Source organism: Accipiter gentilis, chromosome 24, assembly GCF_929443795.1.
Source record: "Accipiter gentilis chromosome 24, bAccGen1.1, whole genome shotgun sequence".
In the NCBI taxonomy this organism is placed as follows: domain Eukaryota; kingdom Metazoa; phylum Chordata; class Aves; order Accipitriformes; family Accipitridae; genus Astur; species Astur gentilis.
The window spans coordinates 8034475-9187907 of NC_064903.1; the positions used below are offsets into that span (position 1 = coordinate 8034475).

A 1153433-nucleotide genomic window follows, 5' to 3' on the forward strand; every position below is an offset into this window, starting at 1 on the left:
AAGCACTTACAGCCTCAGTGTGAAGCATGAGCCACCCAATCTGCTCTCTACCGTCTTAATTTTTGCTATCAATGCTTGCATTTCTTCTCTGAGAAGAAAACCAGTACGAAGCACCACCGCAGCAGAACTGAGCAAGCCCATTAAGAGATACTGCAAGGCCTCAGCTGTAGGGTACATCAACGCTGAGTTTTAGGTGCAAGGCAGGCCTTAGAGTTATCCCAAATCTTTCTGCAAATCTCTCTCCATAGTCTCAGACTGTCCCTGCATCGATCTGCCATTTCCTCACCCTGCTGTGACCTGGCCTAACCAAGCAGTTTCTGAGATTGACTTATTTACACCCAGCAGGTACATAAACGGTACAAAAACACATACACGCACAAAGCTGTGTAAACCACCAGGCAAATCCAGGCTGCTGCAGCTAGGGCAGGCGTGGGGTGCACACACCTTACCGAGCTGCTGTGATTCACACATTGCCACAGCCCGAGGCTGGTGGGACATGCGGCAGAGGGCAGAGCCGCCTTCCCGCCTGGATACGGGGTTTAAGGTTTTCTTAAAGGCACTAGGATGGGGCTGTTCCATAGCTGTACTTCTACAAAGGAACCAGAGCAATAATACCCGAGGTCCTCAGGTATAAACACCAAGATGATCTTTTATTGTCCAAAAGCTCCCTAGACTGCTCAGATGACCATCAATTGCATTGGCACCGGCAATAGCCTCGTGGCCTTGCTGAGAGGTTCCTATCTACAGAAACTATCTGTGGCTCCTGGATCACAGCAGCTAAAGTGGAAAAATCACAGGTTGTGTGCACAGCGCTATTCTGCTGGCAAGGTCTGAGCAGCACAGTAGGCCTGAGTATGCGCACAGGAACTAAAAAGTAGTTTAATATAAAAATAGAGCTTTAAGAATACCAAAACAACATGACAAGGCTCGTGGCTCTGAAATATCTAACACATTTAAGAACTGCATTTTTCAGGAAATATTTCAGTTAGAGAACTTCAGGAAAAACTATTTTTCAAAGCCTGAAATAATTCACATACATGCAGTAACAACACAGGAGAAAGGGGGGAAGATTTTCTAGTATGCACTTGTTTCCAAGATTGTTGTTCCAGTGTATTACAGTTCATTTTGCACATCACAATCCTCTCTTAGTAAAAGCACAGTTGCAGCAGCATATTTTCATCTTTACGCCAAGGATTCATACAAAATTATAATTCTCAAGTAAGTCTCAAGAGCTGAAGAGGGGATTCTGGAGTGTGACTGAACTGAGACTAATTCTGCATCTGCAGAACGCCACGTCCACACAGTATCACTAAAAAAAAAAAAAGATTTCAGTAGAAATTCTTCCATGTTGTATGTATTTCAGTCTGTTTATCATTTTTGGCCGACTTGGTATCTCAGATTACTTTAAAAAAATCCATTTGGATTTTCTTAGTATTTTTGAAGATACAATTTATACGCTCATCTCAGTTCTCTTGCCTTTCTGCAAGTGGTTTTATCTCAAAATGGCTATTCGGTATTGAAAAGCACCTAGAATAACGTAATTTCAAGTGCCAATAGCATAGTGTTTTCAGACTAGTTGCATCTCTCCTCTTCAGTATATGCTTGCTATTTGTATTGTTTATATCCATTCAGCAAATGAGATACAAGATTTATTCATTCCTGGCACTGATGTCTCAGTACTAAAACCATGCAATCCGCTGAGACGCTGGTACCTGTAAGTTCAGTGTGTCTTTCTTGCAAAGGTCCTTGAGAAAGGTACTGTGTATATCTGCAATGGACACCCTGATGTCAGTTTTCAAGCGCTGATTTCCTTGGCTCAAAATTTTCCCTTCGGAGGAGCTTTAATTCTCTCAGTTCTTGTGGCTGTAAACTCTGGTCCACACCAGGAGTCAGCTTGTAATTTAAAGGAGATTCAATATAACCGTTTCTGTAAAGACAGACCCGCTTGCAGAATTCAAAGGTGCTAAACATAACACCGAAGTATGGGACAATCTGGTAAAATAAAAAAAAAAAAAGCGCAACATAAGATAAAAAAGCAGTATTAGACTCAGTAGTAGCATTCTTAGCTTAGATGTTTTAAAAAATGAAACTTCTAGGACTTCAAATCTGATCTGATCTGCTAATAGACCTGTGCCCATTTATATAAAATCAGAGTCTCACCTCAAACTAGGCTAGCACCTGCTAAAAGTAGGAGTTTATTATTGCTTCAAAACTAATTACAACAATATTGTGAGGAACAAGGTCTGTGCTAGCCTATAGATTATCATAACTTGTCAAATACCTAAGCAAATCCTAAGCAACGTCAGCAAATCCCGGTACGAAATATGGGATTTATTCTAAACACAGCAGAGTGAGTGAACAATTTTCTTCTTTTGCCCCACGCAGAATCAGCAGCTCTGGTGCCACGTGGCTTTATACCGGCCAAGGTAGGGCCAGGCACAGGCAGGCCATCACAATGACGTTGTCACTCAATTACCACTCATTAGCTGACCTGTAGTACTCCATGTAGGTAATCCTCACCGCAGCACTATAAAATGTATTTATGTAAACTAAATTACCTTCTGTTTAAGCTACCAGGCTTTATGTCGTGCTTTCAACTCAGCAAGGGCTGTAGTAACCAATATGCATGCATTAAGTAGCTGTTCGAAAGTACTACTACTGACTTCTGGGGAAGTGGCTTTATACGCGCCCAGTTTTCTTTACAGCTCGGTACAACATGTCAAATTACTGGAGCTCAGCTGAGAAGTAGAACTTGTTTAGCTGTCGTAAGTGGATCCCTTGCAATCCCCCATCCATAGCCTACCTTGTGCATTAGCACCACTCCCTTCTCTAAAGACGTTCAAATGAACTTGAAAGTAGTGACATCTAGAAGCCAAGCTTACATTTGGGGAAACATGACCAAACCAAGTTCCAAAGCTGGTTTATAACCTGCCTGAAGTTATGCCTGTTCTGTCACAGACTCCGTCATCTATAAGCAGTTAATAAGCACAGAGGCGTGTTATAAGCTTTATAACCCCAACTGTCCAAAAGTGTGCCTTGATTACTTCAGGATAGTCTGTGATTAGGGTGAAAGCAAAACCTCACCTTGAGCAGACTGGGTGTGAGTCCACTCCAAAGGCCAAGCACGCCTTTGTTCTTCACAGTTTGCCGAAAACAGTCAGCCATGCCAGTAAAATGGACATCAACTGCTCCGTACTGGGGAAGCCAAGGACTCTGGGCCTGTTCAAGAGACACCCAGGGGGATTTAGAACAACCAAAGGAAAACTAAAGTAATTGAAGATCATTATTTTCTCCATTCTGGTACACAAGGAACGCTTAAGGCCAGGTTTCAACAGACCGATCTGGATTCTTCCATCAGCACAAAAGAATCAGCTATTTTGCCTTCAAATACAAACTAAAAAGGGAGGGAATTTACTCTCCGATAGGTACAAAAGAGAAAGAGAGCAGTAATTTCACACAGCACTTCCTTTTGTGCCACGTCGCTACTAGAAATAAATCCCACCCTTGTGAAGACAAACCATCTGAACTAGAGCCACGTAACGCATCAGCCCCATGTCTGCCAGCTGCTCCGGTCTGGGAGAGGGATTTCACATCACTGGCCGTGGAGCACCTACGAGAGGGAAGCTTGGGGCTGGCCCCGTCCTGTAATTCCGATCAAAGCAGAAGAACGTGCTGGCTTGACTCTGGCTGCTGAGGCTGGGTCCACAGCGCAATGAGAAGGGCGAAACGTGCTACGGGTTGAGTGGCAACAGCACAGCAGAAACAGAAGAACAGAGATTTCAGCCCAGGCTGTACAAGTCCACCCAGGGCTGTAGGGGAGCAGTTGGTGCCTGTGCTCCTGTATCTTTGCTACGTGGTCAGTTGATCCGGACTGGTTAAAGTCCAGCATCCTGCTGGACTGCAGCTACATTTCCAACTGCAGTATAGACAGCGTCCGTTCACATGGAAGAAGCGTAGTGTGTCATTTTTAACAGCAAAATCCTTCCTTCATTAATCTCCTACTGCGTTAGCACAGACAGGATAACCTGACCTTGAATAATCCCATCCTCATCCGTCTGTGCACATGCAGCCATGGGTTTATTTTGCATTGGCAAATCAGGGTTTCACTCAAACACATGGCAATGACACTTCTCTGTCAGGAGTGTGTGGGGACCCCAGGACACAGGCTGATGACGTGTGTGTGCAAGCTGATCACCTCAGGGCAGAAGTTTGATAAAAATGGGACTTGTACAGTTAACCGATTGGCGAATATGGATATCATTATCCCCTCATTGATCTGAAACACCATGTGGTGTAGCATTTTTTCTCTCCTTGGCCAGACTAACTTACAGCCTTTCAGAGCTGCTAAGCCTACGACAAGCCTCTCATAAATCAACAAGTGGTAACGACATTCTCTAGATGCCCCAGCTATAGCATTTCAAATACTTGGCAACTTAAGTGCTGGGAATGGAAACAGATCAAAACCCATGCTCCAGGTATATAAGAGAAGTTGCCAATCAAATAGTTTTAATGCTGTTGCATCCCCTTGCATTACCAGCAAGTCTACTGCTAAAATTTAGAGGCTAACAAAACCCTCCTAATCATCACACACACCAACTACATAGTCTTTATCTACAAGAAAATCTTGTATCATGATTTTTTTCCTCACTTTTGTGCATGGTTGAAATGCACATGAAATAATTCTGATGACAGGTAACAGGCAAAACCATAGTTTCCTTTTGACAGGGCTTTGGGAGGTGGTTTTGGGAAAGTAGCTGTCTGCACTGAGAAAGAAGGCAATAGGCTTCCAACCACATCCTGACTTGTCATCTTCTGGATCCCCTTTATCACGTCCTGGCTCTTTTACCCCAGACAAGAGTAGGGCTGAGGATTTAATCCATGGTCTTTTACACTTTAAGGAGAACAAAAGCATTTGCTTCCCTCTGAACTTTCTCAACAGTGTACCTGATTTGTAAGAGAGGGATCACATTTGTGGGGAAGAAAGTGTTTCAACTGTTCTAATTGCTTGTCCCCTTTGCATCTACATTGGCCTTGCTAACTTCATGGGGCTACAGCTGTTTCCGAAATTCCTAACTGTGGTGCAAGCTCCCCCAGCTTCCTGTTTTAGGACTCAGAGAGGCAGATGTTACGGGATTTAACTGCTGTGATTTTACAGCATTACCAGCCCTGCCCTTACAGGCAGTTCAGGTAACAGAGCTAGCCTGGTACACCAGGGACATGCACGTGTTCACTTATGCTCATTTGCTACAAGGAAGCTCAGCTCTGTTACTTGAGGGGTGTAAGGGTTTAAAAAAGCAGTAGCTAAGTCCAACAGTGAGAAAGAGAGAAATAACTTTTCAAGCCTTAATCCACAGTACTTGAGAAACTCCTGCACAAAGACTCTCATGACTGTGCTGTAGAGGATGCCGAATGCTGCAACTGAGACTTCACGGACCAGTTCCATGAAGAATGGTGATATTAGCACCAGGGATGCTTAGAAGAGCACTAAAATGATGTAAGTATCCTTCAAAATGCAGCAGCAATCACAGGAGAGCTGGATTCAAAACCTGTTCTACTTTCTGGACCGTCAGCCAGTTTCCACAAGCTTTTTTGGTAAATGAAGTTACAGGCAGCCAAGCAGTGTAGAGGGACAGGTTTCTAAAACATCCAGGAAAGCAGGAATGCTGTTAACATGTGATTCCCTTCCTTTCTAAGTCCCTTTGTGGTAGGCAGGGCATGACCTGCCAGAATTAACTGCATGAGTTTGACTTAATCCCCTTCGTTACTGTATACATTGCAAAGGCACTTATCAAAGGGTTTTGATTACAGTACTCCTGCCTACACCACCAAGACAGGCGACAAGCACGCTGCAGATTTCAGTAAGATTCTGCACGCAGTAAACACATCCAGAAGACAGCTGAAAAGGAACAGGTAAGTCAAACCCCCAGACTTCTAATTTGCCCGCAGACATTGACCTCTTAAGAGATTTACTGAAAGACTATTTATAGTAACATTCACCACGGTTACAGCCATTTTCAAGATTTCAGTCTGTGGGGTGAAGTATGCTTTGCCAGTCTTTCTGCTTTACAGGAGCAGCATGTTTCTAGGACCCTACACACAGTATTTAAGCAACAATTGTCCACAGAATCTCAGAATCACCTACTACAAAAGGAAAATTAAAACCTGTGTGTAGTTAAAACCAGTATTTTGGAACATAGCTAAGCAAAATAAAAATGTTTTAATAAAAGAAAAAAATTAGGAAGGCATTTCATTTGGCACTGCTTTTAATGAAAAAAACAGCTGTGGGTTTTGGGTGGTTCTGCATCGTCTAAGCATGTCTACAACACTGCAATTCTCACAACTGCCTTATGGCACCAGAGCCAGAAAATGGAAGTAATGAAACAGACCAAACTAGTTTCTCTACCTTTTTTGCAGAAACCTACTATGACATATAAATCAAACAGCTAATCTCATGCCAAAGAGATCAGGTTTATGACAGAGATGTTTCACACCATGCACCTCAAAGCAGCTTGAATTCCTTTCTTTTGACATCCTTTGACACTATGGGCTGCTGCATGGAAACCTGTTTGTTATGAACATTTTTAAAGACTTCCTCCCCCCCCCAGTTACGGCTGTCTCATACTGCAGAAGGCTGGAGATACAGTACAGCTCACTGTGCTGATAACAGAGTGCCAAGTTGTTAGTCATAGTAATAGCGGGGCTAAGTTGCTAATCTTTTTACCTCTGATGGACGATGGGTTCTCTAAATGATTAAAGCACATCAAATGCAGAATTGGCTCTATCTGCCCTCTCACAAACACCGTCTTTTAGTATCCAGAGGCCACCAAGTCTTGTAAATCACTGTGATACATCCCTAAAGTTAGCACTCTGTTCTATTTTGACAACCTAAACCCAAGAGAGAGAGATATGTATTAAAAAAAAACCCAAAACACAACTACCTGCACTCACATTTTTTTATAGAAACAAAATATTTAAATAAGGGTAAAGTGTCATGACAAAACTCAGGCCAATTGTTACCTCTTCAGACACCATCCCTCCCATTGCCTGCATCACAAGGTGACTTCCAGAACAACACAGTCCCATTTTGGGAATTAATCTCACAGACCCTTATAAAGATTAGCCCTTCAATGACCTCCCCCAGCCCCTCTCCTCCTCCTCTCTTAGGATCGAAGGATGGGTGTAGTTCACCGCAGTGGCAGTGGGAACCATGCCCATCACAAGATCAATGACTCGGACCTTTCCAAGGCTCCCAGTAGCCACACAGGGACCGAGCAGAGACCTCTTGGTGAGGAAATGGCAGACACCGTGGTTGGGCCACTGGAGCCCGAGCCCAGAGCTGTGCAGATAAAAAATTCCCTCTTGCGCTTTAGGTCATTTTGGTTTGCAACTACCTGAATTTACATGGATCAGAGGCTATTTAGAAATACTTTTCTCTCAATACATGTACTTTTTTATCCCCTTCGGTGTTCATAAAGTTTGTTGCTGCAAAGATTTGGTATTTATTTACTTTTTGAGCATGCAGTACTGTTGGCAGAGAGTATGAAAGACCAACTAACAGTGAATAGCTGCCATAGGTCGTATGCTATCCTGATGGTAGATACAGTAAAATTGCTTGTTATTTATATATTTTCAACTGATTCAGGTGTCCTACACTTCTGATCAATTAAAAAAAAAAAAAGTACATGAAGGCAGTTTACAACACAGCTCAAGAGTTCACACTCTTAATCTGGAAGCTAAAATAAGAAGTCTTTGCAGTCTGGGTTAATAAGGACACATGCAACGAGCAAGCGTAACTGTCATTCAAAGGAAAGTGAAGGACAAAGATTGCAGTTTTCATTCAAGCTGATGCCACTCCAGTCAACAGAAATGTCACTCAAATGAAGGCTGAATGCTTGAAAGAGTATTTCATTCCACTCAAATAAGAAAGAATTCAAATGTAAATGAGTATTAATATTGGGGGAAAAAAGCATGCATTCACTTGGGCTAACCAATCGTTTCACATGGAGGACAGCCTTACGTGGTAGCCACCTTTTCTGTGTCAGTGGTTTGGTAATGCTGACCTACCCCTGGCTACAGTCCACCAAAGGTATTCAGGCATGTCGGAAGGTAAACCATAACAAGCTATCAGGAGGCAATGGGTTCCAGAGCAGCACAGCAGAGCAGCTGACCTCCAGCTTTCTGCACTCTAGGAACATGTTGTCCTTTACTTTGTAACCTGAACTGGGGCCAAATCATCTCGCCTTTCTGAGATCAATGGCACCGAATGAGCAGAACAGTTTACTGCTTACTCCAAAGTTTGACTCTTAACTTTAAATACATTATCCCCAGGCCTGTTGTTCCCTGAGGCTTCACGGTTTGTTGCAGAATCCCTCCTGTGCTGCTGAACCTAAGCTTTTAACACCTGCCGTATGAAGAAATCTTTGATGTGGAATATAGAGGGTTTTTTCCTCAAGGCAGCGCAACCCCCTTGCATGGACACCTCTGGGTGGTTTCTGAATGCCTTGTGATGGTTCAGCTCAATCCTTACAAACGGGTGCACCATTTTCATGCACATTAACACTAGTTTATTTAATGGAGCAAACCCTTAGGCAGGCTAGCTTGGTCCCACGCTTTGCACAGTGACTAGCAATGCTAGTTCCAGCACCTCCTGCTGCCTGTGTAGGAACTGAGCAGAAAATTAACATTTTACAGGAGAAAATTAACATTTTACAGGACTGCGGCTTTACAGAGGAGATATTTTCATTGGCCGTATGTGGATGAGGTAAGGAATTACACCAAATCAAAATAAATCAGATGTAAAAGAATAGAGTGTCCACAAAGTTTTAGCTCCTGTTTATGGAGCATTTTGCATAATTAATCACCTCACATGTCACAGGCATATCCTTCTAAACACAGACAAATGGATACAAGGCTCTCCTGTATAACTGATGCAAAAGTACTCATGTTAGGGGTAACTGTGATAGCTGTCACTCTGGAGATATTCCTGTCTCCCTGCTGAAAATTATGGTTATAATAGTTGTGTGCACACAGCAGTGTACCCTAACCTGTCTCAGGCTGCATCAGCTGGGTGAGCTTACCAAGTTTAAAAAGGTGGGCTGAGTTAACCCATCTGATTTGCCCCAAAGCAGATTAAAGAGCTCTCGCTTATGAGCGAGATCCACACTGACCACAGAGCTGCTGAGGCTGTAAGACGCTGGTGGCCATGCTCAGCTGGCACTACCAAATCTAGGACTGGGAGCATCGAGGCCACTTCAGTGTCTGGGAAAATCATTCAGAGAGAATTGCTTTCTGCCCGCCCTCAGACATCCTGCATTTCGAATGGGTACAGTGTGTTTTCCTGCTTTTCTTCAGCAGACCGCTGTGCTGCAGTGCTAAGCTACTGCTGTAGTCCACCTCAGAACGAGTATGACATACTTATCACACCACAGCTCCTTGGACGAACAGGGTTAAAGACCACTAGACATAGCATGAGCTGTCACAAGGCAGACCTGACTGTTAGATCAGCCCAGTCCTGCTTCAGATTCTTGATTTACCATTTTTCCCTCTTAACCAGTTTTTCCACTGACACTGTTCCGTGTTTCAAACTTCACAAGCAGTCAGTCTTCATGATTCTCTCCTGTGGAAGTCTGGGGATCTAAGAGAAATGCTTCTGAGGTTTGTTCAGATGCACAAAAGCTGATCTAGGCTGTTACAGAAGGCAAAGCACATGTTAGACTCGGTAGCTTTTTTCAGGCATTTTCTCAAGCTTTTACTGAACCAAGTACTTCCCAAGGCCGTAGGGCACTATTCTGCAACAGCCTCAGAGAGAGTGGTATAAAATATCTTTATAGTAACATCAATGAAACAATAGAAAATGCTGGTAGCTCAAAGCATTTAGACATAGGGAAAAAGAGAAGGAAGGAAGGGATTTTACCAAAACCAGAATCTGACATCTATTACCTATTCGCTAATAATCAGAGGAGCCAGGCTGGTCCTAATTTCAAGTACCACCCAGGGCATGGGGTCCTGGCTGATGCTTGAACCCCAGCAGCAAAGAGAAGGGGAGCATGAGATCATAGGGAGAAGTAAGAAAAGTAAGAACTCACACTGCAGCCTCCCCCTCAGGTGAGATTTTTGGAGTTTCATCTGTATCTGTGCACTTGTTTTCACAACACTTGAAGGAAGTTAGTATCTCTGAAACCTCCACTCCTTTGTCGAGTTTAGTTGGACAGCAGGATCAAAAGTTATTTGGGGCAAGGACAGACAGCTAGCAACCATATATGCCTTACTTCCACAGGAAATCAGACTAAAGTAGTAATATTGCTCCTAATTTGCTTCCACACTATGGAATTTGCCACTCTGTTCACTCAGGTGGCTCCATCTGAAAATTTTCAAGGCTCAGGCTCCCATGCCGTTCACTATTAAAGGGTCTCCCCTGCACAAAGTCTCAGAGCACATATGCTTTTGAAATGTCGTGTGAACCACATGACCCAAAAAGGATTTCTTATTTTTAAACCAGGTCATGACTCCAATAACTTTCATATTCCCAGCTGACCAGAACACAGATCTCACAAACAGCAGGGACACCACAGCTTGAGAGCTTTCAGAGGCTGCCATGCCAGCACTAGTGACTATCTCCAATGACAGAGCACTCTCCGCAAGTTACTCATGTTTAAGCAATGCAGGAGCACTATCTCCTCATTTCAGCAGGGAGAAGGTGCTTTTCTAATGAACATTTATCATTTTCTTTTCCAAAGCTTTGTTTATAACCCAGCCACTGGGTTCTTGCTAGACTGACTTTTACGATGCAAGGAAAGTAGTTAGGGGACTAATTTTAAATAAATACTTAAATAACAGTATCACTTTTAAAGAGAAACTTCAGTTCCTCCTTTAACAGAGTTGAAATGCACCAACAGGGCACAAGATTGCACTTATCTTATACAGGCCACCTCACAAAGGGAATAACTGTTGAGTTTTCTCCAGGTTACTAAGAACTCATAGCATTCACATAATTTACCACAGATTTCACACTTGCAGAGCATCTTGTGTTCCAAAGAACCAAAAAAACCCCAACAAAGACCCCAAAATACATTGCAGATTTATAGGCAGCCAAGACCTAACCAATTCACTTTTGTCACTGAAGAGAGGCCACTTCTTGCGTGATGCACAGCAACAGTCTACACTAACCAAGAACAGTGAGCCTGTTTGTTTAAGGCAGTGAAGGGAATTCAAAGCCTGGATTTTAAAACAGAAAGACTGCTACTGAACAATGCTTTCCCTGGAGAGATGTCCTCATAACTTGAGGATGCTGTGCCGTCAACACCAAAAATGTGCTGAATCCTGCAGTATACTATCAAACATCAACCCTTACAAGGGTTTGATGGTAAAGCTATACCTGAGTAGCATTTACTGGCAAAGGAGTTTCAGACAAGTTTTAGTCACAGAAATTGAAACACATTATCCCATCAAAATATGGGGACAGGACTGAGCTTCTGCAAGCCGTACAAAATTTGTTCATGTAAGCAAGTGAGGACTAACTGTACAGTCGACAGAGTATCTGTGAAACTTTAGGGTCATCTTTGTGCATTCTGCCTAACAAAACTACCAAAGTCATGGGGCAATTTGGAATGAAGGCCGCCGAGTACCAGCCAGGAGTATCTGAGCCTACTTCAGAGGGTCATGTGCACAGAGGGAAGCGCCAAACTTGGGTATTAGGTTTGTGCTGACCATTTGCATGTTTGTAGATTTTCAGTTCCACACATAGCCTGGGATCGGTGTCATTCTAATAATAATCTTCTGTATGGCATATAACAGCTCTAAATTCATCTTCCCTTGCTGTAATGCCAGAGCTCAGTCCAATATGCACTCATGAAGGTCATCATAGGCAAAAAGATGATGTGGGGAAGTGGAAAAATATTACCAGTGCTTCCTTTAGACCCAGACTCATTCATAGGCAAGTATTTCCCTGCTTAAAGTTTAAAAAAAAAAAAAAAAAAAAAAAAAAAAAGTGTTCTTGTATGCAAGCCTACAAGGTAAAAGTGCCCTACTTGAATATTGCTTAGATACTGGATTTAACAAAGATCATGATATTGTGAGGTAAGGAAGGAAAGCCAAGAATAACAGTCAAAAGGATATAAAGATCAGTAAGTTTTTGTTCAGCATAAGAGTGAGTCAGGAAAGCACTTGATATAGAACATCCCTTTGAATAACCCTCTCCTTCACTAATCCCCTTCTACAGATGCACAACAAAAGCCATATTTCCATGCCAAAACATGCATACTGTACCTCTTCATTCTCTAACATGCCAATCAGGAGCAAAGTGAAAAAAGGAAGACAAAGGAATAAAATTAGGATAAGCAAAACATAGAGAACTCACATATTCAGTAAGACTCACTCATATTAATTAACATTTCTTTTAAGAAAAATGTTCAAGTATATTTAGCAACACAGCATCTTTGTATAAAAAAAAAAAGTAAACATGATAAAGGTAATCCTAATGGCAGAGGGGGAAGAAGCCATGGTTACAGAGCAAATCTGACATCATAAATCATCACCAAAACGCAGAGGAAGAATTGTTCACTGACAGTCAGCTCCTACTCCCACAGATGTCAGTGATAGAAGCTGCTGACATCAGAAGTGTAGGATTCAGATATATAACATGAGAAAGGATGAAAAAAAATTATTACAACTGAGATTAAAAATAATACCTTATCCTTCCTCCGGTAGCAGAATTTATTTTCTAGTCTACGCAAACAATTCAAGCATTGTCTAGGTGACCAGATGGATGGAGCTAACCCTTCCAAGACTGCCTAGCGTGTCAGGTGAAGATCTGAACTGGATGTTCTGGTCTCAGGCTTGTACTCTATCCCAGAATCAGAGAAGACAGACTTGTGTCCTAGTTTCTCAGGTTTTGAAGCTCCTGAGACTGCCTTACAACTCCCTGGTTCACCATCACCAACAGATTCACTGGAAAAGTCTTCTTTGGCAATATACTGTCTCCATCTGTCAGATCAGTGGGACAGAAGGGAAGGAAGAAGAATCCGATACCAACGTCCGTAACATGCTGGGTTCTTCTTCGTACATGAAACCAGTGTTCGTTGCTTGAAAACAAAGCCAGCATTTCCCTACGTGCACTGCAGAGCACCCACCCCAGGCCCAGGGGTAGCTGAAGGCTTTGTACACCCCTCCTTCTGTCAGTTAGAAAGGTGAATTACTGAATTGGAGGCTGATCGGAATATGATGTCCAAGAAAAACTGTGATCAGAAAGATCTGCTCCCTTGTTTCCTACAGAACACTGAAATGTCTTGAAGCTCTTTTTCCCCCTTCTTTATTCTCCCCCTTTCTAGGTCCCTTTCATGATACCTTTTCTGGTGCTGTCCTAGACCCTTCTCTCTTCTGACCACCACCCTGCAATCCGAACAGGCCAGCAAGTAAGCACAAAGCAAAGCTGATGCCTGCAAAGCTGGGCCATACCCTGGTGCTAACTGTGAAAAACAAACTTCTTGGATGAGCTTACATGAGTTCCAGTGGGCTCTTAGTATCAGCTTGGGTGTCATTTTCAACAGGTCTCTCTTCTGGACAGGCCTCTGTGACTTACGCAATTTCCAGTACCAAACAAATTACAGGCTTTCACACCTAGGCAGCTAGTTCTTCTGAAACACCCTTGCCTTCTCCCTTGCCTTCAGAATAAATCCCTGAACAGGAGGTGTTCCTCTAAGCTTGGAAAATCACTATTCAGTTGTTGCAATGCACCTATGAGGAAAAAAAAAGCTCTCTGTTGTTAAGCCTTTTTTCTGTCCAAAGTATTTTTAGCATATCCACTTCCTACATATTTAGGCAATAGATCCAGTTCACTTCTTATTTCTAGAAGTGCCAATCAGATGTTTTAGGCATCCCTTTGGTGAAAGAGTACAGCCTAGTGGCAGGAAAATGAAAGATGGGCCTGTTCCACTTCTTTACTTGCCTGTCAAGACAAAGCTTGACACAGAACTTAACATCACACCAGTTACAGCTGAAAGTTGCTTTTGAACTGATTACAAAACCTGAATGTTCAAGTAACTGATGTATTGACAGAAAATACTAAAAGGGAAACAGCACTGTAAATGTCTTTCTTTTCTTTATTCTTCAGGGCAACAGTATTGCTATGAGTCTAAGTATATAAAGAAAAACAGGACTTGTAAGGAGTAATTGCTTTTCTTAGACCCACTGATACAGCTGGAAAAAATGATCAAGTTTTCATACTCAGAATCTCTTTCTCACCTGAGACATTTGATGAGATACCTGATGAAAGGGCTCAGCTTAAAGCTTGACTTCTGGACACATCAGCTACATAAGCTGGTCTAATAAAAGACATTACTCCTCCTGCTGAGGTCCTCTGTTACAAGATGGAGAGAGGGCAATGAAGGCTTCTGTGCCACTGGATCTGAGCCCTGTCTGAAGAGGGAACCTAGGGAGCTGGAGAGGGGAATTCACAGTTTCACTGACCTTTTGCTAGCTTGTGACTTATCACCCAGGCTACCACTTGATGAGTGGGATGAGGACCTACATAATGCTGCCACACCAAATGATGGCTTTTTTTCTAAGATAACAAAAGCTTCCTATAAATCTGCAGTCCCATGAACTAAGCTGAAAGAACAAACTCATATGCCCCAGTCAGAGAGCCACCAGATGGTGACAGCTATTCACTGTCACTCTACTGATGAAGTTCTAACGAAAAGTCAACATCATCAAATGAATTATGTCATTGAGATGGAAGCTGTGGGCCAGTGGTTGTTTTGTGTTTGGGTTTTTTTTTTTAGATCATTATAACTCAACTTGCAGGAGAACGGATCAGCAAGACAATATAAAACGATATAGTAACTTGATATAGTAACTCATGTTGCTGATGCTCCAGGAAAGCAGCAGCACAAGCAACTGGGAAGTCACTTGTTAACCAGAGGAGTCAGAAATAAGAATGAGGATAGTTCTGACACTTCAGACTTAATACCTGCTGTGCAAGTTTCTTGTGGTTGCCATTATGTAGATCAGACATAAATGGCAGACACACAGGCTCTGAAAATTGACATGGATCTCATTCATCCTGCCTGCCACCGAGGGGGCTGAATGCCTGTATTTGCCTGAAGGTTTGCCAATTCTGAACTGTGAGAATTTGATGGAATTGCTATGAAAAAGAAAAGAAATAAAGCTAGAGACATAGACTCTGGAAGTATACATATAACCCATGATAGTACTCGAACCCACCTTAAGTGTAACAACACGCTTGTAATAATATTTTTCAGACTTAAAAAAACCCAACAAAACCCAAACCAAAACCAACCAACCCACCAACCCACCAAAAAACCCCAAACCCCAACCAACCTAAAACAAAGTCTCTATCCTACTGGTAAGAGAAATAAAGTGGCACTCATGATCATCTAGCTAGTCTTGTCCCAGGCTCCTGCAACAAGCACCTATAACAAAGTACTAATAACACGAGTGCTCTGTACCTGCATCTTCCTCTTGACAGTCTCAAAGGGGAAAGAAAGTGTCTGTGCCACACCAGCTGCTACACAGCCATTTATGAAGTTCTGAAGAGGAGTGAAATGAACTATGGGTTCTCGCCAGATTTTGTCCAGATTGATGTAAACAAAAAATGAGCCCGCAGAAAATGGGACAGCACCTAGAAAGCAAACCAGACAGGTTTATATCAACACACTGTACACTAAGAAAACAGAGCTGCTCATCACATAACCTAGAAAGATGGGATGAGACGCTGCCAATTTACACCTCACATTGCTCAAACCCAATCAATATTCTGAAGAATGTTACTTTTTAATCACTGGTTTACCACCAAACACCCATACTGTAGGATCTAGATGTGCCGACAGGAGCATATATTTACATATTAAAACGTGCATGTTGTCAGAATTATTAGCTGCTTTAGCCTCATGAGAGGTCAGCTCTTTCTCCAGGTTCTCTCTTTTGTGACAAGCTCTTTCTCCCATTCGGCCCAAGCCTAGCAGTTCTATGGGTAAACAGAGTTGCCTCTCCAGTCAAGCTGACAAGGGATACTTCTGTCCTCTTTTGCTTGTTTCATGCTTTCATCAATTTTATAGTGGGATTATACATTATTATGCCTTTTTTTTTATAATGTCATATTGTAAAAGAGTGGACTCAAAGTCCATTTTTAAAAGCTATGGAGAGTAAATAAATAATTAAAAAGTTATTTAATGTAAAGAGAGATTATCACTGATCTTCACTTTTCACATCAGTTATACGTTACTGCTCATACCGGTTTCACTGAACAGCTAGGTAGACACTCTCACACCTTGATAGGAATTAGGAACACTCTGTGTGTGTGCATATATATATGTATTTTTTTAAAAGAGTTAAATGGTGGAAATCTTGCATCCGAGCACAACTAGATCATCTATAAAAGAAGGAAAAGAGTATTTCGTTGAACACTTAACCATACATAAAATGCTACGCACTTGGTCATAATTTGAAGCAATAAAGCTGCAGCAGAGGTAGTCAGTATTGTCGTGCCTTGTAAATCTACATACCTTCTAAAGAAGAACATTACTATCTGCTTTTGGTATCAGGTGAACAAATGAATGCAGAACTACACAGTTGCAATAAACAATGTGCAATGAAGTGATTTTTCCCCATTATTATTTTACCTAATATAGCTGGTGAAACACCACGGTAGAGTGCAAGGAGTCCTTCTTGACGATAAATTTTGTAAAAAGCATGAAGAATTCCTTCGTAAGATGGTTCCAGACGGTTCTGCACAATGAGCCGTGTTTTAATTACATCAGTGGGGTAAGTCACGATGGTTGCAACCATGCCAGCCAGACTTCCTGCCATGATGGCTCTCCAGTGGGAGATATGACCCAACTCATCCGTGAAAAGTATAACAAGTCTAGAGTAAACACATAAAAGAGGTACTATTAATGACAGTGCAAACAAAACACATGAAAAATTAAGGCAGATTATTCTCAATGTAATTGTTCTTCTGCCCACAAGGCCCTTCAGCAGCAGGAGTTGAAAGTTTAACATGTATTTCATCCAAGACCTTACTATATATAACAACACGCAAGCATTAGAACCTCTGTGAAACAGAACATGCGAACAGACAAACATGAGCAGAGTCCAAAAAACATGCCTAAGAGCCCAAAGAGATTTTGGGTAAATCCATGCCGCACAGAAGTGCAGAAATGCAAAATTTATAGTTAACAATTAAGCCAGGGACTGGAAAAAAACACCTCTGCAAATGGAATTTGCTTTGATTTTAGTGTTACTGACCTAAAACACTTCCAGTACCTGAAAGGCCTTTTTTAGAGACAGCTTGCATAGCTCTACCTGCACTGCAGTTCTCAGCACCAACTAAGCTCACATAGCTTGAGTTGTGGTACCATGCTGGAGGTGCAGAGCACCAGTTCAACAATGAAAAAATTCTTTAAAGATACAGAGACTAATTGTTCAAAGTATTTACTTGTTTGCTTTGCAAGAGACTTTTAAAGTAATTTTTGACCATAGAATCCTCATTTATATTTCCATCTATAGGATGAAAATTACCATGACTTAAAACACATCTGCAAGAAATTCTCTGATCATCGGTCATCAGTTAGATACATTGGTTCAGCCCCCCAGAGTTATCATTTCAATTAGAAATAAATAGATAATGTCATCACAGGCCTTCCGAGAACAACTGAACCTTCCTCTGTTGCTTATGTTGGGACACAAAGGTCTGCAGGGATACTTGTCTAGAGGAGACTTCTGTCCAGGCACTATTATGCTCAGGAGGTTAAGTCTAAATTTGAAATTTTGAAATTGAAGCACAGAGTTTTAAAAGCTAACCTACAACTTGTGCATTTGTGATGCACAGAAGGACTTTTCTATGTACGCAGGGCACTCCTACATCAGAAAGAAGTGTCATGGAGGCAGCAAGAAGCAAGTAAAAAGACTTGAGAGGAGACTCTTAGCTCATGGTAAAGAAACTTATTATTCTACTTTGGAAGCATTAACTAAAGTGCCTAAACAGCAGATTTACATTTAAACTACACAGTGTTACCATGTCCAGAACAAAATAATTTGCAAAGATTTACAAGTCACTGCTTGCTCAGTTGATGTTTTTTCACATGAGCGTGCATTTTCTACCGCATGACAGATCCCTGCATCTACTTGTCTCGTGCCCTGGAGAGAGCCCAGAGCACAAAGACTAGCCAAGCAGAAGTGAAAGGATATATGTTTTTTTTTTCCCTGTGTGTCTTGTACAGTCCCTAAAGCAACACAGCCTGATTTTCCTGTCCGTGCACAGATGTGTGGGGAGGGTGGTGGGGTGTCTCTAGGCACTACCCAGATAACATTTAAAACTGCCACGGAAAGACAGAGTCTGTGCACAGTAACCGCAGAGGGAGTGCAGAGTCAGCTAAACCCCCCCTTCCCCAGCCGGCTCCCCCCGCACCGCCGCTCCTGGGGCTGCTGACTGTGCTCAGCCCAGGTCCTTCTGCAGCTGGCATTGCTATTTACTGCAGTTACCGTGTAACACTTCTCTTTTTGTGTTTCTTGCCTTTATATACACCATTCTCCCACTAGAAAAGACATTAAAAAGATCCCCAAATAAGGTATCAAGAAATATGTGTAGGCTGCTTTTATTTAATTTCCTGGTAGCCTACTTCCACTTGTAATTCAAAAGAACACGGTGTGCAAATTAGAGACAAACTACAGCCTTGCAAAAGGAAGGCACTCTTTCAAGCCGAATGAACAATTACTTTGCTCAAGAGCAACTGGTTTATACTGGTGCAACACACTGACTCTTCTGGGAACTTTACGTTTAAATCACTGTTTCTGCCTTCCCGCTGCCGTTACGCCTCCCCTTGTTTGACCACCGCAGAAGGACGCGACAAAGCTGCCCGGTTCCAGGGTCGCTCTCGTCTATCATTTCCTAAAAGACGCGGGCACAGCCGGGAGGATGACTCTTGCTCACCAGATGAGTGACAAACCCCAGCAGGCTGCGCAGCGTCAGCCTGGGCCAGGCCGGCAGCGGGCCGGATTGGCCAGCGTGGGCTGAGCCCATGCTTCTCCCCACTCGGCACGGCCCATGAACTGGGATAACCCATCACCCAGCTGGGCGGAAATGTCAAGTGCATACCATGCGCACAGCTGACCTTAATAAAAAAAAAAAAAAAAAAAAAAAAAAGAAACAGACCCAACCCTGGAAGTGGCAAAACATGCTGGTGCGTGCAAGCAGGCAGGCGCTCCTCTCCAAGGCTGGAAGATAGAAGCAGCAAAAGGGAATCCTAGGAAACAGCGCGGGCTGGCAGGGCTCAGGCAGCGCCGCTCCATGTTGATCCTGCTGCAGTCCTTCCAGTGTTTACCTTAATTTAATGTCTGCGTATCACCGAAAACAAGGTCTTAAACCAAATAATGTCACAGATCGGCTTCAAACCCGATCGAATTTGCATAACAGGGTGAAAGATTTGAATCATGGTTTTGCTGTTACTTTCTTTGCCACGGACGATATAAGTACTTGAGAGCGTATAAATGAATAAAATAAAGTGGCTGCAAAGAACAGATGCCGCAGTCGCATTTGCGGGCAGCGCTGTAACTTCCTTTCTAAAGGAATCCGGCGGAGCAGAAGCGATTTAACAGACTATCAGCCGAAGAACACCTCCGACTCTATAAGCGGGTTCTGGCTTGTCGCCTGGCACCGAGACTCGCTCCCTGCCGAATAAGCGAAATAAACGCAGCGACCAGCCAGGGTACGCGTCCTTGGGAAGAGGGGACGCGCAGCCGAGCCAGAGCCATCCCGGTGCCCCCGCGGACCAAGCACCTCCACTTCTCCTCCCCTCCTCTCCCGTACCAGGCTCGAAAGGCCGGAGGGAGAGCGGCACCCCCCCCCACCACCACCCCGCGGACCCCCGTCCCGTCCCGGGGCCCCGCTGGCTTACCGGCGGGAGGCGGCGAGCTGCAGGGCGCTGTAGGGGAAGAGCCGGAGGCAGGCGGTGAGGTTCCCCTTCCAGAGGGCCCGCAGCCCCTCGGCGCGGCACAGGCTCTGCCCGGCTCCTCGCAGCCCCCGCCGGCAGTGCCAGGTGCCCACCTGCGCCAGCACCGTCAGCAGCTCCAGCGGCGCCGTCAGGCTGAGGCTCAGCGCTCCCGCCAACCCGGCGCAGCCCAGTCGCTGCAGGGCGGTCACCCGGCCGTCCCGCCGCCAGGTGGCCATGGCTCGGCTCGCCTCGGCTCGGCTCGGCGGCACTGCGGCCGCCCGGCCCGGCCCGGCCCGGCCCGGCCCGGCTCGGCTGGCCCGCCGGAGGGCGCTGTGAGGCGGGTCCCCGCCCGGCCCGGCCCCGCTCCGTCTCCGGGCGGAAGGCGGAGAGGCCCCGCTGGGTCCCCCGGGGCGTTACGGGCCTCGGGTTGGTCGGCAGCCTCCCGGGATAGATCCGCTGGCACCGGTACCCGCCGGGACAGCGGGTCCCGGTCCTGCAGGGGGTCTGTGCGAAGGCGGACGGGGCGGCGGGGAACCCGCTGCTCCGGCTCGTACTCAAATTCACATAGCATTACATTATTTCCATTTATGTAACATTAAAAAAAAAAAAAAAAAAAAGCGCCCTCACAACAGCGACCTGGGTGCATTCAGGACGCTTCCCTTTAAAGTGAAATGTATTTCCACAGCCATCAAATGCATCTGTTGGTTACGGCTTACTTCTGCATTACTAGCCAAAAATACTGCTTCCTAACTAGTGAGTTCTGCTGCTGAGGCCCTGTGCGTTGATGCTGAAAGCGAGGAACTGAGTGAACATCATTAACAAGATTTACAAGGTCAATTAGTTCAGGCTTTGCTGATGTGCTACCAGAGAAAAAGGGGGAAAAAAGGCATGGGGAGGGGAAAGAAGTGGAAAGGAGATACAGGCAGTGACCAGGATCTATGGAGCTAGGAGGCAGCAGCTAGTAAGAAGGCAGTAGCAGTAGTTTGCTCCAAAACAGGATGTCTTCTCTGTTTCTTGTAATAAAAAAAACCCAAAACATAAACCCCCAGATTGAAACCTTAATTGGTCTACATTCAGTACCTTTTGACAGTGCATCCAACAAAACAGTGTAAGAAGATGCCCCTTAGCCCACCTTTGGCAAGGATGCTCTTCTGCTGATCCAATACAGTATTCTCAAATCAGTAAAAGAGCTAAAAGACATCTCTCTAGTTGTCCGTAACTCAACTATTTACGGTGCTGTATTTCCTTGGTGGGGAGAAAGTGTTTAATTGCTAGGGAGGGGGAAAAAAATCAACTGTTTAAAGGATGAATTTGAAACAACAACAAATGGGTATAAACTTGCTATACATTAATACTGCTTGGAAACAGAAGATTTCTAACCATGAAAGAGTGACATTTCTTCTAGGTGTTTGCCTCTCTTGCTTGTCTGTACAAGACAAACCTCAGCTCAAGATTCTTCCTGAGCACAGTTTTTTTCCATCCAGTCTTCCCGTACTCCATTACTCATTTTTGAACGAGTTTTTATGTCCTTGTTCTGGCTGATAAAATGAATCAGCAGATGACATCAGCCTTCCACAGCACAATCTAATCCTTGGAGAAGTTGGTGGTTGGTATGAGTTTGTCTGTTGTTATTTTTTCTCTTGTGTAAAGGGACCTGCCAAAATAAAACCAGTCATAAAAAAAAAAAAAAAGGATGTCACTAGCAGGATCTAAGATTACTAAAAATGAATACTTAAAATTGCACCTTCTCACCATTTCTGCCAGCCCAATCAAGTTTATATTGTTTATGTCCTACTTAGTTTCCTGTATCTCACAAGCTATCACTGCAAAAACAACAGAGCAAGTGAATCCTCTGAGGGAACTGATTTTCTTTTGTTTCTTTTCTTATTCATACAAAAATACATATTTATTACAGCTGGAGAGTGAATTTCATTGAACATAAATTTATGCAGGCAAGTCCTTTGTAAGAACTATTCTGAATACAATTTTTATTTCCTAGAAGATCGCTCTGTATTTCTTTATACTTTGTCTCGCATAGTTGTAGTTAATAAAGAACAACATACACTGTCCTTAAAGTAGGTACTAGTTGATTCTTTACTCATTCCTACATTGACATCATCCTGCATGACTATACACCTTCTAATCAATCACACCATCTTTGAAATTTGCCTCAGACACCCTTGCAGTGAAAACATCAAGTTCTGGATTGTGTTTGGTGGTTTGGTTTTGGTTTTTTTTTTTAACTCTGTAAATAGTTTGGTCACTATCAATGAGTTGCTTCAGGATAACACAGTTGTAGCTAACATCAGAATGAGGCACAACACTGAAATCTGTCACATACTGGTTTTATTAGTAAAGATGGTGTTGGATCTTGCTGTCATTTCCTAAGTTAAATTCCATCCTACTCTCACACTGTCTTCCTCAGGCACGTCAGGACCTAACAAGAATATGTTTAAAGTCTCACGGGAAACTTCTGAGATCAGGGAGGCAGAATGAACCAGACTGTCAAAGGACCCACTTTTCTGCCTGTGCCATCCCCACATACGAGTTAGAAAAGCTCTAAATTTAGCACTGCTCAGAGGTGTTCAGTTGCCACTGCTTTCCAGGACATTTGCTGGAGACTGCTAGAGTGCAACGTGCTCTGACTCCATTCCTTCATTGGTGGTGGGAGGAGAAGCCCCTCCAGCGAGCAGTTGGGTTGTCCGTATGACCGATAGTGAAAATTAGCAGATTTGCCTATGATAAACCTTGATGTCTGTGGCCGAGCCCAAAATAGAACCTCGCACTCCTACTCCTGTGACTTAATCACAAGCCTGCCTTTCTGTACTAAGAGCAATTCACAGTGCCAGCTGGCTTTGTAGGTTGTAAAGCAGACTTCAGAAAAAGGAAGCAACCAAGAAACTTCTTCAATCTCTGTCTGTAACAAAAAGCTCATGCTAGAAGTAATGCCACTGATGCACATTCTAAGCATAGCCATGAAATGTTATAAAACAGAACGGTCTTAAGGATTGTGTATCCTGCACTTTCTGTATAAACTCGTGTATTTCCTCTGGCTGGACATCTTATGTTCTGGAAAAAGAATTCTCCTTACAGTCAAAACTTATCTGTTGGGCTAAGAACTTTTTTCTTTCTCTCTTTTTTTTTTTTTTTTTTTTTTTTAAATAGCCTCTAAGCACAATCACCCACTTATATAGAAAGTATTTCTGAGGTAACCTTGTTGTAGATTAAACCCATCGTCATACAGGCTGATTAGAAAGTCCTGACAGGGAAGTTAAACATGTTAAAAAAAAAAAAGAAAACAAAATACCACCAGATACTTTTTCATATTACCTTAAAGAAATTTATGTGCAACAAGTTTTCTGTGGAGCCAGCCTGTGGATGGCAGTGTTCAACCCATCGTTTAGTTGTGTCTGGCTGGAAAGTGGTTGTGTAGGTGAGCTGCTTCTCACTCAGCAACTGATCACATCAGTATGTAGGGAAAGAATATTTCATCAGTCTGCAAATTAGTTTCATGAGTCAAACCTGCAATGACAGCCATCTGCAATAAGCAAGGTTGTATCGTTGTTATTTCTGAAACAAAACTATGCAAGTTTCCTACTGTCCCTTGGAAAAGGTCTCGGTGTTATTTCAAAATTAAATAGAAGACAGAGGTTTGATTTTTCCTATCGACTGTACAATCTAAAGGTAGGGAGATACATAGTCTTAATATGGAAAGTTATCTTAGCTTTTAAATTACTTGAGCAGTATCTAACATCCAGACATAATTCCTGGAATGACATTACTAAGCCACAAGCAGAACCATAGCCAAGAGTCTTACCTGCACGTACTTAAACGCGCTTTATGCCCAAAGCTTCTTCCAACCACGTTCCGCCCCAGCCTATTCCTGAAGCTCCCAGAGAAAGTTTGTCTACGTGCACTGGTTGCCTGACTTTAAATCAAACCCATTTGATGTTGCAATCTCTGCGTGAATGCTCCTGTGCATTAAAGTGGGTTTACTTCAAATCCACTTTAGCTAAATGAGAACCCGGAATAAACAAAAGAGCTGGCTCTACACAGTCCTTGGCACCAGTTTTGCCTAAAGTAATTTTCAGTGACATCACATGACTTGCACAAGCAAGGTTTCACCTTTCCTTGCTGTCCAGTTTTAAGAAGAAGGTTTTTGTAAGACTAGGGCAAATCCAGGGTCTGCACAATCTAAGTAGCTAACAGATGGAATAAAGCCTAGAAAACTGCAGGTTGCAGAGCAAATTGTAACTATTCTGCAAGAGGGAGATGTGGGATAATTATGCCACTCAAGATCTCTTTCTAATGTCTCAGAAATTATATCTTTTGCATAAAACAAGATAGCTAATACTGGCTCAAAATCATATCTGCAGAACAACTCCATATTTTCTTATTGCCTCTAGAAACATCAAATCCACTTCTGGAGCAAGGTGCTCAGTCTCCCATATTTTTTGTGGCAATAATTTCCATAGTTTTATTATTCGCTGTGTAAAAGTGAATCAGTTCCTTCATCCACCGTGTAAAAGTGAGTCATCCTTAGATCAGTTTTGGATGTGGCACTTTTAATTAATATGATATGGCACTTCTCAACACGAGAACATTGCCAGAGTGATTTCCTTAACATCGGTTTTCCCTGTCTCCTTTGCAAGAGGAAATACAACTTACTGTTCATTCACGGAGTAACTCACCATACTGCTACAGCGACATGCACAATCCTAATAGGCAGGATATTCCACAATTGCAAAAGACTACAGTCTGCAGCAGTTTGCTCCCTGAAATACATACGATAAAATAGACTGTATTTACATATTATTTGCTTAATTACAGATAAGAAACTGTTTGGGTTTTTTTCTGCAACCAGGAGGCACAGTATGAGGTTTTTATTTATTTGTGTCAGTTAGTACCTCTGGTAGCAGAGGTGCTAAGATGTGAGACAATGCTGGGTTGGAACACATTGTACTTAAAAAGGAAGACAGCATTCCTATGCCAGTCACAAACCCAAGAAAATTAAATGAAAAGCCTCAAAACCACTCCACTGGCAAGCAGAAAATGATAGATATTTGCAGCAGAGTTTAACAGAGCTCAATATAAAAAAAAAAATAAACTATTAATTTGTCACTTTATTATTACAGAATAATTGCCAATGAAATTAGAAAACGGAGATGTACTTTTTGTATAACTCCTCTCATAATAGGAAAACCAAAATATTAACAGCACTGTCTTCTAAATTAGTAGAACTTCTTATCTCCTATTTCTGTACCCCACCCTCAGATCTTAAAAGAAATAGCTTTCTATGGCCACATTACACTTTTTCATTACAAGTTGGAACATTGAAGTTTCTCAACTTACTGCATCTTTGGAAAAGCAGCAGGTACAGAGTAGATGAATACAATGACCCTGCAGCTGCAAACCAATCTCGAATTCCAGTTTGCCTGTTTGGGTTTGGAAAAACATACGTAGAAAGGAAAAAAATCACATAACTTAGAGACAGTGTCTTTGAAATTTAACCTTTTGTACCACCAAAACATCTCTAAGATAAAGAAAAATGCAAACAAATGTCAGAGTATAACAGACTCCTAGAAAACCTTCCTAATGCAAGGAGAACCAGCTGTGGAAAAGGCAACTTAGACCCCAAAAATGTTTGTAGGTAAATGTAGTATCTTTATCGTATCAACTTTTATAGCGAGAAAACACATACATGCTTTTTTGGCACACAAAGTTGTAACAGAAATACACTCCCACGCTAAATACGCCCGTAACAGTTGTTCTCAGGTTATAATTGCATAGATAGCAATCAGAGCATCTGAGAAAAGGAGTGCTTGGTACTCACCTCTGCCTGTGGGCCTAGCCTTGTCTTCGTCCTATTATCACCGACCACTGTAGTTACAACCGTACTACCTACCACAAGGGAAGAAATAAGGTGTCTAAGAAGGGGGACAAAGGATATAAAATGTCCCATGTTTTACAGCTGTGCTTCAAGATCTCAAGAGACAAAAAGCCACTGAAAGCTGAAGGAGTATTTGAGTGAGTGGCTGCCCTAAACGCAATTTCCTTGGGGACCCTGAAGAAAGAAGAGCCGAGTGCCGAGGCCTGGACGGCACCTTCAGGATCGTGCTGGCGAGGCGCTGACACCCTTGGGAGATGCTCTGCTGTGGGGAGCCGACTGCCGTACGGTACTAGGAGACACAGGCACCGCGCTTCCACTGGTTAAACACATACAAGCTAGTACTAGAAACAGGAAAAAGCTGATATTAATCTTTACGCAATACCACTCAGATGAAGCAGCGGTGGACGGGCTACCTTTGTTACAGGACAAAGAAAAAACACGGTGTTGCACCACACCCCTGTAACTAGGCCTTTGCACCGCCTAAGCGAGGCGACTGCCAAAAAGAGTCACTCCTTTTCTCTCTTTTTCACACATGCGATGACCGCCCGGCTCCAGGCAGGCACCACAGCCAGGGGCCTCCGCTGTGCCGGCCCTCAGGGGCGAAGGGCAGGGCGGGAAGCCGCGGCCAGGCCGGCCGCCGGCATCTCCTGGGGCTCGGCCCTGCCCCGCTTTGCGAGTCGTTCCTCAAAAACACGCGTGAAAATGCCCAAACGCCACACAGCCACGCCGCCCCGGGACGCCCTCCCCCCCGGGGTCTGGCCACCACAAAATGGCTCCCGCGGGCGCAGCGTCTCCCGCGTCTGGGGTCGAGGCGGGAAGGCAACCGGGCCAGGCCCGCCCCGGCCCGGCCCGCCACCAGCCCGGCTCCGGCAAGGCGGGAGGAGCGGGCGGTGGCGGGCCGCGCCCCAGAGGCGGGTCCCCGCCGCTGCCCAGCGTGCGCCGCGCTCCGCCCCGGGGTGGCGGCGGGAAGGGCGGCCGGCGGCTGCGGCGGCGGCCGGAGGGGTAAGGGGAGCCGGCCCGCCGCGGCCCTGTGGGAGTGGGGCGCTGCCGGCGGAGGGCGTCCGCCGCTGCGGGAGGCGCTGCCGGGGCGGGGCGGGCGGCTGGGCTCGGTGCCCCGCTCCTTCGGGGGAGGCAGCCGCGGCTGCCGGGCGCCCGGCTGGGGGCTCCGGCGCCGGAGAGCGGCCGCGGTGCGGCCCGTGTGGGGAAGGGGCCGCGGCCGGAGGGCCGCCGTTCCCCTCCGTGCCGGCCGGGCCTGGCCCCCGCCCGCCGGGCTCCTGGCGGGTGTCAGGCTCGGCTCGGGCGGCGGCGGCGACCGTGGCCCGGGCGGGCCGGCCCTCCCTTCCCCCCCCCGCCCCCACTCCGGCCGCCGGGGCCGCGGCGGGCTCGGCCGGAGGAGTGTCACCCCCTCGCCTCCCCCGCGGAGGCTGGGCCCGGTGGGTCTCCCGACTGCCGGCAGCCCGGAGCGGGACCCGGGGGTGGCAGGGGGTCGGCCGCCCCGCGGCCCCGCCGGGGCTGGCAGCCGGGCGTAGCGGCTGCCGGGGCAGGGGAACGGGTCGGGCCCTGCCGCCGGCTCCGGTTGCGATGAAACCGCCGGCCGGGCCCGGGCCGCGGGGCTCCTTTCGGCCGGCGGTGCGGTAACCCGACTTGCGGTGCCTGGGGGATCCCGCCGAGCGGGGGGACCGCGGCCTTTTCGGCAGCTGCATCCATGGAGATGGGGTTGGCTTGCGGTTTTCTTTATCCCCACCTCAAAACAGGCAGCACGAAGTAGTGACGCTAGGAGCGTTGGCTTCAAAACGCCCCTTTTGTTGCGATATTTGTGTGAGCAGCGGCACTTCTGGTCGTCCCTGCTTCTCACTTAATTTTGCGCAGAGCAAGCTGAATAAACGAGTCCCGTCTGTTGAAAATGCGTTTAAACCTCTTGTTTGAACCTCTTGTCCAGGTGACTCTTTCTGGTAAACGCTTTTCCCTGCGTGATAAACTCTTTCTGCGACTACCGATCAATACAAACGCTTGCCACGTTGCCATTTGCTCCTAGGTGCTCTTGCATACCCACCTCTGCGGAATTAAGATATTTCCTCTGCCTCGAGCTCTCCTTCGGCTCTGCTGGCGGGACTGCTCGGGGGCTGCGCTGTGCACGAGGGCAGGGAAGCCAACTCTCTGAAAAGTAACCTGGCAAAAAATGATTTATTTTTTTTTTTCCCCTCTCCCCTCTAAGCTAGATCTCTTTCCTGACCCAGTTGACAATATGGTCTCAGAAACAGTTGTGATGGCCCAGGGCCTGGCATGAGTGACCAGCTGGGAAACTGGGGGTGGTAAGAGCTGTTTGAGCTAGCGGTACTGTGAGCAAATGTGATGGGCACCTTGGGATCAAATTATTCTCACTACCTGCATTTTGTTCATATAGACTAAATGGGTGGTTCAGGTTACAGATTGCCAGGCTGTTAATGTTTCCCTAAAGTCTACATTTGTTTTAAAGTATGAACTTGGGTGACATGTTTTAGGGTGTTCTAAGATAATTTAGTTGATGTAAAAAGGATCGTGCAGATACTCAGGAAAATAATTTCAGAGTTACTGATTTATCATTGTGGTTTCCTTTAAGGCTATGAAAGGGTTATTGTAGTACATTAGTAACAGCTTTGGTTTCCATTGCAGTGTCGTGGGGAGTATATTTAAGTGGTGATAGAAAGTAGGCTTAAGGAGTTAATTCACTGTGTACGGCACTGGCCAAATTAATACTGTGTGTGGGTTTGGGATTCATCTGTTTTACATAGGAGAGTGTTACAATATTGCAACAAAAATTACTCAGGGGCTGGAGAAAGTGCAGAGAGACTATGAGAGAGCTCTCAAAGAGCTCAAGCTATGTATTTTGTATAACAAAGATGACCAAGAGGTGTCTGGATTATAGCATGTAAGAGGGGGGAAAAAAGCAAAAAAAACCACAAAACCACACAGATGCTAAAAGGATGTGAATCTAGTAGAGGGAGGCTTACAAAAAAATCAATATGTGGAAGTGGCTTCCATTTCAAGTGGCGAATAAGTGAGGAATGGAACAAACTGCCTGTGGGAAGTGTCAGGCTTTCGTATTGTTGTGTTTTCAAACCAGAGCCACGTGCCTTCCTGGAAGAGATGCTTCAGCCAAGTATGGTTTGCACTGGCCAGAGTAAGTGGTCTAACAGCCTGTTGTGGTCCTGATCATCTTGAATCTGTTCTAAAATACTGTATTATTTTAGGCCCCTGAGACATAGGAAGTTGCTGGGTTTCACAGGAATTCCTCAGCAGAGCTGGGAATTGATCACAGATCTGTAGATTCCCAGGTCAGTATCTTGGTTCCTTTTTATACATTTAAGTAGCACCTTTTTTTTAATTTTGAGTATATCTCAAGATTATGAGAACATGTGATCACAGAATAAAGGCGTGCAGGTAGCAAAGGACAGTTCACAGCCTGCAGTTATTGTAGTAAACCCTAGTGCAAGGGCAAATGTGTTCCTGATGTTATAACCATGGCAGAGTGGCTAAAAGGAAATAATAATTTGGTAAGGGGGTCAAATGTCAGATTACTTGTTTTTTGTCAGTTGGAACAGTTAAAACCTAAAGTTAACAGCTTATTAATATGTCGGGGTTGATTCCAAAAGGCCATGCTGCTAAGCAGCAAGCCAGTGGATCAGCCGGTAAATAATTCTGTGCTTTGTACACAGTTACGTGATGAGAAATACATTTCTGAAGCTTGAAGAGCTCCTGGCTATGAAGAAGAGTGGAGAGGAGCAAGGATGGTGGTCTGCACTGGCAAACCACTAGAGCTTACTCAGGTCTATGGAGAGACTTTTGGGCTTACTTTTAGGTGATGTATTACAGTAATAGGAATAAGGTTGCAGCCATGATGGTGTAAGGATGTAAGTGAAGAAAGATTTGCAAGGGCAGGATATCAGTTGGTTTAATAGAAGATGTACTTGCAAAACACAACGAGCTTTTGGGTACACCAGCTCTTCTTCAGGCTTGACTTACCTGTCTCTACAGGTTTCAACACCAACGTCCTAGATGTTTGAAGCTGCTGCACCTCAAATCTTAGTGTGATGGAGAAAGTGTAGTTGATACTAACATTGTAGATAGCTTTAGGAAGCTCTTTATCTTAATGCATGGTGGGCAGAAAGGATTCTAGAGACTACTCACTTTTTCAATTTTGTAGTAAGTACTCAGGGTGTATCTGCTTTGCTTATATGAGATACTGAAGGTGTGTCTGATATGGCTGTATTCAGAGATTAATCCTGAGATATTCAGCCTTGCCTGACAAAGTTGTGGTTAATTCTGAGTGCATTTGGCAGCAGTTCCTTAACAGGAGCGATTCAGTGCTGCAGTCTGTGCTGTAGCTGCTGCTGCTTCCAAAGATTCCTGGTTATTTTTTTTTAATTACACTAGCTTTTCCTTCAGTACATAGATTTTGTTTTTTTCTTCATCATTCTGAATAAAGTATAGTCACCCTCTTTACCAGACAGCTTCTTGCACTGCACTTGTCTTTCCCTGTAGATTCCTATATTGAAGGCAAACAGGCATTTTTTCAAGTAATGACAGTATAGTTTTTAACTTGTGACAACCATCTTACAGACTTTTTTCATGTTGCATCAGTGGAAGCTTTTATGTGGCACTCCTGCAGTCCTCTGTGTATATGTATCTTTCCCCCCCACTTTGGTTTAGTCTGTATTTATGTAAAAGCAGTGGCTAAAAAGAAAGAAAAATATAGCATATGGACAGCATTAAAATATACTAACCTTTATTTGTTACTAACTGCTGAGATTTTGTGCAAGAAACTGGCACAGATGGTGGTTTGCCAACTTCTGCTCTTTTTCCCTGGAAGTTGGGCCTGAGAAGTCCTTGCTAACCACTGGAAGCCTCTCTGTAAGCTTTAAATGGCATTTTACTGTTTTGATTTCCTGAAAAATTGATGTGGGTAAGGTAAAAGTTGTAAATATTTTCAGTGTGGTTGGTTGGCACTGAAGTTGGGAGATGATCTCAGGAGCTGGCAAGATCCTTTGAAAGATACTTGGTTTCTTATTGTTAAGCATGAAGTAGCTGCCCTAATTTAGGTGGTTCTTGGCTAGTAAAGTGTAGGTACCCTTTCTCTTCTCTTATCTGTACCTTTTTGCTTAAGTATGTTGAGAGATGAATCCATTGAAGTGCTATGCTTAGTGTGGCATTATTAAAGAAAACTTGCAATCTGTAAGCTTAATTTCAGCAGCCTGATAGCTTATATCTGTAAGTACTTATTAGGGTGTACCCTGTTTTGATATTTTTTTCCCAGCAGGTAATTTCTAAACTGACCCTAAAATATACGTTTGTGCTGGAAATAACACTTCATATTACTTATTTTTTCAGTGTAGATAGACCTTGATGCAATTTGCTTGAGTGTTTTCTTTTAATGTGCTCATATCTGGGCATTTGAAGCTGATTAAATGCAGCACACATCAATATAATTAATCAGTTTTTAAGCAAGCAAGCATTTGATCCAAAAGACGTTGCTCTAAGAGTCAGCGAACTCTGGTTTTGGCAGAACTGCATGAATCCTGCAGTTAGGAATGCTCTGCTGAACATACTGAACTTTGAGTCCTCAGAAGAGCATGCCAGGAATGGGTTTGGCCAATGGTATGATGTCAGATTGTGAGCCCCTGATGTCAAAGCAGGAGGAGACATTTAGGAGTGGGGTGTTTGAGCTTGATTGACAACCCATTGTGAACTTGAGAAGAGATGTTCTAGTATGCTAGGGTAGGGAGAGACAGAGACGTTCTCACGAGTGTAGTAGTATTTGGTAGTTACCTGGGGTCTCATTTGCTCAGCAGGTTGTCTGTGTTTGTATAAATACACAGCAAACTGGACTGATTCTGCTTCTTCTGTGACAGGTGACTTTTGATACAACCAGACATTTTAGTGAAGGAGCTACAAGGAAGAGAAACCTGGAAAGACTAAAGCTGCAAGAACAGGAGCACATTCAAAAAAAGGGGGGGGGGGGGGGGGGGGCGGAAGAGAGGGGGTTGAAAGGTGAGAGTGTATTTTTAGAGAATGTCCCATTTTCTTGAGATTTGTTACACTACCTCATACCAAATAAAATCCAGAAAGAGTGGCTACTGTAAAAATCCAGGCTTTGAGGAAACAGGAGTCGGAGAACTTGAAGCCGTACTCTGTAGTTTTCAGTTTATGTGTAACTGTTAGAAAGAAAAGCACCGTGATAATTCTGTGTGTAAGGCATCAGATGGAGGAGTCTGGGTTATGAGAAAGGTTGGACTAAAGACATCCTGAGGTCCCTTTCAGACTGGACTATACTAGGATTCTGCAGGCCTGGAGTGAAATTGGAGAGCTGTTGCTCTCAAATTGCTCTGAAGCTCAATTGCTTAAGATTCTGCATGTGGGCTTTTTGTATTGCTCTGTGCTGCAACATCACAAATTAATGTCTTTATGCCCTGAAGTAAAATGAATATAATGTACATTTATAGGTGACTTCCAGTTGACTGGAAGGTCCAAAAACTAGAGATGAACACCTTTTCATCTTTCCCTCTACCCCTTTCTACGTGTCATTTTTTTCATTGTTATCTTTGCGGCAGCATTCTTACATTTTGTATATGAGTAATAGTAGTATAATGAAGTTTTAATTCTGTAGATCATATGTTTGGATAGCATCCTAAACTGTCACTAGTAATTAAGCATGTTACACACCTTCATATCTTAAAAAAACCCAACACTTAGAATGCAGAGCATAGCAACTCTAATGCTAGGTCTCTGAAAACGTTGCTATGCTTCCATTGCCAATACCTTCTTATTGAAAAAATTAAAAAAAAAAGTTTAAACACTTACTTGGTGAACACTTTGTTCCTTGAATTTTTTGGAGTTTTCTGTGATGTGTCATGTTGGTTGTTCAGTAGATCTGCTTTCTACAGGACAAGGTTTCCAAAAAGTGGTGACAGCTTGTGGTGGTTTAACCCCAGCTGGCAACTAAGCCCCCACACAGCCACTCGCTCACTCCCCTCCAGTGGGATGGGGGAGAGAATCGGAAGAGTAAAAGTGAGAAAACTCATGGGTTGAGGTAAAGACAATTTAACAGGTAACACAAAAGTCACACATGCAAGCAAAGCAAAGCAAACCAAGGAACTCATCCCCCACTTCCCATGGGCAGGCAGGTGTTCAGTGATCTCCAGGAAAGCCGGGCTCCATCACGCCTAACGGTGACTTGGGAAGACAAAACGCCATCACTCTGAATGTGTGTTTCCCCCCTGCCTTCTTCTTCCCCCAGCTTTCTATGCTGAGCATGACGTCCTGTGGTCTGGAATATCCCTTTGGTCAGTTGGGGTCAGCTGTCCCGGCTGTGTCCCCTCCCAACTCCTTGTGCCCCCCCCAGCTTCCTCATGGGTGGGGTGAGGAGCAGAAAGGGCCTTGGGTCTGTGTAAGCACTGCTCAGCAATAATGAAAACATCCCTGAATTAGTCCTGTAATATCTCTTAAATGGGACCCTCATACTAATCTGTAGGGGAGGTTTATTAATTTAAGAATTAGATCCAAATGATTAGTCTCTAGTTGTGTCCGTGGAGACAAATGACGATGTGACTCTGTTGTCTTGGCTGTGCTTATAAAGAAAACCCTAGAATATAAACCATTGGAAGAGACAAAGAACTTTCTAAATATGTGCATCAGTTGGATGCATGTCATCTATGTGCCATGTTTTTTCAAACATGTTATTCTAACAAACAAGATTCCTTGTTAGCCACACGTGGATTGTTGGTGACTGGTTGCTTATTATTAGGACTTCAAAGACTTGCATCCAATTCCCCAGGACTCGAAATGTAAAACGAGTGTCATCTAAATTGTCCCATATTGATAATTACCTAGAAAAAGACGTGGTGATGAAAAGAAGTTCAAGAGAGAAAAAAGAAAGCTAAGCTCGAGAGGAGAGAAGAGAGGCAGATAGATGGAGATGAGAAACATCCCCCAAAGCAGCAGAAGGTACCCGCTGAAGAACAGCAGTGGCCAGAGAATATGCCTGAATGGGAAGAAAGGAAATCCCTGCTAGCTCAGAGAAGAGTGGAGTCTGTCAGACTGCTTACAGTGCTGTTAAACCGTGTGAAAGTAAGACTATTTTAAAACATATTTTAAATTTTGAAGGACATTTATTAGAGCTTGAATAATTCGCTAGACCTTTGATGTCTTGATGCTAATTCAGAAGAATGCCCTGGGGACTGACCGAACGCTGAGAAGGCCTGAGGTCAAGACTTAGAGTCTTGTGACAGTCTGCTCTCAGTCTTGCCCTGAGAGCAAAGGTAGTGCATTTCCACCCAGAAACTTTGCCTTTGATGCTTGTTGGAGGCCTTCTCGTTACTGAATAAAAATAGGGCTGGGAGGGCTGTATCAGCTCTACTAGACTTGATCCAGCATTGCAAACAAGGAGTTTCGGGGCGGGGATGCAAATGATGCTATCTCTGCTTGTTTTGGTCTCATGTCTGCAAGTGAGAGAATTAAATTGGCACGGATTATGCCAGTTGCATTTCTAATAGCCTCTCTTTTGTGGCCGAGACTAAGCTATCAGTTTTATTCCAGTTTGATTCAGCTAATGTCTTGAGAAAGTCAGCAGATGAGTGATAAAATCTGAGTGTTTTCATACAGATTAATGTTTGGAGGTTTATTTTGGTGCTTTGGGCTAAAAAAAAAGAAAATTTTAAATAAAAACAGGGGTTTTCATTTCTCAGGGCTGCTAACATGTCTTTGTCTTCACTATTTGCTAAGCAAAAATTTGCTTGCAGCTTTTAACAGGTGTATGTTTTCCCCAATCCTTAATGCTAAAGATTTCTAAAGGACTATAATTTACTAAGAGTTGAAGTCAGAGGCTAGCCTTGCTATTCTGCATGACTTTTAGGGCCCCATAACATCTGACATTGACCGCCTTAAGTTATGAAGGTGATGTGTTAAATAAACTCCCATTTCCTGGGTTTTACCACTTGGAAAGCTTTAGATTGGTTGTATTTGGACCCATTTAAAACAATGTATAATAAAGCAATTTATTCCAAATAAAAAATGATCTGCAAAAGCGTAGTAATTTTACTGTTGCCTGCAACACTAGTTGTTGTTATGCTGTGATCAAACAAAGAATAAATATTTTCTTATGCAGTTGCAGTGAGATAGATGAATTGGTTGAAAGGACCACTTTCTTATTTAATTGAGAATGCAGCTTTTGGAGATGATGAAATATCTGTAGTTCTAACTGAGGAATAGTGAGATTGTACAATCGAGCTCTGAACTAAGCCAAACTTATCCCTCACCTATGTGATTCTTCTGACTGTGGGACTGTTTGCTTATGAGTTTGCAGTTAGCACTCGTTATAGCGCTCAATAAATGTACATAATCACTTTCCTGACTTTTTATTTGAAGGATTTTGTGCAGTTGGCAAGTCAAAAAGTGGATCCTTCATTGGTCGTAAGGAAGGACGATTCCTTTTCTGAAACAGCATTAAAAGGCATACATCAGGAACTGGTTAACTCCCATTATCATACGCACAAAGAGTTGAAACATAAGGAAGAATTTAAGTGCCCATTAACCCCAAAAGGTAGCAGCTTATGTAGCGAGGAAGGAGATGTGAGTAACTTCCATGCATCTACTTGTCATATAGTCAGGACGATTTTAAATGATCCCTGTACAGCCCCGAGTTCTGATGGATTGCCTGGCAGAGATGTGTACAACTCCTTTGGCTGTGGATCTTTACTGATTACAGTTACGCAAGACTGCAGGGTCATCGAATCTCTCGATGGAAGGGACTGCCCAACACTGAACGTAGTTCACACGCAGACAGTGTCTGATGAAGACAGTTGCAAAAAGCAAAAGGTTTATGAGACTGATGAATTCATCCATTATTTACTAAACTACTATCAGACACCAGGCTATGCGCGTGTTTGCTTAGAGCCAAAAACCACTGCAAACAAGTCCTGGTGGAAGAGAGTGGTGTCTGATGATAATAGTGGTTTTGACATAAGCTTGAGTAAGAAACATGGTCAGCACTTCAGGGATGTGAGTCCTGTACAAAACTTCAACAAGAGAATTTGTAGTAGTGATGATAATTATAGACTGGTGATCACTGTTGCGGAACTTGAATCAACAGACTCGGTGTTAGAAAACAAGGCCTATGGGGTTAGGCTTGCAAAAAAGTTGCAAGTGCAGAGGAATGACTCACACGCTGTTGATAACTTACCACGTGCTGGACTGAATCATTCTTTGGATTGCACTGCTGTTACTCATGATAAGGAATTCAAACAAGAAGATGGTAGCGATGAAGGTACTGTACCACACAAAACACATAGATCTGCTTGCAGATTAAAGGATTTGTTGGAAGAGATCAGTGATTCTGAGTACTTTAGAGAGTCATGTAGCAGCTCAGTGAAGAGAACAGAAAGAAGGTGTGAAGAAATTTACAGCAATTGTAATACAGGGTGCTTGCCTGCAAGAGCCGGGGAAAGAAAATTACTGGTTTACCTTAAAAATGTAACTCTGGAAGGTCAAGAGAAGGAAAGCAGCAAATGTAGCTTCTGTTCTGATTCTGTCCATGAGGGCTTGGCAAGGCAGTGTGAACATAAGCTTAAAAAGTCGTGCAAGAGGTCTAGTAGTAAATTAAGACATGGAGGACAGAAAGGTGAGAGACAATCCAGGGAAGAGGAGAGAAATGCTCGCAAAATGAAGAAAAAGCGAAAAAAGCTTTCTTCTAATCTTTTATCTGATGAATGTGGCTTTTCAGAGATGGACAATTGCACGCAGCTGGAGTCACTCAGAAAGATACAAAGAAAATGTAAGAAAATGTTCCACAAAAAAGTGAAATTCAAGACACTTCACACCACCATGACAGCACCAGATGTTACCCCTCGTGATGGCTCACCACTTCAGGAGACCCTCCAGAGGACAGGTGAGAGAGAGTGACACCAGAACTAAGGTGACTGAATTTGGCAGGTGAGGTTAGTTGCCACAGTTCTTACAATGATGAAGGGTAGAGTGTTTTTAAAGTAGTATAAACATGACATAAAAAAGAGTGCAACTTCTCTGCTGTTAAAAGTTTGTTCAGTTTAGCTCAGAAACACTATGCACAGCTGCAGGTGGAGAGTAGTATTTGTTAGTTAGCAGATAGGTGGTTATTCTGTTAGTAACATGCATGCTAACAACTGAACAGGCTTTAGACAAAATGTTAGGCAACTCAATATGTGGTACATCTGGGTGGGAAGTACTGTCTGAAGTTAGTGAATTTATATATATGTAGTAATCTGATCTCCATACAGGATTGCTATGTTTCTGGCTGTTGTTACTCAAAACCCTTTCACAATTTACTATGCTTCCAGTTCCTTGGTGGATACCTTACAGCTACCTCCCCATACCCTTTCTCTCCCTGCCTGCTGACAAACTAATTTCAACTTTTTAATGTCCTTATCTACAGGAGATGAGAGGAAATTAACGTTGAGAAGAGAGATGGATGCAGATGTCAGAGGATGCCCTCTGTTTCCTCTTGAGATAATTCAGACAAACCCCTGCTCAGATACTTTCTGTGGAGCAGAGCCCAGAAGAGGATGCTGAACAAGCTACTATATAATAGCTTTTAAGTTTTTATATAGAAGTGGGAGAAGAAAGCCCTTTGACCGTTAAAAGGTATACGAAATACTGGGGGATTTTTGCTTAGGTAATTCCTTCAGTTAGAATATCTAACTGGTGTAGTGAGCCACAAAACCAGAATCTGTGTTTGCCTTTTGGATAACAGAGGACCAAAACTTCCTCCAGGACCAGACAAACTTTCATGGACCGGTTGCTAAGGATTTGAAAAGGTACAGGTTGAGATCTTGCAGTGTTATACTCTGATTAAATGTAGGGAACTATGTAAATATCAAAGTTAAAATTTTTAGTATAACGAGTCATTGGAAAAAAACATAGTTATGGAAATCCTGGAGCAAGCCTATGAAGTGCCTCCTCAATCAGACTGTTAAAATGATGGGACTGGAAGGTGTGGGGGACATTTATACTCAATTGTGGGAAGTAATAGATTTCCAAATATGAAAAAAATCCCATCTTCTGTAAAACCCACACTGGAAAAGTGCTTGTTTTCTATTCACAATTCTAGAGGTGTTTCTGAAAACTTGCTGGTCTTTGGGAGAAAGGATTTCACTGAACTTGTGCTAGTAGTAGATGTAGTGCTTCCAGGAATCTGAATGATTGTCTAAGCAAAGCTCTGAATGTTAGGTAGTGAAAGGGCAATGCTTGTCAGCGTGCTGACAGTCCCCATATATATGCAGGTTGAAAATTTGTTCACAAGGTTTTGAAGGCACATGTAGCGAGATAACTATTTAGTATGAGTTTGCTTACAAATAATTTCCAGAGGAATTGTGAAATGTTGTCAGATTTGTGCTGCATGTAGGTAAAAATGTGGAAATGCAGTCTAGGAGCTTGAGTTATATCCATATTTATTCAGCTGGCTATATTTATAAGACAGCCGCAATTGCTTTTGGACAAAGTCCCTTAGCAAAATATAGAGGACCAGTCCTACTAAGTTCAATACACTGATTATTTCAGCTTTCTTTTTAGTATGCTTTATTTATTACATGTCAGTATACTAAGTTAATGTGATAATGTTGCCTTCATTACATAGAATCTTACCCATGTTTGTAACTTCTGCTCTAATAAATAGTAATAAAAAAAAAACCATTGTAATTGTTCATCATAGCTAGCTTTTCCTCCAATGTTCAATACTGGCGACTCCTACAGGCATCTAAGCCAGGTTTTGTCAGTCTTCTCTGTTCACATGTTCAGATGCTGAGTGCCTTTTCAGGGTCATGAATGACAAATGGTTGCTACTCAAAGTACTGTTAATCTATTACTTTTACCTAAAAAGATCTTATTTTCTTGACAGAAGTATTTTCTGACTATTTTGGAGAACATTTATGCCCCTCTTAAGTCTCCTTTTTAGTATTTTATACAGTTATAATGAAGATCAACTATTGTATTTGTTGACCATGTAAAATGTTTCAGTTGCACTGATGTGACATACCAAGGGTGTTTTTTCTCTATGCAATATTTGCGGATTAAAGATGACAAAACTTCCCCTTCTGTCAATCTATAGATGGTTCTGTGTCCATAAGTACCCATTTCCCATGAGACAGGCCTTTTGATTACAGGTGAGGAAGTATTTCTTTTTGTTAATCCGGGGGAGCAGGAACTAAAGATTTCCTTTGGTGTAAATTTCTAGTGTTTTATCAATATGTTGTCACAATACTCAATAACAAATAAATACACCAGTTCTGTATTTGCTCCTTGCGTTCACCTATATTGATTGAAACTGATAAAGCAAATCCTCTATCTCCAAGTCCTCATTCCGTGTAAAACATTGTTAGTAAATAAAATACATGTGCACTTTAAAATTTGAGACACCATTGTAATCTTCATACTGAAACAGAACTTTTGTGTTTCCTGTTTGTTTACTGGAGGCATTATTTAGAACCTGTTTTCAGATGTTTTAATATTAATGGCTTACTTTTTCTATCAACACACTTAATTTAAGCCCTATCCTTTCATAGGCTGGGCTGCTCAGTATAGTTTTATTTATTATCCTGAAGGCTGATCATTAAAGATACATAAACCAGTTTGCTTTAAAACTTTTAAAATACATAGCTTTGTAGATTAAATTTCAATAGGGGAATAAATGTCACATCTCAAGTGTGAAAGCTATGGAATGTTTAGACAATTAGAACATTTAAAAAGTGAAAAGATGCATTAAAAGCAGCATTTATAGAGTTCAGCAACGGAAATGTGTAACGTTGCTGGCATAACTTCACACCTTTCAGTTTGAGCCTGGCACGTGCTGTTGTACCCAGCTGGCGTTTCAAGAGGTTGTTTTATGGCAACACTCTTTACTCTGGCATGTATGAAGCAGGGCCCTGAGACTGCAGATCCTGCAATCAAATCTGACTTTCTGTACAGAACTAATGAAAATGCCTCCTAATAGAGCTAGTGAGAATGGAAGTTTTCTCAGGGGAGCTGTCTGAACTAAGCTGGAAATACATGGCCTGTTGGTTGTACCTCGTACTGAATGCTGAAATCAAAATCCTACAGGCTGTTTTTAAAGCAGAAATACACAATGCCAATTATTACATCAGTCCATCTGCTTGAAATACAAGAATACAGCAATTACGATATAAAGCCCTTTCTTCTTAATCCAGAGATTCCAGGCAATGCATAGGAACGCCTCACCTTTTGTAAAACCCCTTACATAACTTTCGACATAAGCATTCATTACTGAACGTTTTTTTGTTTAACTGAAACAGCATGAAGTAAGAGCTAATAAAGATATTAAGAACAGGTAGAGTCCAGATAAAAGAATATCTTAATTTTTCAAAGCAGTTGGCAGTATGCCAGAACTGGCTGGAAATGAGATACTATTCAATTGTTTTGATTTGTCCCAGAGCTTCTCAAGTATGCCTTCGTGACAGACAAACACAAGTAACGGGTGTTTGGACACTTCAGATGAGGTAGATTGCTGACAGTCTCTGCTCTTTGTTGGTCATCATGTCCTACTTGGTTAATGTACAGTCTGATAAGCTGCCTGGCACAGTTCTTCTTGCTTCATCGTTCCAGCCAGTCGCTGTTGAAGGAAGGGATCAAGTGGCAATGAACAGAGTAAAAAATAAGCTAAACCCCATCCATTTTCTCCAGCAGTTTAGAAGAAAATAAAATTTGTGCGTGCTGCTTCATGAAACCACTGCTTTTGTAACTCGCTTCTTCCCCTTTCACAATAAATTCTCTTTGCTTTCTCTGAAAAAGCAGTGGTCTTACCAAAGTGTAATACTTCCTTCCCAAGAGGCACGGATGCTTAATGTTAAGCTTTGTCTTGCATTACTGCCAGTTTTCTGTGTACTTTTTATTTATTATTATTGTTCTTTGTGATACATCATGTTGTAATGTACGGATTAATAATTAAAATAGTGTTCAGTTCCTCAGGATATGTTACGGACTCTTAAGAGTCAGATGGTTGGGTCCACTGAAGGGTAGGTTACAGCCTAGCCTAGTTCCACTACATGACAGCCTTCCAAAGCTTCAGCTTTTGCACAGTGTTAACAATTACTTGGACCGTTTTATGCCTAACTGTTTTTGCAACAGCAAAGCATACTATACAACATAAACGTGTTCTATATTTAATATTCTGTTAAAGTTACACTACAGAACTGCATTTACAGGCATTCACTCAGAACATGTTATACTCAATCTATGCACTGGATAACGTTCAGACATTGGAGAAAGATGATATAAAACCAGAAACTTTGGGGGATTAAGTATCACATTTAGTTGCAGTAAATAAAAACAAACACCACTATTATGCAAGAGTATTTTATTTTCTGCCTTAAACAAATAAAAGCACATTTCCAATTTGAGGTAAACGATTAGTAGTAGTTTGCAGAGTATAAATGTCTCTAAAAATAAAATAGCAACACAAAGGTCATGACAAGAATTACATTTGTCTCTAGACCTTCATTAGGTAGTTCATACAGTACCACTTTACGCAAGCTATCTGGCTCAAGCAACCACATGCTTCATTTGAAGGCCCGGTGTAACCAAAAGAAAATGCCATGACAGTGTTAGGACTGAGGGAAAGTCAGTCGTTCTCACCACAGATGGTCTCAGGCACTTTAACATGTTGTGTCAACTTGTTTATGAAAGCTGCTGTTGCACAATGCACTCTACTTCCAAACAATTTTGCCTAGTTTACACCTTCCCACTCAGGACTCAGTTCATCATTTTTGTCCTGTTGCCAAATGGAAACAACTCGTCTGGACAGCCGACAGCCAAACCAGAGAAACTAAATAGGGGGGGAACTATACCAGACAGGCACCCAAACTGAATCACTTGGACAAGAAACACATTTACGAGTGATCAGCAAATCATTAGTTATCTGCTTCGAATTTCTGAGAAGGTTTTGCAGCAGTATTTTGGATGATGGAGCACATTTACATTTGTCCTTGGTCAGATCCATTTACCCAGGCCCCTCTGGCAGGAGACTAGGTTACATAGTCAGAACAAACCTAGTAATTACAGAGAGATGTGAGCTAAGAGAGCAAATAAGTAAAAAGCAATTCAAAGGTCAGGTCCCCCAGGTATAGCATTGCTGGTTATGCATGAGATGATTGTGCCATTTCTTTTAATGGCAACGTTCCAAAGCAACAAAGGCCTCAATACAGAAATGGCTTACACCATGTTAGTTTATTTTGTACAGGGAACTTGTGTAAGTTACATTGACTGGTAACATTTGTCTGCTAGTTAAAGCTGCATGTACAAGAGCACTTGTTAATCATGCCATACTAGCAAGTCTTTTTTAGGCCTAGGAATCAATAGCAGCTGGTCGTCCCTGTTTAATATCATTTCACTGAAGTTCACAGAGGGAAAGTGAATGAATAGTAGTCCAGTCAAGTCACACTTCATGGTGTACCTGTTTTTTAGGAATGCCTAGTTACACTCAGTATCTAAACCTTTGTAATACTTCAGATGTGCTTTAAAAGTAAACAAAGAATATTAATCCATGCATAATTATGCATGACTGAATACATCAAGTATTCATCAGTCCTTATTAACTTCCTAAGTATCTAAAAGTGATTTAACCTCTCAAAAAGTCTTAACTTTTTTTTAAAGCAGTTAGTGTTTCATCTGTAAGTTGCTATGTAACTCCTTAAAAGCCAAATTATCTTACATAATATTGAATTACATTGCACCACAAATGAGTACGATGCTTCATGGACAAATTAAATATAGTCCCTTTTCTAAAAGAATTACAACCCAAGGCCCAGATCCTGCAGAAACTAACACAAAACAGGATTTAGTGGAATTTGTGTTGCATATGTGAAGTTAACTCTTGTGCTTGTGTCCACAGTGCTAGGTTGTTAATGAAAAACCGTGATTTCAACCTATTCTGCACTAAATGGTGATAGAAGAAAAACAGTAATAGTCCTTTATTGCCAAAATTGCAGTTTACTTTTGCACAGACATTTTTCGTGCATACTTCAGATTAAGCAGGTTTAAAGGAAGACAAATCTTAGACCTTTAGTAGTTTACCACTGAATTTGAAAAGGAAACCTTTGAAAAGAAACAATTCACTGTAACTCTGGACCCTTTGTAAGCATTGCTGCTGTTGCAACTTGTAAAACAGAAGTGGAATGTTACAAATGATCCTCTACGATTCAAAAATAGATTGGTCCTCACTGCACTCTCTAGTCTTTGTTTGCATCCTGGGCATCTTTTTCTTCTTCATCAGAGTATACAGTGGGTTCCTCCCCTTCTTTCAGCAGCTTACCAACATGGTGATATTTAACTGGTGAAAAAGAAAGAATCCAAGTCATAATTCTGCCCTGAAGATGTACCTTTTTTATCTCCTATGTCTGTTTCCTGAACTAACAAAATGCCTATATTAGAATGAAACAGCTCTCAGCGACTTGTTGCAAACACTGGGGGGAAGGTGAAAAGCCAAAATCAACTACCTGAACTACTATTAATGTTGTAGTAAGTGTAAGAAACATGCGAAGTGCATGTAACCTCCTATTGCCTAAGCCAAAAGGTGAATGAATGCAAAGACACATGTAAACTGAGGGACTCATCCAACAAAAGAAACAGAATCCTGGATTAGATTATTTCTCTTGCCAATGTCAAAGCTCGTTTTCAACCAATAGCATTGTTAGAATATTTACGTTGTATATTATACACGCACGCACATGCACACATTTGCACAATTTTCAAGGGTTTTTATTTTTTGTAATATATGTTGAAAATATCCAATAGGACAGAAGAAAGATCCTTTCTTCCAACGATAAAGACAGATCTGTTATCCGATTATGCGGCTAAGCCTCTGCCTTATTTTATATCTTTTTGAACATGTAAAAACACCAAGATCATATACATGTAAGAACTGAGAGCTATGCTATGTTGCCCATCTGTCAACTTCAACAAAGCAAAAGATGCCTCTGACTACAGGTATTTCGGACTACCGTTGTTGTTATAATTAAGAATTTAAAGCAACTAATTGCCAAATTTACTAGAAACATAGTAATAAAGAGAGTGCAGTTCACTGTCAGTCCTGATGCCCACCTCTTGAAAAGGTAGATTTAAACACTCGTTTAGGTCAGGTATTTAAGTAGCATAGCTCTGGTTTCTGCGACATACTTGTTAGCATCATAACACAGCCATTCAGTGTGGCATGATTAACAGTCTTAAGACAGGAAGAGCGCCAAAATAGTAGGGCCACATCAGGTCACAATCGAGATGTTCTAACGACATTATGTGGAGGAAAGCTCCATTCTAGCTAGTGATAGTAAATCTTTAATACCAAACACCAGACTTAAAACCAAAACCCATTTGATTTCCACTGTACAACTTTTTTGTATATGCAATTTCCATCATATATATACCTGCAAAATTCACCAAGGCAAACAACTGATACACGTAACTTTTTGTCTTAATGGAGCAGAAATAATCCCTTTGGTGTTCACTTGCCTAAAAGGCATCATGAGATATGGAGGAATTATTTTTCATCAACAAGATATACAACAGGAGAAAAAACCAAATCATACCAGTGGGCATGCCCTGGTACAAGGTCAATATAGGAATTTCCATAAAACTGTGGTTTGAAGTTCTCCTTTTTGAGCAGCAACTTGAGGCACACAACACAAAACAGTTGGAATTGCCTTTTTTAAACTTTTAATACTAAGCATAGAAAAACAAGGCAACTATGAAAATTACTTCCTTCTGTTAATTTTAGAACAAACATCTCAACTGTGCAAGTTGCCTTTTTTCTTCTGCCATTCTGGCCATCACTGGCACGGTAACGACCAGGCTGTTTCCAAGCACAGAGGTGGCATTTGCCCATTTCTGATCACCTTCTAGGGGAGAAAGTCAGCTGGGTACAGTTGTCCATGAATCTGATAAAGCCACCAGCAAGGCCATGCAGAGCAACTTATTTAGAGTTAAAAAAAGTTTTATCAAGAGCTCCAAGGGGAAAAGGCCTAGTTTAAACAGACTTCAAAACTCAAAAAACCCAAGAAGTAGTAATTCAAACGTAACTCTTGTTTCTGAGAAGCTGAACAGGACATAAGCTTAATTTTTCAGAGCATTAAAATCTTATCATCTCTACAGATAGGTTCTTAACTGTATCAAAAACATGCTCTTTATTTCCAATTCCTGTCAACTTTTTGGGTGGTCTTATAGATCTTATCCTATGCCAGAGTGCTTTCATCTCTCCTACTGTTCTCTAAGGAGCAGAGAGGGAGAACGCAGAAGGAAAACCTGACATTTCCCTTGATTCTTTTGAGTAACAGTAATTCTAGTAATACTTAGTAAACTGAGTATTAACTCAAAGTAAGTTTCCAGACTGATGCTTCCAGCTGGTAACAGCCTTTTAAGCATTGCTTCCCTTATTACGCACTAGTTAGCTACTTCTTTGTAAATAGGTTTAAAATTGCTTACAAGTGAATTGTGACTCCCAGTCCCTCAAGGCCTCTTGCTGTGTAGCGTTGAGATCAGAGAGGTCATCATAATCATCCCTCAGAGCCTCCTTATCCAGGCAGAAAGTGGCAAGACCTCGGGATGCATCTCTTCCAGCAAAAATCCCATACGGGCCATCTTCAAAATAAAAAACATAAGCAGCATTATTACAGAGGTAATGGATGCTGTATGACCTTCATGGATCAGAGTCCCCAGACTGAAACGGATCATGGTTCCTACCCCGACCTGTGAGTCAGAGGTGCCTCAAACTTCTGAAACATTTTTAAGTTTTATTCTTGGTAATAAAGGAAAACAGAGGAAGAGGACAAGAAACAAAACCATGGGAAGAGATACTGAGTTTGCTGAAACATCAGGACAATGAACGGTGCATGGAACATACGAACAGGGTAAGAATAAGCATACAAATTGGGAAAGCACATCCTTAGAAAGAGGAACAGAGGAAGCCTTTGTAATTTGCAAGTCTGAGGTGAAAGGGAATTTTTCTAAGAGATGCTCCTGACTTAAAGAGTGAAAGGATGACTTGACAGAAAATGTGGTGGAGATACTAGAAATTACCAACTTGGAAGAAATATCTGTTAAAACTTTGAAGATGCAAGATGAATTCAAATGATCAAAACACGCAACTCGCAGTAGATCAGAGATAATCTTATCAAGACAGACCCTTGCTAAACTTCATTAATGATTAACCTGCTTGCACGACAAGGCGAAAACGGAGACATCACAAGTTGCAACTAGACATTGAAAGTTCTTCTTAAAGGAGCTTAAAGAAGTTAGATGTGAACTCTGGTTACTGTAGAGAGCGTGCCATCTTCCACACCTCCCAGAGTGAGCTTTTTCCTAAATTCATCAGAAGAATCTTACCTTTCCGTTAAAATGAAAACCAAACTAGCCAGACACTGTTATGAACCATTCATCAATTACCAAATTGGATACAACAGGCAGCTTTTACTGTTGTCAAGGAAGGTAGTATCCAAAGCATGCTCCTTAAATCAAGTTGGTTTTAGTTTGCACGAATACAAATCTGCACACCTAACTCAGCTGTATGTATCATCTTGACTGCTCCAGAATGCAAAGGTACAGTCCAGCACCATTCCACGACAGTCTCCAGTCAGTGTTTGTACCAAAAGTAATAATCTCATCATGCTTCCAAAGACGTGGTGTCTCTTGCACTATTCTCCTTGTCTCTGAGTAGCACTGGCAGCTCACTACAGCAGCTACCAGCTGCCTGCACAACTCAAGAGTGGTTATGCCAGACAGATCCTGGTACAAATTAACAAGCCTCAGTGAGGCTGTTCAACAGGAGCGCCTCTGTTAAAAATAAAAACCCATGCCCTAGCGGAGGTGATTAAATTCTTACACCTGGGTGCACATACTCCCACCCACCTCATCACTAGCTGCTCTGTAAGTCTCTGCATAGCTTGTTCAATCTTTGCAAGTTTGAACTGCCTGCACTCCTGAGGCTTAATCTAAATGGTTAGGTATTCGGCATATATATTATGCAATAGATGGATGTCCACTAGAAGTTGGGAATGGAATGTAAACACTTCGCTTCTGCTGCCCGGCATCAGCCAAAGGCACCCGAGGCTGACGAAGCCGCCCAACCCAACAGCGGCACAACCCCTTACGGTGCGTGTAACCTGCGCTGGGAAAATAAAGGCAATAATAAACAACGTAGGCTGGCAAAACGGGAGTTTTTACAGCATCGAGGCCCGACACCGGAGCCCAGGCGACAGCAGTAATCCTGCCCTCCGCCTCACCCGGGGAGGCAGGTCTCTCCCAGCGCTGCCGGTTGTGCGATCTCGTCACAGGCCGAGCTGCGCGCACCCTTCCCAGCTCTAAAGCAACCCGAGTGCTTTCCAAATCTCCGGATCCTGAGCAGGGGCGAGAGGGCACGGGCAGCTTAGCCCAGCGTTTACCCCGCAGGCCAGGAGGCGGGTTAGGCATTAAGGCGGAGCACGCCGATCCCCGGGCCGCAGGGAACAAATTCCCCCGCCAGCACCGGCCCCCCGGCGGGGCCCAGCCGGGCCAAGCCGCCGAGCCCCCCCCCCCCCCCCGCCCCCCTCCTCCTCGCCGTGATCCCTCCGGCCAGCGGCCCCGGCCGGGTCCCGGGCACAAAGAGCCGGGGGTTCCCGGGCTGGGCCTGCGCCGCCGGCCCCCGCCCGGCCCGGCCCGGCCCGGCCCCTCACCGGGCCCGTAGAACTTCCTGGCGCGGCTCACGTCGAAGACTTTGCCGTTGATGGCCATGAGGATGCGGGGGTCGCGCACCCCGTCGTAGGGCCGCAGCTGCGCCAGCGTGAAGTCGCGGCGCTTCATCTTAGGCAGCGGCGGCGGGTCCGCCTCGCCCGCCGGCGCCGCGGGCCGCTCGCCCCGCAGGATCTGGTAGAGCAGGAAGAGGCAGAGGCCCAGCAGGCTCAGGTTGAGCGGGGAGCCCACGATCTCCAGCAGCAGGCCGCCCCCCTCGGCCGCCGCCGCCGCCTCCTCCTCGCCGGCCGCCGCCGCCGCCACCTCCTCGCGGGCCATCGGGCTCGGCTGCGCTCCGGCACGGCGGGCTCTGAGGCGCGATGCGGCGGGCGGGAGGAGCCGGCCCGCCTCAGGCAGCGCTGAGGGGGCGGGACGCGGCCGGCGGGCGGCCCCGGGCGTGTGGGGCCGGCGGCGGCGGCGGGAGGACGGGACCGAGGGCGGGAAGAAGCTGAGGCGCGGGCGCGGCTGCCGCCCTCAGTCTGAGGCGGGCTCGGCGCCGGCCGGCTGCTAACCCGCCGCCGACGGTAGGTGGTGGTGTGAGCCAGGCGATGGCGGCGGCCGCCCCGAGAGCCCGCGGCCCGGCCAGGAATGGCTGCGCGGGGGGCGCCGCCGGCCGCCGTTCCCCGCCGAGGCGGCAGCGGGTCTGGTCAGGTCGGCACCGCGGCACACGGTTTCACAGAAATGTTGGCAAAAATAACCTCGGCGTCGCGTTAGACCCGTGTCCCTGCCCGGCACCCGCTCCTCTGTGGCAGGGCGCATCTCCGCCTTCCTGACTGGGCAGTTTCTTCTCGCAGTGCTGGCTAGCGATCGTCCCAAGCTCACAGTGGGAGAAAAGGGAGGGAATTACCAGGCTTCTGGGTTTTTTCCCCTTCGGGTAATACCCCCCGGCCCCCCAAAACCCACAGAAGCGGCAACCACAAGGTACTATTAAGAAAAAGAGAAGTGTCCAGTCGTGGGCTTCTTTATTCAGCCGCCTTTTCAACGGAGATTTTGGTGAAGTAAAACATAAGATGAAGGAAGTACTAACTCGATGTACCTACTCGATGTGGTTGGTGTTCACATGGAGCGACTGGAGCCCTGAATACAGGTGAGTACTGCTGCTGTCATCTGCCCCTTAGTATCAGGTGTGAGAAAGCAGAAATGGTCTTTTGGGTCTCAGCAGTTGTCTCTGCAAACTGTGTCCTCACCATCCTTCAAAACCAATGCCCAGTCAGAATATCGTCGTTCCCTCTACACAAGTGAGTAATGGCACTCAGGGTGCACGTGGAGAAGAAATGCAGCGTACCGACCTTGATCCTGCATTGTAGCTTGGCAGGTGGTTTGTAGCCCTGCTTCAGCGGATGAAGGCCGCTTTGACTGAACCTACCATTGGGATGCTTAGTTAAATAAAATCGAAAGGTAGCTTGGCAGGTGGTTTGTAGCCCTGCTTCAGCGGATGAAGGCCGCTTTGACTGAACCTACCATTGGGATGCTTAGTTAAATAAAATCGAAAGCAGTGCATTTCATTTACTTTCTAATTCTCAGTGTTAGGAAAATGGTAACCCTGTGGGCCACCGGGGCTACCGATAGAGTTTTGCCTTTTGGGATACGCTCAAGACCTCTCAGTACTATGGTGTTTAAACGTTGCAAGGTAGGATGTTTGGTTCCACCTGCTGTCTGATTTGGGAAGCTCCTCGTTTTATTGATCAGCCCTTGGACCTTGATCTGTCCATTTACGTTATACACTGACGTTTGCTTCCACCGGCTGTGTAACTTGAAAAGCTCATTGTCTCACTGATCTGATGACTGAGATTTGTATTTGGAAGTCAGGTAGGTCTGCGTTTCGACCCTATTTAGGATACTAGATAAATCTCCAAAACTTTAGAATTATTCAAACTAGGAGCTGTATTACCTAGATGACAGTTAATTCTGCTCAGTGTAGACATGACACTATTACACTTCATTGTCTCGATATAACACGTTAGAGGAATAGATGTAGAAAAAACAGAAATTTGGAGGGAGATTTTAATTTTTTACAATACATTTTGTTCAAGAGAGAGGAAAAAACCCAGACTCCAAAACAACCCCAACCCTGAATTTGACCGTGAACCAGACACTGAAGGGAGGGAAAAAGAAGCTCTGTTTATGCCTAGTATCCTACAGAAACCATCCAAGAACAGTTCATTCTTAGATAAAGATGGGCCAGGAAACATTGCCAAGATTGATAGAATCTCAGGTTATCTGCCACACGAGCACTGGTACTGCAAGTTACCGTTGCCCAACTTCAAGCTCTTTTTTTTTTTTACCTTGCAGCGTATAAAAAAATACTCATATGCCTTAGAATGCATCTTACTTCAGAAAAAAATAAGAACAGATATTTAGAAACAAATAGGCATAAATAAAATTATGATACGAGTCAGAATTATCTAAATTCATGAACCCTTTGTTATACATTTCTCGCTAGCAAGCTTACTTGGCAATTCCTTTAAAGGGAACTGAGGTTCTAGTGAGAACAGAGTTGGCCCCAGCTCCAGTTAAAGACCACAGGCATTAGCTATGCTCCCACACAGGTTTTCCTCTCCATTCTAGAGACAACAACAGTTTCCTCCTTGAAACCATTCTGTTAAACAACACCTATGAGATGGCTTGATAAAGCAGTTCTAATGCTGTCTTCTTATTAATTAAAGCCTTGGAACTCGAATAACTTTCATATTCTTGCAAATCAGAGTAGTTCAAACAGTTTTAAAATACTCCTACTTTTTTTTTTTTTAATATATATCCCAGCATAAATCTGTTAGAGATGAAGAAAAAGTAGCTCTACTACACATCAGCATTCTTCTTACTGCTCAGTTTCCACTTTGGAACTTGTCTGGTAGATTTAATGAATATTTAATGCTTCTAAACAAAGTGTGTCTTGCCTAGGTTCCCCATGATATGCTTTACCTTGGCTGAGTACATGGAGACCATTGTTGCCAAGCTGGTTTTGGTCCTCACATTCTCTCATTGTTCCTTTGGAAACCCTCCGCAGGAATTATTTTCTCTGACTTACCTGATTGATTATTTTAATTCAAACTATGACTGTAAGAAACTTTTTGGAGGTTTGCAAAGATACTGATGCCTAATTTGCGTTACTTGTGAGCAGATTCCCAGAGCTGCTGGTCACCTGGAACTATTGCTGGCTTTCATTCAACCTGCAAGGACCCAGGGTTTCTGATAAACAGATGAGGTATCTTAGTCTTTATGTTTACTGAGAACTGGCGGCTAATAAAACCACTGGCAAGTTAGATCTGTACTGTCCAGCCTAAAGTCTGATTTGTAACTCCCACCTGAGAATTTGAGAGACTTCAGTAACGTACCATAGGATTGCATTACAAACAGCTTGTAACATCAAGTAGCAGCCATAGAGAGAAGTTTTTGCCTTGTGGTCCAATGGCCTCTTGGAATCTGTAGACCTCTCTAAGTAAAGAAACTAAAAAGCAAGATTAAATGTGCCTTGCAAGGACACAAGGAGTTCAGGCCTTTGAGAGAGAGGCAACATATTATATGAGACCATCCGATACCTTTACGTAGGCAAGCTCTATCGTGCCTGCTTGTTTCTCACAGCTGGTGTAATACAGCTATTACTTTTCCCTCTTTTTTTTTTTCTCCCCCCCCCCCCTCAACCCGCACCCCCAGTAACAATTTAACTTACTAACAAGGAAAAAGAAAGGAATGATGAGACGCTGTAATCTCACTGTTCTTTTACTGACTAGTCACTACCTATGCCAAGAAAACAGAACCCCTCCCTAAACTGCAGCAGTCCAGTAGGTCAAATGTACTATCCTAATGCTGGCAGCAGGCGTTATATTAAGCTGTTGTTAGAGTGGGTCTGTTCCAGGTGGAGAGCAGGTACCTGACCTAGGAATGCCCTGAATTACGTCTAGTCTTCAGATCAAAAGCACAGACCAACTTTCTGCTGCACTTCCTTTTTTTTTAGTTTTTGCTTCCATCTCCATCACATTTATGTTTATTTTTCAGTTGCATCTTCTGACTTTCTAGCTGTGCTCTTCATCCAGCTAAGTGCGAGAAGAACGAACTTTGCAATGTGAAGATGACACTATGCTGAAGGCTATCAAGATCCTGTCATTCCTGCAGATATATGTGTAAACATCTGCAGCATAAAACAGCTCCAGATGGGAATTTTTACCAAGTTTTAGAAAATATGTCAGAGAGGGGGGTTGGAAAGGCAGACTGCTGATGCTGGAGAATTGCTTTTCTCAGAAACATAGTGATGTGAGCTCGTGACTAAAATCTTCCCCCCACACACACCCCCCGCCTCATCTTCCCCCTTACTTGCTTGTCTTTTAGGCTGCCAGGACATTGGTTTTCAATTCAGTCATGCTGAACAGGACTGACAGTCACTGTGACAAGAAAACTTGCTTGGTCAGTACATACAGCAACTACACTAGGAAGTTTTGGAGATGTCTTGTCTCTTAACTGTAGATGAAAATCCATGTGTGAATTCTCAGTATGGGCTCCTTTTTTGAAAGGCAGCAGATGTCAAAAACAATCTGGACAAGCTGTAGATACTTCTGGAAGAGACAAGGAAAAAAGAAAACATAAGTCTGCCTGTGATTCTTGCAATGTAACACTCAGTATCGCTAGAAAGCACGCTGACTGACACTGAAAGAGTAAATAAAATCCCTGCCTTCTGACAATAGCTCCTTGGATTTGCTTACAGGTCTGATGAACCAGGAGGGTTTTATGTATCAAAAATAACTGGATGACATGAAGGAAATTTGGTGCATTCACAGATTGAATCAAATCAGTAGCGCTGTTAGAGGGAGTAGGAAATGTTATCTCTGCTCTGTTAGCGTCGCATAGGGAAAAGGTATTAATTGCATGTACATGTGTTCTTCACAAGGACCAATTTTTACTTACACTGGAGACATTCACTGTGCATTTTGGAATGCATGAGCCATCTTCACTCATGTCACTATATCCCTGAAGCAGGGCCTGTTATTTCTTTGCCGCTACGATGGAGTGCTAGTTCTGCTACAGAGCAGATCAGTCTGTTTAAACGTGAATTGACAACCAGCTTCAACGTTAATAGATTTAAAGGTTAGAAGAAGGGAGGTATCAATAAACTAGAATGGTAGAGTTTTCTAGGTGTAACCTTGCAACATTTTAGTTGCAGAAATGCAACAAGATAGGCAAGGATTCTCATCTCGGTTTGCGTTTATTTAGCTGAAGTCTGCTTCTGACGCCCTAGCTGATTACAAAGAGGGCTTTCACAGCCTTTCTTTGGTCTGCTTTAGTTAGGTCGTCAAATCCAAAGCAGCACAGACAAGACAGGGGGTGACGGAGTAAAAAGAAGAAAGCCGCAGTAGGCAGACAGGCATGTGGAAGGAGTATCACTTGCTTTTTTTCCCAAATCATCTAGGTGTCTAGTTAGACTAGATACACTTCCAGGTGCAAGCCAAATTTCTCTGTTCCACAAATGATTCCTTTTATCTTTGGCTTTCTGATTTTATTAAGCCATTGAAGATAGTTCAGTCGTGCTTGGTTTGACACAAAGTTAGAGTGCTAAATAGCGATCCAGTGGAATCCAGTTTTCAACACGTTAAGGAAGCAGCCTGACAGTTTCCCAGCCTGACGCGTTTCCAGCTGTTGTAGTTATGCGACGTCCTCGATGAGAAAATCCTTCAGAGCCTCAAAGCCATCCCACAGCCCAAGAGACGTTACGTGAATTACGTTTGCTGAGAAGATGCCCTGCACCGTGCCCCAAACCTTCTAGGCGATGCGCTGAACGCAGGCGTCTTAGGTCAAGCTTGATGTTTTCGCAAGCAGTTGTGTCTCGGGAGCGAGGCCGCAGAACCGCCCGCTACCTTCACGCCGTAGGCTTGCCTCACGCCGCTGAATTATTGTGGCTCTCCCAGGTCTGAGTCTGCCGGATTCCACGGACACCAAACCCGTGGGGAAGCCTCGGAGATAGCACAGCCTTCCCATCCCGCAAGGGCAAGAGAAAGAGCCGGAGCTCCTGCCGTATCCAACCCCTCCGTTTTCTTTAAACGCGGTGTTTTTCCCAGGCCAAGAGCAGCTTTCCGGCAGAGGCACTGCCGCCCGCTCCCACGGCCGGTCCCAGCGCGGCGGAGCCGAACTCGTTCCGGGAGGGGGACGGGGACTGACCCGGCTTCCCGTGGGGAAACCCGTTCCCGCCGCCGCTCCCCCGGGTGTCTCTGCTGCTCCGCTCGCTCCCACGAAGGGCCGTTCCCCCCCCCCCCCCTCCCGCCCCGGTGCGTGGGAGGTGGGGCCTGCTACCTGCTGCACGAGACCCGGTTCCCCGGGGCGCGCGCTGGGTGCCATTGGGCGGCGGCGGCGGGCGAGGGCGCGCGCGGCCGGGGCCGCCGCGGAGCGGGGGAGTTCGGGCGGCGGACGGTGAGTGGCGGCGGCGGCGGCGGCGGGGGACGGGGGAGGGAGGGCAGCGCAGGCGGTAACCGGGAGGAGGAGGGCACGGCCCCAGCCCGGGCAGTTCCCGTACCCGCTGTCCCGGTAGAGTCCTGCCCGCGGTTCTCGCCGTCCCGGCGTAGCGGGGCCGTGCCGGTGAGGGCTCCTCGGGTCGGGCTTTGCGCAGGCGAAGCCCCCTCTGCTTGGCGGTAACGGAGTAAGGCGAGCGGCGTGAGCTCGCCGCGATGCGCTCTTTGTTCGGACGCGTTATTCAGCGGCTGCTGGCTCACGTCTCCGCAGCCCTGTCTGTCGGGCTGGGTTGGCATCCTCAGCCGTAACCCACGGACGTGCAGTCTTTCAGGGTCGGATCTCTGCGTTTTGTGCCCTAACGCAGTTTTTTAACCTGTGCTGGTTAGCCGGAGTAGTCGCAGTTATTAACGAGAGCCGGACTTTATTTTGTCTCCTGCATCGCTAGTGGAACTGCTGGCTGTCTCCCGGGTGTGAAGCCCTAACGCTGGTGTTGGGGACCGAGAAGTGGTAGGGTCTTGTGGAGGGAGCAGATGGGAAGCATAACCTGTAGTAGAATGAAAAGACACCCACTGTGTCATTTCTTTCATGATTATTTTGCAGATACACGCCATAGTTTAAGATCTTACAAACAACCGTACGCAGGAGAAAAGCCTTGATCACATAGCGACTTTGATGAATTTCCTCTGATAACTATCCTTGGGCAAGTAGGAGTGGCTCGTGGAAGGGCAAGTGCTTTAGTCAAGGTAACAAGCTGCAGGCAGCGTATGAGCACAGAGTATCCAAGATCCCCAGCCAACCACCTCCGGTGTTTTCCATAGTCTAGTCCAACTGCTTTCTTGGAAATGTCATTTGAAAAGTCCCTTTCCCCTTCCAGCCATTGTGCTGTGTCCTTGCAGTACTTCCTACGGAGATCCCTCTGTGAGTGGACTCCTCTGCCTAGGCCCATGCAATCAGCAGAGCTTGTCTGATGCAGATTTGGGTGGGGTTTTATTAATTTCAGACCTGGTGTAGCAGACTGGGGAGTTGGAAGGAGGTAGCCTAGTGCACGTATTCTGAGCCGCTTGGGATTAGAGTCACTGTAGATCTTTGACACTTTGTGTTGTCCTTCTGATATTTGGTGGAAACTGAAGGAGGTTACAGGTAACTTGAAGTATACTGTTAGGAACCTTTACAACAGAAAGGCAAGTTTTGTGGCTTTATCTTTTATTAACAGCTTCATGAATATGAGTTTTCTATTTCTTTTTCTCTCACACAATATAGTAAATGATAATTAGGACTCCAGTACCTCTGCAGTTATGTTATGAGAAATGCAAATATATATTTGTCTTGCTGTTATAAAACAAATACAATATAAAATTAAACCAGTGGTTTCATGGTCATGGAATCACTTTTTGCACTGTTTGGTTGATCGGTTGTTGGTAGTTTGGACTTCTAGCTATATAATGTACAGACCAGTACATTGCTAGTGCTTCAGGCCAATTCCTGAAGAACATTGCAATTGAAAAGTGACATTGACCTAGTGAAATTGCTCATCTGTTTCTGACGAATGTCAGTAGATGACTTACCACAAGATCAACACAGTTACACTTCTCCAGACTGAGCTCCTACATAGTCATAAAAAAATGCAGCCCCATTGCACAGGTAGGGTGTGAGGTTTGCAAGGATTCCAGAACTATCCAGCCAACAGAGAATTTGGGTCTATATCTGCAAAATTCAAAGTTGCCTTGGTTCTTACTCACTATAGTATAAGAAAGTGCAAAGCACGTCTTACCCTGGACTTTATGACTGACTCAGGTTTCGTATATATATAAATTTATGCGATTATGTATGTATATAAATGCTTTTTCTACTATGCAAAACCACGTTACGTGGATGTTACATGAATCAAAAGTAAACTCCTCCAGTTTTTTAGATCATTGTGAGTTGGAGGACTTTTCCACTTAAGCTGTTCGCTTGTGTTTTCATCAAAGATTTGATGGAAGTTTTCTGGAAATGATATGTCACAGATTCCTGTGACCACAAAGATGGAAATATGCCCGGTGCAGATTTGATGACTCAAAACTCTTTCTCCTTTGGAACCCACAGCACAGGTTTTTGGCTGTATTCAGACATTTGAGAAGTAGATCCCCTTTTAGACTTCTTTTTTAGTCTTTCTGGGAGCCAGTAAGTGCAGACTTAAGCAGCAGAAGTTAAGTCTTACCACTTAAGAATTTTTACTGGCATTGGCTTCTGTTTCAAACTTAGTATTTGTCTCCACTTGAAATGTGTCTTAATTTACCAGTCAGAGAGTTTGCTGCAGACAAAGGCACAGCTATGTTTTCTTTTACTAGAAGATGTATGACAGTCAAAGAAGAAAAGAGAAATTGTACTTGGTCCAAAGAGCTGCTTAATACAGGTCTATTTATTTAAATTCTAAATAAATTTATTTAGAGATCAATGGTTACTTAGAATATTTCAGAAGAAAGCACTAGCTGCAAGTGCAAATACTAGGATCATGCCTAAGCGTTAAGAGAAGGGATAAGATGTTACTCAGTTTTGAACAGCTGTGAAAATGGGCACTCAGTGAACAATACTTGTGTACGTGGGAGAGAGTCTAATATGTTTGATACCAACAAACACATCTTTAACAGTTAACCAATTTAACTGCTTAATCTCTGCTAAAATCCACTACAACTTGGACCATAATGCTTACTGTATCTGATACTGTTGAAGTGTGTTAGAGGTTCATTCGTATTTATTTATATGAACACTCTCTCTCTCTAAATGAAAAGAAAGTACACATTGGTTTAGCAAACTGGGGACTTGATTTTTATCCCCCCCCCCCCGAGGATTTTCAGTAATCCTTATGTTTGTACTGTGGACGGTGTACGTGGTGTGGTTGCTCTGAGTATCTTTAGTTATGTAACATAAACATCAAGCTGTGCAGTAAGTCAAACAGGGGACAAAGCAGCGTGACTGTAGTCCCTGTTGTACATCAGACTGCAAGCCGAGGCTATGACAGGAAGAGTTGAATTCAGTGGAAAGACTGTCATTGATTTTAGTGAGCTCTGGATATGGCCCAAACTCAAGAATTGGTGGCTTGACTTTATTGGAATGCCACCAGCATCATGTTGAGTCATGCATACACAGATACATATACATCCTTTTAAAGTTTAAAATAGCTTTCAAAAGGAATGCCAATGCCACAAGCATAGATGCCGTTTGAATTTCATCAGTTTCTTCTAAATGAATTCAAACACATAGCATGAGATTTTGTTACTTGACATTGGTTTTAGTGCAAATGCAGTCCTGTCCCCTCATCATTCCCTCAGATGAGTTTCTATGCCAATTCTTATGTCTGTTTAAAGTCAATTTATTGTGTAGTTTAAGCATAAAGCTGAATAGATTTCTCTCCATCTGGAGAGGTTTATCTCCATATCTTTGGTTGACGGCTTATATGTGCAATGGAAGGAGTGCTACAGGTTAGAACTTGAAACCACCTCTTTGGCGAGCAGCAGACACTGAGATTTGCAGCTGATGTTATTAACAAGGATCGTTTTAACTACTATTCCTCCCTCACACTCCTGCTGACTATTGCAGTTCCCCCCATAAATCTCATGAGATCTCATCAGGTCATAGCTCGTACAGCCAAGCAATCATGCAAGTCTCTGAACATTCTTCTGATGAACCAAAACCAGACAAAACTGCCAAAATACATACTGGGACAGAAAGCTTGAAAGCAGAATCTTTAATGATTCAGAAACTGAAAATGAAGAGAGCACCAAATATTATTTCCAATATACCCACTTGTTTAAACCATCACAGTTTTGCTGACTCGGGAATGATGAATCTGGGGTGCTTCCCTACTCTAAGCTCTTAAAACTGTAAGAGGTAATGAGGATCTTATTTCACAGCTTCTTTTTGAATTGCTGCTTAAAAGCCTGTGGGGGAAAGTGGAGGTTAGTGCACATACTTATTTTGCTCACGACTTTGATGCCCTCTCTAGAGCTAACCTCAGCGTAATGGTATGTCAAGGAGTTATACAGTCTATCCTGCTTTCACTGCCATTCTTTGGCTTTTCATCTGCTGTTCCAGCCCTTTCTTCTTTCTGCTGAGCATGTATTTCTTCAATTTAAGTTATATTTACTAGTAAGAAGAGGCTGCCATCATTCATAGAAATCTGTTAAATATTATTGCTATAATTTTGCCAGAAAATGTTACAGTAGCTTGCAATCAAATGTGTCCTTTCCTTTCTCCCAGTTTACACTTTGTGAGACCATTTTTGTATTCCACTAGATTATATGGGAAGGATACCTGCCAGCACATAAGGGTTTAATGCTGCTGGTTTTGTTTTACCTTTTTTTTTTTTTTCTTTTCTTTTTTTTACTTCTTTTTTTTTTTTTTTTTCTCTTTGAAGATTTGTAGCTTAGAAGAGTTGGAGCTGCAGCCCTTACTATGCGATCTGGGGACATTTGTCTACCCTGGATCACAGTATCTGGTAAACCAGCATCTTTTCCCAGGCCTTTTTCTGACTTGCTACAGATGACTGCGGCCAGATAACAGGGGTCTAAGGCTTTTCCTCACAATGTCAGGCTAAATTTTATCCCTATGGTTCAAGAAACTATTCTTATATTCCTAAACACTGGTAATGACAGGAGGGGGGAGGTTTAGAGAAGATGCATTCTGTCATCCTGTTTTCTTTCAAAGCAGTGTCAGGATTTCTGAGTTCTCCTGAATTTACCCTCTGATTTTTTTATATGATACATTTCATTATCTTAGTAGGAGGAAGTGAAAGGGTGAGGGAAAGAGAGCAGGGGAGGTAGGCTTTGTGGTTTACTTGACATTTGAGAAATGGTCCAATAGTTTCTCTATAAATTTAAACTATAGGGCCATGCTATAATTACTTAGGAACATGCTACAAGCAGGGAGTGTGTGTGAATGGTGCTTGCTTGATTTTGTTGCTTTTTCAATCTATACGTTCAAGTCTGCCAGCAAATGATTTAACACCTCATAGGGAGCTTGTGGATTTATATAATTGACTCTTTAAATCTTAGTTTAAAAAAAGGGAGATGTCAACACAATGTTATAGAGAATAGGGTATAGAAAACCTCCTGTGCATTAGGAGAGTAAACTCAGCTGGAGATGCCATTTCAGAATTGCCTTGTGTACAATACTAATGAAAGTTCTTTCCAAAATCCTTCATTCTTTCTTTGCAGATATATTGAGAAAGACCTTATTTACAGATGCACAAACCTTTAAATTTTTAAAGATTTTGGTCTTTTGAAAGAGACGTAGCATGCAGGTATTCCACATCAGAAAAAAATTTCAAAACCGCAATGCATTTGTGTGCTCTTAAGAGTTCAAGAGCAATAGAATGAGCAGAAGAATGTTAGACTGTTTATACATGTTGTTAACTGCGAGTATGTACTTCTTTAAGTATTTATTTTTTTAACACTTATTTTGGTTTTTTTGGATCTATCTTTCGTGCATTATCACTTTGTTGCTACTGTGCTGACTGAAGAGTGGATTTAATAAGAGTTAACCTCCTGAAGCTGTGGGTTCTGCAATAATTAAAAATGATATCTTATTGTACAAGAAAATACATTAAAATGTTAAGGTTCTTACAATAAATCAGCTTAAAGTAAGAAATCTGAGTCAAGGAAAGACTATCGTTTATCTCAGAAGTTTTTGCTTTAGTTGATTTGTCAAGCTTCTAGGCTATGCAAAAGGTTTTATGTTATCTTTTAATGCTAAGCAGTGTAAAATCATGTTAAATAGAGGAAAGAGGGGAAAAAAGGAGCAAACCAGCCATTATTGTTGTGATGAGTCTGAAGAAACTATGGTATAAACGATACCACCACAACTTTTGTGGATTGGATTAGAGGAAAAAAAAGGAATACAAGCAATTTACATGCTCTGATTCTACATTCTTCTGCTCTACTGGCCCTCAAACTATGGCTATTGCCACTGCTCTTCATTCTGCAGTTACAAGAGGGATAAAAACAGGCACAGGGTATGACTTAGATTTTATTCTACTATACATTACGCAGCATCAGCACAATCATGTCCCCTCATTCCTCCAAAGGAAAAATATTTCAGATTTTGAACAGATTTTCATTTTGGTTGAAGGTGTGTGACATTTGTAGTGTCTATGGGACTCTTCAGAGATAAAGTATTTGCTGGTTTTGCAGCTGATTCTGATCAAAATAATAGCTTGATCATATCACCAGTATACCATTTTTACTGATGACCAGTGGTTATTCTGCAACATTCAATGGCATTTCCTTTGGATGTTTTTTACTAACATCCCATTATATTTAACAATTAGATGTGAATTCATGGTAAGAAAACTTTGCACAAACTAGGAAAAAAATTCAGAAGTCTTATTACCATTTAGTGTTTGGTTGCAGTTGCCTTCATGAAATACTAAATTTCATCCGCAGTGAGAAAATATTACAATATAGGTATTGTGTAATCAAGAAAGCAGGGCAAATCCATCTTGTAACTTAGCTCATCGACCTTTAGTTGCTTTTAAATACTACCTAGTCTTATACACATTGTGTGTAAATAGTCCTCAGTAGATGGAGGTCTTGCTTCGTATTTTCATGACCAAAGGGAGCTCTCTGAGTGGAGAATAAGCATAGCTAATCTTTAGTCTTCATACTAGCTTATCTCCAGGTAGTACACTGAGTCCCTTGAGGACTCAACTAGTACCGTGCCAGACAGTATCAGTTAGATTAGCCTCTATGTTATATCCAAAGGAGCTGTTTCATGAGAGGATCTGAGTTTGTGTTCTTGTGTGGGTGCTGATAAAACCTGTAGAGGAATAGGTGACTTTTCAGCTACATGGTGCATGGTGACAGCTGCTCCTCTTCCCGTTCGGACCTGCAGCGTCGGCTGGTATTTCACTGTATGGAAATTACCTAGATGGAAGGAACTGCTTACTAGCAAGGGTGCAGCACCTGAAGCCAATACCAGTGGATCTCAAGTATGTCGTGTTTAAAGGGTAGCAATAGGGGCCACAGTGGTGAGGTTGAGAGTGGCATTTGTCCTCGGAAAGCTGTAGGTATCCCCTAATCTCTGTGGTAAAGCAGAAAGATACTAAAGCAATGAACTTAAGTTTGTCATGACTCTTAACTATAGCTTTTTTTCAGATACCACTGATCCTTGGATGATACTCATCAGCTCAGTGCATTACTTCAGTGTATGCCTAGATCTGTGGTTGCACTGTTTGAAGTCAGAAGAACCAAGGAGACATCCAGTTTAAGCATGTGATTATGTGACTTAGTGACACAGAACTGTAGTTTATTCAACAGTTTTAGGTAAAATTCCTCTGCAATTAGCTTATTTCCTGCCTCTGGATATTTATTAGATATTTTCCCTTCCCATTATGATGGGAACAGCTCCAGCATATTTAAGAGGCAATTGGGAACACACTGGGATATTTAAAGATTCCCAGAACTTGAATCTGAGTAATGCGTTGGGCTGCTGTGTAAGGACTCTGCTGTGCTATGGGTCTGTTCTGGTGAAATTGGCTCAGTATGAGGTATTTTTTATTATGTGATGATTTTGAAACTCTGGACAGGCTGGGCCAAATCATGTAGTGCAGTCATTGATTTCTAATTTAACTCAGCATTTTGATGCCAGTGATCCTGTAAGAGTTCCCACGGCTAAAGGCTGGCTAGTGAACTTAAAGTTATCTTGGATATTTATAGGGTGCCTATTCTTGAAGGGTCTTTCTGGCTGTCCTTATTGAGCGAGGGAGGATGGGGAAAGACTCTAAAACACTGTTCCAGGGACCAGAAACTTTGGGTTCAGTTGCAGTTTATGGATTCTGGAATAGTCACTGAATTACTCTGCCTCAGTTCTCCCAGCTGTATCTGCAGTAAGGGGTAATATTATATCCTATGCAGAGAGACACAGGTCTGGTGCTTGTGATTAATCTTGCTTGTGATTAATCAAGTGGTGGGAGTAAATTTATTATTACTCAATACTTTCTACTTATTTTACAGTTTGTGGAATGAACCAGGTACTGTATTCATGCCTTTATACAGAGGAAAGCCAACAAAGAAAGTGCGATGTTACCATTGCCTACTAATTTGAGTTAAATGTCAAGAGTATGCAGTTTTGACTTTTATTTTTCTGTTCATTTCCCCTTGGAGCAGTAAAGCCTGCAGGCAGGACATTCTGGGACCTCACTGCCCTTCTCTGAAGGTTAATGGTCACTTTATCTTTAGCCTTGTGTTTGCAGGCACTGGAGTCAGACAGCCTTTTCCCCAGAGCTGCAATTCTGTGATTTCCCGTATTATTACTTCAGCCGACAGCCAGTGAGATGGTATCAGAGATGACCTTCGCTTTTGAATTTTTATTTCAGTCGCAGTTGAAATTCAGGATGTTGATGATTTTAGGAATATTATTCCAGATGTGTGAGTCCCTGGTTCTGCTCTTGCTTATACCTGTACAAACAAAGCAGGAGTAATTCTGTTGAAGAGGTGGACCTACATTAGTGCAAAACTAATATACATGGGAAGTCATTAAACTTGATTGCTATTCACAGCACAAGCATTAGTGGCAATGTCCTTCTGATCTGTCTCCAAGGGAGCTTGGCGAGAGTGTTGCAAGGACATTGACTGGATCTATCCCTAGAGGGGAATTTGGGAAGAATGGGGTGTAGAAAACTCAATTCATTATTCACATGTCTCAGGATATTTGTTTAGACTCAGTAACTGTTACCTCTGATGTTCGACATCTAGACTAGGCACTGGTCCATGTGCCTGTAGCTACATACTGTGTTCTCATATTTCTTTCCAGATGGTCTTGTATATTGGTGCCTGCCTGGACACCGAGAAGGAAAAGTTGTGTTGTTGGAACTTAATATTTTTTAACATGGTATTTTCTTAAGTCAGAATGTGTAGAAATAGAGCTCCTTTGTTCAGTTTCTGCACTACCCCCCCTTAGACAAAAGAACCACAGTTTCCCAGTATATAAAATATTGACCGTGCTAGTATTTTCAGAGGAAATACCAAGCTCTTCCACTGTATCAAAAATAATCTGCTTTTCATTCAGACTCATTAAAATCTTAGATTTTAGGTTTATGATCTTGGATGAAAAAAAGCAGATACATGAGAGGCAGCACATCCTGGCTATGTCGTCGTAAGTATACAGGGATGCTGTTACTTTCTTTATAAATAAATTACATATATATATGCGAATCAATCGTTGTAGATTTGTAAAATGTTGAACAAACACTTCTCTCTCTTTATCTGTAATATTTGCTTGGCAATTGATATTTTCTGACACTGAAGTCTGAGGTTACATCTGTGATCCTGTTGCAAATCTAGGGGAAATTACGTTCTGAATGACACATGGCCTGACCTTCATCTCCAGATAATCCAGGAAGAGTTCACATTTGACTGTGGGGACACAAAGGACAGATTTAGCATACCAATATCTTTTTGGCCGTATTTTAGAATTCAGTACTGCACTAGATACGCCACACCAAAGTTCATCTTCACTCCTTCCTCAGAGGTGAAGACAGTGTGTTTTGTGGTAAACTGCAAGAAACGATTCAGACTCAGAATTACCAAACATTGGAATCGAAGAGATTATATGTATTGCTGCTTGCTTTGAAATACACATTTTTTTGAAGTAGCTTGCAGGAAGTCCTTTTAACAGGGAATAACAACAACAACAAATCCCCCAAATCCCACACGTTGTACACAAAGTGTAAAAAAAGACATAATTAGAGCAACATACAGTAATTAGACTCCAGAGCAAGTATCATGGCAAATTCTTCAGGCTTTTATGCAAGAATAAAAAGCTGATATAGAGCATAGTTAGAGGCCCCTGACTACACTCTCTACTTTCAGTTTCAGAGATAGGCTTTGACCCTCATTTTCCTCCTAATATTAATCACAGATGGATGTATAAACTCTGCAAGGCAGAAATCCTCTTATCTCCACTTCTTTGTTTTCTGCAGAGTACTGTGTTTGATTCCAACCCTGTTTGTTTAAAGCTTTGATACTGCAGCTTTTAATAGCGATGCATGTTTAGTTGTTTCTTTAGTATTGAAGGGTTTTCACTGAAAATTTCCATGTCAGGCCCATTTGCCATCCTGGGAATCTCACTTGTAAGAAAGCTGAATGCATTTCTGCTTCAGGAAAGTGTTTCCCGAGAGTCACATTTATGTTAGCACACAGGTAAACAATCCACATGCCAAATGCAGAGAGAACTGTGGTATGGGAAGAGTGACTTGCAATGTTATGGTTAGATTTCTGTGCAGGGTTTATTCTAGGTTATAATGGAAGGAGTGCTTTACATGCAATTTAGCTGGAACGGCACCTTTTTATAAACACTTGGGCAAGATCAAGTGCAGCATAAAATCTAGTCTGAGAGTTCTCGATTAACCTAGGCTTCATTGCTCAATGTTAAAGACACGAGAACTGGAAACTAGACTTGGCTTCTGCTGCATTTGTCCCAAGTACCTCATTTGATGTCCAGACACTGACAGGGTTACTTTTCCAGAGTCAAACAAATGAATAGAAAATGTCAGTTTTTTGAGGGTATGCAGCCCTGCCCTAAAAAGAGGGGAGGGTCTGTGTACCTGGATAGCTTCAGCTGCATTATGGGATGCAGGAGGAGGGCACGTGGTGCTCAGGCTGACAGTAGCTGGGAAAGGTGGAAAGAGGCAAAATAACTGAAAAGTGCAAAATAACTGAAAAGTGCAAAATGTTGCTAGGGGTACAAATGCAACATGCATGTAAAAAATACACAGAATCTTCATTATATAAAATTCATGTGCATATAGATCAGTATTTGACAGCTCACCCCATCGTAATGGTGATAGGGGGAGCTGCAAACCTCCTTCAGTGAATTTTCACCTGGTAGACACTGTGTTTTTCGCAACAGCAAAACTTACTACAGGAATGCAGTCAAAATGTGACTTTAAGTGACTAGGAGAGAGGGAGGTAGATTGGATTATGGTAGAGGCTAAAGGCTAAGAATGAGAGACCAAAGTCTGCCTTGTTAACAAGGAGTCAGTTCAGAGACACCAAAAATACACAGGAAATCTGAAATGCTACCGTCTATTAGTTTGCTGTAGGATTTCTACTCCTGCCCATACATTTGTTTGGTGAAAAATTCACATGAAACTTTCATCCCCTTCTGAAAATAAAATAAATTAAAAAAAAGATAATAATCAAACATCCACATTTAAACACAGTTTGCGAATCATGGGATTTCCTAACTGTGTGACATCTGGTCCATTCCTGCTGCTTTGCACTGTGTATGTGTCCTGATTGCATGCAAACCAGCTTTGAATGGACATTTTGTGAAGTGTGAAGTGTTCGCTATCTGAGAGCCGGGGAGGCAAGGACATGGTTAGCCCTGAGAGATCTAGTTGCAAGAGGCTGCAAGAAAAGCAGTAGATCTGTCCGACACGAAACATATTTTGAATTGCTGGTTGTGTGTGTAGCTCCTGACACCTCTGCTGTCAGGCTGCTGGTGTGTACCCGTGTGTATGTGTAGGAAGTGACTGTGGAAACATGCCAGTGTTTTTTAGCTCTCTTTGAGTTTCCCCCATTGGATTACTAGTTGCTGTTGGTTACTTATGTTGAAGAGGCCTTTTTTTGCAATGACACAGGTGAAACAAGTAACTTGCTGATTTTAGGAGCTGTATTTTGGTGCAAGCATTTCTCAGTGATTGGGTTGCTGGGCCTTGCTCAGACTTGTCTCCCTGGTTCTCTTTGGAGAAAATAAGAAACTTATTGGGAAGTTTACTAGGCGCTGGGAGCTCTGGTGCTACCTCTTCATCGCTGCTGGTACCACTGCTGGAGGGCAACTTGCCACCTGGACTGCTTGTTCTGCCTGCAGACTCAGAAGATGAAGCAAGGCGGATTTGGATGTGCAGTGATCACAGGGGGTTGTGCAATGTTGGGCTGTTGAGGGAAAGCAGTGACAGTGAGTTTGAACAAGTCAATGGGAAAGGCCACCATTTTCAAATGAAAGTGAGCCTAGACTGGGCTATTTCAATCAAGCCAAGCCACGAACTTTAGAGGAAATCCAGATCTGATTTAACTTCCAGGTGTTTAAACTTGCTGTCTTCCCTATTTTTAAGGAACCATCTTTACTCTGCCAAAGTCTATATTCTGTGGTTATTTTGTGTTCATCTACTTTCCAAGCTGAAAACAGCTTTAATTAATTGACTGGCAGTTCGCTTTAGCACTTGACAGGTGAAGAGCTGATGTCAGCTCAGCAACTGTTTGGCTGTCAGACCTGGGTACAGTACATAACTGCTTACTTACACTGGTTTACCTGTGGATGTAGAGCCATGATGTTTATCAACATCTAAGATTTCAGATCTGTAAGCAAAAAGCTCAATGTGTGGCCATTTGGAACTGTGCTAGTGATAAAGAGGCAGAGCAGTGAATAATAAATGCTACTATGAAGTGGCTTCGAGACTGATATGAAGATAGAGAATCAAAAAGGATTAAATCCTGAGGTGGGGTAATTATTTTTAATGACTGTTTACTAGTTTGTGCTTCTTGGAAAGTAAGGGAGTTTCTAGATGGTGCAATGTGTGTTGCTAAACTGCCAGTTGCTGGGAACAGGACTATGTTTGACCTAAATGGAACCTAAGAGATGAAGATTTGCATGTTCAAGTAAGTAACTTCAAGACAAAAATACATGAAAGAAAAAAAAATAATGAAAGGAAACCTATTCTGAAGGCAAACCATCTGAGGAGGTTGGGAGACAGGAAATCTGCTTCATGTTAGCAAAAAATCTGATCTTTTGAAGCTTGTGGGCCGTATTCTATACCAGTTAGTGATGAAATTCTTCCAAAACCATCAGGATTACACCCTTCCACTGGCTGTAGGGATTGGGCTTTCCCACTGGAAGGCCATTTGATCTTTCTTGCTTTTAAATACAAATGTGAATTTCTCATGAGGTCTCCTTCGTTTCTTACTATAAATGTTTCTGTTGGCAGCATTTTCTGAACTAAATGCCGGGCAGATTTCAGATGCAATCCTAGCTCCACGGTTTTTGTATGTTAAGCCAGTCAGAAGGTTTCTCCAGTAATCTCCAGGAATTCCTTCTTAGTGGTTGTTACCCAATAACTAGAGCCTTGATTTTGACTTTTTTTTTTTTTTTTCCTGTGGGCTTTCTCTGGTCGGTGGAGACTAATGCTCTCTAGCTAGCCTTTTTCTGTTAGGATTAGAAGTTCAGCATGAAGTCATTGTGACAAGTGCAGTAATTCAGGACAACAGTGAAACTCATTTGGGTAAAACTTCAACTAGTGTTACTGTATTTTTGATTCTTTTTCTTTTCCCAAGGGACAGAAAGTGTATCTGCTTGAGGTCAGGTTTGATTTGCAGTTTTTCTGTGGATGGCATTGAAGTTGACTGCTTGTGGAGGCTTTTTCTTTGCTGCTAAGTGGAAAACTAGACTGCATATGATTTGGCTCCTGTTTGCGATGGCCCTTGCACTTGCTGTCATTTATTATTTGTGTCATGGCTTTGCTTTGTTAGGCGTCTTTATAGAAATAGAGAAATGGATTTGTCTGTTCATAGATTTCAAAGTTCTGCACTGTAATGAAACTGCTGTAGCTGAGTCAGTTATGGGACTCCTCACCAGAGGTGCATTTCTCAAACTTCATGTCTCTCTTATGGGAAAGGTGTTAAAAAAGTATTTCAGAATACTAGTATTCCAGAAGAACTGCTCCACCTTAAATCTGGTCTTGCTACTGAATGCCTTTAAGAGGAACTCATATAGAAATACTCATACAATACTCCCTCTTACTGGCCTGCCAGACCCAAGTATTCAAATATTATGTACAGCTGAGATATACAAATAAATGTAGTTTTCTTCTGATCTTTTGGGAATGAGTGTAAATCTTTCCTTTGCGATTATGAGAGTTATGAACTTACTATGTTTAATATGCATGCAATTTTTTTAATCAACAGCTGAGATTCTTACCAAGACATGCGACTCCAGGAACAGGCTAACGCTTTGTTACTGGCTGCTGATACTACCTAGTTTTGTGCAGGCAGCACAAGCAACGTCTTGCCTCACCTCTCTGCTTTTACCTCAAGAGAGGTCATTAGTAGCCATGATGCGGATTCATTTCCATATGAATTTAATGCAATGTAGTGTTAGAAATGTGTGCAGTTATGTTGTCCCCAGGGCTTGGGTCACCCCTGTGAATGAAGCTGCTTGAGGTTTATGTTCCCCAGCGTTAAAGCATAGACATTTTCTTCCTTCCACAGCCAGTGAGGGCCTCCTTAGTTGTGCTAGTGAGTAACAACTGTTAGTGTACTGTCAGAGGGCATCACCAGGCAGTATTTTTCTCATATGGGTGTGCTGGCTACTTTAAACTCCAGAGCTTTTTGCCTGACCTTGCAATATTGCGTGGATGTTTTTGTTTGTGGGTTTTTTTGTGTTTTTTTTTTGTTTTAATTTTTCCGTTAATGTGCAGAATAGCTTGTTAGAATAGATTGTGATTTACAGTGAGATGGGATAATGCCTGTTCTGGAAGGTCCCGTGCACCCCTTATGTGCTGGAGAATGACTGCAGTTTTTAGTGGTTATTTCAAAGATGTTGCAAGTATTTTCCTTAGCCTTTCTCTGTCTAAAAAATAACAATAACAATTAATCTCCTCAGGGCTTCTTCACATCCTAATTACAACCAAGCCTCTCATTAGTCCCACAGGGAGACAGAATCAAATGCCATATGGTATTTTACACTTAGGATGCTGTGCTTACCAAGCGCTGGAAGGAGACAGGAAAAGGGGGAGTTAACAATTCATAGCCATTTATGGAACAGGCACAGCCCTCCTTGGACCCAGTTCAGCAGAGTCGGAGGGCCTCAGATCAGGAACTTTATCTGGCTAGTAATTGCATCGGCATGCTGGCTTTCTTGTGTGCGTGTGTGGGCATTTGGTGAGCAGGATACGAAGCTGCAGAATCTTTGTGCTGGCATCCACACACAAGGATGAATTAAATGCACACACGCCTCCCGGGAAGGACCATGGCTGGATTCTACGGTTGCCTGAAAAGTAAAAAGTAAGTGCCATGCTGAGCCCTTCCCTCCACCTTTCCAAAGTGAGCTGAGTCTAGTGGATACTTTGAAATTCTGTCTTTGTTGTGTTTCAGCAGCAGCACTGAACAAAATGCTTATGCCTTGAGACTGAAGTACCATTCTGAGTACAAAAGTGCAAAAAATCAATCCTGTCTGAAATACCAAATCAGTGAAAATTGGTCATGTTTTTTTTTCTTTCAGAGGTATAAACATGAAATATTAAAAAAGGAATTAAGAACCTTCTCCTGTCTAATTATAGTAAAAGGAAAAATGTCCTCTTCCTTATCGATTAGCTATACTGTTTATATATTAACACATAAAAATGAGCAATAAAGAAATGCACATTGGCTTTTAAAAAACGTTCAGCTAGAAATCTGGCAGTAAATGCTCTTTGAGAACTTGATGTGCTCAGTTTTTGTATAAGCAACCTGAGGTTTGTTTCTGTAATTGCTCCCTGTTGAGAGTTTTGGTTGTATTTTAAAATAAATGTTTTTTATTGCTTCACTGACGTATTCTGTTGGAGCAGACTATAAAGGGAGAGTAGAATGGGACAATGCATGTTAATATTTGTGCTTTAAACCACCATGAAGATACATTCTGTTTTTCCTTTGACATTCTCCCTGCTAAGGAATGGAACAAAATTTTCTGCTGCAAAAACTGAGCAGTTTTTGATAATGTTTTGCATCAGCAGACTGTAGAGGGCTCTATTCTTGCATACAGTATGGAATTACAGAAAGTGAAAATGCACACTGAAAGGCAAGCAAAATTGTATCTTGAGGCTTAAGATGTGAATGCTGATAGGTAAATGTATGGGTAAATCCTGGTTAGCAGAGGGGAAAAAAAAAATAGTTCAAAAGTGAAGCTGACAATTCACTCTTTCTCCTTTTTCCTCTCCTAAAGTTTGTACCCTTCATACCAGCGGTTTGTCTCACATTAGTCTGGTGGTAATGTGCATTTTCAAAGGCACACAATTCCTGCTAGATTTCCCTTAGCATTTCCATCCCATATTGACTCTTTCCCTCCTTTGAAATTTGTAACAATGTCTATGAGAGGGAATTAATATTTAGAAAGTAAGTCTGCCTTAGATAAAGGGGGAGGATGCAATCAGAACTAGCAAAAGGCCTAAGAGTAAGTCCTGATGAAGGTAGAAAGATCGGCACTTGAATTGACCAAAAAAATCAGTTTACATTGTTTGGTTTATGCTAAATTGTTTTTCCCCAAAATCCTTCAGCATCTAGTGCAGTTAAAACAAACTTGGAAGTCTGAGAGGCTATAAAGGCTGGGCAGATGAAGCTTCTTCCATGTGGCCTACGATCTCTTCTTTCCTGGTGGATCTCCACCTGATTTATGAGGAACAGGGGTTTTTTTCTTCAACAAAATCTTCTTTCTTGTTACTCTTCAGTTAGGTTTCTACACTCGATATATATACAGATTATATTCCTCAACCTGTTATTTCAGCCCTGTGATGTGTTCCCAAGTGGATTAGTGCAACTATTAATACTTTGAAGTCTTTACAAATTTTATATGCTGCTTTGGCTGTGATTATTGGCAATTAAAATGAGTCTAAGACACCAATTGCAGTAACAATGATGTTTTTAGCCTGAGATTGGTTTTGGATGAAATTTGTTTGGAGTTTGACATGCAGTGTTTATCTTTCTGGACAAGTGGGTCATTGGAACGGCCTCCCCGAATCCTCATGTGGTCATTCGACTTGTAGGAGTTAGTTTGCTTTCTGAATGAAAGCTATTCTGGAATGAAATTACTTTTATGTTTTAAACAATTGGCTTGGGTTACCAGTAAGGATTTAGCCAAAGCATTAATAGAGCTCAGTGCAGGCCATAAAACCTGTCACTGACACTGGGAAAGGGGTCCATCCAGGGCTTTGAGCTGCTGGGTCCAGGTAAAGCACCTGGCCTGTTTTAAAAACTGCTTTGTGTAGTGGTCTTCTGTGCTGCTGCCACATTTACCTTCACTTCCCCACATTTTGCAAGGGGAAGCAAACACTCTGCCTTGGTACGCTGCAATAATGTATGGCTGAATCTGATCTTTGTGCAGGGAGTCCTGTCCCTGTGCTATGTTAATGTGCTTTTATGAGATATCACTTAAAAAAAAAGCCCAAAGCCTAATCCAGGTAATTCTTCATCACAGCCCCAATCTTGGCTGCTATTCCACAGTTGGAGATTGCTTTCATATTTCTCTTTAACCAGCATCTGCAACCTGAATAATCTTAAATTGTTCTTCCGGTAAGTTTATAGCTCTTCATCCTTGTTGCAAAGTTTTGTTGTGCTTGGTCCTAGCATGGTGTCAGAAAAAAATATTAGACCTGGACAGATAAGATGAAGTTTTCTAAGGCCTGTAGAGGAATCTTTTCATACATCTCTCAGTTTTTGGTACTAGCCAAATACATAGTTATGAGCTGAAAATGTGGTTGCTTGAATAGTAAGGTTCACTGATGGTCAATGCAAACTGCCAATTTCCAAAGACAAATATAGTGTGTTATAAGCTATATAAAATATTTGGCTGAAGGCTTTGCATGCCAGCTCAGAACTGGTTTCTGTAACAGACTATAAGGAAATGTATTTAACTGGTCTGTACTTAATGTGGTCACTCAGGATTTCATGGTGCCTTTCACAAGCAATTCCAGAATTATGGACATATTTCAGTTTGAATGCCTTCTGCTATGCCAAGCTCCGCACTTCCAGTGGGATATTGTGTTCTTTTCTTGTAGTCCGAAATTGTCCAAAAATGCTGATGTGCACTCTTATTCTGCAAAGAAGTTCAGCATTTGGGTAAAGCAAGTTGATCAAGGGATGTACGAGTATAATTTTCAATATATTTTTAGATTGTTTGAGATGAAAGTCATTGCAAATGTAAAATGATGTTATAACCATGAAATCGAGTAAAACGTGTTTTCTGGATTAAGGTGCTGCTGCTCTGTTGCTGTAGCTTGCGTTGTTGCCTGCTCAGATGAGTGTCAGGAAGAGATTTTGGTGCTTACTGGGATTATTGTAAAGATGGTATAGTGCTGTCCACCTGATGGATAACCAACTAAGATGAGATGTCTGTTCACTGCCTACCACACCTTTGCTGCAAGCCCTCTTGTTGGAGAGGCTCATAGGGGATAGTGGAAGGAGTGCCAGAAGTCCCTTTGTCCTTGGTGCGTACTACACTTTTTACAGCTTTTATATGTGTGAGGTCCTTAGAGCCTTTGGTTCCCCATCCACAGCAAGCAGCTGCTGGTTTAGCTTGGACACTAGCAAGTGAATTGGAAGTGGTTTAAAGCTCCAGCAACAGCTACTGAAGTAGCAATTTGGCACTGTTGGGAATGGGGCAGTTTAAAACTGTTGGCTCTTCTCTGTCATCAGCTCATTAGCCTCCTGTGGCCTCTCTCACTTTTTGGAGGCATATAATCGCCATGGGATTTAAGTAGCTGTGTTTACTGACTGTCCACAGTACATGATGCTTTGCTCTTTGGCGCAATTTTAGACATGGAGCATCTCTCCAGGACTCACAGGCTGTTTAAAGTGAGACACTGAGTTCCCTGGCCATCCGTGCCTGTGGCATCCCATAACATACCTGGACTCGGCTTGGCTCAGCCGCGGTCCGTAGGCTCAGTGGGGCTGGCAGCTGTCAGGAGGCTGTGCAGCTTTGGAGTCAGTGCGTGCTGCGTGGGAGCTGTGGCAGAGCTAGTGCCGTGGTCCCGTGGTGATCTGGGGGGTCTGTCTGTGTGGCTGATGAATCCTGTTGAGGTAAAATGCTTCCCATGAACACTTTGGTATCCTGAAATATGTTTGTTTACCTGTCTTTATTGTACACCACTTTCACACAATATTCCCCAACAAGGGCAAGAATCACTGATTAACAGTTTTTCAGTGTTTTTTTTGAGATGAAAACAGCTGAGGATGAAAGGTGGTTCCTGACCAGTGAAGCAAGTTCACCAGCGCAGAGGCAATCCCTGGATCAACACAGGGGTGACACCACCAGGTTTCAAGAAACAGCTTACGGAGGATGCAAGAGGCAAAGCATTGAACAGGAGAAGGGATGTGCTTTTGTGGAAAGTGGAGAGCTCTCCCAGCTGGGGCCAAGTCAGAGAGGGTGAGCTGAGGTGAAAGGACTCCCCAGGCATCGTGAGCGTCTCAGGGGAATCTTTCAATAAAAAACCTATGAGCATGTTCCTGTACGTGGCAATTATACAGAGTATTTGGACATTTGTGAGCATTTTGTCTTCAGCCCACAGGAATTATTCAGTGCTATGCCTGGTATTAAATGAGTGGAGGCTTAAGTCCTGTTTTCTTACTCAAGAATAGTAGAGAGGGTGAACAAAAGCAGTCAGGAGGTGGCAGAACCATGGTACTGCAGGCAGTTGAACGCAGCTAGTACAATGGTGCTGTATTATTGACAAAAAGATCAACTATTTCTCTTTGTTGATTCATTCCATTTGACTCATCTCTGTGCAGTAAGTTCAGTTCTGGCTTAATATACCAGTGAGTCACTCCACATCTCCCAGTCCTCCTCGTTCTGTTCGTGCTTCTCTCTGGATAGTGTTTGTTTTAGCAGCCACAGTGATGTGGTGTGTTTGCTGGCTGTAGGCAGAGGAATTCCAAGCAGGCATGCCCGTTTGCTTGGTTTCAGTAGAACAGCCCTTTCCCTATCACCAAGGTGCCGAGTGTTTGACAGATGCGCACCTCTAATGCTGCCCGTCCTACTTCTCTCACACTGGAGCAGAAGCTTCTTGGTTTGGGACAATCTGCTGAATATGATTCTCACTCTTCTGCACCATTTGGCTGTCAGTTTTTTTGTCTATGTTATTTTGCCAGACTGAGCCATGAAAACATCTTGTCATAATTTTGCCTTGTGTTCTCTTCTTACACAGAAACTTCTGCTGCTCGAAGTGTCTAGCTTTGTACCCTTACAGACAACTGGAGAGATTAATTTGTCATTTCCTCCTTGTACAGAGGTCTGGAAAGTTTAATAGCTGTGATGTGAAGGCGTAGAATTGGCTTTAGAAGCTGAAATCTGGCTATAGATATGTGGGACAGAAATGTAGTAGGTCCAAGCTGTACTTCCAGTAGGTAACCTACCTGAGCTGCTGTAGGGCACCTAGAGCTGGTTACCAGCCAAATGTGGGAAAATCTGAGATAAGTCTGTCTGTGGGAAACAGGAAAAAAACCCCAAGGTAATTCCAAGGTTGGAATTTTTTTTTTCTCCCCAAATATCTCCTAAGGGTTGCTGCTGTAAGAAAGCAGTTGAGCACAAGTTGCTCTACTCTGATGTGATCTAAGCTTACAGTTCTGCAGGTGCCAAGGTATTTTGTGGTCTATCATATCCTGTCACCATGCTGCAGCACATTGGTATCTTTGTGACTGTTAGAGAGGATTATAGCACTCTCAATCCCAGCAGGGTAACTTGGCTGTGCAGGCAAAGCCGCCTGATTTTGCTTTTTAACCATCTAGCCAGAGCTAAGGCGGCATTCCAGCTTCAAATTTTTGTGGTGGTTATTTCTTTTAGCCGCTGAGTTTCAAGGATCTGGTGCTAATTAGTGAACTAAATGTTTGACTTTTATTCATGATGAATTCATTTATGCTTATTCATTCTCAGAAATATGTAACTCTGCACTTTTGCCAGGGCTTGTAAGTATCACTCATCTACCAACACAGTTCTGATCCACACAGTAGTTTGGATGCAAATGGGATGTATTTGAATGCTCTAGCTCAGAATTATGTTGCGGACATCGTGTTAATCATCAGGCTATCTGTGTACATTGGAAAACACATATCTGACAGGTGAAAAGGAATTGTTTGCTGGTTCACTCTAGCAGTCAAACTGCTTTTCATCCTCTTAGTTTAGTGAAAAGAATGTTCCAGAAGTTGAAATTTCATTGCTTTCTTTAAAAAAATGCAAATTGTCTTACTGCTTCCTTTCTCGCTGCCTTGGCCTGTGAAGACCTTTCGGAATGTCTGTCCTCATCTGATTCCCTTCCGCCCCCGCCATTGCCTACTTGTCGGTACTCCATCTTACAGTCCTTGTTGTCTTTGTCTTTGGTGTCACCCTCCTGGATTTTTCTACTGTCATGTTCCCTCTCTGCTCCCTGATGCTACTGTACCGCCTTCTTCAAAACATAGTTGAATACAGGTTGATACTCCATTGGTGCAAACCAGCATTAGCTCAGATAATCTTATTTTAGATGATCCAGTTTTAGAGAGGTATTTGTGTCTGGAATCCCAGAGAAGTAGAATCCCTTTATAGTGGTTGCTCATACTAAAGAGAAAAGTCAGTAGATGTCCTTGGGACAGAAATGGCTCAGGGACTGCTTTAAGCACATGCATTGATCTCCCTTGGCTCTAACAGTTCTCCATGTATTTCAAGACCAAGTACACTTCAGAAGCTGCCTAACTTGAGGCTCCAGAGAGAGCAGCCAGGAGAGAAGAGCAGGACAGCAGGAGGTTTCCTTTAGAGCAAAAGAAGGGAGACCCTCAAGCTTCATACACAGCTCCAGAAGAGCTCCTTCTGCAAGTGTGGAAGCCGCCCCAGGCCTTCCTTGATTAGGAGCCAAAATGGGGTCTGAATTCCAGAAATACCCACAGGCAGCGCACACTCAGGGGGTTTAGCCAGCCAGCCACAGTATGTTTCAACATAGGAAGGAGCTGACCATGTTTTTATTTTTGTGTGTGTACAGGCAGTACATGTTGCCCCAACTAGGTTTTGGGACTTCACATGAAGAGAGATTTCCTGAGCTTCCTGCCAAAGGCAGCCTCCGAGACCACAAAGCCTGCATTTTATTTGCTCTCTTGTAGCCAAAAGATGGCTGACTTTTTTATGACAGTTTGATCTTCAGAGTGAAAATTTGTAACACAGTTCACCCTGGAAATTTCTGTTAGCCTCCCCTTTTTTTTCAGTGCACTTTGAATTCTTGGGCATTAAATATCTATATTATCTCCTTTTGGAAGAAATGTGTCCTGGGAAGTTTGATCTGTCTGAAGATTTTTTTATTTTATTTTTTTCTCATCCTTAAGCTGCTCTTTAACCAGCAAGTTGAGGGATAAGTGACTGTTTTGGAAAAACCTTAAAAAACCAGAAAGCTTTAGACATAGCCTAAAGTCCCATGTTTCAGTTCTGGCATTCAGTTCACTATTGTTTCAGCCTCATTTCCCCTGCAATATTCAGACAGCTTAATTTGGTAAAAATGTCTCGAGACTCTTTCTTTCAGGCCCAGGATGTAATGATTCTTCATGTTTTGTGAGAATAAGATCTTTGAAATCAGTGTGAACTCAGATACAGGGGCATGGCAGATATGCAGGCTACTCTTGCGAATTTTTATGGTTTTTGTTATCTATCTTTTGTGTAGTGGTAGCACATGATAGCAGTGTCAATTGGTATGATTCCAGCATGCTGGTCTCCCATAGCAGAGGTAGTGCTTAGCTCCTCCATGCAGCTCATTAAGCTTTCCAGGTATTCAGTGTGACCATCTCAATTCCACAGGTAAAGAAACTCAAGGCTGAGCAATAACTAACTTGGCTGCTGTCAGCAATCCAGTAATTTGCCCTGTTATCTAGTGATAGAGCCAGGAAAATCAGCCAATTCTCCCAACTCCCAGCCCAGTAGTCTCTGTCTGCTAGGATATGTTTAAAAGATGAGCTCTGTCTCAAAGATTTTACTGTCTAAACTAATAATTGTCACCTTCACAGTTTGCAGATATTGGCAATTTCCATGGAGTTTTCTGAGACACGCTGTTTTTCAAGCCCCTGTAGAGCATGTTGAAGCCAGCTGACAGTAAACTCCTTTCCTTAGCTACCTTTTTTATCCTTTGCTGATCCCTGCGAAGAAGCCTGTGGACTCCCAGGGCTCTGCACACCACAGGTCAGGTATCAGTCATCTCACTTTATGCTGGGAGGCCACAGGTGGAAGAAAATTAATTAGGACTTTGGAGAGGGGGTAAAAAGCACACACACAAGCTAGAAAACAGTGGCCAAATATTCCCACCACCAGGTCTGGGATGGAAGATTACGCATATTTGTTGAATTTGCCACATGGAGAGGCAGAGACAGTAAGCTTTACTTTTATTCCCATACTTGACTCTCTGACATCTTGACTCTGCTAGCATGAGGCATGTCTGCTGTTTAGTGATAGTGGCTTGACATTTCCTGTTGCTTTGCTCTTGAAACTGTTTCCAAAGGCAGTAATGCTTACTGGGTGTAGCTCCCTAACTGGCAAAGGCAGACTTTGGTTACATCCTTGTTGATGTTTAAAGGCATGTTCCCCCTCCTTCCCAACTGCTCCAAATGTATCCACATCAAGTAGATCTGAAAGTGTCTTCTACTGCTGCCAATGTACTAGCTCCTTAGTACGGTTGCTGGATGACTCTGCTGCTTCTTTTACTTCTTTTTAGGAAGAGTGGAAGAAGATCCTCATTCCAGCTGTTTCCTGAAATTTCCCCAGTGTGGTAGCGTGAAGAAAAAGAATTACTACATGGGAAATGCACTGACTTATTCCTATACTAATGCCAAATGGTGCAATTCAACTGGGTCATTTAATGTACATTCCTTTAAACTGGAGGCAGTCTGGGCCCAAAATATTGGCTGAGCTCTTGTGTGTGCTTAGATCATGACCGTATTAGTGCCAGTCTTGATTTGAGCAATGTTCTGTCACATTTACCCTGATTGGTGCAGACCAGAAAATGCACTGGAAAAACTGTGTGACAAATTATTATCAGGGAGAGGCTATTCAGAAGAGTTTTACTTATCCATCTGTTTGCCAAAAGCTATTTGCTCTGTTGTCTGAGCAGTGGAGATCCTCACACTGACAGCAACTACACAAGGTCATGGTAAAAAGCACTGCAGAGTAATTAGGTGTATGAGGGCAGCTTGAAGCGGCATGTCCAAAACAGGTTAATCTGTCTGGCATTGGTGCCGAGTGTTGCAAAGCTATGGTAGCTTGGACTTCAGTTTGGCCTCTCAAGCTGAGTATGAACTAACAGCTGGTCTGCTACTGGTACCTGCCTCAGGTTTAAGGTAACACAGGCCTGTGTATGTATGCTGCAGTCCTGTCCCCCCATGCAGGGAGACCATTCTGCAGTGATTTAGCAAATGGCATGACTGCTGAGATGGAGTGGGTCTGTGGAGACAGGGCAGCATGCAGGCGACAGAGGCATTTACTCTCAGTTCCTGGACTGGTAACAGAGTGCATTTCCACTGTTTTCTGTAGTAGCTTATGAATGTTTTTGTCTCATTTTGCCCTCCCCCCTTCTTATCCTTTTGGCTTCTCACACAATTACAGACTGAGCCTGTGTGACTGTATGAAAGGCATTTCCTCCTGTTACTTTTTTTTTTCAAGTCGGCTTCAGCCCACCAGCTGCTTTCCATTAGTGTTACACACACACTCACTAGGAGGGCAGCACATAATGCTTCAGGCACTGCTGAATAGCAGAAATCCTTCAGAAACGCTGTCAGACAGAGGCTTCTTCAAGCAGATTGTAGGTAAAAAGAGTTCAGCACATTGGGACCTGTCTTCTGGCAAGCCTTCTCGGAGAAGCCAAGGTGTGGGGACAGAGGGCGGTGAAGGGGGTGTTGTCTGAATGTGAAGTGTGAAAGCTGTGAATAGATCTCTTTACGTGAACAGTTGTTTGCTCTGGATATCTCGTCAAGGGTAGGAGCTGAATGATGTCTATTGCTATGGGGAATTATGACCCCTTACTTGATCCTGGGAGAGTATTTTATTGATATTAAATATTATCTACTTGCTTATCCAGCATTCCTGATGGCTACTATTGCTGTATTATTTGTGATCCTTGGAAAAGCACCTTAAACTTTCTTAAACTCTCCTTCCTTCCATGAAAATTACAAGAGCAATATTCATTAACTTGGTAAACTCCCCTCACTGTTATCAGTAGAGGCAGTAGCAAGAGTCCTAATGTAAACTGCTGTTTGTGCTATTCTCTTATGCCTGCCTAGAACAGTCACAGTCTGGCTAGGGACATACTAGCTAGGGGCTGGCAAAAAACCCCTGGGAATTTCACCCTAGAAATGCTGTGCCCTAGAAGAGTACAATGGGATCAGCTGTGCAAGGTCAGATCCCAATTCCTGCTGTCATGTTGGGTTGTACCCTATTTCAGCAAAGTTGTTTGTGGGATCCCACACTATTCAGCCTGTTCCCTGAACGTGGACCTTGAAGTGCAGTTCGCTCGGCTTGTTGCATGCAGAGCAAAGGGAGCTTTGTTTGTTGAGTTTCTGATATGCTCAAGGGATATGAAAATTGAATAAAAATCTTGCTGGCTCTGCTATTGCATTATGATTGACTCTGAAATCCTGTTCCATGGAGTTGCAGCGGGTAAACTTTACTTCACTTAACTGTTGTTGGACTAACGAGTTCATTGATGGTTAGCTTGTAGGGTTCCCAGAGAGGAAAGCAATCAACCCCATTCCATCAGAACAAAGTCCTCTAATGTGCTTTAATAAGACAGAGTAAAAATTTAACCTGTTGGTTCCCTTTTGCTGCAGAATATAATCTGAATACTAAACCGTCTTGCATTCTGTAGTTTTGTTTGAAACTCGGTGCTGAAGAGAAATAGAGGGGCTTTCTCTGAGGTCCTGCAGTAGCTTGAAGTGTGTTCTGGGGGGGAGGCTGGCTGCAGAGGGCATGCATTTCCCTATACTAATCTGTCTTTCTGTGCAAAGTGTGTGTCCTGAAATCTGGAGCATAAGCTTGATTTCAAATAATTTCTGTAGCATGAAGGAAATTGGTCTTTAAAAGCTCCAGGCAAAATTTCACCTCTTTCTCTTGGCTGCTTGCCATTGTCTGTCTTCTGTAGGCTATGAAGATGCTAACTGAATGCAGTGCCTCATATTCCTGAGTCTTTATTTCCTCAAGCATTTATTTGGTAGGAAAGAGGCTGTTCAGGGTTCAGCATCTCCTTTGATCTCTCTGTCATAAGGCCTTCCAGAATGCTTATACAGAAGCATGGGAGCGAAGCTGAAGAAACACTAAAGATGGGGCAGGACTTGCTTGCTGTGCAGTCTCCAAGTCTTCTGCTCCACTGGAGAGACAGCAAGGAGGCTGTGTCCCTTTTCTAAGGCTGAGCAGAAAGCGTTTCTGTTTGTCTTGGGCCTTTGTTAAATGCAGGAAACTTGAGTCCTGTACGATGTTAACTTCCCAGGAGTCCTTAAATACACAAACCAAGCAGTGAAAGGGCATTGTCTTTTATTCTTTTAGCATTCCGCCCCCCACCCCATGATACACATGTTCAGTAATGTCCTTAGCTGAGAAAAGGGAATGGATCCTGGGACTTTACTTCTTTTGCCCTCTCACTGCCCTCCCATAGAGCACTCCAAATATCTGTCCCGTTGCCCCAGTCTGTAAAAGGGAGACAAGGATATTTCTCCTGTTCCTGGAGATTTCTTTTTTGTTTTAAGACTCATTAGTTCCTTTAATGGGTTGAAGAGCTCCAAGTGGATGCAACACAGTAGGGTTATTAGTGGAAGTTTTGTATGGGATAGCAGGGAGCCTAGATCTAAACCATCAAACCAGGAGAGGGTAGTGATGATTTCTAACTAGGTCCCGTTGCCTGCTTTGAAAGTAAGACAAGCCCTGCAACTTTGTAGGAGTTTCATTGCTCTAAAATACACCCTGGCAATGCAAATCGGGTCTAGTAATGTCAGGTTAATTGTTGTGATTGCATCTGTATAGGAAGCTACTTCACAGTTTGCAAGTAATTCATTAATTCGTAGGTGTAATAATCCAGCCTATCACTCTGTGCGAGGAGAGGTGAACACCGTGTAGTCAATTCTTGTTGCTTTCAGTAAGCTTTCAGTCTTTTCCGTGGCCTTACACAGGAATTGCTGCAGTGGAGTTACTGGGCAGGGCCAGGCCTGGCTTTTAAGGTGTCTAGCAGAGACTCAGCATCTTGTCTGTACTGTACCTCTGCAGCAAGAGGCCTGTGCATATGCAGGGATTGCAAAAGCTGTTTGAGAAAGGATTAAGAACGTGAATAGAAAGTTGTAGACTGGCCAAATGTGCCCACTGTTCCACTTCTTGTGGGAAGCAAACAGTAGCTGGGACCTGACACTCTACTACCTTGGTCAGCAGCTATCAATCTGTCACTGCTCTGCCTTGACTGCTCCCCCCCTGAGGAGACAGTCTCCTTCATCCCTCTGAGAGCTCCTTCTCCCACCTGTCCTCTAGCATCTCCTAGCCTGAAGAGTATCAGAAATTCTGCTCTAAAGGGCCATTTATTTAACCTGATATGTTTATCACTAAAAGTCAATACGCACACAGTATTTGTTTAAAACTTTGTCTTTAATGGCGTAATGCTGTGGGAGATCTCGCAGGGTGCACATGGTTAGCATAGCTGATTGAACTGAACGTACATGGTATTGATACATCCTGACACCGTGTCTGTCAGCTGTCATTAAGGCCTGGAAGTGGTGAATGTCTGAAAGTTCGATCAGTTAATGCCTGTGCACTCACATGTATTTGTATTGATGGGGTTTTGTCCTCTTTTTCTCCATTACATTGATCCCCAGGCTAGGGTTTGTTGCTCAGAACATTTGCTAGCTGTTGTCTGTAAAGTACAACTCACTCCCACCAGAATTTGAAGTCTAAGTGTCCTCTAATTGCAAACTTTCCTTCAGGTATGTCATCAAGCTTTTAATGATGGAACTTACACCTTGCTTTAATTTTTTTTTTTTTTTTTTTTTTTTGTCATTTAAATACTTGCTAACTTAAAGCTTGGAAAAATCTGTGATGGTTTCCCTCGTGTCAAGTCACTGTTCAGTTCGCTGGAAAAAGGTGATGCCATGATGAGGTATACAAAGGCACCAGACCATTATGTCCTAAATGGGGCACATTTGCAAACAACTGATGCACCCTTGCAATTGACACTTGATCTTTGTATGCCCCAGAGAACTCAGCTATATAATCGAGTTAATGCTGGAGCTGATTTGGCTGTGAAGACACTGCCTCGGAGCTGAACTGCTTTGCAATTATAGTTCTACTTGTATAAAAGATATACCAACTGGAAATAAATGCTTGCAGTTATAATAAACACAACAGTCAAAATACCTTCAAAGGCTGGAAGGATTCTGAGTGAGCAGCTGAGATGATAGAGTAATGTAAATAAATGTAGAGCCAGTGAAAACAAAGCTGGATCTGAAAGCAGCATTTTCTCTTTGATTTTATTGAAGGTGGGTAAAGCAGAAGTTAGAGGTCTAAATGAGCCAAATGTCAGGCCCACTCACATTCTGTGAAAATAAGCTCAGATCTGGGGACTTGCCAGTTTGTCCTTGTAAATTCGTTGAGTACTTTCTTGATGTTTTATTTCAAATGCATTTCCCTTTCCCTCAAGAAAAATCTAATGTAATCAATATGCATAGTGTATAAACTTGAGGGGAAAAATTGGAACCGAATTTCTTTTTAATACAGAGAAAGAGTCTATGAGAAAGTCTGCTGATGACCACTTTAATCAAAATACGCAGGAAATCCAGGCATTTTCATGGATAGTTGATGAGACGTGGGAAAAAATGGAGAAGAGTTGAATGGTTATGATCATCCAAAAGGGAAAATCTTAAAAGTCTTATTTTTTGTTGCTTCTCAATATTGTCTAACAATTGTTTCAAAACATCCTCAGTGCATCTTATTTAGAAAAGGTATAATCAGTCCTGGTTGCTGCAATGACTTCTTCGTTGATTTTAGCAAGTTGAGATGAGATTTCTTGGAACTACAGTGTGTTAACGCACTCTTGTGTTCACTGCTCACAGATGATCTGTTATAAAACAGAAGAAAACTGCACTCTTATCTCCTCCATTTCTACCTGCAGTTCAGCAGCATGGCAGTTTGCACATCTGTGTTGCTAGTACAAGGAAAGCTTACTCTGCGGTCTCTTTTTTCACAGGAGCCCTGCCTCTTTTACCTCAATTGTCTGCTCCCCCCCTTTTTTTGTTTGACAGTCCCATCGCCTCTGCTTCTGGTTTTGTGCAACTTATCTTTTAAGGTTATCTGAGGAGGTGAGCTCACAGGAAAGTCCCAGTGCTTTTGGGCATGACAGGTTATAGAATCTGTGGGTGATACAGAAGAAATAGAATAGTTTACTGATTGGCCAAATTAGTATGGAACCATAATCTTGCTTGCTGTTGAGATACATAGTTTGGCAGCATTGTTATACCGCTATGAGGTAGAAAATTGCTAGATGAGGTCTATGCAGAAAAGGGAGCAGGTTTTGTTTCTGGGTATTTTCATTTGTTTGTAAAGATTTCTTATCTTTTAGTCCTGACACAGCATATTGGAACTGCTAACTGTGTAAATATATCACCTAGGTATCTTCCGTAACGAAGGACACTATTTATGAGCTGCCCTGCTAAACTGTCACATTTCCATTGTTGCTTGACATTTGTACTGTAAGTCTTGTGGTCTGCTGCTTAATTCCTTTGTCTCTGACAGACACCCATTTAGCAGTCTTGGAAAATACAAAGTGGAGCCAGTTAACATTGAATGATCTTAAAACTAGGCTGAACTTCTGTTTTCATCAGGGAGGAAGATGATGCCATCAGCTAATTTGGTTGATCAATAGCCCTGCTTGCGATAAGGTTTCAAAGCTTGTGGCTAAAAGCTGATTGCGCTGAGTCCAAAATAAATTTGATCTATTGGTTTCCACAAATGTAGCATAGCCCAGGATGATGCTTCAGTGCTGATGCTTAACTAATTTTAATAATGCTGACAGACTAGCCTGGTGCCTGCTGTGAGGATACTGTAATACATGAACCCTCGGCAGCAAAGCACTTACTTAAGATCTTTTTTACGATAGCATGGAGCTGTCACTCTAGCAAAGAGCAATCATAAAAGTTCATTATTCTGAGACTGGGAAGCATTACAGTCTTTGCTAAGCAAGTTTAATGACATCTTTCATTAATGCAAACTTTGACCCTGGTTTCCTAAAAAGAGAGAGGTACTGGCAAGAAATTACACTGGTTTGTTAAGTTTTGGCTGGAGAAATAAGTGTTACTGAAAAATGAGTAGAAGTTCTCTGGCTGAAGTGCAAAAAAGTGCGCAAGCCATGTTTGTGATAAGCATTTGGGTATGCAGTTTCAGAAAGGATCCAGCCATATTCTTTCTTCATGCTGGGTGGAACTGTATTCAGCTGGGAAGGTGGACTAAAATTTATCTAATGCTTTCATCTCTATTTCAGTGACTATATCATGGCTACGGGGCCAACAGAGGTCATACAGTCACCTGAAACAGGAGAGACAGTTGAAGAGTGCACAGGTAAGCAGTTGTTCCCCAAATGCATAGCTGATTTGAAAGTCAAGATTTATTTGCTTCAGGTCAAGGGGTCTGTAGTGATTTGTTTTGCAGTGTTGTTTTGTTTTTTGTAGTGTAAAAAAAATTCTGTGTGGCTTTGTCAGCTGGCAATTTTATGGGAAAGATCTTTTAATGTGCAGTACTGGAGGGTTGTAACCTGATGGAGGATATTCTTTTCCAATTCTGGCTTGGATTTTCAAAAACAGGACGTTAGAGCTTGAAGGGCTGATTGTTGTGCTTGCTTTGATGGATCCTACAGAGCCTGTTAGCCAGCCTCTGTCTGTGGGAGCCGTATCAGTACCCCCACTGCAGCCTCATTCTCTGCTTCTGGCCATAGGCAACCATTTGTTACTTATTCTTTAATCTGGTGGCATGGGCTGATGCAAACAGCCATGAGGGAATGAAATAATAGTCAAGAAAGGAAAATATCTTACTTATGCCAAAGAGTTGTCTTAATTAAAGGACATGCCCTTTGCCAGTGTTCAGACTATTCCTGAGGAGATAGGTGAATATGAAGAATAGTATTATGGCTGAGGCATTTCAGGAGAAGTGGCTGTCATATCGCTTCATTTTTTTTCTTTTCTTTGGCTTATGTCTCACAGTCATCTTAAAAGTTTGTGTTTCAAAGGTCATCTTGCTTTATCCTTTAGAAATACATTTGCCACCATCAGAATACTGGTAGAACAGAGAAGCAAATGAGAAAGTGACTCTTAGTTGAACTGTGCGTGGCAGATAGATAGGGGTGAAGAAAGTGTAATGATGGATGCTCAGCAGCAGCTGGTTTCTTAAATTTATAATCTAGTTTATCACATAGTCCAGTGCTATCCATGGCACACTGGTGAACTTGTGTGAAACCCATGCATGCAAATTTTGTATTCGGGTTCACTAGAAGGTTCAGAAAATGGATCAAATTCTGACCCAGGTGACAGGGAAGGCAGGAGGTGGCTTGCTGTCTTAAGTGTTGGCTCTAAAACTACCAGGAATATTTCTGTCTCTAACTGAACCAAAATTTTAAAAAGTTAAAGCCTGCTGTGTTATTGCTGAAGTATTCAAGAGACACTTGACTGGACCTGGTTAAAGCCATTTTAGGATGTTTTACTTCCCATGTAATGTAGGATTGTGTCACCTCTTCCTCCTCATAGCTTTAATTGGCTTGTGATGTAAAAGCTGTAGGTGGCTAAAATCCTCAACCTTCACAGTCTTGTCAATTAGATTAATTTCTTGGTGTTTAACTTATTGTCTGACTAGTTAGTAGAGGGCTTCCAGTGCATGCTCCTCTTCCTTGATGGCAGTAACCAGGTCACTGTCCAAAAACTGTCAGCACCCAATGTTAGTTAGCCTTACTGAATTCCATGATTTAATAGCCTTTCTGGCAATATCAGGTATTTTTTATGAAGAAACATGGTATTTTCAGAAACCTTCTCTGTGGGGTTTTTTGATCATGTGTTTTTATTGGTGAAATATCTAGTCCTTGGATTTGAGGAAAAAGTGGAAAATGTGTCCTGAACACACCTTAGGAAGTTAGAGAGCATAGAAGATCCCAAAATTAACTGTTAATTTAAATATGATAATTGAGCTCCCAAATCAGATGTTCCCTGTGCTTTTTACAGTCTCAATTTGGCACTGGAAAAAGCATCTTTTTCTCTTCTATCTTGTTGTCAGGACGAACCATGCAAAGAGCAGAAAGATGTGCATTAATTCTCTCTGTGCACAGGAGAAACAATGAAATAGGCAGTACACAAACAGTAAAAAATACAGAATAAACAAACTTTACAGAGAAAGCAAAATACTCCTGCTCCTTTTCTGTTATAGTGGGGTAAATCATAGTTAGCATAAGCAACTAATTTTTGGGAAGGCTTTTGCTTTTTAGGGCAGTAGCCTTTAAATTTAATCTTTTATTTTTAATACCATAAAATTGAAGATTGGTAACCATAAGAATTCAAAAATCATGAGTCATTATTCATCAGTGGGTGAAAGGGATATAGGCATAGCTGTCTGAGCTTGGATTTTCTCTCCTTGCTTTGACTGGATTTTTGTTATGCAATGAATTTTTTCCATTTTAAGTAATAAGATCCTCTTGTATATTATTAGTTCAAGTATCATAGAGCACTCTACCAATTTAGTGATATGTTGGGCTACTTCACAGTGCACTGAAATGTAGGCACCTTTAAATTAAATGTGTCGTCCTTTTAATGGTGAGCGAAACCAGCGCACAACTGTTCACAGCAGGAAACAAATATGAACACCGTCTTTCTGAACCGTGTCTTTTTTGCCAAATGCTCTCACACAGAGCAGTCCCAGTTTTCATCTGCATGCAGCTCTGAATGTCTAGTAGTGCTTTTATCTTTTTTTGCATAGTAGTATGGCAAATGCCCATCTTCTGGGACTGTAGGGATACTTAGTGTTTTCACATTCATTTGCAACAGCTGAAGACATGCAGCTGAGCAAAAAGCATGGCTGAAGAGGAATTATTGCTAGAGGGGGTGTATCCTGCACATCAGTAATAAATTAGAGGCTAGAGAATGCACTGAAGTAACTGATGTGTCTGCATCAGAGAACTCTGTTGCACAATGATACCCAAGTGTTGTCCTGTGCCAGCTGAGGTTTACTCATTGGCAGCGTTTGCAAATCTTTTCCATAGGCTCCATTCTAAAGTTAGCACCGCTTCTGATCTAAACAAGTATTTGGAGTAGTGCCTTGGCAATGTTATCCTTTGTGGTAGGACTTATGTCTGTTTCTCTTAAATGTCCTTAGGATCGCTTCTTTTTTTGTTGTTACTGTGTTGTGGTTTGGTTTTTTTTAAACATTCCCATGGTTCTCTGAAAATACCAGCATCTAATTAAGCTCATCAGTAATACTTGCACTAGAATCGAACTTGCATTCTGTCCATACCGCTGTCAGCTGACCAGCGTACATGACAATGTCCTTGTTCTTCATGTAGGCTGCCTTTAAGTTGCACAGAGCTCTCTGCATGTAGCAAAGTCTGCCACTTTGTTCTTTGAGTCATTGGACTGTGTTAGCAGACGTTGCTGAATTGATAATTTTGGGGCACTGCTTTCATGAAATTTTTTAATCTTTTGTTTTGCTCATCTAAAATAAACCAACTCAGCTTCGACAAGTTCCCTGTATCATACACGTTGTCTAATTGCTGATACGAATGGCAGTAATGGTTGGGAGGCATTTCTAAAGACTGTCTAAAGGACACAACACACTTGTTTTATTTGAGAGGCACTGTGCTCTTCTGGTTGCTCTGTGGCCTGTCTTCTCTTACCAGTTCTTGCTCTCAGCGCAGCATGAAACTCATTGAGCCCCATAAGAGTATTAACAAATCCAAAAGCCTTGGGGTCAGCTCTGTAGTCTGGGGCAGGCAATATAACCTGTATGTTTTCTGTGACTATCTCATTCACTTACTGCCTGATAAGCAGCAGTGGAAGATAAAACGGTCTCCCGCTGACAAACCCTCCCTGGGAGCACCACATCCCATTATTATTCAGATGAGTAGGACTTCATTGATAGTTTTGCTCTACATGGTTTGAAAGATAATTTGGTCTCAGTGACAGCCTAAGTCACTTGAAAAGCAATGTGCAGGTCTTCGGTGGCTGCGACTGCTCTGCAGAGAGGTAGCCATTTCATCAGTCCATGCCGGACAGTGTACCCGTGTCCTTGTATGTCCTGACACATGGTGCTGGCACTGGTCTTGAGAGCAGGGAGGAGACAGGGTGAGTAGATCTCAGTATCATTGTTTATTTCTCAAAGTGGCTACTGTCTGATGCAGCTGTGCGGGTGGCACAGTTTCAGCCCAGATAAGGCCCATTGGCAGAGATCCTTACACGTACAGGGCACACGTTGAGACAGAGCATCGCCGACTAAATCATTGCTGGGAGAAGACAATAATTGTGTTGAAATAATGCCTTGGTTATGAAAGAATCCTCCAGCTGTGGGCATTTATTATGCCAACTGCTGTAAAGTGTTAATTGAACAATGAATTTGGCTCAGATATACAGTGATGTTATTGCTCTGCATATGTATTTAAGTCAATCACAGGGGTCTTAGTACAATAATTTGGCCCAAACCACTCCAAACTGACCAATGTAAAGGTCAGTGACAAAATGCAGCACTTGTGTGCTGAAAGAAAATATAAATAAGAATGTTAAAGTATCTTAGGTTATTAAAAATGAAAGAAGTCAGTGATGTTTTGTATAGTTTATTTTGTTCTTTTTGTATTTCTTTTCATTTGGACAATGGAAAATCTGAAATCAGGTTAACAATTTTCTAATTGTGTTCTTAGGGCTGCTGTGTTTGGGGGTTTCATGAACTGCAGGGCAGCGTCTTAATTTAGGTTTGCTCCGTTGTCCTTGGAGGAGTTGTGATTTTATTTTGAGGCAGTGGTTTAATATGGAAACAGATATTTGGGGTTTAGAGTTTATAAATTCTTTTGCCAGTTTATAAATTCTTTTGCCAGTTTCAATCTTTTGCCAAATGTTGAATATCCTTCGGGTGTTCTCTTCTTACAGCACTGAGTAAAAAGAAAGCAGAACTAAACCGAGCTGAGTAAAGAACAATAAGAGTTAAAAACATTGACATAAATTTTTTTATTGAAAATATATCAAGTATGATTGGCATGATCACTATTCATTTGTAGGTAGATACATTCACTATATAAGGTGTATTTTTCATAAACTGGAACCTAAGTAGGCACCGCTATTGTCAGCTTAATGCCAGTGTTGCTTTATAAGCAGCAAATGTAAGAACTGCAGCTTCACCTTTCACTGGACTCCAGCACTGAATTATTTACGAAGGAGCCATCTAAAACTGAATGGGCTGCTCTACCTTCGAGGCTTCCTCCAGAATTTAAGAGATAACATTCTCCAAGCTAAGAAACACCTCCAACTTCCATAAATTTTCATTTTTCTCATGTTGCAGGAAAGAAAAAATCCAAATTTCAGACTTTCAAGAACTTCTTTGCGAAGAAGAAAAGGAAAGAGCCTCCACCTCCCAGGGGGGAGAGTAATTTAAAACCTAGCCAGTCCAGCAGCGATGTCAGCATCTCTGTGCTCGACACTACTGCACTTCATTCACCGAAGGAGGCTGGGTAAGCTGGCGGGGAAGGAAAATAAATAAATAAAAGCGGACCTCTCACAGCAGTAGGATGAAAGTGTGAGTTGGCCCCTTAGGAGCAACCTCTGTCCAAGTTTGTGCAAAACAAGCCCTAATACTGATGAAGGAATTCCAAGAATTTCCTCTTTCTTTGCTAGTGCTTCAAAAGCCAGCCTGGAGAGGAGGGGGAGAGCAGCCAGGGGCAGGGGTGATCCAACCTTTTAGTCTAAAACTGCAGATAGCCCAGATTGTTTTGATTGGTTTTAGTGCTTGCAATCTGTCCTGGAAGGTCTGACCAGCAGCAGCTTTACAAGAGGATGATGATTGAGTAGTGCTAGTACAGAGAATACGTGTGAAGTTGAGTTGCTGGTTTTTAGCATAAATGGTGCCCTCCATCATGGCTGGGGTAAAGGCAAAGAAGTATTTTTGGTGTGTTATCAGTATGAGATTGCTGCTTTAACTTCCTTACATAGTCATTTAGGTATAGATGACAACTGAAGGCCTCTAGTTTTGTGTCAGTTACCCATGAAGTGCTGTAAGTGAGGTTTGCAAGTTCTTCAGGTGTGTCCGGAGCAATTCTCAGATCCCTGAATGATGTTAGTTCAAAAACTTGTCCTTTTTGCAGTTAGTCTAATACAAGCTATTAGCTTGCACTGCTAACACTGCTTCACTGATAACCTTAGACCATCAAGCTACACACCACTTCCATTGCATGTCTCTGACTGAATCTGGGGTGGGACAACCCTCTGAACATGGTTGTGTCTCTTGCCAGGGGTGTCATGGACCAGTATCTGGCAACCTATAATTTGGCTGTTTTCTGACTCCCCACCCTCCTCATACTCCCCTGTTAGCTGCTCAGCCAGGCCTCTCTTTGGATTACCCTAGGCCTCAGGTTGTGGAACTGCAGACTAACAAAGTGTGACAAAACACCGGCCACATCCTACGGTTTGCTGTGTTTTGTTGGAGGGGACATTGGACGGGTGTGACACTGGCAGAAGGCACGAGTAGGTGACTAGAGCGCGACAAGCTGAAATCAGCACTGCTGCCAAATGCTTTGTATCATCAAATAAGGCATTAGATGGAGCTGGACACTACATTTCTTCTGGTGGAACAGCTTATAGATGTTACTTTCTCATGGGTGTTTGTTCCTTCTTGCCCCACCTTTCCCCACTCTTTCTGTTGTGTTTATGCAACTGCATCATGGAAATGATCTGTGAATGAAACAACAATCTCTTTTGTTTGTTTGTTAGCGTAACAGCAACAGAGTAAGTGACCACACAACCAGTCCCCTAGGGTAAGGGTAATTAGAGTGACTCAGATAACCCAGTCCAAAAAGCTTAGGAACAGCTGAGCTTACCCCATCAGCCCATAGGAGGGATCTGGCTTAAAATCAGCTGTCTGGTCCAGAGGCAATGTGGGTGCAAACTCTTTCTCTTGCCCTTAACCAAGTACTTTATGTGCAATTGCTGTTTACCTCAGCACTATCCTCCAGTGATTATGAACTGTTTTGCAAGATCAGAGATCAGGAAGTGAGTAAAACCCTTCTGTTTTTTCCCTTAGAGATAGGATTAGATGGACTATCCAAAAAAAATTAGAGGCTATGTTTGTGCTACTTGAAAACCCCATCATGTCCAGACCCTGCATAGCATAAGCATGCTTTGTAAGTGCCTAGAGAGACTGAACAACATAATCCTTTGGAAAACCTGATCCTGAAAGCCAGTGGGAGTAAAACTTGTGAAGGGTTTATAGCAGGACCCTGAGCTTTGTAATTTCTGGCATGCAGAATATCAAAACCAATCCTAGAACAATGCTGCTGTTTGTTTGTTCTTGAGGCAGAAGCACTGGTTTTCTTTTTTTCCTCCCCCCCCCTTTTTTTTAACCATGTAATATTTCTAAAATTTAACTTTTCTGAATACTAACCAGAGACCAAACCCCCAGATGTGCCAAATGCTTCCTGTAACAGCCAAGGGGATGTGCCCAGATGTCAATGTGCTGTAGGGAATCAATGAAATTGGGCATCTGTGAAGGGGAAGGGAGCATTATGTGCCGCTGCCTCTTTGTCTTCCGAGAGGTACGAGTTTTGAATGGAAATGGAAAAACCTTGACAGCAAAGTTAAAGCATGTGCCATGGACAACATCTTTTCTGTATTATCAGAAGGATAGAAGACCTTACAGAGAGGAAAATTGGGTCCCAAATAGTCTTCTTCCAGTTAAAAAGCTCTGAGCAGGAAAAACTGCTGGGGCAACATGTAAAATTGTCCTGGTCTTTGTAAGGAACACTCACTCCTTTGGCAGGCTGCAGTTGTTTTTGAGACAGTGGCTGCCTGAAGGAAGTGTGTCACCTTTCTTTCCTCTACCTCAAACACCAATAAAAGGAGTGGGGCTGCAACAATAAGTGGAAGATAGCGCAGGCCATGATGAGGTTAGGAGTGGCTTTATTGCTGGCTGTAGAGTCCCATCATTTCCTCAGTCATGGTGGCTCAAGTGTTGCTACACATGAATGAATTGAGCATCTGTCTAGGAAAATCAGCGTGGAGTTACGGTGGCTAAAACATCTGGGGGTTTAGCTAACAGTGCATCTTTAGCTTCAGTGCAAATATAAATACACTGCCTGGAATTACAAATGAATGTATATTTGCGCATAAGAGACTCATCTGTTCCAAAGCTGCAGTTAATTCTATATTTAATCCAATGCTCTTTTTTGTGACTGCAAATAGAAGAAAATACAGTAATTCTCTTGCAAACACATATGATACATATGCAGAGAAAGAAAGAAGCAGATCTTGTACTGGCAGTCTGAAGAACAAGGAAACCTCAGGTCTTAATGCTAAAGAATTCCAAGTAAAGGAAGTGAGGAAATCCCCAATTAAAAACGTTAATACATCCTAATGCACATGCATTCTTTGCAGTAAATAAAATATGCCAACTAGTAATGAATATACATTACAGTAAATAAAATTTGCATGACACTGTCTTTCTGAATGCATTAAAATTATGTCTTGCCCATATAGAGTGTCTTTCATGTTCAAAAGGATGCTAAAATCAAACACACAAAAAGATGGGATGTCTTCATTCGCTCTAATGATGAAATAAGTCACGGGCCTTATTTGTGTGGAGAACTGCTGTCCTATAAACTTAACACAGACATTAACTATTACATATAATGGGAGGAAGCATGCACTCTGACCTGTGCTGTGAGAGAAAGAGCTCAGATTGTCTTCAACACAAGATAAACATAGAGCAAAATTATTTTGCCCTACTGTGAGACTTGGCATAACTGTATACTGATTGACTACACCTCTGGGGCAACAGGAGGGTTAGTCAAGCCAACAAAGAAGATGTTGTCTCTGGAGATGTAGAGAAGGGAGATACAGCAGATTAAAAAAGAGTAATTTGTTTGGAGCTTTTTACATGATGTATTTACTTTATGAAAGTTCACAGTCCTTCAGGGCTTCTAAATAAAGAGAGAATTTGGGGTTAGGCAAATAGTGGACACCTTTTCTGTTTGATTCCCTTGCAGAAGAGTGTTAGGCTTACTGGATTTTCCTTGTCAGAGTCTGTTCCTAATCATCCCCTGTTACCCAGAGTCAAACTTGCAGAGGCAATGAGCATTGCCTGCACTGCAGCTGAACCAAGGAATCCTTGTAACTTGTGGGTTACAAGGCTGACAGCCAACAACATGAGTATTCTCTGTTGTTTCCCAGTTAAGTGCTAGAATGAAATCCTGGTGGAGGGTATCCTCGTGGTCTTTTTGACAAAGTAGTATACAGACAGTGCCTGCTTGTGGTGGTGGAACTTGGTGAATAAAAGGTTTGGAGCCTTCCTTGTTGTGCCACTCAAGTGCAAAATGTTCCCTGCACAACCTAATAGCCCAACCCCAATCAATTTCAGTTGATTACAACTCAGTTAACAGCTCTTGTGGGAACTCATCAGTGCTTCACTGGGCTGAACATCCAGTGAGCACAGAAGCAGGGCAGGAATATCTCATCTGGGTACTTTAACTTGGCTGTGGATGGGTATGTAACTGTGGCCATGGACACTTGTCTTGTCTACATTTTTTAATATGCTTGGGATCTGGCAATGTTCATGATACAGGTGAACAGAACTGTTTTTATTGCTGGACCTGAGAGGGTTTGAATCAACTTTGTTAATATAGTGGAATTACATTTTTTGCCTGCATTTGCAAGAAGGGGAAAAATAATCCACAGTCTTTGGGAGGTATGATACACACCAGGCTGCAAAGGTTGTATCCTGAATGTCTCGTGCTAGGCACATTCCCCACCAAAGGAGGGCAGGGGACTCCTGTCGCCCTCCTCGGCGCTGTAGATATCTCTCAGGGTGGCATGCATCCAATTAATCTCAGCATCTGACCTAATCGCCTTGGACTCCCTCTCTAGTCCACAGAGATTGGCCTGTGTGTTCAATGCAGATGCTGAGTACATCTGAAAAGAGACACCTGCATTTGATCAGCATCCTAAAAAGTGTTTCTTCCTTGCTTCCGAGTATAAAAGGAGATAGCAGTGACTACTTTAGACAGCTAACATGCAGAAATCTGAAGTTAAGTGAGATGCATCCGACCCTGGGCTCTTTATGATCCCTCTGCCTTGGTGAAGTAGTGCAGGGAAGTGTTGGAGGGCTGTACCCAGTGCACTGACGACTCTTCCTTCCTTCCCAGCCCCAAAGGAAGCATGGGAAACAAAGCCTTGTCCCATGACAGTGTCTTCATTTTTGAGTCTGCACCAGGAAGTGTGGCAGGTGACACGTTGTCTCAGGAAAACATACCTGGAAGAGTGAAAACTTTGCAGGTGAGAACATCTTCCCCTCATTCACAGTGCTGCTTTGTATTAGCTGTCTCCTAGGAAACTCTGTTGCTTGATTCCTCTGCTGTGTGCTTTAAGACTTTGTTGACTAAAGTGTCCAAAGCGAGATTTACTACTTTTGGATCTATTCTGCCTCTTGGAAGCTGCTCTTTTTATCTCTGAGCAGTTCTGGTGCTTTAAGCCTTGCCCAGGTCTCATAGTGTGTGAGTGACATGAATCCAGTTCATGGACTCTCGGAAACTTTCCTTAATGAGCATGTCCTCTTCCAATGGGATTTCCATTCTTTACTTCATAGCTACTACGTTTGGGTTAAGGCCATTTATTTATACTGTAGCACTTCCCTTACACTGTTATTCTTTATATATTATTTATATGTTATTCTTTCTGGAAATTCTGACTATGATGTTTTCACTGTACATGCTAGCACCAGCGGCTGTGTAAGTGTGTAGGATGATGGATATGTCAGGGCACTCTTAGTGACAGCTTTATTTATGTCATTATTCTACTGATCTCTGCCAGCAAAGGATACTGTATTCTGCTAGGTCATTTCCTTCTTCCAAGGCACATACTGAACCCTCCTTGACAGCTCCATTATCAACTGTTGGTTATATTAATTGCATTTAAATAACTGCCCAGCTCAGAGCACTGAGATAAAATTTTAAGGTTTTTCCAGAGACTGAAAACAAAGTGTTGATAAGGCAGCCAAAGGCCATTGAAATTCTTCCTCTGCTCAGTGTGAACTTTGTGTTGCAAAACACAATTGCATCACATTTTAAGTAATAGAAGATGCACAGAGGGACTTGTTCCTCAATAAGACTGCAAAATAGGCTAAGCTTCAATTCAGGGTATTTTTTGTATAATAATAGGAGTAGCAGGAGAGATCATGTTTATATATGACAGACCTTTGTTGGGGAAAAAAAGCTCTTTTCATGCTATCTCCAGTCCACTGTGGCCTTTCTTCATCCATCCATCATCATGCATGGTAACGTAATACTGCCAGTACTATTTTTGTAGCCGTAAAAGACAGCCTTTTTCTGTGAGCTTCACTCTTGTCAGACTAAAAGCCAAGCGCTAATAAAAGCTGTTATTTTCTTAGCAATGTAAATTAACTTCTACCAGTAGAAGACAGACTGTAAATTCAGAGTTTTCCCCACAACACTTTGCTGTCTGCATGTAATAAATTTAATAAATCAAAGATGGGAAGTTGTGAAAAGAGAGAAAAACAAAATTGACTTCCTGTATTTTCCTTCCCATGAAGTGCACAAGTATGTTGTATGTCTTGTTTTGCCCATATATTGCAATCTTTGTGCAGTTTGTCATCAGTCCTGCTTTTGCAGATTGTATTGGTGATACTTCTTGGATTGTTGTGGGTAAAAGGGCAAGAAAGCTGTTTGAACTGGGGGACTGGTGGATTAAGGGGTGACATTGTGCTACCCTGTGTGGCTGTTAGATCTGTAGGAATTACATTCCAAGTGAATCTTGCTGAATAAGAATGGCAGCTATTTAGATCTATTTTACAGAGATATAAATGAATGCATAGCTTGCAGAAGAGCACAGAATTAGGCCTAGAATTTCCCAATCTGGTTTAATAAGCAAAGAAACAGGAAAAAAACCAGGTCTGCATATTTTTCTTGGGAATATTCAGTTGAGACGTTTTTAGTTGAAGGACAGAGTTTCTGTTCAGGCTTGCTTCTATTCCAGCTTTGACATAGCCGACAGACTTAAGCCAAGAATTTTAGTAGTGGTGTTTCCTGAGATCTGAACTTTTTTAGTTTGAGGGAACATCTGGCTGCTTGTGAGGTTGCAGACTTTGTTTTATTTTTCTAGGGTCAGGGCCTGCCAGAGCATTCTTTTGTGCAATCTTGGAAAAGAATCACCATACTTCTTTACAAACAAAGTTGTTCCTGGCTGCCGTTATCGTTCCTGCTGTAGACAGGACCAGGATGTGATGCTGGGGAGAATTAACAAGCAATTCGTTAGGGGGGACCAGAAACTGAATTAAATTTTCTTTGTATAAAAAGTGGGACTCAGCTACTTGTGCGGCAGAGGGTGGTGACAAGCTCTCAATATTTGGAAGGGCTTTGTGAAGGAAAGCTGACCACATAGACCTGGGGTTGGGAACTGCTGACTGACAATACTTTGTATGACTCTTTGGGACATCTGGATACATGTAATTATATAAAGAATACTTAAATCTAGAATTTTTAAAGTTTTAAATTTAATCCTAAATTAAACTGCCTTAAGTTTCCTGGAATGGTGACATTTCTATCTGTGGTAACTTACTGAATAAAACTGATTTTGATTTTAATTTTGTACCAAAGCTAGTTCTAATGATGGGTCCTTGATGAATGTAACTAAATAAAATTTTATTAGTGGCTCTTTTCTGTAAATGGTCTGTTTCTTCAAGTATTTCTGTTAACTAAGAGATTCTGCATGCCTGTTGGGAGCAACTGGGCTAAAAGTGTCCAAAATGTCCCCTATAAATAATGCCATTGAAAGTGTCTATATTCTAAATTTCTTTTCGACCACAGCTTCACTTGCAGCAGAACATCAGACTTGGTTCGCCTCCTCTTGTTATAACTGGGAAGAAACTGGAAGATGCAGGTGCTGTTTCTGAAGATGACGGTTTACCTAGGAGCCCTCCTGAAATTTCAACCCTTCATGAAGTTCTGACAGATTCACCAAGCAAGGTATAATTGTTATGACACTTTAGTGACCACCTGTACAGAAAAAGTAAAATCTGCTTGGAGAAGGGGAAGACCTTTTTGCTTGCTTGTGGTAAAGTCTGATGGAACAGATCAGTCAGAACTAGAACAAATTACCTAGGTGGATCGTGGACTTGTAATTGTGAGGGGTGCCTAGGAAGTGGCCTTACAAATACCCCTTCTGAGTACAATTTTCTATGCTTTTATGTAGACCAGTGCTGGGGCAGTTGTGACCTATGTCATTAGGGAAAGAGGAGAGAAATTCAGTTGATATGGCAACTCTCAGTGCCTTTGGGCAAGGCCGTCTCTCCTGGCAGGTCCGTATGGCAGAAAACATAACAAGTCAATTATTCACGGGTGATTGTTGTGTTACTGTGACTGTTCCACTTCCAGTCTGAGAACAAGCTGAGGTACTCACACTGCACAAATGAACTTCCCATGTCTTCCAGCTTCAAAGAGCTGCAGAGATTGGCAGTTTCCTGCACCCGTGAAAGGGGAAGATGTTTTTGGGTGTGTTCAAGCCAGTGAGGAAAACAGAAATAATGGGGACTGCAAGAGAATCTGAAACAATTACTGGTTTTGGAATGAAATAGCTCAAAACCAGGGCAATATTAGTTAAATTGACAGGAAAGAGACAATCCTATGAGTCTGAGGAGAACAGGTCCTGATGGGACTTAGAGGGGGTTTGGGTTATCTTCTTTCTTAGGAATTGCCTTCTCACAACAGATGCATGATTTTGGACTTGAGTGAGCATGTGAGCATTTGTAAATTTGAAGATCTTAAAACAATAAACCAAAATAACTTTATAAAATGTATTTCCTCATGTGGTCAACCTTCATGGCATGTCTCCTAGCGCGATAAAGCTCCCCTACTTTATGTTTGATCCCCAGTGAACAAATGAAACCTACTCTGTGAGGCAGGGACATAGTGACCCTTCCTTTATCTTTCCTCTTGTGTTTTCTCATAATTAGCACTGGATATCCAGTCCCAGATAATTCAATGTGATACTTCCCTTGACTTACCCTTTTCCTTATTTTATCCCACAGTCTTCCAACCCTGTTCAGCGTCATAGCTCTTTGAGTTTAGGCGGGACAGACAGTGAAGATGAACAGGTAAATAGCTACTTTTCCTGCTAATAAAATTCCCTGAGACAGCATGTGTGGTGCCTGTATGGAGCCAGTACAATAATCTTTTTTTTTTTCTTTTAATCTATTCTGGATATCATGTATTCTAGCAAACAATTCATAAACAGTCCAGAGTGATGCAAATGATACTGAATATGTACCTCTCACAGAGTTTTGAATAAGAACCAAATAAAGAGAGGCGGAAATCTACTGGTAAGTGGTTTGTGTGAACAGCAGTCAGCTCTGTGACACACTCTGAATCTGTAAAGTTACACAACTGAAAATTGGACAAGGCAAAGCACTTCAATTCCAATTCCATGTCCCAGGGCCGCAATACCCAACAGCAGTAACAGCTTAATAAAACCTGGCTGTCAGCAGTGGCTTGTGAGCAATGCCCTGCATCTCTCTCATCATTGGAAATAATTGCAGGATCGGCCCTTTCTGATGCCAGGTATTCCGCAGGAAAAGGTCTGTGTTAATTTTCAGTTTTCTTTGGATGATAAGTGACCATCAGAAGCAGCAGGTTCTGCTGTCAGACCAACCCAGTCTCTTAGTTGACCAGCTTGGAAAAATTTATGGAGGTCATATTTTTAGAGAGGAGCCTAGGGGACCTTTACCTTGACTGACCCTGCTGCTTGAAGCTGAGTTGAGTTCCTGCCCATCTCACACTTTCGAGACAGGCCTGCAAGGATTGCTTATATTGCCTTTCTCCAGTGTTAATATAATGTCTGAAAGACCACTCAGACCACAGTTATGGCAATGGGGTCTTCAAATGCCAGTGACAGAGGCAGCCACCACTCCAACAGAACTGATTCAATTCATGGGATAGCCCTTGCAATTGTATAAGCAACGCAATCTGCCATTTAGCTAAGAAGAGGAATAGTTATGGGTCCAGAACAGCTACGGGCTATTTTGGCCCAACCTTTGCAGTCCTCCATGCAGAATCCATGTTTGAGAAGCTTACCAGAGAGAACACAATTTAAGCCTCTGTGAAACTGAGAATAGCCCACAAGTAAAGAGGAGTTAGCAGGGTTCTTAGAAGATTCCTTCCTGATGAAGAGGGCCGTAAGAAGCCAGAGCAGTATCTTGAGGGTCAAACAGTTAGTGCCAACACTACTGCTAAGGAAGCTTTTCCTTTCACTCTCTCTTGGGCCAGCCTTTGAGAAGGAAGAGAGCAATCTTTGGGCAAGACCAGCTAAACTTCCTTGTCTGCGGTTGAGATCAGACACTCTCCTGCTCAGTCATTTCTAGATCTTTTGCTTTGGGGACAGAAAGATAAAGCAGTGTCTCCCCCCTCGTAGCACACTACTAGTTACACAGCTTTAGAGGCCCAAGTGATCTAGGTAACTTGGATTGTCATTATTTTTAATAACTTCTTGTATATATTTTATCTTTACTTCAATGTACATTTTATTAACATATCTCCCATTTTATATTTGGACTAAACCGCTCCATTTTGTAAGCCTGCATACTCTTTTTTCCTTACAATGCAAAAAGCCCTTTTCCATGCAGTTCTGAGGTCTTTGAGCTCTTTCAGTCTTACAACCTCATCTCCTATGAGAAGGAAAGACAGGGAGAGGAGAAATTTTTTTCTCTCTTATTGCACAGAATTCCCCACTTAAAGGCTCTTCCTTTTTCTACCCGACTCACTGGGAATCTGGCTAGCTTCTCTATAGGACCATGTATGTTCCTTTACCCAAATATTTTTCTTAGTCAGCAGTTTGGCTTAGCAGAAATCTTGCCAGTATGTTTGCCTAAAATAAAAAACCTTTTCATAAATAATCATTTTTATCAGTAACTTTTGAAACTATTTATGTAATACCAGGATTTGAGCTAGCAGAACACAAGTTGTTAAACCGACTAACCTCATCCCAAAGATGAGGACAACTGTGAAAAGCACCAAGAAATCTACACCAACTATTCCATTTAGCAGTGTTGTGTATTTAGTAAAGGAAAAAGAGGATTTGAGCCTAAGCAATCTGAAGTTACACACAGTGTAGTGATTTACATTTTACTGTTGTATTGATCTTGCTGCAGATGATAGTTACTTCATTTCTTTGCCCTGTGCTGCTTCACTTGGATTTCCAAGAGCTTCATGCTGCTGTCACCTCTGTGTGAAATCCTGATGTGTCACCCATGTGACTTCTCAGTGCCCTCCACACTTATAAATACCCACTTTCTGACTAATCTAAAGCAAAATGTGAGGCTATCACTCAAAGCAAGCACCAAATGACTTCACAGACATTAACCCACATTACCCTGCCTTTGCCAGATAGGCTTTACGGAAATCTAACTTCCTTGTTGGCATCGTCAGCCCAGACTGATTAAAAAGCAAAACAGGGTCTCAGCTTGTGGGGCTGAGGACAGTGTTTTGGCACAAGTGCTTTTTAGGAAATGAGCCTCCTGTCTGCAGTGTCCTCCTTGTGCAGGCTTCTGCATCTGCCCAATAACCAACAAACACCAAATTTATCTTACACTTAAACACTGATGTGGAAATCTTGTGTCTGCTCCACTGTCTTTGAGAGAAGATACCAACTGTCAGTGCTCAAGAGAAAAAAAAATACCCTGAACCTTCAGTTGAGTAGAGAATTTGCCATTTATGTACAGCAGTAGCTCAGATACTAGCTTCAGGTGTTTTTATATTAAATAAGCACAACTGTAATTTTATAATTGAAAGGCAGAAGAACTTGTATGTAGAAATGAATAATAATGTTACTATTTTTGTAAGTTCTAGTGATCGTGACAGTTTTATCATTACTCTTGTAGAATTATAACAATAGTTAGCTTATTTACTAGATGTGTTCTTCCTTCTCTCTTTCACAATGTGTAAATGTTTCGTGAGAAGAGTCTGTATCTGTCATACCACATTCTGTTGTGGTTTATTTCAGATCTAGGAACTAAAAAAATTCAATGGAGAATAAGTAAATTAATTTTAGCTACCTTAAACACAAAGCAACGTACCTAGATAACTTTTGTAGATCAGATAGGAAGATGCTTTCATTATCTTTAAAATTTCATCGGCACCATTTTTTAATGCTGTATTATATTCTAAGCTTAAACAAAACTAAAATCTGAATGACATGCACAGTTAAATGGCTGTGTTTCACCTAGCTTTATGGCTGAAGCCAAAATAGCAGGTATGTTATACTGAATGAAGCTTGTTTGGCATGTCTGTGAAATTTTGAAAGTGTTCCAGAAAGTCTGGTCTATGTTTCAAAACAGTAACAAAACCAGTCAAACTGCATGTTTAGGGGTTTCTCTACAAACACTTATGTAAACCCTTTATTTTGATAGCATAATCTAAGGTTACTGCTGTTTAGTTCCCCAGAACAGCATTCCTGGGAGGGTGAGATCCACATCACTGTCTGAAAGATGGTTCTGTTGGAGGTTCTGGGTTCTGTTGGAGGGAAGCATTTGATTTTCCGGGGAGAGTGGATATTAAAAGAGCAAAGTGGCTATGGTAACTTTCTTAGAAATAGGGATCATGAGGAGCAAGCATCCATGCTACTTTTGTGGCTTTTTAATAACATATTCCTGCAATGTGTCACATTATTGGGATGAAAAGGCAGCTATAAAAACTGCACCAGTGTCTCCTGCTGGTGCATACATATATTGCAAATGGTTTTTCAGATAAGAACTGGGAAGAGGACAAGCTGAGGCTCTTATTGTGGGACAGGGAGAGACAGGTATTTCTCACTTTTGTGTAACATACAGCTGAACACACAGAACCGAGTAATCTCTACGCAGAGACGACATTAGACATGCGTTTTAAAGTGAGGATTTATGTCCAAACATACAGCCATTTCAGGCTTCCGAAATGGAATGAGCTAGCAAAGGAATTGTTTCAGAGATGTGGGGAAGCCAAGCAAAATGTATAGTGATGTGTTTTACAGATACCTTCTGGAGCTTCCTCCAGGCCCATCAGTCCTTCATCCTCTGCCACTCCGGGGGCCCCCGGCTCACGAGGCAGCAGCTTCCTTCCCGTTGACTTCACCATCCCTGCCAGTCCCCTTGGCTGCCTGGACACCTCAGCAGCCAGGCACAGGATTGCCATAAACCCCCGGAAACAAAAAGGCTTTACCAACAAGAATCAGCAAACACCCCAGGTGAGTGTTTTCTGGAAAAGAATCACCTCACAGAAGGGAATGGATATGAATTTTTATTTATTATTTTAAGGGTTTTTAAAATTTTTTTTTCTCTCTTATCCACACTCCTGTACTTTTTTTTTTTTTTTTTTGTTTTTGTTTTTGTTTTTTCCATTGGAAGAAGGGAAACCACCTATTTTCCACCAACCAACCAATCAAAAAAGACTTTGGAGACTTCAGTATCGTGGGAGCTGAAGACAAGTGCAACTTTGTTTTTTCATTATTTAGCCAAAGAAGTTGTGGGTTACACTTGGTTTGTAAAAACATTCCTGTTGTTTGAAAAGCTAGTTTTCAGTTTTAAAGAAGCCTAACTCTATTTCTACAAACAATTTCATATTAGGTTTAACTTAATTCTTTGTATGTCAGAGGAAAGACTGAAGGACTTTGGGAAGGCATGTGGCTTTGCGTGTGGGAAATTAGGATGAGATGCTTCTCATCCTGCCTTCTAGGAAACACATTGTGAAGCTGAAGTTCACCGGATAGAAAAGGTTGTTGAGCTGGAGTGTGGCAGAAATAAAGAGTAACACAGAATAAGTGTAATACAGAATGAGGTTTTCTTGGAAAATTGGGCCCTACAGCATCTTTGCTGGATATTCTTTGTGCTGCAGCTGGTACAACTACAGTGCTGAAGGAGAGAGGCTAATTGTGGAGTGTCAGTCAGCGATATCAGAATTGTTGATAATGTCTCTGGCTTGGTCTCTTCTATACCAAGCCATGTCTTAAAAACATACTTGTTCACTCAGAATATGTCAATCCCAGAATGTTTCAGGTTCAAGTGAGATCAATGGGCTGCCTTTGACATTTTAAAGATGAATGATTTCTAGGTTTTTAACTGGAATAGTACATTACCCACAGTGTTGGTAAATTACAGGATGAGGGTTTTGTGACTATGTTTTGAGTATTGATAAACATGTCTGTGTATAAAATACAATTTTTGTGCATTATTCTTTAATTAAAAGATCTTACTGCACCTCATTAGGTGGAACAGCTGGAAAATGAAACATGTCGTCCTGCAACTCCAGAAAAGAAGGGAAATTCAACAGAATTACTTGAGAGTGACCAGCATAAAACTGATTGGGAAGGTAATGAGGACTTATTTTTTGCTACTTTGGGTGCTTGAACTCTTCTACATAAGGCTGACAGGACCTATTTGAATTGTAAGTCCTTTCAGACTAGGCATCTTTTGGGTTTATATCATAAAACCAATCCTGGCTGCTAAAGTGTTATGATGGAAAAAGTCCTGTACTCCACTCAATACAGTGGTGCTGAAATGGTGAACTTTGAGGGCAGCATTAAAAAATACATGAGGTGAAAGTACCGTGTTCAGCAGTACCTGTGCTCCACAGTTGGCTAGTTCTCACTGACTGGGGATCCGAGTTGCTTGAAACTCCGAAAAACCTTAACCTCAGTGTTATATCTGCTATGTGTATAAGGTGACTTTAATTGGCTTGTGTTTACTAGGTATTCCTTTGCCACCTCCCCCCTTATCATTTGAATAATAGCTAATTGCCAGTGGTAACACAATTGTAATTGTATTAATTGTAATACCAAATGAAATTTCTCCAAAACAGCACTGAAGACTTTTCTCTTTAGCACGGCATTACAAATGCACTGGCTAATGGTAATGCTATAGTGTAGTGGGAATGTTGGCACTTTGTTGTCAGGGCAGACTCGGGACCTGATGCTGTCACACATCAGAGTTACTGTGTGTGCAGACACATCTAAGCTATCCAGATGTTCAGCAGCCCTGCTGGAGCTGCAGGAAGCAAAGCTACCTGATGCTGAGATGTTCTGCGTAAATACAGAAAATCCTCCAGATCATTCAGACATTCTAGGCATACACATGAAAAAATGTCTAGGGAAACCTGGCTAGTAGGGTTACATCTAGGCGCATGCACCGAAAAGAACAGCAACTGATTTGGTACACCTTAAGCAGAGAACAACTTTCAGTCATTCCTGGGATTAGATATGTTCAAACGAAAAACTTTATTAGTCTCCTCAGGTGGACAACTGATTTCTAAATACAATTTTGAGAGCTCTAGGCAATGGTGCCCAGACGTGGGGAACTCATGCTAAATGACTGCACTATCTGGAATGAATTACTGATACAGACGGTGCTTGAATTGTAACCCTTAAGCGCACACTCTTCTCCTCTGTTTAATATAGGATTATCAGCCCAGGTGGGATATTGTGCAAAGGAAGGCAGTTCTAAGGAGACGCCAGGTGTAAAAAGTCCCACTGATGCTGTCTGTGACTGTCGTGATTCCACACTTGTGGCAGAAGACTCTTGTGCTTTGCTGCAAGAGGATGCATGCCTTTCAGGCAGGGACCATCACGATAAAGCAGCTGCACCCCTTCTGAGACCTGAGCCTTCTCCAGTGAACCTGGAGGAACACCACAGTGCACAAGTGTCATGCTGTTCAGATGAATCTGCTGAGGCATTGAAATTACATCAACAAAATACCAATGCTGAAGTATCTGCACTTCCAAAATTGCAACAAATTGAAGGAGAAGCTGTTGTGTTTCCAGACATACTAGCAGCTGACTTGTTTAGCAACGGTGTGGAAACAGAGGGCATAAATATATTGGCAGATGTTGCACAAAGGTCCTCAGTAAATTCTGTGGACCCAAACATCAAGGACCAGGAAAAGGGGGATCCACTGTTTGCTGGCAAAGTAGAAGCCTGCTTGGTTACTACTGAGAATCTTTTCAACCACGCTGTCTCAGATACTGCACCAAGCACTTCACAGGTTGTGGTAGCTGATTCAGAGTCATCTTCTGACATCAAGACAGTGGCTGTTTTGAAGGCTGAAAACAGTTCAGTAACAAGAAATGACAAAGAAACTTGTGCAATAACAGAATTTCAGTCATCCAAAGGCAATGCAGAAAAAAAAATAGACACTGCTGCATTGGTCTTGGAAGCAGGTTGCATGCTACCTCCCAGTAAATTGGAAGTATGTCTTAAAGCAGAAACTCTTTCTGTTTCGAAGGGTAACCAACGCAGTCAACAGGCCAACACATCATACAATTCTGAAAGACTTTCCATTGGCTGTCTTGCCTCTTCAAGTTTGGCTGGCTTGAAGAGTAATATCTCTTCCGATGATGACAGTAAGGAGTACCAGATAAGCAGTACAGCTTCTCACAGAAAAACAGTGGAAGATGGCCAATCTTCAGATGTAAATGTAAAAAGTCCACTGAAGACTGCTTCTGCTAAACCAGTCAGATTTACCATTGCACCAGCATGGCAAAGATCTCTCTCAGGAGGTTCAAATTCAAAGGAAGATTCCTACACCAGAAGTTCTCCAACGTCCCCTATAAGACCAGAATTGTTTGAAGGAATGACAAAAGAACACACACATTTTGAGGCAGTCACCCAGGAATCAGCAAAAACCAACTCAGATAGATTTGATCGAGATTGTAGGGACAGTGATTTGCATTTGAATTCTTCTATGGAGTGGGCTGACCATGAAGCACAAAATGTTGAAAACCCGTTTGGGGTCAGACTAAGGAGAACATCTTCTTTACTAAAATACCAGAGTGAAAGCCGTGCTGAGTCTCCAAAGCTGATTCCCTCTGCTGTTCCCACTGCTTCTTCTTCTGCTTCAGTCAAGGAGGATCAGAAATCGGTGGGCACCGGGAAGCCACCTCCAGGCCTTCCTATCAGCACAAAATCATTTGTTAAAAAAACAGATCTCCTACAAGACAAAAATTCTCCCAAGACAAGACCAGAAGAAGTGGCCAAGAAGCAAAATGGTCATAAGCCTTCAGGTATTTATGCTGCATTTTTATCTAAACATTGTAGAAAACAGTGGTTGTGTAAGAACCTTGGCAGAGTGGCAAACAAAAGATAAAAATCCTCTTGACGAGGCTCGAATTCAGCCTTGAGTTCGTCAGCACCATAATTTAATTGGCTTGATGATTTGGCCAGTCAAGAGAATTCTTGGTTTATCTTAACGAGGGGTGTGTTCCAGCAAGAATAACAACAGAGTAATAGCTTAAGGGCCTCTGAAACTTTTCTGGTACAACCTACTTGTGCATATAGTTGGAATATTAACACGGCTTTTTAAAACTTGCTGCTGTTTTGTAGTTAATTTTCCAGATTGCAGCAGCTCAAACCTTAAATAGGAGTTGCATTAGGTGTGATTATTTTTTTCTACAATCACTTAATTTAAAATATTTAAAAAGTGAAAAGGCAGCCTGTATTTTACTGCCTACATGAAAAAATAATGGTTATCATGCTCATTTAATCTGCAACGTAAGGATGTTGTTTCAGAGGCAAAATCCGGTTCACAATGATCTCAGTGGGAGTTCTGCCATTGACTTAAACGGAAGCAGAGTCAGGTCAAAAACTCCAGAATAAATAGAAAAACAGTTACTGCCAAGGACAAAATCATCAGGGAAGGTAATTTTATCTCCCCAGTGTTCAAAGGGTATTACAGATGCTGAAGGATTTAAAACACAAAACACTAGCTTTAGGCTGACTTGACCTAAATCCCTTCTTTACTTCAAAAATGCTTCTTTTGTAGAAAAAGTCTCCTCTCTGCATTTGGAAACTGCTTCCTCTGAACCAGCTTGGGTCTCCATGGCAAAACTAAAACAAAAGGGTTTCCAGGACCACCCTCTTGCCAAAGAACATAAAGCTGAAGACAAAGCTTTGACCAAAGTGGATCAAGAGGAGGTAGAGTACCAAGTAACGTTCTATGGGTGTGAATCCTGCACCAGATTACATGGCTACCTTTGCAAACTGTTCAGTATCATCTTCTTGGGAGGCACGTTATGAGCACTACTCAAAGAGAGGTTTTCAGGACTAGCCTCTAAAACGTATTGAGACAGACAACTGGTACATGTGACCAAACACGTGTGACTATACTGTCACAGTCATTAGTTTTAGAGCTGGATCCTCCTATATGTCCCTTTTCACTACTCAAACCTGAACTTTTTCAGAGCTTGCCCATTGCCCAGAATGTATTTCTGTAGCCCAAGAGCTGCTCTGAGTTGCACTAGCTTCCTCACTGTTAGTGACCTACAGGCTGCATTCACTGTCCTGGTCTGGAGACTGCATACGGAACATTTGGCTTTTCCGCTGACTCTTGCACAAGTTTCTTGTGCAGCTTGGACAAGTTCTTCAATTCCCCATCCATAAGAGGGAGGGTAACTTGCCTGCATGTGAAGTAACCCTGTATTTGCAGCAGCTGTCTTCCTTCTTGCCTTCTCCCTTCCTCCCACAGGATGTCCCCAACCATCCTTGTCTGGCTTTTGCTGCATTTCCACAGTCAGGCTTAGAGGTGTTGCCAGGGTGAGCTTTATGTGTGCCAGTGGCTAGCAGGTTTCTTAGTTGCATTCTTTCCTTCTCTCCTCTCCTCGTTTTGTAGCAAGGGATCTATGCTAGTGAGAACATACTGAAGAAGAATATGCCTTCCAGCTTGAGCTCTCAGGACAAGAAAATGCAAATGAAGACCAGTGTGTCTGCTGCTGCAGGTATTCTCTTTCTTTACATCTTTACATGGTGGCTACAGTTTACACCAGTAAGTGGTATGGGTGGCAGGTAACGGGGAGAGACATCTACCTTTTTGATAAACAGCAGACTTTATGTAAGACCTGTTCAGACTATAGGTTGTGTATAAGTCATTGTATCACTCAGCAGAGAAAGCAAGTGAGGAACTTTTATCTCCACTGCCGGTTCATGGAATGGCATATAAACAGTATGGTGATTTATTGCTGGCAAAGGTCAGTACTAAAGAATAGCAGTTGAAGTTGGAGAGTGTCCAGAAGAGAGCAGCAAAAAAGGTCAGGTCTTCTAGATCTCCAGTCAGCCAGGAAATACTGATTGGAGTGGAGTTGTTTAGTCTAGAGAAGACAACTTAATTTGCTGCAGAGGACAAGACTAGTCTTTATGCCCTGTATAAGCCTAAAATGCATCAGGGGAGGTTTAGCTTAGACATTAGGAAATTCTAACAAAAAGAGTGGCGAAGTGCAGAATAGCATAGGTTGCTTACAGAGTGTGTGCAGCTTCCATTGCTGGATGTGTTTAATAGATAAACATGTATCAAGAATAATTTAGGTAGAGTCAGTTCCACCCTCAGGTGAACACAAAGGCTCGGTGGCCCCTCTCCTGCCCTGTTAGCTGTGATTCTCTCTGAGAAAGATGCAGGGGAAGAGTGTGACTCAGACATCGTGACTCACATACCTCTTCCAAGGCTACTGCTGGGCTGCAACTTATCCCTCCCTGCTTACTCAGTGTGGTGCCAAACCTCAGAGGCATGATCCAGCTAGATATAGATAAGCCAGTTCTTCAGCTGTAAAAGCATATTGTGCTAGCTGAAAGCTATTGATTTCAGATACTGCCTAAGAAGATAAGAAATGCCCCACCGTGTGAGAGCAGTGGCCTTTCCGTTCCAGGTTCCTGTTGCTGACACTGTCAGCAAGAGATGCTGTCTAGAGAGAGTGCATGCACCTGGCCACTTTCCCCTTATAATCCACCAGCATCTAGAATTGTTATATTAGAGATACTAGGGGATGTCTCTGTGCCTGCTCCCTGTAGTAGTTGTTTATAGAGCTGTTACCCATTTTTTAATCTATAGGTCCTACAAAATAAGCTTTCTCCTTTACTACAGGTAGCTGACCAGCTGAGGATGTGCACCAACACAGAGGGTCTGATGTCAGTTGCCAGCCTAACTGTGTGTGTGTGATTAAAATACAATAGTTTTTAAAAAGGATTCTGTTACAGGACAGCTTTGTCTTCTGGTTTTAGGTGCAAAATGAGAGATGAAATGTAAACAGGCCAAGATTTTTGCTTAGATTAGAAGGTCTTCCTTTGAAAGGTTGGCACAAACAGTCTGGATTTCTGTGTGTTGAATCATCTAAACCTTGGAAGCCCAGCAGCCTTCAGTCAAAATTCAGAACTCCATAAAGTACTCTGCTACTTGTTTACTAGAACTTACACCACTTGTGGTCTTTGCAGCAGAATTACAAATTTTTCTGCATCATGTCTTCCCAAGAATTAGCCTAGTTTCCTGGCATCCAATGACTGTTTCCCCCCTCCAGCAATAGCATTTATAGGCGTATTCTAGTCTCCCATTCCTTGAATATCACAAAGAGCTCTGACCAGTACTGATGTTTAAGGAAAACGCTACTCCTCTACTGCTCAGAAAACCATGCCCTATTGTTTAGGAAATGTTCAGCACTGTCAGCACATGAGTAGGAAATTGGGAATCCCAAATGTAAACTCTCCTCTGATTTGGTTCCCATTAGCACAGCCAGCAGTTTGTCTAGTTGAAGATGCTGGTCATGGAAAGGATGTAGATTTAATATCCAGAGGAGTTATTAATTTGGATCATGCTTTTTGGCTTATGTTAACTGTTAGCAGTTTTCTTCATGGATGGTTGAGGTTTTCTGTGCAATGCATACATCCTGCACACAACAGCAAGAGCCAGGATAGCTCAGTCAGCTAAGTTTGGAATAGAATTCCAAGAAATCAGATCCTTACTTTACTGTGTGTGACTGTTTTGTTACTGCTGCGTGGCAGCCCATGTCATAACAAAGGGAAGATTACTTAGCTTGCCTCTTCTCTCTCCCACTTCACCCTAAGCATGGTAAGGTTTGTCCCAAAGCCTATGTTCCCTCAAATAGGCATGAGCTGCTGGTTTTGGGTTTTGTTTTCCCTTGTGCTGTTGGGAGCATGCAAAGGGCTTGAGACCCACTTTTGCTTATTACAAAGAAGGAAGTCTCCTAAAATGTGGAAATTCATTTCCAAAATAAAAATTTCAGTAACACTTAAATGCATACGTCACCTTAGATACTTCTGAAAAATTTGCTGTATATGTAGAGCTGCAGCCTGTTTTTAATGGATGGTATACTTCCTCCAGTGTTCCTAATTATAGCTTGCCTCCTGTAAGAACTACCAATGAGCCAGGATTTGTAAAAGACCAGAGACCTCCTGAGTAGAGATAGGGAACTTCTTTGGCTTTGCTCAGGGGTATGACTGATGGAGCTGATGAACATTTTCCATTGATTTCAGTGCAAGCAAGCTCAAGCTTTTTGTATTTAACATTGCTCATGTCCCCATGTGGTCTCTGTTCTTGTGCTGGAGCACAGCAGCCTCATCATGCCTGCCACATGCCACGCACAGAGTAATCAAGTGTGAGAAAAAAATTGAATTTTCTCAGTGTGACTTACACACAGAAATGAGATACTGCCTGGGTTGAAATGGATGGAGAGAGCATGATGTTGAAAGACTTGTGAACCACGTCTTGAGAAATGAGAGAGCTGCCTCTGTTCAGAGCTGTATTCTGTGAAGCCCCATTCCAGGCTGTCTGTCTGAAGACATTAATCTTGAAAATTTTCAAACAAGATGGATGGAAGAGGCCTTTTCTAAATAGTAACTGAAAGCCATACAGAGATTGTTATCTGTATTCCTCCATCCTTTGTGAGGATGACAGGCTTGTGTCAGGCTTCATGGACAGGAACACTTAGCCCCCACCAGAATCCCACCTTCTTGGCTTACACGTCCAAGAACATAAAGCACTGGTTTAATCCCTACCTGGTATTTAGTAATATTGCTGAAGCAATATTTGTGCTGGCAGTGAAGACTGAAAAAAAATCTTTAATACTTCTCAGTGTTGAAAAACATATACCAGTTACTTTTAACCCCACAGCAAGCCTGGGGTGATCCTTGCCCTGCAGATATTTTGTTTCCATTTTCCTGCATACTCAGGAGTCTTATTCCTAGATTCTCTTGCACTCACAGAGCAGAATAAGCCTGTGGAACACCTTGCTGTGCACTGTCGTGGAAATTAAGAGTTTGAAAAGATTAAGAAATGAGTTAGCCAAGAATATGAATTATAAAACTACCTGGGGCTATAGTCTCCACACGCTTGAAGAATTTTGAATAACTTCTTCATTTATCAGGGCTTAGACACTTGCTGTTGGGACTGAGGAGAAGATTCTTTTACGGGCAGATTATTCACTGGCAGCTTAGTATCTATTTTTCCATTGCAACAGCTAGTCCTTGCCATTGTTGTAGCTGGACCAGATAGTGCTAGCGATACCCAGTTTAATAATTCCTCTGACTTATTTTTGAGTCATAAACATTCTGGGCTGTAGAACAATTGCTTTAGAGAGAAGGAAATATTGGCAGAAACTGAGGTTTTAACTCTCTAGCCTTCTGATGAGTGATGGATATCTTGTTGTTGGCAGGTAAAGTTGGACCTATTGCTCAGGAAGCATCTGTGATTCCTGCTGTTGAAAAGGAAGCAAGACACTCCTCTAATCTGCCAATGACACCATGCAGCTCTGCTGAACCACCGTGGCTATCCCTGGCCAAGAAGAAAGCCAAAGCATGGAGTGAAATGCCCCAGATTGTACAATAGCAAATGACATAAGCATCTTTCTTTGTATTGCCAATAGCTGCGTTAACTCCATTTAATCCCTTCTTTACTGTGACAATTTTTTTGAGAAATAAGAGCCTTAAAATTTCTGATCAGACTGTTGTATGTAAATACACAATGAAGAAATGCCATCATAGGCTTAATTTCAAGTATTAGGAAGCTGAGCATTTCCTACTACCAAATACTAGGAAAACTTGGTCAATTTGTTATATCCTTACACATCTGACAGTGATGTTCTAAGAAGACGTGCTTCAGCCTTTTGAAACATTTCCCTTGCAAAACATGTTTTTAAAGATTCCGTAGACCATACAGTATTTTGTGCAATGTGGCTTTGGCTAAGAAATTAATGTATGCTATAAAATAGATATAATACTGGGCACTGACACATCATGACTCATGGGCATTGATGTCATCACACTTCTTTGTCTAATGCTCTGGGTCGGGCAATCTGACTTTGCTTCTGATTGTTCATGGATCTGTTTTGTGATAGCTATAAGATCAAAACAGCATTGTGAGTTGGAGTAATTCTTGCTTTGGGGTGGTTTGAAGTCACAATGCTGTGGGTCTTGTGCTTTGCCCATTGATGCCCACTGGAATGGCCCAGGGCCACATACCTGTTCTCTCCCATGCACTGGAAAACCACCACACTCTAGCCTATACTCTGCTTTTGGCTACACCTTTGGAAATCTGGGATAATTTGGGCATTCTACCAAAACCAAAGTCCTTTAATTATGGCAAATAGTGATTTATTTTTTGTGAGATTCCTCAGCCAATTGTCTCTCTTAAAGAGCGTGTTGGGGACGGGAACTATTTGCTACCTAGAAGGTGGCATCTTGTTTTCAACAAATGCCACTCTACTCTCCATATTCATGTGGATGTGTATCTAGTCAGTTGTATTTAATATTAGTGATAAAAGGGGCATCTGCTTTCCTCCTTGCCTCATCAGTCTTTAGCCAGTAACTCAACATCAGTCTAAGAATGTGCAGCTGGAAAAGGATTATTCTCTCAGGACCTGGCCTTGCAGTCGCTTAAGTTGACAGAAGTTTTGCTATTGACTTTAAAGGAAGCAGACATTTGAAAAAGAAGCTTTGTAAAATTATGTTAGTGGCTTACGTGGCAGTGGCACTTACTGGTCCTTTTCAGTTTTTGCAGCATTGCACATTTATGTAGTTTTTGTTTACAGTCAGTGCAAAATTTGAAGGCTGACTTGGCTGATGGAGTTCAGTTCCCAGTTTTTAGCTGGGAAGTTGGTAGGTATTTTTAAGGAAAATTTTATCTATTGATAGGTTTAACTGCAAAACAAAAAATTTGGTTTCAGATCAGCTCAAGCAAGACTTTAATCTTCCAGTCTTGGCCTGAATTTTATATGTAGCTCTTGCAATTTGAAAGCAGTATTAATTAGGAGCTAGACTGTGATTTTTTTTTTCTATATAGGTGAAAACTTACTCACCCAAGTAGGCTCACTGAGGCTATAGATGCTGTTTATTTTGTACTAACACCAGACAGAGTAAGAGTTTCACATTGGCTTGGTAATCAATCCATGCTTATTTTACTGCTTGGTTTTCTCTATTTTAGGAAGCATATCTTCTCTTACAAAGAACTGAAACACTTGTATTTCTCTGAAACTTTTGAGCGTAATGTAAATGAACACACTCAGCTTTGATTCCTGAAGTTTTATACGGCTGCCATCCCATCACAAGCTTAATGACCCTGTGTAAAATATGTGCATTTCTATACTCAGCAAGCTCTCTTCTCTTTTTATTAGTGTGGATTGTGATACTTCACCCAAAGTACTGCAAATTATACTATAATCTCTCTTTCCCAGTGTTTGCTTTTGATCTTAATATTGTTTCTGTCTTTTATGTTTGGTATGTATATAAGTTTTTGTAATCCTTGTCTTGATGAAACCCCTTTTGTATTCCATTCCCGTATTTGGTTTACAATTAAATGCTGTTGCCAGTGACGATGATATAATTCCTGGGAAAAGGAGAGTGGTAGATGGCCTTCATTCATTAAGGAAAAATAAAAAGAGGTCTTTGGTCAATATAGACTCTATATGTGGATATACTGCATAGATCTTGTTTTGAGATGATTTTATGTGCCCTAGGACTGATCACCACAGCTGGTCAGACTAATGGACTTTTCTAAATCTAGCTATTTAAAAGTTGAAAACATCACCAGAGAGCTGATGGCTCTCCTTTTGTTCTGGAGTTATTGCTTCTTTCAGTACAGGGTTGGCTTGCAAGCTAGCACTTGTGGTCGCAGGAAGCCCTGTAAATACTCATTTGAAAGTGTTTTGGTATTGCTAGTCAGCTGCTGTAAGACATTTTGGGGTTGCTTTAAAAAAGAACGCGTGAGAATCATGTGATGTTACATTTGAAATTTACTTGCCTTCTGGATTTCTGAAATCAATGTTTTCAAGTTTCTCTCTGCAACCATGAGAAAAAAAGCATGTAGAGAAAAAATCAAAACTGAGCCTCATGTCATCACAAGACTTTAGAAGATGGAGTTTTAAGATAAACATTGAAATATCAGTGATGTATTGATGCATTTGTAGAAGCTGGTAGCTCTGTTAGCATGGCTTTGATTTCCTGTCGTTCTAGTGTAGCTTCTAGGTGTTCGATCAGTGCAAATAACTAATCTAATAAGCTCATTTTGGGTGATTATTTCTAGACATAGTCACTGGCTTTGAAAATAAGCTGTCTTGAAGTGCAGAGTTCATGGCAGAATGTCACTGTGAGGTTTTATGGCTCAGGATCTTTAGTGGAGGATGTACAAAGCTGTCCCTGAAATTCCCTGTGCACAACACGGTGAGTGGGGTTTCAGCTGGCCTTGGTGCTGCTGTGTGACAGCAGAGGGTGCTAGTGCCATCCCCCAGGAGCGCGGAAGGGTTCTCGGTGTTACAGAAAGCAGATTTCAGTATGCATTTATACGTGCGCTATTACAGCAAGGAGACCGGAGGCTTTCATTAATGCAGAGAATTACGCATTATTCCATTAATGCAGAGAGGTCTCTCTGAAAGAGAGGTCTGTTTCTATTTGCGATCTGATGGAGGTTTTGGAGCTATAATGTGTGGGGAAAAAAACTTTACCTTGTTGTTACAAGAAGCCCCTGAGAATTGGTGACGACGATGGGGAGAGGTGGATTACATGGTGAGTTCAGTCCTGCAGTGAGGCCATGCAGGAAGATACGTGAACGTGTCCCAGAAGATCATTGCAGTTTGGCATTTTAGTGCTGCTGGTTAGAACAGCAGCTGCCTGGCTGGAGGTTGATCTTCGTCCCAGCCAGGTGTAGAATCTGATGGTTTTACGGAGGAGGTTAGAGAGACAAACAGCAACTTGGCAAGCACCTAGCTGTAGATTATGGAGATTCCTTTTGCTGTGACAGTGAGCTGTAAAGACTTGGGCCAAAAGAGAATCTGTTATGTTATCATCCAGCTGGTAATTAAGTGGGTTTGTGGACAAGAGGGAATGAGTCAGTTTAAATGAGGGAAAAAGACTCAAAAATTTCCAAAGCTACACAATTCTGCTCTAGCACAACTCCGACAACACTTCTATTATGAGAATCTTGTATACACATCTCCTTAAAGATACCCAAAGAACAAATTCTAAAATTCAGATATAACTGAGGAACCAATACTCATTTCAATTACCATACTCAGAAGGAAAGTCTTAGAATAATGAGGAAAGACTAACCATATTGAAAACACTAAACACTAGCCCTTTTCATGTTAGAAAGTTTGGATAGAGAGGGGCCCCCTAACCAGGATTACATTATGTCTTTTTCAGTGCCGTAGTCTAAAATATTAAATGCAGTTTGTTTTGAAGTATTACAGGAGAAGTTCTCAGCTTAGAAAAGCTGTAATTCCTGAGTTTGTGCCACCTGCTCTGTTAAGTGCTTTTGAGATCAATACAGGAAAGATATTAGCCTGTGAAGACACTTTGTCCTTAGAGCTGCTACTGGAAGGTGATAGATCTGAAGGATACCGGTAATGAGAGATGTGATTAGCAGCCTAATAAATAAGGCAAACATATCGCTCTGTCTTTTCCTCTAGTGTGTGTTAGCCTACTTATGATTTTGTTAGAGATTTATCCTGGTTATAAGATTTGACAAAATTGTCTCATCAACCGTCACCAAAATGTTAGTAATAATGATGTGGAACGTCTCATATTTGGGGAATCTGAGCACCTGTTTAGGATTCTGATCTTGATTTCTTGCTTGCTGTAGTTGTTGCGTTCTGTGTCTTCTATGTTGTCAGGAAATATTGCACCCAAAGCATCAATATTTGTTACAGGCTATTGTTGTTATGGTCTGGGTTTGTTCTTGGTGCAGAGGTTGAGTGAAAACTCTGGTTTTCATTGAAAATGTTTTTTAATGTCTTTTATGGAAGTAGGCAGGTGAAATAAACTGTGAATTCTGAACTTGGAACACAAACCCATGCGTCTTCCCAGAACAAAAGGTTGCTCAGGTATTTCCAGCTGGATGGATGAAGGGGCATGGCTGGGTGAAGGTGAATGACTAGGGAAGAATGACAGTTCAAGCTGAGAAACAAAAAGCTTAGAGTGGGAAGCTACAATTCAGATTACTTTTCCATAGTGGGTTGTGTCTAAGCCCAAGCAAAGGTATTGGAAGGGGCCTTTAAGTAGTGAAGCTCTTCATGCGTCTCTTCTCTCTGCACATGGGGAAGCAGAACTTCATATGTTCTTGTAAATGAATGGAAATACATCAAAGATGCTCACTGCCATCCACAACTTTTTTTTTTTTCTTCTTTCATCCGATGCAGTCCGTACATTTCCCACTTTATGTGGTCCAGGAGAGGTAACGCTTTGTTACCTGACCTCATTCCTTATTCTGAACCACATTAAGCAGGTGAGTACCTTGATTGCACTGCAAATCAAAGCATGTTGTGACTTGCTGGTCAAATCCACAGCAGTGCAGCACTTTAAATGGAACTGCTGTATAATCTGTGTGTTAAAAATGCAGGTTCTCAGAAGTGAGCGAAGCCAAAGTTTAGCAGCTTCACCTGACTTGAGGGGCAGATTATTGACTGTGGAAAATGTGAGATGCTATTATTATTCTTATTGTGCTAGGAGAGATTTTAAAATAAGCTATTTCAACAGCTGTTTATTTTTTAGAGGCAGTTAAAAGAAGAAAGATCTAGAGGCAGATTATTTAAATAGGATTATTAACTGTCAATTCTTTGACTGATCTATAAACCAAGTTAGTCACTAAACAAGAATGAAAATGGCTGAGGTGTGGAGTATTTAATAGATATAATTTTGTATGATGTAGAAATGAAAAGGCAGCAAGAAGGGATTGATTGACATAAATAACCTAAATGGAAAAGGTTTTTTGGTACCTGAAACTCTTGTTCCAGCCTTTCTTCTATCTGCCTCAGAATAGTTCTGTTAAAAAAACCATAGCTTCTCTCTCTAAGCATTCTTACTTTTCATTTGTGGGTTCAAAACCCCTGGTTACTTAACCTGTTTTGTAGTCAGCCATATTTTACAGAAATCTGATGAAAAGCTGACAAATCCGAGATCACATATGTATCAATACTGGCAATGCTGCCTTGTTCAAAGTTCACCCTAGCCTACTTTGTTAAGCTAATACTTCATTACATTTTTTCCCATTATACTATTCTGGCTGCAAATTAGTTTTGATTCACAGGTATTTTTCCAACACAGAAGGGTGAGGTTGATTGCTTTAAAATTAGAAGCTTTCCGCATTGCTCAGGAATATGTTTCTGTGGCATTGAGGTAAGTTTTTCCAAGTTACACAATAAGTTCTTTGTAGCAACTGCAGCAATGTATGGGAAAGGGTCGAAGTCCTAGGGCTGTGTTGTGTTTCCATAGCGTTTAAATTACATGCAGCAGACTTCCCTAATGATGTCATCGGCACCGTTGAGAGCTAACAAAGCAGGAGAAGATGTTGCTGGCTGGCTCCTAGCGAGTGCGTTGTTCCTGCTGTGCTAAATACCTATGTCATTGGTGACGTGGGCAAATGGAGTAAAGTGACAGTCACTGAGAAGCAATGGAGGGGTGATGTGCCCCCCAAAGGTGCAGCATTTTACTAGTTGTGCGTGTGGGATGAAATAATTTCATTGGACTTTGTGAGCTATGGAAGTATGTTTTATTCATACAGGAGTAAATAAAAGTGACTTTTCTGACACAGCTAGATGTACAACTTGGGATATAACTACATTAAACTAGAGCTGTGTTTTAAAGACAGGAGGCGTTTACTCAGTTTGGATCCTGATTCATACATATTTCAAAGAGGAGGAATATATATCTGTTTTAGTAGAGTATTTCATTGGTAAAGGGAGTTTTACCCAAAGATGAGTGACCTGATCTGTACTTGTATGAAAGGAAATCAGAATAGAGCCTCATATTATGTTTTGGGGTTGGTTTTTTCCCCATTTTGACAGGACAATTTATTACATAGGCATTCTTAATGGTATGATCCCTTATAAAAATAACTGTCTCCTTACTTTACATTGTTTATAAAACAAGAACTTTGGCTGTGAGAAGTACTACATATTGTGGTAGAATAATAACTGCGAATACGTACATTGCATGTAAAATGCTAGAAGAATCAACATCACTTTTTACTTGCTATTTATTTAATAGTTTCAGAGCATGACTTGCTACTAAAGCCCAAATTCTGCAAAGCACTCTAGCATGGATCAGTATGGGCTGAGGCTTGTACTGACCATGTGTGGCCTGTTGAAAGGTAGACTACAGGTCTAGTCCTGTTGTTGACTGGCCACAGTGGAAATTGGATTTGGCCCCTTTTAAGAGATGTTTAAGCAAGATGGAACAAAATCTTTCAGAAAAATGTTATTTTTTTGGTAGTCAATCATGTCATGCAAATTCAAGCAATACAGCTTGGGGGTTAAAATGGCATGGGCTGTTGTGACAAAGTGTAACGTTGCAATCTGGAGTCCAACCACCCTTGGATGGGGGAAAAGTTGGGTGTTACCACTCACTCCTGGGAATCCAGGTCTGGTAACCAGGTTGGTATGGCTTTGGGGCTGTCATCAGCCTAACACCTCGAGGAGATGTGTTTGGCTTAGAGTCGCTGGGTGTGAAGGTCTTCACTTACTCCTGGGTAATGCACCCCCAGTTGGTGTTCCCTGAAGGATCTCATGGCATCAGTCCGAAGTTCCAAGCAAATGCATCTCCCCTAAAGCCAAGTTTGATAAGTCACTTCTGAGAGTCTTTGAAATCCAGACGAAGAGTAGCTGCTCAATGCAGCGTTCTGGCATCTGTGCCAACAGGCACCCTGCTCTACAGTACGTTTTGCTTTACTTTCAGACAGAAGCTCCCTACTGCAATACATCAAGAGAAATATTGGTGCAGCTTCAGTTTAGGGACTCTCGTGAGTGAGCTGCTGCCAGTCGTTGCCCAGATATGATCTCTGGTGTCTCTCATAGTATGTTTAATTAATTTAGTTCAGTGGGTTTCCTGCAGCACAGGTGGCCTTATGACTGCATGCCACTGATTTGGCCCAATAGTTTCAGTTCACATGTAGCGACAGTCTCATTTGCAACTTCACCAAAGTCACTGGAATTGACTGGAATTGGGTGGGTATGTAATTTGGTAATGCTGGTTTATATCTTGTTCCATCCTTTTTCTTATGGATTTCTCCTCTGAAGGCAGCGGCTCAAAAATGAGACGATAAGAGACGTACTGCCATGACTCATTCACTTTTAGAGGATGCCACTCCTTTAGAAAGACAGTTTGTATCCCTGGAAAGCTAGTGACATAGCAGGGGGAGCTGGGATGGAGCAGTGGGAAGCCTCGACTCCTCTGTGGAGACTTCAGGTAAGCCAGAACCTGTTCCCCCCCCTGCTTCACCTCCTCTGCCCTGGCCAGCAGTGCCGAAACCTGGCTTGGGTGCAGTGGGGTGAACCAGGGGGTTGGCACGTCCAGCCCCGCGCTGGGGCTGTGCTGTGCGTACCAGAGTCTGAGCCAGCCTTGAGCTCTGCTGCTGCGGGAGGGTGGCAGCGCCTGTGCCCGGCTGAGATCAGTGGCTTGGCTCCCTGCAGGCACGCTGCAGGCTGCTGCCGTCTCGCAGGCGCAGAGCCTTGACATTTATATACTCTCCCCTAGTGTTTCCCTGGCTGTGCTGATGTAGCCAAGGCCGTTGCATAATAACCTGGTCTTCAAAATGAATTTCTCATAGCTTTTACCATGGGAAAGAGGTTGAGCCAGCAATGCCGGTGGTGTCCAGAGTCAGAGTTGCTGGAACGTCTGGGGTTTTTTGCCTTGGACAGGCAGCTTGTCAGTCTTCTCACTGTGCTTGATAACGGGAATTTCGGAAGCGTGCGCGCACACTTTTGTGTTGACCGGGCAGATAAAGCCAACAATTTTCCAGACAGAACTGATAGTTTTGCTAGACTTTTGCATTTGTTTTTATTAACAGCATGGGTCTGTAACCACAGTATTGCAATCGAAGACTTTTTTCTTTCAGGGAGTGACTTAAACAACAACAGACTTTATGCAATTTTCCAAAGAGATGCGAAATAACAAGAAGGATTTCAGTGCTAAGTGGCGCTTTGGGCTTTCTTTCAGATCTTGGGAACAGCTCTGTCAGTCAGGAACAAATCTACTAAAGCCAGTGGAATTAGTTTGGTCTAAATAAGATTATAATTGGGCCTTTTTGTTTCTGCATTGCTCAAAAATAAATCTCAGTAAATAGCTTGGGGTCAAGTCTCCTCCTGGCTATGCCTGAACTGTGCTGAAGTTGGGGGAAATTGCCCCAAATTCACACTGTCTGATAGTCTACAGTGAAAAATGCTTGAATAAATATGTGTTTCCTAGGTAGCCCTTTCAGAACTTGACTTGTAATTGATAGCTGTTTCTTACTAAAAATAGTATTTTATTGGCTTCTTTGAGTTCCTCGATGTCACTGCAGACATTTCTTCCACTGAACTTTCACAAAGTGGGAGAATTCACAGGCGGACCATAGCTAACTTGGTTCACGTTCAAAGCTGTGGGGATGTGAGTTGGCACCAGACTGGGTGCCACCACGTGTCATCTGTTGTACAGTATTACTGGTGTAACGCAGTGCCTGTGGCGTAATGGCTTTTCGGTTAGAACCGACTGACGTCCGCCTGACTCTGAGAGAAGGCAGAGCAAACTTGCATCTCCCTGCAAAACACAGTGTAGGCATTTCCACAGTCATTCACAGAATGTTCTTAATTTATGTTTACATTGATGGTGGACCCAAGATAGAGAGCTACATTTTGAGCTAGACATAAAGTTGTCCGGAGTTCAGCAAGTATATGATTAAGGTTTTGGTTCTGTGTGTTGTGGAACTGTAATTCAGATGCGCTGCTCTGGTCCAGATTGGGATCTGAACGCTCTCAAAGCTTGGGGATATTTGGTGGATTTTTTTTGTTTTTAAACCCATGCCATTTTCTAGCTCTTATAAACCGTGTTCGTTTTGGACTCAGTCTGTTAATGTACAGCCTAATAGCAGAATAGCTGCTGCTATCAACATGTAATCATAAATATTTGTATTAATAGCCCAAGCCTGACATTCTGACTTTAATTAATCTGATTATGTTTAATAATAAATTGTAGTAACAATTTAGACGTATTTTTTAACTGGTGAAGCTGCCAATCTGTTTTGCAAAATGGCATTCAGTGGGCTAGGGATTTACCTTGCTTGAAGGCAATGTTAATCCCTGGCTAAAAAGATGACTATCTTTGTATTTCTGGGATCATCAAACTAATCTTTTTTATTTATTTTTTTTCGTAGTGCAGTGAAGTATACCATTATTGGTTTGGAAGAAATTGATTTATGGGAAATGATTCATCTACCACTTGAAAAATAGTTCTGAGGTAGGTCTTAATTCATTTTGGCTTTCTGAAGTCTTTGAATTGATCAGTTAACAACTATGCTTAAAGCACAAAAATTATAGCCAAACTGATGAACCTGTGACCATTTATTGTAGCAGAAGTAGTGAAGTGCCTGTGTGTCTAAAGCTGGCAGACTAATTTTGTCTAGCTAGGAAGGGCTGAAAATAGGAAGCTGGTTTCCATTCTGGTTTCCCTGAAGAGTGTGTGTGTTTTGGCTCCAAAGAAGACAAGGAGTAGACATTGAGCTTTTGTCTTGTTTTTAGGAGATGTCCCACTTTGCTCTTACCTGGTACCTTGTTAAACTTGCCCACGGATGTTTCCCGGGACATGAAAGGGATGTAAATTCGCCTCCTAGCACCGCCTTTCTGTAGAAGCTTGTCCAGCAGCTTTTCTGCTCTTGTGAGACAAGACTTTGTGAGACGTGCAGGTCCATGCAGGACTTTTGGATGTTTAACTTTGACCAATATGAAACGAAGGTTTCGCATTCACTGCCTTTGCTCAACCATCACTGATGCAACCTGCCTCCACAGAACAAGCCCGACGTAAACTTTTCTTAAAGGATTGAGGAAAAAAGTTGGTCTCTGGCAATGAAATGCTGATTTTATTTTAGGCATCTCAATGTATGAGTGGGGAAAGTAATCTGATTAGCACATTTGCTAGAGAAATGAACCAATGGGAAAGTGAAAATATTAATAAAAGACAGAGTTGATTTATACTCAAACTGGCCTTTAAATTTGCAGTATATGCTGTAAGGACATGCTTATATAACCTCTATTTCTATTCATAAAGGTTTATGTGGGTCTATATTGAATTATGCATTTAAAATTAATCCACTGAGGCAGCCCACTGAGATGCCACTTCTCATTTAGTAACTGCATTAAGGACTTTGTGCTTCATTTAGAAACTGTGAGAAGCTTGCTTTGTGCTGTGGAGAGGAACTGGCCTGCCAGATTCAGACGGGCTATTATAGGGGGTTTAAAACAACCATCTCTCTGTCTTTCTCTGAGTTACCAGTAAAACTCTATTCTTGACTCGTGTGACCCGACTCATGCAGCTTGGCTGAACCTGACAAACCCAACTGACTTGTGTCAGATTCTTAGAAGAGATTAATGAAGATTTTCTTCAGGGGTTGGGAACAGCTGATTCTGCCTTTGCAAGGCTGTGGGGACCCAGAATGAACAGACGCACACATTAGTTTTTTATACCAGCAGCTGTAATTCAAGTTTATTAAGTGCCTTGTTTGTGTAGTTTTCCGGTTCCTCAGGCATTGCAAGAGGGTCAAGAGCTCTTCTAGATGTTTACATGCATTTTGTTCTAAGAAATCTTAGGCTCTTATCTCTTCTTATCTGCATTCTCCAAATTGCAATTCTGCTTTTAAAATGGCTGCAAAATGGTATTGTGAGGCTCTGTGTCATGTCTGAATTAAACTTCTTTAGCTTAAAAATAAAAGCATACCAGTTCTGCATATTCACATTGTGATGTAAAATACAAATCGAGATATCTGCATGGCCTATCTCATTCATCATGAAAAATCACTTGTTTTGGGAATGACTGCCTTTATTGACTCTGGGCAAACCTGTTGTCTTCCTATTCTGCTTTTGGTTGTTATTGTTTTTATTATTAAGTTAGTGCTTTGTGGCCTTAGAATAAAAAAACCTACTAAAGGCGTAGCAAGCCTTTCAGTCTGTATTTCTCATTCTGTGAACTGTGGTCATACTGCCAAAGTATTCAAGTGTCTCCTGACTATTTAAGAAGTTAATTTTGTGAATGCTGAAACTGAAGAAGTTTGCTCTCATACAGAGTTGTGTACCTTCTCTTCCATATTTCACAATGCATCTGTCCCCCCATCCCTTGTGCCGTCCACTCCACGTTGCAGCTAGTCCAGAGGAACCGGGAAGTTCACCGCCTCGTGTGTGTGTGTGTGTGACCAGCCACCTGGTTCAAAACTTACCAGAGATGATGGACAGGCAGTAGCATATTGTGAGTGAAGCTTCCATAGAAAACCAGGCTAAAAGTATAAACAGTTGTAAGAAGAACATTCTCTCATTTTCCATTCTGTCTCCATTTACAGTCAGCAAACAGAACAACTTGTTCGGATGGTTTCTTTATTTTTGCGTGAGAGAATTAGTATGTGTGATTTACTAGAGGGAAGCTAAGTTGAAGAAAAGGATTTTTATGTAAGTACAGAAAGTGCTTAGTCCCCTGATCATTTTTATCTGCTAAGGGATTAAATTCCATGGTCTAGATTCAGCCGCTATAAAAATTTTGGCTCTTGCGTCTATGACTGTGCTGTATTAGATGAGAGTTTCACTGCTGCAGGGTGTCATGCAGCCAGTCCCAGAGAGGACTTTGACTATCAGGGTAGACACTTTAAATGAGATTCAGTAGGTAAGGTAAATAACATATATATGTGTGTGTGTATATATATATATATATATAAAAAATGACCTTATTTTAAAATAGTCTTGCCTTTACCAGATCTGTAACAAAATGAAGGTTGATATCCTCAAAGTTATTTAGGTGTCTCATTAATGCAATGGAGAACTGGATGTCTGAGTATTTGGGATCTGAATTTAAATTAGAAAACAATGAACAACTTGAGGAAAGTACTATCAGTGATTAAAATAGATCAGGAACATCTTTCTGTAAGTCTCACCATTTTAAGGACCCCTTATAGGTTTATTTGTGTTTAGATTAAGGGCAAATAAGAGCATAAAATTAAATGTTCATTTTAATATGTGAAAAGCAACTGGTTGCATAACTGTCGAGTTATGAAACCTATATTTTTGTCGTCTGCATCCTGAACATCTGTGGCCTATATTTAATTGCAGTTTTCATCTTCAATTTGAAGAAACAATGTTTACCCTGAAGACAAAAGTGATCTGTGTAGTGAAATCAGCTAAATAGCGTCGTCGATTCTCACTTGCTAACAGAAAAGGCATTTTTATACATGTTCTAACTTAGAAATTGTATTCATTTGATAGTTTAAGTATAGTTAAGAATACGCTGATGTTCTGAGCAATATGAAGAATGGAAGTATTAAGACATAGAGGGATTGTAACTCAAGAGGAACAGGTGCATAAGGATAGAAATGTGGGGCCATATTGCGGTATCAATTTTTAAGCAGAAATCCATACTGATTCCAGCAGGGAGTCATTCTGATGAAATATTGATGAAGTGATATGATATGATATGGCCCATGGGCAGGAAATAACGAAATGTGGAAAGTAAAGCAAGCCAGTACAAGTAGGGTAGAGACTATGAAATGCAGAACCAAAGGGAATGAGCAAACTCAGAAGTAATATTCCTGAAAAATCTGGAGAACAATGTAGAAAGAAGGTTATATGGAGAGTGGCAATGTGACAATCTCATCACCTTTCACACAGCAGTGCATATTGCCAGATAGCTCCAGCCCAGATTTGCAGCTGCAATCTGTATTTTGCAGTTGGTCCATATAATGGACCAGATGAGATTTTTGTTTCAGTCAACCTCCCTTTTTTGACTTGTAATTCAAATCCAAATGCTAATCTGCATTTGTGACTCAGAAATCTCTAAGTGGCATCCTTATCATAGAGGAAAAAGACAGAGCCTTCATGTAGAAATAGAAAGGTGAGGTTTGAAGGATATTCATTACAGTCTTAAAATGCTGGTAGTCAAAACCTTCTGAAATGTTTGCATTCAGTTTGCTTCCACTTCACTGTAGCTGTTAAATTTAAGGTCTCAATAGGTTGCTTAGCCCATGTCTGAGTTAGTTAGAAATCAAGATGTCTGCAAGTGTACACTGATGAAAACAAGGCAAGTTATGCAGTTTTATTTTTAGAACAAATTCTGTAATTTGAAGTGCATCTTAGACGGGATTCCCAGGTACAATTTTGATGAGATATCTCATGGTAAAACTACAGTTTGCTCCAAATACAATAAGATTTATTTCCACAGAGATAAGGAATTCTAAACCTCCATTTCTGCTTACACATCTTGCGAAATAGATAGGTGGTCTGTCTGTCTTTAGGATAGGCTGTTCAATAATGAAGGCTTGTTCATAGCCATGGTATTAAACTGACTCATCAACTAGGTATCCCAGTTAACTGAACTGAAGGTGGAAATATTTCCATCTACTATTAAAACATAGCTTCTACTAGTTTTCTGCCAGAGACATGCTAAGTATTTTATTTTGAGAGTTTTCTAACACATCACCATTCATTTCCCCACGTTGGATGGGTAGATTAAAAAGAACGCAAAGAAGGAACCCTCAAAAGATACGCCAATAATACATACATGTTTATGCAGCCAGTAGTTCCCTTATTTGATGAGAATGCTCTAAGAATTAAATTTCATAATTTTCTGAAATAACGAGGACATTTAAAGAGCATCTGTGGATTAGTCTGAGTAAGTTCGTTCTGTAAATTGCTTGAAAAGAAAACAGACTCTTCCTAGGTATTGCAACAAATTGTTCCCAGCACTTCAGCTTAATACACTAAATGAAAATTCAGAGGAAGCAACACAATATTGGATGAACCTGTTTCAGAACATTGGCTCAGGCCACAAAGCAAGTAATTAACAAGCTGAATGAAGCATTTAAGCCCACGCCTTATCATTTATGTAACTAACCTTTGAGTTTTGGATGCACTGGTATGCTGCAGTGAAGCCTACACAGTGTTTCTTTTATGTGTGTGTATTGAGCAAATGGGAAATGCATACCCTGCCATTTGTTTTTCACATTTTCAGCACTTATCAGAGTTCTCTGGCTGAGTGATCTTACATTGCAAAAATGTACGCCTCTTGGTCCTTTTTTTCTGTAGTGCAGTATAAATCTAGACAAGTCTCAGCCTTGTTATGAGTGTGTGGGGATGTATTCTACTTTTAAGGGTGCTTTTGAGCTTGCTTAAAGCATCATTAATAACACTAGAAAAGAATTAATTGAATGCCACTTTTCACCGAAGAAGTGAGCAACAAAAAGAGTGGCAGGAGATTCTGCAAACTCCTTGTTTATGGAGGCAGCCTTCACAAACAGCTTTGAAAACAAAACAGGAATGCTGTGAACTGGTGAGGTCTGAAAAGACGTAGTTTCCATCCTCGTAATATATCTGGTTTTCCCATCCTGAGAAATGTTGGGCATGTTAGGAATACTGAGACTGCTGGTGACAACGTTAGCTTCCTATAGAGCAACTGAGATTTAAGCGGAGTGCAACATCACCTCTGCACTCAGGGAATGAGTCATTTTGCTTATTAATTCTCTCACTTTCGTCTCTCCCTCCTGTTCTTTTCCCCATCACTTTATAACCAGACTTATTTGGAACTCTTGTAAGACAAACACAATTTCTCCTTGGCAAGAGGGAAATAAAATAGCATACTTAACATGGTTATATAACACACTGCTACGCATGCCTAAAATGAGGTCATTTTGATTAATATATTTATCTGGTGTGCAGCTGTAACAGGAGGTGTAATTGTGATTGAAAGAACATCATTGTATTTAGTCTTTTTGCGATAGTGTCTGGTTTTGTAACTAGTATCCCCAAACTTGATGGGAGTTATTTGTTAGTTAATGTCATAATTTGTGCCCTTGGGCTATGATCCTAGCCCTCTAAACCTTGGAAAGTCTTTATAGTGTTGAAACAAAACCTCCTTTCTCTCTTCTTTCCTCTGTCAGAAGTTAGGTAAGAATTCTGCAATAATTATATTTATTAGAAGTAATCCAGTAACATTTATGTAGAAGCAGGAAAGAGAACAAAGGCAAACTGTGGAATTCCTTGAAGTTGGAGGTGTTACTGGATGATGGAGAACGTAAGAAGACAAGAGATGAGCGAGAAAGCCAGTTACAGTGGGCCGGGAGAAAAAGCTGAGCAGCATGCTGCAAATGGCTCTAGTATCATCTATTGGAATGAGAGAACCGGTAGGATCTGCTTTTGGAATACAAGCAGATGTATTTTTCTTTTGGGATGTTGAACTGCCATTCTTCAAAGTTCTGACGCATCCGGTTCTATTTCGGTTTGATGACTCCTAACTAGACACGTTAGGCGGCTGCTGCTCAGAAGCCAGCATTTAAAAACACTGTGTTTTTCTGTTCTATTCTTTCTGGCAAAAAGCTCGTTATTCAAGTGCTTGCTCTAACCTTTAGTTACCCTGGTTGCATAACTGGAAAGCAGCATCCCACCATGCACTTCTGTGACCCAGTTGTGCCTTTCCAGTAGTGACTTTATGAGTTACGAAAGGTGTGTCTGCCAAATTGCTACAGAAACATTTACTCTACTGACCCTGATTTCCTAAATATTATATAGTCATCATTCACTAAGGAGTAAAAAACAAAGTAAAAGCATGTGAAAAAACTTAATTCCGCTATGTTGAAAATCCTTGTGTATGCTTTTTAGCCTCGATAGTGCTTGGGCTTCTCATTGATAAAAAATACTTGTAGCATCCACTTTTAAATCATTAATGCTTCAGTAATCTTTCAAAATGAATTTTAGATGGTACATTCAGTACTAATAGTCACAGTACAAATCATTGACTCATCCAAGGAAGAGCCTGAATAACAATTGCTTTGTTGAACTAACTTACAGTCTAAATTGTGATGTTCAGCATTCACGTTTTCTAGACTGTCTGCAGACTTGCTAAAATTCTTCCACATTATTGTGTCATCTATTACCATGTATTCTACTCATGATAAAACCTCCATGTGGATGAGATTGAATTTCTAATATGTCACATAGAGAAAACTATTACTAGCACCACTCTTACAAAATCTTTCTGGAGCTCACAGAAAACACAAAAAAGGCATGTGCTTGGTTTTCTCTTCCATCACATAATACAGCATAAGTCAGTTATATAAATAAAGTCACTTACATAAATAGCTTAATTCTCCTCTCATTTATGGCATTATAAATCAAGAGCAGATCTACTGAAACAAAAGATGTTACACTGGCATAAAACCCGTCTTGACAGCATGTGCAGGCTTTCATTATATAGATTCTTTCAGCCAGTATTTTTTCTGCTTTAACAACTTGAAAGCCATCCTATCATAAGATGTAAATTGTTCAGTATACGGCAGCTGAAGGCTAGTCTTCGTAGCAAATCTTGCTCTTTATGTCAATGCTCTGTTTTTCAGGTAGCCTCCGTATATTAATTTTTGGTATCAATATACGATTTATCTGGTTAGTTAAAAACGTAACATTTCTGGTAAAGAAGGCCTGATGACATTACTGTTTACTAGTAAGCACCACTTAATCTGTTCTTCCGTTGTGTAGTTTTTGGAGAACTTGGTATTAGTGACTGCTGATAAAAATCTGTTAGAAAATTAGAACTACATTCTAGCCCTGCAATAGCTTAGTAATGCCGTTTCTGTTCTTTCTTCATCTGCACATGTGGCCAAGAGGATGGTAGATCACATAACCTTACATTGTTACTTACTGATTGTGAGTAGTAGGGAGTAAAAACCAGCCAATCTATGACTGCTGCAGCAGAGGCTAAATCACCGTTCAATTAAGAAGTCAGCTACACCTGTTGAAGATAAACCTGTTGCAATACCTTTCAGTCAGTCATACAGAGAACCACAGCACGTGAAGAGATGTTCCAGGATTTTGTGGCACCTCATTCACCAAATAAAAAGCACGTTACAGCTGAATGGCAACTTTTTCAAAGCTGCGGCAGGTTAACAGCCAGGAGCTATCGTGTGACGTACCCTTCCCTTTACTTGGTATGGCCCACAGTCCTGATCCAAGTCCCAGTGAAGTCAGCGCAGGTTCCTGTGGCAGGGAACTATACTGGGAAGCAAAGGCTGACTGGAATAAGTAGCTTCTCTTGACCTGCTTTACATGATAGAAATCATTAGCAGTTTGGGATGATAATTTTAATATGAAGCATTATGTAAGTGTAGATGACTTTAGAATATTTCAAATATCATTTGAATAAATCTGTGTAGGTACAGTGTTATAAAATGAGAACACAGTGAGCAAGTAGTTGGGAAATAATTTGCTATCCTATATTTGGTTTAAATTTTCTCTGCTTTATACTGCATCTAAACACCACTTTTTTATAACCATTCTTAAAGCTTTCAAAACTAAAATCATGACTTTAAAGGAATAGTTTGAATCAACATGTTCCCTTCAGTTTTGACTATTTACTATTTCCTGATGGAAAAGCACTTAAACCAAAACACTTCCTTTACTCAAATGCAAATGTATTTTGTTACAGAAAACAGCAGTCTTCTTGACATAATTAGTTGTTGGCTTACCATATACAGTCGTAGCCTGTGCCCTGGATTCTAAAATAAATACAGGGCCTGAACAAGCTTACATAAGAGATCAGCAAGCCAATCTCTGATACCGGAGGTGGTTGGGACTTAGGCAGCAAGTCACAAGCATGCTACATCTTGCTTAAATGACAAGGCAAAAGGAGCAGCCCATACATATGTAACTTCAAAAAATTTTGGCAAGTCTTCCACATTTTTAGTAGAATAAGATATGGAGTCACTTCTCTCAATGTTAGGTTCATGAATAAAACTATTCTTTAGCTTTTTCTATAAAGATAAGGACTTTGAAAACCCTACAGAACTTCTTGTTAAGGGGTCTTCACTGAAAATAGTCCTTCATTGCCTCACAGATGCAGCTTAAATGCGGCTAGGATTCATTCTTGCCTGAGACTAAATGAAAAGGTATCCTGGGTGTAGTTTTAAATCACAGATAGCTGTAAAAAGCAAACAGTAATACAGGAGAGGTACCAGGGAAGTAGATGGTGGTGCTGTAAGCCAGGCCCTCTTCAGTTCCCATTATTCTTAGTTTACTACAGCAAAGAGGAAAAAACTACACTTCTTGTCTTTCACAAAAGTGATGAGGTTTGGACAACTTCATTTCTATGGTGTGGTTCTTTCATACCAACCAGTGTTATGTGACTGCAGGATCTAAGAGCTGTTGTTTTTTCCTTCATCTAAAACACCTAAAAAAAGCACCTCACGTGGAATATTTGTTCACCTTTGTAGTTCTTTTTTATGCAAGCCAAAGAGTAAAGAACACAAAAATTTTAATTAGCAAACAACTCTTCACACAGACTTTGTTGGTACAACATAGTTATAAGTACATCTACAAACACATACAGGTTCTTTGGACTATGATTTTTTAAAATATATTTTGTATGACAATGTGAACAAATCTGGAAAAAACAAATTACTTCAACCTTATGTAGAGGTAGCTGAACAGTACTCTGTTCAGTGATATGAGAGTATAACTTAAGTTTCATTTCAAGTTCATTACAGTGCACAAAAGGATGTTTTACAAACAAATGGAATATACAAGTCCACAAAACTTTTTATTTAAAATGGCTTGATAGATATATTTCTGGCACTCTTGTAACCACAGAGCTTGATGGAATTAAATTGGACAAGTGTATGGTGCCAAATTAAGACATCTTACATGGATAGTCTTTTGCTCCTCATTTTTGTACTTCTCCCGTTCCTCACCAGGGAATTATAGAAGCTATTACATTGTTTTTGCTACACTTCTGCTCTGTAAACCTTTGTTCTGCAGATTGAATGTAAAGATTTAAAGGTGCATATGTTTATATTTATAAAATATATGGCTATGACTCTATTAAAAAGCTCAAGAATGGCAATAACAGAATACAGGCACTTCTATGTGAGGGTTACTTTAGACCTTATGAAACTCCAACATTAGTAAGCACTTCACATGATACCTGGATGAGTAAGTCAATGTAATAGTTCAGTTTTTTATTATCCACCATTTTAATCCTAAGCAGATTAGTTTCTTGTACCCAGACAATATTTATTTAGCAAAGTGTTTCAAAATAGTGTCTTTGCTGAAACTACCATTTTTCTGTAGCTATAAGACTTTCAGTGATTTACTGGGCTTTGGAATAAGCCCCAGATCCTAAACTATGTGCTGTACCAGTTACAAGTTAGGTTATGAAGCTGACAAATTAAATAACTAAAGCAGGCAGTGAAAGCAGGGGTTGAGTTCATCTGATGGAGGACTCGGGGAAATGGGGAGCACTACCCTAAGTGCATATAGTTCCGTTGGGTTTTTATGCACAGAAAACCTGTGGTTAATTTACCCTTTTTTTAAAATAAGAGTTTGTGAACATGTTCTCCATTCCTAAACACTGCATTTAAATATAGCTCCTGTCTGTCATTAAACACCAGTAAAACTTCAGCACCATGTAGAAATCATTAAGAGGAAAACTTTGTTCTCGTTGTGAAATCAGCCATTGAAATAATCTCCCCAGGAAGTGGCGGATTCCCCAACATCAGACACTTTTAAGATTCAGCGGGACAGGGTGCTGGGCCATCTTGTCTAGACTGTGCTTTTGCCGAGAAAGGTTGGACCAGGTGATCCTTGAGGTTCCAACTTGGTATTCTATGATTCTATGAAAAGACCTTTATAAAATTAAGTTTTGTTTTAGATGCTCTTTCTCTAAGCACAGATTAAGCCAGACTTGCTACATCAAAATCCACATTATTATTATTTTTTTTTTTTTAGATTAACATAATCTTTGGATTAAGAAATCCATGGTTCAGGTGTTCTGTTAGTAAGTAGTCATACAGGACAGAAGGATAGGCCAAGCAATAGGTTGACCATTCAGTATGACAGCTGGTATCTCTTATTGCTACAAGGTAATGGAAGATAAGATATCAGCACTTAAAATTAAAAAAAAAAAAAAGAGAGAGAAACTTTTACAACAAACACCAAAGTGTCACGTAAGACTTGGCATGATAATGGCCTACTACACCATTTTATCATTTCATTATTAAAACTACTGAACTACTTTCCACAACTGTGTCCAAATTCATTGTCAGGTTTCATGATTTTTCCCCAATTAATCCAGTCCTGTCTCAGGTTTACTTTCAAACAAGTCATGCTAGCCAAAATAACAGCTATTTTCATGGAAATATATCCCTTTAAGTTATCGCTATACAAAGGAGCATATAAGACAAAGCAAAGTTATTTTGAGTGTCATAAGTCTGTCTATATATGGGAATGAAAAATGAATATTACTTCCTGCAGAAAACTTCTGACTGTACAAGGATTTGAAAAGGTGATACAGCCAGTCTTTGTTATTTAAACGTATTTTTTTTAAATACTTCATTTACAGCAAAGTGAAGAGATTTCAGATTAACAAACCCATATCTTAAAAATGCAAGTCATTTCTGGGAGATGTTTACATGATATTGCCCAGGAGACTGGCACTGACTCAGTTACAGTCTGATCTATAGTTTGATCTTGGTTCCCTCTCTGCCCCCGTTACAGAAGACTTGCCTTTTTTATTCCCCGCCCCCCCCCCCCCCTTTTTTTTAAAGGGCGACTGATCACTAGGGTCAATGAAAATTAACTTTTTTTAAGAACTAGCAAGAAGCCTATGCATTACTTATGCCCTTGCAACAAAAGATTAATCAATACTTCTTGGCCACACAGGAAATGGAAGTTCGAGTCATGATTTTTTAACAGATGAGCAAGACTGGTTATGGGACTGGGTTTGGTGTCTAGAAAAATGTGAGAGGCTTAAATAAAACACTTCCCCAATTAGTATTTTATCTGATCAATGCTGTTTCTATAATTAAAGTGAAGGTATTTTTAAATCTGTTCAGCTGTTTATTCATGCCTGTAATAAATGTTGCATTTACATCCTTCTACTAATTAATACAACTGAAAAAAATCAGCAATGCTGTGGCATAACTAGAAGATTTTTTTTGTTTTTAAACCTCATTACTGAAACTTTACCATCTCAACTCACTGAAGGCTAAGGCTACTCCTTGTCCAGCTTTTCCTGGACAGGTTTGTGTTCTCTAGAAAATCTGTTTCTCAATTTTTGGTTTTGGTTTTTTTTTTTTTCTTCTGATAGAATTTGCAGACTTTAGCCACTAATCTGGGATGTGTGGCCATCGAGCAGTCCCAGACAGAATGCTACTGTACATGTACAGATGAACTTTCTTGATGCATTCGATTTGTTGTGCATATGCAGATCAACTGTATGCATTACATGCAGTAGGTCCAGTGTTTCCAGGTTGCAACAAATACACTGGGCATTTATGATATAGGGCATGTACACAAGTTTCTGCTTAGGAAATTCTGGCAGCTTTACTCAAAGCTAATAGAAAAGACAGTATTCACTTTTAAAATCAAGGATTCTTTCCATGCCAATTTCTAAATCAACAAAAGAGGCAGAATATGAATATGTAGAAGACATAGCATGCAGGAAAAAAAGAATAGTGACATCAGTGAGAAAACAGTTTAAAATAGGTATTTAAAGTCCTTTTCTCACAAATAAGAGTAACAAAGTGACAACTTTTTTCTGTGGGAGCAATATGGGCCCCTTATGTTATGCAATAATACATAATGGTTTAAGGAAGAATTGCACTTAATGCAGCTTCACTTCTGAACAACTAGAGATCACTTCATTATTGACTTATGAAGACAAATGCCACAGCAGGTGTAAGCCACCATACACATTGTTATTGTTCAGAACATGTACGTACTTCTATACATTGTTTAGGGAGAAGCATGTAAAGTACCACCTATGGAAGAAGTGCAACAATCTAGCAGTATGGAAAGAAGTTGTAGCATTTCTAGAGTAGCTCAATGCAAACACAGGATACATATTTCATTTGCATCACAAGGTTGAAACATGTTTGTCTTCCATTCATTTCTTTGGTGCCCTTATAGAAAAGTTCTATAGAATTTAACAAGAGGGGGAATAAAGGTAGTTTTATGGAAACTTAAGATGAAAATTACTTTTAGTTAATAAATATTTCCGATGAGATGATGGTGGAAAAACACATGGAAAATTGACAATAAATTCTACTGCATTTTTTCATAAAGGCATGGAATGGCAAAGAGTGCTATCCTGGGTAAAAATAACAATGAAACTTGTAGCATTCTATAACATTCTCAATTCAATCTATTTTTTGCGACTGAAAAGGAAAACAGTAGCTTAGAATAAAGGCCCAGTTCTGCTCACATTAAAATCAGTGAAAGTTAAAGTCAGATGGAGGCAAGATCAGTCCCAGAAAGTGGTATATTGAAAGCAATAAAAGCAGCAAAACAAGTATACAAACTGTTGATTTAAAAAAAGTCAAAACAAAGATACTTCCTATTCTCATTTCTGCCCTATTTTTACCTGCTTTATAGCTAGAAGTAATCATGCTAAAATTCACTTGTTTTCCTTGGGAGTTAGCTATTATTAGCAACACTACCCAAGCTCTTAAGAGAAATGCCATGGCTGGGTAGAGATTTGAAGCTAACAGAAACCTGAAGATTGGGGTGAAATAAATAGCATTTATTACAACACGTTCCTTCTCATGTGACACAAACTGCCCTCTGAGTCCTGCAGTTCAAAATTACCCCCTCCCATACACACACTCCAAAGCCAAATCCCACCAAACAAAAGAAATAAAACTGATCTTAACAGCAACAAGAGTTGATGTAAAAAAAAAAAAAAATCTATGTAGTAACCTACAATGAAATGATACCAGTACTTCCAGTTTTCTTTAGGAAAAGCCACTTTTCATATATTGTGGCTCTTTCTTCGCAGTTGTTTGTAGCCATTCTCCATTCTTGCAAGAAAGAGTTCAGATATAAATTCAACTCCAAGTTATTCTCTGTTCTTTGAAAAATTAGGGGATAGATCCTTCTGTCACCACTATGGCCAATTCCCACTGACATCAACTGATCAATACTTGAATTTACCCAAGCACTTAAACACTCATGCTTAAGGTTAAGCATGGTTTTTTTGATATCAGGAACCTAGTTGCAAGCATAGGATCAAGCTCCAACAACTGTGCTTGAATTATCCAGACATAATCTGTGTATTCAAAGACTTCACGGCAGGCTGTTTCGGGGGGGTGGGGGGGGTGGGGGCGGGGGGGAAACATCCTTCTTAGGCTACAGTAGAACTGGGGATAAGTAGAAAAACATTCAAAGTATTTGAACACAAATATCTGAAAAATTATCAAAGCAGTTGCTTGTGCACTGCTAGAATCATCATTTTGCCCCCAGTCATAAATACAGGGTAAAAACGCTATAAATAAATAGAGCAGCTCACTTTCCTTTAGAGAATGAACACATAAATAATATACATTTTGAAACAAAAATCATAGTGCAAAAATAAATTATCAAACGGAAGTTGTGAACATTATTTTACACAATGCTATATAAAACCTGAACCATTTGGAATAAAAGACTTTGCAGTTCACTGAAATAATGCATTATTATTTCTGCTTCACATTAAACTGCACAGTTTATCCTTTATCCACTAAAAAAATAAAAATAAAATAAATTAAAAAACCCCCTTAAGCTTTTTGAAAGGTTTATGGCAAACAAGATCACTTTTTGTTCTATCACATTTGTTATTAATTTAGCAGTGCAGTAATTCAATAATCATCTCAAAGTTCCAGATGCAATATCCCTTGCTCTTTATAACTCAGTTTCTTTGAAATTCAGGCTTGAAACATCCTGACACTCAAATCTGTAAGACATTATTGCAGTTAGATGAAGTTACAAGAGGCAGTCTACAGTCAAATACTGTGGGAGACTTCACAGCTCTCCTTCTCACCATCACCGTGATCTTGTACGAGACATGAATGTAAGGACACGTCTGATGCCATTCAAGCGGTCTTTGAGGGATTTCATGGCAAGGAAAGGGAGCTGAGCTCTGTTCTCAAGTGGAAGGACAGCTAGAACCCACCAGCACCAGGCTGGCCCATTAGGGTTAGCCTACAGTAAGGGGAAAAAAATAGAGGTTAGGATACAGGTAGATGGTAAGGTCTTGTTTTTGAAGATTTAACTTTGAAAACATGGTATTTTGACAGCAATCTAGCAAGCAGGTCATTTCAATGCCAACCTAATGGCTTGTGATTACAGGCTGGCTTGAAATAAATTACAACCAAGTTGCACCTTTCCTAAAAATAGGATGTTGAAGGCAGAAACAAGATGCATCTTTCTATTTCTAGCAACAGTTTGTAAGTTGGACCTTCTAGTTTGTTTTTTTAAATGGATTTTGTTCCCATGTTATTATTGACCCAGTTCTTTGGGACTCCTGCCTCCCTTCTTCATACTTTAAGACACTAGTTCATATTTAGTTTCTGTTGTTATATTGTGTTATTTTAGGATCCCTACCATTTGCAGTCCTTGAACAAGAGTACCAGGTTTCCTCTTGTCTATTTGCTCAGTCATTTAATTGGGAAAGTAGAGTAGGCAAAAAGGTATTTAAGTCTCCTGGGATTAATAGTTGGTTAAGTAGTCTCAGGAAGTTACCAACATTAAATACAAGCTTTTTGTTCACAACTGTGCTACCACTGATATATGGCAAAATGACTTGGATACTTAGCTTATGCAGGATAAAATGCAGAGTATTCATATTTTCATCTTAAAACACAATGCCTCCCAGCTTATCAGATATCCCTGCTATTTCTGTCTCTAAAAGTTACATAAGCTGCTGATAATACATACCTGTGGGTCAGGATCCTTAGCTGGCATTGGACCAAAATGACTGAGAATTCGACTTTTGAGTGCTTGCTTGAGGGAGTTAAACCACATATATGCCTGATCATAGACAGAATCATGGAGAACAAGTAATGCAGCATACTCTTGTCCTTGCACCTGAAATGAGTAAAGAGAGGTGGAAGGTTACTGTTAGTTCAGTCTGCATGTTGGGGAAGGCACAACATTAATTTTGGGGATTTTCTGGGGTGGGTAGAGGAAAGAAAAAGAAAGAAAAGCATGACAAGAGATACCTGGGATAAATCCTGAAAGCTAGTTTGGTGTCCCCCATTCTGCTTCCTCCCACCCCATCTATCAAATCCTTCACTTTCTTACCAAAGACACCGGTTTGCAGAACAAGTACTTTCTGGTTTGCTATATAAAAACACCTTTACACAAACATACAACACAGAAAAGACTATGCAAAGCTGCTTTTTTTTTATTAACAGCTCCTCAGAGTAGACATTTTATCTTCTCATTATATACCAAAAGCTCATATATCACCCAGAATACTTTGACTGCCTAGATTATATATATATTTTTTTAATAAGAATTAATGTAAATAATTTTGAAGGTGTAGTGGACCCAATCCCGCTCCTTCTTACCCGAATGGGAGTATTCTAATTGGCTTCCATGCAAATGGAGGCAGGTTCCCTCCCACCCCCTTATAAACTGCAGTTACTCTGTTCAGAAGAGTGGCAAGATCTCATCCTGGATTCACTTAGGTTTGTCTTCTGCTAAAAACCTCTAGGAAAAAGCACTCTTCAGTATATGGGCAGTGTGTGTGCATGCTTGTGGTAACTATTATGTTTCCCATCTTTAACCATGAGTGGTTAGTAAATACCACAAATTTGTTTTACTAGAAACTGTTCTACAAAAAAAAGAACTCACTAAAAACGTATGTGCTTAGAATTTCACATGTAATACAGTTGAACTGAAATATTCCTAAATTTACCTTTTGATCCTCAATGTACTCGATATCCGCTGTATTATAGCCATCACGCTGGCTGTGCTGTATCACCTTAAATCTCCTCTTGCCAATGCTGTCTACAACAGAGCGACCATCAGCAAAGAATTCAACATTTCTTATCTCCAGAATGCAGCCATAATCTGCAAACCTATTGAAATCAGAACAAAAGCAAGTAAACAAGTCTTATTCTCTCCAACCTTAGTTTCACAGAACTGCCGTACAGCCAGTCCCTACCACAAAGGTATTTACCAGCGTCAGCTCATTTCTATTGTTCATAGTACTGACCTGCTGTAGTTCAAATTATTCCACAATTGTTTTCAAAACTATCAGGAAGATTCAGGCTGTCTAACCTGATTAACAGTAACTGCATGTTTTGGAATACAGGGAACATCTTATGAAATTGAAAATTCTACAGCTCAGAAGCACACTTCCCCCATAATCCTAATATGTTCAGTCAATTCGTACAGAAGAACAAGCGCATTTCAGAAAACTGTGGAAGGACTACAAAATGTATAAAGAAAAAGGTTTTCCCACAATTTCAGCAGATTTTACTTTGTAGGTGTGTATTTTGTGTACCTCATACTTTTTATGGCGTATACATATCCTGTAAGTATATGCCATAAAAAGAAGGGAGAAAAGCTAAATACAGAGACAGACATTAAGGTCAAATTACCCAAGACTGCCTGCAAATGGCTCAGTGTAAATGCTCAGCCAGTCTGTATGAAGGTCGTATTGTACCTCTGTGGCCGCCACTATATTCAGAACAGTGAGGATATAAATGTATCCCAATAGCTTAGCTATTCTTTTCATAATTTAAAAAACTAAACCCACCAACACACCTTACTGCCGTTTCAATTTGATTTCTTATGCCAAAGCATTCAACAGATTTCAAAACAGTAGAAAATACACTTCCTTTTCATGTATTACAAGAGGTCTGCAGCTCAATTTTGTATAATACACACTAGCTATGTGTATTTCAAGAAAAATGGGCAGTCATATTAGTCAGATTCTAAGTGCTCAGGAGAGAAATTTCGGTCTTCTCAATGTCTTTAACCAGCATAATTAGGAAGAAACTTTCTCTACTGGAAAACTATCACAGATATTACAGCCATGGACCTTTCTCCACCTCTCCAAAGAGACTTGCTCCAGACTAAGTGGGATACATCACATGGTCCAAGCATGCTGCTCACTCACCCCTTTACAGGGTCACTGATGCACATCCCAAATTGTTTGGTGCCAGTCTCCATGCACCTTCGAATCATCAGGCGATAACACGGCTCAAAAATGTGCAAAGGGCATGGGACTGTGGGATAAGCCATTGTGCAGACAAATATAGGAACATTCTTATTTAGGCTGTAAGAAAGAAAGAAAGGACAAATCAGATGTGACATTTTACCAAACTACTGACAAGGTGTAACATACATTTTATGCAATAACATATGCTTTAAAATTATAGTATCTTTAAATAGAGATTATAACATCTTTAGAATAAAATTCTTAATGGAGTAAGTAAAAACTAAAATTATTTTTCCCCTTAATTGACTAGATATTATGGAAAGTCATATACCACTTGCTAGCAGAAGAATTTTTAGTTATGCTTTCTGGTTTTGCTAGTGAGAGCATTAATGCATCTCTGTTACTGCTTTTATTTATTTTCCTTAATCCCATTTCTTCCCTACACAGTACATTCCAACCCCCAGCCTGTGAGACTACTTCCACCTTATTGTCTCACTCTGTGGCTTTCACAGAGGGCCACTGAAAGCAACCATATTGCTTTATACTTTGTTTATAAAGCAACCTTCTAGATTTCTTCTACTTGTGTTTATTGTTTAGCACAGTGTCCAGTTTTTATGCTAACTCAAAGCACAATTTCACCTAGACCCTGTTGTCTTTGAAATCACATGATACCAAGAAAGAAGCTCCTTTGTCAGCATCTTAGCTCGTTTTCCACAGCAGCAGGAGCCATTCACTAGCTAACAGCAGTAGTATTAAAGATTGGATTTTATATAAATGGATTACATACTTGGAAAGCTCTGCTATTTCCTCTTCATAAATCTTTCTTCTTTCAGTGAGTTCCTCTGGAAGATATCTAGCTATTAACTCCTCCATTAGTACTGTTTTACAGTATTTCCTCATAGCCAAGCACTGCAGTAAAAACACACGCAAGCAGTTATAGATAATGTCTAGCATTTCAAAGCGTATGGTGCCTATGCACCAGGTAGTCAACTGTTAGCTCCATTTTCTTATGTCTATAACAAATCAAAATGATCTTTTAAGCTTGCACTGCCACTGAGGAGTTGTTTAGTGAGCTGTTCTCTATGTTATGGGCATTGTCTTGGGAAATCTGGGAAGTAAAACCACCTACAGATTTTCTAAGTACAGGTCTGGCCCTAAGGTTTGAACAGGGGAGACTATCCATGCTTTGTAAGTCACAAGAGCATTTAAAAAGTCACATTCTTAAGATACGTAATATTTCTTTTGAGTTGGGAAATATCAAAGGTTTCTGAAGGTGCTACTTGATCCTATCCTGTGCCCTTGAATTCATGCTGAGAAAATCCGAGGATCATTACCTCTGAGAGCCCTTCCTTGCACAGGGGACATTTTGGGTTGTGATCCAGGCATCTCTCAAGACATTTGAGACAGAAGGTATGTCCACAAGGTGTAGTGACAGGTTCATAGAAGAGCCTGGATTAGAAAATCCAAAATCAAAAAGACAACATTGAGTACCAAAGTAAAAGAAAAAGCTGCTACCAAAAAAAAACCAGCTGTATTCATTCACTAATTTAACTACTGACTACTCCAGGGATAAAGTTGTTCCTTGCTTTTAATTTCTACAGCCAACTTTTGTATTTATTCAGCTTACAAACTTTCTTATTGCCACCTAACATGAAAGGCAGCCCATAAACTCTGACTTCAGTGAATGTGAGAGAGCGTATTGACATTAACTTCCAACAAGCCAGGATTTAATTTTCCTCTATGTAAGCAATAAATAGAAGCAGAATTTGGACCATCTGACTTTTTCTAATGAAATTGAGCAATACTTGCACAACTATTACTGTGGAAATCATGTGATTACTTGTATGTGTAGAGCTAAGCACAAAATTGCTATTTGCAGTAATAGCCCACATAAGTGATTGCAATAAACTATTATTGCCAATTCTAATGTGACTTGGAAAGCGGTTTGTTGGAATAGACAGTTTTTAACCTTGAAATGACTGCTTTTCTGGAAAATGAGTGACATTAGGTTCATGTTTCATCTAGAAAAAAATTTAAATATATGAGGCCAGGCCTTCAAAGTATCATGGTATCTAATATTTACCTATTTCAAGTACCTTTGTGACACTTATTTTCATGTAAGGATTTTTTACTTATTATGATTACATGATATTGCAAAGTGACGTTTCCTTGCCAATAAGTACCTTAAGGAGATGTAAATAATATGGATTTTTTTTTGTTTTGTTTTAATAGAAAACATTCAAGACTAGTAATTAAGTTGTTTGGCATAAGCTATATTTTACAACATAGTGTCTAAGCATTTTAAGGTCTCAAATATTAGTCTAGTTATAACTTAAATGAATTAGTAAGTTTACTTAAAAACGTCAAAGTTTATCAAAACAGTACACTAAGTTCTGTTATACATGTGGAAATTATAAATATGTAAACCCGTATTTATTAGCATCTTTAAACAAGATGAGTGTAAGAACATAACTGGCTCTTAACGAGATTGCCATAGCCAGTATATTACATGTAATTAGTTACTGTAAATATTGACATTTAAGCAAGGGAGCATATAAAGAAGTATCTAAAATACGACACCTATCTTATTGCAACGTGGCTGTATAATTGAAAACCCTTGTTAATTGTTTCATGAACAGAAACCTCACTGCACCAAGGCTACCTTATTGCTTTAAACTGTGTAAAATACCGAGTTCTACAATATGTTTCAGTAAGCATCGGTTTGCATATGTAATTATTTAATAGTGACTTACTTGACCTGAATTGTTAGCATAAAGACAAGAAATTCCTGTTGAAATGCGTGATTCTGCTCTAGCTCTCATGGAAGCCAGCAGCAGCTTTTTCCTAACGACTCTAAGGGGACCCGAACCAAGCCTCATGACTTGCAGAAAGAAACACTATACACCAAGATTTCTCATGACATCATTTTAAGCTATTGTAACAGCAAAAAACTAAATATTCACTCCTGCTGAGTAATGCTCCTTCATTTCTCACTAGTATGTTGCTTTAACTATTACTTTTTATTTGTGCTTGCTGTTGGAGTGAATGTAGATCAGTAACATTTTGGCCACTCCATCAAATAGGTTAATAACAGCTCCTGCAGTTAATTGTGAACAGGTCAGTAGGTTACCAGGTAATTAGTCCAAAGTATCTCAGGATCCAAATCCCTGAAATACTTCTGAAGAACACAGCAGGAAATAATTATAATCAATCTGCATTAATAGCGAGAAAAAGATCTTGTGACAGCTACACGCAAGGCCTGTATTTGTGATAGCAATTACAAGATCAGCATCACCATCCTCTGTACTGTAAGGGAATCGGCAATCCTTGAGCTAATTCCTTTACAAATGATTGTAGTCTGGCTGTTTCTGATTTTACAGAGAGGATGAGGAAGTATGGCTAATTAATTTTATTAAAAACCTCTGAAAAATGCTTTGTGGACACAATGATCATAAACATGCAGACTCATTAAAACCAGCTAAGACGAACTGTGTGGCCTTCTGTTAGAGGAAAGTTTTGCTCTTAGCAGTATCAAGTGTTTTGACAGCTGTATAAACTTTTGGAGCATGTTTCAGCTGTAAGCAGAGGAAGAGGGGCAGATCTGATTTATTCCAAGCAGAAGCGAATCAAACAACACAGCAGTTGTTCCCCCAAAGGTTTCAGTTTGTCTGAAATAAATTGAAGTCCCACCCCACGCATACAAAAACCAAAACAAAGCAAAGCCAGATTTCTCAAAAGCACAGGCCTTCAGAAATAAATCCACAAAGAGGCTATCTGCTATTTAAGAATTTAAAATATAGTGCAAAACTAACCCAAACATGCATTATTGATAAATCTGGGTAGTTAAAAAGACAAACCTAAGCAACACTCACTGCAGAGGTCAAGACCCCTGTGAAACACCTTCCCAATATTTCCTTCTAAGTCAGTAACAAAACCCCACATGTATATTTGCCAAAGTTAAAATGTTTTTTGCAAAACAAGTAGCAAAATAGATGTAGTTGACAACTCCTACTGGTTTTATCAAGTCATTGCTGTCCCCAAGAATAACTGTTGTTTAACTGGAAGAAGAGATCATCAAGCAAATGGAGTGACGGCCTTAGTAAACTAAGGAACACATCTCTTAAGCAATAGAGGAAAAACATGCTGTTTGTTTGCAAGAACCTCCTGTTGCAATAGCAGCAACACAGTATCTTACATGCAAACTTGGAATGTTCATTGGATGTGGTCTCTTTAGCTATTTTGTGCATTATGTATCATCGTACGTGGCTCTACAAATTCCAAAGGACAAACTAGGGTTTTGTGCACTATGTGTGTCACTGGGTGGGCGCGTGTAAGCGGTGAGAGGAAATCTTCAGACACCTTCACTAACACACTGAACCCTCACACGACCCTACCTGCCCTTTTGCAAACAATCACTAGCCTAGAGCAGGTCAAAGAGTTCCTATTCACCAGTAGCGTTCAGAAACAAAGGTCTAGAAATGAATCACTGGAGCAACAATTGTAATAAAAACTAATTTCAATTTGGAGGGAAAAGTAACTACCAAGTAAGCTAGAGAATCTCGAGGTCATAAAAGGGAAAGAGATACAGCTTGAAAGCTAAAGACATCTATGAAAAAACAATGGATACCTCATACACAGGGAGCAGTCCAGATCTGATGGATCCACGAATTCAAATGGAATATGTTGTCCAGTACTATTTCCCTTAGTATCAACTGTATCTATCAATAACAAAAAAAAATTAGTGTAATTGAACAGAACTAGGTAAACACAATGGTATTCCACGTATCTACAACCAGCATCCAATATTTAAATGTGTATTGTATATACTTGCAAGTTACTGAACCATTAAGCATCATTACAATAATTTCTATGCAAAGCATCAAATTCAGCCTTGGCACAAATCAGCATACCTCCCCTTAATTTTGGTGACATTATACCCACTTAGAGGGCTGAATTTAGCCCTGCATTAACAATTAATGTCAAAACATTTTTTTATTAGCATTGGAAGTCTAAAGTGAGACAAATTCTTCTGTCATACCATTGTAAATACATCCCACAGCATGAAAACAAGGTCAGATATCATGAACAAACAGAATTTGTGCTTTTAAACAAGCTTTTTTAAATTGATGCAGAAAGTGCTAAGACCATGCATGATATTGATGTTCCTTAAAAGATTCAGAGCCCTGCTGAGAAACAAGCACTTGACCCAACCTTCTTAGCCCCCTTTTTAGACTAATATAGTTTTTTGTTTGGGCTTTTTTTTTGTTTGTGGTTTTTTGGTTGTTGGGGTTTTTTTGTTTTGGTTTTTTTTTTGGTTTTTTTTTGGTTTTTTTTTTTTTAACAGACAAGAAAGATTCCACACCATGCCTTGATTAGGCTAAAGAGAAAATATAAAAGCCAAAGTGTAATTTGGACCCTCTTCCTCTGAGTTTTATAAAAGCAAAATTTCCATTGCTTTCATGCCATGGGACTTATCCTGTGTATAATTAAACATACCTTTCTTCATCAGTTTGCAGGTTACCTCAGCATTTCGCATCTCCTCTGAGCAGCACTTCCTTTTCAGGAGGCTGCACTTCTCAGAAATGAGAAAGGTAGACTCTGGTGTGGAGGTAAGTTTGTTCTCCTCCTCTGAGCAGTCCTTTTTGCTCTCTGTAATTTGTACAGATTTCCTCAAACTACCAGAAGTAGTTACATTTGGTTCCTCTTGAATGGGAAAACCCCTTTTCTGTTCCACATTTACCTGTGTGAAGAGAGGATTGACATTAGATCAATCTTCTAACAACGCGGTAAGGAGAAAAACCCCCAACCTGTCACAAGTCTTTAATATTATGGATCACCAGAAAGGACTTTGTAGGTCAAGAAGCAACAGTTTGAGAATTGCTGTGTCAGGGGCTGATTTTAATGAAGAAAAAAAAAAGCTAACTATTCCCCTCCCCAGCCCTACCATGGCACTGAATGTTTTCAGCCCTTATGTGTGGATTTATAGCTTGGTCATGAAACTTAATTGAGGCAGAAATGTGACTACATCTCAGGTTAAATATATTGTTATCACTTAACCTATGGAAAAATACATTTTGTTCATATCATAATGATGGTGTCAACCATCAAAACAACCAAAACAATGCAAGTTTATTTTAAGGAAGCAGCATAAACACACACAATTTCTAACAGAGAAGATGCACAGAGCTTCCTTTAGTGTGACAGATTTCTTTTGCAAAGGATAAAATGATCAGTCTTTATCCTGTTATGGCTACAGAACAACCTGTGTGCAGCCATTACACAGGACATCACCTATCAGCTTGTCACATCAACTTCCCAGATGAACCTGAAAGCAGATCCTGTGGATTGTGATCAGGAGCTGTGGTGATGTGTAACATGCAGAAAGATAAGTGAACTGTCCCTCAAATGACTTCAGGAAAGGGTCATACGAAAGGATTTATTGTCAGAATATCCTAATAGCCTTTCCAGAAGGCAATGTCACTGTTTGTTCTTATCAGTCTCAACAAGGCTGCTCAAAACCTACCATTTTTGTTTGTAAGGACTAGTGAAGTTTTCTCCTACATATACAGTCTGTGCAAAACCTATCCTCAAAGTTCAGGTTTCGGTGAAGCAAAAGTGGTCCTTACAAAGCCATGAATGTGAACCTCTAACAGCCATTTACAAAACTATGGCTGGGAAACCAAACTTACAGAGTAGCTAATGTATCTTATGTGGCTCTACAATAACCTCTACAGAGTGTACAGAATCTGAATGCAGGATGATTTTGTCACTGACATCATCAGTTACAGTTCAAGCTCAAACCCTAGATTTTGGCATTTCACAGCTTTTGAGGGTATCTCAATCCAACCTTCAGAGGCCCTTTCCCACTACCAGCTACTTGGAAGAGCTAAAGACAGTTACAGGAATAGAAGCCACTCAACTCTGGCATAAAATTTATCAGAACAACAACAGAGGACTTCTATTAAAGAAAAACAAGTCAGAGAAAGAGACTTCAGTACGTCAACATTGTTTTCTATCTTCTGCAACTCAGTAAAAATCTGAGAAAATTTATCCTCCTAACTCCCAGAGGTGAAAAGGAGAGAAGGCTTCCCAATGTGAACATAAAACACACAACAAATTAAGAACCACACATCAGACTTGATCTTTACCTTGAGCAACCTCTGTAGGTTATGGCTGGTGCCTCCAGATCCCACTGAATTTAGGAGATTCCCCTTTAATCTAGAGTGATGTGACAACAGCTGCAGGATATCGGGTAAGTGTTCCTGAGCATTTCCCGGGATGAGTGAAAACAAACTAAGTAGAAGCTGTGATATAAAACAGAACACTTCACTGCTTAGTTCCTTCCTTGCAACCTCTAAATGAAAAAGCAAGTAAGGGAATAGCTGAAAGAAGCATCCTTGATTTTGTTCAAACCATTTAAAGAGCCCTTTAGACTAGGGTAAGAACAAAAAGTGCAAGAGCTAATGCAATATAGGCCAAACAGACAGCAAGAGACATTTTCAGAGTTAAATAAGCCCATAAAGTTATTAACCATTCTCTGTGATGTGACACACACGTGCCTTTGTCCTCTTTGTCCTGCAGTTCAGAGCTCACCAGAAATTACTAACATCTTAAATACGGGGGTTTTTGCTGCACATCATCAGAAGCTTTCACTGGAGTTTACTAGTACAGAGAGCACTCATCTCACAGGCTTAATCCAAGTTCAGTTAAGTAAACGTCTCTGGTATTGTAAACTGTAGCTATCTTTTCAGTAATTCAGTTACTTGAGAATACAAAAAAATGTAGGCAGTAGAAAAATGCTATTTCTCCATTTGCTATCAGAACATAAATGAATCTGTTTCAAGTAGCAGCTTATAGCCACTTGTACGGCACAGCTTATCAGATGATCATTTAAGGAAAGAAGTAGAGCTGAACGGAAGACTCGCACTTCAAAAACTAATTTCAACATACTACTAAGGTGATCCTGCTGATCCCTGAGGAAGCCACATAACAGGTAAGATTTCTTTTTAAAGCCAGAAAGGATTCCACAGGATCACACTATGTCAAAACTAACATGGATAGACAGTTAATACAAGCAGAACATCACAGCTGCACCCAAAGAATTTGGTAAAATGTAGTATGTCATTGTTATGCAAACAGGCTTGGAAATGACCCAGTAGAATATTGCACCATGGATGAACTCTGTGTCTGATGAGTGCACGAGTAATTCTTTGAGTCATAAGAAGCCTAGTTTTTCTCAGAACCCCACTGCTCAGAAATTAGGTGTCTTGGATAAGGCTATTTGGAGTCAGAATTTAGAAACATACCCGTTTGTTCCTGCTCTTTTTGCTCTAGTGCACAGGAAGTCTCCCAGCATGACTATGAGAACAAATCGTGACACAGTGACAGTGAAAGACTGCATGGAGCCCGCTGGGGAAAAAACCCCAACCAAACAAAACCCCCAGATACCAGTGACACATAACTCACAGGAGATGAAAATCTCACGCACATACAAAATGAGATAAGAATTTGATTGCACTACAGCCATCCAGGTTACGCTCTCTCAGTTTCCTTCATGAACAGTGCTTTACTGTAAGAATTCTACTGTGCTTGTAGAAAGCCTTACGTATTTCAGCACACAGAAACCCCAAAGTTCCCATCCCACCAGTGATGGAGAAAAGCATGAATGCACTGCCATAAAAGAAAATGTAGTACAAGGAAAACAGAACTATTACTTTTTTATTGCCATAAGCTATCACTGCGACACTAAGCCTTTCAGCTACAACAACAAAGTGGCCAAATGTCAAAAAACGGATTCCCAGCAAATCAGAGATTTGAGGGGTACGCAAAACAGAGCAGTCTTCACAAAAGCTATTTAAGAACCCACACACCACATCTTAAGCAGCCATTGAAAAAAGCCTCACTGCAGGTCCCTTTTGTTGCTTATTTAGCATTGATTATTAGCAACCTTTCGAAACTATTTTAAAACAGCTCTTCTTTTGTTGACTGCTTCCTTTCACGCCTCCTTCACACACTGATACTCAGTGCAGCACGACTGGTGGTAGGAAGAGAGCTGCTGCTCCCAAGTGGAGTTTGACGGGTGGTGCGTGTTGCATTCTGGCAGTCAATGGCCTGATACAATATTCAATAGCAACTCCCCCTCTTCTGCACTCTGTCATTGGCAATACATTGCCAAGCTAGGAAACAGATCAGAAATTTGACTATAGAGAAACACAATAGTCTGTGGGTGGCAATTATTAACAATTCAGTTTTACTTCCAATTTGCTGATGCTAACGCCGTGAGTAACCATTTCCACATAGTGCCGCCTGAGTATGCCTTCTTGCTACCTCCCTACCTTCATGTAAGCTTCACTACACACAACTCAAATTTGAACAACAGTCTGGATATGTGTCTCCATCCAGCTCTTTGCAGTAATGAGAGAGATGGGGGGAAGAGAAAAATTCTTATCCTCCTTTATGAAAGGCCACTGAAAGCAATAATGCAGTTCCAGATGATTTAGGGAACTCACCTTCTGTGCCTCAGACTTGGCTGTCTTGTTCCCAGTATCTAGAGCAAGGCAGAATAGAAACTCTCTTAAAGCTTCTTCTGTTTTCCCCAGATTAGCTAGTGCTTGTCCTTTCCTTAGGTGACCCTGCAATGGAACACATCCATTGTTGCAGCTTTCATTCTTTTGTCATGAGAATATGCAATAAAACCAAGATGAAATGACAAAAGATCTTTCCAGAGAAGAAAAAGTTAGGCGGGGAGAATCATTATAACTATCTCGTACACCTAGACACCACCAGTGTCTGGGGTTTTAACCACAGTGGTCCTGAAAACTCTTACAGGCAGAACTGGGATGTCCTCTAACTCAAGTAAGTGTGATTCTCACAGCACCTGAGCCCAAGAGATCTTGGAAAAATCTGCTTCCCCTACATTCATCTCCTGAAACAGTCATTACATCCTTACAGAAAGATGTAAGCACAGCATTCAATTTTTAGAGAGAGTTCATGAACTTGAGATTCATCCAGGTCAAAGACAATAGCCTCAGCTCATCCTCCAGGATTATCACTCTCTTCCTTCACCCCGGGAAAGCTCAAGAATATCATGATTAAATGTCTGCGAGTCCAAGAAGTTACAGGACTTAAAGCCTCCCTCAGATTCAGCCGTCTGACCATTCTAACAGTTTTCTATATCAGGGTGGTATTGAGGTTTTAAAACAAAGTACAGCTGGAGTCAGAACTTACTTTCAGCCAGTACGGCTGGAGTCTGCATGCTGTTTCTGCATCATGCAACGCATCTTCGCAAGCTTTCAAAGTAGAGTTAATCTGGGACCGGTTGCTGTATAGTAAGTGGTCATTTGGAGCTGTAGGAAACAGAAAAATCGGTTGATCGAAGTAAGTAGAAAATTAGTTACATAAGCTTTATTCCTTATTTTTTAATTTTTTTTTTCCCAAAAAGCACATGTTGGCGCTTCCAAGTTGTACAAACCCACAAAACATCCAGTTTTTAACTAACTGTGCACTAAATGAAATCTGGAAACCTCTTTGGGCATCTTCAGACAAAATGTCAGCTACGTATTATATAACTGCAGGGAACATTGCATAAATAAATGCTGAGACGCTCACACAGTAAATTACCAGCTCTGACTGAGGATCGGACGGTCGATAAAAAAAACACACACGGGAGACATTTAAGGCGGCAAGAGGAACGCCGTCACGCTGCAGGGCGGAGTTTCGAGATTTTTAGCATCCAAGTTTTTTTTACATGATACATAAAGATCTTTTCGTGCCGTAGCTCACCGCAAGGAAAACGAGCGGCAGCTACAAGGCTCGGAAAACGCGACAGCAGCGCAGGTGAAGCGATCGCTCGCCCGACGGCCTGTGGTGGCCGTCAGGACATAGGACCGGGCTAAGGCAGCACGTTTTCGTTTCGTCTGGAAGAAACTCTCCCCCGTAGCACCTCGTCCTTTCGTTTCCACTTTCTGCGCGCAGAGCGAGTCGCTTCTCCTCAAACTCCCAGCACCGCGACCGGCACCCAAAGTTTTTTTTTTTCCCCCGGCCCGAAGGCGCTTGACCGCGGCGGGGTGAGGAGAGCCAGCCGCCGCCGAGGCAAGCCCGCCCCGGCCGCGCAACCCCCGGCCCCTCACCCCCACCGTTCCCGGCCGCTTTCCTTCGCCTTCCTCCCCCGGGGAGCGGCGGCGTGCCCCGGGGCGAGGCGACCGGCCGCCTCCCGGCTCCGCCGGTTACACAACGGCGGCGGCCGGGGCGGGGGATCATGGCGGGGGGGGGGGGGGGGGCGGGGGGGGAAGAGCCCGGCCCGGCCCGCGGGCTCCGGCTTACGCAACCGCTGCTCTCCTGACCCAGTTTCACCGCGGGCCGACGAGACCCCGGACCCTTCCCGGCGGCTCCCCCCACCCCCCCACACACCGCCGCCACCCGTTCCACCGGGACCCGGCCCGGGAGGCTGCCGCCCCCCACCCCCGGCAGCGCGGCCCCGGCTTTCCCCCGCCCCGGAGCGGCCGGCGGGACCGGAGCGGCCGGCGGGGAGCGGCGTCTCCCGGGGCCGGTCGGGGGCAGGGAGCCGTTACCTAGGCTGACCGCTTCGTTGTACTTCTGGAGGGCGGCTTGTAGCTTCTTCTCCTTGTACAAGAGGTTCCCTTCGTGCCTGAGCTGCGAAGCCTTCACTTGGCAGGGGAACCACTTGGCCAGCAGGTTGCTGAGGATGACATTGACCCGCAGGAGCTGCCCGGCCGCCGCGCCGCCCTCCTCCTTGCACAGGACGCAGCGGGACTCGGCCGCCCGGTCCCTCTCCAGGCACTTTTTGCAGAACGTGTGTCCGCAAGGCAAGGAAACGGGCTCGAAGAGGAAGCCCTGGCATTTGCGGCACCTGAAGACGTCCCACTCGCGGGGCTGCGGGGGGCCGCCGCCGGCGGAGGCGGGCAGCCCTTCTTTGATCCGGACGCTCTGCGCCAGGCACTCCACCAGCTTCTCCAGCTGCTCCGCCCGCAGCTGCTGGTGGCGGGACGCCAGCTGGTAGAGCGGCAGGGCTTCGTGCAGCCGCCCGCCGTAGGCGAGCGCGTCGGCCCGCCGGAGCAGCACCTGCCACTCGGGCCCCAGGCCGCCGCCCGACAGCTCCAAGTTCGGCGCCTGCAGAGCCCCCGCCGCCAGCTGCAGCACCAGCTGGGGCTCCGGCCGCTGCTGCGGCGGCAGGTGCGAGCCCATGGCGGCGGCGGCGGCGGCGGCCGGGCGGCGACTCTAGCGGGGCGGGCGCTGCGGGGCGCCGGGGAGCGGGGGCAGAGGGGGGGGGCGCGGGCGCGGCGCGGCTCCGCCGGCCCATGCTGCTGCTGCTGCCGCCCCGCGCCGGGAGCGCCCCGCGCCGCCGCCGCCGCTTATATAAAGGCGGGCACGTGACGGCGGGCGGCGGCGCTCATTGGGCAGCGCCCGCAGGTTGTTACAAAACCAGGCGGTTTTGTAACGAGCCGACAACGGCCCCCGGGCCCGCCGAGGGGGCCCCGTCAGCCGCCGCCCCGGGCCCGCCAGCTCGTCGTCCGTAGAACCGCAGCTGAGGTCCCGCAGGGGCGGGGCGGGGAGGGGGACGGGACGGGACGGGCCAGGACAGCCGGGGCTGTCCCCGCGGAGAGGGTGGGGGCTGTGGCGGGCCCGAGGAGAGGCGAGGGGACGGGGCGCCCTGTCAGCGGCGGGCGCCCTGTCAGCGGCGGGCGCCCTGTCAGCGGCGGGCGCCCTGTCAGCGGCGGGCGCCCTGTCAGCGGCGGGCGCCCTGTCAGCGGCGGGCAGGGCCGGGCCGGGCCGGTGCGAGTCCCGTCGGGACTCGACTCCCGAGTCCCGTCGGGAGCGGGAGCAGTTCCGCCTCGCTACCGCCCGCTGCTGCCGTCCGCTTCGATCGGTCTCAGGCAGAGCCGAAATGAGCCGGCGCTCGCTCGCTCGCTCGCTCGCTAGCCCGCCTGCCGCCCTGACAGCCCGGGCCGGGCTGTGTTTCTCCGCGGGGGGCTGTCGGGTTCGGCAGAGCTGTGCTCCCCGTGAAGGCACCCAGCTGGGAACTGTGCTCGAAAGTTACGTTTGACCCGCGGGTCTGCAGTGACACCGCGGTGAGAAACTGAATTCACCCCCGGATTTGGGGACCTACGGTAATACAAAAGGAAGAGCAGTCCAAAGCGATTTTGAGAAACGAGAATGCCGTTTCCTGCTGGAAATGGAATTTTAAAGGCTGTAGTTACACAGTCAATCGCTCTCCTTAAGCGAATCTACGTAGTAGCGAAGCTATTTTAATGTCAGGTAATCGTGCTTCTAGGACAAGTAAGCAGAACATCAGGAGGAAAATGTCGTGTTTGTTTGGTCACGCGGTGTGGCATATTGCGTAGATACACCCGTCCATGCTGGGTTCTAGGTAAAAAAGCACATGCCTTATGAGGTATGGGGGTTTTTTGATTTAAAACCAGCTGCGTTGACCACTTCAATCTGCATGTTCCCACCAATTTTCATTATATGAAAGGATTGCACTAGTTGTGTAACTGTGCTAAATGTAGCCTAGGGAGAAAACGACCCATGCTACCATAGCATAGGAGCAGTTGTTTTAAAAGAAGTGGTCTGATTTTTTTTGTTTGCAGTTTTAGGCAGATCTACAGCTACAGTTTCTAGAAATGTCCATGATATATATACATACATTTTCAAATACCCTAAAAATAGAGGGCACTTTTCACACTGTGTTAAAATCCACTGCAGAATTTGAAATTTCTGAGGATATCCTATTACTGATACTACTGGCCTCCTCACAAAGCTCAAGAGAGGGGATGAAGGAATTCATTTCCCATTTCTTACTTACAAAAGTGTCTGGACTCCCCAGCTTAGACTGTGTAAGCTAAGCAGGTATTAAGGGACAAGCCCTGCCTATGGGGTTTGAAGGGACAGGGCAAAAGACGGAAGAAAGGAGATGTAATGTGACTTTTGTAAGACCTTGGTCAGAGAGGATACTTGACAAACTTTAGATGAACTTAGATTTAAAGTGAAAAACTAATTTAAAGCCACTTAAATTCTGACCTTAACTCTTAATGATACACACTTTAATAATGAGGGCTAATTTTGTGATGTTTATGTGTCTATGTGTAGGCAATCCTTAGGCTTATACAGAAAGTCAGATATATACCTGGAAGCAGAAGCCAGCCATCAGACCCTTCAATTGTCTTTAATTCCTATGATGCTAAGACATTTGGCACCTTCCAAAAATTTGGCCTCTGTCTCAAGGGCTCTTGAATCTTTAGGGGGGAAAAAAAAAAGAAAGAAAGAAAGAAAGGAAGAAAAAGTTCAACATCTAACCGTTGTTCCCAGGCAAGTCCTTTAATTAGAAAAACAAAAAGGTTAATGGAATAACGGCTCATTTCAGTAATTCTTTCTGCCATCACTTTAGTCAGATGATAATCCAAAGTATAGCACAGCCTGCCATCAAATAAGTCAAAGAAAGGTAGGACAACTGAAGCACTTAAAATTTCAGTTAAGCAATGCTTCAGAACAGTTAGAAAGAATTAACATTTGTGCTCAGAAGTAATGGGGTTTTCCCACCAGACTCAATCTTGCTAACAGAGAATTCTGGTTTTCCAAACTTCCATGCAAGAAAAATTCATGCTACAGAAGAACAAAACCCTTAACAAAAAAAAAAAAAAAAAAAAAAAAGAAAAGAAAAAAGAAAAGAAAAATGCTTTCTTGTACCCTTGAAGTCGACAGTTGTCTCTATTGCAAAACTATAGTCTCGGCAACCCCTCAGTGTGTTATTTTATAACCATTGTCCTGAAAACCGCTATGAGTCAAAGCCTATTCAAGCGAGGGAAAGTGACATAACCACTGGTTACCAGTAGCAATGCAATGACAATCTCTCTATCAGGGATACGCCACCAGGATTTACATAGTTACATAGCAGACACTTAAAGAGATAAGTCATGGTATAAAGGGAGGGTTTCTAGCAGCACATGAATTCAAGACAGGGAATGGAAATAGATTATCATAGAAAATGTAGTCAGCGTTTGTGCTCTGAAAGGAACTTCCACGGTTTCTATTTACAATGTATGAAAGCATCTGCAGGGCTAGCTGACAGTCTGATCACTCGGGACTGAAATGAGTCTCAAAAAAGCACTGTGAAATGCACTTCTGGGAATTCTCTTACGCCAGCAGGGAGGTGGCTGAAACATTTCAAGAGAAAAGGGCAGCCGTGCTTATTAACTACTCCTGCGATAGAAGCTGTATGCTTAGGAGGGTTCAGAACACAGACCTTTATCCAAAGCCAGAAAACAGTTAAGACCTTATCGTGGATGGCCTATGGGCAACAACTCTGTGAATTCTTAGGGGAGAAATGAGCTGGCTCTGCCTCTGCTAGTTCCTGGTATGCGCGGTGTTTGGTAAATGTTAGTACTTTGTGGGGTGTGACAGGTACAGAGTGAGCTGTACAGTCACTAGCAGCAAAAATATTTTAAAGCCAACATGCTAATTTACTGTTCACTAGAAGTCAAACAACTACAAAATATTTGATTCTGACATCAGGCCTGGCTCTGCAAAGACTCTTTTAGCAAAAACAGCTGTGTAAATTGAATATACATACTCAATCTAGCTATGCTGGGGTGTTTTTATATAACATGTCCTGAAAGCATAGAGTTTTCATACATTCATACATATATTCATGGATTTGGAGCAGCAGTGGGTCATGAGGTATACTTGATTAGAAAGCAAAAAAAGAAGAAGCAAAAAGCAGCCCCCTACCTACCTGCATTGTTCATGAGATCAAGAGCGGATTTATCCTTCACTTAAACAGAAGAAGTTAAAGCTAGGAGGTGACTCACTCTGCAAAAGCACGTCTCCCTTGTATGATTTTTCTACAAAGGGAGGTTTAATTTCTTCCTTTTAATGACAATGAGCACAATACTGATCTTCTTCCAGCAGTTAATGGCTGGCATAACAGGCAGTATGAGAGCATGACTACATTCTTCAGCCTTCTTCTGGAGCTATAATCTGCACCACACTTTGAGACCACAAAAACAACCAACAAACCTATTTCTTTCCCCTCTCAAACACAACTAACCCAAGTGTGAAATTCCAACCTACTAGTCATGCTGACAAAGCTCCTTCTCTACTGGAAGCAGGGATGTGAAGTCACATCACAAATACAGCCACAGATGTCTTTTTACTTTCAAGTGCTCTGCACACACTGTAATAGTCCATAGGCAAGAAAAAATTTGGACTGATGGCCTGTGGAGTTGAGCCAATTGAAAAAAAAAAAAAAGAAAAAAAAAAAAGAGGGAGGTCTGACCATTACGTCAGGAAGCTGGACACTAACTTACAGTTAGAGAACAGGAAGTGAAGACGTGTGAGAAGTTCTGTGTTATTTTGCCACTGAATCTCTGAACGACTTCTGACAACTATCTTTGACTCTCCTTTTGCATTCTGCCTACTGTGACTACTCCTGCATGCACTGGGCATCTCTGCTATTACACACACATGATTTACACTGAAAAACCATCTAGTTCAAGTTCTATTTTAAATACATTTTGACACACTAATCTTGAAAGAAAAAGCATGATGTTCCATATACTATAAAGGAAATGAAAGAAAAGGTGTAATGGAGAAAATGGTTAGGAAATTGCTAGAATTAAGAGATTCACAAATACATTATCGAGTTTAAATAAATGCATGGCACCATCAAATAGAGAAACCAACTGGATCACTGAGGATTGTTTTTCAGGGAAAACTACCAATAGAACCTGTGAAAGGTCTTTGTTACCTATTGGTCCGTGAACATGTGTAATAAGAAAAAAACCCAGTGCCCTTCCCATGCAAACCTCCTGCCTTCCTAACTAATGACTGACTAGCAGTCAGCTTGACAAGACATCGGGACTGACAAAGCGAGCATCCCATTCAAGTTGTATCTTTCACCACATGATACAGAAAGGGGGATTCACAGTGTGTCCTTGAAGCGTAACCAAACCCAGAGTGAGTTGGGTAAAATAATTTCTGTTCAGACATACCCAGGTTCTTAGAAGGTTACTTTTGTTCTGTACTGGAATGAAAGGGCTACAGTCAGAAATTCAGTGGAATTCAAATCCCACAGTATTTTAATTGTGAAGTAAGACGATATTTCAGTGTTGAACAAATATTTAATGCATAATTCACCATGAAGTTCTGAGAAACTTAACAATCATTTGAAGGTTCATATTTTATCAAAACTGAGGCACTAGCCACTTCCACTAGCCATTTTGGTGACAACTGCTGTTTTACCGGAAAGCTAATCTGTTAGAAGGAAAGCCTAAATTAACCGTTAAGTACAGAGAAATGAAAATCCCAAGTGTTTGAGTACCCCTCAGTGTGCGTGGTAAACCTCCAGTTACAGCAAACTCTTGCTTAATGTGTGGCAAGACAAACTTGAGACTAAGAGGTCCATCACCCCTTGCAGAGAACATGAGGAAAACAGTCAGGAAGCCTTTCCATTTCTGGAGAACATGGGCAATTGCTGTTACAGGAGAACAACTGAATGAATATATGCTGTCTAGAAGGTAAAGGTATTTATGAATTCTACTCTGACCAGTAAAAAGTACTTTGCAAATGTCTTCAGCAATAGGTCAGTTCCATTTGTCTGAAAAGACTTCACTTACAGTCTCACTTGAGATACCCTTCCAGTTTGAAACCACATAAACCTAAATATTCAGAAGGGAAAGGTTATAACAAGGAACATAAGAACATAGGTTGTTTCACGGCTTGTGATAATTTAATTCCAGAAAGAAGATGAACAAGCTTCACAAAGTAAATACCAAAAAGAAAACATGACATTAATGCAATTTACTGTCCACTTGAAGTTACAGGAGCGAATTCCTCTTTATATGCTTTGGTGTGACCTGAACACAGTAGTTAAGATGCAGCATGGATCAAACCTGGAAGTTACTGATAAGTAGTCTACAAAGCAAATGGAACATGCAGCTTTTGAACAGTGTGAAATCATGGCCGATAGGTATATTTGAAACTACAGGACACATTCTTGCACAGGTTTTAAAAGCTTTCTGGACCACAACTATTTAGCTGTCTTTAGATTGGTATGGACTGCTGTCAAAGAAGTCTCCTCTTAAAAAGTATGACAATGAAATCTTTTTATGCCTGTTGTGATTCTTAAAATCCAAGAGCCAAGTCATCCTTTCCTACACAAACATCTGTGGGAGTGCAAAAGGCCTCCTGAATCCACAATTTTAATTTCAGTAGTTTTCTGCAGGGAGTGAGGAAGATGAAGGCAAGTTCTGCAATCACAAAAAATGAGAGAGAGAATTATGGGCAATACTACTGAGGTAGAAACCCTGAAAGCAGCTAGAATAAGACAACGCTTAACAATAGTAGTGGCATGTGGTTCCTAAACTGCCTTTGACAGCCAGATAAATCCTATAGTTCTAGGGTCCATGGCCTGTGCTCTTTGGGCTGTTGCTCACAGCCTCTGTATCTTTACTGCTGGGGGAAAACTCGTTCAGGCAGTGATTGATGAATGCATCCCTTCTTGCCAAAACTCTTAGGTACATACTTGTGGTTCCATGGTGTTTAAATGAGACTTAAAACACATGCTTCAAAGTTAACGGAGTTCTTCCAAGGTTTACTCATGGGGCAGAGGAGTAGAATAGAACAGAACAGTTGGAAGGGACCTACAATGATCACCTAGTCCAACTGCCTGTCCAATTCAGGGAACTTCAGCCCATGCTTAACTGTTTTCTTGACCCAGGGGCTTGGATATCCTCATACATGTGACTTTCATCCCAGAGGCTGTACGTAGCCTTTTCATCCTGGGGTCTGACTTGCTCAATTAATGAGTATATATAGCTGTAGTGGTCTACACGATTACTGCCTCCTGCTGTTCGCTGTCATCACCGTGCCAGAGGTTTCTGCCCAGTAGTAAGTCAGATGATTCTGTTCACATCAAACATACAGGAAATACATGAAATAAGAGGCAGGCATTTCCAGTTAGAAATCTGTGAGATTAGTGCTATTTAGCCCATTCTGAGCAACCAGATGCAATTCCATGGAATTAGTTCTGGAAGCTCAGTCGATACTCCTTTCTTGATCCACAGACTTCCAGTTTTCTTCAAAATGAGCCTTTAAATATCTGTAGCTGTAGCTCAAGTCACTTACTGAGAAGGCAGACAGCAATTTTACTTATGCAAAACTCAAGTTCACATTTGTCATACTAGAGCGCAGGAGTGGTTTTTTAATTTTATTTTTTATTGGAGATATTGCAGAGCTCTCTTATGATACACATTGACAGGGTTTCCGGTAGCAGGCTTTCAAAAATAATTAGAGTGATGAATCATAATCAGAAATAAATGACTCTTACATCTATTAAGACAGTTATTTAAAAAATGTTTTGATGAATCATGCAAAAATGCTCACAAACAGCATTATACTTTTTCATAGATTATTTTTTGGTTTTCCTAAGTCTTATGAAAAGAGCTTGTGCTTTTAACACTTGAATTGAAAAAATATTTACAGCAGACATCATAAATGCTACACTACAGTTCAGACAGGCAAAGTGGTGATGGTCCCCTGCTTTGCCATTTGCAAAACACACTGAGGGCTTCAGATCTGTTCTATAAACTCCCAATTTAAAAGTGTTCAGTCCTGGATCTTCAGTATGCTCCTTTTCTCCAAATCATTCATTTCCTTCAGTATAAGGGCAACATTGTATCTCAGTTCTTGAAACTTTGCAATTGGCACCTGAAACAGAATATTCAGGTTAGAAAACATGAAACATGTTAGGAACTTTAACTAGGGCATGCCTATGGATAGGGAACATTCCGCAGTGTCAGCCCAATCTCTCTTAAAATACTTTTTTTTTTTTTTTTTTAAACTTAAGACAAAGGATTTGAGGTTAATAAAAGTCAGTTAATTCAACTAAATCATCTGGGTGAAAAGGAAGAGGAGAATGGGGGAAAACTAGAAATAACAGCTATGTAGTACATTTTCTATACTGGCTGATGTGAGAAAGGAAGTAATCCAGAATGTAAACTGATGGCTGCTGTGGTGAAGTAAGAGAGTCATGGATTGGAAGGAAAGACAGAGACACCTGGAAGGTTGTGGAGCCTACACAATTCTCAAGCAACAAATTCCAGATATTCTGCTTGTCCAAACTTGCAGGAAAAAGGAATTGAGCCTCAAAGCAAAACACCAGGGAGCAACCTCAAGAGCAAAGAGGACATGACATTGCCTATACACGAAGGCAAAAGATTTTGATTAAATATACAAAATGTTTTCAACTGTGCAGGAGACTAATGGACTTTTCTTTACCATTTCAAGCCTGAGAAGCCAAATGGATGGAAATCTATTATCTGTTAAGACAGAGAACCACATCTGAGCACAGGCACAGACTGGGTGACACAGATTAACATCAGTGCAGTGCACAAATGCATGTGCTCACATGAGTACCAATAGCAGTCTAGCTAGTCCCAGGCTGCTCTGCAGAGCACTGCCTAATTTACTCTACTTCTCTGACTACACTGAAGACATGCAGTTCTTTTGACAGAGTCCCTTGTCATCCTTCTGCCTACTGTAGCAGAGATATCAATTATGTGAGAGGAATCCAACATCTGATTTGCATTTTCCATATGCATCAGAAATGCATAAAAAGGCATCGTGTCCTTTTCACTTTTGACATATATACAAGACTCGAAATGCTGCAATTCCCATTGCTCTTTAAAAAAATCTTCATTGTCAGAAGTCACACTGCGATTAAAAACCAAACCAAACCAAACCCAAGAGACCAAAGAGTGTAACTTCTCCCTGCAGCATACACATTTTAAAACTGTTCGTAATGGAATTATCTTCTGGACTTACCATCTTACATAAGCCCTGTTAGTTAGCAGGACATTCTGAATGTGTCCGAATGAAAGGAAACTGAAGAGCTGAGGACTGTATTTGCTTGCTGTCATGGTTTAACCCCAGCCAGCAACTAAGTACCATGCAGCTGCTCACTCACTCCCACCCAGTGGGATGGGGGAAGAGTCAGGAAAAAAAAAAGTAAAACTCGTGGGTTGAGATAAGAACAGTTTAATAGGACAGAAAGGAAGAAAATAATAATGATAATAGTAACAATAATAAAGTGACAACAACAACAACAACAATAATAATAAAAAAGAATTGGAATATACAAAACAAGTGATGCACAAAGCAATTGCTCACCACTTGCTGACCAATGCCCAGTTAGTTCCCAAGCAGCGATTCCCCCCCCCCCCCCCCCCCCGGCTCCCCCCAGTTTATATACTGGATATGGTGTCACATGGTATGGAATACCCCTTTGGCCAGTTTGGGTTAGCTGCCCTGGCTGTGTCCCCTCCCAACTTCTTGTGCCCCTCCAGCCTTCTTGCTGGCTGGGCATGAGAAGCTGAAAAATCCTTGACTTAGTCTAAACACTACTTAGCAACAACTGAAAACATCAGTGTGTTAACAACATTCTTCTCATACTGAACCCGAAACATAACACTATACCAGCTACTAGAAAGAAAACTAACTCTATCCCAGCTGAAACTAGGACACTTGCATATGGTACCTTAAACGAAAACATAGGTTTATCCCAAAGAGCTACTAACTGCTGGAAGACCACTCATCAGATACAGAAATCACGTTTACAGCCAGATCTTTGGCATTCAGATCTAAGCAGCAGCAGCAAAGAGCTGATTCTAAGAGAAGCACATTGTTTGCTATCTGGTATCGGCACTGCAGCGGATACTGGACAGGCACACTGACATATCTCCACTGCAGAATAGCAAAGGGTCTTCCACAGTCTTACAACAAAAAAACCCTGAAGCCAAACCAACCCAACCTGGAACAATGCCAGAAAGACCAAGACTTGACATTACATACCAGGAAATAAAGCCCCAAACCTAAGCAGTAAAGAATATATACTTGTTTTTATTCGTACAAGTGAAACTTACCCTGTTATCAAGGGCTAACCTGAAGTCCATGGCATCATTTAAGTTCCATGGAGGACCTCAAACAGAGTGTATCATATGCTCTGAGCTGAACTGTCCACAGAGGGGTGAATTTGATTTCCTGTGAAGTGACACCCTCAACACTTTGCAATGTAACACAGTTTGTGCCTTCCTCAACAGCTGCCTTCTTGTGAAGCATTGTAACAGCAAAATCAGTCCACCTCTTTCAACCCACAGTACTTTGGTGCTTCCTCCAGACTACTACTAATACAAGAACTGAAGCCAAAATCTTTACAGAGTTCAAATGTAACAATGCCTGCTGTGCACTGAATTCCTGCATGCACCACCAGGTTATTTATAGAACAAATAGCATTCCTTTTCAAAGGTTAAAAATATGGCCATCTTCTGGCAAGCCTTTATGTACAGTGTCATAAATACTGCCACTGACTAATTCTGAGGTAAGAAGCAAAGAGGTTTTTTTCACTTTCTTTCTAGCAGCAAGAACTGTACTGAAGAAAAAGAATAAAACTACCTCTGCCACAGAAGAGAACGTTACCATTCTCTACTAAATGTGGGAGGTTTAGAAGCGTATCGTACATTATATAAACTACCCCAGTAAATTTTCTGCCCTCAAGAGCCACCATCAGGTCTGAAGGTTACAGCTGATAACAAAACCATAATTTTTAATCAAACTAGATGTTATGCAACAGTGCTTTTCAGTAATTAGTATTCTTCTAACAAATGAAGTTTCAGCAAAATGTGTGTAGAACAAGGTACGAAATTATTTTGGTTGGCATTTCATTATATATATGTGGCTACACTGAACATGAAGGATTCCAAAGCAAACCAACCAATGATAATAGATTGTTTACAAAAGCTTTAATATTTTACATAGTAATTCAACTTTCTAAAAAGAACTTCAAGTGGTTTCTTTTTTTATTATGGCAATCAGACTTACTTCAAAGCGATGAGCTGTCCCATCTGAAAGCTTCATCATCATTAGAATGGATGGTTGAAGTGCACGGGCCAGTGAACTGAAATGATTTACATTATTAGTATTACAACAATAGACATCAGTAGTGTGACGAGTACAGCATTGTACATTAACAATTTAAGATGTTCATGAAGGCTTTACATAGAACACGAGTAATTTCAGTCACAGAGTTCTGTACCTGGCTGGCAACTCATGAACATAGGAGTCCTGTCCAATTTGAGAGTATTTGAGACTAATATTTGTGTATTGAGACCAATTTTTTTTATATAGTTTAGTAACTGCAAGTTAGGAGTATTTTCATTTTACATAATAATCAGTTTAGTGGAACTATGATAGGGATAAGAGCTGACCAAGTACTGCTAGTAATAATGCACAGTTTTCTTATGCAGTTTACCATGTTGCATTAACCCTTTCCATCCCTTCATACTTTCAACTGCCACTTCATTTGGGGAATCAAGCTCTTCCAGTCTTCATCCTAAATTTGTGGGTTGTTATTTTATTTGATGACCCAAAGAGGGGACACGAGTCATTCTTGTGCAGCTTCCATCAACTGATGTTGCCAAACCCTGTTCAGGTACTGACAGGCATTACAGCCAGAAGCCATATGTCTTTGCAGAGGCTGTTACTGGATGATAAACAAGAAATCCCGGGGAGGAGGTTGACTGGAAAGGAAAGTAAGAGGAAGGAAAATAGAAAAGGATAATGTGTTGCTCCTGTGTTATTTGGAAAACAAATCATAGGATTTGCCTGCAGCTTGCAAGCATTGTGCCTGAGGATGTTTATCTGTCCATTTTGCTCTCTTATAGGTACAGATTTTTTCTGCATAGTGATACCTGTGTGGTGCTTACAGCACTGCTCATCTCGGAGTCACCTGAACTAGTACCTTGTGGCTGTTACAGTTTTCACTTAGGAGCCTTTTTTCTTGATTTCAAGAAGACTATCCCTGATTACCCACCTGCCTCTCAACTATGGCAGCAAAGACACTGCACTCTCCCTCGGATGCAGGTATTCATGAATGCAATACAAAGTCACTCACACTAACAATTTACGCTACTGACAAATACTGGATCACCTTCCAATTTCTTTCACCCTGGTCTGTCTTGGTTAGAACTAGATAAAGACCAGGAACAGCACAGACAACAGGTTTCTGTTTCCTTCTGGCTGTAGCCAAAGATGCATCCCCCAGCTGCCTCTGCTGTGGCAGATGGCAAGAAGTTTTCACTGCAGGCAGGATGATCACAAAGGCCTTTACTCGTTTTGTGAAAGAAACTAGGAGGTAGATCAACAACCAGTTGCATAATTATGGCAGTGCTGTTCTGAAGTCTTTCTTTGTAGAATCTACAGCAGACTGTACAGGTGATGGAAAGTCATTTTATTTAACATGTGCAACATACAAATAATAGTCTACTTGAGAAGTTGAATAGATGATTTCCCTCCCTTGCTCCAGTGAAACTGAGAGCTTGGTTGGCTGCATGAAGCAAAATCCATCTAATTTATTCCATCATCTCCAAGGACCTGTGGAGTTTTATCAGCTCCATTAAGTTTTAAAATATTGAAAGAGAGACTCAAACTTTGAGTGAAATGTTTCTAGCTTTAGCGATCGAAACAAATGAGGAGCCTAAAAAGTATCATTAGTAGAATATGAAGGCAGCAGCCTGTTGGCAGGTCCATGTTAACAGCAGTAACCTGTACATAAACTGACTTCTACACTGTTCAGAACCCCCCACCTCTGTATCTTACCATTTAATGCTACATGCCAATTACCAACAGCAAGATACACTTTAACACTGTTAACATTTTTAAGCAGCACAAGAAGTCAGTTTAACCTTGGGCAAAATAATTTCTAGGGTCATGCAGGATTCTCTTTCATACCTTGTGGATATAGCTACGTCCACTCTCCACTTTATGTCCTGGACACTTGGCAGCCTACTTCTTTGCATCAGAGCTGTGCCTTCTGAAGCAGGACGCCTACAGAGTAAATCAGAAGTGGGAGACTGAAATGCAAATTCATGAAAGAAACAACAGTCAAAATAAGATTCAGCAGAACAAACCTGTCCGGAACTTGTTTCTCTCCTACATCTATCCTCATTTAGAGAGGTCTGAATGAGTGGAGGTTTTGTGTATTTAAGACAGCTGTGCTCACACTACCCACTTTTCCTATGCTCAACTATGGTCCATGCTAAAAAAAAAAACGAGACAAGTGACTCTGTGTAATTCCAGTAAACTGACGTCACTATAAAGTTTAGTAAATGTCATTATTGTGGCTGGTATATCTATTATTTCAATTATATGCAACTGTGAGGCATAGAAAGGGATCTGCAAAATAGATCTTTACCTTCATGCAGATCCAACAGGAACAAGCAACCAGGAACGAGACAGATGACTTGAGCAAAAAAGTTGGAATAAGGTCACTGTGCTCCTTCAGCAGAAAGCATCTAGTATTAGCGAGCAGCAATGTTTCAAAATAGAATAGTATCAGAGTGCACTTTGAAGCATACTTTAAAAAAAATATAAAAATCACACAGTGGTTCTTGCTAATTCAACATAATTTACAAACTCTAATTTCCTCACATAACGTTCACTGCCAACCCCAGCACAACCTTCAAGATGTTTTGTCTAGTCTAATGTGTAAGAAGCCAAGGACTTCATTTATTACTCATATTGCAGGAAGAATCAGGCTGATCAAGCCTTGATTTATTTCTGTGAGGAAATACAGTTGACAGCAATTAAACTTCAGATGGTTGACAATCTTTAAAATTTTAACAGCTTCTTAAGCTCTGGGTAAGTAAACAAGCCAAATCTGATACAAAGACATAACAACCACCCATTTTTATATATATATATGCAGAAATATCTTCAGAATGAGGTCACTCGGCTGGTCCATTTGGGAGATAGTCTGGACTTCTGTGTTACTTACCCTTTTGTTTTGCTAAGCATCCCATGTCTCTGGAAGTTATTTACAGTACATTTCAAAGCTACTCCAGTACTCCCGCTAAGGGCAGGATAAGAAACATTACATCCTTTATCCATGGTGCTAGACATAATCTAATTACAGACTTTATATCAGAAAGGAATCCTCTCTGAAAAAATCCAGGACTGTAGGAATGATAGTCTAACATCCCTACTCAGATTCTTGTGTACAAGTTAGCTGGTGCCTTTAGAAACTGCCCAGAAAGATTAATGATTTGATAAGGTACACAGGACCGACAGGCTGAGATCCTCCAATACTCTTGCAGTTACCCACGGCAGCATAAGAAAGAATTCATTCTTTCTGGGGGGTGGGGTGGTGGGTGCTGGATAGTGTCAGAAGTGACACGTATTCCTAATAGAACGGTAAAGAAATAAGCAGAAAAAAACAGATCAGCTGGTTCTTACTCACTGTCAACTACTGAATAGGAAGTAGGTCACCACAGCTGGGTGCAACCATGAGGAGCTGGAGTCTAGAATGGTCATTAGCAGGATTAAACAATAAGAACAGGCCTTTCCCTTAGTGGCAAGCTGCTGCCAGAGTATTGCTTAATTTAGGGGATGCCTTAAAATAGCCACACTGCTACTGCTTCCTTAAGACATGCTAACTCCCATCAATGGAAGATAATCCATTCAGTGCAGCACCAGCATTTTGGGGGAAGAAAGAGTAAACAGGAAGATGTTCTAGTTAGCAGTGGTGGGAAAGGTCAGCAATGCCCAAACAGAGGTGAAGCTTCTGAATATTGTTAAGCTATGGCATTTCTGTGGCCAAACCACAAAGCTTTGGTTCTGGTCTGGACTGTGCTTCAGTACCGTTCCCTCAGAAAGAGTTGTGGCTTTTATAGCTTAGTTTAAGCTTCTGTCAGCACCTTCCCAGCTTGGACGAGATCGCAGCTGGAACTGCAAGAATCCTGTAAGGATGACAGAATGTGCATAGTGGCCAACATACATACAGAAATTATACAGGCCATTAAATCAAGCCATTGATTTCTAAGAGGAACAGCAAAGTGGAGCAGAAAAGACTCAATGGATCTTATATCCAAAACCTATAGACTATAATCACATTTTGTAAACACTCTGTGCCAACAGCTGCAATATACTGTGAGCACATAGTGCAGAAGGCAGAAGTTAGAACAAGTAAAACACCACGGATCAGCTAGAAACCACCCAAATTATACGTGGAAAGGATGATACACCTGGTGACAAGAACATCAACTGCCAAAGGATGCAACACAAGAGCACTTGAAAATGTAAGATTAGAGAATTTGGACCAGCAGCTGACCTAACTATCAAAACTAAAGACAAATTCTGGATGGTTCCCTATGCGCATAACGAGACATGCCTAGCAGGCCACTGAACAGGGAGAATGAATAAATTAGCATGTATGACATGCTGAAAAATGGCACACAGAACGCACCCTCCTGGTAGGAACTAAAGCTACACTATTTAAAAAAAAAAAAAAAAAAAAAAAAAAAAGCGCAGCAGTACATTTATTACAAACATTCAAAGAGGGGGAAGTTAGGCTTATTCTTTCCCTTAAAAGAGAGGAGTTTTCATGCAGTTATTTGATGGTGTCAGTGTGGCAAGTTTTTGTTTCATTTCAGTCTACATAGCTTGATGGAACTGTGGGGACACAGAAATACAAATGTCAAATTTCCAGTATTTCGGAGCTGTTGTTTCGTGAACAAAATTGCAAAAATAGGATAAGATGCCAGGAAAAGTATTGAAAATGGATTTTTCTGAGTTATCTAGCTCATACTGAATTTTTGATCAGATGCTAATACTTCACTTACCATCACAATCATATATATTTACAACTCAATAAGCATATGTATGATTCAGTGTTACATTTAAGATTATAAAAGCAGATCTGTCTAGAAATCAAATCTGAGGTGTTCTTCTCTGGTCTCAAAACACAGAGCGAGATTACACTGGATAATCACAGCTTTCGAAATGAGAAAAAGCTAAATTTTCCAGCATCGTGATTTCACAGTAAAAAACAATCATGCATGCTTCAAATGACATCTAAATTTATCCTCTTTCTCCACTGCAAACAATATTTCCACTTTGCAACCATGAATTTTGCATTCTTAACACCTATAATTCAAACAGAAAAGCAAAGAAAAGATGAGAAGGCTGAATTTATTTTTACGCCAAGAACCTTTAGCTTTAAGCCAAGCTCTTAACCAAGGAAATGAAAAATATTTTTAACTTTGGTAGCAGCATTCAGACCCTTGTGAGGGTAACTGAAATACCACAACTATGATTATCAGGATTCCATGCAGAATATCTGGAGCAGCATTGGGTTAGTGATGCTATGTGCTGAGTGACCTCAAGTTTCAAGAAGGAAAGTTTTGCATATGCAGAAAGTCCAAGCAATTCTAAATGTAGAATAAGCTAAATATGGCTGAGGAGAGAACCATATAGAAAAAACTAATCCCTAGAATGGACAAAAGAGAGATGCGATTCAAAAAGTTCTTGATTTAATACTTTCTCTGGAGCTACTGACATATACTGCTTAGAAAATTAATTACAGCTAGCAGAGTAGTTGATATTGCATAGGTGTCATCAAGTCACCCAGTGTGAATTCCCAATTCAACTGTACATTAAGACTTGATTAAATGCTATCTGAGAAAGCTTCCACAAACCACAGCATGTAGAAGGCATATGTAGCTTGCCTCTTAACAAAGCAAGTCTTTCACTTTTGCTCTAACTTGTGATGATGATGATAAAAGTGCTTAGCTCTGCACCACATTTTTTATCTGTAGGTATTGATGCACCTTACAGAGTCTATAGAACATTATAAAAACTGATGGGTGATGATCACAGAAAAATTTAAAATTGGCATGAAAGCTACTTACTGCATATATAGCCATGCACGATGGACATCATGATATGCTGATTCAAAATAATGGGACAAATCTTGTTCTCATCAATTTAGAGAATTTTGCTGTTCCTTCAATAGGCCTGGGATTTTTTGTCAGCAGAGCTCTGTGCAACCCTGCTAGTTACACAATGCATGATACATGAAGACACTAACCTGTTACCAAAGACTATACTGCAAAAGTCCACAATGAAATCTTCTGGTATCCTTAAAGAGAAAATCATACAAAAGAGTTAAGTTTTTTTGTAACCACAAATATATGGCCTTAGCTTAAAAAAAAAAAAAAAAGAAGAAAAAAAAGACCCAACCTATTATAGAACACAAAAAATGTGTCAACTTTTTCCATCTTCAGTTGCTTAAAAACTGCCATCAGCTCTTACGTAAGCACTTCAGTCCTGTCCTACCTAGCATGGCAACAGTGAGTTTCAAAAGAACCCAGTATTTGCTTAACTTCTCTCAGTAAAGTTGAGAAAAGTTTTACTGATGGCTCTGACAAGTGCAGAAGGCAGGCCAGCAATGCATACTTTCAAAAATCCTAAACATACACATTTCATTTCACTGTCACCTGAAGCATCATGAAAAGAAGACAGAATGGATTGCTCCCTCAAAAGTAAAAACAGAGGCCCTTGTAGCTAAGATTACTTACAAAAGGAGCATATCTAACATGGGGAGGACAAGCATAAATTTGATGGGGACCGTGAGAACTCGTCAAATAGATTAACTCACACTACACCCACCCTATGCCTCTCCACTACTTTACCATTCCTCCGACACTGTTGCCTTACAAACAAGCTGCTCTTAATTTTCAGTTCAATATATCAGGCTGTGAATTGCAAAGTCTGCAGAGCAAACACTATCCATTCAGCTGCCTTTGTCACAGGGACAGTAACCTCCTACAGAGAGGCAGGTTAGACAAGTGGGAGAAATAACCATTTGTGCCGCCAGTTAAATCCAGCAGTCAACATGAATCAGTGCCCAGAGACATTACTCACCAGTGGCTAGAGATACACAGCGGTATATCAAAGAAAAATCAAAGCAAACAAGGAAGTTACCTGTCCTAAAGGGCTTACAGTGTCTAATGATGGGAGAAAAAACAACTCATCAACTCACACAGTGGGAAGATGAAACAGCAGTTATTAGAGCTTGAATTCTTAATGGAAGAAGTGGGGTTAAAACACATTTTTAAATGGTGCTTGAATAAAACTGAATTCATATTAGCAAGGTAGTTATCTGAGGCAAACTGGGAAGCAAGGAGGAGGAACTAGACAGTGCTTTTTTGTCTCCATGTGTCTTTCTTTCAGAAGAGACAAGACTATTTCTGCAAACATTACTTATACTTTCTGTGCAAGTGTATCACTCAACCCATCCTGATGATGACCAAATATCCTGTGTATGTAGTGGCATAGCTGGAGACAGTGGGTTGCAATATGATTATTATGATACCTATCACAATGCTTGCTCGACTGCAAGAGTGTTACTGAAACAGAAGCGTTAACGCTACCTTTAAGCTTGCATTATTTTTGCTGTGCAGTTAATGATTTTGCTGAAAATTCTGTTCCTGGCTCAAGCAGCTTACATGAGGCCTGTCACACGCTAAGCAGATCAGACACAGAACATGGCACAGCTCAGGCCTGAGCTACAGTTGGCAATCAGTTTTCAAAGGAACATTCTGCAGAAGGGACTCAAACGGCAAGGAAGAAGGTGTGAGGATGTCTCAATCCCACGTTATTGGCCTGAGACAAAGTTATTAAACAACCTGCAAGGAGAGGGAAAAAATAGCACCCACAATTTAGAGTGAATTTATTCTCACTGGCTCAGCCAGCCAGGCCAAAAAATAGGGGATATAGAATGGCAACCCTGTGATACCAACAATACTGGTCTAATTAATCAGAAGTGGGCATGTCTCCCAGCCTCTCTCTCCTCCAAAACTAGAAGCTGAGACCAGTGCATCACCAGGAAATTGAGCATTACAAGACAAGTATGGGTGGAATTAGTCCAATCTTCAGCTTCACTGAAGAAAACAAAATTAAATGCAGGAGAGGTGAAAAAAAGGTAACCTGGGTCAGAGCTCAAACTTTTAAAAGACACAACAAAAAAAGGGAAATAAGCCTTTTCTGCCTTAAAATGCAAAATACCTGCCCAAACACTGGGTGCCAATAATGCCAAGACACTGCTGTTCAACCAATTATGTGTTCTTCATGCACATGGTCACAGGATGACCTACAGGAGTCACTGCAGAAGGACAAGTGTCTGAATGTAATTAGTAGGTGCCTTAAAAACGAGCAGGTATTTCATCTCCAAACCAAAGTGCATGGGGAAACATAGGAAGTGACATTTTCCATAGGAATCAAAGATGCTAAAGGTGCTACCAAATTTACTAAGTATCATAGCTTGAGAGTAGAATAGGCTATTTAGTCTTCTAAAAGTTTAGCCACAAGGTGAAGAGAGCTACTCACAGGAAATAAGACTGTCAGAGATGGAAGTCAGGAAGAGTCCCAACAATGTGAGAATCATGGGAGCATAGCAGCAACTAGCAGCACATAAAACATACAAGTCTGCAAGCAACACAAATGCAGTTACCTGAACTGTTGCTGCTATATCAGTCATGTTAACCAGAACAAGATAAAAAAGATTTATGCAGATACAAAAGATATAAAAAAGATCACCCAGACTGAAAAGCATCTTCATAGTTCCATGCATAAACCATAAAGTGAGGGAAAAAACCCCAAAGCCAAATACAAAAGTGTAAGGCATTAAAGTGTGGTCAAATGACAAGCACAGGGGCCTGGGAGTCGGTATTTCCAGATACAGCCAGTGTACACAGCTGGCTCAACCAGTGACATCTGGCGCTCCTATATACCAGCTTTCTCCACGGCTCAACAGAGGAATATTCACCCATCCCCAGAGAACTTGGCATGGAGCTTTTAGTACTCTTCATTACTCCTTAATCACACTGAACACATTCTGTGTGCACCTCAAGGAACACCAACTCCCACTGGGTCAAAAGCAATTCATCGGTTTCTTACTGACCTACTTTAACCTGGGTGTAAACTCCATGACGTGGCAGAGGAAGCAGCTTGCATTTTAGCTCACAAGACAAAAGGGAGGCCGAACTCCAGCACTGAGCTGCAGACAAAATTGTATCAACTAGCAAGGCACCTTTCATCATGGCCCCAGTTACACCCTTCACTGATTACATCCCAATTACATCTCTAAATCTGCAGCTTTAATTTGCCTGAAGTTGCTCATAAAGTAAATTATGCTTATAAGTCTGCAGAACAGTCTGAGGAGAAAGCCAATGTGCAGGTTAATAGACAAATAAGGATGAAAAAAGACAGAATTAGAAACTTATCTATCTATTTCTCCTAGGCAGCAATCAGAATGCTAAGAATTATGGTAAATTAGCATTTTAAAATAATTGAGCCTTGGTGCAGAAGTTTCTCTATAGATGAAAACATCAACTGCTGTTATTCTCTCATTGCTACTGAGTATGGAAATAAGGGAAAACCTATAAAGATTATTAGCATCTGATGTCTAGCTTTTAGGATATGAACTTCTATTCAGAGATACTCTGAACAGTCTGATACAGAGTTTGACTAAGTCTGTAACAAACGTTATCTTGGATGACGGGCAGGCGAGATCATAGCTGAACAAGGTGGTAGGATTTCATGAGCGTTACATCATTGGCCTTTCAAAGAAGAAAAAAAGTAGGGCAGTTTCTTAGCTTCTGAGATGTTACCACTGTCTTACCAAACACGTTAAAAAATACTGCAGGGCAAGGTGGGGATGGCAGAGAGAAGGTCACTCACATTTGCATAACCTACATTACAACTAAATTAGACCAATCTCCCCAGCATGTGAAATTTACTGCTCATGCTCAGTGCTAAGTCAAGTCTTACACAACACCTGTTTTTTTCCTCTGGCTTCACATGACATTTGGGAACAGATGTATTATGTGTTATTTACTGGTAATTGTAATTTTTATACCAATTTTTGTTGTGTAGAAAAGTTGATTTGGGGAAGCAGTTACATAAAAGTTATGAAAAAACAAACAGATTAAAAAAAACAGGCATAAACAGCCATACCTGAGCTCCTTTAGGTCTTCCTTAAAAACCTAGAAAGACAAGGAAGGTGAAATTTTACAGGATATAGCCTTGAAAGATCGTTTCTTACCTAGTGAATTAATAGTGGTTACTTGTTTGATATCTCTTCCCAAAAGTTTTAGTCGCGAGTGCCAGTTGAAATTACGGGTTACATATCTAGAAGAAATTCCAGAAGCGTTCAATCAAGTTGTGAGAAACTGATCTTAAAGACCTAAATCTCTTGGAAGCCTTTATTTTTGAAAAAAACCCCATCTCTGCCATTTCTTTTATGTAGCTATCCATAACATATTGTTCTTTTAGTGTAATTTTGTGCCCTTGTTCTCAAATATGTTTTGCAGTAACTTGTTTAAACTATGACAACAGAAAGGAAGTGGCAAAAGATAAGCTTTGAATACTAAAAGCATACTTCCACTAAGTTTCCTGTAATATATGAGCTTTTCCAGTATGCCTGGGTAAATATGAAAACAGTATCTTAAACAAAAGAGAGGTGCTGGAAGCCCAGAAGTGGTTCACTCACATAAAAATAAAATGAAGAAAAGATGTAAGGTAAAGTAACATGAAAAGGAAAGAAAATAGCCATGAAAAAGGGATAGGGGTTGGGAACATGGCAGATGCATACATATTCATATAGAACATCCATAGCATAAGCAGAAATAGCATTTTCTCCCAATTTCCGCTACATTGTTCTGGCCATAAGACATTCCTTTCTCTATAGCAGAAGTATGAAGAAAGGCAGGCAAACAAATATGAGAAATTTTAAGTGTGGACAAAATGAGCAGTATGTGTGAATGCACAGTTAGGGTAAGAGAGAGTTCATGCCAATGAAATAACACTTTGCAATGGTTTCTTCTGGGGTTTTAATTTAAGAGTGAAAACAAACATGCACAGTAAACAAGATGCTGAAGCAGAAAAAGATACAGAAATCTCTTTCCCAAAGCTTAAGCACTCTTCTAAAGAGCTCGCTGTAAATCTAGGCAACAAGTAAAGTAAAATGGTCTAGGTTTTTATCGGTTTCTTCCAACCACTTTAACTTGGAGCAACATTTTTATGTGCAGCTCCCCACCCTGGCAAATAGGGTTTAGATGGTAACTCGCATCTGACACAGCTTTTAACTTATCAGGACTCCAAGTATTCCCAGAACTTACTTCTTGTTTGAAAGTTGACAAGGGGAGTCTCAAAGCTTCTCGGAGAAGGGTATACATGCCAGAAATGAGGAAAGCAAGTTGCTCTTCTGAGAGATTAGTGCTTTCTGCAATCAGCTTGACAGATTCCTTGCAGTCTTTTCCTTCCAATGCATTAACAGTGACTGTGAATAAGAAAGAAAAGCAAGATCGCTTTAAAAAGAGGAAGACCTGGAGACCTTGAACATTAACATAAACACGTCTACGATTTTACTTGATTCAACGTACTGATGTTTTTCCTGATGTGAAATTGTCACTTCAGGTCTCTCTAAATACATCTGATCATCCACCACCACAGGTCAGTCTCAAAACACTTTACCAAGAGAACTTCAATGGATTAAGCTTTTGCATTGTAAAATTGAAGCTGTTTTCCCTGTTGAAATTTGTTCCAGTGGGGTAATGCAAAAAAGGTAAAAAAATTCATCGCTCATGAGTACAAATCCAACTTGAGCTTCTATCAGCAAACTTGTTCACATCAGGAGTCTGCTTACAGCTTAATTACACTTCTGATACACAGGATAAGAGAGGATTGAGAGAGTAAACAATTCCACACTGTTCTCCAACTTTTTACATAATTAATTTATCTTGCAACGTCAGCAGAGACAGGATTAAATGAGCAAGGAGACAAAACTAAACCTTGAAGTCTTGTAGTTTGCACAACTGCTGATAATAAAAACGTTAAAGAAAATTACTGTTAACCCCTGTGGCAATATTACACACTAATAACTGGTCTGGGTTTATCTCAATTTTCATCATTCAGTTATTCTTCCTTTTTCCATATATGCACTGGCTTATATAAATTTCTGCTGTCATGTCAGCCTCTGTCCTGCACTCTGATCAGTCTGGATGGTCTGCTGGAGACACAGGAAGCCCCACTGTGGATAAAAAAAAGTTACTGACACAATCCCATTGCAGGATAGCATCATTAGATTAGTCATACTGAGCCACATTATGAGTGCTGTGAATAAAACAAGAAAAGTTAAGAATGTTCACCAAGTGTTACTGAAAGCCAACACTAAGAAATTAGCTTAATATCAATGTTTGGGGGGGGGCAGGAAGGGAAAGGAAAAGTTTTAATCATACTGCCAGCCTTCCTTTTGGTATTAGGTGAGTTCTACTGGCTACTATCTTCTAATTCTGGATAAATTCTCTTTGCTTTTCACATTTTTAAATGCACACCAAATTCAGCGGCAAATCTTGCATCATTCATGTGGCTGACTCAATTTGTCTGGTACTATCTGCATGGCAGATTTCGCACAGAGTAGCTAGGATATGCAAGGTGCTAGTACCAACCTGTCTGAAAAAGGCTCTGCTCTACAACAACAAAAGTGACTTTGAAAAGAGTCTACTGGAAAGGCCAAATACAGATCAGCACTGAGGGCTGTCTATTAGAGCATGCACAGAGCAGGAAACAGGTTGCTGTCTACTTACCTACTTAAATACAACTTTGATCTTTTTCTTCAAAGAACAACAGATTGCTTATAGTTTTTAACTAGACAGCTTTAATGACAGTATTGGTCTTTCTGTTGACGAACCCTAATAACTGCTTAAAAATCCATGTCTTCTTTTATAACCTACTTGCACTACCCTAGAATACAAGATTTTTTACTCAGTATAGCTCAGGGAACTCAGAAATATCAGCTGTGCCAACATTTCCAACAGTCAATCTGAGGGAGGAAAAAAAAAAAAAGGAATAACCCAAAAACTTCCCAAGAAAATCTCACTGCTGGGTCATTCGTGCCTAGTAGATGATGCCTGCGGTCTCAAACTTACACCTGCAGTTTAGCAGAGCCTGCAGTAACACTGGCTGGATAACCCTGTGCTAATGGTATATGCAGTTTTTACATTGTGAACTGAGCAGGCATATGAAGCAGTACCCGTTTTTTTATATTAGTTAGCAACAGAGTAACAGCAACAGCCTCAAAAAACCTAACTTGGTACAAGCGCCAGAGCAATTTAGATATACTCTGTTGAAATCCATCATGACTTCAGAGACTACTGAACCTTCAAAGGAAAAACCGCTGTCCTGCAAACTGTTAATCACAGGCCAGCAAGAGCAGAAGACGACGGGAGATTTCTGCCAGCTCTGCACCACCTGGACGCTGTCTCCATCCGCTGGGGGACGCGGGCACTTGGGTGAATCAGCGCGGCAGTCACCTCCCCTGGCTGCAGGGGCTTTCGAAGGGCTGTTTGCTCCCCCTACGGTAGGAAGCATTTATCGCACACTTAAACGCAGGCGGTAATTTACACCGGAATTAAACCCAGATGGGGTTTAGGAGACCGCCAGGCTTCCTGACGCTGATGTTAACTTTTCAGTCTCCGTTGTTCCTGCACTAGACAGCAAATATGGTTCAACATCTGTATCGACTTTTGTCCCAAATGCCTCTGCCTATACATAGCTTTATTACTTTCAATTATTATAAGGCAACCCTGGATACATCGCTCCATTTTTGACACTGTGCAGCAACACTTTTAAGGACAAACCAGCTACCAGATGCTTTGAGTCCTTACTGGCTCGAATCAAGAAAAAAGCCTGAAAGGAAGTTAGCCGAGAGAACGAGCATGTTAAGGACTGCAGCACTACGCCGTGCTGTGCGGCAGTCGGTCCCCTCTCAGCTAGCCACGAACAAGCCGTGCTTTCACCCCGCTAAACAACTTTTCTCTTTGATTACTCTGTGATTATTTTGCATACAATAATTTACTCAACCGAGTAACTCCGATTTTGGCGGTCAAAGGTGCCGTGAGAAGCCTCGCAAGCAAAAAATCAAATCAATCATTTTCAACCTTACAGCCCCGCCTTCAGTAAGACACCTGCACTTTGAGGCTCCTTTATTTTCTCCCGCACGTTATGGAAACACCCGTGGGGTCTCTGACTTTCACACGCCCTGACAGCGACTCGGCCGCTGGCTCCGGGATGAGGGAGGAATGACTTTCACAGCGCTCAGCGTCAGTCCGGGGCCCGTCCACAGCTGCAAAAGTCCGTACCCCATTCAGCGTTTTAGAATACAACCAAGGAAACCCGCCGTTGTATTTAACCCTCCGCTTAAGCTTCCCGACGGGAAGCGTCCCAGGAGAGCTGCGGCCCTGCCCACGCGCGGCAGAGCGGAGCAGGCCCCCTCCGGCTGCCCTTGCCTTCCTCGAGGAACGCGGCGCCCGCCCGTCGGGTCTGGCCGGGGAATCCCTCCCGTCCCTCCGCGGCGGGGCAGGGCGAGCCCCGGCGGCGTGCCGAGGACAGGCCACGCTCGGGCCCTACCTTTGAGGAGCCGCCGGAAGGTCTCCTGCCCCACGTCCTGCACGCCCCGGGCCATGGCCTCCACCTCGGCCGGCACCCGCGGCCCCAGGAAGCCGCCGCCGCGGCCCCCGCCGCTCTCGCCGTGCCCGTAGGCCGCCGCGGCCTTGCCCGCCGCCGCCGCCGCCGCCGCCGCCATAGCAGCGCGGCCCCGGCTGGCGCTGAGGCGCGGGGAGGCGGGCGGGGCGGCGTGGGCCGCCCTCCGTCCTCCGCCGCGGCAGGGGGCGCCGTGTCGTCTCGCCATAGAGGGCCGGCGCCGGAAGGAGCTCGCCGCGCCGGCCGCCAGCCTGAGGCGCGTCCCGGGACCGGCCGCTGATGGCGGCGCTGGCGGCTCGGCCGCTGCGTGCGTGAGGCGCTCGCCTCCTTCTCCCTCTTCCTTCTTCTTCTCCTCCCGCCGCCATGACCGAGGAGCCGTACGAGAAGTTCCTGGCCCCCGAGGAGCCGTGCCCGCTGCTCTCGCATCAGCACCCGCCGCGGGGCGGCAGCTTGAGCCTGAGCGAGGAGGGCTGCCTGGACGTCAGCGACTTCGGCTGCCAGCTCTCGTCCTGCCACCGCACCGACCCGCTGCACCGCTTCCACTCCAACAGGTCCGGCCGCGGCTCCGCGGGGCCCGGCGGACCGCGGGCGGCTGGGCCGCGGCGGCTCCGTGATGCCGGGGGTGACGGGGACCGGGCCGGGGCGGGGGCTGTGGCGGCCGGAGGCGCGACGGCGGCGGCGGCGGCGGCTGCCGCCCCTCGCCGGGGGCCCGTCGGGCTGCCCGTGAGGCAGCGGCGGGGTCGGGGCTGCCCGTGCTGCCTCTGCCCCCGCTCCCCTGCCCGCTGCCGGCCTGGGGGGGCGACCGCGCTCCGGCTGCGGCTGCTGCGGGCGGGCAGCCCGCCCGCCCGCCCGCCCCGGCTTGGGTTGCGCTTCGCTTTGGCAGGGCCGTGTATGAGCTCGGTCCGGCCTTGGCCGGTGAGGGTACGGTTGTTGGTGTGAGCTTGGTCGTATTTTAAGATGCGTTTATTCCTCTCCGGGTTTCTTCAGACGCAGCTTTGAGCGCCGTAGGATGGGCAGCTGGAGAGCGGTGCGTTTACAGTAATTAAAAAAAAGCAGGCCTTGCGTGGACGCCAAGCAAACCTGTAGGGGCTTGGAATGAGTCGGGCGGCTTGGTGACTGCAGCGATTCTTGCAGAAACATTTCCATCCCATGCTACTAATTAAGGGCAAATTGTTCTGTCTGTAATTGGTAGGAAAGGCCTATTCTGAAAATGCAAGTGCAGCTCTCCAAAGAAATTCCAGTTGTGCTCATAAAACTAAAGCCACAGTTCTGCTTACCTAAAAACCTACTCCTGCTGTTATTTATGCACAGCATTGAACTTGAATATAGCAATAGGTTTTTCTGAGAATGGTTTGCGAGATTTCAGTCTTGAATGTACGTGTGGGATAGTTTTAGTTCCTGTTCCAGAGCTGTGAGGTACTTTTGATGGTTAATAGTGTTTCTACTACACCGTAATGAAGAGTGAATAATAAGGTAATCTTTCAACTGAATTTGTATGAAATTATGGATATTACACTTTAAAAGTGTCATTCACAAGAGCAAGCCCTTACTTATAGGTTCCTAAATGATTCAGCATGAAGGGCCTCGATCAAATATGATACACTTCCATGATCTAGTTCTTATATCCTAAGACCCAATTGTGACATAAACAGTAAGATGTATTCGTAGCATATCTGTAATGTAAATGTGTGATATTCACCAAATCATACATTTCTCTTTGTATTGTCTTTCACTCCCGAGTGTGTTATCCAGGCTTGCTCATTTTATAAACCCAGGCTTCCTGAGTGGGTATTTCACTCCTTTGGGCAAGGACATGCCATGTCTTGTACTGATGAAGCCATTGCAGGTGCACAGCTCAATCTGTGGTGTTCACATAAAGCTTTCTGTTTTTTAAAGTTATGAGAAATTTTAATGTAGTTTCTACTTCTTGTTAATCCAGTTCACCCCAGCAAGTACAGCAGGGCCCCCTAGGTATGAGGAGGTGAGGGCTGACTGCCTATACCTGCGATGATACTGCATACCTGGAGCGTCTGTGCGTACTTGGCTGGTGGTAAAGCCCCTGTACCTCATCCTGTGTTTTGATAGGTTTGGAAACTTTTGTCTGCTCTACCTTTCCTTTCATTGATATTTCATGAATACTGAAGCTGCAGTTAATGTTCAAAGGCATGCTGTGTCACCACGTGTGTGTCACCATATTCTACTCTGTACCGAATGATTGCCCTGCCCGCAAAAGTCTGTGCCAGTAAAACATTGCATGTGTGTAAGGGATGCAGAAAGGGAGGGAGGGCAGGATCTCCTGAATCTGCTAAAGGAAAAGTTTTTGAAATGTATTTAACATTGGATTAATTCACTGCTGGCCAAATAAATGTGGGAGTGAGTCCATCACAAACATATTTAGCCAAGCTGGTGTGCAGCTTAAATAACGATGGTGAGGACCAGCCTTTCTGGGTGATGGCATTGCTCAGCTTTTGCAGTTGGGTAGAGAAATGTTTTTCTAATTTAGCCAGGCTGAAGTGGATAGGCTGGTGGAAAAGGAGTTGATCGTGTGGGTTTGTGTGGTGAATTTTAGAAGCCCTTTTCAAATTGTTTTGGCCATATTGCAGTGCTGTGCTGACTCATGGTTGTCTCGACCTACTTTTTACCAATATGTAAAATAAATCCAGATATGGAGACGTGTTTCATTTCATGAGCTTGTTAAATTCTGGCTTACTCTCATTAGATGAAAAAAACCTGTTCTGTGAAGTTTGAGTCCTCAATTGCTTTCCTTTAGCAGCAGCATTAACTAGCTTGTTAAATGAAATTCTGAGGGGAAAAGAGTGCTTAGTTCTGGCATGGTAGCATTTTCACACAGGTAATTTTACCATTTTGCACTGTCTTATTGCAACAGCATGTCCAATATTTTTGGCATTCAGAGTTGAAAATAGTGAATAGTGGAGCCTTGGTTATATACATAATGTCATACTAAGCTTTAGTTTTGTGTGGGATTATCAACCTTGAATTTATTTTTTACTCCTATTTGTCCGAAGTCCAATTGATTTACTTCTTAGTTTTGCTTATTTCAATTCACATGGAACTTTAAATATCCCAACATATGGGAAATTATATTTTTAGTTCAGTGTATTTAAAGCAAGCAACCAACGAGTCAAAAAAAGGCAGTATATACACTACAGGAATCATGGCTCTGAGTTGGAAACTGTTAATATACTAAAATAAAGGTGTAATTATATGAACTTTTTATGCATTTTTGCATTGCTGTTTTTAATGTTGAATTCCCTTTGGTGTTCTTTATGGACCTTTAAAAATATTTTAAAATAGAATACTTCAATTTACATAATTATAACTTAGTTCAATAAAATCGATGTGTAATGTTACTGACAGGCAAAGTGGAGATAGTTTTATGAGGCTTAAAAGAATTTTTCAGGACATGTGATGCCAATGTTTGCTGCTTTCTCTTTGTTTTGTCCTGTTTTGCAGGTGGAACTTGACGTCTTGTGGAACCAGCGTAGCCAGCTCAGAGTGCAGTGAGGAGCTGTTCTCATCGGTTTCAGTCGGTGATCAAGATGACTGTTACTCTCTATTGGATGACCAGGAGTTCACCTCTTTTGATTTGTTCCCCGAGGGTAGTGTCTGCAGTGATGTCTCCTCTTCTATCAGCACATACTGGGATTGGTCAGACAGCGAGTTTGAATGGCAGGTAAACTAGTTCCACTGTAAATGTAAAATTTTGTATAGACTATTAAGTGCTGGATTTAGCTTTAATTGAAAAGTCCTTGGCATTTGTTTTTTGGTAAGTACTGAATGTAAGAGCAGATATCTGAATGTTCAACGATAAAGAAAATGTTTTGTTCCATTTTATTCCAGCGTTCTTAATCTGGAGGAGACACTGAAGGTCAGCTCTTCAAAGAGACATGCTTATATATCATGGTAGTTTGGTTTTAGTGACCAGCATGTGTCTTGTAGCCATGAGCTTAGATCCTTTGTACTGAGGATCTGCCCTGGTAATGAAATCTGGTTATAGATGTCTGCTTCCAGCGATTTGGTTGTATTAAATCTTCCTTTGGAGTGGCGCTGGCACCTAGGTAAAGTGTAGAAGCTCTTGCCATGGCCTATTTCCATCTTTTTTTCTGGGCCAAGTAAGAGTACAGAGCTCACTTTGTCTCACCAGGAAAAGTGTGAAAGTGAATCACGTCCTCGTTTTTCTTAGTCTGTATTGGATGTAGTCCTGGTCAGGTATCTCTAGTTTGTGGTAGTCTTCTTTGTTCAGCAGTTTTTCAATTGTGATATGCAAATCTTTTTATATATATAGACTTAAACTAACTTTTTACATTATAGACTTAAATCAACTGTGAATGTATACATAACTTTGAAACAGGAAACATGGTGCTTCAGAATATACCAAGGAATACTTTTAAATTTTGTCATAAAGCTTAGTCAAAGCATGTACAGAGTCTTCTAAATGCAGAATTAGGACTGAAAACACTGATTTCAAGAAGGCGCACATCCTGTTCCAGAAGATGCAAATGAACTTCAGATAACATGGACTGAGATTAGCTCTGAATTTCTTACTGTTTTAGTCTAACAGCTAGTCGCTATGTATATCACATCACAGAAGTTACAGGTGCATTTGTATAACACAGCCTGTAGGAACAACTCGCATTGGATCCCAAAGATTCAGAGCTTCACTGAGTTGTGAAATTTTAATTGGCTGAATAACTCATTGATTGTTTTGAAAAGAAGCAATTTCCCATGTCTTAGTTAGCTGACAGCATGTTTGATTAGTAACTAGCTTTTTTAAATGATTCTTTGTTTTTTAAAACAAGCATTTCTTAAGAGACATACTTGATTGGACTTGGAGAATTTTGGAAAGACTTTTTTGTAGCTCTTTATGGTGTTATCTGGCAGAATCTAAGCATGAGTAATCCGACTGTCACACTTTAACTGGAAGTGCATTCAGAAATTACATGTCAGTTGTATAAATGAAGCTAGTTAAAGTTCTGCAGTTGCTTCTAGCAAAATGACAGTGATTTTAATTGAATTGTCTTGTGTAATTGTGGGGTGTGGTATGAATTGCAAACCTGCTTTGAAATTATCTTCTTTAAACTAGACTTATGCTTTAAAATGGGAGGTTTAGATTTAGGTTTGGATTGTAATGGACAATTTACACTGATGGAGAAAGGAAATAGTTGAAATGCCACATGATTCTGCTGTTTTCTTAAATGCAAATTTTTAAAAACAGGATTCATAAGTAGAGAATAGTGTGAATTGAGTTTGCTGTATTTACTGTTTGTTGGAACGTTCAAAGGGTTATGAGTAATTATTAAGAAGTTGTTAGAGTACATAGATAAGCAATGCTTTGCTAATTTGACAGTGTGTTTTGAATTGTTAATGGTGTTAGAATGATTTTAAATCTGCCTACTGTATTTTAAGGCTTTGTTCTTTCTCTTGCATATTACAAGTTGCCTGGCAGTGACATTACAAGTGGGAGTGATGTACTTTCTGATGTTATACCTAGCATTCCAAGCTCTCCTTGTCTGCTTCCAAAAAAGAAAAACAAGCACAGGAATCTCGATGAACTTCCATGGAGTGCAATGACAAATGATGAACAGGTGAAATTAACTTTTTTGCTATGTGAGAACTGTAATATACAGAAGAACTGTCAATTGGTGCAACATCTTAAAAGATATACAGATTGCTGTAGGTGTAAATGCAGACCTATGCAGTACTACTTGATTGTTGAAACTAAATCTTCTTGTCTTTTGCATCTGTAGTAGGCAGTTTAACGTGTACTCAAGCTTTCGCCCTGAGTTTTTAAAGATACACAATGAGGCTAGAATCATAGGAAATGTGATATTTGAGTATGTTTTATTCTGTTGGTCCGTCCTTTTTCCTTTAGAATCAATAATACTTTAAAATGACCTGCCTTTCTTCGGGTCCTAGGTTGAATATATTGAATATCTGAGTCGCAAAGTCAGTACAGAGATGGGCCTTCGAGAGCAACTTGATATTATTAAAATTATTGATCCTACTGCTCAGATCTCACCTACAGATAGTGAATTCATTATTGAATTGAACTGTCTCACAGATGAAAAACTGAAACAGGTGAGTTAAGGTTTGTTCATTTGACTTCAGGGTTTCAGCGTCTGATATGTCTTGCAAAGTCTCTTATGGAGTTGTGATCAATTTTTATACATAATCATTAGATATAGGGAGATAACACTAGAGCACAATATTGTCAATGAGGGAAAACAGTTCAAAAGCATGTTGTTGTATGTATTAAACCTTTATATGAAAGACTGGTTATATATTCTCAACGCACGTTAAGCCTAAGCTGGCGTGTGTGTAATGAGTTATACTGTGGGCCTGGTACTGCTTATGACAAAGTGTATTTCACTTCATGACCATCAGCTGGTTGAGCATCTTCATTTGTTCACTGTATATAAACTAGTATTTAAAACTCCTAAAGGACTGGAGTTCATTGGGGAAGACCATACATGTCACATAAAAAGGGATATAGAAAAAAGTTTTAAACGTAGTACAAAATACAGATTATAACAAAGAAGGGTACCTGATTGATACGGTAGATATATGCTACTGTTGTCTTAGTCTTTGTACTATTGTGGTGTGCTGTTGGGAAAAGATGCAGTATCCAAACTGAACTCCTCAGTGTTACTCTGTGTTTGTGATTATGATGAAGATAAAGATTGAAAACAGAAAACATTCACTGCTTTTATGGGCTTGGCCTATTTCATATTTCAAACATTTTATAAGTATCTTCTTAAAGTAGAAAAGTACTGCTTGCCTTACACCCAGTTTTGTTTGAATATATATGCAAAATAAAGGGTTTTGATACACGGGGTACACAGCTTAGTTCAGTTGAACTTGACTGATATATATATGTATGTATGTATGTTTGATGTTATTAGTGTAACTTATTGTTATGTAGTAGAAAACTTGGGGGGCAGGAGGGGGAAACCCCAAAACTTATTACTTAGTTTTCTTCCTTCCATAATGAAGTAAATATTAATTTAGTTCTTAGTTAAGTTTTCTTGATGACTGCCAGATGGCTTGGGAGTTAAGCAGCCACAGAAAAATGTTTTAAAAGACTAACTGAACTGATCCAATAACTTGATCATTATTAACAGGCAAATTGTGGTTTTTCCATGAAAAGGAGTATCTCAGTACAGTATTTATCAGGTTTTAGTCATTTTGCTGCCTCTGTTCTAAAGGTGAGAAACTATATCAAGGAACACGGACCTCGTCAACGGTCTGCAAGGGAAGGCTGGAAGAGGAGTAGCTACAGTTGTGCAAGTACCAGTGGTGTGAGTGGTGCCAGTGCCAGCAGCAGCAGTGCCAGCATGGTCAGCTCAGCAAGCAGCAGTGGTTCTAGTGTTGCGAACTCCGCTTCAAACTCAAGTGCCAACATGAGTCGAGCACACAGTGATAGTAATTTGTCCACAAGTGCTGCAGAAAGAATCCGGGATTCAAAAGTAAAGTTTCTCATTATGTACATGTGTATTAAGCTGTCTAACTTGTTAAGGTTGCTTATGTGATCTTAACTGGGATATCTGTACTGAAGGATCATGGTTAGTAACTGAGGATCTGCTGAAGTTATCTAGCTAAACCAATGCTGACTGTTTCCTCTGACATGACCATAAGGAATTTAACCTTGTGCTCTTCCCATCATTTCTAAGTGAAAGCCTGATGTTTGTATGTAGTAGATCTTCTCATTACTTTTGTTTAGAATACGGTGAGTGCGGGTTGAATAAGGCCTTATGCATCTAACTTAATTCTTTGAATGAACACACAGTTTTACCCCCCCCAAATTTAAGATTGATCAACCTAATCTAGGCATAATTTGTGGATGGTAAAGACTATCTTGGGTTTTGGTTTTTTTTTCCCAACCAGAAGTTGCATCAGGCTTTTTGAAGCTTCTTCCGTTTATTCTTTCAACATGTCTCATCAGATTACTTGGTGAGGAGTGACCTGTTGAAGTATGTTTCAATTAAAGTAGTACCGTGACACTTGTCCTGTCTCCATAATTTCAATTTCAGGTGTAGAGGAGAAGAGCAGTTCCTGCTCGCTCTTCAACATCTCAGGTTGTTATTGTAAGCCAGTAATATTTCCCCTGTAATAAAGATTCTTCCAATCAAAGACTCAGCTATGCAACATCACAGGGTGATGTTGTGCCTCGCAACTCAGATGTGGTAAATGGTCTTGATATTTTAATATTAGATACGATTTTGGATTAATGTTTGCACCACCTCTGAGAATTCGTTTTAGTTATTTTTCAGAGCAGACATTATTTTAGAGGTTAACTTATATTTGCCAGCTTTAAAGGTAGTTTCTAATCTACAGAACAAAATCTTTTTTTTTTTTTTGTGTGTGTGTGTCTTTTGTCTTTTGACAGAAACGTTCCAAGCAACGGAAACTACAGCAAAAGGCCTTACGCAAGAGACAGCTGAAAGAACAAAGACAAGCTCGTAAGGAAAGACTGAGTGGATTATTTCTTAATGAAGAAGTGCTATCTTTAAAAGTGACTGAGGAGGACCATGAAGGAGATGTGGATGTTTTGATGTGACAGGGGTGAATTTATCAGTGTTCTTTCTAAGCCTTAAATGTATTATCCTTATTGTTTACATATATTTCTTGACCAAAATTTGATTAGTGTTAACAATATAAACCAGATCTTTCCTCAAGTGTAATTTTGGTAAGAAGGTTTAAGTATTGAGTGACTTCAGCTTTTTGAGACTAATTTTGCAACAGACTTCAGAAACTTAAGTGTCTTCTGAAAAGCTGCTGAACAGATACAATTTTAAGGAAATTTGAACTTGTCTAACATGCTAACTTACTTGCAAAGCCTAAGTCTAGGGGTGTGTTTGGGTGACACTAAACATGCATTACTATGCTTCAGCTTTTTTGTTTTTTCCAACTTGTAGTATTACATTTAGCTTGTTCTGTCTTCCTTTCCCATTATTAGGAAGATTGTTTAGCATGAGGAAAAAAATCTTTAGTTCTATAGGGCTTTCTTTGTCTTGCTCTTGGATCATACAAAATCAAAGTACTTCGATAAATTGCAACTTCTAGAAAAGGACTTATCTCAAACTACATAGAAAACAAGAAACAGAACTTCTCATGCAGGGAATCTGTAACACAAATAACACCTAATAATGTTCTTTAGGAAGCAGAATTAAAAAAACAACAAAAAAACCAACAACAACTTGCAAGCTTAGTCTTCAGAAAGTTATATTGCTGCTCAATATCTTATAGTATGATTTTTACTAATGGTTGACCAGTACATCCCTAGTATTGCTATGAAAAGATTCAAATACAAACATCGTTTTGCATTGAAAGTACACTAATCTGCAATTAAGTTGTCTAGGACACTACAATAGTTAAAAATGCTACTGGAAACAGAAGCACAAACAAGTGGCACACAACTTTGGTGTTTTTTTTTCCCCAGAAGCATATCTAGATTCATGTTGGCAGGAGAACTTAATTAATGCAGCTGTGCTTTTTAATTGTATGTTTAGCTGAGGATGTGTCTCCTCTGTGGGTTGTTACACCATTACATGTTTCAGAATTCTGCTTTTGTTGTCTATCTGCTTTTGAAATTTCTCTTGCTAAGAAAATGAGGTAAAATTGTGGCTTTCATGTAGGAAGGTAAAAGTAGTTTTAACCTGTTTCCTAATTCTGACAATCTGTTAGGTGGCTTTTGTCTTTATCTTGGAACTACTTGTTACAGAACTCCTTCCCCACCACAGCTGAGATAAAAATCATACTTATAAATTTCAGTGTGAAACTTAAGGGAGTATAAAAGTATTTTCTAGTTCTGAGTTTAGGAAGTAATTTTTCATTATCTTGATCCTTCATTACTTTCATTTTGCTCCTGTGGATTAAGGAGTTTGGCAGTTCAGTGTGGGCCACAGGTGCCTGTAATTGCAGGATATAGCCCAATCCTGCAGAATCGCATGATCAGCTTTATATAAGACTCTCACATTCATTTTGCATGTCCTGCACAGACTTAGCCCTGACAGCTGAAATATTTTTCTTTCAGAAGTGGCATTCCTTGTAGCCTCAAACTAAACTGACCAGTAAAATATCTGAACAATGGCCTCTGAAAGGGTTTCAATAAGAAATAAATTAGGTCCATAGTCAAACTAGTATGTTTGAACTGAGTCACTCTTACTGCTGCTAGACAACAGGTACCCAGACTTGGCCATGGACTGATTAAAAACGATGTAATGTTGTTTTAAACTTGAGTGTTAGCTATCCCATATGGCCAGTTATTTGGCCACTAACCAGAAGGGAATGTTACCTGTCAGTATTTGGTTGTACTGCACGAGAGCTGGTTGATGGCTCTCTCCCTTCTAGAAGAAATACCAAAAACTTCTTAATAGTATACAAGTGACCGAGGATTTAGATTGACTTAAATCTGGAGCTTCTTTTAAATATCTTGGAAGAAAAAATTGAATTGGTGTCTGTTCAGCTAATGTCAGGGTGCAGCTGTTGAACTCTTGCAACTTACCATGGCTGTAATGGATGAATTCATCATAAAACATTTTGCTGTGTGTACAGTGTCACAGTTCAGTACAACCTTTATTTTCTGCAGTGACTTTGAAGTGTGATTTCTCTCCCCCCCCCGCCATGCAGCCACTCACTCACTTCCCCCCCCCACCCAGTGGGATGGGGGAGAGATTCGGGGAAAAAAATAGTAAAACTCGTGGGTTGAGATAAGAACAGTTTTACAGAACGGAAAGGAAGAAACTAATAATGATGATAATAAGAATAATAAAATGACAAAAATAATAAAAGGATTGGAATATACAAAACAAGTGATGCACAATGCAATTGCTCACCACTTGCTGACCAATGCCCAGTTAATTCCCAAGCAGTGATCCCCCAGTTTATATACTGGACATGACATCCCATGGTATGGAATACCCCTTTGGTCAGTTGGCGTCAAGCTGTCCTGGCTGTGTCCCCTGCCAACTTCTTGTGCCCCTCCAGCCTTCTTGCTGGCTGGGCATGAGAAGCTGAAAAATCCTTGACTTAAGTCTAAACACTACTTAGCAACAACTGAAAACATCAGTGTGTTATCAACATTCTTCTGGTACTGAACCCAAAACATGACAGTATACCAGCTGCTAGAAAGAAAATGAACTCTGTCCCAGTTGAAACCAGGACACTGATGAAAAATGCACACCTAATACTGTAGAGAACTGAGACACTGAAATGAATTGTAAGAAAGGTGTGATATCAGTGTGGTGGAGCATGAAAGCATGTCACTTTATTCTGTTTCAGCAGCTCTTCAGTGTTTAAAATCCTTCAGGCTTTGTTGAGAGAAGACCCCCTCATTTTGATGAGGTACAGTTCTTTTTGATCACCTGTCTACTAGCTTCCAGAAGTCATGAAATGAGGGAAGATAGTATTTCCATCTGATCTTAGCGTGAGCATGTAAGTATAAATTAATCTAAGTGGTTAGATGGGCTCATCTCTTACATTGGATGAAAAAGTCCTGGGTGCCACAGTAGCTGATTGTGGTATGTCATCTCCAGCTGGGTACTTCAGTCACTTGTGTGACAGTTAAAACGATAGAAGAGAGTGGATTTCCAGGGGTTCCGTGGTAATAATTTATAGTTTTGTAATCTTGTAGTCCCAGGATGCTTATAACCTAAGAAACTCTGAATGTTCTGATAAGACTGCAGAATAACATCTTGCTTACCTGAATGTTGTCTTTGTCAAGTACTCGGCATCTCAGAGGTTCAGGCCTGAAGTAGCTGTGGGATTCAAGAGTTCCCACATACTTCTACATGTTTGCATTTTTTCCCTGTTTCTCATCCTTCCAAGTTCTAGTGACACACTCATTTTGTGGAGGGGGCAGGTGTTTTTGTCAGATTCTTGTCTTTCCCTGCAATATGCTGTGTGCTTACTTAGGGAAGTGGTAGAGGCACCATCTCTGGAGGTATTTAAAAGAAGTGTAGATGCGGTGCTTAGGGACATGGTTTAGTGGTGGACTTGGCAGTGTTAGGTTAACGGTTGGACTTGATGATCTTAAAGGTATTTTCCAACCTAAATGATTCTATGATTCTATGAATTTATACTGGATATCCTTGTCATTAGTCAAACAGTTGGAATTTTAATTAAACCTGGTCTTGCTGATTCGAGTGTTGGCCGTTGTGGTTACCACTTTGTTTTACAGAAGTTATCTACAGATTATTGGGTTCAGATAGGTAAAGAAGAGTAGCAGACTGCTAAAATCATTCATTCTTATTAGTGCTTTTTCAAAAAAGAATCAAATCTCTGCTTTTTATTCATAGATAAAAAATGTCAAGATTAAAAGCAAAATAAGAGGCAAACAGGAAAAAGCTCATAGTTGTATGGCTCCATAGTACTGAAGCTATATGTCTAGGTGCTTTGTACCCACTGTAATATGAATGTAATCAATTTACACTCTGTAACTTTAATGGTTTGCTTCCATGGTAACTTTTTTGCTAAAAAGGCTTAGAAGGAGCACTGAAAGTCTGATCGCAAGAGGACTGTAAACAATAGAGAACATTCTTTTCTAATATGATTTTAAATATGAGGAAGAAAGCTAGCTTCCTGACAAACCTGTCTAATTTTTGTGTGTGTATCTAATGTCATCCTTTGTCTCTGTTAAGATAATATCTATTTTTCTTTATCTGGGAAACTGATTAAAAGATGGTTATAGTATGCTCAGTATGGTATGCTTACTAAGAAGAGCAAGAGAAGTCTTTGCACGACTTTCCTGGGCTTAACTTTCAGTTCTCGTTTTGTGGTCTGAAACCTGTGAAGATCATTCTCTGGGGAAAAAAACAAACCAACCAGCCTGCTTGAACTTATTCATACGTGTTTACATCAGAGTGCATATACAATATAGAAACATACAAAAATGGCAATATTTACTGTTCATCTACACTGAATGGCCTGAAGCCATTTCTTTTCTCCTAACAGTCTTTTCAGCTTTGAAATCAGTTGATGCATTGGTCTATAAATATTAATAAACCTGACTGTTTTGGGGGCTCTTGAAGTTCATTCTTATAAGCCAGATTTTCATGGAAAATGTTGTTAGATTTGTTGGCTTAATGGTCTGTAGCTTACTGATCTTGCAGTTCTTGGGCATAGAAAAGACAAGTCAACATGCGATTTTCCATTTAAGGTTTGCAAAGTTAGTTTATTAATCTATCAAGGGAAAATCATAGTAATATTCAAAGCTTGTCTGTTTTGACTGTTAACTCTGATTAATCATACTTGCATTCTCTCATCTGGCTAACTTTAAAACATTTCCAAATTACAAATAAATTCTTCAATTTAAAAAAAAAATTGTAATGTTGAAGCCTTGAATATAGTTCATAACCAAAGCAAGGGGAAAGTGGGTTTTGTGAAAATTTTTTTTCTTTTTTTCTTTTTTTTCTGTTTTGGGGAAGAGATGGGAGGGATAGATTAGAGCATATGGTACTGCTTAAATTGAGAGTGGTTTTTTTCCCAGGTTCTCTGCTAATTGTATTGCTAAAATGCACTTTTGTATAGAAAACTGTCCTCTGTACATTCTGTACCTACTTTACACAATGTTTATAGAGATTTTTCTGAAGTTGTGAAGGATTTACTGAAAGCTGCAATGCTGGTGACTGATGCTGTTGACTTAAGTTTTCATTGTACTGGAAAATAGTTATGTGCATATTGAAGTACAGGTTGAAATTAAAATTGATGACATAGCAAAGTTATTCTGATGAAACTATGTGGCATCTTCTTCAGAGCAGAGGCATTCATATATACGGCTTGCATACTCACTGTTCAGGTAGAAAGTACAAATAAAGTGGCACGTTAACTGTTCTTTGACAGAAAGCAAATCAGTCCCTCTTTAACTGGTGTGGTTTGTTATCCACAAAATCTGATCAGAATTGTTTCATAGGAAAAATGTACTGAAAGCCATCTGTCCTTAATTTTTATTTTTGTGCCAGGGGATTTTTTTTTATATATGCTATGTCGCTGTGGGCATAGGAAGTCTAATCACTTTTATTGCCAGCAATAACTCTGAATCTTCTTCTGCTGTCACCCTCAGTACCCATAGCCATCAAACCATGACCTATACTGTGATGTTTAAAAGCCCTAACAGGACTTAAAAGCTGACAGCCTACCATGCTTTTACAGTTCATCGTGCAGGCACCTGTGTGTCACTATTGTAAATCCAGATCTCATTTGCCACAGCAGAAGCAGGTATGCTTGGGGATACCAGAAGTTGCAGTAATGCACACCAAGACATGCAGCACCAGTGAGGACGCAGCAGTGGCCGTGGCTTTGCTATCACCGTTTTTTCAGTAAGCTCCAGTGAGGACAGTTGCCAGCCTGTATATTCTGTGTTGTTGCCTTCTGCAATACTGGAGTTTCAAGTGTAGTATTATGAAAATTCCTTTTTTTTTTTTCCCTTGGAATCCAGCACAAAAATCCTGAAAACCTGAGAAGAGAATAGCTGGCATAAGGATGTATTCCTCAGTGTTCAGACAGTCTCCTGCAGCACCTCAGGGATGTAAAATGCCTTGTTCATCCCAGCTAAGACTCATCAAATGCTTATGGAAGTTAAAATTGATGAAACGTTACCATCCCAGCCTGTTTTTATAGATACTGCAGCATGGAGAGGGACAGGTGAGGGCAGAAACACTGCATATCACCGCAAATCTTCTCAAACTGTCAGAGCCTTTAATTGTGGAGTCTGTGACTGGGAGGCTGCAGAATGTAACTGCAGAAGCTGTTGCTCTTGGGATGCTTTGCCTTTACTTCAGCAACCTGCTTGTGTTTTTTGTCTGTTTTCACCCAAAGGTGAGTGTCAGTGCAGTCTCTTGCAGCAAAACAGATTGAAATGTTGCCAAGATCCTCGATCTGTTGTGGTGGTTGCTTGTAGTAAGGACTTACTGCTCCCTGGATAGCACCTGAAAGGAGCGGGGAAGTTGATGCTTATGCTTTCTGAATCACAGGAGCTCAGTGAGGTGATCTGCCCTGCTTTGGACTTCTGAACTTTCCCAGTAAGTCCCACTGCAGCAGCTCATTACGGAGGTAACAGTTGCATGGATGAGTTGTTAAACCTTCTGGCAAGCAGCTGCCTATCTGTCAAGTGAGGTCATGTGGTCACAACTAAACACTGCTTGTTATGGATCTCTTACTAACCCTCCTTAAATGTTTCTTCATTTATCTCAAGTGTATCAAGTTTCACTGCAATGAGAAAGCCTTGTTTGGTGGCCAAACACTATTTGGGCACAGGCCAACCCAAAATTTCTACACTGGCAAAACAACTTGATAAACTTCCTTTACTAAATTGATAGGAAAGTATGGCATTGGCTATGACCATGCTGTCCTCAGCCCTCTTGTAACTACTGGCCTGAAGTGTACACTTGATCCAAACATTTCCCAGTACAGAAATATTTACAATTTGGTTTCCTGAGATGCCTTGTATGTGCTCCAAAGTATCCTGTGTTCTACTGGATAGAAAACATCTTTTTTTCACCTCCTTCTGGAACATTCATCCCTTGTAAATGGCTTCTCTGATGCTGAGATCGAATTTCAATTCAAATCCACGTTTCTGATCTGAGACTTCATTTCATGCTCTTTTGTGCATGCTACAGTGGCTTGTACTTGGCAGCATCATTAGTGTAAAAACTTGTTTCCCATAATGTAGACCACATTCCTGAGGCTGAAGCGCGGTAGTTCATATGGGCTGTACTCTGTCTAATGCTGCTTCAGTTGAAGTACCTGCTGTATTGCCACAAAGTTTGAAACTTAGTTTGACCACCGGTTTGCTGATTTTAACGGAAGGCAAGTCAGTCTCCCATGTATATTGCCACTAGAGGGAGCACTGTAGTCATCTTACTCGCCTTTGAGATTACAGCTGCCAACGTTGCTTTGCTACACTTTCCTTTATTCTGATATGTCCTATTAAAAAAATATTAGGGGGATTTGCTTCTCCTCTTATGCTGTTTTTGAAGGAGGAGTGTGTCTGTTAAGAGTTAGTTTTACAATAATAACATTTCCAGTGACTAAGGAAAATTGCTTTTTCTCTTCATGGTGATGGCTAATTCTTGCCTGGTACTACTTATTGCAATTGAAAGATGGAAGTATATTCCTGTTTAATGTTAACTTTTGTATGCATGCTGTATTGCTGCTTTAAATTTCCTGGTCTGTTTCAAATTCAGCCTTCCTCAATGTGGGCTGAGAATTTTGCAGTTGAAAATATTAGGTGATGATAGAAAACAAGCAGCCAGCTTTTAATGCGCTAAGTATCATGATGTAGACACCTGTCTGTCCCTTGGGATGCAGGGGAGAGAAGATGTAGCTTGACTACCTTTATTTTTTGAAATGATAACTTCTGAATAGGGCTTGGGGCTTCCTTTGGAGCAAAGGAAAATACTGCTTCAGTGAGAGCTGTTCTGTAGTTAAGACTTCCCCCCCCCCCCCCCCCCACTTGTCTGACAATTATTGCTAGCTTTAAAAAAAAAGCTTACTAACACATATTATAACCACAGAGAACATGTGAGGAGTTCTCCCTGGAATCTCAGGTTCATTCTTGGAAGTTAAGCTTTTAATGGTCCTGTGCAGAATTAGGAAGGCTTTGAGCACTCGTATGTGATTGTGCAGATACACTAGTGACTCATGCTCTTCTATCTCTGTGTCAGTGGCTGTCATAAAAACAAAACACGATGTACAAGTTCTAGTCATCAGGTGAAATACTTATTTAGACAAATCTTTGCTCAGTGTATGGCTTATAAGGTCTTTGGTTTAAAATTGTCGCATTACTATAGTAGAGAGATACTTTCTCATGTTTGGCTGGGAAACTGCTGTCGGCAGGCCTTGAGCACGCTGGCAGGTTGCAGGGTGATCTGAGGCGCTTGTTGGAAACAGTGTGTCTGGTCCTTGCATTAGCCACACTCCCCTTAGAAACAGCAATAGCTTCTAAGTTCTTTTCACAGAAGCATTGTCATGCAAATCCTGTGACCCAGCGATACTCACCTTTGCAGCATACTTGGCTTCTGTTTCTTCAGTGTTGGGAGAAATGATGTCATTGGCCTAGTACTTGTGAAATTCTGGACTTCATCAGCACGTGCGCTGTCTTCCTCCTGATTGCTACAGCATGGCCTTGCGAGAAGACAGCATGCTCCTAATCATAGCAGTTGGTTTAATATTGCCATCTGATTTTAATGAGCTGCATTATACCAGTATACCGTCGAAATGTAAGTTGCCTTATGTCTAGCAGCAGTATGCTGCTTTTGCTGTGGAAGAGTTGAGATGGCTCAGTGCTGAAATGCACTTTTCCTTTGAAAATGGGGAACTGATCTGAAGGGTTGTTAGTTCCACTGTGACCATGGTGTAAAGTTTCTTGTGAATGCTTTGCTTATCCCTCCTTATTGCTGGCTTGTAAGTGGGGAAAAATACAGAGCAAATGGTCTGAAAGCTGCAGTGCCAGGTTCAAAATAGCACTTTAACATCTGCATAGATGCCAGTCTGTAACGTGGTTCCTGTGAAGGTACGCTTCCTACTCCGGCTCTCAGTGGCAGATTCTTAAGTCATTAATTCTAGGATATCTCCCTGGGGAAAATGTGTGCCCAAATAATCTTGAAAGGAGGGAGTAAAGTTTTAAATTATGATTGCAGAGTAAAGAGCTTTAAAATGTGACATATAGCTTAATGTCTACATAGCTTTCTTGTTTTTCTTGTCACCTAGTTCCTGTCTATACTCCCTGAAAACAGTAAGTAGCAAGTACAACATGGCAGTTCATCATAGGAGTTGCTGAAAAGATATTTGTAAATCTTTGTAGACCCTCGTAGTTATTTAGGCAATTCTCATTTCTTGGTATTTGTTTCCATTCTTAGTTAAAAGGCAGTTGATTTAGTCCTTGCTTTCTTTGTTCAACGTAGAAATAAATAGGTTAGTCACAGGGTTTTGTTTCACCTTCCATTGTGCATAGTAGGAGCAAAGGAAGAGCTGAGACAAGTTCATTTTAATAGCTGGTCAATTTTCATGTATGGACAGCTTCTTTCGGACATAGTTTAGATCACTTTGTAGGTTTGATAACTCCTGCATTCAAGAGAACTCTAAAGGTGTAATGCATTAATTAGTATCCTGAGGAGCACTGGAAGGATAGAAGAACTGTTAATGACAGGGGTATTCTTTGAGCAATAAATGATCCGCATGCAGGACAGTTTTGTGCATGTCCAAAGATCTTGTAGTTGACCTTTTTCCTAAGCCAGAGCACAGTGGTGTGTTCCCTACCTGACTGGTACTTTCTGACAAGAGCAGTGTGAGCTGCTTAGCAGTTACCATAGATTATTTTTGCTTAGGACCTCACAACTCTTGGATGGTTCTACTTGGCAACTCCTCTCTGCTCTACTAGAATGTGGACCAGCTTGGGGACCTCGCCAACATATCCCTTCATTAACACTGCTACACTGTGGAGAATCTAACTGCAGTGTCAGTGTAAACCTTGTGTTTTCCAGATGGCTATGCGATTCCTAGTATTAGAAATACTGCTGAGCGGAGCATAAACATTGTGTGTGTTAGGAGGGTCTAAAAACTTGTGAATTATGCTGCTGACTATATGACTTTCACCATACAGTCACGAGTATATTTATTATATTTATTATATTCAACTGATGACTCCCTTCTGAAAGCATAATTGAAAGTTGATCAAATTGTCATGTATTTGTTTAATCTTCTTTAAATCGTGTTTGATATTCAGCCAGCTCTGCTCTGAAATAGTCCCTGTCTGGTAGTACAGGGATCCAGGGCCTATCATGTCTAGGATTGGTACAATCTTTTGCCATGTAAAATTACCCTTTGTGGGTTGGTTAGGTTGGAAATGATCACTCCAGAAACAATTTATATTGGCAGATTAGGTAGGCAGATAAAGATATGTGCATGAGTCTATGTGAGTATTTAATTTCATTGAATTAATGGTGAGAAAAAAAGCATTATGGTGCTAGCAAGCCTTTATGAAGTTTGAAAGAATATTTTTTTTCTGCTTAATATTTAAATAAGGTGAATTTATTTACTAAATAGAAAGTATTCACAGTGTGTGTACGACTTATAAACATGTCGCTCAACAAATCTGTGCACTTCCTCCTGAAACAATTTAGATCATAAAACTGTTTGTAGAAGTTACAAATGTTAGTCAACCGAAAATGAAGCAGTCTAAAATCTTCGTACAAACCCATTTGTGGACTGATAAACCCATTTGCAGACTGATAAAATGAGTGTAATTTATGGTCTAGATACCTTATTGGCATATGTATTAAAATTCTGGTATATGTCTATTTTTCTTAGTATTGCATTAGCTGTAATTTCTATGTAATGCTTCAATTCATTTATATATTTGCACAACAGACTATCAGATAAAAAAGTGCCAAAATGTGTATAAGGAGGTCATCACTTTAGCTTAATTGCGCACAAATTTCCTGCAGACTCTGAGGCTGAAGACCAATAACGAGACTGCTACAGCTAGAATAAACGCATTAGCCTATAAATTTAGAGCTTCTACCTGCTTTGCAAAGGGAGAATCATCTCTAAATGAGCCTAGTAACATTGATTTGTGATTAATCATTTTACTTAGTGACTCATCTGTGATCACAGTACAACAAAAATGTCATGTTTGCTTAGTGGCATTAACTCCATTTATCTTCACTGCATTCAGAGAATTGCCTTGTTGTCAATGCAGGACTGGGAATACAGCTGAACAGTACTGTTGTTAAAGGACTTATGATGTCAGTTTACCTAGAGCAGAGTACAGAAAAAAAAGAAAAAAAATATTTTTTTGGGGGGTAACCATTCCCTTCCTTGAAACTTAATTATTCTACTTGGTCAAGCCAAACCATTTGCAGTAATGATCTTGTGTCTGCAAACCACAACTAATTTAACCTTGAAAATCAGTATTATTCTAGTTGTTTCTGAATTTTTCTTTTGAAGGCTCTCTCTGCAATCTAACAAGTACTCTTAACTCTACTTTGAGACAATTTTGCTATACATTTTGCAGAGTAAACCCAACCCTCGCTCATTACTAGAAGGCTTGGCTTTGCCGTGTTAGCACTGTGTTTCTAGTTGGATGCCATCAGCATGGTTTTCTAAAAATGCACTGCTAAAGAGTGTTTATGGAAAGTGATAGCCATTGTCTAAGAAAACTTTTATTAATTGGTTTGTGTTAAGAAACAGTAAACCCTTGCAGCAACCCCTCCCCCAGGAGAAAAAAGTCTAAAAGGAGCTATACTGTTCTTTGCTAAGACTTGCATTGCTCAAGAACAGGAATCAACATGTTAGGTGTTTTTTTTTTTTTTTTTTGTTTGGGTTTTTTAGGTGGTTTTGTTGTTTTTTTTTGTTGTTTGGGTTTTGGGGTTTTTCTTCATAATGGCGAGGATCTGCCTCCTTGGTGCAGCAAAGAGAGCACTAGGTACGGAAAGGAGATGCATAACATCTCATGGCTCATGTCTTGTTCTTTGGCTCTATCCCTTGACAGTGTGCTTTGTTGCTATTCCTCTTTACTATTCAGCTGTTGTGTTGGAAGTGAATCTTCTTTCTTCAGACTTCTCTCTGCAGCACTACAATCTTAACCAGGGCCTTTGCTTGTTACCAAAAGTGACGACTGAAGGCGAAGGTGAGTTGTACTTGTACCATGCTTCACAATAATAGAAATGCCTGCTGTGAACGTGCCTGGAGAAGGATGGGGGTGTTAAGAATACAAAACGTTGTAAAGGTTCCCAGTGAAACAAAACTTAGACTTGGATGATTGCTGCTATAATAATTGGATATTGTGTTTTGTGACAGAAGCCCCAAAAGGCTTTTCTGGGGTAAATATGTCCTGACTAGGTAGCACTGATGATAATTCCAATATTGGGGAAATATCTATATAGTCTATAATTAAGCTATTTTTGTGCCACGTAGTAGAGCAGGCAGAAAGCACAGTATAATTCATGTTTTCTGACATGTAGGAAAGATCAAAATGAAATAACAGGCTGCATAATGTAGGGCAGTACTGAAAAGAAAAAAAAAGTAATTGCTTGTTAGACAAAGATTGTTGATTTTGTTTGGGACTCGAGAGACATACTTAGCAAAACAAAACCTGGCATATGCAGAGCAAGCCACCTCTGTAACTGAAGGTCGAAAAAGGTTAAGTTACAAACACTGATACAGCTAGACGCTATCTTATCCAAAATGATATTTTGCTGATCTGTGTATATTGCTAAGGTGATAAGAGGATTCATGTTGAGTATCAGATCTGAGAAAGAAGAAGAAGAAAAAAACCAGAACCACCACAAAACAAAAATGACCCTACAACTGCCAGAGGAAACTTTGGTTTAAAGAGCAATATGTACAACTAGAAGGTTTAGAGAGGCTGAAGAATTCACACCTGCCCTGTATTGCCTACTCAATGTCTAAAAAGTCTGAGTTAGATCTCTGCACCAGGAAATTACTTTAAAAAAATCATTAATACTTGCATGCATGCATAAATACAGCTGACCTCTGGTTATGGATTTAGAGGGTATGTGTTCAGGGTTTCTTGTGACTATGGAAGCTGAAAGTTATCTTTAAAGGAAGAGGCACAGTCCTGCAATTTCATAATGCATCAGTGAAGCTTTAATGAAAACACTACCTCCAGTGAATGCTTGCAACCTTGGATAATACATCTGGAGAAGGGCATATCAGTATGATAAAACTTGAATTGAAAAAAGAGCCAAGGACTCGTTGCTGCTTCTGTGGTAGTGCTTTTTTCCTTTGACTTTACAACTGAGACTGCCCGCCTCTGTGCAGTTTAGTGATGATCAATGTGAACATGCTGGAACTGTTTACATGAAGTAAGCTGAATCATTCAACCTAATATTCATTTGTTTGACTAAAGCCTCTTTAGAGCCACTTGTGATCTGAAGACTAATGTGGCACAAAGATGCTAATGCTCAGTGTATACATAAATCATTAACTACTTAATTTGGATTTGGAAACCTGAGGCAACAGAATGCTCCATGGAGAAGCAGCTATATTTATCTCTCTCCATCCTGAACCACCTGTCTCCAGAGACCTGGAATGCATTAGAAAAAATGAATGTAATGACTGAACTAAATCAAGGTCCTCTGTTCCAGGAGAAAACAACAGTTTTTACAAGCAGAAAAGCACAAAAATCTAGGATCTGTTCTGCTGTGACAAGAAAAATTAACTTAAGCAGGAAGATCGAGTAATCTAGACAGATTTTTTTTTTTCAGTGCTGCCAGGAAAATAAATAAAAATTAAGAAGAATCTGAGGCAAGCTATTTTTTTTTTTTTTTTTTTTTTTTAAGTATTTTTGGAGGTGGTCTAGGTAAGAGTGCTTGTGGAAGAAAAAAAAAAGCATTTTGGTCCCTGTTTAGTGCCATACAATAGGATCTGATCCTTTAAAGTCAGACCTGAAAGCCCCACTTCAGCAATATTTCAGCCCATTCCTGAAGGCATATTTAACTCCATTTCTTTAGTGAAGTGTATTGGCACTGATAAGGGAAATGTACCTTCCAAACTGATAAGCTCACCTAGCTAGATGCACATGATGTGAACAACTTCCTGCCATTCAGAGCCGACTTTTCTTGTCACTGTTACCTTGTTCCTTACCCATGGTTATTTATTAAAGAGCTGTGTCCCACTGACTAAAATACCATAAAGAATATTATTGATATTGGAGCCTAATGGAACATGTGCAAGGGATTCTGTCTTTGTGCTGGTGCAGGTCAATAAACTTTAAACTTCATGAAGGGAAGTTTTGAGACTAGTTAAATTTTTAGATATAAATTGGCAGTGAGAGAGATAAGCATTTCTTAATGACATCAGTGAAAGAACTCCATCCTCTGAAGCTGTTGTTTATCTGGTGTTACTTAAATAGGGTTAGGTGGGTGTATTTAAGTATGTTGCACACATAGAGCACCAAAGCTGCTTCTGTACCAAATCTGGTTGATCCTGTGTTTGTTCCTGCAAGTTTGAGAGGTGTTATTGCCCAGTTCATAGAGGGGAAAACTGAAGAAGATGCTGTGAGCTAGCCAGGATCCTGCCACTTGTTGATCAGAATGGGAAGCAGGACCCTCCAGTCTTCTTCCTGACTTAATTATTTATCTATTCCTTCTCTAATACTACAGTACTACCAGACTGGACCTTTTCTTCTTCATTTGGGTTGTTAATTTGATCCTCCTGTGTAAAGACAGACTATGGTAAATGAGAATCTACTGCTATGTTGCCAGTTTTTTATTTGAGCCATGTTGTCACTCTGTGTTGTTCCTGAAACAGTCACACTCACCATTAACAAGTATTTTGTCTGGTATTTCAGTAGTATGTTGTTTAACTGAATGAAAAGCTCTGTCCACCAAATCTGAACGTTAGACACATTTTCTAGTTAGTAAAGCAGACATTTTACAAATTTTGTTGTAAACATCAAGTGGACTCACTCCTTCTTAGAGAAGCATTACTTAAATATTTAACAATAGCATATCTTAAAGTGTTTGTTCTGTCCTAGATAAAATGTTTGCTTTATCTTTAAATATATAGCATCTAAACCCTACTCCTTTAGATCTTTATGGTAATACAAATTTGGAAGTGATATGCAAAAAACCCCACCAACCCAGAGTTGGAGGGCAAACAGGAATTATCGTCTGCTTCAGAGAAATCAAAATCATTTCAAAATAAGGATTTTAGCAATGTGCTTTTATTTAGCTTAAGAGCTGGAAAGTGAAGTTTAAGGGACAAGTCAATATTCTCACAAGGACTTGTTTTACTTCATGACATAAAACTTGGGGATTACTTGTCAGCTACATTAGTTTTTAAAGTCTGTTTTTACAGTGAATGAGATATATACTTTGGAAGAAATAGTTCTTTCTTAGGGATAGCATTTTAATTTTATTTCAAATATTGAGCAAAGAAAGCTCCAAAGAATTTAGTACAATAAACCATTGCTATGTTCAAGGCAGTAATATAAGGGTTTTTTTGTTTTTTTACAGTTGCTAATAGCAACTTATGTGGCGAACATAAGTACAGCAATTTAAAAGGACACTGTGGTAATGTGAATTTCTTCAAGTAGTTAAATACTAATGTCTTTCACCACAACATCAATGTCAGCTCTGCTTCCAGTTAAAAAGCAAAGGACAAATGAACTTACCATTTTTATTTGCTTTTTTTGAATGGAAGGGTTTTCAGAAAACTGACAGTAGGCAGTCTAGTCTGTAATTTTAATTTGATTTATTTGAATTAGTGAAATCTTCAGTAAATACATCTCAGTACACTTCTTAAATAATTCCACAGAGAGGTTAAACATCCATTTACTTTAACTCCACTAGTGCTCACAGACTTTTAATTGCAGTGTCTGACAAACTTCTCAGGAAACAAAAAGTGAAGAAAGAGGAAGAGAAGGTCACTCATGTAGAGAGCTGTTGCGCTGAGCGGGAGCACTGGCTAGCACACTTCAGTTGCTCATCTGAATGCCAGGCAAGTGTGTTCATACAGCAGGAAGCGTAGCTGAATCATTTACACTACAGATTTTTTGTGTGTGTGTTGATCAGGAGCATTTGTCTACTGCTAAAGAACTTGCCTTTTTGTGTGGTGTTCCCAGCTACTTGCTGCGTCTGTGCATGTAAGACTGGCTGCATTCATGTCATTCACCTTAATCTATGTTTGGGGTGACTGGTTAACAGGAAGAATATTTAAAGCAAAATGTTAGATAGGAGTCCCATGCGTAGTGTCAATGAAGCATGGACCTGTCAGAAGAGCCTGGCAATAAAATTGACTAATTGTCAATATACATCCTTGAGATGGAGTGCTACCCATGTTAAAATCGACACCAACAGTGTAGTTGATTTTAGCCTTGGGTTTATTTGCTCTTTGCTGCTGGTAACCATGGTATGGCATGCGTGTTCTTAAAGAAGAATAAGTGCTGTTGTCTTAGCTTGAGGCTTTATTGTAAAGGCTATGGAAGTTGTCAACAGGATTTTTCCTACCCACAGCAAGGGCTGGACTTGGCAATGTCAAAATGGAAATAAAAGGCCTGTGCTCTGTCCTCTTCCTTCACCTCTGCAGAATCCCCCACTAGTTCTCTTTAAGCCACCCTGGCTGAAATAGCAGAGACAAGTGCAAATAACCTCCCCTGCCCCTGGCATCTCTGCCCTCACAAAGATAATCCCACTGGGCAAATGTCTTGGATTGACTCAGAAGTATTTGCCAGAGTTCACCTTTAATTCTTCATTTTCTGCCATTGCTGCTTCTGTTGTCCCAGGAGTTCATCCTTTAAAGAAGTAGTATCCTGGCTTCCTGGGACTTGCTTGTTCCCTGGTAAACTGAGCAACACAAAGTAAGAAAGACACACTAAAGATCCCTTTTGAAACAAAAATGAGTTGCTTAAACAACTCTTCCAGACTGCAGGTTTCTCTATCAATGTCACATACTGTAGTGCCCTCCCTCTGACTTGATTTTGAGAGGCATGTTTACAGACTGGCTTCAAGGAGTGAGGAACTGGCCTTGCCAATTCAGTGTGCTAGTGTAATTGTCCTTGAGATGTTGCTTGGCTGCGATATGCTTGAAGTGTCTTCTCATGCCCGTTTAGTGTTTCTAAACAAATCCGGGCTTAACTGAGATCATCATTCTCTACCCTGGTAAAGTTCGGGAAACTTTACAAAGGGAAAGATATGGTCAGTATTTCCAGAGATGTATGTATTTTCTGCTATAATTAGGTAGAATATGGACATAGCATTATAGGTTCAATTAAAAGCATGTCAATAAAAGGTAGTTGTGTGGTATATAAAAGATTCTTTTGTTGAAAACTGGCCTGAGTTACGACTGTTTTATACACATTAATTTGCTTTGTACATACAGAATGGAGCTGATTGAACAGCATGATTGTCTGATGAGAGCTGAAAAGCAGCACTTGCTGTAGGTAATTTAAATTGAGCCCTATTATCATTTACGGATTTATTCTGCTTAGAATCAATAAGATGAAAAAGGGTCTGAAAGCTTTACGCTAATGCTAATCACTTCTGGGTCAGTAACTCCTTGTGTTTAAGTTATGTATTTCTCCCCTATATTCACAGAGCTACTTGGAAAGTGAAATATTTAAAGTAACTTCCACTGAAGAGAATCCTTCCACCACTTCTACTTCGTAGAGAATTCAACATTGATAAATATTTTGTTGTACTGAAAAAGTTCCCCGAGAGGGAAGCAGCACCAACCAAATGGGCAAAAGAGATGCTCTGGAAAGAAGCTTAGCACAGAGTGCCCTGAAAATTGTGTTATAAAGCAGCATTCTTAGTGGCTGGAGATTCAACTTGACCCTAGGATGCAGAGTGAAGCTGGGTTTGGGTAGCTGCAGTCATTTCACTTTGTACTATAGCAACAGTTTTGTTCCTGGATAATTTATCTTTCCAGGTTAGAGAGGTATCACTGGGCCCAGGACAGAAGAGAAAAGACAAAAGAAAGGCCAGAACCAAGATGATTTTGGTATAGTGATGCAATCAAGAGGGAATAAAATGAAAGGAAGCTATATGTTTCAAGCAGAAAAAAAGGTAAAATGACCCAAAAAAATCAGCTCAACAAATTCAGTTGTCCAGTAAGACCTTGGTTATTGTCTCTGAGGCTGCAGGCAAGGGGCAGAGGTGCACTATGCTGAAGGGCTGTGTTTGGCAAGCTGGAAGAGAGCTGACTTCTTATGAGGGAGAAACCTAAACACAACATTACTCTGAGCAAGGAGCCATGGTGAATTTCCCAGTCCTCCAGACTTGTTTTGTTCCTTTTAAAGTTCAGGAACTGGCGCTAAAAGTATGGCTTAAAGAGAAGGTAAGGAAAAAAAAAAAAAAGACCTCTGTTACAGTAAGGATACCTACTGCGTTAATGCCTTCTTGTGTCATTTATTGGCTATGCAGGAGTAGATGGACTGCATCCCCTGCAAAGAAGCCAGGAAGGGCAGTAAAAGAAGTGAGTTGAACTGGATCTCTTTAGGAATCAGATTTGCAATGCCATGATAGAGCTTACTGCTCTCTGAAATCTGTGACTTTTCACACAGAGCAGCAAAGAGATGATATATAAGTGACACTGCTGTAAGAAGGGTTCCTGGAGTCTTGGTTCTGCTGTTTCTGCTGACTCAGCCCCTCCCAGCTTTGCCAGGGAAGATCAGTCCTACAAGTTGAAAGGGGGCCCAGGCAATCACTGCTGAAATGACTGATTTTGGGGATTGTGCTACAGCAATGCTGAGGCTCAGGATCCTGGTGACACTGTAGAGCAGCAGGGTGAGCGATGCTGCTCTCCCTAAGGAGGTTGTGCTTTGCAGACATGGCAAAGTGAGGCAAAAGGATGAAATGTCTTGCCTAAGGTGTGTGGAGCTGTAGGGGTAGAGTCAGAAGTAGAATTAGTCTTTCAAGTCCCAGGTGAGTGTCCTGGCCTCCACACCCTGCTGCATCTCTGTTCAGATACAGGAAAGTTAGTTCTGGATGATTAAACCATCAGTGCTATTACGACTGTAGTCCATCGTGTACACCACTGTTGGAGCTGATTGCCAAATCTTTGTTATTTCATCAACAAAGTGGCTTTCCCTCCTCATACTCAGTTTCCCCAGACACCTGAGAGTAGTACTTCAGAGATTTAATTTAATTTTTTTTTAAAGTGTTTTAAAAAAATGTGTTAAACTTTTCTTGTATTAAAATGGGCTGGAGCAGCTAATACAGTCTCTTGCAGTAAATAGCTATAAAAACATCAAAGGTTTTGATAACTGTTAGCTGTATATTTTGTAATGCCTATTGTATTTCCATTTTGTTAGTTCTATTTAAAGAGCAGTATTATCATGCCCCATTTCCTGTTAGATAGTTCTATTTGTCTGCTCTACAGGAGGCAGGAGATTTTAGGTCCAAAAGAAATTATCTCTCAGTAAATTACTCCTAACTCCATTACGGAATACTAAGCACTCTCCCCTTACTGTGTGAGCAGCTTGAAGAGATAACATTGCAATTTATTTATTTGTTTTGTCCCATGTATGTAGGTGACACACGAACTCATCTGAGCAGAGACAGTGATAACTGACAGGTACATTAGATCAGTCACATATAGCAAAGTTTACTTTGATTATGTAGTAAGTGTCAAGATGTACAGTAGCTGATGTCAGTTTGATCTCTCATAGCATATAATGGCTTGTCTTTTTCATGGTTGAGTGGACACTAATTTTTGTCTAATAAGTAAGCTATCAGTTGAGTGTTTTAGAGAGTAGCCAGAGTTTTTTATCCTACTGAAAGGGAAACCATTCGTGAAATTATTTTAAAATTTGTTTGGATTGCTTGTTGTATTCATTTTTCTCCTTCTAAAGTCCCCTGTTTACTCAAAGGCACTAAAGGTACAATATTTTCTAAGGACCTGCTGTGAATCTATTGCATTGTGTATGAGACCTTTCCATATTGAAATAGTAGCAGAGAAGAGAATATTTTCTGTCTGTTTTGATGTATAGCCACCAAACTGCAAAGTCTGTATGTAACACCTTTTAAACTTTAATGGGAGAGAAGAAATGATGTTCTGTTATTACAACCCCCATCCTTCTCCCCTGTAGGTAATGTAGGAATTGCCTAAGACTGTAGATTTGCAGGTTTGTTTTATTATTAGTATGCAGCCATGATTTCATTTGAGTTGTGTTTATGAAAATAACTTACAAAAATACATTTTGCAAAGCATAGTGTAACTGATTAATAATGGACTTAAAAAACCCCAAACAACCAGAACCCCAAAATAATGCTGGCAAGCTCTGGAAGTGAAGGGTAATGTTCTGAGTTCTCCAGCATGGCTTAGTCTCCTGGTACAAGGTGCAGTTCCAGGGGAAACAGATACTTACAGTGAATAGTAGTTTCTAAATTTTGGGGAATATGTTAATTTAAAAAAACAAACTTTGTGGCTCCTACAAGTATGGTAGTAACTATTAACATCTCTGAACCCTGTACTGCTAACAGTGTACGTCAGTGGGACCAGAAAGACTCACTTCAGTATGGTTAGATCTTCTCTTGTGCTTCTCGCTGACAGATGGAGCTGGTTTAGCTCTAATTAAAGGGATCCATGGCTCTTATTCAGCAGGGGGCTGAGGCCTTTGATGCCTGGTATGCATGGAGCTAGGTGTTTTCTTGTTTGTTTGTTTTCCATTCTAGAAATACGTCTTCCTTTTAGATCATTATTAGTGTATAGGAACTTCCTATAAAAAGCACTATTTTACTGGGGATGCCAGAAGATTTAATAGTGAATGGAGACGACCTAGTCAAATGCAGGGTGTGAATAGCTTTTAAGTAGTAACAGTGGGTGTTTTGAGGGTGCTTTTAGATTTGCTACAATAATCAAGGCTTCCTTTCATTGTCAGGTATGTTATCCTTAGTCCTGTGAGACATGCATATCTGGGATTTGTACAGACATCTGAATGGCTGTCACTATTTTTTATTTCTCCGATCAAAGTATTCTTCCACAAGCAAAACTGCTGAACGCTTCAGTGTTGAGGCTGTGAATAATTTCATGTATTTGACTGCAGCATAGACAAGCATTTTTGTCTTAAACGTTTTCAAGAATAACTGTTCTTGAAATGGCACCTTCATAAGGTAAAGTTCTGTAAGAGTCATTAGTAATGGCCATGTTTGTGCCGGAAACAATAAATGAGGTTCTTTCCTGCCTTCTCTTGGACTTGGGATGAGAAATTGAGAGGCGGATTGAGTTCTTTTTAAAATTGAGAATTTTGTGCATGCTCTATTAGTGCCTGGAGCTGCTCTTTTATTGTCTTGAAAGCCATGTCTTGGCAGTCCTTAGCACTTGCCAACCACTCTGCTTGGGGAGGGTTATTTATTTTATGTCCAGCGCTGGACTCTGAGCAGTGCGCTCACCACAGTCCAAAAGCAGAAACCCTGCCGTGGAGCTGGGAACTGAGTATGAATGTCTTCTATCTGTTCCTCTGTCCTCCAAATGTAGCCCCCTCACTCCTTTGCTCTCTCTTTGCTTAGCTCCTTACAAAGGTGGTGAACGCTTACAGTACCGCTGCTTAAAACATCAACTGAAAACTTTATTGTTGCAGTCAGCAACTTCTCTACTAGTTCAGTTTGAGAGAGCACTAACAGAGGTAAGACTTAGATGTTCTGATAACTTACTGATGAGAGTGTCTCCAGGCTCTTCTCATACATTAACATTGCAGCCTGCTTCACTTCTTCCTATATTCACTTTGGGATATATAGAAAATAAGGCTATAATAATGCTGTCCTTTCTTGTCTTCTTTCAAAAACATTAATCCCATGATTTTTTATCAGTACAAAATAACCCTGGAGATAGGGCAGTCTGTGGATCAGCTTCTATGAAACTAGAAAACTGAAATTATTTTGTTTAATTGTGTGTGAAAGTCAACTTTTGTCAAAATCTCTAGCTGTGACTGGGTACTTACAAAATGCAATGTATTCTTTTCTTTAGCAGATCACCTAAATACATTTTACTAGCACCCACCCTTTTGAACCAGATGAAACTGTAATTCAAGCTGTCTTGTCTGCTTCTGCTTTAGTTCACAATAATGTCACTATGCTGCTCACACCAAAGACTTCAGTTTTTATCTGTAACAGCTACATCAGGTATTTTGTCCTAGTTTTTCTGCAGATCATTACTGATAAGGTAGGTTTTCTAAAATAAAAAAAAAACACCAACAAACAACAATCTCCCATTCAGTATATATTTTTAATGTAAAAGTTTTGTTACTCCATCGGTGTGACTCTGTGAGCTCATCCCAATCTTCCCACCAGCCACCGCCAAGCAATTCTCCAACTCGAATATTGGAAATGTTGCTGCAGCCAACAAATGAAGTTAATTGAGAATATTACGTTCCTTCCAGGAATTGTGCCTTGGCGTACTGCTTGGACTGAACATCTTCAATCCTTGAAGCTTAACCTCGCATTTTTTAGTAAACCGAGTACGTTAGGGGCTGGGGGACAGCACGGCCAAGGGCTGAAGAGAGGACAAGCAGCTGGGAGAGCTGGCTTCTCGCGGGCGCTCTGCCGCTGCTGTGAAGTAACGCGTTAGCTGCTTTGTGCTGTGCCTCCTTCGTCTGCAGCGGGGACGGCCCGGTCCTCAGGGCTGGACGGGGTGGGAGGGCTGTCCGGGATGGCGTCCAAACCTGGAGGTGGCGTACAGGCAGCGAGCGGGCAGGTTCTCTGTGGGCAGAAGGAACCGCCTCAGCTCAGGTCAGGTATTTCCGAAGCCATGGGGCAGTTCTAGGTGCAAGGATGAGCTTGTGAGACGTCCCTTCTTGTAAGTACTCATCACCGTGCACAGGCGCTGGCAGCGAGGCGGCGGGCTCCCCTCTGAGGAGAGCCGAGGGGCCGCCCTGTGCCGGACACGGCCGGTTCCAGCCGGTTCCGGCCGGTTCCCCCAGCGCAGGCACAGCTGAGCCCCTCGGCGAGGGGAAGGCGTGTTGAGGAAAGGGCAAGATGGGCGGCGAGGGGTGAGGGACAGAGTGTGAGGAACAGCCCCGCCGCACCGAGGGCCGGGCGGGGGGCGGGGGGGGCGCGCCAGGCCCCCACAGGGACAGCCCTGCGGCAGTGGAGGGACCCCGGGCCGGGGGCTGGTTTTCCTGAGGGGAACGGCAGCCATGGAGGGCCCACGCCGGGGCAGGGGATGGTTTTGTGTAGATCAATGCGGACTGTAAGCCAACCATGAGCTCAATTCCTTTCTAATCCATATGTAGAGCTGCTTGAATATAAGGTCTATAGAAATGCCCGGTTCCTAACTGCCTTTTATGCAATTTGGGTGGTTGTATAGCTCAAGTGAGTGACGTACAGGTGGCATGCATATCGTCACATGCTTCTTCCCATGTGTATTTTGTTCATACAGCTTCCTGGGAAGCCACAACTCAGGACATTTGCTGGTAAGTATAATTACATTGCCAAGGATACACTATGCACAATCTCTCTCTTCCTTTTTTATTTCTCTTTTCTTTTGGCAGTCTAGGCTTTATCTAGTTGTGATCCATGGCGTTTAATGACAGGGCTGCAAATGAACAAGTTGTTCAAAATCTCAGTAATAGCAAAAAGAAAAAAGAAGTTCTGCCTTGGGGAAAAACATCTGAAGTTTGAGGATGTTTCTCCTGTATCTGCCTTTTCCTTTGATTTCAGGCATCTTTTGCAGGATGAACAAGTGGAGCAAAATTACTACCTGGCTGGAGGAGAAAAGAATTTTTAGAGAGAAATTCTTATTTACCTGTTTTAGATTAAAATCTCTATTTCCATGTGGCAGTGCGTTCAGATTTATTGTTCAGAATAAGGAAAAAAGTAACATCCCACCCTATAGTTGGCAAATTTGCAGTGAGGACCCCATTGCAAGCTGGTGGTTTACATCTCATATAACTTGAAATAAAGGAGTCACTCACACATTCATAATCAATACAATTACTTCTACTTTACATGAATTAAGTAATTTGTATGGCATTACTGTTTGGGGCATTTGTATCCCTATTCAGAGCACTTCTTCAGTATTTCAACCCCACTGATGGTAAAGGCAGGTGCATGCCAGTTACCCACAAAACCAAGGCAAAGCTCTATGGGGAAACTCTTTTATGTCCATCTAGATTTGAATTTGTAGTCCCTTTCCAATTACTGTGCTAATTGTTTAAGAGATTGCTAGACTAAAAAAGTTTTTAATCACTAATCTGTTTTTGAAAGGAACTTATGGGCTCAAAACCTGAACTACATACTTCTTAAATTAATTTTCTTCATGAATACTTCTTTCTCAATACAGATTTGTGAGTCAGAACACCCTACTGTGCTTGTTTCTTTGTCTTTTCTTCAAACACCTGGCCTATTATTCTCCTTTTTTTCCCCCCAACAAAATCGCTCTTTCTTTGTAGGCAAGATTCTGATGATATTATGTCACTGGAAATACGGAAATTTACCCAACGTCCTATGTTATCAGAACTGAACTTGGGGCAGAGAACAAACTGAACAAACCTGACAATTTAGCCAAATGTGAGCAGTCCAATAGAAATATTTGTGAACATTTCTTGAAGAGATACCAATATGCTGCAGAATCTTCCAACAAAACACCTCAAAAAAATTGTGGCATGTAGGGTAATGTCAAGAGGTTTAATTTGGAGATTGAGGGTTTTTTTCACAGCGGCCTGTAAAAAGTGAATGGGGATGGTGTATTCAGATCTTCTCTGCTGCTTTGAAAATCCTCCCCTACATTTTTGTTTTCAGGAAAACCATACAAACCCAAGAAAACAAACAGGGCTCCAGACCTGCTTCAGTTGAAACCTATGCCAGGAAACCATCTTGATGTCACCCAGAGAAGAATTAGGCTGCAACCGTTCTTTATTCAGAAGAGAGGCATAGGGTCAAATCCTGCAGTCTTAATCCAGATCAGTGCACGTTTTGCCTAAATTAGGACTAAAGAATTTAGTGCATAAGGCAAGATAAAGTGTCGGGAAATAATTGCAATGTTCGGTGTGAGAAACTCTGTAAAATGGCTGGCCTGTTTAGAATGTAGGATGCTGCTTTCCTCATTGCCCCTGAGAAAAGCTAGGAAAGTTAATGTCCCTGCTTGGTTCCTGGTGAGAGTGTTGACCCATGTGTAGCTATGAAACTGGGCTGAAGGGTTTTCGGTTAAATGCTCCCCAACATTTTTAAAATGTAATTTTAATACTATCTCCATAATAGCTTGTAATTAAGCCCCTTTATTTAAATTTAAAATAGACTGAATAAGTAAACCTTCTTCCCTTGGTGTAATATTTCATTATAAGATAGTAATAATTAACATAAAAAGCTTGTTGAGTTTTGGTTACTGATGCACTCTGATTCCTAAGCTGATTTCAAGTGTTGTCCTGCATATTTATTTTCATAATATCATTAGCTCTCACAGCTGGCTTTTCAATTCACATGAAAGAATGAAAATTTCTTGGAAGGACTCATTAAAGCAGAAAAAATGAAATCAGCTTAAAGAAAACCTCTCTGCATTGCAAACTAAAACCAGATGAAACATCAGTAAGCTGCATTCTCTACCTGTACCCATTGGGAAATGCTAATGATTGCAGACACCATCTTCTGCACAAATGGCACAGGAATGGCAGCTCCTATTTAATCAGTAATGTAACAAAATAGGCAATGCACTTACTTTGCAATTCTGTCATATATCAAATAGGACACAGTAGCTTGAAGCCACAGAGCTGTGCATAAATATAGACCAAAGTGGAGACTGTCCCTGCCTCAGCGTGACGTCAGGTGCGGAGGCCACAGCTTGCGGTGGCAGGGGAGTGGTACCAAGCAGGTGCTTGGCTGTGGTTTCAGTAGGAGAGGAGGGTGTCTTGGAGGAAGGGTGCCCTCTTGTAAGGAGGATTAGGAAAGAGCAACACCAGATCAATCTGGCAAGGGTTTAGGAGCCAACCCTGCTGTCCAACCCTACAGTTCCCAGAGTAGCTTTGAGGTGGCTGTGTGTGTTGGGTAGAGGTAGCAGCTCCTAGCTCTGGCATGAGCTATAGTGCAAATGAGTGACGTTAATTGCTGTTCCTGAAATGATTTCTGTCCATAGCTATCGGAAGAACTTTGTTGATAGATGAAAGTTATCTCTGATGTAACTGCTGAAATCAAGGGAATTTTAGGTTGTGAGCACCCCTCTCTCCCAAGTGAGATCTCTGTGGCCCTGTGGTCAACGATGAAGATTTTGGTGATTACATAGGGCCTACTATTTCATGCAATGCATTAAAACAGCCTTCAGCAGTTATTTTGCAGATTCTGCTTCTGGTGAATTTGTCTAGGAATATAATTTGGCAAAAATACCTAGGTTTTATTTTTATTGCAGTTGTTTTCTGAATGGCTCATGGCAAATGGAGGACAGTTTCTGCTACTTTAAATAGTGATACAGTCTCCTTTCCTGCAGAACCTCCTTGAATTGCAAGAGAGAGACACTCATGGCAAGCAAAGATGCCACAGAAGCTTGTACAGAATAGAACATGAGTTGTGTAATGATAGTTTTCAAGCCATTAACCTACTTAAAAGGCTAATTTGGAACAAACTCTGCACTTGAGTGGATACTGTGTTGTGCTGCCAGTTGGCAGCCTGGGCCATGAGAGTGGACTGGTGCAATCAAATAGCTGTTGTGGAAGAAACACACTCAAACTTTGTGTGAGAGGTCCTGGTTACATCACTTCCCAAGTTTCCTGCTGCTTGACCCACAGTGCAGGCCTAGGGTAACTTGGGTAGAAAGCTTGCTTTTCCTAACAGTAAAATACCACCACCTTCTCCTGGCTGTGCTAACAATGAGGTCTACGAACCCAGAAATACTTCCAGTCTTGCAGTAGGTTATGACTCAAGAGCAGTCAAAGCTGTTAGTATTTCAGAGGAAATGGGAAACCGATCTGTTTGATCCAGCAAAGTGTCTTCTCTGTCATGTACCTAACTAAGTACAAGCTCAGAGGAGTCTACAGAAGCAGCAGTTGGGTATCCAGAGCTCTGCGCTCAAAACTCTAGCCTCGAAAACATTTGTGTAGTCCTAAGTGTAGTCCCAGAACTGCCTTGAGAAAGAAGTTCTAAAATACACAAAATCTTTTCAGTGTAAATGTAAGTGCTTGAGAATAGTTTTGAGGAACCAGGCAGCATCAGTGGAAGAGCTCCATGTTGTCCCATGAACCCACAGAAACAGAGCTTGCTTGGACCACCGCTACAGATGTGGGAAAGGTAATCTTCATGTGTAGTCAGCTGTTGGCCTTTCTTTTGTAATTGCTAAGCAACAATTAGCACTTGTATAACTCTACCATTTGCACAGCGTCATGTTTGTTTAATCAATCCTCACAACAGCCCTGTGAGGTAGGCAAGTGAGCTGCAAGAGGATACTACTTAACCTCACTTTACACTAAAGCATCAGACCTAATAGATGAAACACTTGTTCTCAGTCCCATTTCCTGGATGGGGAAATTCAGCAAAATTTTTTAAAATGACTGGAGGCCAGAAGGGGAGTCCAGGATTTTGATGAACTGTAGCCTCCTGCTCAGTAAGGTCTCTGTTTTCACTCATTCCAACATGAGTCCAAGGAAAAATTTAACATTTCACATTTAGTTTTCACTTAAATTCTGAATCTACTCAAGGCATGAAATGTCTGAAAATGTACAAGTAATGTGTTAACCTACTGGTCTGGTAAGATGTGCCAGTAATCATGCTAAAAGTATTCAGCAACCTCATATTTACAGCTATGAGCTACTTACTGATACGTGTATACATACATAGAGAACTACACACCATTTACTGGACATTGATAGCCTAGTTTCACAGGATACAGTTTTCATATACAAAGGTTAAACTTTTTTAATTATTAAAACATTGCCACCCTGAACATAAACCAAACATTTTTATTTTTTTTTTAGTTTGAAACAAGGTACTCTTTATACAAACCTAGTTCTGAATCAAAAGTCTATACTGAAAATAGTCCCCATCTTGTTCCTGCTAAGTCCATCTAAAATGCGAGATTTCACTGGCATTTGCACTTCAACATGAAGCATGGCCTCAGAGTTAATAACTATGTACCGATTCTTATGTTTCAAGTACTGCATGTAAGAGTTCCTCCTGAGAAGCGAGTTAAGAATTGCTTAGAAAACTGAAGTTATTCCTACAAAGAGTTTTGAACCCTTGGACTAGCATCTGGTGAGTTTGAGGATTTCAAAGCTTCAGATTCATGTTAGCCTGAATTACAAAGATGAGATAGTTCCTGCTTCTATTTCTGTCATGTCAGAAATGATACAAGCCAATTAACTACCTGATTTCATGTTGTAATGAAGAAAACCAATTTTTAGCAGGGTTATTTCCTTTCAAGTCCGTTGCTGAAGATGGAGGAACTACAGCTCTGTGTGCGTGTGTGTGTGTTTCTTCTTTCTTTTTTTAAATGTGTGTCTCTAACAGGAGCTACTTACTGGAGAAGGCATTCACTTTCCCCTCCATGGCTGTAGTCTGTGGGAGAGCTCCTAACAAAGTTCTTTGTTAGTGTTTGTAAGACTGGAGATGAGGTTTAATTGAGGGATTTGTGCTGAATGTTCTTTCGCTTTGAGTCTTAGTGCTGCAATGCTTGAAGTTTTCCTTTCAACTGCTGCTGGATCAGTGAAGGCAGTAAGAGCAGGGTCTGATGGGGGTCCAGGAGCTTTCATTAGTACTGAAGCTGTTGTCATGAGAGGATTTAAAGCATTGAGAAACCTGTATTTGAAAGAAGTCAATATTATCCAAATTAAGAATTGTTTTGGAGAACAAGTACTTACCGAGTTGCAGCTTCTCCCACCCAAAGTATTAGAAAAAAATGTGCCAAAATTTCCAGTTTCTTCCAAAGGTACATTGTTTTCCAGAATGTATTTTAGCTTTACTTTGCAGTATAGTGTCTTGCCCTTAAAAAAACCCAAAAAACTCCACCCCAAACAAAAACCCAAACATTTTTAACTAAAATAAGTGAGATGATCAGACATGGCATGCAGATGCCTAGAACAGCAACTCCTAATGCTAAATCTTTTCTAAACAAACCTTGGATGCTGTAGATCAGCCTGTTCTGTGAAAGCAATAAACCACCTCATAAAAAGACTAATTTATATGACTGCTTATGCAGCCGATTTGTTCAGACAAGTTTATTCCATGTGAAAAGCAGCATTTGTCTGTCTGTTAATGTGGAACTATGATACAGGCTCTAATTTCAGCAGAAGGAGAGTGCTACCTTCCTTCTTTTTTAAAATATATATATATCTCTCTACACAGCTATTATATGTATACACACACACACACTACGCACATGCTTTTTTTCCTATCTTATAGGCTGCACGAGAGCAGCAGCAGCATTCTGCTGATAAATTTCATGTTACCAGGCAAGAAAGCCCAGACAGCAGGTTCAGCTGAAATGAATTGCCAGAGTTCTAGGTGTCTGACTACAGACAAAGAAAAGGAGGCTAGCTGTGGGCTTGTTCTATGTGGTGAGAGCACATCACCTGCCAAGGGAAAAGGACTGGCTCTTAGTAGGACATGTAAGAATCAGGAAGATTTCTCTCAATCCGTCTCTCTCTAGAGCTGTGTCACTCTTTCATATATAGCCAGGCTCCTGGTCTCCTGAGAAGAAATGTCTAATACCTTTATTCTGTCAAATCATCTACAACCCACATCTGTCTGCAGTCACATCTTTATGGTGTATAATCTGTGTCAGTCTGTGAGATAAGGATGGAGCTGGAGCCACCTAGATTACAGCAGTCTATGTGAAGACTAAAGTTCAATGAGACCTAAATTTCAGTAAGTATGCACAATTGTTCTTCGAAGAGCAATTATATGTTAAGTTTTTACTAGCACGACTTAAAACTAAACCTTGCTGTTCCTAATCAAGTGATCCTACACAGGAACTAACCCCATTTTAGTAAGTTTATTTATCTACGGGAGCACGTTTATTGAGAACATGTGAGTATCAAACTAATAAAAATGCAGCATTTTTTAACAGTTTTGAGATTTAGAAAAAAATTTAATTCTATACCTTCCAAAATGTGGATTTAAAATAGGGTTTCTGAAGAGAGAAGTCCAGGTAAGGCTGCTGAGGCCAAATGGCCCTAAGGTTGAAGGACTAAAGGCTGGAGACATGGATGGCACAGCCAAGGTTGAAAGAGGCATTGACCTCCACGTGTGATCTAGGAGGGGAGAATGACTCAGTGGAACATCCAAAAATAGACCAAGTGGGTGCGTTAAGGAGATTCCTGGAACAGTCCCCAGAATTTCATTTTTTTCACGTTTCCTCCACTTTGCCCTTCTGTTTTGGAACCAGACCTTCAATAAGAAATTATAAAGGCATTAGCTGAACTTACTCTGTAGTTTGTCTTATCAGCTACTACTGCATGCAGTGATACAGGCGGCAAAATATTTACTGTTAAACCAAAAACCACTTTAGTATTAAAGATCCATTCATAAGTGCCTTAGTGGGTTTATTAAGAAATAAATCAGTTATAAATACTGTAAACTTGACTACTCTCTAGCTCTGACTGAATAGTCCCATATGTTTTAAAACCACTGTAATATATAAACCTATCACCTGAGAACTCATGATCAGTTAGTAAAAGTGATCATTCTTCCTTTCATAAGCTATTTATTGAAAATTAAACTTCAACAAAGCCATTCAAGAGGTGGCTATTTCTGTACAGATACGTCAAGAAGCAACTTAATCATGACTGTAAGAGTAACTAGGCCAAATGTATGGTGTGTGCTTTTTATCTTGATAGCTGGAGCATACATTGTTATACAGAGGATTCAAAAGTAAAATGAGAAGCTTTTGTTATCTACCATGAATGCAAACAGCATATAGTTACATGAAAGTGATTAACTGAATTGCAGTGAAAGCCAATACTAAACTAGAAAAATCTAGTAAGCAGTATTAGAACAGGGTATCAAGCTATTCCTAAAAGGGCTTTAGCTAGTACTGGTTTTGTGTAGTAAGCTGTTGAGTATATTGTCTCTTCAAGCCTGACTAGTCATTATTTTAGCCCATTAAACATATTTTAAAGACTTTAGTCAATTGAATCTACAGATCAGGAAACTGACTCTTCACACTGTTACTCTTTGGCATTCACTGAGCAGAACCTTTCAGACCCAGGATGGTAGTAGAGAGTAGAGTGAAAAGCATCAGCTCTAAAACAAGGGAGAAAGGACCTAAACCAAGGATATTTAAAAATGGATGCTGCTGAGGTTGAACACTTAACATCCGAATGTACTCAGCTGCTCAGGTCTTCTAGCCCCCTCTGCAGTGGAGGCCATTGAAGGTGGATTCTGAACTGGATCTGGATTTGGAAGAAAGGCATTAGCTGTGGCCCATAATCTCATTCAGCAGTCTTGTATATGACTGCTGTTGAAATTCAGTGAGCTGCTTGCAAGCACTATATATAGAACTTGCAAGTTCTATGTACGATACTTGAATGCACTAATCAGGATTCAAAATTTAGTAGACAGTGGTAACACAAGGAACAAAAGTCGTTGGAGAGACCAACTTTTATCTTGTATGGAATTACGACTTCCTGAAATATACTTCTGATTTAGGACAAAGGTAAACTTCAAATATGAAGTTCTTTTACCATACAGTGTAGATAACTTCTTAATAAGAACCTAGAAAAGCCACTAAAACAAACTAAGATAATAAAATTAAATTGCAAAAATTCAAGCCTTGAAAAAACTACAACAGATGCTAAAAATAGTTATTCTTTTGGTATTAGTATTTCTGAAATAGTAAAATTCTATAGAAAGCTGTATTATGACAAAGTCTTTGGATGCAGAAGATGCATTTTTTACAATTTTTTTAAAATGCTTTTTGTACCTGCAATTACATTTCCATCAAAAAAATGTTTTCAGAGAGTTTTAAATTTCTACTGTGCAACATCTAAAAAGCAGGTTTTGCAGGTTCCCAGCTTCACTGCTTGCTTTAATCTCAGACATGCCATATAACCATTTCCAGGGATGTGACTTACCTTCAGGTACCTAAGTAATATTAAGTGTGTTTGAAAGGAAAGTCCTCCACGCACTAGGGTGCTGATACGCGAACCAGAAGGCTGTAGCTTGCCACAACCTTGCTGTCCTTAGTTTGATGTTGTTCCTATATACGTCAGTAACAATTTACTCTTTCAAAGCACTTGCTATGGTGTTCTTGGGAGCCAGCTGAATAATTACTACTCTACTCCTTTCATTGCATATATTATCTTTACACTGGGAAGTTGCTGTCCTCCTGGAGGAGGGATTCATACTCCTCGGGTTACGTACGTAACACAGAATTGTCTCACTGTAGAGGCAGTCAGCAGAGGGAGGTGCCCTTAGAAGTCAGAACATCAAAATTTTGAAGTTGGTACTTCAAATTCTTGAGTGCTCTGACTCATTCTTTGGCCATTTCCCCAGCAACCACAGGCTTTAAATGATCAGACGTCTCACAAAGGAATATCTGAACCAGTGAAACACCAGATGGCTATGCCTGCACAACAGTGAAGACTAGACACTTGGTCTGTGTTAGTCCAAGACAGGGGTCTGGTAAGAAAAATGAACTCAATTAATGGGATCAGATGACTTTAAATTGCTGTTAACCAGTAATCCCAAATATTTGTAAGTGGAGCTTAGCTGAGATCTCACAGGAGAAGACCACCAACTCAAAGGTGTTAGTGTTTTCTATGAAAATAAAATCCGATTAAAAAGGCAGTGAACTGTCTTACACTGCAGATATGCAGATAAAGCCTTTCCTGAAAAGGATAAAACAAATGCTGCAAAGGTATTAATTTTCCTACTAAATCTTAGCATTGTTATTCAATCTGTTGTTCATAAAGAAGGCTAACACAAAATGAGATGTCTGCTTTTCTGCTTTCTCTGTCCTAAAGCAAATCCACTTGATCACTCAGACATGCACTTTGACTGCAAAATAACTTTTTTACTGTTACAGGTGATTTTGGGTTTACAACCAAACTTACTCAGTCGTCTCTCGGCTTTTGTATTTATCAAACTGGAAGGAACTACCAGCATAGATATCTAATAATTATCTTCAGAAAAAAGCTGGCTTTCAGTTCCCTACTGGTACAAACTCATCAATGCAAGTGATAAAAGGAGCAAAGGCATGCCTCATACCTTACACTGACATGACAAACAGCTTTCAAAATTTAGTGCGCACATTATAGTCATGAACATTCAGATTAGTCATCTTGAACCTTTTGTTAAGCAGTTTTCCTTTGCTTCCAATAAAAGGCTTAACTTGCCTTTACTCTATTTTCAGACACATTTGAAGTGCCAAACCAAACATAACAGAAACTGCTATGCCAGTCTTAAGATTTTTATGGTATGACTGTATCAGTGGTAAAATACTTTGGAAAAAATGCATTACTTAATACTCAATGATGAGTTTTAAACCATCAAGTTTGAATTGTATGCTAAATACTACCCAGATTTTTTTTTTGTAATTACTAGCACCACGCATATCTGCCAAAACGAGATTTCGGTCTTTTAAAAAAGTTGAGCATGTAAAATCTGATGGCTTTCTTGCTGTAATTTTCTTTAAAAATGTATCCTATTTAATTGATGTAATGGCTAACTGATAAAAAGACACATAGGTGTGACTAACTATCACGCTTCTGCTGTAGCTGAATACAGGATCATAATCAGAAAATATCACAAGGATGCTTAGATCAGTTATATTTGTAAGCTGATGTTTTAACACTGATGCCATTTACAGTACTGAAATACCCAAGTAATGTTTTACTCCTCACATTAAGAAAATAAAATATTCCATTAACTTTTTCTTATTTTCATCCCACCCTAACAATATGAATTATGAGAATCAGAACGGCAACAACAGACACAAATGCTATTGAAGAGCATCCCAACACGGCTTCAGATTACGACAAGGTTTTGCAGACTTTCACACTACCCCTTTCCTAAGGTAAGGAAGAATACAAAGATTCTTGCTGCCATCTCCTTTCCTCTATACAAGCAAGTAATGAGGGTTGGGTGAGGGGAACTCTTTGAAGTGATGCAATTTTTTTTGCTTATTTGTTCATTTTCATGTAAGACTCAAAATGCAAGACTGAGGAACAGTGTAGTGGCTGGTACCCGTTTCAGCTGGTTGACGGAGGGTTCTCCCCAGAGAAGCAGACATCAATTTGAAAATACACTGAAGTGAAGAAATGGTCTGATTGCATTTGGCAAGGTTAGTTTCCTGGGTTTACGTATGAGTAAATAAAAAGATACCACTTTTCATGTCAGCTGGTTTAGCCAGGTACTATGGGAGAGGTATGGAAGTCTTCATTTCACACAGGACACCATACAGAGCAGCTACGAGCATGGGCATGTGAGGCAAGTATTTCAGAGTCAAGATAGCTTGTTAAGTACAGTACATCACCATCTACATAATAGGTGTTCCTTTACATCCTCTTCCCTCTGGGGTAAGTTGTCCTGCATCTACCACAAGACAAGGACACATACACAGGCAGAGGCGCTGTGCACTGGAAGTTCACCCTAAGCAAACTGTGCTGTGTGCTCATGCCCAGGAGACTTGTGTTAAGATCTGACAAGGAGTAAGAAGATGCAAGGAACAGCTCTCTGCTGTTCCTTCCATCCACTATGGATACATCAACTCTGCTATTTTGCTTGTTAATTCCTTCTTGACTCCATCAAACCTAAACATTTCCATTTCTTTTAGATGAGTCACTAGGAGAAGAGTTCCTCTTTGCCACCTACCATTGTGCCATTCCTTCACAGGTCAAATGGACTACAGAGCAAACACCCCACGAAATGAATGTGAAAGTTAACAGCTTTTCGCCCATATCCTTTCCACTGGTAGATGCCACGTGTAACTGCCAGATATTGGGTATTTCAGTGACCGGAGGTTTTAGTGATTGTTGGTGGTGGGGAGAGGGGAGGGCATGTAATTTCCTCCAAGTCCACAAAAGAGAGATGAAAAGTGCACCTAGATGTTCTCAGAGGAGTCGATTATGAAGTACCATTAATACTTCTAAGGCCTTTTTCTGAAGGTGGTGCATATTAAAATAAAAAGCTAAAAAACTTACAGCTTTACAGACGTTAGCTAGTGTGAACAATCGCAGATCCAGTGACTGAAGTAACGACAACATATACCAACAACGATCTGGCATCAACAGCAGCAAAGCTATGCAGCAGTAAGTAGGGCTGTCACACTGAGCAGCTGCACCAGTTCTCAGTCTCACAAGTATGCACATACCCAGAGCTGTGCTGGAACAGTAGTTCAGTCATATCTGATATACAGCACAAGCCAAATTTAGTCCAATTGTCATTTTGAGCTTAAAAATACTTTGAAAGCCATCACACCTTTTGAAACAACACTTTTTTTTTTTTTAAAGCTAGCGTTTCTGTATAAAAAGGATTTCTAGCTTATACAAGAGATGGATCTAAAGAAACTGCTTCTGAAGAGGTATTGTTAAATATGAGTGCTTAGAGTCAGGAAAAGCTACTAGGGTCATTTGTAGTTTAAGAAAACGGCAGGCTACAAGATGATTAGTGTCTGTTTCTGTATGCTGAAGTTCTACGGGCGTTGCTATTATTACAGCCCAGCTAGGCCATAAAATTCTCCCAGACAGTGCCTGACTGTCCTATGAATGCCAAAGTAATCTTTTATTTGTTTTAACCAGTCATTTAGAAGTGTGACTGCTTTATTGAGCTAAGTTAGAGCAAGAAAAGGGTGTAAGCTCCTCTGAAGCCTGGGTAAATAACTTGGGATGCCCCGCAGAACCCCTCATTTGCTGTAAACCAACCGGTTATTATTTTTTTTTAATACTGTTTTTATAATCTCAAAACTCAGGAGACAGTACCTGCCTTTAGACCCATGAAGACGGCAGCAAACGTGAGGGTGAAGTGCAATCCGGGAATGTTTCTAAGACGCTGTTTGTTTTCCCGTCGCTGCGGTAACTTGCCAATTTCTCCGTCCTTTGAGAACTAACTGAAACGGACGGCACACGCCCCCCCCCCCCCCGCTATTAACTTCTCGCCCAGCTGAGGAAGGGGGTGGGGGGTGGGGGAGGATAAAACGTTATTTCTAACAGTTACTGTCAGCCCTCGTGGGCTGGTTGACGGCCCCCGGGGAGTGGGTGTCCCTTGTCACTGCTCCTACGGTGGGGGCAGCCCCGCGCCGCGCCCCGGCACTCACCTGTACGCGGGCCTCCGTCAGGTCCAGCCGCACGGCCAGCTCCTCTCTGCGGGGGCAGCACACCGTTAGCCGCCGCGCCGCCTCAGCGGGCTCCCCCCGGCCCTCCGCCCTCTCCTCCCGCCCCGCTCCGCTCCCGCCGGCGGCCGCTACCTGGTGAACACGTCGGGGTAGTGGGACTTGCGGAAGGCGCGCTCCAGCTCCTCCAGCTGGAAGGTGCTGAACGTGGTGCGGTACCGCCGCTGTTTTCTCTTCGCCGGACCCGGCGCCTCACCGGGGGGAGGACGCTCCCCCCTCCCCGGCGCCAACGGTTCCTCCGCGGGGGCGCGCGCTCGGCCGGGCCGCGGCGGCGGCGGTGCCGCGCGCTCCTCGCCTGAGGGGAGAGAAGCGGGGAGTTACCGGGGCGGGGGGGGGGGGGGGGGGGGAAGGCGAGCGGGGAAGCGCCTCCGCCTCCACCGGCCCTCACCGTACCGTGCCGCCCCGCGGCGGTACCCCGGCCCAGGATGCTGTCGATGAAGTAGGAGGTGAGGAGGTGCAGCGCCGGCGGGGCGGCGGGGGTCGCGCTCTGCATAGCGGCGGGGCTGGCGGCGGGTAGGGCCCCGGCGCCGCGCCGGGTTTTATTGGCGCGGGCAGCGCCCGGTTCCGCGCCCCGGCATTAGCATTTCATTAACGCGCTGGCGTCAAGGCCGGGGGTGGGACGCGCCGGGACCCGCTCGCCGCGGCAGGGGCCGGGCCCGCGGCGGTCTGCCCCCCCCCCCACCCCCCCGCCCCGCCGCGGCCGGAGGCGGGGGGGGGGGGGAGAGAGAGCCGCCCGGTCGGGTGTTGCCCCGGGGCCGGGCGCTGCTCTTGGGCCGAAGCCGCCCGCTGCCGGCAGGCGGGCTGGCCGGCCGGTGAGAACTTTTTAAAGCCCGCTTGGAGGGCGCGGGTTTGGAGCGGCTGCGCTGAAGTTGGGCCGGTGCCCGCCGGGATGCCGGTGAGCTTCGCCCGGCTTGTCGGGGAGCTGCCGCCGCGGCCGTCGGGTCGGGGTTCGCGTTTATTCCCGGCCCCCCCCCCCCCCGCGCTGCTGCTGGGAGAAGGGAGCAAGGCGTGACAGCACCTGCCTGAGCTCAAGGAATGCGAGGGGGAGCTCGCTGCCTTACACAGAAGGAGAAGGGTCGCTAGGGTTTGGCTCTCTGTTGCTTCTAGCTGAACTTGGTGAATTTAAGCTCTTTAAGACTGACCTTGCAAAGTGCTGCGTGCCGACAAGTGCTGGGAAAACGCACAAAACCGTGCAAGATCGAGCCTTTTTTTCTGGAGGTCTTTAATTCCGCTCCTGCTAGAATTCTGTTGTCGCTGCTGTTACAGCAATGATTCCTCAACGGGAGGTCTGGAAACTATTTCCTACGCAGAGAGACTTCCAGCAGTTCTGTGATCTTGCTATGGTGTACTGCTAGAGACTGACATAAATTAGATGACAAAATGACTTCATTCTGAGGTCTAGATTTTGGGAGATGAGAATGAAATACCAGTTTCGAGAAAGTCTTACAGAGTGCAGCAGCAAAGGGCTTAGAAACATAAAGTCCAAAAACCAGTGGCTGAAAGCTGAAGCCAGACAAATTTAGATTAGAAATGAGGCAGAGATTTAAAAATCTGCGTGTGTATGACTAGTCTTTGAAACAACATAGCTGGTGAAGTTCCAGGTTCTCTGTCTGTCTTTGCATCAAGGCTGGATGGTTTACATTTTAACTGAAGACACAAAGGCTGTCAGTGTGGAGTTGCTTCCTGAATCTGTGACCTGTCTTATACCAGATGTCTGGCTGAATAATCTTTTGGTTCCTTTTGGCATTGCAGTCCACAAACAAATGATTTTTTTCTTTTGTCCTCCTCTCCTCTTACCTCACTGGGGCTGAGTGCTTTAGTGCTTCTATCTTTGGTTACTGACAGACCTCCTTCTTGCTGTGTCCTTGCTCTGCCGCAAGGCTCTTTCTTCATCGAGCCAGCCCTCAACTTTATTCCTTTCAATGCAAAAATTGCGTTTGGCCTGAAGCAATACCTTCGTGAACCCATTCCTGCGGCACCTTCCATGAGAAGCTGTGGGAAAGCACTTACCGATGCTAACTCTTGAAAAAGTAGGCTGCCTTTATGAGAGATGACTATATTTAAGGGTAACGTTTACAGAAAGTGTTTTGTTACATAGAGTTTTCTTGACCTTTCCCAGATTCTTGTCCTGTTCAGATCCTGACCCGCAGCTTCAAACCTCAGACTGCCCTTTCTCTCTTTGGCTTTGTAAGGTCCTACTTACGTTTGTAGAAGCACATCACCAGAGGAGCACTCGGGTCGCAGAGCCATATAGTAGTGGTAAGTGCTGAGGGGAGACCAGGAAGGCAGACAGAGGTCATGTAACTGACCTCCTGCATCCCCAAACATGACACTAGTTTTCGGCTGGGGCCATTTTAGAGGAATAGGGTTTGGAAGTCATCGTCCCTTTTCAAGATGTGTGTGGAAAACGCAAGGTCCGTCTGTAGCCTTTTGGAGGAGCAGGGGACTGGGCATGTGCACCCCTTAAATTCAGACTGGAGAGAGAAAAGTCTTCTCCATCTGCCACAAGTTTACCTGGCGTACTGAAGGAAAACAGCATACCCTGTGTTACAGACAAAGGCTTCCTGCTGCATAAATTCCCTGGGTGGTGTGGGCCTTTGGCTGAGAGAACCCAACACTGCTTCACACGGAAGAGCTCATGTTAAATACATGAGTTTTTTCCATACGGATCCAACAAAATTAAATACTTAATTTCTCCGTGTTCACATAGAGTCAGTTGTGTGTTTCCTATGGTTTTAAGTGACTGTACCATAAATTTGCTTTTACTAACAGGTAACCAGGATGTGTGTGCTATAAGTAGTGGAAGCATTGTACATGTATTGCCTTTGCCTTTTGGGAGTGAGTGTAAGGCTTTCTTGTCCACAGAATGGCTGAAAAGTCTTCTATCTGAATTGTATCCCTAGTGCTTTTGCTAGGTGCAAAAGTTTTTGAATTTGGATCCCAGGACATTTCTTCAGTTGTTGCGTTTGCTTCTGAGCTGTTTATTGCTAAACCATTCTGAATCATTGGTAAAGGTAGGTGTGTTTTGTGCTTCAAAAGTGTTAGCTTTTACAGTAAGAAATGACCATTTGGATAAACTTAGCATTTTTAAATGATATATTTTTCAGAGTATGCACAGTCACCTGCAATAATGGAGGGATGCAATTCAGCCATAATGGATAGCGGAAAAAATTTCCTAGTGTATCACAGGAGCATTGGGGTGTAGTCTGGGAGCAGTACAGCACAGAGGTCATAGGCCAGTCCTGCACAAGTCTAGGTTAAGTCACTAAAATTTACTAGCTATGCTTAGTGCTGTCTTTTAAAGAATGACATGGGGTATGTGTGTGTGTGGTTGTCTATGCTATGGTCCTTGACCAAAATGAGCCTTTGGTCTTCGGTCCCCTGCCTGGTCTCCTGTATGTGCCTCCAAGAATTCTCTAGACACTTTTTTTCTAACAAGCTCCCTGATTGTTCAACATCTTAGGGCACCGCCATTGGTTTCTCTGCTTGCCGTTGTATTTTTAGCAGCTTTTGACTTCACGTACCAAAGACCTTACCTGTGTTCAAAGGCTTAGGGACTAATTTGTGGTGGAAAGAACAGTGGTTCTATGCATACTATCGGCCAAATGTCTGTAATACAGTTTCTTTCAATTCCAGGAAACAGGATTTGAGCGATCTAATTTCCTCTGGCCACAAGAAGCTTTGTCAGAACCTTATTGAGGAATCTATTGGTTGTGGAATACCCTGTGGTGTGCTTCCATCCCAGGTTATAATTGCACACGTGTCTTTGCCCAAAGAGGAGCCTCTGAATCTTGGAGAGCAGGCCCAGGAACTCCAATGAGATCTCCCAGAGCCAAAAGTGACTAAGCTTTGTTACTTTTGTGTTCCAAACAAACCAAATCAAAGAACAGCCCGAACAGCAAATAAAGCACTGCTATCTCCTTGCTAGTTGTTTGGCAACTGCCATCTCACACAGGCTGATTTTTGCAAAAAGTATTTTCCTGCATCACCCTCAGCAGAGCTGTCTATTAGGAAGCTGTTTTTCTTTCTACAGTTGTGTCTTACTGGTGTTTCCTCTTTTGAAACTAAGGTAAAAATACATTTTTTTAATCAAAAAATGGTTGGATGAAAAGGTCAGTCCTGTTTTGTGTTTTTGCACATCACGCCAAGATGCTTCATTCTATTAGTTGGCAGTTTTCTAGGACTCTTCCTGTTTTATGATTAAGTGAATAATATTACACCTGGAAATTCTCAAGGATTAATATATTATAACCATATTTCTAGGATACAGTGTAGTCTTCCTTTCATCTTGTATTGGGTTTGCATGGCAAGGTTTTGGTAGTGGGGGGCTATAGGGGTGGCTTCTGTGAGAAATGCCAGAAGCTTCCCCTATGTCCAATAGAGCTGATGCCAGCCGGCTCTAAGTTGAACTCACTGCTGGCCATGGCCGAGCCCATCAGCGATGGTGGTAGCACCTCTGGGATAACATATTTAAGAAGGTGGAACACCACCACACCACACCCCCCCCCCCCCCCAGCATCAGAACAGCAGTGGAGAGAGGAGTGAGAAGATGTGAGAGAAACAACCCTGCAGACCCCCAGGTCAGTGCAGAAGAGAGGTTCCCCTGCAGCCCATGGGGAAGCCCATGGTGAGGCAGGCTGGCCCCCTGCAGCCCAGGGAGGTCCATGGTGGAGCAGATCTCCGCCTGCAGCCAGGGGAGGACCCCACACCAGAGCAGGTGGATGCCCAAAGGGGGCTGAGACCCTGTGGAGACTTTGCGCTGGAGCAGGCTCCTGGCAGGACCTGTGGACCTGTGAAGAAAGCAGCTCATGTTGGAGCAGGTTTTCTGGCAGGACTTGTGACCCTGTGGGGGACCCATGCTGGAGCAGTGTGCTCCTGAAGGACTGCATCCCATGGAAGGGACCCACACTGGAGCAGTTCATGAAGAACTGCAGCCTGTGGGAAGGACCCATGTTGGAGAAGTTAATGGAGGACTGTCTCCTGTGGGAGGGACCCCACGCTGGAGCAGGGGAAGAGTGAGGAGTTCTGCCCCTGAGGAGGAAGGAGCGGCAGAGACAACGTGTGATGAACTGACCCCAATACCCATTCCCCGTTTCCCTGCACCACTGAGAGGGGAGGAGGTAGAGAAATCAGGAGTGGAGTTGAGCCCGGGAAGAAGGGAGATGTGGGGGGAAGGTGCTTTAAGATTCAGTTTTATTTTCTCATTATCCTACTGTGATTTGATTAGTAATAAATTAAATTAGCTTCCCCAAGTCGAGTCAGTTTTGCCTGTGACAGTAATTGGCGAGTGATCTCTCCCTGTCCTTATCTCGACCCACAAACTTTTTGTTGTGTTTTCTCTCCCCTGTCCAGCTAAGGAGGGGAGTGATAGAGCGGTTTTGGTGGGCACCTGGTGTCTAGCCAGGGTCAACCCACCACAGTCCTTTTTTAGCACCCAGTGTGGCACCCAGGCAATGAGACTTATTTCTGAAATAACCTCATAAATTCCTGGGCAAAGAAACATGGCATTGAGTGGGTGTATCCCATCCCCTACCACCCACAAGCCTCTGGAAAGATTGAGAGATATAATGGATTTTTAAAGACTATGTTGAGAGCGTTGGGCAATGGGGCATGGAAGCATTGGGATATAAATTTAGCAGAAGCCACTTGGCTGGTTAACACCAGAGGATCTTCTAACTATCCTGGTGCTGCCCAGACAAACCCCCTACATACTGTGGGAGGAGATAAGGTCCCCATAGTGCACATAGGGAAGTGGCTGGGGAAGGTGGTGTGGATTGCTGCTCCCTTGGGAAAAGGCAAACTCATTTGTGGGATTGTCTTCGCTCAAAGACCTGGGTGTACTTGGTGGGTAATGTGGAAGGATGGGGAGACCTGATGTGTGCCTCAAGGAGTTTTAACCTTGGGGAGAAAAATAATGTGATGTGAGTTCTATGTTTTAGGAAATGATGTAGCAGGAACAACCTGAACTGATGAAGAGTGAGTTTCTCAAGGAACTGGATGAGTGCAACAATGACCCAAACCAAGCCGGTGTTGGTGCCCAACAATCGAATATGCCGATTCCATTGTCCTGAGCACCCACCTTGACAGATGGGGCTCAAGTTGTAGCCTGTTCTTGGAGGAGTGGAGGAAGCCCGTGGAATGGGAGAATAATATGTATCTGTTAAAGGACAGGGGATAGTAGTTAATGAGAATGTATAAATCTGTATGTTGGGTATAAAGATGCTTTAAGTATGTAGTATAAGTTGTAAGGTAAGTAGGTGTTGCTAAGATGAGATTTCAGTAATCAGAGTTAAATACAATGAGATGGTTAGAAGCTATATAGGTATGTATTAAATTATGTGGAATGTGAGCATGATGCAAATGGTGTGGAATAAGGGGTGAAGACTGTATTGGGTCTGGCTGAAATGGAGTTAATTTTCCCCATAGCAGCTGTCATAGTGCTGTGCTTTGTATTGGTAGCTGGAAAGGTGTTGATAACACACCAGTGTTTTGGCTACTGCTGAGCAGTGCTCCGCAGCATCAAAGCTGTCTCTCCAACATTCCCCCCTCAGCAGTAGGCTGGAAGTGGGCAAGGTCTTGGGAGGGTACACAGCCAGGACAGCTGACCCCAACTGACCAAAGGGATATTCCACACAGTATGATGTCTGCTCAGCAATGAAAGCTTAGAGGAAGGAGGAGGAGGAGGGGAGGGCATTTATTATTATGACATTTGTCTTCCAGAGCAACTGCTATGTGCAGTGAAGCCCTGCTTTCCGGGAAGTGGCTGGACATCGTCTGCTGATGGGAAGTAGAGAATAAATCCTTTGTTTTCCTTTGCTTCCATGCATGGCTTTTGCTCTATTAAACTGCCTTTATCTTGACCCATGAGTTTTTTCCATCTTACTTTTTCCCCTCCCTGTCCTGCTGAAGAGGAGAGTGGTAGAGCGGCTTGGTGGGCACCTGGTGTCCATCCAAGGTCAGCCCACCACACGTGCGTTTTTTGGATGTTCTCAGGCAAGTCACACTTACACTGCTGACTGACTTTTGACTTTGTATTTTGGAGTTGTATTGTGCCTTGTCATGAGCTGAACAACCTGTGTTGTAGTTGCTGCCTAATGCCATTGAAAAAATGCCCTAAAAGAGTGTGATCTAAATGACATTTTCATCGTATCATGTTTAATCAACCTTGTTGCTACTGCTTTCTTGGTTTTCTTTGGCTCCCATACAAAGTAAAATGTGACAGATGAATCATAAAGCTCACCTTGTTCACAAAGTGTTTGAAAGATGAAAGGAAGCATATGTATATGTTTGTGGATGACAACAGAGTTGCAACTGCATGAGGGGGACCGCTGTTTGCTGAGCTTGAGATGTTTCTTGGTTTGTTTTAAGGGCAAATTGATTATGTGTATCAGCATTCTTTATAGTGCTTTAAATACATACATATATTTTAATGAAGTTTAATATTTAGGCTTAGAAAACAAAGCCTGTCTATATTTATATTGAAACAAAGTTCTGAGATAAAATACGTGATGAGGTTAACAGGAAAAATTTCTTGAAGAGAGTCCAAGGAGTTAGTTTGACAGCTCAGCATGGATCTTTATTGGCTTGAAGAAAGAAGATGACTGCTTACTAGAGATTTAAGTGCAGAACATGGATAAAGCAGAAGTGATTCTGATGAGAGCTCTGAGTCAACTTTGGTTGATATTCTAGGAACCAGATCCTGGAAAGGTGCTGAACATCTTTAATGCCCATGTAGCTGTCCAGATTGTTTCATATACTTATTAATACAATTGGTATCTCATTTTATTTCTGTTTTATGCAGCTGCCTGAAGATCTAGGTGAACTTGAAGATCAGCACTTCTCTTTCTTTTTATGGTTTTAGATCTAGGTTATGTGTGGCAATCCTGTAAATACTGGGGAACTGCAAGACTGAATGTTGTGGGACAGAGCCTTAGTTGGCATAGCTAGGTTCTCTCAAGCCAATTGATACTTATTATACCAGCTGCACTTGAGTGCAGTAACTCTTTTGTAATGGAATCACAGTATGCTGGTTTCCCATTTCAGTTAATAACTTCTGAAAATAATGTAAGTGCTTTTTGCTGATTAGGCATACCTGACTGGTTGGAAAAAAATGTGTGTACAATACATGGCAAGTCAGCTTCCCTTTCTGTGCTGCATTATTCAAAAGCACAATAAAATATTAGTTGGAAAACAAATGAGATAAGAATTGGGGTGTTGCTGATTAACTGGAGAAGCCATCATGTTGAGATGGCAGACACTGCTGTCATTGTGCTCATTCAGACCAACCAGCCTGGAGCAGATGCCCTTCTGTTGTGTCCCCATCCAAATCTGTTTTCAGTCTTAATTTCAGATCTGTTCTTTTCTCCCTTTGTAGGCCTTTTATTTTATGCAGGCAAATAAAGTGAGAGCCTCAGTCTTCCCTTTGTGCATTTGGTTCTTGAAGGATATTGTTCATGAAGGGCTGGCATGTAAGAGGTTCCTGTGAAAATTATATGATAAAGTATTGTGAGAGAGACCTTGAACAACCTAAACATACTGCACTAAGTGTTCTTTTAGCAGCTGCTGTAATGCACTATTTCTCAAACCCTCTAGGTGAAAAGTGAAGAGCTCTTTGCTGCATGGGTACCTCTGGCAGTGCTGTTATGATATTGTAATATTTACTGGGTCTGCGAAAGCCACCCCTTTTGGGCTCACAATTACATGAGGCTCTCATCTCTTCTAGAAGGTAAAGAATGTATGTTTTAACTTCTAAAATTTTCTAGACTTTTCATTTATGGAGAAAAACTTAAAAACCTGGTAGACCCTAGGGGCCCGCAAGTCCAAGGATAAATAAAAACAACTCAGTATTAATTTTTTTTTCTTACCATTCTTAAGACAAAGTCCCAGATAATAGATTAATAAGCTAGTTCGTATCTCTGTTTAAGGGTTCCTTTTTGACTCTTTCTGCGGGATGTCAGTCCTCTGTCATTGTTGCACGTTCCTAGAGTGAAAATTATTCTCTTTTTTCCGAACTACTTTGTGCAGGGGCTAACTGGACAGAATATTGGACTTGGAAGACCACATTCCTGGTTCCTCATCTGGCCCACCAGGACAAATCATTATATCTCTGCCTCATTTATTCATGTGTAAAATTGGAATAGTCTTACTGTCTTTGCTAAGTATTGGACTTTGCTAATAAATTATCTCTGGGAAAGCTGCGTGTGGTTAAAACACTTCATAGTTGATGTTTACCCATTTATGATTGTAAAATGGGTTGTACCCACGCAATATACACTTAGCGTTTTACCTTTTAACCCCTAAATATAAACTTGGGTTTGCTTCAAAATGAGCATGGAAAAATCTTTCTGATTTTTTTTTTTTTTCCTCTATGTGAGTTAATTATCATGGCAACTTTAGAAATGAGTCTTTACCAGATATGTTCTTCAGTATTGTCTGAGGTCCTCCAGGGTACCTTTATGCAGACATGGAGATATCCAGTTCTTCCCAAACACTGCAGGTACTATGACTAGTTGCAACTCATTTCAGTGTTTACAGACAGGGACCGAAGTCACTAAACTTTGAAGAGTGTGAACTGTCTAGTAATGTGCAAGGGAGGCTCTGCTACAATCTCTGTGTTATCTCTGTCTCACTGTTCCACAGCTGGAGTAAGTGATTGCTGCTTCATCCTATTTCTTTGTAACACCTTTTGCTACTGCCATCATTTTACATAGGGAGCTGAGGTATGGAGAGATGGAATGATGTAGGAAAGGTGGTGGGATGGTCTGTGTATATAAAGTGATTGCCCATGTTCATCCTTATTGACTGAAATATCAGACTATCCCTTTAATGCACCCACTTTAATACACTAAAAATTTTATAGTAGGCATAACTGTAGGAATCCATAGCATCTGCATCTGTTCTCCTGACAAAATTGTAAGTGAAGCAGCCTATCAATAGGTCTAAGTCTGTAGTAGTACATTTCTTTTAGTGTGCTTGTGTGCTCATGGCTATTCCTTAACAGCTGAGAAGTTTACTGCAAAACAGATGTAGCTGTAGTGACATTCCTGCACTGTTTTGTGGATTGCTTCTCTAACTCATTCTTGTCTTTTTAAGGATCAGAGAGCCCCGCATTTGATAACAGGGTGACTTGGGAACTCTTTCTGCTGGATTAAGGAGTCTGAGTGGGCATGGGGGGTTATTGCACACCTTTCTGACTGCAGCAGTTCTGCTTCTAACGGTGCAAGTGCAAGGGGAATCAGGCTTGGTCTGTGTTCAACTGAAAATGTGCCATTTTGAACTGTAGCACACTTGGTAATAGCAAGAACCTGGAGTCTGCTACTGATGGTGTTTGTCACAGTTGCTGTCAATATCAAGGGAAGTAACTGTGGTCTACAGCCAAGCTGACCTTCCGGGAATCCACAGGGATATTAGAAACAAAAGGGCACCTGTTTGTTGTTTTAAATTGTGAAGAGTCTGGCTTGGTTCCACAGATTGAAAGCATGGAAGGGATATTGGCATTTATTAGTCACTTGGCTTCTTTATTTTATGAACCAGTTCTGAACAGCAAAGGCTGTATAAAATTAATCTGTAATTAGCTTTGTGGAATTGGAATGGAGTTGAATTATCAAAAGGAAACAACTAAGTGGCTAAGACCTGAACTGAGCAAACTCCTCATCTGCATGTTGGAAACTAATTGTGGATGATGGCACAAATGCAGCCTTGATCCGAGCAGAGAGTTGGATAGCTACAGCCGAGTAACCTTATCTGAGACGAAGGTAAGTGTGAGGCAGAGGACTCGGTTTTATTCTCTTCTCCTCCTCCTAGAAAATCTGCATCTGAATTTAGTCCATCTTTATCCAGCAATGTGTAAGGATATTTTACTTGCTATGTTTGATACCAGTGGTAACAATGGCATAGTTAGAACTGCTATAGATTGGAAGTCAATGGCCTTGGCCTTAAGCACCTGCTTGATTGCTGTGCTGAAATGGGATATCAGCTGTTGCTTTTAACAGTGGTGTCATAATATTTCAGCAGCAACCTGTAACTGCCTGCATTTAAGATTAATTCCTAATCATTATAACTACTCAGTTTCATAACAGTAGAATCTAAAAAGAGTTTGGTGTTTGGGGGGAGGTTGGTAAGGGTAGGGGGAGAGAGAGAGAAGGAAGGAATGACCAGGGATATCCTCCTATACAAAGAGTTTGTTTCCTCTCTGTGGTCGTGTATGCTGCAGAAGAAGAGGTTTAGGGGGATTTTTTTTTAGGGAGCTACTTTCTGATAGTGTTTTAATGAGAAATCACAGTACACTGCTGTTAAAAGCAGTACATGCAGCTAGAAGGGTGTAGTTTTCCTCATCTGCCCCCTCCCCCCCATCCGATATGGTTGGAAATGCCTATCAATTTCTTGCAAACAACCTATTCACACTGCTGTGATGAAGCTGCAGGTTTCTTTCCATCAGGATTGTCTTGATTTTATCAGCCTGTAGCATCACTCTGTGTGAGCTGTTCCTTAGGTGAGCTCTGCAGCATCTGCTGGCTTTGGAGAGCTCTGCACAGTGTGAATGTGAAGCAACACCTTTCTCAAAGCAAAAAACCTGGCCCTTTTAATTGTCTGAGGACCTGCGAGCTCTACGAAAGCATTGTAAATTCCTAGCCTGAACTCGGTCATAGGTAATGACAACATCGAGCTGCTTATCTCTACCTCTCTCTGGAATGGAGAATTTAAGGAAGGTGAACTCTTTGCTCCCTCTTGTGGTACATGTAGAACTGTGAAAAAAGTTTGGGTAAAAACTGCCTGTAACACAGAGAAGCTGAGCGTCAACGTTTTCCTTGGCATCCTATGCCAGAATTAAATGAGAGTTTTGACATTACCTCAGATGGCATGAAAGTAAAAGGTTTTCTGAGATCAGAACACAGCCCTGAAGCAAACAGCTTTTTAAAGCAAGGCTAAATGCTATACTGTATTGTAGCTTTCAAACAGGCAGGGAACACAGAATGGTGAAATACAGTTATGTATGTACTCTGTTGATCAATTTTTACATATGCACATCAACGAACAGCTTAGGGATATTTGCCTAATACTGGTTAAAGTTTTTGTACCATCTCCTGCAGATCTTCATGCCACTTGGTGTATTTTTTCCTTTATATGGTCTTGAGTCTTCTGTAGGTTTGTAATCCAGTAGTAGAAAATGTGCTCATTTTGTGCCCTGTCAGCTTTCTTGACCTTAGAGTGTACAAAACATTTGGATAGAAGTTCAAAGATCCTTATCCCATAGGTGGAAATTATGTGCATTATTACTCTAGAAATGAGAAAAGGAATAGCAATAGAGAACAAGACCCCAGATTACTGCAGGTTACTGTACGCTGTGTAAAGTTGCTGCGTTTTCTCGGGCTTTGTGATACCATTTTTTGATGTGTTTTTTTTTTTGTTTTTTTTTTTTTTTTTTTCTGGAAACGTTTATGCACTTATAGAAGAATTTACTTTTTTTTTTTTTTTTTTTTTTTTGGTCTTTATAGTGAAGTAATATGTGGTGTCATCAGTGGAGCCAGGAGCCTGGTTTGAAGGGGACTTCATTGGCAGTGCATAGTAAGCTTCATGTCTTCGTCATGGGCTGCAGCCTTATTGCATGCATGCATACATGTGGGAGTGTCCAGAGCCTCCAAGACCCCCAGATACTCTGCAGTAATGAACTGATACAAAGCCTAATCTTGAAGATACTGAGAGGCAAGTGAGGAATGTCAGACAGGTGAGCAGTTACGTAGCGGTTACAGCTGATGACTTGTATTATGCAGTTATAACAAAGGAGAGACAGGTCTAGCTCATTTATACAGAACCTAACACAACAGAATTACTGCCTTTTTGGCCCAATAATAGTTTAAGTGTTAAGCAACGATAGTATCCGTGCCTAATTTTTTCATGTAATTAAAAAAACCTTGCAGCCTTGTTTGGTAGGGGAAGACCGTCTTTGAACTGCCTTAATGTCAGCTGCCTCCTTTGCACTGGTCAAATGTATGGTCCGCAGTGTGAAAACATGTTTCCCCAACAGGCGGCTGTTCTGTTTGAAGTGTTTTGGCCAGATGGACCTGCTTGGCAGCAGTGGACAATTTTCCTTGAGCCTTCTGAGTTCCAAACTTCCTATGGTGTGTTTGGAGGGAGGCATCTTGTTTTGCCTGATGTTAGAACAGGGAAGGCACCTTTGCCACTGCCTAAACAGTAGTATCCCAGGCTAATAACATCCTGCAAGTTATATCATGACTTGGCCTCTCTGTTGGCTGTAATTATATCCATTCAATGTCTGCAACCTCCACTATCACCAACAGTCTTGTGGACAATATGAACCGTTGGTGTTGGCTAGATGTATTGCGATTTTGAGAAGGTGGTGAAATATTCTAACATTAATGAAATGCTCTGATTTTTATGTGGTTCTCTTGGCAGTTCCAATCAAAATTGCTTTGCATTTCCCTTTGCTGTGGTTTAAATAATTTGAGTTTGCTGCAGAATAAGCATGTAGATATCTGTAGTTTTACTGCTGGCATAGAAACAAAAAAATCCAAGGAAATCAATAGTTGCTTTATCTGGATTAGAAGCTGGGCTTTAGGCCTAACGTGCTGTAAGCAATGCAAGCACTAAATGAGCCACCAGGACTTTTATTTTCAGGGAGTACAAGCTGTTGTAAATGTAGAACATCCTGAACTGAAATATCTTCATGTTATGTGTCAGTCAAACATGTTATCCAGGGTGCACTTAAGCTGGTAGGTGTCTCCTCTCATTTTTCCAAGGTGTTGCTTTCATGTTGCTGGGGATCTGCAGAGAAACAGAGATAAATATTTCAGTGATGTAAAGTTTTGCTTAATGATGGGACAGGTCTCAAAACATACATAAGATCTACTGGAGTATTGATTGCTCAAGTAGTCCCCTTAAGCCCTTTCATTGCTTGAGCAATAGAAGATGGATGCTTACGCTGGGAAGTGAACTACATGCAGAAGTGGTGGATGAAAGACCTCACAGGGAATTGGAACAACAAAACACAATGAAAAATGTTCTACTTAATTAAAAAAAAACCAAACAAACCAATGAACCAGATTAAAGTTAAATAGTTTTCTGTGAAAAACCTATCTCATGGATGCTGGAGGTATGAGCTGCCGTTTGCCATTGTGGTGCAGTTGTTCCAGTGACGCTCAGTGTTGGAATGTGCTAACTGGAAGTTGAAGCCTATGGGACAAATCTGTTTATTTCTCTTCATCCTTAAATGGACTCAATCCTACTAGCTCCAGGCATTTATACCTCAGGAGAAAGGTGCCAAATGGTTACAAGAGTGTCTGGGAAAAACCTGAGATTACAATAAATAACTGATAGCATGAGTTCCTTTTTGTATGCTTTCTGGCTTGGAGCTGTTCTGGATACACATATGTGCACTGCTCTCAGTAACTGCAAAGGATATGTCTCTTTTTCCTCTTTAAAATGAAAACCTGAGATTCTGAAGGGATCATGTGAATCTAGTAATTGGGTCTTTAAAACAAACCCATGAAATAGTGCAGCACTTCTGGTGAGTTATGGGAGAGTTGACAATGCTTTAAAAAATGACTGTCTTGACTCTTGAGGCCCATTTCCTTGTCAACCTTTAGATGTACTGCTCTCCTTCCTAGTATGGACAATAGCATGATTTTTGTCCCCAAAGTAGCATTGTAAAAGGGGAGGGTACTGTAATTAGAGAAATGAAGCAGAGATTTATTTTTATATTAACCAGCAGCATAAATATCTTTTATCCTGTTAGGCTGTTTCACAGTCCTCATTAATGGACTAAACTTGCTAGTTTGTCTCTTTATCATGTTGATAGACCTGTTAAATGAAACCCTGAGAGATCAGACAATTTAGTTCTGTGGCCAGTGGCAGCTTTTCACAGCAGTGATTTCTAGCTGGGTTGTACGTGCCAAATGTCCAGGCAGCTTGTGCTTATCAGCATCCATTATACTTTTTGTTGACTTGAACCATTAATAACCTGTCAGATTAGGTAATTAGGCTGTCTCTAGTAGCCAGGGGAAATTGTTTTTCCTTAACTGATGGTATGGGTTGTGCAGTTGTGCAGATAAGCACTTGGCCAAATGGCAGTTCAGGCGATTTTTAACTGGCCTTGCTGATGAATGCAGAAGTAGTGCTGAGACATGAGGGGCAGATAACAACAGAGAGACAGGCACTAAGAAAAATAACGTGCCCCTTTCAGAACTCTCTCCAAGTAAGCCACTGGTTATGGTTCTGATTCTGCAAATCTGCTGTGTGTAGGAGCAACCATGTTAATTTCAATGCTGTGATTGTTTTATAAAGACTGCTCCATTCTTCTGAATTAAAACTCATCCCAGACCCGAGGGAATTAAAGGGATTCTCTCTAGGAGGTGTCATTTTACCTCTGTGAGTAAAGCTGACTACTGCTAGTACCCACTGCTGCTCTGAGATTCTCTTTGTGCAGTGACCTTCTCTCTTTGGCACTGATGGAGTCTGTTGTGCCCAGGAAATGCTTCAGCAGTTAGTAGATGCAGGAAAGGTCTGTTTATCCATTGAAGCTGGGGTCCCAGTTCTTAGGTGAATGATATTTACCTATTCCTAGGAGCAATCAATCTTCAGTGTGGAAGGGCTGAGTGTTGTGGCAGCATCCATCAAGCAGATGTGTCACTTCAGTTATGTGAAGACTTTCTGTTGAAATAGACAAGAAAATGAATTTTCCTGAAAAGCTGTTTGGGTTCCCTATGATTAAGGGCTTAAGTTCTCAAAGCTTACTTTCTTCATTTGAGCCAACTGATAAGATGGGTGCAAGAGTTGTAGAGGCTACTTTATTCTACAAGATTAGTAAGGTGAATGAATTCCTGCACAGAGAGAATCCAACTAGACCCCTCCATCAAAAACATACCCACTCCTCTGAAATGGAAGAATGTTTGGGAGGGAAGCAAGCTAGCACACAAATAGTGATTCCCCAAACCTGATTGTACTGATGCTGAGAGATTCCCACAAAGGGCTGTGAGGTGGTAGCAGCAACATGTGCTCAGCTGCCCAGTCCTATTGACTCACAGTGACACTGAGCAGCTTAGTTGTACTTGGGTGCAGGGGAGGTCCAGGAGGTGGAAGGACAGAGTGGCAGAGGGCTGGAACAATCTTTGCACACATAAATGTTATAGGCCAGGGGTAGGGCTGGTCCTTGCCTTGCAGATGTAGTGAACGGACCCTAAGGGGAGCCAGGCGTTTCCTGCTCAGGTGGTGGCACGTGCCTCTGTGCCCAGGGAATTACCTGTTTTTGCACTTTTCTGCAGTCTCTGATGGGATGACAAAGATCTCATTTTTTAAATGTCACTGAAGAAATTTTGCTGAACCTCTGGCTGATAAAAATAGAAGATGTGTTTAAACTTTCTCCTTTTGATTTACTGTCTGAACTTCTTTGGTTGTGGGCTCCAACGCAGCATTCGGCATTTACTGTGGGTTCAAGGATTGGAGACAGTTGATCCCCAGACAACGATCCATTAGAAGCCAGCTTTATCCATCACTGTGAGGTAGGTTAAGCCACTGCTTGGTTTATGGAAATGGTTGGATTGAGCCTATTGAACTTTTAACTTCAAAGGAAGGGGATTTCCATTTTGTTTTAAGTTCAGCAATTGGAGTTAGACTCTAGCAGTTCTTATCTTTTATTTTAGGGATGCAGTTGAATTTTCAGTGTGGCTTTTCTTTAACATAGTTACAGGTTTTGAGCTAACCCAACTCTAATGCAGCCTGTGTTCCAGCTTCCTTTGCCTTCCCTCCTGCCTCCTTGTCATGATTAGGCATGTACGTTGTGGGTAGTGCCAGCACCTCTCGATCTTCAGCTGAACAAGCACAACCACACTGTTGTAAAGATCCTTTGTCCCCTGGGTCTGACAATGCATTAGCACTGTTCCATGGGGTGAGCGGGACAGCCTTTGCCTTCAGATGAGAGCTCCATGTGGACTTAAGCAGGGTTTCTCCCTTCCCCAGGCTCCACAGCCTCTCTCCCTCTTGCTTGGGCAGCTGTCCACAATCGCCTGAAGCCTTTCATTCCTCTTGGCCCTTGTCCTGCTCTGCCCAGTCTTGTTATACTGTGATTCTCCAGGGCTTCCTAATAGTTGTCCTCGTCTGGACAACTGGATCAGGTTTGTCTGGGGCAGGATTCATGTTTCAGGGAAGCCCTAGGAAGTTTACTAGAGACACAACATCTCTCTGATATGTTAGTAACACTACCTGCAGGTGTTTGAGACCAACACAGAGATAGTTTCTGAGATAGTGAAAGTGCATAGAAAAGGGAGTTGAACTTGGAGAATGCTACTGCATTTAATGAAAGTGTTGAATATGAGGATGCTTTTGTTCATCAGTAAAGGCAGAGATCAGCTGAATTCAGCTGACTGGATTTAACAGCCTGAATGCAACAAACCAGGTGCAGGGTAAACCTTGAGGTACAAAAAGTCAAGGACTGGCTTGGAAACTCTTACTTCCAAGGCAATAGCCACAGATCAGCTACTTCTAGTTGTCAAACAGCCATAAAAGTGCAGAGCCCTCTCCAATTCTCCTGTAATGGGAGAAAGGGAAGGAAAGGAAGAAATATTGTTGAATATTGTTGGCCTGAATAGGTGCTTGATGAGTCGGGTCATTTGTTGGCTTGGCAGAGAATGGGTTGCAATAAATGAGAGCCCACTTTTTTAATACCATGGGGCAACTGGAGTTCTTATTGTTTTAACTTCCAGGCTGGGCAACTTTAAGGAGGCACTGTGGAGTGAGAGGGTCAGAGTCATACTGGCTGGAGGGTGGGAGCTGGAGGGACGGAGTGGGATTCTCTGTGCTTGCAGGCGATTGCTTTCTGTAGCTCGCTAACACCACGCCAGCACTGGAGACCTGTGAGATCTTTGCTTAGTACCAGGGCTTCGATGGATAACGAAACCTCACTGTGGATTTCCCCGTGAATTAACCGGTGACAGCAGGCAGGCGACGGAGACCTCAGAAAGCCCAAGCTCCCCACCGTCGCTGTTGAGGAGGCACGTTGCCAGCTGCGGGAAGCGCAGCCTTCGGCTCTCCCGGCTCGGCTCGGTTTGGCAATCCCGGCTCGGCTCGGCTCGGCTCGGCTCTCCCTGCCCTGGCCGCGGGGTGTCGCCCGCCGCCGCCGCTCGGTGCCAGAGGGAGGCGGGAGAGACCCCCGTGTGCCCACCTCCTCTTAATTGTGGAGCTCGCCTGGCTGCAGAGCTTTTGGTGCTCCGCGGGTAGGTTTGTATTTTGGCTGCGTTAAAAAAAAAAAATAATTAAAAAATCATCATCGGTGCTACTGCCCACCTGCTTTTTTTTTTGTGATTGCGGGAGCTTTAGTCGTCTCTGGAGAGTCTGTTACTGTTTTCTGCAGCATCCCAGGAAAGCAGCTGAAATTAGTTTGTTTCAGACATCACATATCGGTCGTAGCTAAGAAAAAAACAGGAGTAAATGCCCAGAGGACAGGAAGGGAACTTCTGTTTCCTTCCCTATCTAAACACCTTGTTACTCAGTCTATGTTTTATCTGGTTTCTACAGAAAGTCCAAGGAGGAAAAAGGCAAAAATAACTGGTCTAGTAGGATCCAGGTGTGAATCTTACATAAAATTTAACAGGACCATGTGAATAGCTCTTATAGGGGTGACAGCTTAGACTGAGAGTGAACCCATTGGGCATCCACCAAACAGACACAAAGGGTAGGAAATAACTTCTGAATCCCAGAAGCATCTGGCTGTAGATAGCACAAGAGGCTTTGCATGTGTATCAAATCCATTTACAAAGCAGCTGTTAGCACAGTTGAAACAGCAACAGGGCTCGGAGAAGATGTCAAAGACAAGAATCATTGACAGACCAGTAGGTTACCCATGGACCCTGTTTCCTCTTGGCTTTTTACTGAGAGTTTTGTGTTGTGGCAAAAAGCACCACGGTCTAATGCATGCAGCTAGGAGCATCCTGCAGCATCTGATGTCAAGTACCAGTGTATAACGAAGCATTGATCAACTCTTCTCTCCAGCACAACATGCCCTTACATACTGCCATCCTGAAATTATTGATTAGCCTGGGGTCTGGCTGATCTTGTGCTGAGAGCTATTTTTGTGCACAAACATCAATTCAGAGAGTCTTCTTCCTCTTTGGGAACAAGAGCCACCTCACTTCCCTGGACAATGATTTTTTGGTACCATCTGCAGCAGCCAGGAGCATGCGAAGCTTTGCTGATCTCGTAGGGTACCTGGATGTGTTGGACCCCGGGATGGCCTGGCATCTCTTTGGAGCAGAATTTTAATTTCTTATTTCCTAAAACCTTTTAAAACAGCAATAACTTCAGTGTTCCTGTATTATGCCTCAGCTGTCTCTTGTCCTTTCTTCATCCCTGAATGATCCTTTTGTATTGGAGTGATTTACATTGTACATAGTGCAGTTGAAGTGTGGCTTCTTTGCTTCCTTAGCCTGCCCTAAAGTAATCTCTTTTTCAAGATCACTATACCTTCCTATACCTGCGAACTTCTGATACATATTGGAGTCAGCTTCACTTGCCTCTGGTGTAAGCACAGATCTGAAATGTAATATGTATATAAACATTTTTTGTTACTTATGACTTAGTGATTTTGGAACCTGTGGCTACTGAAGATATACTTTGTTTCCTTTTTCCTATCCCCCAAGCAAAAGATTTTTTCTGCATTGCACTACAATTATTCCCACTTTGTTTATTCTTGACCAGAACCATAATTATTAGAGACCATGCCCAGAAAATGTTACTTGTGTTTGATATGTTGGGACAGGAATTTAGAAATTGTGTTGATACTCACAGAACATGACTTGACAAGAGTCCTCCAGTGAAGACAACAGTCTTTGGACTAGGCCAGAGTAAGTAATTATTTACATGCTGACACAAGTGCTTTCATCTAGGTTGTTTCCAGTCACTTGGAATCACAATGACATCCTCGTCTCTTACTAGTTTGCTACAGATGCCCCAAAATGCATCATTCTAAGATATCACAGATTCAGGTGTGTCGGTTTCTGTGTGAAGCTTGTAGTGCAGTTCAGCTTCTGCAAAGCTAAAAGAACACCTATAAAATGTCAACAGGAAAAATTTGTCCTTGCCGTGCGCGACTTCTTGCTTAGTTATAGCATTTCACATGTATTTCTACACATCCCCCTGTAGCTTAGTTTTGCGCTTTTCATATCTCATCAGAGACTCTCACACATGCTGTTTTAGAAGCATAGAATGAAGCATAATGGGAAAGGACTTATCTCTTAGCTTAGAGAGATTTATTATCCTAGTCTATTTATATTAAATTAAATTGCATTATTACTCTCTCTTCTCTATTGATTACCTTCTCGAGTGTGTCTAAAGTGAGCAATTGCCACGATCTTCCAACTCACTGACATCTGAAAAGAGGGAATTCAAACAGCCTCATTTCAGGCTTTTTTGCTTAAATGTATTTACGGAATTTTGTAGCTTATCTGTTCTCCCCCCCCCCCCCCCCCCCCCCTTCCCTTAAGTTCATCTATCTCTATATAACTATGCCTGCTTGCATTGTGTATGGTGATAATACTATGCAATGTGTTTTTCTTCACTGTAGGCAGAAAATGTGCAGCTGACAAATGAATTGGTCAGATTTGTGCAAGAAGAACAGACAATTTCTGGATTATTACAGCTTCTAAGAGCTTCGCTGCAAGTATGTTATCACTTCTTCAAGATTTCTCTACCTATGCTGTTAAACAGATCTTGATAAGTCTTGTCTGTAATTCCAATCCTTAATGACTCTAAAAAACATTACACCTTGCAATCTCATATTGATGTACCGTGGTATCCAAAAGTCTTTCTATGCTTATGGAAAGTAGAACAACAGTAATGCCAAGAGTATACATAGGTCTTGATTTACTGTTTTTGATCTCAAGCCTTGAATATTAATGTAGTTCTTAAAATCTGGAAAAGCACGACAAAGAATTTTGCAAACTGCTTTTTGGTGGGTTGATGTGTCCCTCTTTATTAATAAAACTGAGTTTATTTACCCCAGTTTTAGTTCTGGTCAGTTGGTTATACTTAAGTAAATCCTCTAATATCATGTCCTTGTAGGTGCAATTTCCTGCAATGGGAGTATTGCTGTTGACTTGGTTGGAGGCTAGGGGGTGGAGTGAGGCCCTTGGAGGCAGTCACTAATCTCTAGGTATTCATGTAACAGAGAGTAGTTATAACACATTGCACAGGATACGTGCATGGGAGCCTTCAGTCACTAAGGGGAGCTATTTTGTAATGGAAGTAAGTTATGAAAAGGAAAGAATGGAGTTAACATTGATGCTGAGAGAAAAACTGACTGTGATCTGAATTTCATTTTTTTCTGGAAATCTATCTTACATTGAGGTCCCTTCGGTGTCAGGAAGCTAGCAACCCCTTCGCCCTGTATCAAGGCAACAAGAGCTTACACAGGCTCCACCTAGCTTGACAAGGGCCAGGTCTCCCCACTGTTAATTTCACATGACTTTGGAAAAGGCTTCTGACCTGTTTCCTTTGTGAATAGTGACATGAGTTCATGCCTGAAGTTTTTTGTTGCACTTTGTCTAGACATTTATACCTGTGAACAGGGAGTGTTGAGCTGCCACCAAGAAAAAAGGAGAATTCTTATTTGGAAGAATTTCATAGTCACTTTGTGCAGGCAGAAATGAAGACATGAAGGCTGTGGCAAAGGAGGGTCAGACCTAGAGATTGTCTTGAGCTTCATGAAAATGATCAGACAGCACCTTTCCCCATCACAGAGCACTGCTGGCATGTCATTGGTATGTTGTCTGTATTCATCAACTAAAGGGTTTGCCCTAGGCAGCCAAGTAGCACAGGAGGGATATATAGGCCTCCACCCTTGCATCTCTGCTAGTTCCCCTCCTTGTCACCCTCAGAATTATATGGCATGTCATTTTCTGTCAGCTTCTTTTCTCCTTCCAGAGCACTGAGGCAAATAATTAATTTAGCTTGTTTTAGAAAATGTCATTTTGCTGTCTCGATAAATCATCCTGGCTGCTGTATCCCTCTGAGCCATTCAGGCTGCTTCACTCATAGCACCCCATGTGCTTTCTGGACTTGAATTTTTTATTATTATTTGTCTGAACGTCTTGCATTATCTTTTATTTATTTTACCCCTTTGCTTTTCTTGTCATTTGTTCACAGCTGATAACTTCCGTCTTGCCAGTCATCAGTGCCTGATGTTTTCGTGTCCATATGCCTCTAGGGCTCCTTATAGCTTTCTGTCGGTCTGTATTGTCCTTCTTCTATGCCGTTACCATTGAGTCCAAAACAGTCCTTGCACATAGTTGCACACCACAGAACCTGCAAGCCACTTGTCTGTCTGCCCTGAGAGTCTTGTGCAGTTCTTGTTTCCATCCGATTTGGTTAGTTCTCAGTGGCTTGGAAAACTGTTTTCAGCTTAGCAGTATGAAGAACTTGCATCTCACAAGATCATGATCTCATGTTCAGAATGGCCCACTGACCCCTTAGCACTGCAAAAATGCAATGTCCAAGTCTTGACATTACTCAAAAGAAAAAAGAGCTAAGTTTTCACATGAAGATCTATGAAAACTTTGTATGTTTGCTGCTCTCCTACAGCTTTGCTCAATGATTTGGAAGGCAGTTTAGAAGGCGGTACCACTAAAACAGTAGCCTCCACTGATGGAAGATGACACACAGGAGATAAGGAAGAGGAGAGAAAGGAGCAGGTTGAGCAAGAGGTAGGTACCAGATATGGAAGCCAGAGGGGAGTTTATCTATAGACAGCTTTTAATATCAGCACTGGTTTTGGTAACATCATTGAAAGGGTGGGAACATGGATGGGATTAGGAGCTAGTCTCAAGGTGAGAGAATCACTGGGTGAAAGAGAAGGCTTAAGTCCTGTGAGTTTAAAGTATGAGGACTTTGGTAAATGTGTGCCTATTATTTGCACTGGATCTGTTCGCTGTGCCTATGGAATCAAATCCAATGGCATTAGTGATGCACTCAATTTGGATTGGATTTTGGCTCTGCTAGTCCTGTGGGCAAGGTTAGAGAGCAGTTGTACTTTTGCTGCAGGGAGCTATTCAAAGTCCGCACTCCATCCTCCAGAGCCTTTTGAGGAAGGCAGGATAGTAGCCAAACTCTTGAGCTGGCAGAAACTTTGCCAAGTTTGGTTATCTTCTCCCCACCCCTCTTATGAACTGAACATGTCTGATCTGGAGTCACTCAGAGACAGCAAGCATGGAATCTTCTGAAAAATTTCAGGAGTCACATTTCAAAGTAGATCTGCATCTTACTAAGCCTGTAAAAGACCAAAGTGTGAGTAAAGGATTGAGAAGACAGAGTGAAGGTAACTATATTCAGGGAGGTGATGGCAGGTGAGGGTTATGTGGGAGGAAGAAAATGAATTCATATTTAAGGATCTCTCTGACACTTCATGGCCTGATCTGTGGTGGGTCTAAGTTTAGAGAACAAAGTTAAGATCTGAGGAGAGGGGAAGCAGATACAGAAGCATAGTGTATAGAGAACGTGCCACCCTGGAGGATTTAACTCAGTCATAGGGAGTTACGGTGCAGCCAGCAGTTGACACCTTAAAGCAAGCCAGCTAGAGGGATCCGAGTGAACTATCCCCAGAGCAGTAACTCATTAGTGTCACCAGAAAGACAGAACTATGTAAGTCTGTCTTTCAGGTGAAAGAGATGTTATCTTCTAGCAGTGAAGGGTTGTGACTGTTCTAAAAGCTCTGCTACTGACTAAAATTAGCTGCTTTCCAGACTGAGCAATAACGGGCATCTTCTGAGGGCTTCACTATTTATACATGTAAGGCAGCCTGTGAGAGTAGGGCCAGCATCAGCCTGATTCTCCTGTTAGCCTGCAGTAAACAAGCGAGCTCTCCCTTGTCCCATTTATGCACAGACAATTGTAGACTCTCTTCTCTGGGCGAAGCAGGGACTGTTCTGTCCCTAGGCAGTGGAGATGTAGAAAGCTGTAAAGAGCACAGCGGGCTGGATCTATGGCCAACCATCCTGGCATAGCAATAAGGTGCTTGGCTGGGAGGTACACACAAAAGAAGGTACGATCACTGCCCTCCAGTATTACTTCCTCAGCCATAGATGCAGTAGTTTTGATTCCATGTCTTATAGTAAAAGGACCAGCTGTTTTCTAGTTCTCCCTTTCTAAGCATTTATCTATCTCCCTGAAGAATCACTGTGAACAGCTTAGATGAGAGTACCTTTCCTCACAGCCTTACTTTTTTGAGAAATACTGTTAACCCAAGGCAAAATTCTAGCAAAAACTAAGGTGTTGCAGTTTTAATGTGGTCTGGATACATCCTTATCTCTGCCATAGTCTTTAACCTGACTGCCCTAGCCCATGGATTACAGACTGTTTCGGCAATCTTGAACAAAGAATTTACCTGTGGTGTAACACAGTAGTTAAAGATTTTGACAGTACTTATGAAGAAAGCAGCCACCCTCCAGAGCTCTCTTTTGCCTTCCTCTGTTTTCCTCTGTTGTCTCCTGAGGTTCTCCAGCTGCTGGGCTGGTAGCAGTTACAGTGCTTGCGCACTCGAGGGCAAGGCAAGAACCATCTGTCTGCTACATAAAGATGTGCTCTTACACAAGACAATTCTGAGCTTCTCAGCAGTGAACGTATAATGTTTTCCAACTATTTTCTGACACTATGTTTGGGTATGTTTTGGGTGGGAAATAAAATGGGCAGAAAATGAGATAGGAAATTTAGTGGCAACTTCCTTTCTTATGTTGAATCTTTCACTAAAACTTGCGATTTTGAAGGAAAAAATAGTGAGAACAGTGAAAATTCTGTGTAGTCCATGTCACAAATCAAGTACAGACTGGTAAGAAAAAAGCTAATACAGAAGATTTCTGCTTCTCTGAAATCTATGAATCTACTTTAGTCAAATAGACTGCAATATCCAGTCTAGTAAACTTTTTCTTCAAGTTCCTGGGTGAGCAAATAAGGACTTGTTTGTGCAGAGTGAAATATAGTGCCTGACTGTGACTGTGACCAGGCAAAAGACCTAAATTCATGAGCTTATTCCTGAGCTGTTCCTCACTAGCTAAATCCACAGTGTCATATGCTCAGAATGTATGTGAGTATCTCAGCTTTCAGGATGCCAAGAATTAGGCCAATATCTGCTTGTTCTTCTGTGTATAAGCACTTGGCACTGAATACATTGCAGTACTCCGAGGTATCCAATGTAATGGGATTTCCATAAATTTTTTTTAATGCAGACTTCAGAAGTACAATGTTTAGCTAGTACATCAAATGGATCTGACTGTTTCCCATAGTTAAGGGCCTGAGGCTGATCATTCTTAGATGCTATAGCACCACACAGGGACAATGTCGCTCCAAGAGCAGTAACAGAAATACACAAGTGGTACTGAAATGAGGTGTGAAGGAACTGGAAAATAAAATAAAAATCCAGTGTGCAAATGTAGACCATTTGCCTCTGATATTACATGAGAAGTGTTTATACTAGGACTGTGTTTGATGCTTAGTGATGATGAGGCACAGTATGACAGGAGAATTAGGAGCCATAAGAAGATCGGATGCATAGCCACTTGTGCCTCTGTCAGGCTGGCCCCTCTAAGTTACTGCTGGTGCTGTTAGTATTGTTTCCAGCTTGCTTCATTCCACCTCTGCATGGAGATGGGGGTGTTTTTCCCAGTGCAGATTGGTAGCATGCAAAGGCCAAGTTTGTCAGTAGGGGGAAAGTGATACATTTGCTAATCAAACAAAATTGATTAAAATGTTGAAGAGCTACCCAAACTTTCTGGATAGGTTCACCCATTTGTTGTCATGGCAGCTGTTTTTGACTGGCCTTATTGCAATGTCTTACCTAACTGGACAGTTGTAAAAATATTTCATGGAGGTGGTGAGTTATGACTCTTTTTGGGTGAGTTGAGGTTTCAAGGATGATTTTCATTCTATTTGCAAACATTCCAGTGCAGGAATACACACACAGAAGTTTCTCTTCTGATTGCTCATTTTGGAATTACATGTCTTGCTTTGCGTTAATGAGGGCTTTCTAATCTCATATAAGCAGTCTTATTTATGGACAAGCTGTGCTCCATGGATCTTCATCTTTCCTCAATGTCTATAAGCAATGAGTGGAATTGGACTAAATGACTTGCTACAGCATCTTTTTCTGCTTGTTAATAATGGTCTATCAATCATTGCTGAACAAAAGCGTATGAGATAGCTGGCTACCTTAATGTGAATGTGAAGTTTGCCAGCTCTTTATTACCTGTGTTATGTACATCACAGCAATTTGTTGAGTTACTCAACTGGAGAGAAGAATTTTATGGTAAGCATCAGGATAGAAATATTAGAGCCAGGGTATGTAGGAGCAGGATACAGTTAAGTGTTATGCCAGTATACAAGTCATTAATTTGAGGTTACTTAACACAAAAGCACTGAAAATAAACTTTATTTATATGAGAGAGGGTTTTTTTTTATTTTGAGGGAGAAGGCTGTTTTACTAAAAAAGTCAGAATTTGTGAAAAAGCATTCAAGGTGCCTTTGGGGAGGCAAATAAAATCTGTCCTCTGATTAAGCCTTAAGGTGGGACAGGTATTTTTAGTATAGAATTTTAATCATAACGAACTGCTAAATATGACATGAATAATATCTGCTGTGACTTTTCCTGCATCTTTTCACTGACTCTGTCATGGAAATCCGCGCAGTTGTAGTCAAAACATAGTAAATGAGAAAACCAAAGGTTGGAGATGACTGGTTTTTGTACTGAAATATGGCTGATGTTGTCTCAAGTTGTAGTGAGCTAAAGTTCATAGCAGAAGCAGAGGGACTAGATGGTTTGAGAAACCTGGTCTACTGGGGGCTGATGGCGTCCATCTGTCAGAGAAGGGGAAGAGCATCTTCGGGCATAGGCTTGCCAAGCTGGTGAAGAGGGCTTTAAACTAAAGTTACCAGGGGTGGGGGGACCTCAATCCATCTCACTCCTACCAGCTTGATGCCAGTGCCAGCAATAGATGCCCAGAGCCTGGAGAGGGATCACAGGTCAGCAGGAAAGCACCTGAAGAGCAGCACAAAGGAATTCCAGCCAGTAAGTCAGCTTCATCAGGGGCCCAGCTTAAATGCCTCTATGCAAACGCACGTAGCATGGGGAATAAACAAGAGGAGTTAGAGACGTGTGCACACTTGCAGGGCTGTGATCTTATTGACATTATGGAGATGTGGTGGGATGGCTCCTATGACTGGAGTGTTGGAAGGGAAGGATACAGGCTCTTTAGGAAGGACAGGCAGGGGAGACAAGGAGGGGGTGTCACCCTCTATGTCAGTGACCAGCTGGAGTGCATGGAGCTCTGCCTGGGGATGGATGAGGAACTGAGCGAGAGCCTATGGGTCAGGATTAAAAGGAGGGCAGGGACAGGTGACATTATAGTGGGGGTCTGCTGCAGGCTACCGACCAGGAAGACTGAGCAGATGAGGCCGTCTATAGATGGGAGCAGCCTCACATTCACGAGCCCTGGTCCTCATGGGGGACTTCAACCACCCCAATATCTGTTGGAGGGACAACATAGCAGGCCATAGGCAATCCAGGAGGTTCCTGGAATGCACTGGTGATAACTTCCTTCTCCAAGTGATAGAGGAGCCAGCGAGGAGAGGTGCTATGCTGGACCTTGTTCTCACCAACAAGGAGGGGCTGGTGAGGAATGTAAAGCTCAAGGGCATCCTTGGGTGCAGTGACCATGAAACGGTGGAATTCAAGATCCTTAGGGCAGTGAGGAGGGTGCACAGCAAGCTCGCTACTGTGGACTTCAGGAGAGCAGGCTTTGGCCTCTTCAGGGATCTGCTTGGTAGAGTACCATAGGATACAGTCCTGGAGGGATGACGGGCCCAAGAAAACTGGTTAATATTCAAGGATCACCTCCTCCAATCCCAGGAGCGATGCATCCCAACAAAAAGGAAGTCAGGCAAAAACGCCATGAGGCCTGCATGGATGAACAAGTTGCTCCTGGACAAACTCAAACATGAAAAGGAAGCCTACAGAGGGTGGAAGCAAGGACAGGTAGCCTGGGAGGAATACAGAGAAATTGTCTGAGCAGCCAGGGATCAGGTTAGGAAAGCCAAAACCCTGATAGAATTAAATCTGGCCAGGGATGTCAAGGGCAACAAGAAAAGCTTCTATAGGTACGTTGGTGATAAAAGGAAGACTAGGGAAAATGTGGGCCCTCTCCGGAAGGAAATGGGAGACCTGGTTATTCGGAGCATGGGGAAGGCTGAGGTACTCCATGACTTTTTTTCCCAGTCTTCACTGGGAACTGCTCCAGCCACACCACCCAAGATGCAGAAGGCAAAAGCAGGGACCAGGAGAATGAAGAACCGCCCACTGTAGGAGAAGATCAGGTTTGAGACCATCTAAGGAACCTGAAGGTGCACAAGTCCGTGGGACCTGATGAGATGCATCTGCAGATGGAACTGGCAGACAAAGTGGCTAAGCCACCATCCATCATATTTGAGAAGTTGTGGCAGTCTGGGGAAGTTCCCACCAACTGGAAAAGGGGAAGCAAACCCCCCATTTTTAAAAAGGGAAGGAGAAGAAAGGAAGACCTGGGGATGTATAGGCCAGTCAGTCTCACCTCTGTACCCAGCAAGATCATGGAGCGGATCCTCCTGGAAACTATGCTAGGGCACATGGAAAATAAGGAGGTGACTGGTCCACTAAGGGCAAATTGTGCCTGACAAATTTGGTGGCCTTCTACAATGGGGTTACAGTGTTGATGGATAAGGGAAGAGCAATGGACGTCATCTACCTGGACTTGTGCAAAGCATTTGACACTGTCCCACACGACATCCTTGTCTCTAAATTGGAGAGATGTGGATTTGACGGATGAATCACTTGGTGGATAAGGAATTGGCTGGATGGTCGCACTCAAAGAGTTGTGGTCAATGGCTCGATGTCTGAGTGGAGCCCAGTGACAAGTGGCATTCCTCAGGGGTTGGTACTGGGACTGGTGCTGTTTAACATCTTTGTTGGTGTCATGGACAATGGGATTGAGTGCACCCTCAGCAAGTTTGGTGACGACACCAAGCTGTGTGGTGCAACTGACATGCTGGAAGGAAGGGATGCCATCCGGAGGGACCTTGACGGGCTTGAGAGGTGGGCCAGTGCGAACATCATGAAGTTCAACAAGGCCAAGTGCAAGGTCCTGCACATGGGTCTGAGCAATCCCAAGCACAAATACAGGCTGGGTGATGAGTGGATTGAGAGCAGCCCTGCAGAGAAGGATTGGAGGTGTTAGTGGATGAAGAACTGAATATGAGCCAGCAATGTGCGCGTGCAGCCCAGAAAGCCTGTCGCCTTCTGGGCTGCATCAGAAGAAGTGTGGCCAGCAGGTCAAGGGAGGTGATTCTGTCCCTCTGCGCTGCTCTCGTGAGACCCCACCTGGAGTACTGTGTTCAGCTCTGGGGCCCCCAGCGTGAGAAAGATGTGGACCTGCTTGAGCGGTTCCAAAGGAGGGCCATGAAGATGATCAGGGGGCTGGAGCACCTCTCCTATCAGGATAGATTGAGAGAGTTGGGATTGTTCAGCCTGGAGAAGAGAAGGCTCCGGGGAGACCTTATAGCGGCCTTCCAGTACTTAAAGGGGGCCGACAGGAAGGATGGGGAGGGACTCTTTATCAGGGGGTGTAGTGATAGGACAAGGGGTAACGGTTATAAACTGAAAGAGGGTAGATTTAGATTAGATATAAGGAAGAAGTTCTTTACTGTGAGGGTGGTGAAGCACTGGAACAGGTTGCCCAGAGAGGCTGTGGATGCCCCGTCCCTGGCAGTGTTCAAGGCCAGGTTGGATGGGGCTTTGAGCAACCTGGTCTGGTGGAAGGTGTCCCTGCCCATGGCAGGAGGCTTGGAACTAAATGATCTTCAAGGCCCTTTCCAGCCCAAACCATTCTATGATTCTATGAAAGTGGACTCATTTCTACTCTGTTGAAATAACAATGTAGTTACAGGAAATAGGGGTTATTCTCAAAGAAGAACTGAAGGAGGCTATCAGGATGTTACCACTGGAGATGGGAGTCCAAGAGATGAGATGAGAGTAGGAGTAGGAATAGCAATAGCCTTTCTGGAGATATCTGCTGAGCCAACATGTATTCTTTTTCCTTTTTTATTGACTGTTTATCCTTCCCATGGAAAAGTCTCTAGGAGGGGTAAGATGATACTGAAAGTAGCATCCCTAAAGAAGGTAAGAAAGAGAAATATAAGCAGGGTGCGGGTCCACCCGATTCACTGTCACTGCCATCCTCTGTGGTTTTAGGCCGTATTACGATAGGACTCGGGAATGGAGGGATGCCTGATACCTACAGTGCTTCCCTTCTGCTTGAGTCAGAATATCACGAGTAGTCAGAAGCGCTTGTCTCTCTCATCCCACTGGCTGCCCACTGGGTTGATTAAATTAGCCCTCCTTGAATGGAAGGTTGAACTACCAAGGACCTGAAGACAAAGCCCATAGCTCTAGGTCTCACCTGGATTTCCTGGCAGTTCTTGATGCTCAGCATTTACCTGAGGATGGAACAATAAGATCTATAGTTGAAATCAAAGTATGGTGCAAGCCCTGTCTCAGTGATGGAGTGTCTCCTTTCTTGTCCATGCCTGTCCTTGCTTGGCTGGGGGCAGACTGAGCCTTACATTACACTACTATGTCCATCTTGACTATGGTCTTAATACTCTGAATGGTCAGTCCAAACTGAATAGTGGAGGATGTCTGAAGCTTTTATTTGATTGAGACATGGGACCTCCTTTATGATTTATCTCTTGAGTCTTCTAAATTTTCTTCCTGGGGGACCACTTCTAAGAATATTTAGTTTCTTAATCCTGGAAGTTTAAGAAATTCACACAAATATGGGTAGTTTTGGTATAAAGAGGGAAGAAGTGGAAGCCATAATCTAGTTTCCAATAAACAGGAGGCAGTTCTTCAAATTACAGAATCTTGGGATTTTGGGGGTGTTTTTGCCATGTGTCCCAAATTGTTGACCACCTCTGCCAGGCCATATATCTCTTGAAGATGAAACCCAAACTGAAGTAAGCATTTATGTTTGATTATTGTTTATTTTTGATGCTCAATTTAAACAGCTAAAATTGTGATCTAAACATTAAATTAAAACCTCGGCATGAATTGGATCGTGTATGTGGTTTACATGAATGCTGTTATTTATCTTGAAAGCAGGTTGACATGCATATTAATGAAACCAGGTGTTAACTTCATGCTGTTTCTTTCCAACTAAGAAAATCTTTATATTAACTTACTGGTTTTTACAAGTATTTCTTGTAATAATTATATGATGACACTTTGTGCATCGTAATGTTCTGACATCACAGCTCTCTGCTTTTATTCTTTCCCTTCTTCTGAGTCTGTTGCTCAGTTGTAGATGAATCGAACAGGGAGTGATAGCAGATATAATTCAACATAAGCTGAATACAATGTTTTTGAGAAACCTACCAAAATACCAGTGAGACCAAATGCAGCACTGAGAGCTGAATCCCAATGGAGCCAGTGCTCTCTAGCCCAAAAGACAATATTGGTGTATTCCTGGCCGTCCTTGACTACCCAGCTTCGTAACTGTTCAGTCACTAACATGACTTCCCTTATTTTCCCTAGTGCCAGAATATGGTACCACCTCATGTGGAGTTGAAAAATGTTGCATTGAGGTTTATGAGCTTGCAGCATGGATAGCTTTTATTTGTGACCTTTTATTTTAAAGACAGATAATGATGTCAATGATTTAGGTACGTTCTTGGACTTGTTGGAGCAGGTGAGGTAGTACATAGAGCTAATCCTAGGAAAGCAAAGACACTATCAGGTTGCAGAACTGCACTTCAGCTGTAACTCTTGCAGTGCTGACATCATCCTTTGCTTGGACATGAGGCCTTTGGAGGCTTCTAAAGCTTCATTTGCCTCAGTTGGACAGCAGGATTCATGTGCGTTGAATAAATTATACAGAACTATGCTCTGTACAGCTCTAGCTTAGCATGGTGAGCTTTTAGTTAGCAAAGGGAACAAGGAGTGAGCGTGTCTTACACCACTTAGGTCTTGCCTGAGCAGAGCTACTTGGATATGGAGGGACATAAGAAACAGGAAGAATTCTTCAAGATCTGAGCTGCACAAAGCAGAGCTAATTTCTGAGGAGCTTAGGAAGAAGGCCTGTATTTCAGAAACAGACCTAGCCCCTGTTAAGAGTTCAGTTTCAATTGCTTTGGATTTTGGGTTCTAGTAGAACTGTGTGGTTTTACTCTGCTTGTGATATCTGATTATTCATGCATATTGCAGTACTTGCCACAAGAACAATGTTTACCTGTGAGAGTTTGATCTTTCAAGATGCTGGATTTCATGCCCCTAATCTGGTCAACAACTTTGGTTCTAGTTCTGCAGGGGACTTAGGCATATGCTGAATGTAAGTATATTAAATTCAAGTTGAATAAGAGCCAAAATGCTTCCCATCTTGCAAGTTTATTCCAAGGCCAACTAATGGCTCAGAATGGGCATATTAATCCCTGCTTATGTAAAGTATTTGGATTGTCCCTATAGAATAAATATCTTGGTACATTTACATCCAACAGAGGCTTAATTATAGGTTTTAAAGAATCAGTACAAGAAGTATGGAAATAAATATATCTTTAAAAAGAAAAAAAAATTAATGGTATTACACTTATTCAGTTCAATTTATCGTATATTGCCAAAGGATGCTGTATATATAGCAAGTGTATGTACTCAGGTTACAGAAATATATTGATTTATTAGTGTTGCTAAACTGAAATGGACGTAAACCACAGAAGTATTTTAACAGCAAGCTAAGATATAAGCAATAAGTTACAAATCATGTTTTTAAAAACATGTTTGTTTTTCCTTTTAATTTGAAATTATGAGCTCAATGAGCACTTAACTTTATTTCCAGTGTTAGTTACAGGTACTAATGGCTTAATTTACATTACGTTAAACCATTACATTAAACTCTCACTTAAGCAAATCTTTTCATGGGGAGTTACTAGGAGTTCTTCTTGTAAGGGGACAGGACCAGAATTTACAAAGTATGGGAGTTGCCATTAAAATGTTAGCATCTTTTAAGGGGTTGGGGTGTCAGCTAGAAGACAGGGTTTTTTACTACAGAATGGGGTGACTCTACATAAATGTTTTGATAGAGAAGAGCCGGCTGTGAAGGTGGTCAAAGAAAGAGTGGGGAGCAGAAGGGCCTTGTGGAAATAGTTGATGAGTTTTTTTCAATGGCGGGGGGAAGTGCTTGTCTATTTTTGTCAATGTTTTGAAAAATGTCATCAGCTCTCAAGGACTGTCAGCAGGTTTGTGAAGCTGGCACACTGGAGGGTGATAGAAAGAGAGCATTTGGCCTGTTCTTCTCACCTAGAAACCCTGCTCCTCTCGCCAACCCCCCGACAGCTGAGATTTCATTTCCTCACAAGCCTGTGAGAAGGGAGGAACAGAACCAGACCTGGAAGGGGCTTGCTAAGGTCTGGCCCCAGGCGTGGGCACAGCGTGCAGTTGCCTGGGGCAGGAGGCGAGCGGAGCAGATGGTGACCACTCCGCTTGCTCTGTTGCACAAAGCTCCTGGTGGAGCACAGGCCCTTTCAGCCCCACAGTAGCAAGGGGACCCTGACTCTCCAGAGCCTGTGTTTTGCATTAGAGCACGTGTGGCATTTTCATGTAGCATCAGGATGCAGGCATTTCTCTTGAACGGAGATCCTCTGCGGGCACCGCAAGCAGAATTTGAGGCCTGACAGACTTCCTGACATGCAAGAGCAGAGTGCTCATGTACTGCAGGCATAGGGATGTCTGAGCTGTGGGTGTTCAGATGCGTGGTCACCCCAGAGGAGAAGTTGAGGCTTCCCAAAAGACTGGACCTCAGTGCATTCTGCACAGCTTAGCACATGGCACAGTGGCTCTGGTAGGAATGTGTGGATGTGTGGTGGCTGAGCTGGAGATCTTTCTGGGGTTGAAATCCAGACATAAACTGCAGCTATTCCTGCTGGAAAGCTGGAATGTGTGATGCCCTGGACAAAAGTCTGTTTAGTATGGAAAGAACATGTTCCTAATTCAACTGGCTGTTCTCCTTGATTTAAGCTGAAGCTCCATGTCATGACTGGGATTTCCTCTGTGAGTCCAGGCTTTCAAGGTCTGTGTGTAACCAGGGAGACTCAGCAAAACCTGCAAGAACAGAATTCTTTTGCTCTAAAGTTATTAAGCTAGGGAGACCCTGTAGGAGGATGGCTTAAGGACCCCATGAACAAAGCAGGAAGGAAGCATGAAAGCTGATGTAAGCTGTGGCCAAGGCAAAAGGAGTGTGATAAATTCGGTGAAAGTACAGTTGTGTTACCCTGGCTGTTGCAAGCTTGAAAGATTAGCGGGTCAATGTATCCCAGCTGGGGAGGATGAGAAACAAATAGACTCATGAGTGGTCTTGTGAGGTTTGGAAGCCAACTGTCTTAGATATAAAAGCAAGAGTTTCTCTCTTGGATTTGTAAAGCTCTTATAGCTCTGATTGAGGACTAGATGAAAATTTGAACTTTTAGAAAGACTTGGAGGGAAGAAAAAAAAAAAAAGCGCTTTTCTGTGAATGCAGTACTACTACTAGGAGACAGTTTTTTCACTGGTGGGGCAGGAATTCCTCAAGGACACAGCTACAGAGCTGGCCGGGTCCATTACCCATGAAATGGTTTTCTCCAACCCAGCTCTGCCTGAAGTTGGGATGTTGATGGGCCCTTTGCAGGCAATCAGCAGGATCCTAAGCACTGTCAGGCAGGGGATGTTCTCAGGCTCTGTGGAGGTGAACTCTCACTGTCCTGGGCTTGTAATATCTGAGAGAATAAAACCTTCACTACAGACATAACTTATCTTTTTTCTGGGGGAAGTTCTTAGATGGGTTTGCTCATCAGTTGAATACAAAAGGACCCCACCACTAACTTCCAGAGTGAAAACAGCTGTTCACCAGTATTTTTTTAGAGAGGTCTCCCAAATTTATGCCTGGCTTCCGATACCAGTAGTAACCTATGCAACTGGCCTCAGATTCATGCTGGGGCTACTGTATGTTGTATAGGGTTCTCAAAAAATCTGTTAAATTAAAGCACAGCATCTCTGCCTTATTCCTTAGAAGCACATCTTGTTCTTTGTGAGGTGTTTCTTTGCTATAAATCCCAACCATTGAGATGTCTGTAGCTGGGTTTTGAAAGAAAGCAGAGACTGATTAGGCTTTTCTCTAGAAATTATTTGTGGTTGAGGATGGGGAGAAGAAACAAATAGCAGATGCTGAGTGTGGGGGAAACAGTACACTGACCAAGGGGTTCACTAGCTGGTGCCAGAACACATGCCCAACCTAAAATGCTTTTAGATCCGCTGGCAAGTTAGTATTATCACTGGTTTTACTGTTGCCCAACTTTTCTCACTGTATAACTCTGCTTGCAATTGTCAGTAACTTTTCCATCCTTTCAACAGTGGGTTGGAGTTCCTTCACCTTCATTCTACCTTGTCAGCACTTGATTCTTCTGGGATATTATGAGTGTGTGTAGTTCTCTGGATATTGAGTTAATCACGTACTCACTGTCACTCCACTGAAGTCATCAGAAATGAAGGTAGCCTTTAATTATGGAGAGGGGTGTGCCTTTTCAATGCATCATCGACCCTTGCATTGCTTACATTGAACCTTAAGGCTGTTGGGAATGTCTTATTCAGAACGCCTTGGGGAAGGATTCTGGTTATTTTTATAAACACCCTTCATTTCTCCTACTTTTGAAAGACCTCCTTTTACAAAATCTCACTTCTCTGTAAAAAAACACTAAGTGGCCAGCCAACAGAATTTGCTGCCATCTGCAGTTTTTAAGAAGTGACTGAAAGCATGGTTAGTACATGAGTTCCCAGGGGAGTGTCACAGGGGGTGAGGATGGTGTGGTAATTGCTGACCACGAGTAAGACTAAGGGTGATTGCTTGGAGGAATAGTAACAAGAGATTTCTGCTTACAGCCATCCAAATTTGCTCTCCTTTGCATATTGGTAATGAGCAATTTGGAGTTGCAGAGCAGCTTTATTTGTTTGCCCTGGTTCGTCCAATGTACCAGGGTTAGCCTTATCTCCTGCCTTGTTATGGGGTCTTGGAGTTTTCAGGCAGTTGCTGCCTTGGAGGAGCTCATTAAATCACAGTATGACTGCAGAAGAGCTGGAAGCAGCACAGTGAGGCAGTCATGAGATCTAGGATAAGGAGACTAACTTTATGGTATCAGTCCTCACTGGAGGGTATAGCTAAATTTCCAGCTGTGGCCAAGGTCGCTTTTGGGATGGCAAGGCCCTGCAAAACAGGCTTGTGGTCCTGATTCTGGATCAAGGTGGAGATTCCTTTGTTTGTCCTGCAGTAACTCCATGGATAGTGACAGCAGTGGGGCCATTTCAAAAGCCTGGGATTTATACATGGGTATTTTGCTTTGAATCAAGTTAAATTTAACTAAAGAGAATTTTCAAGCTGGGAAGTTCTGATGATGTTGCAGACTTGAGGAATAATTTCTAGTGTTGATTACAAAATGGACCAATTTCAACAGAACTGAGTTGGTCCGGAGAGATCTTGGTGCTTAAAAAACTATCCTGATAAACGGATTTGAAACCCTGTTCTGAGCTGGGTAGAAAAAGGCTGTGTCTCCAGATTTTTCATTTCTTTCTAGATTTTTCTTTCCCTAGCTGAATTAGCAGATATGATGTCTTGCTGGTTTTGTGATAGTGTGCAGCTGGCAACTTCTACTTTTGCTGTTATTTGAAATACTGCAAAGTGAAACAAAATCATTTGGGCTTGAAATGAGTAGTTCAAGCCAAAACAAATTGTTACCATTTATTGAATATATATACACATACACATTTTTATATATGTAAAAATATATTAAAATATATATTATTTTTTTTAACAAATTGCTTCAGGTCTACCTAAAGTATTTTTTCTCTTCCCAGCTGAACTACTGATCTAAAAAGATCAGTTATTCACACTTGTCTATTGGTGAGGGATGTTTGCCTTTGTCAGATGGTCACGTTTGTAATGATATTGTAGTATACTGTAATAGCTTCTCTTTGACAATTCTCCTTTAGGGCTTTTCTTTACCCCAGTGTCTTAGAAATCTGACTTTTTAAATTTAAGGATCCTGTGTTATCAACTTCAACCTGGACTATAACTTTACTACATAGTTGTTCAGCAAAAGCTTGAATTTCAGAAAGTATCTTAAGGCAGCTGCCTTGCTTCCCCTTTAGGCATGTTTGGTTTCTCCTCTGACTCAAATCAGAAAGAGTGGGGGGAAATGTCATAATTTCTTCTTCTCTTCCTTTTTAGTAACCTTTTCATCAAACACGAGGAGCTGCATGTCTTTGTGCTCCAAATAGTGTTATCCTTAGGCAATGATAAGTAGAAAAATGTGTTTCTGCCTTGAAAATCTTATCACCTTGCTTTCAGATTCTTTGCTTTGCTTGTATCTGTCTGTCTGTGTATCCTTTGTGACTGGGCATGTACTATAACAACATTATTTATGTAAAGTACAGGAAAGAGCTGTACATTAAGAGTTCAAAGGCAGATTGTAATTCAATAGAGATCAGGCATTTCTTTGATTGCAGCTGGTTTGAAAAATGAAATGCAAATAATCATCATTTCCTCCCTTCAATTATTTTGAAAAATAGCATAACACTTATGTTTTAGAGATGGACTTTTTTGTTTTTAAATCTTAAAAGTATACTTAAACAGACACGGCTATTAAGCAACTTTTTCAAATGTGTGGCTTCCAGTTAATTTGATATAAAGAGGACACAGTCCTGGGTGTACTGCTGCCTTTGCAGGGAAAAACAGGTTAAGAGTTCCTGGGATACCAGAGGCCTCCCCAGGCCCTAAGTAATGGAGCAGTCTTTACTCAGATGCAGCTGGCTGGAGAGTCAGTCAGACTTGAATGACCTGAATGGAAGAAACTATTTATTTTGCTTCTCCAATCTGCCCTCTGAGGAGGAGATTCTCCTACACTTCTTGGGTCTGAGTAAGGGCTCTGTAGGTTCGGACATCTCGGTACACCCGGGGGTGGTGGGGCTGTGAGGGTGAGGGGTGCTGTGGTGAGAACAAGGAGGATGGAGTAAGAGGACTGCTGGGCAGTGAGCTGGGATGCCAGAGGAGGGCAGGACCCTGCACCTCCCTGGTGCTGAACAGGAGGGGAGAGGGGAGGAGATGCAGGTGTCGTAGTCATTTTTTTTAATCTGAGCCAATGGGACATTGATGGGGCTGATTTCAGTGGGGGCCATTTAGGGTGATGTGAGATATTTCACATTCCAGGTGATGTTAATGGGGCCTGTGTACCTGACTGTGAGATGATGCGACACCCCAGCTTCTTTAGGTATACCTACCTCCATTACTGAATAAGCCCCCAGCAGGGCAAGCCCAGAGAAGAGAGCAAACATTTCTCCTCTGGTGCAGAGCTGGGCCCCAGGAGATTTCCCTGGCTGTTGCTAGAAGAGTGGTAGATCCATCTAGTCTCCTGCACAATCTCTGTGCATGGTGGGAAGCCTCCACTGGCAGTGGCCAGAGGTTGCACATCTCTTGCCACGTTCCTCTGAATTTTGCCCCGTGGCTGATGTTGAGGGGCAGTTTGTTTCTCCAAGACATGGGGTAAGACTTCCCCTTAGTAAGCAGGCACTGGGCAGGAATCCAAAGTAGCTGGCAATGCCTCAGTACTGTGCGTCTTACAATTTCAGCATCTTCTGATATAGCTTTAATGCAGTACGGAGGAGGGTGACAACTGGGTACATTCTGCACCTGGATTGTCATCACTCCTTGCCCCAAAACTAAGGACTTTTGCTTATGAATATCAGAGCAGTACTGAAATAAGGAATCATTTAGCACTGAGCACCTCCCGCTGTCTCTGTTTCTCCATTCCTGCACCAAATGAGAAGTTGTCTAACTAGTGTATGATGGTACCGTGAAATACTGAACTGGGGATGCAGTCCTAATGTTCCACCAGGTACTGTAAGCAGCACAGCAAAATGATTAATGAGACCTGGCCCTAGCTCTGTTGAAGCCAGATCTGTTGGGCTGCACAGTTTCTTCTTTTTTGGAATATTCTGCTTAGCAGCATGTTGCCATACAGACTCATCAGCAAATGAGTAGCAGATGGAGCAGTGACACATTTTATCTTGCAGCAGCAGGGACATTGTATGTGCTAGGAGAATTCAGAGAAGTTAGTTTCATGCGAAGTATGCGATGAAGAAAAGCTGCTCATCGTTTTTCTTTCTCTGCAAAGTTGCAGATGGACAAACAGAGAGGAAAGTGGTTGTCTCAAGCAAGGCAGGAACAAAGAATGAAATGTTCAAGAAGTTAAAATTAAAAAACCCCTGCTGTGGTAATGACAGACATCTCTGGCTCCTATGCCCAACTGTTACACCATGGCTTAGTTTTTGTTTCAGATAGTGTCCTTTCAATCAGGGCTTTACAAATTCATAGGTGGAGTTACTGTTCTTTAAATGCCAGATGCTGCCTATCATCAAGGGCAATTAATCCATATCCTGGACCTTATCTAAATTGATTCCTCCACCCCTCATAATATATAGCAGATGAGACATTGTAAAGGAAAATCTGGAAATGAATCTGAGCTGAGACTGAGTTTCAGGATTGTTTGGTTCCTGGGCTCTGCCCACACATGCCTTTTCCTCCTCTAAGCTCCATGCACCATAACGTTTACTAGCATACTTAGACTGGAAATTGCTGATTGTGAAGTTCAAGCCTGAGGCTGGATCCTGAAGCTAACTAGACTGTGAGAAAGAGTAAAGCAGACATTACAAAGCAAGGTATGTATTTGTCCAAACAACATCTAACTCTTGAAGACACAGTCATTGTGCAATGTGCATGTAGGGTTTAACCTGTGATAGTCCTAGCAGTAAGATTCCCCCCCCCCCCCCCCTTAACAGACATGTAGGGGGATGCTTTCTGCCTGGTTTATGTGGGTAGTGCTTCCCTCTCATTTTCACCCTGATATTCATGCTGCATCCAGGGAGTTGGCAAGTATTTTTTCCCAATGACTATATTGATCTATATGGAGAAAGCATATGCAGTTGGCAGCATGCTGTGTGCCTTGCTGTTTACCAGGTACAAGGCACATCCATAGATGTCAATTTGCTGTGGCAGTGCTATGCAGTATTGGTGTATTTGGGCCAATGCATCCAAACAATATCTCGGCCCTCCCAGAGTCTGATTACTCTTGAGATAGAGCTTGTTCAGATGAAGAAAGAGATGTGACAAGGTACTGGTAGCAGCAGGGAATGGGTCACAATAACCCAACTGTCCCTTTCAGTCCTTTATCTCAGTCCCTGCTGTGTCTTCTACAATAATTAATATCCTGTTTCGGTGCATGACATAAAACATAATTCAATAGTCTAGTCTCCTCACTTGCTCTATCCTGTGACATCCTTGATGCACAAAGGGCTGTGACTTACAACACTAGACATATTGGGAACCATGTGCTGGTCTGCAAGGTATGTCATGCTGTGCAGAGAGGGAGATGCTGGCAGCCAGAGGCAAGCCTGATGCTTCCTGGATTTAAAGGTGTGACTGCACTGCATCACCAGGGTCTGTTTGAAGTCTGCAGTGTGAAACATGATGACTACCAGGAGATGACAGAAGGTAGCAGGAGTGGGACACGGATGTCAACTCTAAAGCTTCCCAGACAGTAAGGATGCCATGGTGGGAAAGTGCTTCCCCCTCTCCAGCCCACAGTCACAAACATTGGCCAAATCCTTTGGGACAGAGGATCTTTAACCATCTACTGCCGATCTTTCTGCTGATTGTGGTCTAGTAAGAAATAGTTGGATTTTTTTTCATAGTTGAATGCTTTGTTAAAGCACCCAGCTCTGCGCACAGACAGCAAAGTAGCCAACGTGCCTACCAGACACACATGAATGAGCTTGGTGACCATGAAACCTAATAGTCCTGCAACAGCTAGGCAGACTTTAAATAGATGTTTTGCAAAGAACATCTGGCCAGCTCTGAGCAGCAAATAACAAAACTTCCCTGAAGAGGCTCTGGTCTATGTGCTCGTCATGGAGTTTTGAGCGCTTTTGGAATCAGATTGGTTGTCATATAAAAACTTGGTGGAGAGGAAGAGACAGCCCTTTTTATCCATGTAAACAATGTTTAGCTGCACTCTGAGATGCACTTGCTGCTCTAAAGCCCAGATCTTCTGCTAACTTTTATTCTGGGCAGAGCTGCTGACATTTCACAGTTGTAGTGGTGCAGCAGTTCACCCGGTTACTGCTTCTTTCTTCCAACTCCACTGGTGCCAGTGGCCCCTCCGCAGTGTCTCTATCTGTATTAGTAAATTTAACCCTGCAAGGGAATGTTCATGGGACATGGTTGTCTGCACTGGTATGATGCATCATGCATGTGTCTTCTTCCCAACACGGATGCAAATACAGAATACACGAGGGTGTTGCATGTTATAAACATTTCCTGAGAATCCACTCAGGTCTGCTGCCTATAAATAATGTGACTCTTCTGAGTGCATACCAATGAAATCTTCCTGATGCTCTATCATGTGTGCTTTCTTCTGCCTTCTTTTTTGAGGTGTGTGTAGATATGGATACAGATCTGCACTTGTACACCAGGAAGTGATCAATATGATGTTTCAGATATGGGAAAATGGGAAGTGATCACCTGTCAGGGTCATTACCTTGAGGTGTATGAAGGACGTTGTTTGAGAGATCTAGGTTAAGAACATGCGTTTCTGTGTATGTGTTCAGTCCCTTAAAGAACAAAAGAAGGAGCATTAATTCACACTTAATGTGGATTTTGTTTTCTGACTTTCAACTGAAGAGAACAATAGAGCCAATCTGACCTCCTTTTTGGTAACATGCAACAATGATGCTCTAATGACAAGCACATAAGTCCAGACATTTTCTGCTCTCCTCTCTCTTTCCTGAAGATCAAAGACCATCTAATGACAGCCATAATGAGTCTCCCGTAGTAGAGACGGAGCTGCAGGTTTTAGTATTTTGCCAATTGAAGACAATCAGACTTTTTACCGCAGGAGAGAAAGGGAGGCAGAATGGAGAAAAAGGCATTCTGACAACAGTCAGCAATTCTGCAATGCTCAGATGATCTGCTGAAATACTGACCTTGTCGCACCTGGCTGGATTGGGCAGAGCTGTAACAAGAGGACTTGTTTTTCCTTTGAAATCTTCAGGGTTTTTTTCTTTGTGAGAGAGAATAATGAAGCAATTGTTAGCACATAGATCTTTTACACCAGAGTAAGGAAGATACAGGGGCAAAAGCTTTAAATTGCCTGTCAATTATCTGGTATATTCTGAGAAGTCATTTCTGAGGCTTCATTCGGAGACAGGCAGCATTCAGTGTCATCAGGGAAGGTCTCACCATGCACTTCAATCACCAGCTTATCTTTTCCAGGACACTGACTTTCTGGTTGGATGATGGATGCAGACAGCCTCACAGAGCATGAAAGTAGGAGGAAAAGAGGGTGCTAGAGGCATGCATTGTTGCTCTTATTTATTTTACACCTAATGGCCAGAGACCTGAATGATATGAAGAGCTCCATCATGCTTTGTTGCTTACAAAGTGGTATCTGTGCTCCTCACACCCTGCCTCGAGGCTCTTCCTCACTGAATAGTATTTTAGACTTCAGAGTTGGGGCAGCTGATCTGAGTAGTGGCAGGTCATCACCCTAACAGACAGGGGAGGATGAGGGATTTGTACGTGGAGATGGGGTCTCAAAGAGGAGAGAGCAAGTGCCCTGCTCTTCAGGAAGAGTGGCAACTTCTGGGTGGAATGAAGAGAGACCTGTGTGCCTTCTGGGGAGGATGGGGTGGCTGAGGCTGGTATCTGTCACATCTGAGGCTGGAGGGATGGGAGTGGGTGTTTGGTAAAAGGTAAGGATAATTGGACTTCAAGCAGTGGTGACCTGAAATGCACACTTTACTAAAAAAGCAGCAGATGTAAAGCAGCATGAAGTCCCCCCTGTATGATGACCAGGGAGTCGGGGAGAGGAGCACAGGCAGCCTGAAATCAGGCTGTGAGCTGTCAGCGTGCCACTTAACTGCAGCTGAAAACTCCAAGGTAGTGCCTAGTGTTTTTGTTGGCGCTTTGCAATGGACTTCATGCCTACTTTACAGGTAGAGAATTAAAATGTCAAACAGCAAGATGCTTTTGCTGGTCACCAACATAGCCAAGGTTACAGCCTTGACCTCCACAGACCTGGTCCCATGCACTTCCCCGTTGGCAGCACTGCTAAATAGGTGGTCAGTTCATTTTTAAGGGCATGGCATCCTCTTGGGTTGTCCAGCATGCAGAATGTGAGGCTGCACACAACAAATGGCAGTTGTCTGAGCAGATGGAGGGGCAGTCTCCTTGCTGCCACCAGGAAGTCTCCAGAGTTAACGCAGATAGAGGCACTGTGCTCTCTCATCTCTTGTGAGCTACAGCCTGGAAAGCAAACCACTAGAAACCCTGCTCTGATCATTATGTCATATGTGCAACTCCTTACTTAGGCAAAACTCTCACCAAAAGACTTTCTTCCTTCCCTTTCTTAGTGTAGCCTGTCCCTCCCTCTGCTGGGGAAAGACAATTTGGTAAGTGATTTACAAAAATATGAAGACTTCCCTTTCTACTGCTCACGAGTAACTCTCCTCCAGTGCTGTGGTGTCTGAAATCCTCTGCAAAGCCGACTCCTAACATTGTCATTAATGTCTCTGGCATGGTTGGGAGGAATAAAGGATGAGCTTTAGCTGAACATTAATCTCAGATTAGTCTGGTTTAGTGAAAAAAAAAAAAAAAAAAAGGCAATTGCATAATTTCTGAAAACCAAAGGGAGACAGAAACCTATTCATTTAGATGTAAATCACTTTAAAGTGCTGCTCTCAGTTGAAATTTAGTTGTTGTTAAATTTGTCAGCTTAAAAAAATGCAGGGGGTGGAGGGAGAGGGAGAGATTGCAGGACTGCTTTCAAAACTCTTTTATAATCCTATATATTTAGAACGAAGTGAAATCCTACCTTGTGGTACTACTACAGATTTGTCTGAAGGAAGAGGAGAGAATATTTGCCTTCCAGTGCTTGCTTTGAACTTCTGAGCTTATTAGAGCCCTGAATCAATATTCAGTGCAATTTCATTACCAGTTGAGTGAATTTGGATTTTTCATTCAAAGTGATTATTTCCCTCCCTCTAGCTGTCAGAGAGATTCTTAAATACCCTTTTGCTCCAGACTGATCAAAACATTAGTGGAGCTATGTGAAGTTTGGATCTGCTACTCAGCACCAGATTCATTAATCTTTTGGGTTTCTGACAGATGTTAACTAAAAGCAGCTGTATGCTAAAACTTTCCCTTTAGTGATCAACACATAAAAGTGTTAGGAACTGGGAGGAATAACACAGAATATATTATGTGCTGTGAATGTGTAACTGAAACAGACAAAATAGCTAGAAAATAAAATATAAAACTGTGGCTTGACATGATTCGTTATAATGTTTGAGGAGTATTTAACAGTTTAATTTTCATAATGATTATAAGTGTTTGTTCTGAATATTTCTAACAGATATTCACAGAGAATATGAATTTTAGCATTTTATATCCAAGGCTGGAATTAATTTGTACAAAATTCCTCCAGTAAAAAATAGATTTCTTTAATACTCCAGGCACAGATGCTGCCAATTCTTTAGAAATTTCCACGGTTACCAAGAAAAATTGTATGTATTATAAGACAAGTCTAATAGATCATAGAGTTAGTCACTTAAACCTGCGGGAAACACATTTATTAGGGCTTAATCTGTATTATTAAGCACTCACAGGGAATTCACTATTAAAGCATAAATCATTGTCAGTGATGATCTCTAAAAAGCAATGCATGCTGACTGTGATCTCTCAATCTCCACCGCACAGAGAGGGGGCAAAACATAATTCCTAGATACGCATGAGTTCAAAGTGAAGTCTCTTGGGAATAGTCTGCCTTGTCAGTCCTTGCCCCGAGCATCAGAAGTATTCACTTTTGGGTGAGCTTCTCAGTTTGCAGAAAGGCTTGGCCATAAGGCAGCCTGTGGGGCCAGCTCACAGCCTGTTCAGGGGGGAAAATGTGCTGCGGAGCCTGCCTGGTGGCTGCAGTTAATCACATAGTGGGGTATGCTTACATGGCAGCCCATATCTCTTCCTAAACACTGACATCCTCTACCCTGTGCTGCATGTGTGGTGTGATGCCTGGCCACGTAAGGGATGGGCACACCGTAGCCCGCCTAGAACATGCCTCCATCAACAACCAAGTGCTGTTGCTTATGATCACTTGACCAGTGTGACAGGGGACACTGGCAGTTGGACGTGTGAAAGGCAGGCTTTTGGTCAGATCTTCTGGGCTGGGGGAGAATGTGCAGTTGTGAACCTCACTAAATACTAAAACAGACCTCCCTGGAGCCAGGGGCCTGCGGTTGGCCTCACAACGCATGCGACGTGTTGGATCTGTTCCTCAGCCCTACAGCTGGGGCACAGCGGAGCCTCTTGCGCACAGTTTTTGTGTTTCAGACCTCATTCTGCATTATAAAGTTGTCATTTCAGTATCTGGAAGGCTCCATTTCTGGAAGGCTGGGGCCCCCTTTCCATGAGGTTTTTGGTATAGATGACCAGTAATTTGTAACTTAGGTGTTAATGAAGTAATGTATGACTTAATAAATGTATTTGTTTGGAGGCACACTGAGCTCTGGTCCCCCTGGACTTCTGTGTGTTAAGGAAGAAGTGATTTAACTTTTTAGAATGAAGAGGGGTTTACAAGAGCAAGTAACTGAACAGCACTAGGCAGTAAGTGGCAGTGTGAGCTAAGGACAAAATGCTTTGACCAGTGTGTCCTTTTGGACAGACTTATTGGCAGGAGGTGGCTCCTATTTGACAGCTGTCAAGGACAGTGTAACAGGGAAAAGCCTTAAAATTCTGTTTGCCATCAAGCAACAATGTTCAAGAGGGGCAACGTGGTAAATATTTTGCTGCTGGTCCATGCTGAAGGCTGGAGATAGGCATGTACGTCACGGCATTCCAAGAGCACTCGGAGTAACATTTGAGTTCTGTCTGTTAGGCATTTTATGTAACTCGTTCTTCTGATGGTGGTTTGATTTCATTCTTGTTTGTTTTAATACACTGTGAATTCAATTCTCAATTACACTGAAGTATTTTCCCCTTTCATAGCATGTCAGAGGCTACAACGTGTGTTCATATTAAGTGGTCTTAGTATTGTCAGAATGACATGAAGTCTTAGGTTGAGTGAGGAGAAGGTCTTTTCTTGGTGCAACTTGGTGCACAGAGGTCCACAGAAGTAAAGTCTGCTGAAGTAAATGTTTTTTTTCAACAGTGTCTGGAAAATTAATATCTAGTGTGATCACCAGACTGTGGCTGCAGTTCACATTTAATTCTCCCACAAGATCTGGGGGATCGGAGAAAGAGACTGAAAAGACTGTTAGGTTATCTGCAGCCTTTAATCTAGAATCTCTTAATTGACTAATAGTAGGATTAAAATCAATCTGTTATTCCTCCTTTATACACATTTCCAACAGTCTTATTAAATCTTCTTTTAGATGGCTTTGAACAGAAAAGATAGAAATTATTATTTTTAAAAAAAGGCTGATCCAGAGTTAGAAAGTATAAGACTATGTAACATTAAAAATAGACGCAGAGCCCTGTGTCAGTCTAGTTTCAGATCCAAAGCAATACTTCTACTCTTGCATCTTTCAGAAGAAACACTTGGTTTAGCCTGGTAGGGATGTAATATATTGACATCAGTGGCATGAGTATAACTGAGATGAATTGGATTCCGCTCCTCACACTACTTCTTTCTTCAATCTGTAGTTCACCTGAGAAACTTGATTTGGTGTCAGACAGAGTTGCATGTGGTAAAGGGTCCTGGCATTTTATTGCTCCTGCCTAGATGATATTACTAATGTTTCAAGGGGTGCTGTAAAGCATGAAAGCAAGACATAAATTTCTAAAGGTATCCTAGCTGCTGTAAAACTATAAAATAAATGTGAACCTTTTGCATTTTCTGCAGTGATGCTGGGAAAGAACCTGACCGATTGACTGCTAATTCTCTTGATTGGAAATGGGCGACAGATTCATATTAGCCAGATGAAATCTAACAGGCAAGATACCCCCTTGTTCTTACAGTTGTGCAGTGTAATAAGGGAAAAATTGAAGGAAGTAACACATGCCTAGTTTTTTTGATCTGACACTGGGCTATCAGTTAGAGCTGGCCAAAAGGCAGATTTTTCCATGTTGTAAAACAACTTTTTTTTTTAATTATATTTTGTGTCAGTTTGAATGAGACTGCTACCAAATATTTTGACACTTCTTGTGAACTGGATATCCTGGCAAAATATCATTTTGGAAATGCTGAAATATGTCACTGTAAATTTACTCCCCTTGGCCCACACTGCTTTTGGGCAAAATGCATTTCTCTTTTTCGGTATCACCACTGCTGACAAAAGCCATGAGACAGGCAGGAGTAGTTGGGGGTCTGATGAACTGGGGCTTGTTCCATGCAACATGCTCTGAGCCGTGGGCCCCACGGGCTCCTCGGTGTCAGCCGGGCACGAGTCAAGGCAGTGCCACTGCTGGCTGAGGCTGCCCTGCTCCGTCTCCTCCCCTGCTCCCCTTCCTCCCCTTGTTTACTCAGGTTGGCTCTGGTCTTGCCCATTTGTCATTCAGGACCCCTTTTTGTGGTAAGGAGTTCTGTGGTAAGATTCCTGAACGTAGGCCCATCCTCTGCATGCACACTCAGTGTCACCTTGCCTTGCCATGGTCCTTGGTATCTGTGGCCACGACTACACTGAGCAGGTTCTTCGTACCTCTGCACTTAATTGCAGCCTAGCTTTAATCACTAGATCTTCTTTCTGGGTTGTCCAAAGTCAGTCAAACCTGTTTTGACAAACGTGTTTTGACTTCATTGGTAGTATTTTGGATGAAATTGGTTTCTACGGGAAGTTTCTGTCTACCTCGCTGTGTGCCATTTCTAGGATTAGTATTAGTATTGCTTTCAAACCTGCTCTAGTTTTGGGAAAATTTCTTTCCTGTGGACCTTCTTCCCTGAAATCCCTTCTCATCTCAGCTTTAGGGTCATCTTCTCTGCTTTATATTATTTGCTCGGATGTTTCCACCGATATTTTAGATTCCTTTAAGAATTAAAGACTGTGGTACAAACAGTTCTGCTTTCATTAATGTAGGTGTTGCCCTGACCTTGCTAGGTGACCTGCAAGTCTGATTTCCATGACATTATCATCTCCACTTGTGCCCATCTTAAATGTGCAGTCTGGTACATACTGCAGCTGGAGCTAAAGGGAAGGTCAGGAACTGTAGCCCTGCAATTGAGACTGAAATGTCTGAACAGACAGGTGCTGCACTTCACCTGACTTGTTCAAGGCAGAGATATTGATTTCTTACTTTCCTGGACATGCTTGCACAGCTTATTTAAAAAAAACCCAAACAAACAACAAACAAAACCCCCCAAACAACAAAAACACCCAGAAAACATCCTAAAGTGGTGCTTGACTACTTTTGGCTCATGCAATGTTAATTACATTGGCTGAGTGGTTTGGAATCTAAAAGTTATGAGCTTCAATCTTTAATGAAAGACATCCCTGCCAATGATAAAAAGCAAGGAAACTGTTCACAGGTTGGCAGATAATGGCAGATTGACTTAAATTCTCATAAGTTACTGAAGGATTCCAATGCCAACCTCAAGTCATGCTACCCATCCCCAACTGCCACCATACGCCATCAACTGCCTGGCCTGCAGTGTATGCCAAAGGCACTAACTCATCACTAAAAAAAAGAGTTGAAAAGGAGTTATAAAATAGTATTTTGCACATTATTCTGTTTTCCTTTTTCATTTTGTTATTTGTTAGAGAATGTTGCCTGGCACATTAGTAATAGTCACTGTTAATGCTTCACTAATTGTCAGTCACTTCCCAGGAGGAGACACTGTTATCTTGATAAGGTGTTTCAAAATTGCTGCTAATGATTTAAGGTGTGAAATCAAAATATTTCCTTTACTATAATATGACACCTCATATTCTGGAAGTGATAACTTTGTGGGTACTGTAAATGATATGAAACGGGGAATTTTTTCCAAATAAAAAGTGGGATTTGTCTATTTTTTTCCAATTTGCTGAAGTTGGTAGTTCCGCCACAATTGAAATTACCTAAATGATCAAAGTAGTGTTTTTCAACAAAAAAACCCCTTCCAACGGTTTCAGCACTGAGTATTTCTAGGAAGTTACATAGCTGCACAGAACAGTTTTGAGTCACTAGAAGACTGATTACTTCACCTCTGTTTCCTCTTTGTTTGAACCAACGCCAGAGGTTGGCAGTGTGCAAGGTGTAAGAGCTAGTTGGCTGGAGGTTCATGTAGATAATCCTGCAATGTTGTTGGGAGGCTGGGGAAAAGACTAGAAATGGCAAGATTTCTCTCTGCCCTGCCGTGAAAGATGGACGTTTGCCATAGGACATGACAATTTTCTGTGTGGAGTTGTTGTAGCTCTTGCTAAGCAGGTGTTGCTCGATCTGTGCGGGAATTTGCAGCCATGTCCTTGGATGTGCTCCTTGCTATCATTTGTATTTTCATTCATTGGAGATGCTGCTGCTGCATTCACTTTTTGGTCTGCGGCCTAGGTTAGTCCAGAAACTGAAGCAAGTAACAGTGTGGCACTGCGTTAGTGAGCCCTCTGCCCTTCTAAACGCTCTAGTGGGCATACTTTTGCTGGAGTCAGCCTTTAAAAAACCAACCCCAAAACAACCAAGAAAACCAACAAAATCCACCCCAGATCTTGTTTTCATTTGAAGATGTATGTGCTTTTTTTCTCTTGTGAGTGGGGGCTCTTGAGACGCTCAAGTGTCTTTGGGCTTGCGCTGATCAGCCCACTGCTGCTTTGCATCCAGGTCCTGAGTTACCACAGGTATTGATAGCATATTTCCATACATTCTGTATGGTATGTCTAAATATTTTGATGGTTTTAATATTTTGTACCAGCTGTGGAAACTGGTTTGCTGCTAGGTGACTGTAAAAGTGAGATTTGGTAAATAATTATTAGAAATCTTATACTACCACTATGATTGAAACAATAGACAAAAGTATAGCCAAGCAGTTAACTAGTAGAGGTAGTTACTCATAAGTTTTGCAGTTCTTTGCTCTTATGACTAGATGTTCCTGTACGCCAGATAAGACCAATGTTGAAACTGACCACATGTGATTGAAAACTGCATTAAGCTTCAAGATCAAAGAACAAGGACAAGAATAAAGACTTCAAGGACAGCCAGCAAGAACTTCAATGGGTTGGTGGTTGCAAAAGCAGCCCTTCGACTCAAATGGATCCTTTATTGCACATGATCGGATGTAGGCAGTACTATGGCAATCAATTGCAATTATTTTTATGTATATGTATACTAATCTGATTGATATGCAATTAGTTATTCTATATAACCTGTTAGTGCTAAAGCTGTGGTATGCACGCTAGGTGGAACCATCCCCCGTGCATCCAGCGCTGCAATAAGGAATGCCTGCTTTCTAAAACTCCAAAACGAGTCTTGGAGAGTTTCTTCAACCAGCTTTTTGGTATCAGTATCTAACCTGGATTAGTACCTGAATAGGTAACAGCGCTGCTGGGTCGATGCAACACTAACGGCCTGTGAGCTGTGTTACTTGTCTAGAGTTCTCTGGGTGGGGTTTAAGGTATTGACCTTGTTCTTGTGGCTCATCTGTCTGAGAAGTTGCTCCCCTCCCTGTGCTATGCTGTTTTAAAAGACGATGGCCCACTAGAAGGGGCTTTTTGTTGAACATTGCAATTCTTTGCTCTGAAGTTGGTCTGAAGATGGTTATACCTTTAAAGTAAGTTTCAAAGCATGTGTTTTCCATCAGGTCCTGCAGTTACTTTTTTTAGGTACACTGGGAATGTCCTGAATAAAAAATACTTCCCTTATGTCTGCCTACCTTCTGGAAGAATTTCCTTGGCTCTTTCCATCAGTTTCCCAGGCCTGGGCCCCAGCACCAACAGGGACTCTGGGTAGGGGGGACGCTTTGCATTCTGCATAGTTAGAGATACCTGCTATTTCTTCAGCTTTAGCAATAAAAACACATACAGTGCAGACAGAAGTGTTTAATAGTGAGCCTGAATAGTTGGAAGGTATCCAAAATGGTAAAGAAAATGAACATAAAAGAAAAATATAGCAGCGTGAAGTGATATGAAATAGAATGAGAGTATTAAGGTATAAAACTCAATGGAGGTTAACGTTTGGACAACGAAGAAATATTATTCCTGAACTGATGTTGTCTTTCTCTCTCCTTCTTGGCTAATCTTATCAAACCTGTTGGTTAACACCGACTAAAGAGTATTCATAATTAATAAGTCTGTGGTCTGTTTTGTCTGTTGAGTTTGATGTTTGGTAAATTCCTGTAATCCATTAAAACTGGGACTCCAGTGCTTTGTAAGCCCTGAGCCCTGAATCTGTCCCACTCTGTGAGCTCTTCTATTCCCTTCCCACTGTATTGTGGCTAACTATGAAGGAGGGTTTAATTGAGGTTTAATCTGTGTTGCTAATAGATTATAGCAAGTGATTAATCGACACAGGTTCTGTCTGATTGACATCAAAACTTGTGAGATGTTTTCCACCTCTGGGTTTTTGGGATCACAGTTGCCAGTTAGCACGTCTGCTGGTTGGGATGTCAGTTCATAGGGACTGGTCTCCATTTGGTTTCTGTGGCACTGCTATCTGCTTTGTAGACCTGGCTCACGCTAGCAAAGCAGTAGTCTGCTACAACAGAAAATGGCATGGGCTGCTGTTCTGCTGGATGTTGTGGCTCACCTTGAGAAGCAGAGGCGAGACGGTGCAGGGTACTTGCCTTGTCATGGCTGACACAGGCACTCTGCTCAATGGGAGCTTTTATTTCCTTGAGTTGTCAATCTGAGATATTTTGTGAGCACAAAATCCTCTTTAAAAATCCCAAACAAACAAAAAAATACCCTTAGGACTGAGGCAGAGCCAAATTGCGGAAATAAATTACCCAGAGTTAGACAAGCATAAACATTTTTTAAAATGACACAAATGTTACAGAAGGGGAAAAAGTGCCTAGTTTTGAAGAAATGAGAATTCGTCTTAAGGGTCTCTGATAATAGACTTAGGCTCAGCCAGGCATGGTCCCAGGCAGCTTCACGGATACCATGTTCGCTACCTGCTTCCAGACTGCCTCTCTCACTGTTCTGAATGTGGTTGGGGAATTCTCTCTTCTTCCTTCCCTACGTTATTCAGTTTCTTGCTTTGTTTGGTAACTAGGGGAGGGCTTCTTCTATATCTCACCGTAGTTGCTGCAAGCAGTCATTTGCTGAAGGCTAGCTACAGACACCCTTCTCATCTTTGGGTTGGCTGAGCCCTAACCAGTTGTGAGCAGCCCCTTCATGGAGAAGGTCATCCCAGGCTGGAGCAGGTTGACAATCGCTGCTTCATTCTGTTCTCTTTTGCTGACCTGCCCATCAGTCAGATGGTGTCCTTTCTGGCATGCATTGCCCCTTGTGCAATGAAGGGGTCATTTAATGCAAACGGTATAGACAACATGTGTTGGATGTGGAAGGAGGATGTAAGCTCTGCTTTTTCATGCCGCTGTATTCCCAAGGGCACCATTATGATTTTTAAATTTTCTTCATAAGTTCCTTTTTTGTTTAGCTTACCACCTGCTAGTGATTGCTGTAGTTCTGCCTTTAACCATGTGCTCTCTGACTTTGCCCTGCAGGTTAATTTCCCCAGCAGGTTTGGCTGAAGATATTAAAAAATAGTATAAATTGTTATCATCGCAGTCTGCTAAAACATATCTGAATCTTGGCTCCGGTCTGACCTGAAGGTAAGAACAGAAGGCTGCAGAGCTAAGGATGCTTAGGAGCAGATAGATCTAACTTCAGAGTGGCATTTCCCACTAAGATAAGTACAATTGCTAAGAAAGGAGAGCACTTAAGACTGCTGGACAAGACTGCCATTAGGTGGTAAGATGCAAAGGCCAACAACAGCTGTTGTGCTTGTGCTATCTAATGATCTGTACTCAAAACAACTCAGAGAAAAGAGGAAGCTAGATTTATTCATCCAAGATAAGACAATCCAGCCAATTGACAATGGCCACCACCCTGAGCGCTGCACCTTGGATGTGGCAGAAAATGAGGTGGACTGAAGAACTTCAATTAGCGTAAAGTGGGAAGGTATGGGTGGAAAAGGGAGAGAGGACAAGACCTGAAGACAAGGTGTGTCTTTCTGTCTAGAACAATCAAGAGAGGAAAGTAGGCGATTCCCATGTGGGAGAGATATGAGTCAGTGACACACATGGCATTTTTGGTGCGATTTCACGCCGTTCCATGCTGGATTTGACCTAAGCTTTTTTTCTTTATTCTTAATACAATATTTTTAGTTGGTCTACTTGGCTTTAATGAAACTATAGGACTTTTGTGGCCGTATATAGAGCACTAATGTAGATAGAAATGTTCCACCAAAAACAATACCTGTGCATGAGGTGATTTGCTGTGTGTAGGGTTGGCCATGCCCTCAGGCCATGTTGGGAACCTGGATCATATAGGGTCAAATATGGGTAGGTATTGAAATGTGTGAGAAGCAGAGCAGTGATTTGGCCTGGCAGGTGATGCACTAGCCTGGGAGCAAGGAAACTCCACTCTGTTTTTTCAGCAGTGTTGTGCTGGGACTTATGAATTCATTAGCCTTTGTATCCTTTTCCCTCTCTCTGTTGGTTTTGTCTGTTCACACAGCAAGTGAGTGTCTGTCCATTGGTGCACAAAAGAGCTTTGACCTTCGCTGCTATCCCTGTATGATCCCACTGGTATAAATAATGCATACAGTTTTTAACATCCTTACCTACAGCAGTCCGCAGAGACAGGCACTTTTTTAAAGCCCAAGGCATGGTAAGATACCTTGCCTTAGATGGGAAGCTTTCCAGAGCAAGAAGTTGATGTGCTACTGGAGTGTGTTGCCCTTAAGTAATAACAGTGGATCCATATGAATAATTTCAGAACCATAATAGGACGGTTTAGCTCTGGATCCAAACCCAAGTTGTGCTGCTCAGTGTCAATTTCCATTTACTGCTGCTTTGAACTGGACCCCAGGGTCATTACATGTGGTTCTGTCATCAAATCTCTGTAAAAATGCCATGTATAGTATTAATTTTAGCATCAAACCTATATCATCATTGTTTAGCCTTAGTGACTTTCCACAGAGAACTGTTGAAAGGGGGCTGCCAATTGGCTTCATGATTAAAATTAAGGCTAGTAAGAGTATGAGTCTGTATATGCACACACACACACATATGTATATACACGCATATATATATATATATACACATATGTATGTTAATCCAAGGCAGAAATCTCATGGGTCAAGAAATTCAGAAAATAAAACCCATTGCACTTACGCATCTCTGCTGGCACAGTAGTCAATCTGGGAGATCAGCCCCTCTTACCTAATACTCTCTAGGGGCATCTTTGGTTATTTTTGTTGTACACCCATGTAAACAGGGAGGGAAGGGAAAGCAGTGGCAATTCCATTTTACCCTTTAGTTTTAACAAAGGGTCAAGGGCCATTTTCAGGTTGCCTGCAGCTTCAGTGGCTTCACGAGTTTGTGCTGCAAATGCTAGGCCTGTTCTTTAGCAGCTGGAGATGTAAACATACAGCAATCGAGCATTTAATTTAACTTTGTGAGGCTGCATAACTTTCAGATTCTGAGGCAAATTGGCTGCTATTAAAGGGAAACACTGATGTTTAAATATACATTCGTTACAGCAAAAGGCTGGAGGAACTTTTTAATATTTATGGTGCAATAATTGATCTTTTACCACTGTCAAAAGCTGTTAAAGACTTATCAGCTTGCTATTTCAGCACCATATGCTCTATACAAGTTCCTCACCATGTGTCTTTCCTGCACTTTAGGGGAAGAACATTTGTTAGAATATCAAAACAGAGAATCACTTCTTCAAATGATGGTGCCTGTGTAGATGTGTGGGGCTTCACCGTAAGCCCTCATTTATATCCAGACCTCTTGAGTATGGAGAGGTCTAGGGGATGTACAGTTGGGTCTTTGTGTAGTGAAGCGTGGTAATAGTTTTTTGTCAGAAAAAAATTGTGGTTTAATTTGTTTTGATGTTGGCCACAATAACTTAATGCTGTGCTGCTGTGAAGGTACCGAACTGCAGCCTTGGAGTAAAGGAAATGTTCTTTGCACTGGCACATTCACCTCATTTAGCTTTTATTGTCACTTCTTAAGTCCCAATCTTGCATCTTGTTCCCACTCTTTCTGGACTCTTACCTCCCTCTTGCCCACGTATAAAGTATAGTGTGATGGTAGGAGGTCTTCATAGACCACTAAATACACCTGAAATAAACCCTTCTTGCCTGAATTGCTGCGTGCAGATCAACACGCAGAGTGAGGGATAAATGAATGTTATGGAATGTTATGTGTCAGGTTAAGTCTTCAGCTGTTTGCTCTTCTGTAGAGCTCAGGCACTAGGGTCAGTTACAGGTCTTCTCTGATAAGGAGAATTCAAGTGAGGCCAAGTCAGTGTGAGTAGTCCCTGTGGCATCTCACCTCCACAAGGCCAGTGGGGAGGCAGTTTGTACCCTGCGGGTCTCAGCCTGGGAATACGTGGAACATGTAGGTGTCTGCATTGAATTTTGGCCTTCTAGTGGAGTGTGGAAGAGTCTCAGAGAGCTTCCCTGTCACCTGAGCATGTTTCCATCACAGTCCCTCTCTGCCAGCCTCATCCTCATTTTCTACATCAGACATGCTTAATTGAAATAAAAAGAATTGAGAAAAGAGTGAGAAAGAAGCGATAGTAGGGTGGGAAGAAGAGTTAATTAAATTGGATTCCTACTTATTTTATCGTATAGCAAATTTCTAGAGAAAGATGGATGGAACGAGTTTCTGTAGTTCATTAAGAACCTGCTTAAAGGGTCAGCCATACAGTAGCCAGTGAAGAGAGGAAGAAGCCGAGCCTTTGGTGAGTCTTGTGTCTGGTCATAAGTGAATCATGGTCTTTCTAAAGACCCTAAAGTACTAAAGAATTACAGGCCTCTTTTAGTGGTGGCCCTGTGCCATACCCCTACCTGAGAGTTTGGGCTGTGTCCATTTTTGAAGGAACATAACTTTGCAGTCCAAGCTTGCAAAGTCTGGCGCAGAAGAAAAATTCATGCAGATTTCAGAGGCCCCTCAGCTGCTGCCTCCACCAGGAAAGTGCTTGCAGGATTCAGGCCAAGACATAGTTGGCTGGGGCTCTTCGTAGACTAAGGCCAGATGAACCTATTATGGATGGCTAATTGGATTCCTTCCTCAAGGAAAGCTGGGAGGTGTGAGGCACTCAGTGTCCGTTGCTTTTTATCTGTGTGATTTGGGCCCCTTCCTCTTTCAAGCTCCTGTGAAAAATTCCTACCATAACATCTCAGAAGGAGGTTACTGTGACAGCCTTAACTCTTGCTTTCTTGGCTGTGCAGCAGATATTGTTGTGCCTTATTAGGAGACAATTTTTGAAGATTGTGGAGCTTTTACAAATCTGCTCGTTCTCTGCAGGGAAGAAGAAAAGTTCTGATGGGTGGTAGTGTCTGCCCCAGCAGCTCCATCAAATTCAGAGCGCCTCTTTTAGGTGAAATTACAGCCCTCCTTCATTTTGCTGATCTTTCATCAGGTTTTCTTCCTCTCCCTAACCTCCCAGTGACCTAGTCTCTCAGAGAGCATCTAAGAGCGTTTATAGACCTCCTGTAACTCAGTAGTGCCTTTGAAGACTAGGATGTTAAACTAATCTTTTTTTCCTGCTGTTTTTCATCTTAACCTTCCTCTCTGATTTTAGCCATGTTCTCTGGATGCTGGTTTCCTCTTACGCACAGCTGGCTGTCAGAGTCAAGAGAGACTTTTGGGAGCAGCCTGGAAGTAGAAGTTACTTTGGGTAAGATTCCTGAAAACAGCGTGCTGACTGTTTTTTCAAAGCCATGTTTTGCTGTGAGGACAGTTTTGAACTAAATTAAATTATCTGAGTGTGAAACAATCTAGCATGGTCCTTGATGGATAGGCCAAGGCTGGGAGCGATGGGGGAGGTGTAACACCCTCTAAAACTGCTATGTGTGTGTGTTTATATTCACCTGTAATTGGATGAGGTTTGTTTGTATGCAGTAAAACAAGATGAGGCAAAAGGTTTGAGAAAAGGAGCAAACGGAAAGGTCCCAATGCACCAGTGTTTGTGGACTGCTTTCTAACGAGACTGGCAAAGCCAAAAAAAGTAGAGAAATTAGGGAGAGGTTACCATGGCAGCTTTACTTCATGTTAGTTGAGGTAACGCCTGACATGAAGACTGATAGGCTTAAAACTGCAGCATCTGTGTGTCTGGTGTAGTGATGTGGTGCTGTAAGTGCAGGGCTGCGAGCCAGGACACCTGGGTTCTGGATCCAGTTTCTCTACTGTAACCCTAAGGACGTTACTCACCTTTATGCTGTCATTTCTCCTTGTGGCTCCTGTCTGCTTCATCTGCTGAGATTGTTGACTTTTGTCTGCAGATGCTGTCCCCTGTATTTGAACGGCACCTGACACAATGGGGCTTTGCTTCTTATTAAAAGATTTCTTAGGTTCAGTAATGATATCTGATGCTGAAGAAATGCCACCCTTGAGTCGTTTTGATTTGATCTGGGGATGAGTCTCTGTAATGATGAGCAGCTCTAATATTCCAAAGGGTCACAGCAAAGCAGTCGGTGCCATCCCTGCTTCCAGTGGAAGGAGTTTGGGAGTCAGGCACCACGTTCTGGGTCTGATGGCCTGCTTTGGACAAATGCATAGGTCTTAAGGTCTCTTACAGGCACTTGGTGGAGCAGATTATTCAGAACCGCAGCATGGTTCTGAAGAGAGCTAAGTCCATCTCTAAGCAGCTGGTGAACCTGTGGCACTTGGCTAGAAGGTGGCAGGTTCATGTCCAAGTCCCTGCCATGCTGGACTTCAGGCTGGGTGTCCAACACTTCAAACAAGCACCTTGGATGCTGATCTGTTTTCTGTTTTTCATAGCAAAAGGCAGAAACATGGAACAACTGCTGCATAGGTACATTGTGTGCATAGTGGAAATGTTACTCGCTTGTGGTTCACTGCTGTGATTCTTTCCCACCAGTCTTTAGAGGCATGTTTCTCTTTTCTCTTTCAGAGAACAGAGATTGAAGACAAAAAGGGCTTGGGAAAACAGGTGAGTGATCAGCACAAATAGTCCAGTGATGCTTTTATTGCATGACAGTAAGGCTGAGCCCATGGTATGGACTCTGTCTCAGACTTAGCTGTGTATAATGTGACTTGAGATCCTAAAGACAAAGCCAGCGCTCCCTTGATCCTGCATTTCTTATGCAGCTCCAATACCTTTTAACATCACAGGGCAACCTGGAAATCTGTCAGAAATGCAGGATTGAGCCTTATGTCACCGCAAGTCCTTTCTGCTAATAATTTAAAACGTCAGGCAGCTGCATATTTATGTAGGTAATGTATCAACATATGTTTCAATAACATAGTAAAATATTTTTCAGCAGTGTGCAGCAAGGGGGAGCTAGCTCTTTGTGCCCTTTGACTAGCTTTGCTTCCTCACGAAGCTATACGTTTTTTACTTTATTTGAGGATTTTTTTTTCCCCCTAGATGGAGAAATTGTTGACAAATCTGTGAAAGTGCACTGAAATTAAGAGGTGCTACACAACAGTCAGAGATCACAAACTTAATTCATTACTAATCAGCTTGCATTTCAGTACAACTTAATTGTTTCAATGCCTTGTTCATTAGGTGGAATAGGAAGAGGTTTCTCCACGGAAGGTCCCATTGCAGGCACTGCAGACAAGCCCTTGGGAGGCTCTAAGTATGGAAATCACCAAGATACTTCTTTACATCCCACATGGTCATTGATATTTGGAATTGCTGACTGAAAGCAATGATGACTTATTCAAGAACACAACACCACAAAGCATGGCAGAAGCCACGCACATTTGGCCTGTGCACTCCTAGGGACAGAAAAAGGTCCATGACACTGTCTTAAGTAAATCATTGTCCTAGATTCTAAGCTTGAGAGCATGGATCATCTTTAACCCGCATTTTCTGTATTCTTTACCAGGTGCCAAGATGGATATAGTGAACAATTTTTTGTGTTGTGTTGACTGACTTCTCACCTGAATTACATTAGGCAATAGAGATCTGCATAGGACAGGAATAGGAATAGGAGGGGATTTGCCCCCCCTAGATGTATTATCTTCTCTTATTAAGTAAAGTTTGTGGTGCTTTCTCTTTTTCTTTGTGTGCCTTAGTATGACTCTGTCTCCTATATATGTTTACTCTTGCCAAACTTGTAGGAACTTAGCACCTTTTTGAATGTCTCACTTTTTGCTGAGTTTAAATTAAATTGGTCAACAAGTTCAATAATTCCTGGGTGTGGGCGGACAGAGGGCACAAACAGTGCCTGCCTTTTCTTAGGAGATGAGACTAATAAAAAATTTCATATTTTGTTTCCTGCTTTCAATTAATAATGTTGCTCATAAAAGCAAATCTGCTTTCTTAGAAGTATCGTTTTAGAATTTAGAACACAGTAGCAAGTGTGACTCCCCAAGGCAATTGTTTCTTTCTTATAACTTCTTAAATATGTGTTCCTAGGATGGTACTAAAATGAAGTAGAGAATTCACTCCAGACAAGGTATTAGATGATGTGCATAACATAATTACTATGGAAATTGCTATAACCAGTACAGCTAAGTATAAAGTTTCTTTCTTGCCTTTGGTAATTTAGAATTCTTTTTTTCACTAGATTTTATGATCCCGAATTAGAAGAATTAGATTCAGTTGAGAAAAAAAAAAAAAAAAATCAAACAAGAAAATAATTGTGTGCAGTTCTTTTTAAAAAAAGGCAATGGAAAAATCATCCCACAGTGTTCCACCTTTTTTTTCCTCAATGAGCTCTATTACATTTGCGCAGTCTTGTAATATTTTTCAAAACTGCTGGTCCTGCAAACTCAGCCTGAGTTTTAAAAAAATGAAGGTTCTGTGCTCCTGTGCCCAGAGCGTCATACATAATCAGGAAAACCTAGTGGAAGTGGAAAGAAGTAGAATTTTGGCTCTATCTCATGCTTCTAGCACTGAAAGCATGTCTTTTGTTTTGTATTTTTTTTTTCCTCAGAGCCATACTTTTTCTTCTGCACCAAATTCTAGCAATTTGTTTATTTGGAAAATATGACCAAGTTTTGGCACTAGAAACACACTGAGTCCTGGCTACAGCTGTGGAATGAATCTCAAGAATGACAGCAAGCAGCTTTTTCCTCACTCTTTTTTCCACAGTACTATAGTACATCTGGTTCCATTCAAAGTCTCTGAAGCACATGGGAATGTCACTGATGTGGTGGGGTGTGAAACTGGCACTTGCATTGTATCAGTAACTCTGTACAGTGAGCAGATTTGGGGTTTACATCCAGTATTAAATTTCTACCAATTGACAAATCTAGTGTATTAATTTTCATCCATTCAATACATAGCCAAAGGCTTTCTTGGAATTGATGGTGAATTTATTAAGACCGGTAGCTGGCCTTTGTTTTTGCATCTGTATTTTCATTCCTAAAAATACTGGCTTTGTCTGTCGATTGCAGGAGGGGTTGACTTTGAGGTTTGGGAACTGGTGGAATCTGTTGTACAGGAGAGAACGATATTCCTATCACTGCCTTTGGGGATAATTTGAGCTAAAAGCTGTCTGGTTTCTGTTTGAGGGCAGCAATCGGATCTATGGTATTTATTTTTGCTCGCTGCATCTTTCGGATATCCTAGTAAAACCCTTCTCTATTTAGACATCTGGCTTTGTCTCATTAACTTGATGAGCCTCAATGCTCCATTCATCCGTTTCTCCCATAAACAGCTCTGTGTCTCATTTTTCCTGCTGCCTCCTTTTCATAGGATGCATGCTTATCTACAAATTTCTACTCCTTCCTAGCTTAAATCTCACCTGAAAATTCATTTAAGACTGTCCACGGTAAGCGAAGTAATAACAATCTTTGTGTTAGCTCCTCAGCTGGCAGATCTAATCATGGGCTTAAATTTTTTGGAGCCTTGAGTCAGGTTTGACTCTGGAAAGGTAAAACTACCGTGCTGAGACGCTGTGTCTTACAGGTAGGCCACATCAAGGGCTGGCATAAAAGAACTGTTAATTTCCTAGGGATCTTAGATCACTTGTGTCTTTGGTCTGATGGATTTGAAATCTATGGCAATTAGTATAAATTCCTTTATTTCCCCAAATTAAAGCTCAATTTTCCCATGTACCATTCCATAAGGGCAAGATTTTACAGTGAAGATTGCAGGAATCTCCCTCTCACACACACATATTGAGGCAGGTCTCTTTCTCTTATAAAACTTGATAAAAAGGACCATTATTATCCTTGCAGTCTTCCATACATTCTACACTTTCTTAGTTGGCTCAACTTCCACTTCTCTAATCCTTTACAATTCTTCAAGGACAGACTGGGGAAGAATGGATAAGCATCTATTATTGTTGTGGTACTTTATTGTTCTGCATGAAATGAAGCCTTGCTACCTTCAAAGACCTATTCCCTTTCCTTTCTAGTGCAGTGCCTCAAAATATTTTAAGAGGGACATTTTTCTGTTTAACTCTATCTGTGCTGTACCAGTAGCATGCAGCGCAGTGAGATTCCTCTTAAAGGTTTGTTGCATACCACATTTGGGACAGGCTGCCACCTCTGCACCGGCCCTCGGTAGCATCTGCAAAAATGCCTGCCACTAAAGTGACCATTATGGATGACAGGGTAGAGCTGGGAGGTAGCAGCAGGAGTTCAGTAGTCCTCTCTGCCTTCAGTTTCCTTCTTTTTTTGTCTTGGCCTAGATCCTGAAGAGATGAGGTCCAAACGGGAAGGAAATGTTGCTGTGTGGGAAAGTCGGGAATGGGAGAGGCAATGAGGAGACATGAAAAGGCACCGTGGGGTGCACACACCGGCGCTGTCCCAAGCCGAGAAGCTCCAGGTGATGGTGGCTGAGCTAAGGCTCTCCAGGTGTATAGGCACAGGCAGAGACGTGCCATCCAGCCACCCTCCTGTGACCTGTCACAGCTCAGAGGGGTCAGTGGCTTTGCCCCCAGCGACAGTGAATGAGGAGCTGTGTCCTGGAAAGTTTGGTGAGCTTTGGGTGTCTTTTGGGCTGGGCCTGAGAAACCTGTTCAGCACCCACTCAGCAAGTGCTGTCTGCTGGTCCCTCCACCTCCCTCAGGGCCAGCATTAGGCTTCTCAGCACTCTCTGCAGTGCTCCCGTTAAGACCCTAAGTGGGGCAATGTGGCACAGAGGATTTTGGAGCACCAGCAGGTCTTGCTCCCTGACTAGGGCTGATGGTGCATCAGAGGCTCAGGAGCTGAGCTAGCAGCTCTGCCCGAGGACCTGAAATCTAAGTCTATACAAGTCCTTGGGAAGTGTTGATCCAAGACCAGCTCTACTGTTATGAATGGGCATTGAGAAATGTAAGTTGAGAAGTGTAGTACCAAGCCACTCATTGCGTCCTGGACTCCCGTTGCCCACTGCTTGAAGCCTTCTATACTGTCACCAACTTCAGTGAAGTTACTTAGAGAATGAAGTCCCATAACTTTGCATAGGAATATCTGTTACTCTAGAGATGAACATTTGTTCTTTTATTCACCTCAGGATAGAATCTAGACATAAAGGCTGGTACTCCAAGATCTATCTGTGTTCTCCACAAGACATGCTGTTTTAATGGAGCCCTTTGTGCCAAGTCAAACCTGGAAGTCTCCTCCTTTTTGATTTTTACCGATGTTAACTAATGCCCAAGGGGGACTCAAATCGCATCAAGCAAAGCTCTGGGCTGAATTCTTCCGATGATCCATCACTGCTAACTGATAAATCTATTACATAAGCAGGAAAGCCATGTGGGACAGAGGATGTTCAACATAAGTTGTATAGATAATCCATAAACACTGTCCTGCTGGGAAACAGAACAGAAAACACTGCTGCTTTGGCGATGAAAGATCTGAGGATAACACACCAAATCCTGTAATTAAATGACTTTTAGTGTGCCTAAATGTTATGTTTCATCTGGACTTCCTAAATAGAATTAATTAGAAGCTAATTAAAAGAGCCTCCTGCTTTTTTTTCAAAGTATCTTTGTGGTATCGACTATAGTGAGTTTATCTATTCACAGAGCACCATGAATCACTCCCCTGTTTAAGAAAAAATTGATTGCTGTTCTAATACTTATTGAACACCTATAACAGATGTTTAAATCTCTACAAGCTTGAGATAATTAAAATAATAAATCTATACTCATTTGACAAGACTGTTAGCAGGAATCAAAGATATAAATAATCTAGTGGAGCCATGAGACATTATTCTGCCAAGTGTTATGATCATGTTGTTATGGAAATTTCAAGCCTGATTCTGCAGTCCTTATTGAGACAATGCTCCCATCAGATGTTGTTGTCATGAATAAGGCAGTGCTCAGTAACGCTGCCAGGATCAGGGCTCAGGACTGTGTAACAGCAGGGACCTCGAGAGCCTGGCCTTCCACCACAGGGCTAGTGTCTCAGCACTTAGCTGTCCTTGCCTATACCTTCTAGGAGAACTGACACAGATCTCTTTTGTCCTTTTCTTAGCCTATGTTTTACTTCAGTGAATTAATTATTTGTAGGAGTATGTGGGCACCTGCATTTGCACTTTGTAGTGCTTCGCTGCCAAGGTGTGTCTCGCAGGCTGGGAAATGTCACCTTATACCTAGCTTAAGGGCAGAGATGTGGTAAGGGGAAACTCGTCTTCCATCTCCCTTCCTTCCTTTGCAGCAACAAACCTACACCTCCTGTTTCATCAGAAGGAGCCCCTGTGGTCTCCAGCCCTCCAGGAGGGACCTGGCACAGCCCCAAGCTGGGGCGCTGTGCAGAGGAATTCAGGAGTCGCTGGGCCCAAGAAAAAGAGGTTGCACTCCTAAAGCCAGGTAGTCAGAGCACTCCTAGGACAGGGCCATGGTATGTCCCTGACCCAAGGCTATTGTATCATTGACCATTTTGTGTCCAATATCTGCGTGGTTCTTGAAACAGGGATTGAAAACCATCTTTTGTTTCTTCCAGCTGAGCACCTGAAGGAGACCCCAAACAAAGAGACACTACCAAGATGCTGAAAGTTCTTGACCATGGTGAAGATGTATCCGTGTCTCCACGATATCCAGTGCTCTGAGAATCTCTTTCTTTCAGCTTCTGAAAGGAGCTGGGTGCCAAGATCAGCAAAAAAAAGCACCTCTAGGTTAGCCATGACCTTGGATGAATCATGAGATGTAACCCTTGCGTGGCCTTGCTTGCTTGGCTGGCTATTGGAGCGGTGGCACTGGCGTCGCACATGTCATGCTTTGCTCCCTGGTGCCAGAACCAGAGGGATATGGATCACTTTCATTACACCAACAAAGTTGGTGAATTATCTCTCTGGGCACTGAGAATGAAAGCACAGACAAGACAGAACATTGCACAGGCAGGAAGACAATGTCTAGCACCTCTGTATACATGGAGAGAAGTTCCCCTGCTGACTTCTATACCCAGGGGCTTGAAAGTAGTTAGTTTTAATAATTTTGTGTGAAGCCCATGAAGACAGCAGAGTGATATAAATTATTCTCCCATCCACCCAGCCCCTGACCAACGAGCAGGTCTAACAGAGCTGATGAATGCCAGGAGAAACAGACATCCATGGGGAATGAAGAGCAATCTTCATCTAAGAGGAACATCTGACACTGTCTTTTATAAAAGACCTATGGGACTAGAGGTCTTGATTCACATAGTGAGACTCGTATGACAGTAACTAGACAAGGAAATAAAAAAATGTTCCCAACCGGAACATTTAAAGAAAGATCAGTGTTTGCTTTCATCTCACCAGAGTGGTAGCCTTGTGATTAGCTGTGACGTTTTCCTGTTTTCAGACTAATGAGTATGTTAAACTGTGTTTCGTATGTAATTTCTGGCACCATGTCAGCTTCTTAAGATCACTTGAAAGGGAGATCAGTGGGAAGAATGCCACAGCAGATCTTGGAAAATAACTGTAAGTCTCTCTCTTGTTTTTCCTCTCCTCCTGCCTTCGCACACACCCACAAGAATCCTGGCTGGCAAAGGAGACACAGGACTGTTAAACTCGAGGCAATGCCAGCCACGTGCTTTATGAGTGGGTCGCGCTTTGTGGCGTGAGGTGCTCACCTCAGTGCTGCAGTCGCACACATCTTTGTTTGGGCCTGCTAATTCCCTGGCAACATCTCTGTTGTCATATGGCTGTTTGCTTTGCTGTGATATCTGTGCTTTCAGGTGCTCTATTTGTGTTGCAACTTGTTTGTTTGGGGTTTTTTCCCCCTCTCTTCCCCTGCAGCTCTGTTAGCAAAAGAAATCTACCAGCACTTCATCACGTTTTCTTTCTTCCGTGGCAAATATATATAAATAAATAAATCTTTGTCAAGGGAACTCTAATGGTATGCTCCTATGTGGGTAATTATTACGTTCCTGTCAGCAAAAGGTTATAAAAATTTTTCTTTGGGGAAAATGCAGTAAAGACTTTTTTACTGGCAGGCAAATATTGTACAGATGTTCTTCTCTGGATAATACAGCTGAAATGCTCCTTGTAGGATAACCTGACATAAATGCTTCTGTTAGGCTGATTTCTGTGTCACTGAAAGACTGTTGACTGTTTTCCTAGGAGGAAAAAAGCCTTCTATGGTTTCCTCCTACTGGGAAAACATTATTCAGGCACCTGGTTCTGTCAGGAAAATACAAATAAAAAATGCTATTTTTTTCCCTTTAAATGCATCAGAGTCTTGGCTCAGAAAAGCTGTTAAATGCATGCTTAAATCTGTCTGTATTTACAGGGACAGATTCTTACCTGCTCATCTGTTGACTAGCTGCACAGCAGGGATTGCTCAGCTAACCAGTTTCTTTAGTGCTGTGAGTACAAGTTCACAAGTGAAGTGGAAGATTTACTAGCTGAGTGGAATGATTTGCTGCTAAAGTCATTATTTAGCTGACACTAGCAGCACTTTCAGCTGGCTTGGCTGGATGGAATTTTCCTGGAAACAGCTGTCTTGCATTGAATCATCCCAGGCAAGTTATCTGAGGGAAACATAGAAGCATAGAATTGTTTAGGTTGGAAAAGACCTTTAAGATCATAGAGTCCAACCGTTAACCTAGCACTGCCAAATCCACCACTAAACCATGTCCCTAAGCATCACATCTACACGTATTTTAAATACCTTCAGGGACGGTGACTCAACCACTTCCCTGGGCAGACTGTTCCAATGCTTGACAACCCTTTTGGTGAAGAAATTTTTCCTAATATCCAACCTAAACCTCGTCTGCTGCAACTTGAGGCCATTTCCTCTCATCCTATCACTAGTTACTTGACAGAAGAGACCAGCACCCACCTCACTACAACCTCCTTTCAGGCAGTTGTAGAGAGCGATAAGGTCTCCCCTCAGCCTCCTTTTCTCCAGGCTAAACATCCCCAGTTCCCTCAGCCGCTCCTCATAAGACTTGTGCTCTAGACCCTCCACCAGCTCCATTGCTCTTCTTTGGACACACTCCAGCTCCTCAATGTCTTTCTTGTAGTGAGGGGCCCAAAACTGAACACAGGACTCGAGGTGCAGCCTCACTAATGCTGAGTACAGAGGGACAAACACTCTTCTAGTCCTGCTGGCCACACTATTTCTGATACAAGCCAGCATGCTTCTTGGCTACCTGGGCACACTGCTGGCTCATATTCAGCCAGCTGTCAACCAACACCCCCAGGTCACCTTCTGGAGCGTCTGTGGTGGGAGGAAATGGGAAGCCAAACCTTGCCATGTTGTAAACCTTCCTATTTTCTGTCCCCAGGTGCAGCTGGATGGTGCTGCAATGCCCAGCCCTAAGCCCCACGCTTAGGAGTGTCTGGAGGTAATTGCAGGTGGCAGGTGTCTGTTTATTCTGTGGTGCCCCTGTGTAAACACTGTATTTTTTGGTGGGGGCAGTTACTTTCTCTCTCTATAAACATGAACTGCAGCTGACTTAGTTGCCTTGTGTCAGGCATCACAGGAACCAGGAGGAGAGGGGTCCAGAAGAGCATGTTGGTCCAGGGCAGCGTGCCTGTGCATAGTGGCTGCCATCTCTGACACTTGTTTCTGAGCCTGGTGTTGTCTAAACTTGTAGAAATGTATTTCAGAAGGTGGGTTTTGTTGTTTTTTTTTTTTTTTTTAATTCTTCTCTTCCAACCCTTTTTTGCCACTGGTGTTGCGGAATGGAGAGACTGCTTTGGGCATTTCAGGTACTTCTGACTATCAGCTACACAATGAAAGGTGTTTGAGATTAAAGAGTAGGCCTTAATTGCTGACATGAATCAACGTGCTGTGCATGATGTGTGTACAGGAGAAAGAGAGAGCTACTCAAGAAAATTATTGCTTTTCACCCTCTTAATTACTGCTGCTCTTAGGTCTAGGCTGAGGTCTAAGTGCTGCTTCTCAGCTGCTTTGTGTCCAAGACAGAGTAAAATGGTTCTGAGAATTAAGAGGAAATGGAAAATGATTTGTAGTTCAGACAGGTCTAATTCGGTCTCATTCCTTTCTATCAGTCTGTCCCCTGCTTGTGAACTACCAGTGGAGTCACGCATGCAGGTGGGTTCTGGCATCTCTGCTCTCACAACAGGACTGAACAGCAGTGGCTGCTCTGGGAAGATTGCTGCAAAGCTGGGCTGAACAAATTTGAAATTGTTTTTTTTCTGTAGGACAAAGACTTGGGTGTGACTTTGTGAAAACTGCTGTCAAAGGTGCTCTGCTGCAGCCACATGTCCTGGTACTCAGCAAAGATAATGGTTGCCCCAGAGGAAAATTAAAACATGCTGCTTGCTCTCTATGCCCTGGAGAAAAAATAGTGTGAGGAAATTGGGCAAATGTAAAAGCCAGTGGAGTTCACCTATGGCAAAAGTAACACACCCGCTGGATGAGCAATTTCCTGGAAAAGCAGAGAAAACAGTGGCCTGTTTAAAGGAATTGGGCCCACTGCATGGATCTCATAATGTAACAAAGATTTTTCTCTGTCCTGCCATATAATTTTTTGTTAGTTTGTTCAGAGAGAGGGAGGAAGTGCTGAAGTGGTGATCTTTGAGCAAAAGCACAAGTAGGGGTGAAGCACGCAGAATTAGGCAGAGGGCATTTGACTGAGCAGAGCAGGCAGGATTCCTGAGGCTGCTGGACACATGTGGTGAAGACAATGATATGCTTGAAAACGAAGTGGAAAAATTAACCTTTAAAGCAGCAGCATACTAGGGAAAGTGAGGGAGGTTGATGGAGTCATATTGCTTTCATATGAGTACAAGGAAATAAAATCCCCAGAGGCACTGGTGCTGCAGGGACTAAGAGGCTGTTGAAGCACATGCTTTGGAGGGAAAATACACTGTTGGTGCAAAACATCAGTATGGGTTTGAGAGTAACCGTGGCTAAGAGGAAGCACAAGGACACCTGATGGGCACAGGGACTGGGAACAGGACATGGGAATTCCAGTTTGTGGACTCCTGCTTCACCCCCAAAGCTTTGAATGAATGAATATAAACTTATTCCAGACTCTTATGTCCTCCCCTTATAAGATCTGTCTTCTCTCTCTGCCTTTCTCATGAGGAATACCTGCCTGCAGACCAGTATAGAGTTTGTCTATGAATCCCTGACAACGTAGCATCTTTACTGGATTAACCTCCCCCAAACCAGCAGTGATATATGGGAGACTGCCTTGTCCCCTCCAACTCATTTCAGTTGTTATAAATGAGTAAAGCTGAACTTGGAGGAGAGAGAAAGTACCTCCTGAATTTTAAGCTAATGGGGAATCCAAAGTAAAAGATTTCCCCAAGGTTTAAGCCATAATTCCTTTAATGTTCAGGTGCTGGGGAATGTATTTAAAGTACCGCTCTGCACCGTGTTTACTTACAGAACATGAAGAGCACTCTGACTGTCTGCCCAGCCTGATACTCTGACCACCGCACTTCAGGGTCACATCCCTCTTGCTTGTGTGTGACAATCCCCCCTTTTCAGAGCTAGGCTCGCACTTGAAATAAACTTCTGCAGGTAATTCTAGTTCATAACTTGTTTTTGGAAGAGGCTTTCAGTATTCACGTATTTCTTTCCAGCAGTAGATGGCAGCAATTTTCTTAGTCCTAATCTGATAAGATCTGTATGTTAATTACTGTAAATTAATGTATTTTAAAAGGTAAAGGCTTCAGTTGCCCTTTTCAGCCATCATTATTAACTAAGATGTCATCCCTTCTGTCCTCCAGTCAGTCCAGTGCTGGGCAAAAGCAGAGACCAGTGCCCAAGCCTGCCTGTCCTGTGCTTGTCTTCTGAAAATCCCAGCCAGTGCCAGGGATGCTTACTGCCTCAGCCTCCATGCTGGCGAGGCAGTGTGGGACCAACAGCCAGCGGAGCTGGTCCTCCAAACTCTCAGCCATCGGTGATGCCACCAGGCACCAGCTCTTTTGGGGTTATACTTTGGGGATAACACAGCTGTGGGAAAACGTGGACCTACATCCTTGCCTTCAGCTAGGAGGGGGAGTAAATAGCTTGGTGAATAATGAAGTACAAAAAACCGATGATGAATGACTAGTTAAACAAAGTCTGAAGAAAAAGAAAACGGCAGAAATGATCCGGCTCAGAAATAATCAATCTGTGTGTATTACTCTAAACTGACTTTTCCCCCCTCGTACATGCTGTACGTGTATTTCCAGAAGACAGTCATTAAGAGACTCATTTTTAAATGGAATGTTCATGATCAGTATAAAGGTTTGCAACAAGAGATAGAGAGAGTGAGAAATAAATTGAGCAACATTACTATATGAATCTAAAATATAATGGCTCCTGTTATGTGCACATAGAAATAATGATGTTGAAATTAGGGAAGCTTCATCAACTTTAAATGAATAACTGATCTCCAGTGGACAGAGAAAAAACTGATTTTAATGATTGTTTTAAACTAACATTTGGTGTAATAAATGTTTAATGCATTTGTTCTAAAACAGAATTAACTGCAGTGCCATGTCTTATTCATGGCACAAGCACTGCTTCTATTCAGCAGTTTCTCTATTCTTTCTCTCTCCCAAAGTCTACAGTAAGTTGGAATTTTTAAAGTTTATGATCCATTTCAGAATGTCTGATAAATATACCCCCTACTACTGCTTTTGATGATGTGTCTGGTTGATTTGGCTGTGTCACGGGAAATGCAAGTGCAACTCCAAGAATCAGACAAATTTATAATTGGGTAATTGTATTAAAACCATATTAAGCTCTGTTCACCCTGAAACATTGCAGGAATGATGACCTGCAGCTTTGCGGTTACCTGTGTTCTATTTCCTGTTGCGTTTTAGGAACCCACCTGCTATTTCGCATTTAAAAATATGCCTGTGGTATAAACAGACAGGTGAATGAGACTGACCTGCCCCAAATCAGAGAATTAGAAAGGGGTGGGCAGAGGGGGAGAGGATCCTCGAGCAACCTGGGCATCGTCACCATCGCAGCTGTTGTAGACAGCTGACCTATCTAGCAAGGGAGATGATAAAACCTTTTCCTTAATCATTAAAGGAAATCAGGTGTAAGATCTGAGCTTGTGGGAAATGATAAAAATGCTCTTGCCTGCACCTTGGGTAAGTGTCTAGTTCTAATATTATGCTCTTAATCAAAGCAAAACAATCAAGGGCTGGCTACTGTCCTCTAATGCCTCAAGGAGCTCCTCCATCAGTCTTTTTGCTCTTTTACTCTGGCTGCTTTTATGGTCTCCTAAGTGTACTCAAAGGGCGAGAGTGCTCGTGGGACTGGCGCTCGTTCAGTGGTGAAGCTGTTTGTCTACTTCCAAGTGCTTCTTTTGACCTTGCCCCGTTTCCCCTGCTAAAAAGGTCATGTACGCAGCGAGCAGAGCTGTTGCAGAGCCACCTTGATGCCTACATAGCAAACATCCTGCCTTTTCATGCGGTAACAGGGCCGGTTCACGGCAAACTGTTCCCAGCAGAGAAATGCAGGCAAACAAATAATGCCTGTCTGCTTCCAGGGGCTCTTGCAGACTCTCCAGCTTAGAGCAGGGAGGTGAGCAGGAGGCAGCCCCTGTGGCACAGGGCGAAGGGGCTCGTTTAGAAGGGGATGGCTGGGAGGATGCAGAGCAGGAACCATCTGCCAGGTGGGAGGAGAGGGATGAGCTCAGGCACCAAAATGGCTTGTCCTGGCACTCGTACACAGCTGGTGTGGGCAGAAAGCAGCAGAGGTTGTGAGGATGAGGTTGTTGTGTCCAAGTCATTTAGGTGCTTTGGTTTTCACCTTGTAAGTGAGATTTAGACTTTTTATTTATCTGCTTGATGCTTCTGAAATGTTCTCTCCCTGACGACATTACCAATACGGGCACTTGCATTTTCTGGAAACAGGCCATTCAATACCTAATTCATTCTCCTCAGGGCCTGGACTGGAGTGATTTTGGTCATTGAAGTGCTTCATGCTTTAAAGTGACTGCTACATGTGAGCGTGGGATCTGTGCTTGTCGTCTTCACGACTGCTCAGCAGGCAGGTTCCTCCCTGGAGTCCTAAGGTTTTCTGCCCCTCGCTTCTGCCAGCACTGTAGTTCTTTGGTGTGTGGTGGCCTAGTGCTGTTTTTTGACCATGTGCAGATGCGGATGCTGTGAAGGGCTTGTTTGTAGCTTCAAGGTAAAGGTTGCACGGGGATCTGTAACAGCAGGGACCAGCTCCCTTTGTGGGGGATGAAATGTAAGTGGTCTCATTATCAAACATACACCACGCTCTCACTGAGCGCAGGCTGCATCTGCTGGGAAGTTGAAAGGCAATGAGTTTGCTTGAGACAAGTGAAGTTGCAGTATGAATTCTCTCTCTCCGAGATTCCCATATCCCTCATGGTGCAGTCCTTTGAGTAAGGACTGTCATGTACTACATGGCTGTGTAGCTTATCACGGTAGGACTCTGGCTCAGCTGATGCCTCTAGATAGCAGCAAGAAATAAATATTAATAACATGGGAGCCTCCCTGCTTACTATATTCCTGTTTCAGGCCTTCTGCTCCTTTGCAGCTGGAGAAAGGGATGCAAAATCATCTTCTCCTTTCAAATAAGGCTAGAGCTGAAAGCGAAAGGGGGCTAAAAAGGGCAGCTGACATAATTACAAGCATAAGGGGAATTTCATTTGAGACAATATTAGGCAAGATAAAACCTACTTAATTCTAAAAGCAGCCTAATAAACAAGAGTGTGACAGAAAGATGTATAATAATGAATGGCACAGAGAGGGTCAGCAGGGTTATTCCTCACCATGTGTTTGCAGTATACAAAAGGGGTGCTCAATGAAACTCAAAGGGGACGAGCTTGAAAGAGATAAATGAATTCTTTTTACACTGCGCAAAACTTAACCTGTAGATCTCAATTCCACAAGATCCTGTGTTGTTATGAGATATACTGAGATACAAAACTGATGAGGATTTTACACACCATGCTTATTAGATCTATTCAGTTCATTTAAAAGCAATTTAACGTCACGCTTTAGCTAGAAATCAGAGGAGGCTGTGTCTCAGAAGCTGAAGCAGGCAACTTCCTTCAAAAATCTTATAAAACATAAAGTGAAGGCTATACTAAGAACAACATTTAACTTTCAAAACTGCATGTCTTTCCCTTATGCCTGCAAAGAGGTGCTAAGCAGGGTAAAGGTCAATGAGGCTTATTAAACCATGTGCTCTGAAATGACTGTGCAGGCTCAGAAGTACTGAATTCACAGTTGTTTTTTATACTTCCCTTGGAATTAGCTAGCTTGAGAAAGCAAGCTCCCCATTTTGTTCTGATATGGCAAGTGTTTTACTCTTTTTATCAGAGGAGATTGTGCCTATCTAACGGAGAGTGTATTTTACTTTGTATTTGGGATACAGGTGATGAAATTCTGATTCCTGAGGCAAAAAAGAACCTGCTTTTCCTCTAGTTCTGCTCACTCGATGGAGTTGCCAAAACTCACTCTTTCACCTGCTGGAAAGGGAGCTGACTGGAAAATCTGTGCTGAATGCAAATGTACTGTACTAGGTGTGGTTGGATTTTTTTTACTTTTATGATGGGTTTTGCACTTCATCAATGTTTATTTTTGCTTTCTAGTACTTGCTAGAAGATTCTCATCACTGGAACAAAAGTGATGGAAATATTTAATGCATGACATTATTTATCTTTTAGATATTAGTGGAAGTAGGATAAATGACTGCAGATTTTACTTTGTTCTAAAATTGATTACATCTCTTTTGCATGCTTCATATTATCTGGAGTATTTCAGTCACGCATATGATTTAGTTATCTTGTGGCACTGAGTCGTACCTGCGACTCTGGAGCTGTAGAGAATTGGACAGGTTTAGTGCTAACTCGGCAGAGTAAAGACGAATTCCTTATAGAGAGAGAAAAGTAGGTCGAGCTACTTGATGTAATTTGCATTGACTCCTACAAACCCAGGGCTAGATTCTGATCTCAGTTACATTAGCACTGACTCCACTTAAGAGTTACCAAGGAAATAGCCAGGCCTACCAGGTGTATTCATTTAGGCAGACAAACCCTTTTGTTTCCTTTTGACCTACTGCTTTGGATGGTGATTATCACACATTCAGCGACATGGACTACCAGGCATGAGACATCCTGGACAGATGGCCACTGTGCATGTTAAGCAACTCCATAGCTCAGATAATCGTGCTACATGCATTCGCCATATCCCATGTGCAAATCTGGACTACAGTCTGATTCAAAGCCCTCCTGTATCAATAGCACTCCAGCAATGCAACTGAGCTCTGAATCTGGCCATTTCTAAAGGTACCTTTGATGTTTGATAATGTTGATGGGCAATTCCTCATTGCACTGAAAAGCAGAATTGATGGCTGTCTTCTTATACATGGAGGATCTGATTTGCCAGGAGCATAGCCAGTAGTTTGAGGGAAGTGACTATCCTTTTCTGCTCAGCACTTGTTGGATGGCATTTTGAACACCGTGTCCAGTTTTGGGCTCTCCAATTCAAGAAAGACGTCAATAAACTGCAGTGAGTTTAGCAGAGGGCCCCCAGGATGACTGGGAGCTGGAGCACTTGCCCTGTAGTGACAGGCTGAGAGAGCCAGGCTTGTCCAGCCTGAAAAGAGATGGCTTTGGGGACACCCAGTAGCAGCCTCAGCACCTATGGGGAACCATCAAGGAGACAGAGCCAGGCTCTTCACAGTGGTGTGTGGTGGAAGGATGAGAGGCAGTGGCCATAACTTCAAATAAGAGTGGATATAAAGCAAGATTTTTTTTCCCCATGAAGACAGTGAAGCTGTGAAACAGGGGCCCAGGGAGGTTGTGCGCTCTCTGCCCTCGGAGTTTTTCAAGACCCAAAGGGATCTTGAAAGCCCTGAGTAAAGTGGTTTGATCTCATGCTTTGGGCAGGGGGTTGGACTAGAGAGCTCCTGAAGTCACTTCTATCCTGTGGTCCTAAACAATTTACTTTCCTGTAGGGCCTGCAGCCTCTGGGGAATCTGTGTCCCAGTGGGCCAGGCTGTGCTCGGCGGAGGACAGGAATCTGGTCCTGTCTGGAGGAACTTTGGCATTTGTAGCTCGGCGTGAGCTGCTTACATCTCAAAAGTGTCTGGTCTCATAGCTGTGGTGTCACTAAAACACCAGCAGTGTGTAAGAAGAAAGGCTCTACATCCTGACCATATGTTGCATAAACCTTATTCCTAAATCTTCTTTCTGGGGCGCATCTTATGCTGGGGGTCAGAACCATTAACACATCTGGTGAATTTTTCCCTGGAGTGTTTGGTGCTAGATTGTTTCCAGTCACATAACACCTTTGTGGCTGAGAAGATGCAAATAATGATCCAGAGATAATCACTGTAAGCTAGCAGTTTATTTAGCTTCATCCCATTAATACAATTAAATCTGAGACGATGATCCCTGATCACTGCACAGCTTCACAGGAATGCCTGGGCACTTGGTAAGGTAAAAAGTTTATTTTCTCAGACAGGGTTTGTACGGATGCAATAAAACTGAATCATGTCTGTCTCTGGAGATTTCTGACACGAGCACTGAAATCCATGTGTAAACCAGTAAAGAACCTGGTCCTCCAGTTTATTTTGAGTGAGGAACTCTAGCTGCAATACTAGTGGAGTGCTTACTTCTAAAGCTATTGTAGAGCTAAATTTTGGTCAGTGAGACTCTCTCAGTCCCACAGAGACCTTTTAACAGAAAGTTATTGTATTTTTTGTAGCTTTTTTTTTTTCTTTTGTAAGGGGGAAATATTCCCCCAAGTGCTTAGGAAAATAAAACAAGAATCAGATGAAGAGGAGGAAGGTGAAATGCCAAATGTCTTAACCAGTCCTGCTTAGCACTGAACATGGGCATCTATTGAATACAGAAGGTAACAAAAATAACTGGTCTTTGTTTTACAATCAGCTGGTTTACATAGAGCAGTGTGCTGGCATTGTTGGCCATTTTAATTTTCAAATGCCACTGAAAAATGAATTTTGATCATCAGTCTCACTAACATTCTTACTAAATACAAATCAAGTCATTCAAAGGACTGGCATTTGCATCTGATTATTAACATCACTGAATTGGAAACTACTTTTTACTCCCGGTTTTGAACCTTTTGCCACATGTGTGTCATGTCACCCAAAATAGCCATCTCACAGAGTATTCATCTAATCCATCGGATAGTGCAAATACTTGAGGGACTGAAAATAAAGGGAAAATTGTTTACCTTTCTAAATAGGATATGGAATTACTTTCTTGCCTCTTTACAGCAGCTCAAACATTTACACAAACTTGTTAAGCTGCTTAGAGAAAGGATTGTTTGTCCAGGTAATGCTTCTTTCAGTAAGTTAAGCTGCAAGGAAAGCAGATACTTGACTTCACGGAATTTGGGGGATTCTGGAGAAATTGCCTCTGGGAGAAATTTAAATAAATTAATGGAGAGCTTCTGATTTCTTTCCTTCTCTGTCTTTATTTTGAGCAAGTTATTCCCTCTCTACACAGATGGGTCTGTGCAACACTCATAAGGAAGTCATTTAATTATGTAAAGCTGCTCCAGGTAAATGTTATTTACAGATGGCTGAAAAATTTTGGATTATACTCATTTGCCAAGAATAGCCTCCCTCTCTTCACTCTTGGCGGAGAGGTGTTTTTAGTCGTCATCAAGGTAAACTGCAGATTATATACTCCTGTCTGCGTCTTTTTACCCATTTTGACTGCTTGCTTTCTTTGTGATTTTTAAATGGTAACCCTGCAGGCGCTGTGCACATAATTGAAGTAAGCAATCTGCTTGTTTATCCCTGTTTTCCATTAATTAGATATGTGCAATCTAAATTTCCTACTGAAAACCATGAGATGACATACTAAGGGGCCAAATCTGCTTTCCCTCCCAGGGCTGAACTGCGAGTGTTAGAGATGTCCCCAGAGCAGGGGCACAGCAGTGTTTGTAGCCGTCTCAGCTTGGGCCGGACAGTGAGCGGAGGGTGACCAAGTCACACTGGAAGAGACTGGAGGAGTAACCCAAGAGACCCCTGCCCTCGGCAGCGCCTGGCTAAGCCTTCATGTCCTTTGGGTTTGCTGCAGGCTGGATGCGCTGGAAGGCAAATGCACGTCCAGAGGACACTGTGGAGCTGCAGCGTTATCCCTGGGCAGCGCAAAATGGTGCTCCAGGAATTTCACTCCCTGCCTGAAGTGGGCTCACAGCTGTGTTGATGTGGCTCCTGGACGCTTTTCTGTAACCAGATTTCTTTTTTCCTTCTTTGCTCACTGCTGAACTAGTGGCTCAAATCTTCACTTTTATAAATAACCAAGGTGCAACCCCTAACCTGCATAGTTACTTCTGACCTACGGCAGCACAGGTAAGGCCTAAAGGTACTGCTATTTGCTGAGGGATCTCTGTGGTTCCCAGAGACAATTTTATTCAGAAATGGCCCAGCTCTGCAGTGGTCACATATTCAAAACAGTCTAGTCATCAGCTGTCAGGTTCAGCCAAGAAGCGAAGAATCTGCCAAGAGTGAACTTCCTACGAAGAAATCAAAGAGATCTTCATGTAATAGGCAAAAGCAAACTGTTTTCAGCCTGTCCACAAATGAGAAGAGAGGAGAGGGAATAACCTCAGCTCTGGGTGTGCAGAATGGCAGGGAAGTGGAGAATTTCATAAAGGAATGGGTGAGTGAAAATTGAGCTCCGATGTAAGTCCTGAGGCAATCATAAGGAAAATCTTTGCAACTAGAAGAAACTAGTGCTGGTTTTTGAGGTTCTTCTGTTGCAGCAAGGACACCAAGCTGGATGAAGACCCCCAAGGTATTCTGCTGCCCCTGGAAGTGACAGGAGATACTCAGTCTCTCCTTCCCACTTTGTGCAGGATCAAGTGGTGTTTTGAGCATCCTGGCTGTTGTAACCGAGTAGCCTGCGGTCACCGGTGTCTGGGTGAAGAGCCTGTAGGGAGAGGTCTCACCTGCGCAGGAGACCTTGCTGCCTCCCGGCAGAGCCGGCAGGCTCGGTCGCTTTGGTCTGGATCCACCGACAGATGTACCTGAGCATGTGCCTATATGCTTTGTGAGCTTGGGGCTGACTGCTTTTTACCGAAAGGGATAAATAAGTGGTTCTTTGAAGCTAATGGCCTCTTTTGTCTGTATATATATGCCATAATCCCATTGCAATCCTGTAACGTCCTCCCTGATGTCAGACTGGCCTTGTACGCGCTCACATTAATGAGTTATTGCATACTAACACCCTGCCCAGCCCACTCCCTCTTCCCTCTCACCTTCCCTCTGTTGCTCTGAATCGTTTTTCTTTGCTTGCTTGCCTGCGGTGATGGGTGTGTGCCCTTTTGCTCACTGGGAGTCCGGCAGTAAATCATATGTTTGCTTTTTTTTTTTCTTTTTATATTCTGGAGCAGCGGCTCTGATTAGTTTGAAGCAGAATAAAAGACCTATAAATGGGGAGAATCCTGAAGGTAAGTACTTTACTGTGGACTTAATGTCAAGGTACAGTACACATAGTAGCTTTTACAGGGACCATTTAAAAACTGTTATCCACTGTATATTTTAAAGGCAGGACATAATTCAGACATCTGATTGACTGTCCTTGACTGTTGATTCTTGCGCTACAATTTTTATTTTTAAGAAGCCTTGATCTGAGAACTTTTGAGAACATCGTATATTGCATTCGTCACCCTTAGGGGATTACTTCCGCTGTCTGAGTTGCGCCAGATTTGTGGTGACAATAAGGCAGAGGAAGGAATGGCAAGCTCTATCAGAGGAGTGGTGGAAAAGTCACTCCTGTAAATTTGAGGACTGCTTAAGAATTGTCTTCCCTTTTCACTGTAGAAAGTGTTATTTCTGATATTTCTCCAGGGAGGACATGATTCAGTGATCTCAGATCCCTGCAGAGACCACAACACTCTCTTAGTCCCTTTCTCAGGAATGGGGAAATGACAGCGACCTCCAGGGTACCCTCAACAGGCAAAGCATTGCCATTCTGAAGCACGGAGTCCAGGGATTTAACACAAGGATTTAGGAAGGCAACTGGTCAGTCAATGGTCTGTAGCTTTCAAGTCAGACTGTTGCTCTTGAATGTATTGTTGCAGTAGTCTTTAAACTGAGTCTTCCTCACAGCTTCTCTAGTAAAATTATGGTGTTTCCTGTAACCCTTTTCCTGCCCCGGTTCCCATCTGCCTCCAGATGCGCTTTCTGTGTTTCCCCTGGTGTTTGCGGAGTTTAGTGTTTGACCAATTCTGTCTTCATTCCTCCAGAGAAGTGTTGTTGGGTTTGTTGCATAGGGTGGGGTGTTTAAGCAGCTCCTGCGACCTGAGGGCTTTTAACAAACAACCTCTGGGGGTCTCCAGATATACTGATCACCAGAATCCTCCCCAAAAGGAGGTCTCCTACCTAATCCGCTTCCACTCCTCCTCTCACGGTCATGAGAGATGCTGACTGGGGTTTCTCTACCAGGATGCACTCTGTGCTCTGCTTTTCAGTTGTTTTTGTCATGTCCCCATCACCCCACCAATTCACACAGCTGCTTTGACTCCTCTTCATGCTGTTCCCTAGCTCAGCAAGGAGCTGCCTGTTTCCAAACTCCTGCCCTTTTCTTGGGTCTTGGGCTGTGTCCCCTGCTCAGAAGATTTTGGAGCGTAGGATTTACACTGCAGAGGATGTTTCTTTGGATCTTGCGAAGTGCTTGAAGTCAATGCTGTGATTCTGCTACTTGGGCTAAGGCCGTCTCTGATGTGCCCACTCCAAAGCTGTGGTTATTTAAATTCCAAGACAACTGACATGTCTGCTCTGCTCAGGCAATGAGTGCTGCACATTGACTTTCTTTATTTTGGAAATATAAGAGGTGCCTCTGGCCCTGAGCAGTTCGATGCAAGCTGCACACTGGAGGTTTGATGGAGGCAGAGGCTGGGCAGCACGGGGAGCATGTGCCTGCATGGAGCAGACATACCTATGCACTTGTCTTCCACCTGTTTTCTGCCAGGGAATACTAATACTCAAAATAGAAATTAAGCAAGTAGTTTCAGCATGCGTGTTCTGTTTCCTTTAAGACAGGGTATAACTCTAATGTGCTTGATATTTCCAAGTACTGGCATTTTTGCATAGGTAAGAAACCTTCAAGTTTGAAATACATTAAACAGCTTCTTACAGAAATTCAAGCCAATTTTAGAATATTACCATGTTACTGCAAGCCAAAAGCGTTGGCAATCAAAGGTGTTTATGAAGCCGTTAGCTCCAGTTCCACTGACTTGTTTTGGTTTTTTTTTGTCTTTGATAACACTCATTGCTTTTGAGGAAATGAACTCACTGACAGCTTGGAGGGCAGGACTGGCTTAGGCATCATGAAAAAAACCTCAAATGCTGTATCTAAAGCCACTGTTTAGTCTTTGAATCTGAGATTAAATCATATCCCTTTATTTCCATAAATGTTTCTCTTTGTAGATATACTGGGGGAAGGGAATTCAGTGCCTTAGAATGCATGGACAACAGAGGATGACGGAGCCTGAAAACAAACGTCCTGAGAAGTGTTTATTATCAGGCATTAAAACAGTTAAGGCTGGAAAAAGTATTTTAGCATATCTTTGCTTTGTTGACTGCTGCCAATATGTTCGCTTTTTTTTTTTTTTCTCTCCCCTCATTCATAGGATATGGTCACTGATGCTTAAAAAGACCTTGAAATATTGACATCAGAATTGAATTACTGATGTGATAAATTAGAGGACTGCTCAAACAGGTCACGCTGGAGCAGCCCGCCAGGTGAACGGGTGGATGTGCAGGTGTGTAAGTGTGGAGTACCTTTTTCTTGCCAAATGTATTTCGTGTACATACGCCTCAGAAAGACGAAGGAACCCTTTTTCTGCCAAATACGACGTTGCATAAAAGCGAGAGGATCTTTATGCCTACGTTTGCCCTCGAGGTGAGGCAAGGGCTCGAGAAGGGGTCTTGGCACGTGAGCCCCTTCGCCATCCTCTGGCCTCCGAGGCTGTGCTCGGAGGAGCCAAGCCAGGCTCCTGCAGCTCCCCTCTCCAACCCTCCCCAGCTGGAGCCTGGCGTGAGCTACCCTAGCTGGGAGCTGTGCCGCCGCTGCCACGCGGCGCGGGTCATTTAACACGCTTGGCTCTTTCTACGCGCTCTGGCAGACCCGTCAGCGACTGCAGCGTGTGAGTGCGGGGAGCCAGGGAGGACCCTTGTGCAGACACAGGTGCGAACAGAGAAATTCTCCTTTTCTGCATGTCGGGCTAGCCTGGTGCTTCTGCTTGAGCTGAAGCCCAGTTGTCTTTTGGGGAAGCAAAAGAAGCAGGCTCTGGAATATAACCTTGAACTTTACATTTTAGTAGTGGTGCTGGTCAACTTGAAAAAGAGACACTTGTTTACAGTACGATCCAGGTATGTAGGTTTAATACACAATTTATCTATCTGTGAACAAGGATATGAAACGACACTTAAAGCTGATCATTATTATTTTTGCCACATTTCTCCCCTGCCTTGAAAGTCCATTTCATTTTCATCTGAAACAACATTTTTCTTTTCCTTTTGCCAGCTGACCTGGAAAATCCATTATTCAACTAAATATAAGCTACCCCAAATATGTGCAGCTTCTGTCCAGAAAAGTAATTTGTGTTTTTTTGCCATCAGTCCAGAGTTTCAGACCATTTGTTGTACCCTTCCCTTCATTGTTATGATTTGCTCTGTTCTGTGGCCTGAAATATGATAATCTGAGCAGAACAGAAATCGAAAATAGGACAATTTTTACAACCAGATTTAAAACTTCTATTGTTTGCTACAAACACAAAGAAGTAAAGAAAGTGCTGTATTAATTTCTTCTTTTCTAGAAGCACCAGCGAAAAATGGAGAGGGGAAAAGAAATCTGTAATAGAAAAACATAGATGATCAACATCAGTATTTGTTGATCTCTAGGCTTTATTTCCTTTTACTTTTTAAACTAGGTTTTTCAAAGCATCCACTTGCAGAAATTTGCATTTTATGAGGACAAAGTTACAAAATACGATGAGATCGTTTTAGGTAACTTACCTCTTTTTCCTCAGCTTGTGGCATCTAAAACTAACCGTGCTTGTCATCTTCTCAGTAATTTCTTATCATTGAAGTTAAAATATAATCTAAGTTTGCACCAAATGAGCTGTTCCAAGATGAGTTTGCCAAACTCTGTATTGCAGTGGGATTTCTGCAATTATGATTAGATACTGCCAAACAAAAATGATCCGTGGAATATAAGTGAATCCAACGTTGATTAGCCTCTCTAAATCCCACAAGAGGTTAGAAGAAGCACAACCTGCATTTGATCTTTTGTCTCTGTGTCTCTGCCAACCACGGATTTGCTCGTAGATACTGAAAGGGGATGAATGGAGGAGAACTGAGGGGCTGGTGGAGGACTTTTCTATTATTTAGGGGCTGATCTGCTTTAGGATGTTGTTGGTGCTCGCCAGAGGTCTCAGAACTGCTGGGTCGATCGTGTAGCAACGTCCCACCCAGAGGACAGAAAACACCAGTATGAGAGTTTGTGTGTGCTAATTATTTATACTCCCCCCCTCCCCCCCGCCCCGCCGCCACCTTTTCTAGCTGATTATTGGTTCTTCCACCAAAAAGTGAAATAAACAGTCAGAGGCAGCATTTGTCTTAGTCTTGTCTGAGAAATTCCCAATGGTAAATGGAAGCATATTTCCACTATCTGTTAGTGGATTTTACATTCCACAAACTAATCTGCACATGAAAAAAAGCTCTCCATTTGAGCAGTTTCCCTAACAAGCTTCATAGCTGTTTGCTGGATTAAGGCAAAGTTAGGATTTGTGTCTGATTTTAATTAATCCCAAACAATGCTTCCCTTTCTGCTGTTGGCCAGTCAAGAGAGACAGGTAAATAGTCAATATGCTGTATCTTTTTACTCTTTTACAAAAATATAATGCCTACTGCATGAAGATGTTACCTCTGCTGTAAGCCTGTCGTGTTATTCTTTGGGGAAGGGAATTCTCATTTTCCAATCCATATACTTATGCAGAGCAGTCACTCCTCTTACACTCTGTACACGCAAAATGCTTAATAATTTTATCTGCAGCTTTCAAGCATAAAAGCGAGAAAGTTACCCTATTCCAAACTTAACTACTTGTGTATGTTGTTGGTATCAAATAAGATTACTGCTTGGAAGATAGTGCATTTATCTTTCACTTGAAATAACCCAGGAGAATGTCAGATGCAAAATGATTTTTGAAATCTTGGCATTTACTGCCGCTTTATACTGTCTGTAACTTCAGCCAACAGCAGTGACATTATTGTGCAAGTCCCTCCAACTGAAGGGAACTGGCACCCTATTAAAACTCCCTCTTTGCAGAGCTGACTGGAAATATGTTACTCTGCAGCTCTGTGTTTATCTCCTGACAAGCGGTGATCGGAATCATGGCTGCTACCAGCCAGGCAGGATTCTCTCCTTGTCAGTTTATTCCTTCCTGTAGCTAATCCTTCATCCGGCGTTATCCGGCCGCCGATGTCCTCCTCATTCCTTTCACAACAGGCTCTCTTGGCTTTGGCTTTTGTCCCGTGTAAACGCAGCCCTGCCAAGTCTCTCTGCGATGAGCTCCCTTCCGTGCTCTGCTGTTGCAGCATCAGCATCTCACATCCTTGTGGATCAGCGCTTCCGCCTCTCTCCGCTCCAGCAGCGTGGGTGCTGCTGGCAGAGCAGAGCCTGTGGAGAGCACGGGGCCCCGGGCAGCAGGACGCAGCGGGGCTGGAGGTGGTGGACGCAGCGTGCGAGCGGGTGATGCTCTGCAGCATCTGCAGGTTTGCAGCCCTGCAGGTCTGTCGCTGTGACCTGGTCTTAGGGAGGTTGGATACTTGCGCCGGGCTGCGGCGGGGTTATCTACCAGCTTGGCATCACTGTCTGCTGGAATTGATTGCTGGGAAGGGTTGATGGTGTTTTTGGAGAGAGGTGGACTTAGCTTTCAGCCTTATTTCCTCTTGCTTATGGTGGTCATCACAGGGTCTCTTCTGAGCGGGAGCATATACGCGCACACACGCATAGTTTTCACGTGTGGCCATATTTCTGAAAGATCAGACGTGAATCTGTGTGGCTATATACAAAAGACTAGACATAAAGTCAATAAATGGGACTTTACACAGCTGTAAATTCTCTCATCCTGTCATCTTCCCATTCAGGCAAGAAAGATGTGAGAATCATGTAGATTCAGGAGCAGAGGTTCATGGCAAGGCTGGGGGTTTCCTGATCACCGCCATGGACGATGGCCCCTTTTGGAACTAGCTGTGTTAGTGGTAGTGTTTATTAGGGCAATTTATGCCCCCTAAATTAACCTGTTCACGCTGGAGGCTGCTTACTTTGTATGCCAGCTCTGCCAAGCACGCTGCTCAGGTGGGAGCTCTTTAACTTCTGCTGTTTAAAGTCAAAACAAACCTCTTATTTGACTGATGCAGGACAGAGAGCAAGGCGCTCAACCAGCAGATCCATCGACCCTTGGGAAGTGAGAAAAGAGCAGCTGGGAGGACAACCTCTGCTGGTGGCAGTCAGGAGAGGATGTTTGGCCACAATCTAATTGTGAGGGATGTGGCTGAGTCCGTGCACAGACTGATTAAAATTGATTAAGAGAGTGTGTCTGGGGACTCTTCCAAAGCTAACCAAAGTCAGTGGAAAAGAGTCTTTTCCACTGAATTCTCTGGCATTGGATTAGAACACTAGAATATCCCATCATGAAATAATTTGGTTAGCAGAAAGAATGGAGAGATTTAACAAATCAAGGATTGGAGAACTAAATGGGATTCAAGATGGTACATTCAGTTCCTGGCTCTCCACAGACCTACTGCTTGACATTGCCCAAGTTCATCAGTCTCTTTGGACATCCCTTCCTAGTATGGACAGGTACGACAGTGTGAATAATTTCTCTCTCTCCCATTTTTATCAGTGTCAACTGCATCATTCTCCATTCTCTCTGTGTGCGTCTACAACACACAGTGCACCTGGGATGTCTTAGCTGGGGTCCCTAGCCTGCTTTATCACATGTATTAAAAAAAAAAAAAAAAAAAAAAAAAAAAAAACAGGAAGGTCAGAAACAAAGGCCAAAACAGGTCTCATTACTTCTTTAGTAGTACATCAGAAATTAATGTAAGGCTTGGTGCATGGCAGGCTGTTCCTATCGTTCCTCTGAAGGCTGATCTCTTCTCTTCTGTATTCAACTCCATTAATACCACATTCTTCTTTTCATTCCTACTGAGCATACCTGAAGACTGACAGCTGTATATCATATTACTCTTGTCTGTGAAATGGATTATTTTCCACAATGGGCTGAGCTGAGATCAGAACAAAGGAAACAAAATTAGTTTTAAAAAAATTCAGTCAGTGGTATATTTCCTTCTTTTTTATGAATAACGTATACATTCATATAGTGTACCATAATAATTAAGGTTTCTTGACTTATTATAAAATGCTGAAGAATCTGTAGTGATACTGCTTTATCTATTCATTTAAAGTTCAAATATAAATCTAAGGTACCATTAAATACAGCTTCACCTAACTGTATATTTCAAAGTCCATGGGATGTTTTATTCCTAGGCTTTTAATCTTTTAATTCAGATAAAAAGTGACTTTAGTAAGTGACTTGATACTTAAAAAATAGCACTTTTACACTGTAATCATGCCAGGAGAAATGAAAGAGTAGCTGAAGTGTCAGAGGTTATAAATTGCAGCAGAGGTATTAGCATCTTGGTGAAGAAGTCTGTGTCACACGGAGAAGCAAGGTCTCCTGGCAACTTATTGACTGTTTCTAATTAGTTAAAAGATTTATACAGGCAGTAAAAATGGGCCAGTTCATTGATTTTTGTCACATTCCTGCACTACAACAGTTTTGCTCATTTACTGTACGCAAGAATACCTTGTGTGTGCCTGAGCCCTCCCCACGGCTGGGACAGGGACAGTCGTGGCGTCTGGCCGTTCTCGGCCTCGCCTCGCGGGACACAGCGGCCACGCGCTGCTCGTCCCCAGCACCTCCTCGAACCAAAAGAAGTTTTAAAGGATGGCAATACTCAGAGAAATGACTAAAACTGCTGCTATTTCGTTGTCCCTGTGTCACATCTAGTTCAGATTTACTTTGTTTATAGGTAACAAGACAATGTTTCTAATCGTCAGCTCTGCATCTGCCATAGAGACCCGAAAGCAGAGCTGAGTGTTTCCTTGGCTTTGACATCAGTAATTGCAAAGACGCTGACACCGATGCACAGCTGAGGTGAGCCGTGCGCGACCCGAGCAGGATCTGGCTCTTCTTCGCTGCCCTGGCTTGGGTGGGGGAAGGTGCCGAGGGGACGCTGACTTTTATGGTGAGGGTCTCCCAAGGAAGATGTCTTCTTTCTGCTTGCGTGCTTAGGTTACGAGCTTCTCGCCGCTGCGTTGCTCGGCGTTTGCGGCCTCGCAGGGGTCACGGGCACGAGTGACGATCGCAGGCGCTGTGACGCGGCGCGAGTCGGGCCAAGCAACGGCGCTGTGAAGTCACGTCGCTTACGTGAGCGTGAAGCGCGCTTAGAGAAATTTGGTTTTCCTGCCTGTATGGCAGTTGCCTAACAGAACTGGGTCCTCCTGTGAATCTGAGCAAAATGCAGCAGTGGATTATGTTCTGCGTGGAGCTATTCTGAGATAACTTAAAAGCGAATAAAAAGCAGCGCAGGCAAACTAAAAATACCACTGCCGTGCTGGAGAAAGCGTGGACGTGCCATGTCAGAAGCGGAGTTAGGGAAGGGAAACCTGACCCGGTGCAGTTCAAGGCGATCTGGTTAAACCGGCGCTTAACGCCGGTGTGAAAACGCGCGGCGGGTGCGAAAGCGGCTTCCCCCCGGTTTCGCGCACATGCCGTTTCTTCGGCCGAGAGCGGGCGCCTTCCCCGGCTGGGCTTTACGGGGCTTCGTCGTCGTCGGCTCTTTGCCAGAGCGGGCTCCGGGAGCGCAGCGCCGGCCGCCGGTGCGGGGAGACGCCGGGGCCGGTGCCCGGTTGCGGGTTGGGGGGCGGCAGCGGGGCCGGGGCGGGCGGGCAGCGGCGCGGCGCGGCCGCCAGGGGGCGCTGCGGCGTCTCGCTGCGCGGGGCGGGCGGGCGGGCGCACCTGCCGCGTGCGGAGCCGTCGGTGGCGGCGGGCAGCGCCGTCCCGCTCCGCTCCCCTCCCCTCCCCTCACAGCGGCTCCGCCGCCCGACCGCCCCGCCGTAACTCGACGGGGGGGGGGGGGCAGCGCCCGCTCCTCCTCCTCCTCCTCCTCCTCCTCCTCCTCCTCCGCGGCGGCGGCGGGAAGCCGCGTTCCGCTCAGACGGGCGGCCCGCGCCGCCCCCGCAGCTTCCACTGCCTCCGCGGCGGGGGCCCGCCCGCTGCCCGCCGGCCTCGGACGGGGCCGTGCCGGTATGGAGACCTAGAGGGTGAGCCGCCGAGGAGGTAAGCCCTGCCGCGCAGCGCTTCTCGCGGCAATTTCGGTTTTTTATTTCTAAAATCTTCCCTCAAAGAGAAAAAAAAAAAAGTTCGGGTGTAACGCGTATCCCCTCGGTGCCGCCCCCGCCGTGCGCGGGACGGGGCTGAGGGGCGGCTCGTGCCGCCTCCCTTCCTCAGCCCCGGGGCGGAGGGAGCCCGGCGGACCCACCGCTACCGAGGGGCTGCCGGCAGGGATCCCTCCGCAGCCCCGGCTCTCCGTCCCGGGCGGGCGGCCACCCCCGAGCCCTCCGGCGTCCGCCCCGGCGGTCTCCTGAGCCGGAGCCGTCGCCGTCCGTGTTAGCGCGTCGGCTCCGCCGTTCCTCACCCCCCTCCCCGGATCGGGCCCTGCGGCTGCGGAGGTGCCCGAAAGTGTTTTTCTGTCACGAAGGGAGGTCTCGGTTAGTATACGAGGGGCTCTCGCTCCGAGACGCGAACGCGCGTGGGGCTTCCCGGGGTGCGGGGGGGGGGGGTTGGGGGGGGAAGTGTTGCTGCCGGGGATTTAAAAGAAAAACACGCGAGGACTTGTGTTTTTGGGGGATGTTGCAGCTTGGCGGAGCTTGTTGAAAAGGTGCCGGTTCTTTGGAGGCTCGGCTGCTCTGAGGTACCGCAATGGTGTCTTCAACGTTGGGCAACTCGGAAGTCTCTAGCTGCTTCCAAAAGTTTTGTTGGGAATAAGGCTTCTCTAGTTTCGTTTGGGGTCTGATGGAAACCTGCTAAAGGGCACGAAACCTCTTTCAAGCGCTTGATTAAGCAGCTGTCTTTAAAGAGCCCGTCTGTGGACTGCTGTCTCTGCTACAATTCAAAGAATCTAAAGTTTCTGATGGGAAAATGCTGTAAGCTCCAGTTTCTCAAAGTTACGGTAACGTCTGCGTGCTTTGGGCAACCTCTCCTCCTTTTGGATTAACACCCAAATTTAGGCTTGTACTGTGAGGAAAAACCTATGCTTCCAGGAGCTGGCACTTTCTGGTGCTCCTCTGCAGTGTTTGTACTCTCTTGTTTTTAGCCTGATTATTTTAAAAAAATCATATTTTTAGAGTGCGTGCATGCGGTTCGTGGCTGTTATGATATTACCGTCAGAGTGCACATAGTTTTGAGGTTTTTCAGAGAATTGTTAGAGGTCGATGCAAGGCAAGGTGAGCTGCTGCCTGCTCAGGAGTGGGGAAGGGCTGTTTCAGGGTGCCCAGGCGTTGTGTGAGTGTGGTTGCATTCATGCCCGAGAGAGGTGCTCGCCCCAAACGCCTGCTGCTGGTGCTTAAAAGAGAACGTTACTTCTTAGCAGGGATAAAACTGCAGCTGCCTGTGAGTCTGTGATATCTATCAGATGTCTCAGCTGTAAGAGCAGGTGACTGCCTGCCCTGCTTCCGTGTAGTGCACGGGAAGGGGCTTCCCTCCGGAGGTAGGAGCAGGCCAGCTTTGAGGAGGATACGGTGGCTGAAAAGCGTTGCTCATGTCAGACCTGAGGCAGGAGGTAAGTTTGGGGAGGAAGCTGTCTGACAGCAAGTCAAGTTCTTGCTTTGCAATAGACAAGTGGCTGAGGAGGAGACGAGGGACAGGCTGGGATTTGGGATTTTGGGCTCCGTAAGCCAGTGGGGCGTACCACGCACGCAGGGAACTTGAGAATTGAAGACTTCTGGCAGTTCACCAAGGCACAGGCAGTGCTCTTCAGGATTTGGTGAGTCTGTGGTTAAGCAGGGGTTGTAGTTGGTGATGTGCAGGATGGCTTTCCAAGAAATTGCTAAGGATCGCATCCTTCTGATGGTGTTTTTCCATACATAGGAGACCTCTTGCAGTGGGAGGACGGGGGCATGCTACGACCTCCCTGCAGAGCGCTGGTGTTGCTAGGCAGCAGCTTGCACCTCCAGCGTGCTCCAGATCCGAGTCTGCGAGGGGAGACCTTCCTCTACTGAACTAAAGCTTTCTAGCTGGTGACCAAGGATGTCGGAAGGCACGTATCCTGCGTGTGTGGGTGTGCATGCACTTCTGGCCTGCTCCTGCGTACCCGGGAGGGGTGGGTGGTCAGCTGGGAACATTCAGGGATGTTAGATCATAGCAAGACTTACTTATACTGACCCCCCTGCTTGGGCTGGAAGTGAGCACACGAGAGAGAGATATGAATCTTTGGTTGTTCCATTTGTAAGGCTCAGGAGTTCTCTGGAGACCACTCTTTTACTTTCACAGTACCTGGAAGCTCGTAGGAGGTTTGTCTTCAAATTCTTTGGTGATTGATGCTTTAGCAGTAAGATGGGGGGGGGGAGGAAGAAGGGAGGAAGATTTGCTTGCACAAGAGGTAAGAAGAACGACCAGGTGTGCCACATTAATGCATTTAGCCAACTTCAGTCAATTTTAGTGGATGCCACACAATTGCTGGAGCCCCCGTGCATATGGGGCATTAGCCAGCTTTGTCTAAATTGCTTCATATCTCACAGAACTGAGCAATGGAAAGCCTTTTAACCTCCAGGGCTGCCAGTCTAGTGGCTGCACTTTGAAGCAGTGCAGTAGCCGAAGCTGTTGGAAACCAGTGTGAGGGGACTGGCCACTCTCCGGACAGAAGTCAGATCAAAAAAAGAGCCTGAGAGGGTCAGGAGGCATTCATAGGCTGGTGGGGAGAAGGTGAGATAAGCAGAAGGGCTGTTCTTGGGGCAGAGATCACTTCTGAATCAGGCAGGGACCGGTGGTATGGGAGAGGGAGGAGGAGGTTTCCTGGTTTGATGGAGGCTGGAGGCGTGGGCCTCAGAAGAAGCTGGACTTTGCAGACTTAAGCCCAGAGGAGGCTGCAGAGGAGTGAGGAACCGGAGGCAGGTGGGATTGCACTTGCTGGGCTCAGATCTCATGAGTGTTGTGCCTTCCCACCCTATGATAAGCTCGAGCCGTGGAGGGTTTAAGAGCGTGTATGTCTGGAGGTGTAGGGCAGCTGCTGGCTTCAGTTCCTTACAAACGTAATAGGCAGCTTGTGTATGGAGGCGGTGTGCGTGAGGAGCCCAGCAGAGATGCAGGTAGGCTGCTGGGAGAGCAAGGGGTAGGAAATGGGGACAGCATATGAGGCCCATACCCCTTGGGATGCTCTGCCTGCTTGGAGATGACAGAGGCATCCAGGTGAGGCTCTCTGGCTGGGATGGGTCTGTAAAGGGATTTGGTTTGTTTGCATAGGCAGAATAATTTGTTCCCTGATTGTCTGCAGCTGTTTCCTGGGGAAAGAAGGGTACATGTTACAATTATCCAGTTAAAGCTACAGAGAACAACAGTGTCTTTGATGTGGCATTTGGAAGAGAGGGGCTGTTTTGTTCAAATTTTTTCTGTCCTGGGTTGAGATGCCCTTGTGGGACCAGAGGCGGAGGAAGAGTTCCAAGGAGCATGACTGTGCCCTGTGCAGCCAGGCATCCCTGCTGGCTGAGGTGGGAAGCTGCCAGGTGTGCCTGGGGCTGGTGGCGTTGACCTGCGTGTCTGAGGGAAAGGGCTGAGAATTTGTACTCACAGTAAGAAGTACAAATAAAGCATTTATAATGTATGGAGTTTTCCCGCTCTCCAAAACATTCGGGCTCTGAGTAATCTCTCACTTCAAACTGAGGCTGAAGCTGAAAATATCAAGGGATGCTAAATCGTGAACAACTATTAAACAGCCTTAAAGGGCTGTATGGGAAACCGTGTCTGCTCTCCATTTCTAAGCCTTCCTCAAACAATGTGAGAGTCTGAGCTATTTATCAGGAGGTCTTTAGTGCTGGAAAGGGAAGCGAACATTTAAACTATCACAAAATAGAGGCACTTTCAGAGGCCATTTTCTTTTTGGGGTGTCCAACTAAAAATAAATCTTCCTTTAAACAGCCTTGAAAAGAAGACGGAGGGAAGAGATCTTGCCCTTGCTGAAAATAATGAGAATCTTTTTGCTAGCTTTGATGGTCAGGGTTTCCTCTGGCAGATGGTACTTGACCTAGGTAAGCCCCCCTTGGAATCGGTGGAGGACCGAGGGGTGTGTTATGTTCAGTGACAGAGCTGGTGGGAGAGAGACTGCATGTTAGAAACTTCTGCAGGGTTTTTTTGGCTAATCCTTTCCTTTCCATCCCCTTTCCACTCCAAAAGCACTATAGGAAGAGAGTTCCTTCTACCCTTCTTCCTACTGCTTTATGTACCAGTTAAATTAACAAGGATGTCTATTTGGCAGCGCAATTCCAGAGCACATAAAATACATATTTTAATTTTATTTTGGCCTGCATCAGAACAACACCCCATTGTTTACAAGATTTCCACAAAATATTGGAAAGTAATGTTCTAAAAGCAGCGTCTTATGATTCTCAAATTCTGGGGGGGTTGTTTGCTTGCTTGCTTAATTAAATTCTTATTTTCACCCAGGCAAATCTGGCAAAATACATATAGGTAAAGGCTAGCCTCTGGTTATGTAAGGGTAAGAAAGTCCTCATCAAGAATATGTTTATCACTCTAAGGTGCTACGAGATGGTGCCGAGTACAGTGAAAGCAACTTGCCCTTGCTAGCGGCAGTGCCCTATCTTGCTTCTCTGCAATTGTGTTTTCTAAGTGGAAAACTGTGGAAGAGTGTTTTATAAGAAGCGTAACAGCTGGTATGTCATTTTTTTTCTGTTAATTCTGTCTTCTTTGAGCTTTATGTATTAGTTAGGGAAGCATGTGGCCATGAATGAGATCAAGGAATGAAATTCTAAGCACATCGCATGCAGAGTTGTGTTCTCTTGGTGCTTGTTTCATTAATGTGCAGGAGTGAATATGGACCAGGTTTGCCATGAATAGTGCAAATATTGTTATTGTGTAAATATTGCAGAGGTATGAATGTATATAGGAGCAGATATAAAGTCAATACGGCTGACACTTGTAACAGCTGCAGTCCATCTTCTATGTGGTCCCGGAAAGAGGACTGTTTTAAGACGCTGTAAAAGCAGTTTCTCTATAAAAGCAGGGAACACTTCAGCATGCAGATGGCAGTCCAGTCTAAAACCTAGTTCTGTTTTGTGCTGAGCACCTCCATAATGAGCCCTGAGGAAGACAAGGGGAATGAGAGAAGCAGTGTGGAGGGGAAAGAGGAGGGATATGCTATCTTTCAGGATTGAGACCTCTCTTTGAACTGTCTCTCTCTCCATTTTTTAGTAGCTTTTTTACAAAAGCTGTTTGGAGAGCAAGGTTGGTATGAGTATGAAAGAAGCAAAGCATCTAATCTTTTGGTTTAATAATGCTCTTGTGTAGGCTGCTGCGAATTGGACAGACTTCCTTGTTGATATAAGAGAGTCTGTGAGTTTTGAAATTGACATGGGTGAGAATGGACTTTTCTCATCTCTTTTAATCTGAAATGTTGTCTTTTGTGGTTGAGGCTCTGCAGAGTAGACCTGTGGTCACTTGCAAGTTCATCTAAAGCACTCGAGGAGGAAAAGGCCATGACCTGAGCAGTGGTGTTTGCTCTGGGTGTCGGTGATTGAATAGCTGGAGCCATGGGTTTTCCGGAATTTACAGGGTTTATCAGTGACTCTGAAGCCTAAGAGTTCTCATGAGTAACTTGCTCCCCCCCCCCCCCCCCCCCCCCCCCCCCAGAGATCTGAAAAGCAGGGTTCAGAGTGTTTTTTTTCCCGAGCAGAGCCTCTCCGCAGCCCAGGGCAGGCTGGATGGGCTGGGGCTGAGAGAGTAGCCTCAGAGTTCATCTCAGCCCAGAAGAAGTCTGCCCTCCTGGGACAGTGCCCAGTGGCCTTCTTGGCGTTGGGAAGCGTATGTGGTCTTCTGTCACGGGGGATCCTCTTTCCCCTTGGGTGGCTGTGATGACTGCTGCAGCTTACTCTGCTTTGGAAACTGTCTTGCTGTAACTGCGTCAGTTCTAGGACTTAGACTGATTTAAGCTGATTCTTAAAATCACTCCCCTTTCCCCAGTACTAGTGTACATGTTTAGCTTTCCAAGTGTAGACCATCTTCGCATTTTCTTCTCTCCCTCAGCTGGCTTTTCTGTAATCTTTTCAGTACTTCTGCAAAGTGGTAAGAGGCTAAGCCCCACTCTGTAAACCTAAACACTCTTGGTCTGACAGTCTTTACATTGCCTATGGTACTTCATGTTGCCTGAAGTACTGTATTGATTAAACCACAATCTGCAGAAGTAAATATATGTAGAATATTAATAGCTCCTACTCTAGGGGAAAAAAAGGCTGTAAATTAATAGATCCATTATGTTGACCTCATAAACCATGAGGGCTTGAAGTACAGCTGTAATCCTCCTCCCACAACACGTATTTCACTTTGAATGTCTATAAAAGGCCTGGACTACTCAAATTTAAAAGCTGTGATACTGGACAAGCATAGGCATATATCCTGGGATGTGTAGTTAGAATATTGCAAAGTTAAGGCTGGAACTGAATCAGTATATCATTGAAGGTGCAGCTGGGCATGAGGCTTAAAAAATAATAGCTAACTTTCCTGCTCCTTTGTTGTTCTTGTTGTTCCTCCTTACTTTTGCTTTCTGCATTTCCAAGTGCAGGAGTTGCTGCAATAAGGGAGGAGTATGATTCAGGGATTTAAAATCCAATTTGAAGGTATAATGAACTTGAATTCTGTGTGAGTGAGTTGCTTAGGGAATCAAGGTCAGTGTGTGGTGTGAGCTGATAGTACTCGAGCTGCTAATCAGTGCTGAGTAGTTCTAGCTCTTTTGGTTCATGAAACTGTTAAGATGGGCAGCTCAGGTTTTTGTCGAATTTTCTTAGTAGCAATTTAGATGAATGCCTGTATCATATGCTCATCACTAACCCCTCTGGTTAGCATTTTAATTCTATAGATATTGGAATCTTTACTTGTATTTGGCATATTTCAGGGGATTTTTCCATTTCCTGCTCCTAATTTTTTGCCATAAATGAGCACTGGTTTAGGCAGCTGTCGGATTGGAAAGTTCTTGCAGGAAAAGGTTCTTGTGTTAATGCTTGCAGGGTTTTCTCTCTACAGGGCAAACCAGCAGTTTGCTCATAGTGTTGAGTCTGATTGCTACTTTAACATCACTAAAATCACTTCTACTCTTTGCAGCCAGAAATGTTAATGGGAGAAGTATTGTGTGGAGGCTATCCACAGTATTTTTCTTTTGTGCCTGCCACTGAAGCCCATTTTTTGTTTTGGTGTTATACTGTAGGATGCCTTTTGAAGCTTTAAGATGTTGTTCTTGGTATCTTCTATGGTTGCCATTTGGAAGATATTTAACTTTAATGGAAGTATTACAATCTTTCAAGCAAAACCTCAGTGTTAACACGTAAGAGGTGGTGCTGTTTGTTTCTTCTGAAATAACTGATAAGATTCTGAGTTTACCCCCTTCATGTCACAAGAGATCTGTGAGTTTTACAGTTTGTTCCTTTTCTTTTCCACCCAGACACGCAGCCTTGGGAGGAATTGTACAGATTGGTGTTGTGACCTTGTCAGGCGCTCTGTGTATTTAGTTGTGGTTCCCTTTGCTTCCTCAGGACAATACCTTGGTCTTTCCTTGTTGTATTGCTATCATGCAGCTGATACACTGTTGAGCCAGTAATAATCCCAGACATTTTAGATGTTGTCTCATTGTTGCTGGTTACTTTCAGTTTGCACAACACAAGCATTGCCAGGTTCCCTCTGTGCTTACCTCAGTTTTAAAGTTCTCGTAGAATTTCAGCAGAACAAGGAGAATTAGCCAGATGTGAACTTAGTTAAGGACCTGAGCCGAATGGAGTCTCAAATCCAGCAAGACAAATGCTGAAATGCGCAATGCCTTGTAGAATTAATGTTCATTGCATATTTAGACAACTTAAGTGGCTGGTATGATAGTGAAGATGCACAGTGAATTAGGCAGAATGAAATATTCTTTGATGCTCATTGAGCAACAGAGCGAAGAACGCTACATGACCCATATCAAGCAGAGCTGAAGATACATTATTTGAACTAGCATGCATTTCTGATCTTAAATATTTTTTAATTTTTGTTTGAGGTATCAACAAAAAGGGAGCGATGCCCATTGTGGATTGCTTCCATCCAGCTTATTATATAGACCGAAAATCTTTCAGTAGTAAACAGCTCAAAGTGTGGTGTATTGGCAAAAGAAGAGAAGACCTGAGAGAGAGTTCATATTAAAATTCAAAGCCTTAAAAAGTGGAGTGGGGAAATGGTTTGAAAAGAAGTGAACAGAAGTCACCATCTAGCATACTGTAAAGACAACGAAAGAATTACTGTTGCCATTGCATCCTTTGTGTGAGGGGTGAAAATGGTAATTTATTTCTGTGAGATTTCTGAGCAACAAAACCTGACAATTGGAAACTGCTAAAGAGGTGGGCTGCTGTTTTTAATGAGCACCTTCTGCATCGCAGCTTCTGTGGAGAAACCAGAATCTGCAGAGCCTCATGGTGTGTCAGCAAATCTCAGTCTGTGCACAGACGTGTGCCTTAATGCACACATGCACCACTTTTCTTGCTTTCTCTTAAAAAGAACACTATATAAACAAAGCTCATGGTAGAAATTAGAGCGAAACTAAATTACATTTAAAGTGGGAACTTGGGAATCTCAGTGCTGGGTTTTGTGCAGAATATTAATGCTCCATATTAAAGCTTCCTTCTTGTTTCTAAGTGCTTTCTTCTAACCTTGTCACTTGAAATTCTTTTGAGTCTGGGAAGTTATGCAAGCTGAAGTGGATGCTGGAAGGACAGCAACCAGCACATGAAGAAAATGGGACACAATTTCCTAAGCCCTGTTTTCTGAGGATTCGGAAGAACGAAGTTTGTCAACACAGGTGAAGGCCATTAGGCAGCATATGGGAGTCAGGATTTCTGTTAGTAGAACAGAATTTGCGCTGCATCAGAGCCTGGTCCCCCTGTAGCTGCTGGGTGCTTATAGCAGACTGGGAAAGCTGCCTGAAGTCTGTGGTCTGTAGCGTCAAATGGTATGGAGGAGGGAAGGGGTGGCCTCATTAGCAGTGGAATGATTGAGACTAAAGTTGTCACACGTTGCTTCTCCTAGGTTTCTCCCTCTGATGGTAGCAACTTCCCTTTACTTGTCTCAATACAAATGCAACCTGGCAGGTCACAACAAGGGCTGAATTAACTTGTTTAGCGATTCTTTCAGCCTTCTCAACAAGCACTTTGTTCTATGTCTCTCTTCCCGTCTCTCAGCTATCTTGGGCAAGTTAGCTGTAATTGGTATTTCTATACCCTTATTAAGTAAGACGTCTTCTTCACTCTTCTGGGAATGGTCCTAAACTTGGTCCCTCTCTTGTGAGGTGTATCCAGTAGAGTACTGTGTTCTTGTTACAGCTGTGAGCCCCTACTCACAGCTGCTTGGAGTTGGCAGCATCAGAGTAAGCAGCTCCTCAGGGAAATGCTGCTCAGTGACTGTGAGGGGAAAATTTGTCAAATGACAGAATCAGCCCTACTTGAAGGAAAATGCCTCGATTATAGAAAAATGGTATTGAATGTTAACTGCTTTATCCCATCTTGTATCTCATCAAGCTAGCACAGTTTTATTCATGTTCTTCATCAGATCATAGACATTGTCCCACTGATTTATTTCCAGAAGTGCTAGTAGTCTAGCACAGGATTGTCTTGAGTCTCTAGTCCATCCCACTGCCTGATAGGTGAGCAAATAGCCCAGAGGAAAGAGTTGTGAGACTGGTCCCATTGGGAGACACGATGGGAGTCTTGACAGGCTCAGCCCCAGAAATCTGCTCCTGAGCAAATTTAGAGACTTTGTTCTGGAAACATACAACCTTACCTCCTTTAGGTGCTTGACATTCTTTTGGGGGAAATACATCTTACACTGTACCTCGCTTTCTTTGTTCAAATGATTTTTTTTAAACATACAATTTGACAGCATTGTTGTCTATAGCCGTCTGCTGTCTCAGGACAGTATCCAGCTGACCCACTGGTCACACTGGTGTGACTGATCCTACCTTCTTCTGGTTGAATGTCTAAGACTGTGAAGATGACACCTCGAACTTTGATGTGTATTTTCATGCCAACTTCAGTGATGTCGTGTCAGATGTGACAAGCTGAGGCTCTGGACTAGGCTGTGAATGACTAGGTGGTAGAGCAGTTTCTTGCCCTTTCCCTGCTGTATTTTCCTGATTTTTGCAGGTACAGACTGACTGCCTTGGTGAGGCCAGGGCTTCAAAAAGCAAAACTCCTATCAGTGCTGACAGAACGAAGATTTTCCGCCTATCTCTAGCCTTAATGGTGGCCAGCAGAAATTGCTTTGAATTTTTAAGTGTATTTAATGCAGCATAGCTCGTTTGGGGTGGGGATGGAGGGACCCACATGAAAAAAGACCTAGGAGTTACGTACTTCAGCTGTAATAACTGAAGGGAGGAAAATGGAGAAAGTAATTTGCAAAGCTACACTTGAAAATCGTTCTAGCATAACATCATCATTACAATTATCTGTCAAAAGATTTAGTTCAATTACTTTTTTTAAGCTCTCTTGTCAAGATGGCCTTGCTTGTTTCAGGATTTTGGTACTCCAAGGAGAGGTTAAAGAAGAATGAATACTAATTCTGCCATTAACCACTGTCAGACAGCCTTCAGCGCGTATCATTCCTTGAAAACTCCTTTAGCATCATTACTGTGGGGAATCAATAGGCATAAAGTGCCCATGGGAACATGGAATTGGGGGTGGGGTGGGAAATCCACTGTCTATTTATAGCTCACGGTATGGTAAGGTGAGAGGGGGAAAACTTCAGTTGTAAGTGGTAATTTTGAAATAATTGAATAGCAGCATAATTGCCATCTTGTAAAAGATTATACAGGGTTCCTTACATTTTCTTCACACAACAGTAGGCTGGTAGTAAAATTACAAGGGAAGAATATTTGATGTAATAAACTCAAATTAAACTGAATAATTTTCAGCAAACTGCAGGACATTGTACCTTCTTGCTGGTTTATCATGTTGAGCAGATGTTCAGAACTGCAGGGGTCTGGGCTGGTCCCAGAGGGTGCCTCTGAGTGGGCTGGGCGGGCAGATGTGGTACAGTGTTTAAGGAATGATTCTGTTTTGTTGGCCTTCATTTTGACTACTAATGCAGGTAGTTTTGCGTATTTCTGTTTAAAAAGAAACTGCTGTAAAATGTTTGCTGAATCTTCTGGTGCAAATAATAATTTCATACTGATTTAGATGATGGCCCTCTTTATCTGAGAATAAGGGTCCTGATCTAAAGTCTGTATCTAATATGGAGATGAATTCCTGCAGTCTAAAAATATCAAGCTACTTAAAGGCCTGTGACTTCAAGCTAAGCATATATTTCAGGACTCTAGCTTACAATTAAGCATATCTCTCTCTTTCATTGAGAGAGAGATATAGGTATATAGAGGGATGGGCTTTGCTGAGTTCAGATTCGTTCTACCTGTTTTTAAGTGCAGATAAAGAGCCTCAATCTGCTCTTGCTATGTTTTCTTGAATGACCTCAGACTTGTAAACAGAATTAGTTCCAGTGATAATATAAAATTAAAAATACAATGTTAAACTAGATTTTTTCTTTTTTTTTAAATGCATGTGATATAAAGTAGGTAGCAAATTTTACAGGAGAGACAAATTTTATCTTTTTAATGAGAATCCTGAGACCTGCGTTCATTGATTTCTGAATTTTGTTCACCAGTCTTTACGTCATTTTATAGGAGAAATGTCTGAAATAGCGTTAATTCATTGTAGGAGCTTTTACAAGGTCACCAGTGGGAAAATAAGGTTGCTAAGAGAAATTGCATGAATAACCTATTCTTTAGCTTTTCCTGAACGCTGTGAAGGTTTATTAAGCATGTGGCCTGTTTGTATGAGACCAAACTATTTATGACTATCAGGGTCTCCCCCTTGAATAACATACAAAAGTATGCCAGATTAGACCCATACTATTTCAAATAAATAGTTAAGTCTTGTGGTTTTTTTAAGCAAAATAATATTTTCAAAGTGTCATTTAAAAAAACCCCAACTCTTGTGTGTGATAGTCAGAGATAAATTATTCACAGACAGTTACTTTGAACCATTGTGTTTTCCTACCTCTGCATAAAAATAAACCCAGAAGTCACTAGATTAAGCCATTGCTCTGTAATGGTTCTTTCAGAAATGTTTAACTGTAGCTGCTGCTTTGTTGTAGTGAAGAGCTGTGATTCAGACTTCATACTATGTTTGCATTTCAGCTGTCACAGAAAGTGAAAGATGAAGCCTCTTGTTCTCTTGGTTCTTGTGATCTGTACTGTAGTCAGCATGAATTTGAAGCTCGTGTCAAAGAGAAATTCTGGTAAGTCACAGAAAAATATTTTTACTGTTGAATCTGGACCTAGTGCTCATGCAATCAAGCATTTTAGGTGGCTGCTTTTTGCTTTGCATATATACTTCTTGTTCTCTTAAAAAAAAAAAAAAAGTCATAACCAATATGGTTTGCTTACCAGATGTTACGTGATGAATTTTCTCACTATAGAGTTCTGTCGATGTGACTTTAAGCTATTTGAAAGTGTCCTTATGTTTTCTTTTATTAACACCCCACCCCCACCAATTTAAAAAAAATGAAAAAGAAAAGGTTGATCTGGTTGAAAACCCACAAAGGTAATAATGACTGGCATTGTTTTAATAGCCAATCTTTTTCTTATACTAAGAGATTTTCTTAACTGTGAATGTGGTTTGTGGTGAAATTTAAGTCTGGATGATTTCTTTGTATGTTGGAAGGACATCTTACAAAAAGTCATGCCAGCCATATGTGTGATCTTATATAGGGTTAACTGGGAAGAGTTTTCCTGCGTAGATAATTTCTGATTCTTCTGGCAGTGGAAGGGAGTGGGAGTTGGTTTATGTTTACCAACATAAACCTTTTGAAAACTACTAATAGCAACAGAACACTTCAAAGAAGCATTAGAGTATCTCCTTCCAGGATAGACAGTTGATCTGGATAATGTTTTATCTATACTAGAGCCTGAAGTGACTTCTAGTCCATGCAGCTCTCCCCCCTCAAAGGGAATGACTTAATGAGACTGTTTGCCTTTCTCATGTAAGCTGTGAGTTTGGAAGGACATTGGGCAGACAAGTAGGTTAGCTGCAGTGTTACATAGTGGTGTTAGTCTGCTAGAGCCGTGTGTATGTGGACAGGTAACTGATGCAGGATAAATGTTGTACTTTTAAACTTGCATGTTAACTTTTTTTTTTCCCCACTAGTTGTGTGCTATACATACAAGTGTGAGGGCTTTCATTGATCTTACTGTTTTCAATGTCTTCAGCCAACACTTTAGCAATGCCAACACTTTTAGTTGTTGTGGCTAGTTTTAAGTTTAATTTCTGCATTTCTTGAGAATGCAGGAGAAAAGTTATTGGTCCATCTATTACAAAGAACTAGAGGTCACATCCCAGGCTAGGAAGCGTTACTCTTGGAACCACCAGACGCTAGGCTGAATTCTTTCTGCTGGGCTAGAAAGTGTAAATGGATGTTGCTAAATCAAACCAGTCTATAGCCTTTTGTTCTGGTTGTTGTGCCCTGAGCCCTGTTTGCGCAGTCATGGATATCGGGGTTTGGCTACAGTGCAATTTGATCTAAACTTTGCTAAGGGCAATGGTGTTCCTGTTTTTCAAAACTGCTATTACTGGCCTGGATGGGAACCCCTGTGAGATCCATAATCTGTATAATTGAGCAGCCTTGATTCACTGATGCCAGGCAACACCACCTGGCTGCAAGGAGGGGCCTTTGCATTTCTTTTATCAGAAGTACACATCTGTAGAAGTAACATGCCTGTGGTTATAGCATCGTTCAGCTGGTAGTTTACCTTTAATTATATTTTAGTGTTTTGGGTTTTTATTTGCTTTCTTTGACTCTACCGGATGTCTTATGTTATTGGCAGCTGTTGACAGTAGCAATTCAGGTTGAGTACTGGTGGGAAAAATGCTTTAATATGTTAGACTGTCTATTGCTAAATATAACCCACTGGTGAATAGCTGGTTCTTTTCATTTGATTGAGTTGGTATATGTTGAGTGTAAGATGAAGGGGAAAAATGCATGTAAAGTAAAATTATAGTATCTTTGCAAGTACATGATCACATAGTTGGTTTTCACCTTCAATACTCATTCTGTCATATGTGCTGATTTTTAGGTTGCTATGTGGAGCAAACTATTGATTGTTTTTTCTTTTTCTTTTTCCACTACATTGTGTGTGAAATACATTTTCTATATCTATGATTTCAACACTTTAGAGCAAAATTGATAATTTGACTCCCTTTCTGAAAGGGGTCTTTAGATATGAAGGACTGTTATTTGATTGCTTGGGGCTTCACTAAATGTTATATGTTGTGAAGGGACAGATGCTCCAGAGGCTTCTGAACTTTAACTATTTGTATTGTTGTTGAAGTAGAAGATGGGAGATAGTGGATGGATGCAGCCAGGCAAATGCACGAGGAAACAAAGAGACCATGTTGCTTGGTAGGGTGGCAGTAGCTATAGCATGCTGGTGCTGTAGTTCAGGGTCTTTTTTCTTTTTACTGGTGTCTTGATAAAGAAGAGTGGGAAGGGGAAAGTAATTTAATGGTTATTTGTGGGCAGCTGCACTGCAATGTAAACAGCAGGATCTCTGAAAGCAGGAAGACTGTTTTAGCTGCAGGTGAGAGCCGGGGCGGGGGGAGTGGATGGGGTGCCCAAATGACACCCTCCAGACAGGATCCCTGCAGCAATGTTCTGGATGGATGTTGTAGTCTTGGGTCTTGCTGGCTATCGGTATGGGGACGTCTAAGCTGGTGAGCATCCTTAAGAGGGGAAAGGAAATTGTGCAGACAGTTACGTAGAGCTGTGTGAAGCAGTGCATGGAAAGTGCTGACACTGGTGATAAAGACAGATTTGGGCTACTAGGGCAAAGAACCAGCAAAATCAGGGTATCAGTGTCATTGCTGACTTATGTAGACTGGCATTTTTCCAAGCAATATGTAGAATTATTGCATGAATGCCAGAATTGTGATTACTGTTAAGTACAAGGGCAATTATGAAGTTGACTAGCATGCATGTAATATCACATAATAGAATATATCCCGTGTAAGGGGTAGGGAGAATCTAAAGAGAGCTGAGTTGAAGAGAACTTGGGGTGGAGTAATGAGAAAGTGTGGTGTTGTCTTCAGGTAATGCAAAGGCATCACTAAACCTGAGACAGTCAAAAGAGGGGCAGAATGTCCAGAAGGGTGTTATCAGTGAAACTGAAGTTGCCTTAAAGAGAGCAGGGATTTGGCTAGGAAATTATCTTCCGAGGCTGGTGGGAAAATACTCCTTTGAAGTTAAGGAATGGAAGCCCAAGGGGAGAAAGTTGAGGATGAGAACTCCAGACAGCAAATGTAGACAGTACACAGGGGCTGGACAACAGGCAAGAGTCCTTAAAGAGAGCTCAAGAGTGGAGGATCTAAGCTGTCAAACAGAAGGTAGTGAAATTGTGCTCCAGTTGCAAGCATAGAATTAAAGTTTGCTGAAGAAACAGTTCTTATGGAAGGGAAGAGAAAAACAGAACTTGAAGAGGTTTGTCTCATGTCCTTTACTTGCCCTTTGTTAGAGATTCAGGTGTCATAGAATCATAGAATGGTCTGAGTTGGAAGGGACTTTCAAGATCATCTAGTTCCAACCCCCATGTCATGGGCCAGGACACCTTCCAGTAGACCAGGTTGCTCAGAGCCCCATCCAACCTGGCCTTGAACACTTCCAGGGATGGGTGTCCTGGTTTCAGCTGGGATAGAGTTAATTTTCTTTCTAGTAGCTGGTATAGTGTTATGTTTTGGGTTCAGTATGAGAAAAATGTTGTTAACACACTGATGTTTTCAGTTGGTGCTAAGTAGTGTTTATGCTAGGTCAGGGATTTTTCAGCTTCTCGTGCCCAGCCAGCAAGAAGGCTGGAGGGGCACAAGAAGTTGGGAGGGGACACAGCCAGGACGGCTTGACCCCAACTGGCCAAAGGGGTATTCCATACTGTGTGATGTCATGTCCAGTATATAAACTGGGGGGAGCTGGCCTGGGGGAGGTGGGGATCGCTGCTTGGGAACTAATGGCATCGGTCAGTGAGTGGTGAGCCATTGCATTGTGCATCACTTGTTTTGAATATTCCAATCCTTTTATTATTTTTGTCATTTTATTATTGCTGTTATTATCATTATTAGTTTCTTCCTTTCTGTTCTACTAAACTGTTCTTATCTCAACCCACGGGTTTGTTTTTTTTGTTTTGTTTTGTTTTTTTCCCTTCCAATTCTCTCCTCCATCCCACTGGGTGGGGAGGAGTGAGTGAGTGGCTTTGTGGTTGTTGTGGTTTAACCCCAGCCAGCAACTAAGCACCACGCAGCCGCTCACTCACTCCCCCCCATCCAGTGGGATGGGGGAGAAAATCGGAAAAAAACCCCCAAAAAACTCCTGGGTTGAGATAAGAACGGTTTAATATAACAGAAAAGAAGAAACTAATAATGATAATGATAACACTAATAAAATGACAACAGTAGTAATAAAAGGATTGGAATGTACAAATGATGCGCAGGGCAATTGCTCACCACCCACCGACCGACACCCGGCTAGTCCCCGAGGGGCGATTCCCTGCCCCCCACTTCCCCGTTCCTATACTAGATGGGACGTCACATGGTATGGAATACACTGTTGGCCAGTTTGGGTCAGGTGCCCTGGTTGTGTCCTGTGCCAACTTCTTGTGCCCCTCCAGCTTTCTTGCTGGCTGGGCATGAAAAGCTGAAAAATCCTTGACTTTAGTCTAAACACTACTGAGCAACAACTGAAAACATCAGTGTTATCAACATTCTTCGCATACTGAACTCAAAACATAGCACTGTACCAGCTACTAGGAAGACGGTTAACTCTATCCCAGCTGAAACCAGGACAGTGGTGCTTAGTTACCAGCTGGGGTTAAACCATGACAATGGGGCATCCACAACTTCTCTGGGCAACCTGTTCCAGTGACTCACCACCTTCACAGTAAAGAACTTCCTTACATCTAATCTAAATCTACCCTCTTTCAGTTTATAACCGTTACCCCTTGTCCTATCACTACACCCCCTGATAAAGAGTCCCTCCCCACCTTTCTTGTAGGCCCCCTTTAGGTACTGGAAGGCCGCTGTAAGGTCTCCCCGGAGCCTTCTCTTCTCCAGGCTGAACAACCCCAACTCTCTCAGTCTGTCCTTACAGGGGAGGTGCTCCAGCCCCCTGATCATCTTCGTGGCCCTCCTCTGGACCTGCTCAAGCAGGTCCATGTCTGTCTTATGTTGGGATCCCAGAGATGTCCATACTTCCATTTGGAGAAGACAGGCAGGAATGCATGTGAGGGCTACAGGTAGGTTTTAGAGTACCTTGCAATGCTGCAAAAATGACGCAGAAGCTTGTAGCAAGACAGATTTGTTTGGCTGCTTCTCACTTGAGATGTGGTGCCAAAATAATTAAAATGGGTGAGCTAATTTAATTATGCCAGTCAGATACTTCTTTACAGGCAGCAAATTCCAGATGCTCCAGAAGAAATCTGTCATGTCTACAGAGTAATGATTGCTGTTTGTGGTGGGAACAGAACAGTTTGCCTCAAGCATCTGTGTGAATGTAATGTTGACTTAAGTTTCACAGGCATTGCTTAATATTAAGAAGCTTTTGAAAGCTGCAGGTCATCCTTTTTTGCCTGCTTTAAGAAGTAAAACTGAGCAAATAGCTATTGCTGGGACTGCAGCCTTAGCAATATCCTAGAAAGGGTATTTTACAGGTGGAGGTTATACAAATAAATTGAGGATGTGGGAGCTGCTAGGTTCCCAGCTGGTAGGTGATTTCCTTTTAATCTGATTAAGTGACTTCTTTTCCCAAGCTCTTTGTATATAGGGCTTTGAATAATCATAGCAGGGAATATCAAACCAATTAAAAAATCATTGCATTTTTTAAGCAAAAGATTTTTCAGATTATAGATTCTGTTTGACTTACTAGACATAATTCCATTAGTGAATAATTGATGCCTTTTATTGTTGCTGTATTTATTTGCTGAGCTGAAATACCCTATCTCAGCATGCTAGAGCTCCACAGGGCATGCCAACCTTGTGTGGAGGAGCACGGGCAGACATCCCCAAGGTTTCTCTGAGGCTGCTGGCTGCAGAGCTCGTAGTAGTCTTTCTGCAGGTTAACAGGGCTTAATTGGCTCAGGCCTGGCACCAGTATGTCCTCCAAGCCACAGAGCCAGAGTGTCATGTTTTCTGCTCTGTAGCGTGTCAGATGGATGTGCTCTGGGATTCTGGCCTTCCTTCTCCTCCTCTTTATCTTGGGACCACCCAAAAGGCAGTCATATGCCAGAAGATCAAGTACATCTCTGATCCCCTACCCACCCCATCACCCTCCATCTGCATCCAACTTTGTCACCAATGGCTTGGGAGAGAGAGGGCTTGACTTAGCCTCATGCCTTACTGTGTATGGCCGTAGCCAAATTATCTTAAATTCTCTCATTGATGTTGCAGTAGTTAAGACACAGTGCTTTAACACATTCATTTAAAACCTATTGGCTTGATATTTCATGCCTTTTAAATGTCATGCAACAACTTTCTGTGGTCTGCTATAGATGTTTCAGGAGACCTTCGCTTTCCTACTAGTTGTCACTGCTTTAGCCTAGGGTTTCCCTCTGCTCCCTTCTGTGAAGCTCAGTCTTCCTGTATTGTTGCCTGATCACTTCAGCCAAGAGATCTGTGATGTATGTGGAAGCGGAGGTGGGATATCCTAGAGGAGTTTAACTCTTAAAAGTCTGTTGCTCCTGCTGGAGTGGGCCCCTAGAGGAGCCGCAGGATGAGCGCTCACAGTTGCCATTTGCTTTTTGTTTGCAATTGTGTCTGCTTGAAGAGCTGACTTCTGGCTCTGATGTAAAATGCATGGCTATGAGCCCTCCCAATTTCTGAGATATGAGTGATGCAAAAGAGGCTTTCAGCTTTTACTTCCTTCAAATAACGTGCAGACATAGAGGAAATGGGAGTTTGGCAACACTAATCAGTGCACGCTGGTCTCTTACTTTTCCCAGAAGATGTTAAGTTATTCACAGCTCCAGCAAACAAAAAAAGTCAGAATCACCGTTGTTCTAAGCTGTCATCGGTGCAGGAATGTACAGTCCCTCTTGCATACGGTTGTGTCTGCTCACGGGTTCACAGCTGCTCTCCATCTGTTCAGTTTGGGTCAGTGGGAAGCGAGGAGCCAGGCTTCTGCACTCAGTCAGGTCTCAGAGGGCTACCAGCAAGTAAGCTGTGAAGCACCAGTAGTCTGTGCACCTCATTACAGGAGTCTCAGCCTTGGTTTCCTCTCCTCTAGACAGAAAGTGGCATTGCAGCTAGACAGACCTATCTGGGAGACAGTTGGCAGCCTTTAGACATTCTGTTTGCTGCTGGGTAGGAAGGAAGATGCATGGAGAAGAAGAAAGGAAATAATCTGCTAGAGGTTTGGGGTTTTTTTTAGTGACCTCAGCCTGACAGGGTTTAAATATTGAACTTATTTAAACGCTCAAATTTTTAGCTATTACACTCATTTAAAATGACTTCATGTATAATTAAAACAATTAAAATATTGAGCTTATACTTAAATATTAAACCTAGACTCCTTTCCCAAAAGGGGAAACCGCAGCTGTATCTGAATAAAATAAATGAACACAATTAAATTGTTCCAAACTGCAGTAAATCATAAAGGTAGGATCTTTAGGGATAGGGGGAAATAATGAAAGAAATGTCATTTCCTCAGTTAAAAATCTATAATCTTCCACTTTTGCAGTGAGCATCATGGATATCTGTGGATATCTGTTCTATGTCTAGCTGCAGCATGTAAGAGTTTATTAATAAAATCTGAACCTCTAGTAGACATACCGTCATGATTGAGAAATGTTCCAGCTCTGTGCCTTTAATTGGATAATACTTTTTTTCCTCCCCTAAATGGGGCCCTTTTAAATGAAAAAACCAATGTATCAAGGTGTCTTTGCTTTATTTTCTTTAAGATCCTAAATAGACATTTTAAGAGAGATCTTCATTTCAGTATTTCTAGTATGCCCACTTTGAGGGTGTGTGTCCTAGGTTCATGTCCTTACTCTGAAACTGACTGTCCTGAGGGACAGGGAAAGTTGTTCTGGCATGTTTTGTTTTTCATCTTGTTCATGAAAATATTTTTGGAAGGTCTGTCTTATGTAATGTTCAAATGAAAGTATAAATAATACAGCTGCAAACTCACCCAGCACACAGTCTTCAAGCTCAGCATGTTCAGTAGTCCTAGAGATGAATGTCTGCTCGGTTTGGGACATCTGTTGGTGATGCAGAGGCTCGGAGGTAACTTAGGGGGATATGGACCTATAGGAGCTATAAGGAGTCTGTGATGTAATGGCTTAGCTTTGGGTCAACTCCTGACCAAGAACAGTTCTGAGGTGTGCTTGGGTTTTCGTAACCTGAATATAAGTTTAAGGCAGATTTTTACAGCCTGCTGGATATACTTGAAGGAACGTAAATAAGGCTCCTTAGGTTGAACTAGGTATGAATATTAATATGCATTCTTATATCTCTGTACACTGAATTTAAAGAACTTTTTCTACTTTACTTTCAGAATCTTGCTTGTTGTTTGAAGTGCCTTTCAGTTTTAACTTGCTAGTGCCTGTGACACATTGTATCAGAAACTTCTTTTTTACTTTTTACTTGTTTTTGCCATGAATGTAGCTGTGAAAGGGGCAAGCAGTAAAATTTTGGGAACACTATGGGAAACAGTGAGAGAAAGGAGAATTAAGATGCATTTTTGGTTATTTTTTGGCATTTAAGTTTGGAGAAGTTGCTTTTGCAAATACTGAAGGAAACATCAGAGGTTTCCCTTTTCAGGAGGTGCAGAGTATTTGTATACTTAAGTATTTCAAATTGTTGACCTGTGAAGAAGGAAGGAATTCTTTTTAGTGCAGTGCCTGTATGTGCAAATGTTAGTATATAGACCTGCGTGAGATTGTTGTGGTACTGTTATAACTTGCTAAAGTAGAAATGATTGCCTATCTATGAGTTGAAAGCAAAATTGATCTGAGCTGCAGTGTCACCTCTGGAGTGTACATTTTATCACTTTATTAATCTCTAACCCTTTCAAATCCAATTGATTTTTTCCTACAAGAAGCATGATTAGTACTTATAGTACATACTGATATGAAAACATACAGTGCTCCGCTGCTGAAGACAGAGACTTAGATTAAAGTTAAGCTTCTGACCTGAGCACTTTGCTTTTCCAATTCATGGTATCTGCCAGCCTCTGCCATTAGTTCCTTCTCGCTTGCCCTCCTGTAGTTCCCTGTTCGAGGCAGGAATGGAGGCAGTGTGAGGGTACATCTGTTAGCTTGACTTGTTTTAAGCCTCCTCCACCTTTGAGATTCACAAAACTGCAGCTCTGTTTTGCTGTGTATCACCTACGGAAACTCATGCCCAGTCACTTTATTTTTTATTTATTTTTTATTTTTTAAGGAAGGTATTTTGATGCTTCAATGTAAGACCGGTGTAGTTGGTTTTCATCTTTGAGGGATCAGTATTGCTTTAAAAAGATACCTACTGACATCTCTGTAGCTGTTATTCCAGAAGGGAAACTAAATAGTAACTGAATAGGAAACTTTGATCCAGGCAGCTGTAAGCATTGTTGAGTGGCTTTTAATAAAGAAACTGGAGGCAATAGCTGTACCTGGTATGAGCCTTTTGTATCTGGCTGTCTCATTGCTGTTGCTGGGAGGAACAGGAACCTGCAGCAGACCCTGACTGCTAACCTGACCTACCAGCCCCTCTGGGGCAGGAGGCATCAGGGAAAGTGGTACGTGTCAGGGCAAGCCCCTGAGGGATTCAGCTTCCCCTTCAGTGAACAGGCCTGAAACAGGGCGAAAGGGAAAGCCCGAAGTTCCCAAATTCCTTTCTAATGCTTAAAAGTACAATATTTTCTGTGTCACTCTTGCTTGTGTTTGGAGGACATACTGCTGTTTAGGCATCCAGTAACCATGTGTACAATTTAAACATTTGTTAGGACTGTGTAGTCGAGGCCTTGAAACATGATAGTAGTATTATTTTTTGGGCTTTCAGTATTCTAATTGTGCTTTGTTTAGTCAAACTACAGCCTGCTTGGCAGGGTTTTTTTTGAACTCTCATGGGACTATTTGGTGTTTTCAGTAAATACCTGCTAGCATGGTATTTAATACAAGTGCTTTTTGTTTCTAATACTTGCATCATAGTTATTCCCACTTTACAGATGGTCGAAGACCATCCAGAGATGAAGAGATGTTAAGGTTGCCCAGCACATTGAAGGTGATGTGGGGGTATAACACACAAATAAAATGTTTCCCTCTGTTCTGTTATGTTGCTAATGCTTCAGGCAAGGATGAGGAAACCAGTACTGTCTCCTGGAGAAGTTCTGAGGCTAAATTAGCATGTGTGTAAAATGTGCTTTTATGTCCTTGGATACATGTGCTCAGCATGTGTAATTTCTATTATTTTTTCAGTAGAAGATAGTAAGGTGTGTCTGCTAGAAATGGAGAAGGAAGAGAAGGAGAGAGATTCTCCAGGTTTTGTGCACTAGTTTTAGACTAAGAGCTTTTGCCTTTGAATGCAAAAGTCTGTAGTGTGTATTGGCTATAAGCTGTCCTCCCAGTGTATAGTGGGGGACATGGGAGGAAAAAAACTTAAGACTGTAAAATGGCATATGGAATACCTGAGGGACCGTAAGCCTTGGAGTCACCAATCAAGTCTCTTGGGTAACCAAGTTTATAGAAACCTGTGTATATACTTACTCCTCTGACCTAAAGAACATTTGTTGATCATAAACTGCAGCGACTCTGCAGGCAGTCAGCTGCATTTGAGCCACTCTGGGCTCCATCTGTGCTTACCTAGTAGCTGCCTTTACATTTTTAGCAATACCAGGAACTCGAGTTCTGTCATCAGATGTGTGAATAGCTTAAAACAGCTTTATCCAAGGACACCTCAGTGTATAGTCTAACAAGATGTTCATGTTTGTTTAATGAAATGCTGGTCCTTTCATCCCACTGTACAAATACATATAAAATTTGAGTGCAAAGTTGTTTCACAGATTTTTTTTTTTTAATTTATTTTTTATTATTTGAGAGTTAATGGGTTTTGTCTGGTATGTTGAAGATAGAATTGACTTAATGTTTGTGAAGACTGATGTTAATATAGCAGATTAGATTTTTCAGAAGACAACAGGAATTGTTTGTTCTTGGATTTAAGCTTTATGTTTTTGTTTTGCTGATGCAGTCTGTGATCCTAAGGTTATTTGGATCAACGTGCAGAGCCACTTCATGCATGCATTTGCTGTCTTACATGTTCAGCAAAATACGTATGTGGGTGGGCCTGGAAGGGGAAGAGTAATGCGAGATATAATCATTGTGATGTCTTTGAGCAAATGGTAAAATGCGGAAATGTAATCACATTCCACAGAATAGGGCTCGTCAGAATTTCTTTTTCAGTGACACAATTTCATTTTGAACAGTAAATTCCCTGAGATGGATACATTTAATAAGCAATGGAAAACTGCTGGAACATGAATCAAAGGCAGGGTTATTCCCAGGCTTTTTATCTCAGGGGCATTCAAAAGCTGCAGCTGAACACTAGGGCTTCTGGTGTCCTTGATATGGACGTCGGACGAAGAAGCTGGGAGACTTTGAACACACAGTGGTCAGGACCCTACTATTCCTGGGATTCCCTGCTGGGAAGCAGTTGGCTATGTCAGATCTCCCAGGTTGCCTGCAGAGGAGATCTGAAAACTGAGAAAGTGAGAATGCTTTAGTGGAGCCAGGTCATCCCGCAGGCTTCTTTGGCTCCCAGGTTGGAGGTGGATCTGGGGCCATCAGCACTGCTCTCTGGCATGCCTCTCTGGTGAAGGAGGACCACCTTCTGGACCTGCTTCTTCCTCTCTAGTTGCAGGTTTCTATTGCGGAGTATGTTTTCTTGAGAAAATAAACCAATTTTAAAGTATTTCTGAAACTCGTTTGTTCTGGTACTTGTGGTTTTGAAAAGCAAATTTGAAACTCAAGCCAAGAAAATAATTATTGTAGAATGGAGCCCTTGCATCTATTATTTATTTTTGATGTGACCTTGAAAATCTTGTCGCATTGTATAAAGCCAGAGAGGTGTGAATAATGGTGTGGGTTTAGACAATCAAAAATAGGGAAAGAAATTAGGATGTGTATCACTAATGACATTTTGGATGTAGTATTTCCATTCAAAATGAGATCTGTAATTTTAGACAAATCAGGGGACTACAGTGGAAACTGCATGTAGGAGTGGAGTGTCCCAGCTTTATTGGAGCAGATTGAAAGCTGAAGGTTTTTGGCTGACTTCTGATGTAGGTCAACATAATTTCTATTCACTGTAACTTTACATCATATTATTTACAGCATTATGATTTTTTCATCTGGATTGGGTGATTAAATTTGCTCTTTACCATTCAGTGTTTATTGCAAATGGTTTTGTTCCAACTGCAAAACATGCCTCTGATTTAGTGCATAAGAGATGAAACCTAAATCCAGCCACCTGGGATGTCTGGCTGCAACCCTTGTGGACCTTACATAGGGAAAGTGTAAAGCTCAACCAACGAAGAAAGGATCTTTATTAAGTCCTGTTTTAGAAATGTCTACAAATGAACTGTTCCATTTGCTGCCCTTCAGAAAGAGCTGTAATTGATGGCTTTCTCTGAAGGACACAGATCCTGTGCAAACAGTTGGCTGTCCAGCGTGCTCTTGTGTGAAGTCTCTTGCAGAATGTGTCACCAGCTTGCTTCATCTTGTAGTGAGGCAGACCCTTGATGTGCTATAGTAATTAGTTGTTTGTCTTTTGGACCCCCCCCCCCCCCCCCCCCCCCCCCCCCCGTGAAATGCTGGGTACCTTGGTTGTGAGAATTAAAAGATAAAAATTCCACAATGTGGCTGTAGATTGGCTTGGTAATGTCAAACCAAGTTGAAAGGTTACCTTAAGTCTCTTATTGGTGTGTAAATATGAGCATCCTCAGGGGAGGCAAGTGGGGTTTTTTTTGCTGGGGGCTGCTGGGTAAAAGCTTTCCTCTGTAATAGTTTCACTGCTATGATTGGCATGTTTTTCAGGTTTGTGCAAGACAGGCGCATCCTTTCCTGCCTTTTCAGAATCATGATGTGTAATATACTTGTAAAAATCAGATCTCCTTTAATGGTTTTATTGTGCACATGAAGGTTGTGCATTATCAATGTAATTACTGAGATAATTTAATACTCATTGTATGCTTTACTATGGTGCTTTCCAACAGGGAGCTGTAAAAGGTAATTTTGATCTCCTTAAACATTGTTTAGGTTATTAAGAAATACTTTTTAGAGGCAGAAGAGGGAATTCTATTTTTGCATAATCTAATAGCCCCTTAAGGCTCACCTTTTAAAATCACATCAGTCAGATAAGGGATGAGATGAGAGCAGTCAGTCATCTTGCTAAGTGTTCAGTGATTCTTGAGCATGCAGCATCCACGGCTGGCAATCTCCAGCTGCGGAGCTGTGCAGTGTTTGGTGATAGTCAGTGTCACGTTTTTCCAAATGACTGGGAGGTGAGAGGGAATAAAACCGTCAAAGGTCTTGTGTAAGCGTGGTACTGGCTCTTCCAATCCTTCCTTTGAGGTGTTATTAAAGGTATCTTAGTGCCCCAAACAGTCTAGAGTGAGGGAGAGGGCTGAGCTACCCCCTTTGCAGGATGCTGTTTCTCATCTCAGCTGTGTTGGGAAGCAGCAGTGCAGCCCCTGCGCAGGGTGGTCCCAGCAGGAACTTCTTGAGCTTGTGTCCTACACACAGGGTTTGGGCTCTGCTCTGAGGAATTGGCCTGGGCTGTGTCGTGTTCCTCTTTCTTATTTTCTTCTTTGAGAAACTTTCTTTAGAATAGGATACGCTGTAATATGCCAGGAGAATTAACCAGAGGAAGTGTCTATGCAGAGTGAGAGAGGAGCTCATTAATTCCTTAAAAATTAGGCAGTCTCCATCTGAGTAATCGGTGTTGGCTGGCTGGCCTTCCTTAGTCTAAGAAGTAGCTCATTAGTAGAATACACACAGATGGTACTGTGCTCTAAGGTATTTAAAATACACAGGCAGAGAGCTGTATTAATAAGGCAAACCTGTCCTTAGTCTCTGTGACTGAGTTTGCTACAAGCAGCAGAGGGAACAGTGTCATTTGGTAAATATTATCAGGTAAATGCATTTCCATAAATTTATTTAGTTTTCACACTTTTCTGCAGTTAACAGATTATGATAAATACTCAAAGTAATTTACCGTTTCTAGAAAAATTATATTGCAAGAACAGACATGATAACTACTTCATTTGTTCAGTACCTCATTTACCCATACAATTGCCTAGAGGCAGAGATGTATTCAGACCCTAATGTTTATTTGGAATATATAAATATAGTTTTTTGCTTTTTGTTCTTTCTTACGATGTTTTTCTGTATGCAGTTTGTTAACAGCTTATTCAGAATAAGGCTTTTTCTGACTGAGTTGAGTTCCTTCTGCAAATGCTAGTGGATAGCAAAATAAGAAGTCACCCACCAGGGAAGACAGAAGGTGCGGAGTCTGGAGCCCCCAGCACTGCTGGGGAGAAGGAGCCATCCTGCAGCGGGTGAGCAGGGGCTGAGCAGAGGCACCGCCAGCTTCCTTCCTAACAAACCTGCCAGTGCAGCTGAGGCTGCGTGGCCATGCAGAGGTGCTGCCCTGGGTCTCCTGACTTTAAAGCTGTAGGGTAAATTCAGAGGTGATAATAATCATAGCTTAATTTTCAGATGACGGACTTACCCTCTGCTCCTCATATCATCTATCTCATTGAATGGAGGACTGTTCTATCCCTCCTTCGGGCAGTCTCTTTTTTGCCTGAGCAGGGTCTGAGCCCATCTTAAAATTGCTGTTGTCCATTAGTGCACTTGACTCTGAGCAGTGAGACTTTCCTCACCCCATCTGCGAATTCATAAGCATATTGGCTTTGCTGTTTAAGAGACTTTTACCATTAAGACTGGGCTGGGGAAGAAATAGGCTCTCTCAGATAATTGTTCTTCCCCGAACAGTCGGAGTTTGGTCTCCTGTGTAATTACACTTTGTTTAGAGCTACTTTTCCCATCAGCGCTTGCATGTCTTTTGTCATGAACTGTGATAAATTCTTTCTAATGAAATAATATAATGTTTCCTTTGTTGATTCTCTGCAAACTCAGTGCATTTCACACCTTCCATGGGAGAGTTTAAATAGAGCTGCTAGTTACACCTTTTTGGTGCATGTTTTTTCACCAAACCTTCAACAGAGCTGTCTGTTGCATTTTCAGCAGATATAATTTATGTTGTTGCTTCACTTTGTTTTTCATTACTGATAGATTGGATGTCTGTTATTTGAGTGTATGCTGTTGTTGAAAAGAATGGTTCAGCTTGATTGGTCTTTGTGTTGTTGCGTATGTGCAAGTTACAGTGCCATTTTGGTAGATCTTTTTGAGTTAACATTTGTTTTTGTGGAGTGTATTTTAAAAATACTAGCCTGGACTAGGTAACTCAGGAACAGATGTAGTCTGTGAAGAATGTGTTAATAGTTACCATGTTGCTTTAGTGATACACAGGTGTTGTGAATGATGCTGATCCTTTCTGAGGTAGAGTACTACTCACTCTAAGTTCTGCTTTGGGCTTGTGTTCAATCCGTGGTAGTGTGTGTGGTTTCCACAGCCTGCACTGGAGGGAGCAGAACTATCATGAAACAAGGTTTATTTTGTGGAACTCAAATATGTGAACCTGAAAAATTTGAAGAAACAGTGGAATGAACTTACTGCTCTGTGGCAATGGAATTCAATGTTTCCAAGGTCATTTAGGGATGGCTGCAAGTAGAAATGCAACTTAGTGGTGTATTTAGATATGAGAGGATGGGATAGATGTTGTGCAGAGGAAGGCTTTTTTGCAAGGGTATGTGTAAAAGACTAAAGCTTTAGAAGAAAACTCTTTAAAATGATTACTTGATTATAGATTTGGCTTGATGGAGAAGTGGAGAGGGTTTGGGGTTTACAAGGACAGGAAATCACCAAGTGACATGATTTCCAAGGAAATTTCAGGAGTTTGGTGGCAGTGGGATTCCATAAACTGTTAAAAGGTGGCAGTGTATGCAGTCCGGGAAGTGAGGAGGGCTTATAAGTGAAGGCGTTGAAGAAGGAAGAACAGTACTTCATTTTAGCTTTCACATTGCAGGGTAATTTGATAGGGTTTACTGGTAACTGTAGGCTGTGGGGTTTTGTTTGTTTGGTTGGGTTTTTTTTTGTTTTTTTTTTTTCCTCCTGCTGTAAAGCTATTGAAGTTTGTGGAATTAAACTAGGAATTAACAAACATGACTGTGTAGCAATGGGACTGTTTCTCCCTTCTGTGTGCCAAGCTTCTGCTTATTTGGTGTGATTCTGCAAAAACATCCATTGATTTCAGTTATTCAGAAGCTAATTACCCCGTAACCCACAGGATCAAGCAGCAGAGCTGCTTATTTAGCCTATAACAACGCAGTTCTTATTATGGTGCCCAGTTGTGTTGGCACTTGCTGCAGGGAACCTCCCATTGACCCTGCTTGCGAGATGGCTGCAGAGCAGTTCCCCACACATGTATCCTGCCTCTAGACCATGACTATTGGGCATGCAAATGGACAGCAATTATCATTTAAGTAATGAGTACTTAATGGATGTTTTTACTCTGTAAATTTGAAGCATTTTGAAGCTGAAATTTCCCTGCTGGTGTAACTTGATGTGTGCCATAAATTGCTGAGGTGAGAACACAAGCAGGAGGAAACCAAGTTATCAGTAGAAGTAGACTCTGACAGCTCCCTCTCCTGCTTCTACCTCAGGCATTGCAATGGATAAGTGGAGAGAGAAGTATAAATGTATCACAGTAAATCCCCAGGAAGAATCTTTGCCTTTTCTAGGTAGTATCATGATGAAAATTGCACTGCAGTGGGTTTTGTAGGGACCTGGCTCTTCGGTAAAATAAGTCAAGCCTGTCAATATGGTAGGTGTAGCAGCAGAAATTCCCCTAAAATGACACCTTGGCTGTAGTTTGACTAAACAATCAACGAATAGTTCAGTGAAGGCTGAATTCAGGCATGCTGTGCAGATTCCTTCAGTGCATCCACTTGAAAAGGCCCTTTAATGCCAGTTCGTTTGGATACCACAGTATTGTTCCAAATACAAAATTTGAATTTTAATTGAAGTTTTGTAGTCCACAAGAGAAAAGTAATACATCACTACTATTATTTCAAAGACAAATCCTTTGGGGGGAACTCCCAATTGCAATTCTTCAAGCATCTTTAAGATTCTTAGAAGCAAATCAATACATTTCTCAACAATGATTATCCTTGGAAACCTTCTCAATTAGATATGATATAAAGATACAAAGCTGTGGTGGTCTCCAGCTGAGCTTTGCGTGTGAAACTGCAACTAGAATGCTAAATAAAATTGTAAAACAGAACTTGACTGTGTCAGTAAGCAGCTATCTTTTGTCAAGTACATGTGGTGATAAATTTACCTCTGAGGTTGGAATTGTTGACTCATTTAAACTGTAAGTTCTCATGAACTGGCATCGTCTCTCTTCTGTATTTGACTGGAGCTTTTGAGTGCTTAAGCTCTATGAAGGACCAGGAATACTTTAGTAGTGCTAATTAGAGGGCCATAGCCTGTCCTAAAGTGCTTGTTTGAACTTACAGTGGTAATGATAAAATATTAATCTCTCTGAACGTTAATTGGGATCACTTTGTACAGAAGAGCAGAAATGCTGCAATTCCTGGCAGGGCTATTTTTAAAAAAAATCAGAAACAACTATTTTACTGATGTTATTTGTGATTAACTCTAATGGACTTACGGTGATTTGAGTGGCTAAGAACTACGCCATGGATCAAGATTGCTTTGATAATTCTTCTGCTGTGAGTTGGGTACCATTCTCCGGCACTTGCCTGACTGAATGCACAAACTAACTTCTTTCTGCAAGAAAATACATGGGATTGCCTGACCACCTGTGTAGTCGCTATCTTGGTCCTGTCCTGTTCAGTTTGCAGCAGCAAATATATATGGTTTTTTTATATATATATATAAAAATATATAAAGGTACTTCTTTGAGAGAAACAGTTTGTTGGGATGGACAGACCCAGTGCTGTGTAATGAGTTTTGTGCATTGGTTCTTAGAGCGTTGTGGTGGGATGCTGGTAAAATGGTAGTGGCATCTCCATCTCCCTGTATAAGGCAAAAGCGGGTATACTCTTAAGTATCTAGAACAAACTGGTTTTGTTTCAAACAAATTCATTGTGCTCAAACATGAGTGTGTGAAAGATGCCTCTCCCAAAAAAGCTGTTAGTCTGAGTTGTTGGGAGGAATAACAGGTTGAAGTTGTCCATCATCTCCCATCATCACTGTGGCTATGAAGAACCAGTGAAGGCCACCAACAGCTCTTTGTCAGGTGTCTTCCTCAGGGCACACATTGAGACTGAGGCTGCAGAACAGTCTTCTAGAAGCCAAGTTCATTACCTCATTCAAGCTGTTTTGTGTGACCTAAATGGAATAGTTATGGGAGCAGAGGGTTTTTAATAGGATGTGGGAAATTCAGGTTCATGCTTTCTGGAATTACAGAAACATAATTTTCTGTTATTTTCTGTTATAAATTATCTTCCCGCTTTTAGTCATCTAGTCTGCATTTGGTTACAACTTTCCCAGTTTGATTCCAAGTCCACGTAGTTTGTGTTGCTAGCTGGCAAAACAAAATATGGCAATCTCCTATAGATAGTAAAGGACCCCAGAATCAGGAAGGATTAATTAAGTCCCTGGGTGAGACTGTAAATTATGTCTGCTTTCTGCCATAGTCTTTGATGGCAAAGTCACATATTACTACTCTCAAGTGCTATTCCAAAAGCACTGCTAACATGCTCCTTTGGTCTGTTAACTTTTATGTCTCTCCATACTAACAACAGTCCATCAAGCCACATTTCTAAGCCAGAAAAAAAGGGTCAAAAAAAAAAAGTGCGTATGTTTAATGCAGCTGATTTAAAAATGTCAGAGTTGAATTCTCTGGTGGTGTACCGTATTGGAAAACTGTATGAGAAAATCTCTTCTGCAGGGGATCACAGAATGATGATAAAGCACTTGAGTTCTCCTTGGACTTGGTGGGGTCTCTGACCTGTTACACCTCAGCAAGTATCTGCTGTGTTAGCTCAGAAAGGGTTAAGGACTTTCTGGCAGCTTCTGAATACTAAAGCAGTTATTTTCCTTGTATAACAGTGGAGAATGACGATGCATAATCTAATTTTAACTTAATTTAGTGTACCTCATAGATTTTCATATATAGAATAATGCCAGAAGAATTTGAAAAAGCTTTTCTTGTATTGAAGCCTGTGTTAAAACTCTGACATCAACAGAGAAAATATGTTGATTCAAAGAACTTTTAAAAAGCCCCCCTCTTGACTTCTGCATTTTAAATCTGATGATTTAAAAACACATTATCATGATTAGTTTGTTGTTCTTGGTAAAATCTTCAGCTCTCCTTTTAATAAGATTGTGCTGATAGCAAAACTTCATATGCTGGTGTGATTTCCTTGTATGTTAGTTAATAGCTGTCTAATTAGAAATGTAAAAGTAATTCTTGTTGTGTAAACAAATAGACTTCAAAGCCTCTTAATGGATAATGCAGTTTTACTACTTAATTTCTGCAGTACTGACAGAGAGAGGACTTTATTATGAGATCTCTCTAGCAGTACTAAAAAAGAGGTCTGCTTCTAACTGCACTGATTCTTGAAAAAGAGGATAAATTGGGGTTTCAAAATGGTGGTGTGGGTTCCCCTTTCCTTTGGGAAACAGAAGCAAATGATGGGACATTCCAGAAAGGCTGTGGGTTTGTACATTTTTCAGAGGCTCCCTGCACTATTCATGTCCTCTCCAAGGACATATTTTGTTATCTCTTCTGTTTTTAATTTCTGTAATGAAGTGAGTGTCTCCAGTGTTCCTGTCACCTTTTCTGAACCAGAAAGCAAAACAGGGAGAAAAGGAGAAAAAATTCACTATGTGCCTTCTGAGAAGTGCTAAAGGCCTTCTTCGTACCCTTCAAAGAACTGTAGCTCCCAATTCTTGTTGACTGCAATACATTTTAAAATACCTACCCTTTAAAAAAAAATTTGGCCTTGAGTACCTACAACTTGCACTGCAGTTGATGAGAGCTGCAGAACCTAAGCACAACTGAAAATCAAACTATCAGTCACGCTCACTGGCTTCCTTTGATGGAAGCAACAATATGCCTTGGGGACTTTCGGGAGCTTTACTTAAAATTCCAGCACCTAAATGAAGAGATGTTTCTGTTCATCTCTTTGCTTCTGGTGTTGTCACCTTCTGAGAACAGAGCTGGGGCTCTCCTATGAGACCAGGTACCGCAGGGTCACCTGGAAGCTCTTTCACAGTCCCTGAACCCACTCATGTCCCCTCTCCCCCATCCTGTGATGGGATGGGCAGCCTAGATAAATGAACACTGTTTATAATGCACTGATAGCTGCAGCTAGCAGTGAGTTCAGATTTATTTACTGATTGCTGTAGCTTATTATTAACAAGAGGAATTATTTCTTTTTTCTCTGGAGAGGAAACAAATGTGCTGTTTTTCTGGGCAAGAAGAATTAGCACAGATGGAAGGTCTTGTCCTCATTAAGTTAGCAGGTTGTACCTTCTCATTTGCTGATCTGTGTTCGTAAGCCCTCGAACAATATAAATGCACCATAGTATATAGGGCTTTATTACACCATCGTAGCTTCTCTATGGTGGAGGATGCTAATACTTCAAGTGTTGCATACTGGAGTAACTAAGTAAAAAAAAAATAAAATCAGTAGGATGACTTCTTTAAAAGAGGCAGTGGCGTGTGTGTTCAGAATTAGAGGTTTAAACTTTTAATGAGGTGGGTTTCTTCTTTAATTGCAGTACTAAATGGGAAAAAAAAAAGACTAAGTATGCAGTATTACATCCTGGTACATATGGCATATGTTGAAAGGCTGATACTGTAACAAGTGGAATAGAAGAGCTTTGCAGGACCTGTGTGCATGCTTAGAGCTGCACCTGGCTCATTCACAGCCTGCCTCTCTCTGTGCTGTAAGCTCTTTCTCAGGAAATAGGATTTCCTGGGCTTCTGCACATACTCGCTGAGTTTTGGGATTGTAGACTAACTTCACTGCAACTATTGAAAAGATTAACCAATGCATAGCAAAAAAATAGGCATGTTATAAACTATATAAAAGAATGGAGCTGAGGTTCTTTGCAAAAGTGTGTTTGCATGATGGATGAGGGAAGGAAGAAGAAAGTGAAAAGTTTTGCAAAGCCACTAGCTTTGTCAGGACTCAGAAGCTGGTAGAAGAGTGCTGCTGCATTTGTGGAGAGGGGATTGTTCATTGTGGAGAGTGCACTGTTCCTCACAGTCTGGGTTTGAATTTTGGGCTGTGTCCTCATGATGCCTTGCAAGAAGAGGGGAGCTTGCCTCTGGGAACACAGGAGCTTTGGCTGACCACAAAGCTAGCCAAGGTAAACAAACAGCTCCCAGATAGCCTGGGGCCTGGGATGAGTACTTCTCCCCCCCCCCTTGAAAAACTTTGCAGAGAACTGCAGAACAAGGAAAATAAGTAGAAGTTGGGGGAAAGAGTTTATATGGCAAAATTGCCAAGCGATGACAGAATTCCTGTGAAACTCATGGAGGCCTCGATGGCTGCAGAGCCAGCCTTTCTTCATCCAGGTGCAGCAAACTGGGGCTGCCACAGTTGTCCTCCCACTGTGTATGGGGCTATGGTTTTTACTGGGGGACTCTGGCAGCTTTTGGGGCTTACAGCAGCAGCCCATGTAACACCTGGGAACTCCTGTGAACTGGACCCTAAGGGGACTTTTAAAATACTTGTCCTTCCAAACTCTGCACTGGTGGAAGGTGGAGGGAAAAGCTGTGCTTGGTGGACCAAGGGAGGGGACTTGTGACAGAGAAGTGGGCTTACTTGATGAAGAGCAAAGAGATACTGAGGAGATTAGAAGGGAAAGTGTCAAGCAGTCAGGCAGAGAAAGCCCTTTTCTAAATACAAAAAGGGTCTGGAAAAGTAACTGAATTCCTCCTGTGTTTCCAGCTTACATTCAGACCACTTTTTAATCTTTATTTTTATTTTTTCACTCTGCAGAAGCAGGGACTTGGCTTAGCATGGTCAAGGGGAAACCTCAGGTCGCAGGCTCTGCAGTGTGCATGTAGGCTGCAGGGGGCATCAGGGCAGAACTTCTCTAATTGAAAGACGCTGTAGTGCCCACAGAGCATAGGATGCTCCAGAATCCCCACCTGCCTTGAGCATTGTTGTATGCCCCACCTCGGGCTGTGAGCAAACACAAATAAGGGACAGATTACAATTAAAAGTCACAGGGTCATTGTAATGTAGCTAAAGAGGCTCTCTGAGTCGTACTCCTGTCAGCCTAGTGCTAGTTTTGTCTCAGTGAAATGTACTGAATCTGAAAAGCAGAGCCCTTTCTGGAGTGCAGCTTTGTTGGACTTTGCTCCCTGTTGTCTCTGACTTGCCTCAAAGCAGGGATGAAATCCTGAAGTTTGAGTTGGCAGCTCTGGCCCCAAGTCTTTGCTGCCTGCCCTTGAGAGGTGTCATTCTGCTGCTGGGCAGAGATGGGTATAACGTGCTTCTGGGGGTGTCCGATCATCATCCTGTGATGGGTGGCAGTCAGAGCTGTGGCGGAGGTGGGTCAGCAGCACTTGAGAGCAAAGGTCTCGTCACATCGTTCTTGCGGGCAGCACCGCTGAAGCCGAGGGACTTCTCTCAAGGTAAAGAGGATTTGCATCAGCAAAGCAAGGATGAACGCTGGTTCTTTGCCTCAAGCAAGCTTCCCTTGTGTTTGAAGACTTTGAGCCTGATGCTGGGAGGTCATTTGACTGACCTTCACATTTCTGCAATACCTGAGATGAGTGCTTGCTGAATTTCATTATATAGCTGCTATTCAAGGCAGAAACCAAAACCAGAGTATAATTAATATATAAAAGCCTCTTTTCTTTGCCTCAGGCTTGTTTCTAGTTTGTTTGTTTCAGTACATCTCAACGTGTATTTCTCTTGGTTCACTGACTCCAAACCAATGGCTGGCATCAATACATAAAGCCTCGCAATCACTTTTGCCTCTTTCATGTGTGACTGCCTCAGAAATGGTGGCTCAGAGCACTAGAAATGTCAGCTACAAGCAGTTCTGGGGCCTAGAGCTCTCCTTGTTGGGGTAGAGCTGTAAAAATGCTTTGGCAGTAGGATGAGTTTGTTCTGAGTGCAGGGAACCGTGGTGGTGGCTGCAACTACTTGGAAATAAGGTTATCTCCTGGACTTGATCCTTTTGCCGTCTGTCACTCTAGTTTCTGAAAAAGGGGTGTATATTCATTGGGTTTTTTGAGTACTTGTATAGAATAAATAGAGGGTTCTTCACACAGGTTTTATTAAAAACCAAGAAGAGGTTGGCATTGCTTTGAGAACTGCTGAGCAACAGGCTTAACTAAAACTGCTTAGACTGAGGGAGGTCTCAAAATATTGAGGAGTGAGGGGGATTGCTGATGAATGGAGACTCTCTGGGGTTATCTCCCTCCTCCAAAGTAATCCTGTTAATAATCCTCTTGAATCATGTGGAGTATTCAGGAGTGGCAGCTGCACAACCCAGTTTGGACCATAGCTTGTTTTATATGTCAGTGCATTTAAATTAGTGCTTGGTCAGAACTTCCCTGTTCCAAAATTCGATAGCTGTCATGATATAAATATATTTCTTTTCTTCCTGTCTCCAAAGACCTTAAGTCTAGGATGCTGAGGATAAGTAAGGATAGCAGCGTTTTCCCACCTGGTATCATCCTGGTTGAGACCACATGTTTTCAGAGCTTTGCAAAACCCTATTGTCTCTTGCCTGAAAAAATGCCTTTGCCTAGTGGTTATTTATTTATCATTTGTCAAAAGCATAACATTATATTCCATTTTCTTCCACTTTCTTGTGCTTTATGTGGTCAGCCAAGCAGTCTGTCCCCTGTCCTATACCTCCATAAAGTCCTGAAATTTTGAGTTTCATAGACACCAGTAAATGCATGTTGTGGTGTATTAAGTGCACAATGACACAATTGCAGTTTCCATGTTTTTCCTTTAAAAGTGCTTCTTTGTCATGGAATGCTCATCTAAATGTGGGGTAGCATCTGAGTATGAGAGTTTGTGGGTTTGTTTTGAGATATTTCACATGAGTTCACACTTGGTTAACTTAAATACATCAGCCCAGTATTTTGAGATATAAAAGGTCAGTGAGGTTCACTCTGATTTTCTTCCTGACTTGGTTAAATACATAACTGCAGCTTAAGGCCATCAATCTTAAATAGACACTCAGTGAAATGAGATGCAAACAAGAGTGGATGGGGGTAGTGGTGGTTGTGCTTTATGGGAGCTTGTAGGATTCCAGCAGGGCCAGTCCAAACTCGGGATTTCTGTTTATGCACACTTTAAATTTAGTTTCTGTTCCAGTTCGAAAACCCCCCTCACCTTTCCTCTACTTAGAACAAAACAAAGCTTTCAAAGCTTTTACATGTGGGGAATAAGTTTTTACTTTAAAGATTGATGTGTTCCTGAAGGATTTCCAAATGAGGGATTTCCAAGTGTAGAATTTTCCTTTATGGCTTTTCTTCTGTGTGTGTTGTTTTTATGTTGTATTGAAAAGATGCCCAACATACTACAAAATAATCTTTAAAACAAGGGGGAAGACCATAAAACAAAATTCTAAATTTAATGTGGAAATGAATAATTCTTTTTATGACCCAAAGATTTCAATAAATAAGAGTCACTTGCAAGTAGTTTTCTCTGTAGAATTAAAAAAACTGTGATGGGTTGACTCCATCAGTAACTGCAACCAAAAACCATGTAAAAAAGCCCTCTGCCTGACCCTTGAATTGCAGTCTGTGCAATGCTGCTGTGTTTCAGTGGGGTTCGGTGTCAATGTGAGGAAGGGCTCCTGAGTGAAAGAGGAATGTGATATTAAGAATGTCAATATTTCACTTTCTAAATTGAAATTCTTGGTAGTGTTGAGATAATCCATATGTCTTAATCAACTCCTGGTGTTTGAGTGGGAGGAAGCTAACACAGTAACTAGTTGAGGAGGAGGAGCAGTTAGTCAAAATAACTGCTTTTCTCCCTGAGGACTTTTGGGTTCTGGAAATATTTAACAGATGAAATAGCAAGAGCAGCTGTCCTAAGGGAACTATCAGAGAGGCGTTTGACACTGCGTATCATATAGATTGCTAAATGAATGTTTTGTCTGCAGAGGGCCTGAGGTGTGATAGCGCTGGAGCGGAGTTGGGGGACTTGTCTGGCAGCTGCGATCACAAACAGCAGCGTGGCAACGGCAGCTCTGGCGGCGCGGGCTGTGCCTGCTGGCCCAGAGCTCTGGAGAGGGCTTTTGGGGACAGGTATCTGATGGGGCCCAGCTGCTTGCCCTGCCTTTTGAAACTACCCTGAAGTGCAAGTCTCCAGAGCCGGGGGTGAGGGATGCCACCTGCAGTCCAAGGTGGTCATGCCTCTGGGGGGTTTTGCTGCCCGTTGCTGGGGTAGCAGGAGGGCTAAGTGAGGCACCCCATGCCTGTCTGGTGCCCAGCCTCTGTCGTCTCTTAAGGGCCACATCTGGGTGGAAATTCAAATGTCCCCCCAACAGATGTGGGGGCAGGAGGTGCCCCCCACTGCAGCCCGTTGCCTTCTCCTAGGGACAGAGCATCTGTGTGTCCCCAGCTCCTTGTGGCACAGGGTTGCCGGCTGTGGCTCTCCTGGGGCAGCTCCGCTGCCAGAGGGCTTCCTTGCCCACCTGGGGATGGCCTGCTGCCTCAGAATTAATAATTTAACTGATTACAAAGGCACGTTGGCAGATACCGTAGTACCTGTCAAATCTAACTGCCTGTAAATTTAATTAGTGTGCAAAAAATGGCTTTGGAGTATACCAAAACTTAATTAGTCAGCAACTTAAGGTTGTTATCTTACTCTCCAGGGTAATAATACCCAAAAAAGGGTGTGTGAAGGCTGTGATAAAATAATTAAAAGATCCTTATGGCATGCTTTCTTTAGTACTCATCTCTGCTGTGTATAAATTGGGATGGAGGAATAAGAACAGACGCATCTTGGAGCTGGGCTCTGATAGTGGGTGTCTTCACTCAGTAGTGGGGGAACAATTAATTAGCAAGTGTGGTGGCTTGAGCCTGTCTTTGGGAGCATCCTGTGCTTTTCGCCATGATGAGTCTACCTGCTGGTGGGGAAAAGCGCAGTCTTTACAAAAGTATGGACTAGTAATTAACAATTTGGGGACTGTGGAGTGGCTGGGCTCATGGGAAAGTCTAACTGATGTGTTAAGTCCTTCAAATGAGGTAATTTGGGAGAGAAATCAGAAATTCTTCAGGAGTATTATGAGCAGCCTCAGCGGTGGTGACTTGTTCTAGGCTTGTCCCCATCAGACTGGTTCTGGGTTACCTCAGTGGCTTTGCAGCAAAGAACGATGGCTTCTTACCCAGAAAGGAAAACTGATTTAATGTTTGTCTGCATACTCCTGCCACACAGTGCTTACATGGAGAGAAGGATGTGTGACTCGTAGCCAGCGTTACTACAGAGAGGTTTTTTACGCTGTGATGGGATGGCGTAGTGTAACAGTGACTCACTGCAGGTTGTTTGAAAGGAAGGGAATGGGATTTAGTAACACTGAGTGTGCCCCATCTGTCACACCCCAGAGATGTACACACTTCTTCCTAATGTTCTGCTTTAGCCCTAAGCTGCTGCAAAATGTTTATCCCAACGACCAGTGTTTTTGTGGGAATAGCCTTTCCTATGAATGGAGCATGGGCTAAAATGAAAGCAGTGAAAATTTCTTAGAGCAGCCCTGAGCCTGCTGTGGTTTGTTGCTTGCCCTCTGAGTGCTCCTTGTTTCTCATTATCCTCATGCATCACGGGCAAAGAAGGAAACAATGAACTTTCTGATCCCTGAAAGAATATGTAAAAGTCAACAGTGACTAAATGTCTGGAGGCTGAAATCACTTATCCACTTACATTCAAAAATGAAAGAATCAATAAAACGTACTTTGGCTTCTCCCTATCTTCCCCAGAGGATGGTTTATAATCCCATTCCCTCTCCCATCTACAGCAAAACAGCAAGTTCAGCTCCTGTGCCCTGCAAACCTGATGGAGGAGGTATTTTGGAGGTACCCGAAACTCCTCTAGCTGCCAGCGTTAAAGGCAGGTTGTGCATCCTCCCTGAATACTTGTGCCATGGGTCTTAACCTGGTCAGCTGGGTGGTCCTGCCTCCCTCCCAAACCGTGCAGAACAGGGGTAGTGAATGGGCAGTCTGCTCTGTTACTCAGACTGGGAGAGGGAAAACACATTGCCCGTCAGTACAGGACTGCCTACCTGGATTGATGTCTCCAGCATTGCCTGGACCCCTGGTTCGGGGCATGGGACTAGTGGAATTATGAAGAAGCCTGGGTCCATAGCAAAGAGCCTCTCTAGGACTGGTGTTTCATGGAGTGCAACCGTGTTTCACAGTATAATGAACAGCCCAGTGGAACCTTATAGAGTTTTCCTCTAAATCCTGTATATTCACTGGGTGGTGTACCCATGCAAGCTGGGTTTTGGCATTTAGGGAGTTGACACAGGGACAAAATGAGGAAGGAAAGAAAAGGTGGGTGCTCTGTGTGTGTGGATGCATGCAAACTTCTTTTCCCCTGGATTTAATATTAATCTCTTGAGTTTTGCTTTGGTTTCTATTGAACCTGAAAGATCAAAGCAGAATTTATCTGCAAAGGTTCCATATCACATACACAAGGTTCACTTGTAACTCAAACTGGACCTGCTGAAAAGATACAAAGGTTTGTTGACAGTCTTCTGCAGAATTGGGAGCTCGTAATGGTACTGGACCAGAATTGTGCTTAGCTTTGGGTGTTTGCTGTGAATGTCTCATGTAACATCCAGCAGAAAGTCCAGCTACCTTTAAGTCTATGGAAATTTGAGACTGACTTGGTAAAACTAGAATGTTAGGTGGTTTTTCGTCACAGGCCTGTGACAAAGTAAAGAATGACTGACAGGATTCTTGAGAGACAGCCTGCATACTGCTGAGTGGGCTTAATTTAATGAACTGAGGGATGCCGTGTAATCTAACTGCTTATTATGTTAAGAGGCAGCAGATAATCTAATGATCCACAGGTGGCTATTTTGATTTTACTGCGTGAAGTTAAATATGTGCTGAACTCTACCAAACCGAGCAGTGTTTCTTTCAGCACTAGAAGTGGTACAGAGCAGTAGATGTCACCTCACCAGTCAGAGGCATTTAGTCATTTGGCCTGACCATGCATGATGTAGGATAACCAGTCTTGAGTCATCACATTAGCTGTGAGGTCCTTCCTGGAGGGGGCAGGACCTGAGGTTTGCCTGGTAGCCCCCTCCCCACATGCAGAAGTGGGGGGTGGCAGTGCCGGGGTGCTGACAGGAGCCTTCCCAGCTCTTGGCTGGCTGGCAGGGTGCTGCAGGTATCCACGGATCTTTGTTTTTGTGACCCAGAGCTCCCTGCTTTAGCAAAAATGATGGTGAGGATGTGCTCAGGTTTCCTACTGAAAACCAGCCAATGTGATTTTTATTTTTTATTAAGAACACCTGGTAATTTCCTGCCTTCATATGCGTGTATAGGTGCTGTGATCAACTGGAGAAGAGTACGTCATTTGTTATTTATTTTTATAGAATGCTTATGTATATAAAAAAGTACCTATTCACAGCCTGTAATCAGGCTGTAATCATGGCCTGTAATCACAATCAATAAATTAATAGATTAATTAATAAATTAACGTCAATGGAATATGATTTTTCTATTGATTGTATGTCTGCTTATTGATTTTTGGTGCCTGGAAATGCCAGCCTCATCTTTGGGTGTACCTTCAAAGGAGCAATCTGAATTTTAATGGGGTCTGTGTCTAGGACTTAAGAACACTACTCTTCTGGTGCGTGCCCTGCTCCCCTTTCTGGCAGCATTAGTGTTATTGATATGAACTGTTTCCAGTCTTCATCATAAAGATCAGCTTTACTTTTAATTCATTTTGGTTCTATTCAATCTAACTTTAATAATTTAATTTTTTGTTTAAAATTTCAGTCATGCTTACCGTATGGTGAGTATCATTTATACATAAAAGCTACTTGCTGTTTTACCTTTGGAAATCATTAGGGCCTTCACAGTAAGAGCTTCCTAACCATCTGCTACCCTCTCAAACCTCGTGTTAATGTAGACATCTGCAGTTGTGACTCTGGGGTTATTAAACAGTGATGTCCAGTTGAATGCCCTTGTGCCTGGCTTTCCAAAAATCAGTGCTGCAGAAAGTGATTGCTTTAGCTGCAACAAAAGCCATTCAATTTCCACACGCGGTGGGCAGGCACATGCCCCTCCACACACCCTCCTGCAGGTCCTGCTGCACAGGCAGGACAAGTGGATTTGGCTGAGGGGATGCAGCCATCCCAATTAGCTGCGAGTTCAGATTGATGTCCCGTAATCCTTTAATGCTAGAGTGGCTCCAGCATTAGACCCTGTGCTAATCCATTTTTAGAATGTGCATCGTGCACAAAGAAGATTATGCCATTTTAAAATGAGCTAATTATTTGTAGTTAATCAGAGTATCCCTCAAATTACAGAAGAAAATGCTGTAGGTTGAAATCCTGACCTCGATTAAGTCAGCAGCAAACTCTCCCTGGCTTTGGTAGTGCAAGATTGGAGTGCTGGAGCATGCTTGCCCTGTCACTTCACCGGCTCTGGCTGCCTCACAGCTTACTTTGTATTCTGGGGTTTGGGGTGTTTTGGTTTTATTTTGCTTTTTTCTGTCAAATTTTTGTATGCAAATGTCTGTCAATGAGGAGTAAGAGGTGGCTCTTAGTAACCTCCAATCTTCCAGTAGCTGAAAACAGTGGAGCTAATTACAAAATTTAAATGTGTAATGTTTCCAGTGTTTAGAAACTTGACACTCTTTGTCTGAGTGCTGTGTAAATTGCAGGTGAAGACAAACTGATAATTTGAAAGCCATACCCTTATTAAAAAAAAGAAAAAAGGAAAGGAAAAGCTGATTTCATTGTGTGGTTAATAAATGTCCTTTTAATGATTTTTTTTTTTTAACAAATATTGCTTACTAGAGCTGTTAAAGTTGTTTACATACATTTTTGGCATGGTATTCAACCACAATAATGAAAATTAGACTTAATGCATTTGTGTTAATACTGGTCTGTTTTCCCTAAAGCAGAATGCTTTTAAACATGTGCAATAATTTCACTATTGATGATCAGTAAAAATGTTTTATCTTGGTAAATGATTCAGGTAGTATGTTGGCCTAAAACTGATTCTTATCTGCATTAGTCCTTTTAAATAACGCAGTAAGAAAACTGTTCTAAAATGTATTAGAGGTTAATGGATTAAGTATAGCAGTGAAATGCTGAGATTTCTGCTAAGTTACTTTTTTTTAATGGCCCAGTAGCATGCGATAAATCTCGATGAGGTTGTAAGAGTTTAGGGGAAGAAACTGTATCCTGGGGTGGCAGGTACAGCAGCTGAAGTGTTGTGTTTCTCCGGTCTGTCCACAGCCCATGGGCAGGGTATAGCATCTGACCCACAGAAAAATAAATATGTTTGTATTATTTCAGTGGTGGTGATGTAGAGCTTTTTTTTTTTTTTCTTTTTTATAATTAAATATCCAGTCACATGGATTTGATTTCTGAAATGGATTATTTTCTGTAATGAAAGTGAAAAAAGTTGTCCACTCTGTGGCAGGTAGATAAGACAGTCACTGTGTGCAGATGGACAAATGACCAATTTAGGTTACTAGTGTGCCTGTTCAAGTCTACAGAGAGTAAAAGTTAGGTTGAAAAAGTGCATGCATTCTCTGAAAAGAGATCAATGAAGAGAAGTATCTAAAATGCTTTTTAATTTTTTATTCTTGACCAAATTCCATAAATATTTTAATACAAAGTATTTGGTTTTCAGTTACCACAATGTATGGATTTTTTAGGAAAGTTGGTGGTGATGTTTGTGTATCTTGGGAGGATGTGGGTGGAAGAGGGGTGGCAGATGGGAAAGTCAGGAGAGGGTTATGATATGCTTTTTAAAGGAAGTGCAAATAGAAACGTAATTGAAAAATAAAAATGAAAGAAAAAAAGTGTTCTGGAAGGATCCGTTGTGTGAAGCAGGATGGCTGTGCTGTTGAAACAAGGGTTCAGGTGCAGAGTTTTAGCTTCTGTCGTAGGTCCAGAGCTTTCCTTGCTGGAGAGGAATGAGTTTTGATTTCAGCCTGGCAGAAGCACGGATGTGAGCTATTTGTGCTTTTCTTCAGCCTGGTGTAACTCCTGCAGCCTGGCTGTGGCTAAGCGGTTTGTTCGGGAGTGTAATTGACCTTGAAATGTGCTATGAGTGCAGAGGACAAACTCTCTCACACTTTGGGGAACTTGTTTATTGCCAGTTGCTTCTTGTTCCTAAGCCTTAATTTAGTTCCTTTCAGATCCCTCTTTTCAAAATCCCTTAAACAAATTCATGTGGAACAAGGAGAAATGGCAATTAAGGAGTTACAGTGGTGGGTGCTTGCCTGTGGGGAGGGGTATAGAGGAGGAGGGAGCCCTGTGAGCAGGGGTGTCTGTAGGGCTTTGCTCCTGTAGGAAGCCCTGTGGACCCCGTGCCGCTGCTGCTGTGGGAGACTGGGTCTGCAGGGACCTCCTTTCCTTTCCTTTCCTCTCATGGAAAGGAGATACCAGTAGTGGAGCTGAATAGAAAGTGTAGCTGCGTGTTAATTTTGCTGTAGTTATTTTACTTAAGCATCTCTCTTGCTGATTTGAAGTTGAAATAGGGTGCAGCCGCTCTGCCTCGCTGTTTGTGCTGCATAATAGGAAATGAGCAGAGTGTGCTTCTGAGATGGCATCAAGCTCATAAAATTTTTGTGAGTTTGAAGATGAGATCGGTGCACAATGTTCCCTTACATGGTGAGGCAGATGTTAAAATGATCTGCATGTGATAGAGTATCCATATCCGTTCAAGATTTTGTTGCTTCTGCTGCAGCTGTTCAGGTGAATGCACTACGATGCCTTTACTCCAGCCCCATGGTAATTTACACAGATTTTGCAGATCCCAATATCCATGTTCCTTTAGCTCCTGGGATGAGGAAAGGTAGATTTGCCTAAAGCTGTGAGGTGGCCGGGTACGGCATGATAGCTGGGGGGTGGGATGGGTGAATGGAGTGCCTTGTCCCCTCCAGGGGCTCCTCAAGTGCTCAAGTATCTGTCTCCTTCCTCAGCTGCTGGTCTTTGCTGTGTGGAGCGGTGGGTTATGGAGGTTATCAAGCTTTCTGTTCAACTTTAGGTCTGAAATCACTTTGCACAAATTTTTAACTGCTAGTCTCCATTATTACTTTTTCACTATTGTCCATGGTGCACTTTGAGCTGGGGCTGTACCCATCAGCTGCTCGAAGTCTGTGCTGGCTGAAGGGTGAGGGCATGGACAGGAGCACACATGAGGGAGTAGATGGATTATAAGTCATCTGGACACTGTTGCCTACTTCAGGATGACATTTTCAAGTGGTTGTGTCTTTTACATTTTGCTTTAAAAAAAACCCCTTTGTCGCTACCAGAAGACTTGTTTCTGGACTAGATCCTGCCAATTGTACTAAGAAGTCATGTGTGTTTGTGCCTATTTGTTTCACTGCAGAGTCTCTTTTAAAATGGTTTAATACAATTTCAGCAGTGGAAGGTGTGTGCTTTGTCTTGCTACTTCCAGAGTAAACTGCTTAATATTACCTACCACTGTGTAATGTGACTGCTGGCAGTTTAGTTAAATGAACTGTTTTTCTACCTGAGGTTCAGCTCCTCTTGTTGCAGCTATTTACCTTAGAAAAAAAGATATGGTTCTTGTTGCACAGCCAGAAGATTCAAGTATAGGGAAGCAGAGTCTTGTCCATTTCCATACTGGAGGAGGGATTTCGATCATAGTCTACCAAGTCTCAATTGACTACACTAAAGTTTAGGTGGGAAGTTCTGTAGAAGCTTCTTCTGGGTCCACCCTGTGGTGGAAACCTTGATTTAATCTTTCTGCAGAAGGTAGCACTGGTATTTTGGATGTGGCTGATCCTGATCAGGCTTTGACCATGAGGCCAGAGAGACCTGCACCTGGTAGCCTTATTGGGTGGTAAATATTCCTGTTCCCAGGGATCCCTGGAGTCTGTCCAAGTGCACCTTTGTGCACAGTTGCTCATTTTTCATTAGGCAGTGATTTGATTAGATAAAAATAAAAGTTGCTTGAGCATTCACTTTTGCAGTGATGCATAACAAATTTATGCAGATTCGAATAGGACTAATCTGCATGCAAAATATAAAAATGTGATTACTAACCCATATGCACCTGAAGTTTATTCGGGTACAAATACGAACAGGAAGAAAGACGCTTAAGAAAATGCACAGCCTTGAATTTGGGTATGAATTAACGCAACGAGATCCTTATAGTGTTAATGATGATTCAGGTGTTTCCAGAGTAAATTAAATCTTTCAGCTATTTAAGAACACTGTTATTCTTTAATTGACTTTGTTAAAAAAATCCTACTTTCTGCAGGCTTTTCACTGTTGACTTCCTTTAGCTATCCTGTTCTAATGGCATTCAGCTTGTGTCCAGGATCACCCTGAAAACACAGATGATTGGTTCTGATCATGCGTGAATCAGTTTACAATGAATGTAGTTTCCTTGACATAAAGGAAACTTTATCAATGCTAACAGTGAACTGGGAGGTCAGGACTTAAAAGTCAGGAGAGCTTTAAAGAACATGTTATTACGCATTTTCCTAATAATTTTGGTGGTGTTCAGTGATTCATTCATCCAACCCTGCAGCTTGTGTTCAAATTCAGTACTAGAGCATGTCACTTGGCTGCGAAGGTTTTCATGGTCCGGGAAAGCTGGATGTCAGTGAGAGTGCATTTTACCTGATGTTTCTTGCTTCCAGGATGCTCTGAGAAGGCTGTTAATGTTCCGTGGTTGAGCAGAGGAGAGTGAATTCAGGTTGTAGAAATGAATGAGTAATGAGAAGAAAAGCTGAAAGTCAATTACCGTCACTTGCTTCTCATTCTTAAGGCATGTATCTGTGGGGACACTCCAGCCCTTGTAGTACCGATCTTCACAAAAAACCCCCATGTCATTTTTATAATGAAGCAAGTAAATGGAAAGTATTGCTGCCTGGTACCATTACTGTACTGAACAGCTGGCAATGCTTGAGCGAAGTTTTGTCACACACTGAAGAGAAGTATTTCCCTTGTAAAGGTACAGTCCTGGGAAAGTAAACCCTCTGCCTGGCTGTGGAGGCCTGGGCAGCCAGCAACAGGGCCAGCTTGTGTGCCTCATGCACAGTGTGGGCAGCCCCGATCATTGGAAACACTTCCATGTAAAAGCTATCCAGAATGGGTTTCTTGAGGAGCAGACTCATTCCAGTGGGAATGATGATGTGCTGAGGACAGCCATTCTTGGAGAACCTACCAAGTAAACATTGCACGTTGCAACCACCAGCAGTTGCAGCTGGGTCCTGCTAACCCCTTCGGGTTAAGAATGGTTCTTACTTAGAGATTTCTGACACATTTTGATGGAAAGCAAATGCAAGCAGTGGGAATGCTTTAAGTAAACCAAGCTGACATCAAATAATCAAAAACACTTAACACCGTGACATGAAGTGACAGCATCACGGCGTTTCAAAATTCAAGTTGACACTCTGTCCTGTGCATTAGTAGATACAAGAACGACCAGCACTGTGGCGTGGGTTAATCATGGAGTGTCAGGATTTCCTCTGAGTGGCTGCAACACCTTAAGGCTGGCCCATAACCCCGCTGTTGTTTTAAATAGAGGAGTGGTGTACAAATGAACAAGCCCTTGGAAAGGTAAACCGCTTAAAAAGTGTCTTGTACCGAAGGCTCAAAGTGGAGTGTTGTGTGGGAGGAGTGGCTGGGGTTACTAGCTGTAATGACCACTGTGCTTGTTGAAAGCTGTGCGTGCTGAGAGAGGGCTTATGACTGCAGCCTTGCTAGGCATAGCCTACCCTTGTTTAATAAGACTATCCCCGAATGAGTGTAAGGGGAGCCTTAGGTTCAGATTCCTATCAAAGTTGTGCATCCGAGACATCTTGATTTATACGTATTTCCCAGAGGAGACAGTCCATATTATTTCCTTTAAGCAGTTACACAGGATATATGCTATGCACAACAGGTGCTGCTTGCAAGAACCTTTGTTTTGTTAACATTACCTTTGCCAGAAAATATTCAAAACTGAAAATAAAGTATCTGTAGTGGTGTGTTCAACTCAGCAGGAGGCTGCATTGGTGCCAGGATGGAAGGAGACAGAATAACAGAATTCTGTAGCAAATAAGGTATTAATCTTTAATGTGCAAAAAGAGGGACGGTAGGAAGAAAAGATGGCCTGATTTGGCATTGCTCACAAGCACCTGTGAAAGCTTTGTGAGTCTTGGGGCTGTACTGAGTTTCCAAGGAATATCTTCATGCTCTAGACCCTTAAGAAAATAATAGACAGTGAAGGAACCACCTAACCTCTTTATATACTAGCATGCACAGTGCTAGCTTTTCCAGTGCCATGGTAAATCTTGGTTATTAACTGTTTTATCAGGCAGATGGGAAAGGGTTTTATCCTGCACTACTGTCCACAAGGTCTCAGAGCTAATAGTGAGCTGAAGACAAGGATAAGTTGTTCCACAGGCCCTGGAAGATCTGATAATTGCTTATCCACAAATGACTAAATGACTTGAAAGCAGAAAAATGAGGATGTGCAAGTGTTGTAGGTGAATAGGCTTCTGAGAGGTCAATGTTCTGGGAGTATTTGTGGGGTCTCACGTTGCTCTGACAGCACTGACCCTTTCAGAAGGCATTTGCTAGTGTCAGAATGATATTTTAGAGAGGTTAATGAGCCCTTGAGGAGGATGGAGGGTATTCTTAATAGAAAAGGGGGAGAAAGTATACTGAAGAAAAAAAAAAAAAGGGAGAAGGCAGTGAGGAAGGCTTGTCTTTTTTGTAGTTATTCTGTATTTAGGTGGACTCTGTGCTCTAGTATCTGCAAACAGCCTGCGAGTATAAATGCTTTAGGAGAAGGTGGTATTTCAAGACAAAATACTCTTTGATATTCAAGGCTCAAGTGAGCTCATGGTGTATATATAGCAAAAGATAGCTTTGTGTCACTGCCACTGGTTAGATGACGTGGCATCATCCGGCATTGCCCTAGAACATGTTCAGGCCATGGAGGTGTGATGCGTGGGTATACAGTGAATGCGTATTTAGAGCTTGACTTTCAGTTTTTCTATACCCAAATGTAGTTTTCCATTTTGGTTTACCTAGGGTTTGGGATTGCAGGGTGGTGTGGGAGTACCCTGAGCATTTAGGAAAGGGAATCCAATGAAGTGCTAGAAAGTCACCATAGAAACATTCATGTGTTGAGAGTATGACAGAATTGTTTCTGTAGATACTTCCTCAGGCTTTAAAGGCTGATACTTCTCAGAAATAGTTGAGTGCAACCCATTAATTGAAATGGGGAGATTCAGAGTATTAGACACTTGGATGCCTGGGTGTGTGGAGGGATGAGGATGCTTTTGGATCAAGTCCTCTGCTGTAGTGGGCAAACGTGTCACGTACTCCCCTTAATTTTATCAAGATGTATTGTGAAAGCAGTTCGATCCAGGTTCCTAGTACTGTTGCTTCCTCAGAACCGCTGGGCTCTGATGACTGGAGACCTTCTCATTCCCACCCCAAAGGTACCCATGGTTACTTGGGGCTGTGTAAATAGCTTTTCTGCCTCCCTGGTGCTTTCCCCTGATGTACTTGGGAGTCAATTATATTGCTACCTTCACCTTGCAAAATTGAATTTCAGTTTGCCTGGTCTCCTAGATTATCCTTCTCAGCACTCCTTTCAATGTGAATTTCTCAGTCTTGGATGACTGGAACCATGCAGTTGTGTGGAGCCTTCCTCCCATCAGCTTGTCATGTCCCATGGATGCGTGAAGTCTTGCAGCGGATGTGTCCACGGGCCAAGGAGGCATTTCCCTTTAGAAAAAGCTTCAAGGTGGTTTGTATTTGAGTTTCTTGTGAAATGATTGTGTTGTTGGACACTGAATTGTCCTCTACAAGAGGTAAGAATTGTTATTAGCTCACATCTCCAATGCTGCGAGGGAATATTAAGCATTAATTAACAATTACATCAGTTTAAAATTCACATGCTGGTTCTTGCTTGCACAATAAATAACCTCTTGCTCACTGGCAGTTTCTCTAGTTAAATGATTTTTTGCCTCTGTCATCATCTTGTTTTGGAAGAGTAGGGAACTAAAAGAAAGAGCCCTTGGATGTCATTTGCACATGACAACTGCTTTGTGTGTGCTGTTGGCACTGCTGTGTGTGCTTGGCTCACCAGGACATCTGGAAGCTCTGGTAGGTGCTTGGAGACAGATGAGGAGCTCAAAGCTTCCAGAAGTTCTTTGCTGCACTGCAGTCTGATGGAGCAATGGGCCTTCCTGAGGTTTCTGCTTTCACCTTTAGTAATGTTGCAGATAGAAATGAAATGCAGTAGTATCACAGTAACCGTTGACTGGCCTTTTTGTTAGATAACCTGTGGAGACGAAGCTTTGTACCTGATTCAGAAGCCACATTTGGTCAGTGTTGGTTTTTTTTTTTTAATGTCTGATTATATGTAACAGCACAATTCTGAAGTTCTGTTGACAATAATGAGTCTTCAGGTTCTACTTTTTATCCAGAATTCTTGAGCATTCAGAAAAACAGTTACAGAAACCATAGGGTAGAAAAAATGGTCCTCAGGTGAGCTGGTGAACAAGTATTACTTGGACCAGTCCTTACAGAAGGTAATCCAACTTGTTCTAATGAATTCTTTAGTTTTAGATGATGTACGCTGCTCTGATGTTTCGGTGTCCTTGCAGAGGGATTTCTAATGTTGAATGTCAGTCATGTGTGCTGTGAAATAATATTGTGAAGATGAGGATGATTACTTGGTTTTAGGTCTGCTTTCTGGTACTGCAGTATTTTGTGCTCTAAAAGTGTTCTGTATTCCTTTTGAAAATGGAACAAAAGTAAGGCCACGTGTACAAGAAATGTGCAAGTGTGCCACCATAACAAATGGAGGACCCAAACTAGGCTGAAGGTTCATGGTGTTTGTTTATTGGCATGTCTGCTAAGATGTTTCCCATCTCACAGAAAGAGCTGATGGCAGAAAGGGCCTATTATTTTCTTAACTCCTGCAATGAGTAGAAGAGTGACCATGCAGAAGTGGTGGCCAGTGTCAAATTAGGAAACTGAATCAATTTGTCATGAATTTCCATCCACATCCCATAGAAGATGATCTTAATGGTGCTGTGACTCAGAACTAGTCCTCAGCAGGGCACTTGGCTGAGGAAACCAGAAACATCTGACCGGACAGTTGGTGAGAACTGGGCTAGAGTGAAGCCAGTGGGGATTTTGCCTCTGACTTCAGAGGCATTAGGATTCTGCACCCCGCCCCCCCCCCCCCCTTTTTTTTTTTTTTAACCTGATCGGAGTAGAATCCTGTAGGGCTTTTGGTTAAGGTGTGTTAGTCGCTCATCTCAGTGGCCCTATCTTTGATGGAGCTGGTCATCCTCCAGGAATTTGTTTTATTACTTCACGGTAAAATATTTAAGACACCATTTCCTTAAAAACTTTCTCCAATAATCTGTTTCTTGTCTTGGACAATCACTCTAAATTATCCACTAGGCTTCCAGTTCTTTTCAGAATTAATGGCTTGACCCAGTTACACAATTTATTCCTCATTCATTTTTCTTATTATGTTGGATAGTCATTTATTTCCCATCTCATTGTATGTCAAAATGATCTGTCCTATATATTTCTAGTTATTTAGCTCCTGTTGGGTAGTGGGAGTTTGTAGAGGTTTGACTTTCAGTATGAAACAGGCATGTTCAAGTCTTTTTTGTAGGTTCTCACAGGAGCTGTTTGGTAATGGCTTTTGTATTGTGCAGGGACAGGCACTACATGATGTTGCACAGTTAGAAATGTGAAGCAATCTTCATCAAATGCCTTGGTTTTGAGCAGTCTCTGAACAACATTCTGAAACTTGCTTACACTTGGTTTTTTCCTTCCCCATCACCAAATATTGCTAAACTAATGAATTTATAACTAAATCTTTTTTTTCCTAAAGAAAATGACGCATTGAGAATTTGCAAATGTGATGTCATGTTCTCTTATTCTTAATACTCATTGTCGATTGTGCTTTTCCTCACCAGCGCTTTTCCAAACTGGAAGTAGGTGGGTTTCTTTGTGCACAGTTTAATTGAATCAGTTGAAGTCAATGGCCATGGGCTCCCACTCTGCATGCTATCCGTGTTGCGAATTTTGAAACAGCATGCATGGTTCTAATACAAATTTTGTCTATGCTGTTATTTTAGTGCTATTTTTTAATATAACATTTACAAAAACATTGGCAATCAAAGAACTTGTTACCATTTGTGCTAATTTCAGGAGATGATCACAGGACTATGTAATTAGCATTGATTAAACAAGGAGCTGAATGGAGAGAGGCTACTTATGAGATGGGAGAGCAGGACATTTTCACTGCTAGGCAAGGAACACTTAACTGTATGTTAATGAATCAAGACAGCTGGAGAATTCATAAAGGGCAAATCAGATATGATTGCTTCTGTTACAAGGCAATAGGTAGGTCACTGGGCATTATAAGATACTTAGGATGGTATCCTGTTGTACTATGGGGAAAGTAAGAGATTTATGTAATGGAAATCCTGTTTCACAGCTCTAATAAGCTTGTTAATAACAATTCAATGTGTCATGGCATTTAGTAAGGATTTCAGATTTTGTCATGTAAAATGAGGAGAAGGATTCAAGTGGAAAAGGAAGAAAGACTTTGCGACGAACATTTTTTTGTACAGCAGTGTAGGCTAGCATCACCCTTGGAGAGGCTTGCAGGGACCACAATTTAAAGTGCAGTTGCATAGTATGAAGAAAGGGTGGTTCCACTTGTGTTTTCTCTGTGCTACCTGCCTGTCTGCCTGCCTTGAAAATGGGGCTACATTAGTAGAGAATTTGGTGGAGGGAATTAGGCAAGGCAAGTTTGCTTTTGTCAGTACAACAGGCCATTGCTGCACAAAATGGCATGTGCTGAAGGCTTTCTGAGCTGTCACGTGAAACCCCTTGTACAAACAACTCACAAAAGCTTGTGTTCTTCCTTCCCTGTCTTGCAAACAGGGTGCTGTGGGCGAGAATCGATAAGTGCAGGCTGTGTTTCTCACCTTGGAATTCACCCACCTGCATGAGCTAAGCAGATTGATGCTACCACCTGGAAAAGGAGCAGAAATTTAGGGTGTTGAAATCTAGGAATGAGTTTAGTGAGTTCTGTATCCCCTTGCAGTGGAGTTCATGCTGTGCAATGGTGTACCTAGCTCATTCACGGAGTAGATTTGGATGCCTGGGTGCATTACCATTTGGGTGAATCTACCGTGGATGTAGTGGTCTGGAACCCTTTGAAGAACTCTAGTTTATTACCCAAATGAGCAGAGTACTTGGATCGTGCCGTTTCCTATCTAATCCTCTTCAGGCTTGACTGCCCCTGTAATTCCTTGGAAGGGCCATTCAACTTCCCTACTCTGCCTTTCTCCTCGGACCCAAAGTCTCAATGTCAGGGCAACCCCCAAAGTCTGTTTTCTCTTCTGTAATTGCCATTAGAAGAACTTGTCTGTGAGGTTCGGTCTTTCTAATGGATGTTGCTTCTGGAACTGACCATTTGTATGTTCTACACCAGTGTGAAAGTCTTAAATAATTACTGTTTGGCATTGTCACAAGGCACAACAGCATCTGTATGGATCTGCACAAAACCTGACTGTAGAAGTTGCTTTTATTTTGCCTCTTCACTCAAAAAACCCCATTTTGATTCATGTGCATAACCACAATTCTGTCTGTTTAAATGCTGGTTCGGCAATTCAGTGGTGGTTACAGTTTTTTACTTGGTCTGTCTGGGATATGATGCGACATCTGTGAAACATGCATCCTGTAATAACTGCAGAGCAGCCTGAAGCAAAACCTTGAGAAGAGGGGAGGGGATGCAAGTTTTTTGATCTTGACTTTCTGTGGCTGATTCTTTTCTCATGATTAACCCAGCTCTTTGAGTCTCAGCACCAGTCTTGTGTGTCTGAAACCCCTTTCTAGACTTGCCTACAGAGGGAAAGGGCTGTGTTTTTTGTTAGAACCTGATTCGTGGTATCACCTGACAGTGGTATAACACAGAGTATCTTTGCTCTTGCTTCCAGATCATCTGCTCATTTGTAGACTGTGCAATGTATGGATATGGGTGAGCACATATAAACTTATTCCAGATTGCTTGTGTGTAGTTGTGCTGTGTTTTCGGCCTTGGGTTCAGTTAAAGGAGGAAGTCTCAGAGCTGTGGAGGTAGTGCAGCTTTTGGTCCATTGCCAGTTCAAAGTAAGGTCTTTTCACTAAGAAAAGTCATGCTGGTAATAGATATTGACTGTCAGCTTCACTTTTTTTCTTTCTTTATTTCTTCTTTTTTTATTTTTTATTCTCTCCTTCTTGGAGGAGGATGGTCAGACTAATTTGGGCTGTTCCCTAATTGCAGTAGAAGCATGGGTGGAGGTATATATTAAAGCATGAACAAACAGGAATCTGCTAGATAAACATTTAATTTCTGCCTACTTACTTCAATTTTAAGTCCCAGAGGACCAACTTCCTATTATCACTGAACCTCATTATAGTTTTATCTCTGGTCTTATAATAAAATCAAAAGCATTAAGTAACTAGAGCTGTCCTAGGCTATTTATGATCGATTCAGGTAACCACTAATTGCAGTTTGTCTCTCAAATGCTGTGGAAGTTGAAGGTCTTTTGCTATATGTGGTGGTCAGATATCTTCTGAGATACTGCATGAAAAACAGTTAATAGGGACCAGGGTTATTTAATATCCTAAATAAGGATACAGAGGAGGAAGTGGAAAGCAATCTGGCAATGTCTGCTGTAGCTGCTGGCATGGTTTTATTACAAATTAACTGTATCAGAGTGAATTAGAAAGGGGAAAAAGAGTTGCAAATGTTCATATGATTTGGAAAGTGAATTTAGATTTGCTTGTATATGTGACTATTTTCATGTTTTCCATGGAACTAGTTCATGTGGTTCCAATTATTCACTTAAGTCCCATATTATTATTTTCAGTTTCCTGAGTGCATGATTTATGTAACTAAGAACGTTAAAGCCAAATGCGCAAATTGAAATTCACTGCACATTGATTAAATTGGTTGTATGCGTTACTTAAGTTAAATAAATTACATATGTTAAAAAGTAAGAGGCAAACTATGACTGTAATAGTTACAATTTGCAGTTCAAATGACCTATAAACCAAGAATTATTTGCTGACAAAATGTTTGAATAATATTGAATAATGAATACATTAGAGAATTTCATGATGTGTTCATCATTATTAATGAATAAGGAAAAAATACTCATCAAATACTATATAAGTATTTGTTCAGTGGAAAATCAAATTCACAACAGGTTATTTGGAAAGTCCAGCTGAATGTAAAGGTTGCAGGAATGGGTAAGGTGTGATGAAACGGGTAAGGGGCAGTTTCAGAAAGCAGGCTCACTGTCCCACATACCTTAATGGCTGTTGGATAATCTTGAGAAGGGCACGTATGAGGAACTCATGGTCACCTTTGTAGCAGTCCACCAATGCTTTTGCACATAATACCATTTTAAGAAGGTTGACTCTCTGCATGTATGCGTCTTCTTTCTGTGAAGAAAGAGAAAAATGTAAGACCATGGTGATCCTACATCCATGGAAGGTCATAATGGTGTGGTTAAAGTGCTCACTCCTCTTTTGCTCCAGAATTGGAACACAATCCAGACTGAATCTTGCCTTGACGGTGCTCCCCTCTTCACTACAAACATGTTCATGTTTTTCTTATATTTCTCTGTCCAAGTGCTGGTAGGGCCTGGGACTGCTTCGCTCACCTGTGGGAATGCGTCCCTTCTGGGACGAGGAAACTTCTGGGTTGAAGCTTTTTAAAAGTACCTGGTACCTAAGGGACTTGAGGTCATTTTTTCTGAAAGTCTGTCTCTGTTGACATGTTTCAAGTTCAGGATCTGCAGTCAAGGTGAAGTATTGGAATGCCTGGGCAAATGGATAGGTCTAGCTTCATAAAGCTCTTTCTTCCTTGTTTGCTCTAGTCCTGTTGAAAATAAAATAGCACCCTAAAACCTGTGGGCTGTTGAGCTTTTAGTCTGATGGAAAAATTATACAGCAGACAAAAACAAACAAACAAGCACAGACTACCCCCCTCAATCCAACCCAAGCTATTTTTTTCAAATACCACCTTCCAAATGCCAGCAATCCATCAATTTACAAAACCCTTTTTAGCCTTCTCTTAGAGGAACCCGTTGTGTTTTATAAACCTTGCTAACAGTTCATGTATACAGTAATAACATTAATGAAATATGTAGAGTTTTATTTTAATGTATAGACAAAGCAGCTCTATAGCAAAAGATTTAACTGTAGGACATTTAAAAAAAGATACATTAAGAGATGAAGTGCTCAGAAGAATTAACAACAGATTGTGTGGGGAACTTGAAAGGTCACACCAGTAATGATTGTATTAAGGGAAAAGGGCACGGTAGTGGGGAATGGGCAAGTATAGGTGTTAAATCTTGGATGGTAAATTATTTCATCTTAGCCTGGTAGAGAAATCTCTGTGCGTTACTGAGGATACGGTGTTCCATATCACCTTCCATCAGTCCTCATTAATTTCTGGGAAAATGCAAAAGGCAAGGTTAGTTCCAGTTGGTTGAGGGGTGGTGCTTTCAGCAATTGGTTCCTATTTCATCTTGAAATTTATTCATTCACAGTGGGGAGAGAGACAGACAAGTATGTTAGATGTTAGGTGGGTTGGTTTTCTTTTAAAAAATGTTTTTGTTACTTCTTGCTTTCTAATAATGTAGAAACTGCTTTCTTAACATTTGAAAAAACCTTCCCTGTATGTTTTTTTTTATCTTCTCCCACCTGGGGGGAAAAAAAAAAAGATTCTGAGTTGTTGCCGTCCTGGATTTTTAGTAGTGCTGCAGAATTGCCTATAGCAGCCTGGGCTTGTGCCAGCTGTCCAGGAGCAGAAGATATCACAGTTGCCTGTCACCCCACTCTTTTCTGCACTCCTAATGTCCTATATTCCACCCCTGCCACAGCCTCAACAAAAAGCATTGTGGCAGGTCTAAAACCCAATTTGGCTGTTGGAATAGTGCTTGGAAATATTACTGAGTTCTGTGCTTAAAGAAGATCAGAGATGTGCATATGGAGAGCACTAACTGAAATATGTAGTGCAGTACATTATGAGTAGTGTTTTTATTTTCCATTTATTTCCATTATTTCCCTCAAATAACACTCTTCTGGGGGGAGTGGGTTAAGTGCTTGTTTTTAAAGTTTTCTTTAGAACTACAGTTTTGCTGACTCTACAAATCGGGCATTTTTGAATGCTATTGCAGTCCTCTTATAGTGAGGTGAATTGTATTTCTATCTTGTGAAGTACCACATGCCTGGCTCTATTTGTTATCTTTCACCTTCATGCAAGTGCATTTAAATAACAGAATCTGCAAATGCAGCTTAGGAAGAAGAGAACAATATATGAATATGAACAACTCTGAAAAAGCCCTTGTAAAATAAATAGGCAATACTATTCTTACTGTAAAGAAACCAGGGGCCTGTTATTATCTGATGTTGAGCACCCTGTACATTGGTGGCAGTCAGCTCCTCTGAATTTCAAGTCATAAAGTGATTTGCCAGTCAGCAGCTGGTCTGTGACAGGACTGCCAAAGGACCTTGTTCCCCCTATTATATTCAAACTGTGCTACCCTGACAGTAATGGCGTGTTGTGAAGATTAAGCAGGCTCAACATTTGAATTTGAAATTAATTTTATTTGTTACATTTAATTAACTATTATAATCTATAAAATATACTGTGTAAAACACACAAAATGGAAACAAATGACCATCTGTGGCAACTTAGCATCTTTTCTGTGATCAAAAGAAATGAAAGAGGCAGCTTTATCTTGAAAAATTACCCTCAAAGTAAAAGGTAATCCTCCAAATCTGGCTGCCAGGTAGGAAGGTGTAAACCTTCATGTTTGTGTCCTACCCAGGGCTCTTTCTGGAATGCAGAACTGCTTTTACTGTTCTTAAGAGAAACCTATTAATTTTGATGAAACTTCTTCTATTAGGTTATAAATAAAGATGCTTGTGCTGAGAAGCACTACCTGGTTGTAAAGGTGGTCTTTCAGAGCCTGTTGGATTCAATGGAGAAGCCTCTCTGGTGTTTTTATTTTGCTTAGACCATAGTCTGGTAAGCGTTCAAAATATGGATGTGTCTGAGTTAACAGAGGACAGCAGATGCATGCTTGGGGTGACCCTTGTTCCAGGTAGTTGTAGCACTGATAGGAATCCAGAAGGCGCTCATTAGAGAGAAAGCTATTGCTGTGTTATTTCTGATCATAAAACAGGTGATGGGATCTATCCTGGCAGAAAAAAATCTTGCTTGTGTTTGTGCTTGCTGTGCTAATTTTATAGCAAATGTTTTCCTTTATGTAACAGAGCTTCAGGTACTGCAGGTTTCAAAATGTTCTCTAGCCAGATACTGAATTGCTTACCTCCAGGAAAGTAGAGAGAGAAAAGTCTGGACTCTGCAAGAGGTGGGTGAATTGGGGGTAAAATGTCAAGACCAGATCTCACTACTGGCAAGGGTGCAGGGAACTGTGCTGGGGATGAGCCAGTAAGTCCTGCCTAGAAGGGCTCTGTACCTACTCTGACACGTAACCTCCTTGTGTGGTAGGGTCAGTCACTGCCAGCCAGCCTTGGGACTTAAGTGGCTATCTGATATGAAACCCATTGAAATGAGCCTTTTCACTACAGGCAGTGGCCTAACTCTCATGTTTTTGTATGTTCTGGAGATGTTATAATCTTCTAAGCCTTGTATCAGATTTAAGGGTAAGGATAAAAGATGTTTGGGTCTGCTGGTTTCTATAAAATACAATTTTACTTCAACCAGTCAGTTTATCTAAGTTGCTTGAGACTGCTAAGTCTCCACGTGGTTGGAAAGAGCAGGTAGTTTAAATTTCAGAAAGAACAAAACCCAACTTGACACGGAAGTGACAGAATTCATTGCACTGTCCAAAAGTGGCACAGTAGTAGTGAAAAATTGCTTTGCATGCTGATGCTTTCTAAGCTCATCTGCTCTGCAAGTGTCCCTCTGTGATGACAGATTTGAAAAAACAAAACAACAACAAAAAAACCCCGCTTTGCCTCTGGAGGATTTTGTGAGCGGGTGGAATAGGTTGAGATCTGCCCCTCTGTGAGCAAAGCATAGTGGTGCTGGCACCTTAACTGGGCTGTTGCATCCATTAGGTAGTGTGTAAGCAGAGCAGTATAGGACTTTCTGGAAACCTTAGCTTGAGAAAAACATCAACATTAATGTCAGCAGCACCAAATCTGCCCACCTATTAACTTGCCTAAGCTCAGAGTTGCTGGCGCTGGAGCTGAATTTAGCTTGAAGTCCATATGCATGTAGTTGCCTGCAGAAGTGGAATGCCGCTTACTTGGTCCTCCACAGCCTTCCCTCTGGCAGGGCTTGCGATGTGTACCCAAGGGGTGTGTGTCCTGTCAGGCCAGGGCAACTTTGCATCCCTTTCCTTCCTCCTTTGGGTATGTTTTCTGAAACTGTGGTTGCTGGTTTGCAGAGAGACTAACTTCTGTTGTGCTTGGTTCTTCATATGATTATTTCCACGTCTTCCTCTCTTTGCCAGCTCTCATAGATTTTCTTTTGTATTTGTTCATCACCAGCAAGATCTTTTGTTTCTTTAGTATAAAAAAAACCCATATGGGTTTTCAAGTTATTGGAATAAAGTAAAAGCAAACGGACTGCAATGCTTCTCATAATATACATGATTTGTCCAAAAGCAAGCTGGACGCTTCATGTTCCCCACCAAAATTAACTTTCTTGACCTAAAGAGCTGGCTGTAATGTTTTGAGCCCCTATTCATAATAGATCTAGCTTCTGCCTGCTTTGCTTACACTGTATTCATAGCAATTATTTCTTGGTTTTTTTTAGGAAGGCTAATAAAATACTGCTTTGAGAACATTCTTAATCTTATAAGAGATATCCTCTTGTTTTCTCCTCCATTGTGGAGAGGCACCTCCTGTGCCTCTCTTGAGTTGTGCTGGTTTTTACAGGTTTGCTAGATTGGGGTGTGAAAACAAGAACAGCTCTGGGCAAAGCAGAAGGGTGCTCAGGCAGGGGCAGCCCTGGCAGCTGCTGCTCTGTTGCCTCCTCGTTGGTGCCAGAGCCCTGGAGAGCCAGGCTGGGGTCTAAGGGACGGGGCAAGGCATATGTGTGGTGAAGGAGATGGCTTGGTCCCAGCACCAGCTGTTGTTGGCTGGCTCTCTGCTATCCCATCCCTGGTAGCAGGAACAGCAAGTCTGACTCCTCACGTGTCTCCCACCAGCTGGAGCAACCCAGGCTTGATCCATGGGCAGCAAAATTCAATTTTGCCTGCACGACTGGAGGCCTCGAGCAGGGGCGATGTGGCAGCTGCTGCCCTCCCTGGTGCTGGTGAGGGCTGGAGAAGGAGGTGCTCTGCAAGTGCTGCTTAATTGCTACGTCTTGTTGAGCACAACCACATTCAAAAGCGACTTCACTAGAATCTGTGCAAGACTGCAGTCCCCTGTCCTCACTTTCTCACGAAAGTATGTTGTTCTTCCCTTTTAATTTTTCTAGATGCTTTCAGGAGAGGAGTTGGGCTGAGTACCAGGTGGTCAAATGGAAATGAAAGTGCTGTCAGCCATTGAAGCATGTGAAAAAGCTAGCTCTCTCTTCTGGCTCCACTTTAATGTGCTTGCACTGGGTGCCTTTGCTCTGGGAAAGCGTACATTCAGGTCATGACTCAGAGAAGTCCTTGAATGGGTTTGTGGTCTGCAGCGATGGGGTGTAGCTCGGGAAAAGACAACTTTCTTTTTCCTCTTGTGTATTTCTTAAAAAAATTAAAAAAAAATTCCTGTCCTCAGCTGCAGTGTACGATGAACTCTGGGTGAAATGCCAGCTGTATTCACTTGTGTTTTCCCTCCTGTGCTATCTCTTCAAGCAAACTTTTCTCAACTGCTGATTGCACAAAGACAACAGACATAAGCTGATGTGCTGCCGGAGCTGCTGTGTTATGCTGATGGGTATTTTGGTGCTGCAGCCTGTTGAGTGTATGTGATAATTGGTTTCCCTTTTGGTCTTTGAGGACAGAAGATGCAATTAGCATGTCCAGCATATTTGCTTTTATACATTCTCAAAATTGCAATTCTTTTAGGAACACGGAGGAGTCGTTAAATTGGGACTTGGTTATATTGTAAACTACCTTTGCTTTCTGAGCATCAGAAGAAATTGCTTGCCCCAGCTGCTGCTCTGTTGGTATATTTGAATTCAGTTGTGGTGTCACAAGTGCAAGTACAAAATCCTATTGAAGTACACCAAAAACATTAAAGGTACCTCTGCAAAGCTCTTGAGACTTGGAGCTTATACCAAAGGACAGGTGTTGGCCCTCAATTTGTCTTTCAGGCAAGGCTTGAGAAGCTTGTAGGTAGATGATGGGAGATATTTACATGCTAACCTTAGGTGGGATTTCATAGTGTACTGAAAACAACTTGTGTTATGCTTTAAAGTTTACCAACATCTGATTTCTAGCACCTTGCCACTTCTGAATAACAACACAGCCAGCCTACACTGCAATCTGGCTACCTGGATGAAGGCTGCATCTGAGGAGAAAAAAAAAAGTGAGGGTTTCAGGTTTGCATATATCTGTGTATACAGGTCTACATGAATATACTGGGACAGTTTTCCCTACTAGAGATGCCTGGAGACTTTTCCTGGGATGCTGGAGAGCAGCTGGGCAGTGGTAAGATCAAAGGCTGTATGTCCTTTTCCCACACGTCTCATATCAGTTGTCTTGTCTGCTCGTTCATGTTCATATGCAGATGTACGTTTATTTCTAGCTGGGACAGAAAAAAAGTGTATTTCTTTTTGTTCCAATGAGAAATGATAGCACACTGAAATTTCAAGATTTTGCAGGCTAAGAAGTATGTCTCCTGATGAGAATTTATTGGGATTATTCAAATCTTGGAATAAATGACCAGAAAAGGAGAAAGGATGGAGCAGGAAAAAAAATGTGATTCCTCTGACTTTGCTCCTCCGTGAATGCTGCTGAGAAAATACATGACCAACTGCCAACTTCTGCAAGAAAAAAGAAATGTCTTCATTTGGCTCTGTGGGAATCCTTTGCAAAAAAGTAACTTAAATAGGCAAATAATCTTTTGGCAAAATTTGCCTTGTGTAAACAATACAAATAAAAATCTGTTTTTGATTGTGAATCAGCTAACTGATTCACATTTCTATTTCACTGATTTCCTACTTCAGTTAAAAAAAAAAAAAAAAAAAAAAGAGGTTAGACTTGACCACAGTGTTCTGGTTTTGAACAGACTTAGGAAGACACCCCCAAACCTTGCTCTTCCAGACCTTAGTGTCTTCAGTAACCTGCCTTTAAAAATGCCACTGTTTGCCAACAGCCGCTTCAGATTTACAACAGTTATTGTCCTAATTACAGACAGAAACTGTTGTCTGAGAGATGACTGTATGGGAACTGTCAAATGCTGACATTTAATGGCAACCATGGGAGCTGGAGATCTGTTGTGTTGGAGTGGGTTCTAAAAATACTCCATAAAAAGTAAGTTTAAGATCGGTTACGTCTGTATGTTTTAAAAATCTTCCCCGTCATGGAATTTCATATTTCATTAGAAACTAAATATCCTACAATAAAATTAGAAAGTAAAAATCCACAGTAGGAATAAAACATGGCATTTGTGTTCATTTGGCTGCTTCTTTAGGTTTATTACTAGCAAAGCAAATTTGGAACAAACCCTGTTAGGATTTCTACTCCTGTCTGAGGAGCCCTAAGCCTGGCATATAGCCATTAATTTACCAATTTTGAAAGGATTTCTATCTAATAAAAAGAGAGGTGAGTAAAAGCCTGCACTTCATTGCAGACAGAAAGATAGAGTTTTGACAATGTTATCTCAAGCCCCTGTGATACAGCTTTGATGCTCAGTGGAGAGGAACAGGCACGCAGAGCTCTGCTCACTGAGCACCACAGCGAGCCTGCTCTGCCATGCCGGCCATCGTGCCAAGGAGAGGGGCGGGTTGAGAGCTTGAGTCTGGCAGCGTTGGCTGGACAGTTTACACGCACAACTCCTGGCTAGGCTAACGAGAGCCAGTGCTCAGAGTATCGGATCTGTTATTGAGAAGGAGGGGAAGGAATGAAGGACGAAGGGTGGGGGAACCTTTGCACGCTGCTTAGCAATGCTTGACAGATGGAAGTCAGTCACAGCTGGAGGTGGTTCATCTCTAGGTGCACAGCAGGGCTAAGATCTGCCAGCAGTTAGCTAAGCTGGGGCTAAGTGGGCTCAGGGGACTGTGGATTGCCTCTGAGGGATGCCAGAGTTACCAGGAGGGCTTTGCATTGCACAGGTCTTGGTGAGCAGATCCGGTGCAAATCCAGGGGAAGCGACGTGGTTGGACCCAGGGGGAGGATGACAGTGATGTTCTGTACAGGCTGCCTCTTTGAACACCGTCTCTGCTTGTTGCTTCTGTTTTCATTTAGTTTGGCTTCGAAACAGGCTTTTAAGCAAGGCAGGCACTGAGCATCAAACTGCGCTACGGAGGTGTGTGGCGGTAGGAGCGTGGGAGTCTGGGATTGCCTTGAGCCAAGAGGGGGAGGATGGATCCCATTAGTTGTCAGAGCCAGGGTGCATGTCGGGGAGCAGCACATATTGGGTCTGAGGTGGTGGCTGGGAGAATCTTCCTCTGTCCTGGAAGATGTTGAGATAGTCAGGAAGGAGAAAACTGGGGAGTGGAGGGAGGATCTATTCCAATTTCCTCTACTTAGCAGGAGGAATTTTATTAAATGGAAGAGATGGAGTAAGGTAGGGCAAATTGTGTCAGAAGAGGGGCTAGAGCTGCTCTTGTGCCTTGGGTTTTGTGACTGATCTTAGCGTAGCATTGGTCAGGTGTAGGGGAAGTGTCTCACCCCTGCTTGGGCACCTGGCGGACCATGTTTGTCAGCTGGGCCATGGTCAGGCTACTCTGGTGTTGAAGGTGCTGCACACCTGTTTTTCACCTGTGACAAAGAGCATGCATGTCTGTGCTGGGTCATTTTTAAGAGGAGACAACTTTTGCCTTGTGTATTTTGTAACCTTCTGGAGTCAGTGGTGGTGTCTGATAACAGCGTGTACATGCAGGTGCTTGGTGTTTGATGGCCACGTTCAAGTGTTAGTGCTTTTGAATAATATCTTATTGTCTTGAAGGGTTGATGAACCACAGATCGTGCACAGGAGAGGGTTGGGTTCTGCCATTTGTAACATCAGTACTATTGTTCTGAACTGTGCTTCACTTCCTTGCAAAGTAGTTGTTGTGGTATCTTCTTCCCGAATCTCAACTACAAAAAATGGATCCACCTTCAGTTTAGTTGGCAGAGGGTCAAAGTTGTAGCTGGAGGGCTGGAGAGGGAAAGGTGGTTTTGGGAAACCAGCTTTGTGATGAAAAGAAAGGTAGTGACTGTCTGCTGATGCCCATCTAGCAAACGCTCAAGTTGCATAAAATAGGTTAAGGGTGAGAGGTAGGTAAAGGCATCTTGAAATCTCCCTTCCAAATTTGCCAGCTCTGAGAATGGTGGGAATAGCATACCAGTACTTTCCTAATAGAAAAGGATTGGGATTATTTAGCTTTCATCAAGATTATGGCGTTGTTCAGACTTTTTTTCCCCCCACACTTTTTTGTGCCTTAAAAAAAGATCTAGCTGTGTGGGCTGGAATAGCTCTGAAATGCAGCCAACTGGCAGGCCATAAACTAACTTGAAGCAATAATTTTATAAAGCTAAAATAATAGAAATCTTGGGAGAAGCAGTGTTTTACATGCACATCTTGAGATCTGCGGAGTGTGTGTGTGTGTTCTCATGCATGTGGTGGGGGAGGTATTTGTCAGAGTACACCTGCCTGTCTTCTAAATTAGCTAACTGAGGGTTTGGTTTCCAGTGAGATCTATCTTTCTATCCGGCAGGCCCCCCACTATCTCTGCGAATGCTATCAAGCCACTGCCACGGCTGGCAGTGCTGTGCTGTTGCTGATGCCTTGGCAATCATTGTTTTTTGTGTTGTTTTTCCTGCCGGTATTGAGGCATGTCCATGACGGTGCCCTGTCAGCAGAGGTTGGACCGACCAGCTGAGTGTGTGAGTCGGCTTCTGCCTCTGCGCTAACGTTGTGCGAATGGTCAGTCTGCCGGTGAGGCCCTGGCACTCCGTTCCTCCCTGGCTGATCCCTTCCTCTTGGTGAGACCCTCAGTGTTTTTCCCTGCCACTTCAAATGTTGTTTGAGAACATCTTACCCTGTTTATGCTTGAGATGCATCTGAAGATCCTGCCACTTACATATATTCCATAAATTTTCTTGTTCTGACAAGAGCGTGGCCTTTTTAAGATGCAGATCATTCTCGCCTTTATTGCAAAGCATCTTTTTCTTTCTTTTCTCCAGTGTTTCTGAAGTTTTCTATTTGTACTAATGACTTGACATCCAAACAGGTCAATACCTTGCTGATTTGTTCGGATATGTGTATTCAGCAGGAACCATCTTTCCCTAGAAAAGAGGTGTGTTGGGGGAGGAAATCCTACTCCTTTTCAGAGGAGTCTTGGCAGGCGTAATCACAGGATTTGTGATTCATGTCCAATATATGTGAGAAGAGCTGACATCGTAGGGCAAGTTGCACATATTAAGGGGCTAAGTAAAATGTGCTTTTGATGTTTGTGGATTTCTCTCTGCTAGATCAAAAGTGAAGTTGTTAATTCAGTTATCAAACCTTCAGTCCCTTTTTACACTACAGTTACTGGGTTAAATGCTGTCTTAGCTCAAATCTCTACCTTTTCCTTCTGCAAGGCACTGCAAAAGTTAGACCTGTAACATTAGTCCGTTTTAATGAACCTGCAGCTAATGCTGAATAGGATGGGACTGCTAAAGGAGCTATAAAAATTGAGGTAGTAATTACATGCAGTCACATCATATTTAATGATGAAACCTGGCTGTATTTTTGCATGTGAAGGGTTTTCAGGTCTCGGCTACTGGTGCTCTGAAGTTTTAGCCCCTTCCTGTATTGGCACATTATGTTTTCTAGCTGGTTTCTTCTGTTGATTTTCTCAGTGTGTCCACACTTGGTATTCTTTGCCTGAATTTGGAAGGAGTTGCAGGACTGGGTCTGGTTCTGTGTTACCATGCTTTGTGCTGGAGTTAGTCTCTTCACTTCTGTTTCTCTGATTCGTTCAAGCTTAGAAATTGTCAGTACCATGAGGAGGTAACCAAAGGAAGGGTTCTAGAGTCCATCTGTATCGCTGAAATTCCAATCCCCATGAGGCTCATTTCTTAGCAATGTAAAACTTGCCTAAACAGTAACAGGAGACTCACCTGCATTTAAGACTGCAGGATCTGGCCCTAAAACATCTGGGGTATTCAACTGTGGTGGTAGCACAAGGTCGTAGAGGAGGGGAAACCTTTGGATGTTGTGGGAGTACACAGCAGCTGCTGAAACGTGGGAGTGGGTTACTTTTGGGGGCTCTTCAGCTTTGGGGGAAGGCCAGTACTTTTGGCAGAGGAAGCAGGGTGAGGGCCCCTGATGAGGTGCAGGCGTGGTGACTCCAGAGTGCGAGGGACTGCATTTCAGTGGAAAGTACCAGGGTTAAGAGGGCTAAAGGAGAGTGGATGTACAGAACAGTCTTGGAATCTTTTCTAGAAGGAAAAGGTGTAAAGCCCCAAATCCTGCTGCCAGGATGTTTTTGCAGACTCCCTGAAGGAAAAGAAAAAGTTAAAAAAAATTAGGATTCAAGCAGTTATTGCAGCTTGTCCAGCAGGAGCAGCAGCATGTGGCAATTCACAGATGCAGGGCTGTGCACTGCAAAAACTCTCTGTACAGTGAGAGCGTGGTCTTTGCTGGCGTGCCAGCAGCAGGATCCATTCCCTGCATATACCACTGTGACTGCTGAGGCAATGGGCTTGTGTGCCAGAGTAGGACCAAGCACTGGCTGAGAGTGTTAATTACACAGTAGAATTTTAAAACAAATTGTTTATAGCATGCTTTTAAAAAAGGAGCAGATAATACACACCAATGCCTATGTAATGTAAAGCTTAAGGTAGTCTGTGGTATGGCCAGTTTTTATTTTACTTTGGTTTAATTTTTTTTTTTTTTAAACTTTAATGCTGTCGGATGATGCATTATCCATACCTAGATGCCTACTGTTCACTGAGCAGGTTATCTCCACTATGACAGCTCTGTATCTTCAATGTCAGATACACTGCTCTTGAGTCAGAGTAGATTTACAGATTCTATTATACTTCTATTGAACAGCTCTTAATCTGGGCAGAGGAAAACATGCTGCAACCAGCGTGTTTTATTCCTTGCCTTTAGTGTTAGAACCCTTTTTTGGCAGGGTTGGACATTGTGTTAACAAATAGTCCAACACTAAAAAGCCCATAACCCTGTAAATGCTGGAGGTAGTGGTTTCTGTCACTCCCAAGCATACCTGAGTCTGAATGAAAACTAGCACTGGCATTAATAGAAGGTCTTTGTCTATGTAACCTGGGTAGAGTACAGAGGTCAGTTAATGTTGCTTTCTGTTCTTGTGCTGCATTCCTGTATTAAAACCTTCATGTAAAACAAGACAGTTGTGAGTCTGAATATAGAAGCTGTCTTCAGCCCCTTATTGTTTTGGCAGCTTTATTTTTGACATCGCAGTTTCTTAAATAATTGAAGATTATATGCGTGAAGAAATGTAACTGCTCTGTGCATGAAAAATGACATTTGTTTTGCTTGTATGATTTTGCAAACAGAGTTTCTGCATTATTTAGCCTCTTTTGAGCAGCATTACACAGGATGCTGCCCTTGACCTGTAAGGAATAGCAATGGCATTGCTTTGTGTATGTAGCACCTTGTTATAATTAGCAGTGTTTCTTTCCTTTTTTTAGTTATAAGCAGTATAATATAAATTAGCAGTAAGTAGGTGGGAGCATACCAAATACTCTGGGAATGTTATGAATGTGAATAGTCCATGTTGGGTGTAGTTTTTTTCCCCCCTCTATTGCTCAGCTTTCTCCCACCAGCTTTTTTGACCTTGTATCTACCTTGAGATTCACGCTCCTTACTACCTTTTTTTTTTTTTCTCCAATTGATCCCCGCTGTTAGTGCTTCAAATGCCATTGACTCAACACTGTGGTTATTCCTATGGCTCAGCAGTTCCATCTTGTTTCAGCTGCTGAAGTTCATCTCTCATCTTTCTCTCTTCTTTGTTCATTAAAGAGAAAGGAAGGAAGATGGTGAGTTGGAATCTATCACTGGGAAGTACACAATTTGATTTGATTCTGTTTGAGGAGAGGGAGGACCGTGGCTCTTCCTTATGTGCCCATGTAGGTCATGAAAATGTATAATCAGCTTACACTTGTATCCACACGCTGCCAGGAAGTAATCCTGCTTAGCATCACTTTATGGGGTTTGGAGTCTTTCTGAATTTTCTAATCCCTGGTGATATTTAAATAACACGTTGTGATCACCGTTTGGCTTAATTCATGTGGAAAGGATGGATTATACAGATGTATCAGCATGGAAATACACATGTGCCTAGACACACACACACATACATACACGCAGAATGTATATATTCAACATGCAGAATAATTTTCATTTGCAGACTATGGGCTAAACCCTGGAACATGCTGGGGCAGCTCTCTAGACAGGTGCCCTGGGATGGCTGTGTCTCTGAGAAAGCAGAGATACTACAGTGGTGATTTGCCATGCCATTTTTAGATGGAAATATTGTTCTAAAACTAGAAGAACTGCGATGTTTGTCTCATTTCTGCATATAAAGCTCAGAGAGCGTTTTCTACTTTAGCAGTCAGGATGAGACAGGTGTGTTTCCCCCCCCCCCCCCCCCCCCCCCCCCAGTTAGCTGGGTTGTCAGCCAGAGGGGGTCTGCCCTGCAGATTTATGATTTGAAAATAGCTGTGAAGAGCAGCTTGGTGAGTCATGTGCAGAAGGCAACAGAAAATTTCTCAATCCACAGCATCCAGCACCTACACAACCTATTCCTTCCTCCAACATGCAGACACCTTTTCTGTGAAGCATTGAACCCCGGGGAGGCCTAGAAGTCCTGCAGGCACCACTGGTCAGGGCTGTGCTTAGCCTTTTCCGAGGAGAGGAGCTATTTGTGAAGCTTCACCAGAGTCAAAGGGAGTTTTTTGGCCAGAGTTCCTCCCTTGCTTGTCATCTTCAGTGGTGGAACTGTGAATACAAGTGTTCTTCCTCCAGCTCCCCTGTGTTTTGAGCTACCATTTGTGTTTTCCCCCATCAGCTGAGGTGTGGATATAGGACCTACCACTCTGTACCTTTGGCTAAATACTTCCTGAGGAATTTATCCAGCATGCGTTCCAAGCATGGGTCCAAAGTGTAGCAGTTACTATTCTGATTTGAGCTGTAGTCCTGGTCAGTCACATACCGGTAGCTGAAAACAGCGTGCACGGGAGGTCCCAGTACTGACCCCTCTGAGGGTCTGGCTTTGCAGGACTGACTGGCACTGTGTTATATACATATACTTCCTGTAGCCCTACATTTGTCTTTAATGTAACTCACAGAAAATGTGTGATTTCCATTCCCAGAGAGATGGACTTTGATCTACCAATGCACATGAGTGAGTAAATATATCCACCTCTTAATGGAACAAATGAAAGTGCTTAAACTTCAGCCCTTGCACTTCTGTACCGCTAGCTCTGATGGCAGTGTGCAGTTAGAACTACTGGTTGCTTTTGGAAGAAATGTCAGAAACAGGAACAGTATCCACAGTAGGAAGCCAGGTTGTGATTCATGAACACCAATTTCAGATGCACAGCATGCTTTCCAGATTAGAATCAGGTCCATACAATGGTGTCATTATGAATTTATATTAAAAGTCCTTTCTACTGGCATGAGAAATTGCTATTGCAATAACACCCATTCTATTGTTAATAATAATTGAAATGCTTGAAATAAGAAAATACTAGCTGATATTTAAACTACTTATTATCAAATCAAAGTTCCTCAGATAAAATCACTTAATTAAGCTGCATTCTATTTGCCAAGCATGTAGATCAGTATTCAATAGAGGTAAATAATGCTCCTATGATTTCTTATACCAGCTAGTGTATTCATTTCTTCAAGCGTTACTACAATAACCATCATTTTTGGAAAGCTGTGTTGTGTAGACAGAAACTGATCTGCTGTGCAGTTGAAAAAGGATTATTAGTTTAAAGCAAATGTTCAGTTACACACAGAAAGTCTTTGGAAGCCTGCAAATACTGTTTTGTGAATCAAAGTTTCCCTTGTCTTCTGAAGTTATTATTTTTTATTGCTATGGATATTGATCCTTGGAAGCTCAGATGATTTCTTTGACACAGCCAAGCAAGTCATTACTGTGCATTACATGTAAATTGACATTTCTCCTTCTCCACCCCCCCGCCTCTTTATTTTTTTTCTTGTAAGACTCTTGTGACTCTTGTCCTGCTGTGCACTGAGAACTCTTCAGAGAGGTAGCTCCTGTTACCACGATTAACACACTGTAGCCTCCTTCATTTTTCATTGCTGCCTGAAGGACATTTGGGGAAGGAGATGCTGTTAACCTGCAGAATTTTTATCCTGAGGAAGTGTGATGATTCAGTGGGTCACCTTATTGAGCTGTAATTCAGTCATAAATACAAAGAAATGATGTTTAAAAGATGTTAAATCTCTGACACACATTGACAAAAGAAGTTGGTGCTGATGACTGGGAGTTGATCTTAAAAATCCTTGATCCTCCAGGTACACTAGCAGATTGTGATCTGTGAGTATATAATTGTTCTCTTTCTCAGCCCTGCAGTGCGATGTGCATGGTTTGTTTTCTGCACCTGCCCAGAAATTCACTGTAGTATTTGGAGTTGCTGAAATCTGGAATGTATTTCAGGTTACTAACTTGTATCTTCTGCACATGGAGAGAGGGGAAAAAAAGCTTTGGAACAAGTGCAAGAGGGATTTGTTGGGATGATTGCAGTGTTCTTTGTGGTATCCCAAAACTTAAAAAAAAAATAAAAAAAATTATATGAATCTCATTTCGAAAAGAGAGTTAGGTTTCAAGCATTTAAATCCCATTGATTTCCTGTAGAACATGATCTCATAAATCACCAAAGTAATTTTTTATATTTTACCCTGTCACCTTTTCTGTGCAGTACTTGCTAATGGATTCCAGTACATATGTTGTCACTAGCTTTTAAAACTGATAATTAGGTCCAGTTCAAAAGCAAATACATTTTTATTAGATTATTATGATCTTCTAGCAAATAATTATTTAAGAAAGCGTAACAAATGCAACGATTTATTAAAAGAGCGCTGTTGACAATATAAGCACCTAGCATGAGTACAGAACTGCTTATTTTAGTACTTGTTGAGCACCTATCATGAGGTACCTGCTCCTGGTAATGCTTTAGCTTGTAATTTTAATTACTGTAAATTACTATTGAGAATGGTGAACATGGGGAGGAGGGGGGAGTAATTTACATCAAATATTGCTTGTTCTACAGTATTTTGAGGCTATTTTACTCTGCAATTGTGTACAGGTGTTTTTTGATAAAACTGATATAATTGGTATATTAGAGAGTTTCTACAGAAGGCGTTCCTAATTTTTGACTTTTAAAGAAGGTGCTTAAATGATCAGGCTGATAAGTTCGTGCTAATGAAATTTTCAGCTAGCTAATTAGTAAAAAACCCTGTAATTCATTGTTAGAATAATTGTTCACCATCCTTCAATATCTGCAGAACAGTGAAGAAGTTTAAAGGATTAAATTACAGTTTCAGTGCAAGAATTGGCAGAGTATAACACTTCCTGAAGGAGAAGCTGTGCTTTTTGATGAAATGATTTCTGATTTATCTGGCCTCCTATGATTTTTCTGTCATTACTCCTAGACCTGGATCAGAACAGAGTCCTGTGATCCAAATGCTGAAAATTTGAGAGAATTTGGACAGTGATAAATATTTTGCAGCTGGCTCACTCTGCTTATGAATGAGCTCTGCTAGAAAATCTGGCTCCCACAATTAAGTGATTTAGAGACCTAATTGCAAGGCAAAGGGGAATTGTAAGCTCCTATTTTTGTGGCAACCAAGGTAATTTTAGATCCTGAATCCAAGTGGTGGAACATACAGAAATTACGGATCCAGACTTGGGCTTGCAATGAGCTTTGCACAACAAAAAACCCCAAACCAGTACTGGAGAGAAGCTCATTGCGCGAGAATGGCTGTAATGATGGTCACTGGTGAAAGTGCAGTGGAAGGCACCGTGCGGCCAGAGAAAATAAGCTGTAGAAATGAAAGGGAGCTAGGAGCAACAGTATCACTTACTTTTATGCTGTTCTTTACTGCTCTCCTGAGTAATTATTTATTAGAGTAGTAGCCACGGGCTACAGCTGAGATCAACTCTTGTTTCCTAGAGTTTGCAGTCTTAATACAAAAGATGAAAGGGTGAAGGAGCATGGAGGATGTAGCAAAGTGAAGTCATTTGCCTGAGGACAGGAGTGAGGTGTCGCTGCTAGAGTCTGCGGAGCTGTAGCTCAGTTGATCTGGTCATGAGAATGAGTTATTTGTGGTTCTGGAGGGTGAATTGTAATTTGGATGGGGAAGAGAGGTAGGAGAAAGGAGAGGAAGAAGGGAGACGTGTTGGGGTTTTCCTGCATCATGTGCTGAGAAGCAAACGCCCTGCACTGCGCAGAGTTGATGGGAGACCAATGGGCATACTCAGCCCTGCTGGTAATTCTGTACTTGGCCGCTTGTTAATTCTATTGATTTTCTTTCACTGTACAGTTGTGTTACACTTCAGGGAGCAGAAGGTAGTGAAGGGTGTGTAGGAGCCGAACCGCTCCTGCCAGGAGCACAGATGGCTGAAGAACAAGCCACCCTCAGCAGCCACACTGTGTTGGGTTTTTGTTTTTTTTGTTGTTGTTTTTTTGGTTTTTTGTTTGTTTTGTTTTTCTTTTTTTCTTTCAAACCACAGTTTTAAATCAGGAATAGTTTAAACAAAAATAATCTGATCCTTCCCACCTCTTCCTGGGGTCTGCATGTGCATGTGCTGTCTGGGCATGCAGTGTGATGGCAGCAAAGCCAAGCGGTGTTGTGTCAAAGGAGGGGAGCTCTGGTTTTTCCTTTTATCCAGAGAACAGGGAGCAGCTCTGCCCTGTGCAATGGCACATCAGATCCTTTGGGTTTCTCCATGTAGTTGTGGACATTGTTCTTGCTGCTTTTTATTGTTGTCGTAATTTATAGAATCCCTGGCAAGTATAAAAGTGTGGAGGTTATTTTAATCTTCCCAGAAACTGCACAGAACCCCTCTCCTCCCCAAATATTGTTGTCACGGCATAAGGCTTTGGACTGTTATAGGACAGCATTAAAAAAGGCATAGCTTGGACTCTTTCCACCCAATGGGAACTATGAGAGCAGACTTGTGAGGGCAAAACCTGTACTGGTGTGTGGAAAGAAATGGAAGGGAACAATGAGAACCAGTGAGCGTGTGTTGTTGCCAGTGAAGTGAGGAACAGGCATGGATGCACACGTGTTTGGACATGTTACTGTCTCAAGTGCAGACCTACGCAGGGAGATTCTTTCTAGTGGAAAAGGGTTGTACGTGCTCATGGAAGGCCAAACGCAACGTGGTTATTGCCTCAAGGGATAAAATTCCTTCCTGTCTGTTGACAAATGTGTTTGTGCAGGTTATTTTTCCATTACTGCTTAGGTAGTTGGAGGCAGCAATATCCTGCAGGTTTCCTCATGGAGGTGTTGCTGTACAACTGCTGTGTACATAAAATAACTTGGAATAAGTATGGTGTATCTATCCCTGAGTTAAAATGAAATGTGCTTATGTAAAATATACAGTTAAATGTGTTATTTTTTGTAGATTAAACTGTATGCGCACATATGTGCATATGTATATAAAGTTGTAAAGGTTTTTTATTTTCTTGGTGGTGAATGTTTTCATATTGCATTCATGTTACTAGACCGAGTAATTAGGAGGTCTGATAAGGAGCTGAAATTCCTGATTTTCTACTTTTTATAGCTGTATTTCTGATTTCCAGCACTCCTCTTGCCTTGCACCTGTGGACATTAGTCCTCTGCCCTGGAGTAGTGTGCCGAGTCGGGCTCCTCCTTCACTGAGTAATCTTCTCGGAGAACTTGGGAAAGGTGTGTGGATGTTGTCCTGCAGTAAGCTGTGCATGGGATAGTTTTTGTTTGCGAGTTTGAATGCCTGCAGTTGGCAATATCATGTCCCCATGGGTGCGAGTGGGCTGTGACCACTTGTATTGGTGGAGGGTGGGGTGTGTGTGTGTGGCTGCAGGGCTGGCTTCTGTGACGAGCTGCTAGAAGCTTCCCCCATGTCCTATAGAGCCAATGCCAGCCAACCCCAAGGCGGACCTGCCGCTGCCCAAGGCCAAGCCAGTTAGCGACAGTGGTAGTGCCTCCGGGACAACATATTTAAGAAGGGGGGAAAAAAATTTGCCAGGGAACAGAAACTGCAGCTGGAGACAGGAGTGAGAACATGTAAGAGAAACAACCCTGCAGACCCCCAGGTCAGTGAAGAAGGTGCTCCAGGTGCCAGAGCAGATTCCCCTGCAGCCCGTGGGGAAGCCCCTGGTGAGGCAGGCTGTCCCCCTGCAGCCCAGGGAGGTCCACGGTGGAGCAGATCTCCACCTGCAGCCCGGGGAGGACCCCACACTGGAGCAAGGGGATGCCTGAAGGAGGCTGTGACCCTGTGGGAAGCCCGTGCTGGAGCAAGCTCCTGGCAGGACTTGTGGCCCCATGGAGAGAGGAGCCCACGCTGGAGCAGGTTTTCTGGCAGGACTTGTGACCACATGGCGGACCCGCGCTGGAGCAGTCTGTGCCTGAAGAACTGCAGCCTGTGGGAGGGACCCATGCTGGAGCAGTTCATGAAGAAATGTAGCCTGTGGGAAGGACTCATGTTGAAGTTTGTGGAGGACTGTCTCCCGTGGGAGGGACTCCACGCTGGAGCAGGGGAAGAGTGCCCCTGAGGAGGAAGGAGCAGCAGAGACAATGTGTGGAGGACTGACCCCAACACCCATTCCCTGTCCCCATGCACTGCTGGTGGGGGGGAGAAGGTAGAGAATTCGGGAGTTAAGTTGTGCCTGGGTAGAAGGGAGATGTGGGGGAAAGGTGTTTTAAGATTTAGTTTTATTTCTCATTACCCTACTCTGGTCAATTGGTAATAAATAAAGTTAATTTTCCCCAAGTCAAGTCTGGTTTTGCTCTTGATGGTAATCAGTGAGTGATCCCTCCCTGTCCTTACCTCGACTCGTGAGCCTTTTGTTATATTTTCTTTCCCCTGTCCAGCTGAGGAGGGGAGTGATAGCGGCTTTGGTGGGCACCTGGTGTCCAGCCAGAGTCAACCCACCACACCGCTGTCCTGTGTGGTGCCATGGAAGGCAGAGGCTGCAGGAGCCATGGACTACCCTCTGATTTATGCTTCCTGCACCGCAGCCTCCTGCATGATCGTGAGGTGCCATTAGAGCTGCTGTGTGTATCCCACATTGGGTCTGTGCCACCCGTAAGGGTGTGCAGGAGCTCTGCTGTTTGCCTCGGCCCTCTGGGAAGGTAACCAGTGGATGCTGGCTTGGGCAGCAGCTGCAGGTACTAGGGGCAAGGGCTGGAGGTGCCCCAGCGTGATGGCGACTCTGTGCCTCTCGGCATGACTTTGCAATTATGCAGTGACTCATGAGAGTAATTACGTGTTTCTGGAGGGAGTGTTGAAAGTGGAAAGTGCACTGTTCCTTTGGAGGGGGCAGAGTAGGGGCAGACAGTCCATGTATTGACTCCAGCCATGATGTGCCCATAGAGGATGGGAGGACACGGACCGGGGAGGAGGGGAGAGAATTCGCCAACAAATATGCAGACAGAAAGACACTGTGGCTGGGCTTACAAATTAGTTCTGCATAGCATTCATTCCAGTGCTCTGTGACTTAATTTTAAAAAAACAAAGCCTCATTGACCTTGGTTGTGGGGTATGGAGTTCACATCCAGCCCCAGGGCTGGAGTTGGGCACAATGGCGACATTTGCTGAACCGGGTTTGGAAAATCTTACCATTTTCACAGTCTAGAGGAACTATTTGCAAAAAATTTGGGGTTGGCTTTGCAGTTGCACCCAGGAAGTGTTCAACGTAAAGGTTCGACGGGGCTTTGAGCAACCTGGTCTAGTGGAAGGTGTCCCTACCTATGGCAGGGGGGTTGGAACTAGATGATCTTTAAGGTCCCTTCCAACCCAACCTATTCTGTGATTCTCTCCTGGTGTTACGGAATTTAGCCAACACATTTTGAGGTTAGAAGAGGAGGTAGAGTCCCAGGAAATTCCTTTCTAGGGAACTAGTTGTGAGGAAAGCACATACGTGTGCTCTTTCCTTAGTGTGGTCTGGAGTCCCTTATTTCAGCTCCCAGACACTTTGTCACTCTGCCAGAAGCCCTTCCTGAGCTCTGGGAAGAGACGGAGGGGCATACTGCAGGGGGAATAGCTGAACTTGCATTGGCAGAGAGAAAACATCTAAGTATAAAATGTTCCCTCCTTCCTACGAAACATTAGGAGGTTTCCATTTCAGGAAGGAAGTGTGGGTCTGTTCTGTCATACCTCAGGGTGGGAGAGCCTGGTGGCTTAATTAATGCTACACGCCTCTGCTCCACAGTTGTAGACTGTAAACAGAGCTGATCAAATGATGGTGTGGGAGAGGAATTGTTTAAAATAAATTTTAATAAATTATAAATAATGTATGATTTGCTTCTGTTTAACCAACTCCAGCTAGCCAGCCAGTATTTCCAAGCTTATGAAACACAGCATCATGTCAGTAATACTCATGTCTGTAACTACATTGGTTATTGAATGTCTCTCATCCATGTTGAATTTAACTTTAGTGTACAATAATCAGGGTTTTATTGCTCTTGGTACTCAATAGAGGATGGCTCATACCTAGCTGTATCAAGCATTCTGCAAAACCAAAATTCAGTGGCCTTTCTGTTCTTTGGATGGGAGGGAAGAAGAAGATTTCAAGTCCTGCTTTTAAGTGCTTTTGTTGATCAGAGGTTTGGGGAATAAAGGAAAGTATTTTAGACATGGGCTCTATTGCTCTGTTTGAATTAGTAGTGCATATATTATGGTTTGCTCCGTGCAGATTCACAAATGGACCATATAATGAGAAGAGATTAGGAGAAGTAAGGGGGGTCAAAAGCCATTTTGATGAAGGCAGCTCTGCTGGGACTTGTGCTCCCTCCCTTGGCTGTCCCAGAATGGTGCTGATAAGGCGCCATGGAGTTTGAGGCCATGGCAGAGAGGACTGGAGTAAGCGTAGCTGGGATTGCACTGGATTCTGCACTGAAGTTATGACACTGCTTCAGTACTGAACTTAGGAATTCTGTTCACAGGTGCATAGGTGTTGCTTTCCATTTGTTGCCAAAGAGCATGAATAGTCTTAATGTTGTGCTGTAGGCTAAGGTCTCGGAATAGCTGGATTCAGAAAAAAATGGTAGGTTACTTGGCCATTATGGAAAGGAGCTAAATAGCATGAATCAGAAATTTTACTTTAGTGGAAGTTAGACATCTAAAAATCTTTGTGTCTCAGCCTCATGCCTCCACATTTCCTTCCAGCAGGAATAACAGCACTTCCTTATCGCCAGGGTTGTTGTGAGGATAAGTATGTAGTGCAGTGGAAGCCATTTAGATAAGTAGACTGATTCAGTGGGGATTTCTTTGTTATTCTTTTATCCTAACAAAATCAGTATCAGAGGGAATACAGTACAATTCACTGAAGATGGGAAAGCCAACAAATACCTTTTTCATTCCCATAGATGACTGAATCCCCGCTTATTTTCCTTTATTTAAGAATTATTCGGAAGGCAGAACAAAGCTCTGCTATCGCCTCCCAGCAAGTGACCTAAACCATTTAAGCTGAAACATATGACTCGGAGGAAGTATTTTGCAAAAACAGATGCACAGAAAGTCAATTTCCTATTCATATTTTGTTGTGGCAATTGCTACTTTAAAGAGATGGCAGACTTAAATTAGCTGGAAAAGTGACATCTTTAATTAGGAAAGCCTCTCTGCCAGCACATTGAACAGTTGCCAGTTTCTCAGCATTTAGGGACCGTTGATTGCCAACAATGGCAGCTAAACTGCTTCTGGGTAGAAACTAATTGAATTTTCTCAAGTTAAAATGAGGATCTGAAGTTAAAGCAAGACAAACTCCTTTGCTTGCTCTCATTTTACTTACCGCTGTGATATTCTCAGCAGTCCAAGGGCTCTGCTGCACATTGGTGACTGGTGCTGCCTATGGCATGGCTGTACGAATCCCTCCTGTCTCAGTCATCCTGGGACTCTGCTGTTGCTATTCACAATATAGATCCGCGTCTGCCCTGTTGGCCCTCCCATACCATTTTGGTGGTCGTGTTCTGGAGGCACTCTTCCTGGGTCAAGTTGCTTTTATTTAGGCTGGTGCTGCCATGATGGGAGCTGGTGGAGCCAACCTGAGGATCTGGGCTATATCCCATTGCCTGAGCATCCTGACCGAGCCAGTGTTGCCTGCTCGTTGGGGATTGGTGAATAGCCAGTGGTTGACACGAACAAGCTGTGAAGCTGGGTTATGGATCTGTGGGGGACTTGCCAACTAGACTTTTAGTGGTGCATGGTTGGTGTTGGTTGCAGGTCTGCTCCCTTTCCTGTGAAAGCTGAGTGTGCCCTGAGGTGAAGCCTTGTGTCAGATGCAAAGAGCTGCAGTCGGAAGGATTGCTGCCTTTGCTTGGCTGTAGTGTGTGTGGTTTAGCTGTACTTCTGTCCCTTCTTCGGTGATTTCCTCAGTCTCAGATGCAGCTTCTCTGGAGCAAGTCTTCGATTTTAGCAGTTCCTGCCCCTGCAACCCCAGAGAGATTTGTCTTCTCTCCGAGCAGGTTCTCCTCCTACTGCTCTTGGTAACCATCCAGGCTGGAGTCTGGCATAATGTCAGTTCTGCTCCCATCCCATCCTTCCTCTGTTGTTATTGCGTGGTCTGAGGGAGCACTGCAATTATCATTCCATTAGCTCCTCTGTAAATGCTGCCGAAACCTTTGGCCGCATGGAGATCCTGAGGGGTGCGCTGCTGCAACGGGGTTGGCTTTCTTCTTCTTTTCCACCCCCCTCCCCCCCCGACTTTTTTTTGCCAATGCTAAATCTGAAAACTTTAGGGTTAGCTGCCTTACTTGTGTGGAAGCTACAAATGCTTTGCCTGAAACTGTCTGCCTCAGGTCTATGCATAGAAGAGGAACTCAGAGACATAATCATGTATTTCCCAGAGGGCAACTCAGTTTCTTCTTTCCCTCTTTACCTTCATCCTGATTTATCTCCATTTGGCCCCCCTCTCCCTTAGCAAGGGTTTTGGAGGATGGTCTGTGCTTGTTTCCTTCACGGCTTGAAATATAACTCTAGCTCAAGTTAAAATATGAGGCTGGTCTCAGGGGAAGGAGAGCCTGCTGGAAGATGATCTTGTTCTAACCATACGCAATGTGTGTTTATGAAAGCTATTCAGTTCTGGTAGACTCTTTTAGAGCTGTAAGAAAATGATTGGGTTTTCAGTCTGTCTTCCATGTAGAATCTAGGCGAAACTTAAACTTCGTTTTTTGATCAAAATGGAAGTATTTTTTTTCAACCAACCTGTTTTACCCCCAGGTATTTCAAGTACTTTGTTTTCCTGTTAAAACAGGAAAAATCTGGGGAAGGGCAGCTCTTGCCTTGCCATGTAGCCTTTCCTCCCTGGCAGAACACAAGCAGCAGGAGAAAGGAAAGGCTTCTCAGCAGCAGCTGCAAGGGAAGGCTTTATTCAGTGTACTCAAGAAAGGCAACTTTATGTGATGCATCAGCTGAGTCTCTAGTGGGCAATGGCTTCCAGCTGTTGTCTGCTTTAGAAATGTGTGCTTAAAATCTGGCCTAGGAGTGTGGTGTTCTCCATCAACCCAGCCCTGTCTTATGTCTCTATTAAAAAAAAAAAAAGCTTGTCCAGTGTGTCTCATCATAAATTATGTACCTTTGCTGTCTGTAAGAGTTTTCTTATTAAAAGAAAAAAAGAAAAGCAGCTGTTGGGATGGGTGAAAACTTGAAACAGATCTGAAGATTGAGCAGGAGAAAGAATTCAGTTAAATCTTTTGTTAGAAAAAAAAATTCCTTTTTTTGAGCAGTTGAGGGTAAATTATTCAGCTTCCCCTGTTACCCTCTGGCGTTAATCCAGAGCAGAAATATTTTTCTTATGAAATGTACATTCTGCTTTCAGGTACTTTACAAGTGTTTTATTCCTATTACAAATACAGTGAAAGGAAAAAAGATTCTTGCACCTTTTATAGGTCCACTGTCAGGGAGCCGCTTTTCTTGCCTCTCCTTCTAGCAGTAGGTGGGAAACGTAGGGAGACTTCCAAAAGGCTGTTATCTCTGGAGATATTAAAGGAGATTTTCTCATCACTGGGTAAAATGACAGCAAACATATTGTCTATATTTGGAAGAAAAGGTTAAAAGAAGAGCAGGCAAAAATGTGTTGAAGATAGGTTGTTCACTTATGAGAAGTGTTCTGGGAATAATCTGCATGGAAAACGAAAGGGACAAATTGCTGGGGAGTGTATGAGGGTTTTAAATGAAGGCTGTGAAAAATCTACTCAGCTGTTACCAGGGAATGGCAGGACTAGACGAGTGCCTTGAGAAAACTGAGATTTCCTGCCCAGGCACCAGGACGTGGAAGGCCGTAAGAGGCTGATGCCATGTGTTCTACAGTTGCATTGAGGATGGAGGAGGGATGGACAAACCGGTGGCTGCTGACATGGCAGACGGGCTTAGCTGCTGTTGAAGGGAGAGAAATGAATACTAGGAAAAACACTGTGAGGAAGAAATCCTGGGGAATGTATGAAGTGTTTCTTCAGGGGAGTAGAGAGGTCCTGGAGCAGAGGATGGTGAGACTCGAAAAACCGCTACGATAAACAAAGCTGTGCAAGTGGTGCGAGAGATGGGAGCCCTGACCTGTGATTTGGGTCTGAGGAGTTTCTCAGCAAGCAGCAAGGCTCTAGACTTTTGATTTAATTTGAGATTTTTACTGTTAAGAGCTGCTATATTAACTGCTATAAAGCAGATTTCCAGTAGTTGAAGTAAGCAAAATGGCCCAAGTTTCTTAGTAAAACTGTGAAGACTGAGGATATTAGAGTTTAGCTGAGAAAGGGGGAGTGCTTTCTCCCGCCCATAAAAGACCAGAGGTTTGTTCAAAGAAGCTGTAAAAACCAGCAATAGTATCAAAAAGCCCGTGGTGCCGCAGGTGAAGCCTGCCCTCCTCCTCTTATGGCCAGGGACAGCCGTTCGCTCTTCCTGATTCTTTGGTCTTCTGTTTAATTCACTTGGTATGTGCAGCATAATTCAGATTTCCACAAAGGAGCAAAGTGATTTGGTGTAGTCAAAGGCAGAGGCCTTGGAAATAACACAGAGTATGGAAGAAGTGGTAGTAAGGAGTGGTTTTGATCAATGTTTTGCTGTGCTGTGAAACTTCTGAAGTTCATTGTGTGGCACCAGGTGGGAGAAAAAACACACCAATAAACCTAAACATTGAATGAAATATGGACAGGGGCTTTAACGTCAAGAAACTGGGAAGGTACTTGGGGCTTTGTGGGCAAACAACTGTTGAAGTTGTCTGGTGACGAGATAAAAAGAGAGCTCTTGCTAGTGTTTGCAGTCAAAGCTGTTTTCCCGCAATGCTCTTGAAGTTTTACCCATTTCTTTTGCCCATTGAGTTTTGCTATTTGAAGATGTAGGATTGGCACAGGCTTTTAAGAAGCTTGCTCAGATTTGAGGTAGGTAGTGCAGAGACATCACCTGTCTGGACAGCCCTGGGCCCCTATAGCCCCTACATCTGTCTCTGGAAGGAATGTCCTGTCCAATGTGTCTCTACTCATGTCCCTCTCTGCTCATTGTGGGAGGAGCAGCTGAGCTTTGGCATCATGTTAAGCCTCCCTGAAACTTGGATCCAGCCTGGGAGCAGCCCTTTTACCATGGGGACAAGGCTGTTTGAACTAGTTAGGTTTTCCTCCTTTCCTGCACATCTTGTGCGTGACCTGAGAGATGGGTAGTACTGCAAAATTTACCTGCAAGGGTGCAGGTTTCCATTATCTTGGCCAATTTGATGCTTCTGTTGGGAACACAGCCTTGTGAACGTACTCTTTGCCTCCCAGGATTTGCTGCTAAGTGTGATGCTTTGAGAGGAGGTTTGCCTCTAAAAGATGCAAGAACCAGATCCTGTTTCAGCATTAGCTCTAAAGGCTTTCAGTCTTACAAGTCTTTTTCCTTGGAAAACTGCTGACTTGTATTGCAAATATGTTTGTATACTTCCTTAAACTTTGGTTATTTTTCTCCACCAAATGGTATTCTTAAAGTAAAAATGCAGTTACCTCATCAAGAGAAGTTTAGCAGTAGAAAGTCAAGGAACTTTCAATCAAGAATAGATTTTAATAAGGTCCCAAGATCCCCAATTAATTCTCCTTTTTATTTTTTTTTATGTAGTCATCAGTTCTGGGCCACCAATTGCATTGAGTGTCCTTTAAAAAGAATTAATACTGCAATCCCTTAAGTACTTTCAAGGTAAATAAGTTTTAAAGTTGAACCACAGTAATGGTGGAGACATAGAAACTGCTATTTTCTGTACTTGTCATATATAACTATAGGCCCATATAGCTAATCAAACATTTCTAGGCAGATCTGGATCGATTTAGAGATTACAGCTGAAGTAGGGGTTGAATTGCAGCTGGATGTTGTTGAAATTGTACAAGCTCTCTTCTTGACATTTTTATGTTCCAGCTTCCTCTCGCTCTTTTCCTCTTCCCTATGAAATCTTGTATTATCTGCAGGTTTTGAAGACTCTTTTTCTAATCTGGGTTGCTTTTTTTGTTTTGGTCCTTAAATAGAAATTGAGAAAATATGAGAGTGGCAATTGACAACCAAATTATGTTGGAGTGAAGCAAACTGACTTTGTTGCATGGAGCTGGATCAGCTGGTCTTCTGGCAAAGTACAGTTCAAGAGGAAAGAGTAATAAATGCTTTATATTTAAGCTTATGGGCAAATACTGGATGTGGCCTGGTTGTTATAGTAAAGTAATGTTTAGAAACTAGCATTTATATAAAAACACATTCTTTCTGTCAGCATTTTCAGTTTGGATCAGGAATGTATTTTTAAGTGAATCTTGTAGGTCCCCGCTTGCCAGGCTTGGTCTGCACTGCAGGGTGGTCTCACAGTGCACGGGCTGAATTCCTTTCCAATGAGGATAAACCTGAAGATGGGCTCCCATTGCTTGCCTGATTCACACTAACTGCTAGCAGGCATTCAGTGTGCTTGACCAGATTAGTGCTGGTCTGAATGATAATGATAATGGTCAGAATTCATAAAATGTGGGGGTTTGGTCCTCAGCATCTGCTGTTTCAGTCTGCAGCCCTGCCCTGTCGCACTGTACTGCTTGGTAATGAAGACCAAGCTGCAGTTGAGTAATCTGTTCCATCGAAGTTGTGGACTTTGCTTTACCACTGGGATAAATAGAGAACCAATGTTAAAGTGGCTTCCAGAAATCCCGTCCCAGATGTAGAGCGTGCTCTGCTGAGAAAAGTCTTCTAACCAGTTGCAGCATCCTACATGTTTTGATAAGTAGGAGTCTGGTTATTAAAAGCAGCTAGTATGAAGAAGGTACCTTGTACAAAGAAGTGTGCTGTAAAAGTTCAACATCTCAGTTACTTGTGGAGTTAGTTGGTTGTTTTTCCTGTGAAGTCCAGCTTTTTTCTTCTCTGAAACATTAGTCTGTCTTGCTCTAAGAGTATGTATGCTGCGACCTAGAAATGCGCACATTAGAAATTCATCTATAGATGAGCAAGACTGGATTTCTATATTCTGCAGAACTAATCAAAGCTCATTTTAATAATGTGATTTGTCTTAAATTTTCAACCGGGTCTAAACCTTTAGACTTTTCAATCTGCCTTCCAGTCATTATAGACAGATTTCTGTATGAATAATACATAGTTTTGCTTTAGAAATCAGTCTACACAAAACCACTTCATTTTCACTTTTTATTGATTTCAACCTAGGTGGCTTGCATACATCAGAAAATTCACAACTTAAAAATGTGCCTATCCCTACAAATGAGTCATTGATCAAAAAAGGTTAATTTGACTCCCTTGAATTTTTCATCTCCCTTTTTTGTTTGTATCTAACTAGTAGAAACAATTTCCATTTATAAATTTCAATTTTCAAAATATTAGGGATTCACTTTCTCTGCTGAGTACATGTGCATACAGTGTATTCATTTAAGGAACCTGTTCATAGAAAATTTTAACCCATCACAGTAATTTATTATTGTAAGACTGGTTAGGTTATGCTTCCCTCCCAGATTCATTCGTTGTTAACTGCTAATATTTTATTCATCATAAAGTTCAAGTACAACAGAATTTGATGTTTTTTGAAATGATGAAGAAAACATTTTTGACCTCTATGTTTGCAATGAAATTGCCAGCAATAACCCTTTTTCTCTTTTTCTCCCCTCCCTTTATCTAATTTCTTTTCCCTCTTGAATTTCCTCAGCAATTTTCTTCCCTGTATCCAGGCACTCTGTCATCTCACTTCTTAATTACTTTTTTCCTTTCTGAGTTGGATGTAGGAGGGACCCACATCCTGACTTGGAGGTTTCACAGTGGGAACCCCCGTGGGCTCCAGGCAGCCGTGGCTCAGCCTTGTGAGTTGGGGTCTGGCAGGCTGTGAATTCCCACCTGCAGAACTGGATGCTTTGTCTGTCCTGGTAGGCTGTGATGGTGTAGACAGGGTTGCTCCTGTGTCTTCGCTAACGTGCTGTGGTCGTTCGTGGTGGCTCAGGTGTAGTCTTTAATCAATGCTTTGTAATGGTATGAATTAATAATTATAAAACAGAAAACACACCTCAGTTTACATGAGGAAGTGATCTCTTTGTTTCACATGGGCAACAGCCGCTTTAGACCAGGTTTTACCACTCTCCTGGAAGATGACAGACAAAATCTGCAGAGGAGCTTTGCCGGAGAGGTCGCAGATTTGAGTGCAAGTTGCCCTTCAGAGTCCTCAGGATGTGAAGGAGAATTTCTGTTTTTCTTTTAGGAAAGGTGATTTCTGTAAAATATCTGCCCTTCAGCATGGAGTTTGAAGATCTTACATGGAGCACACGCAGTTTTACAGAGCATATGGCAAAACTTGCTTGTGCAGTAGCAGCCCCTTTCGTGGGGAGGCAGTGACCTGGTGCAGTTGGGCTCCTGCAGAGCAGTACAGGTGCTGCTGAGAGTAGATGCTGATGTTCCTTTGCTGCTACTAATAGCTTTTACCCACATTGGCGTAGACACTGGGAGTACTTTTTTGATCACATTTGAATTATTTGCTGTCTCAGAGGTTTTATTGTACAACACCTGTTTGTGTGGGGTTTTTTTTGTTTTTTTTTTTTTTTTTTTTTAAATCCAGCCACTGTGATCTGCATATTCTTCCCTTCCTTTGTTGTTTTTAGTGATCCATTTCATACTGTTGTAACGTGAAGGGCGAAAGCTTGTAGGGAACCGCATACTGCCACGTGGCTTTTCTGTGCTGCCAAACCTCTTGAGGTGAAGTGCCTTAAAAGCAAGACTGTCAATATTAAGCTGTTAGCTGAGTGACAGAAGTGCTGTGCTGACTGCTTGTTAGATGTTTGGTTACTTGTGAAATGCCAAGTGGTTTTTATCCTCACCTGTAACTCCCCTGACTCAAACACGTGCATCAGGACCCTGCTTCTCATAAGGTACCTTTAATTAATATACAGTTTCTTTCATTAACATCAGAAGACTGAGCAACATCAAGGAAAGCTCAGGCAGTATGAGAGAAGCATACTGGAGTAGGGCAGTGATGATGTGGTTCATCAGTGCTGAAGGAAAGGTGAAGCTTTCCCACTTCAGTCTTGGTCCATCTGGGGCTAGGCTTTTACGATTAATTACCAGCATGCTTGCAAGCAACGGTTGTATCATAAAACTGTGTTTTCTGTGTGCCAAGTTTTGTTTTCCTTATAGAAGTGCTTGCTGGTTGGAGGCTGCTTGCATGTGGCTCCCTGGCAGACTCGCGCACGTCTCCCTGTACCTGCTGATACGCGTTACACGGGCGAGGGGCCAGGAACCTGCTTCCCCATGGCCGCCCAGCCTGCCCAGCACAGGCACCCCAGGCATTTCCTTTTCTGTTACTTTCTCTCTCATTCTACTTGACACCTGCGTGAGCTGGCACTTAAATATGCTCCATCCAGCCTGGGGCACTTGTGCCACTGATGAAGTTGGTGATTCAAACAAAAATAGAAATAATTTCTGTCCTTCCTGTGGCAGTTTCAGCCTTTCTTCTGTTGTTTTCTTAGCAGGTCAGCGGGTTCTTTGGAAACCAGTGCCTGAGCCGGCTCAGTAGCTAGCTCTGCGCTGAAGCGATGGGGCAAGTGACCCCACGTCCCAATAGATTATGTCTGCTTTGAAATGCTCTCAGCCACAGCAGCTGCGAGGCCCTGATCTCCTGCCCGTGTCTGCGGCGAGCTGCCTGCCTGGCGCACAGCCTGCTAATGTGTCCTAGCGGTGCGGGTTTTCCCTGCTTCAGAATTTTGTATCCTTCCTGTGAAGCAGAAATAGCAGCGAGGATATATTTATTCAAAGCATCAAGGGAAGGGGCCTTTAGCAGTCTGGCTGGCTCTGCGACATTTACCTTCTCGTGTCTGTCAGGAATTTCATTGCTAAAATGAGGCTTGCAAACTGCTCCTCTCAAGACCGCTTCTTCAGCAGGGGCAGAAGCCATCAGGGATGCCAGATAATAACTGACTGCCTTCATTTTATGTAGTGAGGCAATGTCCCAGGTATTTTTGACACTTCTGTGGCGTGTCTGTCATCATTCTTCATCACATGTTCTTTGGTCTTGTGAGATTGACGAAAGAATCGCTTAAGCATCTGATTACATGTACCTTTTTTTAGGACAACATTTGACTGATAAGTTGATGTTTATATTCACTCCCAGTTAAGGATTTTTGTTTCCTGAGCTGGGCTCTGAGAGCTGAATGTAATTGTGCACAGACTTCAAGACAAAGATGTCCCATCTCAGTAACTCGACGAATTGTTATTTATTTGTTCTGGCAAGGTCAAAAAGATGAAAATATAGGGCTGGATTTAAAACTTGTTGTTGTAAGTGGGAAGACATCCATTGCTTCAGTGGACTCAGTCTACTGAGAATGCTGGACTTCAGGCTTCCTTATGGGCTCTCCTGCCTGTCTCTCCCCTAGGCTGACCAGGGGAGGCAGATGAGGTCCCTGGTCTGGCTGGGTGCTGGAGAAGAAACAGAGCTGGAGCACTTAGGGGTTTTGTCCCAGCTGAAGATGCTGCTGTCATGAAGCACGAGAGATTTGGCGAGGCATGGGAAAGGCTGTGGTTTGGAAATGCTCTGTGGTGAAATCCCACAAAGGATGCTGCCTAACTTTTTGTTTAATTTGAGTGCATTGGTGATGAGCACCAATGACAGTAAAAATAGGTGCCAGGACAGAATTACAAGGAGGACCTTTTTTCCTATTAACATATGGGAGATTGCTGTGCTGGTTTTGTTTTGCTTTTTTGTTCTGGTTCCAGTATTAATCTGCATCATCTCAGTACTTGAGAGTTCAGTGTCTTGGAGATGTGATAAACAGCTGCCAGATGTTTCATTCTCTCTCTGCTCTTCTAGAGACTACCTGAATGTGCAACATGCTATTTGTTTTCTCAAAGTGTGGTTATACAAGGATTTATTATGGTTTCTTCCAGTGTACTGTCACAACCAATGGAGAGGACTCCTAAACTGAAAAAGACCTTTTAAAAATGAGCGTGGCAAAAGAAGCAATTAAAACCAAGGAATAAAGCTTAAATCAAACATATAGGTTTGATATAATTCTTCTAAAAATTTAATTCTTTTCCTTAAGCACTAGCAAGTTTGTTTTGCACAGAGAAGGGAAACACTGCTAACATTTTATTAGCACCTTTGTTAACCTGGCCTTTTCAATCTAACAGCAAATAGTAGCTTAGGGGAGTGTGTTATAGCTTGTTTTCTACTCTTTTGACATCTTGTCCGAATTAATGACAAAGACCCATGCAATGTACAAAGTGAAAATGAGGTTTTGCTGGTGCTTGAAAACCCTACGCTAAAACTCAAAAATGAAAATTCTCTTTTTTTGATCCCAGTGACCGAATCTCCTCCTGTGAGCAACTGGGTGGAGGGTGGGAAAAGAAAAAGGGAAGTGGGGAAAGAAAAAAGAAAAAAGAATTTTAAGTTTTTCCAAGGTTGTGATTCATTATCCTTTAGCTCTCTGGAATGCCACAAGACTTTTTTAAGCATCCACTATTCGTTACTTGGCAGAAAGAGGCTGATAGCTTGAGAATTGAATTGTCATTTTATGCACAACACACTGACAGATCACTGCAAAAACAAACCTACCAGAAATTACATTTTAAAAATGTATAAAGACACCAAATTAACTAACAGAGAGTTTGCAGACAGTATTCTTAATTCTGTGATAAAAGACGAGAGAGTGCTGCTGGAATTGTGCCTCTTGTGTTTGCACTGATTTTATGTACCTGGTACTATTGCTTTCTGTTTCTTTAAAGGGAGTGGGCTTTTCCTAACCTCAGGAGGTGGTGGGGAACCTGTTTTTTAGCACTTTGGAGGCAGAACAAAGAATCCAACTATGCAGGGAACTGCTTGAAAGTAGAGTGATCTCCCTTATTGTGCAAGGTGTTGTGTCAATAATTTGCCATCAATATGTGCCGAAATTTGAATATGAACTTGCATTTGGGCATGTCAGCATTTCTTCCAGTCTGTGTTCACACACAGTTGAAGGATTGGGTTTTGATTGCATAAATGTTAGCTTGGATGTTTGGACTCCAAGAAACTGTTTTCAAAGTTATCCTTTTCTAACAGGTATCAGCGAAGGCATATTAGTGCAGAAGGAAGAAAGGTTTCATCAAAACCCAATTGTCAAAGCAGACGTAGCAATGTGTGGCAAGATAAGGAAGTATTTCACACACCCATTTCTTTCCCCAACATTTGTGTTAAGGTGTCAAATGTTTGTTTTAATTTCTGTAGCCCACTTGTGCATTTTATTTTTGCATGCTATTATAAAGAGCGATGCTTTGTTCTGTATGTCTCCATGAAGTATTAGAAGCTTTTTTTTTTTTTGCACTCATACTTACTAGTGCTGCTGTTTGTTCTGTAATTCTCTGTCCTGGTTTCAGCTGGGATAGAGTTAATTTTCTTTCTAGTAGCTGGTACAGTGTTATGTCTTGGATTCAGTATGAGAAGAATGTTGATAACACACTGATGTTTTCAGTTGTTGCTAAGTAGTGTTTAGACTTAAGTCAAGGATTTTTCAGCTTCTCATGCCCAGCCAGCAAGAAGGCTGGAGGGGCACAAGAAGTTGGGAGGGGACACAGCCAGGACAGCTGACCCAAACTGGCCAAAGGGGTATTCCATACCATGTGACATCATGTCTAGTATATGAACTGGAGGGAGTTGGCCTGGGATGGGATCGCCGCTTGGGAACTAACTGAGCATTGGTCAGTGGGTGGTGAGCAATTGCACTGTGCATCAGTTGTTTTGTATATTCCAATCCTTTTATTATTATTGTCATTTTATTATTGTTGTTGTTATCATTATTAGTTTCTTCCTTTCTCTCCTATTAAACTGTTCTGATCTCAACCCATGAGTTTTACCTTTTTCCTTCCAATTCTCTCCTCCATCCCACTGGGTGGTGGGGAGTGAGTGAGTGGCTGCGTGGTACTTAGTTGCTGGCTGGGGTTAAAGCAGGATATTCTCAAAAGTTTTCTTACTTGTTCTGAGCAGAATTCAGAAATGTTCTGAATTACTTTTGCAGTCATCTGATTGATTGCTTGGGAGTTGAACACTCGCATGCAAGTACTCAGTCCACCAAATCTCAAACTGGAGCTGTGCTTTAGTGGCAGTTAATTGGGAGTTATTTCTGTTTTTCTACAGTCAATATGTACTATTACTGTTTTTCTTGGAGTAGCACTTAGAGGCTTCAGTTAGAGACCAGGTCCGTCCTACACTAAACAACATCTAGACATTGAAAAAGAGGGTTCCTGTTCCATAGACTTTAGAGCTCAGTTACACTTTTACAGTGAAAAAGAAATCTTGAGAAAACTAGTACTGAATACCCATTTCAGAGGAGCCAGAGAGAAAATTATTGGTGATTCCAACTACTTCTGGATAATGCATTGCCTTGAATTTGAGGAGGAAGAGCTTACCCGGCCCTGTTGTCAAGGGTGCACCAAACTGAGTATTAAAAAAAAAAGCAATGCTTTGAAGTCAAGCTGCGGGTACACAGTAGTAGGCTGTATACACTGACTTGACATGTTGACCCTGACTGTTGGAGATCCCATGGTAACCCTTGGAATATATATGCATATATATGAGAGGACTGAGCAGAGCTCTTAAATTTCAGGAAGAGAAATCACTGTATCACTGCTTTCTCTCTGACCTTGAAAGGTCTTGAATTATTAAAGAGTCTCTTAAAAGTGCAACCTAGTTTCTAAGCTCTGTAACTTTTAAATGGCATAACCATTGTGAAATTTAGTTCTGGAGTCATTTAGGCAATTTTTTCTGCATCACTTTAATTACAAAAATTGGATGTTTCTCTTGCTTCAGAATGTTTTATCATCTTAATTAAAAATAATAATTTTATGTATACTGCAGTGCTGCGAATTCAGGATAACAAAAGTTTGAACAACTCATAATACTCTTGCAAAAGTATCTTCAGTAGCTGAAATGCTGTCTGATAGCTGAGCAGCACCTGACTTATGTAGTATATGCTTAAGTTATATAGGGATCTAGGTAGCTTTTAAATACCACTGGGATACAAAAGTATTGTTTATGCTGCCCGAGAGCAGAAAGCAGACTCCACTGTGAGAACGGAAGATGGACCAAGCTCTGAACTGCTTAACAAAAACACCTACATTTGGGCAGCTTGGACTATGAATGAGAAGATTTTGAAATAATGATATAAGGATGGCACCTCTGTCCTTTTCCTTGGGTTAGAAGTTTTCATACACGTCTCTTGTGTTTGTGTATGATGCAGGTGGTGACGGTATGTAGTCTTTGCGCCAGACTTGCCCTTGACACAGCGAGGCAGAATCAGGACTACAGCTGTTTACAGCTTATTATTTTTATATCTCATTTAAAAATCGATTCAACCCTCCCTCTTCACAGGCAATAAACTTGTGCCCATGTTTCAGCTGGTACCAGAAATTGGTTCTGCTGCAGGAGCACTTGCAAGCTGTGGTCAAAGCTGAAGCCTTGGCTGTGGGACAGCTTCAGGTCTTGCAAATCACTTTGAGCTCCATCTAACAGTGAGGCCTTTGAATTCTGGGTTATTGTCAATGTTTACAGCAGTGTGAGTAGAGCCAATTAGTGACTTGTGCTTTGTGTGTGCTGTAATAACAGAGATGCTGTTTTCCCACTTTGCTGAATTGCCACAAGGCAAGCAAACTTCCTCCTGGCTCTAAGGAGGGAGCCTGTAGTGAAAGACAAAGTCCTCTCTGCATCTAATAACAACCTCTTGCTGCTGGGCAGGAGTACGTAAAGCATGGGAACATGTGAGTGTGTGCTGAGAGGAGGAGCAGGGCAGTTTTTTTCAGTATAGATGTGGGCCAGGGTCTGTCACTGCGTAAGTATTGTGGTTCCACTGGAATAACAGTGCAATGCACTGTTTTGATGGCTGTTGTCAGCCGTGTGCTAATATAGATGCACTTACTGCCATACAATTCGTGACCATGCAGAGCCGCTTCAGCAAAGATTGGGGAAAACGAGGAGGGGTGGAGGGGAGCAATTAATTTTGTCTCTTCAGAACAGCAGTGTCCTGTGGATTCTGATATGATCACATCCAGTTTTTCTGCTCATGCATTTGTCACAGATCAAGTCCTGCTACCTCTACCTTTAAATGTAATTATTTCGAAGTCTCTCATTCCAGGCTCTTGTACCATGCCGGAGCTGTGCAATCCGTCCTCCATTGCTCAGGCACAGAAATGCTGCAAAGAAGCATGACCTGTCCCTTTTGCGTCCTCTGTCATAATAAAATAGAGACACCTTTCAAAGTTAATTTTAGAATATTCTTTGTTGTTAGAAGTAATTTGGTGGCCTTGAAGGGCTGTGAAACCCCCACCCCTGGACAATCAAATGCACTTTTGGACGTTTGTGATGTGAATTGCAATGTGTTAAAACCTCATTGCAAAGCAACAGACAGCTTCCAGATCCCTCTCTCTATCTGAATCTGTAGACTAAAAACAGTGTGGATTTTAATTAGGAGATAAAGTTAAAGCTGTTCAGAGACGAAAAATTGGAAAGAGAGCTGCTTGCAATATGCACGTGCATTCCTTCTTCTTAAACATGCTTGTGAGCACACCAGGTCACGGTGAGCAGGAGCTCCAGCTCTGGTTCTGGCTGTGGAGCTTCAGCACCGAGGGCTTGGGTTGGGGGGCCGAAGGTGCAGGATCCTTCCACTGAAGGATCCCCCTGTGTCTCTGCCGATGCTGGGGACCAGCACTGGCCGTCTTTTGTTGGCAGACGTGTAGCTGGGGCTGGCAACTCCACCGCTGCGATCCGCAATGAAAATTGCGGCGCCGAGGGCCGTGGCACCAGTGAGCCCTTCTGGTGGGGAAGCACCATGCCCTCAGGACTGCAGAGCTCTCCCCGTGTGGTGCGGGTGGGCGTGCAGCAGCCAAAGGGTTGGAGGGTGTCCAAGCCATGCGACATGAAAGGAAATGCCACGTGGCTCTGGACCCGTCCCTTGTAAAACTTGCTCAGTGAGGGTAAATAGTAACAGTTGGTTTCTGCTCTGTGAGAGGAATTAAGCATAATAATGTGTTAGCCTAGACTGCTACCTGCCAGAGTTAGACAGACTCAAGACTGGGATAAAAAAAGATTATCATCTGATTTTTCCATCTGGATGAGACTGCTCAGTTCGCCTGCAGACTCTGTCGGCTGAAGAGGAGCGACTGCTGCTGCACTCCCTGCCTTGCAGGAGGAGGTATGACCACTGATAAGGGGTCCTGCGGGAATACAGATGCCTTTCTGGAGCTAACAGAGGTGTAGATCCAAACATGCTGAAGGAAAACATCCTGAAAATATGCATTGACCAATGGGCATCTCTCCCCCAGCTTGCTGCTCTCAGAACTAAAGTGATTTCAGATGCTGGACAGATTTATATAAAATGTTTTCATCCTGCTTGTCACTGGTTTAAAAATATATTTGCAAGGAAATGAAGCGACAGTTGTAAAATATCCAGCATATTAAAGCTAAAATGATATGATCAGCATTCCATAAAAAGAGGATTTCTATTTCATATCTGGAAATTAAACTGTATGCAATTATGATGAGACCATTTATCCTTTGTCCAGTCTAGGTGTCCCTACCTGTTCAGTCAAGCTTCCCTGAACAAATCAGTTTTATAGCAAAAACACAAATAGTAATTAGCATAGAAGGAGTATTTATTCTAATTACCCTCCAGTGGCTAGACTACTGCAAGAGTTAAGCCTCATTTGCATCTTTCTGCAAACAGATGTGGATGTACAGAGAGCTGTCGTATCACAGATAGTAAGGATAACGTGTAGGGTGTGTGATATGTCAGCTTTCTGATCTGGCTGGTTAGGCCTATAATTTCCTGCCAGTTTATAACGGCTTCTGGTTCTTTGATTGTAAAGGGGAAGGCAAGCACTTTGGGGCTTAGGCAGCAGGGGAATTGACTTACCTGGATGTCCTTCATCTGGACGTGATTTGTTCACTTTAGATTTAAGGACTATGCTGGTCTTTTATTTATCTGCTTAAGCCTATAGTTTGCTTTCTTGTATGTTTTATTTTTAACTACAAGGTTTTACATCCATATTAATAAGTCATCGAAGAAGTATTGTAGTGCTAAATAACATGCACTTTCCCAGCACAAAGGAATTCCAGCCAGTAAGTCAGCTTCATCAGGGGCCCAGCTTAAATGCCTCTATGCAAACGCACGTAGCATGGGGAATAAACAAGAGGAGTTAGAGACGTGTGCACACTTGCAGGGCTGTGATCTTATTGACATTATGGAGATGTGGTGGGATGGCTCCTATGACTGGAGTGTTGGAAGGGAAGGATACAGGCTCTTTAGGAAGGACAGGCAGGGGAGACAAGGAGGGGGTGTCACCCTCTATGTCAGTGACCAGCTGGAGTGCATGGAGCTCTGCCTGGGGATGGATGAGGAACTGAGCGAGAGCCTATGGGTCAGGATTAAAAGGAGGGCAGGGACAGGTGACATTATAGTGGGGGTCTGCTGCAGGCTACCGACCAGGAAGACTGAGCAGATGAGGCCATCTATAGATGGGAGCAGCCTCACATTCACGAGCCCTGGTCCTCATGGGGGACTTCAACCACCCCCATATCTGTTGGAGGGACAATATAGCAGACCATAGGCAATCCAGGAGGTTCCTGGAATGCACTGATGGTAACTTCCTTCTCCAAGTGATAGAGGAGCCAGCGAGGAGAGGTGCTATGCTGGACCTTGTTCTCACCAACAAGGAGGGGCTGGTGAGGAATGTAAAGCTCAAGGGCATCCTTGGGTGCAGTGACCATGAAACGGTAGAGTTCAAGATCCTTAGGGCAGTGAGGAGGGTGCACAGCAAGCTCGCTACTGTGGACTTCAGGAGAGCAGGCTTTGGCCTCTTCAGGGATCTGCTTGGTAGAGTACCATAGGATACAGTCCTGGAGGGACGAAGGGCCCAAGAAAACTGGTTAATATTCAAGGATCACCTCCTCCAATCCCAGGAGCAATGCATCCCAACAAAAAGGAAGTCAGGCAAAAACGTCATGAGGCCTGCATGGATGAACAAGGAGCTCCTGGACAAACTCAAACATGAAAAGGAGCCTACAGAGAGTGGAAGCAAGGACAGGTAGCCTGGGAGGAATACAGAGAAATTGTCCGAGCAGCCAGGGATCAGGTTAGGAAAGCCAAAACCCTGATAGAGTTAAATCTGGCCAGGGATGTCAAGGGCAACAAGAAAAGCTTCTATAGGTACGTTGGTGATAAAAGGAAGACTAGGGAAAATGTGGGCCCTCTCTGGAAGGAAACGGGAGACTTGGAGAAGCCCATGGGGAAGGCTGAGGTACTCCATGACTGTTTTTCCCAGTCTTCACTGGGAACTGCTCCAGCCACACCACCCAAGATGCAGAAGGCAAAAGCAGGGACCAGGAGAATGAAGAACCGCCCACTGTAGGAGAAGATCAGGTTTGAGACCATCTAAGGAACCTGAAGGTGCACAAGTCCGTGGGACCTGATGAGATGCATCCGCAGATGGAACTGGCAGACAAAGTGGCTAAGCCACCATCCATCATATTGGAGAAATAGTGGCAGTCTGGGGAAGTTCCCACCAACTGGAAAAGGGGAAGCAAACCCCCCATTTTTAAAAAGGGAAGGAGAAGAAAGGAAGACCTGGGGATGTATAGGCCAGTCAGTCTCACCTCTGTCCCCAGCAAGATCATGGAGCGGATCCTCCTGGAAACTATGCTAGGGCACATGGAAAATAAGGAGGTGATTGTTGACAGCCCATATGGCTTCACTAAGGGCAAATTGTGCCTGACAAATTCAGTGGTCTTCTACGATGGGGTTACAGTGTTGGTGGATAAGGGAAGAGCAATAGACATCATCTACCTGGACTTGTGCAAAGCATTTGACACTGTCCCACACGACATCCTTGTCTCTAAATTGGAGAGATGTGGATTTGACGGATGAATCACTTGGTGGATAAGGAATTGGCTGGATGGTCGCACTCAAAGAGTTGTGGTCAATGGCTCGATGTCTGAGTGGAGCCCAGTGACAACCCTCTGGGGTTGGTATTGGGACGGGCACTGTTTATATTTGTTAGTGACATGGACAGTGGGATTGAGTGCACATTTGCCAACGATACCAAGCTGTGTGATGTGGTCGACACGCTGGAGGGAAGGGATGCCATCCGGAGGGACCTTGACAGGCTTGAGAGGTGGGCCTGTGCGAACGTCATGAAGTTCAACAAGGCCAAGTGCAAGGTCCTGCACATGGGTCTGAGCAATCCCAAGCACAAATACAGGCTGGGTGATGAGTGGATTGAGAGCAGCCCTGCAGAGAAGGATTGGAGGTGTTAGTGGATGAAGAACTGAATATGAGCCAGCAATGTGCGCGCGCAGCCCAGAAAGCCTGTCGCCTTCTGGGCTGCATCAGAAGAAGTGTGGCCAGCAGGTCAAGGGAGGTGATTCTGTCCCTCTGCGCTGCTCTCGTGAGACCCCACCTGGAGTACTGTGTTCAGCTCTGGGGCCCCCAGCGTGAGAAAGATGTGGACCTGCTTGAGCGGTTCCAAAGGAGGGCCATGAAGATGATCAGGGGGCTGGAGCACCTCTCCTATCAGGATAGATTGAGAGAGTTGGGATTGTTCAGCCTGGAGAAGAGAAGGCTCCGGGGAGACCTTATAGCGGCCTTCCAGTACTTAAAGGGGGCCAACAGGAAGGATGGGGAGGGACTCTTTATCAGGGGGTGTAGTGATAGGACAAGGGGTAATGGTTTTAAACTGAAAGAGGGTAGATTTAGATTAGATATAAGGAAGAAGTTCTTTACTGTGAGGGTGGTGAGGCACTGGAACAGGTTGTCCAGAGAGGCTGTGGATGCCCCATCTCTGGCAGTGTTCAAGGCCAGGTTGGATGGGGCTTTGAGCAACCTGGTCTGGTGGAAGGTGTCCTTGCCCATGGCAGGAGGCTTGGAACTAAATGATCTTTAAGGTCCAAACCATTCTATGATTCTATGAAATAATTATCACAGTTTGCACAAATAGAACTGTCTGGTTTGCTACAGGTGACACATGTAATGGAGCATAGTCCAATGGTAGAGACAGTCTTCAGAGTAGCTTTTCAAGGATTTATTACTGCTGTACAATGCATTTTTTTGTGAAATAGGCAACCGGGCTATAGTTCAACTTACAGCTGAACCTGCTGGTCATTATTTAAAATCATCAAGTCATTTTTAATCTCCAACTCTTCCCCTTCATGAGTGGCTTTTTGGATGGACAGCATGTTAGCTGCTAAGTAAATTTCAGATTTTAGGAAGGCCTTTTAGTCATATAAGTCAGGATGATAGAAATCCTATTTAACGGGGAATACTCCTTTGCCATGGGCTTGATCAATAAATTAAATAGATTAATTAAGTTGAGCTGTCAGGATCAAGGACTGTCATGAAGTCAGGCCAGCGGAGTTGGCCATTTATCAGAGGCAAAAATTTGTTGAGAAAAGGCAGCCTTTAATGGGTAATTCTGGAGTGCATGCAAATGAGCAAGTACATAAAAATTCTAGCAAGGAGTGAATGCCTGTCATCTGATCACAAGCGGTATAAAAGGAGGTGGATACGTCTGTGCAAAGTCATTAAATTTGCTTATCAAACTCCTTCTTGTGAATTTTTGAACTTGAAGTTCTGAGGAGATGAACTGGCTTGTGATGTGGGTATATAGTCTTAGGTATTTCCATTTTTTAATCTTCACTGAGAAATTCAGTTGGTTTTATTTTTTGAGATGTATATAGATACACACATACACATATATATGTATGAAGAGATTTAAAATGCAAGCTTATTAAAAAATAGGAAATCTTTTATTGCTTTCAGAGAACTCTGAGAAATTAAACTCTGCAGGTGGGATCCAGCGCAGAGATCAGAGCCAGACCAATGCATTCCCACCATTTCAGCGCAGGAAACTTCTAGTGTTTTTTATGCCTGGTCCCATTGTATGCTCCCAGGAGAGTCCTGCTGATCCTGGTTTGGGAGAGTCTCACAGCTGGGTGCTGTGGGGATCTGCACAGGTGACCTTGTTGACTGAACTAGGGTTTCTCCCTTCTCCCCCAGGACCCATCATTGGAAAGAGATGATCAGCAGAGTTTCAATGCCTACTTACTGAGGTTCCAGAGACAGAAAGTCATGGGGGCTCCGTATCTTTAATTTTCCTCTGGGTACTTTAGGTTGCTGAAGGAGGGTGATAGTATTTCTCTGGCAGTTCTGGGTGTGATGGATGAGGGAGCTCCGCTGCAGGGCTCTACAGATGACACAACCTTGAGGCCGGTGCAGTGCGGGCAGCAGAGCAGCAGCAGCTCCTGGCTCTCCCAGGCAGAGGAGCCGCTTTGCTATGGACCTCTTTGCTACCACGTGTTTCTCTGCGGATGCAGTGGGAGTGAGATGGTGTGTGCTTCCCAATGTAGAAAGTGAAGCAGTACATATAATTGCATGAAAGTTGCATCTCTGTTTTGGTACTTCCAGTTTAGCTGTAAAGCCCTGACCATATGGATGTACTCCTACAGCCGCTCTGGAGGCAAGCTGAGAATAAAATGAGCTGTGTGCAAGTGCTGCAAGCCTGTGTAAATGAAACCTGCCTGACAAACCAGAAACATGCCTTTTTGGTGTATAATAAAAATAAAATTCTCTCCAGGCGTAGAACCTTACGTATGTTCAATTCCTGTTGATTAAATAGTTCTGAGCTCAAAACGGCAAGGGATTGAGCCAGGGATGCTGATGCCAGGTTAGCGATCTGTTAGGAGAAACGTGGAAGAAGACAGTGCTAGAAAAATGTGCCGGGCCATGTGGGAGAGGCCGTGGTCTTTGTTGTAGTTCTGAGGGAAGACCCTGTTTGCCAAGGCGAGAAGGTGCAAGGAGGAATAAGGGCTTGCTCTTTCTTTTCTCAAGTCTGTTCAGGAAAGGCAGAGCTAGAGAATAGGGGTATGCTGACTTTGGGGCATTGAAGTGCATCTGGGGTGGAAGAGGATGAAAATGAAAGACTGTGACTGGTGGTAACTCCTGGATTGCTTCTCTGCCCTGCTTAATGAGGGCATGAGAATCTCTGCCCCCTGCTGTAGTTCAGGGTTTTGTCTTGGGGACTTCAGAGAAAATTTAAAAGTGGTCCTAAGTGGTTGAAGTGCCTCAGTCATAGTGTGAGCTGGGCTCCTTAACTTGTAACTTGTTTGTGATACTGGTCTGTAGGCTCTTGATGAACATTTTTAAAATGGCCCTGGTACTTCAGCTGTAGGAAAGCCAGGCTTTCTTTACTTTTTTTGTTACACTATTATCAGCAGCTGTGAAGAGTGATGCAATCCATATGCCGTATGGAGCACCTATATATAAAAATCTGACATATGGATGTTGTGAAGTTATCGGAAGATTCCACAGGCTTGAAATCACCCACGTTTTAAAAACATTCTGTTTGGGAATTAGTTGTTGAGATGTTATGTTGAATTCCCTGAAGTGAAGCCAGGCAAATTGTGCTGGGAATGTTTTTAGCATGGAGTCAGGTCTGAATTACTCTTTTTGGTCCCCAGTGGAGCACCACAGGCTTTGAGAAGGATGTGTTTAGGCTGAATGTTTTCAAGCTGTCTGTCTGGATGACTTTTACTGGGTCTGTTAACCTAGAGCATCTGAGCCATTTCTAGCTCGTGGTTCTTCACTGTCATCTGCTGCCCCTCACCTAGTTGGAAGCCTCTGTCTCCGTTGGCAGTATGGGAGGGGAGGATGAGGCACAATGTCACTGAACACCTAGTTTCTCAATTAAGTTTTCAGGACTCTTGCTGTTTGAAAGTGTTGTTTTGCTGCATGGAAATTAAGACAGCCTACTGGCTGCTATTTATAAGGGACTTTAAGAAGGTAGGGCATTCAAATGGAACCAGAAGGTAGTAAAGCACACAGTTTGCAAGAAGTTGCTGCCTTTGCTAACATTGATTTGCCATGCTGCTGTAGCTCATCATGTCAAAAATATTTATCTGGAAGTTCTCCATGGCTAACTAGCATGAGTTGGCCAGAGGTTAGTTGGTTGGTTTGTTTGTTTGGGGTTTTTTATCCTTTTTTTATCTACTGAGATGGGAATCCCTCCTTCTACTGCTGATTTGGCTGTTGCAGCAGTGCAGGCTTCACTTAGCCTCCCCGGGGAATTCGCCATTGGAGCATGCGAGTGAGCGGCAAGGTGGGCATAAGGCATGGTGGGCCTGTCAGCTCTACACAGATGGAGACTGAGCAAAATCAACGACTGAGTGAGCAAATGGTAAGGAGGAAGGTACATATAAACTGAAAGACTTTTCAGTTTTACTCACTGTTTAAGAAGCATATAGCAAGCGTTATAAAAATATGGATGAATAATATGTAGTTGGTTGATCCTCCCCTGGTCTCGACAAAGGCAGATGGAAATGGGTCCGTCCTATCTGCTGATTTTGGGGCTTGTTCGGATTGAGCATGAATACATGTTCTGCCTGTACATGAGGATCAGGATCTGGGGAGGGCTTAGCTCCTCAGATGCCATCCTTCTCCCAGCACCTGGGATGTGCTGTGCCCCCAGATGTTTGTACAGGTGCCTTAAGTTTTCATGAAAGGCATCTCAAATTGCTGGTGTCCCCTCTGTCAATTTTGTTCTCATGGGAGGGCAGAGGATTGACAGTGGTTTGGATTCTGCTTTCTGAAATGCTTAGGCCAGGGCTTCAGTGATGTGGAGTAGCAGCAAGCGGCACACCCTGGAGCTTGGTTATTTAAGAGCTTAGGTTATAGATGTACGTAAACCTCTTCCTCCCCAAAGAGCTGTCAAGGTGAAGTTAATTCTGCTACCTGTGAAGCAATAGTAGGGGAGTGAGCCTATAGCAGGTGTCTGTACATCACTTTAATCTGTAATCAACCTGTTAGGATTTCTAGTTCATAGCTATGTCTTAGTTATTTGCATGTCCTGTGCTACAGTGGATCCTACTTGCTTAAAATCCTTTGCAAGGAAGAAACATTCTTCTGGCTTTTATTTGAAATGAAAGCTGTTCCCTAGAGTCATGTCAGCTGCAGAAATCCAGACCCCAGCACAACTGTCTGCATTAAAAACTGGGCTTTGGGCTCCATCAAAATATTGTGACTGCACATGTCGCAAACAGAGGAAGGCAGTGCAGCAGCACAGGCACTTAAAAGATTGCATCCCTGCTTTGAAACTGAGGGGCTTTTGAAACTGAGGGGCTGCAACTGGGAAAAGAAACAATTATCTCCTCTCTTTGCCTCTTCCAGCCCCCTACCTCCAGCCCCTGTCAGCTCTTTGCTTTAAACTTTGTTTGAAATTATATGCTTGTCTCTTGGTAGACTTCCCCTGTATTTTAATTGGGGATGGCAGGTAAGGCATAAAGTCAAAGAACTGGAAATAACCTGTAAAACTAAAACAGCGGAGCCAAAAAGACAGCCCTTCAGTTAAAGGTGGTGATAATAACTGCCAATTTTTTGGGAATGTTTGCAAACTCCTGTTTAGATCATGCAAAATTGTATAAAACTTTTAAGGCCTTTGAATATGAACAGGGCTGGAGGACTCTGAGAAGAGAATGGCAAGGCTTCAGTAAGAGAGATGTGTATCATATGTATCAGTTTACTACACACTGTCTAGGCAAGAAGCCATGCTGATGGGTTAATACATCTTTTTTGCATTTAAGAGAAAAGTACATGTTGTTTTCCTCTTTGTACAAGATGTTGCATGTGGTTATATCTGTACGTATGCATGTCCTTAAAAGAAATATGCAGCGTGTGCCATTCATCGTCCCCAAGATGAGCATTATCTCCTCTGTTCTGTCCAGGTTTTATAGGTGGCTTATTGCCATGAGGTTGGAGTGCCTTTCATTTCTATAGCAAGCACTGTGGCCACTATCCATTTTATATTAGGCTGTGTTCCCTCGATTCCTTCCGGAGCAGAGTGTTTTGGTCAGCTTGGCTACTCTGTTTTGGTGTGGCAGCATCAGTTCAGGTGTATCTGGTTTTAGAGAAGGCTGGATCCAAGGGGACTTTGAAGTGGAAGGGATTAGGGTTTATGGTAAGGTCACAGTTCCTGGGCGAATCCATTCCTCAGATCAGCTGATGAGAAATGCCGTCACCTGCCCTAGCAGGTAAACGTGTGCTTCACTTTCAAGCATATGAGTAGTCCATATTGAACCTGGATTAGAAGCTGAGATTTGACAGTGTCAAAACGAACCAAAGAGCAATAATAAACCCCAAAGAAGAGATTTGCACTGAAAAAACTGAAGACTGTCATCTCACACATCCTCTGCTCTTGTCCTACTCTTTTTGACTATGGAGCTGAAGCAAAAAGAGGAAAGTGCTCAAGGCTATTCAGATTTTCAGTGCAAAGGACTAATGTTTTGGTGAGGTGAGCAGGAAATAATGGCCAGAGACTTGCAGAAGAGCATTGGGATTTGCATTGATTTTGAATTCCTGCTTAGCACCGCAGAAGGTCTTCCAAGATCTGAACTATAACAAGGGGCATTTTGGAGGTGGGGAGGAGTAGAGAAACAGAGATCCCATAGATGCGAAGTACACTAATCTGGATGTAACAGTCAGCTTATGGGTGTCACAGACTCTTATTGCTTGGTGTGGGACTGTGCACACTGTTCAGTGCATGCTTTTAGGCAGAATTAACAATTTTCTCAAAGATTTCCAAGGTGTTAATCCCAGTAAACTGGGGTAATGCTGCATAAGTGGCGATTTTCTCTTTAGCTCTTTGGTAGCCTGAGAAAACTCTGCTGCAGTTCTCCCCGTCCCAATGGGGAGAACAAAGGCTGAGGAGGTTGAGTCCCCGAGTATCTGTCGTTACGTTCCTGCGGCTGGTGCTGACGGGGTAGTTGGAGATGGCAGACGGGGCCCTGCGGTCGTAAATGGAGCTTGTGCATTAGGAACACCCAGAAGGTGAGTGGGTGTCTGTGAAAGTTTTGGTTTAAGAATCTTAAATAGCATCATGAAGGAACCCAGGGGCAAAGAAAAGGATAGAAGCCAGTTCTCTCAGGCCGTGCTCGGCTGCCTGCCTTGGTGAAAGGGTGAGCTGCTTGCTTGCTCTGGTTCCCTGCTTCAGCAGCAGATTTTGTTCATGTTTTCTTCCAGGCCCTGCAGGAAGTGAAGCAGGGCTCACACAAACAATTATTTGGTATCTAGACCAACTGTGGGAGTGGAGAAGGTGTGTTCTGTAAGGAAACGTCCTTCTGGGAGTAAACAGTACATTATGAGGGCCAGCACAAGCAATCCAGATAGCAGTCTGGATTTGGACTTTCTGAAAGGCTGCATCTCTGTCTCAGTTCAGGATACCTCATTTCCAAAAGTGTTAAGCATTTCCATACAGCTTTAGCCTGTCTCCAGATTCACACCCACTCAATCTCTAATTAAATGAAAAAATTTCCACTTTATGATTAATCCTTGTTTTCAGGGCAAGCTGCAAAATAGTTGAAAAAGTAAGACTTATCTGTCTGCTGCTTTCCTTCTGCCTTTTTAGTTTGCAAATGAATGTAGGGTCATCTTACATAATTTGTCTTCTTAGAACTTTTGCTGGTTTTAATTCAGTAAAATGCAGTAGTCATTCCTCATACTTATCTGTAAATTGCATTGAATCTTGTTGCAGTCATATTAGGTAGTAATGATTTATATGCCTTCTAATAATTTATTTGATTATGCCAGCTATGTTCCATTTTTCAAGAATTATCAAATTAATGCTCTTGTGTAGGGAGCAAAAAGAAATATTTTCCATAGGTCTTACTTTGCCTTTCTACAGTTTGGTAGAGTGCTGCATGTTTTGTTCATTAATATAGTGGTATGTAAGGATCAGGCTGACAATTTATTACAGGTATTTAATATCATTAGACTTCGGGTTGCAGAGAGGCTGCATATCCAAAGGTGGTTTAAACGTGGCGTGTGTGTGTCAGCGTTTAGGTAGTTCTGCTGTGTGCTCATCCCCAAATTCTGCAAGTCTATGCTGGGAGTATCTGTGCTGGGCACAGAAGGGGCTGGTGGCTCTGTGCTCAGCTGCGGAGGGTGGGGTGAGTTTGAAGGACGAGCAACACTATGTCAGAAATCTCAGTGGCAAAGTATGTTGGTTCCTCCACTCCTTTTCCTTGTGCTCCAGCTATTCTTCTTGTACAGAGTATAAGGAGCCCTCTTCCCCCATCATCAGAAAAGGGCTGACTTCAGGGAAGTAGTTAAGCACAGGTTAACTTTAGGATATGAATGACTCCCACTGATTTCTGAGGTAATTGTTCTCTCAAAAATAAACACATATGAAATGGGGCTGCTGAGGAGGGGCAGGAGGAGAAACATTCAGCAGGACTAAAGGAAAGTGATTCTTCTATCTGGTGTCTCCTACATTTGAAACATGAAGTATCTCCTTTCTTAATGGACTGTCTACCCTGTCTGTTTTCTCTCCCTTTTGGAAGTGTGTGCCTAACTCCTGGATAATATGCCTCCCACGCCAGCTGACAAAACACAAAGAAGAAGCTTCAGCTCTAGGGGGAAAACTCTTCTCTTCATGAAAAAATGATGTAGTTTTTATTTTCTTTTCCTTGACTTGCATATTTAGAGAGGTACAGGATGGAACAAAGTCATTGCACAAGTGCAAATAACCTCCAACTTTTTTTTCTCTAAAATTTCTCTTTGAAAAACGGTGAGTTTCCTTCTGAATGTGTTGGCATAAAATATCAATTTTTGGCAGTGTTTGAATGCTGCTTTTTTTGCCATTCAAAAGTAGTATTATGCTGCTGAGACATTGGACTTTTGAACAGGATGAAATGTGGTTGCTTTTTAGGGAAATTGTTTGTGATTACTCCAGAAGCAAAATTGTTGCCTTTTCCAGAGTTCATGTACAGGCTGGTACTGTGCCAGTCTAAGAGGAGAGGTAGGGCAACCCAAAGGGACAGAAACAATGGGTAGAAGACCAGAAAGATACTTTACTCAGTGTACAAGCACCTGGAAACATGCAGAAAATCAAACAAGAAATGACTTCCTAGCAAGAAATTAAAGCATCCAAGCGATGAAATGAATAATCAAACAGACATATCATATCCTCTCCCTTTAAACCAGGTTTTTCTTCTCCTGAAGCAGTTGAAGTTTTAGAGGAGAATTTGATTCTTGACACAGTAAACTTCCCAGCAACCAGCTCAGCTCTTGAGTGGCTCAGCCTCTCTGATCCGTTGAAACTGGGGAGCCAGATCCACAGCCTCTGTCACTGCGTTTGCTCTCCTGGTTACAAAAATACACTCCATGTCTCCTTACATCACATCTTTTTTTTTTCTTCTTTTCTTTACCCTTTCGTATTCACTTTGCTGTTATTGGGTTCATTCTGTCATGGGCTGTCACTGTATTTGGGAATAGGCCTCCTTAATAGCTGTATTTGTGTGCTTTTCAACACTATTTGCTTTTTGGCATTATTGAAGGCAGCTGTGTGCACATGGTAACAGCTGGGGGCCTGCTGAACTGTAAAACCTCCTGACATCAATGTTTAATTTACATTGGCATATTTTCACTTTTACATTATACCTGTTTGGAGTCTTGCATGTGTTTTGGCTCTTTACTGTTTTGCAGATGACAAGTAGCAGAGAGCCAAAACTGAGGAATACCCTTGGCTTTCTGCAGAGCTGTGGTGCGTGAATACGGACGGTGTGCTACCATGACTGTTCCTGTAGCTGTTGAGGAGTGTTGGCGTTTAAACAGTTGCTTGTTATTTGCTTATACTCCTTTTTTTAAAACATTATCCTTTCATAACGGTCATTTGCACTTGTACAACCTCCTTGTCATGAGTGGTTGATAGTTTGCTAAGAGGCTGATTTCAACCCAATCTTTTCACAGATGTGGTTATTAAGGAATGCAGCAATCTTCTGCCAGATTTTCTATTCTATTAAGCAGCCATATCATCTCCATGAATAAAAGTGCCTGCTTATATAGGAGTTGGCTTTGGCATGTTGAGGCCATTTGGGTTTTTACAATCGTGTGTTGAAACGCAGCTGATCCTGCCTATGCTGATTCTCTTGCTATCCCTAGCTATTTTTTGGTGCAGACCTGAAAGTACCATCTCTGGAAAGTCTCGTTCCTTCTTTGCTCCTGGGGCAGCTCCGTTAAAAAGACACATTGACACGTGTAAGGCAACATGCATCCCGTGGCCTTCTCTGCAACTGTCAGATTTGTGCAAGCAAGGAGGTGGCCCCTGGAGAATGGCTGGTCCCCTGGAGCGTGGCTGGCTGACTAAGGGCGCTGGTTTTGGCCCTTCCAACAGGCACTTCTCTTTCTCCCACAGCTTCCTCCTGAACCATTGTGTTCACTCGTTGACCAAATCCTTCTTATTTCTTTGCATCCGTAGTGACCTCTTAATGAGGTTAGGGCTGTTTTTTCCCAGAGATGTGAAATATCCGTTTGCTGCACACACTGGCCTTTTGCTTATTCTTGAAAATGTGATGTAGGAAATTGCATCACTGTCTGTTTCTGTTCTGTTGTTGATTAATCTGTTTTTCCACTAGGGCTCTGTTATGAGAGAAGATTAATATTACAGAGAAGATACTTGTTTGTTTCAAATATTTTGTTTCCTTTCTCTGTTGGGAATACTAGTATAAACACCAGGCAATCTGAATTTAAATAGCTAAAGTATTAGTCTTGCTATTCCAATTGCTTGTCATTACACTTGAGGATATGGTTACAGCTGATTATACAAAAATACCTGAGCCATACATTTTACATTCTCAATCAGCATATTATAGATGAACTGTGAAAATTGGGGATAGCTTTTTATGATAATTGGGAGATATTTTCCTTGAAGTATGCAAGACTCTTGAGAGAAGTTGAATTGCTTGTCTGTAATTCTGTTATAAGCTGTACTGGTATTTATTTAACATGCAGTTTATTGCTACTGAATATTTTTCTTATGGCTCTCTGTCAAAGGCTGCATATTCAGAAGGTTGCTCTCGGTTTTGATATTGTCTGCACAATGGCTTGTTCGTTAGACCAGTTCTGAAGCATCCTCCATGAGCCTGACTCACACAAGACAGCAGTGCACTTCTGTGGAGAAAATGTAAATTGTTATTGCCTGAGTGGCCCCTTCAGCTCCCCTTTGACGTGCGAGGGTAATCAGCTAGACTGGGACCCAAAATACAAACTAGCTTAGATTCCTCCAGGGCCCACCCCAGCCCAAAACTGATTAATTGCAACAGACCCCTGGTTCTTGGTTTCGGAAGCTTGAGTTTGGGAGCGGAGCTGGTCCTTGAGTTGTTCCTACAGGTCTGGGCTGTCCTGTCCCCCATGCCAGCAGCACGGGTGACTTGGATTAACCTGCTTTTGGCTTGGGGGTGTCCTTACAGGTATCCTGCTATAAAGCTGTGTGGGGCAGCCCGAGGGTGCTCCCTGGTAGAAAACATGCAGTTCTGGCAACTAGATGCTTTTTAAGCAGATGAGGGAATTTCACATACTGGGACTGTGCAAGCAAAGGCCAAAAGGGACATTATATTTGACTGAGAGGCTACTCACCCAGCACATCACTGCTTCAGGCCCTTCAGGTGGGAAACTGGCTGAACCCACAGCCTTTTCTAGCAACAGGAGGCTGAGCTGTGCCAGGTGTGGGGGCTTATGCAAGGGCACAGGACAGCGAGGTGGCTGTCTGGAGACCCAGCTCCTAAGGAGGACCTAGGCCTGGTCTCCTTCATCTGTAGAAGCTGGACTTGACCGGAGATGCTGCTGGACTCTTACAGTCCATCACATGTGTCATGGTTTAAGTCCAGCTGGCAGCAAAGCACCACGAGGGCACTCATTCCTCCCCCTGGTGGGATGGGGAGGAGAAAATACAACAAAAAGCTTGTGGGACAAGACAAGGACAGGGAGGGATCATTCACTAATTATGGTCATGGGCAAAACAGACTCGACTTGGAAGAAAAAAACCAAAATCAATTCAATTTGTTACCAATCAGATCAAGACAGGATAATGAGAAGTAAACCCAAATCTTAAAACACCTTCCCCCACTCCTCCCTCCTTCCAAGCTGAACTCCACTCCCAATTTTCTCTACCTCCTCCCCTCAGTGGTGCAGAGGGATGGGGAATGGGGGTTGTGGTCAGTTCATCACACGTTGTCTCTGCCGCTCCTTCCTCCTCAGGGGCAGGACTCCTCACTCTTCCCCTGCTCCAGTGTGGGGTCCCTCCCATGGGAGACAGTCGTTCACGAATTTCTCCAACATGAGTCTTTCCCACGGACTGCAGTTCTTCATGAACTGCTCTGGCATGCGTCCCTTCCGTGGGCTGCAGTCCTTCAGTCACAGCCTGCTCCAGCGCGGGATTTCCCATGGAGTCCCGGCCATCCTTGGGGGCATCCATCCCCCTGCTCCAGCGTGGGCTTCTCTCTCCCCGGGCTGCAGGTGGGCATCTGCTCCCCTGCTCCCCTGCTCCCCTCCATGGGCTGGGGGGGACGACAGCCTGCTGCCTCACCGTGGGCTGCAGGGGCATCCCCTCCTCCCCTCCTTCTCCTCCCCTCCTTCTTCACTGACCTCGGTGTCTGCAGAGGGGTTCCTCTCATGTTCCCATCTCCTCCCCTGCTGCAGGTTCCCCTTCTCCCAGAGGCACTACCACCGTCGCTGATGGGCTTGGCCTTGGCCAGCGGTGGGTCTGTCTTGGAGCTGAGGAAGCTTCTAGCAGCTTCTGACAGGAGCCACCCGTGCAGCCCCTTCCCTGCTACCAAAACCCCACCACACAAACCCAATACAGCATGCTTTCCTGTTCGGCTCTTCCTTGCAATTATTGCAAATAAAAGTGAAGAGGAGCCACGCTGATTGCCTTGTTGAGATTCAGGTTGAATTCAGTTTAAAAAAAATAAATTAAAAATTAAGTTCTAAATGAAGCAAATGAAGCACTAATGCAGCAAACTGGAATTTGTGAGATTTTGCTGCAGAGGGTTCAGCTTGTCCCTAGGTAGACAAAATGCAGTCTGGAATCCTAGATGAGAAACAAATGGCTTTCTGCCTGGATTCGTGGTAATACATGTAAAGTTACAACTCTTGCTTTTCTTTGTTGGCACGTGTGAGCAAGTTACTTTATGCTTGGCTTTGTTTGCTTGTCTTGGCTCACAAGAGTTAGTTTCTCTATGGCTTTAGGGTACACTCTCATTTTCATTACCATGGGAGATCGCTGCTGCTCCTGTCCCTCCCATCGGTGTTTTAGTAGAGATATTACGTAGCTGGAGATTGGCAGGCAGCTTGGGAGAAACGGTTGTGCGAAGGGGGTATTGCAGGTGACATCAGGGCGGTGGGGCAGGCTTATACCTCAGCTTAAGCAAAAGGAGTCGGAGGTTGGAGTGCCCAACTGAGAGCTGGTGTAAAGCACTTAACTCTGGTTTGATTGGAGTTATGTTCAGCACAGTGTGTCTGAATTCAGCCTGTTCATCCGTGCTATCTGTTTGTTTTAGTGTTTACGGGGTCGACCTCTGGGGTATTAACTCTAGAGGAGATTTTTGTCTGTTTACCAAAATGGAAATTGCCTAGTTCAGGAGTGGGCTGCAATCCCTTCAGAAAACTCATCTTTAATATATTTCCTGTAATCACTGCTTTAAAACAAACACACATTTCCAAAATGTTCTTCAATTTTTCACCCTGCTATTTCCTGCACAGCCATTAATCATCCACTTCTCCATTTAAGTACAGAGCGCAGAGTATTGCTGTGAAGAACTGACTTCTCATGCCTGATGAAAAAAATAAGTGGTTTTATGGTAAAATTCCTATCACTTTGGGGAGCGGTGATAGTGCCGAAAAAATGTGCATTGACCTGTGTGACACAGGTGCCGTGTGTGTCAGGATTTCAGCAGAGTGAACCCCTGATAGTTCACTTGTAGAACATTCTGTCTTACACTGCAAAGGTACAGTGCCAGCTTTTGGGTTGTTTAAACCTAGCCCAGCTTGGTAATCATTAGATTATCAGGTGTGTGCTGGCTCAGGTTGTGCAACTGGAAATTTGGCGTGTCCATTTTTTGTCTGCTGTAGTTTGGTGAAGACAGTGGGCTTTATCCCAGTGAACTATAGCCCTGGGTATGTTCAGTATAAACTTATGGTTATGAAAATGCAGGTGTTCCCACAGCATCGGCTTAGGGTTGAGTGTCAAAGAGATGTCTAAATAGTTATTTCTCTCCTTCTAGAAGAGGTTGGATATGTGTCTGGATGGGGAGTTCAGCGGGGTGGGAGTGATGTGCCCAGGCAGCGCACCAGTGCCCTGCTTAATCATCTGTGCTGCTTGATCTTAACCCACTTCCCCAGGCCCCTTCTTCCACCAGGATCTGCCTTTCTGACCCGAGCCCTGCCTCATCCCTGAGTCTCTCAGACCCACGTGGTGAGCCCATGAGCAGCAGCAGCAGCAAGCTGAACCTGAGCTTTGACTTTCTGTGCGGCGGGCACAAGGGCTTGGAAAGGAAAAGCGGTTCCTGGTGAGAATGAACTGTCTGGCTCATCAGGCTGTGGTGGCAAGGTCAGAAATCCTGAGGAAGCTGGAACAGGATTTGTTTTTTGTGCCTCCATGTGTTGCCACAGGTAACCTCTGTGTGCCATCAAGCAAGAGCTATTCTTTTTTGGTTTTGGATTTTAAACTGCAGCGGTCAGCTCTCGCAGCAGAGGTGTCAAACATAGCATACAGTTGTCTTTGGCTGCTGGAGTGTCTTCGTGCTCTTGGGTGTCTCCATGTTTCAGCTGGAAGCTTCATACGGAAATGGTGAGGGCTGCTAAGCCATGTGCACTTCTGTGTCTGAGCCCACTGGGCTTGTGCACGTGGGAGAATGGTGTTTGCAGGTGTGTCATACCCAAACCACGACGGGGATCTGTGGCAAGAGTGGAGTCTGGGGCCTCGGCTCAATACCCACTCCTCGAGCCCCAGACTTGCCATCCAGCAGCGCGGGCACGTGCTCTTTGTGTGCAGCCAGCCTCAACTCCCTGCATCTGGGCCAGGGAGGGAGTCCGTGCGAGCCCTGTGCCCACGGCCGCTGCACAACCTGAAAGCAGGCTCCTGGCAATGAAACAGTCAAGGAAACCACCCCAGTGATTTGAAAATGCGTTGCTCTGTAATTTACTGTGTACTCTTACATTGTTCTGTGTGAACACAACAAACCGGTGCCTGCCGGAGACCCTGCTTGTAGGTGGTGCCTGTTGTTCAACACAAACATTGCTGAATAAGAATTTCAAGGCAGCAGGTTTGTAGTGGTGGGGAGGAAGGTAGAAGTGGATGCCGTGGGCTTAAATTTGCAAAAATCTGTGACTGCAGTAAAGTAAAGCAGTAAAGCTGTGGACTAGGATGTTTAAAAATTTAACGTGAAAACAACAGGCTGGCAGCCTGCAATACTGAAGACTTTTAAAAATTAAAATGCCACCATGTTTAATGGAGTCACCAAATAATGATAAAAATGTAATTGCTTCTGATGAGACAGATATTCTATTAAGTAAAGAATATGGTAAATCTCAATTGGCTTAGGTAACCTAGGTAATTTAAAATTAGTTGTATTTTCTTAGAGCTCAAATTGCAAGTGAACTGGAGATTACAAATAGTTAACATTTGCGGGATTAACAGCCAGCAATTTTAGTTGACTATGAACAAACCCAAATCCTCTGGGTGGTCACGGACATGCTCCTGTTTGAGTTCAGTTTAACTCAGGTTTGACATTGAGACCTCAGTTCTGAAAAACACTTAACTGTTAGGTGACTGGGGCATAAGTATGTCTGCAGTTTGGTTTTGGTATCTCTTCTGGGGCCTGAATGTATTCATGCTTTGATTCCACAGTTACATGATTGCAGTAGGAACAGTGTATTTTTCACATTTAACACAATTTGACACAACAGTAAAGACCCTATTTTTCTACTGAATTTCAGACTGTTAAAATTGAGAAGACACATCTTTCAAAGCTACCATTGGATTTGATGCTTAACTTCAGTCAAGAACTAGCTTGTTTATAAAATAGAAGTGATGTTACCAAATGATCAGTCAGCTGCCATAATGGAAACAAAATAGCAACCAATCCTCCATAATTGGTTTGGGTTTAGAGCCCACAATTTCTTCAGACCTTTCTCCTCTATATGCTAGTTAAAAACCCCCGACACCCAAACCCCCAGAAAATAAAAGTGAGTATGCAAGAGTTATTTTGGCAGATCTTTTTAAAAAGAAAGAGAAGTCTGATGGGAGGCAAAACAGGATCAGACATGCTATGCCAATTTCAATCAACAGATGTAACTGGTATTGAATTCACTGAAGCTGTGTCTCTTCATACCAGGAATGAACTTGGCCAGATGATTACACTCCATTTTAATAGGACATAATGAATATTGATTAATACTGTCAGAGGTGTTGCTGCAGCCTGAAGCAGTACCCAGAGGAGCTAGAGACTCAACAGGGTATGTGGCAAGTGGCCCTGCCTTCCTGCTATATTGGCCAAGAATTGCCAGTGGCTTGTGGTGCTGCTCTGCCCCAGGGTTCAAACCAGGAAAGTGGGACTTGGGGTGAATCGTGGGGCTGCTCTGTCCCAGGGCTCTCCCATGGTTTGGGCTGGGGATGATGGGCACATCGGGGCCGTCGGCGTGACTGAGGAGCAGGGTCAGTGTTAAAGGCTGGGTTCTGCTCTAGGTGGTAGAAACGGGTGGATTAACGTTTAAGCCTTCTGTATAAATTGGAAAAAATACCTTATGGCAAGACGAGACTGCTTATAGTTTGGTAACTGTTTGGCATCCTAACAGAGGTTGGCTTTCTAATGGACTTGGGCGTTGGTAAAGAGGAACCTGTATGTGTCTGCTATAGAAATGCTGAGTGTGGAGTATTTATGTACTATTGTTAGCCGAGCTATAGTCAGAGCTATAGAGGGTTTAAAAATAGTATGGCCTGCTGGGAGGAAATGCAAGATAATAGCATGAATTAATATATTGTATTTATACCCACAGCATGCTTTTCTTTAGGCAGGTGAGTTTTAATTATATACATTACACACATGGCATAGATCTCAGAGATACCTGTGTGGCTCTGGGGACAAAGGGACAGAGTGCCACGGCCGTGAAGATGCTGGGGAAGGTGTGGCAAGGCCAGAGGTGGGTGTAGGCAGGGAAGGGGCAACGGGTCTGTACAAGGCAGACAACACTTGCGCTATAAAGCAGTGGGGTTTAAATTTAGAACTCTTATGCGACCCAATGTCAAGTCAGAAATGTGTTGTTGAAAGTGTATAATCAGCTCCAAGTGGCTGCCTTGTAAATCTCGGGAGTGGAAACTGGCCTCAGGCTAGCAGCCGCCTCTGCTGCATCCTTGCTCGAGTGAACTTTAATTTGACTCTTTATCAAGAAAAGCAGGGAGAGAAAGAGGGAAAAAATATGAACACAGAGCGAGTTGCACAAAATAGGCTTTGTATGGATAAAGGTGGTTTTGCTGGAGACTTTGCAAAGACTTCTGCGTGCCCTCAAAGAAAAGCAAAGTGTAGGGGGAGAGGAGGGGGCAACAGAAGCTCAGAGAAATGCTCTCATTCTGACTTTGAAAACTCCTTTTGACTTTACTAGGTTGAAAGTGTGCACAGTGCTTCCAAAAATGAAGTGATTCCAAACTGGGCTGTTAAAATCTGGGACCAGTCTGAAAAGCAGGCCATACTTTGTGTGTAGCTTTGTTTGTTTAAGCTGCTGTCAAAAAAGAAACGAGCATCTCTGCGAGCATCTGCAATGGTGCTAATCAGTGTGCAGTTTGTACACAGAGGTGTTCAGTGAGGGAATCAGGGGCTTAAATGCTGTCTGAAATTTTGAGCAGCTCCTGGCTAGGGATCTTTTCGGTGACATTATAATGTGAAGTCTACATTATGAAAAGATATTATCGATGTTGTGAAACTCAGCAAACCTCATCATGTCTTCCTTGATTATATGTGGGTATATTGTAATCTGCCATGCTGGAGACTGGGGAATATTTTGAGCCATCAGCTTTTCACAAGTCTTAGACGATGTAAAATAAAGAAAATATTAGTGGCAAATGGAAGTTTAGTCTCAGGCCAGTTTATAGTCCTGGGAACAATATGTTTTGGAGCAACCTGTTATTAATTTTTGGGGGAGATGCTTCATTTTGCGGGTGCTAAGCATAGACTGATTCAAAGGAGCTGGTTTGCAGAGTCTATGGACCAACCAGGATCTGAAAATCAATTTGTTCTTAAATGAGTTGAGTCACTTTTCAAAGCTGTGGTCTAGAAATTTAGCTTTTTACCGTTTTCATGGGTGAAATATTTGATATTTAGCAAACTACGCATTTTACACATGTCCATATGTTGACAGCAAACATAAACATTTATATGAAGTAACACTAAAAATCTGTATTCTTCACACATTGGAAGGGTATCTGAGTCCATTCTATTTTCCCTGAAGGAATATAAAAATAATTTTATAAAAGGAAATTGGATATAAAAATAATGCTTAGTACTGAGTATTCTAAATATATAGATCTACTAGAAAAACCTGCTATTTTTCTTTTCTCTGGGAAAACAAGGGTGACGTAATCTCACTATGTGCATACATACAATGTACGTCGCCTAAAAATCAGTCATGGAACAGTCAGAAATTCAAGTAGCTCACTCTGTTCAGCTCATTAAAGAGAACGTAACTTGTAATACCTGCCCAAAGAATTACAATCTGATCAATCCTATAATTTTCCCTTGGATTTTTTTTCTTACATAGCGTATCATCAATTTTTCCTCAAAGTCATCGAAGTGCTTGAGAAGGCAGAATGTATTGAGACTTTCTAAAAAGTAGAAATACTTTGACTGCTTAGCTTGCCTGGTGGTCTGGCAGTTTCAGTTGAGTCATGGCATGACCAATCTTGGAGGGTCTGCAGTGGAGAAGCCTCCGTACTTCAATCTGCCGATGTCATAAGCTTATACATAGCTGCATCATGTCTTTACTGCCCTCCTCATTGATTCATGCGGTGTCTGTAAGTTCAAGCCTGGGCACATTCACATTTTCACACCCTAGAACAGTAAAACAAACTGGCAGAAAAACAACCATAAACTGTGAAACCCCAAAATATCAGGAAGGAAGAAGCATGAGTTATTTTTGAAGCGTCTGCTACCACCTCTTTTGTTAGGGGAAAAATAGTTGTGAGCTTCTCAGAGGTGCTCTGGTAGATGCAAAAGCCTGTCATAAAGCTCTTTGTTCAAAAAGAAATCTTAACTAATGTAAACTATTTGAAGAAGTGTTTACCAATAAACTTAAAAATAGCTTTAGCTATCTTCTGATCATAGAGGCCTCCCTTTCCTTCAACCTTGGCTATTTACAACATTTTCTTGTCTTGAAACTAGGTGAATGGTTACAAAAAGCTTTTTTTCGCCTTTGACGTCCACAGTGGAGGAGAAAATTATGTTAAATCCCCTTTAGCTTAAAGCTAATTAGAGCTAGTAATGAAGTCTTTGTTCTTGTATGCTGTTTCTCTTATAACTATGATAATTACATAAGGTTAGCGGCATATGTCTGAGAGATTGGCAGGCTGAGAGGCTTGAGCATAAAGCTGAGGTCTGTTTGGGCCATGGATGAAGTCAGGTCTGTGCAGCTCCAGTGCCAGAGCCAAACTCTGCTGTGGCTCTTGTCTTACAAACAGGCAGGGTCTAGTGCCTGTACAGGGGAGGACACCAGCATGGCCAGTGCATCCAAAATCATTGTCTGCCACTGTGTGTTGTAGGGCGAGCCATCTTAATTTTCAGCTCAGGTGGAAAGCTTGGAAAAAGGAGGTTGCTGATATGGTGAAAAGAGATTTAAAAAGTCTTGGAATATATGGTTCTTCTGGGCTCTTCACTCATTTAGCTGTGTGGGCTTGCCTGAAGGTAAATGAGCCCCTGAGCTTCTGGTAGGGCTGGCTGAAGAAAAAAAACGTAGGGCGTAGTGGGGTGAATGTGTTTAGACCACATAATGTGTGACCGTAACAGACCACCAGACTTTGATCTTTTGAGTCTGAGTTCAGTGTTTATGAAGGAAGGTAATGGATCTGAGAACCTGCTCCCAGATACTTCTTTTACTCAGTCAATGGGAAATGAAATGGGAAATGAAACTGCCACTTCGCGTGAGTTATTTTGAAGCTGAAAGCTTTGAAGGTCAGCCCCACTGGAGTGACATTTTAGCCAAGGGGAGCAGAGAAGAGATCATTCCGTGAGTGAAGCAGAGATAGTCGTGACCTTAATGGAGTCGTAAAAGCAGAACAAGACACTGTGGAAGTGAGTTCCCAAATCCAAGGAGGGGTTTTATATTAAATCTGGAACAAAACAAGCAGTGAAGAAAGACGTTTGAATGCTCCCCTCTTTTTGTCAAAATGAAAAGCGCAGTTTTGCAATTGACTTCTTTTTTTTTTTCTTTGCTTTTTCTTTTCTTTTCTTTTCTGTTCTTTTTTTTTAAAAAAAAAAAAAAAAAATAGTACCTGCTTGGTAACCATCATTAAAATAAGCTCTAACTTCAGGTACTCCAATATGTAAACAAAATTATCTCTTATCCCTGAGGATATTCTGTTCTCATCTAATTATTTTCTTTGCAGAGGTAGTTCAGTTGTTTGTAAAGGACCCATCAGAAATCTGTAAAGTTCTGGAGGGATTGACTGCATGTTAGCATTTGTTCAAGGCAAGATTTTCAGAACGTTTAAAAATCTGAATTTTGTACTTGAATTTCATGCTCTCCAGTAGGGCTCCTATGCAATTTGTTGATGACCAGCAATGCCCAGTAATGGATCCTACTATCTTGTCTGATGTTGTCTGCTTCAAGTGTGCTGAAACTTCTCTGGGGAAAGGTGGTGGGGTAATTCACCATCAAAACAGTGCAACAAGAAGAGCAATGCTCTGACAGCCAGAATCTCCAAAATGAGATGTTTTCTTTAAAGATGTTTTAGATCAAGCATGAGTTAATAGAGGTGATGTAGGAACTGTACAACACTGCTCATGTTGAATGCTCTGGAAGTGCAAACAGCACACAGAAAGGATACCGTCCCCAGGTGAAACTAGATTTCATGTGCTTAGAAACATCTTGGTCACTTGGGCACAGGTAGAATCCCCCTTAATCCTTCCTGCTTTACTGTAGTAAAATTGATTTAGCGTATCTTGCTTTCAATTTCTTTTCTATTAAGAAGATTGAAAAGATTTCTCAACTCCTATCATGTTTAATTTTTGCTTTCAGCTGAAATATAAGCCCTCCAGGCACATGGCTTAGCACTACCAAGACATAGGTGATGATTTTTTCAGGCTTTTAAAAAAATCCTAAATTATGAATGTTGTTTGTATTTCAATTCTTTTATACCCACTTCCTCATATTAACAGCCAGTGCCATGAGGATGTGGGAAACATGGATTATGATGAAATAATTAACTTATTTCCCTAATACATATCAATGCACCAGCTATCATAACACTCTTACTGGTCTACAGGAGGAAGCAGAATGACGTTGGTAGACTGACCAACCTTCTTAGTTCAGTTTAAGCTCCATTCCTCATTCCCTATGCCACATTGCTCTCATGAGCACTAGAAGGCTCTGCTCCTGAGCCTGTTACTCTTTGTGCAGCATAGTTATTGAATTGTGTTTTCTCTCTGTGGAAATGAGGCCTTCTAACAAGGCAAGCAAAACCAGCATTATTTAATATCTATGCTTGAAAATGTGACAAACTGCCTTCAAGGTAACAGCCACTACTTGAATGGCTTTCCATATTACCAATAGCCATCTTTCTTTGGTTGCAATTGCTGCTTGGAGAGGACTGTATTGATTTGTAGATCTAATTATCTTAAAACAAAGCAAAAAACATTATTGTAACAAGAATATAAAGTCCTGTGCTGCAGAGAAGAGAGGTTAATGCTTTGTCTCTACTCAGAAGTCCAGGCATGGAGGGCTGCTTAAGAGTAGAGCTGATGAGCCTCAGACAGTTAATGAAACATCTGGGAAATGGGAAAAGCTCAGGATCTGGCCAGTGGCCAGTTACAAGGGTCTGGAGAGGAGGTCAGATGTGAGAGCTGGGGGGGTTCTTCACCACAGTGTTGTGGGACGTCTTGGGAGATGACTGAAGAAGTTTACTTACTGTTCGCAGGCTGGACTTTGAGGGCAGCAGCGCCTTCCCGTCTGTGTCCACCAAAGTGTCCTTGAACACCATCTCCTCTGCGTAGGTGAAATGGTTGTATTTGCTGTTGCTACCTCTTGGTGTAGCTGGTCATAGAACATGCCATATGAAGTCACGTAGATCCTGGACAGTACTTGCTTGTGATTTCTTCATCGTCTAGGGGAAAGGACCCATGTCCCTTCTGATAATCAGTGTGAAAAATGTACCTACAGTATTCTACTAATAGCTTGATCTGTTCTTAATAGTTCTTTAATCTTTGCTTCTTGTAGGATTAATTACTAAAACTCACTTCATGGTCCTGACGCTGGTTAATACAAGTTACTGCCTTTTGTGTTTCACACAGCCACTGGGCAGGTCCTCATGCTTTGTATGCTGCTATAAGTTGAAAGCAGCCTGTTACGGGGCATTTTGGGCAGAGCGAGATAGTTGCACACTGCCTTCATGCTGCTTCCTTGCTGGCTGCTTAGACTAATTGCTTTGAGGACTATACAAAAGCCTGATCTCACAGGTTCTGCTCTGGGTGCAACTTTACATTATCTAATAGCAAAGCGAGGACAGCACGTGAGATTGTTATATGGTGAGAAGGAGAAAAATCAATTTTAATCGCTGGAGTAGAGGGCAAGGGGGGTAGAAGGTCATTGAAGATTAGCAATTGTGCTACAGCACTGAACCTGGCACAGAGTTCCTGGGAAAATAGAAAACCACGAGCTGTGGAACAAAACCTGTGGGTGTATCGGTGCTCTGGCATGTTAAGGGAAAGATAACTCACAAAACCAGCTGGACTACATAGAGCTTGAGTTTCAGAGGGAAGGGGAATTTGTTTTGCACAGCTTTTACTAATTACCTGTAAAATAAGGAGAGAATGGGGATTTGAGATAAAAACGATTGGATCCTGCCATAGTGCTGATTGAAGCACAGCAATTTCAATCTTTACACACGCACATCCTCGCTCCCGTAAGGAGCTCTGTGAGAATCTCACTGGGAATGGTGAGTTTGTAAATGCCGTGCTGCAATTGAGAATGGTCGTGTTGGCCTGTGTGGGGGATTTTGAAAATATATAGGAGGTGATTCCCCCTTTGTTACAACTGTGTGCCTTTGCAGATTACTCTGTTTTGTTGAAGGCTTCCCCCCCATTGTTCTTTGCTTTGACTATTTTCTCCTTTACAAGGAAACACTGATGATTAGCAAGCTTTCTCATATTATGTCTGCTTTAGGACACTCACAGGAGTTTAGAGATCCTAATATGTGCTTTGAAAAGAGCCAGAAACCCAATTGCTTGCTGTTTACGGATGTAACCTTGCACAGGAAAGGCTCATGGGGGAAAGTCAAAAGAACTTAAAGGGAAATTATATACCGCCTTAGCTTTAGAACCATTAGACAGCTTTCTTCTTCCTTATCAAAGAGTGATAATCAACTTTCTTCTTTGTGACAGAAGTAGCTGTAAAATAGTTCTTTTCTCTCCCATCCTGCCTTTTTTCTTCTGTCTTTCTTTAAAGTTTGTTTTCCTTGTTACATACACACCTGCTCCACTGTGTGAGTTGATGGAGAAACTCTTTCATGAAATAACCATTTTAAAAAGTCTGTAAAGTTTTTGTTGTCACACACAACACTGCATTTGCTTACTGTTTTAATATTTAGCTAAAATTCTGTTTTAATTTTGAAAGAGTTTGTACAAGTAAGATATTGGGTAAGGAAACTGAGTGTAGAAAAATATAACCCTGAGAAATTATTAATTCTTCCAAAGAAACAAACTCTTGAGAGTGAATTTTTTATTGAGTGTGTTGGGAAATGGTACCAAGGAGAAAGTTATGAGATGCAGCAGCTCCTTGTCTAGATCAAACATAGATCACTTCCTTGCTACCTAGAACCAGCCTATAGATTTCTCTAAATAGAATATGTTTTCCTTAAAGATACTGTCTGTGTCATGTTAAGAAAACCACATGCATTACTTGATTTCCTTACTTGATTTCTAAGAGCAGAATATGTTGAGAAATCTCTCAGATCTCTTCTGAGAGGTGTTTAGGTGTCTTACTCCTATTGAATTCTCAGTTCAATGAAATCAATGCGAAATAAACAGCTGAAGAGCTTTGCAAATCTGGCTTTAAATTTACTCTTTACGCGAGGGAGTGAGGGGTTGGTGCTGTGTGTCGCGTCCCTCCCTTTCAGTTTCGTTCCTAGCCGGTTCAGGTGGGTATGAACCTTGCAGCTGTCTTTGGAGCTCAGGGGGTGTGTATGTGTTTTAAGTAGTTGCTTTCATGTTACTTTATTGTTTTCAAACAACCCCCTTTTTTTTGGAGGTAAAGCCATGCAGTGGGGCATGCTGGATGAGTCCCTGTGCTTGACCTCCCATACAGGAGAGGGTGTCTAGTGCTATTTTATGCTTATCATGGGAACAGGACCCAAATTAAGATGCATCTTGGTAGCTGCTTTTAATTAAAGTCCAAATTGTTGTAAGGAATTCATTCTTTTCCAATGGAAGTGAGTTCTGCTGTTAGGAAGTGACTGCATCAAGCTAATCACACTATGAGAATGAAAATGTTTAATCTCAAGCCTGTGCTTCAGCACTCGGTACCTCATTGATTTTTAGTGTATCAAATGCTTACAGCAGAAGTGTAGGGTCACAGGCACAAAATGAATTATGAATCTTTACAGTTTCCTTATTAGTAGTAGGGGGACCATTTGACTCAATTACTATTGCAACCGAGTAAAGAGCAAGTATGTTGTTACTCATCGATATATGATGGGAGTTAGCTGCTTCGTGGTAAGGGTCAAATGTCTTATTATCATCCTGAATATTAACTCCTTCAACAGTCTGTAACACTTCCATACCCCTTTTATTGCCACTAGTGCTATCTCTGGTGACCAGAATGTCAAAATGGATTCATTAAAGCACAAGTCCTGTGTGTAAATAGATCTAAAATAAATGAGGCAGATGTATTAGGTGGCCTTTTTTCTGCCCCATAAGGTCATGTGAAGGAGATAACCAAAGATAAGCACACAACATAGCCTTTAGCAAGGAAGAACACAGGAAAACTCAGCTCTTCATTTTCCACAATCCTGTCGGCTCTCAGCGAGAGGTACAAGATGATCTCTTCTGTACTCCTCCATAGGGACATGTGTTTATTTTGCTTATGTGACCTTTTTAGTTTTCCTTCCCATTGCATCTTCCCCTGAAAGGAGAGGGTGTTTTGCAGAAGTTGTACCTGCAAAACCCCTACATTTATTTTCCTATTTCTCAGAGTAAAATGTTTGGGTTGACTGTCCCGGCTTTCAAAGCTGTCAGTAAGGTTTCACCTGTTGACCGGAAAGAGAAATGTGTCAGCCTTTGTATTTGTTTCTGTTTGAATAATAACTGTGGGGGTTCCTTGTCCCTGATAGTGGGGGAAATGGAATTTAAAATCATGCTAAAAGTGGTGGCTGTCTTAAAATATTCCTGTACGTAGTCACAAGTATTTTTGCAGAAATGTAAATTGTATACAAATTTTCAGTGTACTATGGTAATTCACAGTCGTTCATCCATACTCATTTCTATCATTCAGCAGTACTGTCTCATACACTCCCTATCCCTTTGGTATCTCCCCTGAATTTTGACCATGCAGAAGGTAAATTTTGCTGTGCTTTACACCCATGTGTCCTCCTTTATCTTAGTAGCAGACAGAGGAGTCATCTGGGTCTCACACTGTAAACTAGAAATTACTTACATCTATTGGTGGGACATAAAGGAGAAAAAAACAGTGGCCTTAAAATTGGTGTTAGTGGCTTCATCTTCTAGAAGAGGTGAGCAGGGTAGCACTGTTTTGCATCTGTCCTCTGTTGCGGGCTGCAGTTGATGGCGGTTGGTTCCAGCTTAGTGGAAGAGGATTCCCCAAAGATTCATCAGTCAGTCTGCCTTTTCATTACCACCTTCTCCAGGAGGAAGGATGTCTGTGGGATAGCTTCAGTCACATCAATTGGGTTACTGCACTTTTACAGTTTATCATCCCTCTTCCAGTAGTCTACTGTTGAATGATCAAAGCGTGAGTGGAGAAATCCTGCTATGGAAGTGGTTTTCCTGCAGCCCTTCTTTGAGAGGTGACAGGGGACAAGTTGGGTGTCCTCAGCAGAGCCGGTGTGGTGTGTGTCTATATACTAGTCAGTTTTGACTACTGATGTTTTCCTAATCCAAGTGTGTTTTTTGTTCACCAGCCAAACATTTTGTATTACTGTTTTTATTGTTGACAGTGTTTTATCTATTTCTTTATCTGATATGACTCCAGGTAGTTTTTGTTTGCTATGGCACATTAACTGGTGTGGATTTTTGTGCAGCAATTCTTCATCTGTTTTGACGTGTGTATCTGTCATTTTTATCAAATTTTGCCAAGATCAAACTGGGAGAATCTTAATCACGGTATTTGTTCTGGAGTTGTCTGTATGTGAGCCCCTTCACATGAATTCTATTTCTTGGTGGCTGGAGGTCCTTGTGTTTTCTGAAAAGGAAGGTTTCATTTAGTCATACACTGGTTGACCAATTTATTAAAATGCTGGCATTAGTCAGTCACTTGTTAATTGTTTTTATTACATTCAAGTGCAAATACCCTGATTGAGATCATGAGCTGGGCCATGTGCTGGGCAATCAGAGAGAACCTCTGCTGCGGTCCTTGCAGGGCAAGTAGAGAAAGAGTGTCCAAGAGCTGGAAACCCAGAGAGGTCAATTTTTTTTCTTCGCGATCACATAAGAAGACTGTATCAGAGCTGGGAGTGAAATGCAGGTCTCCGACTTTCAGCCCATAGTATTGCTTTTGTTCTTGCTCAACACTCCTGATTTCAGAGACATACCCCCCCCCCTCCCCCCCCAGCATCATTCTGATTTTGGTTACGAAAGGGTCTATTAATTTTTTTAAACTGTTCCAGTGTTATCTGCTATAAGCTTTTCTGCCTCTGTGAGCCAAAACTTCCCTGCCTTTGTTTCTATTAGAGCTGGATGAAAAATGTGGGTGGATGAGTTGTTAGATGGCACAGTCCAGCTATATTTGGTATTAAGGGTACTTTTCTTGACTTACTCTTTTTAGTCCATTCAGAGTTTCTTTTATATTCAGTTCCTCCAGGACAATCAATGTCTCTAATTCACATCCTCAATGGAAGGAATTAATCAGTCTGAGGCTCTGTCTGTCCACCAAATAGAGACAAATGACAGCAGCATCCAAGGTGGGATGCAGGCAAATTGTGGGGGATACGGGATGATCACCTTGGACAAAGTCTGGCTGCGTTTACCGCTGATCCACTGGGAAGGGCATTCTCTGTTTCTTGTAGGTTTATAGAGATACCCATCAGTATAATCTCTGTTAGGTCCTGGGAATTAATGATTGTAGCCTGACTTGATGAAGCTGGACATTCACTTTACCTTTTTAATTTGCTTCCAACAATTGTTGTATCCTGCAGTACTCAATCTTTAGCACTGGGAATAATCAGGCTAATGATCCTGCTGTTTGCTTTGGGCTTCTGCAGCACATTGAAATGTTTTGTCCCACAAGTAACGCTAACGTTGCTGCTCTGCCTGCAAGAAGTTATCTATCTACTTCCTTAGATATGCTGCTGCTTGGAAAGGAAGAGGAGTAATGATGTGAGACTTTCTCACCCTTGTACAGCCCTACTGTGCTCCTTGTTCGTGCCTCCCTCACCTACTTCCTTCATCCTTTCATCTAAAGTTGCTTGAGATCTGTTTCGTGTTCATCTTCCTCTGTTGCTTTCCTTCTGAGAGGGCACTGAAATAATAATGGGAGTGTTGCAGAAATAAAAAGCAAAACTGGGAGCAGAGGCTGCGGGAAAAGGAGAGGTTATAGAAGGGAGAGAGGAGATACAGCAGGACACAGCATGAACGGAATTGGAAAGTTTCTTTTTGCCTTAAATCATTTAAACCTATGACGTTTGCCACAACTCTAATCTCATTCAAGTACTTCAGTGATTTGGACAAACTATGTGAGTTTGTGTATGAGGAGTTTTTTTCTCTTTTGTTCTAAGTTATTATTTGGAGAGTCCTAATGAGCTGTGATTGTGCTTTAGGCTAATAGCTATCCAAGTGATTCAAAATTGTGGGGAACAATTATTTGAGTGCATTATTGCTTTATCTTCATTACTGCCAAAATCTGAAGGGTACTATTACTGTAAGCTGACTATAATAAGTTGCATCTGATTTTCTTTTAATTAGTGAAATGTTACCTCCTGAAACACTGGTTAATGCCAATTAAGAAAGCATTGTGAGATATGTCTGATGTAGTACTGTTGGAATTCCTCTCTGTCTGAATAAAGGGAGGCGGGTGGGGCGGGGTGGGGGGGGGTGGGGGGGCAAAAAAGGAAAAGTAAGTTTGTTCTTGTTGGTTTTGTCTTCCTTACACACTATGACCTTTCGGGTCACAAAGTAGGAGGTGGGAGGTGGGACTTCTGGAGCTAAATACAGTAACTTCAGCAGCTTAAAATAAGATGTTTGACCCTAGCAGAGTGATCTTTATAATTTAGAAACAGCAGGCCTTGTAAGACATAGCAGTGGCTTATGTAATAATCAGTGAAAACAGGTAAAACATACATAAATGAACAAACTGGCGTGCTATTGTCATTATTTTTACATGTAATTTGAAAGGCAAATTATGTTTCTATAGTAATTTCCTCTATTCTCTGCAGCTTTCATTCCTGGCTGTCAGTAACTGGTTCATTAAGAGCTAATATTAAATTCACTAGTGTATACAAGGAATGGGCCCCTGAGCCACTGATTAAAAAGCAAGGTAGAGAAGGCCAAAGCATTTAATTGGAAGCATGAGAGCCATTAATCCTTTTGTTTTCCTCCAGTCAACAAATTGTTGTTAAAATGAAAGTGGGAGAAGGGCTGTGCTTTTTCAGAACACGAAACGTTTGTGAAGAAATCCTTTAGCTCCTGCTGCCTTGGCCCCAGTGAATGCAGGGTAATTCACCGGGAGAGGACAGTTGTGACTAACTAGAAGTGCTTTGAGTATTGCAGAGCATAAATATGATGGTTTGAAAATGAGCAAATGACAGATAATGCACACTTGTGACCATGTGCTCGACTCTAAGCAATTTTTGGTAGTGGCATTAACGTTTTGAGAAGCCTTTAGCAACATCTCTTGAAATGCTTTTGTGGACAACTGGCAGCCAGAAAAAACGATGAGGTGTTTTTCACTTCTTGATTCAGCCCTCCCTAATGTTACTGTATTTTTGTTGCACCTTTTAATTCAGAAAGGATTGAAGCACCTTCCTGAGTTAATGACTGCAGGAGGAGAGTGCAGTTACTCTGGTTACTCCAGAACAAGCCACCCAGCAGCTTTTGAGCAGTACCTTTGGTAAATGCCCTGTGTGGCAAAATGCTCCTGCGAGGCTAAGGCAGTTTCAGTTGCGGCATGCTCCATCCTTGATTGTGTCATGCGTTTTTTACCGTGTCTCTTCTACATGGTGATCACAGTTGGGATGGGAGTGAGCTTTTTCATCTGCGTAGTTTCTGGCAGAATGGTGTCAGCCATAGCTGGGCCTTTAAACATTAACTCTGTACTAAATGTTAAATACTAATGTCTAGTAGCATAAGGGATTGAACAAAAGCAGATGTCTGGGGAAATGAAGAGAACCTGTTCTCAAGATTTTTAACAAGGGACCCCCCAGGAAACAAAGGGAGCGCTGAAAGGGCATCCTTAAAACAATGACTGTAATGAATAAGCTCCTCATATACGGCATGTTGGGCAAAAAATGAGCCTTGGGCATGGCAGGGAGATCCATTGAACAGTTCATCTCTGCAGACTCTTAAAAAAACTGATTAAAAAAAACCAAAACAAAACAGAGAGAACGTATAAATATATAATAGCTATAAATCACTGGGTTATTAAATTATTCATATCTGTACAAAACCCCTGCATTTATTTTAAGAGAGGGAAAACCAAAAGGGATTATTTCTCCTAGTTGTTTTTTAATATAAGCCATAGAGCAACAGTGGTAAATGATCTTTGTTTTGTGTTCTTTCACAGAATTTGTAGTGTTCATTTTTTTCGAGTGCTTTACTAAGTCAGTTCACCGGCAAAATTTTTTAAACAATAGCTTTGACCTTCCAGCAAATGGCACAGAATAATGGTGGGAAACAACTTTTGCTTTCCAAATTGTGTATTCCTGGTGGACAGAAACATGCTATGTAACCTTGAGGACAGGTCAGAAATTCTCCCATCCTTCTGTGGACAGCTCACAGCAGTGTCACAGGCAAGGATTATTCAGTGAATAACTGCAAATAAAAATAAGACAGGAATTTGGAGCCTGTTAGCATTCATGCTGAAAAATTGAGATTAATTAGATAAATGATTCAGTATGAATTATTTGCTTAGATCCTTGTAATGGGACAAAATTTCCTGCTGATGTAGTTTCATTGACCTCAGGGAAGGTGAGTCACTGCAATAGAGAACTTGGCCTGTTATTTCCTTATAATATAGTATTGGCTCCGATTTAGCACCCATTTTTTTCCCCATTAATCCCAAGTTAAATGCCTGGCAGTAACGATTATATGGCAATGGATGACTTGCCAAGTTCAAAAGTGTGTACAACACCAGCTGTCTTAGTGCAGAGCTGACCCCTGTGCTCTTGCACGTATGGAGCCTTCTGAAGCGCTGGTGTCTCTGCAGAGAGGAATCTGCTGCTAAACCTGAAGAATTAATTTCTCCCCACCCGTAGCAACTCCAGGCTCCCCACAATTTTTAATTGTTAATCACATGGTGTTCTCCAGCTGATGTTTCCTTGTTCTTGTTGCTATGAGAGAGCTCCTCTCCTCCTTGTGCTGCTGAAGCAGTCGAGTAATGTTTGCAATGATGTACGGTGCGTGCTGGAAATGCATACCTGCACCTGAGAGGGGAAGCCAGGACTTGGTACATACGCCAAGTGTCCTAGTACCCATTCGGTATGTCTTTGCTTTTGCATAAGCAGGATCTTTAATGCTATTTAATGTAGCTTTCTATTTATGAATTATGTAGCTCTACATTTCACACACTGTGGTTAAGCATCTGAATTTTAATCAGCCCTTTCTAACTACTGCTACAGGTTTTGGTGCTGCATCAAATACCTCCAGCTCCTTCTTCTACAAATAGTACCAGTCTCCATCTAAATCTGGGACATGTTTTTCCTTCTCCGTTTCACTCATCTCAAATAATATTGAATGATCTTTGCTACGACAATACGGTGCTGAGCGAAAATATTTTTGGTTTCGAAGTGGCCTTTTGTTCAGAGTTCTTCTTTCTCTGGCTTCCCGGGGAAATAGCCTTTCCTTTTAGCATCCCTTTAGTCTTTCCCGTATGCCTACTTACAGCTTTATATATTTACTTTTGAGTAATCCGTTCTCAACATAAACTGCACCTTTGGCGTGTTGTTATCAGGCACTAAGGGGGCTGATTCAGAAGTTTTTGAGATCAGGTGGACTGTTTCAGTTGATCTCTGTGAGCCTTGAGTAAGATTGATAGAAGCGGGAGCACACTAACTCCCTGTCCACACTCCTCTCAGTCTGAATGCTAATTCTCTTTGAATGTGGTTGAACCCTGTCAAGATTTCTAGGACAAATTACTGTAATGGCCTTTGCAGCTTGGGAGAAATAATTCAGAATTTGTAACTAAGTAGTTACTCTGGGAAACCTGCTAGTTCAAACCTTTCTGTACAGCTCTTCCCTGATGCCATGAAACTGTCTCCAGTTGATACTTAGCTTGAGTTCCAAACTTTTATTCACAGCTCAGTGAAAATTGCCTAGAGACTGAAAATTGGCATTTTCATCATTTTGTATGTTACTTTGTCTGTTATGTCATTGTTGTACATAAAGTGTGTAGAAAACACTCTCTGAACAGGGACTGACTGCATTATTGAACCTCACAGGGTTTAGCTGTGAGAATATTGAGGAGGAGTTTAAATTTTGAAGATAAGCGAGCAGCAATGCAATCACTAGCTAGGTATGCGCACTTATTCCTGCACAATTTAAGTCTTCAAGTGGAACATCAAACAGTTTATTGAAATACAAAAATAATGTGTTGGTAGCACTTTCATGGCACTGAGCCCACTCTTCAAGACCTGCTTATTCCTGCCAATGATTGAGTAAATGTGAGGAATCATATATTCTTTCAGGTTGAAATGAGGAGTCATCACATGAGTATACAAACACAGCCTAGTGTATCCTGTGTGTTTTCTTCCCCTCTTCCATGTTGACACAAGTAAAAAAAAACCAAAACAAAAAACCTGCTATTTACCTCTCTTGACTTCTATTGCTGATTCTGTCTCAGAGAATGCAGGCAATGTTGTTTAATTAGGATAAGCAAGGACTCCTAGACTGCCCCTGTAATCATTACTAAAACTTTCAAAGCTGTTTCCTCTAAAGTGCTTTAAAGCCTGGTTCTTGACACTCAAGTTAAATATGACGGAATTAATTTTGTAGATGGCCTCATCATAAAAAGCAAGATAACATCAGCTCTATGGAGAGTATTCCAGTTAGTACGTTGATTTTAATTATATGGAAAAAAGATCTGTTTCACCCTGATAAGTTAGTGCTTGTCATTGCTTTAGATTTTCTTGGCTGTTCTCCAGAGCAGGTAGAAGGTTAGCTAATTTTAACATGTGACTAGAGAAGAGAGTATTATTAATACCCTCCCCCCAAACAAAATGATTTAACACTGCTTGGAAGAGAAAGTTACAGCCTGCAAACAAATGATACTGTTCACACCTAGACTTCACACGGGTCTTTGAATACAAAATGGTAACAACTTTCTCTAGTATTCCCATAGCAACAAGAAAATAGTAACACAGATGCAAATGTGATATATCGGTGTCGTTCCTGCTATCTTCTCCTGTCGATAGACTTTCTCTTCCTCTCTGCTGCTGTTGAGTATCTCCTCTCCTGTTCAGAGGTTCTCTAGCTCACAGCTACGGCAGGGTAGTCAGATGTCTCTGTGTGCCTCTGGTTTCTGAAGCTGCTTCGCCACGATGTGGTGTCTGCAGCCTTGCTAACCGAACACGCTGTTGTTTCCAGACCTGAGAGGAGCTCGGGCAACGCAGTGTGTAAGTAGCTGCAGGCTGAGAATGAGTCTTCTCCTGATTGGGGGCAGATCAGGACGTTAATTAAAAAAATAAGTCTAAAAATGCCATTGGAACCTGTGCATTCATAACCTGTCTGGCTTTTTTATTCAGCCTGAACCCTTGACATTGATGATATCACGTACTCTGATGTCCCACAGATGGATAATGCGTTGTGTCGGTTTTGCAACCTTCTGATAGTGTTGAATGTATCATTGATCTTACGTTATGAAAGAGACTGAAAGGTAGACCTCGATTTATCTTTGCTGTACCTTTTATCATATTGTCTTCTTTACTTTCATGTCGTCTCTACCTTTGCTTTTGCTTTTCTGATCTAAGATGTCCCAGCATCTTCAATCTCTACTCATATGGAAGAATCAGCATGACTTTAATCATTTTTATTGCCCATCTTTGAAACTTTTATAATTCTGCTACGTCCTTTTGGAAGTGGTGTGACCCAAATTAAATAGGACACCTCATCCTTTTTTATGTGTTCTCTTCCCCTTTGAAGTATATTTTGAACTTAGTATTTCTTCTTTCTTTGGTTGCAAGAAAAAGATGCATTCAGCTGGGCAGAGACAGTATCTGTTTTGAATGGGCAGATTTATTTTTCCTTGCAAAGACTTTGGGCATGTCACTTGAAATCAAGTGGAAGACAGTGCCAGTAGCTTGCAAGTATTGTACCAAATGTGAAAGTACAAGTTCCTTTTGAATAATGTATTATTTATCATGCATTAAGCTATTAATAGAGAGAAGAGTCTTAAGTTTGCCTAAGACGAAAGTCAGGAATTTGGTTGGAAGGGAAAATGCTGTTGTTAAGTGAAACTTTTTTAATGCGTTTTCTTTGACCCACATTTTTGAGGATTCTGTCGTTGTTTTGAAATGGGTTTCAGTTATTCTGAGGAGTGAAGGAGGACTGTTCAAAATTTCTCTTCAGAGCCTAAATATCCTTACTGGCCACAGCAAGTGCGTACGAGAGGACTGGCAAAAACACTGCTCAAGCTTCTTAGTGAACAAAAGACTAAGTCAGAGATAGAATTCTCTTATTTACTCTGTGTTTTGTGTTTGGAACTAGCCATGGTTGGCCACTGACGTGGCTTCTTCTTTTTGCAAAGCAAGAACCTCCATCACTTGAGTTAAAAGATTGAGTCCCCCGTAGAACAGAAACCTTGCAGAACTGGACAGTCAACGCCTTGCAAGATCAATCTTGCAAAATATACCTGATTTTGCTGTGTTTCTAGTTACTTGCTTGCACTTCATGTTGCAGCACGTTCTGTGGAGGTCCTCAGTTGATCTTTTTTGAATGCTCTTTGGCTGTACTATTTGTGGAGGTTTATCATATCATTGAAGTTAACAGAGAAAAGTGAAGAAGAGTAGATACTTAGAAAGAACTAAAAAGGCTGAAGTAAAGTCTTACTAACACCAGTGACAGTGAGTCTGCCAGCCTGGAACAACTCCTTGTTCAGCAGGGAGGCTTTGTCGAAATGAGACCAAGGAGGAGATGAGGAGCCAGTTGAACTTACGGGGCTGATCTCTGAGGAGTATCATAAAACCCAGTACTTACCCTGTGATTTTTCTAGTCAGGTTTGAGAATGCTACAAAGCTGCTTTAATTTTCCTATGTCATGATAGTGAGAAGGACAAATGATACAGTACAGAAAATACCTATCCTCCCCATCTCATCCATTTTATTTGAGTGCACTTGTTTTTAAATGGAAAAAAAGATAAATTCTCTTTCTTTCATTAAGAGCTTTTAAGTGTAAAGGATTCATTGTGTATCTTTTGATTTGCCTTTTTTTAAAATTTCCAGTAACTGGATCCAGCAGCATGACTGATGCAGTCAGTGTGTAGTGTCCGACAGCACCATTGGACATGTTAACGGAGGAACTAGTCTGCACCATTGACTAACCTAATTCTGGGAGCTCTAACTGGTCTGAAAGGACAGGAATGGAACTGTGAAAACTGTCTTGACACTTGGTCATTTCTTTTTGATGCTAACGGGGTTAACATCCTCCTCTGCCATCATGAATTAGTAATTTTCATCAGTTGGCTTTTAGCCCACAGGGCTATTAAATGGAATCATCAAATGCAAATGAAGCCCCAGTAAAGCCTCTTGAAGTTTTTCTCCTAGCACAAATGTATAAATGAAAATGAAGATCACTGGAAAGTAGCAAAACCAGGAACAGGAAGTAGTGTGAGTGATACAAATAGTAGTCACGCTAGGTAGACAATCTGCTTTCTCTAATGGTATCAGCCTGGTAAGAAACTGAACGTCCCTAGAATGCTTGAATATTTAGGTATCCTGTTGTCGTTACTATGTAGAGTTATCTGCTGTAGGAGCCACCCCAGGTAGTCTCTAGTAGACAAGATGACAGAATGAAGATTGTAAATAAAACAACCAAAGCAAAGCTGTAGAACCTCACCCTGTTCTGGCAATTTGTAGCTTGTGAGTGGTTTTCTCAGAAGCCTTAACTGGTCTGTGTCATGGAAAGCAGCTGAAGGAATTTACACTGGCTTTGAGAGTTGGACTTCATAGCATCTGCACTTCCTTCCATCTAATGATTTCTGACTCAGACTTGGTTAAAACAGTAACACATGCACTTATATAATCATAGAATCATTTATGTTGGAAAAGACCCTTAAGATCATTGAGTCCAACCATTAACCTAGCACTGCCAAGTCCACCAGTAAACCATGTCCCCAAGTGCCACATCTACATGTCTTTTAAATATCTCCAGGGACGGTGACTCAACCACTTCCCTGGGCAGCCTGTTCCAATGTTTGATAACCCTTTCAGTGAAGAAATTTTTCCTAATATCCAATCTAAACCTCCCTTGTGCATATGCACACATCCACACACAGATTATTCAGCTGTACAATATTAAACAAAGATCAAGAATTCCATCACACAACTCTGGTTTGACAGACTTTGGTTAGTACCCTGGTTATCTTCTAGTTCCAGTCCTGTTTTATGTTTCTTAGTTGGTATCTTACATGCAATGGAAAAACAAGGTAAAATAAAATACCAGCTTGTACTTGACCAAAAAGTTCAAATGTTGTACTCTGCTCTTGAATGTTGCTTTCCAGGTACCTCTTAAATTGACTGAATTCAATAATTTGATCTGTCTTGCACAGGAATGACTTGTGTTTTTTTTCTTGAGGAGGAGGTGTGCAAGTTTGTGAGAGTTTATTAACATGTCATGTTGTAGAAACTAATCCTATTGCCACCATTCGCCATAGAAAACAAGCTCAGGCATGTGGTGCTGCCACTGCAGGACTTCTTCCAGCACAAAGGCAGCTTCTGTTCTGGGTGGCCTGTAGGTAATCTCTCTCCTGTACTTCTGCCTCTAGGGCACTTTTCAACATTTTGAGCTTAATGTTGCAATTTGGTAAATGCTAATTACCACAATAAAGATTGCTCTTGTATGCTGATTAGGATGTCTTTTTATCCCTAACCAAAGTAAGATTACATACCATTGTCAGAGTGGTTAAGCCCACTGAACTTGACTGATCGTTTCAACGTGTCACTTCGTACTGTACAACATTTTAGTACGCTAAAGTTGATGTAGATGACTGTAGAAACATGATCAGTAGGGCTGTATGAATCTTTCATAATGAAGCATGAAATAGGATGGAATTGTCCTGGACTCCAATCTTGCAGACACTGATTTAATGGAACTATATCTCCTAGTAAAAGAAAATTGAAGCCAGTAATAAGCACTGAAGCTGACTCAAAATTTGTTGTCAAAACTGTTTTTGAATACTAAAAAAAAAAAGAAAAAAAAAAAAAGAAAAAAGTGGTGTGGACAATATATATGTGTGTATGTGTGCCTATGTTCAAAAATGGTCATCTTTCCAAGAGAGGAACTTCCCCCTATGTTTTGGCTTTTATGATTTAAAGGATTCTTTCATGCTTTACAGGAGTTATCGGGGGGGGGCGTGGCGTGGGATGGGGGACAGACACAACAGCGATTGATAAGCACCAAAACAAGTAGGTCCTGTAATCCTAAGCTACTAATCAATCAATGGAAGATATAGGCAGATACCATGTGCCTGAAATGGTGGGGTTGAAGGTGAAATCCTCTTTTTGTTCATCTCTGGAGTTTAAAGGAGATACGGAGGAAATCTAGAGATTGCTTGGAGGCTTTGGAAGGGCTAAGGAAACTTCAGAGCATTAAGCAGAGAGAGCAGACAAATTTAGGTGTGATCTGGGAAAGCCCTGTAAAATAGGGTATAGCGTAGGTAACAAGTACCATTGCTTGAGTTCTGCAGATCTGGGAATAAGAGAAGACTCTGTGGGCTGCATGTCAACAAAGGTAATTCTGACTGAAGAGAAGCCGGGGTTAATGGAGCAGTCTGAAGAATGTGGAGCGCTCTCTAGTCTAGAGTCTCATGCATGCTGCCAGTTATCAAGTTCAAGAAAGATGGCTTAAAACCTGAAAGGTGGAGAGAGGTTACTTGGATATTCGGGGCAGTGGGAAGCCTTACTATTGAGATGAGCCAGAACAGTCGTCTTTGCAGCAAAATGAAGTCTGTAAGATTTAATTGCTATTGATAATACTTAGGGGAGTTAACATCTGGGATTGAATGAAATACCTATTTTGGGAAAAAGGGCAGGGTTGCTGTAAGAATAACAGGCTGTAACTTGGTTATGCACAAACTAAAAGAAAATTTGTAATTACTTAGGTGGGAGGTTCTGGAGGAGTTTTCTACCAGAAGCAGTGAAAGTACAAAGCAACTAGTTCTAAGGCTGAACTTAATCAGCTAATAAAAAGATTAGCTGATGTGTTTGTGGGTAGCAGTGGTAAAGTTCCTTTTATTAAGCAGTAACTCTTGATGCGTTCGTTTTTCCCCTTCCCCAGATTGAAAATGCGTTTGACAGATGACTGGAGAATTTCAGCCTTCTCTATTCTCTGTCTGGCACCTAAAATAACCCCACTTTTGGCTGCCTGCTGTTTCCCCAGGTTCAGGGGGCTACTGGCGAGGGCAGGGAGGCAGAGGAGAAACTGAAGTGGAGCAAAAAATTGTGACTAGCAATAAAATTTGGCAACCCAAAATGAATGGTTGTTTCCTCAATGGTTAGTTTTTAACAAAGAAATTCAGATTCCAGTAACAAGTCCAAGTTTCCCAACTTCTTGTTTTCACCAAATTGGAGTGAAAAGTACATCGCTAAAACTCCCACAAAAAGAAACTTGAAAACATATTTTGTTTTAACCTTTCAAAAGAATGACATGAAAGTTATTTGGGTGGAAACAATTGGTGAAAGGGAAACTGAATTGTCCTTGAGAGTATGAGTTTTTGTGAAACTTGTATAGATAGTTCAAAAATTTCAAACATAATAAGACACGTTTCAGTTTAACTGTTTGGAAGTAATTTGTAGGAAGTATGTTCCTCTGAAATGTCTTGATTTTTACCAAATCAACATTTTTGTCAGTAGAAAACTCTGAATGTCAAGTGAGTCATCTTCTGAACTGTGTGGCAGACTGTATTATTAAGTGAAAAATGGAAATAATAATTGCAAATGATCTGCAGTGTCTGTGGGTATTGTATGCGCTTACACCTGTGAGAGTCATCCTTCTCGATTAGGAAAACATGAAAATAATTGGTGAGGTTAAGAGAAACATGACAGCTGAAGATACTCGAGTTTATGGCAGATCTGGAAGGATACCTCTTGCGTATCTTCTCAACCACAGATGGGGGGACCCAGTGGCATTGCGGGTTGTATCCAAGTCCTTATCTCAACACTCTTCTACCCAAGCAGCCCTACCTGGCTCCCCAGTGTCTTGCCTCGCAGAGTGGCACCGACTTTCAGTGCAGGCTTCTTTGAGTCCCCGTGGAGATGCTGGGAGGTAGCAGCATGGAGAAGGACCAGGGTGTATTTTCATTTCAGCTTCCTTTCCATGTCCTTCCTATCCGGGCTGAAATATGACCTCTGATATTTATAAAACAGATAAACAAATTTAAGGCAGGAAAGTGTTCTGTTCATTTTTTTTCCTGCTTGTATATCAGTCTGGTTAATAAATAGTGCTTCTCTTGTCAGGAGTTTTATTAACATCTATAAACTGCTCAGTCTGTATTTAAAAAAAATGACAAAAATCTTGTTATCTTGTTTTTGCTGACCTTCCTCCTAAAACTGATGTGACTGATGACATAATAGGTAATAGGGAGAGATTGTGTATTAATATTTAATAGGGATAGATAGGTTTATTACAGAAACATGTAAAATGCTCTCCCAGCTGTCAGCTGTAATTACTGCCTCTGTCTAAAAGGTACATACACATTTGTGTATTTATGGAATTAAGTTTAGAAAGTCAAGATGATCAAAGTTAAGCGCTTAAATAGCCTGTGTTTGTCGGAATTAACTATTATGACTGTAGGGTTTTAAAAAACAGAGTAAGTTTCAGTGCATAAGGAATTTAGTTTTTAACCCTTATTAATCCATCGTGTTTCATCAGATGGATGGATCTTCCTGCAGCTTTAAGGGCTGGTGCTGATCTTGGAGGTGAACCAAGTTTTATAGGAGAAACAGCAGCTCTGTCTCCAGAGCAGCTGAGTATTGCCATAGCAAAGCCCATGGTCAGGAGAGCCCGTGTTGACCCTGGTCTGTGGGTTGGTCTTCAGCTGGGGTTTTTGTGCCTCTCAGCATCAAATCCTGCTCATGCCTTGTTTTCAGGTTCTGGACTTCAAACTCCAGCTGTGCAGGTTTGGCACAATTCTGAGGTAATGCTGCTATATTACTTGGCAGGTTCAGAATATTTGGATCCCCAAAGCAGAAGGGAACTTGTGAAATTTCTGAAACAGAAAAGGCCTAAACCAAATATTATTTCAATTCACAATGGAAATAGATGTTTTTTTTTCTAGTGCCTGATAAAGTTGGTTTTATTTATTTTTATTTGATGTTCAAGTGACAGATTTTATCAGCCTAGAGGTTCTCTTCAAGTATTTCCATTCCAACAGGCAAATACTAAAAGCAAAGCTTCCTGAGCTTTCTGTCACTTCTGCTTTCTGTCAACATATACACAATCCAAAATTGTATCCCATTATTAAATGAGTGAGAACAGTGTGCTGGAAGCATGGTTATCCTCACCCGGAGGGCAGAGATCTTATGAAAAAGTATGTATTTTCACATAACAATTTTGTTTGTTTGTTTGTTCTTCTTTCCCTTGAAATCCCACTGCAGTGTTACGAACTTAATTCAGTTGCTCTTGCTTATAATACACACTTCACAGGAATATATGGCAAGGCTAAAGAAACGGCTTTTGTGCTTTTTGAAGACCAATTCAGTCTTAAAATAGGAATTGTATTTCAAGGACTGAGAAGTTTCCTTATTTCTTACCAGTGATCAAAACGACTTCTCAAATCAAATTCAGAGCTGGTATTGAGTTAGCTTTTTGGTCCCATCAGCTCGCTCATGATGTCCACTGCTTGGCTGCTGTATGGTGATGAGGACTATTGCTACTTCATCCTTTCCTCTGTTTTCTGCTTAAAGACAGGAAAGTTTTAATATACATATACAGACAGCATTTATTATAACAAGCATATCCCCTGGACTGTGCAAGTAAGGCAAGCTGTGGCAAGCTGTGCTCAAGCCAGCCTTGCGCAGCGCTCAGACATGCAGCTGTTGAGATGCTCTCGCTTAAACAAGAATTGCTGTGGATTCCCAAGGGAATTTTTTTTGTTGTTGTTTGGAAAAAAGGCCTTCAGAAGTGGGAATGACTTGGGCATCTGTTCCCTGGTTCCCACAGGTTCACAGTCCCCGAGTTTCACATTTAAATGGGTCCCAAAAGCAAGCTCAGTGAAGTTTTGCCTTTTAAAAATTCCTCAATCCCCTGTCTTAGCCCTTGTCATTTGGAATGCAACCCAGATGTGCTACGATGCTCATACACCTTGAATTTCTCCTAGTTTTAGGTTTTCTTAGGAAATCTTCATTTTCTTTCCCAGTGCTGGAATGTATTTTAGTAATATGAAAAAGCAGACCTGATGAATGTTGTCTGGATAAAGGGCTGTTCTGGAAGGATATGACCTTTGGAGGTGGTCAGTTTAAGAGTCAATCTTTACTGTTATTTTCTATAGGCAAATATAATATTTATATATGTTGCCAATATCTCTCTTGAGACATTGAAAATTCCCAAATATAGAGGAAAGTCTGTATCTTCATAAGGGTCACATCTCATCCCATCTCAGGTGAATTCATGTATTCCAGAATAGCTGAAAGTATAATGTCTCTCCAATTCCTGTTAAAGCACTGGAGGAGGAAAATCCCACCCCTCACGCACCCATCACCTTCCCAGTCTCCGTGGCAGATCCACAGCTGACATACCGGTGGCAGGGGTGGGCTGGGGGGCTGCGGGGCACCGGCTGCCAGCCCTGTGGGCTGCGCTCTCTGCGGCTTCCCCTCCTGGAGCTCTGAGCTGTAGAATTTGCGTAATTGCTGCCTGCGTCTGTTAATGTAGTAATTATGCAATTACGACACTTGTGTGACTGTATTGTCTGCGTGGTACATGGAAATGATACAGTGATTATAATATCATTATACAATATAGCAGTGTGCCTGTAAAATCTAGTGCCTTTCCTGCCCTGTTGATAGGTACCACATTCTATAAAAGGACTGGCTCTCCCCGGAAGGTTGCTGGAAGTTTGTTTATTTTTATCTGCTACCCCTTTGCTGTGAAAAAATTAACCAATTTCCTCAATTCGAGCTTTAATGGTTTTCTCTAACTACTGGCCCTCTGTTGTAGTGCGGAAAGATTTCCTGCAGGGATGCCTGCTTTAACACATTTTTGCCGTTGCTGTCATATCAATTCAGTGTTTTCCTGTCATCTTTCTGTTGTGATAAATGATTTCTGAATTGACAGCTGTCATATACGTGCTTAGCTAGCAATTGGGAAGATCCACTGATGGACTAAAGCTGAATTCTTTCACTTGGTCATTGCATCTGAAGAAGGTAGGAGCGGACGAAAGGTTTTCTTTGGTGTTTTAAAATGGACTGGAGAATTTAATCTAACTTCTGTAATTTATCAACATTAATATATAGCAAGATTCCTTACTGTAAGAAGTCAGAGAATCACTGTAATGCACAATCCTACCAGACATGGTCATGCCTAATTTTGCAGACAGGGAATTTCATTTATTTCAGTAAGACCTCAGTTGTGCATAAAACTCAATGTTTTTACAGAAAAAGTTTTCAAGATGTATTTGATATGAAAGGTGGTAATTACTTAGTATTTGCCCATTTCCTGAATTAAGATTTTTCTGATGGTTTTACTAAAAAGAAGCTGCTGTTTGGAGCCTAGTGACTGTTTGAAGACTTCCAGAAGGAAGTCCAGAAAAGGAAAAATACAGTCTGGGCTGAAAAGTTGTAAGTCTTTAACAGTGGCAGCAGTCCTGTATCTAGAAGACACTCTCTGGTGTGGGCACTACCTTGTATGTTACGCTTAATGGGGGAAAGAAGATAGATGGGCATGGATGTACTGAGCGAAGATTTCATTTCAGCCTTGGTGAAGTTTTGGAGCTTAGCACCTTCGGGATTTGGTGCTGGCAGGGAGGGGGCATTCCTAGAGAAAGTATTCTGGGGAAAAAGTGCATGTGGATCCCCTGCCTGGTTGTTGTGTCCCGTTCGGGATGTGCCCAACCAGCGCCGTGGACTGCACGACGGAGGCCCTGCGCTAGAGAGGGTTGTGACCCATGGGGAACCAACAGCAGCCATGCTTTAGTGCAGGGATGTGAGCAGCTCCGAGAGCCCTTCTAAAAGTGGAGTGGATATTCATTTATGAGAGTGTTGCTTCCAGGACATCACTGGTATAGCTGTGTGGATGTAGCATCTGTCCTACCCATCATGACATGTCTAAGCAAACAGTTACTCTACAGGAGTGAGACTTGGGTCTATAGTAGACCGCTCTGTGAAAACATGGGTGCTAGGCTCAGTGGCAGGCAGAAGAGCAAACAGAACGATATGGGTTATTAGGAGAGAAATAAGGAACAAACTGGAGAAACGTTGTGACACCGTGTAGATCTATGCTGTTCCAGCACCTTGAATATCTTGTGTGGTTTTGGTGCCTTTTTATCAGAAAGAATAGAATGGAGTAGAGTAGAATAGAAAAGGGAAAACTTGTGGAAGGGCCACAAGCGAGGTTGGGGCAGGGATGGGCTGTCCAGGAGTAGCACAGAGACATCACCCAGGCAGGCAGGGAGGGAATTAGAAAAGCCAAAGCTTGGCTGTAGTTGAATTGAGGAGATAGATTTCTTCTTGCTGTTTTGTCTGTACAGCTGTCAGGTCCCCCTCCCTCATTCCCAGCTGCTGTGCTGCAAGGACACTACTGACAGTGTACTGGCTCTTCATAGGAAACCAAACTGCCCTCTCTTCTTTTGTTCTTTCCATCCCTACACCAGTTTCTCCTCTGCAGCTTCTTTCCTGCCTGTCCTGGTTTCGGCTGGGATAGAGTTAATTTTCTTCCTAGTAGCTGGTACAGTGTGTTTTGGATTTAGTGTGAGAACAATGTTGGTAAGACACTGATATTTTAGTTGTTTCTAAGTAGTGCTTATCCAAAGTTTAGGATTTTTCAGTTTCCCATGCTCTGCCAGCAGGCAGGTGCACAAGAAGCTGGGAGGAAGCATAGCCAGGACAGCTGATCTGAACCAGCCAAAGAGATATTCCATACCATAGAACGTCACGCTCACTATATAAACTGGGGGAGTTGGCCCGGAGGGGTGGATCGCTGCTCAGGCATCCGTCAGCAGGTGGTGAGCAATTGCATTGCGCATCACTTGTCTTTTCTTTGAGTCTAATTTCTCTCTTTATGTTAGATTCCTTTTCATTACAATTAATATTGTTGTTGGATTTGCATTGTTATTATTGTTATTATTATATTTTAGTTTAGTTATTAAACTGTCCTTATCTCAACCGATGAGTTTTACTACTTTTTCTAATTCTCCTCCCCCTCCCACTAGGAGGGGTGAGGAGTGAGCAAGCGGCTGCGTGGTGCTTAGTTGCTGGCTGGGGTTAAACCACAACACTGCCCAAACGTCCCCTTCATTCAGCACTATGCACTTCCAAGATCTCCCTCTTTACCATACCCCATGATTTTGGCCACTCTGGGGTACCTGACTGCAGAGCAGCACTCCTTGCCAGCTCTGTGCTGCCCTGCGGGGTGCCGGGGGCCTGTGCCAAGCCAACCTGGGAGTGCAAAAAAAGTATGAAGGGCCACACACCGCACATCTGCCATCAGCCTGTCAATGACAAGAGCAGATCTTTGTTTTCGGACGGCAACAATAGGCTCAGATGTCTTCACCAGCCACCCTCAGGTAGAGTCCCGCTACGCTCTGGGGGGACAAATCAGACCCTAGGTGGGTAATTTGGCATTTTGCAGTGGTGCGTTTTTGCGGGTGGTGAAATATACTTTGGAGAAGAAAATGTTTGTGGAGAGCCACGTTTTACCCAAGTTTTATAATTGAGTTATTACGGAAGTGTGTAAAAAAAAAATGGTAAAAAATGGGGTTTAGAATAGAAGTGCTGACACTAGAACAGCATGAACACAGCTGTTATAATATAGTAAATTTGTAAGAAATTGTATAGCTAACAAAGTAGGTCAACAGCTTCAGAGGAAAAACTGTTTCAGATGGCATGCTACTCTATCTTAGGAGATCTTGATGTTTTTTCAACATGAGAACAGAGATGTTTTCCCTTCAGTGCTAAATCCTGTCATCTTTGTTTTTAAAAATATTCATGCTGGAAGGTGGGGCTGACCTCCAAATGTGAGTAAATACAAATCCAGCATGTACAGGTACAGCACAATGGAGCACAGACCAGAGAATATAAGGATGACTATAGCATGCCAGATCACAGGTTGCATTTGCACAGTATCCCGCCTGTGACACTGACCAGTAATGGATGGACGTGAATGAGGGTGAGAAAGCAAATGGCATGTGTGGGAGTTTTTCCAGAGCATTCTCCTAGACACAAGCAACTTGTGCATTAGAGACTTCCCAGATCAGAAGGGTTGCCTTTGTATGTAACAGCCCTTACAGCATCTCTTCTTCCATGAATTTGTCCAGTCTCTTTTTGAACTTTAGACTTTCAGCACACTCCCATGGAACGCAATCCCAGAGTTTAGGAAGGAACATGAGACTTTGGCTTTTCTTATTCCCTGCCTGCCTGGGTGATGCCTCTGTGCTCCTCCTGGACAGCCTGTCCCTGTCCTGACCTTGCTGTGTTTTGCTTTCCAGCTCAGTTGAAGTTCTCTGTTCAGCCATGCTGGCTTCTGCATTTTGGGATGGGCTGTACTTGTGCTCCACGGACCCAATCCCTGAAGATGAGGCAGCTCTTGTGCTCCTATTTGCTCTTCAGAGCAGTGTCTGATCAGACCCTGCCTACCAGTTCTGAGAGGCTCTTAATGTATTTAGCATTACGTGTCATTTAGGCCTTTAAAGTGCCAGGAGTTTGGGCTTGACTCGGGTAGTTTCCTTTATTGTTGCTCCCCAAATATGACTTTGCCATACATACGTCTCCATTCACTCCAGAAGCTCTTGAAAACACTAATCCATTTACCTGTAGCTGGGAAGTTCTCAGGTCCCTAATGTCCCCCAAGGGAGCCATCACCCAACTGCAGCAATCGGAAGAGCAGGACATTTCCTGATATACCAGTAGATGAAAAAGAAAACTCCCCACTGATTTAAAACTTGGAGCAAATGAATATTTCTCTGCTTCGCCCTCATTCTTGGAAGGATTTACATTGCTGTGAGCTACCCGACATTAGATTTTCTTCATTAGCTCATAACGAAGTTGAAGACTTGAACATCTTGTTCAAATCCATATACTGCATCTCTGGTCCCTTCAGGGTCCAACTCAAGTCTCTACTTTCCACTTTGCTCTCCCCTCCCACGTGTTAACCCCTGCTTACCCATCCGGCTTACAGCTCAGCATAGATACCTAGTCTAACTCAATGGGTTTGGATATGAACATTACTAGCCTGTAAATGATAGTGTCAAACTGTTCTAGGGGACAAGGTTAATCCAAATACTAAATAAAGCCATTAGACTTTCTGTAAACACTTTATGTTTCCCTGAACAAATATTGCTGCACAATGGTGGTGCTTTTCAGTCTCTCCATCCATCCACACCTCTGTTTAAATACCAGAACCTTAATGTCATCTGTGTCCCATTTTTTTTCCTTTACTCTGCTCCTGGCAAAGAGGTTTTGAGGCTCTCTTCTCTCCCTCTTTCTGCCTTTTCGTATATCTCCCTTGCTGGACAGTTCGTTGCTCTGGGATATGCTGCTGCTGTTGGGAAGGTTCAGCAGTGATCCCCACCTGGCTCAGAACAATATATTTATAGATACAGTTGTTCTCTAGAACCTCCAGTTCTGAAAACATGTAAATAACAGTGGTACTTTGACTGACGAGCATATTGCTTAATTGGCATAGTTTCCATGAGAAATCTTGAGTGCTAAAGTGATAACAAGATTGGGACCAATGGTAACATTTTCAAGGAACTCTACCTTCCCTTCTCAAAAGTGATCTATTTACTGAGGAGGCAAAATTGAACTGTTTTTTGATGAGTCAAAGACTCAATGTTGAAATCACTCATGACAGTGGCACTTAATTGCTCTGTGGAGCCCAGGATCTTATTTTCAGTACAAGTAACTACCCTGCCCTAAGTTTTGTTCTGGAGTTTTCAACAATATTGATAACCAGCTTCACAGGTTAATCTTAATGGTTTGGGGCTTTTTAACCAGCTTTCTGTGTTATTCTAAAATTTGCTTTTTATATGTGTTTGAAAACATCTAGTATTTTATGACAGAGGAAACACCCATGTTTGTCATCTTTTCTATACGGTGGTTTGAGTATGTCTTGTCATTTGTGAACAGCTTCCTCTCAAAACAAATTTATCTCCATTTTTTAAAACTTCATACTGCAGGATTTCCAATTTTTATTTCTTGTGTTGGCTGTCCCTTGACTGCTTTCCTTTCTACAGAGTTGTTTTTTGGACAAACTGTAAGCACTGTAATTTTGTTATGAGCTACCAAAACTCTATTCTCTGTTAATAATATTCCTACTATTTCTTGGATGACACCACAATCTGAGAGCTGAATATTTCAATGAAATATAGCTGTTCTTCGCAGAAGCTAATGCCAGTGTTTTTTTCATTGGGTAATAAGCATGTGTTTTTTGCACAGAACTGGACCCAGACATGACCTGCGGTGCCAGTCTCAAAATCTGAATTCTTCCATGTTTGAGTCGTTTATTTTCATGCTGACTTGCAGTTAGATGTTCACGCTATTTTTTTCTTTGGGTTATATAATCCTTATCTAGGCAGCTGACACTGCAATCTGAGTTGCAGCGGTACTTAGCAAAGAGTGGAAAAATGATTGGAATGATACGTTTTAACATTTCAGAGTCACAGGATGTTCAGCTTATGCTTCATGACTGCTGAGTAACCTTACTGATAACAAGAACGTTACTGAAATACTGACCCTCTTTTTAATAGTACAGCAAAATTGTGCTATTATGTGCTACTGTGTTTTACCAGTTGAGAATTGGAAAAATGATTTACTCCTAGGTCTAGTAAATAGGTACTATCTGTTATTCAGAGAAAATCAAATACCAAGAATTGAACCACTTTCTTGCAATGAAATTAATGTTGCATTATCAGCTGTGTTTCAACTTAATGTTGTTTGCTTTGATTTTGCATTTGCAAAGAAGTTTGTTCACAGAGGATTTAATTTTATCTACATGATGTACAACATGTAATGAAAGACCAATATTCAACAAATAGAGTAGGTGGATTCATTCTTCAACATGAACGAGTATTTTGGCCACATATACATTTTAAAGGCAGGCAAATAGTGGCTGATAAAGAGCTTATTACAAGTCTTACCAAAGTTGCAGGTGATTCAGTAAACTGGGACTGTTCTCACCCAGACCATCTGGGTCAGGGGCTATAAGCAAAATGAAATATCTGCTTTTGGACTGAATGCTCATTTGCAGTGTGCAGAGTATGTACCCTTTCACGTGTAAAAGCCTTGAGCTCAGCCTTAATCATCCATCACTTTATTCTGCCCAGCTGGAGAGCAGCTTTGCAGAAAGGGCCCTGGAGGTCCTGGTGGACACAAGTTGTCCGTGAGCCAGCAAATGTGCCCTTGCCACGAGGAAGGCCAATGGTATCCGGGGCTGCATTAGGAGAAGCATTGCCAGCAGGTCGAGGGAGGTAATCTGTTTTCTCTACTCAGCACTGGTCAGGTCACACCTGGAGTACTGTGCCCAGTTCTGGGATCCCCAGTGCAAGAGAGACGTGGACATACTGGAGAGAGTCCAACAAAGGGCCACAAAGATGTTGACGGGACTGGAGCATCTCACATGAAGAAAGGCTGAGGGAGCTGGAACTGTTTAGCCTAGAGAAGAGGAGGCTCAGGGGGATCTTATCACTGTATATAAATACCTGAAGGGAGGGTGAACGGCAACAGAACCAGGCTCTTTTGTAGGGATTGGCGCTCGGAAGATCTCGCGATGTACGGAAAGAGAAGGGTTAAGGGAGGCGGGATGACCGACAGACAGTATATAAGGGCGTGACGCAGTTGAATAAACGCCATTTGCAGCATCCTCATATTGGTGTCAGTGCTCTGTGGCCCAGGGTATGGTGGACCCTGTGCCGAGTCCCACGGGGTGATCAGACGAATGTCTACACTCTTTCCAGTGGCGGCCAGAGGCAGCGGGTGCAGAGGTTCCCTCTGAACATCAGGCAACACTTTTGGTGTGAGGGTGACTGAGCACTGGCACAGGCTGCCCAGAGAGGCTGTGGAGTCTCTGTCCTTGGAGATACTCAAAAGCCATCTGGATGTGATCCTGGGCAATCTGCTCTCGGTGGCCCTGCTCGTGCAGGGGAGTTGGACCAGATGACCTCCAGAGATCCCTTCCAATCTCAGCGATTCTGTGATTCTGTGTCCCATGTGGGCCTTCACCCCCATGACCTGAACGCAGCCCTTGGCTGATGCGGAGCATGAGCACGTGCGCAGGGTGGGGGACCGCATCCTCTGCTTTTACTCCCTGTGAATTTTGCCATTGTTTTGTTTTTACATTTCATAAGTGCTCTTTTGCAGTGGTGTCAGCTCTTCTGGCTGCAGTGAAGTTCCTTGGTAACATGAAGTTGACTGTCCTTGGCCTTCCAGATGTTTTGGAGATTTCAAGTCATAGGTTTCCCTGCCAGTAGCTCCAGGGCTTTAGAACTCACATTAGTTCCAGGAGTTAGAACATACCAGTCACGGCAGAATGATAAAGGAAGGGTACAGAAAGGATCAAAATGTTTTCATCCGTGAGCCTGGGAACAGGAGGACTGAGGTGTGTGTATGGAGAACATAAAGACGGGGTAGGAACTGCCTCACTGCTGTAGAAGGGACAGAACTAAAGAGTGGCTGAGAAGGGCTCAAAAATAATTTTGAAATTGTGAATATTGCTGAACAATTTTATGAAAGTAATGAATCCCATTTGCTTGAAAAACTGTCCGTGTCAAGTTAGAACCTACTCTTGTTGCCATGGCTGGAGTGTGTGTTAATGCTGCCATGGGCAATGGGCACTCTGCTCATCTTCTGAATCACAGATATTGTACTGAATTGAAGTGTAGAGTTTGAGTAGTACTTAATCAGTAATAATCACACTCAAGATTGAATTTTAATGCAGCTTAGGATAATTAGTCATTTATCAGATGGATTTGGTTGGGGGGCATGTGAAACTCCTGACAGCACAAAGCTGTATTCTTCTAAGTTTCATTCAAGAGTGTTGGCCAAATTAATGAGTAGCTTTTGGACTGCAGCTCATTTGTAAATGGATTTTGTGCAAGTCTGTGATGGGGCATGTGCAGGTTGAGAAGGGTTTGTGTTGTCAGTGGCCGATATGTTTCAGTCAGAGCCAAGGTATGAGAAGTTCAGTGCCCTGAACCAACAATGTTCTGCAAAACTATTCACGCTTTATTTGGGAGAAGTTGTGTCCGGGATTTGCAGCCCTGAGGTGCTGAGAGGAGACGCAGCAAAACAAAGGAGACCCGTTAAGCATTTTTGAATAATCATTTGGATCTACTAGTTGCTGCTAAAATGAAATTTTATAATTTTGTGAGACAGATGAAGTTGTGAAAATAATTACAGGAAATCAAATGAGAGAGCACCACAAAGGACACAGGTGGGAGTTGGAAAATTGTTCAAAGATGCTTGAACAGATGCCCAAAGGTCACCCATGTTACCTAGCAATAAAAATACTGGGAGTTAAAGAAAAGGGGTAGTGTATCTGAACAAGGATATGCAAAAAATAACCAAGGACAAAATGATCCTTATTTCTAAGGAATTAAATGTTGAGATTATTGCAGAGTGAAAGCAGTAGCGTGAGAGAACTGTATGCAAAAAGGTGGACAGTAAAGTGCTGGTGTATCAGAGGTGAGTTTCCAGTGTCTCCTGGCAATGGATCTATTTGCTGGGTTTGATGTAACATTCAGTGCTCTCTGTACTCTTTCTGAGAGAAAGTCATGCCATATTTCAAAAGAAAAGGAATGCCTTCTAACAGGCAAAAAGTGAAATTGTGGTTTCAGCACCTCAGAAATGCTGGTGATCTCCCTTCTGGTCAGCTGCAACTGAATTTTTAGGGGATTTCTACACTGGCTAGAAATGTAGCTGAAAACCTGAAAGGAACATTCACTGCAAACATGAACCTATGCAGTCCTCCTGGGTCAGGGAGAGGGTCGATAGTGCTGTGAAGAAATAGGGGCAGGATGTGTCTGCATGGCCCACAAAACCCATATTATTCTTGAATCAAATACTTGGAAACAATGATTCTGTAAGACAGGTAGAAGCAATAGCAACATCAAGGGAAAATGGGAATCAAGAAGGTGAAATTTGCTAGCCTGGTGTGAAAAGACATTTTTTCTATTATAGGGAAAAAAAGTTTTTAAGATTTTCAACTTTTTTTGTACCTTGCATAAGATTAAAAACCAGAAAGAACTTTCTTTGCTAAACAAAATCTGTTTTTTTTTCCTCTATTGGAATATTTGATTTGAATAAACTTCCTGTGTGTTCTTCAGATTTTTACTTCTCTCATTTTTCTTTAAGGTGTTTCATTTAGAAGTTTAGTGGATTGAATAATGTCTACTTGAAATGAAAAATTGAAACTTACTGCTAGATAAATGCAGAGAAGTGGTGCTTTGTTTGAATTTTCCAGAAATTTTCCATTTTTTCTAAATAAAAATATGAAAGTGGATCCACTGCTGCAAAAATCAGATGTTGTAAATTTGTTCATCTCATAGAAAATGTTATGGTGGAGTGATTTTTTTTTTTTTTGACCTGTCCTGAAGGAGGGGTGTGGAAACAGGCACAGAGATGGTTTGGAGCATGCACGTTTCTGAGGCATCTTTCAGAAATGTTTCCAGAGAAAGCTGGAGCCCTTCTTTGGAAACCAACTCTTCAGCTGTTCCGTTAGAAAAAACACTGGACTCTGTGTATTTACATGGTGCTTCAAAGGACCATAGAAGAAATAGCTGAGAGTTTCTAGGATTTTTATTTAAGTATTTATTTATTTTTTATTTATCATGCTCAGTGTAATTCAATTTGTCTTGCTCTGTCTTTGGAGCCACACAGGCCAAAGGTGGTGATGTGAGGTAAGGCAGGGGGATATTAACTCATCTCTTACTTAAAAGTAGAGGTATCAAATGCACAGATGTTTTAAAATCACATTTCAGCATGTTATCTAATTTTTATGGTTAGTCATTACTGTAACTAACTCGACAGAAAGGAAAGAGAAAATTGGTATGGCTTCTAAAATCAATGAGCCATTAAATAGGTGACAATAATCTTGATACAGACTTAGAATATTTAATTGGCATGCAAAATACCTCTAGAGACCATTACCTTTTCAGGCTGTTCTCTAAATACCAAGTGTTTATACTTTGCCCATGAAGTTCAAGGCAAGCCGGCTCTCTGATGGGGTCACCACAGCCGTTCTCCAGCAGTATGCAGATTTTGTTTCTTCTCTCTTGCATTTTGCGTGTGTCTGCGTTTGCTTTCATGATTTTCTGTCTTCAGTTCTGCCGCAGATGGGGCTGCAGAAGTGGCAGTGATGCTTTGCCAATTTATACCCACTGAGGGCTGAGCCCTTTATTTTGCCGAGCGGGATTGATTATTTCATACGCTGCATTTTCGAGTGTGACTTCCATTCTCGTCGTACGTAACGCAGATAATGGGATCTTCACTGCTGTCTGGGAGAGCAGTCTTTGTAGCTTGGCTGTGAGCAACAGCTTGGGTTCGGTTTTCTGGTTGATTAGCTTTTGTTTTTCCCAGTTGATGTTCTTCTTTTGTTACGAGTGCCACCTGTAATAATATCTTTCCTTTTTTAGAGGCGTTGTGTTCAGCCATGGGCTGGAAGCTGCTCAAAGGAGCCACTGCTCTTTCTCTTCCCATCTCGGGAAGGGCAGTGGAAAGCAGCCGTACCCACAGAGGGTGCTCAGCATCCCTGCTGGCACTGAACGGGGAGCAGGCAGCTCCTGCACCCTTCCCCAGGCTGAGCGGGGATCCCCCCTCGCGCTCAGCTGGATCCCGTCCCAAGAGGAGGAGAGCCCAAGCGGTGGCCCCTCGGTTGAGGGCTCCAGAAGTGCAGCTTCTTACTAGCTCTGACAGCTCTGAGTTTTGACCGGCCCTGTGGGTGCATCTCTCTCTGCCTTTGGGCCGAGCGTGCTTTGTAGTTGCTTGTGTCAGGAGATTGCCCACCCCTCAGGAACCTTTCAGGCTCTTCACCAGATGTCTTACCATTATTTTTTGTTTGATGTGTTTCCATGTTGTATTTGATGTTTCAGGAAAAACATCTAGAGAAAGAAAAATAGAGCAAAGTATTGAGATGGCAAAAGGAGGCAGAGAAGTGTGGCGTGGCTTGTCCAGACAGAGTCGGTTGAATCGAGGGTGGGTGTCATGGTACTTGAATCACTGTTACCTGGTGGCCTGGCTGAGTAGGATTTTGCTGTGTGTTTGAGAGCAAGTGCTGTCTGAGATTGTTTTCCGTTCTCAATTTTTGCATCGTTGTTCCTATTTTACTCCCAGTTTACAAATTAGTTTCATATTGATAGTAATTGTGGTTTTCATATTGTTCTTATTTGTAGTATTGTGAATGTGTATTATGGTGCCTAATCTTCCAGGAATGAGACAAGACAACATAAACAGGGCTCACAACTGAAATCACATGCAATTGAGATTGATCCTTTCCCCCCAGAAAATAAGAACTTAAACTTCTCAAAAATGTTTACATGAAGATAGACAAAAATACCTTATGGAAAAACCAAATCACATAAATGAAACATTATATTTCATTCTCCTGTGATGCTGAATTTTCAAAGCCTTTCCCCCTTCCCCTGAAAGCATTTTCTCATGTGTTTGTTGTGCTCTGTTGTTGAAAATCTACCCTGGGAACATGCAGCACCCTTTTATTAAGTTGCCAAATGATTTTAGCAATCTTATTTTCCACATCTGGTTTTTAAACCTCTTTGAAAAGCAGCCAGGCCTATGAAAAGAAGTCATGAATTGCAAATGTATGTGTCTCTGAAAGTTACCTCGCATTTTTAAACCTAGCACTGCTGCTCTGGCGCAGTGCAAACAATGACTCCACTGAGTTGTTCTGGCAGCAGCCCGATGCTGGTGGATGAGTGTGCACAGCTGCAGAGTCCTGCGCTGTGCCACCAGACGTGGCTCAGGTAGGAAAAGTCACTGCGAAGAGCATCTCTGGGTAAGTGCCCATGTGCTAGAGTAGCCTTGTAGCCTTGTTGCTTTTAGCATCTATTTCTCCTGCATCTCCTCTTCTGTCCCTGGTTTTCTCAGGGAAGCTTTTCAACTGCTTTTTCTTCTGATGCTTGGTTTACAAATGTTAAATGTTTAAAGTAAAGTACCAGCTCAACAATATTTTCAAGTACGAGTCCTTCATGTCCAACAAACTCATTTTCTTTCTGTGTCATGAGAAGATAAGATGATGGCCAGTCAGCCCCTGTAACGCAGCAGGAGAAGACATGTACGGCCACAAGCCCTCTCTGCCACTATGGAGGGGCAAAGGAACGAGGTGTAGGACCTGAAAAACCAAAACTTCAGCTGCAGTGGCATACTGACCACCTCCTGCTGCCTGCCCAGGATCCTGTTCAGAGCTCAGACAAGTGCAAGCGTCCCTCCTTGCAGAGCTGAGTGCTGTACCTGTTTGTATGTTAGGACAAAGAAATTGTTTCTCGGCTCGCTGTGGTCTGTTGTGAAATATAAAGCTGTGCTGTGGCTGTTAGATGATTCATTAAGCTGCAACCATAAGAACCAAAACTCTTAAGGTCTGAAAGAAGTTTTGACCTATTTATTACTGTACAGAGGTTACTAGTACTGTACAATTAGTAGTAGCATGTACATTGGCAATTAAAAAGTCAGGGAAGTGTAGACACGAACAATAGACCATCTGTTTGACAGAAATAACTATTAAGATCAGTACGAATTTAGATGCTTCTTTACTACTTAAACTGCTCTAATGACTAATGTTCTTGTGGTGCAATTGCCTCGTTAGCTAATGAAAATTCTTTGGGAAACCCCCAAGAAGAACACTTCTGAAGTACTAGGCAAAAATTAAATATTGGTTATTTTTAATGCATCAAATTAAACTTAATCATACTCTAGGAAATACATAATGTTTCCCAGAAATAATTGAAATCTCACTGCTGGTTTCTGAACAAGGTGATTTCATACGAAATGAGTTGCAGTACAATAGATACTACTGCTAACTTATAATTTGTGAAATTCAAAAAGCGTTAGCATATCATTTAGATAATGAAACCTTTATACCCATCTAGATTTGTAAGTACCAACTTGAGCGAAGGAAATGTTATTTCAGTGCTATTATATTAAATTATATACATTTGCTGGGGGGGTTAGATGGCTGTAGGTTTAATTTACAAGCTTTTCATTCCAAGCTTTTCATTTATTCTTAGCAATTTAGGAAACCATAGTTTTAAAAACTACTGATAGTAGTGTTGAAGTCAAGTGCATATTCACAATGCTGACCAAAATCTAAATGATCAAAGTAGTCAATAAATATGAATAATTTCCTAGACACTTTTAATAACTATTTTTTCTGAATATTTTAATTGCATGTTCCTCTTATGAACCACCATCACTCTCTCCCTCTTCCCCATTTAAAATGGAACCATTTGATTTAGGAGCAGCAGCCAAATATCTCACTGCAAGTGAAGGGAAGAGCGAGGAGTGAAGCAAACACTGGTCTCTGGCTGTGGCAGTGCTGGCGAGAGGTATGTCAGTCCAGCCCCCGACACGTAGTCTTTCATGGAAAGCTAAACTGTTGGTACTATTCAGCTCCACCATCTGTCGTGAGGACTTTTTGCCTGGGAGTCGCCACAGAGCAGCTTTGTGGTGTGACTCACCCATCCTGTGCCAGGAAGGGTCTGGGAGGTGCTGCCCAGATGTTGTAGAGGGGACGCATCTGGCTCCCGGAGGCCACGGCACTGGGGCTGTGGGGCTCACGGCCACCGAGGAGCCTTCGAGGGGCACACGTGTGTCTGGTGCTGCCATCTGCCCTCTCCTAGCAGCCAGCCGTCTCCCCGTCCCGCCATGTGGCCCGAGGCGTGGGGTCTCACACGCTCAATAAATACAGGATTGCTAAGGATGGTTGACACCGTTTTGATCAGTTGGTTTCAGCACGATGGGGTAGTCTTACAGGCAGCTTTGGAAAGGATCTGTGAAAGATGATACATTTCCGTATATTGTGTGTGTAAGTCTATGCTTGGAAAGTATCAGGAGCTCAGAACCAAAAAAAAAAAAATAAAAATTAAAACTGAAAAACACCGTTCTGTATTTAAAAGTCTTCATGGTATTTACACTGAGCTGGGAGTGTCTTCTTGCTACTTCCATTTAAGAGTACCCCTTAGCATAAGTAAGGGAGGCTGCAAAAGCTTCACTCCTGGTGTTGGTACGTGAATGAGGAAGAGTCGGAGCTGGGTTTGCAGGAGAGGTGGTTGGAAAAACCCTCTTTCTGCTGGTCAGCTGGCAGTAGAGCACATGCTATGCCAAGTCACTGGCACTAAATATAAAGCACCTCTTTTACAGTGCATTTTCTGAGAAACAGTGTCTGTCTGCAGCAGCTGAGAACGTGGCCCTGTAGATTTGGTTTTTTGGAGCCTGAGTGTTTCCTCCCCTCGTCAGAGAAATCTCTCCCTGGTGGCAGTTTTAAAAGACTGCTGAGCTGTTCCCATCTGCTTTGTGGGATTTATTAAGATGCATTTTGGGGCTGTTTGGTTTTTCCAAGCATTAACTCTAAAGTTTTCTAGGTTCTGGCTTTTTTTTTTCTTTCCCCCCAACTCTCTCCTTTCAGGTAGGTTTGTGTGTCCCGCTACCTGCAGAACGAGGTGCTTTAATGTACTTGTGCAGTAGTTTTTCGCTGCTGGAGGGTCTGCAGTTGATACCAGCAGAGAACGGGCTGGTCAAGCACAGCTCTAAGGAAGGGCTGTCCTGATCCAGGAACTGGAATGAGAGCTCGCAGGAGAGGTAGCCCAGGACCTCACAACTGCATCTCTGTGTTACAGCTGTTTAAAAACATTTTACCTAAGCTCTTGAGCTGTCAGTTAGCTGCATTAAGCTGGAGAGAAAGGCCAAACAGAGCCAGCAGGACACAGGAGGGGCAGGACCACGGTGCTGGGTGCTGCTTTGGTCCCACTCAGTGCCACAGGCAGCTGGGGCTCGGCAGCTCTCCCTGGGCCAAGCCAACAGCACGGACAGGGCAGACCTGCCTGACCTGGCACTAGTTCTGTAGGCCGCAAACTCAGTTTCATGTCTTAAAATGGGAAAAACATGGTAACTTTTAAAAGCAAGTCAAGAGGACCTGCTTTAAAGCCACACAGATCTGCTTTGGAGTATTACCCCGTATTACCCCTTTGTTTTGCATCTGGAGACATCTGGAGACATCTCAGATGCCCAAGGCAGGTACCAGCAGTTTCCCTGCTTAGCAGCACCACGACGGGAGATGTTTTGCACAGCTATTCGCACATTTTACCTTGCTGAATTTCATTCTTAGTCCATGTTATGAAATCTTAGGCAAATTGTTAGGGTTTTTTATCTCAGTTTTCCCTTCTATAACTTGTTGAGTGTTTTCTGTAACTTCGATGCTTAAATATCCTGGTGATAGATGCCTAAGGAAAACAAAGCAAAACAAAGGGTATAGAAGTTACAGTCTGCAGTACTGTTTGTAAAGCATTGGGAGATTCTCACATGCGAGTGTGAAGCATTTGCAGCAGATTTTGTTTAATTGTAAGCAAGCTGTTTATGGCGGAGTGTATTTTTACGGAGTTGCTGCATTGTTTGGTTGTTGAAAATCGTTTCTGAAATCAGGGCTGAGGCTTGTAGGGTGGTAGAAAATTTTCAACCTAGGGAAGGAAGGAGGCAAGTTTCAGCAGTGCTCCACTGCCCGACTCCTTTGGCTTTTGAAGTGGCTGGCCAGTATTCAGGGTCCTAGTGTCACTGCAGACTGGTTCTAGGAAACGGAAAATGTTTTTGAAATTCCTGCCCTAATTTAACGGGGTTTGTGCTTGTTGAATATCATCGAATGTGAATAGTGTTAGTGTGTGCTCCAGCAGAGCTAAGAGTTCAAGATTTCCCCCAAATCAAGAAACTTTGAAGATTTAATGCAATAAATTTTCTTGCTGTTTTAGTACCAAAACTGGATGCCATCCCTATACCTGCCTGTATTTTGGTGCTGTCTTTGTTGTCCAGTGCCAGTAAGAACCCAGCTTGCAGGTCTCATGGCACTTCGGAATCTGCTTGAGCAGAGAATGGACTAAAAAAAGAAAAGGCGCTATGGATACCATACCTTTCCATAATCCTCATGAATTGCCAATTAGAGCACAGTTACTTGTGTCATTATCATCCATGTGCTGTCAGCATTTTTTTAAATCATCCCCCCTTCTAAGGAGGCATTTCCTTCTTTATAACAGCTCAAGTAATTTTGAAACTTAGCACAAAAAATCCACAGCACTTAGTTTGAGGTCATTTATTTTTATTTTATTTGGGGGACCATAAGGTGGTCAAAAGATTGAATCGTTAAAGCAAACAGAGTGCAGAGATATTTCAGGAAAGAATTTCCCATTCCTGTAATTTCACGCTTCCAAGGGAAAAGGAGTGATTTGCAGGGATTTTACACTTTCCTTTTCATACTCAAAGTTAATGCATTGCACTATTATACTCAAAGTTAACGCATTGCACTGTTCCACAATGGGTCATCAGTGCTCAGTGCCTCATGGAGAGGGGAAATGTTGGGAAACAAATGTGGAGAGACATAGTCATTTGTCCAAAGATGCACAGTGGGTTTGAGAGCACTCCTGGTCTATAACTCAGGCCATGAACCCATGTGTTGGGCTTTATCTGTCAGAGCTGTGTAGACAGCTGTGAGCCCTGGGCTTTGTCCATCCCCTCCTCCTTGTTTTTTTCCTCCACAGCTGCCAATGACCTGGTGCTTGAAGCCAAAATCTGGCTGCTGGTGCTGCTAGGGTGGTAGAAGAAGGAGCTGGGGACTGGAAACTACAGACGGGAAGAGAGAGCGTGGAGGTGCCACGTGGGCAGACCCACACAGGGCTCATGTCCTCGTGGCTGTGGGGCTGGACCATCCTCTGCTATGTACAGATGTTTGGGAGGACTTTTAGTCCTGACTTGTCTATTTGGTTTTTTGGTTTGGTTTGGGGTTTTTTTGGGTGGGGGTGGGAGAACGAATTCGGGAATAAAACTGACTCCAAAACAAGACTCCTGCAGAGCACAGTGAGTACATCCAGGCTGTCTGGGCAGGGCACTGCTGCTGACTGCTTTCAAAGAATGGTTATTTTACTTGCTTTTGAACCACCTCTATAGTTGGTCATAAAACGTTTTTGACCTTATGTCAAAAATCCACCTACCGAGCTTCCACCGCTCTCAGAGCAACGGGCTATAATAATGAAAGAGGAGGAACTTTAAAAAGGTCTTGAAAGGTTTTTATGAAATGCATTATGGTGGATTGTTTGAAGCTGTTAGAACTGATCTTTAATAGCTACACCCTTTAAAAGCCTCTGAAACCCATTCATGTTTACAAGATGAGACATGATTTTCAAAGGTCTTTTTTTCTTCTTCTTCCTCAGTTTAGTTACTGTATTAATGGCCATGGTTCCTGCGGGGAGATGAGCATTGCTGAGGTCAATAATATGTCTTAAATACGAACTGTCAGGATAATCATCTGTGCTGCAATTCACCTTGACGCAGAGGGAGTGTGCAAAGCCCTCACTTGCTGCATATGCCTTCATTAGGGTAATACAGTGCAAATACCCTAATTTCTTTAGGTAGTACAGTGCAAAGGGCCTGGAGTGGGCTGGGGAGGGATCACTCCGCTACGTTAGAGTCAGGTGGGAGACTGAGGCTTTTGGATAAACTACAAGATAGTGTTACTAAGAGAAATTATTAAGATCTCTGCAAATGGGATATCTTGGAGCCTTATCGCAGCTTTGGGCTGGGTTTGCAAGGAGAATAAAGGAAGAAATTTGTTTAAGTTTAGGTTCATTTAGTAAAATTTTGTGGAAAAAGAAATCATCCTTTCCTACATAAAGTTTTAAGTATTTTTCCAATATTAACTGAAGATTGCTCATGTAGCTTGCTGTTGCAAATAGGCCAGTGTGAAGTGGATTCCCTGAACTGTAAGAAAATTACTGAAAGTAAAATATATACTATTTTAAAAATTCATTACAACTTTCATATGAGATTTAAAAAACCCTTCAATAATCTTAAACTTTTGGCTTCAGCTATTTGACACACTCAGTAGAGCATATTTTTAAGCAAGTATTTTGCATGTTTGTCTTGCTGTCATCATTTGCAAATGAGTAGTTGAAATCTGTTTTGTGTTATCAGTGATTCATGAAATTTGCAGTACCCTTAGATAGGACAGACAGCTGGTAAGAAGGTAGGATGTGGAACCCGTATTGCAAGGGGAAGGCTAATTAGTTTTAATTAAAGGTAGGCACAAATCACGGACTTCAGGTCACAATCTAACAACCTCCCCAGGGCTTATGTGGCTTTTTCATTAAAATTAAGTTTCAGTAAGGCAAAACTGATTTTGCCAAGAAATCTGGTAGGTAGTCTTATCTGTCGCTCCTCAAGCAAAATTCTCATTAGCTTTACTGTCATGACCATGCAGTCTGTAGTTTGTACAACTAAAAAACTGTAAATATTATTTGCTTTAAATTATTGTCCTAGATCTAGTAACTTTGACGCTAGGAATAACTGACTTGAGATAACTAGAGAGCAAGTATTTATTATTCTCCATGATACAAAACCTAGAAGGCACTTGATGAGGACTGAGACAACAGATTTAAAATAAATGAAAGCAGTGTGTTTTAGACAAGACATGAAATTAGATTGTGTAACTCATTGCCACTGTATGTGATGAAGACCAGATGTATAGAGGGGTTAAAAATTTATTGGCTAAGTTAATGGAGGATAGGTCTGTCAAAGTCTGTTAAACACGGTACTCTGAGTCCAGCTCCCACTTCAGGGAGTCCCAGGCTACTTATTTCTGAAATTGAGAAGACCCCATCAATCTTTGTCCCACCCACTCCTGGTCTCTGGCAGAGCAAGGGGGACCTGGGAGTCGGCACCACGTTCCTTCTGTGGGGTGGCCGAGAATTGCAAAGCTCAATTCATGGGTGTAAAAGGTTACCGTATAAATTCAGATGGTGTCTTCACCAGACCTCTTACCGGAGCCAGCTGTGAGCAGCCAGCTGGGTGCCCGCAGGGGGTTTGTTCGCCGGGCCGGCGGTGTGAACACAGCTCCTCGCTTCGGGGCGATGATTGGGAGGAAGTGTTTCATTTTGAACTGACGTTGTGAAATGATATGTTCAGCTTCAGCTGAGACAGTAGGCATTTTTTAATTTCCACATGTCCTTACTAATGTTTTTCAAAGGTTTTCACTTGCGGAAAATGTTGACATGCTGGGAAGAATGATTTTTGGACAGTGTATTACTTAAAATGTGTATTCTGAAATAATTAGCTTATATAGTTGTAGGAGCTTACCTCTCTGTACAAACCCAAATAATCTGATCATTTATTGGTGAAGAATAATTTGACAAGCTGTCACAAGGATTTCAGCTTTTTTAGATGTCTTCTATTTTGGTTGCTTCTGTCAAGAAGATTTTTTTTTTTTTTTTAACATGAGAAAAATTCAGTTCAATGGGACAGATTTCCTTCCAGAAGATAATTTTGAGTGTTTAGTTAGATGTAGTGGTTTTCCTCCAGCTGTCACTGCTTTCTTGTTCCTACACTCTTGAGAAAAGATTTTAAAAATAATTAAGTGTGAGTGCATCTGTACCAGCCTTTCCTAGCAAGAGCTTTTGTTTATTTAAATTTGGCAGCTCCTCGTGTTTGTACCTCAGACTCTGCACTAGGTTGTGCTCCACGGGTCACGGACTGGAATATTATTATTCAATCCTCACCCTTGGAGCATGTCTTGGAGAGGTAAAGAGGAGGGCTGATAATTAGAGATAGACCACAAAGTCTTCAGTGCCGCATATGGGATTGTCAGTTGGGTAGTGCGAACTATCTCCTCAGCTGCTTTGGAGACATAAAGAGAAATCCTGACCTGGTGTCCGACAGCAAGACCATAGGGAAGTCACCCACGGCCCTGATGAAGATAAGGGATTTAGGCTGAAAATTCACGCATGGGGAACCTGCTCCTTGGGGTAGCTGTTCACTATTGAGGTGTGGTGTCTCATACCAAAAATACCTCTGATGGAGGTTTCCATGGGCATGGAGCTGTAAGGCAAGAGGGAGAAGGATCTACAGTGGTGAAGCCAGGGGCTTAGTATTGAGGTGATTTCCTCAATATTTCCTGATTTGGAAAACAGAAATCAAAGGGCAAAAAAAAAAGAAATTTCAGTAGCAGTATTGTTGGTTGAGAAGAATTACTTCCTTTAAATTATCAAGAACCATTTTTTCTACCCTTTTCCCCCCTCTGTGATGGGACTTCGCTACCAGTCGCCCCAGAGCTCTAAGGCCTCCTGGGGGACATGGGGGTGGTGGCACATCTGCTCTCTGTCACCATCCTCGTGCAGCCCCCAGCAGAGAGGAGGTCAGCGCCAGTGAGATGACACTGCCGATGCTGACCCCTGAGCTGCATTGCAGCTCTCTGCGGTGCTTTGGCTTTCCTGGGGCCGTCCACGTAGATGGGCAGAGGTGTCGGATGGGGGCTGGCGATGCGCCCGAGGGTCTGCCTGCCTCCCGGCTGGTCCCTGCAGGCCTGCCCCAGGGGCTGCTCGCAGGAGCTCTGCCTAACACGTTCCAGTTGAGCTGAGATGCGTGAGCTTGGGGTATTTAAATGATTGCCTTCTGCAAATTTTCCTGGAGGGAGGCAGCAGGAGCACCCCTCGCCTTGCTATATGCCACAGCAGTCAAAGCTGGTACGTGTACCAGGGACTCAGCAAGCTGCTCGGAGCCGTGGATTTTCCCCGCAGCTCTCTGCAGGCGCTTCACTGCAGGAATTTGGCCGCCCCTTTCCTTCCCCCTGTCAGGAAGGGACTGGCTCTTTGGGGCAAGGACTGGAAGGAGCAGGGAGGGCACGGTGCTCGTTGGCATCGCCGTAACATCTGGGGCGCATGCAGGTTTTGTACCGTGAAAGAGCTGCGTGTTTCCCCCATTCAGCAATAGAAGAATATTTTCCTCCTGGTGCTTTTGGCACTGTTTGACTTGGCGTTTGTGAGCCGATGGCCCGCTGTGCAGAGCGCTTTGGGAATTTCAGGCGTGGACAATTAGTCTTTTAAAAGGTCTGCTGCTTGGCAATGTGCCAGTGAAGCCAGCGTAGCCCCACTACATAATATCAATTTTTAATGATGATAACTTTGCTAAATTCAGCCCTTGATAAATCTTAGAGTTGGGTTTTCAAAGTTTAAAATCAAACATAACCCAATTACTTCAGTATTTGATTAAACTGAGCTGCCACTTTGGTAAAGTGTTTAAATAAATCAGTATTAATATACTTTTCTACAGTAAATAAAGTTACGTCTGTATAGTTCAAATATCAATATTCACATGGAGCTCTTGGAAATGAAGCACTGGCAGTTTGCACAGAAAATGGATTAATTTAAGGAAATAAATATTTTATTAATCCTTAAAGGCTGAGATTATAATCTTAGTGGTGGTGATTGAAAGCACTATTTTTAGAACGGTGAAACAAATATTTGTAAATACATTGTAGAAAGGCCATTATATTTTATTCTATTAACTCTGAAGACCACCTGCTCGAGGACTGACCGACTTTGGAAGGTGATGTCAAATGGACTTTTTGGAGGCTGCAGCGCTTACGGATACGCACTCCGCTGGCATTAGCTGCCGGGTGGCACTGCCAGGAGACACCTACCTTTAAAGTCAGTTTGCAGACGCAGAAGAGCTCTTCACCCGATGAGGCCGCCTGGCTTTAGTGCTTGCAGCACTCTTCCCTGCTCACTTGCAGAGATGACCCTTCTCCCGTGGGGCCTCATCCAGAGCCCTCCTACCCCAGCGGGAACCTGCTCGCTGGCTGGGACAGCTTTCAAATGCATCTTTGTAAGAGAGCGCTGAGCACCAGGGCCTTCATATGGAGTTGAGCATGCTCTTGCGCTCAGGAATAGTTTCAAGGTGTGAGAACTGGGGGCTGCTGAATCCCTCTTAGCCCCCTGCAAAGTATTTGAAACCTGCTCTGCCAGGAGCTATTTGCCAGCCAGAGATGGCCCAAGGCCTGTGCAGTTTAACCTTCGCTGCCTGTGGAGTATGAAAAGGTACAACTGGCTGAACTCTGCGTAACGATTTCCGAGCTGTCAGTAGTTCACACGATGAGTTGCTTTCAGTTGCTCATCTCCCAGCTTGTTTCAACAAGTCTTACTAAAGACACGATCTATCTTGTCAAGCAAATCATAGGCCTTCTCCGAACTGGTGCGCAAGGCCAATCTGCCCATTCTTATAGATGATTTCATGTTTCCAGACTCGTAAAATTGGGGAAATGAGATCCCTAGTTCCACATCTTTGTTCTTCAGTCTTGGTAAGCCTGAAGAAATAGGCTTTGCTTACTAACTTCAGCTTGGCTCAGGAATGCATCCATCTGCTAAAATAGACAACATAAAGACATTACCCCAAAATGTGAAAGCTATCACTGTTTTTGGATCTATCTCTCTTGGAGCCCTTATCTTTATTGTTTCAGTGCATGTATGTATTCCCAGGAGGTTTATTTTCTGCTCCCAGGAGCAGCTTCCTACCATCCAGAGGTTCTGGGTGTGTTGTGTGTGTTTGGGGCTGCAAAAGTCAGTTCTGGAATCCTCAGCTTTCAACCTATACCTGTTTTGAGCTGCTTGACCTGGTGGAATCCATACCCAACATACCATGGTGCTCTGTCCTCTTTTAATTGTGTCTGAGGTTTCCCACTGAAGTGGGGAAGATCAACCATCTACTGAAGCTGGACATGCTTCCCTGTAGATGCCCTTTGAAGGGCCATATTCATCTCAGTATGCCATGGGAACATTCTCTGAAAAAAGATAAAATGTTTGAGAATATCAAGAGAGATACTTGATAAGCCCACTAATTAGAGTTGACAAATAAAAATTACAATTAAGTGAAACTGCACAAATAAAAAAAAAACAAACGGATCTTTTCTCTTTACCTTTTTTCAGAGGATGAAAAAATATCATTTCTGAGAGTGGGAGTTTGAGTGACTAATCTGTTGTTACATTCAGTTAAATCAACTCAAGAGTGAAAACTTCTTGTTGCTTTTCAGAACATTCAATATTTTAACATTAATTTATTGTGAAAGAACATGCCCAGACAGTCTCAGCTCTTTTCTGATGTAGATTTTTATGCTTAATGCCTGTTTTTAAGGCATTTTTTCCCTACTGGTTTATACTATTGCCTTTACTTCCTTGGGCAATCAGGGGTAGTAATGCCAGGTGAGTTTTCTTACCTGGCCTCCTATGCCATGTGCAATTAGGAATAGGAACGAGAGGCTTTTTACCCTAAAAACCTTTTCACTCCTGCAATTAACTTTGCAGGAGGGAGCAAAAAACCCAGAAGACTAGAGCATGGGACCGCTTGGTTCCCAGATGTGTCATTGAAAGGACCTCCTGAAGAAGTATGTAACTTGCCTTTTTGTGGTTAATTTAGGAAAATTCAGCATCTGAAGTTTCTATGAGACTTCCCTTATCTAGTAGCCAGGGACCTGGAGACATGTCTGGTTTGGAGACTAGTGAGATCACCTGTATGTGCTGTTTTCCTATCTTACTTCATTCTCTGCACCTCTTCTTTTTCTTTTCCCCATCCTCACATGTGCCTATTCTGAGGGTCTCTATGATACGTTTAAATCTCATCCTGCTAGAGGAACATGGACATGCATTCAGTTTCCCAGCTGTGTAGCATCTTGCAAAACAGCTCATAATAAAAATATTAATTCTGTTTTGCTGGCTGCCATTCCCTGCCTGATCAGTCAGTCACCTGAACTCCTGTTCTTCTTCTACCGTGGCTCACAATCAGTTAAATTCATGGAGGAATTTTTAAATGGCACACACAGCCCTGCAAGGCCAAGGCATGGAGACAAATGTGAAGTCTCTGTCTGTCAGGGGGGAAGGTACAAGGTAGAATTAAATCAATTCAGATGAAGGCACTGATGTGTAGAAGTAAGTTTCAGTATAAGGCCGACCATGGTGAGTGATGGCCTGTCAGATTTTAGAATGGAAACTACATATACATATATATATAAAAAAATAAATATATATATATATATAAAAACAAGACAGAGGACCATGTGGACAGTAGATTTGGCTAATTACTGCAAATACTTAAAAATACAGTCCTGGCCATGCTGTCTGCAGTGGGGGGGTCTGGTAAGCAAGAGAAAAGATCTTTCTCTGCTGTCAGGCAGAGATTTATATGTTTCATAACTAAATACAGTAGACGTACGATTTTGTTCCTTGAAGAGCAATGTGAATGTGGCTGTTTCACAGCTCTCCTACTCAATGTATTATCAAGGCATTGTTCATTTTCATCTATGGCAGAAATCAGTAGTATCTTTTCAAAAGGAGCTCACCAGTGTTTATACCAAGGAGTAGATCTCCTCTCCACTGCACTGAGGCATACATTGGCTTTAGCAGTTAAACTTGAGGTTTTGAATCTGACTTTAATGTTACATGTACAGATATAAGAGTTCTTTGTGTTTCTCAGTTTTTTTGAGGGCTAAAGCAGATCAACACAGGATTTAAGCCAAAGCTCATTACGGTCAATGTAAGTTTTGTCCAGCTGATTTCTAAACAATGATTCTGTTCATGCAGCAAGGGCTTTATTCAGGAAAAAAAAAATCAAATAACATTCTGTAATCTGCAGAAGTGGAAGGTCCTGTTACTTTAGTAACATTAGCCCCATTGCTAATTAGTATTTGCTGTCTTCCCAGGCTGCGATCAAGTTGTGAGAATAACCAGTGTTGGGTGGGTTTTTTTCCTGTTTCTTTGCTATGGCATAAAACAAAAAAAGGAACAAGGAGAATATTGCTATTATGATCATGCTATTTAATTAAGAGATCAATGCCAGATAATTGTTTTGATAGGGTTAGAAATATGAAGCATTGCATACTTACTGTGCTTATCAATCTGGTGCTCTGTATGCTCCCAGGATTAATAATAATATAATCAATACCCTTCACAAGTGATCCTGCTCTGATGAAACCACACTGAAATACTGAAGTCTTGCTTCAGTGTATTCACTAAATTAAACGTAATGTGGCATCTATGCCGATGTGATGTCCTGAGTGAAGGATTCTCTGCTGTGGTTAATTTGCAAAGTTCAAATTAAAAGTTCTTTCAAATATATTCTTTAGATTAATGGAAGACTATGTTTTAGATCACAAGCTATGTGAAATCATTTAGAGATGAAAAAAGTATGAATGTTTGCTTTTTTCGAAATGGACCAAAAGTTAATGGGGAGTAACTATCATCTGGGATATTCTGCAGAGATCTGTGCTTACCCCGCCACTCTTGTTTTTCAGTGAAAGTAAAATAAAAAATTCTTCTGATTAAGTTTGTAGAAGGATTAGATGTTGGCTAAGTGGTAAATAATGATTGATGTGAGGTCAGTCAACGTGGTAAACTGGATTCATTTCTTTTAAACTAGCTTGGAGAGCAGGCAATGCATCTAGGAGTGAGAATGTAGCTTGTGCTTAACTGGATGGAGAGCTGTGTCTGGAGAGCAGTGGCTCTGAACAGGGCATAGAGTTCACGTTGGAGAACCTATTAAACGTGATCCCAAGATGTAGAGCTGTGGTGAAGAAGAATAGCATGAATATGTAAGCACTGAAATACCAAGCGGGGAGAGGCAGCTTGTTCGCTATATACAGTACTAGCAGTTCCTGCAATACATCCCATTCTGGTGGTTGAAAAGAACTGGGAAGAATTATGAAAATAATTTCAAATGAATAAAGCTGCCTTGTAAAGGGTTATTAAAGGATCTTGATGTATTTATCTGGCACAAGGAAGTAAAAAACCCCACAACTAGAGGTGTCTTGATCAGGGTATATATTTATTTATTTGAGGAGATATTATCTGATTATTTGAAAATTACTAGTAGACCTGAATCTGGTCCTTGAAAAGTCTACTAGAAAGCACTTTGCTCTTTTACCACATCAACAATTTTCCACCCATCCTGTCACATAAGAATTGTATTGAATTAGTGTTAGTTGTCACCAGTAGGGTATGAAAGATTGATCATATTAGAGACTGTCACACTGTATTAGCCAAAATTAATACTGAAAGAATATGATAAAAAAAGTATCAGTGTTTCAAATGCTGGATCTTATTAGCACGGGAAGCTTTCTCCATATAAAGCCAGTGTTTTCTCCCTCAGTCGTGCTTGTTGATGTGAGATGAAATGCCATGCTCCATTTACACGGGATGCTAATGCTCTGCAGAAAGAAGTCCGCCAGAGGAGCTCAAGTGACAGTAGGGCTTCGGAGCCTGCTCAGGGTCTGGACCGCTGTTCGCCTCAACTTTATAAGGTGCAAGGTAGCAATGTAGATATCACTTACAGCTCCTGACATGTCAGTTTACAGCCTGACTTGTTAACGTAGGGCAGCATCAATTTTTTTCATACTGTAGCGGACTGAAGTTTGCAGAGGTTCAGCAAATGTCCCATGGGGAGTAAAGCAGAGCGGGGCGGACAGCTGGGAATAACGAAAACCTTCACCCATCCTGGGGTAATATAAGCCAGAGCTGAATTGCACTCAGAAAAATGCTTGTGGTTACGTAGCATACCTGACGTTTCACCCCACTTTTTTAAAAGCTAGCCAGCATGACCTGCCTGTAGAAGGGAAAGCACAACTTCAAATGAAGTTGCCACCACCAGGCTGGCTGAGGATAGCAGCTCCTGGCTGCAGCCAGCTGCCTGGCACTTGGCAACGCGAGTCAGTGTTCCTGTGTGTTTTAGACACAGAAATCTCTTGCCTTTTTCGATGAAATTAATTAGTTTTTTTCCTATAAACTTGCATTAGATTTTGTGGTAATGACATGGTATTATGCTGTATTAGCTGCATAGCAAAATATCCTGTCCTGTACCTGATGCACAGTTATTGTTTTAAAGCTATCAATGTTAATGCAGTGACCTGAAATCTTGTTCATTTTTAGCTCAGAAGCTCTTTTCTCTGACATGCTTTGCATTAATGAAACACATTTCAAAGCTGGACAAAAAGCTGAAAAGAAAAGTTTGAAATTAATTGCGAGGGGGGGCGGAAAAAGCCCTTAAAACCCAGAGCAGAAAGATTTCTAAGCAAAAATTCGTTTCAGGCGAAGTGGAAAAGAATTTGCAAGCTGCTTAATCTGCCGCGTGGAAGCTCCTGTGAGCTGATTGCCGAGATTGGGGACTGGGATCTCTGGTTTCCCCCATTGGGGAACAGGTAGCTCCCCGACTTCCCAGCTCCCGCTCCCGCTCCCGCTCTGCCTCTGGTCCTACAGGAAACCTGTGCTCACAGGTTTTTCGGTTTGTTTTGCCTTTTCCTGGAGGAAACGGTGATTTTGAAAAAAGGTGATTTCTTTTAGAATGCCGCAGTGAGGAAAGCTCCCCGCCAGCTCCCGCTTAACCCCCCCATCAGCTGTGCCACGTTACCCACAGTGAACCTGTGGAAAGGACTGTGGGACGGAGGGTCCTTTCCACCCACAGGCGTGCAGCGCTGCGGTGAGGGGATGCACTTGTCTGAAGTGACGATCTGAAAAGAGACTTGAAAAAAATACTGTTTCCAGGAGCTTCCTAAATAGTTTCTTAGTACAGGTCTCGATGTAGTTCATTTGAGGTCAGGCTGTCTGTCAGAGACCAAGATCTCTTTCTGGTCTGTGAAGCATTTGTCTGTCTTTCAATTCAGCTGGTTTCCAAGAGCTGCAGAGAAGATTCGCTGTGTGCCTTGCTGTGGCTTGGAGGGGGACGGGCGGCTGCATCGCTCGCTGCCCTTGGAAGTCAGCGGCTCTGAACTCTGCTAAAAAGGGATCAGAAACAAAAAGAGGCATCAGTGCATCTTGTAAGGGGAGAATGATTTACGTACAAAAAGCATAATTCCTGTAGACATCACAAGAGCTCTGTTGCCTGCTTCTTACCTTTGACTAGTCAAAATCAAACAGCGGAGGGAGTTGGATTTCTGTGCCCTATTTCTGATTAGAGTGGGTGATACGGTAGGAGTGTGGTTATACTTCAACAACACCCAATTAAGTTGAATAAAGGTATTCCACAACCTAATTCAGCGTTTTTGTGGCTGGGGCCCTGCAGGCTCTTGAATATGCTTGGACTGCAGTTTGGATTGAGTATCTGTTTAAAGTTTACTACTTGTAACACTTTGATCGCTGATAAAATAAGTACCTAGGTTAATTCAGTGTGTTGATATATCAGCCTTCTGTGCAAGCATCTACCTACTGGACTGGCTGCCTCCTCTGCTTAAACCATTATGGACTGAGGCCAGATCCTGTGTTTGTGCAGCCTGACCTGTGTAAGGTGATGTGAAGCCAGTATGGTTTAAAAGAATCATACCTGCCATGTGCAGGCCTTGTTGGATCTTTCAAAATGTAAAGTGACATGAAAATTGTCAGCTGTTTTATGATTGTGTAACTGCTGAGGTTTGTGTGTGGATTATCACAGGGACTGCATGTTATCATGTAATGCACGATGCATCTGTGACAAGCACACCAAAGCAATTCCCATCAGCTCACAAACTTGCATCGTTTCATTTTTGGGATGTGCATGTCTCTGCTCAGGATCAGAAAAGAGAATAAAATTGTGGAGCTAATCTTCAGCACTTGCAGCACATGTAAGCAGATTATGCAAAAATGTTAATTTTTTATTATTAAATACCACTTTAGGGAGAAGAAGCCCTTAATACTCTGGCTAAAGACTCTAGTCACACCAGATTAGCATTGTTGTACATTAATAATAAAAATAGCTGGGTCTGATTAGTGTCAGTTAAAGATTTCTGAATGAGAGATATAACTCTTTGAATTGAAGCTAAGGATTCCCAAGGAATAATTTGTATTAAAAAGTTAAGACCTTCACTACTTTTCTAAAGGAAAATCTATCGCCAGTGTAGGAATTACATACCATTCACGTAACAGCATGAAAAGAAAGGAACATCACAGACCATAAAGTGTAATAAAGGAACATCTAAAATTGATTTTCATTTAAGTAGATTACTTATATTTTCCTCTAGAACAGGGAAAGCACACTCTAATCTTTATCACTTTTCACAAGTAGACCTACTGGTTTGATCCAGATATCCATCATTAAGTGCACTGAGGCGCTCTTTCCCAGTACATGCTTCCCTGAAACTTGCATCTTTGCATCCAAGAGCATTGTGTCCAAAATAATTTAAAAGAAAAAGGAGACAGGACTCCTTAGTTATTCTTATCTTGGTGGTTGATCTGTAGGTTAATTTGGGGTACCTAATTTAATTCTTCTGTCCTAGAAGGTCCGTTTGTGGGATGGATTTGGGGTAATGTGCTGTTCCCAGGCTCGTAGAGGTAAGCAGTTAAGCGGTTTAGGTTCTCCGTGGGAGCGTAGCATGGCGCTGCAAGCTCCTCAGGCATCTCCTCCACTATTTGCATTGGTTCATCACAGGGGTTTTGAGTGGTTTCCAGTGCATGGGTGATTTCCCTGTGGTCTCAGTAGTTTGGGCCCAGAGCGTGTCTGTATTTTTCACTTGTTGGGAGGTTCTTGCTGAGGGCTGAGGTGTTGAAAAACTTGTACTCTCTACCAGAGTGTTTCACGTGAGATATCCTGACTTTGCTGGGGGCTTGACTTGGTTTTCTACCCCGCCACTGTGGAGAATGCCTGAGCTACAAAGTATAAGCTCACATATTTTCAGTTTGGTTTGTCTGATCAATTTTAGCCTGCTTGCTTGAGGAAATGAGGATAACATGATCACCTTGTGTGTGCGTGCACACACGTTCACTGCTCTGTCTTCCCCTGTTCCCAATAACTTAAGAACTGTTGCCCCAGTTTGACAAGGGAGGTGTTATAACCAATTACAATTTTATGAAAATGTGTACTAGGTACAGTACAGTACATGAATGGCCAGCACGGAGGAGGCTGGAGGAGAAGGTTGTTTATTGGACTTCTGGGAATCAGAGAGACAGAGAGGTTGGAGATGCACCAGCCACATGGAAAGCTTTGATTCAAGCTTGGACCTTCTGGAACACAAGGGATTCCAAACACAAGGGATTCCAACCACAAGAAATAAATCCAGGAAAAAGTAGAATTCGTTAGGTGTCCTGGTCCCAGAACAATTTGTTTCTTTGACTAATGTGGGTTTTTTTGACAAAAGAGACCTATTTTTTAATTGCGCTCATTACAAACGCCGTTGTGTCAGAGACAGAGCTGTAAATAACTGTCAGTGTCCCCAGTACGGTGGTGCATGTTCTGTAAGCCTTAAATAGTAATGTTGCCTCAACAAGCCAGTCTGTTTAAGGGAGCAGTTCAAAGATGAGACATCCTTCCTATAGCAGGCAACTACCTAACATTAGAGACAATAGGGTTGTCAAGGTGACTTTTGAGGCAAGTTGTTGCAAAAATGGCTAGAAGAATTTGCCTATCTATGTCTGTACTGATTCATTTGTACAGAGTAAGATTGTTGTCTTTCACATGTATTCACAGTTTTATTGTAGCTCAAAGGCATCAACATGTTTGTAAATTGGTCAAATTCTGCAACTTTTCCCAGACTTTGCAAGCCGTTCTGGAAAGAAACACTTGCAGGTCAAATTGGAGCAGAAATAAGTGGGTTTGGACTGTATTCCATATGTTTGATCATTATTATCATCGTTTATTTCAGAGGTTACCTTGGCACCTTTTGGCATTGTCCCTTTCAGGAGCGTGTGACATTGAGGTCTTGACCCTGGCTTCTTGCTCCGGGTGCGCAGGGCTGAGGATTTGCATCGCGTGCACTCGCCATTAGCCGGCTCTAGACCTCCCTGGTCTCGCTGGCTCCGAGCACAGGGTTTGTGCTCAGTGCAGAGGCTGTGGATGATCCCCATGGTGACATACAGCTGGGAGGGGAAGTACAAGTCGAGATGACATGGTCAGAGCTGGCTGAAAGGCAATTGCAAATTCAGAGTAGTGCTGGAGCCTGACCAGCCTATTAAGAAAACGGGGTACCTCTTGCCTAATGTTCGAAAGTTCTCCTTGTTAAACTGGAAATGGTCTTACTCAAATTTCACTATTTGAGCCCTTCCTGTAAGCTACCCAGAATACAGCCCATCACAGGATCCTGCAGCCTGTGACTTTGGACAAACCTGATGGGCTCTGCCAGACACTGTCTCTCCTCTCCCTAAGGGAAATCTGGAGGGAAATATGGCATGGTATGGGGCGCTGGTGGTTTTGAAGGGATGATGACAGACCAGGGGCTAATCCTGGTTTTAGGTTGTGTTAACATTTTGTTGAATTGTAGCTGAATCCAGCAAGCAACTGCATGCTCAAAGCTATGCAACTTTGTAAGTGCTTTTGCTGGCTCATGTTTGTTTTTAGACCACAAAATTAGGTCCTTTCATATGCTACCCCCTTTCTGAGGTTGTTCGCACTTCCTCTTTGACAGGTCTTTCACTAGACAGAAACATCTTCAGAGGCTGCTTTTATCACTGCAATGATGACGATTGTACTGGCTGCGCAAAGAGCTGGAAATGAGACCGTAGCTATTTACCTGTGCACAAGCAAACAAGATGCTGTCCACAAGAACTTCCCTTGATCACTGTGACATATCTGCTGTAGGCATGTCTTAAGAACAGACAGTTTCTCTGTGATCATGCATTGGAAAGCAGTTTGTTACCCAATCAAAACACAACAAAAGAGACTAAAACCTTTGCAGTGAGGATGCTTCCTTAGTACCTGGAACATGCCAAAGAAAATCAACAACTTAAATGGCATGTGTTCATACTATTTTAGAGACAAGATGTAAATGGTTTTCACTTGGTTGTTGTAGTGGCAGGGTATTCCAGAGATGATGACAGTTGGACCTCCTAATATTATGAATTCCCAGTTCAAGAATAGCTGTAAATGTTTATTTGATGTGAAACAGCTAACTGTACAAATCATTACCTCCAGCCTGACATGCCTGTGCTGTTTATTCTGTGGCAGTAATTAATTCTATAATTAGAAAATCTCCTGTTAGATAAATTATCTGGGAACTCAGCCTGTTGTCCAATGAAGGAAGCCCTCAAGAAGCTGAAGTGACTCAGGGATGACCTTGGCAGTTTGACTACTTTTATCAGCAAGGGCTGGTTTGCTTCGCTGGGAGATCATGACTGAAAAATTCAGCCTTTATGAGTGGGACTAGAGATGAGTCTCTTGATGCTGAGATTCAGTGCTGTGGATGAATGGATTTGCCCCTGGCCCTGCCCCTCTGCAGAAGTGGAGACCTGACCTACCTTTGCGTTTGCATCTGCTTTTGATCCATCAGCATCCGCCATTCTGTGAGAATTTTGCATGAAATGAGTGTACTTCATAAGGTATCAGAGTGAACACAAGAAAATCAATAAGCAATCTGTGTGATAATTAATTAGTGTGCCAGGATGAATTACTGTTTCTTCCCCTCCTGATTTGGGTCACAGTCACATCTGATTTGGGAAGTTGTCAGTTTTTCAATTATAGCTTGGTCTTTGTTGTTGGTATGGTTTTTTGCTTTTTTTATTTGATGTGACCAGAATGAAGGACTAGCAGATAGAAAATCGCACTGTGCAAACTTGCTTGCCATGGGAAGGAGACAATATTGAGCTCAGCACCTAGCAGGACCTGTTGACGAGGAAGTGTACTGTGTGCTGGTCTGGTGCAGAAGGGTTATTGCTTATGAATGTGACACAGCGCAAGAGGTTGACCAAGGTCTGCAACTTTGGTGTCCTTTGTGCTCGTCTCCATTTTCCTCCCTGAATTCAGATGTTGTTTATTTACTGTAGCCCTTTAGAAGACTGGCATGGTGCTGTGGATCTGCAGGCGTGATACCACGGGCTGTGATGGGTAGCGGTTCCCCGCTTGCTGGCCCCCCAGCTTGGCAGCAGGCTATTCCCTTTCTCACATAGGGGCAGAGGCTTTCTGCCCTCTTCCCACTAGTGTTGCCCCATGCATGCTCTGCGTTGGCTGGTGCAACTTGCCTCTCTGGTCTGCGTAGCCCCCCAGTACTCGCACATCTCCATGTCAGAGGCTGAAGAAGCAGCCCGGGGCCAGCAATGCCAAGTCCTACCACTGGAAACCTGCCCTAGTCTGCAGGCTCCCGACTCTTCAGTTTTCCCTGGGTCTCAGATGTCATTTCTGGGAAACAGAGTCTCTTCATCTTACGTGCTCATGCATATTCACCCACCACCATCCCAAAATACACATGTAGTTTGGCATGCTTTCAACTAAACTTAACACAGGAGTTATTCCTCAGGGTCATCTCCAGCTTTTTTACTCCCTCCTCTGGGAGGAGGACTGGTATCATGAGCTTTCCAGAGACTCCTGTGAAGGCAAAGCAACTACTAACTTATTATCGAGCTTCTGGTGTAAATTCCTGCCCTTGCTCTCCTGTTTCCTTTCTGTAGTCAAACAAAAGAGTAATTATATGTGATAGATTAATGAACTCATTTTGTAAATATAGCAGGTAGTGAGATAGATGCCTACTTAACTTTCTCAATAAACATCAGGAGCTCAGATTTCCCTTCTTTCCAACAAATTGGCTGCCATCAACAGAAAAGAGCCTCTCTCTGCCAGGCCTCTAATGATAACAAGTAACTATGCTCTTTACTTGATAGTAGACAAGACAAAAGCACTCTACATCTAACATGCTGAGTGTTTAGTAAGGATCAGAAGTGAACTGGTGATGATCACCTGGAGCTTTATAAATTAGCATGTGCAATTGAATGGTGTTTTTTGGGTGGTGGTATTGGTTCTGGTTGTTTCTTTGGTTTGGTTTTTCATTGTTTTTTTTTGTTTGGTTGGTTGGGTTTTTTTTGGTTTTTTTTTTTTTTTTTTTTTTTTCTTTTTCCTTTTAAACAACCAGTTGTTATGGTGTCCGAAAGGATTCATAGAAAATTATGTGACTCTGGAATTTTTGTAAAGAATTATTTTATTTATGAAAGGCAGTTTTATTTTTCTCCATCCTAACTCCTAAATTTTCACGGATTTTTCAGTTTGCTTTCTCTTAAAACTGGCTTTTCCCCCTTTTTCTTTTTGAAACCTTGGAGAATATGGAATTTATTTCCTATTTGTGTCACTATTCATATATTTTCCAATACAGCTTTCAAGGCACACAAAGAGCTTATCTTTATTAAAGGTCAAATACTGAGAGGCACTGAATATCTCAGATTTATGCTAGGGATGGTCACCAGTGAGCTGTAATTACTTGAGAAGAGTTTTGGTCTGAAACAGTTTGCTTGATGTCTAAGAAGTTAATGATATTTATACAGGAACTTCAAGCATTTTTATGAAAATGTAACCCTAATAAGTAGCTGATGTTATTATTGCCCTACTTTAAGTCTATCTGTACTAGTTCATGTGATTGCCATCCTTGTGGTATTCTAACCATTCATGCTTTAGGTGGACCAAACATAGTTTCAGAGGTATGACTAGCATGTGTGAGGAAGGGAGATCTGATTTTTCTTTATATTTCACGACATCAAAAAGAACACCTTGTGCATATGATAAATATTCTGAAAGACTTCTAAACACATTCAGTGCTTTCTGACTGTGTTAAGATAGATTTGTAGCACCAAGTTTAAAATCTGTGGTTTTTCTTCAGATTGGTTCTTTTTGAAAGAAGCCCAATGGCTCCATCAGAAGACCACAGTTTATGGCTGTCAGAATAATTCTAACGTGGCTATAAGTATATTCAGGGAGAAAAACCTCCAACCCATTCATACGCTGTTTCAGAACAACAGTGCCATTACAAGGAAATTGAAGTTTGGCCCTCAGCATGTTGTGGAGGCAGTGGCTTCTTACTCAACGTCTGTCTGTTATGTCTGTCACATTTTCAGGAACTGAAAGCAGAAGAGTCACATGCTGCCTACTCAAACCCAGCTAAACTGCTGCTCCATTTGTAAGGAGTCATTTGGTTTTAATTAGCAGAACCTTTTGGATAAGTGTATTGATACAGTTGAATGTCTCCTCCGGTTATGTGGAGTTAGGTTTTCTCTGGTTCCTGCATGAAACTCTCTTTTTTTCAAGTGCAAGAGTACCAGGTTTATTTATAAAGCAGCTTTTGCCACAAGTTTCTTATCCAGCCTCAGCTAGATAGGTTTAGGTTTTTAAGCAAATTGTATTTGGCAGAGGTTGGCTGAAAGGCATCAGCTCAAATGTGATGTAACTTTTATTTTACAATGAAGCCAAGGAATTTCTCAGTATCTCAATGTTAAGAAACAGGAGGTGAAAGACCTTAATAAGAGTAAAGTGCAAAATTGTGGTATAGGGTACTACTGTATAGCAGCTTAAGTGACTGGAAATAAATATAGAAAAACTTCTGGGTTTTCCAAGCAATGATGGACTAATTATCCTCCAGTTGTCAATAACTCAGGGTGAATGAAGGGATCTAAGCAGGAGCTGAAAATTGGAAGTAGTCCAGAATGACGGAAGTACACATCAGTAATGAGTCTCCTTGCCCTGAACTCCGACTGCTGTAGAGAAAAATTATTTTAGCTTCAGGCGCTGTGTTCCCAACACAGTAGTAAAAGTAATGGATGTTGGGTAGCTCCGTAACTTCAGAACATCTCCAACGATCAATTTATTCACTTTAAATCATGGTAGTTACTTGCGAAAATGAACCTGGAGTGCTTTGAATTCAGTAGTTCAGGCATGGTTGGTTTTGGACTGAAATTGGGATGCTCCGAGTTGGGCTCTGACTGCAGTCCTGAGAGTCCCCCGGCATGGTCCTATTCCACCTGGCCTTCCAACATTTCCAGGCACAAGTATCTGCCTGAGATTTTGCTCCTGATGCTTCTCATCCCACCCTTTATTTATCTACCACCACTCTATCAGCTCACTCTGCTGAAGTGAAGTCCTGGTTTTGTTTTGGGTGAGGGTTTCCAAAACTTGAGCAAAACCTGTATTTGCAGAAAACCACTGAATAGGGGTTTGATGATGAAAAAGCATGTAAAGGCTCTTAGAGAGCTGAGTTCCTGATCAGACTGCTAGTAGATGAGTAATAGCTGGAAGGTGCAGACCATCCTTCATCCTCATGAGGCAAATCTCTGGATGAACTTATGCCATGCATCTGAACACTGCAATAGTTTTAGAAAGGTTGGATAAGCATTTGGGTACAAGGACTCAAATTGGAGACCCGAGTGGCAGCATTAGATCTTTTGGAGGATCAAGCAAAAAATTCTTACAAGAAGCAGCACTGATTATCCTCCCCTTCCTCTCCGGTCTGTAAACATTACAGACTGCATCAAGCCCTGAAACGTGAGTGTTATCTCCAATAGTCTTCCTATTAACATGAGCTGTTGAAGGTTTTGTTACAGAATTGTTTTCCTTGTGATCCTTTCATGATAATTAGGCAATTAGTGTTAATCTAACATTACTGCTGAAAATCCACCCAAGTGAGTGAATTCCTCCAGTGAAAGATACCGACGGTTTTATTTGGCTGCACTGTGTAATATGAAAACTTTGTTCTCTTGATTAAAAACAACAATAAATGGCAATATGCATGTAAAGAAAACAGGGGTAGAAAATGCTAGATTTTTGCAGAGCAGCACTCTTATTAGCATCGAATCAGAGAATAATTTAGGTTGGAAAAGACCCTTAAAATCATCGAGTCCAACCGTTAACCTAGCACTGCCAAGTCCGCCACTAAACCATGTCCCTAAGCATCACATCTACACGTGTTTTAAATACCTCCAGGGATGGTGACTCAACCGCTTCCCTGAGCAGCCAGTTCCAATGCTTGACAACCCTTTTGATGAAGAAATTTTTCCTAATATCCAATCTAACCCCCTCCTGATGCAACTTGAGGCCATTTCCTCTTGTCCTGTCACTTGTTACTTGATAGAAGAGACCAGCACCCACCTCACTGCAACCTCCTTTCAGGCAAATGTAGAGCGATCAGGTCTCCCCTCAGCCTCCTCTTCTCCAGACTAAACAGCCCCAGTTCCCTCAGCCGCTCCTCATAAGACTTGTGCTCTAGACCCTTCACCAGCTTCATTGTCCTTCTCTGGCCACGCTCCAGCTCCTCAATGTCTTTCTTGTAGTGAGGGACCCAAAACCGAACACAGTATTTGAGGTGCAGCTTCACCAGTGCTGAGTACAGAGGGACAGTCACGTCCCTGCTCCTGCTGGCCACACTATTTCTGATACAAGCCAGGATGCCGTTGGCCTTCTTCGCAAACTGGGCACGCTGCTGGCTCATAATCAGCCGGCTGTTTACCAATACGCCCAGGGCCTTTTTGGCTGGGCAGCTTTCCAGCCACTCTTCCCCAAGCCTGTAGCACTGCACGGGGTTGTTGTGACCCAAGTGCAGGACCCGGCACTTGGCCTTGTTGAACCTCATGCAATTGGCCTCGGCCCATCCATCCAGCCTGTCCAGATCCCTCTGTAGAGCCTCCCTACCCTCCAGCAGATCAACCCTCCTGCCCAACTTGGTGTCGTCCGCAAACTTACTGAGGGTGTACTCGATCCCTCATCCAGATCGTTGATAAAGGTATTAATGAGAACTGGCCCCAAAACTGAGCCCTGGGGAACACCACTTGTGACCGGCTGCCAACTGGATTTAACTCCATTCACCACAACTCTTTGGGCCCGGCCATCCAGCCAGGTTTTTACCCAGCGAAGAGTACGCCTGTCCAAGCCACGAGCAGCCAGCTTCTCCAGGAGAATGCTCTGGGTAATGGTGTCAAAGGCTTTACTAAAGTCTAGGTAGACAACATCCACAGCCTTTCCCTCATCCCCTAAGTGGGTCACTTGGTCATAGAAGGAGATCATAAACTAGTGCTGACTGGGCCTGATCACCTGGTTGTCCTGTACATGTTGTGTGATGATACTCAAGATGATCTGCTCCATAACCTTCCCTGGCACCAAGGTCAGACTGACAGGCCTGTAATTCCCTGGATCCTCCTTCTAACCCTTCTTGTAGATGGGTGTCATGTTTGCTAACCTATTAACCGTTTGCCTCTGTGTGTTTTTTTCAGTTGACTTTGTGTATACAATCATATACTCTTTCAAACTGAATTCTGCATCAGTATTCTGTTAGAATTTTCTTTTCCATGGTAGGCAGGACCCATGTGTGAACTGGGAGCAGAAAAAACCCCCAACTTTTTCCTTGCTTGATAGGACAGTGTGAAATTCTGCGACATTAGATCTTCAGTTAAGTGATAAGAGTGGGAGAGTTTTTGACTGGTGATTCAGCCATCCTCAACTGTCCCCTTATCTCCAAAGTAATCTGACCAATTTAATCTCTGGACCGGACTAAGATGCAAAATTTCATCCCTTAGTTCGTGAGTAATGGGAGAAGGGAAGATTGGCTAGATGATTTAGTATGGACAGAAATCAGATGACATGTAATTTTAATTAGGATAGGTGTATAAATTACTATTCATTTTAGCTTATCATGGTTTAAGATTACACAGACTATAAATTGCCTAATGTCAAAATGGGGAAAATCAAACTTTATCCAAAAGATTCATGTAATGCCAAGTTATTTGTGGTGATTTTCTCCTAATAAACTTTTCCATCTGTGAAGGTTTTTTGCTCATATTGAGCCTACCTCAATAATGTGCCTGTCTTCTGCATAACCTACACAGAGAGCTCAGAGCAAGAGTGTGGGCTGACAGCTTCAAAGTGGCTCCAACCTGGGCAAGGCCTCATCTTGGTGGCAATAGCAAACTCCCCTCGGCATCTGTGGGAGTAGAAAATTAAGTGAGAGAGTTGATGACTGACATTTAAGTAAGTTATCTAGATACTTACCTTTTTCACTAGGAGGCTTTGACTGTGATCTTTTCTCTAAAGAGCAGCTGGGAGATTTAACTGTTTGTTCAATGGATGTTGAATGAGGTGAGCTGATGGCATCTCCGTGTTCACGTGAATACTCCTTAATCAGGTCAAGTCACTCTGAGCAAGGAGCTGAGCCTGTATTTGGGATAGGTTTAACATTTGGACTGTTGCTTTAACGAGCAGTAATTCTGTTGTAGTGTTTAGATTCTTCCTGTTCCCAATGCAGACTGAACTGAAATTCAGAAATGAATTTTTCTCCTAACAACAAAGAAACTAACAAAAGAAACTGCATTTTCTTCTGAGAAACAGTCTAGAAAGACTTTTATCTCTGTTGAAGAGATGTAAGAAGTTGAAGAGAGTTATTTTATTTATTCATCCTGCTTCTCTGCTCACTACTTACCCAGTTGCATAGATTAGTGGGTAGTATTGGAGAATATCATGTCATATCTAAAGAGGAGGAGATAGTTTTAGAAAACTGTTTCTCTGAATTCCTCAGGAGTGTGTGACTTCGTTCCTGCTTCTGATGCCATTTTGTAGAGTTCCAGTGCCCGTGAGCCAGAGATTATGATAAGAAAGAAATATCTGAAATATAGTTACGCTATACATGAACTTTTCTTTATGCATTATAATGCTAAAGTTACGGAATTCTTTTTGCATTTTCCCCAGGAATTCTGTTATCTTCTGAGTCTGGAGCAGCATAAATTAGTCTGTTGTACACCGTAACTGCAGGAATCTCTGCCTGCAGGAAAACCATTAATTGTGTTTAAACTGATTCTATGACGAATACTAGAGATGACGAAGTTTCTTTTCTGTTTCCCTCCCTACCCCAGAAAAGACTCTTTTGAAATGAGGCTATTGACTATACATTTTTTCTCACTAAAAATACTCCTTTGGGTTTTATTGAACTGTGTGCGGTTTTCTAAATTGAGGATATTACTTTGGGAATTTGTTGCCTGAACAAAGTGTCTCTTCTGTTATACGTCAATTAAATCCACCTTGCTGCTGTTTTGTTTGTTTGTTTATTTACTTTTTAAATAGGCATTGAAAATGTTATAGTTAAAGAGACTTCAGGAATACTGCATTTAACAATTCAGTGGAGAATCTTGCTGTGACTCCACTAGTTGCACATTCAATTATACCATCACCTTGGCATGTTTCCTTTGTCTTTTTTTTTTGCATGTCTTCACCCATATAGTATCTGAGTTGCAAAATCTTCATTCCTGCATCCAGAAGGCAGACCCTGGCCATCACAGGTTGCTTTTGCCTGGCTACCTCTGTCACTGCTGCCCAGGTCACCCCCACGAGGGGACCCCACAGCAGAGCCGGCACCGCTGAGCTCGCCCGCAGACCACCGCCGGGGGCTCCGCTCTGTGCTGCTCCACATAAAACAAAGTGGCCTGGTTTGAAGAGCTGACCTCAGGTCTTGTGTAAATATTTCTATTGAGAGATAAGGGTCGATGTTACCTTTTGTACCAATAACCAAGTTCTTGTAGGACTATTTAATTTAGGCCGTACATGAGGAGGTGACAGGACCCAGGTCCTGCCTGTAGTAGCAGAGCAGATAACCTCATCTTTTATATCCTGTGCAGCCTGTCTTCCTTGTTGTGAAGGATGCAGCACAAGCTAAATTCTGTATTTTGAAGTGTCAAACTGAGTTATCTAAAACATCATTTAAAACCTAGGTGGGCATTTTTTTCCCCTATGGTTTTTTATATTTGTCAAGTTGAAATGTTCCAATTTTGCCTTGAAAGTTCGTTGTAGTGAAAACATGCTTTGTCTTCTCATCATAACAGCTAGATATTAGGTAGAAGCAATATATTTCTCTTGCTTAAATAGCCCCAAATAATTTCTATTTTAGGTTATCTAAAAGTCTGTTCTGTGTTCCCAAGATGAAGGAGGAGTTATTTTTGCTTGGGAGATGCACCCACAACAAAAATTGCCTTTCACGAGCACTTTTGTGCTGTGATTGTAAAAACACCTCTTAAGAGACCTCTTTCAAGTTTCCATTTGTCCTTGGGGAGTAATGGTGGGGGGGATCATTTCTGAAAAGTGTAACTTGCGGTGCTTGCAGCTAACGAAAGATTTACTGCTGTTGTGTTTCGTTAATGCATAGCTGTCATTTGTCTTTCAGCTATGCACTTCATTGTGCAAAGCTATTTGGATAGAAACAGGCTGATGTAAAATTATTCCAAGACAAATGTGAATGAGAAACCTTCTAAGTTTGCTATATGAAAGTTTGATAACCCTCACATGGACATTGCATTTTTTTATGTCAACAATCATTACAAAATAAAGTAATTTTATAATATCAAATACTGAATGTTAAAAATATAGCTAAAATATGCATGTAGTAAGGATGCTGAAATGTATGATCTTGTAAGGGTGGAGTGCAGGTGTCTGTATGTAGCACTGGATTTTTGTAGCCTCAGAATTCCTAATTGCATTTGGTTGCCTAAATCTTTTAAACACCCCAGCCATAAAGATCTCAATTTCTTCTCCCATCCTCCAACCCCCCATAACCCTTAACTATGTTACTATAAATCAAGTAAATCTTAGTGGGAACATAAAAATGGATCAAAGTTACAACACTGAGTAAGTAGTACCTTCAAGAGTTGGGGCATTTTTGGATTTAAGTTTCAATACCAGGTCACACGTGGTTGGAGTTACAGAGAATTTTTTGCTGTCATGAGATTTGGGGGTTGAGATGGTGGCTAAGATAGGACCAGTCTTGGATCTACAATTCCAGGTTGTGTCAGGATGGAAGTCAGAGTTCGTGGTGTTTGTGATTGCCATGAGCAACTTTTAGTTTTGGTCATCACACTTTTAAGGCACCATTGCATCTTTCTTTGTGGGGGATAGCAATTCCAGCACTATGCACAGATTCCATGGATACCAGAGTAGATACAGAGGGAGCAGCCAAAATTGACCTCTGCTTTGTCAAAAATATCAAGAGGGCACATTTCTGTGTTGCTGAATTATAATCATACAGGAAGAATTACGGTTTTTTACTTACCAGGGTTGGAGAAAATATTAAATTGCAGGCTTACATGCATTTGAGGCTGAGTGCAGCAAGAATCAAGTGAGACAAGAGTGCCTTGTGAGGAGCATCCATAAGTACTCATTTGATTACTTTTTATTCCTCCGCACTTGTTCCTTATTTTCTTTCCCTGTTTGATATTCTTCTGTCAGTGGTACTTGGTCCTGCTTGCTCTTTGCAGCAGGGCTGTGCTTGCTGTAGATTCAGATCCCATCGTTTGCCACAGGCTCTCTGGTCTGCGGTGGGTCCTAGAGGTGAGGTGCACTGAAAACACTGGGAAGGATTTGAGAGCATCCGCAGACAGACTCCTTGGCACCTCAGAGAGCTTGTACCTTCTTGCCAGTTGGTGAAATAGGGTCTGTTTCTTGCCCAGGAAACAGATGAAGAACCATTAACTACCATCCATCTAATTTCACTAAGATTATAAATGTAAGTAGTTAAACTGCAGGTTGATGGCGATCATTTGTTAATGTGGCAGTGTGAGAAACCAGCCTCTTCAATCAGGCATTTTAATGTTTTAGGCAGTGAGAATTTTTCAAAACTGTTACGTTTTTGGTGCTCTGATTTTTGTCTTTTTCTGCCCTTATTTTTTTAATTTGAGTTGGATTTGTCTTTAAGAAAGGTAAAGTGAAGAACAAAAGGTGTCAAAGATGTTATGGGGGTCCTAAGTCAGCTTTGGAAAGAGGTTCTCAATGGGAGGTTTGACAGTCTGCTTTGTCAGGGCAAGTTGCTGCACTAAGAATCTTTTGTATTACAACTAAGAGCTGAGAGGTGATTAAAAATAACATCATCTTGTTCAAAAATTGGTTTCCAGAGGTGACATTTTAACAAGATCTTTTTTTCCTTTTTAATTTCATGATGAAATTTCAAAATGAAGCTTTTTCCTGAAAGTTCTATTTAGAAGTCATAGAAAACCAACAGTTTTCTTGGGTCCATCCCCCCCCCCCCCCCCCCTAATTTCAAACAGCTGCCTCCTTCCATTTCTGCCCAGCAGGAAAAAGCTGAACTGCTTAGAAAGAGAGCAGTGGAAATGAACCACTTTCCCTCACACTTTGACAGCCCTGTCCTTTTCCTATTTCTTCCTTTTAGGAAAACAGTCAAAGGATGTTAAAATAATCCAGTAGGAGCTGGGTTTTCCCGCTTCCCGTTTTTGATACATTTGGTAGTGATACGGGATTCTGTACAACCTGGTGCTGTGAAACACCCTCCATGCAATAATAGACCTTGAAGGAATTTTAGTGATAGTTGCAGTCCAGCTAAAGTATGTCCTTCCACGATGGCAGGTGGTGCTCGTATTTTATCATGTCAGCACCTACAACATGCCCTGATACGCTATCTGAACCTCAAATAGTTTGTCAGTGTTGCAAATGGAACTGTTGACATAGGTAACTGTTACAAAAATCTATGTAACCGCAGTATTTAGAGGACCAGAACAACAGTTTTCAATTTTACTTGGTGTTCACCTTTCCTAAAAAATTTCCAACAGAAGATCAGTGTCAAGAATTTAAATCTCTTGTTGATAGGTGGTTACTCTGCAGATTTGAACACTGCAGTGATTTCTGTAAACCAAGGATATAGAAATGGAGCAGTGCTATGCTAAGCTGCTAAACTGCTTGTGCTTCCAGGTAGCGGTTTTATCTGTTCTGCTCGTCCTGCTGGACCTATTTTTTTCTATCTTCACATAGCACTGTGTTGTGGGTGCGTTGTGCATATGGGCAGGCATATGCCGTGAGATGATTCTTTGGGGGGTGTTAGTCTATGTAATACAAAGCCTTTTTGTCACTAGACCAGTCTGGCGTTGCTCGTCTCTGAGCAATCACAGGATAACTCGAGGGATCTGACACAATTAGAGCTGAAAACAGTTTATCAGTTTAAATACTGATTTTTTGGAAAGGATCTTGTACTTGATACAGAATTTAAATTCTGTGATTCTTTGAACATTAATGTGAATTTACAGCTCTTGTGCTTGCTAAGAAAGCTTGACCTAGTAATGCCCAGGTAAAAGTAATTAAATCGCAGTGAATGTACATACTGAAGATCAAGTAAAAGCAAATGAAGCAGATCACTGAATTTATGAGAAATAAAGTTATTGGATAAAATTCTATAGTACATACCAACTCCATATGCTGTCTTAGTAATGCTATAATTAAGCCAAAGAGTCAGGTCAAACTGGCCTTTTCCATCTGCTCTGTGATCTGCTCAGGGAGCAATTTGGAAAGAATGACAGCTGACCTCAAAACTGATGCATTCGGTTAATGTACATTCCACCAGAGCTGATACTTAAACAGAGCTCATCTACTTTCATATACGGGTACAAATTGTTCTTCGTTTAATTGGAAAAAAACAAAATTGGGCTTGCTGTGAAGCAGGCTTGTTCAAAATTTTTGTTTCAGTAAATGCCTCTTGGCGTTAGCTGAGCCATTTGATGGCTCATAAAAATATTCTTCCATTTTATTTGCAGCTATGTAAACTGCAGTGTGGTGACAAAAGTTTAAAATAGCACTGTTGGGTTTTTCTGCTCATTTTTTATAGCTTATGCCAAAACAAACGTGTTAATGATAAAGTCTCAAAGTTCAGTATGAATAATTGACATGTGAGACACGTGAAACTCAGCCTGTATTTATAATACTAATTGATTTCATTTATTTTGTATCCCCTGTGAATTTCTCACTGCCAGTCTTGCCATTATCTTAATGTTGTTGTTTCCAATAACACTCAGAAAAGTCGTTTTAAAGGCAGGGGGTCTTTCAGCACAGATGCATCAGGTGTAAAGCTTCCTTTCCTTGGAGGTGATCAAATTGGCTAAAGGAAACCCCGTGGAATGGTACAGCTTAAAACCCAGTGTCTGTCCATCTGTTTGAATCTGTGTTACCTTGTGAAAGTCTGCTTAATGCTTGCTCCCACGAGTGTCTGTATTCAGATAATGCAGGCATGGGGTTTTTTTTGTGACAGGGAAGTGTGAAAAATGTTAATGCTGGAATCAGTGCTGTATCTGGAAGGTCATAATTGTTCCTACAGAAGGATAGCAGGACCTGCTTGCCAGTAGCAAGCTGTGGTTAGACTTCCTGATTAGGAAAAAATAGTTCCATCTGCATAGTTAGACTGACAGGAACCTCGAAACCCACCCCATGAGTTAAAGCTGGAGGCAAACATCTGATCTTTGAGGCATTTAGATCCGTGCCTGGACTTTGTATCTGGCAATGCTGCTGTGCCTCAAGCTGATGGGAATCTGCAGGGCTTCCCACAAGCTGCTCGCCCTCCAGTTCTTTAAAGCTAGAGCCATCCACCTGAAAAATGTGGATCTTGCTCTGTAGTTAGTGACTGGCTCCAATTTCTGCCTTCCCGTGAAACAGAAAAGACTTACCGAACTCTTACTTCTTTGCAGTCAGTGAAAACTGATGAAGATAGACGAACCTGATGTGACTCGTCACATACGTACTTTCTGCTGGCCTGGAATAAGAAATGTAGTAGTTGAATACTTTGATGGAAGAATCTGATTTCTGACTCAATTTGATGAACAGAGTAAAAATATAAATGTGGTTGAGAATACTCTCAGTTAATTGTGTATCGCCTGTCTGGCTGATAGATTCTGCCTCTCTGGCTGGTGGGCAGAGAATCCTGGTAAGTGTCCTTTCTCTGAGGAACAAGCTCTGACTCATCCACAGATTTTTAGCACCTGCCTTACTTCAAAGTCTTCTTTAAAACAGAAGTTGAGTCTTTAATCTGAGCCTTCCTGAAGTGTCCTTCCCTCCCCTCCCTCCCGCTTTTTAGCATTTCTTTGGCTTTGACGTTTATGCTGTAGCCCAGCCCCAGTGATTTTGCTGGAGAGGAGCGCAGCTGGCTGTAGGGCTGGTGTCCCGGGACAGCCCCAGTGACTCCTGCTCTTCCCTGCCCGCCGCTCCTGTTGGCATCTCGGAGAGGAGTTTTTCCACAGTCTTCAGCAGCTTGATGTTGGATGTTTCAAGTCACCGCACACTGTGGGCTTTTACCAAGGGCTTTGTTCAAGCTGAATGCAGTTCCAAGGCGAAATTCAGGTGATGAAATTTGAATGAAGTGTGGTCACTTTTTTTTTTTCTTTCCCTTTTTTAACTTCTGGTGTGATTTACTGGACAAAACTGTGTTTGGGAAATATTTTTTGCTTGTGTTCTCTCTGCTTTTCCTGCCCCCTCTTCTGAAAGGTGAATGAATAGATATCACCTGCTGTATCCCAACGTGTCTGTGCTCTCCCTGGTGCATAGCAGGGACCTTCTCTTTAGCCCAGATGGTCCTATTCTTGCAGAGGTGACAGAGATTCTCAGGGTGTAAGCAAGTGCGACCTCAGAAATCAGGAAAATTAGAAGTCAGTAAGTAAGGACCAGCTAGAAAGTCACATTCAGGGGTGAGGAACCTTGTGACATGTTGCTGTTTTAAATACTGGAATGGGATACTCTTCTCCGCTTGCCTGCATGCTGGGTGTTTCAGGCTCAAGGGATACAGGAGGTGTGATGCTCCTGCAGCAGTTGAGCAATGGGCAGAGCGCGGCATGCGTTTGACGCTGCCTTTTGTTGTGTGTTGAGAGGGGAAAGGCACTGTATCCCCATTGTAATTACTCGAGGAGCCTCAGAACCGCGGTGTCTCGGAGCAGCTAGCATGACGTTTTATCATAACACGATTTCCCACCTCCGCTCTTGGAAAAGCCATATTGTGCCTCACAGTGGAAACTGCATTAGCAGTGTCGTCGGTAATGTACTGCACCTTTTAAGTAACTATGGACGAAACAGCGTGAGTGGGAGCGAGCAGGAGTGCACGCCTGGGGTGACGTGCTGAGGCTTTCTGGGGGAGGCTGCGGGTCTGAGTGGTCACAGGCTGGTGGCGGCAGGGCAGCAGGCAGCGCCTCGGTACAGTGGCAGGCTGCTTTGCTTCAGCATTGATGCGGAAAGGGAAGGGATGGGTGTCTCAGCTTCGGGTGGACATTACAGAGCTTTTAATTCACAGTCTGTTAATTACACTGCGGTGGAGCTTTACCTGTCTGGGGCGGCAGATTTGTACTGAAGACTGTTGTCGGGGGTATTACGCAACAGTCTGTTATTTCAATGAAGTATTAAATAAAATTGTTTCCACATCAGGAATTAGGGAGATGACCTGCCACAAAGCCTTAGTTAAACTTTCCAACAAGCCTGAACCTACTGACCTTCAAGATACAGTACAAGGCTCAGCTTTTCTTTTTCCTTCAGACCTTGGCCAGATGGGATGGCTGGAGGTACCGTATCAGTGCGTGGGAGAGGGCCCCTTAATGCTGTCACCATCCTTTAAATATTGATCAGAGCATGTGGAGGGACCGTGTGATGGCTCCTGTGGGAGGTTAGTGAGCAGAGTCCCTGTAGGCTTTTCTCTGCTTCAGCGAGCAGAAGGAGCCCGTCTAACCACTGGCTGCTCATGGGTCAGTGCCACTATGCGAGACCAGCCTTGCACAGTGCTTGAGCTGTGAATCATCAAGCCCACGCAAGGAGATTGCTCTGCATCTGGGGAGGGGAAACCTCAGCCTTCCCACTTGCTTAGCGGGGCCCGTGCCGACGAGGTGTGTGGGGACGTGGTGCAGGCGGTGCCGGACCCGCTGCAGCCCAGTGCCTTGGCAGCAGTCCCACGCTCAGCTCTTTGTAAGTGCAGCATGGGCATTTTGAGCCAGAGCCGCGGCAGCTTTAACAGCTTGCAATGCAGATCTGAGATGCGTGTGAGTGCGGTCTGGTGCTCTCCTGTAAGGCTTGGTAACTGTATGTCTCCCTTGAGATTGCTCCTTCCCTTGGGATGTTGCTCAGAGGTATGTAGCCTCCTTGCTGCTCTGCGTGCCCACAGGCTGCCGGGGCCGTGCAGCGAGACCCGGGAGGCTCAGCAAGAGGCAGCCTGTGTTTGTAGTGGCGATGCCGCCCTGAGGTCCTGCTGAGTGCCCTTCTACTCATACCTGCACCCTGCTGCTGGAAAAAAGACAATTAAAGAGAGGGTTGTCTACATTGACTGGTTGCCAGCACCGGTCCTCTGAAGTGCCTTTGGGGAGACTGGGTCCTCCAGAGGAGGATTTTTGCCCACATGGTGTGCTGCTGTGGAGGTAGGCACAGCACAGCTGGGGCACTCTGCCAAGTGGGGTTCACCCTCCGCACAACTGGGAGATTCGCATTCCCCCCAAACTTGTTGCAGAGGAGCTTGCCGAGGGCCACCTGCCCCTCAGCTGCCCGTCCTGGGAAGGAAAGATCTCCCAGACAGTGCTCTTAGGTACTTCTTGCAGGAGGTAAAAGAAAAAAAGTGTGAAAAGTAGGATAAAGATCTCACCAGTTACTGTAATATTCTGGAATCTGTTTTTTGTGTATCACTTTACACTGGCTCCTGGCACTGCATGACCGCTGTCATATACTTAAACTGAGCCAAGGTGAAAAAAAGGCAATTAAGCTTCAATCAGGGTCACGATTCACTTCAGGTATATGTTTCCCTTTATAAAGTGATTTTTTTTTTTTTAAGCTTTTTTTTTTTTCTTTGCCTGCTCTGGAGCACAGGCGAGGGCAGCGCAGGTCAGAGGAGAAGCAAGCGGCGGGGGGCAGCCGGGAACCTGCGGGGCACGGCCAGGAACCACTGCCAGCCCAGACAAGCCACCGCTTCACGCTCGCTGGTGCTGCGGTCTAATAGGATAGTGAGAGCAATTGGTGATGCTTATTAGGTTTCCTCCTGCCCTCAAACGAAAGCAAAGTTTTGCAAACAGCTTGCTGTGACATGTGAAGACCTGGCTTGCAGCCCTGGAACTCCACCGTGATAAGTGTGGAGATACAGTAGCCTGTTTGGAAGAAGCCACCCATTCAGTGCGGCCACGAGGAAAATTTTTGGCAACCTTTGCCCTGAACCATAAACTTGACTCTGTGGGATCTATGAACAGTTGTCGGGAGTCCTGCAAAGTGTCCCAGCTCTGTGGAAGGTTTGTACCACAGCTGGCTCTCCCACTAGCTGCGTGAAATGTGCAGATGAGTGATTTTCCACTGTAGCATGAAGGATCTTTTATAGCATTTGTAGAACTTCACCTTTTTTGAGCTATAACTTCATGGATACAATGCACCACAGGTGCAGGTGGAATACAGTTGCTGGTTTTTTAAGGGACAGACAGTGATGCTTGGCCTTTGATGTGATTTGGCGATGAAAGCTTTAAAATACAAATAAAAAACATAGTGTGAAGAAATTGAATTGGCCGAATAAGTAAGTTTCTTCTTTCCTACTAACTGACAGCCTGGAAATTTTAGGGCTCGCTCTGTTCGGAGAATAAAAGCAAGTGCCACACCATTGCCTTAATGAGCATCACTCTCAACGTGATGCGGCCATATGGCACTAAACATTCCTTGCTGGCTCATGCATGGGTGACAGCACCATTAGCTCTGTATGGGCTGGCTCGCCGCTGAAGCTGAAGTCCAGCCCGCAGCATAGTGTCCCTTCTGGTGACGATGTTATGGACATCTGTCCCTTGCAGAATGGTTTGGGGCCATGTATTTGAGTCACATCGCTTCCCCATGTGGTCCTCACTTCATCTCCTTAGAAATAGAAGTGCTCAAGATCTCCTCGCTGAGCTGTTGGGGCAGGTATTGTGTAAAAGCTGATGCTGAGCGGAAAGGAAGTTCCAAGTCAAGAAAGGCAGCACCAGGTTTTTCCAGGGAGAAAATAATGTTAGTTTGAGTACAATCAGGAACAGGCATTTATAAATGAAAAGGGAAACTAAATTCAGAAATCACAATAGCTGTTAAGGAAATCAAATAGAAAAATGATGCGGAGGTGGTTAGCTATAGCTTCTTGTTTGTTTTTTGTCCGTTTGTTTGTTTTATAAAACTGTGCACTTTAAGTCCTCATCCAACCCTTCTAATCTGAATGCCTCTCTCTTCATCTGTATTTTAATAACAGGCAGACTTGTGTAGCCAGCTGTCTTCAGAAGCAGACTGAGGTGTTGAAAGTTCAGCTAGAATATTCTTGTTTATAGATTGAAAAGGAGAAACTGGTGGGGAAAAAGAGAGGAGCCAAGATTAAAAAAATTTAAACCCCAACCCTTTAGGGGATCATCTCAAGTGTATCACATAGCAAACCCACAACTTCAGAGAGCTTTGAGGGTGGTGTGTGTGGGATGCTGATGGGGACGTGCCCCATGAGTGGTGCTAGGTGCACACAACTCCTCTGAGGAGGGCTCTGGCGGTGGACTCTCCCGATTTGGGGATCCTTCAGTGCTCAGGGCATAGCAGAGACGTCTGTGGTGTAAGTCTAAATTGTGGTCTCTGCTCTTGGACTATGACAACTGTGAGGTGAAAATAATGTGGAAGGCTGATGATTTCAGTCTAGGTTTAATTTTGATTATTATTAATTTTTTATCCCGGAGACCGAGTAAGCCATGAGCGGGATGCTTATGCAGTGAAAGGTGTGGGCTGCAGATTTTTCAGTTCCCGTCACTACCATTACCTTCATCAGGAACCAGCTGAACAGTGTCTTTTTTAAAGAGCTACTGTGTATGAAAATGTTTTCTTGCCTTGGAGCTTCAATATTTCTGTTTTCTTGAGGAAACGGGGATAATTATTACTTCCTTTTATCTACTTTTCTTATCAACTTTGTACATTCCTGGGGATAAGCCTATTTTTATCTGTTTGATAAACATCTGGGCATGGCCTGTGATTTTTATTCAGCACACTAAGTGGTGAATGTGCATAATAATCACACAGAGGAGATGACCAAGTGCTATGTGGCTGAACCTTGGTGGCTGTACAAGTACCAGTTTACTTGCTTGTTTGAATTGCAGAATTGAGGCTTTTTGAAAACTCTTGCATGTTTTACAAATGCTAGTTAGGAAAGGATGCCCATTTTGCCCCCTTTCTAAATGTGGTTCCAGTGTCACAGAAATATATTATTTCTTTAATTGCCAGAGTTCCTCAAGACTTTCCCATTTCAGCTTCATTCAGGTTTCTAGGCTGAGATTAGGATAAGAGGTACAGCTGCTCTGTGTGCTCAAATGACTGCCAGGGCATAGTTTGTATGTAAGCGTGGGGACATTGCATGCATAGGAATGAACTTTCCGGCAATATTTTTTTTCTAGCATACTGGTTTACTAGTATAATAACCATTTTTAATAAACCAACATTGTGTCAACAAGGCTATTGGCCAGATGGCACATTTAGTCAGGTTTAAAGTGCAAGTGTGCTCTGTGTAAGTAATAAATGACAATAAATTAGCACAGTAAAAGTAATAAAAAAAAAGTGGCTTCCCACATACTCATATGGCCAAATATTAGAGGTTGGGAGGGAATTGCTGTAGTTCATTGCTAAGTACAGAACAAGCGGGATGGAAAATGTCATATTAGCATAGTTGTTTTGCAAGTGTTAGTGTTAACAAAGCTCTTTTGACAAAGTCTGTACTAGATCATTTTTTCTAACAAAAGAAAATCAGAGCTGAAACTGCATCTTTAATGGCCAAGGGATTTTGTTAGCATATTCATCTTGCCTCTGAATGGTGGGCAGACTTCGTCTCCTCAGGAAGGCTGTCCTAAGATAGCCTTCACCATTTGGGGGGATGTAAGACCAGAGAAAGCCTGGCCTTGGCAAAGCTGGAATAAATGATCTTCAGATACTTTTGTAGCAGGTCTTCTTTCATTTGCAGCTTGAAGCTTAAAGAGTACAATGCTTGGTCTCACCTGATGATGAAACTTTTGTCAAAGCTCGAAAGAGACTTGGTAAAGCTACAGACATATAAATGCTTGAATGATTCTGCCACCTCCTTGTGAACAATGTCTTTTCCATCCCCAAAGAAATACCGTCTCGCTTGTACATCATTCCACTAGGGAAGCTTGGGTGTGTATGGCCAGGATATTTTTAGTTGTTGTCTCCCTGCAACAAAAGTGGCAATCCTCCTACAGGCAGAAAGGAAAGGGCAAGGTGCTTGTAGAAATTCCCACTAGAATGTTTAAAACAGAGGAAACCCTCATCTGAAGGCTCTTGGGGAGGAAGGCAAACTTTAAATGCCCAAATTTTGAAGTTTTTACCGGCATACAGAGTGCATATGAACGTAGTTAAACTCTGTGGGTTGAAACAACGCAAAAAGCCCAACCTGAAGGAGATGCAGGGGAAAAAAAAAAGAAGGAAAAAAAAAGAAAAAAAGCTTGTGGAAGCCTGGTACTTGTGAAAGGTTTGGAAGTCAGAGGTGACGTGCTGAACTTTCTTCATTGAATGTGGACAGTAGTAATTAAAATCTAGAGGATGTTAAGAAGTACAAGGCTGCACTGTCAAAGGAGGCTGAGCTGTGTGCAAACTGGTTTGCTGGGAAGCAGGCTTTAAATCAGAGTTTCTTGAGCTGTGGTCCATAACACATCAGAAAGTGACCCCCGCATAAGCTATGAAAAGACTGAAAAGAAACAGTGCAATATAAAGTGGAATCGAATAAAAGCAAGAGAAACATTTTAAAATCTAAGCTTATTTTGATGTGAAAATCACTATGGCAGCAGGGTGAGTAACAGCTGTTCATTGCTTCCCTCAGATCTAGCTTAGGTTATTTTTCGATTTAGGACTGTTTCAACTGCCAGCTGATGCCTTCTGTCCACTGGTAAATCTTAGTCCCTTTGGCTTAGATCTAAACTAGATCTGGGTTTACAGAAATGACCGTTCCCATCCGCACTGCTCTCCTAAGCCATCACAGTTCTTCTGCGGTGCGTATTGCTGATGTACAATGTACTCTGGTTACATTTGCATGGGGTAGAAAGCACTGGCTTATGTTGATCTCCAAGGAATTTTATTGAACTTTACTAAAAGAGATGGTTTAGAGAAACAAGCAATGGTAGGGTAGATTTTATTAATTATTTCCCTTAAGATCCATTCAGGGATGCAATTCCTGCAGTTTCAATTTTTTTTGTCATGCCTTAGGGAATACCACAGCTAAAAACAAACTCAATGGTCATGATTATTAATTTACTTTATAATTAAAGAAAGGGAAGAACAAAGTACAAAACCAAGCTAGTGTACTTCAATTACAATTTCCTTCTCTCCACCAAAAGTTCTTCCCAAAGAGTACGTGTTTGAGAGTTGGCTTGCCTCTGGGAGCTCTTCTTTTAATGCATGAAATCTGAGGCGTATCACTTTCAAAATTAATAGAAAGTCCCATCTTAGGGCACCCTGGGCTAGATCTATGTTAGCACATAATTTGGTGCAGCAAGAGCGGATTGTTAGAACAAAAGATTTGGGGCAGAAGCGTCCGTATCTAAATGGGATGTGGTTTGTGGGGGTTTGCTTCAAACCAGATTGAATCCTGGGGTTCTGCTGATCCCTGGGACTGTACGTCTCCCAACCTCCTGTCTGCTTTGGAGCAATCTGATTACCAGCCATTGACTTGGACCTGTTTGCTTCCATGCAGGGCAGGAGTGCATGTGTGTGTATACCTGTAGCGGAGCCTTCGGGGTAATATCTTCCTGATGAAATGTAGTTTCTATACACCAAAACCCCCTTTGTGGTTTGAACTGAGAGAGGTAAGGGCAGACGACAGTAGGATTTGGTTTAAAGCTGCGCTACTGCTCTGAACTGTAACGATAATGTGGGTAAGCTGACCAAAATCATGTGAAGGACAGCAGCAGGATGTTGAAGGTAGGGGAGAAGGTCTGCCAGGGATCTGTAAATCAGCTCACAAATAAGCAGGTGTAATTCTTAGTTCTGCTTCTTTTATTCAGTTATTTTAAAGAATCTCTTCAAGGCACAGTCTTGGCGGCATGTGAAATTAATGTGTATGAATGTTTTTTATTAAAAATAAATGCATCTCTTTGCCAATCTATCTTTTGCTTTAACAAAGCAAAAATGAAGTCCAACGTTTCAGACACGCTTTGACAAGTATTATCTTCCCTGTGAAATGGTGTCTTGGCGAACTGCATTGCAAAAACAGTGCTGTACTGGGATTGTGGTACTGGTTGGTACTGTGTGGGGGACTTTACACGTTCTTTGTTATCCTGGCATACACGAGCTTAGCTTGGGACATAAGAATATGTTGCTTGCTTTATTGAGAGGACTGTAGTTACCTTTCTTCCTGGTTTTTGCTGTATGTGGGAGAAATTTTGTCCTTAGAGTTTGTGAGGAGTTAAACACTACCTCTTGTCATCAATACTACGTGAAGGCCAGTGTGCCCGTATGTAGCACCATGACGCCCTTTGAGATGCTTCCAAGCAGCTCTATGGCTTGAGCAGTGAATCTGAGCAGATATCTGCCAGGGTGGGAGCTGGAAAACCAGGCTGGGGGCTTGGGGATCCCCTGAGCAAGCTTCGTTTCAGCAACTGAGGTGGAGGGAATTTTACCAGTTACGGTGTTTGAAGTTTTAGCACTTTCAGGTATCTCAGCAAATGAACTGAATGTTCCTTTTGTTCTGATGGGTTTTGTCTGGAGCTTTAATTAATTATGAGGTGAAATTCTGTTTGGACTGGGTCCAGGCATGCTTACTTTTTGTATAAGTAGTTTAGTTTTAAAAGTCATTTGAAACTCACTTGGAGGACCTTGGACTTCATCCATTTTCTCAGCAGTTCTCAGAGAAGTAACTGGATGTGGTAAGTTGATGAAATGCAACCAGATAATTACCTATGCACGGTCACCGGTGTTCCATATTTAAATGTCATAGGATGACAATATTATATTCCTGAACTGTACTGATATGATGAAGTATCTTGCGATTGTATAAAATTGTGTTTGAATGAAAATATATGAAAACCAGCAGCTTGACAAATTTCCTACCTATGTAAGGAATTTACAAAGAGTGCATATATATACCCTCTCCTGGCAATACTCATTTTTTATACTTACTGTATAAAAACTGCAGAGCATTCATAGGAGGAGAATTTTTCCAATAATTAGTTACTTGAGCTTGAAATAGAAACATTGTTTAATAAAGAGTAAAGGGAAACAGTATCCATTTCCATTTTACAAATGATGAATAGATTATAAACCCCAGAGTTGTGTAGGTGTTTAACTCTTATAGGGAATGGATACTTAATTATCTTTGATGGCCTGGGCCTTAGAAACTGTAATTTCTTTACTACCATAAACAGTTCATCCAAAACTGTGATTAAAGGCTTAAGGAACGTGTAGTTAACTCATAAAAATATGTAAATAAATTTTGCTGATTCATTGCACTGTAAAGCACATGCTTATTTATTATTATAAATGAAGCTCTAATGTAGCTCATGCAAGGTCTTAAATGAGTGCCATTCTTTTTCATTAGGTAGCTCTTTAAAATCAATAATGTTTTCTTTAAGAGAAAGCTTTGGCTGTTACTAATTTAAATCTCATTAACTTTTGCCTTTTTTTTTCCTAAGGTTCAATTGGAGCTACATTTTTCATTTAGATTTGAAGCTGTAGGCTACATGTAATTCCATTTAAAAACCCAAGGTAGGCAGGAATAATGTTGGGTTAACAGTAATTTAGAGAACCAAAAACTCAGAATCTTTTGCATGCAGCCTACACTTGTCATTTAGAAGTAAATGGTCTTCCCAGCACAAAGTTTAGAGATGTATGGGCGTTTGATAAATCTTTTCCTAATTAATGTAAAGTTTACAAGAACAGGTTGAAAGTCTGTCTTTCCAGCACCATATTCTTTTGATTTTTGTACATGTATGTGCAGTGAAAGTTTGTGAATATTCTTGAGACTCAGGGCTGTAACCCCAGTCCCCTATGTCCATACCTGTGTTTGCATGTCAGTTGGTTTGGGTCTAGTGCAACACTGCTGTCATTCCTCCCGTCCTTCAAGTGTGTTATCTGTGCTCTCTAGAGTGCCAAGACTATTTTTGAATATATGCAAATAGAAACAAAGAAGTGGAGGGTCCTTTATGCCCACTGAGTTGATTAGTCTCTTCTAATAGGAGGCTACTACACAGAGAAGCAGTCCAATAGCAACTGGGCTATTAGTGATGCTTTTTGTTGTCTCAGGTTTGTAGCTCATTAATGAGGTTGTATTTGCTTATCTTTCTCACTGAAGACACACTGATCAGTCCCAGAGAAGAGGAAAAAAATCCCAATTCTCATCATTTTGATGACATACTTTGGAATATTTAGTATTAAACAATACCAAAAAATTGCATTGTAAAAGTTTATGCAGCCCTGGGCAGTCTGGAGATTGAAAACTTTGCACAGCTTTTCAAACTAGTGGTTGGCTGGGAGGGTTCTGGCACTGTGTTATTCACTGCACATCAAAATTAACACGTTACAAGCAGTGGTTATTTTCAATTATGTAAAATCAGATGAGTCTTTAGAGATTAAAATGAGATTTGTAATGGCTTAGGAGAATTCTTAAAATTGACAACTTGACACAGCATGATTTCAGATTATGTGAAATCTGGCATGAGGATATTTATATTACTGTTTGCAAAGATTCTATTCAAAGTCATCATGATGGAAAAATGAAGACATAATAATGTCTTTAATATGCAAATCATTCTAATTGCATTTCTTACACTGTCAACCTCACAGTGAAATATCATTTATTTCACAAGTGACACATGAAAAAATATGATTGCATTTGTGATACTCCTATTTTGTAACAGAAACACAACAGTAAGTGTCTTCATTTTTGAAGAACTTCTCTTTATCAGCAATTTTCTCAACATAGTTTGTATGACTTCTGCATGTCTCTAGTTCTGATTCATACCTCTGGTTCTGACACAATCTCTCTCTGTTTTATTCTCCTTCCTCTTTCACAAAGAGGGTTTGCTGTAGGGATGTGCTTCCAGGAGTATTGGCACCCATTGCTGTAGGGTGCAGAGGTTGTGTAGGGTGTACTGAACTGACCTCCGTGGGAGTTGAACGCCATCAACACCTCTAAGGCTGGATCTTGTATCTTACGAAAACAAGACTGATTTGTTGCCATCAAATTCTGCTTTAACCTTGGTGAGAGCCAATTCAAAGTGCTTTTTTGCTGCCCTGGGACCACGTGTTATATTGTCAGAGATCTCTCACTTCACTTCCCTGTCTGTAGCCCAAAATCCCTACCCTGAGGTCACATGCCTCCTGTGTGCTTTTTCCCCTCCGGCTGGGAACAGTCGTTTCCCTCTTTCTTCAGATGTAGAGCTGGACAGATGACAGTTCTGTCATCTGAACTGAAAAATCTGTCATTGTGTACTGAAAATATAGTAAAGCTAAAATAATAATAAATTGTCTAGGTTGAATTAAACAGAACATTTTTAATTGGGAATGCATTCACTCACAACACTGTTCGTTGAAATTAATCCTCCCTCCCCCCCATCCCCAGCTTCCCCACTGAACACTGATTGCTGTATTCAACTTGCATTTAGCAAGGGCGATGAGGGAAGGAGGAGGGACTGGGGGGCAGGAGAGCCTCCCCTGAGCTGGGAGCCAGGAGCCGTCCCCGAGCCTGCCGAGAGGAGCGGGGACAGCCTGCCTGCCCCGAGTGGGGATGCGAGTCCCCAGGGCACGGAGCATTTGGAGCCCCTCAAACTCATTGAGTTAACTGCAGCCAGGCTTAGAATTGAGCACCCTCTTTGTGAAGAAGATGGATGGATGAAGAAGGTATCCAGCTTTGTATTTTTGTCCTGTCTTCCCCAATCACTGTGAGGGTTTTTTTCTGGTTTTAGAATTTAAATACTGATTTTCCATATTTTAAAACATGGTTTCCTAAGTGGAAAACCTATTGATTTTCTTTGGGGTGATACCTACAGAAGCCAATCCAGGTGTAGCCATGTCAATGTTTTGTTGTATTAATCATTTTAAAATACTACTTAAACGCTTGTCCTCAAACTGCTATGGCAGTCAGTTCCCAAGGCTGGGAAAGTAAATGTTGGCTGGGGGTTAGGTCAAGAAACTGGGAGTGAGCAAGAAGCATGATAGAAGATGAGCAGTCTCCACATTGCTTATCGAATGTTGAGTAACCAGTCAGTACAAGTGGAGAGACATTAATTTAAAAAGTTACTGCAGTTGTGTAGTTTTTGTGGTTTGTTAGTAGCTCAGGTGGAGGCTTTTATGTTGATTTTTCAGAGTCATCTTTTAACATTGAATTCTGATGATTTAATAACGATGTGCTGATGGATGGTGGGGCTGCAGGATGGTGTCTCAGCTGAAGGATGTGGTGATGTCCAAAGAAAGGCCCCAGGTGCCAAAGGCCCCCCCGGCTCCCCTCCCGCATCCCAACACGCATCTTTGGCCAGCCTCAGCCCGAAGCTCAAACTTCTCTCCATCTTCCCGTCCCCCTCTTGGGTGCTGCTTGGTGAAACACACGGCAGCTGCATGTTTTGCAGAGTGAGTTTGGGCTGTTGAGGATGACAGGAGGCCCATGAATAAAACACAGACCTGTTTGTTTTGTGCCGTTCTGAGCAAATGATGTATTAGTAATGAAGTATTTGCAGTTAGTCGCTTTTGCTTACTAATAAATGAAACGTTCCTGCTGCCAGTTTTGTTTCTGGCTCGTGAAGTTACAGGAAAGTGTGAGGAAAAGGCTGTAAACTGGGCTGGTTTGGGGTCTGTCTGCTTTATGATGGTTCTTATTTAAAGATCAATAGTTGCTGCTCTGCGTCAGCTCGAAGCAGTGCTGGTTTCTGTGGGGTTTCAGTCAGCCATTGGCCCTGGTCTGAGTCTCCTGAGTCAAGACTTGGGAAGATGACTGGAAAGCAGATGAAGTCTCTGGGAACGTGCCCATGTGGGGAGCTGCAGTCCCAGTAATGACAAAATGGCCCCTCTCCCTAACGAGGGGCTATCACCAGGGCTGGGGCTGGGGAGGAGCGAGCCCCCAGGAACGGGAGCCCAAGAGAGGACCGAGAGGAGCCGTGGTCCTGGGGACGGGGCCTGCTCAGGGCTGCCGCTGACAACTGATCTGGAAGCAGGTTGGGATTTTGGGGGATCTGGCAGACGGAGGAGGCCGCCATCACAGTCCCCTTTTCACAGTCTGTGTTTGAAAAATGGAAGTCCATATGGTCCCATAAACGTGGCCCTTGTTTTCACTGGAGATACATCACTGGGGTGTGTGGACCTGCCGGTGGATGCAGTGCTGCAGGATGTTGCAATAAGCAGGTTTTAGAAAACGTATATGTAAATGGTAAAGGTGTACCTAAACGAATGTGCAACGCTGTGTTACGGAGCACAGCACTGCATTACCACTTGTTGCTTTACCTAGAGAGACACATCTGTAACACAGGTAGCTCTTGTAATGGTTCGTTTTCCAATCATCCTTCGCTTTTCTTTCTTACATGTAATTATAATAGCTTGCAATAAGAATAACTCTATGATTGTTTATTTTAAATAGAAACAAAAGTCTTAAGAACAACATTTACTGTTTAAAAATATCTCATTTTGAAAACACTTCATAATTCATCAGTTACAGACACATTTTAATCAAATAACCCTCTAACACTTCTATTCATGGTTGTCCTATAAAAGCAAATATTGTTTTGATTTGTGAGTGTTCCGTTTACTGAAATGAAATTCAGTGTGTTCTGCAGTCAGGAGAGTTTCCTATTTAAATTCTGCTGCGTACGTGCAGCTAATGAATTAAAATGAGAGGAGGAATTACAACCTAGGTTAGAGTGTGGGTCACAACCTTTTCAAACAGAGGTCCACCTGTCATGCAAGTGGAAATGGTAATTGGCTCACTGCAGCTGAAATTATCTATGCCAGATAACAGGAGGAATGGCATAGCAATTGTAAAATGGAAAGTATGTCTAGATATACAAAGGTAAATGTATAGAGACAAAGCAAATGACCGAAGCTGGTTATTTGTTGCAAGTAAATTCAGATGAACTTGACTTGTTCCTTTCTATTCATGAGCATGTCCTGATTTAAAGTTGTGCATTCTCTTTTTTTTTCTTTTTCTTTTCTTTTTTTAACATTGCAATAGGTTCGTGAAGTAATTTGTAAATGTCCAAGGCCCAAAACATTCCTTCTACCTAGTGTGTTTATGATGGGGAACTAGTTTTGTAAAGCATTTGGTAATCTTCTGATGGACTGACTGCATCTTTGTAAGTTAGAAAAATGATTAATGAGTAGGGTAGAGAGCATGTACACACAGATATGTGCATTTCTGCAAAAGGCTTCTTTTATGTGTCTGCAAATTATGACCAGCAAGGGCTGTGTCGGTGGTAGGACCAAATCATTGGGGTCAGTTAGGTTGGAAGAGACCTCTGGAGGCCCGGAATTGGGCTCCTGCTCAAAGGCCTGGCGTGATGGCATGGTTGGCTGTGCAGGCAAGGCAGGCACATTGGTCAGGTATGAGTTACCCATGGTAAATGGGGAATTTGGGCTACCAGAAATGTCCCTGCTGAGGTGTCCAAGTGAATAATTGCTTAAACCTTGCACAAATACCATGTAGCTCATCCACAGGAATAACCGCATCCTGCTTTGCTCTTGTGGTGGGGTGTGATACTATCCCTAGGCTCTTCTGATAGTCTCCTTGCTCTCGTCTTCTGTCGAGCAGTCTTCCTCTGCCATGAGTTAGGTAGTAAAAGCCCTTACAGCAGACCTGTGTTACTCAAGGATTCCCGTCCGCAGACAGCAGAAGAAATGAATTTAGCCCAGTGTATTCAACAGGGAGTCTGTCTTCCAAACCTAATCCAAACTCAAGAGGACTGTGCCCTCAAAGCAGATAATCCAACTCAAACTGTCCACATACTTGGAAAAACAGATGAAAAAGAAAATAATCTTGTGCATCTAAACCAGTCACTCTGCCCCACAGGGACCAGAAATTTAATAGAGTTTCATTCTCTTTAATTTTAAATTCGTATTATTCACAGCTCTTTCCTGCAATTTGCTGCTGGGAATAACAAGCAGTGGATATAGAGTTTCCTAATTGTGTGATTACTTGAGACTGCAACTACCTGATCTGGGATCTAGTTTCCATTTACTTTACCTTCAGTAACTTTATTCAAAAGGACTAATGAAAAGAGACTCATCAATTATTGAAATGAATTCAGCTTTGTTCCCAAAGTTTGCATGGTGCTAAAGACTTGAAAACAGAAGTGTGTGAAAGTCTCCATGGGTTAATGTGGTTGGCTGGAGAATATTAAAACCCATCTCAGAGAGTGTCCTTAAAGAGCTTGTGTATAGTCAATACCACTTAAAATATTAATTGCATATATCTTCACGTATAAAGCATATTTCCAGAGTGTTGCTCCTTACCTGAAAGCTTCTTAGGATAAATTTTTATTTATACATGCAATGGAATATTTTCAGTCTGTTTTACTCATTACTTAAATCAGTTATTACTCTTCCTTTTCTTGGATACCGGTTCTTGTTTTCTTTTTCTATCTAATTTGTCTACAGGTATTTCTGTGCACTAGATAAGTATCAGAGATGCTGGGAAATCTCTCTTTGTGCTTTTCCATCGTTCATTAACTTCCTCAGGAATCCAAAGAGCTAATAAAAATGGCAATATTCATTGTGGAACATGTTAGAAAAAAATATTTTTTTCCCCTTTCTGAAGCTTAGAAAGTGGAAGTATTTTTATGTACTAGATTTCGTAGGCATTATATGAAAAAAAATGTCGGGGTTCAGATGGGTTTCAGAGCTGGGTGAACAGCTAATTTACAGTCTTCATTGAGTTCATACCTGTGTTTGCGCTGAGTTGTTAGATGCCCGAGTTGTTTGTTTATGGAATTTAAATTTTAGTATTTAACAGGAAAGTTTTGTTACTTGTTCAGTCCAAGAAGCAGATTGTAATGTCACGTAACTGATCTGGCCACTCCAATCTGGAGCAACGTAGTTTCTGTTTAAAATAATGTTCCCTTGCTACTGCGATAAAGAAAAAAGGGAGATGTGCTAATTTAATGATGTTATTTCATGGCTGACTTTGAAGAAATGGTGATTCATTTATAGATCCATAAACAAGAAAAGTTTAATTGTTTGGATAACTTGTTCACTGCAGATCACCCACTTGACTTCTGTGGGAGCAAAGATGGAGGCCGGGCAGAGGCAGGAGCTTTTGTAAATGAACTTTCCCCCAACTTTTCCGAACCTGCCTGCCCCAGTGTGGGAGGGGAACCGCAGCAGGAAGGGCAGGGGCCAGGAGCGCAGGAGGGGCTGAGAAGGCAGGACAGGCTGGGGGGGTACATTCCTTGAACCCATGTCTGGGACTTCACGAAATACACGAAAGCATAAAACCATGATTCTTTATTGTTCATGTCCTGGCTCTACCGCTGTTGATTTTCAAGGTGCCTTCTACATTGTTTTCTAATGTGGTGACAGCCACGGAGAATCAAGGCATTACACTGAATATTTAAATTGAAACTGCTTTATAAGTTCCAATTTCTGTACTGTTTACTTCAGCGCAGGCTCTTTAAAAACCTGCCAGATATTGAAGTGATTAGGAGATCAAGGTCACCAAGCACTCATTTTTAGGGTAAATATGCTGCATTTTAAACAGTTGCTTTAGTGCTCTCCTCTTTCTCTGTGCTCAGCACAGCATTCTGCTTGAAGCAAAGAGCACAGCTTTGGAAGGGCACTTCAGTTCAGGTCCATCTGTCTGCAGGAACATCTGACTTGGAAGAGGTAGCAAAGAATATGATGAGACCAGAGATTTCCTTTCCATCACAGAATGTGTTTCAGAGCTCTCTGTCTCCAGCAAAATCTAACCTGCCAGCTGTGATTTGCTCTTTTCTCCATCAGCAAGCATTCCCGAAAATCGCTGTGATAAGGTGCCACCTGAAAAGCTGGCTCTGACAAGTGCTACAGGATGAAATGCACCTGTCCAGTAACTTCTACCGACACTACTTTAGCATTTTTGTTCTTCAAGTATAATTTCTAAGTCTCAACCTCATTAATATGCCATTCCTCCTGGAAACTGAGAATTTGTTCAGGGTCCAAGCTGGTTTTTTTCACTCCCTAGAGAATTTTAGAGATTGGCGGTCTACTAGTATGTTCTTTCTTTTGCATTTTCAATGTAAGACTAAAATGCTTCTGGCTCCATATGCATATGTAAGTCAGGACAGAGCACTCTGTTGTTATTTGGACCTCTGGCAGTATATATTTACAGTTTGTTTGACCTCAAAGGAAATTATGAGTGTTCGGCTGGAATATTTGACATTTGATTTGGGTTGTTTAGCTGTGGCTCATAAGAAAAGCTGGTCAAAAAAAATAAAGCCTATACAAGCCTTAAAAATCTTTTAGCCCATCTTATAGAAATTTGAAGCTTTGATCAAAATTTGGAAAAAAAATAGCCAATGTATAAGGATAAGTAGATGCATTTTTCCTTATTTATGAGCCAGATTTGCAGTGTTGCTAAATCTAATGAGTTTTTTGCACTCATCATTATTTGATTTAGGGATTTTGGACTATTTGCACTCCCACATGTCTTCAAAGTCCCAAACTTTTTGCCAGTAAGTTTGAATGGTCTAAATCTTGCTAGAAAACATTCAGAAAATGGAGATCAGAGTAGAGAAACTACAAAGTCTGTGAGTGATCCTCTTCTTAGATGTTGTGTTTCTACAGCAAAATAGTCTTGGTTGATGGTTGCTGAATCTAGATGTTACTGTGATAGAAATGAATTATTTAGTTAAAGTTGTTAACAGGGTAGTAGGAGAAACATTGCAAAATTCACTCAGCTTGAATCATGATAAACTTGTTTTTTTCTGAAGATCGAAGGTGGTTTTCTAAGTGGTCTTCATCTCTAACAGATGCATTTTTTTGATTTGCTATATCCCTCACAGGACAACTGTTTGTTTTTTGGTTTTTTGTTTTGTTTTTTTTCCCTAAAATGCAGCTTAAAACATGAGCATAGTCGGAGTCAAAAACGAATGTTCACTTAACTCAAAGAAGGGTGGAACTCACAGAAAAGAAACATCACAGACACTTTACCTGAACTTCCTTCTCCTTTCCTCCCTGCTTGCTATTTGAGACCCGCTCCCTGCTGCGGGAGAAGGTCACCCTCCACTCCCTTCTGAAGTACTGCCAGCGTAGCCTTCTCCTTCTCCTCTGTAAAACTGGGTAACTTGGTCTCCGTGTCGGAGATATCGGCTCAGGTGTCTTTCGGTAGAGTGTATTTTTATTAATTGTTATGAGAGAGTCCTTCGACCATCCAGTTTGGTGGGTCAGCTAAGCTGAGGGAGCTGTGGAAGCAAAGCTCTTACCTTGCTTTGGAGGTGACATCCATGATTTTGAAGAGAGCGCAAAGTGGTCAATAGACTGTTTTCTTTGAAATATGTTCTCTGACCAGCAAATATATCTCTGAATATTGGAGTATTTGAAGAATCACAGAGAGGGGTAGGGGGTGGGGGTTGCTGTCAGTTTTTAGGCAGCCCAGCTCCCTGACTTCGCTTGTGGTGTGAGGAGCAGGGAAGGGCTCTGGGAGGAGGCAGGAGCCGGGGTGGCAGGGGACCACGTGCTGGGCTCAGCTGACAGACAGGTCTCATGGCAGCGCCGGGCTGTGATGAGTTGCTGGCAGGGGTCTGCAAGCACCATAGCAGAATTAGCATAGCACAGCCAGAAAACCAGAGATGTGAAACCAATGAGGTATGGTGAGCCTCATCTGACACCCTGAACTTTTGGGAAGATCATGTCCAGCCGAAGCTATTAAAGGCATTGCTGTGTTTGCTCAAAGGTAAGGTGTGTTCCCTTTTCTCCAGAATCAAGAGCTGAAAATACCAAGTTGCCTAAAATTCATGGGCTGTAACTGATTTCTCCCCTTTAAGTCTAAAAAATTTGCATCCCTTTTTGGACTTCCTTAATGGAGTGCATCTATCGTTGCTACATGTCTGCAAACCCTGAGCATGATGGATATCGGTTCCTGGACTCTGCTGTTCTATGGCTAATATATAAATAAAAATATAACTCTTGTATCAGAGGAATGGGGTTTTTTTTCTGACTATGTATTTACAGTCACAAGCATTGCTTGCTTTGTGGAGCAATAAATTTAATACATTAGCTAGTATATTATTTTTTAATTATTTATTTGTAGATGATTTCAATTTAAAATGAGATTTTCAGGTAACAAGGTAGGCAAACGTGTTTAACAATGCTATGATGTAAATTGCTGTAGGTGACAGATCCCTACAAAAATTATTACAGGCAGATTCGCAATGCAAAAAATTATTTATATGACAGCAAGCAGAAAGACAAATTACTCGGAGACTATGTGCATGCTCTTCTATAATTGCTCATAAATTATTATGGTTCATGTTAAAAGGCATCTAGACTCCCTAGACAACTAGATTTATTTAAAATAAGAATAATGGGAAATTACCGGGAAACGTTGGGGAAGGAGATGCAGTACACACTTCGGGTGACTGCTAACATAAAAGTAGAGTAATTTATTGTTAGCCAACTTAATCTATAATTTGCTTAATAATTTTGAAATCTTCATTTTCAATTCACTATCTCCTCAGGTTGCGTTAGCCTGGATAGATAACTGGGATAGGCCCAGTGGGGCCCCACTGTGACTTACTGCTGCTGTGTTTCCCTGCCCACGGGGGACGCATCGGGACTCTCTCCTGCACCCGAGTAGGGCTCTCATGTACCTGAACGCTTTCATGTTCTACGAAATAGGATTGAATTTAGTCAGCTGGGTCAGAAGTTGTGCTAACGGGGGAGGGACTGACAGATAGATGGGCAAACCTCTTTTCCTTAGGAAGCTGGGCTAAAAATGGGACAATGTTTTCCATATCCTCTCAATGCTCCAAATTTTAGAAAATATTTGAAATAATTGTCTTTATTGAAAGTGCCTAAAATACACCCACAATAGATAGGATTTAATTTGAATGGGCTTTCAGTCAGGCACTTACTAAGGATCAGCTGATTATTGGGTAGCAGAGAAAAGATGTATATACATTTATTATATAAAAAGCGCCTCTCTCTAATGCCATTATTTTTCTCTTCTTACCGCCCTGATTATATTACGTATTGAGATCCAGCCCAACAAAAATGACAGCAAACTTTGTTCTGGATAATGGAGTGCTAAACTCCACCTAAGCAGCTCCAGTCATTTGTAATGACAGCTTGGAGAATACTCCAAACGAATCTAACAATGCTCACGCTCCACTGACTGACAGCGCGGCAAGAGGAAAAATTCCAGCTTCCACGTGAGCGCAGGGAGCCTGACCTAGATTTTAGCCTCTGCAGCTTCATAAGAGGAAACATTCTTGACTGTGTATTTAACAAGAAAAAAAGAGCAAGGGGAAAAAGTCGTCTCCTGTTTGATTAGTCTTTCTTCGATAATTAAGATTTAGTCAAGGCGCTCTCTGAGACTTCTTCCCTCCGCAGATGTCATCAACCCTATAATGAATGGTTACTCTGTTCCCTCTGTGCTCTCCTCTCCATAATTACCACCTCCTGGCATGCTGCGGGGAGCGAGCTGCTGCAGGGGAGCAGCTGGTGCGGGCAGGAGCGATGGGCAGGCAGCCTGCCTGCACCTTCCTCCTCCGCTGCTCTCGCCGTGTTGGGGTCAGCCTTGCCGCTGGCTGCTGAAATTCTTCCATTCGGATACTGTTAATGGGAAAAAGGTCTCTGGTGCAAATCTCCTTTTCTTTGTTTTCTTCTTGGGAGATGCAGGTGCTGGGCTGGGGTCAGGTCACCGTGCCCGGTGCCTCCACTGGAGCGCTGGCAGTGGCCGGTGGTGCACCGGCCCCACAGTCTCGCTCTCCACTGGTGGCAGCTGGAGGTGGCTTTTAGCCACTCTAATGACCTGGCTGTAAATTACCATTCAAATGTCTTTCATCTGTTCTGCTGTGCTTTATATACTTCAGCAGTTGTAACTTTGAAAATGAAATAGTAGAGAAGTGCACGCTAGAAAGGAGAAGAAATTTTCAAATGAAAGTGGAAGTTGTGGCAGGCTGAATGACACTGAAAGCTTAGCGTTCATTTGAGCTGTGCTTTGACAAGTTGTTTGGTGTGGATGTGGGAGAAATGTTATTGGAAGCGGAGGCACTTTCAGCTTCCAAAGCCGGATTTCCATATTGGGTCAGTACCTAACTCCGTAACTCTTCCTAATTGTGACTCTGCCCTGTGAAATAAATGAAAAACTGGCACCTTTCTGCTTGACCCACAAGATTTCTATGTGCGTCTCAATGTCAGTTATTCTTTACTGTGGTTTAACTTTGCTGAACAAGCACAGGTTCAAAAGCATTAGATGACATGACAGGATCAGACTGGCAGAAGATTGACATAATTAATTAGATTGGCTGAATTAGTTTGGATCTAAATTCCAGTTCTGGGCACCCCCATTCATTTCAGCTTACGTCCCTAATTAGACTTTTTTGACTTTGCTAAAGCACAGGAGGAAAGATGCCTTTGAGAATACCTGTATGTCCTGAAGAACAGGGATGAGCCATCTGGAGAGCTCAGCATTGCCTTTCACATCCCTTGCTGAGAGAAGACGGCTGTAAGCTCTGCACCGCTCTTTAATTGTAAACTCACACCAGCCTAAAGAGCAGGGCTTTAAAAAAGCACAGAGCTTTTGTGAGGAAGCTCTGTATGGAGTACATTGATATCTGCTTGATGTAAAAGCCCTCAAAGCCACCTATATAAAATAATTTATGATGTGAGAACCAGGCTTTAGTGTAAAAGTGGATTGGATGGGTTTGTAGGACTGGGAGAGTTGGGTTCTTTTTCCAGCTCTGCTGCTGGTCACCGGTGTCTGTATAACACCATCACAGAGAGAGGGGAATGCAGTGTTTGATGGGGTCCTGGCAAGAGAATGTCTGAGTTACAGTGGGCAGCTTTGGTCATGGTGAAGGATGTTAGAAATCTGGAGGGGGTGCACCGAGAACAAATGCTTCAGTACAAGTTTCAAGTAATGATTATCCAAACTTGTCCCGTTCTGTGTGGCACTAAGCTATGAGAAGGAGAACACAGAGGAAGAAGTGATGCTGGAGCAGTGAAGAAAAGGAAAGTCAGTAGATTGCTACTGGCCTTTCATTTTATGTCATTAACAGTAACTGATAAAAGCAAGGAGGAATGAATTTTAATTTTAATCAGCAGGATGTTTTTAGCAAAATGAGAATGGAAATGAAAATTGAAGTTAACCAAAACTGTGTGTACATAACTTCAGGTGAATGGTTTGGGTTTGGGCTTTTTGTGTGAAGTAAGAACGCAGTTGGCACAAACAGCTGCTGCGTTTGCATCTGCCTGTGGGGTGGGTGGCGGGAGCGGGTAGCCAGATCCACACCACTTGGGGTGAAGGTGTTGCACGATCTCCCTTTGGCTGTCAAAATACCCTCATGACAGTAGATACGTTGAAAGTACAGTTTTGAGTAATGGGTTTCCCTTCCTCCTTGAGCCTGTGTTAGTTTTACAAGTAAAATAAGATGTTACATGGAAGTTTATGTCTTAGAAACGTATGAAATTGGTCAGTGTCAACAGGTTTAAAATATGGTTCAGTAGCATGGTTCATATGGTCACAGTACAATTAAAGCTGATTTACTGCAATGGGAAAATTAAAACCCTCCATTTATCATGGTTAGTTTTGGAGGATTCAAGAGAAGCCTGAAAAAATGGTAGACATAATTTAAAGGCAGTAAAAGACACTAAAAAAAAGGACTACGTCTGATATTCTACCATATGTAGAAATTTTGGCTCATTACATTTGTTTAGGAAGTAAATAAAAAAAAAACACTTAATGAGCGAATGCTACTGAAGAGGTATATGAAATGAAGAGTGTATGAGAGTTTGAGAATTGATACTGTAAATGCAGAAGAGGCAACTTGAACCTTACTTGGTTGAATTTGAGATAGCTCCATCAAGGGTAAAGATGTTTCACTTACATGTAGTTAGATATGATCAATAAATTCTAAAAACTGCACATTTCATCAAGTCTGTTTATTTTAGGTAGTGTATTTGCCTATTGATGATCTGCCTTTGCAGTCTTTTTCTTTGGTTATGTTCTTGGTTGACTTTCAAGCTTAGAGTTTATCCAGCAATAAAAAAGATTGAATGAAAAGATCTCTGATATGTGAGGGGGGAGTTACATGTGGATATGTATGCATGTTCTAGGATTATACTGTAACTAAGATGATTTAAAATAATGGGAGAAAAAAACTGTAGGGAGAAGTAATCTTTTATTAAACTGGCTGAAAAATGTTCATCTTTAAAGTGAAATATCAAGAAAACTGTTTCAAAAGTTTTTGCTGAACAGAACATCAAAAGATCCCTTTTTGGTTTTGTACAATTCTTGTATTAAGCTTGATTGCATAGGTAGCATGTTTTAATTGTATCCTATTGTACATAATACATATCTCTACAGTTTGAGTAGGCTGTAGAAAAAAAAAAGCTATGTGGAACTGCCTTGAAAAGAAATTATAAATGTCACATCTGTTAGTTATTTTTTTTTACGTTACATAATTAGCAGAGGTGGATGGAAAAGTTCTAAGGGATAAGATTGGGATCAGATGCCAATGTACATTTTCCTCCAACAAGGAATTAAAGAATTCAAAACTGGTTTACAGGGGCAAGTAGTTACGATGAAAACACTTGGTTTATTTATTAAAGAATTAGTGTTTGGGGAATGAAAGTAATGATATTCTAAAGAAACGGAATTGGGCAGGCCCAATGTGCTCTATTTATTGCCTGCACATTCGCATTTCCATGTAACTAAAAAAGATGTATAAACACTTTTTAATTGCCAATAGCTGCTTCGGGTTTTTCATGTTGCTATAAAACAAAGGTTCTTTTAATTAATTGCATTGCATTTCACAAGCTGCCTTTCACTATCTTGAAAAAATATATCTGTATCTAATATTTCTTTATTATTGTTTTGCTTTCAGTTGATGGTTGCATTGACTGGTCAGTGGATCTCAAGACATACATGGCTTTGGCAGGTGAACCAGTCCGAGTGAAATGTGCCCTTTTCTACAGCTATATCAGAACTAATTATAGCATGGCCCAAAGCACAGGTCTTAGGCTTATGTGGTACAAAAACAAAGGAGATTTAGAAGAACCCATTATATTTTCTGAAGTTAGGATGAGCAAGGATGAAGATTCAATATGGTTTCACTCGGTTGAGTTGCAAGACAGTGGTTTCTACACATGTGTTCTAAGGTGGGTATTGTGTTAACGTCTAACTAAGAATGTATAGATTGTCTTGATTAAAAAAAGTGTTTAAATTTAGCTCTCAGGATTGAGATATTCTTCCAGTTGATATATACTAATTATTTTTATTCTCATAATCATGTATGTCAGATAATGCTTTGTCTCAAAATTAGTTTCCCTAGTAATTATAGTTACCTCTTCCAATAGCTATAATTAAACACGTGCTTTTACTTAATTACTTTTTTTTTTAAGTCCAGCATTTGCAAATTCTCAATTTGCTACAAACCTTCACAACTGGATACTTCTTAAATCATGAAGTATTTTGGTTAAGTAATGCTCTTTTTCAAATCCTCTGAGTTATTCAAGAGTTAGACATAGTTTGAATTATTCTGATAGGGTTAGGCCATGGGGAGTTACAGTTCTGTCTGGTTTTGAAGAAAAGTTTATTTTAATATGCAGTTGTGATTTGTCATAAATTTAAACAGACCTCGTTTGGTAAGACACTGAAATGCATGTCTCAGAAGTATTTTGGAACTGTGGGATGAGCCTTAAATTAAGCATGTGCTGGAGCTCGTGATTTCCATCATGTGGATGCTGATGTCAGCTCTGCCTAAACTGAGAAGATAAAAAAGGAGGACTCTTTAAGAATGAATGAAGAAGTATTCCTTAAATGATCCGGTTTTGAATTAAAAGGAGTTTACAGATACTTTATATGATTCGGTTTTAAACTATTTAGTTTCAGAAAATGAAGCTTGCCTCATCCTTGTCTGCTTTTCCATAGTGAAATTAGACTCGTTTGATTAATTTAATATCAAATATTTGCAGCAAAATAACAGCACTGTTCAGAGCCCAGAATTTGTTCTCTCTGCACCTCTGCTAAGTCTTGCTGCCTTGTCTCAGCTGCCTCAGTCCATTTTGATCATGAAGAATGCTACTAAAATCAAAGATTGTGCTGTGGTGCATGGTGGTTTGTACTGGGGACCAATGTCTGGTTTCAATATCAGATGCATCTGCCAAACTCACTATTAAGTCTGTGTTTCAGCCTTTGGAGTTAATTATTCTTTTATTAGCTGCTCTGTCACAGGTTTGGTGTAATGTGAACTCCGTGATTTTGAAATGTTACGGGAAGATATGATTTACATGTTTCAAGGGAGCTATACTTTTTTCACAGAAGAAGCCACTGTTGTGATAATCAAGTTACTAGTTTAATACTCTGGAAATGTTAATGCAAATCCTGTGTGAACAATGAAGAATTGATCTTGCATCAAATTCTGGGACATACTTTTTTCCAGGAATTTTCAAAAATCTTTGCTCATTTATACAACGAAGTAGTTTTGGTAACAAATGGGCAAGTTCTTAAATAATTCATGCATTCTCCTCCTTTTCAGGTAAGAACTATATGGCATGCTTCTTGGAAGGCATTGCACAGCAATAAGATCTTCTTGTCAGTTATGCAGTTTTCCTGCTTTGGCTAGAACTTTCGTATATAATTACAGATATTTTTGCCTTTTTCAGATTTATGTTGGAGTACAGAATGTTATATATAGTGGTTACACATAAAAGACTATATTTCTTCCTTTACTGAATTAATTTTTTCTTCCAAAAATTTGGTAATGTATTCTTGCTGTTATTGCTTATGAAATCATAGGTGGCTTAAAACAGCTGAGGAAAAAGCAATAGTAATTTATTCTAATTTCATTAAAATTGGGCTAGATGTAATGTTTGTTCTGAAATATGATCAGGCTTTTGTGGTAGACTATCCACACCATTAACTGTGTAGTTTCAGCTTTTTTTAATCCGTTTTTTTGGAGGGGGATAAGCAGATGTTTGCATTTTAGTCATTAACCAGGATCACCTGCTTTGTGAGAATTAAGAGGTCACAAATGAGAGCAGTAATTCTAGAATATGATTTTGTTTTCTAGAAACATTAACGATTTCTGTTACAAATGCCTTCTTTTGTAGACTGAATGCATAGAGACTGCTAGAGAGAGCTCAATGCAGTGGAAATGAAAAGGTGACTGTGTCCATCAGTGTGCAACACCAGGTTTAGGGTTGCATGCATAACTGAGTCTTTTGGATTGGTAACTGACTGAAAAAAATTGGGGAAGAAAATGCTTTTGATTCAAGACAAATGTAAAACTTTAGGAGTTTTTCTCAACAAAGAAATTTTCATTTAGGTTCTCTAAGAGAAAATTGGAAGCAATTCAAATCTAATTGATGTCTTTCTAGCCACTCACCAAGGTCGTGGGAAGCCCTGGTGCAATTCCCAGTGCTGCCCAAAGGGTGAAAACCCCCATTTGCGTGTCCCAGTGGCCAGAGTGTGCTGCATTCAACCACTTCAAGTCTCTTGCCTTAGAACCGTTCTGTCTGCGATTTGTACTTGTCTATGCAAAAGGGTGCAAGGGAGCGGGATGCTTGGATGTGGTGATAAGGCTAAGTTGGGACAAGAGGTCCCTGTCCCAGAAGAAGTTTATGGCTTGAAAGGAAGGACACACTCTCGACCTGGGAAGATCTCCTCTGATAGAAGGGAATTGAACGCCAAGGGGTTTTAGCAAGTCATACATAAAGGTTGTCACAGGCAATAGTGAGAGCTATGCTAATTCACTCTCCCCCAACTTGTTAATTTTTTTCCCAGTCAAAACAAAGTGGCAAATAAGAAAACTGTATGGGGAAAATGACAACTGCACATTTCACTGAATTTCCGATTTGTTGAAAACGTTGTTCACTGTTCTAAAAAAACCAACCATGTTTTTCAAGGAGCTGCATTTTCTGGTTGCTCATGGGTGCTTGTAGGATCAAGGCATGAGTATCTTTGAAGCAATTGGAAGGAATTTTTCAGATGTGGCTTGAAAAGGGTGCGTATGAGCAGGTGAAGGATAGGCTGATATGACAGTGATTTGGAGATGGGTAAAAATTAAATGTGTCAGTGAATTCTTTCTTATACAGAATTGTCATTTCAATAATCATAATGTCTATGAACCTGTAATACTGAATAAAATTAAGGAATATTAGAGCAGCCTTAATGAAAGAGATTGCTTCTCCAGGCTGAAGCGGTCTGATACCGTAATTTAAATATTGCCTCTCTTATTCACCGGTTAGACATTGTTCCATAGGCAGGTGTGGGTGTATAATAGGAGGAAATTATTGTTGCATTAAAACTTAGTTCTCTTCTCACAATACATTTTGACATTGAGCTGACACTCAGATGCAAACCAAAGTGTGGTATTTTTCTCTAGTGTTAAGCACGGCTGTAACGTATTAAGGGGTCCTAATTCTGCAGGGGCTTTTAAGAGTGCAGAGTTGAGCTGTGTTAGCTAATCCATGTGAATTCCATGGATCTGCTTTGTTCTCGGGTGCCTTTTCTGTGCCAAATCAGGGATTTTACTAGAGCAAGATCCAGTGACATCCAAAAGGGATCCTGACTAATGGATAGAAGTGTGTTTCATTACAGTTCCCAGATAATTGCTGGGACATTTGTATCATGACTTTACTGCCCAATACGGAAATGATGTGTTCTGGAGGTCTCTTTGCAGTGCAGGCCCTGGATATGCCATTAATCTTCCAGCACCCGCCACTGCTACTTTCGGATAAAGCTGTCAGCATTTTTATTACAGAGGTTTGGTGTTCTGGGATTTTCACATCAGCAGTCTGGATCGAAGCATCTTCACTGAAGGATTCAGAGTTGAGAGCACCAAAACCAAACATCGAAAGTAAAATGGATCTAAATACATAGGGTGGCCCTAAAGTTCTGAGTATGTAAGACAGTCATTCGCCAGATCACATGCTGCTTTTGCTCTCTGAACAAATATGTTTGTTTTTCCTGTGTTAGAAGCCTCTGTTTTTTTAAAGAGGGAACAAGAACTGGGCCTACTTAGATCTTCTTAACCTGGTGAAAGAAGAGAAGAGGAGCTAGGGAAGAAATCTTAGCAAAGTTTAGCCACACCTTTGCCCTCAGCAAGGGACTGCTTCTGGAGCCCTTTTTTCTAACTGGGCCCAGTTCCAAAATAAACTGAAGTACTGAATAAATGCTTTATAAACAAGATCAGTGTGAGTAAAACATTAGTGCATATTTGCTGTTAAGTAAGTGTTGGTGAAATAAAATAACTCAATTTCCATAATGTGAATCAGGAGGGTAGAAAGTCTGGGCCTTGAGGGGGTGCAGGGAAAGCAGGAGGTGGAGGTTTGTAGTCGCCAGACTGGCTGACGGAGCTAAGCCTCGATTTTTGTACAGGATGCAGAATAACAAGGGAGTGAGGGTCTTGAATGCCTATGAGGCAATAAGCCTGCAGATCTTTAATACCAGCATTTGATGCCAGAGAACTGCCAACAAATCAAGTTAGGAAATCTGCATATCCTTTTTCCCTTACTTTGTGCCTATCTGCAATTCTTAATGGAGAGCAGCATTGCTATGGACACGCACAGAAGAATCAAGCCGTTGCCGAGCCATTGGTGAAATATGGAGATATTACTTTCGGAGCAGTAATAAAATAGAGTGATAGTAGATTTTAAGCCTTTCGCTTTCTGAATGTCTGTGGAGTGCATGACCAGCAAATCAAAATCAGATTTAGACAGCCTGGAGGGGCTGTCAGTAAAACTTCATTTGTGGCATAACCTTTGTGCTCTCGCTTCAGTGGATGTTAGGGAGAGCTGAGGAACTTGTTTCAAATGCCTCCAACCTGGACTGCAGTATGCACCCATCATCCCAGGGAAAGTTGCGCTACTTTTCTGGGCACTGGAAGTCTGCCTTCCAAGTGAAAGGAAGAAGAGTTTTTTTCAGGTCCAAACAGAGACAACACAGGAAAGTTGGACTAAATCATGATGTGAAAATGTGTAGGGATAAGGTTGCTTTCTCTGCAGCCAGCTCTCATCGTTCTTACAATATATGTTTTAATACAGCCATTCGTTTTGTTGGTGGCAATATCTTCTCATTACAGAATGTTTCATTTTCAGGTGGCTTTTTCTTTGGCTTTATTCAGTGCTCAACTGTTCATGACAAAGGTGATTTTGTATCTCAAATCCCTTTGAATGCAGTGTTGTAATTCCAGTTCAGTCATAGAATACCTCCTTCCATATGCCTCACTGGGAAGTGCTTTTTTTCCCCATAGACTTACTCTGAAAAGATCCAAAGATGATACTTTCTAGTGGGCCAGTGTCTTTAATCATCAGATGTCCAAGAGGAGCACATCTAAGTAGCTGATGGATTACACATCTGGTAGTTACCTCTCAGACTTGCACACTGGTACATGATCAGCTTTCAGGGCTGTGCTGTCCCAGGCATGTCTGTAGAAGTCAGCTAAATTTCACACTTAGAGCAAGTCCATGGATTCAGCATGGCATAGTCTTCCCAGGCTCTGTATGACACTAACATTAAATGTCACGCATTAAAAGTGTGTGACATTTCCCACATTAAAACTGACTGATTTTGTATAAACAAAATCCCTGTGATATATGGTATTCAATACTTGAATGCAGTGTCAGAGCGGATACAGTATAAAGTCAGTATGATTCATGATAAAATAAAATTTAACTTACTGAGGTATAATGTTTTGGCATTATCAAAATGCAGGGGAAAGTACAATCAGAATGCTTCTACTTTTCTATCTAAAATTGTGTAAAAACTGATGGTGCTCCTGCAAATCATTTTGATGACATTGTCTTTATTGAGAGAAATCAGTTCTATCTGTTCTTTTGACACACTTGCAGAAAAACAAAGATTTGTTTCTTTTCCCTGGTGATATGTATATTTCTGCTCACTCACCCTCCTTCTCCAAAGCTTTAAAAGAGAAAAAATCCATCCTCTCTCTTTCTGAAAGCCAGTGTTTACTGTTGATGAGAAACTGCAGGAACAGTCAGGCTTCAAGCAGAAATGCCCATGTTGCTCTGTGGTTGGAGAGCATCCAGCAACTTCCCTCTTGCAGCAGCATGCACAAGAATGAGAATATTGTGTATCCTTCAGTTTTCCTAATAGTAAAATCCCAGCTTTAGATACCTTTAAAATGACTGACATTCCTTCTAGTCTCTACAGATTGTCATAGCGAAAGCTTCATGTGCTGCAGTGCCTCAGTAACATTTCAGCTCACTGTCACTGGTTGCTCATGGAAGAAGTGCCTTCCCTGGTGGGCTTCAAACCTTGCCTGGTGGAAAGAAAGGATGCAAATTGGGGTGACTGCCGCCTCATGCAGTCAACTTTGCATGCAGGAGACATATTGCCAAGATGTTGTTCAGCCCTCCTCAGCCATCTCCTCTCCAACATGTAAGGCAGTTTTCATTTCCCTTTTGTTCTCCAAATAACAACGGAGAAGAATGTGCTTACCCAGGTACCCTTCCTGTTGAAACCCACATTGAGATAGCTGTAACTATAACATGTTAGTAGACAATGTTGTATGTGAGTGGACAGACAAATGGAAGGTTTCCTGAGGAAATCCATCATGCCCAAAGTACAAGCTGACAGAACCCTAGGGAGTTAAACTGGTATTTGGTAAGTGATCCTGGAGGATAATTTCTTCTTTTCTGGCAAATGCTTAAGGGAAGGCACAGCCAGGAGGACTCAGCTGCAGGACTCAAACAGCTCTCATTGCAAATTGTCATAAGGACATTCACTTCGTGATTCTTGATGATGTTGTTCCTTGTATACCCTATGAGATAGTAACTGGTCCACTGGTTTATGTGCTCAGTTGGCAATGTACAGAGAGAGGCTTGCCTTTCCTCATTGCTTCTACAAAATAGGACTCACATGGCATGAAGAAGGACATGCTCCATGGGCTTTATTCTCTGAGGCAACAAAATCGGTGAGGTTTAGCAATGCAGACAAGTCTGATGGGTATCCTGAATGCAACTTTTGTTTTGCATGCTAGGTGTCTAATGAAAACAAAAGCATAGGAGGACTAGATACACTAATTCACATACTGTGTGGTTTGGAAGAAATAAAGGAGAAAGTGTTCAGTGCTCTCAGAAACAGGGAATTGCAAATACAAAATTATTGGAAGGGGATTTCTTAACACTTTCCTGGGAGCAGTTGTTCCTGTGCTTCAGATTTATGTCATTTGTAATGGGGCTTTTCAGTAACACAATGTAATTTGACAGTAATATTCAGAGTTCTGATAGAAAATTATTAGCAAATAAATGAAAAGGGCTTAGTCATTTGCAGTAGCAAACTTTAGGGCAACTTGCTGCCTTGTAATTCTTAAGGGCAAGGAAGAAATTTTCCCTGAGAGCAAACCCAGCCAATTACAGGAAGTGCTGAAGCTGATAGAAACCAGATAGTTCCTGAACTTAGGTGTGATATGCTGAGATAACTTAGTGTTCTTTTGGCTTCTGCATTTCTTCTGTGTTCTGTGTTATATTTCCATATATTCATTTCTAATAACTAAAATTTTTGAAGACGTAAAAAAACCAACCCTAAAACCAAGGAACACCATTGACCTGTGTGATTCAACTTAAATGCTAGGAGATTTTCTCTCTGTGCCTGAGTAGTCCCTGTTGGAATGACTGACTGGTGATTTGTTTGTTTTTCAATTGCTTCTGTCATGTTGCAGAGATCAGCAGAACCAGTGCATGTGTGTGTGAAGGCAACCAGAAAAGAAATAGCTCCTCCTGACCCTTAACCATGTGCAAATCAGACTGGTTGTCACTTACTATTCTCAGAGAGACTTAAGAAATGTGATACTAGATATTATCCCTGAATTTTCAAATCATGGCCTTGCTGTTACAGGCTGTATCACTGACTGTACTAGGCACATCCTGACATTTTTGTGTCATATTTCCCTTTTAATAAGGCTGTTAGCTGAAGTCCAACTTTAATTTAAACTTAGATCTAAGCTTTGGTGAGAGACACCCAGCTGTGAGAAACTGTACCTAACTGCCAGATCCGAACATCTTTTCTTCCCCGTCCCGGTATCTAGGAAGCCTGATAATTCCCTAAACAGGGCTAAACTCACAGTGAGGAGAGTACAGGTCTTGTTTTTAAGTGCCTCCGGTAAGAACTATATTCCTGACGGTTAACTTGAGGAGACATCCCTGAATGTCTGTTTTTCAAGCTATCATTAATGTGAGTCTTTTAAAATTACCTTTCAGTGATCTTGCTCAGAAGTTTTTTTTCTTCTGAATAGTGGTGATATAGCCTTTCTTCATTGTAAAACATGGGTCTCTGGGACATCTAGTATGTTTTAGTCAAGCTCAAATTGTCTTGTTTCTAATAAGTCTTGTGTAGCCATTGAATCTTAGGAGAAAAGAAGTACAGAAAGAATAAAAATTCTTAGAGTGAATGGTTAGCTCAGCACAAATACTTTTTCTACTTGAAGGGGATGGGGCCTTGAATGGTACCTCTATCTGGATTCACAACACAGGTCTCTCTGTTGGAGGATCAAAGGAAGTAGAAATAATGCAAGAACATTGGATTTGTAACATTGTACTGGTTTAGCACTGCATTTTCTGAGATCGTACTTCCATGATGTTGTTTTCTTTTACTAGTAGGATCTTGAAAACCAGTCAGACATTAAAGCACATTCTTATAGCAGCTGGAAGTGGATCTGGTAGTGCATTAATTACTGTGGACCTTCAGATGGACAAAGATGGATGGTGGTGTAGTTATTGCTGTTATTGCTTTAACTCAGAATGAGCAAAGATGAATGTAAGGGTTGACCTATACAGTCCTGCAATCAGTATTTCAGTGAGCCAATGAAAATGTCATTAAAACAGTCAGGGTGTTTAGGTACATTGGAAGAGATCTGTCTGAGATGTGCTGTTCCCTGAGCACTGCTTTGATAAATACGCTTTCCAGCTTTTGGATCTACCACCACAGTCTTAGTTTTAAGATGAAAGTCTTAGAATGTAATAAAACCCCCAACACTTAATGAAAAATGAACCTGGAAGAAAACAAAAAAAATGCAAATCCTCTGGTACAAATATGCAATTCAAATTTAGGGATTTTTTTTGATCTAGTAGATATTAAATACTCAACCAATTTGCTGCCTACTTCCTCTTTATAAGAAAATATAAATAATAAACGGGGTAGGGAAGGTTCCATGCATACTAGAGAAAAAATTGGTTTACTTGACTCTTTTAACAAACTACCCTCACTTAGCAGAAACACAAATGCCAAAAAAGTTTTTTCCAAAGTTGTGAATATTTTGTCTAATTTCAATTCAGCCTCAGGGCTGATGAATTGTCTTGAATTCAAAACAAGATGAAAAACAATTTAGGGATTGACACTTCAATTTCAAATGTCCTTCTTATCCGTTTCTTTATATCCTCTGTTTTTCCCTCTTGTCCTTGCTTCGAAGTCAAGCCAAACTCACAGTTTTGCTTGCTTTTGTTTTGAGACCTGTTAAAGTCCCTTGGTTTTCCCTGTGGTTTTCTATTGGATTCTAAGCTGGCTTCAGTTTGTGGTTCAGAGCCAGTTCCAAGTGGCCTGGGGATTACAAATGCCTTGCCATGAGAACAAAGTAAACTGTTTTGTGAACTCTGGCAAAGCTAAACCCTTCTTCACATTTCCAGTCGAGAGAGTAGGCCCAGTTTATAACTAGTCCCTTGAAATAGGGAATTACAAATCTTAGTTTCAGTGTGAAAACATAAGACATTTTTTTCTTTGTATCCTATCTTCCCTTTTCCTGTTCCCCATATAACCACTGCTACGTCCTATAGAAATGGAATCCAATGGAAGTCGACTCCTGTGGAAAATGAATGGTTTGGAAACCTTTCAGAAAAGACAAATTATTAAAAGATCCACTTTCAGATTTATGGGCTTATTTCCTTTATATGTGGCAAGTGGGGTCTCTGCAGTCTGCCAGGTTCATTTGGGTTTCAATATTCTCTACTTGTATACAACTCTTCTTACCTGGCCTCACAATACTGAGATCACCACTGGAAGCCCTCCAGCATCTTCCTCATCCACCTGGAAGATGCTTCCTTTTTATTCCTTTCAGCCACCAATTCTGACAGCAAAACCCAGGCTCCCAGCTTTGCTATAGTTATCTCTTCTTCTTGTGTCCCAACTTTCCTCTTTAAATATGGTCATATAACCTTTCCTGCCAGTCAGCAAACTGCTGGGGGCACTGACCTCCCCCACCAAGCTCCATGACCATGTACTGAAAACAAAAGTGGATCCTCCTTTTTATAATTCATAGGCCATCTGTTTAGCTTTTCAAAGAAGAAAAGCAATAAATGTAGGATTCATGCTAGTCAGTCTCAACGCATTTTAAAAAAAATAAAAAAATTAAAGACGACCCTTACCATAAACAACTTAAATGCAGCTCATCAAGGTGATCCCTTGTGGACAACAGCGGTCCTGAAAACAATTGGAAAGAAATAATTGGATCCTTCCCAGCACAGCAGCTCTGTGGGCTTCCTGAGGGACTCCTGTAGGTGAGTTCCCATCACCGCAGTGACCTGCGTGGTGGCCAGCACCATAATATTCCTGTCTGCTTACCCGGGTGATAAAAACAATGCTGTAGTGAGCATTGACTGCTTTGTGATCCCCTGCCTGAGTTCTCAAGTTCCTTAAGCTGTCACCTTCTAGAGAGTCCCTTTATGCCCCCAGCCCCACAAGGGAGGGAAGACAGCACGTTCCCATGTGCCAGTGAAACCAAATGCATGTTTTTCTGCAAATTACAGTTCAAATTACAAGGTTTTTTTCTGTGTAGGAAAATTAACAGGTTCCCCTACTAATTCCTGCAAAGGATGAACATGGTCAATTCCATGGCAGTCTTCTGGTTAAAACAAAGGGAATTTATCTTTTTCGGAAGCTCCGTCTTGCAGCATCTGAGCTGACAGAAAAATGGTAGCCATGGAGTCTCCAAGAAAAAGTCGGCACAGACCCATCACCTGCTCAGAGAATTGAGTGATGAAATCCATACTGTCCTGGGGAGCATCTTGCCTAGCACAGGGAGAAATGGCTCACGTTTTCTACAAACTTTGGCTCCCAGACTCCTGCCTCAAAATTGAGAAAAACAGTGAAGCTGATCAAACTGCTGTTTCCTTTTGCACATGACTGAAATATAACTGTTATCCCAAACTGACTAGACTGAAGGAAGGCTGCTGCTTCATTCACTGGAATCCCTGCAGAAGTTGCCCTTTTCTGGATTACCAGCAGTAGCACTAATGTGAGTGGGTGGTGAAGAAGCATTCATAAAGCTTTCAAGTCTATTGCTGTTGGCTTAGTGAGGGCTTTCTTCATCATGAGCCTGAATAGATTTATTGTCTCGGTCATGGAGTGTGAACAAAAGTGATAGTGCTCACCAGGCACTTAGTTTTCTCGATTCTACTCAATTCTAATTGTAACTAATGAAAAGAATACTACATTTTTAGGTCGTGGTTCCAGGAAGCATTTTAAATAGAAGTAGCCTCCAGCGCTGTTCAAAATACGATCTAAATAATGCAAGATTGTTAGCAGAAAATACAGCACTATTAAATAACACCAAGTTATAGACAACTATTCAAAGTCATTATTCTTGATTAGCCTGGATCATTATTACTGAGCACATGTGACCTTATTTGCACTCAGTAATACTTGTAGTCATTCAGGAAAGTTAAATAATCATTATTGATTAATTACTATTGATTATACTGAGTGGTTATATCCATATTTTGTGGATTTTCAGTGCTGTCTTAGGAAGCATTGAAACTTTCAAATATGTTTTGTTTTCTTCCTGCAAAAGAAGGTAACCCTTTTCAAAAGCAAGTAGTTTAGGAGAAAGTTGACTTATGTTCCCTAAATCATATAAGTATTTCTGAAAAGCCCACCCCAAATGATGCATTTTTTCAGTCCAGAGAACTTTTGTTTCAGGTAAAATAATACATTTTGTGCAGTTTGTGAGGATGAGACTTTTTTATAGCCTCTCAACTGAAACACATCATGGCAGTGTGCAAAATGACCCTTTCCACTCTGAGGTGAGGGACAGAGAAAACAGCCACCAATTTTATCACATAAATGCACAGGTGGCATTTTGAAGAGAATGGAGCAGGAAGGGGGGAGTCTGTGGTTCTGCTGAATACGTAACACTAATGATGCTGAAAATGGGAGGTTTCTGGAGATTGCCTGTTGATTTGCCTTGCAAATACCTCTTTCTGCAAATACCTGCTCGTGGCACACCTTTGACAAGAAGCCATTGGCACAGTGTTTTGTCAGCGCTTGTTTAGCATGGAGCTTAGAGCCGTGATGAAGTGTGCCCATAGACCTTTTTAATTTCTTCCCAACTACAGGCTCACTTGACGGAGTGACATGTTGAAACATTGCATAAGAAAAGACTTATTAACGGAGCGTGCTGGATTTCTATTTTTTTAAAAATTAAAAGCATTGTCATGAGTCTAATTGGAGGGAGTAAGCAGCCGGTATCATTAGTGTCAGGATTTGACTGATGGATCACTTTCCAGGTGCACAGGGCAGTTTTTGTCTGCTGTGCCACCATCTTGCCCAGCTAAACCAGTTTGCAGCTGAGCTGCCATGAAAGAGGCAGTGGCAAAGCGGCAATATCTCCTGCAAGAGCTCTCCACATCTCCCTTTGATGGGAGTAACCACCCAGCATGTCGGTTTTACTCCAGGCTTTTTTGGTTGTGGCGCAGTCAATTAAAATGACAAAATGATGCACGATGGGAGGAAGAGCCTCATTATATTGTCGCTTGTACTTTGTAGCTTGCCATCACACCTAATGAAGGGCAGAAGCTGACGGTCTGGGTTGCAATGATCCTGTGCAAAGTGCAAATGCTTCACAGTAACACCACGACAAACACCAGTTAGGGTGGTTTTTTTTATTGTGTGTCTGATAGATCTGTTAAAGATGCAGGTCTGAAGGAATTTAATTTAATCCTGTTTTCATGATTGAGGCATGGGAGCTGGGCTGGTTGTGTTTATTCTACCCTGATATTAAGAAAAGCTAGGTGTAGCTCCCAATCCACTCGCCTGGATTTAACTCTGTCAGGCTTCTTTGGTGGTAGAGCAGGCAATGGTTTGAAGTGCTAAGGGATTACATTTTTCAAGATTTTAAGGCCAAAATGTGTTCGTGTAACCACCAGTCTGACTTCTTGTGTATCCGTGGTGGGTGCCCACGCGCAGGCGCTGGCAGCGAGGCGGCGGGCTCCCCTCTGAGGAGAGCCGAGGGGCCGCCCTGTGCCGGACACGGCCGGTTCCAGCCGGTTCCGGCCGGTTCCCCCAGCGCAGGCACAGCTGAGCCCCTCGGCGAGGGGAAGGCGTGTTGAGGAAAGGGCAAGATGGGCGGCGAGGGGTGAGGGACAGAGTGTGAGGAACAGCCCCGCCGCACCGAGGGCCGGGCGGGGGGGGGAGGCGCGCCAGGCCCCCACAGGGATGGCCCTGCGGCCATGGAGGGACCCCGGGCCGGGGGCTGGTTTTCCCGAGGGGAACGGCAGCCACGGAGGGCCCATGATGGGGCAGGGGAATGAACACGTGAGGAGGAAGGAGCCGCAGACAGACCACAACCCCCCATCCCCAGCCTCTGCGCCACGTGGGGAGGGAGAGGTAGAGAAGTAAAAAAAAGGAGGTGAGGGGAATGTGTTTTAGCTTTTTTGTCTTTCTCAGCATCCAAACCTATTTTAATTTGCAATTACTTAAAATAATTTCTTCCAAGTTTAATCTGTTTTGCCCATGATGGTAATTGGTAGGCGATCTCCTTGTCTTTATCTAGACCCGGGAGCTTTTTCAACTTATTTTCTCCTTCCCATCCTGTTGAGGGGGAGTGAGAGAGCAGCTGGGTGGGTGGCTGGCAGCCGGTCCAGGTCAACCCACCACAACATCACATGCTGTAGGATTTTATATAGCAGTTCCTTCAGGGGGAGGAATTCTTCCTGCATAACATGCTTTAACATCCGGCACATAACCCTTCTTCTCAAATGTATAGCACTGTGTACTGGAGTGAAATCTCCTGAAGGTGGGAGAGAAAGAGGGAAAGGAGGAGTGTGAGTGACAAACAGAGGAAATGGGACAGTGTGTCCTGACCAACATTTGAGGTGCCAACAAGTTCCTGTGTTCGTAGACTTGCAAGCTCGAAAGAGCTGCTGTGCTGGGTTAGATCACTTGTCAACAAAATTTCAATAGGGTTCTTCATAGTAAATCAGAAATGAGCCTTTATATTTTCTAGTAATTTGTCTGTGTTGGAAATACACAGTGTGACAATCACTATTTGAATGTGTTGCTGAAGCTTTTGTGAAGATGAGAGCCTAACAAAGAAACTTACTGTGCTGAAACGAACATGGTAAAAAGGAGGTAGGATAAATGAAAACATCTTTCTGTCCCTGCAGAAACTCAACGTATTGCATGAAGGTGTCCATGTCCTTGACGGTAGCTGAGAATGAATCTGGGCTTTGCTACAACAGCAAGATCAGATATCTGGAAAAATCAGAAGTCACTAAGAGAAAGGCAATCTCCTGTCCTGATATTGAGGATTACAAAACAGCCAGTCAAGAGCCAGATGTGGTGTGGTACAAGGTAACTATTGCTGTCTTATTGCTATTGTACTGAAACTATACAAAACTTCCACTGTTTTCAGTCTGAGGCTTAGAGATGGCCTTTTCTGAGCCTGTAGTGGTTTGTGACTGGTCTGGAGGATGTTGTCTCAGTATTACAGAAGGAATACGAAAGTGCAGGCAAAACTATCCAGCATCAGCATCAGTGAGGAAGTTCTGTGCAAGAGGTCACATGATGTGTCTAACAGCGGTACCACGTTCCCAAACCACTGTGCTTCCTCTGTACCAGTTTCCACCTTGGTGGGATGTCTCCCTCCCTGATAGTGTAGTAGAAACAAAGGGAGGCAACCTGCAATGGAACCAAAGGTGTAACAGCACCGCCAGCTTCAGTAGTGCTGCACAGATAATAATTTTTATGAAGTCTGTTGGGTAATTTCACCAAGGCTTGTTCATTTTTACCAAAGTCTGCTGGGTAATTTCACAGAGATGCATTTACTTTTGCTGAGGTTCATTGAGTAATTTTACTGAGGTCTGTTAATTTTAACTGCGGGTCTGTTAGATACTTTTACTATTTGGCAGATAACTTGGCTGGCTGTACCTTCTCCAAGGCCTGTCAAGTATCACACACCACTTTTATCAGCAGATGTATTAGTGATGTGTTTCCGTAGCTCCCCAAGAAAACAGGAGAATGACTAAAATATGGGTTGCCAGGCAGACATCAGGTACAAAGACCATAGCAAGGTCTGGCAAATTTTACCTGTTGTCTGGACTTGGACTGACGTCTGATATTTGAAAAGCCCTCAGGTATGAGTTGCTGCAAGAAACAATGGAGAAGAATAAAGAGCTGAAGCCAGAGGGAACAAGAAATAGTTGGGCAAGAGGAAGAGCTCAGTGGGATCCATGGTAAATAGAGTTTGGATTGTAGGGATAAAGGCAGAATGAGTTTAGGACAAACTTGGTTCAGGTAATGAAGACAGAAACATACAAACCAGTTAAATCCTAAATTTTGAGTGCTTGATTTGCCAACCTTAATGACGTTCTTTAAAGATAGTTATTTTGTGTGAAGTAAGTAATATGTGCAGAGCTGCAGATTTTTTTCCTCCTTAGCAGGCTGCATCAGAAAAGAGCAATTTTAAAAGTTGTCATCTATTTCTATTTTTTACAGAAATCTCACATGTTCTATCTTATAGCAACAAAACGTGTGCCATAACCCACTGTTAGTATAAACAAAGTTTTTCTTTCAGCCATTGAAGCTGTTTCTCTCAGCACATTGTGGATAACTTCAGTGCTGTTCATACATAAAATACATGTATTCAATTAAGTCTGAAGTCTTGGAGGAAAGAGGGTACCAGAGAGAAGCTGTTTCTTGTCCTATGTACCTAGGTATTACTGAACACCAGATCACATTTTTTTGCAAGAGCATGCTGCAAAAGAAGTCGGGCAGGAATAATCTTCAGCTGTCATGGAGCAGAAATCAGTCTAAGAAAGATACATGTACAACCCCACATCAACGATGCTTTGTGCTGATCAAGAAAGGGAACAGAAGTGTCTTTGTTCCATATACCCACACGTGTTATCTGGGTTGCACATACAGGTTGTGTGACACCAGGCTGGAGTGTGACAGCTGACTGACAAGTCATCATCATGGTGAAATGGAACAGAAATGATGTGGTTGGATAATAATAGTAGGAATTGAAGTTGACAACCTTTAGTCTGGCTTGGTAATGAAGAGAGACATTAGTGGAATAACCTACTACGTATACCTCCTTACCCATAATTAACAATAAGGTGCTATCAGTTCAGTGCTTAGACAACACCTATGGTATGTGGACCTAAGTCAGGAAGCTCAGTAATGTAAAATGTCAATATTAATTTTATGCAGAATGTATATATGTCAGGTTATCCCTTGAAACTTATTCCTGAAACAGGGTTTTGGAAAAATATTTTAGACGGTCTTGAGGTACTAACTGTTAATAGAAGTCTGCCTATTCAAAAGAGCCTAAGTCCAGTTTCTAGAAAATATGTAATTACTTGGATTTCAAAATAATGTGATGAGTACTAAGGTAACCCCTACAATCCACAGTGTGGGACTTAGGATCATGCTGTGTGAGGCAACATGTGTAACAAAAAGCAGATCCCTTCTCCCAAAGAATAGTGTAAAGTGATATTCCACTTTAGGATCTGACCCTCACTTTCTGAAGAAGGCATCTGTTTCCAGTCATAGCACACTGGATCCTCAAGTTTTTCCCCTCTACCTTTGTGATTGAGTTTGACATGTACATGAAGGTGTAATCAGCCATCTTCTTGTGTAAATCTGCTCCAGAAGCACTGGGGGCAATTCTTTTTCATCATGCTGATACATTTAGAAAAGATTTTCATCCAGTGGGAGAGCATAAATTGTCCAAAATAGAACAGTAGATAAATAAATACGAGGAAGTCCTTGAGGTGCTTTCTTTATACCTTTGGCTGAAAAGAGAAATTCTTGTGTTCATGAGAACCTGCCAGTTTGCTGGTAGTCGGGGAGTTTGGACTTGTGACAGATGAAATACCATCAGACAGGACTGTAATGGTGCAAGCCCACTGTGTGCAGGGCTTGCCCTGCCTTCTGAAAGGCTTCTCTCTGTGGAGGGATTAATGAATCTAAGCCAATAATTGCATCAATTTATCAGGAGTTAATTGTAATTTAAACATGCCTTTAAAATAATTATGCCTGAATAGATTTCCACATGAATACCTGATAAGTAGTAAAACATTTGCTATAAGGATTTGTTTTAACAGTAGTATCAACTTCATATCTGGCTAGACTTACACTGCATGAAATACTTGTTTTTAAAGATTTCCACAATTAGAGCCATTGATATACACGCAACTCTGTTATGCCTGTTAGAACTGTTTTGACAACAAGTATAAGATTTTTTGGAAATAAATGTATGTGTCAAGGCATGATTGAATGAATGGGATTTAACAGTAAGAGTAGTTTCATGAAAAATCAACTGGCAGAGAAAAAAGGTATATTACATCTAGAATGCAGAGTCTTAAACCATTTCCATCATCTCTTTTCTACTATTGGGTAGAAGGGCGGGCTGTGAAAACAATCAGAATGTCAGGTGAAGGACAGGTAGTTGTTATCTACCCTACAAAAAATAGAGTTGTTGAGGTGCTGCCACTTAAATTTCAAGGAAGAGAAAAAGAAGTACACAATAGTATAAATAGTACACAATTTAATTATTGGGGGAAAAAAACTGAAAACAATGTGTCTAAGGAGAATAAATAGGATAGAAAAAGAAACTTTCAGATTCTTCTAGCAGGTAAACATGGTGCAAAAGCAGAAAACAGCAATTAATTGGTTAAACAAGCAACAGTTGAACAATTGAGCACTTAGCTTGTTAGAGAAATTAGCAGACCTCTGACAGTAAAATCTAGATTGTTTTCACAATATGAAGACTAGTTAGATTTTTTTTTAAATTGGTTTGTTTCTTGGCCATTTTTGTTGCTTAAAATACAAATTGTTATGATTTTCCAGCTTCTCCCCTTATTTGCTTTTAGTTTTGTGTATTCAACTAGTCTGAAAAAACAGGGAGAATAAAACAGGCATTTTCAACATATGTTTAGAAAGCCTGCATGGTCAGGAGAAGAAAAATTAATTAGCTAAAATTGGGAAAGAAAGCTTATAAATATTTTTTAATATGAAGTGTTTTAAGTAGATACAAAAAGAAACAATTAGGACATTAGTGGTACAGTTCTAGCAGAACAATTTCTTTCTGTAAAACCACAATAGCACAAACGTTGTTTGTGCTAAATCATTAATCTCTGTAGTAGTAGAGATGTCGCCCTTCTTGTTACAAATACGTCGTATATAAAAATAGGAAGTGTATGAAAATGTATCTTCGATCTCTTTGCTCCCATACTTTTAAATCTAAAGTAGAGAATATAAAACTGGTAACATGATAGGGTCTTTCGGTGCTGAATTGAAAGGGTGCATACCTGAAACATTCTTACTTCGTGTATTCTGGAAATTGTATTCCTTCTAAAATAGGATTGAATAGAACTGAATCATATTCTTTGCTCAGTGTTCAGATTTAGTTACTCCAAGTTGGTGGTTGATGTACCTTTAAATAGGACTAAAAAATTCAGTGCAAATCAGAAAGGATTTAATGGCATTTTCCGGCTCAGATCTGCGTCCTGCATGAGTCTTAACCAATGCCAGCGCAATTTAGCAACAAAAATAAGCTCTGATTCTTCTTAGCACAGCAGATAGGATCTGGATTCTGATCATTCTTTGTCATTGGTGTTAACTAAAGTTCACATGCAAGACAAGATTACGCTTTCCTTACAACTGTACTTTGGAAACAGAAAGATAACCTGAACACTCTGTTACTTGCAGTAGTATCGCACAGTTTCAGAATTAAAAATCTGACCACATTGTAACAGAATTTGGCCTACTGGGGATGGGGATAAATGCTTCAGTGCTCCATTTTCAAGTGCAAGGCCAGAAGCTCACAGTCCCATCTTTTTATTTCTTTACTATTATCCTTTAATTTAGAATCTGACATTGTGGATTTGGAATGTGTATGGAGCCCCATCAAAAAATTATGTTTGTGTCATTTTGGTCTCTTGCTGTCATACAATGTATTTGCATGTCAACGTATTTTCTTGTGTGATTGTTTTCTGAAGAGAAAGCTTTGTTCTGTACTGTTTGCTGTATTTCTGACACTGCTGTTTCAGCTGAGCAGAAAATGGGGCACAGGTCTGGGCTATTTACACGAATCTCTGAAGCTGCTGAGCCTGATGTAACTGATACGAGATTGTTCGTTGCAGTCTGAGAGCTTATTCCATGTTGCCACCTTGAGAGAGGGAATAGAGGAGCATTAAAGGTACTCAGGCCCTATGTTGCTTTGTGTGGTCTGAGTACAGAATTAGCTAGAGCCTCCAGAACTGTTGGGAGTACTGAGTGTTTTAGAGAACTGAGAAAAGCGTGATTTTGTTTGCAGGCAGAACAGGTTTGATATTAAAGTTATTGAGAGACAAGAAATATATAATCTTGAGGTACTGTTTTAAAGAGACAATGATCAAATTGTGCCTGTGCTTTTAGTTCAGAGCATTCCAAGAGGTATTCAATCATGAGTACTGTTAATGTGGAAGGTGACTGATCTGGCTGCAGGGATATAGTATGTTAGGAAAGGGAGAGCCTTTTCTTGCACTGTATCACACACTATCCAGAAGGACTCAAATGCTGTTCCAATAGGACCACAATTCATAGTGATGGACCTAAATCTGCCAAGTAACAGCTAAGATCTGCCTGGCGAAGTCAGTGAGAGTTGCAGGCCATCAGTACCATGTACTCCACCAGAGGACGCACATGGGGGTGATGCTACAAAGAGCCCAGTGGTGGGAAAAAGCTGAATCAAAGCTCATCAGGTGCCAGAGAAGCCAGTGTTGAGAAACAGGACCATAAGGAAACCAGGCTTCCTGAATTCCCTTGCTCACAAAACTGCTGTTGTTCTTCCTGTTTTCTTCTGTTGGTAAATGGTTCTAGCCTGAGACTGTGTGTAAATTTTGCCTTCAGGCTAACTCTTAACAGATGTTGCCCTTACTCCCTTCAAACAGAGATTCATTTTAATGGTCCATCCTGAAGTAGAGGTCTTGGCAGTTGCTCATCATGAAAAAGAGAAGATACTTAACCATTGCTTCAGGGTACTATGTATTAAACACGGCCCATGTGATGCAGTGGGAATTACTGAACCTTAAAAACATTTCTGTTTAATTTCCGTCTTCAAATTAATTCCAGTTTCAGATATCTGTGCTTTCTGAAATTATATTTGAATTTGAATTGCAAAATGTATTGAGATGGTTGTTTACTTATGTATAATACTGAAAATCTGATCAGGCAACACTGTCTTATGTCATACAAGCTGGGTAATTTTGGCAATGGATTTTTTTCTGCAGGAATGTAAGCCAAAAATGTGGAGAAGCGTTGTAATTCAGAAGGGAAATACTCTCTTAATACAAGAGGTCCAGGAAGAAGATGGAGGAAATTATACCTGTGAACTAAAGTTTGAAGGCAAGCTTATACGAAGAACAGTTGAATTGAAGGTTACTGGTAAGAATCTTTGTTCTATGCCAATAGTAAAAATAAAGCTTTGAAATAATAAGAAAAAGTGGTGTTCACATGTCAGTGAATCTATTTGATAGAAGTAAATCCAAACCAAATCCCAATAGCCGAGCAGTCCCAAACTAGGGGAAATTCATATCAAGATCTTATAAAATTCTACAGAAGACTACTTCTACCTTTTGCTGTGTACAAAGCCTGGAAACACTGGTTATAAAGCAAAAGGTAGAGCAGAGCTAGGTCCTCCCTGTACGCTGGAAGTCATTCAGACTCTAGTTTTGCCTTCAGTGCTAAACAGAGGAAAGGTTGACTAAAACTGTAAAACAGGCTTTTGTTGAGGTTTGTCCTAGAATAAAACAAAGCCAATAGAGACAACTTGAGTCTTTTTTTTTTTTTTTTTTTTTTTTTTTTTTTTTTTTTTGAGTGCTTGTTCCATATTTTTAAGCTTTGGTTTAATTTTGATGATCAACTTGTGTAGCCTAGGGTTTGTTTTTAGTGAAAAGTGTGGCACAGCCTATTCCAAGAATGAAGTTAGTAACATTGGACTGTCAGGGGGAAAGTAACCTGCTTTTCAGGAGGCTGTACATCGTATGCTTCTGAGTCCATGTGGTAATCTACTAGTCAACAGTATTTTTTTGTCACTTTTTGTCAGGTACCACAAATGAATGGGTAAAATAGTATTGCCTACCAATATATTCCTGATCCCTTTCCATTCCACTGCAGTATGACATCTGTAATTATTATTTTGCCTTCACTGTCTGTGGAACTTTGCAAGTATCTGAAAACAATTGATTTTTTTTCAGCCTTTTGCACAAAACTGTATAAACAAATGGTTAGGTATTTTCCGGTCTGTGTTTTGACATACTGATTAAAATGGTGTCTTACTTAAAGCAGAATAAGTAGAATTCTACTTTCTTATATCAAACTGAATTAGTCCACATGATATTTCCAATATGTTCTTGAAATACAATTTTTCCTTTTATTTTGAGTGAAATCCCTTTTTCTATTCTTATCATTATTCCTCATTTTAAATGAGTTCTTTTCCCTGTGTGCCAGATTCACATGTCATGTGATTCTTTATTGTCCATTTTTGACCATGGATGGGTCTCTAAAGTATTGATTTGACCTACCTGACCCCAGACCTGTCAAATGAAGATATAATACCTGCCTCGTGGATAGTTGCTATCCTATGTAGCATGCTGGTCTTCAACCAGAATATGAACTAAGTTTGACAAAGTGAAAATGAGATGCATCTAATTCAATTCCCTGTGATGGATATTCTTTAGATAACCCATATTCTATGCTCTCCCTCTCATCATGACCTTGCTAGAACTCATGTGTTCTCTTCATTATTTGAACAATGTGGTATATTCATACTTCAAAACTTAATGAATTTGTCCTAAACTAACTATAGCATGTATTAAATTTGTTTTATTAAAATGTTGATGACCTGAATTATTAAAAATGTAAATATGGAATATGCAAATGTTCTCCTTTTTGCAAAATGCTTGAGAACCATGAGATTTTTCCCCTTGTAATTTGGTGTGAAATTCATATTAAATTAAATTTCCTTTAGTTTATAAAAGGATATATGTTAGTAAACGCCTTTTCCAGATTTAAGTGTTTGGGAGACATATCTGATGTTATGTGTTTGCTGGTTGAATCTATCTAGATATCTGGAATAGGCTAGTAAGTGTATGTAGACGATGACCTGAAAATATGGATTAGAACTATGAATGTAATGCATAGAACCATGTAAGCATATTATCTTATAGCTTGGTGCTTCACCAAGTTTCTTTGTCCTGTTTCTGTTTTGTTTCAGTTTGTGAATTATATATGCATGTGGGTTTAGATCTTTATGGGGGAGAGGTCAAAGAAAACTCATACAACAAACAGCAGAGGATTTCTTGTGTTATGTGGCTGGCCATGTTGCACGGAGGGTCCTGAGGAAGATCAGATCACAGGCTGGAAGCAGGTATATGACATACTCAGGGATTTTGTTGAAGAAGACATCTCATGGGAACCAGAAAGAAAACTGCATACTGGTATAGTTTTTGGCACACAAATGCTGAGAGTTTTCTTTCCTTGGGGATAGTGCAGATCTAGGTTGGAGGCTCCTCTGGAAATCCTCCTGTCCAACCCCCAGCTCAAGCAGAATCAGCTACAGCAGGCTGCCCAGGGCTGTGCCCAGTCAGGTTTTGGTTATCTCCAAGAATACAAACTCCATCTCTGGGCAAGGCTGTCACAGTGTTCAACCAACCTCACGGTAAAAAAGATTTTACTTATGTTTAAACAGAATTTAATTTATTTCAGTTTGTGTGCCCATTGCCTCTTATTCTTTCACTGGGCACCATTGAGAACAGTCTGGATCCATCTTCTTCATACCGTCCCACCAGGTGTTTATACACATGGATAAGATCCCCATAAGCCGCCTTTTCTGCAGACCAACCCACCGCAGCTCTCTCAGCCTGTCCTCATATGATAGATACTCCAGTTCCTTAATCATCTTCGTGGCCCTTCACAGACTCATTCCAGTATGCCCATATCTTTCTTGTAGTGGGGTTGGTGATGCACTGGGCCACATTATTCACCTGTCTGAAAATTGAGTTCTCATCAAAATACTGTACCAGGAGGAGCTAGGGTGAGACCAGAGCTCAGACTACTGAACCTGCTGGTCTTTAAAATCACTGTTAGCAAATACTGCTGAAGGCTTAGCAGCAAAGCTATGGTAGTATTGTCTCTGCTAGCCTGCAATGCAGACGTGGAGAAAAGTATCTTGCCTACTGTTTTCTTCTGCAAGAACTTTCTAATGCTGTTTCTATTGTTGTTATTTATTAACATGCCTGAATTGGCATTTATGGCAAGTGCCTGAGTTCCTCTAGCAATACAGATTTTGAACAGCAGGACTCTGTTGGCCACTGCTAGCAGCCATGGTAACCTGAAATTGTTATTAGAGAGTTATTCTGAAAGTGAAACAGGCAACTCCACATCTCCCTCGAGCAAGGAGAGCTGCACTGCCATGGAGAGAGAGGAGCTTGGGTTAGATTCCCTGTAGCCTTCCAGGCATTTGCTAAAGTACACAATACTTGAAATACCAGTTAAGTCAATTAAGTTATTTACTTTATCTTTTGCTTGCAAGACATGGATTTTTTTTTTTTTTTTTTTTTTTTTTTCCAAATCTGGTACATGAGGTTTTTAGTCCATTTTGGAGGTTCTGGTAGTTATGGAAGAGGCAATATGAAATAACTGGTATTCATAGGTAAATGCAGTATGGGCATCTAAAGAGTGAAACTTGAAATCAGAATAAATGCAGTGCTGACATAATGGAAAGCTTCAGGAAAATTCGAAGTTGCAGGAGCCTGAAGCACCATTTTAACTTGCTGTTGGAAAAAGTAATCAGAAGAGTTAATGATATCCAAGATTAATGCATCAGCTTTACTGAAGATGTGATCCCACAAGGCAGCCTGATCAAAATTAATTGCAGACGAGAGCAGTGGTGGACTAAGTGAAGAATGGCTGTGTATTTGGTATTCATATTAGTGTTGCTTGAGCATTTATTTCAAGTAGATACTGGTGAGGTGAGACTTTTAATTAGGGGCAAAGCCCTGCTCTTATTAGTTAGTTATCCAGCGATTATTTAAGCAAACTTCCAGTGAAGTTATTAGAGGTATTAGAAGGTGCTGCCTTAACTTCCCGTGCCAGAGTGTCAGGGCAGTTGCCTGCGTGGCGGTGGCGGTGGCGGTGGCTGTGCAAGGGAGCTGCAAGGACAGCACGTGCCGGTCCTCGGGCACTGCTTTCCTCAGATCCAGTCCTGCCTTCTCGCTTTTGCAGACCCGAATGGAAGATTTCAGTGGCTCAGAGGTAGAAGGGGAGTTCCTACTCCCTTCCTTCTTCCTGTGACTAAGTCGCAATATTAGCTACTATGAGATAATTTGTAAGGAAAAGGCTCTGGAGTCATAGATGGGAGCTGAAAGTCATCAGTGTAATGCTTGGCCACAGTAAGAAAGGCAAAGAGATCCGAGTTGTATTAGTACATGAGAAGAGTGCAAAAGAAAAGGTAAAATGGCATTTGTAGAAAGGGGTTTTTGGACTACAAGGAGTACTGTATGTGGCTGGCAATGTTATAGTATGGCTTCTACGGTTAAGGTACGGGCAAGTGTGATTAAGATGATAAAAGGCTTCAGAGGCTATAGCTGTTTGGGGATGTAAGGCAAAGGCTTGCAGCCTAGAATATATTTGAAAAATATTTTGACACAAGTATTCATAGGGACAAAATCCTGAGCTACAATACAGCACTAATGAGCAGTGCCTAAATCTTGGTGTTTGGGTGCATGTAACAATAATAGATTGTCAACAAAACAGCTTTTTCATCACTAGTTCTTCATGGATTTGTTATATTATGCAGACAGATGTGAAAACAGTCTTGTCAGCCTTTTTTGCTGAAGAAACACAACAGCAGCGTTATCTCTTAGCAAGTAATATGTAACCCTTCAGTCTATGTAAACAAAAAAAATATATATACTTTTTCACTTTGCCTCTTGGTAGTTTTGTTGCGGACAAACAAGTGAGATTAGCAACTGTGATCCGGGGTTCTAAAGCCTAAAACTGTAACAGAAACTCAGTTTTTAATTAGATAATAAAAAATGAACATACTAATATAAAGTTACAGATAATCAACAAAATCAGAATTTATTAGTTTATAATAAAATTACATATATTCAGGAATATCAGAAATCATAAGCATTTTAATGAGTATTGATAAAGGCCAGTGTTTATTGAAGAACAATTATACTATTCAGGTAAAAAGAAAAACCCAAACATAAAAAGTCCTGTTGTTTTTGAAAGGCAATTTGTACCACTTCCTGCTTTCTCCAACCCTACCAACCAGTTCACTCTGTCTCGATACATAGCAATGTTTCAATAGCTTTGGGGATGAAAAGGTGCAATTGAGAAAAATACCTGCTATGTTTACCTGCTGGTTCTGCACTCTTCTTCTGTTTTTGAACACTGGTCTGTAAGGAGAGAGGCTTAGAAGACGATGTAAACAGGTGTACATTGGAGGCTGGGGAAAGGGTGACCACCCTGAGAAAGGAGCAAGACCTGCTCTCATGGGGTGGCCCAGGTGTCCCCTGGCAGATGGGGCCATCTTGCTGTTATGTACTTTTCCATGGACAGCTATGCTAGTGGGAGAGGTTGCCTTGTTCTTTTCGCTCCCTGTGAAAAGAGGTGATTTGTGAACTTGTACTGGTGAATTATTTTCCAGTTTGACAGCAGAAGGTGGCCATCTGACCAACTTCATAAGCTTCTGGTGATGGATGGGAGTGACATGCAGGAATTACTGGACCACTCTGTCCAGCAGCCCTGTCCTCCAAGTTTCCTTCAACCACTAGTCTGTCATATTCTTCATAGGCTGCTAAAATGCCTGGCTGTTCCCGAAAGTCATTTATGCAGCAATATTTGTTTTGACCATTGTAAATGACAAATTATTCCACATGGCTACATGAATTGAATGATTCTGCCTGAATCCACTCTTTGCTCATAGTTTTTCAATTAAATTCTTTCAAGTCTCATTACATTGCTCACTTTTCAAATTACACCTGCTGCTGTTGCTAGATTTTATTTGTGTGTTTGGGACCCCTTTATTAGCACAAGTAGTTGATGGTGATTTGCTATTGTTAAGCCAAGGGAGCGAATTGGATTTAAAAATGAAAGAATTGGTCATCCTCTCCAGCAGCTCTAGGGACATACAGAGACAAGCTACCACAGAATAAGTGAGGATGTGGGCTAAAAGTATATCCACTATTTGGTGGTAGTTGTTTTTCTGGACTTTTTAAATCCTCTGTAAACTGGGTATGCTATTTTACACTATTTGTAGTGGAGTCTAGTGACACATTGGCAGGAATCAATGGATGCTGATCAGTACAAATTTACACCTGCAGTAATCTGTAAATGCACTCTAAGCCTTATCAGTTTACAGTAGATAAAGTATTATCAACAGAATCATATAAATGACATGTTGACTGACAATACTTTTGGCTGTTGACAGTTTCTAGAACAGCCACAGCAAAAAGCGTTAAGATAAATTAAAAGTTTATTTGAACTGAACTGAAATACGGCCTTTGGAATTCAGACTATTATAAGAGATTTACTTTCATACTGTAAAATATAAGAATTGTTATTTGCTTAAAAATCTGAAAACATCTAATTATGATTCTATCCCAATGGCATTATGTTTTGGCACAGTTTAGTAATCTGCAATGAATTTATGAAGTGCTTCAGTATTGCTTAAGTAGTTACTTACCCAAAAAAGCAGTTTAGCTCTAAAAGGTCACTGAGCTCTGAATATCATTGTGTAGATGGGAATTGAATATACATAAAAGCAGGGCCAACATAAGACACAGGTTAAAAAAGCAGGTGGCTAAGGAATAGAAGTGGATGAACTGAATGTATTCAGCAGAGTTTTCTACAGCAAGAGGTACTACCCTAAGGACATGCCTGTCGCACAAAGCTCTGATCTGTAGGGATTCCTAAGTTAACCCTGAAGGAGCTTTTTCAGCAGAGCTAGTTGATGTGTTTGTATGGCTTTTGGTACCCAAAGTAACTCTGACGTCACTGCCTGGCACTGCACTCTGTAGAGAGGACAGAGCCTTCAGGTCCTAGTGGAGGCTGGACGTACTCTCACCCTCCCTTTATGCTTCACGGTCTAAGCTCCAGAGCCTTTGCTTTGGGGATGGGATGAAATAGCTGCCGTTACCATTTTGTTATCAAATAAGGCAGTAACATGTCAGTTAGAGCACTGTGTGCTAATAACATCCATTTCAGTTTATGTATTTTTAACATTAAAGATTATCTTGCAACATTTTTTATTTCTTATTTTGTTTTGTTAAATTACTACTTCTTTGTGAGCTGAGGGTTCTTAATTTGATTTTTGAGTGTATAATTTTTAATAATACATATAGCTACTAATGTATATCACTATAATATTTCAGCATTCCTGAAATTAGATGTTTTTATAGTTACTATTACAATTTTTTTAACTGATGTTTTTTTAAAAAATTAAATTGTTATTTCATGGGAAATTTCTCGCAAAATGCCAGAATTTTCACCAAATACGGACTCTAGTTCCTGGCAGCACTAGACATCTCACTAATCCCAGGGATCTGGGAGTTTCTTGGAGTGCAGAGGTATTTTCATTGCTGATTTTGACCAGTGGGTCTGGTGAGAGCTGCTAGCTCCCCTCACTCTTATTTATTTGTACTTTCAAACATGGATCAGAGTGCCTGTTGTCTCAAATAAAGCAGAAAACATTTCAAGGAAAGCCTAAAGCAGGCTGTGAATTTTCCTGATGAAACAGACTGAAAAGCACTCCAAGATAAAGCGTGGTGATGTGTGTATGGTGGGAGTTAGCCTGGCCTTCAGGGATTGCTCCTCCTTGCATGCTTGCATGGCCAGTGCTCGTGGGGATGGGAAGTGTTTGCTGTATTTGGAGCTGTTTCCCTTTTCCTGGAAACAGCTGGTCCTTCTAGAGAGCTGGTTTTTTTGCTCCACATCTCCAAATGAAAAATTTCCCTTAATTAGGGTTCACCAGCATTGTACTGCATCTAAAGTGATGTCGGAGCTGTCAGCAGCTGGTGGACCCAAGAACATGCTTTTCCTTCTTTCTCTTCTCTTCTTTCCTGGCTTGGCAGCTTTAGCCCTTTTTCCCCACCATGAACAATGTTCAGTTCACTCTCTGTGCTTGGCAGTCCTCTCCTCTCTTGACATATGGCCTAGGGTGCCTGTCCCCTGTTGTATCCCATGCGAGTGCTCTAGCTAGAGCTCAGTCTTGGCAGGAAATGTACTTTTTCCAGCCGAAGGCCCAACTTCTGCTCTTCATAACTTCATGGGGAGCTGCTGGAGTGCAGTCAGAGAACACTGGCACTTTCTACTTTAGAGCCCAATTTTGTACTTAGAAAGCTATTTTTACCTGTAAATCATAACTCCCTCCTGTACTTGGTAATACAGACAGCAAATCACTGTGCAAAATGCTTCTGGAGTAAGGGGGTGATAGTAGTTTGCACCCTGTTTCCTTGGCTGATGTGGGGTTGTATCTCACGCCTCAGCCTCAGGAGGATGCATGGAGAAAGGGGCTCACGCTGTGGCTTCCCTGACGTCTGCCTGTGTGCTGCGTTGGGCTTTAAGTATCATCCTCTAATAGTGTCACAAGGTAAGATACAATGATTAACCGACCAGAGCTGCTGAGCTCAAAATAAAGTACGCATTTTCAGATTTTCATCAAACATAGCATAAGCAGTTAGGGTGGATAATAAGCTGGTAAGATTTTCACAGTGACTTATATTTCCTTTTAATTCATGGTGTTAGTACATGCCATCGGCCAATGGACTGTATAGTGGTAGAGGCAGTGGTCTTCCTTCCTTCTGGAAAACACCTTTTATAATTTTCTTGTTGAGGCCAAAAGAGAATAAATGAAAAAAATCAAGAGAAACCTGTTGTTGGGGGAAAAATATTTACAAAAACAAAAGGCAAAGAGAAAAGCAGCTTGCTTGTGACTATGGTTCTAATAACTGTGAAAAGGAGATCCTTTTTTAATTCAGGAAAGAAATCTTAAAGTGAACAAGTTAAATCTGCAGAAATTCTATACTTCTGGGAGGGATACTACAGGTTGTTTGGGAACAGAAAAATCCTTCCTGTTCCCTTGTAATGTTGACATGTTAAAATATATAACATTTACGTCATATCTGAAGTGACATTTTCTTGCTGCTATAACTTACACATTTCCATAGCAAGACTTCATTTCTTCTCCCTGTTTGCAATATCTTGACACAGTCAGGGAAACACTTTTTCATTAAATGCAAAGGATAGAGAAAAACCTGCCCAAATTCAGTTTTTACTGAGAATCCCAAACTTTAAAAGACCTTTAGTAGGAAATACTGTTCTTAGCATTTCCTCTGCTGCATTTTCATATAAATGATGCATTGCATCTTCTAGTGTTTTGATTTTCTAAAGGAAACCTTCCTTTTTGTGACAGAAGCCAAGCCAGAAATGGGTTAAGTGCTGACAAATATGGTACTAAAAGACCAGGAAATGAATTTCACAGCTGGGTTCTCAAACCATTGCTGAAATAACTGTCTATTTAAAGCTACATATAGGAGGTGCCAAAAATTAGAGTTTTCTTTTGATATATTTTGTGTGATTTCTATTAATTTTTATCAAGGTCCTTGTTTTGTAAATATTAGGTTTCTGTTTCTTACAGTAAAGTATTTATCTTAAACCTTTAATTTGGATTCTGACTTGTTACATGTCTGGCCAGCAGCATCCCATTAACTGCTGTGGACAGCTAAGCATGTTTCTGTGGTCAAAGCACACTTAATAGCCACTAATTTCTGTAGTGACTTTAATTTTTCTAGCTAGCTCAGGCAAACCCAGTGTGATCCAGAAAGAGAAATGTGGGTATTTGCTTTTGACCACATTTGGAAAATGGAGCAATTTCTCTGCCTCTTTCAGAGTGTTCCTTGTTCAACCATGCAAAAACCCCAACATAAATCTGCAGCAACTTCTGTGTCTGTGAAGAATCAACAGGAAAATTCAATCCAGAGTGAGGTATCAGTACAATGTGGGTGCCCATTCACCTGGAAGAAGTGACACAGCCAGTCGTGTTCTGTCTTTTAACATCTCCTTTTCACCTGACACCCAGCAAGGTCCTGATAAATTGACCCAACTCTGCTGGTTTCAAGAGCACCTCATCAAAGTCAGTAAGCTGAGGATCTGGACAGTATTTGAAGGATGCACGTGCCCATTCATGGTTGCTGTGTGAACTGTGTCGCTGTTGAAGTGACAATGCAATATATCCACAAGGATAAAAACTCCTTCATTTTCGGTCCCTCAAATGATCCAGATTGATGACTTTCCCATTCACCAGAGTGCTCTGTTAATATAGGGCTCATGAAAAATGAGTTTGGAAGATAAACATTAAGTATCACCTCCATATTTCCTGAAGAAAGTACAAGTTCTAAGGGCAATGAGAAATGTAGCAATATGCTGCAGTCTATGAATTATATATAGTGTCAGTACTCTTGGCGCTTTACTTACAGCTTCACAAACTGCCTTCCTAGCTCATGAACATGCAAAGTAATTAGAATGGCAAATAGCGTTAGTTTTTATTGACCTGTGGTGCCCCCTAATTCTCTGTCATGTTCTTGAACATCACCTAGGTGTTTTTCCTTCAACCTTAAATCAGGAGTTTGCAGTTTGTAGCATCGATTATTTGGTATTGTCTAGTTTATTGATGTGGACAGCCAAGGCTTCCACACTTGTTATCAGCTGTTCATTTATCCAATGATCTGTCATTATACACAGCAACTGTAGCTTGCTGAATCACTTACTATATAGTGTAAATGTCAGATATGAGTTCTGACTTTAAGAATTGCCTTTTATTCTGGGAGTTGCTGAGTCACGTTCTCTAAGTGTATTGTGCTTTCAGTAGTGGAGGTGATTTAGTATAAATGATAGGATTGTGGGGTTTTTGCCCACAACAGTGAGGTAAAGTGCAGCCACTGAAATAAAGCTGTACATTTTCATTTCCTATATAAAAGAGGCTTCCTTCAGCATGAAAGTGTAGGCTGGATGCTCATTCTTCTTCATTAATAATAGATAGGCAGATAGATGCACAGACATGGAGTAACGCTGCCCCTGAAACCATTTTGCTAATGGTAAAATAGATACACATGAGTGAGCAAGATTGCTTTACCCACTAAAAATGCAGCCTTGCCACCCTCCCAGAGAAACACTGCAAATCTTGACTAATGTTTTGTCTCATAAGAAAAGTGTGAGAATAGGAAGCAATTACTATCTAGTTCCTTTGAAATGACTGGAGAAATTTTAATGGGTGAACTGTAGTAACTTTAGCTGGGGATTAGGGTTGTGTTTTCTCAGCACAATGTTGATGCCTTTCAGAGCTAGTTTGTGCTGCGTAGCTCTTGTGGCTGAGTATCTGAGATGAAAAGTTCTGCTGTGGAAGGAATAGTGCTCACTACTGAATTGTCAGCACTATTTCTTGTTGCACTTATGTGGTCCTCAAAGGTGCCTTATTCAAATGCCTGTTTGACCTGACCCTGTTTAGCTTATGAGATCTGACAGTAGTAGTATTGCTTCAGGCTCTGATGTTACTCTTATGAAGTTCACCAGAAGACTGAAGCTAATAACTTACCGATGTTTGTTCTGTGCCTTGCAGTTTTTAAGTTGAAAGGACATAAAAAAATATGGTTGACGTGTCTTTAATACAATGGAGCAACATGGAATATATGTTCTTAATTTTTATCAGGACCAACCAAGCTATTATTTCTCTTTGATAGTATTGATTGACGTCTTGTAAGCAGGAGAAAAATAAGCATTCAACTAAATTTGTATTTAGGTGTTTATGACTCCAGTCTATTTCAAAGGGATAGGTAGCTACTAGGTTACATTAGACTTTCATGTACTGACTTATTTACTGTACGTGTTGAGTGGTTTTTGCAATGCAAGCATGTTTCAGTAAATAAAATCAATTTGCAACCAATGGGAAGGGAACAGTAAGTGATTTAACTTTTCATCTTTTTCTTTGGCTTAAAATGAAAAGCTCTCAAAGGGTATTGTTTATGACAAGTCCTATGGGCTGAAGTACTCTGAGAAAGTGCAGGAAATATAAAGCGCAGAATTGCAAACCAAAATGATTTAACAGTAAAATTAATAAACAATATAGTTGTAAATTTGTAAGGCAGCTTTGGGTTCTTATCCTCTGTTTTTTTCTGGTGTAGCCCTGCTATGGACCTAAAGAACTGTTTCTACTGGTCAAGGGCAGTGTGGTCTGTGTGGTCTCTGATTTTATTTTATCTTGGCTGGTGCTGGTTCTCTTGTGTGGGTACCTGTCTGCCAGGAATTGGTCTGAGATAATTTCATAATGGCTTGAGATGATAAAAGCCCTTTGGTTATATCAAAGCAGACTAGATTCGAGCACCAGATGGCTTTTCATCTTTACAGAGTACATATCACATTAGCAATCCAGTTGTGGATAGTTGAGTTGCCCATCCTGGGCCAGGAGTGGTTATAGTTTCTGGCAGGGAGGTAACAAATTTGCCATAAGCTGTATATGCCCTTATGACTTCTCTGGAATACACTAATGTGCTGCTTTTTCTTCCTAAATGTGAAAAGAGGTGCATCTGGAACAAGGGAGGTATGACCCTGCCAGGCTCTGACAGCTCTGTAACCTCTAAGTGGCCATAGCAACTGTATTTAGGCAGATGTTTTTAAGGTGAATATTGTTACCTGAATATATGTATTTACATGTGACTGTGCAGTAAAGCGATCTGATTTAGAGATGTCCTTTCAGTTGTGCTTCTCTTGGGATGTTGCAGAAATACAGGCAACTTAATTTTTGTAAATAAAATAGGAATGAGAGGTACTCAGTAAGTTTTTCAGCATGGTGTTGATGGAAGGGGCCTCAGAAATACTGTGGGAAGGATTGGAGGGGCAGAAAGGAAGACCTTTGGTACTTGGTTGAGTTTTCTGATATAAAATTCTGTTTGAAACTGGTAAAAAACATAACCAAAGCATCAAGTTGATGAAGAAATGTGTTTTCTGAAAAAAATGAGTTTTATCAAAGAGGAATATTAGCATTTTCTTCCTTGTGAAATACTTTTCTCCTTCCATAGCAAAAATTCTGGGATAAATGACAGCTTTTCTGCGGTGTTTTCCAGAAGGAGAGAATTTACTGTTTTCCTAACTAAAAGACTTTTTCCATCACTTGAGAAAGATGCTGCACTACAACTTTGGGCAGTGCTGCACTCAGAGGAAATACCATGATCACGGTCTGCAGGTGGGAAGAAAAGATGGTAGAGAGGTCAATCTGGAAAGGTGGTGGTGCTCAAGGGGGTTAGTATTGTGATGCCTACACCTCCAGCAATGACAAAACCTGTTATGTCCTCATCTTTAACAGGTTTCACACAGCCTATGCAAAGAAATGTTTCATAATTTACTCATATACAGAAGTTAATTCACTTGCGATTGTTTGTTTTAAACAAACTTATCAAAGAGAAATTTCTCTTCCATGTTAGTGGCTTCCCATACAGGACAATTCAAGTTCCTATAGATTATGCCAACATGACTGAAGCAGTATAGTAAAGCGTGGAAGTATTTCCAATTATTTCCTCAGGGATAATTATCAATGCGTTCATTCCAGAAAAGCAGTCACGGAAGCTGGGCACATCTAAAATATACATGTTGTATCGTTCTATCTGTAGGGAAAAATGCCCCTTTTTTGAGTTTTATTTCTGATTTCTGCTTATTTTCCACTTTCCAAACATGAATAATTCTATTCCCCACTATCCACTGTTCTGGCATCACAACTGGAATTGTGTATTTCATAAGCAAATACTGAGGTTTGTTTCAGCTGGAGCCCATGACGTGGGGGAGAGGTTAATGTGACCCATCATACTCTGAAGATAAGGAGTGGGAATTACATGTATTAGTTTAATGAAGAGCATATTGACTGGAAAGAATTACAGATGGTTCCTTTTCATCAAGTTGTGGGAGGGTCAGAGCAACTGCTTTTAGCACCTCCAAGATCTCTAGCTATCTGCCACTATCTATATTCCCCATCAGCCCAGACCTCATTTTAATGTTTAAAATGGTACCTGTTTTCTTTTTCTAGCCCTCAAAAGGGCTTTAATTCTTTTCCTTGTTCTGCCAGTGCTCTAGCTGCTACAGCTGTTGCTGTCACATTTAATAAGGACTTTGTAGAGTTTAAATATTGCATTGCTGCAGCAGCTTTTCTTTGGCGTAAGAGAAGAGCTTTGTTCATTAAGATGAAGTGCTCCTCACTGGTCTGCTGCTGACACGTGGGTTTCAGCTGAAGGTGACAGGAACTTGCAGCTTGCCCCAGTATGCACGTGAAGCTCCCTGCGGTGTAAGTGCTGCCTGAGACAGTAATGCAGCCAGCGATGGAGCTAGGAGCTTGCTGTGCTGTGTGGTAGACCCCATTCAGCACAGAGCCCTCACTGATTTGTCCCGGGACTATGGTATGTGCAAACTTAGGTCTTTCAAATAAGAGTTTTAAATTGACCACGTTGTAGTTCTTGACCTACAGTTGTGCCATTACTCCAACTTTGTGGTCACATGTTTCTCATTTTAGAATCTCCAGTGATACTTTTTCCTTTTATGCAGTAAACAGGTAACTTTCCCTTGCTCACTTGCAGACTAGGTGGGAAATAAGGCAGCAATGTGGACAGTAGCTTGACATTTTAAAATGTCAGGGGGAGGAGGAAGGGAGACTAGAACTTGATGTCCTCATGCCTACAGTAACTCAACTGCTTATTGAAATACTATTCTTCCCAGCCTTGAGCTCTGTATGTGTCAATCCAGCTGAATATAATTGGGGCTGTTTACTTTGACAGACAGTCAAAATTCAAGAAAAACATGGAAGAAAATACTCAGCCCCCAATCTGCAGTGTACTGCTGTATACCCCGCCGTCTACATTGTGTCTCCTCCCATTCTCCTTCCCCCCATACTCCTCCATCCTTCTGCACAACCAGGCTAGATACTTACATTCATTCTCAATGTTAAACTGTGCATTAAAAAAAAAAGCCTATTTCCTTCCTGAAGCTATTCATCATCTCCCTGGACCTTTGATGACATCCCCATCGTTTGATTCTGAATCATTCTCATGTTTTCAGTATGACAGAGAGTGATTTTATTTTATTTTTCTCTCTAACATTACAAAAAGACCAACCTCTCTTGTTAGGATTTCTTTTGAAGTATCCGGGGTGAAAAGAGCTGAGCTGCAGGATAGAAAAGTATTGCTAAAACATGACATTTTAAAAAATTGATAATAAAGGCTAGTTTGAAAAAGAAGTTACTGTGCAATGCATATATTCTCTTCTAAACATTACAAGCTGTTCTTTTGTTTGAATTTTCTGGGTGATGAAGGAAAACAGATGAGTGCTCATTTTGGTAAAAATACTACATTTCAAGAATATTATCAATTATATTTGGACACCTCGTGGCATGTTTCTATCCTTTAAATAGGATTGGTTTTGGCTTAGTGTGCTTGTACTCCTCTGATTCTGCTTTAATTCACAGACATTTGTGTTTCTCTGCTTTCACTGTTGGTAGCATGCTTGGTGAATAACAGCTTGCTGCTTTTACATTATGAAAATAAGAAAAGGAAATGAAAATGCAGATCCTTATCTTAAAGCAAAGATGCCTAAATTAGAGCAAATCTTTTTGTTGTTCTTATGTTTGCTAAATATAAGGCGTAGTCAAATCCCAGAAGCTGAGATGAGAAACATCTGCAGTATGGAAAGTGGCAATTTAAATTCTCAAATCCATGACATAGCTATGCCCGTTAAACCTGAACCAAATAAAAGTTAAACTCAAGCAGAGATTGTTTAAATGTTTGCATTTGAGGTTCTCCTTCATTCTAATGCATGCTTTTGTGTCTAGCTCAGAACTTACAACCAGACTGTGCTATATTGTTATGGAGGGAGAAAGAGGGAGTCTCCAAAGGGCAGCTGCAATCAGTGATCTAGCATCAGTAGTCCAAATGGGTCCAAAGACTTGGTGGAGAGGTGGAAGGAGGAGGCTAAAAGAGGTGCCTAAAAGCAATCCAGAGCCTCAACTGGCACAAATCAGCAGTAAAAATCTAGGAGACAGTGCTGCTTTGTACTGACCGAGGGCCTTTCTATTTCATTCTCTCTTGCTTATTATGGAGGTGGGTTTAAAAAGTTGTTCTTGTTCATTTAGATTCAGCTTGCAGCTTGTTGTATATGCCAAGGACCTTGCCACCGGAGAGGGCATTGCAAGATAACACAAGTAACAACAAGAGCAATTGTTCTCCTCTAATCTGAAGACCTAGTGTACCAATTACTATTTAAAATCATTATTTAAAGTGTTTGTCATAAACCCTTTCATAGCAGGAGCACTTTTGAAATATTAAATGCTGTTTTCTTTTTAGTCAGAGCAAGGATGGGGAGGGGAGATGGAGTCACTTGAAAGCACGTGGCTGCAATTTCTTGTATGAAGCTCATTTGTCAACATAACAGATGCACTGCTGTGGTGACGGGGTTGTTGTCGTGTGTGCTGTATCACTTCAAGGGTTGTCCTGGAGGCAAGATGTGCATGTAATATAAAGCAGTGGAGGAACGTAGCTCTGTTCTGTCTCTGTCAGAGGGCACGATGACTGTCCCAAGAGAAAGGGCAGATGCCACCGTGCTGACATGGTGCCGCATCGTTGCAGCACTGTGTGGTGGGCTGGCTGGCATAGCTCCCATGCCCCGGCTGCCTGGACGCTTCTGCGCTTCTAATGCAGGGACTGCTTGCTGAAGGGTCTCTGTGCTGCGGTCCATCGCATTGTGTAGACACACGTACAGTGTGCTTGTTGTCTGTGCAGCTGCTAAAATTAAACATGTAAGTGCAAGTTGCTTTTTACAGCCTCATCTTGATTTTCTCAAGGCAGTCATTTGTATTAGAGGTGGGAGGTTGAGACCTGATCTGCAAGGGGGTTGGCTATGGTGTCCTTTATACTGGTTAGTGTGAAAAACGAAGTCAATGAAATTGATAGTTACATTGGTGTAAAATTCATGGGAAACTGGTGCTAGGCTTTGAATATTTTAAAAGTATTTTTTCTAAATTGGACCTTGGTTTTGAGTTTTTGACCTTCAAAAGAGAAAAAGAGCATCTGAACAGATATTTTTCTTGCAACAGAAATGGCAACAGCAAAATCAACTCTGGCCTCTGATCAAGCCTGAGAAATTTCAGCCTGAAAAGGGAAGATTTGTAAGTCACTGACTGGGCACAGAAGTGTGGCCTTGTATGCATACTTGTATGTATAGCTGTAACTATTGTAACAAGGGCTAATGTGTGCCCACCAAAGAAAACCCCAAATGACAAAGCATAATGTGAGAAGTGTGGGAGACAGAAAAGTAACCAAGTGAGTTAAGAGTACATGGTTTGCAAGAAATCCATTGCAGCATGAAACTGAAAGAAAAGTGTTTGCGAACTTCCTGAGATGAATGGGGTCTAGACAGTTAACATCAGTAGCAAAAATCTAGGATGCAAAAGCAAACGTATATTAAGCTGTTTTTATCTAGGGTAGTCTTTTTGATCTAATAGCAGTTAGATAGGTGTGCTATTCCTAGACTCACTACCCTGTGCCACTGGCTGGGCAAACCATCTGAAATAAACAGTCTAGCTTCTATTAAGGTTAATCAAAGTAACTTGTGTTGTACTCAGTGGTCTTACACCAGTGAACAGTTGAGTGTGTGGTCCGTTGCAGACATACGTGGCAATGCTGGAGAAGAGCTGTTTGGATGCATAGGCTAAAGAGTTAGAAAAGTAAGAGGTGAGGGGAGCAGGCAGAAAAGAGCTTCCATTTCTATGGAACAGAGTGAATTTTTGGTGGGTGTTAAGTTTCCTTTGCCATGGAGAGCAAGCTTTTCAAGCCATGCTTTGTTCCCATCTAAAGAGAAACATATGCAGTTCCAGCTGTGAAAATTATCATGCAGTAAACTAGTCTCAGATGACTTTGCTGCTTCGTTTCATAGTTATAATTTTGGAAGCGTATCACAGCAAAGGCCTTCATCCAGGACTAAATTCAAATCAAGTTTTGAATTTTGAAATTAAAGTCAGTTGTGAAATCCCTCAGCATTTAAGAAAGCCCCTGAAGAATGTAACAGATGAAAAATGTATTTTATGTTGAACAGTTCATTCAAAAGGTAAACAAAGAGGAGGAGGCAGCAAAATAATTCATTCACTTGATTTTTGGATTGTCTTCTAACCACTGCAGAAAAATGTGAGGACCTTAAAATAGAGGTAGGAATGCACTGATACCAGGAGCAGCTATACACATACATTTTGCTGTGTATTGTGGAAATGATGCTACATACATCAGTTTACTCAGAGCTCCTCATTCTCTGCCTCCTCATCTTCCTGATGGTTTAGCTGCGTGTCTGGAGAAACACTTTGTGAGCTGCTTGAGCTTTCTGGTCTCGAATCTGACTCTTAAGTCCCTTACTCAGATATGTCAGGGGGGTACTCATGGGCCTTAATTGATTTCTGTGGGACCAAGGTGAAGCGTGAGGCTATTGCCTGTCCCTTAACCAATTGTCTGTTGCTGTTCAGCAAAACATAAACAAGTGTTTTATTCTCCTTGAAGTCGATGAGGTTTAAGCACAATGCTTAAGGGCAGTCACATAGTATAAGACTTTGGTGGAACAGGCACGGATTTTCAGAGAAGTGGTACATGTGAAAACCTTTGCAGGGTCCTTCTGGCTCCCTTGGCTGCCTCTGTTCACCTCCAGCTTGACTATGCAAGGCTGGCACACGTTAGGGCGCAGCTTTTCCAGCTGTGACAGCACTGCAGCTACCACTGTTGTTGTAAAACATCCAGTCCCTTTCTCTAATGCCCTCTAATCCCAAACACTTGAAAGTATATGGGAAACTTATGCTGAATCAATACCTTATGAATAAGGAAGCTTTTCTTACAGAGCTGATGATAGAAATGAATGTTTGGCTCTTGTATTGAACAAAGTGTACTTGTGCAGCAGTTTCATCTCCGAATGGCATTTTTAGCTGCAGCTACTAGAAACATGAATGGCAAAAAAACATGCTCTGTTGTGAAGGCTGTGTTGAAAATAAAACTTGTCTTGTACTCGTGTACGAAGAAATAATGATAATAAAAAAAGCTGTTCAGAAAGTGCTACTACTTGAATTAGGCCTGTCTTCATCTCGTTAAAATAAATGTATTTATTAAGTATGCATATCTTTATCTCTTATGTAATGAGAAGAACAGAGCCATATCACAGATCTGCAGTGTCTTTTGTACTCTACAAATTCGGTGCGACAGTCACCAGACAAAAAGTGATTTATACTGTGTCTTGTAATGGGTGGAATAATTAACAGTGGTGGCATCCATCACTTCTACAACATGCTTATCTCAGAACTTTTCCATTGATTCAAGAGAAAAGCAGGAACAAAACACAGGAACAGAACAATAAAAGTCAGTTACATACTCGGCCTTTTAACTTGGTGTGCCTAATTTGGATACCTGATGAATAAATCTCCACAGTTTGAATGAAGTGTTGCTTAGTAATGTGGACACAGTCTGGGTTCAGTTTGCCAGAAATTAGTTCAGCAAGGGCAAGAACAAGAGAAAAATAAGCCCCACAACTGTCTATGGAATTTGAAGGCTATCAAATGAGTTTTGATTCTGCCTTCTGCTGAGACACTTTCTTCACTGGAAGCATGTAATAGCTAAAGATTTTGGAAAAGTTTCCTGTCATTGTAAGGCATGCGATCTTGGATTCAAAGGAAGAGATGATATTTTAACAAAATAGTACACACAAGTAAATAATTGCTCAGCTCTGGTGTAACTTATTTCTGATTTCCAACACCTGTTCACTTCTTCAAAACTTCAAGTTTTTAAAAGTGAGACCGATTGAGAATCTGACTGACTTCATGCACTTCTCCTCTTTCATTCTTCTGGCACAGGCATACATTAGGGTTACTGTATCTCTCTTTTTTTTTTTTTTCTTTTTTTTTTTAATAACTTTTGTAAAGCTGCCTGCTAAGTGCAGTGCCATCAAACTGCATGGAAGTTGCAATCCAGTACAGTAGTACCCTCCGACAACAATTTGGGAGCAAAGGACTGTTGCATTAGATACGGAGCATGCCCTAGTGTAACCCACACTCCTCCTATGCCTCTTCCTGCAGTTCTTTGCTTGTTCTCTGCCATCAATAGTCTTCTGTTAAAAAGTAATTTGCTAGCTTTGTTGGTTTTAAAAAAATAGGGGAGCAGTAAGACACTGCATAATTCCGTACAAGACCTGGTGATAATTGTTCTCAGAAAACAATTGTAAAAATAAGATGTGGGGTTAGTCTTTTTTTCTGTATTGAAAGTAAAACACAACACCTTATGAGTATGGGAGTATTAGGTACAAGATTTATGAGAAGCTTAAGTGCAGTATGAAATTGGCTGGCTAAAGATAATAGCAAGGTTAATAAGAGAAGGAAATTATTTTCTGACTATAAATGATATTTGTAATTATGCAAAGTAAGGTTAAAAGGGCATTTGGATCTTGGTTCCATCACCTGAGATGGTTCCCTTAGCACTGATGTGTTCCTCAGCATTGCATGATGCTACATCATTTGGGGTGAGGTGAAGGAGGAAGGAAGAGTTGGTTAGCATGAGTACCTAAAACCAAATCAGATTTACAGATTTTGGAGATTTTACACAAGTAGATCTCAGTTTAAGGATGGGGCAGTTCCATGCTTTCTAGGAAAGGAAGAGTGAGAAGTTTATTACTTTACAGGAGTGCCTGTGAGAGCTCAGAGGAGGAAGTGTGGTTATCTCTAAAGGACACCACCAGGTCTGTCCAAGGAATACATTCAAAAGAGGAGGAGGCAATAGTACAGGTCATCATAGATACCATTATGTGTTGATATGGACCACTACTGGAGAATTCAGTCTGGAAAATCACAGTTTCTGTTTGCAAAGGAAGGAACCCAGGGAAAATATTTTGTTCACTTTTATTAAAATTGCACATTATTGTACGATTTGGGGGTTACTTCCATTATGATCTGAGCAGAACAAAAATTCCTTTCAGGCAAGAATCTTTCTGGTTGCTATAACTCAGCTCACATTCAGATGGAAAAGGAAGAAAATTTTTAGTTCTGTTGCCCTTGAAAAATAATGGCCTTTAATTAAAGAGGAATATTTTTGGTGAAATACAAAATAACAAAATATATAACTTTTCTACTGGTCATTGAAATTCAAAGCATTCTGAGTTCTGGCATTAGTGCAGAAGGAATTCTAATATAAATGTGTACATAATGTCTCTCACTGCTCCCATGCCACGTTGGTTGTATTCTTTGAGCACATGCAACTTTCTGTGAATTTGCTGACTGCTAAATAATAATGCATTTTACTGAGTTCCTTTAACAGCAGACACATAATCATCTGTTCAAAATAATTATGTAAGATTCTAGTTGATCTGAAGAAAGTCATATAGCTTTTTAGCCTATAATTAACATACAGACTTGCCAGCTTTGCTTTTTCACATAGAAATACGAGCAGTTGTGTATTTTATTACATTTTTACTTTGCTGGGAGTCTGGATTCCAAACTCTACAGAAAGCTGTGAAGGATTTACACACTTGGTGCTGTAAAACAGAGCTTGAAAAACATATTGAGTTTCTATGCAAGGGCCTGTTTCAGTAACAAAGCCTTCACTGCATCTACCTAAATATTCTTTAAAGAACTTTAAAAAAAAAAAAAAAAAGAACTAAAAAAAAAAAGAATATGAACATTTCCTGAGGGTGCAAGTGCTTCTGGTTTTAGTGGACATGAATCTTCATCTGTTACTGAAGTGCTTGTGATCAGTACATGGTAACAGATGTAATCCATGCTGGTAGAGAGTGAGTGAGTCTTTGTCCCCCACTAGTGGTTGACCCAGGATGATAAAAATACATCACAGCTGGCTGCAAGCAGCAGTACTCCCTTACTGATGCTGATACTTGTCTCTGCATGGAGATCTGAAGCTGCCAAAACTTAAACCTTCAGGGTTTCAGCTCTGCTGTTCACCCTATTCAACTCATGGCTTTGAAAAATTTATTAAATTTGGAATGTGTCCTTTTCAACTCCCAACAAAAGCTTGAACATACATACTGCTTGCACAGAGCATAGGATAGCTGGTGAATTCATGCTTCCAATATTCTGTAGGTAGAAGGATAGAAATAAAAATAATTGTTGTTATCTACTAGCGCTGTACCTCCTAATTTTTCCTGCACTTGGCTTTGGCTAAAAAGTTTTCACGTGTTTGGGTAAGTCGTCATGTAATCTCAGAAGGCGTTTTAGCTGGGAATGTGGAGGTGATTGTAAGAAAGCCCATGCCTCGGCAAATAACTCTTCTATAACTGGTAATATGCTAGCAGGGCAGCGTTCAACTAGCTTAGATTCACGCCAGTCCCAAGAAATGGAAGCTGGGGGAGAATATCGGCCATATACTGTTGTGAAGTGTTACAGTATTTGTCCTGCATCCAAACTCTTTTAAGACAGATCATACCAAATTCAGGTCTCTCATGAAATCAGAAACACGGTGATGGATTCAGAGATGTTAAATCAGTCACATGGGAGTGTGAGGAGGATTGGTACAGACCTTCCAGTTTTGGGCTATCACTTTGGGTTCAGAAATGAAGGGTACTGTGTTGCAAAGCACCTGATCTCAGGCTCAACCACCTTCTCAGGGGGTAACATAAAACCCAGGGCTGTACACTGGTAAATAACAGCAAGGGCTTTATTCATCATGGTGTCTGTGACATCAGCAGTCTTGTTAGAAAGGCAGCTCTATTCAGGTATTTTCATATTGGCTATTTTCTTCCTAAGGAATAAAAAGATCTGGATGAGAACCATATGACTTAAGCCTACTCAGAAGTTATCCACCACAACAGGAGCAAAAATTTGCTGGAGAGTCCTACTGGTGTTAAACCTCCGTGCAGACAGTGTCTGGCATCATTTTATTAGCAGACTAGCTATGCTGTTAAAAATTATATCTATTATATCCGTCCCAGAGGCGTTCATTCAGAAGAGAGTAATGGAGCTCAGCTGACAAAAGGGATTTGTCCGTTCGGACATGCTGAAGGGCCTTGAGATAAGAAATAATTCTCACATAAGCAGTTCCTGAGTTAAAATATTAATTTATAGGAAATACTTTAAAAATAGGTCTTTTGAGGAGATTTTATATGGCTCAGGTTTCTCATTTTTAGAAGCTTTAGAGCTTACCTCACCTGGTAAGAGTTTGCAAATCCAATCCCAATGATTTGTGTGTCCCCATTCACGCTTTTCAAGGCATAATAGCTTCCTGAGTAAGGAGTATGTTTTGCTCAGGACACAGCCATGCTGTGTTTTGGGGGTTTAGCTCAGGGAGCTCCTTCCTCTGGCAGTTTTACTGGACAAACCTTCGTCCTGATGGAAGTTCATTCACCTTCCCTGAATGGTGCGGCAGGGATGGATGGGCATGACTGCAGAATCCTGCCCTTTTTGTTTACTCCCTGAAAGCCCTCCCTGAGCAACCGGGTTCCAGGCAATTCTCTGACAGACTGAGCTGTCAGTTTTAAAATTACTTACAGACCTAGGAGGTACAAAACCAATGGAGAAACAACCCTACTTTTCTCCTTGGAGGAGCCCTGCTTCCCTGATACTGTATGCCCCACTCCATGCACTGTCCTGTAAGGGGCTGTTCTTTGTTCTGGCAGGGGGCAGAGTTTGTAACTCCCCTTTTACGTCCAATTTAGCAGCTGGATTTCAGCTTACATGCCAGCATGCATTTCTTGGGATGTTTCTATACCTTTGCATAATTAATTTTTAAGGTGCGATATCAGGTACTTTGCTAACATCTGAATTTATCACCTGTGTTGCTGCCTGCCCTTACTGTTGTAATTCTGCCAAAGAGCAATCAGTTTGTGTGGCGTGGTTTGTTCTTTATGTACCATGGTGCCTACTGCTTGTGTATCCATTACCCAGCAGACACGTAGAGACTGGTACTTTGAGGGGTGGAGGAGGAGGTATGGGGGTTATTTTGCTCTTATTGTTGCTAGAAACACTGAAGAACTATGAAGGCTACTGTGCTTCTGTTGAGCTCATTCTTTAGTTGGCGTAGAGCTTGCCACTCCTCTAAATTTGCTCAGAGATTACATATGCTCTAGCTACTAAAACCCACTGGTCAGCAGTGTACAGGAGGGGAATGTATTGGTTTTCCCTTTATCTGTTTCTGCAATTATTTCTTGCTAACTTCAAGAAGAAGTCTGGTTCAAATAATAGAAAAGATATCAGGAATGTAGCTGCTAGGAGAAATTGCCCTTTTTCCAAGAACTGCTTTATATTAGTAGATTTTTAAACATTTGGATTATCATCTTTTCAGTGGCAAAGACAGTGTCAAAGCCGCATTTGTGCCTGCTTGCCTCAGATTGCAGATTAAGAGTGTGTTTAAAACTGTGTAAAAATGCCGTTTATAAGAAAATACAAGAAAATTGGACTGTGTGGAAAATGGACTTAAACCAATTGTCAGGAATGAACTGTAGAGGGCTTGGAGACATGCATTGTAGCTGGCCTCTCTCTCCCTCTTGGTTTTGGGAACATCTGACGTTAATCTTGATTGCACAAAATGAAATAGAGGCATCCCAAATCTCTGCGAAGTCCCCCTGCCCCTAGGGTTACTTTTGTATTAATTTAATTTACAGGAATTTAGAATAATTTTCTTAAAGGTGATCTGTGAGATTAAAGGTTTCTCCTTGCTTTGATGCAGTTGAGAGGCCAAAGCTTGCAGGGACTCAATGAAGCACTCAGGGAAGGCCAGGTTTTTTTCTCTGCTTCTGATGAAACTGCTATTGCATTTGGTGAGACATTCCCAAGTAATATCTACTGTTTACTCACTGTTATTTGCTATTGTCCAGGCAGAGTGTACTTCCCTCCCCAACCTGCAAGAAATATGAAATTTGCCTCTGGCCCTTTGGATTTTATATTAAGCTATTTTTCAGTCTTTAGTGAAGAAAATTCTTTTTCTCGCTGCTTTTTTCTCAGTGCTAGAAGTGGCAGAGTCTGGTCCTGCCATCTTGCACTTCTGCATCAGCACTTCTCTGACTACCGCGAGATTTTTTTTGTTCTTCACCGTGTAGCTCAACCAGAGACTCCCTGTTGGTCCTAACAGCCTGTCCGTAGAGTACAAAAGTTGTTATTCTCTGCAGTGCCATGTGCCGTGGGGTCTTCTAGTTGTGTGCACAGAGGTAATGCTTTCTGTCTGCTTGCGAGGTACACGGTATCACAGGTGCATGAAAGACTAGATTCTAAACCTGATTTTCCTGACAATAAGACATGGAAACCTCTTCTTCCTTTGTACACAGGCTGGTCTAGTCAAACAGACCAGGGAGGCCAGGCCTGGAGACCTGGGTGTTGGTGGCTGGAGCAGCTCACCAGAGCCGCTGCTCGTTTATAGTGCCAGAAATCTTCTTACCCTCAGACGATCCTGCCTTATTGTGGCAGCAGCTTTGTCTGCCTAGAGCTGTCACAGAGCTTTCCTGCGCCTGGGAGGGGGATGAGAAACAGGAGAAGTATGGAATTAAGAGCAGCAGCAGGTTTTGGCAGTAGCTGGAGAAGGCCGGCTTGCCTGCAAATCCCAGCAAGTCTACTTCTAGCTCTGAAGTGAAAATACATGATAAAATCTCAGGCAGGGAGCACTTCACACAGCCTCAGACATGGGGAGGCAAGGCAAAGAGGAGGGATGTTTTCTTTATTGTTTCTATGAGTGCTTTCACCCACTATCATCCACCCATTTTTTTTTCCAGGCATTTTTCACAATTCTGGATTTTGTTTTGCTTTCTCTGTTTCCCCAGATGTTCTCTGCAATAGTGTGAGTGAGGAAGATAGATGCATAATTTCTTCACATCCCCAGTATTTAGTTAGAGGGGAAGCTTCATGTACGTGTACAGACAGGCACATACACATAGGCGTGCAAAAACGTGATGACTAAATACTGCAGGCTCAGAATCGGGCATCCACAGTGGAACTATTTCCACAGATACAAGCTGTCAGCCTACACATGTTCTGGCACCTACCTAACTTTACTCAGACAGAATACTTCACTATTTGCCATAAGGAATAGAGGCTTTTGAACCCAGGTGTAAAATGCAGTGGCACACCAGGAAAGGCTGCTGTGCTCTCATTCTGGCCTACAGGTGTTCTAGACTGTAAGTGGCCCTGTGTTCCCATTTGCAGTATGGTCCCGTCAGGTGCTTTATATCCTGTTAATTACCTTGCATTGACCGTTGGCTATCTCTGTAGTTATAGAACTACTGAAGTAATCTCTCATTATGCAATTTGGTGTATGCATAATTATGAAATTATAGTGTGTAATTTATTCATTTTGAGACAGGCCTATGATAAAATCCACAGCTGCTTCTTTCTCTAGGAAACCCTTTTTTTAACTTTAAAGGTTGAGTGGGAGGTTCCACAGAGCAGGTGAGGGGCTGTGTTTGCCTGGAAAGAGCACAAGTCACATCAGTGCCGGGGGACAAGAGGCCAGAGCAGGTGGCTCCTGAGCAGACAGCACGGATGGCACACAGAGACTGGGGCAATTCTTTCTAGCCAGCGGGTGTGAAGACCTGCAGGATGTGCATAGCCAGCGCGCAATCTTGTCATGTGTGGGCACCCTGCACTCCTGCGTGCGGGTCAGTCGCTGGCCTGATCCTTCCCGCGCTTTTTCATCTTTGGTACATGCAGCATCCGCACAAGGCACTGCTACGCACCCCCTAGGTTCTAGCCATGAACAGGATAGGGAACAGTTCTGCTATCCCATGCAATCAGATAATTGATCTGTCTTAGAAATACCCCCAGTAAATATTACACCAGCAGTGGTTTTGCACTTTCCTAGCAAATGGCAGCAGGGTTGCCTTCCACGCTTCCAGTTCCTGCCCCACCGAGATCCAGTGGGGCAAGGAGGAGGGTACAGCAGCAGTCAGTGATCGTTGCATTTTTCTAGCAATCAATATGGTTTATCTCAGATCTGATGTATCTTTCCACACTTGGGTCTTAATGCAGGTTTAGCAAGCGGATTGCTGTAGAATTCATTACAGAAGCCAGGCTGTTACTGCATTCAGGTTTCGATAGGGGAATGGAAATGTGAAACATCTTTTCGGTGAAACAAAGGAAGCTGATAAAGTATGTCCTGTGAATTGAATGTTAATGCTATTACAGGGCAAATACTTGAAGGATTGAGATGTTCTATTGAGAGCAGATCTGATCACACACCTTTAAGTGAATTCAGTGCCTTTTAACTCCCATCTTATTTCCATTTAGAAGTGATAAAATGACTTTCAGATTCAAATGTGAATTCTTTTGTGGCGATTTAGATTTTCATATAGACAAGGTATGAAAGTATCTCATTTTTTATTGTATCTACATTTTAACAGGAATTTATAATAAAATCGAAATGTAGCTTTTTATAGAACCGTTAGGTATTACTCAAGAACTCTTTACAATTGGGATTGTTTTAGCTCCTAACATTAGCAGCTATGTTTTAACCCAGCCTCATACAATTACATGTGGTTAAAAGACAGAGTTAATTTTAAAAAAATACATATTTAATTGACAAGAAAATCTATCAAAATCTTTTAAATAATACCTTTTTTTTTTTTTTGGTTTGTGAAATGCTGTCTCATCAATATGGATCTGTCCATGGAAAATCCTAGATGTTGGTGGAAATGCTAGAGTATTGGCAAAAGTGAGCACATTACAGGAACAGCCAGGAGGCTGATTGTACATGCAGTCATCTCTGGGAGAGTGAAGTTCTCATCTCCAGTTACCTATTTGCCCTTTCTACCAGACTACTGCTGCTTCTATTCCGGTGTCTCCTATTCTGATGTTTATTCAGTGTTTTGGGAAAGAAAGATCAGGATTTGCTCACAGATTAGAAGCAGTTTTGGAAAGAAACTGTTTCCTCCTACTTTCCTGCCAGATTGAATTGCTGTTTTCTGATTATCCTTAAATCATTGCAATTGTAGAGAATGGAAAACGGACATGAATTATGTTTGACCCAAACTCTCAGTCTTAGCTTGCACACTGAACATACATCAGCCCTTAGGGTATCCCTTGGTGTCATAGCCTAAGTAGTTTCAAGGTCTGAGGATCATTCCATTTAATGCTGTTGTCACAGGTGATTAACGTCATGAGCATCTTCCCATTGCAGTGTTTCATTATCCACTCTCAGCAGTAGAAGGAGAATTGGTTAGTGCCACCCCTGCTCTGGGTCGGGTGCATCTCTGGGCGCTCTGCGTGGCTGAACTGACTGCTCCCCACCCAGGTCAGAGATATGTGGAAAGAGACGAATGCCTTCTGCTGTGAATTGCAGTGTAGCCCTGGGAACCGATACAGGAGCCCACTGTGTATGTCCTCTAGCTCGTGTGTATGATAGTGCAGGGTGGGTGTATTATGTCCCCTGGCAAATGAATTAGCAAGTCCCTTACTGTGTTGGATGACAACAGGACAAAGATTTTACTAGAGTCCAGAAATCTCACTAACTCAAACCAGCTCTCACTTATCAGAGCAAACCTTGCCCTCTTTTCAACGCTTTGAATATTTAAAAATGTAAAGCAACCAAAAAAATGGGAAGAAGACTCCTTTATGGCTGGATATTTCTTTTCTTGCAGAATATTTCACCCTAGTCTTAGGCACTATTTTCTTGTCTTTAATACCTCTTGATTGCATCTTGTTATCATCTTGTCTTGATTGGCTTTGTGGCTCGTTACACAAAAAGGGTGCTAATCTTTGTTAATTAGTTCCTTATTAGAGTCAATTGAGATTTGTAGCACAAGAAGCGAGCTGTATTTCTGATGATAAATAATTGGCTGCTAAGGAATTCTTAGCGTGAAATTGTGTCAGTATAAGTGATGATACTTTAATATTTTATGTGGTTTTGTATGTGTTTACTACAGTTCTTGGTTCTTCCAGCTGCTGTTCGCAAGACTTCTTTTTTTGTCCTGTAGTTGTGTTACTAGTTTGAACATAGCTTTCTTTTCCGAGATATTTCTCTCCATGTTACATTCTGTGATTTCATTACTTTGTTGCTAGAGAGCTATTTTGTTGAGAAAATTGTCTTCTTTAAATGGCAGGAAGTACTTTTATTGCTTTTTACACTTGTCTTTATTCTGTTGTGGGTTTTGCTGTGTCATAGGATTGGGTATTATAAGGTCTTTGGAGAGCATTAACACCTGAAATGTTTTCTGGAGAACCAGCAAGAGGAAATGGGATGTAAGGTTATAGCACTACTTTAAATCAGTGGGGATGCTCCTGTATTTCATCAAAAACCCGAGTCATTGCTCTGTACCTGGTCCCACTGGTGATGACCAAGATACCATGTTGTGGTATCACTCACAGCTTACCTCAGGTGCTGCTCCTGGCTCAGGAGGGAGAACATGTGGGAACTGGAAGGAGTAAACCCCCTCTGTGCTTGCTTAGCTCTGGGACCTACCCCAGGAGATCAGGCTGAACCCAAACCAAGCCTTTTGCTTGACTTTCTGGTATGACACAGTGCTTTTCCTGGGAGGCAAAAGAAGATATGCTTTACAGCATTAATCCCTATCAAAACAAACAAAACCTTAAGAGACCGAGTATTTTGAGACCTGTGTTCCCACCCCACTCTGCTACAGCTCCAATGCATTGACCTGGGTAGTGTTCCTTTCTTTTCCGTAAAATGGGAATATAGACACACTTCAGAGTATAGCGATGAACTGAACTGTAGAGAAGTTGAGTCTGAGTTTTTCAGCCAGTGCTAGTGGAGAATCGTCTCAGGCCAGAGCGGGCACCTCTGCTGCACAGCTTTGCTGTCCTAGTTTGTTTGTGTAGAGAAGGGCAGCTATCGTTGTATGCTTATTAAACCAAGCAACAGGAACAAGCAGAGGGGGAGAACATATGTGTAACCTCTAACTTAGTTTTTAGTCTATTTGTAGCCTGGATACTTGTATCTATTTGTTTTGATAACATGCAGGGCTCAGATGCCAAATGTCCCTGCTGCTGTGTCACGGTCAGCAGCGTTATGTGGAAGCGTGGGATTTCCCTGTGTGGCTCTCCCTGACAGAGCCAGGCACAGCCTCTTGCAGTGTTCCGCCTTGCCATAATGCATTCATTTCAGTAGGACACCTCATAATTATGTAGATTACTGCTTTGCAGAAGGGTTGGGGATATTCTTGATATGGGTATCCTGATCTGGGAGATACGCATATCTTTGTGAGAGCTTTGATTTAACATGTTTCTTTTCCCAAGAAGAAGCAGAGAGAGCATAGTATGGGTAGTCTTACACATTAGGGGTGGTTTGCTGCATGAAAGAGAAGTGGGGCAAAAAGCCTGAAAAAAGTAAGAGAGAGAAGTGTCAGTTTGAGCTGTACTTTGTTAAGAAATCCTTGGGTTATATGTTCCTCTCAAGTACTGTCAAGTTCTGCATACCATTAATTACATGTTGCAGAGCAGAAAAGGAAGTCAATTATTTTAGTCCCAATGATAAATTTTGAAGTAGTTTAGCTAGCTTACTGCTTGTTTTCTACTTCCTTACATTATGGATGGAGCCTAGAAATGGCCCCCCAAATATATAGTTTATGATTTGCTTTTTATTGTCCAGCAGTACATTAATTTTATAAAACTGCCAGAAAATTTCTCCTGTTCAAATAACACCCATAGAAAAATTATTATTATGACTCTCCCCAGAATCACATTTATTTTGAAGTTTGCTTTGAAATGGTGGAGGGGCATCCTGGATCAGGTTAACTGTATTAAGTTATATAGCTGGACTTTTTAATTTTGCAGAAAGGTCAGATCTCTCTCTAGCTAAAATCCTATGGGACTTATACCTTCAAGGGGCTGCAGCTTCAGTTCTGCATATTGGCCACTAGCTGCTTGTTCTCTAAACAGTAGGATTTATCTAAGTAAATATTGAAATTCAAAGACAGGCATGTAGGAATCATGCTTGGTATCCATGGGGTGTGCTTGCCTCAGCACAGTTGCTCCAGTATTCCCATGCCATGCTGAACTCTACTCATTTATCCAGTGTGTACCCGCATGAGGGAGGACACGTACCACTCAGATGCTGACACATCTCCACAGACAAGTGTGTCGGCAGCAGTACGGGCTGTGCTACAGCTTTGCAATTAGTTCAAAACGGCAAAGCATTTTTAAAAGCATCCACTGTACCTGCAGCTGAAATTGATCATATTGTGTACAAATCTGTAGAGCCTTGTGATACAAAATCCATCCTAACTTTAATCATAAAATTACGTTCTTTTACCGCACACTACATAACCTGGTTTGTACCAATTTGTCAGTCTTTCAGCTTACCTTTCTGTCTCTAATCTATCTAATATACTGTGTGAACCATGGTCTGGCCATGGACCTTTACATTATAGTTGGTAAGTCTTACCATTTCTTTCAAGCAATATAATTTCATAACAAACTGATTTTAAAAAATAGTAATACAAGAAACCAAATACTTATAAACAGGCTAACCTCTGGGCATTCTGTTTTACTGTGTGGTGGTCGGAACTCATATGCAAAATAATGCTGTCTTATTTCTCAAGGATATGTATCAAAGTCTAAAATAATTTCGGTATTTGAATTACTGAAGAATCACAGTACATATCAAAACTTTTTTGCTTTTGAGATGCTGCATGCAGAGTGATGCAGCTTTAAATAGTGCATAAGGTATTTTGACAATGAAGTATTTTTTAAGACATAAACTGAATGTGAGTTATGAGCTTTATCCTCAGTAGTCAGAATAATGCATTTATTCCCATTAGTGCAAAAGAACTCATAAATCAGAGTGGCAAGATATGATCTCACAAATGCTTGCATGTATGCAGATGCATGTATTCTTCCTACTCTCAACTGAATAGTTGTATTTGGTTCATTATCTTATACCATGCTGGTGAAAATCAGCATAGCTCCCTTTACAGTCTAGTGAGATAAGCTGCTTAGGTCCAGCAGACTCTCCAGCCCATAGTGATAAATAAGTTGGGAATATTTTGGTCTTGAATTTTGTATTAATAGGACAATTTGTGGCAATTTTTCAAAGATTATTTCTGTGCTACAAGTCAGAAGTCCCTAATTGAATGAAGATACAACCCTGTGTGGGCATACTGAGCCTTTCCAGTACTGAATATTTCAATCGCATGTACTCTAGTGAGTGCTGTCACGAGCACAGAATTTCAAATAAAACTAAAAAAGAAAAAAAAAGGGGGGAAATCAGTGTGGGGTAGCCAGTATCTTGGAGAAATGTATACGTTACCTGTGCTTTTTAAGCTCTCCTTTGAAGCTTTCTGTGACATGCCTTTGGTAACCTGGTTTTCAAAGTGAGATAGACCTCTGGCACTGAGCAGCTTCACCGGAACATGGAAAATGCTGTGGAGTCAAACCAAGCAGTGGTTGGAATAGGGTACTGCCTCCATTCCCTGCATGTTGTTCTTTTGCTGGTTCTTGCTGCAAGAGTGTAACTTTCTGCAGTGTTTAACAGAAAATGTCACCAAAAGATCCTCTTAATCCAGGAGTGACTGCTAATTAGTAGATGAACTTGCAGAATGGGCAGACAGCTGTTCCACTGTATCCCTTCTGAGTCTCTTTTCTGTTCTGGACATGGAAGTATGTGCATAAAATGAACATTATGGTCTAACATTTGAAGCAAAGGTGTCATCAAGGGACAACTCCTGTCAAAGGAAGACTCCTCATCTTAATGATTGCCTATCTAACAAGTTAAGAACATTTTTACAGTGAAACTAAAGAATTAAGCATAGTGCAGGACAAAGTCACAGTCTTGTAAAATAATAATAAAAAAAGATTATAAAAGAATACATTAGCACCTGTCATTTAAAAAATGATGAATCCTGAACTGAAGACTGTCATGAATAAGATAAGGATGCAGCCCTCCAAGAAATACTTTAGGGGATTTCTTTTAATAGACCTGAAAAATATGCCTTGGGCATAAGACCACAGAACAGAGATTTGAAAGCCTCAAGCCTACTTTCTCTTTTGCCATTGTAATTTGACCCAGCTATTGTACTTAATCACTGAATATGAGGTAGCTACAAGTTCCCATCCCTCAGATAACTTTTTAGAAGTTCAATAATTGGAAAAGTTTCAGCTATTTCCCATCATGGCTAAGTGGCTGGAAAAATACAGTTAAAGCCCTTTCTTGAGCATTTCTAATGAAGAAAGGCACTTAACTGGGAACCTCCCATTCCCAGTTGTTCGTTAGTGGCATGCGAAGGGGAAAACAGATTTTAGAGTATTAAGACGTTTCAGTGAGATGCCTAAGGGAAGGTAGGGAACACTTGACATGCAGTGAACCCAAACTTACAGGAATCCAATAACCTCATCTCACTAAAAACTTAGGTAGTTGAGTGCCAGTGGGAGCTGAAAGTGCTTAGCCTTGTGTGAACAATCTCAGAGATTGCAATTTACTCCGGCACTGAGGCCTGCTGGAAAGGGCCTGGTGGTTACAGTGGATGCCAAGTTGAAAATAAGACAATGGTGTGTTTGATTGCAAATAAGACAAACCACACACCAAGATACATTGTGAGGGGTAAAGTTGGAAGATAAGGGAAGAAGGCAATGCGTGTCCATTCTGACTTTGTTCTTGTTATGGGAGAATCAATGCTGATCTAAGGATTTTTTGGTTTTGATTAACAATATGTGTACTATCTGATTCAGAGCACGTTTACTTCCGTTAGCTCACTTGGAGTACTTTAGTTCGGGCTAAATACCTGGGCTCAGTTTGAAAGTACTTGAACTTTACTTGTATAAAATCTATGAAGTATTAAAGAATGGGCTTCCAAAGCATATTTCGGACAGTGACTCCATGTCACCTTGAATATCTTACTGTAATATTGAAGAAAAGGTTGGATCAACACTTGTCAGGAAAGCAGTGGTAGTAGAGGATTGTTGAAGGTGGAGCTGATCCTTCCTTGGATGGGGGGAGTGGTAAAGATGGTCTCTATGAGTACCTTGCCACTTTCTGTCAAAGAGATTTGTTGGCTCTCAGTAAAATGTAGCAATGATAATATATCTAGCTGCTTTTATTTCTCTGTCTGTCACTAGTTCTACTCCTGAGACCCTTTAAAGCACTGCAGATCCCTGAAGCATGAGAACTCCACCATCTATGAAGATTTGGCAGTGTGTGTGTACATGTGCAATCTGTGCTCACATCAGTCTCATTTGATTCTTTGTAACACTCAGTGTACTGAGTTGCCCAGTTATTTGGCAGTCAGAATTGTGACCAACAGTTGTACTATTGATTTTAATGTAACTTATTCTTAGAAATTTGAACATCCCATTAGTTGTTTACAGTGGGATCCTTTGAAAAAGTTGCAGATTAATGTACCTTTTTATTGTAAAAATTTTACTAACAGGAATAATATCCAAATGCAGTTTGTTTGAGAGTTAATAATGTCATTCTCCATGCTGTCCTCAGGCAAGCAAATGACATTTTGAAATATTAACTTTCAAAATGTATGAAAGACCCTGTACTCAAAGTATTGCAGAAAATCAAAAACATTGTCTGTTACATTAATGTCTTGATTTCAGACTCTGTGAAACCATTTAATGAAATTTACAGCTTCAGTTCTCCTGCAGACAATCATGATATATTAAAAAGTTGATGGAAATAGATGGGCTCTGTATAAACCTTCAAAACAAAACCAAAAGGATTATGAGTCTGAGTTTGGCTGGATAACACATTAATCATCTTTTGGAAGTTATTGTTTAACAGTAGTATGCAGGATAGTCTCTTAGAATTCAAGTCAAACGTATTTAAAGAGGGGTTTGGTTATTTAGTTGCAGTTTCACTAGGGGAGGCAACACTTATGGAAGGCACTTCTGCAATTGTGAGGTTTTTTCATTCTCAGTTTTGTCCTGTGTCTGAGAGAGATGGTTGGAGATAGCAGAATGACACCTTCTGGATATTTTTAGTCTTATGCTGGTTTGTAATATTGTATTTACACCAACCGTTGGAACGGTCACTTTATAAATTGGCATAAAGTCGCACGCTATCACAGCTAACCGGGCAGCTGTTTCTGGATATTACATTTCTTCAATATTCCACCTATTCCGTCATTCTAAAACAAAGGCGGTGAGGGAATTCATATTAGTCTTACGCTTCGAGTTAAACTATATAAATTTGAACAATGTGAGTTTCCTCAGTTCAGTCAGTAACATGTCTCGTCTGTGGGGTTGAAGAGCATCTAAGCCAACTACAAATGATGTTGCGTATCATGCTGTAACTATGGTGTGCCTAAGAGCCCACCAGAAAGGGTGGGCTCCACTCCTCAAACTCTGTTTTCATGGGATAGTTTTACTCCACCTTATGTAGCTGCATTCTCAACTGGTCTGCAGGGAGGTTAGCTGTCATACTGCAATGTGCACCTGAACTTTGCCATTTTAAATGGTTTGAGAGAATGCCTCCCTCCTGAGTGCTTGTGTTTGTGGAGTCTCAGCATGTCAGTGAGGAACTATGAGAAACCAAGATGAAGAGACAGCCTTTCACATAGCAGTTGCACAAAAATGGGAAGAAAAGCAGGACATGCACTTAGTTTTTCAGTTTCCTAGCCTTCACATTGACAATACGCCGACTTTCCTCCCTCCTGCATGTGGAACTCAAGGAGATGCATTGCGTCTTTACAGGGACACTCCTTGTGCTATAGAAAACATTTGCTCAGCACCCGGACTCAATTGTTTTCTTTCTAAGATTTGAATGTGTCATGTTTATCTCACCCACTTTTGTGGTAGATCCTTGAGATAAAAAATAAAAACAGTTCAGGCTCATACAACTCTGGTATAGATCAATGCATCTTGTCTTCCAACTTGAGAAAACTTTTACCATTTGGATTCCTCAGACTAGAATTAACATCAGTGAATGCAGATACCTCCATGCCTGGAAAGGCATAGAAAACAGTGAAAATACTGACTACTGTCCTCAGAAGAAATCCTTTCTCTACTGGTTTTGTTAGTCTCAGAATAAAAGCTAGATTCTGAAAGGGACCTCAAAGTAAAATGGAAGTGAACTTAGGCCACATTACAAGCAGGTTTCAGATTTTGTGTAAATCTAATAATGTTGGAAGCTGCTGGCTGGGCTTTGCTTAAAAAACAAGTTTTCACATAGCTTTGACGCAGTTGGCCATGAAATGAAAATGGAAACCACTGCCTACTGACCAGTATGGATGCACAGTTCAGGGCTGCGCAGTGGAAATTTTTTGGGACTAAGATGTTTCCTCCTTTCACCTTTACCTTCATCTATCCCTTGACTGTATTCAAGCCTGAAATTCTCATTTAATTTGGAATATTGCAGCAGCTTTTGTACGCTGTGTAATTCGTGGTTCCGAACTCCGTAGCCTGACACTCATTATACTGCATGCAATGTTCTTTGTCAAAAGGGCAAGAAGGGGCATGTGCTCAATATGGATGAAGCTATCTGTATGAAAGGAGGTTCTAAGACTGTATCTGCACCATTGAAGGATGAGGCCGTTTGGTAGTCACAGCTGAATTTTGGCTTAGTCAAAATGTTCACTTGCCTGCATGTTCCCCATATGCTGGTGAACAAACATCAGCATAATCAAGCATGAAATAAGAGCCCCAATTCTCAGATGAAAGAGTGAAGGTGGATTTGCATTCATCACCCACACAGGCATATCATTACGGAGTTTGATCCTTATCTCTGAGATACTGCAGAATATGTACAAAAGCTGCTGCAAACCGTTGTGCTGCTGATTCCTGCACAGACCTTAAGGACTCATTCTCTGCGTGCCCACGTAAATCAGCACAAGGACTGTGCAATGCCCCCTTTACAGCATGGGGATAGGTGAGTGACATGTTTTAGTAAATTTTACAGTATCCAAAAGGCAAGGCTACCATGTGATACACTTCCACTCAGGAGGCATTAGTTTTTTGCCACAGAATTTGTGTTTCTTAAAGGAAAACATTAGCCCATGGCTGTGTCACATAAGCAAATGCAGGTATTAGAATTGCTCTCCATTTTGTTGTGTTTTTTTTTTCCCCGGTTTAATGAGTTTTCTTTCTCAGTGGAAATCCCATTTAGCTTAAACTTGGGTGGTTTTTTTTCCAAAGTATAACCTCAAGCTAAACTCTTTTGCTTATGCTGCTTTTTTTGCAATGGTTTAAGCTGCAGTTAACCTTCCTATTAGCATTTTAATGGAAAAAGAGATCCTACCACTTAGCAAGAAGTTTTTTCTGCTTTCACATGGCAACATGGTAAAGGTATGAAATGCTGCTTTCCAATGTTTTCAGATTCCTTCTTTTCCTACAGCAAGAGTCTTCTCTTTATTGATATAACTAAGAACATCATTTGGCAGAGACTTCCCAGGTCATCTGTTTCAGTCATTTCCTTTATAACCACATCAAATATTTCACATTATAAATTAGTCAGTCTTGTTTTAAAAGAAATTGAGTTTTCCCCCCCTACTTTCTTTAGTCAAAGTTTATTCTAAATGCTCACTTTTCTGGTGGTTAAAATACCTCTTCATAGCTTAAATGAATTCATGGTCAATTATAGCCACTTGTTCCAGTGCCAATAATGTCCTTTAGCTGAAACATTGTTCTTTTAAGTAAAGATGACTTCCCAAATCGGATTTTGTTGCCATAGTCCTTCCTTACAAATGTCCCCATTGTGTGACACGGTATGGGGAGCCCTTTCCTTAGTGCGGATCTGAAAGTGGGTCAGGGCATTGTGTGCCTAAGTAAATAATATTAAATGTACTGTCAGCTTTCCGAAGGCACTGCAGGGTCTTTCTAACACCCTCCCAAAATAGTGGAGGTTAAGCCATTGAAAATCAAAGGGCACACAGTAGACTTACAGAGGCAAGAATTATTTATTAAAAGTTCCCAAGACAATACATACTTTAAAGTAAATGTTATAATTATAGCTTTGCTCCTGCCTTGCTAGGGTTTGCATTAGATGTTAATTCTATTATTAAAAATTAGATTTGTTTTATTTATGATCCTGTTTTCTTAGAAGACAGCTATTGATCAAAACAGACCTCACCTTATTAAAAATTCAGAGCATTATCCGGATCAGTTGTCAAGCTGGATATATTAAACAAGAATATGTTTTTAACACTAACAGGTACAAAGTATTGTGCCCAGCAAGAAGGGGAGCCAGGCACACCTACAAAGTATATCCCGAAAACCCAAAGCACCCACAGGGGCCCAGGGGTGAGAGCACATTGTGCTGCTGTGCCGATGGACCCACAGTGATTCCTTGGTGCGTGACCAGCGTAGTTGTTGGCAGGAAAAGGCTGGTGGTAAGAGCCTGTCGAAACGGCTTAATATTGAGAGAATTTAATTTCTCTACCGGTAAAAGTACTGGAAAAGTGCCTTTCTGATTGTGTATTTGGTGCTTTCAAATAGTAGGGCTCACTGAGGGTCATTGAAAAAGACAAAAGAGAAGCTAGAAGGTGCCGAGTGAAGCCAGAGAGGTTCCTACAAGACTCAGTAGGGAGCTGCTAGCACTGGAGTGAAGTGTCCATGTGACGGTGACGGTGCTGTCTCCATCCCCTGGCCTCTCCTTGCTGGAGGGGGAGGACGAGCATCACAGCGTGTGCCAGCCCCTGAGCTCGAGCAAGGGGTGGCATCTGCAATGTGCACTTACATGGAGATAGTATGAGTGTGTTGGGTTTTTACTATGCTGGCTGGAAGACCAGTTGAGAGAAAGCTATGTTTTTCTTGTAAATTGGTTGAATAATGGTGTATTTGGGGAAAATGTTGGATCTTGCACACAGGTATCTGATGAGGCTATGTTAAAAGACAGAAACCTCCATCTGCTGTGTGAGAGCAGTTCAGCCTAAGTATCAGAACAGCAGGTTATTGGGGCTTGTGTAACTTAACTGTGCCCAGAGTTATTTATATTCTTTTATTGAAAGCAAGGTCTACAAAGCTGCTGTCCTGAAGAATCAGAAATTTGAATACAGGAAGATTTCCAACCAAAAGATGAATATTGGATCAGTAAATTAAATTTAGTTTAAGAGGATAAACATACATTGTCAGGCACCACACCTATTCCTATTCCTGCTGGTTTGGGGTGGGGTGGATTGCTAATGTTGCATGACATTAACATAAAAGTCTTTTGTGAGGCAGGGTGACTGTACCTGAGATTATCCACTTTTACAGACGAGAAAGTAGCTGTTAATGTAATGTGTTTTCTGGTTTGGATAAATCAGTTTCTTTGGGCAGACAGATTGCAGATTTTCCAAATCGCCTTTCCCTCCTTTTAAACAAAAATTATGAGGAGAGCAAAAACATCAAGACCGTACATTAGGTCTTGAGATCACCCTTACTGCAAAGTGAAATGGTTTGAGATTATTATTATTATCATCATCATCATCATCATATTTAATATTCATAAAAAGAACTTCAGAAACTGCTAATATCTTTGCCTGTTCTGCTATTTAGTGGTATCAATTTTGTCCAATTTTTAAAATGATTCATTTTAAAGAAGACATTAACAGGTTGTTGTTTTTTATATATGTTCTGTTAAAGGATTGTAACCACAGGCAGGTACCCCAAGTTCCCACATATAAAACTGTCATTTTCATTTGAAATGGCTCAAAAGTACCATCTCAACCACTTGATTCAGCCCAAGTTCGTTTTACTTGGGGTCAAGATTTTGACCTACAAAGCTGGCAGTTGTGTCCTAAGTTGTACTTGTTTTATTCATCTGCATTCAGGAAGCCAAATTAGAGGCATGTAACATGACTTCATTGTGGATCATTTACACAAGAGAAATGTTGTTAGTATACAAGTGCAAAGTAACTGGTGTTTGCCAGCTGCTGCTGTTTGACTCTGCTGTGCTAACAGACTGTTGACTTTGTGTATATGTAATGATTTTTTCAAAGAATCAGTGATCATTGAGGCAGCAATAATTGACACCAGGGAAACCTTATAGCAAGCCTTCCCTAGCAGTTAGGGCTGTGTTGATTTTCACTGTATTTTATTAGCTAGAAAATGTGCTAATTTTCAGTTATGGAGTAACACTTAATTAAAAATGCTATAGAGACTTGGAGGGGTGGGCTTAATGTTGGGCAAGATCTTGACAAGTGGGCAGTGATGAGACTGAGAATGGACTATTGTCTCAGACTAACTGGGAAGTGGAAGAATAGGAGGCCTTGTTTATAAAGAAAAAGCAGCAGGAGAAAAATTCCCAGTAAAAGTCATTGCAATGAACTGAGAATGGAAGTACATGATATAAACTGGGCAACCTGGATTATTTAGGAGCCAAGCGTCCTACCATGCTATTCAACAAGAAGCACTGGGCTTCAAAATGAAGATCCACTAGATCCAAAGGCCAGGCTTGGGATGTTACCAGGTGCCATGGTTTAAGCCCAGCCAGCAGCAAAGCACCAGAAGGCTGCTCGCTCACTCATTCGTGCCCCCCTCCAGTGGGATGGGGAGGATAATCCGAAAGGAGAAAGAAAAAAAGGAAATGGAACCTCGTGGGTTGACATAAGGACAGTATATTGGGACAACACAAGGAGAGAAGTTACTACAACAACAATAGTACTAATAAGAGAATATACAAAACAAGTGATGCACAGAGCAACTGCTCACCACCTGGAACCCAGCGCTACGCCACTTCCCCCCGCAGAGAGAGAGAACACCCCCCCAGCCTGCTCCCCACATATATACTGAGCATGATGGCACATGGTATGGAATAACCTCTTGGCTAGTTCAGGTCAGCTGTCCCGGCTGTGCCCCCTCCCAGCTTCCTGTGAAAATGAACTCTGTCCCAACCAAACCAGGTTAAGGGCATGTTGGGTTCTGTGCACGCATGACATACGAGGGACATCTGGAAATGTCTCATCTGACTGTGGGATTATATTTACTTATCGCTTGCAAGCCTGTCCATCATCATTATTTACCACTTAAGGCATCACAGCCCCCAAGCACAGAAGCCAGTGTCATTGCTTACAGCTGGTGCGCACCAGGGTCAAGAGCATTGCACTGAAAATATTCCTCAATCAGGTTGCAGTAGTTCAGTGTCTGGGATGACTACGGAGAGCTGCTGACCAGAGCCCTCAGTAGGGAGGACATTTAAGCAGTTTTCATCAGAGTAAATGCGCTCAACTCTGTGGGTCTTGTACCTGCCTGCCATCTTTTCTAGCACCAAGGCTGGATACCACTTCTCAGGAAGCATTCAAACTAGTGCAGGCTGGAGATGACAGGCACCCTGATGAATTTTGGATCCTTCTGTCAAGATCCACGTGGAAAGGGGTTCCAGAGATGTGTCTTTTTAAGAAATAGACATTTAAATAAAATGCTGAGCTCCCTTTCCTAGTGAAGGTGAATATGATTTGGACCATGTGACCTTACAGTTCCATGTGAGAGAGGGACAGATGGTTTATGACATGCTCATCGCTCATAAGTGACACAAGCTGACGTTTCACACTGCTTCTGCTCATTCTGTTTGGTCCACAGCAGAATCAACAAGCAGAAAGTAATAGCTTGCACTGGGAAGAGATCGTGGATCTTTTTGGATGACCCTGTCTTGTGTGTTCCTACCCGTCACCCAGATTTACAGCAGAGCCAGGATGGCTTGATTTCCTACCTGTCCCCAGATCCTTTGACAGAGCATTGTAGAGCATTGTTGGGTCTAGTTCTGATCAAAGTAATGTCCTCCATTACCCCATAGAAATAGGCCTTATGCCTTTTGTGTGATTTCGTAAGGGAAATAACACTAATGAAGAGGAGAATGGCAAGTCTGTTTTTCTTCAGTCATGCCATGCTAGTATAGCTAGTATGACATGCTAGTAGTGTCAGTCGAACTCCTGCTGCATATGGGTTTATTATAAATGTGCCACTTAAAATAGCTTGACCTGGGATTTGGCACACACATATTTCAGCCTGGGAGTAGTCATTTACTTGCCCACATTTTGGAAGCTGGTGATTTATAAATTTCAAATGTACAAAAGTGCTCCACAGATTTCAGCAGTATGTGAAGTGCGTGTCCAGCCCAGCAGGTGTTTGCAGAACAGAGAAGTGATTTACGCTCATGCTAAATGTCAAGCATATGCAATGGCTGCAGGTCTTTGAGCTAAGGTTCAACCAAAGACGAGGCTTAGGATTTGGATAGAGTTAGGACAGAGACAAAGCCTAATGCTCTAGTTGGAGTGGGGCTGAGAAGGGAATGCCAAAGGAAAAGAGACCGTTCTTCTGGAGCTTGCATTGGAAACTTTCTTGCCAGAGCTGGAGCTTTGTCGTTCAGCATGTGCCGACAACTCTTTTCTCACAGAGGCCATGTTCTGCACAATGCTATGTGGCAGGCAGTCTCGGCTGACATTGGCTCACAAGCTGTTTTTGTTGCTTATTTTCTGTACCAAGTCCATGGAGGCTGCAGTTGCAGCTGTAATTTCATTTGAACTGGTATAAGTGTGGAGCAACCCTGAATCGTGGCGTTCAGGAGCAGAAATTACCTGTCGAGTGGTGTTACTAAGTAGAGATAGGAAGTACTCCCTGTTGTTCCAGTCTCAAAATACTACTGCAGTTGTCTTACTCCTGTTTTCCCTGGCCATAGCTTTAACATATAGTAGAGTAGAAGTTCACCCATTTACCTTAAATGTTGGTATAAAACAGGTTGTACATTTGGATAAGTGAACAGGGAACTCTCAAACTGCATCTCTGTGTGTTTTTTCCATCTTCTCTTTCAGTTTAGGCAATACCTCAAATCTGTTTGTCTGTTGTATAGGTTTGGATTTGAGCATAGGGTTTTCTTGAACCTCATTCACACAAGTACCGTATCTTGCAAGACATCCAGTCTTGAACGGCTCTTCCATTGTCTTGGAGGCCTTAGTCTGCCAACCCGAAGGAAGCCCACTTGTGTGGGAACAGACAGTTCACGTAAGAAAGAATACCTACAGCTGAGTTCTGCAAGGGATGGGCTATTCCTCTTTTGAAAGCTGTGACATAGGAGATACTAATAGTAGTTTGGTTCTCTCCAGATTCCTGAGAATATCAGGGGGGTTAAAAAATACAAAACCAAAAGTTAAGGCTCTAGCTGCTGCAGCTGTGAAAGAAGCTTTCAGAACTAATGTGAGTTTAAATTAGGAAGTTTTATCTGCCTGAATCTGAAGCTTCAAAATGTAAGAGTCATTTCAGTCAATTCAGTTGCTTAATGAAATAATGAAAGCATCATACGAAATTATGCAAAACCAGGGGAAATTCAATATCCTGAAACCCTACACCCAGATTAATCAAATTAATGGCAAGGTATAAAAGGATGCATTTGGGAGATTATGTAGAAATTCAGCTGTGTAGGGTTTTAAGAGCCTTGGTAAGGGAAGATGAGCCTTTGCTAAGTGCTGTAAGGCAATTTTCTCAGTACAGTAGTTAAATATAAGATTTTGGGGAAAAGAAGTGATGTGATTTTTTTTTCTCTTTTTTTTTGGCCTACAAACCTCCTCAACACATTTGTTTTAGATTGGAGGAAGTTAAATATGCTTCAAAGAGATTGTCTTAATTTTCTGAAATAAAAATATATAACTATGTTTCATATAGGAAAAATGTCACACCAAGGTGTTCCTATTTAGGGAGAAGAGGTCTGTTACTCTTCACTTTTTTTTTTAAAACTAAAACTGAATTTGACATTAATTTACAAACAGTCTCAGGCAACCAATAACATTTCTATTCCTTCAGAAACCATTTGTCTGAAAAAATTAAACTGGGCTCCTACCTTGAATATTTGAGAACTGCTCAGTGTTCAAACAGTGTGAAGATATAATTGGACTCTCCTAGTTTCAGCTTCTTACTATCATATTTTAAATAGAACAAAAAATATGCAGAAGTGAAAAAAGAAAGGAATTAAAACCTGAGAAGGGTGAGGTCTGGGAAAGGATGTCATACACCCAAAACTTACAATGAATTTTTTGAATTAAAAAATGTGCTTTCCAAGAGTACCAACAAAAATGAACACTAAGAATCAGATACCTTACTGCTAAACTATTACCCTTAAAAATTTGGGAACTTGGAATTCAGGTGCCAAATTTGCTCTCCTCTGCTGTGCCAGCACTTAGAGTCATCCCACTTGCACCACAGAAAGTTGAGAGTCTAAAACCATAAAGGATCAAGATAAATAGCAGCATGACAATAATCAGCCCAAAGCTTCTGTCTGCTTACCCTGAATGTGCTCACTTGTGATACTGCAGCCTCATCTCTCGAAGGAAACATCTCCAGATGAAATTTACTTCACTAGAGGGATTTGGACTGGAAAGTTTCCTGATCTGAGGGTTTTTCCCTCTCTTAAAACTGTGCTCTCCCTGCAGCAGTCCAAAATGCACTGATTAATACGAGACTAGGCCTTTACCTAGGGCATAAGGAAAGCACTGCTTCATCGGTGGTGGAAAGCTTGCTCCCATAAGGGCATCTTGTCAAATGGAAAGCTTGCTCCCATAAGGGCATCTTGTCACAGCCCACATCTCACATCGCAGTTTCCTGTACAGAGAGCCCCTCAAGGAAATGCTCCATCCCCAAATCTGTGTGCTTCTCTCAGTGCATCTCTTGACAGTCCCCAGGGCTTTTACTTGTACTGTACGTGCCTCTCCTGTTCCCACTTAGGATCCCTCATACTTGTTTCCCAAAGGAGGCATTTCAGTGTGTGATATTGGTAAATCATCCTTCTCAGAGGCAGAGGGAATTGGGAAGGAGGAGGAAAGGGCACTTGTGTGCTGTTAGAGGGATGGAAGGAGCACACTCCGTTCTGCTGTTTGCTCCCACAGCGGTGTGGATTTGGGGATTTTGAGCAATCCCCGGTGGATGTCACTCGCCTCGATCCAGGTTTTCCAAACATGCTGACAACAGCAGAGATGAGCACCAGCGAGAAACACATGCTCCTCTGAAGACAATTCATCAAAGCCCATTTGTTACGACTAAGAGCGATCAGCGTACAAAAGAGACAGTGACATCTCTTGAGTGAAGATAACGTGAGGAGAGAGAATGAGCAAGTTTCCTTAGATGCAGCCTAAGCTCCTACCAAGTCAGTTTGCCTGCGCCGGCCAGCTCAGCTTGGTCGTGATAAAGAGCATCGGCCTCAGCCACCACGGTCACGGCGAGCACAGAGACTCCTGACTCCAAGCTTCCTGCTTCTCTCATGACTCACATCAGAGTCAGGTTCTTTAACCTAAAAAATAGGGCTGCAGAATAATCCTTGTTGATTCGTTTCCATTTCAAGTAAGCATAAATCGTATTGCTAAGTCCTCTGTCATGGTCCTGTGGGCACTGGGCTGCAGAGGGCTGGGTCTTGGGGAGAACTCCGATTGCCTCGGAGGTAGTTCACATATTATTAAAGGAAATGTCAGGCTGCCAGCTAAAGATGGAGAGATGGTAGTTTGTGATAGACATGTTTGTAAAATCTGGGAGGAAAATATTGGGGAGGAAGATGGGGGGAGAAAATCTGCTCCGTTAGACATCTGTGTATTGAAAGTGACAATATTGAATATTACTAGCAGGAAAATGTATCATGTATTAAATTAATGTACCATATTATGGGGTGCTTTTATACAGCAATTTGGCACTCTTGGTGAAGTTTTGTATTGAGAAATAATAAAGAAAATTCTAGTGTAAAATATGCTACCTTCAACATTCATAAAACAAGCCATACTTTAAAGGACCCAATCCTGTTCATATCCACAGAAATGGAAACTTTGCCATTGACTTCCATGGAATTAAGGTCAGCTACAAAACGATCAATTAAATAGGATTCCAAGAATGATTTACAGTCCCCACGATATTCATTTTCACCCCGTTAGTGTTCCTTTTCGTTAGTGTGACCTTCAGTCTTGCATAGTGAAATGCTCATTGCTCCAAACCATGACATAACATGATGAGAATACAACTGATAAGGCAATGATCTGAATCAAACAAGATAGTACCAGTGCACAGGAACTTTTTGTACAGTACAGTGGATTCCACACAGGAACTTTTTGTACAGTACGGTGGACTCCTGGCCCACACCTTGTAGTGGTTTTGGACACCCTGTCAATATAAAACCTGTATAATTTCTAATAAATTAGTTAATGTGTAGGTTGAGGAATCAAAATATTTTTTATAAGATCTATTTGATTGCTGATCATTTTTAAAGTACTTCAAGGACTAAACTATAGCATCCAGACATATAATTGGGGGGTGGGGGGGCGGGGAGGAGGGTGTGTGAAATTAATGTTGGTTTGCTTTTCCGAATAAAAATATCTAGCTTTGGATCTATCAGACAAATGGAAAACAAACAAAGGGCTAATCCCAGTGGAACAGGAATTCAGTTATGAGCCATCAATATCATAGACCTTGGAAATCTTGACTTGCAGTTTCCATTGAAAAATAGAGATGTTTGATGTAGTGACAGATGATATACTATACTGTATTTTCTTTTTCTATTGCTGTTGGAATTGTATATTTAGTGAATTAGTCGTGATTGATGATAGTGTTTTAAGGACTTGCTAGTTCTTTCTGGGAGAAGATGGCATATTTTAACTATATTAATGGTTTGAGACTTAAGGATAGCACCATATATTTTTGTAATCTTTCAGCAGCGAAGCCACAATTTATACAAATGGATTCACTCTGTCTTTAGCTCAAGCAACTCTGACAAAAGATGTCATTTGAAGTAATGTTGCTCATCATTCACAGACGCAAAAGCTTAAGGCTCTATTGCTTTGGTATGAAACTGCATTGGAGTTTTCAACTCCTTGCAAGATCAGTATATGGTGTTAATGATAATTTAACTGTTTTATGCAGCTCCACATTACACTATAGAACACAAAGGTGCTTATTTGCCAACAGAAAGGGATATACTAATTTGAGATTATGTAAGAGGAGAAAAACATTTCAGCCACTACTCAGAATTCCCTAAATGTCGGCTCTGGAACAGTTAAAAAATAGTGCTACCACACACATTCAGCCAAAATTGCCTATTTACAGTACAGTATATTAGATCCCTTTACAGCACCTTGGTAAGGAAGCACATCATTGCAGAATAATGCCAAGGGCTGGGAAAGGGCTCTGATTTTTACTTTGGTATATTAGCTGAAATGGAGCCCAATCCTGCAGTTGCATTTGAATACTCCCTTTTGTTGTGATATCAGTAATGCATGTACAGGGACCCATCTCTGGATGGGTAATAGTCAACAAAAGCATGGTACAAAAAGTAGTCTTGAGACACAATCTGAGAATAGTAACAGATTAAGACAGATGTTCTGCCTTGAAAGTGTATCTAACATTACTGCTACACTGTGGTTTTGCTTCTGTGATCCAACCTTTTTACACTGCCGCTATGCTTTTACTACTAAAAAAAACCCCAAACAACAACCAAACCAGCCCTTCCTTTCTCTATTTAATCCACTGGTTCTGTAAAAAGCAATGATATCCTATAGTTTGTAGATAAGTGATAGATCTTTATATAGTACCTACTTTACAAGTGTGCTGACACACAATGATTTTCTTTAATTATCACTTAAAATCTGGGAGAGCAAGTGATAATATTTCCCACCTGTAATTCTGTATTTAGATTATCACCATATTACCCTGTTAAAACACTTTGTTCCGTAATTATTAATCCAAATAGTGATCCTCTTCTGAGAAACTGTCATGCTCTTTAGCTATGCATCTCACATCTTTCAGTTTAAAAGGTTGTCTTACATTTCTAGAAAACAGACCTTAGAATTGAAGTAAAAGACTTGATGAACAAGTTATAATCTTCTTTCCTGTAATACGTAAAACATGATTGATAACTATTGTGCATCAGAAGGAGTTGGTGGGCATGTACATGTTGAACAGAGAGAACTGAACGTGGTGCATAATACATTTTAAAGCAGACAACAAAACAGAGAAAAATTTTTTGAATGGGGGTAAGTGGTGGGTAAAGCAATCACATGTACCCAGGGCAGGTTATCACACTCACTGTATCATGAATGTGACAAGTAATGCAGCCTTTACTGTTTCCTACACTGCCACTGCTGAGTTTGTGCCCAGCTTCTCCATCAGCCAGTCATCCCATCCTTTGGGACTGAAGTATTATGGATGGACAGAAATTTATATTTTTTATTTGGGAGGAAATTTGTGGGGTTTTTTCCCTCAGGCTTTTGCTGTCATTTTACATTGGAATAAAAGCCAAAATTCTCAAAATTCCCCTCTTACAGGGACACCGGAAGAATGCCACTTGAGAATACTGTTTCAGAAAGAAATAAAGTTTCAGGGTTTGTTGCTTGAACATTGTTCCATGAGCTGGGGCAGTAGTACTAAATAATCATAGATAAGATATAAAATGGCAGTCAAAATAGTATGTTGAGTTTCATTTGAATGATGTAGTTTAAATGTAATGGCAGTTACTACCTAGAACAGATTGAATCATCTTGTTCTCTTGTTGAAAATGTCAAAGCAAAATCTTAAATTGCTTCAACACATGACAAACAGAAGACACTTTCAACAGGAAAAGGAAGTGTCAAGCAGGTTCGTTACAAGAAGCTGACAAAATTGTATGAAAAATTTCTCAGAAATTATATTCCTGGTGCAAAACTTATATCTGGCTGCTGGAAAGAAGCATTGGAAAACCTACAAGCTGGGTAATGAATGGTCTTCTGAGAACAGCAGAGAAATGTAGAAGCTGAGGAAAGTGGTCTCTGTTTTGCGCTGCTTCACCAACAGTGTCCCAGTGGCTGAGGGGCAGGAGCAATGCTGATTTCTGTCGTGGCAGCTGGATGGAGAAATTGCAGGAGAACAGAAACCCCCCCTCCAGGAGTCTGCAATATGTGCAAGTAGTTCAGGCGGAGCCAGGCGGAGTATCTAGGTATTTGGGCAGCCCATCGGTATCGTGTCCGTGCACCATTCACAGACAGCTTGTACTGCCTTGTCCACCAATGCTGGGGGGAGCGAGTTCCCCTTCCCACACACTTTGTGTGTGTAGCCCTGGCTGAGAGGAAACTTGGTGCCAATTTGTTAATGAAAATGGCTCTTTCTTTCTGTTTGTTTTTGGTGGGTTTTTTTTTCCTTTTTTTTTCTTGATTTAAAGATTATCTTCATCTTTTAGTAAAGAATGGAGGAACTATACTTAAGGATTAAATCCTTATCTGCAGCCATTTGAAGTGCCTGTGGGACTGTTTAATCTCACATTTCAGGGGATTTGGAAGCTAGGCCCTCCTGCAGTTTCTGCTGCATACAGTATAACCTGTGCCCAATTTGACCTGTGGGACAGGTACAATCCATCGCTTACTCTGCTGTCAAGTTTTTTTTATGCTCCTCTGATGTCTGGTGTGTTGACAGCCTGCTTAGCAACGGTCACATAGATTTGAAACAAGTATAGTCCCAAAGACCTTTTTTTGGCTATGCCTTCACTCTTTTCCATTGCTTTTAGTGTTGCCACAAGGTCTTTGAATTGTTTCACCGGGAAGTTAATTTGTTCCTCTCAGCTGTGCTGTGTGTCACTGGGCTTGTTAACAGGGCTGCACAGAGATGCACCAGTGGGCACTGGAATGACATTTGTCCTCATGCTTTTTGTATGTATAGCTCTCTGTGCAGGCTTTAGTCATGTTCCCCTTGGAGATTTGCCTGCCATTCATTGCATCTCCACTGACCATTAAGCATTTTCAAGTAATATGTTAGTCTTAAAATATTACTTTTTTTTTGTTGAGTAGTTGCCTCCTGTAAACCTGATGCATGGGGGTGAGAGTGTGCCCACTGACTTAGGATGTGAATCATTTATCTGAAACTTGTTTTATCAAAGCTATGAAGTTTCCCATAGCGTCTTTCTCTGAGGCAGTGCTTTGCACGTTTGGTGTATTTTTGTGAAAAAGAAATTGCGTTCTTGGATCAGAAGACTTCCCTATGTTTGACAGTAGCTGAAAGACTCAGGTCCCACACTGATCACCAGGGAGCTATTCTGATTCCCATCAGGTGGTATAAACTCTGATGGAAGTGGTGAAAGGCAGCAGTGCTGACTCTGAAAATGGGTCGTCCCGCCAGAGATTTCTGTGGATGCTACTTTTTTTGTTAATTCTTTTAAATCCTTTGCCTCAAATAAGAAGACAAATTTCATGGGATAGCTATCTCCTTCATTTCTTAAAGCATTGTCTTTCATCAGAAGATTTACATTTTCTTGATCTTTGGTCATGAGGCAGGATAAACAGTAGCGAGTGTATCTATGGTTTCTTTACAAGCCTATGTTATGCCTGCTTTTATTCATTTTCCTGTTCATCCAACCAATAATGATATGATTCAGCTCAATCTTTTCTTAACAATGCTACATGTGCTTAGTGAATAATACAATTCAAAACTTCTTCAGTGGTAAAATGAAAAAAATAATAGCAAAACCTGGTGGAATATATTTTGCAGCTTTTGAAGGCAAATTAAGAGACAAAGAACCTACATAAATATTGTATAAACATTTTATGAAAAGGTTTTCCTTGTCAAGTATAGTAACATTTTTCATCATTGTAGGAAGCTTTGGAAGCCAGGGTGCTAATCCAAAGAATGCATCAGAATTAATAGGCTGAATGGGGCAGGGTGAAACCTATTTATTAACCCTCTACGTAGCAAAATCAATTGGCAAGAGGTGACTTAACAGAAGTTCCATGTTTCTTATTTGTGATTGTCATTCATCTAAAAAACTTAACAAGTGAAATTCCTTCTAAACGTTGTTTACAGTATGGCAGCTTTGAAATTGTAATGGTCCTGCTGAACATCAAAGCAGGCTGACCTGTTACACTGTGCAACATCTAATCATGTCCAAAGTACAAGTTTTCAATGGTTTCTACTGCCTTTGAGACTTCAAGTGAAATACATTTTTAACGTTGATCTTCAGTAGCTCTGTCCTCTTCTTTGAAAAATTGCACAGGAACGTTTGGTCTGTGACAAAGGTTTTGCCTCAGGGCTATCTCAGGGCACAGGTAAGCCATGCAGCTGCCTGAAACAGGAAACTAAGAGAGGTGGCAAAATGGCACCAGCTCCTCCTTAGCCTTCGACTGTGCCGTGCAGTGGCTGGAGGCTGCTATTGAACTTGGAGATGGCTTTTCCCAGCACCCATTGTTTTGCCTAGATATAGTACCATAGCTGCTTAATACTTAGCTCAGCTGGCATTCATCGTCCACAATAATTCTCTTTTGATACACTTCCTATATTTAATACGAGGTTTTTAGTTTCAGAGAATAATGGATTGCTTTGAGTTTTATTAAAAGAGCGCATAAAATCCACTCCATGATAATTCATGTTGCTGGGGTTGTGCTGTGGTGCAGTAGTTCACTGTGCACGAGTGGTCAAATTGATCATGGAATATTAATTGGTTGTGGACTGCAGGCTTTTGGTACTCTGGCTGTAGGCTGACAAGAATGATAGCTTTCATTTGCATGCAAAGTCTCCAGCTGTCCCTTCAAGATGGATGATGGGATCTGGCTTCATCCGTCACCACTTCTTCACTTTTTTATGAGAAAGAAAGAAAAAGAATTGAAAAAGCCAAAAGATAAAATGTCATAAAATGTTCTTTGCAGATCTCCTTGAAATAGAGGGTAATTTCAAGCATCTTATTTCTGCTCAGAGTCCAAGAGAAACATTTTGAGTGCAGTTGAAATGATGTGTCCTTTGTGCTAAATACACTCCGTTCATTAAATAAAGCACACTCCATTTGAGATTTTCCTGAATTATATTGCAGGGAAATGTAATTTACATTTAGTAACAATTTATTACACTTTTTTCTCTACTTCAGAGGAAACTCATGCTTGCTTCATAAAAGAAAGCTGCATGATCCACATTTAGGAAAGGAATAAAATGATCATGCATAATCTATGAAATTTAGAAATGCAGTGAAAAGAAAGGTGTGTTGGCAACCATAGGAGTAAGGGAACTTGATAGCATCAGTACGGTGAGACCCTTGCTAACACAGAATTCTACTTTCCAGCACCCACCTTGCAATGACTCTAGTGACTTCAGTGACCGTAACCCCTACCATCAGTGTCACTGAATGTTTCACATCAGGAGATGTCAGCTGCCTGACAATAGTCAGCTGCCACTGGCGTCTAACATGTATATTGGAGTAGTGTTAAGTGTTCAGCCCTGTTGTAATTACTTTGTGATGGGCACCTTGTGGGATTTTGCCATCTGTGCTTCAGTAACGTGCAAGCTATGCTATTGTTTCTATTCCACTTCACCAGAGTCCTAAGTCGTATTCTGTTCCATAAGTCCCACCCAAATCTCACCGTTTCATTTTCTACAGCCCTACAAGACTTGATTGCCTTGTAAGAAGGGGGAAGAAGGCCCCGCACAAATCTGAAAACTAGAAGATCCCCAACCCAAAATCTAGTTCATGTCTACTTTTCTTAACATTACCGTGAATTCAGCAGAGTTCATCTGGCACCTGATGCTCCTGCTCTTCTGTCCAAAGCAGTTAAAGCAGTTTGCCTATCTCCATGCACTCTGATAGCATCCCGTGTGATGAAGGTGAGAACGGCAGAAAGACTTCTTGTTCAGAGATGATTTCATACCTGTAATTGCCAGCTTCTGTTACTAGTTTTAAACAGTTACCACATGGGCTGCAAGGTCATGCCTGCAGCAGAAGCTGTTGGAGCAGCTGGCAAGAAAAGGACAGACACAGCTAGTTGTTTGGGATTTTGACTGCTTTCAAAGTCAAGGGGGCCACAGCCATGGCCAGCTTCTTCTTGGTGCCAGTAGTATGACCTGTCAAACATGGGTCTGTTCCAAGTCATTGAGGACTTAATGGGTTAGAATCAAAACCACCAGTAATGATCCAAGAGCATTTGAGTGCCTCAAAATTCATTTCCCTTGTGAGCTGCATTTCACCATGGACACAGCATCTTCCTTAAAACTGTGATTGTGTTGTCCTTCTATGTCATAAAAAGAATTCATGTGATGAATTCCAATTATTTACTGCTAATATAAAAATGCTAAACTCTTTCTTGCAGAAAATTGTCCCACAGAGGCAGACCAAACAGCATATTAATGCACTCTTGATCCTAGGTAGAGTTTTCAAAAAGTGATATTCATGGTGATGGTGGCAGAGGCATGCAGTTGCTATATCATTTCACCCCATTGTCCCAAAAGATGCATTTCCTGCTCGAATAGTAATAAATAGAGAAACACTAGTTGTCACTGGTTAATGACTCCTGGCTTCCACACAAGTTCTGAGTTTATCGAGTTTGAGTTTATTGAGAATAAGTGTTCAGTGTTTATTTTCAAAGGTGGAGACATTTATCCTTTGACAAGATTTTGTTGCAATGGCTTTATTTCTGTTACAGCAAATGACGGATGAAGGTGCAATCATTTTGTCAGCTTGATACTGTAGTGAAGGAAAGGCAGCACAATACCTGAACGCTGAAAAAGTGTGTTTTGACTGACTGGCAGAACGCACTACAATACAGCTAATCAGGGAACAGTGTCCCCATACCATAGCCTCACAAAACTGCATTTTTATGAATGAGTTGCTGTATGTAGTTTTCCACTGCTTTTCACCTTGTGTGGTAATTTACTGCTGTGCCAAGAAAATGAAAAGCAATCGTTGTGATCTGGTATCAGGACTTGCCGGTGAACGTGTGTTAGAGGCTCAGTCCACAAACTATACTTATTACAAGTCCAGGTGGGAACCCTTGGCTCTTTAGACAAGCTTTTAACGCTACAAGTGCACAGTTCAGTCCCTGGCAGCCAAGACTATAGCTGTCACATTTACATTTACATCTGCAAAATTGGCTCACACATTTGCTTAGGTGTAAGCAGCAACATGAAAGACAAAGCAGTAGCAGGTCAGGCCTGAAGCATTTTACTGTCAGCCATTGAGAAATCTATTGGCACAGGCTGGGATTTCAGATGAGCCAAATGTAGTTAGGAACGTATTTTTTAAAAGGTGTAATGCTGGGCTTCTCTAAGCAACATGTGCCCTCTGGTTAGCATATTGATTTAGTGTTTAGTGCACACAGTTAGTTCCATCTTCATCTATGGTGTAAAAGTTGCAATGTCACTGCCAAGATTTTTGGATGCCAAAGTAGATCTAAGCCATGCCTGGAAGCAAGTGTATTTGAACTAGGAGTGAACAAAATCTTAACTTCGGGTGTGAGATGATTTCAGATTAAGGATTTGGCATGCTGTTATTTGCTCCAGAGGATGCTATTCAAACAGATTGGTGCTCCTGTCAAAAGGTTAGCCAGATTCTTGATTGAATGATACTAGAGGCTCTGTGCTAATTAATGGTGGGAAAATGCCAGATCCTTTGATTGAAGGAAGTAGGTTGGCATGTAATTGTCTCATAGAAGATTTGAAACAATTTTGTTAGATTCCCTGCATTCTACTTCATATTTGGCTAATTTTTCCTTTCATCATTGCAAATTACATGAACAAATGTTCAGGAGGTACATCAATAGCAAAATTACAGAACAGCAAATGTACTTTGGGTGCTTATCACAAGAAGAGGAGAAGTCATTATCCACCCTGAGGAAGAAGAAGAAAACCCTTCCCCAGCATTTGACCAGTTCTTAGCCACGTTTGAGTTAACATTTTTAGCTTTCTGCCTTCATCTCATGTAGAAGAGTTGTCTGGTCTGGAAAACAGTCCAGCTGTGCTGAGTCACAAGAAAGAGGCCCTTCAGATCATAAGCAGCTGGATTTCAGTGCATGATGCTGGTGCTGACTGGCTACACACTGGCAGCAATGCAGGTCCTTGGAGCACAGGTGATGCGTGTTGGCTTAGATCATGCCTTGGCATGGCACAGGGGGAAGGTGCTCTGCATTAAATTCAGAAGTGGTGTTTAGCTGAGCCACTCAAAAATTGCAGTAAGAGACTTGTGTTCATCGTAGTAATGGCTTGGGCTCTCTGTCTCTTGCTGTGGTTGCTGCAAAAGAAGTCTGACTGGGGTGCGGAGAGTACTGTGAGGCTGCTGCAGAGGGAAGGTAGGAAATAGTGTAGGGAGCTGTGTCAAATAACAAACTATGAAGGAATAGCTGCTTACTGAGATACCTGGCAGTTCTTCTAGCTGGTTATCATTGCTTATCCCTAAGTAATGATATCATAAGGCTGTTCGTTTTCAACTGCTTTGTGCTTTTTCAAGAGAACTCATTAGTATGTCAGGTATATGTTTGAATATGGAAAGAGAGATTTTTGAAACAGTAAGGCTGTGGTGTGAAAAAAATAGTCTCTAGGCTCTTATGTTGCATTAGCACTTAGAGGCAGGAGCTACTCCAAGGTTGTTTTCTTCTTCAGTTGGTCCTGCAGGTAGCTAGACATTGCCCTGTGCAGCAAGTCATGCTCTCCCTTGTCTGCTAAAGATCACTGTGTAACTAATTGAAGAGGCCAAATCTTTTGCAGGTCTCTTTTCTAATTTTCTGAGGCACTTCTCCTGGGACAGCATATTCCTTGTGCCTATGAAAAAGAGGGAATAAAAGTGTCATGTGTTCTGGGAAAGAAAATGCACCTGGATGAACAGTTGCAGGGGGTCAGATCAGTGTATTGGTTTGTATAACACTGCACCTTTAAATCTCTTATGGAAAAAAACCATGACAAGTGTTGTTGAAATCACAGCAACTTGACTATTGTTTTAAAGTTTGTGTATTAATTTCTAATGGGGTGAATATAAGCGTAGGAGGAAACAGCACTTTAGGCAGTCTTCTAGAAGTCTGGCTGCTAAGCAGCCTCTGGCCATGTCCGCCAGGCTCTTATGGGAGGCACACGCATTGCTAGGTGCCTCTGGGTAAAGAAATGTCTTTCCAGCTTATCATCTAGCACCTGTGACTTCAGGTGATGCCCCAAGTAGCTTGGTGTTACCCTGGGATAAAGCATAGAAGCCCTGTGTGAGCCCTCCTCTCAGTCTTAATTCGTTAGTGTACTGTATCAGCTGATAACTTGCATAAACAAATGCAGCCAAAGCTGTCCCAGCCTGTTCATGGGATGAAATCCTAGAACAGCAAGTAAAGTCAAAGAAACCCCTTAGTGTGCTGCATTGTCAGGCCTAGTATCTTGCAAAGGTAGGCCTGTCTGTGTGATAGCAGGAATTGTTGCTTTGGGGAGCTAATATCATCCCTGTTCTAGTAGCTTCACCATGTAAGTATTGCTGCTCAGAGCAACCCAGGGGTATGGCATGTTCCAAGGGGGTTGGGGAAAAAAAAAAAGTAGATAGCTGTATCCCAGCTCTTCCTGTGACACTTAATGAGGTATATTCATATTTCTTTGCAGAAGTACTGCTATACCTTTAATAGTAGGAAGAGTGTTTGCAGTGCATTTAGTTGTTTTAATTTAAAGTGGTTTTGTGGGAGGTGAAGTAAGAGCTCGATGAGAATGCATAATACTGGTAGCTTTGTTAATGCTGTTACTGTATCAACATGTCTTTAACTTTTTGTTCTGCTTCCCCTTCTAGCAAGGCTGGAAATCAGAGTGGCACATATCTATAAAACTGTTTGAGAATTAAAGAAACTTCACTTAGAGGAATGGGCATTTGAATAAAGGTTGTCTATGGACTTTGGTCAAGTAAAGAGATCATGAAAGATTAGAATCCCTCATAGCTGAGAATATCATGTACTGCCTTACTGTTTAAGAAGGACCAAAAGTGAATTTCATAAGGTGAATAAGTGATCTGATGTCTGACCTCTAAAATAAGAATGGCTTTTGTTTTCTGTAAACACATATGACATTGAAGAGCCAGCAGTTAATTGCCTTCTAGACTCAAAATCCCTTTGGGCCATTTCAGTTCCTACGTAAAGAGCTCTGACAGGCTGCCAGTTCATTATAATGATTACTCTCCAAGAACAATATGGCAAAATATAACCATTTAAAATGTGACATGCAGGAGCACATTTGGAAAACATCTGAAGACTGCAAATAAAGCGAAGGGAAACAAGGGGAAGCCGCGGTCAGATTGGCTTGCGAGAGTTGCAAGTAGGAATGAGATATGAAAAGAACATTAAGCAAGGAAAGCCTGAGCATGCTGGCACTGTATGGCTGCAGCTACCCTAGCAAGTTTTCTCCATGTCCTACAATACACACAGAGTACAATTTAGTACCAGAGTTGAAAAATAATAATATAAGAAAAGCCTAAAGGTAGCAACAAAACCCTGAAAAACTAAGAAAAAAGTGTTGGTAGTATACCAGAAAGTGAAACTCTGTTGAGGCACTTCATAAAGTACAAGGGACCATGCTCAACTGGGATGCAAGGTTTTGGGAGGTTTGGGCTTTTTCCTCCATCCACATCCACCCCCCCATCAAATTTCCACCCAAAACAAAATCTACCTGTTATATCAAGTTGTTTAGAATTGCATTCTCAAGCTGGTCCTTTTCCCCATTTTTAGCTTTTATTTATGAGGTCTTGTGTGTGCTGAGCTTTAAACACATCATAATGTCTCCTGAAGGAGTCCTGTAAATGGTCAGCGAGAGGCTTTCTTGTTCTAACCTAGTCTGGACAAAAGGCTTGATTCTGTTAGTACTGGGCTTAAATCCCCAAACCCCTTTGCAGCCACTGTGACCTTTCTACTCCCTCCAGCATGTTTTGCAGCAGGCCTGTGTGGAAGCTGCAGCAAATAGCTGCATGTGTCTGGCAGTAGGCCATTCTCTTCTCTCTGTGCTGAGCATTCTGGGGTACTCTTGCATTTAGATACAGGCCAACGTGTTGTCTTCCTAAGAAGTCTGAATTGTGCACTTCCTAGGCCAAAATGCACTTTCTAGAGATTTTTGGCTCATTCTTTTAAGATGTTACTGACCTCAGTTGCACAGAGCCAGTTAAGAACATTGTTAAATTTTTAATACCTTTGTAGTACTTCCTTTTCCTCTCTCCTTCCAGCAGGTGTTCTGAGGAAGTCTGCCTAGACAGTATAAAAACCAATAAAGAAACCAAAACCAAAATTGCAGAAAAGCAATGTTGTCAGGTTGTGACTCTAGTGATGAGGTTCCCCCTCAGCAGATGCCAGGGCTAGACAACACTACCTCTAATTTTCTGTGATGAGTTGAGAGAAAATGGCAAGCAATACCTATGAAGAGGTCCTTCTTACAGCTGGCAGCGGGTTACAGCTCAACTAATGTAACTCTAGTCTAATGGCTCTTGCTTCTGGCTAACTTAGTATTTACTGACAGGGAGTTTTCATGTGAGAAACTAGAGTTAAGAAAAGCAGAGCCCTTGCACATGTTGAACAGAAGAATGTCAGTACTGAAAATGTAGTCTCACTCTCATGTTCCCTCTTACCAAATGTTCTGACTATCAGCATATTGGAACTTCCTGGAGAATGTATGTTTTTCCTGGAGTGTTGGGAATGAGCTTTGCTCGAAGCAGGTGTGACCTTCACTTGAGAAACTTGCTGCTTGAATTAGGGTGGGATTTGTGGAGAAGCTGGAGAAACAGTTATCCATCTTCCCCTGGATGCAATGGGAATTTATGAGAAAGAGCGCCACAAAAACTTTTAGCAGTTTAAAAGCATATGTTGCTTAAAAAATCATCAGTGCAATGTTCTCCAAAGTCCCTTGGGTCTGATGAACAAAACTCCTACTTAGATGTGTTCAGCTTTGGTTAGGATTGAAATTCCTTAAAAAGCAAGTAGTTAGACCATATGCGTGTAGGTTTGGCAGTACTTTTGTCTTATTCTCTAATGACATTCAGTTGACTTAGGTGCATTAGCACAGCAAATTAATTATTTGTTTCTGCTAGAAATTTTCTACTCACAGGCTAATCCCCCACATAATGCAATCGTACAGGTAGCCTTGATGTTGCTTCTGGGTCAATCTTGTGACTTTGCATTAGATGAGCATTTTTGAACTGCTGAATTTTCATTAACAGATTTTCCCATTTATCTTTCATTCTGAGCCCTGCTTGTGATTTTAGTCTTAATAACACACTGTTTAAATCACTTTGGAGATTCCTGTGTTGTCCTTGTAGGTAAACTGTACAAGGAGTTCTTCTTACAAACACACATGATTTTGATCTGAAATGTTGGCTGCTGACTTGTTACTGAAATGCCTATTTTGTGATAAACAAAGCATGGCTGTAGCATCAGTGGAAGAAACCCTATTTTCATTTAAATGGAACTGGGGAAGCGGATTGTGCTGACAGTCAATTGTTAAGGAGTTTAAAAAAACAGTGTCAACTGTAAAGCAAAATCAAACAGGTATTTCTTTAATACAGTTTGTAATTTTCTGTAGATGTGGATGTAAAAATGTTTTGTAGGCTGACTTTTTTTTTTTTTTTTTTTCTTTGTAGCAGAATAATTCAGCTATCTCCAATTTCATGCAGCTGTCATTTGATAGCTGGTTATTAGAGCCACATTAGTGAACTGTATGACTGTTGCACCTCTGCTTCAGCCACTCAGCCAGCTTGCTTTAAAGTCCTAGGGAAAGTGTACTGAGCTATTCACTCGTGCTGAAGCAGACTGGTGGAGAGATGTCCTCCCAGCATGCCAATGCCTCAGGCTGAGTTGGGAGCGTAGGCTAGGAGCTTGCAGAGCTCAAGGTCCCTGCGCTTGGTTCGTGGAGACGTGCTGCCCCAGCCACGGGCAACTTCCAGCTTGAGCTACCAAACCTCTGGGTAGGCTTGTTTGCTATCAAATCAGTAAGTTCTGAGGCTTCTGAGGAGATCAGGGCAATTTTGCCTTACTCTTTTATTGAAAAATGCAAATCCATTTTACAAACTCGGATCAAATAATTTCAGGTGATTAATTTTAACTGGAAAAGTTTTGAAGTGATTTTGAAATGTTTAATTTCATGTGGCACAAGATGCTGTATTTGATTAAAAACAGTTCTCCCTGTCTCCAGGAATACTCGGTCATTTATTTCAAGCTAGACCCAACTCACAAAACCTGTTTGCACTGTCTGGCACTAAGCTCTCAAACCGGGTCACAAAGCCTGTGTCTGTAGCTGTGCTGTTCAGTAGTAGTATTATCTGTGACTGTCTGTCCTCATGGCTGGAGCAGTCACCTGCTAGGACCAGGCTGGGGTATTGTTTTTCCTGCTCTCAGATGGAGATACTTCTGTATAGCAGAAGGCAGGGGCCCCACTCGGGCTTTGAGAGAGGGTCCAGGTGCCCCACCTGGTTGGGTGGGAGTGTAAGCTAGAAGTGAAGCTGCTGGGGTTCATCAGACAAAATTATGTGCAAGTTTTCTTTGAGCATCTAAATACTGTTTTGAGCAGGCATAAAGACATGCTGGGACTGGTCACACTGAAATAGATTTGGTTGGCATTTCGAATTAATTGTGTTAACTTTGCAAGGTGAGGATCTAAAATGCTTCATCTAGTTATTATATGTAGATTAAAATTGAGAAATGGAGTTTGTTTTGCTGCTTTGTATTAAAAATGTAATTCTTGAAATAGCTCATTTCTGTTGAACCAGTGGGCCAGCACAGCCACTAGGAAAGCAGTAACACATTGGAAGTGTAATAGCTGTATTACGTAATACATGTTTACATGCCATCAAGTGTACAAACATTTGATTGCTTACATGACAGAGCTTTTCTTTTGCAGTCATTGGTCTCAATTTTTCCATTACATTTTGTCATTTTCTTTTCTAGCTTTACTCACAGACAAACCTCCAAAGCCATTGTTCCCCATGGAGAACCAGCCAACTGTTATAGATGTCCAGCTGGGTAAGTCCCCTTCTGGGAATAATAGATCCTAAACTTCCACTCTGGTAGCAGATGGGAAAAATTGAAAGTGGTAAGAAAGGTTTAGTGGTACTGTTATTACATGCAGATCAATTTGCAGCTTTTCATTTATAACTGTAGAATTTACTGCCATGGCAATTTCAAAGAATGAACTTGTATAGCATCAGGGGATGGCAGTACTAATTGGTTACATTGGGTATTAAATATAAAGCACTGATGCTCTTTTTAATATATGATTGGTAGAGTAATATATGTCTACATTGGTGCTGTATTGATCAGTTGATGTTCACCCTAAGACAAATACTCTCATAAAGGAAGTGCTGATTCCTTTAAAAGTTAATGTAAAACAGTGCATTTTCAGGTTGTTCTGAATGCTTATCAGAAAGGGCTTTTGACTAAAATGCTTGTATGCTTTCTCACTCCTGTTATATATTCTTCTGTGAATGTACATCTCCAAATCTCAGCTGGGAGCCTGTATTTTCTCTCATGTTGAGAAACTCTACTGTTAGAGAGTTCTGCTAACTTTGAGGAACTGTGGGACATATTGGTGCTGAAAGAACTGCTTGGCTTTGAAGTTCCAGAGGGTTTTTTTTCAGTGACTTGCAAATAGATCTCCAATTTTGAGAGGTAGAATTGGAGTTGCTGTTGAGGACTATAGCACCATGAGCTCAAATCACAAGAGGTGTGTTGTAGATGTGGATTATTCACCCTGTGCTGAAGCTGTGGCACTTTCCTTCTTGAGCTTGACTCTCTTCTTCCTTTCATACCAAAGCTGGCTAGGATTCAGTAGTGGAATTGAGTTTAAAGGCAAGCAGGGTCAGAAAGAAACATTTTAAGTGTGCTGATAACATTGTGGTAGAGCTGGCTGTTTGTTTTTGTGAAACTCTACAGGGTCCTACTTGAGCTGAGTACAAAGGCACGTCCTTGTTCTTAAACCAGGTTCCTAACAATTTCAGTGAAGCATTTAGGATGCTATGAAGTATCTAAAAATGGGGCTTAAATTCTTGAATGTGGTTGTTGAATTGTGGTGAGAATATGAATTATTTGTGACCTTAGCTAATCTTAAAGATTAGCTTTCTCTCATATACCTGAATTGCCTCAGGACCCTGTAAGGGCTTGCACAGGGAAGACAGCGATAGATCTGAGAAGCAGCTCTGCAGACGGGAGTGTATGTGCATACTCAGGTTCCCCACCACAGGATTCACATGTCTGTAGCTGAGCAGAAATTGGCCCTAAAAGGGGAAAACACGAAATGGGTCTGAAGCCATAGTCAAAAGCACACCAGGATTAACAGCAAAAGACAGTTGTCGAAGTTTGGATCAGCCCAAAAAGCTGAATTCATTCTCCTGGTCCAGCTTCTTAAAAGTCAACTTTCTAATGATTTCCTTTGGGAGCAAACTGTCCCTGCATACATCTGTGTAATAAAGGCACTCACAGAGTACACATCTTTGTTTCCTGCATTTTTATTCCATCTTCATTTTCTCTTCCAATTTTCCCTGTTCCATCAGGACTCTTGGTTTTGCACTGAATTTCTTCTTTTTTCTGCATGAAAACATTTTGTTCTGACTGATTAAAAAGAGGTTTGATTAAAAAAAAAATGAAAACAAACAAACCCCCTCCTCTCCTTGGAGATATGGCTCAGTAATAGGATTTTGGAATATCTCTAGAGGGAAATATAAATCTTGCATCTTTATATGCTGGAATGTAATCCATTAGTTGTCCCCTAAGATCAGGGAATTTACATATGGTGGTTTTTTTCTGATATGTTAATGGGTTTGTTTATTGCCACTAAACCATATTCATATTGTATGTAAGAGATTAATGCTTATGAAAGAACCTGAACTTATTTCTTTAACATACAATGAAGTTCATTGATTTCCCTCTTGATTTTAAATGGCAAATAGATAGAGCCAGAAAATTCTCAGGGAGCACCTTCGTCTTGTGGAGGCCACCTGCAGCTTTGGGCTGGGAGGCTGTGCTGACCCCTGCAGTATGCTGCCAGACCCTCACGATGTACTAGAGCTTTGCAGGAAAGCGAATGATTTGATTGCGGCAAAGTAACGGAGGAGAAAGTTGTATGTAAGGTCATCTGCTGGAATACTTTTCTGAAATCTTGTTTAAGCTCCTAGGAGTTTTGAACAAGTGACATTCTTCAGTATTTTATTAGAAATCAAAGCAAAGTTTCTGTGTTTTACAGGGCTTTTAGCCCATGGAGTCAAATCACCCAATATGCCTGCTTTTTCCAGTGGTTGTGCAAGTATGAATGTGCCACTATACTACAAAAGAAATGGAGTTTAATCCATCTACTTGTTCTGCAGAGATTATTTTAGATTTCTATTGAAAAACTAATCTTTAAAGAAATAGCTGTCTTTGCTCTATAAGCAGAGGAGATTAATAATTATTTACTGTCTTTAACCTTAATGGTTAGCACAATGCAATGCAAAATCTTCCTAGAACTCTAGGCAGTGGCCTAACTATTTAGCAGCTTATTTGACCTCATTGCAGACTTCAGTGTTCACCTTTTGGCTTTCAGCTTTTATAAGAAGGTTCAAATGAAAATAGGTATGCACAATTCTTATCGACAGTGGATGAAAGAGTTCCTTCAGGCTTCAAACATGGTCCAGAGCCTGCCTTGTTCTTCTTAAGGAGCATGAATATACTTTTTGCTTTTTCTCTTTTCCTTTGGAATGTGACAGACATCAAACCCAACCCCGTCAAGGTTAGAGAGAAGCAGAAACTGGAATTAGCTTCTTTCTTGTTTTCCATATTTGCTTGTGCTGGAGAAACAGAGCCAAAGAGAGGAGGGTTGACAGGAGGACAAAAGAGCATCCCAGAGGACTAGAGAAATAGTCCAAAACAATTTCACTGTCTCAGATGCTTTACCAGGTCAGTTAATCACTTTATCTCCGGGCCGACCTAGAAAATAATGACAGATTTTTTTTTCATTGTTCATTTGCTGCTTCCTTGTCATAAAAACAAAACTAAAAAAAAAGCCTTTTTATTTGTTTTCTAGCTCTTTGCAGTGGGGTCAATGTAGTAATAGCTCTTGATTGCCTAGTATGCAGCACATTTAATCTTATTAAATCTTGGTTTTTACAAATAATCTTTATTTGTACTGTATAGTATATGTTTTTGCAAATATATGACATTAATCTGATAATATCCTGTTCTTCCTGAAAAAAGATATCCCTGATTTATCTTCATGACATTAAAATCAAATTTGGTACTGTGAGCCAAAATACATATAGGTCTTCTGCCTAGGAGATGGTGTGGCTCTAGCAGAAGGCCCTTAAGATTGCATTTGAAGAATTTTGTGCCATAACTCTATACTCCTACAAACTCTGTTTGTAAAATGTGACTATCTCCCATGTAAAGCTCTGAATGTGAATTTATTAAAGCTTATGCTGCTGTGATTCAAAGTAGTTGTTCAAAGACACCTTTGTTTAGAGCAGGAACTTGCTGTTGCTTTCATTGACCATATAAAACTAAGCATGTATATGGATTGTTCATACCAAATCCCTGAGGTTAGAGAACTACTTATGTACTGATACTTATGTGATTTAGAAAAGTAAAGATCAAAACCTCAGTCAGAAGTCTTGAGGCTGTGGTGCAGTAAGTTTTAAAGATCTGTTATCTATTTTCACATACAGCTGTTTTGACAGTAAGTGGAGCACGCTGTGCTGTTAACTGTTAAGATGACATGTTGGTACATCACTGCTGATTTCTTAATTTACTTTTTAAATTCTTCTCCAGCTAACTTTGTTCACTCTTAGTGCTTTAAGAACATGGAAAGAAAGATAACCAATCCTTTGTGTTTTGATTACATGATTACAGAGTACGTTTCTTCTCTGAACTAGCTCCTTTGCACAATTCTGGTAGCACCAAGGAGCCAAAAACTGACTGATACATAGGTAGCTGTGAGTTATTGCACTGCCAGCTCTCAGCTTGTGTAAAAGCAGCACAGCAGGGGCATAAGCATTTGCAGAAGAAAGGATGCACCGTTGTGCTCTGCTGATTCTTGGCTGGACAAGGATCTGTAAGCATCTTGTAGGAGCTCTGTCTAGCTAGTCTATGTATAAGCAGCTCCCAGAGTCATCTAGCTTGCACCATGGCTGCTATTTTACGCTTGTGTGTTCCGCAGAGTATCAAAAAAGCTAAGAATACAGTACCAAAATAGAAGCTAAGTCTGTCTGTTAATTCTGTGCCATGTATTACAGTGACAGCAATGTTAAGTTAGCTTTTTCCTTATGAATGAGTTAGTTGAGACTGGAATGAGTGTTTGCATGTTTGTGTCTATATTAATTGAATATATCATTGCTTTTCAACTGTGTACTGGTTTTGTTTTCAGGCATTTACTTAAGAAATGTAGCAGGAGTCTTAGAAAACAAAACAAGAAACATCTATGTTAATTCATTTACTGAACAGGGAAAATGTCAAGGGGTTTAACTCACTTTTGTCATGGTCGTTTCTCTGCCTCTGAAGATGCTGAGGAAAGAAAACACATAGTTTATGAGGATTCTCATTTTTCCTCATAGCTGACCTGTTCAGAAAGATTTTGTTTCTAGAAGATTTAACAGTCCAGTTCCTTGGGACTAGTTATTAAGCAGATCAATAGAGCTACTGTAAAACAAGTGCAAGGGAATATACAAAGTTACATCTGCTGACAGGTATGGGAATAAAATAAAAATAGTTTAAAAAAATGTCCTTTTTGTTTGAAGCACTGGCTGGAAGAAGTTATTTGGGAAGTGAAAATCCATGCATTTGCTGACATTTTTAAGATACTACATTCACTGTCCACAGTCTTAATTTTCACTGAGGCCTCAGTTTTAATCTTAAAAATAAGTAATAATGATTAAAAAAAAAAATAATCTGCAAGATCTTTCAGAGACATCCATTTCATACCAAGTCTGTCTATTCAAGACAATCCAGCAGTGTCTGTCATTACTGATTTGCTGATTAAATCATGCTTTCTTCATATTTAAAGATACAGGTATTTGATATACATCATAGTTGAATAGAGTGGTGATCTTGTACAAAAAACAGTACAGAAATTTTGAACTGTAAAGTAATTCAAACAGCAAGTGATTTGAAAGCAAACTTAGGAAGGAATTCTCATTAGTGTGTTTGCAGTGTGAAAAGAGCACTGATACTCTGCCGTGGTCAGGCCTCTGAGTGTTGTGTGCGTGCCTTTGATTTGCTGTTTGATTAAATGATCGCATATGATGCCTACTCAGGAATGTAGCAGGTACATGTGAAAAACAGGTCTCTCAGAAGTTGGTAGCTACATGCTACCCCTCTGCCTTTCTTTCCCTTAGCTTCCACCAGGCATTCTCCAGCCTAGGGCTTAGCAGGGGCTCTCAGATGGAGATCTGGGTTTCTGTGAGCTGGGCCAAATCCAGAGCTTTGCAGGTCTCTGAGGTCAGTAGCCCTCTTCCTATGCTGCTCGTGCTCCCTCTGCTCAGCTGGGGCAGCACAGAAGAGACAAACCTTGAGGAATCAGAGGTGCCCTGACCCAAATGGGCCCTGAGTGAGCAAAGAGGCTGAATTGGGAGAAAGATGAAGCTAAGACCAAGAAAGGATGTCTGAAAATGATAAAACTAAAGCGTAGAGGGCAAGGAGGAGACAGGGCTGCGGATTTTTTATTTATTTATTTAATATTTTTTTCCCCTCCCTGCCTTTTCCGTTGAGATTCTCTTGTCACTCTGCATGAAAAGTGGTGGCAGCCCAAATACACATTTGCAAAGAGTTTTCAGACCCCAGTGGGAGCGAGATGTGGAGATGTGGGCATGGAATTGTGCTGGGCTTCCACAGCTGATGCCTGAGTCACCACAGAACATGTTCAGACTGACTCTTCTGAAAGCTTATAGCCTGATTAGACTCTGGAGGATTTTCCTGGGGATGTCTTATATAGAGACTATTTGCCATCAGATTGGATGTCCCTTCTCTTAGGGTGAAAAGAAGGGGGATGGAAGGAAGGAAATATGGTTTTTCCCCATTCTCTTCACCCATTCTGTGGGAATGCCTGACGTTTTTGATGTAGATCCCTCCCCCTTCCTGTTTTCCAAAATTAAAAAGCTCTAATTAAGATAATTAAATAATACCTCAGCTTTGATTTCACCTAACAGATCAATCAGTACAAAATCATAAGCATATGAAACCAGAGCCTTATAAAGAACAGCCTTGATAGGAGATGATATTACCAATATGTACACTGTATTTCTTCTGGTTGGGAAATACAATAACAATCAGCAATACCATTTTTTTCCTGTTGAATCTAACTTTTCAAGATACAACCCCTTTTCCTATCAGAATAGTCTGTAAATATTATTAAAAATAATAGTACTTTAAGTGAAGTAGTGGCTTCTGGTGCCCCATCCAAGTGGTTAAATTGTGCACTGGGTACCCTGCAGAGAGGAGACCAAAAGTTGTCCGTAGAGACTCAGTTGATCTTTCCTTGTGCAAGGTCTGAGTGTGGGATGGGTGACAGACAGTCTTGCCCCAAATCGTAGCGTATCCTACTGCCTTATTCTGTCTGGGTGGAAGAACTTCTACACCCACACCAGGGATCTAGGTCTGTGTGCACTGAATGGCAGAGCAGAGGGGAGGTGGGACTGAAGGCAGAGAAGACATGGTTAGTGTCCCCTCCATACCAACACCAGCAAAAATTTGATCCCCTCCATCCCAGTTCTCCCCATGCTGCACCTCCGTCTTACAGCCTGTCCCCTATGCACTGTTGCTGTCCGGAGTAGCAAGCTGGTACCCTAACTGTTGTCTCCTCCGCACCTTCTTCCAGCCATCCAGGGCTGTCCACCGCACCGACCTCCTCCCACAGATAAGCTGAGAGATCCCCTTCCTTCCCATGGGAGACCAAATCTCATACACTATTCCCTTCCCTTCAAGAGGTTACAGGCTTGCTGTGTAAATGACTCCAGACTTGGTGCTGGAAAATCATTTCCTCCCAGCAGTGCAGACTGTAATACCAAAAGCTTCATGTTCCTACGCAGAAATACATGAAGGAGCAATTTTCACTAGGAAATGAAGAGAAACTGGGGGGGGGGGGGGGGGTGTATATTCTTTAGGACCTGCCTTCCTCTGCAGCACAAGGGATACAGCTCCGCAGCTATTTCAGCCATACGTGCCTCTATGAAAGGAGGCAGGATTTGCATCCATTACAATCATTTTGTACTAATCTGCAGGGAATATTAGCGACAAATTGTCTGACATTTAGGTTTAGAAGTAGTTCCCTAAATACCCTAAGTGTATTACCGCTAATGCTTTGATGCTAATTTGGTACGTTGTTAATATCCCTGCTTCTCTCAGGGATAATGGTGAAATGCTGTACTTCAGAGACTTGAGGCTGGGATCTGTTGTTCAGCTGGTATAAATCCACAGTTGTTTTGCCTTTTGTATGGTTAATCCAGATTTACATCTGTGAAGCAGAGAACAGTTTATTGACACACTTCTTTCTTTTGTTTTAATGGACTTGGAAAGATACGGCCAAATTCTGGCTACTGATCCATGGTTTTTACATCCATTGAAATCCATAGGATTGGCACAGATATGTCAGAAAGGAAGATTTGGCACTTTCCAAATTTTTCTGTGGTACTTCTATAAACTATTTATTGCTAATGTTGATTTCAGTGGTCATTAGATCAATTATATATACTCTGAGGACAAAATGACAGTCTTTATAGAAAAAAATGATTAATTGATGTCAGATAGATACCCTTGCAGTTAGGTTTGAAACAGCAACACTTTAGATGAATCTGTTGTGTTCTTTTTATTACAAAAAAGTAGTAAAGAAGAAACACTCCACTATGTCCTGGCTTACAGTTGTTCAACGGCATTCATCCAAGGGCATTACCTGACTTATGATGATTGAGGAATGCCTCAAATCATCTTGCACCAGTAAAACTTTCTCTGCAAGTGGTGACTGTTGTGTGGGGGGTGTCCAGGTCATGCATCTTCAGCACTTCACTAGGACTAAGCCATCATTAACAAATACAACCATCACTTCAACAGTCACAGGTACGCAGCTATGCTGAACTTGGCTAAAGGATCTCTTTGGTTTCTAGATTTACTGTGTTTGACTTGCATCTGAGAAATAGGCACAAGTTTGTTTCTGCAAAAATGTTCAGCCCACGGGACAGAAAATAGAAAAGATGGTCTTAGTGGAGAGCAGGGGATTAGGACTGTTGATAAGAGCTGTGCATTTTTTTGTTCTGCCATAGTTCTCCTGACCTTGGCCCAGGCTCTATGTCCTCTTTTAAAGTGAGGATACTACTTTTCTAGTTCCCAGGAACGTTATGACAATGAAATCGCCTGGTATTGGGGAAGTGCTCTGAGAAGTGAGAGGAGTATACATAAGAAAGGCTTTGACCAGGACTTTTTCCTCAAGGACCTTACCTTTTGGGTTCCGAGCATTATTGCAAACACAGAGACATTTGACTGCACAGTCCACAGACATATACTATTGTGCATTGAAAGTCAGGCAATATTAATGTTCCAGAAAAGAGAACCACAGGGCAAAGTTTGCACCATTTTCCGTGCTTGTTAGAAACATTGTCACTGGAAGGAATTCATGTTCTGCCATTTTACATTCTCACTACAGTGTTTGTCACATGAATGAGTTATTAGGCTGTGAATGCCTGAATGCCTCATATATTCTGTAAATTACAGAGTAGAAACATTCGGCACTACTATTTTGACCTTTTCAGCATTCTGTGATTTGCTGGGCATGCCATTCCACATCTCTTGTTTACGGCCTCACTAAAATGTAGGGATGGAGCCGAGTGGGCAAACAGTCAAAATATACTGGGCTGCAAAAGGTCAGGGTCATGCATCACAGTGCTGCTGTTTGGTGGGCAGTGAACGTTAAAATCTAGACTAACTGTTCTCATGATTTTTCCTTCTTCACTGAAAAATAACAGAGAATTGTACTTTGTAATCTGTTCCAAAGGCAACAGTGTAGAAAATGAAGAATGATGGTATAATTTTTATTTCTTAAAATTTCAGTATCGTAATGTCATGATCTTAGAGGCTGTGAAAATCAGAGCTGTCATAGTCCTTCAAAAGAAATGAGATGGAATTCTACTCACCAAATCTTTGCTTCATTTAATCCATGTTTGATAAATGTTGCTCTTAACTTCATCCTCAATACCCTTGCGTTTGTCTCTATCCTATAGAAACAAATAGCTTGTATTAGGTAATTGAACTTTGACCATTAAAACTAGGTTCATTTACTGTACTCATGTTAGACATTTCAGTCCAATGAAGACCAAAGGAAAGATAGTCAAAGTAAGATTTCTCTTGAAATGAGGAGATACCTTTATTACCTACTGAAGACAGATGGCACATGACTTCTCAGTACCCTTAATCAGCTGGAAAATAAAAATATAGAAAGCAGTAATCTGTGGAAAGGCAGCAGAGGCCCACTGTTTTCTACCACGTTTTTAGTTTAACAAACCAGTCTCACAGTAAATGATGACTGTAACTTCCTGTCGTAGGAAGTATGTTTTTGTTATCTGCTGATACTATATGGGAAGCGTATTAATTTTAACATGCTTGGCCCTAGTCCTATGAACAAATGAGTATGATTAGTCATGAAAACATACACCGAGATGTCTTTGGTGCACAGTCAGGTGTGTAGTTACTTCAGCTCAGAGGAGCGTAGGATTATACGCTTAATTCTTTAAGCATGCTTTATTTTGCTCAAATACAAATTTCAGTGATGGTCTTGCATGCCACATTAATTAAAAGGCATAAGTAAATTTCAGTTTGTATCTAGCAGTGACGTAAGGGGACTGCATATGCCACTGCTATAATCTCAGTGCTGAAGTTTGCAAATGGTGCTACACGCCCTACTGGTCAAGTGTTACATAATTCTTTGCAAACTCAAAGCGTTTTCCACATTTCTCTAATCAGGCTTGGTGGTTTGAGTTGAGAATTTAAATGCTTAAGATGCAGTAATTTTTATTTTTTTAAAAAATAACTGGTGTATTAAGTGTGCTTTTTCACTGCTAGTGACTGTTGTGGTTTAACCCCAGCCAGTAACTAAGCACCACGCAGCTGCTCACTCGCTCCCCCCCACCCAGTGGGATGGGAGAGAGAATCGGGGAAAGAAAAAGCAAAACTTATGGGCTGAGATAAAGACAGCTTAATAGGACAGAAAGGAAGAAACTAATAATGATAATAACAACAATAATAAAATAACAATAATAATAATAAAAGAATTGGAATATACAAAACAAGTGATGCACAATGCAATTGCTCAGCACTCGCTGACCAATGCCCAGTTAGTTCCCAAGCAGCGATCCCCCCAGGCCAACTCCCCCCAGTTTATATACTAGACATGATGTCACACGGTATGGAATACCCCGTTGGCCAGTTTGGGTCAGCTGTCCTGGCTGTGTCCCCTCCCAACTTCTTGTGCCCCTCCAGCCTTCTTGCTGGCTGGGCATGAGAAGCTGAAAAATCCTTGACTTCGTGTAAACACTACTTAGCAGCAACAGAAAACATCAGTGTGTTATCAACATTGTTCTCCTACTGAACCCAAAACATAATGCTATACCAGCTGCTAGAAAAAAAATTAACTCTATCCCAGCTGAAACCAGGACAGTGACCAGAGTAAATAAAATCAAATAATGTATTCTGTAAATTTTGTCTCTTTTTATGAAGGGAAAGATTGTCCATGGGAATCTTTTCTTGGATATGTTCTCTAAATTCTTCTGGACTTGACACGCTATTTTGAATAGTTTGTGCTAAGCCCTGAATAAGCAGGATTTGAAAAGTAAAGCTGCTTTGATTGGGCAGGCTGATCAAATCAAGCTTTCTGTTTCCTGATTACATTACTGTTAACTCTTTTTAATGATTTCCTGATCTGCATTGACAAATTTGAAATCAAATTTATAGATAATATGCTGCAGCCTATCATTCAAATGGTTGATAGTAATAAACATTGCAGGCAGAAAACTGCTTTGCTGGAACATTTGAGCATTTGCCCCAGTGAAGTGAATGGATATAGAGTAAGCAGAAGGTTTCATTTTTAAGTGCAGTGGATATTTGTGGTTTAATTTTATCTGAATTCATCTGCCTTTCATGCTTTACTCTGGAAACTTAAGTTGTAGAGACTCACTGTATGCAATAAGAAATCTGCTTTACTAAGGATCATTGACCAAGCGCTTTTATTTAGGATTGAGGTTTAGCTTTTCTAAATATCATCTGGCAAAGCGAGTGGTGTGTAGATATCAAATTGTTATTCACACTGTGGGCACATTGCCTCTGAGAAGGGATCTGTTGCATTTGAGCACTTATTCAGATGCAGGCAAGCATGCTACTCTCGGTTTCAGGATTTCAAACCTCAGCTTCTCACAATCCAGCACATCCCTTCACAGCCTGACCTCTCTTTTATGAAATGCCTCTTCAGCCAGAAGACTCTTAAACAAACTTGTGATTTCAAACACCTAAATTTTCAGCAAGCATTTGGGGGTTATAAGCTGTAGGTTTGCCTGTAAAAAAAAAACAAAACCAAAACCAAAAAACCCACAGGAAATCCACAGGCGAATTACAACGTGTAGTGTATCATGATAGGCATGGTTGTGTTAGATTATTTTAGAATAGCTTTTTTAAGAAGAGACACCAGTAAGTCCTCCCTGGGAATTTGCAAGCATCTTGTTTTGTGTGGTAATTTTGTATGAGGTCCTTGGTTCACACCTGTCTTGTACAATATTCTGTGCCAACTGTGTAGTGAGGTGTTTTACCAATGTTTCTGCAAAAATGACCTTGCAGATTCTTTTTTTCCTGTGTGATGTAAGGCTCCTCTATAACTAACTTGTAAATATGGTTATATATCATTGTCTTGTTTCCTGTTCCAGTTATTTACCTTACAGTCTCAGCACGGAAATCCCCTTCAGAGTCTCCATTCATCTTGTTTATAAGACCACTTTAAATAAAATTACAAAGATCTCTTGATTGAGAGAGCTTTGGGAAATTTCTGTGGCAATTAGTATTTTTGAATTGAGATACTGTGATCCTACATAACCATCTCAAAAGTGTATCATATTCAGAAACATCACTTTAAATGTTTAGGGAGGTCTGTTACGAGAAGTTTGGTGTATGTTGACTTTTGGCACAGCAAAGATTAAGTGACAAATGTGAGTAGCTGAGGGTCTAAATTATGAACAGTGATGCTAAAACAACACTGAGATAGCCAGGCCCAGTCTAGTTCCTGGTGTTCTGTTATAAAACAAGCCAACGGTACTTCTGTCAATAGGAGGTGTGTTTGGTTGTGTGAAGAAGCACCCATCATTAATGTTTATAAAAAATGTAGAATAATTGTCTTTTGTTGTATCAAAAAATGACACGACCTGGTATATTTGGCATGGTATGATACACTACTGCCACTGTGACATGTCTTTTAAATAAATAATACAATGATGTAAACTTCCAAAATGAAGTTTGGTGGGGGGTTTTTTGTTTGGTTGGTTTTTTGGTTTTGGTTTGTTTTGTGGGGTTTTTTTTTTTTACTAATTTGGCGTAGAAACAGGTCAGGAAAAGGGCATAGCATCTTGTCACTGGAAGTTCAAGAATTTTTTCATTTTGACTCAGAATAGAAAACAATTGTCAGAACATAATTTAAACTCAGAATATCTGATCAACCTAGCCTGCTGCCAATGTCTTAAAAATGCTGAAACCTTTAAAGAGACCTGGCACTCAAGTATCAATAAGCGTGATGTCTCCCGTAAGAAAGGATGCATGATCTCATAGTGACAATGTAGTGTTCCTGCTCTGACACTAGCTAAATTTCAGACTGTGAAGCCATTGCTCTCCTTGTATTCCTGTTTTTGATGGAATGAATAGGGTATATTTTGTCTAGTTCTTCAGGAATTCTGGAAGGGGAGGCTGGGGGGTTGGTGGTTTTGTTGTTGTTGTTGCTTTAATGGAAGCCAGAGAAACTTTTTTAAACAGTATTTTTTTTGACCAGACAATAATGAGTGATTATGAGATCAAAAGTGGGCAACAGAACAGCTGGTGTGAGTAAAAACTTGTATTTTCTTGCTATATCTCTGATTGAAATCACCATTTTTCAAAGATGATGCTGACTCTGTTGAATCTAATTTAGTTACTGCATCAACTCAGTTGAAGCGTAAGTGTAACTGCGAAGTAAACCGATGTTCTCTAACGTGATCTCTCAGCAGAATGCCACATCTGCCGTGTCAGACACGTGAGTCCCCACAAACACCTGTTTTAATAAACAGCCAATTTGCTCAGTTATGCCCACAAATAGCATCTGTTTCTGGCCAGTTGTCTACCTGAATATAGCATCCTTCTTAATCAGTGAAAATCCTATTGCATAACTAGTCTGACTCATTTTCCACCCAGACATGGGAATTACCCACTCTGTTCTCTACCGTTAATATCCTTCTTGAGGGAATTGGTGGAAAATAGAAAGTCTGCCGGAACAGTTCCGCCCTCCCTTCTAAGCAAATAAAGCAGTCAGGGCTTGGATATGTACATAAAAATAAACACATTTTTAGAGCTGGGTGTTACTAAAATGCCACATTGGCTGAATGGTAGATAGTGATGGATCAGTGTAGCACCCAGGGCATTCCCATGGTGGATGGCGCTTTAATGATGGCTCCAGAAAAGTGCCCAAACCTTCTTAGTGAGATTGGATGCCGGTGAGAGAAACAGAAACACCTTCCTGACACCTGGCAGTCAGCACCACCTTGTCAGCTAAAAGGAGCCTGGACAGCTGATCCATGCAAACCTTGCATCACACGTTTCCGGTGTACTACGTATGTGCCTTGCGCTGTTTGCCTATGGGCTTTGAAGGGAGCCTGGCATATGGGCAACAGTTAAGACAGTGCACTCACTGTTCTTCCTCAGGAAAATTTTGTATCTTTAGATTGAAATTCCAGATCTAGTAATAAATTCTGTGTATAAAGGCTTATTGCTGTGCCTTACAGTGCCAATAAAGGAGTAAATAAAGCTATTACACTATGTAATCTCTAAATAATAGCCTGCCTTCTCCTTTGAAGGAAACAGCCTAGTGGGAGAAATAGTGGTGATAGAGCTAATTCTTTTTTCTTCCTTCCGTGCCCCACTACTAACTAGAGAGATGCAGTAGAAGTGGATTCAGTTATTAAACTGTTTTATTGCTTTTCTTATTAAACATTCCTAATGGGGTTACAACTAGAGGCCATTGTACTTAGACAAGAATAAAGCAACTTCTTCTGACCTCTGCATGTAGTAAGTAATATATTGTCTGCTATGCGGTTATTACATGTAATAATAAATTGATGATACCAGCAAGCAGGCAGGAGTGAGGGACTAGAGAGACAAAGCAATAAAATAGCAAGATTTTTGCAATTTTAACCTTTCAGCAGCAGTAAAGCAGCTGACCATCTACCCAATCCAATAACCTGAAACAGCATAATAATATAGCCAGGGAGAAGCAAACCTCTATCCCAGCAAAAGTGAAGCTGTGACTTAAACTTTGCTGTAAATTTTTGTAAGCAAAAATGTGCTGCTTGTTAACAAGATACAATTCCCAAATCTTTCATCCTCCATGGTAATTCTGCCCAGCAGATTGTATTTGATGGTAGGTCAGATCAGTGGAAGCCAATCCAAACTGCTTGTGGTTTGATTTATGTTTTATAGAAATTGAACTACCCTAAGTGCTAAGAAAACAATGGGATTCTGCGGTCCTTGATTAAAAAATATGATGGGGCCGATTATTCACCACTTATTAATTCTTAAATTACATTTTCAAAAAGAAGTATTCATACAGTGCAAACTCTGTCTGCTTAGTGAGAGATGAAGCAACCAGACCCTTAAACCTCTTCCGTAACTGAGCAGCCAGCAGTGGTAGATGTTTATGTTTTGAGTCCGTAATGCACCATGACAAGGGAGGTCACTGGATAGAGATAGGCAAAAATAAAATTAAAATTGAATAAAAACAACTGAAGCCCTGGGACAAAATTGCAATGTTCTATTTTTATTTTTGAGACATCTGGGCTCACTGGGATTTTCTGAATGTCTCTCACCAAAGTTGCATATTAAGTACCTTGAAAGCAAGTGATGCAGCACAGAAGGGAGTTGGCTACTAGCTGTGCACTGAGCAGAGATTTTTCATTTCATCCATCATTCACAACATGCTGCAGTATTTCCAGAACTTACTGAACTTATCTAATGTAGGGTGGAACAAGACCAAGAGCTCCGTTTGCAACGTATGCTCTGCTATCGCTCTACCTCTGAACTGAATGCAATAAACTGGTTTGTAATTGCTGGGTTTAGTAGCATGGTTAATCCTATAGAATATTGTGTGGCTGTGCACACTGCTTTTTAGGATACACAAAATTATCAGCTTTCAGAAGTCATGAATTGGATATCTATAACACAAGACTGACTTGCATATCAGACTCAAGGGGTTTTTTGCCTTTTGTTTCTTGTAACTGCAGATTGCACTCTACCTGTAAGTACATCATTAGAACTGCACTTTCAGAAATACTATCCAGCTTCTCCATTTCCCATAGTATATCCCACAGTGCCCATGTTAACGGATTGTTGGCTTCACAGGTCATCCCACATCTCACTATCCACATGGTAGAGAATAGACTATATAATCATTTACTCAGAGTGGCAGTAGAAGAATGGAGCTGGGTGTTGCTAGTTTACTCATAGCTGACCAGCCTAAGGAGCTAGGGATGGATGAACCGATCTCTTAAAACCCTTCCTGGTTCAGTATCCATTGTGTTATGATTTAAGAAGCTGGAGATTTTGAAAAGATTGAGGCTCGTGGTAAAATCCCAAGATGTTGATGAATTTGGCAGAGTACATCATCTTCCCTCTTCCTATTTTCTGTAGACAATTTAATTGCCATTAATTTAAATTCCATAATCAAATTATTAAAATGGCTTTCATTTGTCTGCTTCCTAAGTATGCTTCTGATCTTGGCTGTTAGCATATATCAGTGTGTGTGGTCAGAGAGATGTAATCATCTGTAGTGCCCAAAATCACAGAATCATAGAATAGTTTGGGTTGGAAGGGACCTTTAAAGGTCATCTAGTTCAACCCCCCTGCAATAAGCAGTGACACCTTCAACTAGATCAGGTTGCTCAGAGCCCCGTCCAACCTGACCTTGAATGTTTCCAGTGATGGGGCATCTACCACCTCTCTGGGCAACCTGTACCAGCGTTTCACCACCCTCATTGTAAAAAATTTCTTTCTTATATCTGGTCTAAATCTACCCTCTTTTAGTTTAAAACCATTACCCCTTGTCCTGTTGCTACAGGCCCTATTAAAAAGCTTGTCCCCATATTTCTTCTAAGCGCCCTTTATGTACAGAAAGGCCGCAATAAGGTCTTCCCAGAGCCTTCTCTTCTCCAGGCTGAACAACCCCAACTCCCTCAGCCTGTCCTCATAGGAGAGGTGCTCCAGCCCTCTGACCGTTTTTGTGGCCCTCCTCTGGACCCAGTCCAATAGGTCCAAGTGAAGCTTCTTTGGTTTCCATCCTCAGGTCCTTTAAATGTTTATGACCCCTTAAGGAATATAAGGAAATCATGAAACATGTAGGTATGGCTGGAAACTTTTCAACATTTGAGCCAGTGGAATTTGGGTGATTTAACTCATTTTGCATTTGCCTTTTACTAGTGAGTGAGCCAGACTGCAGGAAGTGGTAAGTATAGTTTCTGGTATCAAAGGACTTGGCTTAAAACCTTTTCAGATGCTTGGGATTTCCAACATTGCAGTTCCAATCACCCACAGGAGATGGACAAAGCAAACAGAAAAAAACCTACTGTTCGGTGGCCTGAAAGAGAAAGCTGGGCCTGTGCACGAGCAAGGCTTACTGGCACATGTGGCAGGTTGGGTTCATTGCTTTGGATGTTCATGTTTGTTGCTTGAGCCCAATGAACACTGTGGACATTACTTTTAACTGCACCAGACTGAAGGCCTGAAACCGATTTATCTTTATACCACTGTGATATTCAAACTGTTCAGACTGTTTCTGGCCTGCTTTTCAGAGCTCCTGCATTATGGAGCATTTCTTTTTGTCATACTGCAAGAGGGCAGGGGAAGGGCAGCTCCTAGGAGCAGAAGCAGCTCACTTAAACAAGCTTCTGTTTGTTTCGGTGTTCTTTGAACATCGTTTTTTCCTTCTTTGCTTGCCACTTTTGGAGAAGAGAAGTTACTGAGTTGTGGATCTTCCTCGCAGAGGAAAAGGTGAGGATTTGCACAGCCACTTGGCACCCTGGTGCCTGCTCTGCCCCACCAAGCATCTGAATCACTGCAGTCATCGTGTGCACAAGGGCCTCCTTTTATCTTTTGTAAAGTAGATGGAATTGTTCCTACAGAGAATGAGGAAATAACCATTTTGTCCCATGACTTTCAAGGAGTCACTTCCAGGCCACGCTCAGGTACAATCTTGCAGCCATGGCAGGTACTTAGAACTGAAGCAACTATATCAGTCTCTGTAGTCTGCTCTCAATTGGCATGTGCCCAGTGTCTGGATTATCTGAATTCCTGACAGATAGAACTAACTTCGACTTAAGTTTAGGAAAGAATCTACAAAGTGAGACTTTGGGGGGAAGGACTATGAGGATTACAGTCACCTCTTCTTGGGAGAGATGAGGCTGTGGGTCCTGTTGGCCTGTGTCACAGACTGGCTTCCACCATTCATATGAACCACCTCTGAAAAGATAGCTTTGTGGCACCAGCATCTTATTGGAGCCATCCTTTTATGTTTTAGTGTCTGGCTGAATCCATATGTCACATTATCTTCAGTTTTGAAAATCATTATTCCTTGCAGATTTTGTGCTCACCTATGAGGACAGTGACTGTAGAAACCCAAAGCTCCAAGTGCCCTTGCAGCACATACAGCAAAGAGGTTACTTCAAGATTAATTTTATGGTAACTTCATTTCTCTGCTTGCTGTTCCTGTGCCTTGTGAGATTAAAGTCAAACTTAAAAGAATCATTTTCCAAAATAGAAAGCAAACAATGATTTAGCAAGTCCATACCCCATCATTCGCCATTCAGACTTTGGACAATGGCAGCATTATGCCACTGTCTTAACAGTGAATGTTGCCTCTAAATTTGTACGTTCTAAGGATGGAAAGTGAAGCAGCTTTTTTCTGATAAAAGGAAGGCTGGTTGTCTTTGATATCATAGATAAATGCTTGGATAGTTACTTTTTAATTGCTTTATTGCCAGAAGTTTTCAATGAAGCCATAAAAGAGGAAAAAAATGATCAGCCTAATTGCCTCAAGATGGATATGTAATGCATAAATCTCTTGTTTAATGGATCTAGTAATAGACCACCTGTTTCAGTTGCCTTTTCCCATTCAGAATATGAATGAATGCTTCTCTCAGAGGTTCACAAAGAGAAAACACAATTGCATCATCAAAAACTTAGTGGTGTTTTGGTGTTTTTTTTTTACTTTTTTCCTTGAGGTTTGTTCATTCTTGTTCAGTAGCAGCCAATCTTGGTACATTTAACATTGGGAAAATAAACCCATTTGGTATAAAGTGTAAAGCCTCATGTATTTTTGTTGTCCAGTTCTGTTTTAAATGAGAATAGACACATGCACGTTAATGAAACTTTGACCAATGCCCAGGGAGTCAGGCTTGAGTTGCAAGTGTTCCTTCATCACGTGTTCCCTGTATATTCCCAAGTCTGGATTCCCCCCTACTCTGCCTTGCCCCTAGCTCTGTGTCTTCTAGTATTACTTGACTGGCACGTTTCAGTGTAGCGAGGATGTTTGAACTCCACAGCCAGTCTTGTGATTCCATATGTTAAAAAAAAAAAAAAAGGTAGGACTGCACAACTTTGTGGTTTTGGCCTTTTCTCTTTTTGTGGGCATTGGGTCTTCTTTAGCCATTTCTAGGGACAGTGAATTTTAGTAAGTAGAAACCTTAGTTTTTGCTCTTGCAGTGGTTTTTTTTGTTGGTGATTTTTTTTGTTTTGGTTTTGTTTTGGTTGGTTTTTTTTTAATTTGTTTTTTTTTTCATTAAGGATAGTTTGAATAAACTATTACATTTGTAAACAGCTGAAAGTACATATACTGCCAGTTATCATGTCCCACTCGTGTGTAACTTTCTAAGGCATGCTAACTTGCAGCCTTTTGAATTACAAGCAGCCTAATGCTGAGGTTATGTCCTACAGCAGTATGTCCTGGTATGATCACTTTGAGCACATCAGGAAAAGCTGTCTCTGTGTGGCTCTTCTGTGTTCCCTGTGGTAACTGTGTTCCAAAGATGTGTATTTTCCTTGTGAAAATGGATTCCAGGGACCTCTTTTCAAAGCTCAGCCCCACAACAGTAGAAATTTGAGACTTGGAGAGCTTCTTGTATCCAGAGACTTCATAAGCCCCAAAGATGAATGAATGAAGTAGTGTAGCAGGCATTAAAATAGTAACAAACAAGGAAGGTGGAACAGGAACAAATGAGCACTCATTTAGCAAAAAATCAAGATGTCAAGAACAAAATTAATCAAGCCATCAGGGAATGTAAAGATTTTTTATTTTTTTTTTTAAAACGTTTACACACCCATGCAAGGAACCTGGGGTAACAAACAACAAGAAAGAGAATGGCACATTTATGGGCTTGAATTCAACCTAGTCGATAGAACAGAAATCTGGTGGGAATGATTTGCATGATGGGAGTGTTAAAATCCATGTTTATAACCTATTTAAGAGCAGATGAGGGGAGGAGGAGCCATCTGTCAAAAGTGGCACTTGCTGCTTGGGAACCTAGAAGCAGTTTCTGATGGATGCATATCGATTGATGCTGTGGCCATGAAAGAGCAGGATGGGGAATGGGCTGGTGTCTCTGCAAACCATGGTTTTGCAGTGAGGAAGAGGATGACCCATTGCGAAGCCTTTGTCTATTAGTAAAGGGTTGGGAGAGCTGTTCCATTGTGTTGCATTTCATTCCCATCCTGGCAAGCTGGAAATCATACTTTGTCAGCAATAAAACATCCTCCTAAAATACTACATCCTTAGCAGGGGATTTATATGTTGGCTTCATCCTGACCAGCAAAGAGGAATAGACAGAGCGCTAAAAGCTAGTTGAGTTTAAGTAGATGTAGAAAGCCTGTGCTTTGGCAATCTTGTTTCCACATGATATATATAAAGACCAAATGGGTGAAAAAAACTTCTAAACATGAGCAATACAGCTTGATATCAGCTTTATTCGTCACTGATGTTATCGTAACAATGTGGTGCCTATGTTTCATCTTATGCCATGGTCTCTGCTGCTGTACCCAGCCCTCTACTCCCATTGCCCAGAGAGCTTGATTTATGGTAAGTGTCCATAATATTATTTGATCTGATTGTCACGCAACATTTGGATGGTGTCAGTGATCGCCAGCTCTGTTTCAGTAGCTGCTGCTCCCCTTCCCTGTGGGTCTCAGCTCTACAGAAACATCCAGTGGTATATTGTGCTTACTCTGTCTGCTCTGCCAAGAGAATTTAGATTGTCAGGGGCAGGGGATGCAAGAAAGACAGAAGGAAGAGCCCCCAGTCCCTGCTCTTCCAAAACTGTAATCACCCAAATGGTCAATAGCACTGGGATGCTTTGTTGCATTGAGAAATTCTTTTTTATATCAATTTTGTTGAAAAGCTTCAGTTGTATTGCCTGTGACAAAATCAAGATGACTAATAGAAGCTTTAAAGGAGCCACATTCAGTGTTGACAAAAGTGATGTGGCAAATCAGTTTGTAGGACATAAAAATTGTGGCTAAGAGTTGGGAAAAGTTAGAGAACAGTTCATTAGAAAAAGCAGTTAGTTAAAGTTAGTAAAAACCTCAGAAGCCAATAGCGGAGAAGGCTTTGCTCCTGAGTTGCCATTGAAGTGGAGACAGTACATTACTTAGTAACATGGATGTACCAGACAACAGGCATTTCAGTACAACGAAATTAGTCATGCCCATAAGAGTACAGGCCATAAAAAGGATGAGGGAGTCTGCTTGTGAAGCACTCCAGGAGTGCTACTGTGACCAGAAAGACTAATACAATCCCTAGGGAGTACACTCATGTAGGACTGGAGAAATGATATTTCTGTATCTGCCATCTTGATGGGATCCTTACAGCAATACAGTTTCCAGGTCTGGCTGCTAACACTTCAGGAAAGCTGAGCACATGGAGGGCAATCAAGGGAGACCCATAAGAAAGGCTGAAGAACTGGGAAGAGTAAAAGGTCTAGGAACTCTGTATGCTGTGTTCAACACAGTGGCACATAGCTTAGTGTGTGAATTAAAAATAGAGGAAATTGAAATTTGGTGATGGAGAGCTCTTGTATCTGTTAAGCTGAAGTGTATAACAAGATCTGATTACTGTGTGTTGACACTAGATGAGTGTACGCTAGACTTATGGCACATGCTTTTGCCAAGGAAGGTAATAAAGCAGCACAGCGATTCATCGGCATATGGCTCTTCATCAGTGTTGATTCTTAAGTCAAGAACTGGGTTTTGCCCAATTCAAGACATGCTGCAGTCTGAACTCATACTGTGAGTAACCATTTCAAATGTTTACTGTGTGTAATGAGAGAGCTCAAAGTGGAAGATCAGTGGGTCCTTCTGCCTCTGTCATCTCCAAAGAAGCTGGATGCCCAGTGTTAAGCTCTTGAGCTTGTAGTTATACAAGTGACTTGATTTTCAAAATGTAGTTGAGCATCCATAGCCCTTTCAAAGTCAGCAGGACCTGGGCCTCAGTACATAGCCAGAGTGATATTTCTGGTCTAAAATTGTTAATTTCATGGGAATGCTCCATTATTTACAAGTACATTCTGTAGAGGAACAGTATGTGAGAGAAAATAGCTTAATTCAGGCTAAAATGTCCTGTTTCTACTAACTGGTCATGTTTGAGATGTAGACCCGAGAGGCTGAGTGATTGTCTTACTCCAGAACAAAACAGGGCTTATATACCATAGGATTCCCACCCAAAACATCTGCTAGACCTCTAGTTTTGTTTGCTGTAAGGTAACTTGTAATAGCTGGAAATCTGGGAGATGCAGCTGTATGGCAAAGGTGTGATTTAATAAGTATTTATATATTTTTTAATTGAAATAGTTATGCCAGTGCACTTGCTGCTATGTAGTTATGCCAATACAAAGGTATCTTATATTCCAAAATAGTTTCTTGTTCTTAGTGTTGATTGTCTGTGCTTGTACAAGAAGATTCTGAGGTAACGTATAGTTTTAATAACCACCTTTGCTGATCTGAGTTTATACAAAACAAATATCAGATTGTGCTTGCTTTTTACGTGCCGACTCTATTTCTGTTTTTATTTCTCTACAAATAAAGAGCTAAGCTCTAGTTACATATGCCTAAATGCCTGCAAAGAGGGATTTGATTCCAGAAGTTGTTGTTGTAATGCAGTTAGGTCTGATTTTCTGCTAGCAAATTCCATTTTGAATCATTTTAATGTAGGAGAGGAAAATAGACTGTGAAAGTTAGCTGTTTCTAGTATTTAGAATAACCTGCTTTTTTCCCCTGTTCTGTATTTTATGAAAGAAGGAGTCTAAAAAGAAATTTGGTTTTGAGCATGGTCTGATTCTGCCTCTTACAAGAAAAAAAAAAAAAATATAAATCTCGTGGTTTGCCTAGGAGCCTATAAAGTTTTATCCTGTTTAGTAAATCTCAAGTTTGGTCTGTATTACCTGAAAGATGAATTCATAAATAGCTGTACTGGGAATGGATGTGTTCATTTTAGCTGATGGTTTTACCATCATCTGCAACTTCAGGTGCTGAGATACCCTGATAAAATGAAAACAGATGCTCATAGATTTTAACCTGCTTTTTCCTCATTTAGTTCCTTGACTTTTAATTGTTGCATTTTAGGCTGTGGCTTTTTTTAACATACAGTAGTGCTATCAGTCTTTCATGTCTCTGGAGGCAATATGCTTTTTCCCCATTTCTCAGAGGTAAAGAACCAAATTTTCAAATGTATGGCAGACTGCCAGGGAAATCATTAAATCTGGACCTGGTATTTTATCCAGGGTTGTTAATGACCCAATTTTATTGGCTTCAGGTGAACTTTGCCCAAGGTGAGTTGCTGGTTTTCCAACTTTTCCAGCTACCTCTACCACTTCCCAACATTCCCATCCATCCGTTGGAGAAAATGATGCAAACTTTAGCAGAGCCATTGCCTTATTCAAGCAACTTGTCCCTTTGCCTGCAATGTGCTGCCATTGGGTATTCAGACAAAAGGGGTAATTCATTATGACCAAGTTGTCGTTATTAAGAATAAATTAGAGCAATTATGCTGTTATGTAGACCCAGAACATCTTACATCCGTTGCTCTATTGCCATGAATAGTATGATCTAATGGAATTCTCCCAGCTCAAAAAAGGAAGAACCAGTGATGAGGAATTAAAGCTTAATAATTATGTACGATCAAGTGTTTAGTAGTCTTGGAAGGGATTTCATTTAAATATAACCTGCGGCTCCAACCATAAAGACAATGGCTAGTCAGCCGTATGTTCTGCAGGGACCTTCATAACTGTAGTTCTGTTCACTTCTTTTAGCACCACTCTGTTTACCTATATGAGTTGTCAACGTTTCCATGTGCTACTCAGAGAATAAGTAAGCTTTGATTCACATGAAGAATTCATAATGCTAGCATTAAAACATCTAAATGTCTCAAAAAATCATGATGATGCTTTAAAAGTTGTGAAAATGATGGGGTTGGGGGATTTGTCCTTTTCCAGGGACTCCAAGAAGAGTTCTGCGCAGAGTCTCTGGTATAATTTAACTATTCTGAGATGAATGGCCTATAAAAGGTAGTGAAATGAGAATGATGTAACAGCAGGAGAAAAAGTGAGAGATATGAGGAGATACAATAAGAAGTGGGGCAGGGGTTGGAGGGGGGGAGGAAAAAAGTGTCTGGGGGAAAAGAAAAAAGAAATGCAGAAAGACAGGAGGAGAGAAACAGAAAGCTACAGAAAGAGTCATCACCTATCAGTGAGAAGAAAAGCAAAATGAAAAGGTCCTGGTGGAGAAGAAAGGATCTTTTTTCAAAAAAAAAAAAAAAAAAAAAAAGAAAAGAAAAGAAAAAGGGAGAGAATTAAGGAATGTCTCTACCTAGCAGCCAGCCCCAGGAGAGCTGTCCTAAAAATGAGTTATGTAAATAGGATACGTCACTTCTCCTGGCCATTTCCTCAGATGTATATGTTTTATTAAAGTCTGAATAATTTCCTGCAATTACGTTAAAACACTGGCATCTATGCTGGCCACTCCCTGAAACCTGGCAGGATTACTTTGAAACTCACAGCAGACCCGGAATCTTCTTCTGTTAGTATATTTATTGGCAAGTATGTGTGACTTTCAATTAATCGGTATTGGATGTATGCAAAGAGATGAGTCTATACATACATGTGTATCTTCAGGAATGCACAAAGCTGTGCCACAAGTAGGGCAGCAAGTGTTTGTATGGTTGGCTTATGTAACTCTCCTCCTAATGAGCACGGATTATCTCTCCAGTTCTTTGCCTTGAATCATGCAGTATTATAGTTATCGTTGATTATTGCCTGTGAAGTTGAGCATATGGCCCTAAAAGGGTTCTAAATGATTTTGTTTTCTATTTTATTGTTATCCATCTGATACATACAACCAGGCAGCATAAGGCACTTGATTCTCTTCACCAATCCCTTGTGCACAATATTGAAAGAATTCAAAGCAGTGCATATTTTAGCTGTCCTTTAGAGATGAATTATTGCTGTTTATGCTTCATGCAGAAGCTTGGAAACAGATTTCTGCATATATATGATATTTTGCTTGCAAGCAAGTGTTTAAAACTACAGTTACATGAGATTTAAATCTTAAGTTATTCTCCATTTGTTTAAATCTGAGATGAATTTTTAATTAGCTATCAGTAAATCTGAAGTGAGTGAGGGAAATATTATGAACTTGGCTTTTTAACCATTTCAGAATCATCTCTTAACTGGAGAAAAAAGTCAAGATTCAGACTGAGAAATGTCTTTCTTAAGTGGGTGTGCCTACAAGCCTGAAGACATTTTGCTTAAGAGTTCATGAAACTCTCTCAGCTGCTATCCTCACCTTGATTTAGACTGAGTATTCAGTGGTAAAGGTGAAATATTGGCCCTGGAGAAGTCAAGGGTAAAGCTGGTACTAATGCAAACAACATTTTACTCCACTGTCCATGTATCCATATGGAAAACTGAGCAACAGAATTCTGCTTTGGGGCAGATAGTAAGTCAACGTGCACAGCCTGACCATACCTAATCACCGTCTCACATGCATATATTCATATATGTACACTGTGTCCCTGGAAAGTTCTGCATCCATATATTGCATTTCCACAGTGAGGTTCCCAACTTGTCCTTTCATTTTTAATTTCCCCCCCCCCCCCCCCCTCCTTTGGTCAAATGCACATAGTGGTTAAGGAAACTGTATGGATAAATCACAAAAAATAACTTCTGTCCTTCTGCCTTCATAGGGAAAGCCACTGCAAAGCCATTTTTTTTTCTTATGTACAGTATTGTGTTATCTGTGTCTTTTCCTCACTGTAATCTCTTTTTCTGTGTCACTTATTAAAAATTCTGACTTTCAAACAGCTACATAAATTTCTTTAAGCATCTCCTGACTCAATAAAAAAGGGAGGAAGGGATTAAATTGAACACTCAAGCTTCATTCCATTGTCTCACTCACAAAAGTGTTCAGATAAACTATGAAATAAATCTTACTGTCCTGTCAGGTCATTTCTATAGCTCTGATATTATTTATGGTCTCATCTGTATAATCCTCACTCAGAAGTAATCGGAAAGTTCCCCTTCATGCTTCCCCCCAGTCAGCTTGCATGATCTTTAGAAGTGGAAAGTGCAAATGCTTTTACTTAACTCAGATAAGGGACAGGGATCACGCAATAGGACTGTGTGGTTATTCTCCAGTTATATTAATGTTCAATGAAATGAAAAATTCTGGAGACAATTCGCCCCATTTCAGCTTTGTCGTAACAAAGCTGGAAGTGAACTGCTGCTGCGTGAGCTTTTCTGAAAAAGGATTCTTAAATTTCCTTCGCAAATGTGATGCTGTGGGGAAAAGAGGTCCATTGGGGATGTCTGGTTCCCATTCTGCTTTGAGCTGTGAGATTTCAAAAGGCTTGGAGAAGGGGCCTTGGTTTGGTTGGTTTTTGCTGTATGGGTAGGTTTTTTTGAGGGAGAGAGATCATTCCAGAGCAGCTGATAGACCAGAGGAAAGCATGAGGGAACGGAGGAGCAGAGCCTCCAAAATCTGATCTGCTTGTTTTTGACCATCAGTGTCAGTGACTCCTAGCCCAGACTCAGGCTTTAGCCAGAGGCCACGGTTTCATTTTAAATCAAAAAGTGTAGTCCATCTATGCACCCCAGGGGAAGCTTGTGCCAAAGTCAGCTCACACCCCCTGCTGCCCGCTTTCCCATCCCCTGCAGGCATCACGTCAGAGGCAGAGCTGGGCAGGGACACAACTCTCAGCTGTAGAGACAGGGGTTTTTAGAAGTAAATGTCTGGCTATAAAGAAACCCTTGGAAAACTATTGGCATGTGATCTGTGCCACAGCACATCAATATACTGAAGAAAGGCGAGGAATTTGCAAACATCATTGCACTCTGCTCTGAATGCCCTCTCCTTCCGAGTATGCTTTGAACAGCTCCTGGTGGAAGAAAGTGATACTGGCTTTATTTTCTTGAAAGTCTTGAAGTGCTTGTGAGACATGGATTTAGAGAATTGGACTATTACTCCTTAGATTACATGTACTAAATAGATTATCTGTATTTCTAAATAGAGACGTCTGGTTTTTTTCAATCCCCCATTACATAACCCGGCATCACTGAGTTTAATACTATAGCAGCATGAGAAAAATAGTTGTCTTTTAAAATAAGACTTTGCTACAGGTAATGTTTGGAAAATAGATATGTACTACTGCTTCTTCAGAACTAGTGAATACTTATACTTAAAGCAAATCTTCTCCTTCACCCCTAAGAGAAATTATTATAGGCTACTGCATGAAAGACTTCATTGTTTTTAAATGTAGACGCCTTTCTTGCAAGTAGTTTAAAAATTGAATCTCATCACATCTGTTTCGTGTGGTTTAGAATACTGTTAGGCAGCTTTTCTGCAGGTGTTTGCTGATTTTTTGCTTTTGTTTCAGTTGTCCCAGTTTGATTCTATCTGAAAATGTTCCAGTTTGATGTCATCCCATACATTGTGTCGCTGTCATAATTCTGACTGGCTGAGATGCCACGGTGCCTAACCCTGTTATCCTCCATAAAGGCAGAAGTTAGAATCCCTTAGTATAATCTTAGCCACTAACTCTTTTCTAAGCCCTTTACAAACAGACACAATATCATTCGTCACGTATATTACACTCCGACAGATCACGAAGGAGAGATATCTCTCATACCATCGTAATTTAGAGTAAACTGCATTCCTAAGTTATTTTTCTGCACAATAATGGGAAGGTGGTGTTGAACACATGGAGTTTTGCTTCTGCTTAGTGGGTTTGGTAATACACAGATTATTAGGGCAAATCTTGGGTGTTAGTTATTTGGCAATAGCCTAGTTTGCATCATTCTTTTTTAAACAGTGCAGTTCCCTACTTTGCCATGTAGTAAGTCACATTCTGTCACCATTAGTCTGGCAGAATCCCACAGTGTGATGTTTACAAAGATCATGCACGTACCAAAAATTACGGATAGGTTTGGGGTGGGTGGGTGCAGCATACGTGGCTACACGGAAGAGTCTGCCAACTGTTAGCAATTTTCGGTGCATGCTAGGTGCCTTGCCTGCTCAGACATGATGTGTCTCTCACTGGGCACCTCTCTACTTTTGCAAGTCAGGCCACTTACTGAAGAAAAGACAGTCCCTTTGACATCAGTGGGGCTAAGGTCAACCCTCAGGTTATTGCAACATGAGTCAGAATTTAGTCCTATAAATAAAAAGCTCATTCTTTATTTCAAAACTAAGTGGAAACTTTGAGTATGCCCAGCTGCCACCCCTCATTTAACTTCTTCTCCCATTTACTTCACAGTGACTGTTAATTACATAGTTCCAGTTCTCTTCTCTGGCATCTATTTTCCAGTGTTTTGCATGAAAGTGCTAGATAATATGTTATGTGTGTCTCCTTGGAGATTTGGCATTTCAGAGAGCAGAGTTGTAAAGGGATTTGGTGGTATTCCATATTGTTTTGAATAGTTTATGACATTGGTAAAAATAGTTGTTATGCTTTCATAGAAAATTGCTGCAGGTTTCATGCAAGTGTTGAATTTCTAATAGTCCTTTGCATGCTCTAAGGAGTTGTTTTGGGGGAGGGAACAGTCACTTCATGGCTTTCATTTTCTTTTCTATGCTAAATACATTTTAAGATCACAGAGTAGCATTGATGGTATCGGCGTTAGTGAGATGAGGCCACTCTGAAGAAACAAGCTCCATTTTCAGTGAGTTGCAAAACACCTGCATCTCAGCAGTCACTCCAGGTAGCAAAAGATCAAGTCCTGATGTGGTGGTTTCCTTCACTCAGACCTACTTTTGATGCCTGTAAGAAGATGAGGAAACCTTTGGACTCATGTTCATAGCATTTCATTGGAACTAGGATGCAGCCGCTGCACTGCTCCTGCTGTGCCCTTGCTGCCAAGGGTGGAGTGGTAGAGCTGAGATTCCTGCCAAGGACCTGGGCCCAGCTCTCTGACTTGGTACAGCCTGATCTGCAGATGATGAAATTCTTTGGGGAAGGGGGTGATAGCTTTCTCAAACTGTCTTTGAATCATCTGCAATGTCTGACAAAGACTTCTTGGAAAAGGCACAAAAAGACTGCGAATTTAGAAGTGCAGCCAACTCACGGGATAATTATGCCTGTGTCTTAGCTGCCATATTTTATTAGCCTGAAGGAACAAAGGAGGCTGACGAATGCTGAATGACTTTCAAGGAATCACTATATCAACCATTAGCTACTGACGACATCGATGTTCCCGCGAGCTGATGTGACAAGTAACAAAAAGTTTTGGCTGTAATGAGAAAAGACAAAGGCAAACTAGTGATGTGTCACTTTGATCTCATTTTAACAAGGTGAAAAATGCTTGCAGATTGGACACATCATAGTGTCTTTAAGTATTTATATTAATGTGATATTTATGGAAGTCATTAGTACCATTAGTTGAGAAAGCTAGAGATTTCTGTTTGACTTAATCCAGAAGGAGATTTTTGGTGCTTTAGGTATTTGAGAACTGAGAAAGGCTAAACCCTGACATCCCTTGTAATGAGGGGCTGAGAGAAAGACAGTCTTTTCATATGCACTCTGTCATGCCATCACCCCAGCACAAAGCCTGAAAGTTAAAGTAGCATCCTACACCCAAGAAGTAAGGTCTGGCTACTTGAAACCATGAAAAGTCTCATATATATATATATATATATGTGTGTGTGTATGTGGCTAAGAGGAATTGCTTCTCTTCAAATAGTCAGCTTGATGCACTGTGGAGCATATATCCACCCCTAACTTTCATAAGCCACGCTCCTCATGTAAAACCTCTGCCTTCTCCGTAGGAGGGATCCTCCTGCTTCCACTTCATGGCCTCGCAGAGTGGGCAGGTTTTGACTTCAGTTTTCTAGTAATGGTTATAGCTAGCACACCGAAGACTTAGGGTCCAACACCACAACTTATGAACACATTCGTGGAAATTTATGGGATATTGGGGGGGGGGGGGGGGGGGGAGGGGAGCTCTGGGGCATTGGATCCACGGCAGATTGTGAGAACTAATGACCTGAGTTTAAAGACTGCCTTAGCCACAGCAGATGCTTGAGTAAGTATATTGCAACCTGAATAGATATTACTGATTTTTTTTTTTAAAATCCTGGCCATATCAACCACATTAAAATATGTGTTCAAGATAGTTAGAAATATTAATACACTACAGAAAACTGGTATCATATTTCTCTGTGTTCCTTATACCAAAATAGATTCCCTTCAACATTAAAGTGGTAATCTCAGAGGTATTTGTTATTTCCAAAGAATTAATGATCATTTAGTGAGCTAACAACCCAAGGCAAAGCAGAAGGGTTTAACGCTGTGCCAAGTGGTAGCTTCTTGTAGGAATGACTGCTTTCAAAGAATTATCATTATGCAAAATGCTTTCAGGATGTGCCAATCAGCTCAGTGGTTTACAGCACTAATAGTCTGCTTGTTTTTCAAATGATTTACCCTAGTGATTTAGATGCTGCAAGTTAGATTTACAAATCTAATCACTGCTTATAGATGAACCAGTAATTATCCAACCAGTAAGTATGTGAGCTTACTCTCAATCAAAAAAAACCCCAGAGGTATGTATGGTTGATGTTGGAAAGCATGCCTGAGGACTGAGTCCTGTAGATAAATCGAGTCTCTGGGTAGATCTTTCAGAAAGCTAATCTAACTTAGGGTCCACTGAAATCAGTATTTCTGCTTTCACATAGAGTGACAGAAGTTCCTCTTCTGCATCTCTTGTACTTTGTGGGTAGTGCCAGGACCGTTATAGAAAACGTTGGTGTACTTTATTCAGACAGAACTTTTAAAGCTTAAGAGCATTTGGAAATCCCATTTTGGAACACCTCCGTGCCACAGAGGCACATTATTTCCATATCTTGCAACATCACTGGAAACACTTGTAGCTGAAGAATATCTTCAGACCTTGATAGTTTAAAGACAACGATGCTGTTCAGTAATACTGAGCTGCCTGATCTAGAGCCCTAATTTCTACTCACAGAACACTAGCTCATGGAATCATAGAATCATTTAGGTAGGAAAAGACCTTCAAGATCATCGAGTCCAACCATCAACCATGTGCACTAAAACATGTCCTGAAGTACCCCATCCACTCGCTTTTTTTAATACCTCCAGGGATGGTGACTCAACCACTTCCCTGGGCAGCCCATTCCAAAGTTTGACAACGCTCTCAGTAAAAAAAAATTTCCTAATATCTAACCTAAATCTCCCTTGCCTCAGTTCATGTTCACATGAATACAGTGTTATATCACTTATTATCTGCCTTTATCTGAAAACTGCAAATAGAACATACCTTGTGCTGTCAGGTAACAGTCCAAAAATTGACTTACCCACCTCAGAACCATTTGTCTGTGTGTGCTAAAACCCAGTTCTATGTGACTCCTACGGTCCAGGTTTGAATTTTGTTAATGGAAATAACAATAACTTCATAGTTTTCCCTCATGTTCTATGGTTTGAGTTTGTTGGGGGGGGGGGGGGGATTCTGGTATCTGCAAATGTGGTATGGACAGTTGGTGTAAAATTGATGTTATCAACACACTTGCACTGATAGTGAAGAAGGCATATCATACATTCATAGGTATCTGATTTAAAGTCCACATTTGGCATTTGCAAACTAGGACAAGTTCATTTCTTTAAATTTGTTAAACTTGTTTACGATCTGTGAGGGCAGCACAACCAGTTTTACGGAACATGGCTCATTTACTCGGCTCTCAGCCTTGGGAACAAGAGTGTATCCCGGCTCATTTGACAGAGCAAGGACTGTCCAGCATGACCTGACAAAGTGATGAACATCCTCCCAACCCCCTAGCCCAGAGCTGGAATAAGTCCTGGACTGTTTTCTTTCAGATGTGAGTGAACAACATGAAATCTTATACTTTTGTTACTAGTTCTTTCCAACTACAGCATATTTGGTATACACTTTGTGTGTGTTCTCCTTCATTAAATGGTGCTAAAAAGTGGTAGTAGACTTTCTGCTTTATAAACAGTGCTCATATTGTTGTCTTATTAAGATTGTTGGATACTCGCCACTATAGAACACTGTTTTCATTTGTCTTCGTTTAATTTGGTAAAATGTAACCTTTGAACTTGAATTTCCTGTTCTGGATATATATACAAACAATTTAAATCCAAGCAACTCAGATGCATCTAGGAGCAAAGCAAAATAACATTCTATTTAACTAGGGCTTTGTAAACAAAAACTTGCTAGTTTGGAGACGAAAGTTAACATGGATTTCAGGAATGTATCATTTGGCATTCCCTAGAAAATCTGTTCAATTTGACCAAATTACAAGCCTTCCCAATGCCGATGAACATCCAGCCTCTCACAGGTGTTATGTTTGCTGTCATTATTTGAGGCTTGCCTACATGGACAAACACAGTTGGATCCAACCTTTCTGATCCAGCTGGCCAGGCAGGCAGGACTGGCTGCGCTCTGGGGCACGGACAGCTCTCTTGGTCTGGTCCACAGGTCACCTGTAGGACAGAATGGGTTTAAACTTTTGCTTTCACTCTCTCTATAGAAAAGTACTTCATCCTAGCATCTGACCTATGAAGAGGATAGAAAGCAGCTAGTGCTAATTGTGATTTATCTCACTAGTGGATCTGTTGTCTGGAACCAAATCAAGATACCTCTTAAAAAGACCTGATGATCCCACATAAGGACAAACTTGGGGATATCGCCGCCTTTGCCAATATGAATTTGCCAAATCCCACTAGTGTCTGGGATGTTTCTGTAGTGCTACGGAAGTATGTGGAGGGCTCCCGCTGGCCATGTAAAGAAAATTTTCGTGATGAGGAAATGGGCTTATCTTCATTAAGGGAGAGAGAAATCGTCTTAAAAATAGCCTTGAAGTGGAAATGGGCCAAAAGCCAAAAACTGTTTAAAAGCTGGATTGAGGGCAGACAGCCTTGTATTTAGTTGAATAAATTCCACAGCTACACAGTAGTTGTTAATCCTGAGCTGGATTATCTGTTTTTTCAAAAGCACTCCTTTTATGGCTGCTGCTCACAGTTACATCGTGAACCTGGCTCTGCTCCACTGCGGGTATCGCAGCACCACAGGCTCGCTTGGTTTAGAAACGCCTCCCAGGGCAGAAAGGAGACTGTCGGCAGCATGGAGCAGAGTGGCCCATTTTCCTTTCCTGGTGAACACTGATCATTATCCTGGGTCACAGTTGCCTGTAAACTTCGGGATGATATTTGCTATGCAGTTATACTTCCTCCAGCTTTTAAAACTGAAATCAGTTCCACAACAGTTAAATATTGTTCAGTGGCTTGCATTTGAAACTTTATTGCTGTGGCGAGAGCTGATGTCTTCATCATGTTATTAATCTTAGGTATTTCCTGAGTACAAATGCATCATTTAATTTAGAACCAGTAAAATTTTAAATGGCATCAATCTTTCCTGCATTTTTACCTTTTAAATATTAGTTGAATCCCATGCGAGCAATTTGTTTCTCATCTTTTTATTGTTTTCAATTCAGGTAATAATCACCTTTGGGTTTTGTCTTTCCAAAGTGGGTAGTTTTCATTTGATGAAGCTGGAATGTCTTGAAAAGACTATTATCACAACAAACCCATTATGCATTGATACAGAGAGTACTGCCTCCATTGTTGAAGGGAATAACAATAACAGCACGAAGCATCTCAGCAAAAAGAGAAATGGAATTAAAAAAGAAAATCGCTGTAGACATCCAGGAGCTGATTCAGCTTGTGTATCAGAAGTCAGCGATAGTGCACTCCTCGGCAGGAATTGGTTTTAGCTAATGATAGTAAAAGGAAAGACAGGACTTGAGGAGTTGGAAAAAAAATCAGACTGTTATCAGAGAAACTCACAGGCTGAGAGGGATGGGATTTTCAACACAGATCCAATTGTTGTAGAAGTACGAATATCCCTGATTTTTCAATGGAAACCAGACAGTCTTTAGGTTGCATAGGTGCTTTTTGAAAATCCTCTTATAAGACATTTACATAGGATACAATAGCATCTTCCCTGAGAACTCTGTTTTTTATTTATTGCAACTTAATAATGTAAGGAAAGGTATTAAAAATTGTTCTTTGGTCTTAGTTAGATGTGCAGATTGATAGTACAAACTGCATTTCACTAGTGCTAAGTAAATTTAAGTTTATTAAACACAGGGGAGACGCTTTGACTTTTTCTACTACTTCCTTTTACGTGTTGAAGGTTCCTTTATTGCCAAAAAGATATGCTGCTAATGCAAATACAGCTGAAATATATATTATAATATTGTTACTGCTGTGCATACCCCAGTGTACAAGTGCTGATAGAGTAGCTGACATGGCCTAATACTTTTGGTGACTCATTCAAAGCCTGTTAAAATCATAAGATCGTTCTTTTGACCTCAGTGGGGTTTGGACTTGGCCTCTTTGAAGGGTTAATGGTAAAGCCCTATTTATTCAGGTCCCCGTACTTCACCTGAAACACTGAGTTGCCCTGTATGATTTCAGCAGCACTGCTTGCCAAGCATAAATTAAACACACCTTGTACAAGAAGTGAGCTGTCTGGCAGTCTGGTTGGCAGACGTTTTTTGTAGGACCTTATTGGTCCAACTGGGCACGCATGGGAGGATGGTGAGCTGCAAAGAGACATAGGTATGGAGAGGAAAGAACGGAAAGATTAATTTTCCTGAGCAAGCTTTTGCAAGTTGTTAACAGAAAGCCCAAACTCAAGGTTATTTCTCCTCCCTGCTAATCTAAAAATTGGTCTTCTCTAGGGGTACCCTAGAAGAGCCTATGCAGGGCAACTCAACAGAGCGAGAGGTCTGGTCCCACCTCTCCTCCGCCCAACCAAAGTGGGGCTCTGGGACTGCGGGACCACAAGGCAGTCCCTCATGTTGTAGCTCACCATAGAGAAGTATGCTTAGAACCAGAACCGCCGTCACCCCGCAGAGCAGAGCTATCTCAGCTCTGTGACCGCACTGAGCGGTCTGGCAGAGTCATACAAACACCACCTAGAGAAGTGAGGTTGAATCTGGGGAAGCGGCATTAGCTGAGATACTAAACCATGGGGTGACAGCTGTGCTGCCTTCGGTTCTGATCTAACCGCATGGTGCTTCACAGATCTCTGTGCGCGGCTGCATTGCACAGAATACACATGCCTGCCGTGCACCCAAAATGTTTGCAAGTCAAGGCCTTTTTGAATTTTTTGCTACAGATAATCCCTGTGGTGGAGAGCTACAGTTTCTTTCTGGTAGTAAATTGATTTGGTTTTCATTTCAATGTTGAAAATTATTTGGAGCAAACCTTCTTTTTCAGTTCTCAATAGACAACTTTTAGTGAGACCTAAGAAATCTTCTAATTATCATATTTGTCCATGTGTATCTAGATTTGTACAGTGGTGGCATCTGCTATTGCCTAATCAGCTTCTAAAGAATAATAACAATAATCATGGAAACTGGATTTAGGAAATCTGTGCTTTGAATCTGCTAAGTGTCAAGTTTTGTTATAGTACTTTCACTCACCGGCTGTAAGCTTTGTCTTTGTTCTTGCGACAAAATTAATCATGACCTGGGCCATAATTATACCTTACATTTGCCTTACTCTTCTCAGAGGAAGTACTTTCATTCTGCTCATAATCAAAATTATTTTTTACCAAGATTCATAAGCCTTCCCTTTGGAATCGGCGTGCTGCCGTTCACCCACAGCCTCAGCCACATTATAAAACTCGGGGGAAAACCTAGTGTAAAGCTGTTGAATAGCTATATGCATTTTCCTTCTGGAGGAATAATTATGTTACTAGTTTTTTAAAAAAGGGCATTTCTGTGTTAAAGCAGTATTCTTAATATTTACTTGTTCTACAGTGGGATGGGACCTCTAAGCACTACCATAGTGCAAATAACTGTTTCAGTGCTTCCAGCGTCCTGAAAGCCTCATGTGGGACTAGGATGCCAGCAGGCAGGGGATGGCACATACACATGGATGAGGGCAGAGAAATTGCCGCCCTCTCCATTTTATAGGAGAGGCGCAGAATTTTTTGATGCAAGGCAAGTTTGGCCTTTGCGTCTATTCTTCCTGAGCTCCTACGCTTTGGAACAAGGCCTCCCCAGTTCTTCATATTACTACGCAATGCTGCCTCCGCTATACAGAAGGAAGTTGGGTTTAAAAGCTTGGTTTTTAAAAATAGTTTCTGGGCGGGCCTGACACTGGTGTCACCTAACTCGTTTGTCCCCAGGCACTAAATCTGTGCAGCAGGCAAAAATAAATAAATAATTGGAGTCTTTCTGAACTATAAATGTAACAAGCAAATAGATAAGAGTTCAGTGTCCTATAATAGGATGTCTTTTTGCTGACTAGCAGAAAGGGAGTGACTCAGCCTGACTGTGTACACACACTGAAATAGACTTTTCAAGTTCGGAGACAAAGGCCTTTACATGCATTTATAAAATTGCCTTTAAAATGCTTGTGAATGAGTTAATCACACAGCCATCTGATGAGACATGAACAACCTCCCTATTTTTTATGTGATTAGGTCATCCCAAGAGAATCATAAAACAAAATAGACTTGGATGTGTCATCTGAGGGTGACTAATAAAAAGTAGTTGAAAACAGTGCAGTTAGGAAAATAGTGCAAGTAGGAGATTTTCAAGCCAATTTCACAACTCTTTGTCCTTCATCTGCCGCGCCAGAGCCTGGTTTTGAGGAAGTTGGTGAAGAAAGCTCCCCTGGGCTTGCACAGGTCCAAACTGGGTCTCTGCTTGCTCCTCTTCATTCCCTCCTTGGGGCTGCCTCTACCTCTGCAGTAGCATTTTGAGCATCTGAGCCTCACAGAGTCTCCACTTTCATGTGAAGATTGTACTTTCCCATGAACATGCTGAAGTGACAACTGCTGCAGCGGGGATTTGGGAGAGAATGGATGCCACTCAAAAGTCAGAGCTGTAGGACTCTGGAAAACAATAGAAATGGCACAACTGCCACTGTCATAAATGTGTGTCTCAGTAGCAAGAGCAAGCACACAGCTGTACCCTTTCCATACCTTTGCAGTTCTCAAGAGCGGTTTTGTGCCCACTCTTTAACAGCGAGTCCAGTCCTGACTTGATCTTCCTTCCCCACAGCTCAGCTTCCACACGCCAGCTCCCTGAAGTGCCCCGTTCTCCTGCCACACTGTCATTCCACAGCCTGTCTGCAGACTCCCAACTCCCTCCTCTCTTGAAGTTTCAAGGTGAATTGAAAGGCAGCCAGTGGTCAGCTGGCTGGGAGGATGCTTCATCAGACCCACCTGGGCTTTGCCCATCGTCTTAGTCACGGGCCGGTGCCTGGCACTGAGGGATCTCTTTGCCCAGTCCTCCTGATACCTTGTCACCATTTAAAGGGCAAGGAGATGGAGAACATACAGCAAACAGGCCAGGTGGGCTCTGAGAGTCAAGACGCACATGTACGTAGAGAGCACTTAAGCATTTTGTAAAGTACAATAGAGGAGGATCTGAACCTTCTTACTTACAGGCTTTCATCTTATGCTAAATCCCAGCAATGTGAGGCTTTTGGTAAGCTATCATCATTGTCTAGATATTTGTAACCTACCAAATGGGCTTTCGATTACAAGCTCAGAGAGCGAGACATCAAAAGAAACATGATCTTTATGGTTTTCCTGCAGCTTTAATTGTGAGTGGCACCTAATCTCTATCAATCAGCTGTCATGCAATGCTGGGAAAGGAAAAAGCCTACAGGCAGCTGAGAATTAAAAAGAAATGTGCAACTCACTTGATTACTAGGGTGCACCAATCTTTGAGGTGTCTTTCTCTTTGCAGTCCTAAGAACCTTGTTTTACAGCTGTCAGCTTTAAAGAATGAATGTCATCTTTCCTGACCCTCTTTTTCTAGTGGTGGCAGTTGTCTGGGGAGATAAAAACTACACAGACTGACACAATTGCTGATATGAAAAGGCTTTAGATGGCTCTCTCACCACTGCTATAATAAAATGAAGAGGTACTGAGTCCAAGATCTCTCGTAGCAGATTTCTAATATGTAAAAAAGCTGCTCAGATTAAGTCAGATGTGTGCTAAAAATTTTGGTGGTTAAAAAGAGGTTGGTGGAGGAAGACGTGAAGAAGTGACTGATTGGTTCCTACATTGCAGTATGTTTTTGTACTAGTGGAAGCCCTAAACTAGGTCTGATTATTCTGAAAAGTATACTTTACTGCTATGGAGTAGCTGAACAGTTCTGGATGATTCTAATGTAAAAATACTGCATACTTTTACTTCTGGGCACTTGCAAATAAAAGTTGCATCCCCACTAGAAGAGTTTGCCATTATATCCTGTCAGCAGGGAAGGACCTCACGAGCTGTAATCACAAAAGACTGACAGCAGTCACAGACTGCTCCCAGGGCAGAGCCCATCACTCAGTTTAGCTCAGGCTCCCAGAAGACAGGACAGCTTGGAGAAGGCAGTGGAGCATCCTTCGTTTCTACTATCTAGTACAGAATCAGAGGGGAAGGCAACTGGCACCTCATTTCTGGTTTTGGAAGACCTTCGAATATCAAGTCAGATGCTCAGCCCCGGTATTAGTCATCCTTCTGACACAGTTCATATTTTGGGGATAAGAACATGGGCAATCCCAAGTGAGTAAGCATTGATATATGAAGACGTCATAAAATTGTTATTTTACCAAAATGCCATAAAACCCCTATGCCCTCAAATTAACTGTTTCACCTCCTTTGGGATTGCATGTGTGACCTGACTTCCCTCCTGTTTTATGTGTTCATTCTGAGGTATCCAGAGGGACTCCCTGACAGTCAGGAAAGTACTTCCCTGCTCAGGAAAGGTTATTAGCATGTGTTTAACTTCTCTCCTCAAACAGATTTAAAATCAGGCACTCTCAGCTGCTCGAATTGAAAGGACTAACTCAGTGCCTGGTGTTTTACTCAGTGTTGGGATGTGTTAGCCACATGGTGTTTGGCAATATACATTAGTGATTTAGACATCTGTGGGAAAAATCAATGGAACACCAAGTACTAATTCACTCAGATACTTTCACAAATGTACCCTGGAATTGTTCATTATGTTCTGTTTTGTTATGATGAATCTTAGAATTAGGCTGGCCTAAACCTTTATAACTGTTATTAATAGCACTGCGTTAATATTGTGTACTGGGATGTGCATAATCAGGTGTTGCTTAATTTAAATTCATGTTAGAGTAATGTAAACGAATTCCTACTGTGGCTGGCTGGTGGCACTCCATAATTCCAGTTTGTCCATGTAGCATGTCACTATTTTGCAAATTAGGGATTCTGGAAGCTTGAGTTTTGATGCTGCCAAAATTTATCTCAAAAGCATTGAGATGCTCTGTAATTAAATGAATAAGGAGAATAAAGAGGAAAAAGCATCCTTCCTGGCTTTTTCTTCTTTTCTAACATCTTTTCTACTTTTTGGAAGTCAGATTTCCGTTCTTACTTTACAAAAGGTGACTATGAATTCTTATTCTTGCCAGGAATGTAAAAGTAATGGGTTGAGGTCTTAAACATTTGTTCTCCTGTCAGGAATGGCTCCTCTGAAATCATTCCCCCTAGAGAAAAATATGAATAATCTTAAAGAAGAAATCTGTCGGTGGAAGAAAGCTGCTAAGTAAGTAGTCCTAAGAAAGAGGAATGGTGAACTACAGCCTTCAACAGCTAGAAAAAATATTTCTTATATAGACACTAACTATGGTTTGCTATTCAAAGGGCTGGAGGGAGAAGGGAGCTAAGGCTATAAAAAAATAATTTCCTCAGAGATAGAGATTGAGGGTTATAGCCTGTTGCCAGAGTTTAAGGGAGAACTGAAGATCTCGTATTTGATTCAGAAGTTGCTGAAAAGAAGAAAAAGAATAGTTTTGCAAGTAGGGTCTTTTCAAGAACTCGTTTGTTAACATCGCGCTGTTCTTGGGAAATAAGGCACTGACCCCTTCTTGGCATAAGTGAAAGCAGGAGGTGACCTGAAGACAGACTATGGCGGGCTTGATCTGATCCTAATGGCAGTTAAAATAAACCCTTCCCCTGGTTTTACACAGTGCAGGACCACATCCTGTAGCCAGAGCGGTTAGTCATTCTGCATTTGCTTCCCTCTGCTAGAGAGGAACTCAAATCCAGTTTAAACCAATGATTCTGTTGGGCCAGGTTATGCTCTTCTAATGCCTTCGTGTGTGCTCCAGACCAGAGTGTGTTGGAGAATCGTGTGCTGTGCTTACGTGAACAGGGCTGGTGAGGTAGTGTCAGTGGCTGGGCATCGGTAGTACTTCCCCTGCAACAGGATGCAGGAACAGGAATTCAAGTGCTATTTGTGATATTCTGCATGAATGTGGTGCCTTAGGAGAGGACAGAGCCCTGGTAACTCTGGTATGTAATTAAAGAGGTGGTTCAAAAGTGCCTCAGTCCACTAATGACAAATCCTGTAATTGCTGAATTCATCTTCCTGAATTACCAGTAAGGCAGTTTGAGATGGCACATTACAAGTAACCCAAAAAGACCAGGCTGTAAGAAAAAAAACAACTTGCAAAATGCCACAGACAATAAAACCATTATTTCAGAAGCAAAAAGGGGTTGGGAGTTGATGTGCTCACTTGGAAACTAAGCCAGCGAGGATTTGCATGTTCTAATAAAAGTAAATAAAAAATAGCAGAACATTTAAAAGAAGCTTATTTCTGTAATAATGTAAAATGTTAAGCACAGATTTACAAGCATAAATAAGAACTCAAGTCACAAAATGGGTAGAGACATTATACCAGCAACATTAAATAGATGAAATAGCAGCATTCACTCTAATAAATAGTTTTCCTTTGCTACCTCTGAAGCCAAAGAAATTATACTACTTTAGGGACACAGTTGAAAAGAAGTCAGATAAATATCTGTTCTGTCTTCCTGCCACTGCCAAAATGGACCATCTGAGGTCACAGCACTGCACCACTTTTCGCTATTGCCCTGGCCATTGCACACATGGCAAAATTCAGCTTTTAAAGGGCAGTCAAAATGAAGAGGAAAATACGATGGCAGTGACCAGGGAGTTTTAATTCTCACCCTGCTGAAATCAATGCCTATTTGAATTGTAGTTGCTAAATTTATCTGCCTACTCCAGGAATTTCTGAAACTCACTTTCTTTAGTCCAACTACTTTTTAACTGTCTGGGTGCTGGTTTGCCACCCTAATTCCTCCAGAGGAAAAATAACGTCCCATCATTGCTTGGGGGTAGTGGATGTACCGATCATTTTGTAGCTTCACGGGGACATCTGTTGTTTTATCTGCTCACTCTGTGAGTTAGCGCCAGTGAAACGGCTCAGGTCAAATCCTCATGTTCAGTTCTAGTAAAACCAGCTGGGAATGCTAGTTCTGATTATCACCTCTTTTCAAAACAAATCCTCCCCCCCCCCGCCTCAAGTACCAGGCTCTGATAATTTCCAGTTACCTAGAAATCACATACTTGTGAGGGTTTACAGGGAGAGCATACAGAGCTAAGGAGCGACTGCAAGCAGACCGCTGGCGGTGTGTGTCATGCGTGAGGCAATCTGTTAGCTCTTTGCTGCAATGACAGAGTCAGTAAAACTTGAAATTTTAGGGCTCAATTCAGCAAAGGTTGTGCTGAAGTCCATTGCTAAATACTCGAGCATATGCTTATATAACCTGGTGGGCACCAAATCTGGGGCTTCTTTCTGTTGCTGCCTGTGCATTTGTGCTTGGCCGAATAGAGCTGGAGAGCTAGTTTGAGGCCTTGAGTACAGAACGTGGTCACCTCCAGCCAGGGCTTTGAGACACCATAAGGATTTCACCTACTGCTACTAATCCTTCAGCAGGCTGTAACTGTTGAGGTCTGAGTGGGGACTGAGACACGTATGTGCCCACAAGGAAGGGACTTCCTGCAGAAGAAGTTTGGCCTTGTGATCCCATGTTAACTTCATGGAAACAAAAGCTCTTTTTGACAGTCAGCCAATCAAACCTACAGCTTTTCAGGGCTGCAACCTTCCCCTCATACAAGAGGAACTTCCACTGCTTGTGCTTTAGCCGCCGAAAGGTGGAGTAGCTCTTTTCTTGTTGTAGTTTCCCTAATGATTATGTGTTTTCCATTTCCAAATCCTACCATTATGTTACACTGGAGGCCAGACTGGATGATGTTAGTGATGGCTAGCTTCAGCACTTAAAAATCTGTTAATTTGTTCATGAACTGCAGACTAACCTCTTTTTTTGGAAACCCATTTGTGTAAAAATAAACAAACCTGGCTTTTTTAAAATACAGTTTCACTAGAAACTGATCTTTTTAAAGAAACAGCCTCCTGCTTTCCAAAACCTCATATGCTAAGGTTTTCTTTGACAGAGAGAGGTGCCTGCAGGTGCCTGTAGTACCTTGTATTGAAGGAGTGTCTCTCCATTTAGAGTGCTAGGTCATGTTTGCTGTAGAGTGCTCTTCATCTTACTTTAGTTAAATAAACCATAGCTTTGGCTTCTGCAACAAAAGGCTAATTCTGCTCTGCTTGAGGGAGAGAGGAAGAAATGTTAAATTAGTACAGAGCACCATCATTATAGTTCTTGTCATCTGATTCAGTAGTCCCAATAGTTAGTTAGTGAGGACAAGGATCACAAGAGTTTAAGATTCAGGAGTTGCGTGGAGTAGAGGAATTCTTCAGTGTCATTCTCAAGTGCGACAATGACAAGTGTGTTGTGAGAGCCCAAACTCTGTCGGGTTCTATGGTGGTGTCCCCAGTGACACCCTTCCTATGGACATAAGGTGTGAGGAATTTCCACCTGGCACATGCTGTTGACCTGCCAGAGCCCATGCATCACTGAAATGCAGTTTGGGGAGTTGGCATGGGACGTGTTAAGCTTCGTTCAGGCACTTCATCCAGGGGAATGTAAGCAGTGCTCAGGAATTTCATGGCAAAACACATGCTGCAGTAATCCTGGGATGGAGAAGCATGCCATACCGCTGTTACTGCAGTGACTCTGCTTACCAGCAGTTGATATGGGCATAGTAGACAGTCTAAGGCATGTTTGAGCAGCTCCCCTCTTCAGGTTTTATACGTAATAATACGGCAAAATGAGTAAGCAAACTTACAGCTTGTTTTACAGATCTCTCATGCCAGCTTGTTACAATTCTTTTTTTCCATTTGTTTTCTTTTTTCTTTTTTTTTAAATGGAGCCAATTCAAGTGAAATCAGGAGACATGACCAGAGTTGGAACACTAGAACATGTTTTATGTTGCAGAGGCAATGCTGTTTAATTTAATTTCCTTTTTTCTTTTTGCAGTGCCTCATTTAAAAATGAGTGGATGTTTCCTATTTCAAGGCCTGTTCCAAAATCTGCCTGGATTTTTCACTCATGTAAAATCACCTTTAAGTCCATAAGGGCTTCACTGAAGAAATTAAAATTGTTCGAGAGATGTAATTTAGGGACATCCCTAACCATTTACAAAAGCAACATAGGTACGAGTTAAAAGGGTTCCCAACAGGGTGAGGTGCTACCTAATATATATGCAGACACAAGTCTTTCTTTTTGGATCTTTTATAGTGTTTGCTACAGACAGGCTACCCAAGTAGCCTGAAGTGGTGAAGCAGGTTTTCCCAATTATAGTTGAGCTTTTAGGCTTGGGATTTCCTTCTTTTCTACAGTGGCATGCTGTCGATTTTGTCTGCACTTGGCAGTATTGTGTCCATTGCTGATTGACAATGGAGCCAGCCTAGAGTAGTATTGCAAGTCTTCTGCTGTGCTAAAAGTGAACTGAACAGCTTTGGGAAGCCCCTTAAGGGCTCCTAAGCGGAACTAGATCCAGTTCAGAGAAAACATGAAATTGCCAGTGAGATGTTGTAGGAAATATCCCCAGGGAGGAACCAATAATACTAAATGAGCTGTTCTTCACAGCATAATATCAAAAGTTTACTAATAACCTGTCCCCTCAGCAGCAGCGGTGGTAGACCATTTTCATGTCTGGTTATTGTGAATGGTGTCACTACCTGTTAGTAGCAAATTTGTCACTAGTGTTAATGGGTCCTCATTGCTGCACTGCAGTGCTTGATGATTAAAGGAAACTATTACATCTCTTTGACACTAGAAAAAGGTCTGTATATATGGATACATTTATTTACTTTAAGGTCAGAAAAAGCTGGAAGATCACTGTATTTGATCGCCTGTATGTGAGCTTACCCTGGTACTCTCAAACTGAGACCAAGAACTTCTGTCTGTGCAATGCTTATTCTCTGAAGGCATCCTCCAACTGAAAAGTAAAGAAGTGGAGAACTCGCTATATTGCTTGACTCAGCATTCAAAAGTTACGCCTTGTTTCCCAAATGAATTTGTCTGGCTTCAGTTCCCAGCCATTAGTTCTTCTTGTGTAATTTCTCTGCTAGACAAGAGAGACTGTAAGTACCCAGTGTTTGTTCCTGGGAAAGTGCTTACACTGTATAAACTAGTCACTTGTCAATCTTCTTTTTTATAAACTAAACATATTGAGATTTCTCTCACCTCACTATATGGATTTTTCCATGTAGTCAAGGTTTTGGGGCTGTTTTCTGTATTCTCTCCTTTTTTTTCTAAGACAAGACATGAACACACTGTGTGCTAACATAAGGTCTCAAAAGTAGTGTATACACTTCCTTACTTCTTCTTGTTGCCCCTCAGTATTCAAATTTAAGGAATAAATTAGCATTTTCATACAGTTAAGATAATACTGGGAGCTGGTGTATATGTGTAGGTATCTGTGTGTATTTCTTCACAATAATGCAGATCCTTTCTGGAATTGCAGAGGCATTCCCCTTCCTGCAAGTAGATTTGTGATGCTTGTTTCTAAAGGCCTTGCATTTGGCTGAATTAAAATGTACTTAATTTGACTGGGCATGACTTGCCAATGATCCCTATCATTTTCACTGGCTTGTCCTCCTCACGGTGTATCACTGAGCCACAATTTGTCACCTGCAAATATGTCAGCAAGTGATCTTGTGTTTGCTTCCAGGTCATTGATTAAAGTATAGAGTAGCAGGAGCATTCATCTTTGCAACCCCTCCTATGGAGCGTTCACTCTTAAGGCTCAGTCCTAGCTGGCAAAGCATTCATGGCCATAGCTGGCATCCCCTTGCCCTATGACTTATACAGCTCCATCTACATGCTGTAAGCCAGTAGAGAGTTCTTTCATATTCAAAGTTTTGCTCTTAGCTTTTGCATTTTACTGAAAGAGAGGAAATAGTCAAAGTCTGGATCTTCAAAGACTCATGAGTTTGGGGCACAGGCGTTTCACAATGACAGGAATAGACAGACATGTCTTGTGGTTTTTGAAGAGTCCTTATATTCCTGTTGCAGGAGGATGGGTGGGTAATGGACAAGCTAAAGCAGCTCACCCAACTTGCCAAAGCGGCTCACCAAACCTGGCAAAGCGTAACTGCTCATCTGGCAGAAGTTACAGAATTTAAGAGTTTTGTTTCACTGTTAATATTATTATATTCACTTGTCAGAGCGTGTTAATATAACTGAGTGAAAAATGTTCCTAGAGGCATGCTATTGAATATTTAAAATGAAGAATTAAGTGTGACTTTCAAAGCATCTAAAAGATGTGGTGCTAAATCATGGTCATCTCTAAGGAAGCGTTGGCTACCCTTTATGTGTTTTGAGAGTCCACCTAAATATAAGTCAAAGTCAGTTAGAAATCAATTGATTAATGAGAACATATTATGATTTTCTTTAAAATCTCCATTTTTATTGGTATAATAATTCTTTTTGTTAGTGATATTCATTAAGGATTGAAGCAGAGTGGGAACTCCGCATGCACAAAGTATAAGCTGAAAATTTGGTCAAGGAAACTATGCAGGCAGGAAGAAGAAATTAAGAGATTAAAAACTTGGTTGGTAAGGCCATGCTGAGTTTCTGTGCCATATCCCTGCAGACTTAAGCCCTGAAGTTAGCAGGAGGTTGGCAGCTGAGTTCTATAAGTGCTCAAACTTCTACTTACTTAGTACACGAAGGCCCCGCTCATCCATATGATCATTTATTTTTCTCCATAAATATTCTGGTTTAGATCTTCATAGGTAGCAAGAGCCAGGTGTTTAACAACTTCTAAAGCCATCAGTAGAACAAAATACCCAAATGTACTCAGGTTCACTGGAGACTAATTTGTTGTAGTCAGTGAATACAGTCCTTGAAAATGCTTCTAGCTTAGTAACAGCAGGCCAAATCTTGTCAGCCTTTTTTATTTCAATGGGACCGCCGATATGAATAAGCAAGAAGGCTTTGACAGAGTACATTTAGATGTGGTGTACAATACTCGGGTTCTGAGACACTGAAAAGAGATTCCTTCCTCTAATATTTCAAACGTATACGTCTTGCCTCTGATGGCATTTGTAGGGCTCAGCAGGAGGAGGTAAATAATAACACATTCACTGCCATTTATCTGAGTGGCAGGGAGCCAGAGGAATGGGTCTCTGGTTTGCCTGGGCAGGTTGCAGTCTCACTGCTTTTGTGCAGCGCAGAGCTAAGGCATGTGGTGAGCCAGCCTGGGGCTTTTCCGCGCTGTGGTCCCTCAATGAAGAGCCTGGGGAATTCTAGGGTGGACACACTGAATACTTCTGCTGGAGGCAGTGCAGATTTTGGGATGGTCCCTACAGAGTTAGAGCTAATAAGCCCATATGCATGTTAATGTATTTGCTCCCCAACCATCCAGGCTTCAGAAGAGCTTTCTAGCTTGGGAGCAACACCAGATTCAAGCTGGTCCTGCAATTCTGTATTGCTCAGCCCACAAAATACTACCCCTTCTGCTGGGAGCCTTGCAGAGCAGGGCACAGGGATAGTCAGGCAATTCTGCAAGGGCAAGAAAAATCCAGATGGATGTCGTGGTTCCAGCTCGGCACCAGCTGTGCTAGAGATAAGTTGGCTCAAGACAAATCTGTTCCAGTGTCTCCAGCTCAAAGCTTGATACCAAGGAGCCCAGTGCTCTACAGATGGGGAAACTGGCACCCACAGACTCATCCAAGGACACACAGCAGGCAGGTGGCAGAGCTAGGAGTAAAACCCAGATTTCCGTCACTCTGTCTTGCTTTATCCATTAGGCCATGAGACACATTGATCATCCTTCTGTGCTTTGCTTGTGTCGTTTCTTAAGTGGGAAAAATAATCACCAATGTTAGCGGATTGTGAATTTCCCAGATAAAACATACACTACTCAGGTGTTTGTATTATTTATTGCTACGTTTCACAGGCAGAGCCATTTTAGAGAAATCCTTACCACTAATTTAGCCTACATTTATACATTGGTGGTCCTTTTGGTAAATGGCTGTAACTCTCATGACTGAGTTTCCTTTCCTTCCCCCGCCCCTTGAGTATCAGTGTGTACCTGCACAATCTGTTGTACATCTATTTATGCGGGTATACCAGCACAATGTAGTATCTGTACAAAATAAAGCTACAAATTAAAGGAAACGTCAAGTCTTTACTGCAGTCGCATTTTCCAGGAAAAAAAATGATGTGAAATTAAATGCTTAATGAGGGATTTCTTAACACTGGCAAGATGGTCCTGGGAATATTCATTATAACTTCATTGAAAGTCATATGTCCCAGTTCCCTTTTGGGGTACGCAGGTCCTCCTTTCATCGCATTTAATGTTTTAAAGTAATCAGCCATTAAATAAAATGTCACGGCTTCCCAGCAATAATGCAGCAATGGCTTGGTCCAGCCGCACTCTTGCAGGAAACGTGCAAGATGGATCAGCCAACTGTTTGGTTCAGGTCAGCGCTGGCCTGTGCTCGCCTCATCCTGGCATGTCGGGGGCAGCTGCAAGCAGCATGCATAATTCAGAGCGCTATAGGACTGTGACAGGGGAGCTTCTCCGGCTGTTGCTTGGACAGATGGTGAGCAGCGTACGGAGCAGAGAGCACGCGATAGATTGGTGCCAAGCCTGGGACTCAGTTGCCAAATCTCATGTGAAGTAGGGCTGTGCAGATGAAATAGAGACATGAATTATAGTTTGTTAATGTTCATTAAAACTTTTGGTGCTTATAGTCCTGCTGAGATGAAAAAGTCCAGAGCAAATAGAAATCCCTAGGAACTCACCATGTTTTCTGCAAATGTCTCCTTCAGTCTCTGATTTACATTCGCCTTCTTTCCCAAAAATGTTTAATTGCCACATACTTGATGGCTTCAGGCTTCTGACCGTTATGAAATTGAGACTGAGCCTTTGAGTGTAAACAAAACTCTTACTTCAGTAGTAAACCTAGAATTATTTCTACTCAATCCACTTCACAGTGCTACAGCAGTTTTTAGTAGGTATGGGGTAGTTTGGCAGATTATGATAAAAGCAATGATAAATACGTTACTATTTATACTGTAAAACTGACTAGATAAAAAACCAAGAGCATTTACCTAATCTGACTTCCAATATAGAAAGCCTCTCTCCTTTAAGCCTCTTTTTGGGGGATTCTGGGTGGGAACAGAGATCTGCTTTTTTAGGCAAATTACAAGATCCTCCCCAGGCAGGGGAGGGGCACTGAGGGATGCAGGAGGGTGTTTGTGAACTGTTGGTTGGCTCTCAAGAAACTGGTACTCGAGGAAATGCAAAAGCCTCAAACATTTACGTTGAGAGAAATTGTTCCCTATTTCTTTTTACCTTTTGGCTGTTGGTTGCCCAACCCAAAACACACAGTGTTTTGCCTACAGTGGAATTCCAGCACTCAGCAGTTTGAGGTGAAATCCAGACAGTGAATTCCTTTAAGCTGAGCTCCTCAACTTTGAGGTACTTACAGAAAAGGCAGTTTGGCCCTGGAGAACATGTAGACCTCAGCAGTGGCAGTCTGTCAGTCATGATGCAGGTAGATCCATAAGCAGAATAAGTGAAAAGGCTTTGTGAGGTTTGCGCAACTTCGACAAGATATGCCCCATGGTAGGTCTGCAGTGCGGAGGGAAAGCATGTCTTTTCGTTTTATTGGTGTGCTTCAGGTTGCATAACTTCTTTTGGTAGGTAGTGATGGAAGAAGTTACCCAGAGAATAATTCCTCAGATGTAACAGAAAATTTTGCAAGTAAAGCACTGAATTTCTTTAAGATGTGTGATTCATAACCAGGAGGAACAATAATTTCCCCAATTTGATTTAGGTGCTCAGTTGCACTGGAGATCATCATCACCAGCAGAGAACATCAGTGCTTATTGTCCATTTTAGTAACTTACAAAACCAGGTAGCCTTTCAAACAACTGAAATGCAACTGGATAAAAGGAGAATGTTTTGTTGTACACACAAAAGCACTTTGGAAAGTGCATCATGTGTGGTGTCCAGAGACTACCTTCAATCCCTTGCTTTTTCCTTATTTGTTATGTACATTATACTGCAACAAGTGTAATTTGAAATTGGCTCTGCCTTTTCATCTTTAAAAGTAATGAGGCTTTCTTGGCTGCTAATGCTAGCGTAGTTGTAATTTTTTGCAACTTGTAGTAAGCACATTTCTACAAAGCTTTTCCTAAGAGGTAAAGTGAATTTTGTTTTTGTTTTTGAAATCCACGCACTGCCTGTTTTTCTATTGTGCTTATGAGCTTTCTTTGTTCTAGCATTTAAGACTCAATTCAATGGGAATAATTCCCACCAAAGCAACAGAAATGAACAATTCTCTCAACTACTGTGAGAAGCGCTTTACAGAGGCTGCTATGTTCCAAACAGACATTTAAATCCTCATGGAAAACTATCCAGTAGGGTTCCATATTCTAAAAATGTTACAATTTTTATACAAAACAAGCTATTCTTTCGCTTTGCTGCCCTGCAGAGTTCCTTGGCAGGGAAACCATTCTGTGTTCAGTAGGGATAGTTAAAAATATTTCAGATTGGAACGTCAGGCTAGATTTCGAGCTGCTTTATATCTATATTTCGGAGCGAATGTGTTGTCTTTGGGTTTTGGCAATATGGTGGAAGACCTTCAGGTACAGGAGATTGCAGTGAAATTTCCTTAACCATGAGGGAAAATGAAAGTCCCAATTTGCTGCTTCACATTCCATGAAGTTCAGTAGTGAAAATACATATAACAGCTGCCTTTTGTTGTGCTAATTCTGCTGGAATTTGTCACTGAGACACTATTACAAACTGTTCCTGAAAATGCTTTATCAACTCCCTCTCCGCCCGTACTAGCCACCAGGAAGAAACCATTGCCCACAGCTGGCAGGTAGAAAAAAAGGTAGGTCTGGCAGAAAAAAAGCCAGTGACTGTTTTGGGACCAAAATTTTCTATACTGTGTATCAATCTTTATAATTCACTGCCCTACTTCTCTTCTGCCAGCAGGCATGGTGCAAGGCATGGCTTGCTTCTTGGTTCACGAGTGAGAATTAGAGCTCTGTTTGTCGAATTGTGAGTTTTGGCTGTTGATGCTGGGCGATCAAGGCTCTCCGGTGCTGGAGACAGAGCCCATAGCAAGAGGACCGAACAGCCTGTGCAGTTCACAGCCTGTCTTATTAAAGTGAAGGGAGGCTGGTGGCAAGTGAAAGTTACAGGCCAGGCTGTAAAACGTGATGGAGAACCACAGACTTGCCACCTATTCCGTCATCTGTGTTACCAGGGTAGGAACATCTGCCAGAGTGTCCCCATACTAGTGCCTTGCCCCTCATGTGCTAGTCAGTATCGCTAGTTTCAGAACATCAAACAGAAACTGCCGGGAGCATTTAAATACGCAAACATTTGCCTATGTGCAAATTGTAAATTGTTTGTTCAAAAGAAGTTACATTTGTCATTACCTTAGGCTAAACCAAATTGCAGAGTAGAGTAATTTGTTACAAACATGATATTTTGTGGCAGTTAAACCCTTTTACCAGCTAATCTGGAAAGCAAAATTCTGTAATTGCACACATGGTTGTTTACAAAGGTCTTGGCATAGAAAATAATATTAAGAGGATGACTAGTAATGGCTGAGTAGTACTTGTTGTGAATCAATGTGCATGGTTAAATAACGGGTGAAGTTAAATTAGTGGGGCCTCTCTAATTTAATGTTATCTTCCAGTAAAAGAGATACCTAGCTATAACTTCAGCTACCAGAACCAACTACTTGATACTGAGAAAAGACATTTACTGATCATTTAATCTGCATTCAGATGAAAAGACACTTGCCTTATTATTTTTAATTCCTTCATAAATTTGGAATGATATTGCTTTCATGACCTTGTTATAATTAGCAGTAGCTATTTCTTGTTAATGAGCTATTACCTGCAAATCCATATAATTCATCTGACAAGCTGACAGCCTGACTAATTAACAAGGTTTGACCACTATCTCAAGCCCTCTGCAAAAGATTTTCTCCTCTGACACTAAAAACTGTTCTCTGAGGTACCATATATAAATATATCAAACACTGTAAATGTTTTCTGCAAAGAGGTTACAAAATCACCCTGCTGAGAAGTTTGTCTGTAACATTCATCCAGAATAGACTGTTACCTAAAGGTCTTACTTTGCACCACATTGATCCTGTGATTAAAACTGTGCTAACACCACTGATATTTATAAATCCCTGGCAATCCATAGCATCATTTCTACATGGCTTGCAAAAAAGATTTTAAAATGGAGAACGCCAGGCTCTTCTGCATAAAGAAGCCTGTAGACCTCTCCACTAGTGGAAAACACATTTTTGAAAAAGAGTTTTCCTGTCTTCAATAAAAACTGCACCGTTAGCTTTTAGGGCCTGATCAGTTAGTCCTCCAGAGAGTAGGCATTCCTTGCACTTCAGTGGGGTTTGGATCTGGCCCTGGCCCTTCTTGGCTGTACATTACTACCTAGCCCATCTCCATCGACTTGTCTCTACCCATGTAAGTAACAGGAAATCATTTCTCATTTCTAGGAGGTATTTTTTAAATGGCACTAAGGCAGGTTTTTGTGGCATGGTGTTCAGAAAAACTAAGACATCTTGTAATGTTACAGCTGCTCTGTATGGATTTATTGATACACATGGCACTTTACCATAAAAAGGAAAACTCACCGCCCAAGGCAGTTTTCAGTCCAACATGCAGTGATATTCTGCATAACACATGGTAATTTTATGTGGACCAAATTCAGCACACACACCCCCCGCTTCTCAGAGTTGCTGTGAAAATTAGATTTGTTATTGTTTGTGAAGCCATTAGAAACTAGAGAGATTAATTCCATAGAAAGATGAGGAGGAAATTAATAATTCTGTCTTCAGAGTAGTGTTTGAATGGTGTGAAGTAAATAAAGCATGGGACCACACAATGAACAAAGGGGAGAAAACAAAATATTGAATAGCTGCTCTTTACGTGGACAGCATTCATCCTGTGCGATGCGTGAGGCAATGGCTCTGTGGAAAAATATGATGTGTACATATAGTTAGGCTGTCTGGTGCTGCAGTTGCACAAGGAGGCTGTATTAAGGTTGCAGATAATTCCTAGCTTTCAAGCACTTGACTCTGCAACCTTTGTTTTTTGGTGATGCTTTCTGTGACTGCGTTCAGCATGTGTTGTGGGAGTATCTGGAAGCTCTTCTATAAAATGAATCACGATCCAATTACAAAAGGTATTGTCCAAAACATAAGAAGATGCTGTTCACCACAAAGAATTAACCAAATAATTTTTATCTTTTTTTAAGGTTAGTAGTCAAAGCAAAAGAAAAAAGGAATAAATTTCAGCTCAAATTCAGTGACTGTATTTTTTTTAGGTTCATGAACGAAGGGAAAAGGAAACCCTCGGAAAGCCTTGTTTCACAGGCAGCTGTATTAAAGCCTAAATGACAGATCTCATTTTGGACACTGAGATGTTTGTACACAGGGAATGAAGAGGCACGGTAGACAAGACTGTCACAGGAGCGGCAGTGAGGCGGATGTGGGTGCCCAGACATGGCTTCGTTAGTGAAGCAGGCAGGAAGGGTGGGTGCTAAATCAGGATCTTGTGCCCATAAAAGACAACAGAAACCTCCGCGAGCATCCGTGGCTCTCTCCTGTACTGATCTGCAGCGTGAATGGTGTGCTTCCTCCTCATGTACATTCCCTGCTGTTTGGTAAAGGCTTTCTTTTCCCCTACAGAATTCCAATGAAAATAAAGTTTGTTTTATTTAGATTTCAAGTGGTGACTATCTGGTAAATTCAGGTGGATTTCATGAATCGTTTCAGTTTTATTTTTCCCTTGGGGAAAATTCGTCCATCTCTACCTACAGTTTAAGGGAAGATTTTCATTCTCATTGGAAGGGAGGAGCTCCCAGATTTCTTACCCTGTTTTCTCTCTTTCTCACTGCTGTTTTGCTTTATTCCTGTCTGTTATCCTATTGTAATACAGAGGAGATCTGTAAAATTCCCTACTGATGTAATTTCTTATTTTTTTATTTCTGGAGGAGAAACTTTTTGATTGTGGCACATTCCTTCCCTCGTTAAATCAGTCACAGACTTTTTTAGCTACTCCGTCTGCTTTCTCTAGTGAGGGGCATTCTCACCACAAAAAGAAATAACGATACACTGCAATCCCGCTACAACAGGGAACTGTCCTATTGTACTAGAGTCCATGCAAAATCCCACCAGAGTTGATGCTTTCTTTTACCTCAGTCCAGATAGTTGTGGTGTAGCCCATGTCCAGAAATAAGGTGAGCTCAGTTCGTTACGGTAGTGTGGGAATTCCTGTACCATACCACCAGCAGCGTTTATGTTGAAGCAACTGGCCTGACACAGGAGTCTTGATGTAGATAGAGACCTGGTTTTGCATTGAGACATAGCCCAAGGCCTCTGTTTAGCAGGACTTGTAAGCATGCAAGTACTCCATTGATGTTGGCACTTAAATTTACACACTTTTAAGCACTCTGGTGAACAGGGACTCCAGGGGAAGCAGTTCTTGTATGGAATAGAAATCACGTGAAACCCTGAACAGAAGGTATCAGCAAAAACATTCAGGACTTTAAAGGCATTTTTGGGTTTTGATTGTGTTTGGCCCTGGGAAGGTCTTCATCAGAGCATTTGGGCTCTTAGATTGACCTTGCGCAAACTGGGTGCTGTCCTTGCTATCTGATGGTGGGAAGGCTTCATTTTGGGACGTGACATCATTTAAGAATTTTAGGTCTCGGTGTAGACATAATAAATGGCCTGCGTTTCAAGGAAGAAAATGAGGAACAGCACCTGGGACTGTATGGGCTCTCCACAGATGCCACTTTAGCACAGCAGTGCGTCCTGTGTCAAGAATGCGGAGCTAAACACATAGCAGCTGTCAGCCCACAGAGAGAACAGCGGGAGCGTGTTTCTCTGCGGGAACCGCTCTGTCCTCCGTCGCATAGGCTCCGAGTATTGCAAATGACATGCAGATTAACTTGAATGCAAGCGATGGCAGTTCTCTGCTGATGGAGGTAAGAGGCAACAAACCTGTCTTTCACTGATGATTTCCAATAGGTAGAGTGCACGTTTAAAGTACTACTAGGTATCGGAATGTATTGTGGGATAGATGAACTTCCTCTTACAACAGAGGACAGCATGATGAATGAGAGACTCACCACTGACGGCTACTGGGACACTTCTTGGATAAATATGCCATTAATCTTCTCACAAAGCACGTCTCTATTGTAGAGCACCAGCCATGTCAGCGTAGCAATACCATCAAAATCCAGGCAGTAAAACCTCCGAGAGACAGGCAAGCTTTGGTGCTAGCATGGTTTCCACCTTCAACTGCACCCGCCTACTTGGTGAGTTATTGTTATTGTATTTGTAAGTAACTCTCCGCAGACAATTTACATCTTAACCAATGCAGCACATTTGCTTTGTGACAGCTTTAGCACCCTGATTACATATAATCTGTTTAGGCCGTAGGGAAGAACTGCTTCTCTTATTCCCTCATCACTCACACGTGCCCCTTCTGTCTCTCGCCCTCCTCCAAGCAGGCATGCAGGAAGCAGGAGGGGAGGCAAGGGGAAGCAGCACTCACTCCCCTCAATCCTTGGCTTGTTAGGGAAGGCATCCTAGATTCATGGCATGACTTAGAGGAACCACAGGACCCACACAGGATAACCTAACCCTGCTTTGTCCCAGGGTTTTGCCCTCAACCAGCTCCTTCCCTTTTGAGGCTGCCTGGGATGCTCTATTCTTCCCCAGTGCAAGGTCAGTCTCCGAGGAGGTACTTTGTGCGGCAGAGCTTCCAGCAAGGGACACTGTATCCATCCCAACTATTCCTCAAGAGAGATGTGTTTTTCTAGAGCGCTACTGTCTGTTCAGGTAGGACGCAACCCTTAGCTTTAAGGCTACATTTACAGAGGATGAGGCCTAAGGAGTTTTTATCTAGCCCCTGGGTTCACACTGAGCCAGACCTCTGGCAGCTCTGGCTCAGCACTGCAGGAATTCAGCAGCCCCATCAGTGTAACAGTGCCACTGGTATATCACCATTTACTCAGTCCAGGAGGAATTAACTGTGTAATAGCCCACAAGTCCAGGAGTGCCTGTCCTGCAGAAGGCTTAAAATATCAACTTTACAAAATACAGGAAAAATATGAAACAAAAATTAATATTCTTTCAGGCAGCAAAACACATATGGAAGATACCTGGATTTAGGCTCTGGAGAAAGCACGATTCTTGGTCTTTTTGCAAATAATTACAGTCTAATACATTTTAGCACTATTAAATAGATGATAACAAGGGAGACTAATATGTAAATAAATTTTAAACCACCAGGAAAAGGTTATTTCCGTCTTGTCACAAGCTGACTTTTGTGTGTGACAAGATCAGAAATATTTTGGTAATTATTATGCATCTATTATTTAAGCAGGGAGAATGATCATTGCCAAAGCTAGTTTCAATTGTGTGATAATATATGCTGTTATTGGCATTTATGTGCAATTGATTGGTCACAATCTCAGATGATAAAATTATTCTGCTCCTAGGCACTATTATGAAGAGGCTCAGCACGTCAGAACAGGTTGGGACAGAGGCTGGTAGGGTATGACCATCAGCAGCTGTGAAACGCAATGCAACCTGCCGCTCAGGAAGTCCTTATAATGCTGATTGCTGAAAGGATGAAGTGTGTTTCAGGGGAAGGATTGTTGTTTTCCTTTGGCATTCATCCCAGTCACTGTCAGAGAAAAGATAAGAGGATAGATGAACTTCTGGCCTGATCCAGTATGGCTGTTTTTATGTTGCAAGGATATTGTTAATTATTCAAGAGCAAAGGAGAAAGTCTTTAGAATAGTATAGCATCAGTGAAAAATGGTAATAGACTCGGACAACTGCACAGGTTTTGACTGAGGTGCTGCTGGTTTAATAAGCAGTCGAGACCTGATGGAGTTCACTGTCACTCTGAACGCACTTTTAAAGTGTGGCTTTAATTTTGGAGTAAGATCTCTCCAGGCTGAGCGCTGTGCGCCGTATCATTTGTTAGCAAAGTGCCATGTGTACTAGTAAGTGCATCTGTGAAGAAGCTGATGTGGAAGTGAAAGATGGCAAAGACTTTAAAAGCATTAATGAGTTGGAAACAGGTCAGCAATAGAGTCCTGGCTCGTTAAAGATGTCCTCTTGGTTCAGAATAATTGCCAGTGTAACTTGGGCTGACATTCTCAGAGCAGTACAGCAGACTCAGATGAACTGCAGAATTAGAAATTAATCACAAAATGTCCACTACCTTCTGCTGCTAGGAGGAGGATGGGGAAATGTCCATTTTTAACATTACCAGCCAAAATGATGCTTTAATATTGCACAGCCTTTTAAAACATAACCCTCCCCTTTAAGAATTTGTTCATCTATGTGAAATCCAGATTTGTGAAATTATGTTGGTCTAGACCCTCAGACAGTGTAAGTCTCAGAGAATTGTCTATATACAGTGAATGAGAATCTGTCCTGTTAATCTTATTGCTGTACTAAGAAAGCAGCTATATCATTCTAGACCTTCCCTCAGGTCAAAACTGCCAAGAGAACTCTGAAAAAGGGCCAATTTACAGATAAGCAGGTTTTCATTCAAGCCTGGGGACCGCTTTTGTATTTGTTTGTTTCTCTTCTTAACCTAAAACTAATTTAAGGAATTTCATGTTTGGTATTTTGAATAACTTCTTTTCTGCAGATAAATTGCTAAAATGACCTTTCCCTAAATCCTATTAGTGACCTCTACATTTAAGGGGTAATAGGTTTTCTTCCTATCCATAAAACAGGGGGGAAAAAAATCAAACAATGTGTGCAGAGTCATGAGAAAGAAGATTTCATTAGATGTGTGAAATTCTAAAGATGAAAAATGTGCTGAGATTAGATTTAGACAACAGCACTTCAGTAGTGAAGTCTGCAGAAGACAAAAAAATACCAAACCTGAACAACTAAGAAATTATTTGGCGGGGGGCAGGGGGGGGAGGAAACCACAAACTTTTTGCTAAAAGTCTTCACAGGTCTCCTAGGTTTTACTGTTCTCCTCTAAACTGAGATGTAGGTCATATTGCATCATTGAGATGGAGTATATCATATAGATGATATCTGTTGGAAGCAGTTTTCACTAGAAATGGACCCAGTCATGCAAATTCTCATTTATTTAGGTATTTTTCATGGAAGTAATCCCATCAACATTAGTCCATAGACTCACAGAGCTTTAAGAGACAGGCTCATTAGTTCACCTGACTTCATCTCATGTGCATTATGGGCAATTAAATTTTCAGTCACCCCCTGTGTTGAGCCCACCACAGTGTATTTTTAATAATCATGTAGTTTTGGAAGACAGCTTGCTTTGACCTCAAGGTGTTGAGAGCTGGACAATTCACTGCTTCCCAGAGTCGCCTCTTCTAATTCCTGTTTAGATTCACTGTTTAAAATTGCTGTTTATTTGCAATTAAAACTTTTCTGGCTTCCCCTTTCAGTTCTTGAAACGCCTTTTCTCCTGTACTAAGAAATCTTCCAGTGTCTTGCATTTCCTCCCAGTGAAATCCTTGTACACAGTAATGTAGGCACTTTTCAATCCTCTTATTGACAAACTGAACATAATGGTACTTGAATTCTTCCTCCACGGCCTCTCCCTGGCCCTCCCAGGGGTTCTGCCTGCATCTCTTTCTCAGCTGGTGGCAAGACCAACATCTCAAGTCTCAGTAACAGAACTAGCTGCGTAATTAAGGAAATTTTCACAGCATCGTGACCAAAGATGGTAAATCAAGGATTTGGCTAAGTGGGTAAAATAGCACTGACTGTGAATTCCTGTCAGATACAATGGGAGCTGGATTGTGCCTTTGCACAGGCGTAAAGAGAAGTGTGGTTCAGCACTGGATGCTGCCAAGTAGTTTAGTTAAATTTGCTGCAGTCAGCCAGTCCACATTTGGCATACAAAGAAATTGCGCACAACTTGCTGAAATGTAATCACTGAGTCACATCATTGAGTGCTTAATCTCTAGGAAAGTTAACTTTTTCAGCACAGGGTAGATCACATCAGCAGGATTCTTTCTTATTTATTCCCAGGTGGTGATAATGCCTTCTGCTCCTCTTTCAAGAGAGTTTGTGGGCAGTGCTATGGGAGATGCTTTGATGTCATATCACATTGCTTTTACACACACATCAAAAATGCAAAAGCACAGCTTGTTTACTGTAGCTCAACAAAGGGGCAAGTACACTTAAATCAAAGAACTTGCCAATACCAACATCTGAGTGTGTAGGCTTCATTATTAGACAGATCTTTGGGGGCTTTAAAGCATGGTGCTATCTAACAAAATCCTCAGACACCACAAATGAGGCTATTCCCCTTACTGTACTTGGCAGGAATCTGTTAAATTAGCAGCTCTTCCTTTGGCAGCTGTGCTGGTAGGAATAAAATGAAAAGGCTGTGCCAGTATTTACTGACCGCACAGCTGCATTCACAGGCAGAGTTACAAAGTCATTTCTTGACATGCCTCCTGTGACAGTCAGGCTCCTGCTCAGCGTTCTAATTTCCTTGATGCCCTCTTCCCAATGTGTGATGTTCCTTTGAAACATCGCTATTTATTCATTTGACAGTTGCAATGTCAATGACAACGAAAGAGAATAAGTGGCTGTAGCTTTGCAAAAATAAGTTGGAAGTGAGAAAGTCAAAGTCCTTGTTGAGTTTTGAATCTTCAGCTCTCTATTCTACCCCAAGAAGTATGGGGTTTCCCCCCCCGTCTGAAGACCCCCAAAATGACTTTGTGTATTTGGTTCATGTACATTAAAGGATCATCTATCCTTCAACATTAATTCTTTTCTGACAAATCAGCAAGGAAATGGGAACTTTATAGCCTGTAAGGCAACAGTGGTATTTTTGCTTCAGCCACTTGATTTGACATTTGTTTTTGAGAGACTCTGTCCAAAAAAAGCACCCCTGTTCCTCCCCTTAGCCTCTTTTGACTCCAAGTAGAGTTTCTCACCTGTGTTTGTTTGCTTGCTTTGATACATCTAAAGCATAACCCTGAAAGTGAGAAAAGGCCTAATGGAGAAGTTTCTTGTCTGTGATTCTGCTTTGGATCTGAAAGGCAATAAAGAAGATTTTCTAAATCCTTTCTTATCTCTGTGACTTCAAGCTGCTCTCAAGCTAGCAATGCAGAGCACTTGCAATTAAACCCTAGGCAGAATTTCTGACGATCTTCAGTATCCATGGGCATTCACTATTCAGCAAACTTCCTCCAGGCTGTTCAGACTAAAACTGAAGCACTTACATGGAAGAAGATGGGGAGGGAGGGAGGTGACTGAGCAGGTGTGACTTACACAACTATAAATAATCATAGGAGACCTTTTATCTTGTTTGCTCACTCTTGGGACTTGCAGAGTTTTAACAACCAAAATGGAAGCACGGGGGTTCTAAACATAGTTGAGAGGTTTGCATATCAGGTTTCTGTTCACCTGCAACTGGACAGTCATTATCTGCTTTCAAAACTGGCAGCTAAGCTAGCTCATGAGTCTCCGTTTTTTGAGAAGAAAAGGAAATCAAGCTACATTTTCTACATTCTTAAATCATTTTGAGGATTCTATTCTTAGAGTAAGACCCTGATGAAATGCAGAATTTTCAAAGGACTAGCAATTGTGATGGGTTGACCCTGGCTGGATGCCAGGTGCCCACCAAAGCCATTCTATCACTCCCCCTCCTCAGCTGGACAGGGGAGAGAAAATATAACAAAGAGCTTGTGGGTTGAGATAAGGACAGGAGAGATCACTCACCAATTACCGTCACAGGCAAAACAGACTCAGCTTGGGGAAAATTAACTCAATTTATTACAAATCAACCAGAGTAGGGTAATGAGAAATAAAACCAAAACTCAGAACACCTTCCTTCCACCCCTCCCTTCTTCCCAGGCACAACTTCACTCCTGGATTCTCTACCAACCCCCACCCAGCGGCACAGGGGGACGGGGATGGGGTTTACGGTCAGTTCATCACACATTATTTTCTGCCACTTCATCCTCCTCAGGGGGAGGAATCATCACACTCTTCCCCTGCTCCAGCATGGGGTCCCTCCCATGGGAGACAGTCCTCCACAAACTTCTCCAACGTGGGTCCTTCCCACGGGCTGCAGTTCTTCACGAACTGCTCCAGCGTGGGTCCTTTCCACGGTGTGCAGTCCTTCAGGAGCACACTGCTCCAGCGTGGGTCCCCCACAGGGTCACAAGTCCTGCCAGAAAACCTGCTCCGTGGGCTCCTCTCCCCATGGGGCCACGGGTCCTGCCAGGAGCCTGCTCCAGCGTGGGCTTCCCACAGGGTCACAGCCTCCTTCGGGCATCCCCCTGCTCCGGCGTGGGGTCCTCCCTGGGCTGCAGGTGGAGATCTGCTCCCCCATGGACCTCCCTGGGCTGCAGGGGGACAGCCTCCCTCACCAGGGGCTTCCCCACAGGCTGCAGGGGAATCTCTGCTCCGGCACCTGGAGCATCTCCTCCCCTCCTTCTGCACTGACCTGGGGGTCTGCAGGGTTGTTTCTGTTACATGTTCTCGCTCCTCTCTCCGGCTGCCGTTTACGTCTGTCCCAACTTTTTTCCTTCTTAAAAATGTTATCACAGAGGTGTTACCATTGTCACTGGCTCGGCCTTGGCCGGCAGCGGGTCCGTCTCAGAGCCGGCTGGTATGGGCTCGCTCTCTCTCAAACACAGGGAAAGCTTCCAGCAGCTTCTTACAGAAGCCACCCCTGTAACCCCCTCTGCTACCAAAACCTTGCCATACAAAGCCAATACAGCAGTTTGGAGATAGGAAAGCAGTTACAAGCTAACAAGTAGCCAGAATGGAAGAAAATACAGGTAATCTCATGGACAGCTTTATGCTTACTCAAACCCTTCCTGCCAGGGAGGCAACAGGAGTTTAAAATGACGCTTGTAGATTGCGCGATAAAACCCACCCATGGTAGGGTTCTGATCACAAAGGTCAGTTCTGAGGATACAAACACAATTGAATGAGAAATGCTGTGCTTTCCTAGACTTTTTCATACTTCAGAAGGATTAGTTCAGGACACTAATACAAACATATTTGATATTATTTTGTGTTTTGGAAAAACAGCTAATCAGAAGTGTCTTTTTCTTTTGTCTCCTAGTGATTGACTTTATCAATTTTCTTAATAAATTGGCTCCTGAAGCACTTGTTAAGAAAGGCAGCTGCTGTGTGCTGCTGGTGCATCCCTGTATATCCCAGGGAGAACATGTACAAGCTTGTGATGGTACGGCGATAATAATGGGTCCAAATCACAGAAGTGATGAGACTCTGGAGCAGCTGTGCAAGTCAGTGCGAGCTTTGTGCATCTGTTGTGGGTACAGATAGCCCGTAGATGATAGGTATGTAAACACATTATGAGTATCTGTGAGTGCATAAATTCCAAGGGAACTGTCAATAACAGTGTCAGTGCACTCTTACTAATAGCCTGCTAATTGTTTGCTGGTTTCTATTGATCTTTAAATTGCATAAAGTCAAGATCAATCTCCTGACTAATGCCTCTGACATTTGTAAGCAGTACCCAATATAATAATTTGATCTTAGGTCATCTTGTCTGGGACTGACAATGTTGTAAATGTCCACTGATCAATACATTCCCAAGTAGTGCTTTAGTGTTACCTCTTGGAAGAAGCTGTATGTCTCATAGAAGCTGTATGCACTGCAGGAGCTTTTCTGAAAGCACAGAAAGAAGTGTCCTCTTTTCCTTCTCTGACCCTCACATGTATCCATCTGGTCCCTGCAGAGTTTTTGCTTTTCCCTGGGCGTGTAAGAAATACAGCACCTGTATTTAAGAACGAGAGTCTTTTAGGAAAACAGCTTGGTGGAAATTCTAATGAAGTGTGTTCAAAAAACCTCACACATTCCAGTTTGGATTAGATAGTAAATTGCATTACACTTCAGTGTGGGTTATTTGTGGTAATTTTCCCAACCAACACTGTCTTTGCATGAATCCGCCTAGGACTTGCTCATCCTCAGCCATCCAGTCTGGCAATGAAGAGAGAGGGACCAGTCACAATGTCTTCCTTAGACCCATTCCCTGACCCCAAGCTGAGAGCACCTGATCTAATTCTCTGCCAATTGTACTTCCTTGAAGGAGGCTGAAACATGTATTATTTGTTTCTTCTATTGCCAACCCAAAGAGTTAAAATAAAACAGAAATCAGGCTCCAAAAATACATGAGATAGTTTCAAAATATATATAAATGCCAGAGTGGTCTTCAGGCATTGTTGGGCACTTCATCATACTTGAATTAGATCATTGAACTTCAGTTTTCTCTATAACCATCAGGATAAAATGTAGCATTCTCCTCTAGATCCATGCTGCAAGGAGGCAAAGCGTTAGAGCACCAGACCATGCAAAACCTTATACAGCAGGGTCCCGCAATACAATTGCAAGAGTGGGCATTGGCACTTTTCCATCTTCTGAAGCTTCAGCGTCATCAGCTGCTCAGCACAGAATATGGTTTAAAGCAAAGCTGTCTGTCCTTCAGCTCGAGCTTGTCCCCAGCTCTGGCTGGATTGATAAGGTGGGTGAAGGAGAGGGTCCATGTCCGAGGTACCCAAGAGCGCTAAGGGAGGATCTAGGCACAGTGCTGTCCCAGCCTGCCTCTTCCCCTTGTTCTCTGCTTTGGACACAACGGTTTGTTTTTGAACTGATGGGAGGAGTTCAATAAGATTTTCAAATGGAGAAATGACTCTAGCCTGCCCTGTGTGCTCTTATTAATCACAAACTATAGTATAAACTCAATCAGACACTGTTCTTATAGCAGAAAATTCTTCTGATTTGAGAGGGAAGCTTTGGGGTGCACTGAGGACAGGATCTTGGTCTCCACTTGTTTTTTTCATTCCCCTTTGAAGTTCTTCTGCCTTGTGTCTTTCTTGCAGTAAATATCAAAAGCCAGCGTGGGTTTTGGCTGATATCATTAAGATAAGCGATAGGTAGTTGTGTGCTGAGCAGCCTCCTGCTCCCTGAGGTCACAAAGTAACCTCAGCAGCAGCCTGTGCTTCACTACCACTGCCTGCCTGCCTGACTGCTGCTATCCTTTTTAATCCCTTCTGTCATTTGAATAACCTTGCTGAAGCCTACAGATTTAGTCATGTCTCACTTACCTCAGTATACCGCTTGCACTTGTCCTCTTGTGGTCAGCACTGTGGAGATTTGAGTCCAGAAAGAATCCTATAGTGCAGAAGTTGAAATGCCCCACATGGGAGATGCCCCCACCTGCCCCCAGGTGGAAGGTCCCTGCTGAAAAAGTCTATGTGAAAATTTTGCACCATCTATGAAGAGCATGGTAGTAATGCATTGACTCTTTGCTAGCTTCCTGAACTGGTTAAATAACAGCCATGTGCTCAGGATAGAGAGGGAAGACTGAAATGGGTCAAAACATATTGAAATAGCTTGTTTTCCTCAACGTCATGCAAAGAGGAGGAACTCTTAAAGCGGTGGTGATTTGCACATAGACCATGTTCTCTCTAAATGAGAATATTTTTTCTGCTTGCCTTTTTAAGTTCAGATGAGGCTGTATTAGGTTTCTGCACATCCCACACCACCACCCAGTTACAGAATCAGAGCCTGGCATTCTGACTTCTCATGATGATAGAAGTGTTGCTGCCATACGTAACAGAAGGCATGAATGCGTCAAGAAAGACAAAGCTAACTTACTTGGACTTAAAGACCTACCTCTGGGAATTGCTAGAACAACAGAAATTAGACATACTGCAAAAGCAGAAAGATCCTTTTCCCTTTTTCTTCCTTCCTTGAAAGCAAATTAGGTTTCAAAAAACAAGGATCATTATAACTGGTTACTGGCCTTCAATTTTGACTGAACAACCATAACTGCTTGACTTGTTAACAAGGACTCTGACAAACAGGAATAGCTAAATATGTGGAAAATTCCCCCAACGAGAAGTTAATGGATACTAGCAATAACTACGAAAAATAGCCTGTGACGTGGTTTAATCCCAGCCAGCAGCTAAGCACCATGCTGCTGCTTGCTTACTTCCCCCCCACCCAGTGGGATGGGGGAGAGAATTGGGGGGGGAGTAAAACTCATGGGTTGAGATAAAGACAGTTTAATATGACAGAAAGGAAGAAAATAACAATGATAACAATAATAATAAAATGACAATAATAATAGTAAAAGAATTGGAATATACAAAACAAGTGATGCACAGTGCAATTGCTCAGCACTCGCTGACTGATGCCCAGTTAGTTCCTGAGCAGCGATCCACTCCCCCTCCCCTGCCCCAGGCCAACTCCCCCCAGTTTACATACTGGGCATGATGTTACATGGTATGGAATGTCCTGTTGGCCAGTTTGGGTCAGCTGTCCTGGCTGTGTCCCCTCCCAACTGCTTGTGCCCCTCCAGCCTTCTCGCTGGCTGGACATGAGAAGCTGAAAAATCCTTGACTTAGTCTAAACACTACTTAGCAACAACTGAAAACATCAGTGTGTTATCAACATTCTTCTCCTACTGAACCCAAAACATAATGCTATACCAGCTGCTAGAAAGAAAATTAACTCTATCCCAGCTGAAACCAGGACAGTCTGTCATGTGGTGACATGCTACGTGCAGGATTGGTTTCTCATTACTACAAGCCAAGCCATGAAGAACTCGCAGTTTGCCCTTTACCATAATTTATATCCACTAGCACTCTAAGCAGATTCATAAAAAATGGCAACCAATCCATATCTATCATGTTTTATGTTTGGGTGAAGAAAACGGGCATTACTTCTATTAAGTTTCATGAAATATCTGCTCTTACATTCAAAGTGATAGATGACTCTGCCAAAGTTTTTTTTTAAGGTGGGTTAGGGGTAGCGTACAGAAGGAGGGGGTGCTAAAGCAGAGAAGAGAAGGATGTTGGGTATGATTTTTATCACACTGAGGACAAAGAAGCCATAAACCCTTCTTGCCTTGGGGAAAGTATATGCAAGAGACTTTCTGGCATAGCCAGAGCTATCTATAACAGGACAATATTTTCTGCAAGGCTTCTCAAACACATTTTGCCAAAGCAAATTGATCCTGATAGAAGCCTTCCTGTCACCACTACGTTCTCTCTTGAGCAGAGCCTGCCAGCTGTGCTGAGATTTGCCAGATTTACAAACCTCTGCTGGGGACTGGACAGGGTCTTTGTGATATTAGATGTCCGAGTATGTAGCTGTACCTCTTTTCCAAAGTATATTTACTATCGAATACAGGGACTGCAGATAGCTTATACGTTCCTAATCACTACTTTGAAAATACAACTTTGTCACAGTAGTGTTTTCTCCAGGAACACAAAAAATAAGCTAGAAGGTTTGCATTTAATTACCTTATTAATCTGGTGTTGTCTTTCCTCTTTTAAAAAATTCGGTGTATACATAACCAGCACTTAAAAAATCTGCAAGCCCTGGAGAGGTTGGTACAGATGAATTACTTGCAAGCTTCCTAAAATGAGGACTCATAGGGCTGAAAACAGGTGCTGATGTCTGTAGTGGTGCCAAGGGGTGTGCAAGGCTATCAAAGCAGTCCACAGAGGAGGAGGAGGAGGGATAGCTGCTGAGGGCACACTCTGCTCTCTTTGTGTCTTCAGTTTTACACCACAGCTTTTCTGAGCAGTGGATCAGAGATTACAGAGCATTTCCCATTCCCAGACACACAGATACTCGGCCTCTTTCCGAATGCACTCTCACCAAAGCACAAGCTAATGGGCACAGTGTGAGGATCAGTAAGAACACCATTATGGGCAGGCACAGGGAGAGATGGTCTTGATGACCCATTCTGGCCTTAAAAATCTGTGACGCCTGCAGGAAGTCCAGTGCAGCTAAGAGAGGAGCAAACCGGCATTAGACAAGTGAACTCCTGGTTGTTAGTAAAACAACATAGATTAAATAGCAGGAGAGAGGTTCCATTTTCAGCTTGAATCATACTGGCTTAGAGAGGCAGTATACTATGTGGTAGATTCCTGCAGATTTCCAAGACCTCTTTTTCTGAATCAACCCAAGCATCAGTATGCTCAATTCTGTTTTCTACCCATTGTGTAATTTCACAGACTGTTGCCATTATTCCCATTTTACACCACAATGTGTGGAAAATTCAGGTCAGTGTCTTACAAAGTGCAGCAGTAATAGGGTTGCTCTATCTGCAGTTGTTTAAGGAAATAAGCAAGGCAACGTGCAACATCAGTGAGTGTCCTAGCATTGCTGACATTGGGAATGTGCAGAACAGCCCAGTATTCGCACGAATAAAGCTCAAATTTGTGTTTTCTTTCAAAATACAAGGTGAATAAATAAATCACTAAGTGTTTTTTCAAAGTCATAAAGCACTGTAGTATCTAGCACCCTAATCTGGCAAATGCACATCTTTGAAGGTAATCTTCAAATCTCTGAAGCATGTAGCATCTACTTTATGAGCATCAGCTGGAGTGAGGCTTTTCTCATGTAATTTTATCTTTTTTTATTAACAAGATAATATTCTGCAAGACATCATTTAAAGAATTGAGGGATTTACTAGCTAAATCTATTAACTGTGTACTGCTCTGGGATAAAAGCGTGAGTTTACTTGGGACCAGAAGTAAGGAATGGTGCATTGTTCTGCACGATGAAGACAAAAGTACAAGGCCAGGTCCTCCGAGGCTGGACCTCTTGCTCTAAGTAGAGAGTATATTTCACAGAGTAGGTGGATATTCCTTTGGAAAGGTAATAGTTGCAAAATCTCCCACGATGCTGCTGGAACTTGCTTTTCTTCATTGCCTTTTAAAGCAGCTGTTAGAAGCAGTCCATGGACCAACGGAGCTAGGTAATTGCTTCTCTCTTTGAAGCAGAGCCCAGAGTTTTGCCCTTCTTTGCTCTTCTGCATGGGTGAGGGGTAAAGAGCAGCCCTGTGGGGCTGCTGATACGGGTGGCCATGCAAGTCCATGCCAGATCATTTCTTGGGCATCAAGGAATATGACAAGATGAACCAGCAGTGGTGATAATGCACTGGCGCTTCAGTAGTTTACATGGTACTCTGGTTTCCAGTGACTTCAGGAGCTGTTTCCACAGCTCTTAAGTCGCTGTTTTCCATGGTACCTTGGCCTCCTTTCTTCTTGCTTGATAGAATTGTTAAACAAGAATCATTGATCCTAACTCTCTTCACTACCTCTTAGTTTATGGTTAAAAGCGTTTACCATGTGCTTTCAAGCCTGGATATGTCCTGTCCTGGGAGACTGGTTCTTTCACAGCTTTGGGATGCCTACCCAAACTCCTCTCCGATAATCACTTCCTCAGGCTGTGGCTTTATAAGCCAATCCATGCCTGCCTGCTGAGACACTGTGGGGAACCCTCCCAAAACTTCATCAGCAGTTTGAGGAAGGAAGGTCTCTGGTGAAAAGTGAGGAGACGTAGAAACATTGGGTAAAGTAGAGACAGTGTCCCACAAGACAGCCTGCTTGCTTTTGTTTTCCTTCTCTGTCCCATAGCCAAATGGCTGTAGGGATGAATCAGACATTGTGTGCTTTGGTGCTTTCATAAGTGCCCTTGAACACAGGCTGTGTCTTTAGACCACATCCTGAGATGCCATTTTTAAACACTTTAAAATTTTAAATACTAGGAATTGGCATAAGATGGAGTTTTGGCTAGCAACCCTAAATTCAAGAAGGCAGCAGCCTGATTTGGTCTGCCTGGGTCAGGACTGAGATTCCAAATCCCAGCACTAATCACTGCCTTTTAAATTTTAAGCATCACTTGTACTGACAAATTGCTTTTTAAAGTGAAAATCTGGTATGAGAGCAGCTTGCTGGAGTTCCAGCAGACACAGGGGAAAGAGGTGCATCTCATGTGCGTGTAACAGAAAAAAAATGAGGGGATGATTCATGTCTCCTAATCATTGCTTGTTGTAAAACAGATCTTGGGCTGCTGGAAGGGTACAGAGGTACGCCTGTGTGTACACCCAAGGAAGATCTTAGGGGCAGAACGGAGCTATTGTGCTGTTCAGGAGGGTGCCGGGAGGCTTCTAAGTTGGCACAACCCCCGCAATGGTCTTCTTCTCTCTTTGGGAGCAGATTGTTTGGTGGAACAGACTCCAGAGGAAATGAAGAACACCAGCAGCGAGGGAGTCTGTGTGCTTCTGTAAAGCAGATTCAGGTGTTGAACCTAAAGAACCTGGCCAGCCCTGGGAGAGTGGTTTCCATGGTTAATTTTCTCTTTGGTGTTAGTGATTTTTTTTTTCATTATGTTTGAAATTGGGAATGCCTTGTTCAACATTAGTAGCCAATGGCAATAAGCTGTAGAGATGAGACTTTGCACAGCTATAGGGCAGGGGAAAAGAGGAGTTGTGAGAAATTGAAATGACAAGGTCGCATTGGTGACTAGTGATGTGGAGGAAGGAAATTTTTACCCAGTGTGCTTTGATGAGTAGTTAGAAGAGGAGACCATAGTAGGCAGGGAAGTCTTTAGAGACCAAGTTGACATGTCTGAAGCACATCTGGTGTAAAACAAAAGAAAATTGAATCATTTCTGTTTAAATGAGTGTGTTGGGGAGATTGTTATTATTCACTTTTTCAAGATAGAGGCATCTGAGCATATTTTCATTTGGGAAGGACCCAATATCAACTGCCGACTGCATCTATCTGTCTGCAATGGGAAGCAAACTACTAGTGTGACTCACGGCGGTTCCATCCGTCACCTGTGATCACAGCAGGTCTCACTACTCAGGTTTTTATGTGGAGTCCAATCCACTAAAAGTGTGATCATGCTTTTGAGATCTTACCATTCAGTCTGTTTGCAACCAAAAGCTTTGTTGCCTCAACCGTCCTCATAAGGCTTCTCTTCCTTTCTCTTCAGCTGTGGTCTGAAAGTGCAAACAATGTATTTTGCTGTTTAGGACTAAACACATATTTTCATTTTACTAAGAAAGTACTTGGTCATCACTGAAAAACTAGACTTTCCTAGAAATTTAGCATATCAAAAATGAAAAGATTATGAGGCTGTGGGCGAGTTAAGATATTTTTGATTGAGCTAAAATGGGTCACATCATGCTCTGGAGTGATTTCAAGTATCCTTGTGTTTCTGGCATTTCTCTCAGTTATCCCAGCCCGTATTTCATACGTTGAGGGACATATTAGAACAACTGTGCAAAAAGTCACCTTCCCTTTACATGGGGGTAGACAAAGAGACCGAGGGAGAGAGGCTGGGCATGTCTGGATGGATGGATACACACCACCAGGTGTCTGCAGTACCCACTGTAGCTCAGTGCAGCTTCATTGCAGCCCTCCAGCCGTTGGCAAAGCTATCAGCCCAGCAGATAAGCCCTGCTTACACCCTGCCCCATGCTCAGGTTTCACTGCACACGATCAGAGCCTCTGAACCAGTTCTGGCTCGCACAAAACGCAGGTCACCATCAGGGTTGGTGAACTCTGCATAGTAAACAAGCCCCCTGAAGCGCTTCAGGGTGGCCAGGAACTGAAGAAGGAAAAACACAGACAAAAGCAGGCCAGCAACCTTCTGTGGGACCATTCACACTCCTTTGATTACTTTTGGGCTTGAGGTTACATAAACCTTGTCTTCATTTAGTCCAAAGTGAACTTCCTTTCTGTGAAGTGGACTTTCCCCAGGCACTGGTGAAGCTCATGGCCTCAAATTAGGTGGAAGTGCTACTCTGTGGCTCTGCATTTGTTTCACTGCACAGTAGTGCATGTCACCCTGGCTTTTACTTCATTTCCATTCGAGCAAGCAAAAAGCACCATCACATAGGCTCTGAGCAGCTTGCAGATGACTCGACATGACAAAAGCAAAGTGCAGGGTGCCAGCAATCAGCAGCTCCCGCAAACTGACTGTCACATTCTCCTCTGCATCTAAAGCCAACCAAAAAAGCAGGCCAGGCGGTATCAGGGAGTGAGGCTGGTTGGGACCCCCTGAGTCCTGCAGACTGCTTCTGCCAGTGGGGCAGGCCTACTTTAGCAGTGGCTGTACACAGTGGGGCTGAGGTTTCTTTAACCCCCTAAGAAAAGCCATGTTAGCTCGAGTGCCTGCCAAGCTTGGCAGCAGCACAGCTGGTCCAGGGTCCATGGGTTGGGCAGTGCTAGCTGTGAAGGCGGGAGGCAGGACATGGTGGCTGGACCGAGGACCATCCACCACCCCACGCTGCTCCGAGCTTGTGGGCAGCAGAGACGGGGGTGCCAGCCCCAAGGGGGCAAGCATGCTGCTGCCATTGCATGGCTAATCCTGCCAGGCAGCGACATCTGAGTTCCCCTGGCTGTATCTTCCCTTGCAGGCCCAGCACTGAGTGAGTGCACTGCCAGCACTTGTTTGCATTTCCATCGGCAAGCGGGGCAGATTTTACTCCTCCTATGAAACTACACCTTGCTGTCACCTTTCTCCAGCAGCTGAAGAGAAACCCTCCCCTGCCAGCCTCTCTGGGGAGCCCTGGCCTCCATTAATACTACCCCTTGCACTTCGGAAACTGAACTTGGGACTATTTTGGTGAAGCGCAGACAAGGACCTTCATGGTGGCAGCCCCGCATCTTGGGAACGGCAACGCTGCTGTTCAGGCATGGCAGGCGTAGTGCCGGTGTGGCTGCACTAGGAGCCCTCCTGTCACATCTTTAGGGCGGCCACAACCTGTCGCTTGTATTCTCCCAGTCGGGTCTCTCACTGCCCAAAAGGCTCATTCCCTGTCCCCTCACGTATCTGTGCCAGGGACAAGGGAAACATTTGCCTATGCTGAGGTTTATTTTCTCCTTTCATTGAAATGCCCTTTTAGTACTCTCCCATTTGAAGCCATCTCTCTGAAACAGTCTTCTGAAGGGGAGATTGCTCTTTGCCTTTCACAGCTATCCCCAGTAAGCTGCTACATACACTTTGTAATCTCAGTGACCACAGCACTATGTGTACTGCTGTCAGGTAACTTCACAGGGCAGTGGCTGGTAACTCTGGAGTGTGGCAGATCGTTCCTTAGGGTTCTGAAAGGGAATTAGGCTGTACCTTTATGTCAGTGGGGCAAGGGCTCTCTGGGAAGGTCAGCAACTCCAACAGAAAATTTGCAGGGGTCAGTAAATCTAAAAAGGCTGAAAAACTAGTGCTACAGGAGTCAGTACAGAAGTATTTAATGTCTTTTCTCTCTGTTGGGAAAATGAGAAATGTTCAGCAACTCACTGGAAAAATAAAGGAAAAATCCCAACTTGCTATCAAATAGAGCTACGTTTCTGCGTGGAGCTGACTTTTAAAGTGGGTTTCATTAGGGGGACTGAAGGGGGATGGGAGTGTCTGTGTAGCTAATTTGTTTGGCATTTGGGAATAGTGAGTATTATTTGGTCTGTTTGGTTGATAACTACCCAAGGGATTCTCTTTTTCAGCACACTGTGAGGCACGAAAGACAATGTTCTGCAGGGGTCTGTGCTCGTTCTCTGAGCCGGGCTGTAAGCTTATCCTTAGTGGGAAATGAGAAATGACACAGGTATATATAGGTAGCACAGAGCACAAATCTGTCCTAGTCTTCCCAAGGGAGTGCTGCTTTGAGGCTTCCCTCAACAAGCCTCAAGTCAGCCCTGTTCCCCATGACCAGAGCCAACAGCACCCTTCTTTTGCCTGTGAAGATTCAGCCTCTTTCCTCACTGCCCTGACTCCCCCACTCTTTAGGCAGCCATGCCCACAGTTTGAATTTTGCAAAGTGGGAAGGGTTTTTCAAATGCCACATCCACACCCATCTCCCTCCAGGCAGGCGTTCCATCAGAGATGAGTCCACCTGGCAGAGCTGAGAAGTGCATCTTGCCCATTATCGGCACAACTCAGCAGAGGGAAATGTTGCTGAGAAATACTAGGCTGAAATGCAGTAGCATATAAGGCAAAATAGTAGATGTCTCCAGTGAAATCCCAGAGTACGTAAACCATACCCAAGAAAAGCTTTCTATCCATCACTGAGCCAGCACAGATTTAGTGGTGGAGATTCAGGCTTTAGGAAGGCTGACTCTGGAGCTGAGGGTTGAGGGGAGAAGAGTTCAGTCAAGATGACTCCTGACAAACTGACCTGAGTTACTGTCTTTTTCTGAGCCCTAGCCCAAGGAAGAATGAATCAGCTAAGGAAATAATTCTGGTTTTGACAGAGAAATGAAGGAAAATAGTTCAGACACATTGGTTCTCAACAAAGTAGCACAGAAGATAATTATTCAAACAGAGGGAAAATTTTACCCAGCCTTTTCTGTCTCTAATACTCAGCAGAGTCAGCAAAAAAAGACCTAGAGAAAAACCTCTGTGACTTCGAAGTGCAACAGCCCCCTTGGGGCAGCTAACAACTCTTCACAGGTATCACCCAGTGCTGGGTACCCTCTGACGGTATTCCTCTGCGTGTTGGAGCGGGAAATAACAGTGAAGCACTGCCGTGTTCACATCACCCTGTGCATGGAGCAGTAGTGGCTTTCCTGAATTTGAAAATCCTTCTGAACTACAGCAGGTTTTTTCTGTTGTATTTGTCTCTATTTTGTATTGCTATATGAGCTTTCAAGAACATACGCAGCATCCCTTTAAATATCCTTAAAAGAAACATTCACAAGACTTTGGGGACAGGTATTTGCCTCAGCCTGTTATCAGCTGCAGGCACAGCTTTATGTAGTGCTCTGCGAGGTAGCAGATGCGCATCTTTAAAGGCCAGTCCTTTGGTCTTGCTCCTGCACATCTGTGTGTGATTAGACCATCACACTTCCAGATGATCACAATTACCTGGGTCCTTGCTTCATTTTAGATGGTGGCAGGAGCTTTCTCAAGGGAGGGAAGAGTAGGTCTGTAACCTTCTCCGGTTAATTCAGAGGTGAAGGCCACATGAAGGTTTCTGGCACAAATAACAATCTTGACACTGAAGTGGCCGTGGTTTCACATTAGATCTTGCAGGGAGCAGCTTAATTTCCTTCTCGGCACTAGCACAGCTAAGAAAAGAGATAAGCAATAAAGAAGAGCAAAGCTTTTCTCTCAGGAGGGTTTTTTTAAGATCCTGCTCCGAGCTCCTAAGATACTGCCTTATATCCAAACACCACTGTGGGCAAAACACGAGGGGGGTTATTCTGAGGCTCCAGGACTGTGTGAAATCAAAGTTGCTTTCTGTGGGATCCAGCTTTGTGTGCTGAGTGCACTTGCACAGCTGCTCACAGCATGCTGGAATAAAGGGCAGGCTTGAGCTCTTACCTTAGTCAGACAGTAGCTCACTCATGCTTTGCCTGCTGTGTGTAACAGGACTGACAGCCCTGCCCACATGGTAGGGGAAGGGCTCCTATTTCCTGATTCCTCTTCATTTTGGAATAGCAAATTGGTTTTTTAAGATCAACCACATAGGTTCACAGTAAATTCTCAGGAGGTTGCTCTGAATTGACTCATAACTTCGCTCTCCCAAATGTAAGGAATTCATGCTGAGTTCTCGACAGCAGGGCAGTATAGCTTCCCTCTTCTCAATATATTTCAGATTCAAATTCATAACATCTTCTTGTAAGTCTTGAGAAGACATTACATCCCTCTCCCCAAAGGGGAGAAGGCGGGGAGGTGAAGGTCTTTTATTTATTTATTATTACGGTTTGCATTTTTTATTCTTTCAAAAAGGGTCCTCTCCAGTTATATGGAGTCTGTGCCCAGATTTTGGGGGCACAATGTTTTAATCCACAAATGAACTTCAAGGCTCAGTTCCTTGCCAAGAGAGTGGCTGACTGATTACCAACCTGTGTCCAGCAGAAATGTTCATTCTTTCCTTTCATTTTAAGGTAGATCTGGTTTCTTATCCTTGCATTTGCTTTCCATATCACACTGAGGTCTGAGGATCTCTTGCTCTGAGCCCGCTTTCCTCTTACAGTACAACCTGTTTGTGCCATTTGCCTCAGCTGTGGGGAATCCACAGCCAAGTGATGTGGGCACCTGGGAAATCCCCAAGGCAATGGGATCACCTTAGGGTGAATCAGTGCTTCCCTCTTTCCCAATGTGCTCCCACAGGCACATGAGATGTGGGCTTTGCTGTGTCCCATGCTGGTGGCAAGTAGGGTAAAGCTGGTGCCATCCAGAGAGCTTACTGTCGTGACAATTGCCCCCTTTCAAACCTGGAATGGGAGTCCACAAAAGCTGACCCCTGCTCCTCTAATGCTGTGAGCCAAAGGCAATATTACGCTCCTTCAAGTGTGCTCTGCTGTGATCTGGAGAAGGCCAATGTTAGTCCTTGCAAAGATGTCTTTCCTTCCCCGTTTACCTAGCAGAGTTTTGTGATGATTTCCCTGCTAAGTCTTGAAATTCCCACTCTTTTCTGCAAGCACATGACATGTCATCACCGTGAATTTGAACAGGGTAGTTCCCCTTAGCAGGAGTTTCTGCTTGGGCCAGCAAAGTGGTTTTTGATTTTTGGAGTGGTTTCAATCATCGTCAATCAGCAGTGTTGAGAATAAGGGTGAATTAAGTGGATTTGGGGAAGGTGAAACCACAGACTCTGCCTTCACTGTGTATAAAGATCCAGGGAAGAAAAAGTGACGGGGCAGAATTTAGGAGGTTTGAGTTACAGGCTTCATGGTTTGGCACTCACCTAGGGAAAATTGAGATTATTAGACTCCTGTGCAACTAAAATTACCTTTAATGTGTGGTTAATGTGAATGCTGTCAACAAAGGCAAGGCAAGAGGCTTAGGGTAAATCTGAGTCTTCACTGCTAATAGGTTTAGGGCAATTAGTCTATTGACTTCGGTAAATCACATCTGTCAGAGATAAAAACCAAGGTCATCTTCAACATGGCACTGAACTGATAGATTATGGCTCAAATTACTGAGCACAAGGGGATGCCACTGTATCTCTTTAGGAAGGAGTAGTTTTAACTCTGAGAAGTTGTCTGAATTTATAAAATTTCTTATGACCCTTACATCTTTAAGTCCTTGCTAAATTCTTGCTCTCAAGATACAAATCCCTGGTTTAGGTCTTGTGTCTTGGCTAAAATATTCTTAACCCAAGGCTTGAGGCGGGGGGGGGGAGGGGGGAGGAGGAGATGTAAACCAGTGAGAGTTTTCTGTGTGATTGACTTTATTTTAAATATTATCCACCTTAATGTTACTAGCTTTTTTTATCATGACTCTTTTTTTAAGAATAAGAAGGGCAAATAAAAATGTTTCTTTTCATTGTGACAAATTAGAAGAGATTAAACTTCCCTGTAAATTCTTTGTTGGACAACTGATGAACAATATTGATTCACTCAATAAGCAAAATACAGGTTGTATTTACTGAACTATGTTTTGCTTTCCTACTCTCCCTGAGTGTTATCTCTAAATGTAAGTAAATAATAAATGGGAATTATTTACTGGAGTTAGTTTGGAGAAAATGTTACTCTGTGGCTGTTGTTTTTCTTTTTGAATCTTTTTCATAGATATAGTTCATAAAACTCACTGTTGCCCTTACTCAGCATAGCACTTAAATACATGCTTAAATTTAATTAGCAGGGAACCCTCTCCCTATTCAGCAAAATGTTTGAGCATTTGCTGAGTTTTAAGCATATCAGTCAGTTGGATTCTCATCTGAGTACAAGCTGATCTTGGTAGCTGTGTCCCTGTTGGTCCCTTTGTGCAGGAGAAGTGGGAACTTGCGTCACCTTATCACGAGCCGTGGTAAGTCCTGTCCCCTGTGGATGAGGGGCCACCTGCATAACTGAGGCCAAGTGAGGTGGCAGTTGTGCTTACATTCATTATCAGAGATGACTGACATCTGTCTCTTCATCCTCCTGACCAGGACCAAGCACTGCATTTGTTTTATTTTAGGAAGCCTAGGAAAGCTGGAGAAATAAGAAGATTGCAGCAGTTACTGCCTCTTGTGTCTGGCCCCTTTCCTCAGCCCTCCCATCCCATTCTCCTGCACTGTGTCAGGAACATGGCAGCAGATAGAGGAAAGGACTCAGCTAACATCAAAATACATGCATCAGGGTGATATTCTGGACCTTGTTAACCACACTGACATTTCTAGACCTACATGCCTGCTGCAGGGGACTGTGGAGATATTAGCAAGCTGTTCAGGGAGAATTAGGTTTTTCATTAACAACTTTGTACAAAACTGATGTCACAGTCCATTTGGATCTTTCAAATTTACAGGACAACGTACTTTCCGATTTGAACTTTATTTCATGAGCTAATTAAGAAATATAATAAACAAACATGACAAACAGGCTCAATCCCCTTTTGCCCAGACTAGTCCGTCACGTGAATTCACTTATCCACCATTCAAGTTATAAGGTTTTAGCACTTATAACCCATAACTTTTAATATCATGCATCTATGAGCAAAAGAAACTAATTAGTTACCTAGCCAACAGTGAGAGTGCTCATCCTTCCTCCTTCTCCAAGTTGCAGGTGTCCCCTGTATCACACTGGGAAGCGTGAAAGCCTCAGCAGTTCAGCTGCTGTTGGATCAGCTTCAAAAGCTTTTTGGGTAAACTGATGTTTTATACCCTCCAGCTTAGAGGTTTGGCCTATACAATTTCCGTAAGTTAGTGGATTCTGAAGAAACTGCCAGACAAGAGATACTGCCTGCTGGACACAGCAACTTGCAGGTGATAATGGTGCATAATGGCCCTTTAGCTCTGTCTGGCCACCTGTCCTGCCTACGTGGTGTTCTTGCTTTGACCTAATGACGCTGCTCCCAGCATACATGAGGCCTTAGCATGAGCTGGGTTAGCCAAAATCTAAGCAGGAGTCGAGTGAACAGTCACAAACTGAGTATGAAAATACACCAGTTGACTACTTAAATTCAATTTTACATTTATTTCAAAGAATCTTACCTTGTTTATAGGGCAGGACATCCATTGCATGAAGCCTAAGTTCATATTTGCTTTGTCCTTTCTAAGTGAAGAATTATCCATTCTATAGTCATTGTCTTAAGAAGTTCTATCATTTGTTTAAAAATCAACACAGAACTTGGAAGAGATTTAGCATAATTTCTTCATACTTGCAGCCTGCAGCTGGTTTCCTTAGCAACCTTGAACGTACCCTCTGCCTGCTAAATGGGAACTCGCTAAGACACAGGACTGGATACCCATTACATACTCATGTGAGTAAGGTTCAGAATTTGGCCTCATTGGTGGTTGCAGCTCTTGGTTAGGTTGGTCCTTCCATTCACTTTCTTCACATGAAGCCAAAAAAGCCTCTAGAGAAAGTTGCTGGATTTCATCCTCTCTCCCCTGAGAGAAAAGATCAGGATGTACTTGCTCAGGAAACTGAAATGTAAGACATGAATGCCCATAGAAAATTTTATGCAGGGGCAAGTTGGAGAGTTGGAAAGTCCTGAAGCTGGCAAGGCGCAGTAATGTGTGGGATAGGACCCTACCTTCCCCTGGAGCCAGCAGACTGCTGGACGGGAGGCAGAAGCATCTCTTCATGGTCCATCTCTTTGTAGCTCAAACAGTTGGCTGTTTCCCCTTTTTACCGTGGGACAGTGATCTAAGGAAGCAAGTGTCCCTCCGAATAATTTTTCCCTTCCTGCTCTTGTCTCAGAGTAACACACCTGTGTGTTGCCACCTATTTTGGCCATGCTAAAAAGTGATATCAGAATAGAGAGAAATGATTGCCGTGACGGCGTGGGGCCATGCCCTGGCCATAGCGAGGCGATTTGTTCCATCTCCCTCCCTCTTTAGTTTGCCTTAGTCTGGATGTCACTTCTCTGTTACTGTTGGGCTACCCCAGCCCTTGGAACCCTACCACCAAGGGGACGTTTTTAAGTCTCTACAGGGCATTTCTCTTAAATAATATTTCTGTGCCTCAAAATGTACAGAAATGGGATTTTCAGAAGGACCTCAGCATTGAGCACAAGTTAAAAGTTGGCACAAGGCAGCTGTCAAGCTGCATCTGGAAATCCCACTAAGCATCTGTCTTCATTGTAGGTGAATAACTGAAAAGCTAAAATCCTTGACTTTCAGTTACACCTGAGCTCTCAATGACTAAGACTTCAAATTCTGACCCCAAGGCAATTCTGAAAATGGGATAAAGGATTTTATAGGATTTAGGTGAGGGTTACTTTGCTAGCAGGGGGGCAGCGGTGGGATTGGGATGTTTTTCTGGGTGTGTTTTTGAAAGAAATTTGCTCTAGGAGATTTTTGCCTTGATTGATTCATTTTTGGAACATCCAACAAATTTTTATCAGCAACATTTCAGCCTTGTGTGTATTTCAGTTTTGTTTTTCTCTTCTTGTGAGAGCTACAGTCAACAGCCAAGCCTACAAGCAGCACTTGCAGTGGGTCATGATTGTGTTGTTTAAATTAGAAATGGTTGGCGCTGTATGGAATGACAGCAAATGTACTGACTTGTGTTCTTGGCAACAAACTGTCTAGAGGCTTAGTTGCTTTGTTTCATGTTGGGGGTTTTGCTGCTTGCTGTTAGTGTTATTTTTATTCTGTTTATATATGCCATTTGTTCACTTCAGTGAGACAGAGAAGCACAAATATCTCATGGTCGTGTGTTTTGTGATGTCTCAGGGCATAAGAAATAAGAGCAGAGCAACAAAGAAAGTTAGAATTAAGATCATAAACTACAGATGACAAAATAAGACCTAAAGATCTTTTGCATTTTTCTTGTCAAAGTTTTTACTGGGCTCTTTCTTATTGCCAAAGACTTGCCTTAGTCAAAAAGTTCTTATGTGAGTGAAGAGCCAACTTAATGTATGTCACGTACTGCCACCATTTATTTTTCCTACGTATCGATACAGCTACCAGAATATTATTTTAATGGCTAGTATACACTGTTCATAACATGGGGCCTTACTTAGGGGAAGAGCACCTCCTTTAGTCTGTTTCTTTGTAGAAATTTGGAGAATAAAACAATCTAGTAAAATATATATACTTATATAATGTGTGAGTTTTTAAATGCTCTTAAACTGATTTGAAATGTCTGGAGGCTAGTTAGGTTTGATTTCACTATAAATTTATCTTGTTAAAGCAATTATTATCATTACCCAAAGCAGGTTTCTTAATTTTATTTAAAATGCTTTCACTTCATTAATTCCTGGCTGATCTTTAATTATGCAAATGTTTGGAAGGATCATATCCAGTCATGAATCTACTGGCTGCTGGAATAGAGTTCTGAAACATTGTAGGATTTTCTGTAATATTTTTTTTTGTTTTGTTAGAGAAAATAATTTATTTTGAGTATGTTTTATTTTCACTGGATCCAATAATGCTTAAACTAGTCACTGAACTCCATGAGACTTTTACCTAAATAAACATTGTTTAGCACACAGCTAGGTTTGTATTCTGTAGAATAACCAAGTAAAAAAGGAGGAAAAAGAAGCCCAGGTAGAGTAATTAGCACTGACTTTATAAGTCTTGTTGTACTGAACAAAACATGGAACCTTTGATAAAGTAATGCTGGGAAATGGCCAGGGCAAAAAAAAAAAAGGAGGGAGGTAATAATGTACCTGAGGTTTTTGTGGGTTTTTGTAGCTTTGTCTAAATTCAGTAGTGGATAAATCTGTGAAGAATTGCAGCGCTGCCTTAGCAGATGATAGGAACAGATGCTGAAGACCCCGATGTTGTGAAGTGATGCTGCAGTCTCTTGATCTGTGCTGAGAGGGGACTGGGAAACAGATATCAGCTGTGCTGGGTGACATGAGCAAAACCCAAGCCTATCCTCAGCTGTCTCTGCCAAATGCCTCCTGACTTCTTTAGGAGGTTATCCCGTTGCAGATGAGCCCTAGGCAGAGGTCTAGGGCTCAGCAGCTCAGCCGCAGGGTTTGGCTCTCAGATGGCAAGAGTGGCCTCGAGTGGGAACCATTTGCTACCGTGGCCATCCTCGCATCCCCAGCAGCAGCTCAGCCCAACGTTCAGCATCAGCCAGCTGAGCCAAACCCATGGTTTGGCTTGGGCTGCACCACCTCAGTGTGCTTCTGGGTTCTGCCTGTTATTGCTGGGTGTAGGAGAACAGCTAAGAGGATGTCCTTGCAAGGGACTTGGAGAAAATTGACATTCTCTGCAAACTAGATAGAAGCTACCACACACAGAGATTGTTTTTCATGAGTCAAGGTCTGTGTTGCCCCTGGCATTTGTTTTGTAGATAAATTGCAGGCATAAGCTCCGTCTCCCATATCTTCTTATCCAGGATGTCCTTCTGAAGAAAAAGGAAATGTGTTCTTTACTTCACGGCTGTATACAATCCAGCCTGCCTTGCCAGGGGAATTTAAATCACTCTGCTGCTCTTTGGCCAGTTTCTAGCACTTGTAAAGCACATTAGAACAATAATGTTCTTGTCAGTGACATGGTGATTTGCCTTGCAAACCGCACAGCCTGGAAAGTCAGATTCGATTCTGCAGACAGCCTGTAGAATACACTTATTGAGATGAGATAAGTAACCTGCCTTTCTTGTCCTCTGTCTCAGCAAACTGAAGATACAAAGCCCGTGAAATGCCTGCATAACATCTGCATGTGTCAAGGGTAGGAAAGCTGCTCATGTGCAAACACTTCTCTCTGTCAGTCTTACAGGGAAAGAGACACAGGAACCGTTATCAGAGAGGAGCTACATGGTGCATATGCATTGATAAGAGAGACTTGGAGTAATGGAATGATTTTTTGGTGGCAGCAGTGCACTTGTCTTCCCTTCTATGTGCATACAGCATCCAGCCCTGAAAGAGATAAAAGCAATGATATTACAGTCAATGGTACTAACACTCAGGTGGTTCTGAAGATGTAAATCCAGCTAGCAATGTCTGCAGGATTGACTTTTGATGTTGCTTGGTACAAAAGGAGGTCTTCCTTTGGCACTTTCAGTCAGTTCTACCACTAGCTTGGAAGGATCATCTGGTTTAGTTCAGGCTTGTTGAGAGTGGTGTTGTATCTGGCACAAAAATGTGGAAGAGTTGGAAAACCCACTAATGTTTCAAGCCACAGGAGAAAAAAAAAATAAAAAGCACCCACCCAAGGATTCACAGATGACTTTGGCTGTTTGATGCGGTTACTCTGGGATGATTTGCTCCAGGAGTGAAAGCCTGATTTGCAGGAACAGCAGCACCAGCAGAATGTGGGCACCAGAGAATATGAACTCTGTGTTGCACCATTGAATGGATGCTCACAAATAAGCCACAAAGTATACCTACTTGTGCAAAACAAGTGGAAAAGAACAAATAATTAATCCGCATTTTCAAAAAAATCCCCGAAAAAATGCCTTGGCATAAGCCAGAACTTATGATCTGTAAACAGCTTTTGTCTTCCATGCTGGTCAGTCATCCAGCCTTGGCATTTAAGTTTTTAAAAGACTGAACAACTTTTAGGTATTTTAAGCTTCATTTACTTGATGCTTGGAGCATGTCTCTTTCAAGAGAGACTGTGCTGCAGGATTTGTCATTCTCTTTCAAAGCATGTTGGACCTGCAGTAAGCACATTCAGAATAGTACCCAGCTAAATTCTTTTGAAGACCCTTTTTCCAACCTCAGCCAGTACTCCTACTGCCACCAGGCAGCTATTTTGCTTGAATATTTGCATTTCTGTGAAATTCTCATTTTCAGAAAAAAATTGCTAAAACGTGTGGTAGAGTTCATGTGGATTTATTGTGGAAATTGTCAGGTGGAAAATGTACAGTAAGATTTAGCAATAAAAGTCATTCCTATTGCCAGCAGTTGTGTCTTATCACCTAGGAGTTTGCAACAAGCCTGCCTGATTGACAGAGTAGGGAAAAAAGCTAAAGCAGAGACTTCTGCTGGAACCTGAGGCTTTACTGTAACAAGGTGACCCTAGCAAAGCAGTAGACGCAGTGATGTCTACAAGCAGGCTTTTCTACTTTCTTCCTTTGTTTCTTAAAACATTCTCTTAAGTGTTGATTCATTAGAAACCTCACTAATAATTTTCTCTGTTTCTTAGCAAATTATTCATTACAATTGCAACTGAAATGTCTATTACAATTGCAACTGAAATGTGTATCTGATTTAAACAGAAAACATTTACAAATGGAAAACTTTTAGGATACCATTCATTCTAGGAACTTTGATGTAATTAAATGATTCAAGGGGAATTTTTCTTAAGAAGTCAGTAGTGGAACTACTTGGTGTTATGCAGAAGAGCAGTAATGGTATGCAGAAGTTCGGGCCTTACACAGGATGAGTTGTTGGAGTTACAAACTGCCTGTTAGTTCCTTCTGCCTGGAACTGTGGCTCAGTGTGATACCACATGGCTCAAAGCCAGTCCCAAAATTAGGACCTGCAAAGGGCACCTTCCATGCTTAGTGCCTGTTTCTCCCCATATTCAAGGATACGTTTAGGAACCAGGGAATTCAGCTGCGATTTTAGAATCTTAGTACTTGGGGGAAAATGCAGTGAGACGTGCCATGTTCTTTTCTGGAGGGGAATTGGTTGGAGTTCCCTAAAAACCTGCAGTGCCCTGTTGTGGCTGGCTCTGTCTTAACATAGCAGGAGAGCGGAAACCTCCCTTTCTTTCCTTATGGAGGCTTATGCAAGGAGGTAACGTATTTCTGCAAGGAATAGCCAATGTTACCTTTTCTGACTTTGTCCTGCTTCCAGAGTCACGAAGGAGTGATGAGAGTTATAAACCAGTAGGTGCTTCAGAGAGCCACAGAAGAGCGAGGGGTCCTTAATCAGCTTGAGGAGTAGAACAGTATGTGAGAGTTTGGGTTTGGATGGGACCTTGAGGTGTCACCGAGCCCCAAGCGCCTTCCACCCCATGACAGATCAGCTCAACCCCGATGTGCTTCATTCTGCTACTGAGATAAAAATCAGTTGTTCCACAGGAAACAGTTGCTTATACCTCCCTCTGATCAGCGACGGGTTTGCAGATGAGATGGACCGTGGGTTTTTTCAGGTGTGGCCGGTCCGACTTTGAGCTGAAAATACTAATTCACTCTGAAGTTTGCCGTTGACGGTATTAGTTTATTCTGCTGGTTTTCCCTGGTGGCAAAGCTGGGAAATAGATCTGCCTGGGCATGTTCAGAGTGTGCAGTCTGCTGCACACTGCTACTGATGTTTTCTATTGGGTTTGTTTATTACAGAAGCTGTGTACCAACAGCTTTTTTTTAGGTTTTCCTATTTGTATAGAAACTTCTTATTTCTTCAGACCAGACATATTACCTCAGGATATTTACTCTGCATGTATAGAAATCTTAGACTCACCTTGGAATATTTTCATTTCTTCAGGGTTTGTTTTTTAAGTAAAAATCTCTGGTTTGAGGAAAAGCACACCCTGTAATATATTTTGCCTGTAACACTTAATGCCCAGCATGGTGTGCCAAGGAAAGGGCATAGACTGTCAATACTGATAGGCCGCGTCTAGCCCTTTTCTTTTTCACATTGCTACGATTGTCTTTTTCCATTAAAATCAAACATGGACTGAGCAGCCACATGCTAGGAATCACTAAGTGGTATTTAAATAGATGCGTATCCTGACTCTGAGGCAAGCAGCACAAAAGGCCTCACACCACGCAGGCATTCAGCATGTTAGGAAAACGTGAGATGGATATAGCCAGAGGCTCCAGTTCTCCCCTCCACCCGTGGAGGGCACGCAGCTCCTTGCAGGACTGGGTGAACCAGTTAGGAGCAGAAGGAAAGGGACTGCTCTGCTATTGTCTTGTAGTGGAATTAAACGTCTGCCTAGAAGTGTTTCTGACTCTTCGTTAGTTAATGAAGTTTGGAACTTTCTTATGATGGTGGTCAATGCTGTGGGATTTACAGGTAACTGTGAATATCCACCCCTTCTTATATTTTGGCCGTTTGAGCTGGTTGTACATAATCTGTCAGCATCAGCACATGTTCAGTGGCCAGCTGTGGTACCAGAGTTCACAGTGAATATGGAGATAATGAAAGATCGTGTAAAACATTTTCAGGATAAACATTTTCCATTTTTGTCTTTTGCTATTTGAGAAACAGAGACTGAAATGCAGTCTTTAAAGATTTTCTTGCTGTATCCTAATGTTTCAAAAGGACTTGTAATTTTGGATCTTGACTTGGAAACAATTTGAAGGCGGCTGATTTTCGGTGGCTGGGAGTGCTGCACTTCCTGACTAATCAGACTCTTTTGACATATCTTAAATTGGGCACTGAAATAATGGATAGACAAGTGCAATAGTTGACTTAGGGCAGCTCTGTGGGGGTTTAGGCACAGATGCTTTAACACACAGCTCTGATACTTTCTGAGTATGCACACAGCGAGTTATCACCGCTGAGCAGACAGGAGGTAACTGATTAAGGCACAGTAAGTCAATCATGTGAAACCGTTAGCCCATGCTCAACCAGGTGATGTGCTCCAAATTACTAGCCCTTTTTGAAAAGTGTAGGCCTGTTCTATTTCAGTGTCAAGAGAGTCTCCTGCTGGCACTGAGAACAGCTGGTATAATAAAGCATTTCTTCCAAATATAATAAAATGCATTATTCGGACTTTCCATGTTTGATCCAAGTCCTGGAAGATTCAGCAGGAGTCTCCATTGACATTAAATGAGGTCTGTCCTCCTGTGTGAGTTGGTGACTCTACAGCTGCTTTGTAACCTGGACCACCTATGCTGGGTAAAATAGGCAAAGAGAAGTGGGTGCAGCAGCTGTATTTGCATACTAAGGGAAGGGACATGGTTCTCCTGAATTTCCTGGCTTGTTTAGGGGGACTTTTTGTTCTTTTTTTTTTGTCTTCTGCAGGCAGACGACCATCTGTCCTGGCAGTGTAAGCACAGTCCTGGACTAGATAGTACAGCTAAAGCTGTGGCCAAACAAAAACCCATCTAAATGCTGAATTCTTGGAGAGAAGAGAAATCTGATTAGTTTCCAAGTTTTATTTTCTTTCTTTTGGAAGTATTTTTGCAGAGCTGAAAAAGGATAGTTCTTTACTTTATTGCTTGAATAATGCTTTGAAGTTTGGTCCTTTGCCAAAAGCCTGTTGACAGTAACATGAGTATTGTTGGTGCTCGCTGGCATCATGTATTACTTTGGGATCTTTAAAAGCTCTCTGAACAACTTACCAAGACTTCATTAACATTTGATTTCTATCTAAGTGAGGAAGAAGTTATTACTGTGTCTTTTTTATGGGTAGATAGGCAGCAGTAAGCAAGTTTAGTAATTTACCTGCCTCTTAGGGCACACTCCCCAGTCCTGGTAGAGATGCCAGGAGTCTGACAAAGAAGTCATCTCTTTCTTTTTAACAACCAATCTGACATCACCTTATGTTGACACCATTTCCATACCTTCTCATTGTTTGTGTAGTATCTTTCCGAGAAAAATGAAATGATGGGTAACCTCAGAGTTTCATTTCAGAGCTATTTCCTGTAGATGCAGATCAACGTCACCCTTTTTCCTATGGTTTATAGTTATTCCTTCTTTTGCTTTTTTTTTTCCCCTCCAATTTTAAATGGGGAGGTTTATCTGAGGTGTTGAGATTTCTCACAATCATTGTCTCACTAGCAGCCATGACAAAGTGTCTAACCCTCTCTTTTCTTTTTGTTCTCAGGAAACCCGCTGACTGTGGCCTGCAAAGCTTTCTTTGGATTCAGTGGAGAATCAGGCCCCATGATCTACTGGATGAAAGGGGAAAAATTCATAGAAGAATTAGAAGGTCACATTAGAGAAGGCGAAGTCAGGTACTTTTTGGAATATTTACTGTTAAAAACATGGTATGTCCCAAAGGCCTGTTGGGTCTTTTAAACAGGTTTTTAATTAGAAGTGGAAATAGTTTTCTGTCTAAAGAGTGATGAATGACTTGCAACCGGGACAGTGGGAGTTGCTCCCTCTCTTTTCTAGTGAATAAACTCTAAAGACGTAGTAACTCTCTATGTGCCTGAAAATCTGTTATCAAATTCCCCTGATGGTAGCTGAAGCATCTCTTCAGTGTTCTGGGGGTTGATTTTAGCCCTGCATGGAAATGATGCTGTCCACTGCAGCTGCCTCTTGTGGCAGTCCTTGGCAAGATGACATTAATTTCAGCACCAGTGTTAATCTTGAAGATGAATGGTTTCCTGTCAAAGTCACCATACTTTTTCTCTTCTACTGAATGTGTTGCCTGCCTGTGATATAGTTTTCAGTCTGCCTTAACCAGGGCTTTCAAAGAGCATCATTTGTTCCTCCATGCTTAACACTTAAGGGAGAGAAGGAAGTCACTGTGTGAGGATGTCCAATATCCAACTTGTGCTTGGCTTGTTCCAGATGCTGGTTATCATTTGCTGTACCAACTGTAATGAAAACAAATACGTGTATCCCCAGGAACTTTCATGGAATTTCCATCTAACAACATCTTCTTGTCTTTCTTGTTTAATAATTACCTGGTTAATAGCTCTGAGCAAAGACTAAGCTATGGTTATACTATGGATAAGGTGGTCCCAGTTCCTATAGGCACAATGAATATAGATTATAAAGAAAGCCAAGGTCTTTGCACCTTCCACTGCACATTTTTATGGTCTCATTTCTGAGTTGTTTGTTTCTTGTAAAAGTGATTTTGGAGGTCAGGCAGAGAGAGAGATTCCTTTGCTTTATTACTTGATCAATAATTTGAAGTTCAGCCATTTAGCCACTAGTTATTAAGATATACTAAAATAACTGACCTAACATTGCACCTTAATTGCATACAGATGAAATTTATCATATATTGCCAGAATGACTTTAAGTGTACAATCCTCTTTTGGGCTTCTGACCACAAAATACAATTATTGGAAACTTCTGCCGTTGCAAGTAATCAGCATTTAACGACATTGTGTCCTCTCCAGTGTATATATATGAACAGAGTGATTTTGGTCATGTTCCTCCTCTGCATCAGAAGAACAATTTGAGGTTTGTATTTAAAGAGCTCTCCAGCTCTAGCACAGTTCAAAACTTTTCCTTTATGTGTATTTGTTAGTGAAATTGAGTTTGAAAAAGCTGTATTTGTACTTCATTGTGCCATCTCATTACACATTCATGTTTCAAATTAATTTTGTGACAACTGCCTTTTCTCACTCTGTTAAAATGCTTTGACTCAGTTTACAGACCCGTCACAATTCAGTGAATCTTCTCTTCAACAAAGCTACTTATCACGTACCTAATCTCCTGTGCATCGCAGCCAGCTTTAAAAACATAGCATTTACCAAAACCTACTGCGTCATTACCAGCAGTGCCACAGTCCATCCCTTTTTTCATTTAGAAGTAGCTATGGCAACTGCAGTAGTAACTTTTTGCAAATGACTTTTTCACAGTAACAGCTCTTGTTTATGTGTCCCATTACAGGTATGCTGCTTCACAGAAACTAAGCAGCACTAACTGTTCTGTCAGTGCCCTGAGCCAGCCCACATCCTCCACCCAGTCATATTTATTGATGTATTTCAAAAAATGTCATGTATGTTTCAAATTTTATGAGTCACAGTGAACTTGCTGGTTAGATGCTTTTCCCGTCAGTTTGCTTCTATATGGTATTATCAGCAGGTTTCTGTTAATGATGAGAAACTACAAGTAATTGGGAATTGTTACAACGAGACCAAGACACTCCATGGGTTGTTCCTTTGGCAAATATCTAACATTTTAACTCTGCATCCCCTATCTTAAATTAGTTCACAAATTTAGTAGCACTCTGAATTTTTGGTGCTGTCCTTACCCTGCACTGTACCTATCCATTGTGTTGCTGGATTTGTTGAATATGATGAGAGTTCAGGTTTGCAGATCAATGCAGTGTGGGAGTACAAAACATCCATCCCTAGTTTGCATCCTCTAGCATGCATAGTTGCTAGTCAATTAGTGTGCTGTTATGAAAGCATGAAATAAGGATGCACCTGACTTGAGCATTTCTGTTAAAATCAAACCTGTGGAACTGGTTTTTTGGTAAGCAGACTTCACCATGAGTAATATATGTGTAGCTCTGGGCTTCTTGTTATTTATTAGACCTTGTTACAGAGCATCATAATAAAAAGTAACTAAGCAGCTTTGCAGGACTCGGAGGCAATGACCCCATCTCTAATGTGCCTCCTTGCCTTCCCTTGAATTAAGATCCCCAAATGTTAGATATGCATAGGGGGAAAAGGAGAAAGAGACTTTGCTTGCCAGGTGGATTTTTCACAATGGTAATAAAAATGTCACATAAATTGAACCAGGGCTATTAAAGAAGGAATCAGAGTCTTTAAGCCTGCTTGCAGAGTTGTCAGTTGTACCTAATTATCAAAGGAGCCCACAGCAAATTTCAACACCATCTCTGCCATGGCAAAGAAGTATTTTCAGGCATAAATATTCCTCTTCCAGCCACCTATGAGTTGCTTGTTTTTCTTCTTCAGGCAACACTGCAGAACAGTTTGCAGGTGCCTCACAATGCTCGACTTGTAGAGCATGTTTGTTCTTTTTTTTCATCTGTTCTCCATTTTTAAGTGGAAATAATTTAACTCATTCTTGAGGCATGAAAAGAAGTGAATGGAGACATTTTGAATGGCACCCTTATTTCTTCCTGCTGATTATTTTAACATCGTGCCTTTTCACCCACAGAACTCAACTGACGCTTGCAAAACTCTCAGACAAGATGAGGATGTTGCATTGTGTCAGGAGGGGATGCTGAGGGAGGGGGGCAGAATTACCATCACTGCCTGGCTAATGTGCTGGGCACTTTGCAGAGAAGTATGGAAATGACAGCCCTTTCCTGAAAAGCTTATACTATTCAAGCAGACAATTTCTGGGCAGGGAATGAGAAACATGATACAGGAAAGTGAGAGGCAAGATCGCTGTGCCATGTTAATAGTTGAACTACTTTTCTTTGGAAAGGTACTTACGTACACACAGATCGGTCCTTTCATCTACAGACTAGAGTTCCTATCCCTGTTCACAGTCCAGTTCCTCAACTATATAAAGAATAAAAGTTTCATTTTTGTTAAGTCCAACTCGCATGCAGGTTAGTAGAGGTTTGGAATTAATGCCTTGGTCTTGCAAAGAGACCTCGGTGAAGCTTTCTTATGGCCTTTACATCTGTGATCATACAAAGCCTGAAAATTTTAGGAAAATATGGTTTCAAAGGAAAAGTACTTTAACTTCAGATTCAGCTTAGTGCATAAATGCATTGGAAAAATATGAAAAAAAAAAAACGAAAAATCAGAAACATTGGATATTTTTCAAAGAAAACATTTGTATCCTGAAATGACACTTTTGTTTATAATTCGTATTTTCTTAACTGAAAAATAATAAGTAGACAAAATGTTTTGTTTCAGATCAAATAAAATGCTTCAGCTTGAACAAAAAGAAAGCAAGCTTGAACAAAAAGAAAGCACTGGGTATTTTTTTTACTTCACCCACCTCTTCTCTCTCTCCCTCCATCCTGTTTGTTGTGAGTTGTCAAGCACCATTGATTTATCTATGTATTAAATGATGTAATTACTCTTACAGTTTGTTCATCAAACCAGAAAAAAGAGCTATTATTTTCTCAACCTGTGGGAGCTGGCATGTGTTGGCCGTGTGGCTGGCAAAGTTTACCCCCACTGAGATAGGGAAAGAGCTTCATCTTCTGGGTGTGCAGCAAATACTGTTGCAGCTTTAAGGTCTTACTTGTTGATACTGTATTCCTTTTCTAACCCCAAAATACTGTGCTCAGTGTTCTATGAACCAGCTACAAAATGCTATCAATTAAAGGCTGCACACATATCAAAAAAATGTAGGTGACCAACTGTGTATTTCTGTGGCAATAATGAATCATTAGCTGCAGAGTACTAGTCAAAAGGAAAAAAAAAAAAGGAGGAATGAAAGGTTTAACACCACTAAGAGCTTTCTACACTTTGCTACCAGCATAATGCTTAAGTATCTGTCAGCATTTTCATGATATATCCCATTCTAAAGTGTTCTCTTCCTAAAGATTGCAATTAGCATGAAAAGAAGTAGAAACAAATTCTCAGTCCGAATGCATATTCTTTTTTATGAAAGCTCCTTTTTAGCTGATCATGTATTATTTAAATTTAGGTTAAGGGTCAATTATTTTATTTTAAATAGATTCAGAATATTAGTTTATTTTATCTTAATTGTAATCTGTCTTCATTTTTTTCTGCGTAGAATATGCTGATTATAGTAAACACGAGACAATCTGAACAATCACAGAGCTCACCACATTAGTGTCCCAGACATCTTCTCTGTTAATGATTTTATTTGTTCCTTGCAAATGATTTGTAGACCAAAATTTGTGGAACATATTGTTTACCAACAGAGAAGACAGACTTTCCTAAGTTTAAAGTATTTTGATGTATATACATATTGTATATTAATAGGTAAATGAGAATTGATTTCTCTGACACCCAATGATTTAGATTGATTTGAGTCTGCACTTGGACTCAGGGCCAGAATAAAAAAAATTCAAAAATACACAATAAATGAGAGTGAATTTGCGAAAAAGATGCAATCCAAGTTCGAAATGCAACACAAATGCAAGTTCTTAAACTGATGTTTTTCCACCTGCTTTTTTACAAGTTGCACAGCCATAGTGAAAGAGGCTGAAATGTTGTGGATGCTCTGGTACGTCTTCTGAGTTCCTTCAAATCACACAAGCCTTTGAAGGCTATATGCTGTATGAAATCTTACTGTAAATATGTGGGTTATAGCAGTCAGGTTTGCATTTTTGATTGTCTAGTGGAATGCTCTCATACTTCACTTCTGATTTGTTTTCAGATTTGGAGTTCCATACTTGTTATATGAACTCATGTACATAAGAAAATGTGTGTGTGCATTGGAAACCCCCAAACACCTTTGGTTCGCAATAGAGAAGTTTGGGATTTGTTGTTGTAACTGAAAAATTTTAAACTTTCCAGAAGCAGTTTCCATCCAGTGCAAACAGTGCTCTCAATTACTTTGTGCCTAGTTGGCTCCCTCAGTCTCTGGAGAAAATACTTCTTTTCTGGTGAACGTGGATCTTATTTATATCTTTACTGCTTCATGCTGTACTCTGTCTTTTTGGAGAAGAGACTCACTGAAGTACTAAGTGCAATGGTGAGTTCACAGGCAACTGCAAGGGCATCACGCATTTTATGTTTATGCCCTTACACATTATGCAGTGGTACGCTAACAGGATCAAATGAATCTGGTAGATTTTACTTGATGTTACATTTCCTTGTTCAAAGGACCAGTAACTTTTTCTTAAGCAACTGATAAGAAGCCTTTTGAGAGAATAGGGCATTATATTTTTAGACTTAATGTCAGCATCAGAAAACACTTGCATTTACTTTGCATTCTTTTTAATACTCACATTAGAACAATGACATGAAAGGACTGTACCTCTGGCCTGAAAGTCTACTAGAACTTTCTGTTCCCTTTGTGGGCATTTTGCATGTCTCCTCTGTCCTCTCAAAGGAGCAGAGAGCTCTTGTTCTTGACACTGTTCTCTTTTAAAGTCAGGATTTAGCCCCCAAAACCAGAGGAAAATTCCACAGAGTAGCACAGCTCCTTTCGTTGGTTTTCCAGACCGCATTAAAATGTATCACAATATCCAGCCTTTAAAATATTGCCTTATAATTTGCGCAGCAATGGCTTAGTAGCGCATATTTACTTCTCTGGAAAGTGAGCATTTATTGCTTCTTTTAAAAGAAACATTTTTTAGCATTTAATTCTGGTGGAACTGAGGTAAACAAGCCCCATGCAACAATTGCACTCATAGCAATTGCACTTGATTCAGCTCCTTGCTACAGGCATGGAGGAAGAAGAAGGCTTTGTTTGTCATGAAAGATGCCTCTGCGAAGTCTGTTTCAGGCAACTCAAGTCTCCTTCTAAGTCCTTCTCCAGGAGCGAAGGAGGCCAGGCACACTGTGTATCTCGTGCTGAGAAATCATGGCTCTTTTGGGAATCTTTCACCCGTGTTAATTCAGTTAAGCAAAGACTGTATCCTTCCTTTCAGACTCCTCAGAGAACATCTTGGAGAAAAAGAAGTTGAATTGACATTGATCTTTGATGCTGTAGAGGAGGCAGACCTGGCTAACTATACGTGTCATGTGGAAAACAGAAACGGACGGAAACATGCCAGTGTTCTTCTGCGCAAGAAAGGTAATTCTTTTTATTTAATTATCTGTACTCTCACCTGCCTCAGCAGCAACAGGTCAGCCAGTAGTGAACGTCCTGCTGACGTCTCTGAGCCAGGCTGGATTCCTGTGTGCCTACTTGGAGCTTCAGTATGTTTGTGTTACAGCTTCAGTTTACCATTTGTGAAAAAAATTCATGAATTGTTCTTTAGTCTCTAATGAATCAGCCTTGCAGATGATGCACTTCCCTGGAATAGTCACCCGTAAAGCACCAATATAATCAGTGGAAGTATTTTGGTCTAAGCAACCTATGAACTTGACCCCGAGTTGCCTGACTAGACCAGAGGTAATTGTGTGATGAAGTTAAAATGTGGATTTCTTAGAATAAGTACCTCAGCAGTGAGGTCAGATGTTCTCGTATTTCTCCACTTCCTGGCTTTGCTGTTTAAATTGAAAGCTTTAAACAGTTGCCATGCATTTTAATTTCCAACTGCATTGGGAGTGAAAACATTGCAATGGGAGCTACAAATCAAGGGAGAATTACCCTATCACGGTTGCTTTTCTTGGTACTGTACCTGGAATTGGGAATACCACTACCGACAAGTTATGTGTAGCAGAAAGGAAACCATTTGGGTTTGATGTTCCAGATGAAAAGGTGCTACTATGTTCTGCTGTGTGTAGAAGTCATTACCATAAAGAGTGTAACAGTATCTCATTAGAGTTCTTACCTTGTTTGTTCAATCACCTCTCCTATTCCTAAGTAGGGTGACATTTAAATTTGATGGTGATGTCTCTAAGATACAGTGTATTAGGTAGTACAAAAAGCTGTAAGACAGTAACTGCTGGGAAAGCAAAGGAACCTTACACACTCAAGGTAAAGACCTAATGTGAAACCACAGAGCCATCAGCACAGAGATTGACTAAAGAGTTAATACATTGTCTGGACCTCTGCCATTATTCTTGGCTGTAAATTGATTTACTAAAAGAGGACAAGAAGAAATGTTTTCGTGAGGCACACCTGCAAGTGCTGTTCCAGTCCTTCATGTGCTTTCAGACCTCTAAGGCCAAGGACATGCTTCTCGGCAGATTGTGGATTGCAGTGTTAGTGTCAGTTAAAAAAGCCAACGCTCTCCATCATCACAGTTGCAGCAAAATCCCACAAAAGTGTCACCATATGGAGAAGGTTTAAATATACTATTAGTACCTGAGCATGCTGCAGATTGACCTCTGAGCCTAGGGTAGACATCACCATGGGACAAATGAACCAAGAGCCAGGTGGAAGAACAGGGAGACCAGCCAAGGCCTCTCTAGATGGGGCACCGCAGTTCCGCAAAACATTCGTGGTCATCGGTTCACCTAAAGGCATGCAGGATGCTAAGTGCTGTGTTTCATGGCTATAATCTGTATAAAATGAAAGGTGAGGGAGGGGTGGTATTGGGACAAAAGAGGGCAACTAGGGAGAGGAAACTTTGGGGTCAATGTCCTCTTTTTTTTTGCTATTCTTCCATGTGACCCACAGGTTATATGTGTGAAAGTACAGTATGCAGTCCTGTCAAAATCAGTTGAATCAAGTCCTACTTACCTAGTTTCTTCTATATGTGAGAGTTTTGTCTCCTCCAAGAAAGAAGGGCATAACATAGGTTATATTTTATGCTAAGTGATAAGGATAAAACAGAATACAGAAGGTGCAAACCACTCTGAGAAACAAGGGCCCGCAGCTGTGGTGTGGAACACAAACGAATATATATTCAATGTCTAAACTGACAAGTTGTCACAACTTTAATTAAGGAATCTGGTCATCATGATGAAGGATTAGCCACTTTAGTGCAAAAAGTGTTCTACCTTTCCATCCACTGAACCTCATAAATATACAATTGATAGTAAGTATATCTATGTTGACACTGTTAAATGTTCAGCTGTGTTGCATATATTAGAATAACAAGCTAGGTTTATTTATAACAAGAAAATGCAGATATTTCAGAGCCCTGCTGAAATTATGGAAGAAGCACTGCTGAATACAGCATTTGGAGGTGGAAAGGATCACTTCTCAGCTACTATTTCATTTCTCTCTGCACTGTGGCTGTAGAAAGCTTATATTCCCCTCAGGCATTCTCAATAGTTGATTTTCAAGCTATTAAAGTGTCATTTAAAATAACCACAGTATTTTCACTGTGTCCTTTGACTGCCTGTCCCATTGTCCTGTTTGTTATTTATTAAGTTCTTACAAATATTTGACCGAACTTTTCCTTTCTGCAACTTGATATAATTACTTCCTATCCTAACTTTCTCGAGCTTGGATTTGACTGTAGATTATTCATGAGCCAGGAAATACTACTGTATTTACTGACCTGTGACAAGACTTAGGGCAGGACTGGTAGAAAGCTGTTGACCAGCAACCTTTGTGCGTGTCAAAGAAGGGATCATGGATTCCTGTTGCAGTGTGCTGCAGCTTACCAGCTCCTGAGGCACTTGGAAAAGGCAAAGAGGAAGCACAGGTCTCTCGGCCAGAGAAATCCCCCTCCCTCCAAAGTCTTACTTGCCAAGGGCTGCGTTATCCCTGTTTGGCAAGAGGTGTTTGTAGCTCCATTTTGTCTCCTGGTTGCCACAGTGCTGTAGGTTATGTCTGCCCGCTGTTCAAAGGTGTGATTGCAGCACATCAGGTGTACACAAACTGGCATAAATCATGAGTCCTGGTAAACCAGGGAGTCTTGGTTAAAAAAACAGGAATAAACCCCAAATCCAAGTTATAGCTGTGGTATAAGAGTTTCTAGAGTTAGTTTTTTGTTTTGCATCAGGTGGTTATTTTTAAGCACATACTTTGCTTTAAGGAAGAAAAAGGTACTATTCAAATATTTAAGGTAAAATATGTTGAAGTCTTTTGCTGTATTAGTGGTATGGTCCTCACAAATGCTTTTGGAGAACACAGTAGTGCTGTCTGTACAGCACCAGTGTACTGATAGCCCCAGAGCATGCATCATCATTTAGTTTTGGTTTTGGGGGTCTTTTTTGATTGAAAAAAGAACCAAATCTAGTTTCAAACACCCAAAGCTACCAATGCAAAGACAGAATCAGGCATGCTACTGAGACCTGAATACCACTGTCTGCTATCACACTCTTCTTTACTAACTTAATTCAAGGCCACATGTTTTATTTGCTTTCAAGTAGTTAAAAAAATAAGTTCTGGACAATCCTGGGTTTGCTTTTCTTTTTTTCTCCATGCTCTCCTAGCATGTTTGGTACTCATATTACATGGAAACACAATATACGCCCACTTGTCCCTTAGTTGTGGATATAGTTCAGGATTTCCTTCAAATGAATTTGAAAACAGTCCAGTATTTTAGTGATTGAAATTGATGTAGTCTATAATATAACTCTCCTGGAAGATGAATAACTTGTCAGGAGCTGCAGAATAAAATCAAGCCATGCCTTTAGTGGAAATAAGCAGTGAATTTAGATAAAAGTAAATATTATAATGATGCTTGCTCACCATTTATTTCAAGGAGGCTGCCTTTATTCAAGACATGCAGGAAAGTAACTTTTGGGGGGGGTTTGATACTGATACAGTACTAAATGATGAGGAACCTTCTAGAATACATTTGTCTCTCATTTATTGGGTGTTTATGAGACTTACAGTATTTTAAAGACCATAATCCTCTGTGATACATTGTGGCTAAGTCCTTCTACCTTATTTTACATTAGAAACTATCAGAATATTATTATTTACTAATTTTAAGTCACTATGATAGCACAAAGCCCGGATTAATCTCCTTTCCTAACGTTGGGTGTGCTGCCTTCCCTACTGACCACAGTGAGGACCAGTTGAGGAGTGAGGCATTAATCACAGGCAGAGACTAAGAGCTGGAGTAGGCAAGAAAACTGAACATTCTGGGGTTTTCTCCATTGCCTCCACCTTGGAATGGAAATAAGGAGCCCAAAAAACTTGGCTTTCTGCCTTCTTATGTCTGGACTCTAGGAGAGTTTGTGGGGCAGCAGGACAAATACAGGACATGCAAAAGCAGATTGATTCTACTTTTTGAGCTGGATTTTGTGGTTTTGCTTGATACCCTGCCATTCCCCCAGCAAGTGAACACAAGTCTGTGCTCCTGCGTGGGCTGCAGGTGATCAAGGCTCAGCATTTTCTCTCCTTCCAAGCTGGCAACTTTGCCATCACCTCACTTCCCTAGCAAAAAAGATTCAATACAACAAAAAAAAGGGGGGTTTTCCCTGAAAAGTGATTTTAACCAACTCTGTTCTCCATTTGACCAGATTTATCCCCAGAGCATATGCTAACTTTATCATGCAGTGTAATAAAAGTCCCATGAATTCCCTGTGTTCTCAGAGAGATTAAATAGCTATAATAGACTTTTTCCATCTATTAGTCCATGACTTCTTACAAGACAGACATCAGAGATACTGTAAACTGGGAATAGCTTGACATCTGATGTTAATTATTGAAATACAAGGCATGGCAAGGCAAAAATAACCCCCAAAGATACACAACTAGTTTGCTTTTTGTCTTGAAAATGACACAAATGGCATACCAGTAGTTTTTTCTGACCTAAGTTTTAGAAGTATAAAGATCACAACAATTTTGCCTTGCCTCTATTACAGTTTTTACATCTTCACATTGTATTTATTACAGCAGCAAATTTCTTCATGACATCTTATCCAAACTGATATAGGTTGTTAGAGGTAGCTATTGTCAAATTGTCATCTTTGGTCTTTTATGGCTAAGTAAAATGCCAAGTGGTGTTATGAGCAACATTGTGTTCAGAGGACATTTCAGGCTAAAGAGCAATACTGTTAGTGTCTTACATCAGGTAGAGCACTGGACTGGTATTCAAGGTTTTTTATTCCATTCTGGCATTGGTTTGCTGAATGACCTTGAACATATTGCTTCACTTTTCTATGCCTCTGTTTCCCCAGCTGTAAAAGATGGATAATTGCGTTTGGATGAATTTATGAAGTTCTTTGCGGCAGACTGCTTGTGATGTTTTCTAACAAAAGCATCCCAGTAGGAAATTTTAACTAGCACTAGTTCCCATTAAAGTATAATGTGTACTAAACAAACATGTGAGAACTCCGTTAGTAGCCGTCACAACTCAAACAAAGTGGCTCTTAGCAGCCTGATGAGTGCTCCTGGCTTCTCACATTATCTTGGGCATTCTGGATGCTCAATTCATTCTCCAGTGATTCAGCTGAAGTCCTGGCTTGGCAGCTCACATCAGCTCATCCACTGGCTTCTCAAATATAAAACCAAAGTTTAATAATTTTGGGGGGAGTAGAGCCTCCCAAATGGAGTACAATATGTCTAGTATATCTATTCTCACATGCTGCATACAGCATTTGATGTACTCTGCCAAGACAGAAGTTTGAAACTCCACAAGCTCATTAAAAGTTGATTAATCCTCTGTGTAAAATCACTACATAATTCCCTTGTAGAAGAATTATGATTATAGCCTCAAATGCATTCTGGATGGTGATTTCAGATGGGCAGTAGATGGAGTAAATGGGTAAATTTAAGTAATAGGTAATGAACAAAAAAATTAGGCATCCTTAATGTTACAGTGGTTGTAACAGGAAGCTGCACAATTTTATGTGGAATTGTACAGTGGATTAGGGCAAATAAAGCTCGGAAAGATCATAACCTTTTTGTCTTTCCTTGCTAATTTTAGATTTGATCTACAAAATAGAGCTTGCTGGAGGACTGGGAGCCATCCTTCTTCTGCTTATTTTGCTCGTGACCATCTATAAGTGCTACAACATAGAGTTAATGCTGTTCTACAGACAGAACTTTGGAGGAGACGAAGCAGCTGATGGTAAGCAGTTGCTCATGAAACTCAATACATGCAATGGAAATATTCAAGAGACCCAAAGTGATGAAGCTTCTAGATTGAAATGGATCCCAAAAGATACCTGCTGCCAGTTTAAGGTCAAACTACTAAGCACCCAACAGTGTAAAGCCCTAAGAGTTTCTCCCAAAGTCCCCTGAAATCAATGAGTCTTTTCACTGAAATGTCACTGGGCCGTGCCATAAGCAAATGGGAGTCAGAAGAATTGTTCATGAGTCTGTTACAGAGGCTTGAATGACATTTGTTAGCTGATTCCTCAGGAGAACTCTTCACGTTCATGTGTCCCAGTACCACATATACCCAGGATCACTTCTCCTGAGATCCATACTGTATGTGGGCAGCCCTTTCACCAGGTATTTTTCATTAAACATTCCCATTGAATTGTCTTCAGGCTGCCAACTAACTGCAGTAACCAGTGAGAGGTGATTGTTATTGAGGCTAACTAGTTACCTCAGTTAATTGGGAGACTGTGAACAACTTAGTGGAAATGTACTGCTTGCCTGGAGAGTATGTTTAGGAACAAACTGGGCTGTTTTTCAGTGTTCTTCTCCCGCCTTCCCTCTCACTAGCATTTATTCTGTTTGGTGCCTAAAGCTAAACATGTATTTTTAAATTGAAACTTTAATTCTCCTGAATATAGAACATTCCTGCTGCTATGAAGCTGGAATAAGCCCTGGTAAACTAAATCCAAGTGCTTTAAATCCTATTATAATATTCTTAAGACTTCTATTATAGCATAATTAATATGTTATTAATATGCATATAACTAGTATCTGCTAAAGATCTGAAGTGCAGTATTCAAGTACAGCTTCCCAGGGAAGTGGTTGAGTCACCATCCCTGCAGGTATTCAAAAAGTGCGTAGACAAGGTACTCCAGAACATGTTTTAGTGGGCATAGATGATGGTTGGACTCGATGATCTTGAAGGTCTTTCCCAACCTAAATGATTCTGTGATTCTACTTTTCATAGCCCACTGCAGCGCTTATGAGTCATGTAGGCAGTCTGGAATGGTATAGCTAGAAAAAATAATCTAGTTGAAAAAAGAGCAGGGAACACATTTCCCCTATTGTGCCAAAACAATGTGCAGTTGCACAGACATGTTACTTTCTGCAGTTAGCATTACTGTTATCAAAATAATAAACGTTTCTGTTTAACACTGGGTAGATACGAAGTGAAAATGTTTCACTACAGTGAAATCCATAGGAGTTTTGGAGAACGAGTGGTATGACATCCAGGGGATTTTAGAACGTGGAATGATAAATAGCAGGAATAGAGATCAGGAAACTTCCTCTTTCTTAATCTTCATGAGTGGGAAAACCTAAACTGATGCTTTTTAATACTATACAATATGGCACAATATTTATACTGATACCTAGGAGAAAGCAAAGGGTGAGATTATGTGGGTTTGGAAGTAATTTACCTCTAACACCTTGGGATTATACCAACATAACATCCCTGGTTCACACCAACAAAAAGTGACCCAAAGTGGTATCTTCCTCCAGATTGCTTTGATTTATTTTCAGTGTGAAGCTGCTGCATTTTTAGTCATGTAACTTCCTTGGTTCAATGGCTTTTTAATTTATGAAACAGTATTATTTTCTAGTTGTTTAGAGGAAGCCTCATGAGTACATGGGGGGGGGGGGGGTGTGCATGTTAATTCTGAAAACAACCTTTTATTTTTCCAGTGCATGATTTTAGAACTATTGCAGCTTTGTGTTTCATTCTGATCATGGTGGGTTGACCCTGACTAGACGCCAGGTGCCCCCCAAAGCTGCTCTATCACTCCCCTCCTCAGTTGGACAGGGGAGAGAAAAAATAACAAAAGGCTTGTGGGTCGAGATAAGGACAGGGAGTTATCATTCACCAATCATGGGCAAAACAGACTCTACTTGGGGAAAATTAATTTACTTTATTACCAATCAAATCACAGTAGGATAATGAGAAATAAAACTGAATCTTAAAACACCTTCCCCCCACCCCTCCCTTCTTCCCAGTCTCAACTCCACTCCTGATTTCTTTACCTCCTCCCCACAGTGGTGCAGGGGGATGGGGAATGGGGCTTGGGGTCAGCTCGCCACATGTTGTCTCTGCCGCTCCTTCCTCCTCAGGGGCAGGACTCCTCACTCTTCCCCTGCTCCAGCATGGGGTCCCTCCCACGGGAGACAGTCCTCCATTAACTTCTCCAACGTGGGTCCTTCCCACAGGCTGCAGTTCTTCATGAACTGCTCCAGCGTGGGCCCCTTCCACGGGCTGCAGTCCTTCAGGCACAGACTGCTCCAGCGTGGGTGCCCCACGGGGTCACAAGTCCTGCCAGCAAACCTGCTCCAGCGTGGGCTCCTCTCCGCACGGGGCCACAGGTCCTGCCAGGAGCCTGCTCCAGCGCAGGCTTCCCAACGGGGTCACAGCCTCCTTTGGGCATCCCCCTGCTCCGGCGTGGGGTCCTCCCCAGGCTGCAGGTGGAGATCTGCTCCCCCGTGGACCTCCCTGGGCTGCAGGGGGACAGCCTGCCTCACCAGGGGCTTCCCCACGGGCTGCAGGGGAATCTCTGCTCCGGCGCCTGGAGCATCTCCTCCCCCTCCTTCTGCACTGACCTGGGGGTCTGCAGGGCTGTTTCTCTCACATCTTCTCACTCCTCTCTCCACTGCTGTTCCAATGCTGGGGGGCTTTTGCCCCTTTTTAAATATGTTAGCCCAGAGGCACTACCACCGTTGCTGATGGGCTCGGGCTTGGCCAACAGTGGGTCCGTCTTGGAGCCGGCTGGCATCAGCTCTGTTGGACATAGGGGAAGCTTCTGACATCTTCTCACAGAAGCCACCCCTGCAGCCACCCTGCTACCGAAACCTTGCCACGCAAACCCAACACACTGATCCTGCAGAATGAAGGATGGAGGCAGAATGTTACCGAAGTCAAAGCATATACAGGGATGTTTCTTTCTACTCATGTAGGCTATAGTGGGGACTTACAGAGCTCCCATGAGCAGTCAGCTCTATAGATGCAATTGCAGGGTCCTTTTCCATTTAGACATGTATTTCTTTAAAATAGAAGATTTGGAACTCAACAGATTTGCTTTATTCCTATTTCTAAAAATATCCTATGTAAGCAATTTTGGACGCATTCACTTCCTGAGTTGTGCGTAGCATTGTTGTTAGAGAAAATAATAGTGAGGATTAAGGGAAGCCATTTAGAAAACGGCTCCAAGCAGTGCTGCGTCCAAAGCACACAGAGCAAGCGGTGGGCAAGCATGACTAGGTCCTTCTGCTATGTCCTGTGTATGTGAAGCTTGTGAAGAGGGACTCGAGACCGTAGAGATGTGATACAAGCATATGGACTCACAGGAGCCCGGGGCAACTGGTTCTGTCCACATCTTGCTTACTTGTGTGGTGAATAGAGGTGACCGGAGAGGGCAGTGGTACCCACCCAGCTGGAAGGGGCAGGGAGCTCAGGGACCGCTTGCACTCAATCCGTGCGCAGCTTCCACGCTGCTTTATAACCAGGCGTGTCCGTGCTCTGGGGTTTGCTTTGCTGCCTTTGCAGAGCTCTCAAACGTTTGCAGGGATGTTTGCCTCCTGGATCAATTGGTGGCTGCCTCCTCTTAAAAGGTTTTGGCAGGCTTCGTTAGGGACAGGGTAGCAGGTTTTGGACAGGCCTCCAAAGCTGACTGGCCTTTATTTCTTTGCTGTTTGTTCTTCTGTCATCTTTCCACCAGTAACTACTATTTTTGTGTGCTGTTCATTTCAGAGAAATATCAGCAAGCCAGGTGGACATCCTCCCATGCAGCTATACACTAGGCAAATTGCCTTTTACAAATATATTATTATTCGTATGCTTTGTAGCTCTGACCCTCATGGGTCTGGCTTTGTGTCAAGAATTACAATTTCAAGGTCATCAGGGAATGTATTGTATTATGATTAGCCATTTTTTCTTTTTATCAGAATATATTGATGATTTTTAACTGCTTTAATTATCTTTCATGTGCACTTTTCTTTACAGATAATTAGTACTCAGCAATCCTCCATTCATGCAGTTTTGTTCTCACAACATTAACTGTTTGATTTTTCATTTTCTGTAAATAATGGCAGCTGTGCTCTTCCCTGGAGACTGAATTGCTGAAGGTTGACTTTTTCAATATACTATTTTCCATTACTGCAGAGGAATAGCAAAGAGAAATGTCACTAAGACAGTCTGATCCCAGCATGGATCCCATGCTCGATAGTGGTGCCCCTTTTGTTCCTAGCACAGTCGCCAGTTCTTAGCTCTATGTTTCAGATGCAGAGAGCTGGAGACAAGCCCCAGCGCTGTGCAGGAGGAGGAGGAGGAGGTGCGTGGCCCTTTCTAGCCAAACCACTGTGTTGCAGTCCCACCGTCCTCATGTGGCGTTGCCTGGGTCCCCTCTGTCACCCACCGCCTGCCTCTACCTTTTGATGAGACTTTGCCTCCACCCCTAAGCTGCAGGCAGAATGGAGGAGCAAGTCTCCCCCTGCACCCCATTTGCTCTTGGAGTTATTTCTCTCTCTCATACTGTGAGCCCCAAGTATTTAAAATATCCTGGATCAACTGACCTCTAAAATTATGATATTGGTTTTAAAAATGACAAGATTTTCTGAAAAAATGCTTTGCACTGTTTGTATTTGTCAGTATTTTCTGCATAATCGGTATTCATTTGAGTTAAGTCATGTATTTTCTCAAAATTACTTGTGCAAAGAAGTTTTCCTTGCTCAAAACTTTCCAAACTTTCCAGGCTGAAAAACTTTTCCAAGCCCAAAACTTTTGCATAATCATAGCACTCCTGAGGCATAAGGGTTGAAAGATTTCCAGTTAGCAATATGTGAAGGATTAAAATAAAAAAATCCAGCTTTAGTATTTGTATTAAAATTTTGCCCATGATCTTTTTTAGCTGTGAAATGTGTACACTGGCCACACGAAGCAGAGTTACTAACTAGCTCAACGTGCAGAAGAAAACTGAAAGGATATCCTTTGTCTGGATCTGAAAAATGTCTCTGTGGGACCCAGATTATATGTTCCTGTGAAAACTCCCAATTTTGTTGGGAAATGCTTGATTGTTTCAAGAAATAATACGATTTCCTAGTACTTTCCTGTATTATTTATAGTGCTCTTGCAAACAGCAGACTGAACGTGAATTCGTTTTCTTACAGACAACAAGGAATATGATGCGTATCTTTCATACACCAAAGTGGATCCTGATGCATTAGACTGTGATAATAATGAAGAGGAGCAATTTGCACTTGAAATTCTGCCAGATGTTCTAGAAAAGCACTATGGATATAAGCTCTTCATTCCGGATAGGGACCTGATCCCTAGTGGAAGTAAGTATTTCTGACCTTTCAGTTTTAATTCTGTCTGATATGTCATGAAGGCCTGGACTGTGTGATAAGTACTAGATATGGGAAACCTCTCATGGTGAAGTTGTTGAGAGGATTGGAAAAGTTTCCTCAGTACTGCAAATTTGAGCTCTAGGTTAGAGCTTGTTCCTGCACCACTGAAATCAGAGGGTACTGCCACTGATTTCAGTCGAGGCAGGAGAGGCGCTAGACTCTCCTACAGGGAAGGCTGCAGCGCTGCAAGCAATACTGTAGTCCAAAATCTCTATATCAGACAGAGGTAGTTAAGCAGGAAATTTCCCCCAAAAAAATTTGTAGTCTTTGTTTTATCATTGAAAATGGGATTATTAATTTTTCCAGTAATTATTTGTCCATAGCAGCTTTACAAGTAAAAGTAATCTTTCCCATTGTCTTTTATTTTATTTCCTAACTTTGAAGTCTCATAAATAGCTACAATAGTTTCCCAGTGAATGGCATAGGTACAGTTTTTCATTAGAGTTTTGACCAAGTGTTGCATTTTTGAGAAGTGTTGGTATTGTGTAAGTAATTGGTATTTTGTGAGTAATACGGATTCTTCAGAGGACTATGTACAGCCGAGGGATCCGATGCTGTTTTCCATGCTGATGGTGAAATACACTTGTCCATTTCAAATCAGTTTTGCTGCCATGTCTGAAGATTCAGCAGCACCTTTGGATGTCTGTACCAACAGTTAATGCCTTTCTAACTGTAGTTATGGCATCTCTTCTTCCAGATTCATTTTTGGACAAGTCAAAAAAGACCATGAACCATACGTATCATGTTGACGAACTTTTAATGCACAGTATGTTTGCTTTAATATCACGTTTATTTGAAATGCTACCCTTGTGAAAAATAAGCTTTTTTTACATATTCTGTCTGCAAATCACTTGCATGAAAAATATTATAAGAGAATATGAACTTCTCTCTGTGTATGCTACTGTACAGGAAATATGAACATTTTCACAGCAATGGCTGTGCTGGAGCAGATGTCCTCAAACATGAAACAGCTAGAACATGGCTGCATTAGCAACCTGCCTGCCAAAAGACTTGAAACTGCTGCCTTGCTGCTGCCAGACCCCAGTGCCTGCCCCAGAAGTTGGAGCCTACTTCTTCTCTGACATTTGAGGGAGCTGGAAACAGAGCTCTTGGGAAAGAGGAGTCAGAGCGTAGGCAGACATCATGCAAAGTCCCGTGTAGTGGCTTGAATTTATCATGTGCATTTGCAGCTCCTAGGTTAGAGCTGCTTCCCTTATTCCTTTGCTCTACCCCTGCAAGGTGTGAGTTTTACTCCCTTAGTGACATATTCCAGAAATGGGACTGGGCTCATAGCCGCCTTATTTCTGACAGTACAAGCAAGTAGTACTGATTTTTTTTTTATATTATTATTAAGAGAAAATACACCTTTTTGGGTTAAAATTCACAGAACTGTTGTAAATAGTTGTTTCATATCCAACAATATAGCAGTTATACATAGCAATTATACAAGTGAATTAAAGAGTTTAAAGCTAGCCCTTCAATGATAACTATATTAAAGCACAGATTAATCTGAAATGAGATTCTTCTTTCCAATTGCTGTACCAGCCAGCATGGTATTTTATTTTTGTCTGGTTTTGTCAGTCAGACACTCAGCAAATACTTGTCATCACTTTCGGTATTCATTAAACCTCTCATGAAAATGTAGGGTACCTGAAAATGTCAGTTCTCATTTACGAACATTCACAGATTTAATACCTCTTTTTCCTCTCAAACTCACTTCTCCAGTGTTATGAAAGGGCCTGATTCTAACACATGGAGCTTTAAGAACGCTTAATCAGACATAATGACAATGCAGAATAAAATGTGGAACTGCAGTGAGTGTGATTTGCATGCTTTAACTTTGAAAAAGGTATGGGGGAAGGCATTTTATTTTGAGGAAGCAAGAGGGTTGGAAAGGTGATGGAGAAGGAGAGAAGACTCAGACTTCTGTATTTGTAAGCTCTCTGTATTTGCGTGCGCTAGAGAAGTGGAACTTGGCTGTGTTCTGCCTAATGCTCACCAGTCTTACAGGGACTTGCAGTGCTTAGTGAAGAGAGGCAGTGTGATGTGGTATGGATCTGCCAGAAACTTCAGAGGTAAACATAATAAATTTTAGAGTGACTGTCTCAAAAAGTGGCAGATATGACAAAATATATAGCTCTTCAGGGTAGATTTCTATAGAAAAGTGGGGGTTTGATCACAGTTATCTTTTTTATTTTAGGAAATACCTCTTCTCACATGTACCGCATTTCCTCGTCTTTTGGTGTAAATGACTTTCAGTGTAATGTAATGCTTTCCCACTCTCCATTCTGATATGTTTCCCTCTATATCCCGTGTACTTAAATGTGTGCCATTTCACTAGTACAGCAAAAAAGGTGTGTTTTGTAAGGCTGGTCGTTTCATATAATCTCTGCAATTTTAAGGTGCTGCCACAGGAGGGTGTGCATTATTGCGCTTCCTTCCTGGCATGAAGTAATACATACAGCTACTACTTGGATTTGAGAGCAAGCAAAATATAGACTTGTTAAATAGTATTTCATTAACTTTCTTGCACACTTCTGTGAACAAACTGAAAAGCTGACTTCAGAAAAATTCTGGGACAAGTTTGATTATGTTTTTGTCCAGCTGGTTCATCTCTAACCTCTGGGGAAAAGCTATGATAGGCTCTGCATGTCCCTGTGCAGCCGAGGGAGAGATTACAGCCAGATGTGCCTTAGTTGAGATGCGCGTACCCAGCAGCGAGCTCCGTCGCGCTGCATATCTGAGCTCTGCGTTTCAGCTCTGTGCCGAAGACCATCTGTTTCAGGGATGCCCATGGGGCGACTGTTGCTGTCCCAAGGAGGACAGGGGTGATGGCTGTGGGGACTGAGGCCACCTCTTTACTGTTGGGAAGCAGATCCCTGGCATCCAGAGTTCAGGTCAGATGGGGCTGAGTCGTGTTTTGCAGTAGGTGTTGGTTTCTGTGCCCTGCCGGGATACAGATGTTATCCCAGTGGAGCCTTTTGCCCTAGTGGGAGAGCCACCGTGAAGGGTGATGCCAAGGGCCTCGGTGATGCCCACCACACGGTGGCTAGCAAGGTGTGCTGTGTAAGCAGCAAGGCCAAGTTTGTTACCCAGGATTTGAGTTCTGTGTTATAGGACGTACTATAGCAGCTATTCTTTTTTAAAGAATATTCTTTGGTCTTAACAGAGGGAGTGTTCTTCATTCTGTCAAAGCTGACAGCACATATATCTTTCTGCCTAGGTAGCTAAGGCATAACTGAACGTGTTAGCCTGTATAAGGAGATTGTGAGCCCTAAGATACAGTTGCAGTTGTTACTAAAGTTTCTTAGCGGTTACCATTTTTTCCACCCTATTAGTTTTCAGGGCTTTTTTTAACAAACCCTTTCCCACAGCAAGCACTCTTAAGTCCTGTGAGCTTTTTAATTCAGCATTAGGATACCTGAGGAGACTGAATAGTTGCGGGGGGCAGAAATCAGAGTAGTTATGTTTTTACCTGAGCCATTTTCTGTCTTGCTAAGGATGATGTGTCTACAGAAAGATCTGTTTGCACTTGACTCTTCTGAAACTGGGACTACATCAGAGGAAGATATTTTTCTCACATGGTTTCTGCAAATTATTTTCAACTGTGAAAGTGGAGAGGTCAAAACTGTCAAGTTGGATTTTTAATACCAGCAATATAAATCTATTAGAGCACTGTCTAGTTGCTCTCTAAGCATATGTGCATTTGATCTTGACAGGATTGAAAAAACACTAACAATTCACTCCGGCTCAGCCCAGGGTATAGAGATCAGGCACTGAAAAGAACAATGGTGATGGAATAAAAATCTTTGCTTTTACTGGAAAAATAAGAGGTTGTCAGCACAACAGGAATGCGCCTAAGGCATGTGATAAAACGCACCCAACAGTCAATATTGCCGTTCTGGCACTTTGTAGTTTTGTCTGCCCATCTGTGTGTTTTTTGCCTGGTGAATTCCAGCTTCCTGGTCTCCTGGGTGAAGAAAGCCCAGCTGGACTGTGTGCCTGGGGTTCCCAAGGAGTCTTAATTAGGTATGGGACACCATTTATGTGAAATGGAGATAGAGGACCCAGTTCCACAAACTCCTTTCAGAAATCCCTGGTTGTCTGTTCTGTATGAATCTTACCCTTAATGCCAGGCATGGGCAGGGGTAGCAGGGATACAGAGGAATGACAGATGAAAGTGGAAGAAATATGAACAAAAGCCAGAAAGGCTGGCTACCCTGTAACAGCCCATTGAAGGCAACCGACGTGGTCAAGGAGCTGGATCCCACGGTATAAGAGGACAGCCCAAAAGAACTGCATTTCTTGAAGTAAAGGCCAACAAAGACAAAGCTAAGGAGGAATCTTATTGTTGTCTTCCCAGTGGAAAGCACAAAGGTGGAGACAGACTCTTCTCAGAGGTACACCCTTGTTGAACAAGAGGCCTCAGGTATGAGTTGCAACACTGAAAACTCCATTTAAACATTTGGAAAATTTTCCTCACTGTAATGGTGGTCAGACACTGGAACAGAACCCAGAGACACTGAAAAGAAACCTCCAACGTTGGAGGTCTTCAAAACTGTACTGGATAAGGCCCTGAGCAATCTTAGCTGGTCCTGCTTTGGGCAGGGTATTGACCTGGAGACCTCCAGAGCCCCCTTCTAACCTGTATGAGTCTATGAATCCTTGTTTCTAAATATCCAGAATTTTGATTCCAACATCTATCGCCAAAACAATTTCACCAAATTCACCCACTTCAGACACTTTAGTCTCCAAGGAGACATCCCTAGAGCTGCCATCCTTTCCTTCTTAATCCCTCCTTTATTTGCCGTGTCTAATACAGAAAGTCTGACAATGGCTAAGGGAGTGGTATGCTGGGAGAGCAGTGTGTCATGCTGATCTGCATTACTTGTTTCTTTATGTTGAACTCATCAGCTGTCCCTTAGCTTGTACTGGGATTGGGCTCTCTGTGGGCAGGGGTCATCTCTCTGCTCTGTTTCAGCAGTTCCAGCTGCATTGCTGTTCTGGTCTGAGCTAACAGAAGAAACAGATATTTAATAAATAGGAAAAGCAAGACATGCAATCATTTTTGTTATAATAAAGTAATCAGAGTTAGGGTTTGGGAACTCTTCAGTTAGGAAACCAGGACTGAATTATTCTTCTATAAATAACTTTCTCAAGTGATAGTCACACTGCCAAGCACAGAAAGGCTGGTTATTTTCAGAGTGCCAGGAACCAGCCAGTATGGGGTTGATGGTAGATATTCTTTGGTTCTTGGGGTGCTGCAGACCATTCTTCCCCAAAAAAATCTGTAGGAGTTTATATGATTTCTGGTGTTCTTTCCCTCTCCCTCAACTGCTTCTGCAAATCGTCTGAATATGGTTAGTCAGTCATTTCTTTGTGTAAGCGACTCTGTGTTCATGGTGTTCGTTAATTCCTTGCTCTTAGTCCACTTGCATATTAGGTTGTCTGGGTTTCCTTCCAGGCTGTGGTTAGTGTAGCTCATTCAAGATTCAATAGGCAGTTATGCATGATTTAATTGCAAATGGGATGCGTGTCTTGTACTTCTTCAGTGCTTCGAACTACAGTTTGGCATCATTACACGTTGACAGTATTCGGTGAGTGCATACTTGCTCTCAGGTGATCTGTCTTCATTACTAAAGGGCAACCATGCAAAACCTATGTTTGTTTATGGGTCTAAAAGTTCTTGCTGTCCATACCTCCTTGGGCATTGCATTGGACATGATGCAAGTAAGTTACTGATAGAGCTACTCATAATTCTTTTTTTTTTTTGACCTATGCGAAATGCTACCATTTTGAAAACAGTTTCTGTGCTATATTGCAAAATGGTGTTTCAAGGGGGGGAAAAGGGATCAAAAGTTAAAATGTTCTTTTTCAATAGAAACAAGTGGGTTAATTCTAATGCTGACATTTTTACATTCTAGTTTATGATAAAATACAATCTTTGGGAATTAAAAATTAATAATTCCATATTGATTCTGTCAAGATGATTTTTTTTCTCCCCTCACAATGAAATGTCACTGAAGTTGACACCTCCTGCAGTGAAAGTGAGGTTTCAGCAAGATGATATTTATCTGATGGAAATACGTTGGTCTGGAATCTTGCAGTTGATCCTAGTTGGCGATGTCATTCCTGAAATCCCTGCTCAGTTTTTTTTCTTGAAAGTGAAACAGAGCTATTGCCTGCCAATTACTTCTTAGCTCATTCGAAAGGTGAAAACAACCCTTTCTCGATCCTACATTGCAATATACGTTGCCTGGATTTAGTATCTTCTAATGGATTGAGCATTTAAGACAGACAACGGAACCTGTGGTATTTCCAGCAGTCTCAAATTGTGAAGTGAAAGGAGATCAGGTGATTTAGCAGCTCACACGTTTATGCAGTCAGTCTGGTACCACTGGAAAAAATAAAGCGTGAATTTCCACAGACAATAATCTGTCCCCCTATGCTTTTCTCGTGGAAATGTTTAAGTTGTGGACATGTTGTAGAGTGCACCCAATGGAACCACGTGCTGCAGGGAAGTTGTCACCTACCTTTAGTAGCAGTTCCAACCTGAAGTTACTGGGAGTACTAAGTACTTCTGGACCAGATGGCTGGAAAATGCGTTTGCCTTTTCATTTGGGTTTCCAGTTTCCTATAATACAGTGTATTTTATCCTCAGTGCACCAACAGACCCCTGTACATTGGCCATGTCTATCGGTGAACCAGCTGCAAACTTGGGATTTGAAGGAGCACCGAGTGGTCATTTGTGAAGGTGTCTGTTTAGTCATCTGTAGAGAGAGCTCTAACTTGTTGCAATATCCAGTAAGTAAGGTGGGCATGCCAAAATATGGGAGAGGCACAGAGGGGAGAAGTATCCATCTGAGAAAACAGGGAATTTTTCCTGTCTTCTTCCCACCTCATTCCCTGTTTGACTAAAGCAAAGTCTGGTGAGTTTTTGATTGAGATGGTATAATGGATTATTGCTGGGTTGTTGCTATTGAAATTATTGCTGCTGGATATTTGAAGAGATGGAAGTGGAGTGATTTTTTGTTTTGTTGGTTTCGGTTTTTTTTTTTTTAATTGGATGCGTATAGGATACGCACGGCTGTGCTTAGCACTAACCTGGATATGTGGTACTGACCTACTGACCGGTATTGTGTCCTGCAGAGAATTGTCTTGTACATAGCAGTGTTCTGAGTTGTTTGAAGGAGGGATGAATATGTCTCAGGAAAGATGCATGATAGTTTGTTGTTTTACTGTATCTTGCAGATTCAACCTCTAATGATGAAGCTTCCCACCTAAATTCTTTCTTTTTGGGAGCAGAAAGAAAGGAAGAAAATGAAGAGTCTGAGCTGTTGATACATTGGGATAATCTCTTTCCATTGTATTGAACATTTCTACCTTTCCTTACGTTTTGTTTCACCAGTTCTGCTTATCATTTTCTCATTGTTGCTGATTCTCTCCCCTCTCCGCTGCCTCTCCCATGGATTTTAATGTTGAATTTTTTTCATTAATGAGTAACTATTTTACACAGAGCAATGTGGGGGTTTTCCTCATAAAATATTTTAAGGAAAAAAACCAACAACCAAACTGTAAATGCTGCATGATTAAAGAGTCATAAAACATTAACTAAAAGTCAGGATTGTTGCATAGACATTTGTAATGTATGTGTATGTCTTAAATTTTTGTGTGTCTGTGGGATGTTTGCAATTGCCTCTTTTTTCCATTTGTGAAAGAAATTCTTCTTGCTGCTAAGTGGTGAAATAAAACATTGGTAAAGGCAGATTTGATGCTAACTATGCCTTCAGTCTCATGAAAATAAGCTATTTTAGAATGTTCCTGTTGGCCTATTTTGTAGCTATTTACTTTTCTGGAAGTGGTGTGAATAAGCATGCTGTGGTATGGTGCCTGGGACTATAAAAATTAGTCTTGCAGTAACAGATGTTGATTAATGATGTTATTTGTAATTGTTGTTCCTGCTAGAGGGCAGTGTGTGTAAGAGAGGCCCTGCCCTGTGCTGAGTAAAGATCTGTTCTGTGCAGCTCTTGTGTCCAAGTCTTCATTTATAACACATGCTTCTCCTCTGTTGTCAGGCGGCACATTCTGAGTAGCATGGTCAAGAGGTTTATGTAGTTTAAAAAAAAAATAAAATTATATCCTGTCTCTAAGCTTGCAATCACAATGCTATGCAACCAATGAACACTTTTCTGACCTTAGTGGTTTTTTTCCAAGTGATTTCATTTTTCTGGTCTTGACCCAAAACCCATTGAAATTTATTGAAATCTGTTCATTTGAATGGGGTTTGGATCAGGTCTGTAAGTAGATCTCTTTCCCATCCTGTTCCATGTCAGACCAGTGTAATTGGCTTCTCTTCCCTACCATCCCTGGGACAAGTGAAACTCAGGGATCCAAGTCCAACTTCAAGAATATTTTGTAGTTCAATAAGCTGACATCATGGAGCTAATGATGGGGCTGGCATTTCTGCTTACACTGATCATTTGCAACTACTTGGCATGCATGAATAAAAGAAGAATACTATTTTCTTTGTCACTGATGTCTCAACAAATAAATACCTCCAATATGTTTAAATTTTCCATTTGTTCCTGTCACTTGTGAAGTTTCTGTTAATACCTTGGGGTACATAGAAGCACAGGTTTGTGATACTAAAACAGACCATTGGGCCACAAAGAATGTTATTGTGCTTTTGTGGTCAATACCTAAAGAAGAAAGAGCTACTACCGTGATGCTTCTATGCAATAGCACAAGTTCTGCATGTGAGGAGGGTTGATTTCTTTTTGAGCTTTTGCAACCTACAGTTCATACACCCTGCAGCACCCTCATGTCCTTGCATCCAAAACACAAGAACTGCTTCCCAGAGCGTGCTTCCCTCAATGCGATGTTAATCATAACCAGCGTTAATGTTAAAATTTACACAAACGTTACATTGATCTTGACCTATATTTTTTCAGTAAGTGAACTGTGTATTTTTAGTCACTAATGCATCTGCACAGTGAGGATATCACGTAAATGTCATTCTGTTGAGATGAACAGGGAAAACCAGTAAAGGATGGAGGGTGTTACTAAGGAGTTTTCTATATGTACTCCATAAATGGAAATATGTTGTGATACACTATCCTATTTTTGTTGGACTATATTGTGAAATGCCCCTTGTCTTAAATGGTGTGGATCAGTAAGGTGTAGGATTTTGTTATACTTGATTGCAAGCCTAATGCTTTGATACAATAGACTTCTTTATTCTTTACTCTTTCTCTCTTTCTATAATTTGTAGCCTACATTGAAGATCTCACGAGATGTGTTGAACAAAGCAGAAGACTCATTATCGTGTTAACTCCAGACTATGTTCTCAGGAGAGGATGGAGTATTTTTGAGATGGAAAACAGACTCCATAACATGCTAGTCAGTGGAGAAATCAAAGTTATTTTGATTGAGTGTACTGAATTAAAAGGGAAAGTGAATTATCATGAAGTGGAATCTTTAAAGCACACTATCAAACTTCTCTCAGTGGTCAAGTGGAAAGGACCAAAAAGCAGCAAACTGAATTCTAAGTTTTGGAAGCGCCTAGTCTTTGAAATGCCAGGGAAGAAAAAGGAGGTGGTGTCTCGGCATCAGGTCCTGGATTCTGCAGAGCAGGGCCTTTTTGGAGACCTCCAGACCGTACCCTCTCTTGCCGTCACGGGCACTTCTGCCACGTTGGTAGAATCGCGGGCTGATTTAACTGATTACCATCAAGCAGACTCTGTGCAAATGAGACATTATTGCAGAGGATACGAATACGATGTGTCAGCAGCAACATTGCCAATAGCTTCCATAAGCAACCATCACACATACTGTAACATACCTTTGACACTACTAAATGGACAGCTACCTCTTAACAATACCATGAAGGATCCCCAAGAGTTTCACAGGAACAACCCCTTGCTACCTTTATCAGCAAAGGAGCTTAGCTTCACCAGTGATATTTGGTAGTGAACATCAGGACTCTTTTGAGATGCTTCATGACCGCCATGAAGACACATTTTTAAAGAACTTTGCCCTAACCCCATGGGGTGAGAAAACATATTCGAAGCAGCAGCACACTTGTTTGCTTTTCTACTTGAACTTTTTTGTTTACATTTACAAATTATTGACAAAGGGGGCATTCTTTTGTAACTCAGTAATGTCCTTCCTGTCTTTTAATGTACAGTTTTAATGCTTCTTTAAAAAAGGGGGGGGGGGGGCGGGGGGGAGGGGGTAGAAAAAACACATCCCATCATTTTACAGTAGGTTTACAATCTGGGATGGATAAAAGGTCACTGTATATGATCTCCAACATCCATACATATTTAAGTAATAGTATTTGAAATACACGGAAGTTGTTGGGTTTTTCATATAGACTTCAGTACAGTTTGAAATTCTAATCGTGCTACGAAAATGATTATCTCCTGCACAGACCACAAGGGGTGGATCATTCTGAAAAGGAAGGAGGAGGAAACCTTCCCGGTAACATTGTCTCGCAAGTACATTTTAGAAGATGACCAGCTGAAACAATGCAAATGAAGCTTGATCAATAAAGTGCATAGTAACAGTTACTGCAGAATAAATCACCTGCTCACATCAGCATCTCTTCATTTTATTATCGAGGCATGTTGTATTCCTAGTCAATGGTTAGCAATGCGGTTTTATTAAACAACTTACTAGAATATCGGAAGATGTTTAGGAGAATTTTAAACAATTTTTCTGTCGATTATAGATTATTTCACAATTTTTTGCAGATTTTTAATGACTTTTTTTAAACAGTTCAAGTATAAATTTATCTGTCTGTCAGTCAATTCATTAATTTGAAATTTCTTAAGATCTCTTGAGCTCTTTTAAGATTTGTAGTGAAGGCAATGTAATTTTACATAGGATTCTTTTTCCAAAATGAGTAGTTACAATTTGAAATTAACCTTTTTGTGAGAACATCAGCAATAGAAAATAATTACTACAGCAATATTCAGAGATGAAGTGCTAAATTATTCTTGTTTACTAGTAGTCTGACTTCAATTGCAGTGATAATCACCTGAGACAGTTCTCTCTCTGTTTATCTACCTGTCAATTTATGTACCTTTTAAATACGGCTGAAGCAGGAATATTTCTGCTCTCTGTGCAACTATTGAAAAGTAATATTTTTAAGCAGCTGCTAAGATCTTGCATTTCTCACTTATGAGAGTGTTCCCATCAGTCAAATAGGATACCGTCATTTATCTTTCATGGAAGGCATTCTTGCTGCTTGTGGATGAGAAGTGTTATACAGGTACTCGGCATCAGGCATTACTACTCAGCGAGTTGAGTTTTCTTTGGACCAGTATGTTTCATGGAGATTTCCATACTCAGTTGATTAAGGGTTGCAGAGTCAGACCATGGAGACAACAATATTCAAAGAAAAAGCTCCAAATAATGAAGGTGGAAGCCAGTTTTGCAGGTTTTGGCACGGCTTTAATGAAAACACAGTAGACATGAGAGTTTTGTCTCAATAAGATCTGCTGGAGCAAGCTCCCAGAAATATTTTTATGGCAAGCAACCTTGCCTGTATTTTGGTATGTTTTTTAGCGTTGTTCTCTTTGATTGCATGAATAAAAGTTAGCACTCTGCACTCAGCTGCCTGTGGTTTCATCAGCAAACAAGTTCAGTAAATCCTTGACATTTTGCAGTGGTTCCTAAATTGTACCCTACAGTCAAATGGAAACAAACACTGACCTAAGACTTAAAAGTATCCAGAATTGGCCCAAAGGCCATGAGAATCATCTCAAATGTGCAATAATTCATAGAGGTCAGTATTTTTCCATTGCTTCTTTCCCCAGTTTTTTATTCTGTGCCCTCTTACACCAGTTATTATCTGTAAGGTTTTCATTAGGTTTGAAATAATACATGTTTCTCTTGTTTTGTTCTGGCATTATTATGCATTTGACACTAACACCGAAAATGGAAATCTAGAAAATACATTAATTTATTACACACTATAGGACTATAACTTGCTCTTTTGTGAAGTTAAGTTCCAAACATATAGGTGTTTAATATACGTATTTTTCTACTGAGAAAGAAAGTGATTTTACCTCCATTATAAATATATGTATTTCAGCCTCCCAGAAATTTACAAAATTTGCACTGTTTTATAAGTGTTACAGACTGTTTACACTGGCTATGTTCTTTAATGCAAAGTGTAATTTAAAAAAAGGAAAAAAAAAAAAAACCCTAAAAGAAAACCCTGCATGAAAAGAGCTGCATATGTTTAAATGAAAAGCTGTACTTTTCATTATTTTCCTTTCCACATTACTCTAGAATCTGGTTAATTCACATAGAATGTTCAGTGAGATTTTAAACCTACTAGTTCTGTATTAAGCATGCAAACTCCAAAAAAAAGAGAAAAAAAACCCATATGCAGGTTGGTCTGCTTCTTTTATTTACAATGACTAAATATGGGTAGCAAATTCATTTACCTGATGATAATATGTCTCTTAGAGCAGTAGCTATTCAAAAGCAAAATGCAGTCATGTTTGCATTGAGGTAACATGAAAAGAACAGTTTTTCTGTCATTTTGCAAAAGCACATTGTGTGTCTGTGTATCGATATCTTTTAGTTATAGATGACAAGTCACAATCTGCTTTAAGATTTCAAAGTGTGTATCGAGTACTACGACAATATATACATGAATCGGAACCACCTGTACCCCTCTGCTTTTAGTATGGGGATGGGGACCTGAGCTCAGGACGCCTCTCACTGACTCAGTTTCACGTAATATCAGTATGACGTGCTAGAGGCCAAGTGTTTCCGTAGGTAGCGCTTAAGGGTCCGGAAAAAATACTGTCCAACAGTGAAATGCATCCGTCGGTGAGACTTGGGTGGCACAGGGACCGGGAGCTTGTCCCACGGTGAAAATCACCTCTGTAACAGCCCTCCAAGTGGGGTCCCTCGTGGTGGCAGTGACGGCTGGATCAGGGCCTCGGTGGCAAAAATGTTCTAGCTCCTTCATGTGAACTTCATTAGCTGAAATAGAAGGGCATAAGGGCATTTTGCGTTCCTCTGTCTCACCAAAGCCGTGTACTTATTCAGCTGGATTTATCGGGAAGAGGCCAGGGCACTACCCTGACAGCGTGGGTGCTGCATCTCGCTTGTGCGACTGTGCAGCCCTCGCCGCCCCCGGCTTGTCAGACTGTGCCTTCCCCAGCACAAAATCACCAGCAGCAAACACCCTTATTGCAACCGCGTCGGGCTTCTGATTTGGGGCATGTTCATTTTAAAGACGGTTTATTATAATGTTTGGAAGACTACTGTTTGTATACTTACCTTTGTGTGTGATGTGCTTCAGAAGCAATTATGGTTTGAAGGTTGTATATAAAATGAGCTAGAAGTTGGAAACCTATTCAGCCTCTATAGATTTTATGTTCCTAAAGAAAGTTCAGAGAGAAAACAGGGTAATTTTAAATTAAGTAACAAAGTAGAGTGAATATTGACCATTCCTGGGGGCTGTGTGCTGGACCAGTGTTTTAATAATTAATATTCCTTTCTTTAGACAGTGGATGGGAAACTTGTATAAAGATATTGTCATACTTTGCCTACCGGTCTGCTCCAAAATCCATTCAAGCCAACAGAAAGAGTTCCATCAAATTCAGCAGACTTTGGATAAGGCCATAAAACCTTAGGTTTACTGTGTACAGAGGAATAAAAAAGACAAAAGGGAGAGAAAGAAGTCAAGTGAGAAAAAAGTCAAGAGACTAAGAAGCATTTGCTTATTTAATCTGCCTAAAATCAAGCTTATTTTTGTCCCTGTTTGGTGTGGATATGCTCCAGGACTATTCAGCCTTGGGAAAGGAATTTTGTTCATTCTTTGTTATAAACAAGATAAGGACTTGGGAATAAATAACAGATACTTTTAGGAAAAAAAACCCATGGTTTTTAAGGGCTTCTAGTCTGCTCTCAGTAGTTCCTTTTGATTCAACAGCCTTTCTCTGTTCATCCAAATGCATAAGCACATACTTAAATTCCCCTTAATTCAGTGAGAAATACTTTACTGAGTAGGGGCCTGGAAGAGTAGTTCAGTGCCAGAAATCGCAGCATTTAGCAGCCTTCGGAACTGTGCCCTTATGGAGAGCCTCAGAGCAGCTTTTCTGATTTCAGTCTCTGAATAGATGTGAGTGTTATGGCAGAGCAGCTGTCAGGTCTCACAGTCCTGGTTACAAGGGAGAAAGTCTTCAATGCTTGCTAGCCTGGCAGTGACATCTCCCTGGGAACTCAATGGTAAACGGGACAACAATGGCTTTTTTCATTTGGGCAACTGGGAGCTTACGGCATGGGCAGCGGCCATGGGATGGCTTGGTTGGAAAAACTATCTGCAAGAAACCTCTACCTCCACGCAGCATTTGGTGCGTCTTCTCTTGTGCACCCTTCTTTGTGCACCCTTTGAGGTTCATGCTGGGACTGCAAAGTTACTGGGACACTAGGAAATAAGTGGGGAGTATGAAGAGGGGAGAGGAAGAAGAGAGGGAGCAGAGTCCGAGGGTTTTCCAGGCAGAAACACTGATTCAGTATAGCACAATGATAGCTCTTGCATGAATGCATCATGTTTGTCCGCTATTCAATGGATGCTGGGCAAATTTCCCCAGAAAAATACCATTTCTTGCCAGCTCATTTGCTTCAGAACCCTTGTCTTGATAATTTTAAGATTAAATTTCAGTTTCCTGTTGGATGGGAAACTTTCTTGCTTTCTTCCACAGGAAAAAAAAAAAACAACAAAAAACCGAAAAAAACTCTGCTGCTTTACATTTTCAGAAATTTACATTTTCAGAAATTCCCCACAAAGTAAGAACTCATGCTTTCTTCTGGTCCTGTGGGTTCGAAACTCACATGTAATGCCAGAAGTTTCACTAGATCACCTCTGGTGAGGTGGATGAGGTGACTGGTTTCTGCAGTGCGGTGGATCCCATCGCTGGAGAGTACAATTGGCTCTGGCATTTCAGCAAACCAAACTGCTCACTTTTGCCTTTGCCCCGTTCTGCCAGATACTCGTTTCCAATAAGCGTGGTCCGGAGTCAGGAGACAAGCGGGTACTAAACATTACTCTTTAGGACTGTCCCAACAGCAGTTCTGCAGCTCTTGCAACATGTAGTTGCTGGGTGCTCTCTCAGTTTGCGTTGGTCCCATCCCCGGGGGTCTCACTCTCGCAGTCTGCTGAGCCGGTTTTTCCAAAGCAATTAAGCCACGCAGGAGTCAGGTCTTATCAAAAGTCCATAGGAATTAGTCCTGGTCCTCAGTTCTTGTATTACCAACATTAGTTAGGGAGGACTGTGAGAAATAATGACTGCTCTGGGCAGCGGAGCTGCACAGTGGCGGCAGTGAGCCAACGGGCCCTTCGTCGTGCAGGTCAGGAGGAAAACGGGTGCCTGAACATTGTGATGATGTTCATTTAACGTAATCAGTACTGGTCTATTTGCTTATAAAATAATGAAAAATACATAAATGTACCTTCCTCCATGGTCTTGAAAGTATTTAAGCTTTTGAAATTTCATAAATAATAGTATTAAACCAGTTCCATTTCGGCAGTAGTTAGCACAGCAAATGTTAAAAATACAGGATTTTTTAATAATTTGTTACAGGAAGAAAGCAAAATTTGAAAATGGAAAGTAATGGCACATCACATTCTTGCAAACACAAGAGCAATGTTCTGAAATGTACTTGCTTCCCTAAAGAAATGACACGAAGTGTTTGCGATGGTAAAGGAAGGATGGCTTTGCAGTGCTTACCACAAGAAGCTATTTGATCATTTCAATGCCACTGGAGAAATGCAGAGGTTAATAAGGCTGCTCTACAGACATATAAAACAATGTCTGAAAAAAAAGGAAACATAAAGTAAAAGTTAACGAGCTTTGCCAGGATATTTGTCATTTAAATATAAAACAGTAGCACTGCCAATAGAAGCAGAACATGACCTGTCAGCATTTTCTCTTCATTGCAATATCATTGTACAGCTACAGACCAAGCAGTAAAGCAAATAAATAATAATAATAAAAATACAGTTTGTCAAGCTGAGCCAGATTCTCACGGTAGGTATTCTATAAACAACTCCTCTAATTCATTTTGATAGAGCGTAATTGGCTTTACAAGGTTTTAAGAGCTTTCTTCTCTTCAGGACAAACACAAAGACAAAACAATGTATTTTATACTAGATGAGTTTTGCAATTTCTTTTAAGACTGTAAAATAATTCCTTTGTGCACACCAGTGGGTGGTAAATGTTTTCCTGGCTGCAAGTTTCCACTATGGGCATGCAAAGAGGTTTGCTGGAGCGAGAGCACCAACAGCTACTGCTGAACCCATTGGAGCTAGTAGACAGACCAACAGGGTTAAATTTGAGTGCAGTGGGGCACCCACCATGGTCACGCATGGCAGGGTGGGCTCGAATATTTGGCGGGGCAATGCCTAGAGAATATAGCACCAGTTCAGATTGTGCCCATACCGTATAGAGGGATTTGCAAATTCTCCGGTGCCCTCTTTTAATGGAGAAATATAGGCAAGCCAAGGTGGAAATGAAAATTGTCAAAGGAAGAATTGTGCGCCTCATTTCTTTCGAAACCCAAATTATTTGGGATTCAGAGCATGCCCTGGGATTTATGATGTGGAGGACAGAATTAGTGATTCTCATGCAGAGAGCACAAGGGGCTTTGCTTTTACTACCAAGACATATTTTCATGATAAATCCAGACCCTGACATAGCCTAGACTTAATGTAAATTAGCCCCTTATGGGGTGACTCAAGAAGAGAAGGTCTAATGAGATGTGAAGAAGCTTTTAAAGTACAATATACTCTAATCAGTGTGTGTGTGTGGCTTAAAGGTAACTTCTGTCAGCACCTAAAAGGGAACGTTTAGTACTTAGTCCCCAGATAACATTAGAGACTCCATATTCTGTGTAGACTGCGCACAGAAAATTGACATCGATTCCACAAATTATAACAGCCTTTAAAACCCTTAACAGCTCTTTGATTAAAGGATATCAAAGGCTTTATGATCATGAAACAATTAATCTAACACCTAACTCCACTGGGGAAATGTTTTCATCCTCCCTTTAGCAAATGAAAAACAGGGTTAGGATCCATTTTGCCCAAGATCCTACCGAAAACCAAAGGCAGAGCTGGGGCCATGCCCACAGTCTCCCAGTCCAGAGTGCTGACCAGTAGATAATATTCCCTGAACCAGACTGGGAACTTCACAGCAGATTGCCTTAGCCTAGCTCTGCGGCCGCATCATCTCAACCGACAGAAAAAGATTGCTCCAGTCTGCGTGAACAACCTCTGAATGTTCCCTAAGTGGGTTGCACCGCGGCTGTTCTGGGGGGCACAGGAGAGCTCTCCCGGAGCAAATTATGACACTTCCCTGTGGGATCAGCAGCTCGCTGCAGGGAGGTGAAAAGACAGAAGCTAATCATCGGCAGTGAAGTGCCTTTGGAAGGATGCAAACTGACAAGATGAGATGACAGGAAATCTCTGCGCTGTAGCAAATTATTGGCAAAAGGAGGCAGCGGGGGAAAAAATTGGACTGACAGATAATTTGTACCTAACAACCAGCCTGAACCCATGTCAGAGCTCTGGCTTTTACACTGCCAAACTCAGGGAAAACCTGAACAAAGTTCAAACTTCATTGCTAACACCCATCAGAGTAAGCATCTGTGATATGACAGTGCCAGTCTGCGGGGAAGGCTTCAATCCAGGGCCAGAAGGTTTCGGTTACGCTCCTGAACAACTTCTCCTTGCAAAACGCCTAGACCAATGCAGGTATAGGTATATCTTGGTGCACAGACAATTCAAAGCAGCCCCTTTATTGTGGAACAAAAAAGAGGAGCCCGAGACAGCAAAATAAAGGAGGACGTTCGTGAACTTGATAGAACCTGGCTTGTCCTTGGCAGACTCCCCGGGCTGTGAAATACAGGCATGAGTGCCCTGTAAGAAGAGTGACGCGGCAGAGGCAGTCGGGCTGGGTGAGTGTATCCAAGAGGTGCTACGGAGTGGCAATTTGGGGTAAAGAGGGGCAGGAGCCGCGTGTGTAAGGGGCTGGAGCCCACCACTACCTGCCTAGAAGTCGTGGCCGTGCCGGCAGCTGGTGGGGATGTGTAGGGCATGGGCACTGCTTGGACACAATGGCATCAGCATCTTGTGGTCACTGCAGCCTGCTCCGAGACCCACGAGAGGCCTTCCAAAATTAGTTATAGTACCCAATCCTGAACTCCCCAGGGTCCAAAGAGAGGTAAATCCTATCCAAACAGCTCTGCCCCCAGGAAACAGGCTAATAAGGAGCTAATAAAGGAAACAATAACAGTAGTCATTAATTCAGCAATCTGTTTTAAATCCTTTCTTAAACCATTAACTATATCATAGAAACTTATCATTTTGCTTCTCTTTAAGATACTGAAGTCCCTGGAGAGGGTATAGAAATAGCACTGCCTGTAGCAGGGAGTGTTTTATGTGCAGTATAAAGCCGGTCACAGTCATACAGATTAAGTGGGAGATAAGGCCTTTGGTGGCCGCTTGCAAGGTCTGGGCACCACTTGCGAGGTCTGGGTGCTGCCGTCCATGGGAGGAGGAGAGGACGTGCGTCTGCAGGGCAGCGGTGGGAATCTCCAACACCGCACCACGAGCACCAGGACCGAGAGCTGGAGCAGCACAGCCCAATGGGCAGAGCACCCCGGTGCCCCGCGGGCAGCCGAGCATCGTGGCGTCGCATCCGCAGTCAGCAAAACGGAGGCAGCCCACGACAAGGGCTTCTCTTGCAAAATACAGCAATGTAACCTTTGAGCTGCTAATCATTTTTCCTTTTTGGCAGCCAAACAAATGTTACGAAAGAGTAATTCTCAGCATCCATTGTACCCTGAGGGTTAACAAACATGTGTAAGAAGAGCTCCAGTTAGAGAGCTGGCAGCCTCTGCCTCTCCTGTAGTGTGTGGAGAGCTCTACTGAGACTTGAGGGATGATGGGAGTTGTCTTTTCTTCTTTTTTTTTTTTTTTTTTTTTTTTTTGAGAAATAAGGTCACGGAAATTGTCAGAGGAGCATATGGAGCGATTGTAGCAAAAGCACAGAATCCTGTTAGAGAAACTTCCTGATTTTAGAAGCCTGATTCTTGTTATTTTACAGTAAGACTGTAAAGCACAAACTGTCCCCAAGAGAGCTGGGGGTGGGGGGAAGTGCAGTGGTTTGTGCAGGGGCGGTGGCAGAAGTTGAGGCAGGAGTGGGCAGAGGGGCAGAAACCAGGGTGTCCATGTGAGATGGCTGACACTAATCTCACATGGTGCCCTGCAGGGACGGAGCCGGCAGCCTCCTTACAACGGGGAAATGCGGCACCCATCGCCCTGTCACGAGCTGACTGCCCAAAACTGCTGCCATCCCACGGTCACTTCTCTGTGACGCTAGTTGCTCATCTTGGGGCGGTTTCTAGTGGGCAGCCTGGACCTCTCCTTCGGCAGCCTTTTCCCTTCACTTGGCAAAAAGGCTGAGGCTAGAGCGAGCCCAAAGAACAAATTATTGTCCGGTGTTGGCAGGGCAGGGGTATGGTGTGCAAGGGGTGGCATGGGGATGCCCGTCTGGGGCTGGCACCCAGGGCGTAGGGCTTCAAGTGCTGTCACTTCTGCAGCAGAAGATGCAACAGCATTTCAATACACATACCCACCAGGCGTCACTGGCCCCAAAACCTCACCAAAGTGTCTGATTTCTAATACTTGCTCCCCCTGAGCTAGTAAAAACTGCAGGAATAGCACTGGTGGCAAAGCTACAGTGTCAGAGTGAGACTCAAGTATCACCAGGTAACTTAGGACCAGTTTAACTCGTAGCAAGTTACTAGCTTCTTAAATGGGACTTAAAAATTGTGATGTGGAAGCTGCGTTTTCGCAAAGTAGCTGAAGCAGAACAAGCTCAGATAATCATCAGCCTCATCGTGTCCGTACGGCTTTGCCTGGCACCACTGGGAATGAAACCTCCCCCTGGGCTGACCTCCCTGGCCCCAGCCCACTCTGCTTTTCTCCAGGTTTACCGTGCGCTGGGGATATCACTGCTGACCCGTCAGCCACCCCGCACGGTCACTACACCATTTTCCTGATGATTTCATGTTTAACTCGTACTTTGCACTGAGCCACCCGAGACGATTCCCTAGCTGTGGGAAGGGAAAAGCTCCTTACAGGCAGCTTGAAATGCAGCACTGGGGCAGTGAGGCTCACGTAACATTTAGAAATTACATTTTAGGGTACTTGGTTAGTTCAGGAGCTTACCAGGTAACACCAAGAAACCATGAGAAGGCTTTAATGACACCACAATGAGCCCCTAGCCTGCAGCCTGGGCAGTTTTCATACAGAGTAAGATGAATTCAGCATACGTGTGAGTGGTGAGCCACTGACGACCAGCTTCGTTAGAATAGAGCAACGTTCCTTTAACTTTGCTGTCTTCCCTACAGGCTGTGGAGGAAGTGACTAACTCCTGAGCAGGCAGTCATGGACCTGGTGAGAGATTTCAGGTATGTGTTGGATGGTAAAAATGTGCTGGTGCCCTGTCTAGTCTTGGTGATATTAGTCAGCCCTAAGTCATAGCACTACACCTAAGACAGACTTCCTCAGGGAAATCACAGACTGCTAATTTGGAGGGAGGAACAAGTGGGGATTTTTTACGCTGAGATGATAAAACAAAGGTCTCCAGCTGAGATACCCATTTGGGGAGATGAATGATAATTTGCCAGAACAGCAGACAGCTGAAATTAATAATGATATTCTGCTGTAATTTGTACTACTCAAAAGCCAGAGTCAAATCATTGTAGTTGTTAGGGATCTGTACCTGATTTCTCTGAATGAGAATTTACTCCATTAATCTGAGCAGCTTAAAAGGAAGATTGTAGTAATGCTGAGCATTTGGCTTCAGTTGATCCAACAGCCTCTGCCGAGGATAAAAAAAAGACCTGTGAGTTACAGGGTCTGTGATTTTGTAACTAGTTAATGTGATGTGCCTTGGCAGAACTTGTGATTCTTTCTAACGTGAAGGGGAGTTACCAGATGTATTTTTCAGTTTGCCACCTGAAGCACAAAACTACCCTCCCTCTGTCCCAGTTTTACATGGGTAAGACATCAAGTACTGCGCCAAATTTTAAGAAGTGAGCTGAAACCACGCTCCCCACTCAAACCAACCAAACCTTCCCAGAGTCAGCTGTACTGTAAAAGACCAAAAAAAGTTGCGGCATAAAGTTAGTGTTGCCCAGAGGCCAAAATTGTCCCTCCTGACCCCAACAGCAATCAGGTTTCAGCTCGACTAAAATTCAGTTACCTTTCTGCTAGCCTGCTCCTCTGCCAAGGGCCTCAGCACATCTCCAGTGCAGAGTCACCCTGGGGGCTGCCCCCCGGTGAGCCCTCCCTGCCACCTCTGGCGTCCTATCTGATCAGTGGGAAGGCAAAACTGCAGAAAATGTTCTCAAAAGGTTAAAAAGAAAAATGCGATAGAAATGCTGGCCAAGTAAGGATCAGCCCTGGAAGCTTTCTAATTCTCAGTTTGAGCTTGGACATGTGGAAAAAATAATAGTCGTGAAAGGACTTGCAGGCTCTCTCAATCTAGATGAAAAATAAACAATACAAAGGGACACAGCAAAGAGGGGAAAAAAAAAAAGATAAATTATGATTATCCTCCCAGCAGTTGTAATGTGGAAATTGGGACAGGATAACAGGCAATTTAATGCCAGCATATGCATTGGAAAAGTGGAGGTGGCCATAAAGGGGATTAAATATGACTGGGAAAACAGCTAGCATCAGTATGGGAGAATCATCAAGATAAGCCAAAAAGAGAAAGGGAATGGGGATACACAACACCGACCTTTGCTACATTGTTCATAGAAATGTCAAGGGAAAACACAAACCCATACAGCCACACAAAAGCAAAGCAAATTGTTATCTGGCTGAGCAGGAAGACGCGTCTGGACAAGAAAGAAAACAATCAATCTCTGTGGGGTAACCTAAGTCCAGCAAAAAGAGCAAAAGGGTTCAAGTATTCCAGATTAAACTGAAAGATTTTCTGTTTTGTTGTTTTGTGGTGTTTTTTTTTTTTTTTCTAATTAAAGAAAAAAAACCACAGGAAAAAAGTGGAAGCGCTATTCCTGCTTCAAAGCAAGAGGTGGTATAAAGCATGCAGCTCAGAAGAGGTGTGCGAGTACCCACAGCACCTGCATGCGTATTCACAGTCACCACAAGGAACATCTCTGGGTTTAGAGATTAAAGAAGAGAAAGTGCACGGTGCACGGGTGTTCTTCTGTGCCAGGGGAAGTCTACAGCCCAGCCAGGCCGGTGAGCCAGCCTGCGCTGCGTCCCAGACGGCTCAGCACAGCGAGGGTCAGGGCCAAAGGGGAACAGTGCTGGGCTGTAAAGGTTTTATCAAAGAGGCGGAATGGAAAATCAGTGCAAACCAGGCCACACCTGTGTTCACCTTCTCTACCAGCCATGATTGCTGGGAGCTGGGGCCCTGCCCGGTGAGGGAGCTCAGCTTTGGGTAGGTGGTCGTACGGTCCCATCCCTGGAGCTCGAGGCACTGGGAGAGTGCTGCCGGCTACGTGATAAGGGGCGCACAGCCTGAGCTGGTAGGTACAGTTATGCTAGAAATGCTTTAGTAGGAGCTGTGTGGCCTTGGGGAATTTTGAATCGAGGCTGAGACAAGTGTTTGAAACACCATCTGTGTTTGCAGGGAGGGAGGAACTGCTGAGATGCCTCCTGTTTGGGGGGGGTAGGCTGGGAAGTTTCATGGTTAGAGCTATATAGTTGGACCTGTTGATGAGTTGGGGTCAGGTAAGGAATTGCCCAAAGTGCTTTACTGGGACAGCGCTCATCTTGGAAAGCCCTTGCAAAGATCCAGCACCCCCAGATCTGCTTCGGGGTCTGGGGACTGTGCCTCAGTGCCACGTCCTTCTCGGGTGAACCTAATGCAGAGGGCACTACCCTGGGATGATTTGTCACCGGCTTAGAAGAAACGGAGACGGTGACCTTGTAAGCAAACAGCAGCAGTAGCAGCTCCAGAGCAATGGAGCAGGTCTGCCCTTCACGTAACGCTCGCCCAAATGCTCCTTTTCAGGCATAAGCACGCGACTGACCTCAAGTGAGTGGGCGAACTGTATTTTTATTGCTATAAAATGATGCAGAGTTTACTGACAAAAGCAGATTGGGCAGCTGGTGGAGATTTTTAATCACAGAGAAGATTCAGTGGTCACTGAATGTTAATCCACAACTGTTTACCTAATCACATTGTTACCGCAGCATGATGTTTTTCCTGTGCAGGAGTTAAAAAACTGTATTTTAACACAGCATAATGGTGTATGGTTATTAACTGACTTAAAAAGAGCGTCTATGAAAATTACAGTGATTAGGACATAGCCAGTAATTTGATTTATGTATATATACGATACAAATCTATATATGTTATATATAAATTCATCTAGCTACGTGGGGTATGTCCTACAGGAAACAAAAGGGCCTGGTGATAGACTCACATAAAATTTTATGATGTGGTTTTCTGGCTCTCAAGATATTGCTGATTTGCTGTTTAAAAAAAAAAAAAAAAAAAAGCCCAGAACAGTACTTCAGAGACTTAGTTGTAAGCTTTCATATTCAAATATCAAATGACTGTATTAGCATTCTCCTTTTAGTGTTAACTAATCCAAAGGAAAAAGACAGGAAGGGCAGATAAGGCGTCGGGATGGGACTCAAGGGGGTGACACGCCAGTTATATCTGCTTGCACTACCACAGTGGATGTGTAAATGCAGATAATAGCTGCTTTACTCCCACTCTTAGCGTGTAAAGTTTATGAGCTCACGAGCCATCTATTACTTTATAACCCAGAACTAGGGCTTCTGGAAAGCAAAGAATTAAAGGTGACGTTGGCCTTTTCCAAACCTGTAAGAATTTGCTTGCAGAAATGAGGCCACGGGAGTACAGCACCCCAGATTTGGTCTGCAGAGGATTCCAGACTCGCCGACTCTGCTTGGGATTGCTTGCCCCGTGACCTTGTAAGATGCTCAGGTCTCAGCTAGATGAAATCAGCTTTCGCCCTTTAAAGCCATGTAAGCATGCAAACTGCTCAGAGAAGGTATGAGAGCTCAAGGACTTAAAGATGCTTAATTGGTTTATGGAGCTAAACTCCTTAAAGAACTTAAGCTGCTGTGAAAAGGGAAGCTGGTTTAAATCCCCAGTTCTCCCTGCTGGAAAGCTAAGCCCAAGCGTGCTGTGGGGTGCCAGTTCTGGGCTTGGCTGAGACTCGGCTACTGTAATGCAGCCCGGCAGCCCTCCGGAGGGGTGGGATTCCCTGGGTGGCACAGAAGCTGCTATGGTCAGAACATCTTGTTCACCGGTTACTTTGGACTAGCGAAACAGCCTGAGAGACTGCGGAAAGCAGCTGTAATTTGGGGAGGTCTGAGCACTCCTTCACTTACCCTAGGAACCAGAAAGTGAGAGACCCATGAGCAATGGAAACCAATAGGTCTGTTAACATGTGGTGCCTTTGTTTCTACTTTGTTGGGTCTGGGGTTGGGGTTTTTTTTTTTTACTGTCTGGTTTCTGCTTCACCTACTGCCTCTCATTATGTCTTTTGTGTTTAAAACGCCCACTGTTTTCTCCTCTGCAGAAAATATAAAGTCGCTTCCCTTTTTCCTGAGGTAAGAGCTTTAGCTGTTCAAGGTGGGCACAGTAAGCCATTTTGTCCTCGGTCATTAATTTTTGTGCTGCTTCCTTGCACTGAATCCAAGTCTTAGTTTCTGCTCTTTGCTTTATCAGAAAGATGCTGGAGCTGCTGTTCCAGCATCCATCTCGGCAAAGCCATATGGGAGGTGAAGTCCCTTCCCTAGTCCTCCTTCTCTGCTTATGCAGCCATGACCCCATCAGCCCTTTTGCCGCAGTATTGCACCAAGCTGTTCCCACAGATCCGCTCTGTTTGCTACAGTTTGTAAGTGCCTCTGGGATTCGGTGCCCTGGGCGATGCCGAGGCTGTGCTGGGTGCAGCCAGCCCGGCGTGGGAAGGAGGGTCTGCGCCGCAGCCCTTCCACCCCACCGCGTGCAAACTGGGCTTGCGCATAACCTGCCACGAGCTGCTGGTATTAAGATGCTATTACATATTGTTTAAATGGGTTTAGGTTACTGAGCCACGTATGCGCTCTGGTGCAGCCCTGTGCCACTTGCCACGCTGCCTCTTTGTGTCCTCTGTAGACGAAGCAGCGATTATTTGGTATTTGTTTCCAGGTTGTCAATAAAAGCAGTGAATACACCCAGTCTCGGACCTGTGCAAACATATTCCTTGGCCACAAAACTTCCATGACTAAATATTGGTGAATGACTGGCAGATGTACAGAGGCTTCCCATTCTTCCCAAGCCACTAAACAACTTGTCAAATTTAATTTTTAAAATGTTTACAGTCTCAGCTGACAGCTGCACTGTGCAGGAGCAACATCAAGGCGAGTGCACCTACCCACTGCTTTCCCAGATACTCTGTAAAGTGCAGTGAGAACACTGAGAGACCCTCATGAGAGCCGTGTTGCCTGTTACCAGACTGAGCATGGTGTTACAGACATAATTGAAACTTGGCTGGAAGTTCTATGCTGGTTATTAACATACAAAGATAGACAATGTTTAGATATGACTGGCAAGGATCTACAGGAAAAGGCATAGACTTATTCATGAGTTAGTGTTGGAAGAGGACTCTGTTGCTCAGGGCTCAAATGAGCTTCCCCTTGCCTTTCCCATCCAGCAGTCACACACACATACACACAAAAAAAAAAAAAAAAAAAAAAATTAGGCAACATCCCAAAGACAGGATACATTTCCCTTGAGGAAAAGAGGAGGATTTAAAAGGCTCAGGCATGCACTGGGGCACCCAAGTGCGTTTGAAATGGTCAAAGTTGACAAACTACCGAGATGAAAAACAACTTGGAACTAAATAGAAATTGGAGTCAGAATAGAGGAGGCTTCCCTGAAGATGTTTAATAGGTCACAGAGGGCAGGTTTTGTTCCATAGGGCTGGTTGGGGGATCATAAATTACAGTTCCTCTTTTGCCTCTTTTTTTCCTCCGCTAAGAAAAGGAGAAGCAGGGGGCTTGGGAACTGCAGATACGTAACTGGGACTTGAGCAACGATGTAGGCTTTTTTTGTAGCTAAAGATGAGCTCAAAATTGTGTAATTTTGTGAGGCACAGGTTAGGTTTGCAACATGACTGAAAAAATCTGTTTCATTTACTGCAAATGTACCGAGACTGGCATGTGACATTGAAAAGGTTAAAAAGATAGGATAAGGTTAATTTTTAAAATTTTTTTTAAGTACGTTGAAAGGCGTCCCCGCTTTTAAAGTTGTTGATTTTTTTTTTTTTCTTTCCTTTGGGGAAGAAGGGGACAAAAAACCCCAACCAACACCCTGCCCCCAAGACTTTTATCTGGCAATTCCTCCAAACCAAGGGTGATTCAGATACCAGTTCCTTCTTAGCTAATCACCGAACTTCAGTGGTTTGGATAAAAGGGAACTGTGGTCTGAGTCATCCAAGGCTAGCATTTGGTTGGCAAAACCAAAACCATGCCTGCAAGATTTTCTAAAAGTCAAAAAAGCTCTGCCTGTCTGCCAGAAAAGTTACCACAACTTCTCTTGCTTTCACAAAAAATGCATGTGCCACATGATATTTTGACTGATAAACTTAATGTGGTAGCGATTAAACTATGCTACGTCAGTTTTCTTTGTATTTGGGTTTTTTTTACTGAGAAATCTGCCTGTGAAGAGGCAGCAGCTATTTTTTCCCATGATTGCGTCTGTTTCAGAGAGCAGACAGATGTTGGGCTGAAATTCATTATGGTATTCATAAACCCCATTGGGATCTGATGACCCAGTAACATATAGCTACTGTTCCTTGCAAAGCATTTAAAATGGTTGCCACTTTGAATGAAGAAATAACTTTGCAGAAGATGGGAGGGAAGGGAGAAGCTTAGAGCTAGGCAGATGGCTGCACAACAGTAGTATACAATAGTAATATAAAATGTATGAGTTCAATTTATTTCAATAAATCATCTTGCTCTTAATTTTGCAAAATTGCCAGCCAGTCTTCGTGCGCCGGTGTTACCGTAGCGTGCAAATACTGTGTTGGTATTCAGATACTAGGCATACAGTCAAAGTGAAATACCTGGTGACGTAGGAAAGGAAAGAAAATGAGAGCAGGAAAAACTCTCATGGGGAGGCAGTGTAATACAAATAGCTTTCGTGCAGGGAAACGCTTATCTGTATGATTCGTGTATTACTGCACAGACTCACGATTGTTCAACCAGCGCTGGAACTGAGAGCCCAAAAGCCAGAAGTGCAAAATAGCATCATTCCAGAAAATACAACTCTTCTCCCTGAAAGTGTTTGTGTGGCTGTTGTCAGGGATAGCAGGGACGTGTGCTGGGCTGACGGGAAATGGGAAACTTCCAGCAGCAGCATTCTGGCTTGAGAAACTCCAAAGCGCTGTGCTGAAACAATGCTGTGAAGTCATGGGTCACGCAGTGAAAGAGGGTTATCAGTCCTGCAAGGAGAGGGTTCCTCGTGCTCTCTGTGTGCAACGTATTGGCACGCGCTTTGCTCAGGCGGGCTCGTTTGTGTGCAATTGAAAAGAAAGTAAATCTCTGCAAGAGTCCCAGTGAGCGGCATTCGGACTAATGCAGGTTTTGTGGGAGACCTGTATCTTAAGTTTTACCCTGGGAAATGAGGTGGACATCCTGGCTGTGACTACAGTGGTGAGAGGTACTTTTTCCAGCTTGCCTGTCCGCTCGGGAATCCCTTGGGAAGGAAGCTGTTTGGTCTCATTTTGGATATCCTGTGAAACTAACTAGCACGGCTGCCAGGAACTGAAAAGAGTTATTTAATTTTTAAAGAGCTGAAAACTACTGTATGTGCTACTGAGTATTGTACGGGAAATGACTGCTTCGGTTGGTTTGTCTGGATTTCTGGTATTCCTAGTTTACTCAAGGTAGTAACCCTATCTCTCAATCCTAATGCAGCAGCCTCGGCAGAGTGCAAATCTGAAGACAGATTCAGGTTTAAATATGATTTTTCTGGCCCAGCCTTAGTGTGTTTGGAATGAAGTGGAATTTTCTTTAGTTCAAATAGGAGAAAGCATGAGAAATATTCAGAGCCTGATCCAACACTCCATTGAAAACAAAGACATCTTACTGTGATTTCCAAGCACTGCAGGGATGGGTCACAGAAATACTGGAGTTATGAAGCAGATTGGGTTGGGGGAAGGGTTGGTGGTTCATCTCTTTTAGCATCTTTTAACTAAATTGGAATGTAAGTAGCTGGGTGTCCCCAGCCTGAAACTTAAATCTTTCCCTTGCAATCCAAAGAATTTTTGCAGCTGCTGTGCTAAGTTGTACTGGTATTTTCCAAGGTGCGAACTCATGAAAGTATTCTCTACTTTTCTGTGTTCCTCACTCACATAGTACTCATGGCATTGCGTGACTGCCACCAAGCTAGCATGAAGACATACTCGGGCTGTATACAATCCTAGACAGTTTTTTTAATGTGTAATCTTGTTCCTGACAGTCTAGCAAAGCCACCCACTATACTAAACCATGCTATAATTGGAAACGGAAGGGAACGACTTTAAAGTTAGTGGCTGGCCTAATAAATCAAGATTTTTTTTTGTGCTCCAGGACTTCATAAAAACCATTAGTAACAATAAATCACTGCCAGAATGACGCTGTAAATGGTAATGAATTCAAGCAGCAGCCGAGAGATGAATGCCAACTCATGGACAAATGTTGGGCTTAATACCATGCTGGCCCTTGCCACCCATTGACTCTCTTGTAATCAGCGTTTAACAGCTGGTAATCTTCTGGTTCTGGTGCAACCAAATGAGGACAAAATGTTTTCTGAAAGCATTAGGCAAAAAGATTGGCCTTCCTTTTCAAGCAATCCAGAGAGAGCTTCTGGAAGGGGAGGGTGAAGTCTGTAGTTACAAGCAGACTTCATGGGCTTCTGTGTCTCTTTGCTGCCTCTCAGCTAAGGGTTGTACTCTAAAGAAATGCTAAGAGATGTCTAAAATCCCTAGTTCGTGTAAAAAACAAAAGTCATGGGGAATTTTGTAAAGGATTCTTATTCTGGGAGAAAGGTGCCGATGTCTGAGCATGAGAGCCTGCATCATTCCGATCAGACACCTCTGGCACTGGCAGAGTGCAGTTTCCTTACAGAAGGTAAGAAAACTTCCAGCAAACTAAATCTCTCGGGGAATGTTTTTGGTGCCATGGAAAGCTGGTGTTTACAGGGATCCTATCTGACTCTGGAGCAAGTAAGTGCTGGGGAGCCGTTGCCGAGAGGAGTCCTGGGGAAGGCCGACACGCCGGGGTCGAACCTCGAAGGGGGATTTGCCTCCTACCTCTGGAGCAGAGAGCCTAATGTGAGCTTTGGGGTTTCTGAGAGCCCTGTTGTAGAGCTAGAATGCTAGGATTGGGATCCTGAAAATGCTGGGAAGTATATGCAAAGGGTCGGCTCTGGAGTCACAGACGTGGCATGATCTGCTGAGCCTGCCTGTTCCCGCAGCCGTGGAAGTGGCAGGGATGTCCATTCCCTGAGCAGCACCAGGGGGATTATTTCAAGAAGATCCTGGGTGCCCGAGTTTTTTTCTTAATGGTAATTCCTCTGAATTTACAGTTCAGAGGACTAAGAAATGCTGAAGAGAGTAATTTTTTCCAATTCAGACTGAAACCACGTTTTAAGAAGCTGTTTATTTCCTGCAGCCCGGAAATCCTGTTCTTTTATGAGTTATCTTCTTGTTTTTTCTCTGCCAACTTCACACCTGTAGCTGAGACCCCAGCATAGACAAAGCTAAAGGAAACAAGCCAGCATGTCAATTGGAGCCTCAACTTTAAACACTTTCTTCCTTTGCTCAGTGTCGTATCTGGCAGGGGCAATTACTATTAGTAATATTATTATGGACTTCCAAATCTGAGTTGGGGGGGCTGTGTGTGTGCAGACAGAAGAGCTCAGGATTAGCCCCGTACTTCTGGGGTACAACGGTATTTCCTTTGCTGAAACAAAGGAAGTTCTTCCCCCTTCGTGCTTACACTTCCCTTTTAACACAAAACATCCCTTGCATGCACGTAGGCATTTGAAAGGTTTTTATGTTCAGGTCTGTGGTTGCTGAGTTTGGCTGCAGGGGTTTGACTACAGCTGTTGGAGAGGAAAGCTGTACTGATTGCACTTAATTGTCTCTTGTGTTTGTTGTGTTTTGGTTGGGGTTTTCATTATTGTTTTTTTTTAAATTGAATTTATTCTTCAGGGATCCTATTTGCTTTTTATTATTGGTAAGATGAATGTGGGTTTCTAGTTTATTAACACTCAGGTTGCTCTATGGCACTGATTTTTCTGATTCCTGGGAGTTACTCTGCCGCGTGGCCTCACGCAGAAGAGCGAGGTGTGACAGCCTGCTTGCAAGTCAGCAATAGCACAGGCTGTGCAGCGCTTCGGGGAGGGCTGGAGCAGAAGCGGGGCACGAGGCCATGGGGGACACTTGGAGCACAGTGTCTGTTTTTTGCAGAACCCATCATCAGGCTAGTCGTGAAGAACTCGGGGCTTGTAAATCTGGTTCTAGTCTGAAAAGTAGCCTTGGCCCGGTGGCATTTTCACCCTCAGCAGATCTGCTGTGAATATCAGTGACAGAACCAGCTGTCGCTCCTGTTAGACGTGCAAGGCCTTTACGGGGAAAAGATGCGCTGCCTACTTCGGCAGCAAGGGAAGAATCGCTCATGAAGTTCCGCCCGCGGTGGCACGAGTGGGACTGGAGCGTCCACAGAAACTCTACCAGCAGCAGGGTTCGGTGGAGGGAAGGCAATGAAAGGCGGTGATAAAAGCACGTAGCAGAGAGATACTGAGACATGCCTGCAGAAAAACTACGAGTGAAATTATACTTCTAAAGCCAGACGTTCAGGTCATTTTTGGGTAGAGCTTTCTGTCAAGTGGAAATTAATCCTCAGGTTGGAGCACTCGCCAGAGGCGAGCGAGGCAGGTAGCATTAATTTTGGCAAGGAATCTAAGAGATGGAGGAAGAGAGAGGGCGTCTGGTAAACAACGGCCGGGAGTTTCGCACCAGTTCTCACCAGGGAAGCAGGAAGGAAGTGGAAAGTGGCAGGAGACAAAGGACAGCCCGAAGGTTAGAGAAGAGATAAAGAGGGATTGTGAGGAATAACACAAGCAAAAAGGCTGATGATGGATTTATGGAAGGCAGGAAGGCTATAACGGGGAGCAAAACTGGCTTAACTTTGTCGAAGGTGACGTGAGGGCCAGAATTTTCCAAACGCTGCCCAGGGGAGAGTGGAGGGGCTGGGCCCGGCACGGAGAGGGGCTTGGGCTGGGCTGTCACTGCGTGTGGATTTCGGACCCTGTTGTGCAGAGCTGCATTATGCACCTTTAGTTCTCTGACAAACTTACGCTTTAATGCCGCAATCGGCCTCAAATCGGTTAGCGGTGAGGCAGTGTGCTGGCCTACGGACAGTCGGAAAGCAAAAAGCCAGGGTCACTTCGGCAGATAACGTAGCCAGCGTGGGCTGTTTTAAAAGAATACTTTGAAGCTGAATGATGCATCAGCGTTTCTTTAAAGGAAATTGCCAAATGCTTTTATTGCAACACTGCCGCTGGCATTGCGTCCGCCATCAAAGATGCTCTGACCACTTTGTCTTGATTTCAGGTCTACGATTGTGAAAATACTGACTGGGAGTTCGGGCCCCTTTGCTCGCTGTCTGTGAGGGGACGATGTCCCTGAGCATCGTTCAGGAAAGCTTAAGGCCTTTATCTCAGAAATGTGCATTTATTTTTTTTTTGGTCTGTAAACACGCTTCCCCAAAATATCCTCAAGTCGTTCCTCTCTCCACTACAATACAGTTGTACACTATGTTCTTTCTGCGGTCATAATTACAGGGTGAAAGAGACTGTAACGAGCAGCAGAGTTTATAGTAACGTGCCCGAAGCTCGCTGCAGCGCTGTGGGACGGGAGGAGGAGGAGGAGGAGGAGGAGGAGGAGGAGGAGGAGGGGGGGGGGGGGTGTTTGCAGGCACCGGCGGCCGGGGCCGCGCTTTTTGCCCCCCCCGGTGCCTGAGGCAGCCCTGCCCGCCGCGATGGGTGCGGGCTCGGTGGTGCGGTGCTGGTCCCCTCCGTGGGCTCAGGTTTGCAGCGCTCGTCACCTCAGGGAAGGGCTCTAGAATTTGTGTGTGTTTCAGCGGTTTGGGTTGTTTTTTTGCCTTTTTTTTTTATTATTATTATTTTTAACGTAGGTTGTTGGGGGTTTGTTCTTAACGCCTGGTGGCATTTCCTCCAGCCCCGTAGCACGGACGGCGCTCGGCGAGGCCGGGGGCGGGGGGTGGTGGTGGTGGTGGTGGGTCCGTCCTCCGTGTCCGTGCCCGTGTCCGTGTCCCCCCCTCCCCGCCCCGCCGGCGGCAGGTGGCCCCGACCCCCGCCGGCACGTCACGTCACTTCCTCGCAAACTTTTTCCCGAGGAACCGTCTCGGTGAAAGTTGCCGCCACCCCCGCCCTGAGGTGGGCTTTGCCTCCGCGCCCGCGGAACGGAGGAGGGTTGGTTTTTTGGGTGGTGGTTTTTTTTTTTGGTTTTTTTTTGTTTTTTTTTTTTTTTTCCCGCCCGGCCGGCCGGGCATGCCCGCCCGCCTTCCTGCGTTCGCCGGGACACGGCCGGGCCGCCGTGGGCCGCCCGCGGGACCGTTAACTGGGGGGACACACACACACACACGGCGGGGGCGCGGCTGAGGGCACGGCGCCCTCCCGCCCGCTCCTCGGCGGAGCGCCATGGCCCGGGACTGCGCCGCCCGCAGCCTGGACGGCATCGACCTGGCGGCACTGCGGGTAAGGAGGGACCCGGGGGGACGGGGGGGGAACGGGCTGAGGCGGGACCCCCGCGGCCCCGCCGTCGCGGGTGGCCTCAGGGCGGGGAGACGCCCCCCCCCCCCACACACACACACACCCACGCGTGGGTGAGGGGCTGCCCGAGCTCGCCGCAGGGCCCCGGTTTTGTTTGGTTTTGGTGTGGTGTTTTTTTTTTTTTTTTTTTTTTTTTTTTCCCCTTCGCGGAGGGGATTTCGCTGCGGCGTGGGTGCGGGTGGGCGAGCTGCGGGGCGGGGGCTCGGCCGAACGGACGGACAGACGGACGGACGGAATGCCCCCCGCCGGGTCGGGGCCGGCCCTGCCCTGTTGCACGCAGGGCTCGAGGGGTCGCGGTCCCTTCGCTGGCGAGACCGGCCCACGGGAGTGCGCGGCACTCGGGGGAGAGGTTTGTTCCCCTCCCGAGACAAGAAAGAATTCCTCCTGGCGTTCCGAAGGGCGGCGGGAACGCTGGGAGGCTGTGGAGAGAAAAGAACTGAGAGACGAGGGTTTGCTGGGGAAGAAAATACGTGCGTGGGGTTTGGGCTTTTGTGGGGTTTTTTTTTGGTTTAGGCCCCCCCCCCCCCCCCCCCCCAAAGCTAAGAAAAGGCAGCGTTCGCCTAGTTTGCTATGAATTTTTATCATTACGCTCTTGTGTTTTTAGGTTGTTCTAAAACATAGTCCAAACTTTGGCCACATCAAAAGGCACGCTGTTAAGACTTTCACATCCACAGCTAACAGGGTTGTGCGTGATGCCCCTTAGCTCCGCTTTGCTTTTCTTACACAGAAGCTGACCACCTATCAGCCCAGTCCAACCAAGGCAGTCCTTTTCTGGAGCACTCTCCGCAGAAGAAGAGGGAAGAGTTCAGTTGTGGTAAAAAGCAGTCAGCCCCAGACAGCGAAACCAAAGCAAGCTACTTTCTAAAAATACCAGGGGGAAAAAAAAAAAAAAGGGGGCTGGGAGAAGCCTTTGCAATAATTGCGTGGCGAGGAGGGTGTTCCGGACCAGAGGCAGAAAGAAGAAAGGCAGCAGAGACAGTAAAGTTTGTGAAGGTGGCACAAGGCTCCTGGCTAGGGAAGCAGAAGTTTAACCTGGCTTTGCTCAGGGGAGTAAGACAAAATAATGGAAGTTCTTTAGAGCTTCGGCAGATAAATCTTCTCTCCTTAAATAGATGGTAAGGAACCAGTGTAAGTTTGAAAAAGGGTAGTGCTGCAAACCAGACGGCAGGCTTTGCGTCAAGAAAACCTGCCCAATGCAGAAACCTCCCAGGGGCTGTAAGCACTGCAAGTTTCAGCCTTGATGGGGGAGAGGACAAACGTGTCCTTTCAGAAGAAACCTTTTCAGCACGTCAGCAGCCTTAGTTTGGGGTCTGTGCTTAGCGGGAAATGGGAGGCGGGTGAGGGCTGGGCTGTAGAAATTGCGTTGACAGGAGCTTTACCTTTGCCTGGTGTTGGGTGTTCCCAGCGCCAGCGGGAGCTGCCTGGTGCTGTGCTCCCGCCAGCCTCGCTGCGGTTGGGAAGTCCAGCTTTCCCCTTTTCCTGGAAAAAGGTGGTTTGGGCTGTAGTTTCCAAGCGTTGCCGGAGCATCTTCTTGGGGTGCTTCTGCCCTGGGTTCGTCGGGGGGGTCAGATGGTTGAACAGCCTCTGATCTCTGCGTTACGTGCCGAGGTGCGGAGGCCCTCTAGAAGAACTGGAGCTTCAGACACCTGTATCTTGCTTAGCTGCAGAGATTGTGAAAAGCGCGTTTCGGTCGGGCCCTTGCTGCGTGCGTCGTTTTTCATTCTGCCTGGCGGAGGAGATGGATGTGGCCCGGGTGCCTCTGGGTCAGCAGTCTTGCTCTTGCCTTTTGAGTAGTCTGCGGATGACTTGCAGGAAAGCAAGAAGGCCACCATATGGAACAGTGCATTACAGTAATTAACCTTAAAGTGATGAATGTTCAGGCCAAGATTTTGGCATCTGTCAAAGTGAACCTAGCGATTTGGCAGGTGTTGGCTGGTGAAGGGTTAGATGGACCACGGGGCTCAAATGGTAGCTGAGAGGAAGCACTACATCAAAGATGATACCTAACTCCAAGATAATTAAGAAGTTGGCCCATTGTGAAGAATGCCAGCAAACGATGCAGTGCTGATATCCAAGCAAACAAGGGCAATCCAAGGACCAAAGTCAGAGCCCAGATTAATATCCTTTATGACTCTTAACAAGGCTCGGTTCACTACGGCGTCCTGATTAAAAGAAGAGGGATGGCCAAGTATTTTGGCTGCGCTCAGAGCTGCGGAGGCTTGAGACGTTAATGCTCAATTGGCTAGCAAGGACAGGGTAGGATTTTCGCTATATTAAAGTTAACACTAACATTTATTTAGGTAATTGTTTGGGTTTTTCCTAGAGTGTCTGAAACCTTTAGAAGCAAGCTATTAGGATGCTAAATCAGAGTGGAATTGATGGAGGGAGAGAGGGAAGCTGATTCTCAGGCACATTAAATTATTATGTTTGCATAATAAAAAGGTTTGGAGAAGAAGACTGAGGGCAGAGCACGCATTTAAGAGAGAGGGACAGCTGCAAACTCCGAGTTGAAAATGCAGTTTAGGTTCCTCTAGGTTTCTGCGCAGTATGAACACCACGTAATTCAGCAGTGCTCCTTTCTGCAGAAGAGGTGTGGAAGTGGGGCGCTGTTCATGCTTCCCACAGAACAGTACAGCTGATATCACGCACGGAGGCTGTTGTCTGGACGAGTTCCTCAGAGAGCTGCCGTGCGTTTTACAGCACCGACCGCGTGCGACCCACAGCACAGCTCTGTGGGAAGGTCGCACGTGAAGCAGAGGTTTGTACCACCCACCCGTTGCTTTAGCACCAGCGATGGATTATTGCTGACTTTAGCTCGGCTGAAGCAAAATGTGTGGCTCGGTTATAGCCGAGACTAGTGGAAACGAAAAATGAAGAAATTAGAAGGAGGCAAAGCACTTTACAAAGATCCGAATGTCAGCGTTCTTATGCCTGTGCTTAGCTCCAGACACGAGTGGTCCCGTTGATTTCCTTTTGTGTGAGGGCTTTTGGAATTGGGGTCTAAGTCTAGAAGGCCATGCCTTACTACCTTGTCTTAAAAACAAGAGACAGAAAAGCAATGACACAGGCTAGACTGGCCTATGCATATGTCAAAAGTTAGTGATCTGATCTGCTTTATGCATTGTTAATTAGTTTGTTTAAAAAAAAAAAAAAAAAAAGTCTTGTGAGGTTGACAATCCAGGAAGTGTAAGATTAAAACTCATTTAACTGAAAGGCAAAACCAAATGAACTCATTAGTACTTTCAGTTGTGGAGGTCTGTGCCGTGTTGCTCTGACAGTGAAAGCTATTGCCATTTATCATGACAGTTGTGCCAGTGAAGGCAGAATCTGCTCAGAAAAAAGCCTGTATCTTCCCACTGGGATTTTGCTGATTAAACACTTCCATATCAGATATGAAGAAAGCATTATTTGTATTAAAAGAATTAACATATAAGTGGAGTGGAAAGTAGCTTGATACCTTAAAAAAAAGGATGTTTTGCAACCAGGGTCATAGAAATTGTACTTCTGAGATGATGTTTTTCTGTATCATATCCCTCAGCAGTACCAATAGTCATCAACTGACATGACAGATTGCCGAAACAGATGTGGTAAAACTGACACATGGAGTTAATAATATTTTATATAAATCTCTCAATGATATCATCCCAAGAAATGAGCGGACTGATAAATGGCTCAGCCAGAAACCAAGAAACTGGTCTCTTGAGTTCTTAATGTTTTTATGTAAATCTCTCAAGTGAGTTTTAACTGAAGCAACAGATTTCTTAACGCGCTCAGTCATGCAGGAGCGAACGTTCACTTGCCCATGCCTTGCAACAAGATGGTCTTCCTATACCTGAAAGGCTGCGACGTCTCATTATTGGAGAAGGACATCTGCTGCAGTGGTTGGTTTTAGAGCGACTGGTGCTAAACCAGTAGGACGAAAGTTGGTTCATGTGGTACGGTACGCTGAGCACCTGACACGTGAATCTTTCATGTAAATGAACAGCAATCTAGTTTGGGTTCAAAGCCAAGACTTCAATACATCAGTTAAATTCACCTTGTATTTGCAAAGCGGGACAACTGAGAGTTCTCGGCCTACCTGTAGTGTTAAGATTGCCTGGGATGGTACATTTCCCTTTTGTAAGGTAATTGGGCTCAGGTGCTTTATACGGTATTTTTTTCAATTCTATTATTTAGGTTCTTTCCTTTGTTACGTTGCTAGTGCGAAGCATTTCATAGCAGAAGACAGCAGCTCAGCCTCCAGGCTAGTTCCGTGTTTTAAGGCTTAGGAAGCCTGGAGTTTTTTCCTTATTCTACTGCTAAGCTGAGTCAGTTGAATTCTTGTATTCTTCACCCATCTCCGTTTATTTGTTGTATCTGCCATATTGCCACGCTACAGATCTTCACCGAGTTGTTTTGTGTATAGATTTTTGAGCAACTTGAGCGCAAACTTTCATATTAATGCATTTCTTATACTGTTATGTGGCTATTTCCCCTTTAGTGTGTAATACAGAACAGTAGGAGATGTGCCACAGACGTTTTCATTTTGATTGTGTACAGTTACCCTCCATTATGAAGTGGCTACTTCGCTGCAAATAATGTTATTTCTTCTGCTTTTTGCAGGACCCTGCGGGAATATTTGAACTGGTGCAGGTTGTTGGAAATGGGACATATGGACAAGTCTATAAGGTTTGGATGCCTCTTTAATTTATGATGCTGTTCTCGATAAAGCTGTTTTTTGTAAAGCAGAAATGAGCACCGTTTAAGAAGGTGGACAATATTGTTCCTGCAATAGCCTGTTTTATCTGCTGTCTTTTCTGTGTAATGCAAAATGGTGTCATCTGTGAAATTCTCTACCGCTTCCTTCTGTCCCGTTTTCATGTCTCTCTGCTGCCACAGGTCAGATAAGTGTGTTGGCTTTTGTACTGACTTCCCTCTCTCCTGTGTTTTCTGTCCTGTGGTTATTTTCTCTTTTTCAAAATTATTTAATAAGTGGCTGGCACAAATTAACATCAGCGAGGGCTAAATTTGGCCTGGATTAAGTGGAGAGCTCAGCCGAGACTAACACAGCAGTACTCTTCCAGACAGAGGTGTCAATTAACTGTGCTCTGCAGGCAGGCTATGAAGTTTTTGATTTCAGTTATTACCTTTGTCACTGTGATATCAAAGCAGAACCGCCAGTCAAGAGACCACAGCAATTAAACGTTGTCTGCCGTAACGTGCTATGTACACTATGCAGTGCACGCTTTCAGTTGTAAGAACTAGCCTAGAAAAGTGTTCTTTCAGTGTGAAGCCTTTCCTAAGAACGAGCTAAGAAGAGAAAATCGACGTGATAAAATAGGCAACGGAGTCTGCGGTGTTCCCATCTGGAGAAAGAAGACAGAGGAAGGAAAGGGCCGTGCTGCTGAACCCTTGGAGATACCTCAGAAGAGTCATGGCCCTGGAGGAAGCTGTCCCGTCTGGCTTCTCCCTCGGATCCCACTGCCGACAAGCTTTTGTATTAGTGTGGGCTCTTTCTGCATTGATCCCCTATTGCAGGAAGAATGCAGAAGGGGGCCCCGATGTAGATATCCAGGACCGTTCGTCTTTCTCTGATTCCAGTGCATTGAATGCATGTTACGTCTTGGTAACTATAGATATATAACTAGAGCCATAGATGCTCTTTCAAAGATGCTGGAAAATCCTCTACAGAAGCGGTTCTGGGGAGTTTGTGCTTTCCCATACTACTGTTTTTAATCTATTTTTATGTCAGAAGCAGGATCTTTCTTTCTCGTGTAACTCTTTGTTGCTGTGATTAAGTCTGTGTTGCTTCCACGATTGTCATTCAGAATCTGAGGTCAGGACTACTAAATTAAATATAGAGGCTCAGGGGTTCACAAGGACAGATTAGAAGCCAGGAGACATTCAGGGGTGCTGTTGTCAGTGTAATCCCAGAGTTTCCTACCTGTAAAAAGACCCTAAAGCTCCCAGGTGGCCTCTGAAATAGTTGCCTTTCTTTTCATGCCTAGATTTATTTTTATATGGGGAGAGAAAAAAATTTCAATCTAGTCATCTTTTAAGGATGTTGAGAGTGAATCGGCTGCTTAATCATGGCAGAAACAGGAAAGAGCAACATAGTTTGCTTCTCTGCTGCAAAAGAAAAAGTTTCGAGCTATTGTGTGCTTCACTAGAACGTTAGTTGACAAAACGTGTAAAGAAATATTGACAGTGACAAAAATTGTACCCAAAGGCTGCTCTCCACTGAGCACGCAAGAGACCAGGGTCAGGCAGCTCTGGATAATGGGGGATTTGAATCTCGCCCCATTCTGCCCTTGGCCTAGCTGCAACTTCTGAGAGACGGGGTCTTGCAAGGCTGAGGGTGCTGAGGGGAAGCTTTGCGCCCGGGCATCCCGCGACGGACCGCGTGTAACCCTGGCTCTCTGCGCGCGCACCCGTAGCAAAGGCTTTGTGCATATAAATACCTGCCATCGCTGAATGTAGGGTGTTTCGCTGAGGCTCCCATAGGGGTTGGAGGCGCTCTTTGCGGGAGGATGACAGTGAGGTGGACAGATACGAAGTGCATGCCCCAAACCGCAGGTAGGCAGCTTGGTCTCCGTCGTAAACAATTTTCACGCAGCCCAAAGCTCCGGTGTGTTTGGGAATACCTCTGCAGAAGATGCTGAGCACCAACCGAATGTGCTCAGGTGGTACCTCCCGGGTACTGGCCTTGCCACCGGAGCAAATGTCTGTTTTGTCTGAAGGAGGGCAGCTGCAATGGGGCAACTCCTTCTGAAGTGACTGTAAAAAGTTAGGCTATGGTATTCGCTTTTCTTTTTCACTGCTGTGTAATGTGTCCTTTGATCTATACAATGCTAGGACCGATGGAGTGAATTAAGAAATGCTGGAATCATTTTGTAGTTTGCCTAGTATAGGCTTGTGATCGTAAATATTTAAGCTATAATCTCAGTTATCCACATAATGTACTCGTGTCATTAGAGCACGTTTTTATTCTCCCGAGGTGTCAGATTCCTCCATACATTCAGAAACTACACGTAGTAGTTTGCACATAATCAAAGCAAAGCTTATTTCAGGCTAAATAAACTATGTCCAAGATTACTAAATTGCTTGGTTGGCTGTGAAGATGATTCATAAGGCTGTATGTTTTAATATATGCAGCTCCATAAAAATGAAAATAAAATTTAGAGGATTCATGATTAGATTTGGAAAACAATGTTTAACAGATTTATTGAAGGAGAGTATTGTTCATACTGAATTATTCCAGAGCAGTTCCAGTTCAGTGTCTTTTTAAATGAAATGAAAGAGGTATAAATTGTACCCCTGATAATGCTCGAGCTGTCTAGAAATGTTATAAAGTTGGGATTTGCATATAATAACTGACTAAAAGCTAGCAGATTTTTTGACAACTTATGAAGTAGTAGGACGTAAATATGCCAGTACTGGCAACTTCAGCCTTTTGGAAAGTATGAATTAGATATTAAAAAATCAGATGGTACCGAGAAATCATGAGACTTTAGCCTTTGTTATCTCTTGAAATGACAGATGAGTTTTTCAGTTAATTGCCGGCTTCCGGGAGCTGAAATCCGAAGAACAGCACTATGTAAGAGGCGATTCTGAATAATGTCATGGAAGGTGGTGGCAGAGAGCCTTCTCTGAAGGCGGTTGGAAGTACTGCATTTGCTGGTGGTTGGAGAAGTATGAGTATTTGCTCTTTCATGCCTTCGTTTCCTGAACTTTGAAGTGCTGAAGGTCAGGTTGTGTCCAGTCTCTGCACCATCTCCGTTGAATGCATATGGGAAAGAGAAGCTTCTGAACGTCCCCCGCGCTGTTTTTTGCAAGGGTTCTCCATCTTCCTGGGAACCCTTGAGGCCAGGAACCACAAACACTGTGCAGGGGCCATGGGGTTGCTCTCCAAAGTACGAGGGTCGGCGTTTTGGGGGGTTTTTAGAGCTTTGTTGATCAGTAAGGACCTTCAGACAGGGCAGAGCAACGTTTCGCATCGCGTAACTGTCGGTGCGGTCTGGGAGGAAGCGAGGTTGTTGAAGGTGTCACCCGCAAGTTCTTGAGTTTTGCTTCCTCCCTGAGCTGCTGCCACGGTGCCTTGGAAGCCCTTCTCGCAGGCTGCCTGGGCTGTTGTTTGGGATGGCAGTAATACCGCAGAAAACGATCTAGGAGATTTACGAACGCCATCTTTTTTTTATTTGCTAGTAGTTGCTACGTTATTGTCACACGGTGTGCTGTTAAAGGGGGTACCTTTGAAAGCATTGTGAAGCTAACGTCTGGAGGCTGCATCTTGCAATGCGGGTATGGCTGTTGAGACCTGACAGCGTTGCGATTTGAATGATTCTTTGCCTACTCCTGTTACCTCCAGAAGTTTAATTATATGGGTGCCTTGTTTTCCTTCCACAGTTGGACTCTATTGCTATGAAGAGCTGGATAGTGATCGTGTATCACCCTTGATGTCAAAGAGTTTTATCTTGGTCTGTGCTTGTGCGTTTAGTAATAACTAAACTCTAAGTTTGGGGGGGGTGAAATACTTTTTTTGCGAAGACTTCAGCTGTTAGTTTCATATTTTTTGATGAGTGTTATGTCTTCAGTAGGAGCCTGTTAATGCATTTTCTATCGTTTAATTTTCAGTGCAGGCTCATTTTTCTAATGGGTGAATGGGGAAAGGGAGACACAGGGTAACAGAAGTGGGTGCCATTTTTGAAGCGTTTGGGTCAGACAGTTGCTCTTGAGCTCTGGAAGAGGCTGTGGGACCCTGAGTTTATAGCTGCTTTGGTTTTTTAGTTATCAAGATAAAGAGGAATTGCTCCTAATCCTACTCATTCAGCTGTGCTCAGAGTCGTCATCCTTCTAAAAAAGTTTTCAAGGGCCAAATGAGGTCATCAGCAGCATCTGTGCAATCTGCTTGTTTTCTGATACTGAGAGACACCTGACTGGGGCTTTTCACTTCCTTTGTCTTAATGATGTGGATTAGCCCTCTCTCCCCAAAAATGGGGTAGGCATTTTTGAGTGGCCTAGGGAGTGAGAGGGCAGTGTCTTTGGCGAGTTCCAGGCGCTGACGTTTTTTTGGAGTATGATCTTGCAGGCTGATGGTAAACCATGACAGATTTGCAGCTGCTGTGTGTGCAAAATGGTCGTATCTTTAATGGAGTCTGAGGGCACTGGGAACTTGAGAGAGGTGCTCTGGTTTGGGGCTGTGAGAATCAAAAGAGAAGAAGTGGCTTCCCGGTAATGCAACCGATGAAGGCGAAGCAGTGCTGTTGCTGAGGCTTAGCTGAGGGTGGAAGCAACCGTACCTGTAGTGGCTCTGCACAGCTGATATTTTTATTTCTATGTAGTCACATAAGACTCTGGGCACAAAAAGGAAGTAGGTCTGAGTAAGGAAGTGTTTTTGGTTGTTTTTTTTTAATTTTAAATACAGCTGCTTCTTGGCATTGAATCATGCTTCAATTGTTGACGTGAGTTATGAGTTACTCTACTGTTGATGTACAGTGGCAGGAGTGTAGTGAAGCATAAATATGACTTTTCAGTTTATCTTAAACAATTTGAAAGTCTGCTAAGTTCTTAATAATTAATTTCATTGAATAACTGGCTGAAGTAATTGAGACCAAGTTGGGAGGGGTGGGAGGGGAAGCAACATGGTTTTTTTGAGACTTGATACTGTGTGAAAAGAACCACAAGACCATGCTAAGTTACGAAGTGTTAAAGTCTGTGGGCTGTATTGAAAACCTTAATTGATGGTAACACCTAGGGCAGTTACTGGTAGGTTAAGTGTAAGAAACATTAGAGTTATGTTCAGTGCAATCCTGAAGGTGAACATGTATAAGCTGAAAACTTCATCCCTTCCTGGGGTGGGTCAGAAGTAGCTGCCTTCTGAAGAATGGCTCTCAGGGCTGAAATGCAATTTCAGAGTCTCCAGACTGCTGCAGAGGCGTTAAAAATGCCATGTTGTCTTGGGGTATTTTGTTATCATTTGTGGTCAGTTACAGTTTTCAAGCCAGTCACAGCCTTCAAGGCACTGAGATTTTGATGAGTCAAGTAGGGAAATCAGTTGTTCTTTATATAAATGACAAAATGCTGCTTTCTGTTTCGCTAGCAGTTGGTAGAAATGCTTGTTTGTCTATTCATTTTCTTTATTTGGCTTTTTAGTAGCGTAGCTGATTATCTTGTCCACATGAAAAACTAGTTAATTATTGTACGCAGCAGTGTATAAAGAAGTATTGCTGCACTGTACTGGATGGAGTCAACAACTCATTGTGTAGACCCTTGGTTCAGTAGTGCAAACAAATAATGGAGATTGCTAATCCTGGCAACAGGAATCTCTTTCAGGAATAAGTCTGAGCTTAATACGTCCTGCTGCCATTGTAATAAAGGTCTGAAATGCTATGATGCTTGTGAACGGATGGCCTTGAAAGCTTAGTGTATACGGCTGTAATATCATTAATACACTAGAGAGGCATAGTTTGGTGTTTCCGTATTTAACTTTTTCATGCCTCTGATTTTCAGTAACACCGGTGAAGTTCGCATACTGCTAGATGTGTTTCTTCCTCTTCTCTCAGTTGCCTGCAACTCCTAAATACACTGATACAAGTCTGCATGCTTTTCTTAAAGCTTCCACACCCCTGTGATGGTCCTTTCCTCCTCCATCAGAAAGGATGCGGAGGTCTCGGTGCACCCTCACGGTGACGAGGGCAAACTGTGCCTTGGGCTGTGTCGCCAAGAGTGTAGCGAGCAAATTAGGGGATGCGATTACGTCCCCTGCTCTTGTTTTTAGGCCGCACCGGGAACGCTGTGTCCCATCTTTGCTCCCCCAGTTCCAGAGAGACATTGGGAAACTGGAGAGGGTCCAACAGAGGGCCACCAAAACATTTAGGGGGTTGGAGAACTTTACGCATGAAGAAGGAAAGACCGAAGGAATTGGATTTTTTTCAACCTAGGGAAGAGCAGGCTGAGGGCAATCTAGTCACACTCTTCAAGTGCTTCAATGATGGTTTGTATAGAAGATGCAAGTACAGGGATGCACAGGACAAGGGGAAGGAGGCGCAGGTTACTCAGGGGAGATTCCATCTGGATGTGAGAAAAAAATTCTTTACTGTGAGAACGAGTCGACACTGGAGTGAGTTTCCCAGGGTGGTGGTGGAGTCACCCTTGCTGGAAATATCCAAAGCTGTTTGACGTTGTCTTGGGTAACCTGACTTGTTTCAACAGAAAGCGGGACCGTACATTTTCCAATCTTGATCTGAGTACAGGACATGTGAATGTCAGTGAGCGGAACATATCTACTATCAATCCAGCCTACTAGGTGGTGAATGACTGATTTGGAGAATACAAAAAAAAGTAGGGGGAATGACTTTTATTTGCAATATATATATATATTAAAAAAAATAGATATAAAAGATGGAAAGTGTATTGTGTGTATCTAGTTGTCAGAGCCAGAGCCAGGAGCATTTTCTTTTTCAGAGTGTGTGGTTTGGTTTGTGGTTGGGTTTTTTTGTGGTTTTTTTTTTTTTTTTTTTTTTTTGTTTAATGTTGGCTTCCCTGCTTATTTGCATGGCAATGCCAAACTATATTCAGCACTGGAATTTCAAATAATGGATCATACATGCGAAATTAATTAGCAAATTGTGAAGTCCTGGTTCTAGTTAGTGAATATTTCAGAGGAATTCATTTAAGATTCTTAAGTGTAGGACTAGTTTATCAAAAATAGAAGAGTAAGGATGTGAAAAAACCTCTCAGCTGTGGAGTGCTTCTATACAATAAAGGCTCTTTGACTGAGCAGAGCAATGTACAATAATTAGATGTGCCATATCAGCCATTAGAGAGTAGTGAAATCCTTGCAAATAATTTGTTGGCAGGCCTGCCACTTCCAGCTCCTCTGTGTTTTGGACCTGAACGTCCATATGGGAGAGTGCAGTGCATTTTCATCCTAAACTGGTGGGATTTTGAGTTCATGTTGCATAACGCTTCAGGTGTTGGTACTGGGCCATGCTGTTTTGAAGGTAAGAAAACATGCTAAAAATGCACTGGTGATAATATGAGCACAGTAGGAAATAGTTCATGCTCTTAATTCCCCACTCGAGCACTTTGCTACACTTTAAGCACCTCACCGGTGACATTTGATTTCAATACTCCTGACTGCTCAGCAGCATCCAGAATCATGCCTACATGAAGATACGCATCAGAGTGACCAGCACTTTGCGTGCCTGAGTTTTACAATATCTGACCTACTCGGAAGTATTTAATGGTATACGTTATCTCTCCTTCAAAATAAATCGGTGGGGTTGGCGTAAAGCTTGTAAGAAATTGTCTATCTGCAGTCCAGAAAACCTCCCAGACATGCAGTGAGCTATTGGACTTAATGAATGAATGATAGGTTATTACTTAATTTTAAACAGCAGAAAATTTGCCGTGTTATTTATATGTGTTTGAGATGACTCCCGTTGCAGGTTAGCTTTAGTAACTGTACCGTTTTCTGAACGAATCGCTGAACTTCAGTGCCTTGCAAGCACAGGTGACCTTCTCTCCGCATCTCTGATTCTCTCCTATAACTCCATGTGAATGGTACTTTCTTGGTCTGTTTTAATGACCTGAAGGATGTATGTACATTTTTTTTCAAAGTCCCTCTTTAGTACTTCTGGGCTATAGCTAGTAGAGCATAATAAAAAGAATGTATCAGCTGGTTCCCTAAAAATATTGATAGCCTGCTTGTGTGGTTTTTTTTTCATTATTGTTATGTGTATTTCATGGACCTATCCAGCATTTGGTGCTTTAAACTTGACAGTGTGATGAGTTGGTCTAAAGAACTGTGTGGAGTGTGTCCTTTCCCATTGTCTGCATAGACAAGACATCACCGTTGTCTTGACCAGCAGTAAATTTCTCTTAAGTTTCATGCCCAGTCTTCAGGTGTTTTTTCGTAAGAATGTATTTGAATTAGTTTATGCCTGAGGATCCCCTGTTTTTGTGCAAGAACCATCTGTAATAGTGCTTTGTAGTTTGTTCTTCGAGTATACAACAAGCTCGTTATGTGGAGCCTAATAGTTAAGTCCTGCAGGACGAGAGCTTAGGGACCAAAAGAGAGTTCCTGGGCTGTGTTTTAGAAATCTAAATTGCGGTCCTGTTCTGAAGGAGGCTTTTTACTGGTGCGTTGAGTGGCGTCTCCGCTAATCCCGTAGCAGTAGTGCTTTGTTGTAGGTGTCACTATAAAATCCAGCAGCAGACATGCCAGTCCACAAAGAGGCAAATTCTCCTGCCGAAGTCTGTAACGGATCCATATTTTCCACGGGTTGGACGTAGCGGAGCATTTCCAGCGTGCACAGACCAGTGATTGTGCACGGCGGGACTCTGGCAAAGCTGTTCGCTTCAGCTCCTGTTTCACTTCAGCAACCTGAGCTCTGAAACCTCCTGCTAGGGTGTCTGCTGCCTTGGTTGGCACCGCGACCGCGAGCTCGGGCTTGGCAGAACTCCATCCTACCGCCGACTTCCCCACCCTCACCTTCTTCCGTCTTCCCCAGTCCCTGATCAGGCTCTCCGGGGTTTTCTCCTCTAGGTAGAATGGACGCACGTTTGCTTGAACTGCAGAATGCATCTGTAGTTCATTCTGCCTGCAGTTAAGGATCTTCGCTACAGAGGTGAGCTTGCATTAACTCCTAGTCAGTCTGACTCGTGTGAGAGCAGGCACGTCGTGAAATGACACTGTAAGAAGCAATTGTATTAGCGGCTGCTGAGCTGTAGCCGTAGAGATGTAACTTTTGCCTTGCGAAGGCCATCTGGGAGCGGTTAAAAGCACTACCATGCTTGTGCAAGAAACGTTTTGTATGTGCTTGGTACTTGAGCTTAGGGCAATGGTTGGGACAGGACTGGAGCTAACTTCTGGCAGCAGCAAGCCCTTTGTTCTGTTGCTTTTCTGGAGCAAACAGAAGTAAATAGCATTAAAGAATTGTTTTTGTTTGTTATTCGGATGAAGTCATGAGCCTGGTAATTTGCTGTCCTGCAAACCACACGCTGATTTGCATCTGCGCAAAGGTTGCCCAGAAGTCTGCCAAGTCGGGCAGCGAGACTTTGAGCACTGGGGATGAGAAGTGCTGAAAACACGACGGACGTTCCCACAGCTCTACCCTGGCACGGTCGGCTGCCGCGGGCGATCGCCGCGGCTCCTCTTCCACGCTCTCTGGAATTACCCCGCAAGCAACAGAGGTTGACCCCGACGGTCCTTGTGCTTGCTGCTGGGAAGAGCTCCTCCAGAGCACGTCTCGCGACGGCTCCCCGTGCCCCGTGGATTCATGAAGGGGTCTGTGACAGCGCTGCTGGGACTTTTTCGGGAGCATCGCAGCTCCGGTGCTTTGGAGGAGAGCCGCGTTTGGCCCAGCCGTGATTTTTCTGCTGGCTTTGAAGGCGAGCGCGGCCGGGTCTGGTGGTAGCACAGCTATTGGGGCTGCAGCTGCAGGGATGGACAGCAGCAAAATCTGGTGGGACAAGGGTTGATCCTGCCCTTCCAAGGTCTTTGTGGGGAAATGGAGTTTAAAAGCCAGTTTGCGTTGTCAGCTGGGGTCAGCCAGCTTGCTCAGTCTGTAGATGCAGGTGGAGGTCAGCCCCTTGTCCCATCGTAATGAAATTTCCAGTAAGTAATTGTAAATTGTAATGTCCAATTTCAATTGTAAAATCCATAAATGTGATAAAAATTGTGCTTCTCCTGTCTGGTTTTCAGCTGTTCTCAGGCTGCTGGCCAGCAGTAATTTTCTTGGCCTGCACAGATCTGTGAATACGGATCTTGGGAATAAAATTAAAGAAGAAACTATTTTTCAGCTGTTTGTAGTATACTTTTTTATTTTTAAAGCCCTTGTGTGTTATAAGCTTGCCCTTGTAACCTACTGACTTTGTGGGGCTCTTGAAAGGTTTTTAAGATTTGCTTTAGAAACACCTTTTCAAAGGTCATTTCTTCCCCACCCCCTTCTTCCTCCCCGTGAAAACACGAAACTTTAGTGACTTCTGAGATCTTATGGAGTGAACAATCCAGAAGACATATTTTGTAGCAAACTGCGGCCTTTTCAGTGCCCTGCACAAGTAATGTTATTAGCTAATATGTAATAGCTAGCATGTGGTCTGTGGCAGTGCTTGTAGGCACTCCCATCGTGTAAGAAATACACTTTTTCATAAAGGTAAGAGAGGGGTAGACGCAGGCAGCTGCGGTTCAGGAGATCTAGCTTTTATTCTTGCCTCCGCCTCTCATCATTGCTCGAAAATACATGAATTTGCTGGAAATGGAGCTCTCCTTGTCACTGTAGCTATTAAAATGGAGGCAGTCCTTGTTTTTGTAAAGCATCTTGGGATTCTGGTTAAGAGGAATTAGTGTACTTACGGAGGTGATTTGTGAGAATTGGTTAGCAGCCACTTACTGAACAACATGGTGTTTGAAGACAGTTTCACTCGAATCAAAACATGTTGAGTTCAACAGAAATGTTAGTGGGAAAATTTTAAGAAATGAGTTGGCTTTCATTTTCAAACTTTGCTTCAGAAACGTCAAAACACTGCATTTCATTTGCTTCATTTGAACATACATTTTAATTTAGCAGGATGTTTAATATTTCATAGGTTGTCTTTAGTACTGCATACTCAAAAAAAAAAGTACTATCACCCTGAAATAATTTGGCATTACCAGAAATAAATGTGAATATTAACGTGAAGTCTTCTGACTTCCCGTTCTGTGAGGAGTGTTTACAACTGAAAGTGAGGCCAGTTGGCAAAACACTAACATTTTGTTGAGGTTTACTGAATGCAGGAATTGACTAAATTCCATTTTCTGAGTCTACAGTTGTGCAGTTGCTACATCTGATATCAGCATTTTTTATGCAGTTTTTTCTTGTTTTTCTGTTGTTAAAAGTGGAAACATTTTGAGGAAAAGGGCATAAGAGAAATGTGTGGTGGCCTTCTGAAAATATTTATTTTACTGAACTTGAGGAATTTTCTCTCTTTCTTGTTTGTTATGCTAAATTTTAGCATGGATTTTTCCTACTATTTAAAAATAACAAAAGAGTAACCAATTTACTGATTATTTCTGCTGTAGTAGATTTGTCTACTCTTGTTTTACTCTTAGCTTTAAACCTATGAACAATTGTTCTAAAATATGCAACAAAACCAACATAAAATAAATATGCATATGGCTCAGATAATGGACTCTCAAATGTATTATTTACACAGATTGTCCATGATGGTGTCTTGTTACATGGAAAAAGGGAAGAGCAAGGAAAAAGTGTTTTTGCTTTAATATTTGCTTTTTCCAGTCTAACATGAAATATTTATCATAACAGGCTTCTTGCAAACATTCTGCCCTCAGAAGCCAAATTATATCGGCAGATACCCAATTGCCTTTTATTAATATCAGAGGGTAGAGTTAGGCATTGTGTGCTCTGAAAATCAAATTGCTGCGGTGAAGTCTTCCACTTTTTCATCATTTGCTGACAGTGGGAACTGGTCCTGTGTGTGCATTTTGACCTGCAGAAGAGGACAGGCGGTACCAGTACATGATTTGGGTGCACCAGACCATTCCTCCTGTGGGATTCCTTTTTGATGAAGGGTGATTTGTTTCCAGAGACATTAGAGTACGTTTTGTCATCTCTCCCGGTGGAAGAGTGCCAAATTTCGCAGGCAGGCACATTAACACTTGAGGCGTAGGATGTGCCCAGTGAACCCAGCAGTTGCGAAGCCTGGGACAGCTTGGACGTCGCGGAGGTGGGTACGTGCCAGTAAATGCGGTGCACTCAGGATACACTGGGCTTTTTGTGCATGTGCAGATCAGCCTAAGTAGGTCTGACGTTTCCCAAATGTGTTGAGCTCCCAGCTCACATGCCGTTGAGTAGGTGTGCACGTGTGTCGGGCATAGCAGATTGCTGGATGCTCAATTGGGACAGTTTCCTTGGCAGAAAAAGAGGTTGCATCTGGAGAAGCTACATGTATTGTCGCCTGCTCTCCATAAATATGCCTAGAAATGGAGAAAGGATGAAGGAATAAATAGGTGCCCTAACTTTACTTTCTTTTGGACACTTGAAAGATGTCGGTCAGAACTGTTTTGAACAGAGGAAGTCACAAAACAAAGGCTGGAAACTCAGGTCTCTGATCCTACAGGTTGGAGAGTAAAGGTTAGAGAGGATTTGAGAGTCACCCTTTCCCATGTTCTCTCTTCCTTTCTTTGCATCGTGTGAGTTTCTAGGTACCCACCTGGTGGAAGACTTGGCGTGGCCTGTATCCCTGGCTTGTGTGTTGGAGTATTTTCATGTCGGCACAGGAATCTGCACGTACAGACACGCGTGAGCCATCAGGTTTCTGCGTATATTTGCAAAGCACCTAGTGCATTCGTGGGGCTGTTCAAACCGCCACAACAAATTCCTGGTTAGGTTTTGTAATGACATTTGGCTTCTTGCTTCTGCCAAATTCACAGTTCTCTGACCAGGAACGAAAGAAAATGGCCTTATCAGCCCTGGCTGATGCTTGGAGCCTGGGTGGCACTTGTCCTATCTGTCACGCAGATGGGTTTCGAATGTCATGGTGAGTAGATTAAAGACAACTTGGCTTTCTGAGCTTTTGTGGTCGCTGCATCCTGCATTGTTTACGTTACAGAGTTCTGGCAGACCTCTCCCTTTTGATGTTATTAATATTAAAATAGGGTTACTCTCTATATTACAGAGATGGCCCTCTAGTCCAGCTCTGACCAGCTTGACTGTGGGGCTCCAGGCACTTCTGCTGCCCTTGCGACGGAGGCAGCGCTGAGCCTTCCCACGGGAGCTGGACCAGGGCCGGACGGGGATTGTAGGTGCCAGTGGGGTTTAGGATGGAGGTGACGCTGTGCTATCCAAACTGTGATTATTAATGGGGAGCCTGGCTGGTTGAATCCAGTAAACACTGCCTGAACTTCCAGAGGGGTTGTTCCCTCTGATTACGGGAGGGTATGCCAACAGCGGGTTTTCCTTCCTTTCTGGCTTCCTTTATTGCCAAGCAAGTAGCATGAATGTCACTGTACGCTGCCCTGTTATCTCATCTGTTCGCTGTCAATAGTCGTCGCGTGATATGAAAAGACCCCAGAGATTGCGTGATGCATTTTCATTCCCTGGGACCTCCTTATTGAACTGGGAGCACGATCAGAAAGACAAATGGGGAAGCTGCTGCTTCTGCGTTTTTCACCGCCCCGGGGCAGGCTGCTGACTGTGCGGTTCTCTAGGTGTGTTTCCAGGAGTTGGTTGTGATCTGATAAGCCACGTCTGGCTCGTGTCTTGGCTGCTGAGGACATCCATGCTTGTGCATCAGCACTTGCCGATGGAACCTTTGTTAGCGAGCAGCGTTTGAAATAGATGAGACGCAGAGCCCTTTATATCTTGAATTTTTTTTATCCCTCCCTCCCTCCCCCCCGCGTTGTGTTTGCCACATCCGTGTTTCCCATCAGCGTAGCCGTTTTGTTTCTGCGGACGTGCTCCCGAGGTTTAGCGTTTCTGACCCACGTGCTCCGGGATGCAGGGATGCTGGCGTCGTTACATGACGGGGCGTGTGCCTGGAGCTGGTGACGAAGCAGAACAGCAGCTCTCTTGAGGTTTGGCAGAAAATAGTTTCTTACATTATTCTTCTTGACTTTTTTTTACTTGGCAAAAACAAAAGGAAGCTTTTAGCAGGTAGAAGGTTGTTGCCTTGCCACAGAAACATGTTCTCGCATATGACTGCTGCGAGGGCAAAACCACTAGCTGGACCCGCCCCTGACTGTGGCCAAAATTTGCTGTGCCAGTTGGTGATAAAACCCCTGTTCTCACTGGATCATGAGACACAGGAGTATTAAGCTTACAACACTCAGCTTTTTAATCAGTGTTAATTGCTGACTTTCCTAAACCAAATTCTTTCAAAAAGAAGGAAAAGCTGGTAGCAGAAATAAATGGGAGTTTCCAAAGAACTCGGCATTAATCTCCTTCTTCTTCTGTTAAAGCCACCGTGAAACTGCACGGACAGAGATGGAGGTATATGCAAAAGATGAGCACTTTGGAAAATGATGTCCTGTGTGGCTGGATCAATGAAAAGGAAATGACGAACAAAACCAATGCAGGCCAGTGAGCATGTCCACACTTAACAAAATTGAGCTGGAAATACATTTCTAATTAAAGTGGGTCAAACCACGTGTGCAAACCAGGTCTTTAAAAATAATTATTTGGAACCTAGTTTTTCCCAGTACTTTGCACATGATGTCATTTGTTTTACCTATTCAAAGTGGATATAAAATGCTAACAGTGCTTTATGCTCACCTTGCACTCATTTGACTACAGAGTAAACGGCAAATAAGAATCAGTTCTGGGGAGCCAATCTCTAAAGGTAGCTCAGACACTAATTTCAGGGCCCCTTCTTGTTAGGTATTTGGTTTTCTGTAACCCTTCTGTTATTGAGTGTAGTTATTTTCTTGTGCAAACGTGTCAAAAATACATATTTTCTGTAAGCCTCGATGGTGCAAACATGAAAACACTTTTGCAACATTAATGCTAAGACTAGAGGAAAGTAGCCTGCAAGCACTGGCAAGAGATGGGTTTACGGTAAATTCTGAAGTTGTTCAAACTTCCTGGGTTTTGAGGAAAAACTAAATAGTAAAACTAACAAAATGTACTGCTTGCAAATTTGTCCTTTCTTGTCCTGTCGTCCACCTCTGACCTCGGCGGTCCCTTTGTTGAGTCCTTTAGGATCTCTGCTAGCACATACACCGGTGGCCCCCACTTACTCCGTACCCCCCCCCTCCGATGTGACCCTTCAGCCTGCGTGCTCCCTGGCTGGCAGGCTGTGTCCGGTAGGAAACCGTGGAGCCCACTTGGGAGCCCTCGTCTCTGGAGGAAGGGAGTTTGTCTCCGATTTTCACGAAGCACGCAGGAATTGAATCATCTTCTGAGACTTCTATCTGTCTGTCAGTTTTGGTTGAAATGGGCTGACAGGTTAAAACATGGTTGGATGCAAGGGCAGCACGATCACGTACACCTTGTTTTCTTAAGAAACCTGGCTAAGCTTCTGTCTTTGATAGTGGAGGAAAGCTTGCAGTTCCCTGTAATCCCGTGTCCCTCCCTGAACCTAAATGTTCAGAAACTAGAAGGCAATACTAAGCGCTTGGGAGGTGGGTTTTCTGGTGTGTTGTTTTCATATGCTCTTTGATTATTATTTTTTTTAAGATGCTTTTGTCGTAAATAGAGACATAGTTATTTAAATTTCTGTTATTTAAATATGTGCATTGGCAGTGCTCTAGAGTTTTAGCTGACCCTGCAAATTTTTTCCCTGGCACGTATTACCAGATTTATCCTAAGGAGCAATGAGCTGTTGGTGGTGTATTTTGGCATCTGGATAGGGATGATGGAATACGCAAAGAAGCTGAAAAAGGAAGTTATTTTGAAACTTGTGGATGGTTAAACTTTTAGAGTAAATTTTAAAGCCAATACAATTAGAAGAGACGCTAAAGCAGAGCTGCTAGTTTTTAGAGCTTATATTATACGTGTAAACCAGACTTCAGATACTTGCTACTCCCCGTTTCTCCAGCAAGCTGCTGGCATTAGCTGGATGCCTCGTGGAATGTTTAGGTTGTTTTGCTGGTTTGTTTTGCTTTTTTCTTTCTTGACAGCTGCTTTGTGATGTGATGCAGCTGGTTGGATAGGCTGTTGCCATCACAAGGTAAAAGAAGCAGATAGGGTTCAGAGCTTGGAAAATGAGAACTGGGTTTGAGACCGTATCACAAGAAGGGTTCTGGTGCAGCTTCGTTGACACCTGAGGTTTCATGGGCCGGGCCAGTGGATTTCAGTCTTATAGTTTTGCATGTTTGTGTATGCGTTTGTGTGCATGTGCGTGCGCTTTTGTCCGTGGTACCTTGGGCCCCGTTGTATTTGGTGTTGTACAAGTTTATAGAGATGCCACTTCTGCCTGGGAAAGCTTCATGTCACATACCAACTCACAAATCGTGAATGAGAGAAATCCAGTCAAATCTATATGCCTGTGAATGTAAATGTATGTGTAATCAACCAGAATAGCAAGTGTTCTCTGTTTCTATCTGGCCCTCACCTGCAGCTTTATGAAGAGGCTGACTTCCAGTAGGCAGTGAACTTTGGGTAGGAGTCGTGCAGTTGGTTGTCGGACACCTTTACACAAATGGAGACGCTGTGGTAATGGCCTAGGTTAATTTCTTCCGTCACAAGCTCTGGCTCAGACCTGTGACAGGATCAGTGTGAACACACCTTCTCCAACAGAGAAAGCACTGAATATACACACTTTTTCAGTGGAAAACTTGGTGCAAAGTGGGATTTGTTTCCTTTGAGAAATTTAACCTTTTGTGGGGCAAATTCAGATCCAATAAATCAAACGGCAGAAATTCCGCGGGCGTCGGTGGAGCTAGAATTGCATGCAAGAAGCCAAGCGTTAGGAGAAACCATCAGTAGCTGCTGGTGGGAAGTCCTGCAGGGAACCGCTGGGAAGTGTATCCAGCAGAGGAGGGCAGGGCGTCCCCAGCCTGTGCTGGGGCTCTGCGTTTGTTTTACCCAAATGCATCGTTCACTATATCGTGCGCTACTTCATCTTACGCTGTACAAAATGAACTTGGGCTGTTTAAACAGGGCAAGGCAAAGAGATGAGAGTTTCAAAATCTGGTAAAGCTGTTCAGTGGTTAATTGCAGGAAACTCTCGGTCCCTTTTGTGAGCAGTTCTTCCAATGGTTAGCTGCTGCTTTTGCTTCATACGTGCTGGTAATTATGCTAGTCTACATTGCTTAAGGCTCTGCGGTTCTTCAGCTGTAATGTGTTTAGCCATTTTCTTGAAATTATTCTGCAGGGGTATTTTTTTTTTTTTTCTCTCCTCTCAAGAGTTCACTGTTCATTTCTCTCTCTGCCGTGATTGACTTCGATCCCTACAAGTAATACAGAAAATTGGAAGATACGGCATTGAACAGTAACTGCTTGTAGCTGTTCAGGAACTATTACTGCACATCTGACCTATAGTTTGCTCGAGAGGAGAATCTTTGCCAGCCAGGCGTCTGCTGTAGGAAGCTGATAGATCAGCTTAGAAAAAAATAACACCAAGGCTCTTCTCGAATTCAGATTTTTTTTGCTTTAGGAAGGTGAACTTGGAAGTACCCTTCCTTCTTAATTTAATTAGAAAAGCAAGGTATACTTTACTTTTAGGAATAATTAGAAGGGTAGTCTGGTTTCATTTTGGAGACCAACTTAATACTGAAATCCGTTCCAAACATTTAAGTAATTTTCCCTTGAGTTTTGTGGACCATCTGGCCAATAGGATTTTGGAAGGAAATAGGAATTGACTGCTGCTGCGAGATCAGTGCCATGTAGTTCATCTCTTGCAGAGCTCATTCAGAAATCTGGAGACCGATGTATTTTCTCACAGACTAATTGTGTCCATTAACTCCCTTTTTATTTTTGGAGAGGCTGCGTCAGCTAGTGCCAAATGAAAAGGCGGTGAGAGTAGATGCTCTTTTTTCCTCTGTTAAATGGTCTGTGAAGACTTCTGTATGTGTGTGAAAAAATATGACCTTTCCTTAGGCAAACCTCAGATCTTCTGAACTTGACAGCGGTGCTCAGTAGAGTTTTTGACTTCAGGATTCACCTCAGGTGAAGAGAGCTGTAGGGAGGGTATTTGCCATGAAGTACTGAAGGAAAGGCTCAGAGACCCCAAGAGAAACCCATTTAATGCCAGTTTTAGTATTGGGCTGTCCTGTGCAGTGCTGTGTGTACTGTCGCACGCGGTCATCTGCAGAGGCGCGTACCCGCATGGTATATTGCAATCCGTGTGAGAAAAACACCAGCAGAACTGGAATGAAAAAGTAAATCACCTTTAAGGTTGTGGCAGCTCTTATCATCTAGGCTGGAACTTGCAGTCCAAGCTGTGTACCCTGCCTGCCTTAAAGCCATTTTAAAAACACCCAGTGATGCAGTTTTAACCCATGCAGAACCTTGTCCAAGTTCTGCACTATATGCAAGAGAAAATTTAACTACGTTACACTTACTGTTCACAAGAATGCTGAAGGATTTTTAAAAATTCATTGATATAATTGCTGAGAGCTTAATGTGCACGCAGAGTGATGTTTAGGTGGGATAGAAGGCTAGTAACGCCTTTCTTTATTAGCATGTGTCTGGGAAGGCTGCATTACTTAAAAGTTAAAACATGACGCTCATAACATGAGGTTCGTAATTGCTGTGTGCAGCTTGACCTTGAGAGCTTCGTAGTGACGGTGAGCCAAAAACCCTTCCTTTGAGGGATTCCTGCTCCGAAAGTCCGGCCACCCCTCAGCTGACCTCCTGTGGTCCAGCTCTGACTTCCCTTTGGTGGGACACGTTTAACTGCTTGTGACTTCATCCAGCAGAGATGTGCTGCGTATAGATTTTTCTCTAGCGCCCTGTTTTTCTGTAAACGGGATGAGCATGAGTCAGCCGGTGAAAATTCACCGGGGTGGAGGGATTTGTACCTCTCCCTAGACTTAGCTTCTCAACGGCCCCTGGTCTGCAGAGTGAGAGCCTTCTAAAGGCTGAGGCTTTTTTTTTCCCTAAACTGTTTATTTTTCTGGATGAATAGACTTTCGGCACGGCGGACCTTGGCTGTCATAAATCACTGCTGGGCTCCCCACGTGCGGAGCGGGACTGGCTCAGCGCCAGGACGGTCGCAACTCTCCTGCCCAACGGCGAGAGGAGCCGCGGGTCTGCAAACGTATCCCCGCATCCCTGCGCCGGGATCCCTGCTGCTGCTGGATGCCTGCAGACCCACCAGCCCGGGCATCCCCAAGGCAGAATAGCTGTTGTGCCTGCGAAGCCTCCGTGCCCCTGGCAGGGGTAGCGAGCCGTAACGGGGTGTCTGAGGCTGAAAACCCACCGGCGTCTTTCAACAGACGTTGAGGCGTGACAAATGGCAAAGCCCAGGATGAATGGCGAGGCTGTTGAAACTGTTATTTGTGCAAATGCTGGAATTTAGGCTCAAAGGAATCGGGGTTTTATGTCCTAATAAATGGAGTGTGAGGAAAAGGGGATAACTGCACAGCCTGCTTTTCAGACCTCTCCTCCCATTCACTGTGCTGCTGTCTGAGTTGCTCTCTTGACCCACGTACGGCCCCAAAACGTTGCTTTTCTTTCCTTGCTGGCAGCAACTTCCATTCAGGGGCTTGCAGTTACCTCTAAAGTCAAGTGGATGACTTTCTGAACCGAGGACAGCTAGAGCTTCAGTGTTTGTCTTCCCCTTAGACCCCCCTGAAGAACCTGCAGATACAAACCAGACTGAGCAGACCAAAGCCGGTGGGAGTCTGGTCCTTAACCAGGAGCAGCCACCCCTTCGCTAACCCCGCGCGTCCCCAGCCAACGCTGTCCCCGAGCGCGGCGGCGGTCCGTGAAGTCGGCTTTCCCAGCTGCGCCGTGAGCTGCAGCTCTCCGATTCCTGCCGTTACCCACCAAGGGCTACCTCCTGCCCCAGGAGGAATGGTCCTGCTCTTCCTTCTTGCATGTTGTTCGCGTTGTTCAGAAACTTCAGATAGCAGGAGGATACCTAAAGCATCACGTCTGCGTGTTAGCCGAGTAGGGAGAACCTGCAGGAATGGGTACTTTCCTCCAAATGAGCGCGGAGCTGCAGATTACATGGGATGTTTGCTACAGACACCACCCGTTTCAAAAACTCCTTTCTTCTTATTATGACTAGGATGGTATTTTCAAAAACACTTAGTGCTTTGCTTGGTCTTGCTAATTGCAACGTGACTTCTTTCGGAGCAAAATCCCAAAAGATCAATCTCTAGTCCAGTTTTCTACAAGTATGCAGTAGCCTTGAGTGGTTTGTGTTTTGCCTAAGGATGGTGATCTGATCAATTGAACATAGTGATACTGCAAACATGTAGGTAATCAAATAGGTGTTTGCGAAAGGGCCTGAATTTGTTCCTTTGTTTCATTTTCTTTTCCCACTGGTCTGCAGTCAGACACAGACAAACAGGCAAAGCAAACAATCTGCGTTTCCACTTGTACAATGGCAGGAAATAGGAACTGAAAGGATAAAAAAAAAAAACCACAAAAAAAAACTGGACAGAAAAACTGCTTCTGGAGCCTCTTGGGGTTTACAGTTCATGAGGGCTGTGGTACAGATACTTGCAGTAGGGGTGAAAAACTGTCCTTTTCCTCCAGAGATCAAGGTGGTTTGATCAGGACCCACTGAAATGACCCCTATCCAGCCCTCCCTTCTAGCCAGCGGGGTAGAATTTTAAGTGATTGATAGAAGTTACGTGTTCTAATCTCTTCTCTTGGCTAATGTGTTGCTATTTTAGTATATGGGAAGTCTGCCTGTACCACTGCCAACTTAGTTGTCTTCTATAGTGTTATGAGTTACAGTGATATTTTTGTTTGTTTAAGCATGTGACACAAGTAGGGGCCCTTAGAGAAATTCCTGAATTTTTTTTTTTTTTTTTTTTTAACATCTTACCCCTGGAAAGTCTAAAACTTCACTTAAAAAAACTTTATAAAACTAATATTTTCACTCTAAGTGGAAAATACTGACCCACTTCTGAGGTGAGGGGGGAGAGAGAGAAGCAATGGGAGGAACAGAATGACCTGTTCTGCACAGAAATAGGACAGCAGTGTTTTCTAGGAGAGGAACTTGTTTTTCACTAATTTCAACTAATTTTTGCTGTATAAATTTGTTAACCTTTACAAAATTATCCTTCTTCATTAGGAATGCAGTGTAACTTTTTTTTTTAATAACTTTTTAATTTCTTTATAAATAGTATATATCTCTAATACTTCTTCATTAATGTAACATGCTTTTGCTTGAAGTGCACTAAGTGTTATTAATTAAATTTTGTTCTTTATGTATCTACGTGCAGACACGTTAGATTTTGCTATTAATGTTTTACAGCCTGAGTTCTGGGGCACGGTAAATAGCATTCAGCTTCATAGCATGGTCTATACTCAAAGTGATAAATCTTAGCTAACTTCTTGGAACATACCTAATCATAGAATAGAGTGGGAATTAGCATATAGGAGAAAAAAACCCCCATAAATCTTGAAGAGCATGTCTTGATTATTTACGGTGTATTAATATTTATGTTGTTCACCACTCTGGCCAGCTGTGGACAAGGGTGATCATAGTTTGTGGTGTTTAGGTGACACGTTTTGCCTTCCCTGGTAGGAAGACATCTACGGTCAGTTCTGAAGGCAACGTTAAGTCGAGTAAGTCAATCAAGCAGTCCCGTTACAACTGAAGGGACTGACTGGTGGTGTCTGAATTTGGCTAGCCTGAGAGCAACGGGGAGGACTGCCGCAGTCAACTCTGGAGCTCGTTGCGATGCCGCAGTCTGCTGCGATCTCGTCCTCTCAATAGCACAGAGTTAATGGCAGAGGAAGGTGTCCAGTTCCCGTTTGGAAGGGGGTGTTTATGGGGGATAGATAGGGAAGGGGAAATGCAACGTTTGGCTATGCTGGCCAAGCGGTTTTGGGTGAGACCTAGGACTGTCTGGAAATGGGGTGCCAGATGTGGGGGTGAAAGGGCAGACGTGTTGGATCCGCATGGTCAGCATTTAATGCAGCTGGGTTGTGGTTTTATGGAAGTCCTGCATCCTGCGTGGCTGGCGTGGAAGCAGTCACTTACAAAGAAAGGAGGGTGTGCTCCAGCTGGGAGAGGGAGCTGAGGGCTACCCTAGAGGTGACCTGGAACAGAGCCCAGGCTTCCAAATCTCAGCACCTCCCAGTACTGCAAAGAAGAGAACAACTGCGCTAGGGGAATACAATTCTTTAATTTGCGGCCCCAAAATACAACAGACATCCAGAGACATTGTGACAGAAGTGCCACTAAAACTTTATAATGTCAATCAGAGTAGGCTTTCTGCAGCCTGAGTTGCATGATTAAAAGGATGATGCTGTAATCAAAATTATAGCTGCATTTCCACCTGGCTGGTGTCTGGAATTCTTCATGGTTTTTTTTTTAAAAAAAAAAAAAAAAAAAAAAAAGCAAAACACAAAAACCCCAACTTTCTGAAACTGGTAATTATCTACCCAAGGCTGGTGTGTGTTGTGGTGGGTTGGGTGTTTTGGTTTTTTGTTTTTTGTGTGTGTTAGTTTAAAAAGAAACAAAACTGTTTCTTTCAACTGGAATTGCTGTGGATTGCATGTTACAGTTTGCACTGAAAGGGATCATTTCTGAAATGCAGTGCTAGTGTTCAGTGCACGATTGACCCCGAGCTCTGCCTCAGACCATTAACTAACAAAAACAAGCTATAAGCTTCCAAACTCGTAATAACTTCTTCCTTGGAATTTAGTCCTGTCCCATTTCAAGTTTTGCGTTACTGTTGCATGTTTAGCCGAAGAGCTCCAACCATGCCTGCCGTGAGTTGTCTCCTGTGGTGGTACCAGTTGCTGAGACAAGGATCACAGACTGGTCTCCCTGATAGAGCTCTCCTGCAGACTCTCTTGTTGGGTGACACTTCTCAGCGCCAAAACCCGACAGCCCCAGATTTGCAAACCCTGTCCACTTGGTTACGTTAGTCAAGACCCCAAGGGACAGCAGGGTGTCCGTCGTGAGTAGCCGCATGCTGTAAAACAGCGGCTGTGTCTAAACCGCAGTGCAAGAGCAGGTTTTACAGCATTATCTGCAGGTTTTATGTTCTTGGGGTCCTCCTCCCTGCCATGCTAAGCCACCGGCGTGCTCTGGGGTGCACGCTGCAGCCGCACGGGAGCTGTGAGCCCACGGTGTGAGCAAGCAAAGCTGGTGTTCCCCGGCTGGCGATAGCAAACGTTGCTCGTCTCTTCTGAAGAGCTGGGTCTACGTAGAAAAGTCCTATGTAGGTGGAAAGGGAAACAGAAGGATCGTGACTTTGTTAAGGTCATGTGGAATAGGACATAGGGTTTCCTGGATCCCTCTGTAGGGCATTGTTCATGTGATGCATAATCTCTTACAGGCTTTCCTTGTGTTACCAGGATGGAAAGGGTGGAGGGGAGAGGGGCGAAAGGGTGGGGTGCCGTCCTTTGGGGTGCAGAAGGCTGAGCTGGCAGTCTACCAGCAACCGCAGGGCCGTGCAGGTTTACCCTAGATGGGCTTAAACTTCAAAGTTCCTAAGTAGGTTTTGAACAGGAAACCTGCTTGCTGAAGTTCCCTTTCAGTAAGAACTTGCAGCAAAACAGCTGTGCCTTCACCTTGCTCCCGGAGGGTGGGTGGCTGCAGCCGGCGTTGGTTATCCCGTAATAAACGTGGCTGCAGCCCGCGTTGGTTATCCCGTAATAAACGTGGCTGCAGCCTGCGTTGGTTATCCCGTAATAAATGCTTCTGGGGGAGAAAGACCTCTGGCCTCAAAAGTCCTCCACCTCCAACAGCCAGATCTTGCTTGCAAATACAAACCTTCGCTATCCAGAGAAGGGCCCAAGAGTGAAGTTTATGGTATCTACCAGCTTTCTGGCTTACGCAGGCGGGCAGTGCTGGGAAGGGTCACCCAGGAGTCCCGCAGCCTTGTGCAGGTGTTGTGAGTGATTTGTGTTTGTGCACAGCGTAAGTGCAATGCACGTGCGCGTGCCTGATGGCAGAGCGTGTCTGATGCAAAATTGCCCTCCGCCTGGGCGCAAAGGTGCAAAGTAGCGAGCGTCCAAGGCTTCTGGCATCTGGGAGGCACCCCTGCGTATAGATGCCTCGCAGCCTCGCCAAAAACGCTGCTTTTTAAGGCAGAGAAAAGCGAGGTCGTGCTTCTGGTTGCGGACAGGACATAGACACAGATGGGGACTTCTGCGCAGTCAAAACCACCAGCGTCGTGCTGCCTCGGTATCCTCCAGCCGGCAGTCCCTGTCCTTCACGTGCACTTTTTCCTGCTGCGGTTAAACGGGGACAGCTCCGTCAGACAGACCCAGAAACACGTGGACGTTAATGAGCGCCCGTTGCCAAAAAGGAAGCGTGTGATGGGACTGCCGTGGGCTGCCTTGGCATGGTGCGCAGCGCTGGAACAGGACAGCTGGGTTGTGTCGTCTGGACTTGGAATTGTCCACTTCAAATCTGTCGGATCGCAAGCGCGGAGAGAAGCTGACGGGAGCTGTTTGCCACCCCTGGGAAGAGACGTCTCTGCAGGGTCTGGGAGGGAAGATGTCAAACCAAGCTCTCTGCCTGTGACCCGCAGCCTTACAGTCTCAGGTGTGTGTCACCGGGACCGTGGGTCTCTGGTTGTAATCGTGGCACCAGGCCAGGGACTGTCCAAAATTTTTGTTTGGACCTAACAGGAAAAGGTGTTGTACATGACTGACTGCATCGTTTTGTAAATATACTTAACTCACGTAAAGCCCCTTTATCAGCTAATAGCTTGACGGCTAATGCTGATACTCTTGTTTGATGTAGATAGAAAAAGTGCATGTCTTGACCCTCAGTAGAGGGCGTAGATAAGTGGTTCCTTTATCTAATTGAGCTAAAAAGGTAAATATACCTCCAATACTGAGCGATCTGTGCTATTCCATGTATATCTCCCTGCAGAGAGAATGCACGGTTGGAGCTCATCAGAACCAGATCTTTGGCATAAAGCATCTTCCACAAATGTGGCTGCAATGAGCACTATGCAGATTTGAAAAATTTGTATGCTGGCTCCAGGTTTGCTGATTGTTACTGTAGTGACTAACTGGCAACTGCAGCAGACTTTATGCAGAAATATTTTCTGGAGGAGACAAGGAATTTAGCTGGACTCAAAGCTAATGGTAGAATTTCTTCCAGCTTGGATACCTCATCAAAATGTAGGCAGGAACTTCAACTTTAGAAAGTCATTGAGCTTTAGAATTGTTCATGTCAGAGCTCTGTATGAACTTGATAGCGTTTAATGCTGTATTCTTGGGTAGGAATATGGGTGACTTGCAGATGGCTGTTGGATGTTTTGGCTGCATTCTCCAGAGTTGAAACCTGCTCTCAAATGGAGCATTTAGGTGAAAGATGAAACCTTTTGTTAGGGAAGTGTGGGCCCACAGACCATTCCTGCCCTCTGCCCAGTTTCTGAGGAAATGTGCAACGGAGGATTTTGAATCCTGACAGGCATTTCACTTCCCTTTAGTGATCTGGGAAGGATTGGCAGCAGTGGATTGCACAGAGGGCTGGGAGGGCAATGCCCCGTGTTCTTCCTCACGTTTTGGGTTAAATCAAAAAAGACGAACTTGTGCGTATCTCATCATTGGAAGTAAGCGAATCTGTTGATCTGATTTGGTTGGGAAACAGTTAAAACAGCCAGTTGCTCCTAGGAGCTTTAAACAAAAATCAAAACACCACCTTTCTCAAAACAATTCAAACGTGCTCAACCTTGTGGCTTCAGCAGAAGTAGCAATGTGTGAGTTCCCATGAACTCTGGCTAACCTCTGAGATTTATTGATAAATGAAAAAAATACGGGGCCAGGCCCTGAAACCTTTCCTTACTTAGGCACTAGAGTCAGTGTGTTAACAAGAAGCCCAGGGCTGGGTTCAGGTTTACTGCTTTTAGAGATGTCAAAGAAAAACAACTCGAAACAGTTTGAAAAACCAACGTAAAGGAGAGAAACCTGTGATTTTTGTGCTGAACTGCCAGCACAGTTGTGGTCTGTGCATTAAAGCAAATGTAATGTGGAGCACATTACCCTGCTGAGATAATGCAAAGGCATTAGTGGTTCTTCTCCACGTGAACACCCGTGGCCTCTGAAAGCTTCAGCCCTCTTAGCGTGGAGTCTTGCAATAGCACACGCACTTTTTTGGGTGGTGGTGCTGAGTTCAGTAGGGTGCCAGTGTGCAACCACTGCTTACAGGGACTGCTGGTGTTTGGGTGAGCTGTTGGGTGGCTTTGCTTCAGCCCCTTTTTTTTGTAACTAGCTGAATAGACAGTGAAGTTCTGAGGAGGAGAAGGAATAAAATTTAGGATGTCTCCAGGGTTCTCTGATTATTTTGTCTCCATGGGCTGAACCTTTTCCTTTGGCAGTATTTAAAGGAAAGTTTTATTTGTGTATGTTGGGATGATGTCAGGGGTAAGGACAAATGATGGTGTGTGTTACGTAATTCTGCCACATTGTTTATTGCATACGTTAGCAGGTGCAGAGACTTTTGAGATGTATTGCTCTATGATAATGATGAATCCTTTACTTTGGGAAAATGTACAACTGTAATCAAAAATAAATCTGCCGAGATGGCAGTAAAATTAGTATCTCATGATGAAAATGTTTTTATATAGATATATAGCTGTAGATATATATTTAGCTATAATCTCCAAGATACTTTTTTTTTAATACACACTTTTAAACTTATTCATCCCTATAAGGTAATTGATGAAAGGCAGATGTAAATATATAGATATGTTTACACCTTTTCATGAGGTTAACCTGCAGCCCTCTGCGTTACCCTGCACAAACTTGTGCTGGTAGGGGAAGGTGAGTTTCTTCAGCTTAATGCAACCAAGAAACCTGGGAGACTCTTTCCAAAAGGTGTGATAACAGTTGTTGAAAATAAATTGTTATGAGTTGACAATTAGAGCAAACCAACAGGAATGAGTTTTTAGTGCTCCTTTCAGCCTCTTGAGAAGGGTTCAGATTCTCTGGCTTATTGAACCGCTCTCTGTTTTGCTCCAGGATAAAGAGGCCTAAAAGAACATAAAGGTGTGAAGTGTGTGTAGTTAACAGAATTTACTTCCATGTAAAGGCTGCTTTACCCAGTCGGAGAGTATTTATTGCAGGTGAGCCTGTGCAGAGGGATGGCTGGATGGGACCCTGCGTGTTTCCCTCAGGCTAGTAGTAACTTTGCACGGTGTGAGGAAGGTAGGGCACTGAGACAAGGCACAGGGCATGATCCTGCCCTCTCTGCACAGGCTAAGCTCCTCCTGTCCAGCAGGCAGCCTAGTTTCAGACATGGGAGCTTTCAGGAGTGCGGGAGCAGGATCGAGTTGTGCGTCTCGGTTAATAGGGACACATTTGTTGCGCAAAGCTGAATCCTGACCCACAAAACAAAAGGGCTTGCAGTTTTCTTTCCCATAAATGCTAATTTTCCAAACCTTTTTGGGGCAGTTCAGTATTTTCATTTGTAATGGTGAAAGTGAGTGAGAGCAGCAGGTTTGCATGCAGTGGAAATAACTGTGGCTGCAAAATAACAGATGCCTGTTATACAGAGGGACAATTTGACCAGGTATCATGCTCTGAAATCAAAACTGAATGCCAAGCCTTTCCCCCTTCCTTATTCTGATGAATATTCAACATCAAGTGCGATGCTAGCCTAGGATTGATTGACTGATTGATTTTATTATTTTTTTTCAGTCAAGAAGCACATCTCCGTGCTTCACTGTAATTATGAAAATCAGTGTTGATTCTTGACATCATCCTTTGCAGAATGCACAGCAGCCCAGGAGAGACTCATCGTTTCGATGGGTTGGTCTCCTGCGATGTGTGCTGGACGGAGACATGGAATTATCAGTGTACTTGACTCCGGACAAACTTTGGAGTTAAGTCAGGGTGCCAGCGTGTCTAGCATGACTGTATTTTGTGGAAGGCCCCTCTCTGGCTATATTGCCAAGACATTCAATGCCTGGAAACATTTGCAAACAATGGCCTCCAACAAAGGAGCCGTGGCTGTGCGGAGGAAGCTCGCTAACGGGGATTGACGTCAGCTGGGATGGATGCTGACCAAACACCAGCATCTGCTGGGCTATAACACTCCTCGCTGCCCAGCTGCTCTCGGCCACGGTGGTGTGCGTGCTGTGGGCCTGGTGAGGGTGTGCCCCATTTGTCTTCCTCCCAAAGTCTGTGATAATATAGAAATCCTATCATTCTGGTTTATGAGAAAAAGCTTTGCAATCCCAGGAGCGCTTCCGCGGAAAGAGGACACTTATAAATATACAAAAACTCAGCAGGATTTAGTTCTCTGTAAAAGAAAACATGACTGTGACATATCGCCTGAGAACGAGGAATCATTTTTCTTTGATGCAAAACTGCTTAGTCTTAGAAATAACACTAGTATGCAATTTTGTGCAGATAGGAGCTGGGTTTTAAAATGACATCAACCTAGCTTTTAATTTTGCAGGTGTAAATTGCACCTGCAAATCATTTTGTCTGCAAACTGCAGCATTTCATATTTGATTTCCTGATTTCCTATGGCTTACTTAACAGGTGTCAGTTAGTTATTTCGATATACGGCTTTGCAGGCACTACTATTTCAGGAGCAAAATTGCAGTCTCAAAGCTTCAAACCCATTTCTGAACATTTGATGGAAGTGAGAAGTTAGGACGCGTAGCCAATCCACTGTTCATACAAATCTTCTGATACTATCCTCCAGTATGAGATTAGTGTTGGTTTTCACAGCAAAAGACTGCATCTACGGCATCTGTTGAGCAACTTGATCTAACCAAGCCAAAAGACTGTGCAATTTACATCAAGATTCCTCATTGTGTTTCTAATATACATTCTTGTGAACCGCATTTTGTCAGTCTCGGTATCAAGTTTTCTCTTTTAGTAGCTTTATTCCCTATTACCTCCCTTTTCCTAGCTTTGTTTTCAAAAACTAGCCGCTTACCTAGTCTAAAATTAGCAGTTATCTGTTGCTTAATAATGAACGTGGGGGTGTGGGCATTTCACTAGTGAAGTGTGTAGGTACACGTGCAGTCAAAGCCTTGCGAGAGTTCCTCCCCACCACCATAGAAGATTATGTTTTAAATACAAAGCCTCTGCATGCTTTTTGGGAGGTAGCTGAGATATAGTTAACTCGGCTGCAGTAAGAATGTAAAAACCCAAGCATTTCACAGTAAAAAGTCTTTTTTTTAAAAAAAAAAAAACAACAAAAACCCACCAAAAAACAAACCCAAGAAAGTACATACAGCTTTAGTTTCTTGGCAGCCACGTGCAGGTTGCCAGATTGATGCATTGAAACCCAGAGTTTTCTCTTTGTCCCGAGGTGAGGCAGAACGTGCCGGGTGGGGAGGTGGGGATGGTGCCAGCTGCCCAGCGCCTTGCTTCCCTGGCACGCATCAGCCCTGGGTTGCAGGACAAGAAATTTGTTCTGATTAGGTCACCCTGGGCCTCTGCTGAGATTTCCTAGAACAGGAGGCTCGGAGGGTGGCAACCCGTGTTGAACAGGAGTTGGATGGAGACCCATGAACTCATGCCGTGTTGTGTTCTGACAGCAGATGTCTCCCAGCGTTGCTGCTTACTTAGGGCTAAAGGGGGAAATTCAACCCTGCAAAGGTAACTCGGTTAACTTTAGAGCATGGTAAGGGTATCGGCCTGATAACACCTCACCAAACTTTACCTTGGTAGTTTTGTGTCACTGAAAGGTTGTTGATAGGTGATTGAAAGCAAGTACTCAAGCCCAGTTGTTATATGCCTAATTTGTTACTGTATACATAGCTTACATATGTGCTTTACTTACAACCTTTTGTTATTTTAACAGGGTCGCCATGTTAAGACTGGGCAGCTAGCAGCAATCAAAGTGATGAATGTTACTGAGGTGAGTGCAAAACCAAAAATAAAGAAGTTGTTACGAAGGTGCAAGGAAACATAAATAATCAGATCGTGAGAAGGCAGGTAGCTTATAAAAGATGATCCAGTGGTATAAATGATGGTTGCTGAGCACCGGTTTGTGTTTTATAAAGTACTGAGAAGTGTTAATACAAGGAGATTTTTCAATTGTATCTGACCAATGGTGACAAAGCAATAAGGGAGTGCATTGCCATATATTTTGATGGTCTATAATAACAAAGAGGAGAACTCTCTTCCTGCTTATTTCTAGTTGATTATCTGTTTCCAGAGATAGCAAGTAAAAGATTTCCTGTAGCTCTGCACTGCCCCTGCTGTGTTTCATCACATCCTCTCCCCTCGCGTGCCAGCCATTCCTCAGAGTAGATACCCTGACAGCTAGCAAGCAGGAACATGTTAGAAATGCAAATGTAGCACTTTTTTATTGTTATTTGACAGATGAGAGAAGGAGACAGTTTAATTGGCACTGTCCCTGCTCACATTTATAAAGTGGTGTCAGTGCTGGAACAGGCTGTCAAAAAAGTTGCTAAGTATTAATTTTTGTTTCTCCTTTTTAAGAGCGCAGCCAGTAGCGAAGCAGCTTGCCTCCTTGAGACCATGTTAGCCTGAGCCCCAGAAAGGTTGGGGGGACTCCCTGCTGCTGCTTCTCCAGTTTACTGGAATTCTGTGGTTTGGTAGGATGCACCTAGTCTCACTGAAGACCAGCTTCCCATTCTGTCGCTCTGGCAGCGTAGGTACGGAGTACAAAACTCCAAGATAAAGTCTTCTTGCGATACTGTGGAAGGGTTATCACCTGAAATTAAAAACAGGGCCAAGTCCTCTGGGCCGAGTCTGCCAGTGGTACATCTACACGTGGTGTTTTGGGCAAGCACAAGCAAGCCTTGCCTGCGTTTTCCTATGTCTTTTGGTTGTCTTGGAAGACAGCAGAAAAAGTTGGTGTCTGCGTGGGCCTTGTCACGTAGAGCAGGTCCAGGACAGGTCTCTCTTCTGATGGTGTCGGAATCCAGCCCTGATCTCAGCAAGTGATCTCAGTTGCATGTTGGTTTTTTTGAACTTAGATGCTACCGTAATGCTTTTACAAAGCCTGTCTGAGGGATGGTTTGGCTATGGCTGCTCCCTTGTCAAATATGCATGCCTAGTTGAATCGCCGGTTTTGCTCTTTTCTGTGCACAGACAAGGGTGCGTTTTTTAAGTGAGTGCTACGTTAGATTGGTAGGATTTTGTGCTTTTAGCTCTGTAGTTACTTACATCATCAGGTGCTTTGGTTTTAAAAAATGGCAGTCACCAAACATGAAGCTGCTGGATTTCGGAAGGGAGAGGGGGTAGGGTTTGGGTCGCAGACAGATTCCTGAGATCAGAGCACCTCCGTGCTTTGACAGAGGAGCTGACAGGACAGATGTTGGCAGGGCCTCAGAAGTGATCCAGAGCTTCTGTATGGACCGCTTTCATGCTCTGCTGGGACAGTCAACAGTGCGTGAGGGGTGGCCAAACGTGTCACTCGTGGGCTGTCACGTTAACAGCAGTGACAGTCCCTTCCTTGATGAAACAATTGAAGCAAAAACTGCAGGAAGGGAACCTTGGAAAGATTTCCTTCCCTTTGCTATACATAACACCGTCTCCTTTGTATGTAAGCAACAAACTGTAGCATCCAGTAATGCCTGCTTGCTTGGAAACAAAATTTAAATGGAGGACAACCTTGTGGTCCAGCTTCAGGAATTCACGTTGCTAGACTTGTGTGATTCTGGGAACAAAACCCAGCCGTTTGGGTCTGATTTGCTGCTTCCTTTGAGGCTAGGGAGCCAGTATCATACTGGGGAACCTGTCCTGTTGCTTGAGGGGCAATGATAACAGATCATGCTGTTTTCACGTTGAGTCACTTAATACGAAAGCAGTTGTGACGGTTTGAGAGTTGAGAGGTGAGCACGTTGGTGCAGCCACCTGGAGGGGTTTTCCCTGGTGCTCTCCCACCACTAAGCCCCGAACAAATCCAGTTCAGCTCTACTTGCGTGCTTCTGCTTTCTGACATCGATGCAGGGCGAGTGCAAGCCTTTCTGCCGTTATTTCTACTTTCTTAACGCGGGGTCGGCTGTGTTCCTGCTGCTAGGGCACGGTCTGGTGGACCCGGAGGCAGTCCACCGCTTTGTAACTGGTTTCCTCCAGGACCTTGCCGGTGCCTCTGGGAGACGTTGGGAAGACGAGCGCAGGATTGCTTCCTGCAGCTGTCTCCTCCGCCCTGGGGTTGTCCTCTCCTCGGCCACCACATCTCGCGGCGCGGTGCATTACGGTAAACCCTGACTGCTTTCGGCACAGCAGGGTGGGGTTGGCAGCTGCGGTCTCGACCGAGACCTTCACGTTACCTCGGTGCAAATTCCCAGACCGCTTGGGGTGAGCCACGTTGGCTGCGAGAAACGGGGTTACTGCTGGCCTCCTCGGCTGGTCCAGCTGGCCAGGGATGGTGCCACTGGTCTCTCGTAGCGCAGAGTAGATAGGGTGGTGGAAACCAGTGCACTCCTGCTCTGCAGTTGCAGTAGGTAGGAGCATGAGTATGGCTGAGGCTGATGCTGTACATGTCCAGGGTCTCTCTGAAGCTCAGTTCTCCTGTAAAATAGCAATAGCTTTTCTCTGCTTCACAGCATTTGGTTTACTGAAGCCTCTCGCGGCAGTAGTGGGTCCTAACTGTAACGTAGAAATCCTTTCAATCTCCAGAATTTCAGTGTCATAAATTCAGAGCCTGTTAAGGGTTCGGTATTTCTCTTGCATTGTTAGTCTGCTCAGGTTGAAGTTATTTTCTGATCCTTTGGTCTTGAAAAGCTAGCTTGAGGCATTAAATAAAGTCTTTAAAATATTGAAATCCTAGTCTCCAATGTCCTGCCTATAAATTGCACCTGAGAGCAACATCTCGTATGGAGTTTGGCTTGTGAGAAATGGAAGCTGTCATAGTAAACCTGCTTGAATGAGACAGGAGGCTCCTAGTCCCTGTGGCCATTTTCATCTTTGGGTGGTTATATGATCTGATTAGTGCTGCACAGGGAGCAGTTTTCTTAAGGATTGAAAACTTCATGTGGTAGAAAACAGGAAGGTGAACAAATAAAATCAAGATGAATGCAGTCTTTTTCCCTTCACCTGTCTCCAGCAAAAGTGGAGAAGAGCTGAATGCCTGGATTGACCTTGTGATTTGTGTACATGCTTAGAGGACTCCCCAGTTCAAGGCTCGAGTAGATCCCTCTCATTCAAAGTGGGACAATTCCAGTGGCTGAGTTTGACAGAGCCCTGTGCCAGTGTAGGTTGGTGGTGGTTTGGTCACTAACCTGCTCAGTAATAGGCCAGTGCTGTCCGACTTGGGAGGGGATGGGACTGAACAAGAATATCTCATATCCTAGGGGTCTGGGCTACTTCCCTGGTACTGGGATATTCTGCAGTGGGTTTCCCTCCCCCAGCATCGTGTTTTCATCACTAGAAAATTCAACCCCAGAAGTCTTTCAGCTAACGTTTCATCATAACCCGTACGCTTCTGCCGAAAGCTTCCGATTCACCAAATCTCTGTTTTATTTTCCAGCAAGAAATCATTTCATCAGAAATCCCCTGACCAGCTCCAGCTGGGATTGTTCAGCCCTAAGATCTGGGGCACACCGAGAGCTGAACAAATCTGCCCTTCGCTGTCCTGAGCTGCAGCCCTGGGCCAGTTTCTTAAGAGCGGCAGCGGGATGCTGTGGTCCTTGCGGGATCCTCTGGACATCTGTCAGGAAGCACTGCCATGTCACATTACGGGGGGTCTGGGGGGAGCCCTCTGAGATGGTTGAAGGGGAGCTGATGGCTGTGTGCGCTCCTGTGCCCCTCCACGCCAGCTCGGCTTTCTGTTATCTGACGGTGCCAAGCGAGCAGAGCGCTTGCGGAGAGATTGGATTCTTGCTGCTCTGCTCTTCAGCTATCGGTACAGGTGATCAAACAGCTCTTCTGCAGCAGGTCGTTCTCTCTCTGTCCTTGCTTTCAGTCTTTCCAGATAGCAAAATAACATTTAAATGAGAAACTTGTCATTAGAACTGCCCCGGTACTACAGGGTCTCTTGGTGGAGTATTTATCAGCTGATGATCTTGTTTCCATTTGAGGTCAGAGGCGTGTGCTTTCTAGTTCTTTGCTTCCTAATGTCATTGCAGATAGGCCCACATCTTCAAAAATAGACTTTGATCATGAGCCTGTCATCTTTGTGCATGCAGCCATCTGTGCCCAGAAACAGGCTGGTTTGTGAAAGCAAACAGCTTTTTGCACCTGCACATCTGCGAGCTTGTTTCCTCTTCTTAAGCAGCATGATTTATGAGCAGGTTTCTAGACCCCTGGGAGTTGTGGCTGATCGTAACACTGACGAGAGGGGTGGTGGAAAGTGGAAGTCTTGAGCGTGTGCATGCACTGAAAAGTTGAGGGTGCTTTTGTCCCCAGTCACCCTGCTTGAAGGATGGATGTAGCACTGAGGCTTAACAAGTCCGGGTTCGGTTCTTGGCTGGGCCTCACACATGGCCCATGGGACAGAATCGCTCGCACTTACTCTTTTCCCTTGGTTTCTCTGTGTGAAATAGAGCAATTTTTCCAAAACTCACTCAAGCACTGGGAAGACAGAGTACTTTTTGTCTGTGAAACGCCCCCCTGCTGTCTATATAGCCCTTTACCTTACAGACCGACTGATGTTTGAAGTCACGTCTCTGGCTTTGGAGGATGCAAGAGTTTGGCTCAGAGGATTTCTGCTCAGCAGTGGTGGTGCTCAGCAGGGAAGCCCGCTCTCCAGTCTAAGTGGTGTCTTCCCAAGGCACTCATCCTGTACCTGAGCAGTGTACAGCAGTGCCTACGGGCAAGGATAGGCAAGGGAAGAAGAGGCGGGTGCAGGGAGGGAGCAGGTTCCAGCCTTCTGGGTAAATAGATAAGGACGTGAGATAAAGCAGGAATTGGATCATCTTGCTGGTAATGGGAAAGGAGCATTACACATGTGCAGCGACTCTTTGCTCTTGCCAGTGGGTGTAGAAGAGACTACCAGGTATTCCAGCTATGTCCACAAACAGGCGTGTGCTGATCTTTGTTGTAAAAACACGGAGGTGAGATTGCAGGGGAATAGAAAGTACTCGGATAAGAACTGTGCCAGCATGGTTCCAACATCCAGGAAATTAATGGGGCGAAGGAAGAAGAGCTGAAAAAGAGGCAACAGCTTTGGGGAAGTGGTTGAGACCTGCCAGCTCCCCGAGGGGAACTTTGTGAAAGCTGCGGGCTGGTGCTGAGGGCATAGCAGGGAAGCTTTTCGGTCAGGCTCCACCAGTGCAAAGTTCATGCAGATGGGCAGAGTTAAAAATCCCCAAAACGTTAAGATCTGAAGAGATCTTCAGTAATTTGGGGAAGGCCTTGGCCAAAGATTAATGTTGCCCCTCCGCATGCTTGGTTGCCCTAGCAAAGGAGTGGGCAGGATGCAGGAGGGACAGCAGGGAGGGAAGGGAGTCCTCCCTGTTCGTCCCGCTTTCTGATAACGGATCTTTAGGGAAGAAACTCAGTGACCGGACTCTTGTGGTCAGGTCCAGGACCATGGTTCCCATGTCCTTCTTCTCTGCCTTGTCGTCACCTGCCTGTTTCCACCCTTTCACATGCGCTGTCTGGAGTCCCAAAGGGAGTAGAGCCTTGTTTCCCCTCCCAGAAAGCATCGGCACGAGCTCTGAGCTCCCTTTGATTGTGCCCTGGCCACGTGCAGAGAGAAATAGGACCTCGCTCACGGAGGATGTCCTGCATGCTGTCTGGGAGTCAGCTCTGATTTCTCTTGGAGACTCCAGGTGCTGCCCCAGGCTCCTCCTTACCCTCGCTAATTAAGTCATACAACATCCAGGGCTGTATTATCAAACTGAGGACTAAGGGTCCTCCTTTCTCCTTAACTGCAAACAAAAGAGAAACGAAATATCTAGTGTAATGTGTGCAGCTTGAGAGCCCGTGTTCAACAAAGGCGCTGTTCTGAAACGTGAAATAGCTCATTTTGCTTCAAGTGGAGTTATTTTACATTTCCCATTTCCTAAAGCTTAAGACAGTGAGGCTTTGGTCTGGTAACATGTCTCCTGTGGATTGATGTTACTTGGGGAAAATTATTGGTCCCTTCTGTTGGGATCGATTTTTGTGTGGTCGGGTTTAATAAGACGCATCATGTGCATATGCTTGAGAGAATTTGGTGTCAGCCTGTCAGGTTTTAATGTTTTGCTACAGGTAGAAAGGACAAAGCAGCTGGTTTTGTAAGGAGTGTGTTGTGATGGTTAAAGGAAAGCTTCGATGGCAAAGCTGCTGGAAAATAATGGAAAAGTGCAGAGAAATGTCCTGTGGGGCTGAGCTGTTCCTACTGCATCTTTTTTTTTTCTTTTTTTTTTTTTTTTTCCCTTCAGCTAGTAAGTGCTGACTGGGATGCTTTGCAGCAGGGTAAATTAATTTTCAGCTTTGTCATACTCCTTTTAACCTATACAAGGATACCGTGCAGCACCACTCATTTGCTATTAAAGCAAATGAGGCAGCAAAATCTACATGTGTTTCACCAGGTATTGTGCACCATTTCTCTTGGTGGCAACATAGCAAACAGGCTAGCTCCGAGAGGACCTCTTCAGATCAGGCAGTTCTCTCTTAAAAAGGGTATTTCATTCTAATGTAATTATTAAAACTTGTGTTTCCATTAGTTGTCTTATTGTGCATAGTGTGCTGTACTGGGCAGAAGAGAACATCTTCCCTCAAGAGACTGAAACAGAGACAGTGGGGAAAACAGAGCTAGCTAGCGCCTGGAAGGAGATGTCTAGGGATGTGCTAGTCCCCAGAACGCTGGAGACTTGACTGATGGGATGATGTTAGGAGCAGGGAAAAACTCCGTGGTCCAGGTGGGGTAGCCTCACAAGGAAGGAGCAGATCCTAACCCTGTGCTGGCTCTCGAGTTCGATTTGTGGCTGGTCGCCTCCTTCTTGGCTTTGACTTCCTCCCAGCAAGACCCTCCATGGGACTGGAAAGACAAATTGGCTGATGTGTGCACTAAGTGCTTTTCCAAGTATTGAAGTAATGGAGTGTTAGGAATATTTTTATTATTGTTTGAATCTGGGTAATTTCTCCAAGACTAAATTACTGCATAGAGAAACCACAAACGGGGGAGTAATAAATAGGTCCTGTCTAAGCCCCCTGGGGAGGCAATATGTGTTTGTTATACCCAAATTGGGACATTTTTGATTCTTCAGGTCAAACACTAGCAATTCATTGTTTTAGGCTGATGGATCAGGATGATTGAATCGTCGGCTTAGGAGCCTGTCCTTCAGTTGCAGTCTCATAATCCCAGGATAATTCAGGTTGGAGGGAGCCCCAGGAGGCGTCTGATCCAACCTCCTGCTCAAAGCAGGGTCAGCCCTGGGATCCGACCAGGTTGCTCGGGGCTGGTTCCAGCTGGTTGTTGGAAGCCTCCAGAGATGAGTTTTACCCTGCAGCTCTGGGCAGCCCTGGTGCTCAGTGATCTCTGGTCACCTACGGAGCCTTCCGCTCTCTTTTGCTACAGAATGAAGAGGAGGAAATCAAGCTGGAGATAAATATGCTAAAAAAGTACTCCCATCACCGGAATATTGCTACATATTATGGCGCATTTGTAAAGAAAAGCCCTGCAGGCCAAGATGATCAACTCTGGGTAAGTGTTTTGTGTCATTTCTGTTAGTAAGATTTACAGCGCCTTTCTTTAGAGCTCCAGTATGTTTGGCTCGGACTCCGTCTCAGTGAAACTCTGAAGTCATTGTTCTGAAGAATAACATATAAAAGAGAAAAATTGCTCCTCCCTAGATGTCTTCCATCCCCTATGATTTCCTTTGAGGATGGGCATAAAATATGTTACAATACTTGTGACTTGTGCTGTCACTCTGATTTGTTGTTAGAGGGGGGTTTTTTTCCAAATTAAACGCTTCTGTAATATATTTTTTTTTAATGAAAGTGAAGGAGAGCTTGTCTTCTTCCCCTCCGCTCCTTTTTCCTGTTGCTTTCCTCTCCTTTTTTTCAGTTGGAAAATAAAAAAGGGAACAAAGGAATTGGCAATAAAGCAGAGAATAAAAATGAATCCTCCAATTTTTTTGGCTGCAAGATTTTTGAAGCTTTGCAGCAAAATGAAAAATTTCAAATTTTGAAAAAATTCCCATGTTTTTCAGTGCTATTAGCTCTTGTTTTTCTAATTTTGAAGTTTCTAAAAACAAAACAAAACAAGCCCCAAAATGAAAAAAAAACAAAACAAACCCCAAACAAAAAACCCAAACCACCAAAAAAACCCAAAACAGCACTACTGAGGTTTTTTTATTTATTCAGCCAATGCGTGTGATTCAGGAAATGAGATTTTGTGTCACTTGGCATCCGAGAAGCTTGCGTGTAGTTTGCCCCACCTTGATTGTGGTAGAGTGGGTGTTTGCACATGGTCTCTGTGCTGGTACCGTGCCAACGCTGTGGTAAAGGTGTGTTGCGTTCGTCTTCCTGCAGTTGGTGATGGAGTACTGTGGTGCGGGCTCTGTCACTGACCTGGTGAAGAAGACAAAAGGGAACTGTTTCAAGGAAGACTGGATTGCATACATCTGCAGAGAGGTTCTCAGGGTGAGTCGTGCCAACAGCTTTGTTGCTCCTTTGCAACAAAAAGGCCTTTCCAAGCCTTTGGTCGCTAATGTACGTCACTAATGAGCATTCTTATTTAAAGGTTTTGATCCATGGGGCTCATGGGCTGTGGTCCTTGAGTTCAGAAGAGCCCAAAGAGCCAGCATGATGGCTGCTTGACTTCTCGTATTACTGTAGTTAATCCCATTTTCTCTATGAAGAACAGAAAATTCCTGTTTCCTATGGCAAATAGCCATCTTCTGCAAGTCCAGATTCTGGGCATCTAGAAAAGTAAATAAATTTTCTGGTTTCAGTAAGTCTGTCCTCCATCAGGAGCCCTTACTGCTCATTGCTTCAGCTTTTCATGCTGCGTAAGATCTTTCTGTTCATAATTCCTTTACCCACACACACTCAGGGGCCTCTTTTCCGCACTATTAGAAGCAACATTGACTAAACAGCATTCCAGAATCTTAAAGGTGGCCCTGCTGGGGCAGTATTCCCCAAGAAAATTCTTGGGGCTGTATTTCATTCTATGCAGGCTTAGGACTTTTTGTTTGCTTGTTTGTTCCTGGAAAATACAGAGGGTAAAACAAATCCCAAGTGTAATCTAGTGAACTAGCCTGGGAAAGAAAAAAAAAAGAAATGTTGGAACCTGTCATTCTAAATTCAAAACCCATTACAGAGTTACTGATCCGTCTTCCTTGTAATGGAGTTTTACTTCTTTTCTAAATAATGGTAAGATGAATGTGTATTCTGGGAGCTGGAATTCAAATGGCATGCCAAAGTAATGCTTGAATAGGGGTAAATCTTCGCTTCTGGAGCAGAGGAGTTGAGAAGCGTGCTCAGTAGAGAACATTGGCCATCTTAAAATGATTTGGCATTAGACTGCAGATTGTAATAACTATAGCTGGAGAGTGGGTAGAGCTCTTCTGCAAAATAAAAAATCTTAATGTCTGGTCAGGTTGCTCTTCATTTGTGTGGCTATAATATCTCTATTAAAGCAATTGATGTTAAAACATTTGGTTTATGCTCATGCAACTGAAAACCGTAACAGCATGCTGGTGTAAAACAAGAAATTGGATTTAATCGTGCTTGTTTCAAAACAGAATGACCCAGTTGCTTGTGGATTGACAATGTTTCCTTCTGGAAAAATTAGAAGCTGGGTGGAAGCTCTGTTTGAAGTCATTAATGTTACAGAGGCTAAGCATTTTGAGTGAAGTATCCCCTGGCTTACTATAATGTATTATTTCGGTGTGTTCCTTTATGTCTATGCTAGTTTAACCATGGACAAATTTAGAATGGAGGAGGAGGAGACAGGATATTGCAAGTATTAGCTGAATGAAGACAATATTTGCTGCATTCAAAAAGAGGTCTGACATGGTATTTTGAACTTTCTGTGGTCCATTTACCATTGAACATGGTTTTGCCGAATGCAGAATTCAAGCCACTGGCCAGCCAGCTCCTGTCTCTGGTCCTCGTACAGAGTATTCTGCATTGCTCTTTCTCTCTTTTGTTTGCTTTTAACACATGGTATAAGGAGGCATCCCTTGATTCTGAGACAGAAGTTTAAAATATTGCTACCTTGTTCTCTTCACACTTGACTTCAGAGATGTTCCACTACTGTCAGGCCTGTGGATAAACACAACAATCAAATCTGCGGTTGCTGTCCTCTCTCCTCCCCGAACCCGGGGTCTTCATGTTGTTAATAATATCTAAAGGACTTTCCCTATGAATAAAGTCTGAGAAGGGTAGAAATGTAAAAAGGCAACAATGCCATGCTCATGATAATGATAGGAAGAAAGAATAAGTAGAGTCTGGTTTTCTTTTAGGGCTTGGCACATCTTCATGCACACCATGTCATCCATCGAGATATTAAAGGACAGAATGTTCTTCTTACAGAAAATGCAGAAGTAAAACTGGGTAAGTTTCCTTAAATGTGTGCCAGAAACCTGTTCGTAAAAAATTTAAGATTTCCATCTTGTCTCTGAAAGAACCTTCAGTAACCTAAGAGCAACAAATATGTCAAGTAGCATTAATGCTTGTTTATAAGGTGTCTGTCATGTAGAAAGAGCTGAAAATATGACATATTCTGCAAGGATGTCACTCAGCCTGTGGGGAATACAGCTACTTCTGGGCAGTCAAACACAGAACGTGTCTAGTAAGTCACAGCACCATCAGGCCTTCACAGCAGATTCCAGCATGCAAAGACTTGAAGAATAAAAAAGTTGAGGGAATAAATTATGCCAATCCATTTCTCCAAGGGAGGTGGTCTTAGAGATTTTCATAAATCTGAAAATAGGTGAAATTAATCTTGTGTAAGGGCTACTACTGAAGAGTAGCTCTTCCTAATAGTCATCTCTCAAAAATGTTGGAGAGTTTACTTATTTCCTTTTCTAGCTGTGACATGTCACTGCTGACAACTTCTGACTTCATAAGACTAAACTCAAGTACATATCTCTCTTGAGGAGGGGTTGTCTTTCGTGTTTTGGGAAGACATCACAGAGAACGCGTGGCAATGATTTAAAGGACCAGTCTCAAGGAGAGCACTTCTCTTATTTGGGATGATCTTTGTGCTCCCTCTCTCTTTAATTGAAAGAAGTCACTGCAGAGTTGAACAAAAATAATAAACATGGCCTGTGGGTGTGGGGCAGGATGTTTTGCTGGAGCAAGTAAAAATAAGTACTTCAAATCTTATTATGGTTTAACTTTATGGTGAAATCCTGGCATCACTGAAGTCAAAGGGAGTTCTGCTGTTGTATTAAATGAAGGCAGGATTTTGCTTGTAGTCTCTAAAAGATATGTACAGTTTTCAACTGTTCCCTCTTAAAACTGGCAAAATAGTGGGTTTGTGTGTGTTTACGGTCTTGTATAAGTTACTAGTCCCACCATTCTTCACATGGCTGACAAGAAAGTTAAACCATTCTAACTGTGGGTAAAGGCGAAACAGATTTACCAAGTATAACAATCTGGCGGGGCGGGGGGGGGGGGGGGGGGGGTTGAGAAAAAAAAAAAAAAAAAAAGAAAAGGCAGTTTCTAGAGAGATTTAGCTCATATGTCTTAAAGTAAAGAAGCTAGAAACCCGAGAGGTTCTCAGTCCAGTTCTGTTCCACTTCAGTGTAAATGTGCGCACTTCCCTTCGGAAGCACAAAGCGCATGATGATCCCAAAGGCCAGGTCCAACTTACTGCTGGAGAAGATTAGCTAAACAGGCACATTAAATTACAGTAGTACAAATGATTGTGGTTTGCAGGTGATCTGCAATGAGGTAATAAGTGAGCAAATCTGCTCCTTGATGGTAACCGTAGGGCTGTCTCCTTTCAGTCCTTTCTTTTTCCTGTTATTTTGTCTTCTCTGTGAATAGCACTCAAGTGCTATGCCCAGTGGATCCAATTAGTGTATCTTAGAGGTGCGTTCAAAGTAAAATAGAATCACATAATTACTGGTTGTATGGGCCCTTCTTCATATCTGAACAAAACCATTTTGCTCTACAATGCTGATGAAAGTAACACCCTTTTCAGCACAGAGGACCACACAATTCTCTCATTATAGTGAGTCTAAGATCAGAATAAACTAATGTACTCTCCAGCTTGTTCTAAGATAGTGTATGAATGTAGGGAAGGAGTTATTCCAAACACCTTGAAAGGAAGTGACATGATAGTTCTTTCCAGCTTTCACAAATGGCCATATTAGACACATCCAAATTTGCCTTGTCTGTAGATACTGTTTTTCCTTTCACATAGTAGTTAAAGATCTCGAGTCCTACTCAATGCAGTGTTTAGATTAAGCATAAATTATTCTGTAATGCCTTCCTAGAGCAATTCATGTCTGCTGTAACCTGCCTGGCAGATTTAGCATGCTGTTTATTTGATCCTTCCGTCAAAAAGAACAACAAAAAAAGGACAGTTAAATTTCACTGTTGGACAAGATGTACTGGAAGAACTCAGATTTGGATATGTATTGTAGCCCAAAGGTTTGGTATTCTAAACAGTGTGAAAGTAGCCAAGCTAACACTGCCACATGGATACAACTCTTTACTAATTTCTTTACCTCTGCTTGGCTTTTCAGTGGATTTTGGTGTAAGCGCTCAACTGGATAGGACTATTGGGAGAAGAAACACATTTATTGGCACACCGTATTGGATGGCGCCTGAGGTCATTGCTTGCGAGGAGAACCCAGACTCTACGTATGATTACAGAGTAAGCGTTACAAGTCTGCATAAGGTAGCAAAATGTGCAGGTTATTGCTGAAATCCTGTTCAAGCACTGCATTTGAAAAGTTCAAACTGCCCTCCTTTTAAACCGCAATAATATTATAACTGTACAAATAGAAGTATTTGTAATATGTGGGTGGTGGCTCTTTTTTTAAGAGCAGAGTTTCATTATGAATATCTTTTTGTGAACTGTTACTACAGGAAATACACTTTCATGAACTTCTGTGCAAAAAAACCCCCAAAACTGATATTGGAGGTTGCAGGTCAGGACAGAAAAGAAAGGAAGAGGTAAATTTGGAAGGAATACTTGAAGTAGTGTAATACTAATATGACAAGTTACTGCTCTCCTCTGTGATAGAGCTGTTTTACTCTCCACTCAGCTGTGAATCCTGAGTTAATTGGCAACAATTAGTATCACTTCACTTATTTACGAGCATGTGACTGTAAGAGGTTTCCCATCCCAGAATGATTTCTGGTCATTCGCAGGGTGGCTGAGGTGAGAAGGTGCAGAATTTCTTGTATTTCAGTTTGTGCCCATCGCCTCTTGTCCTGTCACTGGGCACCACTCAGAAGTCTGGCTTGGTCTTCTTTACTCCCTTCCCATCAGGAATGTGTATGTATGTATGAGACGCCCCTGAGCCTTCCCTTCTCCAGGCTGAACAGTTCCATCTCTCTCAGCCCAGAGCCTCCCAGCTCCGAGCCCTTTAACAACTTTGTGGCCCTTTGCTGCACTCACTCCAATATGTCCATGACTTCCTTGTACCAGGGAGCCCAAGAACAGCTATCAAGCACTTTTTCTGGTTCTCCTCCTAACTCTTATAGTATGCTGATGCTGTTCCAAAGAGACTTACAAAGCTTATTCTTTGTCATCTGGCCTGTTTCCAGCAGTGTTGTCATTCCTCTGCCTACACTTACCATGGAGGATGTTTTCCAGGGATGGCTTTCTGATCAGACATCTTCTGAGTGACCTTACGGTCACTCTCTTGGTTGCCACTTTGCACCTCTCATTCGAATTGTGGGTTCAGAAATATTTATTAGAAGAACAGGTTATTGCTTCCATTCTGTAGTGATTCAGAGGCTGTGATTCTCCCTTGTTGAGACCTTCTGTGCTGCACTGGCAGAGTGAGGTCACGTTGTGTGAGTGTCAGTCATGACCAAAGAATGTTCTTGGATTTTGTTTTATTTTTCATACCCTGTAAATCTTTTACTGAAACCTCAAGAAATTAATCTCTTGTCTTCATTCCCTGTCCCCAGTCGATTTCCTTTTCAGAATGTGTACTTTTTCAGAAGATACAAGCATTAGGAACATGCACCCCTAATTCCTGAGGTTTCTTTGCCTTCTGTAATAATCACAGTTCATCTGTGTGCATTTATGTCTGCTTCAGAATAGATTCTGCAGATGGTAGTTTAAAACTGATCAGTGGAAGTTTTTGGAAGCACTTATGCAGACAGTGCTATGACTCAGATGGTGGCATGGGGCCGGTCTTTTCTATAGCTGATACGATGAGCAAAGTAGCCGGAAGCCACTCTGTAACTTCTTGCTGTTCCAAAATAATAATAAAAAAAATATAACAAATGAGTAAAAATATATATGCATAAATATGTATATATACACACTGACCTTTACGAACACTGCTGTCATCCTCCCTTTTACCTTGTCTGCCTCTTGTGCTTTGAAACTCCAAACCAAAGTTCTTTGTAGCTTGGTTGTTTCTCCCGTTGTCCCCAAAACCTGCAGTAATATCCCTAGAATTTTCAGTCATTTACTTAATAACAAGTCAGGATCATGTATCTGTTAAATTCCCACCAGTTTTGTTGTCAAATCCCTCCGCGAACTATGATGTGAACTGGTTTTCAGCTTGTGTAAAGCAGTTCAGAGCAGCTGGACTGAGAAGGCTCTGTTGATAAAGTCAGTTAGAGTGCCAGGCTGCGTATGAGCTGCTATTCATGTAATGCTATATTGCTTCTAATCTTTGAAGGTTTGTCTTCTGTTGTTCCCTTTTTAAAAGATAGTTTTAGAGAAGCCCTGCAAGTTGGTTTGGTCACCTGCCTCGCATTTGGCTATATTTAGACACAAAAAATAGTAAAATAACGCACATGATTAGTCAAGTGGAAACCTGTGAAGTTTTTACAGTCACTGGTAGTGTTTCCGATTTACCTTCCATGCTCAAAACCTGGCCCTTACCATCCAGATGAGCTGATAAAGAAAAGTCCATTCGAAGTAAACTGAGCTGAACATATACTGCAGCATAAATCTGACTGCGTGATGTGCTCTCCTTTCCTTTCATGTGCCCAAAAACACGTGGCTGGAGCCTTTGTAGACAGAAGAAGTCAGACCCCAAGGCCTGACCATAATTTCTGTTCCATCAGTGTCGAAACTCAGCAATGACTGCTCTGAAATAAGCATTAAGACCAAGAATTTTTTTGGCCAGGAGCAGGGGGATGAGGCACTGCTGTGCCTCACTGCCTCATGAAAACAGTTTAAAAGATTTAAGACATATATTTAAATGGTGCCTGCTATATTCTGGCTCTTGTTTTTTGAATGCAGAAGGTCTGGATTTTGGGGCTGGCTGCTTAAATGATGAATCAGCTGTTCAGAGTTGCATGGGAAATGGGAAGCTTCTGGCTATTAGCATGTTTCCTAAAAGCTCAGTAGGGAACGGGAGGGAGCAGAATGTGTGTCACTCTAACTAAAACCACCCGATCCAGGAGAAATCTAGGGAAACTGTAAAAACAAAACAAAACAAAAAAGCTTGAATGCTGCAAGTTGCAATGTGCAATGTTTCTTTTCCTGCAGAGTGACCTATGGTCTCTGGGAATCACTGCTATTGAAATGGCCGAAGGAGCTCCTCGTAAGTGATTTGGTATAAAGATGGGGGTGTCTATGCTTTGTGGATGTGTTCTGTGTTAAAATAACTCATGCTTGGCTAATGCACAGATGTACAAAATTCTGGTTCTGGCTGTATCTTTAAAAATAATCTATGACTTTTTTCTCTTTTGGGCTCTTTTGCTTTCCTCTTCGATCCTTTGAGTCTATATTTTGATTCCTTGCCTTCATTTCCTAGGGAAACAACATTTTTTTTCTTAGAACTCTTGTAAGCATCACTTTGTTGATCACTGCCTGTGGGTACAGCTAAGCAGAAGCGATCGACACATTAGCAGAAAAAATTGACAAGAGTGGCTTTGGGTTTAGGTCACTAAAAAAAAAAAATATGTCAGTGGGAGAAGCTAGGCCTAAAGGTTTTATTTTTACTCTGGGACTGACTTGATTCTCACAGGTTTTGGGATGAATACTGTATTTGCTCACGTAATGGCTTCGGTCCACGACCACATTCTCAACCCGACGGCAGATTGCCGTACTTTTCCAGCCTGCCCTCACCTCCCAGCTGTCCCTCTCGCTCCTCCGGTTAGCCTCCTGCAGCCGCCGGGCAGAGATCGGCGGCTGCAGCGTGGACGCAAAGACCTCGTGCATTTTTGTTTCCACGGAAGAGCGGTTGCTTTGCCCCAGCACCCGCGAAGCAGATGTGATGAGATGGGGTATCTGGTCACTGCTGAGAGCACGGGAGACGAAATAAATTATCCTCTGGCCTGAGCTTGAGAGCACGTAGGCTGTGTTTTTTAAAAAACACGCTTGGCTGTTCGCCCGTCAGACTTGGGTTTTAGCAGCGCTCAGGAGCCAGCTGGAGTTCAGGAGCATTTTCAGACACTGCTTCAGCCTAGCTGAAGCTTAGTCCTGAGACATCGGTCCGTAGGGAGGTTTTTTCGAGAGAGACTTTGTAGCTTTGCATGCGAATTCCTCGTGCCACTTGGATTTGAAGTTCTTGCTAGTTTTGGCAGGGAAATGCTGTGGATTATATTGTGTTGCATTGTATTTTGTTTACTGTAGTACAACAGTGGGGAGTCTAGGACCCTCCCTCCCCAACTGCATCACGTGCTATTGAAAATACAAAGGAAAAAGTCAAAAAGAGAACCCAGATGTGAGAAACGACAGCAGGTGGATACAGGCAGAGAAATTAAGAGAAGGCAGTGAAGGCTTTACCAGACCACAGTCCCCTCACTTTTACTAGTTCTGTAATGCTGTAAGCCCATTCCTGTTAAGAGAATCACTGCTGAACACCTGTATATCATTAGAAATCAGCCTCCATGTAGTTCCTATCCGTTGTCATTCGGTAGCTCTGTTTTGTGAAAGAAGACCTCTGACCCTCGATATTTCTCTGTGACAGATGGAGCACACTCATAATTCCAGACAAAATGCCTAGGATAGATGAGATGTGACGGTATTTACTTTCTGCAGAGTTCTTTGTAGCTTCAACTTTCCAGAACAGTAACAGTAAAGAGAAATACAGTGGGCTGGAGAGAAACCAGCATCTGAATGCATGAGTAGAATCTGTTGCAGATTGTCTAATAATGGTGCTCACACTCCCGAAAAACAGAATAGATTAAATGTGTGCTTAGTCATTACACTCTGTGCCAGTGATGCAGTTTATGAGCTCTCTGCTTCCCATCAGGTTTTCTTCATCCTGCATTTTCTCTTTATGCCATGAACGATGTAGCTAAGAGTTTGGTTAAAATTTAGCTTCTCATTTATCTGAACCATAAGCCAGACATAATAAACTAAATAAGTATTTCAATCCCAACTTTAACTTCTCTTTATGTGAAAACACCCGTTGGTGTATTAGAAAGGTGAGGTTTTTTATGTCCTTCTGAAGCCTTATATATAAAAAATATGGAGAAAGTTGTACTTGCTCCTGCTATGCAGCCTTTCTTTCAAATCTCTTCTAACTGACAATAACAGCATATTGTCGTGAAAGATTTCCGTGTACTCAGAGACTTTATTTCTTGGCTATGGTGTGAATTTCGTTGACTAACGGTGCGGTTTTGCGGCGGATGCTGTGCTGCTGGAAGTAGGAGTATTTGTGGAAGACTGTTCCTCTCCGTCGGAAGAGCCAGGCTCCTGGGTCAGCGTGGTCAGGCTGTGGGAGGGACGCAGGGGGGGTCGTGCACCCTTCAATAGCTTGTGGTTTCCTTTGCAGCCCTGTGTGACATGCACCCCATGAGAGCGCTCTTCCTCATCCCACGGAACCCACCCCCAAAGTTGAAATCCAGAAAATGGTAAAGAGATGTGTAAAAACTGTATTCTTGCTGCATTGGGCTTAGGAGGATTTTGAGCTCTCTTGTCCGAAGACAATGATCTTGTTAAATCCTACTGTAACCTATGAGGTCTTTTCCTAGGCTGTTTCTAGTGCTGGGTTAAGCCACAGGCGCAGGCGTAGTTTACCTTTGGGAAGCAACACCTTTCTTTTGAACTCTGCCTAACCTGTGGCAGTCGTTGCAGTTGCTAAAGTTTGGCACGGGTGGCTGAAATTGCAGTATAGGCGAGGCTTAGGTGGGCTGCTTGGGGTCAGTGCTGTGTCAGAAGACTGCATGGACGTTGTGGGGCTGATGGCAGTCACTGTGGCCTACGGACAATTAGCTTGTCTTTTAAATGAAGTGTATAAAAAAAAATCTTCACCATACCAAAAGGGTGTAAGGGCATTTTTGAAAGAGTTGCACTGACCAGATTGTGGGTTTTTTTGTTGATGCGGATGTAAATTCAGGGTAACTCCACTGAGAGGGCGGTTGGGGTGGAATTCCCCATCGTTCACCCTCAGCGCTGTGCTGGTCTCAGGAGGCACACTGGTGGCAAAACTCAGATTGTTTCGTGCAGTGCCAGTGCAAAAGGAAACCTTGCGAAGTTAGTGCTTTCCATTACTCAGGGGTAGTGCTTTGTGCACGAGTTGAAAAGGATTATTGTTTTCCTCCACTTTTCTGTCTTTTTCAGGTCAAAGAAATTCCTAAACTTTGTTGAAAGCTGCCTTGTAAAAAATTATTTGCATCGTCCGTCCACTGAAACCTTGCTTAAGCATTCTTTCATCCGAGACATGCAGAATGAACGTCAAGTGCGCATCATGCTGAAAGACCACCTGGACAGGACCAGGAAGAAAAAAGGAGAAAAGGGTAATGTGGAAAAAAAAAAAAATAAAAGGCACTGCAGAGAGTAGGTCCTCTTCCAATTGTGGCAGCAGAACACAAGGCAGATGCAACTGAAATACTAAAATGAGGAAGACTGTGAGAAAGGGTTTTCCTTGATAACAGTGGGGCCGTTTTGGAGGTCTCTTTGCCAAAGCCCAGGTTCTTAATGGTGTTTAAGTGCTAAAGTCTTTGGATCCTGACTAACCTGATTCACTGAGAGCAACCCTACTGCTAACGTGAGCGAAGAGTCCAACTAAAGTCTAGGTCACTATTTTGTTGAGTATCTAAGTAGTATTCAAGGAGCGTTTCTTAGTCTCTTAGTTCGTGTGTCTGTCCCTGATGCATTTAATGTACCTGTCTCATCTCCATATAATTTTAGCCTGTGAGTTCTTTGGGGGCAGAAGCACTCTTCAAGCGTTTTGCAGTGGAGTGCGCAAGAGACCTCAAGAAGGCCTCCAAGCTCCAGCAAAACACAAACGAATATAATGAATCATCTACTTCACAGGGTGGCTGAAGAAAAAGAGAGAATCTGAGTTTGTTCCAAATGCTAGTGTTATTCTTCAGAGCAAAACCTGGCAGAAGCAGTGCTGGAGTGGGGATGATACTTGTGTAGATGCCTGTGCACAGCAGACTAAGGTCTGTGCAAAGTCGAGTGAGAGCTGTAGCCTGTTGACCACCGATTTTCCCTGCCCTCTCTCCCCTCTTCCTCTTCTGAATATTTTATACTGGCAGGGGCACTGTGAAGATCATTGACTGTGAGGGCAAACTCAGAAAGCACTATGCGGTTGGAAAATGACTTATAAACTCCAAGTATTGATTTGACAACAGGAATATTTGTGCCTAAAATGAAATTGCTGTTGCAATGTAGATTTACTGACTGCAATAGTAGTTGCAAATTCTGCCATCTTTCAGCTATGAATCTCAAAGCACATTCGAATGGAAAGATAGTGAGCTAGAGTTTCTCACAAATGTCCTTGCGGGGGGCAGGGAAATGCAATGATAACAATCACTTCTTGATAGATAGTTATATTTTGACCTGCAAAGTGCTGTTTTTAATCAAAGCTCCCCTGAAAGGGAGAACAGTGTGAAATTACCAAACTATAAGCTTCAAAATAGTGACTTAAAAAAAAAAAATTAGGTCCCACTTTAGCACGCCATATAGCCAGCAATGGAGAGTAGGACCAGTTTGAAATTATCCCTGAAAAGCTGCCTTCATGTTGGTCTGGAAGAGAACTTGAAAAGTGTGGGTCAGCTTCTTCTGAACCGCTGTGCTAAAACTAGCATTAATTTATTCTCCTTGTTTCTTTTTTTAATTATTCACTTTAATACAAAAGGAAACCTGGATTTACTGAAGTCTTCAGCTTAGCCATAATATAGGTATACAGTAGCAGAGAAGGGAAGTACCAGTCTTATGTCCTATCTAAATTTCTTTCTGAAGAACCCCTCTGCTGGTGGTGTTATGGGGGTTGGATTTCTCTGTGGGTTTAGCCTAATTTATTTCAGATCATGGAAATAGGTTAGTTTTGCAAAACTAATACAGTCAGTCAGGGAAAAGGTGGGAGTGTGTAAAGGGGCTGCCCTGAAACATTACCTGAACTAGATTTTGAATTATGTACGTGGATATCTTACGTCCCCTCAGTCTCCCAGTGCAACCTGTGGCTTTGAAATTCCTGCTGAGCTGCACGTAGTTCAGGTTGAGTGCTCGGAAACAAAGTTCAAGATCGTGTCTTAAATAACAGCATCCTCCTCTGGGGTTTGTTTATTGTTCTCTTTTTTAGAAGAAACGGATTATGATTACAGTGGAAGTGAGGAGGAAGATGATGAGCTGAATGAAGATGAAGGAGAACCAAGGTTAATTTTATTACTGGAATAGAAACTTTGACTGCCCAGGCTGTTCCCATTGAAGGCAGCCCTCCTTAGTCAGAACGGCTTTCTTAACTTACTCTGAATCCCTTATCTCCTGTATCCCCTCTGGTAGCTTGAACTGTTTCGTAGCTATCAAATACAACTGCTGAGTATAAGATGTCTGTAATAAGCTGCTGCTTAGTTCCCCTGCACTAGGGAGGAAACTCTCAAATGAAGGACCCAATAATCAGCTTCGGGCTGTTTTGTAGCACAGTAAGTGCGGATGCATAGTCAACGTGCCAGAGATTTATCGGAACATCTTAATTTGCTAACGCGGGACAACAAGCAATTCCCAATGCGCCTTGTATTCTCTCTTTAATATTATGTTTAGTCATGTAGAAACCTCCTCTTTGTTTCAGCTCCATAGTTAATCTCCCGGGGGAGTCAACTCTCCGCCGTGAATTTCTGAGGCTGCAGCAGGAGAACAAAAACCGTTCTGACCCTCATCGCCAGCAGCAGCAGCTGAAGGACCAGGAGAAATACAAGAAGCAGTTGCTGACAGAGCGGCAGAAACGGATCGAGCAGCAGAAAGAGCAGAGGAGGCGGCTGGAGGATGTAGGGACTGGCTTGTATTGTTGTTCCGCGTCTCATCACAAATAAAAAATGTGCCTGTAGAGAGTAGGCTTTGAAAGGCAAGAAGGCTGTGTTAAATTGTCAGTGCAACCTGGATTGTAGTCTTTAGCCTTGGGAGAACTGTGTCGCTTTTCAACACAACGATTTTAAATTATTTTAAATGGGCTCTGTCCTTTTCCTGCTGACAACCTGCCCTGAGCTTTGGGAGCAGAAGAGGAAGGGCATTTTGGTTGAGTGAGTTTGGTGGTGGAAGCCCAGGCAGACAGGGTGAGAGATCCCAATTTTCTTTCTCATGCGAGTTGGCCAATTTGGAGTCTGTTTGACCCAGAGTCCTGGTCCTGCTTCTGTTTTAAGATGTTAAAAGATAGCTGCTGCCTTTTCAGCTGTCTGACACGCTATGGTGTTGGAGGCATTGCTAAATCACCAACGTGTCTCTTCTCATGAGTATCTGTCGAAATTCAAGCTTTGTGCAAACGCTTCAGAGCTGGCGTTTGTGAAGCATAGTGCTGCTCTAGCAGAATGGGGGGGACTCTGGAAAAACCCTTCCTTCTGAAAATGATGGGAAGACATTTGTCATTAGGTTAGCTGCCAGCCATCACAGAGGTCTCGCGTGCCTGCTTAAATGAACGGCAAATCTGCCCTCGGCTGCCAAAAGGGCAAAAGTTTCACTTCACGGTTGGCAGTCGTTGTGGTGGCAGCTTGTGGCTGTCTGCTTCTGCTGTGCAGTGTATCGGGTATCCCCTAATAGTGGCTGCATAGCAGGAAATGGGCTTTGTGATTAATGAGCACTGGCATAAGTAATTGGTGGGTACAAAAGTAAAGTAAAATAAGCAATGTTATTCCCTGGCTCTCTTCCAGCATCAGAGGCGAGAGCAGGAGCTACGAAGGCAGCAGGAGTGTGAGCAGAGGTGGCCAGAGGCTAAAGCTGTTCAGAGGAAAGAGGAGAGATGTAAAGAAGACAAAAGGGCTGTGGAAGATGAACGATTCATAGCAGATGGACAGAGGAAATCAGAAAAGAAGCAGGTATGAAAAGAGTGTTTACTGACAGCAATTCACAGCTCCCTGTTCCTGTAGCTGATGTCTTTCTCAGTTCCCTGAGGGTGTTCCCGTTCTCTGAGTCACAGACCAGAGAGAGACTTTTTTAATGCATTTACTGCCTCTTGGTCTGGGATTCAGCCTTCTTTCCAGTTAACTTACTTGTTACTGAGTCATCCTCTTTATCTACAGCAATGACACTGCCTCTCCCACTTCTGTCCCTGCTGTTTCTGCATGCTGAAATGGTCTTCAATCACTTCAATCTAATGTAAAATATCTTTACCCTGAAAGCTTCCAGCATCAGCTCAACCTAAGCTTAAATCTCCAGTCTTCAGTTTCTGTTCGGGTTGTAACCAGGACCGTTTCTTTTTCACAAATAAAAATGGAGCAGAGGTTAATTTTAATGCTGAAGTCTCCTTGTCAAGTCTGGCACGTTGGCCACAATGTTTTTCTAATGTTTCAGCAGCAAACTGATTTGTAATCAAACAGAAACATGGAGTGTTTGGTTAAAGCCATCTGGTTTTAGGAAAAGTAAAGAGAAAAAATACAATTTTCTGACGTGCTGTCTCAAAAGCCACGCGAGACAAGGGAAGAGATTCTTTTGACTCCCCTTGTCTCACAAGCACAGAGTGTTTGGGGTCACTTTATGCTTCCTATTGCTTGGGGTTGTGGCTCTTCTGTCAGCCCTGCTGGAACTGTGCTCGCTTTGTTCTGTGAAAAGCCAGTATTTCCAACAGTCAGCTTGGTTGTCCTCCAAGGCATTGGTCTCTCTGAGGTTCATCACTCTTTGCTTTCAGAAGGTGGAAGATGTGCAGCACAACAGGAAGGTGCATCGAACTCTCCCCAAAGATCAGACACAGCTGCTGTCTCTCCAGCATGACCACAAGCAGAAGAAAAAGGAGCCTTCCAAGAGTTCGAATTCAGCAGTGCATCCTCCATCAAGCAGCACAAGCAAAGAGGTACTGTCTCGGCCAATGTAGCATTTTGGTGCTTTGCAGTTTATGATGCTGTGGTAATGCTGAAGCAGAGAACAGACTGATCTTTAAATCTAAATCTGGAGCTTGACCTGTGTCTTACTACACGCTTATGCTGCAGTAAAGCCTTTGGTTTCCATTAGTGTAGAGGGTAAGGGAAAGGAAAGGTTGCTCTATCATTTCTACTTGAGTTCAGAGAAGGGTCTGACTGGTGAACGGGGAAACAAGGTCCTTCTGGTCAACCAAGTGTCATTCCCTTGTCTTCCAAAGAAGAATGAATTAAGGTAATATTATCTGAGGTTTAACAGATGTCTTTGCTTGAAGTTAGGGTTCACAAAATTCACCCAGACCCAGAATGGCATCGTGTCTCCCAAGCACAGATGTCTGTCCCCCGTGTCAGGCTCTGATGCCTTTTATTGTTCTCTGTCTCCCAGGATTTTAGGCAGATAAGATTTGATGGATCAGGGGTAGCCACATATCGTCCTTGATTAAGAGTTGTAATCCATTTCACTCTTTTGCTAACTCTGAGAGTATTTCTGCCCACCAACTTGTCCTGCTGACTGTTACCATACAGTGAAAAGCTATGGGTCTCATCATTCCTAGCACACTTATTTTTCTTTTTGGTGTAACCCTGATTTTTGAGCCCAGTTCTACAGCTGGTGCGGTTTGTTGTGTTACTAAAGTCTGGGCCGATGTCAAAAATCTCAGCAGCTCACAGGTGCCGCCTCAGGTGGCTGTGTCTAAGTAGAATAGTGGATGTGATGCATTCATGGCAAAGCATCTTCCCAAAATACCCAAGCAACGGCACGAGGAGAGCACATGCACATGTATGTAGGAGGAATGCAGAGTGCTGCTTCTTAACATCTTGCTGCAGTCTTTAAGTGACCTCTTTGTCACCTCTGTGTGTGTGCACATGTGTGTGTGCCTGCTGCAACTGGTTCCCTTAACTGAATTTTTCTATATTGATAAACAGTTAAACAAAACTGCTAGGATTGTTGAAATGCTGGATTTTTATAACTGAATAGAGTCTGCAAACAGCTAAGCAACAATATGAAATCAGGAAAACAAAAGATACTAAGCTGCTTCTTAGTGTAGCAGTTTATGAAAACAAGAGAATAATTCTGTTTGAAGTACAACTTAACTGTCAAAAACCCAAATGGCCTAGCTCCAAGGGCTTTATTGCGTTGTCTGATAAATCGTTACTGAAATTTGAATGAACTCCTCTTGAAATCAGTATTTGTCTGATGGCGGAGGGCTGGGTCTTATTCCAGCTGGGGAACAAATTGGGTGTGGACAGTGAAGTAAGCTGCTTTTGGTAAATACAGAATATCGAAGTCAATAGAAATGCTTTGCCTTTGCTAGACTGTTGGTGGGTAGGGAGAAAATGCAACTCCGTTGAGTTAATTTAACTTTCTTTTCTGCTTTGTTGTAGTTAGAAGTCAAAAGAACTGCAAAAAGTCAGCTTAGATGCTCATCTCTGGTTTTGGCATGTGTTTTGTAAATGAACCTGTTGTAGCAGAATGAAATGTATTATGGAATTTAGTGTGCAGTCACTGTTAACTTTTAATTTAGTGGTGAAATAAAATATCACTAGTTGCAGATAAAGTGCTGCCTGCCTTTTAGGTTCACAGCACGAGGCTCTTGTCGTTATGGCTACCATAATGTACTCTAGTTTTAAGGACAAATTATTTTACAATATTACTTATTTAATCTCGGAACTTCTTGGGAGTCACATATCCTTCCACTGAAATCATAATTAGTGGAACAGGGTTGCATTTTTTGGTGAAGTTTGAGACTTTGTAATTATGTCAGCAGTCATAATTGTTCACAACAATTTAAAAACACGTTAAAGTTTTGACTTTTTAACAGTGATAACTCAGTGCATTTGTTCTTGTTGATGTTGATCTTTCTCAGTTTATTAGCCAAAGAGATGCTGGTTTCTCTGTGGGGAGAGGTCTACATGGCAATAGCGATAGCCTACTCAAGAACGAATTTGGTTGCATACTTTTTAGAGCTCAGTGGCATTTGCAGGACCAATTGTTGATATACAAAAACTCTCCAGAATTATTGTTGCATTGAGGCATTAAAAGCAACCAACCAACCCTAAAGCCTTCCAAAGCCTCAAGCTTAATGTTCGGGGCCACAGAACCCTTTCTTGGGCGTTCCTCGTCTTTGCCATTGCATCCATCCTGCCGTAGGCAGGTCAGGGTGGATTTCCCCTGGTGTGTGTGGATGGGAGCTCACTCCATGCTCTGTCGGGTCCCTCTGGCACTGGAGCTAATGAGCTGAGAGGTCAGGACTCCTCGTCAGGCTCGACGCTGCACTAGTTCAGTGCCTGGTTAGGGGCTGGCGTCAGTTCTGGGAGCCCAAAGTGTTGGCTGGACGAGTTTGCATCTGGATCGTAATATATTACATGCCAGCACCCTTTGTGCACAGAGGTGGTAGGTATATTATCATATCTAGTTTTTACATTTTCTTTCTTGCTTCTGGTAAAATTTGCCTTTCGTTATTAGGAGTTGCAAGTAATGAAAATCTGGCCTCAAGAGAAGTATAACGATCAAGTTCACTGGGGCTAGAATTTCATGGTATTTGGCTGTGGTTGCTTGTTTTAATACTTTTTTTTGGGGGGGGGGGGGGGGGGGGGGGGGGGTTGGTGCTCTTTTTTTCCCCAGTCGAGATGTGTGAGACTAAGGGGAATAATTTTCCATCTCCTCAGCAGTTTCCTAGGCTGTGTTAAGAATATGCTTACCTTCCTGACACAGGCACAGACATCCAGATATAGTGAGAGATACCATTAAGAACGCCCACCCAGGCACACATAACTGGGTGTTTTTATGGCATTAATCTCTAGTTTACTGTGTAGAGCTGTTTCCAGGGTGCTGAATTGGAGGATATGCTAAAGATTTACACTAGAGTATGGGAATTAGTCACGTTGAATGAAACTGGAAAGAGTAGTGGGGTCAAAACCATAGGATGAAGAGTTTTGTAATGACCAATGCCCTTGGGAAATTAAAAGGACCTTTGTTCCTTCTAGATCACGTTCCTCAGTCTTTTCCATAGTGCAAGTAACATACCAAAAGATAGACTGTTGGAAGTGTTTTAAAGTAGAAAGCAACATGCAGTAATGTCAACGCTGTAGAAGGGGGTAATAAATGCACAGCAAAACAGGCTGCTTGTTGTCAAAGATAAGTAAATGCAGACAGATGATTCCTCCCAGCTAAAATCCCAGCCTGCAGCAAATGGGGTGGCCTAGAATACAGCAGATGGCAACTCAGACCCTTTTCCTTGCTGCAGTTTAGAAACTTGATGGAAAAGGAAGGGTTGCAACTGGAGAGGCAATGACGGTTCACGTTGAGCCAGGGCTGACCTCTCCCCGACGGGGAGGTCCATCAGAGTCGGTGCACGCTGTGCTGCTCTTGGAGCAGATCCAGGCTGCAAAGCCTGAGGCTCAGTGTGCAACATGCTGCTGCTTTTCTCCTTCTCAGGCCGAGGACCGAAAAAAGAAAAGTGACAGCATCCAGCCTTCCCTCCAATGGCCAGCGGTGCTGGGGCACGAAGCCATGCCACACGCCAGGATGGGATCTGGCAGCAGTTCCAGCCCTTGCACCCCTGCGCCACAGAGAGCCGTGTTAGTACAGGTACGGTACCGCTGCCCCAGATGGGGAGGAGAGAGCGTGGATGGTTCCGAAGCAGAACAGCGCATTGGAAACCTGATTCCCTTTGCTCCTGGCACAAACGACCGAGGCCTGTGCAAAGCGGCTCAGAGGTTTTTAGTGCCAACACGTGCTGCGAAGTTCTACGTAGAATTATACTTAGGCGCTGCAGATCGAGGTTAGATAACAGTTATTTTTATATGCGTGATGCCTCATTGCTGATTCCGTAATATTACTCTTAGACGTTTCAGAGAAGGCCTGAGTGACTGCACTGTTACAGTCCCTGGATGATGTATTATTTATATGGCGCCATAAATATATGTGGCACTTTACAAAACAAGTCCAAAGCCAGAATTTTTATCCCCGAAGACCATATAAACAAGCAAGATAGTTTGTGATCTTATGAAATAATCTAGAAGTATATGGAGATGCAGTAAGGACCAATGCAGAGTCAGATTTTGCCTGTGAATAGAGCCCAGAAGGTCTGTGACTTGAAAAAATTTCAGTATTAGAGGTGGAAGTGGTACTTAAACAGTTAGCTATACAGTGAAAGCACTCTGATAAAGTTCTGCATTGGAATCTTCCTCTCAAAACATTTTAGCTCCTGCTGTTTCTACCAGTTCTGGGAGAGGTGATTCAGGGCTCTCGCAGTGTGCCCAGAAACTCAGCTGCCTTTCAACATCCTAGTCTTTCTCAGTGTATGAAATAGCAGCTTAGACTGCAGTTACTTTTACTTTTTTCTCCAGCCTTTTGTGAAGGGTCTGTAAGCTTGTGTGAGCAAGAGAAAAACAAGACAGCAAGTAGGAATGGAATAAACTACTGTAAGTGTAAGGACAGCTCATTTAAGCTGGAAATCTCCACTGGCTTTGAAAACATGCAGTGGCAGGAATAATCTTACTGCCTTTACAGTTCCCCACAGCACTTCATTTGTACGTTCGTTCATCCTCTCAACGAGGATATACAGTCATACCACTTGTTTTATTCGTGGCAGCTGTCAGTTTGTGCTGGACTCCTGGATGGATGGGTGGATGTACAGCTTCTGACCCATCTCTCCAGTTGCTTCTGTGGGATTTAGCTAGTGGCACCCACCGCAGGGTGGGATTCAGATCAGGCTCAGGTGTTGTTTGTGTGCTGCTGTGGCATCTTGTGGCCTCTTTTCCTTGTGCATTGGATCCTGGAGTCAAAGGGGGAAGATCAGACAGCAGAGGAGGATGAGTTTCAGCTCAGCTGCTTTCAGAGCATGTCATGCTGCCTCACCACTGAGCCCTAGCAGCAGGGTGGGCCCATGTACTTCTTTGAGGCTACTTGCAATTATGGATTATTACTATGAGATTTGGTTGTATTATCCCAAGCTTTTCTTAAGCTCATCGCTGGCCCCTGAAATCTTGCTTGGCGTGAGCTTCTGGTGAACATCCTGCATGAAAGACTGTAGAATCACAGAATAGTTTGGGTTGGAAGGGACCTTTAAAGGTCATCTAGTCCAACCCCCCTGCAACAAGCAAGGACATCTTCAACTAGATAGGTTGCTCAGAGCCCCGTCCAACCTGACCTTGAATGTTTCCAGGGATGGGGCATCTACCACCTCTCTGGGCAACCTGTACCAGCATTTCACCACCCTCACTATAAAAAAATTTCTTCCTTATATCTAGTCTGAATCTACCCTCCTTTAGTTTAAAGCCATCACCCCTTGTCCTATTGCTACAGGCCCTATTAAAAAGTTTGTCATCGTCTTTCTTATAAGGGCCCTTTATGTACTGAAAGGCTGCAGTAGGGTCTTGCTGGAGCCTTCTCTTTTCCAGGCTGAACAACCCCAACTCTCTCAGTCTATCCTCATAGGAGAGGTGCTCCAGCCTCCTGATCATCTTTGTGGCCCTCCTTTGGAACTGCTCAAGCAGGTCCACATCTTTCTCACGCTGGGGGCCCCAGAGCTGAACGCAGTACTCCAGGTGGGGTCTCACGAGAGCAGCGCAGAGGGACAGAATCACCTCCCTCGACCTTCTGGCCACAATTCTTCCGATGCAGCCCAGGGTACAGTTGGCTTTCTGGGCTGTGAGCACACATTGCCGGCTCACGTCCAGGTCTCTATTCACCAGCACCCCCAAGTCCTTCTCCACAGAGCTGCTCTCAATCCCTTCATCCCCCAGTCTGAATTGGTACTGGGGGTTGTGCCAACCCCAGTGCAGGACCTTGCACCTGGCCTTGTTGAACTTCATCAGGTTCATATGGGCCCACCTCTCAAGCCTGTCCAGGTCCCTCTGGATGGCATCCTGTCCCTCAGGTGTGTCAGCTGCATCACTCAGCTTAGTGTCATCTGCAAACTTGCTGAGGGTGCACTCAATCCCACTGTCTGTGTCACTGATGAAGATACTAAACAATACTGGTCCCGATATGGGACCCCCGAGGGACACCACTCGTCACTGATCTCCATCTGGACATTGAGCCATTGACCACTACTCTCTGGATGCACCCATCCCGCCAATTCCTCATCCACTGAACAGTCCATCCATCAAGTCTATATCTCTCCAATTTAGAGATAAGGATATCGTGGGGGATGATGTCAAACGGCTTACAGAAGTCCAGACAGATGACATCTGTAGCTCTTGCCTTGTCCACTGATGTAGTCATTCCATCCTAGAAGGCCAGTAGGTTGGTCAGGCAGGACTTGCCCTTGGTGAAGCCATGCTGGCTGTCCTGAATCATCTCCCTGTCCTCCATATGCCTTACCATAGCTTCTAGGAGGATCTGTTCCATGGTCTTCCCAGACAGAGAGGTGAGGCTGACACGTGGGTAGTTCCTAGGGTCCTCTTTTCTACCCCTCTTAAAAATGGGTGCAATGTTTCCAGTCACCAGGGACTTCACCTGACTGCCGTGACTTTTCAAATATCATGGAGAATGGCTTGGCAACTTCATCAGCCAATTCCCTGAGGACTCTGAGATGCATCTCATCAGTTCCCATAGACCTATGTATGTTCAGGTTCCTGAGGTGATCCCAAACCTGATCTTCTCTTACAATGGGAGGGACTTTTCTCCCCCAGTCCCTGTCTTGTGGTCCATCCACTCGAGAGGTGTGGGAAGAGAGGTTGCCCATGAAGACTGAGGCAACAAAGTTGTTGAATACCTCAGCCTTCTCCTCGTCCATTGTTACCAGTTTGCCACTCTCGTTCCTCAGGGTGGGTGTGCTTTCTTTGACCTTCCTTCTCTGTCTGACATACCTGTAGAAGCCTTTCTTGTTATTCTTTGCGTCCCTTGCCAAGTTCAGCTCCAGCCATGCCTTGGCCTTCCTGACGCCATCCCTACACAACCAGGCAGCGTCCCTATACTCTTCCCTGGATACCTATCCCTGCTTCCACTGCCTGTACATTTCCTTCTTGTCCTTTAGTTTGACCAGCAGGTCTCGACTCATCCATGCCCGTCTCTTGCCTTCCTTTCCTGATTTCTTACAGCTGCGGACTGAGAGCTCTTGCACTCTGTGGAAGGTGTCCTTAAAGATCTGCCAGCTCTGTTCTGCTCCCTTGTCCCTGAGGGCAGTTTCCCAGGGGGTCCCATTGACTAACTCCTTCAACAGCTGGAATTTTGCTTTCCTAAAATTCAGGGTCCTGACTTTACTCTCCCCATATCCCTCAGGACTGCAAACTCCACCCGTACATCATCACCGCAGCCCAGACTGCTTCCAATCTTGGTGTCACCAATTAGCTCACTTGCCTTGGTGACCATCAGGTCCAGTATCACGTGCCCTCTGGTAGGGCTGTCTATTACCTGGCTTAACAAGTTATCCTCGATGCACTCCAGGAGTCTCCTGGATTGCCTACAGCTCGCCATGCCACTTTTCCAGCAGATGTCGGGGTGGTTGAAGTTCCGCAGCACGATATGGACAGTGCCTTGAAAAGCAAGACGTGGAAGTGCCTTAAAAATCATGCCCTCGTTAGCAGCTCCGTATACTGGCCGTGTCAAGCTCAGGACGTCCTGAGTCAGCATTCCTCGTAGCATCATTCTCGTGTTCTGCCTTTTTCTCAGGGTGTGCTTCACAAAGCACGCCACAGCTCTTCCTTCCCCAAGAGCCAGGGTCCTCACGGATCAGGCTCCCTGGCTCAGCTCTCCTCATCCTTCTGCTTCTGTTTGTGCCCTGGAGCGAGTCTGTGGAAGGCAGATAATAGCTGGCTGTTAGCATCTTTAAGTCAAAGGCTTCTTGTGCCTTTCCTGTTCAGGCTGCTGTTTGGTGATGATGGGAAAATCACCATTAGAGAGCTGTTGGGAGAGGAAAGGCCCCGTTTCACCTGATAGTTTTTACCTGGGAAAATATCTGTTTATCTCCTCACAGCCTTTTTTTCCAGGGCCTGTTCGTCATTTCATATTGTAACCGGGCTGAGTTGATGGCCTGGCTTGTGGCATCAAATATCTGGAGAGCTGTTGCAAGGTCTACAAGAAGGGCATTTGTATCTTAGCCTTGGATAGAGGCTGGCAGCTTCCTTGAGGTGACTATTTCAGCCCTGCAGTAGAAGTGGGAGACTCCATAGTTTATTGCAGGGTGTTTGGGGATCTGCAGGAGCACAGTGGCTGTACAGAGGATAGTCCTGCCCTGTTAAAATGCTGCTCCTGGGATGAAAGCAGCTACGTTCTAGGCTGGCTGCATCACCTTGGACAAGTCACTTCGTTCCTTTGCACCCTGTCAGTGCTTCCCTGGTTGGTGGTACTTCTTCCAGCTGCCGAGGGGAGTGGTGAGGAGTGAAGCAGTATTTACCAACCTCTTTCACGTTCCTTGATGGAAACTACGCTATAAAAATTGTGTGCAGTTTAAGGTGATGGCGTTACTTAAGGGTAATAGCAGCAAGTGATACACAGTTGTTACCGTGTGATTTCACTCCCTGCTGGTATCTGCCCTGTTACCTGCTCCCAAGTCAGTGCTCTAGCTGGTAGAAAACGTGTGGACGGGGAGAAGCCAATTTGTACTCTTACCTGCTGCGTTAGCCTGGAGACCAGATGAACTTCAATGGGTAATTTATAAATCCTCTGAAGGGTTGCGTTTCCTTTTTCTGGTTGGTAGCAGCTGTTGATGCTGGTAGGGGCATGTTTGGATATACCACCTGTATTAACTGTATGAAGTGTTAAGGCAATATGAGTGATGGACAAGTTAGTCACCTGGAGATTAAAAGATTCACAGCAATATGCTTGTGACGTTTGCAACGTGGGTGCTTTGTTGATTTAAAATAAAAGTGAACTGCGGAGTTAAAATGCAAGCTGAATTCATCACAGATGTCTGTGCTAAAGAACTTCCAGCCAGGTTTGTCAGAGAGGGATCATCTGTCATCACTGCTCTGCTCAGACAAAAGTGACTTCTTTTTTAAGTGATAGTATTGTGTGAAATTTTGTGGCACGTCCTGGTTGCCCAAATCTCTCTCACTGGAAATCTTAACATAGCCCCTGAGATGCAGGGAGCATGATTTCTCAGTGTCTTGGATCCTCTCTGTCTGGTAATGGAAATGTGAGATATTACCAGATCAGCCTGTACCGTTTCTACCTGTTTTGTGTTTGCTGCAGCACAGTAGCAGGTCTGGCTCTGGTTGTGCTGGTGTGGGATGAGCGGTTCTGGGCTACCAGCAGAATTTCACAGAGATTTCTTGAACAAAGTCACAGAGTCTGATTTTTCTGCCCAGCGTCTCCTGCCGCCTGGCTAGTGGAGGAATTTAGCTCGCATCTGAAATGAACTCCTTTTTTTAATTGACTCTGTGGTTTTACTGTAGGATTTGCTAGCTAGATCTCCTCTATTGTCTGGAGTAATGTGGCTGAAACAGAACAAGAAAGCTAACAATATTAGAAGAAATAGCTGTGCATTAGGTCATGGATTGACCCAGTGTCCCAGAGCAGATCTGCTTAGAAGTTTAAGAAAATCCTTTTCCTTATGCTGTTCTATAACAACAGTTGCACTTATCTAGCCCCTGTGTGTAGATTCAGTTCAAATTAGTAACTTAGGCATCCTCCAAAAAGCAGTGCGGCCTGTCTCTTTAAGACTTCTTGCTCCTAATCTTTTTAAACTAACTCTAGTAATCAGTTTTTTGTACTATATCACCTTATGTTATAATTTCAGGGACCAAAGGGTTGTTTTCCGTAGCTCTGTTAGGTGTGCCTTTATGGTCTGAAGACACGTAGTAGGTAGTACTTTGTCTACCAGTGCATGAGAGGAGCTGCTGTTCTTTCAGTATTACTTTTAAGAAAAACAGTTTAAGGCTCAAGTCTCAGTAGTTTAGAATCATTGTTAGGTTTTTAAAATCCACCCCCCCACGCCCCCACCCCCGAAATTATTTTATCTGTAAAACTTCAGGGGAATATCAAACACTATGATTTCAGGGGTTATCTGAGACATTTTTGGCTTGCTGTGGAATTGCAAGGTCTTGTAGGTCCTACAGAAATCATCACTGGGCATCAAAAGCAGGTGTCACTTCTTGGCTTTATATGGAATTGGTGTACTGGTCTCTCTCTGCCTGAAAAATGTATGTGGGTACCATCTGCAGAGTTTGGGTTCACCCAGTCACTTATATCATGATTCAGCAAAGCTCATCCATGCTTTTAAGTACAGTTTACTGGTAGTCTGCAGGGCTTAAAAGCTGGAATTTAGGAAGAAATGTAAGTACCTTGTTGAAAAAGTGGCAAGGAAAAAACAAAATATTCCTATATTCTGATAATAATACACTTGCTATAAAGCCTATTTCTATACCCGCGATGAATCATTTCAGGGGAGCACTTTGCTGTTGAGATAATTCTGGTTAACTAAAAACTATTATTAGTGACAATCATGTTGGACAAAAAAGTAATTTTGACAAAATGAAAGGACATGGATCATGAGATGTTATAACTGCTGAAAAAGCTATTTTCTGTGAAGGGAGTCAACAGAACATATTGTCCCAAAAAGTCAGAAAAAGCACCTCAATGTTTAACTAGGTGAACTTCTCAGGACTGTTTTTTGACAGTTGACGTTGTCATGCTGGTCTGCGAGGTTGTGATGGGATGTTTGAATGGATGTTTGGCATCTTTAATTAGTTTTACAATTACTACCTGTCAATATTTAAGTGATTTTGAACATTGTTCCTGTGAAATAATTAATATTGCAGCGTTATAGGGAGTTCATAATCATTTTATATTATTGAAAAGCTGTGCACAGTTCTCAGTTACTGTATTTTACTTTTTAAGACTGGGGAACTGGAGAATTTTATGGACTTGGGCTGATAAACCAATAAAGTATGCCTCTGAGTCATTCCTTGGGGAAACTGAACTGCAGCCGCCTCTGCTCTGAATTACAGTAACTCAGTTGGGCACAAGAGTTTGAACTTTGACTCGGACAAAAACTGCTAGGCCTGCAGGCGGTGGGGATGCTGGTCTTGCCACGCATTTGAGGAAGAGGTGCCTCCCAGCGCGGGAAGGTCGCCAGCCCGTCGCATTCCTGCGAGGTGCCGGTGTCTCTGGAGAGCCCCGGTCTCACTTTGCGTGGGAGATCTGATGGGATAAAGCACAAAGTGGTATACCTTGAGGCATTTCTCTAATATTTTTTTCTATTGCTGTAGCATTGAATTGGTTCTAGCGTAGCAATCCCTCAAGACGGGCCCAGCTCACTCGGCATTTTCGTGTGTTCTGTCTCGGTCTTCTGTCCAAGAGGATTTCTCATTTCAGGGAGGATCATTCAGTTGACGTTTTTAGCTCTTTGCCTTTCTTTCCCTTTGGAAGATGCCACTGTAATAGATCATTAGCGTGTAGATTTTAAAGGACCTTTCCTTCTTTTCTCTTTTTTATTTTTTTTCTTCTTTTAAATACAGAAAGAATCAGAGGACCAAATTTTGAGTATTTGAGCTTGAGTTTTGCACTGCTTACTTATGGTTCCCTTGGAATGAAGACTTTGTCAGGAAGTGGTTTGATTTCTTCCCTGCCCCCCCCCACTGTGATTAGAGCATTTCCTATCCTAATGCTCTAATTTCATACCTTTGAAGATATCTTTTAAACACAGGTGGTCGCAATGGGAGCACCTGGATGTGACTACCCACGAGGTGTAGTCTGAGCATAGTTTCTTATTTCTTTCTTACTGAATTTTCAGGTTTTGATTTTTTTCAAGTATTTGAAAAATCTGTTGCAGAGGAGGGCCAGGGCACCTTCATAACCACTGGAGCGTTGAAAGTGCTTCCAGCTGGCAGTTTTTTTCCATTGACTCTGGGTTGATGGTGGGCTTGCAAAGACTAGTTTGGAAGTCAACATCTACCTTAGGGGAGGTGGGTTCCCCAAGTGATTACACTTATCTAAATTCTGAACTGGAAGCATTGGTCAGGTTTGAATGAAATATACGTACTCCACAGTATTTTTTGCATCATTCAGTTAACTAGTTTGCCATGTGTTGCCAATAACCTATTAGCTTCTCCATAAATTTAAGAAGGGGAGATAGATGTACAGCATAGATGTTTTTACTGTATCTTTTTATTGTACCCTTCACCTTGAAATATTTGTGCCTAACATGCTAACATGCTGGAAGTGAATAACTTACTTCACAGTGAACAAGGTGAGTAGGGCTGTATCCACAAAATACTCCTTGTACATTTACTAAAAATTTGATCTCACAAACAGAGCCAATGATATCTGTTGAGATTGGGACCTGTTACCTAGGCAGGGAAGTACAATTCAACGTGTATTTCATTTGTTTCAAGTGTGAAAATTTCCGGGCTAGTAAGGATGTGTACCACAGCAGTTCACTGTCAGATATGGTGACGACACCACTCAGCCCTGTGCAGGACGATGTATTCTGGAGCATGAATCAAAATGAAGAACAACCCCCAAAGGTATGTGAAACTCGGGGTGTTTGGCACTGTCGGTGGTTAATAGCACTCTACTTGGTTCCCCTGCACTGTGTAGTATCCATCCTCTGGACTTGATGAAACTCAGTGAAAATCTCATTGCTTGTACATTAACTGGGTCTCAGTAATCTAGAATGAAGATACAAATTTATAAGCGGGTCAGTGTTCTGAGTTTATATATATAGTATCTGTGGGATCTGCGAGTGCAGATATGCTTCTTTTGTTAGACCAAGTATTTGTAGCTGCCCTTTCTGTGAAAAATCTGGCTTGCTGCAAAAGAGCTCATTCGTTTGTGTAGTTCAGGTGATGGTTTATTTCTCTTTTTAACAGAATTTCTAAGAACAAGTATGAGAATATTTGTGCGTGGATGTGTATGTGCATGTGTTCATTTTATTACTTTGCAGCTGGGGAGGGGGGGGTCTGTGTGTCTTTTCCCCCAGCCCTGTGGTAGCAACATAAGGTAATCCACCACCTAAGGAAAGCCGCGTTAAGTGACTGCAGGTGCGTTTCCCTGTCTGCTTTAAATATTGACCAAGAATAATGCTGACTCTAAGGAAAGATGTAAACCACTTGCAGTCTGTGCCCTGATAGATTGCACAGGCCTGGAGCAAATTGTAAGCACCTGCTGCTGACTTGCAGCTTCCAGTATTGACAACATGGAAGATCTCCCCACAGGTCCCACTGAAGCATCATTCATTTATGTTGGTTAGTCTTATTTTTGCATTAGTACTGGGTAAGCATTAGGTTTATTAACTAAGTCTAAAATACCAGTAGCAACCTTAAAACGTTTGATTAAATCCTTAAGGTTCCAGAAAGGACAACCTCTAAATTTTACATCAGGGATCAGCCTGGCCATCAGAGATGCCTTTCAAGGTAAGCTCTTAAGTGTTTCATGCTTATACTAGTGCTGATTTATTGTCAATAGGAAAACTAAAGCTAATTTATTAAAAACAAAGCCATAACCTCAGGAAGACCAAAATGGACATGGGTTCATACCTCATTTAATAGCAGTTATAATTATTTTGTCTTTTGAGTCAGTTTGTCCACAAAAATAACTAACCAAACTTCCTGATCTTAAACCTGAAGGAAGCGTCTAAGCCAGCTTCCTTTTTAATGATTGATGTAACTGATTTAAAGAGAAACAAGCCTCTTGTAGATCTCATTTTCATGCAAGCTAGTTCTGTCTTCTGCTGGAAAGCAGTATTTTTAAAATACAAGGGCTGGTCCATCTGTAATAATTCCTGCCATGAGTCGTTTCATTTGGTTCAGCCTGTTTGGCATGCCCAGGTGGCTTGCACCCAAGTTGCGCGTCCGTTTCCCGGTTAGCGGGCAGCGTGGTGTGCGGTCATTTAACTTCTTGTGATTTGGCGATGCTTTACTTTTCCCTTCGCATTAGAGTGAGTGGCTGTTGAAGGTGCAGGTTACTTGAGACCGTAGCCTATTGACACTGATGATGGCAGAGTGAGCGGTGCTGCTCGGGGCTGCCTGGATGCTCTTGCAGATGCTCTCCATCAGCACAGGCACCGCTGGTTTCAAAGGGGAGTTAGGTGCCCAGATACTTCGGCAAGTGGGGGTCTGGCCCCAGCTCCTTGTATAGGCACTTACAATTATAGCTCATGAAGCTTGTGCCTGTAGCTTTATTCCGCCTGGTAGTGGCTTGAACAGGCTGTCTGTAGATGTATCTTAACTATTTGGGCAGTCTGCCCTTAAGGCTAGTGTACCTTTTTAATATCCCAGGAGAAAAGACCAAGGATGCAGAGAGCTCAGCGGTAAAGAGTAGCCCCCACTGGATGTCTAATCAGGGAACATAATGCTGTGAGAAACGAGGATTGGAGGGATTTGAAAGGAAGGTAGATTTAGCTGACGTAACAAAATAATGTGCAGCATTTCTGATGAGCCAGAGTCAGAAACATCATCTGAAATAACTTTAAAGTGAAGTCAAGCCCTAAATGCTCTCTACTTGGGAGCTATAGGAGGCAAAGCAGAAAAGAAACATGTAAGTAAACCACAGTGTTACAAGCGAGTGGCTTCTGAGCCTGGGTTTCTGGGGGAGCCGCTGTTTTTCTTCACAGGCTTGGTAGCTAGTTTTACTGTCCGATGCGTTCCTTTTTCCACTGATAAGTGGGTGATGACGTATCTTCTAGGAGGGTACTGGAGCAGGTTTCATTATTTGTAAAAGCCATGAGATTTTGGAATCGGGAGTGACAAAAATGTGAAGCGGCCAAGGGAGAAGTACATGTAGTAGGATATTTTGTAATGACTTGGGAATCTCTGTAATCTGCCAGAATGACTGCCCAGGGGAAACTGTCCCCTCCATCTTCTGCTCTCACTACTGGGTGGCCCTGCTTGGAGCAGCAAGGAATATAAAACTTTTGTTTGTCAAGAATATTATATCATACAGTAACAGCAGGGAACTCAATCAGTGGCCTAGGAGGTCTGTTCCAGTCTGTGTTCCTGCATGCAAGATAGTCTGATCTGCTTTTTGTCTTTTTGTGTAGTAGCACTCATCAGTCATCCCCCGGGGGACACGCTCTGAAGCTAAACAGCAGCAGCAGCACTCCTGGCAATAAGCAGTGGGAGATGGGATCTCATCAGAGCAGCCGGTCAACCTCAGGTGATTCCTAAGTCAAAGATTCGTCAGTCAAAATGTGCAAAATTCCTGTCACATGGAACAGGCTTCTGCAGGGTGTCAAGTGCTGCATTGCAAATGGGATATTTTTTAAACGATGTCTTCTGGTGATAGGCTTTTGAAAGCTCTCTCGATTTTATGGTTCCATGTTCCTCAAATATAAACACTTCCTCTTTTGAGTCAAAAAGCAACTGTGAACATATTTCCGTATAGAAAGTTTGAGTTGCCTCAATTAAGAATTGAAAAAAATCAGTTCTGTTGCACTTATTGACTTATGCACTTATGCACTGAAACTCAGCAGAGCCAACATTACAGACATACAGATGTAATTCAAAACTAGTTTCACCCGTTGGCATTTTCTGCATAACCGTATGCTGCTTTTTTGCATTGCCCACTGATATGATGATACAGATGAGCAGTTGCTGTACACTAATATTTCTGCACTCTAATAATGTACTAGCTGAAGGAAGTGTAAGACTCTCTGTACAACATCTTATGAAACATTCCTCCAATATTCTTTTATTTGCGGAAAGATAGTGGAACTGCAAAAAAAAAAAAAAAAAAAGGCAAAAGAAGTTAAAAGGTGGAGGTAGCCTCATCCAATTTAAGCAAAGTGCAACTTTGTAAGCTGTCTTGGTATCACTGGTAGCTATGTAGGAATGCAGTGGGCTTGCCCGTGGTTGTGCAGATTTTTTGCAGTACAGACTGGTTCCCAAGACATGACCTGAGATTCTGGCAGATGGTGGCATGGAGCAGAAGTGGACAGCTTTGTTCTTCTATTGTTATTCCTAAAGGTGCTTTCTGTGGGTCAACTGTAGGGCAATTTCTTCTATTGCTCCTTGCAAAGCAGTGGTGTGTTATAACGCTTTGCATCCAGGTTGACTACTAAAGATGGGGGACATGGGGAATCACGCCCAATTGGAAGCAGAGTGGATGCTAAAAATGTTCCGAAACCACACCAATGAGCTGCTGAGGTCATTTATTTTTAAACTGAGGCTTACATTGTTAATTTGCAAGCCCTTGATAAATGAAGAACAAATTGCTTGCTTATTACGCTTATACAATCAAGCCGGTTTTGCTTTCACTAACTACACAGAACAGGAAGCTTTGCTTCAAGAGAAACCCAAAGCACGCTTTAAACTGCTTGGCTTTTGTTTCTTTTTGCTCTTATGTCATTTTATGTTTGAATAACAGCATAGAGATGAACAATATCCAACAGCCCAGCTCAACTTAGCAATGCCTGCATGATGTGTAACTCCTGTGCTATTTTGGCATGGGGAAATGAAAACCTCACCAGCAATGGAAAGAATAGAAAACCTCCCTTGTGGTTTAAACTGTCTCCTTGGGTTCTTAAGTGTCATTAAATTACAGCTAGTTCTGGCATATGGTGTTCCAGAAAGAGTTTGTTGCTTTCCCAAACCCACAGGGATAATGAATTGGGCAGGAAAGGGCTATAAATACTTTAAAGCTAATAATTCTGCTGAGTTGCTTAGGTACTCATTGACCAATAAGGAATTCTGAATTTTAAAAGCTTTGCAAAATGCATGAATACATGAGGCCATTGTGATAAATTACCAAATACAAATCCTAATTTGTGTGAGCTTGAATTCTCCCCCCTTCACTTGCAAGGAGTCCTGTTGGTAGCAGTGGGATAGTCGTGGGAGAAATTGCTGAACGAGGTAGACGTTGAACTGGCTAGTGTGTCCCAGTGGCAGGGTGAGGGCACGTCTTCTTTCCCTCCCTTTGCTTGTATCAGGAATTGCGTGCAGAAGACGGCTTCCCTCCAAGGCTCCTTTTGCTCTTCGCAGGTGGCTTTGTGGGCAGCGGGGGCACTGGAAGGGAGGATACGCTTAATTATTTGCAAGCATCCCTCCTCACGTGGCATCAGCACGTGCAGATGGACTCCAGCTCCTCTAGCCTCTTTTGCTTGGGTATTCGATAGCTGGGCAAGCGTGGTGGCAAGTGCAGGTCCCGTGCCACCTGGGAGGGAGGCATCGTGCTGCAGCGTCCTTGCTCCCCGTACCTGACCTTGGGCAGAGCATCCCAAGGTGCCACCTGGCCCTGAGTTGGCCCGCGGCGTTGGAAACCAAGTGCTCTCTGCAGAAACGAGGGCTGTTATTACCTACTTCCCCACGGCGCAGAGTGGAAGTGGGAGCTGGGAAGTGACATTTCATGGGCCCTGAGGGAAGCAGGGACTGGAAAATGGTTCTCCCTGTGGTGCTGGGGGAAGTGGTGAACCCTCTTCTGCTTTTAGCTTGACCCCATGCTCACGAGTGGAGCTTAGTGCAGCTGTTTGCCCTCAGCCCAGAGGGGTTTGGAGAATCAGATTCTTTAGACTGTTTTTGTGCAAACAGTTTTACAAAGGCCAGATCTTTGCAGCATGTCTGTTTGCTCATAAAAATGTGCATGGGGGGTCCGGGCTCCTGTACCCATCTCCCTGACCTCCCTGTCTGCAGTCACAGGCATGGAGCTGGGTGACACCTTTAGTGCTGGAATAGGACCAGCAGTTACTGATATGATGAGCTGTCTCCCCTCAAGAACAGGGTCAGAGGAAGGGATTAGCATGCCCTTGCCCTTTTCCCTTGCAAGCTGCCTTGCAGTCCGTGGAACTGTTGCTGGTGTGCAGTGGGAGTGTGTTGCTAAGGTTTTGGTCTGCTTGTCTTACTCTTGCAGCGTTAAACTGCGCCAGTATCAATTTATATACATAATATTGTGGCATCCAAAACCACTGGGAAACAAGGAAAAAAGATTTCCCTTTGCAACAAAGGGAAAAAAGAAGTTTGTCAGCAGAGGCTGGTGTGTGCTTTTGGGTGGTAACTACATGTGCTTGTCTTACTGGTCCCCTCTCTGTCTTACCGGTCCCCTCTCTCACACTGCTGCAAATGCATTTGAAAAAAGAAACTTTTTTTTTTTTCCCCTCTCTTCAGGGAATCCCGGACCAGCCCAGGCAGAGAACGCTTTGTCCCAGAACCACTTGCAGCTGCATAAGAAGTCTGAAAAAGTTTCTCATCCAGGCCAGATTGCAGTAGGTTCTTCTAAATCCACCGATATTTTTTATGTTTTCATAGTTTTCACTGAGGGAATGTCTATGCAGATAGCTTCCCTGTTGGTGCTTGAATTTGCTAGCTAATGAGACCACCTGAGAGGTTGTGTGGGTCTGGCTCAGGTTACTGCTGCATTAACGTGTCTCGTCAGCTTTCTGTCCAGGTCTGACTTGTGTCCAGCTCAGGTCATGGGCAGAGAGTTCAGTTTTCCTGAGCCCGTCTGATCATAGATCTTTAGAAATGAAGGGTACCTCTTCAGTATTTCACGAAGTCATTGATGGGTTGTCATACGACCCAGAAGTCAAGACCGTGCCGGTGGCTTGCGCAAATATCCAGTGTGTAACTGTCTGGAATATGCGCTACAGGACTGTGACACACTCAAGACTGTCCTGGCTCTTGGCTCACTGACGTGCCGCGGATGGGAAGGATGATTGCTATTTCTCCGCCTTATTTACTGAGGCATTTCTTTTCTTTGGTGGTGTTTGGGGTTGCGGGGTGCCTGTCCGACAACTGGAGCTCACGGTGCCTTGTGCAAGAGCTCAGATGTGAGCTGCTTGGCATTTTAAAAGTTTGCGGGATGCTTGGCATTTTAAAAGTTTGCGGGATGCTTGGCATTTTAAAATTTCTCAGGCAAGCCCGGGTGGCTCCAGGGGATGGATGGAGAGCGGGGCAGCAGGGGACAACTGGAGCTTACCGGGGTCCCCAACCCCTCCTGCCTTGTCAGGGACCGGAGTTTTGAAGACGACTCTGTGTTTAGGCCATTGCCAATAGTGTGGGAGCCCTGTAGGTGAGTTCCCGTAGGACTGGGGTGTCTAACCGCTCTGTGGGTGCGAGCCGTGGCTGTGCTGGTATCGCCTTGCCAGCCCAAAGGTGCTTTGTACCAGGTCTGCGCGGGCACAGCTGGAGCTCAGGCTTGGCCCCGCAAGCCTCGGGGTAGTCCAGGGCTAGAACGAAACTCAGGCTTGTGTAACCCTTTAGTCCTGGTGCAGAGCACTGCTTTTCTTGTGGAAAAAAAAAAAAAAAAAAGGAAGTACGTCTATGCTCCTGCAAAGTGCGAAGATTGAATCATAAATGTCTGAGATTCAAAATAACATACTAACTAAAGTTAGTCACCTTTCAGCTTTTAGGAAAATCAGGTGTTTTGGCTTAGGTCGCTTTCCTGTGTGAAATACCGACGTGCGATGGACCAACAAGAGCATCAGCTTCCTAATAAAGCTTTTTTGGTGTGGAAGTGACAATAACTGTATTTGCTGGGACAGTAGAATACTGCACGTGCTGTTTAGCGATGGCTTCTTCCATGAGAAAACAAATCAACTGAGTTTTCTTTACTCAGAGTCCAGGCTCCTTTGCGAAGGGGAAGGATGGTGCCAACTCATTCTTAAAAGCAGCAGACTATTCCTCATCAAGTGATGAAGTCAGCAGCAGCGATGAAGATGACATGAACCACACAAGGTTGGCTTGATTTTATTTTTTTATTATTATTACTATTTTCTTCCTTTTTATTACTCACTTCTAAATATCTGGAAAAAGTTGGCATACGTAAATACTACCTCCCCTCTGAAGTTACTATCGGTCATTTATGCCAGTTGTAATTAAGCAGTTTAATCACACTGTAATGAACTCCCGGGGGTAAATGTTTGCTTCATCAGATGTATGCAGTCTAATAAGCTTTGATGACTTGCTGCCCTGGGACAATGAGGAAATGTCTCGTTTTAACTGAATATCAATAGGTAGTGCTTTTATAGAGATTACTTCACATTGATCTACGTTTAAATGGAATTTTTGAAAGAAAAAAGGAGAGGGAAAGAAAACTGTATGCCTTCATGCTAAATACAGGTTACGGTGAAAAAAGCAAGGCAAACATGACCCTTGTGTTCAGATAGTCTCTTCACTCCGGGAGAAATAATTACTGCTGAAAAGTTGATTCCTTCACCAGGGCTGTTTATAATGAGCAGATAGCATAAGCAGGATTTGGTTTTGTAAAATTTGCTGTATTTTTAAGATTGTTATTTTTGCACAATTGCTGTGCAGATGATGCTGCGGCTTGTACCAAGCTGATCTCACCTGAACTGTTTCTCTCTAGCTTTCCAGTTTCTCTTGTTGATTTTGTGACTGACATCTTGTGGTGTTTACCTGTCATGCAAAATGTGTATTCTGCTGAGAAATAATGGTGCGTGAATAGTTTGCTAGTCCAAGTAAAAGAGAGTCAAGGGATCAGTTGGCCAGCCCTGCTGTTGGGAAGAGCAAACAGAATTTATTTTTTTAGTATTGATGAATGAAACTTCTAATTTTCTTGCAAAGAGACTTCAGTATAATTCAAGTTCTAGGATTTACTTTGAAGTGCATCACAGGGCCACAGAGCTCTCGGGGATGGGGTTCTTGCTCTTCTGACATAATTGCACATGCAGTTTTGTCAGTCTTCAGGAAGAGATGCACAGATTTGTAGCACTGTTGGCAAGCTACTGTGTTGGCCTGGTACCAGTCCTTTCCCCTCTGCTGCTCTGAGGAAGGTAGAGTTTTTGTGCCTGCATATGCTCCTGATTTGCATTTCTGAAGTTCATTTTCAAAGCTGAGGGATGAGGAGGGAGAATGTTAAAAATCTTGTAGCTTATTCAGTGCACCTGAAAGAGCTGTCTTTTTACTGTAATGCCTTTATTTTCTTACTGCTCCTCTTCCAAACCACCTCATTCTGATCTGTAAAAAGTTTTATTCACTCTAGGTCATAGAATTCATCCTAGACCTCAGAAAGACTCTACATAAAAATATGGATTTGCCCTGTAGCAATGACTTTGCTGTGTAAGTGTTAGATTGCTGTGATCCTTGCATGCTGTAATGATTTGAAGGAGTGGTATCACTGCCTTTGGAAGTCTGCATGTATGATTTGCATCTCCTCTGTGTGTGAGATCCACCAGTCCTCTAGAGAATTGGAATTAGCAGGATGAACCCCGTCAGGTTTGCCGTCCTGTGCACACAGCTACTGCAAGAACTCCTGTAAAATCAAAAGTATAATCAAAAGTATAACAAAGTCCCTTCACCTCGGCTGAACGTCACTTATAATAAAAGATAGATATTTTGGGAAATACGTCCTGGTTACTACCAAGTAAATAGCAAAAAGGGTAGTGATCGAAGTGAAAGCAGCAGCCAGCTTTGAAACTTTGCATATTCTGGAGAAAGTGAAGGGTTTTGTTTTTCTTGCCATCTAAAGCATGTGAATGCAGGATCTGAAGCCCCTTGCATCCTGTACGAGTGTTTCTGTGTGGGCTTTGGCTGAGACACCCTGGGACAAGTTTTAGTTGGCTATTGAAAACAATCTGTGGGGTTTTTTTGTTCTTGCCTGGGCTGTGGAACAGCTTTTGATGTCCACGCTCCAGCTTTCCTGGAGGTGCCCAGCGGGACTAGACTTGGGACATGCACGCATGCAAGAGAAAGAGCTTCGTGTTTTCTTGGACAAATCCTGTTAACCACCCTGAGAAGGCTCATTTCTGAGGAAGCCAGGACTAAGGGCAGCTGTCTTTCACCAGTAAAACAACTTTTGGTCTTGTTTTTCTTGTCAGTGAGATGAGCCAGAATTCTTCCTCACGTACACCAGGTGTTTTTTTTAGGGAAAGGATGTCAGTGTATGTGATCCAGCATCTTACCTGCTTGTATAACATATCTATTCCATTGATGCTAATTTCTCAACTCTACTGAGAGTGCTTCCTCCTCTGAAGCCTGCAGCGTTCATAATCCCCCCTAAAACACTTGAGTTTCCTGGGACTCATTTTGTATAGTTCAGTTTCCCCTCTCTGCTCTTTGTATGCTGTTCCCTGCCAAAATTTGGACAAGGTCGGTGCAGTTATATGCTTGGCTAGGATTTACTTTCTCCCCTAAGAAGTGGGAGGTTGACGTCATTTAAAAGCAGCTGCTGCTTGCTTTCCTGATAAGAACAGGTCCTTGTACTCACCATTGATCCTACTCCATATCTTGCCATTCCTTCTAAGTTTAGTATGCAAATATTTACCCATCCCATGGGGGGGGGGGGGGGGGGGGGGAGGATGACCCAAAACCAAAAAAACCTCAACCAAAAAAGTCCACAAAAACTTCTGCTCCTTCACAACCATCTTGAGTTGGTAGCTCTCTCACCAAACCTCCTTTGTTATCACATTGGGCAACATTTAAAAAAAACAACCCAAAACTGTATACTCTCCTACCAGTTGTCACATAGCACTGTAGAGCCCTTCACACCAGGATCCTGAATGCAGTCAGTTGTATAATTACTGGAAAGGAGGCACAAGTGTAATAGGCCTAAATGGATTGCAGTAATAAATAAATGAATATAAATAAGTGGAATAAATAAATAATGTGGGGTAGAAATGCACAGAAATGGGGCCAGTGTCTCACTGGCAGAAGTTTGAGGCTATCCCACTTGGGTGAAAAAGTTTAAAATGCCAATATTCCAGTGGTTGTGTAGGAAGCGCTAGTATGCTGGCGTATATCACAAGAGATGCTTGCCTTCTTCTTACTCTTTCTTTAGGTATCTGCTTTTGGTCACTGTTGAAGACAGGATACTGGACTAGGTGGGCTTTCAGTGCCAGCCAGTCTAGCAGCTCTTACGTTGTTCTGTCTCTATGTGCACTGGGCAACATTTTCTTTGTTTCTTTGTACGTAAGGTGAGGAGGTCCATGTTTCAGGGACTGATTCACAGTCTGAAATTCCAGTGTAGCCTGTCCCAGTAGGCACTGGCAGAGAGGTCCCTGATACCAGCATATAGCGGAGCAGCGGCTCTTCTCCTCGCAAGTGCAGCTGATGCTTTCTCTGGAGAGCAGGGTGGCTCATAATTGCACCCAGCAGGAGAGCGTACGAGGGGAGACAGGAGAAGTTTTGAAGTGGGCACTTTTCAAATGACAGCTTGAGGGACCGGCTCTCGCTTGCCTGAGCCATGCAGTGTCTGAAAAATGCTGGGTGAGATGCAGGGAGATGAAGGGATGCTCTCCGTCGAGGTGGGGAGAGCTTCCTGCTGTGTGTGAGTGGTCCTCAGGCTCGAGTCCGTTCAGGCACATCCACAGACTAATCAGCTTGCTTTTGTACAAGAACCTTTAAGTGTAACTAGTGGATGTTAATTATGCTCACTTTTGAACATGTGTATGTGGGGTTTTTTTCTTTTTGGTTTTGGGGGCTTTTTTTTTTTTTCCCCCCTGAAGTAGTTCTGTTCATTAATTGGAGTTTGTTACCAGGCAACTGCTAAGCAGCAGAGTGGCAGATTTCTCAAGGACGAGAGTACCAGATGGAATTGAACTGAAACCCCAAAGCACCGTCGCAGAACAGAAGGTAATTTGGCCATTTGTAAGGGGGTGGGTACAGTGGGGGGGAGTAGGATCATTAATGTGCATGATAAACACTGTATCCATTTCTTCTCAGCAGCATTTTCACTCTGAAGTCCTGCTCTGTCATTGCAAATTATAGCTATAAGCCTTGAAAAAATGTGTAGTTTCAGGTTCTGTGCTTCCTGTAAAAATGCTTACATTTACCTACGAAATTGCACTTCTTTCTTTGTCCTTGTTACTGACCCGGTAGTAGTTTCTGATGTCAATGTATTTCTTGAAGGCACTGGGTAGGTTGCAAAAAGCAATACTGTTGATTATTGTTGGTGTGCATTGTTGCTAGTTTTAAAAATCTTGACTTTTTTGTTCCAATTTAAAAAGAACTACTGCTTACTACTTAAAATATTATCAGAAGAGAGGGAAAAACACTTCATCTCTCCCTGCTGGCTTAGCACAAATACACGTCGTCTTCTCATGTGTCATGTTGTGGTTCCTTCCCAGCTGTAGTTTCTAGCAGAGACTTCAAGTCATGTGGATTTTCCCCTGTGATAAATATTAGTGCAGAAAAGATGAAGACGGACAAAGCAGAACAATGTTCTTTGTGGTTGGAAACCAAAAAAAATTACAGTAATAAGACTTGTACTCGGCATCAGAGCACTTCTCACATATTGCTGAGGGTACTCTCATTTCACAGATAGGGAAAATAAATTGCTGTGAAACTGATGTTTTCCCCAGAGCTGCTTGTGTGAGCTGTGGCAGGGCTAGGAAGAAAAAGGACTTTTCTGTACCTCTGGTGTGATTTCTAAGCTTCAGACCAGAGTGGCATCCTTCCTGACTGGGGAAGGACTCCTACTTTGCCTTCGTCCCACCATCTTCGAGGAAAAAAGACCCTGCCTCGGAGAAGTAATTATAAACGGGGCAAAGCCAGTACTTTTCTTGTGGCAAAATCAGCCCAGTGATTTTCCCCTGATATCCAGGCACTGAAAATGGGCTGCCTGAGGGAAAGGAGAAGGATGGAGTTGTCGAGGCCCAGATTGAGGATGAGGGAGGATGGAAAAGAGTGGAGGTCACATTCTGGTGGGTTTGGGGAGGACAGTGTGGGAGGGAGAACAGGCAGATGACTGCCACTTCTCCTCACAAATCTCTCTGATGCCTTCCAGTCTTCTCCCTCCTTCTCACAGAGACTCCTATCCTTCCTCCCCACCTCTGTTTCACCAACCACAGCCATCATGAGTCTCCACGACATGTCATGTCCAACATCCCTTTCCCCGGCCCATCAGCATGAGCTGGTTTGAAGTGGTTAGGGTGTACCAAATGATTCAAACGGGGGTTTGGCTCAGTTAGCTGAACCTGACTCAAAACTGAAAAAAACTCCTCCTTCCATGGCTTGATTCCCTAATCTTGAATACTGACGTGTATGGTTTGGTTTGGGTTGGGTTTTTTGTATCTAAATTAAAATGTTAAATACTTAGAGCATCAGTTTGATTTCTAGTTAATTACTTGGCTTTTAAAAGGCAAATGTCTTTTTATTTAGAATTGTCTACTTTTTTTTTCTTTTTCATATTTTGGCCAGCATTCAAAATAGCTGATCTGATTTCGGTAGGTTGTTTATCAAAGTCAGTATAATGCACAGACTTGCCTTAAATTCAACCAGCCAGAAACTGCTCGAGTTTGGTGGTGCTTTTTGCTTCGGTGTAATTTAGGAGGAATTTTCTAGTGTAGCGCTTGACTCCTGTCACTCTACGTTCCGGTGCCAATGGTGTTCAGGTACCCTGACTGATCACAGCCAGGGGTAGATCCCTCTGCACTGCCCTCGCCATCTGGGACACCGCTCGCTTTATACATCCCATCTTTCGTCCTCTCAAAGCTTTCAGCCATGTATTCCCAGAAACCGACCTCTGACTCGGTATTTTGTGCTGTCGGGGAGAGAGCTTGTGCGGTGCCTCACACCTTGTATAGTTTTCAAGTATTTCCTTGGGGCTGGTGGGATCCTGTAAGGAGGTCTGCAGTACCAAACATCATTGTACTGGAAATGGTACTGGATCCTGCTGAATGTCATTCTACAATAAGGTCTCCTAATTCAGTAAATGGAAAGTAGCAATGAAATGAATGGTGAGGGGCTTGGAACTAAATGCAGGTCAAGAATCAAGCAGTACCTACTTGTGACCGTGGTAGGTAGAAGTCAGATCAGAGTGCTAGGACAAGTCATTTGATTCTGTCTCAAGCGTCTCTGAGGATGAAGTTGCTTCTTTACCTGTGGTTGAGGTAATGTAGGTGAGGAGCCTTTGTGGAGCACTTCAGAAGTGGAAGCCAGTGTTGATGTCTCCAGTGTTTGCCACACACTTTTGTATTTATATTTTTTATTTTAATCTTTCCGTAGGGTTTGTCTTTCCATGATGCATCACACAGAGCACCCCTCCCATAAGCTCATTAGTTATTGTCCTAATTAACAGGGTTGCATAGTGCATTGGAAGTATGCTAAATGTGGAGTTTAACCGTATGTTCTCATGTGCAGGATCAGATTCTAGGGAAACAAATTTCTAGCCCCCAAGAAGGCCTCTGGAGTATAAACAACCAGAACTATCTCCTGCCAGATCTCCTCCAGCAAAGCCAAATTTCAGACTCCTCCGTGAACCCACCAAAAGTGCCACTGACTAGCCAGGAAACTCAGAACAAACCTCTGAGTAAGGTAAGAGATAAATTACAGATCAAATGAATTGTACCATCGTTTTCCTCCAGCCCTTAGGAGCCTGAGATTGAGAGCCTTTTAACTTCACCTGTCCTGTCTCTTTTTATGATGAGATTTTTCACCACATCCCTTCTTTTCTTTAGAAGTTTTATCTAGGGGACAGAGAAGAAATCTTGAGCTCCCTAACAGATTTTATTGTTCCGCTTGTTTGCCCCCATCTCTCTCTCTGCTCCCTTTTCTTTCCTTCCCTTTTATTTCCCCCTTTTACACCGCCGTGAGGGTCTCCTGGGGAGAAATGCGTCACTGGGGGCAGATAACGGCTCTGTCAGGGGTCATGTCTTAAAAACTGCCTTACTTGAGGCAGCGGTGTCCTCCTCGCTGCGAAGAGATTTGAGCAGTGCCCTGTCGCAGGTGAGACAGGAGGGAGCGAACGACGTGCTCTTCTTCTGGGGACTGGTTATTTCAGCGCCGTGCCTGGCTAAACTCCCTGCTCAGGCCTCCCCTTCCGTCGCTGAATTTGTACCGTGTATCTCCTGCTTTAAGACTGCTCATCATCTCTGAGCAAGCCACGTGCCATTTCTTCTGAACCTCGGAGGCGTTGCACCGCTGTGTGCTGTCTGCTCCCCTAGCATCGTCTTCCTGAAGTCGCTCTTGTTTTTCATTGTAGGCCCCGTGCACTGAAAGCACACCTTCAAAGAGCAGTACATCGTCCACAGCATCGTTTACTGCATTCATAGATCCTCGACTTCTGCCAATCACCCCTCCCACCAGTCCAGTAGGACCTTCCTGTAGTTCTCGTGAGTATGCTTTACCCTTCTCATAAAAATGTCACTCCTGGTTTCTTTCTTTTTGGGAATGGGGAGGGCCAATTGCTTGGAAATGGAAATTCTTAGTAACATTTCCAGAAATTGAAACTCCGCATCGCTATGAATTTTCATTGTACGGCTTTTGCCCTTCTTCCAGATGTGGCTTATTCTACTCTGCTGTTACCACAGTGTTTACTCAGGAATGCTTGGGGAATCTTCCAGATTTTTTGGTTTTTTTCCTCTGGCTATGTAATGTTCCCAAGGTGTTTTCTCACCCCTCTGGGGTTTCTTTCATTCGGCCATAAACAGGTCAAATGTGAGATGTAGGCAAACACTCACATTTTTCATGCCTACATATGTCTTTCATTCTAGCATCTGGTGCAAAACCTGAACCTGTCAGGAGGGAAAACGCAAGGAAGGGCTCTGTTGTCAACGTCAACCCGACAAATATCCGCCCACAGAGTGACAGTCCAGAAATTCGTAAATACAAGAAGAAATTCAACTCGGAGGTCCTTTGTGCTGCTTTGTGGGGTAAGCTCAGAAGTACTTGGGGATGTGTATGGAGGGAAGGCAGCAGGAGAGGCTGGCAGTATATGCCAGGCAGATTTTACAGTTGTATTGCACCTCTCCTGTCAGAAAGTCATGGAGCGGATCACTGAGTAGATATCATTCGCATGACACTGCCTTCCTGGTAGAAGATGGCAAACAGACGACATACAGTTGTGTCATGGTTTAACCCCAGCTAGTAACTAAGCACCATGCAGCCACTCACTCTCTCCCCCTTGCCCCGTGGGATGGTGGAGAGAAAAAAAAAAAAAAAGGTAAACCTCATGGGTTGAGATAAGAACAGTTTAGTAGAACAGAAAGGAAGAAACTAATAATGATAATAATAACAATAATAAAATGACAAAAATAATAAAAGGATTGGAATACACAAAACAAGTGATGCGCAATGCAATTGCTCACCACTCGCTGACCAATGCCCAGTTCGCTCCTGAGCAGTGATCGCCCCCAGTTACTATACTGGGCATGACATCACACGGTATGGAATAACCCCTTTGGCCAGTTTGGGTCAGCTGTCCTGGCTGTGTCCCCTCCCAACTTCTTGTGCCCCTCCAGCCTTCTTGCTGCCTGGGCATGAGAAGCTGAAAAATCCTTGACTTAAGTCTAAACACTACTTAGCAACAACTGAAAACATCAGTGTGTTATCAACATTCCTCTCCTACTGAACCGAAAACATAATGCTATACCAGCTGCTAGAAAGAAAATTAACTCTATCCCAGCTGAAACCAGGACAAGTTGCAAAGGATTTTGTGCATCAGAATGAGAAAATGTTTTGATCAGGCAGCAAATTGAAACTGTGCTCACTGGAAGAACCAAAAGTTGCAAATGTTTGAGTAACTTACACGGCTCATGATACTTACTCTTGTCATAGCCGCATACGAGTACAGCTGATCGCACTAAGACCTGACCCAGTGGAAATAATCCAAACCTGAAGCCTTTTGCTGTCATGTGTGTTAAGTATTCCAAGAATCTGAAGAAGGTCAAGCGTCAGTCCTTCCAAAAGCTTGGCTTCCTTAGTTCCTGCTGTCAGTGCTTACTCAGAACCTCGCTGGATCACCCTTTTTACAGGATCAGCTTCACATGGTGTAAAACCAAGATGAGTGTAGTCAGGCCAGTTTTCAACAACTGTAGACCTTGTCCCAGTCCCACACTAGCTAAGCTCTTGAGTTGTTTTAACCATCTTTCTACTTCAGAAGAACAGTTGTATTCTGTGGGACTCACCCAGCCTTTTACTCCTCCTCACTTCTTGAGTCTGGAATGGAAAATTAATGAAGTAGATGAAACATTATCCAAAGGAAATGTAGATTTCCAATTTACAGCTTCACGGATTTTGTGTAATGTATGTTTGTAGGAGTCCAAGATTTTAAATTAAGAACAGAGCTGTGTGGTAAGGTCTGTAATTAAATGTGCTTTGCGGCTGAAGAGCACCAGGTACTTGTCACAGACCATTGCCAGTAGAGGAGTTGGCTTGTTACAGCAGGATACCTCATGTCATTTCTTTAGAACCTGATTAGGTTCTATTAGGAAACGTAGCTGTCATGCCAGCTGAACACAATTTTTGACATCCTCTCATGTCAGCAATCCACTGGAGCCTTTGCTTCCTTGGGAGCAGTTGGATTTCAGATGGATTCACTCCTTTAATTTGGCATTTGAACGCACTCTTGCAAAACACAGACCATTTTCAAACAAACACTCCACTTCCTCCTAACAGCAGCCCTTCTTCCCACAAGTTTGGCCCTCCTGTGATTTGAGTGTTGTCTTTGGGAAAAGAGGGGGTTTTTTGGTTTGGGGTTTTTGGGGATTTTTGGTGTTTTGTTTTGGTTGGTTTTTTTCCTTTTTAATTGGTAGAGACCCTTAGATCATTTAGTTGGATCTCTTGTGTTGCCAGTGGAGTGGTGCTGGACTGGAACTTTTGCAGTGCTCACAGGCACTTTCCAAGGTCACCTGAGAAGTTCAAGTTCACAAAGCATTTTCCTTTTTATTTAAATCAACATTGACTTCAGCGGAACTACTCATCCTTCAAGTTACACGAGTATATAAGTGTTCTGCTGGGTAAAAACGGTAATGGTGAGATCCTTTTTTTTTCTATTCATTTTTCTGGGAGGTCATCCACAGATCAACAGAGAAATTATCAGGTACCATTAAGTGAGACTAAGTAAGAATCAGTTCTCAAAACAGTGAACACTCAGTGCCCTCTGAATTATTAGGTGATTTATGCAGTACTTTTTTCTGTGTATCAACAGGAGTAAATTTACTGGTGGGAACAGAGAATGGATTGTGGCTGCTGGACAGAAGTGGGCAAGGAAGAGTTTATTCGCTGATTACAAGGAGACGATTCCAGCAAATGGATGTTCTGGAAGGACTCAATGTGCTAATTACTATATCAGGTTAGTTCAGTGTCTAAAAGTATCTGACCTGCATTGGGGTTGGAAGCAATTAAAAAGAAGAATTAGGTTATAAACTAGGTTGAGGAATTTCCTCTTACAGAAAATCACAGGACAGTTATTCTTGTTAATAGGAAAGCTCTCTTGAATTTTTAACATTTAATTCTCAACTCCGAGAGGCTTTGGGGTATTTCATTACCCGGTTAATGTGTAAAACGGTTTGTGGGAAGTATGAAGTGTTTCATATCCTTAAAACGAACTGGTTCTCAGCAAGTTATAGTTTGTCAGTCTGTTTGCTTTGTTTCTGTGATGGGTGAGCACCTAAGTGCAATTCTGTTAAAATATCATTAAATGAGCTCATTCTGTATTCAGCAAGATGTAGGAGCAGTAACTTGAGAGTGATCTCTGCTGAGAAAGCATCAGCAACATTAAATGGAGTAGCGTCTTCAACCTCTGCTGGCAAACAGCTTGGACTCTGCCCTGCAAGGTACTGAGGTCCTTATTCCCCATGGGTGAGAGTGGCCTCAAAGGGTGCTTAGTACATAACAAGGTCAGAGATGTCAGTCCAGCAAGGAATGGCAGCTCCTTGTCTCCAATCCAGACTCACCGCGGTAGGTGACGGTGAGAGCCGTTTGTCCCATAGTGCCAGGTCCAGTTGCTTACGTGGGGCAGTCCTTCCCTTTTAGACTAACCTGTGATCCCAGGCTGCTGTTGACCCTATGTACTTACGAACTAAAGCAACAGAAAGACTGACTGAGATGAAAGATGACAAAGGAATTCTCACCTGGAAAGGTATCCAAAAGAAAATAGCTGCTTGTAATGAAGATTGTCAGTTAATTAGAACTAATTGAGTCACGTATTCAAAATGGCCATTGTAGGCCATACCTGTGTTCCTTCCTTCACATCAAAGAGTAAATGCCAGATAGGCTGATTATTTCTGGTAATACATGCATCTATAGAGACTTATTCTTTGGCCTGAGGGAAGAATTTTAGTCAGGTGTGAAAATCTTGCATGAAGCTTGAGTCACAAGGTAAGCGCACGTGTGCCAAATGCCGTAGGATTGCTCATGTTCCAGTTCCCTCCTGCATGCCACCATCACACAGGGCTTTTCTTTTGTGCTGCTGGACTCTTCTCTCACCTTGACGAGGCACGCAAAGACCCGCTGTACTCCAGGTCACAAAACTCTGGGTTTTCGTGAGTGTGGGAGAGTTTGTACTTCAGTGAGTTAAAGCATTATGTCTGTCTTCTCTTCCAAATCCTAGGGAAGAAGAATAAGTTGAGGGTATATTACTTATCATGGTTGAGAAATAAAATTTTGCGCAATGATCCAGAGGTGGAAAAGCGGCAAGGCTGGGTGTCTGTGGGTGACCTGGAAGGCTGCGTACACTACAAAGTCGGTAAGGACTTTTTGGTTTTCCCTTGACGAGCTGCTTAATCATCCTCTTGCATCTTGTGACACCAGCATTTTTCTTCAGCTCTGTTTCAGGATTGTATTGGGCTGAACATCTCTGAGTTCTTTCAAACCTCCTTGTTTAACGTGGCAGATGCTTTGTTCCCTGTCATCTCGGGTAGTATCTCTTCTTGCAGCAGTTACCGGATGATCTTACTGGAATTCCCTGTGACGGCTGGAAGAAGAGACTGCCAGCCCTGGTCTGTTGCTCAGTCAGTTGTTTAGAAGTTCCATAGTTACTTAAGGTTTTAATTAGACTGACGTTTTACACCTCCATGCTATTCAGCTTCCCTCCTGGCTCTGAGAAACTGCTAAGAAACTGGACTAGTGAAGTGCTAGTAAATCATATTTGTAGGATGTCCATAGGTGGATCAGATTGGATGTGTTACAGCTCATCCCTGTCTCTAGATCATAAAAGACCTAAATATACCTTTGTTTAAACTTACACACTGGAAATGGTACCATAGCAGTTGAAAAACCATCTTGCTTTTATTTGGCTTTCAGGCAGTTCATTCTTGAAGATGAACATCAGTATTGTGATAGTTTCTGTCATTTAACTGCATGAGGGGGTGTGATATATAGCCAAGTTTTGCTTTGGTGAAAGATGGTATGTGAAAGTGGCACTTTTTTCAAAGTCAAATAGAGAAATGATATAGAGGAGCGCAGGAGGCAGCGAGGTGGCTGGCTCTCATAAATACCTTGCTTGGTATTTTTTTTGCTTTTGTATTTCATTGCTTTAGAAGTTCATTGCTTTAGAAGTGGCAACGGTTAAATCCAAGAAAGAATGTGAAACAGATGTGCGTTGTTACTTTCTTTGTGATTATAGCTAAGCACCCACATATTCCACTTCAGTTGCTCTTCTTTGGGTTTGGTGTGGTTTTAAAAAAAAAAAAAAAAAAAAAAATAGTTATCCTAAAATTAGGTAGGAGCTTCTGTGTTTACATATGACAAGCCATTCTTACTTTGACAAAACAGCTGCCGCTGTTTTTCTCTTGGTGAATCTTCTTGTTTCTTGACCTTTGGTTTTACAGCCACTTGTCCAGGTAGAAGAGGAAAAGGATGTGCTGTTCTGCACTTTGATGGAGTTTAGGGGTTTTTTTCTTTCTCTGCCCATGTGAGATTTTCCTGACCGGCATCTATCCTTACCCACTCTTCATGCCTCTGCTGTGTGTTTGGCTAGTGTGAACTGTTCCTTTTGTAAGCAGCAAGGGCTGATCAAGCCCTTCTCCCACAGAAAACAAACCTTACTTCAGTAGCATAACACCTGCATCTTTTAAACATCCCTGCCAAGCAGACACTGAATATAAAATGAAGGGTGAATGCGTTAGGATGCGATACCCTAGTGTTCTGTTTCCAAAGCAAATGCTTGTCTATGGCAGAGTGAAAAGACAATGTACAAAGAAGCCTTAATTTTCAATGCATGATTCTTCATTTATTCTTGATGGGACCAACATGACCTTAATCAACTTAGAGAAATTGCTCATCTCTTAAATGCTTACTCATCTTAGAAACGTGGGAGTCCTTCACCCACACTAGCACATGGGGATTTAACCCCCACACATGAACAATGAAATTAAAATTCATCCTGCAGAGTGTAACAGAATTGTTCAGCCGACAACCACCGTTCCTCCAAAAGTAGCTAATTCACAACCAGCAATGTTGGTGTATGTTCACACTTGAAAAATAAAGTAGGGTTGGCTTAGCTGTGGGGTCAAGACCTTTTTTTCTCGCTAGTAAGATATATTTTTTTTTATAGATATATGAAAAGCAATATGTAAATGTTGTTAACAGTCATCTGGCTTTACTGAGAATAAATGAACTATAGGTTTCAGTCAAGGTATTGTCACTGGTGATATTAAACATTGATGTCCAGAATCCATTAGTCTCCCTTGCTGGATAATGTCTACCTCTACAAGTAGTCCATTGAAATTATTTCCTGTGATGAGATGGTCTTTGATTTAAGCGTCTGTCTAGTACCTAAGGAATTGTTCTTCTTGTATTACAGTAAAATATGAGAGAATCAAATTCCTTGTAATTGCTTTGAAAAACTCAGTGGAGGTTTATGCTTGGGCTCCAAAGCCTTATCACAAATTCATGGCTTTTAAGGTAAGTGAAACTTCACTTTGGTTCAGATTTATCACTGTCTCTCACTGTCTCTCATCTACTCTTTGCTTTTGCTTTTTGTTGCTTTGTATAACATTTATTTCTAGTTAAAGATAAAATGGATATTCTTTTAAAGAAAATGTAGCTCGTTTGACGTACATTGGAGATGGCAGGCATAAAACTGTCACAGTCACGATTCTGTTAGATGTGAATAACTTGTTTCAGTGCTGGGCCAAAACGTGCATTGGAGTTCACAAAGTTGATGCTGATTTCCCTCAAAGGAGGAGGAAATTAAACATGAACGGTACTCAGCGTAATTTTTGCCTAGTCCGTTTCTAGAATCTGGATTTTTTTTCAAAACTCAAGTGAATTATCCAGCTCTCCTTGCAACTCAGTGGCTGATGGATACTTAGCTCCTTAAACACAACATATTATTTAACAAAAATAGCTGTCTAACTTTTGATTTTTGAAAATTCTTAAGATCATATATGTAGATCTGTAAACCAACAGTTTTATTGTGTTATATAGTGTATTTTTCTTTTTCCAGTCCTTTACCTCACTTCATCACAAACCACTGTCAGTTGACCTGACCGTTGAAAATGGACAAAGATTAAAAGTCATATATGGCTCACTAGTAGGCTTTCACGCTATTGATGTGGACTCTGGATCTGTGTATGACCTGTACCTTCCAACACACGTAAGATACTCCAAAAAATTATGTAATTGCCTCTGGTTTTTGGGCTGTATAGTGGTGATGATCAGGTTAAGAGTTGTGCTGTATTTCAAGAGACAGGGTAAGAGAATAATTATTGTATGCCAGCTAATAGAAAACCACTTTTCGCATACTTTTGTAACACTGAAGTTGTGTTAAAAGGCTTTTATCACATTTAGAGTATCAGTTTTAATGGCTTAATGTCAGAAAGCCTGTTGTATGGACACAGTACTATTTTTAATCGATATATCCTGGACATTTAGGACTTAAGCAATCAAAGACACAATAATATCTACATGAATTTAGGTGACTTTTACAATCTGCCACTGTGCTTTTCAATCTTGCTCACAAGTTGATAAATTATCACTGAATTGAGCTGATATTTGGCCTGGATTACAAAGACTGCTGCAACACATTTTAATCTTGATCCACTGCAAGCATGTTCCCCTTGCACCAATGAGTACCTGTAGCTAGAGGAGCCAGGTATACATGTGCACCCATGAATAACCCCGGTTTCTTCACCATGGAGCAAAGTTGGATTTGTTTCACGATTACAGATCCAGGCTCTGTGTGCAAAATGCGATTTGCCTTTCAGTCGTGACTTTGCAGAAACCCAACTTCCAGACTAAATAAATTTGCTGATCATCTTACTAGTAGTTTAGTTGCCTGTGAAATCAGGCCTCAAATTCAAACAAATTTTTACGTTTTTCTCAGGATTTTCTCATTAGATTGTCAAGAAGTTGGCGTGAAGGTGTTGTTTTCGGGTTGATGTGTACATACTGCATTGTGCATCTGTTCATTGAGGTGATGGTGATCACTAAATTCCTGCTTAAACTCAGATAACAGCAAAGTAATTCCCTTGCAGAAGTGAATGACTGGCACGGGGCTGTCCAATATGAATTCGGTGCTATGGTTTTAATCTTTTTGTTTGTTTGTTTGCTTATTTTTTAGCCGTTAGTTCTTTTCAAAGCTGTGAGTCCCAAAAACCAGAGAAACGTGGGGGCTTAGGTCCAGAAAAGTAGCAGGTTCCCGTGGCTCCAGTCTGAGGGGAGGCTCCTGGCAAGGAAACTTCTGTGCACACTTGAAAACCTCCCTGAAGTCAACAGAGGTCCGTAGGGGCAGAGGGTCAGCTCATCCAGGTGCCACGGCCTCCTCGTCTCCCAAGGCAGTGTCCCCCAAAGTTATGCTCAGGAGGTCTGAAGAAATCTCATCCCAGATCTGCATGTTGCAGCCTGCGCCTTGAACCCTTTCATTTTTTAACTTCTTTTCCTCCACTCTCAGCCCCACGTTTTCAGACCAAATGAAAACCCATGCCTCCCATGCAAGCCACTTGATCACTCTGCTGCCCTGACAAGCGACAGCCTTCAAACTCTGTCAGACCTGTGGTTTTGATGGACACAATGTTTGAAGGTGGCTGTTAAGCTTATACACTTCTCTTAATTAGAAAGTAACTTTTCTAGCTGTTCAGAACAAACTGTCGAATCACCTGCCAAAAAGCTTGTACTGCTGGGGTTTTTTAAGGGACTTGGTATTTGTTTTGCTAGAGGGCTTATTTAATCTGACAATTAGTGGCTTTGTTAACTATGCAACCAGGAAAAATTCACATCAGTTTATAAATCTAAGCGTGGTGCCTGCATACCATTCCTGGAAGCTGGTTGCTGAGCAAGGTGAATAATGACTTGTCAAAAAGATCATTAGCATAATTGCCCAAGATAAGAAAGGCAAAGAAGAAAGTGAACCTTTTTAGAGGCTTTAGTTTTTCAACAGGCTGCAAATATAATTATGTACCTGATGAGAGAGATTTCCCAGGTGACCGTCCCGAATATGTGGGGCACCTTTAAGACTGACTCCCTTTGTGTGTGCTCTTCAACCAAAAGTTAGCGTGTACTAAAAATATATTTTCCCTTTAGAGTCTTAGACCTGAAATAAATCTGCTGCTACAGTGGCTCTATCTTCTTCGGTATTTTATTATTTTAAAGAGCATCTGCTAGAGTTGGATAATTCTCTCAAGGAGCTTTGTGGTGGCAACAGACCAGACTTTTAACAGGCTGACTTTAGATACTCTTGCTTTCTGGTAGCCTCTTTTCCTGGTTCCCCACCTCTTTCTTCATCTCTTACCTGCTTCGATCGCTCATGCGAGTACCAAGGCAACGCATTAAAATTGCTCTGCGACTCTGGATACCCGTTCTAGTGTTACGGATAGTTGTTGCGGAGGCACGGAGTCAAGTGGTTGGCCTGAGTGTATTCAGTTTGGCAAGTACAGCTTCAGTGCTTCTTTTACTGTTCATTGTGCCCTTACGGTGTGCATAAATGTATGTGCTTGAAGAAAAAAAAGATCTGTGTGTTGCTGGCTTGTGAAAATGATGTAAAACTCTTGTCATGTGCTTCCTGTAAAAATATTAATTGTAGTGGTTTTAATTTACTCTTTAACATCCTGTTTTGAGTAGTGCTTTAAAGAAGGAAATGCTTTGTTACTGTTTTTTAAGGCTGTCCTCTTTTTCTTTCAAAAACGCTTTCATAAAACCCCACCTTCATGGTTGTGTACTTAGACTTTTTTTTTTTTACTTGGGACATGTTGGCTTCTGGGAGAGATTCTAGTGCATTGAACTGCTGTTAAAATAATTTGTGAGAGTGAAATGCACTGTTCCTGTGGCATGCAGAAAACGTATGCTGAACAGCATTTAAATGGGGAACTATTTTTAGTGAAGGATGTGGGAAGGGAAGGACAGTGTGGCTTGTATTTGAAAGGTCCAGGTAACTTTTCAACTTGCTGTAAATATTGTTAAATTTACAGGTTTTAGCTTGTGAGTGGGGTTAGGGAGATAGCATGGAAAGTGAAAGCACAGATTTCCTGCAACGTGGAAGCTTTCATCCTTCCTCCATCTTCTGAAATAATTGCGAATTCGAATTTATTTCACCTTTCTTCTATTTTTATAATGCAAGTGGTCTGTAGTGACAAAGTAAATATTATTGTGTCTCAGTGGCTCCATGGCTTCTTGAAACCAATTAGTACTGGTAAATATAAAGTGAAATATTGAATGTTGATTTGTTTGCAAACCTACTATCATATTCAAAGGGGGGAGGAGGGGAGAAAGCCTGTCTCGGTGGCCAGCGAGCAAACTATACAGCCTTTCTGAAAACACGCATTTCTTTCACTTTCCATGAGCCATGAGCTAGTTCTTTTTATTGCTCTGCCACGCTAGTTAGATTGATGTAGTCACTAAAACCGCAGTCCATTTTCTGATATAAATCTTAGTAAAATATGATTCTAGATCCAGGGGACTATTCGCCCACATGCCATTATCATCCTCCCGAATACCAGTGGAATGGAGCTTTTACTCACCTATGAAGATGAAGGCATCTACATTGATATATATGGGCATTTCACAAAGGAGACTGTTTTGCAGTGGGGAGAAATGCCAGCATCTGTAGGTATGTATGAAAAATAGCACTTTATAAGATTCTGCTGCGTGAAGCCCGACTTCTTTATGAGGTTTGTATGCACATGAAAGTGGTTGTATGGCACATAAAGCAACTTCTGAGCAAACCAGGTGTGTGAAGTGTAAACAGATTTATGCACGTTTGCGTTAAAACAGCCAATGATTGCAACAGGGTCTTCACGTTTGGATTGTAGTTTGTATTCTTGTCACGCTGTTTATGGCGTCATACCTTGACCATACGGCCAAACTTCACTGAAGATGCAGTTTACCGCCAGTTTTCACAGAAAGAATTATGTGAATTAGAGGGGGGGAAAAGGTGCTCTTGTTTCCTACTTTGATTGTTGGTAGCCCATAGTGTTTTATGTAAAATTTCACAACTATAGAGAGGTCAATTACTGAAGAGGTCTGTAACTGCTGTCAGATGGCCCCTTAATTTTATCACTTTAAATTCACAGTGCTGCCAGCCTAGGGTATTTCTAGTAGATTCTCAGTCTCCCTGTGCTTGCAGTTGGCTTTGTAGGAGGAGATTCTGACTGTATTGTAGCCAGGACAGCTGTTTGTTTCACCTTCCCCAGAGGGCCTCAAGTTAACAGTGTGGGGAAAATCAAGAACAACACAGGCAGATTTTTGTTTTTATTATTTGTTCCTTTTAATTTCTTTTCTGGCTCACTCCTGTTCTTCTGCATCTTAAAACAAACATACCAACAAACACAAAAAGCCCAAGACACTGAGATTGTACAAAAGCGTATTATTAGCCTGACAGAAACTGGATGCCACAGTGAAAAACTGAGGATGTTCACCTTTCTCCTTTCACTTCTAGCTGGGTAGTTTTAGGGAGTCCATTAAAATCAGTAGAGTAACACCCTTGAGTAAACGCAGGTTTGACATTTGTAGAGGATTTTCAACAGTTCTGAGGGCGCACACCTCTGGAACGCAAATTACTACAAGACAACTTGTTTTTTGCACTATTTCAATAAATTTCAGCAACAAAACTGTTTCGGTTTCAAAAAACAGGTATAAGGTTGTAAGCTAACTATACAGCGTTTCCTTCCCTTCACTGAATAGCCCCATCTCCAATTTTCAGCCCATATTCAGAGCTACAGGATGTAATTAAAATGTATCAAGTCAATTCTCCTTTTTTCATAGGAATATCTAATGGTCTTTGAGATGTTGAAATTTTACATCCCCTCTGAATTAATGTTAGAAACACAATAAGAAATAATCAGTAATCAAAAAGCAATTACTCAGCCAGGGTAAGAAGAGTTCTAATGAGAAATATTGAATGTAATTGGAAGCCGCACTGAGGAATGCTATCTGAAGGAGACAGAAGCTTTCAAGAAGCATGTCATTATGGGACGTGCTTCCTTAGGCCTTAGTAAAAGTAGCAAGCTTACTTAACATGAACATTTTCTTCAAACTGTAATGTTTTACCCACCTTATGGTGTGCATATATGATGTAGGGTTTTCATAAATATTTAAACTCTCCTTTGTTTTCTCAACAAAACAAAGAACTCCTTTTTCCTGCCTTGGGAAGAAACAATTTTAAAATCAGCTGCCCCACCAGAGATTAACTCTGGTCTCATGTTTAGCGCTTTTTAAGCCACGGATGTTATTTGTAACTATTACAGGCTTTTCCAGTTGTATTATTCTTACTATATGCTATGTCCTAAAGAGTCACTGTTACTAGAGAGATAGTGTGTTTCAAAGACAGATGACACGTAAGGAACAAAGGGCTTTCTTACCTCCTGCTTTAGACAGGGGGATATTGCACGAAGGGTCACATAGATCTATGACTCCTACTTGGAACTTTGCAGTTTGCGTCACAGGGCACTGATGGCTCTCAAAGCTTTTTCACTTAATCTAGATGGAGTTTGCAGGAATGCCTCAGAAGTGGACCAGAGAGAGCTTAAGTCCTTTTTCCTAATGTTGCTGAAAGTACTGAATCGTCAAACTCACAGCTATGAGAGAGAGGTTTGTAAAGCATTCTTGTCGGCTGGAAATCAAACTGCCTTAACTTCAGTAAAAATTTCCTTGCGCGTAACCAGCTGGCATTGAAGTGAATAAAGCTTCACCGCTTTGGACCGGCTGAATATGTGATCTTTTGTGCCAGTTAATTACTCTAATTTAAAACATCTTTCAGTATACATCTGGCTAGGCATGATATTCTCAATTTCTCAAGGTTGATTACTCCTTAATAGAAGGAATGCCATTTGGACATTCACCTTTCCACGTGCTCACGCAGCTATTTCTCCTGTTCTTCAGCACACCACTCTGATAATCATTTGCATGGCAAGCTCTCAGTACAAAATTGCCTAAGCATTTTTGTTGCAGTAGTTTAGGGCAGTTAAATAGGAAGATTTTAGTGCAGTTAAATGGGAAGAGGATGGAAAAAGATGCTTCTGAGGGTGGCATCCTGTCTGGTGAATTGTACTATATAGAAGTTAGGAGTCTTATCTATGTGAATAGACAGATTTTTCTCTGCAGTCAGTCTAGAGAAATGGGCACCACCAGATGGGAAGGTGGTGCCCATCTAGGGACAGGGAGCTAGGGCAGGTATAATGAAACATCCTGCTGAGGAAGGAGAGGGTGAGTTAGATGAAATGTTTTGGACGGTAAGGTTAGGAGAGCTGAGTAAACAGCTAGCTCTTTGTAGAGCTTCTCCCAGTGCTCAGAAAGCAAGACTGTAGGTTTTCTCTGGAAGGAAAGGTGTCTGTCTCCATCCATCTGTCTCTTTTGTTGTTTATACTTCTGCAGATTCCACAGCTGAAGGGAGGCAGTCTCCAAACAGCCCCTCTCAGTTGTCATTTGAAAATTTTCCAATATGTTAGCTTGAGAACCCTCGCGTTTCTGCAGCACTTCTGGTATCTCAGAAATGGATTTCTTTGGAACAGAAACTGTCAATCCTTGTGATGTGGTACGAGATTAATTTGACTTCTGATTGGAATCACATTTCCACTAAAAACAAATTAACCCAACCGCTGACTCAACACACAACTCAAACTTTAAACAAAGAGCTCTGTTAACTATTATTTTAATAATTGTTTCCCACTGGCTCCTATGATTTTTCTTGATCCTTTGAAATTCTTGGCTCCAGACAAAATCGTAAACTATTACGAGAGAAGTGTGAGTAACTGTATTATTTGCATGGTCAAACTTAGGGAGAACATTTCCGAAGAGATCCCATTTTCCTGGAATTTCCAGACACATTTCAGACCTCCTAAAGTCTGTTATCATCTTATCCCCAAATTTTCACTCTGTGTTTCAGAGATAGAAGGGCCTTGTGTTAACCTCAGGGTGCTGTCTAGTCATCCTTTGCTCACTTCTTGATTTCTTTAAACAATTATTTTGAAAGAAAACTTTTGTAGTTGGTGAGAATATCTTGGCTACAGAAGAAAAAAGTTTGTATTATAATTGATGGATTTAGGGCAGGGAATCTAAATATAGCTTATTCTCATAGTCTTTAAGTTGGGACCTCTGTGACCGATCTGTTAAGAAGAAACTGAGGAGAAGAAACTCAAATCCTGTAGGAAATTAAAATTGTAGAAGTACTTTATCTATGTTTAATCTAACAGATATTTCACATATGTAGGGCTAAATACAAATATAGCTGTAATATTTTCTTTATATAAAACAGGATTGAAAAAGGGCTTAAGAAACATCAAGTTAATAAGATTTGGGAGCACTTTTGCCCTTTTGTGCGAGTAATGAATTATTTACAGTATGTAGTCTTAAAGGGTTGCCACAAAACTGGATATTCCCAGCGTGGGGAACCAATAAAATTCCTTATTTGCTTTGCCATGTACATACTAGAAGCAAAAAGGATGTTATGCAGAGAAACAGACATCATTGTCAAAAGGAGGTTGAATTACTGCCTATGTGCTCTATCAACATAGTCACCAGTTCATGAAAGAGTTGCTGTCCAGCTCGTGCTCAGAAAATGTCTGCTGGTATCTGAATGATTCTTATTGGTCAGATCTCCTGCGCATTTTTCCCCAGGAAACAGCAAAAAGCATCCAAACGAGCAAACTGTCACCCCAGGTACATTTTTGGGTTGGGCTATCAGTTCTGCTGGAATAATTACAAAGGAGTGAGCAACAACTGAGAGCAGAGAAGCTTTGGAACAGAGATGCATAGAAACATACATATTTAGGAAAAAATAAAAGGTTTAGTCATAAATTTATTCCTAGTTTGCTTGGGGTGGTTAGGGAACTGTTTGTGTTAGCCCTTTGGCCAGTGCAATCTAACCAGAACACACAGCAGAAAACCACCTGCCTTCTATGGCCAATTTCTTAATTCGTCCACTTGTGACTGTATTTAGCCTTAGGGTTTTTCCTTCTTGATTTTGACTCTCTAGCCTCTCTCATGTAGTAAAAGTTCTCCACAGCTGTGACTGGAGGAAGAAAAACACCCACTTCTATCCAGGTAACATAAACAATAGCAGTAAAACTATAACAGAATTGCACAAGAGAAGTTACCGACTCCTTCCTCAGTTTTTCTACCCCAAATTGCTTAAAACTTTAGGGGCAGTAACTTTTAAAGCATGGGCAATAGACAGAAGTCCATGCAAGTAGCTCATCAGTCCCTAATCAGTGATCAGCAGCATCGCTGGAGAGCTCAGGGCTGGGTTTCAGAGGGAGCAAGCTTTGCTACATCACAGAACGCTTGGTACCTCTGTGGCTTATTTCCATTCCCAATCTTCAACATGTATTTCTCCCTTCCATTTGTCTAAAAATAAGTAAATAAATAAATATGCTTCCCCCACGAGTGGGGAACCAATAAAAGTCATGATTTCACAGAGGATATTGGGTTTGACTGAAGGGCCAAAGAAGGGTTCTGTAGAAGTGTGCTCAGTTTTAAGATCTGTATGGTCTCCAATAGACGGTATCTTTTACTGTCAGCAAAGTCACTGCTGGATATTCTCCTCCTATTGTTTGTGCCCAGCTGCATATTTGCCTGAAGCAATTTTCTCAAACATGTGTACAAAAGCAAAATTCAGTAGCTTTTTTGCATTGAATTTCACTTATGCACATACTGACTGAATTCCAAAAAGGAATTCAGTAAAGCAGCGTACAGTCTCTTTCACCCTGTGAAATGGAGTTTGATATCATGACTCGGGCACGCAAAAGTGGGTCAGTTGCCTGGGGAAATTTTGGAGTCTCCATCACTAGAGGTCTTAAAAGGTCAGGTTAGACAAACAACTGTCAGAAGTGATACTGATGTGGCACAGAGATACGGATGGAAGAGAAGGTGCGTTAAGGTCCTTTCCTGCCCTATTTCTGTAACACTAGTCAGAAAAGCCCAATTTTCCGGTATTTTGCTAAAAGCTGGTCTGATTCTGCTCTCAGGCAGAAGTCAATTGGGAATAACTGCGTAGGCAGTGATCTAAATTCAGTATATGAGATCAGAAAAGGGATTTTTGAAGGGAAAAAGTTTAAAACAGAAAAGAAAGGTTAAGAATGGAAGTGAGAATGTAGCAGTACCTGGGCTGGGTGTACCAAATGCAGTTGTCTCTTTCAGACTGAGTGTGCGACTGCTGTGAGACCAAGATCATTATCTCACGTCAGTGACACTTCATAGAAGTTAATGGATCCAATATGGCTCAGTAAATTCTTTCTCCTTTCCTGTCTCCCTCAACTATTTCCCCTTGAAGTAGTCACTTCCCTGAATAGGGGCTCTACTCAACTTAATGTCAATACACAGTGTAAACAGGAAATACCAAGTCTCACCCCAAGTTTAGAGCATTTCTAGTGCTTTCGTGATGTTAAGAAGCTGATTTTGAGCTCACGTTGCTCTACTAACTTTATGGCATATATTCTTTGATGTCCAGGGAGTAATGCTGGTGTAAGTGGTGTAACAAGAACCACAACTCATGCACAACTGTAGGTCTTTTAAGATATGCGGTAATCTGCGTGAAGCAGGGGAGCTTCAGGTAACTCTGAATAACTTTGTTCCAGTATGTTAATCAATATTGGCACACTGGTCTGAGTCAGTATGTGCCCTTTCTCCTGAGCTACTGTCCAAAGGACCAGAGTGGCTGTCTAAGTCTAGGGTTGCTACAAACCAGTACAATCTTGCATTGTGTGTAATATAAACACCCTCGTATGTTGTCAGGTGGAAGCATAGGATATTTTTCTCTAAAGTGTGTTGAGGTGGAAAGTGGACTCAAAATAACTATTCCTAAGTTGCTGCTCATGGTATAGGAGCTTTTGTTCCAGAATAAGGCAACTTTATTCTGAGTGTCTAATTTGCTCTCAGTTCATTTCACGTGAAGCACCTGTAAGTGCTCCCACATGGGAAGATTATCAAGGCTCCGTACTGACCTTTGAATTCACAGCCTGCTGTCCTCCAAATTAATTTCCATGTATAGATAAATCCTTATAACTAGACAACCCCACAGATGTTATAATGGGACCTTTGTGTTGGCATGTTATTCCACAGATGCAATTTGAGAAAGAACTTTTTATTCTGCTACAAGAGTGAGTTTTTGTGCTACTTGGACTTCAGCTGAAATTTGCCATTGTCAGTTGACAAGTTCTCAGTATATTGGCCAGCCAGCAGAGCATCAGTGGCTGAGCTTGGTATATCTGTTTTATTATGTTCCTATTGTAATACTCCTTGGAGATCAGGTCTCTTCTGAACATGGCAGTAGTGGTCCAGTCATCGAGGGCTTTCTATCCGGATGACCTAGAGGTTGCAACAGACCCTCATTAAGCTGTTACTGAGAGCTGCAAGGATGCTATCAAACTGAGATCTGCCAAAGGCATGGATACAGCTGATACGGACATAGCATATTGGCAACCTGAGCGCAGATTTCATGTGGTGGAAAAGATAAGGAGACTTACGAGTGGATTAGGTCTTTGTTGCTGGACCTCTATGACCTATACTAAACAGCGTAGCTGTAGAATGCTTTCATGATCTTTATATATAGGCACCGGCCTTGCTGTCCCGCCCCCCAGAACCCTAGTATGCCTCTGTCTCTGTTGTGTTCAAAAGTGAAGTTTGAAAAGGTTAATGTGGTGTCAGTTGTTACAAAAAATAGCAAATGTCTGAGTATTGTTTCATTTTTATCTCCTTCACTTTGTGTGGTCTGTACCTACCTTTTTAGATACTAACTGCACATTGCATGGGTGGTGCCCTGGTACTGCTGCAGTGATTCAGAAATGTTAACGACAGTCATCCTCGTAGCCGACAGCAGTAGCGCCCTGTTGTACAGCCTAGGAACTGAAGCATAAAGAAAGTATTTTAAAATGTATGGATTTCAGGTGCTTGATTTTTAGAAAATGCCCCTTCCCCCCTTCTCCCACTTATCCTCAGTTGCTCGCTGCTGTTTTGCTTTTCCAACAGGATGGTTTCTTCCCCTTTCCACAGGACTGGGATACTGGGAAAGCATTTTCTTGCTTTCAGCTTTAGTGGCAGGGAAGCCCTCAGTGTGCACAAAGAATAACCGAAAGGAAAGTATACTAAACAGATTTAGGGGAAATTTGTAGACTTTAAGGGAACTAAAATCCCAACATTGTAGCCGAAACACACATGTTTCCAAGGAGGTCTAATTTTCATACACTTGTTCTGACAAGAATTATAAAGCAATGATTCCAAGTTAAGTTAATATTATATCAACAACTGCTAGAAGGAGGATAGAGTGGCTCAGCCACATTGCTTTTATTTTCTGCCGTCTTTCTAAAGTAGGATCGCAGGCTGTTGCTTCGTAGATCAGTGTATACTGAAAATTTAACTTTTGGACAAAAATCTAAATGAACATGGAAGGTTTAAAGAAAGAGACTTGCTCGCAGTAGTAATGTAGGGCAGGCAAGCACCATCCACTGAAGCTAAAAACCAATCAAATGCACACGTTCCCTCCACATCATTTCAGAGCACCAGAATTCTCAGACTAATGAAATAACAGTTCATAGTTCAGCAAGAAGGACAGTTTCTGAGCATTGACTATCAGTAGAGCCTAACTAACGTGGTTTTCCCTTGGAAGCATAACCGTACATGCACTAATCAGAGCGCTTTCATTGAAACTGTGCCTAATTTGAAATCTGTGGTGTTAACTCCTTCATCACTATTCTGATTTCTCATCTAATTGCCAGATTTAAAGGGAGTAACATAGTAGGCTTCCACAGTGCTGGAGTATTTTCCCTTGGTTTTGGAGATACTTCCTGTAACCAGTTATGGGAAGACAATAGCTAAGGACACCAAATTAATCATGCCATAGTCTCAGATTCAAAAGTATTTAGGTTTCAGACTAAGCTGAACTCCATAGTAAATACAAACCCAACTTCCTAATGGGTGGGTATAGAGAAGACAGAGTCAAGGCTTTTCTTGGACATGTACAGTGAAAGGATGAGAGGCAAAATGGGTACAAATTGCACCAAGAGAAATTCCAATTAGGTATTAGGAAGAAATTTTTAACCTTGAAAGTAGTGATGCATTGCAGCAGGGGCTCAGAGAGGTTGTGAAATATCCATCAAAACACGTCTGGACAAGGTCCCGAGTAACCCTGTCTAATTTAGCCCTGCTTTGGGACTGGGGGTTAAGCGAGAGGTTTCCTCCAACCTTTTGTGATTCTAAAACATACAATAGTAGCATACTTAAGATTTATGTCTAGAGTCCAAAATAAGTCTGAGAGGAGAAACTGAAATTTAGTTACTGTTCCCGAGGCTTTTTGTGTAAACTTAAAATACAAATAATTCAGAATATATTATTACCAAAGAGAAATGCTTCAGATCCACATTGACATAAATGAGGCAAGAAGCAGTCTTTCAGCTGTTAAATAGTATCAAATCTTCCTTCTTTTTTTTTTTTTTTTTTTTCTTTTCTTTTAGCTTACCTTCAATCTAATCAGGTCATGGGCTGGGGAGAGAAGGCGATTGAACTACGCTCTGTGGAAACAGGAAATCTGGAAGGAGTATTTATGCACAAGAAAGCACAGAAGCTAAAATTTCTATGTGAAAGAAATGACAAGGTACAGAGTTGACTACAGTGTGGTGATTTAGCAAAAATGAGCAGTAGTTGACTGTGACACTAAGACCATTTCATTTTTGTAACTTTGTTTTTTACATTGGTTATTTCTTACCTTAGTATCACTTCCCCCTTCAAAGTAAATGTAGTCAGTGACCCCACCGAGCACTCACTATGGAAATTCTGCACTTTCACACCACCCTACTTCAGCCAGCTCTGTTATAACTCCTGTTCCACCCAGCCTTAACTGATAGCAGAGGTGATAACAAATACAGACATTGCTAACTGGCCAGACTGTAGCACAACAGGTGTAGTGGGGAGGGCTAGTGAGTCAGCCCTGATAATGCCCAGCTAGAGGATTGCCTCTCCTGGACTACTGAAATTACAGGCAATTCAGAGCAGGCATCATGGAAAAAAAACCACCGCAAAACCCAATGCTCTTAATATTTGAGATATTGCAGGCAGTGGAGTATGGATAATCAAGTATGATTTGTTGCATACAGCAGTTCTTGATAAATGTTCTGTGAAACCTGCTTAGCCCCACTGACTTATTTAGAAAACTGGGCCCCCAAAACTGTTTAGATTTAATTAATTGTTTTTAAATGTTCTCTTGTGTCTTTCCAAATAGGAAAAGAAGTATACCAAAAAATATATCCCAGTTGTACCACAAGCACAGTTTGTCTTTAAAAAGTTTCTCATGAGACTAAAATTGAATTGTGATATAGATAGATAGATAGATATATCTTCTTGTATTTGGGACCGTGGCATTCTCTCAGATATCCTGTATGGGTAAAAATATTCTTATAAATGTAAACTAACAGTAGCATTTTTCTTCTTCTTCTTTCAAGGTGTTCTTTGCATCTGTGCAGTCAGGAGGCAGCAGTCAAATATACTTTATGACTCTTGGTCAAAATGTACTATTCAACTGGTAAATCACATCAAAATGAAGGATGCTTTGAAATGCCCCGTAGGTAGCAGTGTAAAATGCTTGGAGGTAATATACACAAATTTGCACTTTTTACCTACAAAAATTTTGTCATTATTAACTTATAAAAATTTATATTCTTTCAGTTTGGAAAGAATTCCATTTTCCTGTCAAAGTATTGCAAACGTGTTTAGTTTGTCTTCTAAAATATGTTGTAAACCAAGATTGTATTCGGAGTGTTGGGAGAGAACAACTTTAGTGAAGAAGGTAGCCAACATAAGAAGCTCCTGTACTCTGAAAAGTGTAGTTTCATTTTCACAGATGATGTACTGTTGTTATCGTGAACTGAAGTCTCTTTCTTTTTTGGACAGCAACATCTGTAGGTGAGAAAAACACAAACAAGTTGGGTGACAAATCGGAATCTACTTTCTTTTGAATTGGGTTTTGGCTTGTTTTGCATTTTAAGCAAGCTGTTACTGTTTCACCAGGACTCCCTTGTCCAAGTCTTATAATCGGTGAAAGAGCAACTGTTCGTGCTGGGGCCTAACGGAGATCGGCACAGTTGAGGGATCGTATCCCGTGCGAGGCAGACAGGCGCACTTCACTGCAGAGTTCTGAAAGCAACTACTTCTAGCCATGTACCCCGTCTGGTAGATTTTACAAAACGCGGGGGACAGACGTCGTGTTTCTCTCAGGGCTGGATGCCTGAGCCCGTAGACACAGTTACTGTAGAATGTATTTGTAAAAACAGTTTTTAAATAGTAGTTTGTCAAAATCATATATGCATAAAGCATTACGGACCTGAACCTGTAACTTTCATTCAGACACGGGACCCACACTCGTATGAGTTGATTTAAAGGCACTACCCATGTATATAAGGGCACAGGATCAGGCACCTTCTCCTCTTCCTTCTTGCTCTTTTAGCATCAAGTCTTCGTTTCTTTGTGTGTAAATATAATCTTTCCACAATGGATGTTAAGATTAACAAATATATTCTTAGTATAGTTATGAAAATATCCAAAGAGTTAATCTATTATAAATAGAAAATATAAATAATTTCAGGTGCTTTCTATGCTAATTACATCTAAATAAAGCTGCATCCACTAGCGTTATTGGTGCCAGTGTTTCTGCATAAACTCTGTTCTCAGGGGCTTGTAACTTGGCCATAAAACTATACAGATATAATATATATATATATACACACTATATATAATCATATACTATGATTAAATTGTAGGGTTTAATGCAATCCTTATTTAGCTGATTTTTGGATGTGCTTTGAAAACGTAAAGCATCAAATGTAATACAAAAGAGTCATTCCAGACATGATACAGTATGGATGACGCTGTAGGCAAAAGTGAAATCGCTAGCTACAGTGTTTGAAAATAGATGTTCTTTACTTGAAATATGTGATACTGAAAGGTGCAGGGAAAGTGTGTTGGAATATCTGGTTGTCTACCTCAAGGATGATGATTCAAAGTTGACTAAGAAGGGGAGAAATAAGGTTGTTAAAACTGGTAGCTGTTTTGTACAGTATGTCAGGTTAAGTGAAGTGTTAGCAGTCATGCTGTGACTGACAGGTGCTCAAACTGCAGCCATCAGCTCCAGAACTGGTATGCTTGTGTATGTCAGCAGAGAATCAAACTAGGGGCTAATCACCCTTCCCCCCTTCCCTGTGTTGGCACCTCAACTGCCGCAGGCAGATCAGAGGTGCCTTCACTGTTGCTGTCTGTGTGCTTTGGCCATGTGGAGGACTGCACTTTCCAAAGTTATTAACCTAGCACTTTTCACAAGCACTAGCTTATCTCAAAATGTATAGTGGTTTTTTATGAAGTATTTTCATTTTAAATGTTTTAACTTACAGGAAAATAAGCCTAAGGCCATCCTAAAAAATACATGCAGTTAAATACTCAAAGTGGTTCTTAATGTATGCAAGTCATCAGCTTGTGTGCAGACTTAAAATCTGAATGGAATACTGTGCTTGGGCAGAGCTGTGTGAAAACAGGAGGTCTCTCTCTGTTTCGAGTAATGTTCCTACCTGTTGCCAATGCTAGGACTGGGGCAAATGAGAAAAACATGGCTTGGCTCCCTATGCTACTGAACGCTAGGCTTGTTTTGTTCAACTTTCACCAAAAAAAAACCCAACCCAAACAAACCCAAACCCGTAACAGAAACAGAGATGAAAGTTACAATTACGGGCAAAAAATAATTTGCAGACAATCAGAAATACAACTTATTTGCTTTTGACTTAAAATAAAAAGTCGAAGAGACTGTGAAGAAAGAACAGCTTTCATTTTGTACCCAGTAGATGTGCAAAACTTGCTTGCAAAACTGCTCGTGCTATAAGCCATCAGTGATCCAGGCTGCCCTATGATATTTTTTTTAAAGTGTGCTTATCTCAGCAGCCTCTGCATTACATGGGACGCATGGGAATTTTTTCCCTCTCCCATTTTGGTGTCAACAGGTAGGAGGCAGATTTTTCCTGATGCTAGGCACTAGTTAAAAAGAATTTAGCAGAGAACAGTGGGAATTTAGAACAACCCATATCAACAGATGAAAGAAGCAAATGGGATCAAACTTGTTTAATGTTATTGTAACAGAAAAGCGTGACAGTAAGTTGACACACTGTGAAGATGTTTAGCTCTGTACCAAGAGAGGAAAAAATGCGGCAACTTCAAGAGAGGCAATATGCACTATTACATTGAGATTTTAATTTTTCATTCTGTTTCCTTCTATTAGCTCTCTTTTCTTTCCAGCGATGATTCAAGGCAGTGGGTTGGATTTTCATCTGTCACTTTGCATGTAAAACCATTGGAATTATTGGGGTTATATCCATGTGTAAATACAGAAAGAACGAGGCCCTTGGAGGTGAATGCTTTCAAAGGATTTAGAAGTGGTATTGCAAATAGTGATAGCAACTGGATGCAACAAGGAGAAGACGGTGGCATTTTCTCTTTATCAAGAGAAAATCAAAATGGTTGAAGATGAGCAAGAGCCTGGAGAAGTTGAGAAGAGTAACAGAAGAGAGTGGAAGTGACTGAAGAGGAGGGAAAAGTTGTAGAAAATAAACAGGAGTAGCCAAAGGGGAGGGAGTGGATGTCTGGAGTAGTGTATTGCTGTAGGAGGAATAATAAAAGGTTAAGAGATGTTAAGGAAAAGAAAGTAACCAAAGAAATGGAAAGGTATCTAGAGTGACGGGGTGGTCTGAACACTGAATGAGAGAGTGTTCCAAACAACTGTTCAGCTCAAAGCAAAAGTTCAAAGGCTGGAAGAAAAACTTTAATTCCAGAGACCCAAGTTTATCCTGACATAAATTTAACTATGCAAAATGTGTATCGGATTTGTAATTTCATTTTGCGAGGTGTTTCTCTAGCTGTACCCTTTCACTAACTTTTAAAACCAAGGAGTGAACTGCTTAAGAATGTGTTTTTCTAGTGATGTCACTCTGATGTGAACAAATGCTATAGGGGCAGAAGGGCAGAACGTTAAGGATCCACGTCAGTAATCCTTTGGTACATGCAGTATCCCAATGGCAGGTGGTGCTCCTAATGTTACATTTGCCAAACAAGATTGTGTTAATACTGCAGCAAGGTAGTACTGTACGTGCCTGCTTTCATTTTAGGAATGGTGAACTCTATTCTGCAGCCTGAACCTTGACACATGACTTTAAAACCTGGGAACAATGCAAGCTATGTACTGTACTTAATGTATTGTTCCCTAATGTTGAAATTGTACAACTGAAACAGTAATAAAAAATACTTTGAAAATCAAAACTAGTATCGTGCTTGTAAAAGTCTGTTATATTGGCATAAGCTATTGTAAAAATAATAGAAAGCTTTGTTATTGTTTTCCAAATCGAGTCAGTATCTCTAGGGAAGCATCCACATCTGCCTACAGAGACAATATGAATGTATTTCCTTGCAGTGGATAGAGATGTTGAGGTGATGGTGTGAGAGTTCAGCCTAGACAGAGTACTAGTGAGGCTGACGGCTGGCGCTCTGCTGTGCGTGCTGCTCATGAGCTTCACAAGTGAAATTCTGTGCTTCCACCTTTCTTTTTACACAAATACTCAGTGGGATGAAGGCAGTGGAACTAGAGCAAAGCGCAGTCGTTGACACTAGAAGAACTGGCTTTTATGCATGTGTATCAGCCCGAATGCCAGGTTAGCCCAATTAACTTTTTTCTCAGGTATGCTCATGCAGTCTTTGTTGCCACCTATAAAATTTATTGCTGTATATAATGTGAGGTGTGATAGCACATTGTAGCTGTACCACTTAAGAATTAGGAAATATGCCATTTATGCCAGTGTTGGGAGCTGGAAAGGGTGAGGGCATGAGGCAAAATTTCTCTTAATTATTTAAAATGAAGATTATCTTTCATCAATGTTGTATCTCTTTTAAGCTAGCAGAGCGTGTTCTTTCCAGCATTTGATGTATGGACTGGGATCTGTATTATAAGTTTAAAGATACCATGGTTGCTTGATTGGGTAGATAGATAGCTTAGTTTTGCCAGTCACTATTGTTCTTTCCACCAAAAATTATTCCTAAGCTTCAGTAATACAGTACACCTGGATTATTCCACACCAGTTACTTCAAGTGAGTTTCACTCCCCAGCACAAGAGGAAATATATCAGGCTTCAGTTCCAGTACAATTCTGTTGGACAGGAGGTTTTCTCTCCTTTTTATTTGCTTACCTCCTTTAAAATCAGGAATAATTGTAGTAAGTAGAAAAGAGCAAGAATTCTGGCTTCCTGCTTCACCTGTGAGTCAGTTCTGCACCAATGACTCTGCTATAAAAAAAACCTACAGTGATTCATATATGCATTATTAGTGGATTGGGAGATGTCATTAATGTTGTGGAAAAAACTTAGCAAGAAATAAAAAGTACTGTTTTGCAGAATGAGCATGAAAAATCTTGTACCCAGCCCCATGTATACATGAAAAGAACTGCAGGTGAGGATCCAAGGGTTTACTCTTCTGAGGTGATCCTTCGTTGTTTTCTGACTGTAGATGTGTGGTACCTTGACGTAGTAACATGTACAGTGAAAAGCGCTGATCTTCTTAAGACCCTGTTTTTTCCCTTGCTTCTAATATTGTCAGATTTTTCAGAGCAGGCTACAGTTCCCATCTTCTGTATCAACTATTACCAGTTCATTTTTTTTACTGCTTAACTTTAGCTAAGATGGTTCTACACTTTCCAGGAAAAATGCTAGGGACAGTATTTGTCTTGTCCATGTTTGTTTTTACAGAAAGACAGAAACAAACTTCTCCCATCACAAAAAAAACCCAGACAGATAAACAAACTGGCAGGCTTTTCTATTAAAAAAAAAAAAGTTTCAGGAACCAGAATTTGAGAAATGGTAAGCAAGCTGGTCTTTGTACCTTTTTCCATTTCTGTGGAAAGAGAAGCTCCTTTGCCATCCCCATTAAGACTTCTCCATTTTTGGCCAAGTTAAAAATATATGGTCACGTGCTCAATATAATGTCTTACAAAAGCCTGTCTCCCAGACTTGTGGCAGGCATGCTGCTCCAGCCTGAATGGCCGGCTCATAAAAAGTTTCCCTGCAGGTGCAGTTCTGGGCTCAGACCACATAGCCCAGCCAAATAACAGCACTCTATGTGGTGTGAGAAAGGGGACTACAGTTGTTGAAATCTGAATCAGTGACACCTGATAGAATTCTGCAGGCAAAGTAAAACTGGATAAAATGCCCAGAGATGAGAGCAAATAAAGGCAATTCCAAATCTAACCTGCAATTACTAGGTCTGAGGGTTGATCTACCTTGTCTAGACTAGTACTAAAACATTATTTGTATTTTTATCCAATACATATACTAAGCTTGATCCCTATGGCAGGTACTATAAGGAATGTGAGAGGAAGCGTTGCATGGTCTAGTAACTAAAATCATCTCCCACACCCCTCACTTATTGGCACTGACTGACATGCAGGTAGGCAGCACACCCATTTAATCAGTGGTGTGCCAGCAATCAAGAGTAGTCATCTCATCCTACCCTTAAATATAGGAATATTCTGTGGCAAATATTGACTAAACGAAAAGCAAACTGGGCCTAAGGCACTCATTGGTGTTACTAAGTAAAATTCAACTTATTTAAAATAAGTCTTTCTCTGATCATCCTTGTTCATGATCCTTTCCTGCTGCCCATCCTGAGTTGTTCAATTAGTATTAAGAAAACAGAAGGTTGCAAATTGCTAGAAACTGAACACACTTGGAGACACAGGAGCATCTATCCATGTACTGATTCATCTGATACTGCTTCTGGCATACAAGCAAATCATGGAAGAGGTGCATACTGGACTCGAGAACAACTTTCTGATGTCAACAGGCAAGACCAGGCCTCAACTTGCCCTTTAAGGCAGCAGCCAGGATCGAGCCAATACATAATTTATATAGTTTCCCCACCACCCCGACCTCATCCACACACACTTAATTCCAGCCCTGTATACTTCTAAGTCTGCATCTTTTTTGTGCTGTATATTCTGTAAGGTGCTGCACGAAATGAGCATATCAGTACCAAAAGGCAATAGGGAGGTGGCCACTAGATTTTATGTAATATAAGAAAGCAAACATTTATTTAGAATCTGCACAGTAGCCAAAAAAAAGCCAGGAAGGGGAGGCATAAATTAGCAGGCGCTAATAAGAAACATACAACAGAATTGCTCTCTCCCTGGCAGAAACTGCCCTACCTTAAGAACCCCTCAAATATAGTGTGACTTGACAGTAGAATTGCCCTGATGAAGTATTAGCCACGTTGCACCTAAAGGCATAAATAAAACAGTTTATATCTCACCATCACAAAACACACTTTTGCAAACGAAACAGTGCCAGTCCAAAGTGAAAGCATTTGGGATTCTGTCTTATAATAGGAAAAACTAAAATATCTTTTTGAATTTACAACTATTTCCCAAACAGCAGAGCTAGGCAGGAACATACAGCTACACACACACACAGTGCAAGTTACATAGTATATCAAACAAACTATAAATAGCTTTGTATTAGCTATTGCTGTTGGAGATCAAATGAAATGGCATTTTAATTTTAGCTTTGTTTTACATTTAAGAGTAGTTTTTTTCATGGTACCAAATTGCTCTGGAATAAAATTGTTTCTCCAAAGACCATCTTACAAGTTCAGTTCCATGTTTAGACAGCTGTATTTAAGTTAAATGAAACACGAGCAAACCTGCAATCTATATAAAAGACTTCTATAGATTCTAAAACCTGTGCAATAAATCAAGGTTCCACATAAGAAAAGTATAAGAGATCTTCCTGCTGGTAGCCCACCACTTTCTTAAACTGCTCTTCAAAGTGCATAGAGCTGATTAAAGGGCAAGAGGATGTCTGCTGGGTAATCGCCTCAAATGTTATTTTAGCATTATTTAATCACTTCCTGTTATTTTCTAGGTTGGTTTAACAAAAGCACCTAGTAGATAATGGTGAAATGTACGAGAAAGGCTTTGCCATTTTTGTCCTCAAAATACTTTCTGGTGAACAACCGTGTTTGTTATACAGTAAGCTTTATGATCTTGAACAATAGCTTTTTTTCTTCTCTTTAATCTACAGCATCCCCTTTTATTCTTTTGTGCCTTTCACTTCTCCAACATACATTAAATGTCATGTTTAACAGAATGTAATAACGTCCTCCTACTCAGCATGGCCCATTCCTCGCTGGCATTGCTACAGTGGCTAACTGCTGTTTTTCTTAGGGTGTGTTTTACGTAAAAACTGAGATACCTGGCTGCTAATTATATCTGAGAATTTGAGACTATGAATTGATTCACCAGAGGTCGACACTGGTACACTTCAGCACACTTAGTTGTAGGTATATGAAAAATCATATTGTCTTCAATGAGCTTCTTACATGCCCCGATGGAACAAGCTCAACATAACACACTGCGAGCTCTCAGTTTTCATGATTCTGATAGCCATCTGCTGATGGCTCATCACCATTCATTACTGATTCTCCAAGTGTTTCTGACCTTCCAGTTTCTAATACAATCACATCCACCCCACTGGTCAGGTGTAGTAGGGAAATCACATCTAGAGGAACTCACAGATACAAGTAGTCGTGAAAACATGCTGTTGACGTGCTGTCAGCAAAAGTGATCTACCCTGTTGCAGTTTTGAAATTGCTATGTTAGCTAGACCTCTGCTGGTGAGAAAGAAGGTAACAGAACAAGTTCGTAAGAGAGGGAACTGTCTTGTATTTGAAACTGCAATGCATACAAATTTATCCCAAATTAGGAAGTATTAACTCTACTACTGGCCCATATCAATCCATTATCACTCCACAAAAGCTACAGCTTCATAGTTTTCACGACTGGAACCACAGTGACTTACAAGAACAAAAAATCCTGACCACAGATGTACATGTAACAATTACCTCTGCTACAAATAAAACACCTTTCTTCTGCAAGTTGTATCATGAGCACAGGCAAAATTGGAGAGAAGCTGGAAGCAGTTCACAGATCTCCTCGTTATACCTACAGATTCATTTAATAGCTGAAAAAAGTCTAGACCACAGCTCTCCGGGTAAGCCTTGTATGTGATGTGAAATCACATCCTGTGCAACCTCAGTAAAAAGGTGTTTGGGTCACGTTCATTTTTTTAAATTGTAAATACCATTTTATCGGTCCACACAACAGATCATGTGTTTACTGGGGAAAAAAAAAGACACCACACTGAAGTTTTACTCAATACTTTGGCTTCAACATAAGCATCAAGAATAACTGATTTTTTTTATTTTTTTTTTATTTTATTTTCTCACCAAGGAGTGCACTGTTACATAATTCCATAAACTCATACCATTTCTAGGGCAGTCTAAAGGCCAGAAAAGGCTTGGGTTTTATACTCCCTTGTCTGGTTTTTCACTCTGTTTGAAATGGTTCAAGCAACAGGTTTTCCAGTTTCCCTAAGGCAAAAGCAGTAGACTAAGAATACAATATACTCAAGATGCGAGCTCAGAGAACTGCTTCTGGCCCGGCACATGAAGCAGCTCTGCCTAAGCTGCAGCCCCGCTTGTGGGGCTTGTGGGTCTTGTGATTTTCCAAAGGCTATCGTCTGGACTGGTGACACCAACTACTGGAAACTGCTTCTCTTCTTCCTCTTCCTGCCCCTTTATCTTTACTCCTTTCTCCTCACTCTGTCCCACTGCTTTATAGTCTCATGTTTCCTCTGATAGAAAAAATACATACATTAGCAAGTGCTAATAAACTATTAAGCACAAAGTTCCTAATCCCCAGAAGTTTTATTAATATCATAATTATGATAATGGTATCATAAAGAAGAATAGGATGATCAAGATAGTAGCAGTGGGATGAGAATCGGTAATAAAGCAAGGTCACACGCTTAGGGACCACTAGCAAGAATTTCACCTAATAGGCGGAAACTCAACCATTGCTGTTGGAAACAACAAAGGAGAAAGACCTGGGAGGCTTCTTCAGTGGCAGGATGATCATGATTACCAGCGCACTGCAACGATCAACAGAAGGTAAATACAGTTTTAGGAGCTGGCACGAGACACTTCCATTGCAACGAGGCACGCGTTCATTCTGAGGTAGAAGCAACAAGGAGTCTTATGCATCCACTTAAAACGGAATCGGGAACAGGTGCAGCAAAAAGTCCCTAACGGGACGCAGGGAATAAAGTAATGCGGTTTGTTAGGCAGGAGGCCGGCAGGCCCGGCTGCCCTGCCGTGTCCTGCCCTGCCCTGCTCTACCGACCGCGACCCGGGGAGGGGGCAGCTGTTCAGCGCACCTCAGGGAGAAGACGAGGGCGGGCAGCAGGTCAGCACCGGGGCGGACGTACCAAGGACCCTTCCGTGCCGCTTGCTTACGACCGGGCAGTGCCGGCCTACCGGGGCAACGAGCCCTGGGGTACCGGGGGAGGATGTCTGTGTGTGTGGGTAGGGTGCGGTGCCACCCAACCCCTCAGAAACCCCTTCTCTCCGCCGCTACCCGGCCTTTTATTACCGCGGCTGCTTCTCCCACCGCTTCCGCGGGCCTCGGCTTCCTCCTCTGCGCCCCAGCCCCAGCCGAGCCCGCTCCTTCTCTTGTCTCCCTGCCGCCGCCGCCGCCGCCTTCCTGTCACTGTCGTCCCGCCCGGCGCCGCCACCGCCGCCGCGCGCAACGGTCCGCCGGCTCCACCCCTCCCTCTCCCCCTCCGCGACCGTTGGGAGCTTTGAACGGAACGGGACGCGGCGCGCGCGCGCCAGCCCCGCCTCTCCCCCCCCCTCCCCCTCCCCCCCTCCATGGCGGCGCCCTGCCCCAGGCCGTGACAGCGGGAGAGCCGAGGCCGCCGTCTCCCCCGCCGCCCTCCCCCTCCCCAAGCAGCGGCCCGGGTCCCGGCTTTCACCCTCGGCGGCGCGGCGGGGCGCGGGGGAGGGGCCGTGAGGAAAGCTGTCATGCAGGACCCTACCCCGGAACGCGGCGGTAGCCCCCGCCCCGCTGAGGAGAGGCAGGGGGCGGCGGCGGCGGCGACAACGACGACGACGACGACGACGAGCGGCGAGGCCTCCTGGCTCCAGAGGGTCTTTGAGGAAGTGCGGGGCTCCTCCCAGCTGAGCGTGGCCCCCTCGGAGCCGCCCCCCGTCACGGTGGTGGCGGTGGAGCGCTACCTGGCCGAGTCGTCGTCGTCGTCGCCGCCGCCGCCGCCGCCGCCGCCCCCCGCCCCTCAGTACTGGTACGACGTGACCCTGGCGGACGGCGCGTGCCAGGAGCGGTGCTACCTGGCGCCGCGCCTCAACGGCCTGGTGCAGCGCGCGCACCTGCGCCCCGGCGCGCGCCTGCGCCTCACCCGCTGCTCCTACCTGTACGACGAGAAACGCCTCAACTACGGGTTCCTCTGCCTGGAGGAGCTGGAGAGGGTCGGGGGACCCGGGCCCCCCGTCTCCCCTCCCCGCCACCGCCCGCCGCCCCTCCGCGGGGAGAAGAAGCACTACCTGCCGCTGTGGAACAACGAGGATCCCTACGGAGACATGTGGGTGGCGGACAAGCCCCAGGCGCCGGTGGACGTCGACGGTAAGCGGAGAGGAGGGGGAGGAGGAGGCTTGAGGGGAAGGGGATGGGGGGGGGGGGGGGGGGGGGACGGGACCGGCCCGGAGGCAGCCGGGCGCCCTGGGGAGGCCTGAGCCGGCGATGGAGCCCGCAAAGATGAGGGGGCGCGAGGGCTGGCGTCGCTTGTGCGGCTGGGCACGGCTCCCCGTTCAGAAGCGACCCTCTGGAGGTCGCGTTGGGCGCCGGCACGCGTGTATCGCGATTGACGCGTTCGTGTTGCTTCGGGAAGGTTCTTTTAAACTTTACGAAGCGCTGGCTGAAAATGGGTGGCTGTGGTGCTTGCGCCCAGCCTTCCGAGGTGCCAAAAACATCCGCCCTGGTAGCAGTCTCTTGGCTAGTCTGTGGGACCGGGTGCTCGCGCCAAGCAGCTGCCACCTAAAGCGCGGTCAGCGTCGAGCGGCTAGTCAGGCCAGTCCGCGAAGCCTGAGCGGGAAGAAGGTGGAAGCGGGACTCCTGCACAAGCGTGATGCCCTTGCAGGCTGACGCTTATGTCTTTCGTAGTAGCTCTTCTGCTCCTCTGATAACACTTCTGTGTCATTTTAAATGCGTCATCGCTGTCCCTTTCAATTAAAAAAAAAAAAAGAGAAACCAAAACTATGCTGTGCGCAGATAGCTCAGAACAGGGCTTCACGGTGAGTAGTTATCAGCAAATGAGCCTTTTTAGATGTTAGAAACGTTAAGGAGATACATACGACGGTGCTGGTCTGTGCATTTTATTCCCGCAAACTTAAATGTTCGATCGTGAACGCTCTTTTTTCATCTTTTTTTTCTTTTTTTTTCCTTTAACCTAAGTCTCTAAGCTGACTTCTCTTGGTCAGTTGGAAATGATGTGGAGAAGCAGAGTTCACTTCCATCCGCTTCTTGTGAGAGTCCTGCACAAATCTAGACTAAGGTACTACGGGAAACCAGAGAAAAAACTGGATATGCCTTATCAGGTAAAGAGGGATAAATACATAGGTTAACACTTGAACAAATAGCGGTAGGATAATTGGAAATCATTATTCCCATGTAAGCACGTAAAGTTAAGATTGATGTTGCAGCTACTTTATATTAAAAATGCCACCTTTACAAAAATGATGAGCCCTTTAGAGTAGAAAATGGTGAATTTAGTGATCATATGTACAAACTTTGGTGGATGTGTTTCCGTTACTATAGTTCAGTTGAGCTTTTCATGAAGAAAAAAAATTGCAGTTTTTTAGTAGTTTAACAGCCTAAATGTTTCTGTTCTCTATCCTTTGGAAGTTGGAGTTAGTCTGTCTTGTCCAAAAAAAAAAAAAAAAGGCAAATAAGTTCTAACAATTTGTATCCCCTAATTCTCTCACCTGGTGACTTCCAGATAGATTGTTTTACTGTAAATTCTTAATGATTTTCCTAATATGTTTTATTCGTGATGTTTTTGTGCAGAGCGTCTTGGAAATGGAGACAGGAAGTGTGGTGGGTTGGTCCCAGCCAGCAACTAAGCACTCATCAGCTGGTTGTTTGCTCTCCCCTGCCCCTTCCAGGGGAACGGGGGAGAGAATTGGAAAAGCAAAAGCGAGGAAAAACCCATGGGTTGAGATAAAGACAGTTTAATATGGTGAAGGGCAAAAGGAAAGGGCGGGGCCAGGCAGGGGGGTTGGGGGGCGGAAGGCAAACAAGTGATGCAAAGGCAATTACTCACCACCTCTCACCAGCAGACCAATGCCCAGACAGTCTCTGAACAATGGTTACTTTGGGAAGACTAGGAGCCCATTTTATATCTGAGCATGATGTTACATGCCATGGAATATCCCCTAGGTCAATTCAGGTCAGCTATCTCCGCTGCATCCCCTCCCAGCCTCTTGCCCATCCCTAGCTTACTCACTGGGGTGGCAGAGTGAGAAACAGAGAAAGACCTTGATACCATGCAAGCACTATTCAGCAACAGCTAAACATTGGCATGTTATCAATGCTATTTTAGTCACAGATCTAAACCACGGCACCATGCAGGCTGGTACAAAGAAAATAAACTCCATCCCAGCCAGACCCCATACAGGAGAGAAACACTTTATAAAGAGCTCCAATAACTCATATGAATTCTTCCATGGGGGGAGAGAGAGGTATGAAGCGTCTTAATGAAAGGCTGTGGTGGTCTCTTATTCCAAGTTGCCGTTCCCTTTGCACATGAAGATAAATCTGGGTCTTTGTATTGGAGCTGCTTCTCAGCAGACAATCTAGACGATACTCCTAACTTTCATGGCAACTCCTCGGTCACATTTCCTGGCATTAGGTGTAGAAACAATACCCATAACTGATTTAGCTCAAGAAGTTAGGAGACAGATTTTACATGCTTTTTGCTGTATGCATTCCTTCTTTAGATAGTGTTGTATGTTGAATTATTGTTATTAGATAAAAATCAATGGGATAACAAAAGATTCTATGATGTAATGGTTTACTTTCAAGGATGCACAGTTCATGCTGATTAGGAGTATTAGAATGAACTAACAACTGTTGATTTGTATAATATCTGTATTGAACTTGGAATAAGGAAAAGAGGATTTTAGAAGCAGCAAGGGGGCAAAAACACATAAGGTGTTAGATATGTTCAAGAATGGTGATATATTAAAGAGAGTGAATGGTAGTATGAACAAAAGCAGATGATGTTTGAGGCTGACAGATGAATGGTTAAAATGAAGCATTTTGATAGAGCTGAGATTTTTTTGCAGTGGATTGCTACCTTTTAAGTCTATTATAAGAGCGTTTAAAAATCTTTTTTACTGCTCAGTGATGTGATTAGTTATGGATTCAATGTTTGCCCAGTTTAAAAAAAAAAAATCTGGTAGAAATCTTTGTCATCAGAAAAACTTCGATGAAAAGATAGTGGTTTGCAATGCAGACAGATTTCTCCATATTTTTTTTTTTTTTTGCCTAAAAATTAGACTTGTATCATCTTTTGATCAAGGATTTTTAGCAAATGGTCCTGTAACTTCTCAACTTCCAAAATATGTTTTTTCTTCATGGATATTTTGAAATGTTATTCTAAATACAGCATTCTCTGATAAAGAAGAATCTTTTCAGTATTGTTTCTTGTGCATGGTATTTCCTCAACCTCCTCCAAAAACCATAGAGTGGAACTGGTGTCACCTACCATTACTGAGCACTGGAAAAATAAGAGTTTGGGCTGGGGTAGTTGTGGAAGAATTCTTTTGTGGAAATCAGGGATATCTTCAATGATAGTATTCAATACAAGTTTTGGAACATCCTCTGTATCTGTTTGTAATCATCAGAGAAATTGTTCATGAGTCAAGTAGCGGATGCATTATCCAAAATAAATACATACTAGATGATGATAAAATAAAAGATTAATGTATTTTGTCTCTTTCTTTAGGCTTACTTTGAAGTTGCTGATGGTTCAGGCATGATGTCCATGGTTTTGTGGAATTCATTATGTCCTGAATGGTATAACAGTGTGAAGGTTGGCACGGTACTGCTCCTTGAACAGTATGCTATCAAAACCAGTTACCCATTTAAAACACTGCCAACCCCAGGGGATTCACAGATGAAGAGATTTGCTACAATTGGTTAAGTATTGCAGAAACCTGTTTTGATTCAATGAAATACAGCTGTAAAAAGGTAGCTCTTCATAGAAATAAAATAGAAGGTGAACCATTGCTGAGACTAATTAATAGGGTATATATCCTTAAATATTAACTCTGAAAGGTGTCTTAGCATCCAAGTTCTTATTGTTTCCTGTTTATATTTGGATCATGTCTACAAAGTTTGCCACAATTAGTTAAAACCTTTATTTAAAAGATAAATAAACAAAAATCTAATCCTGTTTTCAAGTATTTGGGTCATAAAGACAGACTTCTGGCACTGTATTTTAATCTGATTCTACTTCCTGTTTAATAATACAGATATCATTTGTGCACTGCTCACACCTTCTTCCAGGTCACTGAAGTACATTGTTACCTGATCTGACTTTAGATTTTAGTGCATGTGGTCAAGGCCCAGAGTATCTGCAAAGGTCCACTGAATAAAAAGTTACATTGATGACTGCTGGCTGTGCTGAAACAGCAGCACCATGGGAGTGCACAGATGAAGAATATTCCTTGGCTATAGGAAAGTATTTTCTTACTTGCAGTTGTTTAGTGTGACAGATATTCAAAGGAGCTACGCTACAGAAATACAAGTGCTGCAATATAACAATAATAGCCTTTTCAAACTGGATTTGGTCAACGTGTTTTTTTTCTCTCCTACTTCACTGAACACGAGTTCTTTCCCCTTTTGTGCCTTTATACTCAGAATAAAATGACAGCCAAAGTTCAGAAAATTCAAATAACTTCCCTGAAACAAGCAAATATGTGTGTTAGTGAAGGATGTTAATAATATATTATTAACGATGACAGTTTCCTATTGTGGTTGCTACAGTGCACAAAAATAAATAATATTTTCACTGCTAGAAGCAGTGTATTCTCTTTGCCTTAAAACCAGATATTAATGTCTGAAGTGTTTGTGATGAGTTGGCAGGAGAGAGACATATTTAGCCAGGAATAGAAGTTTGTGAGGGAAGCTGACGATTACAAGCCAGCTCTGAAAACAATTACAATTGCCACAAAACCTTTCTGTGGGAAAAGGACAGAATAAAATACACCTTCTGTGGTGACTTTCGCTATGGGCAAATATCGCTTCATTTTAACGGCTTCATTCACACTACACTAGTGATTTCTGCAAGCGTTATTGGGGTGGAAATGTTAACGAAGAGATCAAAATTGAAAAATAGGCCAATGGGCTGTAGATGGTAATAGGTGTGAAATGGAAGAATTACAAGTCAGTCTATAGTTAAATGCCATGATGTATTTTCAGACCACGGATAAACTGTAGAAATTACTGATCTTTGGTTCATATCAACGTATGTACAGTATGTTATTTCTTTTCTCAGCACAAAGCTCAGAATTTTGTCTTTATATAAACTTAAAAAGCACATAATACCATGCATTGATGGATCTTATGCCCATATATCCTGTAAGAAGAGAGTCTAATGAGAACAGAATATCCAGAAAAATTTCTAGAGCAGTTATAGAATGGATTTTATGCAACTCCTGGTGCATGGGGGGTTTTTTTGTTCAGATGAAGTGAAATTTAATTCCTCACTAATTACTCTGTTAATATAAATATCTCTGTGTGTGCCCAATATGGGGCAACATTTCAAGGTTTTTTTAAGCATGCACAGCGAGTGCTCCAAAAGTTCTTCAGCTAGCTAGTTAAATCAATCAATTACACTGAACTGCTTACATAACAATTACTTTTTTCATCATCTATTTCCAATTTGTAATTCCATCAGATCCCAACATTCCAGTGTTTCCTTACAACCGTTCATCTGTAAATGTTGTAAAATGTATCTGGAGGGTTAACAAGGTCACCAGGGAAAGGGCTTTCCAGATTAAGAGTTCTTGCAGGACAATATGCTTCTGGGATATTCCTAGATTCCTGAGAAACGAGTTCTGCGTTGCTTGCTTCTGTTAGCAGTTGCAGCATTGTATGACATGCTGAGAGGTGCTGTTTCAGGACCTAAAACCTTTGGAGCTTAAATAGTTAGTACCAACGCCTTGAATTCCACTGCTAGGCAATGCGTGCATTTCACAGATCGCTGAATTTATGTGGTACTAATGAAAACTGCTGTTTCTAATAGCCTGGACTGACCTTAGCTTCTGAATCATCCCAGGGTATAGTCCTGAGTTGAGTATGAGACTTTCATCTAATCTCAAAATGACAAAACAATTGATAAATAGTTTTGATGCATGGGGAAGTTTTGTTTTCAGGAATTTTCTCTGAGATACTGTCCTAAAATACCATAAGCAAAACCACAGTTGTCCTCCAAATACATTTCTATAAAGCAGCAGCCAAAAGAAAATTCTTAAGTAAAGCGTCCAATTTCGAGTATAACACCTTCCTAATGTTGCACCACTAGGGTGAGAGGCCACATGTAATTATGTAAACAGTTATATACATCATTTTTACTTATTTAATTACTTTCCTGTTTGCTTTATTTGAATAATCACTTACCCAAGCCCAAGTATCTTGTAGAAACTTCATCAGAATCTGTCTTTTTCATACCAGCAAGATTTGTCTTGTTATGAGAGACACAATAGAGTACCACCTTGTGTATTCTAGATGCTGAAGCCATTCCTCCTATATTTTGTATCTGGTTGCAGAACCCCTTGCTTCCCCCAGTGCTCCACCATTTTTGTTACTCAGCATCTAAACAGTCTGCTCAATAAATTAGATTTTTCAGGTGCTATAGAATAGACATGAGAAGACCTTTTGTTTTCCTCCATGGCCATGGTGTATTTCTATCATATTAATAACGTCCTGAACTGGTATCAGATGTGGAAGTTCTCATCTGCTAGTTCTGTCTTCTGTTTTATTTCATTGTCTGCAAGTCAATTTTAGATCTTAGTGACATTTGAGAATGAAGCTAGCATAAAAAGTACTTTGTATCTAACCAATATTGTAGTATTAGTTGCTGTTGCTGGTTTTTAAAATATCTGGCTGGATTGGATTAATTGGCTCATGTAGGGAATTGGAAAGCTTAACATTTCTCAGATTATAAAATTGCATTGTTGAATGCTCTGCCTGAATTCCTTACTTTATTTTGATGAAAACGTAAAGTCAGAGGAATTGATTAATAATTTCACAAGCAATGAGACAAAGTTGGACTATTTCATTTAAGAAACTTTATGCTGGGGTTTTTTTGTGGTTTTTTTTAAGTTTGGGTTTTTTTAAATTTGTATTCATGCCTTAAATGTTACTGATTTTTTTTTCTTTGTCAGAAATCAGCCTTAATGTTCGAGATCCTCCTACTAAAATAAGTATTATTCCAGAAGAAATGGTTAAGCCAGAGTGGGGCTTACCTGAAGTTAAATATCGGTTTATCACAAGGTAAAACAGAATTTTGTTGGTTGTCAAGCTGGAACTTAAATTTCACTACATTACACTGAACGTTAATTGGAAATGTTTTTTGAAACGTTTCTGAGAAAGCTTTATGTCTTGTTATTAACCAATACTTATGTTTTTGCTTTGTTTTGGTTTTAGGTCAGAACTCGATGACTTACCAAACAATCATTCCTGTGATGTTATTGGTCTTGTGACATTTGTAGGAAGGGCTGAACGAGCAAGAAAGAGAGGTTTTTCTATAAATATGACTTTCAGAATTTATCAAACTATTTTTAACTTTCTGAATAAATGCTTATACATTTTTCTTAATATTTGTTTATATAGAACATGGTGAAGATTTCTGGCTCTATCGTTGGGCACATGCCATTGATGGGACCTCAGACCAACCATTCATACTGGAATTATTTGCAACTTCTCAGCCAGATGTGTTTGAGCATATTCACCCAAGTATTAATCTCTCTATAATACTTATTAAGAATGACTTACAGTGTTCTTCTAGTTGGTTGCTAATTTCAAATTCTGAGTATAATTGCCACAGAATAAAATATTGCCATAGTTTATCTTCTCAGACAGAAAACAGCTGATCAGAAATTAAAATTTAAAAATAAAAAAAAAATAGTTGTAAGTATTTGAAACCCTTATAGTGCCATCTGCCAGTTAGTCTAAACAAAACAGATGGACAGCTGGGCCTGGGGCTCATCTGATCTCATTATTTTCAAACAGAAACTTAAGCGAAGCACCTGAGGCAACATGTCTTGCATCAGAGGCAAATAGAGAAGGCAGCTGGTCAAATGTATTACTCCTTTTGTCCTGTAAATAAGTATTATTTTTTTTATAGACAGGAATAATTTAAAGAGAATTGGAGGAAGGGAGAGGTGAAAACAGAAAAGCTGTGTTAGTTATTGCATGTGAGCTAAGAATGATAAATCTGAAACTGCAGAATCCTTAATTAAGGTTTTTAAAAGAGCTTTAAATATTTCTTCTTGCCTTCTTTCTCTTCTCCTCCAAGCACTCACCCTTCCATTAACTCTGGCTGGTGTCATGTGCATTTTTTACATCATATGATGTGGGACCAGCTGCACAACCCTGTTAAGATTATGGCTGCATTGATCTTGAGAGTTTTGGGGAAATGGCAAAGAATGACATTCAGTGTTTATCTGAGATATTAACAAAAGAGTGAGTTTGTACTCATTTAGAAGTTTTGCAGTGGCATATCATGATTTCTTGTGCTTTCCATTTTATGCTTTTTATCCTTAAAAAGCACAGCCATCTAATATCCACATGTTTACTATTTGTTTCATTGATATCTTACCTGATGAAGTATCTCATGTTTTAGTCCTAATATGTATGCTGAAATTTCCTTGCACAGTTATTAAATTGAAAATTTAATTGCATCTCCATGTTGTAATTTATAACAGAGTCTCAATACATGCTGAAGCATTTGTAGGGTCAAGAACTAAAATGTCTTGTTTAGAGCACTTAAGAAAATTAATCCAGTGTGTGTCAGTCTTGACATTCTAAAATCAGTGAAATACCAGGAAAAAAACTGAAGGTTTTTTTTTCTCCAGTGACATATTTGGTGTGTACACAGATGAGAGTGGTACGGGACCTCACTGAGAATCCTTCCAGCACAATTTACCTTACGACTTCAAATGAAAGTCAAATATTCATTACAGGTAACTTAAACTAGTTTTAGTTTTATGTAGTTCTCATCTTATTTCTTTGGAAAGGGTATTTTTGTTTTACAACAAAATAATCAGTGCATAATATTAGTTTCCCTGTCAGAAATAATTTTGAGTTAATAATGAAATACCACTGAAAAAGAAAAAGGCCAATTGCATTCTTGTGAGGCATTAATGGGTGTTTCTTATGAAAAGTACCTAAGCATTATTAGGTGAAGTCATATGTTTACTAATTCTTTCAGACTGTTTTAATCCTTTGATAGTGTAGCAATGTAGATTGCCACTTCTTTAAAAACATTAAAAAATCACTTGAAGCTTTTCTGGCTTACAGATTTCCTTGTTACAAAAAAAAAAAAAAAAAAAAAAAAGGTATAGTTGTCCTAAATTTATCTTAGGTAATCTTTTTCACCAAATATTTGGAGAGCTATGTTTCAGTTTTCCCAATGTACCAGGCCTTACACAGACCACATGGTCTGGGAAGGGATGTGATGCTGAGCTGCACTGAAGGAGCATTCCTTCTAGATAGTCTTGTTTGAATACTCCCATCTGCAGTTACAATACTCTTTATGGTCCTGTGATACTGTATGCTAGATGCCACCAGTCAGCATGTCACAGGCAGGACCAGGCATAGCTGTTTGTAGTATATTTGCTCTTGAATCAGGAGGCAGATTATAGCAGTGTTGCAGATGTACTGGCCCAATTGCAAGGGAGTATAAGATTCAATAGGTGTATCTTTCCTTTGTTTGTTTATCCAGCTTATTTCTTAAGTGTTACTAACATATCAGTCACCCAGTCTGAATCTTTCTGCTGACAAGTAGGAATAGAGAAAAATATGTTCCCAAAAAGTACCTGAACATAGTTGGTTCTAGACACATGATCTTTCCTGACAAGCTGGGTAGGGTGTTTTGTGCTTAATTGGACTAGCAAAGCAAGCTAGTCTTTTTGTTAATGTTCTAATGATTTAATTTATTCCTAAATGAAGGGTTTGAGAGGTTGGGGTTTTTTTTTCCTTTGCTTTCCTCCAGTATATTTTGTGCTTAATTTTCTTATTGAATACTTAAGCTTTAGTTCACTTTATGTCTGTTTGGGTCCTAAATGAGAACTACAGCTGGAAATTGCAAACCATTGGGTAAGGTCTGTTTCAGGTCACAGGTTAGACGTAGACCTGGTCAGATTACAATTTGTTTGATAAAACTGGTATTTAGTCCATATCTTGGTTTTAAACCAGCCAACAATGAATATGTACCTTGCCAATTACCTGTCAGTAACAACCTTTGCTGAACCCTATGATGATGATTTGTTTGCTCTTTCCTGGTAATAAAACAATTTCTGATCATTTTGTTGTTTTGTATGCTCCTGTGAGAAAATATTCTAGTAGCATTTTTGCTAGTTGTTTTATTTCTTTCTATTGCTTAACATTTGTCTAACTTTCAGTGTCAAATGCAAGCGTTAGTCAAGGAATTCAAGATACTCATTTCATAAAACACTGTTGGCTAGTGGAAAGGTGTCTTTTGTATTCTCTAGTCAAGTTTTAGTTAATTTGTTTTTTCTACGTAGTGTTCAGGATAGTTTCAAGATGAGAACAGGTGACAATAACCTGCTTTGGTTTTGATACCTGATTATTTTTGTTTTAAAAGGGTGGCACAAGGGCCAGCCATACACCAAGGATACCAAAGTGAAAAACTTCATTCAGTGGACTAAAACACAAAGCGAAGCAGATCAAATGAAGAAAACTGTCATTGGCGGCTATTATCCTTTTCCACGACCTCCAAATAACTTTTTGAAATATTGTAAAAACAATAAAGGTATCATACCGTCGAATAACTTTAAGATGTGTAGCCTTTTTCAGTTCAGTCTTACTCCAAGCATTTAAATCATCAATTAAAAAACAACACAGTTACTATTAGTGATTACACAAATTTGTAATGTCATTTAAGAAAAACTCCCTTTTGTGACTAAATGTATCATAGGCTAAGTCCTCATCTTACAGGAAGTATCACGGCACCATTAGCTGCAAGAGAACTGTAGCAGCTTACATAAGTTACAGATCTCCTCAGAAGTTTTACTCTGAATGTTTTGCTAAATCAGAATTAAAGACAGTTATACTGAAGAATACAGTGAATTAGAAATTTCACCTGAAACAGAAATTGTGATATCTGATAATGCATCCTAAAAGATGCTTGTGAGCTAAAAAGGTTTATGGGTTACATTTTTTTCCATGTGGTGTGAACAACAAAAAGGTTTAAAATTATTCAAAAATATAATTATTAAATTGATTTAATATTTAGTAACAAATTATCGTTTCTTTTGAGTCTTGCATTCAGACATTTTGATGCTGTATTTCTTTAAAATTTGTTTATGGAAATTTCTTTTTTTACAGTTGAATCGGTTTTGAAAGCCATAGGTGAAACGGGGAAAGAGATTGAAGACTTGCACTACAGAGAACACAAGCGCATTGCTGTTCAGGGAATAATTAGTGCCATAAGATACGTAAGCTGTAGCAGTGCAGCTGAAGAAGCCTCAGGAGTGGAACTTGTTCAGGTACAGTGTTTGAGAATTAATGCTGTAGCACTTAAGCAACCATGATCATAATTACAATGGAGAATTTTGCATCTGAGTGCAGAGCCTAGTTACGTTGTCTCTTGATTAACTTCATTTGCTATTTTGGGAGCAAAATTTTTGAAAGTCATAATTTAGAACTTTTTAAAAAGCAATGGTTCAGCGCTTTTCTGAAAGTGTTACGGTAGTCCTCCGTAAAACTACATAACTATTTAGAAGTTACTTGTTTGACTGACTGGATGACCCTAAAGTAAATTACAATGTGAGAGAGGCAACTACTGCAACATGCTCAATTAATATCTTATTAATATTTTTATAAGATAATTTCTGCTAGATATAACATGACTTTCAGAAGATAGGGTAAATTGTTCTATTCCTTTAAAAGTTATTTTAAAGCTTGCAGGCTTTTAAGTTGGAAGTAATAGCTTTACGTTCTTTGAAACTCTTAATTAACTGTTGTTGCAGAAGGATACTTCTCAGTCTCTTGAAAGTTCTGCTATGTCCAAAGAAGACTGTGGTCACAAGGGAAAAAACACCAACCTTCAAAATAAAGAAGTTAAGTCTTTTCTGGGGCAACATTGCACTCCTGGGGAACAACATCAACACCCAACTCTACTGCCAAAAAAGAGTTCAGTCAAGAGAAAGATACCATGCAGATTAAATACAGATGCAGAACAGTAAGCTCTCTTCATAAATATGTAGTGGATCTTCTAAAAAGTGTTTCTAGAAATTAGTTCAGAGCCCAGGCCATAGAAAATACATAAGAAAACTTTAAAAGCATATATAGTTTAATCTTTAAAAGGTAGTTAGGTACTTTTCCTAGCATCAGTTGATGACAATTATACTGTTCAGGCTAAAGAAGAATCTATTAAAGCAGGTGTCTGGTTTGCAATGCTCTCTTCTGATTAATATTTATGCTACTTTGTTGTTAATCTCGCAGATTTGAAATAGAAGTAGTTAATACTTGAACCATATATAGTTTAGTGGCATAGCTGTGGAACAAGCAACGGTCACAGCGGTGTGAGGAAATAAGATTTCTTCACTGACGATGCAGAATCAGGATCTGGTATACCTGTTCCTTAGTTTCAAAGATACCATTTTTTTCTTTCTGGTCAATGGAATGTACTGCCTGTAGCTGTGACTTGCTGTCAGAAGGGCAGGTACATGGTGGTCATGTGCTAACCTGAAGGCTCGAAATAATTTGTAGTACTATGGTTCTGCTTGCGATGGGATTTCATGAAATTGTATTGCATATAGTCAGGCATAGACAAAGGATATCAGTCCAATATAAGGAAGTGGAATAAAACAAAGTAATATGATACAACCATATTAAATTCAAGAGTAAAATATCTGCTTGTATAAGATTGCCCTTTGTTGCAATGTTTGTGCGAAGTCTAATGTACCCATACTTGGTATTAAAAGCCTGGTGTATACATTGACAGATTTAATGTTGCAAAAATCTAGCCAGTCACATCTTTTTTTTTTTTTTTGTAGTGGATTTCTCATGCTGTAAAGGGTATATTTTTTCTTTTCAACTTTTCCCATCCAAAAGTCATAATGTGGGAAGAGGGTGGGTATTCAGAATATTTTGACGGAAAATAAGATGAAATATAATTAGGATTGAATAAAAAATTAAGACTAAGAGAATCCTGGTGAATAGAAGTTCTGTCTTGGCAGTGTTACAGCAAACTTGTTAGTGGATTTCTGTTCCATAAGAAAAATACCAACATTTGAGTGTCTTAGGTTAGTTCTGCCTGAAAGAAAAACATGCATGTTCTTTGCTTTGTGTATTTCCATTTAAATAAATACTGTAAAATAATGGTGAATTTCCTGCTTTAAGGGGAAGTGCATCTGTTATTCCTGTATCATCTTACCCCTATTTCACACGGTCTGCAAGAAGAAAATGTGGGTAAGTCACATGAAGTTAATTATGTTAAATAATTGCAATGATGAAACAAAGGTATTTGAAGTGAAGCTTTTACAGGTCAGGAATCTGTATGGAAATGAAATTAAATGAAAGAACAGATGAGAGTAGAGTTTAATATTTTCTATTCACTTCCTCTGCACTGATTCTAGTTCAAATATATTGGATTATTTTATTCTGAAACAATTTTGAGTGTGTATTAAACATTTTTATATTGCTACTAGTGCTACTTATGGAATATATAGCAACGGGTTCATTGTGGTAAGCAGAGTCATATATGTAGTCTTTGTTTCAGAGAGATTACAGTTGAAGTAGGAAATTCAAAGGTAGGAGGGAGGGATGCTTAATTAATTAGCAAGCAGAGTGAACAGAGTGAATAGCATTAATGGATTTGCTAGCAGTGGTTAAGCTATACATCATCCTTGATGCTACAGAGGTGTAAGTATAGTTGTTCCAGAGAAGCCACTTGGCTCCTTCCACTACCCAACACTCAGTCTTTATTGAACTAATTTTGGATCCAGAGAGGGATTTTTTTAAAAAATCCAGATAGGAATTTCAAATCCAGAGCCCTGACAAGTCTGGAACCTAATGAAATAACTACAAACTGGAAATTATTAAGAAAACTGAATGAGTGCTGTTATTTGCTAGTCTGGGATAAAAAGCTACTTTCCTTCTTGCATTTTGTTTAATGGCCTTAAATTCTTGTCATTTGTTCCAAACACAGCTCAGGTAACTTGAGTAGTTGAACTCTTTGGTGTCAGTAACTCCGGATGTTTGGTTTTTTTGGCAGTGGTGATTTGGGCTTGTGTCATGAGTACATATACCCCTCAGTTGCAGCCTTAGTTTACTTTTAGCACCTCTTCCTTCCCCCCGTAAAAAAAGAATCATGGTGTCAGTGATATAGCAACAATAGTAATGATGGAGTTGACCATAAGTTGTTGACCATTCTGCCGGGATTACTGCCCTACAAGCATGCCTATTTTTTTGAAAAACATTTCTTGGAAGCTAATTTGCAAAAGCTTTTTCTGTGGGATAAACAAGGCTCTTTTGAGCCCACGTCTGTTGTTTCCTCTGGTCCTCTTGGCAGATACTGCATTTTCTAGGGGAAATGGTTGCCTGGCTCTACAGCCTGTTCATTAAATGTGTGACACCTGCCTTTAAGGTCACATCTCTGCAGGCAGTGCAGGAGTTTGCATGGTCTTGTGGCACAAATCCATAGGAGAACCAGGAGGTTTTTTGGAATGTGAGGAATCCTGTTTTCTTCTGCTTGCTGAGAAATGTTCCATTTTTTCTTGGGGGTGGAGGGTGGGAAGAATGTTTTCTCCCCATTTCTTAAAAGTGAAGCAAAAAGTTAAGGCATGTTTACTTTGTTCTCTGCTTTTCTCAATCTGCTACTCTCCTCGCTACCTGTGTGTCCACTCTATGCCATTAGTGCTAGAACCCCAACTAAAGGAGGAGAAAGTCTGTGTTGGATTATGGAAAGCTGTTTCACTCTATATAATTAAAAGGTAACTTGTGTATTTCTGTGATTAACTATGAAGTTGTGCTGAATTCTCCAAACTGCAAAAGAAAAATAGAAAGTTAGCCTGACATTCCTTAAAATTGCGTTGGTTTCTGTTCTGTTGCTTAGAAGTAGCAGAATGTCAGCTCTCACTGAAATATTTTAATACATTGATGAAATAACAGTAGCAATATGTTTTGAAGTACGTATTCTAGCTTAGATTGTTTCGTGTCAAGTATTTTGTGCAGTTTTTCAGCATGTGGTTGCATTTTTTAAGTTTTTTGTTTTTAAACAGTAAAAGCTTATTTTAAGGCTCTTTATTGACAGCCTCAGTTCCTACATTTCTGAGGTAACTTATTTATCGATTGTTTCAGAAAAAACAAGGTAAGAGGAAGCTGGTTAATTTAGTATTATTGTTGATATTTATATCCTTGCTAGTAGAGACATTCAACATAAATGTACTTTTAAGCATTTAATATACCCCAAAGTAGTTTAACTGATAGTTTATTATGAATGGGGAAAGATCAGGAATTTCAGAAAGGCTTGTTTATATGTGGAATTGAAGAAAAACCCACAGTAGTTTTCTTAGCATTTTAATCTTTGTAAGTTTAGCATTGCAGTTACCATGGAGCTGCTGGTGCACCACATGCTCACATTCTACACTGCTTAAAAGTAACTTGCTTCTATCCTTGGAGTTTCACTTCTAAATGTTTATGTAACTTAGACCCTTTTCTCCTTTTTCTCTCTCTTCTGATGAGAGCGAAGGGATGAGGATTCTATCATATGGGGAAATTCAGCTTGAGATTTCCATGACTGAAAGTTTCCTAGAATTTGAGAATTTGATGTTTCCTTCAGACCCCTTTTTCACATAAATCAGATTTTTTCAGGGAGAAATTGGTAAATATCAACAATCAATTTGTGTAGACTTGTAAAATTATTGTAGAAGGCTGTTTGGTTTCTTTGTTACTTGCATGGTAGATGCGTATACCATAATGCTGTCATGACAGTTGAGTTAAGTTGATTTCAAACCAGTCTATAAAATAAGGCTTTTACCAGTTATATCAGTGAGGGCGGGGGGAGGGAGTGTGTTGTTTTGAGGCACTTTCATTCCTTGCATCATTTGGGCATAGCTACAAGATGTAACTATTTTCTTTCTCAATTTTATTTATCACATTTAGTCCCAGTGCTTAGGAAATAGGTATGAAGCACAAGACATGCTTATTTTCCCAGTATTTTCTAAAAGTATTCATCTGCCATCTATTTTGATTAATGTTATTTTCGTTGACGGTACTTTAAAGTAAAATGACTGAAAAGATGAATACCAGTGCTTCTGGAAATACTGAACAAAAGGCTTTTTTGCGAGTGGGCATCTGTGAAAAGAGGGAGGCTGCAGAATGCAGGCTGGGAATAGCAAATTTGGCATGGCACAAGTTCTCATAAAACTGGCACGGGCAAAATAGGAACGTGGGTGTTTAGGTGTACAACAGCCACAGCATATTGCAGTAAATGGAAGGGTTTGGGTTATATCAGGTGGCTTGCAGACATACTGGCTGGCAAAGCAGCGTATAAACTGTGTATAGGCAAGTAGGTTTCCCTTATGAACTTAGCTCAAGTTACACTGTACGCACATCCAGCACAAAGCAGTCCGGTAGGAATAACATGTCGGGCAGGTGGGAGAAATCATCCCAGCTACAGATCTGTGAAAGAAGTGGGGGAAAATTGTGGCAAGTTATTTTCATATTTTTTAGAGGCTCTACTAGCTCTAAATCAGAGCCTATTCACCTCAGTTTTAAAGGAAAAAGAAACCACTTCCATAATAGCAACTTGTCAGCAGTATGGTTGTTTTAATCTTCTGCTTTAATGAAGAGGGAAGTTGGCATGTATCTAACTTGACATGTTGATTTCTGAGCAAGCCTGTCCTAACATTTTGCTAGATTTTCATGTCTCTTGTTGAGAAGTCTGAGTCTCAGAAGTGAGAATTAGTTTTGTGGGCATTAATTTTCAGTTAGACTACTTTTGTTAATACTTTTGAAAATGTCTTCTATTGGCTTGAAAATGTATTAATATAGCTGGTATATAAATGTTTAATTTATTGTTATGCATACACAGTAGTTACTTTCCATGATGGTTTTTGTAAAAGGAATTAATTCTTCATAAGATACTATTTTCATGGAAATGTTCTTTTATCTAGAAATAATACCATAAGAAGCACAATGTCATTAACGAATTACCATTTTACAGAGAGGCAAACTTTCCTAATACCTTTCATCTGAAAACATAAAAATACCACTGCAAAAACTTAGGTCTGACATCTTGTATGTATCTTTCTGAGGTTGCCCTGGACCTCAAAATTTGAGAAATACTTTGTACTACAAAGTTACATAGAAACACAAATTTTCATTTACCAACATTTTCAACACAACTCTGCTCAGAAGCTAGGGTGGGTGGTGGGAAGCAGGTAGGGTCACGCTGTTTTAAAGTTCTCTATGTGGCAGCTTATTTTGTTTACAAAATTAGGTGGCTGAAACCTCAGTTGTATGGTTTGTGCTGCTTAAGCGAGGATTCTTTTGTGCCTAGAGTTGGAGATCACAAGGTCCCTGCAGTACTTGGCTCATACCATGATGATAGTACATTTCATAAAATGTACTTTCATACTAAAAAACCACAATGTATTTCCTTTTATCTTTTCACTAGATTTTAGACATTTTCCATGTTATGAAACGTTGACATGAAATTTTCAGGATATATCCTAGTATGAAATGGGAAAAAATGGGGAAAAAAAATGTAAATCCTTATGACTGACATACAGAATGCCCCACTAAACAGCATGTTCGGCTTTGATTCCTTTTTCACTGTCTGTATATTGTCCCTGTATATTCGCAGTTACAGTACTTTTATTAGTAACAACTTTGGTAGTCTGGAATTTTAATGGTACCTTAACAAAGTCTTGCCTACATCTCAGTTGTTTGTGATGCAAGATAATCAAGGTAGTATTTTTCCTAAGTTTATTCAGACATCACGGTGAGTTTATAGTAAGACGAATGGAGCAAAGAAGAAAGGAATAAACGGGCCTAAGAGCTTATTTTACCATGTTGTGGCTGCAGGCTGTTACATTTTTCTCCTGCATGATATCCTAGGTCATTCATTAGAGAATGTTAGAGAAGAGTTGCTTACTGTTAATTTAAAATTTCATGGTTAAAAATGAAAGTATAACAAAAATCTAGTTTGCTTGATTGAACTGATTCTTACAACAGGGTAGTATGTCCAAAGGAAAATATATTATTTGGAATTTGTCTATCATTTTGGATCCCAGAGTGATGATGTGGCTCTGTTCATGCTTTGGTTTTGACTGCTGAAGGGTGCTGATATGAAAGTGCAGCAGCATGCTGTGCGAGCACTTTTTAGAATCAAGTCATAAACCTGTTGGCTGTCCGTGATGTTCAGCTTTTAGTGTCACACTGTTTCCAGTAGGTTCCCAGTAGAGGGCAACAAACACTGGGGTTTTTTTGAGTGCAAAATACTTAACTTCATAAACCAAAGAAATACAGCAGTTCTTGTCCTACGCTCTTCAAAACTGATTTACTGAGTGTAGTAGGTCTCGTTATGTCAAGCTGCTATATTACAAGTCTCGTGATATGAGGTAGCGCAACTACTAGTGCTCACTCATTCGAGCTTGTGTCATTTATCACTAGAAATCTGTCAAAGTTTGAACTTTTGCTGCATAGTGCTTGAGGTTAAATAGGTTTTAAATATACATATATACTATAACTTTCTTTTTATAGCTTGGATGAATTTCAACATGAAGATTCTGTGCAAGATAAAAATGAACAGGCTGTATCAGATGGTTTACAGTGCTGCTCAGGTATGTTGCAAATAGTTGTTACATTAACCTTAGAAGGTTTAAGCCTACTTCTACTCTTGAGGTCCAAAACAGGCAACAAAGGTATCCTTATAACCCTTGTTTGTCAAGACAGCTCTTCTGTACATCTGGCTGCATCAACCTCTAGAGAGCCACTGTAGCAACGTATTGTTAATGTCATTCTGCTCAGTCATGTCCCTGATGTGTTCTAAAGGATGGCTGGAAGGATGGTGTTGGGCTGTTTCCCAGTATGGGGAATAAATTCTCAGTGTTGCTTTATACAAGTTTTAAGTTAGTTCTGTACCTCAGAAGCACTTAGTAGCGTAAGACCCCACATTTTCTGTTGGCAGTTTTCTTGCTATAGTGATTTGCATGTGATAAAATTGGCCCTCTCTGGGAAGGTAGCCCCAAAGCTATGTAAGTACCTAATTAAAAAGACAAATACAAGATGTGGGGAGGAAATGGATGAAACATATAAGCCAGTAATAAGAATGATGTTTGGTTTAGGGATTTTTCTAAGTTAATAATATTAAGTTTATCTTTCTTCCTCTGCAATTGAAAAATAAACTCGTGTTCCATGCAGTTAGTTTCTTGATACCTGGTTTTGGTTGGAGAAAGAAGTCTAATTTGTCACTTGTCATTATGTGCAGATTGGTCTGGTTTTTTATTTCATGCAAATATTTTGACATGTTTTTCTCTTTTCAAAGCTGACTGAACCTGAGTCATGTAATTTTATCTAAAAGTTTGTCTACTACTAGCATCTGTCCCAACATTAACATCTGCCAATTTACTTCTATGTATAGCTATATTATGTATAATGTTGTCCATCCTTCTATTTTTGCAAGGCAGCAGTTCATCTTAGTTTAGTTATGACTGCGATAGGTTGTACTTTTTAGCCTATTGATGATGATCTACTCCATTTTGCTGCTTTAAAGCAATAGAATTTACAGTGAATTTTCCCAAATGTTTAATATATTAAGAGACTGAAATTTCTCCAACTTTCAAATTGGAGAAAAATTTGTACAGGTAACTTTGAAGTGAAATTTTATTTCAGAGAAAGAGCAGCCTTGGGTACTACGTAGAGATCTGTTCTTTGAAAGTAAGAAAACATATCCCTAAGCAAGTTTGCTAATTAATTACTTTATTGGTTGTTAGTCTTTGGTGATATTTCTTGTTGCTTTTAAAAATGAGAAATCAGATTGAGTGTTCTTGCCTGAAATTATTTTTACAGGAATTTCTGGTAGCTGTAGTGTTCATTGTGCTATGCTGTTACTCTCTCGAGAATTGTTGGGATATTGTGTAGATCTCATAAAAAGAATGCATGTAAGCAGTTTCAATGAGATGGTTTAAAAGGTTGGTTTTCAAAAGAAAAAAAAAGGATGTGAAGATGTAGAGTGAAATACATGCTTCGTTTTTTAACTGTACTAAAGAAATCTTGCATTAGATACTTGTATTTAGATACTTTTATTTAGATATTTATATATGTACATATTTATATATTTAGATATTTAGATACATTTATTCTGAAATTAAAATATCATTTACACTGATATTTCCTCACTGCAATGTGAAACCCCATTTAACTTCAGTTGGCTGACACTTTGAGTGTAGTCCAAAATAAATGAATCAGTCCCTCATCTAATCTAAGTATGCTATAATTACATGAATATGTTAGTAAATGTAGCTACTAAACATATGCATATATTTTTCTCACATAACGTCAGTCCTACTGGGAATATCATTGTCTTATATAAAATACCAATTGTTTAGCTGATGCTAGTTTTATGTAAATAACAGCATGTTTATATTTTGCTTAACAAGCCTAGTAATTATAGTGTATGTATCAAAGTGAACACTTTTTTATGTTGTGTTCCTTCAGATTTTGAAGATAATTTTTTTTTTTTTTTCAGTATTCTGACATTGTATATCAATTACTTGTATATCATATACCTATTTTTCCATTTACTGATGTGCAGGTCATAGGTAAATGGAAAAGTGGTACTCTAAGCTTCATAGTGTTGTTAATGTGGTCCCAGGTAGAGCAATTTCTGTTTTTTAAATACCAGCAAGGGATAATGCCCTTAGCTGCCTTTAGAAGCTATTTATAGTAACATGAAATTTCTCCACCCCTCTCTTTATAAGTCTGTATTAGCAGTACTGACATTTCAATCTCTTAGCAGCTCCATATCATAACAGCCTGCATCAAAGTGACACTTTTTGATTATTTATTGGGTAGATGTACAAAAAGAGGTGATAGAGATAGCCAAAACAAGATAAATTATAAACATATATTTTTTAGATGTTGAAATATCTGGGGTGGGGGGGAGCAGTACTAAAAAAGGTTCACTCCCCGGAATTGTGTTTACTCCAGATACTGTTTTATCCTTACAAATGAGGAGTAAAAGATTGCACTCTGTGCTGTAAGATAATGTAAAATGTAACTCTAAAGCCGAAATGCAGTGACTCATATTTACTAACAAAAGTGTTTGCAAAAAAGAAACTTTATAGTAACAGTGTAGGCTGATGACCAAATTAACTTCTAATTTTTTACAAGAAAGAAACATCTGCTGTATACTGTAATTATACAATAGATTGGAAAAAAAAAAATCCTTCTGCTAACTGAACTCAAAATATGGTTCATCTTAATTGCTTTTTGAGGGAAATCATGTATTTAAGTGTTCACCATAGCCACTTTTATATTTTTGATTGGTTTAAAGAAGAAAGTAGTCTTTGCTGCCAAGAGGCTTTCTATAGCTAGAGGAGTTCAAATATTTGCTTTATTTTTCTTCTACAGTGTGGTCAGATTGTTAAAAATTTCAGCATCTTATTGTTTCAATAACCAGTGGTGGCTGTTTCTACTGTGCTGTCCTAATTACAGATCTGTTTATGCTAAGTTAATAATGAGTGTACAAGTAGGACACACAAATCACAGCACCAATGATATATTGAGGGAGAAAAGCAAAGTCTTGACTGAAGTTTTAGAAAGAGAAAGGGTTTTTTTTAATCCCACTACTTATATTCTGAAACTTTTTTATACTCAATACTATACATTAGGCAAATAAAGTCTTCATGCTTGTAGAGAATACTGTAATTCTCCAAGTAAATTGGTGAGAAAAAATGTTTCTTTGTGTAGCAGCTTTCATGTCCCCCTTTGTCTTATATGATGGATTCCAGTTCTGTGAGAAAAATACTGCAGGCTGCTTTATGCAATCCAGAGCTCACTTTCAATTTCAGTATCAGTGTCAATTTTCTTTAAATTCACTGTCCTTTGTTGTCTAATTCAATGCATCAAGACTCTTATTTCCCTTATTGAATGTTCTTGCCTATGTTGTACCAAGTTTGTGTGTGTACATTCTGGTTTTCTTCATTTTTTAACATCCTGATACTGCATCATAGTGATTATGACACTAAAAAGAAGTAAAATAAAAAAGTGTATGTTCATAGAGAAGTGTACCCAGTTCGGAAGGCTACTTGATGAGTGGTTGTTTCACAGGAGATGGAGGAGATACAAGGCTGTACTGGGAATATTTTGAAATGAGCTTTCTGGTAAGGTGGGCTTTAATACTTGCCTCCAAAATTGGAAGTGATGGTGATATAAGCTTTTACCACTAACAATCCTCAAGTTACATGTAATAGGAAAGAAGAACGGAGCTATCATTGACTGTATAGCAAAAAGTTTAGATGTAGCATAGTTCTAAATGTAAGCATATAGTTATTGTGCAAGGGATGGAAAAGTTTGCCTTCACTTGTACCCATTTTAAACTTGTTTTCATGGTTTCTGGCTGTTTGTTAAAGAAGTTTCTACTCTCCAAAAACAAGCCAGGATGATGCTCTTCATGTGGTGAGATAAGTCTTTTGACTACAAGTCTAGCCTCTAAGGTTACCAGTTTCTCACGTTCCAACCCTAGTTTAATTCATTGTGTTGTATGTTTTGAACATTCTGCCATGTCTTCATAATTGAAATGTTCTAATGAAATTACTTCTCATCTAGCAGAGAATTGATACAATTCTATGAGCATATATGCAACCAAAGGTTTTCTGTGTTTATAATAGACCAGGAAGGAATGAGTGATGTACCTGAAACTGAAGAGACTGGAAGAACTTGTGATTCATGGCAGAGTGACCTGTGGGCACAAGTAAAAGACAAGTTAATGAAATATTTGCATCACAGCGCAATTTTCCCAGAAAGCATCCCACGTAAATTTGATTATGTGCACAAAGACTTACTTATGCAACAGTACAACCTTCATGCAGCAGTGCACCAGCCAAAAGAAACCAGAACAGATAAAAATATCGATGAATTTAAAAGTGCTAGTGGCCTTGGGTATTATGAAGTGACAGTTCTGGGTAAGTACTTGGTAGCTTGGCTTCTAAAAAAGATTAAGCAAGAACAGTGTAAGATCTTAGCTCTTTGCTTTGTTAACTTCAGATTGACTTGAAGGTTCGTCAGAAACTGAATGGATTTTTCTAAATTAATCAGTTGATTCTGAGTATTTGTTGAAGTTTAAAAAAATTATTGACATTTTAGATTTTTGTTAGAGTCATGATTGAGGATAATTTTTTACCAGAAAGCTGTAGTTCTCATTAAAAAATACCTTTAAATGAAATAAGTGAATATCTTGGGTTTAGCATCACTTTTCATATAATTGCGATTTTATGTATAGGTTTATGTGTATTATTTGAAGAATGTGTGTAGTCCTTAAGCTATTGATTATTACAGTTAGAGGTAGGTCCTGTTCACTAATTAACCAGTCTGACATAATCAGGTAAATTATTCAGTTGCACTTGATTGTCACCTGACTTTCCTGCTGGAGAGGTATTAATCAGAAACAGGTTAGTGTTCTTAAAGGGAAAAGGACAAGTATAAATGCTTCTTTAGAGCTTTATTCTCGTTGAGTTGTTTTTTGACTATTGTTGCTCCTAAAGTGCTTTTCTTCCATGTAGAAAATTACGGGCTGTATTTTAGCCATACTCATGAACTGCTCTCTGCTGCTTCTGGTTAGCACAAAGCATCAGTTGATTGATCTTTATTTGTTAAAATACAAATGTACAAGTTGATGTGTGTCTGTTTGTTAGCATTACTGTGGGATATTAATTTGTTTGATTTTGTTTTCCCATTAAAAGGAGAAGGAAATTGCCTAGCTTAATGATGCTTATGTTAAGTTCCCATAATTTAAAAGTTTCCATTATTTGCTAAGGGAGATTTGCAGAGAAGGTGTTTGAATATTTAGTCATTAGAATCCTGGCACTTACAATATAATATTAAAGACAAAAGTAGCACCAGTAGTGCACCGTATACTGTGTAGATGCACTGGTTGTAAAATGAATTTCTCTGCCTATGTAGCAGCAATAGAGTTAAAAAGGAGTGTGAAATGGCTTCCAATGTTGGTTTAATATTTTCTGAGCTAACAGCATTGTTAGCCTTAAATCACAGTATGTTATAATATTGTATCAAATTGAATGTGCTTATGTATAAATATATATACAAATATATATTTAAATGTATTTTTGATGTCAGTTATTAATTAGTGGACAAAGAACAAGTAAATAAAAATCAGTGTTCAGCCTGCAACACTTTGGTTTTTAAAAAAAAAAGAAGAAATGGTACATGAAGTTGTTAATGGGCTGAAGGAAAAGTTTTCTGCTAACTTAAATATTTTTTTTTCTACAGGTATAAACCATGACGTAGCAATAGATGTTGCATTTCTTCCACTGTTTTGTCCTGAAGATCCCCACTTATTTCAACTAGAAGACATTCAAAATGATAGATTATTGTCTTGTATGAGTTGCATCTCTGCATGTCAGCAGAAGGCCACTAGCAATGGAAGGCTTTGTGACATGTTTCCGCTTTCGAGTGAGACTGGCTTTCACTGATGTTACTCATTTATCATTTCTTGTTCTATCTTTCAGTGCAAGAGTTAATCCTCTATAGAACTCTCTGTTGTAGGTCAGACATTGTTTGCCTCTTCAGTGAAAGATATATGAATTCTATGTGGCCACCTTTAGTAAACAGATGTAATACTGAACTTTCAAGGCAGTTTTTACTGGAGCTGTTCTCATACTCTGAAGATAGTATTTTAATATCCAAACCACAAACTCCTAAGTGACCTAGATAGTATTTGCGGTTATTTGTTGATCCAAAACTATGCTGACATAGAAGTCAGTATGTGTGGCTGAGCGTGTGAATATGCTTTGAAATAGAGCAGAATAACTGCCAATCAGCCAATACATTTCACTGATGTCACTTTGAACAGCTGCTTTAATGCAACCTGTAGTGCCTATAAGCTGAAGTATTTGCCTGCTATTGAATTATTTCCCTTCAGATTATGCTTCTAATTACTAGCACCTCACAACAGATGTGGTGACCACTTTTAACGTGTATCATACTGCAAAGTGCTATATAACCATTGTGTTTTGCTGCATGTTTATATAGACAGACCTGATTTTACTTAAGTACATCTTTACTTTTCCCTGAATAATACTATGAAATGTGAGAATCACTAATGGTTAAGTAATGCATATTTCAGCTTTTCCATATGTAAGTTCTGATGCTGTTGTTTCTAGTGATTGAATTTACTAATCAAATTCTACCAAAAAGAAAAACAAAAATCCCAGTAGGCCAGCATTTAATAGTTAGAGTGAGGTTTTTCACTGAAAGAAGGTTGAACATAAACATGTTACTGCATGGAAAACAATGTCAATTCAGTATACCTTTTTACTGTATGTATATTAAAACACCTTTTCTTAACTTCTAGATGAAATTGTAGAAGCAGCGATGGATCTAGATGGCAAACATGTTGTCTGCATCTTGGACATCTGTCACTTGGGTGATGATAAGGTGGAAGTCTTTCTGAGCAAAATCTACAAGACAATGGAACCTGGTGTGCTGGATCCAGTGTAATTTAATAACTTATTTTTCAACTTTTTATTGTTCAAAAGGAGGGAAATAAAATTGCTGTAACTTGAATACACCCTCTACACATTGCACTTTCCTAGAACTAGTAGACACCAACATAAAATTATGATTCTTAGAGCAATTGTAATGGTCATCCATGTAACTGAGAAGGACAATTGTTGCCTTTATTTTTCAGCAGTCTTGAAACAGATTACACAATGTCTTGGTTACTTATGTTCAAGAAGGATGAATAGACAATACAGTGAGCTTATCTTTTGATAGGATACCAAGAAGTATGATTGTCATCTCTCTGCCTGTGCATATACATACACAGGAAATGTATATATCAGGATGAGAACTGAGAAGAGAGGCAGGCTTTCCCAATATTGAAGGCAGTGTTTGCAAAAGCATTAACTGGCTGTGATATAAATTTAGGCTGGAAATTAGAATAATTTTGAGGATTAGAGCTATTATGTCCCATAGTGATCTTTTAGTGGGAGGTACTAGGGGCAGCCTAACTTCAGCCTAACAGGCTTGAAGCTTACTGTGTTTGGGAAAGGGATTAAATATCATGGTGCCTTTAGTATCCGGGACTGGTCTCAGTGGCCCAAGAAGCCACTTTCAGTTCTTTTTACCTGAGGAAGGTCAAATGCTGTGTTTTTATATGTCTGCTTTTGTATATACAGCGCCGGGTAGTGAGTGCAGCACCCAGAAGTTTTTAACATATTTTATTTATTAATAAAAAAAAAAAAAGAAATATTTTAAAAAAGAAACTTTATTAGTGGAACTTGCTTCTAGCTTTGCAAGAGAAAAACTGTCTTTAAGGAGTGCTTAGCATGGCAGGATACACAGTTTGTCACACCATTAGGTTTTTTCTACCAATCGCCACAATCCTCTTTCTTTTTAGTAATAGCTGTATTCTGAGTACATGAAGGAGGCTCAGCAGCTGTGAGAAGCTGCTACTTCCGTAAGAGCACGAGACTATAAAATTCTGTCAACTTTTTGCCTATGTACTAAGCAGCAGCTGGCTCCTGCTGAGTTCAGAACCAAGTCCCACTTTTTCCTCCCATGACAAACAGCATCAAATAATTTATACAACCAGATCCTTAGGAAAATATTCTGAAGCAGGAGCTGAAACACATTGCTGTTTGACAACTTGTCCATGTGAAATGCTGGTCTCAGTTCAATTCTTTGAGAAGTAATGATTGCATTATGGAAGCTTGGCAATTAAATTGTACCATTATTGACAAAAGCCCACAGAGTTAATTTATAGGAACAAACTTATTCTTTTGTGGAAAACTTCTAGGCACATTCTAGTAGCCTGTTGGTAGTTCAGGAGTATCTCTTTCAACTAGTAGCTCACTCATCTGCCCTGGGGACAGTGGACTTTGTCTTCAAGTACTTAAATTCTGTATCTTAACTTCAGTTAATGGTAACAGAAGAAGAAACGTAATTGTCTTTATTATAGTACAAGTTCATAGGCAACTTCAGATAAAAAGTAAAAGCCTTGACATTCTAAAGAAATTGATGACATAATTCTGTCTCTCTAGTGTGGTTTACAGTTTTAAAATGTATTAATGAGAAAAGTTTAACTTAAACTGCACAGGGACTAAAAGTTAGTGAAATGTGACTATGTATTGTATGTTTATATTTTGTATGGTTCATATAGTGTTAGTTCTAGAGCAATGTTTGTCAACCCATGCCTTTCAGGGTACGTTGTAACCTTGCCACTGAAGGCAAAATGAAAACATACCAACCAGAGAAGAGCACAGTGTTGGTTGCAATATGTTATTTGTGTAATTTTGTTGCTTATGGGTATGTGAAGATTAGAGGTCATTGCTCTAGACTGAGAGAGATTAGCACCAGCACTTCATGTACCAAACTGAGCCATGCTGACTGTGTCAGCCAGTATTTTTTATTTAGATATGCTTCAGGTCGAAGTCTAATTTTAATGAAACCGTTATTTCTAGACACAATTTTTAAAGTCATTATCTTTGTATGAAAGGACTGAAGTGGCTAACGCTGACAGAGCCACTCTATTCAGTTGTTCTAGCCACTCCATCCATCCCTTGCAATAGAAATGCAGCAAAGGCTGTTTGCCACATTGCACTGATTACTATGCTTTAAACACGTAGCATTAATCATTTCATCCTCCACGTTAGGAATTCCTAACTCTAAAAGAAATATCAGAATGGTGTGGGAAATGTATAATATGAGCTTGAGACTTTAAAGTATATAATTTTATTTTACAGAAGTGTTGTTTGAAATTTTCATGGCAAAAGCAGGAAGGAGAATGAAGTGCCAATGTTAGAAGTACAGGCTCTCTGTGTGTAGCTAGAGAATATTCAATGCCTGTAGTAGACCTGGAGTTTCAGTACTCAGGGTCATTCTGTAGAGGCACTTACCCCATCCCCGTAAGTTAACACTGAACTTAATATGCCAACTTCAGTTTCTGAAGTGTTGCAGTGTTAATATATGGTTCCACCACTCCTCCACTTCCTCCCTGCCAAACCAGCACTGTAGCACTGGGCAAAGGTCCTCTCTGCAAAGAAACTACCTGCTGGTTTGTTTTACTTGGTATTTATTGATGGAAGTATAAAACCAAACTATTTTTGATCCCGAGTCTGTCAAAACATGTTAATTTTGCTGTGTTAAACCAAGAAAAAGAATCTTTATTCCTGCAAAATGTCATAGGAATCATCTTTCTTGCTGCTGTGTATTGCTACTGCTGAGGTTAAAATACTATCAGAGCACATTTCCTAACTGTAGAATTCATACCCAACTCTAAAATCTTAACATTTGCATGTTTCTTATGTTTCCAGCATTAATTTCAAAGAAAACAAGGGGAAGGTATACTGTATGTAGCTAATGGTACTTTTGAGTATATAAAACTTGCTAAATCATAGATCTTAGAGTTAAGATCAGTTTTGAATTAATGTGATGTAGAATTAGTGCAACACTGAAACGCAGAGAATATAAATAAATTAATTAATATATGTAAACGTCTTGCAGTATTTCTTTCCATTTTCTTTTTGCTTACAAAAGTTGTTTTAGTTTTCCAAGAATCTTCTCCACAGTGATGTTTACTCTTTTAAAGAATCTTTACAGGAGAACTAGGTTGATCTTCTGTCAAAATACATGCCACCAATTGCAGCTTCTCTTGGCTTTCGACACTGCATGCACGTGACTTTTGCAGAAAACCAGGAAAAAGCTCTTGATAACTTTACAATTTGTCCTTTGTTTTCATTATGGACTACAGAGTTCTGACATTAGTAAGGTTTTAATTTTTGTGTTCTAATATAAGAAAACAAGAGTTGATGCTAGTAATTGTTACGGAGTACAACACTGACTGAATTCAGAGAAAGAATCTATAGAGCCTGCGTCCAGAAATGGAGAGTTGTGTGATAATCATTCAAACATCTCGATGTAAATCTTGAAAGTGAGCTAGAACGTGAAAGTGGGCTGTGAAAGAGGTAGTTTGCTTCTGTGATCAGTTCAGCTGATTCTACATCTCTTGCATTGGTATAAATCAATATTAAAATCAGTTCATTATAAACACCAGAACAAGCTGGACCTGACAGAGTAGATGACTGGAAGAATCTGAAAGGAGAAATGTGGGGAATGACTTGGTTATCTTAGTCTGTAAGATGAGTATTTTTTTTTAAATATTTCCCTCCCTCCACTTGTGCCCTTTTTAACAGGGTCATTTGCATCACAGATTGTGCTGTGAAGTGAGAACCCTGAGCTTACATCACTGAATGAAAGCTGACCTGGTCCTCTGAAGTGACGTTCAGGTTGAAATAGGAGCAGGGGGCTTGAGCAATCTCTTAGGAAGCCCCATCAAAGCTAGAATTTATGCAGTAATGAGAGAGAAGGAGGGGGAGAACGATGCTTCGTGAAAAAGGAGCAGAAAGTTAGGGCCAAAGGTTACTTGCAGGTCCTTCAGCCTGCACCTCTACTTCACAATAGGCAGGTGTGTCACCTGTGTCCGCCCCAGCCCCCACTCCCGATAAGCTCACTGACACCTCCAGGACTCACCCGGCTGGTGTCAGGTTCCTGCTGGACCTGAAATTTCAGACTCTTAAGCAGGCTGTGGGCTAACAAGGACCACTACCAGCTGAAAATACCTATAGACGTCTACATTTTGTGCTTACGTGAATAAGCAATGAAGCAAGCAGCTAAGTTCAGGTTTTTCTGCCTCCCGGCGGTTGTTAGTATTTTATTCAAGCCTACAGAGGCATTTTCTGTGAGGGCCTCTGTAAGTTTATTCTATTTCAACAGCACTAGCAACAGGTCTGTGTCGGAGCAGTGCGAATGTGGCCTGTATGGATTAAATTCTCCTCTGCTGAGTGCTCAGGGGCTTGTGGGCATTCCTCAATCTGCTAATCTTCAAGCCTGCGATGCAAACACCCAGTTCACCGTCACAAAACCACCGTGGATAGCACTGATTGAAAGAGGGAATTGCAGTTTTGCTGAAAAAATTAAGGTGGCAGCCAGAAGGGGTGCAACAGCAGCTGTGATCTACAACGCACCGGACAAAGGCAAAGGCATCGTCCTGATGTCGCATCTCGGTGAGTATCACAGCGTGAAGTGCTGAAACCTGATCATTTCTCTGAAGTTTGGTCCAGGACAGGCTATAAGGAAGCAGTTGTGTTTGTGGATGACTGTTGCTTTAATCAAGAAATTCAGTGGGAAAGAAAATGCATTATGCAATTTGAGTTCTTACTTCAGTGCTTAGTAAGAAATACTCCGCTGTTAGGTTCTGAGCTTGGTACGGTGCAGCCAAACTGGTGGGTCTCTGAAGTAAGTACCATTTTTTACTTGCACAGCGCGCAAATTATTTTAGACAGTGATGTAGAGAAACCCGTAGTGTCTGCTTTGAAGGCACTAGTTTATTTTTTGAGGTTAGAGGACACAAATGAGCCTACAAGCGTCTGCACCATAGCTATATGCTTTGCAGATTACAAGCCAGCTCTTGCTTCCCCCCTCCGCCCCCGCCAAATCGTTCTAATCCTTTCTGAATAGTGGCTGATCTCAGCCTCTTCTGGGATTCCCTAATTCCTTAATGAAAGGTTAGACAAAATGATTGTAATCAGCCATTCTGGCCCTAATAGCTATGGATGTGTCATTAGGGAAGAACTGAGAAGCTATCTGTGATACTGTGTTGCTTGGCTTTTGTTTCTGTGTGTGTTCCTCTAGGTCAACCCGTCTAATAAGTATTTAAGTACAAAGCGTATGTATACGTAGCTAATTCCATGAAATATACTTTGGTGGAGCTGCAGTAGGAATCCTTCGGCGTAAGTCTTGCTTGTTTGATTTTGTGAGCAAACTGAGCAATTTTTAACCTGGAGATGAGCCAGCGTTTTAGTGATCACATCCCCGTGCTGGTTGGAGTTGCCGCTTTTAGGAAGTTTCTCGCCATGGAGCCCACAGCTGGGCAGTTCATAGGAGTCAGCCGACACCAGCTGTGGAGCAGGCTGGCTCGGAGTCTCAGTTGTGCACCTGTAGGAGCATCACAGGTGCTTTACGAACCTAACTATTGCATGAGGCTCAGCTCAAAAAAAAAAAAGAAAAGGCATCCCAAACAAGATGTTGCACGACGCAAGAAAGAATGTGCTGTACAGCACTGAAAGTGCAGCCGCTTGTTGTACTACACAGCCAGCTTTGACTGTCCTGGTATCATGATTGAGCTAGTGTTTGCAAACAGAGCTTAAGTGTTTCACTGGAAATGTGTAGCCGATAAACCAAAGCTTTTGTTCTACCTCTGGAGAAAGTGATTTAGACTTCAGTGGCTGGCATGTCAAGATTCAGATTAACTTGCTTTTTTTATTTGGTTTTGCGGCGTGCCAGCTCATACTAGCACTGGGTGAATAAAGAAAGAATTGTACTGGCTTTATGTAGCTGCAAAATCGGTGCCAGCTGCGTTTCTTGCAAGCGGTGGTGGCCCCAGCTGGCCCACAGCGGGAGCAGGGCAGCCCGTTCCCTCGGAGGTCAGCAGAGGAGAACGGGATGGAACCTGGTTTAGACATGCTGGGTAACTGGGATGTCACAAACCCGACAGTTAGACCAGACTCCAGAAATAAGATAATTATTTAGGACGAGCTCTGAAAGCAGACCCTAGATTTTCAGAATTTTTTTTCTAAAACTAACAAGATTTCTTAAATTTTGAAAACAACAGATATATCACCCAAGAGTGCATTTCATGAGACCTGAACTTCTGTCTTTCTTAATGTAATTCATCTAATTTTCTCAAAGACAAAGTGTGATTTGTGACTATTTCCTACAGTCGTCCTATAGGACTAAAGTGGATGTTATGATCTGTTTGGTGGCAAAGAGGGTTTATAAATCAGTGCAGTTGTCACATGTGTTAAACATGGTTTAACATGTGTTAAACGTCCAGTGAGATGAGCTCTTTGTCTAATCAGCATAGGAGAAGCATCTTCTCTCTGTATTTGTTTCCCTCAGTGCAAAGTGTGGAGCCGTACATTCTTTAGGTAACACAGAAAAAGCCCGGGAGAGGGGTTGTCATTGCGGCACAGCGCTTAGAGCAAAAGAGCGCTTGGAGATGATTTAGTTTTTTACAGTAGGGTTGTTCGCAGGGCTGGGGAAGGAAATCTCCTATTTGGCTGGAATCTGCCAATGGTGGCATCGCCCAGAGAGGTCTGAGGACACTCGGGGATTAATCCTCTCTGCCATCTGGGCAGGGGACCTTCGGAGATGAGACGCCCGGTTGGCAGAGCAGCGAGAGAAAAACCTGCCCTGCTGCCGCCGGCGATCTGCGAGCTCCTGATTAAAGAAGGAGCAGCAGCCCCTGGGGTTACCGGCCGGCGCTCGGCTGGGGCCAGTCCTGACATCTTCAGTCATCCGTCTGCACTGCCCCGCTACTGCGCCGGGCTACAGGAATCCCATCACCTTGGTTATTTATTAGGCCCTGGGGCCTTGGCCACAGTTTCATAGAATCACAGACTACCAGGTTGGAAGGGACCTCAAGGATCACCTGGTCCAACCTTTCTCGGGAAAAGCACGCTCTAGACAAGATGGCCCAGCACCCTGTCCAGCTGGATCTTAAAAGTGCCCGACGCTGGGGAAAACCGCCGTTGTTTCCCGCAGTCCTCCTCCCTTCCTGCTGACTTTAACATAAAATTATTCATTTCTAGATAGCTTCCTAGACAACCTTATTTTCTGTTACAACAGTATAATATTATGTATGTATTTCACATGGTAAAATACCCGCCCAGTCTTACAGCAATGAAATAGTTTGTTCTGGGCAAAGTCCAGGTGCGCAGGAAACGTTGGTAGTTTAAAGTTGCTGGGAAGGAAGAAAAAACTCCCGTCTTGGTGACTCCTCCCTCATCCTGGATGGCAGTTCCTTTTACCTGTCCTCAGTTTTACCTGTTACTGGGTATTCATTTGTTGTTACACACACACACACACATACAATAAAACTGATATAATAGCTGTTACTACGGAAAATTTTAGAGGTCAAGATATTAGAAACAACTTTCCCATTCTTCTCCGATTACACAAACCACTGGTGGGAAAATGCTCTACTTTAATCTGAAAGATTTTCTGCAGGTGTTTGTGTCTTATTTGCACCAAGTCAGATTGATCCAATGGTACAGAGACTAAGCTTTTGCTAGAAGAAAAATGTCATTTTTTTAGTAGTTCTAGCACTTGCTTGATTTTCTCTGGAAAGGAAATGGAGTATGCATCTGTAACAACATATTTCCAGCACCCCTCCTTGAAACTTAAATGGAAATTGCAGGAATTATCAAGTTTTTGAAACCTAGCCAAATTTAAACAAGATATTTTGGGGCTCCTTTTTTAGTAACAAATACCAGACCACAGACGGTAGCAGAAGAATTGTGCTCTGCTAAGTCACACAGCAGCTGGCTTGGGCCCGTGCTTTGTGAGCAGTGCTGGCGCGGGTCGGTAGAGGGCTGTATCCTCTTGTCACTGTGATTTTTTTCCTTTTTTCCTGTTTGTTTACAAGAGAAAATAGGAGACTGGCGATAACATAAAAACGAAGAATAATAAAACTAAAACACCGTTATTGCTGCCATTTGGATCCTAGTCTGATATAGCAGCTAAGCTAAAATATCAAGTGTGTTCTGAAAAGCTTTCTCCAAGGGATTTACTAAGACCCAGTGAAAGGGAACTATTAAAGCCTCCAAGACTCACGAAGAACAGTACCCTAGCACAACTGTCGTACAACAGGAGCAAGCATGTATCTGTTTGCCTGGACAATAGAAATAACTGGCAATCCTGACTAATTGAAAAATCTTGTTGTGGATCTGTGTTTCCTTCTAAGTTGTTTCCAGGATATCTGTAGCCACAAAGTCTAACTTTTATTATCTCAGCCGTATTTTGAGATAGGGTTTTATTAGCTGTTGGTGCAATACCTATTACAAACTTGTGGGCTAAATGCCTGACAGTGGAGTTCGGTTTTATCTTTTGGTTTGAAAGCTGGTATAAAATCTTGCTCAGGTTCCCCATCTTAACTCTCTAAAATATCATTGCTTATTTCATCTTCAGAGTCATTTCTGGTTTACAGCACATTTTCAGTCATTTCCTCAGTTTACCGCAGAAAAAGCCGGGCTCTCTGTCCGAGCTTTGAACAGCCTGTGGGACCTGCACATGAAAATGAATGAACTTCCCAGACCGTCCATGCAAAGCAGATGCCGTGAGGTTCCCTTTTCATTTTTTCCTTGCAAACTAAGTGGCTCTGCTAACAGCAGTCCAGATGCCTCTGTGAAGTCAGCGGTCTCGTAGTGTGGACTAAATTCCTCCCTTTATCATCCGAGAAAATTGTCTAAGTGGCTTCACGTCTTCGATGGAGTGAGAGGTGCAGCGGCCGGAGGGGTGAAGCCCAGAGCCCTTCACCAGCGGCAGCCGTCCCAGCAGGGAGAGGCTGGGAGAGCTGCGGCGGCTCCGTCTGGAGGAGGCTCGAGGGGTTCTCGTCTAGGTGTGCAAACTCCTGATGGAGCCAGGGAGGGTAAATACGACGGAGCCAGGCTCCTCTCAGTGGTGCCCAGTGAAAGAAACAGAGGCAACGGGCACAAACAAGAAATTACATAAGAAAAAACTTCTTCACTGTGAGGGTGATTGAAGAGTGTGGCAGGCTGCCCAGAGACATTGTGCAGTCTCCATCCTTGGAGACTCTAACTCAAAAACCAGACACGGCCCTGGGCAGCTGGAGACATCTGCCCTGCTCAGACCCGGGTTGGACTGTCCCATCTCCAGAGCAAACAGCCTTTTCCTTCCAGGAAGGCTCCCGAGCAGCCATAAAAATCCCTGCAGGCTGTGTTCATCACTGCAGAGCGCAGGCTGCCAGGGAGCTGAGTTCAGGTCTGGGATTTTCCAGAGCCCCCAGAATATGGAGCCAGCAAAGCCCAGGACCTCACCACGCTGGCATTTAGTATGGTTTCTTTAGCTTCCAAGGTAATCACTGTGATAAGCACTGGGTTTATTTCAGGTGACTACATACTGTGACCCACCTGTTCATCCATAAACTTGGTGGTGAACGTACACAGGGAGCCCAGAGTCTGCTTCTGTAGAAAAAACAGCAGAAGTTTTGTCCTGGGACCACAGCGTGGCTCTCTCATGAGCTTTCTTGTTTAGCGAAGCTCAGGAGAGGCTTTGCAAAACTTTAACTGCTAGAACTAGAAAAGGAAGCCAACCGGCTGGCTAACCATTTCCCCTAAAAAGAGAAAGGCGGCATCCTCTGTTTAACCTGCTGGAAACAAAGAACAAAAGAAATATTTGCATCTGAGTAACCCAATCTGGCTTCTAATTACAAGCATGTAATATGTTACAGAACATGCACAGCTTTCCTCAATCACTTGTCAGTGTCACCTCTCTTATCGGTCAGGCCATTGCAGTTGAGGTTGTGTTAGTTGTTACAACCCCAAAAGAGACAAAAAAAAAAAAAAAAGAAGTGCTGGAAGCCTGATGGTCACCTGCAGGTAGGAGTGAAATGAGTCCTTGGGGGATTGCAGAGCGCGCTGGGGAGGGTCAGCTCCTGGTGCCTCCACACCGGCACCGCTGTGAAACACCTCGGAAGGACGGATGAAAGCCAACGAGGCAAATCACAAACTGCCTGAGTGCAACCGCCCGAGCGAGGAACTGAGCATAAATAGCTAAGAGGAAAATCCTCGAGACCAATTGAATTTAAATTCCGATCTCCTTGAAGGCTCCTGTGGTGCGGGGCTTTGCTCAGGCTCGGGCCAAGACTCAGAGCTTGGAACCCAGCTGGATTTAAGCGTTTCATGCGCTGTCTCGCCGTGGTTTGGGATGGTCCCTCCTGGCGAGGCACAGAGGGTGTGGTGGAGACCTTTTCCTCCAGGAGCTCAGTGCACTCACCCACACCGGTGAAGAGCTGGGTTTGGCTCCTTTTATCACCTGAGAGGTTTCAAACCCATTTTCTTGCTTCCTTGAAGATCCCCGAGCTGCAGGCTGTGCTGGCACGCAATATACCTTTTGCACTGACGGCACTGCAGGAAAGCAGAGCCGGTTGCTGGCCCTACCCAGACCCGTGCACATGGAGAAGCAGAACAGCAGGTGCTTGAAGCAAATAAATCGCTTTGTGAGCAAAACAACTTTGTCCTAACACCTTTCCCCTGTGTCCCTGCACTCCCTCTGACTCCACGTGAGTAACGTTTTCCTCTTTTCCCCCTTCCCGTCCCTCCGATTTCACCTCTGTTCCCACCACAACCTTGAGACTCCTTTTGCTTCCTTGTTCCTCAAATTAATAAACCCCGCTGCCTCGCAGGCGGGCCTCTCCCTGGGCAAAGGCAGTCAGGGAGTTGCTGAACCTAAGGATTCTGCCTCTCCTGAGGGTCCTCTAACCAGCTGCTGATGTTAAAAGACTTGTGGGAAACTTCTCCTCGAATTTTCCAAGCTTTCAGCGGAGGCTGGCTGAAATTGGTCATCAGTGTGGGCAAGCAGGAAAGTTATCTGCGGGGAGGAGATGGGGAAAGAGAAGGCATGAGGACAGAAAGGAAAACTAGATGATTGCATACCTCGTTTCCTTTGAAAACCAAACCAAAAATGAGCCAACTTCAGATTTTGGAGGTGATCTAAGCAGCAACTGATCAGAGGTTTTCAGAGGACATTCTGGACCCCAATTTCACTGTCTCTTTTGGGGTCAGTCTTTTGTTTCCCTTAAAGTTCTTAGTGCAACTTACTGTCCTGTCTACTTACTTCCTAGTCCAGCTGGCTTTCTAACTAAGGATTTATACAGGATTTTTCCAGAAAAAAAAAAAAAAAATCTTAAACCTCTCAAAATCAGTGAAAGTGTTTCTTTTGATTTCAGTGGACTGTGCCGTTTGCACATGGAAATGTTGGGCCAGCAAGCGTACAATAAGCTACGCCACCTTTTTATAGGTGCATTTATTACTATCTCACTCAGAAATTAATCCTAAATATCGTAAAGTAGTTATTTTGGAAGTTATTCAGAATATTTTTTTTAATATGGGCCATCAATTTCCTTGTAGTAGTCACCGTTTCCAGTTAAAATCTACTGCTGCTTTCCGTGCACTTTTCCAGATGGGTTGGTAAATCCATTAAAGGATCACGTGCATCAGAGTGCATTACCATATGCATCCCCCCAGAAGAGTGAAAATGTTCATTAAAAAAGCCTGAAATATACAAATCGTATTTGTACACAAACTGAAGAGATCTATCAATATCGTTATTTGCTATGAATAGGGTCCGTTTCACGCTCGGAGAAGAGCTTGCAGGCAGTGGGCTGCCCTCTGCCCAGGCCGTGGCCGTGAGCGCCTTTGCATGGGTTGAGCAAAGATGCAAAAGGCGCAGAGGAAAAACCATCTGCGGTTTACAATCTTTTCCAACCCAAGGAGGGAGACGTTGAAGGAAGCACACACTGGAAGGCATCGCTGAGCCCAAACCGCCGAGCGAGGTCTCCGTCCTCTCAGGCGGCGAGGAGCGCTGCCTCTAGCTCCTGACTTTGCAGTTCAGGCTTCTCACGCTTTGAAGCCATGTGCCAAAACTAAATCTCACCAAGTCTAGAGCCGATCGGTGGTTTAGACAGATCCACAGCCCTCTCAGAAAGGGAGCGAGTCCGACCGCTCCTGGCCGCGAGCCCTGCCGGCTGCCTGCCGCTGGGTGACCTACGGCGATCCCGTAACCTCCCTCAAACCCCCGGCCGGGTCCAAGAACCCAAACCGTAACTCTCACACGCCTTCCCCGAGAGGATTTTTCTCCTTCCCGGTTGTCCCATTTGCATGTCTTGCCCTGCTGTCTGTTTCCTCCTCTCGGGGCTCTGTCCCCGCCGGGGTGGCAGATGCCCCTCGCGGGTTGCCGGCAGCCCGCGGGGTGGAAGGAGGGACGGAGCGAGCCGGGCAACTCCTTGGCCTGGGGAAGCTGTTGGCAAAGCTCCCGCTGACATTACTGGGCTCGCCGAAGTTTGCCGCAACTTACGTCCTAATTACGCTGACGTCCTAATTAGGCTGTAAAAGCTGAGCTTTTAGAGTTCTGTGATCTTAAAAGCCCGTATTCAGAGCGTTCCTGCCTTCGGCTCGTGGTTCTGTAAACAAGGATTTCAGGACCAGCTGGAGTCACCGGTAAGCTTTCCCTGTTGGATGTAGTGAGGGCTTGTCACAGAGACCTGAGCAGATTTGATGGAGATAAAGTCAGAACTGAAACTAGGCACACTTGTACCTTGGATGACAAAGCTTCGCAGGGCTGGGCTACTGATTTCTGCAAGTAGATGCGATCTGTGGCCCCGTAGTTTGTGCATACGCACAAACAAACCCAGAAAGGGCAAACCTTTTGACTTGGACTCGTTTCTTCCTCAAAGGGCCAAACGTCAATATGTTCTGCTCTTGAGGATGTGTTCAGACTTCCAGTCACCTGATGCTCCTCAGTTGGTCAACTGCATTACATGCATTCTATGGAAAATCTCGGTCCCCAGGCTGGACGGAGATTTGCCCAAAGCACTGCAGGGGAAGGAAACCACTGATTCAGTCCCCTGCTTGGAAACTCCACTGTCACTGAATAAAGACCACCACTGAATCAACAGGCCTGAGTAGCATCATGCTTCAGCTCAATGTGAAAGCAAAACAGACCAAAAGGACGTGTTGTCTAGCAAGTTCTGGCCTTTCTTGTATGTTGGGGGTTTTTTCGTTCTTTAGTTTTTCAGAGGAACCGTAGATGCTTTTTTTGTGCTCAAGGCTCCTTGTAGTCACCTGTGGGGAATGCTTTTGCCTTCACTTTAATTCGCTTGCATCTCCTAGATATTGCTTATTTCTATTTAGCAACAAACTTCCTTTGAAACAAAAGATGGAAAACATGATTTCATGAAATTGCAAGTGTCATTGGCAGGAGGAAGAGTGCATGCAAACTTTGGTTGGTGCATGCGCATCCATCCCTTTTGTAGCTCCTGCCCCTGCTGACAGCGTTTTACCCCTATTCTCTGGGGTAGCAGAGGACACACGTAGTGCTGTCACAACAATTGGTCCCTCTGTGCCAGAAATGCGGAGAAACAATGTTTGCTTCCCTGGCACCGGGGACTCTTGCGCACATCTGGCTAGCCGAGGGAAAGTGTTCGGTGCCAGCGCACAGGGCGATCTGACGCACTTCTTTTTTTCCACATCCAGTGAACAGAGTCGTGTGGGCTGGAGTTTCCGAGTTGTGTTAGAGCCAGACAAACTCCCAAATTCCTAGTGAAACTTAGCTGAAACTGGCAACCTCCGTGTGTCTTCTGCATCTCGTCACAAGGGTCACCTCAGATTCTCCTCGAAGCTCCCAAGCCCCGCAGGCAGGATCAGGGGAAGTTTCCAGCCTCTTCGCCTCCTCCGGCCCGAGCCTGTCCTCTTTGTAAAGCGGCAAAGCACCACAAGCTCCATTCTCATACCTTAATTATAATTTTTTTTCAGCTAGTTTAAAAACTTGGGATGCTTTAGCCCACAGCATTGCCTATGCTGGAGAAAGTCACCTGGCCAAGATCTTTCTGTTGCTGGTCACGGACATGAGCTGGTTTTGAATAAGGAAATGCAACATCTGTTGTCTTTAACTTGTGATTCAGGGTAACGTTTGTTCATGGATTTTTTTTTTTGTCCCATGACATTGAGTTCTGGGTTTCATTTTAGGGCGCTCCTTTTGATTGATTTTTCCATTTTCATAAGTGCTTCTCCTTTCCACTTTGCTGGTCAGTGGAGAAGGCCCAGAGACGTGGTCCAGACCCATACGCAGCACTTGGAGGGTTCAGTGCCGGCCCCTGTAATGCTTTGCCCTAACAGAGATTTCTTGTGTCCTTGTGAGCTTGCCTCCAAAGACAGAGATCCAGAGCTGGGTACTTGAATGAGAAACAAATGCAGTTTTGGAGGACACGAGTGTGCACGTCCCTCATCAGCAAGATGCCCTGAGTCATCTGGCTTGACATTAAAAAGCAATATTTACACATACACATATACATTTTTTTAATCTTGAAAAAAGATGTTTAAATATTTACTCAAATAAGATAAAGCTCCAGATAATGATAGGGTCCATCCCTGTAGAAGGCAGTGACAGCATTTCCAGGATTTCACTTTGTTCATCTGAAAGTCATGCCCTACTTTCTGAACGTCTCAGAGCCTCCACCAGTAACCATGGGGAAAAAAATGAAAAGCAAAATTATACAGCGTAAGTTTTTAAATAATAAAGATCTTCTAAGGTTTTAAAAAAATCAGATCTATGCCAGAAATTCCATCATGCTGTACCTATTTTACATGTAATTCTGCTTCTCCTTTTGTGGGAGCCAATTAATGCTGCTTACCCTATCATTCTCACACCTGTAGTCCTCATGGGCTACAGTGCTTTTAATTTCAGAAACTTTTAGAAAGCTTTCACAAACAAATGTAGCAGAAGTAAGCTGCGCTACTTGTTAATACATCGTACTACATGTCACAGCCCCTACAACGCCTGGCCTCTTTCTCCAAAACAAAATGTGCTTTCTCCAAACTATAAAATCTCAGCTTTTTGTGTAAAGGCGGGGTGGGGGGGTGGGGAACACAACACCAAAAAAACCCCGCAAACAGCAAAAAAACCTTATTAGCCCTCCTCTTGCCTGGTCCCTGCAGGCTTCCTGCTAGCAGTGACTGTTTTTAATTGCTACTCAATACCCATTTTTTCTGTTGTAAATTACAGGTGACCGAGCTGAAAGCCATCAGACAAACCACACTTTTCAAACACGAGTAAAGGATACACTTCAGTACGGCTGAAGATCTGTTTATTAATTATCATTCTGGAAAAAGATGTAATGAATGAGAGCCCAGAAAGTCCTCAGCGTGAAATAGGCGGCTTAAAATGGGTATAATTGGCATGCTGGTTTTAAAACGTATTGTTTTAACTCTGACACTGTCCCAGCCACCTCAGCCGGCTCCTCTCCGTTGTGCTGGCCCGGAGCTGCTGCTAACCGTGCCGGGCTGCACAGGGACCGCTGGCCTCTTCCAAGTGGCTTCCCTGCCAAGCCGAGCAAGGCTGGTGTCTTCCAGTGTTTACTCGGAAGGACTGACCACCGTCAGCACCACCACCCGCTTTTTTGCCCCAATGCAAACACTCGGCTTCCTTTGCTTTGCTAGGCTGAGAAATTCCCCAGCCACGGTGAGCAAGGTTGCTGTTTGTGCCCGCCGTTTGCTTACTCGGTTGTTTTCAAGCGAGTGGAAACATTGCCTGAGCAAGGGGTCAGAAACTCCTTACCGGAATAATGCCATGGCAGCAGAATGTCCGCAATCACAGCTAGAGCAATTCTGTTCCTTGTTATCGCCCTCTGCGCTGCCCGGTGAGAAGTTCAAGTTTCGGCTCCGTGTTCATTTTGGTGACATTACCAAACGCGCCGCGGACATTTTGCCACCGGGCAGTAGCCTGGACGCCCTGCGCGTTTCCCACCAGTTGCCGAAGAGCGGTGAAATTTTAGTTACCACCACCCGATGCCCGGCAGGTCTGCTCCCCGCAGCCTGCCCCCGAAACGCCTTTGCGTTTCACACACACACCCACAGCTGCAACATCTGCACCCTTGCTGGCGCTTTATTATCATCACGTTACAAACTATAACGTGTGGAAGGGTGAGAGACTGTGGCTAAGCCTTCTACTCAAAAACCCCCAGAACTATAGGAAGTTTTGTATCCTGCGGAGGTTCCAATGTTTGTCTTTGGTCCAATTTTGTCTCGGTGAAAACTCCAGAGCCGAACATCCCTAGAACTTTGGAGGCATCTGAAGATGAGCGGTTTGGCTGCTGTCAGTTGCGTAGAGCTTTGTTGTATTTTCAGAGTGGTAAGTTGTTCCCAGCACCTATGTGGAACAGGTTTCAAAACAGCACCATGTCTCTGCTTGCTTACAGATATACTTCTTATTATAGCTAAAGACGTCACCGTTGAAGTTAAGTTGTCTACTTAGATGTGGAATGAGAAAACAAGGGATTTGTTTAGGGTAGGACAAAAGAAGTCGCTTAGTAAGCTTTGCGTGTTTAGCAATATTGATCTTTAGCAAATTGTTTCGTCTGCTCTTCATTACCTGCTCTGCACGCTGCTATTTCAGCAGCAAAACCAACCGCTGATCTCCCTGTGCTACTGCGCTACAAAAACCTGTAGCCGCCGTGCTGGCAGGGGTGGACGCCAGTGGAGCGCGTTGGTTTCGAAGCCCCTGTCCCCAAGGAGTCTTTCAAACCCGAGTCGGGTTTGACTGCGTAACGCTCGTTGTCCTGCGTTTAGCGCGGGTGCAAGTGAAGGAAAACGTGCGCCATGGCTCGACGCCGAGCTGTCGGGTTATCAGCCGCATGGATTCAGAATCAGGCAAACGCCTGCGGTGGTGCCGACTCATATCGAAAAGGCTTTAACTCTGTGTTTACCCTAATTTTGCCGGCAATTGCATAGGCAGAAGCTGATCTCGTGCCATGTAATCACCGCAGAGGAATAATCCTTTCTAAACGACAGGCTCCCACCCAGAGACCCAACCTGTGCGCAGTGACACGTGGCCGTTTGGGGATGCGTTCGAGTGGGTCCCGGTGCTGGGGGCAATTCCTGCAGAGCAGCTGGAGGCAGCAAGGCCTCTCCGTCGTGTCACGCGCGACCCTGCAAACACTGACGGCACTGCCTGATGTGGGACAACCTGGCAAAGATGTGTGTGCGCTGGAGCGGGGGACTTTTGAATGCGAACCGCCTGCCCAGAGAGGAACTGCAGAGCCCTGAAGAAACGTGATGGTTCATTGCGAGTTACATAGATCGAGTAATAATCAAACGTGCAGGCACAAGTAGCACATAAATGGAAAAAGGCGTTTTTGGTTGAGGTGGCGGGTTTATAGCGTATGTCTAACGACACGGAGAACAGCGGCCGGTGAGTTAACGCAGCCGTCCTCGTACTCTACAAACCCCTTACTCTACAAACCCGTTTCAGGCGGGTCCTGCTACTGCGTGTTGCTGAGTGGCAGCGAATATTAACTCGGCGGTGCCAAGCGGGCTGGGTCGCAGCTGGGCGGCTGGCGCTGCTGGGGGGGGTCTGTCCCTTCGGGGGGTCTGTCCCTTCATGGGGGTCGGTCCCTTCGGGGGGTCGGTCCCTTCATGGGGGTCGGTCACTTCAGCGGGTCTGTCCCTTCATGGGGGTCGGTCCCTTCATGGGGGTCGGTCGCTTCGGGAGGTCTGTCCCCGTCCCTTCGGCGGGTCTGTCCCTTCATGGGGGTCGGTCGCTTCGGGGGGTCTGTCCCCGTACCTTCGGGGGGTCTGTCCCTTCATGGGGGTCGGTCCCTTCATGGGGGTCGGTCGCTTCGGGGGGTCTGTCCCCGTCCCTTCGGGGAGTCTGTCCCTTCATGGGGGTCGGTCCCTTCGGCGGGTCTGTCCCTTCATGGGGGTCGGTCCCTTCATGGGGTCGGTCCCTTCGGGGGGTCGGTCCCTTCATGGGGTCGGTCCCTTCGGCGGGTCTGTCCCTTCATGGGGGTCGGTCCCTTCATGGGGTCGGTCCCTTCGGCGGGTCTGTCCCTTCATGGGGGTCGGTCCCTTCATGGGGTCGGTCCCTTCGGGGGGTCTGTCCCTTCATGGGGGTCGGTCCCTTCATGGGGGTCGGTCCCTTCGCCGGGTCTGTCCCTTCGGGGGGTCGGTCCCTTTATGGGGGTCCCCACGTTCCCGCCGTCGGGGCTCCCGTGGCTGCAGCGCTCGCCCCCCCCCCCCCCCCCTCCGCGGGACCCCCGGGACTCCCGGCGGGATTCCCGCGGGATGGGCGTGGGCGTGGCTTGCGGGGGCGGGGCCGGTACCGCCCCGCCCCCGTGGGCGGGGCCGCGGTGATTTTAGGCGGCGGCGGCGGCGGGGCCGTGCCGTGCCGTGCCGTGCCGGGATGTCGTCGGGGGCTTCGCTGCTGGCGCTGGCCGCGCTGCTCTGCCTCGGCCCCCCGCCGCCGGGTCCCCGTGGAGGGGTCGCGGCGGCGGCGGCGGCGGCGGTGTGGACCGCTTGGCTGAACGTGTCGTGGGAGGACGGCGGGGACCGCAACCGGAGCGGCTGGGAGGCGAGCGAAAGCGGCCTGTACGGGCAGGACTCGCCGCTGCAGGCGGCCGCCGGGGTGCTGGTGCTGCCCGACGGCCGCGACTCCTTCAACGCCTGCAGCTCCCGCACCAACTTCAGCGGGATCCCCCCGCCCGGGGTCGGTACCGGAGCCGGTACCGGTAACTCCCCGGGTTGGCTCGCCCTTATCCAGCGCGGCGGCGGCTGCTCCTTCGCCGACAAGATCCGTCTGGCCGCGGAGCGCGGAGCGGCCGCCGCCGTTATCTACAACTACCGCGGCACCGGCAACGAGGTGCTGCCCATGTCCCACCACGGTGAGCCGCTACCGGGACCGGCAAGCCGCTGGGGAGCTGGGGGGGGGGCTCGGAAAAAGAAGGGTCCCTACGGTGGGAGCTGCTCCTTCCCTCCCCTCTGCAGGGTGCGAGGGCACGGCTTGGGTTAAGCCCCCGCTGAACCTGCTTTGGTGCTCGGGAAGAGACTGGAATTGCTTTTTTTGGCTCTCCTGCACAAGAAGAGTTTCTGCCCGGACTAGCCGGTGTTGTTCACGGAGCTGCTGTTGTTGAATTTTCTCTGATTAATGAGTAACGACGTCCGATCGCTGAGGCTGCTGCTGTGGGCGAGCAGGCTGCCGGAGCTTTCTGGCCTGGCTAGGCTGGGCACCGGCGCTGGCGGTGCCTGGGGTGAAGGTGGGAATAGTGTCTCCGGTTTGGCTTTCTAGCATGACCACGTAGGTGCCCAGAGGTTTTAAAACCTGTAAAGCCTGTGGAGTAGATTTGGGCGGTGAAATAGGCTGGGTTTCCACACTCAGACACTGCTTTTCCCCACGTCCTGCACACTAACCAGCTCAGAAACAGGCAGAGCATGAGACTCCTCCAGAGGTAACTTTTCACCAAGCAAAATGCCACTTCCAATGCAAGCGGCTAAAGACCTTGAAAGGTTATTTCCATTTTGCAGAGGCTGATGACAGAGCTTCTCTTCTCTCGCTATAGAAAGCCTCCTACTTGCCAGCAGCGTTTTTGTTTTCTGAACCGCCCGTCTTTCAAACGAAGAATGAGATTTGGCTGTATCTCAGGCTAGTGTTTCCTGAGAAACAGCCCTGGGCTGAAAGCTGTGCAACTGCCTTCGGGGAACAGCGGGAGCAGGTGCCCCGTCTGCGGTGGGACAGACGGACCTGGCTTTGGCGGCTCTGTCCAGCCCTCGGCTGTTGGGTTGATGCACGCACGCCTCACGGCGTGTCGGTATTCTGCTAAGTGCCACTGCTTTGGGAAGCCACGTCTTCCGGAGAGAAACGCAGCAGTGAAAATGAATAGTGAGTCTTAGAGCTTTGACTGGTTTGAAAATAATTGTATCCTTGCACTACCCCTCTTAGAAGGGGTGGAGGGGATTTTTTGTCTGTTAGTGGTAGAGGTAAGTGTTCTGGTGAGACAAGGAAACGGTAGCTGCCTCTGGAGGATCATTTTGTGCAATTTTAATGAGCTGTATGACTGTCTGTATTCCGCTTTAAGAATTTAAAGCGTACAATCTGGATGGGCTCTGGCCTTTCTGAGGCAGAGCTTTCTTATGTAATCAAATCATCTGCTGACAAATGCTATCGAGGTCTGGCTATCGCTGGGTGAGTTTCTCCTGCTGAGCTGACAGGAGCGTTTCTGCCCTGAGCCATGTTCACTGTGTGCCTGCCTAATTCTGCAGCTCTCGGAGGAGCTCCTTTGGCACTGCTGCCCTGGGAAGGTCACTGCTGAACCTCTTCTTGAGGGGAAGGGACGGGTGCTCCTGCCCCCTCCTCCATCCTGGCCGCTGGGAGACCTACGGCATCTTAATCTTGCTCGGAGCCACTTCTTGAAATGAACCATCTGTTCTCCGCAGGGCCTGCTCCAACAGGAGCGTCCTTCTTTCCCATACTGTCCTTAAGCTTTCTGCTGAGGGATTTGTGTCAGAGTGGCTCTAGCTGTCCTGATTATCCTGCATGATGGGTTACAGGCTCGAGGGCACGTTGAAACTTCCCAGCTGACCTGTAGGCAAGCAGGACAGGGACTTCTTGGAGAAGACAGCTTCTGTCAAACTGTTTATTTCATCTGTGTGACTCCTCCTTGCCATGTCCTAGCACAATTCTTGGGCTAAGCTTGTTGCTGCTGTTGCTTTTATTCCTCGTCCTTCTTCTAGTCCCTCACTTTCTCTCCTGTCCCACCCTCCCTTTTCTTCTTCTCTGGACTCGAGTTATCTTTTTGTATTGTTGCGGTCGTCTGCGAGTCCCTGTTCTCACGTCTTCCCACAAAGATGTTCTTCCTTCTGCTCAGGGGACTTTGGTGGCATGCTGGGCTTGGGCCACCCCTGCCCCATGCCCCTGCTGGGAGCCAACGCTCTCCAGTCAAACTTGACAAACGTTGCAGGCTTTCAACACAGCACAGCCAAGAGGAAGCAAGCTACAAGTAATCAGCCTCATTCCTTTTGCCAAGCGCAAGATATTTGTGATGAGGTGTAGTGCTGCAGGCTGAGCTCAAATTTAAGAGCTGGTCATATTGCCCTTTGCTGAACTGTGCTTTGGGATGGGTCTCCTCTTCTGGTCTCTACCGGTGGCACTGGGTGCTCTAACTCTTCTGGAGGCAGGGGTGAAGGTAGCCCTGCTCATTAAAGAATGGGGTTTGTGCAACTACAACTCCCGCCGTTGCTGTAACGGCTCTAACTGTGCTAACGGTGACTTCAAAATCTGGGTTCCCTAATTGGCTTCATTTCTGCTTTAACTGGGCTATCACAGCCATCAAGTGAAACCAAACAAGGCTGAGCACTTCCCCCAAGCTGAAGCAGTGGCAAGTAGCGGGAGGTGGCTTTGCTGGGGCGCGCGGGAGCTCAGCCTCGGGGTTTTCCCATCGCCCGACGTGTCTGGGGTAGCATCTCCTCCTGCCTGCTGCAGCGGTGCCGAGGGCTCTCCTCTCCCAGCGGGGCACGGGAGCTGTCATCTGCCTGGCAGGGAAGGAAGGTCCCCGTGGGTGGGCTTTGATAAGATGTATGGCACAATATGTTTTTCTTTGCAGAACTTTGGTAGCAACAGAACACAAAGTTATTAGCAGAAACTTTTCTAAAAGTACAGTGCGCTTTTTTTTCTCGGGCTGTCAAGCTTGCCTTTTGAAGCAACTTTCTTGTTTAGAGACTTAAACACGTCTGTACTTGACAGAAGTATTTGTCCTGGTCATCCTGCTTCCAGAGACTTCTTTTCTTATAATGATGTTTAGTCTGATGAGTTTTTTATTGCTTATAACAGTGCTCTGTGTGGCAACTTTAAAAAAAAAAAAAAAAAAAAAAAAGGGGGGTGTGGTGTGTGCAAAAAACCCCACCCAAAACCAAAAAAGCCCCAAGCCACCACCAAAACCCAAACCACCCTGGCAATAAAAACAAGAGAAGGCAATAAATAGCCAAATCAGATATGATGAAATCTGGCCTAATCCTCTCTGACACATGGAATGTCAAGGATTTAATGGAGTCCAAAGTAATATTTACTTTTTAGTTTTATAAGCACAAAACCATATCAATTGGCAAACTTGAGTTTTAACTGTGTTCATTTTAAGAAGATGGTACCGCTCAGTGGCAGGCTGAGCAGGGTTTCAAAGTACAGTCCTGTGTGCTTATAATTGCACCTCTCTCTGTAATCTATATTGACCTTCTGAAAAAGACATTTGATTGGAGAAAACCAGCAGCACGTGGGGAAAAAGTGCATGACAAGAGTTGGTTTGTTTTAAAGGTGGACCTTGACTTAAGATAGCACCGAGCTGTTAGGTGGCTTTGGTGTCAGGGTATGGTGGTAACCATGGAGAGTGTTCCGTGGTGTTAAGTATTTCCCTGCAGCTGGTAAAGAAGGATTCTTTGCGGGTCAGAAAGCTGTTGGGATAATTTTCTTTGGTTTCTCTCTTGTTGTGTAACTCTAGCCTTGAGAAGCAAATCACCTGATCTGCGGAGGACTTATGCTGGGGGACCACAGCTAAGTAATTCTGGTGCAAACAGCAACAGCGTGTCTCAGGCTAACAAGATCTGGTTCAAGTGTAAACTTGCATCAGTGGGTGAAAGGGGAAGGAAAGGTTAAGTATGTAGCACTGCCACTTAACTCGTTCTGCAGGAATTTCACTGAGGTGAAGGCATAATCTCCCTCTGCTTAGAGGATGGCAAAAGGGTATAATTGTGCTCTGCTCCAACTTTGTGTCGGGTGGGATCTTTAGAAACAAGCTAAAACCTTGCCATGATACTAAAAGGCTGATGTGACCTGTAAAACTGTTTCTGCTCAAGATTGAGACAGACTAGTAATCCCAAGGCGGGCTGTGCTAATACTTTGTAAACGTTGTGTAAACAGGTAGCGCACCTTTGCAGTGAGTGCAGACTTGCACTGAGCACATCCGAGGTGAGGAATGAGGATGCAAGGTCTAATTAATGACCCATTGCTCTCCCATATTCCTTGGCCTTGGTCGGGTGAGCCTCAGCAGATTATTTAGCCCTTCCTACCAGCAGTTCCTTATTGAGAAGGAACTTGAATGGATCCACTGTGCCCGGATCGTCTTTGCAGTCTGTAGTGCCTGGAGTTCGCAGCTCTTTGTGAATAGCCATTTGATGTGTATGTGCTGCAACTTTGCCTTTATGTGCTCAATTCAGTTGTCCTGGCTGCCTGGTTTAGAGTAAATTAATGTCACGGCTATAGCGGCGTTCCGATAACCGACCGTGGTACAGAGAGTCTGGCTGATGACCCTGGTCGCCCACCTGCAGGGTTCGTGGGGCTGCGGTCGGGAGTTGGAGTTGCCCACAGCTCAGAGGTCTCAGCAAGCACGAGAGGCACTGAGAAGCAGGATAGACTGATCGGTGCTGCCGACAGCTTCTGATCCTTACCCTTGCTCTTTTTGGTCTAATTTAGGTACCCCTGTGCCATGGAAAACCGCAGGGTAGGCACCAACCCTTAGATAGCCTGGAACAGGTCTGCGAAGTGCCCTTGCTCTTTGGGTTTACTGGGCTGCTGAAATGGGAAAGGATGAATTAAAATCCCAAGTGACAGCTGTGGTAGCAGAGGCTTCATTGCGTGGGACATATGGCCCTAAAACAACGACAGTGCTTGTTTGCCTCTGGTCTTGAATGTGCCAGTGAGCAAACAGCGGTCGGGCTCAGCACTGTTCCCCACTGTATCAGATGTGACCTGTCATCTTCCTGCAGACAGATGCCTTCTGGCTTACACTGTGCTGACGTACATTATTTTATCATTAGCTCTCTCAGACTTACTCGTTTCCAGTGAGCGCTTAGCTGCTACCAGTATGTTGAGACCAAGCGATATTAGCTGGGAGCTGAATCTCATTTGAAGAGAGCGAGCAATGTATTTAGTAACACAAATCTGCTGAAAGCTGTCGGGTAAATTCACCAAAGAATTTTCATTAGGGAATGTTGATTGCTGCTTCTCCAGTGGGTTTTAGATGCCGTTTGCTAGATTGGAAGACGATACTTTACTCTTGCAAATGCCACTGACCAGACAGCATGTGAAGAGAGCTGCCCTACGGATCTCATTCATCTCGGTGTCCTTAATAAGCGTACTGTCTTGGCTGCTGTTTTAAAGGATGATTTCATGTTCTAAATGTTCTAAGATTTAGGGCCTGGCAGCATTTACATAAATCTCAAAGGCTCGGGGCGGGAGGGGGGTGGTGGTAGGAGAAAAAAAGGCTGGTAATTGTTGGATTCACTTGGCAAATAGTAATTTTTAACACTATTTAAACTAAATAGAGTGCAGGTTGGTTTCCACCTCCAGTATCCCCTGGGGACCCGTGGAAACTCATGTCATGTAAAACTACATTTTGGTCTTGATGTGCTCTTTTAGACACTCAGTCTGTTTGGTAAAATTTTCCCTGTACTTCCCATTGGGGAGATGTTCCTTATCCACAGTAACTGTTGGGTGACCAGTCTGGAGGCCAACCTCACCGGAGCCTCCCTAGACAAATATGGGCAGTAGTTCCCAAGCAGCGTAGTCCCATTAATAAATGTAGTGTTGGTGAAGAGCGTATGGTGGTACATTTCAAGGCGAAGACTGCTGTGGGCATCACTTCAAAACACATGCTTCTTTTGCGCAACACAACCACCACCTAGTAGGGGGTTTCTTTTCTTCCCTCTTTTCTGTCCTCACCATGCTAAGGATCTTCTAAGGCTCTCTTATCTTTAATTTTCTCTGTAATGCTCCCCCCCCCCTTTTTTTTTTTAAATTTTCTTTTTAAAGCTCTGGATATTGCTTCCTGTTCCTGAATACTGCCAAATTTTGCAACTTTTTCAAGTGTCTTGCTGTTCAATGTTTACCTCTGTACTTTGAAAGACTTGTATGTTGAGGAGGAAGAGATCAGACATAGCACCAGCTGCCAAGTAAAGCAAGTTGAAAGTGGATTTCCTTAAGCTTAGGTGATAGTGTGAGCAAGAAGACAGCTCAGTCAAAAGGCTGGGGTCATAAGGGGCTGTTGCTTTAAATAACTGCAAAGTAGCCTGGAAGCGAGCAACTCTTTTATCTTGGTGCCAGGCAATGTTTGGGGTGGAGAGCATGCAGAGCAGGAGAAAGGGGAGGGCCAAGCCTACCTGCATGTCAGCTTGCCCAGGCTTAAATTGCTCCGGGAACTATGAGTTCAGTCGCCCTTCCCTCTTGCAAAGGGGAGAGCTTATCGCAGGGCAGTAAAGGCCCGAGGATGACGTTTCCTCTGCCAGCGTCTGCGATGGAGGACGAACGCCAGGACTGGTGCTGCTGGGTCAGATCTGCGCTCCCGATAAGACTTGGCCTTGCGCATGTGGATGACAGCGGTCGTTAACTTTTTTTTGTCAACGTTGTACCATTGATGAGGGCAGAGCGAGCGTGCAGGCGTCTGGTTTCACAGTACTGCTCTGAGGTCGGGTATAGCCCTCGCGTCTGTAGCGTGGCGTGGTGCCGAGACACAGTGGCTTTTGTGTGCAGCGCTGGCCTTTCATCCCAGGTGAATTACATCACATCCAAATTACTGTCTCAGTCTGTGTATGCTGTTAGTTTATTTTTCCCTTCTGCTGTAACAGATAACAGTAAACTTGTACCAGCCTATTCAATAACCACCAGAAATCCCCTTTTTCTATTTTCATACAGCGAGATAAGCAATATTCAAAATGTTATGTCTTTTTTTTTTTTTAAACCTGAAAGATGGTATATCAAATACTATTCTTGCATGCCTGAAAAGCCAAGTGTGCTAATCTGGTAGGGAATTGTTGAAAAGTCAACTGACAGTGTCTTTCATGTTAAAGTACAAGAGATGGCTTGGTCTCCCAATGCCTTTTTGTTGACGTTGGGGGTTGGAGGGATGCCAGGGGAATATTACTAGCTCCGTTGACTAAGGCTGGAGGCACAGCTAGTGCTGATCTTCTGTGCTGCAAGCACCGTATCCTGTAGATAAAACCAAAGATCCAGCCACCATCTGACGAAGGCTAGGGTTTGTATTTCATCTCCGTAAAGAGTCTACAGATAGTGATTCTGCTGTGGTTAAGGAGAACCTGTCCTTTCCTTGAGAATTCAAATTCTGAAGTCTGCTTTTTGCTCCTCTTTTTGTATGTGGAAACAATCAAAATCAAAAGTAATTTCTTCCATTCTGCTTATTCTGAGCATGTGGTTTACGTGGTGGTCAGCTGGGGCTTTCTATAGCTGCAGAAAGGGGGTGTGATGGGTTATTGCTGTGGTACTTTGAACAGTTCTTTTGCGACTGCATTCTCTGAAGACTTCTCTGCAAGATCATGCAAGCTCTTTACAAATAAAATCCTTTATCCTGTAGTAGTTTTCTGGCAGAACTTACCCAACAGTAGCAGAATGCTTGCAGCCTTTAATCTGTTAAAAACTGTGTCCTTCATTTCTCAGTCCCCTTAAAGCATTCAGAGAAACAGTTCATTGGTTGTCTGCTGAATTGCTGTTTAATTCCTCTGTAAAAAAAAAAAAAAATCTTAGTTTATCTGGACTCACTCTGCCACTGTGATATTAAACAACTTCCAATCAGCTAGCTATGGCTAGCCTGTCAGAAAACCCTTTCTACACAGGGAAAGATAATGTTTAACTTTCAGGTAGAATTACTGCACTGTTTCCCTTCCTTCCCCTTCCAGTGACTTTTGTGAAACTGTTTCTCCTCCATATTAGAAACCCAGTGGAGTCCCGAGGAAAATCTCACGTTGATTGGATATTAGGTTAAAATCTTGTCGAAATGGATTGCTGATACCCCCAAGACGAAGGACTGTTCGCTGGTGTACCCGAGCGAAGGGTTAGGCAAGCCGGGCAGAGGAAGGCGTGGGTGTGCCACGGCAGCGGCGCTGGTTGCACAAGGCGCTCTCTGGACAAAGTGAAATACGACTGGCAAAACTCCGGGCACTTAATTTCACTCTGCTTAAAGATGATGCAGAGCTTTGGACTTTCACAAAGGGGGAGAAATTACTGAATCTGAAATGTTGGAACTTGAGTGTGGCATGCTAGCTTTTGCCTTGTTCTGAAATAACTTGCCTACTTACCATGTTTTATGCCTTCTTTCTTAAAAATGCCTACAAAACTGTTGCCTTCCTCAAATGTTTTCACCAAACTATGTTGTAGCTAGGTCTGCTCCCAAAGGGGAGAGGGTCCCACCATGCTGTTTTACAGCCTGTTCTTGGTAAACAGTGATAGAGACATTAGAGGGGTTTGGCTTCTGCTATCAGAGAAAATAAAGATCTGTAGATTATTCTTTTTTTTCCCCCCAGGTTACACTGAGGCCTTTCAACTGAAATGAAAGGGTCTTTCATGACTTAACTGAAGCTGAATTAGGTTGGTTTAAAGAAGTTTAAACAATGCAAACCAGTTCCAATGCCTGATTGAGCTGAGAAACCAATTTTAAGTGAGGCTAGAGGAGCTGACTTGGAGCTGGAGTTCTGGAGTTGGCTTCCACGACATGCAAAGCTGTCAAACAGCTGGAAGTTAATTATTCACTGCAAAAAGCTTTGCCAGGGCCTCACAAGAGTTGGAAAAACACACACGGCATTTGTCAGTGTCACCTCAGTATTGCACAGAGAAAATGTTAAATATTTCTCTTAGATTGAATTAATGTTCTCTGTGGTGTTAGGTGGGGTATCGAAGTCAGTGGTAGAGGAGGGGAGAGTGTGCAGAGATGGAAAGTTTCATAAGTGAATTTTTTGCTTAAGTTTTGAAGGCACATTATGTTTTCTGTTAGGTACTAGTCTATTAGACCTTAAAACGGGCTGCACCAGAAAATAATGTACAGCTGTAAAGCTGGCATTGTGGTTAGTGATCTGAGCCAGTTCGGTTTTCTTGGTTATGAAACTCAAGTGGTGAATAAGAAATGTGGTATTACAATAAAGATTCCTTACATACAAATGCTGAAAAAGGTTTCCTTAAAACTAAACTTGTTTTCTGGCAGGTAATTAGCTGGGGAACTTAAATATGGCCTTTAGAACTTGAGGGGGGATTGCTAACACAACAGAGATTTAAATTCCTGGAGGTGCTCTCTTTCCTTCCCTTTCCAGGCTGTGCTTCAGTTTTATTGAATGCACAATGCAAATGCTACATTAAGATTAACAGAGCGGCAAAGTTTTCTTTTTTCCTAACATCTGGAAGAAAAGGCAAAGATCTGAAAGTGCAACAGCAAAGTGTGACTTCAAACTGCTTGGAGCTTTGAGGAGGACCAGCATGCGCAAAAAGGCCAGTTTCCTTCTCTTGAGCTGGCTGCCGCGTGTGGAGTGGTTTCAACTTGTAGGAGTCCGCCCCGGAGCGTCCAGGAGCCAGGATTTTACCCTGGAAGGTGCACTGCTATTGCAACACCCTGCCCTCCCCAGGGGAAGATTTGCTTACCAAAGCTGTTTTGGAAGGGATGGTTGCTGTGAAAGCAAAAGCAGCAATGGGTGAAGCTTAAGCAGTGCCCTGTACTTGTTCTGACGTTCTCATGCAGCGAGCAGCTCGACTGCAAGGCTGGAGATGCAGGATACCAAATTTCAGTTACGGTTAAGGTAACTTTCAACTTTCATCCCAGGTGAGGAAATCTGCCTGTTACACATATAGCTAGCAGCTGTGCTCTTGGAGGGCTGATGGGACCTTCCCATGCTCCCCAGTAGAGCAGACTCCAAGTCAAGACCATGAGCAGGCTCAGCGTCACCACTGCAGAGCCTCTTCTGGGCAGAAATTCCCTATAAGTCTGCATGCTGTGGCTGTAGTCCCTGGGCTTTTAAGTCTTACTCTGCTGTATTTATTCCACCTGGAGTGCTAGTGTAGCTCCCTTCTTTTCCCTTTCTGTATTATAGAACGGCTTTAACAGTAGTGAGTTTTGGGGGCTGGGCAGAAAGCCTTCAGTCATGTAGCCTCTAATTACTGTAAAACCTGGTGCATTCCTTAATCTCTGATTCTCTTTGACACTTTGTGAACTCCAGACCACCTGGAAGCTATACTACAACTACCTGAAAGGGTGGACAACTTCAACAGGTCCCAACAGAGAAATGAGAAAGGAATGATCATTACTGGATATTAATAATCAATATCTATGGAAAACCAGTTCCCTTTTCATTGAAAAAAAAAAAAAAAAAAAAAAAAGAAATTTCACTGTAACACTCAGAGAAACCTGCTTGTAGTATTTCTAGAAGTTGTACTTGTGCTTGTAATATGCCTGGGAAGAAGGTAGTTCCTTTAGCTGCTAGGGCTTCTCATTCCTTCACTTGCATGGGGGAGGAAGGAAAAAAAATTAGACCAAGTCTGAAAATTCCACCTCCTGTGGGAACTGGCTTGCAGTTTTGTTCACCCTGAATATACTGTGACAGCTCTTCTGAGCGGCTTCTGTGGGGAGAGGGTTTATGATGATAGCTGTGCAAGATATGGGGACCGTGGAGGCATCAAACGCTGTGCTCTAGCATGGATCTGCAAGGCAAGTGGTGCCTTGAGGTATGCCATGGAGTCCCACCGTACTTAGCAATGGCACATAGGTGCCTACTCGTTTGGGACTTAGTCATATGCAATGGCTCAAAGACATAAAGTTCTGGTTATCCTGTACATTGTGTATACTTCATCTGAATCAGGTAAGCAATGCTCTGCCATACCTTGTTTTGAAGCAGGGGATTTGTTTGGCCCCAAGATCTAATCCTTGCCTTGAGGTGCTTTAATGCATGAACAGATTGTGATTTTTAGCTAAAAATGACCGCTAATAAGGCATCGATTAGGTCACATTGCAGTCTGCTAAATATTCTGGGGTGACTGTTCTCCAGGACCTACAATTTGCTTGGTTCAGAATAGATTTATCTGTAGCACGCACAAGAGTAGCACTGGATTACAATAATCTCCTTAATGAATGTGAAAAAACAGGTGTTTACTGTGCAAAAGTTAATGCTCCCAGTTCTGTGCACCTCTTGCACGTTGCGTTTCTCTACTGAATTGCCAAATCTGTAACTTCATGTTTACGGGGAGCAGAAATGTAATGGCAGAAGAAGTGAAGTCTTTGCAGGGCAGAGTTTAATATAGGTATTTATATTGGTATAAATAGATGCAACTCCACTCTGCATGTAAGTAAACCTGATATACAGGAAGGTAAAACTTTGATCCCAGTCATGCACTGTCCTTGTGTGCCAAATGCACTTGTGTCCCAGCTCTTCCCTTGCCCCCAAAAAACCATTTAAGTTTTTGTGCTTCGTCTGTGCCAACCTATATCTGCAAAACAGCATCTTTGGATTTTGACCAGCATGCTGCCTTATGATATGGGAGGTACCTTCTGCAAAACTCCAGATCTACAGAGGCAGATTGTATTTGTCTAAAGACTTGAATAACTTTCCCTCTCCAATTTCACAGGAGATGGGAGAGAGGCTGGGAAATGTTTAACTAAACAGGTCTTGCTTCTGTTTAGCAATGAGCCCATTATTAGCTAAAGAGGCAGCAGCTTAATCTCACCTTCTAATGTCCCTTAAAAACTGTTACAGAAAGCGTTACCTGAATTACAAAACCTGACGCCTAGGTGAGGAACTTGGGTTTCTGTGAGGCTTTTGCCACGTACAACTAATTGACTTTCCTCTTGCTTTGCTGGTGGCTGGGGTGGGGAAAGCTGCATGTTCAGGGCAGCTGCTATGCTTGAGACACCTCTGCAGGTGCCCCCTCAAATAGCTCATTTCATTAAGATGCCCAAGCGCTCTCAGGAGCCTGCGTCTAGGTTGGTGGTTTCCAGGCGCAGTAACATGTTTCAGTACCTGTCACGATGGGACCCATCTAGCAGTTCAAGAAGCACTGGCTGAGGGTGATCCTAGCTGGTTTTATTCTAGAACCACAGCAGTAGTCCTAAACTTGGATTCTGGGCTTCTATCTTGGCTTCAGGCTAACAGGGCATCCTTGAATCTCCTCTTGGCAGGCAAAGGAAGCCTTGTTTTCTGCAGGTAAGGGCGATGCCCCCACGGCAGGCCCTGTGTGATGGTACCATAGCCTTGTTTAGTCCCTGTCCAAAAACTGCTTCTGAAATGACTAAACTCCTGTGCTGCTGATGGCCAGAAATGAGGTGCAGTTTCTGGATTCCTGTCCCATGTTGTTGGCACAAGGCGTTTGGATAACTTAATGTGATGTCAGGTTAGCTCACCTTTAACTGCCTTTAGAAATTAGTTGTTGGTTCTAAGAGATTGCATTGCAAAATATTGAAGAGGGATGCCGATTCGTGTCGGTGGAGGTTTGCTCTGAGCAGGGGGAGTAGTGCAGGTGCTGATGGAAATGACCACTCTGGGTTCTGCCCTTGTTGCTCCAGCATCAAAACTACCAGCTGACCACTTGCATGTGTTTATCTAAAGCAGGGCTGAAATTGCGAGAGAAGTCTCTGGGAGAAAAAGTGTCAGGAAAAGACTTAAAACTGTCATCTAATAACTTCCTGGTGAACTGATTAGCCTGAAACCTAAATGGAAGGTATTTTTTTTCTTTAAGGGTAAAACTTGTTGACAACTGATGGCTTAGTAGCTGAAGTGGTTTCGCAGGCTGATGGTGATAGTTCATTAACAGGAATCCCTACGCTACATCTTGTATTGCACATAACCACAAGCTATATTTGACTAGTGAGACGTGCAGAAGCGAAGGGGAATAAGGCAGAACAAGCTCTTTTTGCTTTTTTTTGGCAGGCTTTTTATTTTCTTGTTGTCAGTCTGTTCTTCTGTGCTTATGAAAGTGAGTCAAAGCTTCTGGCTTGACTTAATGCTTAATTCCTTACTTGCTTCTAACACCCGACTCCAGCTCATTTTATAACTGCTGTATAAGCCTTAGTTCATCATAAAGAATGGTTGTTGCAGTCTGGCTGATTTTTTTTAAAATTTTTTTTTCCTCTTCTCTGTGTGATGTACTTCTCATTACAAGGAGCTTTCTGAATAAAAGATGAGTTTAGTCACACTGAGAGTTGCAAGACATCATGCTTAGCCATCTTGGATCAGAGGCATTACGTGAACAAGCTGGAAAACTAATAAGCACTTTCTCAAATGAGAGCCTTTGTGGTTTAACACCAATCCTATGGTTTTTGATAGCTGAAAGTTGGATAAGGTTTCTCTTAATGAAGGAAAAAGAATTGGTCTCTCCATTAAAAAGTGTTTGGCTGGAAGGTTAGCTAAAAATAGCACTTCTGTAACAGCCTTTATTCCTTCACCATGCAGTATCTATTATGAATGTTGTGCAGCTGATGGTTCAATGCAGTGAGACTCCTGACTGGCTACTCTGTGAATCCACTTTTCCTCTAGTTTAGAGAGAGGCCAGTGAGAATTTTTCTTGTCTCCCTTCCTGCCTTTTTTTTTTCTCTTAAGAGCCTCTCTGTTATATTGGGACTGCCTGACGTTCCTGCAGATAGTATCAAGTGTCCTCAAGCACTTGCTTGTCACAGAAATGAAAGCAGCTTTGTTCTGCTCTGTACGTGGTGAGCAGAATTGCTTGAAATTTCTTCCTACCATAAAACCGTTGATGCCTCTGATGGCTTGTCATGATGTTCAACTGAGTAAATGAAATCTGTTGTTAAAATCTGGATGGAGTTTGCCATCTGCCACCAACTGTTTAAAAGCTGAGCACACCTCCATGCTTGCTTCCCTCTGAATTTGCATTAGAACCCACAACAACATTTATAGTTCACAACCAAACTTCACTCATTCACTTAAACATTTCTCAGTTGCTTGGCAAAGCAAAGGCTGATCTGTGGCTTTGATTGCTCAGTGTCTGGGGAAGTGCTCAACAGTACTGTCAAATTTAGAAGAGGTGTTAAGAAGTAGCAGCGGAGCAGGGAGGGAGTCGGATCCATTACAGGAAGGGTCCCTAAGCCACCAGCTGTGTACCTGGCATCCCTGAGCTCCTGGAGATACCGCAATCCCTAGTGACCTCACACTGTATAGGATTTATTTTTAACTTCGTGTAGTTTAAAGGCATGTTAAAATGTAAATTGCTAAAGTGTTCAGTCTAAAATAATGACAATGCCTGTCCTATATGAGAGTGAGGAGTGCTATGGAGAGGAATGAATTCTAAATATGGTTCAGTTCTGCAGCTCATAGGTAATCGGACATACCTTTCAGCTGAACAAGCACATGGAGATGACACTTATTCCATCAGCTCATGTTGACTTTCCAAATGCTAGTTAGAAACTTTCCAGTCTGTTCTTTAGCACTTGAACATCTAAGACGATGACTTTTATACAACGCCTGGGAACTGAGCATGGATTCCCCTTCTCCTTTGCAGGTGCTGAAAGCATCGTTGCAATTATGATTGGCAACCTGAAAGGCATGGAGATCTTACACCGGATTGAGAGTGGCATGAAAGTGACTATGGTTATTGAAGTGGGGAAAAAGCATGGTCCTTGGATGAATCAATACTCCATCTTCTTCATCTCGGTGTCGTTTTTCATTGTCACAGCAGCAACTATGGGCTACTTTATTTTTTATTCTGCTCGGAGACTCAGGATCGCAAGAGCCCAGTCCAGGAATCAGGTGAGTTTGTGTGTGCCATTGCTTTTTTTTTTATACCCTTGAGCCTCCATGCTGTGGATCTTGAGGGCAAAGTACTTGTTGAGCACCAGAATTACCGAATTCGTTCGTTCCACAGGAAGGAGAGAGTGTGATCTTTAAAATGCTAAGAGATGTATCTTTAAGCAGCTTAAAACTTTCCAAAGAAACAGCAAAAAGTAAACAGTCTGGAGAAAGCAACTGATCATGTTTAGCTAACTTTGTCTCCTATAAATTTTACTCCCTGAACTGCAGTGCAGCCGTAACGCGGATGTATTGGAGGCGGTGAGAGAGCTAAACTGCTTTTAGCTGACCCTCGCACTTCCCATGTAGCACTGCCTATGTGCTAGCTGTAATGTGAGACACGACTGCAAATGTGTCTGCAAAACGGTGCAAGACTTTGGCCGCCTTTCTGTAGACCATAAGTTGGGAAGCTGCTGCTCGTTGAAAGCTGCTTTCTGACTGAAAGCTTTCTGAGAATCGCAGTGACAGCCTCAATTAGGAGTTGAAAAAAAGCACTGTTAAATTGTGTTCTCTTTAAACTGCAGGCAGGGAGTTGCTAATGAGTTAAGTTTCCAAGTAACTCTCTTCTGTGCAATAATCTGATCAGCTGATAGGACTAATGCTTACAGCTTTGTCTTCAGTCTGATCAGACCCGCCTTATACCTGCTACTTCAGGGCTTAACCAAACGCCTTAAAAGTGAGAATAAAGTCCTGGCATGACATCTGTCAAAGGTGATGGGCAGCAGCAGGAACAGGATCCGAGTGGCTCAGATGCAAGTACGTACTTCAGCCTTGTTCTTAGAGCTGTGTTGCAAAGGAGACCATTGGTATTTGCAGTGCTTCTTGTGGGAGCTACCTGAACTCTGAAAGAAGAGTTGTTCCAGAGTTCTCTCCTACAGACAGCAATAGCATGAGCATCTCACTTTAGCTGGGCTCAGAGCACGTGAATTGTCTCTGGATCACCGGTTAAATAGTTGAAGAAGTGACGGACTTCTCTGCCATCGCAGATGACCTGCCCTACTGAGCTGCTCTGCCGTCCTGGAGATTTTCAGGCACCTTGAGCGAGATTCTTCTGAAATAAGCTGATGAAGCTAGAAGTCGGACACAGGTGTTCAAATCCAGGCCAGTTTCAGGCTTCTGTAACATTTTAGGACTGGCTTCTTTAAAATGTTAACATGCAGGAGCATCGTTCTTGGCAGGCAGAGAGACTAGCCAGGGTTATTGACAGCAATATTCCTGAAGTTGAATGTTGGGTTCAAATATTGGCCAGAGCTGAATGCCGGGTTCTCTCTAGTAATCACAGAACCTAACTCAGTCTGGTTTGTTCTGAAACCCTGTTGTCTAAGTGTTACCTTGTGGATGATGGTCAGCTGGCTATATCCTTACTGAGACTAGAGATCTAACAGCGAGCTGGACTGTATTTGTGCCTCTTCTAAGCTGTGTCTGCCTCAACTCCTGGACTAGACCTCCTTTAAGTGCTTTGGTTTAGCCTGTTTGCGTGTTCCGGGGTTATGCCACACCTGGAAGTGGCGTGAGGATACAATAAGGGAATAGTTGGAAGAGTGGTATTGGAAGTTGTCATCCGCCTGGGAGATGTAGCATTGCCACTCCTGGATGTCGTACGGAGTTGCCTCTGTAGTACCTTCCATGCGGGATGGCCTAGAGCTCTGTAACTTGATGCTGTCCTCTTGCTGACATCTGTGGACAGAGATGCACACTGTCTCCTGCTGATGAATTCCCTCTTTCATTCCCTGCCATCTACCCCAGTGTGAGAACCCTGTTTAATGCTAAACAAACCTGGGCAGGAAAAAACTGTGTGCCCTAGAAGCTGGTCTGCAAAAGACGCTGTTTATCAAATCACATGAAAACTTTTCTTCCTTTGAAGGTATTTAACAGAGCAGTCGTGGAAGTCCAGCTCTATTCTGAGCTATCAGGATTTCAACAAGCATCAAATGTTGTTAATGCCTCCATGGTAGATGGTACTGGGAAAATCCAGTCTGCTTGGCTAGCACCTTCACCTGTCTTGGGCTCTGTGTGCACAAGGAGTTTACTGTAGATTGAAAAATAGCATTGATGAATGACATGCCAGTTCCACATGATTTCAGCTGAACTGAAATCAAGAAGCCTTAAAAAGTGCTTTATAGAGTATAAGAATAGAAGAAAGCTTTTCTGCTCTCAGGGGGTAAAAAATGTACTATTTTGTAAAACTGAAACTCAAGACGATCCAGAGTTGCTTTCAATTGTTTTTATACTATGGCATCTAAAAACTGACCTCACAATGATTAGATAAGCAAAGAATAACACAAAAGTTCTTGTTAGTGAAGGTGAACTACTAAAAGGTGGTGATGTAGTGTTCCCTGTTAGCCAGCTGACTGGATTTTCAGTGTATATCCAAAGTTTGAGACTCTTAACTGCTTTGGTGCCATGAAATACTAAATATTAGTCAAACAACTGATCAGCTTGCATGCTGCATGGGCAGCTTTCCTGTCATCATTCAGCCCTTTGGAAACTCGGATTGCCTGGACTTCAATCTGTTACTTGGTGGAGTAAAGGAGTGTGTTTTGTCTCTTTTATTGCACAGGCGTTGAAGGGTTATACATTGTTTTGGGAGGTGTCTTTAGGAAGCAGTCAAGTGTGTTGATAGTTAAGTATTACAAGTTTTCCCTTTTTCAGAAGTGAACTGCTGTTCTGAATGCATCTCTTAACCCAGTGTTACTGCTCTTCAAAGTGTCTGTCTGCTTTTTTGACCTTCCCTGTGGGATTATATTGCTATTGTGTGAGCAGTCTTTTAAAGTGCCAATCTACCACTTGAACCAAAACGAACACTTTTGAATTGCTCTACAGAGTGCTATGATAAGCTAATTGTGGTATGTCATAATGATGCTCTGCAGCTTGCCTCTTGTATGTTCAGGTTCCTCAATATTTCTCTTGCTCTTGTGGACCGAGCCACTGTCCCAGGAGAGCTCTTGCCCTGGACTGACAAGGGCAATGAAGCTTGAGTCCGACCTGCTTGCTAAGGGGTAGAACAGAAAGAGGGGACGCCATTTGCTAGATGTTTTGTCTCTTCTGCAAAGGCTTCTTGAAAACATGAGCCTGGCTAGATATGTGTTTTATTCGTGCATGGGACTAGTAGGAACCCCAGCTTGAATTGAATGGCTTCCTAGTATTACCATATTGGCAATATGTTTTTACTTTTATTTTAGCTTGGGAAAAATTGTCAGACTTCAGTGCTTTCTGAAGCAATCTCTTGTTTTATAGACAGTCAGGCCACTGAGTGCCTTTAAACTTTGCTGTTTGCCAGTACAGCTTCTGTACTTCTTGGTATGACTGCTTGCTGCTTCTGGTGAAGGCACTTTTTCTGGGTGTCTTGATCACATATAACTCAGGTTTTAAACATGTTCTCCTCTGCAGACTTTTCTTGAAGGCAGCAGCTGTCTCTCACTCAGCTTCAGCAGGAACTGCATACAAGTCAGTAATGAAAAACTGTGCAGAGTGTTTCTTTAAAAAGTTGAGTGACTATTGAGAAGAACCAGTCATATTTTCTTGCGGTCCAAGCAAAAATGTAAGTTTAGTAGCACATCTGTCCTAATTGTGAGTAAAAATAAAGTCGCTTTTTCCTGATGAGCTAGCCAGCTAAACTGTTTACAACCTGCTAGTTCTTATCTGAACATGTATTTTCTTTTGCGTTTGAAATTCAAGTCCCCACCTCTGTGATCTCTTACTGCATCGTGAGGTCTGTGAGCAAGAAGGTGGAAAAACAAGGCAAGTGTGGCAGGTGGCTTGCTACCTTTCTAGTCAGCAGAGCAACTGGCAAATTCAGTTCCTCAATATATTAACCTTTTGTAACATGACTGGCCATTCTGCATTATTATCTGTGGCCTGGTTTCTAATTTAAGCTCAACTCTTCACTTCCAATGATTTCATAAAGATTAGATGTTGCAGCTGAGAAATGACCTAATTAATGGCTTTGGAGGAGGCGAGTTGCTCAACTTTCCACAACTCAAAACTGGCTTCATGGCAGTAGCTACCTGTGGGGAAGAACTTACTTAGCTTATAGGAAGGAGAAAAGCAGGAATTCCTGCCCTCCTTTAGGGCTTGCCGGTCTGCAGTGCCATGACTGTGCTCGTGGGGTGCCAGGAAGGCGCCCTTATGCAGAAAGGGTTGGAGATAAAATCAGCAGCATTGGATTAGGGAAGACTGAGGACTAAGCAATAGCAAACCTAGTTTTTCCCAGTTGAGTACCTCTCTACTTCAACATGCCAGAGCTTGGATAGGAGCTGGCACCTGACCTGTTTTGTGTATCTTCTTGTTTTTTGTTTTTTTTTTTTTTTTTTTTCCCCTGCCTCAACTTAGCTTTTTTTTCTAGAGTTGCTGGATTGGGGCTTTTAGACTTTTAATGTCATTAACATTTAATGTTTGCTTGAAAAACTTGACTTCACGAAATGCTTTGACATTCCAAGCTCGAGTATCCTGGATCTCCTGGTAGGCTATTCAATAAAAAGCTTCTTCTTGCAATGTTCCTCCATCCCCCTGGAGGGGTGTTTTGCTGTACTTACCAAAATCAATGTTAAAGGTGACTTTGCCATTGGTGCATTTCTCGAAGAGCAATTAAACTTGTGCCCAGGCAAAACTTAAAATATTGTTTCAGTAAATTATTAACAATACAGCTAGTTGGGTCCTGTCTAATAAGCTTGGCCTGGCATTAGATATGCAGATTAGATACTGTATGAGGGAGTACATTCCTAAAGTTTAGTGTTCAGTTAATAACAAGTAGCGATGACAGATAGTTCTGGCCGCATGTGAGAAGTACTAATATTGCTACATTCCTGCTCTGCTGATGTTACCATGTTTGCTGCCCCCACTTTTGGGGGCCTCAGAGTTTACTGAGATGAGTAGGTGGCTGCTTCTCTGTGGCTTCAGTCTGAAACATTGACAAGGGGAACATCATTTTGAGGTTAACGTTAAGTGACATACAGAAACATATATTGATGTCTTCAGCAGAAGAACTTTGCAAGCTTCAAAGAAACCTTGACTAGTTCTTGTTCCTAAAAAATATACCTGAAAACTTGTTTGCATCCTTCACCTTTGGATTGCGTGTATCTCTTCCTTGATAGTTGTTCATAGCTGTCAACTATTCAACTCCTAAAAGTGTGCCCACGGATGCTATACCGTAGGACCCCAAAACAACACCAATATACACATAGGTCATTTTGCACCAAAACTGTTTGAGAGGGTCCCAGCGGACCGTATAAATCAACTTGTTCGCCAGTAACTGCTTGAGCACAGGGAATCTCGTGCAGATGTGAATTACCAACCCTCGCCAAGTTTGTTGGGTGTCAGCAGCAGCCCTCCACCCGCTTGTTCCTTCTGTACTTCTGCCACCAGCACTGCACTTCTATCCCAGAAAAGATTCTTGTAACTGAACTAAAAGGCATAAGGGGAAGTAATGTTGGAAAGCTGACAGTGCGCTGAGCAGCTGAATTAGGAGGAGGGGTTTTGGTTAGCTGCAAAACTGGAGTGGAGTGTGTCAGTAAGATAAGTGCTGTGTTGGGGTGGCACTGCCAGACCTGCCTGATATGCCTCTGTGTCCTGAGGCAATAAGTACACTGGGGAGGGACAGGACGCTCGTATTCTTTTGTGTTGGCGGCACAGCATCAACCTATGACCTTTAAACAGAGATGTTGGCTCCTGTGCTAATTAAATGCTTTGCAGTGACAGCTGGACAGCAACAGTTGCCAGGCAAGCTGGGCTTCTGCTGTCTGCTCATCTCTGCCCTGCTATCCTGACAGCAGCAAGGAAATTATTGCATGAAGGGGAATGCTTCCTCCTCTGCTTTCATTAAAGCTGCCCTGTAACCCACCAGGGGCTAGTCATTTGATTTGTTTCACACCTTCTGTCACAGGAAGGGGGAGAACTAGCTCTGAGCCTTTTTTTTTCTTTTTTTTTTCCTTCCTTTGTGCATGTTACTTTGAACCAATATTGAGATAAAACTGCATTCTTCCACTTGACCCGAGTGGTTGGTTCTAGGAGGCTCCCGAGCTGTTTGCATGCCCGGTAAAGCAGTCATGGCAGAGGACTAGTTCAGGGTGGCTTGGTGGTAGCTGAGCTGACTGGCAAAGAATCTCATCTTTCTTCAGGATGTGAGTTTGTGCCAGGGAGTTGTCATAAAGCGAGTAGTTAAAATTATTGATCGTTGGACTCAATGTTTGGTCTTCTGTACCAAGTCAATTTGAAGGCTTCTGCTTGTTTTGCCTAGGTTTGATCAAGGTATCTTCTCAAAGAAGAAACCCTTGAAATTCCTGTGCTTTGTGAGAAGGTTAGGTAAAAACAAAGCATATGCAAATGCCTTGGTGTGTCATCCAGAGTCAATAACCACATGAGTATGTCCTGAAACTCCATTTCATGTTGTCTCTAAATAGCACGGTCATGCTTACTTGGCTTGTTTGGATAATATCTGGGTTATAAAACTGGTGCCTGCTTGCAGTAGGCACCTTGGTAAGTGCTAGTAAACATGATTCAAGAGGAAAATAACTGTGTTTAACCTGGACTGCTTTCTATTACAGCGACAACTAAAGGCCAGGGCTAAGAAGGCCATTGAACAGTTACAGCTGCGCACCCTGAAGCAAGGGGACAAGGTATGACTGATCCCATGATCTCCCGAGTGTTCCAGCACACCCTTTGCTCAGAACCCAGAGAGTGGTCCTTGGTACTGGAGCAGGATGAAGAAGTCTCGCTGAGCCTGTAACTGTCTCCTGCAGAGATGGTTCATTTTTCAGACTAGGTCCTTTTCTGGGGTGCAAGACTTTTCAATTTGGACATTCTTATAAACCAGATTGTTTTAGCTGCTTGCTTGTAGTCTTGCTGAGGTGAGAGGTCCTAATTTGCCAGCATGGATGCTTAAAGGTAAACTAGTGTGTGTAATCAGCTTCCCTGCCTATTCTTTTTGTAACTAAAACTGGAGGTAGCAGTTTCTAAACCTCTACGGTAGTGTCTCAAATAAGCCAACAATGGCTTGCAGCTGGACTTCTAAACCACAGGACTGAATTTTCAATGCTTCTGTTGAAGTGCCAGCTTGACTATGAGTAATCCACACAATGTGTTTATGTAAGATTATATATGGGAGTTATTTTAGATTACTTTAGCTAGACCCCTTTGTCTGCAGCAAATCTGACTGTAGTTCAAAGGAAGCTTTCAAAGTCTCTTAACACTAAATTCATTTCACTGCTTTAGGAAACTGGTCCTGATGGAGATAGCTGTGTTGTGTGCATTGAGCTCTACAAACCGAATGAAGTAGTGCGTATTCTGACTTGCAAGTAAGTTGTCTTCCAAACTGCCCCTTAATCTAAAATCTGGAAGCATGCCTCTTACTGGTTGTTCCTTCTGCTCTGTTAACAAGGCTGATCAAACTTTAATCAAGCTGTTGCACAGCAAGAATTCTTGAATCTCTGTCAAACAGTGTTTTGAACAACAGGAACTGTACAAATACACACTTATAGTGTGCCCCGATGGCCTGTGTTCATAACTTCCCCTGTGAGTGGCTTGACAAGCATAACTTGGCCGACCACAGTGCCTCTCCAGGGGATGCCAGGGCTTTTAAAAGATTTCTTCCTTTGCTGCTGTATAAGAATGCTACCTCTAAATTGCAGATAACTGGCAAAACTGTGCCCATTTCTTGTCACTAGTTTACTGGTTACTAAGAGGGTCATGCTCTTACTAAACTTGTTAAACCATGCTAACTTTGGTAGTTTAGAAGAAAGTATTTCTATTCTTGCATGCATCATCTGAAATGGAGACCAAAATAGAGCTATAGCAGTTTATTTTTCTAGAATTCTCTACTGTTGTACCTCATGGCTGTGCTTCTGTGGAAGCCCAGTATTGTAGCACTGACTTTAATTTGATTGCTCTTAAGACGAGCAATGAAGCCTTTTCAGGGCTTAAGGAAACCTGTTTTATGGTACTTGCCCCTGAGCAGTGTTATTTGTCAAACACTATCAAATCTGAGCTAGGTTTACCTTTGCACCAGGTTACAGTTTTGCAAAAGCTTTCTCTGTTCCCAAGCAGTAGGACTTCTAAGTTGTTTAGGTATCACAAAATTGGCCTTTTAAGGTGTTACCACAAACTTCCTTGATCTAATGCTTAATGCTTTAGAAAAAACCAAAACTGAACAAGCTTTCAGGCACATGCATTAATGATTATCCAGTTGTCTTGTCAGGTTTATGGTTGTGGGTAGTCCTGTTTAGTGATGAAGTCCCATGAGTACAGAGCATTTAGACAGGCTCTAGATACTTTTGGCTGATAGGAGACCTGACTTCTCATTATTTCCTTATAAACCCTGCTAATCTTGATATGAACTTGCAAACAAAGCATGACTTACTGGGTCAAGAGGGGAGTAACTTCTTTTGAATATATTCTTTATACACAAAGTTGCTGCATTATGCTTTGCTCTGAGAATGCTTTTCCATACATTTTGTGATATTTCATTCCTCTTTGGCCCAAATGTAGCTCTAAGAGGCATTAGCTTAAGATGACTGCATTTGCTTGATAATCTTCACCAGTGGTGATCTCTGCCAGTATCAACCATCTTAACTTCTCTCTCACATGAGTTATAAACTGATATTTACTGCAAGGAGGTACTTGATGTCAGTGGTTGACCTCAACAGTGAGACTCTACTTGTTTAAAGCATTTAACTATAACCATGAAGGAAACAAGCAATTGAATGCTCCTGTGAGTCACATCAGTGATATCTAAGTATCTGGGGTGTGTGTATTTGCAGAAGGCATTCTCGTCCAGATAGTCAAACTGAAGGCATTTATAGTAGCCGGGGTACACAAGACCAGTGTTAAGTCTGAGTACTTAAAATAGTCATGCATCAAGGAAGTTTCAGGTTGTACTTTAAACATTGCGTTGGTGCAGCTGGAAGGAGGTGCTGGTTATGTGGGCTGAACTGGAGAATCCTGGTATTATACTGGGGCATACAATACTGAGCACTGGATGTGGTGACCTCTGCACTTGTGTCATAACAGAGTTCTGATTAATACTGAGCAGTGCCTGTCTGCCATGCTATTTCTATTCAAGCTGAGGGAACAGGCAGATTACAGGATTTCAAGTCATCCTCCTAAATCTGCGGCCTAATTCAGACCCATTGTGGAATTGAGTGTTTTCATAGAAGCACACATTTGCATCTGTAATGGCTGAACTATATTTACTTTGAGTACACAGCCTGCCAAATACTCCCTTGGAATATACAGTGACTGCATAGACAAAGTAAATGTGTGGGACTATAGTCTATCTTGAGGACAAAACTCAGCGAGATGATTTTTCTATATAGTTTTAATAGAAGCAAGTGCTATTTAGTCATCTGCATCTGCATGACAGAAGTTAACCTTAAAGCTAAGGCTGAGATGTCAATATTTGTATTAGTTAAATTATCAGTTGGGAACATATTGTACACAGACTTAAAAAAAAAAGCTTAAGACTGACGTAGCAAAGATGATAATGTTGAATTCTAGCAAGTTGTATAGTAATACTAATAAGCATAAACCAGCTACAGGTTGAGAGATCAACTACCCGTAAATTTCGGCTGAAACTTGTGGCAAAATAAGGTAGTCCGTTCTAGACTGAATAAATTCTCGGTGTTTCTAAATGGGCCTTCATAGCTGCCACAACAGTTTTTCTGGTGTGAAACCTAACTTGTTGGTTACCTTCTTCCACCAGCCATCTCTTCCACAAGAACTGTATTGACCCCTGGCTTCTGGAACACAGGACATGCCCAATGTGCAAATGTGACATACTCAAAGTTTTGGGTGTTGAGGTAAGCCAGTAGTTTTTCTTAGTGACAGATGCCATTATCCGTATTATGCTAGTGTAGTAACCACACATTGAGCTATTTCGTGGTGCTTCTAGAGTGTAAGTGACAAGCACAGGCGTTGCCACGTCAGTGGTGAGATGCTACAGGACTAATTTCCGTGTCCAATTTAGCAAAGCCTGCGGCTGACCTGGTCTGAGTTGGTATCACCTAAAGCCTTGGGTAGAATGTCAACCAAAACTGGTTGTAATGCATGACTGAAGAATTGCTCTCAGCTCTTGTGCTTGCAGGTAAGGGTGTTTCTCAAAGCTTCAGGCTGACTTTGACAACTAATGCTGTCCCTGAAACCAGCCTCTATTCAGTTACTAAGTACCCGGAGTCCTTGAATAGTCAATGTGTGGCATGTATGGCTTTCCTGGAGCCACATGACTTCCTAGGATACATAAGGAATTTCTGATGTGTTCTGCAACTGCTCTTTGTGGCAAGAGCCAGGGGAAGATGCTGTTGCCAATGCCTGACACTGCCTGGAGCCGCTAAAATGTATGCCAGAGTTTGCCTGGGGGAGGGAGATCTGCACTGAGTGGAAGGAAGAATCTCTTTTCCTGGTACTGGGCAGTAAAAGGGAAGACCTTGCTGAAGCATGCAGAAGCTGCATCTGAACTTCCCACTCAGTTAGCCAGTAACTGGTTTTCACGTATGATGCTGGAGGTTAACAGCAGAGCTTTTTTCAGTTTTAAATTTATCTTTTTCAGGTAAAACTTCACTAGACTCCAGTCCTTGCAGGTATTGGTCTCCTGGAAAGATGCAGCCTCCTACAAAGTTGTAACTTAACCATTCTCTCTTTTTTCATGAAGGCGGATGTAGAAGAAGGGGGCGAGTCTGTGCAAGCCACGGTATCCAGTGGGACATCAAATGCCTCTACAGTTAATGAAGAGGATAATCATAGTGAAACAGCATCATCTGGATATGCTTCTGTACAAGGAGCAGATGAATCTATTCTGGAGGAACATGCACCATCAGAAAGTGCGTCTACTGTTTCATCTGTCTTGCTAGATCGCATTGCACTCTGTTGCTTATGCTGTGAATTTGGGGGGTTTGCCTTAACATCTCACAGTGCTCGAATACCTTGTTTTTCAGGGTAATCTTCATCTTCCTTTTTGTTTTAGTACTTGGCTTTGAGATTTAGTCTTTGTTTTCAAATGAAACACAACCTAAATGTGAATTAAAACCTGAAGTCTATGAAAAGAGTAGTTGAAAATTGGAGGCTTACTACTTAAAGGCCAAAGAGATTTTTCTGAAGAGATCCCTCATTTTGTTGTCTCTCTGGAGATTTCATTTGGATGAGTGAGTGTTGCTTTGCCACCTGATCTGTCCGCTTTAAGTAGTTAATTACTTCCAGAAAGCTTTTGAGGAGTCAGTCGTGCTCTAGCTTAGATGATGCAAAACGTAGATGACAAATACATCCATTGAATTTCAGATTTTGCCAAGGCTGAGTCATCCTTGCACACTTTCAGAGAATTTTAATTGGAAAAGACTATCAGCTTTTCCAAATACCTTGTCTTTTTGAACAAAAGCAAACTAATTGAAAATGTCTTCTTAGTGCTCAACTTTGCCAACAAATGCTCATTGTTGCTGTTGATTTTAAAAAATGGAAAGGTTCCAGGTAAACAAAAGTAACTATCCCTAGGACTGTGGAATGGCCTTGGGAAGAGGAGTAAGTGGGGGAGCTTTCACAGGCAAAAGGGATGCTCTGGCTGTGTCTGCTTAGATTTCTTGTGGGAAGCCTAGCTGATAGGAACGCACGGGATTTGCTGCCTGCGTTCTGTGGGACAGGTTGTTCCAGCGAGTGACGTGTGTACGGGAGTACCCCATCTAGGCACCCCAGTAGGGCAGAGGGCACTTCCTCTAAGATCAGCTAAACATCACAAATTGAAATTGCATCCCTACAAGCAGCTGAAGTGATGCTGAATTAGTTATATGGCTCAGGCCCTCGTGTATTCTCACTTTGAGTGGCAAGGGCACACACTAACATCAGCCTAACAAGGTTAGTCTGTAGGGAGGAGGCCTTCCTCTCTGGATCAGCCTGTCCCCCCCAGCTTATCCTGAACCTAGTCTCTAGAAGTTGCTCCTGATGCCTGTGTTCAGCAGCCCTGAAGTTGTATGAGAATCGCCAGTCTCCTTATAGTTGGATTTCATGGCCTCACGTGGCCTTCTGCCCCTTGAGCACGCAACCTGGGCTTGCTCAGCAGTAGTGAGAAGTGAACTCCAGAGCTGAGCAGACACCTCTGGAAATGACAAGCAGTGTCAAGAACGGGCTCACAAACTAACGAGGGGCGGCAGAAGAGTGGTAGTGGGAGCATGGCCTTGGATTTCCCACTCTGCAGGAAAAGTGCTGGGAAAAGACCACTACAGTGGGCTTGTGGAAATAAAGCCAGCGTGGTTTGCTTTAAGGCAGTAAAGCTTGCCTGTGACGTTTCTTAACTTGTCTTTTCTGGTTTTGTTCTGGACAGATGACGACTTGCATCTTGTAAACAATGAATCCCAGCCCTCTGCTGTGAATGTCCTTCCACACATTGACAACCCAAGCTTTGAGGCAGACGAAACACAAGTTCGTGAAGTCAGGTCCTAAGAACGAGCCCGGCAACACAGTGTAAGCCTTCTGCAAGAAGCTGCATACTGCCATCACGTGTATACCAAACATTGCAAGACTGTAGCAGAAAAATATTGCCTTGGCAATGCTGAGATCAAATAGACTTGTTGTTCAAATCATAATTGTATGGTTTGCCATTCTTAAAACTGCATCTCCCATGTGGAATTTAGTTTTAGCACTCTTCAGATAAAGCTGTCTTAAATATAAAGAAACCATCAGATTTTAACACTAAACCAAAAGTTCCATCTTCAGCAAAGCTTCTCTTCAGTGTTTGAGTCCTTTAAGGAGAAGATCCTTTGTTGTAGCTGTGTCTCTACTGGGAATTGTTTTAACTTGGGCTTTTTTTGTGGTTCATTGTTTTAATTCAAGTGGATTTTCATTGTATACAAATTGATTTTGATCTGGTCTAATGCTTATTTACCAGGCACAGTTTGGTTTAAAGCAACACTGTATTTAATATTTCCGTGCACTAATTTGATAGGAGACAGTATAAACCAATGCCTGTCAAACTGGATTTTGCCCACAGTGTCTTTGGTTCTCTAGTAAACCGACTGATTCGCTACCTCTCAACTCCAACCCGCCAACCACACATTCCTAAAGGGAAAAAAAAGAGAGCTGCAAGCTGACAGGCCAAATCTGACTTGCACAATACTGTAAAGGGAACAATTGCAGGAACTTTTCAAAGCTGTTAATATTAGACAGTCTGAAAGATCCTCTGTGATTTTTGGAGTAACGACCATCTCTAGCACCAGCAATATGGCAGAGTTCTGTCTTTGAGAGTCTGGGATGACTTCAGGGAGGCTGAACTGAAGATGAAAAGATAGATTCTTCCCAAAGGATCTGCTGTGTTTTGTTTGGAAAATGATCCAGCCTCTGAGAAATGCTGGACTGTTGCTGTGCATTGTCTTGCCTGTGTGCTAAAGCTGCAGGGAGAGCTGACGTCCTGTAAACAGAATAGATGATTGGAACAGTTGTCTGCCATCTGTGGGGAGTTGAACTGGGGTCGAAGAGAAACACTGGGCGCCTCAATAGTAAGTGTAAGGCCTTGCCCAGCGAAGGTAACTAAGGACATCTTACAGATGCACTTTATTTTTTTATCTCTGTATCTATGGCTTGTTTCTAATGTTAGCAGAACTTTGTCTTAAAGTCCACAATAAAGTACTCTTGAATCTGGAGGGGAAAAGCAATGCATTTTCTTAGCTGTAATGCAATTAAAATTGTTGTAAATATTTTGTGATTTGTATTGAATTTGAAAATGTAAATAAAACTATATTTTGATGACCCTGACTGACATTTAAATGTGGATTACCAGCTCTTACATGGAAACAGATGCTGAATTTGACCTGTCCCACAACGCCAGAACTCATTCAGTTTTGGGAGGCCAAAAAGCAGCAAACTAATTGGAATAAGGAGTGCTAATTCTGTGCAGGGTGCTAGTTACATGAATTGAAATTGTGTTGAGAGGCTTAAGCCTAGTAGCTGTTTGCTATATAAAAGAAAAAACAAGCAGCTTAGGATGTGCTCAGTGAGCTGCTCAATATACCTCTCAACTGTTCTTCTAGGCATGTTTGGCACAAGGTAGTCTTACGTGAACTCTTCAGATCAGGTTGCATCTCACTTTCCTCTGTCAGGTTGCTCAGCATCCCTCCTTTACTCAAACGTTTATGCTTGCTTTATAAGACAAAGCATTTTAAAAATAATTACATGTCCTTTGTTCTGTACTATACTGTTAGATGTAGTAAAGGCTTGTCACTCCCCTGGCCAGTTTGGTGCTTCTTTTTAGCTCAGTTCTAAGTTGAGTCTAGGAAGCATTGGTTGGGTTATGAGCTCAAATTGCAAAGCTGAGTATAATCAGACTTCACTCTGAAGCTGTATTTTGCTGTGATCACATTTCTATTCTATATCTGAAGTGCAGAGCAGAGAAAGGAACAGCTGAGCAGTAAATAGACAATTTCATTTTCCTTTCAAAAAGCTTTTATAAATGTATTGTGGTGTGTAAGCTGTAATGTAGTAGAGTTTCATGATGATATGCTCTCATGAAATCATCTGCCACTCTTTTGTGTTTAATAGGAACAAGATTTGACCTTCAAAAAGAAACAGGGGCGATTCAGATCAATTCAATACATTGAAAGGCACTTTGGCTTTTTTTTAAACTATACATTTGGGTTGCTATCTTTACAGGATTCTAGCCTTTCTATTTACTGTTTAAGAGCAATAAATCTGCCTTTTTTCAGTACTCGTATTTCTAAGGGTAAGGTGGATGCACAGCATTTTCTCAAGGAATGCACCAGTGGAATACTGGGGGATGCAGCAGTTCACGTCAGTGAACTCATACTACTGTAGTATCAGATGACATGTATGCGTTCTGTAAAGAAGTGGACTTGCTTGGCACTCAAGGCACACTAATTTTCAGATTATATTTTTTTAAGATTCTTGTATTGAATGTTAAATACTGCTAAAGGAATAAATGCAGCGTTTGTACCTGAACGGTATTTGAGCTACTGCTAGGCAAAAGAATTTAATGCTTCTCTGGTTTTGCAGCTTAACCTGAGAATTTGCCATGTTCTTGTGCATGCAGGTTTATTTGTAAATATTAGCTGTGCAAGGGTTTTTGTTTAAAAATGAAAGTGTGCAAATTTCATGCATGCAGTATATGATACTGAACTTGGGTCTGTTGCTGTCTGACTTTGAAAAAAACCAGTCTTATTTCACTGAACTCTGCAGAGGTTTTTCCCTTTGAGAACATTGCTAGTTCTACCTGCTTTAAAGAAATTTCAAAGCTCCACTCTTACTTTATATTTTCAAGTTTCCATGGATAACAGCTGTCTCTAGCTGACCCTACTTAGAGCGCTGTGCAGCAGGTTTTTTTTTTGTTTGGGTTTTTTTTTTTTGTGATGCTGTGGGCTTGAATGGCTCTGTGTTCTATATACATATATACGGGGACTATGGCATAATAGACTTTCCTCTAAGCAAGAGACAAACAGGAATGTGCCTGGGGATAGGGTTGTTCCTGAAATACAATGCAAGCTTGCTGTTATTGTGCAATAGTTTGGGGTTTTGCTATTTATAAACTAATATTTGCATGTAAGGTGCTGGAAATTATGTGCCCACGAGCGGTAACAGTTGCTAAAATGTGTGCGTCTTAGACTCTGTTAATATTCCCATTGAGTCACACAGACATGTCAATTATTCTGCCCCCAAAGAGAAAGCAGAACAGGCTCCAGCATCATCTCCAAGTGTTTACTCACTACTGTCATTTATCTCTCCCCCAGGAAAGCTCTGATCTAGCCGCTTCACTCAAGCGCTTGCATGTTCTCGAAGGGGGACTGGGAAAGATTTTTTTTTTTATCCGTGCAGGAAAGGAAGCATTGTCACCTGGTGCCTGGATTACTGTGCTTTCTTGTAAACCAGGCTTTACAGCAGCGGGATTTTATTTTAAATCCCAAATGAAAATAATACAATTTTGTCATATTGATGAAAATTTTCAGGTGTCCCTGTAGAAATGTAGTTATAGCTGAGATTTTTGTGTAAGAGAAAAGCATGGTGATGAGGGGCTGCAAACATATAAAAGCAGTTTGAGTCAAAAGGGCAGTTGGACTCTTCCCATAGAATGGAGAGACTTAGTCCATCTCAGTCTTTAGATGGAAAGATCTGCACTTGTTAAATGGCCTAACAGTTGAACAGAATACACACATCTACTTTGGCTGTGTGATTTAATGTAATTTCATTCTGTGTTTAACATACACAAGCTCAGAAGGTAGCCCTGCCTTTCCCCCCAGGTTTAGACTGATGTTTTTCCTCTGCAGATTTGAATAGAGTTCCACTCCTGCAGGGGTGTAATGGCTGGCATTTTGGAATAGGTGAAAGAAAATCTACTGGCTTTGAGAATTTAATTTTGGCTCTAAAGGAAACTTGAAACCAAATTGCAGTGTTCATCCACTGTGAATTAACAACTATGTAATTCTCTGTGGTGGTTGTTCAACTGTTGGTTACACAGAGTGAAGCCAAAACTTATAGCTATTTATCTTTTATATAATCTTGGCTATGGTTACTTGAGAGAAGTAATTTACTATTTCTAGGAGGTCTTTAATACAGTGAAAGAAAAATTCTGCAGCACTAAATGGATCTCTGTTGCTGTAGAATGCATTGATTAGAATGTAGGATGATTGTGCACTGATTAAGAAAGAATTTAAGTGCCTATAAATAAATTCCTCCAAGCCGATAGAGGGGCACTCTTTGCATCTTAATAGTTTTTCATTAAGAATCCAGTGCCTGAGGAAACTGGAAAAAAGACAGTCATTCCAGACCTTGAACCAAGGGAGAGAAAACAAAACAGACATTTTCCAAGCAGTAGCATTTTACTGTTAATTTTTTATCCAATTAACAAAATTTGAATGTTACATAAGAAAGCAACATATGTCCTAACATGTCCAGTGTCTGGGAGATGCCAAAAGCCAAGCTCTGGGTTGGAAATGCCAAGGGCATCTCTCCTTACAATTAGCATCGGAATTAGAAGACCTGTGTTAGATCCTTAATAGGTATTTCCTATACAAGGGCTTGGCTAATTGGGGAAAATTAAATGGTAAACACTCTCTCTGGGAATGCTCTTAGAAGAGCAGCATCCATGCAGGAATTGCTATCGGTTCAGCTGGTAAATCTCCAGGAACCTGCTAATGTCTGTTACTCTTTGTCACTTCAGGTGAGGGGATTGAAGGAACTGCCTCATGAAGAGCAACGTGCTAGTATATCTAGGAGTTGTTTGCCTTGTCTCATTAATGTTTCATCTGTGTTAGTTACCACATGCTGGCTAATGCCTTTTACTTCATTTTTCCTTTCTAGTAAAGGCAAAACACCAGAAATTTGTTGCTTCCTACTCAGTTAGAAAAACAGGTAAAAAGAATAGTAGTAGTTAAATCTATATTCAGTCCCAAAGGTAAATCCTTTTAATACTAAAGCTTCTCTTACTGTCATGCAATGAGTGAGTGGAAGGAAAAAAAAAAAAAGTCTCATATCAGTGCCATTCACCCACTGAGTTAAATGGGATGGCACACTCAGTTCTGCTTTTACACTGGTGCCTTTGGGTAGGCGGTTCGTTACGCAGCTGGAACAGGACAGGCATTGCCAAACATCTTTATGTGAGCGCTTGGCAAAATCTCGCTGTGCCTGTGCTTGCAAATAGACCAGTGCTGGCAGAAGCATTTTTGGTAGTGAAGGTACATTTGCAGCTGATCAAAGGGATGAAAGGAAGACAGGATAAAGCAGAAGTGCCATGTTGGCAACCTATAGTTAGTGCATGATCTGCATAAATTTTTTTAGAAAGAGCTCAAAGTAGAGGCTGAGTTTAAACAACTGTGTTGAATTTTTTGTATGATATACAATCAACAAAGCATTATTCCTGAAAATTTTAGGAAGATCAATTATGCTGGAAAGAGAATGCTATGGGAAGGATCTGACAGGACAGCAAACTGCAGAGAAGTTCCTGGGAAACAGGGATGTCCTACTCGCTCCATTTGTACCAAATTACAGATTGTGTCAGGACCAGGGGTGAATCTTGCACGGAGTTGGGAAAAGACAGTAACTCTGACAAGTCCACGGCATCAGCAACCTAGAGCGGAGGAGGCAGTGGGTCTTCCACTCCTGGAAGGTTTTTCTTTGTGTTTTTGGTCAGCACCAAAACCCACCATTTAGGAGGCAGAGTGCTATCAAGTGCAAGGCCTCAGGGGGAGGTTTGGAGGTCTTTGGAACATAGTGAAGAGATTGGAGAAGAAACAGCAAGAGAGGGGGCTCAGTAATGGATGGACTGAGCAGCTGGGTGGCTGTGATCATGACTTCATGGGGAGCTGGGAGTTCTGCCATGCTGGCCCATGCTTATGGAAAGCAAGTCCTGAGGTCATCCCACAGCCTTGGGAAATCCTTGGCTGCCAGGCATGTATGGCAGAATAGTTCCAGCACCTGATTTTTTTTTTTTTTTTTTTTGAAACCTGGCTGTGAGACAACTGCTCTTTAATTCAGCAGACAGCAACAGAAGACAGTAGTAAGAGCAGATACTCAAGTGCAGTCCCTACGAGTATGAAAGCCACTGTCTTGTTCCTTAACAGGATAGATTGATTTCTTCTAGTGCAGAACAACTGGTAAAGCCAGTCTGCAAACACTCTGAAGAGCTAGTCATTGAGGACAAATGCTGAAGGTCTTGCAGACAAATCATGAAAATACTGAGACCACGAATCAAGCTGCTGTTAAGGCAAGCAAAATGTCTAATCTCTACTCCAGATTAGTGCTGAATCGTGTTGGGTGGTAGAAGCAATGAGGCAGATTGTCTCTATAACATGAAATGTAAATAGGCAATGCTGACCATATGTCTGCTTCTGCAGCTGGTGGGGCTGCTCCTCTGCTCCCAGCGCAGCCTTCGACCAGGGAGGGGATGTACATAGGCGCTGTGACGGGTGCTGTCATCAGTGGAGGTGGTGGTCACGGCTCCCTTCCTTGCATGGCAGGGTTTTTCCTGTGTTGGTTTTTTTTTTTTAATGCACCCCAACCTCCTGCTGCAGCATAAGGCTTAACGCTGACAGGAAAACAAATGCAAAAAACCAAAGTGCCTGGTGATGTCCATCTTCTGAGCTGAAAATGGAATTAGCGTTTGGCCAACATCGAAAAGGGGACTTCTCTGACTGGCAGAGAGGACAAAAAGATACCCGGCCCGCTTCGCCAAGGCATTTTAGGGACAGGCCGGAGGTCCGCGCCTGCTGCGGCCCTGCCTGACAGGAGCGGGATCGGGACCGCACAGCTCCCGGACAGGGGCAGGGGAGGCGCCGTGTGCGGGCAGCGGAAGGAAGAGTCTCTCCCCGAGCCTGCGGGACAGAAGGAGCCCTAACTGCCGGGACGACCCTGTCGGGGGTCTGTAAGCGGCGCGTCCCCGTCCCCCCTCCGCCTGCCCCTGACGGCCAGGCGGGCGGGCTGCTGCCACTCGGCCCAGGAAGGCGGGCGGCCGCGCAAGGCCCGACGGGAGCTGTAGTCCTTGAGGCGGCGGCGCAGCGCGGTCAGCCGGCCGCGAGGACTACAGTTCCCAGCATGCCTCGGGGCAGGGGCGCTTGTTCCCCCTCTCTCACCGCCCCCCCCCCCCCCTCCCCCGGCGCCCGTCGGTGGCGCTTGGCCGCTGGTCTGTGTGGGTGGGAGCGGGAGACCGGGCGGCGCGGCGGGCATGGGCGGCGTCGGCGTCGGGGAGTGAGGGGTCCGCCACGATGTGGCTGAAGCCCGAGGAGGTGCTGCTGAAAAATGCCCTCAAGCTGTGGGTGCAGGAGCGCTCCAACCAGTACTTCGTGCTGCAGAGGCGGCGGGGCTACGGCGAGGAGGGCGGAGGCGGGCTGGCAGGTACTGCCCCCACCCCGGGGGCCGGGGCAGGCTGTCCCCTCGGTGTCCCCTCGGCTCGGCGGCGGGGAGGGGGCCGCCTCGGGCCCGGTCCCTCCTGAAGGGGCCGGAGGAAGGGCTGGAGGGGGGATGGATGGCCCTTGGACACCCCCCCCGCCCAGAGGAGCAGGGAGGAGGGGAGGCCCGGCCGAGTTTTGGAGCCCTTGACCCTCATGGGGGTTTCTCTTTTTCCTCCCTCTCCCCCCCCTTCCCTTTTTCCTTGCATGAGAGAGGCGTTTCGAAAGATGTCCCGCTGGGAAAAGGAAGGTTTGTTGAAGTTCCTGGCACGCTCCGTCTGGGATGGGGCCTGCTGGTGCCCGTGGTGGCAGGGGCTCCCCGGAGCAGAGGAGCCCGCTGGGGATGTGCGTCCCGGTGGGCCCGGGGCCAGCAGCCACCCTTGGGGCGGTAGGTAGAGCTGCGGTTGGCGTAGCCCAACGCTTGGTAGGAGCTTAACAGCCCTTTGCTCCAGCGGACACGCTGGCAGAGTTAGATTTGCGGCGTGGTGGAAGAGGAGACGTCAGAAGAAATGACGGATCTGTCTTGCTTTGGCAAGGTGCTCGTTTCCGAATCCCTTCTCCTGCGTGTGTCTGAGGCTGCTTGGAATGAGCTCCTGCTCAGGCGTTTCTGATCACTCATTTTAAAAACAAGCATATGATTTGATGGAGCTTGTCAGGAGGGGTGGGTCAGGAAAGTGACAGGGCATTGACCACCGTATAATAAACTTGATTGCATGAGAACTTAAAGGTATGGAACTGAGTTTCTGTTTTCAATTCTTGTCCGCTTTTATCATTACACACTGCAGGGACCCCAGCAACCACCGAGACCTCTGTTGCGGTAGTAGCTATTCAGACTAGAACTGACTCCTTCGTAGTCTGGTGGTGTCTGTCATTGACTCTGTCAAGGAGAAATGCTACAGGGAAGCAGAGTAAAGTTGTTTCTGGATGGGATATGGTTCTTGGGTGTTTTGCATGAGTTGCATCTCTCTGGGTTTTCTAGGCTCTCTCTAATTGTGTCATTGTAAGACACGCTATATTAAATGTGAAGCATAATTATCCTGTTGAAACATTTATTCATTGTACCGGACAAAACCACAAAGTCCAAACTTTTGGCTGATGAATTTCCGATGTAGAAATAGCCCTCCCAGCTGCAGGTGGGGCATTCTTTGTTGGCATCTGAACCACTTGCAGGCACAAGGAAAGTGTAAAAAGAATATCCCAGATTTCCTTCTAGGCATATTATAATATTATATAATTAATGTTAGGCTTTGGCTTAGAGCCAAGGGTGGTATTTTGCAACCTTGGAAGTCTTGTGGTCATCAGGCTAAATGGGCCATTCTCTGACCTGGTATCTTTGGAAGCCACGGAGGCTGAGCTGGTATGAAGGCTGTCTTTCTGTGTGATAAAATTCATTTAAGAACTGTGACTAAAGTGAAACAATGAGAACTAGAATTGGGTGTTGATTTAAAAGCATCCTCATAGGCTTATAGTTGGACAGACAGCTGGGCCCTCCTAGTGCCCTTCTGTTTTTGTTGAAGGTGAGGCTTCCATCACTAGTCTTCTGTCCTTGATGGCATTTGACAGCATGGAAAAACACTTGAATGGGATAGTTCCTGTAGCATGCTTTTTTTTAAGGTGGCATTGTACATTTTATTTCTGTAACTTTTCTGATAATGTTTCATCTGTGCAAGTTATGTTTTTCACTGGACAGAAACAAAAAGAGTGAGATGTTATTGAATTAAAATTGTGATTAAGAAATAGTAACAGGAAAATTGGAAAAAATGCAGTTACATTTGTGTTTGCAGGTTTGAAAATATTCAAACCTCCTAGGTATAAGCTAGCATAATTTGCTATGCCTGATTTTAATTTTATGTTGCTATGTGTCACTCAAGAAAATTAGTGCTTACTTTAGAAAAAAACAATGAACAGCTATTATCTTATGAGGTCATCGCAAATCTACCAAGTAAAATCTTGTTCTCCTGAACAGCATTTTTCGGCTGGTGACACAGGGCTAGAGGTGACTGGCGGCATTGAGGGGCTGGGGAGTTATGAGTGAAAGAGGCAGGCAGCAGTGCAAGACTAAGTCTTGAGGGAAGAGAGCAGCAATGCCTCAAGACAGGAATAGGAAGAAAGATGAACAGTGCTGCAGGGTTTGAATAGCAGTAACGGAGACTAGCTGAGGAGGCAGTAGCAAAGGATTCCAGAGAATACAGGAGTACACTTGGTAAGTCAGACTTTAAGGAGCAGAGATGCAAGTTTTGAGGAAGCAGCCAATAGCTGGAGAAGGTACAGACCAAGGAGAAAAAGATGGAAGACAGCAGAGGCACTTACCTGAAGGAAGGCTGGGAATTCTGGTGCTGTCCTAGGTTTAGAAAGAACGCTGCAGTTGGATTTGTTTTTGTGACCCTTCTGGACTGACTGTTACAGCAGGACCAATTTGTAATCTGTAGATGATACAATTAGCTCTTATGGCTTGTGTCCACACACAGCATAGTTCTGAGTTAGCTAGTGTCAATAAAAATGGACAGAAATATCTCGTGCTGGTTGTGCTTAGACTTGTCCCTTTCCTGCAGGTATGCACCTGCTTATCTTTATATTTCATTCTCTTTCCTTTTTTTAGACCTCACCTAAGGATACAGATGCTGTAACCTGTTTGACTGGTTCTGCACCTGATAGTTCAGCATGCAATAGACTGTCCCAGCGTATGTTGCTGTACATCTGGCAGTGCAGCCCTATGACCACTTGTTATTCTGTCTTCTGCAGAGCTCCTGTGGGAGAGCTACTCAGGTTTTCTAGAGTGTATTGATACAAATACAGTTAGGCAAAATGGCCCATGTGCTGAAGCGCAGTTATGATGACACAAAACCTGTGTTGTGAATGCATGTGCCATAACCAAGGTCTAGTGAGATTAAGCATATTGGTCACAAAGATGTTGCTTTGGTTATAGTTTAGACAGGACCTTAATTAGGAGATGGGTGTTCCGTGAGTAGTTATACAAATGAGTATTTGGTGTCATAAAATACCAATCTTTCACTGAAATGTAAACAAACAAATAATTTGTTTTCTGCTTCCATTGTTTCAATTTGCCTCTTTCTGCTTGAGAAATTTAAGTAAAACACAACTGTGAGAGGAGAAAAACTTATCAATGAAAGACATGGTTGGAACTAGTCTTCCTTGCTTGTCGTTCATGCCATGTGTGGAAAAAAGGGGGATCTCAAAGGTAGGGAAAATCCCTGACTCTTCAAGTCCTGGATTTCCTGTGGCAGTTATTGCCATCCTGAATCTGTAGGAGGCCCCTACTGGTATTCCTGCTTTTTAAAAGATGTAGCTTGTTGTCTACTAGCTTGCAGGGATAGGCGTTCGGAGGAAGGGAAGACAAGAGCTAAGCTTGTGTATGTGCTCTGGGGAAATTCTCCTTGTCTGGTATCTGTCAAAAGGAATAATGTTAAAGTATTATCAAGTAGTGGATGTCAATGGCAAGGACCTTGTCTCTAACAGAATTACGTGGTGGACCAATTAAAAAAGTACTTGGTAATCTCTGCACAAACTTAAAGAAATTTATTTTGGTAGGAACTGCAGGATGGGAGAGGAAACTTGCACTGTAGCTAGGCTTGGTGTGCGGCAAAGAAGATGCTTGCTTTTTAAAACTTAAAGGTCTGTGCTGTGGCATAACTAAATATACAGTAGTAGAATAAATGGTGGAAGTAATTTATACCTACTGGTGTTTTAGCACACTGACCTTTTGGTGTGGCTTACTTGCTGTGGGTCCTCAACTGTGATAGGAATCAAAAGGAAAACTTGCTGGTTAATAAAGATGTGAAATGACCTCTGCTGCATGCTCTTTTTAGCAGCTGTAGCAAAGATTATTTTGCAGTGCATATATTTGTGAGACTAATAACACGACTCTGTTAAGAAGCATATTTACATTTGGGAATGACAGGTGGGAAAACGACCGGCACATGCTTCCCAGTTTGTGTTACACAGCTTTTTAGCTGTACAGAAGCAAAGCTAAGGAGGAACTGTGATATTTGCAATACTCTTCTCTGGGCCTACCAAGGAGACTAATACTTAGCTTATTTCAGAGTTGTGCTTCTAATTTTCCCTTCTTTCAAGGATATCTTTATTGCCACAAACAGGCAAGATAGATTGACACACAAGGGCTTGGATACACACTTTAGTTTATTGAGTTACCGTTGTCTTACCCAAGTCATAACTGCTGGCCATAATGTACTTGAGTTATTGTAAATGGAGATGAAATCTTTTTTCACTGAAGGGTTAAACTGACCTGTTTTACATCTCAGTTGACTAAGAACATTTGTGTCTCAGCCCATGCTCAGTATTTCATTAAGCTGAGGTTTCTTAGTCATGAGATCAAGTTCACTTGGGAAATAAAATTAAGCAAAAAAAGAGTTCTGTGCTTAATTTGAGGAAGCAGAAAAAAACTGTCTTATTCACAAGTTGGCATTCATGTGTTTTAAATCAAATACACAGAGACAATGGCTTTTCATGGTTTATATGGTATGTATTTGTATCTTAGTTTATCTAGTGAAAACTGGGGCTTCAGTCTTTTTTAAACCAAACCAAAATGCTCTGTAAAACTGCTGTTATGGAATAAAGCTTTATTCTGCTTTATCCCCTACAGTAAATATTTACTGTAGTAGGAATGTACAGTTTGAATCTCCTGCATTGTATTTTGGCAACAGTTCACTCTGCATGTATGTTTCTCCCCTGATATTATATCCTGTGCCAGAGAAGCCTTTGTGGAAGTTACATAGTGTCTGCTATGTTACTCTGGTAGTTTTGGTTTGGAGGGTCCTGCATCTTCTAATTTTTTAAAAAAGGTTTTGCTGAAAAATACAGTCCATTTAAATTGCAGTTGGGATAGTTGAATTTCTTTGCTTGCTTATGCAACGGATTTCAGTTTTGTAGTAAATCTGTATATTCACATACTATTCCTATTGATTTTATTCCTTGCAGTTGTATTTAGGTATTACATTGCCTTCCAGTTTTATTTTTCTTTTTCATTCACAATTTATTAACAGGTTGAATTTATGGTACAAAAACAACTAAAAAAATTAATTTGAAATGCATTATTTTTATTCTTCACATTATATTTCTTCAAACCTAGAAATTTTAGTTGTCAGGACACAGCTATTAAAAACTTCTCTTAAGATTGCTCTAGGCTTTCTTGTTGTGAGGTATCCTCTGTAGGGTTCTATGGAGTCTCTTCATGTACCTAGGAATCATATGCTGAAAGCTTAGGGGAATGCCTGTAAACGGTTTTAGCTCTTGAAGTATGAGAGATATCTGATCAAACTGAAGGATATTTGCTATTGTATTGGGCATGGCAAGGTTTCAGTAGCGGGGGGGCTGCAGGGGTGGCTTCTGTGAGAAATGGCAGAAGCTTCCTCTGTGTCCGACAGAGCTGATGCCAGCCGGCTCCAAAGACGGACCCACTGTGTTGGCCAAACCCGAGCCCATCAGCGATGGTGGTTGTGCCTCTGGGCTAACATATTTAAGGAGAAAAAACTGCTGCGCAACAGCAGCCGGGAAAGAGGAGTGAGAAGATGTGAGAGAAACAGCCCTGCAGACCCCCAGGTCAGTGCAGAAGGAGGGGAGGAGATGCTCCAGGCGCCGGAGCAGAGATTCCCCTGCAGCCCGTGGGGAAGCCCCTGGTGAGGCAGGCTGTCCCCCTGCAGCCCAGGGAGCTCCACGGGGGAGCAGATCTCCACCTGCAGCCCGGGGAGGACCCCACGCCGGAGCAGGGGGATGCCCAAAGGAGGCTGTGACCCCATGGGAAGCCCGCGCTGGAGCAGGCTCCTGGCAGGACCTGTGGCCCCGTGGGGAGAGGGAGCCCACGCTGGAGCAGGTTTGCTGGCAGGACTTGTGACCCCGTGGGGCACCCACGCTGGAGCAGTCTGTGCCTGAAGGACTGCAGCCCGTGGAAGGGGCCCACGCTGGAGCAGTTCATGAAGAACTGCAGCCTGTGGGAAGGACCCACATTGGGGATGTTTGTGGAGGACTGTCTCCCGTGGGAGGGACCCCACGCTGGAGCAGGGGAAGAGTGAGGAGTCCTGCCCCTGAGGAGGAAGGAGCGGCAGAGACAACGTGTGGCGAGCTGACTGCAACCTCTGTTCCCCATCCCCCTGTGCTTCTCAGGGGGAGGAGGTAGAGAAATCGGGAGTGCAATTGAGCCCGGGAAGGAAGGAGGGGAATCCTACTCTGATTTGATTTGCAATACGGACGGTAATTGGTGAGTGATCTCTCCCTGTCCTTATCTCGACCCACAAAGCCTTTCGTTGTATTTTTTTCTCCCTCTATCCAGATGAGGAGGGGGAGCGATAGAGCGGTTTGGTGAGCACCTGGCATCCAGCCAAGGTCAACCCACCACAGCTATCTATCACAAACTTACTTGTTTTACAGTATTTTTCCCCCTTTGGTTCTGCTCTGATTAGCCCTTAAGTTCTTCAGATTGTAGAAGTGAGCGGTTATTGCCAAAATGCAGCTGACTGTAGCTGCAGAATATCACTTTCTGCAGTTGTTGCCACTCAGGGAAAGCTTTTACAGTATTTTCAAACAGCTTCTTTTTATGATGATGTAAATAAAGTAAGAGTGAGAACTCAGTTGTACATCAAAGTGTCTACTTTTCAAAATTCTTAGTGTAATGGGGCTGACCAGTGTTGTGCTAATAGAACATTTCTGTTTGTAAGGAACTCTTACAGTCTTATAAATATTTTATGTCCCGTAACACTTCTAATGTAGCAAACCAGGAGGCTGTCTGATCCAGTTTTAATATAATTAATTATTGACCTCAAAGGTACAGTTATGCATTAGAGGAGAGAACAGGCTTGTGCTAACTTTGCTTCAGAACAATAGTACTCTTTTTAAAAAAGACAACAGCATGTTTTCTTTGCTTCCAATTCTTCATCGGTAAAACGGAACTTACATTAATCTGTTTGCATTACACTAGTCCTACGCTAGGAAGTAGTCATATTCCTGGGTATGATGTACATATTTAAAATGAAGATTCTCAGCAATAAAAAAGACGTAACTGACAGCTATTCCAGGAAAAAAAAAAATAATCTTTGAGATTGTGGATTGTAAAGGACCAAAAAAAAAAGCCAGTATTAGTACTGTCCTGCTGTAGTTGGTGGAATAAATATAGAAGAACAAAGTGGTGTTGCCCCCAAATGGAAAAATGCTAGCCAGTTATTTTCATGTAACATGTTGGCTTTATTGCCCTAAGTTGGTACAACTGAGAGCAGAATTCATTGCTGATCTGTTTTGGTACATGTCTCTGCAGCTAATGTTGATATTTTGCTAACCAGGTGTTTTAGAGACTTTTGGGAAGAACACAGCCATATTTGAAAGTTTTTCTGGATTCCTTGCCCTTTATTTTATTTTCTAGGGTATTTTACCTTATTTATTTAAGTATCTAGGATATTTGCCAGTAGTTTTACTCAAGTAGCTGTGAAACTGAAAATGTTTTCTAAAAGTAGAGCTCTTTCTCCGTATAAATGTGCATCACCTTCCTTATGACAGCTGAAGTCATTCCCTGGGTAAGGCAAGAGGGTGATTTAGGTGGAATCCCCAGTAGAAACTGTGGGGTCTAGCTTTGAGTAGACATGAGAGTAGGTGACCTTCTGTAGGTTGTCCCTAAAATTGGTTGTTTGAGAACAACACGTGCCACATTTCATTAGTGAGGGATTGGCAAGTATGGCCTGAGCTGCTTTTTCCACTTGCCACCATTATGGAGGTAGTTCTAGTGTCTGGGCTGAGCAGTTACTGATTCTTTTGTTACCTTCTCCTTTATTTTACAATTATACTTATCATTATACAGGTGAATGTTAAGTCTCCACAACCCTGGACATGAATCCTTCTTCGGTAGGCTTGTGTGAATGGAGTTAGCAGAGTACCAGCAAACGGCTCACCAGTGGTCTTACTTGCCTGGCTGAACGTGGTTCTTGATTTCCCATTGGGAAATAAATAGCAATAAAAGGGAGCGCTTGCTGAGAAGCACCCAACAACTTGTAGTTATGGAAACCTTGACTGATAATACAATATTAAAAAAAATTCACAGCTTATAGAGCACTTTCAGGACTAGGGTAGTCTATATTGCATTTGTGGACAAAGCAGTATTGACTAGTGGGACTGTTGAATTGACTGATACTAACCTGATGCAATTTAATGTGTCTATAATCCAATGACCTTCCAAGTAGACAGAAACTGTTACGGCATTTTGAGGAGTGCTGCTTTCTAGTGCACTGTTGTAATCGTTCTCTCAACCTAAGCAGTTGCATCAACCTTAAAATGGTGACTAATGTCCTTGTACTGTATATCATAACAGAAAATTATATTAGGAGAATTGTGAATGAAATAATAAAACCTTTGCTGAAGCAAAGCCAGTGTTGAGATCAGCTTAGTGTTATGACTCATTCAATAAGCCAGAGCTCTTTAAACAGACATTAATGTTATCTATTCAATGTCTGACTTCAGTTAGAAACTACAAAAAAGTTCTACTTTCCAACAGTAACTTACAGTCTATGAATTGCAGACAAGACAAGATAGTATTTTTGATTGATGTAATGTACTGGTCTTTGGGGGGGCTTTGTGTTTTTCATTATTACTCACTTCCATTTTTTTGAAGAGAACCAAAAGCATTCTGAAACTTGAATAGCTGCAGTAGAGGTAGTCACACAGGCTCTATGCTGAAAGTGTATCCTTAGGAAAACTATGTTCTGAGGATGATTGTCTAGACTTCTCAATTTTGTTTTACTTTGCTTTCTTGTATTCTCTCACAATTGTTATTTTTCAGAATTTGAGAGGGGGTTAATGGAAAGAAAATGGAACAAAAAGTACTAGAAGCCAACCTAAAAATTCTGAAATAACTTTTGAGGGATGCATTTGAAATTTTCTAAATCTAATGCTTCTATGAAATATTAAACCCTGAATCAACAGATCATTTTCCATTAAACATGGAAGGGTACTTAGAGGTGCTATAAGGGATATACTAAATTTGCATACAAGCTCCCTACCCTAATAGCATTTGGGGGGGGGGAATGCCCTCCATCCATGATCTCAGCAGGTTTGTGGAACAGATTTTACAGCATCTCTTTGGGTAATTGCATCTCATATTTTTTTGTGTAATCTCATCTCTTATTTTGCAGTTCTTCTGTAGAATGAAAGCTCTGTGTGATTGCTTTGGTAGCTTTGCTTTAGATGAAGTTTCCACTTATGTGGCCATGCTAGAAGGATGGCAAGCGTAGGAAATATGGGAAGGAAGCATAAGCTATTGTTGCTTGTATTTTTGTTTCTCTTGTAACAAGAAGAAAAAGTTTTACTTGTGCATCAGGATCCAAAAGCTTGTATTTTTTCTGTACGGGCTTTTCTTCTTTTAGAGTTCCCCAATTCTTAGATTTGAAAAGAACTTTCAAGATATCTGGGCTAGTATTTATTTACTGTGCAGAAGGAATGATTTTGGCAGCCAAGATAAAATGCATGCTCATTTTCTCAGGGAACTTTTTGCTCCCAGTTATGGAGAGATGAAGTATGTCTCATTAATGAAATTAGTATATTTTGATCTGAACTCTGTTTAATAGGAGCTAATTCAATATCCAGTGGCAGGGAGTTGACATGGCCACTGTATCGTGGGTGTATAATCTATGTGGCAATAATGCACTTTATATAATATACTTACGCATATGATGGTAGGATGAAATATTAGTGTTCCATACTTTATGTAGGAGTCATCTGATAGACTGTTTATGAAGAATGGCAGGTGTTTTCTAGCTATAGTATGGTATGAGCCACAAGACTTTTGTATGTACAGAAAGTATGATATGGTGTTCTATGGTAAAAACAGTGGGATTTTCATAAAAATCAGACATAATGGAATTGCAGTCTCCTAACAGCTGTTTCCTGTGACTGGAAAACAGAAGAGTAAATGACTAGTTAAGGGGTAGTTCAATTACTGCTTGTGCTCATTGAAGGGTGGGAAATACCATGTTACCTGGCTATTGCTTCCAAGGGGGTCATCTCAAAAAACTTCTTCGCCCTCATTTTGTGTTTATAATGGCTTTTACTGGATCAAAATATCATCGCCTCCCAAAGAAGTTTCTCTGGGAGCACTTTCTGCCTTACTCATTTGTGCTTCTTATTTTCTTAGTGTTCATTAGTCCTTACTTGGGTAGCATTCCTATTCACTAAGAAGGGAATCAGAAGTGAGTGTAATTTCAAAACCTTAGTTTCATTATGCTGTATACATTTTCTTGAATGCAACAGGTCTTCTCGTGGGAACATTAGATGCGGTGTTGGATTCTACATCGAAAGTCGCCCCATTTCGCATCCTGCATCAGACACCAGACTCTCAAGTCTACTGGTCCATCGCATGCGGTATGTACTATGGTTTAGAAGCAGACTGAGTTTATAAAGCGAAAAATGAGGGTACAAAGTACGGGATCCATTTTTGGGTTAATCCTCTCGCATCATTATTTATTCTCATGACCTCTAAATGGTTTAAAATTATTTGAAAACCTGTGATTGACAGTAATGTGTGGTTCCAGTTTTTCAGAATATATCTATGGGCTCTTCATATTACAATTTCAGACTGGCTGCCTTCTGAAGTTGTCCATCAGGTACTAAAGCCTTGGTGCTCTCTTAGAATAACAGAGGCACAATCTTTTCTTCTGGACCTGCAAGTGTAACTTTGCAAAGTTCAGGATGATAGGGATAAGTTGACCCTTGGGAGTACTAAGTGTGCTGTAGGTAAGAATAACAGGAGCCACTTATCCTGATGTCTTTTTCCTACTTTATCTTTGCTTGTTAAAATGAGCCAGGTTCCCAGTCATTGTTGGAGCTGAATTCGTCCTTATATCTGCTGCTCTTGTAGAAGTTCTTTCAGTTTCTCATATTGCATTATTAATCAGTAGGAAATGGAAAAGAAAATTGACCTTGAGAGTGGAGTATGTAATTTTTCCTAGAGCATGCTTTTTGATAGCATGCATGGGTTTATTTTGTTGTGGGAGGTTTTTTTGGTGTGGTGTTGTTTTTGTTTTTTTTAATTTTAAGTTTTGCAGCTTCTCCTGAAAATAAAGTCTTAATTCCTTTATACAGGCTGGTTAACTACTGGGTGTCCAAAGAGACCTCCATTCCAAAAGTTGAGAGGACTCTTATTCTTTATGCATCATTGGCTTTTCTTCTGAGGCATGGTCTTGTCTTTATATTGAAATTAATTAATATTGTCATGTGGTCTAATGCTAAAAAGTCACTGTTGTGGAATTAATCTATTTCTTAGGTTTATTGAAAACTCTGAAAGCATCTATAATTACAGTGAAAAAGAACCATATATTTTAGTTCATTTTTCCATCCTTTAATTTTTTTTAAATAGTTGTGTTCATTAAAGAAACAAGACTCCATCTAGACTTCTCCGGGCTCTAGGCCTTCCTTTTAGTTGCCTGTGGCAAAAGATGAGCTTTGCAGGAGATGTACTATTCTGCAAACCCATGCATGAGTAATTCCACTAGTAAGTGCTATGGTGTTGTTACATTGGATTTTGCTGTTATCGCTTTATTATGAATCTTCATTGCTTCACCTTAAATGAAAAATTGTGCCTCTTGCTGTCTTTTCTACACAGTTAGCTACTTCCAAAATACAGATTTGTTCTTTTAGATGTTTAGTTAATAGTTTACACATTTCATGCTGTAATGGTAATCTGCTCCTGTTCACATTTCTGCAAGGACTTCTCTGAAGGGCAGTAGCCAGTGAGAGACCTGTTTAATAATGATTTAATGTAATTCACTACATGTCACTTTAAATGGGCAGCCTTATAAAGTTGATAGAATTTGAACAGTTTCTGAATTGGCAGTAAATAAAATTTTAGGACTACTTCTGAAGAAGTCAGAACTGATGGTGACAGGCTATCAAAAATGTATTTTCATAAGTATGTTGGAAATATGCTCTGGGGAATTCTAATGCCACCAGGTCAGCCCTTGGGAAAACACAAAGGGTAATCTTCACCTTAGGACTGAATTTATATCAAATCTGTGCTGTGTAAGTATACTTTACAACAAAAAGCTACATAATGTAGTTGTACTTTGTGTTAGAAAAAAGATTGTTCCTTCTGTGAAGAAATTGGAGAGGCTACATTTTGTTCCTGCTGTTACATATTAAGGATCTGAAACAGTGCTCCTAAATCATTGAAATATTTATTAAAAACTTTCATCTTTACTGTGTCACATCTGTGCCTCTGATTCACAGTGACTCAAATAATTGGTCTACATGTGTAGTCTGAGAAAAATTAATTAGTTTGTGATTTAAGTGCTATGTTAATTACTCTTCATATAATTTTTTTAAAGTGTTGTTGCAAATCCACCCTGCGTAGTGCAGTCTAACTATTTAACAATATTTAGAACAATTTCTATTCATCCCCAAGGCAACTAACTAATTCTGTGGAGTCCATTGAAAGTTGCTTAATTAGTCTTTACAAAGTAAATTGAGAAAAAAGAAATCGTTAAAGGTGTGTTCTTGCTTAGGGTTATTGATAGTATGTGATTACACTGGCTGATTTTATTTGTGGCATTCCTGTGGAGGATGAAACTGCCAATTAATTTATATTCTGGAATCCCTTTATTCAAACTTACGTAAATTCTTGCCCTCTCTTTCCCTCTCCCTGTATCCCACCATCTGATGGGGGGCCACCTGTCTTTAAATAACTGACTGAGTGTTGTATTTTCTGGACCTCTACTATTGTTTCACTACTATCATCTCTGCTTATTACCTCTTACCACTTGCATAATTTGTAATTGAGTGTGTGAAGAGAGTAAGATGAATTACCATAAGCATTTTGAAGTTGTCTCCTACCACGTTTCTCTAATTATAAAAGTAGCTAGTGGGTAAGACTGTTCCTTTTTATTTAAAGTAAACCAGTAATCTAAATGTATTTTTGGAAAGTTCAGGTGAGAGAGGTTTTTCTTTGCTATAAAGTTGCAGTGACGTTCACCATATAGTAGGTGATAGCTCTCTGAAACCTAAATTAAAAAGCAGTGTAAAGTAAATAAAATAACAGGGCTGGATTCTCTCTAAGGTGTTTGAAAATGCAGTATTTGGAACGTTGAATTTTATTTTTTCCCTATGGTTTCTACATTCCTTATGGTTATTGATAACATTTTTTTTAAGTTACTCCTCCTCTTGCACATATGTAATGAAAGGAAAGAAAACAGTCCTTATTGCCATGTGTTTGAGTCCCAGACGGTCCAGAAGAAAAAAAATTACTTATTCTGGTGGTGTTTCAAGGATCATTCAGCTTGTATGAATCAGTGAGCCTTTTTTCCTGCATCAGGAGTTAGTTCTGGTATATGTTTTCCATATGGCGTGCAGCTGTGCTTCTGTCCTCTTGTAGAAGCCTGCAACTGCATGAAAACAATGCGTTATTTGGAATTACAGCTTAAGCAGAACTTTATTGTAGGTAGGATGACATTGTTTCCTGAATGGTGGTTGCCTAAGCTTTAGAAATATAATTGTCAGAGAATGAGATAAACCCGTGACCTATAATGAGCACAAGTAAGTAGCAATTGACTGATTGTTGTATGCAGCATAAATGGTTGTTTCATGTATCCAAAGAGAAATCTTTGCTACCTTCCTGGTTGCAGTGATGTATGCTTTACGTCCTTACACTTGTTAGAAGGGATTTTGCACAGCAGGTCTAAGTCTTGGAGTTCTACTCTGGAAAATGGTGTGGCCCAGTGATCACAGCTGAGGGTATCAAAGGCCCAGATTTCATTTTCTTCTTAGTCTCATGAATTTGATATCACATTTCCCACCTTCTAGACAGACTGGGAGTGTTCTAGCAATGCTCTCTACCTGTGTTGGGGAGGTACTGCTAAACTGAAGGAACTGTCAGTCCAAGTCAGGCTTCAGCACTGAGCCACATGATGTTGACAAAGCTGAGATGCTTCTGGATGTAAGGCTAGAAAAATTGCTGCATAAAGGGCTTGAAACATAAAAACAGAGCAGTGCACTTTTTAAATGTACACCAAATACATTTTTAGTGTACACAAGAGTTGAGAACAATAGATTTGAGATTTGTGATTTGGACTTGTGTATCTAAATTACTCTGTGAATTGGGAATTTGCTAATTATTCTCTTGATTAATATTTTTAGTGAAATGATTAACGTCTGTTCTAATTTTAAGTAATACTAACTTTCTCTTTCAATCAGGATCCAGCAGAGAAGAAATAACAGAACACTGGGACTGGCTAGAACACAATGTTATGAAGACTTTATCAGTATTTGATTCAAATGAAGATATTACGAGCTTTGTCCAGGGAAAGATAAGAGTAAGTAACAGGCACATGACATAATTGGGAAAGGCTAAGTATTTTTTTTCCTCTAAATGTACATGAATAATATGTCCTCTTTAGAATATCAGAGGACAGTATCGTAATGCTACATACTTCTGATGGAGTAGTATGTGGCTGTTAGCTTCAACACACTCCATTGCTCCTGTTTATCTCCCTCACCGGTAAGTAAGGTTGTTTGACATAAACTCTTCTTGGTAAATGATACATCAGATGCCTTTAGATAGTGGTCTAAAACTGTTGATAAATTATTTCACAATCATTTTAATAATGCCTGGGAAGCATATGGTATATTTTTTTGAAGGTGCAACAGTTCACTTTGTGTATGCTAAATATTTAGCCCAGAAATTCTTGTGATTAAATGAGGAAAATATATCTATTTCGGAAGAGGAGACCTGGGAATGTGTGTCTTGCCTAAGTTGTGTGGGAAACTTGGTGGATGAGTCTGAAATAGCACATTTCATTTGTGACCTCTGTTTTGATCCTCAGATTACTCTTCCTGTTCTAAAACTTCTTACTATCCTGGTAGGAGAATACAATGCTGTATGTATGCAGGTGCATATATGACACCTATCCACATGGATGCATATATAAAGTAACTGGGTCTTTTATTTTAGGGTTTGATTGCTGAAGAGGGAAAAGGTTCTTTTGTAAAAGAAGATGATCCCGAGAAGTTTCGTGAAGGTCTTATGAAGTTTGAAAAGTGTTTTGGATTACCGGAGCAGGAGAAGTTGGTTACCTATTACTCATGCAGTTACTGGAAGGGCAGAGTGCCCTGTCAAGGATGGCTTTATCTTAGTACCAACTTCCTTAGCTTTTACTCGTTTTTGCTGGGAGCAGAAAGTAAGTAAGCCTCGATACTAAGCCTAGTCCCTTCACATTTTACTGTTTGTCTTTCATATTTGGAAGAACTATTCCTATGTACTAAGGGAGCTATTTTGCCATGTGAGCAGATGTCAACACAGAATAGAAAGAACTGCAAACATAAAATACTTTATGGAAATGAACACATTTGTTTAACTTACTACATAATGTCCACTAGTTTTCTTCCTCTATATAAGTTTCAGAGAGAAGGCAGACCTGTTGCAGTTGACTCTAACTAAAAGCTGTTTGTCATCTTTAGTTCATGCTGCATATTAATTCAGCCTGTAAGGATTACAGTTATTTCTTCACACATAGACCTAATATTTCACATGGGTGCACTACGGCATTGGTGATAATTGCATGGCTTTTTCTTCCTGTGTAACATTAGTTTGAAATGCCCAAACAAATGCCTCTAAGAGTGTGAGCTATAACTGTATTTATGTGAAAACTAGAAAGCATAAAGAAAGTAGGATCCTTTCTAAGCTAATTTTCATTTGTATTGGGATATGTCATAACTAATGGGCATGGTTCCTCTAAATGCTAATACATGACTGATTTACTTTAAGAAGCCCTATTGGTAGACTGTTTAAAGTGGGGTGGCTTATATGATGATGTTTGTTTGCAATTTGCAGTTTCACATCAGAGCAAAGAAAATGTGATGTAAGCTTCTATGTTCATACATGGTGTGTCTTTAATGGTTTTCTTTCTTTAAAATTCTTTCTAATGGAATTCTTTTATAGGAATTGTGAAGAGAGTGGGTTTTGTGCTTTTGTGAGTTTTTAGCCCTTTCCAAGTGTGTTATCATTTAACTGTATTGCTTAATTATATTTTATTAGTGCTGTTGACTACTACTTTTCTTTTTTTAATATGAGGGTAGCAGCTAACAAGAAGTTACTCACATCTGCTTATATTTGTATTTTCAGTAAAACTTACTATCTCCTGGGATGAAATATCAAAACTTGAGAAGACTTCCAATGTGATTCTGACAGAGAGCATTCATGTGTGCTCCCGTGGGGAAGATCACTATTTTTCCATGTTTTTGCACATTAGTGAAACATTCCTTCTCATGGAACAGCTGGCAAACTATGCTGTTAGGAGGCTTTTTGACAAGGAGACATTTGAAAATGACCTAGTCCTTCATGACCCCCTGCAGATCACCAAGAGGTAATATATTACTTAGAGTCTATCTGCTCTTGGCCTAGTACTTTTTTAGGCAAAGGGGAAGAGAACCCTTGTCTCAAGGAGATACTTAAATGTCAGCAAAGCTGGTGTTCTCTTAAACAAGTGTCTCAATAAAATTTGGGATCAAAGCAATGTGGGGCATTGTATTTCATTGTTACTTTGCAGTATCAAAAGTCTGTATGAAGGCAGGAGGTGATCAAAGCTTCAGAGCTGGTCTTCAACTATAAGGTTTATAGTGGTTTGAATTTTTAAAAGGCGTTCTAGCAGCATTTAGGATTAGAAAATTAAGACTGGAGCTGCAGTGTCTGCAAAGAGACCTGATGAGGAAGGATAAGGTGGAGAATAAATCATTTAATAAACATATGTAAATAATAACTACACAGCTTTTTTGCCACTGGAGATGGGTGATAAAATCAATAAGTTGCAGATGGGTGCATGGCTTTCCTTATTTACCACAGTATTTTAGGCAGTGGGAAAGATGTATATCTAAGTCACCTGATGGTTAGGGTCCATCCTTCTCAAGGAAGGCATGTGATTATTCCTTGTAGTAATTTTATGGTTTCTCGTCAGTTCTGGTTTCTGTTGAAGCAAATGTTGTCTTTTCCTCAGAGACCTGTCCAAATTCTCACTCAAATATTCAGGTTTTGATCTGTGGACCACAGCTATTTACTGTGAAAAGTAACCAGGAAGAGCAAGTCTGGTTTAGGTAATTTAGATTCACATAAAGGGACTAAATCATTGTTGGAAAACGCTACCTATCTGCAAATCAGAAATGATGATAAAGCGTTTTTCTAATAATTGTTTCTACTGAAAGCTCCATGTACCTGTGATTAAAATAAAAAAAAAAACTATTTAGTTTTATAGTACACTGATAATAAAACCTGATTTAAGTTGTGTTTTCTGGATAATTGATACCTCAACTTGGTAGCAATGTTGGAGAGGGATGTTGCTCTACAACCAAAACATTGTTTCTGGCTGCAGTTATCTGTGAAGAATTAGCCCATGGCAAATGTTTACAGCATGTGCTACATTTCTATCTAATTAACGTCTGTCAAGCCAAAAACTTGCTTTAAGTTTAAATGGACTATTCTGGTGGGTGGGGAAACAGAGAGGATTTGGCTATTAGTATGTTTTTCTGCACTACCTGTAGGCCCTAATTCAGCAAAGTACTGTGTAAGAACATGCTTGAATCTATTCCTGTACAGTGAAGTATTTAAGTATTTTGTTAAGTGGGTGTATATAGATAGATGTGGTCCTGCCCTTTGTTCCCTCTTCAAGCAAAACATTGAACCCTCCAGATCGACCCCACAGATTATGGGAAAGCGTGATGTTAGTACTACTGAGTTTTCCCAAGGTATTTTTAACTTTTGTATTTGTAAAGACATTTTAAACTTGTTTAATTTTTATTTTCTCTCTTCTACGCTGTTTTTTGTTTTTAATCTAGAGGCCTAGAAAGCCGTGCCCACAGTGAGCAGTTTAGTGCATTCTTCAGGCTACCCAAAGAAGAGACCTTGAAGGAAGTTCATGAGTGCTTCTTATGGGTTCCTTTCAGCCATTACAACACCCATGGGAAGATGTGCATTTCAGAAAACTACATCTGCTTTGCTAGCCAGGATGGCAGCCTGTGCAGTGTAATCATTCCATTAAGAGAGGTAATGCAGTCTACAAGTCAGAGGCAGTTATACCAGAAGTTTTGCACTTGTGTAGTTTAATGCCAGTTTACCAGATTTTCATTAGAATCTGCTTACTTCACATGATGTCATATATTTCCCCCTATCTTTGATACTGCATGTAGGAATTCTGTTTGTAGGTTTATAGAACCGCTTTCATGTTTCAGCTTTGTTCCCTGTATCCTCTTTCCCTTTTCTGTTTCCTCTGATTTGTGTAGCTGGGTAGGTACAGAATCCAAATTTTTTAATACTTTTTTTTTTTTTTAATGAAAAAACTTATGCTTATATCTTGAAGTTGAGTTAATGAGAGATTCTCAAGATAAAAACTAAAGAATTGGAGGGGGTTGAGGGTCTTAGAATCATAGAATCATTTAGGTCGGAAAGGCCTTTAAGATCGAGTCCAACTGTCAACCCAACACCACCATGCCCACTAAACCATGTCCTGAAGTGCCACATCTATGTGGTTTTTGAACACCTCCAGGGATGGTGACTCTACCACTTCCCTGGGCAGCCGGTTCCAATGCATGACAACCCTTTCAGTAAAGAAATTTTTTCTAATATCCTATCTAAACCTCCCCTGGCGCAACTTGAGGCCATTTCCTCTCCTCCTACCTCCAGTCACCAGACAGAAGAGACCAGCACCCACCTCACTACAACCTCCTTTCAGGCAGTTGTAGAGAGAGATAAGGTCTGCCCTCAGCCTTCTTTTCTCCAGACTAAACAACCCCACTTCCCTCAGCTGCTCCTCTTAAGACTTGTGCTCTAGACCCTTCACCAGCTTTGGTGCCCTTCTCTGGACACGATCCAGCTCCTCAATGTCTTTCTGGTAGTGAGGGACCCAAGACCGAACACAGTATTTGAGGTGCAGCCTCACCAGTGCTGAGTACAGAGGGACAGTCACTTCCCTGCTCCTGCTGGCCACACTATTTCTGATACAAGCCAGGATGCTGTTGACCTTCTTGGCCACCTGGGCACACTGCTGGCTCATACTCAACCGGCTGTCAACCAGCACCCCTAGGTCCTCTTCTGCCAGGCAGCTTTCCAGCCACTCTTCCCCAAGCCTGTAGTGCTGCGTGGGGTTGTTGTGACCCAAGTGCAGGACCCGGCACTTGGCCTTGTTGAACCTCATGCAATTGGCCTCGGCCCATCCATCCAGCCTGTCCAGATCCCTCTGTAGAGCCTCCCTACCCTCCAGCAGATCAACCCTCCTGCCCAACGTGGTGTCGTCCACAAACTTACCGAGAGTGTACTCAATCCCTCATCCAGATCATTGATAAAGGTATTAATGAGAACTGGCCCCAAAACTGAGCCCTGGGGAACACCACTTGTGACTGGCCGCCAACTGGATTTAACTCCGTTCACCACAACTCTTTGGGCCCGGCCATCCAGCCAGGTTTTTTACCCAGTGAAGAGTACACTTGTCTAAGCCACGAGCCGCCAGCTTCTCAAGGAGCATGCCTTGAAGATCTTGAAGATTAGTAATTGCTCTGCCATGTTCCTTTCTTAGGTCAGTAGTCCAATATTTTTGCAGCAGTTGAGCAGTGCTGTCTGTTCAAAAGTCTATAGGGAAATCCACTGACAGTTGTCAGTGAACAAGTATCAGTGCCGTTACAGCTGATAGTGTCAACAGACTGAATGAGGACCATATTGTAAAGGACACAGCATTCATATTTCTATAAAGTACTATAGCTAGACTGTGGAATAACTTCTGGGGGAAAAAAAAAACCCCAAACCTTCTCTATCCTTCTCTGGACTTCATGTGGTCTGGGACGTTGCCACATTTTAGTCTCCCAGTATTAAAAGCTTTCCATCAGCACCCAGACATACTTTACAATAGCCTAAAAATTAACCAGGTTCTGTAATTGCTCTGCATACTCTGTGTACATGCTGCCTGACATGAGACACCTGACACAGAGGGGTGAGCTGAGCTAATTTCAGCAATACACTTGGTGTTCCCTGCCCAGATAAAGCAATTTATTTGATTATCTATAAATAGTCCTGCAAACAATAGAGATTTCTATAACCTCTGAAAAACAAGAAGGGGCTGTGTTAAAGGAGCTGACTCTAAATTTATTCTTGTGGATTGTCAGGCCCTCACTATTTGTTCTAGGGTACTGCAGTTACTTTATTTCAGCGGTTTACCTGTAACAATGTAAAAGCATCAGCAATGGCAGTCAGTCTAGCGGTTTGTGATTGTCTCACTTGTACTTGCATTATTAAAGTGTGTTAACTGCCCTAATATGTAAATGTTCCATCATGGCAATTAAAAACAGCTCCAGCTGTCATGTGTTATGACAGCTGTCTTTGAAAGGGTGTTCTCAGTAGAAATTTGTTCTAGTGAAACTTGTTTCATTTGATTACCTGCAAAAGCCATGTTTTGTCTGCTTTCGAAGGGTAAGAAAAAAAGTAACAGCTTCAGCAGGTAGAAGGAGGCAAGATTTTCAAATAAGCTCAGCACTCACAGCTGGGAAGACCTCTTCAAAGATTTTTGGTACTTTGTCAAAAATCTATTGCATAATACTTATTATCTTGTGCTAAAATAGCTGCAGACCACTGAGCTTTAAATGTAGTGAGTTTGTTACTTGAATTAACTAATTCTGCTTGTGTGGGGCTTCATACTACTGTGTCATGTACACATGTATTTTTAATAGGTTTTCTCTTTTAGAAGTAAGCTGGTAAAATTTGTTGCCTAATTTATGTATCTTTGCTTCCACAGATCACAGGGGTGGATAAGACAGATCCAGCTAACAGAGGAGTCAGCATTAGTACCAAAGGAAAAACAGCTTTTCGTTTCACAGAGGTTAGAGATTTCGAACAGCTTGTGGCAAAGCTCAGAATGAAATGCAATGCGACTTCAAGTCCACAACACATCATAAATACAGAGGTAACTGCTCTGCTAATTCTAATTTCTTAGTACCTGTTCCTAGGACAAAGGTTGTGTAGTCTTACTAAGAGTTTACGTATCATTGTCAGTGTTTTGCTGTGTAATGCAATACATCTATATTTAAGCCTGAATCTAGACACAAGATGGGTAACAATGTCTGCTGTACCTCTAGATTTCAAGTTGCCAAAATATTTTTTTTTTTCTTCAAAAACTCATGTTCCCATCTCTTGCCTTCAGACCCTTCACATTAAAACAGAAGTCCACCAGTCTGATATAAAATTATATGTAGCTATGTTGGTTTTTGCCAGCTGACTATTTGACTCAGGAGGTTGATGGAATGATTGTAAGGTTGTTTCTAGATGTGAAGAAATAATGTATGTGAAGTTTCCTGCATGAGAAATAAGAAAGCAATGACAAAACATCCCTAACAAGCATTAATTATTATAGTTGCTGTATCTCGTCCCTAAAGATTTTCCCCTGAAAAAAAATTAAATAGAATCAGCTGAGGTAGCCTCTGAAGTGACAGTTGTAAGAGTGGAGAAGCGTACAAATAAATGCCTTTTGGTAGAAAAGAGTCAGTGTATCAGCAAAATCTCTACCTTGAGATTTTGATTCTTAAGGGTTAAAAGGCAAAAATGAGTAATAAAAGCAAGATAGTTTGGAATCAGCAGAAATGCTCAGCTGATAAGGGTACAGCACAGCCCTGGGAGACCTGAGTGGTAAGGTCTGCTGCTCAGAGGCATTCCCTTTTAGATTACCTTATTTCTGGTTATATCTGCATTATTTTGACATACCATGCTAAGTCATGTACCTCTGGTTTTAAGGTGTAGAAAAATAAGTAACTCTGTGCTCTTATGAAAGAGAATGTGTTAAACAATGGTGCTACTGTGAATGCATTCTGGTTTGGGTTCTTTTGCTTTGTTTTCTATCAGGTTTTGAAAAGCAGTCCAGGTTCTAATGCTGGTTTTTAAATGCCTCAGCATTTTTGTATAGTTCAATCTATGGCTCCATCTAAATGAATGTTTTTCTTTTGACTTCAGTGGTGATGGATGGTTAGACCTCCTTGTCTATTACAGTTCTCATTATGAATATTTGTCCTTTCATAATTCAGTTTTTAGCTGTAGAGATGGAGGGTTGTTTTTTTTTTTTTTTCCCAAGTGCAGCCTCCTGAAAGCCCAGCTGTGCAGAGCAGGGATTGCTGTTTTTCGTTTATTTTGGAAGTCTGTATCTGGTACCTGTAACTTAATATAATAAACAATGATAGTCTAGAAGCAAAATAGTTTCTGCTATCAGTGCTGCTTCTTGAAGGATTGTTTGGCATTTATAACTACCACTGTTAAATTTTTTTTCAAGGTTGCAGCTAGTTCTGCCTCTGACAGTCCAAAGGATTTTGATGTGGGATCATCAAAAATGGGTCAGAGAGATAACAGCAAAACTGTCAGTACGGAAGCCCTAATGACTGTTTACCATCCTCAGGATGCTGAGAATCTAGACTCTAAAATGGTAAGGGATAAAATGGCCAACAATTTTTGGAATCTAATTGGAAAGGACTGAAATATATTCAAAATGTATTTCAGCAAGGCTGCTGATTTCCTCTGGGGCTTTGCCAACCTTCTTTCTTCGGCTTTTTCTGTATTTGGAGTCCACAGGGTGCTTCTTCATGGCACCATTCAATTTTCTGCTCATCTTGTTGAATAATGATATGCCTTATCTTCATGGAGCTAATTCCTCCTGCTCTTCTGCCCCTCAGGGAAGAGTTGACTGTTTGTTTTATGATAGTGAACATGTTTCATATCTATCTGAATTGTCAAGATACAAAGTCGCTACAAACTCTTCGGGGGCAAACAGAATGTTATCAAGAAATTGACTTAATTTCTTCCTTGCTTCATTCTTTTGCACTGCTGTCTAACAATGTTATGCTCTGGAGAATGTTTCTTTAATTGTTTTTGCAGTAGGACATCCTATTTTTGCTTCTCCATAGTGTGTGCAAGAAGACAGAAAGCTTTTATTTTAAAATTAAGTCTTTCAGCAGAACTGGGTAAATTATGATACAGAATTTTTTTATACTAGAAACATCAGAAAATAAACACTCTCTGGGTAGGAGAAAAGGGAGTCCAGTTTTTTAAGTTCTGCTTTTTATGGTATGTTGAACAAAAGTGGACAAAATCTACTTTTCCTTTTGGCACCTTTAATTGCTTTAACAATGTTAAATCTTACTACTGCATGCACAAAAAAACTGTAGTGGCAATGTTCACCCTGTCTCAGCCCTGGAGCCTCTCTAGAGTTGGAGCACCTGATCATCTGTTGCTTTGCTTCAGAGAAACTAAATTGCATTTTAGGTGCATAATCAACAGTTTATTAGTAATCTCTTACTTTAAAAAGGATCTATTTCACTGCTTCTACTATCTCTGCCTCCTACTCTGCAGGTAAAATGCCTGTAACTTCAATTCTCTCTGAATAGGGAATTTTTGCCAGTTTTCATTTTCTGAAGTGGTATTTACTTACATGGCTAGTCCTATTGAAGTTCAGATTCATACACTGTTTTCTTCTATGTTGACAGAAATTGGTATTTTTTTAAATAGTTCTGTCTGGTTGATAAGGTTGATAAATATTTGATTAAATGTAAAACCTATATGAGCATACGTGTTTTCAGCTACTAGTTCCCCTCCTTAATCCAACTAGACTTTATTCTCCTGCAAATTTTCCTGATTATTGATTCTCTCCTAGTGCTATTTGGAGCTCATGTAAATAAACCGAGGAGAGATTGAGAAACTGTGGGAGAATGATGACACTGATGTTATGCCCTCTGTTTGCTTTCCACCATTCGTAGCCATTCTGCTCCAAATCTGTCCACTAATAAAATGCAACAAAGCATGATAAATCAAAAAAAGAAAGCAACCTGTTTTGCCTGTTGAGTTTCTGTGGGATATTATTTCATCTGTAACAGAGTTTAGTACATTTTTATTGCTGCTACCAAAAGAACAGTTTGTAGACATGTTGAAATTGAAATATGTTAATTTATGAGAGTTATTAAGCAGGTGTCTGTGACAGTGAGTTGACTTTGCAAATAATCACTTGCTTGATTTCATTGTGCCATCATGCCCAAATACTTTTTCTCATAGTTTGTTTGTTAGAGCTCTCAAATTACCACAGAGAAACCTGCCACCGCACATGAGCATTCTGAACTTCTCTTTACCCTGTTTTTCCTGCTTATCTTTTCTACTGCTTTCACTCAGATTCATCTTTTTTTCCTTCTTCTATTGATTTACCCTTTACCAAGAAAACGTTATGCTGTTTATCACAAAGCAGTGACAAAAAAATGGGGTATTTTGAAATTGGCCCAAGTTACAATAAGCAGATTTGTTTGTATGTATGTATCATACAAACATATATATATATTTATGTGGAAATAGCTGAAAAAGAATTTTACAAGAGGAAGTTTTAATATACCTCTAATTTTTTGCCATAGGAATTATATCAAATGTTTAATTTTCTTATCCGTTATGCTGGCAATGCATTTTTGGAACGCCTTGGGAGAACTATGCCGGCAGAATTTCTCTGCACAGTTGCACCTTGCACTGGTTTGCTATCTTACTGCTTTATCACTGTTCATTCACTCCCTAAAAGTACTTTGTGGTCCTTTGATAATTATGTAATTTTTGTTGATGTGGTGCCAAAGCTGCAAATGGTTCAATCTAGAGGTAACAAATAGGGCTGTCTACCTATTGATTTTTTTTTTTATTAAGTTTAGCAGAAACTTTTTTTAGTGAAATAAACTTTTTGTTTAGTGAACAAAAACATAACAAATAGATGGTGATGACTTCATTTAAAATGAAAATCCAGCTTGCATACGGTTATTGCTGTTAACAGGTTGGAATCATTCTGAAGTGGGAAGTAAGGAAAAAGTTGAACTTAGGAGTGGCTTGAAAAGGTGAAAGGGAGTGATTGTTGTCTTAATAATACAGCAACAAGGGGGCTTCAAGTGAAGTTAGAAGGCAGCAGGTTTGTCTGGGTTTGGAAAGAAATTTGCAGAGAAAAATCTGCTGTATGTTGTCAAATTTAGAGACATTGCCTCTGCTGAGGAGGTGCCTGTTTTTCCATTTGCTGGAGGATGGAGGAGGATTTTGCAGATGTTTTCTTGACCTTACTGTCCTTTGGCACTTGCTGTTGGTTTCTGTCAGATGGGATACTGGCTTAGATTTACCTTTTGTCTGATCTGGTATAGACACTCTTGTAATAATATGCTTTAAAGAATAGTAGGTCATGTAGTTGCATTGTATGCCAGACTTAGATTTGTATGCACAGGTTAGATTTTGCTCTAATTTGCATCAGCATTCATTTCACATGTCAATATGGATGCTGGTGCTTCTATTGCCAGTTTATATGAATATAACTGAGAGCAAAATTTGGTTCTGTTCTCTGAAACCTGAGGAAAATCTTCCAGTATACTTAATCCTTGTTGTCTTCTGCTTTTCATAGTTGAAAGAAAAAATGAAAGAACAGTCCTGGAACATCCTCTTTGTTGAACGTGGACATGGTGTCAGTATGTTTAGAACAAAGAAGACTCGAGACCTAGTTGTAAGAGGGATCCCGGAGGCATTAAGAGGAGAGCTGTGGCTACTCTTCTCAGGTATTGCATAGCAAGTATAATTGATTCATTTTGTGGGCTCTACTGCACGGATGTTCTAGTTACTGACTGAACGTAGTCTGACAAAAAATGCTCTTACCTCTGGCAATTTGTCCACATCTTTGTTGGCGACATGGGCAGTGGGATTGAGTGCACCCTCAGCAAGTTTGGTGACGACACCAAGCTGTGTGGTGCGGTCAACACGCCGGAGGGAAGGGATGCCATCCAGAGGGACCTTGACGGGCTTGAGAGGTGGGCCAGTGCGAACGTCATGAAGTTCAACAACGCCAGGTACAAGGTCCTGCACATGGGTCGGGGCAATCCCAGGCACAAATACAGGCTGGGTGATGAGTGGATTGAGAACAGCCCTCCGGAGAAGGATTGGAGGTGTTAGTGGATGAAGAACTGAATATGAGCCAGCAATGTGCGCGCGCAGCCCAGAAAGCCTGTCGCCTTCTGGGCTGCATCAGAAGAAGTGTGGCCAGCAGGTCAAGGGAGGTGATTCTGTCCCTCTGCGCTGCTCTCGTGAGACCCCACCTGGAGTACTGTGTTCAGCTCTGGGGCCCCCAGCGTGAGAAAGATGTGGACGGGCTTGAGCAGTTCCAAAGGAGGGCCATGAAGATGATCAGGGGGCTGGAGCACCTCTCCTATGAGGACAGACTGAGAGAGTTGGGGTTGTTCAGCCTGGAGAAGAGAAGGCTCCGGGGAGACCTTATAGCGGCCTTCCAGTACTTAAAGGGGGCCGACAGGAAGGATGGGGAGGGACTCATTATCAGGGGGTGTAGTGATAGGACAAGGGGTAACGGTTATAAACTGAAAGAGGGTAGATTTAGATTAGATATAAGGAAGAAATTCTTTACTGTGAGGGCGGTGAGGCACTGGAACAGGTTGCCCAGAGAAGCTGTGGATGCCCCGTCCCTGGCAGTGTTCAAGGCCAGGTTGGATGGGGCTCTGAGCAACCTGGTCTGGTGGAAGGTGTCCCTGCCCATGGCAGGGGGGTTGGAACTAGGTGATCTTTAAGGTCCCTTGCAACCCAAACCATTCTGTGGTTCTGAAGAAAGACACTTCAAAATGATGAACAGGATAATTTTGTCTATTATTTTGTTTTGCATTGATTCAAACTAAACCCACATCTGCTTCTTTTACAACAGACTCAATTGAAAAATAATGATAAGAGTACATGCTGTTCCAGGGGACAATCAGTTTCAGCAAAGCCTCTTTACTTGCTAAAAAAGAAAAGCATGTTTGTGGGACTGTGTTCCAATTGTTTTGATTTAAGCTTTCTGAGAGGATAGCATTACCATACACACAAAAAAAAATGTTTTCCTGGCAGAGAATTTGGCCCTGGTTATCGGCAGCTCTTTGCTATACCAAGCTCCTTGCTAGGTTTAAAGAGTGAGATGTACAGGAACTGTGGATTTTCTTACACATATGGGATCTCTTGCCAAAGCTCTGAGTGTGCTTTTGTGGCTTTCTTCTGCAGAACACAACTGTGTCAGAGCACTTAACTTGAGGAAATGGAGGCCCAGGGAATTAAGACACTGCTTTACAACACCTCTGTGTGCTTTCTATTTCTGTTCACTGAAACACAAGTCAGCAGCCACTGACTTGATCAGGGTCATGCAAGAAACCTGTGTCAGATTCAGAAAATGAGCTGCAGATTTTGAGGAAACGAGCTGCAGATTTTGAGGAACCACCCAGGACGTTAGCTGCTAGCTGTACTCACTGTGTTGCCCTGGGCAGAGCTTTCTGCTGTTCCAGACGATCTGTTTATCATAACAAATACATTTTATACTCTTCATTCAGCCTACTGTATGGTAGTTCCTTTTGAGGACACGTGAACATGGATTTATCTTTGCTAGTGTTCTTTGAGCATTTACGTAGGCGTTTATGCTTCTGTTACCAGACTGGTATCTCTCTCTCAGAAGGTGTTGACATAAAAGTTATGGAATTAATTAGGTAAATATTAGTCCTTTGCCTAGTTTTTCTAATCTGTTCCCAACTCTGCAAATGGAAAGGTACTGTGTTTGCCTGAGAACTTGGGCGAAATTGTAGATGAAAAGAAGCTCTCCCCACTCCCCTTCAATGAAACAAAAAGTAAGTAAAAATCAACTTTATAATGGAAAGTGACTTAGATTTCCTCCAAGCCTTATTTTATTTCACTTTTCTGTTTTCATTTCAGAGTAATTCCATTAATTTCAGTAGAATTACTCTGATACGTTACTGCAGTAACATCTGGAGATTCATGAGGTACCTCAGTAGTCACCAAAAATTTTTATACAAATTGCAGACAGTCACGTAGATACTTTATTGTTGTCCTCTTGGCAGGTGCTGTAAACGATATGGCATCCAACCCTGGTTATTACACTGAGTTGGTGGAAAAGTCCTTAGGAACGTGTACTTTAGCTACTGATGAAATTGAACGAGATTTACGGCGCTCCTTACCTGAGCATCCTGCTTTTCAAAGTGACACAGGAATTTCTGCACTAAGGAGAGTTCTTACAGCTTATGCATACAGGAATCCCCAAATTGGATATTGTCAGGTAAAGCAGTTTTGAGACTCTTAGTGTTGGTCGTCTAAATATTAGCTGATGATGACAGTATTGTGGCACTTCATAAAATCAATCACATAAATATGTAATGGTTTCTTGCTCAGTGGTTCACTTTGCTTATTTCATCCCACTCTGTAACATGAGTTTTTACATTGTACTTGAATTTGTTGATAAATGCTGTCATGTCCACTTCATATATACCTTTGCATTCTTACTAGACTTTTAGTGCTTAAAAATATTTTCATGTAGTTTAAATACTATGCTCTGTATTTAATAAAATAGAGGTAAAAGTCTTATTCTGGATATGGCTGTAGGTTTTCCTAGCACTCTAAAAACGTACTGTAAAGTGTTTTCAGAAATTTAAAATTTAATGAGTGACAACAGTTGTGTTTTCACCATCTTTCCTCGTCAATGCTTCCTTTCCTGTTTAAATGTTACAGGCAATGAATATTTTGACATCAGTACTTCTGCTGTATGCTAAAGAGGAAGAAGCATTCTGGCTTTTGGTTGCTGTGTGCGAAAGGATGCTACCTGATTATTTCAATCGTCGAATCATTGGTAACATCCGTCTGTCTTTTTGTCTATCTAGAATTGAATGTCAATGATCATTCATTAAGAACAAATGTAAGGAGTGAGCTGAACAGTGGAGAGAAACTGGTGCATTTGGTTCAGTATTGTGAAGTAGAAAATGGAAGTTACAGGGAATGTCCCAAGATTCCTCCTTAAGCAGGAGTGCATATGCTTTTCAGATATTGTTATTACTCTGGGCATAACTACTCAGGAAGTAGTCAATTAGACTATTATACTGTTCTTTTGGAATTATAACGCAGTTCATACTATTTATTTGAAACTTAGTCAGCTTAAATAAAAGAAAAAGAGTTATCCCAAGTCCAGACTTAGTCTTTCATCTTGTGCCATCTCAGTACTTGCAGGTGTATATGCTAGAAGAAAATTGGATGTGAAGTTTCTCTCTCATTGCAGAGAGCATGTATCAGCTCTCAGGAGAATCATTGGAAGCAGCCATGCACCCACAAAAGTGCTAACACACTTTATAGCATGCAGCAAGGCTCTGGACCCATGCATAGAGTGCATAGCTTCCAGCATAGGGAACGAAGCCAATGGTTCCATGCATCTAGGCCTGTGTTTGCTCTTACAACAAAGTTGCAGTAGGACAGCGGCTTTATTTCTGGCCAGTGCTCTGAGAAAACTATGCTTCTCTGTATTAAGATTTGGGTGGTGGTTTTGTTATCCTTTCCCTGCAGGTGCCTTGGTAGATCAGGCAGTGTTTGAGGAGCTCATCAGGGTTCATCTGCCTCAGTTGACAGACCACATGACGGACATGACTTTTTTCTCCTCGGTCTCTCTCTCCTGGTTCCTTACCCTTTTTATCAGTGTGCTGCCTATTGAAAGTGCAGTCAATGTGGTGGACTGTTTCTTCTATGATGGAATAAAGGCAATCTTGCAGCTGGGTCTCGCAGTGCTGGAATACAACATGGAGAAGTTGCTGACTTGTAAGGATGATGCAGAAGCAGTCACTGTTCTCAACAGGTATCAGTGTAACTGTTGCTCTTATGGCCTGTGTAGCAGCTGCTATAATTGCAAATAGATAAGTCATTCTGGGGCAGCTGAGAAGACATCTGACTAAGACTTCCAAAGGCTTCAAAGGAATCAAGTGTTCATCTTGGGCCAAAATTCTGGAAGGGGTGGCTGGAAAGTGTGCCTGGATCCTCTGAAAATCAGATCCTCCATTAAGGTTCTAAAACCATTGCCATTTTGTGTATTTTAAAGTAAAGGCAATGTGGTTTTTGCCTGGAATTTATACTGCTTACAGAAGGTGGCTTTCCTTAATGATGAGGTAATCTAGAGCACACTAAGACTGTTCCAAACAGTTCAGGCATCAACTTACAGACAACATATTCTACAGCTCAGTTCTTGTAGTTGAGGCTACTGGCTCCTCTGCTGCTAATAGCTTAAAATAGAAGAAAAGAAAATGCAGTGAGGATAATCATGACCAGATGTTTGTTCTATATTAGCATTTGAAGAATAAATTCAAATATGCAACATAAAGTACATTTTAAACTGTTGTATTGCGAACAAAACTTGCACAGTTTTTGCTTCATTACCTACCTAATTTCTGTTGTTGCTGCTGTGATTGTGTGTCATGGAGTATTGAAACAGCAAAATGACTGTGCTGTAGGAGTCACCAAGTTATGGCTGTTACGAACTTTAGTGAGACTTTTAAATGTTGCATGTTTGAATAGGCTAGGAGCTACAGAATTAATGAGGAAAATGTAATTTTTATTGTAAGAGACCATGCAGCCTGGTATTTATTGTAAAACCCAGCTGTACTCATTTAAATATTTAACACTTAAAAAACCTAACAGTAAGAGCACATTCTCCCAGTTTAAATGTATCAAAATTTAAAATCTAGAACTGTGGTGAAATTTTAATTTCACTTGAACCAAACAAGCTTCTGTTTCTGCTTGACACTCAAGATTTTGATGATTATTATGAACTCCTTTTGAACTCCTGCTTTCAACATTTTTTCTGGCTGTAACATTTCTGTTGCACAGTTAACCCAGCCTGCAGCATGCTGGTATATTTAAAACATTATTACAGTAGTCAGCCTCTCCTCGAGAAAAAGGAAGCTATCAGTCTGTAGGTATGGTTCCTCAATGTTGGCAAAGGAATTGGCCAGCCTGTGTAATGGATCTGTTTAGGCTGGTTATGTAGGTATGATGAATAGGTGCAGATCAAGCATGTCTTGGCTTATGCACCTGAGGGAAATAAGATTGCCTTGGTCACAGTTCAGGACAAGCCTCTTTTCCTCTCTCCCAGTTATGTAGTACAACCTCGCCAGATGGATTAGAGAACCAGGGGAATGCCGAGTGGAAGGAGCCTTGGCAAATCTGTAGTCTAACTTCCCACTCAAAAGAGGATTACTGCTAGCACTAGGTCACATCAGCCATGTTACTGTCTAGGCTAGAAGCTCTACAACCTTCTCGGGGTAGCCGGTTCCCATGTTTGTATACTGTTGTTCCTATCACAGCATATTTGTGCTACTCATTCTGATATTCTTTGCAATTTCCCATTCTCTGTGCACTTTCTCTTCAGTAGATGCTGATGTTATTGTTTCGTTGTGATAAACAGGTTCCTGCTGATTTCTCATGTGTTTTCTTTGTGCAGATTTTTTGACAGTGTCACGAACAAAGACAGTCCTTTGCCTCCAGCTGTGCAGCAGGGCTCCAACCTCAGTGATACAAAGAGTGACCATCCAAAAGTGGACATTACTGATTTGATCCGAGAGTCAAATGAAGTATGTGTTCTTGTGGGTATGTTTTCGCATCCCATGCAGTTTTTCCGTTGCATGGGCTACCTTAAAAATAATGCAGCTGCATTGTACAAACTAGAGTAAAAAATCTGTCTAGATTGGTAGAAATTGGGCTCTGTATTTTGTTGAGCTTCACTGAAAACCTTACAGGCTACGGGCTAGGTTTGGTTTTGTATTGTTTTGTTTTTTTAACTGCCTGGCTGTGCTTGCTAGGCTGTCCTGAGTGGAGTTCCCAAGGTTCATCGCACGTCATCTATTGCCATCCCTCATTCACTTTATTAGTATGTCAACTAAATGACAAAGTACAGCAGAAATAGCCCTTGCATTTACTAATTTGAGACTGATTACTGCACATAGCAGATAGTGGTAACATTTGACATGACAACCTGTGCAGGAAACTGTGTGCTTGACTAGTTTATTGTATGGGTTAAATGACTGTTTAGAGATATGTTGGGTGAGGAAGACCAGTTATGATCTGGTACTTTCTTTCAATTTGCAAGTTTGATTTCTGCAGTGTCTAGCTTTGCAACTCTGCACTGGGGAGGAATTAGGTCTGGCTTCTCCTTCCCCTTTTGTCCTCAGATTTTCATGAGGTGTTTCCTTCCTCAGCATGATTTGTATCAGGCTATTAATCCATTTGTAGATAGGCTTTCTGCTCAGCCCACCTGAAGCGAAAGGCAAGCTGAGAGAAAAGATTTGTTCACATTTTGTTTTTCTATTAGCTGGTTTCTTTCATCTATATGATACTTTTTTTTTTTTCCTCTCCTTTTCTGATTCTCAGTCATATGTTTCTAGTGAAAGGTCCACAGTACATCTCTTTTGAAAAAATGTACTGGCCTTGATTCAGAAAAGATTAACTAACTGTAATTTGTATAACTTAAGAACAGTCTCTTATGATTTTTACTGAGAAGAGGGCTTTGCCTTTAGTGGGGTGGACAAAGGCAAGAATCAAATTCAAGTTCTCTTGAAGTGTGTTTAGCATTAGGCTAATCATAAAAAGTCTGTGCTTCTGTTATCAGTATTGTTTCACAAGAATGTTATACTGAAGAATCGTGTTAGAAGAATCTTGAAGAATCTTAAAGAATCTTACAAAGAAGAGTTGCAAACTATTACGGGTCTGTCTTGTCATGGTGAGATCTCATAGTGGGGTTGAATACTTGCAGAATAAAGAACAGAGATGGTAAATAATGAAGTGCTGTATAATGCATTCTGAAGTGTAAGCTTTCACAGAGAGGGAATCATTACTGAAAGACAAAGCAAAAGAAACTCCGTTTCTTTTTCCCCTGCCTTTGCAGGCAGGTGACTGGACCAAAGTGATAGCCTCTGATTTGGTATGGCTTTTGAATTTTAATTTGGGCAGATCCTTGAACCTGAATCTCCCACTGCCAAGTTGACAGCCCTGTTCCTAGGCCTGTATCCCCATTTCTATCTCATAGCCCCGTTTTTGGATGCAAATTTTTATCTTCAGTTGAAACTGAATTTCTTCAATGCTGGTGAGTGTCACAAGCCCTTGTCTGAGAACTGCTGATACAAAGTGAGAGTCAATTTGCTGCTTCCCGTTTTGAACAGACAGTTAATTTCAACATAATTCTGTTCAGATGAAGGGTTTTTTTTCATATCACTGTGGAAATAAAATAAGACAAATTTTGAAATGGGAAGATTGCCGCAATGGAGAGTTGTCATTCTGCAGATAGGTCTAGTTACAAATCATGAATAAATGAACAGAGACGTTCTTTGTGATACTGTTGCTTTGCATGGGTGTTCACAAGATAAACGAGATTAAGTGAAAAGATACGGAGTTGAATTTTAAAATGATGTTCAGTTTCATGCCTTTATGACTCAGGCACAAATGCAAGACTGAGTCTAAGCAGGAATGAAGAAGTCATGTTTAACTAGTGAATGGAAGAACGTGTAACTTTATCACATCACAGTAATTAAGAGTTAAATTGTACATCTTGTTTATATTCTTACTGAGGCCATTGCACAATATCAGTGCCCAGAAGCCAGACCAGTGAATGAGTTATGATTCAGAGATGCAATTTCTCTCTGCTTCCTCTTTGTTCCAAGTCAGAAGTATGCTGGTAGTGGTCTTCACAGGAACAGAGAAATAGAGTTCTGGAAGAGAACTCCACAGGTCATCCAGTTCAGCCCCCTGTCCAGCATACACTCAGATCATCCTTGAGAAATATCTAATGTTATTAAAACTCTTCAACAAAAGGGAATCTGCAAAAACTTTAGCCCACTGTAGGCTTTCTTGGCCCTTGTCAGAAAATATCCTAATATCCAGTATTGTTCCTCTTGGATGCTCATAAAGTGCTATTAAGGATAGTCATATAGCAGTTTTCTCTGCAATTTCTTGTTGCTATTAGGTTGTTGTTCATCACCTACCCTTTCAACTCTGATCTTTTGTTTTTCTAGACAGAGTTGGATACAGAGCCAACACGCAGTAAAATCCCGTCCTTTGTCTTCCCACACAGTGAACTACTCTATTTTCTTTTTTCTCCATCACTCTTTGAAACACCTGCCTTTTAAGAAGTTACACTGTTTAAGGGAGAATGTTAGTGCTCTAATAAATGATTTTTTGCTCAGTTTCTGGGATCTTCCTTTCTGTCCATACCTGTATTGTACTTACATGCAAGACAAAAATATCTGCTTAGATGTGTCTAGCAACAGTTGATTTCATGAAACGATGCTTTAATTCTTAGAGATATGATGATATTCGATATGAGGATGTTGAGAGCATGCGCTGCAGGAACAGGCTTTATGTGATCCAGACGTTAGAAGCTACGACCAAGCAGAATGTGGTGAGTGACTTGGAAGAGCTAAACCCTTCCCTCTGATAAAATTTGTTCCCTTTTGGAAAATTCTGAGAAGAGCTACATTTTCCAGGGCCAAATACATAATTTTATACACTGAAAACCCTCTCGTCTGGAGGGTGTCTGTTAACTGAGGTTTGGCCCCTGGCCTTTTCAGTCCCTGAATCACAGCATGACCTTGTGGTCTTGTTACAAGTAACACCATCACAGACAGCTTCCAAAGGCTGGAGTATCGCTGACACTTTGCATTGATTGGAACAGGCTGACCTATATTTCTATCTGCTGTTGTTAAATTGTTAATGCATTTCTCTTGGAGGCATAGAACACTGTAAAATGTCCACAGCGCTACAGTAAAACAATTAATTACCTGCATTTTTAGTCTGGGAAGCAATCCCAAATGTCACTGAAGAGATTATTGTGCTGCATTCAACAAGGGTTACTTTTTGTCTGTGGGTGTGCGTGTATGGTAATGCGTGCATGGTGTGGTAGCTCTTCAGCTGCCAATATCATCCTTTAAGTTCAGACTCCTGAATGAAGGTGGGGGTTGCAAGGTGCGTCCTTTGCCTGTTTTCTTCAGTGGCTCATTTCCAATAACTGACGATGCTAATCTATTTAACAGGCAGTGCTTCTTTCTGTAGTAAATGTGGCTTGTAGCAACAGATATTAAATGCTGCTGGTGGTAACTGTTGTATTTCATTTTACAAAACATACATATTCTGAAGATGAAACCTGGTCTTGTAGCTAACTTTGTTTTAAAAAGCTGTGAATGTTTTTTTTTAAATTTAAAAAATGAGGATTCAGCTTCACTGTTGAGAGCCAAACACGCATTTAGCCATTATAAAGGAAGCTATGTGTTACATCATTACAAATAATTGAGTTTTATCTCCTGGGTTTTTCATAGTGTAGGTTCCATGTATGCAAGTAATGTGACTAGCTTTAAGCTCCCTTTTTTGGGGAGAAATTATTTCTTTCAGTCTATAATCTTCTCATTGCTTTTAAAAAGAAGTTCTATTCTTACTCCTAATTGTAACATGCCAAAACCTGGAATATTCAAACAGTGTCGTTTAATGTAAGATTAAGTCTCTCATAACTTTATTCTACAGCCATATTCCAAAGAGGGAAGACTCATTAATTAATTTTCTCTTAATTTTGTTTCAGCTACGTGTTGTGTCCCAGGATGTAAAATTCAGTCCCAGTGATCTTGAAGAGCTTTATGAATTATTCAAGGTAATGTGCCATTTCCCTCACTTACCAAACATCCATCTTAATGGTGGACCATGTTAGGGGTGTGAAACAGTTTTAACAAACTGAGGTAAAAGCTAGATTCAACATAGGTTTTACATGTCAGCTTTAAATCAAATTACATAGTTAATTTCCCCCATCTTTCACTCAGAGAGAGTTGTTGTTTCAGGAAATCTAACATTTTATCTTTCCTTTGCAGAAGGAGCACTTTCTTTCATGTTATTGGAATGTAAATAGTCCCGTCTTGCAACATCATGATGCCAGTCTGCCATATCTTGACCAGTATCGGATTGATTGCCAGCAATTCAGGGTTCTCTGTCATCTCTTGAGCCCCTGGTCACACTGTGCAAACAGAGACTCACTTGCGTTGTGGACATTCAGACTGCTGGATGAGAGCTCCGATTGCCTTATAAACTTCAAACAATTTGCCTGTGTTCTTGGTATGAGAACAACACATATATGTAGCACATGCACAAGGCAACTCCATCTTGGGAGTAGTCCTGGAGTGTATCACCTTCCGTACACTATATAAAGAGCCTAAAGAGACTAGCCTCTTAATTTAGGGTCAAATAGTCTGATTTTTATCAGGTGACATTAAATGCAAAGGCTGTTTAAACGGCAAGCCAAACTCTCAAAAGTATATTTATAAGCTTAAGAGTGGGAGCTACACTTTCACCATGAAATAGCTAACACAAGGCTTTACAAACTAGTAACTTTTCTGAGATGTTAATCCCCTAGACAATAATGTCCTATCTGAGATTAAATTTAAGTATAGCTTTACCATCAAAATATCAGAAAATTAGAAAATGGTATGATCTCATTGCCCAGCCTGTTTGGTTGATGATAAATGCTTCCTCATACTAAGCCATGCACGCAGATCGTGCAAGATGACCCATGCCTTATATCTCTGGGGAACTGAAAATTTTCTTGACTTACTACTCTGTTGCTTACATCTTGTTTTCAAAGCGGTGTTGTTCAGGAAACAAAAAGTTAAGGGAAGTTGCTGAGAAGACATTAGTGCTCTATTTCTTTGGTGCTGTGGCTTCATTTAGTAAGTCATAGACATTATTAGTGTTCTTTCCTCAGTGTAGGCAAACCCCAGGCTCAGTTGCAGGTGATACTGCCTTCCTTAAACTTCATCTCTAATTATATTCCATGTGAGGTAGGACACATGTCCAGTTCCAACCTCTCTGGGTTGTATTTGTTTAGGTTAAGAGCGTGTTTTAAAGTTTGGTCCAGTTGAACAGACTGTCTTGCCTCTTTCCTCTAACAGATACCATGTATAATGGAAGTTTTACTGACAAACTCAAGCTTCTTTTTAAGTTGCACATCCCTCCAGGTAAGTGAGAAGCGTTGGCATTTGGGGAGGGATGTTCCTGGCTTCTATCATCTTTGCATGGTTCTTTTTCTCAAGCTTTACTTTTCTTCCTGTTGTCACCAGTCCTGGCCACAGTACAGTCTGATAGCAATAATACAGATGTGTATTTCTTCCAGAGTGATATATTCTTTGGGAAGGACTTAATCTGCTCAAATACCATTTTTCTTCATAGGGACCATTTGTCTGTACAAACCTTTTGCTTTTTATCACTGCTTTGGTAATGCTTGGGAGCCCCCAACACCACTTTATTAATTTATTTTTTTGCAGCTTTTACTGAAGTGGAATCTCTAAGCCCTTCCAAAGGTGGTGATCTTTCAAAAGAAGAGCTGATCCACTTCAGCCAACTCAGTGGTAAGCTCCAGAGTGTGAGGCTCTGCCTGCAGAATATTAGAAGGAATCTATTAATTATCTCATGGTGAAAAATGGGGAGCTTTCTTCTGAGAACTAGTAAATCATATGACTGTTAACAAGAATCCTCTGTGAAGATCTTCTGTAGATAGTTACATTTTCATAAAGTAATGCAGAATTTGTGGATGGCTAGTCTGGTTATTGAATTCAAAGGCCACTGGTGTTTACATGGAAATAGGGAAGTGTATCTGGTCAGCGTTTTTCAGCATAGTAGGCAACCTGTTGCAGTGGTTGTTGAAGTGATGGCCATTTCATTTTTGCATTCAAGACATAAAGGAATGATATTCCTACCTCAAGAAAGAAAATATCCAAATCCATAATTATTTTGAGGCATATAAGCAAGTGTTTCAAAATCCTTTGCTTTCACTTTAAACCAAGCAAGCTGAAAAAAGTTTTGTGGGGTCTAAGTTTATTGAGTTGATAAAAATATTCTGTTTGGAAAGCTGTACAGTTTTACTTCTTTGGAAGACAGATCCTTTTTGGTTTTTCAAAACTATCCAAAAGTACCTTATCTGTAATATATGGGTACTGTTATAACCACTGTTCGAGACAGGGGGTGTGAACATTATGAAGATTATTTGCTTGATATAACTGATTGCAGTTTCTTTTGTGATGTCCGGCCTCATGGTGGCTTCTGTTTTTATAGGAAGTATACAAATTTTACAATGTGGTTTCTTCTTGGCCTAATCTGTGTGGAAAACGTAGGGGTCAGTGAGGGTCTTGCTCCTTAAGGAAAGAATTTTTGATAAAAAGAAATGAACCATTGGTCCTTTTTCCTCAAATAACTCTTTCTTCTTTTTCTCCTCCTAAACTGTAGTTTCATCTGTTGGGGATAGTCTTGAAAGTGATTCTTTGAAGAGCAGCCCAGAAAAAGGTAAAGAATCCTGGAGAGACACTTGGTAACTGTGTGTCTTTTGAGGGAGTAGAGCTGGGAAAGTGTGTGGTGATAAAGTATACTGAGTAATGTCATCCCTAGTGTAGTGCTAATATTATATCCACTTTTGTAAGTATAGTCCTGGGGGGCGAGAGGGTAATGTAAACTCTGACCCTGTTTAGTCCTTGGCCCCACCACTCTGTTGAGAAGGAATGACATTGAGGATGCCACTTTTGCTCATCGTGAGAAGCTCTTAATTCTTGTTTGTTCACTTTTTTTTTTTTTTTCTTTCTGTCAAGTAGGGAAGGGGAAGGTTGATATTCAGGCATATCTGAAGCAATGGCAAGATGAACTTCTTAAGAAAGAAGAAAACATTAAGGATTTGCCAAGAATGAATCAGGTAAACTGTCTGTCTGAGTCTTCTTTAAGTTTATTTTTGACTACTTTTTATCCTTTAAGTCCTATTAGTAGTTTTCTAAAGGATTTGTAGGATCCCTTAAGTTTTAAGCCTTCACATTAATCATTAGACTGTTTTTTTTAAACTGCTGTAACTGTAAGCTTATGAAGACAGGGACTTTCAGGCACACTTGAGTTTATCAGGTTCACGCCCATATTGTTATTAGAGCAGTTATACCAGGTGCCTAGCAGCGGCAGGCACTGGATTGAGATCACAATGTGTAGTAAAGCAGGACAGTTGTGTTGCTGTTCTCTGAATAGTCTCCTCTATATCTCTCTGTAGTCTCAGTTCATCCAATTCTCAAAAACTCTGTACAATCTGTTCCATGGGGATCCTGAGGAGGAACTGTTATATCGGGCTATAGCGGTGGTTACCAGCCTCCTGCTGAAAATGGAAGAAGTTGGGAGAAGACTGCAGAGTCCCACATCTCCAGTCAAAAGTCCAGTTGCTGTTATGGAGGTGCCTGCTGAAATCCCCAGAAAAGCACAGGACGAAAGCAGCTCTGAGCAGAGTGAAGGCAGTAGAGCACAGAGTTTGAGAGAGAACCAAGAATGGTCTTTTGCCTTTGAACAGATTCTGGCATCCTTATTAAATGAGCCAGCCTTTGTGAGATTTTTTGAGAAACCTCATGACATAAAAGTTAAAATAGAGAGTGCTAAAAATTTACAACTTAAAGCAAGAACCAGAATGTAATTTTCTTTACCTTTGAGTTTGAATTAACCACATAAAGCGCTTACAAGTGAAGGTTGTTACTATGGAAATTGAGTCTGGTGTTTACATAGGGAATGGAGTTTGAAGAGTTAGCTTTAAATATCAGCTTACTGGTATGTAATGTAAATAAATATAGTTTGAAGCACAATCACTTTCTTGCATTGTTCATAAGTTTCACTCCAAAAAAAAGGACTGAATAATAAACTGTCTTTACCATGTTATTAAAATATGCAACATTGCTTGGAAATACTGGATGTGACCTATTGCAAATTTTTCTGAATGACAGCTGTTACTCTCCAGGTTCATTTCTATTACTGTCATAAAAGGAATGACTTTCAGCCATTTTCACTTAAAAGGGGTATCGGTAGTTGAGAGGTTGTCTTCCAGGGTAGTTTAGTTAGTTATTTTCAACCTTGCATGTGGACTGGAATCAATGCAGGGTGAAAACTAAGAATAGAGGCTATGGTGGGCACAAGAGCATGAGGTTAGAGGAGAAAGTTGCCCTACTCTCAATTCCTCTGCTTTGGTGTTACTGATGGTCCTGGACTCTTGCAGATTCCAGCGCCTCGTTGGCGGTTTGCAGACTGCGTTATCCCAGCCCACGTCTCAGTTTTTGCAACAAACAACTGGTTTCCTGTTTTTCTAGCTCAGCCTATATACAATTCTCTTTCTCATTTTCATACCAATCCTCCTACAATACAGGTGAAAAGGATGGAAGCTTGTTTGGTCATCCAGGCTGCACACAGATGCAAAAGCTAGTATAAATTGTTGAAATCAAGGGAAAGCAGTGGCTAAATCTGTCTGACCACGTGGTGGATGTCATTCATCTTGCAAGAGGAGCCATTATTTGCTTCTTAGGAGCATGTTGATGAAATACATAGTTTTGCTTGTGTTTGGAAAGCACAAGCTCAGACCATCTTTAGCTGCTTCATAGTTAGCTGAATGATGACTGTTGAACTGCTAGGGACAGATTGCAGTTGCTCCTTTGCCTACCCTGAGTCCATACCTCAACATAGTAATTCTTCTTTCTTTTCAATAGCTCTCTGGACTATTGCTGCTGTAATATTTTCTATCTGACAGGATTCATGGCAACAAGAAAATCCTCTGGTATCTGACTTGAAATTTTTAATGTATAAAACCCCAATATAGTACAGATCCTGTGGAGGCAAGCTCTGCCAGTGTTAATGCTGATAAATGTTGACCTTGAACCTTCGGTAGCTGGTGCTAGAATGGGTTTAGAGAAAGAGGGGAAGAGCTTGTATTTTAGCAACAACAACAACAAAGTAAACTGGGACTCTGCTGAACTAGTTAAAAATGGCTGTTTCTAAAGCCTGTATGACAATCTTTCTCTGCAGAGCAGCATTATTTTTATACTGTGCATGTTTTTGTAATGAAGCAGAATGGGGATGGTATCATTCACTGGGGCTTTTCTTGCAATACTAACATTAATGAAGAATAAAATGAAATTTTGACCTGTGTTACAAGCACTTGGTGATTGCAAATTCATTGCAATTGGTGTTAAAGTTCCCATGCTGCTTCTAAAGAATACAGTTTTGATCAGGAGCAATGAATTGATGAATTATTTCTTCTACTCTCCCCCATACTCTCAGGTATTAATGTAAAATAAAGTTTTATTGAATGAACAGTAACTCCAAAAACTATATAATATATGTGAGAAATGAGGAAGCTTTTTTCAGAAGCCTTCACAAAGTAATTACACTTGATACAACATAATACTGATTTGTATTTTTATGCATAAAATATAAAAACTAATTTATCCATTCATATGGATATGTTTCTGAGGCAAAGTAGGGCAACACTGTGTTACTTTTAAAATGTATTTACTCACTGTTTTCCTAATGTTTTAGAAATACAAAGCAGATGATATTGTTGTTCTAGTCCAGGACATATTCGGATAAGGTTTGCTCAGTGAGTAATTCTTCTGCAAATAGCCATGCTGAAATTATAACAGGAGTCTCATGAAAATAGATGCAGCTGCCCATCCAAAAAGCTTTTGTAGGTTTATGATGGATATTGTTAATTTTTAGAATTAGTCAAAGTTATGAACTATTTGCTAAGCAAGGTAGCACAGAGATATGAAAGTTTTAAAACTCAGTGACATTTTTTGGTTGCGAGCCAAGATGTTAAGATGTAAGTAGAGAAGACTGTACTGAAGGAACCTGCAAAATACAATAGCCTTGTGACATTACTTGGCTTGCTTATGCAAAACTGAGCACCTTTTTAAAATACCATTTTCTATTAGTGTCAATCCAAGAGACTGTAGAGCCATTAGTAACTCATCAGCTATCATATCTATGTATAAAGAGAGATTACCAGCATATATATATATATATATAAAAAATAGATTTAAGGTGAGAAGTTGGGATATGTAGCAGCACACTAAATTTTATTAACTGCATGGTTTTTCTGTTCAATTTGTTCATATTTTTTCCCCCAAAGGGTAATGTCTTTAAATTGCTGCTGTAATACACCTGCAGGTTGATCCAGCGAGACTAGTCAGAGTGGCCAGGCATCCAGCCTCAGCAGGACCGAGGGTGGAGCACGGTCGCTTCCAGCAGGCTGGCAGCACTCGGGCAACTGCCCAGCTGGCAGGTTCTTCCTTGTGGAGCCTCTGGATCACGGGCTGATCCTATGGGGAGATCTAGAAGTAGCAAATGCCATCCATTTCCAAGGAGCGTGACCCAGAGGTGTGTTTGCTGGGCTGCTTCTGGAGCGTGCTGTAACATCGAGGGACACCTCTGCTTTGCCTGTGACGGAGTAACTCTGGACTTGGTGCCCAGCTCCTTTCCTTCCCGGTCCTATCGTGGAGATAGGCTGGCTAACAAATAGACGCAGGCTTAGTTGGGACTGGGGGAGCTAGAGCAATAGAAGCTCTTTCCCTCTCTTCAGTCCCCAAGGGTGATGCCTTGACTTTAAAGCTCTGCATAGGCAGGGACAGAGATCCCCATGCGATAAAGCTTTTTGGCCATCTGAAGGTCTTGGTGATGCAAAGATGAACCCAGATTCACATCATATTGCATTAGGACGCTGCGGGTGTGCACACTTCTGTTGCAGGAGGTCAGCCGCCACATGTGGCTGAGAATTAAGCAGAAGTGCTAGCAAGGAGTCTGGTGGTTGCAAAACATCTGACCCAGAATTACTCAGCTACTTCCCAAGGTGGGGACTTTCCAGTCAAATAGTAACTTGGAAGTTTTTAGAAGTGTTTTTGAACTTTGAACAGTTCATTCATGAACAGGAAGCAATGTGGTTTAAGTGGGTACTGGTGTCATTTCACGTATCTATGTTACCTCTTTTCTGTAACAGTTTTCATGAAGTTATCCGTCTTTATTTTTTTGGTTCAGTCATAGGAAATAAACGAATGTGCATCATTCGGTACAAAATAGACAGTTGCAGGTAGGATATAGCTCGCTACAACCAGTGATGCTGTTCATACATTTTTAAAATTGCACTACCTGCTGCAGTGTCACCAGCGTGACTTGGCAGCTATGCTATGGTTATTTACCCTGAAACATTCTCAGTGGCTGCTAGCGTACACGGCACAGTCTTTTCTTGGGGCTAGGCCATTATTATTGTTGCTGTGCTCATAAGATGCCTTTTGTCGAACGTAACCGTTAGCCCAGGGGGATGGTTAGCAGAGCTGTGATGTCCCCTCGGTCTTGCAATCCAGAGCGTGCTGCAGGGGAGCCTGTCGCCGTTCCCTGCGCTCCGGGTGAACGGTGACAGCCCTGACCACCACGAGGAGCTGGCTGCTTGACCTCTTTGCGCGCCGAGTTCAGGGCTTGAACACACAAGGTAAGGGAATAGCTCAACTAATAGGAATAAAAATATGAGCCCTTTCCACCATGGGGGAGAACTGCTTGTAATTCAACTGGCAGCATTTCCCAATACACGGAAATGGTCGCTGCCATGTGATTCAGAAAAAGCACTCTGTGTTTCCATCCATTCCTAAAACAAGCCACTTGTTCATCACTCTAATGGCTAGATAATAATGTATTTTTAGAAGAGTTTGCTACCATAGTGACTAAGAAATAGCTGTGTGTTGATTTTATTAGAAATGTCTCATCCAGTTGTACCATACAAGGTTCTTGATTGCAGTTGCAGTTGTTATCTGGACTAAAACAAAAAGAAATATTCCAATTTGTTCCCAGAAAATAGGCTATTTTGTGGGTTTTGCTACAGCTTTGTCACTTTACCAAGAAGGCAACACGTTTGTGTTGGCAGGTTGGCCTTTTTATACAATGTATTGTATGCAGAAGTACTGTAAGACAAGTGGGACGTTAAATAAAAATTTGTTTCACTTAAAAAAAAATAAAAATCTGTGTTTGAGGCACTATTCTTTCTTATGATGGACTGTTTCAGAAGTTCCTTCAAAAGCATTGGTCTTGTTAAAGCCATGCTTAGTCAGTGCTATCTAAAGCAAGGACCAAGCCAAAAACCGCGCTAGCATGCCGACCTCCCCAGAAGTGGAGGAAGAATGAAGAGGAGACCCAGGTGTTGAAGCCTGGGTCTAGTTCAGCCTTGCATACAGCCTGATCTTGTGGGTTAGCCCAGGAAGAGTGCTGTTACTCATTTTTTGCATCCAAATTAAAACATTTACAGCGTGCAGCCATGTCTACACTGACTCTGATGCCTTGTTCTTCCTAATTTATGTGTAACCCCTATCGCTTCTGGCACTGGTCATGGAAATCCCAGTCTTTGTCTTGAGCCCCATCCCTTCAGCTGTTTATACACGGGTAGATGCACGTGATGGCTGCTGCTCTTGTGCCTCCTGGAGAGCAAGGAGCACATTCTGATCCCCAACGGACCCGTACCACCCAGGGAATAATAACAGCACATACTGTGTAAGAGGTCTTACAAGTATTATTTTATTTCTTTTTTTTTTTTTTTTTTTTTTTAAATACTATGTACAATCTGTTTAAAGCTTGTCAAAATGCACGGGCTCCCATTCAATGGAGCTGTGCAGGGACATAGATTCGAGACGAGAATAAGATCTTTACTGTTCATCTTCATAAGACACTTCCTTTTTCCCATTACAAAATACTTTTAAGAATAGTAACATTTATAAATGTATCTATATTCAACATCATATAAAATAAACCAAGATTTATACTCAATTCTAAGATGTTTTCTTTCTTCTTTTTTTTTTTTTTTTTTACATGGAGTATATACAATATATATACAGTAACTTTTCACTGTGTTTGTCAAACCAGCCTGATTATACCCACCAGGCTTTAGCTTATATGTACAAATACGCTAAAAGTGCAAGACTTTATTAATTAAAGCTGCCTGTGTTTTCAGAGGTCTGGAATTGTGTGGCCTACGTATATATAGATACACATGTACATACACATATGTATATTAAAAATACATATATCTGTATATCTATATATATATAGAGAGATAGTATATAGGTGTTTGTGTGCTAGAAAGCCTCAGAACATTAATGACTAATAGGCCGACACGGAGACTGGAGCCCAACCCCGACGCAGGCGGCATCGGTCATGTTCCTAACCCTCTGCTTGTCCCCAACAAGTCACTTGTGTTTTTTGTAAGCACCTGGGGGTGTGTGAACCAAACCCGCCAGCAACCCTCAATTCCACATGGGTCCCAAAAACACAGGTCATAGCTAACACTGAGGTAAACAAATACAAATCAACCTGAATAAAGCGATTTATTTATTCATTTATTTTTTGAGAGCGAATGACGATATAAGGCAAAAATCCCATGGCCCTGACTCGGCCTCTCCTCAGCCCGGAGGCAGACGGAGCAGGGACCAAGCACAGTCCCAAAAAGGGTCTGTGGGATTTTGTCCTTTGGCGCGTGTCTGGAAAACACAGCTCTACCCGTGCGGCAGCGCCTGGGACTGTGCAGCCACCCAGTGCCCACCAGCAGCTACGTCAGCGGCTGGACTGGACACGGGGAATAAAGCGGGGCGGGGGGTGGAGGGGGCACATGATAAAGTGCATTTTAGGTCTCTTGTTTTAGCAAGGCCAATCTAACATGTAAACATCCTTGCAAACCTCCTGTGCTCCTCGTCGACTCGGGAGAGGCTGTGAGCAGGGGTGGTGGTCCCCACCCCCCCCCCAGCTCTCCCTGTCTGTGCAGCCCAGTGCTGCCAGCAGAAGGGCTGTGTCCTGTGTCCACGGCCCAGCCCCCATCTCACACACCTACCACCCCCCCCAAAAAAAAACCCCTTCCCAACCCTCTTTTTTTTGGACTTGCTTTCAAAGCCAAGCAATGGCAGACCACCACTGTCTTGGCTACTTCCCTACCAAGCCCTTTTAAAAAAAAAAACCCACCAAACCCCCCAAACCAACCCCCAAGCCCCTGACTCCAACCACCACCACCTCTGAGATACATGTGATCGACACCTGCCATGTCAGGGCTCGTGTACGGTGATGGGATGCTGCAGAACAGCCGTGGTGGTGTGTTGGGGTGATGAAGGTTTAATGGGCAAGACAGGGAAATGCACAGCCATTCCCTCCTGCCAGCCATGCCAGGCCACAAATTGTGTACAATAGTGGAGCCCTAACATAAATGTGTGTGTTTGCCTCCCTACTAACGTGATGTGCCAAGGTTAGGGGGGGAAAAAAACCCCCAACCACCCCCAAAACCATAGCAAACCCTCCTGCCCCAACCTCACAAACAACCCTCCTGTCTTGGCATGGGGAGTGGGAGACCCTAAAAGTAATAGTGCTTTAAAAAAAAAAATAAATTAAAAAAAAATTATTATTTCCTACCTCAAAGGCTCCGTGCTGGCCCTTGCTGCATGTGACGCTGCAGCACAAACCACCTGGGGCAGAAAAGACCCTGTGCTCTCCCCAGGACTTGGGGGTCCCAGAGCCAAGGGTTGTGGCTGTTACTGGTTCAGCTCCAGATTACACCACCAAGGCTGGTGCTCCCCGTCCCACTCCCAGCAGCGAGGTGACCCTGGCCCACGGCTCTGCTTGTAGCCACAGTTACTTGTAGGGATTTAAAATCGGGGGGGGGGGTGTGCAATTCAGGCTGTGCCCAAGAGCAGGGGCTCAGCCACCCCAGGTTGCTGCGTCCCAGCCAGGGACTGCGCTCTCAAGGCGCTAGCCCCGATACCGTAACCCCAGGGCTAAAAGGGCTGCCGGGCACCTCCTCTGCTCTCCGCTGTGCTCCCCAAAAACGCCGCTCGTGGCCGGGAGGCCGCACCTCCCCTCCGCCTGCTCTGCAACCCGCAGTCCGTCACCGCCGGCATCCCCGGGAGGTGAGCGTGCCCTGACGCCCCGGCCAAAGCCAACCCATGGCGATGCTTTTGCCAAGGGATGGGGGGTCCCGTGGAAAGCCGGGGCCTCGCACAGCTTTTTTTTTTTTTGCGTGCCAGAAGAGCACAGCAGCCCAGCACCTTGCACCAGCCCTGCAAAAGCCCCCGGGTGCCCCTTGCTCCGACAGCCCATCCTCTCACCACCACCACCACCACCACGGGCGATGAGGCACGTGGAAAGCCCGTCCTGGTCCCATTCTCCAGGAAAAAAACCCCGGCGGGTGGGAAACGGCCCCTTGTGTAACGGGGCCAGGGGTGAGTCACGCTGCAGCCAAAACCCCGTCTGGGGCAGAGCCGGCGCGCTGCCCTTTCCTTCCAGAGCCCTCCAGGAAACGCGGGCTGCCAAAACCTGTTTCAGTCAGGCCGAGAAAGTCAGGTTTTTCTGTCCCCCTGCTACCGAGCCCACGCGCTTACGCCCAGCCCCAAAGCCAACAAAATCTTCCCAGTGCTGCAGCGCAGAAAATGCATGTGGCCGGTGGGGAAAGCGAGCTAGCCGGCTAGCTATAGACATACCTATATCTACAGCATTAGCTATCTCTAGCTACAGATATATGTACCACTAGGTTTTTTTGCACGCTAACTTTCCCGCTTCCCCTCTTTTCTTGAAACACAGGGCTGCTGGGGGTTGCCCGTGCCAAAGGCTGCTCCACCAGTAAGCACCAGCATCCAGCTGCCTGCGGTGGTGCAAAGAGCCAAGAAAGCGACTTGCACAAGGAAAAAAGCAAACAACTGCCAAATAAAAAAAGGCAAAAAAAAAAAAGCACGCTTTGCTTGGATTCGACAGAGGTTACGAACTAACCCGTCCCTAAACCTTGCTCTGACTGCCAGATGGAGCTTTGCTGCTAGATGGACCTGGTCCTAACTGACCATTTTCTTGCAAAGCTTATAGTAATGGCCTAACCCATCTCCTACTTTTGGGCTCTAACAGTGCCCAAAGTCAGTACTCAGCTACTAACGCCTCAAAAATGTACATTGTAATTTTTCCTTTGGAAAGACACAAACAGTAGGGACAGTTAACTATACACCCACTGAGGAATAAACTGGTTTTTCAATTCATAAATATAAACTTATAGTTAAAAAGTGACAATTTACAAAAATACAATTTATTGCTGACCCTACGGGCTTGTAACATCACTTGCGTCATTGTGATCATACGTTTCAGGTTCGCCAAATTGAAACATGACCTAGCAAAACCACAAAGTTTGCCGTCATATGCTGTTCTACACTTTTTTGTTTGTTTTCACGTATAGAAACATATACAACTACATCACTTGAAACAAAACAACTAAAAAAAAGAACGAGTAAGGATTCTTTGTCTGTAACCTGAAAAATATTTGGCTACAGGGAGTAAAAACCATATAAATTTATCTGCACTTGTTAACCAAAATAAAACATGACAAATACCTTGCTAGCTGCGATGTGAGCTGGTATAACAACAGTAAGAAATTCAGGCAAAAGTGGTGTTATGTAAATTAGCAGCATTATCCAATCTCCTGGAAAACAAAAAAATTGTGGGACTGAGGTATAGAAAAAAGGGAAAAAAAAAAATCCACAATGGACCTACTACAGCGAAACGAGTTATGTACATGGTAACCCAATGGCGTCCCGTGGACCGGGACAGTCTGTGTATGTGCTCCAAACGCCGGGCTTAAATTCACAGTGACTTTCAGCATCGAAGTCCCGAACGGAAAAGGGGTTTTCTCCGTTGCGATGCGACCCGATCCCTAACCTCCTCGCAGCCAGAAAGCCGTCGCCTTCCAGTTGTACCGTGGTGCTGGGCGACGGCGCGTACGGCTGCCGGAGCGGCGTGCCGGCCCGGCCGTGTGGAAATCCCGACCGACGAGGTGTCCCCCCACGGTGGGGACCGTCCCTCCGGCCACCACCTTCCCCGTGGGGCCCGACCTCACCCGTCCCGCATTCCGACGGCGTCGTCCTCCCCTCCGAGCTGCTGCAGCCGAGGCGGTCCCTGCCTCCCGGACCCGGCGTTCAGGGCAGCTGCATCTCGGGCAGGTCCGGCAGGTTGCAGGTCTGGCCCTGCGTGTGGCGGTTCTGCTGCTGCGGGTGGAGGAAATAGCTCAGGGGGTTCTGCTGCGGGGCGTGGGGGGGCTGGAAAATGCACTGCGTCGGACCCCCGGGTACCGGCTCGGGACCTTGCATCTGCCAGGAGACACAAAGGAGACAAGTCAGAGCTGCCCTATCGCCCGTCCGCTCCTTCTCTTGCGCCAGGGCTTCGTACCGAGGAGCGTCGAGTACCAAGTCCTAAAGGCAACCTCCACCCACCGAGGGTATGAGGAGTTGTGGACAAGCTGGTGCTACCAGCACGACTAACGATGCCTGGAGAGTGCGGAGGGGAAGCAGGACCCGTCCGTCCTACCAGCCCCATGGGGAACCCAGCAGGAATGGAGACCTTCAAAAGCTACTTGGATGCGAGGTAGTATCTGCAGAATGTGGAACTTCCATCTTCCGCAGGAAGGATCTTCAACCAACGAAGAGGTTGTAGAGCGACCCTGTCCACGTACCACCCCGTGGCTGGTACCCCAAAGGCCTGGACTTGCTGGTTCACCCCCCGTCAAAGGCACTGTGGCAGCAAAGCCTGGTTTTCTGTTGCCCTGGAGCTATTTATCTCCCACAACATCATCGTTCTGCTGTCCATATCGCTAGTCCTCAGGACCTCAGTGCAGCCCGTGAGCACACGTACCCAAAGCGGGGATGGCTCATGCCCACGTTTGCTGACAACAATTCGTTTCTTACTCTAAATCCAGTCCTGCTGCACAGCTACTTTCAGCTGTACCTACTCCTCCCGCTTTGTTTTCCACCAACTTTGCCTGGAGGACCGTAACTTACCTCTGCCAACCAGGCAAGTCTTGGACAGCGTACTACTAATTAATTATTAGTTTCAACAACCCCTCTCCTTGGCAGCGTCATTGGTTTGGCAGGTACTAATGAAGCTGTGCTTTGAAAAACCAGTATCACCTTCTCCAGAGGTCTGTGTTGTGAAACACCCATTTATTGAAAGCAAGCAGTGACAGCAGCTGATAAAACCCATTGCTATGCTGAGACGTAACAGCAGGAGGCATGTTTTCAAAAGAGTTTATCCCTTATCGTGTTTTATGCCTACAGCAAGATTCCCACCAGAGCTCCTCTGGATGACAAGCTATGCTTGAAAAACTGGATATTTCTTCTGGACACTAAGTGATAACTGAGTTCATTGGAAAATATGGCCTCAACCGGGTGCAGAGCCAGCCTGGAAAGGCTGAGCGCTCACGTACGTGCAGACACAATGGGAACAGAGGGCGTGCGAGTGCACTGACCAGGTTTGATTAGCCAGGTAAGCCCCATTTCTTCAAAAAAACCCGACCCAATCCCAAAGCCATCCCCGGGCATCCTCAGAAACCTGTTACAGCTCTATTACCTGAAGGTAGAGACGGTGCTGCTGAACCTGTGGCTGTGGCCACTGGTGGAGATGAACCGGTGTGTTTGCCTGGTGGGATGTGAAGCTGGTGTGGGGGATCATCACAGATGGGGAGAAAACGGGCGACGGGGCTGGAGGTCGGACGGTGCTACAGGTAACTGGTTGCATCTGTATTGGGGGAGGCAAGATCTGCTGCTCTGCAACGAATCTGCCACGAGGAGGAAAATAAGGCATGAGAACCTAAACCCAGACCCACCACCGGAGCGGGCCCTGGGGAGCCCGGGTGCTGCAGGAACCAGACTGGAGCAGGGTTTGTCAACCCACGCGGGGCCTGGCGAAAGCAGGCTCCAGATTTCCCCCTCCCCAGCAAGCACAGACTGGAACTGCAGAAAAGTAAGGTTTTTAAGGCTGTATATCTCCTCCATGACTTGGATAGGCATTTCAGGCTTTGCAAAAGCCAGAAAACAGTTTTAAAAAAATTTTTTAAAACCATTTTAGTTATCATAAAGTTCTTTGTAATTAAAAAAATATTCTCATCACTTTTTCTCCTAACCAGCTGAGCTTTTGTTTCTTTTAAGACTGAGACTGCTTGTCTTTGCGTGATCACGTACAAGTTTTTCAAAGTAATTTTCGGTGCTCTAAAATGCCCTGCTAAAACACTGCATGAAAACAAGGGCCAGCAAAGACTCACTTTCCCTGCTGCCTGCTGGCACTGCTCTGCGTGGCCTGGCCACTGCCGTTGGCGGCGGGCATCATGGCTTGGATAGACTGATCCAACAGCATCCTGCGGTGGAAGAAAAACAGAGGATGGTCAGGAAAGGGAGAGGTCCAGACTCCTGACTGTCAGTCTCTGAAAACAAATCCCTGAAAATCCTCCCTGGAAGCACGCAAACCATCACCCTGAAAGCAAGCTAATGAAATAGGATGCTTATTATAACCTTGTCTAATGCACTCGCAAAGGTGAGCTGAAACTTGCTAAATCTTTCATGTAAGAAATACGTTTTATAGATGGTGAGACCTCTAGGGTTTATCTTGTTTCCTTACGCAGTACTTCAAAACGGCTGGATCCTGTAGGAATTGTCTGCAAATACCTCCCTGAAAGGTGGTTGAATAGTTTGGGGCGGTAGTATGTGTTTTATACAACGTTTCCAGCACTGTATAAAAGAAAAATACCTTTGCCACGGCACTTGTCCTGGCTGGAGAAAAGACACTCTGGAGCTTCAGAGCAAGCAGACACAGGTTTGGGAAAGCCTGTCCCTGCTCGTTTTTCCTGTTCACTCCCTCTGACAGCAGCAGATGTCCAAACGTTACTGAGCTACCTGGGCAATTTATGGAAATATGGCGAGAAAAGGATTTTGGGCCCCTGAGGGTAGGGCACGGTGCGCACAGCACCCTGCTTGCACGCACGCTGGGCTCCCCACTAACGCAGATCTCTGCGGGAGGGAACGTCCTTACGTCCCTGCTGTGGCACCCAGAGACCATCGCTGCCCTGAGCCCAGATGTGCCTGCCCTCCCCGCTGCCCAGGTATCGCTATTTTCTGCCACTGCCGTCAGGATGGTCCCAGCAGGGCCGCGTTCGTACCTGAGGCTCCTGTCCTGGCTGTAGTCAGACTGCGGTTGCCTTTCGCTGCCGTCGGTCGGCATCTGTGCGGCCACTGTAATGGGATGCGTTTGCGAAAACACCATGGGGTTGTTGTAGAGGGGCACTGAAATGCTCGTCTGCCCCGGCAGACACGTTTGCTGGGCTTGGTTTCCTCTCAATAGGTGCTGCTGCTGCACCTGAAATGAAGACATAGATACCCACCTAAGTTTTTAAAGCTCCCTAATTAGAAGGCTAAAATAACTGCTTCCAGTAGGCAGGTTGGAAAAGGAGAAGAAGCAGTAGGATATTCTCCCTGAACACAGCAGTAGGAACAGTATATCTGTTCGGGACAACCAACCCGTTGTTTTCGTTTGTTGTCCCTGCATGGCAGATGCTGGGATCCCCAGCGGTAGGAGCAGACGGTCTCTTGAGAAATCAGAGTACAAGGGTAAGGGCATGCAAGGCTCGAGAGAGAAGAGACCAGCTTAAGAGGGCAGGAGGACTGCAAATCCAAAGTCCCCAAGGAAAGCGTCTCGTCTGTCCTTTAAACCAGCAGTTTTGGTATTTTTTGCTTTTGGACACCTCAATTCTTTCCCAAGCAGATGTGACCATCAATATAGTGGATTTAGGTCTAGCGATGACAAACTTGTTTTTCAAAGCTGCCTTCCAAGTCTTCTCAGGCAGAAGAAAATTAATCTTTTAAAACTATGCCTACTTCCCCATGTTACGAGGTCACAACTCTCACTGGCTATGAATGAGCATCATGCTGCAATCGCAAACAAGAAGTGAATGAGAGCCCAGACCTCCCACTCAGTTCCTCTCTGGTCACCAGGACGGCTCCAGCGGTCCCCAGGGTTTAATGTTTTTAGGCTACTTGGCTTTTATTGTTACAGTTGAATGACATCATTCGCAACTGACTCCCGACACAAATTTCGTAATGCCAGCTATGGAGTAAAACCAGCACAGAGGAGATGCGCGGGACCGCGGGGAGGGGGGACAAGTATTTAAAAGCCAGGAAAGGGGACGATGAAGACAACGAAGCAGGCGGCAGACCTGGGCGGCCGTGCCGCAGGGGTCCCTGAGGAATTGGCGCGGTGACAGCAGGTGGGTGCCGCAGTAGTGCTTTGTCCCCATAAGGCCTTGCTGCTGTGACTTCTTGGCCGTGGTCTGCCTGGGGGTCCCCGGCGGCGGCGGTCTCCTGGGGCTCGGGTGCTGCACGTTGTTAAAGACGACGGGGATGGGCTGCTGCATCAGCATCTTCAAATAGAAGAGACACGTGAGTTGTCGCAGCTCATGCAATGGTTGTACCGCCCGGCAGATACCGTCTCTGCCTCCCAGGCTGTCTCTATCAACATATATAACACTGCAGCAGCAACCCCTCTAAATCCAGGGGCAAAAAGTGAACCACGAATAATGGAAAATCAAATGTTAGCTTGTGCCCAGATATTTATTCAGAGCCATGACCATTCCAGCTCCATTACGCCTGTTGCATTTTGCCAGTGCGGCGATCCAGCAGCACTAACCAACCGCTGAACCACCGAGCTTTTTGTGCAGGGGGGACTTTGGATTAGCTCTGGATTGTTTTTTTCTAAATCATGAAAATACTTAAGCAGATACTGACACCACTCATCTCCTGGGAGACACTACTCTCACATCTGAGACCAAACTCCCAATTTATCCAGAGCTCATTTCTAAATGATTTTGCCACTGACAATTTTGTTACTGATCTGCGTACTCAAAAGAAAAGCAAACGGTTTGTGGGTTTGGGAACCCCGGGGGTACCTGCAGGTTGGAGTCCTGCACTAGCTGGAGCTGCTCCTTGATGACGTGGAGCTCTTCTTGCTGTGTCTTGATGTCAGCTTGCAGTATGCGAGTCCTCTCCTCCAGCTGCTCTTTCAGCTGATGCATCATCCCCAGCTGGGTCGGAAAATGGTACACTGGCTACGGAGAACAGAGAACAAGGTCACGGGGTAGGACTGGTCCTGCTACTCCCATTCATAGCGATACTGGCTTCACAAAAACGACTGCTTTTCAGCTTTTGCCATAGAAAATACGATGCTGACAAAAAACGGCAATTGCATATTTAACCAAAGTACCAGTGTACTTCCAGAGCAGCGGCACAGCTGGCTCAGACTCAGTGCTTCGCTCCAGATCTTGGTCTGTTACATTTCTGTGCAGATGTAGTGTCTACGCACGGGACTCCCCTGTCCCTTTAGTGTGACACCCTGCTGATTTTGTGGCAGATGCTGCATGCAAACCTTCGCCACACCTCCAGGCTGGGCTTTCAGTTGTGCTGCCAATTACGTTTGCCAAATGCCAGGCTCAAGTTAGGTTGTAATCCCACCCTGGGATCCATCCGTCACACCTACCTTGGCTGCCTTCAATCCCTGTATTACAGTCTAAATGTTTACTACACTGACCTCAAAGCTCCCACGAGGACAGGCCTCATAGTTATGATTTATGACTCCCACATTTTTCTTGTGGTTTTTTTTTTTTTTTTTTTTTTTTCCTTTTCCTGGCCTAATTCAAACCATAGAAATGACATCCCCTTCCTCTACGAGGGCAATAAAACTCTTCAGCGTTGTATCAGCCTGTAGCTGCTAGCAATTCAGAGATGAGCCTTCAGCAGCCCCCAATGGTTTTAACAAGTGTAAACCTAAGCTATTTCCTTGGGTGTCCTACCTGCTGTCTCCTCGCTCAAATAAGTGGTTGCAATAATTTGGCTGCACGCAAACCCCAGTAACAGAAATAGAAAGGGCACTGAAACCTAGCCCCCACGCTGGGACCAGCCAGCAAGGAGGTAAGAGCAGTGAGCCGGAGCCACCGAGTCTGCCCCGCTGACTGGCCATACCAGTGCGTTCAACAAAAATAAACCACGTACCATCACAGCGTGCTGAGAGGGGACTGCCGGCTGAGCCACGGGATGCTGAGGGAGGTGCTCACCAGGGGCTGGAGGAGTTACTATGGCCTAGAAATGAAAACCTTGCCTTACTGTAGGTCCATAGCACCTCTAGTGCAGAGTTGGTGCGATACCAGCTCGTACCGGTGATAAATAAGTGTGGGGAATTAGACAACTCCACGTGGAGATCTGAGGAGTGTCTGAAGGGAGAATTTAAGCCCCGGCGTGCCCCCTGCTGATTGCAAATCCTCGGCGTCAGCATCCACTTTTGGATAAAGGCCATCTCACGCGTTACAAACCCCCCCCGAGAGGCTTTTTGCTCGCCGGTCCCACCGACCTGAGCGCTTCCAGCCGACGCCAGCCGCAGGCCTGCCTTCTTCTCCGCCTGCCCCGCCGGCACTGACGGCCGGGTGGGAGTGCTGGTGTCCGTGTGTCGCATGGACGACGTGGCTGGAAAAGAGACGGTTTACTATGATACGGCAGACCCGTGCCCGAGCACCCCGGCTAAGCCTGAACTCCGCGGACGAGCGGCGACCCAAACGCTGCCAAACCGGGTCCCCAAACTGTGGTCCCTCTGGCTCCGTGGGCATCCCCGGATGAGCTTTCCCACTCTCCCCTGGCAAGTATTTCAAGAAAAGCCCCCTGAGTTGGCTCCTACCCGTGGCCCCGCACGCACGGGCACTGCGGTCACCTCGCTACTGTCCCCAGGGCAGGGGGGGACGCTCGTGGGAGCTGGCACGAAGCTGGCAGCAAGGCAGGCAGCCTTCTGCACTCCTTCTGCAGGGATCTATCATCGGGGACCGAACTACCTCATAATAAAAGTTTTGTCAGCGGGGTTCGGGACTCCGTCAAATTGCTTCAGCTTTTGTCCCCTCCTGTCCCCTGAGCCACAGCAACCACCCACGACCCTCGGCTGGTGGCAAACGGGGGGGACGGCTGCTCTCACACAGGCAGCGGGCTAAGATGGAGAAGGCAACACGCGGTTGCGGCTCTGCTGCTGTACCGTAACTTCTTACGGCACAGTATGTCGGTCCCGGTGCTGAGCACCCCGCTCCTGCCCCGACTCGGTTATTTCCAGCTGAACCCCAGTATTTTGGAGGTTGGTCTGCCCTCCAGCCCGCTCCACACCCCCCACGCTGGGCTCGTCCCCGGCCACGCTGGCACCCTACACGCGGAGTCACCTACACGCGGAGTCGGAGAGGGCGGTGTGCGAGGAGCGCCGGGAGCTGTGGGACGACAGGGAAACTCCCTCCCGGCTGGCGTCCTGGCTGCTGCCGCACTGCCCCACGTCCAGGTAGCTGCTGCGGCTCTGCGGGGAGCGAAGCACAAGCGGCGAGATCGTCAGCAGCAAAGGACGAGGCTGGAGGGGACCTCCACCTTCCCTGACCGCTTGTGGGCAGAGAAAAATAGCAGGCTGGGCGCAGAGAGGGCCAGCACTGCAGCCCCAAACCCCGGGATTCGGTCAGCGCCTGAATGTTCACGCTAAAGCCTACGGGTATCCCTGTGCAGACAGGACCCTCAGGATCACATCCCAGGCACCCTTGGCATTTCTGTCCTGGGACACCCCTCCGATGGCAGCAAGCGGCGGGGTGGGGGACGCACGCCGTGCGTCAGGCGAACGCCGTGGGGATTGCTTGCCCGTGCCCCCCGCTCCGACCTGCCACCCTCCCGCTCTCCTGCCTGCGGAGCTGTGTGCACGTGGAAATACGTTTTTTTGTAATTCGCTTCCTTCTGCCTGATTTCTTCAGGGATGTCGCAGTCTGTTGGCCGTGGCACGCTGGGCAGGGGTGGCAGAGGTAACGAATGAAGGTGGCGGAAGGGGCTGGCCGGGGAATGGTTTTATTCACTGCAGAGATGGCCAGGAAGGGACACGGAGCAGCAGTGGGACAGGGACACCAGCTGGAGCCCTAGGAGAACCTACGGCAAAGGGCTCCCGTGAGGGACAGGTACCGGGTGATGCTGAGGGCTGCAACGCTGCTCGCCGCTCCCTGGGGAGCAGTTGCTCCCAGTAGGCTGTTCTGGGCTGGAACCTGGCAGCACATCCACGGAGGGAAACAGCCTAAGCTAGGGAATATTAACGGCTTTGGAGCCGTCACACCAAAATGACAGATGCCACCTGGCAGATGGTTTATGGCAAACTGTGCTGTTTATGCTGTTGGGTAGTAGAGGACTGTCTCACCTGCAGGACATGGGTGACCACGATGGCCGTGCCACCACCCCCCCCAGGGAGCTTCCCGCTCCCATCCAGAAGATCAAGCAATGGGAGTGATCATTCTGCCTCTCCTCCAGCTGCCTCACATCAACAGATGCAGCTTAAGGTCTGCCAAAAAACATCTCAGCTATCATGTGGAGAGGGGAAAAAGACACAGAAGTGTGCTGTGGTGACAGAAAAGCAGCTGTTTGCAAGACAGTCCTTGCTCAAGTGCAAAACATCTCTGGGACAGCTTCCCCCATACATCCCATAAACAGCTTCTATAAAATAATGTCTGAAGAGCAATGAGGCTAATGGAATGATAATTACACAACAATCCACTCGAAATTACTTTGATTACTGGTCTTATTTGTAAACTACTGAGAGGAAGAACTTAGAAGTAATTAAAATAACCTTGTTAATTAGGCAGGTGTGTTGGGCTGCCAGACTGATTCAAGCCATGCGAATTATTGCTCTGGTCACAATCCGACACTCGATGCGATGCTGTCCAGTGGTGTAAACAGAGCTAAAATCTGGCCTAAGTGTTTTCCCTTCACTTCCAATCTTTGTCTGAGTATCAGTGAAGAGCTGGCATTAACAAAACAGGTACCATGTGGTACTGCCCTGCGCTCGGATCCTCTGCGCCTTACTAATGGTGACAGGTACAGCAATCTAGCCTCCAGCTCCGGCTCTACTTTCCTGCTTCTGAACTGAGGTGGTTTAACCTACTGTTTGAGTAACGGTCTCAAAGATAATGAATAGCAGAACAGCAGGAATGCAACTGCTGAATTTGCGGTTACGCGCCTGAACCAAGACAGGCTGGTTAGAGCTATGCAGTGGAGAACTTCTCAGGGTCTGCTTGAGTCATAACCCAACTGAAGGCTTGGACGGAGATGGGAGTAAAGGAGAAGGAGACGAAAGAACAGATATTTTCCTAAGATTGATAAGCGATTACGCAGTTTGGTTTAAACACCTACTCACTGAACTGTGAAGGGACATGGTACCTTTAGCGAAGAGGATGCCAGTTCAATTGATGACTCTTCAAGGCCGAGATCTCGCCTTCTTTCAGCTCGAACTTCCGCATAACTAAAAAAATAAAACAAAATTTTAAATCCAGTTTTTCAGTCCGGGTATTGTTTTCTGTATGGTAACTATCCTACCATACAGGTCACTATGGACTTTTCATGTTGACTCACAAGCTTTGCACAGCACACACACACACACACTCTCTCTCTCTCATATACAAGGTGCTTAGATGAACATCATCATACAGCCTTGCAATCTGTGAATAACTGCACATGCTGAATATCCACAGACTAGAAACAACAGGGCAGTATCCCAGTCCCACTGCGCCCAGGACTGCAGAGCCTATATGATTAATTGTACTAATCATTCCAAGCACAAACGTAGACTCTCCTTTGCAAATTTTTGGCCCTGGATGCCTTCAAGCAAAACTAACCTAAATGCAAAGTGCACTTGGTTACTGAAGACAAAATGGGTGTCTGTTCTCAGTACAGTTTGCCTAATAAAGGAGATTCCCATTTTCCATAAGGAGGCAGAAAAATGATCCTACAGCTTCTGTGCAGGTAAACTGCCATAGCAAATGTACATTTATTTTCTAACCTGCTGACGATCAATAATGAATTTTTTGCATGTTGTACGGTAGCTCAGTGAGACCTAAGCCAGTGCCCTGGGGAGGAGGAGGAGGTCAGGTCCCCTCTTTTTGAGGGTGCACATGGAGCCAAGCAGCGTGCTACATCAGAATTAACATCCCTCACTCCAGCTGAAGCTCTGAATACAAACTGACAGCTGTCCAGGTGCAGGAATCCCCAGGAATGTGCCTCTAAAAGTGTGTATTTGCTTTCCTCACTATTTTCTCCCTTAAATAATAAAATACTTACTTACAGTAAACAATGCCACATGAGTCACCATTAGGATAAATCGGAGAGGATACTTTTAAAGACTCTTTGAGTGCTTGTGGATTGTGGGCACTGAAAGGTGCCAGAATTTAGGGTGCTGAAATATTAATGGGTCATAACCTTTGTGGGACGCAAGAGAAGTTGCTGAGCTGAACTCGCTTATATCATTGTAGGCAGTGAATTTTCCTGAAATCACATTTTAACTTGCGTGTTTCAATAATGTAATCTTTTAAATCTTAACTATATGAGACAGAACTGAATTTCAAAATCTATTTAGGACTATATCTCTAGGTTTGAGAGACACTGGAAGCAGAAAGAAGAAACAAGTTCATGCACAATAAATACAGAGTTTAAAGTGAAGCCAAATTCCCTGCAGGGCAGCAGAAACAACGCAGGTCAGAAGCAATCTCTCTGCCTAACATTTGCTTATGATAACACTTGACATGTAGTTTATATCGGCACACACGGCTCTAATCACTTACACCTGTTTAGTGGTGTAAGGTGTTCTTAGTCTGTTTCAGAACCTAGAGAAGAATCCCAGTTCACTAGTGTTTGTTCTTCCAGATGTTTGACAACAAAAAGGGGGACCAGAAAAAAGATTCACAAATTGATTCCTGAAAGACTGACGCAGAGAGCAACAACTTTACCCAAGTTAATAGAGCAAACCAGTACGTCACAATTTTTTCAAGCCCTTCAGTAAATATATTCTCATTCTTAACACAATCTTTTTTGAGATGACCGTGGTAATCAAGCAGATTCGCCTCCAGAAGGTGCGTATCACAGAGCATCCCACACACGCACCGCCTTCCAGCACGGGTCTGCAACCGAGCACCAGCAGCTTCCCACTAGAGGGGGATCCTGGGCTGAATTTCAGGTGAGGAGGAAGGCTAGCAGGACAGCAGCTGACTTCAAGTCATAAAGATTTAAAGCTCTGATCAAAAGGTTTCGCAGGAGATGTATGATCCCATTCACACCCATAAAGCCGTCTGATTCTTAACAGCTTTAATTCTTCCTACGGCCATGTCATCACTAGGGATAAAAGGGGAACATAACGCACTGATAGACTTGGCCAACGGTGGCTTGCAGGCTTTTGGCCCGGTTGCAAAAAAAAAAAAAAAAAAAAAGTAATGAAAACACATTATGCTTTTCCCCATGTTCCCTGTCATAATAGTTTTATAGAATTGCATACCATCTTAGTGCGTCAATATGCACGGCAAATATTTGGCTAAGGCAAAACAGAACTAGAGAAAATAATGGATGAGCACATGAGACATACATTGTGAAGTGTTTGGTGCTTGCTCCTACCTAACTACCAGGTGAGTGCAAACGATGAACTCGGGTTTGGAATTCCACTGGTGGTAGGTGATGTAGTAGTGTGTCTGCAGCCATATCCACTGCTGGCCTTTGGTCAGGAACCGATAGTAACAGGACTTCCCTTTTCCAAACTGCATCACTGTTAAACAAAAAAGAAAGCAATTTATAGCAAACAGAAATTTCATGGTGCAAAGGTGATTAAAAAAACCACTTGCTCCCATACGCCTCTTGCAGTCTGCTACTGCACTAAAATGGCTCTCGCAGTTTTATAAACATGATACAATACGCAACCACGTACTGGACTTTTACTTGAGTTCTTTTCTGCTACTCTTTTCAAGAGCGCACTTTGCTATTTTGAGATTGTTCTTATAATTGGCATAACCATATAACTAGCTATATTCTTATAACTTATTCATGGGCTCCTCTGAAATAAGCGTAAACCCCATAAATTAAACAAAGTATTGGCCTTTCACAAGTACATGAGAACGCATTTCAAAGACTAGGGGCTTGAAGTCAGGATCCTAACACTGACACAAAACAATAAGATAGTGGAATTTTAGCAGTTTAACTGAGAGTTTGCTTTCAAGAGATGACCTAAATACACCAGACTGGTATGTATTATCAGGGTATGTCCAGAAAAATCTCAAGCGGTGTAATACAACTGGAAAATAATGAGGGGAACTACATTAATTAACCACATTAATTGTTCCCGGACTGCTGGGAGTACAAAATGAAACCTACTGACTTAAAATACCCATAATTAATGCAAAGTAAAACACAAACGTGGTTTAAACAAACCCACTTCACTGCACAGTAGGCAAGATGCCTGCCCAGAGCGGTCAACCTGACAAACAGGAGCTTATCAAGCCACACTAACCCAAGTATTTTTACTCACCTGCACACCTCTACTTTGTTAAATATCAGGACTAACTTCTTTAGCGATCCCATTAACAGTCATGGGCTTTAGATGAAGCACTTAGCAAAGGTCTTCTGGCTACCACGCCATGCTGGGGATCGCTCAGCTCCTGGTCCTGGCAGAGATTTCCTGAAGCAACTTCTATAAGGCACTTTGCCAGCACTTTACTTTGTCCCTCTGCACAGTAACATTAAAAGATCCTTTCCTTCAGGTGCGCTGTGCAAATACTCTTTTAATTTGTAAAAGGAGATCTGTGGCTAGTAAATATGTAGAACATAAATCATTAAATAGATTTTCTGCTGAATGATCTGACCCCACTCTCAATATAGTTAGCGTCTACATCAAACTGCATGCACGTACTACCAAAAGGACGTCATCTGGTTAAACGTAGCTCACTTCTGTCTGAATGGTCCTTTAAGCAAACAGCGCTAAAAAGTACTGTACTTGAGAGCAATTAAAATATTCCTTTGATAGTCCCATCTACACACTTGCTGCACTTGGCACAACTTGGCGTCTAGCCCCTTTCACAGCTTCCTTTGTATGCTCAGCTGGGCAACCGCTTCCCCGCCGCCTGTTCCGTACCAGCACTTTGCCTTGACAGGGCAGAAAAGCCAGCAGGCAAGTGGAGTGGGGAAACCTGACATTCAGAGAAGTAATTTTCTCCATTCTCTACTAGGTCCTTTAGCATCCTATACATGTAAGTGGCTGGGAGTACGTGGTCAAGACGGAGCTGGTTTGCAACTCAGGGACGAAGCAGCTTGTCTAGCTCCAGCGTGCTGGGGGGCTGTGGAGCTTTTTGGTGTCCCTGCATCGCGCCGCTCTGCATCTCAGCGTAATTACAGCATCCCACCTTCGCCAGTCTCTGGGGTGTCCTTGTTTCCTTTTGACACTCTCCTTTCAAACAGAGATAGCGGAGACAAACAGATAGAGTTTGCCCAACAGGCAACCTGTAAGTAATATTTCTTGGCAAAATACCCTATTACCTAGATGCATTTTACAAACTGCTTAGTTACTTTTCATTACAGTGCTTGGCAATGCAAACCAGCTGGATGACAGACCTAATTGCGGCTCAGTATCTCCGTCTGAAGTGCATGCAATAAAATGGAAAAACAGTCTTAGGGATAAAGCATCTCACACGTTCGTCTGGTAGGAACAGCACACTGATGAATAGTAGACCACGTCTGCTGCCACCTTTTGCCCTTCCTCACATCAGCTCCAGTCTTCAGCAGGACATGGTTCTTCAGCAGCGGGCTGCACTGCCGCAGTACTCGGGCTAAGCGCTCCTTCTGACCTGGCTCCTCCTGGGCTCTTGCAGGTCACAGTATTTCATCTTGCACAAAGATGAACGTCGGGGATGCTCTCTGGTGTTCACACATCAGCCTGAACTGGACTTTTCTGCTTTACTTTCACGTCAACCAAAAACGAGCCATCTTCATCCACAGGGAATCTGTATTCGGTACTTTTGTACTTAAAAAAAGAGTATGGATCTCCAGAAGCATTTTACTAATAGTGAGTGAGGTTCACAACATCTAATCGCACGGGCAGGTGATCCAAGTGCTGCTTTCAGAAGGCATTTTGGTGACCTGAGCCTCCTGGCTGACTCCAGAGCCCGGTGGAACAGCAAGAGCCCACGAACTGCGACAACCGACAAAACTCCCAGGGTTTGGGGCTGCCCTCACAAACTGGGGGCAGAGGGTGGAAAGTTCTGACCTCCCATCTATTAATCTCACTTCACTCTCAGAAAACCTGTGCTCGAACAGGGTATCTGCCAATTTGGGAAACCTGCACAAAGAGTTCCTGATCTGAGTGAATTCTGCAGGGATTCAACATCCCAGGTAAGTGTCAGATATGACAGTCTGTCGCGGGAAGAGAGAATTCCCTCGCGCCCCAGATAAAGATGCCTTTTGCGATGACAGTAAAAGGTTTTGCACAGGTGACAAACAAGATCAAAGACAGGCACGCTGCAAAGGGAGAGGAACTTACAGTGTTCATGGCACCTAGCAAGAAGCTCCAGGTCATCTGCGTGGTAGTAATCATACCCTGACGTTCCCAGAACCTCAAAGGGTAAATATCCTATAATAGGTGGAGCCCTAGAAGGGAAGCAAAGGGCAGGGAGTGAGCACAAAACCTGACACTTTGACATCCTGGCAGATATACACTGCGATACGTGCAACCAAAACCATCCTGTACGTTCACTTGGCAGGGCAATCAGGAGTGGATTTTCATATACACAATGATGTCTTTTTGTACACAAGCAAAAAAAACCAAACCACAAACAACAAACCAGCAAGGGAGAGGTAAAAATTGAGAAAATGAAAAGGTGTGTGTTTACTGTTTCATAGCCTATTCATTATGTGGGTGTAGAGAAAGGCATGTACGTATGCAAGTGACTCAATTCATTAAGCATGCTTGTGAGACACACAGCTTGAGAAACGCTATGGCTGTTCCTGTGCATAATAACATGGAGCTCGAGTAAAATTATTCAGTAGGTTGGATGTAAATGTCATCTGGGTAGTAACTGTAGAAAAAAGAGTAAGTGGGAAGCTGCAATGTGTGTCAGGACCAGCTTGGGTAAAAGAAAAAGTAATTGTTCCCATGGAAAAGCTTGGGAAATCATAACCAGCAAAAATGTTTCTATGCTGGTACTAAAGGTAAGACTAGGCATGGGGCTGGTTTTAAGGACTGTTATTTCTATGGCAGGAAGAGAAGGAATTGACGAAGTATTTAGATAGACACATTGCAATGATTTACCTGACTATTCTGCTGTCAAATCTAGATTTTCCATTTTCTAGGAAAAATATGAATTTATTTTTTTTTAAGCACATGTCCTAACAACACTGAGCTTCTGCACAGCCTTCACTGGAGCCTGCTAGCTTATGATTATGAAACAACACTGAAATGTGAGGAGAAAACCACTATTTTTGCCTCTACCCCCTCTATCAGCATGCCACCTTCTGTCCCCTAGTGCTCAAGTACACTCCTGCTTGCACCAATTCAACCACCGCACTTACTTGGTGAGGCAGGACTTGTGCTAATTTGGCTCCACCTATTTGTTTTGGCTGCTGGATGTGCTGATAGCATGAGTCTCACCTGCCAAGTTCAGCGCGTTCCTCAGGAATAAGGCGGCGGTGTGTTAGCGAAATGGTTAACGATTCGAAACCGGGGCAGGCTGAAGGTGTCACTGCCTATCAAACGTGCCTCTCCCGCTGCCCTTCTCTTGGGCTGCCAAGTGACCTTCTTAAGGAAGGTGAATGCCATAAAGTGGCCACAAACATGAGCAAAAAAATAATTTAAGTGTAAGTACATTCGGGTTTGGATGGATCAGCCCTGAGTCTTCTGGATATTAATGTGGGAACTTCTGTCTTGGCTGAGTGACCCAGCTCCACATTTGTACCCTTGAGAGACACGGTGGGCATAGATTATTCAACTAAAGAGAGCCCAGACAGGTCTATAACCCCCCTTTTCCCCACAACTGCGGGGAGTCTGGCACCAAATGGGAAACGGGGGAAAAGAAGGACAGCCAGGGATCAGCTCAACAGCAGCCCCGGGAGGATCAGGGTCCGAGCAGGATTTCCCGAGTCCCAGCAAGAGCCAGCCCTCCGCACTCTCCGATGGCACATCTCTTGAAAGAGAGCGCGCTTAGTACACAGTGGTCTCTGCCACAACACAGCTTTCTTTTTTTATTCAAATAATGTTTCATAGAGCACTGTGTTCCTTTTCCTCATGTGACCCAGATTTCTGTTAATGATGATAATATGTGTATTTATTAAAGTGTCCTTCCTTGCTGTCTCTTTGGCAGAACGCACCAGTGTCTCTCCCATCTTTAATAACGTGCTTATATTCAAGACAATAATGTCTTTCAGATGCACATCAGATAAACATTTAAGCTGATCAGGAAAGTATTATGACTTCCACCAGAATTCTTTAAATGAGAAAGCAACCCCAAAATGCTCCTCCTCTGTCATTTGACAAGGAGCTGCCTTGCTTGTGGAACAATTTGAAAGTGTCTTGTCAGCTTAAGTTCCAGCCTTGAGGCCTGCAACTCGCTGTGCAAATGGAAATGCACAATCTTCAGAGAGCCTTTTGAGTGCAGTTGTTTAATAAATGAAGGGAAAATAAGGAGAGGGCCACAGTGCAGAAGAGAAACAGATCTTCATCAAGGTTGACAGGTTTTCTTCCTCTACACATATTTACATGTCGACCCAGAATACAGATTTTTTCCTAGTTTTCTAATGTTTATCCAGATCTATGGAGTGCTTTCTGCATTATCTATCTTTAGTCCAATGTATGTTATCGCCATGATAGCAAAGGTCCTGATTCCGGCTCGTGCTGGGTACCCTCTGTCCCTACTGATGGCACACCTCAGCATCGGGTGGCGTGAGTTGACACAAATAAGCAAGAAACAGCAAAATACCCAACAACATTTCACAGCGTCCTGCAGACTGTACTGGAGAGAGGTTGGAATCGGTGATTAAACGAGACAACCCTCACGATCCCTTGCTCGTTCTTGGGTCTGGGCTTACCACTGGCATCCAGGGCTGTCACAAACTCTACCTCAGCATCTGCATCAGCTTAATTTACTCTCAGTAACAACGGTTTCCTCACTGGGGGTATCGGAGGGACCAGCGCGGCTGCAAGCACCCAGCGCAGAAAGATTCCTCTCTGAGTCATAACCCAGATTCATCAAAAGACTCTTTGATAGGTTTCAGAGCAGCTCCTGCTCGCCTTATTCCCAGGAACTGCAGGGACACAGCCCTTTGGAAAACCAGCTCACTTCATCAGACAGCGAAGTAAGGGGCTTAGGGCTCTTTCACGAATCTTAACATTAATCACCTGATTCTGAAAATGGGCATTACTGGACAGGCCAATTAAAGTCTAACAAAGTCACTCCAGCAAGATCTCGACAACATGAATAGTAAGCCAACTGTCCCAAACCACACAGCATTAACCGTCGGGCTGTCGCAGGGTCAGCTCCTCCATGCGTCAAGGTAAGGAATGTGAGGTACACATCTTGTCTGCTTTATAAATGCAATTTATTGTTCATTTATATTTGTTCTCTCTCTTTCTTGCTGTAAATGTGCAGATAATATTTAGGGTTTTTTCCTCCCAAGTATTTTTTTTCCCTACAGCCTTATTTACTAGTCTTCTAGTAATGACTACCTTTGCACAGTTTGCTAAGGGAGGGATAATGGAAAGGGTAGGATTTTGCAATGTGCTTATGCATACATGTCACATACAGAGAAGTAAAAGAGTGAACAAAACCCTCCAGCTTCTTTTGAAGAAAATGAATCCTATATTAATCAGCTTAATAAAGTAGTTCCACTCTGTTTCACTCACCAAGCTGAATCTGAGCCCAGCATATGGCATTGTCAAAACAAATCTGCAATTAAATAATCTAATCCACTGCTTTTTCTTTTATTTTTATAAATTCTGTCATTTCTCAAGGTGAAAATCAGAAGTTTATTGACACAGCAAAAGATTTAGAAGGATTCCTGGAAGCTGTAGCTGGAAAACAGAGGAGCTAAACCAATACAGGGAACAGGACTGACACTGCTCAGTTTTAATGACTTAATATCTCGGTGAAGCTAGACATTTTGCTAGACATTTTCCCACCATTTTATATGGTTTCTTACCTGCCTAAAATATGGACAAGAGTAAAGCATTGAAGGATGCCTAATAAGAAAGTTCAGAGTATTATTACTTACTCAGTTGCATTTAATTGGAGCTATTCTACTTGGGATCTCAGGCAGTAGCTACACAAAGTTTTCTATTTTTAAACTAGAGTTTGTTTATTCTTCAGCGACTAAAACGAAATCTCTTACCTGTGGTCCAAGAATAAAAACTTCCACTCCAAACTATGCCTCGATGTAAATTCTTCACATGGCTCTTCAACATTGCAGAGCTCCTGCAAAACAGTTGGCTCATTCAGACATTTAATTCTATGAATTGACAAAAGAAGCCCTCTATCAAGACCAAGGGTGCATCTTCTCGGTATAACAAACCCTAGCAAAATGTAGTGCTTTTAAAGCACTTGACTTATTTTCCTCTAAGGAATGTATAAGCCTTGTTTTATAGATGCATAAACTGATGAAAAGTGGCTGACTAGTTTACCCTGGGCTGAATTTCAGAGCTAGGACAAATAGTCCAACAGCCTCATCTTGCAGCCTGTAGGCAAAATTCCCCAGCTTTTTGTAAATATTGGTAACCGAATATGGACAGCAGCACCAGGTCCAGCCTCAAACCGAGCTGGCTAATGCTCTCTTGAGCAAGAAGCACCTACGGTCGTTATCCCTGTCATCACTGCACCACAGGACACTTATGGACCAGCAGAAAGAGTCCATGAAACACGGTGTTCACGGTGTTTCAAGATGCGGGTGGCCTTCTTACACAAGAAGGGCTGTATTTCTTTAAAGGCTGCAGCTTTTCAAGGGGTTTCGCTGGTCCCCTTGTATTGGTGCTTCCTGGGCTGACCGCTCCGATAGACCCCATCATACGACTGCCTCTTCCCCAAAGCAGCTCCCGCTTTGTATCTCGCCATTCCAAAATATGTACTCACGTTGTCCCACTCCCAAACGCAGTGGTGTCCCCTCTCATTTACCTCTGCCCAAACAACCTGTGCCGCTGAACGTACCCTTTGAGAGGCTGCTGCAACGCGGCCCCTGGTGCCCGCAGCAGCGCTGCCGCTGGGCACCGGCCGACCCCCGCGCGGAAGGGAAGACGCAGTCGCAGAGCTCTCACCTTTAAGAACTGCGGTGTGACAAGACGAACAGTTGCTACAAGGCAAATCTGCTCCTCCGTGGCTGACCTGAAAGCTCGTGCAATAGCTGACTCAAAGCCATTACAGGAGGGTGTAGGCACTAGACACAACCAGACAGTTTATTTAAGAAGAAGAGGAAGGAGAGCTTTCTTTTCATGTTAAGACAGGTACAATGACTGATGAAACCCAAGCAACAAACTCCTCCTACCCACAAGGCGATGCCATGCTGATACAGGCTGATGTTATTTAAAGCATGACCCTTTAGGCTCCGAGTTACCCAGCTGTAACCACCTACCCCTGGCATGCAGGGAAGCTTCATAAGACAGCTCTGAGCCCCTCAAGTGTGCAGCTACAGTCTCCTTGTCAGCCTTTCCCCAGCTCAACGTTTGCGACATTCAAGATTTTACGGGTTTCTCGAACTATTTAGTCTTTAAAAAGTGTCGTTTGATTGCCACAAGTGAAACAGAATAGCGTATTTTACTGGTTATTTGAATAAGTAGGCTGCTTTACAATTCACAGTAGGTCAAATGGAGGTAGGATCAGTCTGGTATCACTTCTTTAAGCACAGCATGCAGAAGAGTGCACTCTTCTGACCAACGGCCTCTCCACCACTTTTATACAAAAAGTATCTCCAACATATCCACAACTCATTCCATCCCTGCCAATTATAGGGCATTTTCAGCTGAAACAAGGCCTTTAGGAGGCTACAGATTAACACACAACTTAAAGGACAGAGGTAGAGAGGTAAAGGTAGGCTGGAGCAGTAACTTACCATGAGTAAAATATTTAAAATCCACTACAAATTTCACATATTCATACATCAGGGGTTCATTTGGATCTAAGCTGCCTCTTGCTAAATGGCAGCAAAACTCTATTTGTTTTTCCGCTGAAATGAGAAAAAGTGAGAGAGACATACACAATGTTACTAGAAGTCTGCACTTTAGCACATTCCCTGTATCAAATCTGTCTAGGTGCTTATACCAACCCTGCTGCTGTGGTATCTGAGCACACCCTGCTGGGATGCTCTTGATACCCATAAGTAAATATATAACTACTGGGAGAAATGATCAGCTGGTTCTGCTGAAGGAAACGTATTCTCACCCTTTCTCGCATGGCTTTGCAGCCACCCCACTATGCTGGGCGTGAAGCCCTGGAAACGTTGGTCAGCAGTATTTTCCCCTGACTTTGTGCATGCACAATTTCATGCAAAGCTGTTAAATGATATTGCAGTATTCTGCTCTGACACTGCTCCGTAGGACTCAGACCCAAAGGGCACTGAAGTCACCCTAAGCCTTTCCATTAACGGCGGAGGGCGCCGTGCCAAGCTCTTATTCAGTTTTCTGCCCAAGGTCTGAACTCCACGGATCAGAGCGTGTGGTCTTCAGCCAGAGGGAAACCAACCCCAGGGCAGAGCACCAGCACGAGGGCTGACCAGTTCCCACTGATGCTTACGGGGCAGCAGAGAGGGGAGGTTAGCACTGCCCGGCCACAGGGAACCCACCGGGAAAGGGGGGTCCCAACACAGGCTTGGTGAAACGTGGATGTTACAAAGATGTCGCTGCCTGCTCTGGTGCTGGGGATGTTTTCTTGGGGAAAAGGCACATTTTGGGGGTGGGACGGCAGACAGCAGTAGAGATCCGGACGGAGTGTTCAGATAGGAAGGCTGTTGCTTAAATTGCGTGTAGGTGTCCTCAGACGTGCAAGCTTCCTAAAGAACAAAGACTCTGCCAAAACCCTTTGGGATTTCTCCTACCCTTTTCCTTCCCCCAAGCCCCTCACTCCTTTCACAGGCTCAGTCCAGCATCCTGCTCTGGGAAAAATATCTAATGATTCACCATCCTCTGATGCAAAGCAGACAGTAAAACAAAGACTGTCCAAATCAAAGACCAAGTACTGGGAGCATGTAGGAACATTAGATGATGTGCTGCATTAAAAACCAGAAATATTAACTGCAGCAAAACAGAAGTGGCAGGCAGGAGAATTAAATAGCTGGAGAGCTCTGTGCAGGCTCCCCTGGGAGCTGTTTGCCTTTGGCAAATTTCCCTGACCGACAGACAAGAGCAGAGCTTACCGTTTAGAAAATCAGCTGCAACAGGATCTGTCATGAGCACGTGTGGAGAAAGGAGCTTGTACACCTCGCTCTGCTCCCGCTCAGGCAGAAAGTTTAATATATTTTGGTCCACCAAATCTGACTGATACAAAAGAATGCTTTGTCATGTTCAGCAGTACAGCCTGACACAACCACACGCCTTTTCATCCCGCAGCAGAGCACAGATGCTGCCGGTCTAGCGTGGATGCTTAAGACAAGGAAGCCCAGTCAATCTGCAGATGGATCTAGGGCAGAATATAACCCCTAGGTTATTTTACCCCAGGGTTGCCATCTATTTGCAAAAGGTTGAACAGGTCCCAGAGATTGCCCTTCAGTTCAGCCGGATGCAAGCTAGAGAAGAAACGCTGCTACCACAGGAATACAACATGATGAGAAATATCATATCAACATGACAATTTGAAACATTTCCCTTTGGAAGCATGAGACAGAAGTAGGAGAGCTCCTCCTCACATCCTCAATTTTTCTTCTAGGCTGAACATCTGGCAAAATCAGCTCGACCTGCAGGTGGTTCAGTGCTGATAAACCCACACATCCTGACTGAAGACTCTACCAAAATGTCAGCACATATTTGATTCTTTGCACACCAGGACATTCAGCCAGGTTACCTGTGTGTTCAAATTTGCCCTCATACAGCATCGTTGGTGTCTCACGCTTGGCACCAGATAAAAACAAAAAAAAGCTTTTGAGAGGGCAACAGAAATTTCTGCACCTGACAGCTAACTGATTTCTAGAAATCCTCTCAGTAACCTCTGAGGCCACACACTTGTTACTAAAGACCATGGGCTCCAAGTAGAAAAACCCCATGTCGTTAGAGGAGCATATATTCAGTCCTGAAATAATCTTTAAATTATCTGAGAAGAGCTTCAGCATGCACAGATTTCACAAGCATGAGATTTTCCATATACCTGGTGGGATAAACACCACTCAGACCATCCTTCAGACATGCAGCCAAGTGGTGAGCTATGAGTACAGTGATTTTGTGTAGGTTTTTTTTAGCTAACTCGCAGACCCTGAGAGAGAATCTGTTATTCACAGGAGCTTGAGAATCTCCCTAAGATTTTGTTGGTTCATCGCCCACCCACAGTCAGTTGCCTCTTTGGTTGGACAAAACCAATCCCCAGCCCTGCAGTGACGGGGCTGCGTTAAGGCAGGGGAATGATTCTTCAACACATTGCGTTGTCAGAACTTACCGGTAAGTGTCCAAGCAGAGACGAAACACTATCAGATACATAAATAATAATCCCATCAGTGGTAAGAGCAATGAGAAAGCCATCTAGTGCCTAATGACAAAAGGCAGGCAAAAAGAAAAAAATAAAAAGAATTATGCAAGGGAATAACTTAAAATATAATAGGCTAATTTATTCTTTGGTGATGCTTCTAACAGCCTAAAACTAACATAAATCAATTATGGAAATGATAGTTTAATGTGGAAGAATAAAAATTATACATGCTGTCTAATTCAACATTCTTCTTATATTCTTATTTGCTCATTAATACTAAATTGACTTGTATTTTTCACCCAGTGAGTATTTATTTAACATGAAGCAAGACGGTGGTGGTTAGAATTTCTACACCCACACAATCCCAGTGACTTCAGTCACTTCATTATGTGTTCTGACTTACACAATAGTTAACCAATTCGGTGCGTAAAGAGATGTTAGATATCATCACGGCAAGCCCAGCATTGTGGATGGATGGATGGATGGACAGATTGACAGATGGATAAGCAGAGACAGAAAAATTATACAATGCTGTATTTTTTGCAATTTATGGACAACATGGACAAGATCTAAGGCCTTATTTATTTTGCTTAAAGCACTCATTTGTTAGGCTAGACACAACAATTTTAAAGTTCATTTTGTTCCCCCTTTCTTATTCGCATGGTTTTTGTCCTGGAGTCGAAGTTCTCCATCCCTTTAAAGTCATTGCATGTGCTTTCCTCTTTGGGTGTTCTCCCTATTCTTCGCAACATCTTCTTGTACCATTGACCCAGTGTCTGTCCCTATTCTTCTGTAACACTCACCAAGACCTGGGAGGTTTAATCTCTGGCCAGCACTGTGCACAAAGCCAACTCTTCTAAAGCTACCGTTATGCTGCTCTGCAGCTTAGCTACAGGGAGCCCAAGATGCAGCATTCACCATCTTCCTCACCTCACTGTCATACTCTGCCTTTGCTGAAAATAAGCCCTCTCAGGAAAAAAATACTAATTTTAAAGTAAACTGGTCAATGGTCTAACACAGTCCAGCAAGCCAACAGTTACTAAAGGGCTCTCTCTTCCCCACCGCCTCTAAGGGGGGGAATTTGTTTTGATTCAGCTGGAACAAACTAGCTTGTTTGGTGAGCGAAATTCCCAGAAAGAATGAACAGACTTTTCCAGGGAGGTGAGTCATGACATCCTGATGAAAAGGAATAACTAAGACACTGCAGCACCTCCCAGCTCAGCCCAGCATACACCCTTATTTTGGTGGGGCAAAGAGCAACAGCTGCCCACGCAGGGTAGGAGATGTCCTCGTCAGAGGAGCATGCAGCACAAACCCAAAAGCCGCATCCTTAAGAAAGCAAAAATGTAGGCTTCTAGATCAGCTAGGCATTTTAGAGGTGAGAGTATCAGAGCTGTTCTCCTGAACGCACTTAAAGGCAATCCAAGGAAAAGATAGAGGATTCACGTCACAAGTACGGCACCGCACAGCTAGCAGCAGCACAGGCAGCAAAGTAAACGCTGCCTGGCTAATGGGATGTGGGAGGAAGAGAGCTGCTCTGCTTTTTTCAGTTCCTTTCAAGTTTTCGCTAAAACTCCTAGCTCTAGCAGCTCTTCTGAGAACGGCAATTCTCTTTATCCTCTCTCACCAGGCCAAATCTGGGCCAAATTGGTCTTCATTCCTAAATGAAAAGCTGTTTATCTTTAAGGGGAAGCAATCATATTTTTTAATTCTGGTCTGCAAAGCATTTAGCACAACACTGGTCTCTCTCAGGTTTGTATTATATGTGCCAGCAGAGTAGAAATCATTAACATTAACATTGGGACTTACAGGTGAAAAGGAACTGTATATCTCTGAACTACTCCACTGAACTGATTACTTCTCACTAATCTATGCAGCTTTAATTTCTTCTTACCTCTAACATCAACTGGGTGAACTCCTCGTTGCTAAGAAATGAAGGCTTCCAGTCTTGTCTAATCTCACAGGCTTCTGTCTGTGCTGTGATTTCTTAAAGAGAAAACATCAAAAAAGCAACATGACTCATGCTAGTTGGATTTTTTTTTTTTTTTCATTTTCAAGTAACACTAGATTTCTTTTAAGAGGCTTTCAGAGGAATCATCCTCAGATCATTCTCCACACAAAGCCTTCTTGTATGCAACGGTCGTTTTCCACACCATCACGACACAACTGCATTAGAAACCAAGAAAAGGAAAAGGAGACATTTTGCGTGGTCTGAAGAAATCCTTCAAAAAAATAAGGTCAATGGGCTAATTTCAGAGTAGCTGAGCATCACCATGAGCAGAGCGTGTCTGCGAGTCTGGAGCCATTTCAGGAAGGCTCACGGGAAAGCCCAGGCAGCAGGACAGTCTGCAGACAGCCATGTCCTACCCTGGGAGACCTGGGGACGGGGCAGAGACCCCCCTTTCCCCTTTCCTCAGCTCCTCCTCCCTCGTGCTCTGTTTGAGAGCGTACACAACCTGTCTGGGGATGCGGAGGCCAGCGAGGGAAATGGAGCGATGTCACTACATTAAAAAACCACACAGCACTGCATCCTTTTCAAGTATATGTTTAACTGATCAGCACTGTATTCAAACCTAGCCCATTTCCTAGGGCCAACTGCTATGCCTTACTCTGCCCCTCGCTTAGGATCACGTCCTCTCTGGAGGTCTTAGGTGCTTGGAAAAACCAGTTTTCATCTTCTGAGTGGGGATTTTCATCTTCTGAGTGGGGAAACTGGCTGCTGGGCAGATGCAGAGCCAGAGCCTTCAATGGGAGCACGCCAGCCCCCTCGAGTACCTTTCTGTTTCTGTAAGAAGTCGATGGTCCTCTGCAGTATTGTGGACTTGTCCATCTTGAGAGGGTGGCCGTGGCCCTGCAGCATTGTGCAAAGCTCTTTAATGAGGACATTGAACTGGTCTCTCCTCTTCTTTTCAGATTTGTTCCGTGATGCCCTGGGTGACAGAAACATCAATGCCGCTAAGTAAAATGAAGGACCTACAGCTCGACTTGGGGAGAGGTAAATGGCCCTGCCTCAGCAAAACACTTTCAATACAACAATCTAAACTCTGCTGGGACTGCTCATTTGTTTAAAATTAGGCTTGGGTGTAAGTGCGTGCCTTGCTGGTGCTTAGAGCCTTGCAGCAGGACTGAAGTCACTATCAGCAAGGAACACCTGGAGGTAAGAAACATGATTTACATTCATTTGAGCAAGACTGTATCCTTACATGCATTTCAGGGGCAGTTCCCACTGTTTTAAAAGTGGTGATAATGAGGTGAAGGCGTTATGGGCAAAATTTCTCCCGTAAGAGAAGTCCTGGCATCTACGCGCTTACGTTTTGTCCACCTCATTTTTATGAACTTTTGTTTTGCAGTTAGTACACACACATAAAGGTCCAAATGCAAAGGATTCTTAATTCCCTGACTTGCACTTCCAAAAGTAGCTTACAGACAGACAATACTGTGAAAAGATATCTCAACTGCAGAATGAAGTCAAACACACGCTCTCGTATCTGGTTTTCAAAATCTGCTGCCATGATATATGAAACTGGGAATGTTAAGAGTCTGGCTGAGGAAACCACAGACAAGCTTCCAGCTTGCATTAATACAATTTAAGAATGTTTTATTAGGGTTTTCCCCTCCATTAAAAACAATAAAGGAGAAAGGAAATCCATTCAGTTTCTTCCAAAATGTTCTTTCCAATGCTCATATCTGAGATGATAACCCTATTTTCATACAACCTCTTCCAGTAGTAATTAATTTTCTTTACAAGCGTATTCGTGATGATACATGCTTCCTGTGATCTAGACCGAGTGTGGTATGCAGAAAGCATTTCCATTCAGATTCAGGCTGGCATTTGGAGGTTCTCAGATCCAGCATTTATGTTCACAGCCATTTCTGTTTTGGCACTCGTGTACGATGACTAATTAGAACTGAGCCAAATGCTTCTCTGAAGTGAGACTAACTCAAACCTGTGCTAAAACAGGACTGCTTTCTACGTTTCATGGGGAACTCTACCCCAGGTGAGCAGCACTGCATGATGCCAATAAAATCACAGGTCAGGAGTCCTGCATCAAGATAATAAATAGCCATGGGATAACACAAGATTCTGAGGGCAGCATAATTTAGGACGACTCAGCTGATTAACCCATTGTACGGGTGGTGAAACACACTATGAGAAGCTTGAAGATTATGCTGTTTGTGGTCTGCTATACACAGCCTGTAAACGGCATGGGGGTTTTGCCTCCGACATCAGTGGTCCCAAGTACTTTTGCAAGCATCGGACAACACAGCATTTACAGTGTTCCCCCGAGAGAGCTTCCACTCTCAGTGCTCTGTGCTTCCCTTCATACCTCTTTGCCCTGTCCTTCTCATCTTCATCCATCAGTTCGTTTACACAACACAGGGCTCTGGAAGGAAAAGACAGAAATATTTACTGAGACATATTCCCTGATTTTGTTGAGGATGACGGAATGTGGAGCTTACTGGTTTGTACTTCACGACCTCCTGGATGTTTCAATCTTCCCTTTCCCAAACCCTGCTCCTGTTATACAGCTTCTTGCTTGTTCTGTCAGCTACTGAGGCTTGAGAAGCGAAGATGTTGCTATACACCCAATCACACAGGTACAATAAGCGTGACTTCAGAGGCAAAGCTAAGAGCCAGCAGCCCCTCAGCCGGCCTTCACGCTCCCCTCTGCCACAGGATGGGGACCCTGCCGAAGCACTGAACTCTGCAGAGGAATCAGCATCTCCTCTGCAAATCTGCACGTGAGTCAGCATCTCCCCTGCAAACGTGAGAGCCTATTTGACTCTGATGCCCGCACCAGGCAGCACTGCGCCTCGTCCTGTTTTGGGAAATCAAACAGGCTGCTGGTTGATTTCAAGCATTGCAATGCTTGAAAAGCATCTGAGATTTCTTTCCCAGTGGAAGGGCATAGGAGCAAGAAGGAAACTGTGCTAATCCCCCAAAGGATTAGTATTAGGCAACAGCAGGGTACTATCAGGACATCTAAGAGATGACATGATAGACAGGTTTATCCAAAGCATCCCGCAGCCAAGGACTGCCGCTTGCGCTTGCGGGCTTCCACCACAGCATCTGAGCTGCATCCTACCACTGGGATTCATACCCAAGACTTCGGGTTAAAAATTCCTCACCTGGCACTAACCAGTGAAAAGAAGGGAACGTGACCTGGGTTCCCTGGGTTCTGTGAGTTCCTGCACCAGAACAGTCATGGTGGGCTGCTGTCTTTACTTTATCTTAACTGTTCCTGCAGCGCAGGTAAGGACAACAGTTGGGAACAACTCTCAGTAACGACACGGCAGCCTCAAGCCCTGTGAAACGATGGAAAATTCACACAAGGGTAACTTCTTCACTGGTGATGTGCCTTCTGTGACTCAGATGGGCTAAGCCCAAGGGACAGGGAGCCAGGCAGATGCCAGCCAGCCTGCTGCCATCGCTCCAGGCCACGTCACCGGGGTCAGCTCTGCTGGGGTGTACCCCTCTCGGATACCTCCAAAGAGGAGATTGGACCCGTCCCCGGCATCAGCAGCAATCTGCCTCCTTCTCTAGCAAGCACTTTCACTGGCAAAACCCTCCCACCCTGCCCAGCACCCAAGGGGCATTTTTCAATGGGTACATCCAAATGTTTTTCCCTGCTTTGAGACTACTCCAAGCTCAAACAACTTGGTGGCTATAAAAGTAACACGAAATAAAACCACCCACAACTGATAGGAAGTCAAAGATGCTGCTCACAGTAAAAGCTACAAAAAATTTACCCTTCCTTTCCTGTTCCAGGACAATGATCCTTCTCCCTGCAGACGACCTGGGCAGAAGAAACTGTCTGATTTCTTTTGTCCCAAAATATGAATGCACTCCATAGGGAGGGAGTGGCTCTCACTACCCGAGTCACTGAAAGCTACAAGCCAAATTAGAAATTACCTGTTCTATTCCTCAGATTCATCAGTCCAGACTGACGGAGCGGGATTAGCACTTCTTATCACCATGTAAATACAGACAAAGAAAAATTAATCCTGGAAGGAAAAGCAAATCCAGTTAAAACATAGTTGCAAGCAAAACTTAGCCTAGAGAGCAGCAATCACTTCAAGCTGAAAAAGTTTACCACTGTAAATTGGAAACATGCTCAAGTGTAACTGGTGAAAGCTCAGCAAAGCCTCCAGGAATGGGAGCTGGACCGGTGCACCACCTGCTGCCTCAGGAGAAGCCTGGGAAGGCCAGCTTGTCATCTCATGTCCAAAAAGCCATGTGGCCCAGCAGCATGGAGGAACGGCCCTTCTAGCTTAGGGCCACTAAGGATCGATTGGAGTCCTTCCAAAGTATGACAGTCTACCTGGCATGCGTGCTATGAGAACCAGCGAGTATGATCCATACTTCATCTATCCAATCTTGCAACCAAAAACCTCCTTCGAGATGAACACGATCAGCTAAAGTCAGTGCAAGCCACAACCACCCACCTGTGGATGGATTTAAAGCCCCCCATTAAGAATTGCTACTGATGGGACACAGACTCCTTTTTGTTTGCGATTTAAATGGTTACTAATGAACAGCCTGAACTCCTGACTGTACCAACACCGCAGTGCTCATCTCTCCGAAACCATCGCTGTTGAAACTTGTTTGGCTTCAGATGAACCTCATTCTCAGGAAGGACATGGATGCCGCCAGACTGTCCATGACTGACAGTAATATCTTCAACAACAGCCAAGTGTTGGGCCTCCAAATTTAACAAGCTTTTAATGCTCTTGAAGTGACCTCCCTACTTTGAGCCCAGGTTCATGGCTGTTTCTCCTGTTACCATTAGTTCCAACTTCAGCTCAAGACACTGCAAAAAACTTGCTGCCACTACCAGGGATTACATTTCTGTGACCATGGTGAGTGAGCAAACATAGCCCCACATTTTCGGTCATCTAAAGGACTAGCATGAGCTTCTTCGTTTCTCCAACTAGTGAAAACACCTCAAAGGGAAGGAAACACATAGAAGGTGGCTGAAGAACCACGGCAAGAGACACATGTCAGGCATGCACACTGGAAAGGGCAGCGGGGACGGGGTAGCGGCTGACGTGGGGCCGCTGCTAAATACCACGAGCAACACAGATCCCAACCGGTGATACGGTGAGAGTGCTTTGTAGGGGAGGTTCACATGAGTAACGTGGGACAATGGGCCAAATTCCTGCTCATTGCAGCTAAACTAAATTATGTCAGTCCATTTGCTCAAAAAATAAAGCTCAGATAAAGCGTGATCCAGTCATTCTAAACAGTAATATGGAAGTTACTTGCAAGAGGCTTGAACCTCCTGACACAACAGAAGTACAAGAGTAACTTATAAAATACCTAATGTGTTTCAGTGGTAAGTGAATAAGTAAAAAATGCCATTGGGATGAAGTGATCATTTTCAGTTTGAGACATGAACTTCCAGGGAAAATCTCACGCAACTCCTGAAATCCTCAGTGACGCTGCAACTGAAAACAACACCTGCGTAGCAAGTTTAAACACGGTGGATCTGCTATGCTTCTGTTCTCACAGTCGTCATACGCTGGTCAAGTTACAAACTTTTATTCTAGTTCAAAAGGAGTGTGTGATTTTATTTGTTACCCTATTGAGCTACCAGGGAACCAAGGTGCTTACCTTAGTCACTGCTGCTCATTGGTCAGTGCTGTTTTATCAAAATCATACAGTTGTTTCTTGTCTAGAAGAACGATCCATACAGAAGTTGCGCTAACTTGTAATAATTTCAGAGATACGTAGGTAGGTATAAAGAAAATTCTTTTTAAAGCAATGGGTTAAATTATAAAAAAATGCTTGTGAATACACAAACGGATCTGTCACAATTTTTCAGGAAATGATTTTTTTCTATATGGGCTTAAGTATGCAAAAATTCAGCCAAACAAAAGGATTCTTCCCGAGCTTTGGATGCAAAGCTTTATGCAGAATCCTTCACACTGCCTTGCCCATAGGTTGTCTAACAACTGAAAAGACCCGGGAAGCCTGACAGGTTTTCTGCCTTGTACGTGTGGTTGCCCTCCCAGGCAGCTTGAATAGCAGTAAGTTGAGGGAAGCGGCTTGGTCACTGAGAGAGACAACAGTCCAGTTAATGCTCACCGAGTCTAAACTGGGAAACGAAGCCCGGATTCTCCGGTCTCCAGCAGCAGCAATCACATCCCGCTGCGGTACGGCTGATGTGAGCTGCAAGGGGCAGGGGAATGAGGCTTCCCAGGTCTGTTCCAACGGGACACCCCCGATGAACGTGAGAGATGTCCTCAGTCAACACCAGACTTCAAGGCTCTAACAGAATAAACAGCCATAAAAGAATTCACAGGCCCAAACACAGAGAAGCTTTTTGCATGATGCAGCAGGACGGTGAGCTACAAAAAGTCTTAGTAGAAGACACCTAAGGACAAAATATTCTTAACCGGATTAAGCACTTCAGGACTACATTTAGCTAAGTGCTTTTTGTCTTGTTATGAGCCAGAGCTAAATATAGTAACCAGAATACTTAAGAATAGTTTCATAAGGCTTGTATACACTCCTCAGCAAGATAAGGCACTTAGCACTACTGACAGCAGTATGTCTGCATGTTAAGAGTATTTTAAATAGCTCCAGATGGAATCTCTTTGACCTTATCGGTATTAACCAGAGGGATCAAAATTTATTTATTGCCTCCTGAAAATCCTCTCCTGCAACACTTGGAGAGAAGGATTCCTGAACTCTATGGGCAGGTAAAGAGAGAGGACGCTTGTCAGTGCTGCTAGCATTGTTTTTCACCCCACCTACAACAGGTGAGGATCAGCTTTCTCACAAAGAAATGCACATCTATCATCGCTTAATGCCCTCTGTAACGCAAAAAAAAATTTTTCTTCCCTTGTACAGGGAGCCTCCAAAAACATTCATAGCATTTTAAGGGCAAGTAATATTTTAGACTTTTCAAATATCACCATATTTGAAGTTGTTTCCAGGGTTACAGAAAGGGTAATGTCGTATGACAGCCTTAACAATACAAATGGACTTCTCAGACACACAGCTAATAGTTAAAGCACTGTCCCATGCTATCTGCAATATTCTGGCACATTTTTTACTGAAGAGAGAATGGGAGAGGGAATTTTTAAAAAATTCTTTGTTTTGCAGAACTGTCTGATTTCAGGAGCTATCTAAAACTGCAAACTTTTTACCTAAAGACAATGTTTATTTATTGGCTTGCTGCAAATCATCAAAATATTAACATGACCTTAGGAAAACTCTTAATGGAACATCACATTAGTAAGAATTATCTCCTGAAACCAACAGTTCCTATGAATGCTTCATTATAGCTTTAATTTTAATTATATGGTTATGTCACTGGCGGCAAGGCAAAGATCACTCCATAAGTGTGATGCTGCACATTTCTTTGTGATCAGCAACAACTACAGCTTTCTTCGGTCACCTAAAAAGGGTCCCTGAACCCAGCTAATTTGATTGCTTTTCCCAACTACATTGACTGGTCTAATTAAAAATATTCCCTATGCATAAAAACTTTGTTGTGCTCGTATTTGAATTTTCATAAAATTTTGCATTTCAGTAATGTACGGTGGCAGTTAGGGAGTCTTCAAACCTATACTGCAGGAAATATTTTAATTACGGAAATGTGCTGTGCTAATAATTTCCACAGATTTTACACGCAACGAATTCAGCAGAGAGCCCTCAATTATGAGATGCAGCACTTTGTGGCACAATGCAGTCATAAATAAGAGAGTTAATGCATTCTCCAGCAATACGATTTATATGTCAATATGCCAATGTTTCATTCTTCTTGAGGCAACAGGAGGGCATGACTGCGGTTGACAGCTAAACAGCTGATTTAATTTTTAAAAGGCAGAATTTAACCTTTTCAGCAAAGTGCTACTGATTCAATTACAAGATGCTAATGCAAATGACATTTGAAAAACCAAACAGCGCCAGTGAATCTTCGCGGCTGTTGAGGGCAGAAGCGACCACCCCCTCCGTTCGCGCACCCCAGCACCGAAGCCGTGCCGCCCGCACGCTCGCCCGTCGCCCAGGGCACGGAGGAAAACCACGGCAGCGGCTCCCACAGCCCTCTGCCGCAAAGGTCTTTGTCCTATACTGAGCAGACTCGATGACAAACTTTGGGACAAATGTTTCTGGACAGGTTTTGTCCCAGCGCGACAGCAATGGAAAAAAAATGGGGGCAATAGCAGCAGGAGCTGCTCCGTACGGCCGCGGCATTACCCTCTGCCGGAGTACCCCATAGGAGCTGCCGCGTCACAGCTCAGCGTGAAAGCATGACGTGGAAATGCAAAGACTAAAACAGATGTTTTAGAGGCAAAGGAGTTGCATCTCTGTATTATTTGACCTGCTTGCTTAGTTTTTTTCTGCATGCATTTTACCCTCTCCTTTCCTTGCCATGCCTTGCCTTCTGTTCCTCATTCTTTCCTGCTCTTCTTTCACTTATTACTTAACATCCATTGGTTTGCAATTCAGAGAACTGAACGTGGATCTTGGTGTCATCTGCCTTCATCTTTCCATTGCTTTTTCTTCTCCGTGTTCTCCACTTTCCTCTTCTCAAAAGAGAAAAAAAAATGTTATAATGATCCCAGTATTGACAATCCAATCAGCCATTTAACTGTGGGAACTCTCGGCTTGCCCAAGCCCGAGGCATGCGTGACTGCCAAATTCTGTTTAGGGACACGCTGCCTTAGGGATCATGCTGGTGGGGATCAGATGGGTGTCTTCAACACATTTGGCTCCCATGCCACCTTGGTCCACGTCCTGGGTCCTGTCCTGCCCAACAGCTCCTAATTCCAGTTTCGGACCCTTTGCCTCTTCGGAGCACCCGGAATCCCCTTCAGTCCAGTGGTGGAGCTGTGGAGCTCCATCCCTTACAGAAACACCACCCTACATCTCCACCGTGGCTGAGGACCGTGGAGGGAAATGGTCTGGCACAGCACACTCAGCTGCGGCACCCAACACACCTCTTCACGATTTGGGGGTGTCCAGGCAGGGTGACATGCTGTGACCGTACCTACACTTTCACAGAGTGTCTTTGTTTACTGGAACATGGGTAACGGTGGTGAATCGGTGCGAGAACCAAATATTCTGCGCCCTCTTTTGTTAATCTATCAGAAGCGGACTTTTTGTGCCACTATTGTAACTATTGCATCTCGATGTGCTCACTTATCTACAGCATACTCTCCCCTGGTTTATTGAGCTCTAAATTTAGCTTGTTACCTGTGACAGATTTATGACTACATTCATTATAGCAGTAACAGCTTCAGACAGAAACTAAGAGGTGCCCAAAGAAAATGGATTATACAAAACAATTACACCATAAAAAGGCTATATCAGAACACTGTGATTCAGCACAGAAATGAAATGAAAGATACAGGGAGGAACAATGGTGGTGTGTTGGGGTTTGGTTTTGTTCTTTTTTTTTTTTTTAACCAGGATACACTGTTTTCTGACAAAAGAAAGGGGGAAAAGGTTTAAAAACTAACTGACACTTGAAAAGAAGAGATGATTACTGGAACATTTTGTTCTCTAGGATTTTTGTCAGATACTGGAGAAAATAGCTAGCCAAGTTTGTTCTGTTCCAGCAAATTACTGAACCTTGCAGGGTTCAGTAACATTGTACAACATCTTCAATAACATCTACAACATTGTAGAATATTATTTAAAATGTCTCCAGGGTTTCTGTAACAAGAAGGGTATGCATTTAATTAATGCTATCAATTTGTCTAATAGTCCCTTAAAATTCTCAAAACATGGCAAAAGGCAGAACTGCTGATTCACAACCCTAGGTAGTACAAAACTGTACTTCTACTGGCACAAGCAGGGTACGATAAAAATGCATATGCAAATAATACTTCTTCTGCAGTCTTGGATTAATACCTGTGTTCACTTGTAGCCGTTCAGTTACTACAGGAAAGGTAAATGTGTGTTGTAGTATGAAATGATGATATCTAACCTATAAACAATTCTTTAACACACCTGACTCAGACAGACATAGAGCCAAATAATCCTCAAGTAGTAACATACTTCTCCCTCATGTCGGATAGGAGCAAAGGCAGCTGTCCACAGTTAGTCCTTCAGCAGAAATTGAGACGTGTGTTTTCCTGGGACAATTTCCAGGAAAGGCACATAGAGCTAAAGAGAAGGCAGCAATATTGCAATCTAACAGTCGGAAGACTTTTGAACAGAACGTTCTCCAAAATTTCCAGCAAATACGAATGCTCTTAAAGCTCTGCCTCTGCTTATGTCTGATCCCGATGGTGCAAATGCACGTGTGTGGGGGTGAGTGCATAGACACACATACATAAAACACACATTTTACTTCAGAGCAATTTGCAAAAAAATACCGAGACCAATTTCTAGCAAGGAAAGCAGTGGTGACATTCAGGATGACTCCTGCACCACTCACCTCCTGAGGTTGGAAGTTAAGTAACCGTTCCTGCCGGGTGCACGCGAAGGGAAGGTGAGCAGAGCTCCCTCTCGCATGCCTCTGGCCACTTTCTGTCATATTCACCTCTCTGGCAAATCCCAAAGGATGGGGTATGCGGGTGGGAAGGTTAACCCAATAAATTTCAGCAATGAAAAGAGTGGCCAGACAAGCTAAAAGTGGCCCAAAGCTATTGATTCTGCAGCTTAAACAATACGGACAACATCTGATCATAAAGCCACTGCTGAAATTCTGGGTAATTTCAGGGTTTCGTTCAAAATAGTTTCAACGCTACCAGAGCAAAACAGCTAGGAACATTTTCAAAAGAAACCAACACCCTCTGCTAACTCGACAGCGTTAGCTTCTGCACCTACCGCAGAACTGCCTGTGAAGTGGGTGCTGGGCACCCTGACACCTTGTTCTCCGTTTTTAGGGATCACCGGCTGGAGCTTCTCCCTGGGAGGTGCTGTGCGTTACTCCTACCAAGAGGACATAGCTTGCATCAACTGGATTTATGGCATTAAGTGAGGTCATTGGGTCCTTTTTCAGCTTCGGATTTTGTTTTGGCAACTATGTGGATACGAGGACAAACATGTCAAAGCTGTCTTTTTGGATGTGTTACTCTGAAATCCCTCTTGCAATCCTCTTCTCTTTACTATGGGTGAAACTCATCCCCAGCAGACAGCTACACAAAGTCTATGTCTCATTAAACTACCTACTTTTATGCCTTATGCTCTCCCTGTGAACAGAATAAATGTAATCATTAGATGACAAAGAAAATGAGCTATCTAATTAAACTCAATGCCTTCACCTCTACTTTTCTCAGCAAGAGAACACCCCCAGCAACTACCAGTTCATTGAAAGAGGCAACGGTAGCATTCATGTCCTTAGCTGTTCTCTTTTTCTCCTCAAACAATACATTTTTTGCTTTGTTTCTTCTTTGCCTTTGTCAGCCTTTTATATAAAATGCATTTCAGGTGCTAGAGGACGCTACAGATGAGGAGATGCTTGAGGATGGTACAGATGAGGAGACGAGCACTTGTGCTTTGTGTTTGCTTGTGCTGGAGGTTGAACTCATAATGCAAAACCAAACGTGAGGACCGAGGGCTGCTTGCCTTGCACAGTAAAAGCAGGGGCCTTCAACTGGGTCAGGAGTGGGTCCCAGGTGGTTCCAGGACCACACTTCCCAAGCGCTCTGCTCCGGTGAGAAAAAACACTGTGTACGACTTGGCTTCAAAGTCCATCGGCTCACAGGTTGCCGGACCAGCAGATCCTACGTCCCTGGATCCCCCCTCCAAGAAAGGGCAACTCGGCTGCTCCGCTGCTGCTTTGGGCAACAGGTGGGAAGGGCAGCTGGATGGGCTGGATGCTGGACGGACAGCCTGCAGATGGACGGACAGCCTGCAGATGGACGGACAGCCTTGCCTCTGTCGTTGCTGTGCTTCCTCAGATCTGCTGGGTCCTCCGCACGGTCTGGGGAGCCCTTTGGCTGGTAAAGTGGGAGGTCTTGGAAGTCAGGTTCTCGTTTGGCATCCTTTGATTTCTGCTGAACAATGTCTACTTTTCTGTTGCTTTGCAAGCAACTCGCTCCCATCCTTTCTCTCCTCTAATGGTTTTGCATCAGGAAGCCTCGGCGCACTCCATAAACAGAGTTACCCATCCTTGTTGTACAAGTGGGGAAACAGGGGCACTCTTTTTGTGAGTGCCCCAGCTTTGGGAAGCTGAATTTGAAACGGTAAATGCAGTTACAGCCTAATTTTCAGTAATGCTGAAACCCAGCATAAGCACCTACAAATAATGCACATTTTGGAAAAGCTCGACCTAAATCATTGACCCCAGGTCACACAGCAGAGTTAAGAAGTGAATCCAGATGTCCTGATGATTAGCTCTGTCTATTGGCATTCAGTCAAGTCTTCCCTCCTAAAATTAGCTTCCTGAAGCATCTGAGACTATAGTCTTAGACCTCCCTTAAATAAGCAGCACTGGTAAGAACCGATTTTCAAATGAAGTGTGTGTGGGGGAGAAACCAGTTCGTTATTTTTTCCTCAAGTGATCACTGACTGACCAATGAAAGGGCAGCTCAGAGTCACTTGATCTCAAACTTCTTCCTATAAATAAAAAAAAGGAAGATTCTTCTCCCTTTTCAAACAACATGAAGAAAAAATGTTCTGCCTCAGTAATCCTAGACCTGAGTAATTCAATCTGCTCTTTGTTGCAATCTGTTTCCCATGTGTATCACCAGCCTGGAATTTCTGGAACTCAATACATAAGGAAGCTATTCAAAAAGAGGAAATAGTATGACAAAAGGATTAGAGATAGGTCTGAACCAGACTGAAAGCCTCCCTATACCAGAGGAGAATTCAGCTCCTGATCCAGAGTTCAACTTCTTCAAATCTCAAACCCAAAGACTGCAAGAATGATGAATTTCCCAGAGCCAGACCACATCTCACCTCTGGTTCAGAGACAGAAGAAATGAGAAAATGGGTTGTGGAGACCTGCAGTGGTATCGCAGCAGAAGTGGAACAGCACTAGCTCTGTGAACAGTTAAACTGCCGAATAGAATAGAGTAGAATAGAATAGAATAGAATATTTCAGTTGGAAGGGACCTACAATCATCATCTAGTCCAACTGCCTAACCACTTCAGGGCTGACCAAAAGTTAAAGCATGTCATTAAGGGCATTGTCCAAATGCCTCAAACACTGACAGGCTTGGGGCATCAACCACCTCTCTAAGAAGCCAGTCCCAGTGTTTGACCACCTGCTCGGTAAAGAAATACTTCCTAATGTTCAGGCTATGTAAAAGACCTGTGAGAAAATTATAAAGAGCTTTAGCAGTTAAAATTCAAAGTCTCCCATGCAAGCTTACTTAGAGTTTTATCTACTTATCCATTAAATGAATATCAAAGGATTCATTGCAGCTGAGCTAAGTGACCTCATTTTACATCTTTGGCTTCACGCGTCCAAGTTCAAGCATAAGAAACTTCCTTACCCTCTTGGTGTGTTTAATTCTGGAGCATTCCAGGTATAATGTGCACATAAGTCAAAAGGAATTTAAACAAAGCCCTTACATTTCAAAATTTGTCTTATCCTCATTTGGCTCCGAGAATTTCAGCTGCTTTCCTTAAATGATCTGCTCACATCTGCTCTCCAGCTGAGCCGTGTTCATGCCCCACTGACCTTACCGCTGCCATCTCTGTAATCTTGCAGCTGAGAATAACCAGCAACGCACCCAGTCCCTGTAAGCATCAAGAGCCTTTCAAGAAAGAGGAGGTAGAAAAGAATCAGCCTTTCTATAACAAGGTAAAGAAGGATTTCAGAGAAAAACCATTGTTTGACTAAGGTGAGTAATGGGAGCCGCACGCCTGAAGTGCCCTGGTCCAGCTCCCTCGGGCAATGGAAAGTGGAGGTGTCAGCATCTTGCAGGATTATACTCCACAACGGCAGCTGGCAGATATTTTTCTAATAGAGAGCACAGCAGCATCGTTCACACTCATTTGATTCTATTTGCTGCTGTTCCTATTCAAACTCGGCTAATCCGATCAAGTTATTTCTTGGCCTGTGCCTTAAAGCTGAATAAGTAAACACCTTTCATGAGGTCTGAGCCCACTCGTTTCAAGTGTATGATTAAGGGCTAGACTTGAGCGTTATTGTGAGAAAACTCATCTCATTACTCAGAATTTCCAAAATCACTCACAGTTGTCTTGAAGTGGCACTTTTCCACCCAGTGTTTTACTTCCTGCATTACAAATATGTAATATGTCTGTAAAGGGTCCCAAACACCAAATATACATTTGTGTTTCGGCTGCCCTAAAAACCAGCTCTTTGAGCTGAGAATAGCTCATAATGGCACCAGTTAGACACTATGATGCAAAATATTTTCTGTGGCTACCAGACCTTCTCCACAGATGTCTCCTCTTGTTTACTGTGAAGAAGACAGATGATAAATATAGTCAGCAAATGCATTCTGGACAAAGTCATGCTCATTGGTAGTATTTGCATTAAGTAACCCTAGAAGACTTATGCACCGGAGACGGTGATCCAAGTATAATTCCACTGCTGTTACACCAAGGATGGATTTGAACTATTGAAGCTTACATATTTTTTTCAAGAAGAATTGCTGCCACTTATGTTACTGGTATTGTTAATAATATAACTGGCTTGCTTTCCTTCTTTAAAACATGCCTCCCCCCCTTCTCTTTTTCTTCTCTGAGGCACTTTTAACTTCACATCCATTATTCTCTTTTGCACTATCTTGCCCACATCAATTCTCAACTAGCTCCTCAAAAGATGCTTATTTGTTTTGAAAGCTTCAGGAATAAAAGAATATTTAAACAATTAACTGTAATCATATTCATCATTCTGCACGGTACCGCTGATATGCACTAGAAATATAATAAGAAAGCAAAACTTTCCTTCAGAAAGAAGAAAAGAGGACATAAACACCCACAGACATCTCTCTCTCTTTCTCATTACTTTGTTATCTTTTTTAGACTGCAAATATGTCAGTCACTAGAACACTTTCATACTAGGTCATTATTGTTACACTTATTGTGTACAAAGACCCAAGGCCTCATTCTGTCGTAGATAAGATATTCACACACATCCTTTTTTCCCCCTTGCAGTTTATTTGCATGGCTGGCTGGATAATCAGCCATAATAACAAAATATGACTCAGCACAACTGAATGTCCACTTTGCTTTAGGGATTCTCTTGGTGGTTGGGCTTTTTTTTAACTATTTAAGACCAGAAGAGATGTGTCCCTCCCAGATAATGTTCGTGTAAAAAAAAGATTTGAGTAAACACAGAGACTCGGGGGAAATGGAACGGATCAAACAGCAACATTTCTGCTGTCATGCCCTCAGAGAGGCTCTGGTCTCTTGAGCCGCTCGGGCCACTGGTGCGGAGCCCACGGTCCCCATCACCCGCTGCAGCACGGGCAGGCGGGGGTTTCTCACCGACGGCGGAGGGGAGACACGGGACAGAGACGTGTCCCACAAGGATGGGCATCCCTGAAATTAAGGGCATACAGGTTTTTCTGGACATCTAAGTGTTGTCTACGGGTTACAGTTGTGCAAGCATGCAGAACATTTTAAAATAGGCTTTATTTCACATCTGCAATGGTCCAGTACTAAGAATCTTCCCAGTATGAGCCAAAATCAAGACTCCAATACAACCAGTAATTTAAATACCAGGGTCATCTCTCTCAAAGAATAACTTTCCTCTACTAAGTTAATGGCAGCAGTGATGGATGCTCAGCCATCGCTGAGCAATCCTGGCTGTGTAGGTGTGGCTGACAAGGACGGAGGATCTGCGCCTATAGGTATCTGTGGTCCCTGGTTTTCAAGAGACCAGGCCAGCTGAAAAGGCTGCAGTGTGAGATCTCATCTCACCTGGGAAAGAGTGAAAAGAGCATCGAAAAGCTTGGCCCTTCATTTAGCCAGATCCATTGGCACATGCCTCTTTTTTTAACCATCTGTGTAATTCTTGGGTAAAAATAGTGAGGTTTATTTGTGCTTTCCAGAATTAGGATAAACATGAACTTATTACCTAGGGCTTTCCTGAGTAAAGCACCTTAAACTGTATATCCATATACTAACAATGTCCATACTGCATTTAACACAACAAAATTAGGCTGGCCGAGAAAATACACATCAAAACCAGCTGATGGAAAGAATCGTACTGTAATGTACAAGCTTAAAAACCACATGGGTAAAAGGGGAACTTGTTTCTGTGATAATCTGACTACGTAATACCACCAAGGCCAGCAAGACCCCTGACAAACATCTACGCAGTAGCATGAAGCCAGCAGCAGAAGTTAAAAATGCCCATGACCTTTAGCTGGCAGTCCCAGTTTCCTCAGAATTTCACACCGTGTTCGAGAGGCAAATACAATCTGTACTCCCAACCTCTTTCTTTCATGCACTGCTTTTGTGCGTGTCTTCTAAAAATCACAAGCAAACTATACAAAAGTTTAGCCAAAACTCAAGCAGGGAAAACATTCAACTAGGCAGAGGGAAAAGCTAACTTCTTCCTTCTCTTTTCTCTCACCAGCCCTTCTGCAAAAGGTCAGCAGTAAAATCCCTATCTACTTCACTGAAATTTGTGGTAAATCAGGATGGGTGTAACACTAAAGTTCCTTCCAATTTAATTCAGTTTTGTTTTCAATGAGTGAGAATTGCAAAACAAACAAGAAATTAAAGCCGTGTCCTTAATTATTGCTTACGTATAGCCAACGCTTCAGCGAGCAAGCACAGTTATCGTGGAGCAATTGCACGAGAGGGGCACAGCGCACCTAGTCCTGGCCCAACGCCCAGCCCAGGACCACGCTCACCACCAAAGCTTGGCTTCGGGTGGGCAGGTGCAAAACCGAGGCAGAGGATGGACGTTTTGGTGCTCAGGCTGTCACCTTCCTAACGAAGCAAAAATTAATTGCTGTGCCATGATCACGTCCCAGTGGCAGAACCTGCGGCTTTGTGCTCATCCTGTGGACAACCGCTGCACGTTGTAAATCAGGATGAAGCTGGACGCGTTTATTAGGGTTAAGCATGTTTGGCTCTCTTCAAAGTGAGCCCCTGGTTATGATCAGTGCTGTCACGAAAAGTAATCTGAAGTACCTAAGCTGCTTTCTTCTGCACTGAAGTTTAAATGAATAACAAATCAAATACGGTGCCACAAAATGCCCCTCTTCAGCCTCAGAAGCTTGTTTACCATTGCTGTAGTGGCTGATTCGCTGAATGAAATATTTACAACTATTCATGCAATCAAACTCATTTTCCTTAGGAAATAACTGATTAGGTATCTCACATCTGTTCCTGACAATGATTTAAGCCTGTGCTGATCCGTATCTAGACCTGACATGAATGTTAACGCTTTGGAAACACTCATCCTTAATAGGAGGGTGACGACAGGCTACCCGGGTCTGGTGGCGATTGACTGCAGTTGGGAAGTTCTGTATCTACAGGCGAAGGATGACACAATCAGCCCACAATTTTCTCTAACCTTATGACCTAGTGCTTAGGAAGCCTGGCAGGAGATAGAAGTTAGAGCAGAGCTTGATGAGGAATTATCTTGAGAACTGTCTTGCTACCCCCGTCGAAAGTTTTTACTATCTCACAGATGTTTACTTCCTCTATGCAAGAGCACCAATCCTGCTCCGCCGGACTCCAGCTTTGCATGTCATCCTTCCAGCAACGATTCCCCATCAGGGCTCTTTGATTGAAGCTGCTGCTGCAATTGTTGCAAGGCTGGGAGGAAAATCAACTGCTAGTAAAGCTGATTGAGATGATTCCCTAATAAAGCATGACGCTCATGTCAGGAAAGAGACAAAAATAAATTCCATATTTTTGCTCCAAAAATAGCTGGTTTACGGGTAAACAGTCAGTGCCAACGCACTGTTAGAAACAGAGAGAGAAATCCAATGTTTACTTAATCTGATTTAATTCATCCAGCAATCCTCTTTTCCACAGGAAACTTACCACAAGAACTTACAAAAAAAAAGCGGGAAAAAGAAGTGTTTATTGCAATGGCTTCAAACTCCATACTCTTCATTTCTGCACAGAGCATGAGAGAGATCTTCGTCCCTCTCAGGTCAACTGCAAAGCTCTGCAACGTTGTGTCAAGGATGCCAATGATGAAGGAGATGATCTGTATTACTGCTTCTTCTGGTGAGGTGCATCCATTGAGATAATAGTGCTGCTTAAGTTCTGACAAGAGCAACTAGGTCAGAAGAAAACTTTTGGCAACACCTACAATCACTACAAATTTTACTTCAAGGTTAAGGAACCAAATAAAAACAACTGAAGAAAATGAACATTTGCCTGCAAAGGACCTTGTAGAGCTGTAAATCAAATATAAATGAAGTCTACAGAAGTGTCTGAACAGTAATCTCTGGAACAGTCAGAAATGCCTCATAAAAGTAGATTTCAAACACAATCCAAAGAAGATTAAACTGACAATTCATCTCTCTTAGGACTTGTATACATCATAAATAGGCATTATGCCTTCTATGTAAAGCAGCTCATTATCTGATTTATTCACCGGTATCTCTTCTCATTCAAACAATTCAAACCGGACTGTATTAGAAAATCCCAGAATAGTTTCCTCGCCACTGCAGGTTTTGAAATAAGATGATGATTTATATTTATAAAATTTTACTTACCATGCAATCAAATTCATGTTAATACACTATCTCTAAGGACAATTTTTAAGAAAGATGCTATTCCAGCTGGATCACTTATTAGTATTCATATGCTTTCCTTCAAAAAAGAAATCAAAACACAGAAGTTGTTCTTCTTTGCGTTAGTCTTTTTTCCATCCCTCAAGTGAAAACAGAGATTCTACTCTAGTCACAACAGCCTACTAACAACAAACTAATCAGTCTCACACTCTAGATCTTGATAGCTCTATTAGCTGCCTTTTTAACTATGAACACAGCCAAGATAAGGAATTCAGCTCCAGATTCCAAACATGTGCCCTGGATAAGACGAAGTTCTGATTCAGCCTCATTTCTTTTTTCCAAATGGTTTAGGGCCAACTTTAGTCCATTGCATTTATTCTTCTCCCATTTTAGGCAGTGGATCTTTGCCCTATCCAGACAGTATACCAGGACTGTTGCAGAATCATATACACTCTCCTGCTCTAACAACGTTCTTCTGGGACCCTCTCCTTCCAAACTCTGAATTATTTCCAGAAAGTAGAAAAACAGAGTTGTAGACAATTTTCCCATGTAACAAAATTTTTAGCAAGGGTTCCCAAGTTGCACAAATTTCCTCAAATAATGGACTTCTGCTCCGGGCTCGGTGAGACACAGGTGCCAGGAGGTCTCGCAGTTGAAGAGCCAAGTCCCAAGAGATGTGAAGGTGCCCCAGATAAGAAAGTGATTTAGCTTCACAGAAGTCCGCGCTCCAGCAGAATGAACAATGAGAATTGTCTGTCCCAGGACTGGCACCCAAGGGCCAATGTGTACTCCCTCTGCAATTACACAACTCCACATCACCACTGCCATGTGGGAGGCTAACCCCAGAGCTTATGATGGAAAGAAAATAAAGCAACTCACTTTTTTCTATGTTGACACATTGTCTTCACTAATGACAAGGCTGAGCTCTCTGCAATAAGCAAGATTAAATAGAAAATGTAGGTGTTATGATTAGCATCAAGAGTTTATTAATGCTTCCTGCTCTGCCCCTTCCATTAAAAGCCTGCCCCAAAATGAAGCCATTCCAATTATTCCATTTGAGAGAAAAAGCAAACCATTGATATTCATCTTTAATATACACAGCAGGAGAGGAGCCAACCAAAGTCGCGCCTTTTTGCCGCACATGACTCACTTAACACACACACTTAATACAACACTTTTTAAAATTTGATCAGAAACAGTTTGATCAGAGTGAATATTTTTAGTTTACTGTAAATCGTGCCAGTGTACATTGCACTCAAAGACAGGACAAACAGGTTTATGGCCAAACTTCCTCAGCAAGGGGTGTAACCCTCCCCAGCTATTACAGCCTCTCTAATTGCTGCGTTTGCTGCGGCAAGCCAACAGTGGACCAAACACACAGCATCCTCCTCTATGTATAAAAACCTACTTGCAGTTTGCGCAGCAAAGCCTTAAACGGCCTAACCGCAGGGGCTGACTCCCAAGGACATTTATTTTTCTCTTCGGCTGATACTCGGGGAGAGGTCCTCACGGCACAGAAGCTGATGGAAGCTCAACCTTTGCCTTCATCAGGGCAAAGGCTTCGTCTCATCCCCTTCAGATAAAGCCTCTGCATTCGCTTGAGAATCTTTTGATAACGCTGCCGTGTCTATGCAAAATAATTAATGGCAACGAGAGCTATTAGCAGCTCATCTATTGTTCATTTGTTTCTACAAAAAATGGTTTACTTCCTATGTTCCTTACGGTCAAAACTTTACTGTCCTGAAGCAATGTGCCGCACTGTGCTGTGAGTTAAAACAAGATTAAAGTAGGCTGAGCCCAGAAGAGAACAAACCAACCTTATTAGTTTCTTTTAAGCATGTGTGTATGCGTGTGTTTGTGGGCTGAACAGATGAAGCAAGAGAGGAGATTAGCATTTTTATGGATATGATTCCTGCCGTTGCTACATACTCGAAAATCTTGCCTAAGCTTGGGCAGTTTGTAAACAAGAATAAACACACCTATGACTATCTTTGCGTTTATCTGTTAGTCAATCAATTAATCAATCTGCCTATAGCTGGCATTCAACAAAGCACCTCACACTGACTTACCCATCACCTGGGGGTGAGGGGGAACGCTGAGGTTGGCAGAGACCCACCGTACGCATCTGCCGAGCCGTGACACCGCCGTTGGGAACAGAGGGGCTTGCCCAAATCCCTGCCCAGAGCCAGGGCGCAGGGAGCGGCGCAGGTGGCAACCCCTGGTGGCAACCGCAGGCACGAGGCAGCTAGCCGGGGTACGCCGTGTACAACTCCCCGCGCTCCCATCTCACGCGACAGGTCCCCGAGAAGCAGCCCCGGAGGACCGAGGTCCCCGCGAGCCGACGGAGGGTGACGCGCGGGGAAGACGGAGCCCTTCGCTCTCCCTGCCTGCTCGGGACCGACGGGTGCTGGGGACCCGGCGGGAGGGTGGCACAGCTGCCCCCAGCCCACCCGCTCCGCGAAGGTCAGGTAGCACTCGCCTTCACGGCGGTTGTCAGCCAGTGTCGCCTCTTCAATCACAGCCAGAACGCGTGCAGCACTGGCAAACCATCCTACGCTCATCGTCCACCACCATCAACGGGAGGCCGTTTCCAACAGCTCACCCGCGTGACCGCTTCTGCGCGTGTGTTATCAGTCCTCCAAAGTTAGAGCTCCACGGTCTTGCTCTGCCTCCCTCCCTCCCTCCCTCCTAAGGGAAGATATATTTTACAGTGTTCTCTGTGACAGTGTTGAGCGAGCCTCTTGGTTGCCATAGTGTTATGCACTAAAGAAATGTCGACAAATTAATCAATTGTACAATTGTGTTTGCCTAAGAATACAAGTCACAGTCAGATGATTCAACACATTTCAACAGCTCTGTGGAGTTTGGTTAACACGCTTCCTCTTCTACCATCTCAATATTATCCTCGTCTGCACTGTCATTTCTCCGTATTTCAATTTCTCTTTACAGGCAGTTTAGCAGGTATGTGATCTCTGCTTCAGGCTACGTCAAGCTGTTTTCCTTCTTGCTTGCCTGCTCGCTTTCTGTCATTTCTTTTTCTTTACTTTTCTCTTTCTTGTAATAAGGTGCACATTATACATTCAACTTTCCTATAGCAGAACGGTATTTTTAAAATTACTAATCCATCGCTGATGGTCAGCAATTGCTTCTTTCTTCTAGAGGTTATCCTGCACAATTTTAAGAATTTTGCTCCGATCAGCACAAAAGCAGAGCTGATTTTAAGTCCAGCTTTGCAACTTATTTTAGGAATATCAGGTAGAAAGGGAACACCAACCCCAGCACTCCAGTCTGGGAACACAACACTACTAATGGCTACTTCACAACATCTCTTCAGCCTGCCGAGATGCACCAGGAGCCCCAGAACACATCCTCGCATCGTACAACAAAATTATGATAGACATCGGAAGCACAAAAGATTAAACTGTGTTGTGACACAGAAAAGGGCAGGTGAAGATCACTGCCAGTACTGCACGTCCTTGTATCCACACAAAGCCCATTAAACAACGCTAGCAACAGATCCCAGAAAACATACCATGAAGTACTATATGGTTACTGGCAACACAACCTGAAGGAAAAAATGCCTCTCTGGCCCAAAATCTGATGAACAGGTTAAACCAGGGAGCGTGCCAGAAAAAACTGCAGGCAACTGTGCCCGTCTAAAGCTACGAGGAGACTCTGCACTGCGCATTTGCAAGGTCTAGTGCTTGAGAGGAAGGCAAATATGGGGGAAAAAAAGATTAAAATCTGCAGCAACAAGGAAAGTTCATTCTTGCCTTGGCTCCCAAGAAAACAGCAGAAGCCTTGATGCGTGGGGTTAATAGTGCAAACAAAACCAGGTCCATTCTCCTTTCAACCTTACATTAAAAACAGGACTATTCTGGAGACCAAAGGACAAACTCTGCAAACTTAATTTCCTATCTCCAGGAACTCTCTAATTTAATTGTATAATCTCTTTCATAAGATTATCAAGATCTATCTCAAAACTACCCTAATTGAAAAACTATTACACAACTTCAATTCTTAGGTAGCTAGAAGCTTTCTTCTAATTTCCCATCCAAATTTATTCACGACCAACTTAGACAATCTGATCTTGTGCGGATGGTATCTTTTGGCTTAGTTTTTCTGCCTTCTTGCTATTTAGTCGCAACTGTGTGCAAAAAGACGTACTGTAGCCTGTCCCTTCATTTGTTCAACTGGCCAAAGCTAAACAAATTACGGTCTTTAACCTCACTTCATGCAACAGACGGTCCATTTGTATAACTACCCCTCCAGCCCTCTTACTGTTGTAATTTAACATTTTCTTGACCGGTTTGTCCAGAGCTATGCAAAATCCCAATGGGCTACTCCATGAGCAACGGAAAGCTCTTGTACCGACGCTCTGTGTGATGATTTGTACAACGATAGCATCACACTTCCCTGAATCTCTCATACTATTTTCCTTTGATATCCAAGGATGTCATAGGTCTCCTTCACAGCTGTTATCTCACTGCTTGCTCGCAGGTATCTCCTGACCAGCCAGTGCATCCACATCTCTCCCTTCTGTCACGGACAGCTGACGAGCTCCTGTTTCACACTGGAAATTCTTGTTACCAGTCTCCACACTTAAAACTTTGCATGACTTTGCACTCAACACTATTAAATGTCATTTTATTTCTATCACTCCGATCAACAAAGTAATCTAAATTCCTTTCATATGATAATCTGATCCTCCTCCGTATTGACAAACCTCCCAACTTGGTGTCATCCTGCACGGCTCCCGGGCGCACACCCAGACCCTCCCCACAGGTCAGAGCAGCTCCAGTCAACAGGCGCAAGCCTGGTCCCCTGGGAGCAACAGCACTCATCTCTCTCCATCCTGATGACTTTCTTTCAATACCTGTCCCCATTCAGACAACTTTATGTGCATGCAACTGTTGTGTCTTTTCCTCAGCCAGCTCCTTTTCCACCTTGCAATTCTTGTATTGAACCACCACCTTCATTTTAAGCAATGTCCTGTGGGGAATGGTATCAAATGCTTGGGTTTAGATAAGTCACATTCCTGCCTTACCCCACCTAAATAATCTCTTATACAAGAAAGATGTTAGATTAGTCTAGCACAATCCATCTTTGATAAAATCTTGTTGTAATTTAGCCTGCTTCCTCATTATTTCCATGTCTAATTATTCTTTCCGACAAAATACGTCACGAGACACCGTGTACTGCTGTATTCAAACCAGCAGGCCTATAGTTCCCTACATCGCTTTTTTATTTTTTGACTGTATAGGGACTCCGTGTACAGGATGCAAATGCTTCCCCTCTTACGCAGCTGAAGAGCCATGGGACAGCCTGGCTGCAAGCCGTGCAAGCCTTGTGCCACTGCTGTCAGTATTCCAGGACTGGGATTATTGGCACTGCTTCATCTGTCTCACCAAGATATTTAAGTTTTGCTTATTTTCTTGGGTTTTTTTGGTTTTTTTAACTTTGCTATGAATAGCTTTCAGTCTCCTGCAGATTTGTTAGTAACTACACTCTGTTCCAGATTCTACAGAAGGTTCTGCTTTCATGAGAAAGTTGTGTCATTATTTAGAGACATCAGTTCTCCTTTCAGTTTAGGCATGGCTAATTTCGATTCTGTGTAAATTGACTAAGTGCAGGTTTTGGTTGAACCCAAATAAGTTCATTCGAACCAAAATAAGAATGTCCTTATGTGAGGTCACATCAGGTTAATCAAATCACTTTAAAAAACAGACTTAAATTAAATTGGTGTAATCTCCCCATGTAGACAAGGCCAAAGCCAATAATGGAATATGAAGTAGGTCAAAGTCTCTCATTAACTGTACACACACCTCTGCGGTTTGACTGAATCTGGTGCTTCTGAGGCCGAGCAGATGTGCGGCCAACAAGCCCAGCTGTGTACAAAGCGCTTGTCGAGGCCTCGCCACCACCTCACGTAAACCCGGGGCTCAAGTGAGACCGGAGTAAGAAAAAAGAGGCTTTTATAGGGCTCCTGCATAGGGGTACCATTTGTTCGGCGCAGAGGCCGCAGGGCAAGAAGTCGCGCTGTGCTACAAAGCCCCGCGTGTGCCAAAAGCGGCGGCGAAGTAAGGAAAAAAAGAGAAACGGCCTCAGCCTGGGCAGCAGAACGGGACAGACACGGCAGAGCTGCAGCCGGGACGATGTGGGGCACATCGAGCAGAGCGTGGCCTTAGGTGAACAAAGATTCGCGTGAAAGAAGGGTGTCATCCAAGCCATAACAAATAAATACAGGTTTTGTACCTGCCTGACTTCCTTAACAGAGATTTGGAACTGAAGTGATACAGAGGTGTATCATTTTAATAATACCAGCAAAGACTGGTCCATCCTATTTTGGGTTTTATAGGTTTTACTATCTTGGTTAAAGCCATATTACTGCACTGGAATCCATAACTGTTCCAGTACAAGCCTGGATTCAGTTGTTCTGGTATAGGCATATAGCTTATTCCCCCAGTCTTGAAAGAATGAGCTATGTTGGCATCAAAACCTTTCTACCATTACATGTGAATCTTGGGAGATTGCGTAATTTAAGGCAAAACAATGCAACTTCTGTGCATAGACAAGCCCTAGCTCCAAACTGTAAAGACATCCTACCAATTTTTTGATACTGCTAATGAGCAGAAGTTGGATTCGACATCGGTATCTCTGAAATGTAACGCTGCTTCCAACACCATGAGACTTTAATTATGAACTACTCATTTGCTAATTTTAATTTTTAACCCTGAGCTATTTTTGAGTACTTGATGGGTGTCTTAAACCAGGGAAATAATTTAATACAGACATAGTCTGAGTGGCTAAAACCCAGGAACCATCACATACCTGACTGCCAAATTTCACAGAAGTTTGGAGTTTATCAAAAAAATTTCAAACCAATTTTACTTTTTCCTCTCGATCAAGTAATTCTAATCCACAGCTCTCAACAAACAGAATAATTGAGCAGTAAGCAACCGCTCCTAAAGCCATTTGCATTTTTTCTATTACATCTTCCAGAAAAATTCTAAAGAATCAGTAGTAAGCACGTTTAGCCCAAGAGATACGGATGCCTCCCTTCCACGCAAACTTCCACTTTTGGCTTAACCCCTGAGCCTCCTCTCCTCATTAGTGCTCGCTGCACTTGTCAGAACTTTGTCAGCCAGAGCCCCGCGTGCTGTCCTTACGGCACATCAGTGCACAGGGTGCTCTGTTCCTCCGCCACGCGTCACGGACCCACTGGTTTACTCCGATCGGTGCATTACAGGAAAATTATCTCTTTTTTTTTAAATACAGTTTCTAGAACACCAAAAATCCAAATGTATTTTTTCTGCCTGGGTAACTATGGTGAGGCACTGCAGCCAAGGAAGTTTATAAAAATTACACAAATGCCTAACCAAAACAGCACATGTCGGAGTATGCGTGGTACAAGGGGTTCAGCCCGCATACTCCTGAAATTATCCGCTGCTTCGCACAGCACTTGTAGGACCTACGAGGACTGTACAGCCTTCGTACCAAACCCGCGAAGAGCTGCCTCTTTAAGGCAAATTCCCATTTCCAGGACTAGGGATTAGCGAGCAGCGATCCAGCAAAATGAGGACAGGGGAGCACCGCCATTCTGCCTAAAAATGAAGCGACTCCTGACATTTTCCCATCTATACACCAGAACGCCTCATCCCGTTAGCTAAATCGGCACCGCCGCTTTCACCGCACGCGACAAAATAAACTTAGGCTAATAAATAACCCTGCCTTTTTATGCAACGCTGTGCTGCACCCTCGCAGGCAGGCAAAGCATGGGACATTTTAACAGCTTTGGTTTCAGGTACGTGTTCTCCCGGGCTGCTCCCCGGCTGGAGAAGGCAACTTCGTTCAGGGATCGGGGCTAGTTGGCACTTGGGTGCCGGTTCTGCCCCAAAAAGGGGCCGCTGTGCCGGACTTCTCCGAAACCCACCGAGGAGGGACCTGCTCCGTGGACGTCTCAGGAGCCTCCTGCCTTCGGGAACCGTGGCATTTGACAAAGGACAAGCGCTCTCTAAAGCACCCGTGACACCTCGTTTATGAATCACGCTTTGGACTGTGCTCCCAGCGCAAAACTACCCAGAGCCATCGGTTCGCAATTTCTGCCTTTAAGGACCGAGGCTCGGAGTTGTCATTCACAAATCCCCAGCTGAAACACGCGAGGGACTTTCAAAGCCTTCCTAATTCCCCGCTTATAATGTAAACAGTCTGTAAAATCAAATGGCACAATAACCCCGGTGGGAGGAGTAACTTTTCAACCTGGATTTTCGATGCTATCTTTAGGCGCAAGGCTCGTTTCGGAGGCTCCCCCCCCCCCCCCCCCCCCGCCGTGTTTTTCAGCCAAACGCATCCCCGCAGCGACCGAACTTCAAGGCAGAACGCGAAAACTGCCATCAGGCCCGTTTTAGCCTCCAGCGAACCGGTTCCCCCCCCCCCACACCCCGGGCACCCCTCCGCTCCCCTGCCCGGTCCCGGGGCTCGGCGGGCACCAGCGGAGCGGGGGGGGGGGGGGGGGGGGGTAGCGGGGTGCCCGGCCGCCTGTCACGGATGCTCCGGCATCCCCGCCCGGCACCGGGAGACCCTTCCCCGCCTCACCCCGACGACGGAGACCCCACCGAGCAGCCTGCGCTGCAGTCCGGTGCCCGTCCTGCCGATACACCGATTTTTTTAATTTTTTTTTTTTTTTTTTTTGGGGGGGTGGGGGGAGAGGATATCAAACGACTTAAGTTGCGGCTGTAAATTTTCCTCTCCGAAACTTAACCGGGACCGTCCCGGAGGTGTTGGACGAGGGCAGGGCGAAGCAGCGGGGGGCTCTCCCCGGGACACCCCCGTCCCCCCGCACCCCCACACCCCACCGGGGCCCGCAGGGACGTACGTACCGTCTAGGAGGACGCGCGTCCCGGAGCCGCTCTCAGTGCCATGCCCAGCCCCGGCTCGGTTCCCCCCCGGTACCAGGGGTTACCGCCCGCCCGGGGGTCCCGCTACCGGGAGGAGACATGGCATGAGGGCGGGCAGGGCGGTAACGGGAGGGAGACGGGGGCCGGGGGGTGGGCGTAAGGTTGGGGTGCGGGCTACCGGCGGGCTGCGGCGGGACTTGTGAAACTCGCCTAGCTGCGGCGGCCCGGTTGTGTAACGCGGCGGCGGGCTGAGCCCGTCCTCCCGGCACTGCACAGGCGCGCTCCTCCTCCTCCTCCTCCTCCTCCTCCTCCTCCTCCTCCTCCTCCTCCTCCTCCTCCTCCTCCTCCTCCTCCACCCCCTCCCGTCCCCTCCCCGCCGCCACCGGCAGCCGCGGGCCGGCGGCAACCCGCCGCGCGCGCCGAAGGCGGGCCCGCCCGCATGCTTTTTCCCGGCCCCGCCCCCCCCCGAGCGGCGCTGTGAGGCGAGGCGGGAGACTCGGGACCGCGGCGGGGGTGAGGGGGGGGAAGCGGGGTGCGGAGCCCCGGCCGGGGCAGGGCAGGGCAGGTCGAGCCGGGAGGAGCCGGCGGAAAGTAGGTCACCGCCGTCGCTTCACGCCGTACCGGCACCGGCCCGGTCGAGCGGCGGGGCTGGGCTGGGCCGGGCTGGGCTCGACTCGCCCCGGCCGTTCTTCCGCTCTCCCCGGGGTGCCCCGCGGAGGGAGGGGAGCGAGGCACCGGCCCGGCAGGCAGCAGGCCCCGGCGCGGCGGCCCCGGCGGGTCCCCCACAGGCCGGCCGGCCGCTTTCCCCGTGAGGCGTTCGGCACCGATTCCGTGCCCGGCACGAGCCGCGCTTTGGCGGGATTAGTCATCCCGTACCATGAGTCACCGGGATAACACTTGCTCCTTCCTTCCTCGTACGACCCCTTTTATTATTGGTTTTTCTTTTTTTTTTTTTTTTTCTTTCTTTCTTCCTCCCCCGTAGTTATTCTCCCTCCTCCCCAGGGACGGTGAGGTGCTCCTTCCCCCCCCCTTCCCGCGACAACAACCGTGCCCAGCTCCGGGCGAGGCAGCGGGTAGAACCGGCGAGCCGGGGCCGCTTCTCCCGTGTTCCACTAGGCAATGCTGGCGGCCGGGGATCGCCCGATTTGTACTTCTCTTGCTTCTGGAAGGAGTAGGTACCGAAAGCTGTGGCGCCGGGACTGGTCCATAGCCTCCTCCTCCTCTCCCCTCTCAGGGTCCTGCCGGGAGGGGATCACCGCTCGAAGTGCTGCAGCGGGAGACGCGGAGCGTGTTGTGCCCCGGTTGGGGTGACCTGGGGGAACGCGGGGCTGGGGGCATCGCTTGGGTCCCTGACCCGGGGTGCTGCGAGTAGCTGCACCATGTAACCCCCTTTCCAAAACTGGAACTAACAAGTTCTGACCCAGGGTGCTGCAAGTAGCCGCACCTTGTAACCCCCCTTCCAAAACTGGAACTAACAAGCTAGATTTTTTTGGTGGGTATTTTTGGGTGGGGGTCGGTTCCCCCCCTCCCCCCCCCCCCCTTCAACTCCTCTTGGAAAGCTGCTCCCCAGCCTGCGCAATGCTGGGAGATCTGCTCCTTTTTGGAGCGCATTCCTGCCCAGTCGCCCTTTCCCGCAACTGGCATACCTGACCCCTGGCTTTCTTTGCTCAGCCAAAATTGCTGTTCCTCTCCCAGCCCTCGCTCTGCCAGAGGAAGGGGGCAGGTTGGCAGCCTGCCTGCATGGTCCCGTCCCCCGCAAGTGCCAGTGCCCCAAAGCACAGCGTGGGGGACAAAAGCAGAACCAAAAAGGGGACAGCGGACAAAAAGGCTTTGCTATGAAGTTTTTAATATAAACCTGATGCCACTGAGAAAGGGAAGTGACATGGTTACAGCAATAAACCTGAGGAACATCAGCTATTACTGAGGAAGACAAGAGAAAGGGACCTTTGCATGCAGTTAATATTTCTTATTTTCTTTCTTATCAGAGGCAAAGCAAACAGCATGGTGGTTCTGACTGCCACAAGTGGCAGATCTCATTTTCCCACTTAGTGTGGGGTTTTGAGGCGCGCAGCCTCATCACTCAAAACACAGCAACCCTTCCCTCGTTCACATGGGAAAAATCCTTCTTGCCCTCTCTCAGGCAAGGGACAAACAGGTATCAAATGCAACATTTCCCTCCTTTTTTTACTTGAGTTAAGGTGTGTCTCTGCAGCCTGCAGTGCAGCCCTGTCACCCGAGTGACAGTCACTAGGAGGATGCCATTGCCCGCGTCTGTGGGCATGCAGGTACACATTTCAGGAATTAAATCAGGAATAAAGAGAATACCACACTCTGCAACTGAGGCACTTCAGATTAAGCACTCACAGATGGATGCCGTGGGCAGCGCAGGCAGGATGTGGCCCCAGAGGGGCTGAGCTAGGGCTGGGGCAGGTTTTCCCTGGAGGCGCCATTTGTCCGGGTTGTGTCTGCACCTGGGACGCTTCCATGGCCACCCCCCCCCCCCCCCATCCCACAAGCCTGGCAGGGTTCAACACTCTCTTCTAATAAAGCAAAACACTCAGAAATACCGCGTTACACGTTAATTGCAATAACATGATTTTCCAACCAGGAATCATGTTTTATTTGAAGTGTTTCAACCAACTCCCCTGCAGCCCCTGGCAGCTAGAGACGGCAGACTGAGTGAACGCAGGGGCCACTGCTCCTATAGCAATGCTGAAAGAAGTTTTCATGTTGATGACTTTAGTTATCTCATTTAGAGGAACACACTTGCCACTAAGATCCTTCCAAAAGTTGGAAAAGAACAGGGACACAGGCATTTGTGACATTACAAAATTCACCCATTGCTCAGCAAGCTGTGTCATTGGGCAGCTTTGGCTGTACTCTGCAACGGTTGGCATAGCCTCAGATTTGTTTATATTATTAGTTTTTAACAATGCTGTGTTGCAAAGACATGCCAGCAGCAATAAAACCAAGAGAACTTGTTTTGGCTGGAAAATAAGAACAGCAAAGCATCTATCTATCTATCTATCCATCTCTATCTCTCCATCTCTATCTCCATCTCCATCTCCATCTCTATCTCTATCTCTATCTGAACCAGCCTGTCCCTGCTGCACTCACCCAGCCGACTGGAGAATCCTGCAGCCTGGCAGGCACCGTTAAGGAATAACATAATTAAACGAAGAAATAGAGGGATAGCTTGAGCTGTATTTTGCAAAATCACACTCCCATGCACAGTCTTTCATCCGGAGCAAAGGGTTGTCCAAACTAGCCTTTAAATTACATACTGCAAAAATTCACAGCCGTGAAATGTTTGCGTTGCGCAGTGCTAAGTCGAGAACAAGCACCCGTACAGGATCAGGCACCTCAGCCTCGTGTCACTCCGGAGTATGCCCAGAAATTCAACATGATGTTCAAGCAGTAACCGTGAGGCTTGGGAGAATGCAAACCAAAAGGAAAGAGAAGAATAGAGACAGCAAGTTGGAAAAAATACCCTTGCCTTGATCCGAAGAGGCTGGTTCTGTGTAGGTTTTGCTGTGACTCCGGGATGCAGCAGTGAACGGAGAGTTGAAGCGGTGAAGCCCACCCAGCGCCCGCCATGGGACCGTGCGTGCGAGGTCAGCGGGAGCCCAGTTCCCAGCGCTGCCCAAGGCAGGGACACGGCGTTAATTGTGTCAGTGCTATTGCACAACACTGTTGCCTTGACACCGTGTCATGTAAAGATTTTAAACTGCCTCTTTATTAGTCATCCTCTATTCATTTTAATTGTACCTGATAAACAGGGCCATTTCACCTTTGTGTTCTAGTGTACGCACTTATCTTGCATATTTATATCACCCAAGAGACTTTCAATCTTTTACTGTAGCGTTGGTAGATGCAGAGGAATGAGCGGGCATTGCCGTCACAGCCTGCTGGTGTTCTCGTGCATTTGCTTCCTACTTTTTCAGACCTCTGCTCTCCCAGTGTGGGGATCTCCACAGGTCCTTGATCCTGGCACCCAAAATGTTCAGGCAGAGGCTTAGGTTAATGCATGGGAACCGGTAAGAAGGGATAGGCTGAGTGAAACATGCACTTAATTTTTTGTCAGGATCAAGTGCTGTAGGTGTGTGCTTAACACCACAGGACTCACTTTGATCTTCTCCGAGAACAGAATTTTCTGTGGATTAAATTCTCGCCTCTGAATTATGGTATTGGTTATTTAACAAAATCAAAGTTGGGAGATGAATAAATAATTATTGGATTTAATGTAAAGAATATAGTTGAAGTTTCTGGAATATTTTAGTCACATTTACTTGCAACATAAAAACATACTGCCCAAGAGTTTACCTACGTGAAACTGTCCCTGCAACTCCTTGTCTATCCTTATGTTTGTGAATTCTAAAGTTTCACTGAAAACTCCTGGAAATAGCAGTGCATTTGCCTTTCTGTGGTACTGTGACCTTCTCCTCATCCCAAACATCCCCTACGCTTGCGGTGGGGAGAAGGAAGTGCATTTTGGCCAGGCACAACTCTGCCACCGATAAGAGAACCGCAGTCAGGCTTTGCCGCAGCTTCTCCAGCACCTCGGAGTACTGCTGGCGTTGCTGCTGCACTGCGGGGACTGTTTGCTTGGAGCTCACGTCTCTGCTTCAAGCAACACCCTACAGTTATTAGAGTCCTTTTCCCTCTGGAGATGCATCTGGTCTCTGGGCTTGTATAGTTTCACCTTCATTTTCCCCTTTTAAAAAGACTCAAACGTAAAATTCAGGTTTGCACCACAATCATGTGAGAAGATGGGTAAAATCCCATTCTCATTTAAGTTCAGAAAAAGGAACGGAAACTCCATTAAAGGCAGAGCAAAAACCACATTTACTCCAGTGTGAACAGGATTTCCCCCTTAGCATAAAACCTTGCATCCCTGTGGGCTGGAAGGAGCTACTTGCTGTCCCACCCAGCATCTTCGAGCGCCACTTTGAATCTTTATGCAACTGCTTGAAAGGATTGGGAATATAAATGAGTTAATCACCATTTAGGACAAAATTCCACCTAAGCTTTTGAGAACCAATTGGAATATTTTCATTTCCATCATCCAGCACCTTATTTTGTAGAAAATGATTTAAGATGGTTCTTGTAGAGGCAAGATTGGTATCCAAAATCTGTGTGTATCTAAGGCCCTGTATTTCCTTGTGCTGGAGTAATAGCACAGCCAGATAAATGGATTTCTTTTTGAAAAGCTGAGAGGTGCCCAAGTCAGAGATCTGGCCAGGAAAAAGTGTAAAAGAATACTTCTAATGTGGCTGATCATACTTGCAACAATAATTATTATTTTTGCAAAGGAAAAAGTGTTCTCTCTTAACTGCAGTAAAATATTCTCTGATAAGTATTATTGTGATCTGTTATTCTGCCTAACTCGAAGTGGGGAAAAAAACTTGCACAAACAAGAACATGGCTACCTTCTTCTGCCCGTATCCTTCCATGAGAGCATACACTGAATCTAAAGCTCTTTGACCACATCTTATCTTGATCCCATAGGATAATGTACCTATCAATTAGTTTTCTTTGATGCTGGGTTCATATCTTCTAGAGACTGTGCTGAAGACAAATTCAGCCTGCTGCATTTAAATATGGGTTAAGTGGGCACAGGCAGTAATCGCCTCTGATTAGTATAATCAGCTACTGAGGGGCCTCATGAACAGAGATGTAAAATAGAAACTTAATGATAATTATGTTAAAGGCCCAAATCCCCCTAAATTCAGCAGTCAGAGGACAAATGGGCAGAGGGAGCACCGGGCAATGGCAACAGCTATAGTAGTGCCACCCATGGATGAAGCATCGAGGAAGAACGGGCAAGTCAGTGCAGAATTACCGTCCATCATCTGCAAGTGCATCCTTCCTAATAAATCACAGTTGTCACTGATTAGCACATTAAATCCACATTGATAAACAAGGATGTTTCCTATTAATACTTCTGCTGATGCTAAGCTGTATTCATACAAGGTGGTAACACTTTAAAGCTTCCCTCTGGTATTTGCCCGTTCTTAGGTACTTGATCCCACACACAGCGGTTGGGAATTCTGCTGGTCAACTATTCCTTGCACTGCAAAGTTTCCACTTCTCCTCTCTGGCCTTTACGCAGAGCAAATGCAACGTTAACGATGCCATCGGATGGAGTTTTCAACATCATGGGTGAGAGCAGCAACGTCTGGCTCCAAGACAAGAAGCAATGTGCTCCTGGCCAAACGTGGCAGAGGGAAAGCTGTCCTTGGCACCTGATCTTCCTACTACAACCCAGGGTCTGACCAGATCCCCGAGTTGCACGTGTGGGTGACAAAGGACCATGTGTTGGGAAGGTCTGGCAGGCTGTGCTGGGACAGGAGCTGCCTCCATCCATACCTTCCCGCCTGTCTCCCAGCTGCTGACATTCACCTCTTTTACTCTGCCTGGACTGGTCTGCAGCCGAAGGGCTCTCAACTACACCCTAATCTCCTTTGGAAACTGGGTAACTGGGATGGAGAGCGGCATTAGGACAGCTGTGACCTGCAGGCACAAAGTACTGCAGTTCCTGCCGCCCCGCTCACCCCCTGCGCAGTCTCCCTCTGCAAAACCACATGCAACGGGGTGCTGAGAGAAGCTATTGCCTGATTTTACTGTGTAAGGAAAGTAAAATCTTCCTTTCCAAGGCAAAGTGACCAGTGCGGTCCTTTCCCAGCTCTGCAGCTTGCACAAGAAGACGCTAAAATCAAGACTACTTAAGACCATGGAAGGACCTAGTAGAAAGCAGAGAGGGTGTTTGCATTTAGAAGACGGCAGGACTGCCAGTCCTTCTACCACACCCCGATTGCCAAAGACTGAAAAACCAATATGTATATATCTGCGTACATATCTGATACCATACAAGCTCACTCACCGCAAACAGTTACATGTACTTAACCACCAAGGAAAGACCAGGCATAGTTTGACAGTCAGAAAGATTATAAATGTCGAGCAGTGGCTTCCTAAGCACAAGCTGTGCCGGTGGTTCTTCAGAAAAATTGAGCAGCCTGATTGTCTCGAGGGACCACTGACAGCACAACCCAGACGCTAAAAAGGACAGGCGCCCGGAGCACAGGCCCCAGGGCACAGCTCTCCAAACACCTCCCGTAATGGTCTTTTAGGACACACAGGAAAGAAAAAGTGTGTCCTTGATCCCAAGTGCACCAAAGTCAACAGGGTTCTTGTGTAACTTCCACTGTTTTCCTTCTGCCTTTTTTAAAAACACAGAAACCTTCTAAATAAATTCATGAATGCATAAAACAAGCGGCCTGATATTCAACAGAGATTTTACCCTGGAAGCAGGATGGACTGAAAGCATCACGTGCTGCTGATGCTGTGCCGCTGTGCTCATAGCTAAACAAAAGCAAGTGAAAACACAAGTCTGCGAGACTTTATCACTGTGTTTTACCACTAAATGATACTAAAATGTGTCAAAAAATACTCAGAACTGTGGGGGATGTTACTGCACCCTCTACTCACAGAAATGCAAGTGGTTTTTCTGGGCACAGGGGAGGTGCTGAACACCATCAATGAATTGACTATGATGTTAGTTAGATACTAGTATTATGCGACAGATTTTGTCTACAAGCAGTGTTGCAAAAAGTCAGTCCTAATAAGTGGAAACAAACCCTTGACTGTCCTGGTGAAATCAGCTTCTATTATGCAGCTATAAGTGACTGATAGCATTTTTGTGTGTCTATGGAAAATGAACATGCAAGACGGTTGGAATTTCCTCATCTAAACAGGAATATCACGATCAGTTTTGGTCAGGGCTTGTGAACGAGGGGCTGGGACCGGAGAGAGGAGCTGTCTAATGAATGTGCTTGTCATGAAAATCAGGACACGTTTTGCAGAAGCAAGATGCGTGGGAAATGGATTGCATTTTTTTCTTGGCTAGCTTGTCTCTTTTCTTGGCCCCAATATGGTGGTGACCATGCGGGCAGTTGAGTACTGCCACCCTTCTCATCCCGACCCCAAGACCCTCCATCGCACCCCTGACTGTCTTAGCAACAGATCCTGCTGGTCCCCTCCACATCAAGAAACCCCCTCTGCCTTCTTACTCCAGGGGAACATCCATCTTCTGTGGTGAGGCAAGCAGCACCTTCCCAGCACATTTTCAGGCAGACGGGCAAGCCTGAGGAGGTTTTTGGTTGGGTTTCTGTTTGTTTGTTTGTTTGTTTTTCCAGAAAAGTCGTTCCTAGTTGTTTTGCACTGACCAACTTCTGTCAAGTTGCAGTGTTTCTCATGGACTTCATCCACCTCTGTACCCAATTTTGCATTCAGCAGAGCATACAAACAATATAGTTCTGCAGAGCAGAGCCCAGGGCTTCTCAGAGCACTGCAAACCACTGTTGAGGAAAATGCTGGCTTACAACAAATTTCTTTTCATTAAAGTGAAAGACTGTCCTGCTTTGGAGCACCATTGCTGTTACAGTGACATCTCGTTCTCCCCGTTTTTTATCCTCCCCTTGTCCATTTAATACATCTGCCTGCCCTTAGCACTGGTGGTGGTGCTAGTTTGCAGAATAACAAGTCATTTCAACCGAGGAAAAACAAGCGAGAGAGACTCCAAAAATATATTTTTAAAAAAAGTGCATTGTTTCCTGTAGAGCTTCAGTCCTTTCACTTGCAAAACTTCGGCTGACCTGCATTGGACAGCACTTGCACCAAGTGCTACAAAAACAGCACTCGCTGTGGGTTTGCTGCCCTGTCATCATCTCCTTCAGTTAATTCAGACACCACGCAGTCGTATGTACGCAGCGCAGATAGTGTCACTAGCGTAGCAACTGGTGGGTGAATCATAATGAAACTATGAAGAGGAAACATGTCACAAACCAAAGGAAAAGCTTGCTTTTCAGTGGAGTGTTTCATCTACAGAAGAGTGCTCAAGTTAAGGATGCCGACGAGAGAATTAACTTGTCCCCTGGTCACTTAATGCAGCTTTTTAGGCAGTTGTTTTCTGGTTCTGTTGCTATGGAAAATATGAATACTCGCCACGACAACTGCAGCAGAGCGTGGCACACAATCCACTTCACACAGAGCATCTGCTTAAGGAACCGCTCCCATTCATACATCCTACAAAATTCTGTGTCCTTGAGAGCAATTCAGCGTGGGGTTTTCAGGCACAGTGATTAATTCTCCTGCATTTTACAGTGGGATGTTGCCTGGTGTCTAGTATTATTTATTACTTGATTCTTACACAGCCCCTTTCAGCATTACAGCTGAAAATACTTTGCAAAGGTAATCCTTACAAAAAAAATACTCTGCTTATTTTACAGCTAAGCAGTTCAGGCAAAAAATTCCACATAAGGCCGCACGGCACGGCAGTATCAGGACTGGCATTTGCACCCGTGTCCGTCGGGCCAGTACATTAGGGTAACAGGAGGATGGCTGTCATTGCAACAGGGTGGGATGACCCTATGAACCCTGCAGCCAAAATTTGCACCATGAGGGCCAAACGGCTGCAGGGGAAAACTTCAGGAAGCTCAGTGCATCCGTACCTCTGATTAAACAGGAGCAACACACCACAGCGCTCTCGCTTGACCCCTGGTTTTTGGGGTGACAGCAGGCTCATGACCGCTGGCTGCCGTAGGCAGGGCTTGGGGATGGAGGGCGCTCCCCGTGCCAGCCAGCACGCTGCAGGAAAAGGATTACACGCCCCTGTAACATTTTGTTCCAGAAGATGCTTCTGGAAACACCCTTCCCCATTTGCACGGAGGGGTTGGTGCACGCTGCTGCTGATCCAAGCTGTGCATGCTGGAATAAAGCACGCGCTGTCCTTGTTTTGTTCACCCTGGCCAACCCGCAGCTCCAACCAGCCTGTGAGCCCGCGCTTCGCTTCGGTGGATGGGTTTCCTTGGGCCAAATCGCAGGCTGCTCCCGACGGCAGAGACCCGCCGCTCCCCGATGGGCTGCGAGCACAGCGCGAACAAATTCCGCAAAGTTAGGTAGCTGGCTTGCGCTTAATTTACAATAGGAACTCATTGAAGCTCTGTCCTGCCCTGGCTATCCATGGAGCATGGAGGTTTCTAAAGTTATTTGCTTTAAAATGGTTTCTGGAGGGCGCGAGGGGGAAGCCCAAAAAATTGTGATCAAGAGTTATGAGTAACCTGGAACACAAAGAAAGTGCTCAGAGTAAATATGTGGCTGAGAAAACCATTACCAACCCAGACGATAATCATTCTGGCTATTTACCTATTAACCTTGCCAGACATGTTCAAAAGTGCATAATAAGTGACATGTCTCCTTTATCACAGGGTTTAGCCTAGAGGGAAACTCTCTCTTTTAGTTACCGACGCTAACCATGTTGCTTTTGGCATTGGATCTGTTTCCCTACTTTAAAAAACAGCATTGACAACTTTTTTCCACTGTTTAATTTGTGTAGTCACAGTAATTAAATATGAATCTTCAAATATTGCTTGACATATTGCAGATTTATCATCAGTGAAATAGTCTTCTGCACATTTCCATAATTGCTGCTGTTCAGAACAAAATGGTTATGCACTGAAAGACTGACAATTTTCTTCTTTTGGTTAAGTTCTCATTTGTTTGCCCTCTTGGCAGTGCTGTACAGCCGTTTCATTTCATAATTAAATTATTTTCCATTCGCATATGGAGGCAATAGTTTACTTTCCAATTTTTTTTTTTCTTTTGATTTTACATTGTTTCTGAAGATGTGGAATCCAATGCGTACTGCAAGGAGCCAGCATATCCTTTAACGGCATCTTACGAAACCCTGTTCATGTGCTGTCCCAGCTGAGTAACAGACAAATATAAATCACATAGATACTTCATTTGAATATAGTGCCCTTGATGGCCAAGAAAGAGTTTTGCCTGATTGGTGGCTTTAACCCTTCATGCTTCTGTGGGTGGTAAATTTTGCAAAGAATTAACAGTGACTTCAGGCCTTAGTTCAGATTGAAGGCCTGGGTTTTTTCCATCTCTGTGGTGTGCACTTTTACATCGTGATTGCCCACCATCTCTGTGTGTTTTCTTAGAAAGGACAAAGACTTACATTCCCTGAACAGATCCGTTTTGCCATAAAGAGGAAAGATGAAAGGAGAAGTAATTCTGGGGACACTTAAACCCTGGCAGGAGCAGCCTATGTGATTTCCATATTTCGGAAAGTGCTGGGGCGAAGAGCTCCCCATCCCGACTCCCCAAGCAGGTGACTGAATAAATGTTACCTGCCCATCAATCGTGCTGTTACACAAGCTGTCGTAATAGTCTCTGCTTAACTGTTCACACATTTGTATCTGCTCAGAAACCCTTCTGGCTGTCTTCCCTTCAGTAAATAAATACGTAGCTTCTTACGAACAAAGCCTTATCAGATTGAACAAGCCCCTTGGAAACGTGTGAGGTATGAGAACTAGTACAAAAAAACTGCAGGCAGGTTGGAATACTGAAAGTGATAAGAAGCCCCAATGAATTTTTTCGCTGAAAATCAGGATTTCATTCTCGGGGCCAGGTTACCTTCTCTCCCTATTAAAGGTGAGAAAGGAACGGGCTGTTCCTGTTGCGTGTGCCTTTTGTGAATCCTCAGCAAGCAGAGCTGTCTGTGTCTCACCACCCCGCTGTTTCTGGGTGCTCGCGGCTGAGCCCCAGCCCGGCCGCTGCAGTCACTCCTCAACACGTCTGATGGACGGTGCTGAGAGCCCAGGTGCCTCCAGGGACAGCGGTGGGACCAAAGGAGAAGGGGGTTACAAACATGACCGTTACGTTAGGAGGCAGCAAGGAGCTTTGCTTTCAGCTGCCTGCCCAGGACCCAGTGCTGGTGCCTGGGCTGGAGCGAGAGACCTCCTGATCCAACCAGACCTGCAACTCCTGCCCTCCCGGTGGGATGGCACAGGACGTGGTCTTGTGTGGCTCCTGCCCGTCTCATCACACATCTCAGGGTTTCATCACGGCCCTGAGGAAGAGCATCTCTTAATTTCTCAGAAGTCAGATCAGTCCTCTTCTTTGAAAAGCAGCTTTCATCACAGCTTAGTGACTGTGAGACTACGGCATTTGTTTGGGGGGTTTTTTAATCTTCAGACTTCGGTGCACAAGGTTAGAGTCACAGCCTGTCGTAGGGATGGGCAAGCCTCAACCTTTGAACGGATTTCCTCTGAAAGAAGGACCCACAGCCTGAGGGGCTGAACCGATCAACTTTTAGTAATTTCCTCCTTGCCGCAGGCAAACCCCACTGTCCACGTGGACATCAGGCACTTTTGCTATCGCCGACCGAAACGTACTGGGGCCAGAGAGCAATGAAATGATCTCTGAGCAAGGTGTCCTCCTCCTCCCTCCATGAGGACACTGGAGATCTTCCAGAGCATGGCCAACATTCAGCTCTGCGTTTCTATTTCAGGTCTCGGCTGCTGGAGCTGGCTGGAGCAGTTGATCGGCTTACCTACTGTCTGCCAGGATCAGGGCCTGAATGAGGGCAAGCTGCCTGTGACCCAACCCAGATAAGTCTGAGGTTGTGCTGACAGGCTGGGGAAGAGAGGGAGCTGGGAGAACTTCTCTTCTCTGTGAGGGTAGTTTGCTTTTCATTGTTCAGATTTTCAGACCCAGGGACCTTAGCGGACTGACTTCTGCCCTGTCAATTATAAGAAGAACCAAGGGTGGTCTGTTTGCTGGTTTTTTGACTGCTTTTCTGGATCAGAAGGTGGAGCCCACTCTTTTGCACGTGGGTCTTTCCTATACCGAGTCATCTTGAGAGTGGACTTCAAATGTCCAGGCCACCCTCGTAACTACGTCTGCACCAGGAGTGACGCAAGCTTTCCTTTGAGCAGGTTGAAGCAGTGGTTTGAATGCACAGCTTCCCCTGCTCACAAAGGCTGCAGCACTGAGAGATTGCACAATAAATGAAAATAAGAGGCAAAAGCATTTGCGGCCTGCGTACTAAGTGCTGGAAATGCGGATATCCACAGGACAGACTCTTCGTCCTGAGGCTGACTGGCAAAGCCAAGGCATGCGAGACAGTGCTTATTTGTCATCCTTGGAAGAATCATTTTCTCCTTTATGTAGCCTTTCTGCTGCTCGCAACTACGAAGGGACTTAATGGCTCTGTATCGTGACCTTTCCTCATTCAGACGACTGTAAGCAAACGAACATTTTGATTGATCTAACAGACAAGAAGCCCAGATGCAATGCTAGGAACAAATACTGAATTTTTGACAGAGCAAAACTGCTTGGGTGGGGCTCGCTGCCTCCTCATGATGGCTAATTTGAGCGTGACCTCAAGGTTGAAAAGAGTTGCCTTGGAGATCTTTTGGGAACAATATGCACTGTTGACCGGTAAAGGTGAGACATTAAACTTTGCATAAGTCTGACACTTTTCAGAATAAAGCTGAACAACCAGGTGGTATTTTTGGATTACAAAACTGGTTTTGCATATGCTTCCCGGAGGGAGGGGAAAGGCATCCCTTCCTTCACAAAGTCTGGCGGGGAGAGAACTTACTTGCGTATTCTGAGAATCCTCTCAGAATGGTAATAGAGAGGACCTTTGCTCCTGTGTCCTCGTAAAACACATAATGGTCAAAATTTTAAAGGGAACTAAGCCTTTGTGAATATCAGTTCTCTTCTCTAACGAGTGCAGGGGCAATTACTGTGCACTACGAAGAAGCACACTCTTTTAGGCTCCCCTGCATGTTGGAGCACTGGATTTAACTTTTTGGGACTGCAGGGCCCAAGTTGTATTTTTAGAATAGCTTGGAAGGTATAACTGAGATTTCCAGCCAGGCGTATGACTGCGTTTTGTGTGCAATTTACAAATGGGAGAAATGAGAGACATATCCTTCGACTGAATAAAAAGACAACAGAAAACTTCAGGCAGAATTCTCTTCTCAGATCTACCCACGCTGCACACAGCGATGGCAAAGACAGACATCTTCTCTGCTGCTTGCAGAGAGAATGCAGCATGAAAACAGATGCCCAAAGCACATATCTTAGAAGAATATATTTAGCCTAGAAGTGTTTTAGACTGAGAAGTGATCGTGCAAAATACAGTTTTCTTGCCAGCGTTATTTTAGTAAATAAGGAGGAAAATTTTATCCTACTTCCTATTACAGATAATCTGGTTAAAGTGGGGGTGAAGGAGTGGCTTTGGGTGTGCATTAAGAAGTACCATGACATTTAGTCTACTCAGACTCTTAGATCTTCATTTCAGATTCGACTTGTTCAGTCACTTTATCAGGTGGAAATCTGCCAATGTGCAGTGAAAGGTGATACGTACAGCTTCAGAGGGCCGATTGATTGTTTCGTTTGAGGGAACTACGCAGACATGTGAAACATTGCATGCAATAGAGAGTGCTCTGGCGATTTTAGAAGACCCATCTGGAGGAGAGATGCCGGAGGTTCACTCCAGCAGGTACACTGGGTGCAGCGCATTGCCTTCAGTGCTGCCAGGAGGTTGGTGCATGCCCATCAAAATCTTTTACATCGTTTCCCATGTACCACGCTACTATTACCTGTTGTTACCACCATGCCAAATGGAGTTCTGTTCTCACTCTTTATCCTTAAAGAACAGACTTCTAGATGTTGCTACAGCACCATGAGTTTGCCAAGTATGTAGTTCATTGCTAATGCAGGAACATATTTCAGGCACTGTCAAAACTAATCAATATCCTTCAATTTGGGACACAGTCAGCCTAGACTGAGAAGTCTAATGTAGGCAGTCTTGAGCAGCCTGTCATTATCCTTCTTTAAAAGAACGAGTTGAGACCTAAACGCATCAGATGAACAGTGACAAAAAAGTACAGAGGATACTAGAGCAGAGTAAATATCATATATTCTGATCAGAGCACAGATTTTCCAGTTGTTTGATCCACTCCAGTCCAGAATAAAACTAATAGACCAAATCCTGAAATCAGTATGTAGAAAATACCTCCACAATGTAACTATAACACTGAACACTGTGCTTTCATTGCAAAAGTATTCAGAATTCAACACACCATTAACATTTATATTATAATAGCTATTTAGCTATTCTTGTATGGGGAAGCCCCTATTGACACTGATAAAGCACTGTGAAGATGGGAGTTACTACTTCAACGAGTCATCATTGTCCTCAATAAAATTCTTCTTTTAGAGTTCACTGGAAATAACAAATTCTGTCTCTAGTCTAGAATGATTAGAAATTACATGATCTCTTCTCCCACAGATGGAGGACAGAGAAAAGGTTTTTAAGGTGAATTGTGGTAAAATCTAGTAGGCCTATGACACTTAGCAAGGATATTATTATTGTTGTTGTTATTATTATAATAAATTGTTATTATTGCTGTCATATGCCAGTTGCAGACGGATAAAAAATGGGTTAAGTTTAGTTAAAAAGAAAAAAGCCCCACTGCATTTAGACTTCCATTATTAATGCACTTACCAAATTGAGCTAAATGACTGCTTTTTGTTCAAACAGTTCAGACTTTGCAGTCAATGCATAGTTACGTTCATTTATTTTATTAGTTGCTTTTCAGGTAGAAATTCAGTAACTTAAATGTTCTTCAATCTGAAGTTCAAGCCAGTATCCTCAATTCATACCTGCAGCCTTTTGATGTAAGTACAATCTTAAATCTCTACTTCACACAAGCATAAAGCTAAAAAGATAATGGCAGTGCTACTGCCCTATGTGTTTCAAGCTCTTTCCATTTTATATAACCCAGCAGCACAAGTAGGCTTTTCTTCTATTGATAATAACTCCAGATGTGGCACAGCCATACCTGTGACTAACACACTCAACAATAACATTCATAAAATATGTTGGTCAGGAGGGCAATCAAGCACACAGCACTAGCCTACATCACCTCTGGGTTTCAGCAGCTATGGAACACAGTCATCCACTTGCAATAAAGGCTCAAAAATAAAGGAAGATGCAGCCTCCACTACCACAGCTATTAACAGTGAACAAGAGAAAGCTACCTTTGCGTTCCAGGCTTGGAAGAGCGTAGTCTCTGAATAAGAAAAGTTGAGCTGCTGGAATAGTTTGACTTTTGATCTGTACTTGTTTGGGTCAGCCTCACAGCAACTACGAATGTGCCTCACTTTGCTCTTCACTTTCCTCACATGTTTCGCTATGTTCCTCACCCATTCGGTAATGCTTCTGGTTTTCTTATTAAATGCATTTTCATCACCAACAAAGTGCAGTTTTAGAGAAAGACACAGGAAGAAAAATGATGCTGATTCCCCATGGCAATAACACGTGTATGTTACCCTACACGGGGTCTCGGCTCCCTTCCTTGGGCCATAACAACCCAAATAATACGCAACGGAGGAGGCAGCGCTATGGCAAACCGGAACTGTAGGCACTGGCAGAGGAGGAGCATCGCTGGACATTTAAAAACTCAACTGGATCAGGGGAACACCCTTTCCTCCGGTAACAGAGGAATAGGGTGAGGTTTGGCCTGATAAAATGGGCCGGTTTGGTTTGGCTGGCTGTTGCTCTAAATATACTATTATGCCCAAATGAGCTGGCAATTGTATTTTCATCACTCATTACGTATGTTGCTCAAAAGCTGCTCCCTTCAGTCACTGGGCGCTATCCTAGGGGATACTCCACCCCAGCCAGCTCAGGAACTTCTGCTGATAAACATCCCTCTCCAAAAACAGGAGCCCACCTCCTCTGCAAAACAAGATCACTTTCACGCCAAGAGGACTGAAGTCGCACTTTCTTTCCCTTTGCCAGGTCTCTGTACCTGATGAGTCAAGCCTGCTCCCTGGCTCCACTGGGGAAAATGATTATGCTGGGTGGGGAAATCCTGCCTCCCTGAGCTGCCCTGCTCAGGCACTGACTCTGCTGCAGGCAGGTGTCCCCGGCCAGGGGTGGCACTTAGAATCACAGAATCGTTTAGGTTAGCAATACCTTCACGATCATTGAGTCCGACCATCATCCATGCCCACTAAACCATGTCCTGAAGTGCCACGTGTCTGCACAAAAGACATCACTGTGCAACATCGGGGCGGGGGACACTCTGGACAAATCAACACGTGAACCATGAGGCATAAGCAAGTGACCGCCAGCTTTACATATTACAATATATAACTTGCTGACAGGCAGAACTTCCCTTCCAGGACAACTTCATCTCTAGGATGAACTCCTCTCCTCCATGAGGATCCTGCACTTATCTCCTGGGTGGGACAGCAGACATCAGGAAGACAATGATGACGCATATGGTTAAAGCAATCTATGGATTGCTTCCCATACAGCGAAGGACACAAGGACGGATAGGAAGTTCATAAACACTGCTGCAATAGTGAAGAACACAAGTCGGAGGAGTTTTTTCCTTGTGGTACCACTGTAAAGAGCTTCCTGTCTATCAGATGGCTCTGTTAGAGTCAGTTGTGCACTGGGAATGGCCACTGGCAGGATGACAGCCTACACTTTGCTCCTTAATCTTCCTGGTACATTTAGTTGTCGAGAGTTGAATTAAAATTAGTACTAGGTTGATTCACGGTTGCAAACATGACGGATGAGAAAGTTGTAAAACAGGCACGCAAAATAAGGACAACTTCTAGACCCATGAGATTTCCTCTCATTCTTGCTGTCCAGAATTTCTTTCGAAGCCTCCAAACACCTCTGACTTCTCTGGGTTGGAATTTGGAGGTAGGATGGCTCCATAAATGCATTGTGAAATAATACTTAGTAATGGACAAACCTGAATCAATGAGTCCTCTCAGCTCCTTTGAAATATGGGTTAGCCAGCTAAGCCAGAAGTTGTGCAATCCCCTGGCAGAGCCGTGGAATGTGCCCCGCTGCAACGCTGCCCAAGCCCAGCTTCAAGGGAGGTGGCCATTTGTGCCTCTGCAGTGTGGAGAAGTGTCCATTCTGAATCAAACTTAAAAACTGCCTCAGCACTCCGGGGACACGCGTGGGTAATGCCTGTGCACGATAGCTTCTGCCCAGCTCCAGGAGTGGGTGGGACGAGCCTGGGAACTGCCCTGCAAGTGGCCTTGCACCACGAGCGGTGCAAGTCAAACCCCACTGACAACACCACCTTCTCTGTCCCGCATCTGTAAGTGATAATGCCCCGAACAGACGGCACGGGTACACGCCTAAACCATTACTCCTCTCTTCCCACCTATTTCTCTAACTGTGCAGCCCGACGTCTGATGGCTGCTATTTATCAATATCAAAGCACGTACAAATCCACCATTCAAGATGGATGAGACTGATGGGGGTCCAAGCGCACCGGCCTTATGCACACAAAAAAACTTAAGTTGGTTCTACCAGCCAGCTGAGATTATGGTCTGAATAATTCATTTAACTACAGCGCAGTGCAATGCGACCGTGACATGGATTTCAAGCCAAAAGCGAGTAACGTTTTGAAGGGCCTCCGTGACATGGGAACCTGGGTTCCTCTCACTCTCTGTAAATCACAAGGGGTTGCATTCATCAGAGGGCAGGGACGTACACGCTTCTGAGGAAAGAAAATAGGCATTTTTTTTAAATGTCACACATTAATCTTGCTTTTCCAAGCACACTGAGATACAGCCAGAGAAAGTAGTAGCTATGAAGAAAATTATGACTGTGTTGAATAACTGTCTAGCCAATAGGATCTCCATAAACAGTTATTCAGATATGCCCTGCTCACACCTATCACCAACTAATTGCAACATGACTATAAGATCACCAGGACCGTATTGACATGTGAGGAAGTGATTATGAACACAGGGCTTCCTAAGAAGCAAGGGCTGTCCCACTTTTCACAATGATGTTGGAGAACAGAAATCTCTGCGGAGCTCTAATGGGCTACCGGGGTGAGCTGACAATAAGCACTCTTTAATTAAGCTCTTTGAGAAAGTCAGGCTCCCACTGGGCTTGTTGTGAGAGCAGCAAAGCTCTTGATTTATAGCAATTCAATGCCCAAGCTTCCTAATACTGATGTAGGACACCAAATCACCAAGACCTCTTCAGTATAATTAAAGGCAGGATGTGCTCCTGGCTGGCTTATCGCATCCCTGAACGGGAATGCAGTCGGATGTCTTCTTGGGGTTTGTTCCTGTAGCTTATATGTTGTATGTTATATAACAGGTTGCATCGGTGGTAGTAAAAACTGAGTTAATTAGAAAGGGGGAAGAAGTAGCGATGGGGAGATTATTCAGGATCTTCTGGGTTCTGATCATGCCACAAACTTGCTGCAAAGCTTTGAGAAGCCTAAAGTTCCTCTTTTCCTCTCTTAAATGAAGTGGAAAAAATAATTAAGCACATAGGCGTGCAGGAGTTAATTAGTTATGGCTCGGTTTTCAGAAATGCTAAGTAAATCTCAACTAATTCCTGGTGCCCCTTATCTTTGAAAAATCAGGCCAAACAGTGTTATATTTCTTTGCAGCATTTATAAAGGCTAAATATTGCTCCTATAACTTAAATCTATCGTAGCCATCTCATCAGGGCTCTGGGCATTAATGCAGCACGTACGATGTCTGGATTAACTCCTGCCTGAACTAGTGCTCAAGCACACAAAGAGTGTTAGACCAGTGATGTGCCACCAATTAGCGGGGCACGTGGCCGCTGGCCACTCTCTGCTGTCTTTACGTGGAGGTACACGAGGTGGTGCTGCCAGTGTCCGTGGCTGGGAGCACCTTTGAGCTAGCCAGCGGCATTTTAGAAAGTCAGCCTGCCTGGGCTTGGAACTGCCTTGTGCGTGAGGATCTGTTCTGATCCTTGATGAACCGCAATGATGTCTGCAAATTGAATTGATTTGGGAATCCCCCTAACTTCCCCTTCTAGCCGTTGACTCTCATTATGCCTTTATCTGCTAAACAGGAGGACTCCCTGCTAATAAGTGTTCTTTCTTGGCAATATTAGCTCCTTCTAGGCTGCAGTCAAGTCAGCCCTAAACCTTTTCTTTGTTAAGCCGACCTGGTGGAAGTCTTGGAGTCCTTCACCAACAAATGCATTTTCCAGTCCCTCTGTCACTCTTGGTCCTCTGCAGCTCTTCATCATCCTTCTTGAATTAAAGGAAGGCTTGCATCACCGTTGCCATGAGCACCAAATAACAGAAGTAATATAACTTAGTATCCCTGATAGTATTCCTTCTAACTACAGCACTATGGCTATTTAACTCTTAAAGTCTTGTTCAGAGTCATTGCTTTCAATCCTGTGAGCCTGCCTTCCCATCTTTGTCCGTTGAAGCATGACTCTGTACTAGTCCGTACTGAAACGAAAGCTATGCGCTTGTCACAGGTAGCTATTCCCTTTGTATCACCTTACAGGGCTAAATAAAACCAGGAAGAAAATAACTGCACGATTTGAATCACCATTATTCTTACTTTTTCATCAGAAAAACTATGTCAATATTTGAAAAAAAAAAATAGAATTTCAGTTTTCTGCTTTGGTGCAAAAATACCGTAGGAAAGACAATGCCAACAACAAAAATATCTAGATACAGTTACAGCCCTAGAAGTCATGACTATGCTGTGGCTAGTGCGACTCTTTTGTGGGTGAAGTTAATTCCTCTGTGGAGGCCAATCTGAGGCCTTTGTCCTCAAAAATTCTTCAAAAATAGGTTCCCTGCAGCAGGTAGGTCGCTCCTTCACTCAGGACTGAATTTCAATCTGTGTGCATATCAGATGAATAGGATTTGGTTCAATGAAAGAGTCTGAAGGGAAATTTTTTTCAAGCTGTGCGATGTGCAAAAACACCCAACCCATCAAGAAGAAAGGCATGAAAAAAACAATAGAGAAACCAAAAGTATAAGGGAGGAATAAAGACATCCTTCGGGATAAGGCAATGGAACACGTGTGGGTGGAAAAGCACACAGGAGAGATATGGAAAGTATTCAAAGAGAAATTACTGTATGCCCAATGGTTATGTGTGCCATTGAGCTATAAATACTTCAGGACTGGAGACAAGGGTAAAATTTATACAGGGAAGTGGAAAAAGTCATCTGAAGTAAGGAAAAGCTCTCTAAAAGCATAGGAAAATTGAAAAAAATGAGGTGGAGAACGGAAAAAAAAACCCAAAAACCAGTTAATGACATGATGAGAACAGGTCCAAAGAGACGTTTGCTTCTTCCACGTATAGGTCTCTACGTGTGCATGTTTATTAAAATCTTACTGTTAGCAATCCTGGTGTCAGCCATGAAAAAGCGTATTTCAGAAGCAGGCTGTACCACAAAGGCTTAGTACGACTCTTCGGAGCCACCCTGGCTAAACCTCCTGGTCATCCCACGTTTCTCCCATCGCTCGCCGTTTCCACCCACTGCCTCCCGCGTCGTCTTACGCTCGACGCTCCTGCGGGTCCCGACTGCTTTTCTATTCTGTGGTTGTTCAGCATCAAAGGGACCCAGTGCCTCCGTGTGCCCTGAGACCAAGCAGAGCTATAAATGACACCACCAGTGCCACGGCTGGCTGTTTATATCTCCACGGCTGATGTACATTCATTTCTGTTTGCCCGGCAGCATACCTGTCTATTGAGACTTATAAGCAGGAATTTCGCTTCTCCGGGTGATGGATGTGAGTATACAAATAAAATGTTGCAAATCCTGTAACTACCACTACACGTCGGGAACCACCTACAAGACCTATGCCCAGAGGTGTGAACAACTTCCAGCAAGGGTAATTATGCATTCCCTTAAGGAATTCAGGTTCCCCAGGGCAGGATTCATCTCACCCAATTTCAGTTATTTAAGAGCTCAGTGCTGACTCCCAGCCAATTGTGTAGGCTCATTTCTAGGAGCAGAGGAGGGAGAGGGGCTCCTTCAAAGACTCCAGCTCTGGCTGCCCGATGAGGATTGCGTGGAAGGGCCCATCTCCCGCCGTGGGCAAGCAGCTTGTTGGGCAAGGCATGGGTGGCTGCCAGCTGGTTTCAACCTCATTGCAGGCAATTCTGTTTTCCAGAACAGAAATGGTTGGTCGCGCTGTTGTAATATTTGGGGGATGTGTGTCAAGAGCTGAGAAGGAAGATTTTAAAGAAGGGGCTGAAGCGTACCTTCCAAACCCCCTTTGCCCTACTACAAGCAGCCGTATTCCGAAGCCCTGTGAAGGTTCATTCCAACAGGAGACACTTTACCACTGCTGTCATTCCACGATGGGCAAGTACATTTCTCTCTTTTTAACCATCTAGCCCCTGCTGAGTGATACCGGCCCCCCGTACAGATGGAACACGAATCACACACGCAGTCGTGCTTTGCCCTGAGAAGCGGGCACACGAAAGCCGAGCACGACGGCCCGGTCTCTCCCCTGTCCTACTTGCTTTGCCGTAATTACATAAGCAGCATTTGCCTGGCTCCTACTTTCTTGTTTCCTTCGCTTGTTTTCTGATTTTTAGGACACTCTTTTACTCGAGTTACACTGACCTCTTTTGTGAGAGAGGGTAACATATTTTCTGACTAAAGCCTCTTATCTTTAATAACCTGGCACATTTACTGCCCAAGTCAATAGTTAGACTTGGGAATTCTTTTAATTAGAAAAGCGACCACTCTAATCAATAGTGAAACCTGAAAGCCCCATGTAACAGAGAAGCAGCTATGCAGAAATCTAGACCATCCACAAGCAAGGCAGACACCTACCACAAGTATCAGACTCATTTTCTCCTTCTCATTCAGCAGTGGAAAATATGTGAACATATTGCGGGGCATCCAAACGACCCTAAAGAGAGTCATCTGCAAAAAGTTCTGCTTTAGTTACAGTGGAATAAAAAAACAGCAGCACCACCGATATTCAGGCCTGCTAAATATCACTCTCTCTTCATAAAAAAACTGGGTACCAGTTAATATATGCCACAATGCTCCCTCCACTCCTGCCATTGCCGTTGAACCATGCAGCTGCGGGAGACTGGCAGCAGCACGGTGGCTTATCTGCCTTCGGTAGGAGCTTATCAAACACAAGCTGAGGGTTTCCTTCTCAGGTCTGCAGATGGGTAGCATGGGGGGCAGTTAATGCAATGGCACGGAGAGCCAAAGTCCCACGACAGCCAGCCGGCATGGCGACGGATTTTCTTTTTAACCCGTGACAGAGCCAGGGTAATAGGAAAACTGTTTTATGGAGGATATAAGAAAACTTGTCCTGTGGAGGGCAGGGGTGACCAAGGGAGCAGAAGGCACGTGGTGGTGGGGGAGAGGAGAGAAATGGGTTAAACCAGAAGGTAATAAAGTACAGAAGGTCCAGCTCGGTCCAGAGGTCCCATCCTCGCCCCGCTGCCTGCCGGGCAGCGCTGTGACGGGAGCGCAGGGACGCAGCGTGGGCAGTGTTCAGGGGTCGTGCTCTGTGGGCATCCTAGATACGCGTTAGGATGCTGGAGGGTTGCTTTAAAATCTACTTGTCATGGGCTCCTGTAGAGAAAAATTTGGTGCCCCAACTTTAAGCTAAGCACTTGCCTATCTCCCGACCGGCAAGGCTGAAAACCAACAAGAGAGATTTTGCTTGAAAGCCTTTGGGCTGGGTGACTGCTGGTTAGCGAGTACCGAGCGCCTTTTGTACCCAGCCCAGCATGATGGCGCTTCTCTACTCAAACAGAATGGAAGATTAATCAGATGTTAAAAATTACTATTCAAAAGATATTCTGTGTCATAAATATCCAGACTCACAGGAGCACGTTCAGCAGCGTGTCTGAACCCCCTTCCTCTTCGTGAGAGGAACAGAAACTGCTTCTCAAACAAATGAGAACAAGACTTTTGTTTTGTTTTGCTACAAAGAAAAATCAACTGATGATAGCGGATATTTTAAAAACAACCTCGCTTAATTATAATCTTTCTGGAGCAACCAGGATGGCTTCAGATTATTTTACATAACTGTGTTAAATCCCCCCTGAGAATTATTTGCCTCCTACACTCCAGGGTGCCTGAGCTTAAAAGATGGCCAGTTATTTAACAGGCTTGTGAGTAGCTTAAAAATGTACCAGCACTTGCTGCAAAAGAACAATTGCGAGTGGGTTTACTTCGTTATCTGCACAGCCCCTCTACAATGGGCAGGAGATTGTTCTTTGATGGTGCATTTTATTTTGAAATGTGTATTGCACCTGTCCTGCTGTGTATTCAAATTATAATAAGCTTTATATATATATATATATATATATATATATGGCCAAGGCTTTGAGTCTCTTTACAAGCAGTATTTGCAGTAGCAGCCTTGCAAAACTTCACTAGTCAGCTTGCACAGAGACAGCATTTTTTCTTCTGTGATTTGTAAAAGGAAGGAACATCTTACTTTCCTGCATCGCCTTCCTAGAAAAGGAGAAGCAATCTGACTAATGAATAGCCCAATATTTTTGCGTGGACTTAGAAATGCAACTGGGAAAGGAAAAGACAGCAAGATTCAGTCCCAGCTGTGCTGCGGTCTTTCCTTGGGTTACATTTATTTCTTTTGATTTTTTGTGTTTAAGGTAGATATCTAACCATAAGTCTCTATGTTTACCTAACATAAATTATGAAGATAAGTAACAAAGTGAGGCGAGAACTGGATTTTTGTTCATGGACTTTTAAGCCCAGTAACTTTCAAAAGAGTTTGCATGCAGATTACTAGGAGGAGCGCCTTTGTACCACCTGAGTATCCCTCACTGGAGGACAAGCCTCTTGCCTGGGCCTGAGCAGGCAGGAGGACAATTTGTGTCTTCTCTCCCTCCTCTGGGCTGTCTTTTCTGAGTAGAGGCAGGTCTTAAAGCAGGTAGGTAAAAGGAGTAAGCAGCGCGCGGGCTTTAGCATGGCCCAGGTATTATCTTCACTGCCATAGAGACAACAAATGAGAACAGTGGTAGTATACTCATTTTCCTTTCCCTCTGATGGGCTGGCAGCAAAATATGTCATCTGTTAATCAAATTCTCAGTGAGCTATACAGGGACAGGAGTGGCCATTAGCCATAACCACGAAGATGGAAGAAGCGCAAAGCCCGATGCAGCGGCTCTTTCTCAGCTGCTGATGGTAAAAACCAACCCAAATACCCCACAGAGCCGTAAAAGGGAGCTGAAGCCACTCCTGAGCATCGCTGCACCACCACCAGCACCCTTGGACTGTGCCTAATAAGGCTGAGGAAGTCTTTTCTGTTATTATTTTGCATGGTTAATCCAGCTGAGGGTTGGATGAGGAGCATCGTGCTTACAGCAGGCAGCCAGCCCCAAAAGCAGCCTTCAGAGAGACACCCAAACTCTCTGCCAGCATCGGTTCCCAGTCCACCCATAAGAACCTTTTAGTTATAACCATGACCCAGCCTTCTTCCAGCAGCGGGAGAGCTGTAAGGACCGGACTTAGCACTGCTGGGCTCAGGGTTAAATCTCATGCTGGGAGGTTCAGAGGAAGGTCCCTCTGTGCCTGATGGCTCTGGTCCCTTCTGCAGGTCCCCTCCACCCAGTAACCCCTATCCTGCTCTCGCGCAGAGGGGCCGGTGCAGGTCAGGGAATGGGAGGAGGAGGCACTTTGTGGAGTCAGCGTCACCCCTTCTTCGTGCTCTGGAGCTGGATTTCCTGTCTTTGTGGCAGGGTGGAAGGGAAAATATGGCCCTGAGCATGATGACTGTCATTCCTGTAACCAGGGACTGATGTGAAACCTTCAGCACTGAAATCAAAAGCAAACAAGAGGGCCCATAAGCTGGCCGCTATGTGAAAAAACAATCATCTCCTGAAAACTGGTCAGAAAGGAGTACAGACCTCAGTCACCAGTTACAAACCAGTTGAGAAGGCCAGAAGTTCATCATATCCCAGGCAAGACTAGATCACCGGCAGTCAGCATCCCTGAGCTGCAGACAGATCCTAACGCTTAACAAAAGGGTAAGCTGAACGTTGATGCAAACCCAAGTGTATGGGAACCTGCAGGGTCACGTCTGCTGCCGGGAATCCCTCGGCGCTGCAGCACTGCGGATCAGCGCTGTGCCTCCCTTCACACTTGGTTGAAGCTGTTCAAGAGGATGTGCCAAAACACGGATCTCTAAGCTGGGAAGGGAAGGGGTACGAGCAGAGTTCAAGCTGACAGAGACACTGTGCCGCAACAGCCGAGATGAGCTCTGGGGCAAATGGAAGAAGGGACAGAGCCTGAGCAGCCCTGCGGTGCCCTGAGGACCCAGGCGGTGGCTAAACCGCAGCCAGTTTCTCATGAAAGCTCTTTGCAGAGCTGGAGATGGCAGCAGCGGGCAGCACGTCACGCTGGCTCGGATGAACGGACACGTGGCATGGCGGGACGGATCAACCCTGCGCTGGGACCTGCATCGCGATCTCGGACCGTGCCAGGGTCCTGTCCCCGCATCTCTCTGCACCTCGACCCGTCCCATACGCGGTGGACTGTGTCTGGTTCTGGGCCCCCAGCTCACCCAGCCTCTTGGGGCTGTGGGGTAGGAAAGAGGAACTCCCCTCTCTCTCCTTCTCTGTATATGTAAACATTTTCTTCTGAACTAATGTGAGCAAACTCATCTAGAAATAAGAAACTCGAGTCAGCTTTCCAAGAAGTCTTTGGAGAGAGATTGATTCTGTGCTTGCGAGGGTGTAAATTTGGGCTTCGTGACTTCAGTGGAACTATTTTGAATTTGCCCCATATAACGAAGCTTTTTGAATACAAATAGAAAATACAACAATTGATATTAAATACCTTCAATCACATTTTAATGGGCTCTGTATTTCAGGGCTGGGGTAAGTGCCTTCACTCTCTGCTATTAGTATAAAAGCTACATGACTACGCGGTATTATTATATGGCAGAACTGACAGGGAAGTACAAACCTCATCTTAATTGCTGGAAAGAAAGTTAAGAGTACCTAGTTGACGAGCTTATCTTATTCACCCTCTGGGTTTGCCACTTATTCAGTTCAGGGGAATAAACATACATCATTTACACTTGTAAGTACATTATGTCCTTTCTTCCCCTTAAATAAGTCCCAGTAGGGAGCACTGCAACTGAGCTGCCAAAAAGGAAACCTTGGAAAAAGTCAAAACACACGATTTTAAAGCTTGAGCACATAATAAATCTACATTGTCAGTGTGACAGATCTGTAGTTTATAAATCAGGTCTCTAACCAGCTTTTTAAAATATAATGGAGCAGTCCCAATTACTACTGGCAGCTCAGCGAGCGGGGAGCGGGGGCACAACTGGTGCTACAGGAGAAGCAGGAGCAGTCCCAGCCACCCGCCCCACGCAAAAAACCAACATCACTGCCACAGCACCCGAGTCCACGGTACAGGGAGAAATTTTTACTCTACTCTGTAACTTTTCACAAGGAATTCTAGCAGCGTTCAAAACACCGGGTCCATCTCTGAAACACGCTGCCCTGGTTGGCGAGCAGCGTGTGGCCGAGCCGAGATTTGGGGTTGAAATGGAGGAGATGGTCCATCCCTCGGTGGGCAGGTACGAGCGGCCAGGTTGCCTCTTGTCTGCAGTCTCCTTGCAGGGATGGCCCGGAGAAGCCTGCAAAGGGACCCTAACCGGGACACTGGCCGGGATCCGGAGTGCGGTGCTGCCCCGAGCCCGAGAGGATCATCAGAACCCAGGACCGCATCCTCTTACCTCCCTGCTCGGCAACAAAGAGAAAAGTTACACTCAAGGCACATACTCCGTGTGCTAATTTAGGGGTTCGCCTATAGTACATAGGTACCCAAAGTATCTCCATTGACCAGACATTATAAGTCTGAAACACAAACTCTGTAGGAGGTGCTGAAGTTGATCTCTGGTGGCTGTTTAAATAAGCTCCGAGGAGAAAGGGCTTCCAAAGAATGTCCTAAAAATTATCCCCAGGGGAACCAAATAATCCTTCCTTTTCCAACCAGCCTGAGATTATTTCCAGAGCACGGAAGGAGTGCCGCCCCTTCCTCAGCAGAAGCAAATGCTACACTGGAAAATAAAGTTGAAATGTTCTTGAGCACAAGGCGATTAGTAGAGGGTTAGGCTAAGCAAGTCCAGTTTCCATTGAAAATAAAAGATATTTAACGTTTATGTAACTTAAACATTGCTGCTGTTCAATGAACTGTAGAAATTAAAGAGTAAAAAAAAACCACACCAACTTGCACCAAGCCATCTGTGCCTCCTGTCTGTTCAGCGTGGGGTAGAGTCTTAACAAAGAAAGATTAATGTGTGGAAATGGAAAGAACCATGTACAGAAAAATGCAAATAAGCAGCAGGACTGCAGAGCCAGAGCAGGGGCTGAATCGTAACCTTGAGACAAATGGATGGGGCAGCTTTTCCCCAGTTCGTGAGAAATCAGCCTGCGTGTCAACTAAACCTTTCCAGCTGCGAGCAGAGAATTAAGGAAGGCCAAAGAGGAAGGGAGCGTTGTTCTGCGCACAAGAGTTGCTCCTCGCAGGCTGCAAACACCTCAGGGCCGGGTCACTGCAAACATCACGAAGGATGCAGAGGAAAGCGTCGGGGAAACAACAGGGAGAAGAAAAACTTGCCCTGCTCAGGGCCTGAGCCTCACAGAAAGGCAAGAAGGACCAATGACCCACAGGTAGCACCTTCGCACCGTGGGGCAGAAGGATGCTCAGGGCTGCTCCTTGTCGGTGTGAAGCTGATGGGTCCGTGCGAATCGTACCTGCTGCGGATCCAGTCCTCTCTGCATCATCTACGCATGGTTATTTGTACGAATCATCCAAGGCAAGCCTCGTTATCCAGCCCCAAAGTACCTGTCTTTAGTTTTTCATGGGGCACGTGTAGAAATAACAAAAGAACGTTTTTACTTGAAACCTAAAACAAAACTCCACAATATCTTTTGGTTGCGTTTCTCACTGAAAAGTAACAGAAGCATTTGCAAATGGCACCGCTGCTCAGCCCTGTTTATCCCCTTTCCCAGGGGAGCTCTGACCTCAAAAATCCCTGAGGGTTTCGTAATCGATCAGGATCCGTATTTTCCAGGAGAATGCCTTTTTAAAAAAGCATCTGAAAGCTGACTCTCAGCTAATCCCTTCACAACAAAAAGGCACCTTCTTTCCATGCTTTCTTCTCTCTGCTCTTTTTTCTCTCCCTCTGCTCTTTTTTTTTCTCTCTCTGCCATTTTTTTTCTCTCTCTGCCATTTCCTACACTTTAGCGTATATCCAAATTTTCTGATTCTTCCCTGTCCCCTTCTCTGTGGTCAGTTCTTAGTAAAAGGGTAAGTAAAAGATGTGGCCCACTCCATGCTTTCATGCTGCTTTGGGAAGAGCAGGCCACAGGAAAGGAAGAAACGGGTGCATGAGCCACATCCCTCTCTCCATCACCGAGCATGTGAGCAGGATGGCAGCTCTGACCTCGGAGTACAGAAATACCAGCAGCCCCTGTCTGGAAAAAGTGAATTTTCCTAAATGCTTAGGCAAATCAAAGGCTTTGGAGCTGTTATTAATAGACCGGGATAGCTGGGAGAAAGCTTGCTGTATACACTAACCAAAATGTGTCTAAGTACTTTGGAGATGTGAATTTCTATTTTTAGAGACATGTGGGTAGTTAAGTAACCCCTGGCCGCTTGTGTCAGAGAAGCAGCGGCAAGTGTCCTGCCTACGGAAAACCCCAAGCCACAAAGGATGGAGGAAAGAAAAAGTTTCCTATAAGACTGAAACAGAGCCTTTCAGCTGAGGGAGGCCCAGAGCGCAATGAAAAATCCGGATGGACAGACAGGCACAATTCGCTAGGCGAAGCCCAGCCAAGTCCAGGGTAAAAGGCAGCAGCGAAATAGCAAAAGAAGGGCACGACCCGCCAGCCTAGGGCAGGAGGTGCGGGAGAGCAGCCCTCCCATCGAAATCGCGGGGGGCTTTTCAGGGACGCATCATGCAATTATTCCTATCGGGATTCAGCCACGCTGCCGGAATTTTCCTCGGCCGACAAATCCGACCGGTGCTCAGAGCCCCTCAGCCCGGGAAGAGCACGGCTTCAGCAGCCCCGAGCCGCTGCACGTCGGCTCGGCCACGGCTCCGAAAGCAGAGCGTCCGCGTACAGCGTTCGGGGCTGCAGCCCCCCCAAGCCCAACATCTCCCCTGCAACGCCAACCCCATTTCAAACCTTGCTATCGCGTAACACAGAATTGAAAGGGGTGAGAGGCGGGAGCAGAGAAGAGTAAGATTTCTAGTTTCAGATGAAACACAAATAAAACTGGTTTTTGTTGACGCGCAGGCTAGGGAAGAGGCTGTTCAGAGCTTTCTGTGCTCACTCGTCGGCAGAGAGCGCGGGGTTCACCGCTCCACCGCTACGGGCTTTGGTAAATCTGGGGCCGAGGTGACTAAATGCTCCAACCATTTTCAAACGCTCCCTGAGAATTGCCGATTTGCCCAATTTCCAGCTAACCTCTTTAACTTGGTGCTTCATAGGGGACAATTAAACAGCCATAAGCAACAGGCGTGGAGATAGCCCACTGTGGGCTCTTGAGACTTTTCTATGAATCTAGTATTTAAAAGGTTAATCACTCCCTGTGGTGGCCAAAAAAGCCTACTCTAGAATTCATTTGCCTTGATCACTTCCTATTCATAAGAATGCAAAACATATGTATTTTGGTGCAATTAAGAGAACATGGCTAACGTTCAAGCTTGGCTTTGTCCACTTCATTCATCTGGAGTAGTACCGCCGAGCATCTGGGGAGCTGCACAGAGGTGAGCAGGCCAAGAGCTGATGAGGATCTGATGATTTGATCTCTGTCACAGTCCTTTTCCATCTTTAAAAAGAGCTGAATATTTTATTAAGGGCATCCAAGAGGATGCTCGTGATACTTCTATGTGCAGTACAGGTGCTTATCTTAATGGCATCTCTGCCCATCGTCAGCTCAGTCTATTAAACACAAAAATGGAAAAACACAAGAGCAGTCTTGGAAGCGTCTGTAGGGATGGGTGGAGAGCGAACCCAGAAAGGAAGAAAGTTCAATTCTCCCGTTCATTCAAAGTGGAGATTCTCAATCTCTTCTCCTCTGGCACGTTCCAAAAATCTGAAACAAAAATATTCAGTGAGGAATTCTCTCTGCAGATATATTCATTATATTCTGATGTAAACTCTGCAAACCACCTCCCACACCACGGACAGCTATTCCAGACATTAGCTGACTCTCACTCCAAACACCAGAGAGGAAAATGGATGTAGCAGGACCACTGACACCTCTGGGCTCAGAGCAGCGAGGACCACCAGCACCATTACTGTCTCCAGGAGCATCGCTCAGCAGCATCCTCTCAGGTACCTGCAGGCAGTCGGTCTGCCTTTAGGATTAGCCACGCTGTGGTGATGGAGGCAAAAGAGCCTGGGTTCAACTTGGTTTCTTGAAAGGGTTTAACTCCTTTGGGTGCAGAGTCCTGGGGAGCAGATGGCAGAGCTGGAACAGGAGCAGTGAGGAGGTGCAGTACAGAGATAACTAAGGTGCTTGGCATAGAAGCAGCACAGATTTGGTGTGGCCGCCATTGAGCTACGGCAAGGCTGGACCCAAGCTTGATTTCTGCAAAGGTTCCTGAGTCTTCCTCCTGGGAGTCTAATGTAGGGCAGGGTTTGTCCACGTGAGAACAGCTCACGTAGCTCCAGCAGTCACCGTGCTGCACGTGAGCTAATCTTTCTCCCTGAATCTAGGAGCTCAGGGCAGGTACACCAGGACAGTGCTTACATGAAGAGAGGACCCAAAGGAATTTGTTAGAAACTGCCCTCTACAAACTTAGGGAGGCTGTCTTACCTATTGTACTCCCTTGTTAGCACAGGGGTCCTCCTTACAAACACAAAAGGAAAACACTTGCTGATTTTTGGAACATCACAATGCGTTATATATGCCCAGGAACGGCAAAAATCCCCAGCTCGCATCCAGCCTGGCTCTCATGAAGCCAAAGCTTCTGGGCCAAAATTTTAGATCCTGAGGTGACAAAAGGGTAACATCTAAGTAATTGTGGAGCTCCAGTAAGGAGCGCTGCAGGGACTGCTGTGCCCTGCTTTTAATTGCCATGAGCAGACCGACAGTGATACAGGTCAGTCAGCAATCCGCCTCGCTGATCCCGCTCTGCATTTCCTTCTCACTAGATAAAGGCTGCGCCGATGAGTACGCTGTTAGTTGTCCCAGAGGGGATGCAAACTCCGATGAAAGAATTCAAAGCTCCCACAGACACTGAGAAAAGGGAAGCGGGAGATTCCCAGCCCTGCTGTTCTGGCGTGCCATTTGGCAAATTTTCCTTAGGACCTATGATTGGCAGTAGGCGGCACCTTTCAAAAGAGAGGAAAGAGGAGCGATGTCCTGCCACTGCGGTATTTCCACTTGGAGGGCATCTCCCAGGATCTCCACCGGGGAAGACGTTACTCAAGAGCTGCTTGAAAGTGGCAGGTTTTGCTAACAATATTCCAGGCAATTGGGGTTCCGTTGGGTCCCCTCCTTCCCTTTCCATTTTCCTCCAAAACCGGTGATGTTTCACAAGGGCCTGGAGGCGTGGGAGACGGGACCTTCCTTTGGAGCTGGGTGAGGACCACGGCCGGAGGCTGGTGCTCGGGTGGCCGTGGTCTGGGGACGTCGGTGCTGGGCTCCCAGTCCTACAAGGAAAGGCAGCCACAAGTCCTCCTTGATGTTCCTAGCGAGGTGGACATAGCTGGCAGAGGAACCAGACAGATTCACTGGGTGGTACATGACTGTGAAGATGGAGCTGCCTGGTCCCTGAGAAGCCCCAGCTCCCCTCTGCTCGGAGGGGGATCGCTCAAACCACAGCCGCAAGTCACAGACCCGGGTTCAGTTCGCAGGGAATTTTAATTCTGTGCTCGACCAGCCATTGATAACAGTGGTCTTCGCTGCTGTAAAACTCTCTAAAACACAAACATCTGTGCGCGGATATTACCGTAGCCATGTCTTGATGACAGAAAAAGAAATTCCTCCTTTCACACAGCCCTTTTCAGGGTGGATGGTAACTATGGAGCCTTTCACACTCATTGGGTGTTTTCAGGTGGGAAAAAAAATAAAACAAAATCTTACCAGGTATAAATGAATGGGAAAGATATATATATATATATATATAATATAAAGCCTCACCATAATTAATGGAATACAAACATGTGTGTGTCTGAATGAAATTGCAGCGGTAAGTAAAGGTTTTCTTCGTTCTCTCCCATTTTTCAAATAATTCTTGAAAATAAATATTTGAGGTATTTTTCATGTGAGAGACAGAGAGGAAACACATGCATCATTCTTTACAAGCTATTATTTTTATATTCCTAAATAGCTGCTGTATTAAGAAGCCAAGAGAACACAACTGTATATTTAGTATCAAAACAAACTCAGTATGAGTAGAGCCAGCACTGGCTGCTCTCCCAAGGGCCTTGCTCTAACATACTTCAGCTTTGATTTGGAAAACCATCTTCAGGGAAAGAAAATGCCACAACCCCGTGTCTGCCTGGCCGCTTGCCTGCCTACAAACAGCTGGCCATGGTGCTAATGAAGGCAGGAATGGGATTGCAAAAGACACTTCCCTCCCTCAAAAGGAAAAAAAGAGAGAAAAGAACCCCAACAACCTGAAACCCCAAAAGTTTGTTCACTGGCTGCTGAGCTGAGACTCATTTTGCACAGGCCACTGGGCAGACATCAGATGGTAAGACGTTTTAATTGCTAATGGCCTGGTCTGGATTTCAATGCGTGACACAGAGATAAAGGACACTATATCCTATTATCAGTCCCCTGAGCAACTGTTACATCTTATTAAGTGTAACTAGATTCGTAGGTCAGAATCCCATACACGGAGAGTATATGTATTTTCTTTGACTGGAAGCAGAGTATTATCAGGGCATTCCTTTGCCATAATAATGGTTTGCGAGTTCCTAAGCAGAGCCCTTACATGAGGCTTTGATATTTTTACTTTCATGCTGCAGCTGTTGAAGTGACAAAGCTGGGCTGGAGAGCTATTTGTGCAGCAGGGATGAAGAACAGACACAGATTGCTGCTCTTTTTTATGTCGCTTTCCACCCAAAAAAAAAAGTCTAGGTAAAAAGCACTCGGATAGCGCTGTCGTCATCGTTTTGCAGAGAGAGAAATCAAGGCCAGGCACAGCTACGGGCTTTGCATAAGATCACACAACAAAGCGGTGCAAGGGCAGGAGCAGGAGCGAGCACGTGTGATGTGGCAGCTCTCTCTAACCAACAGACCGTCACTTCCTTCGCTAACCCTGCAACGGGGACGGGGAAGGCAGCACCGAGCTGCGCAACGACTGCAAACTCCCCCACGACTTGGTGCCCGAGGGAAAGACACGGATTTTTCACACAGGTCAACTTCCAGGCCAAGTGAGCATCAACACAATCCCCCAAGAAATGAGGCCGGCAAGAACTAACGCTGGATATTTTGCATTTTACATGCACGCCTCTCCTTAAAGTTTTAGAGCTTTTGCTTCTAAATAGGCACCTGGTCAGATTCTGATCCATCGTACAGCAGCGTAGCTCCTCTGAAGGCAGTGGAGCCACGTCTATTTTTATCAGCTAAGAATCTGCTCCAGCCCTCTAGAAAAAAAGGGGGCACGCAGGGAGCAAGCCGTTCACCTCCTCGCTGCCTCTTGTCGTGCTGCTGCCCGCACCAAACGCTCAGCACCTCGCAGGACTGGGGTCTTCAGGGTGAGGCTTAACATATATTCTCTGGTAGTCGCTGAACTGATTGCCAGCAGAGAGGGAACTGTAAGTCAGCGGTGATAACCGGGGCCCTGCTGAGCTGTTGCCGGTGGGGAACCTTTGCAGCTCCGAGAGGTTGATAGTCTCTCATAAATAACACGTCTGCCAAGAGATGCTGGAGTTTCACTTGCCTTTCATTAAATGGTAAGAAAATGAGTTGATCCCTACTTTGAAATACAGAGACTTGCGGGTTTATTAGCTGCATTACCCACCTCACCCTTCTTTGAGCAACATATTTTTCCTCCAGTTGCAGAAAGTCAGATATTTTCAAGTCGCGGGCAAGAAACATGAAGAGGCATGTGGAAACCATAGTGCTGAGGGTGGCCTTTGCAGGCTGCACGAACCATTTTCTGGGTGCGCTGCTGATGCGTTGTGATTAGATGCCATTTTAGCTCGGTGAGGAGCTTTAAGCGATGCTGTTCTTTCTCTGTCCTGCTACATCTGGTCTGGCAGCAGAAAGCTCTCTGTGATTTAAGAGAGATTTTGCGAGGTACAATCTTCCCTCAAATCCTGCCTTTTTCTTTTTTCTTTTTTTTCTTTAATTTCTTTTAGACGAGTTTCAGAAGCACTGAAAACTCGATGAATCACTTGGCTGAATGGCCCACATAGTTTCCTCTTAAGTCAGCTTTGGCAGCGAGCCACCAAACATTTTCTGAGGCTTTGCTTCGAGTAATATTGTTATTGGTGAGATTATTAAAATATTTGAAGCCGGGCCACCCACCCCTTGTGTACCCCACTCTGCACTTAACCAGAGGGAGGAGGGCTGCAGGATCAGGCTGCAGAAATCCGGGCATAAAGGCAGCGATCAAGAGGAAAGCTCGCCTCCAACACTGAAGGAATTTCCCTTTGGATAGAACACATGCCCAGCTGCAAGGCTGGGGCAGTCCAGCTGCGTGCCGCTGGCCTTAGCGGCGGTTGGATGTGACCTCCGGAGGGATCGGGCCCAGAAAGGGCTGGTGCCAGCCCTGAGGATGAAGCTGCCGCCGCCTTCGCGCTCCCCTCGTGGGGCGACGGAGCCTACGGCAGCGCCGGGACGGGAGGTCTGCACAGGAGGGACCGCGGGGCCCGATGCTCGGGAGCAGGTACCAACCCACAGGCAGCGTGAGCCGGCTTTGCCCCTGCAATTGTAGAAGCATTTAGGTTGGAAAAGACCTTTAAAAATCATCCAGTCCAACCGTGATCCTCTCGCCCCCGTGTTCTCGCTGGGAAGGCGGCTGCGATTGCGTTCCTCGTGTTCCCCATCTGGTTTCCCACCCTCAGCCTGGCGCTTTGCTCTCCTTCGGGGATCCGATCCTGTCGGCAGCTGCCCTCCGTCCGCACGCCCGGCAGCTCCGACGTGAGCTCTGGCTTTGCGGAGGCTTAAAAGGACCGAACGCCTGCGGGGGGAGGAACCGGTTTCGGACAAAGCAGTGCAAGCAGATGGGGGGCGTTTCGAACGGATTGGAGCCTGAATCAAAACTCCTTTATTCCACAATTCACCGATCTGAGCTAGATTCAAAGTTTGCAGATGTCCCAAAGGATCTTCTCTAACACAAGTCTGGATCTGGGAGCAAATTCTCCTAGTACTGAATTCTGAGTGAGCCCGCGTCTCTGCACTCTCCAGTGAGTTTAGAAAGTTTTTTGATTTCAAGCTAATCATTTAGAAAGGATGACAGTCTTTTTTTGAGCAACTGGCTTCCAATTAGGTTTACTTTTCGTTTCAAAAAAGGAAGTCACCATAAAGCAAGCATCCTGCAAACTGATAATCTGATGCAAGCACAGAAGGACAAGTTCAATCAAACACATCTTGCTGTTTTAAAGCGCTGCTTGCACTCATTTTAGACTCATTTTAGCATGGCAGGTCACAGCAGTATAAACATTGTGGGGGAAAAAAAAAGGCCGAGCTGGCAAACAGTCAGAACTTGCTGTTCCCGACCCAGTAACCTACTTTTTGAGCACTACGTAACATGAAAGCCACCCCTAGCCTAGACTGCGACGTCACCTCTTACTTAACTTCTTAGAGGCAAATAGTGGGTCTGGCTGGGAAGAGTTAGATGAGATGTGGTCATCATTTACTTCATTCTGGCCACAGAAATCATTTTGGGTTAGGCAGGAATACAGAAAGCGGTTTCTAACCTCAAGTCATCGAAAGCCACCGTCTGAACACGCATGCTCCACGCGGCAGAGTTTGGACTTGGGAGTCCATCATGCTGACGCATAGAGCAACCTCAAATTTTGTCTACAGCACCAGTGCCACCATCAGCATCATGGCTACGGGTAAAGAAATTGTCCAAGGGAACACTTAACGAAGCAGACCTGTTTTACCTCCATAGTGCTGCTTTAGCTATTTTCACTTCAACTCCCTCATCCTGACCTGATGTGGTATTCGGAGACCACATCGCTCAGTCTTTAAAGGCAGGGGAGACTTGAGGACCTCTGTGACCAGCAAAAACTGCTCTCTTGTGATAGCTTTCCATGCCGGTTTTCCCTTCAACAGGGCAACAGCGACAGCCATCGAGACCCACCAGCTCTGGGATGGCATCAGCCTTCCTCTTCCCCTCTTCGCTCCCCCAGATCTCTCCCCCATCTCAGGCTTCCCTTCAATCCGAGAAGCAGCCAAGCTGATCCCACGCTGTACACTTTGCCACCTCTGTTCAGGTTAATGAAGGATCTTGGGGAAACTGCTAAATAAGGTGGGAAGAGATATATTCTCAAGGATGTGCAGTAACCCTTTTCTCCAGGGCAACTCCTGGGGTACTGGGAATTTTCTCCTGCATCTTATCTATAGTTTCTCTTCATTTTTTTTAATGACAAAAGCAGCATCACTGGTTGAAATGCACCTGGATACAGTGTCGGTAGCCTGCAGACAAGAAAAGCGGTAACCTGTGGCACTCATCCTCCAGAGACAGCCCTCGCTTAACACCTGCTGTCCCCAAATGGGTCAGGCAACAAACACCAGCTGCAAAGTTAGTATCTGTCTCACAGCATGGTGGATCATCTATTTTCGTGTCGTATTCCTGGGACTTCCAGGGGAAAGAAAAAAAAAGAAGCCAATTATACTACTGCTACCCTTCTGACAGAGCAAAGGAGGAGAGCTGGATCATTGAATCGATGCTAAAGCAGAAAGGAGCGAGACGACTTGCTGGGTGTTTTGGTAGCCTACATTTCACTTGAGCTAGTGGAGGGTTATTGAGCAGCCCTTGCAGACTGTGGCAGAAGGCATGAGCGCAAAACTATCCAGAAGCTCGGCAAAAAGACTTCCATGAGTGCCAGGGTGTCCCAGCACAGCCCTGGCACTGCAGGACCAGAGAGAGCTTAATGGGGCCCCAGTTCAGCAAAAGACTGTCTACATCTTCAAAGCATTTTGATTGCCGAAAGCCAGCTGGAGTTTTCCCATCAAAACACAACTGGAGATGGGCTAGGAGTAAAGTTTTCAGGCAGTTTTCTACTAGAAATAAAGGAAGAACAGAAGCAGAAAATAATACTCATCTAGTGTTGTTTGAAACTGTATCTGCCTCTGTGAACTTCCTTGGAAATCAGTGTTTAATAGTAGCCATTAAGAAGCAAAGGATAAACTGAAAGACTAAATTAAGGCCTGAAAGAATTAATATTTTACTGAACATCAGGGAAAACAAATAAGAGTAGTAAGACAGAGTGAGAGAAATTACAGAGGGAGCTCTTTAGGGAAATGATGGAAAATGATTCTCTAGTGGAATACGCCCATTTTTGCAGGTGATTGCTTCCATTCCATCTCTCAGCTGAAAACCACACACACACACACACACACACTATAGGAAGAGGTGGAAATGAAATGACTTTCGGTCGAACATTCCGGCTACATGCAAAAAGCGGTTGAAATAATCAGAACAAAATGTCTTGAAGTTATTCCACCTTCCAGCTGGCTCAAACTGACTAAGATTTTATTTCTGTTGACACTTTGACTTCCCTATTGCAGAGCAGGAGGGGACCGAGCACTGCAGTATCTTAAAAATTCTAGCTACATTTTCTTGCATCATCACAAACCATTTTTCCACCATCTCTTTTACCAGCAGTTTTAACTTAACCTAAGATTAAAAACATATGGAAGTATTTCACTCTAGCTGGCATAAGCACAACGCAAAAGTAAATGTTCTAATAGACATAAAAAGTCATTTTTCTTTACTACAATGTCTAATTTAGAACTCTGAAATTGTAAAATTAAAATCTATTCTAATCCATACTTACACAAAAATGCATTTCTAGCAGATTATAATATCTAACTGCTTATTACACAAAAATCTTGAAATGACTGTATTGTAAAAAAAATAATTGCCTAATTATGAAATCCTGATGATAAAGACACCATTGTCATGAAAACATCTGGGCTACCAGCCCCCCACAATGCATGAAATTTCAATAGGCAGAGAAAAATCGGGAGGCAGATGAAAGAAGAGTTATAAAGAGGTCCAGAGAAAAAAACATCACCCACTGCAATTTCTGTATCGAAGTGTGGGTGATGACTACAAACAAGCAAGCCAGTAATAACCTATTCACAGTAGCAGAGCAGGAAACATGTATGGGGATGCGAGGGACAAGTAACAAATATTATGCCTATTTTTGCATAACCTTGGAAAAAAAAATATACATCTACTCTACCTCTCTATAATGACAACCTGGAAAAATATTCATAGTATCAGGGTGTTAGGAGACCATTTAGCAGTCTGATGCCCTAGAATACGAGTTGTCAGATTTGAACAGAGCAGCAATTGGTAGCATTTCTATAGCATTTAACCCACATTAAACATCATTTAAATGAGATTTGAAGTAGAAAACAGGAAGAGGAATAGGAATGAAGGAGGGGGAAGGTCAGTTATGCACAAACAGGAGAAATATTGAGAAAAGTAAGAGAAATTTGACTGTTGCGTTCAGTTCAGCCCAACAGGACTAATTACCAATGAGAAATCTGGTCCTTGTTGTTAAGCCTCCTGTAAATGCTATGTTAATAGCGAAGTTAGTGGCTATGCATATTTTAGCCGCTTATGAAGCGATGAAAGCTTTTCTTGGAAAACAGGGACTATGACGACATTGTTATCCCAGACGTGAGATGCTACACCAAAAGGACCAGGGGAAGCATGAGAATGTCTGCAGTAGGCTGGGAGATGCGGTCTAGGGAGAACAGACCTCGCCTGCGAGCCAGGATGTGATGGTGTCGGAAGGATCTCTCCCAAAGCAGGGCTTTTCTCCTTTTCCACCCGAGCCCGAGGCCTGAAGATGTGTACACTGATAACTGGCCCATGGCATGCGGGTGATTCCAGGTAAGCTAATGAGGACTGATTGTTCAGATGGTTAAAAGTTAAATGGGTGAAAGTATTCACAGGTCTAACAGCTTCAGTAAGGCTTGATTTCTTAACTCTTAACTAGAGCTCCCACCGCTGGTGGCGACTTTTCACCACTGATCAGCCTGAACCTTGGACTCTGCAACGGAAACCTGATGTGTAAATAATCCGCAAGGCCCCAGAAGCAGACTTTATGGATGAGACATCAGAGGGTGATGCATCACTGATGGGATATGACACTTTTTTACAGGGGTGATTACGATGCAGATGGCATCAAAAGCACAGTAGCCTTCTCACATGGTTGCCATCTGTGATTCTCGGCTAAAGGTTATATAAGGATTTCTATTACAAAATGCTGCCGGCTGAGATTTATAATTCAGTGGACAGCCAAATTCTCAGCCAAGAAGACCTTCCAAATGAAAACTGTTCAGTTGTAGGTATTCTGCTCATGTTGGATATTTTTGGTGACCAACACAATAAAATCCACAAAGCAGCATCAGCCTGTGCATCTGATATGTTTTCCATAAATGGCTCTGCACAACAGCCAAACTGATGGAGTCGATCATCTCCTTTGGCCTCGGGTCTGCCTGCTTGTTCGCACAGTGTTCAGATGGTAGGATGAAACTCACCCCCTGTGTGAAGGCTCACCACAAGATTTGTACAGCACTTAAGTCTCCCCTAAGCCTGATATTTGGGCTTACAGGAGATTTAAGAAGAGTGTGCACTGTGCAATGGCCTGCCGGGTACTGGTGAATAGAGTTGCACGCACTAGGAAAAGCTTTCATATCTTCTGCAGAAGCGTTACTTTTCTGCCAAGTAAATAAAGATGCGGCTGCTATTTACTTTCCAGCACATATTGCAAAGCTCAAGTTAATTAAACTTCTAAAACACACAACGGAATAAATCTGGATTGACATAATGCCAACAAATTGTATATGAACTCTTCCCCACGCACTAAGTAAATATTTGCTTGGAAGGAAATATCTTGCGCTGTCCTGGACGAAGGACAAGCTGGTTAGGGCACTGGAGCCAAGACCCTCCTTTCTGCTCTTGCGGGCTCCAGAGCTGAAAATCTGGGATCCCCTGAGTCAGCTTACACGGAGTTCAAACATCAGGCAAACGCTTCAGAAAGAAGACAGGCAGGATAAACCTCACAGGCCTGATGCCAGGCTCACCGATACGGTGGCCACTGGTAGCTCTGTGGCACTGGAGGATCTTGGTACAGCATCAAAGACCTCAGGTATTTCCCTGGGGGGGGCGGGGGGGGGGGTTAAAGTTTGTAGCATAGGGGTATGTCAGTGGTTGAAAGGATGGCCCAAATCCAAAACCATCGCCAAAGCTCAACGTACCTTACAGAAGAAAAGTCCCCTTTTCTTCAGAGAAGCCAGCCCTTGTAAAGACTACTGTAGCTCTCAAAATCCAAGCACTAGAAATCTAGGAATATTGGGTCTGTTACTCATTTACCTTTAGGTGAATTTCCAAAGTACTCCACGTATGGGTAGATTTCTAAAATATATTTTCTCTTGTCCAAAACTTAGTTACTCCCAATAAAATGCACAGGGAACCCCAGTTGAACCTTGTTTGACATTTACAGAATGCCCTTTCAAATGATTCTAGCCTATTAAGGCAATGGCATTCTGTCAGGCTGTGCAGTGACTAAATACCTTTGTTAATGGCAGAGCTGCCTCTGACTTCAGCAGTCAGAGGTTCATTCCTAAAACCCCATGAAATTTCAATCTGTTACTATCCCTCTCATTATTAGTATTTTTTTAATTTCATCTTTAAAGCAGGTGGACTGATTGCACAAGGCTGAAAGATGTCCGAAAGAGCAGTGCCTTCTACTTGGGAACAGGGTATGACACGTAAGCACTTCCAAAATATGTGAATCACACTGGCAGGCTGTCACAACACTTTTCTGACTTCGAACCTACACAATCCGAGATCCTTTTTCTTGGTGTCACACCATATTTTGACTCTTGCCAATTCTCACTGGCCAGCTGCAATTCAGTTCTGACAAATTTCAAGAAAGTTGCAACTATGCTAACAAAGCCTCTTACCCTCCACGTCGACTCCCTGCTGAAGTACACGCAGAGATACGTAAAAGTGGAAAAAAAAGGAAGATTATTTTAAACTGACATGTTACTTGGACTCTCATACCCGTCTTTCAAAAATTGATTAGATAGCTTTACCATCCTGGGTTAGAGGGTCTGGGATTTTGTTTATGTTTCCAAGTAAGGGTCACAGGGAATTGCTTTTAATTGGTCTCTTGTCTTCTATGATCCACAGGGATAATGGACACACGTGACACAGAGTATAGTATTTTGATAAGCAGCATCTACATCACTGCTGCTCAGGAAAGACAGAAGCATTACTATTGATTCCTCTATATAAATAAGATAAATATGGCTTATGAGAAGGCATATTTACATAAGTTTTGATGACTCATGCAACAGATAGAGAGGCCTTAACGCACTTTTTTCTTCTCCTACACACTGCCGTGTGCCCCATGCTTTGTCTGGAGCCATTTCACAAAAAAGAAATGTCTCAACAGCCTTTTTCTCCCATATAAGAGCTGTTGCCAAACATCGACGCTACCTTCTGTTTCAACAGCACTGTCGCCCAGTGTATTGTTACTGAGCCGTTTGTAATGCAAATCCATTGCAACCTACCAAATTTCAGCATGGGCGAATGCAAAGTGATTTTTTCATTTTGGCGTTGCAATGCAACGGCCTTCTGTGTTTGAAAAAGAGAGCCCTGAATTTCCTACATAGCTGAAGCCAGTTCTTGCACCAACAATTACTTGATGTTCCTAATTTAGGCCCTTATTCAGCAAATGTAGTGAAACTTGAGCTCATGCTTAGGTTCAGCCCTATTCAACAAAGTGCTGCTGTGCAAGTTGAAAATTCAGTCTAGCTTTTCACAGCTTTTGTGTTTCAATAGTCTTCATTCAGCAGGGGGCAAGATTGTAAATGTTACCCATGTTATTTCTAACACGGCTCAACTTCCTTGGTTTAGCATCTTTACAAAGAAGCCTTAACCACAGCATCCAGCTCAAAAAGATCAAAACCACCCCAGTCCTCGCCCTCAAAACAACGAAACAAAACCACCCCGAACAAAATTAACAGCTTTGGCATGCACGTATGGGTAGCTGGAGGATGTTAGAGAGTCAGAACTGCTGCAGAAATACCTTCTGGCAGAGGTCAATGAGAACTTCCAGTTAAGTGAGGAAGAGGAAGGCAGGCTGCGGAAGCGTCCCCCCCCGCATGCCGGCGGGAGCAGAGTGCCTACCTTCCTGTTTTCCAGGAACAAATCCTGGTTTGTGTAAACACAGCCACGCTTGCGAGAGCCAGCAGTAGCTCACATGCAATCAGTAGCCCCTTCAGAGTAAGTTCTCTTCCAAGGACGATAAAGATCTAGACAGTGGAAATGTAATTTAAACCCAAATTCCTCCAATAAACCCTTGGTCCAGGACAGGGCAGGCCAAGCAATCAGTGGCCAGCTGGATTTTCAGAACACACTCTGCACGGCACCGGGACACAAATCCCACTTGAAAGAAATAGTGTTAAACTTCTGAAAAGCGACTCAGGATGTCCAAACTGAAATGCCTGGAAAGGGCCCGGTTTCCAAGAAACATTCAATGTCTGAAACAAATGGACCCACGTAAACCTCGACTCACTGCTGCCCAAGATGGTCACTAGGGCCTCTTTGCTTTTATGTGCCACTGATTTTAAATTATGCCACCTTCCTGCAAAATGACCTATTTCTAGGGATGTAATGCCAGCTTTCCAACCCCAGAAATTTAATTTACTAATGTTCTTTGACGTCTGTACTTTGGTATTTTTCCTGGGTTGCAGTGGAATCCCAGATTATTGCAAAATTGAATCTCACCTGCAAAGTAAAACTTTTGGATAAGCTTCCTTTAAATACTTCAGTAGAACAGCAGTATTTAGTAAAAAATCTCTAATACCTACATAGCAAGGATTTGAGAAGACGACGACTCAACAACCTTTTTGTTTTGTTCAGCTTCATAGAGAAAAAGGTGAATTCTGCACTGATGGCTGATCCACTGGCACAGACACAAACAGAATGACACCTCTAGATGTATTCTGCTGTATGCTTTAAAAAAACCCCAAACCTATGGGAAAGAATTCAGTCTACCCAATTCTGCAGTTTTTTAAAGTACTTTCTAGAGCTGGTCACAATTTGTACGCAACAAAAAAAAATAAGTCTACAGCGTTAAGGAAAAGAAAACCTTTTTGCCTAAAATATTTCTGTCTTACATTGCTTTGGAAGATTTATTCTCTTATCTATTCCCACCAAGTACTTTTAACTCACAGTATCGCTTGCCATTGACCTGGGAACATGGGGTTTAGGACGAGGGCAGCAAACAGGTGCCAATCCTCTCTGAGAGTAGACCATGAAGGGATTTTACAGACTCCATCTCTGATGCTTAGCTTTAAACACAAGCTGTAGCCTTTAAGTCAATTGGACAACGAAAGTTTAACCATCAGGGTAAGCAAGTACCAATCTCAATGCGCATGACCTAAAACGCTTTGAGGAACGACTTTTTGGGGTGCTCTCCAGCACTGCCCGTGGGTTCCTCAGCAAGGGTTTCAACCCCTCAGTAGGTGGATCTCCCTTCTGGTAGGTAGGCTAATTTAGGGAGTGCTTTTTAGGCATAAATGCCTCATTGGATCTCTCCAGTGGCAATGCAGCATTCTCATCCTCACAGGCCTCATACTAAAAGAGTCTTCTAAAGAGTATTCAAAACCCTAGACTGTCCATCACCTCCCAATAATTGTTAAAGTCATCCAAAAAAAACCCAAACCCAATTGCTGAAGACTGCAGTGAACACACAAACCAAACGTATAAGCCTACCGGTAAACACTTTTCTACCTTAAAAAAAGTTACACGTATGCACAGGTACCATTCCAATTAGAAATGTCCTCACCTTTTGGGAGCCAAAAGGTAATTTCGACAAATATTTCCTCCTGAATATAAAAATAAAAGTGCTGTTATGGGAACAGAGCTGTGTTTTTCAACAGCCTCTATATGACAGCTGGTTAAAGCTACCAATGATGTGCTCTCCAGTAAGACACAACAAACTGTTTGGAATTCAGAAGAGTGATAATGCACCTTCAGCTTTGCTATGCGTAGCAGTCGGTAACCAAAACACATCCCGAGGTAAACACCGGAGGAGCTGGGCAGGCGCTTCCCCGTGGCTCTGCTCTGTGACCCTGTTTCCCTGATGCTATCACTTTATCCTCATTGTAACACTTCAAAAAAAGGACATAAACATCTTGTACATTAAAATGCCCTTGACTTTTATGAGCAGCCTGACTCAGCAGCCCTCAGGGTGCAGTTTCACGACCAGCTCAAGCACATCTTGCCCTTGAAGGACTTCTACCACTCCCAGCCTCCCTTGCACGGAAAAAAAAAAATAAAAAATCACACTTGCATGGTTGAAAGCTAGCGCTGGAAGAAAAGTTTTAAAAAGATCAGCTTTCAACTACTTTGCCGCTGCTGTGCTGATGCAGCAGAGCTGGCAGGGAGCGGGAGAAGACAGAACTGCCTTCTTTGGTCTTAAATCAGCTACTCGTGAATTGGTATCCTTGGTCTCACAAGCCATCATCTGTGATGGCCACCAAGGATTCTCACGTGCACCCTGGTGTCTGCAGGAAACGGAGGGGACATCAGCTCTACATCTCAGAAACATGTGAATGCTGTTGGCATCGGTGGGCTGACAGCCAGGAACTCCACAGTGAACCTACAGCCCTGCCGCTAAGTGATCTTAATAAGGCATTTAATCTGTCTCTCATCTCCTTTTCATGACAGCATTTCAAACCACTTTCCTGTCTCGTTTTCTTAAGCTTTAACTCTAGAAGTCACGTCAGCACATCTCTACTTTTGGTTGTGATGGATCTCCTTGTGGGGAGCAACAAAATGCCCCCCCGAAGCTCCTTCCAGACATATTTTGTACAGTCCCATCATTTCAAAATGCATATTGTAATTGATAGCCTTTGAACTCTATGCACGATCTACTGTCCCAGCTTAACATAGCACTCCAACCTCGTGCGGAGCTTCTCATGCAACCACAGGAAAGACAATATTGTCAGCAAGCACCCTCTACATGTGGAGCACTGCACAGATGACTGAACAATTTAAGGGGGGTGAAAATATTCTTAAACACTATTAAATGCCACAGAGGAACAGTTGTTAAGGGCAGATATAAAGACCTGTGAAGAGGAAACTATTCAGAGCGTTCAGCACTGAGTTTTATTGTCCCATAAAGCTCAGCACTGTGCCCCGTATGCCACAGCGTCATCTGAAGAAACCGTATCTATGATCTAATGTTTAAATCTAGAAACACTTCTGTAGCACAAAGGTTGCCAAAGATCAAGGAGCTGATTCAGCAACAGACTTCATTTAATATTAAGCAGCAGCTCCTCCATTAACGGGATTATTTATCTACTCAAATTCAAGGATCTGCTACGCATTTTGGCCAAATGAGGGCCAAAATGGGGGATCATTTCTGAAAGACGTTGTGCCTTGTGATGCATGGGTGAAGTCTCACCTGTAAAAAGAGAGGGACAAACCTGGGAGAGATCCACTGTTTTCCTGCCACGGAAGCATGAAGGGACAAGGATATGTTTTCTGACAAATTCCATGTCGCTTCTGTTCCTCAGAAGTCCTATTTTATCAGCGCTTCGGGATGAGGGTCTACAAGCCCTTGAGCAGACATGCAGATGGAGTTTATTTAGCAAAGCTGGTGCCTGTTCTGCTCCTTAGCTTTTTTTGTGCCTCTGAGACAATAGATTCCAAGGGATAACTGTGTTCTTGAGAAAAGCAGACTCCAAATTTGACTTTGGGTAGAGCCCTAAGGTGGATTAGACATTCTGCCCACCTCAACTGCATGCTGTAAGCAGCTTCCTTGCAATATGACAGATTTAGCAAAAGTGACGGTTGCTTGCTGTTCAATATCATTAGCCAGCCCTGCCAGAAGTGCTCAGACATGGTGCTCCTTCTCCTTACAAAAATCAGCTTATTAGTAAACATAGAGCCTGGCTCAATATTTTCTGCACAGCTGAAGAAGTACTTTGAGCAGGGGACTGCCCAATCCACCCACCTGTGGAGACTCAAAATCCAATTCTAGCCAAGATGAGGCCAGAACAGCAAATAGGTTCAATGGACTGGCATGTCGGAGGGACTGGGATGGCTAAACAATCTGTTCTTACCTTTATTACTCCTCCTTCATTACCTTTAGTACTCTGGTCCTCGAGTCTATGGAGGGAATGGCAATCTAATCAAAAAGCTACTGAAGTCAATGAAAATATTGCAATTTATTGCACTCCTTTCCCCAGCTGACAGGGCTCAGCACCTTCCCCAATGCGCTCCACATCAGCGGGTAAGAGCCGGACTGCTCTTCCAGGTAGGCAGAGGAGGACCTCTGCTTCCTACGTGCACGTTTGTGTTGTAATGTTAAAAGAATTTGTGTAGTAATTAGATATCTCTTAATTCCTCCAACAAAATACTTCAACTAGGAAAAAAAAAAAATCGGCTGAGTCAGATGGCCGCGAACAATACCATTTGTACTAAAGCCTCACTTCTATTTTAAAAAAATTAATTTAAAGAACAGAACCAGTTTCATTTTTGGTGACGGAAAGGTTTAAATATAACCCCAGTCAAACCTGTGATTTGCCCTTCATAGCCAGGCAGGCAAGACTGCGTGCTGAACCATTCCCTCCCCTGCTATACAAAACCATGGACCTGCACGGCTGTAGCACATCTCCCGTAATGCAGCCCAGGAGAATGATTTCCCAAAGGTCTTTACAGTAATCCCAAGCCCAGGTAATTCTATGATAATTTCAAGTGGAGAAAATGAAATGTTTTTATTTTAACATACACCTGTCGGGAAAGAACATCCCACTATTTTACAATGAGCTTCTTAAAAACATCCTGGGAAATTTTCCAAGAGCTGCAGTGAAACTGAAGAACAATTATTTACTTTAGGGGTTTTATTAGCATGTTGGAAATCATTCTTGTTCCCTCCCCTCCTCCCCCCAAAATAAAAGCCTTTATTTTCTGAAGCTGGGACATTTCTGACGAACCTGGCTCCGACCCTGCCACGGAGGTTTACGTGCCGACAGCTTCACTGGCTGCAGCTCGGAGCTAAACTGTCGGGGCTCAGCCCGTCCCGAAGGCAGCGGGGCGAAGGGGCGCTGGGGAAGGCAGGGATTTATCCCATCCCAAAGAACTTCAACTGCAAGCAGTGGCTGAGCTGCCAGCCAAACCCAGCTCTGAGAGACCTCCAAGCTAAAGGAAGAAATGTAGTAGGTTTTAAGCCCATTTTAATACCCTGAAAGATTCGTAAGCACCGGAGAGTCATTTTACTGCAAAGTGCATCAGATGGCTTTACCTTGGCGAGACGGGTGCTCGTGGCTTCGGCAGCTGCCAGGAGGTGGCACTTTGCAACGTGACGGGGGAGGCCTGGGGGTGGGTGAGGTGGGTCAGGTTTTGGGGGTGTCCCCTATGGAGCCGGGGGACCCTTCCCGATGCTCCTTGTGCCATTTGGGCTCTTTACTCCGACAGGTCCTGTCGCTGTACCGCAGGCACGCGTGCGAGAGGGGTTTGCCATGTGCCAGGCACGGTCCAAAAAGCAAAATGAGGAATGTGGATGGGAGCAGGGGGGAGAGGCGGGTGCTGCTCCTGTCCCTGGACCACGCAGCTGGGGCACGGTTGCGTGGGGATCCCATGGCCCAGCCCCGTGGAGGTCCAGCCTTGCCACCCAGCTGCCCTGGACCGCACCCCAAAGCGCCGTTCCAAGGATGTTAACAGAAGGGGGGAAAAAAAAAATATATTAAAACGTATGTACCATTTAAAGGCCAAAATCACGCCAGGGCAGACAGACGGCGACACGAACCCACTCACCAGCCCACTCAGCTTGGATTCTCCAAATCGTTGTCTCCGTTATGTGACATGCTTCTACACTGCTTGGCCCAAAACTTCTCAAAGACTTTTCTTTGCCTACCTTCACAGCAATGGACGTGTGCAAACGTCTACAGCTCTCAAATTCAACAAACAGGCAAGGAGATTTAAGAGGGTGGCACGAAGAACACACTATTAAAATGTCAAGGTTTCAACAGGAAACATCCAGATACCTCCCATTATCTGAAAACCTCTTCTCTGCACAGTCAGTACCCATCCTCTCCTCCTGCTTTTATCACTGATGCCTTCACCTAAGTCTTTATGGTTATAAATAAACCTTAGAACTGGGTTAATCCTGCAAATTTTTAGGGTTATTTGAATGTTCACCACGTGCATTTTAACATTCTTCTAACCTGGATGCTAGGTAGTGCTTTGACTGATTCTAGAAACCCGTAATACAAACACAAGTCCAGGAACTCTCCTCCACAGCAGAGCTGCTGAGACAACTGCAAGCAGGTAGTGGTATTTGAAAAAAAAAAAAAAAAAAAAAAAAAAAAAAAATAAAAACACACACCTGTTGCTTTCTCATGACCACCAAGAGATGTGTCCAGCTTTATCATCTGAGTGCTGATAAGAGAAACACAACCGCTTACTCCAAATTCTGATCCAGGCTCTTACACTTCCAGAAGAGCAAGCACCTGACCTCAGGACCGTGGCTGAGCAGAGGCAGTCATCGCACACGGGAGATCTTCCAAGTGCTCCGACTGCAGCTGAACTTGGCAGGCAGCCTCCGTTAGAGCCACCCCAACACAAATTAAGGGCCAAACCGCTCAGTCTAAGGACTGACGACCGGTGGGGACGGTGGGTTGAGGGCTGAAGCAGCTGCCAGCAAAGATCAGCGCCAGCACAGGGCTGTGCTGGTTTCCTGCTCCACACTTGCTGGGCTGGTTTTCTCCTTGGGGCACATGAAAGCAAACGCCAAAGTCGCTCCGTTGGGCATCTCTCTGCCCGGTGTTTTAAAGGAAACAAAGGAAACTACCCGCAGGCACCTTTGGTAGGATGGCTGTCAACTAACAGATGCAAAGATGCTCAGCATTCGGCCCCACGGCGTAACACGGCGCCGTGCCTCTGCTGTCTCTTGCAGCTGCAGCGGGGAGAGAGGAGTTCCGTGGCATAAGTTATCTCCGTGGTGACTTTCTCAGAACGCGTACCAACCTACGTCAGGAATTCGAAGCAGTCCTAATGACCCTTGTCTACAACAAAACAATTCTCCTTCAAGAAGCAAGTTACTCCTTGGGCAAAGCATGCCTAGCACTGCTTTTGTTGAGGCATCTGGCTGGTAGGAGTATTAACCAGGCTAAAATTCCACCATAGGAAAGGCTCAGGAAAGGTGCTGACACAGTCATATCCAGGCAAGTCGGTGACAAACAACGTCAGCAATGTCAGCCTGCCTTCGTAGAGGGGAACAACCATCCAACGGCAGAGTTCAGATAAACACGGAGCAGCTTCACCAACAGGAGACTTGCAGCTGGATTGCAAATCCCAGCTCCGCACCAAGTTGTAATGATATTTTAAATTTTTTATTACCATTTCATAATGGCAATTAAACACGTGCATGCGCACAGAGAGAAATCTGCTTATATATAGGGCAAGGCTCACCATCTGCAGGCAGCAAGCAGGACCCTGCAAACTCAGCTATGGGGCTGCAAAAGTTACAAAGCCACCAACACCACGGTGATCACGTATGAAAAACTAGGCAGCTATGGGCTATTTCTATACCTGCGGTCACTTATGGCCTTCCACCTGTGGTCAGTGATGCACCCAGTGCTTGGGGGCTTGCAGCATCGGAAAGCCTAACTCCATTGCCGTCTTTGCAGGTCCGGGGGAACTGTTGCATTGCTGATGCACGCAGGACTAACTCGCCTCTCCCTCCTGCAAAGGGAAAGCGGAGGTTTCTGCCCATCCTCCTGCCCAGCAAGACAGAAATTACCTCAAGGAGAGAGCGGAGCGTAGCCTTTGAGGTGTGGTGGCATCTATGTTTACGTTCCCAGCAAGGCTGCCCATCGCTTTCAATTATTATAATGATTTTTACGACTTCCTATGTGCACTTAGCAGTCTTTGTTTCCTGGCAAGTCCTGCGCTGCTTCTATTCAGTTGCACCCTACCCCAGAAGTAGGGAGCCTGGTAGAATGAAGCTGAGCTTTTCAGCCCTGGCGTGACTGAAGCTGTTCCAGTTCAGTTTTAAGCCCAGGACCAAACTGGCTCATTGGCTTCCAACCAGCTCACATGGGCAAAACTAAAGTGGATGAAACAGAGACAGCCTATCCCCAAGTATCTCCTTTCCCCTTGCCAAAGCACAGCACCACTTGGAGTCTCAATATTGTCCACGGCTGACGATTCCTACGTCTGGCACGAGCGATGGGCGATGCAGCCCAGGAGAGGGAGGGAGAGGATGGACAGGAGAGCGCAGTGTGGCACTACGCTTTGGGTCCTGGGAGTCCTGCTGGGGAACAGGTCTGACAGATACCAGTTTTCAGCTGGACCACTATCCTGGACCAGAACCAGACCACGTTTTGGTTTGGTTCTGGTCTGGATTAAAAAAAAAAAATTAAAAAGTCACACCAAGCCAAAACCCCACCCAAACCAGGCTCAGTTCCTGCCTGAGGGAAAAAAAAGCAACAACGCCGGCTAACTTGCAGTTCAGTGCCACGCTGTAAGGTCTCGCCAGGCAGGCCTGCTCAGGGCTCTGGTCATCTGAACTGCTCCTTCCATTCTGTCCAGTTCTGTCCAGGGGCAGCTGTTACTGGGATACAGACCTGCTCCACTAAACCTCTTGCACTTTGACACCAGCCAGCCTGCAGGTCAAACCATCTTCTGTTTGCCTCTGGCTGGCATCAGCTGGGAACTGGTCAGCAAGAGAGAGATCTCTATATCTAAATACTAACCATATTTTTAAATCTGTCGTCCCTTTCTGGCCCAGGGAATGAGCCCAGCAGGATGCAGAACAGAGCCCCAAGCCATTAGGTTTTAACAGACCCATTGCTCCACGTGTGTGCTCCTTCCTTGCCCTTCTCCCCTGCTTCTTGGAGCACCCCAGAAACCCACAGCTGTGATCTCAGGAGCACATTCAGAGTAATAAAAGCGTGAATTACACCTTGCCGTCTGGCATTGTAATTACCACCCACCCGCTGTCCTCCCCAGGGCGATAACCTGAAGCGAGGGCAGACCCCAGACAGGGTCATGCCTGTAGGCCAGTCGCGCAGCGGTCCTTACTGCACCACGTGGCTTGTAGTAAGAAACAGCTCCTGCCTCAACCTGCCTGCAATCTTCACAGATAATGTTTTTTATTAATTGCACCCACTTATAGCACGCAACTGATGATCTTGCTCGAAGCAACGAAGTGTTTCTGCAGCACAGAGAAGCCACCTTCCCTGGTGCAAAGACGGTTATATGCCACGCTTGCCACCAAGGTGGGATTTCATTAGCTCATTTCCCTTCCCGAGGTCCGAATCCTGGACGCCACGGCCATCAGCCCCAGCCATCCCTGCCACAGTCCTCCTGGGGTGCTGGGGTGGGGGGTACAGAACGTCGGGGAGCTGCTCCCTGCAAAACTTCTGCAACACACCAGAAGCACGCTGGCGATGGCGAGACGCAGAGGAAGCGGCCACCACACATCTGCCTGCCCACGACCCCAGAGTTCAGCGTAAAAAGAGTTTGGCAACCAGTCCGCATGCAGCTCACGCGGATCTGGAGTGGGATGCTGCCTTCGGGTTAAGTCCCCTCTGCTTACACACATCTCCTCACACGAGGGCCACGCAGCCCGCCGGGGACCAGCCGGATCTATGGGACCACCAGACCCAAGCAGAGTGAGAGAAGAAGAAGAACAAAGATGAAATAGGATGTGGGTCCCAGCAGTCTGCTATTCCAGCTGAACATTGCGAGGACCAAATGTAAAAGCCGAAGTGACAAGAATTATGGCATCAAGTACCTTTTAGATGATAACAAAAAAACAGGAAAAAAAAAAAACAAAAAAAAAAACGAGCACAAGAGAGTCACAGTCCCAGGGGAATACGAGCTTGTGTCTAATACCAAGCGATTTTTCTGTTGCACAGTTCATTTTAGGACAACGCTCACCCCTGCAATGCCAGTCCCACAGCCTGAGGCTGCTCCGGATTTAGGCACCTGACTGTTCAGGAACAAACATTTCTGTTTGTGAATAATTCAGATCCCCTTGCTTATTTAGGTTCAATTTGGGCTCTGTTTCTCACCGTTTGAATCTTCTGAGCTTACAGCTAATTGGGCTGCAGACTTACAGCCCCTCTCCACAGCCCTTCTCTTTCTGTAAGGGAACCACCAGTTTCACCAGTAACACCTGCATACTTGAAGCACATACAGCACTTACAGAGCAAGCATAACCCCAAAAGCTCAGGCATTCTCTTTGTTGTCCATCTTGCTGCAAACCGAGATTGGAGGCACGTTTGACCATAGCTCCACGAGAGTGCTACGCGTACAAGTAGCTCTTCGGTGACAGCGGCAAGCACGTCCAGACCTATAGCTCCAGTCTTAAATCAAAACAGACATGGGTATCGGGCACTCATGGACAGAGTCATCCAGCACGCACTCACCAGTCAACACGAACATTTGCACTCAAAAAGCAAATGTACCAGCTGAGCTGCAAACAGGCACGACTGCCCAAGTGCAAAAAACCAGCAGCAAAGCCCCAGCAAGTTACATTCTGAACAGCATCAACATCTTGCGATTGTTAGACATAAAGCATTTCACTGCCTGAGCACAGCCTTCTCTCAAAAAGTGTTATTACCCCTATTAAGGAAAATCCATTGTGGCTTAAGCACAGCATATTCTTAATTGTGTTACAGACACAGAAAAACCGTACCAACAAGTTACAGAGCTGTTTCACAAAGCAGCGACATCCTATAATGATCTTTTCCAGGCAACGTGCTAACCGTGCAAAGTGGCTGCGCTCGCTTGAGGTCCCGTCGCCTGCACCCGCATCTCAGCCTGGGATTTTGGAGCCCCTTTTCAGCGCCACACACGCGCGCGCACCCCCCTTTCCCCCCTCCGCCACCCCGAGAACCACGGTCCCGACTCACCCTTTAGCCAGCCAGCAGCCCCAAACCCTGCGAAACCTCCCGCAGAAGAGTTGACGGAGTTTTTTACCTCGTTACCCGGCGAGGGCGTTATATAACCGGCACCGTTTCGGCAGGCGGCGAGGATGCACCAGCCGCGCATCCCTCTCCTTCCCATCCCGCGCGGACACATCTCCTAATGACAGCCGGAGTGAGGGAGGGGCAAGGTGGGCTCGGGGGGACTCGCGAAAAGCAACGCTGACAGTATCAAAGAAAGTTCAAAAGGTGCCTGGCGTTCATTAACAGGCATCGCTCCTATGAAAGGACGCGGCGTAATGGTGTAATGTTCCTTAGCCCGCTGAAAGCGGCTTGGCCTAGATTTTCCTGTACCGTTTGATGTGACCATTCATGCAAACGGGAGTAAAACTTTCTCTTTGCTTTTAATTAAGGAAAAAAGAAAAGCAACACGTACAAAAGACCTTTTTCTGCTGTCATCTGGGTCTTCTGGGCTGCCGTCAGACGGAGGATATGCAGGAATCGGCCCCATTGATTAAACTATTATTAGCGGCAAACAAACAGACGTGCTCAGCGAAAGACAGGACAAACCCCGTGCCCTGTACTTCTGGACTAGATACAGGGAAAAAAAAGGATTATTTTACCAGAGGCTCAGTTGGTATTTTAGCAAAGAAAAGTGGAAACATTCTCTAGCACACCGGGCAGAGGCATTTTAATCTGTAGAAATCAAGATAAACAAACAACATTATTGCCTTTGCTCTGTTCCCACATAGAAAACCCCACCAGCTTTTGTGAGAGAGGGACCAGGTCCTGTATTTGAAATCTCATCCTAAACAAAACATGGCTTGTAGTCATTCAGGAGGTCCTGGTGTCCATGAATCATTGGCGGACACTGTACACGGCCGACAAAACGCATAGGGCCTGTAGCTTTAGGACAGACATAAAACTCTTATGTAAGCCATAATCCTCTCAGACTCCTTATTCAGTGATTTTAAGATCCGCACCGTAGGAGCCTGCTGGCATCCCAGTGGCTTTTAATCAATTTGGAAATGGCAAACTCCAGTTGCAGCGCAATCCCCTCACCGACACCGGTGTTATCGTCAGCCCGTGGCACTACCTCGCAGGGTTTTGGACCGCGGAACATTCCCGTACGCCGATATTTTGGTCCTCTGCAGAACTGGCGCTGTTGCTTTCTGTGCCGAGTGAATCACCAGGATTAATCTCCTGCAGAGTTCACGGAGGTTAACGATAATCAAGTTAAATTTACACTATATGATCAGAGTTTAATTAGGTACTGTTATACAACCCCTATTAATTACAGTGATAATACCCTTATGAAATGCAGATGGGAGGGTGGGGCTGTGGTCGGAGGGGGCTTGGCTGCTCGGATGATTTCAGGAAAAAGCCACATTAAAATGCTCTGTGTGTGCCTTTAGTTACCCGCGTGCCTCTGCCAGTGCTCAAGATGAAACAAAAACCTTAAAAAAATAAATTCTAATCCTACAAAACGTAACTCTAGAAGACAAAAGACCTCCCACATGCTACGCTATCACCTTCTGTTTACACCAAGAAGCAAGAACGCCTTTTAAAATCCCAATGCGCCAGAACCATCACTAGCTTGCTGTGCTCAAAATCCTACCCAGAGAAGCCCGAGGTGATAGAAGCCATTTATTTTGCACCGAGATATTAACTCACTTGAAAACAAGGCAGGTCTCCCAGTATTGTTAAAGCAAGTTTCTCTTTCCCTCCCCGGGTTTACCCCTCCGGATGACCTGCTGGGTCACGGCAGACGCCAGCTCGTGCTCGGCATTTGCTCCCCTGGGACACGGACCCCGCGTGTGCCCAGGGGACCCCCCTCTCGGTGCCCCCGCAGCACCTGCATTGCTTCGGGAGGACGCCGCGGGGAGAGGCGGCTGACCCGAACCCCTCGGTGAGCTACTTCTGCTAGAAGCCGGGGCGTCTCTGCCGACAAGGTGCAGCCGGGGGAACATCAGCTCACGAGCGGACTCCAGCTTTCAGCGCTCGGCAGCGGCTGCGATAGGACACCGATTGCGCTGCGTGACATTTCAAGCCCGAGACTAGGTCTTTGCTTGCGGTAAATCTTGCCCGAGGTGTGCTATAGAAAGAGTGAAGCTTGTGCCACGCGGCTTCCATTTAGCATCTGCTCCATGGGATGTTGGATGGCTTTAGTGAAACCTGCAAGAGAGCACGTGCTGGTACTGCTACTCACGTGGCAACACCAAAACTCTGCCCTTGCACCCGTATGGTCAAAGATGCAGGCAAAGGTCTCTTCTTCGTTAAATAAAGTAAGCAACACAAAGAGTGAAGCTTGCTGGCGAGATGAGATGCTGTTCTTGAACACAGACACCTGTATGAGCCTCCTGCATCCAGGTTCCCTCTCCTCTGCAAATCGCTTGCTCAGCAAGCGTGCCCCAGGAGAAGCCCTGGCACTTTGCCATCGCTGCCACTGCTGATTATTTAATTAAACCCCCAAAAGATAGGAAACGCGCTTCCTTCTTCCTGTAGGGTTTTTTCCACCCTCCTCACCAGGCAGCAGCAAACTAGCAAAACCAGCACGCCTCAGCACTCCCGCTTTGCACAAAACACACGTAAAAGCATCAGTATGTTACAGTATGTTGCACTACGTATTACCTGGCCCTACCAGCTACATAACTATCTCGTTAAGTTTTGGCTAGATACACTAAACTGGCCCTTTACAAAAGCAGCTGGAGGACACTGTCACATAGGATCCAGGAGCAGAGTCCTGTTCTTGAATGCCCTCTAGCTCCTACCCCACCATTACAGACAGCTGAATTGTGCACGAAGGAGTTATTTTGCCCACTCGGCAATTCCACAGCAGCCTGCGTGGCCCCGTGCACGTGTGTGTACTCAAATCCCCCGCTCCGTCCCTTGGTGGGCAGCTCTTCTGGGGATACACAGGAACTGTGGCAGGAGAGGGAAGTGATGGTTTCTTGGCAGTCCCTTGCTCTGTAGGCAGACTGAGATCGGCTCTAGGCCCGTCCATTTTTCTCACGGTTCGCAGACATCACAGGTGTGTATGCTTCAGAAGATCCTCGGTCTCTCCCAGCCCTGGGAGTTTGTAGCCAAGACTATGAAAAGATCCTTGCTTTTCTGGAAACACAGGGCTAGCAGAACATCTCAGCTCCCTTGCTGGGATTTTTGCTTGATTTAGACACAAAGGACTCGCTATTCCTCTTCATTCCTAACTTGTGCTGGGGCTGGCTACAAGCATAGCTGGGACCAGGACATTCCCCCCAAAGGGATGCCTTGAGCACCTCCACATCCTCATCTCAGGGTTTGGCCAAGGCCTTCAGCCCCTTATCTGCTGCTGTGACACTTTTTGGTCCCTCGCTGCCGAGAACGGCACTTGTGACACACGAGCGGGAGCGCAGTAACGCTCCTGCAGCAAGGCTTTGATTTCGGAAGCAAGGCTGCTCAGCCCACTTGGCTCTTGCTGATGTAGTGACCTGGTTTTGTCAAGACTGTTTTTCTCCTTTCGTCTTTGATGTCATTTTGGAAGGCAAGTCATGAGATTTTCATGGAGGCATTGACTCAAAGTTGGACTAAAACAAAGCCAATCACAATACCATTATAAATGAATGAGTGTGCAATTTCACCTTAAAGGATTATTATACTATTTAGGGTTCTAGCACATTTATTTCCACAGTTTAGTAATCACTTTCATGCTTCTCATTGGACTACACTCTAATCCATTTATATTTTAATGTAACAAGTTACAAGGATTAGCAGCTCGTAATAAATACGCTCATCCCCTAAAGCATTTAAACAGCCCCTACACTCGGTAAAGATCTTGCTTAGTGAGCAGCCATCTACAAATGAATGAGGAAAATAACACTATGTTATATGGAACACCATCAAATTGCAAAAATACACACTGCCTAAGTTACTTTTCTGTGAAATAAGATCTTTTTCAGCACACAGATTCTATCTTCATTATAGTACACTTTTAAATTAATTTTAGCATAGCGTCTGGAAGTCACAGAGATTGCCTTTTGCATTGGGCATTTGTTTACCTTGTGCTCCTAAGTTTGGAAGGATATATTACATTCAGCCCATGCACAGTACTACATCAAACCAATAGATCACTCATGAAATTCAAATTAAGGAAAACGGTCGATACCAGCTAAAGGGAATCCACCCCAACCCTCCCAACCTGACTAGCACTTAGGTCAGTTCTAGTGCTGAAGCGTCCAGGCAACCATGCCCGCTGAAGCCAGCTGAAAGCTGCGCTCTCTGCCAGAGAAATGTAAAAATCTCTCTTGACCTACTGGCCTGTACTCAATCACAATATTTTTCCACTTGCAGTTGTCTTGAGAAGGGATGGGAGAAATGAAATATTACCTGTCAAACCATAAAGGCATTCCTTGCCTATTCATAGAGCTGCCCAACATATTTTTCAGCACAATTGTCTCACCTAAACTTCTGGCGTTCGCTCTACTTGCGACCAAAATCCTAACTGAGTTTGTAAGGCAGGAGCACGAATTACCCTCCAGATCATCCAGTCTTTGAACTTCAACACACAGTTCACCTTCCCATTTGCGCTATGGTGGAATCTCCTCTTCCTCCCACGTGCTACATCTGCCCAAAGTGTTTTTCTCCATTGGAGAATGTGAAGTTGATGGTCTAGGTAGCTTTTGTCCTTTATTCTTGCAGATGCACGTTCTGTTTAGCGTCCTGTGGGATATAAAGCTTAACCCTTTGCTACACAAAACCCTGTCAATCTCTTGCACTTCTGCAGGTTCATCTATCAGGAACTCCATTCACAGCAGCACACTTGCTGTGGAGAGTTCCAGGAAAATAGAAGTGCTGCAAAATCTCCAAAACCCTTTTAACAGGAATCCATAGATAGTCTGGCCTTAGCCAGAGTCATACAGAAAGAGGCTTGTAGCTCTGGCTGATGGAGAGTACAGACATGTCTATTCTGCAGCTTCTAGTAACTACAGCCAGTCCCTCCCACCCTAGGAAATGGTGAAGGGAGGAGATAGTTATGCGTGGATTTTTTTATTGTTTCTTGGAAAATCAATCTCAAGTCTTTGTTAAGTACCTGTCCTCCTAACATCTGCAAGGCAGTATTAAGTGTGCAGTGACCAAACAGGAAAAAATTGATGTTCACAGTATGGGTTTCTTTCTGCAAGCTGCTTCTTTTGCTTTACCTCTCCAGATTTCACCAAAAATGAGTACGTGGAAAAACAGGGCTTGCTCCTGTAAAGCTGCTGAATAATTACCAGTAGGAAGAGAGGACAGAACGCCTGTCCAGACTGAGAATTCACACCCATGTCACTGGTTAGGCTTTGGGCACTGTCTACAGCCAGACACTGATCAGCACCTAGGCAAAACCAATTCAGGAGCTCAGCTCTGTTCTAGGTTACACAGTATTTACATCATAAAAGGATCAAATCTTTATAAAAGAACCTAAACAGCATCAGGCTTAGCTATGTAATGTAAGTCAAGTATCTCTTTGCCCAAGAGTTTGAGATTAAATGGACAACTCAAACACCCACCTGTAAGCCAGCTTTCAGGACCAGCTCTCCAAAGTAACCAGCTTGTCCTGCAACTGGTTCCTCACGCTCTCTCCCTAATCCCAGTGGACAGAGGCCTCAGTGCTGCCCCTAGTCACGTCACCTGGTTTATAAGCACCTTTTGAGGGATGAGCAGAGTCAGAGAAGCCAGCTGCTACGTGTGAAACACTTTTGCCAGACGTGGGCTGGGAGACACCAAGAAAGCCTCTTATTCTTCTGCACCCCTATCAGGCATCTCCCATGGGAGGCTTTAAACCAGGATCTGTCAGCAAGGATGCTCAGAAGACCTTTGCTCACTTTAAAAAGCCCAATGCAAACCCCACAACTTCGCAGAGCTATCAGCTGCCTTTCATGCGGTGAATTGTACTGAACAAGCTCCTTCCTCTCACCGAAAATTCACGGGGTATCCACACTGCAGCGCTGCAAGGCCATACCTCATTTTAGCTTTAAGCAAGCTTGGCTGCGTTAACGTGGGAGTCGGCTCCAGCTAAGGGTGCCTGGCACAGCACGGGGCTTCAGCAGCGACCCTCACTTGAAGCATCTCCATCCTCCGCCTCCCTTCCGAGTTACACCAGCACAACCGTTTGCAGGACTGTTTCAGTCAGAATGAAAACAGAGGGAGTTTTATCCCAGATCGGTGTAGCATCCTGTACAACCCGATACTCTCCATCTGCAGGATTAATGGGACCAAAGACAAAATATTACAGGTCTCTGCCTTCTGCTGTCTATTCATGCATCAGAGCCACAAACCTTCCAGCATCACCATGAAGAGTTACAAGCACACCTGACTAGGATCACTGTAAACCCAAGCAATGAATTAAATCTAATGCTGCTTTCTTCACTTAGGGAGTAAACTTTGCAAAGCTCCTTAATGCCCAGAGATGCAGTTTTACTGTGGCAAGGAATTTTCCTCTTGTGAACTCAATGTTCAAACAAGCTCCCTGGTGAGGTAAGCATAGGCTGCCTTTTAATACAAACACAAAACTCACATTTAACTTATTAGCTGGGGGAGGAATACAGATGAGGGTTGGATGAATCTCATGAGTCATCGTTTCTGTAGGATAAAAAGCAAGCTTGTCTCAAAAAAAAAAAATCAATTCATTCGCCTCTATTGTGTATTGCAGATAGAAGTGCTTAAATAATAAAGAGATTAATACAAACACTTCAACCAATTGTTCTAAAAAAAAATGAAAAATAGCTTTTGGATTATGAAAGAATATTCTTTTAATACCGAAAAATAAAACATTTCAAATGGTACAATGTTTTGGGAGAGGGAGACAAATGCGGATTAGTCATGCTTGAATGCACTTCCCCAAACAATACACCGCTTAGAGCTAAGACATGTACACACCTCACGGGATAGATGAAAAATTAGGGTCTGTATATTAGTTTAATTCCTTTATCATTTGCCATATTCTTCCAGTCTCGTACCAACCCTTCCCCCAGACAGCACCACATGCATATTCTATGCCTTGACCACCAAACTCACTCCCAGCTCAATCTTGTGGGCAAATGAAGGGATGTGCCCTTCAAGTGTGAAGCAGGACAAAAGCACAGCGCTAACCCTATTGGAAGGATAATGGAATCACACAGTTCAAGTACAGCGTCATCCTCCAGTGGTGTGCAAATTTCCACTAGCTTTATTATTTTTATTTAAGATTTTAGGAGGAGTGGAAGGAAAGGATCAGGCAGAGAAAAGGTATGCCTGAAAGAAGCTCAGAGAAGTCTAAAGCCAGCTGAACAACAGCAAAGATCTGCTGAAACAGGGATTTCATGGAATACTCAGAACTGGCAAAGAACGAAAGCATGCACTACAGCGTGAGCTGCACAGACACTGCAGAGAACGTCAAGCTATGCAAAATCAGGTAACATTCCAGGTATCCACTGATTCAAGATCTCACCAGAAACAATCCCTAAAAAAATCACTGTGGATGGATGGTGGCGAGTGGCAGATATTGCTGACAGGGCAGTGGGTCAGAAGATTCAAGTTGCAGTCCTTCCCCCACCTGCTCTCCATTTCTAAACCTGGGATCTGCCATAGCATGCTAAGCAAATCCCTTTACCTCTCTGAGTGCAGCTACACACAGTTAAGATGTGTTATTTTTTCTTCTCTGGAGACATAGCTCAGAGGCCAGACCCAGTGACCGCAGGAGTTACCATGCACTAACTGCACTAAACTACCACTAAACCGCTACTTCCACTTTGACAGGTTTGCTGTGTTTGTTTCCCAACAACCCTTTTGCCTGACCTATCTAGTTATACAGCGACTGCTTCGGGACAGCGATTAACTCTCACTGTGCATTCATAAAGATCTAGCGTGGCAGGATCCTATCTTGTTCTTTGGGTATTGCTGCAATGAAGGACAGTACACGAAAAGGCAAGCACTACAGAAGGTGATCTGGATACCTCGTGGTACAATCTCTGGGAAGGTTAAATACTCCGTTACAACACAATGAACCCGTGGATGCTACCACACATAGTATTCTGTGATATTAACTTTTTTTTTTTTGCACAAAAGGAATACGCAGGGTATTCTGGGGAGGAAAATCCATCAACACCAACACCAGAGTTTTATCCAAAAGCTCTTTTTTTTTTTTTTTTTGGCTAAAGAAACAAGGAGCTTAAATTTGTACCGAGTCTCAAAAGCCTAGTTTAAGCAGAATTTTTTCCTGGGGAAATATTAAGAACAGATTGTGTTTCTCAAAGACTGTCAGAGTAAATGATGGCTTTATACTGATTTCTCAGTGCTAGGAATGCACATGAGAAAAAAAGCATCAGTCGATGTCCCGTCACTGATGCATAACTCTTCTTATCTATCTGTGTCACAGTACTCCTGGCACAGATACCTCCAACACCTCATTTTCTGCATTTCATATTGTATCGGATTTGGGACGAGCCCTTGTTAGTTCTGCAAAAGCCAGGATCACAGGCAAGGAGACTTCCCTTACGATGCACAGCCTCACCTGTTCATCACAGGAGTCTGACGCACGCTGGCTTCCACAAGCACAGCAATTCATCTTACTGGTCAATCGATCTGTACAGTAATCTTTGAGGCTGAGCAAACTGCCGAGTTGGAACTGAAAGAAAACTGTCTTGGCAGAATTCAAGGAGACGAGACAAAATAAATCACTGTGTCTGCTTTACTGGTCAATCAGTTCACATATCCACAGACAGATGTGATCAACCGAACTTGTGCTTATGTAATAGGCCATCTTATTGCATTGCTCCATCTTTAACTGAATAAAATTGTAGCAAATTAGTTCTGGTGCTGTGCAGAATCACCTGCTGTGAAGAATTACCTGTTCACTCTTTGAACCAAGTCCATAAGAAGCACACAGAACTTGTTTATCCCATCAAATTGCAATTTGGACCATGCAGCTAGAGCGTAGCTGACATGAGGTAGAAAGTTCACAAGCCACTCAGCTCTGCTTCCAAATTAATCCCTCGCATAAGCTTGATACAATGCAAACACGGCTTTTTGGCACGGGCAGGCTTCTTGAAGAGCTGCATCATACATTCCCAGGTTCTCTCTAAGATTTCCTTACCAAAAGGCTGAACGTAGTTTTCTTTCAGAGCTGGAAAAGTGAAAGCAGCCTGGACCACACTGACAATGCTACTCATGTAGTTAAATGTTCTTAAGTTTTGTAATATGCTAAAATAAAACTACATTTGAATGCAGAGTTGGACTGTTTTGAATCTAAGAAACATATGACAACACAGAAACATGCTATTATTTTAGTGTTGTTAATTACTCCTCCCAAGGCCCATGACAAATAGCTATCTGATTAACAATTGTTTATAAAATTGGAAACTTTTTTTCCCCTGCATTGTTTTCATGACTCAAATATCAGAGCTGATAGCACTAACAATTCTGAAAATTCATGGGCAGGAAAGCACGGTCCCCACCAAGTGGTATAAAAACCTCATCTCTCCCTGCAAAATTCAATGTAATCTTAACTAGGGATCACAACAGATGTCTTACTATAGAAAATATTTGCTCCCATCAAAAGCACTTGACAAATAGCTAGGGGAGGTAAAGAGGAAGAAGTGCTAAAAAGAACGAGGAACCTGCTGCTGCTGCTTGCAAAATTATAATAGGTTAGAAATAAATGCTAACTAGAAATAAAAGGAACTAGCTTAACATAACACATCAGTCAGTCATTACCATGAAGAGAGCTGCCATTATAATTTTATTTCAAATATAACAACCAGTTTTCATTTAGTAAAACCGGGAACTGTAAAACAGCAGCTATTCAAGATTATTTCTAAAAACCCTGCTGAAGTCACTAAGCCTTAAGGCAAACAAAGGACCCTCCTATTAAACATATGGTGCACAGAATTTGATATCCACCCAGCACGTCTCAGAGATGTTGGGCTAAACCTGCAGATGAGCTACAGCCACTCCACATTTAAACATAGCTAGCTGCACCTATCACGCAAACAGCCATCAAAACAGTTCAAACACGCAAATCATCAGAATCACCCTTGGTTTGGATTTTTTGGCAAGGAGATATTTTACACTGGGAGAAAAAATGCTGTATTGAAGACATAACACAAGCGTCTAAAGAAACTGCTCTATCATAATGCTTCAAATTAAGAATCATCCAACACTTGCTAATTCTATAGGAATTGTTCTAGGAAAGGGCTCAAACTGCAATAAGGTTTGAGAGCAAAGTGGGTTCTTCTGTCTTCTCCGTAAGACAACACAAAACCACCTACACATCAAAGACTAATTCCCTTGAAATGAGCTGTACGAAGCATTCCAGCTGTGGAGCTAAACTTTGGTAATTCCAGTTGATCTCCAACATCAGCAAAGCTGTATTAATGAGTCAAGCAAGTTAAGAGAAACTCTGCATCTTGAGGATGAAAAACTGCAAAGGTATTAAATGGCTCCTCAGTGGTGCCTGCAGCATGGGCCCACACCCACAGCAGTTTTTGTTCTTTAACTTTGACTGCTCTTACTCTCACTCATAAATCATCCTTCAATTAAAAACAGTTTTAATTAATAACACACCCCCTGTGCCTGTGCCCTGGGCCATTTGCATCAAAACTATTAAACCACACTGTCATGTGCCAACTATAAGCATCGACAGCTTTTTTTCCAGGCCTATGAGTAGCTTCCACTATTGTACAAGCACAGTTGCAAGTAAGAACCGGATCACTCCTAGAAACACTGGGCACTCACGGGGAATCATCTCGGCAAGAACATGCCATCCAAAGCCGGTGGGACAAAGAGAGCTGTGAAACGTGGCAGCAAACCAGCACCAAGAAAACTCGGTCCCAGGCATTCAGCTGGACAGTCACCAAGTTAACTACCTGACTTTCCAAGCTCTTCTGCCTGGTCATCCTTCCCCACAAAGCTTCCCAGTCAGGGAAACAGGACCACCATCAGCTCTGTCTCTTCGTTTCAGAATGCAAACTGGGAGACCAGCACCTAAAAAAGCTGCTTTCTACAGAAATCCCCATTCACTTTCCCCATGCTTTTTCTTACCATTTTAGGTTCAAACAGCACTCAAGTCCCAAGAGTTTACCTCCATCTCATCTTGAACTACACCTCACCGCTGTTACACAACACTGATGCAGTCCTCCTAATAAAGAGGCTCAAGCTGTATCCCACCATCTCAGAGATTCAGACATTAGCACGTCATCAGATGAAAGAATGACTGTGGGAGCCCCAAATTACACAGTATTTATTGCCTTGTTGCAAGCCCCATTCAAGAACAAGAGCCTCCCTGTGCAGGGCAACAGCAGGGACCATTTCCTGAGAACTTGATACAAGAAGCTTGTGTGTCTTCCTTTAACTGACAGTTGATTAGAGCTAATGAAACATTAGAGTGGCAGTTGCTCTTTGGTATTTTTAAAGAAATATTTACACTCCAAGGGCTTGACCCTGCCCCAAGAGATGAATCTGAGCCAGTAACGCTAGTTTGTACAAGACAAAGCCGAATAAATGTGCCCCAGATGACAGACTGCAAAGCTGTCAACCTATGAACAACTTTAACTGGAAGTTAAAAATGGAATTGGCTTGCTATTTGGTATGATTTACATTTAATATTTCAGATCAACGGCTCTGCATAATCCCCTGGAGAACAGTGGAATAAACACATGGTGCCTCAGTCATCATATACCAAGCTGTGCCAGCACATTCCAGTCCTCACCCTACCCCATCTCCACCCCACCTCCCCGGGTCACTCTTTTGCTTCACAGGACCCCTTCCTCCCCCTATCCCATGGGCTGCAGCCTACCTAAACTTCAGTCATACCCATATCATGTTCTTTTGTAATAATACATATGTGGCTGAGTTTGCTATTTTAAGGGCCCTCTCCTTTCCCACCTCTTACTCACAGGAACTATTACCAACAACGCCTCTGCCTGGAGGCTTTGAGCACACCCTGTCCAATTGCGTGGGCTATCAGAAGCCTAAGCACACTTTATTCAACTACAGTAACGGTGCAGCAGCCTAAAACCCGTCCAAATTGCAGTAACATCAAACATTTTACTGCTCACCAATGCAGGGAGAGAGAACCTAGTTTTTCAGCCAGCACTACAACTTCCCCTCTCCCATCAAGGCAACCAGGTAGAAAAGCCTGCCCTCTAGTTAACCATGCTGCATTAGCAGCGTGGCAAAGTTACCTTTACCTTCGTATCATTTTGATAGCATCCAACAACCATCGCGGTGAAAATTATGCAGGAGGTTGAGGGTTTTGAGGGGTTGGTTGGTTTGGGTTTTTGTGGGGTTTTCTGTTCATTTTTTAATGTTGAGAGTTATTACTAGGCCCTCTCTTACATAGCAAAAACCAGGTAGGTAGTATTTTGTTTTGTTTCAAATATGCTGTAAAGACTGTTTAAAAGTTCATTTACATTAATCAATGTTAGGGTATGACAAACAATTCCCGTTCACAAGACGATCACCAACATCACCATTTTCTCTGGAGGCTTCCTACTCCATGCTAGCAGTTAACACATTAAGTCAGGCATCCCTAACCACAAACTAAAGCTGATCACCTGCATACTTTCATAGGCTGGGTACCCACCACGGTGTTCTGCAGGCATTAAAAAACCCCCAGAGATTATAAGTACAGAAGAAAACTAAACTAATTCTGAGAAGTCACTGATTTTCCACTTCTCAGTTCTTCCCAACTGCCTTTACTAGTTATAGTCTTGGAAAACATTCCTGAAAAATTCTGCTACAATCTCAGTCTCAAGGTATTCGCTCACTGCTAGATACAATTGCTTGCTTTAGCTAAACTGCCCAACTGTCAACCTTTACAAACACATGATGGACCACTAAGGGAGAGGCGATTTGGAAGTACTGAATGGCTTATGCAGACCAGGTTTTCCCAATTTGGTGTTTTTAACAACGGTTGTCTCAAATCCATTACTAGTAATAAAACAAGCAAACTTACAGTACCACTTTAAAGCATTACACGATTAAAAATTTTACATCACCATTTTATAGAAAATAAAAACCAAAGCAACAAGAATATTGATCTCTCTACACCTTTTATCAGTTTCCATATTGCACATGTGATAGGTTGACCCTGGCTGGAAGTCAGGTGCCCACCAAAGCCTCTCTATCACTCCCCTCCTCGGCTGGACAGGGGAAAGAAAATATAACAAAAGGCTTGTGGGTCAAGATAAGGACAGAGAGAGATCACTTGCCAATTACCATCACGGGCAAAACAGACTCCACTTGGGGAAAATTATTTTAATTTACTACCAATCCAATCAGAGCAGGGTAATGAGAAATAAAACCAAATCTTAAAACACCTTCCTCCCACCCCTCCTTCCTTCCTGGCTCAACTTCACTCCTGATTTCTCTACCTCCCCCCACCGAGCGGCACAGGGGGACAGGGAATGGGGGTTATGGTCAGTTCGTCACACGTTGTCTCTGCTGCTCCCTCCTCCTTAGGGGGAGGACTCCTTGCTCTTCCCCTGCTCCAGCATGGGGTCCCTCCCACAGGAGACAGTTCTCCACAAACTGCTCTGGCATGCATCCCTTCCACGGGCTGCAGTCCTTCAGGCACAGACTGCTCCAGCGGGGGCTTTCCCATGGAGTCCCGGCCATCCTGGGGGGCATCCATCCCCCTGCTCCTGCGGGGGCTCCTCTCTCCCCGGGCTGCAGGCGGGCATCTGCTCCCCCGCTCCCCTCCACAGGCTGGGGACAGCCAGTCGTCTCCCCGCGGGCTGCGGGGGCATCCCCTGCTCCCCCACTCCTCCTCCCCTCCTTCTTTTCTGACCTTGGTGTCTGCAGAGGGGTTTCTCTCGCATCTTCTCGCTCCTCTCTCCCAGCTGCTGTCACGCAGCATTTTCCTCTTCCGAAATAGGTTATCCCAGAGGCACTACCACCGTTGCTGATGGGCTCGGCCTTGGACAGCAGCAGGTCTGTCTTCCAGTCAGCTGGCATCGGGTCTGTCGGACATAGGGGAAGCTTCCAGGAGCTTCTCACAGAAGCCACCCCTGTAGCCACCCCACTACCAAAACCTTGCTATGCATACCCAATACAGTACAGCATTATTTAACCTCTAAAAGAATTACAATGGCCATTATACAATTAAAAAATTGACATGAGAATTAGCTTTGACATTAAAAGGAACATCAGATACACAAAAGGAAACACTCAACCTAAAGAGACCACAACAAAGCTCTTGAAATATAACAAATCTTAATATTGATAAGGGACAATAGGGGTCCCAGTATCGTATCTACTCCACGTACACTCTACATTGTATGGCTGCAGTTTCTGTTCTTTGAGCTCCCTAGCCATGGTATAATTCCACCACTTGACTGTTTTCATTGTACCATTTACCTGAGTAGTTTTTTCAGCTCTCAAGCATAGGCAACATAAAACCCAGTAGGTGGCTGTTACTATGCAGAGACTCACGCATTGCCTCTTTTCTCGAGAGCAGCATTGTGGATCAAAGGGTTACCTTCAAAGATCTTCCAATGGATGGATTAATGCTCAGCTTGTTACCCCCAACTGCTTAGACATTATAGTACCTATACTTACAGCATTGGTCAAACTTTTCAGATTCTTGTAACTAAACAATTATAATAAGCAATTATTTCCCCGTTAGTCCTAGGAAATTAACTTAGTCTCTAGGGATTCTGGTATGTGAAACATAAAATAGATACAGCACAAGACTCAGCTAGTAAAGCACAACAGCTATGTTCTCATTTTTTCTCCACTATAAATGGAGTAAAAAAAACCCCTACTGAACAGTGCTATAGCTGATCTGTTTGTTGTAGGCTGTGCTGCACACGAGCGGTATTAAAGAGATTATTCAAAAACTGTTCAGCACAAGTGCTGGTTTACTGGACCTTGTATTGCTGGGTAGTTCTTTATTAAAAGGCAGTATTTGTTCTACAACATACAGTTCATATACTGGAGAACAGGAAGCCAATATGCCAACATACAAACTAAATTTATATTTCAAATATTACAAGACCATTCTCCAGTTTGCTGGCAGCAACCTGACAATGGGCTTCTGCATGAGAAAAGTTAATGTTTCAGAAACAAAATGTAGAATCTGATTTGCATTGACATGGGGTATATAATTGTGCATGCCTGGGACCGTGGCAGAGATGAGAGGAATGAGACCTGGGAACACATTTCTCAAGCCACTGGGCATGGATAACCAATTTTTGTCTCATTTATGCTAAGTTTTAGCATGGATAAATGCAGCATCAAAACCATTCCAAGCCCTATATTAAGCAAAACACTTTCAAAAAAGGCTCAACTAATACAACAAACTGGAAAACTCAAATTAACAGAAAGACCTCGAGCACAACAGCTTAACAGCAATCATCAGCATTAGGAAAGTTCTATGCATTGCTGGAACCTTAGGAAAAATGTTTTATCTACAGACTAAGAAGCTTGCTAACAACAGCACAAGAGCAAAATGAAATTCAGGTTATCCTACAACACAAAAATCTCACATTGGTTTGACTACAGCAAGTTTCTATACACAACCAAGGAAAAAAGAAAACAATCAACATATTGTATCATTTCACAGTGTGAAAGTTAATATTTATGAACACAAGCAAATTTTCCATGAGATCACTCCTGTGTTCTGCTTCATAAAGGACATTTGCAGATGGCTACAGCTTGTTTTCTCTTGCTCATTCCTCTACAAGCAATTAGAGTGGCTTATAGCTGTTACTGACATTACTTTACCACAGGAAATCCAACTACATCCTTCAGCAATTATGAAGGAGAAAAATGTAAAGACATATAAGAGAATATGCTATGTCATTTCCTTTGCATCATCAAGATTTAACTGTAGAAGAGTGGAAAGGTGAGCAATCCAGTAATACAAAAATCCTCCCAAAAGGAAATTGAAGATTGAATTTTACACTGTAATAAAAAATTACACTTGAAAACAAAAAAACTTTGTATTTCACATTAGAAAGACATCACCTGAGTTTCTACACAATTCTATTTTTGCAATTACTTCTAAACTCAGAAATGTATTATTTATGTCTGTCCCACTGTGCTGGTTTTGGCTGGAATAGGGTTACTTTTCTTCACAGTAGTTGGTATGGAGCTGTATTTTGGGGTTGTGCTGAAAACAGTGTTGATAACACAGGGATGTTTTAGCTATTGCTGAGCAGTGCTTACACAGAGCCAAGGCCCTTTCTGCTCCTCAGCCCACCCCACCAGCGAGGAGGCTGGGGGGGGCACAAGAAGTTGGGAGAGGACACAGCCAGGACAGCTGACCCCAAATGACCAAAGGGATATTCCAGACCACAGGACGTCATGCTCAGCAATAAAAAGCTGGGGGAAGAAGAAGGAAGGGGGGGGGGGGGGTGTGTTCGCAGTGATGGCATTTGTCTTCCCAAGTCACCGTTACTTGCGATGGAGCCCTGCTTTCCTGGAGATGGCTGAACACCTGCCTGCTGATGGGAAGTGGTGAAGGAATTCCTTGTTTTGCTTTGCTTTGGTGTGCAGCTTTTGCCTTACCTATTAAACTGTCTTTGCTTCAGCCCACCCATTTTCTCACTTTTATTCTTCTGATTCTCTCCCCCATGCAGCTGGGGGGAGTGAACAAGCAACTACATGGTGCTTAGTTGCCGGATGGGGTTAAACCACAATGCCCATAAATCAGGAAACTATCCACAGCAAAGTGAAATCCCACCTTTTCCACTGTAGTTGGAGAGTGAGTAATGTAGCTTTTTTAACTAGCAATTTAATTACTCAAAAGTGTAACACTTGCTTCATGCCAGTATCATTTTCAGAGCGAGCCAGAAAAATACTAGGAATGGCAAAAACAGCTACAGGATTTTTTCAAAAATTTATGTAATTATTTCATTCTAATTCCAGGGGAACACCACCTCAGCTCAACCTAGTAGAGGCTGGCTGAACAACAACTTCCATCAGCATTAGAGAAAACACTGGTACACATTCAAGATGAGCACAAGCCTTATTCTAACCAGAGTTGAGGCATTAGCCTTATCTTTGTACATGTGTATTATACATTTTGAAGAATGCTTTTCCTTCAGCTCACAAAAATTTGATTTACAGTCTGTAGGTGTCAGATGACAATGGTCTTCGTTCTAGTCCTGTTTGCCTTCCCGCCACTGTCGAGAACCCTCATTCCATGCTACGTATACAAAGAGAGCAAGTACCACGTGAACAGTAACTACAGCAACTATGGCAGCATAAAAATAGCTGTCTCTGTCGGACATTCCTAAGGTACCTGAGAAAATAAAGAAAGAAAGTAGAGAGTATTAGTTATTGGGAACACTGAAATGGCAAATCACAATCCTTCCTAAAGACCAAATTTACATTTACTCCTGTATCAAATGACTGAGATCAGAAAGATTCATAGGAAAGAATTCACCATGATAACTACAGACTTTGAAACTACTTCTGGAATAAAGCAACAATGCAATTATTCAATATTTAAGAAACCATACCCTGGTTTTGAAGTCAACAGCTTAGAGTTCTGTAACATTCACTTTTTTCTGTTACTATCTTGCAGTACCAAATAAACCTCAATATTCTGTTTTTGTAAGTGTCACTCTCTTTGTGGGGGAGGAAAATGGGGGGTGGGGGATGTTAATTATATAATTTATTTGCCACTGTAACAGGATAAAGTGGTAATACAACAATTAAATTTAGAGGACTTCTAGTCTCTCAATTTAGACCGTAAAACAATAATTCCTCACCAGTTAGGAGACATGAATGCATCTCGCATGAAATAAGCCTTCAAATACCAGAAGACCAAATACTAAAATATCATTTCTCTCCATTCATTTCAATCCCCAAAACCCAAAAAACAACCAAACAAAAAAATACACATCACGCCACACCAAAAATAGCACCTTCCAACACAAACCAAATACTATCAGTGTTGACAGATCTTGCCATTAACTGACACGGAAAAAATTAAGGCTCAGTTTGCTATACCTCATGTTTCAAAGAAACAACCAATAAAACAAACAAAAAAAAACCCCATGCTAAAGAGGATCTTGAAAGTTACTTAACAAGCTTTCAGCTTCAGCCTTCAGAACTACATACAACAGCCCACACCAAAGGAGAGTCATTTTGGCACAACTCAGTTATATATGCACACACTTTTCTGAAAAGTAACTGCTTTCTCCTTTCTTCCTCTCTGCTACTGAAGGAGATACTTTTCTCCTGCATTATTAGGAAGTCATTAAAGCCTTGCAGAATCAAGGCTAGAATGTGGCTAGTTAGCAGTTTGACAGAACAGCTCCAAACAAACAGCTAAAAATCTCTCTTTTTTTTTTTTTTTTTATTAAAAAAGAAAGCTCTACAAGCAACCACATTCAATATCTGAAACTGGGTGTATGACTTAACTGGTCTACACTTACAAATGCAGGTATGTTTTAAAAAGCAAAAAATAAACCCAGTAAACAACATTATTCTGTCTTGAATACACAATTAGTTTGCAACACCTGCAGGAAACATATCCCTGATGATTCTGATAAAAGTCTGCTGCAGGGTGGTGTTAGAAACCCTTTAGGTAAGTGGAACTGTGCGCCTGTATACTATATAAACCATTGTATAATAAACAGCAAATACTAGATTGCAGACCACAATGCAGGGAAGGATGCATTGACCATTTATGTAATTTTCTGTTCTAATTAGACATTACAAGGCCTTTAGTCTGCATAAGGAAACAAATATTCAAAACAGGAAGGAAAACAAAGAAGCTATGAGAGGATTGTGCTTTTCCTCTTTTTTGTAATAGTAATGCTAATTGGCAGAAACAGAATTACCTTCAAATATATAAGCCTTTGATGAAAAATATAGCCCCACAGGTAATGTAATCATTAGAGCTGTGAAGAATAGAAGTGTTCTTAAAGTTGATGTTAATGAACCCTCATTTCTGAAATAAATAAGAAAAGTTACACACAAAAGAAAGTCACAATACACGTCTGAAACAGGACAAGAACTAGTCCCAAACAGAAGACAGGTAATTTTCAAGAATTGAGTATGTATATCATTTGGAAGCAATAAAGACTTGGAGTATGCATTTGTTGGCTGCAATAGAAAAATCACAGTATTCAAAATGATGCAAGGATTCTGCCAGTGAAAGCTCACAAACAAGATTAAAAATAGTCTTTCGATTTTTCCCTGTTATGTCTTTGCAAGTATTAACAACATGGGGGGGGTACATTAATGTTTATCAGTGTCTTATTAGATAATTATTTAATATCTAATACTAGATACACATGCATTTGTCATATGACAAATCTCATAAGTCTAGGAAAATGAGAAATCCTACAGGCCAGGATACAGAGGGGAGTATGCAGAATAACTTTAACAGCTTACTATGGAAAGTGAAGTTCCTTTTTATTAGATATTGTTCCTCTATTTAAAATAATTTCTCAGTTTCCACTGAAAAAGTCGGAATAACTGTAGCGATAATCAGAACACAGAGCCAATACACCAAAACATTAGCAAGCTTTTTTGCCTTCACAGACCTAAACCTAGAATACCTTGAACAAGACAATCACAATGAAGGATTATGTACTTGGTAAGGTTTCCCTGAACTTGACCTGCTAGAACAGGTTTTATATGTACAAAACACTGCATACAGCTTGTTTTTGTGTGTGCTTCCACCAGTTTTCACTCTCTCTGCTTGGCTAACTACATTATTTTATGCTGAAGTAAACATGTAAGCCAGGCAATACCCTTCTGACTTTCAAAGACTACCAGATTCAATGGCATGTGTCCTTAGACTCACAGGATCATTGAGGTTGGAAAAGACCTTTAAGATCATCAAGTCCAACTGTTAACCTACCACTGCCAAGCCTACCACTAAACCACGTCCCTAAGCACCACATCTAGATATCTTAAATACCTCCAGGGATAGTGACTAAACCACTTCCCCGGGACAGCCTGTTCCAACGCTTGATAACTCTTCCAGTGAAGAAATTTTTCCTAATATCCAATTTAAACTTCTCCTGGCACAACTTCAGGCCATTTCCTCTTGTCCTTAAGGCTCTGAAACACAAATCTGCATAAAAAACAATTCAAGTCGGGGATACACAATTCTTAAAACTCCCAGGCACCTCCACAGTAGTTTTTGTATAAGTAGTTTCAAAAAGTTTTATCAAGACATGTTTGTACCATAGTACATTGCTTGAAATCACATTTTATCTTTGACATTTTCTTGGAAAAATGAGCAGAAGTGGGAAAAAGAAAACATCTCTCATCTTATGACAGTCATCAAAAGACAAGTGACATGCAGCCACAGACAACTTTTACACTAAAGCCAGCAGCACTTTTTGCTAATCATGTACTGCCATACGCTTAGGGAACACGCTAAGTAGCACAAAAAAAAAAAAAGACATTCCGAATCTTTTCCTTTACTACAGTTTGTCTCGGGATGGCAAGCATAACCCCATTCAAACTTTCCCTATGGAAATTAGAAACTATTCCCTACCTAACACTTCCATGTAAAAGAATAAGATGACCTCCAGCTTATTACCGAAGTTAAAAACTCCACTGTTGACAAATACTTTTCTTACACGGCCATACTCCCATCGCTTCCCTACGCAGCAAACACAAACATTTGCGTATGACCTCAGCCCCGACACGGAGCTTTTAACTGCAGACCTGCCTCCGCGCTCGGGCTGCGGGGTTGCCCAGGGTTATGCAGCACGGCCAAGGCAAACCCGGGGCCTCCTCCGGGCCCGAGCTACCGCTCTCCCCGCCTCGGGACGGGCAGACACTCTTCCCCGGGGGCCGCAACCCCCCACACCCCCACCGCCGCCCCGGGCTGGCGGCCCCGGGAGCGATCCCCACCCGCCGCGGCCTAGCAGACACCCCTTCCCCCGCACAGCCTGCGGCCCACCGCCAGGCCCCGCCATCCCGGCAGGGCTGCCCGCCCCTCCCGCCACCAGTAGCCCTTCCCCTCCCCGGGACTCACTGCCTGAAGTCGGCCACGGGGACGGTGTTCAACGCCGCCTCACCGTAACGCTCCATCACCGCCTCCTCCTCAGCGTCCCGCTCTGCCGAAGCTTCTGGTCTGCCGGAAGCCCGCCGGAGGGGCGGGCGCATGCGCAGGGCGGCGGCAGCGCCGCGCGCCGCCGTCTCCATAGCAACGGCGGGGCCGTCGCGGCCTAGCTGGGGCGGTGGGCGACCGCCACGACCTGCCAGGCCTGGGCCTAGGCCGCAGCCGTGGTTTCTGTCGTGCTCGGACAGTGGCGTCTCGCTACAGGGAACGCTACCCTCCCCCGCGGGCTCGAAACAGCCCCGCAGTCTTTTCTGTGAGGGAGATGGAAAGTGTCTGTGCGTGGCGAACCCGCGGTCGAGCAGCACTGACCCTTGAATGTATTGGGTGAAGGTCAAGGCTTCCCAGCAAATGGCGGCGGTCTCGGAGCCAGAAAAAAAAGGTGTTATTGAGATGTTTGGATGAACTCACCAGTGCAAAACTCTATACGTGAAAAAACGCAGGCAAGGGCTAAGGCATTCTCTAGGGGGAAACTGCAAAGTTGCTCTACATTGTCCTGTTCAGGAGGGAGGTTTGTTCTCTTACAGGTTTCCTGCTCTCCTGGTACTAAAGTTTATCAAAATTCCTTCTCCAGCCAAAGATTAAATTTCTGGTCAAAATCTGAGAGGAACAGTTCCCAGCGTAACTAACAGGTGCTGCAGATGAGAGACCAAGGACTCAGGCAGGTTTCACCCTCCTGTAGCCTGGCTGAGCACTAAGCATTTCCAAGATGACCCTCTGTTTAAGCCATTAATTCACATTCCTGTTGAAGCTACTCTACTCTGCTTATATACTCGCCAAGGGATGGACTCGAACCCAGCTTTTCAACAGAAGACCAGAATGTTACAATCTTTGTGCTATGCAATCAGTCTTGTCTGCAGGAGAATTAATTGTTTATACTCAACAATCAGCTCTAGCAAGAACACAAAGCATTGCAAGCTTCTAAACAAGAGCTCTGGAAGCTGTTTAACTGAACGTTGCCATTTAATTGAATCTCATATACCACAGCTATAACATATTTGCCCCTTTTATGGTAAAACCACATTGCTATCTTACCACTCAGCCATGCCAGATCTTGATTGTGTGAGTCACTAACTCCACACATGACTCTTCCCTCATGTTTTCCTGCAGCGTGCAGACATCCAGCATTCCTGCAGCCCAGCACTGTGGCCTCTGCCCTGCTCCTTGTTGCAGTGCCACACAGCTCATGGCATAGCACAGTGGCCTTTTCATCCTCTCATGGGCTAGCATGGCATCCTGCTACCTAAGGGCCTAGAAGAGAAGAAGTATAAGAGAGGGTTGTTTTCCCTGCGAGCATTAAGATCAGGAAATAAGGACTTTGTTCTTAGTAATCCCTGCTGTGAGCTTGCTTCTCCAAGCTTACTCAGAGTGAATTTCCTTCACCCGGGCTAGAGGCAATGGACACTACACTGCACCAGCAGCTACAGTGGGAGCAACACTGTCTGCAGCACTGATTTTCTATCCTCTGATTGTGAATAGTGAGGCCTTTAATTCTGTTTTCTCCAGTGTATGTGAGAAAGAAGGTGAATTTTGTTAGAAGCATTTTTTTTTTCAGCAATGAACGTAGCTCAGCTGATGGCTCCCTCCTGTTTGTTAAGATGGAGCACAGTTCAGGCTGTTCAGTGCTTAGGGATGAAGGTCTCACTTTCACTATAAAGCAACCGATTTCATGCTCTTTTAAAATAGGACAGCCCTCCTCTCATTTGATTCCAGTGCTGCCTGAGCCCGCAAGAGAGATGATTTGCATGAGGGGGGCAGAAGGGGGCTGGTGTGGACCCGGGGGATGCCTTGTAGCCCATACCCATTTGGATGGGGATGGAAGGAAGGTTTGCTCTGTAACATGAGCTTAAAACTTCAAACTAGTTCTTAAAAACATCTAATTAGACTCCAGCTAGCCACTCACAAATCCAACCCAAATGTGTGAGCAGGTTTTGTTTATTTATGGATTGCTCAGCAAACAAAAATACTTTGGCAAAGAAATCAGTGCGTGGTTAAGATATAGGTCAGATGACTGAAAAATATGAATGTAGGTGCAGTGAACATTTAATCACCAGATACATGATGTACTTTCCACTTCTGGTTTGACTTTTCTGTTTGTTTCCCCAGTAGGAAAAGCAATGACATAAGACAGTTTAATAACAAAACAACAAAACAAGGAAACATGAAAGTGGAATAAGTCTCACGTCATATAAATTTACCATAAAGATGCATATCAATCATTAGAAAGTAGTGAATCACTCAAGGCTTAACAGCCCAAGTCATTAATTTTTAATATAAAATTACTTCATATCTCATCACACTGATGCTTTCATCTACTAGACTAATAACAATTTCGCTGAATGATTTCCTGCATGTGTAGCAGCTTTTCTTTCATGAGCACATAAGGGAAATACAAAACTATTAGAAAAATTTTGCAACTGTGAGAAAAAAAAGCTTTTTATTTGCTTTTTTTGTGTCAGTTATTTTACAAGATCTGGAGCATACAAAGTCTTGTCCATTTGCTTCAGGTTTTATACGTCAAGTATTCTGAAATTTCAGGCAGACCGCAGACCTGTCTTACCTTCTGGATCATAGAGCAAATAAAAATTTGCCCTTAAGCAGAAACTGTGCTGCAAGCACAAGAAACTGCCAGTTTAGCTGAGACCAAAGATCTGCTATTCTAAGATGTCCTCAACAACAATTGCAAGGGGATTCTGGAAGAATATAAAAAATAAAGCCTGTGCAGAACAATTCGTTTCCTGGGACACAATCTCAGCTCCCGGCAGTGAGCCCTATGGAGAGGACTGCCTGCCGGTGAAGGCATTCCCATTTTTTCCAGCAAAAGCAGTGAGAAAGCCTGTTAGTCTGGTAACTCTGGCAACTCTGGCCATGCACCTCCAAGCGCTTGGAGCATTTTCTTTTCCTCCTCATCTTCCTTGGTGCTGCAACCCCTTTAGCTGGTGCCTGTGAATTGCCTTGCAACCTGCCTGTAAAAGATTAAAAGCAATGTGAAAACACAACCCGTCGTGTAACTGCTGAACTCGGTTCATTTGGGCTCATTTGGCGTCGTGAGCACATTTCGAAATTCAGACCGAGAACAGAGCCTGTGCGGACGGAGTGCTCTGCAACGCAGGAGCGCCGAGGCCCCAGCTTTTCTGGGGGGCTGCATCTCAGCAAGGGTGCAGAGCAGCCAGGAAGGTGCCTGCTGAAGCAATACCATCTAGTGGCAGATGGAGAAAAAGAATCCCCCCAACATGCGCAGAGCTGGAAAGGTGAAGACTGAAAAGATAATATTTAAAAACAAAAACCACCTGCTTGGGAATATTTTTTTTCCCAAGGTTTGTTTCCATGGTAATGTATCAAAAAGGAAGATATAGAAGAGATGATCAGAAGAGGAGCTGGAGTGGGGAGGGGACCGTGGTTACTGGGGCCAGTAACAGGCTCGGGTTACGAGGCCTGATTTTGCAGAAGTGCCAAGTGACCTCAAAGGTCTGGCTTTTGAAATGAGATTTCCCAGCAACAAACAAGCAGCGCTGTGCAGCATCAACTTTGAAGCTGCTAACCACTTAGAATTAGTAAATGTTTTTATGTGGTTAGGGCTTAGCCCCAGAGGAGATGGTGTAGAAGAAAGAGCAGCTGTGAGACAGGGCTTTGCTGCAGCTGGGGGAAGGATGTATAACGTTTGTGACTGGATTCACAGTGTGGAGGGACAATTCCTCTATAAGAGAGGTGGCATTTGTAGGTCCGATAACATCTTTTATTACACCATCTGATAGAGCTTGAGCAAACAAAGACAATTCTAGAGGCTGTCAATGTCTTTTGCTAAATAATAAGGACTTCTGTGCTGGAACACTGTCCATTTTTTTTCCAGCGATGTCAGTTGATCTAATTAAAGATGTTAGCTCTTCCTACCAAACCCTTCCTCTTTCAGTTTCTTGATGTTCTTGGCTCCAACAATACCATGAATACTCTCTATTTATCTGTTTTGTGAACCTCTATACCCTGGAAAGAGATAAGTTTCACAAAAGGTGAAATGAATGGATTGGCTAACTGTTCATGATACTCCAGGCCAAAAGCCCAGCTTTTCCATACAAAGCATAGAGCATGTTGCATAGTTGGCCACCAGCTTCTGTGGAAATAGAACCAGAGTAATGTTAACGCTTGGGTTAGCAAAGAAACCATTTATATGGGCATTATAGGGGTATGCTCCCTGTTATGATCCTGTTGCTTTATTGCACGTCCCAGGATCAGTTAGAGCAAAGAGCTAAGACACCCCTATTAGCTAATGGAGCTTAGAGTCTCACTGTCTAATTTCTACCTCCCACTATTATTGCTGTCATTTTGCAAAGAAAACGTAGGGTTATGGATGGAAGTGCCTGCCTTCCACATGCATTGTGAAATACCTGAGGCACCTACATTAATAGAATGGGAAAGGCTTCATTCCCACAGCTGATATAAGTCAACCAATACTTACCAATTACTGGTGAGACTCTAGATGCTGAAGGAAAGAGAATTCCCCTTTTTCTGTAGAGGCAAATCAGTGTCTTACATGTTACATGCAATTAAACCACTATTTATACCTCTGCCCGGATAAACAGTGCTGACTATAGAGTGGATGATGTGGATTTGTTTTGTAAGTTTGGGGGGTACTTGTCCGAAAAATAGTGTATGTTAGCACAAATGCACAGAAAACACAGCCTCTTCCCACTGCTGTTTGGTTTATAGTTACCTTTGGAAAATACAACAGGTTTTTGTGAAGATGGAGAGTTATACAGGTGACGTTTCTGATGGGCTCAGCCTTGGCCAGTGGTGGGTCCATCTTGGAGCTAGCTGGCATTGGCTCTATCAGACATGGGGGAAGCTTCTGGCAGCATCTCACAGGAGCCACTGCTGTAGCCCCCCCCCGCTACCAAAACCTTGGCACACAAACACAATACAGTACAGCATTACTTAAATTCCTGTATTGGGCTTGTGTGGTGGGGTTTTGGTAGCAGGGAGGATCTTGTGAGAAGATGCTGGAAGCTTCCGCAGCTCCAAGTCAGACCTGCCGCTGGCCAAGGCAGGTGGCGCCTCTGGGATAACGTATTTAAGAAGGGAAAAGAAGTTGCTGTGGAACAGAAACTGCAGCCAGAGAGAGGAGTGAGAAGATGTGAGAGAAACAACCCTGCAGACCCCCAGGTCAGTGCAGAAGGAGGGGGAGGAGATGCTCCAGGCGCCGGAGCAGAGATTCCCCTGCAGCCCGTGGGGAAGCCCCTGGTGAGGCAGGCTGTCCCCCTGCAGCCCAGGGAGGTCCACGGGGGAGCAGATCTCCACCTGCAGCCCGGGGAGGACCCCACGCCGGAGCAGGGGGATGCCCGAAGCAGGCTGTGACCCTGTGGGAAGCCCGTGCTGGAGCAGTCTGTGCCTGAAGGACTGCAGCCTGTGGAAGGGACCCACGCTGGAGCAGTTCATGAAGAACTGCAGCCTGGGGGAAGGACCCACGTTGGAGAAGTTTGTGGAGGACTGTCTCCCATGGGAGGGACCACACGCTGGAGCAGGGGAAGAGTGTGAGGAGTGTGAGGAGTCCTACCCCTGAAGAGTATGAAGGATGAAGCAGCAGAGACAACCTGTGATTAACTGATTGTAACACCCATTCCCCATACCCCTGCACCACTGGAGGGTGTTAGGTAGAGAATTCAGGAATGGGGTTGTGCCCGGGAAGAAGGGAGGGGGAGGGCAAAGGTGTTTTAAGATTCAGTTTTATTTCTCATTACCCTACTCTGGTTGATTGGCAATAAATTAAGTTAATTTTCCCCAAGTAGAGTCTGTTTTGCCCATAATGGTAATTGGTTGAGTGATCTCTCCCTGTCCTTATCTCGACCCACAAGCCCTTTGTTATATTTTCTCTCCCCCGTCCATCTGGGGAGGGGGAGTGATAGAGTGGCTTTGGTGGGCACCTGGCGTCCAGCGAAGGTCGACCCACCACATTTTGCCTGTGACAGTAATTGGTGAGTGATCTCTCCCTGTCCTTACCTACTTAACTCAACCCACCAGCTTTTCATTATATTTTCTCTCCCCTGTTCAGCTGAGGGGTGGAGTGGTAGAGCGGCTTTGGTGGGTGCCTGGCATCCAGCCAGGGTCAACCTACCACAGCATCCCACCAGTGGGGAGGAGTGAGCAAGCGGCCTCATGGTGCTTTATTGCCAGCTGGACTTAAACCGTGACACCAATACTCGTGATGGACCCCCGCTTTCCTGGAGATGGCTGAACACCTGCCTGCCGACGGGAAACAGTGAAGGAATTCCTTGATTTGCTTTGCTTGCATGCGCTGCTTTTGCTTTACCTATTAAACTGTTGTACTGGGTCTAGCTGAGATGGATTTAAAACTCGCCATAGCAGCCCTCGTAGTGCCGTGCTCTGTGTTGGTGGCTAGAAAGGTGTTGATAACACACCAGTGTTTTGGCTACTGCTGAGCGGTGCTGGCACAGCATCAAGGCTGTCTCTCCAATATTTTCGCCCCCTCAATGGCAGGCTGGGTCTGGGCAAGATCTTGGGAGGGGACATAACCAGGACAGCTGATCCAAACTAACCAAATGGATATTCCATACCATATGATGTCAGCTCAGCTATAAAAGCTAAGTAAAGGGAGATGGAAAGGGAGGCATTTTCATCTTCTGGAGCAACAACTACGTACTAAAGCCCTGCTTCCCAGGAAGTGGCCAGACATCTCCTGCTGATAGGAAGTAGAGAATAACATCATTTGTTTTCTTTTCCTTTAGCGCGCGCAACCTTCTCTTTCACTATATTAAACTGTCCTTATCTTGACCCATGAGCCTTTTGTTATATTTTCTCTCCCCTATCCAGCTGAGGAGGGGGAGTGATAGAGCGGCTCTGGTGGGCGCCTGGCGCACAGTCAGGGTCAACCTACCACAACTGTCTTTATCTCAGCCCACCCATTTTCTCACTTTTATTCTTCTGATTCTCTCCCCCATCCAGCTGGGGGGAGTGAGCAAGCAACTGCATGGTGCTTAGCTGCCAGCTGGGGTTAAACCACAATGCCCATAAATCAGGAAAGTGAAATCCCATCTTTTCCACTGTAGTTGGAGAGTGAGTAATGTAGCTTTTTTAACTAGCAATTTAATTACTCAGAAATGTAACACTTGCTTCATGCCAGTATCATTTTCAGAGCGAGCCAGAAAAATACTAGGAATGGCAAAAAGAGCTACAGGATTTTTTCAAAAATTTATGTAATTATTTCATTCTAATTCCAGGGGAACACCACCTCAGCTCAACCTAGTAGAGGCTGGCTGAACAACAACTTCCATCAGCATTAGAGAAAACACTGGTACACATTCAAGATGAGCACAAGCCTTATTCTAACCAGAGTTGAGGCATTAGCCTTATCTTTGTACATGTGTATTATACATTTTGAAGAATGCTTTTCCTTCAGCTCACAAAAATTTGATTTACAGTCTGTAGGTGTCAGATGACAATGGTCTTCGTTCTAGTCCTGTTTGCCTTCCCGCCACTGTCGAGAACCCTCATTCCATGCTACGTATACAAAGAGAGCAAGTACCACGTGAACAGTAACTACAGCAACTATGGCAGCATAAAAATAGCTGTCTCTGTCGGACATTCCTAAGGTACCTGAGAAAATAAAGAAAGAAAGTAGAGAGTATTAGTTATTGGGAACACTGAAATGGCAAATCACAATCCTTCCTAAAGACCAAATTTACATTTACTCCTGTATCAAATGACTGAGATCAGAAAGATTCATAGGAAAGAATTCACCATGATAACTACAGACCTTGAAACTACTTCTGGAATAAAGCAACAATGCAATTATTCAATATTTAAGATACCATACCCTGGTTTTGAAGTCAACAGCTTAGAGTTCTGTAACATTCACTTTTTTTTCTGTTACTATCTTGTAGCACCAAATAAACCTCAATATTCTGTTTTTGTAAGTGTCATTCTCTTTGTGGGGCAGGAAAATGGGGGGTGGGGGATGTTAATTATATAATTTATTTGCCACTGTAACAGGATAAAGTGGTAGAACAACAATTAAGTTTAGAGGACTTCTACTTTTTCATTTGATGAAAACCTGTTCCTCAACTGTAACTTGATCATGCATGCATGCAAAAAAAGTCACACACAAAAAAAATTCACACTAGATTATTAGATAAAATTTCACAGTATTGTTTAGCTGAGACTGACCACAAAAGACTTTCCACCTTTGCCAACAGGGTTTTGTCACAAAGGGGAGATTATTTTTCTAATTAATACTAGAAATTTTCCAAGAAAAAATCTTCAGCAAAGGCAGAACAACTGGGATGCTCTAACTGCCCAGGAAAACCATCAAAAACTGGAGACACTTCTGTCCTTATATTGAAACATAGAAGCACTAAAGCATTCATCTAGGGTTACGTGGGGCCTTCTCCATTTATTCTGTTAGGTGTTTATCTTCCCTGTCTGGTTCTCTAAGGAATTTACCTGCACCTGTACTAGAAAACTAATTAGGGCTGAGGCACAGGCATGTACTCTACTGCTATCATCCCCATTACATCTTTGCCAGCTTGCCCCGGGGTTTGTGGGTTTGTCCTGCGGCAGCCAGTGCTCTGCAGGCACCGAGCAGGTACAACCGGCCAGCACCGGGTCCCAGCAGGCGACATCGAAAAGAAACATATTCTCTTGCTATGTTCACAGGCGCCACTGAAAAGCAAGACGGTGGCTAGAACAAATACAACCAGGCAATACCTTGCATCAGCAGAGCAGGTTTTGAGGTTGGCATACTCACCTCTAGGCAGGGCGGGATGTGGCCAGCGCTGCAGTGCACTGGGAGTAGGGGAAGAGAGACCCATCAGTCCAAACAGCAGGGGACTGCGTGACAAACATTAAATGCGGCCCTCAACTTCACACATACAAATAAATGGGAAAAGCAGTTGTTTCCTGGACAGGTCTAGAGATACACTTTATAGACTACAGAAACAGGCGTGGGTTTTATGGCTTGAATAATGTCTACTCATAAAAAGGATGTTGTTTCATGCAATGGGAACTGCAAGACTTTATGCCTACTAGCTCTGGGGTGACAGCCCTTTTCCTACAAAAGATACCCTCAGTAGCAGGATTACAGCCATGCCTTGCTTACAGGTGAACGCAGAACAAGCAGGAAGAAACCTGGGTCGCCAGCAAGTTCTTCAGAAGGGCTTGGTGTGAAGCATTTCCCCTTCGATTTGAGACTAGTATTATTAGTGGAGAATAACAGGGAAAGGGTCCTTTGCTATGGGGCTGGATTATGGCCAAGTTGTAATGTTACAGCCCTCTTTTTTACCCAACACATGGGGTCAGACGACAACGGAGTGATGCTGTTTGCATTCTGTCCCCTGTGATACACCTGCCGATGGGAGATTCACGGCTCGCCAGCCGCTTCAGCAGTGGCCCTCGGGATCTAGTACCATTATTTCAGCAAAGAATTGGACCACATTTTACCTTCGTCTTGCAGAGTTGGAAACAAAACAAAAAAACCCCAAACCCCCCACACTTGAAAAGGATACCCGAAAAGACTGATGGTTATAAAAGTGACATGGCGAAGAAAAAATTACTTCTCAGTGCTATGACTGTGGTCCATCAGAAAGAGCCGAGAATGAGAGTGAAAATAGTTACCATTATTCATATGCACAAGTGCACACTTACTGTAAACTCTTCTCCTCCCCAGATCTGTGAACCTGCTGTTCTTGGCAGACCTGTAATAATACAATTACATCGCTTACTACTAACATTAAGTCCTTGAAAGGACAGTACAGGGGTAAAAGTACTTCCAAAGCCCGTTCAGGGACATGGATACAAATTCTCTGTTCTGAAAATAATCCAATTTATGAAATACAGTCCTCATTTTGGTTACGTCTCAAAGTCCTAAACTACTTCAAAATGAATTAGAAATCAAAGGTTTCTGGCTCCAACCAGGTCCTGGCAGACCTCTCACCATCTTTTTATAAACAGAACTGGGGAAATCTTTGTCCAGGCACTGTGAGCAACTGCCAACAGAGACTAGAGACCTTTAAGAAGGTCTCAGTGGAGCGGTCAAACCCCAACAGATTCAGCTAAATACTTCTAGGACCCCCATTCCTATATTTGATACCAAAGAACCTGCCCAAGTCATAGAAACTTGTCCAGAGGGTAGCAAAGGAGGGACTTAAACCCGCATTTCTCATGTCATGGTTATGTGCGTGGAACAGATTTCTTTTGCCTTTAATAACAGGGAATCTTCTGAGGATTTTTTACCTAAAGCTACTGTGTTGATGATAGATAAGTCAAAATAAAGCAACTGGAAGAAATGCATGTATTTAATTGTTGTTTGCCCCTGTTTTTTGTTGCTGCCATTGAAGATCATTGTGAAAATGTGAGATGAAGTTAGGGGCTTTGCCTGTTTGTCTGCAGGTACAAAACTTAGAAGATAAGGTGGAAAGAACAGCTGCTGTATTCAAAAGTGGCCCCCTGAAGTAGTCATTGGTGCATTTGAGTAGTCACTGGAGTTCAAACAAATAGGTGAGATCTACAAGCCAGCTGTCTCCAAGCTGTGTAGACAGACAAACTGGGAATAAAGATAAAATAGGCAAACCACTCTGTTTGGCTGACCAGGTAAAGAGCATGCTTTGGGGCACAGTGTTTCTGTGGATCTTCCTAAAGCATTTGGCTTTGTGGTGGAAGTACGCACTCCCAAAGGCAGAGAAAGAGCACCTGCAGCTGAGCCGTAGCTCTGCAGTCGCCGCTCAATGTTCCCCTCGGTGCTGTGGCACAGGCTGACTTCAGCTGAACCACAGGACTCTTGAGCTAAGCGGAAAGATTTGGTTTAGACAGATAGATTGATAGATACAAACCCATACGTACACATGTACTTTAAACCGGAGATAAGACAGACAGTGCTTGGGAGTAACTAGTACTATATCACAACAATTAGTGATAGTACTATATGACTACATTGTGTGGGAGGGGTTTAAAATGGGTCATTTCTTTGTTGAAGCAGTCCTAAAAGTGAAGGATTTCTGATGAGCTTCACAACATCAATTACATGAAAATTGCTTTCCCTTCTCCCTGCTCCCAAGAATCTCTGTTTTATTTTCATAGCAAATGACACAAAAAATGGTCCCTGTTCATCCTGTGTCCAAATGCAGAGATCCAGCACGCTGGGCCAACCCCACCACAAAATTTATCAAATTTTATAAAATTACCAACTTTTCCCCCATCCTGTTGTATGCTAAGCCATCCATCAGTATGACAGTGATGTTATTTGCATTCTCCAGTAAAATGAATGGTAATATTCTTATAGCTGTACAGGATGCCAACAGTTTAGGATGTAAGCCAGACTTCCTCAACTCAATTAATAGAGTAGCTAAATTTTAACTGAGGCTGTGGTTTCAGTTCTGTCCTTTGAGTGTGGCATCTTAATTAGCTAATAAAAACCTCCAAGGTCAGCTACACTGACAGGAGTTATTTGTTTGGATCCTGTATTCACCCAAAAGATATTTGAATCCAGCCAGAGCCTCAGTCTGGCATTCAGGTGAATGAACACTGCTCAAAGGAGACCATGAATGTCTGTACTGAACTTACCAAGTAGCACAGTTCATAGTTTCTCCACCAAGAAGGATGGAGAGGTGCAAATCAGGCTTCTGTCTTTGCCCAGCTTTCCTGCTAGGCACAAGGAGGAGCAGGTCACCAGGAGATGCCTCAGAGTGAATCAACAGCGTGCCCTCGCTCCCATCCCAGGATTCTCCAGCAAAATGCATTATCCAAAGCACAGACGCTCGCTTTGCTCCTGGAAAAAGGCAAATGCAGCATGTGTCACTCAGCAGCAGCCACTGCACAACTGCGTAGTCAAATATCTACAAGGATGGTTCGTTTCTACACTTTTAAAACACAAATATGTGTCTGATTGGTTTATAACCGCAGGAAGCATATGGAATATGAAAATCCAGAGCTTTGGAGATTTTCATATCTGGAGATATCAGAAAGATGGGAGAAAGTCACCACTTTCCCTGCACACCAGAAGCAGCGATGCTCTCCCTGGGCGTGTGGAAGCCCTGCCTGCAACTCCTCTGAGATGTCACCAGGGACACCAGTTACAGCCTTTAAACCTCACATAGGAAAAAAAGCTGAAGCTCTCGGAGGAGTTCAGGATTTAGACTTTGTTTTTTCTGATTTTTTTGCATAAACTAGCAAAGAAAGGACAAAACACGCCAAGCCTGCTACTGGAGACCCCTCAGTAGTCACAGGGACGGACAGGGATCCTTGGAGCAGCTCTCTAGCAGGCAGAGAAGGACCCTGCTCCACAGACCCCGGCTGGATGGGATGCAGTCACAGGGAGACGTGAAGGGGGCAAAGCACCCTGTGTGTTCCAGAGACCGGTGCTTCTCAACATTTCCCTTCAGCATGAGGACCCCTCCTTCCACGTAAAGACTTCTCATCACCTCTAGTCTTTTCGGCATCCAGGCAAACACATCAGTGCTGCCTCTGTAATTGGTTTGCATGTAGGGACTTGTGTGTTTTGAGAAGCTGATGAAGAACAGGGAGCCTTGGAGGACCTTGAAATGCAGAAGTCTGGGCAAGATTCTCTTTGCTTTCCGCTGTCATAGCTTTCCATTACCTCATGTCTCTGCCCCATGACTTCCCTCCCCATACAGGCACACACTCCTGTTATCCGTGTGAAAATGAGAAAATGCCCCTTTCCCTCTCTCAGGTCTTTCACCAGGACACCAGAAGATTGCTACCCCTTCCCCTCCCTCACCCGCAACTGAACTGACTTCTTCAGTAGTAGGAGTAGCCCCACAGCAGTTATCCACTTGGTGCTGCATCAAAGGTCTCTGCTCTATCATCCCCTCACAGTAAAAATTACAGACAGTAAGTGAAGTTAGTAATTAAAGATGTTAGAAAATATAAAATACAAAAAGCTTCACTACATGCCTGTTATGCTTCAAGGCTGCAGCGAATGGCAGACGTCCGAGTACACCGCGTACAGGACATGGAAATGTGAACATTAGCTCCATGGTAGCCCCAGGCTAAATGATGGATGCTTCTGTTTCACCAACGCCTGCCGATGACATAGCAATAATTTTCTAAATAAATAATATTCACATTTCATTGAATCTCCCTGCCTCTTCCTTGCAGGGAGGTGTTTATCCTGCTGGTCTTTCCTTTGCTTGTTCCTGTTTCTGCTGAGGTTAGTAGGAATTTGGCCTTTAACGAAATCTCATGTTAAGACATGGTGGCTGCTGCATGCAGAGGAAAAAAGGTCTCTTTTTTCTGGCCAATTCTTCAGCTTAGAAGGTCCCATTCAAAATTAATCTGCTATGTTGAAAAATGGAGAAGTATGATGTAACTATGGTTATCAGTAAACTCAATTAATGATTAGGGTGTTCCTTTCACTGCTATGACAAAACTGTGATCTTTCCCCTGGGTACATTAACTAGAAAACACTTAACTCTGAGTCTTAACTTCATGTGCATGGACTCTCGCTGCTGCTGATCGGTTCCTGAATATGCATAAGATAGGGCCAGCAGATACCCTGTCAGCTGTACCTGCCCTGGAGCTGGTTTTCCACTTATTTGAAGGCAATTGGTGCTTGATCATATTACCACTCACCAGCCTCTCCAGCAAGGCTGGAACAGAGTGGCTTGCATTTCACTTCCCCAGCCCTTCCTCTATGTTAGACATTCAGATACTGCATGCTTTTAGGGTTTACTTCTTCTGTGAAGGCAAATGCATGATGCCACAGGGGATTTTTTTTTTTTTTTTTTTTTTTCCTTCAGGCCACCGGTGAAGCCTGCAATGTCTCACTCTTTCCCAGAGCCCAACATTGCTCATCTATTTTCCTCCCCCGAGAGTGGCTTTGTGCGACATGAGCAACACCAAGCCTCCTGAGGAGCTGAAGAACAAGGTCCTCCTCAGAGGACCTCAGCCCTGGTCCCCATCAAAGTCCTTTCTAAGTAATCCAATGAAGAAAACCATACCAGAAACTTCCCCTGCTATTTGTCAGCATCTCGGAGCCTCACCCTGTTTAACTGTAGGTCAAAAAAGTGGCCATGAAAGACACTCAAAAAAGCGTCCTCGCTGCAAAAAAGCGGCCCCGAAAGACAGCAAAGCTTGGCCTTGGCCGGAGCTGAGAGAGGCCCGGTGGTGCCTGGCTGCTGTGCTTCCAGAGCCCGGCTGCGACCACCCTGTCCCTCCCTTTAAGCAGTACCCTCCGCTGAGGGAGCTGTGCAAATGCTCTCGAACCTGCTTCCCAGCTCCCGCGTTGCCCAGCACCTCGAGGAGCAGGGGACCGGGGCGCATCGCACCAAAGGAGGCTCAACTTCAGGTGACCTGCTGAGAAGAGGGGATGCCTCAAAAAGCCTGAGCCGATGCTGTTTCAGCGCCGGGGATCTCTTCCAGCTCCCACCCGTGCAGAGCGCGTTGCAAATAGAAGAGTCACCCGCAGCCTGGCCAAAACCACCGCATCCCGGTTGTGCTTCCCGGGAGAGCGATTCCTGCCGGTGTCAGGGCTGCAGCGCCTTAAATAACACAATCCTTCGCCTCCCCCTGCCACCGAACGGGGCCGGCTCCCGCAGCCAGCACCCCCCGCCGGCAGCGGCCAAAGGAGCGGAGCCCTTGCCCGGGGGTTGCCGAGCTCCCGGAGCCGTTCCCGGAGGCGGGCAGGGCCGGTTCCCCCTGCCCGGGTGCCCCGGGAAGGCAGCAGCCTCTAGATGGTGCTGCTCAGCAGGGAATGAGGGCCGGCTGCCGGGGAGCCCACCCGGCACCCACCCACCCGTGTCCGCGGCCGGCCGGGGAAGGGCAGCCGGGCTGCGGGGGTCCTCCTGGTCGGCATCGCTGCGCAGCATCCCCCCCCAAAATCAGGCTTGGGGTGCTGTGGAAGTCCAGGCAGGTCGGCAGCCCTGGGCAGGAGGGGTGGCTGGGTCTGGGGGGGGGGGGGGGGGGGAGGTTATTTAACGGTGTTACGTTAAAAATGCCGATTTAAGGGCCGTTCTAGTAGCAGGCTGCACTTTTCTGAAATTATTTCGGTAGAGGAGGAAATGTAGCCGGGCTCTAATCAAAGAAGTTTATTTCTGGCTGTTAAAGGGGAGAGGGGGGGGGGAATCTTAGCTTAATCACATCATATTTTATAATCCAGCATCCACTTTTCATTTACAGACTGCAGTTTTATAGTCCTTGCCTGCTTTGCTCACCAGCGAACTGTCAGATACCCAAACACAGGCTCAAACCACACCAGGACCTGCAAGGACCCAGCTGCGAGCAGAACCCCAAGCGTGCAGCGCACGGCTGTCCTCGCACGGGGACCGCGGATGCTTTGCACAGCCATTTCTGCAGCAGACCTGGGGCATGCCCCGGGATGCTAATGAAAGGCTGCACGCGAGCTCATGAAGAGCAGGAGCTGTTAATGCTCACCTCCAATCTAGACTTTAGCACAGGTAATTACCCTGTATCTAAATTATCTCTGTGTTTTGCTGGGATACTGATACTTTTTTTTTTTTTTTTTTAAGTTAATGCTATATAATGGAAATCACAGACTAAGCTGTGAAGGATCTGTCCCATTAGCGCTAGCGCTATTTGATGGGCAGAGTCTGACCGAAAGGCCATGAAAGCAGAAAAGACTGCTGTTGTCTTGGGTGAATATTGACAGGTTGCTAGGACCACACTGCAGGGGAAATTTGTGCTCTGCAATAGCTGTGTGAGAGCAGCCAGCCTGAAGGTGACAATTTCCCAAGCCAGAACACCTCATCTCCCCAGAGACCAGGGCAGGTGTAGACACACTTCTCCTTTGATACACAAAAGCCTAATTACCGTTCCTGGAATTGCTCTGGCAAGAGGGCCGATACCTTTCCCATGCAAAGAAAGTGAAACTCAAAGGAATGCCTTTTTCTTCTCCCTTTCTACCATCAAGTTGTGTCCAGGAACTCCCTCAGATATGTATTTTTTCACTTAGCACATACCGCTTCAGATCAGTTGGGCTGGATCCATCCACAAAAGATCCTGAACAGTTGGTACTTAGCCCACACAAAATCCCATCCACAGATAAGGTCTTCCTCTACTTTTCTCACCTACAGGACTTGACTCAGCTGGTATTTTCAGAGTACACAGAAGCCAGAGAAGCAACTATTCTCCCCAGCACATTTACCCCGTTTCAGTGGTTGGGTGGTCATCCCAGAGCGAGGAGAAATGGGCTTTTCTTCTGGGATACACCGTGAAAGTTCAAATTCACATCTGCCTCCCAGGAGACTGCCCCCAAATATCCAGCAATAGACGAGTCTGGGATGACTACTCTCTTAGGCACTTTGTTGCTCCGTTGACTTTATGTAAGGAAAGTTCCTTATTGCTTTTAAACTTCTAGCATATCACGTAATCCCCAAACAAAACTCCAACCCACTGAAAGATTTTTCAGAGAACCAAGATTCATCTTACAAGCGTGAAGGTCTAAACATCACTCGGGATGCAGCGAGGTCCTCCCAGGCATGTCCCAAGCAGCCCTGCCCAGTGTCACACGCACCCCAGCCCTTCTCTGTAGCCACCTCCAGGGCAAGAGCAGAGCAAGGAGTAGCAGTGTCCGAAGGGAAGATTGCACAGCCAGATGGCGTGCAGTGGAAACCACTCCTGAAAAGACAAAAACCAGGAGGTTTCTGCCTGATGTGTAATCCAACCAGACCAGTGAGACAAATGAACCTTTACTTTTTTCCCCACTATATGGCAGTTGTGCAATTTTCCATAATCACAAATAATCAAGGTGGTGTCATGCCTCATGCAACACACCATGCCCCCAAATACCTTGGTGTCCTGGTTTCAGCTGGGATAGAGTTAATTTTCTTTCTAGTAGCTGGTATAGTGTTATGCTTTGGATTTAGTGTGAGAAGAATGTTGATAACACACTGATGTTTTCAGTTGTTGCTAAGTAATGTTTAGACTAAGTCAAGGATTTTTCAGCTTCTCATGCCCAGGCAGCAAGAAGGCTGGAGGGGCACAAGAAGTTGGGAGAGGACACAGCCAGGACAGCTGACCCAAACTGGCCAAAGGAGTATTCCATACCATGTGATGTCATGTCCAGTATATAGACTGGGGGGAGTGGGGCTGGGAGGGATCACTCCTCAGGAACTAACTGGGCATCGGTTGGCAGGTGGTAAGCAATTGCATTGTGCATCACTTGTTTTGTATATTCCAATCCTTTCATTATTATTGTCATTTTATTATTCTTATTATCATCATTATTATGTTCTTCCTTTCTGTCCTATTAAACTGTTCTTACCTCAACCCACGAGTTTTACTTTTTTTCCTGATTCTCTCCATAATCCCACTGAGTGGGGGGCAAGTGAGTGAGCGGCTGTGTGCTGCTTAGTTGCTGGCTGGGGTTAAACCACGACACGCAGCTTGCTCCTCTTGCAATAGCCAAAGAAACATCGTGTTGGACAACTCAGGTTTTAATTTTGCAGCCTCGTATCCCAGTATGAGCCTGGGCTGGTTTTATGAATTCTGATTAGGTTGCAGTCTAATGTGGCAGTCTGATAGATGCAGACTGAAGGGAAGGGGGGATTTAAGAGCCCTGGCCCGAGCACTGAGCTGGTAATGAAAGGTTGTTATTAGTCATTTGCATAACATAAAAAGGAGATCCACATCTAGGCTTAATAAATTCTTCCTCGTATGAAATAACACAGTTATAGCCGTTTCTATAAAAATGTCAAAGCCTTTATGCGAAGTAAGTGTTCCTTCAGAGCATAAAATACAGTCCTACAACTTAATAAAAATCACTTGTGTCACTACATGGACTTCTCTGAAGTGCTACTCTGCAAGGGGAGGGGTGTGAACTTAAGCAGCATGCTCATTCTCACACGGGGTGTGAGACAGCACGATGACAAGAAGAGCCGAAGTTACAGTGCAAGAACTAAACCAGGGACAGCGAGGAGCGGGCACAGAGAAGCAATGCCCCGGGTGTGGATCTACTAAAAAGGGACGCTGCTTTTTCTCGTTTGGTGATTTTGTGGCCCTATTTTCCCTTGAGAAACTCTAGGCCACCACCCAGGATTCAGAGATACGAGTGAGCTCAGAGATGGGTTTGACCCCCAGCCGATGGGAGGTGGATGGATTAAGCGGCTGGGCAGCAAACAGCAAACCCAGCACCGTGCAATTAGTTTGTGTACCAGACACAACTTACAGAAGGCAGATTTGGGTTCTCAATGACAACTGGTGATGCTGCGTGCAGAAAAAGTCACTGCAGCGGTAGGGAGGGTGCAGCCGTGAGCAGCCTGACTGCGGGGAGATGGAGGTGGTGTTGCAGGAGCCTCAGCCAGCTGCTCCATGCAGTTTCCTCTCCGGGATTGCCCTCTTGTGAGGGCTGCAAATGCCCCATACCTGGGCCAGTGCCTGGCCTGGCCTGTACACAATGCTCTGATCCCTCCAAGCACAGCTCAGCCACAGCTCCTGCAGAGTAACAGGAGGTTGGTGGAGCCCAGGAGGTTTGGCCGTGCCCTCCAGGGAGCCCCAGGGTGGCCACGGGTGCTTGCATAAAGGCCTGCGAGTTTCTTTCATCTTCTCCTTGAGCAGCCCAAGGAGCTGAACCCTGCCTGGATCACAAAGAGCAACCAGTTTCCCTTGAAGGCAGATACACTTTTCATACTTTGAGATGTTGAGACTCAGGCATCGTGGTGACCCTGGAAGAGTCATCACAGCACAGCAGGAGCGTGAGTGCTATTTCTCAATGAACTAGCTGAGACGCGAGAAGCAGTGTAAGTGCAAATTCAGTGCTCCTTCTGGGTTAAAATATCTTCTGAAAGGGTATGAACAGCTGCAGAGCTCAGCGAGCAATTTGAGGAAGCTCACATTTCTTCCTGCAGCACCCCGTTGTGCCATGTCAACATTTCTCTGAAAGGACAGAGAACAGCAAGTGCCCCGACCTTGCCTGCCCTGGTGTGGGCAGGTACAAACACAAACTCTTTACAACGGCTACCATCGAGCATCACAGCTTGGAAAAGATGAGCCCTTAAAGACCGTTACCCAAAAAGCAGCATTACAAAGAGGTACCCATGGAAATGTAGCGGTGGTTTCACCCACCCCAGCGGGTCCTGGAGCAGCAGGGAGGAGGGGATCAGAGGACCAAAGCAGCCGGTGGAACCCTGCGGCATGGCCAGCCTGCGTGTCCCTCACAGCCTGAGCCCTGCACAGTCAGCACCTCAAGTTCTCCTGGTTTTTGGTTCACAAAATCCACATGACGTAACAGAAAGTGCACACGTGGCTGTTCTCGTGGTCTTTTACACAAGTGGTGAGAGGCTGGAGCCTATGTGATACTTCTCTGTTGGGTGACTAAGAGCTCTTCAGCATACTCCAGTGCAGAAGCACAGCTATGTTGGCAGCAACAGCCACCCACTCAGCTTGACTTCTACAAGACAGTATCTCCAGTAGAGCCCCTAATTAGGATTTCAAAAATAACTCACCTCCGCAGCAGCATGCTGGCGTCGCAGAGGTGAAAGAAGCACCCGTAGCCAGACCCTGGGAACTCGCACTTCACAGGGCTTTTGGGACTTGCTCAGGGAAGCCAGGTAGCCCAGGAGACCTTTAGCATCTGATGCCATTCTGCAGGGCTTGCCTACAGAAGGGACGATGTCATCAGTTACCTTGCTATTTTTACTCCTCCTGCCCTCTTTGGGCCCCAAGGTTTCCGTAGGGAACAGCTCTCCCACACCTGCTTAACAACAGCCTCATCCAACTTTCATCTGTTCTGTGACTGATGGACGGGAGTAAACTCTACCTTTCTAGCAGACTTTGGTTCACATGACAAAAATGAAATTGGATCTAAGCTTCTCCCAAATCCATCAGCCTTCGGAGCAGCCCAGGCAGAGACCGCAGGAGCTGAAACCGATCTGTGTCCATCCATTACTATCAGGATGCCTTTCTAATGAGCAGTCCATTGCAGAATCGATGGCAGGGTATTCCATCCTAAAGGAAGGGTCTGAAAGGCAGAGAAAAGCAGCTTTGAAGACAAGGCTTACCTAGCAAAAAAAAATATTTTTTTTTTTATTAAAACCCCCCACATTTCAGCAGTCAGATTCAAACCCAGGAAGGTAAAATGTTGCAGCCAGGGAGCATGCACAAGAGCTGAAAGGCAATGAGTGCTCACCGCTGCGAGCAACAAATCACCAGAATCCAATGTTGACCTGTACTCAGGCTTTAAATACATTTTAATTAAAGAAAATGCAGAAATAGTGAGTATTTAGTGTTTCTGCAATGCCAATATGGAACATCATTTATGGATGTGCAGAGACATGCAGTAAAATATATTTGGAGATTAAATTTGCTGCTGATATATAGTCCTGGGTTCAGAACAAGCCTTGCATCCTTATTGTGCAGCCACCCCTTAAAGCATTGATCCTGCCACCGAGCAGTGCCTCAGGGCTGGCTGCTTATAAAGCTTAAACTTAGACTGGTCTAAGAAAGACAGGCTTATTGAAAAGGAGTTGGCTGGTAAAATCCTTTCAGAAACGGTGTGTATTAAATACATGTTCCAGGCAGCTTAGAAAACATCTATGCCCACTCATTTTAAAATTGAAATTGCCATTGTAGGAACATGCATCCTTTCCATCACAGGTGCAAGGGCTAACTCCCAGCTCCATACATACCGGCGCTGGCAGAGGGAAATTCCCCATAATGGATGAAGCCGTTCTTTCCCAGGGAGCCATGCCCTTGCAGCTGGACTCCGAAAGGACGATGAAGCCTCTGGCCTGAAGCCTGTCATTTGGAGGGGCTGTTTTTGTACCCCTTCCTACGCAGAGGTCCCAGGTCAGAGAGCTGGCCGTGGCTGGGGTCCCTGCCTCTCACACGCGCGCAACGTGCAGTCTGCTCCGTCTCTATCAAATACCTGCAGGGTGGAGAAAGAGGAACTGAGCAAAGCGAAGCAAACCTCCTCCTCACAGGAGGGACCACAGAGCTGTTGAAGTCTGTTTGTTTAAAAGAAAGCAAGGTGGAGGTCAAAGGCAGAAGAATAGGTTGCCAGAGGGGGAGAGAAGAGGAGGGGATGCTCCTGCCCACGCAGCAGATCTGCAGCGTTAAAGTGTCCACTGGCACTTCCACCAAACCCAGGGACCCATCCTTTCCACGGATAAGTGGATTTTCCTTGTCGTGGACCCGTCTCTGCACAATGTTAAATACCTCTGGGCAATGTTAAATACCTCTGGGCAATGTTAAACACCTCTGCACAATGTTAAACACCTCTGCACAATGTTAAACACCTCTCAGCTGTTGCTGAGCTTCTACCTGCAATCGCTAAAGGGATTGGCACAGATGAAAACTCAGATCAAGCACGGGAATTTTCCTGGCCTCGCACCAGCCATGCTCAATTTCTGGAAGCACTCTCTGCTTAACATGTCTGGAGAGAAACATTTCAGAGATGTCAGCTTTGCACCGTCTGCTTTTCCAGTTAGCATTTTCCCCTGAACACATCTTCTACAGCCCATGGAGTTTCTGGGTGATGTGACAGAAGCATCCATATTCATTAAAGCAATCTTCTATTAACTTTGTCAGAAAAAACTTTTACCAAGGGGCAAAATAGACCATGTGTAATTTTGAAAGCCATTTTCTCTAGTCCCTTAAGTTACTTTGGGATGTAATAATACTCCAATAACAAGATCATCCTTTACTAATACAGAGCCTCTCCTCCCATGGCTAGGAACTGGCCAACTGGAAAGCAAGTTGTGACTTAGTTTGGAAATGGGCAGACTGAATCCAGCACTCTGCCATGCACACGGGCCTGTTATTACATTCACAAATATTCAGAAGTTGTGGGGGATTCGGGCAGGCTGTAGCTCTGCAAGATGCGAGAAATCTGTCTTTTAGGCTCAGAGCACTCAATCTAAAACATCACAGCCACACGATACAAATCAGTGGCCTGGTACCAGCCCAACCAGCCGGCTCAGAAGCGCTCAAGACTTTCCAAGGAGTGACTTTGTAGCAGGAGATTTCATACCAGCTGTGCTTCTGTAGCCAGCATAAAGCACAAAATCTAATACACTCTCACACGGCTATGCTCGCATGCAGACACTTGACTATGGAAAAAGTTCATCCAGCCTGGAGATCTGTTCTCATGTGGATCCAATAATTAATCAACTGAAATTTTCCAATATTTTAAATTCTGCTCCCATGCATCACACAGAGCATCATCATGCATTTCTGTGTGCTTATTTGGCTGATTTTGGGCAACCTGAGGAATAACAATCTGGAATTTGACACCATTTCCCCAAACAATCCCATGCTACAAAAAGCTGTGAGTCAAGTGAAGATTTTTCAGGCCATCCCAGAGCTTGGAAAAGCTTCTTGGGCAAACTGCATGGCCCCAGTGGGACACAAGCTCCAGATTTGGCTGCAGGATGCTGAACCAGCAGCTATTCTCTCTCCTGTATTTTTTTAAAAAAGACATCTGTAAAAGCACACACACACATAAACATATAACTGGATGTCTGTGATCCCACCACAGTGATTAGCGTCATATCCTTTAAAAGAAAAGAGGACAATACAGCCACTGTTACATACACACCAACTTCCACATGTAGATAAGCCGTTCTCCTTGAAGGGGGAGTTATGACGTGTGGGGAGAATAAATCATCCCGAGCATATTTGGGGATGTCCCACACTCCCTCACCACTCCCTCAGGAAACAGAATGTGGAGAAGCTAAAATAAATCGGAGAGATGAGCAGTAATTTATTTTCCTGTCTGGAAAAGATAATTTAACTACTCAATTAAATATTGCCTTAAGCCATACTATTACAGTTGCACGTCCCATCTGTAATACAGATGGATCTTGCTCTCTTATTACTGGTCTTCATGCTGTCTGGTACTTAAAAATTCTGGTTTAATTAGACGACGCCTTCCACAAATGCTGAGCTATTGGCACATGATAATTCAAGTAGTATCTAGGAATTTTTGCCATCCAAGAAACCTTCATATGTTCTTATCTCTGACACATAATAGCAGGTTGCAAGCAATACTGGATAAACTGCTGATATGTTATTTCTTACCTTGTGTTATTTTGAAGCACAGGGCTCCAGTCTGGGCTCTTTTCTCTCATTTTTTTCAGTAGTTTTCACCCAAGACCATCCACAGATCAGATACATTTACAACGTATTTTTCACTGATTTTTCTGAAGTGTTGATTCAATATTGAAATAGACCATTTTAATACTGAATTAAGAAGCAAATATGCCCATTATGAGGAGCTTTAATTATGATTGCAGTTATTACACCTAATTATAGCTGTCTTGAAACAATCCAGTTAGTTGGAGAGATTTGTGAGCGATGCCTATATGGGCAGTCAACTCTGATAGCTGAAATACGTTCAATCATTTCCCCATCAAGCGTGATGCTGAGGAACTCCGCTGGAGCATTTAAACAGCACATCAAACACGCGCCTTAAAGACTTGTTGCAACACCGCTGCGGAGGAGGTGGGCTTGGCAGCCTGCCTCGCCGAGGGCTGGCAGCAGGCACGGAGCAGAAACACGCTTTTGCCCTTGGGTACCACCAGCTCTTCACCAGCTTTTCACCCAGGCGGGTGTGGGAGGGAGCAAGTAACCCCCTTTTTCCTACCACTGCTTCCCTCTGGGTAGGGACTTGTATGTGTGGAGGGGGAATAACTTCTGCCTGGGATTCGGAGAATCTCCTCCAGCACATACGTGCTCCCGGTTCTCCGTGCTTCCCCAGCTGTGCCTGGGAAGGCAGGGCGGCTGCCGGCTGCTTGCCCGGCTCAGCTCCCCACAGGGAGCACCCAGCTGGGCACGCACCCAGCTCAGTGGCAGTCCCACGGGTGCTGGAGAAAGGCAAGCCCAGCGGTGGGCTTGTCCATTCTGCTGGCCAGCCCACAGGCAGCGTTGCTGCTTGACGAGCTTTAGCATGAGCATTTTAGAGAGTATTTTGAAGCAGCTATGCAGTAACAGTTACAAAGAGCTAAAAAATGAAAGAGGATTAATGTTACAGTTAACAGCAAGGGCCCATCCCCCTGGGATGGTCATCTAAGCTCCCTTGGGAGGCTGTGACCTACCTCAGGACTGATGTGCCCAGACCTTCACCTTCACCGCGGTGCAGATAGCACCCAGCTCCTGGTTTGCTCCAGGGTGACTCCTTCCCTCTCTGTCTACACACCTGCACCATATTCCTAAGATGCTGGGGCATTGCCTGGCAAAAAGGCAGGATGGAGTCATCTCTATGTGCCTCCTCATTAAGCCTCCTTAGGTAATAAGTCTGTCTTTTGCTCTGCACGTCCCCAGCTTTTTAAAGTTCAGTCTTGCAAATCATGAGGGAATTGACTCACAGGGGCTCTGTCATGGTTTAAGTAAAAGGTATCACCGCAATTCTCAGAGGACGTAGAGGTGTTATAGATACTCAAGGTTGTTCAGACCAGGCCTTTTCTCTCCCTTTCCTTCTCCCCTCCAGGTAACAGCACACATTCGACTCTCCTGTGGTGCTGGTAATAGCAAGGTGCAGGCTGAAGGACCCACCGGCTGCACTGCTGGGGTATGTCCCGGCTGTTGTCTCAGGGTGCCCAAAATGCAAACAAAACGCACCAACTTCAAATCTGAAATATGAGGAGATCCTCCTCTATGTGATAGCTTCCTATTTGCAATGGTAATGCTAATTATATATTCCACTAAGGCCTTTACACATGCTATACAAATAGAAAGGGGGGGAAAACCCCAGCCGGGGTCAGAGTACAAGAACATTACCCGCTCTGATCTGCCAGTCGTGATGCTGCCAGACAGCAGCTCCTCAGCACCTGCAGCCTGAAAGCACCCTGCAAACACCGACCTTCAGACATTCCCATTAGACCCATGTGCATTACTATCCCCCTTTCTTGCACATGAGAGACTGGAGGACGCAGGTGAAGAATTCTTCCATCAGGGAGCGAGCAACACAAGTCGTGAACAAAACTCAGATGACTCGCTTTCCCCCACCTCCCATCTGCTTTAACCCATCAGTAGTCCACCCTCCATAGGATGGTGAAAAGAGGCGCGCAGAATGCTGTTGGGAATGCAATGATATTTATGGACTAGTTGAATCAGTTCCTCCATTTGTTTTGTCAGATGATCTTCCATCTCTTCACCCCTTATCCACCCCCACCATCTGCCTAAAAAAACCCATCTGCTTAAAAGTTTGGGGGAATTTACATGCTATTGAGAATTTTGCACCGCAAGTATAAGTGAACAAGGTGGATCTTTTTGCATTTGCATGTGGATAGGAGAAGCGCTTCGTGCTTCAGATCCCCATGACAGGGTTCCTCAGGAGCTCCATCCCCCCAGCTCAGTGGGGAACTAGACAAACATCACTTTAATCACTGATTTGTGGTATTTTCCCTAACCCTTTTTGTCTAACAACATTTGCCAGGATGGGAGATTCCCTTGCACTAGGTGCTGTACAGAATCAGCGTTTTATAAACACCTTCCAGATGAAGACACTGCAACTTTGGGGAAAACAGAAGGATTTACAGATACGATGAACAGATCTCCTGTGGCCACTGCTTCTGGATGTCTTGGATTAACCAGGCAGCTGGGCTATCAGTGAACACCTTTAAGCACAAAGAACAGTATTCTTTATACCATTTCATCTGAACTGCTATGACTACAGGGGTTTTTTTATTATTTTTTTTCAGCTTTTTTTTGTTGGTTTTGTAACCCTGTTAAATTCTTTACCCTTAACAATGTCACCATTGGATGCACAGCACATTGTGATTTCTTTATATTGTACTACATTTACAAGTCATAGAAATCAGCCAGGCACAAAAAAGATGATGGAAGATGCAAAAATATCTCTTCAAATTGTTTGAATAATTTTAGTTTTAATCTGTTTTGTTCTTTTGCTGCTTGCTTGGTAGCAGAGGTTTATGGAAGAGCTTTGGACAACTCATTCAGCCTTCAGACATCCCCAGGGATGGCTGGAGCATTGGTAGCTCCTAGACAAACAGCTGTCAGTACCTTCTACGTGCACTGGTCCCTGCAGGTTTTGTGAAATCCCATGAAGACAAAGCCAGAAGGCTGACTTCCCTCAAAGAGCCTTAGAGATTAAAAAAAAAAATAGTAAAAAAAAAGAAAAAATATATATATCTCCAAAAGATAATTCCTTCACTGTTAGATTTGTAACAGAAGCTCATCACATATATCAGATCCCTGGGTACATATGCAGATGTTTCAGCCATATGCAACAACATATGGCACGCTTCTCACAATAGCTAGTCTTTTTTCCTGTGTGAGGCTACAAACCCACAGAAACATAAACATGGAGTGTCCCAGCCTGCTTAGGACACAGGGGGGAGTCTCTGCTGCCTTCAGCTCCCCCTGCCAGATTAACTGCCCACCAGCCAAACACTGGTTCAGCTTCCCCTCTCTCTCTCCATCTGCTTTCCTGTTATCCTGGTACAATTCAAGCTCTGCAGAAAATACCTTTCTCCCAGACCAGGGTGCCAGCTGAGGCACATCCAGCCACTTGGGCAAGTCCCTGAAACCCAAGAGCTTCTCCTTGCCTTCTTCCCACCTGGCGGGGTTTGCTCCCTCCCGAGGAGCCTCAAAACGGCCACGTTACGAGCAAATGAAATGAGAAGTAGGCACCTTTTATCTTGGTTGAACAGCCAGGTGTTTGATCACAGTGTCTGGTGCCTCTGCTGGAAGATCAATAGCAACAAATTAAGTGCTGCTCAACCTCTACCGATCACATCACCTCCCTGCCCCAGACGTCCCCGCGGTGGAAGAGGCTGCTTGCAAATACCAGCTCACTTCCTTCCCAGGCATCCTTTAGCAGCAGCACGTGTGTTGAAAGCCACAGGCTTAGTGAGTCTCACCAAATACCAGACATTTCTCCTGTCTGATTAGCGACCAGTTTTTGCATTTGTGAAAGTTACTTGTAGGGCAAAGAGGTTTTTCTGGATGCTGGAGGAAAAGTTGCTAGCTCAGATGAAATTCAGTGCAAGCACTTGAGATTGAAAAGGTCATGGCTGTTAGACTGGGCAAAATTTAATTCTTTTTGGTTATAACAGCCACAAAGAGGGAAAGAGAAGCTTGGTGGTTCCAGCCTGCCTCGCGAGGAAATACGAAAACAGATCTACAGGTTATTTTAAGCTTATAAACCAAAAAGCAGATCAGTGTGCTTGACAACGCAGGATCACGGAGAGACGTTTCAGGTTGTTACAAAATTCCCAAACCAGAGAAAATCAGAATAGCTGCTGGGATTAGGGAAGGTTTTGTCCAAAATAATTCAAGTGGCTGCACACATCACGTAAACCAGAGAGGACTGAAGACCTTACAGCCAAAAGCGTGTGTCAAGAGGACTCCTGCTCACTACGGCAAAAAACTTGTGGCGGCTTCGTGAAGCTGTAATTGAAGCACACAGCTTCAGTCAGGTAAGAGTGGGTGGCTTTGATGGATGTGCCAATCACAAGTGGATCCCTTTTAAACGGAAACCTCTCTGGATATTTTGATTTGCAAAACAGTTATGATTTTTTAACACTTTTCCCACTCCACAACATATATTCAAACTTTGCCAACTTCCCTGGGGCTTAGAGCTTTGTTTCCTACTTGCTCTACACAACTTGCAACGTCACTGCTTCACCCAACATAAATACAGTCTGCCAGGTCTTTAAACACAAAATTGCAATTTCCAGTAAAAATATGAACTGGAGCGTAAGTGCAGCAATAAAAACATGATTTTTTTAGATTCTTCAAAGTACTACTTTACTCACCACAAAAAAGGGAGTACTCTACTCACAGACAACTTTCTGTTTCCTAAATGCCTGTCAGAAGTAGGAACTATTCAAATAATGTCATTTTCTGGAAAGACACAGCTATTTTAAACCTCTGCTGGAAGTTTATTGAAGGAAATATCAGTGTTTACATGTAAAAGAACATGTTTGTTTGGGAGAGCAAAAAAAAATAAAAATCAGAGCTACAAAGATATGAAGGGATAAACCCTGTTTATTTTTGGGTTCTGCTTCTCAGTGCCTTGTCTAAATAAGAGACTCTGCAGCTCCAAAGGAACATGGCTGCGAAGCCCTGAACCCCTGCCCACTTTCTCTCTCTGATCCCAGCACAAGAAATAGCTGTGGAGGACACGGAGCTGTGAACCAGTACTCTGCTCGTTTGAGAGCAAAGGAGGAGCAGGTTTGGTTATGGAGACCGGAGGGTATCTCCAGCTGGCCCCCAACCCCTCCTGCCCCATCTGCTCCGAGAGATCCAGCCTGGAAGGAGCCCGTCCTGCTCAGCAGAACCTGCCAGACCCCTGGTGCGGGGCAGAGCGATGAGCCACAGCTCACAGTAAGTACTTTTAACAACATTTAGCTCAAGACTTTGGGTCAAATGCTGCTTTGATACCATTTAAGAAGCCCGCCTTGGCCTTGTTTTCCCCAACTCTTTTCAAGGGCCAACACCTGCTTGGAGCCCTCGCCGGGAATAACGGATCTCTGCGAGCGGCGGCTCCAGGGCACGCACTGAGCTCTTGGGGGAAGCAGGGCTGCGATGCTGACTCTGTGCCTGGTTTAAAACTATCATTTTATTATTTAAACTATTTCTTTTGTTTATGATCTAGAGGCCTAGCTGTTTATTGTGCTAGGTGAAGAACACCTCCATCTATTAGAAAACAGAAAAAAACCCCAAGAACACCACATTTCACTTTTCTCCTGGGTACCTCTTGGCAGCTCTATAGCTGCTGTCTTACTGAACATATGTACTAGGGGAAGTCAAGTTTATCTCCTTTTGCTCTGTGTTTTTACAAGTTTGACAGCTGAACTGCATATTCTGGAAAAGATAAAAATACACCCATTCTTAAGATGGCTCTAGTGGGATCTTTTATCTGATGGGGGAAAAGCAAAGGAGAAGGAAACAGAATCTCCTCTGTGGACTTTTCTGGACACAGTGACAGGACAAAATTGAAATACAGGAAGTTTTGTTTCAAAATTAAAGTGCCTTTTTTTTTTTTTTTTTTTTTTAAACTGAGGGTGGTCAAACACAAGGACAGGTTGCCCGGGGAGGTTGTGGACTCTCCATCCTTGGAGATACTCAAAGCCGAAGTGGGGATGGCACTGGGCAGCCTGCTTTAGCTCATTCTGCTCTGAGCAGGGCTGGACCAGCCCATCTCCAGAGCTGCTTACTCACCTCAACTGTCCTGTGATGCTAAATTAGACAAGGCCCATAGCCAGCCTAAAAACAACCTCTCACCTGGTGTAGATGTGTTGTACCACCTTTCATCTTCCGAGAGCATGGAGGGCACCCTTAACTTCTACTTAGACAAAGAATAAACTCAGTGAAGGACATTATTTGCACATAGGAAAAAAAAAACCTTCCACATCTTCTGGGCATACTTTGTTCTTCCCAGTGTGAGAGAGAAAGGCTTCAGAATAACCAGTGCAATCAGGGACCTGATTTCTTCAAACAAGACAGCTCAAATGAGTCATCCCATATTCCTGGCACAAACTGCTGCTAGCTCTTGGATGCTAAGTGAGATGGGCAGGATATACTAGGCAACAGCCTGCCTGTACATGAATTGAGAGCTGGATTTGATCACGCCAATTACTTTCAGACATCAGCCTTTGCAAACACACTTTCTACAACCAAATCAATCGCTAGCCCATTTCAGGCCCCTCTGTTCACTCACCTCCTCTGTCACTTGCCACCCTGCAGCAAAGCAACCAGCTTCTTTACATGCTGAGATAGCTCAGCGATTCACACACCTGGATTTTGGTTTCCATCCACGTCTCTCTGCATGTCTAGGGCACACCGAGCACAGAGCTCCTCTTTGCTTTTCATTCTGCCTGCTGTATTTTAACAAACCAAATCTGGAGCACACAAGGGTGACGTCTTCATTCCAGGCAGGACAGAGACATGACACATCTCTCTGCTTACTGATAACTCTGACACACTGTTGGTGTGATCATTTATATTTTGTCATTTTAGAACAAGAATGAAGCAAGTCAATGACCGCTGTTTGACTTTAAATAGTTTTCCACATTGTCAAAACACACAGATTTGAAAAGATAATTGCCCCATTACTTCTGGATGACAATCTCACATTTAACTACAAGATCTCCATGGTCTGTCTTTATCTTTGCAGCTGAACTCACTCCAAACCAGGAAGGAAGACAACCAGGAAAGCTTCACAGGGCTTGTGCCTCTACCGGTCATTACAGAGAGAAAGGGCCAAGGAGTGCCCCATCCTCAGCGGGCAGGTGGGTGTGAAAGCCCACGCAGCCTGGATGGGCACTGGAGCAGGTATAACTTTCCCCAGAGCTGAAACAGCCCATCCACAGTAATCAGCCTGGCTGCCCTGGGAAGGAGCACGAAGAGCAAAGCTGAAAAGCAACCACCTGCTGAGGCCGTCTCTCCTGGAAAATTGCTGGGTAGACACAGGCTTGTACATCCCAAGGACAACAATGGGGCACTGGGCTTTCTGCATCACCCCTCACCTTCAGCTACCTGAATTTTGGGGGGCAAAGCTAGCCCTCTCTCCATCTCCCTTGGCTCAAGGTGCTGGATGCTGCTGGCTGAACTGGTCCAAAGGAGATGTGCTGCTGTGCAAGTGTGACAGCTTGAAGGGTCAAAGGCACTGCAGGGTGACTGGGAGCCAGGACTCCCTAAAGTGCCGCTAGAAGATGGGAGGAGAGAGTAGCCCAAACGAGCAACATACCCTGGAAAGAGCAACTGAAGCAGAGCTCAACAGCCACAAGCCTCCAGCTGCCCCTGCTTGAGTGGAGCTAATTTAACAACCAGCAACTGGGGAATTGGCTGGGTCCCAATTAGGCTAAATTGGGTAATGGTGTGAGTCATGCAGCTAGTGATGAAGAGGGAGAGGCTGGCAACTTGGATTCACTTGGGGACCTGACAGAGGTTACCACCAATACTGTGCTTGAGCGTTTGATGAAAATCTGTGTGTCTCATGAGTTCTCCATCTTTCCCACAGGGATTTGGGCTGCCCAGTAAACCCAGCCCTTCCTCTGCAGGTACAGCATAACACCTCTTACCATACCTCTAGTGACACTTGCTTATTTGACCTTGCCGTTGTTTTCTATCAAGTAATCCCTCTTCTTTGTGGTTTCCGCAGTGGGTTGTCACCAAGGACTGTACGTTTAATCACTCTCTTATCAGTGAGAAAACATCAAGTGCTCTTGCACACATTTGTCAAGAGTGCAACCCAACCTGCACGCCCTCTTTCACAATAAGCGTGCAGCTGAGAGCTTCTGCATCACTGCAAGCCCTGAATCCAGCTCAAGGCACACACATCACATACAAAACCATGCCCAGACCCCCACCTTCCTGCTTCGTACATGGCCGTGCATCTCGCCAGCTGTCAGACCCTCTCTCTGACATGATCTTTACCAGAAAATGCTGAAATAGGAGATAACCCACTCATCGAGTAACTATCAGTCCCAAAATCTGCATTCTTAGCCTCAAAACATGGTCAATCACCAGCCGTAACCTTGCCTGTCTTGGAGTTCACAGGTGTTCAGTGTAATGGCTTTAGTATAGATACACATATCTCTCCATTTTTTCCATCATAATTACAGATTAATTAGAAAATAATCCAGGCATGTTTTTTTCTAGGTAAAAGCCAGCAGTTCTTATTAATATGAGCAGGTATTTCAAGACAAAGGTGCTCTCAGTTCAGGCTTTTTCCTAATCCAAAAATGTATTATTTCACTTCTGGATCCATGTGGAAGCCAATGTGAGGTAGTCCTCTATATTTATGTTCCTTGATTTAGCTTATTCTATTATATATTAATGTAGGCTGCCACTTAGCCAAGGCCAAGATTTAAGGTGTTATTGTGCTCTCCTTAGGATGCTAATTCTTCCCTGAGTGCTCTTGCTAGTACTGCACAAATCAGGTGGTTAATCACACCTCAGGTTACAGGTCTCAGGGCCCCCAGAGATGTAGCCACATTTTTTGTTGTCATCGTTCCTGTGGGTTTTTTCATGTTTTAATGTAATGTAGCAGGGTTGGGATGTGGGATACAGCAGAGATAAACTATGCAATTCACTGTTGGACATGCAGCTGGAGGGTGAACTATTGAAAACCAACACAATTAACCAGTGGAAAACTCTGCTGTAAGATCTGAGACCAAGAGCTGATATAGGATTTCAGAGAAGGAAAGAATACTTCTCTGACTAACAGGGGAAACATTGGTTTGGGCTCTGAGAACATTTGAAGCCCTGTAAGCTTTATGTTCCAAAAGAAATATCTGCTTCTGATTTCTGGGGCTGTCGAGGCCAAAAGGTGAGTCCATCCCTTTGGAGAGCTGCCCAGGCAGGGACCGGCTGTGGGGCAGGGGATGGCTCCAGGTGCCGCTGGTGGCCGGCAGCTCCCTGCTCCTTCACACACTGCGCTATGTTTTGCAGTTGGACAATCAGGGACATCAGTATTTACCTGCTGCCCTTAGGCAGATAAATAAAACTGTACCCAGCATTTTTTTTTCTTTTTGCATCCCTTCAGCTTCATTTTTCTGTTGCTGTACTGTGAAATTTTCCACTTTCTTCCAATTGCCTTAAAACCTTAATTTTTTAAAACAGGGAATGATTTTGCTGCTCTGTTAGATAATCAGCTTTCTTTGAACTGTGAGGCAGTGCAGAAATTCCCCATGGGGAAAACCAAGAGAGGATAGGTCAGATGAATGCTACTGGGTTTAGCTTTGGGATCTTTTCCTGGGACTTGCCCACTGTCCTTAACTAATGAGGGATGCAGGAGAGACCATAACTCCAGGGTCATGCTGGGGTTGAGGGCCCCTAACGTCACTGAGAAATGGGCTCCACTTGTGCCTTTAGTAGTAACTACTGTAAATGCTTTTGTTTTGCTATAAGCTCTAATTATCTGCTTCAGTTTCACCAGTTGCATTGCTGATGAGCGAAACAAATACGCGATTGTCATGTTCCATTACACTGTCAGCAATTTAGCCCTGATTAAAATATGTCCGTGTTGCAAAACCAGGCTAGCACTGAACCAGTCATTCCTTGAGCTCTCAGAAACACAACCAAAAAGCGTCCAAACACAGCTGCCCATAGAGAGCACCTTACCGATCTAGTAAGGATGAGCGTCACTCTCTTGCCTTGAAGCCCTCCATTTAAGCAGTTACTGATCTGCAAATAAAATCCATAATGGCTTTTAAAATGTTGCTCAAATTAGTGCTTAATTATCTGCCCTCCTTTGGGAGGTCAGATCACGTGTTTGTTTAAATCATCCCTTTTGCAAGCCTTTAAATGGCCTGGCAGTCTGGGCCACTGAGGTTAGTGGAAATTTTGATTTGGAAAAGAACGAGAGCTGGAGACACAACCAGGGGCCAGGAGTCCCCGGGAGGGGTGTCCCTCCGTGACCACCAATCCCCCGGAGGGTCCTGGTCTTCCCAACTGGGCGAAGCCCCGGCCAGGTCTGCCGAGGAAGAGGTCCGGGCACGGCTGCCGCATCCCGGCACTGCGGGAAGAGCTGGGGAGAGGGAAAACTTGCTCTCGCCTTCACTTCCTTGGGCTGCCCTTTCTGAGAACTCCCAGAGGAGTGTCTCCTTCAGGTGGGGTGCTGGCCCAAGGTGTGGAAAGAGGGTCCTCATGGTGTGCGCTCGCCTGTTGGCTTTTCTCACGCCTCTGTAATCCTCGGCCGGGCTCTTCCCCTCCTGGCTGAACTGGGGCTGCTGTGTCTCACAGCAAAAAGGACCAGCTGCATCTGTTAGGGTGTCAGTGGAGCAATGCGTGCCTGGGAAAGACTCATTTTGAAGAGGAACGTACTTGAGTTCCCAACAGATGCGAAGGAGCTGAAATGGAGTATTAATGCTTGCCTCTACCATCAATTCACATTAGATATAGTCAAGCTATTGACTTAAAACCTCAATTCCCCTTCTTAAGAAAAGAATGAAGCTGGATTTGGAAGAGGAAAAAGAAGCCTGCATTTTCATGAGCCAGTGCCTGTGATTTTTCTGCGCGCTGATGAAAATTAAGAGGATTGCAGTGCAATAAACCAGGAGAGGAAACAGCCCAGTCATGAAGTTGTCATCAGGAAAACCTCAGGCAAAGGTTGCACAGCCTCTGCAAATCTCGTGTTACCTCTCCAGTGAGAGGCAATGAGGTTCAAACAACCCATGAAAAAACTTCAAGGTGATTACACAGAATTAAAAATAAATCTGGAAGACTGAGCGAGCTGAGGAAAGAGACCTCAGATGTTTTTGCTGCCAGTGTCTGGCCAGGACCGTGCTCGTGGGAAGGAGGCTGCCTGCTCCTTACCTGATTTGGGTCTGTTGGGATCTGCAAAGCTCTGAGATGATGGAGTTGCCATGGATGCCTGTAACTGAAACCTTATTCTTCTCCCCTCCAGCGTGCAGGAGGGAAGTTTTAATAGTTGTGACAGCATTATGGGTATTAATCATTGGGAAATGATCACGCCATCACATTTGCAAAGTCCACCTGGAGCTACCCAGTCATTTGAGTAGATTATTCCTTGAAAAAAAAAGTACAACTTGTACTCCTGTTTTATGTTACACGTATATCAACGTGTCTGAAGTATCTGTGGAATAACTGCTATGGTTATTCTGCGTGCTGGTTATAGACCCTTTACTCTATATTTATTTAACATAAAACTAAAAAAGGTTCCAAGAAGACCCAATGGGGATATGTGAATCCTAGAAAAATGAGGTTGTGACTAAGATTTTTTCAAATTAAATACAGAAATAAAATCAAGAAAGTAATCAAAAGTATATTTAGTGGACTCTCAGATGATTAACCAACATGCTCACAGAGCCAAACCTTTATATCAGTCATTTAACTGGTTCATTAGTTTCTCTTGGCATGAACTAATTTACAAACCTCTAGCTGACCTTGACATTTGAGAAAAGTGAATTCTGACAATACCTTGATTTATATCAGGAAAAACTTATTTGTCAGAGAGTAGTTTGAAAGAGGGATTCAAATTTTGGTTTTTCCCCCCTTGAACTGGAATTACAGAATAAAAGCATTGCTGTCTTCATACAGCACGTGCAGTACTATGAAAATGAAATTTCTGTGAATTAAAGGAACATTTAATGCAAAGGATTCAAGTAGATTTGTTTAATTTACTTGCAATGACTGCTTAATTCTGAATGACTTCATTACGAAACTTCACGGTCAGACACAGCACTGAGTAAGGAGCTCTGAAGGTGTGTGAGTAACTTCTGTACCCTTACAAGCAGGCTCAGAATTTCTCACGTGTATTAATAAAAGTGTCGACTGTGCCCTGTGCTCATAACTTACAGAAGTGGTATAATGCTGGTTCTTTTCCTTGTCTGGATGACACTTGCTGATATTCAAGGTAGTCTGGGACTGTTACAACTAGACCCAGTACTTGAGCTTTATTTTGACCTACACTGGTAGGAAAAAACCCCCAGAAACTATGAACTTGAATTAAACCAGTTTAATCCAGCCTTGCTCGCCACACTCTTCACATGCATCTTCTGCAAACGCTCAGCAGGTAAAGCTTCATGAGAATGAATGCAAGCAAAACTTGTTCTTGAATCTATCCCATATTCAATTTTGCCCTAAATCAAGCCCTGTTTTACAGAATACAGAATATTAGGTAGCCTTGAGCAATGCTTAGTAACTTTCTTCAGACTTAGGACTTAATGCAGGACAGCCTCCCCGCCCACAAAATTGAGTATTTAAGTGTTTTGCAAAATTAGGACCTAAATCCTACAGCTGTTCAGTTTCTGCTCACATCAGTTCATATCTGACCTATCCGACCATCATTCTTTTAATCATCTTGTATTAGTTATATCACTTTGATAATATGAAATGATCTTATATTAGTTTCTCATAAATATAAATTGCATTAAAAAGCCAAACCCTTCATTTCAGTTACGGAAGTGTAATGCTGTCACTTAGGAACCTTATCTCATCATTTACAAAATTCCAGGCACTTATGAGCAAGAAAATTAATAATTAAGAACATAATAAATCATATACTGCCAACTTAATAAACACATTAAAAAATAGAAAGCACATTTCATCTCAGTGTAACAATCCAATTACAATTTCAAGGACAGCTTATGGGCGGAGGCGGCATTATTTCTACCTTGATGTCAGGACTTCCACGTCTGCGCTGCCCACTGCCGGGCAACTGGATATTCCCGTCACAGCCTGGAGGCAGGGGTGCTTTTTCCCTCCTGCCTCAAAGGGCTGTCGAGAAAATGTAGGTAAAGTGTAGGAGGTGAGAGAGGAGAGCGGGGCTTGCTTTCTTTTCAGGCTACAGCATCCCCCTCGTTGACCATTGGCAGTGTCCTCACGTGCCATCACCCTGACCTGGCTGTAGGAGAGCGGTCTTTGAATATTTCTGAATACCTCGAGCCAAGCGAGGACATACAAGAGCAGGCTGGTTTAGGCCACAGAGCTCCTTTCCCCTTTCAGGGGAACACACCAGCTTTCCCTAGCAGTGTAAGATAATGGGCAGCCTGTCAAACATGCAAAGGATCTGGGACATCATGAAGAGAAGGAGGAATATTGCATTGGAAATGCTGCCAGGAATTGTTTTCAATGCACTGCAGCACTTCATAAAGCTCATTGGTCTAAAAAATACGTTTCAGACCCTTAGAAGTAAAAACAGCAGCTAAAGAAGCTGCATTTTTTATTTGAGCCGCTCCTGTAATTGAAGATGTATAAACTTACCCAGACAAAGCTTTAAGAAATATCATTGACTAATGTGCTTATTAAGCTTAGCTGAGTTACCCTTTAATTAAATCAGATAACTGGTAATTCGCTGAGAGCAGTGAAGCAGGAATACACAAAAGACCTTTCTGTTTTGAACATGCTGTACGAGTTAAAGGATTGCAACAACACACTCATCCCTATGGGCAAACAAAAACATCACTGTGAACCGTGATACAAACTCTTCTGCAACAAACTGCAAGGGTCATACTAGCCTATCTGAGAAAAGATTTATGCTTTAACAAGCTACTCAAGGCAGAAAGAGGCTCCCTGGAGGCCAGTTTTGAATACCCGACTGGGATTCACCCTTACTGGTGAGTACTTATGGACACTACTAGAGCCAGCTGCCATAAGCATGAGCAAAAATAAGCTGGGTTTTTTCCCTCTGAGCCAAAAACATAGCTCCTGTTGATCACTGTGGGAGTTAGGTCTGGAGGGGCACTGCCAATATCTCTGGACCAGGCTAGTTTCCTGCAAGAAGGGAGAACAGAAGCTGTAGGAAATCTCTCCTGGCTCCAAGAGTTAGGTGGACGCAATAGATTTCTTTGACGCTGCCATAATAAATTATAAAGACTACATTCTCATTGCACTGATGAAGAGGATTTCTTTTTTAATTTATTACTGTTGGACAGTTTCATTTTGCTGTAACAAATCACTCCAAGGCAGACATGGTAAGGACTATCTGCTGGGTAATTTCTGTCTTTCACAGGACTGTTTGGGATAGCTTTGAACAAGAGTTTCCAGTTCAGCATGATGAAGCATTCAGACTGAATTTAGAGATGAATCATTTTTATATCACACTTAAGCCTTTTGAAGAAAGCTTGCTAAAAAGATTGACTGATGTGATCACACCTAGGCAGTAGGACCATGTTCCACTTAGTAATACAGATACAGCTCCAGTAGACCGAAGAAAAGATAGAAAATTAAATATATGGGATAAACCTTGCTTTGCTTCCTCAGTTCTCACCCTGACAGCCCTCCCGGCCCCCACCCCAGGCTCCCTTTGGAAAGGAGCCTGGCCATACACATATGTCAGGGTGTGCTCCCCATGTCAGCAACATTATTTTGGAAAACCAGACCAAAAAAACCCAGAGAAAGCCAGATGGGAACCCTGATTGCTTTCACAGGGCAGCAATCCTCAACAGAATCTCATCTTAATCATTCATCTCTCATAAGCCCTTTTCATAAGCAGATGGAAAATGAGAAAGATAGCCAAGTGCAGATTTGACAGCACAAGAGCTTATTAAAAATGATGGGAAGGTTACAAAGTAAAACACCTTATTAAAAAGAAGGGACAAGTCCTTTTGGGAGCCTGCCACTTGATTCATCAGCACGTTTCCTCTTTCTAAAGCAAAGCTACCCCAGCACTCCTCAGCGGGACGCGATGAGCAGCGATGGCAAAGGGCTGCTGGATTCATTGCCCAAAGGTGGGAAATGAGTTCCTCATACTCAGCTTGGCACTTGCATGGGCCGTTAACTGAATGAATCTCCGAGTAAATTGCAGCCTGACCCAGAAAACACCTGCTCAAGGGACCACGACAGCAGCAAGTAGGTGGCAGGAGGGATGGGAAGGCCACTGAGTCCTGTCCTCGCTGTGTGTGGTCGGAGCAGCACCGAGCCCAACCCCTCCACACTGTGCTATGGCCCCAGCAGCAGAAACGGGAACATGAATAAAATTGGGGCAGGCAGGAGGAAAATTGCATAAACTGTTTAAGACTTCTCCACAGGCAGGCTATGAGCAGCTTGGGTTACTAACATCATCTCCAAAACGTTTCTGAAATGAGTCAAAGCCACCTTATATGGTTGCTGAGCAGGGTGGGAAAGACAGTGCTTCCTTAGCACCCAAACCCAAACCGATGTATGGCTGGCCGCTGATCCAATGCATCTACCTCACGTGATCCCTCCCTGCCTGGGATGCTGATGGCAATCCTCAAACTTTCCAAAAGAAGACCCAGCCAAGCACATTTCTGCTGCCTGGCCCAGCAGCGAGAGCTCGCTCTTCAGCCTTCACTGCACCAAAATCCAACAACACTGCCAAGCAATTTCTTGCGTCCCAGAAATTTCAAAGCATATTACTAATTCTGCAAAAAATCTGCCTTGGAAATCCCTTCTGGTACCCTTGGACAGGACAGGTTTTGATAGGCTGCTATTTTATCCCCTCATGTGCCTGAATTTCTGCTAGCCCGAGTCAGATAACACCATTCCATATCTGCTCCCAGCCAAGGTCACGCAGCCTGTCGGTTTAGCAGGGCTGTTGATTACTGTTAGTACTGTAATGCCTCAACCGTTCCACCACCTGCTTTTCAATAACTTTTATTTCCTCTTTTTCCCTTAAGTCTACACTGGGTTTTATTATTTCTTTCTAGTCTCATAAGGTACTGCAGGTTAAATACCTTCCCCTCAGAATCAGGCTATAGATCATGCAGCAGAAGTTACTAGCAGTCATCAGATAATGTACTTGATCAGCCAAACGCTCCTCTAACATATGCTTTCTAACAGACTAGCCGCCATAAATTTTAATGACTCAGAATTACAATCATGCTAAGTTGGCCTTGAGCTGTGGCTGCACCCTGGGAGGGGGATTTAAAAGCAGTGTTTGAATGGTATATTCATTTCAGAAAGGCCTTTCGAAAATGGGTGAATTACAGCCCCTACCTAAAAGTAAAGATGCTATTTCCCAGATAGAAAGGAGAGAAGCGGGCAGGGCATTTGCCATATAAAATGCAGATTAAAACCATATGATGTAAACAAGCTCAGCAACAAGTCCCACGGTGCCCGACGGTACATGCCTGGAAAGGGACTTAAACAAAGTTTGGTCCCTTCTGCTAGAGAGCGTCCAGCCACAAGATTCGATCCTGTTCCAAAACCGATTTACAGGTTTTATTCAAATGAAGCAGCTCTATAGCATTCAGTCTTTGCCTCAACTACTGCAGTAAATTAATATGTGGGTTTTTTTTAAAAAAACACCCAAATCTTAAATTTCAATTAAAGGGTATTAGGTGCTGTTCCAGCAGCTTCTGTCAGGTGTTACCCAGGTGAGCAATCTCTGCCAGCACCAGAACAACATCAGTCCTTTCAGCTCCAGAGCCCAGCGGTTGGGTACCCACCCCAGGTGCCAGGATCTGACCTTTCCGTAGGAGCACTGCCAGCAGGATCCCAAGAAGATACTCAGATGTAGGCTGTGCAAGTATTTCCATCACATGTGTAGCTGCCAGGAGCAGTCTTAATCACCTTCTGGTTAAATTACAGTATTGCTTTACCTTGCGGTATCGTTTGAAAGCTCACAGGAACCTTTGGCAGATGGCCATTTCACATTTCTTCAGTGACCTAAACATGAAATCCATCGGTTTGCCATGGAGTACTCTTGCTTCAGGCATAATCCCAGCAATTTTAATCTCTGTTCTTCTCTCTGGCATTCACGTACACTCACTTTCAAAAGCGTCAGAGTTTAGTCTCAGGATATTATATTCAGAGCTTTCAACTCGGTAGAAACAACTGGAACTGAAGAATATAGAGACCAGTAAACCTGTAAGGAGCATATACCATGTAATTAACTGCTACATAAACCTCAGATTGCCCTCAAGTTAACTGAAAGCATCCTAAAACCCAGTGTCCTTTCTGAAGTTTGCTCTGTCGTTTTCTAACTGTGCCACAGTTAACTGGATTATTTGGCCTTTCCCAGCCCTCTCCCTGGGCAGCTCCTCCTGGCAAGGGGAAAGCAAAGCAATGCAGATGTTTGGTAGCATGGCAGGAGCAGTCCTGGGACCAGCGGGCTCCCATCACACCTCCCGGAATACCTCAAATGCAGCCCTTGGCCTCACATCACCTGTGAGCTGAGACTGATCTTTCCAAACATCCTTGGGGGTACAGAGAGGTCAGTTCCCAGACTGGAGAGTAATCTATAGGTGAGTCATTAGTCAAGTCCCTAAAATATCAGATTCCCCCAAGTCATCTTCACAAAAAATGTGCAAAAATAGGCCCATTTCTACAAAACAGTTGTGAATGATTTGTATCTAGCTTTTCTCTGCGGGTACTTGTTCCAAGGGAAAAGGTTCACTCTGTGGCAATCCTACACACAGTATTTCTTGCTTCAAGGTCTATAACAAATTTCTAGTACAGATGGGGCTTAAACTATAATAAAGAAGATTCAAGGAGTCATGCGAAAAGCATGCTCACAAGGCAGGGAAGGGCAGAAAGAGGAGCAGACCTCCCTGGGAGGCCGTGCCCAATGTCCTGGGATACCTGGATGAGAAGCTCCCCAGGAAGGGCTCTGACCCGGTGCCGTGGTGCTGCCCATTGCTGTGTCCATGTGAGCACCGGCAGGACTCCTGCTCTGCCGGGGTGAAGCTGAACCAAACAGAGTGCAGCTTCCCAAAGGGATTATACAAGTTTATGTCACCTCTTGCTGTGGTGAAAGCTCATTTCCAGAGGTTATTTGTGGGATTTGTTTAAGCACTCACTACAACGTAGCAGAGATGTACATCTCTTCTGCTAGAACACTGCAGCTACTGTATAACCAGCTGAGTAGTTACTGCTTATAAAAACACCCTATCAGTCACAAACCTATGGACCTGCATGCATTATGGGGTAAGAGGGTGCTGTGACAGAGGAATGACAGGCTGCTTGTTTTTTGCAGGATTTCTGTTCAGTTCTGGCAAGTATCAGGCACCAAACCAAGGTGGCTCCAGCCCTGGACCATACTGGGACCGAGCACCCACCACCATAGGTGGATTTACAGTAAATACTAAAAAGTGGCCCCATATGGATAACTTGCTACTTGCCATATTTAACTTTCATTATGAAAACATGAGGAGACAAAACAAGGGCTTGTCCAATGTAAACCTGTGGCTTTCCTCATCCTGGCTTGTTCTTTCCTTTCTTGCCCTGTCCCTGCCTCCATCGGTTCCTGACATGGCTCGTTCTCAGCCTCTCCCTTTCCCCACAGCTCACCCACACCCTGCCCATTACTCACCTGGTGTCACTCTCCATCCCACAAGGCTTAAATCATTAATAAAGTCAACTTCTCCCGAGAGTCCGCCTGCAAGCGATGAGTGTGGAGGGCCTGAGAATGGCAGCGCTCTCAGGGAAAGGCGGCAGCTTTCAGGAGCTGCTTGTACTTTGTGTGGAGCAGGTCCAAACCACAGGAAGACTTAAACTCAGATCTTCTGGGTCCCGGAGGCACCACAGGGCTACCAGCTAGCACGGGACAGTGTCACTGTGCCTCCTGTTCTTCCCCCCACTGCCTCCACTATTTGGTTTTGAGGAGAAAGCATTTTCTAATAGAAGGAATATGGTGATGCTCTTTTAGTTGACCTCCTCTGCTCTGGCAGGGAGCCTGCATCTGCATCCACTTCTCGGGAAGCTTTACCCAGTGCATCCACTGCTCATTGTGAGGGCACAACCTCAGCTATCCCCGTTTGTGCTGCGTGTCCTGAGACTCAAGGGAGCAGCTCTGGGATTGCCCGGGTCCCTGCAACTCCTGGTCGACACTCTATTTCTCAGAAAGCAGGAATGAAGCAGCCACACCGGTCGCATCCCTGCAGTCACTAGGGCCAGGGCTGCCAGCTCCGTAGAACACTGCTGCTCTCCCACAGCCCAAAAGACTCTCCCGGGGGCATTTTTCAGCCTCAGACTCACCGTCTGCCAATAAACCTTGCTGTGCCACTGCATAGATGTGCTAAAACCATTCTAAAATAAATGAAAATAAAATCCCATTTGTTTTCTAACTGCCAGACTAACTAATTTTCAGAATTGGCTCCTGATTTTCCATAAAACCCAACCTGTGCAGGGGCCAACAATGGAAAGAAGCGAGCCAAAACCATCTTCAGGGTTATCACCAAGCTGAGAAGTCACTGCCCTCAGGTAAAGCACTACCTGGCTGTTATAACCAGCCCCACAATTCTGCCAAAGATGGTGAATTAAAGCACCAGGGTTGAGTGGGAAGATGTTTTCCAATCATATTGCACTTGAGACTTTGAAGATTTTCCATATTCTAGGACCGAAGACAGTCAAAAACTTCTGTGAACTGAAAATGTCAAAAAGCCTCTCGCAGCCTGGGACTGATTCATTCAAACTGGAGCCCTGAAAAATTATTGAACATTTCGATTTTGACCTTGAAAGTATTCTACTACACAGAAATATTGGCAGGGAGACATCTTTTCTTACTTCAAAAGTCAAAATATGATTATTTCCATTATTTCAAAACAATCCTTTTTAATTTAAAAAGCTGTCATTTTTCCCCACACACTGTCTTGGCATTTCCTAAATTTCTTTATCATTCAAATGTTAATAATCCAAATAGCTCACCAGCTTTATTTTTAGTTTGCAGAGATTAAACATCCTTCATATTAATGGATCCTCTAATGTTTTACTTCAGTTCGTTCATTTTCCTCCCTTAGTGAATAGCAGACTACTCAGAAATCAACACAGCTTGTTAGAAAAAAGACAAAATGCCTATTAAATTATCAAGTGCATTTCTCATCAGAGCGCAGCTATCATTCTCTGCAAAGAAAAACTATAGCTTAATTGACTTCCTAGCAAAAGCAATGTTTAGACAGATGGTACTGAGAATCATTTGACTGTTATTCTTTAAATTGCCATGTTTAAGTGACAGGGATGTTTGGGAAACACAAGTAGGCATGAGCGGGCGCTGCCTCAATCGGAGACCGGCTGCAGCAGGGGCCAGCCGTCCTCCTCCAGCCGCTGCCTGCCCTGGGAGCTGGTTGGCATCACACCCTGTCGGCCCCAGCAAAACCCTTTAAAAGCAGCTTGCTGGCACGTCACTGGTTTTGTCAGGCTCCTGTGAGCTTCACGGAGGCTTTGTACCCGGCGTCGTGGGGCTCAGGGCTCTGCAGTGTGGCACACAGCTGGGCAAAGAGTGGGGACTGCTGGTTGGGATGTGGGTGCAGCCAGGTCTTTGCTTAAAAATGGTTAGTGAACTTTTTCAGAGAAGAAAAAAAAAACACCTGAAAAAACTGAGTCTTCCGCCCAGCTGTATGAAAAAAGATTTCTAAGGGTGTGAGGTGGTATGGAGCTGGCAGGCTGTAACTGAGCCAGCTGAGCATCCCTGAGCACCTGCATGTCCAGAACGGGGCACTCAGCGGTTTGGATATTGGCACAGGGACCCCAAAGTGTTCCCTTGAGGAGCCTGCATCCCCCTCTGCCACCACGCAGAAAGAGCCTGAAGAACTTCCCACCAAAGGGTGACTGCTTTACTGCTTGTTCATCTGAAGACTCATCTGAAAACTAAAGATGCTGGAGAGATAAATACAGCTTTAAGGCAGGAGAGTTAAAAAAGAAATCTTATTACTGAGCTTTCCAAGTTAAAAAGGCCCATTTGTAAAGCAAGTATCAATACTCTGCTCACTAACAGGCTTTTGTGGAAACAAAGCCCATTTGCTTCAAGTCTTTTAAACTTCATTTTCATTATTTTGGTATTTGAGTTTTTTATGTAAACAAGGATTTGGTTCTGCATTCAAATTTTATAAAAAATAGGAATAAAAATAAATCCTGGACAATGTCAGGCTTGTGACCTTTGGAAAAGCGCTGATATTGGTGGCCATCTCCAGAACTTTTTTTTCTATAATAAAAAAATGGAACACATTCCTTCAAGTTACAGTTCACTTAAGAAGCTTTTCAGACCAGGAAAGATCCCTGCCTATAAATTATTTAGGCTTAGTCTTGCTGGGAGATTGAATGGCAGAATCAATGGCAAGCACAGACGAACAAGAACATTTTAGGATCGCAGGCCATCCTGCCCTTTCCCTGCAGCGTTTCACTGCAGAAGCTGCCAGGAGAGCCTGTTGAATAGCTAAGCACATTGCTTAGGACTGTCTCCCTGCAAAGCAGAGAGGAAATCCTGTAAATGGGATTTTAAGAGCAGTTGGAGTCAGACTGCGGCTGCTAAAACATTTGTCTGGCAACGTGACCACTTCAGCGAGCATCAGGACATGCGCCCAGTCAGCAAAGGAGCTTAAGCTAGGAGTTGGTAATGGAAGGCAGGGTTATTAGGAGAAGAAAACTGCTTGCTCGTCTGGTTGCCAAACAACCCAAGGGCTCTTATGATGTGCCAAGACAAATCTTTTGGAGTGGCTGGGGGAGCATGGCAGAAAGGACCCTGGAAATGACTCCAGAAATCTTCCTGCCTGATGCGCTTCACAGCAGCTTCGGCTACTCTAACAGAAGTCTGCTCTGATAAAAGCCACACATAGCTTTGCAGTACAAAAGCTTAGCTTACCTAGGTTTGCAGGATAAGGGCCCAGGCACAGACTCTTCTTCAGGGTGGATGTGCCCTGGGTGTTAATATCAGGACAAACGCAAGGTGTTGCAGCCAGGTCTCAAGGGAGGATGCTGAGCTCCGCTGGGTATGGGTTGAGGAACAGCAGGAACAGCAGGCGCAATGCGAGGCTGCCCTTGCTGGAGCAGCCGTCAGCTGTGTCCCACGGGACTCTGCTGCGATGGAGCGAACAAGAGTGGTGCCGCATGCTCTGCCCCACAGCATGGAGCATGCACCATGGTGAGGAGGCAACTCAGAAGCTGCCACCATTTAAAAAACCTCCCTCTCTCTCTGTAAATCTGCTGGCACTGTAGTGAAACATCAGAGGGGGCTAACAGACTCGCACAGAAGGCTTGAGACAGCCTTTTCTTTTCCTAGCTTTGTCCTGTCTACTGGTGACGCTTCCTGAGGGCCCAATCCACATCAGTAGTCATGGGCTCTTGGAGAGATTTTGCAGGGACCTGACATCCAGGCCGCTTTCCTCATCCCAAGCCCCAGCAGATAACACTTGGCAAACAGGGCTTTCCTTAAACAGGAGCTCTCCCCATCTGTGACAGCAGTAACAAAACTCAGGAGAAGCACCATCTGTTCATCTAGATGGGTACCAGTGGTACCAATCCTCGCTACAGCAGTTTTAGATTTTAATAAATACATACTACTCAGTTTTTCTAAATATCAGGAATGGGCCTAACCACAGAATTGCAATTCCAGCAGAATTTATTGCTATTTGTGTTGCACCAACAGCCTGCTTTTGGTAACGAGCATCATAGGCTGATACAACAGCTTGTACGACAGCGTTGAGTCCTGTAACGAGTCTTTAGTGCTCAGCTTCCCACTCCTTCCTCTGCACTCAGGGCAAGTGGGACTGTGAGATGTGGTGGAGGTGCTCCTGCTCCGAGCATCACCAGCAGCAGCCCGGAGAGGAGAAAGTCCTCTCCAGCAGCTTTCCCCTACGGCTTTGTGAGCACAGGCTGGGTCTCTCACAGGCACCTTGCGTATCCTCAGCCCTGCATGCACATCATTGTCCAGCACCACCTTCTTTCTTTGACCACAGCACTCCCATTGCAGTGAAGTTGGATTGTTTTCTAGTTTTACAAATGTCAGCAAATGCCATATGGACTGTAGCTATTTTAGAGTAGAGAAAACTAAAGGCCCATCCTAAACTGGCAGAGCTGCTCTCTGCATTCAGCTTTACTGGCTAGTGGGCAAGCAGAGCCGAGGCTGTCCCGGGGCCTTGTTGCACCCTCAGGTTTCTTCTCACTGATTTTGGACTCCCTAGAGTTGGCTGTAGGACAAAAGCTGCTTTAATGGGACTTTTACTGGCAACAGTGGTCTGCCCTGAATAGGGATGTAGGATTAATAACCTTGCCTTTTTTCCCCCAAGTCTTGTCTAGAAACCACACACCAGAGCTGGACTCTGGTGGCACAGAGAACATCAGGTAGGTTGAGGGTGTCACCCCCAACCATTCTATAGTTTGAGGCAAGCATGGAGCATTACTGAAAGGAAATTTGGGTCCCAGCACCCAAAGCCAGGGGCCATGGGGCCAGCTGTGCCCTCAGACACTGCTATTTTCTTTGCTTTGCCAAGAGGTAGTACCTCAGGCTCTTGAAATAAATAACATGTTGTTGCCTAAGCTGAGAATGCTGGCATGAGCTCTTCAGATAAGAAAATACCCACGAATGGGGCTGTGTTATGAGTATGTTTTTAAAGATGCTGCAGATTACCAGGGAAATGGAGGGCTTTAAGTGGAACCACTTCATTGCTGGTAGCAGTGATTGCTGAATGGGGTCTCTTTCACCTGACAGATGCTGAGCAGGGATGGGTATAGGAGCACACGGCGGCTGAGAGGGGGTGTATCCATCCAGTCTGCTCGCTAATGACAGACCCACCAGATCAGCGTGTGAGCACTGCCTCATTGCTGTTTTAGTCAATAAACCCCACTGGGTGAAACTGCTAGGACGTTTATTACAAATAATATTTGGCAGGATGAAATTAGTACATAGATGCTCTTATGTTGGTTAATGAGGTCTGAAATATAATCCTATAAATCATCAACAACAGCCATCTGGTGACAGAAACATGAAAAGAAGAGCAGGTGATTATAACACATCCACATCATTGCAGTGACAAGGGTTTAAAATAGCAGCATACCTTTACTCAGGACACCCCTGGGGTAGATTAGGAAATGATCAGTTATGTACCCTGGTTGCACAGTTTCCCTTGCAAGCAGACATCATTCTAGGAAGCCAGAGTGCAACTCAGGGCTGGCTGAAGGGATCAAGCCTTCCACCACATCCAGGTACAGTGGCATGGGTCCTTGAATCACACTGTTGGATAAGAAAGATCTGGTTATGCTGCCTCTTCCTCCAAGAAAGGAGAAGAAAGTTGCATCTGCTATATTACAATGGTCTAGATCTGGGTTTACAGAGTCAAATAGAAAGGGAAGGCTCTGGGTGCTTTCCAATCCTGACTGGGGAAGCACTGAGGTTATCATTCTATAGAAGTGCCCTACTTTGGTACCAGCAAAAATAAAGGAAAACGATGACCAGTCTGAAATTGTTGAACAATTCTAAGAAATGCTGCATTAATTTGCAATATTTTGCATCCAATAGAATTCCTTATTCTCACGAGTTAGGAGGCAGTCAGGCTTCCCAACTGTACATCTATTTTTATCCAAGGTCTATAGTAAAACACAGCAGGAGTGAGGAAATTACTTTATTACCGCAATTTACGTTTACTGTCCAGTATTTTTTATTTAGGAAGTAAATCTACTTGGAAGAAGACCACAGGTAGCAGGAGAGCAGGAGGTAAGAGTGTGGGGGAGGCATCACAAAATGCCTCCATGTACAGCTGGATCACAGCTGCAAGCACATCTCTGCAAACAGTTCTCTTAGTAGCTGGGCTTGTTTTACAGATCTCCTGCTTTAGTATCCAATTCACAGCCCATTTCAGTGTTGGGAGCAAGTGCCAGGACACTACTTATTTATTGATTTAATTTATGACCCTCAGTTATCACTTAGGGTCATATCTGACTGCTCTAGATAGCCCCCTCCCACCTGCCCCTCCTTTTGATGAAGGGTAAATAAGCATCTCCTGACCCATTTTCTCACTTACATAAGTACTTTCCAGAGGCGCACAATATTCTTCCCTGCAGGCTGGGCTCTAGGAGAGGAGTATATTACAAACAGTTAATATATGACTAAATGCTGTGTAAAAATGATAACCCTAAGTCTTTTCTCACTGCTGCTCGGCCTGTGCTTTAAATTTTCCTGTGATGGAGTTTTAAATTATACATACATATTTAAGCTTTCTCGTATTTTATATGCCACTACAATCTGTTGTATAGCTGGGTTTTTACTTCAGTTTTAACAGTACTCATTTGGTTTTCCCACCCTTGCAAATGCACTGCTAACACTTTACCTCACCTCTATCATTTCAATGCTTCAGGTCATCCTATGGCAGTGTAAGTTTTGCTGTGGTGATGTTTTTCACAATAATAACAGTTATACTTACCTATTTCTTATATTTCTGTTGGTTCTTTGGTATTTTAAGTCATGTCAGCCTCCCATTTGGGACCAAACTCCCTAGGTTGGATGCTGCAAGTATTCCCTTTTGAATCAGTCAGGAAACTTAACAGAACATGTGTGAGATACTCGTATTCACCAAGGAAACAACTGTGTTCTGGAAATCTGGGATGAAGGGATCTCTCATCTAATAAACAATACTCATTTCTGCAAAAAAAAGAGTAGCTCACTGATGCATTGCTTGATTTTAGTGTAAGGTTATATCTTGCTGTCCACACATTATGAGAATGAAACAACACCTCAGGTCTCCAAGAACCAGCACATTACAGCGACGCCTGTGAATATTCCTCCTGCTCAGTGAACTCGGAGTTAGTTCAGAAGGAAACCAAATGTAACCAGGTGTGTAAGAGGCTTTGTCTGTACTCTGGGTATTTTTTGAAGCATGCTTTCTTGCACATTGCTCACTGAAATGATTTGTGAATGACTATTATATTGATCAGGACAAAAAGACATTCATGAAAAGCAAGTATGAGAACCTGGAAACAGGGACATTAGAGGCAAAGCAGGAAGTTCCCTTGCTTACTACTAATATATAGAAAGAAACTTAAAAGCAACGCCAGCAGTTACAGTAGTCCTCAGAGACGTTGACTCTGTAGTTGATCTCAAGTGTACGACTGCTCATCATAAACCAACATGCGAGGGAAAGCTGGTCAAACTCCTCACATGAACTAGCACAGAAGAACAAGAAACCAAAGAAGAGAAAAAATTTGTGACGCGTATAAAGCTGCTGCTGAAGAGCAGAACTTCAGAGCTGCAGAGGCCAGGTACATCAGTCTCAGCTGATGCAGTTCTGCTTTTGGTAACCCCCTGGCTGCAGCAAGGGAAGGAATCAGCATGGGAAATGTTTGACAGAGAAAGTCCAATTAGTTCTTTTTGAGAAAACATGGCACTCAGACTTTTGGGACATAGAAACGAACTAACTTACAGTATCAGGACATGTTTGCACTCCTTGTGGTAAATGCACCATCAGCAATGGTGGGAAATATCTTTGAAAAAGCTGGGCACTAATTCTAATTGTGAGGCACAGAGCGAAGAACGTGATCTAAAGTCACATTTCTTTTATGTCTAGATATCAAACTGCCTTCCAACCCACAAACAAGAACAGATCTTGCTCAGTTGCTTGCTCTGCTGATATAACCTCATCACTTCCAACATATAAAGTGCAGTGACAACTTTGCTGCCGCAGTCACTGTCCTTTATAGTGGTAGTAATATGCCATAAGATTAACCTGCAAGCATTCATTGCAAATCTCTTTAACGCAAATAACCCCCACCTTGTAGTCATCCCACGGAAAAGATTACATTTGCAAAAAGACGCGGGGCTTTAAAACATCACCACATACTTGCAGTCTATGAATGCAATGTATTTCTAAGTCAGCCTTGTCGCAGGAAGCAGACATACCATTCAAAGAAAGAGCAGCCTGCCTCATTTATTTTTAGAGGGAACTAAAAAAGGAAAGCTTCCCTTGATGTAAGTCTGGGGAGGAGAAGAATTCTCCTTAAATCACTGTTATTGTGCATGCAGTTAGGCTACTGAATGACAACTGCACCTCTAATAAAAGTATTCCCCGATTTACTAAACAGAGCGCTGCGGCGATCGCCCGACCGGACTCGGAGACAACCCTTGCTTGGCACACGGGACGTGGGAGAGCGCCTGCTTCCCACTCTGCAGAGACAGCCCTCGGGCACGGGAAGGCACAGCCTCCGTTCTCACGCCTGGTACACCACTACTGCAACAGGCGTCGTGTCTGCCAGCCAACCCTTATCTATCGATAAGTGTTTGGGATGTGCTCTGACATCGCTGGTCCTTACAGAAGTCTATGATTCAGTTTGTTCTTCTGGCCTTTACAGGACTTTCTGTGAGCTCCATCCCCCAGAACTGACTACTGCTGTTTTGCAAAACCCACATCTTTAAGTATTTGATCACCTAACACCAAAAGGGCCTCGAGACCACAGCAATTCTCAAAGCAATACTGACTGCATCTGCTAGAGGTAAAAAAGCAATTACTCAAAGCACACTGATGGCAGAATATTCAAGCTGAATATTTAAGGAGTTTTAGAAGCTTATCAGGGATCTCAATTTTGTGACTTGTTTTCAAATTTCCTCCATAAGTCATGTGGCAAAAAAAAGAATGCAAGTAAACAATGAAAAAGATATTGAAAATATTATTTCAGTCAGCAGTAAAATGAAACAATACAATGGAAGATTAATTTCATCTCAGAGCATGCTGAGTGATGACACAAATACTCATTTCAAAAGATGCAAAAGGCATTGTGCCCCAAAAGATGGAGTGTGATTATAAGCTTAATGGGTTGTTTAACGTGATAAAGTGCCAGTTTCTAAATAGAAACTGTGCTTTAAATATTTAATCAAATTTTGAACAATCTCCCATTTTTTCCTTGGCTGAAAACAGACACCAAAAAATTGCATTTTTCTTCAAGCATCCAAAAACGTTGATACAGAAATTAAGCAGGAGAAGGAAGATTTAGTTAAATTTGAACCTATTCGGGTGCCTTCTAGTCAAAGCAGTGAAGTTTCAGTGCAGATCCCAGTGCCTTGTAAAACACATGTCAACCAAAGATGGCATTAGCCCGTGCCTTTTGACTTTTCGATGACTTACGCACCTACAAGTGAGCTTGGAGGGGGGGGGGGTCTTTCCAATGCATCCCCATTGCTCCAACGCCTCGCACCAAGTGTCAGTGTGGTACTGCTGCCACAGCCCGGCATTCCCTTGCCAGCTTGCTGCCCTTGCCCAGAGAAAGGGTGCCAGCCCTAGCGTGAGGCTGGCAACAGGACACACCAAATACACTGCATCCCGCCACCTGTACGCTAACCCCATTGAGCAGGGACCCTTTGCCTCCCGTCACACCTTCCGCGTTGCTGCCTTCTCCCATCTGCTTTAGCGTCCATCAATATTTCATTCCGTTCTCATCTCCAGCCCCTGGGAAGTTCAGAGCATCCCCTGGTTTTCCTGGGGGCCGGACACCCCCAGCCCAGGAGCTTTGCAGTTTACTCTGCCATGAACAGTAGCCACCCAGCGAGGTGGCTTCCC

At 42.8% G+C, this 1153433-nt stretch overlaps 15 protein-coding genes and 1 long non-coding RNA gene across 51 annotated transcripts; 8 read left to right on the top strand and 8 right to left on the bottom strand.

Moving 5' to 3' along the window:
• Positions 1-855: 855 nt before the first annotated feature.
• SLC25A43 (solute carrier family 25 member 43) lies at positions 856-20204 on the bottom strand. The gene is made up of 5 exons (XM_049827917.1): positions 19911-20204; positions 16638-16879; positions 15465-15637; positions 3085-3219; positions 856-1992 (listed from the first exon to the last, which is right to left on the bottom strand). The coding sequence occupies exons 1-5, from the start codon at positions 20180-20182 to the stop codon at positions 1789-1791; spliced, it is 1026 nt and encodes a 341-aa protein (XP_049683874.1). The 5' UTR covers positions 20183-20204; the 3' UTR covers positions 856-1788.
• Positions 20205-21178: 974 nt separating this feature from the next.
• Positions 21179-26694, bottom strand: LOC126050086 (uncharacterized). The gene is made up of 5 exons (XR_007509396.1): positions 25780-26694; positions 25299-25381; positions 24638-24721; positions 23277-23468; positions 21179-21600 (listed from the first exon to the last, which is right to left on the bottom strand). It is a non-coding gene; the product is annotated as an uncharacterized LOC126050086 (long non-coding RNA).
• A 117-nt stretch (positions 26695-26811) lies between these two features.
• LOC126050084 (A-kinase anchor protein 17B-like) lies at positions 26812-39245 on the top strand. 6 transcript variants are annotated; one of them, XM_049827498.1, is made up of 7 exons: positions 27141-28148; positions 29067-29150; positions 31725-31863; positions 33703-33939; positions 35236-36487; positions 36590-36754; positions 37277-39245. In XM_049827498.1, the coding sequence occupies exons 4-7, from the start codon at positions 33850-33852 to the stop codon at positions 37411-37413; spliced, it is 1644 nt and encodes a 547-aa protein (XP_049683455.1). In that variant the 5' UTR covers positions 27141-28148; positions 29067-29150; positions 31725-31863; positions 33703-33849; the 3' UTR covers positions 37414-39245. The 6 variants fall into 6 exon arrangements, 4 of the variants coding, with proteins under 4 accessions (XP_049683453.1, XP_049683455.1, XP_049683456.1 ...); XM_049827499.1 differs by having other exon boundaries at positions 35236-36133; XM_049827496.1 differs by lacking the exon at positions 27141-28148 and adding an exon at positions 26812-26838 and having other exon boundaries at positions 35236-36754.
• A 1949-nt stretch (positions 39246-41194) lies between these two features.
• PGRMC1 (progesterone receptor membrane component 1) lies at positions 41195-47993 on the bottom strand. Its single transcript, XM_049827500.1, has 3 exons — positions 47550-47993; positions 45325-45480; positions 41195-43180 (listed from the first exon to the last, which is right to left on the bottom strand). Exons 1-3 carry the CDS (start codon positions 47881-47883, stop codon positions 43080-43082), a joined length of 591 nt encoding a protein of 196 aa, XP_049683457.1. The 5' UTR covers positions 47884-47993; the 3' UTR covers positions 41195-43079.
• Positions 47994-53981: 5988 nt separating this feature from the next.
• KIAA1210 (KIAA1210 ortholog) lies at positions 53982-144807 on the top strand. Of its 16 annotated transcripts, none has more exons than XM_049828224.1 (15): positions 53982-54000; positions 84266-84342; positions 89302-89470; positions 94151-94280; positions 96827-96985; positions 98047-98112; positions 102018-102230; positions 102391-102522; positions 103249-103351; positions 104436-106037; positions 106796-106947; positions 107642-107747; positions 111465-111628; positions 121424-121506; positions 121788-123203. In XM_049828224.1, the coding sequence occupies exons 2-14, from the start codon at positions 84276-84278 to the stop codon at positions 121460-121462; spliced, it is 3102 nt and encodes a 1033-aa protein (XP_049684181.1). In that variant the 5' UTR covers positions 53982-54000; positions 84266-84275; the 3' UTR covers positions 121463-121506; positions 121788-123203. The 16 variants fall into 16 exon arrangements, 13 of the variants coding, with proteins under 13 accessions (XP_049684181.1, XP_049684175.1, XP_049684173.1 ...); XM_049828216.1 differs by lacking the exons at positions 53982-54000; positions 121788-123203 and adding exons at positions 68328-69077; positions 144719-144807; XM_049828213.1 differs by lacking the exon at positions 53982-54000 and adding an exon at positions 68329-69077.
• LONRF3 (LON peptidase N-terminal domain and ring finger 3) lies at positions 130520-151427 on the bottom strand. 2 transcript variants are annotated; one of them, XM_049828228.1, is made up of 12 exons: positions 150780-151427; positions 149437-149555; positions 148719-148841; positions 146358-146513; positions 144706-144949; positions 143837-143927; positions 140544-140658; positions 139997-140118; positions 139168-139326; positions 137959-138121; positions 136974-137123; positions 130520-136238 (listed from the first exon to the last, which is right to left on the bottom strand). In XM_049828228.1, the coding sequence occupies exons 1-12, from the start codon at positions 151411-151413 to the stop codon at positions 136080-136082; spliced, it is 2235 nt and encodes a 744-aa protein (XP_049684185.1). In that variant the 5' UTR covers positions 151414-151427; the 3' UTR covers positions 130520-136079. The 2 variants fall into 2 exon arrangements, with proteins under 2 accessions (XP_049684185.1, XP_049684186.1); XM_049828229.1 differs by lacking the exon at positions 146358-146513.
• A 6968-nt stretch (positions 151428-158395) lies between these two features.
• Positions 158396-176717, bottom strand: COMMD5 (COMM domain containing 5). Its single transcript, XM_049827419.1, has 7 exons — positions 176524-176717; positions 173235-173395; positions 172072-172100; positions 168143-168193; positions 164008-164103; positions 162100-162175; positions 158396-158931 (listed from the first exon to the last, which is right to left on the bottom strand). The coding sequence occupies exons 1-7, from the start codon at positions 176696-176698 to the stop codon at positions 158830-158832; spliced, it is 690 nt and encodes a 229-aa protein (XP_049683376.1). The 5' UTR covers positions 176699-176717; the 3' UTR covers positions 158396-158829.
• Positions 176718-176825: 108 nt separating this feature from the next.
• On the top strand, positions 176826-189085 carry FAM199X (family with sequence similarity 199, X-linked). Its single transcript, XM_049827422.1, has 6 exons — positions 176826-177146; positions 180070-180289; positions 182052-182201; positions 182533-182694; positions 183822-184082; positions 185003-189085. The coding sequence occupies exons 1-6, from the start codon at positions 176959-176961 to the stop codon at positions 185171-185173; spliced, it is 1152 nt and encodes a 383-aa protein (XP_049683379.1). The 5' UTR covers positions 176826-176958; the 3' UTR covers positions 185174-189085.
• Positions 189086-212391: 23306 nt separating this feature from the next.
• Positions 212392-221815, bottom strand: ESX1 (ESX homeobox 1). The gene is made up of 5 exons (XM_049828153.1): positions 221716-221815; positions 221398-221617; positions 221248-221293; positions 215095-215381; positions 212392-213791 (listed from the first exon to the last, which is right to left on the bottom strand). The coding sequence occupies exons 1-5, from the start codon at positions 221813-221815 to the stop codon at positions 213566-213568; spliced, it is 879 nt and encodes a 292-aa protein (XP_049684110.1). The 3' UTR covers positions 212392-213565.
• Positions 221692-708912, top strand: IL1RAPL2 (interleukin 1 receptor accessory protein like 2). 2 transcript variants are annotated; one of them, XM_049827421.1, is made up of 11 exons: positions 221692-221768; positions 320439-320539; positions 514683-514956; positions 529195-529381; positions 535306-535459; positions 595535-595609; positions 681001-681130; positions 687358-687503; positions 693154-693297; positions 698484-698654; positions 707995-708912. In XM_049827421.1, exons 2-11 carry the CDS (start codon positions 320458-320460, stop codon positions 708690-708692), a joined length of 2061 nt encoding a protein of 686 aa, XP_049683378.1. In that variant the 5' UTR covers positions 221692-221768; positions 320439-320457; the 3' UTR covers positions 708693-708912. The 2 variants fall into 2 exon arrangements, with proteins under 2 accessions (XP_049683378.1, XP_049683377.1); XM_049827420.1 differs by lacking the exon at positions 221692-221768 and adding an exon at positions 312807-312891.
• Positions 708913-731263: 22351 nt separating this feature from the next.
• On the top strand, positions 731264-837993 carry NRK (Nik related kinase). 5 transcript variants are annotated; one of them, XM_049827565.1, is made up of 31 exons: positions 731265-731587; positions 736265-736330; positions 766004-766060; positions 773624-773749; positions 774580-774690; positions 776517-776607; positions 778752-778882; positions 781694-781748; positions 783930-784008; positions 784718-784893; positions 786687-786759; positions 787173-787368; positions 788245-788409; positions 789219-789380; positions 792881-793033; positions 801727-801858; positions 802679-802746; positions 804375-804487; positions 807430-807527; positions 808880-808998; positions 812760-812853; positions 815362-815535; positions 816203-816332; positions 816714-816872; positions 819149-819292; positions 820553-820687; positions 822746-822846; positions 823391-823540; positions 826828-826987; positions 835821-835960; positions 836805-837993. In XM_049827565.1, exons 1-31 carry the CDS (start codon positions 731531-731533, stop codon positions 836886-836888), a joined length of 3699 nt encoding a protein of 1232 aa, XP_049683522.1. In that variant the 5' UTR covers positions 731265-731530; the 3' UTR covers positions 836889-837993. The 5 variants fall into 5 exon arrangements, with proteins under 5 accessions (XP_049683524.1, XP_049683526.1, XP_049683522.1 ...); XM_049827564.1 differs by having other exon boundaries at positions 731266-731587; positions 804372-804487; XM_049827566.1 differs by lacking the exon at positions 792881-793033 and having other exon boundaries at positions 731266-731587; positions 804372-804487.
• A 9142-nt stretch (positions 837994-847135) lies between these two features.
• Positions 847136-876250, top strand: RADX (RPA1 related single stranded DNA binding protein, X-linked). Its single transcript, XM_049827502.1, has 15 exons — positions 847136-847912; positions 848741-848883; positions 851295-851487; positions 854740-854848; positions 855002-855093; positions 855188-855310; positions 856432-856539; positions 858183-858350; positions 858926-859086; positions 859570-859781; positions 860945-861013; positions 866312-866391; positions 870442-870735; positions 872060-872242; positions 873144-876250. The coding sequence occupies exons 1-15, from the start codon at positions 847297-847299 to the stop codon at positions 873287-873289; spliced, it is 2697 nt and encodes an 898-aa protein (XP_049683459.1). The 5' UTR covers positions 847136-847296; the 3' UTR covers positions 873290-876250.
• Positions 876251-891604: 15354 nt separating this feature from the next.
• RNF128 (ring finger protein 128) lies at positions 891605-920460 on the top strand. Its single transcript, XM_049827884.1, has 7 exons — positions 891605-892082; positions 906458-906705; positions 913287-913358; positions 913954-914036; positions 916439-916535; positions 917384-917552; positions 919040-920460. Exons 1-7 carry the CDS (start codon positions 891605-891607, stop codon positions 919156-919158), a joined length of 1266 nt encoding a protein of 421 aa, XP_049683841.1. The 3' UTR covers positions 919159-920460.
• A 5901-nt stretch (positions 920461-926361) lies between these two features.
• Positions 926362-970445, top strand: TBC1D8B (TBC1 domain family member 8B). Of its 4 annotated transcripts, none has more exons than XM_049827335.1 (21): positions 926362-926547; positions 936861-936971; positions 940794-940912; positions 941551-941776; positions 942721-942961; positions 944424-944631; positions 947366-947533; positions 948887-949036; positions 952013-952163; positions 954489-954703; positions 955153-955270; positions 955975-956260; positions 957899-958028; positions 960749-960847; positions 962018-962086; positions 962301-962541; positions 963375-963440; positions 963747-963830; positions 964705-964761; positions 965061-965161; positions 965501-970445. In XM_049827335.1, exons 1-21 carry the CDS (start codon positions 926418-926420, stop codon positions 965909-965911), a joined length of 3381 nt encoding a protein of 1126 aa, XP_049683292.1. In that variant the 5' UTR covers positions 926362-926417; the 3' UTR covers positions 965912-970445. The 4 variants fall into 4 exon arrangements, 3 of the variants coding, with proteins under 3 accessions (XP_049683292.1, XP_049683293.1, XP_049683294.1); XM_049827336.1 differs by having other exon boundaries at positions 965064-965161; XM_049827337.1 differs by lacking the exons at positions 962018-962086; positions 962301-962541; positions 963375-963440; ... (2 more) ...; positions 965061-965161; positions 965501-970445 and having other exon boundaries at positions 957899-958044; positions 960749-960839.
• A 640-nt stretch (positions 970446-971085) lies between these two features.
• PASD1 (PAS domain containing repressor 1) lies at positions 971086-1081088 on the bottom strand. Of its 7 annotated transcripts, none has more exons than XM_049827338.1 (22): positions 1080895-1081088; positions 1003476-1003567; positions 1001890-1001946; positions 1000337-1000491; positions 999456-999547; positions 997532-997621; positions 996303-996423; positions 995004-995117; positions 994213-994331; positions 993297-993379; positions 989458-989564; positions 986550-986697; positions 984330-984411; positions 982320-982443; positions 981472-981584; positions 981117-981203; positions 980018-980176; positions 979289-979492; positions 978236-978432; positions 977345-977437; positions 976654-976861; positions 971086-975398 (listed from the first exon to the last, which is right to left on the bottom strand). In XM_049827338.1, exons 3-22 carry the CDS (start codon positions 1001919-1001921, stop codon positions 975228-975230), a joined length of 2499 nt encoding a protein of 832 aa, XP_049683295.1. In that variant the 5' UTR covers positions 1001922-1001946; positions 1003476-1003567; positions 1080895-1081088; the 3' UTR covers positions 971086-975227. The 7 variants fall into 7 exon arrangements, with proteins under 7 accessions (XP_049683295.1, XP_049683296.1, XP_049683297.1 ...); XM_049827339.1 differs by lacking the exon at positions 1080895-1081088 and adding an exon at positions 1080828-1080875; XM_049827340.1 differs by lacking the exon at positions 1080895-1081088 and adding an exon at positions 1027033-1027255.
• Positions 1081089-1092600: 11512 nt separating this feature from the next.
• On the bottom strand, positions 1092601-1101917 carry VMA21 (vacuolar ATPase assembly factor VMA21). The gene is made up of 3 exons (XM_049827863.1): positions 1101787-1101917; positions 1099628-1099737; positions 1092601-1098078 (listed from the first exon to the last, which is right to left on the bottom strand). Exons 1-3 carry the CDS (start codon positions 1101915-1101917, stop codon positions 1097936-1097938), a joined length of 384 nt encoding a protein of 127 aa, XP_049683820.1. The 3' UTR covers positions 1092601-1097935.
• Positions 1101918-1153433: the final 51516 nt, after the last annotated feature.

Bases quoted from the DNA above. Each gene is read 5' to 3' on its own strand.
- FAM199X (XM_049827422.1), top strand. From the start codon at position 176,959: ATGACCGAGGAGCCGTACGAGAAGTTCCTGGCCCCCGAGGAGCCGTGC. The intron at 177,147-180,069 runs GTCCGGCCGCGG...CCTGTTTTGCAG, and splicing joins CACCGCTTCCACTCCAACAG to GTGGAACTTGACGTCTTGTG. The intron at 180,290-182,051 runs GTAAACTAGTTC...GCATATTACAAG, and splicing joins ACAGCGAGTTTGAATGGCAG to TTGCCTGGCAGTGACATTAC.
- RNF128 (XM_049827884.1), top strand. From the start codon at position 891,605: ATGTCGTCGGGGGCTTCGCTGCTGGCGCTGGCCGCGCTGCTCTGCCTC. The intron at 906,706-913,286 runs GTGAGTTTGTGT...TTTCTATTACAG, and splicing joins GAGCCCAGTCCAGGAATCAG to CGACAACTAAAGGCCAGGGC. The intron at 913,359-913,953 runs GTATGACTGATC...TCACTGCTTTAG, and splicing joins CCCTGAAGCAAGGGGACAAG to GAAACTGGTCCTGATGGAGA.
- PASD1 (XM_049827338.1), bottom strand. From the start codon at position 1,001,921: ATGGATGAAGATGAGAAGGACAGGGCAAAGAG. The intron at 989,565-993,296 runs GTAAGAGATTTC...CTTCCCTTCTAG, and splicing joins TTTTTATTCTTGGACCACAG to GGCTCCACCTATTATAGGAT. The intron at 984,412-986,549 runs GTAGGAGCAAGC...TTATTTTTTTAG, and splicing joins TGCACTCACCTGGTAGTTAG to TTATGCGGAAGTTCGAGCTG.
- TBC1D8B (XM_049827335.1), top strand. From the start codon at position 926,418: ATGTGGCTGAAGCCCGAGGAGGTGCTGCTGAAAAATGCCCTCAAGCTG. The intron at 952,164-954,488 runs GTATTGCATAGC...TCCTCTTGGCAG, and splicing joins GCTGTGGCTACTCTTCTCAG to GTGCTGTAAACGATATGGCA. The intron at 960,848-962,017 runs GTGAGTGACTTG...ATTTTGTTTCAG, and splicing joins CTACGACCAAGCAGAATGTG to CTACGTGTTGTGTCCCAGGA.
- COMMD5 (XM_049827419.1), bottom strand. From the start codon at position 176,698: ATGGCGGCGGCGGCGGCGGCGGCGGCGGGCAAGGCCGCGGCGGCCTAC. The intron at 168,194-172,071 runs GTATGGCTGTTT...TTTCTCTTTAAG, and splicing joins GAAGACCTAAAGGAGCTCAG to GATACCAGAAGATTTCATTG. The intron at 162,176-164,007 runs GTATGAAAGAGA...AAATCATTTCAG, and splicing joins GACGTAGCTATATCCACAAG to TTCACTGGCCCGTGCACTTC.
- SLC25A43 (XM_049827917.1), bottom strand. From the start codon at position 20,182: ATGGCCACCTGGCGGCGGGACGGCCGGGTGACCGCCCTGCAGCGACTG. The intron at 16,880-19,910 runs GTAAGCCAGCGG...TGTTTACTCTAG, and splicing joins CAGCTCGCCGCCTCCCGCCG to ACTTGTTATACTTTTCACGG. The intron at 15,638-16,637 runs GTAAAATAATAA...TTTGCTTTCTAG, and splicing joins TGTTTCACCAGCTATATTAG to GTGCTGTCCCATTTTCTGCG.
- ESX1 (XM_049828153.1), bottom strand. From the start codon at position 221,815: ATGCAGAGCGCGACCCCCGCCGCCCCGCCGGCGCTGCACCTCCTCACC. The intron at 221,294-221,397 runs GTAGCGGCCGCC...CTGCCCCCGCAG, and splicing joins TACCCCGACGTGTTCACCAG to AGAGGAGCTGGCCGTGCGGC. The intron at 215,382-221,247 runs GTGAGTGCCGGG...TTCTTATTGAAG, and splicing joins TGACGGAGGCCCGCGTACAG to GTCTGGTTCCAAAACAGAAG.
- LOC126050084 (XM_049827496.1), top strand. From the start codon at position 33,850: ATGCCTGAATGGGAAGAAAGGAAATCCCTGCTAGCTCAGAGAAGAGTG. The intron at 33,940-35,235 runs GTAAGACTATTT...TTTTATTTGAAG, and splicing joins TGCTGTTAAACCGTGTGAAA to GATTTTGTGCAGTTGGCAAG. The intron at 36,755-37,276 runs GTGAGAGAGAGT...CCTTATCTACAG, and splicing joins GGAGACCCTCCAGAGGACAG to GAGATGAGAGGAAATTAACG.
- NRK (XM_049827564.1), top strand. From the start codon at position 731,531: ATGGCCCGGGACTGCGCCGCCCGCAGCCTGGACGGCATCGACCTGGCG. The intron at 787,369-788,244 runs GTAGGGACTGGC...GCTCTCTTCCAG, and splicing joins AGAGGAGGCGGCTGGAGGAT to CATCAGAGGCGAGAGCAGGA. The intron at 793,034-801,726 runs GTACGGTACCGC...ATTTGTTTCAAG, and splicing joins AGAGAGCCGTGTTAGTACAG to TGTGAAAATTTCCGGGCTAG.
- RADX (XM_049827502.1), top strand. From the start codon at position 847,297: ATGCAGGACCCTACCCCGGAACGCGGCGGTAGCCCCCGCCCCGCTGAG. The intron at 866,392-870,441 runs GTATGTTGCAAA...TGTTTATAATAG, and splicing joins TGGTTTACAGTGCTGCTCAG to ACCAGGAAGGAATGAGTGAT. The intron at 872,243-873,143 runs GTGAGACTGGCT...CTTAACTTCTAG, and splicing joins TGACATGTTTCCGCTTTCGA to ATGAAATTGTAGAAGCAGCG.
- KIAA1210 (XM_049828216.1), top strand. From the start codon at position 69,016: ATGCACACACGCCTCCCGGGAAGGACCATGGCTGGATTCTACGGTTGC. The intron at 98,113-102,017 runs GTAAATAGCTAC...TGTGTTTTACAG, and splicing joins CAGACAGTGAAGATGAACAG to ATACCTTCTGGAGCTTCCTC. The intron at 106,038-106,795 runs GTATTTATGCTG...CTTCTTTTGTAG, and splicing joins AAATGGTCATAAGCCTTCAG to AAAAAGTCTCCTCTCTGCAT.
- PGRMC1 (XM_049827500.1), bottom strand. From the start codon at position 47,883: ATGGCCCGCGAGGAGGTGGCGGCGGCGGCGGCCGGCGAGGAGGAGGCG. The intron at 45,481-47,549 runs GTGAGGGGCCGG...TTTATTTTGAAG, and splicing joins CAGGAAGTTCTACGGGCCCG to ATGGCCCGTATGGGATTTTT. The intron at 43,181-45,324 runs GTAAGCAATTTT...CTTTTTCACCAG, and splicing joins CTGGGAGTCACAATTCACTT to TTAAATATCACCATGTTGGT.
- LONRF3 (XM_049828228.1), bottom strand. From the start codon at position 151,413: ATGGGCTCGCACCTGCCGCCGCAGCAGCGGCCGGAGCCCCAGCTGGTG. The intron at 149,556-150,779 runs GTAACGGCTCCC...TGTTTCCTACAG, and splicing joins CAACGAAGCGGTCAGCCTAG to CTCCAAATGACCACTTACTA. The intron at 140,659-143,836 runs GTATCCATTGTT...TTTCTAATCCAG, and splicing joins GACTGCTCCCTGTGTATGAG to GCTCTTCTATGAACCTGTCA.
- VMA21 (XM_049827863.1), bottom strand. From the start codon at position 1,101,917: ATGCGCCCGCCCCTCCGGCGGGCTTCCGGCAGACCAGAAGCTTCGGCA. The intron at 1,099,738-1,101,786 runs GTGAGTCCCGGG...TATTTATTTCAG, and splicing joins CCCGTGGCCGACTTCAGGCA to AAATGAGGGTTCATTAACAT. The intron at 1,098,079-1,099,627 runs GTAATTCTGTTT...TTATTTTCTCAG, and splicing joins AAAGGCTTATATATTTGAAG to GTACCTTAGGAATGTCCGAC.
- IL1RAPL2 (XM_049827421.1), top strand. From the start codon at position 320,458: ATGAAGCCTCTTGTTCTCTTGGTTCTTGTGATCTGTACTGTAGTCAGC. The intron at 529,382-535,305 runs GTAACTATTGCT...TTTTTTCTGCAG, and splicing joins CAGATGTGGTGTGGTACAAG to GAATGTAAGCCAAAAATGTG. The intron at 595,610-681,000 runs GTAAGTCCCCTT...TTTTGTTCTCAG, and splicing joins TGTTATAGATGTCCAGCTGG to GAAACCCGCTGACTGTGGCC.